The 1,153,433-nt window shown below is 46.3% G+C and overlaps 3 protein-coding genes and 1 pseudogene across 6 annotated transcripts in view; 1 reads left to right on the top strand and 3 right to left on the bottom strand.

The window, feature by feature from the left end:
- LOC127577511 (basic salivary proline-rich protein 3-like) overlaps nt 1-26,980 on the bottom strand; it is a 44,414-nt gene extending 17,434 nt beyond the window's left edge. The window contains exons 1-2 of the mRNA XM_052028751.1: nt 26,920-26,980; nt 6,068-6,174 (exon numbers count right to left, since the gene is read on the bottom strand). Of these exons, the coding sequence (XP_051884711.1) occupies nt 6,068-6,174; nt 26,920-26,980 (168 nt within the window). The remainder of the gene's footprint in view (nt 1-6,067; nt 6,175-26,919) is intronic.
- Nucleotides 26,981-29,447: 2,467 nt separating this feature from the next.
- Nucleotides 29,448-330,356, bottom strand: vac14 (vac14 homolog (S. cerevisiae)). Its single transcript, XM_052028507.1, has 20 exons — nt 330,293-330,356; nt 328,791-328,938; nt 300,178-300,328; nt 297,419-297,586; nt 294,140-294,202; nt 291,610-291,717; nt 290,826-290,935; nt 288,219-288,325; nt 286,030-286,164; nt 283,665-283,814; nt 269,915-269,969; nt 264,708-264,852; nt 248,651-248,716; nt 219,740-219,893; nt 192,510-192,642; nt 104,541-104,715; nt 102,850-102,968; nt 76,074-76,153; nt 73,245-73,395; nt 29,448-32,990 (listed from the first exon to the last, which is right to left on the bottom strand). The coding sequence occupies exons 2-20, from the start codon at nt 328,892-328,894 to the stop codon at nt 32,831-32,833; spliced, it is 2,334 nt and encodes a 777-aa protein (XP_051884467.1). The 5' UTR covers nt 328,895-328,938; nt 330,293-330,356; the 3' UTR covers nt 29,448-32,830.
- A 29,345-nt stretch (nt 330,357-359,701) lies between these two features.
- On the bottom strand, nt 359,702-1,026,129 carry LOC127577400 (RNA-binding Raly-like protein). Of its 4 annotated transcripts, none has more exons than XM_052028581.1 (9): nt 1,026,001-1,026,129; nt 809,109-809,228; nt 632,207-632,282; nt 447,244-447,294; nt 407,328-407,488; nt 394,273-394,386; nt 379,593-379,786; nt 373,775-373,842; nt 359,702-360,788 (listed from the first exon to the last, which is right to left on the bottom strand). In XM_052028581.1, exons 1-8 carry the CDS (start codon nt 1,026,122-1,026,124, stop codon nt 373,804-373,806), a joined length of 879 nt encoding a protein of 292 aa, XP_051884541.1. In that variant the 5' UTR covers nt 1,026,125-1,026,129; the 3' UTR covers nt 359,702-360,788; nt 373,775-373,803. The 4 variants fall into 4 exon arrangements, with proteins under 4 accessions (XP_051884541.1, XP_051884542.1, XP_051884539.1 ...); XM_052028582.1 differs by lacking the exon at nt 1,026,001-1,026,129 and adding an exon at nt 975,648-975,673; XM_052028579.1 differs by lacking the exon at nt 1,026,001-1,026,129 and adding an exon at nt 975,399-975,639.
- On the top strand, nt 488,118-488,190 carry LOC127577547 (uncharacterized; annotated as a pseudogene).
- Nucleotides 1,026,130-1,153,433: the final 127,304 nt, after the last annotated feature.

The raw sequence follows: 1,153,433 nt of genomic DNA, 5'->3' as shown, positions 1-1,153,433 counted from the left end.
GGATGGCACGCAAACAAAAGCTTTTCACTGTATCTCGGTACATGTGACAATAATAAACCAATTACCGATTACCAAAAAGCCCTCTCCTCAATGCTCTCCACTCTGTCCGCTTCCCCATCCACTCTTTGACATTTACAGCTGCTCTTTCTCTCTCGGCTGCTGAAAACCCATCATTTGTGCAGCTGTATCAATGTGCACGATATATTCAGTCAAGCCTGGATTGCCAGAAGGGCACATCTAACTACCCCGAGGCCTGTTTCACCCTCCCATCACTCTCTCAGTCTTGGACAGTTGTGCGCTTTGCAGATGGCTGGAAATGGTTCTCCCACCTGAGATCCACTGAGGGACAGGACTGAGGTGGATGCTGGGGGACACTGAGGGACAGGGTGTAGACCACTTAGGGGCAGTGCTGAGGGACAGGACTGAGGTGGATGCTGGGGGACACTAAGGGACAGGGTGTAGACCACTTAGGGGCAGTGCTGAGGGACAGGACTGAGGTGGATGCTGGGGGACACTAAGGGACAGGGTGTAGACCACTTAGGGGCAGTGCTGAGGGACAGGACTGAGGTGGATGCTGGGGGACACTAAGGGACAGGGTGTAGACCACTTAGGGGCAGTGCTGAGGGACAGGACTGAGGTGGATGCTGGGGGACACTAAGGGACAGGGTGTAGACCACTTAGGGGCAGTGCTGAAGGACAGGATTGAAGAAGCGTTGAGAGGGACACAGAGGGGCAAGGCTTAGTCATACTGGGGGTCACTGATGCTGAGCTAGAGGGCAGAGTTGGATGCCGAAGTATTTGTTCCAACTGTCTAGATTTTCCTCTTGATCTTTGGATATTTAAGATCTGTCGGCTCCTGACTTCCCTCCAGGTGCCTAACTATTTCAGGGCAACCAGTTTAATTGGAAATAAATAGTTTTTGTTTTCAAATTAAGTGTTCATTTTTGGTTCATATAATGCTTCCAACGGACCTGTTCCCTAGCTCTCTGAGGTCGTCCCTCACCGACATTTATCCAACCAAGTTTTTGTCTGTTTACTTTTCTGGCGACTTTTTATTGATGATGTCACTGGAACTATTTGGCATTTCGATTTACCACAGCGAACACCTGGAATGATACCCCGGAGAGTTAATTCATTGAATTAAAACTGCTCCGATCATTATTTAAACAGTGGCAGAATTAACAGTGGCAGATATTCATGTTTCCATGGAGACCATTAGTTCCTCACCTACTTGTCATTCTTATGCTTATCCACAGGCGATTGGTACTGGTAAACCATTCCTCAGTGGACGATGTCAGAGCTTGGTCTAATCACCTCCACTTGATCTTGATCTCCACTTGACGGGCAGGCACGGTAGCGTAGTGGTTAGCGTAACGCTTTACAGCACCAGCGACCCGGGTTCAATTCCGGCTGCTGTCTGTAAGGAGTTTGTACGTTCTCCCCATGTGACTGCATGGGTTTCCTTCGGGTGCTCCGGTTTCCTCCCACATTCCAACGACGTACGGGCTAGGAAGTTGTGGGCGTGCTATGTTGGCGCCGGAAGCGTGGTGACACTTGCGGGCGGCCCCCAGAACACTCTACACAAAAGATGCATTTCACTGTGTGTTTTGATGTACTTGTGACTAATAAAGAGATCTTATCTTTAGATGTTAGTTAGCCTCAGTTGGAGGCACACTTATTTCTGACTCAGAAGGCTCTGGGTGCCAATTTCACACTGAAGACTTGAGTCCAAAGTCGAGGCTTATGCAGATGGAGTGTTGGGGTGTTGGCGATGCCAACTTGCATCTGTGTTTACCTTGATGCCTTCTCTGGTCTATCGGGAGGAATTAATTTCCATCCATGATTTGGTTGTGGGGACCAAATATCATACAAACCTTGGTGAGACTGTGAGTAGAGAGGAGGAATGCAAAGAGGATCTCAGCTGAGTCAGTGAGAACACAGTAGTGGAATGAGTATGGGAAAGGGGAAGTCACCTGCTGTAGTACAGAAGAACAGAGCATTTTTTAAATGGTGAGAGACTGGGAAATGTAGGTGTTCAAAGGGACCTGGATGTTCTTCTACATGTGCAGATGCAGCAAATGATTATGAAGGCAAACGATACGTTTTAGTCATAGAGTTACACAGCACGGAAACAGGTCCCTTGGCCTGACTCGTCCATGCTGACCTGAGCTAGTCCCATTTGCCTGCGTTTGGCCCATATCCCTCGAAACCTTTCCTATCCGTGTTCCGGTCCAAGTGTCTTTTAAACATTGTAATTGTACCCGTATCCACTACTTCCTCTGGCAGCTCCTTCCACATAGTCCCCACCCTCTGTGTGAAAAAGTTTAAATCCTTCCCCTTTGTCTTTGGTCACCTGTCAGCCTCCTACACTCCAGGGACAAAAGCCCCATTGAGGTTTTTCACACAGAGGGTGGTGGGTATATGGAACGAGCTGCCAGAGGAAGTGGTAGAGGCAGGTACAACTATGACGTTTAAAAGGCAATATAGATAGGAAAGGTTTAGAGGGATATGGACCAAACACAGGCAAATTGGACTAGATCAGATGGACATCTTAGTTTACATGGATGAGTTGGGCCGAAGGACCTATTTCTGTGCTGTATAACTCTATGACTCTAATTCACCCATGATTCCAACCACCCAAAACAAATTTACCCCCACCCCCACTTAATATGCCCCTGGATGTGACCAAAGTCAAGCAAGCCCAGGATAGTCTCTGACCTAAAACGTTGACTCTGTTTCTCTTCCCAGTGAAGCAGGCTTGACCTGCTGAGTGTTTCCATCATACAGGCCATCGCTGGGTTACAAACTCCCGACTTAGACAATCCCTACACATGAACAAGCTCCCATAGTATTATTAAATTCAAAAGTCTAAGGTACGTACATCTGAATGGCAGAACTAGTTTCCTCCCCCTCTCTCCCTCTCTCCACTTTTAGTAATAGATCTTTCTCATCAGCCTTCAGTGCTTATGATTCCTTTCGTTACTGTGCTCTTGGAGGTCTGGTTACTAAATCAGGTGATTTTTGTGTATTTTCCGACTTATGAACAAAATCGACTAAAGGACGTCTGTAAAGGCGGAACCCATTCCTTAACCGGAGATCGCCTGTATACTGTTTTTATTTTAGAAGTCCACGGTCAAACCTAGCCTCAGTCGGACAGCAAGCATGATTTTGCCGTCGGCTGTTCCTTATTGTGGAAGTGAAAACAGGTGTGGAAATCCTGCTCTCTGTTACCTTGCAGAGGAAGACCGGTGATTATTTATTCAACACATGGGACTGTAAGGCACAATGTTCTTTCGGCCTCTGAAAATTGGGATTAAATGTGGCCAAGAGTGACAGACCAGTCCCTGCTGCTTCCCTGCACCCCCAGCAACAAAAAGCAAACACAGGATATTCTCTCTCAGTGTTGTTAAAGAGCCAGTAAACCCAGCAGTTCTACAGCTCTCTCCTCATCCGCTGAAAGAACAATGCTTACACACATTTGCATAACACAATATCCTAAACTGCCCCAACCACAGGAAGTTGAGCTGACAACAAGTCACACAGCATGCGTTCAGTAACAGTTACCCAGCGAGAGGCCAGAGACTGCAGCGGACATTGGAGGCTAATGGTTATAAAGGGAGGAAAAAAAGAATTCACAGATCAGCAAAGGTGTTGTTGGGAAGTGCTCAGCCAAAGCTATAAAGGGAGAATCATTAAGGCCACCTCTTAGGGCTTCTAATACTCTAGAACGGTCCTGCAATTAAATATTCTTTTTCTGGATATTGCTGTGTATAATCTAGAGAAATAACCTATGGAGTATTAAATGTCATCGTCGTACAACACACAAACAGGCCCTTTGGCCCACTATGTCCATGCTGACCCATTTGCCCGTCTACACTTAACTGTGTGTAAAGTGCTGGAGAGCAGAATGGGGAGGGTGTGGCATGATAAAGCATTGGTGAATATGCCCAGCCAGAGCCAGCAGTATTAATCTCCACCCCTCTCCCCTCCCCACCTCTTTCTCCAACTCAACTCCCAACACTTCAGTTCAGAACCAGAATCAGAATCAGATTTGTTATCACTGACAAATGTCGTGAAGTTTTGCGGCAGCAGTACAGTGCAAAACATAAAAATTACCATAAGTTACAAAAATCAATAAATAGCTCAAAAAAGAGGAACAACAAGGTCGTGTTCATGGGGTCATGGACCGTTCAGAAATCTGATGGCGGAGGGGAAGAAGCTGTTCCTGAAACTTTGAGTGTGGGTCTTCAGGATCCTGTACCTCCTCCCCGATGGTAGTAACGAGAAGAGGGCATGTCCCAGGTGGTGCGGGTCCTTACTGATGGATGCCGCCTTCTTGAGGCACCGCCTCTTGAAGATGTCCTCGATGGCGGGGAGGGTTGTGCCCGTGATGGAGCTGGCTGAGTCTACAATCCTCTGCATCCTCTTGCGATCCTGTGCATTGGAGCCTCCATACCAGGTGGTGATGCAACCAGTCAGAATGCTCTCCACCGTACGTCTGCAGAATTTTCAAGAGTCTTTGGTGAGATGCAAAATCTCCTCAAACTCCTAACAAAGTAGAGCCGCTGGCATGCCTTCTTTGAGATTGCTTCAGCGTGTTGGACCCAAGATAGATCTTCTGAGATGTTGATGCCCACGAACTTATAGCTGCTCACCCTTCCCACCGCTGACCCCTCAATGAGGACTGGTGTGTGTTCTCCCGACTTCCCCTTCCTGAAGTCCACAATCAGTTCCTTGGTCTTGCTGATGCTGAGTGTGGGGTTGTTGTTACGACACCACTCAACCAGCCCTTCTTTCTCACTCCTGTACGCCTCCTCATCGCCATCTCAGACTCTGCCAACAACAGTGGTGTCATCGGTGAATTTATAGATGGCGTTTGAGCTGTGCTTAGCTACACAGTCATGAGTGTAGAGAGAATAGAGCAGTGGGCTCAGCACGCAGCCTTGAGGTTCACCTGTGTTGATTGTCAGCGAGGAGGAGATGTTATCACCAATACGCACTGACTGTGGTGTCCCAATAAGGAAGTCGAGGATCCAGTTGCAGAGGGAGGTACAGAGGCCCAGATTTTGAAGCTTGTTGATTAGGTAACTTGACCAACGAATATCCTGTTGATAATTAGTTGACTCACAGTTTGAATCTTTTGAGATTTTATATGATCGTATTGAGATTACTTGGAAAAATATTGGAGAATAGACAGTCTAGTTAAGGGGAATGGATTGGAATTGAAATTTGAACGAACATTTGATTTGGTCAAGTATCATCTCATCAATAATCAGAAGGTCAGATCAGAACTGGGTTAGAAGTTCAACATTGCAGGAACAGTCTTTGCAGTGAGACCACTGACAGCTTCAGTCATGGATAAGGAGGGTCAGAGTTGGGAGATGACCACTGGTTGTTGAATGGAGAACTGAAGAGTGAATCCCTCAAACGTCTTTTCAAACCTCTGTAGTGATGTAAAATGACTGGTTAACGTGCCCCTCACCAAGTAAGGTCAATTTTTAATCACGTATCAATAAAGCGGTGTTTTACAATCAGATCGCGAGGCCTGAGTGTTCCGATCGGATTTACTCATGAATTGGGTCATCCCTACAATAGGGGGGCAGAGTCATATAACACAAACACAGACCCATGGGACCTCTGAGTCCACACCGACCTTCAAGCACCCATTTACCCTAAACTGACACAAATTCCATGTTATTCTCCCAACATTCCCATCAACTCCACCTCGATTCTACCACCACCTCCACTGGGGGTAATTGAGAGCAGCCAATTAGCTCATTAATCCGAACGTGGAAGGAAACCCACACAGTCACAGGGAGAACGTGCAAACTCCACACGGATGGTACCAGAGGTCAGGATCGAACCCGGATCACTGGAGCTCTGATCTGCCCTCGGAAGGGGAATATTTGGATTTGAATTTCCTGTTGAGGTTACTAAAGGGTGACATCCTTACTTATGATTTCATGGCTGCCTTGGAACTGAGCACTGCTGAGAGTACAGCATTCCCTCAGTACTGCAGTGCAGGTTTGTTCAAGCATCTCTCGAGGGGCTTGAACCGATGACTTACCGACTCGGTGCCACCACTGACCTGGAGCTGCTCGATTACCCTCTTCCCGGGGGAAGGCTTGAGACCGATGAGACTTACTGATATTTGGTTAGCACCTTCCCACGTGACTGTGGTGAGAAGCACAGGGAGTCACACGCACAGTATTACGGGCCGGCAGACTTAACACTCGGGTTCTGAGCTTATTGTTATTAAAAACTGGGCATGCACCTTTAAACAGGGCCCTGCAGTCCAGTGGGCATATCATGTGGTCCCCAAAAAAATTGAAGAAGTGAACCCAAGGTAAAAGAAAATGCTGGAAAAAACTCAGCAGGTCAGGCAGCATCCGTGGAGAGGGAAACCGTTAATGTTTCGGGTCTAAGTGTTAGAGTATTATTTGCAGTTCTGGTCACCACATTGTATGAAGATGCGATTGCACTGGGGAAGGTGCAGAGGAGATTTACTAGGGTGTTGCCTGGATTGTTGGACTTTAGTTACAGGGAGAGATTGGATAGGCTGGGCTTGTTTCCTCTGGAGCGAATGGGCTTGAGGAGTGACCTGACAGAGGTATATAAGAGGCATGAATCGGGTAGATTGTCAACTTCTGTTCCCCATGGAACGAGCATCAAAAACAAGAGGGCATAGTTTAAGCTGAGAGGAAGGAGGGGTATCTGAGGGGTAAGTCTTTTACACAGAGAATGGTTGCTATCTGGAACATGCTGCCAGAGGAGGAATGAGGTACAATCACTATATCTAAGAGGCATTTAGACAGACACTTAAATAGGAAAAGCATGAAGGGACACAGTCCTAATGAGGGCAAATGAGTCTTTGCGGGCTGCCCCCAGAACACTTTACACAAAAGGTGCATTTCACTGTGTGTTTCGATGTACATGTGACTGTATCTCCCCGACTCTATGAAGAAATGCTACCACTGACTCCTGAGGAGGAGCATTCGGGATGGTACTGAGAAGTTTGAGGGGATTCACCGGGAGAACACAGAAGCCTAAAGCATGGTCCTAATAAAGACCTAGCCTGCCCAACCTCTCCCTGTAACTCAGGCCCTCGGGTCAAGGCAGCTTCCTCATAAATCTTCTCTGCACTTGTTCCAGTTTGATATCTTTCCTGTAACAGGGCGACCAAAACTGAACACAATTCTCCTAATGAGACTCCCACTTGTATCTGATCCAGTGACAATTTGGACTTTTCACTGCGTTGCACTTGAGGACCTATTAATGAGAAAGCACCATTCAGATTATAGACATTCAATTTAAAGACCACTTGGTCTCCACCGGATAAATTTAAATTTAAAAAAAAAATTATTTACAGCGTGGTAACAGGCCCTTCCGGCCCAACGAGTCCGCGCCGCCCATTTTAAACCCACTTTAACCTACCCGTACGTCTTTGGAACGTGGGAGGAAACCGGAGCACCCGGAGGAAACCCACGAAGACACGGGGAGAACGTACAAACTCCTTACAGACAGTGACGGGAATCGAACCCCGATCCCTGGCGCTGTAATAGCTTCGCGCTAACCGCTACGCTACCGTGCCGCCTATGCCTGGGAAGGGTAAGCATTCCCAGCTTTCCTCATGCAAACTTCCAAACATGTATCTAAATTTATCACAACAAAGTTGGGTTAATTTTGTTTGTGTTTAAGGAATCGCTCCCTGTGTTGGACCTCTTAGCTGGTTTCTATTTGACTCTGTGTGAAGTATATCAGAAAGAGGCCAAACAGAGCAATAACATTGATTACTAACAGTATGGTTTGGGGCAAAAAAGACAATTACTCAACAAAGCCAAGTTAACATGTATCCCAGGGCTAATTATCAACAGTAGAATGAATCTAATCTAACCACAAGTAATCACCATGATGTCCTGAGTCATATGTTACATAACTTGTTGTTCCTTCTCGAAGGAATGCAGTATTGTTCTGCAGATCATCCTGCTGAATCGGAGAATTTATTCCAAAGAATTTTTTAAGTGTAACGACAGGGCACTTGGATATACAGTAAAACTCTGATTATCCACGATCGAACTATTTGGAAATTCTAGTGGTTTCTGGCCCACTGTGTGATGTTTTGCATTGAGGTGTGCTTTCCAGGTCTGTGGAGTGGCCCCAGGAGACCACAGGAGTAGTTCCTGGTGCTGAAAGACTCACCAAAGCTTCATATCTCTCCCACCCTGCTGACAGTCAAGGTATTTTATTCCACCCTCAAGTTCTTCTGTTCCCTGACCTCTTCCAATGTTGTTGGCCTGAAGGAACACCTCCACATTGTCCATACCTGGTGTGAATGGCTCAGTTTGCCCAAGCTCCCTGAAAGATCCAACTCCGGAGAACCCTGCTCCCTATTTCCTTGCAGTAGATCATTCCCTCAAGCAGCAACAACCCAAACTTGACACCACCTGAACAGTTCCTGGGCTCCTTTGTGTTGTTTGGATAAGCAAATAACAGAGACAGAACGATCAACAGAACATCTTTTACTGAAGGCAGTAAACTTCCAACTTTCAACCATACCATGTGGTGCAGACCAGTTCTTAACAGTAGTCTGTAGGGCACGCGCGCACACACACACACACACACACACACACATAGACTCTAAGACACACACACACATCGACACTCACACACACAGACACATCCACACACACGTAAACACACACACACATACACACTCATACACACACAACCACACACACAGAAACACACACACATAGACACACACACACATACACTCACACACACAAATATAGACACACACACATAGACGCTCACACACAAACACAAACATAGACACACACACAAACACACAGAAAACGCTCACACAGACTCACACAGACACACATACACACACAAGCATAGACACAAAGACACACACACGCAGAAACATAGACACAAACACACAAAAACGGTCACACAGACTGTCCCTTGCAAATACATAAACACTCGTAGAGTCTCTGAAACACACTCTCACACACACATAAACACTCACACCCTGACTGTCTCACATATACAAACATAAATACACACACACACACACACATGCGGACGTGCGGACACACTCACACACACATGGACACACACTCACACACAGACACAAAGCAACAAACTGCCAAATTATTTCGGCTGTGTTAGACCAGTTGTCAACCAATATAATCAGCATCATCTCCTGCCATACCATTGTTCATAGGGCTCCGTCTCTCACAAGCTATACTCCATAACTTTGTAAATAATGACAAGTACTGAGATGAATATAAACAAAAGCAGTGATATTCTCTGCCGACAGTGCATTATTCTTAAATGTTATTCTGAGAGCCCTGTCACAGCAAGGCACGGCAGGTGGACTGAAGAATTACTTCAGGGATGTTCTCAAAACATCTTTGAAAAAAGTGCAACATTCCACAGACACCTGTGAATGTCTGGCCCATGACTGCTCAAAGTGGAGAAGGAGCAGTCGGGATGGTATTGACAGCCTCCAAGTCATGCATCGGGAGCACACAGAAGTCCTGCAAAAACCCAAACCCAACTCACTCCATCAGCCCCTTGAAACAGTCCATGGTCTCACCTGCCACCTCAGAATTTCCCTCTCAGAGCAAGTAGTTCCACCATATCTATCCCACTGAATCTTTTGCAAAGAAACAAAGTGCTGCAGGAACTCAGCGGGTCGGGCAGCATCTGTGGAGGGAAATGAACAGTCGACGTTTCCGGTCGAGACCCTTCATCTGCGCTGAAAGAGTAGAGGGAAGGTGGCCGGTGTAAAATGGTGAGGGAAAGGGGTGGGGAGAGGCTGATGGAGGAGGGGAGGGTGGGAATAGCGACGGAGTCCGGGAGGTGACACGGGGCTGAAGATGACGGAATCTGATGGGAGAGGAAGGCGGAGCCTGGAACCGAGGGAGGGAGGTGGGGAGGGCAGAGGGGAACAGTGAGGGGAGGGGGGGAACCAGTGGGTGGGGTGTGTGGGTGATGGGCAGACGGGGAGGGGTGGAGGAGGGGGGAGAAACAGGGTGATGGGTGTAGAAGGAACTGGACAGATCAGGAGGAGAGAGAAAAAGGACAGAGGGGGAGCAGGTGACCTGAAACTGGAGAATTCAATGTTCATGCCGTCGGGTTGGAGACTACACGGGCGAGATACGAGGTTACATTTAGCCTCACCCTGGCAGTGGAGGAGGCCGAGGACAGACAAGTCGGTGTGGGAGTGGGGAGGAGAATTCGGGATTGCTTCTCATTCCCGATTCCACCTTCTGCAGTCCCTTGTGTCTCCACTAAATCTTGCTTATGGCTTGATGATTTTTTTCTGCTTCAAGCAAGATCGCTCAAGTTAAAGCTCTCCTGAAGTGCAGTGGCTGACGTTCTGTGCAATACTCCAAATGAACAGGTCAGACACAATGTGGATGGACTTTTACACTTTCCATCTATCTCTCTCATCGTGGCCCTTGCACCTTATTGTCTGCCTGCACTGCATTTTCTCTGTAACTGTAACACTTTATTCTGCATTCTGTTACTGTTTTCCCTTGTACTTCCTCGATGTACTGATGTGATGAAATGATCTGTATGGATGGCATGCAGAACAAAGCTTTTCACTGCACCTCTGTACATGCGACAGTAATAAACCAATATCATCTTCAGATGTTTGTTCAGGCATTCAACAGATTTCACAAAGAAGGAGACAAGATCAGGGGCAGTAGATCTAATCCATGCATTGATCTGCCTCCGAATCCTCCAATCTCCGCCTCGCACTCCTGGGAGCCTCTCCTCGCCTCCTGCTCATCCCTCTTTACCCTGAACCATTCCCTGGCACACTTCCCCCTCCACTTTCCACTCTAAGCGGAGTTGGGTGGCATTTGCACATGCAGGGAATTTTTCACCATACATGAAACCTTGGAGCTTTGCAACCTGCAGCCTTCACCTGAAGGTGCTCTGATCCCCTGCGAGCACATCTTTAAGGTGCATCAGGAGAACTCCCAGCCCGATCTTGTCTCCATAGCCTCGCTTTCCTCCAATCATCATGCAGACTTCTTGCTGCCTTGATTCCTATTGGCTGTTCTGTTCAGTGTCTCTTGTGTCTTCCCCTGGCGAGCACCATTTATTCATCCTTCCAAACTTATGTCGGTAAAACTAATCAAAGGCTAATGGTTTTCATTAAGAGATAGAGAGTGAATTATTCATCCCCTGGGCCATATTTGTGAATGGACTCGAAACAAAGGATCACATGCCGTTGAAGATGGCTGTTGGAATTATTCAATGTGTCCCTCTCTGGGACTATATCCCCACAGGCCTACAAATTTCTTTTCTTGTGTAAATATGTTTCTCCAATTCCCAAGGTTTTGAAGGGGAGCCAGCTGTTCACAATCCATATCAATAATTTGGATGAGAGGATCAAGTGTAATACTTGATACTTGAAAAGAGCTGGTACAGTAATTGGAACGCACAGGAGCATAAGAAGCTGCAGAGAGTCGTGGACTCAGCCCAATACATCACGAGCACATCCCTCCCCACCATCGGGAGTATCTACAGGAGGCGCTGCCTCAAGGAGGCAACATCCATCGTCAAAGATCCCCACCATCCGGGCCATGCCATCTTCTCGCAGCTACCATCAGGCAGGAGGTACAGAAGCCTGAAGTCCCACACCACCAGGTTCAGGAACAGCTACTTCCCTTCAACCATTCAGTTCTTGAACCAACCAGCACAACCCTATCACTACAGTTTAGCAACCTTGTGACAACTTTGATCACTTTTCACTAAATGGGACTTTGGTTTTTTTTTGTGTTCTTTCTTGTAAAAATTGTGTATAATTTTTGCTTCAGCTGCTTTGTCGAACACCTTGGCTCCGTCTGCCGGAACAGCCAGGATCTCCTGGTGGCCGGCCATCTTAACTCCATTTCCCACTCCCACACTGACGTGTCTGTCCACAGCCTCCTCTACGGCCACGTTGAGGCCAGACGCAGGTTGGAGGAGCGACACCTCATATTCCATCCTGGCGGTCTCCAACCTGACGGCCTCGACATCGACTTCTCGAACTTCTGGTAACCCCCCCTCTGCTTTCACCTCCCTCCCCTTTGTTTTCTCTTATTCCTGTGGTGCCTTCACCCCTTCTCTGTCCCCTCATGACCTGCCCACCTCCTTCCCTTTATTCGATGATCTGCTGTCCTGTCCTCTCAGATTCCTCCTCCTTCAGCCCTTTGCCTCTTCCACCCATCACCTCCCAGCTTCTCACGTCACTCCCTTTCACCCCCCCTCCCTCACCCACCTACCTTCCCCCCTCGCCCAACTCTCACCTGCCAGCCTGTGCTCCTCCCCCTACCCTCTCATTCTGGCTTCTGCCCTCTTCCTTTCCAGTCCTGATGAAGGATCTCGGCCCGAAACATCGACTGTTCGTTTCCCTCCATGGATGCTGCCTGACTTGCTGAGTACTTCCTGCATGTTTTGTGTATAATTTATGTTTAATTTATGTTTTTCTGGTGAATGCTGCTCATCTGATGCCACGTGCCTGTGATGCTGCTGCAAGTAAGTTTTTCATTGCACCTGTGCACACATGGACTTGTGCATGTGACAATAAACTCCACTTTGACTTTAATATACCCAAGTTTGCTTATGATACAAAGGTGGCTGGCAGCGTGGGTTGTGATGCAGACTTCTTGCTGCCTTGATTCCCATTGGCTGTTCTGTTCAGTGTCTCTTGTGTCTTCCCCTGGCTAGTACCATTTATTCGTCCTTCCAAGCTTATGTCGGTAAAACTAATTAAAGGCTAATGGTTTTCATTAAGAGATAGAGAGTGAATTATTCACCCCCTGAGTTCGGGGGATATGGACAGGCTAAGTGAATGGGCAAGGACATGACAGATACAGCATAATGTGGAAAAAACGTGAGATCATCCACTTGGGTGGGAAAAAATAGAGAGGCAGAGTATTCCTCGCTTAAATTGGGAGAGATTGAAAGCTGCTGGCTTTCAGAGGGACCAAAGTGTTCTTGTACACAAATCACTGGAAGTTAAAGTCCAGGTACAGTGAACAATCAGGAAGGCAAACCATATGTTGCCTGTTGTCGCAGGAGGACTTGAGTACCAGAGTAAAATGCCAGACTGTAATTATGTCGAGCCTGATGGATACAGCCCTGGGAACATTGTGTACAAGTCTGGTCTTCCCACAATAGGAAGCACATGTTGGGATGGAGGGAGGGCAGCAAAGGTTCGCCAGATTGGTTCCTGGGATGGTGGGCTTGCCCCGTGAGGACAGGTTAAAGAAGAGTGAGCCTTATACTCTCTGGAGGTTATCTCAATGAAACAGATGGAGTTCTTCCAGGCCGAGACAAGGGAGTTATAGAGTCATAGAGCTACCCAGCACAGAAAAAGGCCTTTCAGCCCAACTCATCCTTGCTGACCAAGTTGCCTACCTGAGCCTTCTTGAAATTTTTTTTTTACCACAGTCACAGGGCAACACAGCACGGATACAGGCCCTTCGGCCCAAACAGTCCATGCCGACCACGGTGCCCACCCAGCTAGTCCCAATTTCCTGCGTTCGGCCCATACCCTCCAAACCCTGCCCCTCCATGTACCTATCCGAGTGCTTCTTAAATGATACTGTTGTACCTGTCAGAGAAATATAGATACAGCAGCAGCATTAGCAAAGAGTTTAAGGTGGTTAGTTGTGAAATTAAGTTGGAATCTCATTATAAAAATCCTTTTATTACTTTATTCTGATCCTGTGATTCCACAATCTTAACCTATAGTTCAGGGACCTTTAATCTCATTGACAAAGCAACTGTCCCACAGCAATGCATTTCGACAGATCTCTCAAAGGTTTTCTGCTGTTCAAACGCAGTTGGCAAGAAAACTTTCCACTGTGCAACTGTGGCAAGATCTCAGCCACCTAACTTGTTTCACGCTGAAACTCGACTTGATGGCTCAAGCCGAACTTTTGCCTACGTTTGGCCCATATCCCTCTAAAACTTTCCTATCCATGTACCTGTCCGAATGTCCTTTATGCCTTTCATAAGTTGAGGGATCGAGTTTAAGAGCCGTGAGGTAATGATGCAGCTCTATAAAACTCTGGTTAGACCACACTTAGAGTACTGTGCCCAGTTCTGGTCGCCTCATTATAAGAAGGATGTGGAAGCGTTGGAAAGGGTGCGGGGGAGATTTACCAGGATGCTGCCTGTTTTAGAGACCATGCATTATGAGGAGAGACTAAGGGAGCTAGGGCTTTACTCATTGGAGAGGAGGAGGATGAGGGGAGACATGATAGAGGTATACAAAATATGAAGAAGAATAGATAGAGTAGACAGTCAGCGCCTCTTTCCCAGGGCACCAATGCTCAATACAAGAGGGCATGGCTTTAAAGTAATGGGTGGGAAGTTCAAGGGAGATATCAGAGGAAGGTTTTTTACCCAGAGAGTGCTTGGGGTACAGAGTGTGCTACCTGGGGTGGTGGTGGAGGCAGGTACATTGGTCAAGTTCAAGAGATTACTAGGTAGGCATATGGAGGAACTTAAAATAGAGGGATATGTGGGAGAAAGGGGTTAGATAGTCTTAGGCGAGGTTTAAAGGTCGGCACACTGTTGTGGGCCGAAGGGCCTGTATTGTGCTGTACTGTTCTATGTTCTAAGTTCTAAACATTGTAATTGTACCCGCTCCTACCACGTCCTCTGGCAGCTCATTCCACATACACAACACCCCCTGCGTGAAAAACTTGGCCCTCAGAGCCCCTGATCATATCATTCCCAGGGATGACATTTCCCCTGATGGGTGAGTCTCAAACCAGGAGCCACAGTCTCAAATGAGGAACTGGTCATTCCTGACTGAGATGTGAAGACATTTCTTCACCCACAGGGTGGTGAACCTTTGGATTTCTCCACCCAAGGGGGCTGTGGGAGCTCAGTCACTGAGTATATTCAAGACACTGTGTAGATTTTTGGATATTAAAATAATGGGAGATGGGGTTTAGTGCAGGAAGGCAGTGCTGATGTAAAAGATCAGGTAGGAACTGATTGAAAGGCAGAGCAGTCACAAGGCCTACTCCTTGTTCTATTTCTTATGTCCTTGCTTGCAGTTAATACTGAATTTTCCTCCACCGTTCTTTAAGGTGGTGCATTCCAGAGCACAGCTTACCGAATTTTAAAAAATAATCAAAGGTCCTTGATGAATTGATGCTCATCAGAGACCTCGGGGCATTTACGACTTAAATGGCACTTGGCATTAAGAATATCCCAAAGGAGAGAGAGAGAGGTTTAAACGGGAAGTGACAGCATTGGAGCTAACGGGAGGAGCTGCTGTTATCCGCTCTCGAATCCCAAAGTGAGTGAGACTGGATTGCCAAGAAACAATCTGTTTGTCTCAGGTTTTCCATCAATTACAGATATAAACAGCCAGCGAGCCAATCTCTATCCCACAATCTCTTTCCTCATCCACTCAGCAACTCAAAGGAAACAACAACGAAAAAAAAACTTCGGAGAAAGCTCTTAGGGAAACACTTATTTAACACAAGATTAATTGCATGTCGAGGCATTGCGCGACCCAGAGCTGGAAGTTGCTATGGAACTGACTATACTGAAGTGGCTCTGCGATGTGTACACATCAGCAACTGTTACACATTTGGAAGAAACATGATTCCAACTTCTCTCCTTGTCCCATTTCCTTCCCATTCTCACCTGAGGGATAAGATCTCTTCATTAGTCACATGTACATCGAAACACACAGTGAAATACATCTTTTTGCGTGGAGTGTTCTGGGGGCAGCCCGCAAGTGTCGCCACGCTTCCGGCGCCAACATAGCACGCCCGCAGCTTCCTAACCCGTACGTCTTTGGAACGTGGGAGGAAACCGGAGCACCCGGAGGAAACCCACGCAGACATGGGGAGAACGTACAAACTCCTTACAGTCGCCGGCACTGTAATAGCGTTACGCTAACCACTACACTACTGTGGAGCCACCTTTTGCTCGGATACAGTTACATGATCACTATTAGAGAGCTGGAAGTCATTACTTGAGTGTCCTGTACACTGTGAAGGAGGTTATGAGACAGTTAAGGGCACCTCTTTTATAAACCACTGGCATGACCTGAGCTGTGGTATTGTGTCTAATTCTGGGCGATGGCAGAAGGTCAAGGTTTGGAGAAGATGCAGTCAAAGAGCACAGGGGCCCAGAGACTCCAGTAATGTGAAGACAAAGGGTTTGCTCTCCATGGAGATAGAAAATAAAGGGAACATTTAATGATGGTGTTGAAAATGACAAAGGATTCAGTGAGGCATTGTGAGGAGAACCTCTTCCACCGCTGCAGAGAGTTGTGGACACAGCTCAGCACATCACGGACACCAGCCTCCCCTCCATGGACTCTGTCTTTCCCTCTCGTTGTCTTGGTGAAGCAGCCAGCATAATCAAAGACCCCATCCACCTGGGTCATTCTCTCTTCTCCCCCTCCCATTGGGCAGAAGATACAAAAGCCTGAAGGCTCGTACCACCAGGCTCAAGGACAGCTTCTATCCTGCTGTTATAAGACTATTGAACAGTCTCATTGTATGATAAGATGCACAATAAGGTGCAAGGCCATAACAATCTACCTTGTTATGGCCCTTGCACCTTATTGTCTGCCTGCACTGCACTTTCTCTGTAACTGTAACATTATATTCTGCATTCTATTATTACTTTTCCATTGAACTACCTTGATGCACTGATGGGATGAAATGATCTGTATGGATGGCATGCAAAACAAAGTTTTTCACTGTACCTCAGTACATGTGACAATAATAAACCAATTTACCAATGGACATGCCCTCTTCAGTCACCTCACCTGAAATTTCCAAGACCTCCTTGTCCTGCTCTGATCTTTCAGCCTTGCTCCCACATAGCTACAGGTTGTGTGGGGTTGACAGTTTGGGGGGGGGGGGGGGGGAAAGAGGAGGTCTTGTAGCAGTAAATAAGATGAAGAGTTGCCTTGCCAAATGGCATGCCCAAAGCAGCTTCAGCAGGTGGGTTTACAGTGACAAGGATCAGCCCTGTACTCTCTCAGTGCCTTGGCCCCTGGCCAGTTTTCAGCTATTTCTGTAACAGAGCGGTGACTAAGTCCCTGAGTCCTCATTTTCTGGTTTTATGTCCAAGCCAACGTCAATACAGAAAATCTCTTCAAAGCCAAAAGCTGACTCAGTGCGACCAGTGTGGAAATGTGCGGAGAGATTCGGCTAATAAGGATCTTTGCAGGGATCAACAAAATCTTCAGTGGGAGGGAAGTGGTGCAAGAAACAATAGCAGCAGTTGCCCAGTGGAGCCTGGCCAACGGCAGAGGGCCGGGGGCCAACCTCACCACCTGGGAATTCCAAACTTCCCACTCCTGTTTCCTTCATGAGTACGGCACTGCCTCCATCGCCCTAATTACCCCATCCCCACCCACACTGGGCCATTACTCTGAATGCCCCATCTCCACATACACTGACCCATCCCCTAATTACCTCATCCCCACAGTGGCCAATAGCTTTAACTACCCCGACACAACCAATGCTCTCTCATGAATTTAATTTCCAATCCCCACACATACTGGCTCATTTCTTCAGTTACCTGAGCCCTGTCTGCCCGAGCTCAGTGCTTTAATTACCCTGGCTACACCCACAGTGGCCCATTACCCTAATTACCCCAATCCCCACTGAAAGGGCCCATTACCTTAATTACCCTAATTACCCCAATCCCCACTGAAAGGGCCCATTACCTTAATTACCCTAATCCCCACTGTAAGGGCCCATTACCTTAATTACCCCAATCCCCACTGTAAGGGCCTATTACCTTAATTACCCCAACTCCCACCACACAGTCCCATCACTTTAATTACCCCCAGCACCTGCACCCCTCCACCACTTTAATTACCCGGATCCCACCCACATCTGCCTTTGTAATTAACCCAACACCACACATATTCAGCTGATAATTTAATTGCCCTTACCCCCCCGCCACTAATTACCCTGACCCCCACACACCAGTTACCCCGACCACCACCTGCACTGGCCCATTCCTAAATCACCCTGGGCACACCCACAACCCGTTACCCCGACCCACCGGCATCAGCCCATCACCTTAATTACCCCCAATCTACCTGCACCTGCCTGCGCTTCAGACCCCGCCTCCACCTGCTCTGCCCCTTGTGTTAATTACTCCTTGACCACACACACACACCAACCAATTAATTTAATTACCACAATCTCCCTCACAGAGGCCAATTATTTTAATTGCCCCACTCTGACCTGCAGTGACCCATTAATTACCCCGTCCTATCCTGCACTGTCCCATTACGCTATCTCCCATAACCTTTGCCATGGGTCGGTTAAGCCAATCACGTCAAACCAAGCCCATGCACACCGTTAATTTAAGCACCTGACCCCACCCTCACTGGCCCTGTTGCACCAATGCATTACGTTAATAACCCCGACCCCACATAGCAGTTAGCGTAACACTTTACAGCGTCAGTGACCCGGGTTCAATTCCGGCCGCTGCCTGTAAGGAGTTTGTATGTTTTCCCCGTGTCTGCATGGGTTTCCTCCGGGTGCACCGGTTTCCTCCCACAGTCCAAAGACGTATGGGTTAGGAAGTTGCGGGCGTGCTATGTTGGCGCCGGAAGCGTGGCGACACTTGCGGGCTGCCCCCAGAGCACTCTACGCAAAAGATGCATTTCACTGTGTGTTTCGATGTACATGTGACTAATAAAGAGATCTTATCACTTTAATCACCCAGGATCATTAATTTCCCCAACTGCATTTAACATCAGTTGCTGGAGTAATTGCCTGACCCAAAATCTCACTGACCCATTACGTTAATTAATCCGATCCCATCCAATAATTTAATTACCCAATCACCCCCCCCCCATTGGAACATTACTATAATTCAACCAGATTCACCCACATTGGCGCATTCATTGAGTTGGCCTGACACTGCATGTTATCAGCCCAATAATTTAATTGACCACATCCCAGCCACTCCCGTCCATTGCACGAATTACCCCCTGACACCACCCTAACTGGTGGATTATTTCATTTCCCTGGGTCCCACCCACATCTGCCTCTGACACCGTTTATCCAAAACCACCAGCTCCATTCCTTCAACGACCCCAACCTTCCCCTACTGACCCATAACCATAAATACCCTGCTCCATCTGCACCAGACTATCAGCTGCTCGGACCACGCCCCTGGTGATGCCACCATTAACCTGTTTTCCTTCCGACGTTGGTCTGGAAATCTGTGCCCGCTGTCCTTCTGCCCCTCACCTTTCCTCGCATCGTCTGGGGCAGCCCGCCGTCCCCCAGCTGGGGCTGCAGCCCAACCTCCTTCAGTGGGTGGAAAGATCCCGTTCCCGGTGGAAGCAGAGTAGCTGAGTTCTCCCTGTGCTTGGCCAATGTTTAGCTGCACCCAATAGCACTGAGCAGGAGCCCTGGCCGTTTATAGAATTTGTTCAGCGTAAATCACATGGGAACATTCTTGAAGTAACAGGCAGTGTTGGATACAAATGATTTGCTCTTTTGGGAATTTTGTACCAAGTTAAAATTAGAATACATAAAAATAGCTGTTTAAAAAATGAATTAACAATGGAAAAGCTCAGCAGGTTTACAAGCATGTGTGGACAGAGAAACAGATCATTTCATCTGTGTCGACAGTCTAATATCGAAAGTGGAGGAAGTTGGAGATGGAATGAACACAGGAGATGACAGATACTGGAATCTGGAGCCACAAGCAAACTGCTGGAGGATCTCAGTGGGTGGAGCAGGGTCTGTGGGGGGGGGGGGGGGGGGAAGGAAACTGTTGACGTTTCGGGATGAGACCCTGCATCGGATGGGCTTGGGAGGTGCTGTCAGACCAGAAGAGATCGGAGCAGAATTAGGCCATTCAGCCCATCGAGTCTTCTTGCCCGTAACCCTTAACCAGTCAAGAACCTATCAATCTCTGCCTTAAATACACCCAATGACTTGGCCTCCACAGCAGTCTGTGGCAACGAATTCCACAGATTCGCCACCTTCTGGCTGAAGAAATTCCTCCTCATCTCAGCTCTAAAGGGACGTCCCTTTATTCTGAGGCCGTGCCCTCGGATCCTAGACTTTCCCACCGATGGAAACATCCTCTCCACATCCACTCTATCCAGGCCTTTCAGTATCCGGTAGGTTTCAGTAAGATCCCCCCCTCATACTTCTGAACTCCATCGAGTACAGGCCCAGAGACATCGGGAATGGTGGAGAGTGATCTGCCGGATGTGGAGGCTGGTGGGGTGGAGGGTGAAGAAGTTTTGAGGAGGGAAGGATTAGTGTTGATGGTCGGCATGGATTCGGTGGGCTGAAAGGCCTGTTTCCTTGCTGTACCTCTCCATGGCCCTATGAGTCGCAGTTGTGGTGGTGGTGGGAGCGGTGGGGTGGGGTGGAGGGGTGGGGAGACATCAGTGGATTTGCAGCAAACGTTGGTCATGTGCTACAAGTTCTGGAGAAATCGTGGGGGGTCGGATTCAGAGACCCCGACGGAAGGCTGGGGATTGACTGTAATGTTGCCACCGTTTTCCAGAACAGGAAGAAGCACTGCTGCTCAGAAACGTAGCGGGGTGAAGAGCAAGATCCCACAGAGAAGTAAACGCTACTTGGACCCATTCCGGGTCCCAGAGCGTCACCATCTCTGCGGAGGATGTGCGTGGAGCCAGAGGAGAAGCTGCTGCACGTGGGGAGAGGAGGCGGAGGGTGGTGAGGGGGAGGGAGAGGCCATCCCAATGGGGTACTGAGGTGTAGAGGGGTTGGTGACCCACTGGTGAAAATGTCCAGGTTGGACCAGGAAGTGTTAAATCGAGGGCATTGGAAGTGTTGGGGATATCGGTTGGAAGAATTGGGACGTTGGTGGAAAATTAAGATCAGAAGGACAAGACTCGGTGGGCTGAACAACCTGCGTCCGTGTGGGATCTGAAGAGAGTAACTGGCCAGAAGGAGGGAGGAGCGAGGAATCCGAACGTACGACCCACTCCGTGAGGGGACCCCTGCCTAAGGAAGCGAGAAGAGAGCGGAAGAAGATCCCGACACCACGATGAGTTCAAAATTCACGGGTGAGATCAGTGGATGAGGACTTTGCAGATAAACGTGGACTACTATTGAAAGCCAGTGTCAGGAAGGTCGATGATGAAAACATGAAGTTATTGTACAAACCCATCAGGTTCACAGATGTCCTTTATGGAAGGGGACTTGCCAACCTTGCCTGCATGTGGCTCAGTGTGTTGTCTCTGGACCGGAGATACAAAAATGTACAGAAAATACTGAGATCGCTCAGGTGAGTCATTATCAGTCAGGAGACGAACAGAGATAAGATCTCTTTATTAGTCACATGTACATCGAAACACACAGCGAAATGCATCTTTTGTGTAGAGTGTTCTGGGGGGCAGCCCGCAAGTGTCGCCACGCTTCCGGCACCAACGTAGCATGCCCACAACTTCCTTAGCCGTCATTTTTTTTGGAATGTGGGAGGAAACCGGAGCACCCAAGGAAACCCACGTAGACACGGGGAGAACATACAAACTCCTTACAGACAGCGGTGGGAATTGAACCCGGGTCGCTGGAGCTGTAATAGTGTTACGCTAACCGCTACACTACTGTGCCTGCCCATGACTTCATGACTTTGTGGTTGCTGGAACTGATGACTAAACCTGGGTGGGAACATTGACTGGGAGGAGTGGTCCATTTCCTTGGAGACCTGGGCTCACGGCCTGGTCAGATTCAGGCGATGAAAGTCAGCCTGTCTTGCTGGTGCTAAGCAACCTAAACACCCTTAATCCCCATTGAACAGAGAAATCCCATCCCTGGAGGGAGTAATACTTTCCACACAGAATTAATGATCTCCAAATAGGACAAAATGTTTGAATGTGGATTATCTGCAGGCAGTTATTTTACAAACACACGAATTAGGAGCAGGATTAGATCACTCAGCTCCTTCACTCTTCAATAATACAGTGGTTGGTCGAATTGTAACCTCAACCTTTCACCCACTTGCTTTTCAAGTATTGATCTATCTCAATTCTATAAAGAGTCAAAGACGCCGCTTCCACCACTCTTTGAGGAAGAGAGTTCCAAAGACTTGTGACCCCCTGAGAGAAAGAAAAATAGCTTTATCTCCATCTTAAATGGGAAACTCTTTATTTTTAATCTGTGCCCTGGAGTGCTAGATTCTCCCACCAGAGGAAACATCCTCCGCAAGGGAATTATGAAAAGGAATTTCCAGCATGAAGTAAGATCGAAATACCCCATCTGTTAAACCGTACATAACCTCCCCGAATTTAAGCACTGGTAAAGATATTTATTCCTTTGGGGACATAGAGGCAGGAGTCTGAGAACATTATATGACCAAATCTTGAGTGTGTGAAGAGACTATATGTCTATTAAGTCAGGAAAAGAGAGTAGCATTTTAGCACATCATCCATAGCCTATGGCTGTTCCAAGGCTCTTGAATGGCAATGAATTACTTCACTGAAATGTAGTTATGGTGACGTATGAAAAATGATCACCGGGTAAGGGTGACTCAGGGAACGCTGGAAGGTAGTTTCTAACCATTACTTCTAAAGTTGAAGTTAAAAAGTTAAAATTTAAAACAGTCTCTGGATTTCTAGTCCAATCAAGATCCTCGGTGTTTGTAGGGAATTTGTGATGTGCAACCAGTCCTTTACTGATCCCCACTGACAACCTGTGCATTTAATTCTGCCGCTGTTTAAGGAAGTTGCTAAATGCTGATTGGTGAGGTCCATAACAAGATCACATGCAGGGTACACTGAGCTGGGACGGACTGACTGACTGAAATCCAATTCATCAGCTTGGGTGATAATGAAATCACAGTTACTGATTACGTTTGACCAAGTATGATGATACAAGATGATAAGAGGCATAGATCGAGTGAACAGTCAGAGACTTTTCCCAAGGGCGACAATCGCTAACACGAGGGGACATAATTTTAAGGTGATTGGAGGAAGATATAATGGGGATGTCAGGGGTAAGTTTTTTACATAGAGAGTGGTGGGTGCGTGGAACGCACTGCCGGCAGAGGTTGTGGGGGCAGATACATTAGGGACATTTAAGAGACTCTTAGATAGACGCATGAATGATAGAGGAATGGGGGGGCTATGTGGGAGGGAAGGGTTAGATAGATCTTAGAGCAGGATAAAATGTCGGCACAACATTGTGGGCCGAAGGGCCTGTACCGTGCTGTAGTGTTCCATGTTCCATAAGTCCCAGTGGGCTTTGGGAGGCAATCACCACGGTGGACATTATTCAGTCTGAGTCCGCCCATACTGAACTAATGCAGACACAGCCAACATATTTTTCCTCGATCTTGCACATGTGCTTCACAAACACATCACCCCATGTTTTTCCTCAATGTTTCACCTCATCCAGCTGATCATCCTTCACGTGTGAATCCAAGCTGTGAGCTTCAATGATATGTAGAAGGCATCACAGGTGCAGCGGGTCCTCCGCAGACTGTGGATTTGCTAAGAGGGTGTGGAGATGGATGCCAGGGTCTTTGACGCAGTTCATCCTGAGCAGCTATATAACAGAGGACTCTCGTAGCGGTCAGCGTAACGCTATTACAGCGCCAGCGACCCCGGTTCAATTCTGGCCGCTGTCTGTAAGGAGTTTGTACGTTCTCCCCGAGCCTGCGTGGGTTTCCTCCGTGTGCTCTGGTTTCCTCCCACATTCCAAAGATGTACAGGTTAGGAAGTTGTGGGCGTGCTATGTTGATGCCGGAAGTGTGGCGACACTTGCGGGCTGCCCCCAGAACACTCTATGCAAAAGATGCATTTCACTGTGTGTTTCAATGTACATGTGACTAATAAAGAGATCTTATCTTAACTTACGGGCTGTTCCCAGGGTCACACTGAGATAGACATCATATGCTGCTGGAAGATCATCAACTCAACGAAAGATGCTCTTTGGTCTGCCCAAAACTTGTTGGTCTCCCAGCACAGCGAGATGTCCGTAGGGGAATGCTGCCGAATGGCACAGTCCAGGCTGCGGGAGTACGTGCTGAGGGACGCACTGAAGCTCGGGGCAACTCTGCGGGGGAGGACCACGATCAAGGCACCTTCCGCTACTGGACGTTGAGGGGCTGAGTCGGGTGGGGAAGCCCCTCAAACAGCGGAAGTTCGTATCACCCTAGGGGCCCACATGTGGCAATGGTGCGACGTGCAAAAGAAACGTGCTGACATCACCATGAATAGAACCAGCAACACTGAATGTACAGACTGAACAACACTAAGAATGAAAAGAGCTTTGCACTGTGTTCTTCTTTTGTATTTAGTTATTATTATTATGAATTGAGTTTATTTTTGAAATTTAAAAAAAAACCTTGGGGAATCTTTATAAATTCAACTGCTGATGGGTTGATCACAACTTGGCATTTTAAGTGTCCAATCCTCCAGCTATGAGTGAATGGATTTTAAATGCTTGATGTTAAAGATTTGACACTGGACCATTCACCGACTTGGGTGATGAACACTGGTCTGTTTTTTCCATGGTGAATTAAATATCTTTTCACTGTTTGAGATCTCTCGATGAGCCGACCAGTTTCTGTGGCATAAGCAGAAACTTGCCACTCTCATTATTTCAATGCGGATGCCTTGCTGACTTTGGCTAAAACGATTTTTTAAACCAGGGAACTTGACTCGCATGATCTTTTGTGGTGATTTGACAGATGCCAGATAGATTGCACTGACAAAACCAACTGCAGAAACTCTTGGCTGGAATGCATTAAAGGAAGAAGGCTCTTTTGTGACAGAATCATTCTGCATCCCTGGGGTCACTGAGTCCACATTGATCAGCAAGCACCCTCTTTTTTTAAACGAATCCTACCTGAACCCATTTAATTCTCCCACATTCCCATCAACTCCACTCCAGCTTCTACCACTGACCAATATATTGGGGGTAATTTATAGTGGCCAATTTTAAAAAAAGACCTATCAACCCACATATTTTTTTGGGGGGAATTTGGAGGAAACCAGAGCACCCAGAGGAAACCCACGCGGTAACAGGGGGAACGTGTGAACTCCACACAGACAGCATCAGAGGTCAGGATTGAAGCCGGGTCACTGGGGCTAGGCAGCTGCCCTACCAGCTGTGGTGCCCTGATGTTCTCCATAGTTGATGAAGTATGTCGCTGCTGTAATCTAAGAAATTTGCACACAGTCAGGTATAAAATGAACAGATTATTGGTGCCTGTTCTAGATGTAGGTTGGCTCATGGGGAAAGCTCCCTACTCTGCAAAAAAGTGCCGTGGAATCCTTGACACCTATCTGCGTGGGTTTAATACCTTGTCTGAAAGTCACCCTTAACAATGGAGTGTTGCTACGGTTTTCGTGTCTTGAAGTATGGATTTCTTGAGATCCAGTCAACAACCTTCCTCGATCAAAATCCCCAAAAGTTAGCTCCAGTGACTACACAACTCGCTGGCTGTGTGTGGGATCTTACTGTGTATGGAATGGATACTGTCTTCCCCAGATGGGCATTGTGTTATCTGTGAGGGTAGCGATTGGTAAGGATGGTGGGGTCTGTTGTCACCTTAATGACAATGTCTTGAAACGTTGCTGTTTCAGTTGAAGAACAACCCCCACAATAGACTTGCATTTATTCGATGGTCACATTCTTTTATCCAGCGTAGGGATAAACTGGAGGGCACAGATTTAAGGTGAGAGGGGAAGGATTTAAGGGGGACCTGAGGGGCAAGTTTTTCACACAGAGGGTGGTGGGTAGATGGAGCGAGCTGCCAGAGGGAGTGGTAGAGGGGGGTACAATTAACAACATGGAAAAAACATACAGACAGGTACATGGAGAGGAAAGGTTGGACCAGCTTGGATAGGCATCTTGGACGAGTTGAATCGAAAGCCCTGTTTCCGTGCTCGTATAACTTTACGACTCAATGATCCATGAACACTAAAATGCTCTGACACTGATGCAGCATGAACAAACCTTTCCACATCAGGGAAGAGAAGCACAGTCTATGCATGAAGGTGGTCTGCACCTTATTTTGGGACTGTGACCCCGAGTTCTGAACTTTTCAGGCGGTTGGGGGGCGGGGGGGTGGGGGAACATCTCAGTTGAGGCCTTTACAAATTATAGACGATTCAACAAGATCAGCTCTAATTCTTTTGAAATCTAAAGAATACAGGTCCAGTTAACTCAATCTCTCAAACAGCAAACCGGTGATCCCGGGAACCAGTCTGGTGAATCCTTGGTGCATCCCTCTTGCAATAAGTTTGGTCCGCGTCAAGGCCCTTGCACTTTATTTGTCTACCTGCACCGCCCTCTCTGTAACTGTAACACTATATTCTGCATTTTTCCTTTCATGCTACCTTGATGTATGGAATCTCTCTGGTTGGTATGCGAACAAAAGCTTTTCACTGTATCCTGATACATGTGACAGTAATAAGCCAATTACCTCCGTTTTTACGAAATTAGATCAAAATTGCACACAATATTCCAGATGTGGTCTCACCAAGGCTTTACTTAATTGTTGTAAAACAGCTTTACTTCTTAGCCTGGTTGGCTGGGCGCCAATCAATGGGCTGTTTTGTTCTGGACGGCGTGAAGCCTCTTGTTGAAGCAGCAGCGTGCAGACTGCCCTGTCACGCTCTTAACTTTTGCCTTGTAGAACGGCTTTGAGGAGTCCGGAAGTGAGCCTGCCTCTGACCTGTTCTTGTGCCTGTTATGTGTGTGTAGCCAGTCCAGTTACATTTCTCCCCCCAACCTTTTGTTCCCCACCATCTGTGTCTTGTTTCTTTCCCCCCTCTTTGTCTGCATCTGTCTATTATCCACCTGCCCCCGGCCCCCAACACCACCACCCCCACATCCCCCACACCCAGAACAACACACCCATCATTGCTCACCTCTCCTCAGTCCACCAGTTACTCACCTCGGGCTCCTGTCTCACTACTCCCCGGCTCCTCTTCATACCGGCTGTCTCCCTTCTCCATTCTGGTGCGGGGTTTCGACCCGAAACGCCGACAATTCCTTTCCTCCCGCAGACGCTGCTTGACCCGCTGAGTTCCTTGCACGTTGCTCCAGATTCTGGCGTCTGTAGTCTCTTGTGTCCCCAGTTACGCTTCCATTCAAAGGCGTGACCCCCCACGTTGCTCGTGGTTTGTCATTGTCCAGCGACGTACCCGTGCACCGAACCCAAACTCACCAATCAATGCACGAGGAAGCTTCCTGACCGATGCAAGGCTGGGTGACAGCTTTTACTTTTCGTCTCGCAGAGTTATTAATTTACACATCAAGATGCAGGATGTTAGCTGTTGTATCAGCCTTGAGCTGCCTGGACATGGACCCAGGTATTTGAAATAGGGTTATTTTAACTGGTGGCTGTTCTTCCAAACTTTCACAGACAGTTGTCATATAATCAAGCCCCCATTAGATAATAGTGGTGGAAGACCACCACCCTTTTTTCTCTAATACCCGCAGGCGGGGGGATACTAATCTCAGGGATCACTCCTCACTCTGCACAGGGAGCCCTGCTCCAAGTATCACCAGTACAGGAGGTGGGCTAGAGTTTATGTCTGAAGAAACTCACTCCCATACACTCCATACTCGACATCACCCTCCTCCGTTACACAGTGGTGGAGATTGCGGCTTCTCTCGTCCAACATACAGCTTGTCCCAGCAAGTGTGCCTTTGCTTTCAGCTTATTCCAGAGAGCGAAGAACCTGGCCTCTCAGTGCGGGGGCACAGTAATCCATTTGCAAGCCACACAACCCTGGCCACCTCGTTCTCCTTCACGCCCACTGGAAGGAAAGCCCCGCCGAATTACTCCACCCTCAGCGGCATCAGAGCTGAACCTCCAGAGCACCCAGCCACCCCACCACCTGGCCCCGTCAACTCCTGCTACATTCTCTCAGTGTCTGTCCCTACTGCGTGCGATAACTGATTGACAATTCTTTCCCTCTCCACTGATTTTCTCCCACTCGTTTGCTCCTCGTATTCTCCTATTCATTTGGCCACTGTCTAAAGGTCTCCAACTACTGGTGGAACCACATTGGAGTCTGATCCTGTCCACATGCACATCCCACTATCAAAGTAAGGTCTCTGGCTGACTTCTTCCTCCTGGTCTGAGTAGCAGTCCCAGGATCAACCCAATGCCTTTGGTTTTCTAGTTTACCCAGCCTGGAATCTAATGGGCTTGCATTGATGCCTTTAACCTGTCACTTGCACCTGCAAACCAATATCCCAGATATCGTGTGTTAAAAAGGTATAAATTCAACTGCCTTTTTTGGAGCTTCAACCCACAAAAACCACAGGTCTGTTGGGAGTATTTCATATCTATGATCATGTTTCAATTCATTAATGTGGTTCTCAAGATAATCTGACCAAAATAGGATACAATCCTTAAAGCAGCATCTCTCCAAAGGCTAGTATGGGTAATAGACCTTGCATTGACTTATAATAAGTGGGTTAGTTAATATACGCCGATACTTATCGATCAAATCCAGATGGAATCACAAATCGGTCAATAATCACTTACATTTTTTCTGAACAATTCCCAGCATGTTACTGTCTGCAGATATTTTTGTCTGGACATTGTGTTCACTGAACAGTTTCCCCCAGCCACCGACTCAGTTCCTTCACAAGCAGATATCGGCGGCCTTGCTGTATCGACGATACGGCTTACGCCTCTTCAGAGAGTTCAAAACTGAGATGAACGGCAGCGGGACCGCTGGTGAGCTGTGAGATCATACGCCGGTGTTAAGACCTGCCAACTCTTGTAAAAATCAGACACCACTCTGTGACAGTGGGATGGCAGGGTCCGACGAGGTGAAGACCAAATGCTGAGAAGCAGCGGGAGATATCATGCCTGCACCTAGCTGTTGACAGACCAGGTGGTTTTGTCTTACATTGGCACCAACCATCACACAGAACAGTGAAGAAGATTTGGGGAAGGGGTCAAAGTGGGGGAAAAAAAAGCAGAAATCGAATGGGAGAGTGGATAAATTTTGCTAAATTATCAAAAAATGAGGCAATTTCAAAGAAAATCATGCACCATTATTTGAAAATTGATTCAGCATAATAGTAGTGTGGGATTGTGTTCTACATTAAAGGAAGTGCTTTCATTTAGTGAAGGGAATTTTTAATCCCAGATTGCCTGTTTTCATTCGGACTTTATTCTTCGTTTATTTCTAGGATTAGTTGAACTTCAGTTGCCGTGACTTCAGAATTCCAGACGAGTTAAGAGTTATTCATTAGTTCTCCAGTTGAAGCTGCTACAATTTTGTCTCAAAAACTACAAAAGGAATTCGGGCCGTAATTTTGGCAACAGAACGTGAAGAAAAGCTTAATCCCAAACTGGAAATTCAGGCCGTCAGACAAAGCTACAAAGTGACAAACACAAAGTTCCTCCGTACGCCACATGTGCAGGGTGGAAGTTAAAAATAATTTCTTTTACACATTCATGTACAACTCAAGTTTATTTCAATTTTAAATTCAAAGGACAAGTCTCTTTGTAAACAAGATTAACAATGTTGATTCACTGGATGTGCTGGCTTTATTTACAATCTGAGGCCATGATTAGTCCTTACTCTTTGGGCTTTAAAGAGATTTATCACAAACTTGTAATCCACCTTCAGTGCAATTAAGGCAAGTGATCTGCTATAGCTAGCAAATGGTGCATCAACTGGGCATTCAGTCAGCGCTCTCGAATACAGTGCAAATCCTGCCCTACGTTTGGTTTAGCCCTCAAACACCGGTTCATTAACTAATTCACTGCCACCTACACCACTCCTTTCCAAGGGAAGTATCACTGCAAACGGCAAATTCACAGGACGTCGCCCCCAGCAAAACGTTTGCCTTGCTTTTGCAATCAGGTTCCTTCCAAGGACTGAAGTACACTCAACCTTTCATTCAACGTGTTGGCTTCTGCTAGAGGGCCTGGGTTCTTCTCACTCTGATGGATTTTGGGAGTGGGACGCTCCTATATTCGGTGAACGTTACACAAACGAGTCTCTACCTTCATGATGGGGATCAAAGAGCTCAGCATAAAGCAGTCAGATCCTGCCCCTGGACTAAACAAAGTGGCTGAGGTCCTGTCTAATACACAGATGAGCAGCACCGGTGGCTAAGAGTCAGTCAATAAACAACGTTTGAGGCGAAGTAATACTGGGTGCAGCAATTGCCAAGAAGATTGGGGGGAGGTGAAGTTTTGGATTTATTCAGGGCATCTGAACATTAAAGTGTCTTAAGTGTGGTTTCGACTGTAATGCCTTGATATTAATGTGAATTAATCCAGTGATGTGCATCTACGTTGTTCCGGTACTTGACGGATCCCAAAATATATAAAATGGGGCAGTAAACAGCTTTAAATTCGTGATGGGTCGAGAAAAGGAGTTCCTGGTTTTGTTGCCTCATTGCAACGAAAAGATGGAAGATCTGTCCAATGCCACAAACTGAGTGGTCCCTGGACACAGATGGAATTGCTTAATATCCGACTGGCAAACCGTCCCCTTCCAGCAGTAATGCCATGGTCTTCAACAGATGGAAAAGGAGAAAGAGTTGAGAGGAGGATGGGAAGGAAGGTGAAGATGCCAGGACAACCAGTTTTTGTGATTCTTATCACTTCTAAGAGCAAGTAGTCATTTAGGTGTTAAACAAACATTGAGAAATAACAGAGGTATAACTGGTGGGCTTCAGTGGGTGCTGGGGTGCAAGGGCAGCATTGGCTGGATTGAACAGACACCCTGGCTCGAATACAGCCAATTGCAACCACGTCGACTTTACGCTGCAGAGGGAAGAAGATTACCTCAAGTGGAAGATACTTTGTACAGATACAGGCTTCAAATTTGTGGGGCAGTGTTTGATTTTTAAACATTTCTTGTCTCTCGAGGAGTTTACTGCCATTAAAAGTGGCAGAGTTTAAAAAGGAGGAAGTCTAAATATCACCATCCTCTAAACATAAAGAACTTTGCCTTTAAATTTAACATCTTTGCATCTAAAATATTTCTAATTATAAAAAGGGAGCCAATTGGGCTAGAAGTATGCAGTTAGGGGAAAGATCAATTTGTTTTTGAGGCAATTCAGTCATGCTCCCTGTGATATATTTAAAGAAGCTTTCACATCAAGATCTCCCAAGAGATTGCCAAATCCAATATGACTGGATAGACCTCCCTGACAATCAAGTTTGCTGCCCCAACGTTGAAACAGATTTTATGCAATGTCTTATGCAACAATCCTCCAATCACTGCATTCTGCTGGAGAAACATTCCTGCAGTGCTTGGGAAATGGATAAATACGGTCTAGTGGTTTGGGTCATGAGTTCAGGGACTTTTTTGCTGCAGTTTATGAGTAAATTAGGATGCCACCCTGAGTGGTTTTGAGATTTATTCTGTTATATATATAAAAAAAAACCATAACAAAACAATTCATTTTGTGGGTATCAATCTAATCCAGTTAGAGACTGGTGCGCAAATCCTCCAACGACCCCAGATTGGTACAAATAAGCCCCAGTGATCGATTAAACAAGGACCATCGAAAAGCACAGGCCACTAAAGGCCTATGCAAAATAACCAAGCAGCAGTAGCATACAGGCGATTTATAAAACAGTGCAAGGACTTCAATATCCAATATTGCTGTCCTGCTGCACACTGACACGCTTCTCCTCCCAAACGACTCTCAGTGCAGTGGTCATCTAAGATGCAGTTGCAATGCATTCAGCAGTCTTGTGAATAAATAGCATTGAAGTTTGGGAAACCAGATATGGTGGGAGCTTTGATGGTGCAGCAAGACATGTAGCCCATTCCCCAGCTCTGTTTTGGGAAGATGTTACATCGGCATTACATCATTTGACTGCACTCTGAGTGTTTTAGGATTCAGTGATTAAATTATTCGATCTTGCGCACAGATAGTAATTTTGAAATGGTCCTCCAAATTGGTCTACAAACAAACCCAGGTGTGTACTAAACCAGCGGTTCATTGACCTGATCCCAAATACTTCATTTTTACGTGACACACTTAAGATACCAGTGAGTGACCCTTGACCATTGTCAGTTGTAACGAGAGAACACCCTTCATACCCCTCCATTGAATGAGATGGATCCAATTTGTTTTTTTTTACAGCCATCATTTTCTGTTAAAATGCACCAGTGTGATCTTGTGTTTAACCTTGAGCACAATGACAAGTGCCATCTGAATCAAGTACCTCTAGACCAGGTTGTGAGATGCTCTATTACTTTCGACAATGTCTCTTCTCGGCCTTTACCCATTTCAGGCTACGAATCATTGCCCTGTTGCCCAAACCAGTCATGAGCATCAGTAACAAATCCACTCTGCTCAAGATGCTGTCGACAAGGCTTTGTAAGTGCAGTGTGTGGCAGTGTAATGAAAGAGACAAAGAGCTTGCACTTACTGAATTCAATTAACAATATTGGTCCTGCCAGATATTTTCAATTCATGTGAAGCGAGGAACAGTTTTGGATGAGGATATTGATCTCAAATGTGAACGGGAAGTGGAGAGGTAATGTGCGAATTAGTGATGAGTGAGAAGTAACGAACCCTCTGGACTGAAAAAACTATTATATGTGGTGTATAGGCTGGATAAGCAGTGAAAGGGTGAGGAATCTACCACAGGGGGTCAATAGGAATGCAATGGCCACTACATTGTGAAAGTCTCGTGGGACCATAAATTAACAGAGAAATATCAGTACAGTATCTGTAGTGGTGAAGGACTATGCATTGTAAAGGTAGTGGAACAGCCTGACAGAACCGGCTCCACAGTTTTAGCAAGTCCCAAAACTGGAAATCCTACAATCAAGTGTGCAGTGTCCTCTCGCCGGTGTCCAGGGTCACAGCGGCAGCTTCCTCTCCAGCTGATCGTTGCGACCTGCCCGCTGGTGCCTGACCTCCAGGTGTTTGTTCTGTACCTTCTCAAAGTGTTGCAGAAGTTCGTTATAGTCAATTTCTGAAGGAACTTGCCTGTTGGAGGTCGTGGGCTTTTCACTGGGCCTGTCGATCAAAACACTTTCATTTAATGCATGGCAAACAGAAGGAAGGATTTGATGTACATGAACAGGCAGTGACAACACACGGGACTATCCCTTCAAATAGAGCTGTACAAATCAGCTCCAAGGTCTTTGCTTTCTGACAATTTCTTTCATCTATTTTCTCGCCAGCACACTTGGTTCTCTTTCAGGATATATTATCCATGCCTCAAAACAGACGTGCAGTAAAACATCCAATAACCCCCACCTTCAAAGTGTTTAACCTTTATGATCCTCAGTGTGGGTCCTCCTGCTGCTGGTAATGGAAGCAACCTTTCATAATTTACTCATCAGAATATTGAACTCGACCACTGAGTGCTTCAGAGGAGAAAAACTCAAAAGTTTTAAGCCCAGCTTTATCATCACACAACCAGCCCAGTAATTCTTGGATTAACACCAGCTCCTCCCCACGATCCCTGAGATTAGCACCAGCTCTGCTCCACACTGCCCACAGCCCCTATAATTAACGTCTCTCCATCTCTCAATGATTAACGCTGGCCTTCTGTCCTGCTCTTGATTCCAATCTTCTTCTTCTTCCCACAGCTGCTGGGCTCCCCATGGCTACCGCCCCTCTGCCTCAACTGGGCCTGTGGTTGACCTTCCAAGCCTCAGGCCTTGGGAGAGAAAGGCAGGACGGCACATTTTCCCCTGTGAAAATATGATGCTCGGGTTTCTGAGGTAAAAGCTTGAAACACTGGAGAACTGGGCGGTAAGAGTCGATGCGAGAACTTCAGCCTCAAGATATTTTAGAACAGGGTCTGGGTGAACAGTGACCAAGTCATCAATAAACTGATTTCTAGTGTGACACTTTCCCATCCCATCCCCAGCACATAAAGGACTGTGTTAACCTCACTTACAATGAGGGACGGAAGCAAAAAAAAATCTATTGCTACACAGTGAAAACTCCACATTAATGTGGGCTGTAAAAATACATGAAACTGGGTGGTGGAGGGTGTGGGGTCAGATCCCTCAGTAACATGCTTAATGATATGGTGCCATGACAACAACCTTTCCCTCAGTGTCAGCAAAACTAAAGAGCTGGTCATTGACTTCAGGAAGGGGGCAGTGTACCTGCGCCTGTCTACATCAATGGTGCTGAGGCCGAGAGGGTTGAGAGCTTCAAGTTCCCGGGAGTGAACATCACCAATATCCTGTCCTGGTCCAAATATGTAGATGCCACAGCCAAGAAAGCTCACCAGCGCCTCTACTTTCTCAGGAGGCTCAGGAAATTTGGCATGTCCCTGTCGACCCTTACCAATTTTTATCAATGCAACATAGAAAGCATCCTATCTGGATGCATCACCGCTTGGTTTGTCAACTGTTCTGCTCGTGACCGCAAGAAACTGTAGAGAGTAATGGACACAGCTCAGCACATCATGGAAACCAGCCTCCCCTCCATGGACTCTGTCTATACTTCTCGTGGCCTTGGTAAAGCAGCCAGCATAATCAAAGACCCCTTCCACCCCGGACGTTCTCTCTTCTCCCCTTTTCCATCGGGCAGAAGATACAAAAGCCTGAAAACACGTACCACCAGGCTCAAGGACAGCTTCTATCCCGCTGTTGTAAGACAATTGGATGGTTCCTAGTACAATAAGATGGACAATCTACCTCGTTATCAGCTTGCACCTTATTGTCTACCTACACATACTGTCTCTGCAGCTCTTACACTTTATTCTTCATTCTGTATTGTTTTACCCTGTACTACCTCAATACACTGTGTAATGAATTGATCTGTATGAACGGTATGCAAGACGAGCTTTTCACTGTACCTCAGTACAAGTGACAATAATAAACCAGTATCAATTCCAAAATCCCACCTGGTCTTGATCGGGTAGATATGGAGAAGATGTTCCCTCACGTGGGAGAATCTAGAACTAGGGATCATTGTTTAAAAATAAAAGACAGATGAGATGAACTACTTTCTCTCAGATGGTCATGAATATTTGGAACTCTCTTCCGTCGGAGGGTGATGGAAGTAGCATGTTTGAGGTAGATCGATTCTTCTTAAGCAAAGGGGTAAAGGTTTTCTGGGAAGACTGAGGTTACAATCAGATCAGCTCTGACCTTCTCAAACTATAGCATGTTTACACTTAGAAAAAATTAGGAGTGCTACTGTTGATCCCTTGCTTAAATTTGAGGAAGTTTGGAGTCCATTTATTCAATATTTCCATATGATATAAGCAGACCTTTTTCAGATCCCTCTCACTAACCCTTGAATACAGAGCAGCGGAGTTGACAACGTAGTAATGTTTCTTTTTCTTTTTAATTGAAGAAATGGCAGTCCAGTTTTTGTTTGAAGTTTTTGGTTTACTTTCAGTTTACTATCAATATTTTTTTGATTTGGGGGTTCTTCTTTCATATAATTAAATTTCATTTCTTTTCAATCTTTCCTTTTGTATTTGTTCACAATAAGAGAGCGGGAGGTCTAGATTACTTTTTTTTCCTCCTTGTGATTATATATTTTAACTGTTATGATTGCCATCCTGATCTCTTAGCACCATATGTAGAATTACTAATGTTATATATATTATTTTGTACTGATTTGAAAATTAATAAAAAGATTGAAAAAGAAAAGAAAGCTCTGACCTGTAAGGTTTGAATTTTCCTCGCCCTCTACATTCAATTAGTTAATTAAAACAAGTTGCTTTTTTTTGGAGTTAATCACTTTGGGATGCAATGGGACTTAGGTAACACTGACCCAAACGGCACAGACAGCTCGGGAATGAAGTACGTTATGGGTAGAAGAACGACACAAATGAGAATTTCCACACAGCTGTAGCAGTGTTACAGGTGTGAGTAACCTTCCTGGATGAAACCAGAATCATGAAACAAGCAGAGCATCCGTGACTCGGAGAACTAAACACCGACAGCTTTTAGAAGGTTCATGCAGGGTGGCCTGGAAGGGTGGGATATTTTGACAGACGTTGGTGGGATGGACTTTCTGCTTGTATTTTGTTTACGCTCCCTGGATCAGAGCACGCCATCAGGCACTGCGAGAGACGAACAAGCAGTCCAAGTCACCAGGGACTCTGTGGTTAGGTTGCATAGTTGCCCTCTGCTGCACAGCAGAGGAGACTACTTAATGGCGTTGGCATCAGCACGCAATACCATGCGACTGCCTGGCGGGCCTACTTCATGTGAGCTGTGAGGAGGTTTGTCTGCAACACTCGAGTCTTGGAATAGGTCAGAATGGGGAAGCAGGCCTGAAGAGTTGAAAGTTGAGGACACGATGGAAAGGCCTCAGAAGATAACGAGTAGTAGTCTGAAGCTGTCAGTGCGCTCCAGTGGCAGTTAGTTGTGTAAGTGGAAAAGTTTGATGTGAGCAGTTTTGATGCAGATAGGTACGCTGTGAATGGGTGTTCCACCAGCTTCAGGAAACAGTGCAGCCATGTCACCGAGTATGACAGACGACATGATCAGAGATACGTAATGTACCAAGCGGCTCAGTAGAACCACAACTGACCCAGCTGGCTTGGAGAGACACACCTGTCACACTGGGCTTGAGGCAGGCGATGAAAGGACAAAGAAAAACATCCTCATCCTCAACAGTCTACCCATTGCAGATGTATTGCTAATGATACCACTGGTGGGAGTGCACACCTCATGGCCCTTGTGGCTTTAATCCCCTGTGCTCACTCAGGACACCCTCCATTGTGCTTTGAGGGTTTACCACCAAGCTAAATCAGTGAGATTCACCTCAACCACTGCAATTCGCCTACCGCCAAAACAGATCCACAGTGGATGCCATCTCCCTGGCCCAATACTCACTTCTGGAACATCTGGATAACAAAGACACTGACATCAGACTCCCATTTATTGACTACAGTTCCGCCTTTAATACCATAATTCCAAACAAACTCATCTCCAAAATCCTAGTCCCAGGACTCAGCATTTCCCTTTGCAACTGGATCCTTGACTTCCTGACCAACAGACTGCAATCAGTAAGGAGAGGCAGCAACACCTCCTCCATGATTATCCTCAACACTGGTGCCCCACAAGGCTGCGTCCTCAGCCCCCTACTCTACTCCCTATACACTCACGACTATGTGGCCTGATTCCGCTCTGACTCCACCTACAAGTTTGCAGATGACACCACAGTAAAGGGCCGAATCTCAAATAATGACGAAACAGAGTATAGGAAGGAGATAGTGAGCCTAGTGACATGGTGTCATGACAACAACCTTTCCCTCAATGTCAGCAAAACAAAAGAGCTGGTCGTTGACATCAGGAAGTGGGGTGGTGCTCATGCCCCTGTATGTATCTATAGGGCTGAGGTGGAGATTTTAATCCCTAGGTGTACACATCTCCAAAGCCTGTCCTGGTCCAACCACGGAGAAGCCATGGCCAAGAAAGCTCCTCTATTTCATCAGAAGGCTAAGGAAATGCATCAAGTCCCCGTTGACCCTTGTCAACTTTTATAGATGTACTATAGAAAGCATTGTATTCAGATGCATCACAGCTTGGTAAGGCAACAGCTCCACCCAAAAGTGCAGGAAATTGCAGGGAGGTGTGGACACAGCTCAGCACGTCATGGAAACCAGCCTCCCCTTCCTTGGACTCTGTCTAAACTTCTCGCTGCCTCAGTAAAGCAGCCAACGTAATCAAAGACCCCTCTGGCCCGAGACATTCTCTCTTCTCCCCCCTCGCATCAGGCAGAAGATACAAGAGCTTGAAAACACGCACAACTAGGCTCAAGGACAACTTCTATCCCGCTGTTAAAAGACTATGAACGGACCTCCTGTATGATAAAGATGGACTCCTAACCTCACAACCTACCTCCTCGTGGCCCTTGCACCTTATTTATTTCTCTGCATGGCACTTTCTCTGTAACTGCAATGCTATACTCTGCATTCTCTTATTGCTCTTCCCTTGTGCTATCTTGTGTATGAAATGATCTGTCTGGATGGCACGCAAACAAAGCTCTTCACTGTCCCTTTGGTAACCAATTACCAATTGCAACCAGCATCTCAAAACTGAGGCACACGGAGCTGTCGAAATCAGCCCAACATAAGCTGGAATATCAAGCTGGAGGGACATTCCTGGTACAATGAAGAGTGACAACGTATATGCTATGAGCAGCAACAGTCATAGCTAAAGATAAGGTGCCAGACTTCTGAAGATACAACACAGGGCTACGTTAATGCTAAACCATGGAAGCGGCAAGAAATACACCGAGCTAAGTGATCTCCCTCTGTAGTCCTGCCACCTTCAGTTTTGAACGTGGAGAATTAAACAACTGGAAGTGGAGGCTCAACGTACACCATAACCTGAGGAGATGGGAAAGCCCAGCATGTGAGAGCAAAAGAAAAACGTTATGATACTCAAAATGCCAAACGGATTTCCCATCTCACCCTCACAGAAGCTCGATGATTTGACTTGTTTCATCAAGGAATAGCTGAACCGATGGGAAATAGTAGAAGGAGTGAACCCAGATAACATCCCTGCCGCAGTGCCGAAGTCAAGTTGTTCGAAGTTTAGATAGAGACTGGCATATCTCTGGGAACATGGAAAATTATCCAGGTGTGGCCCATCCAGGAAAAGCAGAACTAAACCAATCCAGCCCACTGCCCCATCGGACTGTTCTCAAACATCAGTAAAGCAATGCATGGAATCACCGACAACAATCAAATGCACTCACCAATCTCCAGCAGGCATATTCAGTATGCCAGGACCACCTGGTTCCAGACCTCATTTCAGCCTTGGTCCAAACAGGGGCACCATTGTTGGATTCCATGAGACCATAAGACATAGGAGCAGAATTCGATCACGGCTGATTTATTTTTCCCTCTCAACCCCATCCTCCTGCCTTCTCCTCGTAACCTTTGATGCCCTTACTAATCAAGAACCTATCGACCTCTGCTTTAAATACACCCAATGACTTGGCCTCCACAGCCATCTGTGGCAACCAATTCCACAGATTCAACACCCTTTGGTTAAAGAAATTCCTTCTCATCTCTGTTCTAAACAGATGTCCTTCTATTCTGAGGCTGTGCCCTCTGGTCCGAGACTCTCCCACTGATGGAAACATCCTCTCCACGTCCACTCTATCCAGGTCTTTCAATATTCGGTAGGTTTCAATGAGATCCCCCCCGTCATCCTTCTAAACTCCAGCAAGTACAGGCCCAGAGCCGTCAAACGCTCCTCATACATTAACCCTTTCATTCCCGGGATCATTCTCGTAAACCTCCTCTGGACCCTCTCCGATGCCAGCACATCCTTCCTTAAATATGGGGCCCAAAACCGCTCAGGATACTCCAAATGTGGTCTGACCAACGCCTTATAAAGCCTCAGCATTACATCTTTGCTTTTATATTTCAGTCCTTTTGAAATAAATGCCAACATTGCATTTGCTTTCCTTACTACCGACTCAACCTGCAAGTTAACCTTTAGGGAATCCTGCACTAGGACTCCCAAGTCCCTTTGCACCTCTGATTTCTGAATTCTCTCCCCGTTTAGAAGAGTCTACACCTTTATTCCTTCTACCAAAGTGCATGACCGTACACTCCCCTACACTGCATTCCATCTACCACTTCTTCGCCCAATTCTCCCAATCTGTCCAAGTCCTTCTGCAGACTCCCTGCTTCCTCAACAGAGAATGAAAGATAAAGACCAAGAAGGTGTTGGTGGTCAATCACCTCTGCCTTAGGACAGAGCTGCAGGAGTTCCTCAGGGCAGTGCCTGCGACCCAATTCAACGACTTCACCAATGACCTACAAGTGAGTGCGTTGGCTCATGACGACACGTGTGCTATTCCATTCACAGCTTCAAGCAATGAAGCAGTGCATGCAATCAAGCCACAAAACTTGGAAACATCCAGCTTGGACTGATAAGGGGGAACTGACATCTGTGCCACAGAATTGCCAGGTATTATTAAATATGATCAAGTGAGAAGCTCACAACCTTCCCTGGACAACAATGACACAGCCAACATAAAATTCCCATCAACTACCTGGGAGCCGACATTCACCAGGGCATCGGCTACAAGAGTAGATTGGAGGTTGGGCATCATGTGGTTATCGACTCACCATCATCTCCCATGTCAGAAGAATATCTGATGACATAATACCAAAGCAGCTACTTTATAGAGAGCTGACTGAGGACAATCGATCACGTGGGGACAGAGAAAGAGATTCAAAGACTCTCTTGGAATGGCCCTGAAGCGTTTCAATGTTGACACACACCACAGGGAACATCAAGTGTTGGATCGCCCTGTTTGGCACAAAAAGCAGTGCTTGGTCGTACGAGGAAGCTCGAATGGAGGAAGCAACAAGGAAAGGAGAATCTCGAAAATCAAGAACCACTGATGCTTCAGCATCCCCACACCCGTCAAAGGAACCTTCTAGCCCAGATTGGTCACATCAGCCATCTCTGTACACATCGCAGCACTATAGATGTGACGGTTTTACTCCAGAACGAGTGGCCAACAGCAAGAAGCATCATCTCCCAGAGTCTTTCCATCATCTATTGGGCACAAGCCAGGAGCATGACGGAATATTCTCCCGTTGTCTGCTGAGTGTGGCTCCAGCAACACCCAAGATCCAGCTCACAGCCACCCAGTTGATTGTACCTGCGTTCCACCTGGTTATTCCTGTGTGTCCTGGCCGCTGACAAGATGCACCACAGCAACTCGCCAGGCTTTGGCAGCACCTCACAAACCCACGACCCCTACCATATACAAGGATAAGTGGAAGAGGCAGATGGAAACAACACGTCCCAACACCCCTCACTTTCCAGACTTGGACATACTGTACATTGCTGCTCCTTCATCGCTGCCCGACTATAAGTCAAGAACTTCCTACTTCACAACAATATGGAAGTGTCTTCACCCCGTGGCTTGCAGACATCAAGACAACACTTCTGCACAGCAGCTAGGGAATGTTAATAAATACTGACCTTGCCAGCAACCACATGAGTGAAAGTTTGCAAGCACATGCCCTATAAGGTCATCTAATCTACAGGTTACAGCTGCACTTCTCCCAACTCGTTGAAAATACAAAATATCAGATGGTATACACAGCTAGGGCAAGCAAGCATGGTAGTGTAGTGGTTAGCATAACACTATTACAGCGCCTGCGACCTGGGTTCAATTCCGGCTGCTGTCTGTAAGGAGTTTGTACGTTCTCCCCACGTCTGTGTGGGTTTCCTCCCACATTCCAGAGACGTGTGGGTTAGGAAGTTGTGGGCATGCTGTGCTGGTGCCGGAAGTGAGGCGACAGTTGCGGGCTGCCCACAGAAATGCAACAGAAGTATTTCACTGTGTGTTTCGATGTACGTGTGATGAATAAAGAAATCTTATATTACTGAGCTGGGAACACTAAATCAGTGACATGCAAATATCAGAAATGTTACTTGAATGAAGTCATTTGGTTCAATATCATCTATCTCCTGGGGCCATGGAGACAGAAACCACTCTGTGGTATATGGAAGTTCAAATTCTAGAGGTTGATTGGCTCTACTTGCCCCCATGGTGTTGCTGCAGTAATTGCAGTTAGCAGAAGGAATCCCGAATTCTGAACCATACAGTGGAATGGAGAAGGGTTAAGATAAAGGAACAACTTTACCCTAGGTTCCCAGGAGAAGCTTTGAACATGTGAGAGGTTGAAAGTATAATAATGTAAAGTATATTATGGGCAGCACAGTAGACCTACTGCCTCACAGTGCCAGAAACCAAAGTTCAATCCCGACCTGGGGCGCTGTCTGTGTGGAGTTTGCACGTTCTCCCTGTGATCGCGCGGGTTTCCCCCCCGGGTGGTCCGGTTTCCTCCCACATCTTAAAGGCGTGCAGTTTGGTGGGTTAGTCAGCCACAATAAATTGCCCCCAGTGTGTGCGGGTGAGTTGGAGAATCTGGGGGGAGTTTATGGGAATATGGGGGTGGGAATAAAGAAAATTGGCATGAATGTAGTAATAGTGTAAAATGGGTGGTTGACGGTCAGCGTTAACAGAACAGGCTGAAGGGCCTGTTTCTCTGCTGTATCGCTGTAATGACTAAGAAAGGTGTGCATTTATATGCCACCTTCCGCGAGGATGTCCAACCCATTTTCCAGTGAATGTCCTTTCCAATAGCAGCCACAGTTGGAATTTATGAACTTACATCCTATTAAGCCCCCGAGACAGAAATGTGATAATGCGATAGCGTAGCGGTTAGCATAACGTTATTACAGCGTCAGTGACCCGGGTTCAATTCCCGCCGCTGTCTGTAAGGAGTTTGTACCTTCTCCCTGTGTCTGTGTGGGTTTCCTCCGGGTGCTCCGGTTTCCTCCCACTTTCCAAAGACGTACGGGTTAGGAGCTGTGGGCGTGCTATGCTGGCGCCGGAGAGTGGCAACACTTGCGGGCTGCCCCCCAGCACATTCTCAGTAACGCAAAAAGATGCTTTTGACTGTGTGTTTTGATGTGCATGTGACTAATAAATAAATATCTAATATCTAATGTGATGATTTTATTGTTACAAAGCAGAATGAGGATTGAAAGTTAGCCACAACTTCCAACTCTTGTTTAAAATGGCCCCAAGGGTTCCTTTACCTCCGGCTGAGAAGGCAGACGAGGTTTCAGTTTAACATCTCACCCTCAATACAGCCCGAGAGTCCCAATTTAAATTGAACTGGGGCTTGGGGCAGAAGTGTGAGCACTGAGCCATAGCTGGAGAGAAATAAGTTCTGATTCTGCTGACTGATTGAACGCCGGGGTCTCCAGTGAAACGTCCAAATTACACACAGCCCTGAAGATACCACGCAAGCGACTGCTGCTGAAGAGGAGCAGTTTGTTCAATGAGATGGTGGCCTTGTGACCCATGCAATGAAGTCAATAACCTCCAGCGCAGCAATGCTTCCAAACAGCCTGCCAGAGCACGAGTCAATGTCAGGGTGAAAAATGAACTTGGACATCAACACTATCGATCGGGAGCCTAATGTTCTCTGGGGTCCATCCAATGACTTTACACAAACTTCACCGGTGTCTCCAGATTCCTCTCCCTCACACTGCAGATGTTTAACACTGTGAGTATCGCTTTGCGATGGGGGAATCAAACTAAAAGCAGAGCCTGGCTGGAAACATAACATGGGTCCATGCGCATGTGTCGAGGGAGAAGGCTGCTGAGCGATTCTGAAAGGAGGTTGCTCTGAACCAGGTCCACACCCGAGAACTCCAGCACCTCCCTTCTCTCCAGTTGTTCACAGTGACCTGCTATGCAGATAGTTTTTACACTTCTACTACCTGCCTGATGGTAAAAGGCAGAGACTGAGTAAAACAACATGAGTGGCAGTACCTTAAAAAGGGAAAGCACTCAAAATTAATGGCAGAACCGAATGCATTCCAACAACAGCTCAAACCTCAGTAAGACGCTTGACCTCACAATCTACCTCGTCATGGCCTTGCACCTTATCCTCTGCCTGCACTGCACTTTCTCTGTAACTGTAACACTTTATTCTGCATTCTGTTACTTGCTTTTCCTTGTACTACCTCGATGTACTCTTGTAATGAAATGATCTGTATGGATGGCAGGCAAAACAAAGTTTTTCACTGTACCTCGGCACATGTGACAATAATAAACCAACTTACCTATTTAATGAGCTAGGTTCCCCAGTATGGGTCCTCTTCAGGTTACAAACACCCAACTTCTGTACAGTCTATACATATGAATGAGCGTTTGGGAGACCTTGGTTCTAAACCAGGGTCCCTTCCCGAGCAGGTCAGAATGGGAGCTGCCAATATGTAGGTCTGGAGAACACCCAAAACTCTTTCCATTCAGTGTATCAGGACACAACCGTGCATGTTGAGAGTTCAACTGGGAGAGGTTGGGCAGGCTCAGACTTTGTTCCTTGGAACATAGGAGACTGAGGTGTGATCCAACAGAGGTGTATATAATCATAAAGGGCATAGATAGGGTGAATGCAGTCTTTTTCCCAGGGAAAGGGACTTAAAAGCTGGGGGGGGTCATAGATTTAGGGTGAGAGGGGAAAGATTTAAAGGGGACCTGAGGGGCAACTTCTTCACGCAGAGGGTGATGTCTATTTGGAATGAGCTGCCAGAGAAACTAGTTGAGGCAGGTACAACAACACAATTCAAAAGACACTTGGATAAGTACATGGAAAGGAACGGTTCAGAGGGATATGGACCAAATGTGGGCAAATGGGACCAGCATGGATGGGCACCTTGGTCAGCCTGAACGAGTTGGGCTGAAGGGCCTGTTTCTGTGCTGTATTGCTCTATGGCTCTATCACACCATTGGCCCTCAAAGATTCCACTTCCTTCAGAAGGGGAAGAAATGCAGAGAACAGCAGCCACCACTTTAAGTTTTCTAGAGTTGAAGATTGTGCAACTTTTGGGGGTAGGAGGTCACATGAAGAAACCTCAGACAGGGTTGGCAACCCCACCCCATGATGGTCCTTGTCCAATTTTGCAGTCGCTGCCTGCTCTGCTGGGTGCTTGTCTGAAGGGAATGACGTGGCTGTCTACAATGGTGAGTGGGTGGGGTCACAGTCTCAGGAGACTGGATAAGCCAGTCAGAGATGGTGAACCTGTGGAGTACAAGTTCATGATACATGAATCTTTGGAACACAGTAGGGCACTGAGGCCGAAAATGTTTAAGTAGTTCGATAAGTTTCCACATGCAAAAGGCATCAAGGGATACAGGGAGAGAGTAGGATTATGGCACTGAGGTAGGATTAGTCATGATCGTATTAAATGGTGGGGCAGGCTTGAAGGGTCAAAAAGCCTGCTCCTGTCTTATTTTCGATGTTCCTGTGTGTCAGGTCTGGCTCAGTTTACAGGCTTTGCTTTGGTGCATTGCATGAGGACACTTGCTGGATGTTCTGCAGCTTGCCTGCAGTTTATATAGACGGTGAGATCCCTTTCCAATCCGAAATCAAAATCTCCTTTTTATTTTGATCAGTTAATATTCAAAATCTGCTCATCCATTACAAGCACGGTAGTGTAGTGGTTAGCGTAACGCTATTACAGCACCAGCGACCCGGGCTCAATTCTGGCCGCTGTCTGTAAGGAGTTTGTATGTTCTCTCCATGTGTCTGTGTGGGTTTCCTCTGGGTGCTCCAGTTTCCTCCCACATTCCAAAGACGTACGGGTTAGGAAGTTGTGGGCATGCTATGTTGGCACCGGAAGCGTGGTGACACTTGTGGGCTGCCCCCAGAACACTCTACGCAACAAAAATATGCATTTCACTGGGTGTTTCGATGTACATGTGACTAATAAAGATGTCTTATCTCTTATCAAGTCCAGGAGAGTCCCTTGCGGCAGTCACTGCTGTCCAGGATTGACGGGTGTGTGAAGTTTGGGATGGCCCAGCGGAGGGAAGGCAGCAGTGGACTGGACAGCTCAGTGTCCCAACAAGGACACTCCAGGATCAGAGGACCCCCGAGTCGGAAGCTGGGCATACCAACTTGGGAGCTGGAGCCCCCAGCACTGTGAGCCGGAGAGCCAGTGAGGGGCTGGCAGTGCTGTGAATAACTTCCAGCATTGGAAGATGGCCCAAACATTAGGGAGCTCCCACTGGTCAAGGCACCATAACCCTGATACTGTGATCATCATGTTGCCAGGGTTTCAAATTCATTGCAGTAAGTCTGCTGTGCTTCTAAAGAATAATCGGGATGTGCAAAAATGCTGCAGTCTCTCGCTACAATAAACTGTTTATACAGAGTAAACAAATGCCCATATAAAGCTCTCGCAGAACCCTGCCGGGCCTCGGACAGATAACTACAAAGTGAACTACAGTACAATGCTCCCATTACGTAATTCACAGAGTTCTGAGCTGCTCCTTCTTCTCCTACAGCAGCCTTGCTGAAATTGGAGAGGAATTCTGTAGGAATTGCAATGTTCTTGGATGCTACTGCTCCATGTCACAATGGATTCCTTGCACTCAGCAAATGCTCCCCGTAATGTTGGTTTTTAAGGAAAGACACTGTCGACGTGTTGGGTTGAAACCCTGCATCGATCCTGAGGCAGGGTTTCCACGCGAAACGTTGACAATTCCTTTCCCCCCACAGATGCTGCTCGACCCACCGAGCTCCTCCAGCGGATTGCTTGTTGCTCCAGAATCCAGCATCTGCAGTCTCCTGTGTCTCTTTGAGGAAAGATATGTTCGCACTACAGTGGTGGTATTTGGAGCTATAAAGTAGAAAATGTGTGCTTAACTCCATTCATGGCCTCAACTTATCCACAAGCACTCTACAATCAAAGAAATATTTTAAAAGTGCAGTTTTTGTGTTGAAGGAGCCCAGATCATGCTTCATCTTTTGGAGTGGGATTTGAATCCCAAACCTTCTGTTTCAGAGGCATGTTACCCATTGAACTGTAGACCACACAGGAGAAAGCCTCGGCTTGCAAGGCTTCAGCCTCACTTGCCTTTCCTGGCAGGTTACAGCACCTGTATACATCAACCGTGAACAGGACAGTACCTACCAATGGCACGTCATAAAGAGTCTGGGTGGAGGAAAGATGGAGCATGCAGCACAAAGCCAGATCCAATTCACCAGCTGTTCTGTATCCAAGGAATACATGTTTCTCCAAGCTCAGCCTCAATGGGAAGCTATAGTTATTCCCAGTACACATGATACATGGTCCCAAGGTCAACTTTGCATTGCTTTAAACTGTCTTTCCCCTGGGTCATACAAAAGATATAAAGTAATGAGATTAAGCTCAGTTAAGGATCCACATCAAGGGAGATAAAGCAGCAGAACATTGTTCACTGGAGGTGGAAAGCACTGGCAGTGCAGCATTGGAACTGGGTTTGCAGCTGGACAGAGCAGCGAAGGGGAAGATCAGACAGTTCTTGACCAAAACGTACAACTTGTATTTATGTTGCCTCTTCAGGTGTGTCAAAAAGCATTGCACAGCACTTCACAGGAGCACTGTCAAACAAAAATGGACGCCAAGGCATGTAAGGAGCTCGATCAATGAGGTAGGTTTTAAGCAAAGTCTTACAGAAGGGAAGGGAGGAAAAGGAGTGCAAAAATTTAGGCGAGGAATGTCAGAGCTTAGGGTCAGCCTCCAATGATGAGCAACAAAATTATGAGGATGTTCAGGAGGTTAGAACTAGGAGAGCGTAGGTACAGTGAGGTTAAAGGGCTGGGCAAAGCATGGGGATGGTGGTGGAGGCAACCATGGTGATTTAAATTTCAAGGTGCTGCCTAACTCGGCACTAATGCAAGTCAGCAAGCGCAAGACCGATGGAAATGATGTGGTTGGTGCACTGACAGCAGAGGTTCGGATGAGGTCAGGTTAATGGAGACAGAATGCAGGGGACCAGCCAGGAGCACAATGGAATAACTAAGTCGAGAGGTGAGAACGATAAAGGGTTTCTGCAGCAGATGAGCTGGGTCTGGGGCACAAATGAGTGATGCTATGGAGCTGGCAGTTGGCATGGGGACATTGTCCAACGCCTGACTTGTGGTCAATTATGAGAAGGGGTTTGCTAACTTGGTTTGATGATACACTGAAGATCAACGTACATCATACAGCAGTAAATGCGAAGTATGGTCAGCTGTCTGCCAACCCCACACCCTCGTAAGTTCCCAACTCATCTGGTTACTGCGGAGAGATTCCAGATGGAATAAAAGTGAAGTGGATAAACTTTCCAGAGGACCAATACCTTGGTCTTGCACTCCTCGAACTGTTGGGTACAGATCAGCACCCAGGCAGAGTCACTTGTTGACAGCCTTGAGCAATTGCTGAGTATTGCACAAGACCTCAGATTACACTGAAGTTCTTCAAGATGGGCTACTGGTCTGGGATGTCTTCCAGCACTTCTAGTTGTTTATAATTGAATGTTCAGATAAACAAGTCGTGCATGCAAAAGCAGAATTCCAATGTTAAAAACAATTTCCAAATTCCTGAAACCTTGCTGCAAGGACGACGCTTCAGTAATAAAAAAAATCCCAAGTATATCCCTGCCAAATCTCTTTAATGCTCAGCCTAAAGACTAACAACGACCAGCAAAATCACAGCTAACTGCCTCAACAAATTCTGAAATTAAAATCACTTGGCCACAAGAAATGTATTTTCAAACTGTAGTTAAACTGCCTATTATTTCAACAATTAAATGGGAGGAGGGAAGAAAATGAGCTGAATCCTGCATCTCAGCATTACTCTTCTCCCTCTGTTAATCCAAATATTTATCTCTGTCTGCAATGCAACAACTGAGAATCCTCAGCCCTCTGGGACAAAACATTTCATTGATCCATGATCCCAAATAAAAATGGAAGGCAGACACATTTGCATTTATACGGTGCCAATAACACCCATTTTAGGAAATCTCAAAGCGCTTTGTAGTACATTTGAAATGTAACAAACACGACAGACAATTTGCAGAGAGCAAGCAGTGAAACCTGGCATGGATATAACGGTCAGATAATCTGTTGAAGTAATGTTAATTGAGGGATCAGTGATACCCGTTACATTGGTGGTAACTGCAAGAAAATTGGGTAAGGTTACTTCAAAGAAAATTATTACTCTAAAATTATTTATAGATTATATACTCACATACACAACTTGTGCAAACACACTTATGCACTGATGCATTCCTATCAGGTTAGGTTTTAGTTGATTATTTTCACAGAGAGATTCAATATATTCAACATACAAGATAATGGCCCTTCCCCTCAAAATAATGCCATGCTATCCCTCATATCCATGGGAGAGAACAGACAAAGCACATTTTACCGATTCATTTGAAAAACAGCACTTCTAAATGTGCAGCCTTCCCTCAGCGCTGCACTGCAGTGCAAGGCCAGATTATTAGGCTCACCCATCTGAATGGGGACCTGAACTGCACTATCTAATTGAAGGCACGTGTGCTACCAATTTATCCACAGCAGACCATGACCCTGACAGCTATCACCTCAACAACCTCCTCTGTTATCTCATCAAAAAATTCAACAGGTTAGTCAAAGGCAATCTTCCTTTAGAAAGTAACCCATTCTTTCTCTCACAGAATGAGAGATTTGACGACAGGTCGTCAACCCAAATTGTTAACTCTTTCTCTGCCCACCAATAGTGTCTGACCTGCTGAATATCGACAGCACAGCCTGTTTATATTTCGGATTTCTAGCACCTGCATCTTTTTGTTTTATCATACTCTCTCTCCAACTCTAACTTCTCTGTGCGACTAATCTTTGATTGTTTCTAAAACCTCCCCAACACCAAGAGACACTCTACCTATAGGACAACTTTTTTATAGTCATGCTCAACGGCACCAAGGTCCCTCAGTTATCCTCAATGGCTTTGCTAATACTAATCCCTCAATTAACTTTATTCAAGATTATCTGTCACATAATCTACTGCAAACTATCCTAATCTTCTCTGTTCTCCTCCCCACTAAAGATAATGATGTAACTCTAACCTTTCTGAGGTCAGGTTATTCACCTGACATGTTAACTACTTCCTTCTCCCCAGGTTCTGCCTGAACAGCTGATTAATTCCAACACAGTGTAAGAAGGGAGTAGGTACGTCTGTTATTTACCATGTCCATATCTTAACAATCAAACACCTCTACTGGAAACACAGGAGACTGCAGACGCTGGAATCTGGAGCAACACACAATCTGCTGGAGGAACTCAGCGGGTCAAGCAGCATCTGTGGTGGGGGGTGGGGGTGGAAGGAAATCCTGATGCAGTGTATCACCCTGAAACGTTGACAATTCCTTTCTCCTCCACAGATGCTGAGTTCCTGCAGCAGATTGTTTGAAACACCTCCACATTATTTGTAAAGAGAAAAAAAACCCTGCAGATGCAGCAGATCTGAGATAAAAACAGAAAATCCTGGAAGTACCCAGCAGGTCAGGCAGTATCTGTGGTCAGGGAAACAGAGGTAACTTCTAAGGTCAGAGGTTCCCTGTCAGAATTGGGAAAGAGAGGAAACAAGTTAGTTTTAAGTTGCAGAGAGGATGGGGAAGGGATGTTCCTGCCGTTCTGATGGGCATTTCACAGCTTTTACATGCTCCTTTGACAGAGGAAGAGGGAGGGTGGGGGAAGAGGGAGAGGAAGAGGGAGGGCAGGGCAGAAGAAGGGGAGGGCGGGGGGTTGGAGGACGGAGGGGAAGGGCAGGGGGAGGGAGAGGAAGACGGCGGGGAGGAGAGGGGCGGGGAGAGAACGAGGGCAGGGGAAGGCAGAAGGAGGGCGGGGGAGAAAAACTAATTTTGAGGAAGAATAATGACTTAGGCATGTGGGAAGACAATAGAACAGAACTTGAGAGACGAGGTGACAAATGCAAGTGTGTGATAGGAACACAATAAGGAACAGACTGTGTGGCCCCAGAGCCAGTCCCGTTCTTCAGTACCACTTCTGACCCTCTACCTCGCCCACTTTCATCTGTTTGTTTCCAAGAGTCTAAGCCTTGACTGAATAACCTCACGGTTGGAGAATTCCCAAGATTCGCAACCCACCAAGAAGTTTCTCATCTCAGTCCCAAAGGAATGCCTCGTTCTCTGACACCCTGCCCCCAGTCCTAGATTCTGCGGCCTGAGCACACAGCTTTTCGACATCCATCCTGTCAATTCCTTGCAGGATCTTGTGCATCACTTAGAAGTGTGGAAAACTGCAACACGAGAAGATCTTTCAGCCCTGCTCCACTGAAGAACACAGTCATCGCTGATCGTCCACTTCAGTTCCCACCGATTCCTCGTATCCCTTCATCCCTTTGGGAGAATGAAATACATCCCCCTTCTTCTTGGATATATAACTTGGCCCCGACCGTCCTCTTTGGTGGAGAATTCACCACCATCTGGGTGAAATAGTTTCTCCTGATCTTCATTCTAAATAGTGTACCCATATTCTGATGCTTGGTTCTGGACTCTCGTGCCATTTGGAATGTCCTCTCTCGTCTGCCTGGTGCTGTTAGAATTTTAAGGGTTTCTATGAGATCTCCTCTCAATCTTCTGTACTCCAATGGATAACAGCCCAAGAGACCCAATCTCTCCTTATCTGTCAATCTGGCCATCCCAGAAATCAATCCAGTAAACCTCTGTTGCACTCTTTCCATTGCAAGGACATCCTTCCTCACATAAGGAGACCAAAACTGCAGATGTGGTCCCTCAGGTCTTGTTCAGGTGCAGCAAGACAGCGTCGTTCCTGTACTCAAATTCTCTTGAAATGAAGGCTAACGTACCGTTTGCCTTCCTAACAGCTGACTGCACCTGAACGCTTGTATTCGCTGGCTGGTGTACAAGGACACCCTGGTCTCGTTGCACCTTCCCTTTTCACAATCTATCACCATGCAGAGAATGAGATATCCTTACCACGCAGTCTTCCTGTTTTTAGACTTAACTGCACATTTATCCACAGTAAACAGCATCTGCCATGAATTTGCCCTCTTACCCAATTTGTCTTGGTGATAGCTCTTTTTTAAAGGGTCAATCCTCATTCTGCTGAACCAGGGACAAAGGCAAAACCTACTGAGGCTCTTCTCATAGTACAACACCTTCATCCCTGAAAGCAATTCAACAATCAAACCAGTCAGCTGCACCACTACTACACATGTATACCTCCTTTGGTCGTACTTAGGGCACTTCAGCTGTGGTCTCACCAAATCCTGTGCAATCTCACAGAGTTATACAGCGTAGAGACATGCCAAACAAGTTGCCTACCTGAGCTGGTCCCATTTCCCTGTGCTTGGCCCATATCCCTCTAAACCTTTCCTATCCATGTACCTGTCCAAATATCTTTTAAACATTGTAATTCTGCCCATGTCTACCACTTCCTCTTGCAGCTTCTTCCATATGCCCACCACTCTCTCATGAAAATGTTAACCCTCAGGTCCGCTTTAAATCTTTCCCCTCTCACCTTAAACCCATGCACTCTAGTTTTAGACTCCCCTACCCTGGGGAAAAGACTGTGACCCTCATGATTTCATATACAAGTTTCTTACTCTTGTTCTCCACCTGACTCAGGACAAAAACTACCACGCCACTCCATGTTTACTTTCTGCCGTGCGTGAACCCACTGCCTCCGGACACCAGCATTTGCTGCTGTTTCACCATTTAAAGTACATTCTGAGTGAAAGTGAAGTGTAGGAATGTGATGCAGAGAGTACGAAATGACAGGCTCAGTGTGGGAGCTTGGAGAGACGAGTAACTTGCTCTGACCAATGCAAGAGATACCAGCACTCAGGAAATATTCTTCGCAGAGTGCAAGGTAGGAGAAAGCACTGAACCCGATCTGATACCACTGGAACACGAGCAGTCCATGATCTCCTTACTCTTGAACCAGGAGTGCTTTAAATTTCACTTCATAGAGTTAGGGTAATACAGCATGGAACTGGGCACTCCAGCTCAACTGGTTTATACCGACCAAGGTGCCCACTTAAACTAGTCCCATTTGCCTGCGTTTGGCCCATATCCCTCTCAACGTTTCCTATCCACGTACTTGTCCAAATGTCTTTTAAATGTTGTGACCGTACCTGCCTCAACTACTTTCCCTAGCATTCCACTCTCTGCGAGAAGTTGCTGTTCCTCAGGTCCCTTTTAAATCTTTCTCCTCTCACCTTAAATCTAAAACCCTCTAGTTTTTGGTTCCCTTTCCCTGGGAAAAAGACTGTGTGCATTAGAACATAGAACAGTACAGCACAATACAGGCCCTTCGGCCTACAATGTTGTGCTGACCTTTAAACCTCGCCTGAGACTATCTAACCCCTTCCTCCCACATATCCCCCTATTTTAAATCCCTCCATATGCTTATCTAGTAATCTCTTGAATTTGACCAATGTACCTGCCTCCACCACCGCCCCAGGCAGCGCATTCCATGCCCCAACCACTCTCTGGGTAAAAAAACCTTCCTCTGATATCTCCCTTGAACTTTTCAGCCATTACTTTAAAGCCATGCCCTTTTGTATTGAGCATTGGTGCCCTGGGAAAGAGGTGCTGGCTGTCTACTCTATCGATTCCTCTCAATATTTTATACACCTCTATCATGTCTCCTCTCATCCTCCTTCTCTCCAAAGAGTAAAGCCCTAGCTCCCTTAGTCTCTCCTCATAATCCGTACTCTCCAAACCAGGTAAATCTCCTCTGCATTCACCCTGTCTATGCCCCTCATGATTTTACACATCTCTATAAGGTCACCCCTCAGTTTCCTGCATTCCAAGGAACAAAGTCCTAACCTGCCCAACTTCTCCCAATAACTCAGGCCCTCGAGTCCTGGCAACATTCTCATAAAAAAATTCTTTCATGAACTATCATTCTGGGTAAATTCCTGCTGAACATTTTCCATTCTGACATCTGCTCCCTTGCTAACGTCCTCCTTCAGCTCATTTCTCACAAAGACTCTCAGTTCATTAGTTTACTTATTCTCTAACAGCAGAAAAGCTCTGAGATTTGATGAGATGCCAGACCTGATGCCCTGCACTGCCCCTTGAGAGCGTTAACTTGTTGAAAAGAAACTGGTTAATCATGCGTTAAAATAGCACCAAAAGCAGATGACAACTTTATCGAGAGAATGAGACATCCTTATCCAGCTTGGGAAAACAAAACTTTTATCAATTATTCACCCTCACTGCTGCACATACACAGTGAAACTGTTAAAAAGCTTTAACTGAAAAGCAACTTGTATTGGCTGCGAACAACTTGATGAAAGCTTTGGTGCCCAGTGTGTATGGGCTGGGTGTGCCTGAAGGCCATTGGGTGCAATGTTAAATGGTCTTTAATCAACAGAGTGGGTGTGTGTTACTATAATAAAAACAGAAAATTCTGGAAATCCTCAGCATCTGCGAAAAGAGGAACAGAGTTAATGTTTCAGGCTGAAGAGTCCTAGTCAGAACTGTGGGCTACTGCAAATGATGCTCGAAGTCAATGGACACTGTGCAAGACAGAATCAGGAAGGGATGAGGGGCATTATCCAAAATGTTCAAATGACCTTGTATGACAGGCGGGAAAAGACCCCTTGAGCTATCTCATGGGCACAATGGCTGAAGCACAGGTACTAGCTGCTCCTGGGAGAGAGGAAAGTGAAAATCCAGAATCCAAAAATCCTTCTCTACACCAGTGGGTGAAAACACTTGATACTGGAAGTGGAAATGGGTGCTTATACCCAAGTTTTGCTTCTTATCCCTGGGCTGCACCTCACACACAAGACTTGTTTGTTTAAGGATGCCTGCCTCTTCACGACAAGGTTTCATTGTACGATCCGGGGCTGAGAATGCTCTGTGATCACTGGCTTTGCGTTCCGATGTGCTACGCCAGGATTAATCTCATACCTTTGAACGGTGGTTTCTGAACTCTTGTAGTTTTGCTTGAATTGTTACATATACGCCAGGAGAGCAATGGTTATTGGTTTAAAAAGTGAGCAACTGAAGCAGTCGCCAAGATAAAAGTATAGAGTTCAAGATTTGTTTTAATCTACACATGAACTGTGATGGGACACGACTGGGACACAGGACAGTGTATATGGATGGACTACAGACCTGCACTGCAAAGTCAAGGAACCAGACGCGTGGATAAAAGATACTAAATATTTGCCTTTTTACCATGTGTATATATTTTAGTTACTGCTCTTTGCTAACTCGTCGTCTCCACTTAGTGTACTTATCTTTCCCATTTAGATTTTCTCACATCTGGAACTGTCTTTTAACATCTTGTACGACCAACTGTTTGCTAGTCCCATTTTGCCCAAGTTTGACCTCTTCCTCTCTCACTCCAAAACTCTGGAATGCTTTTTACTCAAGTCATTAATTCAAGGAGTGTTGCTTTGCCAGAAGTGGATCTTCATGAATTTGCCTGTTATGGTCTGTGTTACAAATCCAATGGTATTTTACAAGCAAGGGCTTCCTCCTGATGTTCTTAACAACATCACCAGTGACAGATCTCCTGTTGCAGAACCTTGCTGTGATTACATTAGCTATTTTTTCTCCTTCTATCACAGTGACTATATTCCAGAAGTAACTACTTGGCTACAAGGTGCCTTGAGACACAAGGTGTGAAGGAAGTGGAAAGTATTCCCTTGAGAGATACTTTGCTCGACTTCTCTTGTGCACAATATGGTGGTCACAACTACTGCACAGAAACCTTAGCCAAGGTGAAACAAATCTAAGGAAACCATCCCATACTTATGCAAGTCATTCCTTACACCTTGTCTTAAGCATTTGCCCAGCTTGGAGTCATACAGCACGGAAACAGGCCTTTTGGCCCAACTGGTCCATGCTGACCAAGACACCCATCTAAGCTCGTCCCATTTTGCCCGCATTTGGCCCACATCCCTCACAGTAGTGTAGGGGCAGGCACGGTAGTGTAGTGGTTAGCGTAATGCTATTACAGCGCCAGCGACCTGGGTTCAATTCTGGTCACTGTCTGTAAGGAGTTTGTACGTTCTCCCCGTGTCTGCGTGGGTTTCCTCCGGGTGTTCCGGTTTCCTCCCACATTCCAAATTATGTACGGGTTAGGAAGTTGTGGGCATGCTATGTTGGCACTGGAAGCGTGGCGACACTTGGGGGCTGCCCCGAGAACACTCTGCACGAAAAGATGTATTTCACTGTGTGTTTCGATGTACATGTGACTAATAAAGAAATCTTATAAACCTTTCGTATCCATGTACCTGTCCGACTGTCTTTTAAATGTTGTTAACTTGTAGCCCCTCCCACACGGTAGGTGATGGAGGGGCTTGGAAAAAGTTAAGAAGGGTTATGAGAATGATAACTAAATAAACCAGTTACAGGCTGTCCCCGGGTAATGAACGGGATCTGTTTATACAAACATCCTTAAGTCAATTTTGTCTCTAAGTCAGAAAATACACAAAAATCACTCGTTACTATACCTTCACAGGATTGTAATGAATGGCATTGAAAGCACACAAGACTGATTTGAAAGAACAATTACTAAAAGTGGAGTGCGAGGGAGAAGAAACTAGTTCTGCTGTTCAGAGGAACGAACGAATGTACGTACATCAGACTTTTGAAATTAATAATATTATGGGAGCTCGTTTGTGTGTAGTGGTGTCCAGAAGTTGGGCGTTTGTAACCCAAGGACAGCCTGTACTTAAAGAGTGAGTCTATTTAGCTCAGTATGGACATCAAGGCAATCAAACAATGGTCTGTGAAATAATGAAAGCACAGGATTGCCTGACCTGTAGCTAATTTAAGTTTGATAAATTAGACATGGGTATGCACTTCAATCACACAAATAGAGAAAGAAAGCAAATGTTTTGCTTTTCTATTTTTCCTTCCAGAGAGTGGTGCAGCTCTGGAATGTGTTGTTGCCTACAAACTCTCTACGAGCCTTCAACCAGGCTGTTCTCGACTGGAATGTACATTGCAACATATGGGAAGTGAGCAGTCATGTTCAATGCAGTCTTGGAATGGACCAGCTGGTCTCATCCCATCTTCCCAACAGCTGGGGATGGGAACATGGCAGATCTTTTTGCTCTGAATGAGATTTCTGCATGCTCTGCGCACAGTAGTTTAAAATACATCCTCCCTCACTTCAATGAGAGATGACTCCAGTCATCTGGTAACTTGGCCATCTGATGTTCAGCACTCCATTCTCATGTCGACTTGTTATTACGGAACACAGCAGTTAAGTCATTTGACCAGTAATCCGCGAGCTTGAACTAATGATTCTGAGAAACAAGTTCAAATTCCACCTGGCAGCCGGGGAATTTTAATTCAGTTAATGAAACTAATCTGGAATTTATAAAGCTGGTATTAATAAGATTGACCATGAAACAACTGACTTGTGGTAAAATGGTAATAATACATTTAAACTCCTTGTGGACTAATTATTGTTTTTAGTAACTAAGTGGGTCAAGTCCCGAGTCCAGGAATGCCAGCACAGAATCTGGACTGATGCTCCAACGTGGTCCCGAGGGAGTGTGACACTGCTGGAGAACTCTTCTTTAAAAGGAGACTTCCAGCACTGGCCCAGCTGCTCCCTCAAGCGGATGGAAAAGATCCGAAAGGTCGGGATTTCAAAAGGAGCAGGGGAGTTCTCCCCGCCGACCTGGCCACAGTAAGTAGCCCCGGCATCATCATCAAACTCGTTGGTCGTGGCACTTTTTTTGCGTGGGATCTTGCTGTGCACAGATTGGGCTGCCAGGTTTTCCATTACTGCAGTAACCACACTCCAAGAGTAGTGTAGAACTCCAATAGTCCGGTATCCTATTGTTTGGGAATGAGCCCAGCAAGTGAGCTGGAGGGACAAGAGTGCGAGTAGGGTGTCCAAGCAGAGCCAGAGGTCTGGACTGAAGGCCGGGTGTGCAGCTGAAGTGGTGTCATCGGTTGGGGGTGGGGGGGAGCATCAGGCGCGCGAGCAGGTCTGCGGCCAGACACGGGGTCCAGAGTGCCTGTACGTTTCTGCCCGTCTTGACAGGCTGCAATCCACAAGCAGGAACCCGCTGGGTTCTATTCCCCACTCCCCTTACACACACCAGGTAAAATTCATGAAACCACTGCGTAACATGTAAAAGAAGTGAAATTAAACTGTGATTGGGTATTAGCAGAATAACCTCCAATAGTCTGGAAGTTATGCCAGTCTAATACTGAGGGCACTGGATTATCAGATTTTTGGTATTGGTATTGGTTTATTATTGTCACTTGTGCCGAGGTACAGTAAAAAAACTTGTCTTGCATACCGATTGTACAGATCAATTCATTACACAGTGCATTGAGGTAGTACAGGGTAAAAACAATAACAGAATATAAAGTAAACTACACCACCTTACATTCTGGGCTCCAGAGTATCGGGCAGCTCTTGGAAGCGTTGTACTCAGAGCCTTGGATCATCTGTACGCGTGTTGGAAAATTGTGAGCTACAGGGAAATGCATTGCAGGTGGACAGTGAGGTGCAAGGTCATAACAAGGTAGATTGTGAGGTCAGGATTTTACTGCACTCATTGGTTGTGAAGTATTTGGGAAGTCCTAAGATCACGGCACTCACTTTAAATTCAGTTAAATTGGAAATACACCTTTCAGTCTGTGCATGTTGATGGGACAGTTTATAGTTTTCCTGCCCTTTAAGAGGCATTCCTGAAATCCCACAACACCGACAGGGAACACAACTGGACTGGAAGGTTGTTACAATGGCCATGTCCTTGAGCACAGGTGGAACAGGGAACTGGATACAGGGATATAAGTGGGGCAGGGGAGGGGTATGGGATTGTTTTGTGAGCCAGCAGAGAGTCAAGGGGCTGAATGGCCTCTTTCTACGTCACGAAGAAATATAAAATAAGCAGCGATGGGCTGGCTACCCCGAGTGAGTCAGTTTGTGCTGTAACTACCAATGCTATTTTTATATACGTACAGTGGAGAAGGAGCGAGTGTGGTGGACCAAACTTCATACCAAAGTGCTGCTTGGATCACATGGGGGTGATGATTATTACGATCTCGGTGGGAAACGTGTTCACTCACAATTTTCCAACACGTACAGATGATCCAAGGCTCTGCGTACAACGCTTGCAAGAGCTGCCTAATACTCTGGAGCCCAGAATGTAGTTGGGGGGGTCATTTCTTCGAGGTTCATTACTGAGGAACACTGCCTGAGCAGAAGGAGGGATCTTGACTCGGTATTTAAACATTTTACATCTGACTTTCAGGCACTTAGTGTTGATACTGGGTGCAAACAGTAGAGAACATTCAGTTCCCCTGTGACATCAGGGAAGTATAACATTCGCAAAAATGTTTAAAAATAAAAACAAATCCCATGTTTAATTTTCTATTCAGTGTTTGAAGTAGGAATGTTGGCCACATGAATAGTCATATTGAGGCTCTTACTCTGTAGCACTATTACATAACAGCATTAAGCCAACTTTCAGAACATCACCTTGGAAACAAGAGAAATTCAGTGCTCCAAGAGCAATAATTTTGTCCAAATATTACATGCTGTCCCCTTTCCCTGATACTAATTTGCACTTCAGCAGTGCATAATAAGCAGTCAAAATCTTTCATCGTCGGAACAGGGTCAGCAGTTTGTCCATAGGTACAGTTTCTGTCTTTATAGAAGATATAATGAACAATTCTCTCATTGTGGTACCTTTGCCAGCTATTCTCAGGTATATCTTTGGTGGACAATACGGAATAGGAACTGTTGCTCAACAAAAGGGGAATTGTACGAGGATGAAGAGAGCTCTGAAGGTTCAGACACATAATTCCTTGAAGGTACATGTCCAAAAATCTGCATCTTTTCCCCCCCACGATGCTTTTCATAATGAATGGATTGTCCCACACACCTTTCACAGAGCACTTCACACACGTGCTATACAAATGCCAGTTACACAACAGTCGATTTGTGCACAGCAAGGTTTCCACAAATAGCAGGTCTGTTTTTAGAGGGGAAAGGCGAGAATCCTTGAAAAAGCCGCAAGATCTTTCGCATTCGTCTGGGAGGGCAGAGCAGACCTTGGTTTAACATCTCATCAGAAGAAGGCCCATTTTCTGGACACTGCCCTGAAGTGCCAGGCTAAATTATGTGCTCAAGACTATGGAATGGGACTTGAATTTGTGACCTGGTTGGGTGTGGAGTGTGCTGACAGCAATCCATGGCCTGGATTTGTGCAGGTACATAAGCCAGCGGCAGAAAAAGTCAACTGCATTTTGGGTTTTATAGAGACATGGAGTACAATCATTCAGTCATAGGTACTGCATCATGCAGTATTTTTGTCAGTTCAATCAGGGAGATTGTTCAGTGCAGATTCAGCAGAGTGACAGTGAAGCTGGGGTCTTTTTCATTAGCAGGAGACACATGGAATACAGGGAATACCACTGGAGCAGGGAGCAGTAAGGGGAGTACTGCTGCACTCAGCGAGGCTCGGAGAAAGGGATTTTGCAGAGGGTGACCATGGAATAGCAGAGGCAAAGACCCCTGTATCTTGTAAGGACACACTGGATTAATATTACAAGCAAGAACAAATAGAGCGGAGAGGAAGAACGCAGACAGTGCAATTAACTTCTGTTTCCTTCAAGCAAACATATGACGTGACAAATGACCTTCCACCGTGGCCAAAACAAAACCATAAAAGCATTCTGCTGTTCTCTTCCATGGTTCTGTAGTTCAAATTGCGTCAACTGCAGTTTGGGTCTGTTTAATTGTCTTGTTTTTCCAATTATGTTTGGCGATACCACCTGTGCAGTTTAGCAGGAAGTGTGCCAACACATTGAGAAGGTTGGTCCAACTGGTTTTCAAAACCATAAAGTCTGCTCTTTTCATTGTTTATTTTTTGTCTGGAGCGGCAGAGAAGCTAACATCGAACAGAGAACTGCTCAGAGTAAGCAGCAGCATATAAACTGCACTCCACCTCAAGCAAGGCCATTGTCAGGTCTAGGCAGGACAACTGATGGTATGCATGATACCTCTCACCTATCCCTGTCATAATCAGTCTCATGCTGATTGACTAAGTTGTGCCTTCCATTGGCTGAGCCTGTCTGACAAATGTCGACTTCTGCTGGGGAACAACCTCTCAGGGATAAACAGCACTTTGTGTGTCATGAAATGACTTTTAATTAGTTCCGGCTCTTCCCTGGGTTACGAACACCTGACTTATGTACAAGCTCCTAACATATAAACAAACATTCGGGAGACCAGCAGGATGGATTCGCCAGCTGCTGCGGGGCTGCAGGCATCTTCTGCCATGTGGAAACTCGGCTCGTGGCTGCGTTTCCGACTTGCAAACTGTTTGGGTGACGAATAGTTGTCGGGAACGGAACCCTGCTGTGACTTTGGTAGGAGCTGTACTCATTTCCAGGAATGCCATTGGCATGCCAGAACTTATTGCCCGCCCCGAATTGCTCTCGAGATGATGATGGTGTGCCACCTAATTGAACAGCTTCAGCCCTTCTTCCGAAGGTAGCCCCATGATCCCAGGATTTAGACCCAGTGGCAATGAAGGAGCAGTGAGATATTTCCAGGTCAGGATGGGGTGCAACTTTGAGAGGGATCTGCAGGTGGTGGTATCCCAACACACCCTCTGCCCTTCTTACTGGTAAAAGTCATGGGGTTGGGAGGTGCTGTCATTACAGCCCGGGCATTTATAGCTGCGCATTTCGTAGATGGAGTGGGCTGCTTAATAAGATAAGATCTTTATTAGTCACATGTACATCAAAACACACAGTGAAATACATCTTTTGTGTAGGGTGTTCTTGGGGCAGCCCACAAGTGTCGCCACGCTTCTGGTGCCAACACAGCACGCCCACAACTTCCTAACCCGTATGTCTTTGGAATGTGGGAGGAAACCAGAGCACCCGGAGGAAACCCACGCAGACACGGGGAGAACGTACAAATTTCTTACAAGCAGCGGCCGGAAATGAACCGGGTCGCTGGCGCTGCAATAGTGTTACGCTAACCTCTACACTACTGTGCCTGCCCATCCTGGTGGTGATGTGCTTCTTGAGAGCTGCAATCATCCAGGCACGTGGAGGCAGTTTCATCACACTCCCATCTTGTGACCCGCAGATGGTGGAAAGGCTCTGGGGTGTGAGGAGGTGAGTTGCTTTCTATAAAGGTACCCAGCCTCCGACCTGCTTTGGTAGCCACTCTTATGCGGCTTACCCAGCTGGTGAATGGCGACTACCCAGAGTGGAAAACTGGACGATGGGAACACCACTGAATGCTCAGGGTACGTGTTTTGGCTGTCTCTTGCTGGAAATGGTGGTTTTGTGGCACAAACTTTACTTCTCACTCGTCAATCCATGCCTGAATGTTATCTGGGTTTTTCTACAAGTATGGTCTGTTTTATTCGCTGAGGAGGTACGAACGTAATTGAACATCGTGCGTTAATTGTGTCTGAGCCTATACTGCAGTCATGGACCATTGACTTCTACTGCCATTACAGCTGAGCCATAGGTGGACCTCGGCCAGCGGGAATCACCAAACCCGAGCAAGCCGTCCCTTCTAAATCCACGCGCTCTCGAGACCCATTGTCACACTACGACCACGTCACCAAATTCAGCACAAATTGCAAATCAAACTGGGCATCGTCCCAATCCACATTACTGGGTAAACTCAGCACGAGTAGAGGCTTGGAAATAAATGGCCTGGTGAAGAATGTTAGATTCCATATGGTATTGGCACCAAAAAATGAGTTGTAAATTCTACCAAAGGATTTGGTCTGAGAGGGACCTGGTAAATACCTGAAGCTATTCATATCACACGTGGAATGGAATCCAGATAGGGAAAAGGGCAGTGAAGAAGGTATGCGGCATGCTTGCCTTCATAGGTCAGGGGATCGAATGTTGAAGTTGCGATGTTATGTGGTAACTTCACAAAATATTGGTCATGCTGCAAGGTACATAGAACATAGAACATTACAGCACAGTACAGGTCCTTTGGCCTACGATGTTGTGCCGACATTTTATCCTGCTCGAAGATCTATCTAACCTTCCTTCCCACATGGCCGTCCATTTTTCTGTCATTCATGTGTCTACCTAAGAGTCTCTTAAATGTCCCTAATGTATCTGGCCCCACAACCTCTGCCAGCAGTGCATTCCACACACCCACCACTCTCTGTGTAAAAAACTTACCCCTGACATCCCCCCTTATACCTTCCTCCAATCGCCTTAAAATTGTGTCTCCTCGTGTTGGCCATTGTCGCCCTGGGAAAAAGTCTCTGATTGTCCACTCGATCTATGCCTCTTATCATCTTGTACACGTCTATCAAGTCACCTCTCATCCTCCTTCTCTCCAAAGAGAAAAGCCCGAGCTCACTCAACCTATCCTCATAAGGCATGCTCTCCAATCCAGGCAACATCCTGGTAAATCTCTTCTGCACCCTCTCTAAAGCTTCTACATCCTCTCTTTAATGAGCCGACCAGAACTGAACACAATACTCCAGGTGTGGTCTGATCAGAGTTCTATGGAGCTGCAACATCACCTCGCGGCTCTTGAACTCAATACCACGACTAATGAAGGCCAACACTCCATATGCCTTTTTAACAACCCTATCGACCTACGTGGCAACCTTGAGGGATCTATGGACGTGGACCCCAAGATCCCTCTGTTCCTCCACACTACTAAGAGTCCTGCCATTAACCTTGTATTCTGCCTTTGAATTCGATCTCCCGAAGTATATCACTTCACACTTATCCGGGTTGAACTCCATCTGCCACTTCTCAGCCCAGGTCTGCATTCTATCCTGTTGTAACCTCCAGCAACCTTCTACACTATCCACAACACCACCGACCTTTGTATCATCAGCAAACATACTAACCCACCTTTCCACATCCTCATACAAGTCATTTATAAAAATCACAAAGAGCAGGGGTCCCAGAACAGATCCCTGTGGAACACCACTGGTCACTGACCTCCAGGCAGAATATGCTCTATCTACCACCACCCTCTGCCTTCTATGGGCAGAGGATGGGTACTGTGTGGCATTCTGGTTGCCACACTATAGAAAGGATGAGGGTGCAGAGGAGGTTCACCATGATGTGGCCTGATTTGGAGGACATTAGTTATGGGGAGAGATTGGATTGGCTGGGCTTGTTTTCCCTGGAGTGGAGGAGGTTGAGAGGAGTACCTGACAGGAGGTATTTAAAATTATAAGTATAGATAGGGTAGATATTCAGAACCATGATAGGGCTATCATAAACGAGAGGGTATCGGTTTAAGATGAGAGGAAGGAGTTTTAAAGGGGGTCACAGGAGACTGCAGATGCTGGAATCCGGAGCAAAAAAACAATCTGTTGGAGGAACTCAGTGGGTCGGGCAGCATCTGTGGGGGGAGGAGGAATTGTCAGGTTGGGACCCTGCTTCAGGACTGAGAGTGGAGAAGGGAAGAAAGCCGGTATAAAGAGGTGAGGGGGACAGGTGAGGCAGGGGCTCATTGGTGATAGGTGGACCGAGGAGGGGCGAAGGATGACGGACAGACGGACCAAGGTGTGGGAGGGGGTGGAGTCAGGGGAGGCAGGCAGGGGGTGTGATAGGTGGAAGCAGACAAAGAAAAGGCAGGGCAGGTGGAGCCACATGGGGGCAGAGGAGGGTGAAGGTGGACACATCTGCTGGAAGGTGATAAGTGGGAACACAAAGACTACCAGTGCTGGAATCTGACACGTAAGAAAGGTGATAAGAAAGAACGTTTTAAAGCGGATTTGAGGGGAAAGTTTTCTTACACAGAGAGTGGTTGGCATCTGGAAATCACTGCCAGAGGAGGTGGTGGAGTCAGAGACAATTACTACATTGAAGAGATATTCAGACAGGCACTTAAGAGAGGGCATAGATGGACATGGACCCAATGCGGGCAAATGGGAGTAGTGCCAATGGGCCAAAAGGTTGGCATGGACTTGGTGGGCCGAAGGGTGTTCCTGTGCTATATGACTCCATGACAAGCAGCTGAAGCTTTTTTAGTCTGAACTGTATTCTCATTTCTCATGCTCTTCTGTAAGCAATGTACTCTTTTCAATCATGAAACTCACTGGAGGAATGTAATGGCCATCAGATTTTGGCAGCTGTTTTTTTTTGAACTTTTATCTCCCTGTGACAGAAAGCTCTTGGCTTCATCCCAGACCCTTCCCCAAGTGCCGACCCTGGACCTAGATTCTCCCATTGGAACCTTCGCAGGGTGAATTATGCTTACAGAGGAAAATAAAGGAACTTTTCCCAGTTGGAATAGACAGCATTTCAGAGAGAAGAAGTGCATGTGGCCCAGGTCAGATGAAGCTCACATCACTGACGGCCCCCTGAACTGGCAACAGTTCTCTTGTGGAACACAAGGTCATGACAACCCACATATTCCAAGGTTAACTGCACAAGTACACACAGCACTCAGGGAACGACCATAGTACACCCAGGTTAACAAGACCCCAGGAGTCAAGGCACACACTATCAACAGGGCAATTATTCTAAAGAGAGAACTTCTTCAGAGTAATTGCCCTTGAGGAAATGCTGGAAATACTCAATAGGTAGCACGTGTAGAGAGAGAATCAGTTAATGTATCGGACTGGTGACCTTTTAATGAATTTGCACCGACAAAATGGCATAGTGTCGTGACCATAACCTGGTCATTGACTGCAGGAAGGGGGGTGGTGCACATGCTTCTGTTTACATCAATGGCGCTGAGGTCGAGAGGGTTGAGAGCTTCAAGTTCCTTGGATTGAACATCACCAATAGCCTGTCCTGGTCCAACCACGTGGATGCCACGGCCAAGAAAGCACATCAGTGCCTCTATTTCCTCATGGGGCTAAAGAAATTTGGCATGTTCCCTTGGACCATCACCGATTTCTAAAGATGCACCAAAGAAAGGATCCTATCCCGATGCATCACGGCTTGGTATGGCAACTGCTCTGCCCGAGATCGCAAGAAACTGCGGAGAACTGTGAACACAGCACATCACAAAAACCAGCCTCCCCTCCATGGACTCTAGTCTACACTTCTTGCTGCCTCGGGAAAGCAGCCAGCATAATCAAAGACCCCTCCCACCCCGGTCATTCTCTCTTCTGCCCCCTTCTATCAGGCAGAAGAGACAAAAACCTGAAAGCACGTACCACCAGGCTCAAGGACAGCTTCTATCCTGCTATAAGACTATTGAACGGTCCGCTGGATAAGATAGACTCTTGACCTCACCATCTACCTCAGTTTTTCACTGTACCTCAGTACATGTGGCAATAATAAACCAATTTACCTTTGATCCCCAGACTGTGTGTGTTGGGTTGCTTCTGCACCCCAGACCTAGGGAAAAAGGAAGGGGGTGAAACAACCTGCCAGCATTTCTGATCGATTGCCACCTTGTCAGCAATTATGCACATACAGCCCAGAACACGTGAAGGCCATTCAGCCCATCTCAACCTATAATCTGGCAAGGCAGAGGCTCCTATCACCGTTTCCGAAGGTGTGGAAAAAGCTCCTGTCAGTAGAATTTCTGTAACCTTATTCCAGGAAACAGCAGGAAGTCAGAGGGAAAGGACGTACAGGAATGGGAATGCGAAGGGCATAAAGTTGGGGAGATTATGGAAGCAGGAGGAACAGAAGGTCCCATCTGCCCTCCCTTATTTGGTTCCAGGCTCCCACCTTCCTCTCCTATCAGATTCCATCATCTGCAGCCCTTTGTTGCCTCCATCTCTCACCTCCTGGCCTCTGTCACTGTTTCTGCTCTGCCCCATCCCTCACCTGGATCCACCCATCACCTGCCAGCTCTTGCTCCACCTCTTCCCTTCACCTTTTTATCCTGGCCAACGTCCCTCTGTATTTCAGTCAGTCCATTTCCCTCCACAGATGCTGCCTGACCTGCTGAGCTCCTCCAGCATCTTGTTTGTTGGACAGAAGGTATATGAATTGAAAGCAGTGGGGATGATGGATGAAGAGGAAAAGATACTGTTAAATTGACGTTTAAAATTCAAGTTAAAATGTAAGATTCAGGTTTTTGCAACATCAGGGTTTTTTTATAGCATGTAAAATTAAACTTAACAAAATACTGAAAAAATCTGCTTCAGAAATAGAGGAATCTCTTCCCCACCAACACAGTGATTTCTTATCAACTTGAATGCAAATGACTGAAATGATGGTGAAAGCCAATTTGGTAGCAACTTTGAAAAGGCATTTGGATACACAGCAAAAAAGGAAGCACTTGCAGGACTAATGGAGAGTGGTAGAGCTGGAATAAACAGATAATTCGTTTATAGGTACAACAGACAGAATGGGCTAATTCTGTGCTGGAAGAGTTTAAGAACGGTCAGGCTTAGTACACTTCCGTCAACATGAGACTTGCATTATTTCTTCAAGTCCCCGACATTAATAAACTTTCCCAGTGTTAGGTGCCTTCTGACAACACCTTCTGAATAATGAAGGGTCTTTGACCAGAAGCATTAATTCTGTTTCTTTTTTCACATGGAATCTTTCAAAACAGCGCAGCATATTCTGCACCTTATCTTGATTCCAGGATGTCCTGAATAAAAGCCTAAACCTGCTGAGCAGTTCCATCATTTTACTGATTTTATTTCAGATTTCCAGCTTCTGAGGTTTTTTGATCTTCACCTTCACAATAGCGGAGTGCAGACAGCTTCTCATATGCAGTGACATCCTCCTTATTTCCTTACCACCCAGTTTGTGGCCCACCATGACTTCAATCACCAACAGTGGTTTCACACCAACCTGTCCCTTACTCCTAGCCCTCCTCTCTTGTGTGGGGAAGAATCCTCGTTGACTCATGTATCAGCTTCATTAGAACAAAAGGAACTGCTGAGGGGTGAGAATAAAATGGACAAATACAGACAAAGTTGACAGGATGTTGTGAGGAACATGGAGGTCATGGAAACAGAGAACTGTCACATCAAAACTGCAACTGACTGAAGATATTAGTCACATAGAATTTAAAGTTACTTTGAACATGCAGAGTTTTGCTAGACTTTCCACCGTTCGAAAGGATGGAAATGGGAGGCAATTTTGGAGGTGTCAATCGTAAACCAAATTCTGCAGATCCTTTAACCAGGGGAATTAAACATGTTGAGGAATCTCCAGGGTCTAACAGCCTGTAAAAGGTGCAGGTTAAGAAACGGATCAGATTGTTTTCTCCGAGTCTGTAATTTCCTGGGGCTTATTCCAGCTGCTATTTTTAGCTTTGTAATGTGAGAAAGGAAAACTCTCTCACTGGAATCTGAAGCGAGCAATGGCAGGCTCATCTTGTTAAACTAATGGGGTCTCTTACCCAGACAATCAGCAGCTGGTGCATTCACCAGGAGGGCGGAGGGGGAAGAAAAATGTTGAGAGAGGCAAAAAGGCAGCCTGTAAAGTGGAAGCAAACTGTGAACATCCCCCTGTGTAGTTTATTTGCACAAAGATGAAATGCAGTGAATTATATTCACTGCATACACTAAAACTAAATAGGGTGAAGAATTCTGAGCAAGAATGCTCTGGCAGAAATTACAATCACTTTATTATAGTGACTGGGAGGATAGGGCAGACATTTTCCATCAGCTGTGCCAGAACTCTCAGAGGCTGCGCTCTTTCCCTTCCCCCAAGGATTGCCAAATTTAGTCCAGTGATTACTTCACCAGACTCCAAAACAAAGCAGAGCAACATCTCCCAACTGCTCAAATTGCCCTTCTCCTAATGGAATGTAAAAATGTTCCCAAGGGATCCCACAGTGAATTTGTTTTTTTCCCCAAATTATAGTGGAATCAAACTGTTTAATTATTATCTATCGTCCTAATGCTCGAGATCGAAAAGAACAAATTAACCACATAAATTCTCACTAGATCGATACACGTTAAGACACAAATTACAAAGCGCTGCATGTGGCAGTTTTTGTTCTGTGTCACGAGGAGGTTGACTTCTGCTGTTAGTTCAGGAGGTTAGGAAATTAAATATAGTTAACATTACTTAAATATGGCTTTCTAAGTCTCCGAAATTTCCATTCTCACATGCATACAGATTACTGTTGTCATCGCATGGGAAAAAGATGATCAACGGAGAGTTTTTCTCCTTGAGAACATTAACCTGACAATACTTGGATCATCTCTTCAAACATTAGTTCCTGGGGTTTAGTCCAAAGAAGGCAGTGTTGACACCCTGAGCAACAGAAAGTGCAAAGGAATGTAACAGAACAGAAACAGTCCCAAGCTGTGGGAGGGGGGGGGGATGGATCATTTCAGAAGGGGAGGGGGGGAGAGAGAGAGGGGGCCGGGAGAGAGGGAATCAATTTCAGAAAGCAGTGTGGTACATTCATACTTCGTGGGGGTCTGGGATAAAGAGGCTGATGATATTGTATCAGCATCAGAGCAGCTTGGTGAGACACTGGCGTTACAGCACTGGGCTTGGTAAATGAATCCAACAGCAGATCACAGCTTCCACATGGTTTCAAGGACTGTTTGTATTTGGGCCAAAGGGAGATAACACAAATATACTTTTCTGAAGGATCCCTGGCCAGCTTGTTAACCAAACCATCTTATGTGCACAACATATTAGTCAATATTCTGATGAGAGGGCCCTGCCTTTAACAGGTGGCATTAGCTCAGTGTTTCCAGAGTGTGTCATCTTAACCAAGGACTTTGATAGCCCATCATGTTGAGATGGTTCAACCATTAAGCTGCACCTTATTATTCCAATATTCTGTGCAGAGCCGATCCTGCAATAAACTAACAGTTAGCCCAAGGTGCTGAGAGGATCCCATTGAACTGGGAGGATGGCTCAATATTTTGGCAGTGTCCTAAAAGTGACGTCCAATTAACCCACTTCACTCAGGGAATGACCCTGTGGCATGAACTGGTTGAACAGCCATTCTGGGTTCAGTGCTTTATAGCTCCCCGACACAGTGTTCATGACTATTAGGCACAGTGGGCTCTCTTTACGCAGTGGGGTAATGAGCTGCCCATTTATGGTAGGACCTTTGCAACACCATACACGGGGCTAACAAGAAGCAGATGAATGGTTTAGACTTTGATCTTCCTGCACGATTGGATTGGGAAGATCCTTTGGCTCCCCATTGGTGCTTAACAAGGGACAAGAGCTGTCAGGGACAACATAACCTCAACTTATTTGCTGTTCCGTCGAAGGGGCTCAACCCAAAAGATGCCACTGAAGGTGGTGTCTCCAGTCTTGGATAATTTTCCAGTTTCAAATTTTCAGCTTTAAAATGACATTCGAAATTCACCTCCCTTCATTCTTTTGGCATCCTTGGCTTGGAGCTAACTTCACCAAATGAAGTATTGGTATTGGTTTGTTATTGTCACATGTTCCGAGATGCAGTGAAAAGCTTTTGTTTGTGTGCCATCCAGGCAGATCATACCATACCCAAGTACATCAAGATAGTAAAAAGATAACAGAATGCAGAACATAGTGTTGTAGTTACAGAGAAAGTGCAGTGCAGGTAGACAAATAAAGTGCAAGGGCCACAACAGGATAGATCAGGAGATCAAAAATTCATCTTTAGTGTCTGAGGGGTCCATTCAAGAGTCTGCTAACAGCAGGATAGAAGCTGTGGGAAGATACCCACTGCCCCATGGTGTGTACTCTCTGTAGTACCACTGGCACCAAACACATTAGAAGCTGAACTTTTGTTATTATGTAAAATAGTTTAACACAACATAAGAATGTTAAGCAAACCAAGATGTAAATATATTCTCCAGCATTTGGTGCCAAGTATTTTTATTGCCATTAAACATTCTTAGTTTATCTATACTTCCATTTGACCTAAAGGGCTTGGACATCAGATATGAGCCAGCGCTAGACTTCCCCAGTGTATACTGGAGAAACTTATTGCAGCCCAGGGGCCACACTTCCTCCAGCTTCCAGATACAATAAACTGGCTTCAGTGCCCCAGGGTGCAAGTAAGGCAAATAAATAAAAACAGCCAGGCTTCCCAGTCCTGATGGGTATTCAGCAACTCCTGCAAGGTTCCACGTTTGCAATAGGGCAAGAAACTGGTTGAGAAATTCTCCTTCTGCACAAATCAGCATCTAATAATTTGTGTGCAGACTTGATCTTCCTGCATTTCCATGAGGAGCAAAAATAATGGGCACAGGTGGAGACATGGAGACTGCGGACGCTGGAATCTGGAGTAACACGCAAACTGCTGGAGGAACTCAGCGGGTCAGGCAGCATCTGTGGGTGGGGAAGGAGTTGTCGATGTTTCGGGTCGAGACTCTGCATCAGGACTGAGAGTGGAGAGGGGAGATTGCCAGTATAAAGAGGTGAGTGGGAGGGGTGAGATGGGGGCCGGTAGGTGATGGGTGGACAGAGGAAGGGTGAGGGATGACCGGAGATGGAGCCAGGAAGAGGAAGGGGAGGAGTGGAGTTGGGAGACAGAGGCAGGTGTGCGATAGGTGGAGGCAGACAAGGAAATGGCTTCATTGGCCCTTATTTTGTTGTCTGCTTCCACCTATCACCTACCGGCCCATCAACCCTCTCCCTCTCCTCTTTGTAACATCCATCTTCCCCCTCCATTCAAAGTCCTGATGCCGGGTCCTGACCCCAAATGTCGACAAATTCTTTCCCTCCATCAATAATGTTCGAGCTGCTGAGTTCCTCCAGCAGATTGTCGCGAGTGGGTGTTGGTGATCGTTGTTGCTGTATAGTACAGCAAAACTTCACTCTTATGGTTTCACCCTCCTGGTAGGGTAAGTGCATTCAGCTTGTCTTCCTTGTTTCTTAACAATTTGATTCTAGGACACTACCTAATGAGTACAGATTATCCATGTTTCCATTCATTTTTATGCATCTTGGCCTTCCCTGCATACTCCTTTCAATATTCAAAGCCACCTTTAAGGAAACACTGCACTATCCTTTGGATGAGAGTATAATCAGAGGTTCTGCCTGCTATTGCAGATGGACACAAAGGGTCCCCTTGGCACCAGTCAAAGAGCAGGGAACTCCTGTTGTCCTCAGCAATGTTAATCCCGAAACACTGCAAAATGGCTGCCACAATTCTCGACAGCCGTGACTGCATTGTATTGGTTGGGATATTCGAAAGAGATGAAAGGTACTTTAAAGACAGTGAATTTATCCAATGTTTCCTTTGGAATTGGGATAGCTAACATCTAAGTAAAGCTCTCTTTTGAAAAATTATTTCTACAACAGTTAGGAGAAATACGGTCACTGAGTAACATTCAGATCTGGTTCCAAGTCATCACCACTGTTCCAAGGACACACTGCCCTGACACAGCAAACCAATCCTGCTGCTCAGTTCCCCACTTTGCTTCACAGTGGACTGGGAGCTCTCAGCCTCACACTGAGTCAAGGAATAAGCAGCAGAGACGACGCATGAGGAAGAGGCCTACCACCAAAACCTAACAAAGCTCGCACTTATACCCATCAGCATATAGTTTTTTTTTCCCAGGCCTTCTTAGTGGCAGTGAAACACAGAGCAAAAAGGGCAAGTCTTCTTTCACAGGGAGGAGTCATACAGCATGGAAACAGGCCCTTTGGCCTGGCTGGTCCATGCCGATCAAGAGTCCATTCTAAGCTCATCCCATTTCCCTCCAAACCTTTCCTATCCATGTACCTGTCCAAGTACCTTTTAAATGTTGCTAACGTATCTGCCTCAACCACTTCCTCTGGCCCATTCCACATACTGACCACTCTCTGGGTGAAAAGGTTGCCCCTCAGGTTCCTATTAAATCTCTCCCCTCTCCCCTTAAACCTATGCCCTTTAATTTTTGATTCCCCAACCCTGGGAAAAAGACTGTGCGCATTCACCCTATCGATGCCTCTCATGATTTTATACACCTCCATAAGATCACCCCTCATTCTCCTACAGTCCAATAAATAAAGTCCCAACCTGCTCAACCTCCCTCCATAACCCAGTCCCTCGAGTCCTGGCAACATCCTCATAGATCTCCCTCTGCACTCTTTTTCCAGCTTAATGGTATCTTTCCTGTAGCAGGGTGACCAAAACTGAACAAAACATTCCAAATGTGGCCTCACCACCATCTTGTACAACTGCTACATAACATCCCAACTTCTATACTCAATATAGTTGGTTGAACTCCTGTGCATAGCAGCTTCATCCATACTTATGTTTAATATTTCACCCCCCACCACCCCACAGTATATCATATTAAGCATGCACGAAGCATGCAGATCAGAGACCCAGTAGTGACTCAAACCTTGCCCTGCATGCACGTGGTTCAATTTTAATTCAATAACAGTACAGTCAAGCCCACTTTCACAGATCTCTGAATTTATCCAATCCCCTGTTGAGCCATTAGTAACAATTAACTCTGCGATACATCAGTCTAGCTTCTGTTCAATAAATTGGCTTTGGTGCTTTTCAATCAAGCTTGTTCCTTTATATAATGGAGGCATCATTGTGAGTCGGTGTAAAGGATGGAGTTTGAGATTTAATGTTGGTCTCCACAATCAAGTGGGATTGACTGTAACGTGCAAGAGAGTGAAAAGGCACTGGGTTGTGGGAGGAAGGAATGGACCGCGTGGTACAGAAGAGTTGCAAATATCGGCCCTCTTAGCGGCAGTGAGACACACAGAGCAGAAGGGGCAAGTCTTCCTTCACGGGGTGAGGGATGGATTTGCTGGGAAGGCAAAACCAGGGCGGGGTGGAGTTTAAATAAAAAGTCACCCAACACTTCTTGCACAGCGGAGAACCCAATTTAACAACAGCATTAAGAGGGGCCTAGAGCCCCTGTCTGGCATCTCTAGCTGGTCAAGTGGCCCGTGATGTGGGGGGAACCTGGGGAGGGAAAAGGAGAGTGAATTAAACACGGGTGACGGACAACTGGAAGACATGGACTTCCTCCCTGCACGTATTCCCAGAGTGAGCTGGTTGTCCACGGGGAAGGGTGATGTGCACACTGAGACCCGCCCCACCAATCCCAGCTGTGTCCCTCCCTTCCCGAGGGGGAAACGCTGCTGGTTACTCACGTGGTTCGCATCAGCTCGGGGTTGGGCACACACTGCAGACGTTGGGAGAGGAGCTGGAAGGCCTTGCTCTGAGGCAGGAGCATGAGAAGTCCGTACAGGGCCTTGATCAGGTAGGGATTGTTCTCAACATCGAGGAGCTGCAGCCGCAGATCTGGGAGGGAGGATAGGAGATTGAATGAACAATGGTGGTTTGTACCTGGGCATGACATTCTGCAATTGGAGACTGTTTCAGGTAATCAGGGACAATTTGACTCCAAGCCACATGGAGGAGTATTAGGTCTATATTATTGGTCAATGAATTCGGCTTTAAGGAGCAGCTTAGAGGACGAAAGAGACAGAGGGAATTCTGACGCCCGGGTCCTTGGCTGCTAAAGGCACGGCTGACAAGATATCTTTATTAGTCACATGTACATCGAAATGTACCTTTTGCGTAGAGTGTTCTGGGGGGCAGCCCGCAAGTGTCGCCACGCTTCCGGCGCCAACATAGCACGCCCACAACTTCCTAACCCGTACGTCTTTGGAATGTGGGAGGAAACCGGAGCACCCGGAGGAAACCCACGCAGACACACGGGGAGAACGTACAAACTCATTACAGACGGCGGCGGGAATTGAACCCGGGTCGCTGGCGCTGTAATAGCGTTATGTCTCAGGATGGTCAGCAGGCAGGAATGAAGAGGTGGAGGAGTTCATGGAGGTCCAGGTACAGGCAAAATTAATTCAAAGCACTGCTGTCAGTGGAGCAGCAGCAATCGGGAACCAGGACAGAAATCCATCAGCGGCTATATCCCCCCTCTCCCCTTTAATCGGTTTATAAATTTATTTATTCATTCACAGCAGACAGGGGCTGTTGGTAGGGGCAACACTTGCTGCCCATCCTCAAATTGCCCTTCAGCTAAGTGGGTAACCAGACCATTTCAGGGAGAAGTTCATCACCTTGTCTCGGGTCTGGAACTGTATGTAGTCTGAGCCGGGCGAAGGTGGCAGATTTCCTTCACTGCTGGCCATTATGTGAACTAGATCTTTATGACAATCTGGCCTTACAGTCACCGTTATTGATACAAGCTCTTTAATGCCAATATTTGTTAAATTAATGGAATTTAAGTTCCCCAGCTGTCATGATAGAATATGAACTGGTCTCCAGATCATTAGTCTGTCCTCCATATTACCAGCCCTGTTACAAATGGGAACAGTAGCCTGGAGGTGACATAACTGGATTAGGAGAATGAGTTCTTCACTGTTCATCCAGGGACTGAAGTTCACGGCAGCTGCGGAATACAACTTCAAGGAGCCAGATGAATACAGAATTTCTAAAATTAAACTGGTCTCAGTAACAGTAACCGTGAGACTACCAGTTCAGCAACATCCTTCAGAGAAGACGAGGGGTGGGGAGGGCAAGCAGGGGTGTGGGGGAAAGGAGGTGTGGGGGGTGGGGGCAGAGCGGTGGGGGGCAAAGAGGAGTGGGGGGAAGAGGAGTGGGGGAAGAGAAGTGGGGGGAAGAGTGGGGAAGAGGAGGGGGGAAGAGGAGGGGGGATAGAGGAGGGGGGATAGGGGAGGGGGAAAGAGGAGGGGGGATAGAGGAGGGGGTTAGAGGAGGGGGAAGAGGGAGGGGGATAGAGGAGGGGGAAGAGGGAGGGGGATAGAGGAGGGGGAAGAGGGAGGGGGAAGAGGGAGGGGGATAGAGGAGGGGGATAGAGGAGGGGGAAGAGGGAGGGAGGAAGAGCAGGGGAAGAGGAGGGGGAAGAGGGAGGGGGAAGAGGGAGGGGGGATAGAGGAGGGGGAAGAGGGAGGGGGATAGAGGAGGGGGAAGGAGGAGGGGAAGAGGGAGGGGGAAGAGGAGGGGGGAGGGAGGGGGGATAGAGGAGGGGGATAGAGGAGGGGGGAAGAGGGAGGGGGGAAGAGGGAGGGGGATAGAGGAGGGGGAAGAGGGAGGGGGAAGAGGGAGGGGGAAGAGGGAGGGGGAAGAGGAGGGGGAGGAGAGGAGGGGAGGAGGGGAGGGGAGGAGGGGAGGAGAGGAGGGGGAGGAGACCAGTGGGAAGAGGAGGGGTGGGGGAAAGCAGGGTGGTGGGGAGGAGGAGGGGTGGGGGGATGAGGCGTTTGGGGGAGGAGGGGTTGGGGGAGGAGGGGTGGGGAGGGAGAAACACCCACGCTGCTACAGCCGTGGGCTCATTCAAATGAATAATTCAAGCACAACATCTTCCTGAAGGTATGAATCAGGACAGCTTCCGACTCCCCCAGGGAGCCCGTTCTCATTGCAAGAGGTTTCAGTGGCCACTTTTATTCAGTGGGGAAGAAAGTCAGATTCCTATTTGACATGAATTGTAATCGGAGTGACAGGTACATTTTCATTGCCGACAGATTGCCCCTCTCCTGATGCAGCCAATGGCTCCTCACAGCTGAGAACGGTCTCCCTGGGTCTTTTCATCTTCAAGTTGGGACTGCAAGTGCAGCATACAGGAGGGGAACATTTACCAGTGCAGACCCATCTTCAGCTGATTTTACATTTGTTTCGATAGCTCTTGCATCCCAGGGCAAACACATTGCTTGACCGTGTCAACAAATTCCAGGCTGCTTGTACCAACAGACCCTGAGGGGCCTCAGGAAGAAGCTCTCAGAGGAAACAATGAGGAATGTTTCACTCTGAAAGTTACCCCTGCTTCGTGCGAGTCAAGAGCTTTTAAGCTGCCTTCCAAATTTGGTGCACACTCAGACTTATGCAGCTGCCATTGCGTGCTCATTACTTCTGCCCCATTTCCTGAAGTGACATTACTTCTGCGTCCTGAACTCTTGCAGGGCTTTGGGCAAGCATCGAGCGCTGCCGGATTTACTCACATGTGAAGATTGGACACTCGATCAGTTGCACCAGCTTGTCCACTTCGGTCAGGAAATCTATCGTCACCTCAAGATCCCCGCTGTAGAAATAGTCAAGGTGAACGCCAGCCGGATATGGACATGACAGCAGCAAGTTAAAACAGCAATGATTTATTAAACTGAACATTAAATTATACTTATATGGGTGCACCTGATATTGTATGGACACATATAAAGCAAAACCTGGATTTATAGACCCCTGTCTTGTTCTCAGGATTTGCGAAAGTACTTCGCAATCTGAAAATTTCTTTAAGCCAAGTTGATGCAAAGTAGAAGATACAGCAGCCAATTTATCTTCATCTTTCATGACCCAGGAGGCTGCTCTGAAGTCCACCTGGTCAATGCCAGCTCCAAGAGCACACCAGTCAGTCCCATTCCCCCACTCTGGGATGTGGGAGGAAACCGGAGAACCCGGAGGAAACATGCAGACTCCACACACACAGAGGCCTGGAGATGAGGACTGGACTCAGGTTACCGGAGCAGTGAGGCAGCAGCTCTATGAGCTGTACCACCTCAAAGAACAACTCACAGCCACTATGGTGGGACTTGAACTCGGGTTTCTGAGCTCTTCTTCCAAGTGTCTGGGTTACTGGGCCAGTAATTATCTACCATGTGCCACTGTACCCACAGTTTTGTTCAGGACACTGAGGGGAACTCCCTCGCTCTTTTTGATAGAGTACTCAACCTGCACTTACAGAACATCTTATCCAAAATACAGCATCTCCAACAGTGGAGTCCTCTTCCAGCACTGTACTGGAGTGCCAGCCTAAATTTTAATACAGCAAAACTCCATATCTAACAAAGGATTGAATGAAGGGAGTTTCTGAAACTGACAGTTTCTGTTGCTGTCATTTGAGGAAAAATATGAAATGAACAATGCAGGGTCTTCTGGTGGGCAGGGGTGGGGGAGGGGGGTGGGGTGGAGGGACATCTTTTTAACATGATACCTGAAGTGGAAGCATTTCACCCAAGATCCCAAGGGTTTGGCTGAGAAGAATTAGTAGTCAAAGTATGGGAGGAAGTAGCACTGAAATGTCAGCCCATGGGTTCGTAATTATAGTGGGAATTGAAACCTAAATTGGGTGTAATGGTACAGTGTCAATGTTCACTGGGCAAGCAATCCAGAGCGGAGTGTCCCAATTCCAAACCTAGTGTCACAATTGCCACTTTGCCTCTTCAATGAAACTTCCCACTAACTTTGTCAGCTCATACCTCTGGTTCATGGAGAGGGGTTGATACAATCAATGCCCTGCAAGCAAGCCATTCCAAGTTTTACCAACAGTGATGAATCCCACAACCAAACACTTTCTCAAGGAAAGAATCACCCACATCCTGAGCACTTAACAATGAACATCAGAGACAAGAATGGTGACTCTTAGCAACGGTTGCAGTGTAACTGGTATTTAAAATCATGGAGAGATACAGCAGGGAAACAGGCCCTTTGGCCCACCAAGTCCGTGCTAGTCATCAAACATAGTCTTATTTACTTCTTCTGGATGTTCTCAAAGGTTAACCATACCTGATGCATGTCATCCCCAGATTATAGTGGAGTTCTCTCCCTGTGAACTGTTCGTAACTTGAACAGTTCGTAAGTCGGAACCGTGGCCACGAACCGAGTTCCTACCCGGCAGAAGATGCCTGCAGCCCCGCAGCAGACGGCAAATCCATCCTGCCGGTCTTCCAAATGCTTTCTCACATATACGGGCATTTGAAGGACCTGTACACATTCATCATTACAAGAGTCGTTGCTGTCGAGGCAGTGGGTTAAATCAGGAAGCATCAGCAATGTCTCAGTTTGATCAATGGGCTCAGATGACAATGGAATAAAAATGAGCCAGATTACGCTCTTCTAATCTCCCTCGGTGAGAAACACAAATATCAGGACATGGGATCGTGATGAGAACAGGCTGCTGGTTGAGCACTCAACAATGCTAGTGTGCGCCTCCAATTCACGTCAACCTAATCCAGGTACTTCACTTTGTTATTGAAAGCACCAAATTCAGTGGAAAACAATATTCGCAATATTCACACAGTGTGACAAAACACATCTTGGGATCCGCAAAATACTTCACCCTGCATCTATTACATTCTAAACTTTCAAAAGCAAAACAATCCCGAATATTTTCAATTAAAGGTTTCAGAATTGTGCATATTCCGGGAATTAATATTAGTCCTTCTCTCATACATTCCACTGAATGCGCTGACAAGTCATTGGATGTGCACACAAATGCCACAACTGGCTGCACATTACTAATAACCACACTGCTCTCCACTGAAGTGCCAAAGGCAGAATTGTATAAAAGGGAACCAAGTCACTAAAGCCGAGAGATGTCCAGGTCCTCTCGAGGTTCCAGCATTTTATAACCCAGCGAGCATTAGAGTAAGCGCAGCCTACATTGGTAGTTCGACATCCTGAGCAACCCTCTCACTTCACAGTTTTAAAATCTCATTATTAATCCCGTGGGCTGTTTTTTCCCCCAAACTGCGCCAGTTGCCAAGTTTCTCTTTTTACCTTTCCTTCCTCCTGTCCTTCGACTACTAGTTCTTCTTAGCCGAACCCTTGGGACCTTGGGTGAAATGCTTCCACTTCAGGTATGTAGTTTCTGTGGTAACTAATGAGGCCCATATGGGACCCTGGGATTTTTCCACAGATGGGGCAGGGACGGTGGGTGGGAGGAGAGGGTAGCTTGTGAGGAGGTGAAGCCTGTTCCACCATTTACACTGGGCTTTTCTGGATACATGGACTTGATGTTCTCAACACCATCTGCAAAGCTCCTTCCCCACTATGAGCAGTTGTGGGGCCAGGGATTCTCAGGAGTTTAGTAGGGACATTGCATTTCAACCCCACCCCTTCACCACCACCCCCCCGCCCCTGGCCCCCAAAGGAGGCTTCCAGCACATCCTTGAATTTTTTTCCTCTGTCTGCCAGGTAGCTCCCTTCCCACGCTGGAGCTTGGGCACTATTTCGGGAGTCTGGCATCAGCTCATGTCAAGTACGTGGTATGCCCATTGGAGCCAATTGAAGTGTAATTAGGGTCTCAGTGCTGGGATGATGGCCTGCGAGAGGACCCTGATGTTATTTCACATCTACCAGTGGATTTGGAGGATCTGGCAGAGACAGCATTGGTGGTACTTCTCCTGTGCTTTGAGGTGTCTGCAATAGGAGGGCAGGGATCACTGCCGCCCAGTAGACCATGAGTTTTGAGACTGAGGGATAAACTTTGGCAAGGAGTCCAGGAAGAATTCTCCTACACTTCGCTGATCGTTCACTTGTACCCAGGTGAGGCACAAGAGGCCACAGCTCTCAATACCTCATCTGAAGATCTGAACAACTGCCATTGCAACACTCCTTCAGTACTGCCAAGACTTTGCGCTCGAGTCTCTGGAGTGGAACTTGAACCCACAGACAAAAGTGTCATGACTGAGATAACAAGGACTCAGTTCCGGCCAGTACTCGAATTCAACCGCTGGGAAAAGCATCCATTTCGCCAGCTCTGCTCTTGGTCCAGTCCTCCTCCTCTCCCAGCTCACTGTCAGATTTTGCTTCTTCCTCCTCCTCAAAGCAGCCAAGAGCTGTTTGGCACACAGCTCCTGTGTGCTGCAGGTCGACCCTGGGTTATGAACGTCCAACGTATGAACACCCGTACATACTAACGAGCTCTCATGATATTATTAAATTCAAAAGTCCGACATATGTATAAACATTCATTCCTACAAATGGCAGAACTAGTTTCCTCTCTCTCTCCACTTTTAGTAATTGTTCTTTCTTATCAGTTGTGTGTTTTTGATGCTTTTCATTACAATTTAGAAAGCATGCATTATGAGGAGAGACTAAGGGAGCTAGGGCTTTACTCACTGGAGAGAAGGAGGATGAGGGGAGACATGATAGAGGTGTACAAAATATTGAGAGGAATAGATAGAGTGGACAGGCAGCGCCTCTTTCCCAGGGCACCAATGCTCAATACAAGATGGCATGGCTTTAAAGTAATGGGTGGGAAGTTCAAGGGAGATATCAGAGGAAGGTTTTTTACCCAGAGAGTAGTTGGGGCATGGAATGCGCTGCCTGGGGCGGTGGTGGAGGCAGGTACATTGGTCAAATTCAAGAGATTGTTAGATAAGCATATGGAGGAATTTAAAATAGGGGGATATGTGGGACGAAGGGCTTAGATAGTCTTATGTGAGGTTTAAAGGTCGGCACAACATTGTGGGCCGAAGGGCCTGTATTGTGCTGTACTGTTCTATGTTCTAATACTGGAGGTATGGTTACTATAATCGAGTGATTTTTTTGTTGTGTATCCTCTGACTTAAAGAGACAAATTTGACTTGAGGACGTCTGTAAGAACGGAACCCGTTCATTACCCTGACATTGCCTGTATATTGAAGAGTAAAACAGTAACGCTGAAATTACACACTCGTCAAAACCTGAGGAAGGGAAAATCAAAACCATGGGGGATGTCGAGTGTAGAACTGAGCCTCCCGGACAGAGCCTGATCTTTTACTTCCATATATTCCATTGTACTTTTACATCAAGCTAATGTGTGAATCAGATATTTAATTTTGAGGCAGAGGACATTCGTCAAACCAAAGCACCTAGAGCAAGAATGCTCAGTTTAGAAATATCAACAAACTGCGTCGTAGTCAAACAGACTCCAGTATTCCCCCTTCTCCAGAAAATCTATTGATTTAGTTCTATAAAACATCGCTCCAAACATCATCCACAATTTGCAGCATGACACTGGGCAGAATAAGTATAATTCATTTCTAAAAACTACTGGGATCCAAGAGAGTTGGGACAGCAGGGTGGATTAACCTCTGAACCCAGATTGAATTAATGAAGGCACCTGGTTGGCACTGCTCTAGGTACAGGTGGTGGAGGGAACCAGAACAGAACTCCAGCTGGGTGTGGACCCATTATCCACAATTAGCGCTCTGATTTAAAGGCAAACTTCACTACTAATAGTCATAAAGCATGGAAAAAGGCCACTTGGCCCACCAGATCCACGTCAACCCGTGGGAATTTATCGGTATTAATCCCATCTTCCAACACTTGGCTTGAAGCCCTCTATACCCAGGCGATTCAAGTGCTCGTCCAGACACTTTTTAACTGCTGTCAGTGACTCTGCTTCCACCACTCCCTCAGGCAATGTGTTCCAGGTACTCACCACCCTCTGGGTGAGAAAGGTCCCCCCTCAGATCCCCTCTGAACCTCTTACCTCTTCCCCTAAATCTGTGTCCTCTAGTTTTATCTACCCCTGAAATGAGGAAAAGATTTCTGCAGTCCACCCTATCATATGAAATACCGCAGTCATGAACTCTCTCAGCCTTCTCCGCTCCAGGGAGAACAGACCCAGCCTCTCCAGTCTCTCCTCGTAACTGAAACGCTCCATCCCATGATTTAAGGGAATGACAGCCTTGTGATTATCTAACTGGCGTGGTGATTCAAAGGCCTGCATTCATGAGCAAAAGACAAGACTTCAAATCCCACTATGGCAGCTGGAGACTTTAAATTCAGTTCATTAAATAATACCTCGTAAAGGTGATCAGGAAACGACTACGTTGTTGAAAAAGCCCATCTAGGTTACTGATGACCCTTACAGAGGGAAATCAACCTGCCTTATCTGGTCTAAATGTTACGGCTGGCCTCTTGAAGTGACCTCAGCAACACACAGAAACCAGCCCAGATGGCTCTGCAAGAATAAAACCAGTGACTGTTGGAAATACTGTTTAGCAATTTCTGCTTTTGTTTCAGATTTCCAGAAACTGCAGTTTTTTTTAAAAAACTTTGTCAATGAAGTCCTCCTTGGGAATATCTACAAATTTGTGCCTAAATTGAGAGAGCTGTCCCACCAACAAGGAACAGGATCAAACCCTTCAACTGACATTAAAGACTTGTACACCACAATGTCTCTCGCAGGACAGACCGACTGTATACAATTGTACTGCCAAGCTCAGAGCATGTACGAACTGTACAAATAGTATGCAAGACAAGTTTTTCACTGTACCTCGGTACAAGTGACAATAATAAACCAAGACCAGGAGTGTGTTTGTGAGAGTCCTCAGTATTGCCTCCCAACCTCACAAAGCATCATGGCATCAGATCAAACCTGGCCAAGTCACCGCTGATGAATCAGTATGCCTCCATGTTGAACGTAACTTGGAAGAATGTTTCAATGCACGTCACAAGGAGCGACTTGGTGACAACAGCAACTGAAAAATGTGGCTAAGTATCAAAGGACCTAACCACTTGACTGGGCTGGAGCTGGGTGGCATGAGAAGCTAAACAAGGGGAAAAGCTTTTGACCTCCTCCTCACCAATCCATCCATCACAGATAATGGTAGAAACGACAACAGCAGAACCCAATCTTCAGACAGAGAACACTGTGCTCTGTGTCGAGCAGCACTAACAGCATGCTAGATGGGATTCGTGCAGAACGTGTCCAGTAGCTCAAAGCTATGCATTCATGAGTCTCTGTGGACCATCAGAGCGGCAGAACTGAACTCCAACTCCACTAGCCAGAGCATAAAACCGGGTTAAACCCGGGCTTGATGAATGCAGAAGGTTATATTGGAGGGGCATCAGGGCTACCTAAAAATGATATGCTCCCTAGTGTCTACATTCATGTTAAACAGTGGAAATGACAATAGAAGAGGGTGGAGTGATTTAAACACAGACAGATCAGAGCAGTCTTTCTGTACCCAGCAATGAATGGCAGTGGATAATTAAACAGCTTACAGAAGCAGAAGGCACCACAGACACTGTCAGCTCCAATAATGGTGGAACCCAGCTTGGGCACAAAAGAGAAGGCAGGAGCCAACATCGCTAGTGAACAACCTCAGCCTTCATCTGATGTCCCCACCTTACTGTGTGTTGGGCAATTCACAACTTCATTGATGAATGGAAATTTATCTTCCAGTGAGAAAACTCCCAGAAAAAGACATCAACAGCCCTGTAACATGCGGAATTCATCAGCAGTGAGATTTTCACCCTCACTGGTCTGAAAATGACACTTACCCACAAAATCAAGTTTTACCAACTTCATTCCCCTGGACCATGCTACTTAAAGGGCCAACACTCAAACCATTATCTCTGTCTGTACTGCGATCTCTGACCTACAACCTCAAACACAGCCTCACGCGTACCTTGACTGCTTTGCCCGTGGAGACCACTGTTACTCTCAGCTTCCTACCCACAGGATCATTCCAGGCTACTGCTGGTGAACTCTGCCCTATTTCACAGTTTGCTGCATACTCAAAGAGGTAACTTCATTCTCTTTTCCTCTGCAAGCTTCCCAGGATGTAGGCGTTCATTTCCTACAGAGATCTCCCTGGCAACCTCCTGCCAGGAGCACCTGGCTGTAGCCCAAAGGTTCTTCATGTCTCCCTTTCAGAAAGAACATTAGCAGTCCAGATGCCTGTGATACCCTGGCAGCCCCCTTTCACTCCCCTCCCATCATTGCATCATTGAGTAGCAACACTCCCCTGCAGCTGGAAGAGGTGGTTGTATTGCGATATGCCACTTCGAGAGGTGTTGACAAAGATCGCACCTGCTAGGTTACATGCTGAGAATGGTGAGAACATGCAACACCTCGAGAAATAGCTGAAGCTGGCAGTCATGGGGCTGACAGTGGGAAGGCCAGCCATGGAGCCTTCTTCTACCTCAACTTCTTGGTCTTTACGTGACTTTCAGATGCAATGCTTCTACCCCACTGTGATAAGACTATTGAATGGTTCCCTTATACGATGAGATGGACTCTTGACCTCACAATCTACCTTGTTGTGACCTTGCACCTTATTGCACTGCACTTTCTCTGTACTGTTAAACTGTTTTTACCTGTACTACATCAATGCACTCTGTACTAACTCAATGTATAAACAATGTGTAATGAATTGACCTGTACGATCGGTATGCAAGACAAGCTTTTCACTGTACCTCGGTACAAATGACAATAATAAACCAATACCAATGTCAGGGAGTGTCTTAAGATCAAAAAAGCAGAGTGAAGCTATTTCCAGGCACGTACCTTGAACTTCTGCTTTTACTGAAACCATCTTTTTGTTGAAAACAAGAGGGCCAGCAGTAATGTGAATACATAACTGTCAGCTAGTTCATGAATGGACAAATGTATAATTAGAGACCATTCACTTTGGTGCTCTGGGGACACAAGAACAAGAGGAGGCACCTCAGCCCTAAGCCTCCGTTCCATTATTCAGCTAGATTGTTACTGATCTGAGTGCAAATTTCTTATTCCCACAATGGTTCTGCAACTCCAAATGCCCTGGCTAACAAAACTCTCTCTATCTCAGCACTGACATTTCCAGTTGATGTCTGACACCAACTTTGAGTGCATTCCAGATTTTTACAATCTTTTAAGCAAAAAGCTTTAACTCATCCTTGAGCACCTTGGCTCCAATGTTAAGTTTCTGCCCCTTGTTCTGTACTCACCCGTTGGAGGAAATGATTCAACCTGTTCACTCAAATATTACTCCTCCCTTCTGGCTGTTGCTCACTTCCTGTGAACTGCATTTTAAGGATTACTCTTCCCGTTTGAGAAATCTGAAGTGAACTATACATGCTGATACCCTGATCCCCAATAACAGTAACCCTGAGCTTGCAGGTGGTGTTTTTTTTTCTAGAGTTCAAATAAATGTGACTGGAGATTCAAGTAAAATTTTATCAGAGTCACAGAGCACTACAACAGGGATACAGGCCCTTTGGCCCAACCAGTCCATGCTGACCATGGTGTCCACGCAGCTAGTCCCAATTTCCTGCATTCAGCCCATATCCCTCCAAGTCCTGTCCCTCCATGTATCTATCCAAGGCATAGATCAAATGGACAGTCAGAGACATTTTCCCAGGGCGACAATGGCTAACATGAGGGAACATAATTTTAAGGTGATTGGAGGAAGGTATAAGGGGGATGTCAGGGGTAAGTTCTTTTACACAGAGAGTGGTGGGTGCGTGGAACGCACTGCCAGCAGAGGTTGTGGGGGCAGATACATTAGGGACATTTAAGAGGCTCTTAGATAGACACATGAATGATAGAGAAATGGAGGGCTCTGTGGGAGGGAAGGGTTAGATAGATCTTAGAGCAGGATAAAATATCAGCACAACATTGTGGGCTGAAGGGCCTGTACTGTGCTGTAATGTTCTATGTTTTTAAATGATACTATTGTACCTGTCAAAGAAATATATATATATATATATATATATATATATATATATATATATATATATATATATATATATATATATATATATATATATACATCAGCAGCATTAGCAAAGAGCTTAAGGTGGTTAGTTGGGAAATTAAGTTGGAATCTCATTATAAAAATCCTTTTATTACTTTATTCTGATCCTGCGATTCCACAATCTTAACTTGTAGTTCAGGGACCTTTAATCTCATTGACAAAGCAACTGTCCCACAGCAATGCATTTCGACAGATCTCTCAAAGGTTTTCTGCTGTTCAAATGCAGTTGGCAAGAAAACTTTCCACTGTGCAACTGTGGCAAGATCTCAGCCACCTAACTCGCTTCACGCTGAAACTCGACTTGATGGCTCAAGTCTACCCTCTGAGCTGCAAACATGATTTATAAACCCCCACTCTGCTTCTCGGCTCCTCGCCTCAAGATCAGACATTTCTTAATCCTCTCCAATTTCACCAATTCTTATTGTGATTCACCCAGAACTCTTGCCCCCGTCACCTGCCCTGTGCTAAATGCCACTGATCCAGAACCCTGGTGCCTGTAATGTGCCCTGTACAAAATCCCACTGACCCAGAACTCTTGCCCTTGTCAACATTCACAAGTTCCCTCTGCACAAATGTGAAAACCCTAATCCTCAGTAATTCCTCCAAGGTACTGTCGCACATTGTAACTGCAACTACTTCAGTGGGAAAGCATCTGGGGATTGGCAGTGAGGAATCTTCATAGATGCACGGCAATGTGGTGGTAGGGTTTCTGAATTACTGACTCTTACTGCGCTATTAACCCAGAGAATTTTAATTCAGTTAATTAAATAAACCCAGGTCAATAAAAACGGACTCTGAAGATTTGCAGAAACCCTCATTGTTCACTGCTGCCCTAAAGTGAAGGAAATCCACTGTCCATCGCTTGTCTAGGCTATATATGCCTCCAACATGGGCAATTCTAAATCGCTGTCACAAAGGCCGAGCTAGCCATTTAGTTCAATGGCTTTTAGAGAGGGCATTAAATGATGGTCTTCACCAGCGAAGGCCACATCTTGAGAAATGAATAAAACAGAAAAGCATCAGAGGGTTAGGCAGTGAACAATGGCCACTCTGGAGTTTAGCACAGGCTTGTGGAACTACTCCTAGCGACAGGCTGCATCGTCTGAAGAAAGGAGGGAAAAGAAATGAAGAGATGATATGAAGATAATGATGGCGAACCTATTTGTAGATCCATTACGGTAGCAAAATTGCATAATTTATAACAGCGATAAAATACACTCTAAGATATCAATTCAATTACTGCGCAGACAATTACTTCAGAATTAATAGCTACCTGGAACTCTACAAATAGAAATCTATTCTTTGCATAGATTTTCTTCCCAGAATAGATAATTGCTATCAGCAAAACACAGATCAGATGATTCAGAAGTTTTGGCATGGATGTTAGCGTACTTCTGTAAGGAAGCAGGGCAATGGTGCAGCGCTCCCTCGGTACCCCTGAGACATGCCTGTGTGGTTTATCTACTGAAGACTCTAGGGCACAGGTTAAAGCTACAACCTTCTGATTCAAAGGCAACATCTGAAACACAGCTGCAACCCATCCCGTCAAGAGATTTTGAGGGCTCTTAATATGTCACTCAAGAGGCTACTCGTCGACTATCAACGGCATGTTGTTTATCAATTAGCTTTAAAATCACTTGTGGGTATTATGTGGTCAGATGAGTAAGTTTTCAATGGTTACTTTAAACACTTGGAGGCACAATCCTCACCAGGTCTGGCCAGCTCACAACTTTAATTGCCCTCCATCATCATTGACTTGTAACTGCCTTAAGTATCCTAATTGACGTCAAAATTAAACTTGATACACGTACCCCATGAATAAATATAAAATGTCTTCAGCAGATTATTAAGAGGCTGCAGTCAATTTATCCTCAACTTTCTCTGTTCTGCTGACCACAGTCCCAGTAGATTAATTCTTTCCTCAATTAGTTTCACAAACCTGACAGCAATGGGATCTATCCCAAGTATTTAACGTCATTTCCAAATGACACATTCAACTTACAAAGAGCATCCTATTGCTTAGTCAATGCTGCGTCTAAGTAGCTGGTACCTTGTTATTTTTGTTCTATGTTCCCTGACATACCACTGGCCTTTTTGCAGCTTTACTTACCTGCACCATACTTTCTGGAAGCTATACTTTTAAAATTTCAGATTAGTTTTTCAGCTTATTCTGCAGTATCATTCTACCAAGACACTGCTCTCATGTTCCCCTCTATTTTCCAAAAATGTGTGGGCACACATTACCCCATGAACCTACCATTCGTTTGGCCATTCCACTAGTTTGTATTTTTCTGAAGCCCTTCATTGCCATACTTCCAATTTCCACTTCTCATCCAGTTTTGAGTCAGTGCTACCGATGCACACTCATTTGCAGAAACAAAAATAGGACTCTGGGGCAGCTCACGACTAGTCTTTGCCCAATATGACAACTTTTCATATCATAAGATATCTTATCACCTGTTTTCTGAGAATCTATTTTCAGAAGCGGTCCACTATCAAGTTGATTACTGCTGTAAACAATACTAAATATGTCAAGCCCATCATGCCTAAACAAGTGCACTCAGCTGTCTTTGGTTAATCCACGCTCAATAACTTTATCAAAAAATGAGCTGCTGGGGGAACTCAGCTGTGGAGGGAAATGGACAGTTGATGTTTCGGGTATCTTCATCTCAATAATGTTATCTTGGGTTATAAGATCAGATAAGATTTCTTTATTAGTCACGTGTACATCGAAACACACCGTGAAATGCATCTTTTGCGTAGAGTGTTCTGGGGGCAGCCCTCAAGTGTTGCCACGCTTCCGGCGCCAACAGAGCACGCCCACAACTTCCTAACCTGTACGTCTTTGCAATGTGGGAGGAAACCGGAGCACCCGGAGGAAACCCACGCAGACACGGGGAGAACATACAAACTCCTTACAGACAGTGGCTGGAATAGAACCGGGGTCGCTGGCGCTGTAAAGCGTTATGCTAACCGCTACACTACCGTGCCTGCCATATGGATTTCTGTGTTAGAATAAAATGGGATTTATGCAGGATTGGAGTAAATAGATGCTTGATATTTAACATGGGCCTGGTCGGCCAAAGGGCTTGTTTCTGTGTTGTACAGCTCTATATTCCTGAATACATCTGGGTATCATGGAACTATTAATCTCAGGTTTAAAACCAATCAAGCTGGCATCTAGTGCTTGTTAGCAGAAGAGCATTCCAAATTTATATCACCCTGTGTAGAAGTGCTTTTGACTTCTTTTCCAAATTGTTTGACTCTAATTTTTCGACCATAACCTCTTTTCCTAGTCTCCCCAATCAGCAGAAATAATTTCCTTCATTCCATAGAACACTACAGCACAGAAAACAGGCCATTCGGCCCTTCTAGTCTGTGCCGAAATGGTATTCCACTAGTCCCATTTACCTGCACCCAGTCCATAACCCTCCAGACCTCTCCCGTCCATGTATCTATTCTATTGTTGATTTTTGTAAAAGTCAGTCAATCTTTAACCTAAATTCCAGAAAATGCACCTTAGTTTGTGCAACCTTTTCCGGTTATTTAAACTTTACGTTCCAGGTATCTTTCTGGTAAATCTTCAAGTGCTCACTGCACTGTTAATAAATGCTTCCCAAGGTGAGATCCTCGCTGTTCACTGTACTGCAGTTATGGTCTAACCAGGGCTTTGTGTGCAGAGGTATAACTCACAACCTCTACTCCAGTTGCCTGGATATGATAAGCAACATTCCATTCACCTTACTGAATATGGCCTGTACCTGTTCGTGACATTTTAATAATCAATGCACGTGAGTGGCAAGATCATCTGCTTCCAGCTTTTCACCACATAAAGCCACTTCATTCCATCCTGTGCAAAACTCTCCTGAACATTATCTAGGACGTCACTATCTCAGACATGAGCCAGCCTGCCTACCCCGACTTACATGAAAGTTAGAATTCCCTGTTAAAATAATCCTGCCTTTGTTACGTGTTTAATTTCACAGTTTCTGCATTTCATTTTATAGGTGTTACCAGAGAGTTTATATATAATCCCATTAGAGTTTTAAATCCTTTCCTCTAGGCTACCCATATATTCTTCTCTGCCTGCGATCTTTTTATTAACACCTCTCACTGATTACTTGACCTCACTCTGAATCGGTGAGGTTACTCATCCCTCCCTTGATTATTTTCCCTCACTTTACCTGAAATCTGGTACAGTCACTTTCCAGTCCTGATTATCTTGCATCAAACCGCCAGCCATGGCTCCCACACCATCACCTCAAAAGCTGAATCTGTGCCTGCAATTCATTCAATCTGTTGCTTGCACTCCATGTGTTGAAAATACTTATTTGGGTTACACAGCCCAATCTCACCCTCAGCGATAGTGTTTTACCCACGTTGTATTTCTCTTTCCTGGTTTAATTACTCTGAATCCTTTAGTTTTTCACTCATCTATAGTATCTAAGGCAGTATTTCTGATTGTGAGCCCGCTTCCCTATAATTTGTTTTGGAACTGTTATTACTACTGTTACGCCTTGAAGAGCTTCTCTCTCCACTCTATTACTTGTTTAATGTCCCTGGAATACGCGTAAGAATATAACAAACAGAAGCAGGAATACACCTCTTGCCCACTCGCACCTTCCTTGCCAATCGGTAAAGTCATGGCTCATCTTTTACCTCAGTATCACTTAATTTGCACGAACCAAGTATATCTTGATGCCTTTAATATCCAAACCCCTCTGTGCATTGAACATTTCCAGCAACTGAGGCTCTACAGCCATCCTTGGTGGAGAGTTCCAGGGATTCTCTACTCTCTGGATTTCTTCTCATCTTAGTCCTGAATGGCCAACCCCTTGTGTTGAGACTGTCATCCCTGGTTCCTGAGATTCATCACACTCTTCAAAAAGAAACTTCTATACACCTCCATTTTGAAAATTGTCTTGTAACCATGCCCCCTTTTTGAATCTCTCCCACCATATAAAGAACAGTAAATTCCTAATCTGCTTTCTGTCCTTTAATCAATCAATGCCTGTACATTAGCTTTAATGTGCACCCTGGTGTATATGACAATAAAGTCATCTGAATCTGTAGTACACACCAACCTTCATGCGATCTAATTTGTTTAATAATCTCTTGCATGACATCTTATCAAAGGCCTGGAAGTCCAAATACACCACGTCCACTGGTTCCCCATCACCTATTCCCCAAGTTAAAGCTTTAAGAAAACTAACAGACTTGTCAGACTGGATTTTGCATTTCTAAATCCATGTTGACTCTGCCCAATCGAACCTTTATTTTCTATTCAGCAACTATCACTTCCTTAACAATAGATTCCAATGCTTTGCTCTGCTACTGATGTTAGGCTAACTGGTCTGTGGTTTTCAATTTCCTCTTCCCCACCTTTCTGAGATTGTGAAGTTACATCTGCTACTTTACAACCCGCAGGAACCCTTTTAGAATTAATGGAATTTTGGAAGATGGCAATCAATCCACCCACATTTCCAAGGTCAATTTCTTTTCAAAACTCTGGGAAGCAGATCACCAGATCCTGGGGATTTTTCAATTTTCAGTCTCATTAATTTGTCTAATACTTTTTTTTCATGAATGTTAACTTCTTTCAAGTCTCCGTTCACTCTGGGACAATCGTTCTTCAATAGTACCAGCAGACATACACACGCTTTAGGTCAGGAAGCTGATCTCAGCCCAGTTCTGGTGGAGCCTGACCGGGAAGGAACACTACTGGTAAATGTCCCATGAGATGAGAGCTGCCTTCCCCAAACCATCCCTTCAGCAACATTTATCACTCTCTTCTGCTTGCTCCTGTGCCAAATTACTTGTGACTATCAAGATTATGACTTCTAAGTAAACTAGAAGTCATAACCTTGATAGTCTTGATCTTAATTCCTAACATCTACAACTTGCAATCCCTCCAAATAATGGAATTTCTCCCCCTTCCCAGCTGGACAGACCTGACTCAAGGTGCCGTGGACAATATTCTGCTCATTCTTCTGACAGCCAATATCTTTCTCTTCATAGGTATCACAGTACCTTGATAGGGTTGGTTTCTACAGAGCCTTACTTGCACTTCCCTTACTTTGTACACACCAGGGCTGGTAGGGAGTGAACCAGTGGCTACTGAGACCTTGGAGTTAAAATATCCCTGGTTTGAAATTTACACCAGCTTTATATGCAACACATTCTTTGCCCGATGATTAAAACAAACGAGAGATTAAATGTGAACAGGTTCCTACTTGTGTGCGCCCACCATGCCATTCTTTAATGTGAAGTCTTTAATAATCAAACATGCAACTTCCCACATATATGCCACTGTTAAAAACAGGTAACCAAGGAAAGAAAATTACATACGCACATGGAACTTAAAATACCAATGTGTCTGGACAGAGAAAAGGGCAATTAATGCTTCAGGTGCATCGTCCAGGTCCTGACTTGCGTCAAATCCTGTTTATCCATCACTTCTGTCATACCCTGGTTTCTGGTCCCTGAATGCTTCTGTTCATAAAATTCCTTGTGTCTTCAAACCCCCAATCCAGCCCTCCAATCCAAAGTCATAGCACGAAAATGGTCCCATCAGCCCAACTGGTCCATGCCGGCCAAGATTCCCATCCAAGCTAGTCTCATTTGCCTGCGTTTGGCCCATATTCCTCTAAACCTTTGCTATCCGTGTACCTGTCCAAGTGTCTTTTAAATATTGGTGATGTACCTGCCTCAACTACTTCCTCTGTACCACATATGGACCACCCTCTGGGTGAAAAATTTTCCCCATCAGGTTCCTATTAAATCTCTCCTCTCTCACCTTAAACTTATGCCCTCCAGATCTTGATTCCCCAATCCTGGGAAAAAAACTGTACACATTCACCCTATCTATGCCCCTCATGATTTTAAGTCCTTCAATTCTTACCTCCTGTGCATCGAATATTTCTTTCACCTTCAGTTATCTGTGCCCTGGAATTCCCTCTCTAAATCTCCCTGCCTTTACAGATATGGCATACTTTCAAACCTTTCTCTTCCTAATGTTTAATTCTTTGGTTCTAGCTTCAATTTTTGTATGATTTTGCAGGGATACATTTGCTTTGGATGTTTTATGATGTTGAAGATTAATTTTGGTACCTTTCCCTAAGCTCCCAAATATTTTTTTAAGTGAAGCAGGTTTCAGCTGAAATATTACAGACGACCACCACAATTCTGTTCAGATGACCCTCATCTCCAGAATTTAGGAGATTCCCATGCACAAATGTGCAATCCTGGTCAGCAAACTGTGGGTGATTCAGCTGGAGAAGGTGCAGAAAAGATTACAAGGATGTTACCTAGAATGGAGGGCTTGAGTTATCAGGGGAGATTGGATAGGTGGGGCCTGTTTTCCCAGAGCGATGGAGGTTGAGAGGTGACATTATACAGATATATAGAACTATGAGAGGCACGGGCAGGGTAGATAGCCAGTGTCTGCTTCTCATGGTAGGGGTGTCTAAAACTAGAGGGCATAGGTTCAAGGTGAGAGGGAGGAGGTTTAATGCAGATCTGAGGGGTAAATTTTTCACACACAGAGTAGCTGGTATCTGGAATGAGCTGCCAGAGGAGGTGGTGGAGGCAGGAACAGTAACGATATTTAAGAGGCATCTGGGCAGGGCATGGGGGATATGGAATTAATGCCGGCAAGTGGGATTATTATGGATAGGCATGATGCTTTGCATAGACACAGTGGGCCAAAGGGCCTGTTTCTGTACCAGACAACTCTGTGACTCTATTTGATGAGCCCACAGATCTTGGGTCACAGGGCAGTGGCAAGAGCAAGCCAAGATGCAGCTCCTTAAACATAATGCATTACAGTAAAACTCTGATAATCTGGCAATGCTGAACGAGCAGATTTTCTGGACTACTGGATGCTACTTCTATTAATACCCAAATATTTTTCTTTCATTTTTTTGTTTTGCACAGTACACAGTAGTATAATAAATTTTCCAGTGATCCCGGTGGGTTTAAAGGAAGCAGGAAATACAGTATACAAGCACTCCGCATCTTGGTTCTGACAGCAAACCCACCTAGGTTTCTGACCCCTGGTGTTCTGGATCACAACCCCGTCTCAGGCCACCAACCCACCCACTGTTTGGACCCTGGCCACACACCCAACTCACACACTGGACCTCCAGCTCACGTTCCGGACTCATGCCGAAGCATCAGGATTTCTGAACAATCGGATGCTGGATTACCAGTGTATTATTGTACAACTCACAAGGATCAAGGCTCCGAATCCTGCAGTCTGCTGTGGGACACCACAGTCACAGCCATCACGTCAACTTTAACTATCTGCACACACAATTATCTGTGCCTTTCATTCTTGGCAACTCAGTAAATATTGCTCATTAATTTTACATGATTGAATGCTGAATTATTAATAATTCCTTTTATTCATTAGTCACATTTCACACTGCTGTAAATTGATTTCTGGCCCCCCCTGGTTTTCCAACTGATTGCCGTTAAGCTGGGTATTTGATATCTATTAAGTTGCTCCAATGCTATAATGAATAAAGGCATCACATGGTACAGTATTAAACCACACAGACCAGGAGGTTTGGATTTCAATCCCAATCTGCTATTACTTGACTCTGGGTTAAGGGTGAAGAAAAAGTAATAGGACCTCAGGTCTAATCAACAGGGACATGTAGTACAACAGTTTGCAGTTGCAAGCATCTTTAACACAGTCATATCTCAATAAAGTGCTTCACAAAAGCAAAACCAGGACCCAGAAATGGATGCAAGGAAAGAATAAGATAAGGGGAGAGCCGAGCAGAGACATGCACAAACGTAAGGCCTTAATGAGAATGTAAAAGAGGAATGCGGAGAAGCAGAGGGGTTAATGGTGGCGTCTTCTACGCCGTTTCGAGGCAGCTGAAGGCATGGCTGCCAGTAATGAGGCAAAGGGAGGGAGAAATATACAAAGCGCCAGTGAGATGGAGGTCAAAGGCGGTGTTTGTCATCACTGGGGAAAATTAAGATTGGGAAAAGGAGGAGAATTTGAAATTTGAGGTTTTGGTGAACCAACGTATGCCAGCAAGAGCAAAAGTAATTGTTGAGTGGGCCGTTGTGGGATAGAATGTAGACGGCAGAGTCTGGAATCAGCTGAAGCTGTGGATAAGTGGGTTTCCAGAAAAGCACTGGAGGAAAGTTAAATCTGGGGTGACAAAGGCGCACATTAAGGTGGACAATCTTTGTACTTATTTCTTGGGCGTCTTGGATTTCCATTACCCATGGACCCCAAACTCTGGAATTCCCTCAATAAACCTCACAGCTTCGTCCCCTTTACACAGTTCCTTAAAATCTATTTCATTGACCAAGCATTTGGTCACCTATCTAAACATCACCTTCTGTGGATGGGTGTCAGTCTTTGCTCAGTGGTGCTCCTGAACCATCTTGGGATGGGTTGATACACTAAAGTCTGTACGTAAATGCCGGTTATTGGCAGTGTTGTAAGCCCTCAGCACTGGGGCAGTCCATTGTCTATCTGGGAAAGTATGTCACTGAGATACTGGACTCATTGTCTCCTGATTTCAATTGTTGCTGCTCAATGATGTGGCAAGAAAATGGGATGTGCCTTTATCAAACAAGAGGTCACCAAAGTCCAAACAGAGCTTGGTGATACAAGAAAATTGCTGAATCTTTCCTACCAATGGTTTAGACATTTTATTTTCTCACCAAGTGCCCTGTATGTTAAGATGAAGGTGACGTAGCCACTAGTGCAAAACAGCGCAAGCGTTACATACAGTTACAAGCAGAGTCCTCTATGCTCACTCGGAGCTGTGACCTGGCTGTTACAACTGGCCTGGGTCTGGTGGGACAGAATTCCAGGCAGAATCAGGAGGAGAGCAGCAGGTTAGAGAGGGGAAACACACCAAAGGTGCTGAAACACCCCACAATAAGAAAAAACATTTCATATTTCTTGATGATATAGGTGGCGGTCACTCGACCTATGAAATCCATGCCAGCTTTCAGGTTCCCATCAATCTCATTTCCCCCACTTGTTCCCCCGAAACGTGCTATCACACACGCCCATTAACCCCCACTCTCGGGTGCCCATTCTCCTATGCGAGGGGCAATTTACAGCGCCCAATTAACCAAACAACCGGCAACCTTCTGTGACTTGGGAGGGAACTGGAGCACCCGGAGGAAATCCACTTGGTCACAGGGTAAACATGCAAACTCCGCGCAGTCAGCATCTGAGATCAGGATCAAACCCAAGTCACTGGAGCTGCGAGACAGCTGAACTACCTACATTGTCACTGTGACGGAACCCTTCCCTTCCTCTCCCTGTTTCCCGATACAACTCTCTCTGCTGAATTGACAAGCCCCTGATCACTGAGAAAATAGGCTGCCCGGACATGAAGGGATTCACAATCAAGCCGGATATCATTCCCCAAACGTGGAGCTTCCACTAATGTGGATCTCACTGAACTTTAGCCAAAGGGCAGTATTGTTGGCAGATATTTCCTCCCCCTAGCTAGGAGACGCAGCAACCTCCCCCCCAAACCACTCCCCCCCCCCCCCCCCCCCCCCCCCCCCCCCCCCCCCCCCCCCCCCCCCCCCCCCCCCCCCCCACATTTCTGGCCTCAGGTAAGCTGTGGATCAAATGTAAAACCCTTCCATCCTTCATGGATGAACTGGGTCACGTGAGAGATGTGTTACATTTACCCCCACGTGTCAGGCTTTACAGGAGCTTGGGGATTAAAATAAGGGCTCATGGAGCTGCATTCAGCACATTAGTAGGAAGACTTTTATTAATAAAGGTTGATATCGTCTCATACAGACTGAAAACGTACTTCCCTCATTAATAACTGGAATTCGCAAATGAATGCACCTCAGTAACGGTCACAGAAGACCAGAGATATTCTATAGTTGCAAATTTATCTTGCAAATGCAATGTCACCTGGAAATTAATACAGTGGGTTGAGGCAAGCATGATTTGATTCATGTAAATTTACTTCTTATACTTTGATCGGTGATTACAAAGAGATTTTAATGGTATACTTCTCATTGAAAAATTATCTGCCCTACAGACCTAATTTTAAGCAACCCAGAAAGTTTAAATTCAAAAAAGTTCAAAATAAATGCTTAAAGTATCATAACGATTAAAACATAAAAATTAAATTTTGTCAAGCATGGTGAGGATTAGTTGAAGAGCAGAAAGAGAGAAGGGATAAACGGTTTACTTTCAGGCGGGTAAACTGTTACTTGTGCTCAACCACAGAAATCAGTATTTACATTGATGACAGAGTTTAAAGGAAATGCAACCTATCCAAGTTTGTCCAAGACACAAAGCTGGGTGGGGAAAGCCCGCTGTGAGAATGTCACCCACAGTCTGCAAAAGGAAAGACAGGCCAGGTGAGTGTGCAAGAAGGTGGCAGATGGGGGAACAATATTGGGAAAATATGAGATTAGGCACTTGGGAAGGAAGGATATCTTTGAAGCTGATAAACCTGGGTACAAAGAAGAGTTTGGTTGTGTTGGTTCATGAGAAGCAGAGGGCAAATGTTCGGGTGCAGCAGGCAATTAGGAGGCAAATGTTACGCTGGCTTTAAATGCAAGGGAGTTGAAGACAAAAAGTTAAGATCTCTTGCTGAGATTATACAAGCCTTTGGTGAGACCTCATTGAGAGTATTATGTTCAATTTTGTCGCCCTATCTAAAGGCCATATTTTTCTTAGAATCAGTGATTCACTGAGCCGAATTCCTGGGAAGGGTCGCTTTATGGAGAGAGACTGAATTAGATTGGTCCATACTCATTAAAGAATGAAAAATGATCTCTGCTAACATGCACAAGGTTCTGAGGAGGATTGACAGGTTAAATGCTGAGAAACTGTTTCTTCAGCCTGGAGGGTGTAGAATTAGGGGACAGCCCCAGCGGAGAATTGGACTTGAGGTGCAGGATCAGCTGCAATCCCGCTGATCCTGAATAAAAGAGGATGCTCAAGAGACTTAAAGGCCCACTCCCGCTTCTATGACTCATGATATGTTAATTACAGTCTCAGGCCAAACATTTAAATCAGGAGCCAAACAAATTTCAGCTGAAACCCACAAAGGATGCATCAACTACGTGAACTTTTGATGAGCAGCCAGTAAGCATTCTTAGGACAGTTAATTTCAAGAATGCAGTTTTCTTTAAAATCATAATCGCCTCAATAAAGATTACCCATTGGAATCAGAGTGAATGGAAATTAGCGTCTTTTGTCAGAACACCGTCTCCTAACCCTATTGTTGAGCTGCCATGTCAGTTTAAAATGCTGACTCTTACCAGGAAAGATTTCCATGAAAAGGAAAACTTGCATTCTTCTTGTACGTTGCTTAACCTCAATGTCTCAAAGCAAGTCTAGACAAATAGGAAGTTAGCCAGTTTGCACATTGTGATAACCTGCTTTCGTGATGTTTGAGAGAAAAGGATGGCGAGGAGAACTTGCTTGGTTGTCTTTGAAGAACCGCCACGTGATCTTCAATTCTCTCAAAGAGTCATACAGCATGGACACAGGACCTTCGGCCCAGTAGGTCCATGCCAGCCAAGACGCCCATCCAAGCTAATTCCCTTTACTTGCATTTGGTCCATGACCTTCTAAGCCTTTCCTATCCATGTACCTGTCCAACTTACTTTTAAACGTCATTACTGTACCTGCATCAACCACTTCCTCTGGCAGCTCATTCCATATACACACCACCCTTTGTGTTAAAAAGTTGTCCCTCAAGTTCCTACTAAATCTTTCTCCTCTCACCTTAAACCTATGCCCTCTAGTCCTCAATTCCCCAACCTTGGGAAAAAGACTCTTTCACCCTATCTATGCCCCTCATGATTTTATACAGTCTCCTGGAAGGGGAGATGGGCTTCAGTATAACATCTCACTCAAATGCCAGTGCTGAACTGAAGTGCTGGGGGATTATATGGAGGGGGATTTACACCCACAAACTTCCCTAATTCACAAGATCACAAGACAAAGGAGCAGAAGTAGGCCATTTAGCCCATCGATTCAGGGGCATGAGGGTTACCCACTAAAGCCACAGCTGACACACAGTTCAGGAGAGACCTTCAGACAATTTGATGAAGACACCTTTAATTAAACCAGCTGTAAGGAAAACAGTGAATTTCAACCAGAACTGACCGGGCTCTGATGAAGGTCTTCAACCTGAAGCATTAGCTCTGTTTCTCTTCTCAGATGCTGCCTGACCTGCTGAGTAGCATTTTCGGTTTTCGTTGCACATTTTCCAGTACCTGTGGTTCCTTTGATTTTCGAGAACTATCTTCTGATTCTGAATGAAAATTAGCACCCAGATCCTCAACAGCTACATATATTTCTTTCAGAGGGAAATATAAAATATAGTTTAAAAAAAATTTAATGTGTAGTTGTTAAGAACATACCTTATTTCTCATTGCTAGCTACCTTAGAAGATAGGGATTTAGGCTTTGCTGAGAACTACTGGCACCACTGTAGTAGGTCTAAGATACTTGCTGGGTTGCTTCGAAGGGCAGGTAAGAGCCAACTATGATAGTGTGCTGGTTCAAAGCTGGGAGATGCAACAAGTAGGCCAGACCTGCAGAAGCATGGGTGATTCCCTTCCCTAGGATCTGACAGACACCCAATCACTTCTACTGATACCAGAGAGAGTGTAAAACTTTTCCAAAAAGAAGGAATTCAAACTCTTGTTTCAACTTGCATCCACTGGCTCACAAGCCCAGTAATTCAACCATATCTTAGCCTCACGTCCTCTGAGTTGGGGCATCAGGCAGGTTCTCAAAGCTGTGGAAAAAGCAACAGAAGAGTGGCCTTTTAAATAGCTCTGGGTCTGTGTTTATCCCTTTGAAGGAAAGCGTATTCCAGTCTGAAAAGCACAGAGGATTTTCCACCTTATCAGCTATTTGCATTGCCATGAAAAAAATCCACTTCAAACCAATAAATCTTGAAAATATATTAAAAATAGAGCTCACTAATAAATACATCTCTAAAAACTGCATTCTCAGCTGTGCAGCCTAAGATATAGCAAAGGGAATACATACGATTCTAATGCTGTACTACCACAGTCATCACTAACCAGTCAGGATGTACTTATTCCCTGACATCCCATCTTCAGGATCCCTCACCCAAGTAACCTCCTGAGTCTGAGTAGTGAATGGCTTCTGACCATTTAACCAAGGTGGGAGGACAGGGGAACATCGCAGCCACGATTGACATGATACACATACATCAGGATTCAGATTGTTCACTAGGAGTCGGAACCCTGGCCAAATCTACCCCCTGCCTAGCCCAGGGGCCTCATCTGAATTGTAAACTGCACCAGTTAACTCAGCACAGACAAGCGTTTAACACAGTTGCAGGTGAAAACTGTACAGTTCCAAGCGATAGGTAGTGTGACCCAAAATAAAATGCAAGTACTTTGTCCAGAGCAAATAAATGTCTAACTGAATAGAGTTGCTGTATTTTCACAGGCTGCTTTTACCTTTAAATGGAAAAGGTAAAATGCACACAGAGCAGCTGTTGGAGTTGATGTTTTTCTTTAATTTGGCCTTGCAGAAGAATCTGTAACAGATTCTTCTGCCAGTTCTGGTCTTGTCTGGCCTTGGGGAGTGGGGGGGGGGTGGGGGTTGGAGGTGGGTGAGTGCTGGGAAACGTGCAGTCTGGGCATTTTCAGGATCTGAGTCCACAACTGAGACAACAAACTACAGCAAACAATTCACAGTGGCACAGCAGGCAGTGCCGCTGCCACATCGTTCCTGGGACCAGGGTTCGATCCTGACCACGGGCGCTGTCTGTGCGGAGTTTGCACGCTCTCCCTGTGACCAGGCGGGTTTCTTCCGGGTGCTCCTGGTTCCTCCCACATCCCAACGACGTGCAGGTTGGTAGGTTAATTGGCCGCTGTAAATTACCCTTAGTGCAGGTGAGTGGCAATAGAATTGGGGGTGGAGTTGATGGCAAATTCGTTTATTATTATTGTCACATGTACCGAGGTACGGTGAAAAACTTTGTTCTGCATGCCATCCATTATAGATCATTTCATCACATCAGTGCATTGAGGTAGCACAAGGGAAAAGCAGTGACAGAATGTAGAATATAGTGTTACGGTTACAGAGAAAGTGCAGTGCAGGAAGACAGTAAGGTGCAAGGCCATGATTAGATAGATTGTGAGGTCAAGAGTCCATTTTATTGTACTAAGGTACTGTTCGATAGTCTTATAACAGCGGGATAGAAGCTGTCCTTGAGCCTGGTGGTACGTGCTTTCAGGCTTTGGATCTTCTGCCCGATGGGAGGGGGGAGAAGAGAGAATGTCCGGCGTGGGTGGGGTCTTTGATCATGCTGGCCGCTTCACTGAGGCAGCAAGAAGTGCAGACAGAGTCCATGGAAGGGAGGCTGGTTTCCACGATGTGCTGAACTGCATCCACACTCTCTGTAGAGAGGGCCTGTGGGAGAATAGTTTACAGGGAAACTAAGTGTGGGGGAAGGGACTGACAGGAATACTCTGAGAGCTAGTATGGACCCGATGACGAAATAGCCTCCATTCTATGCCAAAGGGAAATATGACATACAAATAGTGTCAGAAACAATTTTTGTTTTGACGTTAAGTGCAGAAGGGAGAGACGTGGGGAAAGTATGTCTGGGAAGCTAAGTAAAAATACAAGGGTCCTGGAAAATGTTTACATCTCAACATCCATAAAAATTACAGACCAAAGTCAACATTACCCATGCAAAGGGAACTGCAATCAAACAAGCCGAGGACAACTCTTTGTCAGACCAAACAGATTAGAGCACGTGCTAAGCTGCCCTCTCTTGGGATGACTGCAATCTGATGAAGTCAAATGACAACCAGTAGAATAATCATCTATGCGCAGCGAAGGTGGGAAGATTCCTTCCGCTCGGTATTAAAGACATGAACTGTATTTCATTACAGAAGTGTTCTTATGCTGTATGCGAGGAAAAGCAGTTTAATCCAGATCTTTCATTAAACACCCACTTCCCGCAGTGCTCATGTGGATTTATAACAATCCCTCATAATATCTTCCTCATCATGCCTTACAATTTCTACTGTGTTATCGGCAGTGTTACAATACAGAGACTCAGGGCATTGGAAGGGGAGCACAGAAGGAAACACTAGCTGCCTCCTAATGATCTCCTGTTTGCTTTTACCCTTATTAAGCTTGCAAACTGAGCATTGAGGGGGCTGAAAATGGGATCGTTGGCATTTTTTCTCTCTCAGCTGCACAACGTGAAAGCCACGGTATTGAATCCTGCACACAGCGCAAAGGGTGAGGCCGTCACCCACAGAATCATCAATGCTGCAATTCAGGTCACTTCTAACAAGGACACTTAGGGTGCCACAGCTGGTCAAGCTGCTGCCCCACAGCTCCAGTGTCCCGGGTTCAATCCTGACCTCTGGTGCTGTCTGTGTGGAGTTTGCATGTTCTCCCTGCGATTGGGTGCTCTGGTTTCCTCCTGCATCTCAAAGGCATGCAGGCTGGTATGTTAATTGGCACTGTATTTGTCTCATGTCTGTAGGTGAGCAGTAGAATGTGGGTAGAGTTGATGGGAATGTGGGAGAATAAAATGGGATGAGCGTAGAATTAGTGTAAATGGGTGTACAAAGGTCGGCATGGACTCAGTGGGCTGAAGGGCCTCTTTCCGTGTTGTATGACTATGAATTGCATTATTATACACCTCAGGACAAGGTGTACAAGGATGATACCAGAGCTGAGACAATAAACAGGTAGGACTTTTCCTCAGAAAAGAGGAAAATGATCCAACAGTTATCATAAAATTAAGGAAGGGCTCATTGGGGTAGAGGTGATGTTTTAATGCAGTCATTGAATAATTCAATAACGAATTCAGGAGAATCTTCTTTACCCAGGGTACAGGTAGAATTGAAAATCAATAATACTAAGAGTAAATTAAGTGAATGGTATAAATGTATTTTAGAGGAAGCTGGATTTGCAGGGGAGAGAAAGTGATTGAAAGTGCTTATTGGGGTAAATAAATTAGGGTCGGAGGAAGGACAAGAAATATTGGCATAGAATCATTGAGCTGAGTGGTCTAATTCTGTGCAGCAAATGTTATGCACTGTCCTCTGCGTATTCAGATGATCTACACACTGAACAATCCACATTTGCTTTAAAATGTCAAATGCAACATCCAGTCCGTTCCAGAATAGGCCAAATCTGGGTGGATGACCAAGTCGCCCTCCTTTTTGTTAGTGGCTGATGGTTGAGCATTTCACTAGGACTATTTTCAAAATGTCATGGGAACTTGACAGCATTCAACTAAAACAGTGAAGCACACAGGCAAAGCCTTGGTTTAACATCTCATCCAGAGCTCTGCTTGTAAAATTGCCAAGCCAGGCTGCAAAGTCAATGCTCCTCTAGGTTTGAACGCGGAACTTTCTGACCCAAGGCCCGAGTCTCGCCAACTGAGCTGAGCTGCAGGAAAATAACCTAGCTGTCAATCTCACACGTTGGAATGAAAGGATACAATTTCTGAATGAGATCATAGGCGTGCTTGTAGTTCTGTGTGAGGAAGCAGAGAGAGACTGTGGCGACAGGATTGTGACACCAGGAACGATACAAGCCGCAGAACAGATTGCAACTTTCCTGTAGGTAACAAAATGCAAGGAAATAATATTTTACAAAAAAAACAACATACAAAACATGCCACCTTCAAGCGATAGCTTCACACTGTGGTGCACAGCACACTAATTTAGAACCACTGTGAAGCCCTCTGGACATGACACAAAAAAGGAGCCTGCCTATGAAACTGAACGTCAGAGCACCATCTGTTGTGAAGATGGATTGTTGTTTGTAGACAGTTTTCCTACTTTTAAGGAGAAAATTAACCTCCTTATGCAAATCGAATTTCTTTAACAGAAGTAAAGGTGGGGGATGATGGTTGTGGAAATAAAGGAACTTAAAAGATTCCAATTCTTTCAGGAAATTCTGCTCTGGTTGTCCAATGATTGCCTCCAGAATAACGATATATGAAAGTCAGGTCTTTAGCTCCACCCCCCTAAGGTACTGACATCCAAAGAATTACATTGATCCACTCCCACTGAGACAACCAGAGGTCCAGCAGAGTCTGTCATCTTCCCGTTCTCCCAGCCAGTAAAAGGCAGATGCCACAAAATCCACAATCTCCCACACTCCTCATTGCTGTGTCCAACTGCATCCAATCCAGTGCTCAGGACTGCCTGGCTTTATTGAGGAAATCATCTGTTGAGAGGGGTTTTAGCTGGTAGGGGATACAAGTCACTCAAGGTCTTGAACTAGAACATTGAAGGTTGAGGAGATCTAACTGGGGGTGATGAGGGTTGATGAAATAAGCTGATGAAATTTATTTCTTATGCTTGGTGAGTTGGTAATGAGGGCACTAAAAGAACATCGTCATTGTTTAAGAGAATAATTAACTTTTTGTTCATAGAGTTATGGTAGTGACAGAATAGACACCAAGCACTAAATAATAAACACGGAGAAAGGTAAATAACTGTCAGAAAGTCGGCACACACGCAACGATCAGAATGACCTCTCTGCTGTCAAAGTGTGGGTGAATGGTTGGTCGAAGATTTGCCTTCCCATTCAATTTAGCCCCAAAATTAAATGAAAACAAAAATTCTGGAAACACTCAGCAGCTCAGGCAACATTTGTGGAGAGGGAAACAGGGTTAATGTTTCAGACAAAAGGTCTTCGACCTGAAGCATTACCAACAAACTTCCTTCCACAGATGCTGCCCGACCTGTTGAGTACTTCCAGCAACTTTTGTTCTTATTTCAGATTTCCAGCATCTGCAGTTTTAAAAGAATTTTTTTGAAATACTCAATATTCGTTTCCATTGACAAGAATCAGCAGATGGAAATTGAGGTCTTGGGATCCCAGTTGAATGTAGAAAGACAAATTCAATTTGGAATCAGGTAATGCAATGTACCACAACACGGAAACCGAGGTGGCAGTTCGAAAGGGCGATGATGCTTCACAGAAGTAGGAACAACACAACAAACTGCCATTTCACTGCTGCTCTCCAGCCTTAGCTGACTCACCTGAAGTGGAGCTGGACTCAAGCACTTTGCATTGCCCAGACAGTAACTACTGCATTCTTTGACCTGAATCTACTGACCAAATCCTATCCACACACCTACGTGCGGCAAATCTGTGAGCCCTAAGAGGAGTCCTCACCGTTGTGCGCAGGTCCTTCAGCTGGTTTCGAAGCTGGAAGAGTTCAGTTGACGTTAAGAGGATGGAGTTCAGAGTTTGGACCATGGTTGAAGCAAACTTCAAGTCTTCTTCCCGAAGTAGGATTTCAGCCATGGAATGGAAGATGTTCTCAGCATTTAACAGGAGACACAGCTGCCTGAGGGTTGAAAAGAAGAAAGGTGAAAATATATTTAATGCTTTAAAAACTAAATACAAGTTGACCAACTTAGCACCACCGTTAACACTCAAACTCAGAGATAACTCAACTTTGGCATTAGAATTGGGACTAAATGCCTGGTCAGTACTTGAAAGTGACATATAATTTACGTTAACTAAGCTTTTGTTCACTTATCTTTGTCTTCATCTTGTAAAGTACTGTGACACAAGTACGTTGCACCTTATTGCACTGCCTTTTCACTGTAGCTGTGACACTTTGTACTGTTATTGTTTTTACCTGTACTACATTAATGCACTCTGTACGAACTCAATGTAACTGCACTGTGCAATGAATTGACCTGTACAAACAGGATGCGACAAGTTTTTCACTGTACCTCGGTACAAGTGACAATAATAAACCAACACCAATACAACAAATTCTGCAGATGCTGGAATCTGGAGCAATGCCCAGCACTATACTGTGCTGCTGCTGCAAGCAGCTAACGTTCATGGCATTTATACCCGGTGTATGTGTGCCTATGACAACAAATAAACTTGAACTTGAAGGGAATGCCACAGTTTGGGGCCTCAGCAGTTGAAGGCCTGGTCATCATTGACGGGAAAGACAAATCAGGGACGGACATAATTAGAGGAACGCAGACTCTTTAGGAACACAGGCTGGAAGAGGTTTCAGATACTGGGTGGGGTGTGAGGAGGTGTAGGATTAATAAACTAGAACTGTATTGATATCTTAAGACGGATGAGAATTATGGCTGCTTGAAATACTGATTTAAAAAGTGTCCTTCAGGCCAGAACATCCACACCACTGCTTTCCTGGGCTGGGTGCTGTGTGGTAATTGTTGTGTCTGGAACTCAATGGGATTCCCATTATGCTTGACTATGGAGATGATGGTCAATCTTAACGGGAAATGGGAAGGCTGTCTCAAATAATGAAGGTGATACCTGCCTTTGTCTCACCCGATTGCAAAGTGATTAGCTGAACCTGTGGTGTGAGGCTGCTCTTTGTCCATCTGCAGTAGCCCTTTGTCCGTTTCCTGCTCAACCAAGAACTCCAGCACCTGACTCATTAAAGTGTGCGTGACAATACCTGTATAAATCTCTGTCTACCCCTTTGTACTGGGAGAACTCGGGAGCGACTCTTAGTGAGTGCTGAAGAGAATTCTCCTAGCGGTGCACTGCTAATAAAGGTATTTGTTCGAATCGACCTCGTGGCACTGTGTTATTTACAGCGGACGGATAGGGAAATTGATTTCGGGACGACAGGGTGGAGAGGCCAAAGTCGATGAGAATAACATCACAAAAGCAGTACAGTATCCACAATCTACCTAAGAACAAACTTATGGTAGAGAATGCTGCAGTGACATACACCAATGAATGAAAACGAATGAGAGGTAGCAGGGAGCACTGCACTCAACCCCTTCCTCCTGCCACCGGGATGTACCCTAATGTATCCATCTCAAAATAACAGGAAGTTGCCACTGGTGACAAATGCGGCATGTTGTGTGATCACAGTCGACTGGATCAACTGGAACAGAGTTCAGATAATTCTGCAAAGTCCAGCTGTACCTGCAATCAATTAAACATCAAAATAAATTTGCAAGTGTGTTCCAAAAGTAAGATATTCTGCAAAATGTTACAATACTGTGCCAAGAATTACAGGGAATAAAGTGGAACTACGAACTGTCTTGCTGAGTTCTCTGCGGTGCTGAAGCACTTTCCCTCGCTGGATTGGAGGAGGATCACAGTGCCACAGAGCTCAGTCACCAGACCCAAACCACACCGACGATGAGACTGACCACTCGCAGTACATTTAACTTCTATAGAGGAACAGAAGGAATAAACCAAAGAGGGACCCCGAGGGGAGCCGAACAGGAGAGGGCCAGAGGAGTCAGAAGGCAGAGAGAGCGAGAAAGGGCGAGAGGGAGAGAGGGGGAGAGAGGGGGAGAGGGAGAGCGTGAGGGCGAGAGGGAGGGCGAGACAGAGCGAGAGAGACAGAGCGAGAGAGAGAGACAGAGAGCAAGAGAGATGAAAGAGACAGAGGAACAGAGCAATTTTTAGAGATGGAGTGATGAGAAAGGGCAAAAGATAACCAAAAAAGAAAGTTTCACTCCCGTCCTCACTTGATGGCCATGCTTTGTAGTTAGCTGAGTAGATCCATTCCTTCCACCACCTCCACATTTGCCAGGTGCATCGTTGAAACTATCATAAGACTTGACAACAATTTGGCTTCATCTCTGCCAAAGCTATCTTTTTATTTAGGGCAACTGTGCACTGGGCATAGTTAAATAGGTCAAGGCTGTTCTGATTCTGGGAGGGGCTCCATAACAGACAGCCATGGATCTGGCTTTTTCTGGTGGGGAGGGGAACCAGTGGGAGGAATGTGTGGGTGATGGGCAGATGGAGAGGGAGGGGAAAGAGATCGGGTGATGGGGGCCAGATGGGGAGGAGAGAGAAAGAGGGAGAAAAATGGGGGGAAGGGGGACAAGAGGGGATGGAATGTCCTGATGAAGGGTCTTGACCCAAAACGTCAACTGCCCATTTCCCTCCACAGATGCCGCCTGACCCGCTGAGTTCCTCCTGCGTTTTTGTGTGTTGCTCCATAACAGATGGCAATGGTTAAGGTTCACTGCCGCAGCAGAAAGCTGACTGAAGAGGGGGATTTTTTCACAGGAGTGTGTTCAGGCTCACTTCAATGCTCAACATGCTAAATGCATTGTCAAAAATATGCATTTAAGCTCCGTTCGCAAATACAATTTACATGGAAAGTGCTGACGACAAAGCACCTCCGTGAACAGTCATTTTGTGAGGAGTTCAGAGCTTTGCGAGCTAACTTCTGGATGAGAAAGATAAAGCCCCGACAACAAGCGGGATTTCATTAAGCAGTCTCCTGATTTAGTGCAAAACTGCCAAGACCCAAAATAAGTGACACATTCGCGTGAGGGAGGATTTGAAATAATGTCTAAAAATAAGTCTTTAGAAATGAATTTCGATTCCTCATAATCATTTATGTTGAGCTCAGTAAGCCTCCAGTCATCACCACTGGTCTAATACCAAAACCCCTCAGTAATGTGAAGAAGTTCATTAACTTTCACAAACTCATTTTGAGCCGTAATTATCTCCTCCATCAAAGCTAGCTCGCTTGCGATCATTCTCAATTTAGAAACAGCCTTTAAAGACTGCAAGAAAGGAAATTAATTCTTACACTCTTTATATTGCATGCTTTTGTGATCGAATGGTCGTGCATTGTTAAAAGGATAAGGAAGCTAGATAAAGGTAGATATCGAGATGTTTCCTATTATAAGGAGAATCCATAACTTGAGGTCATGAACTGAAGAATGTCACTGATAAATCTTGTTGCGAATTCAGGAGATGCTTCATTACCCACAGGCGTGATTAGAATGCACAGCTCCTTCCCACGTGGAGAGGTTGAGCCAAATAGTGTGGATACATTTAAAGAGAAGCCAGATAATTATATGAAGGAAGAAGAAATGAAATGTCCCACAGCACAATCAGAAGAATAGATGCTCAAGTGTCCCGCAGCAGATAGTATCAGACATGACCTGAAGTTCAGGCAAGGAGATACCTTTTAAGGAAGGTCTTAGTAGGTGCAGATGAAATAGGTTACAACAATAGGCGGCACGGTAGTGTAGCGGTTAGCGCGACGCTATTACAGCGCCAGCGATCGGGGTTCGATTCCCGCCGCTGTCTGTGAGGAGTTTGCACGTTCTCCCCGTGTCTGCGTGGGCTTCCTCCGGGTGCTCCGGTTTCCTCCCACATTCCAAAGACGTACGGGGTAGGTTCATTTGGGGTTTAAAATGGGCGGCGCGGACTCGTTGGGCTGGAAGGGCCTGTTACCACGCTGTAAATAGAATTTAAAAAAAAATTTTAAAGAAAGACCAGAGTCTGAGAAATTGTGTAACACAGGAGACTGCAGATGCAAGTCCTCAAACTTCTGGTAACCGCTCCCCCTCTGTTCCTTTCCCCTATTTTTCCTTTCTTTTTTCCCTCCTCCTCCTGATCCAACTGGCCCTCATTGTCTTTCCCCTCCCTCTGGCCATCACCCACATACTCCTCCCAATTGCCCTCCCCACCTCCCTCTCTTTATTCCACGCTCCACCGTCCGTCCTCTCCCATCCGATTCCATCACCTTCAGCCCATTGTCACTTCCACTTCTCACCTCCCAGCTTCTGATATCATTTCCACCCTCATCTGCCCACCACTCCCCTCACCCGCCAGCTCTTGCTCCAACCTTACCCGCCACCTTTTAAAACTGGCCATCTCCCCCTTTCTTTGCAGTCCAGATGTGAAATGTCGACTGCCCACTTCCCTCCACGGATGCTGCCTGACCCGCTGAGTTCCTCCAGCACTCTGTGTTACTGAGGAACATGTACTTTGTAAAGCTGAAGGGTGTTACATTGAGAGGATGACACAAGGTGGACCAATTTATGGGAGGCATATTGGTGCAGCCTTACATCTCCAGGGTTTGATCCTGGCCTTAGGTGCTGTGTGGAGTTTGCACCTTCTCCCCATGACCACATGGGTTTCCTTCCTTTACGTGATATCTCAGTGAAACTTCAGAATATGTTTAACCATCCTCTTTTTCTAACTTCTCCTTCGTTTAAATGCTGTTTGAATGCTTGGCACTGAAAGAACTGTATCCAATCAAAGGAAAAGTAAGTGATTCATTTGAGAGTCACACTTAAAAATCTGTAAAATATGAAATCTTTTCACTTCCCGAAGACGTGCAGGTTGGTAGGTTAACTGGCCACTGTAAATTCCCCCTTAGTGAATAGGTGAGTGGTTGAATCTGGGAAGAGTTGAAGGGAATGTGGGGAAAGTTAGAAAAAAAAGTGGGATTAGTGTAAAACTGGTGATTGACGGTTAGCATGGACTTGGTGGGCCAAAGGGCCTGTTTCCAGGTTGTATAACTGGTTATGAAGGGAGCTAAACATTTCATTTACTTTGGACAGGATCAAGGCTTGGAGCCAATGCGAGGGGTAATGTGTGGAGAGTGCTTGATGTGTGATAGGTTACAGACAAGGTTCAAGCTTAGAGTATTAATCATGGAAAGTCGATGAGGAGAATATTGGAATGGTGAAGACCGATGGTCACAACTGTGTTTGTGGATTTCAGCAGAAAATGGGCAAGGAACACGTAATATTGCAGTTACTGCAGCAGCTTTTGATTATGGAAAATATCCACGGCTGCAACATCAGCTGGGAGTGAAATCGGGGAGCTCAGGTTTGCGAGCAGTCTGATTTAACAGAGAGAGAGAGAGGCTGGTGGCAAGGTTTTAAAAATGATGGTGAGGATACATCTATGACAGGGGTCTTTGACCTTCGTGTTTAAGTGGAAGAAACTGCAAATTGAGTGGATGTTAGAGAAGCTATCTGACACAGGAGGGAACGAAAGGGCAAACTGGGCCTCATTTCAGTGTCTCATCTGAATAATAACCAATGCAGTCTTCGTTTAGTCCCACATTAAGTATCAGAGTTGGTCATGTACACAAGACTTGGAATTAGTTGAGCTTGGATGTACACGTTACACGATTGCGTGGAGGTAGAGAGGGCTCATGCTTTCTCTCCAAAGAAGGCAGAATGTGACATGTCACTTCCCATTTAGCAGGAGTTATCCATCTCATTGATGATGCTTGCTTGTGCACCTCAGTTTACTTGCTTTTTAACAAAGACTACAGTGGAGAATACTGTAGACCACAGACCACCTTTCACCAGGGTAGATACGCAATAATAACAACTTGACTAATCACAACAATCATCAATCCTATCAAACAGCCTGTAGGAGACAGGACAAAAGTCACTTATTCCACTGAAGCGGGCTACACTTTACTATACATCCTCAGAGTCAAGGACAGATGCAGCACAGAAACAGACCCTTCCTTCCACTGAGAATGTAGCGAACAAGCACACACATTTACACCAATCCTACCTTATTTTACTCTCCACACATTCTCATCAACCCCCTCCCACCTCACCAGACTCTACCACTCACCAACACACTGGGGGCAATTTACAGCGGCCAATTAACCTACCAGCCCACGTCTTTGGGACGTGGGAGGAAACTGAAGAATCCAGGGAAAACCCACACGGTTACAGGGAGAACGTGCTGACTCCACACAGACAGCACCCAAGGTCAGGATTGAACCTCTGCTAACTACTACCCAAAAATCCTATCCCAAATTACTCATGCACTATATCCTAAGATCTACTTCTTAAAAGAAAGCATTCTAATTTGCATCCTGATGAACTAATACTGACTGCATCCTGTCTGACTTTGGTTCATGTTCCACAGATTCATGTTTTGCTCACGAATATATTGCTTCGCCACCTTAAAACGTAACCCTCCTCAGTGCAGGGCCACTATATAACATAGCTTGCAGTGGCAGAGTGCCTATTCTCACTTGCGTTTCCCCTTCCATCTTACAGATAAATGGTTTCCAGCCCTTCCGTAACTTCATTCATCACAAGCAGAGCAAGCAACAGCAAATTATTTGTCTGCTGAAGCATCTGCACCCTACCTTGGTGTCGAGGATGCGGGCAGGTTGGTGATGAGTTGAGGAAATTGTGGAGTGAAGGAAGAAACAAACAGACAGAAGCCAGCCAAGCCTTTCAATCCTAAAGTGTTTCTACCATGGACCAAAAATTCATCTCAAAATATGTGGAGATGTAAACTCAGCACCGCCAAGCAGGATTGAAGAGCTGCTAACTCAAACTGTGGATCAAACCGTTTAATTTGAAGAGGATAGCTTGTAGTATTCAACAGTTCAGTTGCATCTGGTTTGAAGTGAAAAGTGTGGAAAGAAATGTCATTGAGCAGGTGACTTGAAAAGAATTGAAACACACCCTTGCTGCCTAAGGATAGAGACCAAGACTTGAAATAGAAATCTTTCTTTGTGCTTCATGACCATCAATTATTTTATTTTTAGATTTGATGCATGCACCACTTGCTTTTTCAAATATTGAATTACTTTCCAGTCAAAAGGTATCTGCTGGGCATGAAGTGCAAGCTTGAAGAACAAGCATCAATGCAGCCTGCACCATGGGAACCGTGAGGGAAAAGGTCCTTTCTGTTCCTGCGTGTCCTTTCCAACACACACCGCTTCCTCTCACTGGGAATAGAAATCCAGCCCCATACTCAGCCCTGGCCAAGATCAGCAAAACCTTCACTGATCTTGGATCTAACCATGGAACCTTTGTGTGGTCCAACTGGTTTAGTGGTCATGATTTGATACTCCATTCACACAGCAAACCTTGGATTAGCTACCTCTATTGACGCATACCAATAATAAATGGGAAACATGAACAACAGAGGCCTATTTCTCTAGAAACAGTGGGCTAAAGATTATCCTTGACATTTACGAAGAGGTCCATATGGCAGACTCAAAGAAAACATTTCCACTAGTGGGGAATCCAAAACTAAGGACTTATAAAGGGAAGGAAGGCCACTAATAAATCCAATAGGGAACTGAGAAGAAACTGCTTTAACCAGAGAGTGGTGAGAAGTTGGATCTCACCACCATAGTTAAAAGGAAACTAGTTACATATGTGAGGGAGGAAGAGATAGAAGTAAATATGTACAGGATGATGTGAGAGAAGGTGAAGGAGGCTCACGTCGATATTAACCTTGGCAGAGATCTTTTGGGTTGAATGGCCTCTTTCACCGCTGCAAATTCGATGTAAAGTCACCAGTTATGCTCTCCAAGGGCACTTCTATAACTGATAGCCTCCTTTTGCTAGTTGGCGAAGTTGATGAAAGGGATGAAACTTCTCTGAAATTCTGATGTTGAAATGCCAGACCAGATGCACCATCTAATGCTATCTCTGCACACTGGAGGCAAGGTCAGACCTGTGGACATTTCCATGGATGATTTATATACCTACAGTAACTTAAGATCAGTGTCAAGACAGTAGAGCATCCATTTCTTGCTGACCACCAGATGATGGCAAAACATACCCTGGATTGCAGATTTTGAACTAGTATTGAAATAGACATGTACTGTAAATCTTTAATAGATATTTGAAAACTCAGAAACCCATATAAGAGATGCTATAGAGTTATATAAGCATGAAGCAGGCTCTCCAGGTCAACTCGTCCATGCTGACTGATGTGCTTACCAAAGCTTGTCCCATTTGCCTGTGTTTAGCCCGTATCCATCTAAACCTTACCTATCTACGTCCCTGTCTAAATGTCTTTTAACCATTGTGACTGTACCCGCCTCTACCACCTGCTCTGGCAGCTTGTTAAAAATATACCCACCATCCTCTGTGTGAAAAAGTTGCCCCTCGGGTCCCCTTTAAATCTTTCCCCACTCACCTGAAACCTTAACCCTCTAGTGTTAAACTCTCCTACCCTGGGAAAAACACTGTGACCATGCACCTTATCTGTGACTCTCATGATTTTATAAACCTCTATGAGGTCACCCCTCAGCCTCCGACGCTCCAGAGAAAACAGCCCCAGCCTGTCCAGCCTCTCCTCATCACTCAAGCCCTCCAGGCAACATCCTCGTGAACCTTTTCTGCACCCTTTCTCGTTTAATGACACCTTTCCTATAGCCAGACAACCAGAACTGCACACAATACTCCAGGTGCGGTCTCACCAACATCTTGTACAGCTGTAACATGATGTCACAACTCTTCTTCTCAATGCCCTGACCGATGAAGGCAAGATTGTCATAGACCTTCTTCACCACCCTGTCTACCTGTGTCACCACTTTCAGCAAACTATGTACTTGTACCCCGAGGTCTCTCTGTTCTGCAACACTCCCCAAGGCCCTGCCATTTAACTGCATGAGTCCCGCCCTGGTTTAACTTCCCAAAATGCAACTGAGGATTCAATACATTTCCTCTTCCCGAATGGCAGTTCATGACGGTTCATGGAATTCCTTGCCACGTACAGCAGTGGAGGCTAGATCACTGGAGGCGTTTAAGGAGGAGATAGGTAGATATCTAATTAGTCAAGGTATCAAGGGATTTGGGGATAAGGCTGGAAATTGGGCTTAGAATAGTTTTTTTTTCATTGCCCCCCCCCCCCCCAATTTCTCATTCTTTTTCTTTTCTTTCCCCGCTTTCTTTGGAGCAGACTCGATGGGCCGAATGGCCTACTTCTGCTCCCTTGTCTTGTGATCTTGTGACAGGAAGCATTGAGAAGCTTGTGGATAAGCGTTGGATCGTGAATTCAGTGGGAGGCATCCAATGACTGAATAATGAAAAGTTTCTTTGATCCCATTTTAGATCTGGAAGCATCCTTGGTGTGCACCAATCTTCCTCTGCCTCTTTGACTGATACTCTAGTTTGACATTCCTGAGAACCAGATATGGTTGGACACTGTTGGGGAATAATTAAGGACAGTGGGAAGGCATGCTCAGCTCCAGTCCTGCAGACGTAATGTAAAGCTTCTTCAAATGGGACAACGTTTGTGAAACCAATTTTGTGTTATGCATCTGAATGCCTTTCTCAACTCCAATTTCCAAAGCTGATGGACGGTCACAACCTCAAAAGGAATGCTCACAGCTCCATTTCCTCTGACTGATAATACTAGATCTGAATGCTCCCTGTCTCTGTTTTCAGGTACCAAAAAATCTGCACCTGTAGCCTGCCTCACTCACAAGGTCTGATTGTTTAACAAGTCCTAGATAGCACTCTTTGTACCATGTGGAGGATGCCCACATTAAAGCTACACTTTTAACCAAGTTATATCAATAGGCTTTACAGAGAGTTCTAAGCTGCATAATGTGCGCAAAGCATGCATTGCGCAGCTTATCGCAAGCGACACAGGAAAGTTGCTCCACAGTATTGGGCTAATTCTGTGATTTTAATTACAACAAACTGCCACTGCCCGAGGCTAAATAAATCACGCTGAGCTGTGAATGACTTGTCTGCAGGAGACTGCCATCCTTTCCCACATGGAGACATCAGCAAGCACTGAGCTGGAAGAGCCGTTGCCCAGCAACCAGGCCCTGGCTGAAGACCGCTCCTCTGTATCTCAGGAAAAGGGGCTGGTTGTGAGCGAGAGGAGTGGGGAACAAGGCAATGAATGGCTTTCGACACAGCAAACAGAACCTCCAAGGGAAGGACTTGGAACTGAATAGAATAATCAGAATGGGGGAGGCAGAATCTTGGAATGCAGCTGAATCAAAAGGCTTAATATTCAAAATTAACCAAAACATTCAGCTATTCTTTCTTCTTTTGATATACATGAAGATGCTCGAAGCAAGCAAATGTGCACAATGCAGATATCAGTTATGCTGGTTTTAGTTTATTCAAGACAAGAATGTTTCTCTTCTTCTTCCCCTGTCCAAATTACACTAGAGTTCAAGTCCTTCCGATCTGCATGAGAATTTTAACCAGGGCAGTTGTGGTGTTGCAAATGGCCTCAGCACTCCTGGGAAAGAGAGAAATAGATAGCTACCAGCGTTTCCCCTCCTCTGCACATCTGCAAGCACTGACTAAGGATAGGATAGGACTGCTGGAACAATGGGAACCTACTCCATGCAGTCAGAACAAAAAGAAGATATTCTCCAATTCGCTAGCCCAATAAAGCGAGAGACAGGAGAGAGGGGGACAGGGGGGAGAGGGGCGAGAGGAGGGGGGAGAGGGGCGAGAGGGAGGGCGAGAGGGGTTGTGGGGGGGAGGGAGTGGGAGAGGGGGAGAGGGAGGGGGGAGGGGGAGAGAGGGGAAGGGGAAGCAAGAGAGGGGAAGGGGGAGCAAGAGAGGGGGGAGCGAGAGAGAGATGGAGGGAGATTGCTCAACATCTTAGGTTAGGGCAGGACTGAGGCAAACATTCTTTCTGAAATACTTCGTAAGGATACAGGAAGAAAAAGCAAAGGACTGGTACCAGCACTAATCAAAGCTTCCATTCCAGCAAATAGGAGAATGGAAGCTTATAATATTGAGATGTGGCATGAGGTGAACAGCTACAATCTTTTCCACAGAGTAGGGGAGTCCAAAACTAGAGGACATAGGTTTAAGGTGAGAGGGGAAAGATTTAAGAGGGGCCCGAGGGGCAACTTCAGAACGAACTACCAGAGGAAGCGGTAGAGGCAGGTACAATTTCGACAATTAAAAGACATTTGGACAGGTACAGGATAGGTTTAGAGGGATACGAGCCAAACACAGGCAAATGGGTCTAGCTTAGATAGACACCTTGGTCGGCATGGACGACTTGGGCAGAAGAGCCTGTTTTCCGCGCTGTATTAGATTTACAAGAATGATGCCTGGATTAGTGAATATGTCTTATGAGGAGAGGTTGAGTGAGTTAGGGCTTTTCTCCTTGGAGCGAAGGAGGATGAGAGGCGATTTGATAGAGGTATATAAGATTATGAGAGGCATAGACGGAGTGGACAGCCAGTATCTTTTCCCCAGGGCGGTCGAATGGCCAATACCAGAGGTCACCCGTTTAGGGTGCGTGGAGGAAAGTTCAGTGGGGGATGTCAGAGGTAGGTTTTGTTTTACACAGAGAGTGGCGGGTGCCTGGAATGCACTGCCGGGGGTAGTGGTTAGGGGCCGATACGATTGGGTCATTTAAGAGAATCTTAGATAGGTACATGGATGTAAGAAAAATAGAGGGTTATGGGAGGTGAAGGAGAGAGGGGGACAGATTGAACGTGGATAAGGTTTATATACAGTGGCATGCAAAAGTTTGGGCACCCCTGGTCAAAATTTCTGTTACTGTGAATAGTTAAGTGAGTAGAAGATGAACTGATCTCCAAAAGTCATAAAGTTAAAGATGAAACATTCTCTTCAACATTTTAAGCAAGGTTAGTGTATTATTTTTGTTTTGTGCAATTTTAGAGTGAAAAAAGGAAAGGAGCACCACGCAAAAGTTTGGGCACCCCAAGAGATTTGAGCTCTCACATAACTTTTACCAAGGTTTCAGGCCTTCATTAGCTTGTTAGGGCTATGGCTTGTTCACAGTCTTCATTAGGAAAGGCCAGGTGATGCAAGTTTCAAAGCTTTATAAATACCCTGACTCCTCAAACCTTGTCCCAACAATCAGCAGCCATGGGCTCCTCTAAGCAGCTGCCTAGCACTCTGAAAATTAAAATAAATGATTCCCACAAAGCAGGAGAAGGCTATAAGAAGAAAGCAAAGCATTTTCAGGTAGCTGTTTCCTCAGTTCGTAATGTAATTAAGAAATGGCAGTTAAAACAGGAATGGTGGAGGTCAAGTTGAGGTCTGGAAGACCAAGAAAACTTTCTGAGAGAACTGCTCGTAGGATTGCTAGAAAGGCAAATCAAAATCCCCGTTTGACTGCAAAAGACCTTCAGGAAGATTTAGCAGACTCTGGAGTGGTGATGCACTGTTCTACTGTGCAGCGACACCTGCACAAATGTGACCTTCATGGAAGAGTCATCAGAAGAAAACCTTTCCTGCATCCTCACCACAAAATTCAGCGTCAGATGTTTGCAAAGGAACATCTAAACAAGCCTGATGCATTTTGGAAACAAATCCTGTGGACCGATGAAGTTAAAATGGAACTTTTTGGCCGCAATGAGCAAAGGTATGCTTGGAGAAAAAAGGGTGCAGAATTTCATGAAATGAACACCTCTCCAACTGTTAAGCATGGGGATGGATCGATCATGCTTTGGGCTTGTGTTGCAGCCAGTGGCACTGGGAACATTTCACCAATAGAGGGAAGAATGAATCTAATTAAATACCAGCAAATTCTGGAAGCAAACATCACACCATCTGTAAAAAAGCTGAAGATGAAAAGAGGATGGTTTCTACAACAGGATAACGATCCTAAACACACCTCAAAATCCACAATGGACTACCTCAAGAGGCACAAGCTGAAGGTTTTGCCATGGGCCTCACAGTCCCCCGACCTAAACATCATTGAAAATCTGTGGAAAGACCTCAAAAGAGCAGCGCATGCAAGATGGCACAAGAATCTCACAGAACTAGAAGCCTTTTGCAAGGAAGAATGGGTGAAAATCCCCCAAACAAGAATTGAAAGAATCTTAGCTGGCTACAGAAAGTGTTTACAAGCTGTGATACTTGCTAAAAGGGGTGTTACTAAGTACTGACCATGCAGGGTGCCCAAACTTTTGCTTTGGGCCCTTTTCCTTTTTTGTTATTTTGAAAATGTAAAAGATGGAAATAAAAAAGTAATCTTGCTTAAAATATTAAAGAAATGTGTCATCTTTAACTTTATGCCTTTTGGAAATCAAGTCATCTTTTCCTCGCTTTGCTATTCACAGTAACAGAAATTTTGACCAGGGGGTGCCCAAACTTTTACACGCCACTGTAGGTCAGCACAACATCGTGGGCCGAAGGACCCGTACTGTGCTGAACTGTTCCATGTTCTGTGTATTACTCTATGACTCTGGAAGGGTGCACAGGCCAGTCTGCTTGGTTGAAGTTAGGAATTGAGGATGCAACCTATCCGGAGTGTAATAGGAAAGGTCCTAATGAAAGTTCCAAAAATAGTACAGGATTTTCTGTCACGAGTTTCTATTATGGGATTCTTTTTCGATCGTGGATTTATAATCTAAGGAAGGAACTGGTGCTCAACCTATCTCTATAAGATGAAGAGGAGTAATATAAAGAAAGGAAGACAGCAGAAAACAGTAATCAGAACAGAACTGTGCTTTGGACAGGAACTGAAAAAGGCTAAGATAAAAGAACTTGACTGGAAAAAAGCCAATGTCAGCAGGATGAGACAAGAAGTCCAAAACTCTGGCAAGAGAAATTGACAGATAAGACAGTGGGCAAACAATGAGATTGCTTCAAGAATACAAACCAAACATTTCCATGTGAAATAGAGGGTGAAGTAAAATGATGTACAAAACAATCTGATGCTCCTTAGGAGATTAGAAAAATTAAAATCAAAAGGTTTAAAGCAACATCATATAAATCTAGGCTTATAAACCAATTGGAGATTTCTCAAAAGGACCCTTCTGAAGGAATATCAAAAGTATATTCTCTCACATTCATGAAAATGTGTGGTAACAGGAATTAAATGGTATAAAATGGCAATAAGGTGCAACCATGATACCTACAGATAGGGTGGGAGCACCGAGTACTGTTCAAAAGTGGAAAAAGTACTTTATCCTAAAATATGAATGGGAATCAGCAGAAATGGTATTGGCTCTGATTCGTCTCTCAATGCATCCTACTGTATTGAAACTATGCCAGAGGAACGGAAAGTTGCCAATGCATCTCCTCTGCTCAGGAAGGGAACACATCTGAAACAGTAGACCTCTCACCTTAACTTCAGTGTGGATGGTTTACCATCACAGTTAAATTTAACTTTCACCCTAAAAGGTATGAGCTTATCAATGGCAGCCAAAACAGATTTGTGGAATCCAAGTCACACCTAATAAAAGCAGCACCTTCAGGTGAACACTGTGGCAATCATTTTTCAAAAGTCCTGTGTTAAGGTGTGACAGAGGAGAGCTATTGATAAAATAACAGTTCACAACATTACAGCGTATATTTAAAAGTTGGGGTCGGCTTTTTATCATCAGGTGCACAGAGAACAAAAGCAAAGAATACGAAAATCATAGAGAAGGTACAGAGGTGATTCTCTGAGGTGATGGGGATGGCTGGGGGGGCCTTGGTTACAAAGATTAAGAGACAACAGAGAGGCTTTCATACTCAAGGACTGGGGTAACTCTCAGATGAACCAATAGTAGTCAATAGTTGGATGTTTACTCCCCACACAGAGGAAAATGGAATATTTGAAAGCAAAATACTTGGAATGCTTCAGGAGAAGGCTAAATCAGTGAGCAGCTCGTTCAGAGGGCCACGTGGATGCAATAAAGCTGATTATCCTTTCGGGGTTTTCAACTACTTCTCAGTTAATAATTTCAACAACTTGAATCTCAAGTTGTGTTACGCATTCAACAGCCTCGTTGACTACCTTTTACAGGCATTCAAACAGCATTGCGGATCACCCCAATACTGTGAAAGTCCCGTAAAGATTGAGATCTTCAATTCCAGGATTCATAGAATATGGAGGGACTCCTGGGTTTGAATTATAAGGAGAGGCTGAATAGGCTGAGGCTTTTCCCCCTGGAGCGTAGCAGGCCAAGGAGTGACCTCATAAAGGTTTATAAAATCATGACGGGCGGAGATAAGTGAATGCTCACACTTTTCCCAGGATAGGGGAGCCTACGACTAGAAGGTACAGGTTTAAGGTGAGAGGGGAAAGATTTAAAGGGGACCTGAGGGTCAACTTTTTCCACACAGAGGGTGGTGGGTGTATGGAACCAGCTGCCAGAAGAGGTGGTAGAAGCAGTTACAATTACAACATTTAAAAAAACATTTGGACAGGTACATGCATACGATAGGCTTAAAAGGATATGGGCCAAATGCAGGAAAATGGGACAAGCTCAGGTAGGCAAATTGGTCAGCATGGGTGAGTTGGGTCAAAGGACCTGTATTACTCTATGACTCTATAATAGCTCTGTTGGGTTTCCCTGAGTAACGCTGTGCTGCCAGTTTCAATGCAGTGTATTTTTATCTCGCAGATGCTGAACTTTTAGCCTTGCAGCTGCAATCTCTGCAATAGGTTCTTAAGGAAACGTACCACAATACAAGCAGCATGCTTATCTATAGGGAAGTGTTGCTTAATTAAGGAATGCTGCAAGTGTCCTCTGTCCAGGAGCGGTGAAGAACAGCAGGAATATTCCTTAAGCAAGGCCACTGAGACGTTTCAGTGCCACACATAGTTTGCAATTTTACATCATTAGGGGGAAAAAACTGATGGTAGGGCAAACATCGCACTCAAAGTCAGGGGTCGAATTCCCCACCAGCTCAAAGATATCCAGACATGGATGCAATATTGTTCTACTTTGGGCTAAGGCCATTTTCAGCTTGACAACACTTGTCTTTGGAACTGTGCAAAGAAATTTGCAGGCCAACATCTTTCAAGAGGAGAAAGCCACTTTTTTCCGCAGTACATTAAGCACATAACAGGCTCACAATAATATTAACTGACATTCTCCAGATGCACGTCTCCACAAACTGAATCCCTGGAACTCTCACCTGAGATGGACGTCTGTCCATTTCATCTCCTTGCTAAAGCAATCCAACATGAATCCCAATGTAAATGTATGAATTAGGAGTAGGCCACTTGACTCCACCATTCAATAAGATCATGGCTGATCTGATCTGACTTTAACGGCATTCCCACCCACCTTATGAAGCATTTATTTCTACTTTAAAAATATTCAAAGACTGGTTCCGGTGTTGGGGAGTTCCAAACACTCATGGTCAGAGAAAAGAAAATCATCTCATTTTGTCTGGTAAATCCACAAAGAAATAATTTTTTTTACTTGAGATTCAGTTATAAGTTGCCATTGAGATCAATACACCTTTTAACGAGCACACCCCAAGGCTCCTCTTCCCAAAATACACAAGGCAATGGCACAAAAGGGGAATTACAACCAAATGCAAAGCTCATCTTTCATAATTTTGTTTGTCTGAATACAAAGTAATGCCACCATTTGTAATCTGTTATCAAGGTTGTGTTTGACAATCAAAGACCAAGTTCTCCCCCAGTGGATTTATCATGAAGAAATGAAGAGATCAGTAACTTTTGTGGTTTCAGGTATCAACAATAGCTATCTCCAGTGTTTGGAAGATCTCTCAGACCTTCTTCTAAGACCTTGCTTAGAATAGGACCATTTTTATTGCAATTGGTGCTATGAATTCAAATGAAGTAAATTTTGAGCTATTCATAGGCAACCATTAATACACAAGAATATGGCACCAATTGTTATTTACAGTTATAATATTCCAGAGAAGACACCAAGATTGAATAAATTCTGCTTGATTGCATCACTGAAAGCATGTATCACCACGCTCAAGCGCTTCTATCCCGCTGTGATAAGACTAAAGAATGGATCTCATGTCCGATAAGATGGACTCTTGACTTCGCAATCTACCTCTTCGTGACCTTGCACCTTATTGTCTGCCTGTACTGCACTTTCTCTGTAACTGTAACACTATATTCTGCATTCTGTTTTTGCTTTTCCCTTGTACTGATGTGATGAAATGATCTGTATAGATGGCATGCAAAACAAAGTTTTTCATTGTACCTCGGTACATGTGACAATAATAAACCAATTTGCCAAGTTAACTCCTCACGGAAGAAAACATTGAAGGAATTTGAGTTTCCAGTGTTAATCCCTACTTTCCAGCTTTCCCCAGGTTGTTTAAGGTACTTCCAAAAAAAGGTGGCAGTTGCAGTAATGATGGGGTTTGCAGCCTAAACCCTTTCAGTTAATGCACAAGGTTCCCAACTTCATTAAACAGGAGACCAGGGCATGTCAGAAGGTTTGACAAAGTTCCACAGCAGTTGGCTGGATGAAAAATTGATTTCTTACTTTTAATAAATTGGGTTATAATCCAATGTGCACATACAGCAGTCGTACTTTGTGTCGTCCATGGAGACAGGAGAGGTTCCGGAAGATTGGAGGGTTGCGGATGTTGTTCCCTTATTCAAGAAGGGGAGTAGGGATAGCCCAGGAAATTATAGACCGGTGAGTCTTATCTCAGTGGTCGGTAAGCTGATGGAGAAGATCCTGAGAGGCAGGATTTATGAACATTTGGAGAGGTATAATATGATTAGGAATAGTCAGTGTGGCTTTGTCAAGGGCAGGTCCTGCGTTACGAGCCTGATTGAATTTTTTGAGGATGTGACTAAGCACATTTATGAAGGGAGAGCAGTAGATGTAGTGTATATGGATTTCAGCAAGGCGTTTGATAAGGTACCCCATGTGAGGCTTATGGAGAAGGTGAGGAGACATGGGATCCAAGGGGTCATTGCAGTGTGGATCCAGAACTGGCTGGCCCACAGAAGGCAAACAGTGGTTGTTGAGGGGTCGTATTCTGAGTGGAGGTCGGTGACCAGTGGTGTACCTCAGGGATCTGTACTGGGACCCTTACTATTTGTGATTTTTATAAATGACCTGGATGAGGAAGTGGAGGGGTGGGTTAGTAAGTTTGCGGATGACACGAAAGTTGGGGGTTTTGTGGATAGTTTGGAGGGCTGTCAGAGATTACAGAGGGATATAGATAGGATGCAGAGTTGGGCTGAGAAGTAGCAGATGCAGTTCAACCCAGATAAGTGTGAAGTGGTTCATTTTGGTAGGTCAAATATGTTGGCGGAATATAGTCTTAATGGTAGGACTCTTGGCAGTGTGGAGGATCAGAGGGATCTTATGGTCCGAGTCCATAGGACGCTTAAAGTGGCTGCGCAGGTTGACACTGTGGTTAAGAAGGCATATGGTGTATTGTCCTTCATCAATCGGGGAATTGAATTTAGGAGCCGGGAGGTATTGTTGCAGCTATATAGGTCCCTGGTCAGACCCCACTTGGAGTACTGTGCTCAGTTCTGATCGCCTCACTACAGGAAAGATGTGGAAGCCATAGCGAGGGTGCAGAGGAGATTTACAAGGATGCTGCCTGGGATGCGGAGCATGCCTTATGAAAGCAGGTTGAGGGAACTCGGCCTTTTCTCCTTGGAGAGACGGAGGATGAGGGGGTACCTGATTGAGGTGTATAAGATGATGAGAGGTATTGATAGGGTAGACAGTCAGAGGCTTTTCCCCAGGGCTGAATTGGTGGCCACAAGAGGACATAGGTTTAAGGTGCTGGGGAGTAGATATAGAGGAGATGTCGGGGTAAGTATTTTACTCAGAGAGTGGTGAGTGTGTGGAATGGGCTGCCGGCAACGGTGGTGGAGGCTGATATGATAGGGTCTTTCAAGAGACTGTTAGATCGGTATATGGAGCTGAGTAAAATAGAGGGCTATGGGTAAGCCTAGTAATTTCTAGGGTAAGGACATAGTCGGCATAGCTTTGTGGGCCAAGGGGCCTGAATTGTGCTGTGATTGTTCTATGTTCTACTTCATGGATGCAATGTAGAGTTGTATCATTTTAATGTAAACAGAGTAAGCCACCAAGTTCCAATATCCGTTAGGCCAAAGTACTTTGTAGATTGGGACCTGGCTAGTGTCAGTATGCCTGCCAGAGAGATTGTCTTTGCATCTGCAACAGAATGTGTCATCTGCACATTCTGAATATATTACCAGCAGACCTATCACTTTGCTGAGACATGCTGTTTCACAATCAGAAATACACACAATGTAGTTCAGGCCAATCTGTGTCCCTTTAAGGCAAGAGAGATCTATTGCTGAATAAACACCTTCAAGCCAACCAGAGATTAATTGGTGAACGAACTTTTAAAATTGCAAAATTCTTGTCTACTTGCTTCCAGATTAGAGATATCCATTATTAAATAAACAAAAAAGCAGAAGTCCAGTTGAAGTAGAGAATGTTGTTTCTCTGTTGGCTTGAGAGACATTGGAACATAATACCCTGCTGGAGGCCCTCCTCTGGCACCGCGCACACATTCAGATGATGCCCTGGTTTATCAGGACTAATTAACCTGCTAACTTGAAACCATGTTTCTTTAAGGACACAGATCGTGATTATTGTTAAGCAATCACAGGATGATCAGGGTTTAATTAGTCCAGGCGGTAAGTCATAATACAGCTTCATTAAAAGTGCATGACAAAGGAGCTCAGAGGGTTCAAATAGTTTGGCTTTCATGTCCAACTACGAGAAGTTGAAGCATTGTCAATGAAATCCGATAATGGGGGATACAGGAGATTATAGTAGCAAAGAATCTGCAATAATTTGAAATGTACAGTCAAATCTCTCAGCAGCAGAGTATCTATGACTCAATTTGAAGTATCCACCTCAATGGAATATTGCTTCCGTGGAGTTATGACTTTATAACTTGCAGTCTCACTTTTAGTTAGCTGGTCAATATAGAGTATCTCTTCCTCAGCGCACACTCCGTCTCTACACACCAGGTCTCCTCATTTCCCTCCCTACAATTTTCCTCTCTCAGGAGTGCAAGGAATCCGCGGACCTTTGTTGTCCTGGACGTCCCCCCTCATCTGAGAGTCCTGTCCTGAAGCACTGAGTTTATTCCGGTGATAGTATAAGATGTTGGTGGGGCCAAATTTAGAGTTTTGTGTGCCGTTCTGGTCACCTACCTACAGGAAAGATGTGAATAAGCTTGAAAGAGTGCAGAGAAAATTTACAAGGATGTTGCCGGGACTTGAGGACCTGAGTTACAGGGATAGGTTGAATAGGTTAGGACTGTATTCCCTGGAGCGCAGGAGAATGACGGGAGATCTTATAGAGGTATACAAACTTATGAGGGGTATAGATCGGGTGAATGCATGCAGGCTTTTTCCCCTCAGATTGGGTGAGACTAGAACTCGAGGTCATAGGTTTAGGGTGAAAGGTGAAATATTTAAGGGGAATCTGAGGGGGAACTACTTCACTCTGAGGGTGGTGCAAGTGTGGAACGGGCTGCCAGCGGAAGTGATGGATGCGGGTTCAATTGCAACATTTAAGAGAGGTTTGGATAGGTATGTGGATGAGAGAGGTATGGAGGGATATGGTCTGGGTGCAGGTAGATGGGACTAGGCAGAAAACCAGGCTGGCATGGACCAGATGGGCCGAAGGGCCTGTTTCTGTGCTGCAGTGCTCTATGACTCTATGTTTACATTCATATCTTCAAACTTCATAACAATATCGGAGCTCGTCGTTCGGCCCATCAAGTTTCTGCCAGCTGACGGAGCACTCCCATCAATCCATTCCTCCATTATGTTCATTCCAACTTTTCTCTCTCCCATGCCCATCAACTTTGGATGGCAGGGTGGAGCAATTGGCAGAGCCGCTGCCTCAGAGCTCCAGCAATCTGGGCTCAATCCTGACCTCTGGCGCTGTCTGTGTGGAGTTTGCATGTTCTCCCGGTGACCGTGTAGAGTCCCCCCCGGTACTCTGGGTTTCCTCCCACATGTCAAGGATGCGTGGGTTGGCAGGCTGACTGGCCGCTGCAAGCTGCTCCTATTGTGTATGTGAGCGGCAGAATTTAAGGGGAGTTGATGGGAATGTGGGGAGGATAAATTGGGATTAGTGTAAGTGGGTGGTTGATTGTCAGCACGGACTTGGTGGGACAAAGGGCCTGTTTCTGTGCTGTATGACTCTATCTACCTAACTCCCAGTTCCCCTGCCACCCACCAAACCCTAGGGGCAACTGACCCATCAATCAGCACATCTTTGGAATGTGAGAGGAAGTCAGAACACCCAGAGGAAACCCACGTTTCCAGCTGACATTCTGCCTGTGTGGTTCAGGAGGTCTATCAGTGGTACGTTAATGCTTTGCCGTTAATATTAGCAGAGCTTCCTTGACTCCATTTGCAAGCAGGAGTTAAATATATGGAGGTGGAAAGGTGACCTCTTCTCACTGCTACTGTCAGGCAGGAGGTACAGAAGCCTGAAGTCCCACACCCCCAGATTCAGGAACAGCGACTTACCGACAACCATTAGGTTCCTAAACTGACCTGCACAACCCTAACCCTATCTCAGCAAACAGAACACCATAGACCACCTTCTGCACTCCCATGGACTTGTTTCTGATTGTGTTTTTTTGCAGTAATGTCATCTTGTTTTGCACAGTCTCTTTCTTCACTGTCTTGTACAATTTATGTATTATTTATGTTCTGTGTTGTCTGAACCCGTGTGCCTGTGATGCTGCAGCAAGCAAGTCTTTAATTGTAGCTGTACCTCACCGCACTTGTGCATATGACAATAAACTCGACTTGACCTGGTATATCAAACTGGAGAGTAAGTGAATGAAACACATAAGCATTGACTTTAGGTCACTGTTCGATGATAAACTCCTTCATGTACCTTGTTTCTACACAACTGGAAATGAAGCTTTTCAGCACTGTGCATTTCCCAGGAGGTATTTTTAAAACCCAGTTTGTTACACACAGAGGGTGGTGGGTATAATGTTTGAAAGACATTTGGACAGGAACATGGATGGGAAAGGTTTAGAGGGATATGGGGTAAACACAGGCAAATGGGACTGGCTCAGGTCGGCAACTTGGGCAGCAAGGACGAGTTGGGCCGAAGGGCCTCTTTCTGTGTCGGATGACTCCACGACTTTAGATACTGTTTATATCATTCCAATCAGAATTGAATGGTCAGCTACACTTAGAACCATAGAACAATACAGCACAATACAGGCCCTTCGGCCCACCATGTTGTGCCGCCCTTCAAACCACACCTAAGACTATCTAACCCCTTCCCCCCACATATCCCTCTACCTTAAATTCCTCCATATGCTTATCTAACAATCTCTTGAATTTGACCAACGTATCAGCCTCCACCACCACCCCAGGCAGCGCATTCCATGCACCAACCACTCTCTGGGTGAAAAACCTCCCTTTGACGTCTCCCTTGAACTTCCCACCCATTACCTTAAAGCCATGTGCTCTTGTTTTGAGCACTGGAGACTCTATTCTCCTGGATTTGTGGACTTGGGACCAACCGACACTTGGATATAGCAACAGCCTAACGTTAATTGATCAGGAAGAAAATAGGAGGCCACTGGGCCCCTCAAGCCTGCCCTGCCATTCAGTTTGATCGTGACTGATCTGCCCCGGGCGTCATTCTCCTACTCTGTGCCAGTTCCTCAGGGCTCTCAACTCCCCAGTCTTCCAAAGATTTATCTACCCCCAGCTTAAATACCTTCAGTGATCTTGCCACAACTGTGCAGGATAGAGGATTCCACAGATTCACCAGCCTCTGTGAGAAGTTGTTCCTTTACCTCAGTTTTGAATGGCTGCTCCCTTACCTTTGTCACTACGTACTCTGGTTTGAGACTCTCCCATCCCTTGCCCAGTGACTTAGCAGATCCCAGTCATGATCCTGCAAGTCCCCAGGAGCTGCACTTTGTGGAGCAAACATGCAAACTCTCCAAAGCTCCAGCAGAGATGGAGCCTGTAAATGTCCTGCTGTTTCAGAGATATGCTATTAAAGGGCAACATTTTGCTGGGGACTGATTTCATACTGTTTTTTATAACAATGTGACCACCTTGAAATAAAAACAGAAAATGCTGGAAGTACTCAGTGAGTCAGGAAGCATCCACAGGGGAAAGAAAAGAATTATTATGTCAGGTCGATGACCTTCCAGAAATAGTAGAAGTGGGAAGACAAGCATGTTTTAAGCTGCTGAGACAGGGAGGGGTTGATAGAACAAAGAGAGAATCTGTTCTGGGGGGGAGCCAAGAGAGACTGATGATACAGTGTTGGTGCCAGCTGAGAGTTGGTGGTGAAATTATACTTGATCTGTCTGGAGGAAGCGTATACAGAAGGATATGAGTGCATATAGAGACAGAACAAAAAACAATGCTGCAATTATGACTTACAAAACACTTCAGTTACTTGAAATCTGAACTAGAAAAGAATGCTGGATGCACTCAGTAGATCAACAATGTATGTTGAGAACAACACAGTCAGTGTTACAGATGGAAGTCCATTCATCAGAACTGGTCGGTTCTCAAACAAACTGGAAAGGCTGGTTGTCTGACATTGCCGAATCCAACACTGAGCTCTAAGGACTGTAGTGTGCCTAGTCGGAAGATGAAATGCTGTTCCTTAAGCTTATGTTGGGCTTTATTGGAACAGGCCAAAGGCAGAGGTCAGCGTATCGGTATTGGTTTATTATTGTCACTTGTACCAAGGTACAGTGAAAAACTTGTCTTGCATACCGTTCGTACAGGTCAATTCATTACACAGTGCAGTTACATTGGGTTAGTACAGAGTGCATTGATGTACTACAGGTAAAAACAATAACAGTACAGAGTAAAGTGTCACATCTGCAGAGAAAGTGCAGTGCAATAAGGTGCAAGGTCACAACAAGGTAGATTGTGAGGTTAGAGTCCATCTTATTGTATAAGGGAACCGTTCAATAGTCTTATTACAGTGGGGTAGAAGCTGTCCTTAAGCCTGGTGGTATGTGCCCTCAGGCTCCTGTATCTTCCACCTGATGGAAGAGGAGAGAAGAGAGAATGACCCAGGTGGGTGGGGACTTTGATTATGCTGGCTGCTTCGCCAAGGCAGCAAGAGGTATAGACAGAGTCCAAGGAGGGGAGGCTGGTTTCCATGACACATTGGGCTGTGTCCACAACTCTCTGCAGTTTCTTGCAGTTCTGGGCAGAGCAGTTGCCGTACCAAGCTGTGATGCATCCAGATAGGATGCTTTCTATGGTGCATCGATAAAAGTTGGTGAGTGTCAAAGGGGCCAAACCGAATTTCTTTAGCCTCCTGAGGAAGTAGAGGCGCTGGTGAGCTTTCCTGGCCGTGGCATCTACGTGATTTGACTAGGACAGGCTATTGGTGATATTCACTCCCAGGAAGTTGAAGCTCTCAACCCTCTCGACCTCAGCACCATTGATGTAGACAGGTGCGTGTACACTGCCCCCTTTCCTGAAGTCAATGACCAGATCTTTTGTTTTGCTGACATTGAGGGAAAGGTTGTTGTCATGACACCATGTCACTGAGCTCTCTACCTCCTTCCTGTACCCCGACTCATCGCTGTTTGAGATACGGCCTACAACGGTGGTATCATCTGCAAACTTGTAGATGGAGTTAGAGCAGAATCTGGCCGCACAGTCGTGAGTGTATAGGGAGTAGAGTAGAGGGCTGGAGAATGATAGTGATCTGCAGGGTCAGCCACGCAGCCTGAATGGTGGCGGTCTGCAAAGCGGTCACTCAAACTGATACTGGGAAGGAAAGAGGTAAAAGGACGGGTGCCGAATCTCCTACTGTTGCATGGGAAGGCGTCGAGAGAATGGAAGTGGATACTGGTGGAGCTCACCCAATGGTTTAGGTATCTCTCTCATTACCTGGCCTCAGCACTCTCCAACTTCACAGTTCCACCCGAGAGAGAAATCTAAGGCGGCAGACTGTGGGATTCCAGAAGTGCCTCCTCTTTAATCCAAGGTTACCAGTCCAGGTTGGTTAAATTCAAATAAGTTTCATCACACAATTCTTGCAATAAACTGCACTACCCAGTAAAGCAGTCCTTTTAACCCCACTCAAGTATTTTTAAGGAACAGTATCAAGTTATTAACATCCAGTTTCAATGCCCTTCTGATTCTTCTCCTGAATTAACTGTCACATAACCCACAAGATAAATCTTTAATTACGAGGTAACCCTGGAGGCTCATCCACAAGGGCAGACCTTGCACTGGGCAGAGTTCGACGGTCACTGGACCGTCTTGGGCTCTGCTGGTTCTTCCAGTGTGGACCTGGGAACAGTGACTTGGGAAGGGAGAGGGCACCGTAGTTGCTGCCTCAATGCAGGTTGTGGGCAGCACTCTCGGATGCCTTTGAAAGCCAGTGAGGCTCTGCCCTCAGGTTCAAAGGCTGTCAAAACTGCCAACGTTATTGAACTTTTGAGTGTCCTTGACATTCACAAACATTGGTGCCCATCATAAAAACATACTTAAAACTACTATAAATCTTCCTCCCAGCAGCTGATTTCTCCCACATATGTTATAGAGTTATACAGCACAGAAGCAGGCCCTTCGGCCCGCTCGTCTATGCTGACCAAGATGCCCCATCCAAGCTAGTCCCATTTGCCAGCATGTGGCCCATAATCTTCTAAACCTTTCCAATCCATGTACCTGTCCAACTGTCTTTTTAAAAGTTGTTGTTGTACCTGCCTCAACCACTTCCTCTGGCAGCTCGTTCCACATGGATACCACCCTTCGTGTAAAAAAAAGTCACCCCTCAAGTTCCTCTTAAATCTTTCCCCTCTTTAGCGTAACGCTTTACAGCGCCAGCGACCCGGGTTCAATTCCAGCCGCTGTCTGTAAGGAGTTTATACGTTCTTCCCCGTGTCTGCGTGGGTTTCTTCCGGGTGCTCCGGTTCCCTCCCACATTCCAAAGACATACGGGTTAGGAAGTTGTGGGCATGCTATGTTGGCGCCGGAAGTGTGGTGACACTTTGTGGGCTGCCCCCGGAACACTCTACGCAAAAGAAGATGCATTTCACTGTGTGTTTCGATGTACATGTGACTAATAAAGATAAACCTATGCTCTCTAGTTCTTGATTCCCCAACCCTGGGAAAAAAACTGACTGCACTCACCCTATCTATGCTACTCATGATTTTATATACCTCTATAAGATCAGTTATATCAGATTTAAGTCAGCATGAGCTCAGGGTGCTGATTTCCAAGTCCGAGAGCTGGTCAGGCTGAGAGATTCACTCTGCCCATTTGGATTCCATGGGGGGTCCATCAGTGCAGTCACTGTGGGCAACACAGTGGGGGTGAAGATGCCCCTTCCCCCATGGCTTGCGGCATGCTGGACACTGCACAGAGAAACAATGATAAGTCCCGGCACTAGTGCTGACCTCAGGCTGGAAGATATAGCCCATTATTGTGGATGGATGAGCAAAAGTAGCCAAAGGGCAACTCTGGATCAGAACCTACTTTGCGACACGACACACCAAATTAATTCCATTAAATGATCAGCTAGCCAAGCATTCTCAGATACAAAGTGGAGAGGATATTGGAACAAATAATCCAAAATTATACAGCCATTTATCAAAGAAATGGGGTGTGGTTTAGAAGCAATGCATCACTCTTCAAACACATTGAGGCTGAAGGCAATGATGTTCAAAAGGCAATCTGTCAGAATCAAATCAGGAACTTTTCAAAAGCATCCGGGGAGGGGGTTGTGAAAATAATTTGCCTCCGTCAACAATTGTGAAGTAACTAAAGCCGTCAATTGGACTGCCTGCCAGCTGGCCAAGTTCATAAATTGTAAGAAGCAGGAGCAGGAGTTGGCCTTAGGGTCCTTGAGCTCGCTCCACCACTGAACAAGATCATGGCTGATTTGATAATGGCTTCAGCTCCTCTTTCCTGCCTGATCTCCTTTCCAATCAACCGATTTGACCCTCGAATGTGTTCCAAGTCTCAGCCTCCACTGCTCCTTGGGAATTCTCGTGAACGTTACAGACTCATGACCTCTGCCTTAAATAGGAGACCCCTTATTCTGAAACTATGACCCCACCCACCCAAGTTCGAGATTCTCTCGTAAGGTAAGACATCCTCTCAGCGGCTGCCGTAGTTGAAGAAAATCCAGTGGTGGGATCAGATTACCACAGAAACCCTGGAAATTAAGTCGGAGACACAGGAGACTGCAGAGGCTGGAACCTGGAGCAACAAACAGTCTGCTGGAGGAACTCAGTGGATCAAGCAGCATCTGTGGTGGGGGAAAGGAGCTGTCGATGCTTCAGGTTGGACCCTGCATCAGGATTGGTGCAGATTGGTTGCTGAACCCTGGAAATGACCAGGTTTGGGCTTGAAGGCTTACTAAACTACTCAAGACCAGGGTTCCAACTGAGCAGCCTACCACTGAATCCATCTCTCAGCAACTGGCAGGATTTGTTAACTTAGTTTGTGAGTGACAGCAGTCACATTAAGCCAAGGGGGATCAAAAAAAACAGGAGAAAAGGAACCATCAGAGGGCAACACATTTTTTTTTATTTTAAAACTGTCCTTTGGGTTCCGATCATTCACTAACAATAATGACTTAGTTCTTCAGAATAACAGTCCAAGTTCTGCTCAGAACTAACACCAGACAACGCTGGAAACACTCAGCAGGTCAGGCTGCATCAAGGGGAAGGGAAACAGAGTCAATGTTTCAGGTCAAAGAGCGTCAGAACAGAGAAAGGGTTCAGTTTTCAGTTGCAGAGAAGGTGGGGGGAGGGATGTATAGGAAGAAAGGGAACATCTGTGAAAGGGTGTGACTCGGGTTGCTGTGGAGGATATGTTGTAGAGGGATTCGGTCAAGTGGGAACAGCTAAAGGGTGAAAATACAGAAGCAGCAGCATAACGTGTTGCAACTACTGAGGCAATGGGACGTGCCCAGCAGGTCAGGGATGTAGTGATGGAGAAAGAAAACCTGAGTCAATATCACAGGTAGATAGCCTACACTTCTGACAGACAGAGGCAAGCACCTCCACAACTTATCCCCACCACAATCTTAGCCTCACCTTATCACAGATATTCCCTTCATCCTATCTGTTCCTTGCCCCCACCTTCTCTGCAACTTCAAACTCATTTTTCCCTCTTTCTCAATTTTGATCAATGGTCTTCAACCCGAAATGTTAATTCTGCTTCTCTTTCCACACATGCTGCCTGATGTCCTGAGTGTTTGCAGCATTTTGTTTTATTTCAGATTTCCAGCATCTAAAGTTTTAAAAAAAATTTTCTGCCCAGAACTGCCCACTTTTGCCGATGTAACTGGGTGGAAGTTCAGGACCTGAAAGCAGAAGTCTGTATCTCCTGCTCAGCTGATCACCAACCCTGGTTCTGCTTTGAGTACTCTTCATGGAGAAGTGGAATACAAATGTCAGAGAAATCCAATATATTCATGACAACCTGCTGGGCTGGGCTGCAGGGCTGAACTGGCCCTCAGAACATCTCTGGAGGTGGAGCGTGGTAGTTTTACTTGGGGAGGCTCCGTGCTGCGTTAAGACTGCTGATCAACTAGCAGTGGCTTCCAAGCTCAAGATTATGCTTGGAGACTGCTCCAGGTAAGAAGGGCTTTAAGGACAGGCAACATGTGAGCTCAGACAGCTCACCAGTCAATGGAAGACTGGCACTAATTTATGGCAAGTTGCAAAAACCCTAACTCTGCCTTGCCTGAGGGACACTGAGGAATGCTGCAAAATGGAGTCAGTGGCTGCAAAACCCCACACTGGGGCCATGTAGCTGGAAGCATCTCACTCTCAAAATGGACGTCAGACTCTTTGCCACAATGCACTTTTGAATATCATGAATCAGCCATTTATGGGAGCCAATAACTGCGCTGGAATTGCAGATGGAGCAGATACCAGGGCATTTCCAAGTTATTTGTTGGCATCAGGCAGAACTGCTGAGGGCGAGAACACAGTTGTAGGAGTAAGCCAGATCCCGGTTTCGAATAGGAGTGGCAAGATTTCCAGTGACTGGATCAGCAAGATGTCCGAGGGCATGAATTCTAAAATATTTTCCCAGGTAGCCAGCAGGTCAGCGCTACAATCTGGGAGACTCATTGCAAATCCTGGGGTTGGCACCAATAGCTGAGAATTTCATTGAACAGGTAATCTGCCAACGCCAAGAATGAAGATTAAGTCAGCCACAAACGGGGAAGTGTTACTGAATTAGACATGGGAACCCCACACTGCATCCAGTGCACAGAACAAGATAAATTAACACTCACTCATTCCTAAGCAACTCTCCTTTACAAGTTCAGAAGCTGAGGGTACAAAGGAAAACGAACCGATGGAGTTAAACTCAGTCCATTCCCACAATATAAACCAGGCATTTCTGGGAGGAAAGTAGGATTGTTGCTTGCAGGGAATTGGGACTTGCTCTTCGCTCAGGAACGAGATACTGCAGTGGAGTCTGCCGATGCTCGTCCAATGGGAAGGACAGGGAAGCCAGGGAAAAGTGACATAAAAATGCAAATCAATAAAAACTGTCAATCTAATGGCAGTTTATAGGAAGACCTTAACTCCAAAGTGATCTGTAAACAACAGTTCACTTTATGGAAAGATTTATTTAGATATTTTGGAACTGGCCATTCTATCCAAATGGCCAATTTACATCTTAGATGTTCAATGGTAAAACCAAATGCACGAATTGTCCCTACCGCGCCCACTACAAGCTCAAAAGACATCTAGTCATAGTCTGGAGGTGCTATCCTTCCAGCGGAAGGCAACAAGAGGGTGAATTGGCAGTGATTATGACAGTGCCATCAGAGATGATGTTCCACTCCCCATCTTCATCACCTGCATTTACCAAGTGTGACGATGACATCTTGTGGCAAATCATTACTTCTGACTTGTTTTATATAATAATAGTTGTCTAAAGGACAAAGTTTAAGCCCTGACCGTGATTAGAATGTTGACCGACTACTAAAGAAATGGACAGAGCTACAAGCAGCACCACTTGGGAGCACTAACAAGGCTAGTGATCTCTTTGACCACACTAAAACCCCCGAGAATGAAGCTTAAATGGTTTGTGTTTGACATTTGAACCTGGAGATTCAATTATATCCTTCAAACCCATCCTTGATATGTTAATACCATATCTCCTGGTAATAAGCAGTAAATCATTCAACAAAGACTGAAGTGATTACACAAATTAAGTGTTCAATGCAGATCTGGTTACACATTAACCATCATCTGTTTGCAACCAGCTACCTGAATAACTGAAATGGAATAAAACTGTGCTCCTCATCGATGAAACAAAACAGACAGCAAGGCTGAAGTTGCATTATATGGCTCAAACTGCGAAACCCGGTACGCCATTTGTGCCACGACTGCTTTCCCTTTACCGCATTTGAGTCTCAATCATTCGTCCCTTAAAAGCCACCGGGTCTGCTTGGGCTGTTAATCCACAATTGTTATCTGCCCCAAGTACCTCAGCCACGTGACATGGTGCAAGCCTAGAAAAGTCCTGCTGAATGGTCATTTATCTGAAACATTAACTCTGCTTCTTTTTCCACGGACGCTCCTTTTCTTAGCGAGCGTTTGAAGTATTTGTTGTTTTTATTTTGCAGACCAGTAAAATAGTTTTGAGAATTATTTCTCAAAATTCTCAGCTCCATGTACCTATACTTTTGGATAGGTACATGGAGCTGAGAAAAATAGAGGGCTATGGGTAAGCCTAGTAATATTTAAGGTAGGGACATGTTTGGCACAGCTTTGTGGGCCGAAGGGCCTGAATTGTGCTGTAGGTTTTCTATGGTTCTTCTATGTTTCTAATTGTATGAAGTAAGACCAGGGATTATGGTATTGAGATACAAAAATTGGAATTTTCCAACAACAGTATTCTTTTGTGAGGAAAACCTGCCACCAGGTTAGGGTCTCTACTCAATTTCAGGCCCACACTAAAGTGTTTGAATCTTAATGGCCCATTCAAACACAGAACAAAAAACAAGCTGCTGGAGGAACTCAGCGGGTCGGGCAGCATCTGTGGAGGGAAATGGACAGTCAACACTTTGTGTTGAGCCCCTTCACCTGGACTGAAAGATAGACAGAGATAACCCCTACATAAAGAGGTGAAGGGAAGGTGAGGAGCAAGAGCTGGATTCCTCCAGCATCTTGCTTCTTGCTCCAGATGCCAGCATCTGCAGTCTCCTGTCGCCATACAGATGTATACAATTCACTTCTGTGGGATAAGGATAGATAATAAAGGTATCCAGCTGCCAAAGGATGACGATAATTGAAAAAAAATGTGGACTTGATTGGAGGCGTGTTGAGGGAGAACTTCTGACTACAGATTTTTGAATCTCTTGTAATTCCATAACACATGGTAAGACAGGTCATTGAAACCACTTCTTTAACTGCTCTTCTACCCAGGTGCTACTATCTCAGCTCATTTCATGTTTGTTCTGGCATTCATCTCGGAGCAGGTGGTTTGAATGCTTCAGTTCCATCAGTCATCCCTTGCAGTCGACCAATTCCTGATGTCCTGCAGCAAATCGAACAGGAGGTACAGACAGATTGGATTCCAAATCCCTGCCAGATGAACAAGGCTTTTCAATAACTACACTGTGTTCTGCACAACCCCAATATCATGGAATCGTACAGCACAGAAACAGGCACTTTGCTTCACCTCATTCATGCTGACTGTGATGCTTACTTACACGAAGGCCATTTACCTGCATTAGACCCCCACCCCTCCATGCCTTTTCTATCTAGTACCCATTCAAACCCCTTTTAAACATTGTAATTGTATCTGCCAGGTTACTTTTATTCAGGACCCCCACCATCTGGTTCAAGCCCTCTTCTCCATGCTGCCACCAGGCAAGAGGTCCACATCTCAAAGTAGAGAATATCCACACCTCAAAGCTAAGCCTTTTCCCCACTGCCATCAGGTTCTTGAACCGACCTGAAAAACCCTAACACTACCTCAGGCTATATTTCTTTTTTTTTCTCTCTCTCAACTTGAATTAATGTCATTATGTTTATTTTGTGGTGTATGTATGATTTACGTTAATTAAAATTTACATTAGCTTATGTTTGTCCTTGTCAGGTAACGTACTGTGCTGCTGCAAAAAGCTAATTTTCATGGCATTTATATGCCATATATGTATGCCTATGACAATAAACTTGAACTTTTTTACTTTTTTAAAATTACAAATCAAACATTGGCATATTATGCTGCAATTGTGGCAGTAATTGTGTGGGAGGAACTTCTTTCAATGAATTCATGGCTGATTTGTACCTTCAATCCATTTCCAGGCATTGGTTATGTTAGCCTCAATACTTTTGGCTGAGAAAAATCTCTCAACCTTGGCCTGGAAACGCTTAACTGATGGAGGTGGCTGAAGAATTGGCGAGGATGGGGGTGTGCAGTAGGTTCTGATTTCCCTAAACACGGGGGGGGGTTCTCAAATTTTTGGGCTTGGTGAACCATCATCACACCACAGCAAAAGACCCCTGGATGGAAGGACTGTCGATACTTGTGCTTGCACAGTGTCGGGAGGGTGCTAGGCAATATCAATGCACACAATCCTTTCTCTACACCACTTACACAGATTTTGTGAATGAGAGGTTCACTAGGACACAAGTCTGCAGGGTTGAAGCTTACTTCAGCCTTAAAAGTGCTGGTTCTCCCTCAATCACTACCAGAGAGCCTGAAAGATCCATTTTCCTAAAGTGGGTGCTTTCTTTTAACTTTCCACATTATTGGTAGACCCTGTGCAACCCTCCATACCTTGGCTCATGCCCTCACAACCAACTCTTTTCCGTCATGTGTCCAACATCCAAGACATCTTCCTGATGCCCATCTCCAATCTAGAATCCTTTTCTGACCCCACAACCTCAGCCAATCTTCTTCTGATACACACTCCTGGCAATCCTGTCTCCATCCTTAACCCCACTCTTTCTTCCTTGCAATCCTCTTCCCAAATGACTCCATCCTTCATTAGAAAGGCAATTTCTACCACAATCCATGCATTGGTCCTTGGTAGAGGATCAAAGCCACCCATTCCAGAGTACTGTCCTTTCGCTAGCCAAGCCAAGAGAGGCCACAGTCCAAATTTGGCCTGTGACCCATAGTTTGGGCATCCCTACATTGTCCTTTGATACTGACTGACTTGAAGCAGACTCAGCTTCTGCCAGTGGTTTGGAAGAGAGTCACTGGCAAGTGTATTCCATGTATCCAAGGCAAGAAGTATGGAATGTACTGGGAGGGTCAGATGGTGGGGGATCTGACTTCTCGTCCTAACCTTGGATTCATCAGAGTCTACATTAGTTTCTGTTAGCTGAGGGAGTGGATACGCTTCACATCTGGCCCCTCAGCTTTACACCAGCACAGCACAGTCCCACCATGCATTTGAACGGAATTGAATGGAAAAGCTAACTGAAGGTTCTTTTTCGATTTAATTAACGTTAATTTATGTTAAGTAAACATAACATTTCTAAAATAATTTTTAAAATTATTCAATATATATTTCAACTATTTTTAAATGTCTCTCATTATCATCGATGCAAACAGTTAAGATGGCCTTTGACGGCACGAGCAAACAAAAGGCCATTAGGGTAGTCCGAAAGTGGGGCTTCAGGATTGGCCACCTTAGGCCTGCTTGTCACTCAAAGATCCTTCCACCTCATGTGATGACCGGGACACCTCAAGTCACTGTGACCCAGGCAGCACGAAAGTTTAAGTGCGGCCACAGGAATAACATGGTGCGCACTCGAGGCATGGACGAGATCATGCATGATCTGGCTCAATATTCCAAGCAGTTTTCATGAATCGGAGGTGCAAGTTATTGGTTTGTGCACCATAGGTCACATGACTGGCACAAAGCTGAGTCACTGCTTGACCTGACATACAACAGGTTCTTTTCTTACCCATGTAAGAGGGCAAATAAAATGAGGCCAGTGTTTTATTTCTTTAACTGCTTACCAGAGAAAAATTAACAATTCACTTTTTGCACTGGACAACAGCCCTCACACACAGCTTGTCAAAGATGAGATTCACCACCTCGGATTTTGTGTGTTCATATTGGATTATTGGAATCATGGGATAGGGTTTTATCTCATGGGACTCCTTGAAACATTTTTTTTAGCTTCTGTTTAACAGGCAAAAGAACCAAGCAGGTTTTCAAAACAAAAATGCAGACACAGTTGTTATAATCTATAATACACATCTGAAGAGATACTGGAAACAGATCAGTCACAACTTTCCAAAGAGAAAAATAAACTTAAAGCAGGAAGTTGCAGATCTCATGTGGTGAAGTTAAGGTGCAAAACTAGTTGGTTGACACCCTCCATTGCCAGGAAAGGACTTCCTTCTGTGTTACAGGATGAGCAATATTATTTGTATGACCAAGGCCAACTTCATTGGTCATGACTGAGTCTACTATAATGCAACCTCATAAACAAAATATCCTTGCCAAATCTATTCAGAATCATCAAATACACTGTCAAAGAAGCATGTAAGAGATGAAGGAAAGTAACACAGTCCAGAGGAAATAGACATACTTTTGCAGCCTTGTAGCATATGCTGAGAAGCTTCAGATAATCCTTCCACTTAAGATATAATTAACTCTGACAATCTGATTTCACTTGATTCCCAACTCCTATCCAATTCAACATTCCCACTAAACCAATAGAATGGCTCGATTACTGTAACAAGCATGATGCAGCTGTTCAAATGTGCTGCCTTTGTCTAATGAAGAGTGCCCTGTACAGAGTAGACCTGTTCTCCTTACATACCTCAATGCTTGAACTTGCGTGCATGTATATACAGGACACTATATGTTCTCGAAAAGTCAATCATGGGATCAGACGCAGGTCAAATACGCCATCACGCCATCTATTCAGATACACAGTAAATGCAGCACTAGTGAACCACATCAGAGGGACAAGGATTTGAATTTAAATTGTCCACATTCAGCTTCCACATGGAATTTGGAAGCTCAGAGACCGAGCTTTTAGCCAGCTTACAAACAGCATTCTGTAATATGTGAGCGATTTGACATGCCACCCCGCAAGGAAGCAAGCTTCTGAAGACTTCCCCCTTATTACTACCCAGTTTCAAATCCTCACGTTCACAGTTGACCCTGAATTCAATGGTTGGACTTCAAGCTAGATCGACATCCTGGGGTGGAGGACCTGGGGAAATGACACAGTGGTGCAGCTGGCAGAGCCACTGCCTCGCAGCACCAGACTCCTGGCTTCAATCCTGACCTTGGGCACTGTCTGTGTGGGGTTTGCACATTCTCCCTGTGACTGCAAGGATTTCCTCTGGGTGCTCCGGTTTCCTCCAACATCCCAAAGATATACAGGTCAGTAGGTTAATTGGCTGCTGTAAATTGCCCCCAGTGTGTGGGTGGATGGTAGAATCTGGGGAGAGTTAATGAGAATGTGGGGAGAATAAAAAAATGCGAGTAACAGGATTAACACTTTATTCTGCATTCTGTTATTGTTTTCCCTTGCACTACCTCGATGTGATGAAATGATCTGTATGGATGGCATGCAGAACAAAGTTTTTCACTGTACCTCTGTACAGGTGACAGTAATAAACCAATTTACCAATTTAATGTAAGTTTAGTGTAAATGGGTGGTTGATGGTCGGTGCGGACTCAGTGGGTTGAAGAGCTTTCTCTCTCTTTCTCTAAAGAGGATACTCATCAAATGTAAACAATATTCTGCTGAATCTCGTACAACGTATCTTCGACACCCACTTTAAATTTTTACCAGTGACTGGATCGCTCCCAACCTCTGCAACTCTTAGGCCACAAGTGTGATCAACTTACACTCTCCAACTAAACAACAGTCCCTGACCCTCAGCCTGACCAGGGATGGGTGATGTGTGACCCAAGATTTGCAGGAAATGTGGGTTACTCTCAACTTCCCTCTGAATTTGACCAGCAGAACACACAGGTCATGGGACCAAAAAAAAACTGCAGATAGTGGAAATCTGAAACATTCGTTTCTCATCAAGCAGCTGGCAAAAATATTTTTGGCAACTTCACCATTTTCTCCCCATGTTTTTGTTTTATAGGCCTCCCAGGCAGCAGGTGCTGCGAACGGCCAAGGTGGGGTGGGGTGGCAGGTATCGTCGCTCAGCGGTCCAGGGGAAGTGTAAGACTTCTGCAGCACCATGCTGAATAAACCAACCTGCATCGTGGTCAGTGATAACCAATGATTTCTGGCTGGATAGTGAATGAGTGCTTCCAGCTTTTTGTTTTGCTTTTGACTCTGGTCATTGGCAGTAATGGCTGGCCTCACCAGCGATTCACAACGAGATATATTACATCCCGTAGTGCTTCTAGGAAATATCATGGGATGTTGTTGGAAGCATATGAATACAAAATATTGTTGTCGAATGGAGAAGCATGACACAATTTGAGCAGAAAGCTTACACTTTGGATTTTGACAAGGCACGTTTTAAGCCAAACACTACTTCTTCTTAAAGAACACAAGAAATAGGAGCAGGGGGAGGCCATCTGGCCTGTTGAGCCTGCTCCGCCATTCAATAAGATCATGGCTGATCTGACAGTGGACTCAGATCCACCTACCTGCCTTTTCCCCATAACCCTTAATTCCCCTACTATGCAAAAATCTATCCAACTGTCTTAATAATATTTAATGAGGTAGCCTCTTTTCAATATTAAAATCTAGAGGATTTGAATTGCTCTAGCAAGAAAGCTAAGCAGCTTTCTGCACCGTCCACATGGTCTTTAACCTATTTTAAATATACGACACAGAGGAGTTATAGGCAAAAGCTACAAGGAGCTGCAAAGCAGCAAAATGATGAGAAGCCCGGATTAATCAGAGACTTGTCCCCTCTTTTTACACTGGCTGGAGTAGATGAGGCACTTCTTCTGCACCACATTCTGCCTGCTGTTGGCTACTTATACATTAAATAAGAAGCAATCACATATAGTATTAATATTCCTCTCAAATGGACGATAGAACATTTTATGAGTCTATTTATCCTGTGTTGTACCTCATGACTCAACAGGAAATGTCCGAAAGAATAAACAGATTTGATAACATGCCTCTCAAAATGATGGCTTTGTATGCATGGTAGGGAATCAATCCCAGCCCGGAATTAGAACTACAGATTCTAGATCCAGCTCACTCATCAATGTCAGAACACCACAGGAGGGGTACGGATTCAGGTCGGGAGTAAAATGAGTAATGAATATACTGCCCATAAAGAGACAGACTGAGTTCACTCCAACAGTTCCGTTTCATAAATCCTCAACAGCTGAGCACTAAGGGAAGAAAACAAGTTTCCTGATGGTAGGGAATGTCAGAATACTCGCCCGCGGAAATGCCCCAGTTTGTCAAGGAGCAGCAGATTTTTGTCCAGCTCACCCCTCACAGCTGGGCGATGATGCTTGCTAACCCAATGCATCACAGCTGCGCTAGGTGTCTACTGCTGGGAGGTCTCGCAATCTACAATATGTGGGATTGCCGACAATATTTTCTCCCTACAATCAATGCTTTATGCACGCCATCCCTTGCTCGCTGGTCACTTTTGGGTCCATTTCTTCCCTGCTTGAGTCTCATTGATCTGAATTGGGGTCCACGTCCATAGGTCCCTCAAGGTTGCCATGCAGGTCGATAGGGTTGTTAAGGTCGCATATGGTGTGTTGGCCTTCATTAGTTGGGGTATTGAGTTCAAGAGCCGCGAGGTGATGTTGCAGCTCCATAGAACGCTGGTTAGACCACACTTGCAGTATTGTGTTCAGTTCTGGTCGGCTCATTATAGGAAGGATGTGGAAGCTTTAGAGAGGGTGCAGAGGAGATTTACCAGGATGTTGCCTGGATTGGAGAGCATGTCTTATGAGGATAGGTTGAGTGAGCTAGGGCTTTTCTCTTTGGAGAGGAGGAGGATGAGAGGTGACTTGATAGAGGTGTACAAGATGATAAGAGGCATAGATCGAGTGGACAGTCAGAGACTTTTTCCCAGGGCGACAATGGCTAACACGAGGGGGCATAATTTTAAGGTGACTGGAGGAAGATATAAGCGGGATGTCAGGGGTAAGTTTTTTTACACAGAGAGTGGTGGGTGTGTGGAACGCACTGCCGGCAGACGTTGTGGGGGCAGATACATTAGGGATATTTAAGAGACTCTTAGATAGACACACGACTGAAAGAGAAATGGAGGGCTATGTGGGAGAGAAGGGTTAGACAGAGCAGGAGAAAATGTTGGCACAACATTGTGGGCCAAAGGGCCTGTACTGTGCTGTAGTGTTCTATGACTTCAATTCTTCAACTTTATTTCATTCCTCTCCTCCCAATTCACTCCAGCCCTCAAAACCTCAGTGCACTCAGGTTGGTTTGCAAACTGATCCTATAGCGCACTTGGTTTAATGCAGCTGATGTTCCATTTTCAAAAAAAAATGCCAGAGACAGCAAATCCCACCTTAACCCACACAATAGATGCTGGAAAATGATAACGACCAGAGCTGCACGAGCTAGCAGAGATCACACAACAACCAGGTACCTTGGTGGACTGCAGGGAACTGCACGTGTTCTTGGACCAAGCTGGTCACCAAGCTGCTCTTGTGGGAGTGGGGGAGGCGATGGGGGGACAAGCCACATTTCAAGCAATGTCAATTGAAGCTGCAGTGAGCTGGAATACTTTGGAGGGGACACGTGGAAAAACCAGATACAGTTATGCTTCAGAGGCATTTGGACAAGTACTTGGATGGGAAAGACATGGAGGAATACAGGCCTAATGTGGGATAATGGGATTAGCAAACAGGCATCACCGTCGGCACAAGCGAGGTGGGCAGAAAGAGCCCATTTCTCTGCTGTACATTTCTATGATTCTAAGCATGCCCTGAGGAAATGTACAAGCGACTATTTGACTCCATACTCCTCTTAAGGAGCCCCAATTGCTGGGTATTCATATCTGACAGCCCAGCTCACACCATGCTCGGTTTTCAGACCAGGTAAATGTAATTTTGTTAATTGTGCACACCACAGGGGTGAACTTCCCCATTCGTGCTCAGACAGGCAAGACTCCCTGCCAGGAATTCCAAAGCGGATGTTGGCCGATCATTGTAAGCACCTGGTCCATTCAATGACTTCACATTCCTCCTGGATTCTCTCATCTTTGCGATTAGATGAGACATGGTCTCTCAAGATCTCCGAAACTCATGTTTAATCCTCACTTAACACCACTGAACTTGATGAGCTGGTACTAATCTCACTGCCATTTGCAGGATCTAACTAAGATAAGATCTCTTTATTAGTTACATGTACATCGAAACACACAGTGAAATTCTTCTTTGCGTAGAGTGTTCTGGGGGCAGCCCACAAGTGTCGTCACACTTCTGGCGCCAACATAGCATGCCCACAACTTCCTAACCCGTGCGTCTTTGGAATGTGGGAGGAAACTGGGAGTACCCGGAGGAAACCCACGCAGACACGGGGAGAACATACAAACTCCTTACAGACAGTGGCGGGAATTGAACCCAGGTCGCTGGCGCTGTAATAGCGTTACGCTAACCGCTACACTACCATGCCTGTGCACAAAACTGACTGCCACATTTGTCCACAGGACATCAGTAACCACTTAAAAGTAGTTCAATGATTGTGAAAGATTGCTGCAGACATGAGGGGAACTGGTTAAATGCAAACAGTTTGTGTTTTCTTCCAGACTTTCCTACTTTGCACTAGATTTTCAATGTTTGCAGTTCTTGGTTGACTGTGTACCATCCTCTTCTTCCTTCTGTATTTTTTCATGACATAAGAAAAGACCATTTGGCCCACTGAGTCTATGCTGGCTCTCCGAGCCATCCGTCCCTCTGCTTATTTCCCTGTAACCTATTCGCTTGCACATTCGCATCAACACCCCTGTGACTCTCCCATCACCTAACATTCAGGGAAATCTACAGTGGACAATTAACCAAACCAACAGCATGTCTTTGGAAAGGAGGAGGAAAGTAGACACCCAGGGGCAACCCACATAGCAACAGCAAGAATGTACAAAGTCTACACAGATAGCACAGTCCCTTAGCCAGTCCCTCAGTGAAGAGGATGACTCCATTCTCTGGGTTTTGAGATGGCTGATGAGGCTTGAGATGGGGCGGGAGATGATCGACAGGGCAGGCGGGTGGTTTGGGATACTGTGCTCCTCCTGTTGTATATGCATGGTGCTCATAAGCCCCCATTGAAAAGATATGAGGTAAAGTGACTTCCCAGATGTGTTTTCTCCACTTTGAGCAGTCACAGGGCAGGGAGTGGGTGAGGATACTGGATTTTTTCAAAATTTGGAGAATTATCTTGAAGCTGTTTATCTGTCCCTTTCCCACAGGGAGCTTGGAGCAGAATGTCTGCTTTGGGACTCAGATGTCAGGGACTTGTCCTCGTCACCATGGCTAGTTTAATGTGATCAGAGACTCCAGGCTGGGGATGTTGGTCTGGGACAAGATGCTATCATTGGTTCATTATCCTGCCACGAATTTGGAGGATTTTGCTGAGACAACGTTGTTGGTACCTCTCCAGTGAGAAGGTACCAATTGTGGACGTGTCTCCGAAGTATATAAGAGGGAGGTGATCATTTCTGATCATTGGACCACGAGCTTGGTCTTCAAATACTCTTGTACTCAGTTGGCCTAAGGCTGTGCTTCTGCACTGTAGGTGATGGCGAATCTCTTCACAAGGTCTACTTGCTGCCGCGCACTATCCCTGTATCCTTTACAATAACTCTCCCATACATTTTTAAAGCATTTTTCCGAGACAATGATAATAAAATGCTTTGTGGTGTTCATTAATGACTGGATATAGCATATTAGTTTAATTATGAGGAGCATCAGGGTGAATATTTGATGAAATGTAGTCAAAGCAAGTGTATGTAGAGCGATACGATATAGGTAGCTATAGAAAATGGAATTTCCTGACTTAGAGAAATCAACTTACGGACAGTTCTCAGGATAGGTTACCCTCACGTAACCTAGGGACTATCAGCACTAGCAAAGGATTAGTAAGGAAATCTAACTTCAATGTAGTCTTCATCTTGGCAAAATGCTGGTAAAACTACCTTGCCATCAGTGTAAGGTTTCATGGCAACACCCAGAGTCTGTGCAATGGGACCTGTCAGATTATAGTCAGCCACCTCCTTCCCTCCTTCACTTTACCCCGGACACCCTTGCTCCTGTGGCAGCAGTGAGGGTGGTGGGACCTCATCCCTGCAAAGTGCATGACTGGTTGTTGGAGCAGAGGGAGGCTTGGGAGATGGGGAACAGGGAGTGTGAGGACAAGTACAGCTCCAACAGCTCTCAGCTTGTCACCATCTGGGATAATATAACCCGTTTGTGATGTATATAAATGACCTGGATGAGTATGTTGGTGGGTGGGTTAGTAAGTTGCAGACAATACCAAGATCGATGGAGTCGTGAATAGTGTAGAAGACTGGTGACGGATACAGCATGATATAGATCAGCTGCAGATGTGGGCAGAGAAATGGCAGATGGAGTTCAACCCGGATAAATGTGAGGTGTTGCACCTTGGTAGGACGAATGTCAAGAGCCCATAAATAGATCAACGGAACGAAGACCATCATCCTCGATCTCGAGGGATAGCCACGACGACACTCTTAAGGGCAAGACCCTTAACAGCGTTGAAGAGCAGAGAGACCTTGGGGTGCAAGTCCATGGCGCATTGAAAGTGGCTACACAGGTAGACAGGGTGGTTAAGAAGGCTTATAGAAAGCTTACTTTCATTAATCGAGGTATTGAGTATAGGAGTCAGGAAGTTATGATGCATTTCCACAGAACTCTGGTTAGGCCACAGTTAGAATATTGTGTGCAGTTCTGGTCACCTCATGATAAGGAAGGTTGTTGAGGCTCTAGAGAGGGTGCAGAGGAGTTTTACTTGGATTAGAGGGCATGTGCTATCAGCAGAGGCTGGACAAACTTGGGCTCTTTTCTCTGGAGCAGCGGAGGCTGAGGGGTGATCTGTTGGAAGTGTATAAAATTATGAGGGGCATAGATAGGGTGGACAAGCAATTTTTTTTCCCATTATTGAGCGATCCAATACCAGAGGGCACGCATTTAAGGTGCGAGGAGGTAGGTTTTTTACTCAGAGAGTGGTGGATGCCTGAAATGTGTTGCCTGATAGGGTGATGGAGGCAAATTCATTAAGGGTTTTTAAGAGGGGCTTGGATGGGCACATGAATGAGAGGAAAATGGAGGGCTATGGGCATTCTGTAGGAAGGATGGATTAGCTATGTCGGCACAACATTGTGGGCCAAAGGGCCTGTTCTGTGCTGTACTGTTCTATGTTTTAAAAAGCAGGCTGCTTGCTCTCTGCACCCCATCCACTACCCTAAACATTCACTCCCTCCATCACCAGCGCTGTGTGGCTGCAGTAAGTACTATACACAAAATGCGCTGCAGTTACTTGTAAAGGTTCTTTCAACAGCACCTCTGGTAAACTAACCCTATTTCCCTGCCTTTCCTTGTCTGATTTTTCTCCACCTTAAATATTTATTCAATTCCCCTTTAAGTGTTGTTACAGGCTGTCTCTGTGGACACATGGTAAAACATTCCACATTTTCACAAGCCATGTGAAAAAAAATCTTCCAATCTATAAGTGGTCCTAATCATGCTTCATCTCCTCAACCCCCATGTTACTCATTCATCAACTAGCCAAGACAACCTTCCAAAATCCAACGCCACCTACACACTTTATATGAAGGCTTTAACATTCCCAAATTCCAAGATGTTTCAGAGCGGGTTGCGAAACAAAACTAAACACTGAACCACAGAGAGGTAATAGGATGACGAAAAGATTGGCAGGTTCTATGGAGAATCTTAAAAGGGGAACAGAGGTGGAGAGATTTAACAAGGATTTTCTAAAGCTTGAGCCCTTGGCTGCTGTTACTGATGAAGCAATTAAATTTGGGGATGCTTTCACAGCCAGAACGGGAGGAGCGCAGACATCTTGGAAGATTGCAGAGCAGGAGTTAACGTAGTTTAGCAAGCACAGGAGCAATGGATGAAGAGCATTTCTTGTGAGTTGGGCAGCAGTGTGTCAGATTGCCTTGTTCACTGGGGGATGGTGAGAGTGCAGGGTCGTGGAGTGAATGAGGGAGACCTCAATCTCGCTTCAGTGGGGAAGAAGACAGGGTTTGCAAGACTTTTCTTCAAGAGCTTCGCCTCCCACTCCCAGTCCACTTTCTATCAATGTTCCCTGAAATGTCCTCATGGAACCTTTAGCATTGTCATGGACAAGGATAGGAGCAAAGAGGACGGGAAAATATTTAATTGGGGAAGGGCAAATTATGAGGCTATAAGGCTAGACCTTGCGAGTGTGAATTGGGATGACATTTTTGAAGGGAAATGTACTATGGAGATGTGGTCGATGTTCAGGGATCTCTTGCAGGTCGGCACAACATTGTGGGCTGAAGGGCCTGTATTGTGCTGTACTGTTCTATGATTCTATGATTCTATGGCTTGAATATCCTTTCTTAAATAAGGCGCTGAGTTCTGCATAAAATATCCTAACCGTGACTCTCTTGCACAAATTCTTATATTCAAAGCTCCAGTACAAATCCTGGCAGCTCACTAGCCTTGAGGACTCTTGTCGACAATCCCAAAGAGTTGTACATTCAACAGGAATGATTATTAAAACATGCTTTTCACTTTTTTTTTCCTATTTGCACCAACCACTCAGTGCATCCCAAGATAAAAAACAGAAGAAAAAAGTGAGTGAGATTCAACTCAAAACAGTGCAAAGGCAGTTATCAGATTTCTTGGATCAAAATGCAATACTGGCCTAAGAAGCTAAACACATTTACTGTGTAAATATGTTCCTTGCATCAGCACAATAGGGCCATCACCGAGACAGCTGGCACTAATTACGTTGTCACTTTGTTTATCACAGTTATGGTGATAAACGATTTAATACTAGTAGCTTCCCTGCTACCAAGATTAACATTCATCATGATTCTTGGCTCATTTAATATTAAATTAAGATTCAGGTAGCTACAATGTGCTGAATGCTCAACTTGGATAAAAAGACACAAACTGCAGATGTGATGCCAGACCTATGGTGAGTTGGCTCATCCCAGCCAGGAAAGAGATGCTTGCAAATGGCCTCACTGGTGTGTTCAACATGGAGCGGGCAAAAGAACACAATGGTGAGGGCAAGATTACGAGCCGTGATACCCTCCAAATGGGAAGCTCGCTGGCATCAACAGTGAACCAAGTTCAATGATTACCTGCACATACAGCGATCTGCTCAATGGGACCTGGCTTACAAAAGGCTTCCTAGCCTCTTCGGAATTACTCCAGGCTTCCTTATAACCTGGAGACACAAGAGACTGCGGATGCTGGAATCTGGAGCAGAAAGACAAGCTGCTGGAGGAACTCAGCGGGTCAGGCAGCATCTGTGGAGGCAAAGGGATGGTCGATGTTTTGGGTTGAAACCCTCCATCTGCCTACCGGCCCTGCTCACCTGGATCCACTTATTGTTTGCCAACTCTTGCTCCACCCCTTCCCCTCACTTCTTCATGGCCATCCCACCTCGATCTTTCAGTCCAGGTGAAGGGTCTCCATCCAAGGGTATCCATTGCCCTCTACAGCTGCTGCCCGACCCATAGTCCCTCCAGCAGTTTGACCTTTGTTCCTTGTAACCCAATCATCTTAAACAGTAAAAGAGCTGCTGACAGAATGAATCAACATAGGATTCATTCTGTCAGCCTTTACTGGCTGTTTCAAAGGTAATGCTGCATATCCCTACTTGTGGTTCACTTGTAGCAACCTCAGTCTGAAGTTCGAGAGTTCAATTCTCACTCGAGTCTTGAGCATGTTATCGAATCCGATTTTCCAATGCCGTACCACGTTAACACAGCACTGTCAGAGCCATCGCCTTGCAAAACCAATGTCCTCTCAGGTGGATATTAAAGGTGCATGGTGTTCAGGCAGGCGAGATACTTTCTCTGTTGCTCTACCATCAAAACTAACAAGAGCTTACCTAATCGTTATGTTGCTTTTGTGAGAATTTGCTGTGCAGGATTTGGCTACTGTACTTCCTGCACAGTTATTACACTCAGAGAGTACTTCACTGACTGCAAGTTACAGAGCTTCTGAAAACTGTGATATAAATATAAGTCCTTCTTTTGAAAATTACTATCACATATGGCTTCGCCAGCAATTCCGGCAGCATAGTTCAGATCATAACTCACTGTATTCTCATCCTCCACTGGATTTGTTGTCAATCATCATAAACCTTGCTCGCACGGTTACCAACCCTGGTATCTGCGGCTTAACTAATGATTTATAAAAGTTTATCATAGCCTCCCTGCTTTTGTACTCTTTGTCTCTATTTCTAAAACCACCGACTTAATGTGCCTTTGGAACAACTTGCCCCCCCACCCCTCTTCCTCAAAAGGTTGCTGTGCAAATGTAATATGACACAAGGAGGGAGGATGCTCTCCCATTTTTAAATAAGTTGAACCACTTAGTTTAGCATGAAATGCCGGAGGGACTCAGCAGGGAGTATCTATGGAGGGAAATGGACAGTCGACAGTCCCTTCATGGGCAGACACGGTAGTGTAGCGGTTAGCATAATGCTTTACAGCGCCAGCGACCCGGGTTCAATTCAGGCCGCTGTCTGTAAGGAGTTTGTACGTTCTCCCCGTGTCTGCGTGGGTTTCATCCGGGTGCTCCGGTTTCCTCCCACATTCCAAAGATGTACGGGTTAGGAAGTTGTGGGCAAGCCATGTTGGCGCCACTTGCGGGCTGCCCCCAGGACGCTCTATGCAAAAGATGCATTTCACTGTGTGTTTGGATGTACATGTGACTAATAAAGAGGTCTTATCTAGGCCTGAAACGTCAACTATCCATTTCCCTCCACGGATGCTGCCCGACCCGCCGAGTTCCTCCAGCATCTCGTGCGATGCTCCAGATCCCAGCATCTGCAGTCGCTTGTGTAACCATTTCGTTCATATTGTTTCATGTTAGTTTTTTTCCAAAACCACCACTTCACTCTTTTTCACGTTAAAATTCATCCAACATAAGTATTCCATTTGACCAGTCAATACCAAGTCTGGCACCATCCTCTGCAGTCCTTGCTACGTCCCTCAAACCCTGCCCCTTTTAAACTCGAGGTCTTCAATTTTGCGAACATCTGTTCTATGATATTCCGTCAAATATGTTTGAAAGTCCATGTCAATAACCTCGTCATTTATTTCTGAAGAATGCGGCTCTAATACTCTGGACGCCAAGGGGGTTTTCATGGCCTGATGTGATTTTTTTGGGGGTTAATTCCAGGGATCAGCATGAACCAGAGAGAGGGAGGGACACTGCTGAGGCTGGGGTTGGAGGGCTGATGGAAAGAAACACCAGCAGAGAGATTACCATTATAGCACCCGAGTACTTATTTAAACTCTCTTCTTGGTCCTGCACTGAGGACAAGGAAGGGCAAGACACCCAACAAGTCCTTTCCTCAAAGTAAAATCCTGCAGACATTCTAGAACATAGAACAGCACAGCACAGGAACAGGCCCTTCGGCCCATCATGTCTGCGCTGAACACAATGCCAAATTCAGCTAATTCCTTCTGCCTGCACATGGTCCATTATTCCTCCATTCCCTGCACACTCACCTGTTTGTTTAAACGCTACTATCATATCCGCTTCCACCACTACCCCTGGCAGTGCATTCCAGGCACCTACCGTTCTCTGTGCAAACAAAACTTGCCCCGCACATTTCCTTTAAACATCCCCCTCTCACCTTAAATGTATGTCCTTTATTATTTGACATTTCTTCCCTGGGGAAAAAATTCGGACCGTCTACCCTATAAATTCCTCTCATAATTTTATAAACTTCTATCAGGTCTCCCCTCAGCCTCTGACGCTCGAAGGAAAACAACCCAAGTTTGTCCAACCTCTCCTTATAGCTCACATCCTCCAATCCAGGCAGCGTCCTGGTGAACCTCTTCTGCACTCTTTCCAAAGCCTCTACATCCTTCCTGTAATGAGGTGACCAGAACTGCACACAATAAGTAACGATCTATGTCGCTGCAGTGATCACCGTGATCCTTTCCGTGGATATCCTGGGGGAAGTAGGAGGAAGCTGGGGATGCCCTTACTGGTGTCAAGATGCAAGTGTTCAGTAGGGATTTACGGGGAAATGAACGGAGATTTGATGTAGATCTTATTGCTGTATTTGAAATGGAATAGCCAAGGGAAATCATTAAACAAACCGAGAGAAATGCCTTGAAAACACCATGATGGATTCATGTCCCGACAGCATTAGACCAGGATTCAGAACAAATAAAAAAAAATATTCCCCATGCCACCACAGCTCTCCACTTCCAGCCAGATGCCCAACGAACAATCCCCACACATGCCTGCTGGACTCAAAGAATAAACCTGCACACGTACGGGGATAGTAACTGTCCGAACCCAGTTCTATGGCGACTATCAGTCAGGACAGAAGACTTGAAGAATTGAGACTGGGATTGTAACTGGGCTCTAATCAGCTTAGTGCACACAAAACAGCAAAGATTAATTTCTATATATCACGATAAGATTCTACAAAGTTTTAGGCGAGGAATGAGAATAAAATATCAGGATACTCAGCACAGCTTTGTTCACCAAGTGGAGACCCTGCTGTGTTTGGTGCGTGACATGATTAAGAGGGGCAGGAAGCGCTGACCTCTTTTCAAGGTTCTAATCCAACAGTCTTCCAGTAGCTGGGGCTCATTAAATGCATTTTATTCAACATCCGTGGAGAATAAATAAGCAGCCACAGGGAAAATGTCAAATACAGTGTTTCTTTTTTTGGGTTCTTCGAACTGGCCTTCGATATTTAAGCTTCTGAAACACAGCATCACTGGTTCAAGTGAAAGAATGCCTGAAGGGCTGTAATGCTGGATAAACTGAAAATTTTATGATCTTGATTGATCCATTTTTATTGGGTAAAGACATCCATACATAATGGAATTAAGGGAAGCAGATAGAGCTGAGGTGCACTGACAGCATCTCAGTAACAGCAGAAAGCCAGGTGGTAAAAAGGATGGAAGTATCTGAAACAACTGGAGACAAAATACCACATAGAGTAATGGAAGTAAAGGCTGATAAATCCCTTGCATCTGATGGCCCACAATCATACAGTCACAGAGCACTACAGCACAAAAACAGGTCCTTCGGCCCATCTAGTCCACGCCAACCTGTTCTTCTGCCTAGTCCCATCTACCTGCACCCGGACCATATCCCTCCAAGCCCCTCCCATCCATGTACCGATCCAAACCTCTCTTAAATGTTACAATTGAACCTGCATCTACCACTTCCGCTGGCAGCTCGTTCCACACTCGCACCACCCTCTGAGTGAAGAAGTTCCCCCTCAGATTCCCCTTAAGTATTTCACCTTTCACCCTAAACCTATGACCCCTAGTTCTAGTCTCACCCAACGTTAGGGGAAAAAGCCTGCATGCATTCACCCAATCTATACCCCTCGTAATTTTGTATACCTCTATAAGATCTCCCCTCATTCTCCTGCGCTCCAGGGAATAATGTCCGAACCTATTCAACCTATCCCTGTAACTCAGATCCTCATGTCCCAGCAACATCCTTGTAAATTTTCTCTGCATTCTTTCAAGCTTATCGATATCTTTCCTGTAGGTAGGTGACCAGAACCTGCACCCGATACTCCAAATTCAGCCTCACCAACGTCTCGTACAACACCAACATAACATCCCAACTCCTGTAGTCAATGCCCTGATTTATGAAGGTCAAAGTGCCAATCGCTCTCTTTACGACCCTGTCTACCTGTGACGCCATTCAAGGAACTATGGACCTGAATCAAAGGAGAGGTTGCAATGAAGGTGGATGTATTGATTGTGATGTTAAAAATTCCCGAGATGCCATATATTCTACATTTCTGTACAACATAGGAGGATGTCATTTGGCCCAACAAGCCTATGGTGGTTCACACACATATCCCTCCACTAATTTTCCCTGCAACCTACTCCCATCAACTACCCTCAGATTCTAACACCTATCGTAAGAGCAATTTAGTGGCCATTTAACCTACCAACCCAGCACGTCGTTTGAACGTGGGAGGAAACTGGGGGAAAATCCACGCGGTCACGGGGAGAACGTGCAGACTCCACACAAACAGAACCCCAAGGTCAGGATTGAACCTGGGATGCTGGAGCTGTGATTCCACTAGTTGCGCCACTGTGTTGCTCAAAGATTCTGGAAAGGCCCCAACAGCTCGGAAAACCACAAATATAAGGAGATGGAAATCAGGATCCAGAGATCAGTTCAGCCTTGCATCCATCACTGGGACAATGCTGGAATCCATTAGGGAAATAGCAGCATGACATTTAGAAAACCATAATACAATTAAGCAAAGTCAACACTGTTTTGAGAAAGGAGATTGATTGGAGTTCTGAGGACATAACAAGCAGGGAGGATAAAGAGGAAGCAGTAGATATGCTGCATTTGGATTTACAAAAGGAATTCAAGAAGGCGCCTCATGAATGGATACCATTCATTGCTTTGGGGTGCATATCTTAGCATGGATAAAGGATTGTCTAGCTGACAGAAAAGAGCTGGAATAAAAGGGTCATCTTCAGGTTGGCAAGCTATAGCCAGAGGGCTGCTACAGGACTCAGTGCAGGAGCCTCAGCTATTTGCAATCCATATTATTGGTGTAAATGAAGGGACAGGGTGCACTGGAGATAAATTTGCAGATGGCCCAAAGTTAGGTGGGAAAGTTGTGAGAGGGATTGAGAGTCTGCAAAGGGATATTGATAGTCAGAGTCAGAGAGAGATACAGCACAGAAACAGGGCCTTCGGCGCATCGGGTCCATGCTGACCATCAACCACCCAGTTACATGAATCCTATATTAATCCAATTTTATTCTCCCCACATTCTCAACAACTCCTCCCAGATTCTACCCCTCACCTGTACACAAGGGACAACTTACAGTGACCAATGAACCCACTGACCTGCACGTCTCTGGGAAGGTGGGAGGAAACCGGAGCACTCAGAGGAAACCCACGTGGTCACAGGGGGAACGTGCAAACGCTACAGACAGCAGCAGTGGTCGGGATTGAACTGGGGTCGCTGGTGCAGTGAGGCGGTGACTCTAACAGCTGTGCCATTCTCTTGCCAGGTTAAAAAAAGGGCAAAAATGTGGCATATGTAATTTTATATGGGGAAATGTGAGGTTGCCTACTTTGGTAGGAAGAAGAGAAAAACGAAATATTGTTCAAATGATGAAAGACTACAAGATATCACATTGTACAAGAGGATCTTGTGCACTGAAACACAGAACTGTTGTGTAGGTTTATCATGCCATGAGGAATGCTAAGGGATGTTGGCCTTTATTGCAAGAAGGCTTGAATATAGAACAATACTGGGAGGACAGGAAGAGGCAGGGATATACCTGCACTGGCAGCAGTTCAGACAAAGTGCATAAGGTTGAAGGGGTTGACTTATGAGGAATGATTGAGCAGGTTTTTGCAAATATTACAGCAGTTATGGTTCTGAGAGGGCACAATGGAGTAGATGGGGAACCTGGAACTAGGAGGCATGGCTTCAGAAGAAGTGGTCATATATTTAAGATGGTGATGAGAGGCAATTTCATCTTGGGGGGTCCAATGTCTTTGGAATTCACCCCACTACAGAACTGTGGAGACATTCCTATATTTTTGAACTATAGGAGAGTTGGGGTAGTGGGAAAAAGAGGATTTGAGGTCATCCTTATAAGCTATGATCTTACGGAATGGGGAAGCAGGATTGAGGGCCTATTCCTGCTCCTATTTCTTAATGAAACAAGCTCAAGGAGATGTATTAGGCAATACTTTTTATGCAAAGTCCTGTAAATAACGATGCTTCAATAAATGTTCCCATGCCGACAGTTTGACGGTTGTTAAGACCATCAAGCGAGGGCTAGGAAAACAAGGGTTGGGGGAGTGGGGTCCAGTGAACAAAAGTGCGAGTGAGTTCGATGGATGGAGCTAAAGCAGGAGAGGAAGAGAGGGAGGGAAGGAAGGCCTTGAAAGAGGGAGGGAAATGGGGAACAAGATGGAGGAAGGATAGACCTTTGGAACGTGGATTGGGTGGGGGGGGGGCCAGACAAAAATTGAGTGGGGAAGAGTCTGAAAAAGATTCGTATTCCACTGGGTGGATTGTGCTCACACTTAACCTGTGTCAGAGAAAGCTCTGCTCCTCATGTAATCTTCTTAAACCTATTTGCTTTTTTAGGGGGTAAAATTAGCTTTGAGGAACAACGCAGCTCGTACACACCAGAATGAGACTACATATTCTTAAAAGATGTTTTATATGAATGGCCATACCAATCGGTGTTTCAGAATGGGACACCAGGAAATGTCAAACCACTTCAAGGAGAAACCAAACCACAGGCTAGCAATTCTAAGTAGACTCAAGCTGCTGTGAACTAAACAAACATCTGTGGGAATAGCCAGGCCTAGTCTGGATTCTCCTCACCGCAGAGCCGAACAAAACAAACATGAATCACACAAGTACTTGGGAACACAAACCTCAGGAACAGGTTCATTGCATGGTGAATTAGAGCACATCACTCCAGTTGCAAAACACGTGGCAAACATCTTGAGGAGGGATATTCGATGCAGGAAATTTTAAACTGCAAAACTTATCACAGTCTTTCAAAACATCACCGTGAAACACCATGCGATGGGGTTTATTCCATTCACTCATACATGAGATACAGGCATTCTGGCAAGGCTAGCAGTTACTGCTCATCCCAACTGCCCTTGAGAAGGCTGTGATGAGTCACCTCCTTGAACCACCATGGTAGAGGTACTCGCACACTGACGCTGCAAGTTGGTTCCAGGATTTTGACCAAGTGATAGCAAAGAACAGCAATATGTTTCCAAGCCAGGGTAGTGTGCAACTTGGAAGGGGGACTAGGAAGTTCTGCCCTTATCCTTCTTCCTGGTGGTGGTCGCTGGCTTGGGAGGTGCTGTTGAAATGAGAAGTTGCAGCAGTGCATCTTGTCGACGGCAGATCTTGCAGCCACTGTGCACCGGAGGTGGCAATGACCAAGTCTTTAAAAGTGGTGGATGGGCTGCAAATCAAGCAAGCTGGTTTGTCCTGGGAGGCACTGAGGTCCTTGGGTGGTGCACTTAACCCACGCAACGGAAGATCATTTCAACACGCACTCGTCTTGTGCCTCTGGTAACTCTACCGAATGTCCAGCCTCTAACCTGCTCCTGCAGCCAAAATGTGCGTGTGGTTGGTCCAGTTCAGTTTCTGGTTGATGGCAAGATCCAGTGTGAAGAAGGTGGAAGCTTTGGCAATGGCAATGCCGTTCAATATCAAGGGGAGATGGTTACAGTCTGTCTTGCTGAAGACAAGTTACTGTTTGGCACTTGTGCGGCATGAACTTTAGCTGCCACCTGAAAGAACCCAAGCAATGCACAGGTCCTGGTGCAAGTGGATGCAGAGTGTTTAATTACCTCAGAAGCTGCAAATCAGTGGCATTAAAAAACCCCGTAATTTTATTGTTTATCAGTTTTACCATATTGGAGGGGGTGGTGGGAATGGATGCTTGACTAGGCAGAGTGGTTCAATGGAATGAAGCCTCCAGGAATATGTCCCCAGCTCTCAGTGGTATGATGATTTAAGTTCCTCTAACCATTGCTTGAACAGGTCAACGCCAATATAACAAAGGCGTGCACAGGGTTGCCTTATCCAAGAATGAAAGATTACTTTCTTTGATAATATTCAGAGCAAACCAGGAAATAAAAGATCACCCACTTGCATTTTACTTGAACACTTTCATTTGTTATAGAAATATTGGAGACTGCTTAATCTTCTGGAACAACCCTGAGCTCCGGTGACCCTGGTTTGATCCTGACCTGGGTGGGGTCTGTGTGGATTTGCAGGTTCTGCCTGAGACAGGGTGGGGTTTCACTGGGGTGCTCTGGTTTTGCCCCCAGGTCCCAAAGAGGTGCTGGTAGGTTAACTGGCTACTATAATGTATCCCCTCATGCAGATGGGTGGTTCAAGAATCAGTTGATGGGTATGGGAGAGAATAGGTGATAGGGAAATGGAGCAGATTTCCATGCAACAGCATTTGAGGCCATTCGGCCCATCAAGTCTATGCTGGTTCACAAAGCAATCTCATCCTCCTCCTAATTTTCCGTGTAACCTATCTCCCCACCTACCTGTATGCAAAGAGCAATTGAGAGTGGCCAGTTAACCCGTCATCCCGCCATGTGTTTGGCTCGCGGATGGAGCTCCGGTTTCCTGAGGGAAACCTACAGAGGGCACGTGCAAACTCTACACAGAGAGCTCCAGAGCTCAGGATAAAATTCAGGTCACTGGAGCTGTGAGGAAGCAGCTCTACATTGTGCTGTCCAGATGGGATTGCTGTGAGAGGAAGCGTGGGTGCAATAGGCTCAATGGCCTCCTTTGCGTCAGGAGGAAATGTAAAATGAGATAAGGAATGAAGTGCCCGCAAGGTTGGTCACGTCAGGGGTCCAGCGAAAGCTCATCTGATGGAATCAGACACATCAGGCGGCTTCCCAGAGCACGAGTGGATCAGTCTTGCCGGGTCTTCAAGAATTGAGTTACAGGGAAAGATTGAACAGGTTAGAACTTTATTCCTTGGAGCGCAGAAGAATGAGGGGAGATTTGATAACGGCTTACAAAATTATGAAGGGTATAGACAGAGTTAATGCGAGTAGGCTCTTTCCACCTAGAATAGGAGAGATAAGTACAAGAGGACATGGCTTTAGGGCGAAAGGGGAAAGATTTAGGGGGAAACATCTTTACTCAGAGAGTGGTGGGAGTGTGGAACGAGCTGCCATCTGACATGGTAAATGCGGGCTCACCCTTAAGTTTCAAGAATAAATTGGATAGATACATGGATGGGAGAGGTCTGGAGGATTATGGACTGGGTGCAGGTCAATGGGACGAGCGGAATAAAGTTTCGGCACAGACTAGAAGGGCTGAATGGCCTGTTTTCTGTGCTGTAGTGTTCTATGGTACCACATGAGAAAACATGCACATTCTGCTGCTGATCTGTTCCTTTCCCCTTTTCCTCAGGAATTGCGAGGCATGCCACGGAATCTGACTCCAGTGCCGTTTCACTGCAACTTAGTAGGCAATTCAAATGTTCATTACTGTCAGTTTTTCTAATGCGCTCCAAAGACCCAGGCAGTCAATGCTCAGTTCCGCGCCACCAATAGCTCTCGCCACGAGATACACCATCAGCAGTATTTCACCCACATTTTGGACCATTCGGATACAAATCAGGAAAACAAGCATTGTAACTGCACTGCACAGTGGACTCTGCAGATTAACTGGACACGGTAAGAGAATTTTATACACATACAATTAAACTTGGTGAAAATTCTATGATAATCTGAGTCACAGATTCCAAGTAAATTTGGGGAGCATTTTGTACCGGTACCTTGACAGAAGTGAACTGCAAAATAAAACACTGCAGATAGTGGCTATTCGAGGTGAAATCTGAAAATGCTGGAAGTACTCATCTTGGGCAGCACCTTCAGAGAGACCTTTTGTGGCAGCTGCTCAACAATGGCTCTGGTGAGGACTGTCCCTTTAAAGAGCACTAGAGCAGACCTCCTTCCTTGCGTTCAGGCCCGTTTTACTGTGAAGCTGACGCAATTCGCCAGTTGCACATTTGCTCAACAACTGTCATCAATGCCGCTAGCCCCGCGGCCCCACGCAATTCAATCTCGCATTACATGCGCTACGAGCTCGGACGGGCTGCTTGTGTGTCACGATTGATTTTACACTTCAATTTAATCCAACTGCAGATAAAAAGCATGCACTGAGTGAGTGAATTTCTCTGTCAGAACATCCACACAAATGCATTACGTGATGACTAGAGGAACTCTCATCCATACTATTAACAGAATTACTTCCACATTGAATCTTTAAGTAAACGATTACCTACACTATCTGCTGATTGTAACTTCTCAGTAGCACTATTTAGATTCAGGTTCACTCCCTGATTGACTTGATATCAGATTTAATTGTATCTGACATGTTTTTCCAAGATGTTGTTCCTTATTGGTCAGTTTGCATCCTCTGCTATGCTGTTTGCTTTGCTCTGCTCTTTCATGCCTTGTCATCAGAATTTGTTAGCTCAGAACCCACCGACCAGAAGAGTATTTAGAGAAGAAACTTCCATGTGATTGTGAACAAAATATCATGCAAAATCCTTTAAATGACATGCTCTGCTGCAATCCTCTCTGTGTCGGTCACCACCTCTCTTTCCCCACCTGGCAGTATTGTTAAGAAGCCTTGTACCAAACGAAAATGATAGCAGCATCCATCAATTGGAACATTTTGTTTTGGAGTGCAGCACTTCCACTGCAGGCACAACACTTGCAAGTGGCAAGTCTACGACAGGCACCTGGGTGTTACAGTGGCACAGCTGGTTGAGCTGCTGCTTCACGGCGTCAGTAACCCAGGTTCAATCCCAATCTCCAGAGCTGCCTGTGCGGAGTCTGCACGTTCTCCCTGCGACCGCACGGACGTGCAGGTTGGTAGGTTAGTTGGCCACTGTAAGTTGCCCCTAATATTTGGATGAGGGGTAGGATCTAGGGGGAGTTGTTGGGATTGTGGAGAATAAAATGCGATCATGTAGGACTAGTATAAATGGGTGTTTGATGGTCAGAAAGGACTCGGCGAGCTGAAGGGCCTGTTTCTGCGCTTGTCTGTCTCTCCTACCCTCCTCCTGATCAGGAGGGCAAACTTCCAGAAATTAAAGAGGATGTCTGGTGTGAGGGACCTCATCTAGACTCTGAGGTTTCTGCCAATACTTCAGCAAACAGATGTTCGAACCATGCTGTGGCTAGCTGCAGATTCTCCGTCCCTGAAGTTCGCCACTGGGGACAACTGCTCAGTGCAGAGGGAGGCTGAGATGAAAGAATTTACGGACCAACTGACTCGATATTCATACTGCTGCCAGCCAAGGGTCAGAAGGCAGTGATTTCAGCCAGATCAAAAGGTTTGGGTTCAAGTACCGTTCCAGAGGCTTCAACACCAATTCACAGGGGACATCATGATTGTAGTTGCTCGGTGTCAAAATCTATTTTGTTTGGCCACGATAACCCAAGCCCTCAGCTACCCTCTCAGGAGACGGGAAGTGATCCGCCGACTATACAGAGCAGCAGAATTCTTCCTGGTTATCCGGCCAATATTTATTCCTCAACCAATTAAACAGATCAGCCTACAACCCAAGGGCACCGACTTGAAACGTTAGCTCTTTTGCTCCACATTTGGTGTTTGACTTGAACGTTTCTTGTATTTTCTACATTTATCAATTAAAATAGATTGTCAAGGTTCTTTAGCAAAGCAACTGCAGATGCTGGAATTCTGAAATAAAAACAGAATGCTGGAGATACTCAGCTGTAGAGAGAAACACAGAGAATGCTTCAGTTAGGTGACATTTCATCAGCATGGATGACGGAAGCTCATTGACCTGAAATGTTAACAATTTACTTCTTTACATATTATAGAGTCAAAGAGTCATACAGCACAGAAACAGACCTTGCAGCCCTACTTGTCCATGCTGACCAAGTTGTCTACCTGAGCAAGTCCATTTGTCTGCCTTTGGCCCATATCCCTCGAAATCTTTCCTACCCATGTACCTGTCCAATGTCTTTTAAGCACTGTGATTGTAGCCGCCTCTACCACTTCCTCTGGCAGCTCCTTCCATCCACCCACCACCCTCGGAGTGAAAAACCTGCTCCTCAGGTCCCCTGTAAATCTTTCCCCTCTCACCTTGAACCTACTCCCTCTTGTTTTAGGCTCCCCTACCCTTTGGAAAAAAGACTGTGACCACCCACCCTATCTGTTCCCCTACAGATTTTATAAACCTCTAAGGTCACCCCTTAACCTCCTATGCTCCAGGGAAAAACAATCCCAGCCTATCCAGTCTCTTCTTACTCAAGCCCTCCAGTCCCCATAACATCCTCGTGAATCTTTTCTGACCCTTTCCAGTCTAATGACATCCTTCTTATAACTGGGTGACCAGAACTGCACACAATACTGCAAGTGTGGTCTCACAACATCTTGTACAATTGAAACATGACATCCCAACTCTTGTACTCTATGCCCCGATTGATGACATAAAGCCATTTGCGTCATCAGGTCCACGGAGAACGGGCAAACTCCACACAACAGCACCTGAGGTCAGGATGGAACCCAGGTCACCGGAGCTGTGAGGTAGCAGCGCTAAATTCTGCACCACTCCGCTGTTTCTCCACCGATGCTGCCTGACCTGCGGAGCACTTCCAGAATTCTTCGTCTTTACACCAGGTTACCCCTCATTGTGTGCAAGTTGTCTTTCACGTTTTCCAAACTGGACCACACTTCGGAAGTCCTTCATTGGCTGTAAAGGGCTTTTCAGAGGATCTAAAACATGAAAGTTTCTATATAAATGCAGGTCTGCGGATATTTTGGCTGCACGATCTTGATTCTTTTCAACTATATTCAACTATATTCTTGGCTCCAGGACACTTTGATTTTTAACCTGTTCCGTCTCTTTTCTATAGCTCTACAGAACTCAGCAGCACTGCAATAATACTGTGGGATAATTCAAGTGTACCTGCCATCACAGCTGCGGACATTGCTGTTCTCACACAATGTCTTACTGTCAGAGTTTCCAGTGCGGAATAGCATACAAACAAGATGCTGCAGGAACACTGTGGGTCAGGCAGTGTCTGTGGAGGGAAATGGACAGTTGTCGTTTTGTGTCAAGACCCTTCATCTGGACTGATAGATTGGGGGGGGGGGGCAGAGCATAACTGGCCGATGTTTCCACCCCTTGGCACATTGCATCTCCTACTTTGCCTCCTGGTTTGCTATCACTTCTACCAGCAGGAGGGATTCAAGAACCCAAACCAGGATCCTTGGCTCGTATGGTCTGGGGTCCCAAGAGGTTGCATCTTTCCCACTGAGCTGTGTGGGAAATGTTCCAGTAATCTCATCCAGCAACCAGACACTTGCTCCCTCGGGCAACCACTACCTCACACCCTCAGACCAGACTGAACTCTCCTCTGTGCAGCAGGTTCTAATTAACCTACCACTCCAGCTTCTGGTCTGCAGGGAAAATTTCACGTGAGTCTTTCTTCACTCTACAACATTATGCAAACACAGCAAGATCGTTATTACTTTCATCCTTCTTTAAAGTTAAAAGAGCTGAATGCATCTACAATCAAAGATAATGGTACAGCCACAAAATGCGTTCATACTTTCAGAAGCACTTTACCGTTGGGGATATGAAACAATGAAGTAAACACCAATGTTAATGGTTAACTTGGAAGCAGCCATCTAAACACAATTTAGTGCTCTGCATTAAGTGCTCATAATGTCTTCTCCTCTACAATGGAGAAACCAAAGTCAGATTTTGCAGCAACAAATAATCAGCTGGAGGAACTCAGTGGGTCAATCAGCATCGGGGGGTGGGGAAGGAACTGTCGACGTTTCAAGTCTCGACCAGAAATGTTGATGGTTCCTTCCCCCTCAGACAGATGCTGCTCGACCCGCTGAGTTCCTTCAGCAGTTTGTTGTTTGCTCCAGACTCCGGTACCTGCAGCTTCGTGAGTGTCTCAGAACGTCAGCCTGTTATTGTTCTCTTTTCCACTCGCACTCTCGCCTCTGGCGTTGTTCCAGTGAAGCCCAACGTAACCTTGTGAAACAGCACCTCCTCTCCGACTGGAACCACTACAGCCTCGGGGCTTAACATTAAAGTCAATAATTTCAGATAGTCAGCCTCTCCACCCCTGTACTCGTACGTGTCATCATGTATCCCATTTGCTTTGGTGCACTTCCATGCTATTATTATGAGCACACCGAGGTCTCTCCGAAGACCAGCAGACATTACTCAACAAGTTTTTATTTTCACCTTCTTTAAAGTTAAAGCTGAATGTATCTACAATCAAATTCTACTTTTCTGTTGTATCTACGCAACCCCGCTTCCCCTTCATGCTATATTTTTGCCTACTCATGTTACCCTGTCAATATAACTTTGCCACCCTCACAACTGACTACCCCACCTATTTTGTCTCATCAGTGAAATTTAATACGTTACCCTTAGCCCCTTCATGCACCACTGGCACAGCGGTTAGTGTTGCTGTCTCACATCTCCAGGGACCCGGGTTCAATCCTGACACCCAGAGTAGATTTTGCACATTCTCCCGGTGACAGTGAGTTTCCCCAACATCCCAGTGGCATGCTGGTTGATGCATTAATTGGCTGCTGTGCAGATGCAAAGAGCAGGGGAGTGTTGATGGGCAGCTGAGAGATGCAGAGAACTCAGAGGGAAAAGTAGTTGCTGTGAGAGCTTGCACAGACTTAATGGCATCCTTCCATAACGTGAGAAATCTGAAGGCATTAATACACCGAGGTGCTGCCATTAATCCCCCAGCTTGCTTAATAGTGCCAGTATTGACAACTCGAAAATTACCTTGTTCTCCCTAAAACTTCCTTTGTTATTAGAGCTGTCAATTAATTGTAGTTAGCTGGCATAATTTTTTAAACATATTTAACCTACTTCTTCAACAAAAGATGTTAAAAAAAATACTTCTATTCATTCTGCCATCTTGGATCCAGAAGGGGGAGGGGGGAAGAGGAAAGGGGAGAGGAGGCGGGGCGGCTGGGAGAGGAAGGGGAGAGGAGAGGAGGAGGGGGAGGGGAGGGGGGAGACGAGGGGAGGGGGAGACGAGGGGGAGGGGGAGTGGAGGGGGAGAGGGATACGAGGGGGAGAGGAGAGGAGGGGGAGGCGAGGGGGAGGGGGAGTGGAGGGGGAGAGGGATACGAGGGGGAGAGGAGAGGAGGGGGAGGCGAGGGGGAGGGGGAGTGGAGGGGGAGAGGGATACGAGGGGGAGAGGAGAGGAGGGAGAGGCGAGGGGGAGGGGGAGTGGAGGGGGAGAGGGATACGAGGGGGAGAGGAGAGGAGGGGGAGGAGAGGGGGAGGGGGAGTGGAGGGGGAGAGGGATACGAGGGGGAGAGGAGAGGAGGGGGAGACGAGGGGGAGGGGAAGGGAGAGGAGAGGGAGAGGAGGGGGTAGGGGGACAGGAGGGGGCAGTGATGGACGCGAGGGAGGGGGAATGATGGGGTGAGGTGGGGGAGTGACGGGCCTGAGGGAGTGGCGGAGTGACGGGCCTGAGGAAGGGGGCAGTGACGGGCCTGAGGAAGGGGTGGAGAGTGACGGGCCTGAGGGAGGGGGGGAGCGACGGGCCTGAGGGAGGGGGTGGTAAGGAGAGAGTGGAAAGAAGAGAGAATGAAGACTTTGAAGGGAGGGAAGTGGGTGCAGAGGGGCAGTGGTGGGCGGGAAGAATTCTATCAATGTTTAACAGGAGAAAGATGAGGACTCTGGTGTTTAACAGTGCGATGTATAAAAATCGCCTGACCGCCCTTCTGTTAGTCAATCCTTAACCCTGAGTGCCCTTCCCTTGTGTATGTGACAGTGTGTGGAATGCCACAAGAAGATGCATCTTGTTAATGAATGTTAGCAAGACCTCCGAGCTCAGGTCTCAGAATCATGGGAGGTGTTGTTTACTCTGCAAATGAGTAGGCTATTAGGGAGCAAGAGATCACAGAGTTATTCCGAAACACAATAACGTGCGTCAGGCATACACACACACCTACACCTCGCCCAGGTTTATACAGAGCAGACCATGTTTGAGGATCCAATCTGGATGACTTTGACATTGATGTTGAGTCAGTGAGCAAAACTATCAACGTTGATAAATCTGCCAGTTGCAGCATTTGCTGCAAGTGGGATCAAGCTGCCTGTTAACTGGCTGCTGTGTATGCCTATATAGCAATGATCACATTAAAAATTGTAATTTGTGGCTGAGTTGTCCTGTACCGAGGACATGAAAGATACAACATAATTGCTAGTTCTTATGAGGATGTCACAATTTTGACTGACGGAATCAGTACAAAGTGGCAACAGAAAACAACCCAGCTACAGGAGTCCGGGCGAGCATTTTGATTTAGCTCTGAGTAGATGTGGGAGTTGGCAGCAGATATGGAGTGATCAAACATTTGGACTCTCATGTGCGCCGCTTTTGATTCTGTCAGGTCTGTGTAGTCAGTTCCCACCACAACCTTTGGCTCCTGTGGAGACTGGAGAGACAGAACACACAGCTATTGTGTAAGCTATAGTAATGGAGTTGACAGCAAAACTGCAGAACCCTGCACTGATATCTCCTCCAATTATACAACACTCACTTGTCAGCTGAGAGAAACTCTCATCCACACCCTTATTACTTCCAGGATCAACTACTCTCAAGTACCGCTGGCCTGCCTCCATCAGCAAACTTGGCTGCCTGTGTCCTTAACCGCACAAGTGCTGCTCACGTCACCTTGGTGGGCCACGCTGGGTCCTGGCTAGGCAAGGTCATGATTTCAAACATCCTTTCCTCTCTGCAGCACACTGACATCCCCACACTCAGTTATAGTTTTTTTTTTGCCATTTTCAATTTTGTTTGCTCCATCTTTGTCAGCACAAACTCCAGCTGCCAAGGACAATAAGCTTCAGAATTCTCTCCCCCAACATCTCCTTTTCTCCCTCCCTCTGACAGGAGGGTCCTTGAAACTTCTCTTTAGCCAGGCCTTTTGCTTATCCTCCCTAATATATCCAGATAGGCCTTGGTACTCAAACTTGTCTGGCAACTCTCATGTAAAATTGCTTCAGGATATTTTGCTGTGTTAGAACCACCACTGCTGTTCTTCATACGAACTTGATGACGTCATTGCCCTCAAAAACCCAGCAACATTTTGAGGGAGTTTTTATACATTTGTATGTGACAGAAGAATAGAAGAGATGAAAGGATTCTGCTGGAGTTGTTGGGCTGAAATACGTCTTGGTGTGTAGGACTGCTGCCCCCATTTCTGTTCTGGGCCAGCCACGGGTCAACAGGTGAAAGAGAACTTCGAATAATTTGATCCAGAAACAAGGACAGCGTTACTGTCACAAAGTTGCTGTCCGAGAGGTATTGTTTGTCACTGCCCATGCGACTGATCTTTTAGAGACTGCTGACTAATTCAGAGGTATTAATTCCGTTGCGTAGGTGTGTTTGAGGTTTTAATTTAGAGACTGATGGTGCTGCTCACATCAGAAGGACTCGTGACAAGAGCTCATAAAAAACCAAGTAATGAGCAGGAGTGCAGTCACAATGCTGACGTTCATGCATGCTCCAGCAGCTCAGTGCCAAGCCGGCAGCAATGCCTTCACTGATCACGAGGTACAAAGAACAGTACAGCACAGAACAGGCCCTTCGGCCCACAATGTTGTGCCGATATAGCTAACCTATCCTTCCTGCAGAACACCCATGTCCTTCCATTTTCCTCTCATTCATGTGCCCATCCAACCTCCTCTTAAAAGCCCCCAGCGAATTTGCCTCCACCACCCTATCAGGCAACGCATTCCAGGCATCCACCACTCTCTCAGTAAAAAACCTACCCCCCTCACCTTAGATGCATGCCCTCTGGTATTGGATCGCTCAATAATGGGAAAAAAATATTGCTTGTCCACCCTATCTATGCCCCTCATAATTTTATACACTTCCAACAGATCACCCCTCAGCCTCAACTGCTGCTCCAGAGAAAAGAGCCCAAGTTTGTCCAGCCTCTCCTGATAGCACATGCTCTCTAATCCAGGCAGCATCCTAGTAAACCTCCTCTGCGCCCTCTCTAAAGCCTCGACATCCTTCCTGTAGTGAGGTGACCAGAATTGCACGCAATACTCTAAACGCAGCCTAACCAGAGTTCTATAGAAGCATCATAACTTCTTGACTCCTATACTCAATACCTCCATTTCTTTGATTCTCAGACTGCAGAGCTTGTTCGAGGACTTCTCAGTTGCAAGCACTGAGATTGATCAGGTGATTCAAGTAGGTCTACGAGGATTGGAGTGTCCACATTCTATAATCACAAGTTTGAATTACCAACCACCCACAGGATGCATAGAACATAATGCCCATCGGCCCATGATGTCTGTGCCAAGCATGATACCAAATTAAACTAATCCCTTCTGCCTGCACGTGAGCCATGTCCCTCCATCCCCTACATATTCTTGAGCCTATCTGAAAGCCTCTTGAACAGCACTATCATATCTGCTTCCATCACTACCCCGGCAGTCTGTCCCAGGCACCCACCACTCTCTGTTTAAAAAAAAATTGCCCCGCAGATCCCCTTTAAACACAAGATGGGGATATCAAGTAGCTATTCCAAAGGTTCTAAGGAAAAGGGCTGTAGGTGAGCTACATGCTGCACACACTGGAATCGATGGCCAGTGCTGTTACTTTTATTGGCTAAACCACAGAGAAGATTTAGACAAAGTTATGTCTGTGCACACAATTGACAGCAATACCACGAAGATACCGTCAGGATCACAGAAATCCCGACTCGCCCATTCCAACAGGGCCACATCCACTTGCGTTAGAAGGGGAACAATCATTTCCTTGTGCTGATCGACAAGTCCTCTGGACGGACTGAAGCTGGACATGGAGGAAAGTGCACGGCGGCAGATGGACCTTACTACATAGAAAATACCAGCAGAAACAGTGTTCGACAACAGATCACAGCTCATGTATATTTGAGAACTTTGTTACGTCGTGACATCAAGCATCCATTGAAGGGTGAGCAACTTCAAGTTCCTAGGTGTCAACAGCTCAGAGGATCTATCTTGGGCCCAACACATTGATGCGATCACGAAGAAGGCACGCCAGTGGCTCTACTTCGTGAGGAGATTTGGTATGTCACCAAAGACTCCTGCAAATTTCTATAGACGTACAGTGGAGAGCATTCTGACTGGTTGCATCACCGCCTGGTATGAAGGCTTCAATATGCAGGATCACAAGAGGCTGCTGATGGTTATAGACTCAGCCAGCTCCATCATGGGCACAACTCTCTCCACCATCAAGGACATCTTCAAGAGGCGGTGCCTCAAGAAGGCAGCATCCATCACTAAGGACCCGCACCATCCGGGACATGCCCTCTTCACGTTACTACCATTGGGGAGGAGGTACAGGAGCCTGAAGACCCACACTCAACGATTCAGGAACAGCTTCTTCCCCTCCTCCATCAGATTTCTGATTGACCTCATTATTCCTCTTTTGCACTATTTATTTATTGGTAACTTATGTGTCTTGCACTGTACTGCTGCCAAAATACAAATTTCATGACATGTGTAGTGTGAAAGGTCATGGCTGTCATGTGACAGTGACAACACTGACCCCTCTGGTCGGATGACAGCATTGCTCATCGGGTCGGAAGCGACACCACTGTCAATCAAGGTTTGGCTCCATCCCTGCCCCTCTGGGCGCACCTAACCATTGGCTTTTGTAAAACACCTTTGCACCCGGCCCCGAGCAATTGGCTTGTTTGAATCACCTGGGCTGGCTCAACCCCCAGCCCTCCAGCAGTATAAAAAGTGCCACATGTTTGGTTCTCTCTCTTTATCTCTCTGAGGGATGGTGAGGTAAACTGTGCGCTACTTAAGGGTAATTAGCTAAGGATTCCTGGGACCAAAGAGCCGATGCCTGCACTGAGTCAAGGAGAATGGCAGGGGTCGTATTGTTTCTTCCTTGATTTGTTTGTACCCATTTTCTTGTGTGTATCTCACCCCTGTTGTGATTTCCCCCACATTTCGCAATCACGTGTGTGCATCTGTTCCCATTCATTCTGTTCCCGTGTTTGTCTTTGTGAATAAATCATTTTTAAAATTCCGAAGACTGTGTCCACAGTCCTCTACCTTTTAAGACCTCAAAGAACCTTTTCTCACAACAGTATGTCAGTGATAATAAAGCTGATTCTATTTTCCTTCTTCTAATGGGGGCAGCAGAGAGATCTGAGCTTGTGTTAAAAGAAGTTTCAATAAAGTCAGTGTTCCAAGGTTACTCCAGTTTCACATTAAATCATGGATTGGCTAACTACTTGCTTAAATACCAGACAACTCCACATTCTACAATTGGTTTTGCCCTGGTTCATGCATCATTATTGTTGCATGCGATTGAGCTTGGTACAGCTTAACGAAGAGGAGAGAGGCAGCAATTGAGAAAGAGTAATTTAACAGAGAGAGAGTTAGAATCATCAGACCAGTGAGCAGCTATGGCATTCAGCAAAGGGACCTTCATGAAGTGGTCAAAGTCTGTAGACTGGAAAGGTACTTAAGCTTGTCTTGGAAAGCATGTCAGAAATATTGATGTAGACAAAATGATTAGAACAACAGAGGTATCTGAAGACACAGAAGTAACATATAATGATGAATCTGCTCCTGACATTGGTTCAGGGTCAACTATTGTTCAAGAGTCACATAACAGCAGTGAGTCAAGTCAAGAGATCTTCAGTTCCAGGAATGTACACATCATCGGAGACAAGGGGACGGCTGGGGAAGTCAAACCCACTTAGACTGTCAACAGACTGAATCAGACAAGATATCTTTATTAGTCACATGTATATCGAAACACACAGTGAAATGCATCTTCTGCATAGTGTTCTGGGGGCAGCCCGCAAGGGTCGCCATGCTTCTGGCGCCAACATAGTACGCCCACAGCTTCCTAACCCGTACATCTTTGGAATGTGGGAGGAAACCGGAGCACCCGGAGGAAACCCATGCAGACACGGGGAGAACGTACAAACTCCTTACAGACAGCGGCCGGAATTGAACCCGGGTCGCTGGCGCTGTAATAGCGTTACGCTAACCGCTACACTATCGTGCTCGCCCATAACAGCACAAAACCATCACAGATGGGGAGCACTGTATTGTATTCTTATCTGCTTTTGGATGACTTGGTTCCATTCCTGTTTTGTGGGCTCTTTGGTGGCTAATGGGTCAATGTGGAACCTGCAGACTCAAAATCATCTTATATGTTAATGCCCAGGAATTTAAAGCTGTTGACTCTCTCCACTGTCGAGCCCCCAATGTAGACTGGCGCATGTTTGCCCTCCTTCCCCTTCCTGATGTCAACAATCACCTCTTTAGCTGTGCTGATGTTGAGCGAGAGGTTGTTGTTGTGGAACCACTCAACCAGGTGACCTATCTCGCTCCGGTAAGCTGACTCATCATTTGTCATTTGCCCAATAACAGTGGCGTCGTTGGCGAATTTGTATATGACATTGAAGCTGCACTTAGCCACACAGTCATGAGTATATAGAGAGTGGAGCAGGGGGCTAAGCACGCAGCCTTGAGGTGCACCTGTGTTGATGATCAGTGAGGAGGAGATTTTGTTGCTAATCCTCACTGATTCTGAGGTCTGCCGATGAGGAAGTCGAGGATTCAGTTGCAGAGGGAGGTACATAGGCCCAGGTCTTGAAGCTTGATTGATGAGTTTGGATGGGATGATTGTGTTGAACGCCGAGCTGTAGTCGATGAACAGCAGCCTGATGTACGAGTACCTGTTGTCCAGATGGTTCAGAGCAGAGTGAAGAGCCAGAGAAATCTCATCTGCTGTTGACCTGTTCTGGCGGAAGGAAAATTAAGCAGATCCCGGTCATCTCTGGGGCAGGAGTTGATTTGCACCATAACCAACCTCTCGAAGCACTTCATTACGGTTGATGTAAACAGATGGTGGTCATTGAGACATGTCACCAGGCTCTTCTTGGGCACCAGTACAATAGATGTCTTTTTGCAACAGGTGGGAACCACAGACTGCGGAAGCGAGAGGTTGAATATGTCCATAAGAACTCCAGCCAGTTAGTCCGTACAGATCTCTAGCACTCGGGCAGGTATGCCCTTTGACCAGATGCCTTTCGTGGGTTCATCCTCTTGAAAGATGCCTGGACGTCGGCCTCAGAGACAGATTACAGGGTCATCCGGAGTGAATTACTGTTAGGTGAATAAAGTATATACCCGTGTGTGAAGCTCATGTCCAGTAACTATTATTTTAAGTAGAATTTTGCAGAACTCCAGAAATATCCTTCTTAGGATACAATGCAATTATCATCTATGGGTCTTAATTGGATGCAGTTCCTGAGATTGTGAAAAGTGCTGAAAGCCAACACTGCCTCAAGAGTTTCATGCAAAATGGCTCCCAACTCTAACCAAGTGCTTTGATGCATATAATACCAAATGACAAAACTCATGTGACAAAATGTAAACTAGATCCACAAGGATGGTATTAGAATAGCCAAGTTAGAGCTTTCAGGAAATGAAGAGGGAAAGATCTCTTTTGGTAACGAGAGAGAGCGGTGACTTGACTAGCTTTTACATTTTTTTGTGTCATTAATATAGACACACTGTGAGGAAGAGCAAACCTACAGCCCACTGACAAAGTCACTGAGAAAGCAAATAGAATATTCACGATTGTGGTGAGATTGTGGAACTGTCCACAGTAGGCAATAGTTGAAGGCAATAGTAATAGTAAGAGTAATAGTTGAAGGCAAGAGTAATAGTAATAATTGAAGGCAAGAGTAATAGATGGATAAGCATGAAAAGGAGAGGGGAATGGAGTATTACCCCGGCGGAGTTAGATGAGGAAGGATGTGAAGAGGTGCAATTGGAGAATAAGTGTCGGCATGAACGGATTGGGCTGTATACTCCATTTAACGCAACAAGGGGAGATTAAGATGTACTTATCAGCTCTTTTCCCAAATTATAACTGAGAGAATTCAATAGAGTGCAGTTCTCCTTTAAAAAAAAGACATGATTCATATTGAAGAGCAATTCATCAAAATTTTAATAAGAGGCTTTTAGCTGCATCAGAAAGGGCACTGAGTGCTGTTGGGAACGTATAACAAAGCACAAGAGTAATTAGCATGCAGAACACGTGGAGTTCCCTGCCTCCAGCGTATCACCATGGAGATGTGCTACATACAGCTGGTATGTTTGTAAAGTCCAGTTGCTTTTCTTCTCACAAGCAGCAGTTTGCTCTATAAATATCCACACAATAGGAAAATGCATTCACCTGAAGATGCATTAGATATTCCACTTAAATAAAGAAATGCATTTATCTTGTACGAAAGAACGAGTTGGGCTGCGTGCAATAAATCATTCATTGTTTGATGTCGATGCTCATTCTTGTTCATTAATCCCCATTGCTGTCTCGCCTGATACACTGATAACAGTGGGTTCAGTCGCACTGCTGGCTTCCAAGGAAGATAACTTAAATGGGATGCGAGATCCATACTATTTTCCTCAACAGTTAATTAGCTTCTGGTCACAGCTTTCCCACTGCTTAAACTTTGGGGACCGAGATCGATAGATTTTTAGATATTAGGAAAGTCGAGGTATGTTGCAAGTGGCGGTGAGATGAAAGATCAGCCATGACCTTACTGAATGGTGGTCGATGCTCAGGTGGCTGGGGGCTGTGGTGAATGGACTTCTGCTTCAATTCCTTATGTTACTTCAGCAACACATCTATGCATTCCCCCACTTCTTCACACTACCTAGCTTCCGAAATCTCAGTGACTCTTTCACTACATTTGCTCCCTCCAACCAATACCCCTAACTGGGTTGGAGTCACCAACTGAAAAAATCTGCCTTGGTTTTAAACCTCCCCCCCCCCACCCACCCACCCCCCCCCCCCCCCAACTCATCGTCTCATGTAAGGCCACAAGATTGTGGAATTCCTTGCTTGGTTTTTGACTCTCGAAGCTCTGATCACACACTCCTGAACATCTCCTTTCACTGCTATTCCTTTGCAACTTGATGTTATCCAGTCCTGGAGATCTGGGCCCTTCATCCAACAGCCTCAACAAAAGGGAATGCTCATTGTCCTGAAGTGGCCCGTGCTTGGCACAGCTGAGGAATCTCGACCCCCACGCCACACAACAGCAAGCTCCAAGTGGCAGAAAGGAAAACAGGAACAGACAATTATACAGAGACGCAAGAGACCGCAGATGCTGACAATTACACAGCTACTCAAAGAGAAAGATGAGCTGAAATTTTGGATGACAAGTCGCTCTCCACAGCTACAGCAACACTGCACAATACCATTCAAAATCGAGGATTTCTGGAGAAAGAGGCAGCTTTTAGATGTCAGTAAAATGGGCTTTTTGTAAGGATTCCTGGGTGTTCATTTTATACTTTTCAAATCTGAAACAGAGACCAAAGGAAAGAAAGCTATAGTAACCAGGGTAACAAGCTGTTACATGAAAACCTCTCTACCTCCTGCTGCTCCTTTAAGACACTCTTTAAAACCTAACTTTATATAACCTTTTGGTAACCTGTCCCAGGATCTCAAGGACACACTAAAAAAGGAGTAGGCCACTCGGCCCCTCAAACCTGCTCCACCATTTAATATGATCATGGCTGATCTATGCTGGCCTCAACGACGCTTCTGTGCAAGTTCCCCACAACCCTCAATTCCTCCATCTATCTAATATTTATCTATCTCCACCTCAGATACATCTAATGATCCGACTTCCACCACCCTTGGGGGCTGAGAATTCCAGAGATTCACTGCACTCTGAGAGGAGAAATTTCTACGAACAGTTTTAAATGACCGGCCCCTTATTTTGCGGCTGTGTCCCCTTGTTTGTGACCCTCCCACCCGTGGAAACATCTCAACATCTCCCCCGTCAAACTCCCTTAGGATCTGATATGTCTGAATAAGGTCACCACTCATTCTTCTGAACTCCAAGGAGTACAGACCCGAACAGTCTAGCCTCTTCCAATAGGATAACGCCTCTCATCCCAGTAATTAGCCTGGTGAATTGGCCTTCAATTCTACTGTATCATCTTTTGGGTAAGGGGATCAAAACTGTGTGCAGTATTCCAGGTGTGGCCTCACCAACACCCTGTACAACCGGAACAAAGCCTTTTTTCTTAAACACCAACCCCTTTGCAATAAAGGCCAGAATGCCATTTGTCATCTAAACTACTTGTTGGGCTTGGCTTAAGATTTTGTTTGAGGATGTCTTGTTAAGAACCTTGATGCATTACGTTAAGAGAGGAATTTCTACCTTTAGAGACTTGTGAGTCTTTGTAAATTCTAACCCAGAGGCGGAAGGTGGAGATTGACAGACATTAAGACTACAAAGTAGTCGATGGGTACGAGGAGAGAGCAGGAAATTGGTGCTGAGACAAGATTGGATTAGCCATGATTTTAATGAATGGCAGAGCTGTCCTGAGGGGCTGACTGGCCTACTCCGCTCCTGGTATGGACGCGAGCGTGCTATGCAAATGCAAGTTGCTGTTGGCATCTGATCAGCATTCAAATACAAGAACTTTAATCTCAGGATCAGAACAACTCAGCGGCATTTGTGAAACTTAATTCTGCACAAATTAGTGGAGTAAAACTTGGATCTTCATCTTCCTTAGGTGCTGGGATTGCCTGCGGCACAGCACATGCATATATTTGATCGGTGGACTGCAATGGATCTTGCATTGGTGTGGGCAAGAGCATGCACAGCAAGGACTGGAGCAATGCAGAGTGGATGGATCATGGATAATCAACAGGCAGTGCTGATTTAATGACAGTGCTGTCACTTTGAAGCGGAACACTTCAGCCAATATCTTCTCTTACAGGCTGAACACTCATTCAGCTGCAGGGGGGAAAGCCTCAGGCAATATTTCAAATATCCACTACTTATAGGTTAGTTGTTGGATGCTTTCTAATGGCTGTGGCTGCAGTTTAGTTTTAAGTGGTGGATGCCTTCTATAACAATTACAGGCTTTAAAATCCAACAAGAAGTGGAGTACCAGGTGAAGGACTTCTTGCTAATTTCAAAGCTGGTGGATAAACTGGCTGCGCTCAGTCAGGGGTGCATTGGTGACCAGTGGTGTTCCGCAGGGATCTGTTCTGGGACCCCTGCTCTTAGTGATTTTTATAAATGACTTGGATTGAGGATGTGGAAGGATGGGTTAGTAAGTTTGCTGATGATACGAAGGTTGGTGGTGTTGTGGATAGTGTAGAAGGTTGCTGTAGATTACAACAGGATATTGATAGAATGCAGACCTGGGCTGAGAAGTGGCAGATGGAGTTCAACCGGGAAAAGTGTGAAATGATACACTTTGGGAGATCGAATTTGAAGGCAGAATGCAAGGTTAATGGCAGGACTCTTAGCAGTGTGGAGGAACAGAGGGATCTCGGGGTCCACGTCCATAGATCCCTCAAGGTTGCCGCACAGGTCGATAGGGTTGTTGAGGTGGCGTATGGTGTGTTGGCCTTCATTAGTCAGGGTATTGAGGTCAAGAGCCGCAAGGTAATGTTGCAGCTCTATGGAACTCTGGTCAGATCACACTTGGAGTATTGTGTTCAGTTCTGGTCCCCTCATCATAGGAAGGATGTATAAGTTTTAGAGAGGGTGCAGAGGAGGTTTACCAGGATACTGCCTGGATTGGAGAGCATGTCTTATGAGAATAGGTTGAGTGAGCTAGGGCTTTTCTCTTTGGAGAGGAGGAGGATGAGAGGTGATTTGATAGAGGTGTACAAGATGATAAGAGGCATAGATTGAGTGGACAGTCAGAGACTTTTTCCCAGAGCAACAATGGCTAACATGAGGGGGCATAATTTTAAGGTGATTGGAGGAAGATATAAGGGGGATGTCAGGGGTAAGTTTCTTACACAGAGAGTGGTGGGTGCGTGGAACGCACTGCCGGCAGAGGTTGTGGGGGCAGATACATTAGGGACGTTTAAGAGACTCTTAGATAGGCACATGAATGATAGAGAAATGGAGGGCTATGTGGGAGGGGAGGGTTAGATAGATCTTAGAGCAGGATAAAATGTCGGCACAACATCATGGGCTTAAGGGCCTGTACTGTGCTGTAGCGTTCTATGTTCATTTCTCCGTGAATTAAGCACGAGTGAGAGTGAGCAGAGTCCACACGGGGCAGGATGAGCTGCTGGCAGAGAACAGGAGTGAGGAAGGAAGGGCTCCCACTTCCAGCAGCCGATGGTGCTCAGGGAGCAGTTTTCCTACCTGCAGCTCCATGGCGGATAACGTATGAGATGTTAATACTCCAATAAGGATGCCCTCATTGTAACCCGGCACCTGCTGCTGTCGTGACTATAACCACAGAACAGATCAAAAGCCAAAATGTCAGTCACTGACAAGGCTTGGACTTGGAGCTGTTTGCAAGGTGTTGCCGTTGGCTGTTCACTGGTAGATGAGGGGGATCATATTCATTGAAAGAGAGGTAGGAGATGGGAGGAGGAGGAGGATTGGCACACCACCATCTGCAATAGCTTGAGTCCTACCACTGATCCATTAACTCAGCAATGGCAGCTTGTACCTCCGTGGCGACTGGGGAGGGTGTGCATGAGGTAGCAAGTGTAGACACACCCCTCCCTCTCCAGTCCTGACAAGGGTCCCGACCCGAAACGTCGACTGTTTATTTCCCTCCATTGATGCTGCCTGACCTGTTGAAGTCCTCCAGCACTTTGTACGTCTTACCTCTCCCTGTCTTGTTAGGTTCTGCTGGCTGTCTCCAAGGAAAAGGGAAGTGTGCCAGTGAGTGCTGTGCAATCTCTGAGTGGTATAGCTGCCACTGTAAGCAAGCTGTGGGGCTTGTAGTGCTGAGGGCAGACTGAAGTGCATGAACGTCGGGCACAAGTCCTGATTATTGGGGATTGTTGGTGAGGGAGTGAGGTGAACTGAACAGAGGCTGTTCTCTGCATTTGTAGGATATGACATTTGAAGATCTCTCTATGACCTTGATGAATTGTGTGAAGTCATTGAATCCAGCATCTGGGTGCTCATCTCCAAGTACTGACCACCATGGCATTCTGCTCCCTCTGCCTTCTGAATGAATTTCTCGAGGGCCTCTCCACAGATAAAGGACATCTCTCGTACCTTGCACTCTCAGTGCAGCATCCGAAAACCTCGGAGCCTGCCCTCTCAACTGCTGGGCCACTCTTTGGTGTTTCCCAGCTCGGATTCACTTGCCTCTGCACTGCCAGTACCTACTCCACACATAATGCATTTTCGCTTTCAGCAGTGCGGGCCACCTCTAACAGCAGCCAGCCACTCACGACAGTTACACCCTGCTGATGTGTCCAGCATATCACCACTCGAATTACCACTGCCCTGTCGCTGAAGTCATTTAAGAGCAGGCAACACAAGGTGATGTGCAACCTGTATCAACATCAGGGGACACTGCTCATTCCTGAACTGCCCTCCTTGTGCCATGTGGATGCCAATAATACACCAAGCTTTACCAACTGAGCCCTCCTGGGCCCTCTCAACCCTGCAACAATTTTCAAGAGCTCAACATGATATACTGACCGCTCACTGAGTTAAACAGCACAGGAAACAGGCCCTTCAGCCCTACTTGTCTGTGCCAAGTTGCCTAACTGAGCTGGTCCAATTTGCCTGCAATTGGCCCACCTCGCTCTAAACCTTTCCTATCAATGTACCTGTCCAAATGTCTTTTGAAACTGTACCCACCTCTACTACTTCCTCTGGCAGCATGTTCTGTATACCCACCACACTGTGTGGAAAAAGATGTCCCCTTTAAATCTTCCCCCTCTCACTTTAAACCCACGCCCTCTGGTTTTAAACTCTGCGACCCTCGGTAAAAGACTGTGGCTATTCACTTTATCTATGCCCCTCATGATTGTGCTCTCCTCTCCCTGTCCTCTGCTGCCCTTTTGTTTCAAGCAGGTGTTGGCTGGTGCTTCGCCCAGTTATTGAGTCACACTCATTCCTTTTGGTCGACTGCAAAAATAAAGACCTCTGTCCTGCCAAATTCTAATTCTTGCTGCAGATTTAATTTTGTCTGCGATATTATTAATGCAATATGTGGCTGGCTTCTAGCACTGACACAATGAGAGAAAAATGAGCCTTCTGTTCCAAAGAATGCTAAGGAATGTAGCACCAACAGAAATGCTCCTTCAGAAAGTTGAAGATAGCACGCCAGACTGTCCGCATGTGCTTCATTTCTGCGACAGGCTGCGTGCCCTATTTGGAAACATTTAGACAGGTTCAAATGACGTTCAACTGATGCTTCTCAGAGGCTTTACTCATCTTCAGCTAAGCTCCAAATCAAAATAGGGACCAGACAGTGGAGGCAGAATATCATGCAAACCTCTCTGCCCCTATTCAAGTATAATCTGCACTCTCCAATTGACTTCAAATAGTTTGAAGGGAAATTGGAAGAAAAGATGGAGACAAGATGCTGCAAAGTGTAGGGAATCGTGAACAAGGGCAAAATCTTTGAATTAAAAATGTTGGAGGATGGGAAGCCAGGTTGGGCACGTTAGACATTGTGCTCTCAGTTTCTGTCCAATCGGTCGACACTAAGATCCAGCAAATCATCAGGATGGATGCAGTCTTGCAAGTAACAAACAATCTGCTTGAGCAACTCAGTGGGTTGAGATGTTGCTCAGCCTGCTGGATTCCTCCAGCAGACTGTTCGTTGCTCCAGATTCCAGCATCTGCAGTCTCGTGTCTCTCCATCAAGCAGATCTCAGGCTGTGGTAGAACGCGAGATGTTCTGAGCTGGCATGATGGAGACTCTACGCTCTTGCCCGAAGCTGCGGCTGCCAACCGTCCTGTATTGTACAGGACTCCCTGAACCTGGGCGTTTGTCACTCCCGTGTGACGCTGATGAAAGATGACGGTTTCCTTGGGCGAACAATGAAGTCTGTGGCGGGGGCCCAACCATTCACTGTACAAGTCCTACCCTGGTTTGACTTCCCAAAATGGAACACTTTGCACTTATCTGATATCACTTCATAGTTGTAGGAGACAGTTTGATCCACTGAACCTGGGTTGCTCTCAGGACCTCCTGCTGTAAAGCAGGGGGCTTGCTGTAGCCCTGCCCATGACATAGCCCTCGTCACTGGAATACAGCACTGGCAACCTTCACCAACACAGCTGCAGGAACATATACCAGTGACTTCCAGAGGAACCCAGTTTGACGTCCAGCATTCGCTGTGTGCAAGTTGGCTGCCACATTTCCTGCATTAAGATTGCGACTATAAAATACTTCACTAGCTGTTAAGTGCTCTGTGACATCCTGAAGTCGCAAAGAGTGCAAGTCATTCATTCTCACTGTCACAGAGTCAGTCTTGGAAGAAGAATGCCTGGTCTTGATGGAGAATGCAAGTTGCTGGCAGAGGAAGGGAAAATAAGTTCTATTTATAACATCTTAAATGTTAACAGGCTCAAATTATTGTGAAAAGAAGTTAATTAAACTACACTCTGCCAAGTTAATGTTAATGTTCAAGGAAGCTTTTAACAGGTAGTTCAAACCATCTGCAGTGGTTAGAGGGCATCGCCCTGATTAATTATCGAGAAATGTAGTGGATGATTGAAGTCTGATGCTCTCTTTAAGAGTCTCTCGCCACTGATAACACAAATCCACGGACACAACAGTTTCCACAGCAAAGTCGAGAACCAATTAGTTGACAACCAAGTTTTTTTTTGCATCACGTATCAACACATAACTGCTCCAGGCTAATTAGATACAACAAATTAGGAACGCAGATTAGGAGTGGAGTTCCTGATTGCTGAAATTAATGTGTCAGAAGATATGTTATTTCATTGCTCCTTTACCTTTTCATACCCAGATTATCTTTTCCACATGGGTCTGGTGTACTAACAGATCCTGGAATGAGAATTCAATCCGTTTCCATAGAAGCGACATCAAACGTCAACTCAAAGTCTAAGAAGACCTTTAAAAGAAATCTGGATACGTCAAAAGCTCATTTCCTGCATAAACACAGGCTTTACAAAGCTGTGCAAGGTGTGGTCATTGACAGCTCCAATCAGTTTGTGCTTGGGAGGGATCCATGTTTCACAGCGGGGATGTCCTGTATTGAGGTATCCCACTGAAGAAATACATCAACAGAAGGCTTATTAAAGGCTTCATCCGAGATGTGCCTTGAGGGGGAAAAAATACCTTCCCAATCAAACTTAGGTGCTCAGCTACACAAACACGCTGGCAAACAACAGTGCCCAGCAGGTGTGGAGCTTCAATTCACTGCTTTAGGGCCACCTGGAGTTCAACTTAATTGGTTACTAGTTTTATAGTCAGTTCACTGATCTTAAAGCTTTGCTGGACAGATCAGGAAGGCCCCTCGCACCCCATCTGAAACAAAATCATTGCATCATTAACTACTCTCAGAACTTTCACTTGTACAGAACTTGTACTGCTAGACAATGCCACAAAGATCCTCAAAGGGAGGGGTCAAAGATTACCCAACACTGTACAGTGAAAGGAGAAGTGACTTGAAGGCCAGGTTAAGGAGGTCGGTGTTAAGGACACTTCAGTAAGAGGTGACAGGGTGCAAAGACCAGAGCCTTTGGTCTTGGTAGCAACAAGTTTCTTGCAGCCAGCCAAAAACTGCAACAGTCCAAAACTCCACTCCCGTCTCCTGAGGCACAGTACAGTTTGCTGTCCTTTGTGAATGCCTTTCGTTGTTACGGTTCACTGACTTGCGACTCATTGGTTACATTTAGCACTCCACCTATGGCCAGGCTCCCCTCAGATCTTACAGCTTGCCCTGGATCCCTTACGAGCCGTCTGTCGTGCCCACTATTGCTTACTGCATTACCTTGCGACATCTCCCATCTCCTCCACTAATGAAATAACAGCACGGTAACTGTGTTCCTGAATAAACACTGCAGAGGTTGTACTGATGGCTTGGAAGTCCAAGTTGAAAGGCAGGGAATTTAAATTCAGTTATTTCACCAAACACCCGAAACAGGTAGATTGCCTTACGAGACAAGTTTGGGCAGACTAGACTTACATCACCTGGAGTTTTGAAGAGTGGATGGGGATTTAAGATCCTGGGGAGTCTTGACAGGGTGGATGTCGAAAGGATGTTTCCTCTTGTGCGAGAGTCTAGAATTAGTGGTCAGGACTAGTGCTTCCCAGGACAGCAACCCCAAGCCTAACCACCTTCAGCAGCTTCATCTATCACTTCTCCTCTATAATAAGGTCCGAAGTGCGGTTGGCAGGGTCATGTTGAGAGGATGCTTCCCCTCATGGGAGGAATCTAGAATGAGGAGAATTCATTTCAGAATAAGGGGCTGCCCATTCATGATGGAAATTCCTTTCAAGGATCATAAACAGTTGGAATTAGATACCAGCTGTGGAGACTGCATCTCTGAATATATTCAAGGCCTAATTTTGATGTATAGGGGAGTCAAAGGTTATGAGAAATAGGCAGGAGAATGGAGTGGAGGGCAAGATCGAATCATCCATGGTTGCACTTGTTGGATTTGACTGTTTTAAATAGTTTTTTTTAACATGTATAGTGTTTAATACACCTCAAGTGGCTGTACAAGGTATAACCGCTTTTTAGCTCATTGGTTCGTCCAGCAGGTGAATACGTGTTTTCTCGTTGGTTGGTTTTGCCACAGGTATCTAATGGGTTTTCTGACTGGAGTATTGTTAGCTCAGGAGTACCTCTTGCTTTCTTGCCTCTATCTCTCTCTTGCTCTCTTCCCCCCGGCCCGAGCTCATAGTAGTAAAGCTGGTGCCAAGTGCTCCGTGACTGTTTCTTTGTTTTAAACTTTTCCAATAAAACTTTGTGAAGCACCAAGTTGTTTTCAACTCATTCCTGGACTCCTGAAAGAACCTGCGGATTCAAAGGTAACCGGATCCGACGTCCTGAATGGTGGGGCAGGCTTGAAGGACCTGTTGGTTCATTCCTATTTTCTTGTGTTCCACTCCTATTTCTCACGTGATTTTCTTACAGTTTCTGAGAGAACAGAGAATAGTAACAGCCCAGGAACAGGCCCTATGGCCCACAATGTTGTGCTGAACGAAATTAGTATCAAATGCCCAACTAAACTAATCCCTGCACACTCATGTGCCTATCTAAGAGCCTTTTGAACGCCTCTATCATATCTGCCTCCACCACCACCCCTGGCAGCACATTCCAGGCACCCACCAGCTGCAGTGTAAAAAAAAACTTGCCCCGCACATCTCCTTTGAACTCAGCCCCTCTCACCTTAAGTGCGTGCCCTCTGGTATGCACCCTGATGATTGCACATTGATCAGAGTTCCTCAGGTAACATGACACACCCTGAGCAACACTCAGGAATTAGTTGGAGACCCAAAGGAGCGCAGATACTGGAATCTGGAGCAAAAATACGAAGCGCTGTAGGAACATGAACATTTCCTCCACAGACGCTGCCTGACCCACTGAGTTCCACCAGCATTTTGTTTTTTTTTGCTTCAGGAATAGATTGATTGGTAAATAACATTCACACCACACGAGTGCCAGACAATGACTGTGTCCACTTAAAAGATAAAAGTCTTACCAAAATCCCTTGACATTCAATAGCTATACTGTTGCTGAATGGCCCACCACAAAGTTCCTGGAATCACCACTGGACAGAAATGTAACTAGCTCAACCACACACGCACTGTGGCTACAAAGAGCAGGTCAGAGGCCATGGAAAATGACTCACCTCCTGACAACCCAGAACCTTTCTGCCATCTACAAAGCATTTTTGATGAGTCAGCAGAACAGATCGATGAAGGCAATGCAGCAGATGTCATCAACGTGCATTTTCAGCGGATGTTTACTGAAGTCCCACACAAAAAGCTGGAGAGCAAAATTAAGCCCATGGAATTAAAAGGTCAGAAAGAGCAGAGTTAGGAAACTAGTTTAACAGCAGAAATTAGAGTGCAGTGGTAAACTGTTGCTTTGTTAACACAGGGGGGATGGTGGAGGATCCTGCTGCCCAGAAGCCAGTTCTGTGACCACTGTGTTTACTGATATATTTTAATGACTCGGACTCAGGTTGGTGGGTTAATTGGCTGCTGTCGGTGAGTGGTAGGAGCTGGGGGCGAGTTGATGGAAATACGGAGAGAATAAAATGCTTAGGGCAGGATTAGCAAAAAAACAAAATGGGTGCTTGACAGTCGGTGTGGACTTGGTGGGTCAAAGGGCCTGTTTCTGTGTTGCATCGCTCAACGACCATCACAAGAACGTAAAGGGCAAAATGTCCAAACCTGAGTACAACACAAAACCTGCTGTAAACTGTGAGGACCGTAACTGACTGCCAAACTCCGAAAATGGGTCAGCCAGTCGTAAGTTGGAATTTAATTCAGAGAAGCATACAGAAATACACTTTAGCAGAAGAAATAATGAGGAACATTATCGACTACAGCACAGCTCCAAAAAGATGAAGGGAAGAGAGTTACCAGAGGGCACTTGGGCAAATATTCTGGAAGGCGGCAGGGTGATGAGAGAGCTGATTAGCAAAGCAAATGGGATCCTTGGCTTCAAAAATAGAGACAGAGTGGGGAAGTTATGGTTGGACTTGTACAAAACCCTGGTAGGTCACTTTAGGAGTCTTGCACCTGATTTTGGTCACGTTACTTTAGGAAGAATGAACAAAGTATATACTTGAGTGATTTGAAGAGTAGGATTTCAACTACTAATAGGGTGACATGGATAGGGTGAATGCACTCAGTCCTTTCCCCCACCCCCAGAGTTGTGGTATCAAGAACTAGAGGGCATAGGCTTAAGGTGAGAGGGGAAAGATTTAAGAGGAACTTGAGGGGCAACTTTTTTCCACACAAAGGGTGGGATCTATGTGGAACGAGCTGCCAGAGGAAGTGGCTGAGGCAGCTACAATAACAACTTTTAAAAGACAGTTGGACAGGTACATGGATTGGCAAAGTTTAGAAGGTTATGGGCCAAATGCTGGCAAATGGGACTAGCTTGGATGGGGCATCTTGGTCGGCATGGACTAGTTGGGCCGAAGGACCTGTTTCCGTGCTGCATGACTCCGTGACTCTATTAGGTTACACTGGAGAAACTGGGTTGTTCTCTTTGGAGCAATGAAGCTTGAGAGAAGATTTGGGCGAGGTGTATTAATTAGATCACAGCAGATTTAAAATGGGACAAGGAGAAGAGAGCTGCTCCCATCAGCGGAAGGCCCAAGGGCAAGGGAGCACAAATTTAAAACGCTGGCTAAAATTACAAAGGGGACGCAAGGAGAAAGCTTTTTATGTTTATTTCGGAGGGTAGTAGTGGGCTTGATGGCCTCCAAGGATGGTTGAAAATGAATCATTCAGGGCTTTCAAGGGGAACTGTTCTGCACTTCATAGAAAATAATTTGCAGAGTGATGGTGGAATGAGACTAACAGCAGGAGCTGTCACTGACTCAATGGGACAAGTGACCTCCTTACGTGGCCAACAGTGCGATGCTCTGCTTTCCTGGATGAGTGCCGCTCCTGTAACACTCGAGAAACTCAACAACATCCAGGACAAAACCAGCTTGATTGGCATCCCCATCCATTCCCCCCCTCCTCTACCAATGGACAATGGCTGCAGTGTGGCTCCGTCTACAAAATGCGCTGTAGTTGCTCAACACAGGCTCCCTTGATACCATTCTGGACCCATGACCCCAACCACCTAGGAAGTCAAGGGCAGCAAGCATGTGGAAACACAACGAGGATGCTGATGCTGGAATCTGGAGCAACAAACTGCTGGAGGAACTCAGCGGGTCGAGCAGCATCTGTGGGGGGGGGAGGGACTGTCGACGTTTCGGGTCAAAGCCCCGCATCAGTACACGTGGGGAAAACCCCTTCAAGTCTCTCACAATTTTGACTGGAAATAGACACGGTCCCTTCAGTAATATTGGATCTAACTCATGGAACTCTGTCCAACAGCACAGAGGCAATACCTCCACCAGAATGACAGCAGTAGTTCAAGAAGCTTACCGCCATCTTCTCAAGGGCAGTTAGGGATGGACAATAGCTGCTGGCCTTCCCTACAATGCCCACATCCTGCATATGAATAAATAATAAAAATCATATAAAAGGACTGGATTCCACCAAACAAAAAAAATCATAAACCTAACTGTGATCAGATGGCCATTTCTATTAATCAAGCTGTTAGGACATTAATTGTAGTCATCTTCCACACCCAAAAAAGAACTCAGCAGCTTTGAAAACCCATCTTAAGGGGTCAGCACTCAAATCAGACATCCCACTGACTCATCAAGACTTTGAAGCGAAGTGTGAGGATATAATGAAGACATATTATGGGAATCATTTCACTGTTTCCAGGGAAACCATTCACAATGTGCAAGTATTGAAGGGATTCAGTTTTTCCTCCACTTTATCTCATTAATATGAGTGTCAAATGTCAGGTCAGTCTAAATATTCAGAGCTTTGAGTGCAAAAATAATTATGCAAATATTATCCAAATATTTACTGAAAGTGAATATTGCCAGTAGTCCTCATTTACATATGCAAATCATGGCAATGAAAAGACAGGCTTTGTGCATCGTGAATTTAGAGCCTCTGTGTGTTGAGTGAGTACACTTTTTGGACAAAGTTGGAATGAACGTTTATTGAAGCTAATTAGAAACAGGTTGCACCAAAGGTTCCCAAGTGTTGTAAATACCACGAATGCCTCACAGACAGGCGTTACATCAGGGAAAGAACACATTTCAGAGACAGTGTAGGAGAATTACAACAGTGGAATTTGTGGGTACAAGCCAAGTGCTTGGATCAGAGGGATATGATCAGGTTTAAATTGTCTCAGAGGTATTCGTTCCACCTAATTGGTGATATATTGAGTGACCTCTGCAGGAAGGGAAGACCAAAACTGGTGAACTTGTACATGACAAAGCAGGTGACGAAACATTGAGGTAAGCAATGAATCCTGTGGTAAATCAAATACGTCCTGGAATCTGGAGCAAAAAAAACAAACTTCGTCCTGATGCAGGGTAACAACCTGAACATCAACCCTGCCTCCACAGATGCTGCTTGACCTGCCGAGTTCAAGTAAGTGATGTGGAGTAGAACAACTGGCAGCCTGGCTCACAGATACTGCCTGCAACTGTACACCAGTCTTTGGGGTTGCAATTCCTCCCTGTGGATTTCACTAACATTGGCTAAGGTAGCACTGCTTGCATGAGGTGTTGGAAACTCTGCTGTGCCGGGACACAGACTCCTACTTAAGATCGAAGCCGGCACTCTTCAGCACAGTACACTGGCTACAAAGCTGGAGATGCTGCCCGATGGTTGAGACTTTAAATCTCATCCAATCTGAGCAGATCCTCTAGTAATATTTGAAAGAAGAACACCAGAGCCAGCAAATATTTATATTTCATCTACCGTCAAGAAAACACACTGGGCTAGAAATTTGGGCTAGAGTATTGGATGATTCTCTCTGTTATGATTTGCTATGTAAGGACCAGCAAGTGATACGAGGTGAAATTCTGGCATCAGAAGGATGTTTCCTTCCAGCTTTGAAGCAGCAGACTTTGAAGTGTCACAGCACAAACGAGCAGCACTTTCCAACATCTGTGGAACATTCCCAGGGAATGCCTACACGCTCTTACGATGGGACAAAGGCATAAGAGCCCCCTCAGAATGGCAGAGGAACACGCACAGGTTGCTGTGTAAATGGCATTCAATGCAGGAAGCTGCTAGGGACACGTCGATCAGGGTACAAACGCCTTTTATGAGCTGCAGCCGAATTGCCCTTCCAAGGGTGAATGCAAAACTCACATTAACCAAAACTGGAAGGTTCCCCACTCTGCTGGTTGAGCTACTTTTTCTTTGGACTCCTACAATGCAGCTGTAAGCAGCAAAGTATCATACGTGGAACATCCCACCAGAGATATGCCTGCAAGAATCCTGCAGCAGACTTCTGAGAGCGAGGGGAACCCTAACTTTGGATCACAGATACTGCCTGCAACTGTACACCAGTCTTTGGGATTGCAATTCCTCCCCGTGGATTTCATTAACATTGGCTAAGGTAGCAGCTTGCGGCCTTCAGAAGTCACAGGTATGAACAAGGACGACCTTCAGGACAGGTCGCATGCACACAGAAGGGTCTCCCTGTGAAGTTTGGGTGGTGGTGGTTTTTGATGATCTCTCTCATCAGATGTCTTTCTCCTTCCGTTCGTGCAAGATTTCTTCTGGAATTTTTGGTCACTGGTTTTTGTGGTGGGGGGGGGGGGGGTGGCGGCTGCTGGAACCACCTAGGACCGTGGTGACAATGATCCTAGTTTGCGTCAGTCGACTTGAAGCTTGTCCTGCGGAGAATTGTGCTCCACTTTGTCGATAACTGCAGGGGAAATACCTCTGGCCTTTAAATAACACTTGGGTTGAGCCTGCTGCATTATAACAAGCAGTTTTATTTTCCTGTATGTGATTGCCACCAATTTTATTTACAGCAATACAGTAGAAGACCACACCAGAATCAAACCTTGTACAAGTATTGGCAACACTTGGGGGGTCCTGGATGCTTAAAAATTCATGTTAGAATACATGAAATTTTTAGGCCAAGAAAAGATTTCTTTCTTAACGACTAGCATCAACTCTTATTGAAATGTGCCCAAATCCATTACTGTTGTGTTAGCAAAATGTATCTGTGCAATGCTGCTTTTTTGGATGCTGCACAATGAATTTCATGGCTATTTTCTTAGGGCTGTTTGTGGAACACGGTTGTTGAGAATTTCCTGCATAATTTTCCTGCCTGACAACAGCAAGTAAACTTCAAAAGTACTTCACTGGAGTCAAAAGTGCTTTCAAGCCGTGAGATTGTTAAACGAATCCAGGTCTTGCATCTCCCAAAGCCTGGACTGCATGATGGGGTTGGGGACTGGGGCTGGAGATCTCTAAACCTGGCCTCAGTAATCATGTGTGCAAGCTGCCTGGTGGGTCTACAGAGAACTAGAACACAAAAACAAGTAGCCGGCCATCGCTCAGGTCCGCAGACAGACTCGGACCTGTCCTGCCTCTTCACTTTTTTCAGAATGCAGTACTTTGAAACTTTGAAGTTGAAAGAGTCTCAAAACAAATGCTGATTCTCTTTCCTGAACAACCCAGGTCCTTTTGAGAGAAATTTGGTAGCATACATACAGCAAATCAGGAAGCAGGTGGTTAAACAGAGTGCTCCATCAGGTTAATGGGAACTTGTTAACTTTGCTGCTCAAACACATTGGTGATTTTCTGCAGCAGTTCATAAAAATCAGATTCTACTCTATTCATGTTTTTATTTTTCCAGAAACATCATCTTCTGAAACTTTTTTAAAAATGCCAAGTGGGGAGGATTGTGCTCCCACCCCCCCCCCACCGGAGTGGTATATCAGGAAGAAACTATTCTCGAAATCACCCGATAAGATCTCTTTATTAGTCACATGTACATCGAAACACACAGTGAAATGCATCTTTGCGTTGAGCGTTCTGGGGCAGCCCGCAAGTGTCGCCACGCTTCCAGCGCCAACATAGCATGCCCACAACTTCCTAACCCGTACGTCTTTGGAATGTGGGAGGAAACCGGAGCACCCGGAGGAAACCCACGCAGACACAGGGAGAGAACGTACAAACTCCTTACAGACAGCAGCTGGAATTGAACTCAGGTCGCTGGCGCTGCAATAGCGTTATGCTAACCGCTACACTACCGTGCCTGCAATTTCAACACCCATTGCATGATTTTATTTGACCTGCTTTGTGAGGCAGTGTACTATCAGAGTTGTGAACTAAGTAACCAAATGCTAAACTGTGCCTTTACCTATGTGGGGGGGAAGGGGGGAGGGTATGATGCATTTCTTCTTCTGTGTTGCCACCTGCCCCTGCACTCACCCCTACCCCACATCCCGCCCAATTTCAAGAGTGAAACCATTCTTAAGCTGAGGTAAAACCAATTACAAAGGGCAGGTTGGCTAATGGAAGCTGAGAAATTAAATAGTGTAATGATTCATTAGAAAATTGCAAATTTTTAGAAGAATTTTTTTGTAAAATATAGATATACCTTTAATGGTGAAAAAAGCGCCAAGTAATCCATCTGTGACTAACTAAACAAGAATAGCATTTGATAAAAACTTCTAAAGCTGCTAAAAGTATTAAACCTGAAGACTGGGAGTGGTTTTGAAACGAGCCAAGTGTAACCACAAAGTTGATAGCATGGAGGAGAAGATGGAATATGACCGTCAATGGGCAAGAAATGCAAAAGCAGATTATAAACACAGACACCGTCGTGTACAAAAATCCTGTAGAGCTGAATATCAATAAATTATCAAAAAGAATAAGGAAACAAAACAAGATGAAAAATATTTTGCATATCTTCACAGATGAAGATCCAATAAATGTTAGAAATAATAAGGAACCATTGGTTTAATTAATGGAGAATTTAATATAATTCATATATCAACAAGTTATAAAATACTGTAGAAATTAACAGGTCTAAATGCCAATAGGTACACTGGACCTGACAGCTTACAACCAAGGGTCTAACTGAGGTAGCTACATAGATGGTGGTTGCATTAATATTGATCAGCTAAAGATCATATTCTGGAAAGATCCCAGCAAATGAAACAGTACTGTTCAAGAAAGGAGGAAGGGTAAACAGGGAACTGCAGACTCGTTGACAGGAAAATCTATCAATCAGCATGGAGTAATAGAGAACTTCGGAAAACGTAATTTGATTAGACACAGTCAATGTTGCCGTATGAAAGGGAAATAGTATTTCATGATTTGCCGAGCAGCAGAGACCCCCACCCTCCTCTCTGATTTGGAGCCATGGACAACCGACATTACGGTCTCTACAAAATCCTCCAAAAATGGCAGAAAAGGGAGATCAACGTTCACAGCATCAAGCTCATCCAGCTCAGCTGAGCACACCACACTGACACAAGCCTGACACCAGGCTCTGGAAACAAGCACTCTACTCTCAGCTCTGTCACACGGACATATTCTCAGCAGGACAGAGCAAACGATTCCATGGCATTATCATATCCTTGGGGACAGTGACATGCTCAGAGATTCGTGGGTGTCCCTGGCGTAAGACTGCTCAAAGTGGGGAAGGAGCTTGCAGGAAGGCAGAAGTCGAGTACACCCAGTGTCTCTACAGAGAGAGGACAAACAGCGGAAGAAATGCACAACTTCCCTGCTGCAGAGTCTGGATGTCCACACTGGACTTTATAGCCACCTGAGAACCCACAGAACTGGATGGGAAGTCACCCTCAGCCTGGGAGGACTGCTGGAGGAGGAAGTATTTAATTAATCTATTGACGGATAACTAACAGGGTAGATAAGGGGCAACAAGAAGAAGTAATATATCTGGATTTTCTAAAAAGGTATTCAATAAAGTACTGCAGTTTACACAAAATAAGGCCTCAGGAGGTTAAAGACAACTTGACTGCATGGGAAGAGAATTTGTTAAAGAACATTAGGGACAAATGAGTCACTTCTTTTTTTTAAATTTTATTTACAGCGTGGTAACAGGCCCTTCCGGCCCAACGAGTCCGCGCTGCCCATTTTAAACCCATATTAACCTACCCGTACGTCTTTCGAACGTGGGAGGAAACCGGAGCACCCGGACGAAACCCACGCAGACACGGGAGAACGTACAAACTCCTTACAGACACCGATGGGAATCGAACCCCGATCGCTGGCGCTGTAATAGCGTCGCGCTAACCGCTACGCTACTGGCAGACTGTTAAGAATGGGTGCTGCAGGTGATGGGGCCTCGGGCGTTTGCAATCTACATCAATGACATTAATTGAAGAGACGACAAACCCTATATCCAAACGTGCTCATGATATAAAAGCTTGTTAGGAAAGCAAGTTTTGAAGTGGATGCAAAATGTCTACAAAGAGATGGAAACCAGTCAAGCAAACTGTGGAGAAACGAGAGGCTATTCACTTCAGCAGGAAGAATATAGTACTTGTTTTTTTTTAAAATAGTAAGAAACCAATATATAATGATGTTCGGAGAGACTCAGGTGACCTTGTACAGGAAACTTTTTTTTTGTCAAGTTAGCATATTGGTACAGCAAGCAATAAGATAAGCAAATGGTACATGCGGACTCACTCCAAGACAAATGGAGAACGGGAGGAAAGAAGACTTGCAGCGGTTCCACTGGCTTTGGTGAGACAGCAGATGGACTACTGCGTGCCGTTTTGATCTCCATACCCAAGGGTCTATATAATTGTCCGAGAAACAGTGCAGTATTGATTCATTTACTTGATTCCTGGGTTGAGAATGATGTCTCAAGAGATTGTGAGATAGGCCTATCATTTAGGGAAATGAGAAGGGTTCGCAATGAAATTGCGATGAATACCTGAGGGTGCTTCACTGGTTAGAGGTTGCTTCCTCTGGAGAAATTCAAATGGGGAGATCTGGGGTTCAGGAAAAGAGGCTGTCTATTTGGGAATGAGATACAGATATTTTTTCCCTTCAAGCAGAGAATTGTGAACTTTAGGAATTCCCTACCCAGAGAACAACGGATGCTCAGTTCAAAGCTACGATCAATAGATCTGTTGGACTCTCGATAATCAAGGGCTGAAGAGATTGAGAGGGAAAATGGACTTTTTAGGATCGATGACAGTCTCATTGAATGATGGAGCTTGAGGGAACTTATTGCCAACTCCTGCTCCTTAGTATTACATTATGAAGTAAGAGATCTCATATAATTTTTCATCACTCAACAAAATCACAAAATTATTGCAATCCCACAGGACCATGGCGTAAATTAGTTACTTTGCAATTGACTGCACTTCAGAAACTGCACAGACTCTGAAGTGCTTTGAAATGCTGCATGCAATTTTATTACTATTTTTGCAACCTTCTTGGAGTGAAGCCTTCTTTGTAAGATGGAGTGTTACACTCCACCAAGTTCTGCTGTCTCTTATACATGTTGTCTTTGTCACAAATAGAAAAATGTTCAATTCCCCAACACCAATACCGTTCGCCTTGATAAACAAGCACACACACACAAAAAAAATCAATGACACACTAGAACAGTGAAACTTCAAGCTTTTAAAGCCCTTTTGAAAAGAATTTGCGGCAGTGTACAGAGATTAACAAAGGAATTTAGACATATGCTTAACTTGTCAAGTTAAAATGACAGGATCCATTATAAGACCTCCCAAATGCACACAAAACCACTTTCATTCCCAACGATCATTCACCAGATCTCCAGCTCAGTTGTATTTATGATCAAGTGATGCAGTTTCAGACAGCACCCGCATTAAGTGGAGTTCCAAACACAAAACAGGAGAAAATAAGACAGAGTGTGCACCTACCGGATGATAAAAGGCCCTCGAATCTCCAGCAGACTTTTCTCATTGTTGAACTGCTTCAGCAAGTTGATCATGAACTTGAAGAAATAAGAGTTCATGGTGGGAGTCGAGGGGGAACATTCCAATGTGCGGGGCCCTACAACACACAAAAAAATACATCAGGACGTACCCAGCCACCAGCTTTTCAACATCCCTCATTTTCAAGAATTCAGTCCCGAGAAAAGTCAAAATTCGCCAGCTTGGGCTGTGGGAAGGAACTTCTGATATTTTTTCCACCTCCTTTCACTCTGCCTTTCAACTGGCTTTGAGTTTGGAACACGTTTGTCAGTAGATAAAAGTGAAAGGCAAAACCTTCTCATTCCCTCACAACTTGTCACTCAGCTCAAGACAAAAAATTGGATCATTCTAACACACACAAAATGCCGGAGGAACTCAGCAGGTCAGGCAGCATCTATGGAGGGAAGTAAACAGTTGACGTTTCAGGCCGAGACCTGGTCCTGATGAAGGGTCTCGACTTGAAACATCGACTGTTTATTTCCCTCCACAGATGCTGCCTGACCTGCTGAGTTCCTCCGGCATTTTGTGCGTGTTGCTCCAGATTCCAGCATCTGCAGAATCTCGTCTCCCCGTCATTGGATCATTCTAAGTCTGAAATTATCATCATAAACTAGGCTTGCTTTATTTCATTGGTTGTATAATCTGGTGGAATGCTTCACAGCACTGAAAGATTAAATAAATACATCATAATACTCATTAAAAATAATTAAACTTACATTTCAGCAACAGTTAAAACAGAAGTGTCATTTCAACACAACATTAGATGATACTTTAATGGACAGTTAGCTGTTAAGTTAAACACCAACACAAAAGAGGCATAATAACTTCCTTGGTTAGGAAGATTTAGAAGGAGCACCTTTTTGAGAAATAGCACAGAGAAGTTGGGAAGCGTGAGCTCCAGAACGTGGAAATTGTCACATCCATGGGAAGAGTGGGGAGGTTAGGCCCCTGAGCCCAATCTGTCTTACTATTTCAAAAGATTATGGCTGATCTGTGTCCTCATTCCATAAGCCAGCCTTTGCCCTGATACCTTGCATTAATAAAGCTGAACAATGCTTCTACCTGCAGACCTAACATGAACTGGTTTGTGCCAGCGTTTCAGATTTCTACCATCACTCACGGTTGGAAGCATTTTCCAGCTTAGATTCACTGCAGCCCATCCCAGCTCACACCAGATCAACCCTACTCCTCTGCTCTTTGACCACAGCTCTTCCAATTATTCTTCCTCAGATTCATATCCAATTCCCTTTTGAAAGCTCCCGTTGAGTCTATTCCCATCACCTCGTTCCCAATCATGACTATTACAGCTAGAATGAAAAAACCTTTACATCACATTTCCACTTGTATCGTCTGCCCGGATTTTTAAATCTGTTCACCCTTGCCCCTGAATGACCCATGAATGGGAATAGTTTCCCTCTGTAGACAGTGCCCAGGTTAGGACGAGGCTCCGTTCCCGAGAACAGTCAGTAACCCAAACTGTCTGCAAGTCAGAAATGAACAACCACGGTGTGTGGGAGAGGGTCACAGAAACAGCGGTGATGGGGCCTCACTGACTCAGTGAGTGAGGGAATAAGTCTACTCAGTGCTCCCGGCTCTGCTCGGCTCGATCCAGCCCCTGACTGTGACGGCTTGGGGGAGAGTGAGGGGTTTGAAGTGAGAAGGCACACAGAAATACCCCCTTCCCACCCAGCAGGAGATGCTTGTAGCCCTGCAGCAGCCAGTAAATCTATCCCACCGGTCTCCCAAATGCTCGCTCGTATGTACAGGGTGTCCATAAGTCAGGTGTTGGTAACCAGGGTAGGACCTGCATTCCCCTTGCCTAAACCAAACATCGCCTGGTACACCTCTCCATTCTACCATCTTTTCTTCAAGGAGAACACCACCTGCTCTGCGTAAATGCGACCGCTCATCCCTGGAACCTGATGAGTAAATCTTTCCTGCACCCTCTCCGTGACCTTCTCAAAGGTAGGTGACCAGTACAATACACACCAGTTGTGGCCCAACCATTGTTTTGTGCAGGCTCAACAGAAGTTCACTGTTTTTTGTACTCTGCCTATCCATACATGATGCTTGTGATCCTATGTGTGTTACGAATCACTCCCTCAACACGCCCTGCCACTTTCAAGGACTTATGTTCAAACACACCCCAGTCACCTTTTTCCTGCACATCCTTTACCATTGTGTCATGTCGTCTATACTGTTCCACATTTTTTTTTCCTGTCAATGTACACCACTCTCCACTTCTCTGCATTAAACTCCTTCTGGTACTGCTGAAATGTCCCCCAGTTCCAATTCCCATAAGTAGCAGAAGAAATATCTATTTACCCTCTCAAGGCTGTATATCCTTCACGAGGTGAGGTACTGAGAACTGCTCAGAGCTGCGACGACCATGTAAAACAGTGGTCATTGGGACAAATAGTTTGGAACTCAAAAGTTTGGCAAATTAAATCTACAGATTTTTTTAAATTTTCCAGTTAAAATTGCATGGTTATCTCACATTTTGCTGTTACAGGTCCTCCCCGGGTTTCAAACGCCCGACTTGTGGACACCCTGTGGACAAGAACGAACGTTTGGGAGACCGGTGGGACGGAAGGGGGTGGATTTGCCGGCTGCTGCGGGGCTGCAGGCACCTTATGCCGGGTGGGAATGGGGCACTTCCCCCGCGCCTTCTCTCCACACCTCCACGGAGCAGCAACAATGGGGGGGCTGGGTGGAGCCGAGCAGAGCTTGGACCGCTGAGCAGACTCAGTCAGTGAGGCCGGCTGGCGGCCGCTCTCCCCGCGCCCGCTCGCTGTCCCGTCACCGCTGTTCCTGTGACCCTCTCCCACGCACCGTTGATGTTCATTTCTGACTTACGGACAGTTCGGGTTACGACCAGTTCTCAGGAACTGAACCCTGTCATAACCTGGGGACTGCCTTTATATGTACAACTGATTGTTGTTAATAAATGTGATTACTGTATGCTTAATAAATCTCTGAACATCTGATATAAATGGAACGCTAGCCGTCATTAGCCAGGGCATAGAATATAAGCGCAGGCAAAGTATGATACAGCTGTGTAAAACATTGGAGAGGTGATATCTGGAATATCATGTACAGTATTGGTCACCACACCAGAGGAAGGATGTGATTGCACTGGAGAGGGTGCAGAGGAGATTCACCGGGCTGTTGAGAATGGAGAGGCCGGGTTTGTTTTCCTTAAAGCGGAGAAGGACAAGAGGGCACCTCAAAGGAAGTATACAAAATTATAAGGGGCATAAATTGAATGGACCGTTGTAAACTTTTTGTCATAGCTGATGGCGTATGTCTAAGGTAAGCTAAGGCAAGACAGGAGGTTTGGAGGGGATAAGGAAGATTTTTTGCGCCCACAGGGTGGTTGGAGTTTGGAACACACTGCCTGAGAGAGTGGTGGAGGCGGAGACCCTCACAACATTTAAGAAGTATCTAGACAACTGTCCAAATACTTCCTTCAACTGTTTATGTGGATAGGAAAGGTCTAGAGGGATCTGAGCAAATGGGACTGGCTTAGATGGGGATTTTGGTTGGCACGGACCAGTTGGGCCGAAGGGCCTGTTTCCATGCTGTACAACTCTATGACCAGCACATTAATTACCAAGGCTTAGAAGGCTGCAGAACCAGCACTTGGTAAATGGGTTTAGTGTCGATGGGGACTTTATGGTCAGCATGGAGAGGTGGGCCACAGGGCTCGTTTCTATGCTGTGTGACGCTATGAAACACCTAAATTGTATCCTTCTGAGAAGCAATTTGCAAGAAAGAATACTCAGCCTTCTGCAAATAATCATTAACGGTTAAAGATCCAGCACTCATGGTCAGAACTGTCGGGGAACATTAATTACATGGGGGTATCCCATAATACTCAAGTGTTGTTTTTAAAATTGTAGTATGTTGCTAAAACACAATGTGAATGTAAAGCAACTGACAGGAGGCCGTGGTTACCCACCCCCAAGGTGGGTGGGGCGGGTGGAGTTCATTAACTGTGGAACAGCAACATTCTGCAAGAGCCTTGTAAAGAAGCGGAACCCAGTGCGGCGATGCATGTAAGACAGGATCTTGCTGGGCTAGCTATGTGCATAATGGGTTGGGGATCTAATGGTATTCAAACTCCCTATTCTCCCCCCTCCCCCCAGGAACTTAAACACTTCATTACAGACTGAATAAAATCCAGTACTCTTTCTCTTTTATGTAAATAGCAATCTGGTTTAGGTTTTGAGCAGTGTAAACACGGTGAAGTCATCATCCTCAGGCTTTAATATTTCATATTGGAACTGAATACACCGTTCCCACACTGGCAGAGGCCACAGCATAAAGCAATAGTCCATTGTGCCCAAGTCAGGTTCGAAGCTTGCTGCAAGCCAACTGCGAGTGGTCTGGAAAGCAGAACGTGAAGGCAAATTAGTGACATCTGGGTCCATAAACACAAATCCTGTGGGGTGCTGCACATTACTTTAGGGCTGAAATCCAGCCTTTTTTTTTGATCGGATTTGGGTCAAGGTTCTTGGGCCAAACAACTTGTAATGGCCATAAGCCCCAGAGAAATGTCTCTCCTTACCAACTTTCTGCCAAGGCGGAAATGTTGCCTGCTGCAAATTCTAAATGGGAGTCAACCTCCTTCTACCCTGGTAACATGGGGGGCTGAGTCACATGATTGTGGCCACACAGAGGCAACTTTCATTCCAAATCCCTATTAAAGCTGCCCTCGGATTGCCAAGTGGCAATGCTAGGGTCCCAAAACCAAGAGTTTCCACCCTCTAGCACTGAACCAACAGGTTCCAACAGTTTAAGTGAGCACACATTTCAAGCAAAATAATTGCCTAAATATTGTAAGAAAGGAATATCATCTAGAAGCCAGAGCTACTGCACACTGGAGTTAATTAATGACATAAGCTGCTTCCCAGAAAAGTAGATACAAATTAAAGTATTTGTTTAAAAAAAAATAAGTTGAATGACAAGGGTAATACTCAACCAGATGTAGCCATAGACGGACAGAGGCTGCACAGAAAGAACTGGGTGAATGAAATGGTTCCTCTCGTTTCAGGAGTAACAGTAACTTAGAAAAAAAAACTGCTGGTAGTTGAGGTTGTTATAGAGTCACAGAAAGACACACAGTCTGGAAACAGGCCCTTCGGCCCACTAAATCTGTGCTGACCATCAACCACCAATTTGCACGATTCCTGCACTAATCTCATTTCATTCTCCCCACATTCCCCATCAACTCCCTCTTGATTCCACCACTCATCTACACACCAAGGGCAATTTACAGTGACCAATTAACCAACCAACCCGCACGTCTTTGGGATATGGGAGGGAACTGGAGCACGCGGAGGAAACGCACGCGGTCACAGGGTGACGCAGACAGTGCCGGGGGTCAGGATTAAACTTGGGTCGCTGGAGCTGTGAGGCGGCAGCTCTACCAGCTGCGTCAATGTGCCGTTCAGATAAAGATAAATGGGAAGTATGAAAGAACTCTCACCTAGTAATACCCTGCATGGGATTGTGACAGTGTGATGCTGCTTGACTGCTCATGTTACTTTACTACCTTAGCAGTTACTCTTAGCAGTGTGGAGGAACAGAGGGATCTTGGGGTCCACGTCCATAGATCCCTCAAGGTTGCCACGCAGGTCGATAGGGTTGTTAAGAAGGCGTATGTAGAGTTGGCCTTCATCAGTCAGTGTATTGAGTTCAAGAGCCGCAAGGTGATGTTGCAGCTCTACAGAACTCTGGTCAGACCACACTTGAAGTGTTGTGTTCAGTTCTGGTCCCCTCGTTATAGGAAGGATGTGGAAGCTTTAGAGAGGGTGCAGAGGAGATTTAACAGGATGTTGCCTGGATTGGAGAGCATGTCTTATGAGAATAGGTTGAGTGAGCTAGGGCTTTTCTCTTTGGAGAGGAGGAGGATGAGAGGTGACTTGATAGAGGTGTACAAGATGATAAGAGGCATAGATCGAGTGGACAGTCAGAGACTTTTTCCCAGGGCGACAATGGCTAACACGAGGGGACATAATTTTAAGGTGATTGGAGGAAGGTGTAAGGGGGATGTCAGGGGTAACTTTTTTTTTTAAACAGAGTGTGGTGGGTGCATGGAACGTACTGCCGGCAGAGGTTGTGGGGGCAGATACATTAGGGACATTTGAGAGACTCTTAGATAGACACATGAATGATAGTGAAGTGGGGGGGGGCAATGTGGGAGGGAAGGGTTAGATAGATCTTAGAGCAGGATAAAATGTTGGCACGACATTGTGGGCCAAAGGGCCTGTACCGTGCTGTAGTTTTCTACGTTCTATGTACCTTGTTGCTGGATTCTTTTGGTGTGTCCTGGATACCAACTAGAGTGCTGTTGACATTCTGACAGAGTCTCTGAATGCAACATTTAACCCTGAACTTGTTTTCAGTAGATGCTTTGTAACAGAAGGACAGCAGTGGACTTTAAAGCCAGGTTCAGGTCTGCCTCTCCCTCATCAAGTTCTCGTTCTACTAAAATTGCCTGTTCTCAGATCATTCAGGAGAGCAAAGAATCTCCTCACCTCATTTTCCAAGTGAACTGAAGTCTCCTTAAATACTCCTTAAAAGAGAGGCTCACGAATCTCTGAAGTCAGGGTAAAGACCACCAATCAGTGGCTTCACCAGTTTCCTCACCCAGTCTATTCCCTGCAACTCTCCACCTTTCTTCCAGCTCTCCGGCATCTCTTCTCAAGCTCATCTCATCCAGTAGCCTCATCCTCTGCTCTTTTAGGGCATAGAACAGTACAGCACAACACAGGCCCTTCGGCCCACCATGTTGTGCTGACCTTCAAACCACACCTAAGACTATCTAACCCCTTCCTCCCACATATCCCCCTATTTTAAATCCCTCCATATGCTTATCTAGTAATCTCTTGAATTTGACCAATGTACCTGCCTCCACCACCACCCCAGGCAGCGCATTCCATGCCCCAACCACTCTCTGGGTAAAAAAAACCTCCCTCTGATATCTCCCTTGAACTTCCCACCCATTACCTTAAAGCCATGCCCTCTTGTATTGAGCATTGGTGCCCTGGGAAAGAGGCGCTGGCTGTCTACTCTATCGATTCCTCTTAATATTTTGTACACCGCTATCATGTCTCCTCTCATCCTCCTTCTCTCCAAAGAGTAAAGCCCTAGCTCCCTTAGTCTCTCCTCATAATGCATACTCTCTAAACCAGGCAGCATCCTGGTAAATCTCCTCTGCACCCTTTCCAACGCTTCCACATCCTTCCTATAATGAGGTGACCAGAACTAGACACAGTACTCTAAGTGTGGTCTAACCAGAGTTTTGTAGAGCTGCATCATTACCTCGTGGCTCTTAAACTCAATCTCTCGACTTATGAATGCTAACATCCCATAAGCTTTCTTAACTACCCTATCCACCTGTGAGGCAACTTTCAGGGATCTGTGGATATGGACCCCCAGATCCCTCTGCTCCTCCACACTACCCAGAATCCTGCCATTAACTTTGTACGCTGCCTTGGATTCCATTCCCATGATACTGAACACATACACGAGGTTCGGTTTCTTGGCCAGGATCTAAGGTATTGCAAAGATGTGCTAAATATAACTTGGCTATGGCTGCAGAAAAACCAAGGCTGAGAATTTACACAAGAAAAATAGGAGCAGGAGTAGGCTACTCGGCCTCTCAAGCCTGCCCCCGCCATTCAATATGATCATGGCTGATCTATGCTGGCCTCAACTCCTCTTCTGTGCCAGTTCCCCATAACCCCCAATTCTATGATCTTTCAAATATTTACTTATCTCCATCTTAAGTACATCTAATCATCCAGCCTCCATCACCCTCGGGGGCAGAGAATTCCAGAGATTCACCACCCTCTGAGAGGAGAAATTTCTGCACACCTCTCGGTTTAAAATGACCAGTCTTTATTTTGCACCTATGTCCCCTTGTCCGTGACTCTCCCACCTGTGGAAACATCTCAACATCTACTCTGTCAAGCCCCCTTAGGACCTTGTATGTTTGAGTATGGCCACCCCTCATTCTTTGAGACTCCAAGGAGCACAGACCCAACCTGTCCAGCCTCTCCTGATAGGACAACCCTCTCATCCCAGGAATGAGCCTGGTGAATCTCCTTTGGACCATCTTTTTTTCAGGTCAGGTGACCAAAACTGCACACAGTATTCCAGGTGTGGCCTCACCAACACCCTGTACAACCGAAACAAAACCTCCCTATTCTTAAACTCCAACCCCTTCACAATGAGGGACATTGTGCCGTTTGCCTTCTTAACCATTTGTTGGACCTGCCTGTTGACTTTTTGTGATTCATGCATGAGAACACCTAGATCCCTCTGACCTTCACTCATTTGCAGACTTTCACTCCATTTAGAAAAAAATTCATCTTTCGATTCCTTTACTGAAGTGCATGACCTCACACTTTCCCACATTAAACTTCATTTGTTAGGTTTTTGCCAACTCGTTCAATCCATCTATATCCCATTGCAGAATCACAACGTCCTCATCACAACATGCCCCACCACCTATTTGAGTATCATTGGAAAAATTGGAAACCTTACATTTGGTTCAATCCTCTGGGACATTCATGTAAATAGTAAACAACTGAGGGCCAAGAACTGATCTCTGGGGTCGTTCACTGCTTACATCCCTCCTGCCTGAAAAGACCCATTTATTCCAACACTTTGCTTTCTATGTGACAGCCAGTTTTCAATTCATGCTAACACACTTCCCTCAATACCTCGGGCTCTTAATTTATGCACCAGCCTCTCATGTGGTATCTCGTCAAATGACTCTTGGAAATCTAAAAATTTTACATCCACAGGTTGTCGTCTATCGACTTTCTCCATTACATCCTCAAAACATTTGAGCAAATTTGTCAAACATGATTTACCTTTCATAAAACCAGGTTCAATTATATTCAGATTTCCTAAATGATTAGTTATTTCCTCTTTTATTATTAACCCTAGCACCTTGACAACATACACGTTAAATTAACTGGTCTATAGTTCTCCCCCATCTGTCTTCCTGCCTTTTGAATGAAGGAGTAACATTGGTTATTTCCAATTTTCTGGAACCCTTCATGAACTTAGCTAGGTTTGAAAAATTTCAAGCAATGGGTCCACTATCTCTGTAGCCACTTCCTTTAAAACCTTTGGGTGCAGACCATCTGGTCCTGGTGACTTGTCCACCTTTAGCCCTGTGAATTTCTCTCATACTTTATCCTACTACACAAGACATAGCAAGGTATACTTAGAAAAGAAAATAACACAGCGAAAAGTTGCAACAATGCCAATACAAATAAATAATGAAGCCATCAAGAAGTGGTATGAGTCCATGAATCAATCATACTTCTAAGTAATGGATGCAAGATGGCAGAAAATTATACAAGTTAAGTAAGGAAATGAGTAACATAATATATTAAGTGGGATTTTAACGATGGTAAAATTAATGGACAGAGAGGTAGGTAGAAGAAATAAGGGAATTTTTCTATGTTCAGGACTCCTTCCTAAGTCCATGCTAGGGGAGATTCACAATCAGATCTGTTGGTGACCAAGAAATCAGATAGCTCAGTGAAAAGTCGGGCTTTTGTCTTGTATGATATTTTAACGTACTGGATAATAGTCAAGAAGGACATATTTCAAAAACCTGATAGTAAGTTGGATAAAACTTGATTTTGATTGGTCGAGAACCAAACTTGGGAAGATAGAATGGACAATATTGGCAGGCAACGTAGAAGAGCAATGGGAAACATCCAACCCTCCAGTCCAAAGCTAATACGGTGCTCAAAAACGAGAATAATTTAAACAGTAGTGTAATACCATGGATATATAAAATTAGTGGAAGAAAAATTGGTAAGGGGGGAACAGGGTAAACAGAAGCATGATGAGGGCTGTCAAGAAACAATTGGGAAGGCAGAGAAGAACGAAAAGGAAGCAGTCACAGCAGTAAGGTAGACAAGTACATCAGTCCAGAAGGAATAAAAACAGAAAATGTTGAAAATACACAGCAAATCAGGCAGCATCTGCAGAAGGATGGATGGAAAAGAAATGTTTGAATGGGAAAAAATAGCAAATTCTGAAAACGCTCAGTGATTCAAACAGCATCTGTGGTGAGAGCAGAGTTCATGTTTCAGGCTAATGATCGACCACTAGAACCAGGAATCACCGGAGGTCAGTGGGTTTTAGAATTCAGAGACGAGGCGAAGGGAACAAGAGGCCTGTGATGGAGCAGAACTTAAAAGACAAATGGAAGAAGGTGGACAATGATGAAAATAGGACAGGTGAAAGATTGGTGTCGAGGAGTTGCAATGGGAGAAATCAGTAAAGCAAAACCCTGTAGATGCTGGAAATCTAAAACAGAAAATGATAGGAATATTCAAGCATCTGAAACTGCTGAAATGAAGAAGGTGATGTTAGACATTGGGCTCCTCAAAGGCAAGTTCAGAATTAAATGACAGGCAGCAAAAGCAAAATTATATAAATGTTAAATAATTCTTTTGCCAGAGACTCAACTGAAATAAAAACACAAATTGAAAATAATGATCTGATGGCCATGAGAGAAACATGGCAGGGCAGGGCAACACAAGTAGATAGAGTGGTAAAGAAGGCGTATGGCTTGCTTGCCTTTATCGGTTGGGGTGTTGAGTATAAAAGTCAGTCGGTCACGTTGCATCTATATAAAACTTTGGTTCAGCCGCATTTGGAGTATTGGGTGCAGTTCTGGTCACCGCATTACAGAAAGGATGTGGAGGCTTTGGAGAGGGTGCAGAAGAGGTTCACCAGGATGATGCCTGGATTAGAGAGTGTTAGCAATAAGGGGAGGTTTGACAAACTTGGACTGTTTTCTCTGGAGCATCAGAGTCTGAGGGGGCGACTGATAGAAATATATAAATTTATGAGAGGTATACATAGGGTAGAGTCTTTTGCCCAGGGTGGAAATATCAAATACTAAAGGGCATAGCTTTAAGGTGAGAGGGGGAAAGTTTAAAGGAGATTTACAAGGCAAGTTTTTTTTTGTTACACAGAGAGTGATGAATGCCTGGAACGTCCTGCCAGGGGAAGTGGTGGAAGCAGATACAATAGCAACGCTTAAGAGACATTTAAACAGGCACATAAATGGGGATGGAATGGAGGGATACAGATCATGTGCAGGCAGAAGGAATTAGTTAAAATCTGCCCCATGATCAGCACAGACATCGTGGGGCGTAGGGCCTGTTCCTGTGGTGTACCGTTCTATGCTCTAGATTGGGGCCTGAATATTGCATTCAGGAAGCATGCATTCATGGCATTCAGGAAGGATAGGAGGCTCGGAAAAAGCGGAGGTGTGGCCCCATTAATTAATCATGATTTTGTAGTAATGTAGAGAAATGACTTAAGTTGAGAAAACCAGGACGTAAAACTCGAGGAGGAAAAGCAGTTGGCCGTTCAGCACCTTGAGCCTGTACTACCATTCAACAGGACTATGGATGATCTAATATCCCTCTAGTCTGCTTTGCTGTGCTTTCCCAATAACCTCCACCACCCACCCCGCCACACCCTCCCCCACCCACCCGATTCCCTTAATGATGAGAAACCTATCTATTTCAGCCTTAACTATAGATCAGGAGATTGTCCCCACAGCTCTCTGTGGCCCTCACTGAAGCAATTCTTCTTCATCTTAGTCTTAAATGGAAGGCCCCCTATTCGGAGTTTGGGTGCAGATGAGAAATAAATGCAACAAGTCACCGGCCAGAGTGGTACATGGGGCCCCTAACAGCAGTCACAAAGTTGGAAAAGGTATAAATTAAGAAATAATGGGAAGCTCATCAAAAAATATGATGGCAGTAATGAGGGATTTTAACTTACATGTACACTGGAAAAATCAGATGGGAAAATGTGGCCTAAATGAGTTTATTAAGTTTTCAGGAGCCAAGCAGGGAACTAGACTTGACCTGGGAAAGGATTAATTAATAACCTCATTGAAAGGGCACCCCTGGGTAGCATCAATTGCAGCGTGATTGAATTTTACATTCAATTTAAGGGAGAGAAAAATGGGTCCAAAGCTCATATTTCAAACTTAAATAAGGGCTACCATGAGGCCACGAAAGCAATGTTAATTAAAGTGAACCAGCAAATTAGGTTAAGGGCTGACTCAATCAAGGGGGAGTCAGGATACATTGAACAAGTACATTCCAATAAGAAGGAAAAATTCTAAAGGGAGGACCCATCATCCAGGGTTAACTGAAAAAGTTAAAGTTAATACCAAGCTTGAAGGAAAAGTGTGTCAGTATGCAGTTAGATGACGGTCAGGAGATTGGCAAAAATCCCACAAACAATTCACTAAAAGATTAATAAGGATGGCAAAATTTAAGCACGAGATAAAGCTAACCAGAAATATAAAACAGAGAGCAAGGGCTTCTTTAGATATTTAAAAGATTTAACAAGGTGAGCGTCAGTGCTGTAGAAATCTGAAGAGTTATAATGAAAAACGTGGCAGATGAATTATACAGGTATTTTGCATCAGTCTTCAACAACAGAGAATACCAGTAACATCCCGGATATGATTGGAAATCAGGAATTGGGAGGAAATCTGCAATCAAGAGCTAATGAGCCAGTTGTTGGAACTATGGGCAGACACGTCCCCAGGTCCTGATGGACTTCATCCAAGGGTCTTAAAAACAAGTGGTTAGTGTGATAGATGATGCGTTGGCTCTCAGTTCTCAAATATCCCTCGATTCCAGGGAAGTTTTGTCAGACTGGAAAATAGCAAAAAGTATTCAACAAGGAGGGAGACAGAAAGGAGGCCAATTAATTTAACATTCACCAAAGAAAATGTTGGAAGCTATATTAAGGCTGCTATTTGGAGAGAACTTACAAAAATTCTAGGTAATCAAGCAAAGTCAACAAGGTTTTGTAAAAGGGAAATCATGTTTGACCAATTTATTGGAATTAACATGCTCTGGATAAAGAGCAACCAGGCAATGTACTATATTGAGATTTCCAGAAGGATTTTGATAAGATGCTGCATTAAAGGTTAATGCAAAAAAGTACAGCTTCTGCTGTAGGAGGCAACATATTGGCACGGACAGAAGATTGGTTGGCTAACAGGAAACTATTGTCACAAGTGGGTCTTTTCTGGCTGGCAAGTTGAGCAGTGTGCTGGGGCCTCAGCTTTTTAAAATTTAGATTTGGATGAAAAGTGGCTGCTGAATTTGCCGATGACACAAAGATAGGAGAGTATGTTATGGAAAGGACATAAAGGGGCTACAAAGAGACATAGACAGGTGGGGCAAAGATGTGGCGAACAGAGTATAATGCGGGAAATGTGAAATTAACTATTTTTGGAGGAAAATTGAAAAACATTATCCAACTGGTAAGAGATTGCAGAGCTCTGAGATAAGATATCTTTATTAGTCACATGTACATCAAGACACACAGTGAAATGCATCTTTTGCGTAGAGTGTTCTGGGGGCAATCCGCAAGTGTCGCCACGCTTCTGGCGCCAACGTAGCATGCCCACAACTTCCTAACCCGTACGTCTTTGGAACGTGGGAGGAAACCGGAGCACCCGGAGCAAACCCACGCGGACACGGGGAGAAGGTACAAACTCCTTACAGACAGCGGCCGGAATTGAACCAGGGTCGCTGGTGCTATAATAGCGTTGTGCTAACCGCTACACTACCGTGCCTGCAGAGGGATCTAGGTGTCCGAGTGCATGATTGGCAAAATGATATTGTGCAGGCACAGCAGGTAATTGAGAAAACAATGTTACGGTTTATCGCTGGAGGAGTACAAAGGTAGGGAGCTTATGCTTGAATTATATAGGGTATTGATGAGACAACGTCTCCACTACTGTGTACTGTTTTGGGTTTCTTTCTTAAGGATGTTAATGTGTTGGAACCAGTTAAGAAAAATTTTACTAGACTAATACCTGGACTGGGCAGGTTGTCTTATGAGGAAAGGTTCGGGGTTAGGCTTGCATCTGCTAGAATTTAGAAGAGTGAGAGGCGACTTAACTAAGGTCTTGAAAGAGTGGATTTGGAGAGAATGATTTCACTTATGGGACAGTCGAGAACAAGGGGTCATGGTTAAAAAAAAGTAAGGAGTCATCCACTTAAGACAGATGAAGCGAAGTTTCTTCTCTCAGGGGAAGTGCACCTTTGGAACTTTTCCTGAAAGGGTGGTGGAAACAGAAGTGTTGGAAGGTTTTAAGGCAGGGGTAGAAAGATACTTAATGAGCAAAAGAACCAAAGGTTACTGCAGGTGGGCACAAATGCAGAGCTGAAGTTACAATCAAATCTGCCCTGATCTTATTAAATGGCAGTGCAGGCTTGAGGGGCTGAGTGGCCGACTCCTGCTCCGAATTAGTCTGTCTGTATGTTTGGCAGAGAACATAGATTCAGGGGACAAGGCTGTAAGCTAGTCAGGAGGTAGACACTAACTGTTCAGGGTGGCACATAAGAATAAGATTTCTTTATTAGTCACATGAACATCAAAACACACAGTGAAACGCATCTTTTGCGTAGAGTGTTCTGGGGGCGGCCCGCAAGTGTTGCCACGCTTCTGGCGCCAACATAGCACGCCCACAACTGCCTAACCCGTACGTCTCTGGAATGTGGGAGGAAACCGGAGCACCCGGAGGAAACCCATGCAGACACGGGGAGAACGTACAAACTCCTTACAGACAGCAGCGGGAATTGAACCGGGGTCGCTGGCGCTGTAATAGCGTTATGCTAACTGCCACACTACCGTTGTCCAAGGAACAAAAAATTTGGAGTCTGGTAAGTACTTAAGTAAAAGTGTTTGAAGCTCGTTACCCAAACCGACAGCTCACGACGAGGATGGGATGGTGCCAGGCACGGCTTCACAAGCATCAGTGCAGGCACTCCTGTGGCTCATAATTTGAATTAATAACTTAGACAATGGAATATTTTTATTTTCAGATGTGCAGCTGATACTAGATTTAGAGAAACAGTCAGTGCCCTGGAGGAGAGCAACAATTTACAAGACATCAATAAACTTGAAAAATGGGCTGGTAAATTGACCAATTACAACTTAATTCCTATGGTCCATCCCGAACCCCACATCATTTAGCTCCACGAATTACTTAAAGCAAAAGTAGTAGACTATTTTTTAAATACTTAAAATTACACACGTGAATAATTAATAACAGAGCATGTAATGTTGATTTAAATTCCTTTCTATATCGTGTTCTGCAGAGGCGAGTGACAGAAAGAGATATCACCCAAGTCAAGGAAGATCATCAAGAAAAATTATTCAGAGATCTGTTCTGAATAGTGTGGCCCACATCACTCAGCACAAAAGCAAGATTAAGAAGATAACTGTGTGAAGGCACATACCAAGCTAATGTACAAGACGGGTGCAATTACTGTCAGAAACATTTGTTATGGTTCAGACATTCAGAACACAAAATCCTTCTTAAAGTGCCATATCACGACCCCTGTGAACACACGAGGACTGGCAGCACACAGCTCTGAAGCTCCAACCTCAGCTGCATGATCTGATGCATCACTTAGCTCTGTGGTAATTAGCAGCACAATATTTCCTCCACATCTTCAGCCCAATTATTGCTGACAATGTCACACAGCTGACCAGACTTGACCAGGCTAAAAGTTATGACGCATCATTTACCTGAATAAAGAACCCGAGGCTTAATTAGGCAGGTTGTTACTGGATGTTGGGAGACTTCAAACTGGATGCACTGTGGCCTATTTATGTAAAGCAATTTCAATGGTTAATGCTATCATACACAGCAAAGTCACGGCTCTGTATTCAGCGGAGAAAGCCTCAGCCCTGATTACTCCAATTGACCCAGAATTCAGAGCCTTTCAAGGCAACAAGTTCCAAATTTCTACATCCGTGTGGTTGAAAACATGTTTTCCCGATTCCACTCCTGAGAGGTAACATTTTCTGCTAGGACATTATACAGCTTGTCGAGAAAAAGGGGTCTGGCTACAACCAAGAGAAAATTACTTGTATTACCACTGAATCCCAAGAGGTCGATCCACACCGAACTTCCCCACAGCAGACAAATACATTCACTACACGAGCGATCTGCACCAGGCCTTGATTACGTAAAGGTTTATGGTTGGCTTGGAAATTTACCTTTGGACGTTTCACTTATGGATTTCAGTCCTCTTTGCTCTACCTTATGCCACTTCCAAAAGAGAGATGCACAGTGGCACAGTTGGTAGAGCCACAGCCTCACCGTGCCAGAGACCTGGGTTCAATCCTGACCTCGGGCGCTGTCTGCGAGGAGTTTGCACGTTCTCCCTGTAACAGGATGGATTTCCTCTGACATTGCAAAGACATGCGAGTCGGTAGATTAAACAGTCACAGTAAATTGCCCCAAGTGTGTGGGTAAGTGTTAGAATCTGGGAGGAATAGATGGGAATGTAGAGGAGAATAAAAAATGGGATTGTTGTAAAATTAGTGTGCAGGGATTGTTGATGGTCAGCGTAGACTAGGGTCTAAACAGCCTGTTTCATGCAGTATGATTGTATGACTCTCTAACTCCCATCACTTTTTTGTGCAGTACCAGGATGTGTGATCACCAGCAGCCCTGGTCAAAAACTGCACTTCCTCAATCTCTTGATACCAACATGGACACAGCCTCACGTCTCTTCGCTGAGGTAAGCAATTGGGACACCGGTAGCACAAAGGGGCCATAATTACGGTGAGAAACAGCAGGACATCTACGCTTCCCTGCAATGAATGACATGCCGATAAAAAAGTAGGAATGTGAAGCTTTCAAAGGTGGGTCACTAGGCTTTCGATCTCGTCAGTGCGAGGCTAATTAAGGGAACCCAAGCAGTCTCCTGTTTTTCCACTGGGACTTCTCCGTCTCCCTCTTCTCAGTGCCAAGCATTCCACAAGGATTTGCACTAACGTGGCTCAGTAATAATCACAGAACAAACACGAGTATACGGCTCTATATCGGCTGAAGAAGTCTCTGCCACACTCCAAAAGGATGTTTACATTTTGGGAAAATTGAAACAATGAATTAAAAATATTTTCTATTCCTCTTGTTGAATTATCCGACACTTCCATTAGTCATGAATGAAATACAATTTGAAAGGTTGGAGAAGGAGCCACATTCTCAGAGAAGCCAAGTCACAGAGCACCTGCCTCCGTGACATTCTGACGATGGTAATTGCTTCACAGCCTGTGTGAAAAATCAACGTCTCAGCATCCAAACCGACAGATTAATTTAACAAACCAGCTCCCGACTCATGCTCGTGGCTGCAGCCACCAGAATGTGGTCTCCCTGACAACAGCAATCAAATCGTTTCGAGCAACATCAGGAGGATTCCATCACTAGGCTGGGCTGAGGGGGCTGTGGCCCAGATAAGTACCCTCAGGCGCTTTGTGTTATCCATCTTGTCCTGAATTTGCAGGAAAGCAATAAAAAAAAAGACGATTTGTCTGAATTTTCAGAAGGTATTGTCACGCAAAGTGCAGCATGATGGAGGATAACTGGATCTCAAGTGATTGCGCACTTTCCCCTTGATTAACTAGCACAGAAATGCCCCGATGAGCTACCCTGCCAATGCTTCCGATAGGTACTTGCAACTGGGACCTGAACAAAGAGGTAGAAGAGAAAAGGACACACATGGACAATTAGGTCATGGTGTTACTTGCCACTGGTCTGCCAAGGCATCAAGAGCACAGCATCTGCTTTGCAAAATACGAACAGTAAGTGAAATATTGCTGGAGATCTGAAATTAAAAGACAAAATATTGGAAACAATGAGCAGGACAGACAGAGAGAAACGCAAGATTCGATATTACGGGATGATGACCTTTCATCAGCACTGTACATGGAAATGTTAACACCTTTCTGATGCTGCCGGAAATGTTTCTGGATGCTTTCGAGGTGTCACGTTCCACACAATGGAGAGCTCAGCAGTCACGATTTATGCTCGTTAGTTGCCACAACATGATTTTGAGGGGAGGAGGGCAGGGGGGAAGTTTTCCCTGGTGCCCTGGCACAATATTTCTCTCTCCTCCGGTATTATTAAAATAAATTATGCAGTCATTATCACACTGCTGTTTGTGCAAGCCTCCTGTATGTAATTTAGCTGTCACATTTCCTACACTACAACAGTAATACTGTAAAACTACTGTGGCTATCAATTGCTCTGTTAGGGTCTGAGCTTCTGAAAACTGTGATACAAACAGTATTTTGTTTGCAATCTGTAACATGATGGCTATTGTGGGTGTACAGTAAGCTCATGTCACTCACATTGTGAATGGCACAGGGTCACTTCCATTAATACTTTAACAGATCCCCAGTTGAAACATGGGGATCAATACAGCTATAACCAATCGAGAGTGCACACAATGAAGCCGGATGTGACATGTTCACACTTCTTCCAAAAGGTTCAGTGAGAGAGCTCTGCAACCAGCAACCTTAAAGCACAGAACAGCTCTGTAGTATCCTCAGAGTCTGACATATTATTAAGGATCTGTAAACCAGACGCCAGGCCACATAATTTGAAGGAAACAGACAGAACAGCCTCCTAGAGGCCACAAACAGAACAGTATTTTCTCTCCTCCACCTCAGAGATTTTAGATGACAGCAAGCAGAAGAATCTACATCGCCCATTAACTCTGGACAAGCTGACAAGGGCTACCCATTACTTCAAGGGAAGTTAAACACCTGGAAGTAGTGGGCTTGCTGGCTGACTCCTTCTGTGCGACTTGACCAGTCCAGACCTGCCGGAGGAGTACAGTGCGACGTATCCAGCCGGCAACTCATCAGAATCCGAGAGGAAAAGCATCCTCACCCTCATCCACAAGTGAGAAGGATGACATCAGAAATTGTGAGGACCTGCTGTGAGATACAAGATTCTGTCCAAGGCCACTGCCAATCGAGTCGGTCCACTCTGGGACTGACGATCAACCGGATCAAAGATGTGGCAGGAAGATCTCCAACAGCCTTGCGTTACGCAGTGAGGCTATTGTCTATGTACAGGACAGGGGAGTCAGACTCTTTCTTCATCGACTTGGACCTGGAGAAGGTCTTTCACAAAACATCACACACATATAAGGGTTTTCCAAAGTGGGATTTGGCAAGGAGACCACAATTGGATATAACTGCTCTACACAGACATCAGTAGCCTGGTCCTAATCAATGGGTATAACATAGAAAGCTCTTTCCTTTGTCTTGTTTGTGTGTGGTATCAAGCTTCTTGCCAAGTCCATCAGGAAGAACGCGGCACAAGAGAAGTGATGATCTCGGGCTGTGGATGCATTCGGGGGAAAGCCGATCTGCACGTGGACAATGTCACCATCCTACTGTCAGTCCACAGATGAAAGACCGTCCATGACCAGTTCAAGCGAGCCTCTGGGGTTGGAGTGAGTCACAGCAGAAGTGGAGCCAGATTCTTTGGCGACTGGCCAGACAGATTCTTTGTCCCTTTGCCCGTCAAGTCCCATTACCTGAAGGTGCTGGGAAAATGGCTCAGATGAGCCAGGGCATGGAGGAAGAAGCGGGTGAAGTGTGTGGCCAAGGTGAAGCAGAGACTTGGATTGTTGGAATGGTGCAGGGAAGAATCTGGTTGCCAGGTGCAAGATGCTCTTAGTGTTGCTGAACCTTCCAACAACTGTAGCTCACACACTGAGCCCGTACTGTTGCAGTCACCCAAGTTGCCTTCCAATTTATTCCTTCCACTCTGGATTGCAGATTTAATGAATAAAGCAAATTTTCTTTTTTTGAAAAAATTCAATCAATCGCAACCCAAAGGAACTCCCTGCCTCTTGAGGACCTTCAGCACAGATTCTGCTGTGTTATGGGCTGCCTCAGCGGTTGTTCTAATGAAAGGTGTGGGATAGTGGAGTTGGGTGGTGGGGTGGGGCAAGGTCATGCCTCTTGACTCTTCAATTCTCGGCATCTCTCCCCAGCGGCCGTTCTTCACACACAGACCTCTGGGTACATTTCAGCTTTTCAACTCTGGGGCAAGATAACCGCAGCCGAAAGCATCCTCGGCCAACACAACATACTCTCTCAGCGGGACGTCACTGGAGAGAGATCAGAATGACGTTGCCCCACTCCAAGACTGGCAGCAACCTGTCCAAGGGTTGTGTCGTAACGGCAGTCCAGGGCAAGCTCTGCACTGCCTGTACGGCTCAGTACCATTCCAGACTGCATCGTTTTCCTCATAAATAAACATACTTCGGTAGAGCACGCAACAGTGCTAAATATTGCATGCGGCCAGCAGTACAGTTGACACATTTGATTAAACAAGCAGATCAGACCGGATACCCTGAAGTGCAGTGTTACTCACCTTTTCAATAATTTGTGTACAGCAGAAAAAGCAACGACCTACAGAAGGAAGTCTCTGCCACGCAACCTACAAACTCCAGCTCAATGGAACCACAAGAGACTGTAGATACTGGAACCTGGAGCAAAAAACAACTGCCGGAGGAACTCAGTGGGTCAGGCAGCATCTACGGAAGGAGACGGACAGTCGACGTTTCGGGTCAAGACCCTTCATCTGGACTGAGTTCCTCCAGCAGTTTGTTTTTGGGCACGGCCAAGAAAGCTCACCAGCACCTCTACTTCCTCAGGAGGCTAAAGAAATTTGGTCTGTCCCCTTTGACTCTCACCAACTTTTACCGATGCACCATAGAAAGGATCCTATCTGGATGAATCACAGCTTGGTACGGCAACTGCTCTGCCCAGGACTGCAAGAAACTGCAGAGAGTTGTGGACACAGCTCAGCGCATCACGGGAACCAGCCTCCCCTCCTTGGACTCTGTCTTTACCTCTCGCTGCCTTGGTGAAGCAGCCAGCATAATCAAAGACCCCACCCACCCGGGTCACTCTCTCTTCTCCCATCAGGCCTGAGGGCACATATCACCAGGCTCAAGAACAGCTTCTATCCCATTGTGATAAGACTATTGAACGGTTCCCTTATACGATGAGATGGACTCTTGACCTCACGATCTACTTTGTTGTGACCTTGCACCTTATTGTCTACCTGCACTGCACTTTCTCTGTAGCTGTGACACTATACTCTGTACTGTTATTGTTTTTACCTGTACTACATCAATGCACTCTGTACTGACTCAATGTAACTGCACTGTGTAATGAATTGACCTGTACGATCAGCAAGCAAGACAAGATTTTCACTGTACCTCAGTACAAGTGACAATAATAAACCAATACCCATACCAACAATGGTACAGAAACATTTAGGATCAATGTTAAGTTAGTGCTTGAAAGGCTGAAATTCAAAAGTTCTGATAAAAATGAGAAACTTGGGCAAGGGCAACTTTGGTGAATTGAGCAAGAACGGAACAGATCCGCGTGTTAACTGGTGAAATGAAGGTCAGGTGTTCGAAAAAAGAATTGTGCTAAGAACTAGCTACTAGGAACCACCCTTAGTGTCAAAAACTTTACTTGCGGAGATACAGCATCAAAAGAAAAAAACTAGCACAGGCTCTGACAATTGGGAGAAATTATAGAGGGCGACAGATCAGCTGAAAAGTTTAAGGTCCACGCACCTAAATCAAAATGTCATGACAGGATGTACTGAATATAATCAAAGAGGCTAACGGAAAATTGGCCTTTATATCTAGCGCAACGGATGACTGGGTAAACACCAAGTCCTCAGCAGACCACACCTGGAGGACGAAGCCAGAGGAAGGGTATATTGGGTTCAGAGTGTGCAGGACAGATTCACCAAGGCTTCCTGCACTTTGGGTTAAAATACGAACAGCAATCACACAGTAATTCGGCTAACATTTGATGGAATTTAGAAAATATAGAGCTGCATAGATTGAAAGCTTTTAAGATGTTAAGAGGGACTGACAGGGAGGACTATGGTATATAGAAAGAATGAATTCCTCTGGACATAGAATCTAGAATTAGCCTAAAAATGGGAGTCAGGTCTTTCAGAAGAGTAATTAAGAAATAACTCTTCACATCGGGTGGTAAAATTTTGAAATTTACCTCCGTGTCCTGCAAAATGATACCAGACCAATTGCGAATTTTAAGTCTATTTAATATATGTTCATTAACAAAAAGATATTAACGGTCAAGGGGTAAGTTAAGGTGTTATGATTGTGTTAGATTACAGATCATTACGATCTAGTCACGTGGTGGAACAGCCTCGAGGGGCTGAATGTTCTCAATGTAATTCTTCTCTAGACTGGAGCCTTTGTCCAATGCCATTGAAAGTGGGGGGTGATGAAGCAGGTGGGATATTGGGCTCAGCACATGGATACTTAAATTTGCCCAACACCCAGACTGATACTACGAGTAGGCATCTGGAAGTGCTGGAGTGCAAAGTATAAAGAGCAAAACTCTAGACTAATACGCAGAGTCCTATGGAGACACAGTTTCTCCATCACACTGAGCCCACATTATGTTGCAGCACTACCATCACATTAAATGATATAGTTCAAGACTGAACCAGTAGGTCAGAACTAGGCATTGTGAACTAATCGGCAGAACTGTGGTCTGGTGGCAAGTTATTTACCCGAAGCATTTCTCTTTCCACAGATGCTGCGTGACCTGCTGAGTACTGCTGGCAATTTAGTTCCAACACAATCTGTAGCCTTGTGGCGCGGCAAATCCTTCACCATTCCTCAGCAGTGAAGAGGCAACTCTAGTCCAACGAGGTGCAGAGGTGGCAAGCCAGTGACAACAGCAGGTACACTCTAATATTTTGGGAGAAATGGGCCTGGGCTCAGCAAATGAAGTCACGTACAACCCAATGAAACTGCCACCTGCACACTAAATAGCAAAAGGATCGTGTAATAATTAGAAGCTAGAAACTGCACATCCTATTAATCAGATCAAAACTCTGCAGTCCTTCCATATTCCATCATGAAAGATGGACAACTAAACAGCTAATAAAGCAGATGTTTATTCGAATACTGAAATAAAACCCATACAAATATCTCCAAATACTAACAGCTTTCTGATAGCTTGTTTGAAAATGATTAACAGCTGATGCTACAAGCTAACTATTTTTAAAAATAGCAAAGTTGTGTAATGATTTTAATTGCAGGTCTCTGAGGAGTGTTTATTTCTAAGTAGCAGACAGGTTAAGGTCTTTGCATTGGCAATATAGTTTCACCTGTGACTTAGCAGTCAACCTTCTACTCTATCGTTGCGGTTTCAAGACCCACTCGAGAGATTTGAGCACAAGATTTGGGCCGACGCTCCAGTCCTGCACTGACGGTGATGCTGTCTCACTGATGAGACATTAAATCAAGGAGGGAATGAGCTTATGGTACCACTTGTGTTAAGTGCAAGGGAATTCCTTCTGGCATTTTGGCCAATATTTATCTCTCAACAAGACCCATAAATAGATTTCCAGCTCATTATCAAATTGCTGTCCGTGGGAGCTCTCTGTTCGCAAGGTGTCTGTTACATTTCCTGCGTTAAGTATTTCTGATGCACGGTGGCTGCAGTCAGCTGTAAAGTGCTTTGCAAGGTCTCGACAGGTGCGTATCCCACTCATACAAACCTCGCTTCTTTCTGTTAAACAATCAGATTTAATTTTCAACAACTTGAGGGATTACCTGTGCTAAATTCTTCAAAAAATTCTGGAATGTTGGATTTTTAAATCTTGACCCATCAAGCCAACTTAAAAATAAATCAACATTTATCGTGTAATAACTTACTTTAATACCAACGAGTCCCTGTGTTCGTCGGACAATACAAAGAACATAAAAACAGGAAATCTGGGAGCTTTTAGCCAAGGCATAATGAAATGTTCTTTTCATAGAGGAAGGCTGCGCGCAACATTTACAGTCAGAGCAGCTCGCTTGTTTCCATGGAAACAGAGGGAGACCGATTCTTCCCTCACATTAAGAGGTAGCTGTGGTACTTTAGCAGATAAAGAGAATCCTACTTCAGCACAAATGTGTGGCCAGCGCAAATATTTGATCTGCACTGCAGTGTTTGAACAAACGTGAAATGGGAACAAGCAGATGTGGTGTCAAGTCACAGAGGCCACGGACAGAAACATGGGGACATTCGCCTGGAGAGACAGGGAGAGCACAACCCATGACAGGAAGGAGATAATTATCTGCTAATCCATGGACTTCATTAAACTTGACCTCTTTTAAACTACTGACAAGTGTTGGGTGAGGGCGTCAGATACCAAGGCTGATGAGAGTGCTGGAAAGCAGTGCTAAATCAGGAAGCGACGATTCAATAGTGCCAAGTTTGGGTTATCAACACCAAAAGAGGAAAGGAGTCGACATTTTGAGGCAATGGAAAAAAATTAGTGTAAGCAAGTTTACCTCAACAGAAGGGGATGCAGGGAGGAACAACAGCTGTTAGGATAGCTTATTGAGAACTTGGCGAACAAGAAGGTTTCAGAAAATTATTACAGGTTCCAAGGTCAAAATTTAGCTAAGCTTTAATAAAATGTTATATCAGTGGAAGTTCCCATTTGCTGTGAGGCCAACAGAATGCAGGAAACGGCCGCAAGAGATAGGGCTGACCTCCCAGCAGGCCGCTTCTGATTTACGATCGGTCAGAGCAGACTCGAGGTGACTCCCTAACTCAGTGGCAGAGGAGACATTCATATTTTTGCCAGAGAGAAATTCAAATGAAGCAGTCCCTGGGGATAACTTATCACGTCATTCTAGCGGTCCACAGAATTAAAGAAGTGCCAGTCAAGGGTGATTATGCCCATATCATAATCAGGTGATTATGCCAAACACCCCCATTTAGACGGCAACAGCAAACCACCGGAAGAGGGTAATGGTGTCAACTGCATAAAGGCTGTGGATAGACAGACAAGGATTGAGAGGGATGCGTTAAACGTCACAATCCAAGGTTGTTATGGGTGATTACGTACTGTGGCACGAGCAGAAACGTAATTGGAAGGATTCAAGCAAGAAATTCTGGGAAAAGGGGCACCCATTTGGAAGTTCCTAAACTGAAGGATTTGCAAGAGGAAGGCTGGAGGGTGGGTGAGGTTTATGGAGCAATAGATCGCAAGATTGGAATTGGTTCTTTGTAGGGATTGGCATTGACGGGTGGTGGGGAGGTAAGATTTGAAGGAGAGGTGGACAACATTCCCAGAGGAGCAATCATATTGGTTAACATGGTGGAAACAGGAATAAAGGCGAGTCGGTCAGCAATTCAGTGGGAGCTGGGTCAAAATCTCAAAGAATGCATAGATTTACGAGAATGTTGCCAGGGCTCAAGAGCCTGAGTCATAGAAAGAGGTTGGGCAGGCTGGGTCTTTGTTCCTTGAAGCGTAGGAGACTGAGGGGTGACCTTACAGAGCTGTATAAAATCAGAAGCGGCATACACACAGGTAACTGCACAGTCTTTATCCCAGTGAAAGGGAATCAAAAACTAGAAGGCACGGGTTTAAGATGAGAGGGAAAAGATTTAAAAGGGACCTGAGGGGCTACTTCTTCATGCAGAAGGTGGTGAGTATATGGAACGAGCTTCCAGAGGAAGTGGTTGAGGCAGGGAAAGTAACTTTTAAAAGACATTTGGATGGGTACGTGGATATGGGCTAAAGGTGGGCAAATGGGACTAGCTTAAATAGGCATCTTGGTCAGCATGGGCAAGTTGGGCTGAAGGGCCTGTTTCCGTGCTGTATTACTTGATGACTCACGGTTAAGATAAAATCAAAGGGCCTGAGAGGAATTAGACAAATTTATAACACTTGGAGTTAGGACAGGGTTTAGATACGTGTTCCAGCAGACTACGAGAAGGAAGAGAGACAACAGAGCAGTTGATCTGCTGGCCTCAATCTTAGTGACAGAGTCGTCTCTGAACTCCTTGGACTTGGAGGTGAGAGTGACGGTGAAGAAAATAGCATGAAAGGTTTTAAGATAGGTTGCAATAGAGAAGTCCAGAATATCTTTGGAGTCCAGACTGAGTCTAGAATAGTGAGCAGCTTTGACACAAGAGATGTAGACCTGGTATTATGTTACGTAGTCTTGCTAGATCTGCTGGTGAGTAAGCAAACCAGCTATCTACTATATCTTACGTCCAGATGAAGGGTCTCAACCTGAAACATCGACTGTCCATTTCCCTCCACACAAGCTTCCTGACCTGCTGAGTTCCTCCAGCAGTTTGTTTTTTGCCATCTACCATATCCACTGGTTTTTGACCTTTGGACAAGACGTGGGTGATGAGGGGATCGGCAAGGGCAGAAGTTTATGGAGACTAGGGTATCAAATTTGGAGCCAAGGGTGTATTGAAGCAGTCTGGTAGCTGTTGAGCTATCACGATTAACAGAATGCCATAGGCAGGTCCAGTAGAGATTTTGCATGTAAGTTGGTCGAGAAACGGGTACAAAATGAAGTGTGGATGGGAGGGTGATGTGGTCGAGAGCAAGTCAAGAAAAGAAATAGGAGGTCATGTGAGACAGCAAGGTTGAGCAGCCGACCAGTTAAAATCAGATTAAACTTCTTTGTCTGTCCCTTAACATCTACATGACTTCACCCAATTCGAGGCATTCCCTTTGTTCTGCCCATTGCCTTCCCCCACCTTCTCTGCTACCTAGACAAACTTGTTACTCTCTCAGTTCTGATGAAGAGTCCCAGACCTGGTATGTCAACTACTTTTCTTTCCACAGATGCTACTGACCTGCTGTTTTCTTCCTGCATTCTGTTCTTATTGCAGATTGCCAGCACTTATCAAATTTTGTCTTATAATGTTCCTATGAGAAGCCTTGTTACGTATTACTGGCAGGCACGGTAGTGTTGGGGCAGGCACGGTAGTGTAGCGGTTAGCGTAACGCTTTACAGCACCAGCGACCTGGGTTCAATTCTGGCCGCCGTCTGTAAGGAGTTTGTACGTTCTCCCCGTGTCTGCGTGGGTTTCCTCCGGGTGCTCCGGTTTCCTCCCACATTCCAAAGACGTACGGGTTAGGAAGTTGTGGGCGTGCTATGTTGGCGCCGGAAGCGCGGCGACACTTGCGGGCTGCCCCCAGAACACTCTACGCAAAAGATGCATTTCACTGTGTGTTTCGATGTACATGTGACTAACAAAGAGATCTTATCTAAAAGTAAAGGTGCTAAATGAATTCAAGTTGTTGTGACTTAACATACTGCATAGAGAGAAGGGCTTGAAAATAGGAATGCCTGGATGAAGTTTCATACGTTAATTTTACCTTATCGGTATGCTTCTGAGCTGACCCATTGAACGCTGCTGCATTTTGAGAATATTGACCACTTGATACTTACTGGAAGAGTTCAGTGGTGTGGAGGATGAAATAGGAATGTGCAGCTCTGATTGGCTATTTTGGGTGCCGATGCTTTCACTCGAATCGTGTCCTTCCGTCTGACCTGCTGGAGAGGAGGCGATTTCTGCCAGCACTTCCAAGTCTTTCAAGATCACCTGGAATCACAAATCAACATTGCCCTTCAAACTCCCAAGAAAAAACAGTGAAATACACTTCACCATTGTTTAAAACACATAGCCTTAATATATTTCCTGACAGGGAGCGAGAGGGAGAGAAAGGAAACCAGTTATCACAGATTTATAACCATGATTAGAATCATGGCTAAGAAGTGGTTACACCAAGCTCAAATGGATTGAACCAGCATTGACCTATTATCCAAGATATGGACAATCCTGGATTGACTGTTCTTCGAACTACTTTGCTTCTGCTTCCTCTGTTGAAAACAACAGCACATGGGAGGTAGTTTAATATGCTGGGTGCGAAGTGAGCATCACATGTGTGATCAAAGACAAGATCTATATTATTTGCTCGTGGTGTTTTGTTTTGGACGAGGTGGTGGATGGTGAAGGGGGAGGGTTAGCGAGTGCTTGAGAACTCTTCTCTCCTCTTCCATCAGGTAGAAGATATAGGAGCCTGAGGGCGTGTACCACCAGACTTAAGGACAGCTTCTACCCCACTGTGATAAGACTATTGAACGGTTCCCTTATACAATGAGATGGACTATGACCTCACGATCTACCTTGTTGTGACCTTGCACCTTATTGCACTGCACTTTCTCTGTAGCTGTGACACTTTACTCTGTACTGTTATTGTTTTTACCTGCACTACATCAATGCACTCTGTACTAACTCAGTGTAACTGCACTGTGTAATGAATTGACCTATATGATCGGTATGCAAGACAAGTTTTTCACTGTACCTCGGTACAAGTGACAATAATAAACCAATACCAAGAAGTAATCAGAAGTAGTCCTGGCAGTTTTCCCCTTTTACCCAATCGTGTTGAGGCCAGTTGCAGCACCAGACATCCTATGGGCCGAAATGAGGACAGACTTATGGAACTGGCTTGGGTGAAGGAAATGAGGTATGGTTGCTAAATTTGCTGAGGTAGGCAGGAAATGAAGTTGTGTGAAGGACGTAAGGAGGTTACAAGGGATAGAGGGAGGTTAAGTGAATGGGCAAGGATCTGGCAAATTGAGAATAATATTGGGAAAAAAATCAACATGCATTATCTAAATGGAGAGATACTGTAGAGCTCTGTGATGCAGATGGAACTGGGTGTCTTAGTGCATGATTCACAAAAGGCTAACATGCATGTACAGTGAGTAATCAGGAGAACAAAGTTATTGCTTAATGCAAAGGGAAGTGATTAAAGATGGAGAAGTTACACATCCGTTATAAAAGGTATTGGTGGGACAATTCTTGCTCTGACTTCCGGGACAAGCGGACACCACCCTTCCCCACCCCGGGGCAAGCGGACAACACCCTTCCCCACCCCCCTGGGCAAGCGGACACTACCCTTCCCCACCCCGGGGCAAGCGGACACCACCCTTCCCCACCCCCCTGGGGCAAGCTGACACTACCCTTCTCCACCCCCTGGGCAAGCGGACACCACCCTTCCCCACCAGTGGGGAAAACTGACACTACCCTTCTACACCCCCAGGGCAAGCTAACACAACTTCCCCCACCCCTGGGGAACACTTAGTCTACTTTCTCCCCAGAACATGCTGATAAAAACCTCCATCACCCTTCCTCTCTCTGTTTGTGTGGATCTTGCCCTTCTCCTGCCTACTGCGCACCAGCCACCTTTACTTTGCACCAAACTCAACGCCTCCTCACTGTGGTTCATGTGCAGATATCAATGTGTCTGCTATTAAACTGAATCCATAAAATTCAATGGCCACTACAGTATAGGCCCACTGTAAAGTAACACCAAGTCTAGGAAGCATAAAATATGAAGAATGATTTATATCACAAACTTTAAAGTGCTAGCTTGGTTCACTCTGACAGTGCTCTCACAGGAGTGCAAAACACTATAAAACCATATGCTACAGCAAAGGAATCAATATTTCAACACAATTCAGCTGTGGACCCCAGGCAAAAATAACAGACAATTCCTAACACTTTTGTTGCGATAACCCTACAGCATCTACTTACAATATTTATATTCAGGTGGACTGAATTTAACTCTGGAAGAATGCAAACAATAATCTTTGAATAACCACCTAAACTGCTCATCAGAATTGCAAAGCACTGCCTGTTGAGCCAAATCCAAAATCTTCCACAATAGTTCTATTTCTAGTGATAGCCCAAAGATCAAGAGATTTACTAAGCTTTTCTCTTAGAAGTTGCCATGCTAAGATTTCAGCTCATTGCCTCTGGGATATTAGACCACTGCCATTTTGCCACACTTATCTCATTTAATCTTGGAAGCATTTCAGTGCAGTGCAGCAACATCTTTTGGATAACCAAGATCTCTCCCTTCCAGAGACCTTCCTCCCAGTTACTTCGAGATCTGGATGTCACTGCTAACGTCGTGAATGACTTGCTGAGCCATTTAAAAATCTATCAGCTCAGTGGGTCTGGAGTCACATATAGACCACACAGTGTAAGGACAGCAGATTTCCTCCCCTGAAGGACATTACTCAACCACATGGACTTCAAGAACAATTCTGCAGTTTTGTTGCTGTTATTAATGACTAGCTTTAAGTTATTCATAAAGATTATTAATAGAATTTAAATTCCACAGCTGCTGTGGTAGGATTTAAACCTGGGTCTCTGGACTGTTAATCCAAGCCTCTGACTACAGGTCCGGTAGTGTAACTGCTGTGCCACTACCATGATGAAAAAGCACAACTCCACAGCACTGTATGCCAAGGAGCATGGAATTCTCCTGGAAACAGGACAATATTCCATCCTCAAACAAGATTACGTGAAAAAGAATTGATTGTTTAACCTTGTTGGATTTTGCCGGCATTGAGTCACTCTCACAGAAGCAAAGTATTTCAGCGTAATGAAGTTGAGATAACGGAGAAATGTGAGAAGACATTAAACATAAGATTAACTACTGCCTCCTTCTCATAAACTGTCATTTGCAGGCCAGTTCAGCACCACTTGTCACACAAGGTGCAGTGTATTGTGTACAGAGATGTTAATATCAAAATACATGCATGCAAACAAAGATGGTACCCTCTTTCATCTGTTCCAAGTTTAAAATATAACGCTCTGTGCTAACACATTATTGCCCCGACTGACCTCCAATGCTTATCCAGGGACATGGATAAAAAGGTTACAGAAGCCAAGGGACTTCCAAAACAAAGCAGGCTGTTGCCATGACTGCTCCCCAAGACCACTTCCTCAATTACATGATAAACAATCTGCTCTGTTACCGTTGACCAGGAGGGCAACAGAAGAGCAGTTTAACAACTGTCGCAACATCCAGCAATCAGCATGCAACTCAGGCTGAAACTTGTGTTATTACCTTTTTAGTGACACTGATGTGGGTCACCTTAATGCTTTTTGTGAAAATCACACAGAGGGTGGAAACTTCACTGGCAAGGTTCACAAAACAACGTTGTCAGGTTTACCCATGCAACTCCAGACTGAAGCTGATGTTATCTATTTGTGTGTTCCAAGTTCTTGGAAATATCGGCACTTAACCCATCAAGTGTGACCTCTGAAGTCAGTTCTTTAAATGACATATCACAATGTAAGTGATAGACTTTCAGCTAGTGAATAAATGGGTACTGCAACAATAGTGGATGGGGGTGGGTGAAGGAGCAGATGGCACTCAGGGAGTCACAATACCTAACAGGCTGCTGAGGAACAATGTTGGCAGGAGGCATGTTCATTGAGACCTGTCAGAGGTACAGGTCTCCTGGCAGGAGGTACACGTGAGGCTGCGCTTGAGGTCGCAAGAGGCAAGAGATCTCATTGAGGGTAAAGAATACAGTTTGTGTTGCCCCTTCAAATGGTGCAGTTTCATGAGAAGTGGAATTAAGAAGCCTGGGTATTCTGTGAATAAGAAGTGGTATTTTGGAGACCAAAGCAGTTGGGAATCTAATTGCAAAACATATTGCACCACAGCTGACTTCATGTGGAGAGTTTTATACCAGAAAAAAGGTGAAAGGTCAAATGAAAATCCACGAGTCGGGAGTCAAATTTCCCAACAGGACCTGAGACACTCAGAAATGTGCACAGCATGTTGCTCTAGGTTAAGCTAATATTCAACTGCAGAGAAATTTTTGCTTTGACATGTACGAGGGAATTGCTTGACCCCCAGCTATGTTCACACACCTCTCCCATCAACAAACACGAAGCAGCTGATTCCCTGCCAGCATTACCAGTGATTCCCAACAGTGCTCCAACACAGGGATCCATGTGGATTCCAGCCACAGAGCACGGGTTGCTGCACTCCCCACCCATTGCATTTGGGAATCTAAACACTGAATCTGCGCCAGGTTAACAAGGAGCCCAATCTGCAAACAGGCATTTACCTGTTTTTTTTAGTAAGAGCGTCACTTACCTTTTTTGTAAAATAGGTTTTCATTAGGTTTTTAATTGTGTAAGAGCATTGAGGTATTTAGTAATTTAACTGTTTTTGTTTTAATTCATACCAATGTTATAATTTGAATAATATTTAAATGTTTGGGACATCTAGAAGGAGTCGAACTCCTTACGAGCAAGTTGACAGCAGGACCAGTAAAAGTGAAGTCCTCGGCTGGTTTAGCAGGTTAGAGAAAAGTGCATCTGCTTGATGCTGTCTGCGTGTTGTGGTTCAAAGGCTTGCATCCCCAGCCACCCCTCTCACCCCCACCACCCCAGACTCCCTTGTCTCTCTCATCTCCACCACCCCCATCATCCCTTTCAATGTCACCTCAGCCTTTCAAGGACACCCAACATCTTTCCTATAGAATGGACTGAGAGTCAAAAGAATCCCAGTGAAAGTCTGTCCGTGCTTGTAACACAGCCATTTACTTTCAGCTTTTAAATTCAGAGTGCATACAATACATAGCAGTCTATAGAGCAAGAGATGGTAGAAATAACAAGTGTTTGCATTGACTGAATAAAGCCTCAAAACAAGTGTGTGATTTAAAAACTTCAACAAACTGTCCAAGTACCAGATATTTGGTAATAGGTAGGAGTGTGCTTCACTCACTGTTTAAGGGGGCAGAGAGCCAGGCTTCCATTGGGTGTTTGACACTATGCTGAGTACAAAGGCATATAAAAAAAGAACAGGGAAAGACCAGGAGACACAAGAGATTGCAGATGCTGGGATCTGGAGCAACACACAATCTGCTGGAGGAACTCAGCGGGTCGAGCAGCATCTGTGGGGGGGTGGGGGGGAGGAATTGTCAACGTTTCGGGTCAAAACCCTGCACCAGTCCTGATGGAGGGCTTCGACCCGAAACGTTGACAATTCCTATCCTCCCCACAGATGCTGCTCGACCCGCTGAGTTCCACAGGCAAAGACCAATTGGCCCATTCAACCTGCTGTATCCTTACGTGGTGCAATCACTATACAGCATCAATTTCAACAGAACAATCCCACCCTAAGCCCTTGTCATCTAATCTCTGGTGATAAATTAAGGGCTCTACATAGTTACCATTACCATCCTTGGTCAGAATGCAAATGACTGCACAATTTCCCCATCAATCACAATTGGATGTCATATTTACACAAGGAAAATGGATCACTTTTACACAACGTGAAAGGTTAAACTACCCTCAACCAACTGCATTCTGCTGGGGAAATAGTAATGCTGTGCTAACAAGATTTTAATTGACATTTCATTTTTTAGACATTTTAAATTAAGGGGAGTGTTGTCGAGGTGCGGGTACATAGTTCCTTAAAAGTGGCGATACAGGTAGGCAAGGAGGTGAAGAAGGTATTGGGTACACTGGCCTTCATCGGTCAGGGCATTGAGTATAAGAGTTGGGATGTCATGTTACAAAACTACAAGACATTGGGAAGACCACATTTGGAGTCCTGTGCGCAGTTCTGGACACCCTGCTGTAGGAAGGATGTCATTAAATTGGAGAAGGTGCAGAAAAGATTCACGAGGATGTTAGCAGGACTGGAGGGTTTGGGTTATAAGGAGAGGCTGGATAGGCTGGGACTTCTTTCCTTAGAATGTAGGAGGCTGAGGGGTGACCTCGTAGAGGTATATAAAATCACGAGGGTCATAGATAAGGTGGATAGACAAAGTCTTTATCCACGGTAGGGGTGTCCAAAACTAGGGGACAGAGGTTTAAAGTGAGAGGGGAAAGATTTAAAAAGGGACCTGAGGGGCAACTTTTTCACCCAGTAGCTGGTGGGTGTATGGAACAACCTGCCAGAAGAAGTGGCTGAGGCAGGTACAATTAAAACATTTAAAAGATATTTGGACAGGTCATGGATAGGAAAGATTGATGGGCCAAATGGGACCAGGTCAGTTAGGCAACTTGGTTGGCATGTATGAGTTGGGCTGAAGGGCCTGTTCCAGTGCTGTATTAATCTATGACTCTGAAACCACCTGAAAAGCTGCTGTGCAAGTTAATATAATGTGTAAAAAAAGACCGCTATAGGAAAAGTATTCTCATATTCTGTGGAATTCTGCTGCAATCCCCGAATTAAGACAGCCCTGGCAAACTGCTGGAACTGATAGCATAAGTGACCTGGCCCTGGTTGCCTCCTGTCAAGGAGAAGTCCTTCCACCCTTGGCTTCAGTCCAGCTTCCTTCTTAAGGCCTAGAGTAAAACAATAGTTTGATGATTTCTGAAGCTAAAATTTGTCAAGTCAGAAGCTTAAGCTGTTTATACTTTCTCATTCTGTACCGCTTTCCTTAGCCTGGCCCTGTCTTACAAACCACAAATAGAATCTACTCCCTCGATCATTCACATGACCTTCCAGTCTACGCTTCCTCAGTTTCCTGAGCCTTTCCCAATAACAACAAGCGTAAACTTTAAATCTTTCAGAAGGATTCCCTCTGGTCTTTCTGTACAGTCATCACCTGAAGGATGAAATACCTGGTGTGTGAAAGGCCATTAACCTGAAACGTCAACTGTTTCTCTCTTTAAAGGTGCTGCCTGAACTGAACATTCCCACATTTTCTATTATTATTGTAGTATACCAGATAAGATCAAACATGTTTTAAATGCTTTAACTGTTACCGCAATGGTCCCAACTACATCACATTCTCACGGTACTGCTCACGAACTGAAGATGTTTCAGCAACTATAACCCAAGGATCCTTCCCGTGGCTCCTTTGAGTTTAAGGGAATGATTCTACATGACACATGCACGTAGGGAGAGGAAATTCCAGCCATCGCATTGTTTAAACTAGATTGAAGGACCACTGGATTAAACAGCCTGCACAGCCCACTGCTTGGAGATTTTAACAGCTACCTGCTGATAACTTCAGTTGCGTGAACGAGCTCAATATCAGGCTGTTTTCAGAACTCATCCCAGCTATTGTTGATTCTACAATCATCTCCAACACAATGAGAAGGATACTGTTATTCATTGCAAGGTGAAGTGATAATACAGTACATTAAAGACTCCCACAGAACAAACCAGCATTATCCCTTCCTCTATGGATTGTGTTCCTGCTAATGGAAGCTACATGCTCTTTCCTTCAAACTGTTGTCATTTCAGGAAAGTATTCCAGGGACTAATATCAGAATAGTGTATTGAAGTACTTGAACTGTACTATCTAATACAGATAGTTCAAGTAGGCTTTCTGATCCTGATCACCACCCAACTGTACTTTGGACAAGATGCTAAACTGGGGTTGTCAGCAAACCTACCCACTCCACCAGCTTTAACCCTGGAACCACAATTCAAACTAAAGGCAGGTTATATTCAATGACCCAACAAACACTTGACCCACAACCAACACAATTAAAAACAGATAACTGGATGTCAATCTCATCATTGTTTGAGGGACCCTGCTGTTCTGAAGAATGTTTGTCAGCAGATCAAGTGATTGCACTTTGAAATGTGCAGAACCTCAAGTTGTCTGAATGTAATATAAGGTGCTATATAAAAGCAGGATCACATTCCCACTGATGCAATTTCCATTAGCAGCAGAGCAGCAGTGGAGAGAAGTGAAAAGCATGGCTAAATCTTCATCCGAATTCAAAGATGGCATTTTTCTGAATGAAGGTCAAGTTGGATGGTGGCCAGATGCTTGAAATTAATATCGGGGATTGCTCAGGGGCACTTCTGTAAACATAGAAATGAAAGCACTGAAATAGGTCATTCATGGTTTACACCAGCACTTATGTTAACACAAGCTTCTTCCCAACTTGTCTGCATCAGAGCAACATGCCCTTCTACACCTTCCACCATTCTCAATCTCTCCGAAAGATAGGAAGTTCCACATATTAACCACTGTTCGAAAACTGGAAGACACAGGTTTAGGATAAATGGAAAGAGATTTAGAGTCAGAAACGGGTCCTTTGGCCCACGATCTCCATGCTGACCTTTTTGCCCCACTACACTAATCCCATTTGCTCACATTAGGTCCGTATCTTCTATGCCTTGCCTATTTAAGTGCCGATATAATTATCTCTCCAAGTGATCGTATCTGATTTCACCACCTCCTCAGGCAGTGAGTTCCAGACATCAACCACTGTGTTTAAAAAACAAACATCCCCAAGTTCCCCTTTAACACTCCTTCCTTTCACCTTAAACCTACGTCCTTTCGTTTTTGATAACCCTCCCAGGGGAGAAAAGATTCCAACTATCTACCCTATGTATGCAGCTGATAATCTCATGCACTTCTATCAAGTCACCCCTCCGCCTCCTTCACTCAGGGGAAACAAGCCCGGCCTGTCCAATCTCTCCCCATCATTGAAGTCCTCCAATCCAGACGACATCCCAGAGAATCTCCTCTGCACCTTCTCCAGCACCATCACGTCCTTCCTACAGTGTACTGGATCTGAGGAGGATCCAGAGGGTGGATGGAATCTGTAAGGCACTAAGGGGGTGGAGGAGGCCGGTAGTCTCAACGTTTAAGTATCCAGACGAGCACTTGAATGGCCAAGGCTCAGACAGCTACAGACCAAATGCTGACAAATGGGATTAGTATTGATGGACACTTGACGTTTGGCAAGGACACGGTGGGCCGAGGAACCTACGTCTGTGCTGTGCGACTCTATGTCTGAGTGAAGTAGTTTCTTCTGAACCTTTTAAGTGACTCGCAGAGTAGGGCAGGCATGGTAGTGTAGCGGTTAGTGTAACGCTTTACAGTGCCAGCGACCCAGGTTCAATTCTGGCCGCTGTCTGTAAGGAGTTTGTACGTTCTCTCCGTGTCTGCGTGGGTTTCCTCCGGGTGCTCCGGGTTCCTCCCACATTCCAAAGACATACGGGTTAGGAAGTTGTGGGCGTGCTATGTTGGCGCCGGAAGCGTGGCGACACTTGCGGGCTGCCCCCAGAACACTACGCAAGACATGCATTTCACTGTGTTTTGATGTACATGTGACTAATAAAGATAACTTATCTTACATTAGATTTGGATTCCCAGCAGGTTAAAACATCATCCTACTATCTAAACCATTGAACAACACTCCTGACTTTAAAAAGCAGAATCAGATCACTGCTCAGCCCACTTTCCAAATGAAAAGAGGATTTGTTTAGTCTTTCCTGATGGCTGGACCCTCAGCCCTGGCTTCATCCTTATTTCTTTTCACTTTCTCTGATGCTTCAGCGCTGTGTCTGTGACGTTTTGCTACCTTTTGCTTTCCTGCCTTGGACTAATACATCCTCCAAGCAGGTTCTTGGTAAAATAAGAAGTCCATGTGTGGAAAGTTAAGTGTTGTGCATCAACAGTGATGCTGGACCAGTATTCAATACCTTGTTTGCAACTATAGTCAAAGCCAATAAGTAAACAAGTGGATACACAAGAGACTGCAGATGCTGGAATCTGTCGACGTTTCAGGTCGAAACCCTGCATCAGGACCCGAAACGTCAACAAAACCTTTCCTCCCACAGATGCTGCTCGACCCACTGAGTTCCTCCAGCAGACTGCTTGTTGCTTCAGTAAATAAATCAACCTGAGTGGATTGCTGTGGCACTAGCTTCAGCATGTCGTATGTCACTGATTCCTGAAGCAGAGACCAAATCTTCACTTTCAATGAGATAACAATTCCAACTTATGACTGCTGAGTTCCAATATGAGCGCAGATGGGATTGAAGACCTGTGCTTTAACAGTCTGTATCAGCGCCATCATTTAGTGTGCAAACTTGGACATGACTTAAGAAACTACATCAGTTATTAATCAGGCTTTAGCAGGCCCCAAAAAACATAATACTAAAATGATATTTACATTGCCACGTTTACCAACCGAAGTAGCCTGGAGCCAAGCCTGTTTTTCCATACTCTACCTTGGCTGCAATCAGTATTTCATGATTGGCCATTTTAGATTTTGGCTTTAAAAAAAACAAGCAAGGCTAACTCTAGTTTCACAGCATTACAGTCCTCTTATAAACTCATGAAAACAACATGAGCCCTACATAACATTCAATGTCCACCTCAGCCTGCAGGTTACCGACCTCATGGTATGTTGCCTTAATGTAAACCATTAAATGTCCAATATGAGACAAGAATTGTGCTTACAGGTGTATTGATCTAAATATCACATTCCACACAATAGACTTAAATTGGCTCTTTAAAATAGCCAATTTTGATGTGGTAAACTGAATGTTATCAGTGATATAAACACTCAAAACAGGCTCTTTAAAAAAAAGTGCGGAAGACACTGTTTGATTATTCAGTCACAACAGATCAACGGTGTTCAGATACAGCACTTAAGTGTATTACTAGAGAAAAGACGTCAAGGCTAGAAGATAAATGCAGCTGTTATAAAGCACCCATGAAACAGAGCGCTAAAAACAGATCATTTTATCTAATCAAGTGCAGGTTATGTACACTTCAGCTAAATGCATCCTAATGTATTTACTCTGACTCCTTACAGCAATAAAATCGTGATGAATTGTCTCCATGATATGCAGCCTCAGCAGGAGGATGCATTATAAAGACTGAGAAGGCCGTGACACGTTTTTGCTTCGAGTAACCCAGCTTGAACAAGTCCCTTCATTTCAGGGGTACGAGAAAGTAGTACAGCTTCTTCCTTGAGCCACCGCTTCAGAAAATGAATAATTTCTCCAGGTTCACTTATAGATTCTCCCACAAGACAAAACGCCCTCTCCACATCCACCCTGTCAAGACCCCTCAGTGACTTACATGTTTCAATTATGTCCCCCGTCATTCTTCTTTTTCAATCTTTTTATTGATTTTCAAATTAGTACAAAATTATATATATATATATATATATATATATATATATATATAAAACATTAGTAATTATACATATGGTGCTAAGAGATCAGGATAGCAATCATAACAGTTAAAATATATAATCACAAGGAGTAAAAAAAAGTAATCTGGACCTCCCGTTCTCTTATTAAGTGAACAAATACAAAAGGAAAGATTGAAAAGAAATGAAATTTAATTATATGAAAGAAGAACCCCCAAATCAAAAAAAATAATAAACCAAAAAAACCCCAAAAACTTTAAAAAAACTGGACTGACATTTCTTCAATTAAAAAGAAAAAGAAACATTACTATGTCGTCAACTCCACTCCTCTGCATTCAAGGGTTATTGAGAGGGATCTGAAAAAGGTCAGCTTATATCATATGGAAATATTGAATAAATGGACTCCAAACTTCCTCAAATTTAAGCGAAGGATCAACAGTGCCACTCCTAATTTTTTCTAAGTTTAAACATGCTTTAGTTTGAGAAAACCACAGAAAAGTGGTGGGAGGTATTGGATCCTTCCATTTGAACAGAATGGATCGCTTGGCCATTAATATGACAAAGGCGATCAGACGACAAGCAGAAGCAGATAAATGGCCAGATTCCATCACTGGTAACCTAAAAATTGCAGTAATAGGATGAGGTTGTAAATCAATATTCAATACAGATGAAATAATGTTAAAAATATCTTTCCAATATTTTTCCAAAAGGGGACAGGCCCAAAACATATATGTCAGGGAAGCCACCTTCGAATTACATCTGTCACATATAGAATTTATATGATGATAAAAACGGGCTAACTTGTCCTTGGACATATGGGTCCTGTGAACCACCTTAAAGTGAATCAAAAAGTGTCTAGCACACAGAGAAGGTGTATTAACTAATTGGAGAATTTTCTTCCATGTCTCTGTAGGTAAGAGTATCTGGAGTTCTCTTTCCCATTCATTCTTAATTTTATCAAGTTCCTCTGAATGAATTTTCATAACCCGATCAGAAATTATTGCTATCAGGCCCTTCTGATGAGAATTAAAACCTAAAATTTTTTCCGTAATTTCAATTTTATATGGTGGCGGAAAAGAAGGTAAAGTAACTTTTAAAAAATTTCTAATGTAAATATCGAAAAAGCCCCTCATTCTTCTAAACTCCAGTGGACACAAGCCTAGCCTACCTAACCTTTCCTCATAACCCGCCCATCCCAGCTGTTGGTCCAGTAAACCATCTTTGAACTGCTTCCAGTCCTTTATTCAGTAAGGACAGCAGAAATCCAAATGAGGGGTCTTTCCAATGCCCTATATAATTGAAGCATTACCTCCCAATGTTTGCATTCAGTTCCCTCACACTAAACATTAACATTCTGTTAGCTTTCTTAATTACTTGCTGCACCTGCACACTAGCCTTTTGTGAATCATGCACTACGACACCCAGATCTCTCTACATCTCAGAGCGCTGCAATCTCTCACCATTTACATAATGTGCTTTTTATTTTTCAATCGAGTTGAACAATTTTATATTTTCCTGCACTATACTTCACTTGCCAGATCTTTGCCCACTCATTTAATCTATTTTGCTTTGTAGTCTTTTCGCATTCTCTTCACACTTTACTTTCCTACCTTTGCGTCAACAGCAAATTTAGCATCGGTGCCTTCATCAGTTACATAAGTTGTACAAAGTTGAGATCTCAGCAACAGCTCCCGTGATTCACCATCCGTGACATCTTGCCAGCCAGAGAAAGATCCAATTCATGCCTACTCTCCATTTTATGTTCGCCATCCATTCTTTCACCTCTGCGAATAAGTTACCTGCACCATAAACTTTTGGAAATGTTGGTTACCCAAGGAAGAAAGGTCGGCTTTCAGCCAGAGACACGAGAGATTCTGCAGATGCTGGAATCTGGAGCAAGACACACAAAATGCTGGAGGAACTCAGCAGGTCAGGCAGCATCTGTTCACCCCAGAGTTGCTGAGTTCCTCCAGCACTTTGTGGATGTAGCCTTTCAGTCAAATAGCCAACAGTGCCTGTCTGGTAACATTGAGCATTTTTGGTATTTTATGAACAACACCGACACCTCATTCTCTCCACTCTGTCAAATCCATCCGAGACAGGGAGAGATGAGGGGCCGATCGTTTCAGGTCTTGGTGCGACAGCTGAAGGCACTGAGTTTGGCCCCTCTGCAACAGCGCATACCTGGGGCCTGCTGAGGTGAGCCCATCTCAACAACTCTCCACACCCTTGGGTTAAGCTGGAGTGTCTGAATGGTGGCGAGACCCCTGGAATATCTCTGATGGGCTTTGACAAGGCGGCAAAAGGCATTTCGATGTCTCTGATATTAAAATACCTTTTATTTACTTGTATATTTTATTTTCCCCCTTTGCCTCCCAATTCACAGGCCTGGAACCCCACTGAAGCCAACAAGGCCTCCAATCCCTTCCCAGGTCTGACAGGTAACTCCCTGAAGTAATGCTAAGAAATCACAGCAGGACTGTGCTCTGTTGCTGGCCTCCATGAGATTCAGCTTGCAGTGTGACTGCTCAGCTGGATGAACTCTAAATAAGAAAATAATTAACATCTCTATTTGCTCTCTGAAGAGACTCCAAGTGGTGACAAAGCAGGAAGCGAGATGGAGAGGCATGTCAATAAATCAAGAACCACACGGGGAGCAGAGGCCCTCCTCCCTAGCAATGCCCGCAGAAACTGGAAGACGACCATTCTCTACACAAAACCTCTGCAGCTTAGTTTACTTTTGTAGAGCATTCCAACATCTGCCTTGACCCTCGATGGACATTCTTCACAAACAGCTGAGAATCATTTGCAAGTTTCACCCTACCAATCTTCTCACGTTGCAATAAGCTATGAACTAGTTTCTCAACTCTGACTAAACTGAAGTCACTTCCAATATAACTTTCGAATCTTGCATCTCACATCTCCACCTTTCATTACGTGGCATTCTGGCCAAACATAAGAATTTCACAGCAGTCAACAGTTGCCTGTATGGTTCATGTTCTAGCCTCTAGCCTAGCAGACCCTTCAAACCTTGGTGGCCAACCTTCCTTGCAACAAGGAGCAGCAGCTTATTTCAGGATCTCAAAGACAACAGGCAAACTGTTAGGTGTGGCAATTCTCTCACCTTTAGAAGGTTCTGTTCTCAAATAAAGTGCCAGAGGCCAGGACTGACGCTTCTGGTTAAACCAGGGCTTGTCTGACTTCTTAGGTGAGTGTAAATTATTCCGTGGCACTATTTAACAGCGGTGGAGTTCTTCCTACCATTAATCCCTCAGAAGATCTGGTCACTTTCTTGCTGCTGTTTGTGGGACTTTGTTGCAGACACTGGTAGCAATATTGTCTACACTACAAAGAGGAACTCACTTTAAAACTGTCATTGGCTGCAAGGTGCTTCATTTATCCATTTTGGCACAGTCTTTTTCCCAGGGTAGGGGAATCTAAAACCAGAGGGCACAGGTTTAAGGTGAGAGGGGAAAGATTTAAACTGGACCTGAGGGGCAAATTCTTCACACAGAGAATGGTGCGTACATGGAACAAGCTGCCAGCGGAAGTGCTTGAGGGAGGTACAAGAACATTTAAAAGACATTTGGACAGGTACATGGATTGAAAAGGCCTAGAGGAATATGGGCCAAACACAGGCAAATGGGACTAGCTCAGAGAGACATCTAGGTTGGCATGGACTGGTTGGGCCGAAGGGCCTATTTCCCTGCTGCATAACTCGATGATTCTATAAGCAAGTTCCAAAGGTCGTGACCAGAGAAAAAATATTGCCACGTCTCAATTGCCAATCTTAATTGAGCGACCCTTTATTTTTAAACAGTGATCCCTCCTTCTATATTCTCCCTCTTCACACCCTCCCTCTTAAGACCCCTCAAAATCTTATTTGTTTTAGCACTGTTCCAATGATGTCCAATGAATGCAAAGTAGAGAAATGTCATCTCATCAACTGACAAAATGTACCTTCTACCCCTCAGGGCTCAACATTCAGCACTTTCAGGTATCCAGCTTTGTCAGTGCGGCCATTTCTGAGGAAAGGTCATTTGACTGAGGACAGAATCAAGGAACTCTGATACGACTGAAATCAATGGGCACCGAGGGGAAAACACTCTAATGGTTGCAGTCAGGTCCCGCAGAGAGGAAAACGGTTGCAGTCGTTGGAGGTCAGTCACCCTGGTACCAGGACATCCAGGAGTTCCTCAGGGCAGAGGCCTCTGATAAAGCATGTTGAGCTGCTTCATCAGTGACCTTCCTCCCTTGTCAGGTCAGGAGGAGGGATGTTTGCTTATGCTTGCACAACGTCTAATTCCTTTCACAAGTTCTCAAAAAATGAAGCAGCCTGCTTGCAGGAAGACCTAAACAACACTGAGGCATGGGCTGATAAGTGGCGAGTAACATGCATGCCACAAAAGTGCCAGGCAATCGCCACCTCCAATATAAATATCCAAATGCTGACCCATTAGACATCATCATAGGTGAGTCCCCACCATTAGCATCCTAAGGATCACCAGAAGCTCAACCGGCCCAGTCTCATAAATACTGTGGCTACAAAAGCAGCTCAGTAACTGGGTATCCTACAGCAAGTGACTCATCTCCTGACACCTTAACGTATTTCCACCATTTATAAGGCACGTATCAGGGGTGTGGTGGAGTACTCTCCACTTGCCTGGATGAGTGCAGATTCAACTCCTCTCACGAAGCTCAGCAGCTCACTTAACTTGCACCGCGTCCACGCCCTTAAACATTCAGTTCTTCCATCACCGGCGCAGCGACACCAGCCGTGTACACCTACGAGTGCACCGCAGTTACTCAGCCAGGCGACTGCAGCGGCTTCACCCAAAACCAAGCAGGACAATGGCTTCAGGCACATGGGAACCTGCAGGTTCCTCCCCAAGATGACGCACGTCATCCTAACTTGGAAACATTAACAGCAGAGTGGCGCAGTGGAAGTGTGCTAGGCCCATAACCCAGAGGTCGATGGATCGAAACCATCCTCTGCTATTCTTCAGCTGAACACTTCAGGGTAGGTACGGTAGTGCAAGGCACGCACGGTAGTGCAGCGGTTAGCGTAACGCTTTACAGCTCCAGCAACCTGGGTTCAAATCCAGTCGCTGTCTGTAAGGAGTTTGTACGTTCTCCCCATGTCTGCGTGGGTTTCCACCGGGTGCTCCGGTTTCCTCCCACATTCCAGAGACGTACGGGTGTGGGCATGTTATGTTGGCACCTGAAGTGTGGCGATACTTGTGGGCTGCCCCCCAAATCACTACGCAAAAAGATGTATTTCACTGCGTGTTTTGACGTACATGTGATTAACAAAGAAATCTTATCTTGTATCACTGGTCCTTCATTGTTGCTGGGTCTAAATCGTGGAACCTCCCTTCTCAACACAACTGTGGAAGTACTGGCACCGAAAAGACTGCAGCCATTCAAGGCTGCTGCTCACCGCCACCTATTCAAGAACAATAATATTGGCCGTATCATCGACCAGATCCCCCCAAAAAACGAATAAATAGATAACCCTTGACATTAGCTTAGTTTTCCCCTTCCACAGATGCCGCCTGATCCCATTGGGATTTTCAGAATTCTCTTTTATTTCGGTTTGTCAGCATCTGCAGCACTTTGTATCTCCCAGTTCCAGCATTTTGTTTTCCTCCATCCTCATTCATCGCCTCCAGAGACATCAGCTATGGTTAAACAGACCTTGGCCGCCCTCTGTCAGCCAGCACTACCACTTGTGTCAGTCTCTCTCTCTCGCTCGGTCTGACCTCCATCACGGACAATCCCTTTGTTCTCACCACCCCTCCCGCTACTCTGCAACGGAAAACACGCTCGACTTCTAACTTGGCCTGGTTCTGATGAGAAGTCATGGACTTGAAATGTTTCCCTCTGCACTTTGACCGGCTCAGCAGCTTTGTTTCAGATTTCCAGCAACTGGACCTTTTTTCGTTGTTTCACAAACGACAATGTTTGTTCGCTTTGAATATTAGCTTCAACTGAGAAAATCTGGGAGGGAACAGCAACCCACCACATCAGCAAATGAGCCTTTCATCATTTCACTTTTATCCCCAGGTGCCCAGTGACCTCCTTCAAGAATGAGGCATAACTGGGGTAGATAGCAAGAAACTTTTCCCCCTAGCACGAGTCTAAGACCAGAGGGCATAAATATAAGGAGAAGAGCAAGGGGTTTAAAAGGGTTCGGAGGAAGATTTTTTATACATATTCAGAGGGTGGCTGCAATCTGGAATGCACTGAGAGGGTGGTAGAGGCAGGTACGCTCACAAGAATGTGGACAAGCACTTGAGTCACCAAGGCAGTGTCGGCTATGGAACGTGTGCTGGTAAATGGGATTAGTACAGATGGGTACTTGATGGTCAGCATGGATATGGTGGGCTGAAGGGCTGTTTACTGCTGTATGATTCCATGTTCCCAATTCTATCATTCTTTTCACATCCACTGGATGCCTCAAAGCTGCTTACCAATCAACTATGTATTTTTTGGAACTGTTCTAATGCAGATAAACATGTCAACCAACTTGCACACAGTAACGTCCCAAATCCAACAAGATACACGATTACATCTTTCTCCTGTTAGTGATGTTGGTTGATGAGGATGGTCCAAGAAGTTGGTAAAATTTCCTGATATAATCCCATGGCATTTTTCAGTTTCACTGAAGGAGGAAAGTACCTCATCTGAAGGTTGACAATGCCAACAGTGCAGCATCTCCTCGGCCCTGCGGAGTGCCAGTCTAGATTTGATGCTTACATTTGAAGGTGGGCTTGGGCCGTTGGCCTGCTGATTCCAGAGTGCTACCAACAGACAAAGTGAGGCCTGCCTCTTACAAAACAACTGAACTATAACATTTACTAGACACAATGAATTGTCGACGATAGCTCAAGTGTGGATCACTTAACGACTCACATGCAGGAACAGTGGAGGGCGATGCTTAAGGCAAGCACCTCAAGAGAAGCTACGGTGCTGTGACAATGAATGGTCTCTGCTCCCAGAAACAGGGACAACAGAAGGTGATTTGGGAGGAATCCAAGCAGGCGAGCAACATAGACGTGCTCATTGCTGAATGTTGCTGAAGACAACTTTTCACTGCCCTTGACAACTTGCCAGTTTGCAAGCATGAAGGATTAGCTGCGTATTGCGCCGGGCAAGTCGCAGCACTCAGCTTTTCTGCAGTTACCCTCTGAAGACTTTACAGATTGGGGAATAGCCACCACAGTCTCTCATTATTCCCGGTGAACAAGACTTGCCAGAGAGTACACCAAGAGAATGAACATCAATCTACTTTAAAAGTATTGCCATCTCTAATACGTCTCCCTGAGACAGAATGTTTTTTAAGAAATGGTTTCCACTTTACCCACTTGTAGGAGTGTGGCATTATAATGCCAGCAGATTACATTCCAAGTTGGCTGCCATTTAGGAACATACTTCACTTTGCAGATGAATAGACTTAATGGTAGAAAAGTGTTTCCTTTGTTCAGTATCCGTACAATCAGAAACTTTTGTTGAGCTTAATAATTGATCTTGCTAAGTTATAACTACAGAGAGCTTCCTCTCCACATAAAACCTGCATCATTGCAGGAATGAAGCTCGTTCAGACTAGTGGATTTATGCTTCATCAAGTCCCAATGATCTGCAGTGTATTCACAAGTCCGCAGGGCGCTTCGTTCGATTGTGCACACTGGACCGTGGTGTACTGGTTCTGGCCCAAGCGAGTAGGTACAACTGATCCGCACTGCAGCCAGGACAGACAATTCGCTGGGGGCATTTCCAGCTGCAGCATTAAATGGCCCTCCCGGAACAGTTAACTTGGTGTGCAATACTGTGGCAAAGTACTGCAGATGCTTGAAAGCTGAAAAAAACCTCAAAATGCTGGAGATACCAAGGAGAGCAGCATCTGGCGAGAAATAATCAGCAAGTCCCATAGTAGTTACAAACTACTTCGAGCATTTTCCAATGAAGAACATAAAAAAGCAGAAGGTCACTTAAGCTTGCTTGGCCATTCAATATAGTCACGGATGCTCTGCTCGGGCCTCAACTCCTCTACTGTGCCATTCCTCACAGCCCTCAATTCCCTGATTTTGAAAACTCTAGCAGTAAGCTGGTCTCTGCAATCCTCCAGGGTAGCGAATTCCAGAGATTCACCATTTTCGGGAGAAGTTTCTATGCACTTGGCTTTAAATGACCGCCCCCTAATCTTGTAACTATGACCCCTTGTTCAAGACCCTCCCACCAGTGGAATCATCTCAATTCTCATCTTGTCATAGCCCCTCAGGATCTTGTATGTTTAATTGTATTGAGCAGGCACGGTAGTGTAGCGGTTAGCGTAACGCTATTACAGCGCCAGCGACCCGGGTTCGATTCCTGCCACTGAAGGGAGTTTGTACATTCTCCCCTTGACTATGTGGGTTTCCTCTGGGTGCTCCGGTTTCCTCCCACATTCCAAAGACGTACGGGCGAGGAAGTTGTGGGCATGCTATGTTGATGCTGGAAGCGTGGCGACACTTGTGGGCTGCCCCCAGAACACTCTACGCAAAATGATGCATTTCATTGTGTGTCTCGATGTACATGTGACGAATAAAGAAATCTTATCTTAGATAAGATCACCCTTGCTCTTCTAAACTCCAAACAAGATAGAATTAATTTTTTTAGCCACTTGTGACGGGACAAACCTCTCATTCCCAGAAATAGCCGAGAGACTCTCTTTTGGACTACCTCCAATGTCAGAATATCCTTTCTTCAATTGTTTGAGAATCAAAATCAAATGTATTCCTAGACCATCAAATTCCCCGTACTGCAATGCAAACGTCTACTTTCCACATCCTCAGACAAATCATTTCAGAACTCGCCTTTTTGTTTCCAGAATGGACAGGAAATCAAGGTACATCTTCTACCCCTCTCCTCGGATCCAGGTTCTGATCTCAATTAAATCAGCTACAGTTTACATGCATTATTAGAACAGGCCATGCTAATGCCAAATTGTTGATGTTCAGCGATCAAAATTAACTTCCAACAGCTCAATTGAAGTGGTAAATGGGGAAAAAAAAACTGGTTTATTTGAGAGACTAGATTAATCCATCTCTTCTCGGAGCTAACAAATGCAATTTAGCTTACTAGTAATTTGACATAATTTGTATTAAAATTCTACTGCAGCCAAACAAAAGACTTGAAACCTGATCGTGCCAGAGTCAATTTTGGCACTTGAAGGTCATTGTGACTTTCTTTGAATGGCTTGCTGGGAACATGTTATTGAAAGAGGGTTTAAGCTGCTCTTCCATCTATAGCAAAAATCTAGGAATAAAGAGAAAGCTTTGGTCCCTTTGGGAAGGCTGGTGCTTAGGGGAAGCGGGCGGACGTGAAAGGGGCGTGACAACAACCATGAAACGGCTGTCATTATACTCTGGATCTGGAGATGGGCTCCACATGTTAAATAGACAGGAGGGAGAATGGTGGTGGGGGGTGTGTGGGTAGAGACTAATTCATGGTTTAATTTAGATTATCCATATAATGAAGAGCCTTGTACGTCTAATCCTTCAATGTGTTGTCAGGGATTAACCCAACTTCAAAAGGAGTCCAATTCATCATCGGTGATCATAGCTGCAAAAAAAAATCTTAAGACGGGAGAAAGAGGAGAGAAAGAGCCTTTTTTGACAGCCTTCATCTGCCACCGTCAGAAGACAACAGACTCATTCAGCATAACATTTCTGTCAAAACATTTCAAGGCATTTTGAATAAATCCATCCAGATGAGCCCATCAGACAGAAGGATATTGCCTGCATCCATTAATCAAGCTTAAAAGCCTTGCAGTTTTACCTGAGCCACACAATAATTTTTCAAGTTTGCCTTACGGAGATTATCCGTACTCCCACGATCAATAACTTGCAACTTCTGTCGCTTCATTTTCTTTCCTACGTCACCGTAGAAACCAGCAGCCCGGGACAGCCACACACTTGTGAAGGGGTTGGAAGGTATTTCTACTCACGGAAAGAATTTCAAACTCGGCAATGCAAATGCAAAATGGTCAGAACAGTTTAATTCAGAGCAAAGCAGTTTCTTTTCCAAGACAGCGATGAGAACACGGAATTCGGTTGTGCCATCCAGCAGTCGAGATAAGTAGCAGAGATGCATTCAAGAGGGAGACAGATAAGCACAAAGGGCTGATAGGGACAGAAACACTTACTGATAGGATTAGATGAAGAGGAACGGATAGAGGTCCTTCTGCAGCTTAAACACGAGCATGGTTCAAATGGTTTATCTTTGTGCTGGCTGCAAATTCAATCTAATTTTTGCTTAAAAAGGAGTCTGAACTTTGCCTCGCTATTATGTCAATACATTTGTGCTAAACGGCATAAAACACAAAAGGAGTGAAGCAACTCCAGGACTAGGTCAGTTACCGAACCAGCTAAATAGACTGAGCACATTCCCACTCACTCCATTTAGTTCAAAGCCTCAGTGAAGAAGGGCAAGGTCCCCACCGACTCCTGGGAACCCATGGCCCATGATGGTTTGGAGTGGAGGAGCAGTGCTCGGGAAAGCCAGGGGCCGTGCATCAGGTCACACAGAACCCCTGCACAAATGGCAGAAGGAGAGCGTCACATCTCACAAACTACCCAACCGTCTACCCCGTCGATCACCTCCTGCCCCACCTCTGGAAGAGTCTGCAGCTCCCTCAATAGCCACCTCAGCACCCGTAAAACCCGAGGGGAAACAAATGATAGCATCTTACGGTGGGGAAACAGGCCCTTTCAGACCACTGAGTTAGCACCGACTGTCAAGCACCCATCTACACCACTCCTACATTGAAATTTTCTGCTCCCCACATTCCCATCATCTTCCCCCAGATCCGGCAAACTTGGGTGGAGAATTTACAGTGACCAATTAACCTTCCAACCCACTGTCTTTGCGATGAGGGAGGAAACCGAAGCACCTGAGGAAAGCTCACATGGTCACAGGGAGAACATGCAAACTGCACACTGACAGGATTGAGTCTGAGTTGCTGGAGCTGAGAGCAGCAGCTTGACTCGCTGTGTCACTGTTCAAATCACCCTTAATCCGGACGGACCACCGAAGTCCTGGTACTAAATGGACTGAGACCTTCTGGGCAAGCACGGTGGTTAGCGGTTAGCATAACACTATTACAGCGCCAGCGACCCGGGTTCAATTCCGGCCGCTGTCTGTAAGGAGTTTGTACATTCTCCCCGTGTCTGCGTGGGTTTGCTCCGGTTTCCTCCCACATCCCAAAGACGTCCGGGTTAGGAAGTTGCGGGCGTGCTATGTTGGCGCCAGAAGCGTGGCGACACTTGGGGGCTGCCCCCAGCGCACTCTACGCAAAAGATGCATCTCACTGTGTGTTTTGATGTACACGTGACTAATAAAGAGATCTTATCTTGATACTCCACCTCCTAATCCTGGTGCCCACAACTACAGCTTTCATACCAGATGCTCTGTAACGACAGAACATCCGAAAGCTTTCTAATACTTCAACTTCTCACAACGTTGAGAAAGAATCCAAAAGCCAGAAGGCAATGATTAAAAATGTAGCTGACGAGCAAACCCAGACTGATGGCCATCGCTGGGCAGGGTGCATGCTCCAAGAAATGATGCTGTTAAATTATTAATGATAAAACCTGCTCTTTTCAAAATGACCCAGATTTCACAAGAGTGCAGTCGAAGCTTCCAGTATCTCAATGCTTAACTCAAGCCGAGTATCAGTGCTTATCTTTAACGAATGCAAATCTTTATTTTACCAGTTAAAGATTTACATAACAACCCCATTTTTTAAAATGATCCCCTGAATTGCATCGAGCAGCCGGTACTATCTTGTGGGTAAGTGGCTACTATTTGCCTACAGTGAGACCACAGAATCACCATGACACAGGAAGAGGCCATTTGGCTCATCAATCGCACACCAGCAATCGTAGCACAATCGAGCCAACCCCTTTCTGCTGCTCTCCCCCATCACTGCAAATTCGCACTCAATGCCTCTCCATTTCCTTTTTGATAGACTACCATCTTCAGTGAGCTCCAGGTCACAACTGTGTAAACAAGTTTTTCTCCACATCCAACCTGAACTTCTGCCCACAACTAAAAAGAAAATCACCAGCAGATCAATGAGCAGTCAGGGCTGTTTCTGGTGGTTGGCTGAGGGAAATTATATTGGCGTGGATGGGTCATTCAGTGGGAATGAATATCAGTGAATGTGGTGCCAATACAGATAAATGGGAATAAGGTAAAGAGGAACCACGATCTAAATGAATGACAGAAAGAGTTCGAGGAGTTAAATGGCCAACACCTCCTGTTCCAACTCCACTTTTCATATTGTGTTGTGGGATCCTGAACAATCGTCTTAACGACCCGCTGGCTTGAACATCTCACCTGAATAATGATGCGTTCCCTCTGTACTCCAATGCAGTAGCAGCTAAGTAAATCAACAACTCCAGTCCTGGGACAACGTGGAACCTACAATGGATCTAATGCAAGTTTGCATGATAACTTTTTGCATTCAAGCCTTCAAATTTATTCCGTTGTGAAGGAATTAAAAAGCCTCATGGACAGCTCAGAAGGACCAAAGGGAATAAGAGATTTAGCAAACATTTCAATTCCCAATCAACTCAAGTGGGTAACATAAAAATGTTTGTAAAAAGGCACCAATTTGCAATTTAACCCTCAAGGATGCCTGCTGTAGAAAACTAATAAACAGCATATTGGTGTTCAACTGAGGGTGCTATGCTGGGGCAGAAGGGAGAAAGCTTTATGCATCTAACCCTTTTTAATAAAGTAAGGTTTATTTACATAAATTTCATCAGAATATTTACCCAATTCTCAAATTAAAACACAGCCATCATTAAATAGGATACTTTCCAACCTCTGGAGTGCCCAATGCTTCCTTAAGGCCTCCAGCAAGCCAGTGAACACCTTCTCCAGGGACACCCAGGCACGGACATATCGTCAGAAGAGGGGCGGGCAGTTGGCTCAGCTGGAACCCCCGATGACCTGCTGCCTGGATCCTGTGAATGGCCGCACTCGCCTGGCCCGGGAGCAAGCCAACGAGGAGGTCCCCAACCAACTGCACCCCTACCCAATTCTCGGTCTAACCCATGTTCCAAGTGGCCAAGAAGTGAAACAGTGGTAAAAGCTGGGTGCTGAAAGTGAAGAGATATGGAAGGACATGCTGTCCCTCATTCCAAACGACGCAGATTTCAGCACCATTTAAAATAACAAAATGCAAAACCACATCATGTTCCTTCCCTTGTAGAGAATGTGCAGGTTTTCCAAGTACTTGTTAAGACTTCCTAAAAAGGAACCGATAGTTTGATTTGTAAATTAACAGGAACCTGTAGTCATCATGCTTTATTTTCTATCCTGGACTCGTGTCCACTGCCTATACATTGAGGATCTGCATGTTGTAACCAAGAGTCATGTGGAAACAAAGCCACAGAAATGCCTTCTCTGTTATCAAGCCTATCTGATCCGATGTGCCCTCTGAAACCAATCAACTGGGAATTTCACATAGTACCTGAATTAAGCCATCAAGCCAGATTGCTCAATGGTTCACTGCAGCTGATGGCATGAGTTCCAGGCTGTGTCTGAACGGATGTACTGCAGAAATGAGAAAACCAGCCTCGAGGACTGACATTGCCCAGACCAACTCAACTCAGATCCATGATTTAACCGAAGTCAATCTTTTATCGGATGAAAATAGTGGTCTCTGCATAGGTTCAAATTTCCTGGAAAAATGGTTAGTGATGGAAAAAAATGGCATATTTTACCAAAAGTCTAAGCTGAAGAAAGCCAATTAATTATAGTTGGGACCTAGGACACTGCAAGCAGTGAATAGCAGGTGGCTGTGCTCTCAATCAAGCAATTGTTCTCAAACAACAGGCAACGAATCTGGTACAACACAACAGGATTTCAGCAGATTGTTTCATCAGAACATCTGCAGGAGTCTTTTAAGACCAATTTAGCTCAGTTTTAAATTGCTAATGGTTGTACCGTTGGTAACTGGCATTGATTAGAATTGGAGCGAGACAATCCTCAGTCCATCACCATGCAATTTTAAAATTCTCATCTCTATTTCTGCCCCCTCCCATTTCTTTAACATCTTCCAGCCTTAGAGCTATCTGGGGGTAGCAGCCCTCCAATTCTGGCCTCTTGTGCTTCCCAGTTTCGCCAGCTCAGTCACCTGTGGCTTTGTTCTGGGCTTCCCAGAGTCCAAGCTCTGATTTTCCCTCCCTAAAACTCCCCGTTATCCTTTAAAACCTACACAATGAGTGCTAATAGCTCCTTGTGTGGTTCGGTGTCAAGTTTTTCCTGAGAGCACTCCCGTGAAGTACTTTGGTCGTTTCACTACGGCAGAGGTGCTCTGTATCGCCTACTCCTGATCAACCAGCTTGTGGGAATGACCTGCAAAAGCACACACTGTTGGAAAAATGCTGTTTCAGGTTTAAAAATCCAACCTGTTGAGAAGCTCCAGGGGATACAGAAAGTGCACACAACTACAGCTAGTGAGCAAATATCGTCTTCCATCAGGTAGAAGATACAGGAGCCTGAGGGCAGATACCACCAGGCTCAAGGACAGCTTCTACTCCACTGTGATAAGACTACTGAATGGTTCCCTTATACGATGAGATGGTCTATGACCTCACGATCTACCTTGTTGTGACCTTGCACCTTATTGCACGGCACTTTCTCTGTAGCTGTGACATTTTACTCTGTACTGTTATTGTTTTACCGGTACTACATCAATGCACTCTGTACTAACTCAATGTATAAGCACCGTGTAATGAATTGACCTGTACGATCGGTATGCAAGACAAGTTTTTCACTGTACCTCGGTACAAGTGACAATAATAAACCAATACTAATACCATATATAACTACAGTTAGAATAATGATTAAAACCTTTAAACCTTATAGTATCTGCGCAGCAGTACCACCCCCAAGGTAGCACAATGCACTGTAGGTATGTCTGCAATCTGAAACAAGCAATTTTCACCATTGAAAAGAAACCGGGTTAAAGGCACTCAGCATAACGTGGATCTGGTGAACTGAGAGCTATGATTTAAAGAGGCAAAGGCAACACTGATTCTTTGCATGATTAACTGTCCTTTGAGTGGTGTCCAAGAGAAAATTAACGAAGGAAACGATGTTGGAATGGTTCAATTAACAAACTGATAAAAATAATACTGGTTTCTGAACAGGCCAAGTTTGATTTGATGCTCTGGGAATGGAGGGCAATTTTAGCACTTTATCTGAATGGCCAACTCGGTTTAAAAAGTGGCATGGCATCTACTAGATTGGTTTCAAGGAGAGAAGTTATATGCAGATACGTCAGCTGCTGATAGCTCCCAAGAGGAATTTATAGCATTCATTCAAAAAACAAAATTCCAAGCAGGACATATTTGCAGTGCAGATGAAACTGAGCTTGCTGGCAAAGATCCTGGGTGTTCGAGACTGAACTACATGCCACCAGTGTGATGGAGAGGCTAACGATTGCACTGTGTAAATTCCACAGGCTCCTACAAACTCTGTCAACAGTAAGGCAAAGAAAAACACGCTAATTTAAAGGGGCTGAAACTTCCAATGTGCCAATTTCAGCTAGAGAGCAGCGTCGGTGCAATTGAAGGACATTAGCCAGAGTTTGCTTCCCGTGGTAGGGTTGCTTAAAACTAGACGGCTTAGGTTTAAAGTGGGGGGGGGGGGGGGGTCCTTCGAGGGGATCCAAGGGGTAAATTTTTTCACACATGGAGTGGTTGGTATCTAGAATGAGCTGCCAGAGGTGGTGGTGGAGGCAGGAACAGTATCAATATCTAAGAGGCATCTGGGGAGGTACGTGAATACACAGGGCACCGAGAGATATGGAATTAACGCAGGAAAGTGGGACTAGTACAGATAGGTGTGATGGTCGGCTGAGAATACAATGGGCTGAAGGGTCTGTTTCTATGCTATGATGTGCCAGAAAAGACAGTCCTGGTGGATGATGACCCTTTTCAACCTCTCATAACCCTTTTCACATCAGATGATAATGTTAAGTTTGTATCTGCTGAATGCAACTTCTGCATTGCAATCTCAGGAGCATGCATTAAGAGAAACCAGCCATCTGGACTGTTACTAGACACAAAAGGCGTGATGGGAGATGGGAAGAGATGGAGAATGTGGTCTTAACATAGATGATCAGCCATGATGTATCAAATGGTTTAGCAGGTTCAAAGAGTTAACGGCGTACTCTGGCCCCCCGTCTTCTATGTTTCTACGTTACAAAAGTATGATAGTGAGAGGAACTGTTGGAAATCCTTCTGCAAGAGGCTGACCATTCTGGATGTACAAAGTGTGGAGGGCAGTGGAACCAACCACGTTGAGTGGATCATAGAACAAAACCTTTCCGGAAGGAAGCTGTGATCCCAACTTGCACGGGGAGGAAATGGGAGTGTCAGGCGGACCAGAAACTTAGCGGCAAGGAGGTGGAGGTGAAAGTGTTGACGGAATGACCGGACATTGATTACCACGAGCCAGGATCAGAGCTGCTTTCTGACGACGGCACTGTGCTGCGCGTTCGTGGACAGGCAGGCAAACATAGGAGAGGAGGAAGACCTGATTACATAGCATGGGTTTCACACAGTGCGTCGAGCTCTGCTTCATTATGTAGAGCAGCAAGATGCTGCAGCCTTAATGAAAATCTATTTCTGCAAATGCTATGGATAACTGTTAGAAAAAAGGCAAGACAATCAATGAACCAAATAAACATGACTGAGTAGTTTAAATACAGTGCAATATACTTCTGCTGCATTTAATGTATTTTGCGTTGTGTTTTTGCATTATCCATGGAGATGCTCCCCTTCATTACCCAGGATAATCCTGATGACCATAAATCAAATTGCTGCAGTAATCTGGAAACTCACCGGAGGGTTTCCGTCTCCAATACAAACCCAGTTGCCTGCAGATTTGCCAGCGGGAATCAAGCTTTACAGTCGCATAACATTTTAACTTTCCAATTGTAAATAATGATAATATTTGAAAGAGAGATTTCTTTCAAAAGTCTTACTCTAAATGAGGTTGAAATACATTTACAGCTTAACAGTAGCTTCTGAATTTTAGATCACCCCAACAAAATTCAATCTTTCCTTGCCTGAAAAATATTTTAAACCAGAAATGTGTTCAAAATTATGCATTATGTACTACAGAAACACAAACTTTTGTTTCCCTATTTGTGAGCATTTTATAGTATTTCCCAAGTTAATGTCAGCAAATTGAAATCTCAGATTTTGACTTCAAATGCTATATTCCCACTTTTACTTCTGTCGCTTGATTTAAGTTATTGAATAACTCAGTCTTTACGAACAGAGAAACGACAATCATCAGACTGTTTGGTATAGCCTGTATTCTGGTTCTGTTGGAGATTGTACCATGATGCTACTTCAGTAAGTCCAATAAGGCAGATAGAACCATTATTAATCCTTAGATCACATGAGCTCTGCAAGAAGGGATTAATGGAAAATACAGTTTATAGACTTAGGAATGATGCATAATAAGGTAAAACTAACAGGGCCCATCATCGTGAAGGCACTGAACACCTTTTCACAAACTCAGTCTGACAAGTTGGTGCTCACCTCGTCTGACTCATCAGAAAGAGTCTTCAGCAACATCGGAAACAAGCCATCCGTATGCCAGAACATCTGCAACAAAAAGAGGTGTGTCAGGTCCCTTACTGACAGTGTTTCATCATCAAAACACATTTCAGTTTCAGTTCCGACCAACATTAGGCTGCATTATCTGTATCAGATGCTCAGGAGAAGGCCGACATAAGAACAAAGTACCAGGTTCCAGTTGCATGTCCTTTCTATCAGTACAATTGTCTTTGAAAGGGAGGAATGGTTGTAATACTCTTTAGCTTTGGTAGTGCATCCCGGACATTTTACAGAACACAGGCACAGTGAGGTGGTGAAGGGAGGAGGCAGGTGAAGGTGGAGGGCAATGGGGCAATGGAGAGAGACGAGTGGCTGGAGGGTGGACTTTTTTGCCTTGCTTTATTCTCAGCACAATTCCAGTTGCGTTCTAGGAGAAGACTGGTTATTAAGTGCAGCGGCAGACTGACTCTTCTGTATCTCGGCTCCTTTCTTCATCATTGTTCGATGATAACCATGCATACATTTCTACCAGACTGAACCATCATTGCTCAAAGGTTCAATACCTCAACCGATAAATGCTTAATGGGAATTTCATATCAAATTAAACTGACAAGCAATTCAACTTACCAAAGGTTGAACCTGTTAATTATAAGCCACGTCCATGGATCTTTCACTGAAAATGCAATTTAAAGCAAACTTCCCAATAAAGCAGAGGAAGAAGGGAGAAAGCTCGAGGCTTCTTATCTCACAACTCGGGGACATGGTTAAATCTCACCGCATCTAAGTTCAAAGCATGCATTTTTTTTTCAAACTGCATGCCAGCTCTCTAATGGGATCAACCTTTGACACAGTTTTTATGGTTTTTGTGACACTTCAATCAGAACACGCTCATCTCATTTGTAAAGCAATTCTGGGTCAATTAAGCTGCATTTGGTCACAAGGTGGTAAAGCACAGAGGGACTCAGTGCCGTCAATTAGAGCAGATCCCCGTTAAAATTCAGTTCAATTGCTTTCTGTATTGTACTGATTAGCCACAAATTTCAAGCATGGGTCACTTCTGACGTGAATAAATTTATTCAAAATACCAAGGGTAATGCGTCAGTTTGGTTGCATAATGCTGCTGCCTCTAAATTAGATGCTTGCGTGTTCAAGTCCTTCGAAAAGCCCGGCAAATAATCCAAGCTGACATGCGAGTGTCATCCTTTAATTAGGACACCCAAGAACGGGTGCATATAGAATATCCTCAGTGCAGGCATATCTTCTCAATACCCTCACCAACAATCCTCTCAATCGGCGCCATTAAAAGCTAATTATCTGAATGGACACATTACAAGCACGAGACGCCGAGCTCTCAGTCTTCCTTCAGAATTATTAACCACCCGTAGGATAGATCCACTTGATTGACCATTGATACTGGCACAATGGAGTCAAGGAAACCCCACGGGAGCACAAGACCTGATCTTAAAAACCCAAGGTATTTGCAGAGTGCAGTGGAATATTCTGCACCTGTCTGATACAAAGCACCTCAAACAACACAAAAGAGGATCAACACCATTCAAACAAAGCAGCCCGCTTGATTGGTAACCCACCTACATCCTAAATATTTACCCACTCCACCACTAGTGGACCACGGGCACAAGCTGTGGCCTTCACAAAAAGCACTGCAGAGGCTACTCCAATAGCACTTCCCAAACCTATAACTTCCACCGTCAAAAAGGGCAAGGGCAATTGGTACACAGCAACACCACACACCGACTGGATTTGGAAACACATTGCTGGTCCTTCACCATCACTGGGTCTAAATCCTGGGATTTCCCACTTCAATAGCACAGCAAATGTACCTTCGTCAGAGGGACTGCAGCAGTTCAAAAGCCAGCTCACCACCACCATCTCAAGCAATGCGCAAGGATGGTCACATGCCCAGTGAATAAGGCCACCAGCCCACCACTAGCCCCACAATGAAGGGGCTGTGGGGATCGTGTGCCCACTGCCTGCAAAGGCAACGCAGAGAACAGGACCAAGGTCATCTTTGGACCTGACGGAAGATCAAAATGCATCATCAAACTCGATTCGCTTTCAAGTAGAGCTGCCATCTCACAGTTCGAGCAACCCAGGTGCAATCCTGACCTCCAGTGCTGTCTGCGTGGAGTTTGCATGTTCTCCCAGTGACTGTGTGGGCTTGCTCCAGGTGCTTCCCAGATCCCAAAGACATGGAGCCTGATAGGTGAATTGCCCACTGTAAATTATAGTGCGTATGTGAGTTGGAGAATTCAGGGAGCATGGAGATAATGAAATGGGATTGGTGTAAATGGTCAGTGAGCTGAAGCGCCCGTTTCTGTGTTGTATGACGCAGGATATCAGAGGAGCTTGAACCTCACGGAGGTCACTTCAGCTTCAAAATGTCTTGTTCACACACTGAGGGGCAGGGAGTCTGACAATGCTGAACGAGATAGTGGACACATCCGCTCAGCTCGTACGGCAAAGCAATGGTTGCCAGACTCGTGTGGAGAAGGTGAAATCATACAGCAGAGGCTGGTCAACCCTCTCTGCCTGGACCTCTTGGAAAGTGCAACCAACTGATATCCTTGACCTTCTGCCATTTTTCCTGCAAAGTCTGCCTGCAGAAGCATTTTACCCATTTTAATCACAAAATTTTGTATCCTGTATATACCATTTTTTGCACTCTTTGTGCTTGCACAATTTTTCTGTCTGCGTTTATTGTCTGTCCTCTGTTCTATGTATGTCCTCTGTTGTGAGAGTCTGGGGGAAACAACATTTCGTTCCTCCATGTGTTTTACAGCATGTGGGTGAATGGCAATAAAGAATAACTTAACTTAAAATCCTCCAAGATTTTGAACATCTCTAGCAATTGTTCCCTTGAACTATAGTCAGAGAATAACAAGCCCAACTTCTCCAGATATCTGAAGTTCCTCATCCTTGCTTCCAATAAATCTTATCAACACCATCTCTGAAAGGACTACATAGTTAAGTGTGGTGCCAGAGTGGGACACAAGAGTCCAGCTGATTTGTAAATGCTTCAGTATAACTTACTGTGGGAAAACTGGAATCTCTGAAGAATGAAGATCCTTTCAGTGATCCACAATTGACCACTTTGGCTTTTTTGAATCAGTAGAAGGCTAGAGGGTAACACTTAAAAAAGCCAAACCTACCATTTTTACAAATGTGGTGATGGGGGACAGGCCAAGTGCAGAGAGAACATATTTACAGGCCCGGCTTAATGTGTTTTTATTTTTAGAGACCAGAGTTCCTTAAACAGCACTATAAGCTGTGGGAGTGGTGGGATTTTCTGTGCCAGCTCTGAGTCACTGGGATGGATGTGCAGAGCAGTTTTAACCTTTCTTTAAAGAAACTTTTTTTTAAGATATCTTTATCAGTCACATGTACATCGAAACACACAGTGAAATGCATCTTTTGCGTAGAGTGTTCTGGGGGCAGCCCGCAAGTGTCGCCACGCTTCCGGCGCCAACAAAGCATGCCCACAACTTCCTAACCCGTACATCTTTGGAATGTGGGAGGAAACCAGAGCACGCAGAGGAAACCCACACAGACACAGGGAGAACGTACAAACTCCTTACAGACAGCGGCGGGAAATGAACCCAGGTCTCTGGTGCTGTAATAGCGTTACGCTAACCTCTACACTACCGTGCAGTCATTCCTTCCCCAAGTCAGAAGGCCAAGGGACCAGGAGGCACTCCAGGTTCTTGAATATGCAATCCAGGCTGGTAGCCCAGTGTAGTGCCAAGGGCACCCCACTGCAAGAGATGCTGCCTTTCAGACAAAACAATCATTCAAGGACGGAAGGAATTGGTCGCGAGCTAACGAGATTTGGGAAGCAAATTGCAAACATGAAGCTTTGGCAATTTAAGACACAGTTGCCAGTGGTGGAGAGATTAAATCCAGGTGTAAGTCAAACCTTTAGGAGTGCAAGTACCTTGGAGGGTCGTGGAACCAGCTGAGGTGGTGTCCAATTACACTGTGGTGTAGCGGTTAGCGTAATGTTATTACAGCACCAGCAGCCTGGGTTCAATTCCGGTCGCTGTCTATAAGGAGTCTGTACGTTCTCCCCGTGTCTGCATGGGTTTCCTCCCACATTCCAAAGACGTACGGGTTAGGACGTTGTGGGCGTGCTATGTTGGCGCCGGAAGCGTGGCGACACTTGCGGGTTGCCCCCAGAACACTCTACGCAAAAGATGCATTTCACTGTGTGTTTCGATGCACAGGTGACTAATAAAGATCTTATCTTGTGAAGTTATGAGAATTCTAAAAGTGAGGTATTCATTCACTAGGAGACAATTAGGTGAAGCAGAGAGTGATGACGGGGAAGGAGGAACAGTGTAGGCGGTTTAACAGCAGCAGCAATTGCTGCAGAGGGGAAGAGAGATTGCCTGCTCATTATTAATAACAGCACTTACGATCACGCTGCAAGAAGGATGCTCATAGGACTCACAGGGAAGTTGGAGGCATTTTGCCTTCTCCTGTGGTCGGCGACTATTTAACCAGTTACCAAAATTCAAATGGAAATGCTCCGCTCAATGAGCTGAGAATGGGGCACGTGTCAGAGAAAAACAAACAATCTGCTGGAGGAACTCAGCGGGTCGAGCAGCATCTGTGGGACGAAAGAAATTGTCGACGTTTCGGGTCTAACCCCTGCGTCAGGACTCGCTGTTTGACCCGTTGAGTTCCTCCAGCAGATTGTTTGTTGCTCCAGATTCCAGCATCTGCAGTCTCTTGTGTCTCCAAGTGTCAGAGAATATGTAAAAGAGCTCAAACACAATACTGACATTGCACTTGGCAAGGTGGATTTGAAGAGGGTGTTTTCTCTTGTGGGAGAGCCTGGAAACAAGAGGTCACCCATTTAAGACCGTAAGACAAAGGAGCAGAAGTCGGCCATTCCGCCCATCGAGTCTGCTCCGCCATTCTATCGTGAGCTGATCCATTCTCCCATTTAGCCCCATTCCCCCGCCTTCTCACCGTAATCTTTGATGCCCTGGCTACTCAGATACCTATCCATCTCTGCCTTAAATACACCCAATGACTTTGCCTCCACAGCTGCCCGTGGCAACACATTCCACAGATTTAGTACTCTCTGGTAAAGAAATTTCTCCACGTCTCTGTTCTGAATGGACGCCCTTCAATCCTAAAGTCATGCCCCCTTGTACTGGACTCCCCGAGACCACTGGCATCTTTAAGACAGAGATGAGGTGTAATTTTTTTGTGCGAGTATCTGGATCTCTTTTCCTTAGACACAGAGTCTTCGAATTTAAGGCAGAGGCAGAAAAATTCTTCAGGAGGAGGAGGTGAAAGGTTACGGGGGAGGGGAGAATGTGGAGCTTGAAGCAGAAGCAAGCTGTGATTTTATTGAACGGGAGTGCAGGCTCACTCCTCTTTGTTGCCCATAAATTCTTATTTCACTGTATTACCATCATAAATGGCTTGGGTGCCTTTTGTTTAATAAGGGAGGGAAGACAAATTAGAGTTCTGACTTCTTATCGCCACTCAGTGAAAGAATGCGTTACACACACACACGGGAAGGATCAGGTGCACCTGGGATCCAAGTAGAGTCAATTGGTTTTCCAAAAGCCAGATGCATGAACAAGGAAACATTTTTAAGACCAACATCAATCCCTGAACTCAATAGGACTTGGTCCCCCAGAGTTACATGATCTACGCAGAGTGATCTCCCATACAAACCAGCACCTTCAGGAGAGGCTGACGGATATGACAGAGTCAAGTGTAGATTTATTTATGAAAGGAAAATGAAGTCATTGATTGATTTTGAAGGCACTTGCAAAATTGCATTCTAATTCCATTCAGTCTCCTGTGATCTAGTGAGATTAATTGAATGTGGGGACGTAAATACTTGCCAACCACAGGCACAATCACTCACTCCTTACAGTTTTCACTGAAGCCATCCAAATATCCCTGTTCCTGCCACAATCCTGCAGCACCAAATAAACCTACCATCATGGCCTGAGCAGTATGTCTTGTGCAGCTGATCCACAGCAGCCTGCACTGTCAGATATACTCGGCTCAGGTACAGGCATAGAGCTACAGGGTGATACAACACAGAAACAGATCCTTCAGCCCAACTCGTCCATGGTGCCCACCTAAGCTGGTCCCATTTGCCCATGTTTGGCCCGTATCCCTCTAAACCTTTCCTATCCAAATGTCTTTTAAATCTTCTTATTTTACCTGCCTCATACTGACAGCTCATTACTATTACTACTCATACTACTTTCTCTGGCAGCTCATTCCATGTATATGCACCACCTCCTGTGTGCAGATGTTGCCGCTCAGGTCCCTTATAAATTTTTCCCCTCTCACCTTACTCCTCCCTCCAGTTTTTCATTCCCTTTCCCTGGAAAAAAGACTCTGTATATTCACCCTATGATTTTATGCACCTCTGAGGTTACCTGCTCAATCTCCTACGCTCTTAAGGAATGAAGTCCTAGCCTGCCCAACTTCTCCCTATAACTCTGGCCCTCGAGTCTCGTCAACATTCTCATAAATCTGCTTTGCATTTTTTCCAGCCTTATGACAGTATTACAGTAAAACTCTGATACTGGCATCCAATTGTTCGGAAATCCTGATGATTCAGCTCACTTGTTAGCCCAGTGAGAGAGACAGGGATCTGAACTGAGAGTCAAGCATGCAGCTGGAGCTGGGGTCAGGAACACTAGTGTCGCAATCTGAAACATGCAAGCTGAAACTTCCAAGCTTGTATGTTTCACTTTGAGCTGAAACTCACCAGAATCTATTTCCTACCTTTAAACTCACCGAGCACGAAGTAAGATTTATTATACTACCATTGGTAGTATCTACAGGAGGTGCTGCCTCAAGAAGGAAACATGCATCAAAGATCCCCACCATCCGGGCCATGCCAGCTTCTTGCAGCTACCATTGGGCAGGAGGTACAGAAGCCTTAAGTCCCACACCACCAGGTTCAAGAACAGCTACTTCCCTTCAACCATTCGGTTCTTGAACCAACCGGCACAACCCTAATCACTATCTCTGTATAACAACACTATGACCACTTTGATTACTTTGCACCACAATGGACTTTGTTTTTTTTGTTCTAATTGTGTTCTTTCTTGTAAAAACTGTGTTTAGTTTATGTTTTTCTTGTGAATGTTGTGTATCTGATGCTATGTGCCTGTTATGCTGCTGCATCCAAGTTTTTCATTGCACCTTCGCATAAATGTACTTGTGCATATGACAATAAACTCGACATTGACTTTATTTAAATAGAAAGTGAAATAAAAATGTCCTTGGGTTTTAGCACCCAATAGTGTGGAAAATCTGCTCATCTGACATTAATGTCCTGAGGGTGCCGGATTATCGGAGTTATACTACAGCAGGGTTCTGAGGAGGCCTCAGCGTTACTAAATTTAAGGGAGAAAAGACTCTGTTAGCCAAGCTTCCTGTCTGTTCTAACAATCACCTAAAGGGGGGTGGGGGATGGCGGGAGGATAAAGTGTGACAGGTCCAAGTGACAAAGTTCACACAGGAGGGAGCCTATATCAGTGAGCCACAATGGGAGAGACAGAAAAAACAGGTTTAAAATTAAATGCTCAACCTACTGCTGACTTGAGTCAACAAGCCCCATTAGTGCGGTACCTGTCCACCACCCTTAGCATTCACCCTCTCCACCACCAGTGTGCAGTGTGTACCATCTGCAGCTACTTGCCCAGGCTCCTCCAACGGCAGCTCCTGAACCTGAAGCTTGTACCCTCAAGAAATACCAAGGGCACCAGAGGCGTGGGAACAGCAGGACCTGTAGGTTCCTCTCCAAATTGTACACCGTTTTGACTGGAAATACATTGGCAGTCCTTCATCACCACTGGGTCCAAATCCGGAAACACCCTCCCCAACAGCACTGTGTGAGCACCTTCACGCAGGGGTTCAAAAAGGTGCCTCGGCACCCCCAAGGGCAATTAGGGATGAGCCAAAAAGCATTGGCTTTGCTAGTTAAGTCCAGACAGTGAGAATGAATTAAAGATACAGTAAATGAAAATCAACAAAGTCACAGCTGCTGAAGATCTGAAATATAAACAGAAAACATGAGAAACGCTCAGCAGGTCATGCAGCATCCGTGGAGATAAGAACAGGGCCCTTGGTTGTAACTGAAGAGGAGTCTTCAACCTGAAGAGTCTTCAACCTGAAGTGTCAACACTTTCTCTTTGTGCAGATGCTGCCCACCTGTTGAGTGCTTCCAGCATTTTCTGTGATTTCATGTTAAATAAAGTACAGCTGCCTGTTCCAGGGCAACCCTAAGCAGCCATACAATAACCACCATCAGAACAAGTTTCCACACTGTGCGTGCACTATTCTATTCTTGCACCTGCAAAATGACAGATGCAGCTAGGACAGCATCTCAGCACATTTGACCCAACTTTTAGACGTGTGCATGCACATAGCATCAGGACAGACACACAGGGAACTGGTTTTGTTATTTTACTCGTATTTCTCTGGTCGCTGCAAAACGTCTGACTTGTTACGCTAGGCCAAACGGGGCAAGGATTGACTTTGCCCTCTGAACAATATCAGTCAACCAGTTTGGTTTTTATTCTGGTTAATGAACCTGAACCCTTGATATCTGGATTAATAATCCATGCTTCTGGGCTTGCTAGTTCAAATGCATGAACAGTTCTCCAACTTTCTGTCAGAGCAGGACCTCCTTAAACAGGGACATTTCCCATTATCTTGAAGGAAAACATCACAGGAGCCAAGTATTCTGTTCATGCCTGGGATATGGACATTGCTGGCAAAGCCAGTTGTTATCACCTATTCCAATCACCCTTGAACTGAGGCCATTTCAGAGAGCAATTAAGAGTCGACACCACGGCTGTAGGTTACGGTACACGACAGACCAGGTAAGGACAGCAAAATTCTTTCCCTGAAGAATGTTAATGAACCAAATGGGTCTGCACTTGTACGAGTTCACATTTAAACAGTGGAAGAGCTTTAGAAGGCTGTTCAAATATCTCAAAGCATTTCAAAGTAACTACAAACATTTTGCCCACAGTAACATCCTAAGTGGCTTCATTTTGCTGAGTGCAGCTAATCTCTGCTGAGACCATATTTGTATCCACAAAGGTGACTCTGTTAGATAAAAGCTAGCTGCACCTATTCGTTGAGATTAGGCATGGCTTCAGGGCTCTGCTCGAGGTAATCAGGTTAGGTGGGTGGGCAAGAACCAGTCCAATCTCCAACTCTACTGGAGAAACCTCAGAGAGCAAAGCTGTACCCCCAGCTTCGCTGCCTATTAAAGCAGTCAAATTCCACCACCCCCTCCTACCCTAAGGCTCTGCACGCCCCCGAGATTCAGAAACATATAAACTATTAAATATCAAACAATGTAAAGATTTAAACATGCTTAAAAATCACCAAATACAAAGGAACATTTCTGGATGTAAAAATAATTTAGAAAATGTAACTGCTTTATTCTGGCCTCAATGCCTTCGTTCCACTGAGCAGACTCATGGATCACAATTCCCCCTGATATATTCATTTTTTCCCTCATTTTTTAATCCATTTTTTCCCTTTTCAAGGTCAACCCTTTCCACACAATACTTCCATGCAACAATAAGTTGCTCCTTTGTTCAATCCAATTCTTCAGATTGCTGAAGATGGAACACTTCCAAAGAAACTATTGTTTCTCAGTAGAAAGCAACTGTGTAAATATTTCCCAATTTTTGTACCATTCCTCATCTATTGTCATCTAAGGCAGCCTGATCCTCAACCTATCCAAACAGCTTTATTTAAATTTCAAACTCTAGACTATATTACTAATTACCTTTTCAAGGGCAACCTTGCTCATACACTTAACATTAAACTCCTGACAGAATTGGCTTTTCCTTACCACACTCCTCTTTGGCTTAAACCTTTTATTAGGTCTTATAAACTTCACCTCACTTGAACTCTCTTCACTTCTGCATTCTCCTCTCCCCATCCAGCTAGTAACTTGATTTGCCAAGACACTGGTTCCACCCTGAAGACATTGCCTTAGATGTCTTCAGGATGGAACCAAAGGCGGCTACATCCAAGGGCCAAGAAATGGGATTAGTATGAAAGGGTGCTTTATAGTTGTCTTGACTACGGTGGGCAGAAGGCCCTGTTTTTGGGCTGTATGACCATCTTAATGATCCCTCTTTCCCAGTATTGATGCCTTGAGGTGAAATCCACCTCCCGCATCAATCTTTGATCCATGCATTTGACTCCGTGATCCCTTTATTCCAATGGGAATTTAAAGGTAGCTGGAAAAAATTCAGAAATAATTGTGTCTCTGCTTTTGGTATCTGGGTCCTTAAACTTAGCAAAATATCATTGGTTCCTCCTTCTTTATGTTCTAGGGAGTGGAAATCATTAACCCTCGTGCCAGGAATGTAACTTTCGTACTCAAAGTCGGTGATGTGGTGAATAATATCACTCCTATACCCTACACTAGATCTGTTTTTTGTCCCCTGTTCAAATGACCTCCGGTACCACTGTGGCGTGATCAGTTTGCCCATCCTTTCTGCAACCTTTGTTCTCAGCCATACAAATAGAGAGCACCTCAAACCTGTTGGATATTGTCAAAGGCTGAGACTTCGTCAACAACCACCCCCTACCTGTTTGAATAACAAATCATCCTATCATTAACAGGTGACCCATTTTAAATTTAAACCAAGGGGTGCGACTGCCTCCTGTGGGCAGGCACGGTAGTGTAGCGGTTAGCGTAATGCTATTTCAGCGCCAGCGACCCGGGTTCAATTCCGGCCGCTGTCCGTCAGGAGTTTGTACGTTCTCCCCGTGTCTGCGTGGGTTTCCTCCGGGCGCTCTGGTTTCCTCCCACATTCCAAAGGCGTACGGGGTTAGGAAGTTGTGGGCATGCTAATATTGGCGCCGGAAGTGTGGTGACACTTGCGGACTGCCCCCAGAACACTCTACGCAAAAAGATGCATTTCACTTTGATGTACATGTGACTAATAAAGATATCTTATCTTATCTAAGCCATCTAGATATCTTTTCCTTCCTTTGACGCATCACAAAATCTGCAACTCAAACTCCAGCTCAACATCTCAAGTCTAAGTTCCTTAAAGTAGATGTGGTTGTTAGGATTCTCACAGGTCTCCACCAGTATCCACATGCTTCAGGTACAGCACATCCCGATCAAATCTTCTTACATATATTCAATTACTTGAGCCTTCTATTTGCCCAATACTTTATTTCAACTAATTAGTTGATCTACCAAAAGTAATTTAGATTATTTACATCTACATTTTAGCCTCTTGTGAGCAAAAGAAACATAGGAGAAGCCAGGTAAATCTTTAAACCCTGAACCTTATACGAACCACAAACAAAATGCTGGAGGAACTCAGCAGATCAGGTAGCATCTGTGGGGGGGAAATGGACAGTTGGTGTTTTGGGTCGAGACCCTTCACCTCGTCCGGATGAAGTTTGTTTGTCGCTCCAGATTCGAGCACCTGCAGCCTCTTGTCTCTCTCACACAAACCACAAATCGCACCCAATTCCCAAGATGACAAAGTTCCCAACATCTTTCCGTTTGAAACATTCTCCATATAACTCAATGGTGCAATCACTGTAACTAATCAGGATCTCATCTGATTCCCATTTACAGAATTGATCATTGGCTATTTTTCTGTGAATGATCTTTCTATCTGTTTCACTGAAAGCACCGTACTTAGACTTCGCCATTCCACCAAGGTGCCATGGAGGCAATCAATGTTATTCACAAGGGGGATTCCTAATCTTCAGGACTTGGAGTGATGCAGGTAAGTGCTACTGAGCTTCAGATCCACTGGTACAAGCAGCATTGCAGCACCCGAATAATCCTCAAGGCTGGATGGAGGGCTTCATCAGGCTAATCTGCTGCAGAATGCACGGCAGGACATGGTGTGTCCAACCCTCACGTGCATTATTCAGTCATCACGTGCACTGGTTCGTAAAGACTTCCCCGATGAACTTTTGAACCTGCCCAACCTTTTCTCAACACATCTCTTAACACCGACTACTGTCGCTTGAAAAGTACACTCCAGCCTCAGCTTCTAGCATACATTGTCAATCAGTGCTTTAAAGAAAGTTAACTGTTCCCTTTTCTCCCCCCAGTTGTAGATACGGCCTATACAGCAAAAACACATTTAGTTACCCACCCAAGTCGATGCAATTTGATTCATTTCTGGAAAAACAGGGAGTTAGGAAATAAATTAAAAAGCAGGACCTCAAAGGGGTCAATCTCAGGATTACTCCCAGTCCCATACACAAGTGGAAGCAGAAAGAGGGGTCCTGGTACATTAAGCACAGAGCTAGTGCACAGGAGCAGCAGAAAGCTAAGGGGATGTACTTCAAGGGGGTTGGAGCATAAAAGTAGTACTTGCTACAACTGTACAAGATGTTAGTGAGACTACATCTGGAGTACTGTTTACAGTTTTTATTCAAGGAAAGACAAAGACTGGAGGCAGTTCAGAGAATATTCAGTAGGATGATCCCAGGTATGGAGGGATTGTCTTGAGAGGAAATGTTGAACAGGGTGGGTCTGTACTCATTGTTCAGAAGAGAGAGGCGATCTTATTGAAACATGCAAGATTCGGAGGGAGCTTGGTAGGTTAGATGTTGGGAGCTCGATTCCCCTCCTGGGAGAGCCTGCAAACAGAAGGCATTTCTCAGAAGAAGGGAGTGCCCTTTTGAGACTGCTGAGGAAGAATTTCTTCACTTAAAGGGTTGCTTTAGAATTCCTTGTCCCAGAAAGCAGTGGAGGCTGAGACAGATGATTAATTAGTACGGGGAACAACGGTTGTGGGGATAGAACAGGAAAGTGGACTTCAAAGATGGATCCACCAAGATGGTATTGAATAACAGAACAGGCTTGAGGGGCTGAATGGCCTGCTCCAGTTACTATTTCTTATGGCCTCATGAAGGGCATAGATAGGGGGAACGCACACAGTCTTTTTCCCAGGGTTGGAGAATCAAGAACTAGAGGGCACGGGTTTAAGGTGATAAGATTTCTTTATTAGTCACAGGTACATCGGAACACACAGTGAAATGCATCTTTTTGCGTAGAGTGTTCTGGGGGCAGCCCGCAAGTGTCGCCACACTTCCGGTGCCGACATAGCGTGCCCACAACTTACCCGAGGGGCAACTTTCTCACCCAGGGAGGTCAGTATTTGGAACGAGCTGCCTGCGGAAGTGGTTGAGGCAGGTACACTAACATTTAAAAAGGCACTCAGACAGGTACGTGGATAGGAAAGGTTTAGAGGGATACGGGCCAAACTCAAGCAAATGGGACTGGCTTAGATGGGAACCTTGGTCGGCACGGACCAGTTGGGCCAAAGGGCCTGTTTCCTTGCTGTGTGACTGTGCCTCCCCTCCGTGTTTGTGCAGCTGCCAACTAGGCCCCAGCCGCTAGTGGCCGAGACCATCTCCTCCACCTCACTTCTGCACCGATTCCACTGACTCAGTTTCCACTCCTTGTTCACAGGCAATCACTTCAGAACAATCACATGCATTTATCCAAGCAGCTGAATAGATCAGCAGGCCATGCTATAAATGCATCGCAAAACCCCATAGACAACAGCAAGGTTAATGAGCAGGTCACCTGTGTTGTGCGCTAATTCAGTTGGTTACAAGTTTTATGATGAGCAAGATTTATACCCGCAAATAAGCCAAGGTTTTGAAAGACACAATGGAGAGTCACATTACAAGTTGTTCACTGCACTAGGCGGCCCCACCTCCAGCTCCTCAGCTCATCCATTGTCCAAATCCTCCTCCTCACCTTCATTACCTCTACACTTGAGCACTCCACAGTAGCCCTGGCTGACATCTCGCACCATTGCTATCCTGTACCAAACCCTCTGCACACATCATCCGCATGCTTGCCAACCGCTCCAGCAGCACTTTAATTATAAAATTCATGCATTTATTTTTAAATCACTCCTTGGCTTCTTGGATTCTACATTTGTAACCTTCTTCAACTCAACAATCCTTCAAGATATCATTCAGTTCTGGTTTTAGGTGTAGCTCCAATTTTAATTTCCCCACTACTGGCAACAGCATTTTCTGTGGCTGAAGACCTCAGCTCTGAAATTTCCCATCAAACTTCTCCAACTCTACACACTTCTTTTCCTTGTTTAAGATTCTCCTTAAATCCAACCTCTAAGTCTGTCCCAAGCTGTTAACTTATTTGTTTCACTGCCTTCAGATGTTTTACCACAGTAAGGGTACTGTATAAATATAGGTTGCAGGAAGCAGAGGGTAATGGCAGATGGGGGTCTGTAACAAGTGGTGTACCAAAGGGATGGGTGCTGGGACCCTTATTGTTGCTGTTATATATTCATGACGGATGAGAACGTAGGTGGTCTGTTAAGTTTAACCACAGAACCACAGAACAATACAGCACAATACAGGCCCTTCGGCCCACCATGTTGTGCCGACCTTCATACCACACCTAAGACTATCTAACCCCTTCCTCCCACGTATCTCTCTATCTTAAATTCCTCCATGTGCTTATCTAACAATCCCTTGAACTTGTCCAACGTATCAGCCTCCACCACCACCCCAGGCAGCGCATTCCATGCCCCAACCACTCTCTGGGTGAAAAACCTCCCTCTGACATCTCCCTTGAACTTCCCACCCATTACCTTAAAGCCATGCCCTCTTGTATTGAGCATTGGTGCCCTGGGAAAGAAGTGCTGGCTGTCTACTCTATCTATTCCTCTTAATATTTTGTACACCTCTATCATGTCTCCTCTCATCCTCCTTCTCTCCAATGAGTAAAGCCCTAGCTCCTTTAGTCTCTCCTCATAATCCATGCTCTGTAATCCAGGCAGCATCCTGGTAAGTCTCCTCTGCACCCTCTCCAATGCCTCCACATCCTTTCTATAACATTTACAGACAACACATGAATGGAGGAGTTGTAGGTAGCAAAGATAGCCTTAGGAGACAGTGGGACACAGATCAGCTGGAAGGTTGGAGCGGTGGCAGATGGAATTTAATCCCGACAGGCGAGAGGTAATGCACTTTGGGAAGTCCAATTCTGATAGGACAAATAGAGTAAATGGCAAGGACCTTAGGAGTGTTGATGTACAGCGGGACCTTGGGGTGCAAGTCCATAGCTCCCTGAAAGCGGCAACACGGGTGGATGGGGTAGCGAAGGCAGCACTTGGTATGCTTGTCTTCGTGGGCTGAGACATTGACTGTAACGCTGGGATATCATGTTGCAGCTGTGCAAGACATTGGTTAGACCACGCTCGGAGTACTGTGTGCAGTTCTGGTCGCCACACTACGGGAAGGATGTGGTAGCAACAGAGAGAGTACAGGAGAGAGTCACCAGGATGTTGCCTGGAAGGGAGGGCTGCAGTTATAAGCAGAGACTGGACAGGCTGGGTTTATTCTTTCTGGAACAGAGGAGGCTGAGGGGTGACCTGATAGAGGTTCGTAAAATTATGAGCAAAGATAGGATATATAGTCAGAGTGTTTTTTCCCAGGGAAGGGGAGTCTAGAACTAGAGGGCACAGGTTTAAAGAAAGAGGGGAAAAACTTAAAGAAGATCTGAGGGGTGGGTGATGGGTGTCTGGAACCAGCTGCCAGAGGAAGTGGCAGATGCAATTACAATTTTTAAGAGGCTTTTGAATGGGTACTTGGATAGGAAATAGAAGGATATGAACCAAAGACAGGCAAACGGGACTAGCGTGGATGGGCATCACAGTTGGCATGGACGAAGTGGGATGATAGGGCCCGTTTCTCCATCCTCCATTTCCACTGACTCTCCTCGTTTGGGATCTTGATGGGTCAGCCTCTTGTTCATTATCATCCTAAAATTGAGATCTTGATTCGCCTGCTTAAGCAGTTCAATCTCCTTGTGTAGCTTCCCCAGAGCTTCAGAGTGCTGCTCGTGCAGGAACCCATGATTCTATGATAAGTGCAGGCTGCTGGAACACATTCTGGACCTGCAGCACTGACATGGATCTGGGATCACATGCATACGGATCTGTGGGCTTGATAAATTACCTCAAGCTCTTACCTTCCTGGGAGTTTTGATATAAAGATGATACAACCACTTCAAGATAGCAATTCGTGTCATCATCCCTGTGACTGTATCGTGAAGGTGGCGATCCAACACAAGCACAATCCCGTCCAAGTCAAGGGTCTCCCGAGAACGGTCGATCCTGCAGCAGACGAAAACAAGAGTAGCACCATACGTAAACAGTATATAACAACTTAGTCCTAAAAAAAAGATTAAAACAGTGTCCCAGTACATGAAACAAAACTCTCAAAAACTTCTGAGTGGAGAAACATTGGAGAGAGAGAAAATTCAGATGGAGAGTTGCACGGCCCGCGCCATATCACACCATGTTTACCTGACAACTACATTATCCTTACAAAGCAGTTGTAGTTCCCACTTAAAATACGCTGTGTTATCTGATATTAGGTAATGGAGCAAAGAAGTACAGGTGGAGTAGGCCAATCTGATCTTCAAGCCCAGGCATCAAGATCACGGCCGATCGTCTCTGACAGTGCCATTTTCAAGCACCAACCTTATATCCCTTCATTCTTTCAATACCCAGAAATCTGCTTAGAATGAAGACGATGACCAAGTCTCCATTGCCCTGCACAGTTACGAATGCCAAAAGTGAAGAAATATTTCCTCATCTCGGTCTTAAACAGCCTACTCCTTATTCTCAAATGGTGACCCCTAGCACCTGCCAGAGGAAGCACCTTTCCTACATCTTTCTGTTTCAATGTAATCTCGCATTCTTCTAGACGCTGGAGAAAAGCAATGTAAAACGTGAGGCCCTCAACTATCTGCCTGTATAGTTATTTTGTCAGAGTCCCTAAGCATCTACACGAAAATAAAGAGACGGTGCTTTCAGGATGTATGAAAACTCAGACAGAGAAAAAAATAAGAACCACATGTCATAGACAGAGGTAGAGCAGGCAAACCTGAAGGCAGGAATCTTGAATCAAGATTTTAATGAAAATGTCTGAGATGCACAAGGCTACACTGTATGGACAAATGCAATAAAAATTGAAGTAAATATCTCCATGTCCATAGATTTACAGTTGCAACAGTGGGGAAACCAGCAACAATGTAAAATCTGCAGCCCGGAGACCAGTCCTGGCTTTATAAAGACTTCAAAGAGAAATTTAAATTGGGATTAGGCAAGATTAACTGTGGACTCTGCACGCACGTTAATATCTCCCCAACGTGAAACGATCCAAAACAGACCATCTTTTTCAACAACACCAGTGCAACTTAGATAAACAATTTCTTGTGTTTACTACTTTTACATTTATGGCTTCCATCAGCAGTAAGCAAACAGGCAAAACATAGCTCTGTTTACACTCTAAATCTACTCACCCCTCCTTCTCAATACTCCAACACTTGAAAACTGACAGGAAGATAACAACTGGTCACCTCTCCTATCCCCTTTAGTTGAAATACCTCAGAGAATCTCTTGAAGTGATGCACAAGTTCTCACAGCCAAATGATGAGGATTGGGACAATTGTTGCAGGTGAGGGTACAGACTGTACCTACAATATCTGGATAGAAATTTATCCTTGCTTGCAAATAAGTTTAACGTGCTTAGTTATTAGTATTAAACAGAATCAAACAGGTCTTGTAGAGATAGATGGTTTTGATATCACACAGTTCCACAGATGCAAGTTAATCCCTCTGTTCAGTCCGGTTGTATGCATTCACGAAGCAAGTTATTACCTGTTTGAAAAAATGAAGAAGCTCACTTAATACCATTGAGAGTCCTGCGCTCATGAAAGTAGAGTCGGAGCACAGAGTCAATCCCAGGAGGGAAATTTGCTCGTGTTACTGGTAACTGGCACACCTGACTACATTTACTAACCTGCCCACCTTGGCTCAGTCAAGCAGTTCTCCCACCTGAATCAAAGCTCGCAGTTCAAGTCCCTGAAACTTAAGCACATATCTCGTCTGCCATTCCAGCAAAGTACTGAGGGAATTCTGCTCTTTCAGATGAGACATCAAACCATGTCTGGCCTCGCAAGTATTTGTAAAGGACCCCAGAGCAATCTTTTGAAGAGCAAGGGCAATATTTATCTCTCAAATGCTATCACTAAAATAAAGATCATGTAGTCAGATGAAGCATCTCGACCCAAAGCGTCGACTATCCATCTCCCTCCACAGATGCTGCCTGACCTGCTGAGTTCCTCCAGCATTTTGTTGTTCCAGATTCCAGCGTCTGCAGTGTCTCGTGTCTCCATCGTGTAGTCATTATCATTTTACTGATTATTATATTAAACCTTGGATTCAAAAATACTCAGCTCCAAGCACTTTGCATATACTAAGGTTGTGACAAATGCTATATAAATGTAAGTTTTTCTTTAATTCTTTTTATTGAGACATTCATCCACAGGGAAATTAAGAGCCTTCTGAAGAGTAGTCGCTGTTACAATGTGCAGCATCCAATACGCACACAGCAAGTGCCTCAAATAGTAATGTGTTTTATTGAAAATCCAAAGAACTGCAGATGCTGACAATCTGAAATAAAACTGCTGGGAAACAGGATTGTTGTTGAAAGTACAGGGTTAGCACTGACGTGGCGGACTGAAGGGCTGTGCGGCTTCACGATTCCAAGAAGATTCCATCTGGTCAGGGCAGCCTGTGCGGAGAGATGAAGAGCTCAAGTTTCAGGCCATTGACCCTTCTTCAGAACTTATCGATTTCCCTGGCAATTTTATCCCTTAAACAACAATAGTAAAGCAGAGCAACAAACCATCTGTTGGAGGAACTCAGCGGGTCGGGCAGCATCTGTGGAGGGAAATGGACAGTCGACGTTTCGGGTCGAGACCCTTCATCTGGATTGGGAAGAAAGACGGGAGATGGCCAGTATAAAATGGTGAGGGGAAGAGGTGGAGCAAGAGCTGGTGGGTGATGGGTGGATCCAGGTGAGGAGGGCTGACAGGCAGATGGAGGAGGGGAGGGCGGGAACTGCAACAGAGGCCGGGAGGTGATAGCTGGAGGCAATAAAGGGCTGCAGATGATGGAATCTGATAGGAGAGGAAAACGGAGCACGGAACCAAATAAGGGAGGTGGGGCAGGCGCATGGGAACAGTGGGGGGAAGGGACCCAGTGGGAGGAGTGTGGGGGTGACGGGCAGATGGAGTGGGGTGGAGGAGCAGAAAGAAACAGGGTGATGGGGGCTGGGGGGTGAATGTAAGAAGAACTGGGTAGATCAGGAGGAAAGAGAAAAGGGACAGTGGGGGAGCAGGTTACCAGAAGTTGGAGAATTCAACGTTCATGCCATAAGGTTGTAGACTACCTTATCTTCTAGTAAGGTAGATGACTACCTTATCTTCTAGTAAGGTAGATGACTACCTTATCTTCTAGTAAGGTAGATGACTACCTTATCTTCTAGTAAGGTAGATGACTACCTTATCTTCTAGTAAGGTAGATGACTACCTTATGGGGAGGCAGATTGTGCTGGAGATACTCAGCATGTCAGGTAGCATCTGCAGAGAGAAAGACTACTTCTCTTCTGAGAGACAAAAATGGGGAATTTGGTGGTCTCGAGATACCAGCTGGGTTTTAGTTTTACATCTGTTCTGAGAGGATGGCCCCACTGATTGTAAGGTACTCCCTCAGCATTGCACTGGAACGTTAGTCTGGAATTGTGCTGAAGTCTCTCAAGTGGGATGAACAAGCCTGACCCTGAGGTAAGGGTGCTATCAAATGGCACAGCTGCAGTAGCAGGGTTGTAGTTGTTCTCGTGGTATAGACTGTGGTAGGAAAGAAATGACTGCATCATCGTAACTCAGTCCTCTTCGCAAAACATGATCTACCCTCCTCAGAACCCCTTGCTCCATCTGCAGACCGACTCCTCCAACCTTAGAAGCTCTCTGCAATCCTTTTCCAGTCATCTGCAGAGATTCCAAAGGCAACGGTGCAGAAGAAACTCTGCAAGCATCCTCAAAATCTGAGCATCTCTTTCAAGATGCTTCTCAAACTTCAGAGTGAGCACATTCTTCAGGATCTTGTGATCCAGAATGCAAATGGTATGAGTAGCCATCCCATCTCTTTCCTTGCTAATCAATATTCCCATGAATGATGTAACAGCTTAATGAAATAACTCCATATTTGTAACGCTGCTTTAGTATCATATTTGAAGAAGCTTATGCAGGAACCTGATATGAAAGCTGTTTTAGATTTTTGGCACATTTGGTATAAAGAGAAACATATTGAGTAATGGCTCATTATTTAAATTAAACGTTTTGCTTCAGTTGACAGATTGTTATTGTTCCAGGTTCTGTTCTGTGAAAGACCAAAGTTCTGTGAGACTTTGTTGATTCTATTAGCTCAGTATCAAGATCTACACTCCTGGTAGAACTAGGATCAGGGTCAACAATATCCAAGTTAGTACCATCAAAGGTGGTTAGTACCATAACAGGTTCCAAAGAGCCATCGTACACAACAACAGTTTATTTTGAGCTCTTTTCAAGCCTAAAGATTTTGCACAGCAAGAGAACTCAGTAATAAGTTGTTGCAGGGTAACAAGTGAGATAATGATTTTAAAAATGACACATTTAACCCGCAATTATTTTCCTCCCCACTGTCTGTTTCACAATGGCCCACAGGCCAAAGGAAGACTGGTGGACCCCAGTTACAATTGAATCGACATAGCGGTGCACTACCAGGCTATCCAGCTGTGAGCAGCATCAGAACCAACCACAATTTGGTTCTGATCCAATACCCCAGTGATCAGGAGCTGGAACTCCAGCACTTATTCCCTGGCCATCATCGGGACACCCAGACTGCTCAGAGTCAAGAAGCTGTACAGCACAGAAACAGACCCTTTGTCCCACCTCATCCATGCCCACTGTGATGCCTATCCACACTAATCCCATTTGCCTGTATTAGGCCCATATCCCTCTACTTCTTTCCTATCCACGTACCTGTCCAAACGCCTTTTAGATGTTGTAATTGTCCCCGCTTCTACCACTTCCTGTGGCAGTTCATTCCAGATACCCACCACCCTCTGTGCGGAAAACTTGCCCCTCGGATCCAAATCAACACCGATGCTATTCTGGCCAAGTCAGCACAGAAAGACGGCACTTTGAGTCTGGTTGATATCGATATCGACCAGGGGCAAAATGGATGCGTCTTTGTCTGTACAGTTCGATAATGATTTAAGCAACTATCCGTCACCCTCCGGAGCTTTTACAATTTCAAGGTGAGCGAACTGAATTCAGGTACTTACGTGACACACACACCACTGTTGTTGCTCGTGGCCAAGTCCTGGGACGTGTTCAACTCTGAAAGGGGAAGGCGATACATTTTTAATTTCCTATTCAGTGTTAAATTTAAAATTTCATCCATAAGTGGTTCTATTCCTCCTGCCAATGCTTGGATTTTGACAACACACATGAAGCAATGCTGCCAATTTATTGTGCAACATTAAGTAAGATAACCACGCCATGTCAGTGGTGCTGTCTTCAGTCAATTCCCAACCTTGATCCAAATGACTAAACAGCTGCAATAAACTTTAGAACATTCGTGGACAGGGTCATACCCGAGGATGTGGTCTATCCGGCATCAAGAGTCAAAACTATATCGTACACATGTTGGGAAGGTCCTGCAGCAGATGCAGAAGAAGAGGTTTACTAGAATGTCAGAGAAACAAAGGACTGCAGATGCCGGAATATCTAGATGCAAAACACGACGATGCTGGAGGAACTCAGCAGGCCGGGTAGCAACCATGGAGAAAAGCAGGCGGTCAACGTTTCGGGTCAGGACCCTTCCTCAGGACTGAAGATAGGAAAAGGGGAAGCCCAATATATAGGAGGGAAAAGCAGAGCAGTGATAGATGGACAAAAGAGGGGAGATGGGGTGGGCACAAGGTCGTGACAGGTAGATGCAGGTAAGAGGTGGTGATGGGTAGGTGCGGGGAGAGCAGATCCACTGGGGGATGGGTCAAAGGGAGGAAGGGAAAGGGAGAAAAAGGGGGTTAGAAAAAAGAGAGATAGGCTAGGAAAGGGAAGGAGAGGAGAAGCACGGTGGGGGGTGTGGTTGTGAGGAATGGGTGTGGGATTACTTAATGTGGGAGAATTCAATGTTCAATGTTACTGGGGCTGAGAGACTTCACAAGCTGGCACTGTTCTCCTTAGAGCAAAGATGATGAAGCAAGGACTTAATTATAGAGGCCTTTGATGCATTAAATTCAGAGAAATGGTTCCCAGTGGCAGACGGGTCAGCAACTAAAGGTCACAATTTAAGGTAAATCTGTAAAAGCAACTTTCAGAGAACCAAAGAAATGTATTGAAACACAGCAAACTGTGTTTAAAACAGATTTAATTGCAACTTACAGAAAAGTGCAGGAAAATACTTGAAAAGGACAAGAATTGTGGGGACATGAGGGAAGCAAGGGAGAGGGATAATTACAGAGCTTGTTGAAAGATTTGTCACAAACACAGTGGCCCAAATGGTTACTTTGTGTTGTATGATTCTATCCAAAAAAAATACTGAAAGCCAAAAATTCAGATTCTACACCAGCAGTTTCTCTGCTTCCAACTGAGCACGAACTGAATCTTTACAGACAACCAGAATGCTGCCTTTTTTTTCTCCACACATAGAAAGGGCATCAGGAAGTCATTTCACTCTCCCTCAGTTGCTTACGCTCCATTACCTGCCCTGTAAGACAACCGATCTGGAGACACATCCCTGGCAGGAAGCTAATGGACAAGGACGGTGGCCTCCATTAGAGTAGCCAATCACACATTTTTATTCAAACCTACAAGCTGAAACTAGCATTGAAGTTGTTTTATCCGTGAGGGAGTTGACCACAGGATGTCATTGCAGTCTTAGTGTCATTGCCATCTGCTGATGTGGAATCTGTGGTATTTTGTTAACCGTGGGAAGTCAGTGCCCCTCTCGCTCATGAGTAATGAGGACTTAGTGTAATCAACTTAATAGTATTGCAGATGGATTCATACAGTGCAGATCAACACGTAACAACTTCTCATCCTCTGATTTTTAACCAGTTTGTTCTGCTCTCCATCCTGAGTTTAATGCTCCGCTGCTCTAACTCTCCCTCCGTGTAAACACTCCTGGTTTCCCGGCTGAAATAGTCTTCTTAAACTCCCCTCATAACTGCAAGAGGCTGCTGCATTTCTTTGCCAAAATGATAGCAATAGGATTTTAGGTTATTCTTTGTGGCGGTGTGCCGAGACTGTTTCGGTACGCTATTGATCTATCACAAGGCTTCGTAGCTACTGAGTCTCATGACTGCAATTATCAGGAAATGGTCCTTGAAAGGGCCCACGCACAACATACTTCCAATTTCTGCAGGCTGCTGCTGTTCCAAGATTGGATACTACAGTGATGGGAGAGAGAGGGAGCGTATTCCCAGAGTGTATTCCAGACAAACTTACAAACTGACCCTTACACAGTCAAAATAGAAACATTGACCACCTGCTTTTCTCCGCAGATGCTGCCTGGCCTGCTGAGTTCCTCCAGCATCGTCGTGTTTTTCATCTTGTACAGTCAAAGTTGTACAGCACAGAAACAGGCCCTTTGGCCCATCACGTCCATGCTGACCATCATGCCTAACTGTACTAACCCCACTTGACTGCATTCATTCCATCTCCCTCTGTGCTCTGCTCATCCAAGTGCCTGTACAGGTGCCTCTTAACTGTTGTGACTGTTCCTGCCTCCACCACCTCCTCTGGCAGCTCATTCCAGATACCAACTACTCTGTATGTGAACCACTTACCCCTCACATCCCCTTTAAACCTCCTCCCTCTCACCTTAAACCTATGTCCTTCCAGCTTTAGACACCCCTTCCAGGGGAACTGACTCTGGCTATCTACCCTGTCTATGCAGCCCATAGTTTTATATACCTCTATCATGTCACTTCTCAGCCTCCTCTGCTCCAGAGAAAACTAACCCAGCCTATTCAATCTCTCCTTATAACCCAAACCCTCCAATACAAGCAACATCCCTGTGAATCTTTTCTGCAGCCTCTCTTGCTTAATCACATCTTTCTCGCAGTGTGGTGACCAGAACGGCACACAACACTCCAAATGCCCCCTAACCAACATTTTGTATAACTCTAACATGATGTCTCCAACTGTTGAACTCAATGCTTCGGCCAATGAAGACAAGCATGCTTTATGCCTTCTTCACCACCCTGATTTAAAGCTCATCTTGTACCCTAAGGTCTCCCTGTTCTACAACACTCCCCAGTGCTCTGACATTCACTGTGTGTGTCCTACCCTGGTTTAACTTCCCAAGATGCATCGCTTTGCACTTGTCTGAATTAAATTCCATCCGCCATTCTCCTGACCACTTCCCCCAGTTGATCAACATCCTGGTGTAACCTTGGACAACAGTCTTCACTGTCCATATTACAACCAATTTTGGTGTCATCTGCAAACTTACTCATCGTGCTACCTACATTCTCACCCAACTCATGAATATACGTGATAAACAACAGTGGACCCAGCACCAACCTCTGCAGCACACCACTGATCACAGGCCTCCAATCCGAAAAAACAAAACTTCCAATACCACTTTCATCCCATTGACTAACTCACCCTGGATTCCATTTGATCTAACCTTCTGGACCAGCATACCACATGCGACTTTGTCAAAGTCCATTGCTTAAGTCCATGTAGACAACATCTACTACCCTGCCCTCGTCAATCCTCTTGGTCACCTCTTCACATAAAAAAATCAATTAAATTCATGATACACGATTTCCCACGCGCAAAGCCAGGCTGACTATCCCCACTAAGTCCTTGCTTTCAAATGCAAATAAATCCCATCTCCCAAAACCCCTTCCAATTACTTTCCTACCACCGATTTAAGGCTCACCTGCCTGTAGTTCCCTGGCTTATCCCTGCTGCCCTTCTTAAATAAAGGCACAGCATTAGCTATTCCCTGGTCTGGTACCTCGCCCCAAGCTAACAAAGATACAAGATACAATGAAGATACAGAAATCTCTGCCCAGGTATTGCCCAGAAGGAGCCATATTACATTAGTGCTGTTTATTAATGACAACACTACAGGGAAGCTCGCAATGCGAGCAGATCTTTGTGCCCACTGCCTGCTCTGAGCTGAAGTAGCAGCTGAAAAGTCTTTCTCTTTGAGGACAGACCTTGCACATTTTGAGATACGACATAAACCAGTAGCAGCAGCATGGAATGTTCCCGAGGCCATGAAGCTGAGACCATCTGTGATATGGAGCCTGGAAATGAGGGAAATTTTGATCTACTCTGGGTTCAGCCAATTCCCATTGGTGCAGCACCATTTTATTCAGCATTGCGAGAAGAAATTACAAGACCAGTGATCTTCAACAACCACCTTCTGCTTACAAATATTTAGCGGGCTGTAGGCTTCCTTGCTTGGGTCCTGTTTTATAGACACATACTATTCATGTGGCTGTGTTGAGATCTTTGACTCAAGTGTTCTGCCACCGACTATACACTGCAACAAACCCTGTCCCAATCTGCAAAGGAGGAAATATGGCATTTGGGTGAATAACAAGGGTCAGTAACCTTGCCTGATTCCCCTTCTTCCCTAGCTATGTTTAATCACTGCAGGAAAACTTCTGAGCAGAAGCTTCCTATTTTTACCTGTACTACATCAATGCACTTTGTACGAACTCAATGTAACTGCACTGTGTAATGAATTGACCTGTACAATCAGTTTGTAAGACAAGCTTTTCACTGTACCTCAGTACAAGTGACGATAATAAACCAATACCAATAACTCAGCCAAACCTGGGACTTGCTCAGTATGACCTTCTTCCCATTTTATGGACTTTGGACACTGCTGGCAAAACCATTTATTGTCCCATTCCTAATTGCTCTGAGGACGTGATGCTGGTTTAAAAACGGAGGAAGATACAAGATGGGGAGCTATAGGTCAGTTAGTTTAATATCTATGGTCGGCAAGATGCTAGAGCCAACAGTCAGAAAGGAGATAACTAATCATTTGGGAAAGCTGAATATAATCGAATCTAGTCAACATGGTTTCATGAAAAGTAATTGTTTGATCACGTTGCTCAAATTCTTTGAGGATGTGACAGGGAGAGTTGATTAAGGAGAACTTGTAGATGTAGTGTATTTAGATTCCAAAGGCATTTGACAAGGTGTCACACAAGAGGCTGGTGCCTAAATTAAGAACCAAAATATTGGAGGAATTGTGTTAGCATGGATTGAAAACTTGCTGTCACATGGAAATAGAGGTGCAATAGATGGGTCTTTTTCAGGTTGGAGTGATTTAACTGGTGAAGTATCCCAGAGATTGGTTCTTGGCCCTCAATTATTGACTATTCACATAAAGTGACCTGGAGGAGGGAACAAAATGCAAGATTTCCAAGTAGTGGAAAGGCATGTTATGGTGAGGACATTGAGGATATTAATAGATTGAGTGAAAGTCTCTCAAATGGGGAAGTGTGAAGTCATGTTCTTCAGGAACAGGAATCAAAAAGCAGCTTATCTTAATGGAGAGAGACTTCGTACAAGTTTTGGCCTTTATTGCAAAAGGGTTGGAGTTTAAGAACAGGGAGGTTTCATTCCAGTTGTACAGGGTGTTGGCGAGGCCACACTTGGAATACTGCGCACTGTTTTGGTCTCCTTACCTAATAAAGGACAAAGTAGCTTTGGAAGCAGTCCAAAGGAGATTCACCAGGGTAATTCTTGGGACGAGAGGGTTGCTCTATCAGGAGATGTTGGACCGTTGGGTCTGTATTCCTTGGAGTTTAGAAGCATGAAGAACCTCATTCAAACATACAAGGTCCCAAGTGGGCTTGACAAGGCAGATGTTGGGATGTTTTCACCAGAGCAACAAGGGGACACAACTACAAAATAAGGGGATGGTCATTTAAAACTGAGGTGCATAGAAATTTCTTTTCTCAGAGGGTGGTGAATCTCTGGAATTCTCAGCCCCCGAGGGTAGTGGAGGTCAGGTCATTAGATTTATTTAAGGTGGAGATAGTTAAATATTTGCAAGATTGAGGGTTATGGGGAACTAGCAAAGAGGAGGAGTTGAGGCCAGCATAGTTCAGCCATGATTACATTGAATAATGGGGCCGGCTTGAGGGTAGTGGTGCCTTGCTCCTTCTCCTGTTTTCTTGTGTTCTGATAAGAATTGCTGCTGTTCACGTGGTTAAGGTACTTTCACAGTACTGATGGGTAGAGAGTTCCACGATTTCGACCCAGCGTTCCTGCCCACCACCTTCTTAAATCCGGCTCCTCCAAATCTCTGCCTCCTCCACATTTGGCTCCTGACTGAAGTCAATGATTGTAAAACAGTGGACGGCACCTGCCTGGTTTTCAATTGAAGCCACCAGCAGGTGATGTCCCTAATGGGCAATATACAAGGATAAAGTTATCCCCTCACCCATGTGTACAGGCAGAATTAGGCTGCTGACCCAGTTTGGTCCACACAAGCCTTTGGGAAATCATAAGGACTTCAAAACCTCCACCCATTCAAGAAAATGAACTTGAGCTTGGTTAAAGTCAAAGTATGAAGTACTCGTGGCTGCCGATTAGCCAGAGGTGGTTCCAATTTAACATGGAGTATCATTGTTGAGTGAATTAATTTGGGTATGTTTTCCAAAATATATTGGAATCAATACACAGGATGACAATGTAATGAAGGAACCTGGATCTACTATAATTTTCATTCTATCCAATTCAAATCAATAACCTGATCTGTACATACCAAAGCTAGCAGAAAACATCAGCTTCATATTTCTATTTAATGCCAACGCTTATATCCAAGGACAATTGCAATACTTTCAATCACACGTTACATAAATGACTGTGATTTCTGCCAAGGGCTAAAATGAAATATTCAAGTACAGTGTAGTTTGGTGTGGCTATAAAAGATTCATGAGCTCAATGGTTTTATTCCTCTCATGCCTTTCGCAAGTTTTAAGCCATGTATTCAAAGGTCATCCAACAAAATCAAATCAATGGGGACAAGAAACAGATTTCAAAGTTGCAGGATGCAACTCAGTGCTTCCCTGAAACCCTTAGAGCTTTTCATCAGAACAGCTTCTCTGTGTCTAGATTAGAGCAGCCTCCGCCGAAACCGTTTCATAATATTGTTGGCCACTCCAGGACTTGTCTGTATCTGGCCAGCCTCTGCTAAACTAATGATCACTCACTTTGTGCATTTACAGGGGCTGGGGATCCCTTTGTACATTTCAGATCCACTGTAACAATTGATACATCGACATTTTAAAGCCACAGACACCAGTTAGTCTTATGCAAGGAGGGGCAAAGGTCTAGGCCTGGACAGCATCTGTTCAACATCAGTTGGAAGCAAACGGAGAGATGGCTGGGAGTTTAGAGACTAATGAGGAGAGACAGAAGAGTTGCTCTAAACTGCATCTGTTGGAAGCCCCTAAAGATCCAAGAACTTCGGGGAAATCGATCAATCCTTCCCAAAACCAGGGCGGACTTCTTTAAATGCTCTTGATGACCTTGAAACAGGAGTTGCACACAGCAAATTTCGAGAGATTTATGGCAGTCCTTTGGGTGAACTCCACAGGTTTTAAAGTGCACTGTGCGGATAATCGAGATAATATGAGGGAATAATGTCAGCGCGGGTGTATATAACCAACCTCACTAACGCAAAGAACCCGAGTGATGTTGCAATCTCAACGAACACAGGACCTCTCCCCCAAAGACAGGAATCCCACATCAAGGCATTTCAGAAGCAGGTTTCTGAAACGTACAAACTTCCCATCCTCTGCTTTGAACCATATGTGCATGTCTGTTCCGCAGCTAACCCTCATTCATGTGTCTGGAGCAAATCTGGAAAGAAATTGTTTTTTCCCACAACAGCAGTCTCACATAGTGATTTGGAGACAATGAAGTACTTTTGGTGGATATGGTGAAAGCCAATTTGTGCAGAGTAAAGCCTTGAGCAGCAATAACTGAACTAACTAATTTTGTGGTGTGGGTTAAGGGATAAAAATTAGCCAAGGCATTGGGGAAAACTCCTCTGCTCTTGAAAGTAAAGCCGGGGATACTTATCTACCTGAGCATGCATCAATGGTTTAACTCTCTCAGTACAGTGCTGGAGCCCAGGTATCCATGTACTGTTCATCCAACTTAGCCAGAGTCCTGCCACATCTCCTTGGTTTCTATAGAAATGTCAGGGTTAGTCTGTGCATCAATAGGAATCGCTGGTTGCGCACAGGTCAAGCTTCTGACTGCCAAAGTGGTTTCAACTTCGGCTCTGTAAGTAGACCACTGGAAGCAATTCCATGCTTAAGATTATTCCAGAAGTAATTCCACTAAAAATCCTAATCCTGTAAACAACATACGGAAATCGAGCTCCGAAAACATACAGAGGACTCCTTTCTACGCCAATATGGAAATAAACAGTAAGGGAGCATTCACTATTGGCTGTAGTAACAGGAGATGAATAAGAGCAGATCAGGAAAGCAGAAGAGGGCAATGTCTATCCTACGGTGACCACAATATAATAAGCTTGACGTTAATGGAAAAGGACTTAAGAAAGGAACAAAAGAGTGGGTAATCGGTTGAAGTAAAGCTAATATTAATGACAAAGTGGGCTACAGCAAGGTGCAGGTAAATAGATTCCACTAAAAGAACAAACTCAACACTCTTGAGACTCCATGGGTGATTAAAGATATATGGGAACAGTGGAGAGCTGGGAAACAGACCCATATTAAGTATGTAGACAGCAGACCAGTGTGTGATAAGGAGAGAATACAAAACAAACAGGGGAGGCCAAGAAATGCAATTAGGAAGGCAATGGGGGAACTGTGGAATTAAGTTGTCTGTGAATATAAAACAATTTGAATTATTTTTTTTTACAAACACTTCAATTAAAAATAGTTGAGAAGGGAATAGAGTCATGATTGAGAAATACACAATACCACAGGCAACAGCAGGTTTTGGCAGAACATAGAAATCATTCTTTTGGTTTAGTATAAACCAGGGATGTATAACAACTGGACACAACATTGGACGATGGATGAGTAATGAGATAAGTACATTTAAATAGAAATATTTTATTGAATGACTAACCAAACCTTAACGGGGTAAAACCCTGGGTCTGGATGGATTACATCCACGCATTTTAAGAGAATCGAGGCAAGATACATGTCCGACTCTTTGGATATCATAGAGATAAATCACAGAACCAGGCCATTGGCCCATTGAGTCCTCACTGACTATCAATCATTTTATACTAATTTAGAAACCCACGTAGTCACGGGGAGAATGTGCAAACTCCACACAGACAGCACCCGAGGTCAGGATTGAATCCAGGTCACTGGCGCTGTGAGGCAGCAGCTCTACCAGCTGCACCACCCCTGAAAGGTCAATCCCTTGAAATATTAACTGGTTCTGTCCCCACAGATGCTGCAGCACTTGCTGTTTTTTTTTAGACTTTTCGATTGTTTGGATCTTTGTTAGTATCAGATTCGCTGTTAGGAATCACAATATTTTTTAAGAAGGTAGATAGAATGGGGGGATTGCAGATCAAACAGCTTAACATTGGTGGGAATAAAAAATAAGGGAATTGAGCCTCAGCTATAAGTGGTGCTGGTTAATTTGATGTTGAGGGCACATTTGAGGGCCCGATTTCACCTACTGTCCATATGCTTTCCAGCTGAGATCAGGGGTCGAAACCACCCTCCTTCCTTGGTTTGTATGAATAGTTTGTGGTCTCCTGGTAGAGACTGGGGATGCTAAACTAACCCTGTGGGCAGCAAGGGATTGGGCCACCCCAAGAAAAACTAAGACTGGTTCCAGCAGCATTGCACAATTAAATGGACCCTCTTTGGATGTGCTGGGACAGAGTCATCTCAGACAAGCCAAAAAGGCTTGTATTCAGGGCAACTCTTTGAAAAAGGAACCCAGGCAGCCTCGGCGTGACTGTAGTGACCACCTAACCGTGCAGCGTTGCATCGAAAGCTGCAGTCTTCACACATCCTTACGATCGGGCAGAATCTGCACACCAAGACAGGGGCCACAGAATTATACGTCGTTATCCAGTGCTAAATGGAGGAAGAGTCTCGAGCTTTGACGGTGGGTCTGTGGTGCCACCTGCTGACTGCAAGGTTCTGCTTGCTGAAGTTGCTCATTTACCCAAAGCCTTTTAAATCAGCGGCAGGATCACGTTCAACAACATGGCACCGCCAAAACAGAAACGCATCCCACCGCTGCAGTGCAACCAGGAAACAAAACAAACATGAAAACGAAATGGAGAAGGATGTCCAAAATTCAGCACTTGGATCTTAGGTTAAGGAGATGCAGAAGGAGATGGGTGGGAACCTTCAAGTAATTGCAGAGTGTGGGATCCAGTAGCTGATAGCAAACACCAACTTGTTTGATCTGCTCCATTATCTCAGGTGAAACCTCTTCAATTTAAAAGGAATCTGATAATCCACAGTATCTCTTTCCAAGGGACTCCAGAGATCTGGCTGAACTCCACTGAAACTAGCTGTCATTTGCTTTGTACTTTCCTGTATACGTCAGTTGCTGGACACCAATAAACACGTTATGCCGATTACAGAGTGCAGTAGTTCCCCAAGTGACTCCCCATTTCACCCTTCCGGTACAGCAACCACTTCCGGGACCATTTTCCTACCCCAGAGAACTCTCCACTCAGCTGACAACATAACCTCGTGACGTTCCCCTTTGCACTCCACTACTGGCCACCACACCTTCAGCTGCCAGCCCCACTGACACCACCATTGGCACCTATCGGGAAGCCCTCCTTTCCCAACAGCCATCTCATCTTCTGACCAAAAGTGCATCGTTTATACCCAAAGAATCTACTGTTTTAGGCAAGCTTCATCCTTATACTGCTTCACTCCTTCCCAACATGGCCATGGTATTGCTTCCTCCAACGGCCTTGCAACATATTGCTGTAAACAGACCGATCCTGGGACACAAATGCCTGACTTACGGACACCCCTATGCACAAAGAAGCTCCCATAATATTAAATTCATAAATCCAATGCAAGTACATACGTTTGTTCCTATGAACAGCAGAACTAGCTTCCTCCGTCTCCCCACTTTTAGTAATTGCTATTTCTTTATCAGTCTTCTGTGTTTTTGATGACATTCATTATAACACTGTGCAGTTATGGTTACCATATTGAGTGATTTTAGTGTCTTTTCCTACATAGGGACAAAATTGACTATAAAAAAGGAACCCGTTCTATAACTAGGGGCAGCCTATATTTGTCTGTGTGCAAGAATAAAGAAATTTTGATGAAAACGGGAAAAAAAACTACTGGCACCCATTAGTACCAACTACCACCTAATCAGTCAGTAAGGACATGGCCTAAAGTGGTACCTGGTCAGGTCACATGACCCAACATTCATACTTGGTGTTTGCCCACTTATTTCATCTCAGTAGTACCAGCCATTGGGCTCCAGTGAAAGGAACAACTAATGTTCCCAACTGCGCTGAGCATCCACGGCCCCTGCCAGATAGTTCACGGGTGAGGGCCACCCCCAGATAGGTTTAGTGTTATAGCTTCCACTGTGACCGACGATGCAGTAAGCAAATGTGCCAAGCCTCACACACAAGGGAAAGGCAATGAACGGCTGAGTGACGCTCCTCTTGCTGGTGTCGGCTCGAGCAGGCCTTCAGAAAAGGATTCCTGTTCTTCAAGCAGGGCCAGGGGACCTCCCGTCTCATTCACCGAAACAGTCTCGATTCAAGATCTCATCCCAAGGAGAAAATGGCAAAAAGTGACATGATGCCAATCAGGAGAGACAGAAAGAGCAAAACAGACCCTGGCACTGGGAGGAACATTCACTACGGGACAATATAGTTCAGAAAGACGAGAATGACATCTCAGTCCAATTAAAAAGATTCTGAAGTTTGCAAATATAACCAGTAGGGAATCATTACTTATCTAACAGAGCACCAAGTAAATATAGAACATAGAACAGCACAGCAAAGGAACAAGCCCTTTGGCCCAGTATATAACCTTATACAAAGCAATGATGGGCGGGAGTCGGAGGTGGAGGTGCGGCAACAGACTCGAGGAGAAAGGTCAAGACTGAGGGAGCCAAATGGCCTCCCTTCTGTTCTGTGGTTTATGAATCTTTCAACTGAAATTTAGAAGTTTGGCATAAGCTGCAATTAGAGCTAGCAATACGAGTCATGTGTTCAAGCCCTGAAGTGCTGCTTGAGGCCACAACCTTCCAAGTCAGAAGTGAAAGGTGTAGCACTGAGGCAACCCAAGACTGATAAGAAACAGCTCCCAAGCCTGTTCACCAGTGGCTCGTGGTCGACGGCAGAATTCCACTCAACTCTGGCATATCTCAAGGTGGGGTGGTCTTCCTGCATTCACAGTCCATGGTCGTAGCAGGGTGATGGCTGCCAGGGCAAACTACCAGAGACTGAAAATTAGGGAAAGCATATCAGTGAGCGACCCGAGCCCGAACCAGCCAGTCATCCAACCACAGACCACACTTCCTTCCAGGCTCAAAGTCTTCTGATGGGAGACTGGTTCCCAGCCAATCAGCAAGGCCCACACGGCCAAGGATCTCTCTTACAGCAAGTGGCTCAGACAGCTGGCGAGGTGCTACCCCCAGCTCCCTGGCTGCCAAACGTATTCGGCACTATTAGCCACAGCCAGAACAGGCTACAGAACTACTGGGAGTGCAATGCATGGGAAAACTCCAGACAAGTTTGGGACCACTAACACTACTTGCTCATTAAGAAACAAGCACCTTCACCCGACATCCCCTCAGCATCAGCTGTCATCTGGAAGAAAATGTCCTGCATCCATCCTTCAGCAATTCAGAACAATTTCTTCTCGTTTCACGAGTACTTACTTTGCAAATTATTTAGGGATTCATGTGTACCAATTTATTTTACAGCACAAAATAAATCTTGTTAGTATTAAATATTTCAGCCTTGCCCTTGCAATGCATTTTTATTATTTCTATTCCTCAGGTGTCTCATATGCTGTGGAAGAACTTAATAACTTATGGGAATTACTTCCTTACAACTCAGACTGTCGACACAAAAGGGAGGTGCAAGGTTGATTTGAAATTAGATCCTGAAGGCTTTAAATGAAGAGTGGTAAATTACTCCGAATTGTAACCCTGTTCCACACTTTCCTCCAAACTGCTGCATTGTGTCCCTCAAGTTGCCATAGAAGCAAACTGCAGAGAAAGAGGCCCTTGGGCCAACCATGTCCTTGCTGACCATCTGTACTAACCCCATTCGCCAGCAATTGGCCAGAAGCCTTCTATGGGTTGGCATGAAGTTAAATCGGCAAAGCAAGCAAGATTAGATATCTCAATGATTCAAGAGTGGAACTGGATTTAGTCGGCTTGGATTTATCCATCGTACCTTCTGCGCTTGAAGCGCTGACGGTGCCTGCGGTAAAGGCATGGCGCGATGTGGTACTGAGCAAATTCATATCTGGTCGTGCCCCCCCCCCCTTCAAGTACCTAGGTATTTGTATCCTGTAACTATCAAGGAGAGCGTTTATCCTGCTGTTACAAGACAATTAAGTGGTTCCCTAATACGATAAGGATGGAATCTTGACCCCACAATGTACCTCGTCATGACCTTGCAACCTTTTTGTCTACCTGCACTGCACTTTCTCTGTAACTGTAACACTTTATTCTTCTTTTCCCTTGTACTACCTCAATGCACTGCTGTGATGAAATGATCTGTATGGATGGCACGCAAAACTAAGTTTTTTCACTGTACCTCGGTACATGTGACAATAATAAACCAATTTACCAATTAGGTCGGCTGACTCAGGTTGGGAGTGGGGGCTTTGAACATTTCAAGTCCTCGAACGCCGAGGCCAACTGAGGGCACGTCAGCCCAGCCACATCCACAACTGCCTGCGGGACTTTAGAAAATCAGCCGACGTCTCATCAGGGACGAGGACAGAACTGCTGGCAAATGTATTTCAGACTCGAGTCCAGCTGAACTCTTGTGTCACTAAAACAAATCAAAGCAGCGTTGCTTACGGTCGGAGGAGTTCTTGCAGCTTGAGCCAGACTCATCGGTGTAGCCGTTGTGGTTCGGAAGCGCTATCTGACGGACGTGGTCGCCATCGTCCTCAGGCAGGATCAGCTTCATCAGGGTCTGGTTACATACATTCGCTACCTCCTTGATACCTGGGCTTTGAGTCAAGGAACAGACGTACAACATCTTTAAATAAATGATGGTTGTCATAGACGCAGTGGGCAGAAGGGCCCATTTCCACATTGCACAACTCTGATTAAAGTAGGACGAGAGATTAAGGCCAACAGCATCTGGGGGACAGTGCAGATACCTGCGGTGGGAGAACTACAGAAGCAGTGATTATGTTACTGGACTAGTAATCCAGAGGCTTGGACTGACGAGCTGCAGCCACAAGTTCATATACCAGGGAGGTAGCTGCATCAATAGTAGTGATCAGAAAGCTACCACATCATTGAAGAACCATCTAATGCAATTGTCCATTGGGAAGATAATCTGCAGTCCCTACCAGTGTGCAACCAGATTTGCTCAGAGATGTGAACCGAATAGATCATTAATGAAACAGTTGAACTCTGGACCTGGTTTTGAGAAACCTGTCTGACGTCTGGGGATTGCAATGGTTGGCTCCAACAACTACAACCAACTGTGTGATGTCTCAGTATTCAGGGTAGGCTCCACAGCTGAAGATTCCTCCACAAGTCCCGTAACGACTCTGCTATCTCTCCCAGCTCATGTGCTATAAATTCCCCACAAGGCCAAAGGGCTTTGAAAGAAAATTTTATAAGTCTCCAGGATCAAATTCTGCAGATGCCAGAAATTTGAAGTAAAAAACTTACAATAATCAAGTCAGACAGCACCTGTAGAGAGAAACAACTGTAATGTTTCAGTTCCATGACTTTTCATCAGAAGTGGAAGAGCTGGAAACAAACTGGTTGAACTAGGGTCTAGATGAACAAGGGAAGTTGGCCAAGGAATGGCAGATGGAATTTAACCCGGACGAGTGTGAGGCCTTGCATTTTGCTAACCTAAACCAGGGCAGGACTTGCACAGTAAATGGCAGGGACCTGGAAAGTGTTGCAGAACAGAGGTACCTAGGGGTAAAGGTACATAGTTCCCTGAAAGTGGCGTCATAGGTAGACTGAGCGGTGAAGAAGGCACTTGGTTTGCTTGCCTTCAGTCAAGGCAATGAGTACAGGAGTTGGGACATCATGTCGCAACTGTACAGATTGTTGGTGAGACCACAATTGGAGTATTGTGTGCAGTTCTGGTCACTCAGCTACAGGAAGGATGTCATTAAGCTGGAAAGGGTGCAGAAAGGATTCACGAGGATGTTACCGGGACTGGAGGGCTTATGAGGAGGATAGGCTGGGACCGTTTTTCCCTGGAGCGCAGGAGGCTGAGGGGTGACCTTATTGAGGTATACAAAATCAAGAGGGGTGTAGATAAGGTGGATGGCCACAGCGTTTTTCCCAGGTAGGGGAGTCTAAAAGTAGAGGGCAAGGAATCAAGGTGAGAGGGGAAAGATTTAAAAGAGACCTGAGAGGATTCTCTTTCACATAGTGTGATGGGTGTATGGAACGAGCTGCCAGAGGAAGTGGTAGAGATGGGTACGATTACATTGTTTAAAAGATATTTAGACAGGTACATGGATAGAAAAGGTTTAGAGGGATGTGGACCAAATGCAGGCAAATGGGACAAACTTAGATGGACATCTTGGTTGGCATGGATGAGTTGGGCCGAAGGGCTTGTTTCCACACTATATAAATCTATGACTCTTAAAGATGCAGAGAAGGATTGGGGTGGGGTTGTGGATGGTAGGAGAGAGAGAAAAAAGGGAAAATCTGCATCAGGCAGAAGGTTGGAGAACAGTAGCACATGAAAAGAAACATCTTTGAATAATTATCTGACATTACCAAAGGAATATAAAAGGAATCCAACATGAAAATGCTGGAAATGTTTATTCACTGAAATTGCTAACTTCACAAACTGGGAATAAGGTTGGTATAACTGAGCAAACGGTATTAATTCTTCAGTGTTCCAACAAAGAGGTGACTTTCAGTCTAGGTGAAAGGGAAGGAAATGTTTTATTGCAGAAAGGTGGCACGGACAACATGCAAAGTTACTGGGGCTCCGACAGTAAGCATCCTCCATGAGAGAGATGCTCCAAGTTTCAGTATTACTGGCAAATACCGCAACTGAAGACCAGGTCAAAAAAGCATAAATAATGGATTAAGTCTTACTTGTTGGATCTCCCAAAAAAAAAGGCAGTGCAAATAAAAAAACTGCACATGTTCCTTTGCACTGAGTTTGCAACAGCCAGAATTTGTGGCAGATAATTTTCGCAGTCCGTCGTTCTGGTGGAAAGGATACTCTTCTTCCTGTCATCGTAGGAGAGGCACGGCAGTACAGCAGTCAGAATTCCCGAAGAATAGGGCAGCATCACACGGCCAGCTAACTGAATGAACTCCCTCATCCACGTCATTGCAGTCAGCTGAATCAAATCATCTGTGATAAGAACAGCAGCAGCAGTTTAACCACGACTCATACAGCGCTCTGCCTCAGTGAGACACACAGCAGAAAACGTGACTGGAAAGCCTATGCAAGTTCGAGACTGAGTGTTTGCTATTCCAACCTACGCCAAGGATAGAGGTAGATCAAAGAATAACCAACATTTCAAGAACAGCACCATGTAGCACACTCCCAAGGCAAACATGGTTAAAACAAAATTCCCTGCATCGTGCCTGAACCGAAGAGGCCATCGATTAACTGGTGAATGTAACTTGGATATTGGCGGATTAAGGACCCAAAACAAGCATCCAATTATGAATTTGAGACAATATTTGGAGTCAACATTGAAATCAGAATAACAGCATTAGTTTAACGCTATTAATAGCATTAGTTTAACGTGTGGGTTTCCTCTGGGTGCTCCGGTTTCCTCCCACATTCTAAAGACATACGGGTAGGTTAATTTGGGGGTTTAAAAAATGGGCAGCGCGGACTCGTTGGGCCGGAAGGGCCTGTTACCACGCTGTAAATAAAATTTAAAAAAAAATTTAAAGTTTAAATTTAAATTTAAAAAACCAAGCAAAATGAACAATGATTTATGTGAACAATAACAAGAAACTAAACTGAGCATATCCAACTTACTTCACATATGCTCTTACAAGCAAGACTTTGTTCCCAGACACTGCAGATTAGAACCCAAGCCATTTGGGGGGAAGGATAGTGCCCTGGTGTTTCTACTTGATTCCACTGTCATGCTGGGCAAAATCTTTCCTACCTTGGCTAATCCATGCAAAAGACAACAACTTAAGGCTGAAGTTCTACGTGATGCAGCTTGAAAGCTTGAACCTCTGCAATGTATTGTGCTGGTTTTGAACTGGACACAAACCCTGTCTCATTCCCCGGGTGAATTTATCTCTGCTGGGAGCATTGACTGACTTCCACATATGTGTTACACTTCAAAACATTCTCTGATTGCACTTGTTCATGGCAGGGTTTGCAACGAGGAATGCGAGTTTGCATACAAAATCTTTGGTGGGGGGAGGCACCTTGAGGTGGTCCACAAATAAAACATACCCATTTTGGACAAAAATGACTGAATGCACTTCAGCTAAATTACTGCATTAAGTCCGCAGTGAATGTTATACCACACTACTTCAAATTTGCACTGTGGTTCAAAAGTTTTTGACTTCAACTGAGGTCTTAACCACTGACCCCACGTAAGAAAAAATTGGGAACTCACGACAGCATCCAAGGTGGAAATGTAAAATACAGAGCGATTTTAATCCAATCGGGGACCTTGCCCAATCATTTCATGTTCTTGAGCACATTTTGTGGATCAGGGCTCATATTAGACAGACAGCATTCGTGATCTGGGTGGATTTTTACTTCACGGTCAGCTTCATGACAGACATTCGCTGGTTTAAATTTGAACTTAAATTCCTCAACTTCCGTGGAGGATTTGAGTTCAAGTCTCTGGATCGTTAATCCAGCCACTAATCCAATATCAACCACTTTGTTACCATTCATTTTGGTGGGAAGAAAGAGAGAGATAATATGAACTAAATGAGTCAATTTTTAGGGGTGTGCAGGAATAATGATACAGAAGCTGGGAGAAGGATTTTAAAATGGCACATGGTTTTATAAAAGATGTCAGAGTACAAAAGTGAATGCTAAATCTTACTGAAATAATAAGTCTCAGTTGACCGTGTCCAATTCTGGACATCAGGCATGGAGAAAGATATCAAAAGGGTCATCTGAGGAGAGCACAGGAGATTTACTAGAATGGTGCTGAGCTGACGTTACTTTCCTAAGAGCAAAGAATATAGAGGAGAAATCTGACGGAAGTATTCAAAATCATGAATGGTTTTGGCAGAATGAATCAGAAGTAATTATTTTCACTCCCAAAGGGCACGTTTTCAAGTTAATTGACAAAAGAGGAAGAAGGGGAAAAAAATTAAGCATCATGGTCTGGCCAGAAGGGGGCCACAGAGAAGCTGAGGGGTTGGGAGAGGGCGAGAATGGGCACCAGAGCAGGGAGAGGAGGGGCCACTCACCAGAGGCTTGGCAATGGATGACCAAGATGTTGGCCATTTCCGCAAACTTGACACTTGAAGGGTTTTTCTTGATCTCTTTCAGAAACTCAACGAGGACTGTCTCGCACCTGGAATTGACGGAGAAAAGTGGTCGTCTTTACTCTCAGATCAGGACAGGGAAGACATGCAGCCGACCTGCATAAATTTCTTCAGAACCAGTTACGGATTCATGTTGGGAACATGCCAATCATGGTCATTTTGATCCTGAAATGATTTCTGATGCATTAAAGGAATGGAAGTGATTTATTGACCATCCAACCAAGGGTAAGAGATTGAACAACACCCCAACCTAGTCTCCAGCTGACTGTGAAAGTGAGCATTATATAAATTACACATTTCTGACACTTTCAAATTTAACTTTTGCACACAAATACAGACCGATATGACCTCTTGTCCAAGAAATGGGACTCCAATATTTGCTGCTTCAGATTTTAATAAGTCGTTTTATGCTGGTGAATGCCACAACACTGAGCTGTGGTCACACCTTATGTAGAATACAAACTTGTGCAGTAATTTCTCCCTTGACTGATGTCGTTCACCACCGAAAACAGATTCCCACAGCTCAACTCATTGCTGCATCGACCTCAATGAGCTGCTCCTGATCACACGCTACTCATGCAGCTTGGTTACGCAGCTGTCCACATCTGAAGGGATTACTGTGAGCAAGGCTAGCTATCTCAACCACTTGCTGCTTCAGCTCTTTTACAGAAGGAACTAGTGGTTTTACCAAATATAGGGACTTCCTTACAATGGTCACAGCTACCAATGAACTAGCTGAGACACACAGTGATCTAAATGAGCATACATTTGCAATCTAAATTGTTCAATTCTTTTTGCAACTTGCCTGAGTGAAGGAACCCTGAAAACGCTTTCACTGGTCAATATACCCAGCAGATGTATTGATCATCTTTAGCTGACAGACGGGCCAGATCGTCAGTGAACTCAAACCTTTAAAGAAATAGGCACGTTGTATCTAGCTTTTTGCTAAAGCTCTGAAAACCTACTTAAAGTAGAGGTTCCTCCTCACTTGTGCACCCTCCATCCCCCACTCTATCCCGAGCCGAAAAAACCAACAGCCTCAGGCAAAACCTAACTCGCTTGGGATATCACCTGCATTAGTCCAGGTTCAGGACCAAGCTAGTGATAAGCAGACCCATCCAAGCCTCTAGAAAAGTTCACTAAAGGTGGTAACTTGCCAAGGGAGCATCAGTGCTAATGGCCATCAACCAAATCAAGATCTTAAAGGGCTCTCAATCATACTTGAACAGACACTGAATTTGGTAGACCGGGATGGAGCCAGTACTTCTGAATGCAGCCCAAGGCAGAATAACCCGAGATCAACTGCATTCCAGGATGTGTCATAACTCTTTCAGATAGTGCTAGGGTCAGAACTAACATAAAAGACCAATGGCCCATTGGTGCTGCTCCTGTTGAGCATCTGAAACAATTGATCCAGTGGCCAGTCACATCCCATATCTGGACGAATCCAAGTATACCTCTCACTGCAGTGGCACAATGACATAGCTAGTAGAGCTGCTACCTGAGAGTGCCAGAGACTCGGGTTCAATCCTGACCCCAGGTGCTGCCTGTGTGGAGTTTGCACGCCCTCCCTACGACCGTGTGTGTTTTCCCACCCAGGGTGCTCTGGTTTCCTTCCACATCCCAAAGGCATGGGTTGGTGAGGTAACTGGCCACTGCAAGTTGTCCCTAATGTGTAGGTGAGTGGTAGAATCTGGGGGGAGTTGACGGGAATGTAGGGAGAATGGGATTAGTAAACAGGTGGTTGATGGGCAGCGTGCACTTGGCGGGCCAAAATGCCTGCTTCCATGCTTTATTTTTTATATGACTATGGGAATCATGGCACAGAATGAGGCCATTCAGCCCACTGTCTATACCTGCCCTTAGTACAGCAATCCTCTAAACCCATGGCTCTGCAAGTTATTCTTTCTCAAGTGCATATTCAATTCTGATTAATTGCTTCCACCAGCCTTACAGGCAGTGACTTCTAAACCATACCAGATCGAAGCAAGAGCTTTTCCCCCCTCACGTTCCCAATTGCATGGTTTGCCCAAAATTTTAAGTACATGTACCTCAACCCTTCAACTATCTGCCTATCCTGCATCTGCCCTATCTAAATACATCATGATCTTTTACACCTCCACCAAGTCTCCTCTCAATTTTGTTTGTTCCAAGTGGAACCCTCCAATCAAACCTTGTAGCTGAAATCTTACACCCCTGGAACCATTCTGGTATTCTGCATTCACTCCAGAACTTTCACATCTTCTTAAAATAAGGTGATCAGAACTGAATTGAATTTAATACTTCAGTTGCCAATCCAGTGATATTGAAAGCTAGTGTCCCCATGCTTTCTTAATCAAGTAATTCCATTTTCAAGAAACTGTGCACAGGCCCTTCTGCTCCTGCCATTTAGACAGTATCATCTCCTTTTATTCTTTCTGTCAAATGCATCACTTAACAATTCTCTGCATTGAGTTGCCCAGTCACTTGTCAATAGCATTTATCCACCCTGCTTACAATGTGCATTGATTGAAGATCACCCACACTCACATTTTGCGGATCTCTTTACTGTTGTCTCCCAGGATTTGAAAGAGCCCATCCAAGATTTCTGGCAAGTAGTCCAGCAGGTTGATATCGGGAACACATTCCAGTACAAGGATCTGCAACGACGGCAGAGGTTGAAAATAGTTGGCGACAGTTAGCCTTCCCCACTGGACCTCCAAGTGAGGCCTGGCACCTCATTCAAAAGTCAAGCCAGACACAAGGAAGTGTCCTGAGCACATCTTTAAATTGAGAAATATCTACACAGCTGTTAGATTACAAGCTCGTTGTGGTTAGTGTAACGTTCTACAGCGCCAGCGACCCGGGTTCAAACCCGGCCGCTGTCTGTAGGGAGTTTGTACGTTCTCCCCGTGTCTGCGTGGGTTTCCTCCGGGTGCTCCGGTTTCCTCCCACATTCCAAAGGCGTATGGGTTAGGAAGTTGTGGGCGTGCTATGTTGGCGCCGGAAGCGTGGCAACTTGTGGGCTGCCCCCAGAACACTACACAAAAAGATGTATTTCACTGTGTTTCGATGTACGTGACGAATAAAGAAATCTTACATCTATGCCACAAATACGAATATAGGAACTGGCTTCTTAGCATAAAACAAATGACAGGAGCCTCAGTCAGGACACAGATTCCACTGCATAGCTGTTGCTGCACAGAATTAACACAAATTCAGGTAACACAATGGTGGGACTTAGAATATTAACTCACTTCTATTTAGCTTTACTGATTCAACCAACAAGGTCAACTTTTTAAACAGAAGACCTGGAATGTATTTTGGGACTCACCCAGGAGATGATGAATTGTCGGGCATACTGATTGTTGGAGTAGATTCGCTCTCTCAAGAGGGGTACGAAGGCCACAAGATCAAACTTGGAACTTTCCGTGACAATGTCCTTCGAGATAAGAAATGACACCCATATTAAATTACTATTCATAGACAAAATAACTATTGGCACAAAAAAACCCCAGCAGATGCAGGAAATCCAAAATAAAACAGATGTTTACGAAGCTTCAGCAAAGCCTAACATCAGCATGAGGGACACCACCACAACTTCCACCTGGGTGTGCTGCACCCCTGGGACTTCATACTGAATTTAACAACTCCGAATCACAGAGAGATACAGCACAGAAACGGGCTCTTTGCCCATTACCATCACTCACCCTTTCACACTGATCCCTTTCTTTTTTTAAATCTCCTCACGTTATCATTAATTCCCTCCACCCCAGATTCTACCACTCAGCCAGGACCATGTCAATATGAGGTTGCAGTTCCTGTTAGACAACTGAAGCACTGGCTATAAAATGCTATGGGATGTTCAAGTCATGAAAGGCATCATATAACAATGCATATCCTTTTTACCTCTTGCATCACAGACAAACGAAATGCTCCTTACAGGCCAAAAACAGAGGCCCAAAAAAATCGTCGACTTTGTCTTACAAACATTGTTTCAACTCTGGACTTTTCGAATGTACCTCCATATGACAATAATGCAAGGGGAAACCATTTATTTGTAATCTGAATGCTTCAGTGGATGGACTGTCAAACACCCCATTGCACCAATGCATTCTTGCACTTTACCAGTTTGAATGAAGACAAAGGCATTCTTAAATTTTGCCTTCCAATCCTCATTATTCTTGTATGTATAGAAGATATAGAACTTCTTCTAGCCACCTTTAGCTCTAATTGAGCAAGAATAAGCTGCAGTCTCAGTTTTGACTGAGTGAGAAATTGAGATTTACAGTTCATTGCTTCCCTTACAACAGCATTGGGGAGTTCTTAAAATTGAAGTGCCACAAGCTGCAAGGCTCAGATTACAGCCCAGTAGGGAGCGTTGAGGCAACTGTGGGATCTCTGAACACCAAGCAGTTGGAATGCCCAGATCAAATATCCTAATTGCTAGGCTCAGAAAGAATTTGGAGACACAAGAGACTGCAGATGCTGGAATCTGGAGCAACAAACAATCTGCTGGAAGAACTCAGCTGGTCAAGCAGCATCTGTGGGAGGAAAGGGAATGTCGACATTTCGGCTCAATACCCTGCATCAGGACTGAGAGTAGAGAGGGGAGATGGCCAGTGTAAAGAGAAGGGGTGGTGGGACAGGAGTCTGAGGAGGAGTGAAAGATGACAGGCAGGTTGTGCCGGGAGGGGAGGGGGGAGGGTGCAGTTGGAAGACTGTGGTAGGTGGATGAAAGCAGAGAGCTGTGGACACAGCTCAGTCCATCACGAAAACCATGGACTCTGTCCGCACTTCCCACTGCCTTGGTAAAGCAGCCAGCGTAATCAAAAACACCACCCACCTGGACATTCTCTCTTCTCCCCACTTCCAGAAGATACAAAAGCTTGAAAACATGTACCACCAGGCTCAAGGACAGGTTCTATCCCGCTGTTATAAGAGTCTCGAATGGACCCCTTGTACGTTAAAGATGAACTCTTGACCTCACAATCTCCCTCATCATGGCCCTTACACCTTATTGTCTGCCTGCACTGCACTTTCTCTGTAACTGTAACACTATATTCTGCATTCTGTTATTGCTTTTCCCTTGTACTATCTCAAAGTACTCGGCCTCGCAAGCCATCCGTACAGATCATTTCCAAACATAAGTTCTTCGTTGTATCTCGATACATGTGACAATAATAAACCAATAACAATACCAGATAACAAGAGAAAAAGATGAGAGACAGCTGGAGCAAAGTGTGGGAAGGGGAGTGTGAAGGTTCGAGACCACTGCTGGAGGGAGACAAGCAGGAACACAATGGGCTACCAGTGCTGAACTCTGATAAGTAAGGGAGGTGAGAATGGGAACCATTAGGGGAAAGGTGTATGGCAGATGGAACCAGAACAGTTGCGAGATGAACAACCAGGACTATTTTTTTGATAGCTCATGTACTTCAGCCAATAGTTGTTCTGATATCTTGCTCCTAAAAGGAGAAAATAGCACAATAATAAGAAAAATAGGGGTAGAAGTATTAGAATTTAAGAAACTTAGTGCTCTATATTTAATAGATTTCACAAGGTGCAATGTGTACCGGATCCACTGAACATGAATCGTCATGTTTTAAGCACAGGACACAGAGGTGTTTGTGATGAGTGCATAGCTCGGTAAGGTGCCAAGTTATGCAGTGTTTAATTATTGCTCTTTAACCTTGATCAATCCCAATCAGAATAGACACAACATTCAAGCAAGTGGGAAGAAATTATTTTTGTGTAGGATTTCAAACTGCGGATTGTGACCCTTCCTGCTAAGTACCCATTGACAATCTGCTCAAAATCCAATGCACCACAACATCTGTCCATTGCAGAATGGAGATGCTTACCTTTAATAACCGGTCCAGCAACTCGGAGCCACTTTTGACATTTGGATCTGGATCTGCAGCCAACTGTGTAAACAAAAGAATGACATACCTCAGAGCAAATTGTTGCCAGGGCACCATTTTATTTCCAGCAAGCACATCCTGACACTACAAGTAACAGAAATCAAGTGACTGAGGCATGCAGACAGCTCTGATAGTCACAGAGATGAGAGTGCCAGGAGAAGCAACTTTCCTCAGAGTAAAGGTAGCTGAATATCTACGAAGTATTCAAACTTAACAGGTGGGAGGAGGACTAATTAATTCCAAAGCCAGATAATTATTACATTTGGAGGACTGACAGCAGGCAGCTGGCTGCACTCACACAACAGCTTCGACAGATGATGGGGCCCTAGCCCCAAGACACAGAGCTGTCAGAGAGAGATTGGGGCTGTTGAACGTGGACATCTTTGACGTTAAGAAGTGCTTAGAAACATGTAAAGATAGTTAAAAAGATTAAAAGATAAAATTCCTTTCAGGATTCCCACATACTACAAATCAATTAAAATCATTAAAACTAACAAGGCAAAAACAATTGCTTACCCTTTATCATGGGAACCAGTATCTGCCATTCATCTGAACAAGAACTGCTGGGCTTGTGCTCATGCCAGTTTTAAGCTAGCGCTGACTCAGGGAAATATTTCCCATCCTGACAGCTGGAAAAATTGGTGGAAGGTGACACTACCCCATCTCCCTCACAGGCACAGCAGATGCAACTGCCAATTTAGACCCATGCTGGTCCTCCACCACGGTCCCCAAGTAATCGCTGCATTGGCACTGGCGATAGGGTGGAAGATGTGCCCCCGTTCTTTTCTGAAGTTGTGGTAGTAGCAGAGGGCAGCGCAGTGGCACAGGTAGTAGAGCCGCCATCTCACTGTGCCAGAGACCCAGGTTCGATCCTGACCACTGGTGGCTCGTGTGCGGAGTTTGCAAGTTCTCCCTGAAGCACCCATAAATGCTTGGCAAAGTCAAGTTCCGAGTGAAGTTTTAAATAAATTGACAGCCCAAGAATCGAGAGGCCAGTGATTCACAGGATACCTGGGCTAGAATATTCTATTTTAAACACAATATTTATGCCACTGATGAAGTTAAGTCTCTGGTCAACTGCAATCCCCAGGACGTCGGTGGAGAATCAGCAATGGTGATGCCATTGAAAGCAGAGAAGCAACAGCTAGATCTGCCTCAGTGAACGACAGTCAATGTCCAAACTTGTGGGCCATGAAAAGGAAAAACATTGCCCAGGTCTTGCTGCAAAGACTGCTTTTTTTTGAGGAGTGATAAATGGAGCCATTGAAACATTTGCAATCAATCTCACTTCTGATTTTGTGATGGAGGTAAGATCATGGATGAAGCAGCTCAATCCTAGTTAAGCATCTGAGAACTCCTGAAGCAATATCCTGAGGACAAGATAATTAACCAATAACCACAAACACCTTTGTGCAAAGTACGACTCCAGCAAGGAGAATGCTCTCCCTCTGATCCCCCAGGCATCAGTTTCATCAGGGCTCCTTGATGCCATACTCAGTCAAATGCAGTTTTGATGTCAAGAAAGGACACACTGACTTCACCTCTAGAACACTGGAATGGCCTGATAGAACCCACGGTGGGCATTCTCAAATCAAAAGTTGCTAAATGTTGTTTGACTGTCAATGACACCTTCTCTCTCTTAGTTGGTAATTGGGAATAGGCTATCGGAGCAGTAATTACTTGCATTGGATTTGTCCAGCCTCAGGTAAGGAGGACGTACCTGGCCAATTTTCCAAAATGAAGGTGTTGTAACTGTACTTGAACAATCCTCAGTTTTGGTCGCCCTGCCATAGGAATGATGCCATTAAGCTGGGAAGATTGCAGAGGAGGTTTACAAGGATCTTGCTGGGACTCGAGGGACTGAGTTATGGAGAGAGGTTGAGCAGCTTGGGACTTTTTCATTGGAGCATGGGAGAATGAGGAGTAATCTTATAGAGGTGTATATAATTATGAGGGGCATAAATAGGGTGAATGCGCACCGTCTTTTTCCCAGGGTTGGGGAATCAAGAACTAGAAGGAATAGGTTTAAGGTGAGAGGGCAGAGATTTAATAGGAACCTGAGAGGCAAATTTTCCACTCAGGGGTGGTCCGTATCAGGAATGAGCTACTGGAGGAAGTGACTGAGGCAGTTACATTAACAACATTTTAAAGGTACTTGGATAGATACTTGGATAAGAAAGGTTTAGAGGGATATGGGCCAAACACAGGCAAATGGGACTAGCTTAGATGGGAATCTTAGTTGGCATGGACCGGTTGGGCTGAAGGGCTGTTTCCATGCTATATGACTCTACGACTCTCTATGACATGTGATGCATGACAACACAACAGCTAGGATGCTATCGAGAAGGGTTTCTGGTCTATCATGTGTTCTCAGTCATTTCTTCATGGCGAATGGATAGTGACTTCTGTGATGCCAAGGATCCCAGGAGGAGACACCTCTGGTTGCAAACCACAATATCATTCTTGGTTCATTAGGCACCTTTCATGGAAAATGGGAGTAGAAGCCGGCCATTCAGCCTTTCGAGCCTGCTCCACCATTTCAGACAATCATCTACCTCAATCCTTATTGTCACCCTCCCCCCACTCCTTGATGTCTTTTGCATCTAGGGATTTGTCTATATTAAAATTATTCAGCAATGTGGCCTCTATGGCTCTCTGTGGTAGAGAACTCCAGATTCACCAGATTGAGCGAAGAGATTACTCCTCATCTCAGTCCTAAATCTCTCGTGCTGCAACCCGAAACTGTGAACATCCTTTTCTCCATGGTTCTAATCGTCCATCACCATCCGCAACTGCACGCGCAGGGCTGCAGAGCTGCCCTCTGATCCAGAGGCTGCGAGGTGGTTTCGCTGTCTCCGCTTCCACTGAGCGGCGAGCACTTAGCTTCATCGAGCTGGCCTCTTGTTTTATCCATAAAGGATAAAATCTAGAAAGGTGCTGAAAGGCAGGAGAGGGATAATCTAGAAATTGTATTTTTCTCGTCTAACAACCTTGCAGGTATCATTTCCCAAATCTCCGTATAAACCAGGTGGGTAGAACTGCAACGAGAGAATAATTATATCTTACAAAAATAATCTCCTCGTGCAGCTAGCTCCCCCTGCCTCCACAAATGCAGTAATACCATATCTCTGGTTCTCAATGCAATGTTTAAATATAGACCAAAAGGGGCGCAGATACATTCTGAGAGACAGTTGTCCCGGTTTACAGGAACCCAATTACCTTGCTAAGACCATTGAACAGGACATTGAAGTGTGGGAGGACTGAGCCCCTGGCCACCTTCACGATGTTGTACAGAGCCTCACAGGCGTAGTAACGCAGTCGGCTATCAGCATCGTTGAAACACGTCAGAACCGGTTCAATCAGTTCCTTCAGATACAGACCGGAATCCTACAGGGAAAATACATACACATTGAACACCGACGTTGAAAGCGTTAAGTATTCAGGATTTAGCACTAACCTTTCAATTTCCACTCCTGACAGCATTGTCACGCAGATGCGGACTGGCCGATGTCCTCTGCTACAGCAATAAACCGCTTTCTCCTCACGTGGACAAAGTATTCCATCAGGGTAACTTGCAAACTCATCAGACCAAACGTTCTTACCGTTACCTACCTCATCCCAACCTGCCCTCAGTGCCCCTAGCTTTTCCTGTGAATGTGATCAATGCAAGTTTCAGGAATTGAACTTGTCAAGTAAAGCAGCAAAGGCCAGTCATTTGTACTGGGACTTGAGAGCTGAGATCCTGGGTTAAATACTGCCCCTGCCTATGAGCGATTGGACCGAACATCAAACTGAACTTTATCCGCTTTACAAAAGGCAGCATCACACCCACGCCCTATTTCTGGGACCTCCATTCAGCTACTGCCTCCCACCACTCTGCCCCAGCATTCAGCCACCCTCCCATGTACCCTGGTCACTCACCCTCACAGCTACCCCAACTCCACCTCCCCAAACATACAATCTGACCTGCGCACTATTGCATCACACCCAACCCTCTCTGCACCCTGCGGTGTCACGCCAATCCCCTGCCTACACTCCCACGTCTAGCCCCCTACCCGTGCCCTGCAGCCAGTTCCCTCTCTCACTGAGGCCTGACGCCTGCCCCTACTGTGCTCTGCAATCTAATGCATCCCCTTCACGTAGCGCAGCAACACGCCCATTGTCTTCCAATCTTGCATCATTAACTAATCTAATTGGAATGTTTATTCGATATTTCCAAAATTAATCATTTTTGTATGATCTGCTCTATTGACCAACCTGAATGACTGAGGAATGATAAAATGTCAATCATTTAATGCAAGGTCAGTCAGTTGCCACTTTCCAGTTCATATACTGTAGATTCGAAAGAAGATGTGGGTTTGGATTGGTTGATTTTATGCCAACTCATCCATCATTGGTGCATCTCGTTCTGTCCAGTCACTGGACGTTTGATAATTTGCCGAGCATCTGTTTGAAGTAATCATGGCAAATGGCCGATACTCCGTATTTTAGATATCCTGAGCTCCAACTGTAACAGTTTTTGAATGCAACGTCGGAATTCCAGACATGAAACGACAGTCTGAGAACATGCTAAATATAGAAACTTTAACTGGCTGATCTCCCACAGAGAAACTCTTCTTTGGAATGGTGTGGGAATAGTTGGTGGCTAATCTGTTCTATATTAGCTTTTAGGGTTCTGCAGTTAGATTACAGGCTCTACTCCACTTATTAACCCTGAAGACATTAACTCCACTGTTAGCCTTGCCACCTTTGTCATTTGGCACACTCCCTGTCCTGCTCAGTGCCTTGGAAAAGGAAAGCAAGATCCAGAGAAACAAGAGGCCTACTCCATTGTATGCTCTACCGTGAAATTCTCCTCTACCTCAGATCAAGGAGAGGACGTACCAGACCAAGTTCAAATGACAAGTCAACACCGGGAGTTTTATACAATAATTATAAGTTTCATTATTCCCCGCAATCCACACTGAGAATAGTAAAGACGCTTGCAGAGTTGTCTTTCAACTTTCCCTTCCAAGAGACATCAACTCCAGAATTAACTCTCTCAAAAGCCTGTTGGCCAAGTCACATGGAAGAGACCATCTGTGTTAAATTTATTTGCCCTTTTCTCCCGTTTTGGTGACAACCATTGCCTCAGCTCACACAAGAACCTGCTGAAGACAATGCTGGTCTCTACGACCCCATAGTTTTAAGGAACAAGTAATGTGGATGAAAGGCGAGGGACAAATCAGCCATGATCTAATTAACTGACTTGAGGGGCTGGCTGGGTTTTACTGATTGACATAACTAGATATGTGGCCCGGTTTAGACTTCTGTCTGCAGACTGACTTTTGATATGCTTATCCAAGGGGAATCTTATCCATTTCTTTGAATATTGTATACATGAGAAGAGGGTAAAAAATGAGTGAGAGACAGAAAGACACCAATCACAAAGAGACGTGCATTTCTATTTAAATTCAAAGTTGGCCATTCTTCAACAAGGGTGTGGCTGGAACAGAAGATGACAGCTAGGACCACTAAAATAATTAGGGTATTAAACGTCCTACTTTGTTCAGCCATGGATTTACCATCTTTAACTCAGTGCACATTCAGTAAACATTTGCTGGAACAAAAATGGCATTTCTATGCTCTTCAGAGGCAAGTCAGAGCAGGACATGTAATTAAAAATGTGTGTTTGCAACGTTACTGGTAAGAGGATTGAAATCAATACTCTAATATACTCAAAAAAGCTTGCTCAGGTTCACGAGATCCCACCCTCATAAGCAAACACAGCAATTGTATTGATCAGCTGGAGTCAGACCCCACACTACAGATGGCGGCGGTGGTGGGGAGCAGAAAAGCATTAGAAAAGCAGAAAAACATCTTCAGTGAGAGTGCTTGAGAGAAGATTGTCAAAGACACGTCAGGCTGAAGGGGTTCAAATCAGTTTGAATCATTCCCGTAGACTATCGTTCGTTTATCACAAGATGGGCGTGACTCACCTTGCCAAGAGCGATGGAGCAGGCGGCAAGACCAATCAGCCCACCCTTGCGGCTGTGAGGGTGCTGCGACAGTGCAAATTCCTGCGACAGGATCTGGATGACATGTTTGATTTGCCCGGTATTATTCTGTGCTACAAACTCACGCACCAACCTGAAAGGGGACAAAAATCAAGTTTAGTCAATCTTCGAGAACCACTGTTACTTATCCTCCCTCCCCAAGATGTTGACTTCACTCTAAGGTATGGAGTTACATAAAACATAGAACAGTACAGGCCCTTCGGCCCACAATGTTGTGCTGACATAGCTAGTCCCTCCTACCTACAGGATGCCCATATCCCTCCATTTCCCTCACATTCATGTGCCCATCCAAGCCCCTCTTAAAAGCCCCCAATTGGTTACCATTTGGTGAAGCAGTCCACTCCAGAGACTCAAACAACCTCATCAGAAATGGACGTGAAGATCCCCCCTCCCGTTTTGCTGACAACCACTGCCCCAGCTCACACAAGGACCTGGTCTCTATCACACCATTTCCCACCAAGAGACACATCCCCCCAGGAGAGAGTAGAGAAAATACCAAGTAAGGAAAGTTTTGAGTCTTATTCAAAGACAAATGGAGCCTTTCACTATAACTCACATCAAGTCTGTCGATACTACAGAGGCTTCAGTAACAGCAAGTTCTAAATTAAGAGGCAAGTTTTTGCCATCTAGATAAAAGACCAAAGTTTTGTCCAATCAAAGCAAACAGCCTCAATTTAATTCCAATGCTTTTAGACTTCCACGTAAACAGAGTTCTCGGGCTGTATTAGAACATCAGGCACTGATTTGTCAGCGGCTGCTGGGTCACAGTAGTCAATTTTCCCCCAGGACAGATGAATCCTTATTCCTGCAGACCAGGGTAGTGTTTACCCCACATCTACAGAGAAACGTGGTGACTCGGTCCAAGTTAAGAACTACCCATCCATCGAAGATAAAGGCCTTTAAAATTCTATAGGAATCCATCAGGTGTATGTTGGTCATTCCAAGAACCATCTTAGACAGGAGACAGATATCTGGGGGAAGAGGATAGATTTTGGGAAAGAATACAAAAGCTTAAGATTGAGACACTATAGGGCAGAAAGCTGAAATTGGAATTGAAGAAAATGCAGACGCACATTGTGAATTTGCAAAAAAAGAAAATGAAAAGAACTTGACACCCTCAAAGTAACAAAGATATTAGATAGAATTTTCTTTTCATTCAGCTTTTTGGGATTGGGGCATAGCTGGTATCTCTAATTAACCGAGGGTGGTGATGGGGAGCTTCCTTCCTGAACTGTTGCAGTCATCACAGTACTGTCAGGTAAGGAGCTCCAGGGTTTAGAACCAATGCCAGTGAAGGAACCGTGATATATTTCCCAGTCAGAATGGTTTACGATTTGGATGGGAACTTTCAGATGGTGGTGTCCCCATGCACCCGCTACCCTTGCCCTTCTTGGTGGTAGAGGAGGCAGGTTTGGGAGGTGCTATTGGAGTAGCCTCAATGAGTAACCACAGTTCATTTTGTGGCTGGTACACACGGCAGCCACAATGCATCGGCGCTGTAGGGAACGATGATTTAGGGTGGTGTACGGGTTACCAAACTAGTGGAACACTTCATCCTGGATTGTGTAAAGCCACTTGAGGGCTGATGGATCTACATTCACCCACTCAAGTGGAGAGTATCCCAGCATACCACTGAACACGCCTTGTAAATGACGGCAAGGCCTTGGGGTGTGAAGACCCGAGTCACTTCATGCAGGATACCCAAACTTTGATCTGTTCTGGTAGATGTGGTATTTTTGTGGCTGGTTGAGTTTCTGGTTAGTGGTTTACGGTGGGGGACTTGGCAATGTCTCCTTGTTGAAGATGATCATTATCCGGCACTTGTTACGTGAATGTTACTTGCCACTTATGAAATATAAACAATGAATTGCATATTTCAGAGACATCTTCTATTCAAAGTTATACTGAGTAGAGAGGACCCAAATCACTTCAGATTCATCTCCTAAAATTGAAGGATAATTGCTCTTTTCAACTTATGAAAGGCTAATAGATTATGTCACAACTCGGACAACCCATTCACCACCTACCCCTCCTAACTCCCCCCCCCCCCCCGAAAAGGAACTCCGGCAGTGGGAATGCCCCACCTGGCTGCTGCCATCTTGCTCTAGGTCACCAAGACAAACGCAAGGGAAAATGTGAAGAGCAGCGCCAACCACTGCATGTGGCCTTTTGGACCTTCCAAACACCTTCGAACCCATCACCTCAGAGGGATCGTGTGCAATCCTTGTCAAATTTGGCTACCCTCAGAAATTCAAACAAATCTACTTCTCCTCCACAATGATATGAAAGCCATGGTCCTAACCAAAAAAGCTCACCAGCACCTATGCTTCCTCAGGAGCTGAAGAAATTTAGCATGTCCCCTTTGACACTCACCAACTTTTATTGATACACCAGAGAAAGCATCCTACCTGGATGCATCACACTTGGTACGGCAACTGCTCTGCCCGGGACTTCAAGAAACTGCAGAGAGTTGTGGACACAGCCCAGCACATCACGGAAACCAGCCTCTCCTCCATATACCTCTCGCTGCCTTGGTGAAGCAGCCGGCATAATCAAAGACCCCACCCACCCGGGTCATTCTCTCTTCTCCCCTCTCCCATCAGGCAGAAGATACAGGAGCCTGAGGGCACATACCACCAGGCTCAAGGACAGCTTTATCCCACGGTGATAAGACTATTGAACAGTTCCCTCATATGATGAGATGGACTCTTGACCTGACAATCTACCTTGTTTGACCTTGCACCTTATTGTCTGCCTGCATTGCACTTCCCTGTAGCTGTGACACTTTATACTATGTTATTGTTTTTACTCTTACTACTTCAATGCACTGTACGATCGGTATGCAAGACAAGTTTTTCACTGCACCTCAGTACAGGTGACAATAATAAAGCAATATCAAAAAAGCTTCACCACAGACCCAATTCTAGTCAAGGAAAGACGCATCATTGTTCCAGCCTTCTTCTCAACCTTCCCTCGACTGGGATATAGTTAGTTAATTTACAAGGCAAAAGGCTGACCTTCATCATCTCCACCTCAGGATGACGATCACCCCACCTCAGTCAGACTGACAGCTTGCTGACAACTCTCGTTCATGTAGACAGTTGCAGGTTGAGCTCTGAGTTATTGCTGATGCCTTCGTTGAATTGCATGGGGGTCAGGGCCTTGCATTAACCACCTGGAACTCAACAGGTCCCCTACCAACGTGCCTCATAGTGGTTCGCGTAACGCTATTGCAGCGCCAGCGATCGGGGTTCAATTCCCGCCACTGTCTGCAAGGAGTTTGTACGTTCTCCCTGTGACTGCGTGGGTTTGCTCCGGGCGCTCCGGTTTCCTCCCACATTCCAAAGACGTACGGGTTAGCAGGTTAACATGGGTATAAATGGACGGTGCTGGCTCGTTGGGCCAGAAGGGCCTGTTACCGTGCTTTATAAATAAAGTAAAAGTTGAACACCACTCCTGACAATCTTGGCCAACTACGGGAATCAAGAAGACATGGATCACCTTCTAAATCTTGGGAGCTCTCTCTCAATGAAGGAAGACATCAAAAGGGTTAAATGGGGCAGCACAGCCTTCAGCGGACCAGGAAGTCAAGAGTCCAAGAGGAAGACCTAAAACGCAGCAATGAGCTCATGGGCCCCTGATCAGCGGTGATCTTTGTGCTCCAACACGCTTCAAAGACATGAACCCCACAGCAGGCACCTCAAAGCACTGGATAAATACGACCTACACTGTCACTGTAAAATCCTCCAAACGCACTGGGAGGAAAGGCAAACCACCTGTGTTCTCTCCCAGGCCAACATCTCCAGCATCGAGGCTGTGATCACTCTGAACCAGCCACAATGGATGGACCACACATTCCCCACGTCTGGTGCAAACTCCAAGATCATACCTTATCCCAAGCTCCATCATAGCAAGACTTTCACAGGTGGACAGAGAAAATTATGTCCCAAAAAAGTCTTCTTGAAGAACCAGAACATCCTGACCAACTCATGGGAATCCCAGGCCTAGTCACTCAGAATGAGGAAGCTCCCAGAAAGATACTGAGCATGACTCAACAATACAAACATGCACACAGAGTGGAAGAAGCTGATAGCATCCCGAAGAACACAACCACTTGCCCCTCCTGTGACAGAGTCTGCAGTTCCCACATAAGACTCATCAGCCACCTCAGCACCGAAGTGGAAGCAAGTCATCCTCGATCTTGAGAGACTGCCAATGAAAAGGTGACATCTATCCTTCGTTTGTGCCTCCCGTCACCACCAACCTCTCCAAAATGCCCCACAAAACCTCGACCTCTGGGAAAAGTGTACAACAAAGCCCTTGCAATTACTTCAAAATTTATAGTACTGTATGAAGTACCAAAGTAGAATAAAACTCCCAGATCTAAACTTTATTAATGCACATCAAGTATAACATTTCTGTTTCGGTTGCAAGTTGTGTGCTGTAGTCATGAAATTATCCAAACTGAATGATGTTAAAATACATCAGACAAGTTCACCTGAAATGGTTGCATTACCATTCCTGCACAAGTAGACCCATTAAATAACACTACTGCACCATTGCTTTTCTGCGATCCACCTTCTATGAGCCTGTACAATATAGAATCAATAGATCCTTAAGTGACCATCCAGTTAACGTTTTAAATGACACCACTCAAAGCAAATGAGCTAACTGGAAAGCAGAAATAGAAAGTAGTTGGTATCTCGCAGTGGGAAAGGTTACCATTAAGAGAATGTACTAGCAAGTGATGGGAAGTATTTCATTTAGATTCCCTTGGCTCATTATTTTATGATAATAATGAAAGATTTAGATATATATATTAGTTTATCATCTCCAGATATCCCAGAGCACTTTACAACCAAAGTAGTAATGTTCTGAAATGCAGGAAATATAGCAGCTAAATTCTGCAAAGTGAACTCCCAGAGGGATAAATACCTAGAGAATCTGTCTCCAGTCATGGCATAAATAGTGACGAGGGCATGGAGATATGTCCTGTTCTGTCCCAATGGTGGCACAGGAGTCATCCGTGTCCACTTGAGGGGCCAGATTTAACCTGCATTTGGGGTGTCATCTAAAAGTATCGCAGCACCTTCCTCAAGCTATGCTGGACTGCCCGGTGAGAGTTTGTGTTCGTGTCCCCGCAGGGGGGATGTACTCACAACTTTCCGATTCAGACGAGTCTCGGCAGCTGAACCGCAGCTGACAATGACTGCACACAGAGTTTGGTGACAACACTGGCAACATTCCAATTGATCTGGACTACATTTAGTGCATAGTTTAAAGAAAAGTTTTAATGTACATGGCCCAACAGTAACATCTGCGAGAAAGACAGAGTGATGATTGAGCATCAACATTATCCAAATAACCAAGTAATCCAAGTTCCCTGTGAGGTAAATAAAAAGGACTCAAAGGCTTCCAATTACACCCATTTTAAACCAGTAGGAAAACCAAAGGCCTTAAAAATTCAGTTGGTCTAAAAAAAAAACTGACTTTTGCTCAGAGCAGAGCAGGGTGGGAAGCTCGACTGGGCAGCGAGCGAGCATAGCCGCTGCCTCACAGCAACAGAGACCCGGGTTCAATCCCGACCTCCACTGCTGTCTGTGGGGAGTTTGCACGTTCTCCCTGTGGCCACGTGGGTTTCCTCCGGGTGCTCTGGCTTCTTCCCACGTTCTAAAGACATGCGGGATCGGTAGGTTACTTGGCCACCGTAAGTTGTCCCCAGTGTGTAGGCAAGTGGTAGAATCTGGGCAGGAGTTGATGAGAAGGTGGGGAGAATAGAAGTTGCGAATAATGTAGGGTTCTCGTAAATGGATGGTTGATGGTCAGCATAGACTCGTGGGCCAAAGGGACTGTTTCTGAACTGCATCTCGCTCCGACTCTATAAGAATCCTTCAGAGTCAGGTCTACAGTGTAACACCAAGAGCGCAATCCTCCATCACATTCTGCCAAGTAATTACTTCAACCAGGCCAACTACAATGTAATGAATAGTTTGATATATATATCTGGAAAGAGATTGATTGTTCACTGCTAGACCTAATACAATTCTATATAACCTCATTGTATTGCTACATGGTTGCCAGTAAAACATCACTGGTCCAGATTTTGCATTAAAATGTCAGCAGTTCTGCACTGAACACCCAGGAACTCCCCCGGAATGAAAATTACAAACACTGGCAGTCGTCCAATTTTACGGCATTCACAGAAATTAACTGAATCCCACGCCTGACATTTTGTTGAAATTCATGACATTAAGGAAGCAGCGAGAAAGATGGCCAACATTTATCCCTCACACATTAAAACAAACAGTAATTATCCCACTTCCGTTGATGGGAGATGCGGTTTTCAAATTAGTTGAACTTCCTAAAATAAAACAACGCTTAATTTTGAAAAATGTTTCACTGGCTCTAAGTAGTTTAAGAAGCCTCATCGTCATGAAGGACACTATATAAATACACTCCTATTCACTTTGGCCTCAACAATCACTACTGATCTGAGCATCTATAAGACAGCCAATTTTAGTCCCGTACACGATCGACACCTACAATAACAATGCCCTAAAGTGACACAATAACATTCCTCAGGTACTCACAAACAAGAGGAGGCCACTCGGCCATTCAAGCCTGCCCTGCAATTTAATCAGATCATGGCTGATCCGGTTGTAACCTCAACGCCACACCGCCTTCTCAAGATAATCTTTCACCGCCTTGCTAATCGGGTATCCGTCTACCTCTGCCTTAAAAAGTCAGCTGATGCTGGAAATTTGAAGCAAAATTGGTGTTGGTTTATTGTTGTCACTCGTACCGAGGTACAGTGAAAAACTTGTCTTGCAAACTGTTCGTACCGATCAATTCATTACACAGTGCATTGAGGTAGTACAGGGTAAAAACAATAACAGAATACAGAGTAAAGTGTCACAGCTGCAGGGAAGTGCATTGCAGGTAGACCATAAGGTACAAGGTCACAACAAGGTAGATCGTGAGATCAAGAGTCCATCTCATCGTATGAGGGAACTGTTCAATAGTCTTATCACCGTGGGATAGAAGCTGTCCTTGAGCCTGGTGGTAGGTGCCCTCAGGCTCCTGTATCTTCTGCCTGATGGGAGAGGGGAGAAGAGAGAATGACCCGGGTGGGTGGGGTCTTTGATTATGCCGGCTGCTTCACCATTCAAAGACTGGTTCTAATTCCCTTTGAGGAAAAGTTCCAAAGATTCACAGCACTGAGAATTCTGCCTCATCTCGCTCATAAATGTCGACCTCCCTTACTTTTAAACAGTGACCTCGAGCTCCAGATTCTCCCACAAGAGGAGACATCCTGTCCCTATCCACCCTGTCGAAACCCCTCAGGATTTTGTGCGTCTCGGTCAATGCCCCTCCTACTCTTTTAAACTTCAGCCGATATGTAGCCTGACCAACCTTTCGAGTGGAACCTGCCCCATTTTAGATACTGGGCGTTGCAGGTATCTGAGGAATACCAATGAACCGACAGGAAAAATTAGGCCAGGTGAGCAAAACCTGGTCAGAGGTCAGTTTTATGAAACATCCGAGGGGAGGAGAGGTAGAGGGATTTAAGGAGGCAATTCGACAACCTAGGATCTTGGAAGCAGAGATACGAGTGTCAATGCAGATCAAGGAATCAGAACTGGAGAACAGATGTCAGAGCTTCTGGGGCTGGGAACAGAAAGGCCATAAAGATGTTATACAGAAAGGGAACTGCAAGGGCAAAGAGTACAGAGGCAGAGAATGGCAAGACCACCAGAAGATTACAGAGTAAGTGAACAGCAAGGCCACAGAGAAAGTAGAGACAGGAAACAGAAAGGCCATAGAAAGATCACAAATATAGGGAACGGCAAGACCATTGGGAGAGAAATGGAACAGCAAGACGATAGAGAGACTACAGGGACAGGGAACCGATCTGCCACAGGAGAGATTTGAAAACAAGTACGAGAATTTTAAAGTTTTAAGCAAAGCTTCACCAAGAGCCAATTAGGACAATGGGTGAATGGGAGACTCAAGAGATTCCGCAGATGCTGGAATCTGGAGCAATACACACAAAACTGCAAAGTCCTGATGAAGGGTCTCAACCCGAAGCATTGACTCTTTATTTCCCTCCATAGATGCTGCCCGACCTGCTGAGTTCCGCCAGCATTTTGTGTGCATTGATGATGGGTGAATGGGACTTTGCTGGAGCAGAGTTTTGGATGGCATTTTTAATCAAGTTATAACAGAAGAGATTGTAGATGCTGGAATCAGGAACAAAAAACAGCATGTAGGAAGAACTCAGGATCTCAGGAAGAACATACAGCATCTGTGGAGGCAAAAGGTCACCTCTCAGCCTCTATCCCACCCAAACTCCCAAGCCGGTACTGCTACATACTGACAATCTTTCCTCTTCCTTCTCAGTCCTGATGCAGGGCGTTGACCTGAAATGTCCACTAACACCTTTTGCCTCCACAGATGCTGCTCGACCCACTGCGTACTTCCAGTGTTCTGTTCTTTGTCACAGCAGGAGAGACCGGCCTGGAGTGAACCGAGTCAGCCACAGACAGAGGTTACAAAGGCATGGATCGTGCTTTTGAGCAGAAGATGAACTGAGGTAGAGTCAGATGGTGATATCAGTTGTGATGACGGCTCAGATATATGCTTTCAAGCTCATTTTGGGATCAAACGTAACACCAAATCAAAAGAAAAATTTGGACAGCCACATGGGAGAGGGAAGGGGAGGTTCCCAACTTGATTGCTCTTTCAAAAGCGGGGGAAACAGGCGAGATAGGTGAATAACTGCCTTCCAATTCTACAAACAACACCACAATGAAAAACAAATTATTAGCTCCCCCAATTAACAGAGGCACATTTACAGGTGTAGGCCAGAAGAATATGTCAAGTCAGCTCATGATCTTGCTGAGTCAGCAGATTGCAATCCAAAATGTGGGAAAAGTGAGAAAGAAAAGATGCAATAACAATACTGATTTTGCTTGTACAACTCGGAATTCAGTAAGAGGAAAATCAACCAGAATTCCTCTCCCTGATTGCTACCCAGTGACATACTTCAGTATCATGTTTGACAATATCAGAAATACCACCAGGTTGATCAGCTCTTTCCCAGGGTTGGGGAATCAAGGACTAGAGGGCATAGATTTAGGATGAGAGGGGAGAGATTTAAGAGGCACCTGAGGGGCAACTTTCTCCCCCAACGCAGCAGGTGGTAGATATATGGAATGAGCTGCCGGAAGAAGTGGTTGAGGCAGGTACGATAAGAACATTTAAAAGACATTTGGACAGGTACGTGGATCGGAAAGGTACATCGATGGGTCAAATTGTAAGAAAATGGGATTAGCTTAGATGGGCATCTTGGTCGAGATGGGCCAAAGGGTCTGCTTCCATGCTGTATTACTCTATGCATTGCCCATGGACTCAATCAAATTTAATCACAATAAATCTCTCTCCCCAGCACCCCACCGTTAACCCTCACTGTACAGATTAATTTCAAAAATAAGCCGCTTTAGTCAAGCTCACGGTGTAAATTAGATTGATACAACTAAAGCCACAGAAATTATTTAATATGACCACTGTATTTACCTTCCTTTAGGCTCACTGTTAATACAAGGCCCAGAGATCTGCACTCTAACTAAACACCTGAATCTTGTAAAACACTAAGTGAATCCACTATTAGGATGCTGCTTTGTATACTTATACCAATGTGACAGGGTGAAGAGTTAGAGACAGCATAATTAACCAAAGGCATTGCAATGTGGTATGAAAATAGATTGTTATCATTTCAAATAACTCCAAACCAGTAACTAGCAAGTAATCTCCAGTACCCTACCCCAATACCATGTTCTTATAATCGGCACTGGTTTCTTTTGGACCATACATTACACTCCATGCAGCACATCCACTTTATGAACTCCTGTATATCAGCTGCAGGATCATAAATCAATGGTTTTGTCCCAGAAATAAGTAACGTGAACAAAATGTTCCTGCCATACTTCCTTAGAAACAAAAGTCCAGCATCATACATCGCACTGTTAATGTAAAACACCAACCATTTCACAATCGTGTGAGCAAAATGAACAGTCCAAGGGATGGAGATTAAAGGATGCTTCACCAAATGTAGATTTTAAGGTAAAGGGGAACAAAAATTTTGAGAGGCGAATTCCAGACCCCAGTGTAAAACTGGCTAAAGGCATAACTGCAAAAGGCGGACAAGGACAAGGGGAGACAAAGTCGGAATTCGAAGAACGCAGAGTTTTGGTGCATCGGGAGGAGGTTGGAGTAGGGTGGTAGTCTGTAACTAGAAGAAAATGAGATTGAACTAGGCAGTGAAAGAAATTAAAGCCAATCCAATGTAAACGTCTACCACTGAGTTTTCCTGTTGCAACTTATGCAGTTATACGCATGTGACAAGACTATACTGTTACGTTTTCTGAAAACCTCACGACAACCAACAATTTTCAGATTAACTGGCCAGAGATTGCAAAGATTATACATTAGTACACTATTTGGAAGAAAAGATGAAAATTTGTTTTACATCACTTCACCAGAATGAACATTGTTAACCATGATGACCGACTGCACATCTGAAATAAGTCCAGTGCAAAGTCATGTGAATAACGATGAGTGTGTTTCAGAGCACAAGACCTTTTAAGCTGAAGGCACAGCTGCCAAGGGTGGAGCACAGAAAGACAAAGAAGTGGCCAGCGTAAGAGGCTTGGAGAGATTTGGTGGTTGCAATGTGGGTGAGAAAAGAGGTTGCCATTGACATGATGCTGCACCTTCCCTGGATCAGTTTTTTTCCCCCTTCAATCCATTACTACTCTCTTTTACCTGCAACCATTTTGTCATTTAATTTCTTCTATTCTCGTCTTCCAGATTCAACACGGACCATTGCATTATTTCTACCCTGTATTCTCTGTCCTCCTCTATTGGACGACTGACTCTTGCCGGGGAAACCTGACCCATGACAGGGCTCAGAGATGGGATGAGTCAACATCAGAGAGATACAGCATGGAAACAGGCCCTTCAGTCCACTGTCCATGCTAACCGTCAATCGAGAGATTCACACTAATCCCTTTATTTTAAAATCACCCCACATTCCCATCAACTCCCCCAAATTCTACCGCTCACCTACATTCTAGGGGCAATTAACATTCTTTGGGATGTGGGAGTAAATTAAAAACACTTGGAGGAAACCCACACAGTCAGAGGGAACAAACTCCCTCCACACAGACGTCACCCAAAGTCAGGATTGAACCCAGGTCTCCAGTGCTGCGAGGCAGCTGCTTTACGAGCTGCACCACTGTGCCATCCTGTTGAACAGGCATCCACAGTTGCGTCTGTCACTAACTATCAACAGCTGCCACTGTCATCCAACTAATAAAATCATCCCGGGACATCTCTCAGACTAAAACCTGTTACCGTGCCACATGAAGGTGGGAAAAAAACCCTCAGTGGGGTACGTTTTAAGAAGCATGTATCGGTATTGGTTTATTATTGTCACTTGTACGGAAGTACAGTGAAAAACTTGTCTTGCATACCGATCGTACAGGTCACTTCATTACACAATGCAGGCGCATTGAGTTAGTACAGAGTGCATTGAGGTAGAACAGCGAAACAATGACAGAGTACAGAGTAAAGTGTCACAGAGGAAATGCATGTTAAAGGAGGGAAAGGAGGTGGTGAAGCAAAGAGTTTGAGAGGCTTAAAGAGGGAATTCCAGAGCGTACACCCATGGCAGCTGAAGAGACAGCTGCAAAGGATGGAACAAGTAAGACTGGAGTCATGCAAAAAGCAAGGCTATGAATTCTTAAGACATTGGAGACAATTTAGGTCAGGTATTGAAAGGTAAACAAATCTTAGTGTGGAGATTGTGACAGGGAATGGGATTCTGCTTTTTTCTTCCCCACACCCCCCCCCCCCCCCCACCGCCGCCCAGGGAACCCCAAAGCCCCAGCTGTGCTCATTCATCAAAGTCTGCATGGGTCATTCATGATCAGTGTGGATTAAAGCCAGATTATATTGGCGCACATTAAATTTTTATTACTTTGAAACTTGATAAGGGCTTTAAAACTGCTCCAAAAAGAGCAGAACATCTGGCAAACAGGAGAGGAGAGGTGTAAGATTGGTGATGAGGTGTAAAAGGAAGCACAAGTGGCAGCCTGTTGAGAGTACAGTAAACATAACGAGGTATAGATTGCTGGGATCTGACAACTCTCAAGGCTGTCAGGGAAAACCAGCACATGGACCAAGAGGAACCAAGGGACAGAGCAACACTGGTCAGAACCCAAATGATGTCCCTGCTTGGAATCAAATTGCTCAAATTTTCCTTTTAATTCCAGGAGTTTTGAAGATTGAGGGCAATTTGACTGATGTGTTTGAAGAACTTCAGTTGACAGCTGCAATGAAACCATTTCTACTTGTGAAAAAAAACATCCTGGAAATTAGTTGGGCTGAAATGAGAAAGTGCTTTCTCCACACAAAGAAAAGCAGAAATCTGAAACTCTTTCCCCCGCAAAGGTGCAGATACTGGACAACTAACGTGACGAGTGAGATTGATCATTTTTTTTGGTTTGGTTTACGATGCTGGGGAACCACAAAGAGAAACAAGGACAGAAAATGCTGGAAACACTCAGCAGGTCAGGTAACATCTGTGGAGAGAGAATTAGAGTTAATGTTTCAGGCCGTAGATCCGTTTCTCTTTCCACGGATGCTGCCTGTGTGTTTTTCCAGCACTTTCTGCTCTTTTTTCAGATTTCCAGCATCTGCAGTTCATTTGATTTTCAACTACAAAGCAAATACAGGTAAATAGGGTCGAGAAACAGAACAGCCATGATCTAAGCCAGTGGATACCAATCTTTTTAAATTAAAGCCCTGCTAGTTCCCTCAGTAAAATCCATGCACCCACCAACCATGGATCCTCCTGGCATTCTCAAAGATTGGCAGCTGCCCTGTGGCCGTTGCACCAAGGGACAAAGTATACTTTCATCTATTTAAATATTTTTTGCGATTTTTCTTACGGAACTTTCTCGTTATTATGAAAGCATTACAGAGGCCATATGATTGGAGCCCCTCCACATGAGGGGGTTGGGAGGGGTGGGGCAGGGAGGGGGAAGAAAAAAAAAATCACATACCCTGGATTGGGAACCACTGCTCTAACCAAGCAGAAGCAGTTTCAGAAGCTAACTGACTTGATCCTCTTTCTTGCCGAATTCAACTCTCCATTGGAGAGCAACTTCATCAAGAAACAAGACACTTGTGCCACGTCCTAGCTTCAATGATCTCCAACTGCTTAATCGGTGACCTTCGCTCCATCGCAAGATCAGAGGTGCCTGCTGCTGACGGTAGTGCTCGATTGCAGTCCCTGCCATCAGAGCGTGAAGCAGTCTGCGGCCACGTGCAAAGTCTGGAGCTGGGCAGTGTTTACAATTCACTCTGCACCAGTTCCAGGCGATGACAATACAGAGTCTAACCACCTATCCATTATTGAGTTTGCCAACTATCAAAAGTTTGAAAGTCATCACTGAGCAGATCCTTAATTACCAGACATGTAGGGGCTCCAACTACAAGAGACTAAAGACTCTGCACCAAGTGATTCACCTCCTCACGCTCCAAAGCCTTTTCACCAGCCACGAGGCACGAGAAGGCAGTGCGAGTGCATACCCCTCACCCAGCTGGAGAAGTGCAGCCCCAGTAACATTCAAAAGCTCAACACCATCCAGGAGAAAGCAATTCAGTTTGATTGACCACACCAACAAACCATTGCTGCAAGATGCGCCACCTACAAGGTGCATTGCAGCAATTTACAAAAGCTCCCTGAACAGCACCACCCCAAGCTTACGTGACCTCCTCCTCCAAATTCCCCACCGAGTCAGATATCAGCCCGATTGGAAATGTGTTGCCGTTCCTCATTGTCACTCGGTCAAAACCCCGAGACTTCCTTTTAATACCAACACAGGAGTATCTTCACCACACAAATGCAGCAATTCAAGAAGGTGGCTCATCAGCAGCATCTGTTGGGGTGGGCAATAGTTAGCATTTCGGGTCCTGATGCAGGGGCTCCACCCGAAACGTGGACAACTCCTCCTCCCCCCCAACCCCCACAGACACTGCTCGACCTGCTGAGTTCCTCCAGCAGATTGTTTGTTGCTTCAGATTCCAGCATCTGCAGTCTCTTGTTGAACAGCTTTCTGTGGCAGAATTACACAATGCAAGCTCTCAAAAGGTGATCTCAAAATGTCACCATAAGACAAATAGTTATTTGTAATTCTTGTACAGGACACAAAAAGTAGCAAAATACTGGTTATAAATCTAAGAATCCAAAAGTCACAGTGATCAGAACTCTTATTCACTGGTTACTGAAATCTAATTGCAAAAGGTTCCACCAGAAAAGCAAAATAAATAATGAAATCAGGATTTCCCTAAAAAAAAGGAGCAACGAAACAAAGCGAAAGGAAGTGTGACCTGGGCATGGGGTAATACGTAACAGGTGTTCTAGATTTGTTAAAGTCAAATTGTGCTTCAACTAACCTGAACAAACTCGTTAATGAATTTACAGAGTGGATTAATGAAGGTAGTGCAGTTGAGGTATAACTAGACCTTCATAGATTCTTTCATTACAGGTTTGTTAGCAAAATCGAACCCATGGCATTAAACATTGTGACAGTGTGTATACAAAATTGCCCAAGGAACAGAGAGCTGACGAGAGTGCTTGTTTCCAGGCTGGGAATATACATGGACATTCCCAAAGTACAAGGAGGAAACAGGAGCATGGGTAAGTCACCTGGCCCTGCAAGCTTGCCCCAGGCCTCGTCTCGTCTTCTGTACCAGATCCCCTTAGCCCTCGATTCCTTGATATTTCTAAAATTTATCCATCTCCCCTTTAAATAGTTTGAATGAGCTAGCCTCCATACCTCTTTTGGGCAGATTTTGCCCAGAGATTCACTACACTCTACAAGAAATTTCGATATAATTCGGTTTTATATGACAGGTCACAAGTCTTGAAACTATGTCCCCTTGAGATTATTTGTCTTAAATCTACACATATACAATACATATACAATGTCAACTTGCCTCCAATTCATAAGATGCCATAAAACACACAAAAGTATCAAACAAAGAATACAAGAGCAACAGACTTCAGGAGAATAAAGATAGACTGATGACATTTCTAAACAATACATGGCAGATGAAACTCAATGAAGTCACACACTTCACCTGAGGAATAAAGAAGCAATATAAATTTAATGATACAATGTTAAGGCTAGTGCAGGAAGCAGGAACTAAGGGAGCATTGTGTCTACGCAGACCTTTGAAAGTGGCAGAGCAGGCTGAGAAGATTGAGCATGTGGGATCCCCGGATTTACCAATAAGGGACAAAAGGGTAAAACTGTCTAAAATAACAAGGATTTTCACTAAGCCTTCGGGTTAGCCTTGAGCTGCACTTGGTTCAATTTGGAGCATTACAGTTTACGAGAAAAGTGCAGTTTCAGAGGTCATTCACGTTTGTACCAGGCTGAGAAACTTTAACAATCCTCAATTAATCTGATATAGTCATACAACACAGAAACAGGCCCTTTGGCCCATTGACTCTGAGCCATCCATCCAGCACTCATTTACACAATCCCACACGAATCCCGTTTTATTCTCGCCACGTTCTCATCAACTCCTGACACAAGAGGGGAAACTTACAGCAGCCAATTAACCTAACAACCCGTGCGTGTTTGGGACGTGGGAGAAAACCCAGGTGAAGAATATACAAACTCCACACAGACAGCACCAAAGGTCAGAATCAAACTGGGGCCACTGGAGCTGTGCAGCAGCAATACCAGCTGTGCCACTGTGCAAGAGTGTTCACTTTTGTTGTATTCTTTGTAACCTCAAGACTTGAGAACTCCAATGCATTCCTAGTTGACTCCCTCATTCTACCCCTCCACGTTTACGATCATCCACAACTCGACTGCCATGTTCCTATCTCCCACTAAATCCTGATTCATTCAATTTACCTTTATCAACTGATCTACATTAGTTTAAGTAGGTCTCATTTTTAAAAGATTACTTTCCAAATCCCTTCCTATCACTGATCTTTTCCTGCCCCACAACATTCCAAACTAGATGCATCTTCCAGCAGGGATTTTTAGAACTCAGCATGTAAGCAGCATTCACTGAGAAAAAGAGTCAACGTTTCAGGTCAATGACTTTTCCTATTCTAGCCTGAGAGTTTCTCTCTGCATGGATGCTGCCCGATTTGCTGATAACTTCCGGCATTTTCTGATGCCTGATGCTATAACGGGCAACAAAACAAAGTCGGGCTGCATCGCTGACAATAGCACATCCCTTGCCGATGAGCTTGACGCATTCCATGCACGTTTTGAACGGAAGGGGATTGGAATGTCACCACCCATCCCGACAGCCTCCAATGCACCTGAACCCACAGTCACCGTTGAAGGCGCAAGATCAGTCTTCCGGAGAGTGAACCCGCGGAAAGCATCGGGCCTGGACGGTGTCCCTGGCTGTGTCCTCAGATCCTGTGCAGATCAGCTGGCGGGGGTACTTGCAGACATTTTTAACCTCTCCCTGCTTCGATCTGAGGTTCCCACCTGCTTTAAGATGACTATCACCCCGGTACCCAAGAAAAACAAGGTAACGTGCCTTAATGACTACTGCCCGGTGGCTCTGACATCCGCCATCATGAAGTGCCTCGAGAGGCTGGTCATGGCACGCATCAACTCCAGCCTCCCAGACAACCTCGACCCAATGAAACTTGTCTACCATCGAAACAGCAGACGCCATCACCCTGGCCCTACACTCAGCTCTGGAGCATCTAGACAATGAAGGTACCTACATTTGACTATTGTTTATTGACGACAGCTCCACTTTCAATACGATCATTCCAAGCAAACACATCACCAGACTCCGAGACCTGGGACTCAACACCTCCTTTTGCAACTGGATCCTTGATTTCCTAACAAACCGCAATCAGTAAGGACAAGCAGCAACACCTCCGCCACGAATATTCTCAACACTGGTACCCACAAGGCTGTGTCCTCAGACCCCAACTCTACACCCTATGTACTCTCGACAAGTTTGCAGATGACACCACCATAGTGGGCCGTATCTCAAGTAACAATGAGGCAGAGTACAGTGACATGGTGTCATGACAACAACCTTTCCCTCAATGTCAGCAAAACAAAAGAGCTGGTCATTGACTTCAGGAAAGGGGATGGTGTACATGGTGCTGAGGTCGACAGGGTTGGGAGTTTCAAGTTCTTAGGAGTAAACATCACCAATAGCCCGTCCTGGTCCAACCACGTAGAAGCCAAGGTCAAGAAAGCTCACCAGCACCTCTACTTCCTCAGGATGCTAAAGAAATTTTACATGTCCCCTTTGACACTCACCAATTTTTATCGATGTACCATAGAAAGCATCCTATCTGAATGCATCACGGCTTGGTATGGCAACCGGTCTGCTCGTGACAGCAAGAAACTGCAGAGAGTTGTGGACACAGCCCACACATCATGGAAACCAACCTCCCCTCCATGGACTGTCTGCACTTCTCGCTGCCTCGGTAAAGCAGCATGATCAAAGACCCTACCCCCACCCCAGACATCCTCTCTTCTCCCCTCTCCCATTGGGTGGAAGATACAAAAGCCCGAAAGCAGGTACCACCAGGCTCAAGGACAGCTTCTATTCTGCTGTTATAAGACTATTGAGCGGTTCCCTAGTACGATAAGATGGACTCTTGACCTCACAATCTATCTCATTGTGACCTTGCAGCTTATTATCTACCTGCACTGCACTTTCTATGTAGTTGTGGCACTTCATTCTTCATTCTGTATTGTTTTACCCTGTACTACCCTCAAGGCACTGTGTAATGAATTGATCTACATGAACAGTATGCAAGACAAGTTTTTCACTGTACCTCAGTACAAGTGACAAAAATAAACCAATACCAATTTTGCTTCAAATTTCCAGCATCAGCAGACTTTTTTTTATTGCAATTACCACACCCCTCCACTACTGGTCTCTTAATCCCCAAATTTAAATGTGCTTTCACACTCCAAAGCCCCCAAGTCTGGAACTCCCTCCCTAAACTACTTCTTTAATTTGTTCCTGAACACCCACATTTTATCTGCCCTGATAGACGGTCGCGCATTTTGCTTGGGAGGTTTTGCTCTACCAAAGACTCTGAGTAAATACAAGTTGTTGTGGGATAGATCGATGATTAAAAACTCCAGTTTATCTGGAGCATTGAAGGATATAATAATGTTCAAACTCATCAATAGTTTCGACAGAATAGAGGGAAAAACTTTGTGACAGATGGGGTTGGTAACACATAAAGGCTAAAGAATCAGATGCAACATGAAACTTTTTAAATGTTGTGATCTGAAATGCACTCAAAGGGTAGCAAAAGCAGATGCAACAATAACACTCACAGAGAGGTGAATATTGACATCAAGAGAAGTAGCCTGGGGCTGTGGAGAGACACTATGGAGTGGGACCATTTAAACAGCTCAAAGAACTGGAACAGGGATGGTAGATCTCCTTCAATGTTCTCTCACCATGACTCTATCGTACTGAAAGTGGGCAGATAGGCGCGAGTGAGCAGTAATGAGTTGGGCACGTCTTTAATGCTTCCGAGAAGCCAACCACCTGCTAAATTTTATTTTTCCTCGTTCTCCTTGCTTGAATTGTGCTCCGATACAACTTTACGTTAACAGCGTCATGAAAGAGTGAGGTAAAAGCACCACAAAGATCAATCAGTAGAACATAGAACAGCACAGAACAAGCCCTTCGTCCCACAATGTTGTGCCAACATAGCAAATCCCTCCTACCTACAGAATGCCCAAATCTCTCCATTTTCCTCTCATTCACGTGCCCATCCAAGCCTCTCTTAAAAGCCCCCAGTATCAAAGAGATGGCTGTAAAATGTATTGGTCAACTCTAAATATAATCATTGCCACATGTAGGCTGGTCTATTACAAGACCGTTATGGAATTTAAGAACATTTATACATCAACTACATTTCATGACACCCTAAAACATTCACAGCTAGTGAAGTATTCTGTAACGTAGTTGCCTTTGGAGGTCGACAAGCAACAAAACTAATCCCAAGAGTGCCATCACACCTGCACACGTGTCTGAAGCATCTCAATTCAATTACTTCCCATTTTTGGCTGCTAACCTTTTCTCTTTTCAGTTCTTTTGGTACAGTCAGATCACAGCACATTATACAGTCTGAACAACATTTACCAACACATTGCACACACAAAGAAGCTTAATCTCATCTCAACTGCCCCATTATTTCACCCTATTAGAGAAATACCCTTTGTTCTGCACATCACCTTCCTCCATACCTGGTCTCCACCCAAAACATTGACTCTCCCTTTGCCTCCACAGACGCAGTTTGACCTGCTGAGTTCGCCCAGCAGTTTGTTTTTTGCTCCAGATTCCAGCATCTGCAGTCTCTCGTGTCTCTGCTCTCCTCCACTTTCTCTGCTAACTAGACTAACTTGTTTCTTTATTTCGATGCACCCCAGAACCGAAACATCAATTGTTTCTCTTTTCACAGATGCTGCCTGTCCTACTAAGCTTTCCCAATATTTTCTGTTCTCATGAGCAGCTTTGATTTCAGCACATGCTAGATATCTGCTGCTGATTCTTGCATTGGGCTTAATTTTTTCAGTCTTTGCTACTGTTCAGTTAAATCAGTTAATTTTGATCATTAAAAAATTACAGTCAACAAGCATCAGCTCTTGGTCTCGAACTGGACAATAAATTAAGATATCTTTATTCGTCACATGTACATCGAAACACAGTGAAATGCATCTTTTGCATAGAGTGTTCTGGGGGCAGCCCGCAAGTGTCGCCACGCTTCCGGTGCCAACATAGCATGCCCACAACTTCCTAACCCGTACGTCTTTGGAATGTGGGAGGAGCACCCGGAGGAAGCCCGCGCAGGCACGGGGAGAACGCACAAACTCCTTACAGACAGTGGCCGGAATTGAACCCTGTTCACTGGCGCTGTAATAGCGTTACGCTAACCACTACACTACCGTGCCTGCTAACGGGACAGGGCTGAGCACTGATTCTGCAAGTTATATGGTGAGACTGCTCGGTGATTAGAACCTTGCAATCAGATCTTGTTTTAGAGGAATACACATGTAGGATCCTTGCACTTCATGGACATGTTGGCAAAGGTTGGCCTTAACTCTGCTTGTTATACAGAGCTTACTAACGTTGTCATACACACTGGTGCATTATTTGAACGTGCACGCAAATTGTAATGAGCCTACTTTGCAACCCGGCACCAAATGGGTTTGGTCCCAATGGTGAGTTACAAGTTACAACGTCTGGTCATTTTTCTTTTACAGAGCTTGGTTAAACATTGGAGATCAGTCACAAAACTTTTGGCAACAAACAACTTCATCCAGAGTAAACAACTTCAGCAAAACTTTCACATTATTTCACTCAATCGCACACTCCTCTACTTTTCCGGCCCAATTCCCATCCACGCCTATGTTTTTTTCCCACTGTTGCCAGAGCAACTGCAACTCAGTTAAATGGGGATTGGTCTGCACTCTCTCTTTATACCGAAGCCATGTGCAACATTCTAAAAGCAAAATGTAAATTTTGCATGCTTCCTATTTATTGTTGGCACAGAATATTACAAGTGGGGGAAAAAAGATTTTCCCAAGTCACCCCCTCCCCTCCATTTTTAAAAACAATTAAAACCAAAAAAAGCTTCAGCTCTAACCTTAAAGAAAAATTATTTAAGCAATAAAATGCTTATAGGACTGTGATTTCCATAAAGGGCAATGTTCTGCTCTGCTGGGAAGTTGAGTTATTTAAACTAGTGTGTTCCTTTGAAGCCAGAAATTCCCAAAAGGAAACACAGCTCAAGGCAACTCCTTGTCCATTCTGCAGCATTCAGGATGCTGTTGGTTTAAGAAATGCTGACGAATGCTGCCGCTTTTCTTGAAGCAAGTACTTGGACAGTGAATCCTTTCCTATTGGAAGACATTGATGTACCAAACGTGGAGCAGAGACTGAAACTTTATAGGCTGCTATGGTTCGACTTTCAAACTACAAAATCTAATGGACATTGTCAAACCTTCAGGATTCTTTTTCTGAATTCAGACCAAACAATAAAAAAGTCATTCAAATTACACTTACAGGTCTTAATGGATATGACGAGACCTGAAAAGTAAAAGACAAATATTCAAAAGATAATGTAATTCAGGAAGTTGTGTGCCATTCAAAAGATATTTATATTTTATAGGGGAGGTTCAAGTCCTCTCAACAGGCCTGCGACCTGAAATGTTTAAGTGGAGGGCCTCTCAAGCACTCACACTCTATCCTTGTAAAAATGTGTTATCAATTAACAACTCTCCCTGGACAAGATATCCAACTCCCCTGGAAAAGAACGGTACTGCCATCAGGTAGAAAGCTTACGCCAATTGAGACTACTGGAGTGAACCATGAGACCAAAGGCTCTGAAGGAACTGGCAAGTGATGAGAAAGACAGTAGTTTCCTCCCTTTAAGAATCAGGATCATATGACAGTGTAACAGAAATAATGAACCACACAGCCCTTTCCTCAAGACTCATCCTTCAGTTAGACCACTTTTAATACACATTATGGAACCCATTCATGAACCCATGAACATGACCTCATTATTCCTTTATTTTTGCACGATTTGTAATTTATAGTGATTTTATGTCTTTGCACTGTACTGCTGCCACAAAACAACAAATTTCACGTCAAAGTCAGTGATAAATCTGATTCAAAACAAAAATTACAATGGCAATTGAAAGATATCAGAAAGAAATGTCAATTATCAAAGCAATACAGTAAATATCGGTGAAACATCATGAGATGTGTCAATGTCTCAACCCATCCCAGCTCTGTATCCTGAACAAACGACCGCTTTGAAATTCACTGAGTTTCCTCACCATTTTTGGGAAGACAGACATGAACTTGCACCATTCTTTCAAATGCAGAAGAATATCCCTTCATATGAGAGTTTTCTGAGGAAATGGGATGCATCTCCCTGTGAAAGCGGGACTCACCACTACACACTCAGGGTTGCTACCATGTGACAAGCTTGCAGTTCTATTACCTTGGTGCAAATTAAGTTTTGTTACCATGCCAAAATGGTGCAAAGGACTTCCAAGTTTATGGCAAAACTATTTCTGAAGATATTTTTGCACTTTTTAGGTTCCTGCACAGCTGATCACAGGGCTTTTTTTGACCATATAAAATGGCCTAACAAATACCATAACAATATTGACTACCTGCAGCAAAATTGTATCTCTGGCATTAGAAATAATTTGAACAGATATCACTTTAACTGGCTGTAAACACCCAGCTATAGAAAACTAGAGATTGCCAGCAGCAAACCCAACAGATGGGGATGCAGAAAGTTTCATGTTTAGCCAATTTCCCATCTCGCCCAGATGGAAGGTCAGAGCTTAGCTCTGGCCCACTGTTGGTCACATTATTCTCCTTGACTTTCTCACCTGACCCACACCTCATCCAATTCCCTCTTAACCCAAAAATCTATTGCTCACAGCCTTGAATTCACTCAACAACTGAGTATTCACAGGTCTTAGAGCTAGACAAAGATTTATAACCAACAATGTTAAAAAGAACTTCTCCCCGTCTCCATCCAAACAACCAATATAAGATACGATAGATATCTTTATTCTTCGCATGTACATGGAAACACACAGTGAAATGCACCTTTTGCGTAGTGTTCTGGGGACAGCCCGCAAGTGTCGCCACACTTCCGGCGCCAACATAGTACGCCCACAACTTCCTAACCCGTACGTCTTTGGAATGTGGGAGGAAACCGGAGCACCCGGAGGAAACCCACGCAGACACGAGAACGTACAAACTCCTTACAGCCAGCGGCTGGAATTGAACCCGGGTCGCTGGCGCTGTAATAGTGTTACGCTAACCGCTACACTACCGTGCCTGCCCCAAGGTTAGAGGTTTTCAGATCTGAGAAAAGTCTCTCAACTTTTACCCCGTCAATCCCTTTCAGAATCATAGACATTAACAGCACACGCAGCCCACCGTGTCCATGCCAATACATCTCAATGAGGTCACCTCCAGTGAGTATAGGAATTAATCTTAATCTCTCTTCATAGGACAACTCCTCACACTAGAAACCAATCATACACCGCCATTACTCCAAAATGCAAATACCCTTCTTTAGCTAAGGGGACCAGAACTGCAAGACTACTTCAAATGAGGTCTCATCAAAAACTTTGATGATCTTGGCAAGACTTCCTTACTTTAGTAACTTGGCCTCCTTGCAAAGGCCAAACTACCATCTGCCATGCTAATTCCTGGCTATACCTGCATCTTTACTGTGTTCTGTGAACCAGCACACCAGGATTGCCGTTTTCACCCACATTTACTAGTCGCTTGCTGTTTAATTCTGTTTTTTTTGTTCTTTCGGGCAAAGTAAACAACCTTGCCTTGTACTTCATCTCGCCTGCTCCGCAAATTTGTCAATATCCCTCTTCAAAGTCAAAGTCGAGTTTATTGCCATATGCACAAGTACACGTATGCAGAGGCAGAATGAAAAACTTACTTGCAGCAGCATCACCACAGGCAAGTAGCATCCTCTTCCCCTCCCAGTTTAGTCGTCAACAGCAAACCAAGTCATTAATAATGTGATCCCCCTTATCTACCTTGGGATTTACATCTTTAAGAAATCTCAGATTAGCCAAACAAAATTTCCCATTCATTGAACTGTGCAGATTCTCCCCAACCAAATGACTTTCCGTGGAGCCTGCTACCAAGTCCTTTAACTGCAGCATTTTACTATCAACAGATGCCAGGCTAACTGGTCTTTCGACCTCCGTTTTTTCCTCGTAAATCACGGCTTTGCATTTGCCATATTCCAACTTGCAGACGCTGTTTCAGAATCAAGGGAAATTTGGAAACTCATCATTGAAGCATCTGCAATCTCTATGGCCACCTCAGATACAGGATATCAGATTTAAGAAAGAGATCCAGTTTTAGTCCCATTAACTTTTCCAGATGCCGTCCTCTGAGACTGTCTCAATACCAAGGAAGTTAAGGGGGAACCAGTTAATATCAAATTTTTGGATTTTTCTGAAGTTATTTGATACCACACACTTGGTAATTGGTTTATTATTGTCACATGTGCCGAGGTACAGTGAAAAACTTTGTTTTGCGTGCCATCCATACAGATCATTTCATCACAGCAGGACATCAAGGTAGTACAACGGAAAAGCAATAACAGAATACAGAATATAGTGTAGGGAAACAAAGGACTGCAGATGCTGGAATCTAGATGGAAAAACACGATGATGCCGGAGGAACTCAGCAGGCCAGGCAGCTTTTCTCCACGAACGCTGCCTGGCCTGCTGAGTTCCTCCAGCATCATCGCAGAATATAGTGTTACAGTTACAGAGAAAGTACAGTGCAGGCAGACAATAAGGTGCAAAACCACGACAAGGTAGATTGTGAGGTCAAGGGTCCATCTTATCGCATAAGAAGTCTGTTCAGTAGTCTTCGAACAGCGAGAGAGAAGCAGTCCTTGAACCTGGTGGTATGTGCTCTCAGGCTTTTGTATCTTCTGCCCAGTGGGAGGGGGGAAAAGAGAGAATGTCCGGGGTGGGAGGGGTCTTTGATTATGTGGGCTGCTTTCCTGAGGCACTTCTTGCATTAATGAAAGGGTTCACAAGGTCGGGTGTCAATGGAGAATTGATCAGAAAGCAGAATGGCTACAAACTGTTTGCTTTTCAAACCACACTGTTACTTGTTGGGTACTGGAGTGGTATCTTGGCTTTTAACACTTTATAATGACTTGGATGAAAAGACACTAACATATCCAGATTTACTTATGATACTAAACTAGGAGGGAACTAGAAGGCTTTCATTTCAGTTCTGACGAGGCCAATGTGGGGCTGCAGATTCTGTCACAGGTGAAGCAGGAGTTGCTGAATGGGTAGTTGAGGAGATGGTGCGTTTATTCCATCGTTTACACTGGGCTTCTGCGTGCCTCGAAGGCACGCATATTTTCTCATATTCCTTCATGACATAGGAGGCCATTCAGCCCATCGAGTTTATGCCAGCTCTCAGAACATTACCACCGGTCCCATTCTCCCACTCATTTTCCTGCAACCATTCTCTCTCACATGCCCACCAAACCTCCCCAACTCTCCCACCATCGACCTACACCAAGGACAACTTACAGTGGCCAATTAACCTACCATCAAGTCTTTGGGATGTAGGAGGGAGCCAGAATACCCAGAGGAAACCCTCGTGGTCCGAGATAGCACCCAAGGTCAGGATGGAATCCAGGTCCACGGAGTGGAGGCAGCAGCACCACCACCAGCTGCACCACTGTGCGGCCCCAAGCGTTTCTTCTCCATTCGCAAGCGGTTCGTGGTGCTTCCTACATTACTCTTGGAGTTGAAACACAGTGAAGATCATATCCATTGCAGCTCCAGGTGAATGAAATCCACACTGTGATTGAGGGAGCAACTCAGAGGCCATTGGTGACTTACCCCACAACAGAAAACTGAGAAACTTTTCTGTAGTTACCACAGTCGGATTTCTTTCACACTTAAAGAGATTCACGGTCATATTCTCTTCCCAGACTTCGTGAAGATATGAATGCGACTGTAGTTCCTCTCTACCAAATTTTAGAACTTCTGCAGGGATACCACATGAGGCCTTGCTGGTTTTCATTTGACATAAAGCCTTCTCATCAGTACGAGATGGTGGTGAGACTGCACCAGACGGTGTGCTGGGGATGCAGAGAAGGACTCTTAATTCAAGGACAGAATTACTGTTGAGGAGATCTCATGACGGTTGGCACAGACTCATTGGGTCAAAGGGCCTGCTTACATGTTGTATGCCTCGATGACTCTGTTTGCAAGGTCCTTGAGACTATCAACATTGACTCTCTTGCGGTAGCATTTCTGTTGTCCTATGACTAGAGTTATGGAGGTAACATAGTGGATTAAGCACCAGTCAGTCTTGCAGTCATGATGCAGGTGACGTGGACACCTTTGCAATCTCTCGCTCTGATGATAACACAATTTAACAACCACCGCTGCTTGGACCAGTAGTGTTGTCTGACAAAGCAGGGTGCTGGTTATGACAAGATCTTGTTCCAAGCATTTTCTCAGCATTGGAGGCAGCTTTCCCTACTCTGTCTTTACCCATCAGTCCTGTTCAGTGGATTGCGAATTTTCCGACCCTGGCATCGAAGTCGCTCGTGGATCAGTTTATCTCCCTCTGGTTCACGGGCCAAAGCAGAAGTCCTTCTTTGTCTCATCTGTTGCTTCCAGAGCCGAGGGTCTGGCCCGGGGACTGCCAGGGAGCCCCAAGGGTCCGGCCCGGGGACTGCCGGGGAGCCAGTGCCACACTAAAGACTGAGACGGAGGGTCACAAGAACTCACTTACCCAACAGGGACTGTCGCTGAGACACCAAACTAGCTCTTCCTTGAAAATCCCAACTCACGAAGACAGCTTTCCTCTTCGGGTTGACATGCATCTCATTCTTTGGGTTGGCCATATCCTGCCCGTGGCGTCTCATTCAGGGTGACAAAGCCAAAGTAGCCAGGCTTCCAGGCCAGGGTAGTGCAGCGATGTCCAGGTCTGCCACTGTTGGAACTATCTGTGCGGATTGTGGCATTCCTGGTCCAAAGCTTCACAGGGAGGAGGGCAAGACTTCTTGTCAGGTCAGATGGCCGTTGGACACCAGCTATCACGCGGTCTCAGCAAAAAGTGGCCTTGTTCTAGCAGCAAGGGAACATATCTAGAAACCACGTACTGACCTGTGATCTCTCAAGAGTGTCTCCCTACCTACGGGTGATGAAATCTGTCCACAATTTTCCTAGTGCTTTTCTTCTGTGATATCAATTACTTCCAAGATTTCCACTGTCATTCGATGCTTAATGACTACCGACCAGTGGCTCTGACATCCGCCATCATGAAGCGCTCGGAGAGACTGGTCACCGCATGCATTAACTCCAGCCTCCCAGACAACCTCGACCCACTGCAATTCGCCTACTGCCGAAACAGGTCCACAGCGGACACCGTCTCCCTGGCCCTACACTCAGCTCTAGAGCATCTAGGTAACAAAGACACCGAAGTCAGACTCCTATTATTGCCTAAACTCCACCTTCAAAACCATAATTCCAAACAAGCTCACTTCCAAATTCCTAGCCTGAACACTCTGCACCCACCTCTGCAACTGGATCCTTGGCTTCCTGACCAACAAACCACAATCAGCAAAGATAGGCAACGATCCCTCCTCCGTGATTAACCTCAACACCAGCGTCCTCAGCTCCTTGCTATACTCCATATACACTCACGACCATGTGGCCAAATTCTGCTCCAACTCCATCTACGAGTTTGCAGATGACGCCACCGCAGTGGACTGGATCTCAAACAACGTCGAGACGAAGTACAGGAAAGAGATGGAGAGCCTAGTGACATTGTGTCAAGACGATAACCCTGTCCTCAATGTCAGCAAAATGAAGGAGCTGGTCACTGACTTCAGGAAAGGGGGTGGAGTTCATGCCCTTGGTTGAAATATCACCAATAATTTGTCCAGCCACGTGGACACTACAGCCAAGAAAGCACACCAGCGCCTCTACTTCCTCAGAAGGCGAAGGAAATTCTGCATGCCCCCGATTACTCTAACCAATGTTTTACAGATGCACAAAAGAAAGCATCCTATCCGGATGCATCACAGCTTGATTTGGCAACTGCTCTGCCCAGGACCGCAAGCTGCAGAGAGTTGTGAATGCAGCCCATTCTTTCAAGCAAACCAGCCTCCCCTCCATCGACTCTGTCCACACTTCCCACTGCCTTGGGAAAGCAGCCAACATAATCAACGATGCCTCCCACCCAGGTCATTCTCTCTTCACCCCTCTCCCATCGGGCAGAAGATACAAAAGCCTGAAAGCACGCACCACCAGGCTCAAAGACAGCTTCTATCCCACTGTTATCAGACTCTTGAACAGACCTCTCATACGCTAAAAGATGAACTACTGATCTCCCAATCAACCTTGTTGTGGCCGTTGCACCTTACTGTCTACCTGCACTGCACTTTCTCTGTAGCTGTAACACTATATTCTGCATTCTGTTTTCTTTTTCACTACCTCAGTGTACTTATGTATGGTCTGTCTGGCTGGCACGCAAACAAAAGCTTTTCACTACAACCGGGTATACTTGACAATAATAACCAAATTCCAATGCCAAAATTCCTTGTTTCCCTCCACCTCTGCCATATAACTTTCGTTATATGGATAGACTGGAAAATCTGGGATTACTTTCTTCAAAAGAACATTTAAAAAACATCTTCTGTATACCACCTCTACATTCCCTCAGTGGAAAGTTAGATTCTTTCTGCCGAGAAGTACAAGACACTACTTTCAGCCTCAAAGTAAGCACCAGAATTCTACATGCTACTTCACCATTTTCAACGTAGGTATTTGCATTAGAACAGTCTATACAATTGTGAAAGGCCTGTTCATTCTTACTTCTCAATTTCCAGGGCAGCAACCTTCCTCTTCTCATACAGCTTGTCATTGAGAGCTCGCACAATGTTGGAGGTGAGCGGTGCAAAGTCCTTTTCTGTATTCATCTTGTTGCTCGGAAAACTGGACCCCCAATCTGGTTACACACAAGCTGCAGAGAGAAAATAAATTAATGCAAGAGAAATATGTCTATCTTTGATTGGAACAAAGCATGGGCAGGAAGAGGAGGCAGGACACCACAAACAAAAAGGATGTATTAGAGAGAAAGAGAAACCAAACTAGGTGGTGGAATTAGCATGAAAAAGTGTGGGAAATGAAAGAAAGTTATTAGATAGGTCTAGGGGAGGTCAGGTGGGAAGCGGGCAGGCAGAACGGAGAGGGAGGGAAATGGGCAGGGCAGAAGTCTGCTACTGGGAGAATGGGAGAAAGTCGGGAGAAACCTGGGCACCATTGGGGGGGGGAGGTGGGGGACAGGAGGGGGGGGGAGGTGGGGGACAGGAGGGGGGAAGGGGGGGAGAGGGGGGGAGAGGGGGGGAGAGGGGGGAGAGGGGGGGAGAGGGGGGGAGAGGGGGGAGAGGGGGGGAGAGGGGGGGAGAGGGGGGGAGGGGGGGAGAGGGGGGGAGAGGGGGGGAGAGGGGGGGAGGGGGGGGAGAGGGGGGGAGGGGGGGGGAGGGGGGGGGAGAGGGGGGGAGGGGGGGGAGAGGGGGGGAGGGGGGGGAGAGGGGGGGAGGGGGGGGGAGAGGGGGGGAGGGGGGGGGAGGGGGGGAGGTGGGGGAGGGGGGGAGGTGGGGGACGAGGTGGGGGACGGGGAGGTGGGGGACGGGGGGGGGACGGGGGGGGGGACGGGGGGGACGGGGAGGGGGGGGAGGGGGGGGGACGGGGGGGAGGGGGGGGACGGGGGGGACGGGGAGGGGGGGGACGGGGGGGACGGGGAGGGGGGGGAGGGGGGGGAGGGGGGGGACGGGGAGGGGGGGGAGGGGGGGGAGGGGGGGGACGGGAGGGGGGGGGAGGGGGGGGAGGTGGGGGACGGGAGGGGGGGGAGGTGTGGAGGGGAGGGGGAGGTGTGGAGGGGAGGGTGAGGTGTGGAGGGGAGGGGGGAGGTGTGGAGGGGAGGGGAGGGGGGAGGGGGAGGTGGGGGGGAGGGGACAGGGGGAGGAGTGGGGGGAGGGGGAAGGGGAGGGGAGGGGGAAGGGGGAGGGGAGGGGGAAGGGGGAGGGGGAAGGGGGAGGGGAGGGAGGAGGGGGGAGGGGAGGGGGAAGGGGGGAGGGGAGGGAGGAGGGGGGAGGGGGGAGGGGGGAGGGAGGAGGGGGGAGGGGGGAGGGAGGAGGGGGGAGGGGGGAGGGGGGAGGGGGGAGTGGAGGGAGGAGGGGGGAGGGGTGGGGCTGTCAGTGGCGGGACTGGTGTCTCGGGGACGGGCTGTTAGGAGGACAGCGGGCCGGACCGGGCCGGGGGGTGAGGTGGGGGGCCGGAGGCTGGTGGGGGGGCCGGTCCCGGGTCCCTCTTACCCTCCCGCCGCCGCTCCCCCCGGTCACTCCGAGGCCGCCATGTTGCTCTGATCACATGACTCGGACAGCCCAGAGCAGCGGAGCCGGCAGCAGCGATCCGGAAGGTCGCCTCAATCCATCGCCGATCACCTGACGGGCGGGGCAGACGGGGGGGGGGGGGCGGGGCAGACGGGGGGGGCGGGACCAGGGGAGGGGGGATGAGGGGGGATGAGGGGAGGGTGGGGAGAGGAGATGGATAGGGGAGGGAGGGGGGGAGGAGGAGGAGGAGGGGAGGGAGGGGGGAGGGGGAGGAGGAGGGGAGGGAGGGGGGGGAGGAGGGGAGGGAGGGGGGGAGGAGGGGAGGGAGGGGGGGAGGAGGAGGAGGAGGAGGGGAGGGAGGGGAGGGAGGGGGAGGGGAGGGAGGGAGGGGGAGGGGGAGGGGGGAGGGGGAGGGGGAGGGAGGGGGGAGGGGGGAGGGGAGGAGGAGGGGAGGGAGGGGGGAGGGGGAGGAGGAGGGGGGAGGGAGGGGGGAGGGGGGAGGAGGAGGGGGAGGGAGGGGGGAGGGGGAGGGGAGGAGGAGGGAGGGGGGAGCGGGAGGAGGAGAGGGAGGGAGGGGGGAGGGGGAGGAGGAGGAGAGGGCGGGGGGAGCGGGAGGAGGAGGGGAGGGCGGGGGGAGCGGGAGGAGGAGGGGAGGGAGGGGGGGAGGAGGGGAGGGAGGGGAGGAGGAGGAGGAGGAGGGGAGGGAGGGGGAGGGGGAGGAGGAGGAGGAGGGAGGAGGGGAGGGAGGGGGAGGAGGGAGGGGGGAGGAGGGGAGGGAGGGGGGGAGGAGGAGGAGGAGGAGGGGAGGGAGGGAGGGAGGGGGTGGGGGCGAGGGGGGAGAGAAGGGTGAGGGGAGAGAGAGGGAGGGTGTGAGGGGAGGGAGGTGAGGGTGGAGAAGGTGGGGGAGGGGGTGGGGAGAGGGAGGGACGGTGTGGGTGGGGGAGAGAGGGAGGGGAGGAGGGAGGGTGTGCGTGGGGGAGGGAGGTGAGGGTGCAGAGGGTGGGGGAGGTGGAGATGGGGAGGGGAGTGTGGGGTAGGGGGAGGATGGGAGTGAGGAGAGGGGGAGGGGTGCAGGAGGGTGGAGGGGGTGAGGAGGGGGAGAAGAGGAGGGAGGAGAAAATGAGGTGGGGGCGAGCGGGGGCAGTGGCGGGGTAGGTAGGGGCAGGAGAGGTGGAAGGCGGGGCTCCAAGGGATGCTGGAATGGAGAACGGGCAGTGGAGGAAGCCCACGAGGAATTTTTCCGACAGGGTTCCTGACAAGACCAGCATTTATTGCCCATCCCTTATTGCACTCGAGGAGGTGAGGGTAATCCACCATCTTGAACCGCTGCTGTCCTTCAGGCGAAGGCGCGCCCACAGTGCTGTTGGTTCCAGGATTTGGACCCAATGACAATGAGGGAACGGTGATACATTTCCATGTCAAGGGTGCACGACTTGGAAAGGAATCTGCGGGCAGCAGTGTTCCTGTGCACCTGTTGTCCTTCTTAGTGGGGAGGTGGCCGGCTTGGCAGCTGCTGTTGAAGTCATCTGGCTGAGCAACTGCAGTGCATTTTGTAGAGGGTGCCCACCGCAGTCACAGTGCACCTGTGCACTGGAAAGTTTGCGGTGGCTTTTTTCCTGGACAGTGCCAGGCTGATTTGTACCATGTCGATGCCGGGAAGGTTTATGGTCAGACTGTGACTCACAGAATACCCAACTTTCGATCTGCACACAAAGCCAAGTTTCTCATCTACAGGACGTTGATGGTGAGAACCTCATTGGAGCTGATGCCTTTGAATTATCAGGGGCCATTCGTCAAACCCTCTATCTTGGAGATGATCATTGCTTAACATGTTACTTGCCACTTATCAGCCCTTGCCTGAATTGTTGTTGGGGTCTTGCTGCTTGCAGACATAGAACATAGAACATGGAAATATAGAAAACCTACCGCACAATTCAGACCCTTTGGCCCCACAGAGCTGTGCCGAACATGTCCCTACCTTAAAAATTACTAAGCTTACCCATAGCCCTCTATTTTTCCAAGCTCCATGTACCTATCCAAAAGTCTCTTAAAAAACCCTATCGTATCAGCCTCCACCACCGTTGCCGGCAGCCCATTCCACGCACTCACCACTCTGAATAAAAAACTTACTCCTGACATCTCCTCCGTACCTACTCCCCAGCACCTGAAACCTGCGTCCTCTTGTGGTCACCATTTCAGCCCTGGGGAAAAGCCTCTGACTATCCACCCGATCAATGCCTCTTCATCATCTTATACACCTCATCCTCCGTCGCTCCAAGGAGAAAAGGCCGAGTTCACTCAACTTGTTCTTAGAAGGCATGCTCCCCAATCCAGGCAACATCCTTGTAAATCTCCTCTACACCCTCTCTATGGCTTCACATCCTTCCTGCAGTGAGGCGACCAGAACTGAGCACAGTACTCCTTCCTGAGAAGCTGCAAATGGAATTAAATTTTGCGCAGCCATCGGCGAACAGCCCCACTTCTAACCTCACGATGGAAAGAAGGTCACTTGACACAGCTGAAGCTGGTTAAGGCTAGGGCACTGCCCTAAGGAACTCCTGCAGTGATGTGCTGGGATGATGGGACCTTATTTGTGAACAAGGGTTGCTCATTTGTCGAAAGAAAGTCAAAGTTGAGTTTATTACCACATGCACAAGTACACGTATGCACAGGTGCAAAGAAAACCTTGCAGCAGCATCACCGGCACATCGCATCAGACACGCAACCTTCTCAAGAAAAAAATTAAACATAAAGTATACACATTTTCTTTGCAAAAAAGACCACAATTGGAACAAAAAGAAACAAAGTCCATTGTACTGCAAAGTGGTCATAGCGTTGCTATACTGAGGTACTGATTAGGGTTGTGCAGGTTGAGGCAAAGTTCTTTTTAACTCTTGGAGGGTCGCAATCCTTTGAAAATTTAATCCTCTTCCTTGATGGGCAGTGAAAGTAGAGTCTTTGAATATTTTAAGGGAGAGGCAGATAGATTCTGGATAAGCAAAGTGGGTGAAAGGTGAGCCGGGTAGGCAGGAATGCAGAGTTGAGATTACAGTCAGTTCAGAGGATGATGGAGGCAAGCTCAAGGGATTGAGTGACCTACTCCTGCTTCTGATTTATACGTATGTTTGTGTGATCTCCACCAATCACTGTCCCCTTGTGTGAACAGGACGTAGCTAGTCAATTTTCCACATTGTCTGCTAGTTCTGGAGTGGAGGACTTCAGTAATATGGCCAGGTCATTGCTGCACCCAAGCTGTTGGACTATACCAGAACAATTACAACACTGGATTCTACCCAACAATGTGGAAAAATGCCCAGGTATGTCTTGTTCACAAAAAGCAGGCCCAATCTAGTCTGGCGAATCACCTCCCAATCAGTCTGCTCTCCATCAAGAGCAAAATGATGGGAGGTGTAATTCACTCGCTGATGAACTGGTCGCCGTTGCCCAGTGCGGGTTTTCTATCGACCACTTGGCTCCAGGCCAAATCGCAGCCCGGGTCCAAAAATGGACGAAACAGCTGAATTCCAGAGGTAATGTGAGAGCGACTGCCCTTGACATCAAGACAGCATTTGGTCAAGTGCGGCGTCAATCAGCCCAAGTAAAACTGAAGTCAGCAGGCAACCAGAGGAATGGTTATCTCCCATAGGAAGATAAACAGTTGCAGGAGTAGACCATTCAGCCCCTCATGGTTGCTCTGATATTTAATAGAAACATATAAAACCTACAGCACAATTCAGGCCCTTCGGCCCACAAAGCTGTGCCAAACATAATAAGATCATGACTGATCTTTGACCCCACCAGCACTTCTGTCAAGTTCTCAGTTTCTCAAATTATTGGCCAGGAGTCAGATATCTTCAGCAAAAAAATGCTTTACTCACAGTGAATCAAAATTGACCGAAAATTATGCTGTAAGGTGCTCGACTTCCCAAACAATAGTTCATCAGCGAGTGAATGCCATGTATTATTTTTCTCTTGATTGAGAGGATACTGATTGGGAGGTGATTAGGCAGACCGGATTTGGCTTGTGTTTTGTCAACAAGACATATCTGGGCAATTCTCGATACTATTAGGTAGAATCCAGAGCTGTACAGTGCAGAAACGGGCCTGGAGGCACAAAAAACTGCAGTCACTGGAATCTGGAGCAACAAGCAATCTGCTGGAGGAACTCAGCGGGTCGGGCAGCATCTGTGGGAGGAAAGGAATTGTCGATATTCTGGGTGGAAACCCTGCATCAGGGCTGCACCTGACTGAAAAAGGGGGCATGATCCTGAATACAAAGTTTTCCAGGAGAGGGAAGAAAAGGAAGGAGTAGGGATAGCATGCTGATTAAGGAGAACACAGTAGTGCCGGAGAAAGATGATGGTGCAGAGAGTCAAAGACAGAATCTGTTTGGTTTGAGCTAAAAAACAGTGGAGATAAAATTGCACCGCTGGGTATATTCCATGGGTAACCTATAGTGGGAATGATGTGGAGGAACAAATATGCACTGAAATTACAAAGTTCAAAAAAACTATAAGGAAGTTATAATTGAGAACTTTAATTCTCCTGGTGTAAACTGGCATTGCAATCATGTTAAAAGCAGAGAGGGTGAAAAGTTTTTGGTATTGGTACCGGTTTATTATTGTCACTTGTACTGAGGTACAGTGAAAAACTTGTCTTGCATACCGTTCATATAGATCAATTCATTACACAGCGCACTGAGGCAGTACAGGGTAAAAACGATAACAGAATACAGAGTAAAGTGTCACAGCTACAGGGAAGTGCATCGTAGGTAGACAATAAAGTGCAAGGTCAAACAAACTAAACACATTTTAAAATGTGTCTGGGATAATTTTCTAAAGCAATGTATTTCTGGTCCAATTAAGAAGGAGGAAAGGCTGGATCTGGTTTTTGGGAATGAGTTGGGTCAAATTCACCAGATTTCAGTGGAGGAACATTTAGTAAATAGCGATCACAACTTTGTACTATTTAGGTTTGCTATAGAAAAGGAGAAGCAACAATCCAAAGTAAAAGTTATTAATTAGAGAAATTTCAATGGGATGAGAGTGGATCTGGCCCTGGTAAATTGAAACAAGTAGCTGACAGGCAGAACTGGGCTGCCTTTAAGGAAGAGTTGGTTCGGGTATGGTTGAGGCACATTCCTGTGAGGGGAAAAAGGCAGAACAAACAAATCCAGAGTCCTCTTGGATGATGAAACATAATCAGAGGAAGACAAAGCAAAAACAGCTGCTTATGACAAGTTTAGTTTTGCGAATACCAGTGAGCACTGGGCTGATTACAAAAGAAACCGAGGGGAAATGAAAAAATAAGAGAGGCAAGGAGAGCACGAGAACAGATTAGCTGCCAACACAAATAGAAATCCAAAAGTGTTCTATAAATAGTAAAAGTTATAAATATTTTTATAAATTATAAATATATTTATAAATAGTAAAAGGGAAATGCAAAGGGCCCATTGTTTGAAAATGCAAATGAATGGAGTTGTGCTGTGATGAACAAAATGAGCACTTTGCCTCTGTCTTCAGCAGGGAAGGGGGTGCTTCCAAAGTAATCGTGAAGGAGGAGATGGTCGAGGCTCAAAATACATTACAGAAAATGAGAGCATGGGGATTTTAGAAAAGTAGACAAAACTGAAAAGCAGGCAAGTCACCAGGACTGAGGGAAATACAGGAGAAAATTGTGGGACACTGCCCTGTGGATACAAGGGAGGGCCAGGGATAGGGTGGGGTGGTGCCAGAAGACTGGAGAGTGGTGAATGTTACTCCTTCAAAGGAAGCAAAGATAAGCCCAGCAACTGCAGAGACTCAATACATTCTGCGGATGCTGGAATCTGGACCAATACACAAAAAGTGCTGGAGGAACTCAGCAAGTCAGGCAGCATCCGTGGAGGGAAATAAACAGTCGATGTTTCAGGCCGAGACCCTTCATCAGGACTGAAAAGGAAGAGGGCAGAAGCCAGAATAAGAAGGTGGGGGGAGGGGGAGGGGGAGGTGCACACGCAGGCAGGGGAGAGGTGAGTTCAGGTGATAGGTAAGTTCAGGTGAGAGGGGGAAGGTAGTGGGTGGGAGAGAGGGAGATGTAAGAAGCCGAGAGGTGATAGGTAGAAGAGGCCGAGGGCCGAAGAAGAAGGAATCTGGTCGGAGAGGGCAGTGGACCATGGAATAAAGGATGGTGGGGGGGAGGAGAGGAGATGGGCAGGTCATCAAGGCAGGGGAAGGGAGCCACAGGAATAAGGGAAGACAAAGGAGTGGTTGGGGTGGGGGGAAGAAGGGGCGGGGTTACCGCAAGTAACTCCACAACGACAGGCCAGTTAGTTTAACCTCAGTGACAGGAAAGCTTTTACAACCATTGATCTGGGACAGGATTAATAATCAGCTGGAGAAAAAATGGATTAATTAAGACAAGCTAACATGGATTCATTAAGGAAAATCATGGTTAATCAATTTGATAGAATTTCTTGATGAGGCAATGGATAGTGTTGATAGGGACAATGCAGTCAATGTGGTGTATACATGGATTTCCAGAAGACTTCAGAAAAAGTGTCACATAACAGGCATATCAGCAAAAATGAAGCACATGGAAAGGTGGCAAGTAGGTACCTTGGATACGTATGTGGCTCAGTGACGGACAGCAGAGGGCTGTGGCGAATGGCTGTTTTTAATGGACTGGAGGAAAGTGAAGGGTGGTGTTTTCCCAGGGATTGGTGTTGGGGCCTTTGACCTATTCACTATATCAGAGTGATGAGGAAGGTGTTTGGCACGCTGGCCTTCATCAGTCAGGGCACTGAGTATAGGAGTTGGGACATTATGTTGCAGTTGTACAGGACACTGGTGAGACCGCACTTGGAGTACTGTGTACAGTTCTGGTCGCCCTGTTATAGGAAAGATGTCATTAAACTGGAAAATATGCAGAGAAGATTTACAAGGATGCTGCCAGGACTTGGGGGCCTGAGTTACAGGGAGAGGATTGGGCAGACTGGCACTTGATTCCTTGGAATGTAGGTGACTGAGGGGTGACCTTCCAGAGGTGTATAAAATGATGAGGGGCATAGACAGGGTGAACACACACAGTCTTATTCCCAGGGAAGGGGAACTAAAAACTAGAGGGCAAAGGTTTAAGGTGAGAGGGGAAAGACTTAAAAGGGACCTGAGGGACAACTTCTTCATGCAGAGGGTACATGGAATGAGCTGTCAGAGGAAGTGCTTGAGGCAGGTACAATGAAAACATTAAAAAAATATTGGATAAGTAAATGGATCGGAGGGATTTAGAGGGATACGGGCCAAATGGAGGCAAATGGGACGAGCTTGGCGTGCACCATGGTCAGCATGGACGAGTAGGGCCGAAGGGCCTGTTTCCATGCTGTATTACTCTATGACTCTAATGCCCTAGACTTGGAGGTGCAAGCCACAATTTATAAATTTGCAGGTGGTACAAATCCTAACAGTGTTCGAAATGCTAGGATATCAGTGGTAGGCTGTAGCCCGATGGTCACAGGCTGGTGGAAATGGGCAGACACAGGGCAGATGAAGTTTAATACTGAGAAACGTGAGGCATTTTGGTAGGAAGAGTGAGGACAGGCAAAATAGAACAGAGGATAATGTTCTAAATAGGATGCACGAGAAGAGGGACCTGGGAGTATGTGTGCAGAAGCAATTGAAAGGGGCAGGGCAGGTTGAGAAAGTGGTGAATAAGACCGATGCAATCTGGGATTTATTTACAGAGACACAGAATTGATGCTGAACCATTATAAACACAGGTCTGGACCCAGCTGTGTTCAATTCTGGTCAACTCATTATAGGAAGGATGTTAAGGCATTCGAGAGAGTCCAGAAAATTTTCTTGAGAATAATTGCTGGGATAAGGGTCTACAATTACAAGGACAGATTCGAGAGGCTGCCACTGTCCAACATGAGGAGGGGGTCTGGGCAGAGTCGATAACAGGAGGCTGTTCCATTTGGTGGAAGGGTCAAGGGCAAGAGGTGATCAGCGCAAAATAAAGAGGGAGAAACTTAACTCTGACCTGAGAAAATACTTTTTTTTCCACACAGAACCTGTAATGTACTGCCCGCAGACATTGTGGAGGCAGGTTCTACTGCAACCTTCAAGAGGGATTTGGATGAATATATGGTGAGGGAATATTTGCAAGGCTGTGAAGAAATATCAGGTTGGTGGCGGGGTTGGGATCTCAGGAGTTTCTCAGGTGGACATGATGGGCGAATGGTCTCCTTCTCAGCTAGTAACCATTCTATTATTATACATTTCTAAGATCAATCCTGTTTTGCTTTCCACAGATGCTCAGATTACCAGGAGAATTCCAAGCCCAAATTCCATCTTGGAGCTTTGCAGCCTGACGGCATGAACATTGAATACTCCCACTTTAAGTAATCCCCTCAAAGCTGTGCCCACCAACACCACCCCCCCCCCCCCCAAGCATGCCTCTTCTTGTCTTCCTTTTCCTCACCTCTCTTTTTTCTACCCATTTTTCTTCCTTACCTTTGACCCATCCCCCGGTGGATCTGCTCTCCCCTCCCCCCCCGCACCTGCCTATCACCATCTCTTATCTGCATCTACCTATCACCACCCTGTGCCCACCCCGCCTCCCCTCTTTTGTCCACCTATCACTGCTCTGCTTTTCCCTCCTATATATTGGGCTTCCCCTTTTCCTATCTTCAGTCCTGAAGAAGGGTCCTGACCCGAAATGTTGACCGCCTGCTTTTCTCCACGGATGCTGCCCAACCTGCTGAGTTCCTCCAGCATCACAGTGTTTTTCATTTAGATTCCAGCGTCTGCAGTCCTTTGTTTCCTCAGTATTACTGTTCAGATTCAGATTGATTGTTATATACACCAGGGTGCAATGAAGTTCCTTGCTTGCATGAAGCTCACAGAGTAAACAGTGTACATGGTACTGATAAATGCAACAATAAATACAGCAACGAGCACACAACAACGGAATGATGCAAAGATTGTAGTGCAGTCTGAAGTCGTGCTGAAAGAAATGGTAAAATGACAATAATGGAATAACTGAGAGAGGTAGAAATCGAGAGTCTGAGAACGTAAGAATTTACTGAGTCTACAACCCTCTGCAGCCTCTTGCGCTCCTGTGCATGAGATCCTCCATACCAGGTGGTGATGCAACCGGTCAGGATGCTCTCCACTGTACATCTATAGAAATTTGTAAGAATTTGTCTAACCTCTGGAGAATACAGTCCACTCAATCTCTCTGCACATGCAGTAAACCCACCATCCCTGGATCTGGTCTGCTGCAGTCTCACCCACCCTCACTCTGGTAAAAGCCAGGGTGAAGATGAGAGATGTACAGGAAGGTAAGCCCAGGGAGGAATTTGAACACAAGGATGAGAATTGACGATGAACTTTTGTACTGTTGTTGAATGACTCTGAAATTATATAACCTGCTTCACATCCCACAAATAAGCAGAAAATCATCACCCTGACAGAGTACATGGTTCTGATTACACTGCTAAATAACACATTCAAAGGTGGAAAATTTACACAGTATCAAAATTCTAAAGCAAAAATTCCAAGGTATTCGAGCAATTACCACTCACATCAAAGCAACACTGCCCTGATATCTCCCACGATTTAAGGATGTTCACAGAATGGGGAAGGTGACTGGGACACAGAAAATGAAGTTATTTAAATGAGTAAACCAAATTCAGTCCTCTGAATGTCACAAAATACAACTTGTGGTTACTTACTAAGTGTCAGTTGAATAAGAGAAAGCGGGAAACATTCCAGGCAGCTTCCCAGTGGATTCTCCAATCCACTGGAGGCTCCAATGCACAGGATCGCAACAGGCTGCAGAGGGTTGTAGACTCAGCCAGCTCCATTATGGGCACAACCCTCCCCGCCATCGAGGACATCTTCAAGAGGCGGTGCCTCAAGAAGGTGGCATCCATCACTAAGGACCCTCACCATCCAGGACTTGCCCTCTTCTCGTTACTACCATTGGGGAGGAGGTACAGGAGCCTGAAGACCCACACTCAATGATTCAGGAACAGCTTCTTCCCCTCTACCATCAGATTTCTGAACGGTCCATGAACACTACCTCATTATTCTTTTATTTTTGCGCTATTTACTTACTTCTGTAATTTATAGTAATTTTATGTCTTTGCACTGTACCGCTGCCAAAAAACAACAAATTTCACATCGTTTAAGTCAGTGATAATAAATCTGATTCTGATGCTGAGAGGAGATCTCATGGAAACTTACAAAATATTTACAGGACTCCATAGGTTGGATGCAGGGAGAATGATTTCTCTGGCTGAGGAGGTCACAGTCTCAGAATAAGATGTACTTCATTTAGGACTGAGGAAAAATGTCTTCGTGCAGAGAATACTGAACCTTTGGAATTAGCTGCCTGGGGAGGCTCAGTTACTGAGTTCATTCAAAGCAGAGATTGATAGATTTCTGGTTATCGGGGAATCAAGAGAAATAAGGCAAGAAATTGGCACTGAGATAGAAAATCAGTTGTGATCTGGAGCAGATTCAAACGGCCAGATGGAATCTTTCTCCTCCTGACTCTTACAAGTCTATTCTTCCAGTTCTGCCCCTGGTTGACCTTCACTACACACCCCACCACTGGTGGTTGTGTCTCTCAGATGTTCATTCCCTTAGCTCCGGTATTCCCTCCCAAAATTTCCAGACACCCACAGCTGTCCTTTAATATCTGCCTCTTGTGATGTGGAAACACATACTAATTCAGATTAGCTAAGCAAAGCCATGTAGTCACTGTCCAATCTCCCTGTCTAATTTTAGATTTGTCAAAAAAGTAACATTCCCAATTCTCCCTGCTGTTTCCATTGAATCGTGAATCATTATGACTTCTGTTTGAAGGGGTCCAGACACTGCAAATTTTGTCCAATTTGTGCTTTCCACCATAAATCATACAATTTCATGTGCCCTTGATAAGGAGAAAATGTCAACAGACATTGCATTAATTACTTGTCGGAAGGTGTTTAGATGCCAGTGAAATGACTCCGAAAAGTGTTTAACGCATGGAATAACTTACTGGACTGTGAAGATGTGACCTTTATTAAAAATCTAAAAACCTTGCATCTAATTTTTAACATAACGCTACATTTGGGCCCTCATGTCTTCTTTGCTGATCTTTTACCTCAGTGCCACTTTCCTGCACTAAGCTCCATGTCGCTCAATTCCCTTGAAATCCAAAAATTTGTCCATCTTTGACTGAGCCTCCACAGTTCTCTTGGCTGGAGAGTTCCTCTCTGGGTGAAGAAAAGATTCTCCTCATCTGGAGTGAAGGATGCTGAAGGGTAACCTTGGAGAGGTTTATAGAATTATGAGAGGCATAGATAGGGTAAATAGGCACAGTCTTTACCCCGGGGCAGGGGGGTCTCAAACGAGAGGGCATAGGTTTAAGGTGAGAGGGGAAAAATTTAAAGGGGACCTGAGGGGCAAGTTTTTCCACACAGAGAGTGGTGGGTATATGGAATGAGCTGTCAGAGGAAGTGGTAGAGGCGAGTCCAATTACAATGTTTGAAAGACATTTGAATAGGTACCACGGATAGAAAAGGTTTTTGGGCCAAATGCAGGCAAATGGGACTAGCTTAGATAGGCATCTTGGTCAGTATGGACGAGTTGGGCCAAAGGGCCTGTTTCCATCCTGTGATTCTATGAATCTCTGCCCCCTGGTTATAGATACCATAGACAGGGAAGGCATTAATTCTACATCTGCCCTGGACCTCTTTTGTGAAGGACACTTGGTGAGGTACCAGAAACACACGGTTATTTCATAAAATAAGGGTTCCTGGGGTTTGAAAGTAAGAGATTGAACGTGGAAAAGAGGTAATATTGCAGGAAATATAGAGAAGGAATTAATGAATCATTTTCGTTTCAACAAACATTTTTTTACTTGCTGAGTCACTGACTAATATAACGACCGTTCGGTAAGAACGAAGTGAGAAGTGGTATGATGAAGTGGTAAGCCCTTGTGTGGGAACGCTGACACAGTGGGACCGAACGGCCTGTTTCTTTCTGTGCCGTTCCTTCCATCTCATTCTGTCCAAAAGGCAGAGGGAAAGCAAAAGGGAATCAGGTGGGGCTTCACTGACTGCTCCTCCCGTTACTTCTGACAACGCAGATCGCTGGCAATACTCGGCAGGCGGAGGGAGACACAAAGTTAAGAGTTTAGGGGGATGGGAAGCTGAGGGGTGATAACTGAGAGTCGCGTATGGGCTCCAATGCTGCAGCAGACATTGTCCCCTTTGTATAGGCTGGACCTTAACCCAGCAGGGCCCTTGATTTCCAAGCCTGACTCCCAAACTCACCCTAGCATTTGGCTCACACCCCAATATGACAGACACCAAATCTCATCTCTTCATAAGATAGCCATGAATTACGTTTACCATAGAGTTGTACAGCAGAGAAACAGGCCCTTCGGCCCACCATGTCTATGCTGACAATCATACATGTCCATACTAATCCCACTTGCCTGCATTAATTCCATATCCCTCCGTGCCCTGCTCATTCAAGTCCCTGTCCAGATGCCCTTCAAATATTGTTACTGTTCCTGCCAACTACCCTTTGTATGAAATATTTACCCCTCAGATACCCCTTTAAACCTCTTCTCACCTTGACCCAAGTTCAATTCTGGCCACCGTCTGTAAGTTCTCCCCACGTGTCTGTGTGGGTTTCCTCCGGGTGCCCTGGTTTCCTCCCACATTCCAAAGACGTACGGGTTGGGAAGTTGTGGGCGTGCTATGTTGGCGCCGGAAGCATGGCGACACTTGCGGGCTGCCCCCAGAACACTCTGCACAAAAGATGCATTTCACTGTGTGTTTGGATGTACGTCTGACTAATAAAGAGATCTTATCTAGTTTAAGACTCACATACCATGGGAAACAGTCACTGGCTATCTAACCTGTATGTACCTCTCATCATTTTATATACCCCTATCCTATCACCTCTCAGCCTCCTTCACTCCAGGCTATACAATCTCTCCTGACAACTCAAGCCCTCCATTCCAGCAAACATGCTTCTGAAGACCTAAGAGACTGCAGATACTGGAACCTGAAGCAACAGACAACCAGCTGGAGGAACTCAGCGGGTCGAGCAGCATCTGGAGGGGGAAAGGAATTGTCGATGTTTCGGGTTGAGACCCTGCATAAGGACTCAAATGCTTGTGAAGCTTTTGTGTACCTTCTCTTGCTTAACCACCTCCCATAGTGCGGTGACCAGAACTGCAGACAGTACTCCAAGTGCGGCCGAACCAATGTTCTGTACATGTTGTCCTAGCTGAATGCCTTGGCCGATGAAGGCAAGCACGGAAGCGTCAGTACAAGACTCCAAACCGCTTGGATATTCCCAATTATGGGTTGAAGCCACCTTGCAACATAATCGGTGTTTGTGCACCCCATCTCCCCCACAAAGTAAACCAGCTTCCTCTTTTTCTCGTCAGGTGGAATCTGCACATCACTCGTGACAGAGGGGAAATTAGGAGCAATCGCTTGAAGCAATGAGTTTTTACAATCTCAAGCTGTTGATGGAACAGAAACTGATTCAAAAGTAACTTCTAAACTTGAATTGGTTAGATACTTAAGAAGAAAATTGTAAATTGGTTTGTTACTATGCCGAGGTACAGTGAAAAACTTTGTTCTGCATGCCATCCATGCAGATCATTTCCAAACATCAGTACATCGAGGTAGTACAAGGGAAAAGCAATAACAGAATGCAGAATAAAGTGTTACAGTTACAGAGAAAGTGCAGTGCAGGCAGACAAAAAGGTGCAAGGGCCACGATGAGGTAGATTGTGAGGTCAAGAGTCTATCTTATTGCACTAGGGGATTGTTCACTAGTCTTTTAACAGCGGGATAGAAGCTGTCCTTGAGCCTGGTGGTATGTTTGCAGGGTTAAGAATAAAGATTTTTATAACTTACTTTCCCAATTTCTAACTCCATGTGCCCTCCCAGGTTATGGGCAGATTTGCTCCCCAGGGTAACAAACCATCCCATCCCCACCCACAGAGCACTCCTGCCCCCTGGGTACTGAACCCCTTCGTCCTCCTGTGTTGTTACCTTCACCCAGAGGAGAAACAAGCACCGTCCTGCCTCCATTCACTGGCACAGAAACACCTTCCGAGAACCCAGAGGGACAGAGAACTCCCAGGGCACAGAAACCCCTCCCACTGTCCCCTGCCCCGTAGGTTTGGAGGGCTGAGTGGGTTTTGAAGGTTCGCTTGGTGGAGCTCGCACCTCAAGCTACATCCAGGAGAGGGAGCCACAGCAACAGTGAACGAGCATCCTAATCTCTTGTCCAGATGCAATGGAGCACAGCAGCCTCCACAGTGCTTCAGGAATCTGTGCAGCTGCACAGCTCGGTGAAGAGGGTGCATTGCAGAAGGGAGAGTTTGCAAAGCAGGGGGCATCATCTAGAAGTGCGGTATCCCACAAATTCAGTGCCTCACTGCATTTCGGGTAATGGAAATTCGCCCTCATGGAATCAACAAATCACGACCCAAAAAATGTGAGACACACAGTAAGAATTGACTCTCATGGAATTCATGTGTCAATTTTTATTTTATTTTCCACTCGCATTTCCTGATGCATGCACAGATGATGTGGCTTCACTTCATGGAAAATTGCAATACGGACAGTTTTCTGGGAACACAAACCCCCCCAATGTAACTCAGGGCTCACCTGTATATGTTAAAGTACTTGAGATGAGTGGACAGAGGGACAGGCAACAACTGTGGGTCTTATTTTACCCTGAAAAGCCCCTCTAACGGCACCTCACCTGGGCCATTTTGTCTAAAACCAAGATTGTAAGGCTGTTCCACCCAAGGACCATCTCAGTTCAGCTTGGAACAGCTCCCAGCGGACATCCCATCTGCGAGTGACCAGGCTGTTACCTCCTCTGACAGGAGATGCAGGGGTGGCGTAACGAGCATCAACTGGTACTCCGCCTTCGATCACTGAGCTCAGCAGGTACCAGAAGGTGGTCCAGGAGTTTTCCCACCAAGCCACCATGGCCTGGAGATGTCAAAGCACAAACACAATTCCTGTCTCCCTGCCCACTTACAGCCCAGGCTCCGGAGAACGAGAACAGGCGTTCGCAACTGCAGATTTGGTGTTATGTAGAAGACAAGAGGAGCTGGTTATTGTCACAGTGTATCTGTCACACAGAGCCAGACAACTTGACCATAGGACCCATGACAATTCTGACATTTTTAAGAAATAATAGCAATGATAATATTGCATTAACAACCAACCCACAGCAGCTACCATATCAACCAGGACTGCACCAACTCACCAGACACCTCCCAGCCTGCCAGCCGTGTTAGCTGAAGGTTCAAAACTAATTCATGGGAACATCATCCAGTAATGCATGACCACCACCATTCTCCCTGTCTTCCTGGTGGCCACCAGTACCCCAGTGTTATACAGTGACAGACCCGTTCCCACCAGTACTGTACCCCAGTGTTATACAGTGACAGACCCGTCCCCACCAGTACTGTACCCAGTGTTATACAGTGACAGACCCGTTCCCACCAGTACTGTACCCCAGTGTTATACAGTGACAGACCCGTCCCCACCAGTACTGTACCCAGTGTTATACAGTGACAGACCCGTTCCCACCAGTACTGTACCCAGTGTTATACAGTGACAGACCCGTTCCCACCAGTACTGTACCCCAGTGTTATACAGTGACAGACCCGTCCCCACCAGTACTGTACCCAGTGTTATACAGTGACAGACCCGTTCCCACCAGTACTGTACCCAGTGTTATACAGTGACAGACCCGTTCCCACCAGTACTGTACCCCAGTGTTATACAGTGACAGACCCGTCCCCACCAGTACTGTACCCAGTGTTATACAGTGACAGACCCGTTCCCACCAGTACTGTACCCCAGTGTTATACAGTGACAGACCCGTCCCCACCAGTACTGTACCCAGTGTTATACAGTGACAGACCCGTTCCCACCAGTACTGTACCCAGTGTTATACAGTGACAGACCCGTTCCCACCAGTACTGTACCCCAGTGTTATACAGTGACAGACCCGTCCCCACCAGTACTGTACCCAGTGTTATACAGTGACAGACCCGTTCCCACCAGTACTGTACCCAGTGTTATACAGTGACAGACCCGTCCCCACCAGTACTGTACCCAGTGTTATACAGTGACAGACCCGTCCCCACCAGTACTGTACCCCAGTGTTATACAGTGACAGACCCGTCCCCACCAGTACTGTACCCCAGTGTTATACAGTGACAGACCCGTCCCCACTGCTACTGTACCCCAGTGTTATACAGTGACAGACCCGTCCCCACCAGTACTGTACCCCAGTGTTATACAGTGACAGACCCGTCCCCACCAGTACTGTACCCAGTGTTATACAGTGACAGACCCGTCCCCACCAGTACTGTACCCCAGTGTTATACAGTGACAGACCCGTCCCCACCAGTACTGTACCCCAGTGTTATACAGTGACAGACCCGTCCCCACTGCTACTGTACCCCAGTGTTATACAGTGACAGACCCGTCCCCACCAGTACTGTACCCCAGTGTTATACAGTGACAGACCCGTCCCCACCAGCACTGTATCTCAGTGCCGTACAGTGACAGACCCGTCCCCACCAGTACTGTATCCCAGTGTTGTACAGTGACAGACCCGTCCCCACCGCTACTGTACCCCAGTGTTATACAGTGACAGACCCGTCCCCACCAGTACTGTACCCAGTGTTATACAGGGACAGACCCATCCCCACCAGTACTGTACCCCAGTGTCATACAGCGACAGACCCGTCCCCACCAGTACTGTACCTCAGTGTTATACAGCGACAGGCCCGTCCCCACCAGTACTGTATCCCAGTGTTGTACAGTGACAGACCCGTCCCCACCGCTACTGTACCCAGTGTTATACAGTGACAGACCCGTCCCCACCAGTACTGTATCCCATTGTTGTACAGTGACAGACCCTTTCAACAGAATGGCGCAGTGGTTAGAGCCACTGCCTCACTGCGACTGGGGTTCAACCCCGACTTCCAGTGTTGTCTGTGTGGAGTTTGCACGTTCTCCCTGAGTTTCCTCCAGACGCTCCCGTTTCCTCCCACATCCCAAAGACATGCAGGTTGGCAGGTTAATTGGCCACTCTGATTTGCCCCCGGTGTGTAGGCGAGAGTAGGGTGGAGTTGATGAGAATGTGGGGAGAATAAAAAGGGGATCCATGTAAGATTAATGTAACTGGGGGTTAATGGTCTGCATGGACTCGTTTCTGTGTGTACCTCGCTCTGACTCAATGACCCAGCACAGTTGTTGACTCTCCCTGTGCCAGATGTGAACCTGTCTACAGTGCATTTCAATTCACTGCCAGGGTGCATCAATGAACAGCCAAATCTTCTCTGAGGCAGTGCATTCCCTCAAGTGCTTATGATACATCAAGCAATTAACCCTTACTTCTATTACTTAAATGTATTACCACAACATCTCTCTATTTCCTAAGGGACAGCACATCACTTAAAGCATTCAGAGCCATGCATATAATCCATTTTCTTTGGAGGATCACCACAGTCCTCTGAGGAGCTTTAGTGAAGGCTTTAATGCTTTGACGTCAATGATGAACGTTCACCGTTGTGACCAACGCAGCTGAGCTAATGAACGTCACAGTATATCTGGCAGTGTGCAGAGGTTTGGGAATTGAGAGCAAGTCTGAAGTTATTCACTTTGGCAGAAGGAAAAGAGAAGTAGAATCTCCTCTGCACTCTCTCCAGCACAACCACCTCCTTCCTGTAGTGTGGTGACCAGAAATGCACACAGTGCTCCAAGTGCACCTAACCAGTGTTTTGTAAAGATTTCACATAATGTCTCAACTCTTACATTCTATGCCCTGACCTATGAAGGCAGGCATGCCATGTGCCTTCTTCACCACCCTACCTACTTGTGTTGTTAATTCCAGGGAACCAGAGATTTGGATCCAGAGGTCTCTCTGCGCTCTGTCATTTACTGTATACATCCTGCCCCTATTTGACCTCCCAAAAAGCATCTTGTCGGTATTAAATTCCACCTGCCAATGCTCCGCCCAACTTTCCGTCTGATCCATATCCTGCCGTAGACCTTAGACAACCTTCCTCGCTATCCACAACACCACCAACTTCCGTGTCATCTGCAAACTTGCTAATCACACCTCCTACATTCACATCCAAGTGGTTTATGTACATCAGAAGCAGCAAAGGTCCCAGCACCGACCCCTGCGGTGCACCACTAGTCACCGACTTCCAATCAGAAAAGCATCCTTCCACTACTGCCCTCTGCCTCCTCTAACCAAGCCGACCTTTGATCCAATAAGCCAGCTTGCCTTGCATCCCATGTGCCTAAACCTTCTGGACCGCCCTACTAATGCAGGACCTTGTCAAATGCCTTACTGAAGTCCACATCGACAACGTCTACCACCCTGCCTTCATCAATCTCCTTTGTTACCTACTCGAGAAACACAAATTAATGAGACAGGACTCCCCCCACACCAAGCCATGCTGACTGTCCCTCATCAGTCCCACCTTACCAAATGTACATAAATCCTGTCCCTTGGAATTATCTCCAATAACTTCCCTGCAGCTGACGCAAGGCTCACTGGCCTGTAGTTACCTGGCTTATCCCATGGCCCTTCTTAAATAAAGGAACAACGTTAGCCATTCTCCACTCTTGAGGCTAAAGGACAGGCAAAGATCTTCATCGCCCTCCCCGGAGCTCCGGTTTCCTCCCACATCCCAAAGAGGTGCCGGTTGGTAGGTTAATTGGCTGCTGTAAGTTGCCGCCAGTGTGTAGGTGAGTGGTAGAATCTGGGGGGGGGGGGGGGGTGTTGATGAACCATGGGGGGAGAATAAGTTGTGATTCGTGTAGGATTGGTATAAATGGGTTTATGGTGGGCATGGACTCGACGGGCCGAGTTCTATCTTGTTCTATCTCCCTGTGACTGTATAATCAGGAGTTAATAGGCATGTGAAAGAGAATAGATTGCTGGGAACTCAGTGGATGAAGGGATTGATGGGATTGGCCTGGGAGCTGTGATGGACTCAATGGGCCATATGGCCTCCTTCTCTATCACTGGGAAATATGAAACATGACTGAGAGGATCTCCAGGTTGCCGACCTCGTCGGGCTCCCCTCCCCATGCTTTCTCAGCCATCCCGTGAAAATCAGGACATGAATTTGCAGATGCTTTAAAAAAGGAATTAGCTGGCTTGAGAAAACGGGGGATATTGGTTGAAAGATTAAACAAGGAGAAAAACACCAGCATAGATTTTACTGGTTGCTTTTCCTTGATACATATTGGGATTCTATACCCTGCTCTGATGCCAGAACAAGTCCCGGTGTAATGTTTTACCATTTCCTAACCTAGCCTTGGATGTAATTGGCAGCCTGATTTGGGCTGCGAGCGGCACTGACTCCGCGATCTGCCCAAAACACAACCCCTCTTCCTCACAGTCGCTAGCTGCTCGTCCCCTTGCCTTGTGATGTGAAGAGGCATCGTTCCAGCACTATCCCTTTTGCGGGGGGCGGGGGGTGTGGTGGTGGCGGGGGAAGAAATTAAATCCTGCTTCATATGACTGGCAAGAAGTTTCTTCAGAAAGTTGCACGGTTGAGCAAAGGAATTTATTTGCAACATGCAACTTTTCTGGCGCTGACAAAATTCTGTTCCCTTCATACATCAACTGCCTGACGGACGTGGAAGGGAATGCAGAGTGCGAAGATATCTATTTCACGTCTGGAAGCTGTCTGTACACCGGGAGCAAGAGACTGAGTGATTGATGGGCACAGACAGTATGCTAAACAGCATAAACTCTGTACCTTGCAGTAACTCACTTCAACGTGGCAAAGTTTAATCTTTATACAAACATTAAGAGCAGGAGCAGGCTCTCACACCTGCTCCACCATCCAATATCGTGGCTGATCTGTGTCCACCTCCCTACCTACCCTTGTGTATCATGTATCTGTCTACCTCCAACTTAAAAACATAAAGACCCTACTTCCACCTCCCTTTCAGGAAGAGAGTTTCAAAGAGTCGTGACCCCCTGAGAGAAAGAGAAAAAATGAATCACCCGAGCTCTGTCCTAAGTAGACAATGCCTTATTATTTTATATAAATAATCCCACATTTTAGATTCTTCCACAAGAGGAAATGTCCTCTTCACTTCCTCCCTGTCAAAGTTGTGGAGTTTAATCCGGCCAAATGTGAGGTATGCACTGTGGGAGATCAAATGAAAAAGGGACAGTACACTGTTAACGGCAAGACCTTCAACAGTGCTGATGCACAGAGGGTCCAAGTCCATAGCTCCCTGAAAGTAGCTGCACAGGTTGATAAGGTGGTAAAGAAGGCATGTCGCATGGTTGCCTTTATTGGTGGTCAAAGCATTGAGTTCAAGAGTCGGGAAGATATGTTGCAGCTTTATAAAACTCTAGTTCGGCTGCATCTGGAGTATTGCTTTCAGTTCTGGCCGCCCCATGATAGGAAGAATGGGGAGGCTTTGGAGAGGGTGCAGAAGAGGTTTACCAGGACGCTACCTGGATTAGAGGGCATGTGCTATAAGGAGGGGTTGGACAAACTTGGGTTACTTTCTCTTGAGTGGCAGAGACTGAGGGGCGACCTGATGGAAGTTTATAAGATTATGAGAAGCATAAATAGACAGCCGGTATCTTTTCCCCCCAAGGTCGAAATGTCTAATACTTTGCATTTAAGGTGAGAGGGGAGAAGTTCAAAGGAGATGTGCGGGGCAAGTTTTTTTTTGCACTGAGGGCGGTGGGTGCCTGGAATGTGCTGCCAGAGGTGGTGGTGGAGGCAGATATGTGCCTCAGATAGGCACATGAACGTGCAGAGAATGGAGGGATGTGGACGATGTGTAGGCAGAAGGGATTAGTTAATTCAGGTATTTTATTAGTTCTGCATAACATTGTGAGCCGAAGGGTCTGTTCCTGTGCTGTACTGTTCTCTGTTCTGAAGCCCCACAGGATCTTATACACAGTTGTCCCCTCTGTCTCCTATAAACTCCAGTGGATACGATCCGAGCTCGTCCAATCTTTGCTCAAAAGAAGCTGTCCAGTCCAGAGCAACAAACAATCTGCCGGAGGAACTCAGCGGGTCAAGCAGCATTGGTGGGTGGAAAGGAATTGTCGATGTTTCGGGTTGAGTTCCTCCCACAGGTGCTGCTCGACCTGCTGAGTTCCTCTAGCAGGTTGTTTGTTGCTCCGGGTTCCAGCGTCTGCCGTCTCCCGTGTCTCCAAGGGTCAACTTGTGATTAGGACACAGACAACTATTAACGAGGGAGAACAGCATGGGAGAGAAAGAGGATTGGGACACAGTGTTGTGAGGGTGCGATCACTCCATCACTCCCCAGACCCAGCTCAGAGGCTTAGGGTTGAAGGAGGAGAGGCCTTCAAGCGGAGAACCAATAGTGGAGCTGACACATTGGTTGTTCCAACGGGATTTCTCAGGCGGAATCACACAGAGCAAGGAAGAGCTACAGGAGGCCATTCAGTCCCACAGGTACATGATGGTACATAATCTCATCAGTCCCATTCCCCCTCTCCTTATTTCCCGGTACCCCTGTAACTTTATTTTCTCTCACACACGCCCATCAACGTCCCTTTGATCCTTTTGCCACATCATTACACTAAGCGGTAACTTACTGTTGTCAATTCACCTCCCCACATGAGGGGAACCCAGAGGACCTGGGGAAACTATATGGTCACAGAGGGGGAACACGCAAACTCCACACAGACAGCGCGCAAGATAGGGGCTGAACCTACATCCCCGGAGCATTGAGGCAACAGTGCCAACTGCGAGGTCCATCCCAAAATTCCTTTGGAGATGGAAAGGAAAATCATTGACAAGAAAGAAGAGAGAACGAATATCATTCGTCCTTTAGTCTTACATTAATTAAATAAAAAACAGCCTTCGAGTCATGTCTCAGTGTCAAACATCTTTATTATTATTAATACAGAACCAGTACTGTATGAAATTAATTTACAAAACCTCAGGAGAAAGAAAACACTCAAAGGGATCAGCAGGAGCCACACAAGACACAAAGCAAGTGTTTCCCAAAGTTATTATTTACACAGACACAAAAGAGTGTACTCAAACATCACCATTAAGTCAAAGTCTTAGAACAGAACGAAAACAAGTCACAATCTTGGCTTCACTCATTATGATCTTCCCCTGGTTGCACTACTCAAATCTACAAACCAACGAGACTGGGAGATCTTTCTCAACTGGCTCTTTTTAAAGGAGTAATCTGACGGAATTCTGTGCTTGGCTTCGGGGCCGTGTTCAGAGTGCCCAAGTGTGGGTCAGAGGGTACAGGGACAGGGAATGTGCGGACTATCTAATTCACAAGCTTGTTCACAGTCTCTTACTCAACAGCGGGTTTTGGCAGCTTCTTCATTGTACATTCCATTTATGCAATATGGAAAAAGAAGTTCTATTATTTGTCATGATGAATGTGCTTTAAAGTTGGACTGGATGCTTTGAAATGTTTCAAAGGACTTAGTAAAGGATCTGAGCAAAATGGAAAATATTAGAAAGAAGCCACCTTCATAGAAATAACACACACGTTGTATCTTGCACTCGTATCCCTTCAAAATCTTTACCATTTAACTACTTAAATCTTCCCTCTGTTTAGAAGCTGCATCGTGCTGATTAATGGTAGCTACATCAGGAGGGATGGCTCCATTTGCACCAGGAGATGTCTACATTGTCAAATACATCAGAAGCAATGTTGCAGTTTTATTTCCAATAGGCTGCCTGGCATAAACATACACGGGGGGTGGGTTACAGTACAGATAAATGTCACATCCCACAACCAACCACTGTCTCTCTACTCAGGTTACATCAAGTCCAGGACTCAGGTGTGATGCTGCTAATCCAGATGGGAATTAGACTATTTCAGAAAAAACAGCACATGTTAGGGGAGTCTGATCCAAATTTTGCTGGTCTCCCGGAAAAAGAGGGATCTGCCATCCTTAATTTGTCTAGCCTCAGTGTAAGTTCAGACCCAATGGTGGCCTTTCACAGCGGAGGTCAGTTAGGGGTGAACAATAAATGCTGACTTCAATAGTGATGCTCACATGCAGAAGTGAATAATTGAAAAAAAAATTGTTAAATGGCAAAAAGTTATTCAGTTTTTATTAAGTATCCTACTACTGAATTAGCTTATAACAAACAACTATCATGACCACAAAAAAAACCCCCAAAACTAATGACTGATCTTTCAAAGACAGAGAAGAATACGGTGCTCACCCCATCAGAATCAGTATGGAAAGATGAACACAGATCTGCAGATAGTTAAAATTGCAAATGTTACTGACCTGCATCATCCAGTATCCGTGCAAGACAGCATGGAATTGGGACCTTGCAACATCAGTTGGAATTTGCAGCTTGGATCAGTAGCATCTGGATCCATTTGCATTGATTGGATGCTACCTTTTGTGCAGACATCGCCAGGTTCCTGGCCCGAATTCAATCCTCAGGCCTCCAGAGCTCTGGCAAACCTTCAGGATAAAAGCCTTCGGGGATTCCCTTGGAATCTCCAGGAAGTGAATGTGAGAAAGGAGTTGAAAGGACACGACACGAAGAGAAAAATCCCAGAAGCATTAGGTGCTTTTCTGCTTCATTTTTCCTCAAACATCTCTGCTCATTTTCTAAACGTTGCAGAGCAGGAGGAGTCTGTGGGCTTGCCAATTGGTTTGGAAGGCTGTGCTTTGGATTAGGTGACCAATAGCAAAGCAGGGAGGGCAGGCAGGAAACCATGTCACACGATTGAACCTCCACGGTTACATCCAACCGGAGTTGGCATCTCAGGACTCTCAGAGTGGCTTTGACGATTTAACAACCAATCAATGATGACTTAGGCCCTCATACAGTAAGAGTGCACCAACCCATTTTACATAGCCAATTATGTCAGCAGAGCACAGAGAACAAGCTTCCATCAGTCTGGGCAATGGGTGGTATTATTTCTTCCAAACAGCTCTTTTTTCTGAACATTATTATGAAAATAGTTGAATGGGTCTCTATCAGGTCAACACTGACACACAATCCAAACGTTCCCGCATCCCAAATATTCCTTGTGAAAGCTGGAACTGGAGCTGAAGCATCTTATGCCAGGGCACACCTTGACAGCTGCACCGTCTCACGGGGTGGGTGGGGTGCAGGAGGAGGAGAGGGGTAGAAGGGAACAACCACAAGCAGAAACAAGTACTTCAAAATTAAAATGATAAACAGTTAAAACACTGAACATTCCTTTACATTCAAACATACATAAAACATGTGCTCTGATTCCAAACCCTCTCCTCCTCCATGGGGTCACCGTTCCGGTGACTACAGACAGGAACAGGATTGTGCTTAGACACACAGAAGCCTTATTCCGTCCCACGTTACAGGTGGAAATCACGGGTCAATTTGTTTGGAAATAACCTTTAGATGGTACTGCTAAAACAGGCCTCAGCAGACTTGCCATATTTTTAGTGAGTCTGTGCACCTTGTTGTTAAATGCTTACTTTCCTTGACCGTGCTCTGAAATAACCCTGCCTATAGATAAGAACAGACCACACAATGTAAGGCAGTGTGACAGGAACTGTTGACCAATATCATTTGAAATTTCTCCAGCTCTGACAAGCCTCCATCATCACTGACTGCCGGGTGCTGACCACAGGAGATCTGAGACCACTGGGGGTGGGCAATGGGGAGAGGAGTTTGTAACCCAGTTTTGGCAGGATAACGGTTGTGTTTCCCCTCTTCCCCTTGTCCCTGGTTGGTCGGCCCTTTACCGAATCCTTCCTCCCTTTCAGTACCCTTGCTGCGCTCCAAGATATCACAAGGACTTTGCCCTTTTTCAGTACCTCGGAGTTCCATCTCATTTTACTTCCCTTGTGGTGTGCAGATATTACATTGGCAGTAGAAGTCTCTGACGAATGGCTCTCCAGTCACGTACAAGGCAGGAAAGAGATTTTTCAGGCAACTCTTCGCTGGGTGAGGATCGCTGAGGGGAGGACAATAATTAAATGCAAGGCTCAAACATGACTCATATCTCACGCTTTGCCCTGCCAATGCTTGGAGAATATTTTTTTCTTCTAAGTTTATTGTAACAGTCACCAGTGACGATGAGTGAGACCTGTGATCTGAGTGTGGAGACAGCCAAGTCACCTTGGACTTCTTAGCCTCTGGGTTATTATGAGTGACGGTCAGTGGCAGTGTGCTAATGGGGTGTTAGCCTTGTTCCTTCTTGAAGACATTTCTGGGCTTTCTTCTTCTTCTGGACCCTCCACAGTTGGAGTACTGTGTGCAGTTCTGGTCACCATACTACAGGGAGGATGTGACAGCGCTGGAGAGGGTGCAGAGGAGGTTCTCCAGGATGTTGCCTGGGATGGAGCGTTCCAGTTAGAAGAGATTGGATGGAGCGGAGGGGGCAGAGGGGTGAGCTGATGGAGGTATACAAAATTATGAGGGGGATAGATGGGAAAGACAGCGAAAATCTTTTTTCCAGGGCATAGCTTTAAGGAGAAAGTGAGGTGGTTTAGAGGGGATCTGAGGGGAGATTTTTTCACACAGAGAGTAGTTGGAATCTGAAATGAGCTACTTGAGGAGGTGGTGGAAGCAGATACACTTGGAACATTTAAGAATCTCCACAAGCACTTACATTGCCAAGGCAGAGACATGATGCAGGTAAAGGGGATTAGTATTGATGGGTGTAGCGGTCGGCACAGATGTGATGGGCCGAAGGGTCTGTTTCTGTGCTGCACAGCGCTGTGACTCTGATCCTGTGCCGGCGTCGAGGCAAACTTGTCCAGCCAGTATAACGTGTGAATCCCACTCGAGAAGGAGGCAATCAGCCAAGTGGTCTCTGCCTCTCTGTAACCGTTATGAGTGAAGAGCTACCTGCACAGCACGGGTGAGATGCTTTTGAAACACTGTCCCTTGTGAAGGGGCATTGACCTCCGACTACAGCTGCATCCAGCTTTGGCAGATGATACAAAAATAGGCGGTGTTGTAGACAGTGTTATGAAAAATTACAGAGGGATCTTAATCAGCTGGGTATGTGGGCTGAGGATTGGCTTTTAATCCAGTTGAATGTGAGGTATTGCATTTTGGGAGATCAAACCAGGGTCGGACATATACAGTGAATGGTAGGGCTCTGGGGAGTGCAATGGAAGAGAGGGACCCAGGAGTACAAGTGCATTGTTCATTGAAAGCGGCGTCACAGGTAGACGGGGCAGTGAGGAAGGTGTTTGGCACGCTGGCTCTCAGCAGTCAGGGCATTGAGTATAGGAGTTGGGAAGTTATGTTGCAGTTATATAAAATGTTGGTAAGACCGCACTTGGAGTACTGTGCACAGTTCTGGTCGCACTGTTGTATGAAAGACGTCATGAAACCAGAAAGAGAGCAGAAAAGATTTACCAGGATGTTGTTTGGACTTGGGGGCCTGAGTTACAAGGAGAGGTTGCGTAGGCTAGGACTTTATTCCCTGGAATGTAGGAGATTGAGGGGTGACCTGATGGAGGTATACAAGATCTTGAGGGGCATAGACAGGGTGAAAGGACATAGTCTTTTACCTAGAGAGGGGGTCCTAAAAACAAGAGGACATGGGTTTAAGGTTAGTGGCGAGAGATTGAAAACGGACATCAGGGGCAGCTTCTTCACATAAAGGGTGATGCGTATTTGGAACGAGCTGCCAGAAATAATGGTTGAGGTATATGTATAGGAGGGCTATAGGCCAAATGTGGGCAAATGGGACCAGCTCGCTGGGCAACGCAGTTGGCATGGACGAGTTGGGCCAAAGGGCCTGTTTCCATGCTCCATGACTCTGTGAGGTCAGGAAAAGAGAACGTACCAATTCATGGAACAACACTGTAACGAAGAGGGTTAAGTGATGAGAACAGATTGCCTAAATTAGCATTCTGTTCCCCTTGAAGACAAAACACGAAGGGACAATCCAGCTGGGATTTTCTAAGGCAATTCAAGGTGATGAAAGAAACTATTTCAACAATACACAAAATGTTGCTGGAGGAACTCAGCAAGTCAGGCAGCATCCACGGAGGGAAGTAAACAGTCGACATTTCGGGCCGAGACCCTTCGCCAGGACTGGAAAGGAAGAGGGGAGAAGCTGGAATAAGAAGGTGGGGGGGAGGGGGAGGAGCGCACGCAGGCAGGGGAGAGGTGAGTCCAGGTGAGAGGGGGAAGGTAGTGCGTGGGGGAGGGGGAGAAGATGAAACTATTTCCTCTGGTGGAGGCAGTGAGAACAAGTAAGTATAATCTTTCGATGACAGTGAGGCCACCTTGGGCTGATGTTCAGAAGCAACTACATCTGAGTGGAAACTTGGAATTCTCTCCATTGAGGTTATGTTGTTGTTGGGTACGAAGGGATATGGACCCAAGATGGGTAAGTGGAGATGTGATGCAGGTTGAACACCTTCCATTGGTAGAGTATGTACGAGAGGTTGAATGGCCTCTCCTGTTCCTATGCCTCTTCCCCTCCCTTTGCTGCTCCCTATCTCCCTTCCTGATGCCACAAGCCCTTTATCGAGTGTCAAGGGTGGATCTTCCAGATTCTCACCAGACGTAGATCATGAGTGGCTCCTTAAACGGATGTGCTTCCAGTGGCGCACCGGGTAGTGCTGCTGCCTCCCGCCGCCACGGAAGCAGGTATGATGCTGAACTTGGGCACCAACTGCAGAGTTGGTCATTCAGTCTGTGACTAAGTGGGTTTCCCTTGGGTGCTCTGCTCTGTGAATGAAAGATTGTTGGAATATTGTGTTCAGTTTTGGTCACCCTGCTGATAGGAAAGGTGCCATTAAGCTGGAAAGAGTGCGGAGGAGATTTCCGACGATGTTGCCAGGACTGGAGGGACGGAGTTACGGAGAGAGGTTGAGTAGGTTGGGACCATTTTCATCGGAGCGTAGGAGAATGAGGGGCACATATTGGGTGAATGCGTACAGTCTTTTTCCCAGGGTTGGGGAATCAAGAACTAGGGGGCATAGGTTGAAGATGAGAGGGGAGAGATTTAATTGGAAATGAGGAGCAAGTTTTGCACCTGGAGGGTGGTCCATATATGGAATGAGCTGCTAGAGGAAGTGGTTGAGGCAGGTACATTAACAACATTAAAAAGGTACTTGGACAGGTGCATGGATAGGAAAGGCTTAGAGGGATATGGGCTTAACGCGGGCAAATGGGACCAGCTTAGACGGGAATCTTGGTCAGCATGGACCATTTGGGCCGAAGGGCCTGTTTCCATGCCGTATGACTCTATGTGTAGGTGGGTTAACTGGCCAGTGTGAATTACCCCTCGTGTGCAGGTGGGTGGGCGGTAGGAGAATTTTCGGTGGGTGACGTTAAATGGACATGTGAGAGAGAAAAGGTTGCAGAGAAATTAGTGGGAGAATGGGATTACTCTGTGAGCTGTCACAGACTTGAGGGCCGAATGGCCTCCCATGTCATGAGAAAATGAAACGAGTTATGACCATTCCCCTAACCAAGGTGGTGGGGTTGAGGGCAATTCAGTGCCTGCTCCCTCCTGCCTTGGCATCCTGGTTAATGGCACAGACTTCAGATCACAGTAGGAACGTCCCTTTCTGGACAACACTATCAAGCAATATCTGCAGCGCTGAGCTCATCAGCCAGAACAAAAGCTAGCGGCATCATTAATTAGAAAATAAAAAAACAAACTTGCATTTAAATAGAAGAAAAACACGACGACGCTGGAGGAACTCAGCAGGCCGGGCAGCATCAGTGGAGAAAAGCAGGCGGTCAACATTCCGGGTCAGGACCCTTCTTCAGGACTGAAGATAGGAAAAGGGGAAGCCCAATATATAGGAGGGAACAGCAGAGCAGTGATAGGTGGACAGAAGAGGGGAGGCGGGGTGGGCACAGGGTGGTGACAGGTAGATGCAGGTAAGAGATAGTGATAGGCAGGTGCGGGGGTAGGAGGGGAGAGCAGATCCACCGGGGGATGGGTCAGAAGTGTACAACACCTCCTTTTCTGTCTTGGAACCTTGCAGCCTAACGGCATCAACACTGAATTCTCCCACTTTAAGTAATCCCCACCCCCCCTCCCCACAAACACCCCCCCCCCACCATGCTTCCCTTCTTCCCTTTCCTAGCCCTTTTTTGTCCTCTCTCTTTTACCTGTGACCCATCCCCCGGTGGGTCTGCTCTCCCCTCCTCTCCCGCACCTGCCTATCACTGTCTCTTACCTGCATCTACCTGTCACCACCCTGTGCCCACCCCGCCTCCCCTCTTTTGTCCACCTATCACTGCTCTGCTTTTCCCTCCTATATATTGGGCTTCCCCTTTTCCTATCTTCAGTCCTGAAGAAGGGTCCCGACCCGAAACGTTGACCGCCTGCTTTTCTCCACGGATGCTGCCCGGCCTGCTGAGTTCCTCCAGCTTCATCGTGTTTTTCATCGAGATAATCCGGCATCTGCAGTCCTTTGTTTCTCTGCATTTAAATAGTGTCTTTTATGGCCTTTGGGATGCCTGATGTCTTTACAGCCAATGAAGTGTATTCGAAAGTATACCTGTAATGCAAGAAATGGGGGCAACCGATTGCGCACAGCAAGATCCCATAAACAGCAGTGAGATAAATGGTCAGATTGAAGGAACAAACAATCTGCTGGTGGAACGCGGCAGGTCGAGCAGCATCTGTGGGGGGCAGGGGAAAGAAATTGTTCACGTCGCAGGGTTCCGACCCAAAACGTCGACAATTCCTTCCCCCTCCACAGCCGCTGCTCAACCCGCTGAGTTCCTCCTGCAGATTGGGCGTTGCTCCAGATTCCAGCATCTGCAGTCTCCTGTGTCTCTGTTGAATGAGATCAGCTGAGGGTTAAACGTTGACCAGGAAGCTCAGGCAGCCTCCCTCCCACACCCAACCCAATTCTTCTTCAGGATCTTTCATGTTTCCCACTGACTGGGCAGCCAGACTTTCGGTTTACCATCTAATCTGGAAAAAAAACAGCACCTTCAACAATGCAGCGCTCCCTCAGTACTACACCTGCATTGCAGACTAGATTATGGGCTCGTGTGATATCAATGACTTTCTCGTCTCGTACATCAGCTCTGAACACATGGAGGAGGAGATGTTGCTCGAAGGAAAAAAAACAAGACAGTTAAAAACTTTTTTTTTGTAAAGCGTTACATTCTCTCTTCATACCAACATTTGAAAATGTCCCCAGTATCTTACAAACTGAGAACAACTGTTATTGGAAAAAACCCACAAGGAACGGGAAAAAAATTTACAGCTATAATACAAGTGGGATGTCAGTGCTCCCACACACAGTCGAGATCCGAGGAAGGAGGTGACAGTTGTCAGAAAAAGGCAGTGCACACACCGAAGCCATAGGTGATTAGACATCAAACTGTCCAGAGGATCCCTGAACTGTGTCTTGTTGAGTGGAGTCGATGAAAGCTACAGCTGCCTCTTCACTTATCTTGTCTGTCGTCTGGTTTCTCTGTCATCAGCTATTCACTGTAATCGCAACAGAGACAGGACAGTCAATGTAATGCAGAGACAGGGGGAGGGGGGAGAGGGAGAGAGGGAGGGGGAGAGGAGGGAGAGGGAGGAGAGAGAGAGGCAGTGAGTGTGAGAACGAGAGTGATAGAGTGCAAGAGAGAGAGTGCGAGAGAGGCAGTGCGAGAGAGGCAGTGAGAGTGCGATAGAGTGTGAGAGAGAGTGCAAGAGAGAGAGAGACTGAGAGAGAGAGGCAGCGAGAGAGAGAGTGAGAGAGAGGGGGGAGAGGGAGAGAGAGAGAGAAAGAAGGAGAGGCAATGAGAGTGCGAGAGAGAGTGCAAGAGAGAGAGAGACTGAGAGAGAGAGAGGCAGCGAGAGAGGCAGTGAGAGAGAGGGGGAGAGGGAGAGAGAGAGAAAGAAGGAGAGGCAATGAGAGTGCGAGAGAGAGTGCGAGAGAGAGGCAGCGCGAGGGAGAGTGTGAGAGAGTGCGAGAGAGAGAAAGACAGTGAGAGAGAGAGAGGCAGTGAGAGAGAGACAGTGTGTGAGAGAGAGAGAGAGAGAGAGAGAGAGAGAGAGAGAGAGAGAGAGAGAGAGAGGAGAGATAGATATATGATAAAAGGTCCACCCCAGGTTACGACAGGGTTCTGTTCCTGAGAACTGTTCATAACCCGAACTGTTCATGAGTCAGAAAAGAACAGCAGTGCGAGGGAGAGGGTCACAGAAACAGCGGTGACGGGGAGCGAGCAGGCGTGGGGAGAGCGGCCGTCAGCCGGCCTCACTGACCTAGTGAGTGAGTCTGCTCAGTGCTCCCAGCTCTGCTCAGCTCCACCCAGCCCCCCCATTGTTGCGACTCGGGGAGGGAGGGTGTGGAGAGAAGGCGCGGAGGAAATGCCCCGTTCCCACCCGGCAGAAGGTGCCTGCAGCCCCGCAGCAGCCGGCAAATCCATCCCCATCCATCTCGCCGGTCTGGTTTGGGTTTGTATGTAGGGGGTATCCGTAAGGTGGGCATTCGTAACCTGGCGAGGGCCTGCAAAGTTATGCCTTTTTCATCTGTGTGTGTTGGAGGTGGGAGTTGTGATCTAAAATACTGCAAATACTATTCTCAGTTTTAGAGTCATGGATTTGTACATTGCAGAAACAGGCCCTTCAGACCACAACATCCATACTGACCATCAAGTACCCATCTATATTAATCCCATGTACCAGGACTTAGCCCTCAGCCTTCTACGCTTCGGTGATTCCAATGCTTGTCCAAGTATTTCTTCAATGTTGTGAGAATCTCCGGGTCCACCACCCCCTTGGGTAGTCCTGGAAACCACGCCTCAGAAAAGACATATGTCATCCTTGGAAGGGATGCCGCACTGATTTACCGATTGTGGAGACCATCACTGTTTTGAGATCGTTCCCCTTCTTGCTTCTTTTGCGAAGTGACTTAAATAGTGCCCCTGATTATTGACTCTACTACCACTCTCCACATTTATTCCACCAGAACCATGGTTTCCTGTCATTCCTTCTCTTAACCTCTTCCATTCCAAGTAGGGCAATCACAGTTTCTCTAAACTCTCCACAGAACTGCAGTTCATCCCCAGAAACATTCTGGTAAATCTCCAAATACCCTAAACTTCCTGCACTGTGATGCCCAGAAGCGGACACAAGACACCAGATGGCGCTTAGCCAGTGTTGTATAAGGGTTGACTGTAATTTCACTGTTTTAGGGTTTTAATCCTGACCTTTGGTGCTGTCTGTCTGTTTGTAGTTTGCATGTTCTCCACTGTGACCGTGTGGGTTTCCCCTGGTTGCTCTGGCTTTCTGCCCCTTACAGCCCAAAGGTGTGCAGTTTGGTCGGTTATTTAGTTGCTGTAAATTGTCGCTCGTGTGTCAGTGAGTGGTGGAACCTGGGGATATTGATGGGAATGTGGGGGAGAACAAAATGGGATTAATGTGAATGGATGCTTGACGGTAGGCACAGACTCAGTGGGCTGAAGGGCCTGTTTCTGTGCAATTTGGCTCTGGCCAGTACACCCCTCCTCAGAGGCGTGGTGCACAGAAAGATCTCATCGTGCTCAGGTGTGACCCAACCAGGGATTTATGTAGTCCTTTCAAAATTCTATCCTCTTTTGTTTTAGTTCTCCAGATAAAGAGGCCAGCTTTTCATTTGCCTTTTCTGTTGATTTCTGCAGCTATCCTTTCTACTTCAGCCATCCATGTACAAGGACCCCTAAATCTCTTTGGGTGTCCAATGTCTCTATCTTGTAATCATTAGGAAAACACTCTGTCTGTTCTTTTCAGTTCACGGCACCACATTTGTCTGCAATGAATTCCAATTGCACGGCTGGTTAATCTTATTGTTCTCTGGAACTCAATGCTTCTATCTACACTGCTCACAACATTGCCCATCTTTGTGTCAGCCACCAGCCTGGATGTGTGGTTTTCTCGTCTCGTCGCCTAAGCTGTTAATAAACACAGTGATTTGTTGAGCCTCCAACACAAATCCCTTGCGGATCACCACTGCTCACGTCCACCGATACAGAACCTGCTCGTTCTGTTTCCCATTCTCTGTCTCCTGTCACTCAGGGAGATTTTAACCAGGTCAATAACGTGCCTTCAATTTCACAAACTTTACTCTACTTTGAACGACTTTATCAAATACCTTCCTGAACCGAATGCAAATAATATCCAGAGGTATTTCACCGTCCACTACTTGAATCATTTCCAGAGTTTGGGAGATAAGATCGACCCTTTGAAATCTTCGCTGGCTTTTCTCCTCAGCTAAAAACTGTCGTGATGTTCTATTACCCTACCCTTAATTAAAGACTCTGATCATTTTCCGGCAACAGATATTAAGCTAACTGGTCTATCATTCCCTGTTACCCTTCTCTTACCCTTCTGAAATAGTGGATGATAGATTTTTCTAAGCTAAAGGAACAGTCTCTGAAGAGAGAGGTCACTAGAAGATTGTCATGGAATTAAAAAAAAATTGCAAATGTTTAAAATGCAAAATGAAAATCAGAAAATGCTGGAAACACTCAGCAAATTAGGCAGCATCTGTAGAGAGAGAAACAAGAGCTAACATTTCAGGTCAGGAGAGTCTTCAAACTGAAATGTTAGCTCCGTTTCTCTTTTTACTGGAAGATTATAGTCAGACCATTTACAATGTTCTCATACAAGAACACAGGAAGGTAGGAGAAAGAATAAACAACCTGGCCTCTCAACTCAACCCTGCCATTCAATACAATCATGGCTGATCTGCCCCAGGCCCCTCAAGTGCTCTTCAGTGCCAATTTCCTCCATTTCCCAATCTATCGACAATTTGACCATCTTCTCTTTAAATAACAATCTTCTGAAAATCCTACCTTGGAAGTCATCTGGCCCTGGGGATTTGTCACACTTGGGTGCCAATATGTTCCCTCCTATTGTTACTTTTCTTACATTAATATTGGTGAGACCCCATCCTTGATGTAATATTACTTTCTTTACAATACCTGTCATACTGTAAATGCCGATGCGATGTAATTATTTAACACACTGGTGATTTCCTCACTTTTATTTACAAAATCGCCATGATCAGTTTACTCATTCCATGTTGCTCCAGGACAAACTTTTCCTAAAAATTTACTAGCAAATTTCTTGTCATGCTTCCTTTCTGTAACCCTTGCAAACAATAAGTTTTCAAACTTTTTGTTGGCCTTTGTGTCTCTGCTGGTCATGCAAGCCTTTTTTTTTAGTGCTTTTTCCTTTACTTTAATGATGTTCTTTGGCTCTGTAGCTGCCCGAGGTGGACTTTCTTGCCAAGTTAATTGAAGTACCCAGAAGCTGGAGGTCACCCTTCCTGATGCACTGAGTGAGGAATGCTTGCACCCGGTCAGATGACCTGCAGAAAAAAAAGTTGGGAACTTCGTGGAGTTGTACAGCCCAGAAACAGGCCCTTTGGCCCACCAAACCTGCGCTGATCATCAACCACCCATTGACACTCATCCTGCAGGAACCTAACTCCCTCCTCCCCACAAAACGTATCAATTCACCCTGTGTTCTTCTCTTCAGCTACACTCTAGGAGCAATTTACAGCGGCCAACTAACTTACTGACCCACACGTCTTTGGGATGTGGGAGGAGACCCAAGCACCCAGGGGAAACCCATGCAGTCACCGAGAGAACGTGCAAGCTCCACGCAGACAGTACCTGAGGTCAGGATTGAACCCGGGTCTCTAGAGCTGTGAGGGAGCGGCCCCACCAGCTGCCCTGTCTTGGTGAGAAAAATCCAGTCAAATAATCTTTGGGGCTGCCGCACTGACTGCTGGGAAGTGGGTCATCTATTGAAGTACACTCTTCATGGCAGCCACAGAGCAGGGATATAAAAGGCTGCCATGAAGGTGAGGGGAAATGGGGAAGGGAGGACCCTTGTGTGCCAGGGGTCCCTATTTCATGAGTGACCCCAAACTACTATCAGTTACAGGACCGTCACAGAGGCACTGATTGGAGCACCTTGTGCTGAGACGCACAATACTGCGATCATTCACAGTGATGGGCCAAAGTGGAGTGGAGAAATGGGTCAAGGAGAGGCAGTGGGCAAATCCCCATGGGGACTTGTTGCGCGAGTTGTTCCTGAGTTCACTGCGAATGAAATGCAGGTTGTGCCTTTACCAGGAGTTAATGCGGAAATGGCCACGGCTTGCAGGGTAATGTCATTAGATGCGCGTCTGACGCCAGGCAAGCATCAGACGTGTTAAGGTGCCAGAGCCAGTTCTCTGATGGTCCGTATTTGACCCAGAGATGATGGTTGGAACACTAACCATCTGCAAAGGAGGTTTTATGTGCAAATCACACCATCAAAAAAATGTGCAAATTGTTGCAGATTCTAGGCACTGGACCCTTAGGGTCAACTACTCCAATGTCATGAACATCTCCCACTCAGCTGGTGCTGCCATGTTACCCACCGAGCAAGTTACCTGGTTTATCCTCTCATCCCAGAGAAGACTGTCTTAATTGAACCTGGAATATTAGCAACTGTTCTGCATTTCACCCTTTTTAAACATTATGTTTTAAACATTTTAAACAAACTCACCTTTCTGTAAATGGTCACACACCGTTAGGTCGCTAACTAAATATGATGCTTCAATTGTTACTTAGCTTTTTTCCTGCTTCCTTGACAGAGCTAGATCTTATGTATAAATATGCACACCCAAGGATTTCACCACATTCCTGACATGAGCTGATCTCAATCTATGTGGAATGAAATTCCCCATTAAAAAACTGCACTGCCTTTACTACATGCTTACCCGATTTCTGAATTTATACATTCTACCACTTAGCAATTGCTGTCTGAAGGGATTTAGAGTCCCAAATGCTTTCTTGTTTTGTAATTCCATTCATAAATTCTTCTTTCCTTCTTATTTCCTCTCTTATCGCTGAAGTGGTATCATCCTTAATCACTCCTCCCCATCAACAATTTTCTCTATCCTTCTTTTGGATCTTATATTTTATGTTTAGTTCTCTGTTCCGTCTGTCTTGCAGTCATGTCTCAGGTATGGCTACTGCGTCATGCCCTTCAATTTACATTCGTATCTGCAATTCATTATACTTCTTCATAGAAACATAGAAAAAAACACAGGCCATTTGGCCCTTCTAGACTGTTCTACCATTCAGTGTGACTGTGGCTGATTACTTATTTCAATATCCTATCTCTACACTCTCCCTAAACCCCTTTAAACCTTTTGCATCCAGAAGCTTATCAATCTCCTCAAATGTATTTAGTGACTTGGCTTCCACAGCCCCCTGCGTTGTGAATTCCACAGGTTCACCGCCCTCTGAGTGAGGAAGTTTCTGCTCACCTCAGTCGTAAGTTGAGGCCCCGTAACCTGTGACCCTCATTCTACTTGCTTCAGCCAGGGGGAGTCTTCTCCCTGGTATCCAGACCGATCAAAGTGTTGTAAACTCCAATTAGACCCCCCTCTCCTTCCTCTATCCTCCAGTGAATACAAACCAAGTCAACCCAATCTCTCCTCATACCACAGCACTGCCACCCCTGGTGAACCTTCACCGCACTCCATAAGAACACAAGAAAATAGGAGCAGGAGGAGACCACTCGGCCCCTCTAGCCTGCCCCACCATTCAACATGATCACGGCTGATCTCCGCTGGCCTCAACTCCTCTTCTGTGCCAATTCCCCATAATCAATATCAATTCCCTGATATTTCAAATATTTAACTATCTCCACCTTAGATATATTTAATGATCCGGCCTCCACCTCCCCTCAGGAGCAGAGAATTCTAGAGATTCACCGACCCCCGAGAGAAGGTTCCCTCTGTGGTGAGAATATCCTTCCTACAGTAAGGAGACCAAAACCAGCTACAGTGTTCCAAATATCTCACCAAGGCAGCAAGAAATCCTTGTCCCCCACACCCCCCAACCCTACCTCGGACTATATTTCTTTACCCCTCTCTCAATGTGCACTAGTGTCATTATGTTCATTTTGCTGTGTAAGTTACGTATATAATGAGATGGACCATGACCTCACGATCTACCTTGTTGTGACCTTGTACCTTATTGCACTGCACTTTCTCTGTAGCTGTGACACTTTACTCTGTACTGTTATTGTTTTTACCTGTACTGCCTCAATGCACCCTGTACTAACTCAGTGTAACTGCACTGCGTAATGAATTGACCTGTACGATCGGGTTGCAAGACAAGTTTTTCACTGTACCTTGGAACAAGTGACAATAACAAACCAATACCAATAACAATACAATTTAAGTTTATGTTAACTTATGTTTGCCATATTTGTAAAGTTCTGTGCTGCTGCTGCAAAACGTTAATTTTCGTGGCATTTACACCCTGTGTATGTATGCCCATGACAATGAACTTGAACTTGAAATGTGCTAAGTGGGATAGACTCAAGAGCTGTTCCAGTAGCTCAACACTAGACATCTCTGAGGCACTGTGGACCATCAGTGGCGGCAGAAACATTAACCAACACAAGCTGTAACCTCATGGGCCAGTGTATCTCTCACTCTACCGTTACCCTCAAGGCAGGGCACCAGTCCTGGCTCAACGGAAGCAGCATCAGGCAGACCTGAAAACGATGAGGTGCCAGTTGTGAAACCGTTACACAGGACTTCTTGTGTGCTAAACAGCAAAAAAAAAGCATTTATATTAAGTTTACGTTAACTTATGTTTGTCATGTACGTAATGTACCATGCTGCTGATGCAAAGAGCTAACTTTCCTGCCATTCATACCCTGCGTGTGTATGCCTATGACAATAAACTTGAACTCCTGCATTCAAATCCTCTTGCTATGAAGGCTAACGGAGCATTTACCTTCGTATCTACCTGCTGCCCCTAATGCTCCATGCATTAGTATGAACGTTTCCTTGGGCCACACACTGGTGCTCTCACATCCCATCTACACAAGTGCCTGCAGCACACACTTCTGACTTTTAGTCCACACACACTACCTTCTCAAACCCAGTACTCCCACCCCACCTCCACCACCGCAACCCTTCCCATTTTCTGCACAAAACTGCTCTCACGGACTACCTCTGGCAGCTTGGCTGAGACTATACGAGGAGGAAGGGGAACACAACATTTCGGAAGACCTCCCTTCCTTGGAATCTTCCCTCATTGCAGGGTGCAATTTATCTTGCTGCTGCTATTTCAACAGCAACTTCATTACATCAATTGTATTACAGGGGATAGAAAGTTATTATCTTTCAAACCTATTCACTAAAGCATTTACTCAAAGTCCACTGGGACCCCAGCAATCATACAAAGCTGGAAAATAGAGAGACTTATTTTGGATTGCATCATTAATATTTGTATGCATTGTTAAATTTAAAACACTCTTTACATATTGATGCTGCTTACTTGCAGCCTTATTCCAGTTAGGTCTATTGGAGAAAGTTAACCCTGTTTCTAATATCAACTCCAGCGTCTGTAGAGGAAAAGCTTCAATACGTTGGATAGACCACACTGGGAGTATTGTGTGCAGTTTTGGGTGCCACACCATAGACAATAGGAAGGATGCGGTTGCACTGGAGAGAGTGCGGAGGAGACTCACCAGGACGTTGCCTGGATTGCAGGACCTTAGTTATGGGGAGAGATCGGACAGGCTGGGCTTGTTTTCCCTGGAGCGAAGGAGGCTGAGGTGACCTGATGGAGGTACACAAGGCATAGATAGGGTAGATAGCCAGAATCTTCTTCCCAAGGTAGGAATATCAGAAACAAGAGGGCATAGGTTAAGGGTGGGAGGAAGGAGATTTAAAGGGGATCTGAAGGGTAATTTCTTGCACAGAGAGCGGTTGATATCTGGGATGTGCTGCCAGAGGAGGTGGTGGGATCAGACACGATCACTATGCTTAAGAGGCATTTAGACAGACATTTAACTAGGGAAGGTAGAGAAGGATACAGTCCCAATGCGGGCAAATGGATTGGTGGAGATGGGTGAAAAGGCCAGCTTGGACATTTTGGGCCGAGTGGCCTGTTTCTGTGCCGTACGACTCTGTGACTCGAAGTGGAGTTTCCTTAAGTTCAATCATGATCCAATATCCAATGATTGGTGCCGTTAGTGTCAAAGGCTGGGGAGTGGTGAGGTGTCTTCCCTATTTCATTGCTGTCAGTGACAACAGAAGAGTAACCAGGCCACCATTTCCCACTCACTGCCACTCCCGCGCTTTTGACCGGGAACCACGGGGACCAAACAGAATTCCAGACCGGGATTATTTCAGTGCAATCCCACCATTTAGTAGGAGTAGGAGGTCAGCCGAAGGCAGGGAGACTTGACACTCTGCACCAACATTGTGGGCCGAAGGGCCTGTACTGTGCTGTAATGTTCAATATTCTATGTAATATTAAACTGCAGGTTCATTCCTGGTTTTATGATGCATAAAGCTTAAATTTCCATGGAGATTTTGTGAGATGTCACGGTTGAGAAAGTCAATTGCGCGGCACTGTTTATTTCAGTTTTATACAATTGGAAATCAATTTCTGCCAAAATGAAGTGCGTCATTCCGGGAACCTGACAGGGCAAGAGCTATCCTCGTGCAACTAATACGACTCACGCTTCAGGGATACTTGAAATGATGTCATTCCCTGCCCAGTGTTCCTTCTGGAACATTGCAGGGAACCTAGACTGAGTTTTCCTGGTAGTGACCCTTGCTGGTCAATTCTAGAAATTGTTGAATTTTTTGGTAAAATATTGCATGCAAGTCATTAGAGTTCTGGGATTCTTGGAAACTACTGCCAACAGCAGGGTAGGTACAACATGGTAAATTCCTGGGTGTCAACATCTCGGAAGATCTGTCCTGGGCCCAGAACTCTGATACAATCACGAAGAGGGCATGCCAGCGGCTCTACTTAGTGAGGAGTTTGAGGAGATTTGGTATTGTCACCAAAGGCTCTTGCAAATTTCTACAGATGTACAGTGGAGAGCATTCGGACTGGTTCCATCACCGCTTGGTACGGAGGCTCCAATGCATAGGATTGCAAGAGGCTGCAGAGGGTTGTAGACTCAGCCAGCTCCATCACGGGCACAACCCTCCCCGCCATCGAGGACATCTTCAAGAGGCGGTGCCTCAAGAAGGCGGCATCCATCACTAAGGACCCTCACCATTCAGGACATGCCCTCTTCTCGTTACTACTGTCGGGGAGGAGGTACAGGAGCCTGACGACCCACACTCAATGATTCAGAAATGGCTTCTTCCCCTCGGCCATCAGATTTCTGAACGGTTCATGAACCCATGAACACCACATCATTATTCTTTTTTTTGCACTGTTTATTTATTTTGTAATTTATAGATTTTTATGTCTTTGCGCTGTACTGCTGCTGCAAAACAACAAATTTCACATCATATAAGTCAGTGATAATAAATCTGATTCTGACACAATACAGAGTGAGACTTCCTCTACAATTGTTCCATCAACCACTCTCAGCATAGCGACAAAATGAATTAGATGTGGTCTGAAGATTCCACCACATGGCCTCAGTCAACACCTCCAGGACACCTGGAGCACAGGTCAGACACAGAGAAAGGCTCCAGATGTCCTGGAGGTGTTGAATAGGGCAGTGCAGGGTGACGTTCTTCCACTATACGCTCCCAGAAGAGATAAAGAAGGGGGTTTTCGCAGGGTAAAGGTCTATTTGCTTGCTCGGCACAGCTTTAAAAGAAAGCTCCCTCCTGCACCACTGCGCGGTTCCTATTTCCACATCAGCTGCCTCTGAGGCTGCTGATTTGATGCCAATTATTACCGAGTGAGTGGCAGTTTCGTTCTCCTGGTCCATGCCCAGCTGAAACTCGCTTTCCATGTCTCTCATGTGGCTATCTGACTCAGAAGATTCACCTGTTGATTCTACCCCTGAGATTTAAAGCAGGGTCAAAGGGCAGTGAGATAATCACAGCTTCACCTGGTTTCCCAGAGACCTGTGTCACAACACAGTGACTTCCAACAACCAAAGAACAGAACATAAGTAAACCATCTGTAAGACACTCTCCTCCAAGAATTGTGACAGACCTTAGCGATTGGTCTCTTATCAATTGACTCAATGTTTATCCGAAGTGATTCTCCTGAGGCTCCTGACTTGCTGGTGTTCCAAGGTCTCCAGTGCCTCACCAGATGCACACACATGACACCTGCAGGTCCACTTAGGCCATTACAGGCATACCGGTGCATCTTAAGGACAGGGGAGCTGCATTTATTTAGCAGCTTTAAATCCTCGGCAAATCATAAAGTACTTTACAGGCAACCAAGTGCATCTTGAAGTCCATAAATCATAAATTCTCACAGCCAATTCGTGCAAGGCGGGGCTTGTGCTGGAAGGAGAGGTTGGACAAACTTGGGTTGTTTTCTCTGGAGCGTCGGAGGCCGAGGGGAGACCTGATGGAGGTTTATGAGATTATGAGAGGCATCGACAGAGTAGACAGCCAGTATCTTTATCCCCAGGGTCGAAATGTCTAATACTAGAGGGCATGCGTTTAAAGAGGGGTGGTGGGGGGTAAGTTCAAAGGAGATGTTGGGAAGGGGTGGGCAAGTTTTTTAGACAGAGAGTGGTGGGCATGTGGAAGGGGCTGCCGGGGTGTTGGTGATAGAGGCATTTAAGAGCTGTTAGATAGGCACATGAATATGTAGAGAATGGGGGAATATGGACCTTGGAAAGGCAGAAGGGAGCAGTTTAATTAGGTGTCATTAGCTTAATTAGTTCAGTACAACATCGTGGGCTGAAGGGCCTGTTCCTGTGCTGCACTGTTCTATGTTTTACGCTCTCTACAGAAATGAGGTAAATAAGATCATATGAACATAAGATATAGGAGCAGAATTAGGCCATTCAGCCCATCGAGTCTGCTCCACCACGGCAGATTTTTTCAACCCCATTCGCCTGCCTTCTCCCCATAACCCTTAACCCCCTTACCAATCAAGAACCTATCAACCTCTGCCTTAAGTACACCCAACGTCTTGGCCTCGACAGCCCTCTGTGGCAACAAGTTCCACAAAGAAATTCCTCCTCATCTCAGTTTTAACGGGACGTCCCTTTATTCTGAGGCTGTGCCCTCGGATCCCGGACTCTCCTAACTGATCCATCCTCTCTACGTCCACCCTATCCAGGCCTTTCAGTATCCGGTAGGTTTCAATGAGATCCCCTCTCATCCTTCTGAACTCCATCGAGTACAGGCCCAGAGACGTCAAACACTCCTCATACATTAAACCTTTCTTTCCCGAGATCATTCTTGTGAACCTCCTTTGGACCCTCCGCAGGGCTAGAACTTCCGTAGATACAGGGCCTAAAGTTGCTCACAATTGACCGGGGAACCCTTGGTTTGGGACCATATATTGCCCAGGGATACAAATGAGCTCCCCCCCTCTCTCTCTCTCCTCCAAACTGTACCATTGGGATCATTAGCACCCGAGGTCCCTCCAGAGTTAATACATCGGCCCTGTAGGATACGTGGGCGAGACGGTGCTGTAAAGCTGTGGGTATTTATCTTCACCTGAGTTGGGTAAGATAAGAGGTGAGGGATTGTGTGGAAGGAGGGATGTGTCACAGAGAACACCAGGGAGATGGTCAGGCAGATGACCTCGGAAAGAGGGGCTCTGTCAGGGATAGTTGGCAGATGGTCAGTGGGCCTCCTGTTGGGTGGAGAGAGATTGGGGAGGGTATGTGGAGGAGTGCAGGGCAGAAGGTAATAATTGATACTGAGGGATTAAAACATAAAATGGATGCTGGTAGCAGCACACAGACAGCTCGTAAGACCAGAAGAGCGTCTGTGAAGTTTGCTTTACGTCCACCAGTGTTTGACACCTCCTTCCAAAGAGGGCTGCCCAGACGGCTGACCTCCGTTCCTGCACTGGCCTGGATCTTGTGCCGAAGTTTCGGAGCAGCGAGGGGACTAACTTGTCGGAGGCAGAACCACCACCGGTGATCCGGAAGGAGGGGACGTGGAAGGAGTCACGAAACTTGGGAGAAGGCGCGTCTTCAGCCACGGAAATAAACCGCGCCTCGCGATCGGTGTCTCGGCAAGGGACGGCCCGCCGTTGCCATGGCGACGCTGGCGCACAAGAGCCAGGCCCTGAATCAGACAGGGGTTGCGAGCGCGGGTCTGAAGCCACAACTGAGAGGTAGTTATTGTGTTATTAAATAGTTATAATAAAGAACTACAGTTCCCAGTGGGCAATGCAAGGGGTCACAAGGAGAACAGGAAGTGGCTGTAAAAAGCGAGGGAAAACAAGCCAGCCTGGTGTTGGTTAATAAAATGTTCAGATGTTAAACCCACGTGAAGTTTGTCTCTTGGTGAAGAACAAACTTAATGGTTATAATTCAACCCATGCCCCCATCAGAGCCGGCAGTGATATCAGGGAGCCTGCCAGCAGTGGTGAGTGGACTCAATGTTGTCTGTTTGCTGCCACCATCTATCTAGGGTCTGGGAACACAGCCAGGAAACTTAAAGGTGAACAATCCTCTCACCCGCTCTTCAAACAGCATGTAGACCAGCTAACTGGCAACAGAAAAATGGCACAAACCTGAACCCTGCTGCTCACAAGGTCTGTTTCTATTGTGTGTCGGGTGTATCCGGAGTATGGTTATTCATCTAGAAGAAAGAAAAGGTGAGGGGAGTATTGGGGAGAAAGAGCACAGTTAATGCACACAGGAAGCCTCTGCGAGGACACGTGACACATGCACTTGGAGCCCAAATCCGGGGCTTTGCCTCGAATCACACAACGCCGATGTGAGTGGGACTCAGAAGTGGAATGAGCAACCACTGTCTTTCAACCTGTCGCCCGGTGGATCTGCCCTCCCCTACTCCCCCCTGCGCCTGCCTGTCACTGTCTCTTACCTGCATCTACCTATCGCCACCCTGTGCCCACCCCGCCTCCCCTCTTCTGTCCACCGATCACTGCTCTGCTTTTCCCTCCTACGTATTGGGCTTCCCTCTTTTTCCTACCCAGTCCTGAAGAAGGATCCCGACCCGAAACGTCGACCGCCTGCTTTTCTCCACGGACGCTGCCTGGCCTGCTGAGTTCCTCCAGCATCGTCATGTTTTTCATCTAAATTCCAGCATCTACAGTCCTTTGTTTCTCTGTGCTGCCACTCCTTCTTTACAATATAGAAGACCATTCAGCCCATCGAGTCTATGCCGGCTCTCGGTGGATTCCCATCATTCTTATTATTTGCCTGATCTCTCTCACTGGCCCGTCAGGTCTCCCCAATTCCTCAGCCCCACCCACTTACACTCGGGGCAGTTTTTACAGTGGTCAACCGACCCACCAATTTGCACGTCTCTGGGATGTGGGAGGAAACCGGAGCACTCGGGGGAAACCCACGCGGTCAGAGGGAGAACGTGCCGACTCCACGCAGGCAGCACCGGTGGTCAGGATCGAATCCGGGTCGCTGGAGCTGCGAGGTTAGCGGCACTAACTGCCTTGCTACCGTGCAGCTCCAGGGCGATCAGTAGGTTTCCAGCCTGTCTCTATCCCCCCACCTTCTGCTGCTGGGAGCACTCTCTCCTGCAGAGGCATGGCACTTGTTGGTGATGGGAAACCTTTTACACTTGGTTCAAGTGGGCTTTCATGACCGAGATGGCAACAAGGAGGAGCCAACGGGCGGTTCTTTTCCACTGGCTCAATGTGACGCAGAGCATCGGCCAGGGAGGTTTCACCTTCAGCTTGTTTGTCCTTGACCACTCCTTACCACAGCCACAGTTACTGCCCCCTCCCTGCTGAGTGAAGGAAGAGGCTGGGTCAGAGGCCCAGGCTCAGAGTGAAGGCTTTGGAGAGTTAATGACACCTACAGCAGTGAGCCAGTGCCTGCAGGGAAGAGGCGGAGACCAGAAGTAGCTGGTGCAGCACTTGCTAAATATAACAGTCAAACATCAACTAAAGAAATAAAACAGCAATTAGAATGAGTCTCACACAGGGGAAAAGAGACAGTTAATTTTAGCTCATGCAATACTTCATGTTCCCTACTTCTCATCATCCACAATAAACAATTTCCTCTTCAAATTGCCCTAATGATGAAAGCTCATTTTAATAGCCTTAGGCTGCGGGATTCGGCAGTCCGTGTGAAAGAGAGCTTATGGCCCAACATTTAAATCGCTGGAGAATCATCAAAGGCAGAGATCGGCCCTTTATTAAATACCTTTTAAACATGACTGATATGCAGTGCTCACACCGAGTCACAGCGTTCAAAACGTAAGTAATTTACAACTACATTGCAGGACTTAAATTAACCTGTCAGAAGATCCCATCCAACCCCACCTGAATCACATACTCGTCTCTGCTCCCTGCTGAAAGCATTGACGGTTCAGAGAAGGACGAGGGTCTCTGAAGTCCAGGAGGTTTCAACAGTGGTTTCATGATGGTCCCATTGATGCAAACAGTTCTCAACGCAGTGCGCAGAGCCCTTGCCCCAGGTCTCTTGTTAACGAGCAAGGGGCCACCCCTGAGTGGTCTTGCTGTCAACTGGAACCTGGGAAGGGGGGAAATAACAACTTACTGGACCCACCCTGAATAGATAAATAACACTTCTGGTGTGAAGAATGCTTGACTGAATGGAGGGTGACTGCCTAAAGTGAAGAAGGAATTTATATAGCACCTTACTATGAGCTCTGGAATCCCTGAGGCCATTGTAGTCACCACTGTAGTGCAGAAAGTGATTTGAACACAGACTTGAACCATGCACTCGACAGGACTTTTGGAGACTGAAGGGTGAACTCACAGAGGTGTATGAAATCATGAGGGGCATAGATAGGGTGAATGCGCACTGTCTTTTTCCCAGGGTTGGGGAATCAAAAACAAGAGGGGAAAGGTTTAAAAGGGACCCGAGGGGCAACTTCTCCACGCAGAGGGCGGTGTGGGTATAGAACTGCCAGAGGAGGCAGTTGAGGCAGATACAGTAATAACATTTAAAAGACATTTGGACAAGTACATGGATAGGAGGGGTTCAGAGGGATACGGGCCAAACACAGGGAAATGGGACTAGATTGGTGGGCACCGTGGTCGGCATGGACGAGTTGGGCTGAAGGGCCTGTTTCCATGTTGGATTACTCTGTGACTCTGTGACGTGAACATATAAGCCTCAGACTCAGAGACAAGGCTGACACATTAAGTTCAATCAATGGGAAGGAACAGCGGGTAGGGTACGTGTGTAATAGATGGTTGATCTCTGGTGCCCAACTCTATGGCAACTTTGAAAAGTTCAATGACTGAGTGCAGGAGGAAAAGAGGTAAGAGACTCCGGAAGGAGGGAGTAAATGAACATCTAAAAAATTGCAGCTTCTGGAAATTTGAAGCAAATGTTAAATACTAGAGGGCAGAGATTTAAGGTGAGAGGGGGAAGAGTTTAAAGGAGATGTGCGAAGCAAGTTTTTTTTTAATACAGAATGTGGTAGGTGCCTGGAGCACACTGCCGGGGGAGATGGTGGAAGCAGATACGGCAGCAACGTTTAAGAGGCACTCAGGGAGACACATGAACGGGCAGGGGATTGGAGGATATAGACGACATGCAGGCAGATGTGCAGCTTAAATTGGCTTCATGGTCGGCACAGACTAGGTGGGCCGAAGGGCCTGTTCCTGTGCTGTGCTACGTTCCAAAAACAGTGAGCAGGCCAGGCAGTGCGGGTGGAAAGAGAAACAGTTGACATTTCAAGTTCAAGACCCTTGGTCAGAATAGTCCTTCAACCCAAAATGTTAAGACTATTTCTCATCCCACAGATGCTGCCTGACCTGATGAGTATTTCCATTTTTTCTGAGATGAAGGCAAATCCCTGTAATTGTGACACAATGCATTCAGCCTTACTCCCTTCCAAGTGTCACTCCCTTCATTGTAACCCTCAGGAACACCCGGGGCAGAAAGTTTGCTCCTCAAGTGTTGGCTGCACTTCAGCCCTATGTTCCTAGTCTTTGGTCACCCGGTGCCGGGGAGGTGGGGTCGCTCGGTGGGGGGGATCTCCTGGTTGGTCTCCTCTTGGGCCTGGCCGAGGTGGCTACTCACGGGTATAGGCGGCAAGCAGTCAAGGGTTCTGCACGGACCGATTGCCCACCCGTCTTCTGGGGTTACGTCCGTGCCCGTGTGTCCCTGGAGAAGGAGCACGCGGTATCCACGGGTACAGTTGGGGAGTTCTGGGACCGGTGGGTGCCTCAGGGGCTCGAGTGTGTTCTGGATAGAGATGACCGTGTTATAATTTGAAACTGTGAATAGTGTGAATCGTGAAGTACTGTAATATTGTAGTAACGTGATTCTGTAACCACTGAATAAATCACTTTTGGAAAAGGAAAAAAAAGGAGCAGGAAGTTCACCAGTACAGCTGCCTGTAACATGATGTGATGCAAAATGCATTGGAATTAATTGCAAACACAGCTTCTGACAGGAACTGTTCCAAATGAACAAGATGGAACAGTGTCGGTCAGTGTAACCCTTGCAGCTCCTCACATGCCCAAAGGCACAGTAGTGTAGCGGTTAGCTATTACGGCGCCAGCGACGCGGGTTCAATCCTGGCCGCTGTCTGTAAGGAGTTTGTACGTTCTCCCCGTGTCTGCGTGGGTTTCCTCCGGGTGCTCCGGTTTCCTCCCACAAAGACGTACGGGTTAGGAAGTTGTGGGCGTGCTATGTTGGCGCTGGAAGCGTGGCGACACTTGCGGGCTGCCCCCAGAACACTCTATGAAAAAGAAGCATTTCACTGTGTGTTTCGATGTACATGTGACTAATAAAGAGATCTTATCTTATGTGGGCATCTACCTCCTGCACACAGCAGCTTCCATGAACTGAACTGATTGTGTATGAGCTGCAGTGGTTAGCACGAAGCATTGATATTCCATTGCAACTGCATGCAGCCAACAACGCAGGAAGACAGTGCATGCATGTTCTATGGAGGTATAAGAAATGGAAACATCAAGCTCCTGTGAACTAGAAGCATCAGATTGGGCGAGACAGCTTAACGTTTCAAAATGATTGCAAAGTCGATCAATAAATGTTCCTGGGTCTTAGAGACATTCGGTTTCCATTCTGTTGTTCTCTCTTTATTTCTTTTGACATAGGAATGTCAGTTAATGAACTTTGTTTAATGTTAGCAAAATATGGATCAGCACTCAGACCTGCAGCTCCTCTTTATACAGTCCTCCCGCCAGTCTCAGAGAGGTGCTGGATGGCAGCATTTAATCCCTTCACCACCGGTGCACGGTGTACATGATCGCCATCTTTACTTGTCAGATTTCAGCACTGGTAGCCTTTGTGTTCCCACTTATCCCCCCCTAGCGTCTCCACCTTCACCCTCCCCTTCCTCCCCCACCCAAGCCCCATCTGCCCTTTTCTTTTGCCTGCCTCCTTCGATCACTCACCTGCCTCTGTCTCCCAACTCCACCTCTCCCCCTCCCCTCCCCAGGCTCCATCTGCTCGTCATCCTTCGCCCCTCCCCGATCCACCAATCACCTACCGGCCCCTGTCTCGCCCTCCCCCTCTCTTTTTTGTGCCGGCCATCTTTCCTCTCCACTCTCAGTCCTGATTCAGGGTTTTGACCTGAAACGTCGACAATTCCTTTCCCCCCCACGGATGCTGCTCGACCTGTTGAGTTAGTCAGACACGACTTGCCCTGTACAAAGCCATGCTGACTGTCCCTGATTAGGCCATGGTTTTCCAAATGCTCATAAATCCTATACCTGTGAATCCTCTCCAATAGCTTCCCTACCACTGACGGTCTATAGTTTCTGGGATTATCCCCATTTCCCTTCCTGAACAACGGAACGACATTAGCTACTCGCCAGTCCTTCAGGAACTTGCCTGTGGCTAGAGAGGACACGGAGATCTTGGTCAAGGCCCCAGCAATCTCATCTCTTGCCTCTCTTTTAATAACCTATTTCCTCCAGCAGATTGTGTGCTGCTCCAGATTCCAGCATCTGCAGCCTCCCGTGTCCACAAAATCGAACTCTCCCTGCCTCCCCTCCAGTAGAAACCTCCCAAACTCGAGACCTCTCCCACCAAGGACAAGTGCAGCAGGTGCATGGGACCGCCACCACCTGCAGGTTCCCCTCCAAGTCGCACGCCATCCTGACGGAGAAGTATCTGGCTGTTCCTTCATTGTCATTGGGTCTAAATCCTGGAACTCCCTCCCTGCCGCTGGAGCACCTTCACCAGAAGGACTGCAGTGGTTTTACAAGGGGACTCATCACCACATATTCAAGGGGCAGTTAGGGATGGGTGATAAATACTGGCATTGTTAGTGACGGTAAGATCCCAAGAATGAGTAAATAAAACTAAGTGGTAACTCTACCGTGACAGAATGAGTGCCGGTATTGGTTTAAGCATGAACTTGAACTTCAGACCGGGAGTGCGTGAAGCGACCCTTACCAGCTCATCCGTGCCTTCCTCGTCAAAGTCATCCTCCACTCCCTCGCCCTCCTCGAGGATCTCATCCCCTTCCAGCTCTCCGCCATCCAGCGTCTCCCCCTCCGTCTGCTCGTCTGCTGTTGCGTCGTCCGCGTTGTCCGCCACCTCCTCGCCTGAGTTGCGCTTTGGCGTCGCGGTGACCTCTGCCTTCGGCTCTGCAAAGGGACAGCCGTTACAATCGAGTTTCAGGTCCTGGTTGGCTGAGAGAGACATTAGGGATCGGCCACACCACCCTGACTCCATTCTCAAACATCCAGCCGTGCCATTGTATTGGTCTTGATATTGGTATTGGTTTATTATTGTACTGAGGTCCAGTGAAAAACTTGTCTTGCATACAGATCGTACAGATCAGTTCATTATCAGGCAGACACATCTGCAGTTTTCTCTTCAGGCAAGGCAGGGAGAGGGACTGCTACTGTGTATTGTCAAATAGGAACCTCAGCCCACAATGCAAGGGCAAAGAGCTCTCTGGTGCTCACTAAGAGGTTTGTACTTTGTCCCACTGTGAAAGATGTGAGGCAGACCCTACCAGTGAGTCATTACATGGAAATACCAAGGAACCAGTGAGGCAAAGAGAGACACAGTGCAGAAACAGGACCGACAGCCCACCATTACACTTCATTTGACAAGGCTTTAGAGAGGGGGCAGAGGAGGTTTATCTGGATGCCTCCTGGATTAGAGAGGAGAGGCCGGACAAACTTGGGCTCTTTTCTCTGGAGCGGTGGAGGCTGAGGGGTGATCTGTTGGAAGTGGATAAAACTATGAGGGGCATAGGTAGGGTACACAAGCAATATTTTTTTCCCATTATTGAGCCATCCAATACCAGAGGGCGTGCATTTAAGGTGAGAGGGGGTAGGTTTAGAACAGACGTGAGGTGTACGTTTTTTACTGAGAGAGTGGTGGATGCCTGGAATGCGTTGCCTGATAGAGTAGTGGAGGCAATTTCATTGGGGGCTTTTAAGAGGGGCTTGGATGGGCGCATGAATGAGAGGGAAATAGTGGGATTTGGGCATTCTGTAGGTAGGAGGGATTAGCTATGTCAACACAACATAGTGGGCCGAAGGGCCTGTTCTGTGCTGTACTGTTCTATGTTCCAAGTTCTATGTTCATTAATCTCATTTTGCTCTCTCCACCTCCCCATCAACTCCCCCCAGAATCTACCCACTCACCCACACGTTAGAGAGCAATTCACAGCGGCCAATTAACCTACTGACCCGCACGTCTTTGGGATGTGCAGGGAAACTGCAGAACCTGGAGGGAATCCATACGGTCGCAGGGAGAACGTGCAAACTCCACAGAGACAGCACTGGAGGTCAGGATTGAACCCGGGTCGCAGGCGCAGTGAGGCAGCAGCTCTACAGATGCACCAGGCACGGAGAATGACAAATGGCTTCACATTTATGCACCAACTTCCTCCCACTTTGATCTAACTCTATCTCCTTCCTTCCTTCTCTAGTCTCCCCATTATGCCTGGATTCTTGACCTCACAAGCTACGTCGTTATGGCCTTGCACCCTACTGCACTTCCTCTGTAACTGCATCCTGTTATTGTTTTCTCTTGCACTACCTCAATGTACCAATGTGATGAAGTGATCTGTATGGATGGCATGCAAAACAAAGTTCTTCACTGCACAATAATAAACCAATTTACCAATTTAATGGCAGCCATGTTACCTCAACAACATCATGCAAGTCACAAGTTGTACATTCTCACTTTTTTTGGGATAGACGTTTCACCCGTATTCTTAAATGGAGCTATTGTATTCATGAAACATCTTCTCTACATCTCTAACAAAAACCCGCATAATCTTTGAGACCCTGAGATAATCCCATTAACCCTTCCTGTGGGAAACAACCCCAGACTTGATCAACCTTCCTTTTGTCCATGGGTTATGAAGAAATTCACATCCAAGAGTGAAACCTGTTTTAACTTTTTTGATACATAGGAAAATACAATAAATCAATTTAGAGTCATGGAATCTTAGAGAGATACAGGACGGAAACAGACCCTTCAGCCCAGCGAGTCCATGCCGACCATTTGCTCTAATATTGGTATTGGTTTATTATTGTCACTTGTACCGAGGTACAGTGAAAAACTTGTCTTGCATACCGATCGTACAGGTCAATTCATTACACAGTGCAGTTACGTTGAGTTAGTACAGAGTGCATTGATGTAGTACAGGTAAAAACAATAACAATACAGAGTAAGTGCAGTGCAATAAGGTGCAAGGTCACAACAAGGTAGATCGTGAGGTCAGAGTCTATCTCATTGTATAAGGGAACTGTTCAATAGTCTTATCACAGTGGGGTAGAAGCTGTCCTTAAGTCTGGTGGTACGTGCTCTCAGGCTCTTATATCTTCTACCTGATGGAAGAGGAGAGAAGAGAGAATGACCCAGGTGGGTGGGGTCTTCGATTCTGCTGACTGCTTCACCAAGACAGCAAGAGGTATAGACAGAGTCCATGGAGGGAGGCTGGTTTCTGTGACACGCTGGGCTGTGTCCACAACTCTCTGCAGCTTCTTGCGGTCCTCTGCAGAGCAGTCGCCGTACCAAGCCGTGATACATCCGACATTATTCCCATTTTTGATTCTCCCTACATTCTCATCGAGCCCCAGATTCTACCACTCTGGACAATTTACAAAGGCCAATTGTCCTCCTGCCACATACGTCTTTGGGATGTGGGAGGAAATCGGAGCACCTGGAGGAAACCCATAAGGTTACAAGGAGAACGTGCAAACTCCACACGGAGATCACAAGAGGTCAGGATCGAACCTGGGTCTCTGGCACTCTAATTTTCCCCTGTAACCGATCCTACCGCTCAACTCCTCCCAGACTCTGCCATCAACCTACACACGTGGGGCAATTTACAGTGGCCAATTGACCGACCAATCCACATGTCATTGGGAAGAGACTGGAGGACCAGAATGACAGATTTTCACAATGGCCTTCAGAAAGCGCTCGTTAGGGTGACTGACATAAAGTCGCATGGTATTAGAAGGGCCATTACTGGGTAGATAGGGAGACTAAGAAACACTAAGGAGTGGGTCAGAGAAGATGCACGGTTGGCAACTTGCTGATTTCTTTTTGACCGTATTTGGGTATGAGACGAAGGAGACGGGGAACTGCAGGGAATATTTATCGGAGGCTGTGAACGCGATCCAACAAAGCAAACATAAAACAAGACCCTGCCTGCCCGGTCAGGATCGAAGGAGAGCCGAGCTCTCTGGCCAGTGTTCATTCCTCAACCAACTGCACTTCCACATCCACGGGACCGTGCTGCGAGTGAGTGGGCTGGTATACGTCTTCTTTTGTAGCAGTGAGCACTCGAAAAAGTTCTCGACAGGCTGCAGGAAGCCTTCAAGTGGTTTAAAGTCTTGAAGGTCATATGGAAATGCAAGCTCACTCTTTGGTTTGTGCATTGTTGGGAGGTACCCTGAATCCTCTTTTCCATACATAAATCTGAATAGTATTTCTACACTAATCAGAATCAGCAATGGACTGGATTGTCCGACCAATGGATTGGCAATGGCCAGAGCAACTAGAACGCAGAACATTACAGCACAGGAATGGGCCCTTTGGCCCATGACATCGAAAAGTCAAAGTCAAGTTTATTGTCAAGTGCACAAGTACATGTATGCACAGGTGCAATGGAAAAACTTATAAGCAGCATTCACAAGAAACATCTTGTGAACGGTAGCGTAGCAGTTAGCGTAATGGGTTCACTTCTGGCCACTGTCTGTAAGGAGTTCTCCCCATGTCTGCGTGGGTGGGTTTCCTCCGGGTGCTCCGGTTTCCTCCCGCATTCCAAAGACGTACGGGTTAGGAAGTTGTGGGCGTGCTATGTTGGCGCCGGAAGCGTGGCGACACTTGTGGGCTGCCCCCAGAACACTCTATGCAAAAGATGCATTTCACTGTGTGTTTCGATGTACACGTGACTAATAAAGGTATCTTATCTTATCATCTGCACCGAACACGATGCCAAATTAAATTAAATCTCTTCTGCCTGCACATGATCCGTATCCCTCCATTCCCCAATGTTCATGTTTCTATCTAATGAATGCCAGTATCATATCTGCTCAATGATCTCTTGAATGCCAATACCATATCTGCATCTACCACATCTCCTTCCACCTGGTCACCTGTTCTAGGCACCCACCACTCTCCGTGTAAAATTTTTCCCGCTCACCTTAAATGCGTGTCCTCTAGTAGTTGACATTTCTACCTGGGAGAAAGATTCTGACTGTCTACCTTATCTACGCCTCTCATAATTTTATAAACTTTGACCAGGTCTCCCCTCAGCCTCCGACGCTCCTGAGAAAACAACCCAAATTTGACCAACCTCTCCTTATAGCTCATACCCTCTAATCCAGGCAGCATCCTGGTGAACCTCTTCTGCACCCTTTCCAAAGCTCCACAGCCTTTCTGTAATGTGATGACCAGAACTGCACCCAATACTCCGTGTGGCCTACCCAAAGTTTTATACAGCTGCAGCATGTATAATGAGTACAAGAATACTCTTACTCTGATACTCAATGCCCCAACAAATGAAGGCAAGCATGCCATACGCCTTCTTTGCCACCCTATCCACTTGCGAGGCCACTTTCGTGGACCTATGGACGCGGACCCCGAGATCCCTCTGTTCAGGGGCCACCACTTACTGTACACTTTTCCCCGTACATTTGACCTCCCAAAGTGCCCTCACACCTGCTTCGATTAAACTCCACCTGCCATTTCTCCGTCCATATCTATATTCTGCTGTGTCATCTGACAGCCCTCTACACTGTCCATAACCCCACCAATCCTTGTGTCATCTACAAACTTCCCAACCCACCCATCTGCATTTTCATCCAAGTCAACTAATGGTTCCCTTTCCAGTGGGAATGGGGCTGAATTGTTGGGAGTCGTTTGGTGATTGCCGATCTTCCGAGTTCCCACTACTGTTGAAACATAACCCCCAACAGAGAGTGGGCAGCTGAGTCTGTGTGGGCAGGAGCTTCTTGCAGCAATCCGCGTCCTGCTGAGTGTTCTCGTCACTGTGCAGGGGGTCCTCTGACTGAATGAGACTCTGGGAAAGAATGGGTGCCCAAGGCACATTCTGGGATTCGGGGAGGTGGGAGGTGCAGGGGTGACTCTGGATGGAAGCAGATCTGGGGAGGGTGCTTAGGGACAAGAAAAGGAATATCGCGCTGAGTTTTGGTCTCATAGTTGGTGCAGCGAGATTTTTAAAAATATCCATCCACCGGTGGACACGGAAACCCTTGGCAATGTTTTTCAGCTGTGTGACGTGCATCTGCAAGGCTCCCAATCAGTTCCAGTTTCAAGTATAAGTCTGAAGCAAGAAATTTATAATTAAAATATAATTACGCCTCTCATAATTTTATAAATTTTGACCAGGTCTCCGCTCAGCCTTCGACGACCCAAATTTGACCAACATCTCCTTATAGCTCAGGGCCTCTAGTCCAGGCAGCATCCTGGTGAACCTCTTCTGCACCCTCTCCAAAGCCTCCACATCCTTCCTGTAATGGGGCGGCCAGAACTGCACACAGTGCTCCAAGTGTGGAGGGTCCAGAAGAAGACGACAGCCCAGAAATGTCTTCAGGAAGGAACAAGGATAACGTGCCCTTGGCACACTGCGGGAGCGGCCAGTCTCGTGACCGGCGAGCCGTGCCGAGGTTTTGCCAAGGGCACAGCAACCCCTTGATCTCAGCTGGGAGATCGGTGGCACCATTGGAGGACAGCGAGAGGGCTCACATTGCGGCTCCAAGCTATCGAGAGGTTGGGGGCGGGGTGTGCGGCCCATCAGCTCCTTAAAGCGGGAAAGGTAACCTTGCCTGAAGTTAGCGGCGCAGCCAGCCAGTAGTCAACATGGGCTCAAAGGGCAGAGGGAGGATCAAACTGTGACCTCTCGATCAAGTAACACTGAGCCCGCCAGACGAGATGGACTGTCCATGATTCAGCGTTGAGCAAGGCTGGCCCAGCACTGAACTGCACTGGGAAATGGTTTTGATACTTTAATTACTATTTTCTTGCTTCAGACTTATACTTTGAAACTGGAACTGATTGGGAGCCTTGCAGATGCGCGTCAGCACTCTTACGGGCAGGGAGACCCCTTGGCCGAGACTTTGATAGTGAAGTATTGTTTAGTTCAGCACCCTGTGGCTGAAAATACACTTTTCCCTGACTGAAATGGCTTCTTCTACATCCCGTAGGTGTGGTTACCAACAGTGGAAGTATCTTCAACAAGTGGCGCAGGGGACAGAGCCGTTGCCTCACAGCCTCAGCGACCCGGGTTCAATCCTGACCTCCGTCTCTGGGGAGTTTGCAGGTTCTCCCTGTGACTTGCGTGGGCTTCCTTCAGGTTCTCTGGTTTCCTCCCACATCCCAAAGACGAGCTGGTTAGTAGATTAATTGATGCTCGTGTGTGGGTGAGGGGTAGAATCTCGGGGGAGTTGATGAGAATGCGGGGAGAATAAAATGGAGCAGATGTAGTATTGGTGCAGCAGCGCAGACTCAATGGGCCAAAGGGCCTGTATCTGTGCTGTGTGACTGTATAACTGCTACTTCCCAAACTCTTTGTAAACTCTCCTTACAATCCATCTCTTCGACCCAGCTTAAACCCTTCTTGCTTTGCCCCCGCTTCCATTTTCTCTCCAAACACACTCCTGGCAGGGACCTGGGAAGAGACCGGCTCCTAATCAATGTCTTGGTTCACGGCTCGGTGTGAAGCCCTGGGTCGCACACACCCCACTGAGGGACCGTGCCAGGCAGCAGAGGCAGAGGCAGGAGCTGGTGACCGGGCAGGCGGGAGCGGGCTGTGGGTGTCTGTGGCCACAGCGTGATGAGAAGCAGAGCGGAGAAAACCTGGAGGAGACATTTTACCTCATTAGGTTCTGTGTTAGAAGTAATTGACACATTAGACACAACAGATTGGAAATTGAGTGCTGTTTGTGAGCTATTTGCGATGTAAATGAAATAGAAGTTGCCTGCAGCAAATGCCAGCGAGTCCTTCACATTTAAATTGTTAGCAGCAGAAAAGTGTCCAAAGAGGAAAATGTGAGGCAGACTGCAGTGATCGGCACCAGTGTGGTGTTTGACTGGGGTGGTGTTGGTGGAGTGGGGGTGGTGTTCGGGGGTGGTGTGTTGGGGGGGGAGTGGAGTTGAGGGCAGTGTGGTGGGGATGGTTGGGGGAGGGTGTGATGTTGGAGTAGAGGTGGTGGTGGTGTGGCATTGGGGGGCGGTGTTGGGGGCTGGTGTGGTGTTGGAGGGAGGTGCAGTGTTGGGGGATAGTGCTGGGGTGGTGTTGGGGGATGGTGTTTGCGGATAGTGTTGGGGGCTGGTGTGGTGTTGGGGATGGTGTTTGGGTGGTGTTGGGGGTGGTGTGGTGTTGGGGATGGTGTTGGGGGCTTTTGTGGTGTTGGGGGTGGTGTGGTGTTTGGGGATGGTGTTGGGGGTGGTGTGGTATTGGGGGATGGTGTTGGAGGTGGTGTGGTATTAGGGGTGGTGTTCAGGTGGTGTTGGGGGTGGTGTTCAGGTGGTGTTGGGGGTGGTATTGGGTATGGTGTTGGGGAATAGTGTTGGGGTGATGTGGTGCTGGGGTGGTGTTAGGGAGCTGTGGTGTTGGGGGTAGGGCAGTGTTGGAGGTGGGGTGCTATTGGGAGATGGTTTTGGGGGGTGTTGTGGGTGGGGTAGTGTTGGAGGATAGTGTTGGGGGTGGTGTTGGGGCTGGTGTGGTGTTGGGGATGGTGTTGGGGGCTTTTGTAGTGTTGGGGGTGGTGTGGTGTTTGGGGATGGTATTGGGGTGGTGTGGTATTGGGGGATGGTGTTGGGGGTGGTGTTCAGGTGGTGTGGTGTTGTGGGTGGTATTGGGTATGGTGTTGGGGAATAGTGTTGGGGTGATGTGGTGCTGGGGTGGTGTTGGGGGAGTGTTGGGGGTGGTGTTGGAGGTGGGGTGGTGCTGGGGTGGTGTTGGGGAGCTGTGGTGTTGGGGGTAGGGCAGTGTTGGAGGTGGGGTGCTGTTGGGAGATGGTTTTGGGGGGTGTTGTGGGTGGGGTAGTGTTGGGGGATAGTGTTGGGGTGGGGTGGTGGGGGTGGTGTTGGGCGTGGTGTGGTGTTGGTGGACGGTGTTGTGGGTGGGGTAGTGTTGGGGATTGTGTTGGGGTGACGTGGTGTTTGGGGTGACGTGGTGTTTGGGGTGACGTGGTGTTTGGGGTGGCGTGGTGTTGGGGAGCTGTGGTGTTGGGAGATGGTGTTGGGGAGCTGTGGTGTTGGGAGATGGTGTTGGGGAGCTGTGGTGTTGGGGGTTGGGTAGTACTGGGGGTGGGGTGGTGTTAGGAGATGGTGTTGGGGAGCTGTGGTTTTGGGGGTGGGGTAGTGTTGGGGGTGGGGTGGTGGGGGGAGTGTGGGTTTTGGGAGTGGTGTGCTGTCCCTCCATATATATATTCTCCTCTTGACACCAATCCCATGGGCAGTACTGATGTCAAAGAACCTCACATGATGCAGACTGAAGAGAGTGTTTTACCCCTCGCTCAGAGTCAGATGCCCTCGATCGATGACCTTGCTTCAACTCTTCCCAGATCCTGACGTCACCCTATTGCCTGACTTGAATACAGACTGCACTGCACAGGTGGCTGCTATGCACTGCCCTGGCAGACAGAGTAGCCCTGCCAGCCCCGTGTCACACACACCAGCCCCTCACACAGCTTGCAACAGAGGGTACTGACCCGAAACGTTGACCGCCTGCTTTTCTCCACGGATGCTGCCTGGCCTGCTGAGTTCCTCCAGCATCACCGTGTTTTACATGCGGCAAGGAATGTCTCTGACTGCTGCGGTGTGGACGGGGGCTGTGGTCCTCTGACTGGCCACTCTCTGCGGTGTATGCAGGGGGACCGCCGGGAGCAGAGGGACCTTCAGATGTTTCTGTGGACCTCACAGTCTCCACGGGTCACATACACAATGGAAGTCTGGAAGGCTGAACTTCCAAAGGGCCAACGATGGGATGATCACTGCTAATCGATCTTCCCTGCACACTAGTGTTGGACTCAGAGAGCATGGAAACAGGCCATTCGGCCCCCCACTCCCGTGCCGACCAGTGGGCACCCATCTGAATAAATCCCATCTTCCAACATTTATCCCATAGCCTTCCATACTGGGGCAATTCAAGTGCTCATCTAGACATTTCTTAACTGCTGTCAGTGACTCTGCTTCTACCACTCTCTCCGGCAGTGTGTTCCAGGTACTCACCTCTCCCTGGGTGAGAAAGGTCCCCCCCTCAGATCCCCTCTAAATCTCTTACCCCCTTATCCTAAATCTGTGTTCTCTAGATTTACTGTCTCACATACCGAGATACAGTGAAAACTTTTGTTTGCGTGCTATCCAGGCAGATCATGCCATACATTCGTACATCCAGGTGAAAAGAAAAACAGAATGCAGAATATGGTGTAGTGACTACAGAGGAAGTGCAGTGCAGGGAGGCAAAGTGCAAGGGCCACGACGAGGTAACTTGGGAGATCAAGAATTCCTCCTTTGCTACCTCTGGTATGGGGAAACGTTCCCTGCAGTCTATACTTATAATTTTAGATACTTCAGTCATGCCCCCTCTTCACCAGGGAGGGCAGATCCAGCCTCTGCAGTCTCTTCTCATAACTGAAATTCCACCCAAGCACCACACCACATCCCAAACAATAATGGGTTAATAAAGCCCACGTTGGGCCCGCCACTGGCTCCATCTGTCAGGCATTAGAGCCACTGCCACACAAAGGGAGTCGTGGATCGGACAAGGCACAGTAAGGCTGTGCAATAACTGTGTGTTCCACCCCTGAGCCACTGACTTGGTTAGCATAACACTGACCCCCTTCCTGCACCAAATTAGACTATGGTCTTTCCTCTACACCTTTGGAACAGTGAATAACTACAGAAGGAACAGAAGGCATGCAATGTGAAGGGACACAGGTGCACGCATTCTTGAGCTGAGACAGGAGCCCTGGTAACACCGTTCAATGCTGAGCTGTGGGAAAAGGTCGAGTCGCTGATGTGGAAGCTCTCGGAAAAGCCGCAGCTGATGCCAGAGGTTTATTTTAGGAGGCATCACATCTGGGAAAGGATACAGTGAATGGAGGGAAATCAGACAGGGTGAACCTTGTATCATCAAGGTGGTTTACCCAAATTTATGCCCCTTTACATAGAACATAACAGCACAGTACAGGCCCTTCGGCCCACAATGTTGTGCCGACATTTTATCCTGCTCTAAGATCTATCTAACCCTTCCCTCCCACATCGCCTCCCCATTCCGCTATCATACATGTGTCTATCTAAGAGTCTCTTAAATGTCCCTAATGTATCTGCCCCCACAACCTCTGCCGGCAGTGTGTTCCACGCACCTACCACTCTCTGTGTGGAAAAACTTACCTCTGACATCCCCCCTTATATCTTCCTCCAAACACCTTAAAAATTATGTCCTCCCATGTTAGCTATTGTCACCCTGGGAAAAAGTCTATGACTGTCCACTCGATCTATGCCTCTTACCGTCTTGTACACCTCTATCAAGTCACCTCTCATCCTTCTCTCCAAAGAGAAAAGCCCCAGCTCACTCAACCTATCCTCATAAGACATGCTCTCCAATCCAGGCAACATCCTGGTAAATCTCCTCTGCACCCTCTCTAAAGCTTCCACATCCTTCCTATAACGAGGCGACCAGAACCGAACACAATACTCCAAACAAAATACTTAGCCAAAGGGAAATGTGGATGGGGTGATTCCTGCAAGTGAAGGACTAACAGTGTGTGTCGCATAGTTTCCACCCAATATGAACATCACCTGCAGATTCTACAGAGGGAAATGTTTAACCTACTGTGGGCCAGAGAGAGTAGGAAGGGGGTCATTAAAATTAATGCAGAGGGGCGGGAGTTACATAGGGGAGGGGGAGGTTACCGAGATGGGGGGGGAGGTGGTGGGTGGTGTCAGCGCCCACATTGTCAACCAGTGGTTCCAGAACATTGGCATATTCTGAAGGACTTTTCAAAAATCAGACTACGCTTTGAATTCCTAAATCTATTTTACAAAGTAACTGGATGTCGTTCAGTTTCCAAGACCCCCAGTCAATAAAGATAAATTTTAGTCTTATGTAGCGTCGGGATATTTTTATTCCCACATTCCTTAACAACAAAGGGAATTCAGATGTCGGGCACTGCCTGGTTTAGTTGCGACAACAGTTTTCGGGGGTGCGCCTTGAGTGGCAGAGTCTTCAGCCCACGCGGGAAGGCTGCACATACCACCTCCTGTGGGTGGTGGTGGAACCACGGCACAGGACTTGCCGCTGTGAGGGGCTGTCGGACTCGGTTGGTGAAGGAGGTTCGAGTGGCTGACACTGAGCTTGCTGCTGTTGGGTAAATCAACCTGGTGAGTGAGAGCCCGGGGAGTCTAGTGCAATGGAATAGGGCGCCTGTTAGGAATACGAGCCCGCTGTTCTAGAAGAATGGTCGGGGGTCCTAGAATCTGGTTCCTGGACACCTGGACTAGGGGCTTTGGTTCTTTGGGTTGTAGTGCTCTGGATAGGGTCGCATCGCTCTGGAACAGGGGTCTTGCTGTGAATGACTAAATCACATTTCGACTCTGACTGTTGGTGGATAAACATTGAAACGTAACGGAGTTTAGAACAGTACAGCACAGGTACAGGCTCTTTGGCCCACCATGTCTGCACTGACCATGATGTCAAATTAAACCTATCCCATCTGCCTGCACATGGTCCAAATCCCTCCATTCCCTGCCTGTTCATGTCCCTGTCTAAATACCTCTTAAATGTTGCTATGGTATCTGCCTCCACCACCACCCCTGGCAGCGTGTCCCAGGCGCCCACCACTCTCTGTGTAAAAAAACTTGCCCCGAACATCTCTTTTAAACTTTCCCCCTCTCACCTTAAACCGATGCTCTCCAGCATTTGGGAGAATGACTATCTTCCCTTATCTATGCTTCTCATAATTATATAAACTGTTGCCCCCTCAGCCTCCGACGCTCCAGAGAAAACAATCCAAGTCTGTCCAACCTCTCCTCACAGCTAACACTCTCCAATCCAGGCAACACCCTGGTGCACCTCCTCTGCACCCTCTCCCAAAGCCTCCACGTCCTTCCTGTAGTGTGGCGACCAGAACTGCGCACAGTACTCCGACTGCGGCCGAAACAACGTTTTATACAGCTGCAACATGTCTTAGTTTTCAGCAGCAGAGCGAGCAGGCAAAACTGGGAGCTCTCTCTGCTCAACTGGGAGTAGCTGGTCGTTTCAGTGTGATCCCTGATGTTTCCTGAGTGTGCCTATTAGCTGTCTCTGTGAGTGAGATGGCTCACGTCATGCCAACGTCGCACAGCTGTACGATTTTGCTTTCGGGACGCTGGAGTGGGATTTTAACCCTGGAGACAAGAGATAATGACACCTGGGCTCCCCTTTGCCAGAGGTTTGAGACACGCAAAGTGCTGAAAGCAAAACGTTGCCCGAGCAACAGAACCAAACGCACGTGAATTGTTTCTGACAGGGAAGCATGCAGTAAGTGTCATTCCTGCCCCATATTGGTCACGATGCAAGATTAACAACTTGACGGTTGATGGAGACAAACTCAAGGTCAAGGAGAAATTGCAACAGATTTTCAGGAATCCCCACAGTCGGTATTATAATGCAGTGTCTAAATGTCAGCATTTATCAGCATGTATTTAATGCAACAGCTTTCAGTCAAGTCCATCTCAAGTGAAGTCTCACGCTGGGTGTGCGAAACGATCACACCATGAGCCCTTAAGCTCTGAAAATCTGGTGAGGGGGTTAAAATCCATCAGCAGAATTACAAGTCCTGTTTGTCCAGCTTAGACTGTATCTAGCGAGGGTACTTTGGGTGGAAGAGATACCGGGATCATGTCCTGGTCTGGGATTAAGGAATGAATGGGATCTCAGAAGACTTGAATTGGCACAATACTGGCCCTCAAGTTACTTTTTCTGATAACACATTAGAACTGGTACAAATTAAACAGCCTGCTGACGTAAATGCAGAGATATTTTGGCTTTTGAAAAACTCCAAGTGGAATAGACAATATATACGTAATTGGTGTTGTAGATGAGAATTACGGGATCGATGTGTGTGCACATAATGGGACTTAATGGAAATGATGAAATTGATGTTGTTACTTGCATTAGCAGAGCTTTCCTTTGACTGTGTGTCAATTACAGTTAAAGAGGGAACTTGGGTTAAGTTCCACTCAGACTGACAGGTTGAGACTTTCTCCTCCTTGCTGGAAGACTGTGAAGTGAAATGAGTTTGCTGGTCTCGATCCATTGCTCAAATTAGCAAAAGGGCCCTCAAATTCAGCACTCAATGTGGCAAAAAGGCACACGGAGCTGGCACGGGAAGTGGAAAGTTGACGATGGCTTACAGTCAAGGGATAGGGCGTCTGGACATCCCGCAGCTTGAGTGGTCAGAGTGAGAAGATAGACAGATGGACCAAGGTCATCAGGGCTGCTTCTCTCACAGAACAGCTGAGATAAGATGGGTTGGACGTGGTGTTTAGCAATCTACCTGGTTTGTAATTATGTGTGGAGCACCTGAGATCAGGTGACTGAAGCACAACTGATGTAGATATTAATGTCAAAGTTAAGGCCAAGAACGGTAATGCAAGTAGCTTAAGAAAGGGCAGTTCTGAAATGAGCGCTCCACATCCTGAAATATAGAACCAAAGACCAGTCTATCTCAAACAGGTTGCACAGGCAAACAGATAAAAATAATAATCTATTCAAAAATGAAGAGCACAGAGCAAAATCTTGCCAACTGTGATTTAGCAAGCATGGAAACAACGCAAGGACTTCCAAAAGTACTAAGAAAGGGATTGAAATTCCCAGTGAAGATATCTGAAGAGTGTTAAAGAAAGCATCAGGAACATCTTAACCAGGCAGAGACACAGATCACCAAAGACGTGAAGGACCACAATCAAGTTAATTGCAAAAATTTTGTCAAAAAAAGGTGGTTTGATTGAGATTAAATGGAATGCAAATATTAAATGGATTATTTAGTCAAATTTTCAGAGTTACAGTTATAGTTGAGGCAGAATTTGGGGGAGAGAAACCTTCTCTACTTGGTTAGTTTATTATTGTCGTCACATGTACTGAGAAACAGTGGAAGGCTTTTGTTTTGCGCACCATCCAGACAGATCATGCCATTCCTAATTACATCGAGGTCATAAAAAGAAAACAGAATGCAGAAGTCCATTCAAAGTTCTGATAACAGTGGAGCAGAGCTGTCCTTGAGGACTGATGGTACATGCTCTCTGCCTTCTGCCTGACTGGGGGGGTGGGGTGTAGAAGAGAGAATGTCCGGGGTTGGAGGGGTCCTTGATCACGTTGGCTGCTTTCCCGAGGTAGCGGGAAGTGTAGACAGAGGCAATGGAGGGGAAGCTGGTTTGCGTGATGGACCGGGCTGCGTTCGCAACTTTCACTTCTACCCTGTGTGAACTGCCTGGTAAAGATTGCAGACACCTGATTTAAACGTTCCTTTCCTCTTCCTCCCCCCACCCCACCACTAACCATTCACTATAGCATTGCCAACACATCTTCCCAACAATGCAACAGGCAGAACAGAATTGCGAGTGAAATTATTTGTGATCTCTCTCTCACCAGTCGGAGCTTTGCGCTGCTTCTCCATCCTCTCCAAGCTGTCTAGCAAGCCGTCGATACGATACTTTATCTGGGTGAGCTCCTTCTTTATTGTCTGTAGGTCATCGGCTTTCACTGAAAGACAGAAAGGCAGCAAATACCGCAGGGAGTTATCATCATAGTAAATGGGCTTCATTTTACTTCAAAGTCCACACTCATTAACTGGAGGTGAGGTAAAACATGGTGGTTTGCCGACATTAGACTTGGGTTTGAAGCAAGTCTAAAGGCTTAAAGCAAGGCTGAGAGAGCCACGATATTCGAGAGTTTTGACATCAATGTGAATGAGTAAGGGTCCCAAAATAGTGAACCTTGATTTCAACTTGTGTGAGGAGAAGACAGGGTGTGTAATGACATAGTACAATGACACACCTGCATCAACGTGGTTGTGCCCAACATTGTCTGAAACGTTGAATTGTCATTGTGCACACACGCACCCTTTCACAGAAGGGGATTGCCACCAGGAGGGAAGTGAACATCTCCACTGGGCAAAAGCATCTCCAGCAGGGCAGTTACATGAACACAAGTGTAAATACTTGCCCATGGGGCTCATCATACAACGATAATGCCCGCTTAACTCTTAGTCAGGAAGTGGTGGAAGGGGCACAGTTAAGAAGAAATATTTGGTTTATTTTACAAAGCGGGAGAGAGAAGGAGGACGAATCACATCCCTATCAAATCAGGAAAAAAATGAATATCCATCCAATTGTGGGGAATAGACTCCCAATTCAGATGACATCCATAAAGTCTTCCTCAACTACACAGCAACAGCAATACAAGGTAATATATATTAACATCCAAACAACATCCATAGGGATAAAAGGAATGTGACACAAATCCTTAAAGGTATGCTTAAAAACAATAAGAAGTAACATGACAAAAAGAGGATAGATTTGAAGGAAGAACCAGCTTTTATTAGTCTGACCCAGTCCTAGTTTAGCAGCACATTATGTTCACATGGAGAGAGAAAGACTTTTTTTGGGAAGCTACCTCTTTACTGAAGGGATTGAAACCTATTGGGACAAGGTCTGAGAGTCCTTCTGTTCAATGCACTGAAACTTACTGGGAGAGGGGTTGTGAACCCTTTTAATCGAGGCACTCACTCCTGCTGAGATAGAGTCTGTGAACCCTTCTGCACGAGACACCGGAGCTTACTGTGATCAGTTCTGCGACCTAGAAATGGACCTCTTTAAGGGTCTGACTTTTGCTGGCTTGCTTTCAAAGAGAGATTGCTCTTTGTCTGATTAGACAATGTGCGTTTCCAACTTTCTTGGGGATGGGCAGCATCATGTGAACTCTGCTTAATGCCGTTCACACTCACTGCCTCGCCCACCTTTTACAGCAAGGACACTGAATGAAGAACTGCTGAGGAACATCAGTGATCTTGGAAGCTTTAGCTATTTGGAGTACTCCTAACAGGCTGAATGTCTAAAACTGACCGAGCACAACTCAGAATCAAACCTACAACTTCCTTTGTTGAACAGTATACTCTTCATTAGTAACTGGGAGCAGAACTGCAGTTGTTAGATATCTCTCGTGTTCCTCCCAGTCAGAATGAAACTACTGGTACAATTTCACGGTCAACGGCAGGCATTTGCCGAAAGATCTGATAACTCAATAACGTTTCAAAGGAGCATGCAGTTCAGTATTTCACAATGCCGGCCACTTGGTGTTGCCTGGAGCTTTCCTTTAATTCCAATTAATGATGCACTCGAGTGATTTAATTCAAGTTGGCAGGGTACTGGGTGTCCAACCTAATGTGTTGTAACATTGAGATCTCGGGTTAAAGTTAAACAGATGGGTTCGTTTCCTCCCTTGCTTTCAATGGGCAACAATCCAGGTGATAAAATTAATGGCCCTTAAAATAAATTGTATTCCATTTTCCAGGAATGAGAAAACAGCTTGAAGTAGACGTTCACTCGAAACTTTCAATTACAACCTGCTTGATTTAAAACCTGTTCCATCTGCAACATGTTCCACTTCTGATGCAAGCAAGTGTTGGGCAGGACAGTGGTGTGGCAGGTAATGCTGCTGCCTCACGGGCTGGATCCTGACCTCTGGCGCTGTCTGTGTGGAGTTTGCACATTCCCCTTCGTGATCGCTCGGGTTTCCTCTGGGTGCTCTGGTTTCATCCCACATCCCAAAGACGTGCACATGGGTTAATCGGCCGCTGTAAATTATCTCCACTGTAGGAATGCTGGCTGGAGCATCAGGGTGTTGATAGGTGTGAAGGAGAATAAGGGAAGTAAGTAGGGGGAATGGGATTGACGGGATTTCTCTGAGAGCTGGCATATACTCAGTGTGCCAAATGACCTCCTTCAATGTCACCAGAAAATATAACAAGTTATCTGATGCTGCCAAAGTTGGTGAATTTTTCCCAGGATTTTCCATCTACTTTGAAGTTATGGAAACATTGGCCATGAAATTCCATGTGGGTTCCCTTGATCTCATTACATGAGGTTAGTGAAAGATCGTAAATGAGAGTTGGGGGGGGGGGGTCACATTTTCACAGAGGTGATAGAGAAGAAAGTGTTCTGGACACTTTTTTTATATAAGTAAATGGCTCCAAGGGTGAATAAAACTAGGTTTTCTTTTGCCTAGTAATTTCTAAGGTAGGGACATGTTCGGCACAGTTTTGTGGGCTGAAAGGCCTGAATTGTGCTGTAGGTTTTCTATGTTTCGAAAACTAACATAAAGGATAAAGGACTATCGTGTTGAAGGCAAAGAAATGGTAAGTGAATTTAAAGGGGAAACTAAATCTAAGGTGTCAATAAATTTCCCCGTGGATCTATTAGTGAAAAAGGTGGCTGGGGACTATTCTATCGATTCTTCAGGATATTTGCATCCTTACACTCAATGTACTATAGATTCACTAGATTGATTCTGACTTGAGAGAGTCTTTTGATGAAGTTACACAGAGGACCAATGAAGGAAGTGTGGTGGACGTTGAACGTACAGACTTCCAAAGCAAGTTTGATCAGGTGCTTCATAATAGGCTTGTCATCAAGATTGAAGTCCATGGAATTAAAGGGTCTGCAGCAGTATGGAAAGAAAACTGGCTAAAGATAGGGAAAAAAAGAATTTTGTCATGAAGGGTTGTCTTTTACACTGGAGACTGGTGTACAGTGGACTTCCCCACAGATCAGCACTAGGAACAGTGCTTTTCCCAATATATATTTCATGGCTTGGAGTGAGTATAGAGGACATAATTTCCAAATGTACAACACAGAATGGAGGGATGGTGAATTGTAAGGCTAATTACGGACTTTGAAGAGATGCAGGCAGACTGGTAGAATGGGTGACGACGTGGCAGATGAAATTTGATGCTGAGAAGTGTGAACCGTTAAATGTTGGTAGGAAGAATGAGATGAGGCAGTATAAACTAGAAACACAGTTCTGAAAGGGTTCCAGGAACAGAGAGATCTGTGGGCAGACGTTGAAAGTGCTAGAACAGGTTGAGAGACCAGCTGAGAAAAAAAACATCTAGGAACCTGGGCTAAATAAATCGAGAGTGTCAGAACAAAGAAGTCATGATGAACCTATATTCAACCGAACTGGAGTTCCAAGTGCCACACTTTTGGGAAAGGTGGGAAAGCTTTGGAGAGGGTGGAGAAGCAATTTACTAAAGATTTCAGTTCTGTGGAAAGATTGGCAAAGTTGGGATTGTTCTCCTTGGAAAGGAGGTTGTCGTTACGGGATCTGATGGAGGCATTAGAACCACGAGGGGTATAGACAGAGAGAAGCTGTTTCCTTTCACAGTATGAGGAGACACAGAAGGAAAGAACTGAAAGCTAAAGAATCAGGAGGAGAAACCTTTTTGCATGGGGAGTGTTTGGGTTCGAAGAGTGGAGGCAGATTCAATTGTCGTGTTCGCATAGAGGTTGGTGAAATACCTGAATGGGAAGAGCTTGTAAGGCTGTGGGGAAAGGGCGAGAGAGGGGGACTAGGTGGTTTGTTAACATAGAGCTGGTATAGAGTCGATGGGCTGAATGGCCTCCATCTGTGCCACAACCACTCTGTGATTTGGTGGTTCTTATACAGAGAGGGTTACAGGACTAAGATTTGCCATGAGTCAGTTCAGATGACCTCTGACGCATAAGGTCCTGAAAGGAAATATGATCAATGCACAGAAGTGATTTTCTCCTGTTAGAGGGTGTTGAACTGGGAGCAGACTCTTCGGATAAAGGGTCATCCAGTTTGAGATGAGGAGAAGTGTCTTTGTGCAGAGGGTTGCAAACTCTCTGAGGATGTGTTCAGCCACAGAGTGTTGGTGGAGGGGAACTGGCTGGGCTTCTTTTCGAGGAAGAAGCAGAGGGCCCTCAGATTGCCCTGATGTGGGATGGAGGATAGGAATGTACACCCCTGGTGAAGAATTGGGTCGCAACTAGGAAGTCGTCAACTGTCAACGTGGCAGAGGGCATCCAACGCGCCGCAGATGTGCGCTGATGAAAGGTCTCCGACCTCAAGTATTAGCACTGCTGTTCTCTGCACAGACGCCGCCTGACCTGCTGAACGTTTCCAGCATTTTCTACTTTTATTTCAGATTTCCAGCATCTTTCTGTTTTTTTTCCAAATTTTCCATCTGGAGTTCTTTATCCCTGAGGTCAGAGGATGCCTAGTCCTCGAATACAATGAGTAGATCTGTGGCCACGGAACGGGGTCAGAGGATAGAGGCATCGGATAGCAAAGCGGACATAAGGCATGGGATCAGCCACAATGTTAGTAAGAGGCAGACCTACTCCTGTTTTATTTCTAAAGTAGCTTCCATCCCTCTCCAGCGGTCACTGTTTGTGTCTGGGTTGCCAGCTCTGGCTCCACATCTTCCTGGAGGTTTGACCATATGCCCTCACCTCTCCATTCCTCACAATACAACTGCCTCATATCATCCCTCCAATACCTTGATAACCACAACACAAAAAGTATGCATAGAAAATTAACAAAACAGACTGTTTTGTATTTTAGCGCCCCAATGATTATTCTCCTGGAGAATCCACCTGCCACTGTCTCCCAACACCACTCCAACCTACCCGTCATCTTTCACCACTCCTCAGTCCACCAATCACCTCGGGCTCCTGTCTTGCCTCTCCCCCTCCCTCCTTTATAGCGGCCATCTCTCCTCTCCACTCTCAGTCCTGATGCAGGGTGTTGACCCGAAACGTCAACAATTCCACTCCTCCCACAGATGCTGCTCGACCTGCTGAGTTCCTCCAGCAGATTGTTAGTGGCTCCAGATTCCAGCGTCTGTAGTCGTTGGTGTCTACATTCTCCTGGAGGTCTTTGAGAGATTAACCTTGAATTCCTGTGGACCAGCATGTGTGAGTGATGGTTTTTTTTTATATAGTTATCTATTCTCGGGCTATGGGCCTCGTGGTCAAAGTTGAATTTATTGTCACATGCACAAGTACATGTGTGCACAGGTGCAATGAAAAACTTACTTGCAGCAGCATCACAGGCACAGAGCATCAGATACACAACATTCACAAGAAAAACATAAATTATACAAAATAAAACAAGAAAGAACACAAAAAAAAAGTCCATTTTAGTGCAAAGTGGTCAAGGTGTTGCAACACTGAGGTAGTGATGAGGGTTGTGCAGGTTGGTTCAGGAACCGAACGGTTGAAGGGAAGTAGCTGTTCTTGAACCTGGTGGCGTGGGACTTCAGGCTTCTGTACCTCCCGCCCGATGGGAGCTGCGAGAAGACGGTACAATCAGAATCAGATTTATTATCACTGACATACGATGTGAAATTTGTTGTTTTGTGGCAGCAGTAAAGTGCAAGACATAAAAATCTATAAATTACAAAAATAAATAATGAATGCAAAACAAAAGGTAGTGTTTCTTTTGTGGATCTTTCAGAAATCTGATGGCGGAGGGGAAGAAGCTGTTCCTGAATCGTTGAGTGTGGGTCTTCAGGCTTCCTGTACCTCCTCCCCGATGGTAGTAACGTGAAGAGGGCATGTCCTGGGTGGTGAGGGTCCTTAATGATGGATGCCACCTTCTGGAGGCACCACCTCTTGAAGATGTCCTCGATGGTGGGGAGGGTTGTGCCCATGATGGAGCTGGCTGAGTCTACAACCCTCTGCAGCCTCTTGTGGTCCTGTGCATTGGAGACTCCGTACCAGGCTGTGATGCAACCAGAATGCTCTCCACCGTACATTTGTAGAAATTTGGTGACATACCAAATCTCCTCAAACTTCTAACGAAGTAGAGCCACTGACATGCCTTCTTTGTGATTGTATCAATGTGTTGGGCCCAGGATAGATCCTCTGAGATGTTGACACCCATGAACATGAAGCTGCTCACCCTTTCCACTGCTGACCCCTCAATGAGGACTGGTGTGTGTTCTCCCGACTTCCCCTTCCTGAAGTCCACAATCAATTCCTTGGTCTTGCTGACCAAGTGCGAGGTTGTTGTTGCGACACCACTCAGCCAGCCGATCTGTCACACTCCTGCACGCCTCCTCATCACCATCTGAGATTCTACCAACAACAGTGGTGTCATTGGCGAATTTATAGATGGCGTTTGAACTGTGCTTGGCCGCATAGTCATGAGTGTAGAGAGAGTAGAGCAGTGGACTAAGCACGAGCCTTGAGGTGCGCCTGTGTTTGGTATTGGTATATCATTGTCACTTGTACATAGGTACAGTGAAAAACTTGTCTTGCATACCATTCGTACAGATCAATTCATTACACAGTGCTTTGAGGTAGTACACGGTTAAAACAATAAGAGAATACAGAGTAAAGTGTCACAGCTACAGGGAAGTGCATTCCGGGTAGACAATAAGGTGCAAGGTCATAACAAGGTAGATTGTGAGGTCAAGAGTCCATCTCGTCGTATAAGGGAACCGTTCAATAGTCTTATCACTGTGGGATAGAAGCTGGTTCTTGAGCCTGGTGGTATGTGCCCTCAGAATCCTGTATTCTTCTACCTGATGGGAGAGGGGAGAAGAGAGAATGACCCAGGTGGGTGTGGTCTTTGATTATACAGGTTGCTTCATTAAAGCAGCGATGGGTATAGACAGAGTCCATGGAGGGAGGCTGGTTTCCATGTTGTGCTGGGCTACGTCCACAACTAATGGTAAGATTACCAAACTCGTCATGTCTCATTACACAAAACAAGGATAGTCAGCGAGGAGGAGATGTTATCACGATCCTCTTTCCGATAGAGGTTGCCTTCTTGAGACAGTGCCTCATGTAGGCACTTTCAATGGTGGGGAGAGATGCACCAGTGATGTATTGGGCTGAGTCCACTGCTCTCTGAAGCTTATGTTCCTGTGCATTCGAATTGCTGCACCAGACCTTGATGTAATAGTCAGGATACTTTCAACAATACATCTGTTGAAGTTTTGTTCCAGTGTTCAGTGACATGCTGAACCTCCTTAACCTTCCAAAGTAGTAAAGATGCTGGTGTGCCTTCCTTGTGATTGCACCTATGTGCCCAGGACAGGTCGTCCAATATGTCAACGCCCAGGAATTCAAAGTTCAGGCCAGCACTTGTGGACCAAGCTCAGTTGGTGGCGGGTCCGCTCTTTGAACTGCAGCAATACACGAGGCGAGAGCACTCTCACTGTTCCGTGAGATCAGAAGCTCCAGGATTTTGACCCAGCGATTCACATTGAGTGTTTTGACCCAGAGACAAACGTCCGAGTTGAAGCTGAAGGGGAATGGGAGCTGACAGACTGTTGCAGGTGGTTGGAGGGCATGCACCTGAAATAAGCTTTCGAGGTGGTAAGCAAGGCTTTAAAGAGTCAGGAGCTGTGCGTCCTGGAACTGAGTACCTTGGCGATAAACTGCACTTGTAAACGAGGCGTTCACATGGGTGATCCAGCGGAGTTATGTCGGGAACATTTACTCACTCTTCATGTTACCATTGCCTGGGGCAGTTCTACCCTCGGAAGATCTCCTTGCTGATGGTGCCCAGCACAGAGAATGCTGGGGAAGGGATGAGAAATCAAATTCAAAGTGGAGTCTTGCCTGGGGCAAATGATCGACTGCAGCCAAGTGAACCACTTCACTCAAAAGCGGGAGATTCAGTGGAAGAAAGCACAGCAACCATATCTTTAGTGTTACAGCAGGCACTGCCAGCCAAGTGACATTGGCGCCAGGGTCAACGCTCGCTCCTGCGGCAGCATTATGCCCACCACTTGCTTCTAACAGGCTTGGAACATCTTCAGGGGCTGCGTTGCATGGGCACAATCCCATCGGATTCTCCCACGATCAGGAAGTCCACAGGGGTATCGACGTCTCTCCGCAACAAGGATGTTTCCCTTGCCTGCTCAGTGGCAGAGGAAGAGGGGGCCAAGTCTGTGGGGTCTCCGATTGGGGATAGATCTCCAACCATCTGACTAGCGGAGATGCCAGTCCTTCAGGACCACCCTGCAACCTCCAGGAATTCAAGACCAACTTTCTGGATGTGGCTGGGAAAACAATCATCAGGGCTTTGAACACAAGTGTTCTTTTCATTTGCCTTGGACATTTTCTTTACTTCTTGTAAAATTATTAGAGATGAGAAAACAGCTGTTTGGGGAAAAAAAACTTTTCACGAGGGCGCTCCAGATCAGCACGGGGCAGAGCTTCTGAAGCAACTGAGGAAAGAACCGCAAAATGCCCCGATAACCTGCCCCTTGGTCCACCTCTACAACTCACACCGGGGCAACACCTTGTAAACTTCCACTGCCAACTGCAAACATTCCCCTTTAAATTCCCATTCCCCTCTACCTCAAACACCACTGCGCTTTAAGGGTTAAATATTAGTTTATTTTAAAACAACTAAATAAAAAATAGCTGACTTCTCCCTATTTTGCTATGCGCTATTAATTTTGTATAATTGCATTTCATAATAGATTTCTCTAAAAAAAACACAAGCATGAAAGTGAACATTTAATGAACGCACCATCTGCTTTCTCTGCAAGTGCATAGGAGCTTCTAATTAAGCCTCTTAAATTCCCATTTCAATTATGCAGCCTGAGTAAATCTGAAGTGCCACGGTTTCGGTATTGTGTTACTGATTCAACGAAGAAGGAAGTCGGCAGTTACGATGTCAATGGTTTTGGGTTGGATCATCAAATGGCATGCTCAGTTTAAGAACAAGGGCTCTGAATTAACTACTCACTGTAGCTTCAGGACACTGCCCTTTCACTTATTGGTTTAGCAGGATGAGGGGGTGATCTTATTGAAACACAGAAGATCACGACAGGGTAGACGTCAAGATGTCTCCACTATCTGGAGAGTCACGAACAAGTGGGCATAGCGACAAGATAAGGGCTGGTAATATAAAGCAGAAGTATGTAAAAAATTCTTTTCGTAGAGGGTTAGTGAATCTCAGGAATTTCTCAGCCCCTGAGGGTTATGGATCATTTAGAGTGGAGGTAGATACATTTTTGAAAGATCAGGGGTTTTGAGGGCTGTGGGGAACAGGCCCAGAGGATAAGTTGAGGCCACTGTAAGTTAGCCATAATCATATTGAATGGTGGGGCAGGCTTGAGGTGTTGAGTGGCTCACTGTTGCTCCTATTTTCTTATGTTCTTGTAATACCTTAGAGGTCTATAGAATTATGAGGGGCATTGATAAGGTCAATGTTACAGCCTTTTTCCCAGGGTAGGGCACAGGTTTGAGGTAAGAGGGGCAAGACCTAAAATGGACCTGAGGGGCAACTTCTTCACACAGAGGGCGGTGGGTGTATGGAACAAGCTGAAGTGGTTCAGGCAGGTACAACGACAATATTTAAGACACTTGGACAGGGACATGCATAGAGGGATATGGGTCAAACGCAGGCAAATGGGACTAGCTTGGATGGGCATCTTGGTTGGCATGGACAAGTTGGGCTGAATGGCCTGTTTCCCTGCTGTATAGCTCTGACTCTAATACCCCACTGTCCCAATCTAAGAGTTTGTTCACAAACCAAGTCTCAATCCGACTCCTTCTGGGCATGGATCGATGGAGGAAAGAAACCTCGTAGCTCTTAGTCCCAGAAGTCGGGGAAAGCTGCAGCAGGGGCAGAGGACAAGGTTGCCAACCCACATGACCTCTCACCACCAACCAGAATCTGTCATCGATCACATGATACACCCAGCCTTGCATCGTGCAGCCCTCCTGCCGTCATTGGAAGATGGATGCTGCCACCCAATTCTCGATCAGTAAACAACCTTTGGACCTCTCCCCAGCAATTTATTATTCTTGCCGGTGTACGAATTGGGAGCAGGGGTAGGCCACGTGGCCTCTCGAGGCTGCCCCGCCATTCAAATAAGATCATGGCTGATCTCAGTGTATCCTCAGCTCCGCACTCCTGTCTATCCAGTGAATCGTGAATCTTTGGAACTCTCTACCCACAAAGAGCTGTGGAGGTGGGATCGTTGAATATATTCAAGGTGGAGCTGAGCAGATATTTCAAACATTGGGATGTCAAGGGGTTTGGGGAAAAAGCAGAGGAGTTCAGAGCAAGATTGGCTCAGCCATGATCTTACTGAACTGGGGAGCTGGTTGTAGGGACTCGCTTGTCTCGTTCTGCTACTGATGTCTTTGTGTACCCTGGTAGCTTTTCATCTCCTTGCTTATCAAGAACCTACCTACCTCTGCCTAAAACACAGTCAAAGACACTGCTTCCACTACCCTTTGAGAAGTGTCACGAAGATGCAACTGCTCTGCCCAAGACCGCAAGGGATTGCGCAGGGTTGCGGACATTAGCTCAGTCCCATCAACATAAACAGGCCTCCCCTCCACGGACTCTGTCTACACTTCCTACTGGCTTGGGAAAGCAGCCAACGTGATCAAATATTCTCCCACCCAGACATTCTCTCTTCTCTCCCCTCGCATGGGGCAGGGGATACAAAAACTTGAAAACACACACCACCAAGCACAAGCTTCCGTCCTGTTGTTTTCAGGATCTTGAATGGACCTCGTGTACAATTAGGATAAACTCCTGATTTCACAATCTACCTCGTCATGGTCCTTGCATATTTTTTTGTCATGCCTGCATTTTCTCTGCAACTGTTACATTATATTCTGCATCTGTTATTGCTTTTCCCTTTGTACTACCTCGATGTACTTATGTTTTGAAATTTTCTGCAGGGATAGCATGCAAAATAAAGTTTTTTTAGTGTTGCAGTACATGTGACAATAATAAGCCAGTTACCAATTACTTCGGAGAGAAAAAAATTGACCTCATAACTGTCTCGAATGGGCAATGCCTTATTTCTCTCACAGAAAAAACATATTGTTTAAAAACTTCTGAACATTGTTTTAACTTGATTTTCTCTCTTTCTCAGTTCTGCTGAAGGGTTTCATACCTGAAAGGTTAACTCCACTTCTCTTCCCATGGAAGCAACCGGACTTGCTGAGTGTTTCCGGCATCTGCAGTTTTTTTGATTGCACTCCAGGAACCAACCATCTAGCAGCAGCTGCCCGTTCCCAAAGGGTGGCAATCGCCGGGATCTCACTGCTCCACAGTCAGCCAATGCACTAACACAAGTCACTTAACCAGGAACTGGAAGAGCAGCTCATCAACCATCTGACAGAAAACTAATCAAGCCAACTGACTGAAGCCAATCACCCCCAATGACAGAACCTAATGAACCAACCAAAAGAAGCTCTCAAATGAACTGACAGGTATTCATCGACCAAACATCAGGACCTCATCAATTAACCAACAGGAGCTCACACCAACTGACAGGAGCTCATCGACCAACCAACAGCTCATTGACTAATAGGAACTCGTCAACCAACCAACAGGATTTTACTTAGCCAACCAATTGGCTTAGTAACCAACCAACCAATTAGCTGTTCACTGAACAGGACAATAAGAGGTAAGCTAAAATTGACAGGTTAATTCACTGAAGTGCAAGAAGCTGACTGGAGCTAAATAAATCAACAGACAGAACTAGTTAACTCACCAACAGCAGCTTGTAAACCAATCCAATGGAGTCACGTAAACCAACGAACATGAGTGAGACAAACCAACTCGAGTCAATAAAATGACAACAACTGGTCAACCAAATGGTGGGATCCAATGAACCAATCAACAGGAAACAAATAGACCGACCGACCCTAGTCAACAAAATGACTGAGCATTTCAAACCAACCAACAGGATCTAGACAAACCGACGAACAGATCTAGTTAATATAAAACGAATCTATCTAACAAAATAACGAGGACTAATCCATCAACTAACCAGAGCTAGCTAAATATCTGAAATTGTTGGTCAACCCACTGAAGGGCTAGTGCACAAAGTGACTGGCGCGGTTCCACAAAGAACTGGTCAGTCTCTCCATGTCACGTTGCCACCAACAACTAACCACCAGATGAATGGATCAGAACACTCCTCCCCAGTTTTGGGAGCGGAAAGACGTGACAACTCTGTGACTGCACTGGAGAGAGTGCAGAGGAGGTTCGCCAGGACATTGCCTGGATTGGAGGACCTTAGTTATGAGGAGAGTTTGGATAGGCTGGGCTTGTTTTCCCTGGACTGAAGGAGGCTGAGGGTGAACTGTAAGATTATGAGAGGCATAGATAGGGTTGATGGTCAAATTCTTTCTCCCCATGATAGGGATATAACCATGATAGGTTTACGGTGAGAGGAAGGAGATTTAAAGGGAACCTGAGGAATAAGTTTTTACACAGAGAGTGGTTGACATCTGAAACGCGCTGCCAGGGGAGGTGGCGGAATCAGGTACAATTGCGATGGTTAAGAGAAATTTAGACAGACACAAATAGGCGAGGTATAGAAGGATATGGACCTAATGTGGGCAAATGGGATTGGTGTAGGTGGGCAAAAAGGTCAGCATAGACAAGGTGGGCAGAAGGGCCTATATCTGTGCTGCGTGACTCTATGACTCTACCCCCATGTTCTGCCCCTCCCTCTCTCCTTCCCACCAGTTCTCTCTTCCTCCCTCGTGTCCTCCCTCTGGCTGTTTTTCGTCTGCACTGGACAATCCCTATAACTCAAGCCGTGCACTGTGTTGATGTCCTGCCTGGTGAATCCGTCTCAACGGCGTTACAGCAAGAGTTCGAGCCGATTCCCTTACATTTTGTCCCAGATGTCGGGGCAGGAGCGGAGGTTGTCCGTGGGCCACTCTTGACGGGGAAGCTGCTTTTGCTTCTGCGGGGGACGGGGACCATGACACGCTGGCGTTTGACGGCAGGCACCGCCCGACTCGGTGGGGGGACTCTGTGGTAGTCGTACATCCTGTGAAAGGAAAGCAGAGTTGAGTCAAAGGAACGAGAACGGGAGCAGAGCTTTTCATCACAGAACAGAACAGGAGGCCCCAGTCTTAGAGGTCTAGGGAGCAAATACATCATTGTCAGACCTTTCAATCAACTTCATTCCCTGGCCTGTGGCCACAGCTCAGAAAATACACAAGAACACAAGGAAATAGAAGCAGGAATAGGCCACTCGGCCCCTTAAACCTGCCCCACCATTCAATATGATTATGGCTGATCAATGTTGGCCTCAATTCCACTTCTGTGCCAATTCCCAATAACCCTCAATTCCTTGATCTTTCAATACTTATCCATCCCCATCTTAAATATATCTAATGATCTGTCCTCCACCACCCTCAGGGGCTGAGAATTCCAGAGATTCACCACCCTCTGAGTGAAGAAATTTCTACGCACCTCAATTTTAAATGACCGGCCCCTTATTTTGCAGCTGTGTCGCCTCGTTCGTGACTCTCCCACCCGTGGAAACATCTCGACATTTACCCTGTCAAGCCCCCTTGGAACTTATATGTTTGAATAAGGTCACCCCTCATCCTTCTGAACTCCAGGGAACACAGACTCAAACTGTCCAACCTCTCCTGATAGGACAACCCTCTCATCCCGGAAATGAACCTGGTGAATCTCCTTTGGACAGCCTGCAGTGTTACTACATCCTTTTTTAGGTAAGGAGACCAAAACGGTGCGCAGTATTCCGGGTGTGGCCTCGCCAACGCCCTGTACAACTGAAACAAAACCTCCCTATTCGTAAACTCCAACCCCTTCACAACAGAGGCCAGGATGTCGTTTGCCTTCTTAATTATTTGTTGGACCTGCCTGGTAACTCTTTGCGATTCATACCTAGATCCCTCTGAACTTCACTCATTTGCAGTCTCTCTCCACGTAGACAATCATCCTCCTTTTGGTCCCTCTTACCGAAGAACATGACCTCTCACGCTTCCCCACATTAGAGTCCATTTGCCAGGTTTTCACCCAATCACTCAATCTACCTGTATGCCATTGCAGAATCACAGCAGGTCCTTCCACCTGTTTTCATATCATCTTCAAACTTAGAAACGTTACATTTCGTTCACTCCTTCAATCATTAATGTAAATAGTAAACAACTGAGGGCCAAGAACCAATCCCCGGGATGCTTCACTAGTTGCACCCTTGCAGGACCCACTTATCCCAGTTCTCCATGGCAGCCAGTTTTCAACCCATGCTAGCACAGTTCCTCCGATACCTTGGGCTCATTGGTGTCAATGCATTCAGTAGGTGACTAAATGCACTGACACCATTGCAACAAATGTTATACCAGAACATGATGCAACACACAGGTACTATAAAATGTTGGCTGGGTTATATAGCTTTTCTCAAAACACTTCACATAGTACACTCTGGGCAAAAAGACAGTTTTCAGGCATTGTGCACAGTTCAATCCCTGTAAATAAATGGCCGGTTCAGTTTTAGCTTGGATGTTCAAATGGGGTGTGTGGCTGAGATCTAAATGCCGATCTGCAGGCTCCCCTTTCTCCCACATTTAGCCTGAAGATCGCGCCTTGTGATTGTACGTATCAACTGCTGTCCCCACACTCTGCCTGCTCTCCCTGACTGGACCGCAAACAAAATTAAGGCAATCCAAGCTTCCACAATGAAAGGAAAAACTCTTCATTGTAATTCCAGGTCACCCCTTCTGGATACAATAAAACTGATAACCTGACACCCTTGAGACTTTGGTGGTGCTGGACGACAGATTTTCCAGAATATTGGATGTTTTTCCAACTAATACGAAAACGGATGAGGCATCTTGATCCAAAACGTTGTTGTCCAGGTGCTGCCTGACCTGCTGAGTTTGGTTTTTTGCTCCAGATTCCAGCATCTGCAGTCTCCTGTGTCTACACTCGTATTTTACATGTTATGCAGCAGTAAAATAAATTTCTAGAGAACTCGGTGAGTTTAAAGAGAGCAGGAAATAGAACCCGGTGAGTTTCAACTTGTATCCGGGCACAAACCCACCCACATCCCTGACTCCTGGTGTTTCCAACCCTGGTCCTGGCTGCACTCTGAACTTGTGGCTCTGACTACACAGCCCACTCACACTCCAGACCGCAAGCTCACACTCTGGACTGTCAAGATTTCTGAACGATCAGACGCTTAATGTAACTCTTAATGTCTCCCACATTTTGTCTGAATTTCAATGTTTATGTGTAAAGAGAAAGATTTAAATACTCATATGTTTTAAGATTTCAGACTTCTGAACAATCTATGAACCCATGAACCTCATTATTTCTCTTTTGCACTATTTATTTTTGTAACTTGTAGTAATTTCTGTCTTACACTGTACTGCTGCCGCAAAACAACACATTTCACGACGTATGTTAGTGATAATAAACCTGATTCAGGCAGAAGATACAGGAGCCTGAGGGCATATACCACCAGGCTCAAGGACAGCTTCTATCCCACAGTGATAAGACTATTGAACGGTTCCCTTATACGATGAGATGGACTCTTAACCTTACAATCTACCTTGTTTGACCTTGCATCTTATTGTCTACCTGCAATGCACTTCCCTGTAGCTGTGACACTTTACTCTGTATTCTGTTATTGCTTTTACCCTGTACTACCTCAGTGCACTGTGTAATGAATGGCATGCAAGACAAGTTCTTCACCAATACCAATAAATAAATAGTGCAGAAAAAGGAATTACAAGATCATAAGACTCATGGCAGAGGGGAAGAAGCTGTTTCTAAATCGTTTGAGTGTGGGTCTTCAGGTTCCTGTACCTCCTCCCCGATGGCAGTAATGAGAAGAGGGCACGTCCCGGGTGTGTGAGGGTCCTCAGTGATGGATGACGCCTTCTTGAGGCACAACCTCTTGACGATGTCCTTGATGGCGGGGAGGGTTGTGCCCGTGATGGAGCTGGCTGAGTCTACAACTCTCTGCAGCCTCTTGCGATCCTGTGCACTGGAGCCTCCGTACCAGACTGTGATGCAACCAGTCAGAATGCTCTCCACCGTACATCTACAGAAACTTCTAAGAGTCTTAGGTGACATGCCAGATCTCCTCAAACTCCTGACGAAGTTTTTTGTTGGTGCTGTTTGAAACAGTGTTGGAGAGTTGGCAAAGGCTGCTTCAATGCTGCAAAAACAGTGCAAATTTGCTGCACCCCTGTTACTTATTTGGTAACCCCCCCCCCTTTATCCAGAATCATACTCCCATCAGCATTACTTTTGATTTTCTTGTCAGCAATTCCAACTCCTTAACACTGGTTGTCATTTAATAACATGTTCATTTTGATAGTTTTCAAATTTGAGCCAAAATATTTCACGTGGTGAAATATTCATCAAGGGGGTGTTGGGGGAAGGGCCGAGCATAATCCTCCCTCCATTTAACAAAGGCTGGCAGAGTGGCGCAGTGGGTAGAGCCGCTGCCTTGCCGCGCCAGAGACCCGGGTTCGATCCTGACCTCTGGCGCTGTCTGTGTGGAGTTTGCACCTTCTCCCTGTCATCTTGTGGGTTTCCTCCGGGTGCTCCGGGTTCCACCCACATCCCATAGACCTACGAGCTGCTGCAAATTTCCACTAGTGTAGGTGAGTGGAAAGATCTGGGAGGAGTTGTGGGGAGGATAAAGTGGGATTGGTGCAAAAAAAAGTGAGTGCTTGAAGGTCAGGATGGACGCTGGGTCAAAGAGTCTATCTCCATGACTCTGTGAGTCAAAGTATGAGCTGTGTACAGTGGTGCAGCTTATCGAACTGCTGTCCCCCAGCTCCTGTGACCCAGGTTCAATCCTGACCTCGTGCCTTGACTGTGTGGGGTTTGCACGCCCTCCCTTTCCCCCTGTGGGTTTCCCCTGGGTGCTCTGGTTCCCTTCCATGCCTCAAAGGTACAATAATTGACCGCTGTAAAATGATCCCTAAGGGTGGCGAAAGGGGAGTTGGCCGGCATGTATGAAGTTGCAGGGAAACAGGGAAATTAGGAGAGGGGGAACAGGATGGATGGGATTGCTCTGCTGGGAGCCAGTATGAATATGATGGGCAGATTGGTCCTCTTCTGTGTCGTACTAAGTAGGAATGTGAACCTTTCCATGTATGGCATAGCGTGTGACTTGATGGCACTAAATCAGATGGGATCTGCCTTCATGGATGTTATGGTGAGGTTGTATAAGACATTGGTGAGGCCAGATTTAGAGTATTGTGTGCAGTTCTGGTCACCTAACTATAGGAAGGATATCCGTAAGATTGAAAGAGTGCAGAGAACATTTACTAGAATGTTGCCGGGTCTTCAGGAGTTAAGTTACAGGGAAAGATTGAACAGGTTAGGACTTTATTCCTTGGAGCTCAGAAGAATGAGGGGAGATTTGAGAGAGGTTTACAAAATTATGAGGGGTATAGACAGAGTAAAAGCGAGTAGACTCTTTCCACCTAGATTAGGAGAGATAAGTACAAGAGGATGTGGCTTTAGGGTGAAAGGGGAAAGATTTAGGGGGAACATTAGGGGGAACTTCTTCACTCAGAGAGTGGTGGGAGTGTGGAACGGGCTGCCATCTGACGTGGTAAATGCGGGCTCACTCTTAAGTTTTAAGAATAAATTGGATAGATACATGGACAGGAGAGGTCTGGAGGGTTATGGACTGGGTGCAGGTCAATGTGACGAGCGGAATAAAGTTTCGGCACAGACTAGAAGGGCCAAATGGCCTGTTTTCTGTGCTGTAGTGTTTTATGGTTCTATGGAATTCAAATGATGGTGAGTTCCAACATGGAAAAGGGAATATGATGGACCATTACCACTCTTCCTTCATGACAATGATACAGCATGTGGGAACCAGCTGGTGCCTACCTCAACACTCCTCCCTTCCCTTACAGCTGCCTAACATTGGAGGAAAAGACACACGTGAAGTGGAGACTGGTTGGGAACTTGGACCTGGCCCAAACGTCTTTACTCTCTAACAAACGTTGATCTTTATAGATGGTATCTGAAGTGAAGAAATTTCTGCTGCTGTTCATCTGAAACTGAATAAAACATATCTAAGTATATTGAGCTGACAGGTTAATAATGTTCAGGCATGGAGAGCAAAAGCTGTACATAAATTGCACATTATAGCTTTAGAAGATGAGTCTTTATCAAGAAGAAACAGCATAACAGCTTAGAGTTAGGTGAAAAATGGATTATTGTACAAAGGGGATCTATTAGCAGTCTCAACTGGATTATGCAGATAATCAACACCACTTCTCCCCATGGTGAGTTGATTAAAAGTGAATACTTTTAATTCTCCAATTATTTGCTCCTGAAGACATTCACTTTTTTTTTAATGTTCATTCGAAGGCTTTGAAGGCTGATCCTTAATTGTCCTTGAGAAGGCGGTGGTGAGCTGCTTCTGCGGTCCTTGAGGTGCTGTGGGGGAGGGAGGTCCGGCGTTTTGACCCAGCGACGGTGGAAGCTGACTCCTTGCTGGGGTGGAGCTCCTCTGGTGACACCAGCCATCCCAAGCACCCGCCCTTCAATGTGTGCCACTGTCTGTAAGGAGTTTGTACGTTCTCCCTGCGTCTGCGTGGTTTCCTCCGGGTACTCCGGTTTCCTCCCACATTCCAAAGATGTACGGGTTAGGAAGTTGTCGGCATGCTATGTTGGCGCCGGAAGCGTGGGCGACACTTGTGGGCTGCCCCCAGAACACTTACGCAAAGATGCATTTCACTGTGTGTTTGGATGTACATGTGACTAATAAAGATATCTTATCTTATCTTATCTAAACATTTAAGAAGCATCCAGACAAGGATTTGAATCAACAAGCTGTAGAAGGATATGGACCAAGTGCTGGTACATGGGATTAGCATGGATGTTATTTGATGGTTGAAGGGCAGTAGGTCTCTACGAGCGGAACCCATAGTCAATACACACCTTTATATCAGCTAACCTACTTCTATAATCCCTCAGGATTGAGGATGACTTATTTGCTCTGAGATGACTGATGAGGCCAATGTGGAATCCACAGATTCTGGCACAGGGTTGATGTGTGGGTTATTCGGGATGTTGTGCACTCCTTCCACTGCTAGTGCTCCCAATGTAGAGACTGAAGGTGCTTAGTTATCTTTCTGTGTGCTCTTTCTCTACTTTGAGCAGACATAGGCCAGGGGAATTAAGACCACAAGATATAGGAGCAGAATTAGGCCATTCGGGCCATCGAGTCTACTCTGCCTTTCAATCATGGCTGAATTTTTTTTTCAACCCCCATTCTCCCGCGTTCTCCCCATAACCTTTAATCCCCTTACCAATCAAGAACCTGTCAATCTCTGCCTTAAATACACCCAATGACTTGTCCCCACACCGTCTGTGGCAACAAATTCCGCAGCTTTGCCACCTTCTGGCTGAAGAAATTTCTCTTCATCTCAATTTTAAAGGAACATCCCTTTATTCTTTGCTCTCAGATTCCACTAATGGAAACGTCTTCTCCACGTCCACTCTATCCAGGCCTTTCAGTATTTGGTAGGTTTCAATGAGACCCCCTCTCATCCTTCTGAACTCCATCGAGTACAGGCCCAGAGACATCAAACGCTCCTCATATGTTAAGCCTTTCATTCCTGGGATCATTCTTGTGAACCTCCTCTGGACCTTCTCCAGGGCCAGCACATCCTTCCTCAGACACAAGGCTCAAAATTCCATAGACTTGGCGAGCAGGTTATGATTTTTCCAAGGAGACTTTGTGAATGTCCTTGTATAGTTTTCTCTGTCCTTCTAAAATTCCTTCCCACGGTGGAGCTCAGAACAGATCGCACATTCCAGGTGTCTGGTATCAAGCAAATGGACACAAGGTGCTGGTACCTGCAGCAACAAACAATCTGTTGGAGGAACTCAACGGGTCAGGCAGCATCTGTGGGGAGAAATGGACAGTCGACGTTTCGGGTCGAGACCCTTCATCTGGACTGGAATGGATTGGGAAATGGAGTTGCAGCTTTTGAATCAGGGACAACTGCAGTTTATCCTTCCTCAGGTGCCTCAATCCTGATCCAAAAGTTCCGGAAAAGTACAATGGCCTCAAAAAGGACAATAATCTACAGCATTTCACTGGGCAGGAGCAACTGCTGGGGCTTGTTATGGAAAAGATCACACTCCACAGTCTTGGCAGAGCAGTTGTGAAGCGTATAAAGACGCGGACCTGTTTAAGTGGACAACGTGGCCTGTCCTGGCCGTTTCTGAAGCATACGAGAAGGGGTGAGGGTAACTACCAGGGGCCCGTTGGGCCGTGAGCTTGGTGTTGGCTTCAGAGTCAGTCCTTGTCTCCGTCGGCTGAAGGGTCTGTCCCGATGAGGAACTTCATCATCAACGTCCACCTTCACTGAAAGATGTCTCCCAAGAAGTGCAAAGCAATTCTGTTCTCCAGAGAGAATTACTACAGTGATGTGTGGTAGGAGGACCTGAGTGTCCCAGATGTTCTGTGCAGGGTCACTCCTTTCAGTGAAGGCCTCTGAATGTGCATAAAATACATTAAACTGCCGAAAAATAATTTAAAATAAATGAAATCCCGATGAGTCCTGATGCAGGGTCTCAGCCCGAAACGTCGACAATTCCTTCCCCACCACAGACACCGCTCGACCCACTGAGTTCCTCCAGCAGACTGTCTGTTGCTCCATATTCCAGCATCCGCAGTCTCTTGTGCCTTCATAGAGTTAAGCAGCACCGAAACAGGCCCTTCGGCCAACCTGTCCCTGCCGACCATGATCTATCTATGCTAGTCCCATTTGCCTGCATTCGGGCCCATATCCCTCTCAACCTTTCCTACCCATGTACCTGTCCAAATATCTTTTAAATGTTTTAATTGCACTTGCCTTATCACCTCCTTTGGCAGCTCCCACCTTTTTCTGTGTGGAAAAACTTGCCCCTCAGGTCCCCTCCAAATCCCTCCATTCTCACCCCAAACTTTTGCCCTCCAGTTCGAGACTCTGCTACCCTGGAAAAAGGACTGTGACTATCCCACTGCATCTATGCCTCTCATAATTCTATGAACCTCCATACAGCTTAAGGATAATTAAAAAATAAATTCTAGTTAAAATACATTAAACTCGTGTAAATTAATTGCAACATTAATATAAGCCTCCCCTCCTTGGACTCTGTCTTTACCTCTTGCTGCCTTGGCGAAGCAGCCAGCATAATCAAAGACCCCCCCCACCCGGGTCATTCTCTCTTCTCTCCTCTTCCATTCAGGCAGAAGATACAGGAGCCTGAGGGCACGTACACCAGGCTCAAGGACAGCTTCTGTCCCACTGTGATAAGACTATTGAACGGTTCCCTTATACAATGAGATGGACTCTGACCTCACGATCTACCTTGTTGTGACCTTGCACCTTATTTGCACTGCACTTTCTCTGTAGCTGTGACACTTTACTGTGTGCTGTTATTGTTTTTTACTCAATGCACTGTGGACTAACTCAGTGTATCTGCACTGTGGAATGAATTGACCTGTACGATCGGTATGCAAGACAAGTTTTTAACTGTACCTCGGTACAAGTGACAATAATAAACCAATACCAATAAAGAGTGGGCGAGCGGTCTGCCGAGAGTTGCATAAGATTAGGAGAAGGTAGAGGCCATTCAGCCCCTCCAGCCTGTTCTGCCATTTAATAAGATCCTGTTGTTCTGATTATAGCTCTGAATTCCCACTTACCCCCTTTAACCTTTCACTCCCTTGCGCATCAAGGATGGATTTACCCCCGCATTATGCAAAGACCACTCTTTGAGGAGGAGAGTTCCACAGACTCACCGTGCCTCTGAGAGAAAGGGAAGGGGAAAATGCCACAGAGAACAACCTGGCAAGCACCTTCAGAGGATGCAACCATGACCAAGGAGGTGCCACTTAGAGGTCAGCTGCTGCCTTGCACCCTCCTGCTTGCCAGCTTCCCCTCAATTCAAACAGAAACGGCAACATGAGCATCACAGATGGACCCACGAAAAGATTTGAGGACACACTCAAAGCCTCCTTGAAGACATGCAGCATCTCCACTGACTCCTGGGAGCCTCTGGCCCCTGAGCGCTCGAAGTGGAGGTGCTGCATTTGGATGGGATGGGATGAAGATCTAGTCTGTGCATCAGGGGCACCCAAAGGCCCCACGTTAATGCAGAAGGCAAACCATTCCCCAAATACCAACGTGCTCAATCTCCTGCCCAATCTATGGAGGAGTCTGTAATTCTCATATGGCCTCATCAGCTACATCAGAACCTATAAGACCAGAGTCAAACCATGATCCCCAAGATGACGGAGTGGATATGACCTCTCCATCGTGACTGGAGGCAGAGTGGTAACTTCAGAATCCATCAGCCACACACCAGTCCTCATTGAAGGGTCCTGCGGTGGAAAGGGTGAGCACCTTCAAGTTCCTGGGAGTCAACATCTTAGAGCATCTATCCTGGGCCCAGCACACAGATGCAACTGCAAGAAGGCGTGCCAGCGTCTCCACTTTCTTATAAGTTTAAGGAGATTTGGCAGGTCATTGAAGACTCTAACAAACTTTTCCAGAAGTACAGTGGAGAGCATTCTGACTGGGTGCATCACGGCCTGGTATGGGAACCCCAATGCCCAGGAACACAAGAAGCTACAGAGAGAGGTGGACTCAGCCAGTTCCATCGCCGGTACAGCTCTCCCCACCACCGAGGACATCTACAGGAGGCGACGTCTCAGGAAGGCGACATCCATCATCAGGGACTCCCACCATCCAGGTCATGGCCTCTTCCCGATGCTGCCATCAGGCAGAGGTACAGCAGCCTGAAGACCCACACCTCAAAGTTCAAAACAGCTTCTTCCTCACTGCCGTCAGGTTCTTGAACTGACCTGAAAAACCCTAACACTACCTCAGACTGTATTTCTTTTTCTCTCAACCTTCCACTGATGTTGCTATTTTAATATTGCTTATGTTGCACACGTGAGTTATGTATAATTTATGTTAAGTTTACGTTAACTCGTGTTTGTAATATACTGTGCTTCTGCGGCAGAAAGCTAATTTTCATGGCATTTATGCCATAGATATACAGTATATGCCTATGACAACAATAAACTTGAACCTGAGGCTCCACAGACCAGGAGGATCTGTAAACACCAATCCCAAGAATTGGGATTATCCCATTTCCAGTGCCCACCTCTGGACCGATCTGACTGCGGACATAGCCCGGAGAAGGAACAAGTTAGATTAAATGCCAAGTCGCTTTGGTATTGAAAAGAGTTAATGGAATTGTTGGACCAGATAAAATGGAAAGAGCAAGTACCACCAACTCCAGGTTGACAAGCCAGTCAGACAGCTGTGATGAGAATTCAATTGCTCTGGATGCAGTGTGAAGATGGATTAAGTGAGTTTAATGTGAGTCGTATTGATTAGCTGCCCGGTACGAAGACAAATATGTTGATATTGGAAAAACTTGGATTGGTATCAATACACCACTCTGCAAATGCAAAGAGACATCAACTACAATCCATCCCTAAAGCTCATACTTTATTCATTGTTTCAACAATCCCAGTGTCTACCCGGCAGTCAATGTAAATGCAGAGCTTTTATTTGGGCATTCTTTCGGAATTGAACGACATGGATTTATGGCCAAAGGCCAAGACAACTATCACAGTTCTTAAATACTTCAGTGAGTACAAATGTTCTAAGTGTTGTCTCCTTGCACCAATTTTCTGTGGCTATGTTAGCGAAACTGCATGGGTTTCAGCCAGTGCGGCCGTGTGGCGCAGCTGGTACAGCCGCTGCCTCACAGCTCCAGCGAGCCGGGTTCAATCCTGCCCTCGGGTGCTGTCAGTGTGGAGTTTGTATGTTCTCCCTGTGACCTTGTGGGTTTCCTCCGGGTGCTCCAGTTTCTACCAATGTCCTAAAGAACTGCAGCTTAATAAGCCAACAGTGTGTGCGGAATGTGGGGAATTAGTGCAAATTGGTGCTTGATGGTCAGCATATACTTGGTGAGCTGAAGGGCCTGTTTCTGTGCTGTATGAATCTTTGATTCAGGAGGGCAGAGACCCACACTTGAACAGTCCAGCCACTTCCAGGAATTTGGGGTTCTTGAGAGTCCCCATCCCAATCTGGATATGGGCTGCAGAGTCACGTCCGGGTTGGCAGCAGAGGCTGAGGGTCTTAAGGTTCAAAGGCTTGCGGTTGTTGTAGGTAAGGTTTCAGGCACTCTAAAAAAGCTTCAATAGTCTGTGGAGTTTCCAGTAGCATTTAAGTGATATAAGAACTGGTCCTGCTCTGAGCAAGAACTCGAGTGGCCAAGGTAAATATGCCTGTGAATGCAAACTGGGTGAATTTCCCACAACAGCACAGTGGACCACAGAGTTTCAAAGGAACGCTCCCTAGACAGTAGTGTAGCGGTTAGCGTAACGCTATTACAGCGCCAGCGACTCAGGTTCAATTCCCGCTGCTGTCTGTAAGGAGCTTGTACGTTCTCCCCGTGTCTGCGTGGGTTTCCTCCAGGTGCTCCGGTTTCCTCCCATTTTCCAAAGACATACGGGTTAGGAAGTTGCGGGCATGCTATGTTGGCGCCAGAAGCGTGGCAACACTTGTGGGCTGCCCGCGGAACACTCTACGCAAAAAGATGCATTTCACTGTGTGTTTCGATGTACATGTGACTAATAAAGAGATCTTAACCTACAATACAAATACTGCGGGGCATGGTACCAGAGGTGACAGTGTGCGTGAATAGGCCACTGCAGTGCACTGGTACGAGAGGGGCTGACACAGAATGCTTAAATCATCAATGTCGGTGAAAGTGAAAAACAAGCAACAGGTGGGACTCAGCAGGTCAGGCAGCATCTGTGGAGGCAAAGGGATGGCTGTGTTTTGGATTGAGACCCTGCATCAGAGCTGAGAGTGTACCACCAGGCTCAAGGACAGCTTCTATCCCGCTGTTATAAGACTATTGAACAGTCCCCTAGTACGATAAGATGGATGCCTGACCTCACAATCTATCTCGTTATGACCTTGCACCTTATTGTCTGCCTGCACTGCACTTTCTCTGTAACTGTAACACTTTACTCTGCATTCTGTCATTGCTTTACCTTGTACTACCTCAATGCACCATTGTAAATGAAATGATCTGTATGGACGGTATAATAAATTTTTTCCACTGTTCCTCAGTACATGTGACAATAATAAACCAATTTACCAAGGGGAGACAGCCAGTACAAAGAGGTGAGGGGGAGGGATGAGGCAGGAGCCAGTGATAGGACCAGTAGGAAGTTTAAGTTGCTTGGTACCAACCAATTAATGAACGCCCTGGTCCAAGTTTCTCACCAGTGGTCACAGTTACTGGGAACTTCTCACAGACTACCGAATGTATTGGGACATCAAGTGTCCAGCGAAGAAGCTGCCCTATGCTAATTCCAGTTTATTATACCAAGAAATGGACCACCTTGACATATAAAGGCAGGTGTCTGTGCCTGGAGTGCGACAGGGTCATGAGGGGGAAGGCGCAATGTCCTTGACGCCGTGCCCTGACTCCCAGTGAGGAGCCTTACCAACTCCAGCCTGCAGGAGATGGCCAACACTCACTGGAACTGGATTGGATTGTTATTTCCCTGCACTGACTTTATTCAGTGGGGCCGGCAAGATTTCACCAGCAAGCGCAATATCCCTCCTGTCACTGCGATCATTGCTGCAGACCAGGCTCTTAGTACGCTGAATTATTTAAGTGAAAAAGAAATTAAAACTCAACCTAACATTGTGGGAGAACTGCAATTTGTCATAATAATCAGTTTTGTCCTCCCGGGATCTGAACGAAGAGAGATCTATTCTGCTTTCATTTCCCAGGTTCAGCCCTGATTCTGCAGCCCTCAGCAGTCCTGTGTGGTCGGCTGCTGAGCTGTGTTAAAGTCACAGAGTATCCCAGCATGGAAACTGGCCCTTCGGCCCAACAAATCCATGCCGGCCATCAACCACCCATTACAGCAATCCTACATTAATCTCGCCACATTCTCATCAACTGCCCCAGACTTTACCACTCACCGACACACTAGGGGTAGGTTACAGTGGCCAATTAACCCACCAACATCCCAAGGAGGAAACTGGAGCGCCAGGAGGAAACCCACACGGTCGCAGGGAGAACGTGCAAACTCCCACCTGATGTCAGGATTGAACCCGGGTCTCCGGTGCTGTGAGACAGCAGCTTTACCAGCTGTGCCACTGTGCTCTGTAACAATGAGTCTGTGGCTCTCAAGTACGTTATAGCAAAACCGAATGTAGCCTTCGTCCAACGTCTGCCATTTTCCTTTCTGTAGAGGTGCCTGGAGCAAAATCAGGAGTAGAAATTCCTCTCTCACCCTGACACATGGATACAAATTCTTGAGACTGAATACTAACTGAGGTGGAGAAATTAACTGAGAATAAAGGCTGTGAGAAGCACACTCGAGAAGCTTCAGGACAGTAACCTGTAATATTGTGCAGTAGATACAGGCAATGCTTCAGATTAGTAACCATACAGAACAGGAATCCTACACACCAGATTACGGACAGATCTTCAACTGAGTAGCCCCCAGGATCAGTAATATTACACACGAGAGAATACACGGAACTTCGAGGCAGTAGTTCTGATCACTGAGCTGCACAGGTACAATTTGTCTTGCAAAACTAGATGCAAAACTCCTAACAGTACTTTGACTGCAAATTAATGATGATTTTCAGATATTCAGTCAGAATCTGTTCTGAGGGATATGTTGCAAATCATTGTTAACTGTTTGAAATGCAAACATCGAACATACAGCGCAGGAACAGGCCCTTCGGCCCACTCTGTCTGAACAGGACCATGATGCCAATTCAAACTGTACATCTGCCTGCACTCGGTCCACAGGCTCCCATTCCCAACCTGCTCATGGATCTGTCTAAATGTCTCTTAAGAGTTACACTTGTAACTCATTGGGAAGGAGAGAGTAAACAAAATCAATAACCGGCGAGCCTAACACCGATAGTGGGAAATGCTAGTTATTATAGGGGATGTGATGCAAGAACACTTGGAAAACACGTGGGATTAGACAAAATCAATGAGTTTGTCTTTCCAGAAATCAACACAGATAGAACCTATGGTCGGGATTGAACCCTGATTGCTAGCGATTTTGAGGCAGCAGTATTAATTGCTGAGCCACTCTTTGCATATATCCTCGGGATATATGGTCTTGGAAAAGGTGAAGTGCAGATTCTCTAGAATGATTCCCTGGGTAAAAGTGAACTATCGAGCCCACACACAGCTCACACCGGTTCCCGTCCCCACCTCCCTCCCTTTATTCCATGGTTCACTGTCCTCTGCTATCAGATTCCATCTTCTTCAGCCCTTTCTCACTTCTACTTATCACCTCCCAGCTTCTTGCATCAGTCCCACTCTCCCCCTCCCTCTCCCCCTCCCCCACCTACCTATCCTCCCCTCTCAGGGCGGCACGGTAGTGTAGCGGTTAGCGTGACGCTATTACAGCGCCAGCGACCCGGGTTCAATTCCGGCCGCTGTCTGTAAGGAGTTTGTACGTTCTCCCCTTGTCTGCGTGGGTTTCCTCCGGGTGCTCCGGTTTCCTCCCACATTCCAAAGACGTCCGGGTTAGGAAGTTGTGGGCATGCTATGTCGGCGCCGGAAGCGTGGTGACACTTGCGGGCTGCCCCCAGCACATTCTCAGTAACGCAGAAAGATGCTTTTCACTGTGTGTTTCAATGTACATGTGACTAATAAATAAATATCTTAACTTGGGGAAAGTACTTCGAAGAGAAAGGCTTTTTTAAAGCTTCCTGGGCAAGAAATTCACTGGGCTACATTCACTCCTCAAGGGCAACTCTGAATGTCCGGTCACCTGTCACTTAAGTTCTCCACCCCACTCCCACTTTGATCTCTCTGACCCTGGCCTCATGCACCGTTCCAGTGAAGACCAACATGAGCTCAGGGAGCACGACCTCATCGTCCAACACTGTGGCTCTTGGGACTCACTATTAAACTCAACAATCTCAGGTAACTCATCCTTCTTACTTGTGTCAGAACTGACCAGTCCTGGAGTCTGTTGGTGGCGCTCGATGAACTAAGTCATAACTTGGCTTTGGTCCAGGCACTTTTCAATCTACTATTTACCACCCTTTATAAGTCTTTTACAATACTGGCACAAGTTAGATCTTGATCTTTAACTGTTAAAATGACCACCAGATCTAAAGCCTCTGCTAATGGTAAAGGTATTGGCGATCAACCTACTTTGGAAGCTATTTTCAATCTGGATAGAAAGTTCGATCGGAGCTTTGCCGAATTGAAGTCCATTTTAAAAGACTTTGAAGACAAACAAAATACTCTTATCCAGGAAAATGCCAAACAAATGCAACTAATTGCTAAACTCGACCGAGCTGGTGAAGAGAGAGATGCCAAACTCCATTCACTTGAAAAAGCCTTAATTACGACCAAGCAAAACCCGGAAAAGCAACGACCGAGGATCATCGACCTGGAAGGACGCAGCAGGAGGGAAAATTTAAGAATCATCGATTTTCCAGAGAACACCGAAAACTGACCAGTCCTGACGTGAGGCCATCCACTTGTAGCGTGAACTCAATCTTTCTCTCGTCATAGCCTGATCCACTTCCAGCATTCCCTTTTGCTTCAGAGTTCTAACAATCCACAATTTCAGCACTCTTTCTACCACTCCCAATCATCTCCCTTTGTTACACCCCTCAAGACAGATCCCACTGTGAGTAACAGGCATTCATCACCCCTTCTCAGACAGCACCACCAGCCTGCACAATCTTGGTCTCCACCTTAGCACGGAACCCTCCCTCTCCCTGCAACAAAACACACAACGATTTCCCACTCTTTCAACTCTGACGAAGGGTCTTCGACCTGAAACATTAACTCTGTTCCTCTTCCCGCAGATGCTGCCCGCCCTGATGAGTGTTTTCGGCATTTCCTGTTTTTATTTCAGACTTCCAGCATCTGCAGAATTCTGCTTTCTGATTGCCACGGGAACAAACGCGCGTGTCGCGGATGTTCTGCAGGGGAGGAAACCGACTGTCTTTATGTAGCCTGACCCGAGACCCACAAAAGGTCCCGAAAATGCCTTCTGAAATGGCTCAGCAAACCACGATATTCAGGGGAATTAAAGACACGCGATCAACGGGCTCCGAGGGGTAGTGGTAAAAGCAGTGGTGCTTGAGAGGCTTTTAGATGTATGAATATGCAGGGAATGGAGAGATATGGATCATGTGCAGGCAGAAGAGATTTGGCATCCTGTTCGGCCCAGACACCGTGGGCTGAAGGGCCTGTTCCTGTGGTCTTCTGTTCTATTATTCTATGTAAATGTTGACCATTTAGTGTTGCCCATATCCAGAAAATGAATAAAAAAAACCTTCATTCTTCTATTTAAAAGGTCAAGGAATCCATGTGCATTTTTAACAGCACCTTGCAACTTCAAGGATTTGTGTTCAGTGTGTGAATCTTCTATAGGATATGCCGTGCTTCTTAAATTAGCTTAACCCCCACTTCCCCATTTAAGGTATCCGACATTGTCCTTCACCTGGGGAGATGTGCTCTGCATTGCGAGAGATCAAGGTGAAAGCTGTCTGCCGACTGGACCGCAGAAGGTGGGGAGGTGACTGGCCTCACTAGCGCCTCCTCCACCAGTTCCTTGCAATGGCAGGTGATACCACCTTCCCAGCCTTGTTCAATAGGCCAGTCCCGTGAGGGATCCCAGGTATGAACGGACACCTTTCTCTCGGTGCACTCAACAACAGCAAATCCAGCCAGATCAATACTGTGGCTACCGAGTTCAACTCAAGCAAGTGTGAGGTGTTGCACTTTGGGAGGTCAAACGTAAGGGGAAAGTATACAGTTAATGGCAGGACCCTTCACAACACTGATGTAAAGAGGGATCTTGGAGTCCAAGTCCATAGCTCCCTGAAAGTGGCCACACAAGTAGATAGGGTGGTAAAGAAGTCATATGGCATGCTTGCCTTCATCAACAGGGGCATTGAGTATAAGAGTCAGAACATAATATTGCAGTTGTATAAAACTTTGGTTAGGACGCACTTGGAAGCTTGTGTGTGGTTCTGGTCGCCCCACAGATGTGGAGGCTTTGGAGAGGGTTCAGGAGAGGTTTACCACGATGCTGCCTGGATTAGAGGGCCTGAGCTATAAGGAGAGGGCTGGACAAACTTGGATTGTTTTCTCCGGAGCGTTAGAGGCTGAGGGGAGACCTGACAGAAGCTAATAAAATTACGAGAGGCATAGAAAGGATAGACAGTCAGAATCTTTTTCTCAGGGTTGAGATGTTGAATACTAAATGGCGAGAGGAGGGAAGTTTAAAGGGGATGTGCGGGGAAAGTTTTCTTTTACACACAGAGAGCGGTGGGTGCCTGGAATGGGCTGTCAGGGGTGGTGGTGGAGGTGGATATGATAGTGGTGTTCAAGAGACTTTTAGAAAGGCATATGAATATGCAGGGAATGGAGGGATATGGACCATGTGTTGGCAGATAGGTTTAGTTTACTTTGGCACCATGCTCAGCATAGACATTGTGGGCCGAAGGGCCTGTTCCTGTGCCGTACTGTTGCACGTTCTATGATCTACCCCAGGCCTCAACTCCTCTTCTGTGCCAGTTCGCCATAGCCCTCAATTCCCCGATTTTTCAAAAATTTATCTACCTCCACATAAAATAGTTCTAATGATCCAGCCCCCATAACTCTCGAGGGTTCGGAGTTCCAGAGATTCACCACCCTCTTCGTGAAGAAATTTCTAAGTTACTCCATTTTAAATTACTGACCCCTTATCTCCCCCCTTCCTCCCGAGATTCTACCACTCACCTGCACACTAGGGGCAATTTACAGTGGCCATTTAACTTACCGACCCTCACATCTCCAGGATTACATTAAGGATATCTAGACTAGACGGATGTATTTACAGTACGAATGTAAAGCAAGCCACGCACTGCTTTGTTGTATTTCTTGCATTTTTTTAGGAATAAAGTTTATATTTGAAATTTAAAAAAAGAATCAATATTAAACTGGAGGTCCCCCAACTTGGAGTGTTAATCCTTTTTCTGGCAAAGCATCAGAAGGGAAAGGAAGGAAGCCAATTTCCAGTATTGATTGGGATTCATACGAAGAGGTTGAACAATACAAACAGGACTGCTGCCCTGCTCCGTGTTGTCTCATCACTTTGAGTTGCTGTCAGTGACCAGATGAGGCCAGGGCCTTGTTCCGACAGATTCTGCTTACCGTGCACTGATTGTGGCACCCCCGCTGAGTGCTGTTAAACAGCCCGTGTGGAGCGCAGCCCGGATCAGCAGCTATCACAGGCCAGCCCTTCACTGCACTCTTTGGCCTACTGCATGCGTGCTTCTCAGACACTTCACGTAAACTTTCTGCGAGCCTGAGGGCACCGTTCAATAGTCTTATCACAGTGGGATAGAAGCTGCCCTTGAACCAGAACTGTACACAATACTCCAGGTATGGCTTCACCAACGTTTCGTGCAGCTGCAACATGATGTCCCAGCTTCTATACTCAGTGCCCTCCATGTCTGGGTTGACAAGGACAGATCTAACAGTGTGAGATCTGGACTCGTGCTCCAGTGGGTACTGAGGGAGTGCTGCTTTGTTGCAGCATGAGCTGTGAAACTGAAACCCCCACCGGCCCTCTCAGGAAGACATTATGAGAAGAGCTCCTGGCCAGGCTTGACACCATTGACAAAAACAGGTTCACCCAGAATTTGCAGTCAGCAGCCCACACTGACGGGTAACTGAACAGTTCCCTTTTTCGATGAGATGGACTCCTGACCTCACAATCTACCTCGTTGTAACCTTGCACCTTATTTTCTACCTGCACTGCTTATCTCAGTAGCTGTGACATTTTACTCTGTATTCTGTGATTGTTTTTACCCTGTACTACCTCAATGCACTCTGTACTAACTCAATGTATAAGCACTGGGTAATGAATTGACCTGTATGATCGGCATGCAAGACAAGTTTTTCCACTGTACCTCAGTACAAGTGACAATAATAAACCAATACCAATACCAAATTGGGAAAGGAGCACAGGTCAATAAACCTGCAGTGTTCAGCTGATCGAGAACATATTCCAGCCCTCCTGTGATACCTGGAGTTGGCTGTGGGTCTTTCTCTTTGTTGCCTCGAAGTCAGAGTTCTGGGTTGAACAGGACAGATCCAACACTGTGAGATCCAACAGTGGGTACTGAGGGAGTGCTGCTTTGTTGCAGGATGAGATGTGAAACTGAAACCCCCACCAGCCCTCTCAGGAAGTAAAAAAGATCCTACGTCATTATGAGGAGAGTTCTACAAGAGCTCCTTGGCCAGGATAGAGATTGTTGACCAAAACAGATTCACCCAGAACCTGCAGTCAGCAGTCAGCTGCCCACACTGATGGCTCACCTCCGAAGAAGATGTGCCCCCAACACCCCAACAGGAACCTGGTGGGTCCGGCATAGCGACGGAGTCTCGACATCTGCAATGTACCGCAGTTACTTGCCCAGGCGACTCCAACAGCTGGTCCCAAACCTGTGACCTCTACCACCAAGAACAGAGGGACCCAGGAGTACGTTGAGGAACAGAGGGACCCGGGAGTATGTTGAGGAACAGAGGGATCTAGGAGTACAAGCACATCGTTTGCTGCAAGTGGTGTCAAAGTTAGACGGGGTGGTGAAGAAGGTGTTTGGCACGCTGGCCTTCATCAGTCAGGGCACTGAGTATAGAAATTGGGACATCATGTTGCAGCTGTACAAGATATTGGTGAAGCCATACCTGGAGTATTGTGTACAGTTTTGGTCACCCTGTTATAGGAAAGACATTATTAAGCTGGAAAGAGTGGCGGAGAAGATCTACGAGAACGTTGCCACATCCCAACATCACCCCCTCAGATCATCTACTCTCCCAGGAATAAAGTCCTAGCCTGCCCAACCTCCCCCGTGACTCAGGCCCTCAGTGCGTTGTAGAACAGAGGGACAATATTTAAAAGACACCTGGACAGGTACATGGAAGACCAAAACAGGGTGACCAAAACTGTACACAGTACTCCAGGTATGGCTTCACCAATATCTTGTACAGCTGCAACATCATGCCCCAATTTCTTTACTCAGTGCCCTGACTGATGAAGGCCAGCGTGCCAAACGCCTTCTTCGCCACCCGATCTACCTGTGACGCCACTTTCAGCAAACAATGTGCTTGTACTCCTAGGTCCCTCTGTTCTACAACGCACTGAGGGCCTGAGTCACAGGGGGAGGATGGGCAGGCAAGGACTTTATTCCTGGGAGAGTAGATGATCTGAGGGGCGATCTCATAGATGTGTCTGAAATCATGAGAGGCATAGACAGAGGGAATACACACAGTCTCTTTCCCAGGAAAGGAGATTGAAAAGGAATCTGAGGGGTAACTTCTTCACGCAGAAGTGGTGCGTATATGGAACGAGCTGCCGGAGGAAGTGGGTGAGGCAAGTAAAATAAGACACTTCAACAGGTACATGGATAGCAAAGGCTGAGAGGGATATGGGTCAAATGCAAGCAAATGGGACTAGTTTAGATGGGCATCTTGGACATGTTTGTCCAAAGAGCCTGTTTCTGTGTTGTATGACTCCAGAACTCTGAGAAAGCCCTTTAGCCCATGATGTCTGTGCTGAGCAGCAGGATATAGTGTAGTGGTTAGCGTAACGCTATTACAGTGCCAGCGACCCAGGTTCAATTCCCATCGCTGTCTGTAAGGAGTTTGTACGTTCTCCCCGCGTCTGCGTGGGTTTCCTCCGGGTGCTTCGGTTTCCTCCCACGTTCCAAAGACGTACGGGTTAGGAAGTTGTGGGCGTGCTATGTTGACGCTGGAAGCGTGGCGACACTTGCGGGCTACCCCCAAAACACTCTACGCAAAAGGTGCATTTCACTGTGTGTTTCGATGTACATGTGACTAATAAAGTTATCTTATCTTATTATGGGGAACACCACCATCTGCAGGTTCCCCTCCAAGCCCCACACCATCCTGACTTGAAAATGTATCGCAGTTCCTTCATTTTCATTGAAACTCCCTCCCCAACAGCACTGTGCCTTCACCAGAAGGACCACAGTGGTCAAGAAGGTGGCTCACCAACAGACAAGTACTTGGTGGCCAAAGGGGGTTTTTGTTTCTGCGCTGTAAGGCTTTGTCTAAGTCATTGAATCTGCCCAGTTGGTTGAAGAACTTAATCAAAAATCTCAGCTGGATGATTTACAGCAGAAAATCCAGTTCTGATACAAGCAGAAAAAAGTGAGTTACCTAAAGCTGGAGAACTTAACTTCGAGTCCAGAAGGCTGCGACATACCCAGACAGAAGATGAGGTGCTGTTCCTCCTGCCTGTGTTGGGTCTCATTGTAACAGTACAGAGTGATAGCTCAGATGGGAGTGGAATGGAGACTTACAAGTAGCAGTGAACAGGAAACTCAGGGTCAGTTCTGTTGACTGAAAGCAAGCGTTCTATAAAGCAATCACCCAATCTGTGTTTGGTTTCCTCAATGTGGAACACACCACACTGAACACTGAATGCAGTGACTGGATTGGAAGAAGTGCAAGTGAATGGCTGCTTTCACCTGGAAAGACTGTTTGGGTCCCTGGATACACAAGAAATTCCGCAGATGCTGGAATCTGAGGCAACACACACAAGATGTGACGGTAGTGTAGCAGTTAGCGTAATGCTATTACAGCGCCAGCGACCCGGGTTCAATTCCCGCTGCTGTCTGTAAGGAGTTTGTACGTTCTCCCCGTGTCTGCGTGGGTTTCCTCCGGGTGCTCCGGTTTCCTCCCACATTCCAAAGATGTACGGGTTAGGAAGTTGTGGGCATGCTATGTTGGCGCCGGAAGCGTGGCGACACTTGCGGGCTGCCCCCAGAACACTCTACGCAAAAAGATGCATCTCACTGTGTGTTTCAATGTACAGGTGACTAATAAAGAAATCTCATCTTAAAATGCTGGAGGAACTCAGCAGGTCAGGCAGCATCCATGGAGGGAAATAAACTGCCGACGGTTCGGGCCGAGACCCTTCATCAGAACTGGAAAGGAAGAGGGCAGAAGCCAGAATAAGAAGGTGGGGGGAGGGAGAGGAGCACAAGTGGCAGCTGATAGGTGAGTCCAGGTGAGGGGGGAAGGTAGGTGGGTGAGGGAGGGGAGATGGAGTGACATGAGAAGCTGAGAGGTGACGGGTAGAAGAGGCAAAGGGCTGAAGAAGAAGGAATCTGGCAGGAGAGGACAGTAGACCATGGAATAAAGGGAAGGAGGTGGGGGTCTCTGGACGGTGAGAAGGGAGGAGCTGAAAGGATAGGTGTTGTATCACCTGCGGTGAGAAGGGAAAGTGCCGTATCATGGGAGTGGAAAGGAGGGAACGGAAGAGCAGACCAGGGAGTCACGAAGAGAGTGATCCCTCTGGAATGCTGAGAGGGGCAGGGAATATGTACCTGGTGGTGGAATCTTGTTGGAGCTGGCGGAAACTGCGAAGGATAATCTGTTGAATGTGGAGGCTGGAGGGGTGGAAGCTGAGGACTGGGAATGTCTGACCTTGGTCTGCCCAGGGGGGCAGTGGGGGGGGGGGGTGTGAGGGCAAATGGAGTGAGAAATGATGAGGTGTGGATAAGGGGTCTATTCACGGCAGTAAAGGGGAAGCCACAGTCCGGGAAGGGACGGCTCCCTTTGTAACACCCTGAAGCAATTCACTTCTGTCTTCTGTCTGGGCACGTCACAGCCTTTGGTGATTCATTTTCTCTGTCTGTTCGGGAACTGGCCACTTGTATCAGAGATGGCTGTTTCCGCAGCAAGTCCATGATTGTGGCTCAGTTTGTCTCTCTCCAGTCGTACGGCCTGACTTCCTGGCAAAGCCCCACAGCTCTCAGATTGGCAGCAAATAACACAGGCGAAGAGGCATAATCATTCCAATCCTGCCCCATAGCCTAGTTGACCAATGATACTCCATCACAGACATTCCCTTTGTTTATATCCATCCCTCTCACCACCTTCTCTGCAAACTAAAATTACCTTTTTTTTTAAAAATCTCTCTTTCAGTGTCCGCAGTCTGAAATGTTAATATTAGGAAGGACGTCACTAAGCTGGAAAAGGTGCAGGAAAGACTCACGGGGATGTTATCGGGATTGGAGGGCTTGAGTTATAAGGAGAGGCCAGATAGGCTGTGGCTTTTTTCCTTGGAGTTTAGGAGGCTTGAGGGATGAAGTTATGGAGGTATGAAAGGTGTGAGGGGCATGGAGAAGGTGAGTGGTCGCTGTCTTTTTCCCTGGGTAGGGGAGTCTAAGACTAGAGGGCTGAGGTTTAAGGTGAGAGGGGAAAGATTTAAAAGGGACCTGAGGGGGCAACTTTTTTCACACAGAGGGTGGTGGATATCTGGAAGGAGCTGCCAGAGGAAGTGGTCGAGGTGGGTACAACTACAATGTTTAAGAGACATTTACACAGGTACATAGATAGAAAAGGTTTAGAGGGATGTGGGCCAATTGTGGGGAAATGGGACTTGCTCATGTAGACAACTTGAGCTAAGGGGCTGTTTCTGTGCTGTATAACTCTATGACTCTGTTTCTCTCTCCACAGATGCTGCCTGACCTGCTGAGTGTTTCCAGCATTTTCTGTTATTTTTATTTCCGGGGTGTTGGATTCGACTGTTTTGAGTAGTTTTTTTAACGTGTACAGTGTTTAATACACGTCAAGTGGCTGCACAAGGTATGACCACTTTTTAGCTTATTGGTTCGTCCATCAGGTGAATATGTGTTTTCTCATTGGTTGGTTTTGCCACAGGTATCTAATAGGTTTTCTGATTGGACTATTGTTAGCTCAGGAGTACCTCTTATCTCAGGTATAAAAGGTGCTTTTTGTTAATCTCTCTCTTGCTCTCTTGCCCCCCCGGCCCTAGCTCATCTTTAGTTCATTTTGTCTCGGCTCATCTCCCAGTAGTAAAGCTAGTGCCATGTGCTCTGTGACTGTTTCTTTGTTTTAAACCTTTCCAACAAAACTTTGTGAAGCACCAAGTTGTTTTCAACTCATTCTTGGACTCCTGAAAGAACCTGCGGATTCGAAAGTAACCGGATCCGACAGGGGTGATGAAGGACTTCTGTGAGCTGAATATCCACTGTCAGCGTCCTTTTGAAATGATCACACATGAACATTCAAACCTCTCAAGCAATAATTTTCTGGGAGGAAATTTGTTAGTAGTGTCGTAAATTCAGAAGGTTTGTCGATATAGGAAGGAAAGAGAAAATTCCAACGTGACAAGAAGGAAGAAACCACAAGGCACAGATTTGTAAAATAATGACTGTACAGTGACATAATTAATGATGATGCCCAATCATTTCATTTCCTGCATCTGCAAAATATTAATATACTATAAGTCATGGCGTGCATTCACTCTGTATAATACTAAAAGTACTTTAGACATGTTTTTCATTTGGTGCAGGTTTCCCGAATCAAAGGCAAATTTATAATAATGATCCCAAATTTATTCTAATCTGCACGAATTTCTTTTAGTCACCTTTGATTGGCTGATTCTAACATGTGATTAACTTGTATATCTCTCTTCCATTTTCCAAGGAACTTCACCAGACCAAGTTAAAACAAGCTGAAAATCTATAGGATGGTTTGCGATGATGGGTCTTAGTAGGGAAGCGTGACCTTCGAAATAATGAATTTTTTAGAGTCAGGCTATCTTACGCTCACTGCTTCCAGCACACGTCTTTCATCCAGATGCAATGCAATCGGAAAATGCTGTGCTTCAGCGCGTACTCTCTCCAGCAATATACCGATTTCACCTTCTCCATCATGTTAATTGGCCTGTCAGTCAGGCAGGCACAGGATTATCCTTGTAGCCGAACTTAACCTGACTGAATTGAGAACACAGAGCCTTAAAGCAACAAGCACTTAAAATAATACCAGCAACCTGCATTTTAAATGTCCCCTTAATGCAGCAATATGTTCCAAGGTACTTCATAGGAGCAATATCAAAAGAAATTTGAGGCAAGAGCAAATTGGGCAGCTATGTCAGGGCAGTAATATTTGCAATACCATAAGCAAAATAGAGACACAAGTGACTGCAGATGCTGGAACCTACAGGAAAAAAACAAGATGCTGGAGGAACTCGAGTGTCAGGAAGCATCTGTGGAGGGAAAATGGACGGTTGATGTTTCGGGCCGAGACCCTTCATCTGGACTGAAAGATAGAGGGGAGGTCGCCAGGGTAAAGAAGTGAGGGGAAGGGGTGGGGCAAGGGTTAGGTGGCAATTTTAGGTAACCTGCTCCCCTCTGTCCCTTTCCTCTCTCCTCCTGATCTACCCAGTTCTTCCTACACTCACTCCACCCCACCCCAGCCCCCATCACCCTGTTCCTTTCCCCTCCTCCACCCCTCTCCATCTGTCCATCACCCGCACACTCCTCCCACTGGGTCCCCATCCCCCCCCCCCACCGTTCCCACCTGCCCTCCCCACCTCCCTTAATGGTTCCAGGCTCCACCTTCCTCTCCTATTGGATTCCATCACCTGCAGCCCTTTCTGGCCTCCACCTCCCACCTCCCGGCCTCTGTCCCTATTCCCAAGCTTCTGCACTCTCCCTCCCCCATCTGCCCGTCACCCCTCCGCACCTGGCTCCACCTATCGCCTGCCAGCTCGTGCTTCACCCCTTCATCCTTTCACACTGGCGACCTCCTCGCTATCTTCCAGTCCAGGTGAAGGGTCTCGACCCGAAACGTCGACCGTCCGTTTCCCTCCACAGATGCTGCCCGACCCGCTGACTTCCTGCATATTATAAGTAATATTATTGATAATATTTGAATTGTTATAGCTGTGATATTGTTAATATTATTCATAATGTTATTAGTGATATTAGGCTAGTTTAATGAGCTAAATTACTACTACTATATTGTTATTACTACTACTAAATTACTACTACTATATTGTTATTACTACTACTAAATTACTACTACTATATTGTTATTAGTACTATTAAATTACTAAATTACTACTACTATATTGTTATTACTACTACTAAATTACTACTACTATATGGTTATTAGTACCATTAAATTACTAAATTACTACTACTATATTGTTATTACTACTACTAAATTACTAAATTACTACTACTATATTGTTATTAGAGAGATCACTAATATTATCAGTGATATAATTAGTGAAATTAGGTAGATTATATGGGCAATGCTAACAATATTACAACTATTAGCAATATTGATTTTATTAGCCATGTTATTTGCCATATTTGGGCAGTTATTTATGCAATAATATTAATATGACCAGAAAAAAAGCAATATTACCAATATTACTGGAGACAGTAGGGTGGTTATTTCAGGCAATATTACTCATATTATTATGAGTAATATTAGTGACTTTCAGTCAGTTATTGCTGCAATATTCCTATATATTAACACTATTAGCAATATTATTAATGATATTAGGGTAGGCCAAAAGCTGAGTTAGAGAGCAGCAGCATCAAGAAGAAGAGAGAAGAAAGTAAGATAAGATCTCTTTATTAGTCACATCGAAACACGCAGTGAGATACATCTTTTTGCGTAGAGTGTTCTGGGGGCAGCCCGCAAGTGTCGCCACACTTCCGGCGCCAACATAGCACGCCCACAACTTCCTAACCTGTACACCTTTGGAATGTGGGAGGAAACCGGAGCGCCCGGAGACACAGGGAGAACGTACAAACTCCTTACAGGCAGCGGCCGGAATTGAACCCGGGTCGCTGGCGCTGTAATAGTGTTACGCTAACCGCTACACTACCGCGCCTGCCCAGAGTATTGTGGAACTCAGGGCCCAGGCAGCTAAAAGTACAGACACTGACGATAGAGTGATTGAAACTGAAGATTCAGAGAGGACAGAACTGGAGGTAAGAGATCTCGAAGGATTAGAGATACACGGGCAGAGAGGGATGAGGCTACTGAGGGTTTTAAAGAACAAAAAGGAGAACTTTAGCATGGAGGCCTTGCCTGTGTAGCTCAGTGAGTGCAGGGGTCACAGGAGAACAGGATATAACAAATTAAATTTGGCAGCACGAGATTATGTAAGAATATACTGAAGGTCTATTGTTCCTCTGTTTAATTGAAAATCCCAGTGTGAAACAGTAATACTGAATAAAGAAGGAGCAAACTCAGTGTCTGTGCAGGCTTGACCTTGTCGCTGGATCTAAATCTAGAAACTCCCTATCCAACAGCTCTGTGGGAGCACCGTCACCAGAGGGCCTGCAGCAGACCATGAAGGGACGTCCCACCACCGGATTAGGACAAGTTGGAAGCTCGGATTCTACAAATGGATGGAACACACACAAAAAAAAGAACAACACACAAAGCGCTGGAGGAACTCAGCAGGTCAGGCACCATCTGTGGAGGGAAATAAACGGTCAACGTTTCGGGTCGAGACCCTTCATCTGGACTGAAAGTTAGAGGGGAGACGGGCAGTATAAAGAGGTGGAGCACGGAACCAAGGGACGGAGGTGGGGAGGGCAGGTGGGAACAGTGGTGGGGGGGTGGGGGAGGGGTACCAGTGGGAGAAGTATGTGGGTGATGGGCAGACGGAGAGGGGGGGGGAGAAAGAGATATGGTGATGGGGGCCAGGTGAGGGAAAAAAGAAAAGGGACAGAGGGGGAGCGGTTACCGAAAGTTGGCGAATTCAAGGTTTTAAAAAAAAGACCCTTCACTTAGCCTCGTCCTCATTGCAGCCCTGTGACGCTTGATAAACCACGAAATATTTTGGAAGTTGTACTATTGTTCAATGGAGCAGCCAACTCATGAGCAGCAGACTCACCTCCCTGGGACATTCCCAAGGGGCAGGGTTGTCAAGCTGAGAGGCCTGGAACTGCAACGCCTCCACTGGGGGAATAGTGAGAGGCACTGAGAGCCCAAATGAACTTTGTATAAAAGGTCTCCCTGCAAACATAAAAGGGATTGTTGGAACTTGACGTTTGCTCCTCACGTGACCTACTCGGAAGCAGAGATCTCAACAGCTTTCGGGTTAGAATCCACACCCCGGCGTTGAGTGATTGAGCGGGAATCAGGCCATTAATCACATTGGCAGGGAATCAGCAGTAACTGGGGCTCGTTCCTGACTTCCACGTCATTTGCCGAACTATAGCAAATCATACACTGGGCATCTCCAAGTTGTATGCTAACTACTGCAACCAGCCAAACTCTCGAGGTGCTGTTAAGAGGAAGTATTTCTACCAGTCACAATAACCTCTCCCTTGTGAAGGGTCACTGGATTGGGGAGGGTGGGGTGCTCCTGTACTAATACCCTGGCTGGGGTATTGACTTGTAAATGCTTTCCCAATGAGCTTCAGCAATTGAAGCCAGGACACTGGAGGAAAGGAGAACCCAGTGGACACATGATCTACCAGCACACATCTCCAGGCAAGCATCTACAGGACGGACAGTAAAAAATGAAGCGGACATTAACTGTTCAGTGAAGCTATAAGGTATCAGGAGCAAGGAGCACAGAAAATAATACACTTAAACAAAAAAATAAAAACATATCTTCTTCAATTACAGAAGGTTCTAGTTAATTATATGCACTATTAGGTCTCAGCGTTCTAAACAATTAAGGGCTTCCTCAGTGTAATTGCTTCTGATGGAAGGTAATTGAATAAGGTACCTCTGTGTAATTGCGTATGCAACACCCGTAGTTACACCGAGACCAAACGCCACAAGCTTCAACAAAAGCCTAATGCGGTTTGTCAGTTAAATAAATGATCACGGTGAGTTTCTGGCAACATGAAGCTGAACAATTTGAGGCTGGTGGCTCACTAACAAAACTGCCATAACTTTTCTTAAAGATCGACAGAACTGGACACACAATGGTAAAACGTATATTGAGTGAACCATGCTATTTTATGGAATTGGGGACTGCAATACCAGTTGGACTTCCAGCAAAGAGGGTGATGATGTTTAACAATGCTCAAAAATGTACAGTGAGAGTGCAAATTAATTTCTACACGTAATGGGGTACAGTGGGAAAGGGGGTACAAGTGCGCTAATTACTGAGAGGTGACACTCCGTGAGAGGGGAAATCACTCTGCGATTTTTATAAGTGACCTGGATGAGGAAGTGAAGGGATGGGTTAGTAAGTTTGCTGATGACACAAAGGTTGGAGGTGTTGTGGATAGTATGGAGGGCCATCAGAGGTTACAGTGGGACATAGATAGGATGCAAAACTGGGCTGAGAAGTGGCAGATGGAGTTCAACACAGATAAGTGTGAAGTGGTTCATTTTGGTAGGTCAAATACGATGGCAGAATATAGTTTTTATGGTAAGACTCTTGGCAGTGTGGAGGATCAGAGGGATCTTGGGGTCTGAGTCCATAGGATGCTCAAAGCAGCTGCACAGGTTGACTCTGTGGTTTAGAAGGCATACGGTGTATTGTCCTTCATCAATTGTGGAATTGAATTTAGGAGCCATGAGGTATTGTTGCAGCTATATAGGTCCCTGGTCAGACCCCACTTGGAGTACTGTGCTCAGTTCTGGTCACCTCACTACAGGAAGGATGTGGAAGCCATAGAGAGGGTGCAGAGGAGATTTACAAGGTTGCTGCCTGGAATGCGGAGCATGCCTTATGAAAGCAGCTTGAGGGAACTTGGTCTTTTCTCCTTGGAGCGACGGAGGATGAGGGGGGACCTGATAGAGGTGTATAAGACGATAAGAGGCATTGATTATGTGGATAGTCAGAGGCTTTTTCCCAGGGCTGAAATGGTTGCCACAAGAGGACGCAGGTTTAAGGTGCTGGAGAGTAGATATAGAGGAGATGTCAGGGGTAAGTTTTTTACTCAGAGAGTGGTGAGGGCGTGGAATGGGCTGCCGGCAACGGTGGTGGAGGCGGATACGATAGGGTCTTTTAAGAGGCTGTTGGATGGGTATATGGAGCTCAGAAAAATAGAGCGCTATGGGTAAGCCTAGTAATTTCTAAGGTAGGGACATGTTCGGTGCAATTTTGTGGGCCGAAGGGCCTGTATTGTGCTGTAGGTTTTCTATGTTTCTATGACACAGGTTGATAAGGTCATTTGGAAAGCAAACCAAGGATCAGGGTTTATTTCCAGAGAGATGGTTTTGAAGCTTGTGTCGAAGGTTTGCTGGGACCACATTTGTTGTCACATATACAGTTCTGGTCACCGCATTATAAAAGGGATGTAATAGTAAAGGAGATGGTGCAAAATAGATTTACAAGAACCATGCAGTTGATGAACCCCTTGGGTCCCTTTATAAGATAAGATATCTTTATTAGTCACATGTACATCGAAACACACACTAAAATGCATCTTTTGTGTAGAGTGTTCTGGGGGGCAGCCCGCAAGTGTCGCCACGCTTCCGGCGCCAACATAGCACGCCCACAACTTCCTAACCCGTACGTCTTTGGAATGTTGGAGGAAATCCGAGCACCCGGGGGATACCCACGCAGACACGGGGAGAACGTACAAACTCCTTACAGACAGCAGCGAGAATTGAACCCAGGTCGCTGACGCTGTAATAGTGTTACGCTAACCGCTACACTACCGTGCCTTTAGGTTGAGTGACAACATTATACGGGGCTCGAAAATGAGATCTGGCACATAGAGTGTGTTTTCAACCAAAGGCCCTCAGTGTAAGATAGTCACCAAGGAACAAAATAGAGAAAAATAAGCCTCTTTGTCCAAAGGGCGACAAAACTCGAATTCACCACCACAAGCTGAGAAAGATAATTTAAGGGAAGGACAGTTAAACATATGAGGGAGATGCGAGTCGAGGACTGTGGTGATACCATTAGCTGAGGGAAGGCTCGAGGAGAGTATAAAACAGGCATGGTGTGCGTGGATCATGTGGCATATTCTTGTGTGGCTAAGCACAGCTCCAATTCCATCTACAAATTGGCTGATGGCACCACTGTCGCTGGCCAAACCACGGGTGGGAATGAGTCAGCGTACAGGAGCGAGGTAGAAAGTTTGGTTCAGTGGTGCCGCAATAACAACCTCATGACCAACGTCAACAAAACCAAAGAGCCAAGCGCTGACTTCACAAAGGGAAGTTGAGAGACTATGTACCCGTTCTCATTGGTGGGTCAGAGGCGGACAGAGTAAGCCGCTTCAAATTCCTGGGCACTAACGTCTGGGATGACATATCCTGGACTGTGAACATAGATGCATTCATGAAGAAGGTGCTTAAGCACCTCTACTTGCTTAGAAGCTTAAGGACCCTTAGCATGTCACCAAATACTCAAAAACTTCAACAGATGCACTGTTGAAAGTACCCTGACTGGTTGCATCATGGCCTGGTACGGCAATTCCAACGCACAGGAATGCAAGGGGCTGCAGAGAGCAGTGGACACAGCCCGGTCCATCATGGGCACAGCCTCCCCACCACTGAGAGCATCTACAGGAGGCGCTGCCTCAAGAAAGCGGCATCTACCATCAAAGATCCCCACCATCTGGGGCTTCCCGCTGCTACCATCGGACAGGAGGTACAGAAGCCTGAAGTCCCACACCACCAGGTTCAGGAACAGCTACTTTCCTACCAGCATCAGGTTCTTGAACCGACCTGCACACCCCTAACCCTAGCTCAGCAACGGAACACTACGGACCACCTCTTGCATTACCATGGACTTACCTTCGATTTTTTTTTGCACTCATGTCTTGTTTTTGCACGGTCTTTTATTTTCTTCACTGTCTGGTATAATTTATGTATAATTTATGTCCTGCGTGTTGTCAGAACCTACGTGCCTGTGATGCTGATGCAAGTTTTTCATTGTACCTCACTGTACCTGTGCACATGACAAGAAATTCAACTTGACTTGTTTACTCAATGCATTTGATGCATCCAAGGATGCTCAAGTAACACTTTGAACTAACTTACCAGGAAAAGAGGAATCATGGAATTACTGGGTGCAAGATTCAGGTACGTTGCTGTGTTCTGCCACTGAAGGTAGCTTTTCAGTCCAAAACAGTGTCGAACAAGTGCATACAAATGTGTGGGATGAATTGGACTGGATGAATATTGCAGTGGGTGTGACAGTGCATGTAGTTAATAAATGCCAGAGGTTTGGAAAGTTAGATGAAATGTCTGATTTGTTGTCAGCACTGCCAGCTTGGAGAGATGATAACCAAATGCTCCTCCTCACCTTACACGGCTGACCCAGCAAGAAGCAGGCACAGTAGCACAGCGGTTAGCGTAACGCTATTACAGCGTCAGCGACCCAGGTTCAATTCCGGCCACTGTCTGTAAGGAGTTTGTATGTTCTCCCCATGTCTGCGTGGGTTTCCTCCGGGTGCTCTGGTTTCCTCCCATGTTTCAAAGACGTACGGGTTAGGAAGTTGCGGGCGTGCTATGTTGGTGCCGGAAGCGTGGCGACACTTGTGGGCTGCCCCCAGAACACTCTACGCAAAAGATGTATTTCACTGTGTGTTTCGATGTACATGTGACTAATAAAGAGATCTTATCTCTCTTATCTTATATCAACAGTGTCTCCTACCCCTGCCCACTTACAAGGCAGGTTCTTTGCTGGTTGATTTCTGCTGGGTTTGATTGCTGTGGTTGTCCAAGGTTTTCTGAAGCTCTTTAAAGTTGCTGAAATCTACAGAGGGTGCCAGGAGTACAATGCCACTGGGAGAGTGAGCAAAGGTAACACAGGACAGGACAGGGCACTGGCAAAAGGTGGAAAAAGAGAGCAGTCAGCAGTGAGCCATAACTGCCTGGAGTCCTCAAGGAGCAGACTTTCTACCTGAATGAAGGTAGAAACCCCTGCGGTTTCCTGAATCAACAATCAACAGAATAATTTACTGATGCTTTAAGAAATCTGGCACTGACGAAAATTTGAACTGAGATGCAACAGATGCATGGAGCCAAACTTCGTCCGCAGGCATAGAAGGGGAAGCCCCAAAGCTGCTGGCAGCTGCATGCGTTTTTCAACCATGTTCCAACTGTGCTCTCGGCACAGAATCCAGAGTGGGGGCTGCCGTTTGGGCAATGAAAACCTGAACTAAACTGTGCCCACCACAGGGACTTCTCCTCCAGTGGAAGGCAACAACCACTAGAGGCAATTAGCATATTTCGATTTCTTTGTAATTGTTTTACTTTAATGTTTTAGTTTTGTTTATTGTTTTAGTTTTTTCAAAATTTCTTTTTCTGAAATTTTCAAAAAAGTTAACAGGATTTAGTATCCTTGGAAGAAACAGAAACATCTATTTCTCTTTGCAGCTTTGACAGCTGGATAAGCTGGCTGTCGAAGGTTTTTTCTGTTCTGTTTTGGACAAGGCTTGTTCTTTCTCCCACATCCCTGCGTGCTCCCATTATGCTGCAGAAGGCTGTGTCAAGTCAGCTCTTTGAGTGTGAGTTCTCACTGAGGGAAACATATAAGTTAAGGCTGAATATTTTTCAGAAGTCAGTGGCCTGCGTAGACAGGCACAGTAGTGTAGCGGTTAGCATAATGCTTTACAGTGCCAGCGACCAGGGTTTAATTCCGGCCGCTGTCTGTAAGGAGTTTGTACGTTCTCCCCGTGTCTGCGTGGGTTTCCTCCGGGTGCTCCGGTTTCCTCCCACATTCCAAAGACGTACGGGTTAGGAGGTTGTGGGCATGCTATGTTGGCGGCGGAAGTGTGGCGACACTTGCGGGCTGCCCCTAGAACATTATGCAAAAGATTCATTTCACTGTACATGTGACTAATAAAGATATCTTATCTTAGATTGCTTGCCACAGATTGCAAACTCTGGACTAATACATTTTTAGCGCTGACGAACTGTCGCATCAAATGTTCCCTTCTGGAACAAGGAGGGCTTATTACATTGCTGCACAGCAGAAATGACTCATTGGATTCTTCCACAAGGAGCTGGTAATTGGTTTGTACGCTGCAGAGAGCACAAGCTAAACTGGTGACTAATGGAAGGAAACATGGCCAACACACCCATGGTTCGCTCCTCCGTGTTCTGCTGTGAAAAGTTCCATTAGACTCTGAGAGCCCAAGGCAACGGTCACCTCCAGATTTAACTGGAGCAATCCTTTCCTATTTATTGCAGGTCATCAAAAATAGCCAGCCTGTTTCCTCTCCCAGAGCTGCTTGTCCATCACAAACATCCTTGCTGAATTACACCGGTTCTGACTCCCACAATATCAAGTTTGGCACATTTTTAAAAACACGGGCTTATGCACTCAGGTTTTCTAATGTCGATCATTCTCCAAACCCTAAGCTTTGATCCTCTCCATCCCTTGAATCTCACAGATTCCAGTCTTTGAAATTTCCAACTCAGACCTCTCTACTTCACCTCCTCTGGACTTGCTTGAAACTCACTTAATCCTCTAATATTACCATCGTTGACGAAGTTTGAATTCTCCTCATGTTCCCGTGAAGCAGACTGGGACACCTTCTGCTCATGAAGGAAGCCATTTGTTGTTATAGCGAGGTACAGCACAGGAAAAGGCGCACACCTTTGGCAAGTGGGAGGAAACTAGAAGCTCCACACACACAGTACCCATGGTCAGGATCGAACCCGGGTCTCTGGCGCTGCGAGGATGCGGCTCTAACCGCTACACCACTGCTCTGCCCGCGAACAACTTAAACTTCTCTGCCTCTTGTAGCAGTCACTCCCTTAATTGAGCCTGTGCTAACTATGTAACAGCAGAACAGGCCGCAATATAAATTAAGTAATCCACCTCACACTGGGAGACAGACACAATCAGAATAACCTGTCAGCTGTGACATGATGTTAAATATTTCCCTATCATGTGCTCCGCTACAGATACGCCACAAAATTCTTAAGACTAACATTTTGGACTGCGAATGGGATGTGCACACTGCACAGGGTGCACACTCATGCTTCGCACTAGGTTTTTAATTAAGAAAATCCATCCAGGTTGGGGAGACAGAATTGGAGGGTTGAGGGCAAGTTTCCTGGGTTTCGGGAAAGTTTCAAACAAGCAACACAACAGATCAACACATGTGAACAGCACCCGCTGTGAGGGAAGCAGATACTGAACCTTCAGGAGGCTAAACCGTTGGTGGGTTTAAACAGTAAGTTAAAGGAACAACTGTTCATCATTCTCAGATGCCCCTCTCTCTCAACCACATTCCCATATTTCAGAATTCTGTTTCTTCCTAAACTTGCAAAGACTCAGGAGCAGTGAATACAGAACTGCCTTTGTCCCATCGCCTCAAATACTCCACTTAACACTAAATGTGCAACTTTAATGGCAAAAAACACATTCTAATTACCCATCACAACTGTGTGCAGTGCTGGTCACCCAGCTATAGGAAGGAGGTCATTAAGCCGGAAAAGGTGCAGGAAAGATTCACGAGGATGTTACCGGGACCGGAGGGTTTGAGTTATAAGGAGAGACTGGACAAGCCGGGACTATCTTCCCTGCAGTGTAGGAGGCTGAGGGGTGACCTTATGGAGGTCTATAAAGCCAAAAAGGACGTAGATAAGGTCAATGGTCACAGTCCTTTTCCCCAGGGTAGTGGAATCTAAAACTAGAGGGCACAGGTTTAAGGTGGGAGGGGAAGGATTTAAAGGGGACATTTTCACACAGAGGGTGGTGGGTATGTGGAACGAGCTGCCAGAGGAAGTGGTAGAGGTGGGTACAATCACAGCATTGAAGAAGGCATGTGCACAGGTGCATGGATAGGAAAAGTTCAGAGGGATATGGGCCAAATGTAGACAAATGGGACGAGCTTAGGTAGGCAATTTGTTTGATAGGGGCCAGTTGGGCTGAAGGGCCTGTTTCCATGCTGTTGAACTCGATGACAATTTGAGGCTTGGTTAGACAACCATTTTCAATTTAAGATTCTCGTCATCATTTTCAAATTCTTCTGAGGCTCTCCCCCAACATCACGATACTCCAGCCACAGGGCCCCCCAAGTTTGCTGTGCTTTTCCAACACTGGCCTCTTACCCATCACACTTGCCCTTTTAATGACCATCTGTATGGGATAAACCATACTGGGATTCTTGTTCTCAACATCTCCACTACCATCTACTTCTTCGAGTCACGAGTCCCACAGTGTCCTTTCTCAGCTCTGTCCCAATGCTTGGTTGTTCAGCTTTCAGTGATGTGCTCCATTAGGAGGTGATATGTAAATGTGGAAAAGTGCAGTTTCTCTCTCTCCACAGATGCCTCCTGACCTACCTGGTATTTCCAGTATTTCCTTTTACTTTAGATCTCCAGCCGCGGCTGTGTTTTGTACCTTGAAGTTCCAGCAGGTGGTTGTTTTCTCCAGTCATCGAGTCATACAGGCCCTTTGGCCCAACTTGTCCATGCTGACCAAGGTTCCTATCTGTGCTACTCCCATTTGCCTGCATTTGACCCAGATCCCTCTCACCCTTTCCTATCCACATCCCTGTCCAAATGTTTTTAAAGCGTTGTAGTTGTACCCGCCTCGACCACTTCCTCTGGCAGCTCCTTCCACACACCCACCACCCTCTGTGTGAAAAAGTTGCCCCTCAGGTCCCTTTTAAATCATTCCCCTCTCACCTTAAACCCATGCCCTCTAGTTGCAGACTCCCCTACCTTGGGAAAAAAAGACTAACTATCTACGATTTTGAGGTCACCCCTCAGCCTCCTTCACTCCAGGGAAAACAGTCCCAGCCCATGCAGTATCTCCTTATAACTCAAATCCTGGCAACACCCCGGTGAATCTTTTCTTCACCCTCTCTAGCTCAATCACATCCTTCTTAGAGCTGGGCGACCAGAATTGCACATAACTCTCCAAGTACGGTCTCACCGATGTCTTACACAGATGCAACGTGACATTCCAACTCTGGTGTGTAATGCCTTGACCAATGACGGCAAGCTCTTACAGACAGATCAGCTGCACGGAACTAGACAGCGCCAAAAGCAATTGTGGTCACTTTGGTTTCCACCCCAGACATTCAGCTTGATCTGTTCACCAGCTCTACCCTTTTGAAACTTAAGACATGTAGTTTATCTCATTTTTCCAAACTGATGAAGGGTCTTCGACCTGACACATTAACTGCGTGTCTCTCCGCAGATGCTGCCTGACTTGATGAGTTTTCCCAGCAATATCTGTCTGCTATATAAATGCCTGTTCTTTCTGTTTCCTGCTAACCACAGTGATCTGCTAAAACAGTTATTTGCCCCTAAAAAGCTGCAGGCCATATTTATTTTACAAACATACACCTCCCTGTACCACATAACTGTTTTGTGCTTTCATAACTGGAAACAATAAATGATTTTCCAGAGCATTGCAATGGATATGTAGTTACATAGAAATCATATAAAGTACAGCACAATACAGGCCCTTCGTACCACAATGTTGTGCCGACCTTTAAACCTCACCTAAGACTATCTAACCCCTTCCTCCCACATATCCCTCTATTTTAAATTCCTCCATATGCTTATCTAGTAATCTTTTGAATTTGACCAATGTACCTGCCTCCACCACCACCCCAGGCAGTGCATTCCAAGCCCCAACCACTCTCTGGGTAAAAAACCTACCTCTGATATCTTCTCTGAACTTCCCACCCATTACTTTAAAGTCATGCCCTCTTGTATTGAGCATTGGTGCTCTGGGAAAGAGGCGCTGGCTGTCTACTCTATCTATACCTCTTAATATTTTGTATACCTCTATCATGTCTCTTCTCATCCTCCTTCTCTCCAAAGAGTGAAGCCCTAGCTCCTTTAGTCTCTCCTCATAATGCATACTCTCTAAACCAGGCAGCATTCTGGTAAATCTCCTCTGCACCCTTTCCAATGCTTCCACATCCTTCCTATAATGAGGCGACCGGAACTGGACACAGTACACTAAGTGTGGTCTAACAAGAGTTTTGTAGAGCTGCATCATTACCTCGCGGCTCTTAAACTTGATCCCACGACTTATGAATGCTAACATCCCATAAGCTTCCTTAACTACCCTATCCACCTCTGAGGCAACTTTCAGGGATCTGTGGATATGGACCCCCAGATCCCTCTGCTCCTCCACACTACCCAGAATCCTGCCATTAACTCTGTACTCCGCCTTGGAGTTTGTCCTTCCAAAGTGTACCACCTCACACTTCTCCGGATTGAACTCCATCTGCCACTTCTCAGCCCAGCTCTGCATCCTATCAATGTCCTTCTTCAATCTTCGACAGTCCTCCACACTATCCACAACACCACCTATCTTTGTGTCATCTGTAAACTTGCCAACCCACCCTTCTACCCCCTCATCCATGTCATTAATAAAAATCACGAAAAGCAGAGGTCCCAGAACCGATCCTTGTGAGACACCGCTGGTCACAGCCCTCCAATCTGAATGCACTCCCTCCACCACAACCCTCTGCTTTCTACAGGCAAGCCAATTCTGAATCCACATGGCCAAGCTTCCCTGGATCCCATGCCCTCTGACCTTCTGAAGAAGCCTACCATATGGAACCTTGTCAAACGCCTTACTAAAATCCATGCAGACCACATCTACTGCACTACCCTCATCAATCTTCCTGGTCACCTCCTCAAAGAACACTATCAGGCTTGTGAGACATGATCTGCGCTTCACAAAGCCATGCTGGCTGTTCCTGATCAGACCATGATTCTCTAGACCTTGATCCTATCTCTAAGAATCTGTTCCAACAGCTTGCCCACCACAGACGTAAGGCTCACTGGTCTATAATTCCCTGGACTATCCCTACTGCCTTTTCTGAATATGGGGACAACATTTGCCACCCTCCAATCCTCTGGTACCATTCCCGTGGACAATGAGGACTCAAAGATCCTAGCCAACGGTTCAGGAATCTCCTCCCTCACCTCGCGGAGTAGCCTGGGGAATATTCCGTCAGGCCCCGGGGACTTATCTGTCCTAATATTTTCTAACAGCTCCAACACATCCTCTCTCTTGATATCTACATGCTCTAGAACATTAACCTTACCAACACTGTCCTCAGCGTCATCAAGGCCCCTCTCCTTGGTGAATACTGAAGAGAAGTATTCACTGAGGACCTCGCCCACTTCCACAGCTCCCAGGCATATCTTCCCACCCTTGTCTCTAATTGGTCCTACCTTTACTCTAGCCATCCTTCTTCACATAAGTGAAAAAAGCCTTGGGATTTTCCTTAACCCTACCCGCCAAGGCCTTTTTATGTCCCCTTCTTGCTCTCCACAGCCCCTTCTTAAGTTCCTTCCCTGCTACCCTTTATTCCTCAAGAGACCTATCTGATCCTTGCTGCCTACACCTTATGTATGCTGCCTTCTTCTTCCTAACTAGATGTTCCACCTCTCTTGTCACCCATGGTTCCTTCACCCTGCCATTCTTTCTCTGCCTCACCGGGACAAATTTATCCCAAACCTCCTGCAAGAGACCCCTGAACAACAACCACATCCCCATAGTACATTTCCCTTCAAAAATGTCATCCCAATTTACACTCGCAAGTTCTTGCCTTAAGGGCTGTAATGCTGTAATGAGCATTGCAATGGATACACAGTTACAATGGCTGTAATGAGAATTGCAACGGATACACAGTTACAAATGCTGTAATGAGCACTGCAATGGATACACAGTTACAAATGCTGTAATGAGCACTGCAATGGATACACAGTTACAATAGCTGTAATGACTTCCTTCTATGCTACATATTGCTGTCAACATTGCATCTGAGGGAGCTGGGTGTGGAGGGAGAGGAAGAGAAATAAAATTCTGCCTTTTGGGAGGGGGTAGACAAGCATTTCAACAGCTCTGCGAAAGGTCAGACCCTACGTGAGCTGCAGGCGGTTGAAGTAATTGCCGCTGTCACATAATAAAATAAAATTCCAGGAAAAAGTAGTGAAGGCAAACGGGTGAAGGGATGAAATTACACAGAGGCAACATACCTGTCATAGAATCCGTCTCTGTAATAGTCGTAGTCAAAGTCATAGCCACTTCTGCAGAAAGAAAAGAAGCCATTCAGTTAGGAACTAAGCGCTGCTGACAGCATCTTAAATAATTCTAATGACTCTGTGACAGTCAGTTATTATTTATCTTGATGCGGGTTAGCCAGCTGACAGTGTATGTCTCAGAATTCTTGGCGCTAGGGAGGAAACAGTTGGGTTAAAGCGTTAACAGGGACTGCGCAGAATAGGAGAGGCCAGCTCCAGAACCCCATTGTTGAAAGGAATATCTTCTGTTGTTGAGGTCCGACCCGGGGCAGCACAGTGGCGCAGCATGTAGAGCCGCCGCCTCACAGCTCCGGAGTCCCGGGTTCAATCCTGACCTCGGGTGCTGTCTGCGTGGAGTTTGCACATTTTCTCTGTGACTGCGTGGATTCCCACTGGTTGCACCGGTCTCCTCCCACATCCCAAGGATGCGCCGGTTGATGGGTTAATTCCCCGCTGCAAGTTGCCCCTAGTGTGCGGACAAGTGGTGGACTCTTGGGGGAGTCGATGGGAAAGGTGGGAGAACAGGCTGTAGGGAAAATTAGAGGAGGAATAGGGTTGCTCTGTGAGCTGACATCCACTCGATGGGCTGAATGGCCCCCTATGTTAGAAGGAAATATGGAAAAACTGACAGCATATCCTAACTCTACCTTACTTAACCACATGAATACACCTACCTTGTACATTTTCATAATTGGAAACTACTTCCCTGTCTATTCATAACATTCAGTCTGGGAATGGGGGCACTCCTGGGCAGGGCTGCAGTTATTGCTCGTCACTCCTGGCTCAAAAGAAGATAGCAGGCTGCCTTCTTAAACCACTGCAGTCCCGATGATATTTATCTGCTGGGCATTGTATAATGGAGCCCACACCACAAGACTTGGTGCCGTGTGGGAAACCTTTCACTGACTGCTCCACGAGCCCGAGATCAAAACCACTTTCCCCAACCCCATGCCCGCAAACAAATCAGAGTGGCCGCTATGAAAGGTGGAGGTCATTCAGCCCATCGACACGATCCAACCATTTAATTGGATCATGAACGATCTGCATCTCATCTCCATTTGCTGTACCCTCCTTCCTATTGCTATAAAAACTCGGCAGCAAACAGAAGGCGCAGTGAGAATTAAAATAGTCAAGTGGAGTTTAATGTGAGGACAGTGAGGTACATGTACAACAAAAAACTTACAATACAACACACAAAACATAAATTTACATAAAATAAACATAAATTATGTAAGACAGTGAAGAGAAAAAAGGAGTGCAAAACAAGACATTAGTTGAAAGAAACACAATCATAGACCAGTCCACGGCAGTGCATGAGGTGGTCCGTGGTGTTCCGTTACTGAGGTAGGGTTAGGGTTGTGCAGGTCGTTTCAAGAACCTGATGGTTGTAGGAAAGTAGCTGTTCCTGAACCTGGTGGTGTGGGACTTCTGTACCTCCTGCCTGACGGTAGCTGTGAGAAGACGGCGTGGCCTGCTCTGAAAAATTGTGTTCAAATGTACTGTATGTGGGGATGTCCAAATCTGTGAACTCAGGCTCACATGGATCACAGAACATAGAACATTACAGCATAGTACAGGCTCTTCAGCTCACAATGTTGTGCCGACATTTTATCCTGCTCTAAGATCTACCTAACCCTTCCCTCCCACGTAGCTCCCTATTTTCAAGATGCACTCGGCTTGTGTTAGTTTACGATGTCACGCTTTGAAAAACAACTGTCTCTCCTGCACAGTTTACCCTGCCTCCCTCCCTCCTTCCCATCACCTTGCCCCTGGCGTTGGTAGCTCTGGATAAAACTCCCGCCTCTGCAAAGTGGGCTCATATCACCGGATGCCTCCCTTGGGAAGGGGCGGGCGGAAGAGTTGGTGATCAGCAGGGAAGCTTCACAGTGAGCGGTAACGTGTCGCCATTCAGACATCAGGTTCCAGCTGAAGACGGGATCTTCCGCTGCAGGCCGACGAGCGAATGGATATTCCGGAGGGAGCAGCGGAGAGGAGCGGTGGCTGTCGGCAGATGAAGGGGGGAGTGGGGTGGGGGCCAGAGAGATCAGGGTTGAGTGGGTTGTAAAAAGGTGCCGCCGTTAACCGGTTCAGTCTCGCAGAGTTTCCACAGCTCTGAAGTGGTGCCTGGGATTTGACAGCACTCTGACTAAAACAGGGAGAGGATCCCCCCCCCATTATACTTCCTGTCTTTATTCCTAGCCTATCCTATCTCTCTTTTTTTTAACCCTTCTTTTTTTCCTTTCTGTCCTTTTTTCCTCCTTACCTTTGACCCATCGCCCGGTGGATCTACTCTCCCCTCCTCCCCCGCACCTGCCTCTCACCATCTCTTACCTGCATCTACCTACCACCACCCTGTGCCCACCCCGCCTCCCCTCTTCTGTCCACCTATCACTGCTCTGCTTTTCCCTCCTATATATTGGGCTTCCCTCTTTTCCGATCTTCAGTCCTGAAGAAGGGTCCCGACCCGAAACGTTGACCGCCTGCTTTTCTCCGCGGATGCTGCCCGGCCTGCTGAGTTCCTTCGGCATTTGTTGTGGTTTTCATCAGAGGTTCCTCCCCGGTGACCAGGTTACTCCTGGCACAGACACAGGGAACAACCCACAGAGCACAGGAGGTCCACCAATATGACAGAAGCTGAAGTGCTTTGCCTTGACTTGCACGTTCATTCTATCAGGTTTGTGCAGGGAGACCGTGCAAACCCCACGCACAGGCAGCCCCCGAGGTCAGGACTGAAGCTCCTCCTCGTGTAGGTGGGTGGTAGAATCCGGAGGGAGTTGATGAGGATGTGGGGATGAGTGTAATGGCTCAATGGTCGGCATGGGCTCAGTAGGCCGAAGGGCCTGTTTCCATGCCGTATGACTCTGTGACTCCAGGACAGGGTGAATGCTGGCTTCATCTCCCACCTGATACTGCTCTCTGGTGCAGAATACAACTGGCCAGGGACCAAACCATTGTTGGAGCCAAATCCATCAGCTTCCTTGTGGGCACACTGGTTGAAAACCAATTTCATCATTTCAAAGCAGCAAACCTCTTCTGTTGATTGTACAAATCAAGCTGTACATTCCTTATCAAGTAAGAGATTTAGGTGCAGAATAAAATGGGATTAGTGCAAATGGGTGCTCGACGGTTTGAATGGACTGGGTGGGCCGAAGGGCCTGGTTCTGTGTTGTTTGACTTTCGCCTTCAGCTGGAGGTCAATGAGTGACCATTGGGAGAAGTGGCCCTGGTATCTCTGGGTGTGATTCACTCTTGCATGTCTGATATTTGCCCAGTATCACACATACATCTAACAATGTCATCCAGTGAGTAATGACCATTTCCCATGAAAAGACGCCACAATTCCCCCACAGGGCCAGCAATGTTTTGTCCACACCTCCAGATCAATAGCCCAACATACTCGTCCAGGAACAACCACTCAAGCACCATACCCTCGATCAATAAGATTGTGGCTGATGTGACTGTAACCTGAACTTCGCATTCCCATATGCTACAGTGATCTTTCACCTCCTTGCATAGCAAGAAACTATCTCCCTCTGCCTTCAAAATATTCAAAGACTTTGCTTCCACCGTCCTTTGAGGAAGAGAGTTCCAAAGACTCACAGCCCACCGTGAGGGAAAAAAATTCAGTTCACCTCTTACGCGGGTAACAACTTATTTTTAAACAACGACCCCCCTAGCTCCAGATTATCCTGCAAGAGAGAACATCCTCTCCACATCCCTCTGGAACTCAAAGGGCAGTGGAAGCAGGGTCTTTGAATAAGGCAATGGTAAACAGATTCTTGATAACCAAGGGAAGGGTTCTGGGAGTAAAGGGAATGTGGAGCTGAGGTTACAATAAGACTAGCCATGATCTTATTGATTGGGGGTACATTAGCAGAGAGATTGTTGCTGGATTACAATTAGGATCTCATTTGTTATTAAATGCTTTGCATAGAATTATAGAGCCAGGGAATCTATATCATCGAGTTGTGCAGAACAGAAACTGGCTCTACAGCCCACCACACCCATGACAACCATTTTGCCTGTCTACACTCATCCCATTTGCCTGCATTGGGACCGTATCCTTCTACACCTTGCCTAGTTACGTGACTGTCTGAATGCCTCTTAAACATAGAACATATATAGAACATTACAGCACAGTACAGGCCTTTCGGCCCACAATGTTGTGCCGACATTTTATCCTGCTATCTAACCCTTCCCTCCCACATAGCCCTCCACTTCTCGATCATTCATGTGGCTATCCAAGAGTCTCTTAAATGTCCCTAATGTATCTGCCCCCACGACCTCTGCCGGCAGTGCGTTCCATGCTCCCACCACTCTCTGTGTAAAAAATTTACCTCTGACATCCTGCCTTATACCTTCCTCCAATCACCTTAAAATTATGCCCCTTCGTGTTAGCCATTGTCGCCCTGGGAGAAAGTCTCTGACTGTCCACTCGATCTATGCCTCTTATCATCTTGTACACCAAGTGTACACATAGTGCCTGTACCTGATCCCACCACCTCCTCTGGCAGCACGTTCCAGATATCAACCACGCTCTGTGTAATTAACTTACCCCTCGGTCCCCTTTAAATCTCCTTCTTCTCACCTTAAACCTATGCCCTCATGTTTTCAATAGCCCTACCATGGGAAAAAGATCCTGACCATCTACCCTGTCTGATATACTCTATCAGGTCACCTCTCAGCCTCCTTCGCTCCAGGGTAAACAAGCCCAGCCTGTCCAATCTCTCCCCATGACTAAAGTCCTCCAATCCAGGCAACATCCGGTGAATCTCCTCCGCACTCTCTCCGGCTTATGACTCTAATAACTTGCACCTTCATGCTTTATCATAGATCAACAGGTCCGTGCAGTTGTCTTGGTATTGTCCGCAGGTCTAGAATCCAGTTAATTTTGCCGATCATGAGTCAGGTTTAGGAAACAACGACGTTTGGTATCCAAGCTGAGGTATTTTGATCAGTGCCTGAATCCAGTCTCAGCTCTTAATGGTTTGATGCAAGCTCAGAACAAGATATACTTAATTATGGAGACCAGGACACTCTGCAGTGCTCCACATGTGGTCTCACTGGAGCTCTGTTATATTGAATCAGAACTTCCTGACTTTTGTATCAAGCCAGAGAGCATGCAGAAAATATTCACGAGGATGCTGCTAGGACTGGAGGGCTTGAGTTACAAGGAGAGACCGGATAGGTTGGGACTGACTAAAGTCCTCCAATCCAGGTAACATCTTGGTGAATATTCCCTGCACTCTCTCCATTTGATGTGATAAAACCTGGACATTTCGACACAAAAGTCAGTTTTGAGATGTTGGTTCTCACTGTTAGGTGTGGCTGCTGCTGTTTTGGTGCTCTGTCTATGAACTTCTATACAGTCTTGGGGTTGTTACAAGTGCCAAAGGAAGGGGCAGGCTAGCACATTTGGCTCGAAACACTGAGAAAACATTCTCCACCATTTTTTGCTCATCAGTTATGAAATTCAAAGGCATCGGGCAAAGAGGTTAAGAGCGTGCGTTAAATGTTTACGTTTCTTTTCTTCCTAGTTGGAATGAGAATGCAAGGCACTGCGTTGATTGAGATGGAAGAGAAACTATGACAGAAGAGGCACAAGAGCCAGCAGAGGCTGGAAGCTGGAGCAACACGCAAAGTGCTGGAGGAACGCAACAGATCAGGCAGCATCTGTGGGAGTCCCGATGCAGGGTTTTGACTCGAAACGTCGGCAATTTCTTCCCTCCCACTGAGTTCCTCCAGCAGATTGTTGGTTGCTCGAGAGACGACATCTGTGCGGAGTAGGGTGTTTGCAGGGAGTCATCGTAGGACATCACCAAGGACATGTCTGATCAGACCTGATGGACTTAATTGACACACATTTCCAGTACGTTAAGGTGTGACCTCTCCACCATCAGTGTGGATTGGTTTGGAATTATCACTTCAGCTCTTGTTATATGAGCTTGGATTGCTTCCTTTGGAACAGGCGATGGTATTTTCCCAGGTTAACAGACCTAGAATTTGCAAGGCTACGTTTCACACCACTTAAGCTGAGAGTCGCCATTAGCTGCTTCCAATATGCTGTTTCATTCCAAGTGCTCAATGAACTGTAAAAATATTTCTACAACTGCATCATCGCAGTTCTTTCCCTCCACTCCCCACAGCCCCCTATCCCAGTTAAGTTCATTTCCCTAAGAACATTTGGAAACTTTCCATCTGATGCAGATGGTGTATGAATATTCAAGTGTCACTGCTTTATCAATGGGCAACATGTTGCGGTCTCTTGTGTTTTCCATTAGTAGATGTACACTCTGAGATACACCAGGCCTTTCTAACTATTCATCTCTGCACCTAAATCTCTTACCTGATAAGGAATGTACGGCTTGATGAGCATAATCAACAGAAGAAGTTAGCTGCAAATGATGAAATTGGTTTTCAACCAATGTGCCCACTGGGAAGCTGATGGATTTGGCTCCAACAATGGTTTGGTCTCTGCCCGATCATACTCTGCACCAGAGAGCAGGCGATCGGGGTGGGAGGTAAAGCCAGCATGCACCCTGTACTGGAGTCACGGAGTCATACAGCAAGAAAACAGGCCCTCTGGCCCACGACTGGCCACTTGAAACTGTCCCGCAATGGCATTGGGGGTCGGGGGGGGGGGTGTGGCGGGAGGGGGCATTTCAAATTATCTGATACCTCCCATGTCCTGGGATGTCCCGGGTTGGTCGGTTAATGGGTAAGTCGGTAAGTCGCCACTGGTGCATAGGTGGGAGAGGGTTGTTGATGGGAATATGGGGAGAATAAAAAGGGATTAGTGTAAAATAGGTGCTTGAAAGCTGGGGAGCTAATAACGATGACAGCAGTTTCAAGAGTGAGCAAAGATGCACCCAAGCGTTCAACTGATGGTTAATGGGAGGCTTGTCAAGTGGTTTTCCCATTTCAATGATGCCTCCTCACTGTTAAATGGAAGAACAGAATCAGTATACAATTAACGGCAGGACCCTTAACAGCATTGATGTGCAGAGGGACCTTGGGGTCCAAGTCCATAGCTCCCTGAAAGTAGCCACACAAGTAGATAGGGTGGTAAAGAAGGCCTGCGGCATGCTTGCCTTCATTGGTCGGGGCATTGAGTATAAGAGTCAGGAAGTTACATTGCAGCTGTATAAAACTTTGGTTAGGCCGCACTTGGAGTATTGTGTGCAATTCTTGTGGCCCTAATTACAGGAAGGATGTAGAGGGTCTTGGCGAAATTTCAGAAGAGATTTACCAGGATGCTGCCTGGATTAGAGGGCATGAGCTGTAAGAAGAGGTTGGAAAATTTTGGATTGTTTTCTCCGGAGCGGCGGAGGCTGAGGGGAGACCTGACAGAAGTTTATAAAATTACGAGAGGCATAGATAGGGTAGGCAGCCAGAAACTTTTTCCCAGGGGAAAATTGTCAAATTCTAGAGGGCTTAGCTTTAAGACAAGAGGGGGGAAGTTTAAAGGGGATGAGCAGGGTAAATATTTTACACTGAGGATAGGAGGTGCCTGGAACAGGCTGCCAGAGATGCTGGTGGAAGCAGATACAATAGTGGCGTTCAAGATGCTTTTAGATAGGCATATGAATACATAGAGAATGGAGGAATATAGACCATGCATAGGCAGGTAGGTTTAGTTTACTTTGGCACCAATTTTTATCCACTCCCATTTTAATCACTTACCAACTTTTATCAATGCACCATAGAAAGCATCCTATCTGGATGCATCACGGCTTGGTCTGGCAACTGCTCTGCCCAGGACCACAAGAAACCGCAGAGAGTTATGGACACAGCCCAGCGCATCACAGAAACCAGCCTCCCCTCCACGGACTCTGTCTATACCTCTCGCTGTCTTGGTGAAGCAGCCAGCATAATCGAAGACCCCCACCCACCCAGGTCATTCTCTCTTCTCCCCTCTCCCATCAGGCAGAAGATACAGGAGCCTGAGGGCACATACCACCAGGCTCAAGGACAGCTTCTATCCCACAGTAATAAGACTCTTATACGATGAGATGGACTCTTGCCCTCACAATCTACCTTGTTTGACCTTGCACCTTATTGTCTACCTGCGATGCACTTCCCTGTAGCTGTGACACTTTACTCTGTATTCTGTTATCGTTTTTACCCTGCACTACCTCAATGCACTGTGTAATGAATTGACCTGTACGATCAGTATGCAAAACAAGTTTTTCACTGTACCTCGGTACAAGTGACGATAATAAACCAATACCAATACCAATATACCATGCTCGGCGCAGACATCGTGGGCTGAAGGGCCTGGTCCTGTGCTATACTGTTCGGTGTTCGATGATCCACCCCAGGCCTCAACTCCCCTTCTGTGCCAGTTCCCCATAGCCCTCAATTCCCTGATTTTTTCAAAAATGTATCTACCTCAACCTAAAATACTTCTAATGATTCGGCCTCCACAACTCTCGAGGGCAGACAATTCCAGTGATTCACCATACTCTGCGAGAAGAAATTTCTATGCTACTCCATTTTAAATGATCGATCCCTTATCGCCCCCCAGATTCTACCACTCGCCTCCACACTGGGGGCAATGGGGGCAATTTACAGTGGCTAATTGACCTACCAACCCGCACGTCGTGGGAACATGGGAGAAAACCACAGCACCTGAAGGAAACCCACATGGTCACAGGGAGAACATGCAAACTCCAGACAGACAGCACCCAGGGTCAGGATCGAATCTGGGTCTCCGGCGCTGTGAGGCAGCGGCTTTACCAGCTGCGCCACTGTGCAATCCATGTACGTCATGAGACATATCTTTACGTGGGATACTCTTGCAATCAGTTGCTCCAGGAGGAAACTCACACAGTCACGGGGAGAATGAGCAAACTCCACGCAACAGCAGCCAAGATCAGGATCGAACCCTAACCACTGCACCAACACTGTACTCACCATCCTGGCCACACAGTGGATGCATAAACAGACCAGTGAAAACACTCAGTAGGTTTGTTATGACCATGAGCACTAGACGCAAGAGTAGTGCTCCTCTCTGCACCACCACTTAATAAACTCACTGCTGACATCTCAGGCCAGTGAAGGTTGTTTGGTATCAAAGCAGGGGGCAGAATCCTTGGCTTCATCCCTGACTCTGATAACAAACCAGCTTCGGTGGTGGGACACTGTTCTGCCACGTTCCCTGTCAGACACTGCATCTGTGAATTGTCAAGTGCAAATCTGGCTGATTAATACCTTACCCTAAAAGCCAACAATGGATATCCAAAGACATGGAGTCACAGAGCAATGCAGCATGGATACAGGCCCTTCGGCCCAACCAGTCCATGCCGACCACGGTGCCCACCCAGCTAGTCCCAATTTCCTGCTTTTGGCCCATATCCCTCCAAGCTCTGCCCCTCCATGTGCTTCTTAAATGATACTATTGTACCTGCCTCACCCACTTCCTCTGGCAGCTCGTTCCATTTACTCACCATCCTCCGTGTGAAAAGTTGCCCCTCAGGTCCCTTTTAAATATTACCCCTCTCACCCTAAACCTATGCCCCTGAGTTTTGGACTCCCCTACCCCGGAGAAAAGACTGTTACCGTCCACCTTATCTATGCCTCTCACAATTTTAAACACTCCTATAAGGTTGTCCCTCATTCTTCTACATTTCAGGGAATAAAGACCTAGCCTGGCCAACCTCTCCCTGTAACTCAGGCCCTCCAGTCCTGGCAACATCCTTGTAAATCTCCTCTGCACTCTGTCCAGTTTAACCATGTCTTTCCTATAACAGGGTGAACAAAACCATACACAGTGCTCCAAGTGCAGCCTCACCAACAACTTATACAACTGTAATATAACATCCCAACTCTGATACTCAATGTCCTGACTATTGAAGGTCAGTGTGCTAAATGCCTTTTTCACCACCCTGTCTACCTGCGACACCACTGTCAATGAACTATACACTTGTACTCTGAGGTCCCTCTGTTCCATTACACTCCTTAGTGCCCTACCATTCATAGTATAGGTCCTACGCTGGTTTGACTTTCCAAAATGTATCTGGTACCGAAATCCATTTGCCACTCCTCGGCCCACTTGCACGTTACATCGTTTTAATTCACCGCACTTTTCCCAAAACAAAAGCGAGCCCATTTTCACCTCTGTGACCAAAGCCGCTCGAGCAAGGTGAAGTATTGCTGCACACACTCCCCAGCGGCACTTCTTTGGTTATCTCTGGTTCACTTTACCTTCTGTCTCGAGCGTATTTCGCTTGCCAGGACCAGCAAGGTGATCTGGACCGCACAGGGGGGCTCTGAGCTCGGCCATTTCACGCCATTACCAATCAGCCAGAGAACACAGGCAGCGAGTTGACGCTGAACGAACAGGTGAAGAGAGAACCAGCAGAGCTCCCCTCCTGGTGAGACAGATGGACTTTCGCTCTCTGATAACCAGACATGCAGGACAGAGAGTAAGAGTGACAGAGAGAGAGGGAGAGAGGAGGAAGACAAATGAGTCCAAGATCAGGTGATATTATTGGAATAAGGTTAGCATTTCATTTTAGATCAATGCTGCCATATGATAGACCTTACTAAAAATAAGATTGTGTGGACGAGGTGTATATTTTCTCGAGTTTCGAAGAATGAGAGGGGATCTCATTGGCTGTGGAGTTTGGAACCACGGGTCAAAGTGTCAGGAAAGGTGTGGACTGTTTAGGATTGAGGTGAGGAACCATCTCTTCACTCAGAGGGTGGTGAATCTTTGGAATTCTCTCACCTGGAGGGCTGTGGAGGCTCAGTCAGAAAAAAAAGATCGACGGATTTCTGGATATTAAGGGAATGAAGGGATAGGGGGAGAGTGGAGCTGAGGTAGAAGATCGGGCAAGATCTTGAGGAACGGTGGAGCAGGTTCAAAGGACCGGAGGTCCTTTCTCATTAGCCTTCTGTGCGACTGAAACCCTTCCTCCACCTCCACCCCCTCATTCCTGTCATCCCCATACCCACCCTACACAGTACCTTCTAGTGTGCACACTGGTCTTATCTGTCCGTTGACGTTTCATGGCGTTCCGTTAAAATAGAAGGCAATGACTGTCAGAAATAATAGAATATATTGCAGAATAGTTACAGCGCAGAAGGAGGCTATTCTGCCCATCATGTCCTCACCAGCTCTCTACCGGAGCAACCCTCTCGTCCTCTCTCACAGCCCAAGTTTTTCCTCACCATAGATATCTATCCAATACCCTCCTGAAGACTACAGTGGAACCTGCCTCCACCACATCTGCAGATGGTACATTAGGCTGCATTAAAACATTCCTACTCAATGGGCCAGAAGTTTAGGTTGACATTTAAGGGCCAAGAACTCCTTGGCAAACCGTGGCACGGTGGCGCAGCTGGTAGAAATGTTGCCTCACATCACCAGAGACCCGGGTTCAATCCCGACCTCCGGTGCCGTCTGTGGGGAGTTTGCATGTTTTCCCCCGGGTGCTCCAGTTTCCTCCCCAAAGATGTGTGGGCTGGTAGGTTAATTGGCTGCTGCAAATTGCCCGCTGCAAATTGCCCCTACTGTGTCGGTGAAGGGTGGAACCGAGAGAGATTTGATGAAAATTATTAGAGAGTAAAATGGGATCAATGCAGAGCAACAAACAAGATGCTGCAGGAACTCAGTGGGTCAGGCAGCATCCGTGGAGGGAAAGGGGCAGTTGACATTTGGGTGTCGACCCTTCTTCTGGACTTCATCATAGTCCAGATGAAGGGTCACGGCCTGAAATGTCGACTATCCATTTCCCTCCACAGATGCTGCCCGACCCACTGAGTTCCTCCAGCATCTTGATTGTTGTTCCAGATTCCAGTATCTGCAGTCTCTTGTGTCTCTGTCTGGGATTAATGTAGGATTAGTGTAAATAGGCGGCAGATGGTTGGTGTGGACTCGATGGGCCGAAGGGCCTGTTTCCATGCTGTATCTCTCTATAACAATGTGTCGTAATCCCAAACATTGAGTTCCCTTCCCACTTTTCAGATTTTGAAGGAGCTGCAACGCACGTGCTGGCCAAGCTTCAAACTAATTTGAGATCATTATTTCTTGGCCACCTTCCTCTCACCGAGTCCCTAGTAGGGCTCTTTCACCCAGAGCAACACACAAAGAAGCTGGAGGAACTCAGCGGGTCAGGCAGCATCTATGGAGGGAAATGGACAGTCGGACATTTCGGCCTGAGTCCTGATGAAGGGTCTCGGCCCGAAACGTCGACTGTCCATCTCCCTCCACAGGTGCTGCCTGATCTGCCGAGTTCCTCCAGCATTTTGTGTGTTGCTCCCGATCTCCAGCATCCGCAGTCTCTCTTGTGTCCCTTTCACCCAGAAGCTGGGAGGGTCACAGTCCACGAGTGATCACAAAAATAAACTTTACTCAATAAAAAAGAGGCCTTTGTCACACCTTAAGAAAAAAAAAGTATATGCAAAGGAAGAAACAGTGCAAAAACAAGAAAAAACATTCATGGTTGTTGCATTCAGTAGTATAAAACTTGAAAGAGGGAAAAGACACACAAGCATCGCACCATTGCCACTCACGTGGCTCCCTGAGGTGATAACCCTTTCATTGTTCGAGGGGCTTCTTGTTCAGGCAGCCTGGTAGCGCTGCACCGCTGTGATTCAGAGGAAACGCTCGGGAAGTTGCCTGATCCCCATTGCACTGACCGGTCTCACAATCCGACCTGCATTTCCCAGTCTAAAAGCGGGAATGTTTTATTGCTTTCTGCTCTGTGAGGTTATTTATTCTGCAATAACTGAACCCAATTTACACATTGAGAGCATTAAGCACAATGCAAAGTATTTGTAGTGTAAGGTAACTCTGAACTTATTGACTGTCTTAGCAACACACTATTAGCATAACATCAAATGACTTTCCCGCTGCTCTGAGCAGCTAGACAAGACTGACAGCATACCCATCATAACTGTATCCAAAATTAGCTCAATGAATAACAATAAAAACCTTTTTACATGTGCCATGCCAATTGAAAGAGCTTTCATTAGAAATGATTAGATTGGAGCTTAACTTATCTTGGGAGTCTGCACCCTTTCACAGAGCTGTTGGCCTTCTTTATTTTTACCTCCGGCCTTCTTTATGTGAGAGGATTATCAGAGCTCAGCCTGCGGACAGAAGGCGGAACTTTGTTGTGACAGGCTGGAGGTGGTGATTAGGTTGAGGAGGTGCAGGAGAAGCTAAACAGCAAGGATCAGAAGTTGTGAACCAGGACAGAAAATGCTGCGCCAATACCGCAGATACTGAAAGTCTGAAGCCAAAACAAAATGACAGTGGTAATACTGTAGATGCTAGAAATGTGATGCGAAACAGAAAATGCTAGGGTAATACCGAAGATGCTGAAATTTTGAGGCTAAAACCGGAAATACTCAAGTAATACCGCAGATGCTGAAAATCTGAAGTTAAAACAGAAAACCTGGCTACAATGCACTTGGTCACTTCATCCAAATCATCAGTAAAAATGATAAATAGTTACACCAGCGCTGTGGCAACACTGGATAATGATTGCTAATGTGAAAATTCTGACTCCCCTTTCCGTGTCAGTATATTATCCTTAACCTTGTGTTCATATCTTCAACAATAACCTCCATGTGGAACCTTACTGAATGCCTTCTGGAGATCCAAATGGCTACCTCTATTAGTTCCCATTTTGTTACCCTGTTTGTTAAATCCGCCAAGAACTCTTGCCAATTTGTCAAACACCATCTTCCTTTTCATGAAGCCACGTTGACGTTGTTTGATTACAGAGCCAGTGACCTGGGTTCAATTCCGGCCGCTGTCTGTAAGGAGTTTGTACGTTCTCCCCGTGTCGGCGTGGGTTTGCTCAAGTTTCCTCCCACATTCCAAAGACGTATGGGTTAGGAAGTTGCGGGCATGCTATGTTGGCGCCGGAAGCGTGGCGACACTTGTGGGCTGCCCTCAGAACACTCTACGCAAAAGATGCATTCACTGTGTGTTTCGATGTATGCGTGACTAATAAAGATATCTTATCTGATCTTAATAATGATTCCAGCAATACCAGGTGTGCTGAAATTAGGCTTCCTACTTTCTGAATCCCACTTCTCTTATAAATAGTGGCATTATATCTGCGTTTTTCCGATCTTCAGGAACGTCTCCTGAATCCAGGGAATATTAGTACTTCACTGATTCTGCAACCATTTCCTTTCAAAGCCTAGTTTGCAAGCCCAAAGGTCCCAGGGCTTGTTGGCCTTTAGCCCCTTTGGAGTATGACGTCATTGTTATACAGCAAAGAAACAGGCCCTTCGGCCCAATTCGTCCATGCTGACCAAGGTGTCCACTTGAATTAGTCCCATTTCCCCCCATTAAGCCCATATCCCTCTAAACTTCTCTCTCCATGTATGTGTATAAATTCTATTCACCTATGCCCCTCATGATTTTACAAACCTCAAGAAGGTCACTTCTCAGCCTCCTACACTCCAGGGGAAAAATGTCCCAGCCTCTCCAGTCTCTCCTTATAGCTGAAGCCCTCCAGTCCCGGTAACATTCCTCATGAGTCTTTTCTGCACGCTTTCCAGCTTAATGACACATCCTTCCTGTACCCAGGTGACCAGAACAGCCCACAGTATTCCAAGTGCATTCCCACCAATGCCTCGTACAGTTTGCCAAGTGGTTGATAAAGGTAGTTTGAAGTTTCTCCCTCCTTATAAGTGCTTGATTATCTGTTATTATTGACATGAAGACCAATCCAGAATAAGCACCTGGAATCTCCGATATTTCACTATTTTCCCATTATTAATCCCCCGCTCTCATCCTCTGAGCCACAGGAACTAATGCGCTCCCAAGTGAATTTGTTGGGGTTTTGCCTCCCTCATTTCAGTGACTTGTGCTCATAATCCAGGCTGACAGGCAAGCCAAGGGGTGATAGGTGACTGGGAGTCAGCTGTGATGTCATTGAATGGTGCAGTGGGGGCTGTGACCCATTCCTGCTCGTTATCTGCATGTCCAAATGTTGTTTATATATCACTCCTCAGCACAGATGAGATTTAACTCGAGGCCCTTTCTTTTCTCTCAGGGCATGGAAAGATCCCAAAGCACTGTCCTTAAGAGCTGCCACCCTGACCGATATTTATCACCTCAACTAGCATTACTAGAATGGATTATCTTCTCATTGTTGCGATGGGGAGTAACTTTCAGTGACAACCATTACCACCTGAAGTGGAACGGGAAGCAAGAGATTCTGATCTCTCTCCTTCACCCATTATAGAGTCACAGAGAGAAACAGGCCTTTCAGCCCATCGAGTGTGTGCCGACCATCAACCACTCATTTACGCTAATCCTACATTTATCCGATTTTTTTCATAGATGAGATACTTATTTATTAGTCATGTGTACGTCGAAACACACAGTGAAATGCATCTTTTTGCATTATAGAGAACGTGCTGGGGGCAACCCGTAAGTGTCACCACGTTTCTGGCGCCAACAAAGCACGCCCACAGCTCCTAACCCGTACGTCTTTGGAATGTGGGAGGAAACCGAAGCACCCGGAGGAAACCCACGCAGACACACGGGGAGAACGTACAAACTCCTTACAGGCAGCGGTGGGAATTGAACCCGGGTCGCTGGCACTGTAATAGCGTTACGCTAACCGCTACACTACCGTGCCGCATTCTCCCCACATTTCCACCAACTCCCCCCAGATTCTACCACTCACCTCCTCACCCGGGGCAATTTACAGCGGCCGCTAGTCCAGCAGCCCACATGCCTTTGGGACGTAGGAGGAAACCAGAGCGATCAGAGGAAATTCATGTATTCGTAGGGAGAACATACAAACTCCACAAAGACAGCACTGGAGGTCAGTATCGATCCTGGTGCCGTGATGTAAGAGCTCGCAGTGATAAGAGACAGGAGGTACTGTACCGTCTCCATTATATACTGTACTGCGGAATATACTGATGAACAGATGTTTTCTGACTATTCATTATAAAGGGAGTGATTGTTCTTCAGTAGTTACTGGTCTTTGGTTTCAATTACTGAAAAACCTAAACAGACAACAGCTGACAAAGAGGACAACTTGCTCTGAAGGACCCTCAGCAAATTGACTGTGATGAATATTGAATGAAACTAGAGGAAAGTGAAAAGATCCAAGAGCCACACTGACAGATCCAACACTCAGTCCTGAAAAAAATACTTGATTTACATTGCACTTTGCACAACTTCACAGCATTCCAATCATTTCACTGCGAAAGGAACCTCTGAAGTGTGGTCAGTGTTGGACTGAAGGGATACACAAGCAGGAAAGTTGTGCATAGCAATGTGACAATAACCATGAAACAGGTGGTATTGGAACTGGTATTGGTTTATTATTGTCACTTGAACCGAGGTACAGTGAAAAACTTGTAAGATATCTTTATTAGTCACATGTACATCAAAGCACACAGTTAAATGCATCTTTTTTGTGTAGAGTGTTCTGGGGGCAGCCTGCAAGTGTCGCCACACTTCCAGCGCCAACATAGCATGCCCACAATTTCCTAACCTGTACATCTTTGGAATGTGGGAGGAAACTGAAGCACCCGGAGGAAACCCATGCAGACACGGGGAGAACGTACAAACTCCTTACAGACAGCGGCCGGAATTGAACCCGGATCGCTGGCGCTGTAAAACTTTACACTAACTACTACACTATCGTGCCTGCCCAGACACTACCATGTCTTGCATATCGTTCATAGAGATCAATTCATTACACAGTGCATTGAGGTAGTACAGGGCAAAAACAGTAACAGAATGCAGAGTAAAGTGTGACAGCTACAGGGAAGTGCATGAGAAGTTGTTAAGATGAGGAGCCAGCTCCTGTGTAAAAGCCTCCCCAACACTCAAAGCTTTGCATCGCTCAAAGGGGGCTCCAAGTCCAGATGAAAGGTCTCGACCTGAAACATCGACTCCCTATTTCTCTCCATTGATGCCTGACCCGCTCAGTTCCTCCAGCATTTTGTGCGTTGCTCCAGATTCCCAGCATCTGCCGTCTCTCTTGTGTCTCTCCTGGAGGTTTTGTATGCCCAAAGGGGGTTGCATGGGTGACAATGCTGCTCTGTATACAAAATATACTCATGGTACAAATGTATGGAACTGACAACACTGAATGTATTGACTGAACAACACTATGAATGTAACGGATGCCATGCACTGTTTTCTGTTTTCCTTGTATATCTTTTTATGAATTAAGTTTACTTCTGCAATAAAAAGGTGTGTGCTGAGAGCACAATGCTTTATGACCAATACTAGTTTGGCGATGCTGATCTAATTCAAGTGCATCTGCCTGCCAATGCTATATGAATTTTATACTTTTCAATGAGATCACCTCTCATTCTTCTAAACTCAGAGCATTACAGGCACAGTCTGCTAAATCCCTCCGGGTAGACAAACTCGCCATCCAGCTGCCGAACGTTTGCTTCACTCCCTCAGTCACATGTTTATCCTCCCTTAGGGAGGGAGGTCAGGACTGTACACAGTATTCCGGTTGCGATCTCCCAAGGGGCCCTACTTAATTGGAGTAAGATATCTCTCCTCTTTCAATAAAGACCAATGTACCACTTGTTTTCCTAACTGCCTGCTGTAATTGCGTATTAAATTTTCAGTGATTCATGTACACCGACACTTAGGTCCCTCTGAATACCTTTCATTCTCTCACCGTCCAACAAGTAAATCGTCTTTCTGCCCTGTGCTCAATGCTCTGCACCCTGATCTGTCACCTAACAACGAGCTGTCAACCCACTCCTGCCGAATGTCCAGAAGCCCATCACCGTATCTTCGCACACGGTTCTCCAACACTCATTTCACCACGGCAGACATATTCCAACACGCTCACTAACGCGCTGACGTCTCGCGGGCGAACACGAGAGAATAGGAGCAGGAGTAGGCCACTCGGCCCCTCAAGCCTGCCCCGCCATTCAATATGGTCTTGGCTGATCCGCCCCAGGTTCCATCTTCTCTGGTGCCATGGTCCTCAATTCCCCGATCCTTCACAAATGTATCTCCTTCCTCTTTGAAGTGACCCAGCCTCCGCAAGTCTCTGGGGGTGGTGGGGGCGGCGGGGGTGGGTAGAGAGCTCCAGAGATTCACCACCCTCCGTGAGAAGGCGATAAGGGCGATAAAAAGGCCCCAGCCACAACAGGCAGAGAGAGGGTACTACCACATGTCAGTTTGGGAGCCATGAGGAGTTGGTGTGTTGTGTTCCTGGAGCAGCCATGAGAGACTCAGAGGCAGGTGGTTCAGGCATAATCGAGGATGTCTTGTATCCTTCCCACCTTCCCACAACCCACCTTCTACTCTTCTGACCATCCCTTCCCACTAACATGGACGCTAGTTGTGTGGGCATGCTCACCCCAAGCATCCTCCTCCCTCTCTGTGACCCCCATCCTCATTACCCTCCACTCTTAGAGATCTAGGAACCCGCTGGGGTCTGGATGCTGTGCCACGCAAGATCAAAGGAGAAGGCACCTCTGATATTCCTGGCCACCAGCTCAGGAGCTGTCACTCTGGGCATTGGAAGGGCTGGCACACGGGGAGCCATGTGAACAGCAGTGCCCCATGGCCAGGAGTCCACTGGAGGGCAAGGTTGCACTGGCCCTGCTCCAGAGGACGTTGACGGATGAAGGCTGAAGTGATGGTGGGGCATTGTCAAGTGTCCTTGAGCCCATGTGAAGAGCATTGTGGACAGGAGGTGGAGCCTTCCATAGAAAACCATCGACAAAGGGCACAAGGCAGATCGGTGCTTGTGAACACTATGACATGGTTGATCGGGTATTGGAAGAAAAGTTTGGTAAATTAGTTTATTATTGCCACGTCTACCGAGGTACAGTGAAAAACTTTGTTTTGCATGCCATCCACACAGATCATTTCATCCCATCAGTACATTGAGGTCATACAAGGGAAAAGTAACAACAGAATGCAGAATAAAGAAGAGAAAGTACAGCGCAGGCGGACAATACGGTGCAAGGTCACGACGAGGTAGATTGTGAGGTCAAGAGTCCATCTTATCGCACAAGAGGTCCGTTCAATAGTCTTATAACAGCAGAATAGAAGCTGTCCTTGAGCCTGGTGGTTCATGCTTTCAGGCTTTTGTATCTTCTGCCTGACGGGAGGGGGGAGAAGAGAGAATGTCCATGGTGAGAGGGGTCTTTGATTATGGTGGCTGCTTGACTGATTCGGCGAGCAATGTAGACAGAGTCTGTGGAGGGGAGGCTAACCTGGGAACTTACAGTCCATAGTGTATAGACATTCTACAATGAAGCGTAATGTGTTGCCATGCATGTATCTCTATGATGTGATTGGATGAAGAGAAGGGCCAATTTTAAGAGGATTTAACTATAAAGCTGCTTATCTCCCTCCTCTTTAAATACCTCTCATGATTGAGACTCCATAGGATCAAGAATTCCAGAGATTCATTGTCCTCTGTGAGAAGAAATTCCTCTACACCTTTGCTCTAATATCTTGCAACTATGTTTTCTTGTTCGAGACTACCTGCTAGCAGAAACATCTTAAGACCTATCCTGTCCTGCCCCCTTGGGATCTTAAGTGTTTCAATAAGATTGCCCCTCATTTATTTCAGAACCAACAACCCTGCTGTGGACTGGAGTCACCTGTGGGCCAGGTGAGGTACAGATGGCAGATTTGTTTCAAAGGAGGAAATTAGTGAACCAGATGCGTCTGTACAACAGTCCAGTAGTTACGGTGCTGACACTGTGGTTAAATTATTGTATTAGTAATCTGGAGAACTGAGTTCAAATCTTGTGGATATTTTAAATTTTTAAATTTTTAAAAAAATTGTAATAAAAAAATACAATTAGCTCACCAATGATGCCCACAAAACTGCAATAAAACCCTTTTGGCACACAGGTGTCTTTCAGGGGGTTGTAACTTGCCATCCTTATGTAGATCAGTGTAGTTAACTCTGACCCTAAAACAGCTGAGCAAGAGACTCATTTGGACCATAACTATTACACTGATACGGTGATCGAATAAAACTGTCCAGACCACATGGCATTGTATTCAGACACAGCAAAGGTGACCTCGTAAAGTCCTCTCCACATACATCTGGGAATTGAAGTCCAAATTGGGAGAGCTGTCACACAAAAATCTGATCTAGTTGTCCTCACAGAATTGGACTGTACAGGCAAAGTGCCAACTTCCCCCGTAATAATCCCTAGGCTGGACCTGATCCACCATGGAAGGCAGGAGAGTACTTTACAGGTGCGAGGGACTAGCCCTGGGGGTTTTCAACATTGACTCCAGAGCTCGTGAAGTTATGTGGTACCAGTCAAACATGGGCAAGGAAACCTCCTCCTGATGACGGCCTCCAGTCCTCCCTCAGTGTTCCTCCATGCTAAAGAAGCACTGAAAACAGCAAGGGCACGGAATGTACCCTGATCTTCCTTATCCATCACTGAGGGTGGCTTGGTAGCACAGTTGTAGACTGAGTTTTGAAGACCTAGGCTGGGCTCTGTGGCAGGTGGTGAATGAAGGAACACAAGGAATAAGCCTACTTGACCTTTTCCTCACCGGTAAACCTGTGGCAGATGGACCCTTGAGGAGACAAAGTTTGTCTTCACATCGAGGACACCCTCCATTGTATGTGACAACATTGCGCTCAACGTCAGCAAAACCAAGGACCTGATTGTGGATTTTAGGAAGGGGAAGCCAGGCGAACACACACCAGTCCTCATTGAAGAGTCTGCAGTGGAAAAGGTGAGCAGCTTCAAGTTCCTGGGTGTCAACATCTCGGAGGATCTATCCTGGGCCCAGCACATAGATGCAACCATGAAGAAGGCACGCCAGTGTCTCCACTTTCTTAGAAGTTTTAGGAGATTTGGCAGGTCATTGAAGACTCTGACAAACTTCTACAGATGTACAGTGGAGAGCATTCTGACTGAATACATCACGGCCTGGTATGGAAACTCCAGCGCTCAGGAACACGAGAAGCTACAGAGAGAGGTGGACTCAGCCAGTTCCATCACCGGTGCCGCTCTCCCCACCACCGACGTCACCTACAGGAGGCGACGTCTCAGGAAGGCGACATCCATCATCAGAGACCCCCACCATCCAGGCCGTGCCCTCTTCTCGATGCTGCCATCAGGCAGGAGGTACGGGAGCCTGAAGACCCCACACCTCAAGGTTCAACAACAGCTTCTTCCCCACCGCCATAAGGTTCTTGAACCGACCTGAAAAACCCTAACACTACCTCAGACTATATTTCTTTCCCTCTCTGTCTCTCTCTCTCTCTCTCTCAACTTGCACTGGTGTCGTTATGTTTCTTTGCCATGTAAGTTATGTATAAATTATGTTAATTTAAGTTTATGTCAACTTATGTTTGCCATGTTTGTAAAGTTCTGTGATGCTGCTGCAAAACGCGAATTTTCAAGGCATTTATACCCAGTGTATGTATGCCCATGACAATGAACTTGAACTTGAAATGTACTAAGTGGGATAGACTCAAGAGCTGTTCCAGTAGCTCAACACTAGACATCCCTGAGGCACTGTGGACCATCAGCGGCAGCAGAAATATTCACCAACACAAGCTGTAACCTCATGAGCCAGTGTATCTCTCACTCTACCGTTACCCTCAAGGCAGGGCATCAGTCTTGGCTCAATAAGAGCAGCATCAGGCAGACCCGAAAACAATGAGGTGCCAGTTGTGAAACTGTTGCACAGGACTTGCAAACAGCGAAAAAAAAAGCATGCAACGGGCAGAGTGAAGCCACCTCACACCAACGGATCTGATCGAAGCTCAGCAATCCTGCCACATGTGGCTGTGAAAGATGGTGGACGATTAAAGAGCTAATGGAAGGCACGGACTTCCAAGAGCGTCCCCAGTGACGACTGGGGCCAGCACGCGAGTGCTGAACGCAAGGCTGAAACATTTGCAACCTCGTTCAGCCAGAACTGCGGAGTGGATGATCCACCTCGGCTTCCTCCTGAAATCCACCACCGTTGCAGAAGCCCGCCTTCAGCCGATTCACGTGACATAAGGCTGCCGAGACAGGTGGCGGGACCAGACAACATCCCAGCTGTTGTACTGAAGACCTGATCTCCAGAACTAGCCGTGCCTCTGGCCAAACTGCTCCGGTACGGTGATAACATTGGGGAACACCACCACCTGCAGACTTCCCTCCAAGTCACGCGCAATCCGGACTTGGGAACATACTGCCGCTGTTACACCTTCGCTGGGTCTACATCTCGAAAGTCCCTGCCCAACAGAAGGACTGCAGTGGTTCCAGAAGTTCCAGCGGCTCACCATCACCTCCTCAGGGGCAGTTGGGGATGGGCAATAAGTGCTGGCCTTGCTGGTGATGCCCGGATCCCGACAGGAGTGTTCTATTCCCAGTTGACTTAATTAATTGATTTTTCAACTCTCCTAGTGCGGCGACGGACTTCAAGCTCACGGAGACACGAGGTTGGCGCTTGTTTCCTGACCACCACAGGTGCGGAAAATGTGTCTCTGAGTTGCATGCGCTGCAGGTATTGCGACAGATGCCTTGCTAGTCAGGCCGCCAGTACATGCAGAGCTCACAGTCAAGAACGCATGGTGAATGGGTGTGTGATGTCATGCTCCTCCTCCTCCTTAGAACCATAGAACCATACAGCACAAAACAGGCCCTTCGGCCCACCATGTTGTGCCGTCCATCAAACCACCCCCACACTACCTAACCCCTTCCTCCCGCATACCCCCCCATCCCACACTCCTCCATATGCCTATCCAACAAGCTCTTGAACCTGTTCAATGTATCTGCCTCCACCACCACCCCAGGCAGTGCATTCCATGCACCAACCACTCTCTGGGTAAAAAACCTCCCCCTGACATCACCCCTGAATCTCCCACCCATAACCTTAAAGCCATGACCTCTCGTCTTGAGCATTGGTGCTCTGGGAAGGAGGCGCTGACTGTCTACTCTATCTATTCCTCTCAATATTTTATATACCTCTATCATGTCTCCTCTCATCCTCCTCCCTTCCAGTGAATAAAGCCCTAGCACCTTAAGCCTCTCCTCATATTCAATACCCTCCAATCCAGGCAGCATCCTGGTAAATCTCCTCTGCACCTTCTCCAATGCCTCCACATCCTCCCTACAATGAGGCGACCAGAACTGAACACAGTACTCTAAGTGTGGCCTAACTAGAGCTGCATCATCACCTCGCGGCTCTTAAACTCAATCCCGCGATTTATGAAAGCCAACATCCCATTGGCCTTCTTAACTGCTCTTTCCACCTGTGAGGCAACTTTCAATGAACTGTGAATATGAACCCCCAGATCCCTCTGCTCCTCCACACTGCCAAGTACCTTGCCATCACCCAGTACTCTGCCCTGGAGTTTGTCCTTCCAAAGTGTACCACCTCACACTTCTCCGGATTGAACTCCATCTGTCACTTGTCAGCCCAGCTCTGCATCCTATCAATATCCCTCTGTAAGCTCCAACAGCCCTCCACACTATCCACAACACCGCCTATCTTAGTGTCGTCTGCAAACTTACTAACCCAGCCCTCCACCCCCTCATCTAAGTCATCTATAAATATCACAAAAAGTAGAGGTCCCAGAACCGATCCCTGCAGGACACCACTAGTCACTGCCTTCCAATCCGAGGGCACTCCTTCCACCACAACCCTCTGCTTTCTACATGCAAGCCAATTCCTAATCCACACAGCCAAGCTTCCTTGGATCCCTTGGCCTCTGACCTTCTGAAGAAGCCTACCATGAGGAACCTTATCAAACGCCTTACTAAAATCCACGTAAACCACATCCACCGCACTGCCCTCATCAATCTTCCTGGTCACCTCCTCAAAGAACTCTATCAGGCTTGTGAGGCAAGATCTTCCCTTCACAAAGCCATGCTGGCTGTCCCTAATCAATCCATGATTCTCAAGGTGTTCATAAATCCTATCCCTTAGAATCCTTTCTAACAGCTTACCCACCACAGACGTGAGACTCACCGGTCTATAATTCCCTGGCCTATCCCTCTTACCTTTTTTGAACAAGGGGACAACATTCGCAACCCTCCAATCCTCGTTGTCCACGGGGATGGTGCCAGAGGATTGGAGGGTTGCGAATGTTGTCCCCTTGTTCAAAAAAGGTAATAGGGATAGGCCAGGGAATTATAGACCGGTGAGTCTCACGTCTGTGGTGGGTAAGCTGTTAGATACGCCCTGCGCAGAGCATCTGAGAATCCAGGAGCTGCTCTCTCCCACAGGGTGACATTACTGACCAGCCACCGATCCCCATTTTAGATGTCTGCTGATGTGACACTGGCTTCCTGCTGAGGCTTTTGGCCTCTCAACAACTCTCATAGGAGTGCCTGTACAATGCAATCAAATAACATGCAACATGGAAGATGGAGTTTAATCTGGCCAAGTGTGAGGTATTGCACTTTGGGAGATCAAATGTTAAGGGACAGTACACTGTTAATGGTAGGATCCTTAACAGTGTTGATGTACAGAGGGATCTTGGGGTCCAAGTCCATAGCTCTCTGAAAGTGGCTGCACAGGTTGATACGGTGATAAAGAAGGCGTATGGCATCATTTGTCAAGGCACTGAGTTTAAGAGTCAGGAAGTTATGTTGCAGCTTGATAATACTGCTTAGGCCGCATCTGGAGCACTGCATTCAATTCTGGTCACCCCATTACAGGAAGGATGTGGAGACTTTGGAGAGGGTGCAGAAGAGGTTCACCAGGATGCTGCCTGGATTAGAGGGCATGTGCTATGAGGAGAGGTTGGACAAACTTGGGATGTTTTCTCTGGAGCGGCGGAGGCCGAGAGGAGACCTGATAGAAGTTTATAATATCGTGAGAGGCATAGATAGAGTAGACAGCCAGTATCTTTTCCCCAGGGTCGAAATGTCTAATGCTAGAGGGCAGGCCTTTAAGGTGAGAGGGGGTAAGTTCAAAGGAGATGTGCGGGGCAAGTTTTTTTACACAGGGAGTGGTGGGTGCCTGGAATGTGCTGCCAGGCGTGGTGGTGGAGGCAAATATGATGGAGGTGTTTAAGAGGCTCTTAGATAGGCACATGAATGTGCAGAGAATGGAGGGATGTGGACATTGTGTAGACCGAAGGGATTAGTTTAGTCAGGTATTTAGTTACCAGTTTAATTAGTTTGGCATAACATCGTGGGCTGAAGGGCCTGTTCCTGTGCTGTACTCTTCTATGTCTTATGAAGTCGGATGATGCCTGCATCAGATGTAATGTCCGGGGTTAATTGCATCTCATGGACACCCCACCCAGACCCAATCCAATTAAGACGCAGTCCATCATTCATTATTATTGGCCCACTGGATACTAGTTTAGTAACATATCCGCTGTGCTACCGTATCTGAATTGGACGGATGTGCCTTCATTGCGGCTGGGTTGACCTTCACGTGCTAAAGGAATGTGCAAGACCCTTCGTCAAAGACAAGGAAAAATTCAAGAACAAAGCCCACCATTCCTTTGCACGGACAACCACAGTGCCCTTACCAGTGAAGCCAACATTGCAAGAACATTTAGAAACATGCATATTCTTTCCTTCAGTTACCTATCTCTAAGGCTTATTAGTGTAGTAACATGTGACACACTTCTTGTACATATTTCAAAGGCAGAGAACTGATTGATTCAATCCCTTAAGGCAACAAAACCAGATGGTTTTTAGACATCATTTCTTTAAATTGAGGTTTAATTGAATTTTTGATGTGATTTTAAACTGATTCAATGGACTGCTTTCACTGCATAATGTGATCTTTGCGAGCTTCGGGAAATAGTTCAGAATTTTGTTTTAATAATATTTTTGTCCGGGAAAATCGCTTTCCCCAGCCCGGTTTCATTCAGGTGCACAACTGAGGTGTAAATGAAAATATTGGTTTTAACATAGAACATTACAGCACAATACAGGCCCTTCGGTCCACGATATTGTGCCGACCTTTTAGCCTACTCTGAGATCAATCGAACCATTCCGTTCCACATAGCTCTCCATTTTTCTATCATCCATGTGCCTATCTAAGAGTCTCTTAAATGTCCCCAATGTATCCGTCTCTGCCAGCACCCCTGGCAGCGCATTCCACGCACCCACCACTCTGTGTGTAAAAACACTTACTTCTGATATCTGCCCCTGTATTTTCCTCCAATCACCTTAAGATTATGCCTCCTTGTGTTAGCCATTTCTGCCCCGGGAAAAAGTCTCTGACTGTCCACTCGATCTATGCCTCTTATCATCTTGTGCACCTCTATCAAGTCACCTCTCATCCTCCTTCTCTCCAAAGAAAAAAGCCCGAGCTCACTCAACCTATCCTCATAAGACATGCTCTCCAATCCAGGCAACATCCTGGTAAATCACCTCTGCACCCTCTCTAAAGCTTCCACATCCTTCCTATAGTGAGGCGACCAGAACTGAACACAATATTCCAAGTGTGGTCTACCCAGGGTTTTATAGAGCTGCAACATTACCTCGTGGCTCTTGAACTCAGTACCCTGACTAATGAAGGCCAACACACCATACGCCTTCTTAACAACCTTTATCAACTTGCGCAGCAACTTTGAGGGATCTATGGACTTGGACCCCAAGATCCCTCTGTTCCTCCACACTGCTAAAGAGTCCTGCCATTAACCCTGCATTCTGCTGTCAAATTTGACCTTCCAAAGTGAATCACTTCACACTTATCCGGGTTGAACTCCATCTGCCACTTCTCAGCTCAGCTTTGCATCCTATCAATGTCCTGTTGTAACCCTTGACGATCTCCTACAATATCCACAACACCACCAACCTTCGTGTCATCTGCAAACTTACTAACCCACCCTTCCACTTCCTCATCCGCGTCATTTATAAAAATTGCAAAGAGCAGGGGTCCCAGAACAGATCCCTGCGGAACACCACTGGTCACCGACCTCCAGGCAGCATATGCTCCATCAACAACCACCCTCTGCCTTCGATGGGCAAGCCAATTCTGAATCCACACAGCCAAGTTTCCCTGGATCCCATGCCTCCATACCTTCTGAATGAGCCTATCATGGGGAACCTTATCAAACGCCTCACTAAAGTCCATATACACCACATCCACAGCTCTACCCATCAATGTATTTTGTCACATCCTCAAAGATTTCAATCAGGCTTGTGCCCCTTACAAAGCCATGCTGACTATCCCTCTTCAGACTATGCTTCTCCAAATGCTCATAAATCCTGTCCCTAAGAATCTTTTCCAAAAATTTTCCCACCACTGAAGTAAGGCTCACTGGTCTATAATTCCCAGGGTTATCCCTACTCCCTTTCTTGAACAAAGGAATAGCATTTTCCACTCTCCAATCATTTGGTACTGCTCCTCTGGCCAGTGAGGACGCAAAGATCATCGCCAAGGGCTCAGAAATCTCTTCCCTCACTTCCCGTAGTATCCTGGGATAGATCCCATCTGGCCCCGGGGACTTATCCATCCGAATGTTTTTCAAAAGTTCCAGCACATCTTCTTTCTTAATATCGACATGTTCCAGCTTATCAGCCTGTTTTACGCTGTCCTCACAAACGTCAAGTTTTGGTTGCGTTTTCTGATGGTGTATACTGTTTGATGCAACTGAAACCATGCACTGTGACTACTGCAGATGGATTTTCCAGAGAAAAGTAATGTCCACGTTCCCCCCGTTCAAGGACCATGGTTCTGTCTTATTTTCTTCCCTCCAATGGTGACGAGTTATCAATGCACCATAGGAAGCATCCTATCTGGATGTATCACGGCTTGGTACGGCAACTGCTCTGCCCAGGACCACAAGAAACTGCAGAGAGTTGTGGACACAGCTCAGCACATCACGGAAACCAGCCTCCCCTCCATGGACTCTGTCTATACCTCTCGCCGCCTCGTCGAAGCAGCCAGCATAATCACCCGGGTCATTCTCTCTTCTCTCCTCTTCCATCAGGCAGAAGATACAGGAGCCTGAGGGCACATACCACCAGGCTCAAGGACAGCTTCTACCTCACTGTGATAAGACTATTGAACGGTTCCCTTCTACGATGAGATGGACTCTGACCTCACAATCTACCTTGTTGTGACCTTGCACCTTATTGCACTGCACTTTCTCTGTAGCTGTGACACTTTACTCTGTACTGTTATTGTTTTTACCTGTAGTACATCAATGCACTCTGCACTAACTCAATGTAACTGCACTGCGTAATGAATTGACCTGTACGATCGATATGCAAGACAAGTTTTTCACTGTACCTCAGTACAAGTGACAATAATAAACCAATACCAAAAGCAAGAGGAAGGTGGGTCTCATGTAACGTTGTTGCATGCCGTGTCTGTCGGGTTTGGAAGGCTGGCTGTGTGTGCAAGCTGTGGCCATGAGGCCTGTGACAGTGCTTTCTGTGGGTGTAAGAAGAGACCAGGAATGTCTGACTTGCAGAGATTGCTGCTTGGGGAAGGAAGGGCTGTGGTGATTTCAGGAGCATTTGGGCTCATGGTGTATTTGGTTGAAGATGAACTCACTGACCTAGACCGTGCCTGTAAGGTCATTCTTTCACTTCTCCTTGGCGGTTCACTGTAGGAGGTATCCACTGCCCGTGCACACCACTTAAAACCATAGCAACAGTTCAATGCCAGACATCTTAAGAAGTGTGGACCATGCCTCGAGAAATAAACCTTGCTTCTTTGTATTCTTGACTGCAAATATATTAATTGTCTGCTCCTGGTGAATCTTTACTCAAATCGAAACTCATCAGAAGTTCAAACGCTAATCATGGATGAGGAAACCAATTCCGTCCACTTTCTTTTTAACCACCCGGAGAGATCTTAACATCCCCTGAGGAAGCATGCAATTGTTCTGCAAATGAAGTCTGGGATTCATGTCTCCTCTGCTCCACACACATGAAGGGAAGTTTTTGAAAGCAGTCCTCAAGCTAACCTTCACGAGTTGGAACCACGAGTCATGGCTTTATGATGGATGTGATTGGGAACTGAATGTCCAGGAGTACACAGTGTATAGGAAGGATAGGTGGGTAGGCAGAGGGGGAGGTGTGGCCATGATGGTTAGTAGTGATATAAAATCAATAGAAAGGAAGGATATTGGGTCAGAGGAGGTGGAATCCTTGTGGGTGGAGCTAAGAAATAGCAAGGGTAAAAGGACAATAGTAGCAGTTATATATAGGCCCCCGAACAGCAGTCAGCAAGTGGACGATAAGTTACAGTTTGAGATAGAAAAAGCATGCCAGGGTGACAACGTGAAGATAATTATGGGGGATTTTAACATGAAGGTGGACTGGGAAATCCAGAATGGCGGTAGTACTCAGGAGAGGGAGTTTGTGGAATGTCTAAGGGACGTTTTTCTAGAGCAACTTGTTGAAGAGCCTACCAGGGGATCGGCTGTTTTGGATTGGGTGCTGTGTAATGAACCGGAGGTGATTAGGGAACTAAAGGTAAAGGAACCACTGGGAACCAGTGATCACAATATGATTGAGTTCAGTTTCAAGTTTGAGAAGGAGAAACTGATAACTGGTGTATTGATATTTCAGTAGAACAAAGGAAATTACAATGGTATGAGAGAGGAGTTGGCCCTAATTGATTGGAAGAGTAAGCTGGCTGGAGGGACGGCAGAGGAGAAATGGAAGGAATTTCTACAGGAAATAAGGAAATTGCAGGACGGATATATTCCAAGAAAAAAGAAGGTTTTTAATGGAAAAAAGGCACAAATGTGGATAACGAGAGAGGTGAATGCTAAAATAAATGCAAAAGGGGCGGCGTACAAAGAGGCAAAAATTAGTGGGAAAACAGAAGACTGGGAAGCTTTTAAAAACCTGCAGAGAGACACTAAGAAGGTCATTAGGAAAGAAAAGATGAATTATGAAAGGAAGTTGGCGGATAACATTCGAAAGGATACTAAGAGTTTTTTTAAATACATAAGGAGTAAAAGAGAGACACGGGTTGATATAGGACCAATTGATAATGGTGCAGGAGCTATTATAATGGACGATAGAGAGATGGCAGAGGAACTGAATGAATATTTTGCATCGGTCTTCACCGTGGAGGACATCAGCAATGTGCCGGTTAGTCAGGAGTCTCACGAAATGGAATTGAGTTCAGTTAAGATTACTAGGGAGAAGGTGTTAGGAAAACTAAATGGGCTAAAGACTGATAAGTCTCCCGGACCGGATGAGGTGCATCCCCGGGTTCTGAAGGAGGTGGCTTTAGAGATAGCGGAGGCATTGGCGATAATTTTCCAGAAATCGATAGATTCCAGTGTGGTTCCGGAGGACTGGAGGGTCGCAAATGTAGTTCCGTTGTTTAAGAAAGGTGGGAGGCAGCATAAAGGAAATTACAGACCTATTAGTCTGACGTCAGTGGTGGGAAAGTTATTGGAATCTATCCTCAAAGACGGGGTTACGGAATACCTAGAGGCGCAAGGCAAGATAGGTCCTAGCCAACATGGTTTTGTGAAGGGAAGATCCTGCCTGACCAACCTATTGGAGTTTTTTGAAGAAATCACAGGTAAGGTGGATAAGGGAGAGGCGGTAGATGTTGTCTATTTAGACTTTCAAAAGGCCTTTGATAAGGTGCCTCACAAGAGACTGATTAATAAGATGAGAGGTCATGGAATTATAGGTAGGATAACAGAATGGGTGGAGCATTGGCTGGTTGACAGGAAGCAAAGAGTGGAAATAAAAGGATCTCATTCTGGTTGGTTAACGGTTACTAGTGGTGTGCCGCAGGGGTCGGTGTTGGGACCGCTCCTTTTTACCTTGTACATTAACGATTTGGATGATGGAATAAATGGTTTCGTGGCTAAGTTTGCGGATGACACCAAGATAGGGGGAGGAGTAGGGAGTATTGAAGCGATAGGAAGGTTGCAGAGGGACCTAGACAGTTTAGGAGAATGGGCAAGGAAATGGCAGATGAGATTCAATGTAGGGAAATGTGCAGTTGTACACTTTGGAAGCAGAAATAAGCGGGCAGATTATTATCTAGGAGGAGAGAAAATCCAAAGCACGGGAGTACAAAGGGACTTGGGGGTACTCGTGCAGGATACCTTAAAGGTTAACCACCAGGTCGGATCGGTGGTTAAGAAAGCGAATGCTATGTTGGCATTCATTTCGAGAGGTATAGTGTATAAAAGTAAGGAAGTGTTGATGAGGCTCTACGGGGCACTAGTGAGGCCTCATTTGGAATATTGTGCGCAGTTTTGGGCCCCACATCTTAGGAAGGATGTGCTGACGTTGGAGAGGGTTCAGAGGAGATTTACGAGGATGATTCCAGGAATGAAAGGGCTTACGTATGAGGAGCGTTTGTCGGCTCTTGGACTGTACTCACTGGAGTACAGAAGAATGAGAGGGGACCTCATAGCGACATTTAAAATGTTGATAGGAAAGGACAGAGTAAATGTGGCTAGGCTGTTTCCCTTGGTGGGTGAGTCCAGGACCAGAGGGCACAATCTTAGAATTAGAGGGTACAGTTTCAAAGCAGAGATGAGGAAAAATTTCTTTAGCCAGAAGGTGGTGAATTTGTGGAACTCCTTGCCACGTACAGCAGTGGAGGCCAGATCAGTGGGGGCGTTCAAGGAGGAGATAGATAGATATCTAAATAGTCAGGATATCAAGGGATATGGGGATAAGGCCGGTAATTGGGATTAGAATAGTTTTTTTTCTTCTTCTTCTTCCCCCATTCCCCATTTCTCATTTCTATTTCCCTTTCCTTGGAGCAGACTCGATGGGCTGAATGGCCTGCTTCTGCTCCCTTGTCTTGTGATCTTGTGAAGGTAGATTGATTCGAACTCTTTTCCCAACAAGTACCTGGCTTTTGAAGAGCAGCGTTGCTCAGGATTTTGTTTCTCCAGTATGCCTTGCCCACCGTTCCCCAGCCTTTCCTGCTAACGCTTATACCACACCATAGTTCTACCTTCTGGCTCTTCTCTGTGCTGCCTCCAGACCCTGAATGACTCCCCAACCTCTCTTAACTATTGTTAACGATGCAGTACACAAAGGGGATGTCTGAGTGGATAACTCCAAGGTCCGATCATTCGATTCCTGTGACCCATACTGTCTCTGCAATGTCATTCTGTGTCCTATTGGCTTGTTAGTTGCTGCTTTGCATTGGTTAGACCTGTTCAGTGTCAAGTCAATGAAGATAATCATCAGCTGAAATCTTATTGAATGCGCAAGGATCAATTCCTTCTGTTCTTGCATTATTATGAATGGTCTTAATTCTCTTCAGGCTTCAGGTCTAGCCTATACATGATTCAATCTGAAAGGCTGGACAAATGGTCATTGTCGATAGGTGTGGCCACACTAAGACATTGACTCACCGGCCAGGTGTGGCATATCAACTCCATTTACCTTCCTCTCCTTTCAACGCAGAGCAGCGATCCAATGGTGACCCTCCCCCCCTACCCTCTAATACTCTCGCTTTACTCACACGGTGGTGATACTCAGCATCCAAGTCCAGCCACAGGGGGTCAACACAACAGCCCGTGCTCACTCACCACATACACACGTATCCAGCACAGACCATCAGGGACACTGGTCCACCTTCCTGGCTCAACGTCCTGTCTCCGTCAACTGTGGAGCCCCAGTGAAGATCAACTAGCTCAGCACGAGCTTGACGCGGAGGGACATTTCACCCTCGCATGCCATTTGTATGAAACAACTCTCTTAACATTTTATGGTGTTTTGAAAGGAGTTCACTTTAAAAATATTTCAGTCCATTGAAGCTTTTTATCACTGGACTTAGAACTTGCAGAGTAGAAGAGTGATTAATCGAATGACTGACCAACTGCAGTAACCTTGCAGAGATATTTTATCATCCTTATTACAGGACAGAGTTTATGTCTCTGTGATCTTTACACAGTTTGACAAAACAGATCAACAGTAACCTTAAACCTTCAAGAACTGCTGCGCAAAATAAAATGTAAGAAACAAGGCAACCTACTAAATGCAAGGTACGGGTGGCACAGTGGCGCAGCGGGCAGAGCCGCTGCCTCACAGCTCCAGAGACCCGGGTTCAATCCCGACCTCCGGTGCTGTCTGCGTGACGTTCACACGCTCTCCCTGTGACCGCGTGGGTTTCCTCTGGGTGCTCTGGTTTCCTCCTCCCTTCCAGAGATGGGCTGTTTGGTAGTTTGATTGGCTGCCATAAGTTATCCCTAGTGTGTAGGTGAGTGGTAGAATCTGGGGAAGTAGACCCCAAGATAAGACCATAAGATGTAGGAGTAGAATTAGGCCATTCAGCCCATCGAGTCTGCTCCACCATTCAATCATTGCTGATTTTTTTTCAACCCCGTTCTTCCGCCTTCTCCCCGTAACCCCCGAAGCAATCAAGAACCTATCAATCTCTGCCTTAAATACACCCAATGACTTAGCCTGCACAGCCCTCCGTGGCAACAAATTCCACAGATTCACCACCCTCTGGCTGAGGAGTGTGGGGAGAATAAAATGGGATGAGTGTCAAAGGGTAGTTGATGGTTGGTGTGGTCCTGTTGGGCTTAAGACCATGTTTTGTGCCGTTCCACTCGATCATAGAATCATAGAACAGTACAGCACAACACAGGCCTTTCAGCCCACCATGTTGTGCTGACCTTTAAACCTCACCAAAGACTATCTAACCCCTTCCTCCCACATATCCCCCTATTTTAAATTCCTCCATATGCTTATCTAACAATCTCTTGAATTTGAGCAACGTATCAGCCTCCACCACCACCCCAGGCAGCACATTCCATGCACCAACCACTCTCTGGGTAAAAAACCTCCCTCTGATATCTCCCTTGAACTTCCCACCCATTACCTTAAAGCCATGCCCTCTTGTATTGCACACTGGTGCCCTGGGAAAGAGGCACTGGCTGTCTACTCTATCTATTCCTCTTAATATTTTGTACACCTCTATCATGTCTCCTCTCATCCTCCTTCTCTCCAAAGAGTGAAGCCCTAGCTCCCTTAGTCTCTCCTCATAATGCATACTCTCTAAACCAGGCAGCATCCTGGTAAATCTCCTCTGCACCCTTTCCAACGCTTCCACATCCTTCCTATAATGAGGCGACCGGAACTGGACACAGTACACTAAGTGTGGTCTAACCAGAGTTTTGTAGAGCTGCATCATTACCTCGCGGCTCTTAAACTCGATCCCTTGACTTATGAAAGCTAACATCCCATAAGCTTTCTTAACTACCCTATCCACCTGTGAGGCAACTTTCAGTGATCTGTGGATATGAACCCCCAGATCCCTCTGCTCCTCCACACTGCCCAGAATCCTGCCATTAACTCTGTACTCCGCCTTGGAGTTTGTCCTTCCAAAGTGTACCACCTCACACTTCTCCTGATTGAACTCCGTCTGCCACTTCTCAGCCCAGCTCTGCATCCTATCAATGTCCCTCTGCAATCTTCAACAATCCTCCACACTATCCACAACACCACCAACCTTTGTGTCATCTGCAAACTTGCCAACCCACCCTTCTATCCCCTCATCCAAGTCATTAATTGATTACCATTAACCTCGTTCTCCTCAGAGGCAACTTGCTTCCACATTGAAAATATTACAAATGCGATGTTGGTCTAAAAGCATCAAAGAGATGCCAGGATGAAGGATTCCCACCTGAAACATTACTTTTGTCTTGCCTTTCAAAAGCAGATGGGCCTGTTGATTAATCCTTATGTGGAATTTTCATTTTATCTCCACTGCTGCTCATGCTACTTGGTTGGACATGACACTGCAATCTGAGCTCACTCCTCTGCCCAGTATTCATACCATACATCTACAGATGTACAGTGGAGAGCATTCTGACTGGTTGCAACACTGCCTAGTATGAAGGCTCCAATGCACAGGATCGCAAGAGGCTGCAGAGGGTTGTAGACTCAGTCAGCTCCATCACGGGCACAACCCTCTCCACCATCGAGGACATCTTCAAGAAGCCAGCATCCATCATTAAGGACCCTCACCACCCGGGACATGCCCTCTTCTCGTTACTACCATCGGGGAGGAGGTACAGGAAGCCTGAAGACCCACACTCAACAATTCAGGAACAGCTTCTTCCCCTCCGCCATCAGATTTCTGAACGGTCCACGAACCCATGAACAGCACCTCATTACTCCTTTCATTTTGGACTATTTATTTATTTTTGTAATTTATAGTAATTTGATGTCTTTGCACTGTACTGCTGCTGCAAAACAACAAATTTTAGGTCATTTAAGTCACTGATAATAAACCTGATTCTGATTCACTCCTCAGAGAGAAACCCAAGGAGTGTTTTGATAAACAGGTCTGAGTGGAGACCTCTTTGGGCAATTTGTCACCTGTTCAACTACAGCATTCAACTAACCCTTCAGAGACGGCCAAACGATCAAAGGATATCACAATCCGACTCTGGATATAGCAGCAGGAACAGTTCCGAGGCAGACTGGAAATGGACTTTATGTTTTTTCTTGAAATATAGGTAATGAATTCTAAAGAGAAGATTTTAAGTACTTTTTTTAATCTCTCCACTATCACATCACTGTTAGTGAGATGGTGTGCCTGAATTAGCTGCCACATTGGAATAGGAATTGATTTATTATTGTCACATGTACCAAGATACAGTGAAGAGTGTTTGTTTGCGTGCCATCCAGACAGATCATTCCGTACATAAGTACATAGAGGTAGTAAAAAGGAAAAAAAACAGAATGCAGAATATAGTGTTGCAGTTACAGAGAGAGTGTAGTTCAGATAAACAAATAATGTGCAAGGGCCGCGACGAGGGAGATTGGGAGATCAAGAGTTCATCTTTCAGTGTACAAGAGGTCCAGTCAAGAGTCTTATAACAGCGGGATAGAAGCTGTCGTTGAGCCTGGTGGTACGTGCTCTTTGTATCTTCTGCCCGATGGGAGGGGTCCTTGATTATGTCGGCTGCTTTCCCGAGGCAGCGACAAGTGTCGCCGGAGTCAATGGAGGGGAGGCTGGTTTGCGTGAGGGTCTGGGCTGCAGTTACGTCTCTGCAATTTCCAATCTTTCATCGGTGATTACACTTCAAAAGCACTTCAATGGCTTTGGAGATCTTCAGACCACACTGAAAAGCACGGTACAACTGCAAGTTCCTTTCTTTAAATTTTATTTCAAATTCCTCCCTCCACAGTATGGCATGGAGATGCAAGGGTGGTGCTGCATGTAAAGTTGTTACCTCACACTCCAATAACCCGAGTTCGATCCTGACTTCTGGTGCTGTCTGTGTGGAGGTTGCATGTTCTTCCTGTGACTGCATTGCTCTAGTTTCCTCTCACATCCAAAAGATGTGCAGGATGGTTGGTCAATTGGTAAGTTACCCCCAGCGTAGGTGGATGGCAGGACAATTTGGAGGGTTAATGGGCATGTGACAGAGAATAGGTAACAGGGAAGTAAGTGTGGGGGGAACTAGTTTGAAGAGTTAAAACAGAAACCATTGGATATATGTTCTATGTGTGTACTCAGCAGGTCAGGCAGCATCTGTGGAAAGAGGAACAGTTAACATTTCAAGTTGGAAACTCTGTCAGAGATTAAAATGCCTTAATGGTCTCAGACCTGGAATATTAACTTTGTTTTTCTCTCTCCACAGATGCTGCCTGACCTGCTGAGTGTTTCCAGCATTTTCTGTTTTTATTTCGGATTCCCAGCATCTGCATGAGTTTTTTAATTTTCATTCATTGGGGGCACTTTTCTGTGAGCAGACTTGAGGGGATGAACAACCTCCTTCAATGTTGCAAGGAAATACAAAAATAAATGAGAAATTGTGTTCTGAAACCATCACCTCCTGCCCCAACCCCGAACATCGATGCACCCAGTCCACCCCTCCAAGTGACGGCGCCACAGCCATTGCTAAGACCATGAGGAGGATGCACAGAGCCTGCGGTGGGATATCGACAGGTTAAGTGAGTGGGCAAGAAGTTGGTGGAGAGAGTATAATTTGGGAAAAGTTTGGACTTTGGAATGACTTTGGATTCCACTTTGGAGGGAAGAAAGAAAAAGCAAATTATCTAAACAGAGCAAGACTACAAAATGGGGATTAGATTATATTCACTTATTGCAACATACCCCAGGGGGCAATGAAATTCCTTACTCACGTGAAGCTCACAGAGTAAACAGTGTAATGAAAAATACAACAATAAATACAGCGACGAGCGCAAAGCAGCAGAATGGTGCAAAGATTGCAGGGCAAATGGGAGGTGCAAAAAGAAATGCTGAAGTGAGAATAACAGAAGAGGTCGAGTTGAGGGATGGGGAATGTGACAGCACCACCAGGAAGGAGGTATGGAAGAGGTTTACAGATGTTGAGGGATCCCAGTACAGGAAACACAAAGGGATGCCACACAGGTCCAGCAGGTCATCAGGAAGGCCAATGGAATGTTGGAAGGGGTACGGAATATAGAGCCATAAACTCATCCAGCAGGGAAACAGACCCTTCAGCCCAACTCGTCCATGCTGACCAAGATGCCAATCTAAGCTGGTCCCATTTGCCTGCGATTGGCCCATATCCCTCTAAACCTTTCCTCTCCGTGTAGCTGATCAAACGTCTTTTGAACATTCTAACTCTACCACCTCCTCTGGAAGCTCGTTCCATACACCCACCACCCTCTGTGTGAAAAAGATGTCCCTCAGATCCCCTTTCAATATTTCCCCTCTCACCTTAAACATGCACCCTGCTTCTGTTTCCTATGCTGTGTGAGCTTTCCTGTGTTGTCATTCCCCTTAAACCTACGTCCTCTAGTTTTAGACTCCTCTACCCAGAGAACATTCACTTTACCTATGCCCCTCATGATTTTACAAACCTCTGTAAGGTCACCTCTCAGTCTCCTTTTCTCCAGGGAAAACAGTAGCAGCCTGTCCAGTCTCTCCTTATAACTCGAGCCCTCCAGTCCCGGCAACATCCTCGTGAATATTTTCTGCACCCTCTCCAGTTTAATACAATAGTCGGGAAGTTCTGATTCAATATTACAGAGCTCCAGTGAGACCACATGTGGAGTACTGCAGAGTGTCCTGGTCTCCATAATTAAGGATATCTTGTTCTGAATCTGCATCAAACCATTAAAGAGGTGAGACTGGATTTAGGCACTGATCAAAATAATTCAGCTTGGATACCAGACGTCGTCGTTTCCTAAACCTGACTAACGATCAGCAAAATTAACTGGATTCTAGACCTGTGGACACTACCAAGACCAAGCCAACTGCACGGACATATTGATCTATGATAAAGCATGAAGGTGCAAGTTACTAGAGTCAGAAGCCGGAAAGAGTGAGGAAGAGATTCCACAGGATGTTGCCTGGATTGGAGGACTTTAGTCATGGGGAGAGATTGGGCAGGCTGGGCTTGTTTTCCCTGGAGGCTGAGAGGTGACCTGATAGAGGTATATAAGATTATGGGAGGCCCAAGTAAGGTAGATTGTCAAATCGTATTACCCAGGGAAGGGATATCAAAAACAAGAGAGCATAGGTTTAGAATGAGAGGTAGGAGATTGAAAGGGGATCTGAGGGTTAGGTTTTACACAGAGAGTGGTTGATATCTGGAATGCACTGCCAAGAGGGGGTGTTGGATTCAGATTTAATTACTATGTTTAAGAGACATTTAGACAATTAAATAGACACGGCATAAAAGGACGCACGCCTATGCGGACAAATGGGATTTGTGTAGGTAAGCAAAAAAGGTCGGTATGGACATGGTGGGCTGAAGGGCCTGTTTCTGTGCTGTACGACTCTATGACTCTGTGTCTCCAGTACAGAAACAGGCCCTTCAGCCCATCATGTCCATGCCCACTACCTATCAATACTGACTTTCCAGCATTTGGTCTGTAGCATCCTACACCTTGGCGATTCAAGTGCTCGTCCTGATACTTCATGCAGGTTCTTGAAATTAGGAGTCCTCTGTAAGTTCGGCAGCCCTGCTCTATTTGCCTGCGCACGGTCAGAGACATTCACATGGCTGCTGTCACAGTGACAATATAATGTGTTCTTGGATTCAACTGGCACTTGACCTTCATATGGGCATTTCAATCACACATGGGTGCCGACAACGAGAGAATATATATAATACAAACTGGAAGGTATAAAAGCTTCCCTCGCTGATTGTATACTTCAAAGAGCTCAGGAGAATCACTGGCAGGAAAGGCTTTGAAATGGAAATAAAATCAATTTAAGAGCATCTGGGCTGCTTTGATAGAACTGTGTAGGAGGAATTAATCCTGTCTTCTTTTGGGACTGTGGCTGGCTATCCTATTCATTGTGCAAAGACAGAAGGGGAAGGGTGTACTGGTGAGATTGACGATAACACATCCACTATTTTCTCACCCTCGTTGACTGATCTGACAAAGCCCTCCCCTTTCTGTCCTCCCTCAACCACTGACCACAACATCGACGGCCACATGACCGCTCCGAGCAACTCGAACAGGGAGGAGCCACGTGCCTCCCTTCTTCTTTGTCAAAGAGGAGCACGCAACCAAATCGTCACGGGGAATGAACTCGGGAAGCAAAGGCCGCAGAGTGGCGCAGCGGGTAGAGCCGCCGCCTCCCGGCCCCAGCAACCCGGGTTCGATCCCGACCTCAGGTGCTGCCTGCGTGGAGGTTGCACGTTCTCCTCGTGACCGCGTGGGTGCTCCCCCACGTCCCAGAGACGTGCAGGCTGGTAGGTAAATTGCCCCTAGTGTGGAGGTGGGTGGTAAAATCTGGGGGGAGTTGATGGGAGTCAAAATGGGATCAGTGTAGGATTAATGGAAAATGGTTGAGGGTATCTGCAGACTCAGCGGGGCGAAGGCCCTGTGTTTGTGCTGTTTCTCTCTATGATTCTAAGATTGCTCGGAGAGGTCGTGCACGTTCCTTCATTGTCAGTCACCCCCTCTCTATAGCCTGGCTGCTAGTCTCCATCCCCCGGCTTTCCTCCCCGTTGCCTCCTCCGTCGATTGATCCAGCCCACCTCCACCTCATTTCATCTTCCGAGATCCCGCCCTCCCCTGCACATCCACAGAGTCGCCTGACAGCAGCCAGGCGAGTAAGTGTGTGGCTCAGCAGGGAGCGGATTGTGTACAAAGTGGTCCTGAGCCTCCGTGCGACTGCACGGACCAACCAGACTGGAAACGAGCACTGGAAATGGATCGGTCAAGATGAGCCAAGTAGCCTCTGTCTGCGCTGAAAGCTGTTGTTTGCTCCTATGATCGGGTGTTCTGCGTTCTTAATCATCTCGGAATGGGTTGAAATTTGGTGTTAACATTACAATGTTCTTGGCCAGAGCTCCCAGCATAAACGTCTGCTCAATTACCTGAACTTTGTTGAAATGCAAGGATAATTTTGAAGCAGGACTTTGCAAGCAGATATTCATGTGCGAATCCTTTAAAACTCCGCTACAGTCACAAGGTTTGCTTGTCATATTGATGGCAGTGCACCTCGGGGTCTGTGTTAAACCTACCTCATCACTTCAAACTGCTCTGACGCAGAAGGAGGATGTTCGGCCCATCAGTCCTATGCTGGTCCCGGGGTAACAATCCCATAAGTCCCATGCCCCATCTCCTTATTTCCCATGTATCCCTGCAACTCCTCCTCCCTCATTAATTCATGTTTTGCACCTTAACCTGCACTAACTTACAGCAGGCAATTAAACGACCAACCAGCACAAACACGAGGGTCACAGAGAGAGCGCACAAAATCCACAGAGACGGCTCCCGAGGTCAGGATCGAACCTGGGACCCTGGACATATGAGGCAGCGATGCTAACCGCTGTGCCACTGTGACTCACCAAACAGTGACTGTTGCCTGACGTATGACATTCAATCCTGATGTTACACAGCTTGAAACTGAGTCGGAGGCAGCAGCTGTCTTTATAATTTCCGTATAATTCATGTACGAGAGTATCAGATCTTCACCTTTACACTTAATAAAACCTGAGCTAAGTGTAGGTAACTTTAAAGGGTCAAGTCATTCCCTAGTGGCCTTACAACACACAAACAGTTAAGGCATTGTCAACTACTTAGTGGCATCTAACTATGTTTTTTGACTAAAAACCAGCTACCTGTCTCAGCACGGCTGACTGATCAGGCTAACCAAGATAAAACATTTTATCTTCTAAAAAAAAGCATACATTGGAAAAGCGCTATTTATTAAACTCTTAATGGTGACTACCAAAGTAAAACAAACAAAGAGTGCTACGACCGTATGCACTGGGTACCATTAGCTGCCAACAATTAATGGTTATTGAATTTAAGCAAGTCAGGAACTGTACATTCTGAGCAGACTATTTGCAGCAGGAATCATAAGATAGGCTGTTCTCTTTTGTTCATTTAAAATCTATATTATAACAAATGCCCACAGGAAACAGTATCATTGAGAGCTGGAAAACTCAGCGATCAAAGCATCACATGAAGACACATTGCTTGTGATTTCAATGCCGTCTTCAGACTGTTAATAAAGCGAGGAAGTATCCATTGAGCTGGCAACATCTGTTTCTCCTGTCCGTCGATAGGAACAAGCTCGCTCAGTTGCTTGATAGGATTGTGCACTGTGTCTAATGCCTCCTTACAGTCTCGGATCACCGTTCCTCCACTGACAATGGTTGAACTGGCGGTGATACTGTTCAGCAGAATGCATCAGACACAGGGTAGCATTCAGTTTGGGAAATTAAATTTGTTTTACCTGCGATCTTCTGTTGCACTGATTTGCTGTATTTGCCGAAACTGCAGCTGATAGTGATCCGAAACTGCAGCTGACGGTGATTTAAAACTGCCTTTGCTTGCAGGCTAACACCTTACCTCATTTTCCGATTGTCCATTAGGTTGTGCAGTGAAAACTTTCCCATGCGTTAGATAGCATTGAATGGTGGCTGGGGTTCAGCAGCTGGAGTCTTGTGGAGGATTTATCTCTGAATCGTTCACAGGACTTCTGCAATAGATCGCTCTCTCGCACACAGACATACACACACTTATGGGCTTGTGTTCAAAAATTGCTGGCTGGCAGGGAGATGGGTCTTGTGATGCAGGGTGCTTCATGGCATTGGTGCCATGGTGTTAGGGGGCGGGAAGGAAGGACGGGGGGGGAGGGAAACGGGAAGGACAAATGAAGACGTAAAGGGGCGGGAACAAAAGCTAACACAGCATAGGAAATCGAAGCACGGCGCATGTTTAAGGTGAGAGGGGAAATATTGAAAGGGGGCTCGAGGGGCAGGTTTTTCACACAGAGGGTGGCGGGTATATGGAACGAGCTGCCAGAGGAGGTGGTAGAGGCAGGAACAATCACAGTATTTAAAAAGCATCTGGACAGGTACGTGGATTGGAAAGGAATAGATGGATATGGGTCAAATGCAGGAAAATGGGATAAGCACAGGTAGACATCTTGGCTGGCATGGACCAGTTGGGCCGAAGGGCCTGTTTCCGTGCTGTATGACTCTGTTACTCTATTAACAAAAAAGCAGGAGAAGGCAATTCAGCCCCTTGTGTCTGCTCAACAAGATCAAAGCCCATCTTCTACCTCACCACCGCTCTCCTGAACTCACCCCATATCCCCTACTAAATAAAAATCTACCTTGATGATTTACAAGAATGTTGCCAGGACTCGAGGGCCTCCTGAGTTACAGGGAGAGGTTGGGCAGGCCAGGACTTTATTCCTTGGAACGTAGAAGATTGAGGGGTGACCTTATAGAGGTGTATAAAATCATGAGGGGTATAGATTAGCTTTTTCCCAGGGAAGGAGTACAGGTTTAAGGTGAGAGGGGAAAGATTTAGAAGGGACCTGAGGGGCAACTTCTTCATGCAGAGGGTACATGGAATGAGCTGCCAGAGAAATTGGCTGAGGCAGGTACAATAACAACATTTGAAAGACATTTGGATATATATATATATAGGTGTATATGTGTGTATATATATATATATATATAAATCTATCTATTTATTTATTTATAGATAGATATATAGAAAAGGTTTAGAGGGATATGGGCCATATGCAGATAATTGGGACTAGATTAGGTGGGCACCATGGTCAGCATGGATGTGTTGGGCCGAAGGGCCTGCGTCTGCACTGCATTACTCTATGACTGTATATTCAACCACTGAGCCCCTTGGGTAGAAAGTTCCACAGATTCACCATCCTCAGGGTAAAACAGTTCCTCGCAGCAGTTAGTATAACGCTATTACAGCGCCAGCAATCCTGGGTTCAATTCCCGCCGCTGTCTGTAAGGAGTTTGTACGTTCTCCCCGTGTGTCTGCGTGGGTTTCCTCCGGGTGCTCTGGTTTCCTCCCACATTCCAAAGACGTACGGGCTAGGAAGTTGTGGGCGTGCTATGTTGGCGCCGGAAACGTGGCGACTCTTGCGGGCTGCCCCCCAGAACACTCTACGCAAAAGGTGCATTTCACTGTGTATTTTGATGTACGTGTGACTAATAAAGAAATCTTATCTTTCTTCTCTTCTCTGTTCCGAATGGCTGACCCCTTATTTTGAGACTGTGGCCCCTTGTTCTAGAGACCCCAGCCAAGAGAAAATAAACATCTTCCCTGCATCTGCTCTGTGAAGAATTTTGCACGTTTCGATGAGGCCACCTGTCATTCTGCTAAGGCCATGAGAGCAGAGGGCAGTCTGCTTCACCTCTCCTCAATGGACAACCCCACCACCTCAGGAATTGATCTGTGCTGCATGCCTTCAATCACAATTGTGCCCCTCCTTCGGCAGGGAGACCAGACCTGTACACAATACCCCAGGTGCCATGTCACCAGAGCCTAATATAATTGGAACAGGGACCCAGGAGAGGGGAGAGGAGTGGTGATTCTCATCCATGCCAAGGCTACAGGGTTTGAAAACATGGAGTTTAAATGAAGCTTGAGGCATGAGATTTTGCACAACGTACTACTGCTCAAGCCTTGAAATACCAGTTAACACAACTCCCTCATGACAAGGAGCAGGCAGCTTGAACCTGCTCCATTACACACGGCTGATCTGCATCTCAACTCACGTAACTGGCCATCAGGAGACACTGAATGGGATCGCTCAAAGGTCCAGCTTACTGACCAGAGTTAGCTAGCTTGGCACACATCCTCCATCGAGAAACAGCTGTTCTTCTGAGGGCTGACAGCCGTTAACTACAGTCGGCTTAGGGGCATGTTGGGTAGAAGTTGGGCAAGCAGACCCCCCCCCCCCCCCCCCCCATGCATTCACCCGATAACATTAGGGATGTCTATTCGTGCCCCTCCAACCCCACTCAATTCCAGCGCATGGCCTAGTCACCTCCAGGCACTTGGTGTTTGCCAATTCCTTGTCTCTCTCTCTCTCTCTCTCTCACACACACACACACACACACACATACACACACACACACACACACACACACACACACACACACACACACACACACACACACACACACACACACACACACACTCACACACCTGGAACTTTGCATGGAGTTTTTTTTGTTCCATGGGCAGAGTTAAAGCACACAGGGTCAAGCTATATACAATTCACTGTATTCACTGTAAACTAATCTGACGAGAAAACATGGCAAATGGTTGCCACAAGTCCATGGGTACCTTAAGGTGCACATTGTTGACTGATAAACTGAGTGTGGTCGGTTCCTGTGTCCTGTGGAAATGGAGGGCTCTCTGTGGATGCTGGGGTCAACTGGAATCCTCAAGACTGAGACCGATAGTTTTAGAGCTAAAGTGTCATACATATAGACCATAGAACATTACAGCACAGTACAGGCCCTTTGGCCCACAGTGTTGTGCAGACCCTTTATCCTGCTCTAAGATCTATCTAACCCTTCCCTCCCTCATAGCCTTGAGCGGATAGACCTTTAAAAGTTGGGTTCACCATGTGTCAGCATAGAAGCAAATCCTTTTGCTCACCAGGCCCATGCCAACCATCTGCACCAATCCCATTGACCAACACTTGGTCCATCGCCTTCGATGCCTTGGTGATTCCAATGCTCTTGCAGATGCTTCTTAAATGTGGTGAGAGTATCTGCCTGCATTCCTCTTTCAGGCAGCACGTTCCCAATTCCAATCATCCTCTGGGTGAAAGAATTCTTCCTCAGATCCCCTCTAAACCTCTTACCCCTTCCTTTAGATCTCTGCCCTCCGATTTCAGACATCTCTGCCATGGTCAAACGTTTCCTACCTTGGCCCTCTCATTACTTTGTATATTTCTATCGTTCACCACAAGTGAAGCACAGCCAGCCTGTGGTATAACTGTTGATACAGCCACTGTGGCTGGTTGAATTCACCTTTCAGTGGACGATGTTTGACTCGAAGCTCAAATCTTGTTACTTGACTAACCCAGAAGAAACCCACAGGCGACAGGGAGAAACCCACATGCAAACTCAGCCAGATGGCACTCGGGGTCAGGATTGAACCCGGGTCTCTGGTGCTGCGAGGCAGTAGGTCTACTCACTGTGCTGCCCTTTGTAAGATGGAGGGAGCATTATGTTAGGCCCTTCCAACAGTCCCTTGATGAATATTGCAGCATGTGCTCTATTTTGGGTCAAATTTGAAAAAAATTGACACGATCAAGTTATTAAAGTATAGTCAGTGTTAATTTGGAATTGCTGACAAGAAAATCAAAAGTAATGCTGATGGGAGTATGATTCTGGATAAAGGGTGGGTTACCAAATAAGTAACAGGGGTGCAGCAAATTTACACTGTTTTTGCAGCATTGAAGCAGCCTTTGCCAACTCTCCAACACTGTTTCAAACAGCACCAACAAAAAACTTCGTTAGGAGTTTGAGGAGATTTGGTAAGTCACCAAAGACTTGCAAATTTTTGCAGATGTACGGCGGAGAGCACTGTGACTGGTTGCATCGCCGCCTGGTACGGAGGCTCCAATGCACAGGATTGCAAGAGGCTGCAGAGGGTTGTAGACTCAGCCAGCTCCATCACGGGCACAATCCTCCCCGCCATCGAGGACATCTTCAAGAGGCGGTGCCTCAAGAAGGTGGCATCCGTCACCAAGGATCCAGGACATGCCCCCTTTATGTTACTACCATCAGGGATGAGGTACATAGGCCTGAAGACCCACACTCAATGATTCAGAAACAGCTTCTTCCCCTCCGCCATCAGCTTTCTGAACGGTCCATGAACCCATGAACACCACCTCGCTAATCGTTTTTCTTTTGCACTATTTATTTTTGTAATTTGTAGTAGTTTTATGTCTTTGCACTGTACTGCTGCCACAATACAACAAATATCACGTCACTTAAGTCAGTGATAATAGATCTGATTCTGAAGGATCTTCATGCTGATGTACTGGTCTGGCATTGTTCAGGTAATGGAGGACACAGTGAAGACCATAACTGCCCAAGGCTCCAGTCACTCGACGTGGTTAGAACTGCTGCTGTTCAGGTCACGCACCTCTGCACAGAGGCTCTGAGGTGAAGTCTGGCAAATCTACGGCCTCCCTCTCTGACACACTTCAAGTCAGCACAGTTTGTCATATTCCTCCTCTCCCATGGGATCGGGCAGGGATGAACATTGCCAGATTCCCAGCATCCAATGGGGAGGGTCAACCACCTGTTCGCCAGGTGAAGGAGACCGTGAAACAACAATTGTTTCAGCATGACCTTCCTGCCTTTATATTCAACTATTGCAGACGATACCGAGATCGGTGGAGGGACAGGCAGCGTCGCGGAGGCAGGGAGCCTGCAGAAGGGCTTGGACAGGTTGGGAGAGCGGGCAAAGAAGTGGCAGATAGAATACAGTGTAGGGGAGTGTGGGGTTATGCACTTTGGTAAGAGAAAGTGTTCCGATTTCCAGGCACATAGGTCCGAAATAAATTAAAATTCACCAAAGCAAAAATACCACATGCATATCAGCAGCAAGACATTCCACATCTATCAGCAAGTTTTTCTGGTCTCAGGGCTATCGTTTCACATTAATATATGAATTAATCAAAAGCAAAATACTGCAGATGTTGCAATTCGTAAATAAGATCATTAAGTGCTGGAAATACTCAGCAGGTCAGTCAGCGTCTCGGGTGATAGAGTCATAGAGAGATACAGGATGGAAACAGGCCCTTCAGCCCACTGAGTCTATGTCAGCCGTCAACCACCCATTTATATAAATCCTAAATTGATCCAATTTATTTTATTTTATTATAACGTCCCCCCAGATTCTACCATTCACCTATATACAAGGGGCATCTATAGTGGCCAATTAACCCGCACGCCTGTGGGATGTGGGAGGAAACCGGAGCATCAGGAGGAAGCTCACGCGGTCACAGGGAGAACGTGCAAACTCCACACAGACAGCACCCGAGGTCAGGATTGAACCCGGGTCTCTGGTACTGTGAGGCAGCGGCTCTGCCCGCTGCGCCACTGTGCTGCTCTGTGTATATTTAAGGCTGAGAGTGAGAGATTTCTAATCAGTGAGGGAATCAAGGATTATGGGGGAAGGGCAGGAGAGTGGACGAGGAATGTTGGATCAGGCATTTTGAATGGCAGAGCAGACTCGATGGGCTGAATGGCCTTCTCCTACTTCTGCATCTCACGCTCTTATGGTCTGTTGCAACCAAAGCTGGTCACTATACGGATACAGAGATTTACCAGTAATTTGGAGAGACTGAAGAAGATGGAAACGCACAGGAACGCAAGAGGCTGCGGAGAGTAGTGGACGCAGCCCAGTTCATCACAGGCACAGCCCTCCCCCACCATTGACAGCAGCTACAGGAGGCGCTGCCCCAAGAAAGCAGCATCTATCATCAAGGATCCCCACCATCTGGGTCACTCCCCCTTCTCGCTGCTACCGTCAGGCAGGAGGTACAGAAGTCCCACACCACCAGGTTCAGGAACAGCTACTTTCCTACAACCATCAGGTTCTTAAACCGACCTGCACAACTCTAACCCTACCTCAGCAACGGAACACCACGGACCACCCCTTTCACTACCATGGACTGGTCTTTGATTGTGTTTGTTTTTGCACTGAGATACTGCTGCAAGTTTTTCATTGTACCTGTACCTCACTGTACTTGTGCCGATGACAATAAGCTCGACTTGACTTGTTCATTCTCCTCCTGACACAGAAGGTTAACCAAGTAACATCATCAAGTAACAGAGGAGAAGGGAACTGATGAGGGGTTTTGACAGAGAATGGAAAGGACAGCTGCTTTCTCCTGCGGACGATTGGTTGCCAGAGGACACAGATCCACAGGAAATGAGAACGTTCTTCACCCAGAGGAATTGTTAAGACTGAAAGCACGGTGGGTAAGCAGGGAATCACATGAGGTAGAAGAGGACTAGTTTGCTGCTTTACGGGGAAAAGGCTGTGGGGTGCAAGCTGGCATGTGAAAAACGGGCTGAATGGCCTCCCTCTGTGCTGTAAGATCCCAAGGATGATTCTTATCTGGCTGTGCACAGAGCTGAATTACCGGCTGTGTTGATAGGTTGGAGTTTAGCTGTCAAGAGCTGCTCCAGCTCAGAGGCATTGCCCGAATACATAGCAGCAGGAGGCCATTCAGTCCACCTACTTATGTTATTTGTGCTTCAACTCCATATACTCCTAATCCTTTGAGATGCCCAGCCATCAAAACCCCATCAACCTCAGTCTTGAACACTCCAAATGACCTTCAACATCCATGGTCTGTTAGAGGAAAGGGCCCCCAGATTTCTGCCACTCTCTGTGTGAAGGTGCGATTCCTGATTTTGCTCTGGGGCAGCTCTGATTCCTAATCATAGTCCCTCGTTCTGGAGTCCCCTACAAAGGGGAATCATTTTCTACCATGTCCGATCCCTTCGATATTTTAAATATCTTGGTGAGTCCAAATCTCGATCTTCTCCACCTTCTTTTTGGACTTCAGAATGGGGTCTTGGTTGAGGTGTTGGCACTTGAGAGCACAACTGGCAGTGTGGAAGGAAATTCCCAGCTGGAGGAAGGTATCATTGGAATGGTCGTGTGGCGGGTTGTGGTGACTGGAATTCTGGATGAGCATCAGGCAATGCACTTGGTGGGGAGCAACACCACTGCCCGCCGTTGGCACTTCCTGGGGACCCCCCTGTTCCAAACTACAGAGGAGCCCCTAACAAAAATCGTGGATGGCAAAACTGTCCCCATTGTTTATAAGTGCTTGAGCTTTTACAGAAATTGGATCACATAGTGCACAAAAACATGACACTACATGATCCAGGCATATTTGGTTTGTGACGTTGTTTGAGAAGTAAATATTATGTAGGGTTCCAGGAACATTTCCCTGCTCTTCTTTGAGGGGCAGCAGGGTAGTGTAGCAGTTAGTGTAACGCTATTACAGTGCCAGCGACCCGGGTTCAATTCCGGCCGCTGTCTGCAAGGAGTTGGTACGTTCTCCCCGTGTGTCTGCGTGGGTTTCCTCCGGGTGCTCTGGTTTCCTCCCACATTCCAAAGGCGTACAGGTTAGGAGCTGTGGGCATGCTACGTTGGCGCCGGAAGAGTGGCGATACCTGCGGGCTCAGTAACGCAAAAAGACACATTGCACTGTGTGTTTCGATGGACATGTGACTAATAAATAAAATTTTAAAAATTATGAAAAAAGATCATGGCATGGGGTCATTTCTGTCTTCCCCAGCACTGGGCTGCAGTGTCAACTTGGATCTTCGGTCCAAGGTCTACTGACCTAGAGGTGGGAGTAGCACCAACCGAGCTCCAGTCGACAACTCTCCGTTCCTTCATGTAAGTCATCGGTATGTGGTGAAAAGTTCAGAACTCAGTGAAGATCCCCCCCCACCCCCCGAGGAACACCACTTGGACATTCTATCCCTACACTCTCTCTCCTCCCTTCCAACCAACTACAGGCACACCACGAGGCCACCCCCAGTGGCACTCTCACTTTCACTGATCAAGCCATGAAAGGGATGGGTTCGTTTTGTGAAGTGAAATTCCATAAACCAAAAAAGGCAGGGCAAAGTACATTGCAGGTGTGTTGATGCAGTGCATTTCTCGGGTGGAAGGTAATCGCTATGGTGAATAATAGATCTGTAAATCGAGGACACACTCCTAAAGAGCCAACATCATTGGAGAAAGAATTTGTAAGACAAACATACATAAATTGAGGAATTACTGTAATTCCTTCTGTGGATTATTGTAAAGATGCAACTGGGTCCCAGCCCTTTGGTGAAGTAAATCACTGTCCTATATTGGACTCCTGTTTCACACCAGCATGGTTGATCATCAACTTCTCAATGTTGCCCGAGCCTGCTGCACAGTTACATTATACAGAGCTCGAAGGTACTGTCCCACAACCACCTATTGACAGTAATTAAGGACGGGCATCAACTTTGCCCTTGCCAGGATTCCTACACCTGGGGGTTAATGGGCATTCTATTCCCAGCACATTCTGCCTCAGTGGACTGCATCTGATCCTTCTCCGAAAACTTGGATACCCTTACTGCATGCATACACGCAGGCAGAGAAAGGTTAATGCTTTCAATGGCAGTGCTGCTTCCAGACTTGAAATGCGTTCAGCATGATATAAGCCGGCGTATGGCTCCGCACTGTCAGTTTCCCTCCTTATGCAAGCTACAGTGCTTCGCAGCTGTGCTCATTCAACGAGCAAGGGTTACACAAAACAGAAACAGTTCAATCAAGTGATGCAGACATTTCCTCAGCTTGGATTCCTTCTGACTTTTAGATCTGCAGTCGGCACTATTTTCTAAATGAGTGTGCTGATTATTTCCCATCTCATTTCCACTATTCAGTGCTAGCAAGCTCATCACTGTGCTGTCAAATCTGTGGGCTCCTTTTATGTGTCTTCTGTGTCTCTGGAATGGGTTGATAACAATATGGAGGCCACATTATCATGGGAGTTACCTACCGCCTTTGCAACACGCTGCTCTCTCTCTCTTGGGAACCACTACTGCTTAGGAGCGGAAATGATCTGTCCAGTGAAGACCTGAGGCACACAACAACCTTCATTTAGATGGCACTATCAGTATGAGAAATGGCCCGGGTCTCGGTTGGCAGTCCGTTGGAAGTGGGTAGTGGATGGCATTTATGGAACATTGAACATTACAACACAGTACAGGACCTTCGGCCCATGATGTTGTGCCGACATTTTATCCTGCTCCAATATTTATCTCACCCTTCCCTCCCACATAGCCCTCCATTTTTCTATCATTCATGTGTCTATCTAAGAGTCTCTTAAATGTCCCTAATGTATCTGCCCCCACAACCTCTGCCGGCAGTGCGTTCCACGCACCCACCATGCTCTGTGTAAAAAACCTACCTCTGACATCCCCTTTATATCTTCCTCCAATCACCTTAAAATTATGCCCCCTCGTGTTAGCCATTTTTGCCCTGGGAAAAAGTCTCTCACTTGATCTATGCCGCTTATCATCTTGTACACCTCTATCAAGTCACCTCTCATCCTCCTCCTTTCCAAAGAGAAAAGCCCTAGCTCACTCAACCTATCCTCATAAGACATGCTCTCCAATCCAGGCAGCATCCTGGTAAATCTCCTCTGCACCTTCTCTAAAGCTTCCACATCCTTCCTATAATGAGGCGACCAGAACTGAACACAATACTCCAAGTGTGGTCTGACCAGAGTTCTGTAGAGCTGCAACATCACCTCGCGGCTCTTGAACTCAATACCCCGGCTAAAGAAGGCCAACACTCCATACGCCTTCTTAACAACCCTATCGACTTGCGCAGCAACCTTGAGGGATCTATGGATGTGGACCCCAAGATCCCTCTGTTCCTCCACACTGCTAAGGCATTTGTTGGGCTGATGTCGTATACGGGAGGGAGAGAGATTCTGAGCTCTTAAAGGAACTGTGGGGGAGACAGAAGGGCTTGGGAGTGAGGAGTCAGATGGAGAAAGGGGATGTAACAGTTTGGACTTGGAGGAACTGAAAGCCACAAAGGAAGCAGAGGGGAAGGAAGGATTTGTGGTGTTGTGGATAGTGTGGAGGATTGTAGAAACTTGCAGAGGGACATTGATAGGATGCAGAGCTGGGCTGAGAAGTGGCAGATGGAGTTCAATCCGGAGAAGTGTGAGGAGGTACACTTTGGAAGGACTAACTCCAAGGCGGAGTACAGAGTTAATGGCAGGATTCTGGGCAGTGTGGAGGAGCAGAGGGATCTGGGGGTTCATATCCACAGATCACTGAAAGTTGCCTCACAGGTGGATAGGGTAGTTAAGAAAGCTTATGGGATGTTAACATTCATGAGTCGTGGGATCAAGTTTAAGAGCCGTGAGGTAATGATGCAGCTCTGCAAAACTCTGGTTAGAATACACTTGGAGTACTGTGTCCATTTCTGGTCGCCTCATTATAGGAAGGATCTGGAAGCATTGGAAAGGGTGCAGAGGAGATTTACCAGGATGCTGCCTGGTTTAGAGAGTATCTATTATGAGACTAAGGGAGCTAGGGCTTTATTCTTTGGAGAGAAGGAGGATGAGGGGAGACATGATAGAGGTGTACAAAATATTAAGAGGAATAGATAGAGTGGACAGCCAGCGCCTCTTTCCCAGGGCACCAATGCTCAATACAAGAGGGCATGGCTTTAAAGTAATGGGTGGGAATTCAGGGGAGATATCAGTGGAAGGTTTTTTACCCAGAGAGTGGTTGGGGCACGGAATGCGCTGCCTGGGGTGGTGGTGGAGGCAGGTACGTTGGTCAAATTCAAGAGATTGCTAGATAAGCATATGGAGGAATTTAAAATAGAGGGATATGTGGGAGGAAGGGGTTAGATAGTCTCAGGCGAGGTTTATATGTCGGCACGACATTGCAGACTGAAGGGCCTGCATTGTGCTGTACTGTTCTATGATTCTATGATTTAAAGACAGACAGCAATGTTATAAGAGGGGACTAGATCGAAAGGGCAAAGGTTTAGAGTAATGCGTAAGAGGTTAAGGGGGGATTGGAGGAGGAATTTATTTCATCCAGAGGGGTGGTTGGAATCTGGAACACACTGTCAGAGGGGGAGATGGAGGCAGGTACAATCACAACATTTAGGAAGGATCTAGACAAGCACAATCAAGGAATGGAAGGTGACTGACCATAGATTCAATGAGTAACACAGTATAGAAACAGGCCCAACCCATCCACGCCGACCAAGGTGCCCATTTAAGCCAGTCCCATTTGCTTACATTTGCCCCATATCCCTCCAAACCTTTCTGTCCCATGAACCTGTCCAAGTGTTTCGTTAAACATTCTAGTTGTACCCGCCTCTACCACTTCCTCTGGCAGCTCGTTCCACATCCCCACCAGCCTCAGGTCCCCTTTAAATCTTTCCCCTCTCGGCGTAAACCTATGCCCTCTCGTTTTAGACTCCCCTACCCTGGGGAAAAGGCTGTGACTATCTCCCCTATCTATGCCCCTCATAATCTTACAAACCTCTACAAAGTCACCCTTCAGCCTCCTTCAGTCCGGGGAAAACAGTCCCAGCTTCTCCAATCTCTCCTTGCAACTCAAGCGCTCCAGACAAGGCAACAGTGCCGTGAAGCTTTCAGCAACCCCTCCAGTTTAATCACATCCTTCCCATAGCGTGGCGACCAGAACTGCACACAACATGCACAGTGCGGCCTAACCAACGAGTGGTACAGCGGTAACGTGACCAAGTGCTGGTAAATGCGATTAGGAAAGAGAGGCACCTGATAACCAGCATGGACATGATGGGCTGAAGGGCCTGTCTCTCTGGTTAATGAATCCATGACTCAATAACTCTGGGAGTCAAAATAGGTCCCTGAGGGGAGTGTAGGGTAAGAAATTGCAGGCCCAGAAATCGTCCCATGGAAGCAATGGTACGTTGAACCAGTGATGCATGCTTATTGTGAAGCTGGCTGAGGATCTTGGCTGAGTGTCTGACTGCATGGAGACACAAGGAGGAGAGAAGCGGCAGTCCATCAGGAGAGCAGGAGTTCTGTTAGGAGAGAAGCGGGAGCCCGTCGAGGCTGGTTGGGAGAGTGTTCTGATGGGTTAGGATTGCAGTCATATGTTGGGGGTTGTGACTGAGCCAGGGTTGGGTGGTGGGGAATGAGCTGGGAGTCACTGACCGTGAGTGAAGCTAACCGGGCAACTTAAAAGGACAAACCTGGAGGTGGTTCCAAGCACCAGATTCCACAGCCTCGGACCCGGTCAGGAAGGTTTCCTTTAAATTACCCCCGTGCATATCCAGGTATCTCTATGCACATGGGAACCTTGAGGCAATCTGGTGACCTTTGAACCTGAAAGGGTCCGGCAATTGATAAAGTTCCATGGCATGCCGCACAAAGATGTCGTGTTCTATGATAAGATTTCTAGGCACAGAGCTTGTGGAGCTCTCAAAGGTGAGGAAGATGACAGATTTCAATGACCAAATGTCTGAGGTAGACGTGTATCTTTTTGCAATGCTGCTGAAGAAAAATTAATCCGTTCTGGTGATGGAGATCATTAGGGTCAGAGCTTCAACTGCAGGTTGTTCAAGACATCAAATCTGCCAGCTTTCTCGATTTCAGAACTGCTCACTCCACCTCTGATATTGGTTTGGTTTCTCGCTTTCCATGAGTACAGCCTGACCTGTCCGACGTGTCCTACTGTCCTGCATTTCACAACCTTTATTTTCCTCACAACTTTCTAATTGCCCTGATTTCTTAGCTTTTAAGTTCTTTTGTTCAGATTTTCTCTCTCCAACTGCCCTCGTTGGAGAGAGAAAATCTGACCAATTGATTGACCAATTGATTGAGCAAGTGAAAATCACAATCTTCGGATCTAAAATTCCTGCGTTCACAATGCGGACTCCTGTGCACTGGATGAACCAAATGCTCACAGGAAGATCTCTTTGCAAAGCCACCCTGGACATTCTCTCTTCTCCCCCCTCCCATTGGGCAGAAGATACAAAAGCCTGAAAGCACGTACCACCAGGTTCAAGAACAGCTTCTATCCTGCTGTTATAAGACTATTGAACGGTCCCCTAGTACGATAAGGTGGACTCTTTATCTCACAATTCACCATGTTATGGCCATGCATCTTATTGTCTGCCTGCACTGCACTTTCTCTGTAACTGTAACACTTTATTCTGCATTCTGTTATTGCTTTTCCCTTGTACTACCTCAATGTACAGATGTGATGAAATGATCTATATGGATGGCATGCAAAACAAAGGTTTTCACTGTACCTCAGTACATATGTGACAATAATAAACCAATTTGCCAAGCACATGTCTTCAGTCTGGTCGGGCAATCCTGCCACTTTAATTCTCCATCCCACTCCCACAGATCGGACCGTTGGTGCTGTTACAATGAGGCCCAATGCAAGCTCATGGAACAGCATCTCATCTTCTGCCTGGGCACGCCGCAGCTTTCTGGACTCAATATTGAATTCCACAACTTCAGCTGACGTGATTTCCCTGTCTGTATAAATGGTCTGTATTTGATTGGATCAGATCGGACAAGGGAGCGGGGAAGGGAGCGAACACCAAGTCTAGGGAACAGATTGAGGACTTCAGGAAGGGGTCTAGGTTAGACCACACTTGGAGTAGCTCTGCAAAACTCTGGTTAGATCACACTTGGAGTACTGTGTCCAATTCTGGTCGCCTCATTATAGGAAGGATGTGGAAGCGTTGGAAAGGGTGCAGAGGAGATTTACTTGCATGCTGCCTGGATCAGGGAGTATGGATTATGAGGAGAGACTAAAGGAGCTAGGGCTTTACTCACTGGAGAGAAGGAGGATGAGGGGAGACTTGATAGAGGTGTACAAAATATTAGGAGGAATAGATAGAGTGGACAGCCAGCACCTTTCCCAGGGCACCAATGCTCAATACAAGAGGGCATGGCTTTAAGGTAATGGGTGGGAAGTTCAAGGGAGATATCAGAGGGAGGACTTTCACTCAAAGAATGGTTGGTGCATGGAATGTGTTGCCTGGGGTGGTGGTGGAGGCTGATATGTTGGTCAAGTTCAAGAGATTGTTAGATAAGCATATGGAGGAATTTAAGATAGAGGGATATGTGGGAGGAAGGGGTTAGATAGTCTTAGCTGTGGTTTAAAGGTCGGCACAACGTGGTGGGCCAAAGGGCCTGTATTGTGCTGTATTGTTCTATCTATGGTTCTATGGCAGAACACACACCAGTCGTCATTGAGGGGTCAACGGTGGAAAGGGTGAGCAGCTTCAAGTTCCTGGGCGTCAATATCTCTGAGGATCTATCCTGGGCCCAGCACATTGATACAGTCATGGAGAAGGCACGCCAGCGGCTCTGCTTCATTGGGAGTTTGAGGAGATTTGGTCTGTCACCAAAGACTTTTGCAAATTTCTACAGATGTATGGTGGAGAGCATTCTGACTGGTTGCATCACAGCCTGGTACGGAGGCTCCAATGCGCAGGATTGAAAGAGGCTGCAGAGGGTTGTAGACTCAGCCAGCTCCATCACGGGCACAACCCTCCCCGCCATCGAGGACATCTCCAAGAGGCGGTGCCTCAGGAAGGCAGCATCCATCATTAAGGACCCTCAACACCCGGGACATGCCTTCTTGTGTTACTACCATCAGGGAGGAGGTACAAGAGCCTGAAGACCCACACACAACGATTCAGGAACAGCTTCTTCCCCTCCACCATCAGATTCTTGAACTGTCCATGAACCCATGAACACTACCTTGTTATTCCTCTTTTGCAATATTTATTTATTTTGGTAACTTATAGTAATTTTTAAGTCTTTATGTCTTGCGCTGTACTGCTGCTGCAGAACAACAAATGTCACGACATATGTCAGTGATAATAAACCTGATTCTGACTCTGACCGAGGAAGGCCTTAAAGGAGTACCTGCTTGTAGGTCAGTGGATAGCTCAGCAGTGTGCCAGTAAGTCTGCCCCTTTTAACTGAGGCTAAGACAGGCCCCAGCTACGGCCTGTTTCATCTGATGTGTGGTTGACAGTAACTGCGCATTTGCCTTTTGTGGATGCGACATCAAATTCTGTACCGCCAACCCTCCGACACACTCCTTGTGTGCGCCAGCCTTTGAGCGTGTGCATCACATTGAGCGAGCCCTGGCCACATCCGGAGAAGTACGCTGTACACAGGACAAAGGTCCTGGTCACTTCCAGCAAGTGGGTTTTTCACTCCTGTAACACACAATGCGCAGTTCAGGATGACAGAATTCCTAGCCTGGGATGCTTTGGAGATGGAAACACATGGTCTGCGTATGTCTTAAATTCCGCTTGGAGTCTGTGCTGAATTCTACGCGGATCACAGCTAGAATGTATGTTACATTCGCAGATATCTGTTCTCCCTGAAGCGGAGGAGGTTAGGAGAAGACATGACTGAGGTATATAAAATGATGAAGGGTATAGACTGCAGGAAACCTTTTCCCATCTGCCTTGGTGAAGCAGCCAGCATAATCAAAGACCCCACCCACCCGGGTCATTCTCTCTTCTCCCCTCTCCCATCAGGCAGAAGATACAGGAGCCTGAGGGCACGTACCACCAGGCTCAAGGACAGCTTCTATGCCACTGCGATAAGACTATTGAACAGTTCCCTTAGACGATGAAATGGACTCTGACCTCACAATCTACCTTGTTGTGACTTTGCACCTTATTGTCTACCTGCACTGCACTTGCTCTGTAGCTGTGACACTTTGTACTGTTATTGTTTTTACCTGTACTACCTCAATGCACTCTGTACTAACTCAATGTAACTGCACTGTGTAATGAATTGATCTGTACGATCGGTATGCAAGACAAGTTTTTCACTGTACCTCGGTACAAGTGACAATAATAAACCAATAGCAATACCATATCAGAGGTAGATAAAGCTGGAAGGCACAGGTTTAGGGGTAAGAGATTTAGAGGGGAGCTGAGGGGTGCTTTTTCACCCAGAGAGAGGTGAGTACCTGGACACTGCCTGAGAGAGCGGTGGAAGCAGAGTCACTGACATTTAAGAAATGCCTAGACAAGCACTTGAATTGCCCAGGTATAGAAGGCTAGGGGCCAAGTACTGGAAGATGGGATTAACACGGATAGGTGCCCATTGGTCAATATGGAGATGAAGGACCGAATGGCCTGTTTCCACACTCCATGACTCTATCATACCAGCTGCAATTACACTGAAATAAAATACACGATATCTGAAACCTCACGTAACTGTGGACTCCTGCCAGTCAGTGCAGTGGGGGCAGGCAAGAGTTAGTTAGAAAGGTGCAATGGCATGAAAAAAATCTCCCAGCCAAAGACAATGCGTCTCACTCCAATGGGAACAGATGATTGTCTCTGCAGGAACTCAATGCACTTCTGAAAGTTCATATCTCAGGGGATTTCCACACCACCTCTGTATATTTAGTGCTCCACCTGTTCTGCCATTTTTCGCAGGCAAGCAGGCTATTTCTGTGACGTGGATGTTCTGGCAAAGTGAGAGTACATGTAGTCCTGATCTGACATTGCTCAGTGAGGCATTTAAGCCCATCTGTGGCACTGAGCAGGTCAATCAGTCAACAGAGCCTCCATCCAGGGCTGGAGGCTCTGTTGTATGACTGGTTGCCCCATTACAGGAAGGACGTGGAGGCTTTGGAGAGGGTGCAGAAGTGGTTCACCAGGATGCTGTCTGGATTAGAGGGCATGTGCTTTAAGGAGAGGTTGGATAAACTTGGGCTGCCGTCTCTGGAGCAGCGGAGGCTGAGGGGAGACCTGATAGAGGTTTATAAGATTATGAGAGGCATAGATAGAGTAGACAGCCAGTATCTTTCCCCCAGGGTTGAAATGTCTAATACCAGAAGGCATGCATTTAAAGTGATAGTTGGTAAGTTCAAAGGAGATATGTGGAGCAAGTTTTTTACCCAGAGAGCGGTGGGTGCCTGGAATGCGCTGCCAGGGGTGGTGGTGGAGGCAGGTATGATAGAGGCATTTAAGAGGCCCTTAGAGAGGCACATGAATGTGCAGAGATTGGAGGGATAGGGACCACATGCAGGCAGAAGGGATTAGTTTAATTAGGCATTGTTAGTTTAATTAGTTCAACACAACATCGTGGGCCGAAGGGCCTGGGCCTGTACCCATCTTGTTTAGAGGAATGAGAGGTGATCATTTAAACCCCCAGTAATCAAAGTCAGTCGAGTTTATTGTCACATGAACAAGTACATGTATGCACAGGTGCAATGGAAAACTTACTTGCAGCAGCATCACAGGTGCATTGCAACACCTGAGCAGCATTCACAAGAAAATAGAACATAAATTATACACAATTTTTACAAGATAGAACACAATTAGAACAACAAAGTCCATTGTAGTGGAAAGTGAGAGGGGATTGGACAGAGTAGATGAGGAGACAATATGTTCCCCTGCTTGGGGTATCTTCATGTGTGCGAGCAAGGAGTTTCATGGCACCCTGTTGAACATGACTAATTAATTAACTAATTAACTAGAACCAGGAAGTTACAGTCTTGAAGGCAATAAACTCGAATTTGATAAGTCAGGTGTTCGTTACCTGGGGAGGACCTGTATTGGGATGTACATAAAAAGTAACCACGTAATTGCTGTCACTTGTTAAGTTAAGGTAATGATGCTACATTCTGAAATTCAGCCTTGGAAAAATAAACAGAGTTGCATTTACAACTTCAGAATGCAGCAAAGGTAGCTCCTCCAACTCCTGCATTCCTGCGACCCATTTAGTGGCTGATTATCTTGCACATTCGGCATACAGCGCCAGCGATCCGGGTTCAATTCCGGCCGCTGTCTGTGAGGAGTTTGTGCGTTCTCCCCGTGTCTGCATGGGTTTCCTCCGGGTGCTCCGGTCTCCTCCCGCATTCCAAAGACGTATGGGTTAGGAAGTTGTGGGTGTGCTCTGTTGGCGCCGGAAGCGTGGCGACACTTGCGGGCTGCCACAGCACGTTCTCAGTAACACAAAGGGATGCATTTCACTGTGTGTTTCGATGTACATGTGACTAATAAAGAAATCCTGTCTTATCTTTCTTCTTCCCTCTCAGTCCTGAGATGCAGGGTCTCGACTCGAACCATCAACACACACACACCTTTTTTGCCTCCACAGATGCTGCTTGATCTACTGATTTCTTCCAGCATTCTGCATCTTGTTTTCTTGGTAATACACTGTCTTGTCTGTAAGCACAGGGTTACTCGGAGAAATGCATGAATTCTGATGACCAAAGACAGCCCCTTCAGCTACAGAACTGTCTCAGCTGAACTCATTTGACAATGTCAGTAACATTTACATAACCTTGGGCCTCATTAATGTACTTGCTCATTTCAATCAAGACTCAGGGGAGCAGTGCAGATCACCATCAAGGCTGAACAGTGTGGGAGGCAGATTAAGAAGTGCCGATTAAGTGCCGCTGACCTTGAGTCTCAGGAGCTGCAGGACGGTGGTTAGCAGGGAGCGCAGCACAGTTTTGAGGTGCCGGAATGAATGAGCCTCAGCTGACGGCTGTGATAGGCAGTGATCCCGGGGCAATGAAGAACAGGGATTAAGACAAGTTTACGGGCAGGTTCAAAGGAACGAGGCATAACATTTCATCGGTGAAATAGTTGGGAGAAAGATTTCAAAACCTTCCATTAATTCTGCTGCACAAACTCCTCGACTGCGATGTTTTTGAAACTGCCAACAAGTCTCTTCAGCCAGGTGACACACACCACTGCCAATCCACGATATCTGCGTGGGTCCTCGTACATTATGGTGACCAAACATACCTTGGGAGGCTATGCAGTGCTGCCTGCAAATAAACACTGAAAATGCTGGGAACGCAGCGGCTCTGCAAGCTGTGCCAATGTGCCAGGGCATGGTGGATCTCATAAGGTATTGGCACCATGGTTGGCACTGACATCATGGGCCGAAGGGCCTGTTCCTGTGCTGTACTGTTCTATCGCCTTTGCCCTATGTATCAGAGTCTGCAGTGAACCTAACCCATCCCACAGAAAACTTAGCAGGGCAGACCAATGGTTAGGCTGCATTTGGAGGATTGCCTGCAGTTCTGGTTGCCCCCATTACAGGAAGGATGTGCGGCAAAAGTTACAAAATCTTGAAAACGCGCAGCACCAGGCTCAAGGGCAGCAGCTGTTATCAGACTCTTGAACAGGCTTCCTGTGTGGTGAAGGCGAACTCTTTATTTCGCAATCTACCTCGTCGTGGCCCTTGCACCTTATTGTCTGCCTGCAATGCATTTTCTCTGTAACTGTAACACTTTACTCTGCATTGTGTTATTGCTTTTCCCTTGTACTACCTCAATGCACTGATGTGATGAATGGATCTGTATGGATGGCATGCAGAACAATGTTTTCCACTGTACCTCGGTACATGTGACAATAACAAATCACTTACCAATTAGTTAATCTGCTCTTGCATTGCAGTGGGACTTGGACTGAGAATCCTCAAACTCCTTCCACATGAGCCAAAGGCCCTTCTCACCTGGGACTCCGGGCAAACTCAGTGCTGTTGAAAACTTAAGTGATGCAGCTGCACAAATTTTCCCATCACTAAACTGGCATTTATAAAGAATATCTAATACAGGAAGGCATTTTATTGGAATGTCCTTAAACCAACTAACAAGCCACATAGAGGCATATTTAGTCAGGCTGGTCACAGAGGTTTAAAGGGGTATTTTCAAGGGACAGATAGAGAGAGGGAGGGAGAAGATCCCAGAGCTTGAGGCAAGCTCTTCCAAAGGCCAGGCCTTACTATGCTGACGTTATTGTATACCCCTCAATAAACATCACTAATGCGGGTTGTCTAGAGATAGAGAGCTTAGTGGAATGGTGTCATGACAACAACCTTTCCCTCAATGTCAACAAAACAAAAGAGCTGGTCATTGACTTCAGGAAAGGGGGCGGTGTACATGCACCTGTCTACATAAATGGTGCTGAGGTCGAGAGGGTTGAGAGCTTCAAGTTCCTGGCAGTGAACATCACCAACAGCCCGTCCTGGTCAAATCACGTAGATGCCAAGGCCAAGAAGGCTCACCAGGAGGCGAAAGAAATTTGGCATGTCCCCATTGACCCTCACCAATTTTTACTGATGCACCATTGAAAGCATCCTATCTGGATGCATCACAGCTTGGTACGGCAACTGCTCTGCCCAGGATCGCAAGAAGCCGCAGAGAGTTGTGGACACAGCCCAGCGCATCACGGACACCAGCCTCCTCTACATGGACCCTGTCAATACCTCTCACTGCCTTGGTCAAGCAGCCAGCATAATCAAAGACCCCACCCACCTGGCTCATTCCCTCTTCTCTCATCTCCCATCAGGCAGAAGATACAGGAGCCTGAGGGCACGTACCACCAGACTCAAGGACAGCTTCTATCCCACTGTGATAAGACTATTGGAAGGTTCCCTTATACAATGAAATGGACTCTTGACCTCACAATCTACCTTGTTGTGACCTTGCACCTTATTGTCTACCTGCACTGCACTTCCTCTGTAGCTGTGACACTTTGTACTGTTATTGTTTTTACCCTGTACTACATCAATGCACTCTGTACTAACTCAATGTAACTACACTGTGTAATGAATTGACCTGTACGATCGGTATGCAAGACAAGTTTTTTAACTGTACCTTGGTACAAGTGAAAATAATAAACCGATACCAATACCAATAGTGCATGTGAGAGCTTGCTGGGTGCAAATTACCATGTTCCCTACATCACAAAAGTCCACAGGGGTGAACCCGAGCTTCCTATTTCCTGCCACTTTAATTCCCCATCCCACTCCCACTCTGACCCGTCAGTCTGTGACCTCCTGCACTGTCACAGTGAAGCCCAACGCAAGCTTGAGGAGCAGCACCTCATGGTGTCTCTGGGTACATTGCAGCCTCCTGGACTCAACATCAAATTCTACAGCTTCAGGTAGCTCACTTTCTGTCTGTATCAGTCATCCATCTGTGATATTGGTTCAGCTTGGTTTTTTTCCCTTTATCCCTCCCTGGGAGTGGAGGACGTTCCCACCCTGACCTGCTGGGCACGTCCTCCTGCTCTGCATTTCACAACTCCTACATTCTTTTGTCTATGTTCTCCCTCTCTAACTGCTCCCATTCACTCATTGGCCAGATAACCTTGTTTACAGCTTACCCCATGATCACCCCAGTTTTACCTTATCAGAGACATCACCCCCTCCTGCACCCTCCCTGAAACTTCTTCTGTCTCCTGCCCAGTTCTGACGGAGGGTCTTCAACCTGAAACGTTGACTCTGTTTCTCTTCCCACAGATGCGACCTTCTCTCTCCAGCAGCCTGACCTGCTGAGTGTTTCCAGCAACTGCAGATTTTTTTTGATTTTCACTTACAGAAGGACTTCATTGGCCTGAACCCACAATGTGACAACCTGAAAAGATGAAAACTGCAATTTCAATGGAAGTTCAGCTTCCTTTGCAACTCCCACCAGCTTATAATGTTGCCCTAACTGTTAATACACATCGTTCCTTTGATTCTTTCTTTCAGACTTGCTTTGTTTCCTGACTTTATGTTGAGGATTATTCTACAGAGCACCCAGAGTCCACACAACCTTTGGCCTTCAAAAGAATGAAGAGATCTCAAGCTGCTTGTCAGAGGACAAACAAAGGAAGGGCAGAGCAAGAGTGGACAGCAAGTCCATAACCTCCAAGTTGCAGACAAGTCTAACCTGGGCACATTTATTACCACTGGATCAAAGCCCTGGATTGTATTACTTCATAACGGAAACAGCATCACCACATGGGTTGTAGCTGGGTCAGAGAGAACGGCAATAAACAGTGAGCTCAAGAGCACTGTCTGTATCACATGGAGATACATGCGGACATATGAATTCAGAGCTGGAGACACAAGAGACTGGAGACGTTGGAATCTAGAGCAACAAACAAGTTGCTGCAGGATCTCATAGAGTCAGGCAGCATCCGTGGAGGGAAATAGATAGTCAATGTTTTGGGCAGGCACGGTGGTGTAGCAGTTAGCGTAACGCTATTACAGCATCAGAGACCCGGGTTCAATTCCGGCCGCTGTCTGTGAGGAGTCTGTACGTTCTCCCCGTGTCTGCGTAGGATTCCTCCAGGTGCTCCGGTTTCCTCCCACATTCCAAAGACGTACGGGTTAGGAAGCTGTGGGCGTGCTATGTTGGCGCTGGAAGATTGGTGACACTTGCGGGCTGCCCCGCAGAACACTCTACGCAAAAGATGCACTTCACTGTGTGTTTCGATGTACATGTGACTGATAAATTTATTACCTCTCCGAATGCCTCTTAAATGTTGCAATTATACCCACCTCGACCGCTGCCTCTCATTCCAGGTACTCACTACCCTCTGTTATCTCTCTGGTCTCTTTCCCCAGTATAAGTGACACACTCAGGTATTTACCCCAGTATCCATCTTCCTCTGCCTTAAATATATTCAAGGACCCTGCTTCCGTTGCCCTTTGGGGTAAAGAAAAGCATCAAAGTCCTACGACAGAAAAATATCTTGCTTCATTTCAGTCTTAAACAGGTGATCCCTTATTTCTAAAGAGAGACTCCCAGTTTTATATTCATCCTTTGCACACTCACCCTGTCAAGACCCCTCAGGATCTTAAATGCTTCAGTTGGTTGTCTGCTCCCAAGAATATATTTTAAGAAATTATCTTCAAGTGACTTTGAAAAGCAGGATTTTGGTGGGGGTGGAGTGCAGAGTACTGCACAGGGAGGTGACACGGGGGATCAGAAGGGGACCTTTTTCACCCGTAGAGTGGTGAGTACCTGAAACAGACTGCCTGAGGGAGCAGTGGAAGAGTCACTGACAGCATTTAAGAAGTGTCCAGATGAACACTTGAATCACCCAGGTATAGAGGGCTACGGGCCAAGTGCTGTTAGATGGGCTGAATATGGATGAGTGCCCACCGGTCAGTGTGGACGTGGTGGGCCGAATGGCCTGTTTTCATGCTGTAGGACTCCGTGACACAGCAAAGTTCATTGAAGCAGCTGGGGACAGTACAGCAAACGGCAGGACTGACCTTTTGGAGTGGCCCTGCAGTTTTTTTTGCCATATGACAAAGAAGGAGGCCATTTGGTCCATCTTGTCTATGCCAGCTCGCACGGCAATCCCATCAATCCCATTCCCTAATGTTCTCCTGAAACCTATCCTATTGCTCAGCTCCTCCACGAACCTACACCAGGGGCAACTTACGGCAGCTGATTGACCTTCCGATCTGCACGCCTTTGGGCTGTGGGAGGAAACTGGAGCACCTGGTGGGGGGGGGGGGGCGGGGGAGTGGGGAGAAGAACCCACATGGTCTCAGGGACCACGTACAAACTCCACGCAGACAGCACCCGAGGTCGGGATCGAACCGGCATGGCTGGAGCAGCGGACCCATCAGCGAGTCACAGCGTGGGCCATAAAATGGAGTCATTCGTCTCAGCTCGGACAGGAGCGGAGGCTGGGATTGAACCCGGGCCGCTGGAGCTGTGAGGCAGCAGCTCTACCAGCTGCGCCACTCTGCCGCCCGTGGTGGGTGGATCGTGAAAGGATTTATTTTCAGTTTCCATTGGAGGCACACACGCCAAGCAGATATTGCCAAACTGAGGCAGATTGATGCCAGGGAGGGATTTGAAAGGCAAAGTGAACATCCTGAAGTCAACTGTGTCTGTCTTCATTCAGCTGCAAACTTTCCTTCAAACAGGAGAGATGATTAATGAACACAACCCAACCCTTATTCTGACAGTGACATCGGGGCTGGAGATTGAGCTGAGACACAAGTAAGGCGTTACTTGAGCTTGTGCAGTAGCTACTTTGTCTTGCAATGTGAAGTGCACCTCAACAGCTTGCATTTATATAGCACCTTTAATTTTGGAAAAGCCACAAGGCTGGAGCAAGTCGGGGAGAAAACTGACACTGCGCCAGTGATTGAGGCAGCAGAGTGGCGCAGTGGGTAGGGCCGCTGCCTCACAGCGCCAGAGACCCAGGTTCGGTCCCGACCTCGGGTGCTGTTGTGTGCGGAGTCTGTACGTTCTCCATGCGACCGCATGGACTTCCTCCGGGTGCTCCGGTTTCCTCCCACATCCCAAAGACCTGCGGGTTGGTGGGTTAATTGGCCGTTACAAATCTCCGCACCCCTCCCCCCCACTACTGCGAGTAGGTGAGGGGTAGAATCTGGAGGGAGATGTGTGGGGTGATAAAGCAATATTAGTGTAGGATTAGTGTAAGTGGGTGCAATGGACAATGGGGCCTGGTTCAATACTGTATGACTATGACTCTGAGTTCTCAAGCTAGCTTTAATTTAGTGATCAGTGACTAAGACTCATCAGAACAATACCAGCCTGCCCTTCACAGAATCAGGTTTATTATCACTGACATATGTCATGAAATTTGCAGCTGCGGTACAGTGCCAGACAGAAAGATCACTGTAAGTCACAAAAGTAAATAGATAAGATATCGTTATTAGTCACATGTACATGGAAACACACAGTGAAATGCATCTTTTTGCGTAGAGTGTTCTGGGGGCAGCCCGCAAGTGTCGCCACACTTCCGGCACCAACATAGCACGCCCGCAACTTCCTAACCCGTACGTCTTTGGAAGGTGGGAGGAAACCGGAGCAGTCGGAGTAAACCCACGCAGGCACACGCGGAGAACGTACAAACTCCTTACAGACAGCGGCGGGAATTGAACCCGGGTCGCTGGCGCCATAATGGCGTTACGCTACCGTGCCTGCAAAAGACAAACAACAAGGTGGTGTTCATGGGCTCAGGGACTGTTCGGAAATCTGATGGTGGAGGGGAAGAAGCTGTTCCTGAATCGTTGAGTGTGGGTCTTCAGGCTCCTGTACCTCCTCCTGGACACACCAGTCCAGGAGTCAGAACTGCCACAATTTAAACAGACTGCAGCCTGCTCCTCACACTTTTACACACCTCAGTTAAGTACCTTCACAGCCTTCTCTGTCCAAGGAGAGGAAGGTTCGGCATCTTTCACCTGCTTTTCAAATGTATAACTGTGTACAGTGTGAGGGGTCATCTCCTTTGATGAGCAACGGTGTGATGATGTTTGCACAAAGTAGCTCACTGGTTGGAGTGGGGGCCAGAGAGGTGGAAGGGCTCAATTACAGAGCGCTGGAAGGATGTTGTGTCAGTCACTGGTGAGTCCACGACCTGGGCGAAGGCTGTCCACTGACAGAAGACCTCTTGGCATCTGGTCAAACATGGGCAAGGACTCCTCCTCCTGTTCACCACCCACCGTCCCCCACCCCACTCTACGTCACCCCCCCCCCCCCTTAGCTGACAAATCAGTGCTCCTCCACGTTGAATGACACTTGGAGGAGGCACTGGAAACAGCAGGGGTACAGAATGCACTCTGGGTGGGGTCCGAGGTCCACCACCAGGAGTTCCCTGGTGATTCTGGGAAAGAAAGTGAATGCTATGTTGGCATTCACTTCGAGAGGTATAACGTTTAAAAGTAAGGGAATGTTGATGAGGCTCTATGGGGCACTGGTGAGGCCTCATTTGGAATACTGTGCGCAGTTTTGGGCCCCTTATCTTAGCAAGGATGTACTGATGTTGGAGAGGGTTCAGAAAAGATTTACGAAGATGATTCCCGGAATGAAAGGGCTTACTTATGATGAGCGTTTGTTGGCTCTTGGACTGTATTCATTGGAGTACAGAAGAATGAGAGGGGACCTCATAGAAACATCTAGAATGTTGAAAGGACTGGACAGAGTAGATGTGGCTAAGCTGTTTTCCTTGGTGGGTGAGCCCAGGACTAGAGGGCACAGTCTTAGAATTAGAGGGTACCCATTTAAAACAGAAATGAGGAGAAATTTCTTTAGCCAGAGGGTAGTGAAATTATGGAATTCTTTGCTACATACAGCTGTGGAGGCCCAATCATTGGGGGCATTTAAGGAGGAGATTGATAGGTACCTAATTAGTCAAGGTATCAAGGGATATGGGGAAAAGGCCGGAAACTGGGGCTAGATAGGAATAGTTTTAGTTTAGCTCATGGAGCAGACTCGATGGGCTGAATGGCCTACTTCTGCTCCTTTGTCTTGTGATCTTGTGACTCCATTACTGACTGAGCTGGGCAGTCGTGAAGGACAGGAGCTGCCAAGACTGGGTCTGCGACAGGGGGCGAGTGAACCGACAAGGTGAATCAACCAACCTGAGCTCGTCCTCGCTGATCTACCTGCGGTAGAGGCACCTATCCGTGACAGCATTGATAGCAGAGACCACCACACACAAGAGTCCCATCTTCACATCGAGGACACCCTGCACTGTGTTGTGTGGCACTACAACCGTGCCAAGTGGGGTGGACTCAGGACAGATATGGCTTACAGTGAGGCACCATGAGGTGCCGCAGACCGTTAACGGCAACGGAAACATGCGCCATCACAACCAGCAGCCTCACCATTACTCTCAAGCTGAGAGATAAATCCTGGTTCAAAGAGGAGTGCAGAAGGGAGGCTAACTTGGTGAAGCTGTAACACAAGACTACTTGCATGCTAAACAGCAAAAACCAGCATGCAATGGACAGAGCTAAGCGATATCACAACTAATTGATCAGATCGAAGCATTCCAGTCATGAACGGTGACAGACAATTAAACAGCTAATGGAAAGATGAGGTTCCAAGATCCTCCCCATCCCTGGTGAATGCAGGGCCCAGCACGTGAAAGCTAAAGGCAAGGCAATTTGAACCATGTTCAGCCAGAAGTGGGGAATGAATGATCCATCTCTGCTTCCTTCTGAGATCCCCAGCATCGCAGAAACCTGGCTTCAGCCAATTTGACTCACCCCATGCGAACTCGAGAAACAGCTGAGAGCACTGGACAGAGTAGAGGTGCTTGGACCAGACAATGTCCTAGCTGTGGTACTGAGGTCCTGCTCTCCAGGACCAGCTGTGCCTCTTGCCAAGCTGCTCCAGTCCAGTATCAGCACTGGCATTTATCCCACACTGTGGAAAATTGTCCAGGCGTGTCCTGTTCACAAAAACCAGGACAAACTGAATCTGGCTCATTACCGCCCAGTGTGTACCATCTACAAAACGCACTACAGTTACTCACATAGGCTCCTCCAACAGCACCTCCCAAACCCGTGAACTGTACCACAAAGTAGAGGCAGCAGGTACACGGAAGCACACTGTCTTCAGATTAACTTAGAGGGGAAACATCCTGCCGTTCTTTCATAATTGTAGGGTCTAAATCCTTCTCAACAGCACTGTGGGGGCACCTTTACTGGAAGGACTGCCGTGGTTCAAGAAACTGGCTCACCGTCCCTTTCCAAGAGCAGTTAGGGATGGGCATTAGATGTGGGCCTTGCCTGCAAATCCTAAAAATGTCTGAATGGAAAGGCCAGTATGAGATTGACTGAGGTTTCGGAAAAGATCGAAGTGGCAAGGATTTTGGAGCAGGTCAGGGTGAAACTGACAGAAGTTTGGGAACAGCCAGTTGTAGGGACTCATTATAAGATAAGATATCTTTATTAGTCAAATGTACATCGAAACACACAGTGAAAGGCATCTTTCACTGGCACTGTAAAGCGTTACGCTAACCGCTACATTACCGTGCCTGGAAGATGCTTTAGGACTGGGTCAATGGAAACACCGGTGAAGGTTTGGAAGTGGGCCTGAGTGACTGGGGACAGGTGGGAGTGACATGGACGGGGCTGTGAGATAAGGTGGAAGTGACATTGAGGAGGGTTTGGGGGTAGCTCGGAGTAACAATGGCAGAATTTTGGGAGCAGGTCAGAGTGATATTGTGGGGGTTTGGGGACAGGTCAAGGTAATAATGATAAGAACCTGGGAGCTGATCAGAGAGACATTGACAGAAGTTTGGTTGCAAGGAACAGTGGCATTGACAGAGTTTTGGAAGTAAGATGTAAGATAATGTAAGATTTCTTTATTAGTCACATGTACATCGAAACACACAGTGAAATGCATCTTTTGTGTCGAGTGTTCTGGGGGCAGCCCACAAGTGTTGCCACGCTTTCGGCTCCAACATAGCATGCCCACAACTTCCTAACCTGTACGTCTTTGGAATGTGGGAGGAAACCGGAGCACCCGGAGGAAGCCCACGCAGACACGGGGAGAACGTACAAACTCCTTACAGACGGCGGCCGGAATTGAACCCGGGTCGCCGGTGCTGTAATAGCGTTACGTTAACCGCTACACTATCGTGACATTGATGAAGGTTTGGAAATAGTTCAGACTGACATTGACAGGCCTTTGAAAAATGGTCAGAGCAATGGTGATGGGAGGGTTTGAGTCCACAAGGCATTGACAAGGGTTTGGGGACAAGCCACAGTGACATTGACAAGGGTTTGGATGCAGATCAGAGTGACAGCGACAGAGGTCTGGCGATAGATGAAAGAGTGAATTGACTGAGATTTGGGGACAGGTTGGAATAACATTGATAGAAGAGTTTGGGCTTCAGGTTGGAGTAACAGAGGTTGGGGAAGGTTCAAGTGATGTTGATATAGGCTTGAACGCAATTCAGATGAATGGAGAAGTCCTTGGAGTGGTCCAGGTGTAATAACTGCTGTTGAAGGTTGCTAATGCATCGTGGATTCACTTGGCTAATTCCTGAATGAGAGGTTGTCCTATCAAGAATGGCTAAGAACGTTAGATCGACAGTTTTTGGGGTTTAAAAGAATGAAGGTTGATCTTATTGAAACATATAAGATCCTAAGGGGCATGACAGGGTAGATGTTGAGAGATTTTCACGTGGAAGAATCTCGAATGGGAGGACGTAAGTTACAAAATAAGGGGGCAGTCATTTAAAACTGAGGCACTTAGCAATTTCTTCTCACAGGGAATGTGAATTTCTGGAAACTTCTACCCCGGAAGATTGTGGAGATTGGACCACAGGAGGTACTTCAAGAGGAAAAATCAGGAAATTCGAGAGGGACTGGCACAGAAGAGGAGTTGAGGCCTGGGGGAGATCAGCCATGATCATATTGAATGGCAGGGTAGGTTTGAGGGGCCGAGTGGCCAATTTCTGCTATTTTCTTCTGTTCTTATGAAACAGCTCGATTTGTTCTGTAATCCATAGACTCCATGGACTCTGTCTATACTTCCTGCTGCCTCAGTAAAGCAGCCAATATAATCAAAGATCCCACCCAGCCCAGACATTCTCTGTTCTCCCCCCCCTCCCATCGGGCAGAAGATACAAAAGCCTGAAAGCACGTACCACCAGGCTCAAGGACAGCTTCTATCCCGCTGTTATAAGACTATTGAACTGTTCCCTAGTACAATAAGGTGGACTCTTGACCTCAAAATCTACCTTGTCATGGCCCTTGCACCTTATTGTCTGCCTGCACTGCACTTTCTCTGCAACTCTAACACATTATTCTGCATTCTGTTATTGCTTTTCCCTTGTACTACCTCAATGGCATGCACAACAAAGTTTTTCACTGTTCCTCTGTACACGTGACAATAATAGACCAATTTACCAATTCCCCGTCCTAGGCTCACCTGGTGAAGAATGATAACAGACACACAAGAGAGACTGCAGATGCTGGAAATTGGAGCGAAAAAACCAAACTACTGGGGAACTCAGTGGGTTGAGCAGCATCTGTAGAGGGAGAGGGATGGATGGTTGACATTCATCCAGCTGTTTGTTTCTTTGGCTCAGAATGATTCCCCATTGGACTTATTCTGCCCAAGTTGTCCTCTGGAAAGTGTTGACACGCTCCGCACACCGTAGAATCTGGTGACAACGTCCAACATCAAGGTTGCAGATAAATGGCTTGAACCTGCCGGGGCCAACTGCAGCTTGCAGGATCCCCTCCGCCGCTCTATCCCTGGGCACGTACATCCTTCTGACATCGCCCCAAGAGGCACCATGGTCGCTGGAGTGCATTCCCTCTCACTCAAACATGCAGGTTACGGAGGCTTAGGAGTGAACGTTGGAGGCAATGAGAGGCCTCCAGAGGAATTCAGGGTGAAAGGGAGCTCCCGTGAAAGACTCACCTTCCACTTTTTGACACACGCAAATAAATTAAACAAAACCACAACATTTGAACTCATTACTTCTTCTCTTCACATTGTTTCTGTGGCAAACATCTGCCTTGGAGAGCATCTGAATCAGAGGTTACTGTCCACCAGGAAAATGCTTTTTTTTTCCCGCCTTCTTGTATCTCAATACTTAATTTTAATTAAAACACTGGCAGACGCGTTGCTAAGCCTTTTCCCCATAATGAACACATTTTAATTATGTTCCCTGTGCTCTGTGTCATGGGCTACAGACCAACGCTCGGTGTTGTACTGCTGGATTCATGTAAAAGCTCAGTGTCCAAACGTGACACTGCAAGCCTAATTTAAATAGGAAACCAGCATCCCGTGGTTAGTAGCTAATTAGAGATCCTCTTTAATGCTCAAAGTCACGTCCCATGCACCAAGCCGAACCAAATGCAAATATAATAGGAGATTATCATAAATATTCCATTTTCTGCAGATAATTAAAATGGAATCGATCCCACTTGTTCAGGCCTTGTATTTGTCCTTGACAATCTTAGCTCCAACACAGCCCGACTCCCATCACCAACAATTCTCTTGGTCAAGGGAACATTTGTCCAAGGCACTCATGCTATGTAGTGGGAAATTCAGGCTCACAACCAGAGCCAGTCGGCTGATTCAAGCAACCTGACGTTTTGTGGAGGCTCGAGAGGTTTGTGGTTTAATTAGTCACCGATCTGGGGAATCAAGAACTCGAGGGCATAGGTTTAAGGTGAGAGGGGAGAAATTTAATAGGGCAACTTTTTCACCCAGAGAGTGGTCAGTAGATGGACTGAGCTGCCAGAGGAAGTGGTTGAGGAAGGTACATTAACAACATTTAAAAGGTACTTGGACAGGTCCATGGATGAGAAAGGTTTCAAGTGATGTGGGCCAAACGCAAGTAAATGGAACTAGCTGAGATGGGAATCTTGGTCGGCACGGACCAGTTGGGCCGAAGGGCCTGTTTCCGTGTTGTATGACTCTAACTGCAGTGATTACCATTTATGGGGTGGCAGAGTGGCGCAGCTGGTATTGTCGCTGCCTCACAGCTCCAGCGCACTAGGTTCAATCCTGACCTCGGGCGCTGCCTGTGTGGAGTTTGCACCTTCTCCCTGTGACCGGGTGGGTTTCCCCCGGGTGCTCCGGTTTCCTCCCACATCTCAAAGACGAGCGGGTTGGTAGCTTCATTGTCCACTGTAAATTGCCCCTGGTGTACAGGTGAGTGGGGAGAGTTGACGAGAATGTGGACAGAATAAATGTGGGATTAGCGTTAATGGGTTGGAACAGGCTGGGTGGGCTGAAGGGCCTGTTTCTGAGCTATACCTTTCTATGACTTTATGGCAGATGATGAGGGAACTCAAAGGAAATGGATTTCCAATGTTGCCCATTGTACTGGAAGCATTTGCTCCCTGTACCAAGGTTTTTCCAAGCATTCAATCATCTACATAACTCTCAACATCATGAACTAAAGTTCTCCAGTCATCTGGAGCATGATATTTAACTCTAAGGACACTTTTATAATGGTATACGGGTTAGATTTTCAGCTTGGTGTCCAGGCTTGAAACTCGTTGTGGCTGATTGTTGATGATTGTTGAACGAGCCTGACAAGACGTCACAGACCTTAGCTGTTGACCGTTTTTCTCTCTCCACAAATGCTGCCTCACCTGCTGAATGTTTCCAGCATTTTCTGTTTTGTTTCAAATTTCCAGCATCTGCAGTTTTTTCTGATTTCCAATTTTCCCTGCAACCCATTCCGTGCCCGACACCCACATTCACCTGACAGAGAATGATCAGAGAATGATTCCCCATTGGGTTTATTCTGCTTAAACTGGCCTCTGGAAAGTGTTGACACGGGAGGCTATGCGACCCTGAGACCAATCACAACCCAATGTCCACTTTCAGGGCTTCCGGTGGATTACTTGAATGCGCTGGATTGTAGGATCCCCTCAACCCTTCCATTCCCAGGCACCTACTTCCCTCTGACATCGACCATGGCCTCCTGAGTCTTGGCTCCTTTCATCATGTCATACAACATGGAAACAGGCCCTTCGGCCCAACTCATTCTACTTACCAAGATGCCCATCTGAGCTAATTTTATTTGCCTGCATTTAGCCCATATCCCTCTCAACCTTCCCTATCTATGTACCTGTCCAAATGTCTTTTAAACATTTTAACTGTACCCGCCTCTACCACTTCCTCTGGCAGCTCGTTCCATATACCCACCACCCTCTGTGTGGTAAAACTTGCCCCTCGGGTCCCCTTTAAATCTTTCCGCTCTCACCTTAAACCTGTGCCCTCCGGTTTTAGACTCCCCTACCCTGGGAAAAAGATGGTGGCCATTCACCTGATATATTCCCTTCATAATTTGGTAAATCTGTATCAGGTCTCCCCTTAGTCTCCTTCATTCCAGGGAAAACAGGCCCAGCCTATCCAATCCCTCCTTATCCAAGCCATCCAGTACCAGCAATGAATCTTTTCCGCACCCCTCCAGCTTAAGCACATCCTTCCTCTCGTGTGGTGACCATAAATACGCACGTAACTCCAAGTGTGGTCTCGCCAACATCTTGTACAACTGCATCATGATGTCCCAATCCTGTACTCAGTGCCTCGATCGATGAAGGCAAGTGCGCCATACGGCTTTTCCGAGGTTCTTGGCACAAAGACCAACAGTACCTCCCCCTCACCACAACGCCCCACACTCACCCACTGCCACTACCAAAACAGTTACACAACACCTGCTCCGAGTCGTGAGTCTGTACTTTCAGACTGATTTATTTTCAGATAATATTCATGCAGAGAAAGCTCACCACTCTGCAATAAATCATACTGGGGGCCTTGTGTCAGTGTTAATGGTGTGTAAATTTGATTTCCTGCCATCTCAGCTGTTCAGGAATCGATAAGTGTGAGATTAATGCTCGGCTACACTTCCACTGGAACCTCATGTCAAGACAACTTTGAGTTTTGTTTTAAATCAAAGACATTACTGTCAGACTGTCAGTGTTGTCGCTTCTATCGGAGGGGAACTTTGTGTTGTCGGCTTTGCATTAGTCACCCCTGCACCTGTCTCCTGGGGAGCAGACGCTCCTGTCAGTTTTGAGTGGCATTTAATACATTTTAATTTTCTGGCATATCACTGCTCCTGGAAGGACAAGATGGAGAGGCGATCGCAGCCTGTCCCCTCGAACCACCACCACCGTCGTTGCGACCAGGCAGAGCGAGACTGATGTCACTGCTTGATGAGATCTGGACCTTGCACCTGGATTTATGTCAGCGCCGCTCATCAGGGATATCCCAAAGCATTTTGCAGTCAATTAAGTGCTTTTGAGTTGTGACGATTTCTCTCTTTCCACCTGAGAGGGGAAGCAGGACATTGGTTTGACATCGGACCTGAAAGGCGGCTTCTCCAAAGGTGCTGCACTCCCTCAGTACTGCAATATTCGTCAGGGCCATGGGCGCAGGTCTCCGGGAGTTGGAAATGAATCCACAACATACTGTCCCGGAGACTTTAATGCCTCAATTGCTAATTCACTGTAATTTCCTTGTTCACTACAGTTCCCATTTACACAACTACCAAATACTGACCCAGTACTGCCGTGGCAGGCACATATCCTGTAACTAATTCCCTCTGGAATACCCTCTGTCCTTCGGTGCCTTGTTGAAACTTTTGCCGGTGTTTTTTCCTCCTCTCCTGGAGCTGCTGACTCTTGGGTCCAATGCTTTGCATAATAATTGCAGGCTTAAACATCTGCACCCAAATTATGAAGATGCTCCACTTTTTTCATCTAATTTCTCACTGCTTTCTCTTCCTCAGCACCATGCTGAAGTCCAGTTTCATTGGCACTTTCTGGTTCTTTGTCCAAATCTCTATTTCTCAAGAACATGTGTTCAAGAACCACTTTAGAGATGAGTGCAGGATCCAGACTGTAGTTCCGAGGGAGCGCTGGACCATTTACAGATGTGTTGTAAAACAAAGGCTTTATCTGTCTTCTTTGTAGAGTTTTCAAGCAGGGAAACAGACCCTTCAGCCCATCAGGTCTGAAAAACACTGTGATGCTGGAGGAACTCAGCAGGCCGGGCAGCATCCATGGAGAAAAGCAGGCGGTCGATGTTTCGGGTCAGGACCCTTCTTCAGGACTGAAGATAGGAAAAGGGGGAAGCCCAATATATACAGGAGGGAAAAGCAGACCAGTGATAGGTGGACAAAAGAGGGGAGGCGGGGTGGGCACAGGGTGGAGATAGGTAGATGCAGGTAAGGGATGGTGATAGGCAGGTGCGAGGGAGGAGGGGAGAGCTGATCCACTGGGGGACGGGTCAAAGGTAAGGAGAGAAAGGAAAAAAAAAAGTAGAAAAAAGAGGCTAGGAAAGGGAAGGAGAGAAGAAGCGTGGTGGGGGGGGGGGTTATGGGGAAGGAGGGGGGTGGGGGTTACTTAAAGTGGGAGAATTCAATGTTCATGCCATTAGGCTGCAAGGTTCCAAGACGGAAAATGAGGTGCTGTTCCTCCAGTTTGTGCTTGAAATATTCCTGGCAGTGGAGGAGGCCGAGGACTGACATACCTGTGATAGTGTGGGAGGGGGAGTTGAAGTGACTGGCAATGGGGAGGTGCAGATCACGGTTACCCTCCTATACGTCGGGCTTCCTCTTTTCCTACCTTCAGTCCTGAAGAAGGGTCCTGACCCGAAACGTTGACCGCCTGCTTCTCTCCATGGATGCTGCCTGGCCTGCTGAGTTCCTCCAGCATCATCGTGTTTTTCATCTAGATTTCAGCATCTGCAGACCTTTGTTTCTCAGCCCATCTGGTCTGTATTGGCCATCAAGCACCCACCTACACTAATCCCATTATAATCTCACCATATTCCCATCACCTCCCCCCGGATTCTACCACTCACCTACACACTGGGGGCAAATTTACAAGGGCTAATTAACCTAACAAATTGCACAGGAGGAAACCGGAGCACCCAGGGGAAAGCCATGAGGTCACAGGGAGAACATGCAAGAACACACAATGAGCACACAATGAGTCTCTGGAGCTGCGAGGCAGCAGCTGTACGAGCTGTGCCATTGCACCAGTCTGTACGTCCTATGAGATTTATTAATGACTATCTTTTTTCTTGGTTTCCCCAAAAATAAAAACATTTTCTGGATAGGCCATACTTTGAGTATTGTGTGCAGTTCTGATTGCCACATTACAGGAAGGATGTGGAGGCTTTGGAGAGGGTGCAGAAGCGGTTCACCAGGATGCTGCCTGGATTCGAGAGTATTAGCTATAAGGAGAGGTTGGACAAACTTGGGTTGTTTTCTCCGCTGCGTCGGAGGCTGAGGGGAGACCCGACGGAGGTTTATAAGATTATGAGAGGCAGAGATAGGGTAGACAGCCGGTATCTTTTTCCCAGGGTCGAAATGTCAAATGTTAGAGGGCTTAGGTTTAAGGTGAGAGGGGAAAAGTTTAAAAAGATGTGCAAGGCAAGTTTTTGACACAGAGAGAGGTGGGTACCTGGAACGTGCTGCCAGGGGTGGCGGTGGAAGCAGATACAATAGCAATGTTTAAAAGTCATTAAAATGGCACATGATTGGGCAGGGAATGGAGGGATATAGACCATGTGCAGGCAGAAGGGATTGGTTTAATTTGACATCATGATCAGTGGGCTGAAGTCTCTGTTCCTGTGCTGTACTGTTCTCTGCATGTTCTATGTTTACTCTTCTGAACCCTATCATAAAGACCCCTATCAGCCTCCCCCTCGCCCTCTCATTTCAAGAAACAAAAGTACCCCAGCCTGTTCAGTCCCTTCTATAGTTGGAATATCTCAGTTCTGATATCATTTCAGGAAATTGAGCTCAGAAGTGACGACACTACTCTGTGAGATCTTACCAAGGTTTGAGACAAGCATGCCATATCTGTATCCCAGATCCCTCTACCTCTCTTCCCATCCACCCATGTTTTTTTCAATGAGTATGGGGACTCTCTGGTTTCCCCATGAAACATATACCACCTCCCATTTATTTGCACTATTCGTTTGCCTATCGTATACTATTTTTGCAAGTTACTAAAATCTTGTATCTTGTTGCAGTCCTCCCCTGCATCATTCATGGCTTGAATCTGCAGCCTGTGAGATTGTGTTTTTAGTTCCAGAAAGCAAGTTGTTCCTGTGAATGGTGAATGATGGCCTCGGTACCAGTCCTTCACGCCCCTTGACGGTCTGCCTAACTACCTCTCACCCTTACTCCCTGTAGCCATCCTGCTCTCCATTATTCTTTCCTTTGACTCCACTCATCCTGAGCTCAGTCCAGAGTCTGGTATGCGATTCCATGGCAGACAACACTTGTGCTACACAAGTGCCTTCTTGCCACTGTCCCTTGACGTTTAACAACAATACGGTCCAAACGAGGGCTAATGGGATTAGTGTCGAAGGGCAAAAAGGTCGGCACGGACACGGTGGGCTGAAGGGCCCATTTCTGTGCTGTACAACTCCATGACTCTAGATCACAGAACAGGCCCCTCGTTGTTGTGCCGACATAGCTAATCGCTCCTACCGACAGAATGCCCATATCCCTCCATAGTCCTCTCATTAAGTGCCCATCCAAGCCCCTCTTAAAAGACCCCAATGAATTTGCCTCCACCACCCCAACAGGCAACGCATTCCAGGCATCCACCACTCTCTGAGTAAAAAAACTTACCCCTCACGTCTGTTCTGAACCTACCCCGTCTGTTCTGAACCTACCCCTTCTCACCTTAAATGCACGCCCTCTGGTATTGGAACACTCAATAATGGGAAAAAGATATTGCTTGTCCACCCTACCTATGCCTCTCATAATTTTATACACTTCCAACAGATCACCCCTCAGCCTCCACCGCTCCAGAGAAAAGAGCCCAAGTTTGTCCATTCTCGTTCATCAGGGTGGCACAGAAGAGGGGATGAGGCCTGGGGCAGATCAACCGTGATCGTATTGAATGGTGGGGCACTTTTGAGGGGCCGAGTGGCCTCTTCCTGCTCCTGCCTTCTGATGTTCCATGTGCTTGTCCATCACCAATTAAATGGACCATCCACATAAACACAATGGCGTCGGCGGTATGTCAGAATCTGAGTAGCCTGCAGCAAGTGACTGATCTCTTGGCTTCCCAAGTCCTCAAGGCACAGGTCTGGAACGTGATGGAGTAATCTCCACGTGCCTCGGTGAACAGAGTTCCCACAACTGTTATGAAGTTCAGCGTCATGCAGGGTAAAGCAGCCACTTGATTGGCATCTCATCCACACACTAAGCGTTTACTCCCTATCCTAATGCAGTGCGCACAACCTTACAAAATGCACTGAAGTAACTTGTCAAGACTCTTTAGACAGTACTCCCAAACCCTCAAACTCTACCAGCTGGGAAGACAAAGGTATGTTGGGGAACACCTCTACCTGCAGGGTTCCTCTTTCGACCATGCACCATCCTGACTTGGAATATATTGCTCTTCCTTCATTGACACTGGACACAACTCCCCGTTCAACTGCACTGTGCCAGTCTCTTCACTGGGAGGACCACAGTTAAGAAACGAGTTCACAAACAATGAGGAGTGAGTGAATGGCTTTATGTGCTGCAAAACTCAGACACAATGTAGGAATAAATAAACTTCATTAAACTTAGGCCAGATGGTATTCTAAGAATATTCCAATCTCTACATTACTTTCATCCTTCCTATGTGTAACATCTCCTAATTACTCAATAAATTTAGTCAAGCAAAATCTATCCAATCCATTGCAATCTGTTTTGAATGAGGTTTTTTTCCATTATATCTCTGAAGATTTTATTCTCTCTTTTATTATCAATGTTAAAGCAAATTATTCTGCAGTTCTTCCCTCCCTTTCTAAATTCATAAAAAAAATAAAAGAACTGTCCTCCAGCGCTCTGCCATTACTTTTCTTCCAAATAAATTTCTGCATATATTTCATAGCACCTTTGATACATTTGCTCTCACTTCTCTTAATGTGTACAAATGCATCCAGGACAAGGATTTCATTCCAAGTTTGATTCACTTTTCATGATGTGTCTTTGCTGATTTTTTTCTCCCCCCTTCAATGTCAACTCTACTGTGCTTTTTCTTTCAGCAAATATTTCATGTTTCTGCTTGCTGTGTATATCCTGATGTCGCTTTATTCAGCTTACAGCCCTTCCCAGGAGCTGTGAGGCTTAGTCCGCTTCAACTACAATGGGTGTATTATTGCGGTTCTTAGCAAAATACATTCCCCCACCACTTTTCACTCTTTTAGTGATTTCCAACCTTGCCACTTTTTTCTTGGCCTACTTCCTGAATTTTTAATGCTGTAGAAATCCCTCCATCAGTGTGAACTCTGACACTCTACCCTCCAACGGGTTCCTGGTCTTTACCTCCTCACTGCACCTGCCTCTGAACCTGAAGAAGAGTTCATCAACGATCCAAGCTCTATGCTATCCGTATCAACATTATCTCATCGTCACTTCTCTGTCTTCCAGCTCCAGAATCCTCCTGTCACGTCCTCTCCATTCCCCATTCAAGATGTACTATTTATGGGAGTATTTTCCTCGTCTCCAATTGCCTGCACGTTTTGGCTCTTACCATGGACGCCAGCTCGCCTCTTCTTTTTCAACTTCCTTGTGCTTGTTTTTTTTTTGGTTTCTTTTACCCCACTCCTTCCCTCCCTCTCCCTTGTCAGCTGGACTTCTTTCACATCTTCCCTCTTGATGCTCTGTCCGACCAAAGCCTTGCCCAATTCTCTTCAGCACTCCTGACCTCCCGACTCTCCCACTGAACCTTGGCTTGACTCCATCTTAGATAAGCCTACAGCTCCAATGTGCCTCTCTTAAAATGGGCCCATCATGTCTGCATCATGTCCTGGGTGCTCTGGTTTCCTCCCACATTCTAAAGACGTACAGGTATGTTAATATGGGGTATACTCATTGGACCGTAAGGGCCCGTTACCACGCTGTAAATAAAATTTAAAAATTTAATTTAATTTAACAGCCTCCGCAACTGGCCTCTCCTACTCTCTCTCTCTGACCCTTCCCACCCACTGCCAGTTCTCACTGCTTCTCCCTGCATCTCACTCCACCATGACCACTCATGTTTCAACAAAACCCTGCTAGCCACAAATACCTTGAGGTTCACTGCACTGGGATCATGGCTTGGCTGAGCAGTAGGTGAGAGGTGCTGACCCATTTCCCACAATGAAGCCTTTTCGTTGGTCATAGCTTTCACCAGTTTCTTCTTCCAGGCTGTTGAGCTTAGAACGTAGAATACAGAACACGACAGCACAGTACAAGCCCTTTGGCCCACGATGTTGTGCCGACATCTTATCCTGCTCTAAGATCTATCTAACCCTTGCCTCCCACATAGCCCCCTATTGTTCTACCATTCATGTGTCTATCTAAGAGTCTCTTAAATGTCCTTAATGTATCTGCCCCCACGACCTCTGCAGGCAGTGCGTTCCATGCACCCACCACTCTCTGGGTAAAAAAACTTACCCTGACATCCTCCTTATACCTTCCTCCAATCACCTTAAAATTATGCCCCCTCATGTTAGCCATTGTCGCCCTGGGAAAAAGTCTCTGACTGTCCACTCGATCTATGCCTCTTATCATCTTGTGCACCTCTATCAAGTCACCTCTCATCCTCCTCCTCTCCAAAGAGAAAAGCCCCAGCTCACTCAACCTATCCTCATAAGACATGCTCTCCAATCCAGGCAACATCCTGGTAAATCTCCTCTGCACCCTCTCTAAAGCTGCCACATCCTTCCTCAAATGAGGCGACCAGAACTGAACACAATACTCCAAGTGTGGTCTGACCAGAGTTCTATCGAGCTGTGTAGTTCTTCTCACCAAGCCACACCAGGGTCTCTCCCTTGGCACATTCCTCTTCTTCAAGCCTCTCATCTTGTCCCACTCGTCAGTTTAAAATCAGTCTTCGGTACCAACCCATTTCTCAATATCTTCACCATATGCAGTGTCTCCACCACCAGACCATTTCTCACTGGGATATCCTCAGCACATTCCTCCCTCACCTCTGGCCAAATTACTCCTTGGTTTTGGTGATTCCATTTCAATGGTTCATGCTCTCTGTCCTCCGAGCCCACTGGCTCTGCATTCCCCTTTCAAGTCCCATTCCACATCAACTCCCTTCTTCGACTTTGCCACCTCTTACGGTCTCATGTTACGGCAGGCACGGTAGTGTAGCGGTTAGTGTAACGCTATTACAGTGCCAGAGACCCACAGCTGTGAGGAGTTTGTACGTTCTCCCCGTGTCTGCGTGGGTTTCCTCCGGGTGCTCCGGTTTCCTCCCACATTCCAAAGACGTACGGGTTAGGAAGTTGTGGGCATGCTATGTTGGCGCCAGAAGCGTGGCGACACTTGCGGGCTGCCCCCAGCACACTCTACGCAAAAGATGCATTTCACTGTTTTGATGTACATGTGATTAATTAAGATAGCTTAGCTTATCTTAAAAGGCTTCTTTATAAAGCCTCAAAACTGCCCCAGAACAAAACTCTCTCAGTTCACAAGCAACTGCATGACGTTTCTTCAGCTGCCAGTTTGCACATTCACACACTCCTGTCGCCTGGCACCCACTGAGACCATCACTCACTCTCACCTTGGCTGTTCTGCTCCCTGAGGATTGTGGATGTGTCACAGAACATAGAAGAGTACAGCACAGGAACAGGCTCTTTGGCCCGCAATTTGTGCCGAACCAATTACATTAGTAATAAAATGCTCAACTAAACGAATCCCTTCAGCCTACACAATGTCCATATCCTACCATTTCCCTCATATTCATGTGCCTATCTAAGAGTTTTTTGAACGCCCCCATTAAATTTGCCTCCACCACCACCCTAGGCAGTGCATTCCAGACACCCACCACCCTCTGTGTAAAAAAGTTGCTCTGCACGTCTCCTTCAAATTTACCCCCATCACCTTAAATGCATGCTCTCTGGTATTAGACATTTCAACCTCGTGGAAAAGATACTGGCTTTCTACCTATGCCTCTGTCAGATCTCCCCTCAGCCTCCGCCGCTCCAGAGAGGACAATCCAGGTTTGTCCAATCTATCCTCATAGTATATGCCCTCTAATACAGGCAGTATCTTGATAAACCTCTTCTGCACCCTCTCCGAAGCCTCCACATCCTCCCTATAACGGGGCGACCAGAACTTAATGCAATACTCCAGATGCGGCCTAACTAAAGTTTTATAAAGCTGCAGCATAACTTCCTGACTCTTGAACTCAATACCTCGACTAATCAAGGCGAGCATACCATATGCCTTCTTTACCACCCTATCAACCTGTGTAGCCACTTTCAGGGAGCTGGGAACTTGGACCCCAAGATCCCCCTGTGCATCAACACTGTTAAGGGTCCTGCCATTAACAGTGAACTGTTTCTTTATATTTGATCTTCCAAGGTGCAACACTTCACATTTGGCCGGGTTGAACGCCATCTGCCATTTCTCCGCCCGTATCTGCAGCTGATCTATATCCGGCTGTATCCTTTGGCAGTTTTCTATGCTATCTGCAATACCACCGATCTTTGTGTCGGATACTTTGGGCAGCCTTTTTAGCCATTCACTGCTGGATCATGTGCTGTATATCAGGCTCAGTTCCTCTCTGACGGTCCCCATGTAAAAATAACCCTCCCACGTTTTTGTCACCATGACATATTATCCCCTGCCCTTCACCGCCAACAAGTCAGGGGCGTGGACAGTTCAATCCTCTCAAGTAATGTCCCACTCTCCATTAAAGTTAGCGCCAAAACCTCTCATCCTGCATTTCTGGTGAACTACCTTCCCATCTCCAACCTGCTGATCTTCTCAACAGTCCTGGGACATGACGTCACCTCCAAAATCTCAGCCCAGTTTTCCCTGAACTCGCTGTTTGAATCCCACCCTAGCCACAATGTTGAAACAACAGCTTGTGAGTCTGTGACCGAGAGAAAAGTTATCCACCTCCTCATCCACCTTGGTCTGTCTGCAGTCTGTGACTCTGTTGAGCATCCCATAAGGGCAGCACAGTGGCGCAGTTGGTAGGGCGGCTCCCTCACAATCCCGACCTCCGGCGCTGTGTGGAGATTCCACGTTCTCCCCGTGACTGTGTGGGTTTCCCCCGGGTGCTCTGTTTCCCTCCCACATCCCAAAGACGTGCGGGCTGGTGGATTAATTGGCCGCTGTAAATCGCCCCTGGTGGGCAGTTGAGTGGTCGAATCTGGGGGAGTTGATGAGAATGTGTGGAGAATAAAAAGGGGTCAGTATAAATGGGTGCTCGATGGCCAGTGCAGACTCTTCGGGCAGAAGGGCCTGTCTCTGAGCTGCATGACTCCATGAAAAATAAAAGCCAAAGTGCGTCAGGTGCTCACCACAAGCCTCGTCCCTCTTCCTTACAGGTGTTTGTGTTTGTATTTGCCTTTACCCGTGGTATAAAATTTGGCCCTGCGCTGAGCTTTGGGCTAACCTCTATGTGTCAACCTTACGCCTGCAATATCGTCATACAGTGAAACTCTGTCAATCCGGCACGCTTGGGGCTTTGTTGGTACCAGGTGAGCCGCTTTTCCGGACTATCGGATGTCATTCCATTAATGCTCCAACATACTTTCAGTTCACTTTTTGTTTAAGGTGTTGTACAGTAGAATAATAAATATTTCAGTGAATTCAATATGTTTCGAGAGAGTGTAGGAAACAGAACCAGGTACATTTTGAGATCGTGAAGGAACTGGGGCCCCAGTGTGTGGAAGGGAGTGTCGAAATCAGCCGCTGGGGAGCCAGATGCTGGAGCATTGGGATTTCCGAATAGTTGGACAGCAGATTATCGGAATTTTTTATGTATTTCCTTTTGAGATGTTCGTCTTTATTACATTTACACCTGCAGTCGGCTGTCTGTTATGTTCATGTTTTTATGTTCGTCAATAGTGTATCCTCACTTGCTGCCATCACAAAGAAGGCATGCTAGCAGCTCTACTTCATTAAGAGTTTGAGGAGATTCGGTACGTCACCAAAGGCTCTTACAAATTTCAATAGATGTACGGCGGAGAGCATTCTGACAGGTTGCATCACCGCCTGGTACGGAGGCTCCAATGAGCAGGATTGAAAGAGGCTGCAGAGGGTTGTAGACTCAGCCAGCTCCATCACGGGCACAACCCTCCCCACCGTCGAGGACATCTTCAAGAGGCGGTGCCTCAAGAAGGTGGTATCCATCACTAAGGACCCTCACCACTCAGGACATGCCCTCTTCTCATTACTACCATCGGGGAGGAGGTACAGGAGAATGAAGACCCACACTCAACGATTCAGAAACAGCTTCTTCCCCTCCGCCATCAGATTTCTGAATGGTCCATGAACCCATGAACATGACCCCATTATTCCTCTTTTATGCACTGTTTAGTTTTGTAATTTATAGTAATTTTATGTCTTTGCACTGTACTGTTGCCAGAGAACAACAAATTTCAGGTCATATAAGTCAGAGATATGAAATATGATTCTGATTCTGCTTTATTCTTAATGTTCAGTGGAACTTATTTCCCCAGGATTTTACTGCCTCTATCCAAAACGCTTCCCACTGCCGTTCTATTTCTGTTTACTGGTACATTTTATTTGGTAAGTTACTGCAAAGGACTTCCTGCCCAAGTGCATCAAGTCCATTGACAGCAAAAATACCTCCAGATTTCCTTCCCAGCTGAAACATTTGAGAAGAAGAAAACAAACGAAATACTGAGGGTTTTACATTTCCCTCAAATAAGAGAAAACAGAAAAAGGAATTCTTGAGAGGAAATTACAAACAACCAATGATTTCAGCAGTGCATTGGGCTGCAGTCAAAATGTGTTACTTAGCAACCCCATTACCCAGTCAGTATGAGTTCCAGTTCAGCGGTTAGGCAGTTACTAAAATATTACACCTTACAGCAAAACAAAGATTAGAAATTCATGAACACTGGCTGCTTTGGGGTGTCATTTCTCTGCTGTACAATCAAAGGACGCTAACTGCTACCCTGGACGGCATGATGTCCATCAATATCTGAGGCCAGGCAGGCAGAGGATGCCAACATCAAAGCAAAATTTTCCCTGTTAACCTCACACCCTCCTAGCCTCCAAATTCTGCTCTCTCTCTCCCTACCCCTCTTCCATCCTCTCGACTGTCAGAGAGGAAATCGGGTAAAAGATAACTCAAAGACATCGAAGAAAATAAAAAAAACTGCCAAGTACTGGAAATCTGTAGCAGAGACAGAAAATGCTGCAAGTCAGGCAGCACCTGTGGAAGGTGAAGCAGTTGACCTTTCAGGTCCAGGAGCCTCCATCAGATTACATAGGGAAGAGAGAAAACAAAGACACAAGAGATTCTGCAGATGCTGGATGTGTCTGTTGCAATACACAAAAAGGTCTGGAGGAACTCAGCGGGTCAGGCAGCATCCATGGAGGGAAATAAACAGTCGACGTTTCAGGCCGAGACCCTTCATCAGGACTGGAAAGGAAGAGGGCAGAAGCCGGAATAGGAAGGTGGCGGGGGGGGGGAGCACACGCAGGCAGGGGATAGGTGAGTTCAGGTGAGAGGGGGGAAGGTAGTGGGTGGGGAAGGGGGAGAAGATGTAAGAAGCTGTGAGGTGAGAGGTAGAAGAGGCCGAGGGCTGAAGGAGGAGGAATCTGGTCGGAGAGGGCAGTGGACTGTGGAATAAAGGATGGGGGGGGGGGAGGAGAGGAGATGGGCAGGTCATCGAGGTGGGGGAAGGGAGCCACAAGAATAAGGGAAGAGTTGGGGGGGAGGGGGGAAGAAAAGGAGGGGGTGGGGTTACCAGAAACAAGTTAGTTTTTAGTGGCGCAGAAGGTGGGTGAGGAAAGGGTAAATCAAAAGAACTATCTCTGATAGGGTGAGACCAAGTGGGTTAATGCAGCTGTTAAGCAGCAGTTTGGGTGAAATTAAACCTCTTCACCTGAAACCCATGTTTCTAGTTTTCCTCAGCGTAAACTTCCTCTGTTCCAAGGTCATGCCTTGGTAGTTATAGAAGCCAAAGTATCTGAAGGTACTTTACAGAAAGGGAAGTTGAGGTAAATAAGAATACCAGCTTTGAAACTTGCAGATCTAATGGCTAAAGATGTTTTCTATAGACAGAGAGAGAATTGGAAAGGTGGAGAGGTCAGAGGGGCATTTCCAAAGCTGCGACTGAGAGGTCTGTTACTGGGGTTAGTGCAAAGAGAGGGCTTCATGAATCCTGATGCAAGTTTGATGAACCAGAAGTTGTGAGAGGAAAGATAAACAGGGCAGTGAATAACCAAGTTGCCCTCCCGATCTGGCTGCCGCTTGACCACTGAATTCAATCTCACACTGGAGTGATGTTATACTGAGGTCCCTCTTGGGTCAGAGTTCAAGATCCAGTCGTATTCCCTAAGTTCCCTCATCACCAACGAGGCTAACTGGTTATTATTACAGAGAGTCACGGGGAGAAATAGCACAGAAACAGGCCCTTCAGCCACTGAGTCCGTGTCAAACATCGACCACTCATTCACACGAATCCTACATAATCCCATTTTATTCTCCCCACATTCTCATCAACTCTCCCCAGATTCTGCAACTCACCTGCACACTAGGGCCTTCTTACAGCTGGCCAATTAGCCGACCAACCTACAGGTCTTTGGGATGTGGGAGGAAACCGGAGCAACTGGAGGAAACCCATGCTGCCACAGGTGAGGACGTGCAAACTCCACACAGACAGCATCGGAGACACAAGAGACTGCAGATGCTGGAATCTGGAGCAAAAAAAAACTGCTGGAAGAACTCAGTGGGTCGTGCAGCATCTGTGGAGGGAAAGGGATGGTCGACATCTCAGGTTGAGACCCTCCATCAGGACTCAGACAGCACCGGGGATCAGGGTGGAAGCTGGTGATGCAGAACCATCGGGATTTTCAAACAATCAGATAGCGGATAATCAGAGGTTCAGTGTGCAGTAAAACCGTGCATTTGCAGTAGGAAGAAGCAAGTTTTGAAATAAGGACTGACTTTTCAGCTTGTCCACACTGGTAACTGAGGGGTAGCTGCCCTTTAAGGTATCAGTGGAATGCACAGGTTGTGATCTGAATGGGGAATGGGTGTGATTTTCTGGTGGTAATAGCACTTCTATTGGCACAACTGTAACAGCCTCACTGCCAACTAAGCTACCAATCCGCACGTCTTAGGGGTGTGAGTTGAAATAGAAGCACCTGGGTGAAACCCACGTGGTCAGAGGGAGAATGTGCAAACTCCACACAGACAGCACCGAAGGTCAGGATTGAACCCAGGTCTCTGGTGCTGCGAGGCAGCGGCATTACCCGCTGAGCCACTCTGCCACTTTGGTATTTGACAATCACATTGTTACCTGTGGGACCTTTCCTTGTGTAAGTCAACACCCAGGTTTCTAGAATATGGGAATGACAGAGAAGCATAGGATAGGATAGGATCTCTTTATTAGTCACATGTACATCGAAACACACAGTGAAATGCATCCCTTTGTGTTACTGAGAATGTGCTGGGGGGCAGCCCGCAAGTGTCGCCACGCTCCCGGCGCCAACATAGCATGCCCACAACTTCCTAACCCGTATGTCTTTGGAATGTGGGAGGAGACCGGAGCACCCGGAGGAAACCCACGCTGACACGGGGAGGACGCACAAACTCCTCACAGACAGCGGCCGGAATTGAACCCGGATCGCTGGCGCTGTATGCTGAACGTGCAAGATAATCAGCCACTAAATAGATTGCAGGAATGCAGGAGTTGGAGGAGCTCCTTTGCTGCATTCTGAAGTTGTAAATGCAACTCTGTTTATTTTTCCAAGGCTGAATTTCAGAATGTAGCATCATTATCTTAACTTAACAAGTGACAGCAATTACGTGATTACTTTTTATGTACATCCCAATACAGGTCCTCCCCAGGTAACGAACACCTGACTTATCAAATTCGAGTTTATTGCCAAATGCACAAGTCCATGTGTGCACAGGTGCAATGAAAAACTTACTTGCAGCAGCATCACAGGCACAGAGCATCAGATAAGCAGCATTCACAAGAAAACATAAACATAAATCATACACAACTTTTACAAGAAAGAATACAATTAGAACAAAAAAAAAAGTCCCTTTTAGTGCAAAGCGATCAAAGTGGCCATGGTGTTGCTGTACTGTAGTCATGAGGAGTTGTGCCAGTAATGTGCAACCTGTAAATACCAATGAGCATTGGGAGACCGGCAGGATGGATTTGCCATTTGTTGTGGGACTGCAAGCACCTTCTGCCTTGTGGGAACTCGGTCTGGGGCTCTGGTGCAAGTTTGGGATGACAGTACACATTCTACCTTCACTTAGTACAAATGAAACAAACCAGTCCTTCATTCCACGCAGAGCACAGACATTACTGAGTGTGGATAACAGTTTTACTGCAACAACAATATCACTGCATCTTGCAGGGAAACCTGAGTGGTTGAGTTAAAGGTGCTGGTTTAACTACACATTGCCTTTGGTTGGCCTATGTTTTAACATATTGCTGGGCAGACACATTTCTGATTTGGGAACAGCTCTCGGGAACAGAACCCTGCTGTAACCTGGGGAGGACCTGTATTAGTGGGAATGCTTTACAGAGTAGGATGAACAGAAGAAAGAGACATCAGTATCGGTGTGGGCAGATAGCGAGTTTCAGTGCAAATGGCAACGAAGATAGTAACTGACTGGTGAAGGACACAGGCTGGCAAAATAAACGGAACGGGACATGGCAGATAGAACTTCACATGGGGAAATGTGACCTGGCGCACTTTGGGAGAAAGAACACAAAGAGACAATGCAGGCCAAGTATCATTGTTGTAAAGTGCAGGCAGGACTGGAGGAACCGAGATGTGCAAGTGGACAAATCTTTGAAGATGGCAGGACATGTTGGGGAGGGAGTGGTTGGAAAGGCACGAGGGTCATAGAAGCACAGACGGCAAACCGGCCCAAAGCTCTGGTTCGGTTATCACTGGAGTACTGTGCCCGACGCCGGTCACCACACTTCTGGAAGGATGTGAATGGGCCCTGTGATGAGGGATTTCAGCTCCAGGGTTAGACTGGAGAGGCTGTGGACCTCCTCCTTGAGCGGAGGTTTGATAGACAAGTACAAGGCGTGACGTTTTCAGATGCAGCACAGAGAGAGAAATGGATCCCGTTCGAGGGTCGGTTTAAGGGGCAGGGACATGGATTTAAAATAATGGGCGTAAGATACAGCGGGGAATATGAGAGCCTCTTTTCACGCAGAGCGTAGCGATGATCTCGAACGTGTTGCCTGTGAAGGTGTAGCAACCGAACTCACAAAGAGTTGGGGGAAAGGACCAAATGGGCAAAGAGCCAGTAACGACTTGATAGGCTGAATGGCCTCCTGTGGTATAACAATCCTATGACGGTAGAAGTCAAAAGGACGGTGAACGGAAGGAAGGAATGAGTGGGGAGAGAAGGAGGTAGGGAATAAAAGGGAAACAGTAGGAAGGAGGGGGGGGAATGGAGAAGGAAGAAAGTAGGGAAGCGCAAGATGTGGTGGTTGAGGGAGACGAATGAAAGATTAATAAATTAGTTTATTATTGTCACGTGTACCGAGGTACGCTGAAAAACTTGTCTTGCATACCGTTCATACAGATCAATACATTAGACAGTGCATTGAGGTAGTGCAGGGTAAAACAATAACAGAGTGCAGAATAAAGCATTACAGTTACAGAGAAAGTGCAGTGCAGGCAGACGATAAGGTGCAAGGTCGTAACGAGGGAGACTGCGAGGTCAAGAGTCCACCTTAACGTACTAGGGGCCTGTTCAATAGCCTTATAAGAAGCTGTCCCTGAGCCTGGTGGTACGCGCTTTCATACTTTTGTATCTTCTGCCCGATGGGAGGGGGGAGAATGTCTGGGGTGGGAGGGGTCTTTGGTTATGCTGGCTGCTTTACCGAGGCAGCGGGAAGCGTAGACAAGAGTCCATGGAGGGGAGGCTGGTTTCCGTGACGCGCTGGGCTGCATCCGCAGCTCTCTGCGGTTTCTTGCGGTCGCGGGCAGAGCAGCTGCCATACCAAGCCGCGCTGCAGAGAACGGGGGAAGGAAATGGAAGGTGGCAGAGGAAATAGTGAGATGCAATTCCACAGAGAGAGAAACAGACTCATTCAAAAGTCACGGAGGGTGCAAATAGAGAAACAAGCCAAAAATTCAGGGATTTAAGTTGTGACCTCCTGGCATTTAGCACTATATTTCTACACAGCATGCACAGATGTAGGCTTGATTGACACCCTACATGAATGCACCTGTAATTTTACCCCAGATCACAAGTGTATCTGTGTGCAATTCACCCAAAGGCAGCTTAGCCTCCGTGAGTAACTCCGTCGCAAGAGATAGAGGTGGAGAGAGAAAAATGATCATGTCGCTTAGGGCTTACGCATGTGGAGCAGAAAGCAGCTGTATAATGCCGTATATGACTGCAATTTTCCATTGATAGAACTGTATTATCTGGCGTTGCTTTGAAAATGCAATTTCCTTCCCTCCTCCTGGCCAGTCGAACAGTGAAGCTCTGAGTGCACAATGCGTTATTGAGACAGTTTGCCAATAAACTTCTGTCAGAACTGCTCTGCCATTGAGTCTGCAATCTCCGAAATCTTCCATCATGGTGTCAGGGTTAGTAAAGGATTTCTACCAGACGGAGGAAAGCCTGGGTACTTACCTTTCGCAATTATTGATCTGTTTCAGGTGCTTTTAATGGATCTGCCTCTGCTATTTAGCTTCACCAGAGGCAATTCAGACTCATGCAGTCTGGTGACTTGAACCACTTCAGAGGACAGTTTATGGTGAAGGTGGCCAAGTGCTGGTTATTCCATCAGAGCACCGCAGGTTAGGCTTGATCTTCAATCTCCAGCCAGATCTGCCCAAAGAACTTTAGAAATAGGAGTAGGCTGTTCAGCCCCTCGATCCTGTTCCAGCAATCAGTAAGATCAGGGCGAATCTGTTATCTCAGTGTCATTTCCCTGCATATCCCTTGACTCCATAAAGATCAAAAGATCTGACTTGCTTATGTCTTGAATATACCAAGCGAGCAGTTTCTGCAGCCCCATTGGGTACAGAATTCCTAACTGCTGCTGTACATTTCTGCTTATGACAGAGGGAAGGGGGCTGGTTGGGTGGACTCAGTCCAATACATTACAGGAACATCCCTCCCCACCATCGGTAGTACCTGCACGAGGCGCTGCCTCAAAAGGGCAACATCTACCATCAAAGATCCCCACCATCAGGGGGCCATGCTGTCTTCTCGCAGCTACCATCGGGCAGGAGGTACAGAAGCCTGAAGTCCCACACCACCACGTTCAGGAACAGCTACTTCCCTTCAACCATTCGTTTCTTGAACCAACCGGCACAACCCTAATCACCGCAGTACAGCGACACATTGACCACTCCGCACTAAAATGGACTTTTGTCCTAATTGTGTTCTTTCTTGTAAAAAATTGAGTATAGTTTATGTTTAATTTATGTTTTTCTTGTGAATGCTGCTTATCTGATGCAATATGCCTGCGATGCGTGTCTGATATCGCATCAGATAAGCAGCATTCACAAGAAATTAAACATAAACAACACTCAATTTTTGTGATGCTGTTGCAAGTAAGTTTTTCATTGCACCTGTGCAAGTGACAATAAACTCAACTTTGACTTGCTACAGAAAGTTTAGTATGAAGAGGCCAGTGCTCTGCCCAGAGCTGACTCCAAATCTCTGCAGTTCCTTTCCATTCAACCTCTTGTGCACCTGGGGTCCCAACAAGCAGGTGGAAAGGAGGCAGCCATTTACACAGCAGGTGTCAGCTGTGGCTCAGTCCCTTGCAGCCTTATTCCCCGACTGCCGTGGGTTCAAGTCCCACTCTGGAGCCTTGAACACATTCCCAACGCAGTACCGAGGGAGGTGCTGCACTGTTGCAGGTGCTGTCATCCGAGAATGGTTACGGGACAGAAGGGGGGGGTTGGTGGGCACTTGGTCCATCGTGTCCACAGCAGCTCTCTATCAGAGGAAACCGTCGAAAGCGGCAGGGCAGGGCGAGAAAGGGCAGCACGGAGACGCCAGGGACGGCAGACGCTGGAACCTGGAGCAGGAAACGATCTGCTGGAGGAGCTCAGCGGGTCGAGCAGCATCTGCGGGACGGACGGAACTGTCGACGTTTCGGGCCCGAGGCCCTGCTTCAGGACCGAGAGCGGAGAGGGGAGACAGGCGGTATGAAGAGGAGAGGCGGAGGTGTGAGACGGCGGGGCGGGTGGCCGGCAGGTGATAGGCAGACCCCGAGGGAAGGTGAGGAATGACGGGTGGAACAGACAAAAAGGCAGAGAGAGTGATGGGGGAGGGGGGGGTGAAGGTGGGGACAGGAATACAAGCTGGGAAAGTGGTTAATAAACTAAACACGATCCCGGGTTTTATCAATAGCAGCAGAGAGGATAAAAGCAGCGCAGTTATTGTAAACCGTTATAAATCACTGGTCCAGCCTCAATTGGAGTACTGTGTTCAATTCTGGCTGCCTCTCTATAGGGAGGATACAAAGGTATGAGAGAGGGCCCAGGAAAGATTTCCGGGAATGGCTCCTGGGATGATCGGCAACAGTTACAAGGATCGGTTAGAAAGACAGGGATGGTTTTCTTCAGCGAAAGCAGATGGGGAACTTGATGGAGGTATGTAGAATGAAGTGGGGCCCAGTGGGAGGCTGTGCTCACTGATGAAGGAATCCTAAGGCAAGAGAATGAACAGTGACACCAGAAATTTTTTTTCTCTCTGAGATGTCCAGCCCAGGACCATTCTGCCCTCTTCGGTGAGAGATTTGAGATCTCAGCCCCACCCAGCCCCCAGTTCTCACCAAGAGGTCAATAGTGCACACCGTTCCGTGCAGATGACGCAGCAGTAGAGCCGCAACCTCGCAGCACTGGAGATACGGATTCGATCCTGACCTCGGGCGCTGCCTGTGTGTGGAGTTTGCCTGTTCTCCCTGTGACCGGGCGGGTTTCCCCCTGGGGCGCTCCTGTTTCCACCCACATCCTGAGGAAGTGGGTTAATTGGCCGCTGTAAATTGCCCCTAGAGTGTAGAGTGGTAGTATCTGGGTGGAGTTGATGGGAATGTGGGATTAATGTAGGATTAGTGTGAATGGGTATTTGGTGGTCGGTGCAGATTCAGTGGATTTAAGGGTCTGTGTCTGTGCGGTACCTCTCTGTGTCTCTGTGAGAATATTCAATCCTTTCCCTCAAGCAGCAGCACTGTAAATAGGTAGCTGGAAATTCAATCGCATAACCGTGTTACTTTTAACATCTCGCAGCCAGAAACGGTCTTTCCCAGAATGAAATGCTTTATCAACTGCTCCGTGTCACTCTGGAAATTCGAGTGGTCACTTCCCGGCGTGAGCAACCCTTAGGCATGATGTCACCCACACCTTGTGCAGTTGGGTGTAATGGCATCACTGTAAATTTTAAGATATCTTTATTAGTCACATATACATCGAAACACCCAGTAAAATGAATCTTCTGCATAGAGTGTTCTGGGGGCAGCCCGCAAGTGTCGCCACACTGCCAAAACCAGCACGGCATGCCCACAACTTCCTAACTTGTACGTCTTTGGAATGTGGGAGGAAACCGGAGCACCCGGAGGAAACCCACGCAGACACACGGGGAGAACGTACAAACTCCTTACAGACAGCGGCCGGAATTGAACCCGGGTCACTGGCGCTGTAATAGCGTTACGCTAACCGCTACAGTAATTGGTTTATTATTGTCACATGTACCGATGTACAGGGAAAAACCTTGTTTTGCATGCCATCCATACAGATCATTTCATTATGGTCAGTGCACTGAGGTAGTACAAGGTAAAACAATGATAGAATGCAGAATAAAGTGTTACAGTTACAGAGGAACTGCAGTGCAGGCAGACAACAAGGTCCAAGGCCATAATGAGGTAGATTGTGAGGTCAAGAGTCCATCTAGGGGACCGGTCTTATAACAGCAGGATAGAAGCTGTCCTTGAGCCTGGTGTACGTGCTTTCAGGCTTTTGTATCTTTTGCCTGATGGGAGGGGGGAGAGGAGAGAATGTCCGGGGTGGGAGGGGTCTTTGATTATGTTGGCCGCTTTACCGAGGCAGCGAGAAGCGTAGACGGAGTCCATGCCTACGAACTGCTTCTTCTGGAGCTCTGTGGGCACCTCAGATGGAAGTGACCCAGGGGCACTATCCATGGGCATGCCAAGGGCAACTTGGTCTTCACACTTCCGTGCTGGATTGGGAACTCCCTTTCCCGCTTTTCACCCTCCTGCCTCTCCCGTGCCAATACTGGTGGATACCTGCCTCTCCCGTGCCAACACTGGTGGATACCTGCCTCTCCCGTGCCAATACTGGTGGATACCTGCCTCTCCCGTGCCAACACTGGTGGATACCTGCCTCTCCCGTGCCAATACTGGTGCATACCCGCCTCTCCCGTGCCAATACTGGTGCATACCTGCCTCTCCCGTGCCAATACTGGTGCATACCTGCCTCTCCCGTGCCAATACTGGTAGATACCTGCCTCTCCCGTGCCAATACTGGTGCATACCTGCCTCTCCCGTGCCAATACTGGTGGATACCTGCCTCTCTCGTGCCAATACTGGTGGATACCTGCCTCTCCCGTGCCAATACTGGTGGATACCTGCCTCTCCCGTGCCAATACTGGTGCATACCTGCCTCTCCCGTGCCAATACTGGTGGATACCTGCCTCTCCCGTGCCAATACTGGTGCATACCTGCCTCTCCCGTGCCAATACTGGTGCATACCTGCCTCTCCCGTGCCAATACTGGTGGATACCTGCCTCTCCCGTGCCAATACTGGTGGATACCTGCCTCTCCCGTGCCAATACTGGTGCATACCTGCCTCTCCCGTGCCAATACTGGTGCATACCTGCCTCTCCCGTGCCAATACTGGTGCATACCTGCCTCTCCCGTGCCAATACTGGTGGATACTTGCCTCTCTCGTGCCAATACTGGTGGATACCTGCCTCTCCCGTGCCAATACTGGTGCATACCTGCCTCTCTCGTGCCAATACTGGTGGATACCTGCCTCTCCCGTGCCAATACTGGTGCATACCTGCCTCTCCCGTGCCAATACTGGTGCATACCTGCCTCTCCCGTGCCAATACTGGTGGATACCTGCCTCTCCTGTGCCAATACTGGTGGGTATCTGCCACAGCTCTGATGTTCCAAGCTCCCACCACTCCAAGGTTCAAGCCCTGAAGGTCCCTCCCAACCTTCTGATCCTTCCAAGTCCCTTACCACCTCTCGACCCACTACCTAAGGCAGCAGTGGGGTCCTGACCCCAACCCCCAAGCTGTGACCTCAACTCCTCATTCCTCGGCTTCCATCTCCAGCCACCACCTTCGATCCTTGGCTCCCGCTCCAGGTCCCGATATCCTTCCCTCCCAACTGAACATGGAGCAGGCAACAATCCCTCCTTTCCCTCGGGCTCTTGCTGCTCCAGCCCACCTGATCCCCGTACAGGTATCTGTCAGACCCTCGTGACTCCCTCCCTGAATTGGGTGTTGGCCCCCGGCAGCACATTTTATTCCTGAACATTTTAATGGTTTAGATACACCCAAGGCCAAATGGGATTTTCAGCAAGATTCCGTAAATGAAATGACTGCTGGTACCTGACAGTAAACGGCAATCTGTCCACATGAGTTTGGAGGATAAATGTGGTCATTTCTCTCATTGCTTCCTCTGGGAGCCCGGTGTGAGCAGATTCAACACTGCATTTTCCGCATTAAAAGGATGACTGCATTTCAAAACTGCTCCCCGGCTGTGAAAAGTGCTGATTAAATGCAGATTGTCAGGTTTGCATTGCAGAGAAACACTACAATGGTCAGAACAGGCGATTATATCTTGGGGTTTATGCTTCTCGCTCATCAGAACCTGGTTCCACGGCAGATTGTAGCCTGCCACAGCTCCACCACAATTGTCCCTTTCTCCCCTGCAGTTCCTTCAAACTGCCTGGGACTCCTCAGACGCCTGCTGAATGTGCGCAGGCAGCTATTTACCCTTTATTAGTCATGTTCCAAGGGCTAACATGCTCCCTGCCAGTAGATATGGCTTTGTTTCTCCTGAAAATACTGTGCTAAGTTGAACAAATCCTACTCAGAGTGATCACTTTACCTGGTAACTCCCAGGTTAGTGTCGAGCACAATCAAGCACTCTAAACATTGCGCCCAGGAACGTGTCTCAGACTATTTAATGCCCCAGCTGCTACACCTTGTGGTTTTCTGAGGAAAATTTCTGAGGTATGACAGTGTAGAGGCCATGTCAATATGGTGCTGAACATAAGAGATAGGAGCCGGAGGAGGCCATCTGACTCGTCGAGCCTACTCAGCCATTCAATAAGATCATGGCTGATCTGGCCGTGGACTCAGATCCACCGACCCATAACCCTTAATTCCCCTACTGTGCAAAAATCTATCTAACTGTGTCTTAAATATATTTAATGAGGTTGCCTCCACTGCTTCCCTGGGCAGAGAATTCCACAGATTCACTACTCTCTGGGAAAAGCAGTTCCTCCTCATATCCGTACTAAATCCACTCCCCCGAATCTTGAGGCTATGTCCCCGTAGTTCTTATCTCACTTACCAGTGGAAACAACTTTCCTGCCTCCATCTTATCTATCCCTTTCATAGTTTTATGTTTCTATAAGATCCCCTCTCATTCTTCTGAATTTCAGCGAGTATAGTCCCAGGCAACTCAACCTCTCCTCGTAGGCTAACCCCCTTATCTCCGGAATCAACCTGGTGAACCTCCTCTGCACCGCCTCCAAAGCCAGTAGAGTGCATTACACAGTCAAATTCATGGTCTTAGCAATCCTGACTGCATAGAGTTACACAGCGCGGAAGCAGGTCCTTCATCCCAACCTGTCCATGCCGACCAAGTTGTCTATCTGAGCTAGATCCATTTGCTATCATTTGGCCCATATCTCTCGAAATCTTCACTATCCATGTACCTGTCTAACTGTCTTTCGAACATTGCAATCGTACCTATCTCTACAGCTTCCTCTGGCAGCTCGTTCCACATACCCACCGCCCTCTGTGTGAAAATGTTGCCCCTTGGGTCCCCTTTGCATCTCTCGCCTCTCACCTTAAACCTTTGCCCTCTAGATTTAGACTCCCCTCCCCTGGAAAAAAGGGTGTGATTGTTCACCTTATCTATGCCCCTTCTGATTTTATAGACCTCTGTAAGGTCACTCCTCAGCCTCCTACGCTCCAGGGAAATAATTCCCAGCCTATCCAGCCTCTCCTCGTAACTCAAGCCCTCCAGTCCTGGTAACATTCTTCAAATCCCATCACAACAGCTGTGGAATTAGTACATTTGGTTAATCATTTGGATTTTTGTTTTAAAACTGTAGAATTTTAATAAAAACACCATGGGTTCACAGAGGTCCTTCAGGGATGGACATCTGACATCCTTATCTGGTCTGGCTTACCTGCGACTCCAGACCCCAGCAACATTTTTGACTCTTAGCGACAGCCCCTGAAATGGCATTTGGGAGCAGGCAGTAAGTGTTGGCCCTCCAATGACATCCGCCCTCCTGAATAATGTGACTGGGCTCTTAAATCCAGAAGGTTTGGACAGAAAAATTCTAGGGAATGTATGCAGTGGTTGAAGACATGGATGAGCTTGCAAAGAGAGGTGAGCTCAGAAAACTGGGAGATAAGAGTTCTAGCGCACCTTAACTTCAGTGTTGTTATTTCCCTGAGAGGGGTTGAAATAGCAGGGGCTGTAAACCACTCCCCACCCAGCACTGTTTCACCTTCTGTCCATCCAGTGTGTGGCCTGTGTCTTTAAATCCCCTCCTGGACATTTTAAAAGATCTTTAAAGATATCTTCATTAGTCACATGTACATCAAAACACACAGTGAAATGCATCTTTTGCGTAGAGTGTTCTGGGGGCAGCCCGAAATTGTCGCCACACTTCAAAATAGCATGCCCACAACTTCCTAACCCGTACGTCTTTGGAATGTGGGAGGAAACCGGAGCACCCGGAGGAAACCCACACAGACATGGGGAGGACGTACAAACTCCTTACAGATAGCGGCCGGAATTGAACCCAGTTGCTGGCGCTATAATAGCGTGACGCTAACCGCTACACTTTGAGGAGTTGCCCCCAAAAAATCATGCACTGGCTCACCAATGCCCTTCGGCGAAGGGTATTTGCCACCCCAACTCCGTGTGCCGCCTTACGATTCCACCCTCAAATTATCTCATTGACTATGAATGGGCAGTGAGCAGCACACTGCCAAGGATGCACACCACTTCCCACCTCCCAAGAGTAAATGCAGAAGCTCTTACACATGGTGTGGTGAGATCAGATTGGGAGTATTACCTGGGAGTGCTGGTTCAATGAATGATTCCACCTTAGGAGAGGTAAATCCAATTGATGTAGGTCTATCCCAAGGAATGGAGGAGGGTACCTTAGAGTTGTGTTTGGTCCAATTTGTCTAGGACTATAATTAGGTTATAGAGAACAGTTGTGTCGGAGGAGGATTGCGTGCAGTCCACTTTCTGTAGGGCTGTGGTGAGGGATTGAGGAGGATCCTATGGGGTTGTATGGAGTCAAGTTTGTGCTGGACTGTGGTGAGGAGTTGAGGAGCGTCCTACAGAGTTATGTAGGGTCCAGTATGTGTCGAGCTGCGGTGACGGAGGGAGAAGTTTCCAAAACAGGCAGGGGAAGATGAGTCAATTGTTCGAAGGAACAAAGGGTTTGCCGTGATTGCTTCAACACTTGATATCCTGCTGGCACTTGAGGTAATAAATTTCCAGGGCAAGAGCAACAAACGCCCTTCCTTATTTAGAAGGAAATATTTGCCCTGTGATCTGGCTTTGGCAGTCAAAACATTCAAAGGCAGCCAGAGATTACTAGAAAGTTCATTCTAGGGCAACGTTTTGCAAAGATTCAAAAGTGGCACAAGCTATTCACTGAACGCTTTCCAATTTTCCACCCTGCCCACGTTGGCTTGCCCATAATAATATCATTGTTATGCTAAGTTTAGCTGCCACAGTTTTTCAATCCTGTCTCAGCTCTGGGATGATCACTACAATAGACAATCACACACCCTCCAGATGCATCAAGAAACCCTGAGAACTTCCATTAATGCAACAGGCTGGAGTGAGGCTGGAGTTTTAAGCAGTAGCACACCCAGCAGAGCTTCTGCCTCACAGCTCCAGGGAAAACAGGTTCGATGCTGACCTCCAGCACTCTCTGTGTGGAGTTTGCACGTTCTCCCTGTGACCGCGTGGATTTCCCCCCGGGTGCTCTGGTTTCCTCCCACACCCCAAAGACGTGCGAGTTGGTAGGTTAATTGGTTATTCTTAATTATACCATGTGTGTAGGTGGGTGGTAGAAGAATCAGAGGTGTGCATGAGAGAGAGAAGAGGTTACAGGGAAATAAGTAGCAGGATGGGATTGCTCCAAGATCCAGTATTTCCTCGATGGGCTGAAGGGCCTGTTTCCCTGCTGTGTCTCTCTATGATTTTATTGACCCCACCAATAAATAGCCTACCAATTAAAATATACCGATGATATGATTTCTCCTCGTTTGACCTGAGCTGAGTTTGAAACTGGGGTGCTTGGCCACAAAGGTTCACCTCGGGTGGTACAGTGTTGGCTGCCCGTCCCACTCCTCATCCTATGTTTTGCTCCGCTGATTGCGACAAAACTGAACTTTGACCGGGGCATTTAGCAGGTGCTAGGTCAGACCCCTTCTGTCCACCGAGTTCGGGGGCACGGCTTGCTCCGCCTGACCTGTGATTCATGGGGAATATTCCACCGCTTTCTCCGGTTTCAGCTTCCATGCCGTCTCACCATGCTGTTCCATAGTGTGATCAAACAGACATTTTTTTTTGTTTTAATTGTGTTCTTTCTTGCAAAAATTGTGCATAATTTATGTTTTTCTTGTGAATGCTGCTTATCTGATGCTGTGTGCCTGCGATGCTGCTGCAAGTAAGTTTTTCATTGTACCTGTGCACACATGGACTTGTGCATGTGACAATAAAGTCAACTTTGACCTTGACTTTTGATGGTATGGCTTTTTTCAGGTAAGGAGATCAAAACTATACGTAATATTCCCGGTGTGGTCTCACTAAGACCCCGCTTAATTGCAGTAAGGCATCTTTACTAACAAAGGCCAGCAAATCACTTGTGTAATTGCTTGCAACGTCTGCACATCAGCTTTCACACAAGGGCACCTAGTTATATGACGGTAAACTCCACTGTGACTTTTCTCACCACTGGCACAAGGCAGCTGCTGGAGGATTCAGACCAGGTCATTACATCTGTTGGAGCAGTGGCTTGTATTCTGTAACCGACTGAGAAATAACCATTTCCCTTTCTCTGTCTGATTTTGTTCCCAAATGCCTCTCCCCCCTTGCCCCTCCCAACAACCCCCCTGTGCTCTTTCAATGCTGGCCACTTAGTGATGGCACCTTCCAGTATCCAGGCCCTGAGCTTGGAATACCTCTCAAACTCTCAAGAACACAAGGCTAAGAGGAAGAGGAGGCCACTCGGCCCGTTAACCCTGCCCCGCCCTTCAATGTAGTCATGGCTGACCTATGCTGGCCTCAACTCCTCTTCTGTGCCAGTTCCCCACAACCCTCAATTTCTCGATCTTTCAAATATTTATGCATCTCCACCTTAAATATATCCAACGATCTGACCTCCACCACCCTCGGGGGCTGAGAATTCCAGAGATTCACTGCACTCTGAGAGAAGAAATTTCTATGTACCTCAGTTTTAAATGACCGTCTCCAAATTTTGCAGCTGTGTCCCCTCGTTTGTGACTCTCCCACCAGTGAAAACATCCCAACGTTTACCCTGTCAACCCCCTTGGGATTTTATATGTCCAAATAAGGTCACCCCTCATTCTTCTAAACTCCGAGAAGTACAAACTTCAGTCCTTAATACCTATGTTTTTGATCACCTGTGTGGCTCAGGTCAAACTGTCTCTGGAACATATCTCTACATTCAAGCTACAATATAAATGCAAACTGCATCGTGGTTTAATAAAGTTTCACTTGCAGGTCTGTTTAATAAACAACTTTGGGAGATTGGTTTCATTGAAATGCCTCAAAATATTCATAAACTTGTTCCCAGTTGTGTTTCCATCTCATTTCAGCAGGATCGACTGCCTGTTAATCTGTACATGAGATCAGTAAAGCAGCTGAGGACTACAGCTGGGTGTGGTGATAAACACACAGCCACATTCATTTCTCATTGGGAGTACGTGTATAACGTTGCACGTCTTGACAAAATAAACAAAACACAAAGCCTAAATGGGACAGGAGGTTTTAACAGCAGACGATTGAAAAACTGCTATTTGCCATAGTCATTACTTTTCAGTTCCCCTCTCTGCAGTAAAAGTAGACTGAAGATGTCAACTTCATCAAGCTGCTGGGAATTATCCCTCCTGAAGATGATGAATAATTCTCCAGAGAGGGACCATTTGGTTAAATATGATAAACAGTGACCTCTGGTTCCTCAGATCTGAATGCATACTCAGCAAACCTGTTTGGAAAGGAGCTGTGATCAGGTTTCAATATAAAAAACAGCCACTTATGAATGAAAGTGTTTTCTTCCCACTGTCTTGAAGCTACTGAGTTATTGTGGTGTGACGCTGGGTAATCATCTCCTACTTACAGCACGTCAGGGCAGTGTGGCCTCGTCCTACGGCATGGAGTCATTCTCTCTTCTCCCCACTCCCGTCAGGGAGAAGATACGAAAGCTTGAAAGCACGTACCACTTGACTCAAGGACAGCTTCTGTCCTGCTGTCCTCAGACTCTTGAACGGACCTCTTGTACGCTAAAGGTGAATTCTTGATCTCACAATCTACCTCGTCGTGGCCCCTTGCACTTTACTTTTTAACTACACTTTCTCTGTAACTGCAACACTGTATTCTGCTTTTTCTTTCCTTTCTCCTACCTCGATGTACTTTATGTATGGCATGACCTGCCTGAATGGAACGCAAAGTTTTTCACTGTAATCTCGGTACATGTGCAGGAACAGAGGAATCTTGGGGTCCACGTCCATAGATCCCTCAAGGTTGCGGCGCAGGTCGATAGGGTTGTTAAGAAGGCGTATGGAGTATTGGCCTTCATTTAGTTGGGCTATTGAGTTCAAGAGCCGCGAGGTGATGTTGCAGCTCTATCGAACTCTGGTCAGACCACACTCGGAGTATTGTGTTCAGTTCTGGTCACCTCATTATAGGAAGGATGTGGAAGCTTTAGAGAGGGTGCAGAGGAGATTTACCAGGATACTTCCTGGATTGGAGAGCATGTCTCATGAGGATAGGTTGAGCGAGCTAGGGCTTTTCTCTTTGGAGAGGAGGAGGATGAGAGGTGACTTGATAGAGGTGTACAAGAGGCATAGATCGAGTGGACAGTCAGAGACTTTTTCCCAGGACGACAATGGCTAACACGAGGGGGCATAATTTTAAGGTGATTGGAGGAAGGTATAAGGGGGATGTCAGGGGTAAGTTTTTTACACAGAGAGTGGTGGGTGCGTGGAACGCACTGCCGGCAGAGGTTGTGGGGGCAGATACATTAGGGACATTTAAGAGACACTTAGATAGCCACATGAATGACAGAGAACATAGAACATTACAGCACAGTACAGGCCCTTTGGCCCACAATGTTGTGCTAACATTTTATCCTGCTGAAATGGAGGGCTATGTGGGAGGGAAGGGTTAGATAGATCTTAGAGCAGGATAAAATGTCAGCACAACATCGTGGGCTGAAGGGCCTGTACTGTGCTTTAATGTTCTATGTATGTGACAATAATAAACTAATACCAAGCTTACAACACTTTTCCAGGGCTCCACAGGCTAGATGCAGGGAGGACGTTTCCCCTGGCTGTTGAATGTTAGAACCAGGGGGGTCACAATCTCAGAACAAGTGTAGGCCGTTTAAGACTGAGATGAAGAGAACTGTCTTCACTCAGAGAGTGGTGAACACTTGGAATTCTCTCCCTTGGAGGGCTGTCGAGGTTCGGTCACCAATTTCATTCGCAAAATAGAGATCAATAGGTTTCAGGATATAAAAGGTCGAATGGTGGAGGAAAATGACCTCCAGAATCAGCCATGATCTTGATGAAATGCAAAACGGGCTTGAAGGGCCAGATGGCCTATCCTGCTCCTGACTTTCAGTGCCCTTGATTCCTCCTCTCAACTCGTGCTCCAACTGACTCTGCCAGTCCTTGTGACTAACAGCAGACCATTATTCATGTGCATACCTGACCAGGGAACACTTTAGACACATTGCTGAAAATAAACCAGCATCAGCTCTCTCGAAATTCTTCCTCAGATGTGATTCATGGATAAAATTCTGGTTTGTACTGAGCCAGCTGACTAATGCACTTTGGTGAATAAAGCATGCACAGTCACACTTACACACACACACACCGACATTCATAGAGTCATACAGCACAGAAGCGGGCACTTTGGCCCAACTGGTCCATGCCAACCAGGATTCCCACCTAAGCTCGCCCCATTTGCCTGCCTTTGGCCCACATCCCTCTAAATCTTTCCTATCCATGCACCTGTCCAAGTACCTCTTAAATGTTGTTAACGTACCTGCCTCAACCACTCCCTCTGGCAGCTCATTCCATATATAGACCGCCCTCTGGGTGAAAAAGCTGCCCCTCAGGTTCCTATTAAATCTCTCCCCTCTCACCTTAAACCTGTGCTCTTGATTCCCCAACCCTGGGACAAAGACTGGGCACATTCACCCTATCTATGCCCCAAGTTCATAAAGAACTTTATATACAGCTCAGTTTCAGAATATGCCTCAGCACCCTATCAATAGAATCCATTCAGAATGTAGTTCCTGTTGTAACGTTGGTAAAGTCGGACATTCAGAGAGTGAGTGATTAAACTCCTTTTCTTAACTGGATAATCCCTAATTCAAACAGCCCACTGCCAACATTTTATTTTGAAGCATAATGGTCTAAGAGGCAAGGTACTAGCATGGATAGAAGATTGGATGACTGGCAGAGGGCAGAGAGTGGGGATAAGGGGTCAGTGTTGGGACTGCAACTTTTCACTTTATACCTAACCATGAAGCCGCCACTGTACCCAAAATGTGCCTCATTTGGTCTTGCTCACACCATGTCCCGACCAGAGAGTTCAGCATGTTCTGAGCAAACGCACCTGCTCAATGAGAGAACTATTTCTGGGCACTGGATGTCTGGCAGTGATCGTGAGGCAAGGAATCTAATTCAAGGAGTCGGTCACAACTCGACAAAGTTCAAGTTCCAGGTCTGATCATAGGCTGTGTAGCAGTTAGCGTAACGTTATTACAGCGCCAGCGACCCGGGTTCAATTCACGCCGCTGTAAGGAGCTTGTACGTTCTCCCCATGTCTGCGTGGGTTTCCTCTGGGTTCTCCGGTTTCCTCCCATGTTCCAAAGACGTACGGGTTAGGAAGTTGTGGGCGTGCTATGTTGGTGCCGGAAGTGTGGTGACACTTGCGGGCTGCCCCCAGAACACTCTATGCAAAAGATGCCTTTCACTGTGTGTTTCGACGTACATGTGACTAATAAAGAAATCTTATCTTAAATGAAATCATCCTGGGTGACATCAGCTTCTTACCTGAAAGAATCACCCTCGACTGAAAGCCTTGTACACAAAAGACACACACCAGAACAAAGCAGCCCTCTTCGTTATACAACTAAGAAACAGAAGTGCTTGAAGAAACTTATTAAAAAAAAATTATCACTTATTAATTTGCACTGTCCAAGGCATTAGTCCTTAATTTCTGAAAACTTCAAAACAATTCTGCAGGGTTCACTGTGGGCCAATTGTTGCTATCACACAGCACCTAAACTTCATGGAGCAATTGCAAAGACCAGCTTCACTTTGTTTTGCAGTGTCTTCCCATGTTCTAAAGACGTACGGGTTGGAAGGTTAACTGGCTGCTGTAAATTGCCCTTTGTGTGTGGGTGAGGGGTGGAATCTGGGGGGGAGGTTAAGGGTATTTGAGGAGAATAAAATGGGATGAGTGTAGGATTAATACAAGTGGGTTGCCATGGACTCAATGGGCCAAAGAGCCTGCTTCTGTGCTGTAACACTTTCTGACTCGGTGTAATGCAGGTCTACAGGGAGCACATTCAACTTTTATTTGGGCATGAATACAAGGAAGCCACTACCGAAAGGATTAAGTACCGTCACCACTTAATAACTTGCAGTCTATTGTCAGGAGACACCATCGTACGCACAGTTATAATGGAACTGGACTGAATCTATGGCAGCATATCAGCAGCAGTGGTAAGTATTAATGGGCACACTCATTGAAAAGGAACCATTTCTCAGGTCTGATTCACGCTCCAGACAGTCAGTGGAAACGGTCAACTCAGTCACGGAGGGACAACCGTGTTCATTTCTCAATGTCAGTAAAATGAGCCTTCACACGGCACCTTGCCCGGTGCATAGGTCACAATGCACCACCGCAGTACTTAATTCCATCTTATCCCTTGCAATGATCCTACTCTCTGTTGGCCACCCCCCTCCTGCCCTACTCCCTACCACAGTCTTCGTGTGAAGGTCTGCACCAACCATCATAAGGCAACACCAATCCAGTAACTTTATAGTCATCATCACTGAGAACAGCTTTTTTCATAAAATTCCAGATCCAATTGATTACTTAAGATTAAATTCCCCAGCTGCCACAGTGGGATTTGAACTCCCCAATCTCTGGTTGTTGACATCCCCAAATCTGCACCCTCTCTCAACCATTAGTTGTGTGCACAGTAATGCTCTCATCAACTTGATGCCCCCACGTCTTCCACTGCACATGACCTTGAGAGGCAAATCAGCATGCAAAGTCCCCAAATATTATACCCTATGGATCTGAACTTTGCACCATGCGGTCTTCCTTTGATCAGATTCATGCACTGGTCATAAAAGTTTTGGAACCAAGAGCTCCCTGACCGAGGCTGGTGATCAATAAGGACTACAGTGGCACAGCCAGTGGAGCCACTATTCCACAACACTGGAGACCCGGGTTCTGTTCTGATCTCCGGTGCTGTAGGAGAAGTTTGCACGCTTTCCCTGTGACCACGTGGGTTCCCCCCTCCCTCCCCCCCCCCTCCCCCGGGTGCTCCAGTTTCCTCCCACATCCCAAAGATGTGCGGGATGGTAGGTTAACTGGCCGCTGTAAATTGCCCCTGGTGTGCAGATGAATGGCAGCATTGAAGAAAATGTGTGGAGAGTAAAATAAAATGGGATTAGTGTAGAATTAGTGTGAAAATGGGCAGTTGCTGGTCGGTGCAGACTGTTGCTGTACTGAACCTCTCTATGATTATGAAATTCCCAGTCAACTTAGGGTTTGCATCCCAATTGCTACTCGCACCTGCTGATCTTGTGGGCTGTGGTAAGATTCCTCAAAAGGTATGACAGCAGGGACTACGCTTCATTCTATCCCCTACCTGGGCCATTCGGCCCAAATGGTTCATACTGGCACTAATGCTCCACACAAAACTTTTCCCACCAGGATTGATCTGCCGATCCTCCTGTTCCCTTGATGCCCTGGTCGAGCTTGCCCTTAAAGTCAGGTATCTCATCATGTCAACCATTATAGCAGCAGCAAGTTACAAATCCTCAGTCATCTCTGGATATACACACTTCCTTCATTAATTAGCCACTATCTTATCTTCACAGCCCCTTTGTTATTGACTCCGCATAAGCTTCTCTCTCCACAGATGCTGCTCGACCTGCTGGGTACTTCCACATGGCACCCCAACTGAGGGCCGGTGGACTTTCCAAGGTGCTGTTTGAGATGCACGGACTCGCCTGCGTGTAATGTGGAGAGAATATTTAGCCTGCCACATCATCAGCTGGGATCTTCTGCAATGTGGAAGTTTTGTGGTAAAGCACATCTCTTGAGGAATGATTTACAAAGCCATCTTCAGCTCCATCCAAGATTGGCCGGCCTTGACTCATTTCCTACATTTTAAACCCAGAAACCATTTCTCCCAATGATTTACAACTAAAATCAGGACCACCATGGCTGAGTGAGTCAAATGCAGTTTTCACTGTTCACAAACCAAGTATTAGAAGCGTGCTTTTGGGGCAGAATCCCTTCTGCCTCTTGCGTGAAGGCCATGAATTAATGGTCTTGTCCACCACCAACGTGAAAGGACCTTTACTTCCATCGCTGTGCAGAACATCAGGCATGCAAACCACCCTCCTCTGCCAGACAGCGTCAGCTGGAATGTATTAATTAATTCCTTTTTCCTCCTCCCGCAAGCCTTTTTCTTAATTAATTGCACGCTAATTGGAATTTTGAAAGCTTCCCTTCACAATGATGCTTATAGATAATGACAAGGTAGAGCAAAGCTGTAGGGGGGAGGGGTTGGAGAGGTGGGCGGGCAGTTCAAGAATCAGGGTGACAAGGTAAATAGCCCTTAAATAGGTTATAATTTCGTGTGTTGCAATTACATAAACTGGGATTGCTGTGAATATTATCCATTGTCTAAGTGGTAACAGCAGCAGCTGTAAATTTGTGTAACTATTAACCAATGAGAGCCAGAAGAGTAAATGCTTGACATGCAAATACAATTGTCCTGAAGTCATTTTAGCTCATAATTTCCATTACAAGTATGCTCTGTTTTTACGATGGATTTAAATAGAACTTGCAACACAAGAACAGGCTCCTCTGAACAACCAGTCGATGCTGTTGTTAAAACCACACTGGAGTCTTTCCCCTTGCATCAGCACTGGTCAGTTCTAACAACAGGTATTCAATCTGAAACATTTACTCTTGTTTCTCTCTCCACGGACGCTGCCTGACCTGCTGAGTACTTCAGATTTCTGTGCTCTGTACCTCCAGCATTGGTTTTCTCCCTTTCTCCCCCCCCCCTCTCTCTCTCTCTCTCTCTATCTATCTATGTCCTCATTCAGCTCCTGCTACTCCTCTCCCAGGAAGAGCAGCTACAACTAACAAGCCTTAACCACTCTCTCTCAGCCAGCACCACCACTATCTTTGTCGTCCAGCCTCTCTCAGTCTCCACCCTACCACAGACATTGTTCTATCCACCCTCCTCCCTCCCTCATTCTCCGCAATTCAATACGTGTTTGATTTCTAAATTAGATCTGATGAGAGGCCTCTGCTCCTTTCTTCACAGCTGCTGCCTGACGTGCTGAGTATTTCCAAAATTTTCAATTTTATTTCTTTGTCACCAATAATGTCTAAAAGCTAATGATATCTGCCTTGAATATAAGATAGGATATCTTTATTAGTCACATGTACATTGAAACACACAGGGAAATGCATCTTTTGTGTAGGGTGTTCTGGGGGCAGCCCTCAAGTGTCGCCACGTTTCCGGCGCCAACGTAGCATGCCCACAACTTCCTAACCCGTACGTCTTTGGAATGTGGGAGGAAACCGGAGCACCCGGAGGAAACCCACGCAGACACAGGGAGAACGTAGAAATTCCTTGCAGACAGCAGCCGGAATTGAACCCATACCTGTTTTACCTTGATGATTCAAGTGCTCATCGAGATACTTCTTCAATGTAGAGAGAGTCTCTATCTTCACTGCACCCTCAGGCAGTGTGCTCCAGATTCCAACCCCCTCTGACTGAAGAAGTTCTTCCTCAGATTCCCTCCTAAAGCACTTGGCCCTTACCTTTGAACCGATCCCCACATCAAGCCCTGTATGAACACTGCACGTTCCAACGAGGTCACCTCTCATTCTTCTGAATTCCAGGGAATGCAACGCCAGTCTGCCTGAGCTTTCCCAAAGGGACAATCCTGCCATGCCAGTACTTCTCAGGATTCCTGCTGCCACACACCTCCCAGTTCCCCCGTCTCTGACCAACCTCCCCAACAGTTTCCATTCTATCCAACCCCCTCCCCTCCTCGTTCTGCCCAGCTCCCTGCTGGACACCCAACTTTCAACCCCTCTCCCACTGCTCCCTTCCACAGCAGGATCTGTTGGACACACCCAATCACTTTATGGCAGAACCACTTTATCGTGAGAGTGGTGCAGTGGGTAGGGGCAGCTGGGTGAGCGCTGCTGCCTCACACCTCCAGCGACCCGGGTTCGATCCTGTCCACGGCTGCTGTTTGTGGGGAGCTTGCGCGTTCTTCCCGTGTCTGCGTGGGTTTCCCCCCGGGTGTTCCGGTTTCCTCCCACGATCCAAAGACGCGCGGGTTGGGAGGTGAATTAGCCTCTGTAAATTGCCCCGGGTGTGTGGGTGAAGAACCATGGGGGTGGGGGCAGTTGATGGGACTGTGAGGGGAAAACTTGGGTAAGATGTGAGCTCGACGGCAGGTGCAGACACATCGGGCCGAGAGACCTGTTTCCGTGCTCAACGACTCGGTGATTCAAAATTTCTGGGCAGTAAAGATGAAAGTCCCAGCTTAAAATGCCAGACCCAAAAATATGACCTGCTGTCTTCGCAATATCTGATTCCAGGAGCCAGTAAATAGCAGAAGGATTCAGTCACAATCTCTCTTCAGTCACTACAATAAGTACAATCACCGCCAGTCAGGAACTATTCCTGATAAAATGACACAATCAAACCAGTCCCATGACCACAGACAAATCTCTCCCAGACCCTGAAAAAAAAAGCCACGTCCAAAGGTTCCGCTGTGGTCAATAAACCCACAAGATCCCCATCGGTGATATCTAATGACGACAAGGTATGAACTTTCAGGGAAAGCTGCCAGAGGGGGTTTGGTTGGAACTGTGGACTGGGTGGGTGTCATCTTGGGGTGGGGGGGGGGTGGTCTTTTCCCTGGGGGTGCCTCACTCTGATGTTCCTCGCCCGACATCTTACCAAGGCAGGTAAGAAGTGAACAAACCTACCTTTACCCAACTGACTTTGTCAAATGGTCTTGTCTTCTCACGCTGGGCTTTTATTTTAAAGTAAGCACAGGAGTTGAGATAATCCTATTATTTTTCCATTATGTTGCTCCTGGCAAAGTCTCGGGAAGTGATCTTCAATTCTTGGAGATCCCTCATGCAATCGTGGATAGTCAGAGAGTAACACAGCACAGAAACAGGATCTTCAGCCCACCAAGCCTGTGCTGACCGCCAATTTACACTAATCCTTATTCTCCCCACTGTCTCATCGACTTCCCGCAGATTCTACCAATGACCTACACACTGGGGACAATTTACAGTGGCCAATTAATCTGCCAGCCAGCACGTCTTTGGGATGTGGGAGGAAACCAGAGCGCCCCGGGGGGAACCCACGCGGTCACAGAGGGAACGTGCAAGACTCCACACGGGACAGCACCCGACGTCAGGATTGAACCCGGGTCTCCGGCGCTGTGAGGCAGCGGCTCTACCAGCTGTGCCACCGTGCCACCCATTATGGTAAAGGTTTGCACTCAGCTGCCGAACATGTTTTCACATTAACCTCTGTCATTAAGTGGAGTCTCCTTCCTCTTCTCCCTCCTCTGCCCCTGCCAAGCCTCTCCACAGATAACGGAGATACTGATTCCCCGACATCTGAACGAAGACAGGTACAATGCAAGTAACAAATAATGTGCCAATCTTCTTTGGACTGTGAAGCTTATCTTGGTCAGACAGACAGGAAGAGAAGCACGGAGGTGGTCTCAGTCAAGGCTGGGATGTGTGTGAACTCCAGCTCAATGTTACTGTCCATCAATGCATGCTTCGCTACACAACCCTCCCTGGCTACTGTGTCACTCTGAACTGGAATCCCCATTCACTCCCACTGGAATTGGTATTGGTTTATTATTGTCACTTGTACCCAGGTACAGTGAAAAACTTGCTTGCATACCGTTCATACACATCAATTCATTACACAGTGCACTGAGGTAGTACAGGGTCAAACAATATAGAATGCAGAGTGAAGTGTCACAGTTACAGAGAAAGTGCAGTGCAGGCAGACAATAAGGTGCAAGGTCATAATGAGGTAGGTTGTGAGATCAAGAGTCCGTCTTGTCATACTAGGGAACTGTCAATAGTCTTATAACAGTGGGAATAGAAGCTGTCCTTGAGCCTGGTGGTATGCGCTTTCAGGCTTTTGTATCTCCTGCCCGCTGGGAGGGGGGAAGAAGAGAGAATGTCCGGGGTGGGAGGGGTCTTTGATTATGCTGGCTGCTTTACTGAGGTAGCGAGAAGTGTAGACAGAGTCCATGGAGGGGAGGCTGGTTTCCGTGATGTGCTGGGCTGTGTCTACAGCTCTCTGCAGTTTCTTGCGGTCCCGGGCAGAGCAGTTGCCGTACCAAGCCGTGATGCACCCAGATACGGACTCCCCCTTCTGTCACACTAAGCTAAGGATCTGAACCCAACCCCCACCCCATCACATTATTAAGAACTCCTATTGATCCTGATACAGTCCAGATGAAGGGTCTCAACCCAAAATATCGACTGTCCATTTCCCTCCACAGACGCTGCCTGACGCGCTGAGTTCCTCCAGCGGTTTGTGTGTTGCTCCAGATTCCAGCCTCTGCGGTCTCCTGTGTCTCCTTTATCCTACTGGGCAACAACAATGCCCAAGTCACCCCTCCCTCAGCCCTACCTTCATCTCCTCATTCATTAGTGTCAGCAGTGGTCCAATCGTCATACTTGCACAGCGCCAGGTCGCTCTGCGATCACGTCGCTGAATGGCCTTTAAAGCAAATTCTTTGGAAGCCAGGATAAGCAGGAGTGCCCTCCCCTCCACACCCATGCCTTCCCAGTCCCACTCACACGTTGTGTGGTGAAGGACGGGTTCTCCATTGAGCTCTGTTGCCTAGATTTCCCCTTGGCCCTTATCAGTTGCTATCAGGAGTCAGCTCCAAGGGATCCCCGGCGCCCAGTAATAGAGACGATACCAAGCAGCCAATCACATTGAAAAATTGTCACGGAGTTTGAACCGGGAAGCAAAAAGCACATTTTCCAACTTTTAAGCAGTTACGAATCCATGCATGTAAAATGAGTACAGAAATCTTAATTCAGCTTGTCCTTCAAAGTTTGCTCACCTCCTGTATTATTTCACCCCTTTATTTTGAACTTTTACCTCTCTCTACCAAGAGGGCTGTTGAAGGATTCGGACTAAGCAGTCTGACCCACACTTGCCCCAGTGGTTTGTGCAAGCAAACTTCTTGTAACTCGAGTCGGTTAACCTTCTCTGATCAGTTTGTCAAAAGGTCATTTTCCCCCAAAGCCAATAACTTAAAAACTTATAAAAATGACTCAAGACACTTTAGCCTGAAACTTGTAGCCAATTGCAAAGGAAGGGTGCTCCAATAATTACAATGGCCTGGATTTCACCTCTCCCGACATGAGTTGCTGTCAAGAGCCAGCTCCAAGGAACCCTTGGTCATCGAGAAAGCAGGGTAGCCAATCACATTGAAACAGAAGTTTGCTCCCACCTATCACCTCCCAGCTTCTGTCCTTATCTCCACCCTTCCCTCCTTCACCTGACTCCATCTGCCAATCAATCCTTCCTCGCCTGGATCCACCGATCGCTTACCGGCTCTCGCCGCACCCCTTCCCCGCACCTCTTCATCTCCCCTGCACTCTTTCACTCCAGGTGAAGGGTCTCGACCTGAAACGTCGTTTGTCCATGTCCCTCCACAGATGCTGCCCGACCCGCTGACTTCACAAGATCACAAGACAAAGGAGCAGAAGTAGGCTATTCGGCCCATCAAGTCTGCTCCATGAGCTAAACTAAAACTATTCCTATCTAGCCCCAATTTCCGGCCTTATCCCCATATCCCTCGATACCCTGACTAATTAGATACCTATCAATCTCCTCCTTAAATTCCCCTAGTGATCGGGCCTCTTGGGCCTCCACAACTGTATGTGGCAAAGAATTCCATAAAATCACTACCCTCTGGCTAAAGAAATTTTCTCCTCATTTCTGTTTTAAACCGGTACCCTCTAATCCTGGACTCACCCACCAAAGGAAACAGCTTAGCCACATCTACTCTGTCCAGTCCTTTCAACATTCCAAATGTTTCTATGAGGTCCCCTCTCATTCTTCTGTACTCCAGTGAGTACAGTCCAAGAGCCAACAAACACTCATCGTATGTAAGCCCTTTCATTCCAGGAATCATCCTCGTAAATCTTTTTTGAACCCTCTCCAATATCAGTACATCCTTCCTAAAATAAGGGGCCCAAAACTACACACAGTATTCCAAATGAGGCCTCACCAGTGCCCCATAGAGCCTCATCAACACTCCCTTACTTCTATACGTTATACCTCTCGAAATGAATGCCAACATAGCATTCGCTTTTCTTTACCGCTGATCCGACCTGGTGGTTAACCTTTAGGGTATCCTGCACGAGGACCCCCAAGTCCCTTTGCACTTCTGTACTTTGAATTTTCTCCCCATCTAGATAATAATCTGTCCGTTTATTTCTTTTTCCAAAGTGTACAACCGCACATTTCTCAACATTGAATCTCATCTGCCATTTCTTTGCCCATGCTCCTAAACTATCTAAGTCTCTCTGCAACCTTCCTGTTTCTTCAACACTCCTTACTCCTTCACCTATCTTGGTGTTGTCTGCAAACTTAGCCACAAAACCATTTACTCCATAATCCAAATCATTGATGTAGAATGTAAAAGGAAGCGGCCCCAACACTGACCCCTGCGGAACACCACTGGTAACCGGCTGCCAAACAGAACAGGATCCCTTTATTCCCACCCTTTGCTTCCTGCCTACCGGCCAATGCTCCGCCCATTCTAATATCCTATCTGCAATTCCGTGAGCTCTCATTTTATTAATCAGCCTCTTGTGCGGCACCTTGTCGATGGCCTTTTGAAAGTCTAAATACACAACATCCACAGCCTCTCCCCTATCCACCCTACCTGAGATTTCCTCAAAAAACTCTAATCGGTTGGTCAGGCAGGATCTTCCCTTCATGAAACCATGCTGGCTTGGACCTATCTTGCCTTGCACCTCGAGGTATTCCATAACCTCATCCTTGAGGATCAATTCCAATAACTTTCCAACCACCGATGTCAGACTAATAGGTCTGTAGTTTCCTTTATGCTGACTCCCACCTTTCTTGTACAGCGGAACTACATTTGCGACTCTCCAGTCCTCCGGAACCATGCCGGAGTCTATTGATACCTAGAAAATTATCCACAATCTCTAAAGCCACCTCCTTCAGAACCCGAGGGTGCATTTCATTCGGTTCGGGAGACTTATCTGTCTTTAGTCCATTTAGCTTCCCGAGCACCTTCTCTCTAGTAATCTTGACTGAACTCAGTTCTATCCCCTGAGACCCCTGACTATCAGGTATATTGCTGAGACCCCTGACTATCAGGTATATCGGTCCTCCACAGTGAAGACCGATACAAAATACTTATTTAGTTCCTCTGCCATCTCTTTGTTATCCATTATAATCTCTCCTGCACCGTCTTCAATTGGTTCTGTATCAACCTGTCTCCCTCTTTTACTCTTCATATATTTAAAAAAAACTCTTTTTGAATGTTATCTTCCGACTTCCTTTCATAATTCATCTTTTCTTTCCCAATGACCTTCTTAGTTTCTCTCTGTAAGTTTTTTAAAGTTTCCCAGTCTTCTGTTTTCCCACTAATTTTTGCTTCCTTGTATGCCCTCCCTTTTGCTTTTATTTTAGCCTTCACCTCTCTCGTTATCCACATTTGTGCCATTTTGCCATTCATAACTTTCTGTTTTCTTGGAATATATCTGTCCTGCATTTTCCTTATTTCTTGTAGAAATTCCATCTATTTCTGCTCTGCCGTCCCTCCAGCTAGCTTACTTTTCCAATCAACTTGGGCCAGTTCCTCTCTCATGCCACTGTAATTGTTCTATTGAAATATCGACACACCTGCTATCAGCTTCTCCTTCTTAAATTTGAAACTGAACTCATTCATATTGTGATCGCTAGTTCCTAATGGTTCCTTTACCTTTAGTTCCCTAATCACCTCCAGTTCGTTACACAGCACCCAATCCAAAACAGCCGATCCCCTGGTGGGCTCATCAACAAGTTGCTCCAAAAAGCCACCCCGTAGACATTCCACAAACTCGTTCTCCTAAGATCCACTGCCTTCCTGGCTTTCCCAATCCACCTTCATGTTAAAATCCCCCATAATTATCTTGACGTTATCTCTCTGACACGCTTTTTCTATTTCTAACTGTAACTTATAGTCCACATCCCGGCTGCTGTTAGGGGGCCTATATATAACTGCTATCGTCCTTTTACCCTTGCCATTTCTTAGCTCCAACCATAGGATTCCACTTCTTCTGACCCTATGTCCCTTCTTTCTACTGATTTTATATCATTACTAACTATCAGGGTCACACCACCCCCTCTGCCTACCCGCCTATCCTTCCTATACACTGTGTACGCCTGGACATTCAGTTCCCAATCACATCCGTCATTAAGTCATGACTCGGTGATTGCCACAATGTCATATTTTTTAATCTGTAGCTGTGCCACTAGGCCATCCACCTTATTTCTAAAGCTACGTGCATTTAAATATAGTACATTTTTTCCAGTATCTGCTACCGATTTCACTGTATTTCTATTGTTCAGCAAATTATCCTGTCTTTTCACCTGCCCGTCCTTCTTACCATCTTCACTGCACACTTCCCCCAGCAGTTTGTTTTTCACTTTGGACTCGAGCATCTGCAGTGTCTCGAGCCAACACATCGAAGCGTTCTCACAGACAGCAAACCACGAAGAAGAAAGCGCAATTTGGAACTAACTTTAAGCCTTTTATAGAATGTAGAAATAAAAATTGAAAAGAAAATACACCTTGTAGTAAAGTTTTTTTTTAATTGTTATTTTACAATCCATTATTTGTGGAAAAGATTATTCGAGGGAAGAACGGTCCACAGAAGGAGAACGTGCAAACTCCACACAGACAGTACCCAAGATCAGGATCAGATCAGGATGGAGCTGTGAGGCAGTCAATCCATCCACTGCACCTCTCTGTATTATCTGTCGTTTTCACAAAATATGTCAAAAGCTGCTTAAAAAAACCCACAAAGGCTTTGCACTCCAGCCAGCACTGCAAACCTTAGTGCTGGTTTAAAGAAGGGCAATGAAATACTGAAACATTGATGAACGTTGTAAAAAAAAGACTGCTGACAGTCTCTTCTCCGGTAAGTTTTACTGAATAAGAGGGTCTTGCGATGTTGCTTTGTGACGTCTCTGCAGTCGGTCCTGACTGCCAAAGGTAACTGACTCTGTGGGGGCAAGACGGGGATCCAGACCAGAGTCCACAGAACCACAACCCAGCACCATCAACACTGAAACATTAATTATTTCTCCCCCTGTAGGGGCTGCCTGATCTGCTGAATATACTGGTATTGGTAATGGTTTGTTATGGTCACATGTACCGAGGTACAGTGAAAAACTTGGTTTTGCATGCCATCCGTACAGATCATTTCAAAACATCAGTACATTGAGGCAGTACAAGAGAAAAGCAATAACAGAATGTAGAATATAGTGTTAAGGTTACAGAGAAAGCGCAGTGCAGGTAGACAATAAGGTGCAAGGGCCATGCCGAGATAGATTGAGAGGTCAAGAGTCCATCTTAATGTACAAGAGGTCCATTCAAGAGTCTTATAACAGCAGGATAGAAGCTGCCCTTGAACCTGCTGGTACACGTTTTCAGCATCCTTACGAAAAGTAATGGAGGGGTCAGGGTGGTGTCCGAGTCCCTTGGACTTTGCACAGCTTTCTGTTCTTTCTTGTCCAGCAGCCTTCATTTAAGACAAAGGACTGACCTGCTGCAGCACTTGCACTGCCTTTACCAAGAGGCTTTCACATTGTCTGGGCACAGTGCTCCATCCTGCCTTCCCTCAGCTCCACCCCTCCACCCGAAGCATCTCTTTAGGCACCGGCGGCTAACTTATTCCATTAAATGCCATGATAAGCTGTCGCTTGACTCTGGGAAGGTAGCGCATGAGTGTGCCTGATTATATGCACCTCCAATCCCTGCGTTTCACTCAGGCGTGAAGCTGAACAGCTCTGACATTCTGTAATTACACTGTGCGTCTGGGGACCACATGTTAATAAAGACTATGCTAGCTTTCAGCACCAATGTGAGGGGGAGAAAAACCTACCCAGTGACTTGCAGCCACTCTACACGCAATCCAAAATGCAATCATTGCCGATCTAAATGATTTGCTTTTTGGAAGTGAGATTCAATTAGTTGATGAATGATATACTGGCTTTCACTTCATTCTTTACAGCTGGCAGCCACAGTACACTGTCTCGTTTCTTTCACACACACTGAAGTCAGTGGACTTTATTGGAGACTGTGAAGTAAATGCCTTAACGCTGGTTGCCACATAACCGGAGACTGAAGTCCAAAGATGAACTGGGAAGGGTACTGTGACCTTGACTGAACTAATAGCAGCTTCGGTCTCAGCCTTGTTATAAAAACGACAATACAGAGCTTCTGAAGTTGACTGACGTGCCGTCACTGAGCCCCACCTCTGCTTCAGTTGATCCGTTGCCTTCACCCATGGCCATACTACCTCTAGACTCGACTTGACTAATGATCCCCTTGTCAGACTCCGGCCCGCACCAACCAAGGGCAATGCAGGCAGCTCCTGTCAACAAAGGAACTGAGCTCTTGTCCGTCACTTCTCCCCATTGTGTTCCATGTCTGCGGGAATATCGGGCTGGCTGAGCATTGTGCATGCAAGCACTGAAATGCCTTTATTAGGCATTCCCGAAAATAAAGCAGTATTCCTGCTCAGGAATTTAAACAACCGTCTCAGTAACAAGGACCATGAAATCATTGGATTTTCTTCAAGACCCATCTGGGTCAATAATGTCCTTCAGGGAAGCAACTCTGCCAGCCTTTCCCGGTCTAGCCTACGTGTGACTCCAGACCTACCTAAACGATTGACCCCTACCTGCCCTCTTTGTTCAGGGGCAATCAAGGATGAACGATAAATGCTGGCATTGCCAGTGTGTCCAATCAAGTGAACGAAAAAAAATCATGAGTGCACAGTGTTGTCAGACGGTTAGCACTTTAGTCGTTGAAAGATCAGCATGGTCCCTGGGATTTAGAGGAATAAGGACTGGTCTTACCAAAATATGTAAGATCCTTAGGGGGTAGATATCGCGTGGTAGTATCTTGAATGAGGAGACATAGTTAAATGATTAGGGGCCAGTCATTTAAAGCTGAGGAACTTCTCCCAGGATCCCTGGAGTTCTCTACCCGGGTGTGTTGTGGAGGCTGGATCACTGGGTGTATTTACAGAGGAGGCAAATTTTTGAAAGATCAGGGGATTGAGGGCACTGGGAGACTGGCACAGAGGGTGAACCCCACATTGGCTTCATCATTCGCCTCAGAACCCACAGCAATGGAGTGGGGGCAAGTCACCTTTGGTCCTGAGGGTGTGCCTAAAAGGAGAAGGAAGGTTCACCAGTGGAGCGTAGAGGACTGGGGCCTGGGGTGCTTTCCAGGATAGACAGTTTTAGCTGCTTAAACACCATCATCCCACATTGGTGGCTCTTTCTTCAGATCCTTAAGTCATAATCTCTTGGATTTTTCTCCCTAAAACTCACACACACACTTGACCTCTTCCCAAGACGCCACTTAAGACCTACTCCCCTGACCACTTGTCCACGTTGCCATGCCTCTGAGTGGTCACATACTGACCTGGGATTGTCATGCTGCACCTTGGGATGCCTATACGATGCTACAAGTGCTATGTAAATGTAACTTGCTGTTGGTGCATACATTTTGAGGTCCCTAATTATTGACTCACCATGAAGGCTCTGTGGTCTCAGCTAAGTGGAATGTGTTTCAATGGGGAGAGTGTAATTTGGCAGGTAGCAAGTATTCGAAGACGTTTCAAGTAAGACACCGACATGACCGGTTTGGTAGGAGCATCACTACCTTTGGTTTCAATATCAACCAAATAAATGAAATAAAATAAACCAATTCTAAATTCTAAATTCAACCCCATATTGTGTCAAAATTAGCATTACTCAGATTTAAAAATGAAAGAAAATGTTGTTATAGGGTCGTAGAGGGATACAGCACAGAAACAGGCCCTTCGGCCCATTGAGTCCATGCTGACCATCAACTAGTGGTTGATGGTTATCAACAACCATTAACAAAAAATGCCAAACATTTACACTAATCCGACATTAATCTAAAGTATGGGCAGGCACGGTAGTGTAGTGGTTAGCGTAACGCTATTACTGCGCTAGCGACCCAGGTTCAATTCCCGCCGCTGTCCGTAAGGAGTTTGTACATTCTCCCCGTGTCCGCGTGGGTTTCCTCCAGGTGCTCCGGCTTCCTCCCACATTTCAAAGACATATGGGTTAGGAAGCTGCGGGCGTGCTATGTTGGCACCGGAAGCGTGGCGACACTTGCGGGCTGCGCCCAGAACACTCGATGCAAAAGGATGCATTTCACTGTGTGTTTCGATGTACACGTGACTGATAAAGATCTTATCTAAACGGAGAATTATGGAAGGTCGTTAGCCGGAAACATTGACTCTGTTTCTCTCTCCACAGATGCTGCCTGACCTATTGAGTGTTTCGAGCAAGCTCTGTTTTAACATTGATTCCAGATACTTTTGCTGCCCACAACACTGAGATTGCTGTGTAACTTTTTGTTGTAGAATTTACCTTTGCCTGATGGTATAAGACAGGTGATTATAAAGCAGCAGGCTATCTTATGTCTCCCGTGTGTTATCTTTATTGAGTCAATGGAAATGTCAACCAGGAGTGAAGGGATTTCTGACTGACTGCTGACTTACTGCATCTTATAACACTGGAGAGAGCCGGCATGTATCCTAAACCAGGGAGTGCAGGCAACAGCTCCCACACCGTGACAGTGAGAGGAAACTGTGGTCGCCTCCTGCTTTCAGTTTATTAGACCTGCCTTCAGTTTGGTTTCTCTTTGTAAATGATGAATGGGGCCAAAAGAACTACTATCTTAACAGATTCTCACTGAAAATTATTTGTTTAAACCACATCATGTTACCCACTTTTAGTTACCACCAGCAGTTGTTTTCCTGCTTACCTCCTGATTATGCCTTCAATTCAGTTGTCAATAATTTGAACTTATCCCTGTTCCCTTTATAACAAATCTCGCCACAATGGAAAGGCTTGTTTGTTAAGGGCACTCGAAGAGCAGACAAGAAAGAAGTTTGATGAAGGGGAGGAATGGCTGGTTCCTGCCATGTCTATTGCTTGCCCACTGGAAATTCAGCCTTTCCCACGAATGATCTGTCAGTACTTTGTAAACGAGTGCTCACCAGAGAAGATATGGGAATGCACTGATTCGCAATGGTACAGCTTTCAAACCAACCTCTTTTTCCAAAAATGGGAACAAGAAGAGAGGTGATTTAAAAGCTAATGATAGTTCTCCAAAGACCATGAACACAAAGCAAACAACTAGTTTGTCTCAGTAATTGATAACCACTTCAAATTATTATATCGGGAAATCTGTGATCTCATTGCGACAGTGAACTGTGAGAAGTAAAACAATGAGGCAAAGACACAACCAAATTTACTTTAAGAAGTGCCATAGGCTATCACTGAAGTGAAAGGGTTGGCATTCATTGACTTCCAAACGGATCAAGCGTATGGCATTGGAAGCTGTTATCTTAACCAAACAGTCTACAGCAGACCCAATCCCAACGTAGACCAACATCAGGCAAAGCTGGACAACCACAAAAGTGGCCTGGAAGCAAGCTCTTGTTCCCATGAAATGACCTAAATGCTCACTGGACATTAGGAGAAATGAAAACTGACTCAGTTGTTAATGATTTGAACTTATCCCCGTTCCTTTTGTAACAAATCTTGCCACAATGGAAAGGTTTGTTTGTTAAGGGCACTCGAAGAGCAGACAAGAAAGAAGTTTGATGAGGGGCAGGAATGGCTGGTTCCTGCCATGTCTATTATAACAGATTCTGAGAGAGTCCTGAATGAGTAGAAGCTGTGAACCGGCCTTCTCTCCCTGAGCTGGTCGAGGATGACAGGGAATAGATCAGGGTAAGGTCTAAAGCATTTAGAACTATGTCGAGGAGAAACTTCTTCACACAATTGATGGTGAATGCTTGGAATTCTCTACCCAAGAGGGCTGTGGAGGTTCAGTCATTGAAATTAGCAGTGCTAACCTTTCAGCTTCAGTGATCAAACGTCATCTTGTCTGAGTAAGACCCCTGATGAGTGGAAGCACAGAACATTCTTAATTTAGAATTATTACACAAAGATAAGTGTAATGGGTGCAGAAGTGACTGCAATCATACTTGCTGCTCTGGCTGTTCACCTCACTGGGAAATAAAGATTCATATCACGTTTTAGCTCACACACATTTGCTTTGTTGACCCTTCGGAGCGACTGAACGAATACATGCTCAAAGAACATGAATATCGAGTTCAAGTCATAGGGAGCTAACAAGTCACACCACTGCACAAGCTGACTTAAGGCACTTTGAGCCAACCATTATACCAGTAAACCGATCAGACCTTATAGAATAAAATGCTGGGCCATGAGCTGGGAGTTGTACACGCTTGTCACTGACTTACATAGTATGTTTGAGCTTAGATATTCTATGCCAGCCAGTTCCAATGTTGACTAAAGATGCCTCTGTCCGAAATATTGAGGCCCTGAATGGCAGTAAGGCCTTACGTGGTAAAACGCTCACTGTGCGGCAGTGGGAGAAATCGACCCCACACCGTCAAGCTAAGTTGACTGTCAAATCTGCCGAACACTTGAATGTTTCTGAATATACTTCACATGTATCTGGGTCCATCCCAGACATTCCTCTCTATTCCAGTGTTCCTGCAGTAGGTCTAAGTGCTGGGGAACTGCAACAATTTTGCACTCCAGCATCAGACACCACGAGAACTTCAACCTTGTCAGGAGGTAAAGGAGTCACTGGCAAAGAGCTGCCGGCAAGTCTGACAAATTTGCGTTTGAGCTTGACGTCAAATACTGAGAAATGCCAACACTTCCAAGAAGTTGTAGCCTAACATCACTGGACCCAATGAAATGCTTATAACACTGGACCCAAATTTTTTACATCTGCATATTGTAAGTTATACAGACAGGGAATAGTATGCGTGCTATCCCCTTTTATCTGTAGCTGTGAATTTTGACCCAAGGGTTTTATTTTATTTATCGAGTTATGGAGTTATTCAGCACAGAAACCCCAGCTGTCAACTGCCCTCAGATTCTACCAACCTACCTACAAACTCAGGCCAATTTACAGCCATCAATTAACTGACCAACCCGCACGTGTTTGGGATGTGGGAGGAAACCGGAGCGCCCAGAGGAAACCCACAGGAAGAAGGTGTCAACTCCACACAGACAGCACCGGAGACACAAGAGACTGCAGATGCTGGAGTCTTTAATAAAAAGTAAACCACTGGAAGACCTCAGCAGGCCGAGCAGCATCTGTGGAGGCAAAGGGATGGTCGATGTTTCCGGCTGAGACCCTGCATCAGGACTCGGACAGCACCGGAAGTCAGGATCAAAGCCGGTGATGCAGACATGTCGGGATTTTCGAACAATCGGGACGGCGGATTATCAGAGGTTTAGTGTACAGTAAAATTGTGCATTTGCAGGAGGAAGAAGCAAGTATTGTTGAAAGAACTCACTGTAATAAGGACTGACTTTTCAGCTTGTCCACATTGGTAATTGAGGGGTAGCTGTCCTGTAAGATGTTAGCAGAATCCGCATGTTGTGAATCTGAATGGTAGATGGGTGTGATTTTCTGGTGGTAATAGCACTTCTACTCATCACAACTGTGACAGCCATACTGCCTACATCATCCCATGTTTTCATCTGCACAAAGACCCCACTTTGAGTTCTCCAGTTTGTTCTTTAGTCAGAAAGAAAGAATGCCAACCTAGAGATAACTCTACGCTAGAGGTTTGCTAATTACACTAGTTATGGGCTCTGTGACTTCTGCATGAAAACAAGTCACAGAAGAGACAAGGGCTTTCTCCTTGACTCGAAGAAGAGAATGGCGGCTCTCTTTGTTGTGGCTCCATCACACAATATCTTTGACAAAGGTCTTGAAGGTAAGGGTTCGCTACCCTATAATTTTCAGCCACAACTTTTGAATGCAACTTTTTTGAAGTAAGGTAAATTGCATCTGATTAGATAACTGATTGATGACCTGCATTTATATAAGAGATAAGATTTCTTTATTAGTCACATGTACATCGAAACACACAGTGAATTTCATCTTTTGCGTAGAGCGTTCTGGGGGCAGCCCGCAAGTGTCGCCACGCTTCCAGCGCCAACATAGCACACCCACAACTTCCTAACCAGTACGTCTTTGGAATGTGGGAGGAAACCGGAGCACCCGGCCGTAACCCACGCAGACACGGGGAGAACGTACAAACTCCTTACAGACAGTGGCTGGAATCGAACCCAGGTCACTGGTGCTGTAAAAGCATTACGCTAACCGCTACACTACCGTGCCTGCCCATTTACTTGGTACCATTTAAGACCTCAGAACTTCAAAGAGTCACAGAGTTCTACAGCATAGAAACAGGCCCTTCAGCCCACTGCGTCCATTCTGGCCGTCTTGTCGATCTATACTTATCCCATTTGCCTGCATTCATTCCATATCGCTCTGTGCCCTGTTCGTTCAAGTACCTGTCCAGATGCCTATGAAACGTTCCTGTTCCCACCTCCTCTGGCAGCTCATTCCAGATACCAACTACTCTTTGTGTGAAACATTTACCCCTCAGATCCCCTTTAAAACTCCGCTCTCTCATCTTAAAACTCTGCCCTCTAGTTTTAGACACCCTTACAATGGGGAAGAGTCTCTGGCTATCTACCCAAACTATGCCTCTTATAATTTTATATCTTGTCATCTCTCTGCCTTCTTCACTCCGGGGAAAGCAGACTCTGCCTATCCAATCTCTCCTGATAACTCAAGCCCTCCAATCCAGGTGAGGTCCTTCTGAATCTTTCCTGCACCCACTCTCTCTTAACCACATCCTTCCCATAGAGTGGTGACCAGACCTACACAGAATACTCCAATTTCACATGCACTTTGCAAGCAACAAGGCTTGTAAAGGTATATTCAGAAACATTCAAAGAATTGGTGGGCTTGACAGTCAACTTAGCTCGAAGATCTGGGGTTGAAATGCAGTTGCAGAAAAAAAGTGGGCCATCCAATTGTTTGAAAATCCCCATGGTTCTGCATCACCAGCTTTGATCCTGACCTCCGTTGCTGTCTGAGTCTTGATACAGGGTCTCGACCCGAAGTGTCAACCGTCCCTTTGCCCCCACAGATGCTGCTCGATCCACTGAGTTCTTCCAGCAGCTTATTTTTTGCTCCAGATTCCAGTCACTTGTACTGAGATAGTGATCAGATAATCTACTTTTAAGGATGGGTCATTGAAGTCTCCAACACAAGCTTCATTTCCCCTTCACATCTGCATTGTGTTCCTCAGCAACTTGCCACTTCACAGGAGTAAAGAGACAACTCTGCCACAGCTGCTCCAGATGGGAGGAGAAGGAGGTGATACCTGTCCACTAATCTTCATCTGAAAAGGGTACTCAACCCCTCTGCACCAATACTAGTATCGCTATCAAACCCGCAGACAAGGGCGGTGCTCTTGCAGTCTGGCGGACTGACCTTTGCATTGCCGAGGCCAGATGTCAATTCTCGGACACCCCCTCTCACTTATCCCTCAACCTGGACCCCACCAAGGAGCATCAGGCCATTGTCTCCCGCACTATCATGGACCTCATCGCCTCCGGAGACCTCCCCTCTACAGCCTCCAACCTCACTCTCAGCTTATTATATCTTCCCTCCCTCCCCCACCCACCTACCATCCCCCTCTCACCTGGACTCGCCCATCACCTGAACTCACTTATCCCCTGCCTGCATGTGCTCCTCCCCCTCCCCCTCCCCCTCCCCCCACCTTCTTATTCCGGCTTCTGCCCTCTTCCTTTCCAGTCCTGATGAAGGGTCTCGGCCCGAAACGTCGACTGTTTATTTCTCTCCATGGATGCTGCCTGACCTGCTGAGTTCCTCCAGCACTTTGTGTGTGTTGCTCCAGATTCCAGCATCTGCAGAATCTCTTGTGTCTCCCACTTGGCCATTCCTGTGTTTTAATCAGAGATGTCAGGCTCTAGGGTAATAGGAATCGGACTGGGCCGTTCAGCCCCTTGAGGTGGTTCTGCTGCTTAATCACTGGACATCAATTGTTAATGGAAATAAAGATAAAAATTGTGTGTCTTCTGTAACGAGCGACAAGTCAAAATCCTCCTCAGTGTCTCGTTTGCTTAATGTGCGTTATTCCCACAATAACCCATGGGAACACTACAGGGTAAACAAATCCATTATAGCTTTTCCTGAATAAATCCTTACAACTCTAAAAACACGAACAGGTGCATGCATTTTGGACAAAACATGTTGCTTTTCAGCAATCTAATTGGTTGCTGCCAAGAAAATGCTCCTAGTTTGATCGGTTGGGCTTTAAAGCAATGCTCATTAAAACATTCCAACTCACAGAAAAGAAACCAATCAAAAAAAATGCACTCTTGTTTCAGATACTACAATAAGTATGCTTAACTGTAGCTCTCCTGTATTTTTGTTTGCAGGAACATATATTCAATAAACTTGGCGCTGGGATCGATTTTCCACTTTACTCCTGGATGTAAGGATCCATAAGTCAGCAAGTGCCCTGCAGTACATTTCTCACACTGCTCCCTGGGCTTGCAGACCACTCACTTCCCTTGTCCTCCACCTGGCGCCATACAGGGAAATATCCGCAGCCGTTGTATCCATTCCCAATGCAATGCTTCAAGTCCATGTCTTTCACCTTCCAAAACAGATTAATTCCAGGACTCCCCTTATAAAACACATTTGCTTTTTGGATGACACAGTGGCACAGCTGGTAAAGTCGCTGCCCCGCAGCTCCAGAGACTCGGGGTTCAATCCCGACCTCCGGCGCTGTCCGTGTGGGGTTGGCACGTCCTCCCTGTGACTGTGCGGGTTTCCCCCTGGGTGCTCTCCACATCCCAACAATGTGCAGGTCAGGTCGGGAGGTTAATTGGCTGCTGTAAATTAGCCCTAGTGTGTAGGTGAGTTGTAGAATCTGGGGGGGGGGGGGGGGGTGGGGAAGCTGATGGGAATGTGGGGAGAATAAAATGGGATGAGTGTAGATGGTTCTTGGTGGGGCCGAGGGTTGCTGTGCTGTGTGACTCTATGACTTTTCTCTGACACTCTGCCAAACCAGGACTAACAAGAAACGGGAACGTACATGGGAAATTAAACTTGACATCATTCGTTAAGGAATAAGTGGACATCAATCAAACAAAACAAAATAAATGGATCGTCAGAGTCTCTTTCCCAGGGTGGAAATGTCAAATAGTAGAAGGCATAGATTTAAGATCAGACGGGGAAAGTTAAAGGGAGACGTGCGAGGCAAGTTTTTTTTACACTGAGTAGTGGGTGCCCCGAACGTGCTGCCAGGGGTGGTGGTGGAGGCAGATACAACAGTGGCATTTAAGAGGCATTTAAACAGAAATATGAACCTGCAGGGAATGGAGGCATATGGATCATGTGCAGGCGGATGGGGTTAGTTTAATTTGGCATCGCGTTCGGCACAGACATTGGGCCCGTTCCTGTGCAGTTCTCTGTTCTGAAGACTGGGGACCAAAATAATTATGAGAAAAAATTATGGATCGTTACATCCAGGAGTAAAGTGGGAAATCGATCCCAGCGCCCAGTTTATTGAATATATGTTCCTGCAAACAAAAATACAGGAGAGCTACAGTTAAGCAATGTGGCTGTGAAAAGAAAAAGGTGGCAGGTTTACATTTGTTCTTGCTCCTGGATGTCCTGAGTTTAGAAGAGGGAGAGAGAGAAGGTAAACATCTTTCTTTAAGGAGACGTCCCAGGAGGTTCAGGAGTGAGAAGAGAAACTGATGTGTTGACCGCTGATGTTATAGACTCCTGAGAGCAACTTTGAAGTACTTAGTGTGAGAAAGAGGCGTTTGGGAGAGACAGAGGGATGGTGTTTGCCATGATTGTCTGCAATATCTGGTGCGTTCATTTCCAGGAGGTCACCTGGTAACGTCTAAGCCCAGCAATGTCACTGCGATAGACCTGGACGCAGCCAAATCAGGTTACTCGTGGGCCACATCCCATGAGAAGTATGGATGTACGTTGCACAGTGTGGCATGGTGGCGCAGCGGGTAGTGCTGCTGCCTAACAGCTCCAGCATTCAGGTTGGATCCTGGCCTCCGGTGCTGTCTGTGTGGAGTTTGCACGTTGTCCCTGTCACTGCTCCCCCCGCTGCTCTGGTTTCCTCCCCACAACCCAAAGACATGCTGGTAGATTAAATGGCCACGGTAAAGTAGCTCTGTTGTGGGTGAGTGGCAGGGGAATCAATTGGTGGGCACGTGAGAGAGAGGATGGGGAAATAAAACGGGGAATGGGACTGACATGAATGCTTTGAGAGCTGGCATAGACTTGATGGGCTGAATAGTCACCTTCTCTGTCATAAGGAAATACACGAAGGAGGATGCCTTTGCAATTATTTCCAGCCACGAGTGACAAATGGATAATCAGTACTGGCCTACGCCTGAGGTCACCCTGATCTAGCGGCTAATCTTCAACTCAGAATTGCCCCCTATGATGTTATAACCCTCTATCAGGTCACCCCTCAGCCTCCTGTGTTGCAGTGAGAATAAACCCAGTCTGTCCAATCTCTTCTTATACAGCCATCTATTCCAGTCAACATCCTGGTGAATCTCTTAAGCACGCTCACCAATTTTTACGGCTGCACTCGAGAAAGCATCCTCTCCGGATGCATCATGGCTTGGTACGGCAACTGCGCTGCCCAAGACCGCAAAAAACTGCAGAGAGCTGTGGATACAGCTCAGCACATCACGGAAACCAGCCTGCCCTCCATGGACTCTGTCGACACTTCCCACTGCCTCAGGAAAACAGCCAATATGATCAAAAATCTCTCCCACCCCAGTCATTCTCTCTTCTCCCCTCTCCCGTCAGGCAGAAGATACAAAAGCTTGAGAGCACGTACCACCAGGCTCAAGGACAGCTTCTATCCCAGTGTTATAAGATTCTTGAATGGAACTCTTGTAATAATAAAGGTGAACTCTTGATCTCTCAATCAACCCTGTCATGGCCCTTGCACCTTATTGTCCGCCTGCACTGCACTTTCTCTGCAACTGCAACACTATATTCTGCATTCTGTTATTGGTTTTCTTTTTGCACTACCTCGATGTACTTATGCATGGAGTGATATGTTTCAATGGTAAAGAGTTTTTCACTGAATCTCTGTACATGTGACAATAATAAACCAATTATTATTGCTACTACTTTCTTCCTCTAATGATCCTTCCTGATGGCCGCACTTATTGGGTAAAACAAGGGCGGTTGCCCCGGCAGCATCCAGGGACCAGCCTTGAAAACTTGAGGACTACCTGTTGAGCAAACGTTCCTGTGCAACTACCACCCAGCTATCCCAGTAATGGATAGGGTGGGCACGGTATTGTAGCTGTTAGCGTAACGCTATTACAGCACCAGCAACCCGGGTTCAATTCCGGCCGCTGTCTGTAAGCAGTTTGTACGTTCTCCCCGTGACTCCGTGGGTTTCCTCCGGGTACTCCGGTTTCCTCCCACATTCCAAAAGACGTACGGGTTAGGAAGTTGCGGGCATGCTATGTTGGCGCCGGAAGCGTGGCGACACTTGCGGGCTGCCCCCCGGCACACTCTACGCGAAAAGATGCATTTCACTGTGTGTTTCGATGTACATGTGACTAATAAATGTATCTTGTCTTATCTTATCTTAAGAACCCAGAGCAAATCCAGTCTGGCCAACTACCACCGCATCAGTGCCACGTCAGTCCCGACCCGACGGAAGCCTGCTGCTCACACACCCGTAACCTGCTCAGTTTGCATTCCGCACAGTGCAAGCAGAATCCGAAGTGTGAATGCACTTGTCACCGGAGGCAGAACTCGATCGAGTATGGGACGAAGGAACACCAATAAAACTGGAGTCAGTCGGAGTTGTGATTTCCATCGCACTACGGGTCTGGTTCCAGAAGCTGGGACTACCGATGCAGAGAAATGAGTTTGAATCCCACCATGGGATTAAATAAACATTGAATGAAAAACTACTGCCAGTCATGGTGACTGTGATATTACTGCATTGCTTTACAAACCCATCTGGTAGTCACGCGACTGCGGAACACAGCAACACGATGACACTTAACTGCCCTCTGCCACTCAATTCAGGCGCAATGAAGGATGGCCATTAAACAGTGCCTCACTCCTGGCACCAGAAGATGGTTGTGTCTGTCAGAGGATAACCTGCTCAGCTCCAGCTCATCACAGCTGGAGCTCTCCAAGGAACTGCCCATGACCTATCCAACACGTGACCCACCATCATCCTGATCATCCAGCACAAGTGGGGCAGCTTTATGGAGCAGGTGTCCGCGTCCATAACCTCAGGTTATGGCCTTTTTTGGGATGATTAATCGGAAGGCTGGGTGTTGGGAGGAGTCAGTTACCTTTGCCTGATCTCACCTTGTACAGACCCCAGAGCAGAAACAAGTTGTTCATTCACTTTGCGCATGGCTGACGGGTCTCTATTCATCCACATCCCTCGATCCATCCCTCAGTCTTGGAAATTTAAGTGAATCCTTCATCCCTTTGGGGAGTGGATTCTGACTTAGTATGAAATTCCTTCCCAATTTCCCTGATAAATGGCCGGCTTCTAATTTGAATTTGACCCGCTCATATTCCGCAGCATTATCATACACAGTTCAGAAACAGGCCCTTCGGCCCACCGAGTCTGTGCCGACCATCAACCACCCACCCTCCCAACATTTTGTTCTCCCAACATTCACGGTAACCCGCCCCCCCCCCCCCAGATTTTATCACCCACCTGCACCCGAGGTAATTTACAACAGCTAGTTAACCTGCCAACCTGCACGTCTTTGGGACATGGGAGGAAACCCACACGGTCGCAGGGAGAGCGTGCAAACTCCACACGGACAGCAGCCGAGGTCAGGATTGAACCCTTGTCGCTGGAGCCATGAGGCAGCAGCTCTACTGGTTGTGCCACTGTGTCACACCCCCAAACAATGAGTTCCAGATTGGAGATCATCAGCAGATCTCCTGCCAGGTATCGGTTAGTGTAACGCTATTACAGTGCCAGTGACCCGGGTTCAATTCTGGCCGCTGTCTGTAAGCAGTTTGTACATTCTCCCCGTGTCTGCGTGGGTTTCCTCCGGGTGCTCCGGTTTCCTCCCACATTCCAAAGACGTACGGGTTAGGAAGTTGTGGGCAGCTATGTTGGCGCCGGAAGCGTGGTGACACTTGCAGGCTGTCCCCAGAACACTCTACGCAAAAGATGCATTTCACTGTGTGTTTCGATGTACATGCGACTAGTAAAGATACCTTATCTTAATTGTACCCGCCTCTACTACCTCCTCTGGCAGCTTGTTCCATATATTCACCACCCTCTGTGTGAAAAACTTGACCCTCAGGTCCTCTTTAAATCTCTCTGCTCTCACCTTAAACCTTTGTCTAATAGCTTTTGACTCCTGTACCCTGAGAAAAGGACATCCACCTCAGATAAGGTATCTTTACTAGTCGCATGTACATCGAAACACACAGTGAAATGCATCTTTTGCGTAGAGTGTTCTGGGGACAGCCTGCAAGTGTCACCACGCTTCCGGCGCCAACATAGCACGCCCACAACTTCCTAACCCGTACGTCTTTGGAATGTGGGAGGAAACCGGAGCACCCGGAGGAAACCCACGCAGACACGGGGAGAACGTTCAAACTCCTTACAGACAGTGGCCGGAACTGAATCCGGTCGCTGGCGCTGTAATAGCGTTATGTTAACCGCTACACTACCATGCCTGCTACACCCCTCATGACTTTATAAATCTCTCACTCCTTGGCCTCCTAAGCTCCAGGGTAAAGAGTCCCAGCATCTCCAGCTTCTCTGTATAAATGACTTATAAATGTTCCTTCAGTATCACTGGAAATCCTGGAACTCCCTACCCAACAGTACCATGAGTGTACCTTCACCAGGTGGACTGGGGTGAACAGGGTACGCCCCCAACCACTTTCCCAAATACAGGTGAGGATGAGGTTCTCTGCTTGTCATACCTGCCAGCACCATCTCTCTGTGCTGTTGCTGGTTACTGAAGACCCTATCAGAGTACATTCTGTGGCACTGCTGCACTCAGTCACCACTTCCAAACTACGGGAGGATCATCTCATAAGCTGACTGTTGGTAATTGTTCCTTGCCAAGGTTTTACAGGGACCAGACTCAACCTTGATGTCTTCTAGGGTCACTTCCTCCTGACTGAAACCACTCAATAGAGTCACAGAGACCATCAAGTCCACGATGATCATCAAGCAGCCATCGCTACTAATTCCATGCAAAAAACAAGCTGCTGGAGGAACTCAGTGGGTCAGGCAGCATCTGTGGAGGCAAAGGGACAGCTTCAGGTCAAGGCTCTTTGTCGGGACTCTCAGCCCCAAACACTGACAGTCCCTGTGCCTCCACAGATGCTGCCTGACCCACTGAGTTCCTCCAGCAGTTTGTTTGTTGCTCCAGATCCCAGCATCCGCAGTCTCTTGTGTCTCCGTTATACTAATCCCAGTTTTATTCTCCCCACATCCCTGTCAGCTCCCCTAAGATTCTACTACTCACCTACTCTGGGGGCAATTCACAGCAGCTAGTTAACCTACCAACCCGCACGTCTTTCGGATGTGGGAGGAAACCGGGGCACCCAGGGGGGAAACCCACGCGGGCACGGAGAGAACGTGCAAACTCCACACAGACAGCACCAGAGGTCAGAATTGAACCCAGGTCACTGGAGCTGTGAGGCAGCAGCTCTACCAGGTGCACCACTGTGCCTGTTAACTCTGGTGGGTCAGTCTTTATCAGTGGGATGGGACATACCCAGGGAAGGTGACGTAAAGTTGAACCTACGTCAATCTCTTGCTTAACCTGTTAGGAGAAGGGCTCTCCCAACATTGGCACAAGCCCCTTGATAGTTTCGAGGAAGATTCTACATTGTGCGGACCCAGACTGTGTGTGGACTTGCTCCATCCATACTCAAAAGCTGGGTGGTCAGTCTACTTTCACTCCTCTGATACTTTGCTGCAGCACTTTGGTACAGCTGACCAGCTTGTTAGGGTTTTATAGAGGGCAGCTATACTCACCACATCTCTCCAGAGTCACATAAAGCACAGACAACATAAGGGCAGCAGATTTCCTCGTGTAGAAGGACATTAGTAAACCAGATGGGGTTTTTATGACAATCCCATCATTTCATGGTCAACATTAATGATACTAGGCTTTTCTTCCAAATGTATTTAATTTACTGAATTTGAAGTCTCCAGCTGCTGTGGTTGGATTTGAGATGATGTCTCTGGATCATTAGTCGAGGCATCTGGATTTCTGTGAGATAAGTGCTTTATTCCCAGGTCCCACTCTGCCTTGCTACCATATCTCATCATGGAGCAGTGTTAACCCTGAGGGACCAAGAGAATCTAACCTTGAAGGTCTGAAAGAAGGAGGTTTTGATTATCTCTTGAGGAAATCAGGATGACTGTGCTCCAGTCTTTGTGTCACAAGGGTGGGAGAGACAGAGTAACCGTGATCACAGACTGGGAGGGGTGACGTGGTTCCGGAGTGGTGAATGTAGGGAGATCAAGGACAAACCATATTTCATTTTTTCTTATGGCATAAAAGGAGGCCATTTGGCCCATTAATTCAATGCTGGCCCACAGAGCAATCCCACTGCCCTGTAACCTATTCTCTCTCACGTGCCCACTAATTCCCCCCCGATCCTTCTACCACCCTTCTCGGGCTAATTTACAGTGGCCAGTCATCCTACCGACCAAGAATCTTTTGGGATGGAGGAGGAAACTGGAGCCCCCAGGGGAAAACCACATGGTCACAAGGAGAAAGGGCACACTCCAACGGCACCGGATTCGGGATCAAACCCTGGGAGCTGTGAGGCAGTGGCACTACCTGCTGCGCCACTGAGCTGTCACTATGGAGAAGTAGGAAGGATGAAAGAGCACTTGAATTACCACTGCAGAGAAGGCTGTGGACCAGGTGTTGGTAAATAGAATCAGCATGGACGGGTACTTGGTTGTTGGCATGGACTCGGTGGGCTGAAGGGCCTGTTTCTGTGCTGTATGACTCTACCACTCTGGGAGAACACAGCTGAGCAGGATCTCTGAGTTCATGGAAGAAGGTTCAAAGCGTGCACCAACTGAGAGGTTTGAGAGAAGACCGATCACGATGCTACATTCTGACATCTTGCTCAAAAGTACTCACCACCAAATAGTGACAAGAGCTCCGGAGCAAAGAGCACGAGTTCCCTGTTCCTACTTGGCTGTGATATCAAACAGACTACAGCCACTCCCTTTCTGATGGGTGCTCTCGAGGGAACCTGCAGCCTGAGATGCGTGGATGCCATATAGAACATACAACAACACAAGAAAATAGGAGCAGGAGTAACCCACTTGGTTCCTCAAACCTGCCCCACCATTCGATATGATGATGTCTGATCTATGCTGGCTTCAACTCCTCTTCTGTGCAGGGAGCGGTAAACACTGCCCAGTCCGTCACAGGTCCGTCACTTCCTTCTATCCAGTCCGCCTTCATGGTGCGCTGCTTCATAAAGGCTAACGGTATTGTGAAGGCTAACAGTATCGTCAAGGATGCCTACTCACCCTGGCCGTTCCCTTTTCTCTCTTCTACTTCTGAGGAGAAGACACAGGAGCCTGAAAGCCCAGATGGCCAGACTCAAGAACAGCTTCTTCGTCCGTCAGCCATCGGACTTCTGAACCAGTCACCTCCTTCACATCCCCTTCCCGGCGGTGCTGCCACGTTCTCGGTAACTCTACCCCTCTCGGTTGTTCCGTTATTGTCATTTTACCGTTTCTTTCTGCACTACTTCAGTTTGCGCTGCTGCACCTTGCACCATTCTGCTGCCTTACACTCATCATTGTTGCATTTATCATTACCATGTATACTGTTTACTCAGTGAGCTTCACGCGAGCAAGGAATTTCATTGCACCCTGGTGTATGCGGCAATAAACCCATCCGAATCTTCCCCAAAACCCTCAATTCCTCGATCTTTCAAAAATTTATCCACCTCCACCTTAAACGTCTGATGATCTGGTCTCCATCACCCTCGAGGGCAGAGAATTCTGGAGATTCACCACCCTCTGGAAGAATAAATTTCTTTGAAGGGGAAGTGACCTTGTGGATTGCAATACTGGCTCACCTCAGGAATCTCGAGTGGCCCAGTGGATGGACAGCATGTGCAAACGGGAGATGGTACGGGAGTATAGTGGTTAGCGTAACACTTTACAGCGCCAGCGACCCGGGTTCAATTCCCGCCACTGTCTGCAAGGAGTTTGTGTGTTCTCCCCGTGTCTGGTGTTGTTTTTGGTTTATTATTGTCACTTGTACGGAAGTACAGTGAAAAACTTGTCTTGCATACCGATCGTACAGGTCAATTCATTACACAGTGCAGTTACATTGGGTTAGTAGAGTGCATTGAGGTAGTAGAGGTAAAAACAATAACAGTACAGAGTGAAGTGTCACAGCTACAGAGAAAGTGCAGTGCAATAAGGTGCAAGGTCACAACAAGGTAGATCGTGAAGTCATAGTCCATCTCATCATATAAGGGAACCGTTCAATAGTTTTATCCCAGTGGGGTAGAAGCTGTCCTCAAGTCTGGTGGTATGTGCCCTCAGGCTCCTGTATCTTCTACCTGATGGGTTTCCTCCGGGTGCTCCGGTTTCCTCCCACATTCCAAAGATGTACGGGTTACGAAGTTGTGGGCGTGCTATGTTGGCGCCGGAAGTGTGGCGACACTTGCAGGCTGCCCCCAGAACACTTTACACAAAAGATGCATTTCACTGTGTGTTTCGATGTACATGTGACTAATAAAGAAATCTTAATCTTAATCTGGTGGGTGGAGCCGGGTGCGCCTCCTCATCTGCTGTGAGAAAGCCGCCTTGCAGCTGTGATGTTGAGCGGCCTCAGCTTTCCCCCAGCCTGGGCTCTGAGGAGGGCAGAAACAAATGAACCTCCATTCCAGTGAGGAAGGACGTGTGCTGGGGTCGATAGAGAACAGCATCAGCTTGCTTGTTCTTTCTCCCCCAACACTTCGTCCTTCTTTTTTTCTCTCTGGGAGTGGAGGACATTCCCACCATGACCTGCCGGGTATGTCCTCCTGCTCTGCATTTCACAACTCCTAAATTCTTTTCTCACTCTCCAGCTACTCCCATTCACTCATCGACCAAAGAACCTTGTTTACAGCTTATCCCCATGGTCACCCTGGTTTCACCTTATCAGAGGCACTCCCCCCCCCGGCACTCTCTCCCTGCAGCTTCTTCTGTCTCCTTCCCAGTTCTGATGAAGGGTCTTTAACCTGAGATGCGCTGGAGGGGCATGCGAGGTGTCCTGGATGCAGGTGGGAAGGGACTGGACAAGGGGAGACACGGATGACACAAAGCTAGGGAAGAGGGTGCAAAGAGCCCTCAAGGAGACATGGGCAAGCTGAGTGAGTGGGCAAGAACATGGCAGATGGAATCTAAAATGGAAAAACGTGAGGCTATTCACTTTGGTGCACAAGACAGCATTTTCTACATGGTATCATATTGGGAAATGTTGATGCTCAATGGGACCTGGGTATCCTTGCCCCCAAGTCACTGAAAGCTGGCATGTAGATGCAGCAAGCGATCGATAAAGCAAATGGTTTGTTGGTCTTTATGATAAGAGGAGTAAAGGCGTCGTACTCCAATCATGTCGGATGCTGGCGAGTCCGCACCTGGAGTACCGGGTGCAGTTTTGGTCTTCTACCTCAGAAAAGATGGAGTTGTCTTAGAAAGTGCCATGAAAGTTCATCAGATTGGCCCCAGGCATGGCGTGCTTTCCGAATGAGGAGAGAATGAGTAGGTTGGGGCTGTATCCCCTCATTAGAAGAATGAGAGGGGATTCATTGCAATTTACAGAATTCTCACAGGGCTTAAAAGACTGAATACAGGTGGGACGCTTCACCCGGTGAAGGAGATCAGGACCAGGGGTCACTGTCTCTGAACAGTAGATTGGTTATTTGCACAGAGTCAGGTGGTGAATCTTTGGAATTCCCTGCCTTACAGAGCTGAAGAGGCTCAGTCACTGGGTTATTTAAAACAGAGATGAGAGTTTTCTGGATATCAGGGGATACAGGGATAGGGCAGGAAGTGGTGTTGGGACAGAAGGTAACCATGATCTTGATGACGGAGCAGGCTCGAAGGGCCAGATGGACTGCACCTGCTCCTATTTCTTATGTTCTTTTAAGAAATAGAAACAAGAGCAGGCAATTCCCCAATTCCCCTTTTACCACACACACACACACAGGTACAGACACACCACACACACACGGTGCAGACACACCTCACACAGAGACACACACACCACACACACACAGATACAGGCACACCACACACACACAGGTGCAGACACACCACACACACACACACACACACACACACACACACACACACACACACACGCACACCACACACACACACACACAGGTGCAGACACACCACACACACACACACACACACACACACACACACACACACAGGTGCAGACACACCACACACACACACACATATATAGGCGCAGACACATACCATGCACACACCACACATACACAGGTGCAGACACACACACACACACACACACACACACATACAGGCGCAGACACATACCATGCACACACCACACATACACAGGTGCAGACACACACACACACAGGTGCAGACACACCACACACACACACACACACACATATACAGGCGCAGACACATACCATGCACACACCACACATACACAGGTGCAGACACACACACACACACACACACACACACACACACATATACAGGCGCAGACACGTACCATGCACACACCACACATACACAGGTGCAGACACACACACACACACACATACACACACACAGAGGTACAGACACACCACACACACACAGGTGCAGACACACCACACACACACACACACACATACACACACACACACAGGTACAGACACACCACACACACACAGGTGCAGACACACCACACACACACACACACACACATGTGCAGACAGACATCACACACAAACACCACACAAACATACACAAGTAGTGACACACACCACATACACAAGTACAGACACACCACACACATCACACATGCAAGCACTGACACACACCAAAAAACATGCACAGACACACCACACATACAGACTCACACAAAAGCACCGACGCACACCATATACAGAGGTGCAGACACACACCATACATACACACATAAGCAGTAACACACACCACACACACAGGTACAGACACACTCCACACACACAGGTACACTTTGCAGTCTGCAGAGTCGGAGAAAATTCAGCTCAGAGTCTCGTGACCTTGGGAGAAATTAAAGTTATGGATTTAAATACTCTGAAACCACCTCTGCAGTCTCTTCCCTTTGTAGCTGTTTCACCAGCCTATCTAAAACCTATTAAAAGGAGATAAAGTGCATTGTCCTTGCACTTGGATGCCTTTCATTTTCTTGCACATCCTTTTTAAAAGTTATTTAAATTTTACTGCAGTAATCTATTTACTGGAATCTCAATTCAGGCAAAAAGCACACAGGCCGCTTTGTCACATAGTGCTGAGCCGGCTGTTGGAAAATTGATATTAAAAAGTTACAGACAACCTCACAATTTGCAATAAGGAAACTTATTAGAGGCTGCTAGCTCAACTGCACAGCCCGCAAATTGCACTTCTGGGGGATGGGCAGGGGGAAGCTGTGGTGGGAGGGGCGGGCTACAATTTAATTTTATTCATAGGCAAGCACATTTTCCCTCGCTGTTACAGCTATTACCCGCAAATTTGCTCGGTACCAGAAGTACTTGGAATCAGCAAACTGCAAGCAGAATGGAAGCTAATTGTGCTGGCTAAAAACGTGTTATGGGTCCCTGCAGGGGATACACTGCTTATTGTTCACTTTTCCAAAAAGGTTAGTGATTTTGCAGAAATTGGTTAATATAGAAATATGCTCATTGACAGATTAGTTGTCCCAGTCCTTTGTACATGCAGCATTAGAATAATCCTCCTCATTGGGCCACCTCGCATTTGGTTGGTTAACTGTGGCTCAGTTCATAACGATCCTGTCTTTCACTCAGAAGCCTGAGTCTGACTCCAGTCCCTGGGGAATATAATCTCGGATCACTGAGGGAGCATCGTACTGTTAAAGCTTGAGATCTGATATTAAACTGAGGTTAACTGTGTTTCTCTTCCCACAGATGCTGCCAGATCTGCCGAGTGCTTTTATTTCTTATCTATATTGAAACAAAGCCCGGCCTGGCCAATCAGGTGGAAAAGATTCCACGACACTTATTTCGAAAAGGAATATAGGAGTTCTTGATCAATATTTATTGCTTAACCAACCTCAGCAGAATAGATCATGAATTATCTCAATCCTGATCCATGCAATTGGGAGACTTTTGCTTCCTGCCTTATAACCACGACTGAACCTGTCCTTCACTGGCTGTGGATACTTAGGGATATCCTGTGGTGGTGAAAGGTGCTATATAAGTTCAAGATCTTTACTTTTCTTTGAAGCTGGTGGAAATAAGCCAGAGCAAAGCACTTCAGATTTGCAGAACCACAGTGTTGCATAAATCCCAGTTCCAGTGTTACTCCTCTCTCTCCTTTGCTCTCCTTCATCTCCCTCTACTTACAACTTGCCCCCAGCACATCAGCTGTGATCAACAAGCCTTCACTACCCTCTATCAGCCAGCACCACCCCCATAAAGGACATCGAACATAGAACACTACAGCCCAGTACAGGCCCTTCGGCCCACAATGTTGTGCTGACATTTTATCCCGCTCGAATATCGATCTGACCCTTCCCTCCCACATAGCCCTCCATTTCTCTATCATTCATGTGTCTCTCTAAGAGTCTCTTAAATATCCCTAATGTATCTACCCCCACAACCTCTGCCGGCAGTGCTTTCCGCACACCCACCACTCTCTGCGTAAAAAAAATTACTCCTGACATCCCCCTTATATCTTCCTCCAATCACCTGAAAATTATGCCCCCTCACATCAGCCATTTTTGCCCTGGGGAAAAGGTCTCTGTCTGTCCACTCGATCTATGCCTCTTATCATCTTGTACACCTCTATCAAGTCACCTCTCATCGTCCTTCTCTCGGAAAAGAAATGCCCTAGCTCGCTCAACCTATCCTGACATGCTCTCCACTCCAGGCATCTCACTTTCCATCACAGGCATTCCATCTCCAGCCCTTCCCTGCAATTAAAACACTATCTTCTTCTAGTTCTGATCTAGGGTCATCAATCTGAAACACTGACTCTCCACAGATGCCGTCTGCCCTGCTGAGCATCTGTTCTCATTTCCAGCAGTAGGTTTCTCTTGTTTATTTTGTCTCTTTTCGGTGAGCAAAAAGTCAGCTGAGCTGCATATGTTAGCCCTGGTGTTCCCTAGGTTGAAAGCATGGCTAACGTCTTCACAGGTTTGAAGGTTTTATCAAGTCAGTGACCAACCTCTGGAGGAAAGGAACTCAAACCAGAAATCCAATGTAAGTGTTTAACTTTTTACGACACGGGGTGTGGGACGGACTCTTCATATGGATAACCACTTTCTCAAGATGTGACAAACACAAACTTTGACAAGTGTTTTATCTCATTTAATTATTTAACTGGGAGGAAAGTCTTCAACAGGGGGTTTAGCTGCTCTGGTCCTTAACATTGTAAAGCTACATTATTTTTATCTTAACTAACCTAACCACTCTGATTAAAGACACAAGGTCACAAGAGAAGATCCCAACATGTGGGACAGGACAGTGGCACAAATAGTAGAACTGCTGCCTCACAGCTCCAGTGACCCGGGTTCGATCATGACCTTTGGTGCTGCCTGTGTGGGAGTTTGCACGTTCTCCCTGCGGCCGTGCGGGTTTCCCATCGGGTGCTCCAGTTTCCTCCCACATTGCAATGATGTGTGGGTTAGGAGGTTTATTGGTCACTGAGGATTGCCCCTGGTGTGTAAGTGAGTGGTGGGATCTGGGGGAAGTTGATGGGAATGTGGGGAGAATAAAATGGAATTAGGGTAGGATTTGTGGAAATGGGTGAATGATGGTCAGTGGACCAAAGGTATTGGTTTATTATTGTCACTTGTACCGAGGTGCAGTGAAAAGCGGGTCATGATATTGGTATTGGTTTATTATTGTTACTTGTACTGAGGTACACTGAAAAACTTGTCTTGCAAACCAATCGTACAGATCAATTCATTACATAGTGCAGTTACATTGAGTTAGTACAGAGTGCATTGAGGTAGTACAGCTGAAAACAATAACAGAATACAGAGTAAAGTGTCACAGCTGCAGGGAAGTGCATCGCAGGTAGACAATAAGGTGCAAGGTCACAACAAGGTAGATTGTGAGGTCAAGAGTCTTGCATACCATTCGTACAGATCAATTCATTACACAGTGCATTGAGGTAGTACAGGGTAAAACAATAACAGAATACAGAGTAAAGTGTCACAACTACAGGGAAGTGCATCGCAGGTAGACAGTAAGGTGCAAGGTCACAACAAGGTAGATTGTGAGGTCAAGAGTCTTGCATACCATTCGTACAGATCAATTCATTACACAGTGCATTGAGGTAGTACAGGGTAAAACAATAACAGAATACAGAGTAAAGTGTCACAGCTACAGGGAAGTGCATCGCAGGTAGACAGTAAGGTGCAAGGTCAAACAGGGCCTGTTTCATTGCTGTATGACTCAATGTTGATGAGGTGCATTTGTAACAGGTAGCTGGGATAAACTGGAGCCCAGGAAGGGCACAGAATAAAAGGAGACCAGGCAGGGAAGACGGGTTAATAAAAGGTGATACACATGATGGAGACGGGCAGAATGTACTGTTCTGAGGGATGCGAAACTCACTCACAAGATACTGTGAATGAGGGGCTGGAGGTCTGTGCATTGACGATCTGGGAGGTGAAGAAAAACAGTTGGGGGTGGGCAGGAGGGTTGTTGCAAGTGTTAGTGACTCCTCCCGAGCTTGGTGTTGCCACTCAGATTATGTAGTGTTGCTAATCATTCCACTCAGGTTTGAATGGTCAAAAACCTATTGTTGTACAGAAGAGTGGTTTTGGACCTTCCCGGTGGAGAAGACGCACATAACTCCCACATTTATTGTAGCCCTTTATTGAACTGCCAGATTCTTGTGCTGTTGTCCATGGTTCTGAATTCATGTATGGTCCAACATCCACATGTGACGAACTTGCACTCTGCGTTGACAAGTTCAAAGTCCTTGAGACACTTACCTGGTTACCAGGCATGACAGGTGTCGGTTAGTCAAGTGTTACCCTGGGCCTACCACTGGCACTGCCTCTCCCTCAGTTCTGCCCCTCCCTTGGTACTACCCCTCCCTCGGTTCTGCCCCTCCCTTGGTAGCACCCCTCCCTCAGAGCTGCCCCTTCCTTGGCACCTTCAATTGGAACTGCCCCTTTGTTGACCCAGCCTTTCCCTTGACACTGCCCCTCACGCTGAAATGCCAGTAAAAAGTGTGCTGGATTTTATAACTCCAGATAAAAGTTTATAGGTTCAGTAATATTCCCTCTAATTCATGGAAAAAGCACTAGAGACAAGTCTGGCCTAGGCAAACCATTGAGGCAGTTCTCTCATTAAATTCTCTCACCATTGATCTGTACTTTAAGTTATCTCACAATCGTCTTCCCTTACAAAAATCAAGACAAGTTCCTACTTCTCCATGTCCCATTTTAAGGGGAAGGGATCCTCATTTCACCCCTCAAGTGGTCTTCCCCTACTTTAAGATTATGCCCCTTGTTCAGGATTTCTCCAGTGGAAGAAAGAGTTACCTTACATGCCTTGAAACATCCGAAGGTCATCAGTTAGCTCAACCCCCCAATCTCAGCCCTACTGAAACTCTGCTGAATTTCCCAGCCTGGTCTGACGGCCTGAATCTTCTGTAGGAATGCTGTCAGTACCTCAGTGAGTGAGCGAATGGATCTGCTCAGCACTCCCAGCTCTGCTAGGCCCGACCCAGCCCTCGTCTCTGCTTGCATCCGAGTGGCCGAGGTTCTCATTCCCATCCCAGGTCCTCCAACTTGAGTGGCTGTGAGCTTAGAGGATCCCAGGAGTCACTGCAGTGGGGCAGCACAGTGGCGCAGCAGGTAGAGCTGCAACTTCGCAGTGCCAGAGACCCCGGTTCGATCCTGACCTCCAAGGGTATCCTAGTGGAGTTTACATGTTCTCCTTCTGCCTGCGTGCGTTTCCCCCGGGTGCTCCAGACCCACATCCCAAAGACATGCGGGTTGGCAGGTTAATTTGCCGCTGTAAATTGCCGGAGTGTGGTGTAATGTAGGGAGAGACAGATTCATGTAGGGTTGGTGTAAATGAGTGGCTAATAGTCGGCAAGGACTCAGTGGGCTGAAGGGCCTGGTTTCCGTGCTGTATCTCTCCATGACTTTATGTCAGTGGGGATGTTGCATTGTTTCAAGGACCCTTGAATCTTTTCCTCTGTCCGCGCAACCCCCCCCCCCCCCCCCCCCCCCCCCCCCCCGGTAACCTCGTCCCATGACAGACCTCAGAATAAGTCATGTTTCAGCATACTGTGGGGCTTTTGAACAACTTGGTCTGCCCCACGGAGCTGACTGAAGGTTGTTAGGGTCCCGGTGCTGAGAACGCTGGCCTGGGAGAAGACACTGACATTGGTTCCCTTCTCCTCCCAGTGGATTTGGAGACTGTAATGGTGTTATCCCGGCTATGGGTTGTCCTGATCTCAGAAACACTAGGGAAGTCTGCGATCACCACTAACATGAGCTTCATGCCTGGTCTGATGTCTTGACTTTCAAACACCCTTTCCCTCAGATGATCTAAGGCTGTACCGTCGCATTGAAGCACTCTATCCCAGCAAAGGCACTCAGATGCTCACCCATTAACAGAACCACTTGGATATGAGGCAGGTCCAGAACAACAATGGTGTAAAAAGGAACTCATTTTATGGTGCAACGGCAAGCTGTCGGAGCTCATCAGATCCCACTGGAAGACCAAATGAAGACTGATGGCAGCAGATGTCCTGTAGGGCTGGACTGAAACCAGCCGTGCATCACAGCTGGTTGAACGAGAGTGCAAGCACGTCGTAAAATGAGCTAGGTGTTTAGCCCCAGTGATATTACACGTAGCTTGGTGCCACGTTACAGCTGCAAAGCAGCGTTTAAAAACTTCCACTCGACGTAACTTCCATCGCCTTCCCAGCTGCTGTCTCACACGATTAAGCAAGAGTTTTTGTGCCAAGGAGAACGTTTTGCAGTTGGATTTAAGTCGGCTTTACTTTGGTATTCTACTCAAAGCACAGGGTGCAGTCGGTGGGGCAGTTGTTCTGGAAGTGGGAGTATGGGAACAGGTTCCACATAAGGTCAGCATCCTGATCCGGATCTGATCCATGCTTTAAGCTCATCTGCCATGTCCTGTGACTGTGGATCAGTCCTGGAGCTGATGGAGAGGGAGGGGCGGTCGAAGCAGGACCTGCAACTGTGGGCTCCTCCCTGTTCTCTGAGCCCCTCAGTCAGTAGGGCAGCACAGCAGTGTAGGGCAGGAATGGCAGTGAAGCGGTGAGCGTGATGCTATTACAGCGCCAGCGACCCGGGTTCAATTCCGGCCGCTGTCTGTAAGGAGTTTGTACATTCTCCCCGTGTCTGCGTGGGTTTCCTCCGGGTGCTCCGGTTTCCTCCCACGTTCCAAAGATGTATGGGTTCGGAAGTTGTGGGCGTGCTGTGTTGGCGCCGGAAGTGCGGCGACACGTGCAGGCTGCCCCCAGAACACTCTGCGCAAAAGATGCACTTCACTGTGTGTTTCAATGTGCATGTGACTAATAAAGAGATCTTATCTTATCCTCTCTCCTTGCAGCACCTCATTCTTTGTGTAACCAGCCATGGGTTGGTTACACTGACCCATTCGACAATGGGTCACACAGTCGCCACTGGTGGGGCAAGGGATATTCAAGGAGCTGGAACAGGAGCTCGGTAAAGAGGTGTTGAACTGCTGGAGGTTGCAGGAGAGGCGAAGAGCTAACACGATGGGGGACTTCAGCATGATGAGAATTTTAATTCACATCATTAGATTATTAGAGATTACGGTGCCAGGACATTTTCCATTGGAATACCCTTTAAAAAAAACGGGATTCCATCCTTGTCCAACATTGCAATTAAAACTGCAATTAATTTTTATTAATTGCAAGAATAATCACAATTGATTTCCTTAATTGCTTGACAGCTACAAAGTTTTACGGGTAGGTTTAACGTACATAATTCTTAAGCAATTGCACCAAGTGTTTAGATCATTCATCCTGCAGACTGTGGTGAATGATTTGCAGTTCATGGCTGGCTCGTGCAACGTTGCAAGAGGTTTGTTTCCATACCTGCAGCCATGGCCAAGGCAAGTCGTGGTACTATTTGTATTAGAGAGGAGAAGTGCAGTGACGTCAAGTGAAGTAACCTTGATGTTCATTAAATTAGATTTCAAACCCTGATAGTCAATCAGGTGTAACAAGAGCAGAAATTCAATTCCCCATGCAAAGCACATTTTATTTGATTACAACATATAATAATTGCAATATATAATAATTCTTCCCAGTGTAGAAAATAGAACTTCCTTGATGGTTGGAATAGATACACAACTAGCAAAAAGCATGCACAGTATTAGTGGAAGAAAGTTTAAGGTCAAAATGCGATTAGTGTAGGATTGGGTGAAAATGGGTGCCTGATGGTCAGCATGACTGGGTGAGCTGAAGGGCCTGTATCCACGCCCTACGACTCTAATAGTCCTCTCCAGTTGGAACAGAATGGGTTAGTTTTCAAAATAGTGCACAAAGGAATGAGTATCACACAGTTCGTGCACTGTTATTGTCAAGCTATTTTTTTCTGAAGTCCTTTGTGGTTTAAGATTTAAATTAATGCTTTGAAACGCTCATCTGGACGATAGGAAGTTTGACTTTTAACCACCCTTGGAAATGGTCAAGTGAGATATATGGTGTCTCTCAATCTGTTTCAAAATAAACAAACCCAGATGGACCATTGCATGTCAACCTAGATACTGCGCATAAACAAGGCACACTCCACGTGCCAACATTGTCACAGTTTTCCCAAAGCAACAGCCTAAGCCTCGTATCCACATAATAATACTTTACGGCCGATTTCGCCAAGACAAATCTTGGAACAAATCCAAGACAAATCTTGTAGCAGGCACGGTCGCGTAGCGGTCAGCGTAACACTATTACAGCGCCAGCAAACCAGGTTCAATTCTGGCCACTGTCTGCAAGGAGTTTGTACGTTCTCCCCGTGTCTGCGTGGGTTTCCTCCGGGTGCTCCGGTTTCCTCCCACGTTCCAAAGACGTACAGGTTAGGAAGTTGTGGGCATGCTATGTTGGTGCCGGAAGTGTGGCGACACTTGCAGGCTGCCCCCCAGAACACTCTACGCAAAAGATGCATTTCACTGTGTGTTTCGATGTACATGTGATTAATAAAGAAATCTTATCTTATCTTACAATTCCAGTGGACCAACCCGGGGTAGCACTACAATGGCATATAGCCACGATGGAGTGGACTAGGGGGATCCCAAAGTTGGCTCTGGTCCATCACAAATGTGATGCAAGGAAACATCTTGCTGAATATGTGATACTACCTTCCTCAATTGACGAACCAGCACCTCTCCGTGTCGAACAACACTCGGAAGAAGCACCGAGGGTAGACGGGGCACAGGATGTACTCAGGGTGGGGAATTCAATGTCCATCACCAAGAGTGGGTTGGTACCAGCACCACTGACTGAGCTGGCCGAGTCCCAGAGGACAAAGCTGTCACTGGGCCTGTTTCAACGCTGCTAAACTCTACAATTAACTCAAGAAGTGGAGCTTTGTGTACATTATGAACCCAGAGCTGCAGGATGGGAAAGAGCAAGGCTAACACCGCAGGTTAGGACTGAACCCAGATCTCTGGAATGTGAGGCAGCAGTGCTACCTGCTGTGCCACCCTACCCCTGCCCGTGTTGGAGAGAACACTCACTAATTACCACCCTGCCTCTGGCTCAATCTAGATGAGATGAGATAAGATATCTTTATCAGTCACCTGTACATCAAAACACACTGTGAAATGCATCTTTTGCGTAGAGTGTTCTGGGGGCAGCCCGCAAGTGTCGCCACGCTTCCGGCGCCAACATAGCACGCCCACAAATTCCTAACCCGTACGTCTTTGGAATGTGGGAGGAAACCGGAGGACCCGGAGGAAACCCACGCAGGCACGGGGAGAACATACAAGCTCCTTACAGACAGTGGCGGGAATTGAACCCGGGTCGCTGGCGCTGTAATAGCATCACGCTAACCGCTGCGCAACCGTGCCTGCCTATTGTTACCTTTGTCTTTTCACACTTATTTATCACATTGTTTTGGGCTCTCACATCATCACCTTCATCAGTCTCTGGGATGTTGGTTCGCCGTCAAGATAAGGTCCCTTTCTTTGATGAATGGTCCTCAAACTTGGCCATAAATGCCGAGGCTCTCGGTACAGCCAATCACGGTAGACATGTTGTCGCTTCCCTATCCCACAGTGACACATCTAAACTTGCAGTGGGAGACAGACGAGGGATGTCTACACCTCTGTTTCTCGCTACTGTGCTCCACAATTCTAGATTACACACAGAAGCCTTAGACAAACAAAATTGGAGCTACAAACTCACCCACAAGTGAGAGACAACAATGTCCTTCAACGAATACTAACCCATTGTTCTTACCAATCTGTAATATCTTCAGATGCGTAGGCATGCTTGGTCAGGGCATTGAGTGTAAGAGTAAGGAAGTTATGTTACAGCCACATTGTATCGAAGAGGTAGAGGTTTATTTACAAGGCAACACACAAACTGTTATATCTCCACCCTTAAGGTGTTGGTGCAGAAGAGAATGCCTTCTACATTGTCTGAGAAGCAGGAGCAACACTTGACATTGCTATCGTATGGGATCAATGTAAATACACACACAGAGATACAGAGGAAACACATGTTCCATGCTTAAAGATGTATTACACCTTCCAACTGTGAGTTTTGATTGCAGTCAAATCAGGGACTGAATCAAAGTAAACAGTCTCTACAAAACTATGAAGCTGTGGATTAAGTAATGGAAACTCCGGGGCATGCTGTGAATATTAAAGAGCACAGCCATCAGCTAATACAATTATAGCAACTTGCACTTCGACAGCACTTTTAATGCAGTATAATGTCTCACAACCTAGGAATCTTATCAGACAAAATTTGAGACCGAACCACAAATGAGATAGAAAAATTTACGAATCAGACAGAGGCCATTCAGCCCATCATCTCTGAGCTGGCTGAAAAGAGCGACCCAGCGATCCCACCTTGTAGAACAGAGAGACCATGAGGTGCAGGTAAATAATTCCTTGAAAGTGGCAACACAGGCAGTCAGGTTGATGGAGAAGGTTTGGCACACTGCTTTCATCGGTCAGGGCACAAAGTACAGGAGGTGGGATGTCATCTTACAGCCATACAAGACATTGGTAAGGCCACACCTGGAGCACTGCACACTTTTCTGGTCACCCAGGATGTCATTAAGCTGGAGGGGGTGCAAAAAAGATTTACGAGGATATTGGCAGGACTGGAGGGCTTGGGTTATAAGGAGAGGCTGGATAGGCCGGGACTGTTTTCCCTGGAGTGTAGGAGGCTGAGGGGTAACCTTATAGAGGTTTATAAAGTCATGAGGGGCATAGATGAGATGAATAGCCAAAGTTTTCTCCCCACCATAGGGGAGTCCAAAACTGGAGGGCATACATTTAAAGTGAGAGGGGAAAGATTTAAAGGGGACCAGGGGGCAACTTTTTCACACAGAGGGTGGAGGGTCTATGGAACAAGCAGCCAGAGGAGGTGGTGGAGGCGGGTACAATTATGACATTTGAAAGGCATTTGGACAGGTACATGGATGGGAAAGGTTTAGAGGGATGTGAGTCAAACGCGGGCAAATGGGACTGGCTGCGATAGACATCTTGGTCAGTATGGATGAGTTGGGCCGAAGGGCCTGTTTCCATGCTGTATGGCTCTACGACACTGTGTCTGTAGCCCTGCAGATGATGGCTTTAAGTTCACATCCAATTACTGTTTAAATGTGACAGGGGTTTCTGTCTCCAACACAGGCAGTAGTGCAGTGGCGCAGCAGGTAATGCTGCTGCCTCACGGCTCTAGAGACCTGGGTTCGATCCTGACCTCTACTGCTGTCTGTGTGGAGTGTGGACATTCTCCCTGTGACCATGCGCGTGTGGGTGCTCCAGTTTCTTCCCACCTCCTAATTCCCTGACACGAATTGCCTTCCATGACTGCATTCAGGTGTGTGCCAGCCAACCAACACCGGGTACTGGCCTCACCCAATGGATCGTTGATAGTTGAGGACATGAGAAACAGGAGTAGGCCATTCCGCCCCTTGTACCGAACCTACCATTCAACCTTTTACCTCAGTGCCACCCTCCTGCACCAATCCCATATCCTTAACATCAACAAAGCCTATCGACAAAGAGGAGGAGTGGTCCTCACTGGGCAGAAGCTCATAGTGGTGTTACACAGGGGTCTGGGGAAAGTTTGTGGCTGCAATTGCCATGGTTGTAGAGTTGGCTTGTGGCTCCTCTGGATGACTTTAAAAAAAAATTATTTGAACATACCAACCATTGCTAACTTGCTAATTGTTAACCACTGTCGGATCCGGTTATTTTCAAACCCGCGGGCTCTTTCAGGAGTCCAAGAATGAGTAGAAAACAACTTGGCTTCACAAAGTTTTATTGGAAAAGTTTAAAACAAAGAAACAGTCACAGAGCACATGGCACCAGCTTTACTACTGGGAGATGAGCCGAGACAAAAGGAACTAAGTGAGCTTGGGTTGATGGGGGTGGGGGGCGCACGAGGAAGAGAGCAAGAGAGAGAGAGATTAACAAAAAAAAACACCTTTTATACCTGAGACGAGAGATACGCCTTAGCTAATAGTCCCATCAGGAAACCTACTAGATACCTGTGGCAAAACCAACCAATGAGAAAACACGTATTCACCTGATGGACGAACCAATAAGCTGGGAAGCAGCCATTCCTTGTGCAGCCATCTGAGGTGTATTAAACACTATACATGCTAAAAAAACTACTTAAAACAGTCGAATCCAACACCATTTATACAAAGTGATTCTCCACTATTGTCTCTCATAAACGTATTCAAAAAAGAGCAGGAAATGGCAGCTTTCGGGACTCAATACTGAATTCTCCAACTTCCAATAACGCGTGTTCTCTGTTTATGTCAGAACTGGACATCTCCTTGCTGCAAGTCATCTGTCTGTGACACTGGCTTAGTTTCCTGAAAATCAAAAAAAACTGCAGGTCTTGGAATTTTAAAATAAGACCAGAAAACGCTGGAAACTCTCAGCAGAGGTCAGGCAGCATCTGCAGAGGGGGAAACTGCAATAATATTTCAGGACAAAGACGCTCCATCAGAACTGGGAAGGAGTCAAAAGAAGCTCAACAAGCTGCAGGGAGGGGAGTGTCTCTGACAGGACAAAATTGGGGTGACTGGGGTTCCCTCTCCAGTCACACACCCTGATCTGCTATTTTCAACACGTCACACTTTTTTGTCTCCCTCTAACTGTCCCTCTAACCCACCCCCAAAGTCACCCTGGCCCCATCCTATCACAGACAGTCCCTTTGTTCTGCCCAATCCCACACCCACCTTCTCTGCAACTTCAAACTTTGTTTCTCTCTCTGTCCCAGATCTGACAAAGAGTCATCGACCTGAAATGTTAACCCTGTTTCTCTCTCCACGTATGCTGCCTGACCTGCTGAGTGTTTCCAACATTCTCTGGTTTTGTTTCTGGTTTCCAACATCTGCGGGTTTTTTTTTTATTTTCCAGCACCTTCTCCTCACCCCATACCTAGAACAAATGACCTGGTCACCATCAGCTTGTTAAGTTGGCAGCTGCGTTTTAAAGGGTTGCAGTGGTGACTGCACTTCCAAAAGGACTTCACTGATGCTGAAGCTCTTTGAGCCACACAGAGGCTGGGGAAGGTGCCGTATAAATGCATGTTCTTTTGCTCAGTGCTACTGAATGAGGTATGATTAAAAAACTGGCCTGGTCCTGCACCAATCCCAATCCCACTTAAGAAGCAGCTGGATGAATACTTGAACCACTGAGGAATGTTATGCTCTGGACCATGAGTATAGAGAAATGGGATGAGTATAGAGTCATAGAGTCAAACAGCACAGAATCAGGCCCTTCGGCCCACTGAGTCTGTGCTGACCATAATCACCCCATTTACAATAACCCTACATTAATTCCATTTTTCATTCTCCCCACATTTCTGTCAGCTCCCCCCAGATTCTACCACCCACCTACACAGTGGGGGTACTTCACAGCTGCTAATTAACCCACCATCCTGCATGTCTTCGGGATGTGGGAGGAAGCCAGAGCACCCGGGGGAAGCTCTCGCGGTCACAGGGAGAACGTGCAGACTCCGCAAAGACAGCACCCGAGGTCGGGGTCGAACCCGGGTGGCAGGAGCTGTGAAGCAGCAACTTCGCAGTACTATCGACGGGTACAATGGCCGGCAGGGCCAGGGTGGGCCGAAGGGCCTGTTTCTCTATGGCATGACTCTATGACAATGCACTTATGGGCCTGGTGTGAGAATTGGAGAGGACCGGCATCACCATCAGGGTCACAAACAGGGATCAGCCCACCATTTGAAACCAGCTCGGTGACATTGCTCTGTGTCAGAGAGTCATGGAGCTGTACAGCACAGAAACAGGCCCTTTGGCCCAACTCATCCATGCTGACCGTGATGTCTACCCACGCTAATCCCATTGCCCGCATTAGCCCCGTACCTCTTCATTCCTTTCCTGTCCATGTACCTCTCCAAAGGCCTCTCAAGTGTAATTGTACCTGCCTCCACCACCTCTGTCAGCTCGTTCCAGATAACTACTACTTCCTGCTTGGAAGAACTTGCCCCTCGGATCCCCTTCAACTGCGGTGGAGGTGACTTTTATTTTAAAATCTGAATGCTGAATTAAGTTTGACGCCTCTCAGCGCAGCTTGCTCGTAGTTCCGGCTGAGATCGTGGAACGCTGGCAATTAAACAGCGATTGGTCGACAAGAGGGAGTCCAGGTGCAGTGTTGGGGAGGAGTTACTGTGCCCAGTCGCTAGTGATTGCAGGCTGATGGTTGCTGAGAGGATTCCAGCTATCTTCTCATTTCAACCATGCACATTCATTTAGCTCTCACCCCTTCTCTGCCTCATCAACTCCTCCAAGCCAGTCTCCTGATTGTTACCAACGCTCATTACTTAAACTCGACAGACAAGACAGAATTAAATAAGAAATGTCCATCATAATACTTTACCACCATTTTGTTCTTTCAAAGCAGCCTTTAAAACCCTGATCATTTCGAGGGAAGATATTTTCTCCACGGCACATTACTTTTTGCACAATTCCTTCCTTCCATTCTCACTAATTAAATTATGGAATTACCTGCCAAATCTGCCAGTTTAATCATCAAACTAGGAAACGTTTCTAGTCGCTCCAAGCTGCCCTATTCTACATATAAAGCAGCTTGACTCCATTTACCTCCTGCTGGTTCAGTTGATTGAAAGACAGAACTTGCATTTACAAAGTGCTTTATTGTGTCTACAGGATGTTACAAATCATTTGGATGTTGAGAAATCACATTAAGTTATAGAGGCACAGAGTTTTAAAGCACAGAAACAGGCCCTTCATTCCACTAAGTCACACCGACCATCAACCATTCACACTACTCCTCTTTATAGAACACAATAGCACAGTATGATGTTGTGCCATCCCATGATGTTGTGCCGACATTTTATCCTACTCTAAGATCTATCTAACCCTTCCCTCCCACATAGCCCTCCATTTCTCTATCATTCATGTGTCTAAGAGTCTCTTAAATGTCCTTAATGTATCTGCCCCCACAACCTCTGCCGGCAGTGCGTTCCACGCACCCACCACTCTCTGTGTGAAAAACTTACCTCTGACATCCCCCTTATACCTTCCTCCAATCATCTTAAAATTATGTCCCCTCCCATTAGCCACATTCGCCCTGGGAAAAAGTCTGACTGTCCACTCGGTCTATGCCTCTTATCATCCTGTACATCTCTATCAAGTCACCTCTCATCCTCCTTCTCTCCAAGGAGAAAAGCCCGAGCTCACTCCAACCTGTCCTCATAAGACATGCTCTCCAATCCAGGCAGCATCCTGGTAAATCCCCTCTGCACCCTCTCTAAAGCTTCCACATCCTTCCTATAATGAGGAGACCAGAACTGAACACAATACTCCAAGTGCGGTCTAACCAGAGTTCTATAGAGCTGCAACATCACCTCGCGGCTCTTGAACTCAATACCCCGACTAATGAAGGCCAACACACCATACGCCTTCTAAACAACCCTATCGACCTGCGTGGCAACCTTGAGGGATCTATGGACGTGGACCCCAAGATCCCTGTTCCTCCACACTGCTAAGAGTCCTGCCATTAACCTTGTATTCTGCCTTCAAATTCGATCTTCCAAAGAGCATCCTCTGCCACTTCTCAGCCCAGGACTGCATCCTATCAATGCCAAATATTTTCCTTATGTTTCCACAACTCTCCCCAGATTCTACCCCTCACCTACACACTAGGGGCAATTCACAGCGGCCAATTAACCCACCAACCCGCATGCTTTTGGGATGCGGGAGGAAACCGGAGCACCCGGTGGAAATTCATGCAGTCACAGGGAAAACGTGCAAACACCACACAGACAGCGCCCGAGGTCAGGATCAAACCTGAGTCACTGGAGCCAAAAAGTAACAGCTCCACCAGCTGCGCCACTGTGGATTTCCAAAGTCAATTAACTCAGATCAGATAGTTTATTGTCATATACCACAGGGTGCAATAAAATTCCTCGCTCGTGTGAAGCTCACAGAGTAAACAGTAGACGTGGTAATGACAATAATAAATGAAGCCACAAGCACAAATCAACAGAATGGTGCAAAGATCGTGGTGCAGTCTGAAGTAGTGCAAAAAGAAATGCTAAAGTGACAATAACAGAGGTAGAATTCAGAGTCCGAGAACGTAGCAGAACCACCAGGAAGGGGATGTGAAACAGGTGATTGGTTTGGAAGTCTGATAGCAGTGGGGAAGAATTTGTTCTTAAATCTGGACATCTGGGCTTTCAAGCTCCTGTATCTTCTCCCAGAAGGTAGAAGAAAGAGAATTGCTCGCAGTGAACACAAAGGGTGGGAGATTTATTTGCACATGGAAACACTGTGTGCCAATGAGGCACCAATTGCGTTGTCCCTCCCCAATAGCGAATGTTGTGCCATGACTTCAGGAGTCACACCTGCTAAAGCCTACCGGTGCTGACTGACATTATACCTGCTCTCTGGACAAAGAGACAGCCACCAAGTCCTACCACTGCTGGAAGCCAGTGTGCAGCTGGAGAAGCCCCCTGTGACACGTAAAGCAGCACAAGTTGAGAGGGGTTGCATGCTGCACTGAGAAGAGGACAGCTGGATGCAGTGGCCTAGAAAGCTGCCAAGGGGCAGTGGGAGAAGGAGGTTAGAGAGTGTCCTGACCCGAAACGTCGACCGCCTGCTTTTCTCCACGGATGCTGCCTGGCCTGCTGAGTTCCTCCAGCATCGTCGTGTTTTTCATCTGGATTCCAGCATCTGCGATCCTTTGTTTCTCTGGAGAGGTCTAATAGCTGCCTTGCTGCCCTGAGCACAGGCTCCCAGTGCAGAGAGAAATTTCATGACCCTACGCAACAAGTGAAGGTCAGTGAAGCAGCGATGAATCCCATTTGCCAGCATCCATGCCATGACCCTCACACACCTGCTACCCCTCCAACCCTCACACTCACAGCCCACACCATGCACACAGTCCCCAGCTGAACAGCCACTGGCTCTCCTCTCTTGAAGGCTGCGCATCACCACACGACGCAGCAGTGTACAGGTGGCTGGGGGAGAGTGTTCATTGACAATAGGAGCAGGAGTAGGCCATTCGGCCCCTCAAACCTGCCCTGCCGTTCAATGTGATCATGGTTGATCTGCCCCAGGCTTCAACTCCTTTTCTGTGCCAGTTCCCCATCGCCCTCAATTCCCCGATCTTTAAAAAAAATTATCTTCTTCGTCTTTAAATCCCCCCGATGATCCAGCTTCCAAAATCCTCTGGGGTAGAGAATTCTAGAGCTTCACCCTCCTCCGCGAGAAGTTGTTCCTATACCCCTCGGTTTTAAGTTACTGCCCCCGAAGCTTGTGACTACATCACTGCGTTCAAGGCTCTCCCACTCGTGGAAACATCTCAATATCTACCTTGTCAAGCCCCTTAAGGATTTTATCTATTTCAAGAAGATCACCCCCCCCCCCCACCTCTCCATTCTTCAAAACTCCAAAGAATAGACATCTAAGTTCTTTAGAGGGTGGGCTGTGCTGTTCAGAGGTTCAGTCGTTAGCAAGGGAAGGTTGCTGGCCAATGTTTGTATCCAATCCTCCATCCTGCACCTCACCCTTCCTCCCACTGTCCCCCCCCCCACCGCTGTAGAACATCTCACTCATGGCAAGACTGGGCCCACTTGTGTCACAATGTTGAGCAAAGAGCGAGATTGCGGTGAGGAGGTGTAGGATTAATGAACTGTATTCATATCTTAAGACGGATGAGAATTATGGCTGCTCGAAATACTGATTTCAAAAGTGTCCTTCAGGCCAGAACAGCCACACCACTGCTCTCCTGGGCTGGGTGCTGTGTGGTAATTGCTGTGTCTGGAACTTAATTGGATTCCCATTATGTTTGACTCTGGAGATGATGGTCAATCGTAACGGGAAATGGGAAGGCTGTCTCAAACAATGAAGGTGATACCTGCCTTTGTCTCACCCGATTGCAAAACGATGAGCTGAACCTGGGGCGTGAGGCTGCTCTTTGTCCACCTGCAGTAGCCCTTTGTCCGTTTCCTGCTCAACCAAGAACTCCGGCACCCGACTCATTAAAGTGTGCATGACAATGTTTGTATAAATTACTGTCTGCCCCACCTGTACCTCGGAGAACCCCGCCGTGGACTCTGCCTGAGAGTAAGGAGGTTTCTCCCTAACGATATATTGCTAAATAAAGGCGTTTGAATTAACCTGTGGCACTGTGTGATTTACAGCAGACGGAAGTGGGACTTCAAAATTGGGTTAACAGCGGAGAACCCAAATGCAGCACACCGGTACGAGACTGGAGTCAGGATGCTTCCTCAGAACCGAACGCAGGCGGTGACCAGAAGGTACCTTGCCTCGGGGCTCTGAGGTGGAGTCCCGACATGGAAACAGGATATCCTACAGGAAACAGCGAAACTGGGACTGCTCTGGAGTTGACAGCTCTGAGCAGCCAGGAGACAAAGCATACCCAAAGGTTGACCAATACTCTGGCAACGAGTGCTAGTGAAACCAGGGTTCTTATGCAAGTCTCCTGATGGGGCTCAGGTATGTGTGGTTATGCGATTAGTGGTGCATGGAAACCATGTACTGCACAACAAGGCACCATCAATGGAGCCGAATCGACGGCCAGCACTTGGAACCATGACAGCTTGGCACAGCCAGCAGTCGTCTCTACCTCCAGGAGAATGACTGTCATCTGTCACTGCAGGCATGGAGCACGCACTGCAAGGACAGACTGAAGCCCAGTACAGGCAGATCCCACGGGAACGCTCAAGGCTGATTGCTCCTGCCTGGAATTAGTAACTCCCATCCTTCATCTTACTCTCATCCTAACTCTCATCAGGTACAGCAAGCTAACACGGGGAATTGAGTGTAAAAGTAGGGAGGTAATGCTTCCGTTGTATAGGTTATTGGTGAGACCACTGTGTACAGTACAGGTCTCCTTATTAAAGGACAGACATTGCAAGCAGCTCTGAGGTACTACCAGACTGAATGAGTGAGGCCAGGCTGGGTTTGTGTCTATTGGAGTGGAGAAGGGTGAGAGAGGACCTGACTGAATCACACAAGATCCTGAGGGGTCTTGGCAGAATCAGTGGAAGCAGAAGGGAACTGGAGAAATTATGGATTATGGGAAGTTAAATCAGGCCAGGATGTACACAGTGAATGGCAGGGCCCTGGGAAGTGCTGTAGAATTCGGGGTACAGGTACATAGTTCCCTGAAAGTGGTGACACAGGTAGACAGGGCGATGAAGAAGGCGTTGGGAACTCTTGTCTCCATCAGATGGGGCACTGAGTGCAAGAGTTGGGACGTCATGTTACAATTGTACAAAACTTTGTTCAGGCCACACCTCGAGTATTCTGTACAGTTCTGGTCGGGAAGGATGTGATTATTCCAGAAAGGGTGCAGAAAGGATTCACAAGGATGTTGTCTGGACTGGAAGGCTTGAGCTATAAGGGGAGACTGGACAGGCTGCGGCTATGTTCCCTGGAGTGAAGGAGGCTGAGGGGTGACCTTATAGAGGTAGAGATGGTCACAGTCTATTTCCCAGGGTCGGGGAGTCTAAAACTAGAGGGCACAGGTTTAAGGTGAGAGGGGAAAGATTTAAAGGGGCCCTGAGGGGCAACTTTTTCACACAGGTGGTGGGTATATGGAACGAGCTGCCAGAGGAAGTGGTAGTGCAAAAGACATTTGGACAGGTACATGAACAGAAAAGGTTCAGAGGGATATGGGCCAAATGAAGGCAAATGGGACTAACTCAGGTAGGCACCTTGGCCGGCATGGATGAGTTGGGCTGAAGGGCCTGTTTCTGTGCTGTGTAACTCGGTGATTCAGGAGACTATAGCTCCAGTATGCTTAATCCTTTCTTACTGAACAAACACAGTATGGAATATGGTTGAGGCAGATACTGCTGTTTCCTGATAGAGAGAGAAACAAGTATGTATTAAGTATTAAGTATCAAGTTGAGTTTATTGCCATATGCACAGGTGCATGTATGCACAGGTGCAATGAAAAACTTACTTGCAGCAGCATCACAGGGCAGAAGGGTCACATGGATTCTGTGGAGGTAGCAGAGCAGTGGGATTAGACTGCTCCAGCAAACAGCCAGTATCCCTACGATGGGCCTAATGGCATCCCTCCGTGCTCCAAGGTTTGGTGAGGTGTTTCTGAATATTTAAAGGGAGGAACCAATTGTCTTTTACTCCTCGAAAACGAAAACAAAAACAAAATCTGCAGCTGCTGAAGATCGGAAATAAAGACAGAAAATGCTGGGAACACTCAGCAGGTCAGGCAGCGTCTGTGGAAGGAGGAACAGAGTCAAGGTTTTGGGTTGAAGGCGAAGGTTATCCTCTTGCGATTACCATGCAAAGAATTCCATCCTGTGAACTCTTCATGGGCAGTTTTGTTTCTCCCAAACCCAACTCTAACTTCTAACCTTTCATCCAGCATCTTTACAATGTATCTGAAGGTCCCATGTAGATGGTGGTATCACTGTTGAAATGGTATCGGTCAACTTTCGGCCTTGTTTTTTAGGCCTGGCTGGTTACATGGTGCTTGCTGATCCTGAGGACCACGGCATTAAAAGTGTCCCGCTAATTCTGTTCATGCTTTTCCAGGAATCAGCTTTCTAAAAGTCAGCGAGATGGCAGCTGAATCTTTAGAATTTCTTCTTGCTTCATCACAACAATGCCACAATAGGGGCATGGTTCCAGCTTATTAAATGGATCATTTAGCATTATTAAGTCAAGATGTGCACTTCTGTGGCTTCCTGGCACATTGGTCGTAAAGCAGTCTGGCATTACAGTTAACAACTCCCATTTAACCACTCGGGCATTCCCAAAATCCATTTGTCTGATCTTGCTCTCATTAAAATAACCTTTCAGTTTTCACACACCTTTCAACGGCGACACATAGTTGACTCTTTCTGGGAGACTTGCTAGCTTTGCTGTTGCGGACAGCACCAGGGTGGGCAATAGCCTTAACGTCTGCAGGAGAGGGCAGACTGAGAGGGCATTACCAGAGAGAGGTCTTCAAGGTCATTGGAGGGCTTCCTAAGAAGGGTTTTACACCCAGATGCACGCCCATAAGTTTAATCATTGATAAACTCCGCAGAGTAGTCTGGGGTAAGTTCTGTGCACGTGTGGAGATTAGCTTGATAATGAATATTTGAGGGTAACAACTCAACAGAGGCACTCAAGAGTACAGTGTGTTTATACCCCAGGTCTCCAAATCCATGCTTCACAAAAGGCTGGTACAGCAAGCTAACAAGGGGAATTGAGTATAAAAGTAGGGAGGTAATGCTGCAGTTGTATAGGTTATTGGTGAGACCACATGTGGAGCACTGTGTACAGCACAGGTCTCCTTATTAAAGGACAAGCAGCTCTGAGGTACTACCAGACTACTGAGTGAGGCCAGGCTTGGTTTGTGTCTACTGAAGTGTAAAAGGGACCTGACGGAATCATACAAGATCCTGAGGGGTCTTGGCAGGCTCGATGCAAGGAGGATGCTTCCTCTTGTGGGAGAATCTAGAACTAGGGGTCACTGTTTAAAAATAAGGGGCTGCCCATTTAACGCAGCAATGGGGTGAAAGTTTTTTTCTCTCGGCTCATGGATCATCGGAATCTTCCTCCAAGGACAGTGGACGGAGAGTCTGTGAATACTTTTAAGGGGAGGTCGATAGATTCTTAATAAACAAAGGAGTGAAAGGTGACTGGGGGTAGGTGGGAATGTGGGGTCGATGTCTCAGTGAGATCAGCCACGAGCTTATTAAACCAGGGTGTGGGTTCGAGCAGGTGATTGGCCTTTGTTTGCCGAGTGACCTTAAATTGGTTTAATATTGACACATGTACTGAGGTACAGTGAAAAACTTTGTCTTGCATGCCATCCATACAGATCATTTCATCCCATCAGTGCATCGAGGGAGTTCAAGGGAAAAGCAATAACAGAATGCAGAATAAAGTGTTACAGTTACAGAGAAGGTGCAGTGCAGGCAGACAATAAGGTGCAAGGCCACGATGAGGTAGATTGTGAGGTCAAGGGTTCATCTTACTGTATAAGAGGTTCATTCAAGTCTTGTAACAACGGGATAGCAGCTGTCCTTAAGCCTGGTGGTAAGTCCTTTAAGGCTTTTGTATCTTCTGTCCGATGGGGGGCAGGGGGGGGTGGGGAGGGGGGAGAAGGGAGAATGTCCGGGGTGTGTGGGGTCTTTGATTATGCTGGCTGCTTTATCGAGGCAGTGAGAAGTGTAGACAGTGTCCATGGAGGGGAGGCTGGTTTATGTGATGCGCAGTTTCTTGCAGTTATGGGCATAGCAGTTGCCATACCAAGCCTTGATGCATCAGGATAGGGTGCTTTCTATGGTGCATCTATAAAAAAGTCATTTTTAAGAACTGGGTGTACCTGGATACATTGTTGTATCAGGTGCTGCCATTAGTTGAGAGCCACTGCCTCCAATATAGTATGTCCTGGTGAGAACTCTCAGCTTATGTGAGCAGCAGCACAAAGCAGTCCACGCAGAGGGGAACAGAAGGATCTGGTGAGGAAGTTAGATGGGAAAGATTGGGAGGATTTTCATGGCTATGACCGTGATCATGATGACCCCCACCCAACCTCCTCTCCTCCCCACGTGCACTGGCTCTCACTGTCTGGGCTACCAAGGTTGACCTTCCGGATCCAGAGGAGGCCAAGTTGAGGGGAATGAAGGAGGTGGGCAGAGAGCAGTTGGCAGGCCCCAGCCAGGAAGGTCTGGGTGGGTGCGGACAAGATAGCCAAGTTCACTTCAATGCTTACACGAGGGGGCACAATTTTAAGGTGATTGCAGGAAGGTATAAGGGGGGGATGTCAGGGGTAAGTTTTTTACACAGAGAGCGGTGGGTGTGTGGAACGCACTGCCGGCAGAGGTTGTGGGGGCAGATACATTAGGGACATTTAAGAGACTCTTAGAGAGACACATGAATGATAGAGAAATGGAGGGCTAAGTGGGAGGGAAGGGTTCGATAGATCTTAGAGCAGGATAAAATGTCGGCACAACATTGCGGGCCGAAGGGCCTGTACTGTGCTGTAATGTTCTCTCTTCTACACCATACACCTTCTTAACAACTCCATCAACCTGCACGGCAACTATGAAGGCAAGTATACCATGTACCTTCTTCACCACCCTATCTACCTGTGTTGCTAGGGCTTTTCTCTTTGGAGATAAGGAGGTGAGAGGTGACTTGATAGAGATGTACAAGATGATAGGAGGCATAGATCGAGTGGACAGACAGAAACTTTTTCCCAGGGCAAAAATGTCTAACATGAGGGGCATAATTTTAAGGTGATTGGAGAAAGGTATAAGGGGGATATCAGGCATGGGTGTGTGGAACCCACTGCCAGCAGAGGTTGTAGGGGCAGGTACATCAGGGACATTTAAGAGACTCTTAGATAGACACATGAATGACAGAGAAATGGAGGGCTATGCGGGAGGGAAGGGTTAGATAGAAGTTAGAGCAGGATAAAATCTCAGCACAACATTGTGGGCCGAAGGGCCTGTACTGTGCTGTTAAAATGTCAGCACAACATTGTGGGCCGAAGGGCCTGTACTGTGCTGTTAAATTCTACGTTCAATGTGTGCCACTGTATGTAAAAGGAAAGCAAATCGTTCCCCTTTGTTGTGCAAGGAAACTGTCTGCCTCCCCCTTAAATATATTCAAAGGCTCCCCTTCCACTGTACTTTGAGGAAGAAAGTCCCAATGAATCATGACCCACTGAGAGGAAAAAATGTTCACCTCACCGCTGTGTTACACGGACAACCACTAACTCTGGAACCTGACCAAACGCTGGGCGTCCTTAACGCTGTGCTCCGGTAGAGAGAACAAGGGACATCAGAACTACATCAGTGCTGATGCTTTGGGGAGATTTGGTTTGGAGCATCACAGGTGTCATTCATTCTGTTCCATCTGTGTCCAATTTCTCCAGCAGTTGCTCAACTAATTGCCGCAGGTTTATCGAGTGAAATGATTCCAATCTTCTGTTTAAAAGCTCGTCAAGTCTAACGGTCGAAAAAGAGAGTTAAAACGGATGGCATCAAAGATAGGCTGGTGGAAGAGTGTAACTGTTCTGTGCCAATGATGCCTCCGTGATCTGGCACCCCCAGCACAGTTTGCCCTGGTTTTCATGGTGATGGCTGTTCACAGGGAAAGCAGCAGTTGGGGATGCTACTGACGGGAGTGTGCAGGACAAAAAATGTATTGGCTTTAAAGCAGCATTCTTCATGTTACTGAGTAAGTGTGTGTGTGTGTGCCCCATTCTGTGACTGCAACACATTACCGTGGAAGTTCGGGGTCCTGCCCCCGGGACGAAGCTGATCTTAGCCCGGCCCCTGTCAGTGCAGAGCAGGGTGAGAACAAGCCAGAAAGGAATGCCGTCTGACTTGAACCTCGACCTGCCTGGCTTGGAAATAGCATTAGATTTAACCACAGCCTCTGCTGCAGTTGAATAAAATGCTCACTCTCCATGGAATTGTGTCTTAGCGGAACACTGGAGAAGGTGGCATATGTTTAGAGTCATATAGCATGGAAACAGGCCCTTTGGCCCAACTCGTCCATGCTGACCAAGACGTCTTTTTAAGCTAGTCGCATTGGCCTGTGATCGGCCCAAATCCCTCTAAACCTTTTCTATCCATGTACTGTTTAAATGTCTTTTAAACACTGTAATTATTGCCCGTCTCTACAGCTTCCTTGGGATCTCGTTCCATATACCCACCCACCCTCTGTGTGAAAAAGTTTCTCCTCAGGTTCATTCTAAATCTTCCTACTCTCACCTTATGTCTTCTCATTTCAGTCTCCCCTACTCTGGGAAAAGGACTGTGAGCATCCACTTTTCTAAGCTCCTCATTATTTTATATACCTCTATAAGGTCACCCCTCAGCCTCCTAGTTCCTGCCTATCCAGCCTCTCCCTATGGCTCAAGCCCTCCAGTCCCGATAACATCCTTGTGAATCCTTCCTGCACCCTCTCTGGCTTAATCGCATCCTTCCTATAGCTGGGCGACCAGAACTGCACACAGTACTCTAAGTGTGGTCTCATCAACAACTTCTACAGTTACGACATGACGTCCCAACTCCCGTACTCAGTGCCCCGACCGATGAAGGCAAGTGTGCCAAACGCATTCTTCAAATAAGATATAAGAGAAGATATTTATTTATTAGTCACATGTACATTGAAACACACAGTGAAATGTGTCTTTTTGCGTTACTGAGAATGTGCTGGGGGCAGCCCGCAAGTGTCGCCACACTTCCGGTGCCAATATAGCGTGCCCACAACTTCCTAACCTGTATGTCTTTGGAATGTGGGAGGAAACCAGAGCACCCGGAGGAAACCCACGCAGACACGGGGAGAACGTACAAACTCCTTACCGACAGCGGCCAGCATTGAACCTGGGTCGCTGGCACTGTAATAGCGTTACGTTTACACCACCCTGTCTACAAGTGTCGCCATGTTCAGGAAACTATGTACCTGTATCGTTAGGTCTCTCTGTTCTGCAACACTTTGGAGAACCAAGTGATATTTGGTCTCTCAAAATAGAGGTGGGCAGATCAACTTTAGATACAACCAATAGCTTGGAATGTTCTGGTGTGGGAATGATTTAAATTTCCAGTAGGAAAGTTCCGACAACTTGCTGATCAGCAACGAGCCCCAGACAACAAACTCACAGTAGAAGACAGCATTAAGGTTTTATATTGAACTGTTCAGTATGTTTGTCCTTGGTAACACCACACTGGCCCTGTTCCAGAAGTTACTGATCTGTTGGTTTTACACATCATTCATCACAGAAAGCATCAACAATAAATCATCCAAGCTGCCTCCCTCTTTAACTAACACCCAGTTTGCAACCAGATGAGGAAGATTTAAGAACACTTTGGGATAGAGTAGATGAGTATTTTGGAAGAAGTGGGTGGTATTGGGGCCTATATCTTGCACTTGAGGTTTTCCTTGCTCCTTGAGAGGCAGTACACTCTAAAGGGCAAGACCCTGAACAGTGTTGAAGAGCAGAGGTGGCTACACAGGTAGATAGGTTGGTAAAGAAGACTTATGGAAGGCTTGCTTTCATTAATCGAGGTATTGAGCACAGGAGTCAAGAAGTTATGATGCATCTCTATAGAACTCTGGTTAGGCTGCATTTAGAGTATTGCGTGCAGTTCGGGTCACCTCGCTACAGGAAGGATGTCGAGGCTTTAGAGAGGGTGCAGAGGAGGTTTACCAGGATGCTGCCTGGATTAGAGGGCACGTGCTATCAGGAGAGGCTGGACAAACTTGGTCTCTTTTCTCTGGAGCGGTGGAGGCTGAGGGGTGATCTGTTGGAAGTGTATAACATTATAAGGGGCATAGGTAGGGTGGACAAGCAATATCTTTTTCCCATTATTGAGCGATCCAATACCAGAGGGCATGCGTTTAAGGTGAGAGGGGGTAGGATCAGAACAGACGTGAGGGGCACATTTTTTACTGAGAGAGTGGTGGGATGCCTGGAATGCCTTGCCTGATAGGGTGGTGGAGGTAAATTCATTGGGGGCTTTTAAGAGGGGCTTGGATGGGCAATTGACTGAGAGGGAAATGGAGGAATATGGGATTTCTACAGGTAGAAGAGATTAGCTATGTTAGCACAACATTGTGGGCCGAAGGGTCTGTTCTGTGCTGTACTGTTCTGTTTGTCTGAGTCTGTAATACACTATTTAATGGAGACTGACTGCTGATTGCTCATCAGATCTATTACTGTTGCACAATGCAATTACTGGAACGCCACCTCTTCTTCTTCCAGCTCCAATGCTCTTAATTGCATCCTTGCCTGTGCCAAGTTACAAGTTACTTGTGTGTCCAGTGTCCTTGCCTGTGTTCAATTGCTGGAGCGTCCAGTGTCCCTGGCTATGTCCAATGGCGTGCATACCCAGTGCCCTCGCCTGTGTTCAGTAAACACTGGCTAGCATGTCCAGTGTCCCTATGTCCAGTGCTCAGTGAACACTGGAGTGTCCATTGTCCTTGAATGTGTCCAGTGAACACGGGCTAACACATCCAGTGTAAATTGGTAAATTGGTTTATTATTGTCACATGTACCGAGGTACGGTGAAAAACTCTGTTTTGCATGCCATCCATACAGATCATTTCATCACATCAGCACATCAAGGCAGTACAAGGGAAAACAATAACCGAATGCAGAACGAAGTGTTGGGAGTTACAGGGAAAGTGCAGTGCTAGTAGACAGTAAGGTGCAAAGCCACGACAAGGTAGATTGTGAGGTCAAGAGTCCATCTTATCGTATAAGAGGCCATTCAATATTCTTATAACAGCAGGATAGAAGCTGTCTTTGAGCCTGGTGGTATGTGCTTTCAGACTTTTGTATCTCCTGCCTGATAGGAGGGGGAGGAAGAGAGAATGTCCAGGGTGGGTGGGGTCTTTGATTATGTTGGTTGCTTTACCGATTCAGCGAGAAGTATAGACAGAGTCCATGGAGGGGAGGCTGGTTTCCGTGACGTGCTGAGCTGTGTCCACAACTCTCTGCAGTTTCTTGTCGTCTCGGGCAGAGCAGTTGCCATACCAAGCCGTGATGCATCCGGGTAGGATGCTTTCTGGTGCATCTATAAAAATGGTGAGGGTCAAAGGGGACATGCTGAATTTATTTAGCCTCCTGAGGAAGCAGAGGCACTGGTGTGGTTTCTTGGCCATGGCATTCACATGGTTGTCTCTGCCCACGTCCAGTGGTCAGTGAACACTGGTGAACATGCAGAGCAGCAACACTTTGAATGTCACCCCTGCGGTGAGCCATGTGCTAGTAAAGGTCGCAATTGGCTTCAGTTTTGCCACTGACCAATATCACCTGTGGACGGACTTTGGGGGAAGAGAAAAATTATATGAGAATGAATGGGGTCTTTTTTAATGTAAGCTCTCCAATGAGAAATCAGCCAACCACCACTAAGGCACATGGGATCCATGGAGACTTGGTAGATTGATTCAAAATTGGCTATAGAAGACGGAGGGTAGAGCTGGAGGGGTGTTATTCTGACTGGAAGTGGCCAGTGGTGTTCTGCAAGGATCAGTGGTGGGACCTCTATTGCTTGTGATATATTTAATTTATTTGGAAGAAAATGTAGGTGGGCTGATCAGTAAGTTTGCAGATGACACAAATATTGATGCAGTTGTGGGTAGTGACGAAGGTTGTCAAATGATATAACAGGATGTAGACCAGTTGGAAATGTGGGCAGAGAAATGGCAGATGGAGTTTAATCTGGACCAGTGTGAGGTGTTTCACTTTAGGAGGTCAAATGTAAGGGGAAAGTGTGAAATAAATGGTGGAGCTCTTTGTGGCATTGAGGTATGGAGGGATCTGGTGAGGAGTCAGTGGGGTGGGGAGTGGGGGGGCAAGTCCATAGCTCCCTGAAAGCGGCAACACAAATAGATAGGGTGGTAAAGAAGGTGTACGGCATGCTTGCCTTCATCAGTCGGAGTGCTGAGCGTTAAAGTCGGGCAGCTATAAAATTTTGGTGAGGCCATGTTTGGAGTACTGTGTGCAGTTCTGGTTGCCACATCACAGGTAGGATGTGGAGGCTTTGGAAAAGGTGCAGAAGAGGTTCCCCAGGATGTTTACCCAGACTACAGAATATTAGCTATAGGAGAGGTTGGACAAATTTGGATTGTTTTCTCTGGAGTGTCGGAGACTGGGATGCAACCTGATACAAGTAAATAAAATTATGAGAGGCGTCGATAGCGTAGGCAGACAGAGTCTTTTTCCCAGGGTGGAAATGTCAAATACTAGAGGGTATGGGTTTAAGGTGATGGGGGAAAGTTTATAGGAGATTTACAAGGCTAGTTATTTTACACAGAGAGAGTTAGGTGCCTGGAACAACTGCAGGGGAAGTCGTGAAAGCACATACAATAGCAATATTTACGAGGCATTGAGACAGGCACATGAAAAGGTAGGGAACTGAGGGATACAGGCAGATGTGCAGTTTAAATTGGCATCATGGTTGGCACAGACATTGTGGGCCGAAGGGCCTGATCCTGTACTGTGCTCTTCTATGTTCTCATACCTCAGCAGCTCCCACTGATTTCCGGCTGGTCCAGTTGGTTATAATTAAAACCCAATAAGGGAGAGAGAACATAATGGTGGTCATTTTGTGAGTTCAATACTATCACATGATGTGAACTTAAGGGTTAGACATTCGTCCTCTGCTGCATGCACTTGATGTATGGTATCACTGTGTGAGCCCACCGCTCTCCTTCCAATGGAAGTGAACTGTGGAAGAGAAGGTTGCGAATTTTCTCATACATCACGCTTGACACACATACCCAGCATTAATATCTGCTCTGTGAAGTCTTTATAGGTTAATGTTCATTTAAGAACCATGACAGAAAGTGAAAACAAAGCCTTCTCAGTGACTTGTATCAGGTTGACTGTTTTTTTGAAAATCTAAAGAAAATCTGCAGATGCTGGAAACCTGAAATAAAAGAAGAAACTGCCAAAAAATCTCAGGAGATCATGCAGTATCTGTGGAGAGAGAAACAGAGTCAATGTTTCAGGTCTGCGACCCTTCGTCAGAACTGAGAAAGAGAGTAAAGCAAGGAAAAACAAGGGCCGAGACTAATTTGTTCTCTCTTTTGCAGTTCTGATGAAGGGTCTTCAACCTGAAACGTTCACTGATTCACTGTCCACAGATGCTGTTTGACCTGCTGAGTTTTTCCAGCATTTTCTGACTTGTTGTTTTGTTTGGTTCTGACTGATTTTTATCTCAAAGGAGCAGGGCTACAGATGGAAGGCAGTGATAGTAAAGTTACACAAAGCTCTGTTTTGATCTCATTTATAACAGATTCGGGTCGGGATCCAACTCCCCGGAAATGCTACATTGGCCTTGTGGGCAGGACAGATTCACCAAAGTGATACCGGGACTTAATGGGCTGAAATAAAGAGGGCAGCTTGCAAAGACAAGGTTCATTTTCCTTTCAGTTTTGGCTTAATCTAATTGAGATCTTTAAAATGATAAATACAGAAAATCTGAAATTTTTCAGTCGAGGAATCCTTAATAAGAAAGTGCAACCCAGAACAAATTGGGAAGCGCTTTGAACATAAAGTGCTTCCTTTTTTGTTTGTCATAAATAAGAGGCATTCTTGTCATCAAATAACTTAAGGAGCCAAGGATAGAATTATTAATACTGAGCAACAATAGGGCATGATTCAGGTTGCTTCTGCACAGGCCACCTGTGTGATACTGGCTGTGGGACAGTGAAGTGCTACCCAACAACTGCCCCCACTCTCCACTACCTCTCGTCTGCAGCCATTCATGACCTGTGCTTACACAGAACAGTGCAGCACAGGAACAGGCCCCTCGGCTTTTAATTAAACTAGTAATTAAATGCCTAACTAACTCATCCTTTCTGCCCAGGCAACGTCCATATCTCTTCATCCATGCGCTGACCTAAAAGCCTCTCAAACACCTCTATCGTATCTACCTCCACCACCACCCCTGGCAGCACTTTCCAGGCACCCACCACTCTCTGTGTAGAAAACTTGCCCCACACATCTCCTTTGAATTTACCCCCTCTCACTTTAAATGCCTGCCCTCTATTAGTAGACATCTCGGCATCTATCACCATGGATCCCCACCATCTGGGCCACGCCATCTTCTCGCTGCTACCGTCGGGCAGGAGGTACAGAAGCCTGAAGTCCCACACCACCAGGTTCAGGAAGAGCGACTTTCCTACAACCATCAGGTTCTTGAACCGACCTGCACACCCCTAACCCTACCTCAGCAACAGAACACTACGGACCACCTCTTGCACTGCCGTGGCCTTGTCTCTGATTGTGTCTGTTGTTTGCACGAATATTTTGTTTTTCCACAGTCTCTTTTCTTCTCTCTCTTCATGTCTTGTGCAATTTATGTCTAATTTCCGTATGTTTTATATCGGTTTATTGTCTGTACTTACATGCCTGTCATGCTGCTGCAAGCAAGTTTTTCATTGTACCTGTACCTCACAGTACTTGTGCACATGACAATAGACTCAACTTGACTTTGGAGTTCACAAGAATGACGGGTAATCTTACTGAAATAATATAAGACCCTAAGGGGACACGACAGGGTAGATGTCCAGACATTTTTACAAGTGAGAGAGTCCTGAACAAGGGGATATTGTTACAAGTCATTTCATACCGAGGTCTATCGAAACTTTTTCTCGCAGACGGTGGCGAATCTCTGGAATTTTCTACCCCAGAGAATTGAGAGGTTGGATCATTTGCAAAATAGGATAATTGAGGGAACCAACACCGAGAAGGAGTTGAGGCCTGGGGCAGGTCAGCCATGATCATATTGAAGAGCTGCGAGGTGATGTTGCAGCTCTATAGAACTCTGGCTGGACCACACTTGGAGTATTGTGTTCAGTTCTGGTCGCCTCATTACAGGAAGGATGTGGAAGCTTTAGAGCGGGTGCAGAGGAGATTTACCAGAATGCTGCCTGGATTGGAGAGCATGTCTTATGAGGATAGATTGAGCGAGCTAGGGCTTTTCTCTTTGGAGAGAAGGAGGATGAGAGGGGATTTGATAGAGGTGTACAAGATGATAAGAGGCATAGTTCGAGTGGACAGTCAGAGACTTTTTCCCAGGGCGACAATGGCTAACACAAAGGGGCATAATTTTCAGGTGATTGGAGGAAGCTATAAAGGGGATGTCAGGGGTAAGTTTTCTACACAGAGATTGGTGGGTGCGTGGAACGCACTGCCGGCAGAGGTTGTGGGGGCAGATATATTAGGGACATTTAAGAGACTCTTAGATAGACACATGAATGATAGTCAAATAGGGGGCTATGTGGGAGGGAAGGGTTAGATAGATCTTAAAGCAGTATAAAATGTCGGCACAACATTGTGGGCCGAAGGGCCTGTACTGTGCTGTAATGTTCTATGTTCTATGAATGGTGGGGCAGGCTTGATGGGCCGAGTGGCCTCCTCCTGCTCCTGTTTTCTTGTGTTCTTGTACCCCAAGAGGAGAGAAAAGCGATAAACTGAACTCCGTGCACTTAGCATAACTATTGAAAGACTTGGGATACAATGCAATTCAGAACGAATACCCACCCCATTAAACCTTGAGAGGTTAATGTTCATTTAATGTTCAGATGAGCAGGTTATTGAACAACTTCTGCTTGGCAAGCCAAAAAATCCTGATGACAGTGTTGTTTTCCTGGTCCCGTGACCTGAAACCTGGCATGTTAAATGGTGTACAAGCTCTGTGAAGATGGCTGAGCAGTGCCCTGTTTTATTTTTTTTGACAAAGGAAGCTGTGAAAAGAGCCAAGCTAAGCTAAACCAACAAAACTTGTCAGTGTGACCCAACATCTCTGGTAAATATACCTGCCAGGTTTCCTGCCATTGAAATACTGGTGGACCCCAGTGTGTGTGTCACTGTCATCAAGGGAAGGGTCGATTAGAGTCTTAATAGTTTTTCTGGTCGCTTGGTGCTGAAGGCAGCATTTTATAACAGTCTGTAAGTTATAGATTTACAGCCTCCACCAGGAGGGCAAGCAAGACAATAACTCAATCAATGAAGAGTAAATCATTTCTTCCTGTGTTTATCTCTGTGGAAAGTTTCACAGTAAAACTCTCCAGAGGATCATAAAAGGAAAATAAAAGGGGCTGGGTTCCCTTCACCCTTGCCAAACATTTGATGGGGTTGAACCTCTGGATGCTCAAACAACTCTAGATGGTTTTCCGATATTATCCGAGTGTGTATATTTGTGATGAGGTAATGTCACTGGAGGGAAGGTGACCTCCTGCATTGGGCAGGCACGGTAGTGTAGCGGTTAGCATAATGCTTTACAGCGCCAGCGACCCAGGTTCGATTCCCGCCGCTGTCTGTAAGGAGTTTGCACGTTCTCCCCGTGTCTGCGTGGGTTTCCTCCGGGTGCTCCGGTTTCCTCCCACATTCCAAAGACGTACAGGTTGGGAAGTTGTGGGCGTGCTATGTTGGCGCTGGAAGTGTGGCGACACTTGCGGGCTGCCCCCAGAACACTACGCAAAAAGATGCATTTCACTGTGTGCTTCGATGTACATGTGACTGATAAAGGTATCTTATCTGGACTTCTGGGGGATCTCCAGCAAGGGTCCATAAACTCTTTGCACCATCCTCTGCTCTGGTGTAAGAAGATAGGTTGACAGTTTATACACACAGGAGTTGAGAAGAAAGAGAGGTGATCTTATTCTCCTTGCAGAGGGCGGTGAATCTTTGGAACTCCAGACCCTGGAAGGTTGTGGAGGCTAGATCATTGGAGATACTTAAAGAGGAGGTAGAATGACTGGAGGCCATGGAAAACTAACACGGAAGAAGAGTTGAGGTCTAGGGCAGATATTGAATGGCAGAGCAGATTTAATGGGCCGAGTGTCGTCTCCCACTCCAATTTCACAGAACATAGAAGAGTACAGCACAGGAACAGGCCCTTCGGCCCACAATGTTGTGCCGAACCAATTACATTAGTAATAAAATGCCCAACTAAACGAATCCCTTCAGCCTACACAATGTCCATATCCTACCATTTCCCTCATATTCATGTGCCTGTCTAAGAGCTTCTTGAACACCCCTGTCATATTTGCCTCCACCACCACCCCTGGCAGCGCATTCCAGGCACCCACCACTCTCTGGGTAAAAAACTTGCTCCACACATCTCCTTTGAACTTATCCACTATCACTTTAAATGCATGCCCTCTGGTATTAGACACTTCAACCCTGGGGGAAAGATAACAGCCGTCTATTCTGTCTATGCCTCTCATAATCTTATAAACCTCTATCAGGTCTCCCCTCAGCCTCCGCCGCTCCAGAGAGAACAATCCAGGTCTGTCCAACCTCTCCTCATAGCACATGCCCTCTAATCCAAGCAGCATCCTGGTAAACCTCTTCTGCACCCTCTCCAAAGCCTCCACATCCTTCCTATAATGAGGCGACCAGAACTGAATGCAATACTCCAGATGCGGCCTAACCAGAGTTTTATGAAGCTGCAGCATAACTTCCTGACTCTTGAACTCGATGCCTCGACTAATGAAGGCAAGCATGACGTACGCCTTCTTTACTGCCCTATCAACCTGTGTAGCCACTTTCAGGGAGCTGTGAACTTGGACCCCAAGATCCATCTGCTCATCAACACTGTTACGGGTCCTGCCATTAACAGTGAACTGTCTCTTTACATTTGATCTTCCAAGGTGCAACACTTCATATTTGGCTCAGTTGAACTCCATCTGCCATTTCTCCGCCCGTATCTGCAACTGATCTATATCTCGCTGTATCCTCTGCCAGACTCCTACCCTATCCACAACACCACCAATCTTTGTATCATCTTCGGACTTACTGATCAACCCATGCACATTTTCATTCAGGTCATTTGTATACATGATAAACGGCAGAGGTCCCAGTATGGATCCCTGAGGAACACCACTAGACACAGACCTCCAGCCAGAATAAGTCCCATCGACCACTACCCTCTGTCTTCTACGGGCAAGCCAGTTCTGAATCCAAACAACCAATTCACCGTGGATCCCATGCATCTTAATCTTCTGGATGAGCCTCCCATGAGGGACATTGTCAAACACCTTACTAAAATCTATGTGGACGACATCCACAGCTCTACCTTCATCAATCACCCTCGTCACCTCATCCAAAAACTCAATCAAGTTAGTCAGACACAACTTGCCCTGAACAAAGCCATGCTGACTGTCCCTAATTAGGCCATGGTTTTCCAAATGCTCATAAATCCTTTCCTTAAGAATCCTCTCCAGTAACTTCCCTACTACTACGTGAGACTCACCAGTCTCTTGTTAACAGGATTATCCCTGTTTCCTTTCTTGAATAATGGGACAACATTAGCTACTCGCCAGTCCTTGCTTATGGCTAGAGAGGATATGAAGATCTTGGTCAAGGCCCCAGCAATCTCATCTCTTGCCTCTCTCAATAACCTGGGGTGTATCCACCAGCGACCTGGGTTCAATCCTGGCCGCTGTCTATAAGGAGTTTGTACATTCTCCCCGTGTCTGCGTGGGTTTCCTCCGGGTGCTCCGGTTTCCTCCCACATTCCAAAAAGACGTACAGGTCAGGAGATGTGGGCGTGCTATGTTGGCGTCGGAAGAGTGACGACACTTGCGGGGTGCCCCCAGCACATTCTCAGTAACGCAAAAAGACGCATTTCACTGTGTGTCTCAATGTACATATGACTAATAAATAAATATCTGATCTCATCGATAGAATTTTCTTACATTAAAAGTTCTGTGGGGGATTAACAAGGTGGATACTGAGTGGATGTTTCTTCTCAAGGGGATACCTTGAAATAATGGGGGTGGGGGTTAGTTTCAGAACAAGGGGTTGGCTATTTCAGTCAGAGATGAGGAGGAATGTCTTCTCTCAGAGGGTTGTGACTGCTTGGAATTCCCTGCCTTGGAGAACTGTGGTGGCAGAGTCACTGAAGACAGAGATTGAAGCACATTTGACCTCCAAGGGAGTCGAGGGTTATGGGGAGGAAGGGGGTAAGCGACGGATCAGCCATGATCTCAGTGAATGGTGGGGTAGGTCTGAGGGCCTGATTAGACTACTGGCTGCTCTGATTTCTTCCCATATCCCAACGATGTGCTGTTATGTCAGTTGACTACTGGAAATTACCCCTTAGTGTAGGTAGGTGGCAAATTAATCAGTGGGGGAAGTTGATGAACACGTGAGAAGGAACAGATTGCAGCGATACAGAAAAACAAGGAGAAGGGAATGCGACTCATGGGATAGCTCAGCTAGGATGCAGAATTTATTGGGCTGAACGGCCTCCTGTGCTGGAATGAGTAAGTGAGTGAAGTTGCTCATTTATGGGATCTGGAGGTAACTGGAATTAGTGCTCCTCCCGCTTGGATCCACGTAACACTGTGCGGTCATGGTCAAAGCATGAAGTGGGCCCTAACCAGGCAAGCCGTGGTGGTCATTGACAGTCAGAGATAGTCTCCAGACAGAGTCTCTTTCCCAGGGCGGAAGTGTCAAATACTAAGAGGGCATAGGAGAGGGAGAAAGTTTAAAGGAGATGTGCAGGGCAAGTTTTTTTCCACAGAGAGATTTAAGTGCCTGGAATACACTGGCAGGGGAAGTGGTAGAAGCAGATATGATAGTGGCGTTTAAGAGGCATTTAGACACATGAACAGCAGGGAATGGAAGGATATAGACCATGCACAGGCAGATGGGATTAGTTTAGATTGGCATCAAGGTCGGCACAGACCAGGGGCCTGTTCCTGTACTGCACTGTTCTATGTCCTCTGTTCAATGGGCAGCTCCCCATTGCTGCACGTGAAGAGGCTCTGTTAGCTTAGCCGGGTAAACATCAACACTACCCCAGCACCATGCCAAGGGTCCCCAAATCTCTGACCTTGACGACCTCACCCATGGTGCCAGGGAGTGGGATGTAACCCGCCCACAGGGAAACATTGTGCATCCCGGAAGGGAAAAGTAAGCGCTCAGCTCTGTGGACTTCAGGCAGTTTTATCGGTGATCTTAAAGCACGGTGTTGGCTGGGCACTCTGCGGTGACACACACTGAGCGGTTGGGTCGGGGCCTGGACACCTCCCAGTACACATGCAGCCATGGATAGGGGTTCCCATGATGCCTGCCAAACAAGACCTCTTCCCTCAGCCGGCCACAAGAGCATGAACCACAAATTATCCCAGGGATACCGGCAACAGCATTCATGGATTAAATGGATATTTAGGGCATCAAGGGATATGGATTTGTGCTGGGGTAGAAGCTCAGCCATGCTCTGGCTGAATGGTAGACCAGACACGAAGGGCTGAACGGCCTCCTAATTCTGAGATGGTCCTACAAGGTGACTGTGACAGTTTTGCCCTGACACCCACAATTCCGCATTCCCCACACTCTTCATAACACCGCCTTGCCACCTCCATTCAGCCAGCTGAGAGTGGCACAGCTGGTAGAGCTGCTGTCTTACGGCTCCGGAGAACCAGGTTCGATCCTGACCACTGGGTGCTGTGAGTGTGGAATTTGCGCACTCCCCCCATGACCACGTGGGTTCCCCCTGGGTGCTCTGGTTCCCTCCCAAAGAAACGAGGGAACCAGAGCACCCAGTTATTCTCTTAATATCAGTCAAAGCAGAGCTGATCAAAATCTCTCAGGGCGCTCAAAATGAAACGCGATTTGGAGGTCAGCGAGAGGAGTTAACTAGATATTAACTTTCCAGAAAGTTAACGAGACATGGAGCTCGAGGAAATTGGGAATAATCCCGCGGCTTCGCGGCTCATCTTCGACCTCTCCTCTTTGGGAGGCGTGCGGGTCGGTAGGTTAATTGGTCGCTGTAAATTGCCCCTTGTATGTACATGAGGGGTAGAATCTGGGGGAGTTGGTGAGAATGTGGGGGTGGTGAATAAAAAATGGGATTAATGCAGGATTGGTGCAAATGGGTGGTTGATGGTTGGCCTAGACCCAGTGAGCCGAAGGGCCTGTTTCTGTGCTGTATCTCCCTGTGACTCTATGACCCTATTAGGGTTTCCACCTAACGCTCTCCAGAACACCGATGTGTACTTCTCATCTTCCCACCGAAGGCAGGACCTAGCCCTGGAGGAAGGGCGGAGTCAACACCACAGCTTCGGAGGCATTGCGCACAAGGCACTGCTGGTATCCAGCTTCCGGGACTCCCTGAATGCCTGGAATGGGTGGCACCATAGGAAGCAGGCAGTGCTGCTGTCTCACAGTTCCAGCATTCGATCCCGACCTCCGGCGCTGCCTGTGTGGAGTGTGCACGTTCTCCCTGCCACGGGGCGCTCTGGTTTCCTCCCACATCCCAAAGACGTGAGCGCTGGTAGGTCAATTGGCCCTGGTGTAAGTGGGTGGCAGAAGTTGATGGGCATGGGAGAGCGCGAATGGATTACAGGGAAGATAATTGGGGGATGGGGATGATGAGAATCCAGCCTAGACGCGATGGGCCAAATGGTCTCCTTCTATGTCATACATTTTAAGCTGGAAAGCATGCAGAGGAGATTTACAAGGATGTTGCCTGGATCCAAGGGACTTAGTAATGGAGAGAGGTTGAGCAGGTTGGGACTTTATTCATTGGAGAAGGAGGGGTGATTTTTTTTAAGGTGTATAAAATCACGAGGGGCATAGATAGGGCGAATGCACACAGTCTTTTCCCCAGGGTTGGGGAATCAGGAACGAGAAGGTATGGGTTTAAGGTGGGAGGGGAGAGATTTAATAGCAACCTGAGGGGGCAACCTTTTCACCCAGAGGGTGGTCAGTATATGGAATGAGCTGCCAGAGGAAATGGTTGAGGCAGGTACATTAACAGCAATTAAAAGGCATTTGGACAGGTACATGGATAGGAAAGGTTTAGAAGGATATGGGCCAAACATGGGCAAATGGGACTGGCTTGGATGGGAACACAGTTACACAAGAGACTGCAGACGCTGGGATCTGGAGCAACACACCAAGCACTGGAGGAACTCAGCGGGTCAGGCAGCACCTGTGGAGGGAAATGTTCAGTCAGCATTTTGGGCTGAGACCCTTCATCTGGACTGAAAGAGGGGAGGTGGCCAGCATAAAAAGGTGGAGGGAAGGGGTGGGGCAAGACCTGGTGGGCGATGGCTGGATCTTAGAGAGTGATAGGTGAAAGCTTAGATGGGAATCCCGGTCGGCACGGACCAGTTGGGCCGAAGGGCCTGTTTCCGTGCTGTATGGCTCAATGACCGTAAGTCGACTTGACACAGAGTTCCAAGGAATTAATCTCTTAATCTGCCAGAGAAAAATCAAGAGAGAATGTAAAAAATAAACCCTTCTTTCTTGCCTTTGCATATTTACACTCTCTGGATGGTGGGAGGCAGGGGAGGCGGGAGGTTACGTGCTGAAATCTCCAGGAGAACGTTTAACCAGAGCCTGCAATCCTACAGTGAAGTAACATGGGTCCCTCGCCGTCTTTGAACAAGGTTTTAATCATTTAAGTGAGCAGCGACATCTGCACAGGTGCTGATAATTAAGCGATAATGATCTCATTCCTCAAAAGTGAATTCTGCTTGTCCCTGACCTTCCCTTCTTGCTATCGGCCGCGGGCAATGTAATGTTTTCTCCTGCAATATCTTTGGCCATGACAGAATTATTCCCAATTTCCTCGAGCTCCATATTTAGTTTACTTTCTTTCTCCCCTCACTAACCTCCAGGCAGCCAAATGAAATTGCGTTTCATTTTGAACACCCTGAGAGATTTTGATTAGCTCTGCTTTTACTGATATTAAGAGAATAACTGAAGTTACAAGCCCCCAGGAGGAAACACATTCCTTCAACATACTGATAAGGACAGAGCTACAGTGAAAGAGGGAGAGGGAGAAGGCTCTTATGTAGGGAATACCAATCCCTAGAATAAAGCCACAAGAGATTTGTAAAACATTATCAGGAAAGTGCACTATCCCTTCCTATCAAAGTTGAGAGAAAATTTAATGAATTCAAACCCAGTGCAGTCCTGGGATTAAAGACACAGAAATTGGTTTTAAAAAGGATTACAAAAAATAAGAATTCAATGGATGAGGGATTTTCGAACATTTCATTGTGCTTTGTGGTTCCAAGCCTACAGAAGTTTGAATGAGAAAGCCCGGGTTTGATTTCCATTAAGGAAAAGACCGAGATGACAAGCTTGAGAAACAAAGGACTGCAGATGCTAGAATCCAGATGAAAAACACGATGATGCTGGAGGAACTCAGCAGGCCAGGCAGCATCCGTGGAGAAAAGCAGGCGGTCAACGTTTCATGTCCTGAAGGGAGGGTCCTGATCCGAAACGCTGACCGCCTGCTTTTCTCCACAGATGCTGCCTGGCCTGCTGAGACAACAAGCTTGTTGGAAGCCAAGTCCATGCATGGGTTAAAGACAAACCGCTGGAGGAACTCAGCGGGTCAGGCAGCATCCCGTGGAGGCGAAAAGGGACAGTTGATGTTTCGGGTCGAGACGCTGAGCATTCGACCTGAAACGTCGACCATCCCCTTGCCTCCACAGATGCCGCCTGACCCGCTGAGTTCCTCCAGCAGTCTTGTTTTTTTTTGGTCCAGATTCCAGCACGTGTAGTGTCTTGTGTCTCCATGCATGGGTCAACTGAGCTCAAGGGTCTGGTGTGAGCTTCAAAGGCTGATGGCCCCCGATGACTCCTGGCTTTCCCTAGGTTAGGAACAGAAGTAGGGGAAGGGGGAGATACTAAACTGTTTCCCCTGTTGGGGCCATCGCCACCAGAGCTTCCAAATGAAGTGTGTGAGTGAACATGGATCGAAGACAATCAGACTGAACTAAGTTGCCCTCAGTGCAGTTTTCCAGCTCTCCAATACTGCCCTGGAGTCTCGGATTAGTTGCGAATATTCCAGGTTTTCAAATAAAAGATTCCTTGAACAAATTATTATTCAGGAAAAGATTGGATGAGGTAAAAAGGCAAGAATCACAGGTCAAGGGAGCAAAATCTGTAAAGTTTCCAACTGATGTGAGAAGACAGCACACTGTGATTAACAGGAGGAGTGTGGGCGTCAAGGATGGTTGGAGGCTAAAGGTCACGTCACAATATTGGCCGACCAGGGCAGACAACACTACTGCCAAGATGCATTGTGTCGACTTGGGCTGTGCAAGGTGGAAGGGTGGATGGGACTGCCTGGTATCTGTGAACCTGTAACCAGCAAGTCCGGACACTGGCGGGGTTGGGGAGAAGATTTAACGATAATGAATTAAAAAAAAAGATGTAAATTGGCCTGAGGAGAATCTGTAAAATATCATTTGGTAACAATTGATTTGGTAACGGATTTATCCTTGCATGGCGTTTCATCCAGGTTAGATATGCATTGATCCATCATAGAACATAACAGCACAGTACAGGGCCTTCGGCCCACGATGTTGTGCTGACATTTTATCCTGCTCTAAGATCTACCTAACCCTTCCCTCCCACATAGCCCCCCCATTCCTCTATCATTCATGTGTCTATCTAAGAGTCTCTTCAATGTCCCTAATGTATCTGCCCCCACAACCTCCGCCGGCAGTGCGTTCCACGCACCCACCACTCTCTGTGTAAAAAAACTTTTCTCTAACATCCCCCTTATATCTTCCTCCGATCACCTGAAAATTATCCTTTCTATAATTCACACTGATTAATACCTAGCAATCTACATGCATCTACTACAGTTTTAGACACATCTGTGTGCTCTGCAGTTCAGTTATGTCTTCGTGTCGATTGCCTTATGTGCATCGTAAGCATGCTGCAGATTGGATGCCAGTTACTGGAGAGAAACCAGCACAACAGCAGAAGACATAAGCCTCAAGATAAAGATAACAGTACCACATCTATCTGGTGACTGGGATGGATGCACAGGCTATGTGTATGGCATATGGCTCCCTTACTTACTTCACTCCGAAAGGTGTTGAAGGACAAGCAAAATGCAAATGTGACTCATCTATTAATAATAAAAAACCACCTTGGCCATACTGACGTGATAATTAAACAACGGACAGTTGAGCCACCTGAGAAGGAGAGAGAGAAGAGAGCTTGAAAGAAGAGCGGGCGAGAGAATGAGAAAAGGGAGAGAGAAAAAAATGACAAGAGAGCAAGAGTGAGAAGAGATGAAAAGAGAGAGAGAAAGAGAGAGAGACTCAGCCCCTACAATGGCTTGGATGATTGACGTTGTGAACTAACACACGTGGTCAAGTTGAACAGATTTCTTTTCAGAATAGTTTTGCTTTTGACATTCTTGAAAACATACAATGAGCATTGTAGTTGATCATCAGCCCTCAAACAACAACAGAACACAACTCCCATTTATACAGCCCTTTTAACATAGTCGGGGGATCTGATCAGAAGATGGTTATCAATATCAACATGAGGTCTCACAAGATGATACGAGGAAAGGTGGGCAAACTTGGATCAGAGGTAAGCATTGAGGGGCTTATGAGAGAGGAGGAGAAGTGGAGAGACTCAGGAAAGGGTATCTCCTGCTGAGGGTCCAGACAGCTGAACGCTCGGCAGCCAATAGCTGAGCAAAGGAAATCAGGGGCACAAAAGAGGCAAGGATCAGACAAACAGAAATTCTTCAAAGGGCTGAAAATCTACCAACTATAAATGTTCCTGGACTATATATCCATGGCTCCCATCAAAATAATCTCTATGTCTGAACCTGGTCAGTATCAGCAAGAGGTTGATGGAGTCACTAGCAGGTCCTCTCCTGTCCTCTTCCAGTCGACGCCACACACTCGTATTACCTCGAGTCACCGGATGGCCAGCAGGATCTGCAGTCGTGGCTGATGTCTCCCTCCTTAATCCAAGGCAGTGACGTAACTACTGCACCACAGCGTCCATTCACAGCTATTACAGTCACAAGCTAATGGCTGCATTGACTTGAATTTGATTTTGACCACCTCTCAATAAAGTAATTCAGCAAGATGGTGGGGGAAAGTATGTAGAATTGGATCATTAAATGGGTTTCTGTTGTGACACAGGGTGGTCAACCTGCAAGCACGAGAGTCATAGAATCAGCACTGATACAGGCCCTTTGGGGCTCAACTTGTCCATGCCAACCATGGTGCCCACCAAGCTAATCCCATTCACCTGTGTTTGGCCCTTATCCCTTGAAACCCCTCTTACCCAAATGTCTTTTAAATATTGTTATTGCACCTGCCCCAACCATTTCCTCTGGCTTCTCGTTCCACATATACACCACCCTCTGCATGAAGAATTGGTCCTCAGGACCCTCTTAAATCTTCTGCCTCTCCCCTTAAACCTATGCCCTCTAGTTTTCAGTTCCCCTTCCCTGGGAAAAAATACTATGTGCATTCACCCTATCTATACCCCTCATGATTTTATATACCTTAATAAGGTCACCCCTCAACCTCCTACGTTCCAAGGAATAAACTCCCAAATCTGCTTCTCTCTCGACAGACGCTGGCTGACCTGCTGAGTGGTTCTGACATTTCTGCTTGTACTTCAGATTTTCTTCAGCTTTTAGATTTTGGAATAATAAACATTACTTGCACTTCAAAGGTGTCTTATTGATTCTTGTGTCAGTTCTGATTCAGGAAGTATGTTAAAAAAATTCCATAGCTGGGCTTTGTGGTTGCATTGAAAACTAGTGCAAATAAAAAGGTTACAGTAAAAACTAGTGTAAATGACAGGTTACAGTGGGAACTAGTGCAAATAACCGGTAACCAAGGGGATTGGTGCAAATGACAGATTACAGTGAGAACTCATGCAAATACAGCTTACGACAGGATTCCATTCCTGAGAACTGTTCGTAGCCCAAACAGTTTGCAAGTTGGAAATGGGACTGTGAACAGTTCCCATCCAGCAGAAGATGCCAGCAGCCCTGCAGCAGCGTCAAATCTAACCCGCCGGTCTCCCAAATGCTCATTCGGATGTACAGGCTGTACATAAGTTGGGTGTTCGTAAGCTGGGGAGGACCTGTAACAGGTTATAGAGGGAACAAGTGCAAATAACAGGTTACAGTGGGAACTGGCGCAAATAATAGGTGAGAATGAGAGCTACAGCAAGTCATGGATAACAGTGGAAAACAGTTCACGCAGTGAGTCACTGAGAGAACTAGGATACAGTGAGAAGATTCCCAATCAGAACCTGAGCCTTGCCCATTTTCCACATGTGTCAGAGGCCCCTGCTGACTTTTTCCAAGAGGGTCCTGCTTAAAATACATCACGTCTGCAGAACAAGTGGTGCGACTAAAGGAAAGAGAAGCAAGGGCTGATGTTTCTTATTTGTCTCACAGTGGAGCGACTGTAGAAGGAGCATGCGAATGTGACAACTGACCCTGCGACTTTGCCAGCCATTGCAGCTTGTGGGACATGGGATGACCAGGCATTCCAGAGAAGTCTCAGTCACACACACACCAATGGAATAGCGGCCGAACTGACTCTTTGTGCTCCTGGAAACAATGTTCCAGGACAAGAGGGTAATTCCTGTCTTGAGCAGCCTGTGGGTAACAGAAAAATCCAAGCACAGGATTGCAAGGCCATCTCGTTGTCAGAACAATCTTCGTTCCATCCTTTTAGAAAGTTCTGAAACAGCTATACTCATCGGAGAGATTCAGCCAATAACTGAGCTTCGTCTTGCCATTACGTTAGTGCTGGTGAGCCCATTTCTTTTGTTGTGCCCGTCCGTCCGTCCCCAGATTTAGTTTAGAAATTACGGTTACTTTAGGAGGGAAGAAAGAAAGGTTCATAATTCTCTGCAGCACCGCTGCCTCGCAGCTCCCGGGACCGGCATCCGACTCTGACCTCCGGTGCTGTCTCTATGGAGTTTGCTCCTTCTCCCTGTGACCCCTGTGGGTTTCCTCCGGGCGCTCCGGTTCCCAAAGGTGTGCTGGCAGGTTTACTAGCCACTGTAAACTGGCACTCAGTGTGAATTCTCGGCAAAATGAATCAAAGAGGAGGTGATGGACATGAGTGGGAGACAGTAAGTTGAAGCGGTAGTGGGAAATAAGGAGAGAGGGAATGGAACTGATGGGATTGTTCTCCCGGAGCTGGTACTGGCCAGTGGGCTGAATGGCCTATCCCTATATAGTGGCAATAACAATGGTTTACAAAACAGATATTGGCAAGTTAGTGTGAAATTGTGGCATCTGCTTTACCTAATGGAAAATCTCAAGTGAAGGTACTTTAATACAATGCACTTTGTGTGAAGTGCTCACTGCTCGTTGCCTCATTTCACTCCCACAACCACGTTCACTGTCAGACCTGTAATCACTAGAACTTTGGTCCTCTAGTGTTGAAGAAGACGTGCCGACGGCAGTGAAGCAGAGACTTCTTCAAGCTTCACACAAGATATCTGGAGGATCTCAGCGGGTCAGGCAGCATCCATGAAGAGAAATGGACAGTCGACATTTTGGGTCGAGAAATAGGTCAACTGTCCATTTCCCTCCACGGATGCTGCCTGACCCGCTGAGTTCCTCCAGCATCTTGTGAGTTGCTCCAGATCCCAGCATCTGCCGTCTCTTGTCTTCAAGCTTGTCTGGTTGAAGTCCCCGGCGTCAGGGTACGCTGTTTCATGCTTGTTGATCACAGCACTCAATTCCCCATGTGCTAGCTTGACATCTGCCTGAGGCGGGATGTAGACTGCAGTCAGGATGACGGCGGAGGAAGCTTGAGTCGGTAAAACTGTTGGCATTTAACCACCAGTTGTTCCAGGTCGGGGGAGCAGGAATGAGACATGATTGTCATGTCCAAGCACCACAAGTTTATCATGAACCAAATGCAGGAAGGAGCACTGCAGACCACCTCTTACATTACAGACACCTCTTACCCTACAGACCACCTCTTACCCTACAGACCACCTCTTACACTACAGAAGCTCTAACATACAGACCACTTCTTATACTACAGACCACCTCTTACACTGCAGACCACCTCTTACACTACAGGCCACCTCTTACACTACAGACCACCTCTTACACTGCAGACCACCTCTTACCCTACAGACCACCTCTTACACTGCAGACCACCTCTTACACTGCAGACCACCTATTACCCTACAGACCACCCCTTACACATTACACCTCTTACACTGCAGACCACCTCTTACCCTACAGACCACCTCTTACACTACGACCACCTCTTACACTGCAGACCACCTCTTACCTTACAGACCACCTCTTACACTACAGACCACCTCTTACCCTACAGACCACCTCTTACACTACAGACCACCTCTTACCCTACAGACCACCTCTTACACTACAGACCACCTCTTACACTACAGACCACCTCTTACACCACTATGGATTTGTCTCTGATTGTGGTTTTTTGCATTGTCTTGTTTTGCAGAGTCTTTTTGTTCCTCTTTACTATCCAGTATGATTTATATATAATTGATGTTCTGTGTGTTGTCTGTACCTACATGCCTGTGATGTTGCTGCAAGCAAGTTTTACATTCTACTTGCACCTCACTGTACCTGTGCACATGATAATAAGCTCGACTTGACTTGGTTTGAACTTTTCTCCAGTTCAACCACATTCCTCGAGACACCAATAAGATCGGAGTGACAGGATCCAAAGTTCTGCTCATGAATATTCACTACAGTTCAAGTCAGTCACAAGCAGAGTGTTAGCACTTGCAGAAACGCTGGAGACATCAAGAGTGTCGTCACTGTAGTGCCTGTTGTCACAGAGATTTGAGGGTTATGCCCAAGGCACATTACTGCTCAAAACCAGAGTGACAACTTTAGCAATATAAGCCTGGAGATCCCAATACTCCCTAAACGATGGGCTAAACTGACCCTGATTAGAGTAAGGACCCTCTACACTCTCACATTAATTAAAGGATCTCATTCCCTACTCTGAAAAACAGCCAGAAATAATGCCCCAGATCCTGGTCTATAATTATCCCCAAATCAACATCACTAAAAAACAGATAAACTAGTCATAATTGCATGATCATTTGTGGGATCTTGCCATGTGCATATTTCACACAGAACAATACCTAACTGGTAAAAGCAGCATTCAGAATGGGGCATAGGAAGTGCTGTTTAAATGCAAGTCTGCTTTCACCTCCCAAAACACTCCAGCATTTCGAACAGCTCTGTCAAATCACCCCTTAACCTCAGCCGCCAAATCTCCGCTTCTTCACTGCCTCCACACAACCGACTGTGCTCATCCCCAGGTTCTGTGGCTTGGGAATAAAGCAAAACTTCGAAGCGTGCAGCAACTTGACGAGCGGCAGCTTGAATTGGAATATAAAACAGGATGCAAAATGCAAGCAGCATGACGCTGTTATTTTTTCAATTGTAATTTTCCTTTCTAATACAAAGATTACAAGATGATAATAAATACGCCTCAGTTCCATCCAAGCGGACAGAGGCTTTGAGAACTGCAGGTCCCTGCTTTAAGTGGGAAGGTGGTAAATATAGATAAAGACAAACATGCTGATCCTTTCTCTTTTAAATGAATGCTTTCATGAGCTGGCTACATGTGGAGTGTACTCCACCTGAGAAAGCAATTTAGAAACTAATCGTGGTTCATAAATTATCTTCCTGCAGCACAGAGCTCATTTTTCATACTTTTCTTTGTTTGTTTAAAACTCTTTTTCTTCCCCCTCTACCTACCCTCTAACTGGTTGCCACGGTAATGATAAATCAATTTGCTCTGTTAATAGTTGGGAATCAAGAATGTTGCACTGACCACCAGAAACCTTACTCTGGTTATAAGAGAAGGCAGCATTGCTCCCGAGACAGACTCAAACCAAGCCTCTGCCGGTGCACTGCGATGCAAGGTTTACATTTCGTGTTGTACTCACCCATACAACGCGCTGATGGGTCGTTTCTGTCCTGCTTTGGGTCGATATGGTTTGGGTTCCCCAGCCATGTTTATATCTGCAAGAACGCACAAACAAGAGGCAAAATGTGACTCATTATTTGCATGCATATGTAAATCCTCCTGCTTTCTCTGCGGTGGTAGTGAATTGGGTAAATTATGAAACTAGTAGTCCAGAGGCCTGCATGAAAAAAATCCAGAGATGTGAGTTCAAATCCCACTGTGGCAACTCTGGAATATAAATTCAGTTATTAATCCAGAAGTAATTAGAATTGATCATGAAAACTACTGATTGAAAGACCCAAAAGATCCTACAAGGGAGGGAGTCTGCCTATACTTGACTCCAAATCTACCCCATGTGGAAGACTCAAAATGGCCACTGAAATGGCCTCAAAAGCCACTTGTTTCAAGGGCAAATAAGTTTGGATAATAAATTGCCACATCCCAAAAATGCAAGCAGTCAAATATGAATGATAGAAAAATGGGGGGCTATGTGGAAGGGAAGGGTTAGATAGATCTCAGAGCAGGATAAAATGTCGGCACAACATTGTGGACCGACGGGCCTGTACTGCGCTGTAGTGTTTTATGTTCTATGTTTTATGTTCCCCAGGATTTTGGAACAGTTTGTGAATGTGGCTCAAGGTTAAACTGAAAGTGTGACTACAGCCTCTACTTTATAAGTAACTGCTCTCATGTGGATGTTACGAGGATGTTGCAGCGGTTGGAGGGACTGAGTTATGGAGAGAGGTTGAGCAGGTTGGGACTTTTTTCAACTAAGCTCTCACCCTGACATCTCTTGATGTGCCTTGGTGACAATGTTTGCCTGGTCAGGCTTCTCTGAAGCACCATGAGGCAATTTACAACATTGAAGGCATTGTAGGAATGAAAGCTGCTGTTGCAAAGTTCGCTTTACCCTGCTGCTTGACACCAGACTCCATCCTACAAGCGGGAGGGTGCCTTGATTGTGAATACGCACAGGTCACTCAACAACGGGAGGGTCTGAGCCTGACGCCATCCACCCAGGTTGTGTGGGGCACGGGGACTCTGGCTGACTCTCCTCATTAGATAGTTCAAGGACTCTGCAAACTGACAGCATCCAAAGGTGGAGCTAACAGATTAATCACATGGGATTTCACCAATTCCATTACCTTTCATATAATGTCATTTGACTTCACTGAAGAGTAATTTGTGTCAGAATTAGTTGGAGATTAATTACCAAGTAATTATTTGCTACCACTGGGACCGTGACTCTCTTTCCTGTGGTTCGTGCTTTCATGCAGGGACCACCGCTGGAGCTCATGTACATCACAGAGGTGTCCTGTCTTATCTGCCTGGACAGGAGGTCTCAAAAAGGCGGGTCCGCAACCAAACCGGACACGTAAACAGAGGAAAGTGCAAAAATGACCCCAATCTAATGATAGGGCAAGGACATGATAAAGGAAACGTTCTTGATGCAAAGTCTGGTCAAACCACGGAAGTGTTCCAAAATGGTGATGCATACTCTGGAGTCACTCGAGGCATGAGGAAAATAGGAGTGGGGAGCAGGCTTGGCCCCTCAAGCCTGCCCCGTCACTCAACATCTACCCCAGGCCTCAATTTCTTTTCTGCCCCAGTTCCCCATAACTGGTAATTGGTTTACTTTTGTATTGAGGTACAGTGAAAAGCTTTGTTTTGCATGCCATCCATACAGATCATTCCAAACATAAGTACATCGAGGTAGTACAAAGGGCAAAGCAATAACAGAATACAGAATATAGTGTTACAGTTTCAGAGAAAGTGCAGTGCAGGTAGACAATAAGGTGCAAGGGCCCTGACGAGGTAGATTGGGAGATCAAGAGTACCGTACAAGAGGTCTGTTCAAGAGTCTTATAACAGCAGGATAGAAGCTGTCCTTGAGCCCTTAATTCCTCAAACTTTCAAATATTTATCTACCTCCATCTTAAATATACTTGAATATCCAGCCTCCACTACCCTCGGGGGCTGAGAATTACAGAGATTCACTGCACTGTGCTCGGCACAGCTTTGTGGGCTGAAGGGCCTGAATTGTGCCGTAGGTTTTCTATATTTCACTCTGAGAGAAGAGGTTTTTCGCACCTCAGTTTTAAGTGACCAGCCCCTTATATTGTAGCTCTGTCCCCTTGTTCGTGACTCTGCCACTGGTGGAGACACCTCAATATCTGCCAAGTCAGGCCCCCTTTGGATTTTATATGTTTGAGTAAGGTCACCTCTCATTCTAAATTCCAAGACCTGAGATCGTCTCACATTGGTAAGACAAGAGGGACCTCATGGGTTACTAATCTGGAATTATCCTGTCATTTAACAGGAAATCAAGACTCTCGTCCCACTGTTCTGGCTGAATCTGGGCCCTGGATCCACAGGTGAAATCCTTTGCCAGACTCGTGACGAATAATCCTTTAAGTCATAAGTTGGACCATGCGCACTTCCATCCCAATAAATAAATGTTAACGGGCAGCACGGTAGCGTAGCGGTTAGTGCGACGTTATTACAGCGTCAGCAAGTGGGGTTCAATTCCCGTCGCTGTCTGTAAGGGGTTTGTACGTTCTCCCCGCGTGTCTGCGTGGGTTTCTGCCGGGTGCTCCGGTTTCCTCCCACATTCTAAAGACGTACGGGTAGGTTAATTAGGGGTTTAAAATGGGCGGCGCGGACTCATTGGGCCAGAAGGGCCTGTTACCACGCTGTAAATAAAACTTTAAAAATTTTTAAAAATTTTTTAAAAATTTAAAAAAATTCAGCCCTTTGTGTCCACGCCGGCTTTTGATAGTTAGTTACCTGATATGTTGAACTTCATCTCGAGCTGAATAAGCACTTATTAATACATAAGCACATTTTAACAGAAATGAATATGTGGTGTTGATATGTTTTTAGTTTTGTTTTAGAGATGTTTTTCTAGACTATTTTAGATATTTATCACTGTTCTTTTTGTTGCACTGATATGAGCTGGTGAGAAACAGTATTTCATCTTCTTTTGTGTATGTAAATACTCAGAGAAATGACAATAAAGCAAATCTTGAATCCTGAATCTTGAATCTTTTGCTGCCCGATCCAATTATATCCAACTCCCCTCCCCCTCCAGTGCACCCTTTCAATTGTCTTTCCTTTGTGCATTTATATCCAATTCCCCTTCAAAGGGAAACATGAAATCTACTTTTGTTATACTTTCAGGCAGCACATTCCAGACCACAACTCACTCCGTATGAAAAGGAATTCCCAATTCATCTCTGGCTTTTCTCCATTTCTCTTAAATCCATGTCCCCTGGTTTACCAACACTGGAAACAGCCCTTTCTTCCATCAAAGCCCATGCTGATTTTGATTGTCTCAATCAACACTCCACCTCACTTTCTCTGATGCAAGGACAGAATACTTGGCTTACATCCTACGTCCTGCCTTACATTATAATTCCAGTAAATCTCTGCAGCCAGTCCAAGGTTTTAACATCTGCCCTAGTTTTCTGATGCTAGGTTCCAGAAGCAAGACTTGCGGGCAAAGACTACTGCTGGGTAGACGGGCACCCCTCCACTTTTTCCCTCAGTCCTGCAGAAGGGTCCCTGACCCAAAACATTAACTGGTTTCTCTTTCCACAGATGCTGCTCGAGTTGCTGAGGTCTTTCAGCTTTGATGTTGGATTGAATGTGAAACCGATGGACTGAATGAATGTGAAAACATCTTGGAATCCAGGTCTTAATATTTTACAACCTGCCCCTTGACGTTCCAAAGATCTCACTGGTAATATAAACAAATAAAATCAAAAAGCTGGAATCTGCAATTAAAGCAAAAAAAACTTCATTTCTGAGGTCCTGAACTTTTTGCTAACGTTGTATACACAGTTTTCTCTAAAACACTAGACATGATTAAATTTACAGAGGGATTAGCTGGTTTAGATGTAGGAAAGGGGCAGTCCTCCTTAGAAGAAAGAAAGTTGATGATCATGACTGGTTTAGATAGGGAAGATTATAAGGGGAATTCCCTCCCCACGGGCACTTCCCTCCCCACCATCGGGAGTATCTACAGGAGGCGCTGCCTCAATAAGGCAGCATCCATCAGCAAAGATCCCCACCATCGGGCCAGGCCATCTTCGCGCAGCTACCATCGGGCAGGAGGTACAGAAACCTGAAGTCCCACACCACCAGGTTCAGGAACAGCTACTTCCCTTCAACCATTCGGTTCTTGAACCAACCTGCACAACCCTAATCACTGCAGCTTAGCAGCACTATGACCATTTTGATCACTTTGCACTAAAATGGATTTTTTTTTGTTCTAATTGTGTTCCTTCTTGTAAAAATTCTGCATAATTTATGTTTTTCTCGTGAATGCTGCTTATATGATGCTATGTATCTATGATGCTGTTTTGCAAATAAGATTTTCATTGAGCCTGTACGTACATGTACTTGTGCATATGACAATAAACTCGACTTTGACTTTGAACTGTTCCCTTTAGCACTTGGTTTAAGAACCAGAGGCAATTATTTAAAATTTTGGGAAAAAGATACAATGGGGATCTGAAGGAAACCTTTTTTTAATTCAGAGAGCAGTTTTGGTTTGGAACTCACTCCCTGTAGAAGGGAGAGCAGAATCAAGCAGTGTCTTCGAATGGGAATTGGAGAAGAACTTGAGAGAACTTTGTAGGAAAAAGGAAATGTGGAAAAGTCAGGGGAATGGGACTGAGGCATTAACTCTATTTCCCTTTCTACAGACGCTGCTTCACCTGCTGAGTATTTCCAGAATTTGACGCTTTTATTTCAGATTTCCAGCATTTGCGATATTTTGCTTCATGAGAGATCCGCCACTGTAGAACAGTTAGCAGAGACTTCAAATATACTTGTAATTATCCTCCAGTCATTTCAACGGCTTGTCCAGCTTTGCTCATGATTAGATCAGTTGCTGCTAATTAGATGTTTTATGGAAAGGCCATTAGTAATCAGAGTTCAAATAAATTTTACAAAGGCAAAACACTGCAGACACCATAAATCAAAAGCAAAAACAGAACATGCTGGGAACGCACAGAAGGTCAGGCAGAACCTGAGGCGTTAACTCTGTCTCTCTCTCTGCAGATGTTGCCTGACCTGCTGAGCGTTTCACAGGAATCTTCTTCTCAGGCAGCCCCTTGGCATCATCAGAACTCAAGAAAATTGGCCACATAGGCCAGAAAATGGAACACAAAAGGCCATTCGGCCCCTCAACTCTGACCCAGGCCTCATGCCCTCTTCTGTGCCAGTTCCCAATAGCCCTCAATTCCCCGATCTTTCAAAAAATCTATTTACGTTTCCTTCAAGGATCTAACCACCACAGCCCTCGTGGGCAGACAGTACCAGAGATACACCGCCCTCTGCGAGAAGAGGATCGAGGGTGACTTGCTTCCATTCTGGTCTTGTGGGGTGCCCGATGAGACAAATGTAGGACCCACAGACTCTTCCACAGATGGGACAGGACGTGCATGGAAGTGGACGAGGGAAGTGGAGGTGAAAGGGTAGCTTGTGAGATGGGGCCCTCCTTCCTCTGCTTATGCAGGGCTTTTATGTGCTCCTGATGCATGGACTCAAAGTTCTTAACACCATCGCAGACACTCCTCCATTTTGAGCGACCATTGGCCAGGGATTCCTGAGAGTCAGCGGGGAGGTCACTTTCCTTCAAGGGGCCAGCGCATCCTTGAAGCTTTTCCTGGCAATCTCTTCCGGCGACAGAGCTGGGAATGTTTCGGGATGGTTGGGCGTGTGAAGGGCATGGCCAACTCAGCATGTGTGACTCGGCCTCAACACGGGATGTTGGACTGCTTCCCCTCAGTTCTGCTGCTAACAAGAGTATACTACAACTGCAGAACTGAGGGACCTAGGAGCACGGGTACACGGCTGCCTGAAAGTGGCGTCACAAGTAGACAGGGTGGTGAAGGCAGCATCTGGCACACTGGCCTTCATCAGTCAGGGCACTGAGCACGGAAGCTGGGATGTTATGTCGCAGTTGCACAAGACGTTAGTGAGACTGCATTTGGAATACTGTGTTCAGTTTTGGTCACCCTGCTATAGGAAAGATACCATTAAGCTCTGAGCCATCAAGGCTGAGGCAGGTACCTTAATAACATTTGAAAGGTACTTGGGCAGGTCCACGGGTAGGAAAGGTTGAGAGGGATAAGGGCCAACGTGGGCAACTGGGGCCAGCTTAGATGGGAATCTCGGTCGGCATGGACCAGTTGGGCTGAAGGGCCTGTTTCTGTGCTGCATAAATCTGTAACTATTTTATATGCTTTTGTGTTACTTGCACACGTGACTTATTTACATATTTACACACGAATACTCCAAACTGATTTCCCTCTTTGATAGAGTATTTAATATGCAAACTGCCATTATACATTCTATTGATTGGTTTTTGCAGATACTTAACCCTTTTTAACTACAGTAGGAGTAGGCCATTCAGCCCCTAATTCCTACTCTCCCATTCAGTAAGATCAAACCGGTCTTTTGCACAAACCCCATATCGTTTCATCCCAAATACTCAGTGACTGAGCCTCCATAACCCTGTTGGGTCAAGGATTCCACAGATTCACCAACGTCTGGGTAAAAAAAAAATTCTTCTCATCTCAGTCCTGAATAGTTCACCCCTCATTTTGAGACCGTGGTCCTTGGTTCTAGGCACACACCAGCCAGAGGAACAGAAGAAAACTACAGCAGGAGTAGGCCACTCAGCCCCTCAAACCTGCCCCACCATTCAGTACGATCATGGCTGATCTCCCCCAAGCCTCATCTCTACTCCGTGCCAGTTCCCCACAGCCCTCAATTCCCCAATCTGTCGAAAATATACCTTGGGTTGCAAAAACAAGTGCCGGCTCCTCCAGTGTACATTCTACGCAATCCCACATGTTGAATTTCAATTTAGGATGGTTGATTCAAGGACTGGAGAGCTGCTCTGACAACAATTGACACCAACACTCAGAACAAGTTATGCTGGCCACCTCTGAATATGTGGGGGGACCTTTGTCATTCTGTTCTGTATGTCTGCACACATTAGCACAAAAGTTTCCACATCTGTGTCAATACCCGGGCAATACACACAGCTTCTGGAAAGAGCATTCATTTTCCCATTCCTGTGCATAATTCATCCATGATTCTTTCTCTCAGGACACTGGGGATGACCATTCCATGTCCCCACTTTGGATATCCTCCATCAGTGGATAACTTGGATACTCTCCTGTAACATTGCCACATTCGGAGGCTGATGTGAATCAATCCAATCTTTGTGGGTGAGCTCATGGACTCACTACTGAAGCATATTCAGGGACTCAAAGGACCTGAGCTGAGGTGAAAGATCAGGTCTGATCTGTTGAACCGTGGAGCAACGGAAAGGGCCAACAGCCTGCTCCTGCTATTCTATACCTTTAAGTCTTAAGTTGTCTCAGCTAGTTTTGTAGCCGTAACAGTGTCGTTAAGTATCATGTTCCCACGGTCTATGTCAAAACCTGTGCGAGGCACCCCGCATAAGGGTGCGGAAGTGGTTGACCAGGATGCTGCTTGAATTAGAAGGAGCTGCTATGAGAAGGGGTTGGACAAACTTGGGTTGTTTTCTCTGGAGTGTCAGAGGCTGAGGGGAGACCTGAAAGGAGTTTATGAGAGGCATAGATAGAGTAGACAGCTGGTATCTTTTTCCGAGGGTTGAAATGTCCAATACTACAAGGCGTGCATTTAAGGAGAGAGGGGTAAAGTTCAAAGGAGATGTGCGGGGTAAGTTTTTTTACGCAGAGAGCGGTGGGTGCCTGGAATGTGCTGTCTGGGGTGGTGGTGGAGACAGATACGATAGAGGCGCTTAAGAGGCTCTTAGATAGGCCATATGATATGCAGGAATTGAGGGATATAGACCATGTGCCAGGCAGAAGGGGTTAGGTGTTATTAGCTGAATTAGTTTGACACAACATCACGAGCCGGAAGGCCTGTTCTTGTGCTGTGTGCGGCCACAATTAGGGTTTCCCATTCGCTCAGACTCATCTTTACTTGAATTTGTCAAACTCTTTTTCCACCTGATGTCATAGTGAATATAGCACTTGTTGAAGTTTGCAATGTACTGCGTTGGAGTCAGCCTTGATGCATGTTTGGTAGCCAGAATTGCTGTTCCTAAGGATTTCTTCTTAATTTACGGATTACTGTTTCCAAGCGTGGCTTTGCAATATCTGTTTGAACACCAAGTACATCTCTCCAAATGATATTCAGTTTCCTTAATCAATCCTTGCCTAGAAACGATGGTAACGCTGTGTAGTTACCCAAGGCTACTGGCAAATCTAATTATTCACCACCATAACATACAAAGCATTTAATTTGCCTTGGTACCTTTGTTATTCAGCTAGAGTATGTCTTGTGACAAACTATATGTTCAGTCAAAGGAAGATTTCTCAAATTTTCTATACAAGTTTATCTATCCACGATCAAACAATTTGCTGCTGTCTAGCTTCCTCTCAATCCGCTGATCATCTACCCCATGGCTTTTTACTACTTCCATTGCATATCTCATTTTCCTCTGTCTGAATCAACGTCATACAAGCTCCCTCTCTGTGCATTCCCGTTGGATAAATTTCCTTTCTGTGAAGGGTGGCATTGTTAGCACTGTACTGAGTTTGGATTTATATACTACTGTTATATGTCCCATCCTTGACGGACAGAAATACCTGCCCCCTTAAAACTACAGATGAGAGGTGAATGGTTGCCATTACATCTATAGCAAGTATTTGTAGCAATCGCACAGTTGATGCAGACTTTATGTTGAGAATCAAACTTTTGCTACTGCCTCTGGCTACAAGCTGCCATTGTGTTTGATGCCAATGATAGAGGAAACTCCTTGGCATTTTTTGCTGCTACTTCCATCGAGGTTGCAATTTGGCAAGCCAAGTCAATCACAAACTCCGTGCTTAACAGTTTGGACTGAATCCGATCATTGTTTCTAAAAAAAATCCGCACATGGTTTAAGAATTTACCAAAGCTTGCAATGTCTGGATTCCCACTTCAATGCAATAATATTGTACTGATTGTTTCTCCCACTGATCACACCAAATTTTCAATGTTAAATGGGCGTGGGTTGAACTAATCCTCTAAATCCTGCACTACTTCAGTGAATGAAACACCTTTGGCTATCTGACCAGATTACTGAGTGTGTGATAGGCCCCAGAACCAATCTCCACCTTCCAACAATCTCTTACCCAGTGCATTTTCAATCTAAGCTCCGATATCGAGAATACTACTCACAGTAAAGAACACTTCCGCTCTCCCTGTGAAAGCCTCGCATTGTAGACTGTCTAGATATATCCTGTCTGCGGTGGCGTTGACATTTTATCCCGTTTTCCGCTCTGTGCACAAGTACGTTTGCTCCATTCACTTGTATGTTTCATTTTCCTGTCATCTGCATCTCTCAGTGCCACACTGTTCTTTTATTGGTTGCCAACTGCAGGAGTTTAATAATTCATTGGGACCTTCCCACTTTGCGTGATTTATTGCAAATGAATCACAACTCTCATCTATCCTTATGTCACGTGTGACTCACTGAAAGTTGCTGATGTCTGGAATGTGTTGCCAGAGGACGGGATGCAATCAGAGACAATCACTACATTTGAGACATTTAGACAGGCATTTAAATAGGCAAGGCATAGAAGGACAGGGTCCTAATGTGGGCAAAAGGGATTAGCGAAGTACAAAAAGGTCGGCATGCACATGGTGGGCCGAAGGGCCTGCATCTGCGGTATACCACCCTATGAGTAACGTCCTGCACCGCCTGTGTCCTGGAAAGTTAAGGGCTTGTGTACGGTCCATTGCTATCACAAGGGACGTGAGCAAGCTGTGGTGATAGTGGGATTCCCTTTGTGTGGTAGCTACAGTCCTTCGTCGGGTAAAGTCCACGTCAGCTATTGTGGCCATCAGCAACAACAAACTGCTGGAGGAACTCCGCAGGTCGGGCAGTGTCTGTGGAGGCAAAGCGATGGTCGACGTTTCAGGCCGAGACCCCGCCTCAGGACTGAGAGTGTCGAGGAGAGAGAGGCAGTAGAAAGAGGTGAGAGGGAGGGCTGAGGCAGGAGCTGGTAGGTGATAGGTGGAACCAGGTGAGGAAGGGACGATGGGCAGATGGGGTAGAGGGGGAAGATTCACAAAACTTTGCTTACAACAAAGTGCTTTCCTTTTGCAAATCGAAAGATGGCTGCACCTTGACTTTGTTTGATGACGGATTATCTGGATAGGGCACTTGACAGGGTCAATGGCAAAAGTTTAGCAGGGTCAATGCAGATAAACTTCTGCCTTTGAACAAGAATAAGAGGTCGTAGTCTTGGAAGTGGAGTTCAAGTATCTAATCACGGACCAGTGGACCTCTGGAATTTCCCCCTAAGGCTTCACTGGCTGTCTGAGATCACTAGGTCACCTGAAGGAAGGAGCATTGGTGGGTGAGTGTTGCTCTGATGCATGGTCTAATTGAGTGACACTGTGTGCACGAATGCTTTCAAATGGTGATCATTGATCACATCAGGGCCAGGGACTTTGAGGAGCTTCACCTCCTCGACAACCTCTTCTCCTACCCCACAACTCAATCCACGAGCTCTCCGCGCCCAAACGCAGTGCTGCCCCCTGCCTGCGAAGCAATCCCTGCACATGCACCAATTTGTTACCAGCATATTCTCCCTTCCCTTTTGCTCCATAGGTGATCTTCCACAGCTGTTACGCATAGCATAGAATTTGTAGATCTGATCCTGAAACATTCAGCGTTACACAGAACTTTCATTTATATAGCACCTTTCATGACCATAAGCTGTTCCAATGTATTCAACAGCTAATGAAGTGCTTTTGGAAAGTGAAAGACGGCAAGCAATTTTTGACTCAAACTAATAAAACATTAATCGGATGATCTGCTTTTAGTGCTGTGGGGAGAGGGTGTATATTGGCCCAGACAACACTGCCTCTCCAATTATGCTCCAGGATCTTCCAAATCCATCTGAAGGATCAAGCAAGGCTTTGGTGGAAAATCTCGTGCAAAAGACAGCGACCTAGAAATTGTCCCGGTGAGCGAGAAGCTGGGCTGTGCAGTACTGATTATTTCAGTGCAAGGTGACTATAAATGAATATACCAAGGAACAAAACAAGCAAACTGAGCCTATATCACAGACAGACATCTGGTACAGACAGGTATTAAGCAACTTGAAGTTGTAGAATTCAATATTAAGCCCAGAAGGCTGCAACTTGCCTAGACGAAAGATGAGGTGCTTTTCCTGAATTCTACATTGGGCCTTATTGTAACAGTACAGTTTTTCACTTTTAAATTATTAATTTTAGCCCCATTACTAAACCACTGGTAGCAGACTTCCTGAGGCTCAATTCCTTCATGAGCTTATCTTTTAAATTAGGCTATTAATTCATCACTGCATTTCCCTCATCACCATCCCACCTCGTTCCCACAGCTTCTGACAGCAGAAGAACTGAAACGGGGAACCGGCAAGCTCTCACTGCCTCCTTGCTCTAATGACAGTTCGTTAAACGCGAACACCTTCTTCCAAAGCAGCCCGTAATTGAGTGGTTATCACCTGCATTCCCTGGATACCATGACTGACTGACTGAGCACAGCTATACTCCAAGGCCAGAGAGTCCTCTGGCAAAGCAAAGGGCTTTCTATAGAGGATAAGTAATTCATCTGCAAGAGTTTTTGGCAAGTCCAGAACAAGGGACACACAAGAGATTCTGCAGATGCTGGAATCTGGAGCAACACACACAAAAATGCTGGAGGAACTCAGCAGGTCAGGCAGCATCTGTGGAGGGAAATAAACAAGGATCTCGACCCGAAACGTCAACTGTTTATTTCCCTCCACAGATGCTGCCTGACCTGCTAAGTTATATAGAACATATAGAACACTACAGCACAGTACAGGCCCTTCGGCCCACAATGTTGTGCTGACATTTTATCCTGCTCTCAGATCTATCTAACCCTTCCCTCCCACATAGCCCCCCATTTCTCTATCACTCATGTGGCTATCTAAGAGTCTCTTAGATGTCCCTAATGTATCTGCCCCCACAACCTCTGCCGGCAGTGCGTACCACGCACCCACCACTCTCTGTAAAAAAAACTTACCCCTGACATCCCCCCTTATATCTTCCTCCAATCACCTTAAAATTATGCCCCCTCGTGTTAGCCATTGTCACCCTGGGAAAAAGTCTCTGACTGCCCGCTCGATCTATGCCTCTTATCATCTTGTACACCTCTATCAATTCACCTCTCATCCTCCTCTCCAAAGAGAAAAGCCCTAGCTCACTCAACCTATCCTCATAAGACAAACCTCATAAGACAGCATTAAGACCTCATAAGACATAAGACAAACATGATGAGACAGTTCTGCCAGCATTTTGTATGTGTTGCTTAAGAACAAGGGGACAGAGCTACAAAATAAGGGCCAGTCATTTAAAACTGAGGTGTGTAGAAATTTCTTCACTCAGAGGGTGGTGAATCTCTGGAATTCTCAGCCCCCTGAGGGTGGTGGAGGTCAGATCATTGGATATATTGAATGTGGAGGTGGATAAATATGAGAAAGATGGAGGAATTGAGACTTCTGGAGAACTGGCACAGAAGAGGAGTTGAGGCCAGCATAGATCAGCCGTGATCATATTGAATGGTGGGGCAGGTTTGAGGAGCCTAGTGGCCTACTCCTGGTCCTCTGTTCTTGTACAGGTTATAATAACTTCCAAGCTGGGTGTGGCTCTACCACTGAGATAAAAAGACTTCCATCTATACAGTGCACTATCACAGCAATGTTACATGTAACTTTCCTCCCATTGTATGCTACTGGCTGCCATGTATATGTTGACGTCTGGGTTTCAGAGCCAGAATACAGCATCTATTGTAGCTGTGTACCCTCCAGAGAACTGGCACATTAATCATGGACTCCAGTGTTCAATTGTTGTTCCTGTTGTCACAACAAAGATCGCACGGGAGCAGTGGATGGTCACATTTTCCTTGCCCTGTTCAGTCTTCCAACATACTCTCTTATCCACATTAGTCCCATCTTCCACACTTGGCCCAAAGCCTTCTATACCTGGGCAATTCAAGTGCTCGTCCAGACACTTTTTAACTGCTGTCAGTGACTCGGCTTCCACCGTTCTCTCCGGCAGTGTGTTCCAGGTACTCACCTCTCTCTGGGTGAGAAAGGTCCCCCCTCAGATCCCCTCTAAATCTCTTCCCCCTTATCCCAAATCTGTGTCCTCTAGTTTTATCTGTGTCTGATATGGGGAAAGGTTTCCTGCAGTCTACCCTATCTATACCCCTCATCATTTTATGCACCTCAGTCAGTCTCACTTAACCTCCTCCACTCCAGGTCTGGGAGTGAGTGCGTCCTGGTGTGAGTGGGCCTGGGAGTGAGTGGGCATGAAAGTGAGTGGGCCCAGGATTGAGTGGGTGGGAGTGAGTGGGCCCGGGAGTGATTGGACCCAGGAGTGATTGGCCCGGGAGTGAGTGGACCCAGGATTGAGTGGGCCCAGGAGTGATTGGACCCAGGAGTGATTGGCCCGGGAGTGAGTGGACCCAGGATTGAGTGGGTCTGGGAGTGAGTGGGCCCGGGAGTGAGTGGGCCCAGGAGTGATTGGACCCAGGAGTGATTGGCCCGGGAGTGAGTGGACCCAGGATTGAGTGGGTCTGGGAGTGAGTGGGCCCGGGAGTGCATGGTTCCGGGATTGCTCTCCTCATAACTGGAATGCTCCATCCCAGACAACATCCTGGTGAATTTCCTCTGCACCCTCTCCAGCGCTGGCACGTCCTTCCTGTTGTGTGGTGACCAACACTGCACGCAGCGCTCCAGCTGAGGTCTGAAGAACATTTTTATCAAGTTGGAGCCTATCCTCCTTGCTCTTGCGTTCAATGCCCTAACTAAAGATGGACACTATACCATATGTGTCCTCAACTGCATAATCTACCTGCGCTGCCAGCTTTGGACTTGCATACCTTGGTCCCTCAAGATTCTCAATATTCTTTGGGACCCTACCATTCATGGTGTACATCCCAGCCTCACCAATACTCCCAAAATGCATCACCTCCCATTTATCAGGATTAAACTCTATCGGCCATTTCCCAGCCCATTTCACCAACACATTGCTATCACCCTATAGCCTAAGGTTATCCTTCACATTGTCAACTCCTCCAGTCTTCGTGTCATCTGTGAACTTTACTGATCATTCCTCCTCCATCCAAATCATTCACATACATTACAAGCAGCAAGGGTCCCAGCACTGATCCCTGTGGAACACTACTGGTCACAGGCATCCAATCACAAAAACAACCCTCTACCATCTCCTACTGCCAAGACAATTTTGGATCCAATTTATCAACATGTCCTGGTTCCCCTGGGCCCTGACCTTTTGGACCAGTCCCCCATGCGGGGCCTTGTCAAAAGCCTTACTGAAGTCCATGTAGACCACATCTACTACACCGCCCTCATCGATACACTTTGTTACCTCCTCAAAGTATCCAATCAGATTGGTCAGACAAGATCTGCCCTTGACAAAGCCATGCTGGCTATCTCTGATTTGTCCCTGCCTTTCCAAAGTGATCATTCATCCTGTCCCTTGGAACTTCTTCCAACAGCTTCCCTGCTACTGATGTGGGCTCAAAGGTCCGGAATAGGAACCTGTGGGGCAACTTCTTCACGCAGAGAGTGGTGCGGATATGGAACGAGCTGCCAGAGAAAGTGGTTGAAGCAGGTACAACATTTAAAAGGCAATTGGACAGGGACGGATAGGAAAGGCTAAGAGGGATATGGGTTAAATGCAGACAAATAGGATTAGCTTAGATGGGCATCTTGGTTGGCATGGACGAGTTGGGCTGAAGGGCCTGTTTCCATGCTCTATGACCCGATGACTCTATGAGCCCCACTCAAGGATCTGCAATGATACAGACTTCACCTTGTCGCTAAACCTAGGGGACTAGGAGTCAGGGTGGGAGAAGCAGAGGTTGGGCAATAGGATTGAAGTTCAACGTGGGGATGGGGATGTGTCTGCAGGATAGCACATTTGGAATTTTGAAGAAATAGCTGAATCTTTAAGAGGGAAAAAGTGGACAGGCTGGGCTTGTATGCATGGAGTTTAAAGGAGTGGGAGGGGACTTGAGCAAAACATAAGATCTTGAGGGGTCTTGACAGAGTGGTCCTGAGGTTTGTGGAGCTCCTTTTTCCAGTAACTTCCCTGCTACCAATTTTTAGGCTCACAGGTCTGTAATTAGCAGGCTTTACCCCTCTGCCCTTCAGGGAAAGGAGGGACCACATTTGCTGTCCTCCAGTCATCTGGTACCTCACTTGTGGCCAGCAGAGGTTTAAAAATCTCATCCGGAGCCCCAGCATTCTCTTCCCTTGCCTCCCACAGCAGCCTGGGATAAATGTCATGCGGTCCTGGGGATTTATCCACCCTTACGTATGCAAAGGAATTGCGTGGCTCCTCTTTATCTATGGAGACTTGCACTACAATTTCACCTTGCCTTTCGCTGAATCGTCCGACAGTCTGCTTTCTTTGTGAATACATAGTGAATCTCCTTGGCACTCTATCCAGTGCAATCACATCCTTCCTGTAGTGCGGTGATCAGAACCGCACACAACACTCCACAATACTTCATGTTACTTCAGAAGTTGTGACACTAACGGGAAGCCCTGGCTTCTTGGGAGCTTGCTGTGTGCCCACTGGCTGTTGTGCTTCCTGCACTGATTATACAGCAGAAGCGCTGCATGTGCAGCATTCTGGGACCCCCTGGGTCCCAAAGGATATATATACACGTCTGTCCATGTTCAACCCTGTTAACTCTTCTTCTCTGCACAGATGTCGCCTGACACAGGCCCTTCAGCCCACAATGTTAAGATAAGATATTTATTTATTAGTCACATGTACATCGAAACACACAGTGAAATGCATCTTTTGCGTAGTGTTCTGGGGGGCAGCCCACAAGTGTCGCCACGCTTCCGGTGCCAACATAGCATGCCCACAACTTCCTAACCCGTACGTCTTTGGAATGTGGGAGGAAACTGGAGCACCCGGAGGAAACCCACGCAGACACACGGGGAGAACATACAAACTCCTTACGGACAGCGGAGGGAATTGAAGTGCCGACCATGATGCCAATCCAAACTAATCCCATCTGTCTGCACATGCTCCGTATCCCTCCATTCCCTGCCTGTTCATGTGTCTGTCTAAATACCTCTTAAACGTTGCTCTTGTATCTGCTTACCCGGCAGCGCATTCCAAGCACCTACCATTCTCTTGCCTTGTAAATCTCCTTTCAACTTACAATTACTTAGATCTCACCTTAAAGCTATGCCCTCTACTCTCCATTTCCATCCTGGGAAAAAGACTGTATCTAACCTATCTGTGGCTCTCATAATCTCAAATACTTTTATAACATTGTCCCTCACCTTCCGATACTCCAGAGAAAACAATCCAAGTCTGTGCAACTTCTCCTTATTGCTGATACTCTAATTCGGGCAGCATCCTGAGGAACCCCTTCTTTTTAAAGATATCTTTATTAGTCACACGTACATCGAAACGCACGGTGAAATGCATCTTTTGCGTAGAGTGTTCTGGGGGCAGCCTGCAAGTGTCGCCACACTTCTGGCGCCAATATAGCATGCCCGCAACTTCCTAACCTGTACATCTTTGGAATGTGGGAGGAAACCGGAGCATCCGGAGGAAAACCACACAGACACGGCGAGAATGTACAACTTTCTTACGGACAGTGGCCAGATTTGAACCCGGGTCGCTGGCACTGTAATAGCGTTACGCTAACCGCTACACTACTGCACCCTCTCCAAAGCCTTCACATCCTTCCTGGAGTGTGGTGACCACACCTGCATATAATACTCCAAATGTGACCTAACCAAAGTTTTATACAGCTGCAACGCGACCTCCCAACTTTTATACTCAACCTGACCTGTTGAATGTTTCAAGCAATTTCTTTTTACTTTTTTAAACTTGCATTTGTCTCTTTGCAGCTGGGAATCAAGACTTTGATGAAACTTTGCCCTCAGGCCACTAGTTTTAAATTGACACATATTTTAAAAATCTGTTTAAGAGCAGTTTTGTTATTCATTGTGTTTCTGTTCTTTTTTTGCATAAAGTTTGCGAAAAGGTTTAAAGGTCTGGAAAAAGTGGCATGGTTAAAAAAAAATGATGGATGAACAGTTGCTGTTTCACAGGAACTTGTCAGCATCTTAATGACGTTCCTTGCTGATTTTGATTCACATGTGATTGGTGACAAATCAATTGATTCCTTTGTCCTGAGACACTTTGGAAGTCTGTTAAATTGGACAAGCAGTTCCACTGTCAGGTTAGACAGCTGCTCCCTCATACAATGCTGGCAATTTGCATGTGGGGTCGGAATGAATGAAAATAGACGTGACCTTCCCCATGACTACGACTGTTCACTTCAATGAATTCCCTCCCAGAAATTCATCGCCATGAGATACCTGTAGCTAACGAGGGCGAAGGGAACTGCCAGTTCGGCTGATGATTAAATTATTGGTTGCAGAGAGACTGTAACGTGAACCGTTGACTTCAAGTTTCTATCAGAATCAGGTCAGCTGAAAAATAAGCCTCCTGATTACCAGAACACAGTTACAAACACAAATCATTTCACAATCGATGAAACAATTACTTTAATGGATTGGGTACTTGAGCAACACGGAGACTGTAATTCTCAAATAAAAACAGTGGCATTGATTCAAATGCAGGAATTGTGAGGGTAAGTCTACAAGAATGAGATGCGGTCTCATTGAAACGTACTAAATTCTTCGGGGGCTTGACAAGGTAGATGCAAAGTTGATGATTCCCCCTGGGTGGGGTGTCTCGAACCAGGGGGAGGGCAGTGGTCGCTGTTTGAGAATGAGGGGTTCGTCATTCAGAACTGAGCTGAAAAGAAATCGGTTGTGAATTGGAATCATACACTCAAGAGGACTGTGGAGGCCCAGTCACTTAGTACATTAATGACATAGATAAATGGATCATTTCAGATTTTATGGAAATCATTTTGGGATAAGTGCAGGAAAGTGATGCTGAGATAAAACATCAGTCGTGGTCTTGTTCAGGGGAGATGTGAATGCTTCTGTTCCTTATTTCTTATGCTTTCATCTCACAAGTCACCAAACACTTTACAGTCAATGTAGTGTAGCCACTGTTGAAGAACAGGGAATTTTTACAGCCTGTTAACACACGGCAAGATCCCACAAATAAGATGTTTATGATGAGAGGTTAACAGTGGCCAAGACCCACGGGGAAGTGTTCCCTGTTCTTCTTTGAAATACTGCCACCGAAAAATTTTAGTTGAAAGGGAAAGTGGGACCTCAACCTAAAGTCATCTCCGGTGGTGCAGCACGCCTTCATTCCCTCATTGAAGCGTTGGCGGGGTTTTGGAGACGGAGTGCTGTCAGACGAGCAAGTTCTCAGCTGACCAGCAAGTTGGAGGTTTGGAAAGGAAGGAGACCAAGGAAGATGAGAAGGGACACTGGATCTGCGTAGTTTGTTGTGGGGTGGGGTGGGGTGGGAAGGAAAGAGGCGAGGTACAGTGACGGGGTTTTGCAAATTGGTTCTCACATTTAAGTAGAAAGTAATACTAAATACTCATATACTTAAAATAAAAATAGAAAATGCTGGTAATGTTCAGCAGGTCAGGCAGCATCTGGAGAAAGAGAAACAGTTGACACTTCAGGTCAAAGCACCTTCTGGGCAGCAACTTTAACCTGAAACCTTAACTGTGTTTCTCTTCCCACGGATGCTGCCTGACCTGCTGTGTGGTACCATCATTTTCTGTTTTCAGTTCAGCTTTCCAGCGTCTGCAGTTTTTTGATTTACATGCATCCTTCATCTCGAGTCATCCGGACACACATATGGAGAGAAATATGTGGCTACAATCAGTAATCTTTCACTGGTTCAGTGTCAGTTTAGGACAAGAAGCAAAAGAGATCAAGGCCAAAAGTGAAGGGTTCGATGAATGCAGTGAGATGCTATGTTATGGGATGTGCTGCCTAAAAGAATGCTGGAATTGGGTCGAAACAAACAGGGAAATATACTTGGAGACATGGAGTAATATCCAGTGACAAGGGAAAACAGCACCAGAGTGGAACTGACTGAATTGCTCATTCAAAAGAGCTAGAACGATGGACTGATTGGCTCCTTCTGCAGTGTAGGACTTTAACAATGAGGAGTTGTGACCCGGGTTCAGTTCCGGCCGCTGTCTGTAAGGAGTTTGTACGTTCTCCCCGTGTCTGCGTGGGTTTCCTCCGGGTGCTCCGGTTTCCTCCCACACTCCAAAGACGTACGGGTTAGGAAGTTGTGGGCGTGCTATGTTGGTGCCGGGAGCGTGGCCGCCCCAGAACACGCGACGCAAAAAGATGCATTTCACTGTGCGTTTCAATGTACATGTGACTAATAAAGAGATCTTTTCTCTTATCTGGTGCTACTGCTTACATGAGGGGCGTCACAGGTGGACAGGGCAGTGATGCTACCAGTTCGGCTGACGATTAAATTATTGGCTTTCATCCATCAGGGCGTTGAGTATAGGAGTTGGGACTTTATATTACAGTTGTTGATGAGGTTGCACTTGAAGTATTGTGTACAGTTTTGGTTACCCTTTTATAGAAAAGACGTCATAAAGCTGAAGAGAGTGCAAAGAAGATTTATGAGAATGTTGCCAGGACTCGAGGGCCTGAGTTATAAGAAGAGATTGGACAGGCTGGATCTTTATTCTTTGAAGCATAAGAGACTGAGGGTGACCTTATAAAGGTGTATAATATCACGAGGGGCATACATAGGGTGAATGCACACAGTCTTTTTCCCAGGGAAAGGGAATCAAAAACTAGAGGGCATAGGGTTAAGGTGAGAGGGGAAAGATTTAAAAGGGACCCCGAAGGGCCACTTTTTCACGCAGAGGGCTGTGCGTGTATGGAACAAGGTGCCAGAGGAAGGTTGAGGCAGAACATTAACAACATTTAAAAGGCAATTGGACAGGTACATGGACAGGAAAGGTTTAGAGGGATATGGTCCAAGTGCAGGCAAATAGGACTAGCTCAGATGGGCATCTTGGTTGGTATGGATGAGTTGGGCCAAAGGTCCTGTTTCCATGCTGTACGACCCTATGACTCTGTGAGCTCCACTCAAGGCTCTGCAACAATACAGACTTCACCTTGTCCCTAAGCCTAGGGGACTAAGAGTCAGGGTGAGAAAAGGAGGGGTTGGACAATGGGATTAGAGTTCAATAAGGAGCAACATGGGGATTTGTCCACAGGATAGCACATTTGGAATTTTGAAGAAATAAGGGAATGCTTGGAATGGGAAAAGTGGGACAGGCTGGGCTTGTATGTGTGGAGTTTAAAAGAGAGGGGACTTGATCAAAACATAAGATCCTGAGGGGTCTTGACAGAGTAGTCCTGAGGCCCTGGAACTCCTTTCGAGCGATGGAAGCAAGGACTTTGAATATTTTCAAGCCAGAGGTAGATAGATTCTTGATATAAAAAGTTATTGGGGGTGAGAAGACAGAGTTGGAGTTCAAAAATAGGGAGGTTTTGTTGCAATTGTACAGGGTGTTGGTGAGGCCTCGCCTGGAATACCGCACACAGTTTTGGTCCCCTTACCTAATAAAAACTAAAGTAACATTGGAGCAAGTGCAAAGGGGATTCATGAGGTTAATTCCTGGAACGGAAGGGCTGTCCTACCAAGAGAAACTAATTAGTTTGGGTCTGTACTCCTTGGAGTTCAGAAGAATGAGGGGTGACCTTATTGAAACATTGAAGATCCTAAGGGGGCTTGACAGGGTAGATGTCGGGACGTTTTCACTAGCTGTGTCTCGAACAAGGGGGCATAAATACAAGAGCAGAGGCTGGTTATTTAAAACAGGTATGCAGAAATTTCTTGTCACAAATCAGAGACTCGTGCAGCGCAGAAGCAGCCCATCGAATCTGCTCTGACCATCAACCACCCATTTACACCAACTGTGTGATAAAGGTGAACTCTTGACCTCACAATCTACCTCATTGTGTGGCCCTTGCACCTTATTGTCTGCCTGCACTGCACTTTCTCTGTAACAGTAACACTATATTCTGCATTCTGTTATTGCTTTTCCCTTTGTACTACCTCAACGTACTGATGGTACATTGATGTACTGGTGATGAATCTCTGAAACTCTCAACTCCAGCATGTGGTGGAAGCTGGATCAAAAGAAGCATTTAAATTGGTGGTGAATAGATCGAGGAATTGAGGGGAATGGAAAAACGGCACAGAAGAGGAATTGAGGCCAGCATAGAAAAACTTGAGAGGCTTGGTGGCCCACTCCTGCTCCTGCTTCACATGATCACGAGGAAGCAGCCAGAGAGGTGCAGAGAGTTTACGACACTTGAAACCATCGTCCATTGACAGTACTACTTTTCATACTCCTGCCCAGGAAGAGGATTATCGAAGATTACAGCAGGATCTATATCAACTGGGTAAATGGGCAAAGGAATGGCAGAGGGGATTTAGCTCAGACACGTGTGAAGTGATGCATTTTGGGAAGTTAAACCAGGGCAGGACCTACACATTGAATGGCAGGGCCCTGGAAAGTGTTTTAGAACAGAGGGACCTCGGGGCCCTGACAGTGACAACATAGGTAGACAGGGTGGTGAAGAAGGCGTTTGGCATGCTGGCTTTCATAGAACATAGAACATTACAGCACAGTACAGGCCCTTTGGCCCACGATGTTGTGCTGACATTGTATCCTGCTCTAAGATCTATCTAACCCTTCCCTCCCACATCGCCCTCCATTTCTCTATCATTCATGAGCCTATCTAAGAGTCTCTTAAACGTCCCTAATGTACCTCTGCCAACACCACCACCTCTGCCGACAGTGGGTTCCATGCACCCACCACTCTCTGTGTAAAAAAACTTACTTCTGGCATCCCCACTGTACCTGGGAAAAAGTCTCTGACTGTCCACTCGATCTATGGAATGGTTAGAGAATGAGCTGGGACGACGTGTTACAGTTATACTAGACATTAGTGAGACTGCACTTGGAGTACTGTGTGGAGTTCTGGTCGCCATGCGGTACGAAGGATGCGAACGAGAGCCTGCAGAAAAGATTCACAAGGATGTTGCCGGGACTGGAGGGCTTGAGTTATAATGAGAGACTGGACGGGCTGGGACTGTTCTCCCTGGAGTGCAGGAGGCTGAGAGATGACCTTATAGAGCTTTATAAAATCATGAAGGGCATAGATAACAGAATCTAAAACTAGAGCACATAGGTTTTAGGTGAGAGGGACAAGGTTTAGAGGGGCAATTTTTTCACACAGACGGTGGTGGGTATGTGGAACGAGCTGCCAGAGGAAGTGGTAGAGGTGGGTACAATTACGACATTTAGAAGACACTTGGACAGGTAAATGAATAGGAAAGGTTTAGAGGAATAAGGGCTAAATGCAGGCAAATGGGACTAGCTTAGATAGACACCTTGGTCAGCATGGACAAGTTGGGCCAAAGGATAAGATATTAAGATCTTAAGATATTTATTTATTAGTCACATGTACATCGAAACACACAGTGAAATGCGTTGTTTTGCATTACTGAAAATGCGCTGGGGGCAGCCCGCAAGTGTCGCCACTCTTCCGGCGCCAACATAGCACGCCCGCATCTCCTAACCTGTACGTCTTTGGAATGTGGGAGGAAACCGGAGCACCCGGAGACACGGGGAGAAGACACAAACTCCTTACAGACAGCGGCGGGCAGGAATTGAACCTGGGTCGCTGGTGCTGTAATAGCGTTACGCTAACCGCTACACTACCGGGCCTGTTTCTGTGCTGTCTAAGACTTTGCCCCACCCATTCCCTTCACTTCAATGTGCTTGTCCTGCTTCATTTTATTGCAGCTGAGCTATTCACCCTGACCTAATGTAATTAAAAGCATTAGTTCATTCCCCAGGATCTCCTTCCACATTGTAAGGAGCCAGGCCCTGCCATCAGCTGTTAATTCCTGCCACGCACAAAGCTTCTCAGATCACAGGGGAACTGCGCTGAAGTGAACCTCCACTCGTGGTGACGTGGAGCGAGCAGGTGAGGGGCAGACAGCAGGCTATCGCGACATACCGATGGAGTCCATGAGCGCTAGCACAGGGAGCTGCCATCGAAGTCCAGCGGAAAGGATGCATCAGTGCTTAACAGCGCAGCAAAGCGGCAAAGCACTGCCGTTCGCAAACTGTGCCGCCACATGTCCTGGTCGGAAAGACTTACACGAAGCAACAAGGCATTCAGCGTGTGCCCTCACCCTGGGGTCAAACGTCAATGAAATAACTTAGCGGCCTGCTGAAGGACTTCTTGAGAAGGCTCCGTGGTATGGGCTGACTGGAGGCAGACCCTTCAACTGTAGGGTGGATCCCCAGCACCAGAGGCACACACTGGCTCATGAGAGCCAGCATCCTGTAGCTTTGCCGATGGACTTATCCTTGGGAAGCGCAAGAGTCTTACTTCCGTGCATGCAGTTGGCCCTTGTGTGTTCCAAGGTGAGTAGCAGGCAAAGATGGCAACTCCAGCACACTCAGTGTTGTATTCAACAATTTCAGATAACCAGCTGGCGTCAGAACCGGCCAGTTTTTATAGACGTGAAACTTTAACTCTGTTTCTCTCTCCACAGATGCTGCCTGACCCGCTGAGTGTTTTTTTCCCCTTTGTCTCACTAATTCCCAGTGCTGAAAGCAATTATGTTACACAGAGTCATAGAGCTGTACAGCGTAGAAATAGGCCCTTCGGCCCATCACGTCTATGCTGACCGTCATGCCTGTCTACCCTAATCCCACTTGCCTGCATTAATTCCACATCCCTCTGTGCCCTGCTCACGCAAATACCTGCCCAGATGCCTCTTCAATGTTGTGACTGTTCCTGCCTCCACCACCTCCTCTGGCAGCTCATTCCAGATACCAACCACTCTGTGTGGGAAAAATTTACCCCTCAGATCTTTCAACTTCCTCCCTCCTACCTTAACCCTATGCCTTCTAGTTTTAGACACTCATACCATGGGAAATGGAAACTGTTTATGCCTCTCATAATTTTATATACTGCTAACATGTCACCACTCAGCCTCCTTCAATCCGAGGGAAAAAGACCCAGTCTATCCAATTTCTTCTGATAACTCAAGCCCTCTAATCCAGTGTGAATCTTTTTTGCACCCTCTCTAGCTTAATCACATCCTTCCTCTAGTGTGAGGACCAGAACTGCACACTATACTCCAAGTGCGGCTTCACCGATGTTTTGTACAGCTGTTACCTGCTACTCTATCACACACATCCCCTCTCTGCCCTCCTCTGAAACTCGTTTTCTCACTTTCCCAGTTCTGATGAGGTGTCATTGACCTGAAAGAATAACTTTGTCTCTTTCTTCACAGGCACTGACTGACCTGCTGACTATTTCAGCCATTTTCAATTTTTGTTCCCAGTACCGCCAACGTTTAAAGCGTTGGGGTGGATTCACAAAAATACATCACCAATGCCCCACCCACAATACCAACCCCAACCCCAACCCCAACGAAATCTTCATTAATCCGAGCAAAACATCCCAGCCTCCCAACCCAGCTACCTCATGACTAAGCTTCATAGTGGCGTTGCAGGTCGTGGCATTGCAACTGTTTCTCAGCTCAAGCAACCAAGGTTCGATCCTGACCTCCGGTGCTGTCTGTGTGGAGCTTGCACGCTCCCCCCACCGTGACCGCGTGGGTTTCCCTTGGGTGCTCTGGTTTCCTCCCACAACACCTGCAAATTGGCAGGTTAATTGGCCACTATAATTTGCAATGTGTGTAGGTGGGTGGATGGTGGACTCTGGGGGGACGTGGATGGGAACGTGGAGAGAGAATAGGTAAACGGGGTATAAATGGGGAATGGGATTGCACAGAAGCAGCATAGATTCAATGGGCCAAATGGCATATTTTCAATGTCGTCAAGAATCTATGTAGTTCTTCTCCTTCAACAGCTTACACCCAATATTAGAGACACAGGAAATTTAGCATGAACTCTTCAACATAACCCCAGTCTGCACTGGATAAAGGCAAATGAGATTAGATTATGGGAATGAAGCCATGGGCCAGATCAAAATGGCTGCTACAGTGAGGTAATAAAAAGAACAAACACATGAGGGCTGAGTGCCCTGATACCCACAAAAGAACAACTCCTTCCACCTTTTGCAAGATGAGCCAATGCCAACTGCTTTTCTTCAAAACAACAACATTTATCAGCTTGTTGTCTTGAGGAGGAGTCCCGATTTCAACTAAAAAGCAGAAAATGTTGGAAACGATCAGCATTTTCTGATTTTACTTCAGATTTCGCGTATTTGTACCAGATGTGAATGGTGACCTATTGTGCTAGTGCTGAAGCTGATTTAATTCTAAGCAGATATTATCTCAACCTTTTTAAATATTACAAAAACCTTGCAACAATTTTATTCAATTGAATGACTTTCTACATAAGAACCTAAGAAATAGAACCAGGAGATGGCCATTTGGCTCCTTATTACCTGCCCCAGCTTTCAGTTGGCTTTTATCTCGGCACCACTTTTCTGCACTAATCCCATATCCCTTGACTCCCTTAATATCATGAAGTCTTTTAATATCTGCCTTGAGTATACTCAGCAGCTCCTGGGGAAAGAATTTCAAAGATTCATCACCCTGTTGGTGAAGAAATTTCTTCTCACCATTGACTCTTTGTCTACACTTCCCGCTGCCTCAGAAAAACAGCCAACATAATCAAAAAACAGGCCCGGTAGTGTAGCGGTCAGCATAACGCTATTACGGTGCCAGCGACCCGGGTTCAATTCCCGCTGCAGTCTGTAAGGAGTTTGCACGTCCGGTGTCCTCCCACGTTCCAAAGACATACGGGTTAGGAAGTTGTGGGCGTGCTATGTTGGCGCCAGAAGCGTGACGACACTTGCCCCCAGAACACTACGCAAAAGATGCACCTCACTGTGTGTTTCGATGTACATGTGACTAATAACGAAGTAAAGACCCTGTCCTGACGAAGGGCCCTGACCCGAAATGTTGACCGCCTGCTTTTCTCCACGGGTGCTGCCTGGCCTGCTGAGTTCCTCCAGCATCATCGTGTTTTTCATCCAGATTCCAGCATCTACTGTCCTCTGTTTTTCCGAGACCCTGCCCACCCCGGACATTCTCTCTTCTCCCCCCCCATCGGGCAGAAGACACAAAAGCTTGAGAACATGTACCACCAGGCTCAAGGACAGCTTCTACTGTTAACCCGATTTTGAAGTCCCACTTCCGTCTGCTGTAAATCACACAGTGCCACAAGTTAATTCAAACGCCTTTATTTAGCAATATATCGCTAGGGATAAACCTCCTGACTCTCAGGCAGAGTCAGCGGCGGGGTTCTCCGAGGTACAGGTGGGGCAGACAGTAATTTATACAAACATTGTCACGCACACTTTAATGAGTCAGGAGCCCGAGTTCTTGGTTGAGCAGGAAACGGACAAAGGGCTACTGCAGATGGATGAAGAGCAGCCTCACACCCCAGGTTCAGCTCATCGTTTTGCAATTGGGTGAGACGAAGGCAGGTATCACCTTCATTGTTTGAGACAGCCTTCCCATTTCCCGTTATGATTGACCATCATCTCCAGAGTCAAACATAATGGGAATCCAATTAAGTTCCAGACACAGCAATTACCACACAGCACCCAGCCCAGGAGAGCAGTGGTGTGGCTGTTCTGGCCTGAAGGACACTTTTGAAATCAGTATTTCGAGCAGCCATAATTCTCATCCGTCTTAAGATATGAATACAGTTCATTAATCCTACACCGCCTCACTACCCTTCTGTAATCAGACTCTTGAAAGAAACTCTCATATGCTAAAGGTGAACTCTTGATCTCCCAATTTACCTCGTCGTGGCCCTTGCACTTTATTTGTCTACCTGCACTGCACTTTCTTTGTAACTTCAACACTATATTCTGCATTCATTTTTATTCCCTGTGTACAACCTCAGTGTACTTATAGATGGAATGATCTGTCTGGGTGGCACGCAAACAACAGCTTTTCACTGGATCTCATTACAATAATAAACCAATTACCAATTAAAAAAGAGAATGGCCAACCCTTATTTGGAGGCCCTGACCCTGGTTCTTGGCATGCGAACTCGGGGAAACATCAACTCAGTGTCTAACCTGACCAGCCGCATGAGAATTTTGCCTGCTTCAAAGAGATCATCTTTTGTTCTCCTGAACATGAGAGAGACCAAGCCTGCTTAACCTGTTCTCCTACAACAAATCTGACAACCGCGCAGTCAAACTGGTGAAGCTTTGTTGCACCCCCTCCATCGCAAGTACATCCTTCCTAAGGTAAGGAGACCTAAAATGGAGACCAGACCGAGTCAGAGAGAGATACAGCACAGAAACAGGCCCTTCAGCCCATCGAGTCTGTGCTGACCATCAACCACCCATTTACACATTAATCCCATTTCTTATTCTCTTCACATTCTCATCAACTCCACCGCCCCCACCCCCCCAGATTCTACCATCCATGAACACATTAGGTGCAATTTGCAGTGGTCAATTAACCTACCAACTCGCACGGGTTTGGGATGTAGGAAGAACCTGGAGCACCCGGAGGAATCCCACGCAGTCACAGGCAGAGCTACGCACTCTCAGCACCTGAGGGCAGGATCGAACCCGGGTCTCTGGCGCTGTGAAGGAGTGGCTCTACCAGCTGTGCCACTGCACTGCAATATTCTACAAGGTCCCAGTTACGGCCTCACTGGGGGGGTGCAAGACATCGCTACTCTTGCGCTCACCCGCTCTTGCAATGAAGAATGCGCCGCCTGCGGATGTGGTGGAGACAGGTAGACAGGTTCCACTGTGGCCTTCAAGAGGGAATGGACAAATACACGGCGGAGAAAAAACTCTGCAAGGATCAGTTGAGCGGAACCAGTGAATTGGTCTGGTGGAGCTAGCATGGACGTAATGGGACCAAATGGCCTCCTACTGCGCTATAACCATTACTCTGTAATGATAAAGGCCAATATGCTCTTTGTCTTCCTATTTGGTTACTGTACCTGCATGCTGATGTTCAGTGACTCATACACAATGACATCCTCTGAACACCAACACCTTTCAAATATCCACCATTTAAAAAATGTTCCACCTTTCAATTTTTTCCACTAAACTTGGATGACTTAACGTTTCTTTTATATGAATTACATTCTGTCTGCTATGTCCTCGCTTGTTCACTTACCCTGTCACTTTAGAGTGCTTTGAGAGAGCCACTTTGTTTGGAATTGAAGTCACGTATAAACTGGGGCAGTGTAGGTTTGTCTTGTTCAAAGGGGCATTGGTAAAACAGCTGGGTTCTTGCAACATTCCAACAGCTCCGAGAGATAACAGCTTTAAACTTCCGATGTTTTGTTTAGAAAAAAAACTGAATTCAAATTCCCAAACTGCGACGGTGGAATTTAAAGTTGTGTGCTCTGGAGGTATTATTCTGGGCCTTTGCATTCATAGTCCAGTCACATCATGACTGTATCAGTAGAATAACAAAGGGCTCTGAACCATAAGTTCAACTAGTGAAGCAAACATGGAGCTGGTTAAAAGCTTACTGTCGTCACAACATCTTTTTTTCTGGGTTAAAAGTAAATCTGCGTGAAGTGTGTTGACCTGTTGGTCGTCCAGCTTGGCTCTGTTGAGAGGTGCAGTGAGTTTGGGAGGTTTAAGAATTCTGTTGTGGGCACGGTTTGTGTCCGGGCTCAGAAGTAACATCTGGAGCTAAACCCAGTGGGAGGAAGAAGGAAGCAAGAGTTTAGCCAACGGATTCTGATAAAGTAAGAGAGGAGGAGAACTACGCAGAGGGTACTTACGAGGATGTTGCGGGGACTTGAGGGGACTGAGTTATGGAGAGAGGTTGAGCAAGTTGGGATTTTTTTCATTGGGGTGATCTTACAGAGGCATATAAAATGATAAGGGGACATAGCTAGGGTGAATGCGCACAGTCTTTTTCCCAGGGTTGGGGAATCAAGAACTAGAGAACATAGGTTTTAAGGTGAGAGGGGAGAGATTTAACAGGTACTTGAGGGGCAAACTTTTTCATCCAGGGGTGGTCTGTATGTGGAATGAGTTTACCAGAGGAAGTGGTTGAGGCAGGTACACCAACAACAGTTAAAAAGGTAACCGGACGGGTACATGGATAGGAAAGGTTTCGAGGGATATGGGCCAAATGCAGACAAATGGAATTAGCTTAGATGGGGATCTTGGTTGGAATGGACTCGTTGGGCCGAAGGGCCTGTCTCCGTGGTGTATGATTCCAATGAGAACACACAGCAGCATGGACCAGTTGGGCTGAATAGCCGTTTCTGTAGTGTGAAGTACTGAACTGTCTAGCCTGCACCGGCGTCAGAATGCAAGGGAGTTGACGCTCCTGATATCTGGGTCCCCATGGGTCTTGGGACCTTCTGCTCCCCATCAAAGTGCTCACCCTTCAATTGTTCAGCTGGAGTCACACTAACCCAACCCTATCAGCAAGATGGGAGTGCGTTAGCAGCCCGGTTTGACTCCAACAGGGAGTTAAATTGGGAAGGACATAAACCCAATTGGTCCTGGTCATGGAGTCACAGAGAGAGACAGCTTGGAATCAGGCCAAACCAACCATCAATCACCCATTTACACTAATCCCATTTTATTCTCCCCACATTCTCATCAACTCCCCCCAGATTCTACCCCTCGCCTACACACACGGGGCAATTTACAAGCGGCCAACTAACCCACCAACCAGCACATCTTCGGGATGTGGGAGGAGGACCGGAGCACCCTGGGGGGATCCCATGCATTCACAGGGGGAACGTGCAAACTCCACACAGACAGCACCAGAGGTCGGGATTGAACCTGGGTCTCTGGTGCAGTGAGGTAGCGACTCTACCCGCTGTGCCACTGTGCTGCCCTGATCCTGTTAGGTCTCTGCAGGCTGGATCAATATTCACTTGGAAGGAGATGTGATGCCCAATCCTATCTTGGTCCAACATCCCTTCCCGTCTCCACTGGGGTGTTGTTCCTCGGCCTCAGGTGTGCTCAGACAACAGCACTCTTGCCTCTGTTTCAGAAGGCTGTGGTTTCAAATCCCACTCCAGATACATTGGCGCCAAACTATGAGGATGTCACTCCACTGCAGCGCAGAGAGAGTCCTTGTACGATTTCTGAGCTGACCTGTGGATGAGCCGCAAGGTCTTGCCTACCCCCTCCGCTGAATGTAAAACTAAATTCACAGCAACTCTCTCGAGCAAAGCTTGTCGAGGATTGATCCTGGACCGACATCTAAAATGGCAGCTGCTCATGGTGGGACCTTGCTGTGCTTAAGTTGGATGCCACTTTCCCAACATTATCAGAGCCATCACATGTCAAACGTTACACAGCAGGTGGTAGGTATATGGAACCAGCTGCCAGAGGAAGTGGTTGAGGCAGGTACAACAGATGCACTCGAGTAGTATGTGGACAGGTATACGGATGACAACAGTTTAGAGGGATATGGGCCAAGGGCTGGGAAATGGGATTAACTTGAATATACATCTTGGTCTGCATGGACAAGTATGGGCCGAAGGGCCTTTTTCCCTGCTGTTCAACTCTATGACTTCTGGGAATCTCTGGCCATGACCACTCAAAGTGGATTGGGGACGCAAGGCCATGGATTGGGAGCACACAGAAGCCCTGCATGAAACAAGGAAAGGAATGAACCAGCGAGCCATCCACCTCCTCCATCGGCTACCCCCCTGGCCCATCGGTGCACGAGTCTGCGGGTCCCACACTGGCCTCATCGGACACCTGGGAACCCACCGAAGCAGAGTGGAACAAACAGCAGCCGGCTGGAGGGACTCAGCGGGTCAGGCAGCGTCCGTGGAGGGAGAGGGATAGTCAACGTTTCGGGTTGAGACCCTTCATCTGGTCTGCGTTGGCAAGAGTGGAAGCCAGTCGTCCTTGATCCCAAGAGACTGCCCCAGAAGAAGGCCATCATAGAGACATACAGCACAAAAACAGGCCCTTCAGCCCATCACGTCTATGCTGACCTTTTTACACTAATCTCATTTGCCCACATTAGGACTATATCCTTCCATGCCTTGCCTATTTAAGTGTCTGTCTAAACGTCCCTTAAACATAGTAATTATATCAGATCCCACCACCTCCTCTGGCAGCACGTTCCAGATATCAACCACTCTCTGTGTAAAAAAAACTCACCCCTCAGACCCCCTTTAAACCTCCTTCCTCTCACCTTAAACCGAGGCCCTCTTGTTTTTGATGTGCCTACTAAGGGAAAAAGATTTTGACTAACCATGTCAGGTAGTGCCTTTACACACTAACCCACTTGGCAAGTTAATTTACATACTCGCTAAATATGGAAATGACATTTATATATGGATATTTATGGTAACTGTGCAGGGTTTACTATTAAACAGTCTCAAAATTAAAACCCATAATCAAAGTGAAGCAACTGAGTCATATTCTAAAATTGCTATTTTCGGGAATGTATTGACTTACAAAGCAATACTGCGGTGTTTTGTAGCACAGTTTTTGCAACACAAATCATTGTACGGTGCAGAATTTTAAATGGTATTTTGGTCAGTTCATTTCATTGCTGGCATTTATTTTTACTTCTGTTCACTGTTCTCCCACAGTGCAGTGAGGATTACTTGAAAAACAATCAGCCAGTGAAGAAACTGGCCTGACTTTCTGTCCTCCCAAGACCAGATACACAGAAGGGAGACATTCCCCTCAGACTCATTCACCCAGTTATTTCCCTGTAATCTGCCCTCTCTCACACATGCTCATCAATGCCCCCCAATTCTACTACCACTCACCCACACGACGGGCAACTTCCAGCGGCCAATGAACCTGCCAACGAGTGGAAGGAAACCAGAGCAGCCCCATGCAGTCACAAGGAGAACATGCAAACACCACACAGACAGCACTGGAGATCAGCATGAGATCCAGGTCACTGGAGGTGTGATGAAGTGGCTCCATTAGCTGCATCACTGTGCTACCCACCCTTCCCACCCAATTATGGCCACATAAGGTGTCACGGATCAGACAACTTGAACCAAATTAGCCATCAAACTTGTGGTGAATAAAGATTATCTTGTGATTATCAACTTGTACTCTAATAGCACATACAGTATATCTAGGTACTCTAGATCCAAAGATAAATTTATATGTTTATATTTGTTCGATGTAAGTAAATATCCATTAAGTATTGAAAAGTCTACTTAGTTTTAATACATTTTTAAACTTATGTCTGCAGTTTGCTTAACTTGCACAGAACAACAGTATTAAGTATATTTTATTGATGCATGGATATGGAAGGACTATCAAGCAATTAAAAATCATGATTCATAGTGATTTTAATCACGGTTAAGCAATGATTAAATGCCATGATTTTTTAGCAATGAAAACAAAATCTTTGCCTTTGAATTTTGGACTTTCTTGAATATATTTAATATGTCATTTATGGTTTTAAAATATTGGTAACACGCCCACGCATTGAGGAAAAATATTTCTGCTCACTATCATTTTCCACTCTTGCAGCCTACTTGGGTAACAATATTGACTGAATATTAATCTGTGCAAACAGCACTCAGCAATGGACTTCCCTTCCTCAATGAGGTCCTGTTTACAAGAAGAATCGACCGAGGTCTGCAGCCAGGTAGAAGGTTTTGAATTTATAATCAATAGAAGCACTTCTGATCTTCAGAGGAGCCAATACTTTGGATCTCCTTCAGCCTGGGCTCCCAGTGTTACCTGACCGGCGTGCACAGAAATCATAACTACCACCTCGGACATCCTTACTTCTCCCCCCTCCCATCGGGCAGAAGATACGTAAGCCTGAAAGCATGTACCGCCAGGCTCAAGGACAGCTTCTATCCCGCCGTTATAAGACAATTGAACGGTCCCCTAGTACGATAAAATGGACTCTTGACCTCACAATCTACCTCGTTATGGCCTTTCACCTTATTGTCTGCCTGCGCTGCACTTTCTCTGTAACTGTAAACACTTTAATCTGCATTAAATTATTGCTTTCCCTTGTACTACCTCAATGCACTGTTGTAATGAAATGACGCTTACGGATTGCATGTAAAACAAACCTTGGTACATGTGACAATAATAAACCAATTTACCAATTTATCAGGTAAATACACACTGCAACCACACACACGGACACATACATACCCCAAACACACATCAAACTCATAAACACACAGACACACACACACACACACACACACACAGATTCGTCTCAACTGGAGCAAAAAAAAATTGCTGGAAAAACTGAAATGGTCAAACAGCATTGGTGGAAGCAGATGCTCAGATGTTGCTTGAACTGCTGAGTTCTTCAAGCAGTTTATTTTTTGCTGTAGATTCCAGCATCTGCAGTCTCTTGTGTCTCTGTTCTCAACTGTGTTCTCTCAGAAATCGGGACAGATCTCACCTGTCGCACTTTTCCGATATGTGCGAGGACTGGTAAATTTTACTGATTGCAGCCTCGGAACAATGGGGCAATGTCACTGATGGAACACAGATATTTATTCCTCGTTAATGGTCTAACTTGAGACCAAACGACATTCGTGTGATTAGTCACAGTGGGGTCACTATCTGTAAGCAGCTGAGCAGAGCTGGATTTGATCTTAGATAGGGCACTGGTCATATCCTGTTCCGTGATCCTCGCAAAAATTCAATTAAGTGAGTCAGGCACAGTGTGCCCTTCACAAATCCACACTGAATGTTGCTTATTCACTCGTCTCTCAGTGCTCACTAATTTCATCCTGCCGGAGTTCAAAGGAGAGCTTTCTGATGCATATTTCCTCTTAAAATGCATCTTCGAGGCGACGTAGTCACAATAAATGAGTGGGCAAGATCACGGTCAATGGAATATAATGTGGAGACATGAGGTCATCCACTTCTGTACGTAAAATAGAAATGCAGATTATTTTTTAAATGGTGAGAGATTGGGAAATGTTGATGTTCAAAGTGATCTGAGTGTCCTTGCGAAGTCACTGAAAGCTAATGTCCAGGTGCGGGATGCAATTATAAAATAAGATACAAGATCTTATAAGTTACATAGAAACACACAGTGAAATGCACCTTTTGCGTGGAGTGCTCTGGGGGGCAGCCCGCAAGTGTCGCCACGCTTCCGGCGCCAACGTAGCACGCCCGCAACTTCCTAACCCGTACGTCTTTGGAATGTGGGAGGAAACCGGAGCACCCGGAGGAAACCCCCGCGGACACGGGGAGAAGGTACAAACTCCTTACAGACAGCGGCCGGAATTGAACCCGTGTCGCTGGCTCTGTAATAGCGTTACGCTGACCACTACACTACCGTGTGATTAGGAACGCAAATGGCAGACTGACCCATATTAGAAGAAGGTTTGAGTACAGAAGGATAGATGTCTTACTTTAATTATATCGAGCATTGTGTATAATTTTGATGTCACGGAGTCATAGAGGGATACAGTTTGGAAACAGGCCCTTCAGCACACTGAGTCCATGCTGACCATCAATCTCCATTTACACTAATTCTGCATTAATCCCATTTTATTCTCCCCACGTTCCCATCAACTCTTCCCGTATTCTACCACTCACAGAGGTAACTTACAGCGGCCAACTAACCCACCAACCCACATGTCTTTGGGATGTGGGAACAAACCAGAGCATCCGGAGGAAACCCACGACACTGTCACAGGGAGAACATGCAAACACCACGCAGACAGCGACGGAGGTCGGGATCGAACCCAGCTCCCTGGTGCTGTGAGGCAACACATCTACTAGCTGTGCCACTGTATCTTCTCCACGGCCAGACTGGTTCTAGGGATGGCGGGCTCGCTGTATGTCGAGAGATGTACTTTCTAGATTGCAGAAGAATGAGAGGAGATCTCAGTGGAATTTTCAACATGTTCATAAGGCTCAGCAGAGTGGATGCAGGGAGGATGCTCCCCCTGGCCAAGGAGACTAGAATCATGGGGCACAGTGTCAGAATAGGGGGTAGACCATCCAGGACTGAGGTGAGGAGAAATGTCTTCAGTCAGAGGACGGTGAATCTTGGGAATTCTCTACCCAGAAGGGCAGAAGAGGCTCAGTCACTGAGTTCCCTCAAAACAGAGATCAATAGATTTCTGTGCATTAAGGGAACCAAGAGATATGGGGATAGTGGAGGAAACCAGCTGAGATAGAAGATCAGGATGGCCTACTCCTGCTCCCATTTCCTAACATTCCTATCTGAATTCAGCACGCCAGCAAGCACCATTGTTATTCACTAACACCAGCACATGAAAATTCTTTAATACATTTTTCAGTCCACAGCCATCCGCATTTCAGAGGGGGTTTGAGGGCCAACCATGCAGGTATTGGTCTGGAGTCACATACATAGACCAGACAGTGCAAGGACAGCAGATTTTCAACCTCAAAGGACACAAGCTATCTAGATCAGCTTTTAAGACAATCTGGTAGTTTTATCATCATTACTAATGACAATTTGTTTAATTGAATTAGATTCCACAGCTGCCGTTGTGGAATTTGAACTAGTCAGTCCGAGTCTCTGGGTTACTAATCCGGTAACCTAACTTTTGGGACACCACCATGCCCGTGTACAACTTCTCAGCCTAGCTGTTTGCACTGACCCAGCTCCGCATGGTCACTCCTGTTGTGAACCCTTCACTTGACAACTGGCGTCACTGTCGACACACTCTGTGATTGGCTCCTCTCTTCCCAACCTTCCTGAAGATCTCCTATCACTCTTCCCGTCACTTCATCTACTCAACCTCACCTTCCCGGGAATGTTCCACTCCACCCACCCTGATATTCCCAGTGACCTTGCATCGTCAGTACAAGTTGGACTCAGAGTACCAGAACTTAGAGAGCACAACTGTCATGAAATATTGAGCAATCTGATCACTTTGCACTAAAATGGACTTAGTTTTTTTTTTGTTCTAATTGTGTTCTTTCTTGCAAAAATTGTGTATAGTTTGTTTAATTGATGTTTTTTCTTGTGAAAGCTGCTAATCTGATGCTATGTGCCTGTGATGCTGCTGTTAAAATAAGTTTCTCATTGCACCTGTGCGTACACGTACTTGTGCATGTGACAATAAGCTCGACTTTGAATCTCAGGTAGATGGCGAAGTCAACACTAGTGGGGCCATTAGTTAAGGCGGCTGGAAATAAATCCAAGAAGGAACTCTGGAGAAAATGTCTCCATCCAAGGAGTTGTAAGAAAGTGCAACATGTTGCAATGTTGACAAAAGGTCCCTGACCTGTAACATGAACTATTTCTCTCTCCACAGATGCTGCCTGACCTGCTGAGTGTTTCCAGCAGTTTTTTTTACAGTTGCAAATGAAAATACTGGAAGTACCCGGCAGATCAGGCAGCATCTGTGGAGAGAGAATAAAAACTGAGTTAATGTTACAGGTCAATGACTTTACATCAGAGGTCTGACACAAACAAGAACCCTTGCTGTTTTTGGGAGCTTGCTGTACGCCAATTAGCTGCAGTGTTTCCTGCACGGACTATACTGCAGGAACACTGACTGAGAGCAACCTGGGACGTCCTGAGGTCCTGACGGATATAACCGCATGTCTGTCCAGTTCTGATGATAGGTCCCGGACCTGAAGTACTAACTCTGTTTCTCCCTCCGCAGTCGCCGCCTGACCTGTTGAGTGTTTCCAACATTTTCTACTTACATTGCAATATGTACTGATTGAAAGATAGAGATTTGATATACTTAAGGGGAATCAGGATTGTTCATGCTGATGAAAGACCCTAATACAAGAATTTTACCGTGCGGGTACAGGCCATTTGGCCCCTCACACCTATGCCAACCCACTGAAAGAACCGTCCAATTTAGACCCAGACCACAGCTCTTTTCCCAAGCACAGCAAGTTGTGCTATGTATTCAATCACTCTGTGGATGTTCCTACAGAATTGGTGTCCACACCCTTTCAGGCAGGACATTTCACCTCTTCACAACCAGTAGGAAAGATAAAAACATCAGATCATTGCTGCACAGACAGACTCCAGGGGGCTTAAAGTGAGTGTGGGAAGGGGGCCTCAATGTGCTTAACGTGAGTGTGACACTCCCAGACAACGCCAGAGCAGATTACCAGAGCTTTTCGAAACAACTGCAGCAACCTTCCGCAAGATGCACTGCGGTAACTGTTAAGCGTTCTTCGTCTCTAAGTCCAGGACAGAGAATAAGAGAAGCGGCCACATGGAAACACCACCACTTGTAGCTTCCCCTCCATCACACACCATTCAAAATCTCCATCATACACCATTCACCGTCATTGGCTCTGAACCCTGGCTCTCCCTAACTAACTGTGTCAGTGTCCCTGGGTGATCGCTTTGCAAAGCACCTGTGCTCAGTGCACGGGAGAGACCCTGAGCTTCTGACTGCTTATCACTTCAATGCTCCATTCCACTCCCACTTTAACCTATTGCTCTGTGCTCTCCTGTACTGTGCTTGAGGAACAGCACCTCATCTTCCACCTGGGTACGTTGCAGCCTCCTGGACTCATTATTGAACTCTACAACTTTGGGTTAACCGTCGCTATCAGATCTGGCCACTTGTGCTGTGAGTGATTTGTGACACGGACTCAGTTATCTTCTCTCCGACAGTGCAGCCTGACCTCGGGCATGTTCCACACCTCCAGCGTTAGCAACGCACAACACAGACAAAGAGGGAAATCAGCACCTAACGGCCCACAAGAACCACTGACTGGATGGCTCATCCGCACAGCAACCCCGACTCACCCCGTCAGGCAGATTCCTTGTCGTCTGTTGATCTCCCGCTTCCCAGCAACCTTAAACTGCTTTCTTTGAAATCTCTTTGCCAGTTCTGACGAAAGGTCTTCAATCTAAGATATTAACCCTACATTGGGTCTCCCCCTCTCTCTCTCCCTACACCCGCCCCCCTCTCTCTCCCCATACCCTCCCCCCATCTCCCGACACCTTCAACCCCCCCTCCCGACACCCTCACCCTCTCCCTACTCCCACCCCCCTCTCTCCCTACACCCTCCCCTCTCTCTCCCTACACCCTCCCCTGTACCCTCCTCCCTCTCTCTCCCTACACCCTACCCTCTCTCCCTGCACCCCCCCCCCCCACACCCTCCCCCCTCTCTCTCCCCACCCTCCCCCCACCCTCTCTCTCCCTACATCCTCCCCCTCTCCCCACACCCTACCCCCTCTCTCTCTTCACACCCTACCCCCCTCTCTCTCCTCACACCCTACCCCCTCTCTCTCCCCACACCCTCCCCATCTCTCTCCCTACACCCTCCCCCTCTCCCTACACCCTCAGAGGAGATAGAAGCGGGCAGTCCTAGGTTACGGGACTATCATGTTGTAAGCTGGTGGTGGGGGGGAGATCTCCCGAGGTGATGAGGTCAGTGATAGTGCGGGAGATAATGTCCTGGTGAGCAAATCACAAAGTTTGCTCTAACACCAGGTACAACCCAAGGTAAATGCTTATAATCTGCACCATAGCCAAGCCTCCATTACAATATAAAGTGAGTTTTTTCAATTTTTCATACATGTAGTCCAGTATTGATAATCACTGGACGTTTAAAGTGAGCGGCCTTTCAACAGGAGTCAGTCCTGATGAAGGGGTCTCGGCCCGAAACGTCGACTGTTCATTTCCCTCCACTGACGCTGCCCGACCTGCTCAGTTCCTCCAGCATTTTGGGTGTGTTGCTTTCAACAGGAGTCACTGCTGCTGAGCTGACTTGAAGCCACAGACGCCATCCCCCTCTGCGCGTCTGACGAAGGGACCCACACCTGAAACATGAGCCCTTCCCCTTTCCACAAGTGCTGTCAGACCTGATGAGTATCTCTACCATGTTGAGCTTTATTTCAGATTTTCAACATCTGCAATTATTTCTCCCTCCCCGAGGTACTATTGTGTCCTGTCCATATTGATTTTTATTAGCAAGCATCTCTGATGACTGTCAACTGTTTCTTATGAGCTACTTCATCACCAGGGCACGTTGCCGTGGTAACGGAATTAGCTGCCATTCACAGCTGAACTTCTTCCTTCCTCAGCAGCGCGGTGTTGATTGAGTGTGTCACTGCACCCACAGGTCGTGGGTCAATGTTGTTGTGTGTCCTCTCACACGTGCCCATAATCGATCTGATTCCGCCAGTGCCCTGCACGATGGGGCCTCCGAGACACAGCTCTGCAAGATCAAAGCCATCTGATTCAAAGGTCGTACTTTAAGGTTTGGTTTGATGAACAAATCTGGCGTCCTGCTCTTGTCTCTGTCAGGGCTGTGACTTGCAGGGAGCAATCTGCCACTCCTGGTAAACCCAATTCCGTTTATTTCAGAGCTGGCGTTTGGAGATGGGGTGGGGTGAACACACGCCTGTCCTCATCAACGGAACTGCTGTAGAGATGGTCGACGGGTTCAAGTTCTTTGGCATCCATATCACCAGCGACCTCTCCTGGCCCCTTCACATTGATATGGGATCAAGAAAGCGCATTCACTTTCTTAGGCGTCTGAGAAGATTTGGCTTGTCCGTGAGGACTCTGTTGAACTTCTCCAGATGAGCCAGAGAAGGTATCCTGACAGGTTGTATCTCAGCCTGGTATGGCAACTGCTCTGCTCTGGACCAATGGAACCCACAGGGAATGGGACACACCACCCAGTCCGTCACAGGTTCGTCACTTCCTTCCATCCGGTCCACCTTCACGATGCGCTGCTTCAGGAAGGCTAACAGTATTGCCCAGGATGCCTGCCCCCCTGGCCGTTCCCTTTGCTCTATTCTAACTTCTGGGAGAAGACACAGGAGCTTGAAAGACCAAACGACCAGATTTAAGAACCACTTCTTCCCCACAGCTGTCAGACTTCTGAACCAATCACCTTCCTGCCAGTGCTGCTGCATTCTCAGACTCTTAATTCTTCCTCTTCCATTATTGTCATTTTAGCATTTCTTTTTGCACTACTTCAGTTTGCAGTACAACCTTTGCACCATTCTGTTGATTCGTGCTCATCGCTGTATTTATTGTTGTATTATCACCATGTACACTGTCTACTCTGTGAGCTTCACACGAGCAAAGAACTTCATTGCACCCTGGTGTGTATGACAATAAAGTAAACTGAATCTGAATTCCTCTTTGTGATGCTGCCTTCCCACTGGCTCTGGTACTGCGTTCAGTCCTGTGTACTGGGCTTCAGCTACAGAGGAGATGTACAACAATACTACTTGGAGGATTAATCCCATCTGCCCTGCACATGGTCCATATCGCTCCATTCCTGCCTGTTCATGTGTCAGTATAAAAGCCTCTTAAATGTCACTATTGTATCTTTCTGCTCCACTTCCCCAGGCAGCAGGTTCGAGGCACCCACCACTCTTTGTGTAAAAAAAACTTGCCTCGTAAATCTCCTTCAGCTTCCCCCCTCTCACCTTCTCACCATCCGATACCCCTTTCAGAAGCACAAACAGTTTTGCAGGAGATTATACGCAGGACTTATTACTGCTAATGCAACCTGAGGACCAGATTCCAGGCAATTGTCTGAAGACCGGGAGAAGGGATACGGAGACATTTTCTTCCACAAGGAGCTATTTTCTTACACAAGGAGTGGTTATGTTATGGAACGCACTGCCTGAAAGGGAAGAAAGGACCATACTCACTTGAAAATGGGCTTTCAGCTGCAAAGGGAAGGAGTGGGAGGATAAAATAAGTTTCTCTTCATATTTTCTTACGACGTAGGAAAAGGCCAGCCCGTTAAGTTTATGTCGGCTCTCAGGGCAATCACACCAATTCAATTCCCCACATTCCCCTGTAAATTTCTCATTTACATTTCTCGTCACCTCTCCCCAAGATCCGACCTCTCACCTGCACGCCAGGGGTAATTTACAGTGGCCAATTACCCTACCAACCTGCCCACCTTTGGGACAAGGCTCTGAAGCACCCGGAGGAAACCCACACAGTTGCAGGGAGAACTCCTCATGGACAGCACCGGGGGTCGGGAATGAACCCGGGTCTCTGGCGATATGAGGTTATTTTTACTACTGAAGCAAATTAACGAGGATAAGTTTGATGTCAGAAACGGTACCTCTGGAGAATGGGCAAGCTAAAGGATGTCATGTAATTAGCCGAGGGACAGAGGGAGGGAGGGAGGGAGAGAGAGAGAAAGAGATAAGTGTAAAAGTGAAACATATATAGGACAAATAAATAGCAACACATAAAGCACTGGAGGAACTCAGCGGGTCAGGCAGGTCTCTGGGTGGAAATGAACAGTCAAGTCCTGATGAAGGGTCTTGACCCAAAACATTGACTGTTCATTTCCCTCCACAAATGCTGCACGACCCACTGAGTTCCTCCAGCTCCTTTGTGTATTGCTCCAGATTTCCAGCATCTGCGATCTCTTGTCTCTCCATAGGGCAAATAAATGTTCCTCACACAAATGAATGGAGTACGGGAGAGAAACTGAATGACCCACAGTTGTAAATCCAATTTGGAGGACATGCCATGATAGCCATTACTGAGACAGGACTCGGATGGGAAGTACACCAGGTAATAAGGTCTGCAGGAAAGGTAGGTAACTGAAAGAGGTGAAGAAAAACACGACGATGCTGGAGGAACTCAGCAGGCCGGGCAGCATCCGTGGAGAAAAGCAGGCGGTCAACGTTTCGGGTCAGGACCCTTGTTCAGGACTGAAGATAGGAAAAGGGGAAGCCCAATATATCGGAGGGAAAAGCAGAGCAGTGATAGGTGGACAAATGACGGGAGATGGGGTGGGCACAAGGGCCTCCCTTCTTTTGTCCATCTATCACTGCTCTGTTGTTCCCTCCTATATATTGGGCTTCCCCTTTTCCTATCTTCAGTCCTGAAGAAGGGTCCTGACCCGAAACGTTGACCGCCTGCTTTTCTCCACGGATGCTGCCCGGCCTGCTGAGTTCCTCCAGCATCATCGTGTTTTTCATCTAGATTCCAGCATCTGCAGTCCTTTGTTTTCCTGAAGGCGGGGTGGGGGGGGAAGGTTGGCTTTAGTGACAGCAGATGAAATGGTGGTTACAGATGAAACGAAAGGATGGTTTTAGTAACCAATTTTGACTCTAATGTAGTTGATGAATCCAACTTGTTAGCACCTGAAAGGCAGTAAATTTCAGATGCATTGAGGCTGTCTGCCCTCAGACCAATGTGAGAACAGGCTATGTCAGGATAAGAGAATTCCATAGATTCACCACCTTCGATGAGAAGAAATTCCGACGCACCTTAAATCTCCCTGATTGTAACTGTGTTCCATTCATGACTCTTCCACAAGTGGAAACATCTCAACATCTACCTTGCCACATCACCTTGGGACTTTATATGTTTCAATGAGGTCACCCCTCAAAGGCAACCAATGTTATAAGCAGTGTCGACCCAAGCATTAAATTACACAGAGATACCAAGGCATCAATTGAATGGACCCAGTGGTGGGAAATGGATTTCTCTGCAACACATGAATTGATCCATTCTGAACAGAGTATTTTCTCAATGGCGTAAAACTGGAAACAGTGGATGTAGGCTTGGAGGGGTTGTACGCATTGTTCGTTAGAATATTAAGGACCAGGAGAGGAAATAATCTAACAGGCTAATGGAAAGCTTATCTTTATACCTAGAACACTGGAGTACAAGGAGCTACACAAAGGCCAGATTAGAACAAATATTGGGTGCTGTGAACAGTGTGAGGCATCGCAGCTGAGGAAGGATATATTGAACTTGGAGGGGGAGCATTACCTCAGCAACTCCCTCTCCACAGACACTACCTGACCTGCTGGCTGTTTCTAGTGTTCTTTCTGAACTCACATTCCCAGCGGCTCCTGTGTTATGCCTCTCCCTCTTCCAGCTTGTTTTTAATGCTCCCTCCCTCCTGCCCTCACTCATCTTCCTCCACTCCCCCAGGCAGATCGGCAAGAAAGTCCAGACACTCAAACCTTACCGCCCCAGACAGTCTCCAAAGGCAAAGACATCCATCATCAGGGGCCCCATTCCGTCCCCTCTTCCCGATGCTGCTATCGGGCAGGAGATACAGGAGCCTGAAGACCCACACCTCAAGGTTCAACAACAGCTTCTTCTCCACTGTCCTCATGTCCTTGAATCGACCTTGAAAACCCTAACATTACCTCGGACTATATATATATATAGTGCCTCTACTTCCTCAGGAGGCTAAAGAAATCCAACATGTTCCCTTTGACCCTCACCAATTTTTATCGATGCACCATTGAAAGCATCCTATCCAGATGCATCACAGTTTGGTATGGCAACTGCTCTGCCCGTGACTACAAGAAATTGCAGAGTTATGGATGTAACTCAGCACATCACGGAAACCAGCCTCCCCTCCAATGGACTCTGTCTACACTTCTCACTGCCTTGGTAAAGCAGCCAACGTAATCAAAGACCCTACCCACTCTCCCATCTCTTCTCCCCCCTCCTATCTGGCAGAAGATACAAAAGCCTGAAAACACGTACCACCAGGCTCAAGGACAGCTTCTATCCCGCTGTTATAAGACTGTTGAACGGTCTCCTAGTACGATAAGATAGACTCTTGACCTCACAATCTATCTCGTTATGGCCTTGCACCTTATTGTCAACCTGCACTGCATTTTCTCTGTAACTGTAACACTTCATTCTGCATTCTGTTATTGTTTTACCCTGTACTACCTCAATGCACCGTTGTAATGAAATGATCCGTATGGACGGTATGCAAGATACCATTTATCGTATCTATTTCATTGGCCACTTACTGAGTAAAGTTTATGAAGTTTGTTAAGTATGATGGCCTAGAAATTCCACGACATAATTCTGATAAAGTAATGGCATTACAAAGTTGGAAAGTGTGTCAAAGTTCTGTGCATGTTCAATAGACTGGTTCCAGGGTTAACGTGTTTGTCTAATGGGGAGAGATTGAATAGGACGCAATGGTAGCGTAGCAGTTAGCATAACACTATCACAGTGCCAGTGATCAGGGTTCAATTCCCACCGCTGTCTGTAAGGACTTTATAGGTTCTCCCCATGACTGCATGGGCTTCCTCCGGGTGCTCTGGGTTCCTCCCGCATTCCAAAGCTGTACGGGTTAGTTGGTTGACATGGGTGTAGTTGGGCGGCACAGGCTTGTGCCGGAAGGGCCTGTTACTGTGCTGTATAAATAAAAAAAAGACACGTTTTTCACTGTACCTCGATACATGTGACAATAATAAACAAATGTACCAATTTATATTTTTCTCTCTATCTTGCACCAGTGGCGTTGTATACTTTCTGTCATTTATTTTGTACACATGTAAGTTATGTACAATTTATGTTAACATAAGTGTTAACACGTTTATCCTCAACCTGTAATGTTCTGTGCTGCTGCTGTGACAAGCGAACGTTGATGGCATTTATACCCTGTGAATGTATGCCTATGACATCAATAAACATGAACCAGAAATGAATCCCCAGACTGCTCTCCAGCCGATGACACTACTCCCTCTGCTCTCCCCACCTTCCCCCTCTCCACAGCCAAGAACTTGCTTTTCCTGGTCTGACACAGGCTCATCAACCGGAAGCATCAACTTGGCTTCTCTCTTCACAGGTGCTGCCTGACCTGCTGAATTTCTGGGATTTTCCTTTCTTATTCCCAAATCTCCATCTCTCTTTGGATTATTGTAAGAACGGTACGGCTGTGCAGAGGTCAATGTCACTTGCAATGGATGGACTGGCGTTTTAAACGACCCGATAAACATCCGATTCTGACCTGCGCCTTTAACTCTCACAGCCTGGCTGGTACTTACACCGTAGGATTAAAGAAAAACACTTCTTAAACATTAAAACAGATGTGGAGTAGCAGCTGGAAGGACATGAGCTTTGTTTAGCTCACCTGAAAGCATGTACTTGAAGAGTGATTTCCCACAGGGAGCCTGGTAGGCCAGTGAGACTTAATCAGAAAGTTAATTAAATTTCAGTTTTTTTTAAATTCAATTTCAAGAGATGTTTTGAAGTTGTATTGTGTGTAATGGTGAACCTGAACAAGTAATCATTGATCTAAGCAGCAAATGGGTCGGGGGGGGGGGGCTCGGGGGCAGACGGGGATCACAACACTAGAAGGGGTCCTGACGCCTGATGGAGGTCCCAGTGCTAGAAGCCGATCCAGGTGCAGGTGGCAGGGCAAGGGCCAGATGGCAGTCCCAGTGCCAGGCAGTGGACCAAGTGCCAGACAGCAGTCAAAGCTCCAGACGGCGATCAATGCTCCAGATGGCGGTCAAAGCTCCAGAGAGTGGACCAGGCGCCAGACGACAGTCAAAGTGCCAGACAGTGACGTGGTATCACAACAACAACCTCCCCCTCAATGTCAGCAAAACAAAAGAGCTGGTTATTGACGTCAGGAAAGGGGGCGGTGTTCGTGCACCTGTCTACATCAATGGTGCTGAGGTCAAGAGGGTTGAGAGCTTCAAGTTCCTTGGAGTGAACATCACCAATAGCCTGTCCTGATCCAACCGCGTAGACACCTCGGCCATGAAAGCTCACCAGCGCCTGTACTTCCTCAAGAGGCTAAAGAAATTTGGCATGTCCCCTTTGACCCTCACCAACTTTTATCGATGCACCATAGAAAACATCCTATCTGGATGTATCACAGCTTGGTATGGCAACTGCTCTGCCCAGGACCGCAAGAAACTGCATAGAGTTGTGGACACAGCCCAGCGCGTCACAGAAACCAGCCTCCTCTCCATGGACTTTGTCTATACCTCTCGCTGCCTCAGTGAAGCAGTCAGCATAATCAAAGACTCCACCCACTCGGGTCATTCTCTCTTCTCTCCTCTTCCATCAGGTAGAAGATACAGGAGCCTGAGGGCACGTACCACCAGACTCAAGGACAGCTTCTATCCCACTGCGAAAAGACTATTGAATGGTCCCCTAGTACAATAAGATGGACTCTTGACCTCACAATCTACCTTGTTGTGACCTTGCACCATATTGTCTACCTGCAATGCACTTCCCTGTAGCTGTGACACTTTACTCTGTTCTGTTATTGTTTTTACCCTGTAATACCTCAATGCACTGTGTAATGAATTGACCTGTACGATCGGTATGCAAGACAAGTTTTTCACTGTACCTTGGTACAAGTGACAATAATAAACCAATACCAATGTTTCCAATGTCAGTTGGGGATCCCAGTATCCGACGGAAGTCCCGATACCAGACAGGGCACCAGTGTCCCACAGGGATCCCAGCACCACGGGGGGACCCAGTATCAGATGGCGGTCCCTGTATCAGTAAGCCCGTGCCAACCACCAATTCCCACATTGCTGAACCTTGTATCTTAGTGATCTCTACGTCAAAGAACTATTCCCAGTTTCCAGCTGGGATCTCTCTCCGTGACCTCCACGCCAATCCCTCTGCCAACCAGTGTCCTCTGAGGAACTACTCAACAACTAGTGAATTTCACACCAGTGAACCCACAGTTTCAGAAATCTCCCACTCCAGGGATCCCTGTTATTGATTCTCTGAAGATGTGAGTATCTATCAATCCCTAGAGTTATAGCGTCACATAATGCAGAAACAGGCCCTTTGGCCCATCCAGTCCACACTGACCATCAACCACCCACTTACACCAATCCTACACTAACCCCATTTTTTTACTCTTCATATTCCCATCAACCCCCCCCCTCCACCCCCGCAGATTCTACCCCTCACCTCCACACAAGGCACAATTTACAGCGGCCAATTAACCCAGCAACCTGCACGCCTTTGGGATGTGGGAGGAAAGTGGAGCATCTGGGGGGGTGGGGGGGGGGGGAACCCACCCGGTCACAGGGAGAAGGTGCAAACTTCACAGAGGCAGCGCCGGAGGTCAGGATTGAAGCTGGGAGCTGGGTCGCTGGAGCTGTAAGGCAGCGGCTCTACCGGATGCTCCACTGTGCTATACTCAGTGACCGAACTCCACAGCCCTCTTGGAGAGAGAATTCCAAAGATTCACCACCCTCTGAGTGAAGTAATTTCTTCTCATCTCTGTCCTGAATGGTTGACCCTTTATTCTGAGACTGTGACCCTCGGTTCTGGACACTCCAGCCAGGGAAAACATCTTCTTCACATCTACTGCGTCAAGCCCCTTAAGAAGTTGATGAAATCATCTCTCATTCTACCAAAGGGCAGCACAGTGGCGCAGCTAGTAAGAGACCCAGGTTCAATCCTGACCTCAGGTGTTGTCGGCGTAGAATTTGCAGGTTCTCCACGTGACTGCGTGGGATTCCTCCGGGTGCTCCGGTTTCCTCCCACATCCCAAAGACGTGTGGATTGGTAAGCTAATTGGCTGCTGTAAATTGCCCCCAGTGCGTAGGTGAGTGGGAGAATATTGTGGGGTGGGGGTTAATGAGAATGTGTGAAAAAATAAAAAAAATGGGATTAATGTATGATTGGTGTAAATGAGTGATTGATGGTCAGCACGGAATCAATGAAGGGCCTGTTTCTGTGCTGTACTCTCTTTTAACTCATGGCTAAACTCATGGGAGGAATGGGCCCAGTCCGCTTAATCTGTGCCCCTAAGACAAACCTAGTCCTAGAGGGAACTCCGTGAAAAACTCACACTCCCTCATTTCACTGCAGCCATAGTTTTCCCTGCCAAAGCCAAGCAATCCTGCAGGATCCAGGAATTCCAGAACACCGTGCATTTGGTTGTGGTGACTGGACCGGAGGCAGGGAACGGAGTGTCTCCACTGACAATATAGTGACCAGGTTTGCTGCTACACGTCGCTACATCCAAACCCGACGCGCGAGATGAAAACAAAGCCAACGACTGCATCGAGGCAGCAGGAATATCGATAAGAGGCAGCAATGAAACATCTGTTTGCAGAGACAAGGTGCAGATGGTATCTCTGTCACCACGGCAGCACAGATTTCCTGATGTATGCCTTCCCCAGTGTAAAAGAAAGCCTGTTGAATACTTGTGGCCAACAGATGAGGACACATTGCTCCCCTGCCAGTGCTGTCACTCAACCCATCCTGGGGGCTTGTAGCTGGGAAAAAATATCATGGACACAACAAGTCATTGGCGATCAGGGTTGGCAGCTGAGGGATTTCATTCATTCATTTCCTTTAGGATGTGGGTATTATTGGCAAGGGCAATTAATTACCACCAGGATCAACCACGTTGCTATTAGTCTGGAGTCACATATAGATTAAGGATGAAAGATTTCCTTCCAGGCAGAGCATTAGTACACCGAATGGGCTTGTACAACAATACTATAGCTTCCTGGTCTTCATTTTAAAAACCACATCATTACGCAAACTTAAATTCCCACAATGGCGGGGTTTGATCTCTCGTCTCTGGGTGATACTGTGGGATTATCGGCCCAGTTACTTAACCAGCACACCATAACCCTACCCACCAATCTACTACTGGAGACCAGCCCCCGACTGGACCGAGAAACAACCATTAAGTCTACCAGAGAGTCCAGACAAAAAAGAATGCAAGAGATGGATTGAACTGGCTGTTCAGCCCCTTAACTCTGCTCCACCTGGCCATGAGATCATGGCTGATTGGACTTTGGAGCCAACTTTCCTGCCCTATTCCTAGAACCAGGATCCTAACCTCCAGTTGTGCGATCTCACCACCCCTCCCCTCCCCACCACAGATGTTTTTATCCTCCTCTCAGCTCATCTGCAGCAGCCAGGTCACACCCTGCAACTCCCGTATTAATCCCCTTTGACTTTCCGGCTCTCATACACTTGAAACCCAATGAACTGTCGTTGAATTGCTCGCTGCACATACAGAGAATGGCAGAGAACCATTCCCCTTGGAGCAAAGACAGTTGAGACGGCAGAGTGAACTAGTGCAAGGTTTGTACACGGCGAGTATGCAGGTACAGCAGATAATTAGGAAGGCAACAGAACGTTATCATTTATTGCAAGTGGAACTGAATATGTAAAAGTAGGGAGGTTATGTTTCAGTCAGACGGGGTATTGATGAGATCATATCTGGACCACCAAGGACAGTGCTAGTCTCCTTGTTTAGGAAGGACATTGATGCATTGGAAGCAGTTCAGAGGTTTATGAGGTTGAAAACTTGAATGGGCAAGTTGTCACATGAAGAAAGCTCGTACAGGCTAGGCTTGTACCCTCTGGAGTTTAGAAGAACGAGAGGGAACTTGATTGAAGCATACAAGAGGGGTCTTGACAGGGTGGATGTGGAGAGAGTGTTTCCTCTTTGTCGGGGAATCTCAAATGAGGTTCAGTGTTTAAAAAAATTAAGGGGCCACTCACTCAAGACGGAGATGACTTGAATTTTTTTCTCTCAGTGGGTTCTGAGTTTATGAAACTCTCTTCCTCAGAGGAACTGTGGAAGCAGAGTCCTAGAATATGTTTCAGGTAGTGGTAGATGGGTACCTGATAAGCAAAGGGGTGAAAGATTACCAGGGATGGAAAATTGAAGCTGCAATCAGATCAGCCATGATCTTATTAAATGGCAGTGCAGCCTCAAGGGGTTGAATGTCCTACTCCAGCTCCTAATTCTGAACTCCCTTCATCAAGGGGTCCTTACTTCTCCATGGTGAGAGACTAATAAAAGCTTAAAAAGGAAGTTAATAAGGCAAAGAAGGATCATGAAAGGGCACTGGTGGACAGGAGTGAGGCAAATCCAAAAGTATTTCATAAGTATATTTAGGTTAAAAGAATAACTAGAGAAAGAGTAGGGCCCATCAGGGACAATCTTTGCGTCGAGCCGAAAGGTATACGTGTGGTCTTAAATTAAAACCTTTCATCAGTGTGCACAAAGGAAACAGACGTTGAAGTTGAAGGATTCAGTGAAGGGGAAGGTGAAATTCTAGCGCAAGTTTCCACAAACAAAAAGGCTTGAAGATGGATAAATCCCCAGGACCGGATGACATTTATCCCAGGCTGCTGCGGGAGGCAAGGGAAGAGAATGCTGGGGCTCCGGATGAGATTTTTATACCTTTGCTGGCCACAAGTGAGGTACCAGGTGACTGGAGGATGGCAAATGTGGTCCCTCCTTTCCCTGAAGGGCAGCAGGCAAAAGCCTGGTAATTACAGACCTGTGAGCCTAATATCGGCAGCACGGAAGTTACCGGAAAAAATTCCGAGGGGCAGAATTAATGATCACTTGGAAAGGCAGGGACTAATCGGAGATAGCCAGCATGGCTTTGTCAAGGGCAGATCTTGTCTGACTGAATTTGTTGAGGAGGTAACAAAGTGTATTGATGAGGGCGGTGCAGTAGATGTGGTTTACATGGACTTCAGTAAGGCCTTTGACAAGGTCCTGGTCCTAAAGGTGAGGGCCCATGGGATCCGGGGCAAGTTAGCAAATTTGTTCCAAAAATGGCTTGGTGATAGGAGACAGAGGCTGATAGTAAAGGATTGGATGCCTGTGACTAGTGGTGATCCACTGTTTGTGAAGGACTTAGATGCGGATGTAGGAGGCGTGATCAGTGAGATCGCAGATGACAAGAAAGTTGGTTTGAGTTGTTGATGGTTTGGAAGGCAGTCTCGAGTGATGGTGATGTGTTGGTAAAATGGGCTGTGAAATGGCAGAAGGAGCTTAATCCACACAGATGTGAGCTGATTCATTTTGGGAGTACTTGCAAGGGAGTACTTGGGATGTACACCATGAATGGTAGGGTCCCAGGGAGTATTGAGGAACAGAGGGACCTTGCCGTGCAAGTCCAAAGATTCTCGAAGATGGCAGTGCAGGTAGATAATCTGGTTAAGAATGCTTATGGGAGACTGGTCTTCATTAGTTGGGGCATTGAATACAAGAGCAGGAGGTTATGCGCCAACTTTATAAAACATTAGTTAGACCTCAGCTGGAGAACTGCGTGCAGTTCTGGTCACCACACTACAGGATGTGTCAGCACTGGAGAGGGTGCAGAGGAGATTCACCAGGATGTTGCCTGGGATGGAATGTTTCAGTTATGAGGAGAGGCTGGGTCTGTTCTCCCTGGAACGGAGGAGGTTAAGAAGGGTCGGTGACCGAGGAATATAAAATGATGAGGGGTATAGATAGGGTAGACTGCAGGAAATGTTTCCCCATATCAGAGGGAGATAAAACTAGAAGACGTAGATTCAGGATGAGGGGAAAGAGAGTTAGAGGGGATCTGAGGGGGTCCTTTTGAGATAAGATTTCTTTATTAGTCATATGTACATCGAAACAGTGAATGCATCTCTTTGCGTAGAGTGTTCTGGGGGGCAGCCCGCAAGTGTCGCCACACTTCCGGCGCCAACATAGCACGCCCACAACTTCCTAACCCGTACGTCTTTGGAATGTGGGAGGAAACCGGAGCACCCGGAGGAAACCCACACAGACACGGGGAGAATGTACAAACTCCTTACAGACAGCAGCGGGAATTGAACCGGGGTCTATTAGTATTGGAAGCAGTTTTCTTTGGTATTGGCATTGAGTACCTGGAACACACTGCCTGAGGGAGTGGTGGAAGCAGAGTCACTGACAGCATTGAAGTAGTATCTGGATGAGCGCTTGAATCACAGAAGGCTACGGGCCAAGTGCTGGAAGGTGGGATTAATAGAGATGGGTAACCACTGGTCAGTATGGATGCGGTGGGCCAAATGGCCTGTTTCTGTGCTGTACGACTCTATGGCTGAGGGATGAGCCCATTGTGTGAGCTTCCTTGTGCCTGCTCAATTGCACCCAACACTGTTGCACCACACTATATATCGCCATTGCTGGTGAGCAGCCTCACACAAAACCACTTTGATGTGTGTTTTCAGGTGCATTACAATTTCTTGGACATTATATTCAATAATGCTTTACATGCTAAATTTGAGTCACAATTAAGTGTCATTTACTGCCATACAATAGCTTATTACACTATTTATCAAGTCAAGGAAAGGCACCGACTTCACTGAAATGATACCCTCATTATAGCTCCCTTTCTAGTCAGTGAAGAAGTCTGGCAGGCCTTGCATATCCTATTATTACCTGCTAACAGATTAAATACCTAAGTGTCAGAATAATAATGTCGGCCCAGACAATTAGGCTCCAAAATGTATATAGAGTGAAAGGCATGTTAATGAAATGGCTGAGAGTCTGGTTAATAGTCTAAACTCCTCAGCCTGAGCGTGAAGGTACATTTTGTATTATTTGTTCTTCCCATTCTCTTCATCATTAAAGAAATGAGCCGACTCTGAGCAATAAAAAGAGAGGCTATTAAATTACGAAAAATCCAAACAACTTCTGGCAAAGAAAACTGCTTCCAAAAATGATTCAGCCTTGATTAAGCAGTGAAGTGATGAGGTGAGTCGGGAAGGAATAAAGCAAGTGTCAGCCCCATAGTAACCAGGTGATTGGCAAGAACAAAACCGGAAAATGCTGGAAGACCTCAGCCAGTCAAGCAGCATCTGTGGAAAGAGAAACCAATTAAGTTTCAGGTGAGGGAGACACAAGAGACTGCAGATGCTGGAATGTGGAGCAACACGCAAACTGCTAGGGGAACTCAGCGGGTCAGGCAGCATCTGAGGAGGCAGAGAAATGGTTGATTTTCCAGGTTGGGACCCTGCATCGGGGTCACTTCCACAGAACTGGGAGGGAGAGTGGAGGGATGTCACCTTTCAAAGCAGGGCTGTGGGGGCAGGAGTGAGGTGCAAGGCAAAGGATAATACGGAGATTGGTTAAGACACCTCAGGTGATGGGCATGAGCTCTGATCGCTAGCGAGGAATTTTATAGAAATTAGAAAAGGACATCGGCACGATAATGGGAAACGATGCGAGAGCAGTTTACATGAAGTTGGAGAATTCCAGTGTCCATTCCTGGAGGTAGCAAATTGCTTCAATAAAAGATAAGATGTTTCTTCTCGTTCACGTCAGGCCTCACTACGGCTGTGGAGAAGGCCGCAGGCTAACGGGACAGAGTAGGAGTGGGACAATCCTGGGTTGGGGAAAGTGATGGTCTCGGTCCTGTTGCTGAACAGGTATTCCTTCTTGAGCTGCACCTCTGTGGCGGAGAACTGCCCCTCCACTTCCAAGCACTGCGCGACTCTCAGAAAGGCGGGTGTGCGGTGCATGTGGAGTTGGAACTGGCCATGAGCAAAGGGAGGAGCCACACTAAAAAAAAACAGGCAAGGAAGATATGGGGATAGCAAAGCAGCAGTTCAAGCCACTAAATCTTCCACCCCTCCAAATGAAGTTAACAAAATCTACACCATATTTCTTCTGGACCTTCATTTGTTCTCTTGGAAACCTCCCAAAGCACTTTGCATACATCCAGACTCCGTCAGATATATGATGCCTGGGATGGGACGCTTCAGTTATGAGGAGAGACTGGGTCCATTCTCCCTGGAGCGGAGGACCCATGATCTGTGCATCTGCGAGGTTGGTGATGGTGAGACTGTTGCCTAAAGACAGCAGGGGCAGCACGCAGAGCACTGGAGGAACTCAGGTTAAAACCCTTCATCAAGACTGGAAATAAAGAGGGGAGGTGGCCAGTATAAAGAGGTGGAGGAGGGGTAAGGGGTGGAGCAAGAGCTGGCAGGTGATAGGTGGATCCAAGTGAGGGAAGGAGCTAGAACAGCAGGGGAATTCTCTGCTCTTTCTCAAACAGTCCGAAGGGATATTAACTACCTATTTCCATCTGAGCATCCATTGACCTCGCTGGGCATGGAGTGGGACTGCCGGCTTGAGGTGTGCACTGAAGTCCTGAGGGAGGGTCAGTGCAACCGTGCCACTGACTCGGAGACAAAGCCAAATCTGACCACACTCCCGATTGTCACTTCGTCCAATTCCAGTTTACCCATTGATATTAAGTCAACCTTCCCCTGTATTACCACTACTTGGTATTGGTATTGGTTTATTATTGTCACTGGTACCAAGGTACAGTGAAAAACCTGTCTTGCATACCGATCATACAGATCAATTCATTACACAGTGCAGTTACATTGAGTTAGTACAGAGTGCATTGAGGTAGTACAGGTAAAAACAATAACAGTACAAAGTGTCACAGCTGCAGAGAAAGTGTGGTGCAATAAGGTGCAAAGTCACAACGAGGTAGATCATGAGGTCAAGAGTCTCAATTGAAGGCTCCCAGGGCATTTGGACTCAGAGGGCCATTTTCAGGTCGAGGCAGAAGTGCTCCCAGCCGAAACTGCTGGCGGCATTGGGGTGCAGCGTGACCACCAGCTCTCTGAGTCCACTAGCCACGTACGGCTACCGACAGATTCCGCCACCGACAGAACCTGAAGCTGGTTCTTGCTGGAGGACTCAGATCCATGCTGGCATCACTTGAAGGGCAGGTCGGTCCCTGGGCTGCTGCCAGCAAGTCCACCTTCCAGCAAGCTGTGTCTTAAACCTGCAGTGCCCCCAACAACATCCACAACTCGCTGCCTATCCTCAGCCAAACCCCACCACTGACCAACTGCCCCTCACCCTTGCCAGTGGCGTGCTGTCCAAAATCACAGAGTGGTTACTGTACGAATGAAGGCCATTCAGCCCATTGTTTCTGTACTGACCCTGTGTAATGGCGATCCAACTGCTCCCTCTCCCCAGAGCCCTGCAGATTATTGCCTTTCAGATAATTACTCAGCTTCCCTTTGAACACTTCAGTTGAATCGGCCTCTGCTACTCCCATGACAGTGCATTCCAGTTCCTGATCATGGCCTAAAAACTCTTTCCTCACCTCACTCCTGCATGCCTTCATTCAACATGCACTGATTTAGACAACATTTGAAAGTTTGAGGAAGTAAGGGTTACAGGGAACTGGCACAGAAGAGGAGTTGAGGCCAGCATAGATCAGCCGTGATCATATTGAAGGGTGGGGCAGGCTTGAGGGGCCGAGTGGCCTACTCCTGCTCCTCTGTTCTTGCGGTCCTTCCGCCAATGGGAACAATTTCTCCCTCTCGGCAACAATTCCATCCCCCGCCCCCACAGATGCTGCTCGACCCACTGAGTTCCTCCAGCAGATTGTTTGTGGCAACAGATTCCAGCATCTGCAGTCTCCTGCGTCTCTCCATCTGCTCACAAGCTCCTCAGCTGGAAGGAGAACAGCCGCAGCTTCTCCAGCCTATCCACAGAATTAAGGCCTCTCATCCATGAAATTACTTCAGGAAGTCTCTTCTGCACCCTCTCCAAAATCTTTCCCCAAAGCGTGGAGCCCAGAAATGGACACAGCACTTCAGCTGTGATAGAACCAGTGTTTATAGGGGTCCATTGTGACTTCCTCACTCTCACACTTTAAGCCTCGACTTATAAATCCCACATTCCCAAATGTTATTTTAACCATTTTCTCAAATTGCCCTGCCACTTTCGATGAACTACACTTACATACCCCAGCTCTCCCTGTGCCAGTATTCCTATTCGAACTCGTTTATACTGCCCCTTCTCTTTCTTTTACCAACATCGTCAAGTCAAGTTGAGTTTATTGTCACGTTCACAAGTACGGTGAGGTACAGGTACGGTGGAAAACTTGCTAACAGCAGCGTCACAGGCACATAGGTTCGGACAACACACAGAACATAAATTATATATAACCTATACGTAAACTCTACCAGGCAGTGAAGAAAAATAAAGCAAGTAGAAAACGAGATATTAGAGACTAAAAAAACACAATCAGAGACAAGTCCATGGTAGTGCAAGTGGTGGTCTGTAGCGTTCCATTGCTGAGGTCGGGTTAGGACGGTGGAGCTCAGTCCATGTAACATTTCTCAGCATTGACTCTCATCAATCCATTCCATCAACCTATCAAGCTTGAATTAACTACTTTTCTCGTTCACATGCATCCAAGTGCCATGCCAACTAAAAATAAGGAAATTGTGCTCTGTACACCCAAATCCAACATTTTATATATATTAAGAAAAACAGTGGTCCTAGTACTGACCCCTGAGGTACTATTACACATTTTTGGAAGTCCATACACGACATCAACCATATTTCCCACATTGATCCTCCCTGCTGCTTCATCAAAAAACTCCACCAAACTAGTCGGACACAATTTCCCTTTAAAAGATCCATGCTTGCTTTCTCTAATCAATCTACAATTGTTCTAAGTGGCTGCTAATTCTGCCTCTGGAAACTCCCTCAGCACTGACGGATCCATAGTCACTGAACTGATCCTCACATTCTATTCAGAACAAGAGCAAATCATCTGTAATTTACTAGTCACAAGGCTCCACCTCCAAACCAAATGTTATCTGGACAGGGTCTATGCATTTTCCTCCGTTGACCCTTACCTAGGTCAACCAACTTAGGTCCGGTGAATAACCACACAAAGTCTAATTAATTCAAACTACTCACAACTTTAATGTATCAACTTATTATATCAAACGCAAATATCCACCTAATTCTTGAATTTTACTGTTCCTTTTGGACCAATCCTCACCCAGACTCACTTTCACCAAAAGTCCTGTTGGCCAACTGATTGATCCTTCTTTTCCTTGCCCCAGGCACAGTGGTCTTCCTTGTGATAGTTGGTCTTCCCCGAGTTCTCGCTCATTGGTCTCCCTGGAGTTCTCGCTTGTTAGTCTCCCGAGTCCTCACTCGTTAGTTCCTGAGTCCTTGCTCTACCTCCAAAAACCTTCATTATTCTACTTTTATCGGTTCTGCACCATTCTACTTTGATTCTGTTGGCTTTGATTCATCGGGCCATCCTGTGTCCACCCCTCAATGGCTCTGGCCTAAGGATAGAGGTGGCAGCCCCTCACTGCACACCTCTGATGTCATTTCTTCATTTTCCTGCTGAATTAGACGATTTCACACCAATTATAGCCAGTTCAAGTCAGGCACTGGGCTCAAGCCACTCCAGTTCACAGACACCGTCTATTCCTCTCATAAGCCCATCTTCTTCTGTCTCATCCCACAAATAACTCCCCATTTGGAAATGATCTTTGATTAGCAGATTATCGGAGAGGCCTTCGTTATGTCCACTTCCAAGTAACTCAATCCCGGAAGAGTTAACTCAGGAAACAACAGCCTCCACTTCTTCCACCGCCCGGCAAGAACTCAGACAGTTGTTCTGTCTCTCATCCACCACCCCTGACTTGTTCCAGATACCTGTTCTGCAGATTTTTGATTTCTTCAGGCCAACACCTTCCTTACCTTCCTCAGCGACCTTGGATCCATCCCATTTGGACCAGGTGACTTATCTGCTTTAAGGCAGCCTTTCTAGTTCCTTTCCTCTCCTGATTTTCAGCCCATTCAGAATCTCGACTACATCTTCCAATGCTGCTACTACAACAGCACCTTTTCCCCTTGGTGAAGACTGATGTGAAGTACTCATTTATGTCCATATATTTTCTTACAACAGGAGGAGGTCATTCAGGCCATCAAGTTTATGCCAGCTCTCAGAACAATCCCATTCCCCCCCCCCGTGTAGTGGCTACACAGGTTGATAGGGCGGTAAAGAAGGCGTACAGCGTGCTTCCCTTCATTAGTCGAGGCAGTGAGTTCAAGAGTCAGGAAGTTATTGCTGCAGCTTTATAAAACTTTAGTTAGGCCGCATCTGGAGAACATAGAACAGTACAGCACAGTACAGGCCCTTCGGCCCACAATGTTGTGCCGACATCTTATCCTGCTGTAACATCTATCTAACCCTTCCCTCCCCCTATTTTTCTATCATTCATGTGTCTATCTAAGAGTCTCTTAAATGTCCCTAATGTATCTGCCCCCACAACCTCTGCAGGCAGCGCGTTCCACGCACCCACCACTCTCTGTGTAAAAAACTTACCCCTGACATCCCACTTATACCTTCCTCCAATCACCTTAAAATTATGCCCCATCATGTACTGCATTCAGTTCTGGTCGCCCCATTATAGGAAGGATGCGGAGGCTTTGGAGAGGGTGCAGAGGAGGTTTATCAAGATGCTGCCTGGATTAGAGGGCATGTGCTATGAGGATAGGTTGGACAAATTTGGGTTGTTCTCTCTGGAGCGGCGGAGGCTGAGGGGAGACCTGATAGAGGATTATAAGATTATGAGAGGCATAGACAGAGTAGACAGCTGGTATCTTTTCCCCAGGGTTGAAATATCTAACACCAGAGGGCATGCGTTTGAGGTGAGAGTGGTGAAGTTCAAAGGAGACGTGCAGGGCAAGTTTTTTTTACACACAGAGAGTGGTGGGTGCCTGGAATGCGCTGCCTGGGGTGGTGGTGGAGGCAGATACAGTAGAGATGTTTAAGAAGCTCTTAGATAGGCACATGAATGTGAGGGAAATGGTAGGATACAGACATTGTGTAAACTGAAGGGATTAGTTGAGTTGGACATTGTAATTGGTTCGGCACAACACCGTGGGCTGAAGGGCCTGTTCCTATGCTGTACTGTTCTATGTTATTTTTCTATAACCCATTCTCTCTCACATACCCACTAACAATCCCCCTCTCAATTCTCCCACCACTTACCTCCAACTAGGCTGATTTACAATGGCCAATTAACCAACCGTGACATTGTTGGGATGTGGAAGGAAACCAGAACAGGAATTGCACACTTCTCCGGCATTGAACTGAAAGCTGGAAAAGCACCACATCCACCCGTTATCTGTCCCGTTCGTGACAACGTCAAAAAGAAAGTTGAAAAGACGTACTCAGCCTGAATTCCCCTTCCTACAATGGCCCCACTTGACCTCACTGTTATTAATTCCACTTTCATACTAATAGGAACAACATTTTCCTGCCTCTAACATCAGGGTTCCCCACCTTTCATGAATCATGGGGTTACATTTGATACCTTCCAATGTGTGGGGGTTGATCTGGAATTGACGGAACTTTGGGAGATGGCACATCTGTGCATCGACTATCGACAGAGCCACTTCCTTCAACACCCGAGGCCGTGGGTGATCAGGACCTCCCAACTGCATGAATTTCTCCACTGCAGTGTAAAAGCTTCAGAGGGAGCGCTTGGAGTAGAATCAGGGCACTGCCAAAGAACCTCCCCCTGCACCCCACCCTGAGCTGACATCTGAGGGATTGCCCAGACCCCACCTCAGGGCAGCGCTGAGAGACAATCAGGGCTGATATTGGGGCAGCACTGAGGGTGATCCTGGGCCCGCACCTACTGGAGCACTCGGACATCCTCTGCCACCGCACACAGCTTCCATCGTTGTACCTACCTGCAAGGTAGCACTGACTCCCGACTCATTGGTGAGGACAGCAGAGCACAGCATTTCATTTCCATTTATTCTATAACCTTTAGCAATATTGATTGTGCGGAAACATGTTTAATTCTTTACTGGGCATATATTTGACTAACCGGCATTCCCTGTCCCTCGTGGTTGCTCGATATCAAAACTTGTACTGCGTTAAGCTCGTACTAATGCTAATCTCTTTCGTCTCCTCATTCACTCCAGACCCGTTTAATGTTTCAGGTTGGAGCCCACCCCCCCCCCCCCCACCCACCTTCCCCCCCCCCCGACCCCTTGTTAGGACAACACAAGGTTTTGGTATTGGCAAAGACCAATCTGTCCAACATGAAAAAATACTGGTTCAACTACATTAAGAACACAGTGATTATGTAAATATATCGCAGGGTTAATTTTGCAAACTTCCTGGTCCGGTTTCCTTCAGCGGTAGCCCGGATCAGAGAATTAGCTGCGCTGACCTTTGAAGTTTACAAGCACTGCAGAAATCCAAGTCTTGGATTTTCTTTCACTTCTCGAACTAAGTTCTGACCCTTCCCTCTTTGGTTCCTTTCCTTACGTTAATTCTTCATCTATCCATCTGAACCCACAGCAGTTTAGGTTTAACTAAATCGTTGGTGAACCATTCATCAACTGTCCTTTGGAAGTCGGGGCTATTCACAAATATAGACCTTGGGTCCTCCCTTTCTGTAGCCACGATGGCCGCTGTTTGATGAGTAATCAAACCCACAGTCCCTCAAGTTGGTTTGATCAGTTAATCACAGACAACTGAGACTCCCAGCCTCAAACAACATTGAATAAACATTACAAACAAGATGCTGGAGGAACTCAGAGGGTCAGGCAGCATCTGTGGAGGGAAATGGACAGTTGACGTCCCCACGTGTGATATCTGCTGCTCTCCTGCTGAGTTCCTCCAGCATCTTGCTTTTTGCTCCAGATTCCAGTATCTGCAGTCTCTTGTGTCTCCATTCAATAAACGTACTTTCTGGTGTGGTCACCGAGTCCAGAATGAAGGGGCACCCAGATCAAAAGTGATGCTTAGCCTTGTCAAACGGTAATAGGTGATTACTGCCGGTGGGATTGTGCCTCAACTGCTCCATGCCTTCAGAAGAGGAGGAAAAGGGAGCAGGAAAGAAAGAATGAAACATCTACAAGCAGAAAGAACTGCACAGAGATGAAGCGAGTGCTATTTTCAGGGAGACAACGTGACCAAGAGTCCATATCTGAAAGGACGGTGGAGAGAGATTCAATAGAAACTTTCAAAATGATAAATAATTGAAAAAGAGAAAACTTGCAGAGGTAAAGTAAAAGAAATAAGTTTCAAAGTGCAAGCCCAGGAACATGCCTGCCTCTGCCCTGTATCAGGTTATGATTCCAACTTACCTGCGAAAAGGAATGAGAAATCTGCTCATAAAAGAAACTTGAATTAAATAATAGTCATGAGGTTCAGAGCAGTAACCTCAATTAGCAGTGCAGACTAACTTTCCTGGCTAGAGCTGTCAGTTTGTAATGCATATTAAGTGTCGAGTTTGAATTCCTTTGTTGGGCTGACTCCGGGGAACGTCTGTGTGTAAATCACATGGTAAAATATGCTTCCCTTCGCAGTTTTCAGTGCCACAAAGTGACAGGTTCTCCAAAGTACTTTGGGCAGTACAGTGCTCTCCATACTTTCCAACAACCCTGCTGAAAGTAGGCTGCCGGAAACTGATGGACCACTGGGCTGGTGTGGGTGGACAGTAGGAAACTTTTCCTCATAGCAGTAGTGTCTAAAGCTAGAGGGCAGAGGTTTAGGTTAGCCTGGTTTATTGTCACATACACCAGGGTGCAGTGAAATTCCGTGCTCACATGAAGCTCACAGAGTAAACAGTGTACACGGTAATGATAAATGCAACAACGAGTGCAAAACAGGGTAAAGGGGAAGAAGTTTACAGGAGGAATTTTTTCACCCAGAGGGTGGATGGAATCTGAAACACCCTTCCTGAGGTGGTGGAGACAGGTACTCTCACCATGTCTAAGAAGTATCGAAACGAGTACTGGAATCGTCAAGGCATAGAAGGTTACGGACCAAGTGCTGGTAAATGGGATTAGCGTAGATAGGTATTTGATGCAGACATAGTGGGCCAAAAGGCCTGCTTCTGTGCTGTATGCCTCTGCGTGGGAGGCAGCTTTCAGTCAACACTGGGCATTAAAGGAGCTTTGTACCAAGTCCCCCTGAGCACTGTGTTCGGAGATTAATGTTGTCACTTGGATCCACCCATCGCTTGCCAGCTCTTGTTCCACCTCTTCCCCTCACCTCTATATCCTCCATTCTTTGAGGATTTCAACTTGCGGTGTCAACTGACCATTTCCCTCCACGGATGCTGCCTGACCTGCTGAGTTCCTCCAGCAGCTCATTTTTTGCTCCAGATTCCAGCAGCTGCAGTCTCTGTGTCTTCCTTATCCTTGACTTCCCTATCGGGAGACCACAGTCAATGCGGATGGGTAATAACATCTCCTCCTCGCTGACGATCAACACAGGTGCACCTCAAGGCTGCGTGCTTAGCCCACTGCTCTACTCTCTCTACACTCATGACCGTGTGACTAGGCACAGCTCAAACGCCATCTATAAATTCGCCGATGACACCATGGTTGTTGGCAAATTTTCAGATGGCGATGAGGAGGTGTACAGGAGTGAGAAGGAAGGGCTGGTTGAGTGGTGTCGTAACAACAACCACACACTCAGCATCAGCAAGACCAAGGAACTGATTGTGGACTTCAGGAAGGGGAATTCAGGAGAATACACAGCAGTCCTCATTGAGGGGTCAGCGGTGGAGCAGCTTCAAGTTCCTGGATGTTAACATCTCAGAGGATGTATCTCTGGCCCAAAACATTGATGCAATCATGAAGAAGGCACACCAGTGGCTCTACTTCATTAGGAGTTTGAGGAGATTTGGTATGTCACCAAAGACTCTTGAAAATTTCTACAGATGTATGGTAGACAGCATTCTGACTGGTTGCATCACCGCCTGGTACGGAGGCTCCAATGCGCAGGATCAAAAGAGGCTGCAGAGGGTTGTAGACTCATCACGGGCACAACCCTCCCCGCCACTGAGGACATCTTCAAGAGGCGGCGCCTCAAGAAGGCGGCATCCATCACTAAGGACCCGCACCATCCGGGACATGCCCTCTTCTCGTTACTACCATCGGGGAGGAGGTACAGGAGCCTGAAGACCCAAACTCAACGATTCAGGAACAGCTTCTTCCCCTCCGCCATCAGGTTTCTGAATGGTCCATCAACCCATGAACACTCCCTCGTTATTCCTCTTTTGCACTATTTATTTGTTTTTGCAACTTATAGTAATTTTCATGTCTTGCACTGTACTGCTGCTGCAAAACAACAAATTTCACAAGATATGCCACTGATAATAAACCTGACTCTGATTCTTAATGGACGCAATCATCCTGTTGGGCAGCAGTAGCAACTGGTTCAGCACTCTCCCCCACCCAGTCCATACCTTTGCCTTGGGACTCGAGGATTACAATACTGGCCCATCTCCCAACCTGCCTCCTCCATTAAGCTGACATAGTGTTGGAGCTAGTGGAGCCACTGCCTCATGGCTTCAGTGACTCAGGTTCAATGCCGGCCTTTGCCGCTGTCTGTGTGGAGTTTGCATGTTCTCCCTGTGACCACGTGGGTTTCTTTCGTGTGCTTCGGTCGCTCCCCACATCCCAAAGACTTGCTAAATGATAGATTAATTGCTCCCGGTGTCATTGAGAGAATGGAGAAATGTAGGGAAATGGGATTGCTCCGAGAGCCGGCACAGACTTGATGGACCAAATGGCCTCTCTGTTGTATGGAAGCAGGAGGAAAGGTACGAGGTACAACTAACCCTTCAGTGCCTCCTTCCCAGCCCACACCCAGTGCTGCTCAGCCATCAGCTTGCTGACCGACACTGGCTCCCAATCACAGGCAGCCCCTCGCTTTTGACGTTCCAATACCGGTTTTCGGATCCCTTCGTGCCCAACTGTCCTTCTTCCCCCTCTCTCAAGTCTCCTCCAGCTCTACAAACCTGTGAGATCTCTGGGCTACCGCCCTCCTCAATATTCTGAGCTCCACCAGTGCTGGCAGCTCCTTCCTAGCTAATTTATCAATTCCCTCCTCAAAACTGTAACCCAGTGCTCCGATCAAAGTTTCAGCTGCTTTTCTGTCATGTGTTTCACCGTGAAATCTTCTCAGAAGCACTCAGAAGATGTCACACTAGGTTAACGGCACTGTGTGAATGTAATGACTGCAGCAATATTAATAAATAGGGCAAAAGCTAAAGCTAATGTGATGTTGATTATAATCTTCTCAAGTAATTATCAACACCATGAGGCCATACAAAACTTGCTTTGCTTATATTACTGGAGATCAACTTTGATGAGTACAATTATTTGCAATACTTTTATTTCGTCCTGGGGGAAAATTAGTACTTGTTGGTGAAAAGCTTTCATAATTTTTCTTTGAAAGTTGCAAGTGGCAGATTGCTGCTGTTTCACTTCAGGGCAGAAGGCACCATCATTGAAGTCCTTCAGAAAGAAAAGAGGAAGATATCGTGCAAGGTATCAGGCAGAAATAGCTCTTCATTAACAAGAGCCATGAGATTTTAAGAACAACCTGCAACACAGCACTTGTGACAGTGCAGGGTTCTCACAGTGATGCCGGAAAGCATCACACAGGATTGTGCACTCAACCTGTCAAATTTGGCCTTTGGTATTGGTATTGGTTTATTATTGTCACTTGTACCGAGGTACAGTGAAAAACTTGTATACCGATCGTACAGGTCAATTCATTACACAGTGCATTGAGGTAGTACAGGGTAAAGACAATAATGGAGTACAGAGTAAAGTGTCACAGCTGCAGGGAAGTGCATTGTAGGTAGGCAATAAGGTGCAAGGTCAAACAAGTCCATCTCATCATATCAGGGAACCGTTCAATAGTCTTATCGCCGTCGGATAGAAGCTGTCCTTGAGCCTGGTGGTATGTGCCCTCAGGCTTCTGTATCTTTTGCCTGATGGGAGAGGAGAGAAGAGAGAATGACCCGGGTGGGTGGGGTCTTTGATTATGCTGGCTGATTCACCAAGGCAGCGAGAGGTATAGACAGAGTCCATGAAGGGGAGGCTGGTTTCTGTGACGCGCTGGGGTGTGTCCACAACTCTCTGCGGTTTCTTACGGTCCTGGGCAGAGCAGTTGCCATACCAAGCTGTGATACATCGAGATAGGATGCTTTCTCGGGATGGGATGTGAGGGTGCTGCCAATGAGCTGCAGGTTGGAGTCTGATTGCCAAAGAGAGAAGGATACAGAAAGCAATGGAGTGTTGAAGGGATAATAGATCATTCAGAGCTCCTGACTCAGACGATAATGAAGCACTGGCTTGGTGGAATTAACAGTAACAAAGCAGTGTAACCATCAAAAGCAAATCAAGACGTCATCTTGTGAATTGACCCCACTGATGTTGGGCTACACACGGTGGCAGTGTATTGTAACATGGAGCACAGAGAACCATACTCTGATTAGAGGGAAGTACACTCCAGTTAGAGATAGTATCCTGGTAACAGAGAGAGCCCAGTGGGACGGTATCATAACAACAACCTTTCCGTCAAAACAAAAGAGCTGGTCATTGACGACAGGAAGCAGGACAGATCACACACTCCTGTTGCTGAGGTCGAGAGGGTTGAGAGCTTCAAATTGCAAGGAGTGAACATCACCAATAGCCTGTTCTGGTCCAACCACGGAGACGCCACAGCCAAGAAAACTCCCAGCACCTCTACTTCTTCAGGAGGATAAAGAAAGTTGGTATATCCCTGTTAACACTCACAAATTTTTACCGATGCACCATAGAAAGCATCCTATCTGAAAGCATCACGGCTTGGTACGGCAATTGCTCTGCCTGAGACTGCAAGAAACAGCAGAGAGTCGTGGACACAACTCAGCGCATCATGGAAACCAGCCTCCCCCCCATGGACTCTGTCTATACTTCTCACTGCCTTGGTAAAGCAGCCATCGTAATCATAGACCCCACCCACCCCGGACATTCCCTCTTCTCCCCCTCCCATCGGACAGAGGTACAAAAGCCTGAAAGCACGTACCACCAGGCTCAAGGACAGCTTCTATCCCACGGTTATAAGACTATCGAAAAGCATGATAAGATAGACTCTTGACCTCACGATCTACTTCATTATGACCTTGCACCTTATTGTCTGCCTGCACTGCACTTTCTCTGTATCACTTTGTTCGACATTCTGTTACTGCTTTTCTCTTGTACTATCTCAATGTGCTGATGTGATGAAATGATCTGTATGGATGGCAGGCAAAACAAAGTTTTTCCACTGTTCCTCGGTACCTGTGTCAATAATAAACCAATTTACCAATTTAGAACACCCCAGTCACTGGTGGATAATACCCCTCTCACAGGGAGGGATAATACCCCAGTCACAAGGGGGGGAATGATACCCCAGTGACTGGTGGATAATACCCCAATCACTGGGGTATAATAGTCCTCTCACAGGGAGGGATAATAACCCAGTCACTGGGCGGATAATACCCTGGTCACAGGGAGGGATAAGATTCCAGTCACTGGGAGGGATAATAATCCAGTCACAGCGGGGGGGGAGTAATATCCTAGTCACTGGGGGAGATAATACCCCAGTCACTGGGAGGGATAATATTCCAGTCACTGGGGGGAAAATACCACAGACACTGGGGGGGATAATACCCCAGTCACTGGAGGGGATGATACCCCAGTCACTGGGAGGGATAATACCCTAGGCACTGGAGGGGATGATACCCCAGTCACTGGAGGGGATGAAACCCCAGTCACTGGGAGGGATAATACCCTAGACACTGGGGGGATAATATTCCAGTCACTGGGGGAGATAATACCCCAGATTGGGGGGGGGGGGGGGGGGGGGGGGGGGGGGGGGGGGGGGGGGGGGGGGGGGGGGAGGGGAAGGCATAACATCCCAACCGCAGTAGATGACATCCCAGTCGTGGAAGGTGAAGTGTCCATTCCTCAGCGGATGGACAATAAATACAGATCTTGCCAGAAACACGCAGATGCCAAACAATGACAAAAATACAATAGTGGCCCCCTGTCACTCAGTCCACTCTTCTCAACTGCAGGAGTGTCTTACTCTGAACTGGAAACACAAACCTGCAGAATGACCCTCTCGAGACCCAGGGCGGACTCCGGTCTCTTCACCACTCTGAGTCTTGGTAGCCCACACTCTGAACCCTCATGAATGGCCAGTGGTACTGGTAGTCTGTTCAGTGTGAGGGAGATACAGGGAGTGAAGATGTAACCCACGGTAGGTTCAGAACAAGTAGCCAAACCAACACACACTAACACTAGTACAAGATCCACACAGTAATGTAGATCCGCCAGCAATCAGAGGGCTAGTCAATATTGCCGATTTTCACCTGAAAACAAGTAAATAATCCAAATTGTTTGTTAATTTTGACATATTTCCTCCAGTCCAACACCAATAAAGTCAAAGGTTAGCAGGAGGCCTTCAGCATCATTGGTCAATAAAGTATGATTAAATATACAGGAAATAAATGGCTCTCATAAGCCTGTCATACATCTGCCAGCCTCTCTTTTCTGTGTCTCGATTTCAACAGAAAGCTGTGGTTTTCAGCTCCTGCTCACAGCACTGTCTCAATGCCCCATCTAACATGCAAATTCTCCGTCAGCAACTCCTTAACATGCAGCCCACTCTCCGAGTCACCCTGCCTGGACCCCTCCAAACCTCATAGTCACCCTGCCTCGATCCCTCCAAACCTCATAGTCACCGTCTCGTTCCCTCTGAACCTCATAGTCACCCTGCCTCGTTCCCGCCAAACCTCATAAGATCTCTTTATTAGTCACACATACATCGAAACACACAGTGAAATGTATCTTTTGCGTAGAGCATTCCACAAGTGTCGTCACGCTTCCGGCGCCAACATAGCACGCCCACAACTTCCTAACCCGTACGTCTTTGGGATGTGGGAGGAAACCGGAGCACCCGGAGGAAACCCACGCGGACACGGGGAGAACGTACAAACTCCTTACAGACGGCGGCGGGAATTGAACCCGGGTCGCTGGCGCTGTAATAGTGTTACGCTAACCACTACACTTGCCTCGTTCCCTCCCAACCTCACACAGTTGCCCTGCATCACTCTCTCCCTCCCTCATACAGTCTCCCTGTTCTTCTCTAACACAAGCTCATGAATGCACTCAGCCTTTTCCCCAGGGTTGGGGAAATCAAGAACTACAGAGCACAGGCTTAAGGTGAGAGGGAAGAGATTTAATAGGAATCTGAGGGGCAACTTTTTCACCCAGGGAGTGGTTGGTATATGGAACGAGCTGCCAGAGGGAGTGGTTGAGGCAGGTACATTAACAACATTTAAAAGGTACTTGGACAGGTGCATGGATGGGAAAGGTTTAGAGGGATATGGGCCAAACATGGGCAAATGGGACTAACTTAGATGGGAATCTTGGTCGGCATGGACCAGCTGGGCTGAAGGGCCTGTTTCCATGCTGCACAACTCTCCATTCTCCATTTTAGTCCCCTGGCATTGACTGCCTTCTCCTCTAAAATGAAGCACTTTGGCTTTCTTTCTCTTCATCTCAAAAACTTTTGCTCTGACCCTCACGCTTCATTCACTCTCTCTGACACAAGGCTCACTCTCTCTGACACAAGGCTCACTCCCTCTTCTCTCACAGCAGCAGGGAAGACGACAGCTCTGCCCCTTCCCCACTGGATGTGAAAGGCTACTTCTGATTGACTGAAGCTAGTCCTGAGCCCAAAAGCCAGGCTCACCCCCCCTCGCAGCCAATGTGATTCAAACAGGTTAATCAGGTGACAGAGGCAAGCCAGAACAAGCTCCGCCCACATACCTCTCCTCGAAGTTATTGACAGGTGGCAAAACTTGCCCTCCCCTGTCCCCCAGCTTAGTCAACTGTCAATGATTTTTCACGTTTCTGAAAATCTGACTTTTGGGAATTTTGGGAATATTTAAAGCAAAAATAAAATAAAAGAATAATATTTTTTTTTAAATTAAACTGCTTCAGTAATTGATAACATTAAAGAAAATAGATTATTTTTTTAAGTAGTAAAAGTTATCTTTTTGTTCCATTTCCTCCTGACAGCAGTACAACTGCCATTTAATGGGCCTGCAGATCCAGACCCAGGTGGCGCAGCAGGTAGTGCTGCTGCCTCACAGCTCCAGCGACCACAGTTCGACCCCAACCTCAGGTGTGGTCTGCGACTGTGTGGCTTCCCCCCAGGTGCTCCACTTTCCTCCCATGTCCCAAAAGACTTGCTGGTAGGTTAATTGGTTGTTGTAGATTGCCCCGAGTACAGGAGAATCACGGGGAGTTGTTGTGCATACGAGACAGAAAATAGGTTCCAGGGAAATGAGTAGGAGGGATGGAATCGTCGGGAATGTTGTGAGAGCCGGACTCGATGGACTGACCAACCTGTTTCTCTATTGTATGAAAATATATTTTGTTTTATATAACAAGGCAGATGTAGCGGTTAACGTAAATTATATATATATGAAACATAAAATATATTTTAAAATGTGAAAATACTCAACGCACAATCCAACAGCTGGTCCGTAAAGAAACTGCTGCGATATTCCAGCAAGCAGCTGTCCTTCCCCGCTGGGCTCCCTGCATGGTCCAGCTGTGGATCACAGCCGGAAGATCTCCAGCGCGCGTGGGCCACGGAGATCAGGAGCTCTGCCTTCACGGAACTGCCAGCAAAACCCAGCAGGATCCACACCACACGATTCCAGGTGTGGAGAGACCCGTGTTCCATTGTTAACCTTTTCCTGGGCACTACTACAGCTGGCAACGCTGTAAAATAATTCACATTCTTGAAGCATTGCAAGAGATGTTTCCGTGCTCTGCCCCGACACAAATTCCACACGCTGAAATCCATCCAACATTACTGCTTCTCTCTGTCCATCCAATCCATTTTCCTACCCCCTTCCCCATCCTCCAAAATCTTTCCCAGTCCCACCTTATCTCCTTCCATTCCATCGCTACTGAGAGTCGTGGAGTCGTATACCACAGAAACAGGCTCTTTGGCCCATCACATCCATGCTGTCCATTGTACCTACCAACACTAATCCCATTGACCCACATTAGGTTCTGCCTGCACTGCACTTTATTCTGCATTCTGTCATTGCTTCTCCCTTGTACTACCTCAATGTACTGATGCTTGTGAATGATCTGTATGGAGGACATGAAAAACAAAGCTTTTCAATGTATCTCGGTACATGTGACAATAATAAACCAATTACTAACCAATTAGGTCTGTAACCTTCATGCCTCAGCGGTTCAAGTACTTGTCGAGATGCTTCATAAATGTTCTGAGAGTACCACTCTGAAATTCTCTTCCCACCCATGAACTAATTTGCCTCCTGCCTGGTGCATATTTTCCAATTCTTTTCATGCAACCAGGTTGTAGAAAAACACGGTGTTGGTGCTTTGAGCAGACAGTTTATTCAAACTGTGATTCTACCCAGTGAAGTCATGACAATTTTTTGCCAAATTAGCCCCAGCAGACAATAGAAGACGTGGCTTACAATTTTAAATAACGAAGTGTGGGGTTTGCATGTTCTCCCTGTGACTGCTGGGGTTTCATCCGGGTGCTCCAGTTTCCTCCCATATCTCAAACATGTGTGGCTTGGTAGGTTAATTGGCCACTGTACATTGCCCCCAGTGTGTAAATGAGTGGTAGAATCTGGAGGGAGTCAATGGAAATGTGGAGAGGATAAACATGGGTTAGGGTAGGGTTGATGTAAAAACGGGTGGTTGATACACAGCACGGATTGTGGGGCCTGTTTCCATCTCTGACTCTAAAGCGGAGTTGTAAGCTGGTTGAATTTCAATCCAGCATTCTCCAGTAACAATCAATTTAATGAAACTGTGACTGAATATTTTTGTGACCGCGACTTTTCACAGCTAAACATGGGCCACTGAGCTATCCATAGCAGTACACACCTTATGCGTTGTCATGGTCAACCCTTATGTTCATTTACACGATGCGAATGATTGGGAGATTCATGAGGAAGAAAGAAGTCTGAAATAAAGCCAGTCAGAAATATAAATATGGATAGCAAAAGTTTCCATATATATTTGAAAGAGAAAAGATTTAACAAAGATAGTGGCGATCCTACAGAAAGTAAAAATGGAAAATAAGAAGGTGGCAGATGAATTAAACAAGTATCCTGCAACGGCCTTCACCATAAAGGGTATAACTAACATCCCAGAAATAGCTGTGAATAGGGAACTGGGAGGTAGATGGGAATTCGGGAAAATTACCATTACCAGGGAAGAGGGACTGAGTCAATCGTTGGAGCTGCAAGGCTGACAGATCTCCAGATCCTGACGGACTTCACCCTAGGATCTTAAAGGAAGTGGCTGGTGAGTTACTAGGAACAGCAGTTTTAGTTTTCCAACATTTCCTAGATCTGGGGGAGGTTCTATTATACCAGGTACAGGTATTCGGGAAGTCTAAGGCAGGGGAGGGGGAAGACAGAAAGCAGGAAACTACAGGACGGTCAGCTTAATAGTGATAATGACACCATGGGGAAAATGATACAAGTTATTATTGCAGATTTTATGGCAGGTTACTTGAGAAAAAAGGATAAAATGAGGCAAAGTCAAAATGGTTTTGTGAAAGGAAATCACGTCTGAACGTGTGCTGTGGATAAAGGGGTGCTGGTGGATGTACTAAGATTTCTAGAAGGAGTTTAAATAAGGTGCTGACTGAAGGTTATTGTGGAAAATAAATGATCAGAGTGTAGGAGGATACATGTTGGCATGGATGGATTGGATGACGAGCAGGACACAGAGTGGGCATAAATTGGTCTTTTTCTGGTTGGTAAGATGCACAGAGTTTTATGGCACAGGGATTGGTTCTGGGGCCACGATGTTATAATTGATATAAATGACCCGGACAGAGGTACTGAAGATGTAGTTGCTGATTTTGCTGTTCACAGAAAGAGAGGTGGGAGAGCGAGTGGCAACGAGGACATCAGGAGGCTACGAAGGGATATGGAGAAGTTTGATAACAGAGCAACGATTTGGCAAATGGAGTATTTGGGAAAGTGTGAAATTGTCCAATTTGGCATGAAAAATATAAAAAGAAGCACATTATCTAAATAGTGAGAGATTGCAGAGCTGTGAGATGCAGAGAGAACTGGATGCCCTGGTGCCTGATTCACAAAAAGCTCGTATGTCAGCACACCAAGTAATTAGAAAAGCTAACAGAATGTTATGGTGTATTGTGAGGAGAATTGAATACAAAAGCTGGGAAATAATGCTTCGGTTACAGGGGGCATTGGTGAGGCCCTGCAATTTTTCACATGCTCCATCTTTTGCCACTGTTATGCATCACGTAGACGCCACTGCCAAGAAAGCTCACCAGTGCCTCTACTTCCTCAGGAGGCTAAAGAAATTAGGTATGTCCCCTTTGACACTCACCAACTTTTATCAATGCACCATAGAAAGCATCCTATTTGGATGCATCACGGGTTGGTACGGCAATTGCTCTGCCCAAGACTACAAGAAACTGCAGAGTTGTGGACATAGCCCAGCGTGTCACAGACACCAGCCTCCCCTCCATGGACTTTGTCTTTACCTCTCACTGTCTTGGTGAAGCAGCCGGCATAATCAAAGACCCCACCCACCGGGGTCATTCTCTCTTCTCCCCTCTCCCATCAGGTAGAAGATACAGGAGCCTGAGGGCACGTACCACCAGGCTCAAGGACAGCTTCTATCCCACTGTGATAAGACTATTGAACGGTTACCTTATACGATGAGATGGACTCTGACCTCACGATCTACCTTGTTGTGACCTTGCACCTTATTGCACTGCACTTTCTCTGTAGCTGTGACACTTTACTCTGCACTGTTATTGTTTTTACCTGTACTACCTCAATGCACTCTGTACTAACTCAATGTAACTGCACTGTGTAATGAATTGATCTGTACGATCGGTATGCAAGACAAGTTTTTCACTGTACCTCAGTACAAGTGACAATAATAAACCAATACCATTAAGAGGTAATTTACAGCAGCCAAGGTTGGGTGGGCAGATGGGAACAGTGGTGGGTGTAGAGCCAGTGGGGGGGGGGGTGGGGGGTGTGTGGGTGATGGACAGATTGAATGGGTGGAGGAAGGGAAAGAAACAGGGTGATTGGGAGCTGGTGGGGGTGTTGGCTATGTGTTCCCACCTGCCCTCCCCACCTCCCTCATTTGGTTCCATCCGCCACCCTTTCCTGCCAGATTCCATCACCAGCAGCCCTTTGTCGCCTCCACCTCTCATCTCCCGGCCTCTGCCGCTATCTCCACCCCTTCCCTCCTCCATCTGCCTATCACCCCCACCGCCACACCTGGATCCACCTATCACCTGCCAGCTCTTGCTCCACCCCTTCCCCCCACCTCTTTATACTGCCCATCTCCCGTCTACCTTTCAGTCTAGAAGAAGGATCTCGACCCAGAACGTCGACAGGCCGTTTCCCTCCACAGATGCTGCCTGACCCGCTGAGTTCCTCCAACAGTTTGTTTTCTCGCTTCAATATAATACTGTATGGATGTACTTCACTTTTGTTACCAGAATTAGGCAGGTGCTGATTACAAAATGAAGGATTTGACATTCAATAATTGTCACAACATTTACAAACTGCAGAAAAAGACATTTGGTTTGACATTTTGCAAAACTGCACAGGAATGAGATACTCAGCAGGTGCTCCCTCTATTGTTATAACTTTGTGTCTGTAATTGTTGGTAATGAAGTGACGGCAGGTAAACAATAAAGAGCATGGCTCAGATTTTTCACTCAGGTTTCAGCCCAATGTTACCATCTGCAGGTTTTGTGGAACCTTCAGAGCAGTGTGGTGGTGGGGGGTGTGGGGTAAACAGGTGCATTGCCCTCAGTAGGGTGTCCGGGACCAGTGTGAACAAGGCAAGTCATGCTGTCACCTTATCCAATCAGATATTGAAGATTCCTCACTGAGACACAATGGTACAGAAGCCTGAAGTCCCATACCACCAGGTTCAAGAACAGCTACTTCCCTTCCACTATTTGGTTCTTGAACCAACCGGCACAACCCTAATCACTACCTCAGTATAGCAACACTATGACCACTTTGATCACAATTTTTTGTTCTAATTGTGTTCTTTCTTGTAAAAACTGTGTTTAATTTATGTTTTTCTTGTGAATGTTGTGTATCTGATGCTATGTGTCTGTGATGCTGCTGCAAGTAAGTTTTTCATTGCACCTGTGCACACATGGACTTGTGTATGTGACAATAAACTCGACTTTGACTTTGAAATTGTGGTTGCACAGAATGGGACAATGGTCTGGTTGTTACATGATAAACCAATGGTTGGTTTGACCTTAGGCAGTACTGAACTGGCATGACACATGCTGGGTCAGGATGAAGAGGGAAGTGGGTCAGAAACTCGACAGGGAGGGTACCAGCGGTCAGAGACCTTTCCCTATCGCCCTGCCTGCAACTTATTCTCTCTCTCTGTCCATCTGCAGTGCAGGTAGATAATGTGGTTAAGAAAGTATATCGGATACTGTCCTTCATTAGTTGGGGCAGTCAATACTCGAGCAGGGAGGTTATGCTCCAACTTTATCAAACATTGCTCGGACCTCAGCTGGAGTACTGCGTGCAGTTCTAGTCACCGCACTACGGGAAGGATGCGATAGTTCTGGAGAGGGTGCAGGAGAAGAGATTCACCAGGCTGTTGCCTGGGATGGAGTGTTGCAGTTACGAGGAGAGACTGGGTCGACTTCCCCTGGAGCAGAGGTGGTTAAGAGGGGACATGATTGAGGTATAAAAAATGATGAGGGATATAGACTGCAGTAATATCCCCCACTCCCCCTGTTAGAGGTAGATAAAACTAGAGGACATAGATTTCGGATAAGGGTAAGAGATTTAGAAGGGATCTGAGGGGGGGACCTTTTTCACCCAGAGAGAGAGGTGAGTACCTGGAACACACTGCCCGAGGGAGTGGTGGAAGTTGGGTCACTGACAGCAATCATCAGAATCGGAATAAGAAGTGTCTGGATGAGCACTTGAATTGCCTGGGCATAGAAGGCAATGAGCCAAGTTCTGGATGGGATAAATACTCTCTGGGTGAAGGTGGTCCACTTTGTTTCCCTTCTGAATCTCTTACCCTTTTACCCTAAATCTCTGTCCTCTAGTTTTATCTGATAAGGGAAAAAAATTCCTGCAGTCTACCCTATCTATAGCCCTCATAATTTTATATACCTCGAATATCCCCTCTTAACCCCCCTCTGCTCCAGGGAGAACGGACCCAGCCTCTCCTCGTAACTGAACCTCTCCATCCCAGGCAACATCCCAGTGAATCTCCTCTGCACCCTTTCCATCAACTGGCAACAATATCACCTCTGAGGAAGTCCTGTGCAGACATGGTATTTTGGATGAGTTGCAACTTCACTGGTCTCTCTCAGGTGAATCGAAAAATTCCCGAGGTACCATTCAGCGTGGGGAGAGTTCTCCATGATCACCTTGCCAATATATATATCCCTCAACCAACACCAAAAATCACGTCAAGCTGGTCATTTATCTGGCTTCTGTTTATGGAAGCTTATGATACACAAATGGAGCAAGCAAAAAAACAGTGAAGTGTAGATAATTTCCAAGTTGGACTGGTGCGTACCTTGGGTGAACTTTCAGGTGTTTGTGTTTGCAAGTATCTGCTGCCCTTCTTTTAAATGGCAGAGTCACAGAGTGATACAGCACAGAAACAGGCCCTTCAGCCCATCGAGTCCGTGCTGACCACTAACCACCCATTTACCCTCATCCTGCCTTCATCCCATTTACTCTCTCTACATTGTCATTGGCTCCCTCCAGATTCTACCACTCATCTATACGTTAGGGGCAATTTACAGCGGCCAACCGAGCTGCCGACCCACACATCTTTGGGATGTGGGAGGATACCGAAACATCCGGGGGAAATGCAGGCGTCACAGGGAGAACAGTGCAAACTCCACACGGACAACACCAGAGGTCGGGATTGAACCCGGATATCTGGCGCTACAAGACTGTGGGCTTGGGAGGTGTAACTGGACACAACTTGGCAAGTTGCCACCGAGCATTTACTCAACACGACACACTGCGACCATCGTGCGCTGGTGGGGGAGGAAATAAATGTTCGGGTGAGTGGAAGGGACACCAGTCAAGGAGGCTGTGTTGTCTTGGACGGTGTCGAGCTCCTTGCGAGTTGTCGGACCTGTGCTCTGTCCAGGCAGGTAAAATAAATTCCTTCACGTTCTTGCATTTTGCCTTGTAGATGGTGGAAAAATCTTGGGGTGTCGCGAAGTGGGTCACTTACTTACGGGATAGCCAGCTCTTTTAGCTACAATATTTTAATATGGCTTAAGTTTCTGATCAATGGGGTTCTCATATATATTAACAGTAGATTCAGGAAAGCTCATGCTAGTGGTTACACCCTGACTGGTGAAGGGTAGTTACTGCCTGGCAAATGTTACCTCAGCTAATCCTATCAGCCTGCCTGTTGCCAGATCTTGCCGCTCGGGACAGTAGCAGTGAAGGAGAGATCTGGGTATTCTCGTCCATGAGTTCTCAGAAAGCTGGTGTGCAGGGATGGTAAGTCAGTGGAAAAGCCAGCATAATGCTATCGTTGGAGACACGAGACACTGCAGATGCTGGAATCTGGAGCCAAGAAACAAATCGCTGGAGGGACTCAGCGGGTCAGGCGGCATCTGTGGAGGGAAAATGGACAGTCAACGTTTCGGGTCGAGACCCTCCACCCTACCAGTCCTGAAGAAGGGTCTCGACCCGAAACGTTGACTGTCCATTTCCCTCCACAGATGCCGCCTGACCTGCAGAGTTCCTCCAGCGGTTTGTATAATACTATCGGTTATTGCTGAGGAAATTAAATACAAAAGTAGGGAAGTTAAACTTTGTTTATGTATTGGTGGGACCACATCTGGAGTACTGTGTACAGCATTGGTCCCCTTAGGTAAGAACGAATGCTAATGAACTGGAAACAGCTCAAAGGATGATTGTGACACTGACAACTGGAATGTTTAATTGATATTTTTCTTGTGAATGCTGCTTACCTGATGCTATGTGCCTATGATGCTGCTGCAAGTAAGTTTTTCATTGCACCTGTGTACACATGTACTTGTGCATGTGACAATAAACTCAATTTTGAACTCTGGATGAGTTGTCTAAGGAGGAAAGGTTAGACACACACAAAAAGTGCTGGAGGAACTCAGCAGGTCAGGCAGCAGCCACGGAGGGAAATGAACAGTCAACGTTTCAGGCAGTGACCCTTCATCAGGACTGGAAAGGAAGAGGGCAGAAACCAGATTAAGAAGGTGGGGGGGGGGGGAGGGGGAGGAGTACACGCAGGCAGGAGATGGGTGAGTCCAGGTGAGAGGGGGAAGGTAGGTGGGTGGGGGAGGGGGAGAAGATGTAATAAGCTGAGAGGTGATAGGTAGAAGACAGTTTATTTATACTGCAGTATTTCGTGTGTCGAAAGTTAGAAGCAGTGGACTTGTTCCCACTGGAGTTCAGAAAAGTGGGAGGCATCTTGATTAAAACATAAACGATCCTGAGGGGTCTCAGCAGGGTGGATGTGGAGAGAATATTTCTTTCAGTGGGGCAATCTGAAACTAGGGGTCATTGTTTAAAAATAAGAAGTTACTTCTTTAACACAGATTTGAGGCCAAATTTTATTTCCGTCAGAGGTTCATGAATCTTTGGGATTCTCTTCCTCAATGGGCAATGATAATAGAATCTTTGCAAATTTTTTTAAGCGGGGTGTGGGTGGATGAAAGGTTACCACAGGTAGGTAGGAAGGAATGCACAATGCATGATGTTATGGCTTACTCCTGCTCCTAGTACACATGTTTGTATAACGTGGTTGTCACTGGCAACTATCCCTCCTGATTTGCCCTCTAACTTGCACATTATTTTACGGGGTGGTTAAAAATCACCCACATTTTTACTGCAGATTTATTCAATGACTTGAATTTACATTCCTCCTATTTCTGTGATGGGATTTGAACTCAACTTTCCAAATCAATAGTCCAGGCCTCTGGTTTCTAGTCCAGGACCTTAGCCACTATTCTATTGCATCCAGTCAAGTCTAGTCAAGTGTAAAGTCGTGTGCACAAGGTCAGGTACAATGAGAAACTTGCTTGCGGCAGCATCACAGATACATAGGTACAGACAACACACAGAATCCCCTGAACCGTTGGGAACTTTAGTAGATTGCAATAGTGTGTTGTAAAGTGAAAATCCTGAGCAGATCTGTCAGCACCTCTGGAGAGATAACAGAGTTAATGTGGCTAGATGAAAGGTTCTGATGACCCGAAAACCCTGTTCCTCTCTTCACAGACGCTGCCTGACCTTCTGAGTATTTCCAGCATCCTCCAGTTTTATTTCACATTTCTGGCAACTGCAGCATTTTGCTTTTACTATCTGAGGGAATCTGTGTGGAGTACTTCTAAAGTCTGAATATCATTTCTGTAACATGAGACTCAATAACTGAGGTCTTCCTTGGGCTTTATAAGGATACATCATTACAGTTTAGCATTTATGGAAATTATAAGGTGGTTAAGGGTTACGGGGAGAAGGCAGGAGAATGGGGTTGAAAAGAATCAGCCATGATTGAATGGCAGAGCAGACTCGATGGGCTGAATGGCCTGATTCTGCTCCTGTACCTTATGGTCTTATATCAATTGAACTATATTAAGAACGAGATAATTATCAAAACCTGAAAGAATGCTGCAATATTTACCCTATCTACAGACGTAACGAGCTGTGGGAATAGATGAAGATTTCTAATTACTGAAAAATGATAGGGTGATTGAAATGAAGCCACATCCAGAACTCGTGTGTTGGAAGATGAACTGCATCCAGTACTGGTAATCAGGGAGATAAAGTAGATATAACACTGGGTGTGACAGAAGAGATGGCTCCAACCACGTTATAATCGAAGGCTGTCTTTGGGGAGCGGGAGAAGTGGTTTACATGCTCCTAACATCAGAGGTCGATTTGTGTTGGCACTTCCAACTCAGACAGCAAAAGCAAAATGCTTAGCAGTTGCAGAATGCATGAAAGACCCTGAGATATTAAAGGGTGGATTTTACTTGGAATTGTTAGGAAAAAAAAACTCACATATACCCTGAATATTAATCTAATTTATTAGAAATGGATTAGTCCATTATCAGAAAGAATTTACAGTGAGAAGGAAAGCTCTTTCAATGCACTGCTATTGAGCGAGTTTCTATTGGACAGTCAGGGACTGTACAAATTCAAGAGCGCTGCCCAGAGCAGAGCCTGTCACAGGATTTTTAAGTTGGTTCACAGACTTCCAGGCCGCCTGCCATTTCTGCAGCCTGGAGAAGCCCACGTTCTGTCCACTTACCGAGCGTGAGAGGTCGCAGCCCCTGTTTGAGGAGCTGCTTTTCATGTTCTGGTTGCACTTCAGTCCTTGATCTTTGGGCACCCAGTGAGGGGTTGGGGAAGGGAGGGGGAGTCAGTGGGGGTACCTCGTCATTGGTCTGCTCCTGGCCAACGTGGCCATTCACAGGTCCAGGCAGCGGGCTGAGGGTTCTGCCTGAGCCCTTCCAGGGATAAGTCCGTGCCTGAGTATCCCTGGAGAGAGAGCACGTGATGTCCACTGGCCTTCTGGAACCAATGGTCACCACAGGGGCTAGAGTGCATCCTACACATGGATGGCAATGTTGTATATGATGCATACTTGCAAATACTAAATTGAGAATGATGCAAATAGGTTAATAAACCTTTAAAAAGGGCCCCCTAGAGCCCAAACGATAGCTGTTCAAACGTAAAGCGGCAACACACAAATGCAAAGTTGAGAATACTGATTAACTTCCAAGAGCAGACAGGGAAACGCAGGTGCTGCTCCGAGCTCCTTCGATTTTAATGGCACAATGCAACAAGCCACAGACTTGTCTGGTTATAGGGTCACCTGGCAGATGAATTAAGGGGACAGCACAGTGGCGCAGCTGGTAGAGCCACGGCCTCACAGCTCCAGCGACCCGGGTTCGATCCTGACCTCGGGCGCTGGATGTGTGGAGTTTGCTCGCGCCCCCCCCCCCCACCGCCCCCCTCACCACCCCCGTGACTGCATGGATTTCGTCCCACATCCCAAAGACATGCGGGTTGGGAGGTTCATTGGCCACAGTAAATTGCTCGCAGAGCGAGGGTGAGTGGTAGAATGGGGGCGGGGGGTGGGGTTTAAAGGAAGAGTGAGATGGACAGAAATGGAATTAGTGTAAATGGGTCAGGGTGGGTTCAGTGGCCCAAAGGGCCTGTCGACGAGCTGTAGGTCTCCCGACAACAAGTCACCCTCAAAACCGACCGATGCAAAAGATAATCTACCCTGCAGGGAAGGCCAGACTGCCAGAGTTGTACAAAGATCTTTCCATTTACGTAGCACCTTTCATGGCCTTTGGATGCCCCAGAGTGCTTTACAGCCAATTAAGTAGTTATGGCACAACATGGTGAGCTGAAGGGACTGTTCCTGTGCAGGACTGTTCTATGTTCTTAGTTCTATGTTCTATGAGTCTGGTCACTGCTGTAGGAAATAGCGGCAAGCTCCCAAAACCACAATGTTGTAACAAGCAAATAATCTACTTTTATGTATTGGTTGAAGATTAAATCTGACGGTGGGGAAAACTTTCCCGCTCTTTTAAATCTATCTGTATCCACATGAGAGAGAAGTGGTCTCAGTTTAATGTAAATTGGTTTATGATTGTCACATGTACTGAGGTACAGTGAAAAACTTGTCTCGCATACCGATCGTACAGATCATTTCATCACAACAGTGCACTGAGGTAGTACAAGGGAAAGCCATAACAGAATGCAGAATAAAGTGTTACAGTTACAGAGAGAGTACAGTGCAGGCAGACAATAAGGTACAAGGGCCATAACAAGGGAGACTGAGAGGTCAAGAAGCCATTCTTATTGTACTAGGGGACCGTTCTCGGGGAATGTCCCATTTAAAAAGCAGTATATCTGAGACTACAACACTTCTTCAGTAGTGCTCCTGACAGGCATCTGAAATTTTTGCCCGGTAGTTTCTGGAGTGGGGCTTGAACCCACAACCTCCTGTCTCAGTGACAAGAGAGCTGCCACTGTGCCTTGGCTGAGGGTGCAAGGTTGCTTGAACACAGAGGCCAGAACCCAAAGGAGTGGACAGTGGGCACAAGAACACAGCTAATACTGGGAAACAAGACACAAGGTGAATAACAATGTTTGTGAAGAGGCACGGCAGTACAATAACAGACTTGTAAACAACGTTGGACTTACCCAAGCAGTCCTGTGTAAAATATCACAAAATAGAAAAAAGATCTGAATTTCTATTGCCTTTAGTAACCTCACACATCCCCCAGCACCTCACTGAAAATAAAACTCTCGTGCACTGCAGTCCCTGGTACAAAAAAACAACACATCCAAAGCGGGCATCGCAATTTCCAACAATGAGATGACAAAAACAAAAAATGCTGGAAACACTCAGCAGGCCAGACAGCATCCGTGGAGAGAGACATAGTTAACGTTTCAGGTTGAAGACCCTTCACCAGAACTGGAAAAGAGGGGAAACAAGCACTGAAGCAATGATTCACTTGCACTTCTTCCAATCTAGTGCAGTGCAGTCAGTGCTCACGGTGTGGTTGCCTCCACATTGGGGGCCTGCTCTGCAGAGCATCTTGAACTTTCATTTACCTGTCACTTTAACTCTGAGTCATTCCACTACTCTGCAGTTCTTCTGTTATTTTTCAGCAATGAGATAATGACCAGGTAACCTGCTTTAAGTAATTTTAGTTGAGAATTAAACATTTGCCAGTGTTCAGGAGAGAACCCAATCTTCTTCAATTAATTCCCTGTGGTCTCTCACTTCCATTTGAAGTCAGACACGACTTCTGGGAGGAAGATAAATTGCCACAGGGGGAACACCCACAAATGGTCAAACAACTGAGAGTCTTCCTCCCAAGTATCATCAAAGACACGTCTCTGAATCTCAACCTTTTTCTTACAAAAAGGGAGCTTTTCAGCAGGTATGAGGTTCTTGAGATGAGACTGGGGACTAATTAAAGGCTGACAAGGAAAAGATAGTCAAAGGTCAATTCCATTGCCAGCACTCTGCAGACGCCAGGCTAGATCACATTTAAAGATGTCACTGTATTTTGCTGGAATCTAAACAAGTTATCCTTGCATTTTGCTAGTGGTTACGGGGTGTGACAATATTTGCATATGATTATGTAAGTAAGTCAATGGATGAGAGGTTCCAGCGATGTCATCGAATATAATGATGTGAGCTCTATGGGCAGTAAGAGGCAAACTAAACTTGCATGTCCCATAACTGTTATTGTAAGCAGAACCTACCAGAGTCCCCAGCAGCATATAAAAGGTCCTTAGGGTACATTGCAATTTGCAACCACAATCAGAAAAATTTAAAAAAAATCTGTGCTGGCCTTTTGCCTTTAAGAGGGCGTAATTGTTTTGTGGAAATTGTGAAAGCCTCTGTAGCGGTCAGAAAAAGGAGCGAGAGGTGACAGAAACGCAGAGCGAAGATCTGCCCTCCCTACATTAGCTCAGTCAGTCGACTTTGCGCAAGTCCGGGGGCCAGATCAGAGGGAGAGTGGCAGAAGGATAGTTCGCTGTGTTCGCTTGTGGGACAGAGGTGACAGTTGCTCTTGAAGCTGCACCGGCCGATCGTTAGGGTAAAATTACAGCAAATCAGGCAGTGCATGTGTGCAAATAGTGGAGCAGGTCGGGAGTAAAAGTGCCAACACACACTGCGACCTGCTTTGGTGGGTAAAGAAAGTGAATGGCGAGCGGGGTCTCTAGGCAGGTTGGGGTGTGTTACATGGCCTGTGAATCGCTCCTGAATACAGAGAGGATGGGGACATTTGTTGTAGCCAATAATCTCCCAGATCTGGAAAGGCCTTGAAGATGAGCAGGCGTTGAATGCTGGAGTGGAGAGAGAAAGTGGCTCCAAAGTGTGTTGCTCACTCACCGATGGAGCTCCTAGGGATCTACAGATAACACGTTTGCTTCAGAGGTAGTCCCGAGGCAGGAAGAACACTTCGACCCATGAAAAACACAATGATGCTGGAGGAACTCAACAGGCCGGGCAGCATCCGTGGAGAAAAGCAGGCAGTTAACGTTTTGGTTCAGGACCCTTCTTCAGGACTTCCCAAAACATTGACCGCCTGCTTTTCTCCACAGATGCTGCCTGGCCTGCTGAGTTCCTCCAGCATCAGAGCATTTTTCATCTAGATTCCAGCATCTACAGTCCTTTGTTTCTCTGCACCTCAACCCATGATGGTTCCAGAAAACAGAGAGCTGTAGACTTTGTACACACAATCAAAACAGGGAGAAACCGCGTGAGTACATCCCTGAACTCAAAGTTCCATCGAGGGTACCATAATCTTGGAGACGTTTTGGATCCTGCACTCAGAAATGTGCTTGTGTGGTCCAGGAGATGAAAGGGTCCAGGAGATGAAAGGATCCAGTCAAACCTGCTAACCATTAAGAGCCTTGCAGTTAATTTGGTTTGTAGGATTATGACTTTCATGGTGATGGAAGCCAAGAATGCCATGAAATTCCATCCTGTGCCAGCCACAGGTGTCTTTTGACAGTAGGCAGGCACAATAGTGTAGCAGTTAACGTAACGCTATTACAGCATAAGCAATCCAGGTTCAATTCCAGCCGCTGTCTGTAAGGAGTTTGTACGTTCTCCCTGTGTCCGCATGGGTTTCCTCCGGGTGCTCCGGCTTCCTTGCACATTCCAAAGATGTACGGATTAGGAAGTTGTGGGCGTGCTATGTCGGCGCCGGAAGCGTGGCGACACTTTGTGGCTGCCCCCAGCACACTCTACACCAAAAGATGCATTTCACTGTGTGTTTTGATGTGTGTGTAAAGAAATCTTAATATTAAGTTCAGAAACAAGGATGGCGTAAATGTGACCATGAGTGACAGGGTCAGTGTTATGGGTGTACTGACACGCATTCCTTCTGCAACTGTCTCTTAATCAGGCCGAGTGCTTCTTACATCTAAAGAAACAAACACCTAGCTATAGGTTTGTAATCGAAACACAAGGCAAGTGCACAATATTCTCGCCAAGAGGAGAAAGTGCGACTCCCACCCACACTTTCTCCTCCTGTTTTGTTCCACCCACATACAATGGGGCACATGTTCTCCCTGGTTCTTAATCCTTTTACCACCAGTATACATTGCTCTGCCCTGCTTCATTTCCTCAGAGTTTTAAAGATTTTTGTTACATTGCCTTGCAACCTCTGTTCTCGCAAGCAAAAAATATCCTGTTTATCAAGCCTTACTTCGCATTTGTTTGGAGTCCACTGGCACATCAGCTTTTAATTCAAATGACGCACTAGTGTTTGCATTAATATATTGCTATAAGTCTTGTGCAATGGACCCCACAATAAAGAGGACTCTTCGATAACACAACAGCAGTTATGCAGCTGGCACAGCCACTGCCTCACAGCGCCAGCGACCCAGGTTCGATCCTGACCTCTGGTGCCGCCAGTGTGGAGTTTGCACGTTCTCCCCGTGAGTCTCCCGAATGCTCCGGTTTCCTCTCGCGCTCCAAAGATGTGCAGGTTGGTTGACTAAACGGCCACTGAAAATTACCCCTAGTGTGTGGGTCAGTGGTTGAATCTGGAGAGAGTTGATAGGAATGTGGGGAGGATAAAAAAAAATGGGATCAGTGCATACAGGTACCTGATGGTCAGCCAGAGGGCTGTATGACAATATGACTCTGACAGCATTATGCTGCAGGAAGACCGGTCTCTGCATCTATACCACGTTGTGCGGGAAGCCATTTGCTCTTCCTCCGTGAATGCCAATCCACAGAGCCGGTAAGTACAGCAGAAATTGTGACAAATTGCCCGATCTACATCCATTCAAGTGTGGAATGAAAAAAGACTCCATTTGATCCATCAAATCCATTCCTTCCATGGACCATGAACAATCCACTCAATCAATGACTCTACTAAAGCAATTCAATCTTCTGAAAAACGGCTGCGTAACTTTCCATCTAATCCTCCCAATACAAAACTAAATTAAGCAATACTCCAGTTTAGTTCCAAGCCTCAAAACAACAATTTGTATTTATTTAATGCTTTTAAACACAGTACATTTCCTGAGGTGCATCAAAGAAGCAATGGTGATCAAAGTTTCATGTTGAACTACACAGGGAGAGATTAGACCAGGAGAACAAAAGTGTGGTCAAAAGTATGTTTCAGGCAGAGGCTTAAAGGAGGAAAGAGCAGAAGAAGTGGAAAGATTTAGGCAGGAAACTGTCGACTTTGCGCGTACCATGTCTGCTGAATGCATCCCACCAGATCAGTGTACTTGTAGGGTCAGAGAGTATTTGCATTACGTAAGTAAATATAGAGTACTTGCATTGACTTCAATCTGATTTAGACCACCTCCCAATAAAGTAATTCAGCAAGATGGTAGAGGAAAGTATGCAGAATTGGGTGGCTTTATGGGTTCTGTTCTGACACAGGGTGGTCGACCTGAAGCACTAGAGTCACAGAGCAATACAGCACGGAAACAGGCCCTTCAGCCCAACTCGTCCATACTGACCGTGGTGGCCACCAAGCTCGTCCCATTTGGCCAGCGTTGGGCCCGTATCCCTCTAAACCCCTCCTATCCATGTACTTATCCAAATATCTTTTAAATGTTGTTATTGTACCTGCCTCAACCACTTCCTCTGGTAGTTCGTTCCATATACGCACCAGCCTCTGTGTGAAGAACTTACCCCTCAGATCCCTTTTAAATCTTTCTCTTCTCACCTTAAACCTATGCCCTCAGGTTTTTGGTTCCCTTTCCCTGGGAAAAAGACAATGTACATTTACCCTATCTGTACCCCTCATGATTTCATACACCTCTATAAAGTCATTCTTCAGTCTCCCATATCCTCGGAATAAAGTCCTAGCCTTCCCACCCTCTCCCTATAAGTCAAGCCCTTGAGTCTTGGCAGCATCCTCGTAAACCTTCTCTGCACTCTTTCCAGTTTAATGACATCTTTCCTGTAACAGGGCGACCAGAACTGTGCACAATACTCCAGGTGCAGCCTCACCAACATCTTGTACAACTGTAACATGACATCCCAACTCCAATACTCAATGCCCTGACTTCCCACAGACCCCACAAATTCAGAGCCATTCATGCAGAGCATTTGATGCTCTCTCACTGGATCTCTCTTTAGAGATCTAAGCCCAATGAGAAATGAGCTTTTGCCCAGCTGCTCCTTAAACCAATCCCATATATAGACATATATGTGTGTGTGTGTGTGTGTGTGTGTGTGTGTGTGTGTGTATATGTATATATATATATACACACACACACACACACACGGGAAGTTTACATCAAATGCTGTGTGGTACAGATGGAGCAGCTGGAACTCAGGTGAGTTATTCATATTTGTACCAGTGAATGTATTCAAATAAATGTCCGTGTTAACAATAGGTACAAATTGTGTCCCATTTTGACCTTCAGATTCCCCACACACCGTGTCTCTTCCATGACTTAAACAACTCCAAGTTCTAGAATTGCGCTTCTTTTAAAGGTGTGCAAGTTCCATACCAAGTAACTTTTCAATCTTTGAAAGCCCAAATAATTTAATGCCACATACAGACTGAACAGCGAGGTTATTGAAACTGTAAATTACTTTTTTTTTTAAATGGGTTTAAGTTCAGGACAGAATAGAAAAGTGGTTACTATAAGTCCATTACTGGACCCTTCAAGTCATAACCACGTTCCAAAAATGCACTTATTCAGATTTAACCAATCTTGATATACTTCCCTCCTCATAGTAAACAGGGCTTCAGCTGTTTAAATAGGATTGTGATCTCATTTTGACGATAAATCATTTTGATGATAAATTATATTTCCATGAAGCTGACAACTGTGCATTATTCATGGTTCAAGTAGTAAACTTGGAGAATCAAGACCTGTCAATTAAACAAACTGCGGGAGTATTCTCCGCCAATTCTATGTGGATGGCACTGTGCGCAGCAGTTAGTGCCACTGCCTCACAGCTCCTGAGACCCAGGTTCAATCCTGACCTCGGGTGCTGTCTGTGTGGAGTTTGCACGTTCTCCCTGCGATTGCGTGGGTTTCCTCCGGGTGCTCCGGTTTTCTCCCACATCCCAATGATGTAAACAATGACTGGCTACTGTAAATTATACTTAGTGCTGGTAAGTGGCAAAAAGAATTAAAGGGGAATTGATGGGCATATGTGAGAGGGAATAGATTACCGGGGTACAGGGAATTAAGGAGAGGGAATGGGACTGATCCCCTGCAAGCTGGCATGGACTCGATGGGCTGAAGGGCCTCATTCTGGGTAGCAGTAATTTGCTGGAGACATGAGACTGCAGATGCTGGAATCTGAAGCAGCAAACAATCTGCTGGAGGAACTCAGCAGGTCGAGCAGCATCTATTGGAGGGAAATGGACAGTTGATGTTTTGGGTCAAAACCCTTTATCTGGACTGAAAGAATTGGAATTGGTTTATTATTGTCACATGTACCGAGGTACAGTGAAAAACTTGCCTTGCATAGCGTTCGTACAGATCAATTCATTACACAGTGCATTGAGGTAGTACAGGGTAAAACAATAACAGAATGCAGAATAAAGTGTCACAGTTACAGAGAAAGTGCAGTGCAGGTAGACAATAAGGTGCAAGGCCATGACGAGGTAGATTGTGAGGTCAGGAATCCATCTTATCAAACTAGGAAACTGTTCAATAGTCTTATAACAGCAGGATAGAAGCTGTCCTTGTGCCTGGTGGTATGTGCTTTCAGGCTTTTGTGTCTTCTGCCTGATGGAAGAGGGGAGAAACTGCAAGAAGTGTAGACAGAGTCCACGGAGGGGAGGCTGGTTTCCTTGATGTGCTGAGCTGTGTCCACAGTTCTCTGCAGTTTCTTGGGGTCACGGGCAGGGCAGTTGCCAGACCAAGCCGTGATGCATCCAGATCGGATGCTTTCTATGGTGCATGAATAAAAATTGGTGTCAAAGGGGACGTGCTAAATTTCTTATTCTACTTCCTCCTGAGGAAGTAGAAACGCTGGTGAGCTTTCTTGGCCGTGGCATGTACTTGGTTGAGGACTGGATCAGGACAGGCCATTGGCGATGTTCACTCCTTGGAACTTGAAGCTCTCAACCCTCTCGACCTCAGCACCGTTGACACAGACAGGAACACATGCTCCTGAAGTCAATGCCTTTTGTTTAGCTGACACTGAGGGAAAGGTTGAGAGGGAAAGATAGATGGATTTTGTTGGAATTTGTGGAAGGCTTGGATTTGGAACAGAGACCCTGTTTATCTAACTTGCTGGACATTTCTTCTGGGGGCTGGGGGAGAAGCAACTAATGTTACATCCAAAGCCAACTGCACTCCTTGTGGCAGAGGTAATCTTTGTTCTGGTGCATGTTTGTGCTGGATGCATTAATGTGACCTGCCTCTTTAAGGCATCTGCTTTTGATTTGGGGAAGGTTCAATTGTTGTTTGGGTCTGTCCACTCTATCTTTTCTTGAGCACAAGCCAGGTTATTAAATGTTCAAACAGGAAATGTTTGGCTTCCCGTCACTTAATGGATAAATTTTTTTGAAATTAAGATTTCTGGGATGTGATTTTTAAGATATTTTGTGAAACAGGACAGGCTGAAGGAACAGGAATGAAGTCTTTTTGGCCCGTTTCCCCATTTAATGGGATCAGGGTTCAAGTTACCCTCTGTTGCTCCAGGTTCCTCAGGGGGTAGATGTTGAAATGTTTGGGAGCGTCTCAAATGAGGGGGTCGTAGTTACAAGATTAGAGGGGGCAGTCATTTAAAACTGTTTTGCGTAGCAACTTCTTACAGAGGGTGGTAAACCTCTGTAATTCTTCCCTATATACTCATGACTGCATGGCCAGATTCTGCTCTAACTCCATCTACAAGTTTGCAGATGATACCACGGTAGTGGGCCGTATTACAAATAATGATGAGTTGGAGTACAGGAAGGAGATAGAGAGCTTAGTGACATGGTGTCATGACAACAACCTTTCCCTCAATGTCAGCAAAACAAAAGAGCCGGTCATTGACTTCAGGAAAGGGGGCGGTGCACATGCACCTGTCTACATCGATGGTACTGAGGTCGAGAGGGTTGAGAGTTTCAAGTTAATAGGAGTGAACATTACCGATAGCCTGTCCTGGTCCAACCACGTAGATGCCATGGCCAAGAAAGCTCAACTTCCTCAGGAGGCTAAAGAAATTTGGCGTGTCCCCTTTGACACTCACCAACTTTTATCGATGCACCATAGAAAGCATCTTATCTGGTGCATCACGGCTTGGTACGGCAACTGCTCTGCCCAGGACCGCAAGAAACTGCAGAGAGTTGTGAACACTGCTCGGCGCATCACGGAAACCAGCCTCCCCTCCATGGTCTTTACCTCTCGCTGCCTTGGCGAAGCAGCCAGCAGAATCAAAGACCCCACCCACCCGGGTCATTCTCTCTTCTCCCACCAGGCAGAAGATACAGGAGCCTGAGGGCACATATCCCACGGTGATAAGACTATCGAATGGTTCCCTTATACGATGAGATGAACTCTTGACCTCACAATCTACCTTGTTTGACCTTGCACCTTATTGTCTACCTGCGATGCACTTCCCTGTAGCTGTGACATTTTACTCTGTATTCTGTTATTGTTTTTACCCTGTACTACCTCAATGCACTGTGTAATGAATTGATCTGTACGAACGGTATGCAAGACAAGTTTTTCACTGTACCTCAGTACAAGTGACTATAATAAAACAATACATCACTGGAGGTATTTAAATAGGAGGTTGGTGAATTCTTGAAAGATCGTAGACTTGAGGGCTATGGGGAACTGGCACGGAAGAGGAGATGGAGTTGTGTTAAATGGCAAGGCAGTCTTAAGGGGCCGAGTAGACTGCACCTATTTTCTTATGTTCCTTGACAGCCAAGCCTCTCAAGATCTGCGAGCCTCCCGACCCCTCGTATAAAGAAAGGAACCTACAATCAATTAGACTCCACCCATTCCTCTCCTCCCAGGGCTTCCCATGCTCAAAGAGGAAAGTTGACCCCACTTTCTCTCGAAGTTTTTCAGGGATGATCGGTGCTGCCAACACAAAATGGGAAGCCTTCATTGACGCGAGTGTAAACAAGAGCTTACAGCTTCATTTAAATCCAGACAGCGTCCAACACATGTGGCATGCACCCACATTTCAATGAATATCTCGCCTTTGTTTGAATACGAACATTTTTATTAATATATTTGTTATAATTAAGAACTTGAAAATCAGAATAAAAACCACAGATGCTGGAAATCTGAAATAAAAACAGAAGATACTGGAAACACTCAGCAAGTCGGGCAGCATCTGTGGAAAGAGAAACAGTCAATGTTTCAGATCAAAGACAGTCCTGGCAGGGGGTCTTTGAGCTGACACATTAGCTCTGCTTCTAGTAATTAGTTGCCCCAGGCCTATTCCCTCATTCCTGACTCACCCGCCCAGTCTCTCTCTATCCACCCACTGAATCTCTCTACGGGCTTAAGCACCTCGTTTAACCTGCCTCTAAACTTCCAATGCATCCAATCAAGTGAAGCACAAACTGCTTTCAATGCAGACACCTATGAACTACGAAACTAATATGAACTCAAATAGTTGGCTGTTCCGACAAAATCACCGAATGCACCCATACTGGAAAGATACAGGCTAAATTTTTGCTGACCCTCTGTAGCATAGACATTGTACAGAAAGAAGGGGGCTCTGTGCAGCTTGTAGACTTCAATATGGAAAGTGATCAGGGGCTCAATCAATAATTCCAAGTCCGCCTATGAATTTGGCAATCTTCCTGTGTCTTCAGCTGATTTTTCATGACCGTTGAACGCCATCAGCCACACTTATTGAACTATGTTACTGTGTGGGCTTCCTACACCTGCAGCACAAGAATTGGGAGGGGAGTGCCTAGAAGACCTTCCTGCAACACTCACATCGGCACTCGGCACCCTCTGCCGTCACCAGCTCCTCTTCCACCAATCCTAGGAAACTTCATAAATCCAGGCGGCGGAAGGAACCCTCAATCAACTCTGGGACCAGGAGGCACAGTTGGAGAAAAATGGACCAGGGTGCTTTAGAATGAGATGAGGAACAATTTCTTTACTAAGAGGGTGGTGAATCTTTGGAATTCTCTGCCTCAGCAGGTTGCACAGGCTCAATTGTTGAGTTCACATGAAACAGAGATCGATGGATTTCTGGATGTTGAGAGAATTGAAGGGAATGGAGATGGTGCAGGAAGATGGTACTCCAGAGGGTTGGCCATCGCCTCAATGAATGACGGAACAGGTTTGAAGGAACAAGTGACTTACTCTTGCCCCAAGCTTACCTGTTCTTCATTGAGCTCCACCTCCACTATACTTCTGAAGAAAAGGAAGAAGTTGATCCCAACTTCACTCCACATTTACTGAATTTCAAAGGGATGGATTATGCCTCAAATGCAAAATGGGAAGCCTTCAACAATGTGGGTGTAACAAGAGCTGAAACACAGGTTGAAACTCTCTGGTCCGGAATCCTTGGGACCAGATTTGTGTCAGACCACAGAAATTGCCCCTTGATCATCTTCCTCAGAGAAGGAGAACTAAGTAGAGACACTCCCCGGGTGACGTAAGGGTTCCAAGAACTCGCCGTAACCTGAAGTTTCCACTGGTCGAAAATGCTGTCGGCTGAGATTGCAAAAGCAGCGCTGGTAGGTTAATTAGCTACAGCTTAGTACAGGTACTTAATTTTAGATCTTAGTTGGATCTTAGCAGGCACGGTAGCACAGCGGTTAGTGTAATGCTATTACAGCGTAATGCTATTACAGCGCCAGCGACCTGGGTTCAATTCCGCCCGCTGTCTGTAAGGAGTTTGTACGTTCTCCCCGTGTCTGCGTGGGTTTCCTCCCACATTCCAAAGACGTACGGGTTAGGAAGTTGCGGGCATGCTATGTTGGCGCCGGAAGCGTGGCGACACTTGCGGGCTGCCCCCACAACACTCTACGCAAAAGATGCATTTCACTGTGTGTTTGGATGTACACATGACTAATAAAGAGATCTTATCTCAGTTAATTAGCCCAGATCTGTAGCACAGATTCAAAACATGCTGGACCACAGAGAATGTCAGACCAAAGAGTTTCAACCTGTACTTCATACAAATCCAAAGAGCGGACAATACATGTGACAGCAAAGATTTCAATCAATTCAAAGCTTTTCATTTGCATTTCTGGTCTGTATTTTATTGAGCATATCCATTTTAAGTACGAGTTAATAAACAGATCACACAACACTAGACACATAAATACAACAGTCCTAGCAAGAAGCCGTGCTTCAATACAACACAACTCCGATAGGTTCATCACTTCTGCCCTAATTCCCCAACCCATGTTCCTCAGCCGAGGCAATGCTGGAAGCAGAGCAGAGCAACACTCAACTGTATTCAACTTGAATGTCAATTCCTGGCCATTCGGTCCAAATTTGAGACTAAAATCTTTGGTTCAAACGTTGCATGATTTCCAGTGAGAAGTAAATGTGGACGCAGCCGTGACCAAGTATGAGAATGAAGTAAGTGTTGAAATCCTGGTTTGGCAACAGCAGGGTAAGGGCACATGGAGGCAGAGAGGCTGGGTTCCAGCCGCAGTAAAGCACCGATTATCCGGCACGCTCAGGACATTAGCAGTGTGGAAAACAGGACCCCGGCCGGTTTGAAGAGAGCGTGGGAAATGGGAGCCCGGGAACTGGGGTCTCGGCGAGTCCAAAGGGAGTGCAGGAAATGAGATCCAGGCCAGTTTGGAGAGAGTGTGGGAAATGGAGTCCCAGTGAGTTGAATGGGAGCCCAGGAAGAGAGCACAGCAAAAGTTATCCGGTGAGCCAGATCCCAAACGATCAGGAATTCATATACCGTATTAATCAGAGTTTGAGTGTATGATCTATCTTGTTCAAAGACAATGATTGAACATATCATTGGTGCACAGTCCCTAATCATGGAAATGGAGCACTCAGATCTTTAGAAACCTTTTTAATTAACTTCCAGACTAGTAACCATGAGATGTGGCATTTTTACAATGGGAATTTTTCCCACATATAAATTGTGATTTTGCATTAAGGTTTAAATCAAACTGGTGCTTGATACAATTATTTCACATCTCTGATAATATAGCACATACAATTTGGATATGTCTAATATTTGCTTACAATTTCAATATTTGTAATATTTGCTTACAACTAATATTTGCTTATAATTTGCTTACAAATCAGGGCAAATAATGAGAACAGGCCACCCACGGTCAATATGATTCTCTTCGAAAACTGGGCTACGAGGTGGCAGATGGAGTTCATATTGATTAAACTGAAAACTATCTGTGCGAGAGCAAGGATCCAAACTAAGTGAGGAACGGGAATGAAAGTACAACTTCTTGAATAAACAGATGATAGTCCTCAATGTAAATGGGTTGCTGATAAGCTACAAGGCTGCTTCATCTGTTAGCACTATTGTACCGACATTTTATCCTGCTCGAAGATCTATCTAACCCTTCCCTCCCACATAGCCCTCCATTTCTCTATCATTCATGTGGCTATCTAAGAGTCTCTTAAATGTCCCTAATGTATCTGCCCCCACAACCTCTGCTGGCAGTGCGTTCCACGCACCTACCACTCTCTGTGTGAAAAACTTAGCCCTGACATCCCCCTTATACCTTCCTCCAATCACCTTAAAATTATGCCCCCTCGTGTTAGCCATTGTCACCTTGGGAAAATGTCTCTGACTGTTCACTCGATCTATACCTCTTATCATCTCGTACATCTCTATCAAATCACTTCTCATCCTCCTTCTCTCCAAAGAGAAAAGCCCTAGCTCACTCAACCTATCCTCATAAGATATGCTCTCCAATCCAGGCAGCATCCTGGTAAATCTCCTCTGCACCCTCTCTAAAGCTTCCACATCCTTCCTATAATGAGGCGACCAGAACTGAACACAATACTCCAAGTGTGGTCTAACCAGAGTTCTATAGAGCTGCAACATCACCCCGTGGCTCTTGAACTCTATACCCCAACTAATGAAGGCCAACACACCATACGCCTTCTTAACACCCAGGCCAAGTGAAGTTTCGTCCTACTTTGTTTCACAAACAGCGCAAAATGAAATCCGTGATGGTGGATGAGCCCACGTTTGTCACCTCAACCCAGGTGGAGTGACCGTCCACCAACCCCAGGAGGTCGTCCACACCTTTCTCGATGTTGTCTATGTGGGCCTGCTAGAATGGGCTGTTCCCTCATTTGGAGCTGAGCCCATGATGGCCACGATCAGCAGTGCAAGGAGGCTGTGCACTTGCTGCCTTGATCTTCCAGACCCCTGTCTCTTTCTGTAGACACAAGCTATTGCTTTCATGCTAACAATGCCCAAGTGCTTTGTTCTTCCATTACAGTGCTTCATAACTCTTTGGGTGAACTGCACTGGGACACCACTTGATACAGCCCCGATTTGTGGACATCTCGTATTATCTATGGTGCAAAGGCTTTTCATTCGCTTCCAAACCTGTGTCTGAATCAGTCCAGCCACTCAAACTGCTATCCTTGTCTCAATATTGGATCCCCTTGACCATCTCCACCGCTGTTACAGTAAGGGCCTTGACTACCCATCGGCTGGGTATTCCATTCCCTCCGGCAACCCTGAGAATGAGTCCGCTGTGGCATTCTGTTTGGATGCTTGATACGCAATATCATGATCGTTCTGGGACAGGAGGATGGTCCACCATTGCATTCTTGAGGCTGCCACTGGGGGAACTTATGGGCCAACAATGGCTTGTGGTTGCTGACCAGTGTGATGGGGCTGCCGAGCAAGAACAGGTTGAACGTGTTGGTCACAAATATGATTCCTGATGCCTACTTTTCCACTTGGGAGACATCCCTCTCGCTCTTGGTCGGAGTGCACGACGCGAAGGTTTTGCCTGGCTATTGTATATTATGTGGCTTACCTCTACCACAGCTTCCTCAGTTGCGGTTTAGGAGAGGCAAAATGAGCAAAACAAGCAAAACAAATAAGAAGCTAAGGGGTTTTGTCAAGGCAGATGTGGAGAGTACGAATAAAGAACTGGGAGTTACTGTTTAAAAATCATGGTATTTCCCACTTAAAAACAGGTATGAAATTTCTTCTCCCAGATGGTTGTAAGTCTTTGGGACTCTCTTCCCCAAAGCAGAATCTTTAACTACTTAAAGGACAGGGGTAGATAGATTCTTGATCAGCACGTGGATAAAAGATGACCACAGAGAGATAGGAAAATGGAATAGAGTCAGATCAGCCATGATCTTATTAAATGGTGTAGAGGTCATTGGGCTGTGTGGCCTCTTCCTGCTCCTGATTCATGTTTGTATAATTGGAGACATTGCATCCAAGGTTCAGTGCATGAATGGTGGTGCATTGCCCGAGGATGGACTCACGACTAAGACTTCTGTTGCGGAGGTCGTACGCTCTCTTTTCTTTTCCCCCCACCGCATGACATAACAGTATCACAAGTTCCAAAGGGGTCCCGTGCTCTATCACAAATGCCAAGGCTCCCCGTGCTGCCGGGTTGGATCCGAGTTGCTAGCCTGCACTGTTCCCACTGTAACAGCCACAAGACTCCCATTTGATGATCTGCACACACCCCTCTTTTATTTCTCCTGGGCTCGAGTCTGAAACCCGGTCCGTCACACTCAAGTAACTGTGATTACTGCTGAGTTTGTCTGGCTCAGCCCACCACTGCGAGCATATTGTCCATAACTTCATAACATCGACCACCTTCACTGCTCTTCCATCCCACCATGTTCCACTGCAATGTACAATCCCCGAGAGTCCCTGGTCTGCAAAGCAATGTGCAAACTCGTACTCAAAAAACGCGGACTGCTCTGAAATGTCTGCCTGGTTTATTCAAGGTTCATGTTGCACGTATGCACAGAGCAATACATGCATGGCCAAGTACACCATGCATGATGTCACACATTTATATACACTGTAATTATCAAGGTGCAATGTGCTTGTCATTTGATAAAGCAAGCAAAAGATTTGCCTCACAAGTTACATGAACATTAATTCTGACTGAACATTTTAACTCAATTTCCTTTAAAGTCTTCACTGAAACATTTATCATTTGTTAAGTATACATTCACTGACCCCATTACACTAATACAACTGCATTTGAATTTGTATTTCTCCACTGAAATGCCAAAGATACAGAGGCTGATGAATATTCTTTTGGGAATTATGGACTTGTGCCAACTGAAGGCTGTGGAGCTGGGAGAATGGGGCTCGAGTGGGGAGTGGAAATCACAATCTATAGTTTAATCCACGGCAACAAGAGAAAGGCAACACGGCGTGGCTTCCCTGCACCATAGAATCTTCAACAAATATAATACGTAACCCAAGGATGTGCCTTGGACATATTTTGCCCCCTCCCAATCCTGGGGCCCCAAATCTGGGATACATTTTGTCTGCTCTTGATCTGGGACCCCTGACTCCAGGACACATTTTGCCCAGCCTGATTTGTGGTCTGTTGGCCTACCAGTTTTGGCCTGATCCTTGTCGGTGCACGACACGAAAGTCACCATCAGCCCTCTGTGCATCTTGGCCAAGAAGCCACTCATTCTTCGGTCTGAGTTCCAGCAGGCAGAGTAGGTGTGAAGTCGCCTACAGCTGGACGAGTTGGCTCTACAACAGCTGGCCTCCACACACGACTGAACGAAGGTATCAGATGCCCCCTCGTAATCACACAACAACAACTCTGAGTCATAGTCATAGAGTCGTACAGCACAGAAACAGGCCCTTCAGCCCACTACAGCCACTTTTGCCCATCTGCCCACATTTGGTCTGTCTCCTTCTATGCCCTGCCTATTTAAGTGCCTGTCTATATGCCTGCTCAATGTAGTGACTGTATCTGATTCCACCCCCTCCTCTGGCAGTGCTGATACCAACAATTCTGTGCGCAAAAAACTTACCCCTCAGATCCCCTTTGGAAGTCCTTCCACTCACCTTAAACCGATGCCCTCCTGTTTTTGACAATCCTACCATGGGAAAAAGATTCTATCCATGCCTCTCACCTTACCTACACTCTGATCTGGTCACCCTACATCGTCCTTCAGTCCAGGAGAAACAAGCCCAGACTATCCAATCCCTCCCCATAACTCAAGTCCTCCAATCCAGGCAGTATTCTTGGTGAATCTCCTCTGCACCCTCTCCAGCACAACCACACCCTTCCTATACAGCATGATCAATGGAGCAAGCAGTTTTGAGAACATTTACTAATTACATTGCAATGTGCTGAGAAGGATATGCCCCATCGCAAACATCGAATATTTGGCTTTGACAGAAACAAACTGAAGGTATTTATTCCTGCCCTTTTGATTGCTTCCTGGGACATAACCCTCGGGTGGGAGGTCAGCCTTTGACAAGGTAGCCCTGTGAGTAGCTGTGAGGGCTACGATGGGCACTCGCTGGCTTCTCCTTGAAGTTTACACTTGCCTCACTTACCTCCCATAGCCAACACTCTGGGAACCAGACAGTCAGAATGGAACCTGCAGGAACTTGAGTGCAAGCTGCATATCTTATCAAGCCTACCAGTACACCTCATCGTATCTTCTGTCTAAGCCATGGCATTTATATTTTGTATAACAACATTTACATGGATTGACATGACAAGTGTCCTAGACAATCAATGGAAAGACAGAGCCACACTGATAAAGAGAAACAAAAGGACTGCAGATGCTAGAATCTAGATGAAAAACACGATGACGCTGGAGGAACTCAGCAGGCCGGGCAGCATCTGTGGAGAAAAGCAGGCGGTCAACGTTTCGGGTCAGGACCCTTCTTCAGGACTGAAGATAGGAAAAGGGGGAAGCCCAATATATACAGGAGGGAAAAGCAGAGCTAGTGATAGGTAGACAAAAGAGGGGAGGCGGGGTGGGCACAGGGTGGTGATAGGTAGATGCAGGTAAGAGATAGTGATAGGGAAGGCAGAAAGGGGCGGGGAGGGGAAGATATGCTTGGTGGTGGGGTCCTGTTGGAGACGGTGGAAGTGGCGGAGAACGATGTGTTGGATCCATAGGCTGGTGGGATGAAATGAGAGGACAAAAAGGGGGACCCCATCCCTGTTGGGTCTGGGAGGGGTGGGGGTGTGATCTCTCTCGACCACAGTCAGGGGGGAAAAAGAAAGTCTCTTTTTATCCCCCACCCCCCCTTTCTCCTCACCTTTGACCCACCTTCTGGTGGATCTGCTCTCCCCACCTCCCCCGCACCTGCCCATCACCATCTCTTGCCTGCATCTGCCTATCACCACCCTGTGCCCACCCCACCTCCCCTCTTTTGTCCACCTGTCACTGCTCTGTTTCTCCCCCCCCATATATTGGGCTTCCCCTTTTCCTATCTTCAGTCCTGAAGAAGGGTCCTGACCCGAAATGTTGACCGCCTGCTTTTCTCCACGGATGCTGCCTGGCCTGCTGAGTTCCTCCAGCATCATCATGTTTTGCACTTATGTAGCACCTGTCATGTTCCCAGCTCACCCCAGAGCCAATGAGATACTTCCCAAATGATAACTATTGGTGGAACTAAGAAGCCACACAGGGACACAGCAAGACGCCATACTCAGTAACCCAGAAACCTGTGTCTAACAATGATGGTTGAGGGGTATCTATTGGCTGGCATACCAGAACTCCCCTGCTTGCTTACAAATAAAGTCGGGGGAACCTTTTAGCTGAGGAAGTTTAACGACCCATCTGGGAACGGGCACCACTGACAATGCAGCACTCTCCCAGTATTACTTTGGACAAGGGAAGAAGCGGTAGGGGAGGTGATAGCAGAGAGCTTGTGTTAAGGTTGCGATTCAGGCTTGGAATTTCAGGTTGGGATCTTGCTGTGTACAAAAGTGGCCATCAATGTAGTATACAAATATGTAAACAGGAGCGTGAATAAGTCACCCAGTTTACCTGGTGACCTTTTTTTGAGGATTTATGGCCATCAACCATTAAAATATTCTTCTCACCTTTGAGGCAAGGTGATCCAAAGACACATGACCCTCAGGGAGACAAAAAAAAAATGCACCTTAAATAAGCAATCCCTTATTTTTAAGCAGTGGCCCCTAGTTCTTGATCCTCTCACATGAGGAAACACCCCCTCCACATTAACCCCATCAGGATGCTTCAGGATCATGTCCCCCTCACCAGTTTCAATCATGTCCCCTCTCACTCTTCTTAACTCCAGTGGTTACGAACCCAGCCTGAACACCTTTTCTCAGTAAAAATAACTATCCATTCCAGGTGTTAGTCCAGCAAACCTTCTCTGAACTGCTTCCAATGCACTAACATCTTTCCTTAAAAGGAGACTAATAATTTCCGCAGTACTCCAGATGTGGTCTCACCAATGTCCACGAGGAGCAGAATTAGGCCACTCGGCCCTTCGACTCTGCTCCACCATCCGATCGTGGCTGATTTATTTTTCCCTCTCAACCCCATTCTCCTGCCTTCTCCCCAATAACCTTTGACACCCCTACTAATCAAGAACCTGTCAACCTCTACTTTCAATACACCCAATGACTTGGCATCCACAGCCATCTGTGGCAAGGAATTCCACAGATCCACCGCCCTCTGGCTAAAGAAATTTCTCCTTATCTCTGCTCTAAAGGGATGTCCTTCTATTCTGAGGCTGTGCCCTCTGGTCCTAGACTCTGCCACTACTGAAAACACCCTCTCCACATCCACTCTATCGAGGCCTTTCAACATAACTGAAGCATAACCTCTCTACTTTCACACCTAACTCCCCTTGCAATAAATAATAACATTCTGTTGGCTTTGCTAATTATTTGCAGTCCCTGCATACTAGTCCTTTGTGAATCACGCACTAGGACACCCAAATGCCCCTGCAGCTCAGAGCTCTGCAATCGCTCACCATTTAGATAACATGCTTATCTATTTTAATCACATCATACTCCATTTGCCAGATCTTTGCCCACTCACTTAACCTATCTATGTCCCTTTGTAGCCTCATGTCCTCATCAGAAAACTTAGCAACCATATCTTCAGTGTCTACATCCAAGCCACTGAAACAGATTGTAAAAAGCCGAGTCCCCAGCACTAATCTCTGCGTCACGCCACTTTCTATACCTTGCCAACCTGAAAAACACCCATTTATGCCCACTCTGTTTCCTGTTAGCCTGCCAATCTTCTACGCACGCCATGGGCTTTTCGTACATCCACCGGCTCCCCTTTTTCCACAGTTACTTCTTCACAGGATAATTGATCCAACAGAGAAGCACGTGAACAAACAGAAGCAGGTACAGTAACTCTTCCGCTGCCGTCATTAAAGCTAAAGGTGAAAAGTGTAAAGTCCGTGCACGTTACAGGAAGGATGTTGAAGCTTTGGACAGGGTGCAGAAGAGGTTCACCAGCACGTTGCCAAGATTAGAGTGTGGTGGCTACAGGGAGAGGTTGGACAAACTTGGATTGTTTTCTGTGGAGTGTTGGAGGCTGAGGGCTGACCTGATAGAAGCATATAAAATTATGAGAGGTATTGATAGGGTAGATAGCCTTCCCCGCATCCCCTCCCCCCCAGGTAGAAATGTCAAAAACCATGGCTTTAAGGTGAGAAGGGGAAAGTTTAAAGGAGATTTATGAGGCAAGTGTTCTACAGAGAGAGTGGTGGGTGCCTGCAACACACTGCCAGGGAAATCGGTGGAAGCAGATACAATGGCAACACTTCAGAAGCATTTAGACAGGCATGTGTACAGGCAGGCAATGGAGGGATACAGACCAGTGCAGGCAGGTGGGATTAGTTTGGATTGGTTGGGACTGGCATAGTGGTCTGAAGGGCCTGTTCCTGTGCTGTACTGTTCTGTGATTTCCCTTCCACAAAACCATTTTGACTTTGTCTTTATATCTTCATTTTTTTCCCCTAAGTGCCTGACCGTAACATCTTTAGAGAACGGCTTCTGACATTTTCCCTGTGCCAGACGTTAAGTGAATTGGCCTGCAGTTTCCTGCGTTATCTCCCCCTCTCTTTATTGAGCAAAGAAGTTACATCTGGTGCTTCCCAGTCCAAGAACACCTTCTTCCAAATCCAGCAAGTTTTGGAAAATTTAAACCATCACACAAACAGACGAAGTCCACCAAGACTTGTCAGACTGCAGCTCTGACAATTTGCTCAGTACCATTTCCCTGGTGACTGTAATATTCCCAAGTAACTCCTCGCTTGCAATTCTCGATTTTCAGCAATTTCTGAGATCCTCTACAATGAAGAAAAATGCCCGTTCAGTCCATCTGCATGTGTTCTATTACTAATCCCACTGGCTTACCTCCTACAGAACCAATGCACATGGTCTTGACCCAGAACATCAACAATTCCTCCCCCCCAACAGATGCTGCTTGAACCGATTTACTCCAGCAACGTAGGGCAGGCACGGTAGTGTAGTGGTTAGCGTAACACTATTACAGCGCCAGTGACCTGGGTTCAATTCCCGGCGCTGTCTGTAAGGAGCCTGTATGTTCTCCCCTTGACTGCGTGGGTTTCCTCCAGGTGCTCCGGTTTCTTCCCACATTCCAAAGACGTACGGGTTAGGAAGTTGTGGGCGTGCTATGTTGGCGCCGGAAGCCTGGCGACACTTGCGGGCTGTCCCCGGAACACTCTATGCAAAAAGATGCATTTCACTGTGTGTTTTGATGTACATGTGACTAATAAAAGGTATCCTTATCTCTTTTTTTTGCCACAGTTTGTTAACTATTTTCTTCTTTAAACATTTATAGAAAACCGTGCTGTCTGATTTTATATTGCCAGCTTTATCTTGGACAAGAATTTTCTTTCCATATTAATCTTTTAGCCATCCTTTGCTACTCCTACATTACAGCATCAATCCAGCTTCCGATGTGTACCTCAAGAACTGCAGAAGGTACTGACAGAATGAAATCTCAATATTACTGACCGTGGTTTTTGCTCTGCTGGAGGTTTTGGTCTTAATGCTCGGTGGGCACGATCAAGTATAAGGCTTGTAGAAAAAAACTTCAGGGCCAAACACATCCTTCAGAAGTTTGGAAAAGAATTCAATGGGATTACCGGATTCGGCGTTCTCGGAGAGACCGATAATTCTCACATTATTTCTCCGACTGCGGCTTTCTAAATCAATAATCCTCTGTCTTTGCTGTTCCAGTCTTTGTTTAGTCACCATAAAATCTTTTTCTAGCAAATCCAGCCTGCAATCTCGCTCTTTGCCGGCTTGATTCAGTTCAGCAATTAATTGCCGTTGTTTAACACTCTCCTGTATGAGTGTGGTCTGCCTGTCTTCCATACCTTTTCACAGTGTTTCTAAAGTGGCAAATCTCTGGTCAAGCTTTTTATCCAGTTTAAGAGATAGCTTCCAAAGTGAGTTGAGGGTCTCCATTACCCTTGCTATCAGCTCTGGTATTCATTCCGACACGTAGAAGTCAAAATTAACCTTGTAAAAGTATTATAAAAGTCTTAGTAAAGGGTGGTGCATAAAGAGTTAAAAGGTAAGTGAAGCAAAGCCGAGATACGACCTACGCCATGTAGCGCCACCAAAAGACCAACTGCCGAAGGATCTGGGGTGTTCTGTGTCACGCACAAATTCACTGAAGGGTAAAGAGCATTTAGGAGGTCAAGTCAACCCATGGCAGGGACACTGCTACCAACTGGGTTGTGGTTCATACCATGATGGGCCCAGCCATGGCCACAAGGGGCAAGAGTGAAAGGAGGGTGGTGTGGCTTCTTGTTGTGGAAGCAGGCAGTCCTCACCCATGAGGGCAACAACTACGCGCCATGACGTGCCTCTCCTCACTGGCCCCAGTGGAGTATGCTGGATTAACCTTGCTGGGATGGTTTCACGAGTCAACAAGAGTTTTTAATTACCCCGCACCATTAACCAAGGAGAGAGTCCAAACCAATTCAGAGCAGGGCCTTCAAACAAAATTAAGACCAAAGCTCTGTTGGGAGATATCAAGGAAGTTGAGCACAAGAGCTTTAATATGGTAGCAAGGCAGAGTTTAGGGGTTGGGAGGCAGAACAACTGAGTTACACATGGCATGGATGAGGGCCCTCCGTCCTCACCAACCAACAAGTACCCGTCTACAGTAATCCTCTTTTAGAGTCACTTGAGCCATACATGCAGAATCAGGCCCTTCAGTCCAACAGGTCCATGGCGACCAGCAAGCACCCATCTATATTCATCCCATATACCGGCACTTGGCCTGTAGCCTTCTATGCCTTGGCGATTCTACTCATCTCAATACATTTTAAATGTTGCGAGAGTACCTTCCACCACTACCTCCTCAGGCAGAGCGTTCCTGATTTCAACTATCCTCAAGGTGAAAAATTTTTCCTCAGACCCCATCTGAACCTCTTACCCTTGGCCTCAAACCCCTGCCCTCTGATTGTAGACATCTCCTTTATGATGAAAAGTTTCTCTCTCTCTCCACCCTACTTACGCCCCCTCATGATCTTGCATGCCTCCACCAGGTCCCCTCTCCGCCTCTTGCACTCCAAGGGAAACAAACCCAACCCTCTCCAGTCTCTCCTCAGAAGTGAAACGTTCCGTCCCAGGCAACACCCTGGTGAATCTCTTCTGCTCCCTCTCTACTTATCCTCCCATCAACTCCTTCTAGATTCTACCACTCACCTACACACCGGGGGGGGGGGGCGCGGTGGGGGGGCCAATTTACAAAGGCCAATCAACCTCCCAACCCGCACGTCTTTGGGACGTGGGAGGAAACAGGAGCTTGCGGTCACAGGGAGAACGCGCAAACTCCACGCAGACGGTGTGGAGGACAGGAGCTCGGTCCTGGAGCTGTGAGGCAGAGGCTCTACTTAGCTGCACCACTGTGCGGCCCTTGCTGACGAAGCGATTGATGTCGGGCGTGCAAGTGTTACGTCAAAGTTCAGAAGTGTTTCACGGACAGTAGGGGTTGTTCTGAAAGCACAGTGATGGCTCAAAGCCAGCACTGCATTAATACCTTTATATAAAAAATACCCAGTGAAGAATATATAATTTGCTATTCAAGTCATTCACTAGTGTTTTGATCTGCTGCTCAGCAATTCTAGTGCAACCTGACTGTGTCAAACTGCTCTTTAACTACAGATTACTTTTGCATGAGAACAAATTGTTCAAGAGGAAAGATTGCAGAAGCAATTTACCCACTCTGAACCAAATTATGTGTCAGAAACAGCAACAGGGAAAAAACAAAATTTTCCTTGTAGTAATTTTAGTTAACAGCGGGGACCCTGCAGGAAGTCCCCATCTGTTCCGTAGAGAAATTGACTGCTTTTTTAAACCTTCAGTGGATTGATTGGTATAATGTCTATGCTCGCAGAGTAGCTAAAATTGAGAGTGCACTGTTGCTACAGGAAACAAGTGGGAGGTTGGGCAAGGTCGGACTGGCTGGGCTGGTCTCCCTGGAGTTTAGCAGAATGAGTCAACTTGATTGAAAGAGATAAGATCCTGAGGGCTCTTTACAGGGTGGATGTGGAGAGGGTGTTTCCTCTTGTGGGAGAATCTAGAATTAGGGGTCACTGGTTAAAAATAAAGGATCACCCATTTAAGACAGAGATGAGGTGAATTCTTTTCTCAGAGGTTTGCGAGGCTTTGAAATTTTCTTCCTCAAAGGGCGGTGGAAATAGAGTCTTTGACTATTTTTAAAATGCAGAGGTATAGAGATTCTCGATGACCAAGGGGGGGGGGGGGGGTGAAAGATTACCGGGGTGGAGAGGAATGCAGAATTGAGGCTACAATCAGATCGGGTTCGAGGGGCCGAATGCCCCTCCTCGCGCTCCTAATCTGTTCATACGACTAAGGTGAAGACCAACGAGAACAGTGGAAAAAGAAGGTTGGGAGGGAAGGGGTGAGGCAACGAGGCACGCAACACCAAGACTTTGGGCCCCTTTCACAAGGGGATCTTCGACCCGAGACGCTGACTCTGCTTCTCCCTCCACAGAAGCTGCCTGACCTGCTGACCGCTTCCAACATCTGTAGTTTTCCATCTGTCCCTCCATGCCTCAAGAGCCGCCACTGTTTGTCCTTGCTCCTTTAGACCAATGTTGGGAGCGCACGTATTTGCAAAAGGGAAGTAGCATTAACTGTCTCTGGCAGTCTCAAGTAAAAAAAAGCAACCAACTGCCTACCTTATTTTCACACCCTCTTCTCTGTGACATATCATGGCATTTACACTAAGGTGAGGAAAATGCTTCTTTTATATTTAAAAAACTGAGAGAAAAGCTTACAGAACAAACAGAAGTGAAGTAATAGTGTGATCTACGAACCATCCTTAGTTATCAGATGTCTGTAATGAACCAACAGCAAATAAGGGCGGACTGCAAGTACACATCGACCAGGTAACACCGTCAGTGGCAGGTAATCCCCTGGACTGGGTTCAGCTGCTGACAGATTACCCAGGATGAAAGATAAACTGCTGGAGGAACTCAGCGGGTCAGGCAGCATCTGTGGAGGGGAAGGGTCAGTCGATGTTTTGGGTCAAGGACTGAGAGTGTAAAGGGAAGACAACCAAGTATAAATAGACAAGAGGCTGGAAGGTGATAGGTGGAACCAGGTGTCGGATCCGGTTATTTTCGAATCCGCAGGTTCTTTCAGGAGTCCAAGAATGAGTTGAAAACAACTTGGCTTCACAAGGTTTTATTGGAAAAGTTTAAAACAAAAACAGTCACAGAGCACATGGCACTAGCTTTACTACTAGGAGGTGAGCCGAGACAAAAGGAACTAAAGATGAGCTAGGGCTGGGGGGGGGGGGGGGGGGGGGGGGGGTGGGTGTTGGGGGAACAGGGGAGAGATTAACAAAAAAAAATGACACCTTTTATACCTGAGATAAGAGGTGCTCCTTCGCTAACAATAGTCCAAATCAGGAAACCTATTAGATACCTGTGGCAAAACCAACCAAAGGGAAAACACGTATTCACCTGATGACGCACCAATGAGCTTGGAAGCAGCCATTCCTAGTGCAGCCACTTGAGGTGTATTAGACACTATACATGTTAAAAAAACTACTTAAAATAGTCGAATCCAACACAGGTGGGGGTGGGGTGTGAATTGATGGGCACCTGCTTCCATAAGCCCATCACTCACATACCTATCTACTTGAGTTTCCTCTCCTTTGGTTCAACTGTCCTATCCCCCTCCCTCACCTGGTTCCAACTATCACATTCCAGCCCCCCCCCGTCTCACTTCTCCCTCTCAGTCCCTAACACACCGGCCTTCTTCCCTCTGCACACTCAATCCTGGTGCAGTGTTTCCACTCAAAATGACAGCCACCCCTCTGCCTCCACAGCTGCTGTCTGACCCGCTGAGTCCCTCCAGCAGTTTACCTTCCACTCCAGATTCCAGCATCTGCAGTCTCTTGTGTCTCCATTACCCAGGGTACTTTCCCTCTGGACTGGGATACAAGGCAGAGTCTGTGGTCACTATGAAGCAGACGTTCCCTCTTGTTCTTCCAGTTCCCCCACCGCCCCCCGCCCCCCCCCCCCCCAAGTTTTTAACCTACCAGTAAAACATGAAGGTGAGAACTGGGTAATACTGGTGCCAGATAAGAGATAAGATACCTTTATTAGTCACATGTACATCGACACACACAGTGAAATGCATCTTTTGCGTAGAGTGTTCTGGGGGCAGCCCGCAAGTGTCGCGACACTTCCGGCGCCAACATAGCACGCCCACAACTTCCTAACCAGTACGTGTTTGGAATCTGGGAGGAAACCGGAGCACCCGGAGGAAACCCACGCAGACACGGGGACAACGTACAAACTCCTTACAGACAGCGGCCGGAATTGAACCTGGGGTCGCTGGCGCTGTAACAAGAGTTACACTAACCGCTACACTACCATGCAGACCATTACAGGTCGGGAGCATGCAATGGTTAATAAATACTCCAAATGGATGAATATCCTGTTTTCTTGTCACTGAGATACAGATACTGTACATGGGCAACTGTTTTCACCAGTTGCGTGATTCACAACAAACAGGTTGACATGGGAATGCAGTGATATTGTACCAAGTTAACGTCAGATTGAGTCATAAATCCAAATAATTTAACTCTGCCACGATTAATGTAAGATTATAGCAGGATCACAAAAAAAGTCAGTGATACCATAAAAAAAACTCCCCTCACTTTTACAAACCACAGCTTAAAGGTGGATCACTTCAACTACATTCATCCTTCTTTACTACCAGCTAGATTTTCCACTGTTCACCAATTAAGATGGTGCAAATATAAGAGCCCCCTCACTCACCACCAACAATGCCTCCACAACCTGTGGCACCTTCACCAATAAACGAAGGGGGGGGGCCGGGGGTGATCTTTTTAACCCCTCACAAAGCAGCAGAGCACTTGTCCTTTCAGCGTAGCACGCTGCCCTTGCTGTTTACGACGCACTCTCCTCTGCACTACACAGACTGGGCGCCTGTGCTCCGTCTGCATCTGAAGTCCAAAGAATTCTCCACCCCAGTCTGCCTCGGACTTCCTGACCTCCTCCAGTCCTCCAAGGAACCTCAAGTAAGCCCGTGTCACAGCAGCCCATCTTCTGATTAGACACCTTGCAGCCTTCAGAATATAACACTGAGGTCACTGAATTTCATATGGTGACCACTGTCCCCATGTTACTGGGCAGCTGGTAGTAATGATTCTGTTATTGCCATTGACACATTGTCTTGCACAGCCAGGACTTGTTTATGTGCCTATCCCATTACCGTTCCTTTTACCATCAATACGTCTGTAACTTCCCCTGGCTTCCATGTTATCACAGACATCTCTTGTTCTTTGTGCCCTCCCATTGGGGCGGCACGGTAGCGTAGCGGTTAGCGCGACGCTATTACAGTGCCAGCGATCGGGGTTCGATTCCCGTCACTGCCTGTAAGGAGTTTGTACGTTCTCTCCTGTCTGTGTGGGTTTCCTCCGGGTGCTCCGGTTTCCTCCCACATTGCAAAGACGTACGGGTAGGTTAATTTGGGTTTAAAATGGGCGGCGCGGACTCCTTGGGCCGGAAGGGCCTGTTACCACACTGTAAATAAAATCTAAAGAAAAATTCTACACCTCTGTTCCCAGACCACAACGAAAGCTATTGACCTAAAACTTTGATGTATGATATATGTTAAATGTACATTGGAGAGCATTCTGACTGGTTGTATCACCACCTGGTATGGAGTCTCCAATGCACAGGATCGCAAGAGGCTACAGAGGGTTGTAGACTCAGCCAGCTCCATCACAGGCACAACCCTCCCCGCCATCGAGGATATCTTCAAGAGGCGGTGCCTCAAGAAGGCGGCATCCATCACTGAGGACTCTCACCATCCGGGACATGCCCTCTTCTCGTTACTACCATCGGGGAGGAGGTACAGGAGCCTGAAGTCCCACACTCAACGATTCAGGAACAGCTTCTTCCCCTCCGCCACCAGATTTCTGTCCATGAACACCACCTCATTATTCCTCTTTTTAGCATTGTTATTTATTTATAGTAACTTTTATGTCTTGCACTGTACTGCTGCTGCAAAACAACTAATTTCACGTCACATGTCAGTGATAAGAAAGCCTGAGTCTGACTCCGTTTCTCTCTCCACAGATGCTGCTCAACCTAACGAGTATCTCTAGCATTGTCTGTTTTTATTTGAGCTTTCCAGCATATGCAGTATTTGTGATTCTGGAAGTGCAAACAGCAGGAGAGTCTGGGGAGAGCACGCGACAGAAACCTGTCTGGGGCTCCCCAGGTTACAACCTGACTTAAGAAAATCTGGCTTTACGCAAATTCCCCACACATTTTTCAAGCTAGTAATAAAATATTTCAGGTTGTCGTCTCTCGGAGTTCACAGAAGCAACCTACTGTACAGGAAAATGCAGTGATTACAACGAGTAAAGAACAGGATGAACAGCCAGAGGTCAGGAATGCAGATCTGGAAAGATGATGTAGTAGCAATTTTAGGCCATTCAGCCCTTCTTGTCTGCTTTCCCGTCAATAAGTTCACAGCTCGTCCTTCACCTCAGATGCGCACTAATGACTGGATACGGTATATATTAGAAACATAGAAAAACCTACAGCACCATTCAGGCCCTTCGGCCCACAAAGCTGTGCCGAACATCTCCCTACCCTAGAAATTACTAGGCTTACCCATAGCCCTCTATTTTTCTCAGCTCCATATACCGATCTAACAGTCTCTTGAAAGACCCTATCGTATCCGCCTCCACCACCGTTGCCGGCAGCCGATTCCATGCACTCACCACTCTCCGAGTAAAAAACTTACCCCTGACATCTCCTCTATATCTACTCCCCAGCACCTTAAACCTGTGTCCTCTTGTGGCCACCATTTCAGCCCTGGGGAAAAGCCTCTGACTATCCACCCAATCAATACCTCTCATCATCTTATATACCTCTATCAGGCCCCCCCACAGCCTCCGTCACTCTAAGCAGAAAAGGCCGAGTTCCTTCAACCTGCTTTCATAAGGCATGCTCCGCATTCCAGGCAGCATCCTTGTAAATCTCCTCTGCACCCTCTCTATGGCTTCCACATCCTTCCTGTAGTGAGGTGACCAGGATTCTATATAGCTGCAACAATACCTCTCAGCTCCTAAATTCTTCTACTAGTTTAATTGTTGGTGGTGTTAAGGGATTATTCAATGAAATGTAAGAATAATAGCAAGTGTAGGTAGAGCAATATGACAAGGGTAGCTGTAGAAAATGGATGCTTCTGACACAGGGAAATCAGCTTATGGACAGTTGTCAGGAAATTAAAATCAAGGGACTGCCTGTACACCAATCTGAATTGGCAATTTAATTAATTTTAAATATGATTGTGCAGCAAACAACTAACTTAAAGCGCACAGTCAATACATCTTAAGTGAGTTAATTCTTCTAAGGGTGCCAGGGAGCGCACACAACACCCAGACTGCGTCAGTGCCGAATGGGGCTGTCCGCTTTCCTCTCCTACTCTCCCGTTAACTTTGCTTCTCTCTCCACGGGTGCCGCCTGTAAGCGCAGGGAATGGAGCTGCCTCACAGCCCCAGCGGTCCTAGTTCAATCCTGACTTGGGGGCGCTGTCCACGTAGCGTTTGCACGTTCGCCCTGTGGCCGTGTGGGTTGCCTTTGGGTGCTCTGTTTCCAACCCACCCCCCACACAACATTTTGAAAATGTGTGGGCTGGTGGGTTAATTGGCCACTGTAAATTGTCCCCAGTGTGTAGGCGAGGGGTAGAATCTGAAGGGGAGTTGATGAGAATGTGGGGAGAATAAAATGGAATTCATGTGAATGAGTGGTTGATGGTCAGTACAGAATTGACGGGCCAAAGGGACTGTTTCTGTGCTATATAGCTCTGACCTGAAGAGTATCACCAGCATTTTAGATGGAGTCATAAAGTCACACAGCTTAGAAACATGTCCTTTGGCCTATCGAGTCACTGCTGACCGTCAAGCACCCATTTACTCTCATCTTGTTTTACGTTAACTGAGACCTCACCAGCCTGAGAACAAATTTACGGGTGAGGTGGGACCTTTCTGTGGATGTCCCATCAGAGCTTGGGATGTCCTGCTGCGGCAGCAGCCCCCCCAGCCGAGCGGTGTGGGATTGTAGCTGTTCATCCGATGAGGGTCTGTCCGCAGGGAGGGGTGCATTGAGGATGGGAGGGCGGATCAGTGACTAGAATGGTGGCAGGCATTGCCAGGTTGACAGCAGTAGGTTCTCCCTCTGGGCACTGAGCAATGGTGGTGCTTGGCCTGGCGGGGTGGGGGTGGGCATTGGGTGCTTGAATGCAGAGGGAAGACCATTTCCAAGCAGGCCCGTGAAAGGGGGCTGTGCTGGCAACCTCCGCGCCAGCTGCAGCCGGCAGGGTTTAATGCTTGCCCAGTGCGTCATGAGCTGTGGCTGGTCTTCAACCTGATCCTAAAGCAAGAAGCCAACGAACTGGCACCTTATTGCACTGCACTTTCCCTGTAGCTGTGACACTTTACTCTGTACTGTTATTATTTTGTACTGTGTACTGTACTACATCAATGCACTCTATACTACATCAATGTAACTGCACTGTGTAATGAATTGACCTGTACGAACGGTATGCAAGACAAGTTTTTCACTGTACCTCAGCACAAGTGGCAATAATAAACCAATACCAGTAAGGCACAGTGGTCATGCGGCAGAGGTCGTGCCTTTGGATGTTCACACCCCAGCGAGGTCCACCGAGTGAGTAGGAGTCGGTCAAAGGGGGAACAAGTTGCATCCATCACACACACCCCAGCTTCCCCGAACTACTCTGGATGGCACCAAGAACCAGCTGTTGGAGAAGGGGGGGCGGGGGGCTGGAAGCAAAGACACTACTGCAAAGTCAGGAGCTGCAGAGGTATTTTTTCCCATAAGCAGGAAGGACCAATGCTTCATCCAATGGCTGTGAGGAGTTACTTGATCTCAGCCAGGACAAGGGCAGGAAGGATCGTGAGCCTTAGAACCCTGAAGGTCAGGTGAAAACAAGATCCTGGGAGTTAAAGGGTTAACGTGCGAGGACGGTGCCCAGAATAGATTTTGACATTAGAAGATTGATTTAAACGAGGAGTTCAAGCTGATTAAAAGGATGTGATAAGGTCGATACAGGGAAACTATTTGCTCTGGTGGGGGGTTGACAAGAAGACAGATGTAACCTTAAAGTCATCGCCGGGATATTTAGAGGCGATGCAAAGAAACATATTCTCGTGGGAAGGACCAGGGAAAACCTGGAACTCTGTCCCACACACTCCCAAGTCCTTGCCTGCACTGCATCGCAAAGCCATGGTAAGCAGGTGATGACAAGACAATGATCTGGCCAATCGGCTCAATGAGCTTGAAGGGCTGAATGGCCTCCTCCTCTTTCCCATGCTCCAGGGAGACCCCACCGCACAGATGTCATACAGCAATACAGCACAGACACAGGCCCTTCGGCCCAACCAGTCCATGCCAACCACGGTGCCCACCTGGCTAGTCCCAATTTCCCGCGTTCGGCCCATATCGCTCCAAGCCCCGCCCCTCCATGTACCTATCCGAGTGCTTCTTAAATGATACTGTTGTACCTGCCTCTACTACTTCCTCTGGCAGCTTGTTCCATGTACTCACCACCCTCTGTGTGAAAAAGTTACCCCGTCAGGTCCCTTTTAAATCTTTCCTCTCTCACCCTAAACCGCTGCCCCCCAGTTTTGGACTTCCCTACCCTGGGGAAAAGACTATTACCTTCCATCTTATCTATGCTCCTCATAATTTTAAACACTTCTGGAAGGTCGCCCCTCATTCTCCTACGTTCTAAGTAATAAAGACCTCGCCTGACCAACCTCTCCCTATAACTCAGGCCCTCCAGTCCTGGCCACATCCTTGTAAACCTCCTCCGCACTCTTTCCAGTTCAACCACGTCTTTCCTATATCCAGGGTGACCAAAACTGTACCCAGTTCTCCAAGTGCGGCCTCACCAATGACTTAGGCGTTGGTGAGGCTGCAGATGTCTAACCGGGCAGCGTCGAGTACAGACGTTACACCCATCTCAGTCTATATACTGACACCAAAAGCAGGGGCGCCCTGCTGGGGGAATTGGTGCATCAGCTGGGTAACCAATTGGCAGCACCAAGAAGCTGGCAAGGAAGAGGTCATAGAATAATCAGGGAAATGGAAGGGTTTGCCACAGACAGAAGAGAGATGCAGCTACATGTTGGAACAGGGAACTCTTTGATCTATGGGTCCCACAGAGGATAATAGATGCCTGGCAGTGAGTTTAAAGCATTAATTCAATCAAGTGAGCCTAATAAACCATGACAGCAGAGCTAAAGCATCAGCAGAAATCATCAATTGAATTGTTGCCTTAAACAGTGCAGAGAGCATATACTGGGTACTCCCTACAGGGGTTAAATTTCCAAGTATGTGCTGTCAGTGAAGGGTCCTGGGCAAAGTCACTGGGTACTGGGGTTGCAGAGCAGAAAGAGGGCGGGGAGAGGAAATTAGGCAAGGAGAGAAATCCCAGTAAATACCGACACTGTCAGGGACCATACATACTCCCAAGTCATTGTAAATATTAACTCACTCCTGCAGACCCAAGTACTGACACACAGTCTGGGGATTGTATATATTCCCTGGCCCATTACAAACATTAACTCACTCCACAGACGCAAGTAAACACTGATACACAGTCTGGGGCTGCGTATACTCCCCAGGTATTGTAAATATTCACTGACTGACACAAATCCCTGTAAACGCTGACACATTCTGGGACTGTACATCTTTTCTGTTCCTTTCTAAATATTAACTCACTTCCACAGACCCCAGTAAACACAGAAACCATATGGGGACGGTACATATTCCCTAGCACTTTTGGAGATATTAATTCCCTCCCACAGACACAAGTACTGACACTCTCTAGGGCTGTATATACTCCATAATCATTGTAAATATTAACTCCCTCCTACAGTCCCAAATAAACACTGACGCAGTCTGGGGATTGTACATTCCCCCTGCTTCTTTGGGAACATTAACTCCCACCCCCAGACCCCAGTAAGTACTGAGAGTCTGAGGACTGCCTGAACAATACAGTGAAATAGCAGTCTGTTATATTATCAGCTGAGGTTCAACAATCCCCAAATTATTTTTGTCATCATTGTGTGTGGGTGATGTTGTTAGTGGTGGAGCGAGTGAATTGCATCAAGTCTTCAAACCTGCATTTAGAACACAGTACAGGCCCTTCAGCCCACGATGTTGTGCCGACCTATACAAACCTACCCCACCTCCTACACAGCCCATAACCCTCCATTTTCTTTACATCCATGTGCTGATCTAAAAAGTCTCTTAAATGTCCCTCTTGTATCGACCTCCACCATCACCCCTGGCAGTATGTTCCAGGCACCCACTGCCCACCTCTGACATCTCCCCTGAACTTTCCTCCACTCGCCTTAAATGGATGCCTTTGTCTACCTCGTCACAGCCTTGCATCTTATTTATATAAGACCGTGGCATTGCTTCAGTAAAACTTTGAATGCTTCAATTACTTTGGAGTGAAGTCACCGCACTTATATAGGGGAGGAAATGACCGGTTAATCTGTTTTTGGCAGTTCTGATTTAGGTTGGAATGCTGGCCAGGACATCAAGAGAACGTCTCGTTCTTTTCCCCAATGGGGTTGTGAATATTTGAAGACTGCAGAAGATGGCTCGTGGGATTGAACCTCAAAGGAATTTGCAGTGACGTAAAGTGTGACTATGTGAGCTCCATTCACGCAATTCAGTGCATTCTCTGCTGTCCTGGAATTGGCTCCCATGGGATTGCAAATGGGAGGCATCAGCAAACTTTCTTCATGCACGTGCCCAAAGGATTAGCATCTGAAGAGTATTCCGCTGTGGGGGCATCTGGCCCTGCCCTACTGATAGATCTGCACCCTTCAGTGAGGGTAGGGAAAGGAAGATGGGACACTAAATAATGAACAGACGATTGTTTTCCCTTCTTCACTACCAAGCCAGCAACCAGTTGCCTTCCAGGCTCAAGGACAGCTTTTATCTCGCTGTTATAAAATGATTGAATGGACCGCTTGTACGATTAGATGGACTCCAGACCTCACAATCTGCCTCGTCATGGCCTTACTGTCTGCCTGCACTGCACTTTCTCTGTAACATTTTATTCTGCATTCTGTTATTTCTTTTCCCTCGACGTACTGCTGTGATGAAATGATCTGTATGGATGGCATGCAAACACAAAATTTTTCACTGTACCTCCGTACATGTGACAATAATAAACCAATTTACCAATTTCTCATTGGCTACAAGGAGCAGTCCTTATTCCAAACCTACTCCAGCACCACACCCGAACTCCTTCTCCGCTACATCGATGACTGCATTGGTGTTGCCTCCTGCACCTGTGCAGAACTTACCAATTTCATCAACTTCTCTACAGACTTCCACACTGCCTTCAAATTCACTTGTGACTATTTCCGATAGCTATCCCCGTTCTAGATCTCTCCATCTCAGGAGACAAATACGCACTCACATCTACCACCAACCCCAGTCCAGGTGAAACGTCGCCTGTCCATTTCCATCCGTCCATGCTGCCTGACCCGCTGACTTCCTTCAGCAGCTTGTTTCTTGCTCCAGCAACCAGCTAGCCTGATGGACAAAGGATCTCCAGCCCAGCTGGGTTGAACCCATGGTCATCTGGCTCGAACCCATGGTCATCTGGCTCGTGAGCATCCACGCCAAGTCTGATGGAATGTATGTGTTCTGAGTCACTTCAGAACTTTGCAGCAGGGGCACTTTGTGACTTGAAGGTGAACATTGAGGATGCACAGCACGCAGGACATCTGAGCTGTACATCACTGGTTGAAGTATACATTGTCCTCAGATTGATATAGTGATCTTACACTTGTGGGATGCAGTCTTGTTTCGTGGAAGGATGGGGAACTGGCCCTACTGTTTGCTATTCCAGTCCGGAGCAACTCTGCTGTTGAGGGAGTCCCTGTTTCTCCACATAGGGTCTCAGAGTGACTGAATGCACCGTCATTGGTCCTGGTTCTCTCCGTCTGGAGGGATTAGCTTGCTGCTGGGATAGAGTCTGGCGGTGTTGCAGGCAATACAGACGTGGGTCCTGTGTGATGGACCAGCTGGTTTTCTTCCTGCCCATCACTTTCATAGACAGCCAGTGTATCCGTAATAAATAGAATGGTGCAGGACAAAGAGGATACTCAGCCCCTTTGAAAGAATTATCAACTGAATCCCACACCACTACTGTTTCCCCTTAGTTCTGAAAAAAATTCTCCCTGTGAAACATTTATCGATTTCCCCATTGAAGGAATCTACTCATCCTATATCCAGGCAATGTTTTCCAGATTTAGGAAATAATTACATTCACGTAACCAGGTATTAAACTTCCAGGTGGTTCACCACCTTTGCTTGACTTTGGATGAAACATTTAGTCATTATGAGCATTCAGTAATGATGAATATAAAGGGCATGTATAATACACAGGGATAGGTATCCACAAGGATTTGGTATCATGTGTGACAGATTCTGCCCCATAGTGAGGTGATAAAATATAATTCCTGCAATACTTTTAAGGGGCATCACAGGCCATTCAACCCATCTACTGTCTGTGTAGCGTGTGTGCACTCCCGTTGCACTCTCGTTGTAGAGTGCAAGTTAATAAGGCCACAGAACTGCAAACGTGTTGCAAACGCACTATCATTAGACATGCAAGCAGCTTTCTGGAAAAAAAACAGGTCCCAGGTATGTACATCTTTATTTATTTATAAACCCCTGACATTGTTCAGCGAGCCGGAAAACTATTACACACATTTCTCACAGCTCCCTGTAGCTCCGATAATGCAACACTGCAAATTTTACAAGGCACCTCGCACACAGGCAACAAGGCACTTTCTCCTCAACCCACTCCAGCTACCTTTGTGGTGGGTCAACTCCCCCTCTCTCGATCTTCCATATTTGTGCTGTGTGGAGCGAAGGAGGTGAGATTTTACCCACAACCCAGCATGCAACCCCGTCCTGAGGTTAATATTTCCCCAACAGGATTAACGCCTTGGGCGTGATTTTAAAATACTCACGTCTTTGGTTGCGACGCTTGCTTTTAAAGAGAGTCATACCAAGCCCTGTACTGCTGTTTGTCAGGGGCTGCTGGAAGCTGTTACAGATTGCAGGTTAAACTCAGCAGCAGTCTCTGCCTCTCTCAGACACACATACACTCACACCGAGCCTGTCACTAACTCATCACAGCTGGGCTCAACCCGGAGACTGTACCACATCCAGCTCCCAGGGAGGGGAGGAGAGACGGCGAAGCACCGGCTACCTCCGCCAAACTCACAATCTCCCAGCTGCAGGCGTACAGATAATCCTTTCAGTCTCAATTAAATTTAAAGCTGACAGCTTCTTGATCTGCCAGTCCCTGTACATTCAGTTCATAAATAAATAATTCCACACCTCCCACCTACTAAACGTCTCAATAAATTTCTTTGAAGCACATAAGCCAAGCGAGAGAGAGGAAAGAACTGTCAAATGGCCACTTAAATACATGCAATTTGTCTTGATTCATCCGGTTATTGTAAGCGTAGATTTAAATGCAGTGGCGTTGACAATGGGCGTGGTGCAAGTGGGATGTTTTGCCCCGGGATCCTGCACTCAAAGCAGTGCCTGACACTAACAACGTAAACTGTGATTAAAGGAACAAGCTGCATCCAACACAAAGGACCATTATTGTGGTCCTTATCACCATGCCATACTGTGATCTCGCCTTCCTTTGCTCTGAGCTCTTTTTGCACCCTTCCCATTAGACAGGCTCCTAACTCCGGCCCTGCGCTCTTCCTCCCCTCCTCTCTTCTCGACCTGATTTGAAAATCACAACAAAAACTGCACATAATGGAATTCTGAAATAAACGCAGAAAATGCAAGAACCATTCAGCATATCAGGCAGCAGCTGTGGAAAGAGAAATAGAGAGAACATTTCAGGTCAAAAGCCTCTCATCAGAACAAAGCGAGTTTACAGCTTGATGACTTTCTATTGCACGTCATCTGTTGCGTTTCTTCCCTCAACCGACCAGCATAAATCTGGAGCTTTTCTGTGCAACCTACTACCTTTGTTCATTACTCACAGTACTACGAGAAGCATATTGAAGATATGCTATTTGAAGAGTCTTCAACCTGAAATATTAACTCTGATTCTCTTTCCACCAATGTTACCTGACCCACAAAAACAGCTTCTGAGTTAATTCTTCATCTTGATTGATCTCAGTCTTCCAAAATCCTTTGCATCCCTGCTCCAACAATGCTGTCTGCAGAATCCCTCCCAAGTATTCATTGAAATAATGACTCTCGAATTTTTCATCAGCAACATCACAAAAGGTTCCACATCCATGCCAAAGACTTGCAGCCCCACCTCAAATGCATCTCTTTGAATGGCCATAAAACTATAAGATATCCGAGTAGAATCAGGCCATTCCGCCCATCGAGTCTGCTCTGCCATTCAATCGTGGCTGATTTTTATTTATTCTCAATGCCATTCTTCTGCCTTCTCCCCGTAACCCTTAACCCCCTAACCAATCAAGAACTTATCAACCTCTGCCTTAAATACACCCAATGACTTGGCCTCCACAGCCCTCTGTGGCAACAAATTCCACAGATTCACCACCCTCTGGCTGAAGAAATTCCTCCTCATAAAGGGACGTCCCTTTATTCGGAGGCCGTGCCCTCGGATCCTGGACTCTCCCACTGATGGAAACATCCTCTCCACATCCACTCTATCCAGGCCTTTCAGTATCCGGTAGGTTTCAATGAGATCCCCCCCTCATCCTTCTGAACTCCATCGAGTACAGGCCCAGAGACATCAAACGCTCCTCATACGTGAAGCCTTTCATTCCCAAGATCATTCTTGTGAACCTCCTCTGGACCCTGTCCAGGGCCGGCACATCCTTCCTTAGATCCGGCGCCCAAAATTACTCACAATATTCCAAATGCGGTCAACAAATGCCTCATAAAGCCTCAGCAGTACATCCTTGCTTTTATATTGTAGTCCTCTCGAAATGAATGCTAACATTGCATTTGCCTTCCTTACTACTGACTCAACCTGCAAGTTAACTTCAAGGGAATCCTGCACTAGGACTGCCAGGTCCCTTTGCACCTTGATTTCTGAATTCTCTCCCCATTTAGAAAACAGCCCACAGCTTTATCTTTCCTACCAACGTGCATAACCCCACACTCCCCTACACTGTATTCCATCTGCCACTTCTCATCCTTCTACAGACTCCCTGCTTCCGCAACACTACCTGTCCCTCCAGCTATCTCTGTATCATCCGCAAATTTGCCCACAATGCCATCCGTTCCTTCATCTGGATCTTTAACGTACAAGGTGAAAAGTCATTGACCCCTGCGGAAAGGCAGCAGATTGGATCGATATAACACTTTTGCCCGAATGAAACAGCCTTGGGTGTAAAAAGAGGTGTATGGAACTACATTTGACGTCAAGACACAGAGGGTGAGATATCAGGCAAGGTTTTTTAAGAAGGTCAGTCAAAGAGATCAGTTTTAAGGAGCAACCTTCAGGGGAAATGAAATCGAAACAGGAAATGCTGGAAACACTCAGCAGGTCAAGTAGCATCTGTGGAGAGAGAAATAATGTTAACATTTCAGGTCAAAGACCCCTCTCTACGTCGTTTTCCAGTTCTGCTGAAGGGGTCATTGACCTAAAACATTGACTCTGTTTCTCTCTCCACAGATGTTGCCTGACCTGCTGAGTGTTTCCAACATCTGCTGGTTCTCATTTTGCATTTTGATACCGGAGAGGAGGTCAGGGTGGGATTGTAGAGCTTGGGGTCCAGGTAGCCAAAGATGAGGTGAAAGTTAGTGATGCATAAGAGACCTCCAGGGATTTTGGAGGGTGACCTGAAGTGCACATTCTCTTCTAACCCCGTAACCTTTCATCTCTTTGCATGATTGGAGGTGGGGAAGGGGGAGGGTCACAGAAATTGGCCAAGGCATTTGGAAGGAGGGGGGTTGGGGGTTGAGATGTTGGTCCTGGTGATGATCAGCTGTCGAGTGGTTGGGCCAATGGGGAACAATTGTGGAGAAGATGTGGGAGAGAGGATCAGCGGGGTGTTGGGGCCAGTGGGGAAGACATTGAAATTATGGCGAAGAAAGCCTGTCTCTCAGTGCCGTTTGGCTTCATAGCATGAGGAGACTGTATCCATACAGTGTGTGTTTGTAGAAGTGAAGTCACAATGAGTGTTGGGCGTGCCAGTGTCTTTACTTCCTTAGGAAATGCCACCGAACACTCTAACAAACTTCTACAGATGTACTGTTGAAAGTATCCTGACTGGTTGCGTCGTGGTCTGGTGCGGCAAATGGAACGCACAGGAACAATAAGAAGCTGCAGAGAGTAATGGACTCTGCTCAACACATCACAGGCACATCCCTCCCCACCATCGGTAGTATCTACAGGAGGCGCTGCCTCAACAAGGCAACATCCATCATCAAAGATCCCCACCATCCAGGCCATGCCATCTTCTCGCAGCTACCATCGGGCAGGAGGTACAGAAGCCTGAAGTCCCACACCACCAGGTTCAGGAACAGCTACTTCTCTTCAACCACTTGGTTCTTGAACCAACCTGCGCAACCCTAATCGCTATCTTAGTATAGCAACACCATGATCACTTTACACTCCAATGGACTTTTTTTTGTTCAAATTGTGTTCTTTCTTCTAAATATTGTGCATAATTTATGTTTAATTTATGTTTTTCTTGTGAATGTTGCGTATCTAATGCATTTTGCCCGCGGCACTGCTGCAAGTAAGTTTTTCATTGCACCTGTGCACGCATGTGCATGTGACAATAAACTCAACTTTGACTTTGCATGTCACTGCACTCAATGGACCCTGGATGTACTCAACCACACACACACGCATGCACGCACGCACGCACGCGCGCACACACACACACACACACACGCACACAGAGTATCCACAACTACTTCAGAGAGCAATGCTCCAATCAACCTGTATTGCAGATCACTGCCAGCAACCAGGCTTTGTTCAAAATATTCCATTGTTTAACCCCACAGAAGTGGCCATACGGTGGCTCAAATAGCAATGAGAGGTTCACTCCAGTTCACACAGCTCCTTGAGCCCATCTTATCCAACATTGTGACACCTATTAGGATGCGACCGCTGCCTCACAGCTCCAGCGACCCAGGTTCGATCTTGACCTCTGGCGCTGCCTGTGTTGAGCTTGCACGTTCTCCCTGTCACTGACTGGGATTCCCCCGGCAGCTCCGGTTTCCTCCCACAGGTCATGAGTTTGTTCTCACTGGAGTGCAGGAGGCTGAGGGTTGACCTTATGGAGGTTGAAGATTATGAGGGGCATAGATAGGGTAGATAGTCACAGTTTTTTTCCAAGGGCAGGGGAGTCTAAGACTAGAGGGCACAGGTCTAAGGCGTGAGGGGAAGGATTTAAAGGAGATCTGAGGGGCAAGTTTTTCTACACAGAGGGTATATCAGATAAGATGTAATTTACTTACGAGTCACATGTACATCGAAACACACAGTGAAATGCGTCCTTTTGTGTTACTGAGAATGTGCTGGGGGCAGCCCCCAAGCGTCGCCACTCTTCCAGCGCCAACATAGCACGCCCACAGCTCCTAACCTGTACGTCTTTGGAATGTGGGAGGAGCCCGGAGCACCCGGAGGAAACCCACGCAGAGACAGGAACAACGTACAAGCTCCTTACAGACAGCAGCTGGAATTGAACCCAGGTCGCTGGCGCTGTAATAGCGTTATGCTAACCGCTACACTACCGTGCCACGGGTATATGGAACGAGCTGCCAGGGGAGTTGGTAGAGGTGGGTACAATGACAACACTTAAAGGGTATTTGGACAGGTACTTGGAGAGGAAAGGTGTGGAGGGATTCAGGCTTAAAGCAAGGTGGGTCGAAAAGCCTGTTTCTGTGCTGTACAACTCTATAACACAAGAAAACAGGAGCAGGAGTAGGTCACTCGGCCCTCAAGACTACCCCACCATTCAATATGATCATGGCTGATCTACACCGGCCTCTTCTGTGCCCGTTCCTCATAATCTTCGATCTTTCCAATATTTATCTGTCTCCACCTTAAATATATCCAATGATCTGGACCTACTGCAGGTGTCAAGAGAACCAGAACATGGGACTTCTGGTCTTGAAAGGGGCTGACCGAGGGAAAATGGAGCCAGGTCAGATACTGCAACAACTCACTTGGTTGTGTGCTGAAACGCTAAGATCGTGCAACTCTGTCACTTCAAAGAGCTCCCTTCCCACAACAAAGAGGTGATGGATGAAGGCCAGAAACTTTCTGCTGTTCTGCATTTTACCTTACATTATGATTGCCGCTCGGAACAAAGAGCTGCGAGATGAACTGCCAGGGATCTTCACAAGAATCTCCCCGGCTCAGGACAATACCTAGTCTTGAAGACGTTGAACTGCTGTGCATTAGCCACTGACTATTTATCAGCTCCATTCCAGAAGACTTAATTGTCAGAGGAGAGTCGATGAGTCCTTGCCCCCCACTATCTTCCAAAGTTCGGGACTGTATGAATCCCATCTAATCGGCATAGTGGTGCAGCTGGTAGAGACGCTGCCTCCTCGCCTCGGTGAGGTGACTTGGGTTCGATCCTGACCTCTGCTGCTGCCCGTGTGGAGCTTGCGTGTTCTCCCAGTCATCGCTTGGATTTCCCTCGGGTGCCCCAGTCTCCTCACGCATCCCAAAATCGCGGGCTGGTCAGTTGTGAATTGTCCCTTGTGTGTCGGTGAGTGGTAGAGTCGAGGCCAATTGATGGGAATGCAGGGAGAATAAAATGGGATTAGAGTAAGCGGTGGTTGATGGTGGCTGCAGATTCATTTGGCTGAGGGGCCTGTTTTCCTGCTAAATGTGTGGGTAATTTAATTGTTTCTAGACTAATCGCTGGCCATAACGCAATACATCGAAAGCATGGGTGTGGTTCTTCACTCTGAGGCCACACTAACAAGAGCTGCTGTCTACTTGATGCAAGCTCCTGCAGTTTGCGAAGCCGGGGGCAACACAAAGGAGGTCGCGCACTGCGAGGGACCTTGCCACACATGCAGCTGTTGCCACGCCTCTGGAGAAACAGTGCAAGTGAATGCAGGACAGCAAGCTGCCACCAGAAGATAAGGTATTTTTATTAATCACATAACACACAGAGAAATGCATCTTTTTGCGTCTTCCGGTGCCAACATAGCATGCCCACAACTTCCTAATCCGCATGTCTTTGGAATGTGGGAGGAAACCAGAGCACCCCGAGGGAACCCACGCAGACACGGGGAGAACGTACAAACTCCTTACAGACAGCGGCGGGAATTGAACCCGCGTCGCTGTGATAGCATTACGCTAACCGCTACACCACCATGCCCGTCAGAATGAAGCCTGCATAATAAAAATCAACAGCAATGAGTCTATTCCAACACCTTCCTGAGAAACAGAGAGAATAGACGTTTCAGAGCGCTGGAGAGTGGTGTCCTGTGACGTAGCGGGGCAGGAATTCTGAGAAGGGATGGGCGTGCAGACGATTCCGTCGAACTGTGGGCGGCAGGAAGGTCTGCTGTCAGCGTGGGGCAGGATCGCAGGAGCGTACCAAAACCTTCAGCGCTTGGTGACATTTAACGAGCAGGAGAAAGCTGCTCCAAACTGTCTAGTTGGCTGCGGTGGGGGTAGCCAATGGGGATCTGCCTCCAGGTCAGATGGGCGGAGCAGTGCTGTGATTGATGGCTCAGCAACAGGCCAGATCAGGGTTGGGGGGTAACCCAGGCTGCTGGGTCGGAATTCATTCATCCATTCCTTGTACGCTCAGCGCACTTGAATTTTCAATCGAAAGCAAGCGGCAGGAAATAGGGAGCAGTGTAACATGGCTGCAGCTGGCAAAGTCTCCTCTACCACTGGGTCCTCACATGTTCCTTGGAACACCACTCGGCCAGTTGTCCTACAGCTGCCTGTTTCTCTGCTGTTGCCTTGTTTCCCGATGATGTTGGTATCCCCTGCGCTGGCTCTTTCTCTGCTTCCAGCTGATCTCCACCGCATTAGGGAAACAGACAGCGATAGGGACACAGGTAGCGGTAGGGATACAGTCAGCGGTAGGGATACAGGTAGTGGTAGGGAGACAGGTAGCGGTAGGAATACAGGTAGCGGTAGGGAGACAGGTAGCGGTAGGGATACAGTCGGCGGTAGGGATACAGGTAGCTGTAGGAATACAGGTAGCGGTAGGGAGACAGACAGCGGTAGGGATACAGGTAACTGTAGGAATACAGGTAGCGGTAGGGAGACAGACAGCGGTAGGGATACAGGTAGCCGTAGGAATACAGGTAGCAGTAGGGAGACAGGTAGTGGTAGGGAGACAGACAGCGGTAGGGATACAGGTAGCTGTAGGAATACAGGTAGCGGTAGGGAGACAGACAGCGGTAGGGATACAGGTAGCTGTAGGAATACAGGTAGCGGTAGGGAGACAGACAGCGGTAGGGATACAGGTAGCAGTAGGGAGACAGGTAGTGGTAGGGAGACAGACAGCGGTAGGGATACAGGTAGCAATAGGGGTACAGGTAGCGGTAGGGATACAGACAGCAGTTGGGATACAGACAGCGGTAGGGATACAGGTAGCAGGTGAGCAGCTACTGTTTCTCTGTTTCCACCTGTTTCTCTGCAGCCGTCCCCTTTTCTGCTCTGGCCTGTTCCTCGGCAACCCTCTGTCTCTCTGCACTTGCTTGTTTCCCTGCTGCCGCTGGTTTTATCTTTTGCTGCCCATGTCTCGGGTGACACTGGTCTCTCTGCTGCTGCCTGTTTTTCCTCAGCTGTCTGTTGTTTGGCTGCTGTTTTTGCTTTGCTGTGGCCTGTTTCTCTGCTGGTGCCCTTTACTTGGTGGCTGCCTCTTTCTCTGCTTTCACTTACTTCTTGTTACTGTCTCTTTTCCTACTGCAGCTTGTTTCAATTTCTGCTGCCCGTTCCTCTGGTTCTGCCTGTTCCTCTGGCTCTGCCTGTTTCACTGGTTCTGCCTGTTCCTCTGGTTCTGCCTGTTTCACTGGTTCTGCCTGTTTCACTGGTTCTGCCTGTTCCTCCGGTTCTGCCTGTTTCACTGGTTCTGCCTGTTCCTCCGGTTCTGCCTGTTCCTCCAGTTCTGCCTGTTCCTCCGGTTCTGCCTGTTCTTCTGGTTTTGCCTGTTTCACTGGTTCCACCTATTTCTCTGGTTCTACCTGTTTCACTGGTTCTGCCTGTTTCACTGGTTTTGCCTGTTCCTCTGGTTCTGCCTGTTTCACTGGTTCTGCCTCTTCCTCCAGTTCTGCCTGTTCCTCTGGTTCTGCCTGTTCTTCTGGTTCTGCCTGTTTCACTGGTTCCACCTATTTCTCTGGTTCTGCCTGTTTCACTGATTCTGCCTGTTCCTCTGGTTCTGCCTGTTTCACTGGTTTTGCCTGTTCCTCTGGTTCTGCCTGTTCTTCTGGTTCTGCCTGTTTCACTGGTTCCACCTATTTCTCTGGTTCTGCCTGTTTCACTGGTTCTGCCTGTTTCACTGGTTTTGCCTGTTCTTCTGGTTCTGCCCATTTCACTGGTTCTGCCTGTTCCTCCAGTTCTGCCTGTTCCTCTGGTTCTGCCTGTTCTTCTGGTTTTGCCTGTTTCTCTGCTTCTGCCTGTTCCTCTGCCACAGTCGCCTGTTTCCCCTGCTGCCTGCTTCTCTTCTGTTGCCCGGGTTTGTGTTGCCATATCAGCCTTAACTGTTGCCATTTCTCTACTGTTGCTCTTCTGTCTGTTTCTGCCACTGTGTCTCCTCTGCGACTGCTTGCTTCTCAGTTGTCTTTTTCTCGACTGCCGCCTGTATCCCTAACTCTGGCTGTTTCTCTGCTACTGTCTGTGTTTTGCCCGAGGAAAGGGGGAGAAATGGAGAGAAGCAGGGACGCAGACAACTCCTCTCCCCCCCTCTCCCCATGGATGCTGCTCGACCTGCCGAGCACCTCCAGCAGATTGTCTGTTGCTCCAGATTCCAGCGTCTGCGGCGTCGCCTGTCTCCGCCCATTTCTCTCCCTCTGCCCTCTCTTTCTTTGGGGCTCCAATTTGGGGTGGCACGGTAGCGTAGTGGTTAGCACGACGCTATTACAGCGCCAGCGATCAGGGTTTGATTCCCGTCACTGTCTGTAAGGAGTTTGTACGTTCTCCCATGTCTGCGTGGGTTTCCTCCGGGTGCTCCGGTTTCCTCCCACATTCCAAAGACGTACGGGTAGGTTAATTTTTGTTTAAAATGGGCGGCGCAGACTCGTTGGGGAAGGGCCTGTTACCACGCTGTAAATAAAATTTTAAATTAAAAAAATTTAAATACAAGCCCCTTCCCCTCAGACCAACCCAAAGGGATTTACCTGTCAGCTGACACAATCGTGCAAACCAGTAATGTTGGGAGTCATATTTCTTGGTTCCTCTCTCAAGTTCATTCTCCCAGCTTTGTCACAACAGATCTCGCATCCTTTCCAGCATCTATTCCTTGGCTCAAGAACTCCGGGTTGGCAGGGAATGAATACTCATTCTTCTCCGCTCCTCTCCATCCACCAGGGTCATGTGTCTCTCCAGCCATGAATACTTTAGGCTGTGAGATGCACACGTAAACAGCTGCTTTTCCCTTCCGAGTGTGATGAATGGAGGAGCAAACAAGGTACAGAGGGAGGGAGCTGTGTCTGATTTTTAAACCCTCCCGGGCAGAAATCCCCACTCCCTGGTTGCCAGCTGATGAATTTTCCTACCCCAGTGGAATCTCCAAAAATGGAACTCCAAACCCTTTTTTTAAATAGAAACAACACAAAAGTTTATTCAGCTAAAAGCACAACATCGGCAGAGCCACATCAAATATCACAAGAATCACTGAAACAAAAAGAACTGTACATTTGCACAACGACAGCAGATGTAAACTGAACTACGGCAAAACACACTGCTTCAAACCAAATCACCATTAGCACCATCTACGACACATGCGATCCCCTGTCGGGCCCACCAATCCCAGAATTCCCCCAGTGTTCCTGCGGATACCACGTGCTCACTCTCCAAGGATACTCGGGCATGGACGTAAGCCTGGAAGAGGGGCAGAGAGGTGACCCTTGACTGCCCGTCGCCTGGACCGTTGATGGAACTTCAACCCTTTTTTTTAATTTCTACAAACATTTATTCAGTAAAAGCACTACAAAAGGACACCCAGTGTCAAAAATACTACAACTATACAAGCAAATAGAAGAAAAACTATGCAAACTACAGAACTACAGCACTAATACTAACTAACAACCGCTAAACACACCCGCAACACTTCAGATAAGAATCGCATTCACACTGTCCACGACACACGCGATCCCCTGAGGGGCCCACCGATGGTGGAAATCCCCCAGGGTGCCCGGGAGGAGGGGCAGGCAGGTGCCCCAGCCCGGCCGGAACCCTTGGCCGCCCGCCGCCTGGACCCGTGGATGGCCGGCTTGGCCAGGCCCGGGGAAGATCCACCAGGATGTCACCTGCGCGACCTGCCCCCACCCCCTCCCCCCCCCGCCTCACCGGGTGACCGTAGATCAGCAGCGTCGGGCTGAAGTGCAGCCAGAACTTGAGCAGCACCCACTTCAGATAGGCGGAGAGAGGCTGCAACTTCGTGCACTCCACATACACGTGGTACACCGTATAACTCCAGCCCTTTTTTTTAATATAAACGTTTATTAACTAAAAGCACTACAAAAGGACAACCAGTGTCAATCCACTACAACTAATACAGAAAGAGAAGAAAACAAACTAAGCAGCGACATAACTACAGCAAAATAGCGCTAACTAAACACCCGCGAAACGCACATGCAACACAACACCCGCGAAACGCACCAAGCAACACTTCAGAGAAGAATCACATTCTCACCGTCCATGACACACGCGATCCCCTGAGGGACCCACCGAGCACAGAACTCAACCAGAGTGCCCATGGAGACCGTGTGCTCCCTCTCCAAGGACACCCGCGCGCAGATGTAAGCAGGGAAGATGGGCGGGCATGCAGGCCGACCGGCCAGAACCCTCGGCCGCGACCCGTGGATGGCCAGCTTGGCCAGGCCCAGCAGAAGATCCGTCAGGAGATCCCCCGTGCGACCCACACTGCACCGGGTGACCGTAGATCAGCAGCGTCGGGCTAAAGTACAGCCAGAACTTGAGCAGCAGCCCCTTCAGATAGGCAGAGAGAGGCTGCAACCTCGCGCACTCCACATACACGTGGTACACTGTCTAACTCCAACCCCTTTAAGCGGTGTGACACACCTACAGTGGCCGACACAGAGCTCTAAACAGTCACAGCCAATACATTATAGTCACAGAATGGTTCAACAGGAATGGGCTTAGGTTAGCAGACTGGACTGGAAAAATTCAAGAAAGTAGCAGGAAAAAGTTGGGATATACAGCCAAAACAGTCGAATTCAAATCTACTTTAATTTTGTATCCCATAAATTTGTCACAGCAAACGTCCGTAAGAAGGGGAAGCGTTAGCTTGTGTTCCTTCACTGGATCTGTTATGTACGCACGAAGCAAGAACGACAACGGTGCGGTAGGATAAACATCTTTACTGATTCATATTAACCAAAAGAAAGACTGAGCAACTTACAGTTGTAGATCAACGAGAGGGTCGACAGAGACCTAAGCGCGCGAATCCCCAAAGTCCCGTGCCAAAGGTGATGTTTCGCGCATAGGATGGCGTCGTCGCTCTGGCAGGCGCGTGCATGTGTATGGGCACGTGCATGTGTATGGCCATGTGCTTGCGCATTCGCCGCACTTGCCACATTCTCTGTACGGTTCGTCCGTACGGTTCAAGATCAATACCACTAACATACATGGACTCGTTGGTTGTGCTGCTTAGGAAGGTAAGTAACAAGTGGAGAACTGTGAAACCCATGCCCTCGAAGACAGAGCTGCTAACCCACATCCTTTATTGAAGACAGGCAACAGTCATCTAACTGCAGTGGCTGGCACTGCAATGTATCAAAAGTCTCACCACATGGTCATCTTGGTCTTAAAGAAACATATGCACACATACTTTCCTGTTTAACAACATGTGACAAACTCATTTCAATAATAATTTACATCTGTTAAATTATTCTGTCATATAACTATTTGTATACACGTGAACTATTTATATATGCCTTTGACAAAGTCCCGCATGGGAGGCTGGTCCAGAAGGTTATGTTGCTTGGCATTCAGGATGAAGTAGTCAAGTGGATTCAACGTTGGTTCAGCGGGAGAAGCCAGAGAGTGGTAGTAGATGGTTGATTGGAGGCCCGTGACTAGTGGTGTGCCGCAGGGATTCGTGCTGGGTCCGTTGTTGTTTATCATCTATATTAATGATTTAGATGATAATGTGGTAAACTGGATCCGCAAATTTGCAGATGTCACCAAGATTGGGGGCGTAGTGGACAGCGAGATAGGCTATCAAAGCTTGCAGTGTGATCTTGACCAGCTGGAAAAATGGGCTGAAAAATGGGAGATGGAATTCAATGCAGACAAGTGTGAGGTGATGCATTTTGGGAGGACAAACCAGGGTAAGACTTACACAGGTAATGGTAGGGTTCTGAGATGTGTGGTAGAACAATGGAACCTGGGAATACAGATCCATAATTCCTTAAAAGTGGTGTTACAGGTACGTAGGGTCGTAAAGAGAGTTTTTGGCACATTAGCCTTCATAAATCAGGGCATTGTGTACAGGAATTGGGATGTTATGTTGAAGACATTGGTGAGTGTGTGCAGTTCTGGTCACCTGCCTACGGGAAAGATATCGATAAGCTTGAAAGAGTGCAGAGAAAATTTACACGGATGTTGCCGGGACTTGAGGACCTGAGTTACAGGGATAGGTTGAATAAGTTAGGACTTTATTCCCTGGAGCGCAGGAGAATGAGGGGAGATCTTATAGAAATGTACAAAATTATGAGGGGTATAGATCGGGTGAATGCAGGCAGGCTTTTTCCCCTCAGGTTGGGTGAGACTAGAACTAGAGGTCATAGGTTCAGGGTGAAAGGTGAAATGTTTAAGGGGAATCTGAGGGGAAACTTCTTCACTCAGAGGGTGGTGCGAGTGTGGAACGAGCTGCCAGCGGAAGTGGTGGATGTGGGTTCAATTGTAACATTTAAGAGAGGTTTGGGCAGGTGCATGGATGAGAGAGGTATGGAGGGATATGGTCTGGGTGCAGGTAGATGGAACTAGGTAGAAAATCAGGCTGGCATGGCCTAAATGGGCTGAATGGCCTGTTTCTGTGCTGCAGTGCTCAATGACTCAATGTGAAGTCAGAGTCATACAGCACAGAAGCAGGCCCTTCGGCCCACTGCATCCATACCGACCTTTTCGCCCATTGACACTAATCCTATTTGCTCGCCTTAGGTCCGATCCATCCATACCTTGCCTATTTAAGTGTCTGTCTAACTGCCTCTATAACAATATTTTTATTAAATCCACAAAAAAAAATACAGAGTACATGCATCAAAAAAGAGAGTAAAAATACTATTGAGTACATTGTGTTAAATCATACTTAGGATCACAATACTCTAAATTAATAATCACATGTAATAGTTAACAAAGAAAAAATTGGGATATTTTATTATACAAAAATCTACTCCCAACAACCAAAAGCTGAAGCTGTTTAATAAAAAAAACAAGGAAAAACCCTTGAAATGTAACAATGTCAGCCAACGTGTGTATTTTAGTCACCAAATCAAAGGTTTTGAAAATAATTCAAAAAAGGTCCCCACAGGGTTTGAAAGTCTAAGTTAGATTCAAGAATTGAACAACGGATCTTCTCTAGATTCAGGTATGACATAACATCCCGTAACCATTGAGCATGAGTAGGCAAAGTAACTTCCTTCCATTTAAGCAACACAGCCCTCCTGGCTATAAGAGAAATAAAAGCCAGAATGTGTAGATCAGAAGCCTTCAAAGTTATACCTTTTTCTCCAACGATCCCAAATGATGCAGTCAAAGGATTAAGTTTAAAATTTATTTTAAAAGTACAGAAAAAGTTTGAAACACCTCTGTCCAATAATTTTTAAGACTCTGACACGTCCAGAACATGTGAATTAAAGAAGCCTCTCCGTTATTTCATTTGTCACAGTGAGGAGATATATCGGAATAAAAACGGGATAGCTTATCTTTAGATAATTAAGCTCTATGGACTCTAACTGCCTCTTAAATGTAGTAATTGCATCTGATACCACCACCTTCTCTGGCAGCGTGTTCCAGATATATCAACCACTCGCTGTAAATTATATGATGAACTAATCACTTACAAAGACAGCTTCAACAACTATAAATTTAAATGAACATAAATGCACTCATGTTTCTTGTCCTCTCAATGGCAAACTTATCATCTCCACAGTTATCAACTTCCTGTGCAGTGCCTCAACCTTAGTCACTGCACCTGCTTCCATGGGAGAGGTGTTGAACCTCACCACACTCCCTTCCCCTGGCCGTATCTTCTCTGCAGCTTCAGAAAACACTGGTTAGGCCGCATCTGGAGCACTGCATTCAACTCTGGTCGCCCCATTATAGGATGGATGTGGTGGCTATAGAGAGGGTGCGGAAGAGGTTTACCAGGATGCTGTCTGGATTAGAGGACGTGCGCTATAAGGAGAGGTTGGGCAGACTTGGGTTGTTTTTTCTGGAGCGGTGGAGGCTGAGGGGAGACCTGACAGGTTTATAAAATTGTGTGAGGCATAGATAGAATAGACAGCAGGTCTCTTTTTCCCAGGGTCAAAATATCCAATATGAGAAGGCATGCATTTAAATTGAGAGAGGGAAAGTTCAAAGGAGATGTGCAGAGCAAGTTTTTTTTACACAGAGAGTGGTGGGTGCCTGGAATGTCATGCCAGGGTTAGTGCTGGAGGCAAATATGATAGAGGCGTTTAAGAGGCTCTTAGATAGGCACATGAATATGCAGAGGATAGAGGGATATGGACCATGTTCATGTTTCTATGAGTGAACACCAGTCCTGGTCCAACTATGGCCAAGAAAGCTTACCTCACCAGCGCCTCTACTTCCTCGAGATGCAAAAGAAATTTGGCGTGTCCCCTTTGACCCTCACCAATTTACAGTATATTGACGCACCACAGAAAGCATCCTATCTGGATGCATCACAGCTTGGTGTGGCAACTGCTCTGCCCGTGACCCCAAGAAATTGCAGAGAGTTGTGGACGCAGCTCAGCACATCAAGGAAACCAGCCTCCCCTCCATGGACTCTGTCGGTACCTCTCGCTGCCTTGGTAAAGCAGCCAGCATAACTAAAGACCCCCACCCACCCTGGAAGTTCTCTCTTCTCCCCTCTCTCATCAGGCAGAAGATACAAAAGTCTATAAGCACGTACCACCAGGCTCAAGGACAGCTTCTATCCCACTGTTATAAGACTATTGAGCAGTTCCCTAGTATGATAAGATGGACTCTTGACCTCACAATCTACTTCATTATGACCTTGCACCTTATTTCTACCTGCACTGCACTTTCTCTGCAGCTGTTATGTTTTATTCTGCATTCTGTATTGTTTTACCTTGTACTACCTCAATGCACTGTGTAATGAATTGATCTGTACGAACAGTATGCAAGACAAGTTTTTCACTGTACCTCGGTACAAGTGACAATAATAAACCGATTTACCAAAGTCGACTGTTTATTTCCCTCCATGGATGCTGCCTGACCTGCTGAGATCCAGCAGCAATTTTTGTGTATTGCTCCAGAGTCCAACATCTGCAGAGTTTCTTGTGTTATCAATGTACCACGTGCAGGCAGAAAGGATTAGGTGTCATTAGCTTGCTTAATTCGGCACAACCTCGTGGGCCAAAGGGCCTGCTCCTGTGCTGTACTGTTTTATGTTCTGTGTATGTCTTTCTCTCACCTGCTCACATACTGAAATAGTTGCCACCAGTTTCTCCCCTGCAGTCTTCCGTGTTCTGTGGCAGGTTGAATGGGCATTCCAAAGCACAGGAGGCTCCCATACCATTCCTGACAAAACCTCCAATCTATTACATCCACGGGACACACTGCCTTCTCACCCTTGACACTCACACAGTCATAATCATGCAGTTACACAGCACGGAAAACAGGCCCTTCGGCCCAACTCATCCACGCTGACCAATTTGTCTCACTGAACTAGTCCCGTTTGCCTGCATTTGGCCAATATCCCTCTAAACCTTTCCTATCCATGTACCTGTCCAAATATCTTTTGAATGTTGTTATCGTACCTGCCTCTACCACTTCCTCTGGCAGCTCGTCTCGTATACCCACTACCTTTTGTGTGAAAAAGTTGCCCCTCAGACACCTTTTAAATCTTTCCCCTCTTACCTTAAACCTATGTCTTCTCATTTTGGACTCTCCTACTCTGGGGAAATGACTGTGACCTTTTTATGCCCCTCATGACTTTATAAACCTCGATAAGGTCACCCCTCAGCCTCCTTTTCTCCAGGGACAACAGTCCCAGCCTATCCAGCCTCTCCACAGAACTCAAACCCTCCAGACCTGGACTCCAGTCATAAATCTTTTTTGCACCCTTTCCAGTTTAATGACATCTTCTCTACAGCAGGGCAACCAGAACTGTAGGCAGTACTCCAAATGTGGCCTTACCAACGTCTTGCACAGCTGTAACATGACGTCCCAACTGCTGTACTTGATATCCTGATCGATGAAGGCAAGTGTGTGAACCGCCTTCTTCACACCTCTACCTGTGAGGCCACTTTCAAGGAACGATGTACCTGCACCCCTTGGTCTCTCCATCCTCCCTGGTTTGTCTTACCAAAATACAACTCCTTGCATTTATCTGAATTAAACTCCATCAGCCATTCCTTGGCCCACCGGCCCAGTTGATCAAGGTCCAGTCTTAATCTCAGATAATCTCATCACTGTCCACTAGACCACCAATTTTAGCAATGCAACATGACGTGCTAGTTTCCCAGCCAACCAACCTACAGACAGAGAAGAGGAAAGTCCCACAACCTGAAAAACCTGAAAAGTTGCACCTTTTACCCTGATCACATCTTCACCAGACATTCACCCCGTCCCTGGTTTTGTTGTTGGGTTGGGAACTGTCGGACTGGTTGATGTATGGGTTGGTAAATGAGGGAATTCTAAATGGACTGCCCTAACGTTTGAAGGAAGGCACTGCTGGTATGGAGAAGGTGCTGAACAGAGTAACCGAGTTCTCCTCAAGAGTGCTTTTCTGGAATGTGGAGGGGAAACCAGCCCAAAGTGGTAATGGTGGTGGGACTTTCCTCTTCTCTGTCTGTAGGTAGGTTGGCTGGGAAACTAGCACGTCATGTTGCACTGGAGATCTTTGAGAACATCTTGCTCTCAAAGATCTCCAAAGACACTGTATTATAATGTCCTCAGAAGAGATCTTGTCCATATGGCAATAGCAAACATGCCAACATCTTACATGTCTCTGGCCCTACTGCTGGTAACAATACCACCTTCCTCTTCTTGTGTATGGCCCAGTTCTCAGTTCTGCCTCCTTCCCCCAGAACCTCGATAATATTGTTTGCTCTCAGGACTATCATTGCTCATTCTACATATATCCTTGTGAAATCCTTGTACTTCCCCAACTCACCAACGTACCTGCCACCCCCATAGACTCTCATCAACCTGCTCTACTTACAGAACCCTGTTCTCCGTCACCCCGCACCTGATTGTTGTCCTGCTACTTGCTCAGGAAAGATACTTTCCTCATTGCCAATGTCGCATCCCTATGCTTTTTTAGATCGTTGTTTAGTGACAAGGGAAGAGCTACTAAATTAACATCCTCGTTGCCAATGTAGCATCCAAAGGCTTTTTTGGATTGTTTAGTCAGAAGGAGAGAGCTATTAAACCAACATTTTTTGCTTAAGGTCAGCAACATCCGACAGCAGCGGCTGATACAATAGTGCATCAAAAAACATGCCATGTGGCACACATAGTTCTTAAAGGCGCGCGCACGCGCACACACACACACACACACACACACCCACACACACACACCCCCCCACACACACACACACACACACACACACACACACACACACACACACACACACACTGCAATAATCATTGATGCTCAGGTCATTCTGTGGGCTCCAGGTGGGCACAGAAATGGCAACAAGCAAGACAACCTGCTTAAGTTGAATTAGAAACAGAACAGAATGGATAAACATACGAACTCCAAGGGTAACAAAGAATAAAGTATGAGCCAAGATGTGAAAAATTAAGCTCCAGGGCCGAGAGAAATGCTGGATCAAGAGGGACCTTGTGGATTAATCTTAAACATTAATTCTTACAGGTAAGGTTAATCCAAATTATTACTTCAAAGAGCAAGGGATACTCATGGAAATTTGGAGGAATCAAACTGAGCAGTTTAGAACGACTTTGACACGAATTTACCCCCTGCCTCGTGATGAATGTTTAGAACATTTTGCAAAGCAAGGACTAGAAAGAAAACTCTAAGGGAACTGAGACGTGAGCCCAGGGAGCCCTGGTTCATTGTTTAGTTGTGGCTAATTCTGGAAATACTTGGGAGAATCTAAGATCAGAGGATAAGCCATTTAGGATAGAAATAACCATAAACAACAGAATGGAAATCACTTTATGCATGAAAGGTCGTTGACTAGGATGTTGCTTCTGTTTCTCTTTCCACAGATGCTGCCTGACCTAATGACTACTTCGAGCATTCCCTGTCTTTATTTCAGGTTTTCAGCAGCTTCAGTATTGTGCTATCACAGCCACTTCTGTCCTCATGTGACATCCGCCAGACAACCTAAGTCTCGCTGAGCATTAGACGATTGGGGAAACCGTGGCCATTACTTCCTTTCCCTACTGATGACAATGAGGTCAATGTGGTACCCTTAACCTAACTCTACGATTGGCTAAGAGCACCCACTGGCATCCTTTCTGGCGAGCAGAACTTGGTCTTAAATGTCACATAAAAACATTAGAAATAGAAGCAAGAGTAGGCCATTCGGCCCTTTGAGCCTGTTTCATCATTCACCAAGATCTCATGGACGATCCAATATGTTTAGTCCACTCTCCTATCGCCATATCCAATGATACTCCAAATTCGATTTCTCTCAGAGGATAGTCAGTTCCGGGGTGATATCCAGAACTCTCTGTGACAGCAAACACCAAAGGTTTACATCGCTCTGCATAAAGAGATTTCTGCTTGTGGCAGAACGATGTAAACCTTCGGTGTTTTCCATCCCAGAGATTTGTGGATACCACCTGGGAATTGACTATCCCCTGAGATCCACCAGTGACCCAGGTTCGATCCTGACTTCTGCTGTCACCTGCGTGGAGCGTACACGTATCATCTAAGTTTCCTCCGGGTGCTCAAGTTTCCTCCCACATCCCAAAGACGCGCGGATCAGCAGGTTTGTTGGCCGCTGTAAATTGGCCCCGGTGTGTAAGTGAATGGTAGAATCTGGGGGGAGTTGTTGAGAATGTGGGGAGAATATAAAGTACCATTAATGTAGGATTGGTGTAAATGGGTGGTTGATGGAAATTATGGGCTGAAGGGCCTATTTCTGTGCTGTATGATTCCGAATCTATGATTCCATTGGCCTCCCTAATTACTTCCTGCATCTGCATGCCCACCTTGAGTATTTCATGCATTCGGTCCCCTCGATCCCCTTTTAACCACAATATTTTACTCCATATATGTAATAATTTGCTTTCTCATTCTTCCTTCCAAAGTGGATAGCCTCTCATTTTCCCACACTATACCTCACCTTGCCCACTCACTTAACCTATCTTTGTCCCTTTGCAAGTTCTTTGTGTCCACACCATTATATTACGCCCCCCCCCCCCCCCAAACCTGGATGTTCTTACATTCTGCAATAACCTGAAATGCAGGACCTCTTCAAATGCCTTCTGGAAATCTAAATACGCTACATCTACTGGTTCCCCTTTATCCACCCTGATGGTTACAACCTCTAGCAAGATTGTCAAACAAGGTTTCCCTTGTTCCGCAGTGTCTGGCTATATGGGTAGGCAGGTAAAATCCCTGTTACTTTGTTGGCCGTCCAGGACATTTGCACACAAGGCCTTCCTGCCAGAAGTTCAAACCCCACTCCCAGAAATGCTTTGATTATGGGTGAATCTCTACCCAAAACTTCCTGGCATGAAAGTGGTCAAACAGCTTAGTATCTCTTACATTCATGTCTGTTCAAAAGTAATCAAGAAGTACTAGAAGGAAATACGGGCAGCCCCTGGGTTATGTAAGGGTTCCGTTCCTGAGAAATGTCCATAAGCTGATTTCTCCGTCGGTCAGAAACGTCTGTCTTCTATAACCACCCATATCGTATCGCTCTGCACACTTCCTGTAATTCTTTCATTTCATTAAGTAGTCACCCCAACACTACCCATAATTAATGGAATACACTGTATCCAGTCATTAATGAATACCGTAAAACATTTTATTGTTATCATTATTACTGAGGTGAAAAATTCTTAAGAAATTTAAAAAAGCCACTGCTTCACAACACCAGAGACCTTGGTTTAATCACGACCCCTGTGTGAGTTTGCACATTCTCCCAGTGACCGTGTGGGTTTCCTCCAGGTGCTCTGGTTTCCTCCCACATCCCAAGACAAAGCGGGCTGGTAGGGTAATTGGCTGTTGCCAATTGCTCCCAGTGTGTGGATGAGTGGTAGAATCTGGGGGGAGCTGATGGGAATGTGGGGAGAATAAAATGGGATTGACAGAGGACTAGTGTAAATGGGTGGTTGGTGGTCAGTATGGATTAGGTGGGCAGAAGGGCCTGTTTCCGTGCTGCTCCTCTCTATGACTCACACAGAGGAGCATGCAAAGACCAGCACATACATACGTATGCATGCATCTGTGTGGACATCGATATGCACATACATGCACGTGCACCCACATACACATGCATAGTCATGTACATGTACCTACACACACACACATACACATGTACATGCACCTACGCATATGCATGCCTCCGTGCGTACACAGATTTGCACACATATATACTGTATAATCAAGCATATATGTATAAAGACACACACACACACACACACACACACACACCCCTTTGCTCACTGCTTGAGCTCACAGGTAACGAAGGACCACTCTCTGGCCTGGAAACTGTCCTCCAGCATGAGCCAGTAACATAGAAACAGGGAAGGAAGGAAACTTGGGGGTAGTGGCCGGTTGGTGGGGGGTGGGGGGGGGGGGGCTGCAGGTGGGGTGGTGCAGACTAAGAACACCAGGGCAGACACTGGGAATTAGGCAAGCACACTCTTGCTTTAGTGAAGCTGACAATGGCCCCTGCACATTGCCCTGCATGGTTACAAATGTCCCTTTAAATCAGAGGCACTTGGGCGGCAGACACAAGACAGATGCACCGAGTGTAAAAATAGGCGATCGGGACACCATCCATTATAATCTGTGGCCGTCGCATCTGATGCCCAGAGCTGCCAATTGTGGAAACGCGTGCATCTCTCTGACTGCGAACTGGAAAGAGTGACTTGATGAGATGGAATTTATTGCCTGCTCCTGACATGAACTAGCTGGTGACACATTGAATTCTTCCCTGCGATCCCACTTTCACTCCATGCTATTCCGAACACATTACATCATATCCCAAAATCACCCGTTTAAATTTGAACACAATCCCTGTCCTATTTTGTTCCCTCTGTTTGTCTCATCCTTTCCTCAGGATGGATCATTTGCAAAAGGAGTCAGTAGGTTCAGTTCAGGCCACTCATTGTCAATCACACAACTCGAAGACTCAGAGGTGGGTGGGAGTTTGGGGGGAAGATCTGATTCCCAGCACCATCTGTTCCAGACCACCACAATAAGCTGTGACTTATTCATCAGGTTCATCCATTCAAACGAGGCGCTGATAGCAGGCTGTCTCTCAACTACAGATCAGTGCCGAAGAACTGCTGGCCACAGTGTACATGAGGGAGTCAGAACTGGCAGGCTGGTCCTAGAAGAACCGCGGACAGATAAGATCTCTTCATTAGTCACACGTACATCGAAACACACAGTGAGATGCATCTTTTGCATAGAGTGCTCTGGGGGCAGCCCGCAAGTGTCGCCACACTTCCGGCGCCAACATAGCACGCCCACAACTTCCTAACCCATACGTCTCTGGAATGTGGGAGGAAACCGGAGCACCCGGAGGAAGCCCACGCAGACACGGGGAGAATGTGCAAACTCCTTACAGACAGTGGCCGGAATTGAACCCGGGTCGCTGGCGCTGTAATAGCGTTACGCTAACCGCTACACTACTGTGCCAGCCACTTTGATAATTGAGAGTGTGCAGTTATTTCCCTGCTGTCAGACAACACGGGGCTTTAAATACCAGAGAAAGTAAAATAAGAACATAACAATAGATCACCTGGCTTTAACATATTCAGAGTTCTAAAATCACTCCCAATTCTCATGCCTACTGCTATTTTTGGCAACGTCTTCTTAATTTAATGCTATATTTTAATTTTTTTTGTCAACTCCTTTTGTCTTGTGTTCTGTACAAAACCCTGGCTGCCTATACATGTAGGGGACTTGTACCATAACTCTAAGCCACCTTCTGTGCTTCTGTAAGTACATTTGCTGATCAAATATCCATCAGTCCCAGCCTTCTTCTGATGCCCTCTCAAGGGAGATGATTCTATATCTCCACTGGCTTTTGGGTCACGGACTCATAGGCACAGATACAGGCCCTTCGGCCCACTGTATCCATGCCGACCATCAACCACCCATTTACACTAATCTTACGCTAATTCTATTTTATTCTTCCCACATTCCCATCAACTCCCCCCAAATCCTAACAGTCATCTACAGACCAGAGACAATTTACAGTGGCCAATTAAAGTACCGACCTGCCTTCATGGGTGCTCCGCTTTCCTTCCACATCCCAAAGACATGCAGGTCGGTTGGCTAATTGGCTGCTGTAAATTGCATGTCATGTATGGGTAAGGGGACGATGGGAATGTGGCGAGAATAAAATGGGCTGAGTGTGGGATTGGTGTAAGTGGGTGCTTGATGGTCAACGGGGACTCAGTAGGCCTGTTTCTCTTCAATACGACCCCCCCCCCCGACCAACAATTTTTCCTGGTCCAGCCACGTTGATGCTACGGCCAAGAAAGCACACCAACGCCTCTGCTTCCTCAGAAGGATGCACCGTAGAAGGCATCCTAACCAGATGTACCACAAATTGGTATGGCAGGTAACTCTAAGCCCAAGCCTGCTTAGAGTTTCTGTTGGGTCACCCCGCGCCCGGAGTAAGGGCCGCTGCCAATAATGATCCTTCCGCAGGTTCACCTACGGAAACCTTGTTACGACTTTTACGTCCTCTAGATAGTCAAGTTTGATCGTCTTCTCGGTGCTCCACCAGAGCCGACGCCAACCCCGGCGAGGCCGATCCGAGGACTCACTGAGCCATCCAAAAATTGCAGAGAGCTGTGAACGCAGCCCAGTCCATCACGCAAACCAGCCTCCCCTCCACTGATCCCGTCTACACTTCCCACTGCCTCGGCAAAGCAGCCGACATAATCAAAGACCCCTCCCGCCCCGGTCATACTCTCTTCTCCCCCTTCCCATCGGGCAGAAGATACAAAAGCCTGAGAACACACACCACCAGGCTCACGGGCAGCTTCTATCCTGCCGTTATAAGACTATTGAATGGATGTCTTGTACGATAAAGGTGGACTCTTGACCTCACAATCTACCTCATCGTGGCCCTTGCACTTTATTTGTCTGCCTGCACTGCACTTTCTCTGTAACTGTAACACTATATTCTGCATTCCGTTCTCCTTTTTACTACCTTAATGTACTTATGTATGGTATGATCTGCCTGGATGGCACGCAAACAAAAGCTTTTCTCTGTACCTTGGTACATCTGACAGTAAACCAATACCGCCCATGATGCAGGACTGCACGGACAATGCCCCAACCTCCATTGCAGCACGAGCAGAGATCCCAATGTCCAGTGGGAGCTGAGCCGACTGCATGGCTCTGGATTACCAGCATGAACAGCATCTAGCCACTGTCGGATCTGGTTATTTTCGAATCCGCAGGTTCTTTCAGGAGTCCAGGAATGAGTTGAAAACAACTTGGTGCTTCACAAAGCTTTGTTGGAAAGTTTAAAACAAAGAAACAGTCACAGCGTACATGGCACTAGCTTTGATGAGCCGAGACAAAGGAACAAAAGAAAGCTCAGGCCAGGGGACAGGAAGAGCAAGAGCGAGATTAACAAAAAGTGACACCTTTTATACCTGAGATAAGAGATGCTCCTTAGCTAACAATAGTCCAATCAGGAAACCTATTAGATACTTGTGGCCAAACCAACCAATGGAAAAAACCACATATTCACCTGATGGACGAACCAATAAGTTAGTAAGTGGCCATTCCTTGTGCAGCCACTGGAGGTGTATTAAACACTATACATGTTAAAAACTAATTAAAACAGTCGAATCCAACACCACCAATCCCCAAACAGATGCCAGGATTGCTGAGACCCTGGCCCAGGCCAGTGCATCCTCTCCCGGGATCACTGCGTGCCCTGCCATCCTGCCACAACCTGCGGCCAACCAGCCTCAACCACCATCGTCATGGTGAGAGGCTGCCGTCTGAAAATGGGCCCAACGCTGCCTGAGGTCATCTCTGAGGCCACCTGCAAACTCTTCCACTGCATCAGCGGGACAGGCACATGGAAAACCAGCACTAGGTGGATGCAAAAGGGTGACTGGCTGATGCTAGAATAGTTTGTTTCATGTTTGGTGCACAAGTCTGGCTTGTAATGTTGATTTGGTGTGGTAATTGGCGGGTCGGCTGAAGTGGATGCTAGTACGTCGATCGTAAGTACAATGGAGGGAGGAATTAGAATTGTATTTCCTGAGATTGTGATATGATTAGCCCTTCTCCTGAATGGTGTTCAGAAGGGAACTTCCAGTGTTGCTTCCTCTGCATTTTCTCCCTCCTCCTCTCACCCTTCCTGCTCCTTGCACTTCCCACTTCCCAATTACCTGACAAAGAGCCAGTTGGCGTTCCTTGCATCACCAGGGAGCCTATGGTCCCCGCTGACGCTGCCTCTTGATATCACCCCAGGCAGCAGGAGGCGAAGTGGCTCCTCCGGAGTCGTGGGCGTGTGTTAACTCCCCGATGCAGTGCCCTGGTGCTCTGACTTCCTCAGCCCTGCACTCTAGCTGCATTTGTGGTTGCAGGGTCTGGCGTTCCACAGTGAGATTCCCTTGGCAAAGGTGTCTCCTGACACAGCTCCTCTCTGAGCTGGTTGAAGGAAGGATGGAGCCTCCTACCAAGGAACCTTCTTCTCCTCCTTCTCCACCCTCCAGTTGTCCCCGTTGGCCCCATCTCCCGATGATGCTGGACGGCCAAAAGTATGTCCGTCAAAGTCCCATTTCCGGTAGCAACAGCCTTTGACCAAAGTTTCGGTGATAGTTCAACCAGAGCACTTTCTCAAGACCTCTGAAACCCCAGTTCAAACCACAGTGCCCTTCCCCGCCAACGCTCCACCTAATCAGATACCAACAAACACGTCAGTGACTGAGGGGAGTTCCTCCTGGTGCGATGGTCGGATTTGCCTTGGTCATCTAACACATGTCATTGGCTGGAACCTCAAGGTCCTTTGGTTGCTCTGATGACAAATGAACATTCAAGGACTGACATCGCGGTCTACCTGTTCTGCACAGGTCTGGCGTCTGAGACCATTGCTCATGTAACCGCCTCTGTGATCATGGTCGCACTAAAAATACAAACGAATAAACTCAGCGAAACCAACATTTAATTTAGCTGAAGAACGGGCAAATATTTCATTCTGCTCGACTTTATCTCCCCATTTTTGGGAATGAACCAGGCATTCATCAGTGATTGACAGCTCACCAACCTTTCCTTGCCTTTGCCAGACTGTCAATCAGTCGTAATGATCTATGATTGCTGCATATTGATAGTGTATTCAGTCAGCTATCAGAGTGACTGCCAGAAGCTCGATGTTGAACAGAAATCATCATGTTTAACTGTCTTCTGCCCAACAATGTACGCATATCATTTTGGCATGTCACTTCGAAACAAAAGTCATTTAGCAATAAACAATTTTAATGCGCACAGATTAAGACGAAGGGAAATATCCCCATAACAGAGTGGGTTAATCTCATCTACTGTAATAATAACATCCATTATACTATTTGTATTTTACACAGATGTACATAGTCCTTCATTTACATACGTACAGCTTGTGAGCTGTTGCACACATACAGAGGAGATTTACCGGGATGTTGCCTGGGATGGGTCCTTTCAGTTATGAGGAGAGACTGGGGCGGGGGGGGTGCGGTGGGGGTGTGGGGGGCTGGGTCTGTTTACCCTGGAGAGGAGGAGGTTAAGAGGGGACATGATTGATATAAAATGACGAGGGGTATAGACAGGTTGGACTGCAAGAAACTCTTCCCCATATCAGAGGCAGGTAAAACTAGAGGGCATAGATTTTAGGGTAAGAAATTTAGAGGGGATCTGAGGGGGACCATTTTCACCCAGAGAGTACCTGGAACACACTGCCTGAGGGAGTGGTGGAAACAGAGTCATCGGCAGCATTTAGGAAGTGTCTGGACGAGCACTGGAATTGCCTTAGTGCAGAAGGCTACAGGCCAAGTTATGGAAGGTGAGATGAATGCAGATGGGTGCTGACGTGGACATGGTAGGCCAGTTGGTCTGGTTCCACGCTGTATGACTCCATGACTCTATGACAATGCATGACTGCACTGGCATGTTCATGTTGACATAATGGACACAATTTCAAGGACTGAGCCTTGACGAGAAAACTCACTTCTGCAAGAAACTTGGCATAATTCATAAAAAAAACAGTATTGCGAATGGCTGTCCTTCAGTGAGATCTACTGCCTTACACTTGCGACCCAAGATGAGTACATTGCCCACATTTATCATGGTTTACCATACCAAGTCAAGACAATTGCCAAAATCTGCTGAAAGATGGTAGCGTGTAATGCACGCAAGGCAGTGAATATTCCTTTGATCGTCTGGCGGTAGTACATGTCTTCCATCACTCACTACTTGGCTTCATAACCAGCATCAGAAAATCCTTACTTTGATATCAAGAGTGCTTTAATGATTTGCATCTTGCCTTCTGAGACCTTGGTTCAAACCCAGCCAACGCTGCAGTCCTCCTCTCCCTGAGATTCTGACGTGAAATTAGCAGACTCAATGCCAATTCCTATGGATACAGCTGCAAGTCAAACAACTGCAGATACAGTAAATCTGAAATAAAAACAGAAATGCTCAGCAGGTCAGGCAGCATCTGTGGAGAGAGAAAAACAGTTAAAGTTTCAGGTTGAGGACTTGTATGTGACTTTGAAATAAAACATGCTGTGATTTATTCTAGTGCAGTTCAAAGAAAGGTCTTTAACCTGAAACATTAACTCTATTTCCCTCATCACAGATGCTGCCTGACCTGCTGATTGTTTCCAGGGATTCATTCGTACTGGGATAAGGCTGAATGAAAGTTTGTCTCTCTTTCTAACCTGCAAGGTCAAAGAGAGTGAAGCTATCATTTGGGACCTTACAGTTAAACATAATCCTATCCTTAGCCTGCACTGCATATAAATGCAGTCATGAGGAAAGTGTGCCAGCATCTTTACTTTCTTAGGAGGTCACCGAACACTCTGACAAACTTCTACAGATGTACTGTTGAAAATATCCTGATTAGTTGCATCGTGGTCTGGGACGGCAATTCGAATGCACAGGAACATAAGAAGCTGCAGAGAGTAGTGGACTCAGCCCCAATACATCACAGGCACCTCCCTCCCCACCATCAATAGTATCTACTTGAGGTGCTGCCTCAAGAAGGCAACATCCATCACCAAAGACCCCCAACATCCGGGCCATGCCATCTTCTTGCAGCTACCACCGGGCAGGAGGTACAGAAGCCTGACATCCCACACCACCAGATTGAAGAATGGCTACTTCCCTTCAACCATTCAGTTCTTGAACCAACCGGCAAAACACTAATCACTACAGTTTAGCAACAATATGACCACTTTGCACAAAAATGGACTTTGTGTTTTTTGTTCAAATTGTGTCCTTTCTTGTAAAAATTGTGTATAACAACCATTCAGTTCTTGAACCAACCGGCAAAACACTAATCACTACAGTTTAGCAACAATATGACCACTTTGCACAAAAATGGACTTTGTGTTTTTTGTTCAAATTGTGTTCTTTCTTGTAAAAATTGTGTATAATTTATGTTTATGTTTTTCTTGTGAATGCTGCTTACCTGATGCTATGTGCCTGTGATGCTGCTGCAAGTAAGTTTTCCATTGCACTTGCGTACATGTACTTGTGGATATGACAATAAACTGGACTTTGACTTTGATCCATTTCAGTTGGACTTATTCACATGCATATACCACAAAGATTGAGGAAGAGAGAAGAAAGAGTCCGCCCTTTGAACATTACAGCAGAAAAGAGTGGAAGGGAATTGATGTAAGAAATTCTTTGGCAAATCTATGAGCTGAGTAGCAGATACAGAAAGACATTGTTGTCTGAATGGTGATAGACTAGGAAAGGCGGAGGGACAATAAGACCTGGGTGTCCTTGTATACCAGCTGCTGAAAGCAAGCATTCAAGTGCAGCAAGTAGTTAGGAAGGCAAATGTTGGCCTTCATTGTAAGAGGAATTGGACCCTTGGTGGCGTCTGACCAAGGCCCTGTACAGCTCCAGCAAGACAGGAGAAGGATGTCTTGCAGCAGCTGTACAGGTCCTTGGTGAGACCCCATCTGCAGCTTTGGTCTCCTTATGTGAGGAAGGATGGAGGGAATGCAACAAGGTTTTACCGGACTGATTCCGGGATGGTAGGACTGACATATGGGGAGAGATTGGGTCGCTTGGGCTTTTATTCACTGGAGTATTGGATCGGAGATTTCACCAAAACCAAGAAAGACGAGGTGCAGGGAGGATATTCCCAATCACAGGACAGTCCAAAACCAGGGTCATTGAGTCATAGGGCAATACTCCACGGAAACAGACCAATGAAGCCTTGGATGAGTTGGGCCGAAGGGCCTGTTCCCCTGGCTTCAAGACCACCAATACCTCCTCTTTGGTAATTCTCTTCTTCTCTTCCCAGACATTTAGAGAAGGTGCACAGGAGATTTACTAGGATGCTGCCTGGATTGGAGGGCAGGTCTTATGAGGATAGGTTGAGTGAGCTAGGGCTTTTCTTTTTGGAGGGAAGGAGGATGAGAGGTAGATTGATAGAGGTGTACAAGATGAATAGAGGCATAGATCGAGTGGACAGTCAGAGACTTTTTCCCAGGGCGACAATGGCTAACACGAGGGGAGATAATTTTAAGGTAATTGGAGGAAGATATAAGGGGGATGTCAGGGGTACGTTTTTTACACAGAGAGTGGTGGGTGCGTGGAACGCACTGCCGGCAGAGGTTGTGGGGGCAGATACATTAGGGACATTTAAGAGACTCTTAGGTAGACACATGAATGACAGAGAAATGGAGGGCTATGTGGGAGGGAAGTGTTCGATAGATCGTAGAGCAGGATAAAATGCCGGCACAACATTGTGGGCTGAAGGGCCTGCACTGTGCTGTAATCTTCTATGTCTATGTCTACACTCTCTCTTCTCCCGCCTCTCATCGGGCAGAAGATACAAAAGCCTGAAAACATGCACCACAAGGACAGCTTCTATCCCGCTGTTATAAGACTACTGAATGGTCCCCTAGTACAATTAGATGGACTCTTGACCTCGAAATCTATCTTGTCATGGCCTTGCACCTTATTGTCTGCCTGCACTGCACTTTCTCTGTAACAGTAACACTTTATTCTGCATTCTGTTATTGTTTTTCCCTTGTACTACTTTGACGCACTGATGTGATGAAATGATCTGTATGGATGGCAGGCAAAACAAAGTTTTTCACTGTACCTCAGTACATGTGACAATAATAAACCAATTTACCAATTTATTCGTATATAGTCCAAGACATCACAACTCATTTGCTTCAATTCCTTAATTTCCATGATCTTCTCCACAGTAAAAACTGATGAGAAATAATCATTAAAAATCTCACCCATCTCCTGTGGCTCCACACATAGACAGCCATGCTGATCATTCTCTCCCTAGCCATCCTTTTACTCTTCACAACCTCATGGTAAGGGGTGTGCCATCTAGAATGGAGACCAGGAGAACGTCCCTCACTGAGAGGATGGTGCACTGGGGGAATAATCCACCACAGAAGGCAGTTGAAGCCAAGTCATGAAATATATCCAAGAAGAAAGGGGATATATTCGCTTGTGCCAGAAGGATCAAGGAACATGGGGAGAGGGCAGGGGCAGGGTACGGAAGTGGATGATCAGCCAGGACTATGTTGAATGATGGAGCAGGTCTAAAGCACAAATGTCTGTGCTTCACTTCATCCCCCATCTCATTCAAACTGATCAGCATGAAACTCCACTCCCTTCCCCCTCATCCTCTTGCCCAGCCTCGCCTTAAATTAATATTGATTTCCTCAGCTTCCAAAGAATTCCACAACTTTGCCACTCTTTGGGACAAGAAGTTTATTCTGAATTCCCCATTGCATTCCCTGTTCTTATATCAATATCCTCGGATGAATCCCTTCATCCAAACAGAAACATTCTCACTACACCCTTTCCATTTCAAAAACCCCTATGAAGTCACCCCTCACCCTTCTCTCAAGAGAAAAGAGAACCTTGGATGTTTGCTCAAGTAGGTGGGACAAGGGTCCTTGCTGATAAAGTGTTATTTCGCCAGACACCAAACCTACATTGAGACTACATGGCAACAGGTGGTAGGAACCTGGATTTTGTTCTCCAGAAAGAATGACTTACTGTTGTAGCTGTTAGACTTCACTTGGAGTATACTGTACAGTTTTGATCGCTAGACTACAGGAAGGATGTGGTACCAATAGAGAGAGTGCAAAAGAGATTCTTTGGGGATGTTGCTGTGGTTATAAGGAGAGATGGCATAGGCTGGGTTTACTCTCACTGGAATGTAGGACCTTGTGTGGGTTTAGAAAATGATGAGGGGCATAGATAGGATAGATAGTCAGAATCTATTTCCCAGGGCAGGTGAGTCTAGAACTAGAGGGCATAGGTTTATTTAGAGGGGACAAAGTTAAAGGAGATCTGAGAGGTAAATTTTTCACACGGAGGGCAGTGGTTTTCTGGAACGAGCTGCCAGAGGAGGTGATGGAGGCAAATGCAACTATAACATTTAAAAGGCATTTGGTCGGGTGCTTGGATCAAAGGAATAAGGGCCCAATACAGGCAATGGGACTGGTGTAGATTGGCATCACAGTCGGCATGGACGAGGTGGGCTGTTAGCGACTGTTCCTGTGCTACATGATACCATGATTCTATGATACATTTATATAGCACCTGAGGACATTCATGGGGCTTCACAAACAATGAAGTGATTTCTTTAAATGTTTAAAGGGCAGGCACGGTAGTGTAGCGGTTAGCGTAACACTATTGCAGTGCCAGCGACCCGGGTTCAATTCCCGCCGCCGTCTGTAACGAGTTTGTACATTCTCCCCGTGTCTGCATGGGTTTTCTCCGGGTGCTCCGATTTCCTCCCACATTCCAAAGACGTACGGGTTAGGAAGTTGTGGGCGTGCTATGTTGGCGCCGGAAGTGTGGCGACACTTGTGGGCTGCCCCCAGAACACCACACCCAAAAGTGCATTTCACTTTATGTTTCAATGTACATGTAACTAATAAAGATATCTTAATGTATGTTATACTCATCGTGCTGGGAAGGTTTCAATTACTTCCGATGAATAATTAGGTATAAAGTAAAATTTCGATGGAGTAAACAGGCTTTTAAAGACAGCAACTATCCTCAGCCAGTCAGAAAAGAATTGCTTAAAGTTTAAAATGGCAGAATTCTGCAGGGACGGACCTTCTACCCGGATTGGAAGATTGAATGCTGAGAGTAAATTAGGTAAAATGAGCTCGTGGAGAGAAGGCACCGCTCTTCATTCTACAGTATATTATGGAAACGCAAGTTGTACCAATTCAACTGAGTGACTGTATTCATACCTATTACTATGGTATGTTTCACCTTAATGCGGAATAAGGCAGTTTACCATTCATACTAAGCCCTCCCTGACTGGTCTGAACTCAATCTGCCTCTGGAGAGACTGCAGGAACTCACTTGGAAAAGGCACACATATCCAGTTTAGGTCGCAAGGGAATATCAGTGTTACTCCCTTGGGTTATGTGATCACACAAGTAGACAGGACAGTGTGAGTCACCTCCCATAAGTAAGTCCCTCAGATGATTTATGGGGGTGTGAGGCACCAGTGAGTTTAAGAAGGTATCTGTGCCAGAGCTATTCTGCAGTTAAGCTCCTCAGCTTCTCCAGATCCATACTCTCCACAGAAAGCAGGACAAGGGTCCTTCTGCCACAGGAGAAGGAGGGGTGGGGTCAGGCGAGGAAGCCACTCAAATGTTGTAAATATGGGATTGGGGTATCACCCCAGGGAGCCACACATGTGGCATCGGTGCTGTGCTTTTTATATATAAAAAGGTAACACTAAGAATTGAACTGTACATGAATGTAGAGGTTTGAACAGTTTTATTATTATATATAGTTTCTTTTATTATGAATAAAGTTTATTTTGTATAAAAAAAATCCACTCCAGACAGGGCCTCCTCTCCTGTGACGGGAGGAGTGCTTGACCATTCTATTGTGGTGCCATTGACTGACAGATAAACTGCTCTCTGATGGTCAGTTTGGATTCTGCCTGGATCACAGGACTCCAGACCCCATCATATCCTTGGAGGGACTCAGCAGGTCAGGCAGCAGCTGTGGAGGGGAATGGACAGTCGACAATCTGAGTTCAGATGAAGGGTCTCGACCTGAAACGTCGACTGTCCGTTTCCCTCCACAGACGCTGTCCGACCCGCTGAGTTCCTCCAGTGTTTTGTGTGTTGCTCCAGATTCCGGCCTCTGCGGTCTCTCTTGTGTCCTCATCACATCCTTGATTCATACACTTGAAGAGAACACACAAGAGCAGGAGTAGGCCAACTGACCCCTCAAGCTTGCCCAGCCACTTAATATGACCATGGCCCCATCGCCTCTTCATTGCTATTTCCTTGTAGTCCTCACTTCCTTGACCTCGCAAACATTTACCTACCTCCTCTCTAAAGTGATCCAGCCTCCACAATCCTCCAGTTTATTTTGTCGTGTAAGTTATGTACAATTTGTGTTAATTTAAGTTGATGTTAACTTATGTTTATCATTTTTGCAATATACTGTGCTGCTGCGGCAAAAAGCTAACTTTCATGGTGTTTATAGCCTGGGTATGTATGCCGAAGACAAGAAACTTGAACTTGAGTAGAGAGTTCCAGAGACTCACCACTCTCTGTGAGAATAACTTCCCATCCATCTCATTTTAAATGACTGCCGTCTCATCGAGTAACTTTGTCCCCTTGTTCAAGACTCTCTCACTAGTTGAAACATCTCAGCCTCTACCATAAGGATCTTAAACATGGACTAAAAAGCTAAATTTTATTGGAGAAGGGAGAGTGACTGCCACAGACTCTGTTCCTCGCCACCTACTCTATCCATCTCTCTGGACACCATCAAAGATAGAAGTGTCACCCCTCCCAATCTCAATAATCTTTTCCAGCCCTATTCGAGCTCTTATTATCTGTGCTCCTCCAATGTTACTTATACCCCAGGACCTAGAGACAGGAATTCTGTCCCTAAACCTCTCCACCTCTCCCCACAAGGCAGCTGGGGGATTTATATTCGTAATTAAATAAATCCATATAATAATGAAAGCTAGGGTCAGTAACGGTGGCCATGAAACAACTGGATTCTTGTAAAAACAAAACATGAGATCCATTAATGTTCTCTAAGGGAGGAAAAATGTCATCCTGATTTGGTCTGGCTGAGGTGACCTCTGACTCACATGGCTCACCCTCAAGTCGTACGAAATGGCAGACCAGACCACTGATGAAGTCACAGAGTTATAGAGTTGTACAACACAGAAACAGGCCCTTCAGCCCACCACATCCATGCCAACCTTTTTGTCCATTTACACTAATCCCATTTGCCCGCATTAGGTCCGTATCCTTCTATACTTTGCCTACTTAAGTGTTTGTCTCAATACCTCTTAAATGTAATAATCGTACCTGATTCCAGGACCTCCTCTGGAAGCACATTCCAGATATCAACTGCTCTCTGTGGAAAAATCTTACCTCTCCGATCCCCTTTAAAAATCCTTTCTCTCACCTTAAAACTATGACCTCTTCTTTTTGATAGCACTACAATGGGGAAAAGATTCTGACTACTTAAGCCTCTCACAATTTTATGGACATTTATCAGGTCATCCCTCAGCCTCCTTCGCTCCAGAGAACACAAGCCCAGCCGATCCAATCTCTCCCCGTGACTAAAGTCCCCCAATCCAGGCAACGTCCTGGTGAATCTCCTCTGCGCTCTCTCCAGAGCAACTACATCCTTCCTACAGTGTGGCAACCAGAACTGCACTCAATACCTCAAATGCGATCTTACTTGTTTCGTAATCTTGCAACATAATGTTCCGACTTCTATATGCTATACCCTGATCTATGAAGGGAAGCGTGTCATATGCCTTCCTTACCACCCTAATGACCTGTATTATCACTTCCTGGGAATGGTGGACTTCAAACCCAAGGTCCCTCTGTTCATCCACATTCCTTAGCACCCTACCATTTCCTGTATACAGGTAACCCCCATGTCACAGCCGTTCAGGTTATGGAAATTCGTCCTTGCAGAATTCACAGATCACTACCCAAAACCTTGAGACATGGTACGGTAGTGTAGCAGTTAGTGTAACGCTATTACAGCTCCAGCGACCCGGGTTCAATTCCCGTCGCTGTCTGTAAGGAGTTTGTACGTTCTCTCCGTGTCTGCATGGGTTTCGTCCGGGTGGTCCGGTTTCCTTCCACATTCCAAAGACGTACATGTTAGGAAATTGTGGGCGTGCTATGTTGGCGCCGGAAGCGTGGCGACACTTGCAGGCCGCCCCCAGAACATTCCGCGCAAAAAGATTACATTTCGCTGTGTGTTTCGATGTACACGTGACTAATAAAGAAATCTTATCTTATGTGGGAAAAGGTAAATAAACACAAAATTTATATTCGTCAACTCACATTCCTTGACGCATGCGCAGATGATCTTGCGGAAAATTGCGATAGGGTTCACTTCCAAGGAACGCAACCCCTCCCATGTCATGGGGTGTCTGTGCATCACACCACTATTTGACTTCCCAATGCACATCACCTCGCATTTGTCGGGATTAAATTCCATCTGCCAACACGCCGCCAAACTTTTCATCTGATCTACCTGCATCACTCAATCCAGGCGTAGTTGCAGGTGGATAATAATGGTTGGCTTAGCCAGTGGTGATTCCATTCTGTCAACAACTCAATAAAAAACCCCTCTGCTTTCTGTCACAAGATGCTCCTTATTCATGACTTTAGTCTTTGTCCAAATTATCTCAGTACCAGTTTTGTTCGATCACAATGCTTCTGGACATTTTATTATGTGAAAAGCTCTACCTTGTTATTGCTGTTGTTGAAGAACTAGGAGTTGCAGCTTCAAGAGTAACAGCTAAGTAACTAATCAATGCTCAACTATAAAAATAGACGATGCTGGAAATTCTCAGATGATCAGGCAGCATCTGTGGAGCGAGAGAGAGGGACAGTTAACAGATCAAGTCCAAGGCCCTTCCTCAAGACCTGGAAAGTTAACTCCGTTTCTCTTTTCACAGATGCTGTCTGACCTGCTGGGCCAGCTGATCTGCTGACCATGCTGACCTGAGCTGAGAGATACAACACAGAAACAGGTCCTTCAGCCCATCAATTTCATGCTGTCCATCAACCATTCGTTTTTACACAAATCTTACCCTTTTATTCTCCCCACATTCCCATCAACTCCCCTTAGATTCTACCACTCGTCTACACCCTGAGCGATCACTTAACATACTAATCTGCATGTTTCTAGGATGTGGAAGGAAACAGTGGTCATGCGGTCACAGAGAGAACGGGCAAGCTCCACACAGACAGCACCCGGATTGAACCCGGGGTCGCTGGAGCTGTGAGGTAGCAGCTCCACCAGCTGTACCACTGTACTGTCCTTGCACGTTTCCAGCATTTTATGTTTTTATTTCAAATGATTTCCAGCATCTGCAGTTCTTTGATTCCCCTGTACTCAACAAATGAGCAAGAGCCACCTCTACTTAAACTTATGCCAAACAAGTTACAGCAGAGGCAGAATTGAACAGGGGATGGGGAAAAATGTCATAAGTACTGAATAAGAACCATTGGAACCTTGAACACAAAAGAAAAAGAACTTAATTAAATCAGCGTTCAAAGTATTTTGAGATCCCTGTGAATATTTCGGTGGATTCTGAACTTCTGTTGTGAATCCCTGTATTGGACAGATCATTGATTCACTTAGCATTAAGATAGAAAGGTGCTGAGTATGAGATGAAGGCTGATCTGCCATCTGCAAATTTTTGCAGTGAAAACCCATTGGCACAAGAGATAAAAAGCAGATTAATGGCACATTTCAGCAGCTGCTCAGCAGAATGCAAAGCAGGCTCCCTTTCCCCCTGGGCCGTATGAAAGCATGAGCTCGCTGGCGGAGACCCTTTCTGATAACTGATGGCTTTGTTCATTGCCTTCTCGATCCTCCTGGGAAATGCTGGTGATGCTCAAAACGATGACATTGGGGGACAAAAGGAAGATCAAGTCAAAGCAACAGCTGCAGGAACATCCCAGTCATTGTAGGACCCGGCCAGCATTACCTGGAAGGTGAATTACGACTGAAAAAAATATCAGGGGTTAGGAGAGTCATGGTTTCATGACGACGTAGAGCCATGCAGTGTGGAAATAGGCCCCTGCATCTGTGCTGACCATCAAGCACTCACTTACACTCATCTCATTTTATTCTCCTAACATCCTACCATTCACCTACACACAACGGGCATTAAAAGAAAGTAAATGGAGCTGGAATTAGTTTATTATTGTCACATGCACTGAGGTACAGCGAAAAACTTTGTTTTGCCTGCCATCCATACAGGTCATTTCAAAACGTAAGTACGTTGAAAATAGTACAAGGGAAAAGCAATAATAGAATGCAGAATAAAACAGTTACAGTGCAGGTAGACAGTAAGGTGCAAGGGCCATGATGAGGTGGATGGTGAGATCAAGAGTTCATCTTTAACATACAAGAGGTCCATTTGGGAGTCTTATTAACAGTGGGATAGAAGCTGACCTTGAGCCTGGTTGTACTTGTTCTCAAGCTTTTGTATCTTCTGCCCGACGGAAAGGGGAGGAGAGCAAATGACTTGGGTGGGAGGGGTCTTTGATTATGTTGGCTGCTTTTCTAAGGCAGTGAGAAATGTGGACAGAGTCCACGGAGGGGAGGCTGGTTTTGATGAAGGACTGAGCTGTGTCCACAACTCTCTGCAGTTTCTTGCGGTCTTGGGCAGAGCAGTTGCCGTACCAAGCTGTGATGTAACCAGATAGGGTACTTTCATTGGTTTCTATAACTGCCTTTATATACAATTTTTCTTGACCTCACAACGCTCCAAAGGATTTTTACAGCCAATTAAGTGCTTTTCAATTGCAGTTGTTGTTGGAATGTGGTACGTTTATGCACAACAAGCTCCCACAAACCACAGCACGATAAATGAAAGATATTCTCCTTTAGTAATATAGGTGAGTGAAGGTTATTGTTCAGGACTCCAGGAGACCTACCTTACTCCACTTCCAAGAGAAGCAAAGGACTGCAGATGCTGGAATCTAGATGAAAAACACGATGACGCTGGAGGAACTCAGCAGGCCGGGCAGCATCCGTGGAGAAAAGCAGGCGGTCGACGTTTCGGATCAATGTTGACCACCTGCTTTTCTCCACGGATGCTGCCCGGCCTGCTGAGTTCCTCCAGCGTCATCGTGTTTTTACTCCACTTCCAATACCACCACAGGATTGTAGATGGGACTTTGGTTTAACATCAGATGCCTTTGGCAAAGCAGACCTCAACCTGGATTAGAGGCACAGCTCTCAGGACAGGAACAGGGATAACAGCCATCAGACTCAGAGGCTGGACACCTGCAAGCTCAACCACAGCTGACGGTGTGGTTCACACACCTCCTGTTATATCACCAAGTTGGTATGGCAGCTAACTCACAGGTAACATGGGAGTATGTTGAGAGGCAAGGAAACAATTAGATTAATTACCTTCACGTTTGCTACAACCAGGTTCACAAAAATGCAAGGCCATCCTCAAAACTTGTTACATTAAGTTTTCTTCTCTCTGTCCATTCAACCGTCACAATTTCTGCAGCCAGATCTGCAGACTAACTCCGTTAGAAGGTGCTTCAGATGAAGCACTACATGTTCCAACAATATCTCATAGTTAAAATATCATGTTAATTTATGCATTTTAATGATCAGTTACGATGGAGAGTAATTACAGGTTCAGGTACATAAGCTGGTTTGGGTTAAATTATACACGACTACACTGGCTTTAAAGAGTTCTGTAATAGGATAGTATATTGGTTAGAGTGGATGTTATGTTATTGCACTGGACAGATTTGGTAATGTACTGTATTAGTCTCAGCTGGAGCATTCTATATACAAGATGCATACAGTGGCTGAAGGACGTCAGACAGCAGATTAGTACCTTGGCTGGTGAGTGGACTATGCAATGAATTAGGCCACTGGTTTGAGTGGTCTGTGTAATAGATTAGAGCGCAGGTGGGAGTGGACTGTGTAACTGATTAGAATGCACATTGGAGTGGACTGTGTGATAGTTTAGGACACTGGCCAGAAAGGATGTTGATTCAAAATAATTCACAACCTGAAGCTCATTCTGTAACTGATTAATACACCAGCTAGAACTCGCTACCTTCACGGATTGATAAACTGGAGTTCATTAACCATCAGATCAGTACACTGGATGGAATGTGTTGTGTTTATGGATTTGTACAGAGCCTGGAAGGAGCGGGGACAGAGAACTGTATCATCAGCAGCACACTGGCAAAAACTGAACAAATGACTTGCATTTATGTATTCCCGTTTGAGGCCTTTGGGCCTCCCAAGAGTTTTATTGCCCATTGTGGTCACTATTGCACCTGGAAGTGCAACAGCCAATTTACACTCAGCCAGCTCTCACAAGCAAGAATGTCATAAATAATCTGTACTGAAGAATAAATATTGATTGGAACTCTTAACATCTTGGTCTTCTCTGAAGGAGTGCTATTGGATTGTAATGTCCAGTTGATGTAGCCTCAGTGGATTTTTATGTCTTAAAAATCTCGGTTTATCATCTCGTCCATAAAGGAGCATCTCAGCAACCGAATGGACTGTCTGCCCAGATCTCTCTGCTCAGGTCTTGGTGTGGACTTAAGCTGACAATCTGCTGACTCAGTGGAGAGAATTTTGCCAATCAAACCACAACAGAAAGCTTGGAATGAGTCCTGTAATTGATAAGTACAGGCACAGGAGTAAGTTGTGTAACAGATTAGGGCTGATATAACATGGCTGGAGTCTGATAAATTACAGTACCAGCTAGAATGTGTTACATAAGAGATTAATACAGTGCTGGACCTGTCCATGGACTCAGATATCATTGTTGGGGGAGGCTTGTGTTCTAATGACCCTCATGGCCATGTCATCCGGAGGCTCTCTTTCCTCGAAGGTTGACAGGTTGCACACAGATCAGATTCCTGACTTATTACAACACAGGAGGGCTCTTGCCTCTTTGGTTCCATGTCAGCTCCCAGGGGAGCAATCCCATCAATCCCATACCTCGTTCAGTTCCGGCCGCTGTCCGTAAGGAGTTTGTACGTTCTCCCCGTGTGTCTGCGTGGGTTTCCTCCGGCTGCTCCGGTTTCCTCCCACATTCCAAAGACGTACGGGTTAGGAAGCTGTGGGCGTGCTATGTTGGCGCCGGAAGCGTGGCGACACTTGCGGGCTGCCCCCAGAACACTCAACACAAAAGGTGCATTTCACTGTGTTTTTCGATGTACATGTGACTAATAAAGAGATCTTATCTTATCTTATCCTTATTTCTTTGTTTCCTCACAACTTATTCTCACTCACACGCCAATCAACACCACTTTGATTCTTTTTGTCCCTTCTCTGCCCTGATGGCCATTTACAGCTGCCAATTAATCCAACTGCACATCTTTGGGATGTGGGAGGAAACCAGAAACGCACATGGTCACAGGGGGACCGTGCAAACCCCACACAGAGGTTAGGATCGAACCTGGGTTGCTACGGGCTGTGAGGCGAATCGGTGCACCATCATGCCACCCAGACCAAGTGTGATATCCTCCTTCAAGGTTTCCTCCGGTGGACAACTGTGGAGGGGCACAGTGGCGCAGTTAGTAGAACCGCTGCCTCACAGTGCCAGAGATCTGAGTTCCATCCTGACCGCCGGTGCTATCCGTGTGGAGTTTGCGCGTTCTCCTTGTGATTGTGGGTTTCCTCTGAATTCCCTGGTTTCTTCCCACATTGTGTGGGTCGGTAGGTTAATTGGCCACTGTAAGTTGCCCCCTAATGTGGTAGAATCTGGGGGGAGTTGATGAGAATATAGGGAGAATAAAACTAGGCTTAACCGTCGGCACAGACTCAGTGGGCAGAAGGTTCTGATTCTGCACTCTGGAACATGGAATGTAGAACAGTACAGCACAGAAACACGTCCTTTGGGCCACGATGTCTGTGCCGACCATGATACCAATTTAACCTGCACTTTTGCCTGCACGTGGTCTATATTCCTTCATTCCCTGCTTGTTCTAAGTACCAAGAGCCTGTTAAATGTTGTTATCATAACGCACTATGGCTCATTGCACTCCATAACACTGATGACAATGTTGGGCTACCATGAAGCAGAATGAGGTCTTCAGCAAACTGAGAATCTCTGGTAACCATGGACTCTCCTTACCACAAGCTCTAGGTCACCAGTTAGTCAAGACGGTCCACCTGTTAGCATCCGCAGCTCATCTGTGTTAAAAGTGCCGTGAGTGGACTTCTGCCTCAGGAAACAATAGCTCACAGCTAACAGGGGAAGTGAATCCAGTAACCAGCCACAAATTGGGCAGTAGTAGTCGGGGGGTCTAGGCTGGGATAGGGGTGTAACCAGATCGCCACGTCCATCTGCTCACCCTTCACGAAGTAGGAACAGGTACCCCAAACCTTGGCTGCCTCACCCCTTTCCCGGCAAGGATGCCACCTACAGCTGAACCACAGGAGAGTGGGACACACAGCCCCAGTCCATCACAGGCTTGTCACTTCCTTCCATCCAGTCTGCCTTTATGGTGCGCTGCTTCAGGAAGGCTAACGGTGTCGTTGAGGATGCCTGCACCCTGGCCGTTCCGTTTGCTCTCTTCTACGTTCTGGGAGAAGACACAGGAGCCCGAAAGCCCAGACGACCAGACTCAAGAACAACTTCCTCCCCACTGCTGTCAGACTTCTGAACCACTCACCTCGTTCACATCCCCTTCCTGGTGGTGTTGCTGCATTCTCGGACTCTCAATTCTACCTCTCTCAGTTATTCTGTTATTGTCTCTTCAGCATTTCTTTTTGCACTATTTCAGACTGCATGACAATCTTCGCATCATTCCGTTGCTGCGTGGTCATCGCTGTACTTATTGTTGCATTTATCAGTACCATGTACACTGTTTGCTCTGTGAGCTTCATGCAAGCAAGGAACTTCATTGCACCCTGGTGTATGTGACAGTAAACCGATCTGATCTGAATCTCAGCACTGCCTCGTGGTTAACCCTCCAATGTGACAACATCCATAGGTCTGGAACTGGGATACAGAATCAATCAGAATCAGATTTCCTATCACTGTCTCATGACGTGAAATTTGTTGTTTTGCAGCAGCAGTACAGTGCAAAAACATAAACTTACGATAAATTACAAAATAAATAAATAGTGCAAGAAAAAAGGAATAATGAGGTAGTGTTTATGGGTCATGGACTGTTCAGAAATCTGATGGTGGAAGGGAAGAAGCTGTTCCTGAAACGTTGAGTGTGGGCCTTCAGGCTCCTGTACCTCCTCCCCGATGGTAGTAACAAGAAGAGGGCATGCCTTCTTCGTGATTGCATCAATGTGTTGGGTATTGGGATACTGAGTATGGATCACCTTCAAAATAAACAAGACACATCTCGAGTAGGATGTGTAATACAGTAGGTTAGTACACAGCTGGAGTGTCTGATGCAGTGGTCAAGTGCACATCTGGAATGGGTTATGTAATGGGTTAGTGCACAGCTGGAGTGGATTATGTGAAAGATTAACACCCTTAATGCTTCATTCACAACGTGTATGGTGGTCTATGAAATTATGAAGGGCATAGATAGTCAGAGACTTTGTCTGAGGGCAGGGGAATCTAGAACTCGAGGGCACAGATTCAAGGTGAGAGCGGACAAAGTTAAAGGAGACCTGAGGGGTAAATTTTTCACACAGAAGGTGGCGGTTATCTGGAACGAGCTGCCAGAGGAGGTGGCAGGTGCGGGTACAATTACCACGTTTAAAAGGCGTTTGGACAGGTACTTGGATAGGAAAGGTAGAGAGGGCCTAATGCAGGCAAATGTGATTAGCGATGGTCGGCATGGATGAGGTGGACCGAAGGGGCCTGTATCTCTGCTGTACGTTCCTCTGATTCTCTGCGATGCTTGTTTTTCTACTTCTGAGAGAATCCAAGGCTTTGTTCTCCATCACTATCAATGACTATTGCGGTGTCTCGGGTGGCTGACGGATTCACTCTGTCAGTTTATCACCAGGCTTGTCCCTGTGAATATTAATCCTTGCGTGTTTCTCTGATGTTGACAGGAAACTGGTTCACTGGGTTCAGACAACCGCAGAGAAACCTGTTCACCAAACACAGCACTTCAACATGATGTTCTGACCATTGAATGCTCAGAGTGTCTGACAGTTAAGGCCCAAACAGGTATTCTCCTGGGTGGGCAGGCATGGGAGTGTAGCGGTTAGCATAACGCTTTACAGTGCCAGCGATCCGGGTTCAATTCTGGCCACCGCCAGTAAGGAGTTTGTACGTTCTCCCTGTGTCTGCATGGGTTTCCTCCGGGTGCTCCGGTTTCCCCCCACATTCCAAAGACGTACGGGTTAGGAAGTTGTGGGCGTGCTATGTTGGCGCCGGAAGCGTGGCAACACTTGCGGGCTACCCCCCAGAACATTCTATGCAAAAGATGTGTGTTTCAATGTACATGTGACTAATAAAGAGATCTTATCTTACCTTACCAAACACAGGATGGGGAAAATTTTAACCAAACACGACTGGCAGAAAGTTGGGGAGAACTGGGTGCAGCACCTGTTTTTATTTTATTTACTTACATTTCAGGATCTGACCATCACCAGCAAGGCCAGCATTTATTGCCTGTCCCTAATTACTCTTGGGAAGATGGTGGTGATCCACTTACAATTGAGAAGCTTGCTTGGCCATTTCAGAATCAGCTGCGAGGGGTGTGACTGGAGGTCTGACAGGGTGAGGATGGAGACTGAAGAACATGAGTGAACCAGATGGATTTTCACAATGATCCCAGTCTGATCCTCAATACTAAGACTAAACTGTTGTTGTCCTAAATTAATTTAAATTCCAGTTGCCATGGTGGGATTCGAACTCTTGATTCTGGATTACTAGCCCAGTCACTTCACCACTATACCACCACAATACCCTTCTACACCCTGTCTGACAGAAGAGTGCTACATTGCAGACTCTGAAACCACTTAACAAGTCAGGTTACAATCATACCCCCTGCTCAGAGGAATGATACCAAAATGTCCTCAGGAGGGGTCCCAGTCCACATGGTCCAGAATATGCAGCCAACAGTGAAGAGATTGGACTTGCTATGGAGCTTAGAAAAGGCTGTCCCCAAAGACTTAATGATCTCTGTGGCATGTACTTCCCCTTTCCTGAGGTCATTAACAGTCAGACATCAGGTCAAGGTGTCCAGCAGCAGCAATGTCATCAAGCACGCTCAGCAGCCAATCGACAGAAGACTTAACACAGCAAACAGTAAGGAAAAGGCACAATATCAACCAAATTTTGCTGAGTGTGAAATTAAGATTGGTAAATGTGCATGAGATTTAGCAGTAAGCTTAAATATTATGGGTGAATATATTTTCAAAAGGTGCAGAAGTTTGAAAGGTTTAATTGAGGAATGCCAATCCACAAATCTATAGTGAGGTGTTTTTCGGGTCAGAGAGGTTTTGAAGCAGTAATTATGGGTCAGTACGCCATTAAAAACTGAATTACACTTCATTCGAACAAGAGGTAATATTGTTCCATTGAGATCAGCTTGCAAATAGTTTAGGTTGTCATCAGTCCATTACATTCCAGTGATTATACTGGAGAAAACTGCAACAATGTGAAGGAGCAGGGTAACGACCAACAGCAGCTTCTAAACAGTAATATTTATTGCGTATGTGTGTGTGTGTGTGTGTGTGTGTTTATGGGCATGTGTGCTTATCAATGCACGTATGTGTGCGTGCTTGCCTATGTTCTTGTGTGTGTGATGTGTGCGTGTGAATGGTGTGTGTGTGTTAGTTGGTTGTGTGTGTGAAATGGATGTGTGTGAATTGTATGTGCTATTTGTGTGTGTGTGTGTGTGTGTGTGTGAGAGAGAGAGAGAGATGGGTGTGTGTGAATTGTGTGTGCTATTTGTGTGCGTGTGTAAGATGGGTGTGTGTGAATTGTGTGTGTGATAGGGGTGTATGTGAATTGTATGTGCTATTTGTGTGTGTGTGAGATGGGTGTGTGTGAATTGTGTGTGTGTGTGAGATGGGTGTGTGTGAATTGTGTGTGTGTGAGATGGGGGTGTGTGAACTGCGTGTGTGCTGCAAAAGCTGCTGAAAGTTCTCTGACCCACTAACTCTTCTGCTCTGGCCGCAGATGCAGTCTGACCTATAGCATACTTTCAGAGTATTCCCCCAGATTGCCAGCATTTGCAGTCTGTTTTTGTTTTACTTTCAGCTCCAGTGATTTTGCATCCAATGAACATTGTCTGACACAATTTAATAGCAGACATTCTGACATTTACGAAGCACCTTCACCACTTCCTATCCAGGGAGCCTGTCTGCATTCTGCGCTGAATTTGAATTCAACAAACCAGTCATTTTCTGCAAGAACCCAAGTTGTTAACCCCTCACATACTGACACGAGCAATATAGAATTCAAACCTATAACCGAATATGGCCCAAAACATCTACTTGATTCAATATTCAGGCATGATCATTTGATTCATACCTCTGAGTCAGTGGATAAAGTGGATTCCCTTGAATAAATAAGGGCAGATTATTTGATTTAAGAATTTGAAAATTCTTGAGAAGATGAATAATGTGCATTTAAGCACCTCATTTACCATAAACTGTCACTGTAGAATTGGAAGGCACAATTATATTCTCCGTGAGTTCCATAATATTACAGAACTTGCTGTGGCAGAAAACAATGCATGTATCCAACAGATTCTCAAGAAGTATGAAAAGCAAAACAAAAACTGCAGATGCTAGAAATCTGAAATAAAGACAGAACAGAGGAAACACTCAGCAGGTCAGGCAGCATCTGTGGGGAGAGAAACAGAGTCAATGTCATTTTAGGTTTGATTAAAAAGTCTTTAAACTGAAGTGTTGACTCTGCTCCTCTCTCTACTTGACCTCCTGAGTGCTTCTAGCGTTTCTCTATTTTACCACATCATGTACCACACGCTGTGCCGATTACTTCTGTTAAAAAAAACAAAGTGATGAATGAGTCACGAATGAGGAAAGATTTTCCCTTTGCCTTTCTCCTCATTTTCCAGGCCCCACCTGTCTCCCCCTGATGAAGTTACAGGCTCCATGTGCCATCATAAGGAAATGGAATCATCAAGCAGCCTCTGGCGCTATGTCCTAACGGCTATTATACCAAAGCAGCAGAGCGGCAGGAGGATGGCAGGGTGGTACAACAGGTGGCGCGGCTGCCTCACAATTCCAGAGACCCCGGTTCCGTCCTGACCTCCGGCGCTTCCTGTGTGGAGTTTGCACCGTTCACCCCGTGGCCGCCTGGGTTTCTCCCTGAGTGCTCCGGTTTCCTCCCCCGTCCCGAAGACGGTGCTGGTAGATTAACTGCTGTAAACCTATTCTTTAATGTGGGCAAATGGCAGAAGAATTGAAGGGCATCTTGGTCAGCATGGACGGGTTGGGCCGAAGGGCCTGCTTCCATGGTGTATAACTCTATGACATATGAGAGGGAATAATGGTGCTGAGCTCCCGGGGAAAAAGAGGGGGATTGAGACGGATACAAATTACTCTCTTGGGAAGCTGATGGGCTGAATGGCCTCACCCTTTGTCATGGTAAGAATGAGCCTGGATAAATGTTTGATGGCAGATGATCTCATGTTAAGGCCCATCAGGTCCAAGTACAGCAAATTCACAAGCAGGAGTTGCAGTTCCATGGTTCTCCTCCCTTCCCCCATCCTTTATTCCATGGTCCACTGCCCTCTCTGACTGGATTCCTTCTTCTTCAGCCCTTGGCCTCTTCTACCCATCACCTCTCAGCTTATTACATCTTCTCCCTCTCCCCCACCCACCTATACCATCCCCCTCTCACCTGGGCTCACCTACCCCCTGCCTGCGTGTGCTCCTCCCCCTCCTCCCCCTTATTCTGGTTTCTACCCTCTTCCTTTCCAGTCCTGATGAAGGGTCTCGGCCCGAAACGCCGACTGTTCATTTCCCTCCACGGATGCTGCCTGACCTGCTGAGTTCCTCCAGCGCTTTTTGTGTATTGCTCCAGATTCCAGCATCTGCAGAAATTTTTGCGTCTCTGAGTTACAGCTCTACAATGTTCCCCTTCTTAGCGTAGCCCCATCGGGCCCATGAAGCAGAGGGACAGAGAGATTGCACTCAGTGTGCAAGGGAAACAGACACAGCAGGTTGAACAACCTGTCTCCTCCTCAAGATTTAAGATAGTTACTCTTGCAGGACAGTATTAAATTGGAGCAGGGCAAATTATGGGAGCACTAGGCAGGAACTAGGGAGAATTAATTGGGAACAGCTGTTTTGGGCAAGTCCACATCTGACATGTGGAGGATGTTTAAAGACCAACTGCACAGAGTACAGGACAGGGATGTTCCAGTAAGAAGGTAGGACAAGGATGGCAGGGTAAGAGAACCTTGGATATCGAGAGAGGTGGTGAATTTAGTCAAGAAGAAAAAGTTGAAGTATGTAAAGCTTAGGAAGCTCGGATCAAACAGAGCACTTAAGGATTATAAAGAAACCAGAAAGGAACTCAAGAAGGGAATTAGGAAAGCCAGGAGAGGCCATGAAAAGTCATTGGCAAATAGGATTAAAGAGAATCCCAAGGCATTCTATACGTACGTCAAGAGCAAGAGGATAAGTAGGGAAAGGGTAGGGCCACTCAAGGATAAAGGAGGGAACGTGTGCTTGGAAGCGGAGGATGTGGGTGAGGCCCTTAATGAGTAGTTTGCATCAGTATTTACCGAGGAGAAGGTCATGGAGGATAGGGAGATCAGTGTGGAGTGTGCTAATATGTTTGGGCATTTCAAGATAAAGGAGGAGGTAGTGTTGGGTCTCTTAAAGAGCATTAAGGTGGATAAGTCCCCAGGACCTGATGGGATATACCCCAGGTTATTGAGAGAGGCAAGAGATGAGATTGCTGGGGCCTTGACCAATATCTTTGTGTCCTCTCTAGCCACAGGCAAGGTCCCGGAGGACTGGCGAGTAGCTAATGTTGTCCCATTATTCAAGAAGCGAAACAGGGATAATCCTGTTAACTATAGACAGGTGAGTCTTACATCAGTGGTAGGGAAGTTACTGGAGAGGATTCTTAGGGATAGGATTTATGAGCATTTAGAAAACCATAGCCTAATTAAGGACAGTCAGCATGGCTTTGTGCAGGGCAAGTCGTGCCTTACTAACTTGATTGAGTTTTTTTGAGAAGGTGACAAGGGTGAAGGTAGAGCTGTGGATGTCGTCCACATAGATTTTAGTAAGGTGTTTGACAATGTCCCTCATGGGAGGCTCATCCAGAAGATTAAGATGCATGGGATCCACGGTGAATTGGTTGTTTGGATTCAGAACTGGCTTGCCCGTAGAAGACAGAGGGTAATGGTCGATGGGACTTATTCTGGCTGGAGGTCTGTGTTCCTCAGGAGTGGTGTTCCTCAGGGATCCGTACTGGGACCTCTGCTGTTTGTGATGTATACAAATGACCTGAATGAAAATGTGCATGGGTGGATCAGGAAGTTTGAAGATGATACGAAGATTGGTGGTGTTGTGGATAGTGTAGGAGTCTGGCAGAGGATACAGCGGGATATAGGTCAGCTGCAGATACGGGTGGAGAAAAGGCAGATGGAGTTCAACCAGACCAAATGTGAAGTGTTGCACCTTGGGAGATCAAACGTAAAGAGACAGTTCACTGTTAATGGCAGGACCCATAACAGTGTTGATGAGCAGAGGGATCTTGGGGTCCACGTTCACAGCTCCCTGAAAGTGAGTACACAGGCTGATAGGGTGGTAAAGAAGGCATATGGCATGCATTAGTCGAGGCATTGAGTTCAAGAGTAAGGAATATACGCTGCAGCTTTATAAAACTTTAGTTAGGCTGCATCTGGAGTATTGCATTCAGTTCTGGTCGCCCCATTATAGGAAGGATGTGGAGACTTTGGAGAGGGTGCAGAAGAGGTTTAGCAAGATGCTGCCTGGACTGGAGGGCATGTACAATGAGGTTAGGTTGGACAAACTTGGGTTGCTCTCTCTGGAGCAGTGGAGGCTGAGGGGAGACCTGATAGAGGTTCATCAGATTATGAGAGGCATAGATAGACAGCCGGTAACTTTTCCCCAGGGTTGAAATGTCTAATATCAGAGGGCATGCATTTAGGGTGATGGGGGGAAGTTCAAAGGAGATGTGTGGGGCAAGTTTTTTACCCAGAGAGTGGTGGGTGCCTGGAATGCGCTGCCAGGGGTGGTGGTGGAGGCAAATATGACAGGGGTATTCAAGAAGCTCTTAGACAGGCACATGAATATGAGGGAAATGGTAGGATATGGACATTGTGTAGGCTGAAGGGATTCGTTTAGTTAGGCATTTTATTACTAATGTAATTGGCTCGGCACAACATTGTGGGCCGAAGGGCCTGTTCCTGTGCTGTACTGTTCTATGTTCTAACCCCTTCTATTGAATAAAGTGCTATCTCTGAGAACCAAGGCTCTTTAACAGCAGTCCTGGCTAAATTCACCACAAACCAAAGCCCACATCTGAGACTTGCTACAGAAAAGAATCAGTCAGCTGCTGGACGAGGAAAGCTTGCTTACTCACTGGTTTTAGAGAGTAGAGAATGAGCCAAAAATGGGTACATGGAGGGGAGGCCAAGCCATTTGATTCATTTGAGCTACTGGGAGTCGGTTGGGTCACCAGCTCATTCAGAGTTGGAGATAAGCCAATTGACATTTTCTCTGCATAAAGCCACCTTTTTGAGGTATATCTTAGGTCGACATCACAAAACGAGTGGAAAGTTCACCAGAAGTCATCAGCGGAGAACAGACCAGGTAAGCAGAGGATGAAAGCTCTCTGGATCAGCTACAAGTTCACACACTCAAGCGCACTCAGAGGCCCTGGAAGTGAAGCTTCAACTTTAGCAGTGAAAAAAAAGGAAGAGGAAAAAAAAATTGTGTAAGTTATACCATAGATCTCCAGATTTGTTCCCCTTCTGACTCCCCGCTGTCTCACAATTCCAGAGACCCGGGTTCAATCCTGACCTCGGGTGCTTTCTGTGTGGAGTTTGCATGTTCTCCCTGTGACTGGGTGGGTTTCCCCCGGGTGCTGCCATTTCCTCCCACATCCTAAAGACATGTGGGTTGGGAGGTTAATGGCCATTGTGAATTGCCCCTAGTGTGTGGGTGAGTGGTAGAATCTTGGGGGGAGTTAATAAGAATGCGGGGAGAATAAATAAAATTGGATTAATGTAGGATCAGTGCGGATTCAGTGGACTGAAGGGAAGGTAACCATGCTGTATCTCTCTGTGACTCACGGTAGTGTAGCGGTTAGCATAACGCTATTACAGCGCCAGCGATCCGGGGTCAATTCCCGCTGCTGTCTGTAAGGAGTTTGTACATTCTCCCCGTGTCTGCGTGGGTTTCCTCTGAGTGCTCCGGTTTCCTCCCACATTCCAAAGACGTACAGGTTAGGAAGTTGTGGGCATGCTGTGCTGGCGCCAGAAGTGTGGCAACACTTGCGGGCTGCTCCCAGAACACTCTACTCAAAACTCTGCACCCTCTCTAAAGCTTCCACATCCTTTCTACAATGAGGCGACCAGAACTGAACACAATACTCCAAGTGTGGTCTGACCAGAGTTCTATAGAGCTACAACATCACCTCGCGGCTCTTGAACTCAATACCCCGACTAATGAAAGCCAACGCTCGATACACCTCCTTAACAACCCTGTCGACCTGTGTGGCAACCTTGAGGGATCTATGAACGTGGACCCCAAGATCCCTCTGTTCCTCTATACTGTTAAGAGTCCTGCCATTAACCTTGTATTCTGACTTTGAATTCGATCTCCCGAAGTGTATCACTTCACACTTATCCAGGTTGAACTCCATCTGCCACTTCTCAGCTCAGCTCTGCATTCTATCAATATCCTGTTGTAACCTACAGCAACCTTCTACACTATCCACACCACCAACCTTTGTATCATCAGCAAACTTACTAACCCACCCTTCCACATCCTCATCCAAGTCATTTCAGTGGATAACATTCTTTGCAAACTTAGTTTGTCTTCCCTCAAGTTTAGAAGGTCCAAGGTCGTTAGCGTTATAAAGAAATTTAATATTACAGATGGATTGTTCCCTCTGGCAGGGGGGAGTAGATACAAGGCTCATATTAGATCCACGCAGTGAAATCATCACACCCTTTTAATACACAGCATCATGGAATTGTGGAATTACCTTCCCAGAAAACTATAGATAGTGAGGGAAGAAAATGGGATGAATGTGAGATTAGTGTAAATGGGTGGTTGATGGTCAGCACAGACTCGGTGGGTCCAAGGGACAGCACAGCTTCTGTGCTGTCTCTTTCCATAACCTTATGACTATGAGTTAATTTAGGTTTTTAAATTGGCAATCACAGGTGCTTAGTCGGTAGGAGCAGCAAACCAAATTGCTCAAAGATGTGCAAATGGTGTTGAGGGAACTGAAATGGCAGAACAGGCTTGAGGGGCTGAATGGCCTCCAGTTGCTCCCATGCAGAATTGTCAAACAGATGCACTATGATTACTGTACCTCAGCAGTAAGTTGTAGATGGAGTTCAATGTACTGCACAGCTGTGCTTGTTAACATCCCTTCCAGATGATCTAATAACTGATGTCAGATATTCATGGGCGAGACTCTTTTGCTTTAGCAGGTTGACATTTTACTGCTGGTTAACAGATAAAAGTCCACCCAGTGGTGCAGTTCTGTCATTTATACAATTCAGGGGATGAGAGGGTTGTCAAAGAGTCATGCAACACCCGAATGCACTCAGATGGACGCTATAAACAAGTCTGAAGACACATGCAATGAGAACATGCATACACCCCTTCTCTCCACATCGCGGTCTCTGCAGGGCAATGGTAAACATTCTCCTATATGAGCAAATGTGTGCACAGAAATCTCCTGTGGCCACTGATTGTATAACAGCAGCTGTGCTCTATCCCAAATGTCTGTGGTGAGTGCCAGCTACCCATGCATGTCAGTAAGTCATGGCTATTGGACTGTTTCTCTGACACACGCCTGCACTCAAAGACTAAAATGGCTCAGGATAACAGTGGCTTCTCTTGGGAGCAGCCAGCCTGTCTGATGTCACTGACTTTTCCCTCGGAAAGCTGTTGAAGATAACTCGCAAAGTTCACTTTTGAATCCCCGAGTGTATTTGGAGCCAGTGTGCTCTTTCATTGCAAGTAATGTTATTGGAGGTGGCATGGGATCTCACAAAGACTGACGAAATTACAAAACCATTGGTGACCAGACCTTCAAAGCAAGGCTCTTCATCACTGCTTCCTCCCTTATGTTTTAAGTACAACTGCGCATCATTGGCTGTACATCATTGGTCGTAACTTGACATCATGAAAGAGGGTTCTTTTAAGTTTTTAAGTCTACTTTGTTATTTGTGATTTAGACATTTGCTTAGTAGAGGCTGCTCTTATACTGCTTAGAGCAAACACAATAATTCTGGTAAAACAATGTTAAACGCAGACAGACTAGACAATTGAGTCAAAAGGAGAGAGCCTATTTGACTGAACTAACCCCCCCCCCCCCGCATGCGCGCACATGCACGCACAAACGCACACACACACACACACACACACAATTTAATTGCAACAGAGGCACCTTGCACTTTAAACATCTCTACGTTTGTTTCTGGAACTCTCTGTCGCTTTGCAATTATGATTGGGAAAGCAACTTGAGAGCAGATATGTGAAATCTCACGAAATCACAGATAAGGTGGATTTAACACCAAATGCCTGTTTGAAGGCTGGTCTTAATTTTCTGTGCATAATGTAAAATGCACCATTGGAAAGGTGCCAGAGAGATGCATCACTTCAGTCTGTTCTTGCTCCATGGTACTTACTTCTTATCCTGACTTCATTCTTTTCCCATTTAACCATTCAGCCCATCGAGTCTAATGCTGGTTCACAGAGCAATCCCATTCCCCCAGTAATGTTCCCTATAACCTATTCTCCTGACATTCCCATCAACTCCGCCCAGATTCTGCCACTCACCTACACACCAAGGGCAATTTACAGTGACCAATTAACTTACCAACCCACGCGTCTTTGGGAAGTGGGAGGAAACTGGAGCACCCAGGGGAAACCCACGGGGTCACAGGGAGAATGTGCAAACTCCACAGACGGCATCAGAGGTCAGGATTGAACCCAGGTTGCTGGAGTGGTGAGGCAGCAGAAACAGGGACAGGCCATTCAGCCCCTCCAGTCTGGTCTGCCGTTCGACAAGATCATGTCTGATGTCTTACTTCAGTGTTGCTTTCCTGCACTAACCCCGTTGATTCCCTTGTTTGAGTTGCCATTCCATAACCTCTTGGGTTTTGCATTGGTAATCAGCTCTTCATCCCGGAAATCATTATCTGTCGTTTGATTTCTCTGCCGTCTATCCTACTGCAAACCTTCCCTATTTCTTCCCTGCTCTATCACCCCACCACATCATTGGCGTTTTAAGACTTCCTTAATTCTATTTTTTTCCCCAGTTCTGATGGAAGGTCATCAACCTTTGACATGGTTTCTCTCTCCACAGAAGCTAAATGTTTCCAGCATCTCCCCCCTTCGTCTCAGAGAGACACGAGTAGGCTACAGATATGACACTTAGATTTATAGGGGAAGTTAGGAGAATGTGATTAAACTCCAGTTTAGTTCAACAGTAAATGCTACCAAAGAAATCAGATGATTGATTTCCTATAATTTTCCAAGCCCAAGTATTTATGAAGTGTGCAAGAGCTGGGCTGCAGGGGGGTTGCTGGAAGGCTAATCCTTTTCTGAAACCGGAGGAATCGTCCAACATGATCAACATCGCTGGCTCAGTGCTCTGCGTTGTGCGGTGGAAGTCACGCTCACGGCTCCTCACGAGCTATACAGCTGTGAGGTGAAGCTACCTGATGGGGAGACGAAGAGAAGAATTAATCCTCTTCTTCAGCAGTGCCTTGGGGTCCTTTATCCATTCTGAGTTGGCTGATGAGGCCAATGTGGGTGCCCTGTAGACTCTTTCATAGATGGGGCATATGGTGGTTGACGGGGCAGGCACTTATGCTGGGCCTCTGTGTGCTTGAGATTCCCAATATTATCCTGAAATGCTCCACTTTGAGCAATCATGGGTCAGCAATCCCCAGGAAACAGTGAGGATTTTGCATTTCTTCCAGGAGGCTCTCAGGACATCCTTGAACTATTCTCTCTGTCCGCTTGGTTATCTTTTCCCATGACACAGCTCATATGTGACTGACATAATCTGCTCTGCATAGTCAAGTGAGAATAACTAAAGACTCAATACTGGGGATGCTAGCCTGGGAGAGGATGCCAGCCTGGGAGAGGATGCCGAGGTTGGCTCATTTGCCCTTCCAGTGAGTTTGGAGGATTTTTTGGAGACAATACTCGCAGATCGAGGTGCCACAGCACAAAGAGTCCAGCCACCTTAACACTGGGTCATGGGAACAGGAGGATCCACCAGTCCAGCCACCTTAACACTGGGTCATGGGAACAGGAGGATCCACTAGCTGTGCACACTTAAATAATGTAAACATTGTGGAGCGTCTGGAAAGAGCCAACATATTTTCCTGGAATCATTTGTCTGTGAGGAATAAAGTGGCTTCTTAGAAAATCACTGATGCACACAAATACCCACACATACACAAACACACACAGACGCATAAACATACACAGGTGAACACACAAGCACATGCATGTGTAAATGCACATGCACACACACATGCATATATCCACACACACACACACACACACACACACACGCATATATCCACACACACACACACACGCATATATCCACACGCATGCACGCACACACACACACGCGCGCGTGCACACTAGACATCCAGGACTAAGCTATCATTTGCTTTGTTAAAGCTCCTTAACACCTCCTTCAGTTTACCCTGTGAAGCTGGGCAGAGAGCCATTGTTGCCTGCAGCGAAGGATCACTCTGAACGTGACATTTGACTATGAAAAATCTCCAGCGGAGTCATCACTTTTTTTAAAAATAGAAGCAGACACAACAGGATAGCAATTCCGTTAAACCCTATTAAACAGCATCTTAATTCCCAGCTTGGAATAAAGACAGCTGCATGGTTGTTATAGCCATGCTATCTAAGCTTCTAATCTACAGGACTACAACGCATGCTATGAATTATGTTGCTGACAGATCCTGGCTTTTAGTAAAACTGAATTAGAATATATATACACCTATTCAAGCTTGCCACAGTAGAAATCTTGGCCTTAAAGGGCCAATGACGTAATTGCAAAATTGTTATGGTTAGCTCATTGACTTGGTTGCTGCTGTTTTGAAACACACAGGCGCATTGGAAGGCGTGTAATATCACCACGGGCTGTTTTTCTGCCCAATACAGTTCTGCCCTCCCTATTCTGCCCTTTTTAGAGCCACTGTATAAACAGCAGGAGAGCAGAGGAAGCAGGAAGGACTTTTGAGGTACTTGAGACACTGGTTCTGCAAACATGCTAAAAAAAATTCTTTCTCAGCTGCCGGTGGACAGTTCTCTAAATGGATTCCCATACAGAGCAAAGTAAAAGTCCAGGGACTCTCCGTAAGCTTCACTGCTCAGTCCTGGCCCCATTGTGCTCCATTTTCTTCACATCCGTTTGCACCAAGTGCCACCTTCTATGAATTACTGCAGCATTTGATCGCCATCTGTCCTATTCCTGATCTACTCACAGGCAATTTGAGCGAGGGGAAGAGCCAAGGGCGACGGCGGCAAGGCAGAGCGAGGAGGAGAAAGGGGAGAGAACAGGACAAGAGAGGGAAGGAACAGAGGGGTGAAGATGAAGAGAGGAAGGGGCACAGGAGAGAAGAAGGGGGAGCAGAGAGAAAAGAGGGTACCAGAAAGAGCGGGAAGCAGGGAGAGGAAGGAGAAGCAGAGAGAGGAGGTAGTGTAATGAGGAAGGATTAATAAAAGACCTTGTGGCAAACAATCCCCGAGGAGGTAGTGACCAATTATTTTCCAGATGCAGTTTAAGGATGAACACCGCAGCACCAAAACCACTGTCTTCAACTTAGAGAAGAGCAATTATAATGGTACAAAGCTGGAATTGTCCGAGGTGGACTGGAAAGGTCAGCTGAGAGACAGGTCGGTAGATGAACAGTGGCAGATATTCAAACATCTGGCCCATAACACTCAGTAAGCAGTTATCCCAATTAGAAAGAGGGATTCCATGGGGAAGAGGCACAATCTGTGGTTAACAAAGGAGCTCGAGGATAATGTTAAATTGCAAAGGAGGACAAAGATATGGGCAATGGTTGGTGGTAGGCTAGAGAACTAGTGGTTATAATCCAGCGGTGAAAGGCTAAAAAGCTCTTAAGAAAGGTGAAAATTGATTATGAGAGAAAGCTTGCGTGTAATATCAAAACAAACAGTACGAGTTTCTGTGGATATATAAATGGTAGGAAGGTGGTGAAGGTGGTGAAGGTAGGTGTGGCACCTTCAGAGACCAATTAAATAGTTGTTAAACAATGAATTAGTAACAGGAAACAAAGAAATTATGATTTTTTTTGCATTAGTCTCCACTGATGAGGACACTGCAAATATCCCGAAGATATCATATGGGCTAATTTCAACTAACATGGTTTTATGAAAGGTAAACTATGCTCCACACATTTTCTCGAATTCTTTGAGAGTGTGACAGGGATGGTTGATAGAGGGGAACCTGTAGATGTAGTGTATTTAGATATCCCAAAGGCATTTGACAAGGTGCCACATAAGAGGGGCTGGTGCATAAATTAAGAGCCCAAGCTATTGGAGGAAAACTACCTCGATAGTTACTTGAACTGCACCTCCTCCTACTATCTCCTGTGAGGACACCACCCACTTCCCTCAGTTTCTCTGTCTCCGCCATACCTGTACTCAAGAGGCTTTCTACTCTAGGACTTCTGAAACACCCTCCTTCTTCAGGAAACGTGGCTTCCCCCTGCTGTGGTTGATGGAGCCCTCACACGCATTTCCTCCACCTCCTTCTTAACCCCTCTCTTCCCAGACAGAACGGAGATGGAGTTCACCCGGTCCTCACGTTTCACTCCACTGTACTCCGCATCCAGCACATCATCCTTCGCTTCCGCCAGCTCCAACGTGATCCTGGCACCAGCTCTCCCCCTCGTCTCAGTGACTCTCTGGTCTGCTCATTCCTTTCCACCTAACCCTCCCCATCCCCTCATACTTTCCCCTGCAGCCACAGGAGATCCAACACATTCCCTCACCTCCTCCCTCACCACCATCCGGGGACCTAAAAAACCCTTCCGGTAGAGGCAGACATTCATGTGGACCTCCTCCAAACTGGCCTATTGCACTTGGTGCCCGCAACGTGGCCTCCTCTGCATCGGCGAGACCAAGTGCAGACCAGGCAACCGTTTTGCGTAGTACCTGTACTCTGCCCTCAAAGGCCATCCTGAGCTTCTGGTTGCATGTCATTTGAACTTCCTATTCCCATTTCCATCCCCGCCTGCCTGTCCTCGGCCTTCTCCACTACTACAGCGAGGCTAAACACAATCTAGACGAACAACCCACTAGGGTAGCTCACAACCCAATGGTATTAACATTGATTTTTGTTTCTAATTTCAGGTAACCCAAACCCCAGTAGTTCCTTTCCTACTCCCACCAGTCCATCCAGGTTCTCTCTCTCTTTGTCCACCAGTTCCCCTCATCCTCCTGACTCTTCGTTACCTCAACATCACCCTCTCCTACCTGGGTCCACCTGCCCATCATCCACATACCTATCTACCTGGGTCTCTTCTCACTTGGCCTATCTCTCCTATCCCCTGTCCCATCTGGTTCAATCTGCCCAGCGTCCTTCCACCTCTCACCTACCAACCATCACCTATCTGGTGCCACCTGTCATCGAACTTTTTGTATACTATCTAGCTTCTGCCTTTAACCTTCCCCCTCACTTCTATGTACTGGCTATCTCCCCTCTACACTCTCAATCCTGACGTGGGGTCTCGATCTGAAGTGTTGACAATCCCTTTACCTCCACAATTGCTGCTTGACCTGCTGAGTTCCTCCAGATTCCAGCATCTTCAGTCTCTTGTGTCTCCAAGGTATTGGAAGAAGTGTGTGAGCATGGATTGCAAACAGGTTGTTGTGTAGAAAAAAGAAGAGTTGGAATAAATTGGTTCTGCTCAGGCTGGATATAACTAGTAGAATGCCCCAGGGATCTGTTCTTGGCTCTCAATCGTTTATTATTTACATTAATGACTGGAGGAGGGAGTGGAATGTAAGGTTTCCAAGTTTGCCAACGTACAAACGTAGGAGGAAGGGCCTGTTGTGATGAGGACATTGTGATTCTGCAATGGGATATGGGTAGATTGAGTGATGGGGTGAAAACCTGGCAAATGGACTCTAACGTGGGGAAGTGTGAGGCCATGCACTTTGGTAAGAGGAACCAAAGGGCGGACTGTTACCTAAATGGAGAGAGACTGTAAGTGAGTGAAGTTCAGAAGGGATCGAGGTGTTCTGCTGCATGAACCACAAAAAGTTACCAGGCAGGTCCAACAAGTGATTAGGAAGGCAACCAGCATCCTGGCCTTTATTGCGAAGGGGTTGGAGTTTAAGAACGGGGAGGTTTTGTTCCGGTTGTACCAGGGTGTTGGTGAGGCCACACCCGGAATACTACGTGCAGTTTTGGTCTCCTTACCTAAAAAAGGATGTAGTAACATTGGAGTCAGTCCAAAGCAGATTCACCAGCTCAATCCTGGGATGAGAGGGTTGTTCTATCAGGAGAGGCTGGACAATCTGGATCTGTATTCCGTGGAGTTTAGAAGAATGAGGGGTGACCTTATTCAAACATATACAATCCTAAGAGGGGCTTGACAGGGGAGATGTTGAGATGTTTCCACTGGTGGGAGAGTCACGCACAAGGGGACACAGCTGCAAAATAAGGAGCCAGTCATTTAAAACTGAGGTGTGTAGAAATGTCTCCTCTCAGAGTGCAGTGAATCTCTGGAATCCTCTGTCCCCGAGGGTGGTGGGGGCCGAATCATTAGATATAGTTAAGGTGTAGATAGAGTCAGACAGCACGGAAACAGGCCCTTCAGCCAAACTGATCCATGCCAATTCCCATCCAAGCTAGTCCCACTTGCCCGTGTTTGGCCCATATCCCTCTCAGCCTTTCCCATCCATGCACCTTTCCAACTGCCTTTTAAAAGATGTTATTGTACCTGCCTCAACCATGTCTTCAGGCAGCTCCCTCCAAGTACTAAATGCTCTCTGTCTGAAAACATTGCCCCTCAGGTTCCTGTTAAACCTTTCCCTTCTCACCTTAGACCTATGTCCTCTAGTTTTTGATTCCCCAACCCTGGGGAAAAGACTGAGTGCGTTCACTCTGTCTATGCCCGTCATGACTTTATATACCTCTGTAAGCTCAGCCCTCAGTCTCCTCCACTCCAAGGAATAAAGATCTAGCCTGTCCAACCTCTCCCTATAACTCAACCCCTTGAGTCCTGGCAACATCCTTGCAAATCTTTTTTTGGACTCTTTCCAGTTTAATAACATCTTTGTTAACAGCAGGGTGACTAAAACTGAACACAAAACCCTGGATAAATATTTGAAAGATTGAGGAATTGGAAGTTATGGGGAATTGGCACAGAAGGGGAGTTGAGGCCAGCGTAGATCACCCATGACCACATTGAATGGTGGGGCAGGCTTGAGGGGCCAAGTGGCCTACTCCTGCTCCTATTTTCTTGTGTTCTTGGGAAAGGGAAGCAGAGAGAGAGGGTGGAGGGGGAAACGTAGAGAGGAGGGTGGGGGGAAGTAGGGAGAGGAGAGGGGAAGTAGGGAGAGGAGAGGGAAGCAGAGAGGAGAGGGGAAGTAGAGAGAGGAGTGGAAAACAGAAAGAGTGGGAAACAGAACGAAGAGAGGGAAACCGAGAGGAGAGAGGAAGTAGACAGTAGAGGGAAACTGAGAGGAGGGAGGAAGCAGAGAGGAGAGGGAAGCAGAGAGGAGGGAGGAAGTAGACAGTAGAGGGAAACTGAGAGGAGGAAGGAAGCAGAGAGGAGAGGGAAGCAGAGAGGAGGGAGGAAGTAGAGAGGAGAGGGAAGCAGAGAGGAGGGGGAAGCAGAGAGTAGAGGGAAGCAGAGAGGAGGGAGGAAGTAGAAAGGAGGGGGAAGCAGAGAGTAGAGGGAAGCAGAGAGGAGGAAGTAGAGAGGAGGGGGAAGCAGAGAGGACGAGGAAGCAGAGAGGAGAGGGAGGAAGTAGAGAGGAGGGGGAAGCAGAGAGGAGAGGGAGGAGATAGAGAGGAGGAGGAAGCAGAGAGGAGAGGGAGGAAGTAGAGAGGAGGAGGAAGCAGAGAGTAGAGGGAAGCAGAGAGGAGGAAGTAGAGAGGAGGGGGAAGCAGAGAGTGGGAAGGAAGCAGAGAGGAGGGAGAAGCAGAGAGGAGAGGGAGGAAGTAGAGGAGGGAAAAAAACTAAAGTGTGAGGCAGGGAAAAATTCAAAATATTTTGTTGTTTTTTACAAAAATAAATAAAGATAAAAATAACCTGAATGTCATGAATTAATTATTATATCCAGAAATATACTGTAACATGCTGATAATTGCACGCGCTGAGGCAAATGTGTTTCATTAGTTCGTGCTGTGGGCACTTGCTCCGAGCAGTAGCACATACTGACCAGACACACGTCAGCCTTTGACAAAACCTCTGCAGTCCCAGTGTGGAAAGATGCACAAAAGATGCACAGAAATAAAATTGGCCTCATTATATGATAGTCTCAACTTGCCTGAAGGGTCTAGGCGACATAAGTTAGCACCCTCTGTTATTAATGGAACCATTTCACTCAGTGGCAAGATTCTGCAAATTCCCAATGTCGAGAATCATTCTTCTGAGTTATATTGTCATGTGGAAGGCAAGGTGACCCAAAAGATTTCACGAGCAACTGCATCAAGTGCTGTGATCCCATCCCATACAGATTTCAAAGGCTGCAGTCTTTATGCCTCAACATAGTCTGTTACTCTGAGAGGATATTGCTGCATGTGACAATTACCCTCAACGTAACATGGGCGGGGAGAGAAAAAAAGAATGAGATGGGCTTCGTCTTTCTCTCTCTGCCATAGAACGAACTCCCAGCTTCAGGGGAGACCATAAGATACAGCAGCAGAATTAGGCCATTCGGCCCATTGTGTCAGCTCCGCCATTCAATCATGGCTGATTTTTTTCCTCTCAACCTCAATCCCCCTCCTTCTCCCCGGAGAGTGAGGGGAAGGTGAAGGCTGAGGGTCCATCAACATAGTTACCATGATTGGTTGAGTTTGATGCATTTCCAGCTGACCAACCTAACTTGGGTGATTCTAGCCTCCTCTAAGCTGGGTTAATGGATGGGGGTGGGGGGGGTGACCTCATCAGTGAGGAGGGCAACGTCCGCCTTAAGGAGGAAGACCAGGAGGAGCGGAGGCGAAGATAACACTGGGAGAAGTTGGACTCACCCTGCTCAAGCCGCAGGTCCCGCCAGCTGATTGCAGAGTGGCACTGAAGACGATAGAGGTGCCGCCAGTCCAGAGCATCTCTGCCCCCTGGCTGGAGGCGGATGCGCGGTGGGAAGCAGTCTGCGGGAAGACAAAGATGGAGAGAAACAACGTAAATCCAACAAGTCAAGCAGGATGTGGAGCAGCGCAACAAAATGAGCACAGGTATCGCTGAAGAAATGCCGACAGTACAGCCTCATTCTCCTCTGCTGTTTTGGAGGGAAATCAAAGGCTGCCTTCAAATCGCGGCGCGTAACATTTCAATTCTCCTGCCAGAAGGACAGCAAGAGGCCAGGCATGCTCTGTCCTACACCTGCAAACGTGGGATGTCTTCTCCCAACATTCCCACCGCCGTTAGCTCAATCCCAAGGAAAAGAAGAGAATGGATGAACATCTCCAAAGCAGTTTCTTGAACTGCAAGGTAACATTACTGCACAACAGCGCATGGCACCCTTGCTGTCACAGGGGTAGGCTCCTTATTTATGTGCTAACCTGACATCTCATGTGCCGACGAAGTGCTGCAATGTCAGAGGGTTACTAATCTGAAGCTCCGACTGCGTTCTCAGAATACCACCACGCTATTCAAAGAGCAGGAAAGAGTGTTCCCTGGTAGCCCTGGTGAACATCCTTCAACCGTGGTCAAACAGATTACACAACAATATAAGAACTAGCAGGAGACTTGTGTTTCTTTTTTCTAAAAATTTTTTTAAAAATGTTAGTTACAGCGTGGTAACAGGCCCTTCCGGCCCAACGAGTCCGCGCCGCCCATTTTAAACCCAAATTAACCTACCCGTACGTCTAATCCATTTTATGGCCATGCTCATCCAACTGTTGGTGGGAACTTCCAAAAATTGGCTGCTATGTCTCAGAAAAACAGTAACCACACCTCAAGAGAAGTTAATTCACTGTAAAGTACATTGCGATGTACCTAATGTGCCAAAAGTACACAGTACAAATACCATCTTCTATTTTTGCTGCACAGTTTGCCTTCCAAAAATGTTTCGATCATTTTGAGTATGAGTCAGGAAGTCATGTTGCAGCTATATAAAACTTTGGCTAGGCCGCACTTGGAGTATCGTGTGCAATTCTGGTCGCTCCATTACAGGGAGGATGTGGAGGCTTTGGACAGAGTGCAGAAGAGGTTTACCAGGACGCTGCTTGGATTAGAGGGTATGAGCAATAAGGAGAGGTTGGACAAACTTGGATTGTTTTCACTGCAGTGTTGGAGGGTGAGGGATGACCTGACAGAAGTGTATGAAATTATGAGAGGCATAGATAGGGTAGACAGTCAAGTCTTTCTCCACAGATTAGAAATGTCAAATACTAGAGGGCATAGGTTTACAGTGAGAGGGGGAAAGTTTAAAGGAGATGCGCGGGGCAAGTTTTTTTACACCAAGAGTTGGAGGTGCGTGGAACAGGCTGCCAGAGGCAGTGGTGCAAGCAGATACGACAGTGACGTTTAAGAGGCTGTTAGACAAATATGCAGGGAGTGGAGGGATATGGATCACGTGCAGGCAGAAGAGATTTAGTTTAATTTGCCATCGTGTTTGGCGCAGACATTGTGGGCCGAAGGGCCTGTTCCTGTGCTGTACTGTTCTGTGTTCTATTTAGTTCAAATCTAGATGTTTGCCAAGCCTCACTTCACTGCTGGCGGTGGGGTGGGGTGGGGTGGGGGTCCCTTCTCTGGCACGGTACTTCTTGCCTGCCTTGTTTCAGGTGGCAGAGCGCTGTGGCTAGTAGAGCTGATGCCTCGACAGCTCCAGTAGCCCGGGTTCAATCCTGGCCTCTGGTCTGTGTAGGAGTTTGAACGCTCTCTCTGTGACTGTGTGGAATTTCCCCCAGGTGCTCCGGATTCCTTGCACATCCCAAAAACGTGTGGGTTGGTAGCTTAATTGGTAGCCATAAATTGTCCCAAATGTGAAGGTGAGTGGTAGAACCTGGGGGGAGCAGAAGCAAAGTGAATAAAATGGAATTAATTGAAATGGGTGTATGATAGTGAGCATGGACTTGATGGGCTGAAAGGCCTGGTTCCCTGCTGTATGACTCCATTTTCCTATTCCTCCCCATCTCTTCAGATGGATGACATATCTGTAGTGAATGTAAGGAGCATTAAAACTGCAGAAACATCCTTACCGACTTTTGAAACAAAGTGTGTGCTGTTCCAAACTCTTACATTCTATGTCCCAACCTACGAAGGCAGACTTGCCATATGCCTTCTTCGGCACCTTATCCACCTGTCTTGCCACTTTCAGGGCATGATGGACTTGAACCGCAAGATCTCTTGGTTCGTCAACAAAGGCCCTACTGCTTACTGTGTACGTCCTACCCCTATTTGGTCTCACAAAATGCATCATCCCACACTCATCAGGATTAAATTACGTCTGCCAGTGCTCTGACCAACTTTCCAACTGATCTGTATCCTGCTATGGACTCAGATAACCTTCCTCATTATCCTCAACACCACTGATTCTCAAGAATTTCCAGGAGCCAAATTTGCAACCAAGTAGGGGAGCATTTTGTAAACCAGTTGACTCATACAAAAAGAAATTATCATGAATCTCTGGATATGATCATTATCGGCAACCTGGAAAAATATTCTGTACAAAAGACTCTCAGTCATACTGTGCTCTTCACATTGCCAGGACCTCCTGGAGCACCTCAGTGCAATAGAGTACGTCCACAGTGTTGTTACCATCATCAGTTTGGCAAATCTTGCAGCTGACTGGGACCCACAAACTACGGTGATTGGTTAAACCTATGCTTTGATGCTCCTGGATGAGATATAAATGTTGATCAGGACATTGGCAATGGTAATTGGTTTACTGTCGTCACATATTAGGAGAACGCTTCAATAATAATGCACTATTCAAAACCATAAGTGATCCATGATGAAGGCAAGAGAAGTTAATGTCAAATCTCCAGTGGCACAGTGGACAGTCTTGCTGCCTCACAGCTCCAGTAACCTGGGTTCGATTCCGACCTCCGGTGTTGTCTGTGTGGAGCTTGCATATTCTTCCTGTGACTGTGTGGGTTTCCTCCCACAACCCAAAGACGTGCGGGTTGGTGGGTTAACTGGCCGCTGTAAATTGCCCCTGGTGTGTCGGTGAGTGGCTAGAGATTCAGTGGGTAGCTGATTTACATACCTATCAACTACCCACTGAATCTCCAGCCACTCACCGACACGCCAGGAGAGGATAGATTACAGGGAAACAGGTGGTGGAATGGGACTGATGGGAATGCTCAGAGAGCCAGTCCAGACTTGACAGTCTGAATGGCCTCCTTCTCTATTATAAGGAAATACGAAAAATATACAAACTGTTAATTAGATCGTAACTAGAGGGTGTTGGAATGCTCAGTTTATGAAGGATTTCAAGAGCATGGGGAAAGTGATAAGAGATTGATTAGGATGATAATCTGGGATGAGAAGTGTTAGTTCCGAGGACAAATTAGACTCCTTTCCATTAGGACAAATATGATCAATCGACCACGTGAAAGACATACAAATATATGAGCAAATCTGATGTAAAATTGGTGCTACTTGACAGTGAGACATTAGCTCAAAGCTCAAGACCATTACCAAAGTCAATGGGAAGGGTTTGGAATTATTTTCAAATGGAGGTTTGATGTCATAAAATTGAAGCAGCAAAATCCACAAAGAGCTTTAAAAAGGCAAGTGGGTAAACATTTGTAATATTAACAATTAAGAGAGAAGAGTGTGAGGGAATGAGACAAAGTTAAAAGAGTCTTCACTGAGCATGCAAACCCTAATGGAAAATTCTATTCAAAACTCCACAGGATCGTATATGTTCATTCAATCAAGCAACCCAAGGCCTTGGCAATACACCAGCCAGGTAGCACCCCCACTAAAGCACTCAAAGATGAACACAGGAGATGTGCTCAAGGATCTGGGGTTGGTTTTATAATGCTTCCGATTCACAGTCAACGGAGCACCAACCAAGGCAAGCAAGAGTCAAGCATTTGCCCTGGCATTGACATCAACATTGATCATCTGGTGACTTGACATGAGAAGGAACTCCTATTTATTAAACACAAGAAAATAGGAGCAGTAGGCCACTTGGCCCCTCTAGCCTAACCCGCCATTCAATATGATCATGGCTGACCCATGCCAGCCCAGCTCCTCCTCTGAATCCAGTTCCCCATAACCCTCAATTTTATCTATCTCCACCTCAAATATATCTAATTATCTGGCCACCACCCTCAGAGGCAGAGAATTCCAGAGACTCACTACCTTCTGAAAGAACAAATTTCAATTTTCAATGACCAGCCATGTAGTTTGTAGCGATGGCCCCTTGTTGGTGACTCTCCCACAGGTGGAAATATCTCAACATCTACCCCCTCAGGATCTTATATGTTTGAATAAGGCCACCCCCTCATACTTTGAAACTCCAAGGACACAGGCCCAACCTGTCCAACCTCTCCTGATAGGACAACCCTCTCATCCCAGGAATGAGCCTGGTGAATCTCCTTTGGACCATCTCCAGTGTTACTACATCCTTTTTTCGGTAAGGAGACCAAAACTGTGCGCAGTATTCCTGGCATGGCCTCACCAACACCCTGTACAACTGAAACAAAACCTCCCCATTCTTAAAATCTTGTTGGACTTGCCTGCTGACTTATTGTGATTCATGTACTAGAACAACTAAATCCCTCTGAACTTCACTGGTATGCCGTCTCTCTCCGTTTTGATAATAATCCACCTTCTGATGAAGTGCATGACCTCACACTTCCCCACATTAGACTGCACTTGTCAGGTTTTTGCCCAGCTTGAAGATCCCTTCACCTCATGAATAAAGTTAAATGGTCCATGAAACACTCTTTGAAGTGAGCCTGACAGAAATGCATTGCAGTGACATTCTACACCAGGTCAGCAGTGTCCAGGTGGTTGTTGCAGGCTAGAACCATGGTGAAGGATCAACAATTGACCACTGCGCCCATCTGTGATGTGGGAAATCGGCAAAGGATCCCGCACCTCACGTGAAACGGGACTGGAAGGAAGGCAGCCGATTCTCCTGGTTTGCCCTGAAATCTCAGGGACAGAAACTGGGACACTCAAAGATGGTTGTTTTATGCCTACAACATAAAACAGTACAGCACAGGAACAGGCCTTCGGCCCACGATGTTGTGCTGAACTAATTAAACGCCTAACTAAACTGGTCCCTTCTGCCTACACGACGTCCCATTCTCTGCACATTCACATGCCTATCTAAGAGCCTTTTAAATGCCTCTACCACCAGCCCTGGCAGCGTATTCCAGGCACCCACCACTCCCTGTGTAAAAAAACTTGACCTGCACACCTCCTTTGAACTTTCCCCCTCTCACCTTAAATGCATGCCCTCTGGTATTGGACAGTTTGACTCTGGGAAAAAGATACCGGCTGTCTACTCTATCCATGCCTCTCATAATCTTATAAACTTCTGTCAGGTCTCCCGTCAGCCTCGACTGCTCCAGAGAAAACAAACCAGATTTGTCCAACCTCTCCTCACAGCACATGCCCTCTAATCCAGGCAGCATCCTGGTAAACCTCTTCTGCACCCTCTCCAAAGCCTCCACATCCTTTGGGGCGACTAGAATTGAATGCAAATCACCTGATCGCCTGAATCTAAAAAAAGATATTTGAACACACACTAGTTCAGAAAATATAAAAACTGGGGGAAAGGCTGTTTATCTGGACACCAATCATTTGATTGGGTAAGAAAGAGACAATTCATTTTCGAATTGGCTTTGGAAGATGATGAGTAGGTTGGAGGATTGGCGGGGAGTGCAGATGTGTGGCAGTTGGAAGAAAATCAGGACGAACATCTGGATTAACTGTCCCTGCAGAGTTATGCAGCTGAAATCTAGTTCGGACTCATTCCCGTATATCTGCAGAAGAAGTGAGCACATTTTGGATAAGGTCTGGGTATACGAGCGATCATGACTGAGTACCACTTGACAGGGAGTCCCCACCTCAGGAGGGAAGTGGAAGGGGATGAGAAACGCAATGATAAATCTGACCAGTCCATCGATGAAGTTCCCAGAGTCTTCTCACACACACCTAAACACTCACGCTCATATGCACATATATACATGCACACACATATGCACACACATACATGCAAACACAAGTACACACATGCAAACACATGTATGCACATACACACACATGCAAACACGTACACACACATGCAAACACATGCAAACATGTACACACACACAAATGCAAACACATGTACACACACAAACACATGTACACGCATACACACATGCAAACACATGTACACACATACACACACATGCAAACACGTACACACACATGCAAACATGTACACACACAAATGCAAACACATGTACACACACAAACACACGTACACACATACACCCATGCAAACACATGTACACACATACATACACACACATGCAAACACATGTACACACATGCACACACACACAGGCAAACATGTATACACAGGTGCATACATGCATTCTCTCACTGCCAAGGGATAATTAAGAGAATTCATTTGAGAATAAAAACAGGTGATAAATCAAAATGGGAGATGAAAGATCCTGGACCAGCAACGAAACGTTCTCCCTGATTCCAGTATTTATTGAGTGCTGCAGTAATAGAGCAGAGTTTAATCTAAAATAATGCTGTCAGGCCCACACAGAGCTAGAAGCTGTAACTACTCCTAACACACTGAATCCATTCACAGTGGGAAATTTATCGACTTCCTCGCAGACTGGCTCATTTTTCCTTTGGGGCTCATCCAAAACCCATCTCACTTTCTGTTCCTTTGTCACAGTTCAACGGCGCATGTTCATACTCTGTACCTTTTGCCATTGCAGTCAGCGACATGTTTCCAAGTACTCATACTTTTTCATGAGAGAAAGCTTGACCAAAAATAAATAAAAGCTTGATAAACATCCACATCCACCACACTCCCCTTCTGTTAATTATCGTGTTCAATATCTGGGGAGACATTTCCATTGCAGGCTTTTGTCGTTTTTATATGGAGTAGGTGAGATTGATATCTCTGTGTCATATACAGATGGGCACTGGACTGTGCGTGTGTGTGTGTGTGTGTGTGTGTGTGTGTGTGTGTGTGTGTGTGGGGGGGGTGGGGTGGGGGAGGTGTTTGTGTGTGTCTGGGTGGGGGGGGGGGTGTTTGTGTGTGTGTGTTTTGATGCGCTGGTACTATTGGCTAGAGAACACCGAGCAGGGGATGCTCGATATAAAATTTATCTCTCCATTCGTATCGCCTGCCCTGCTGGGCATGTCCCACTTTCAGGGAACTATATACTTGCATCCCTCGGTCTCTCTGTTCAACTACACTCCCCAGGGCCCTGCCATCCACTGTGTGTACGTCCTGGCTTGGTTTAACCTCCGAAAATGCATCACTTCGCACTTGTCCGAGTTAGATTCGATCTGCCACTCCTTTGCCCACTTTCCCAGTTGATCGACACTCTCTCAAGTATGTTCACTTCCTCCCTAATATTGGATGAACCTCGTTGGATGCTTTACTTGATCTGTTGCCCATGTTTACTTGATCTGTGGCCTAACCAATGTAACACATGAGGTATCACTCCAGCCATTTGCAGTGTGTGCGAAAGAGATGCCAACCTCACTACATACGTCATTGCTTGGCGACTGAAAAATTGCTCCCGAACAATTTTGTCTGGGAGATCACCCAGAAAATGGCACCTGGATTACCCTGCCTGAGAAACTGGTGGAAGCAGAATTGCTCAGAAGATCTACAAAGTTTCTAGATGAGCACTCAAATCGCTTGGGCACAGAAGGGTAAGGGGCACGTGCTGGTAGATGGGATTAATACGGATGAATGCCCATTGGTTAGCATGAACATGGTGGGCTGAATGGTCCATTTCCCTGCCGTATGACTCTGAGACCCATGGGGATAAAGTAGTGTAAAAACCCAGCTTTCTTTATATAACTCTGTATGGACTAAATGTTGCCCCGTTCCCTGTTTCTCCATCGATGCTGCCCTTTCAGCTGAATATCCCCAGTACTTTCTGAGTCTCCTAAACATTTGCAGGCAGGGAGAACTTTCCCGAGGTTCCAGTGACCCCAAGGGATGTGGGCCAGCGATGAGCACCTGTCTGTCCACTGGACTGAACTATCTGGGCAGTCGGCCTGGGGGGCAGCAGAACGAAGCGATATGGGCTACATTGTGCCTGGTGACAGGGTCAGCACAGCACGGTGTAACTGCTTGCCCGCTGTGCTCAGGGTAAAGATCTCTTTGGGGTAACGCTGTGCCTCTGTTTTGAAATCCTCTGTCAATCCCTGCACATTATAATGTTCCTCTTGCTTCTAAACACCTCTTCCAAATTCTCCCACTTGTTTTACCTCTTTTTTTATGTCCTTTTTCAGGATCTGGGCATTGTTGGCAAGGCTAGCATTAACTGCCCACCTTGAGAAGGTGGTAGTGAGTCACTGACAACTTGCTAGAGCATTTAATTGTCAATATATAGACCTGTGAGGGAGAGAAAATTTAATCTCTCTCCAAAGGGCACTGCATAAACAGATGGGTTTTTACGATCATGTAGATCTTTAGATCATCATTACGAAGACTAATTACTGTCGTTATTAAATGAATATAAATTCTACAGTGTCAATGGTAGGATTTGAACCCGTCTCTCTGGATTGTTTGTCCGAGCCTCTGGATTACTTACACCTCTGCACCACAACCATACCCTTTGCCTCTGTGATAGCCGCTTCCTTCGTTAACCATTTGTAATCACTGGGCACCACTGTTCTGAAGATGAAAAGCTGAGAGCATACAGTACGTCATCGAGCCATACAGCACAGAAACAGGCCCTTCAGCCCACCATATCCCTGCTGACCATCATAACACATCTACACTGATCTGAACTAATCCCGTTTACTAGCACTAGCATAGTCTTCCATGCCTTGGCGATTCAAGTGCTAGTCTCGATATTTCCTAAATGTTGTGAGACTATCTGCCTCCACCAGCTTCTCAGGCAGCACAATCCCTCTGGGTGAAACTTCTTCCTCTCTTCTCCCTTACCACTGAGCCATGTCCTCAGTTTTTGAGACCTCCATCTGAGGGAAAAGTTTCTCACTATCTACCCTTCCTGTGCACCTCATAATTTAGGACACCTCTGTCAGATTCCCCCTCAGTGTCCTCTACTCCAAGGAAAACAAACCCAGCCTGCCCCTGCCCCTCCTAATAACTGAAACATTCCATCCCAAGCAACATCCTGGTGAATCCCATCTGCACCCTCTCCAGCACAGTCATGTTCTTCCTATGGTGTGGAGACCAGAGCTAGACACAGTAATCCAGCTGTGGCCTGAGCAATGTTTTATGAAGTCGTACAATAACCTCCCTGTCCTTATATTGCAATGAAAGTATTCTCATTTGCTTTCTTCATCATCTTATCTACCTGTGCTGCCACCTTCAGGGATCCTTGGACTTGTACGCCAAGTTCCCTCTGTTCCTCAATACTCCCTGAGGCTCCTACCATTCATTGAGTAGTCTCCTACCCCACCTTTACCTCTCACCTAGCCCTCCACTACCTCTGGGATCCAAGCGCACTGTGAATAGAACTAATGCATTAGGCAAGGAGCTCCAGACATCTGCATGCATATTTTTTAAACTGCTGTTGTGTAGCATTTTGTAAACACCAACATACTAATGTACTAAATATTAATAGTGCATTTGTATTGAGGCAGAAAAGTCTGTTAAATTCATGGCAGTTTCTCAGAGACTTGACAGCTTGCATTATAAATTGCCATACAAAGACTGAACAGGCGGTGAACGGTGGGAGTGCACAATCAATTTGGAGAAGGCATCTTGCAACTAATTTCCAGCCCTGTAAATCAGAAATCAAAACAGAGAATGCGGGGAACACTCAGCAGGTCAGGTAGCATCTGCGGGAAGTTTTAGGTCTGAGGTCTTTCGTCAGAACTGGGGAGGACTTGTTCTCAGGCACGGTGGTGCAGTGGTTAGTGTAACACTATGACAGTGCCAGCGACCCGGGTTCAATTCCCGCCGCTGTCTGTAAGGAGTTTGTACGTTCTCCCCGTGTCTGCGTGGGTTTCCTCCGGGTGCTCCGGTTTCCTCCCGCATTCCAAAGACGTACAGGTTAGGAAGTTGTGGGCATGCTATGTTGGCGCCGGAAGTGTGGCGACATTTGCGGGCTGCCCCCCGGAACATTCTACGTAAAAGGTGCATTTCACGGTGTGTTTTGATGCACGTGTGACTAATAAAGAAATCCTATCTTGTCTTATTCTTGGAAATGTAGGAGGCTGAGGGGTGATCTGATAGAGGTATATAAAATTGTTAGAGGTATAAATAGTGTTCCCGGGGAAAGGCAACTCAACACTAGAGGGCATAGGTTTAAGGTGAGAGGTGAAAGATTTAAAAGGGACCTGAGGGGCAACTTCTTCATTGCAGAGGGTGCCTGAGCATGGAACCAGCTGCCAGAGCAAGTGGTTGAGGCAGGTACAATAACAACATTGAAAATACATTTGGATAGGTACGTGGTTAGGAAAAGGTTTGGAGGGATCTGGGCCAAACGCAGGCAAATGGGACTAGCTGAGGTAGGCACCCTGGATGGCATGGGCGAGATGGGCCAAAGGGTCTGTTTCCATGCTGCAACTCTAAGAGAGAAGACAAGTTGCAGAGGAGGTGGGTGAGGGATGGTTGGAACTATCTCTGATAGGGTGAGACCAAATGGATTAACGTACTACTAATGGAAGTAATGAAATTTTCAAGTCCTGTATGAGTGCAGGAAGTTGCATCAATGTAGTTGTTGATGCAGCAGAAAAATAATGAAATTTTTGTGTATCAGACTGTTAAGTTCTGGCAAGGGGTGAGGTTTCTTTGCAAGGTTAGTTAGGAGTGGGAGGTTAATGGGGTGGGTGGGTGGAGATTTGCAGCGTCCACATGGCTGGTTCCCTCTTCCTCAAATTAAGGATAGAGGTGGGGATCAAGAGAGGGGAGGATGATAGAATAGGGGGAGTGGTTGACACTTCAGATCAAAGACCCTCCAGGCAGCATCTGTGGGAAAGAAAAACAGAGCTAACAAAGGGCCTTCAACCTGAAATGTTAACTCTCTCTCCACGGACGCTGCCTGACATGTTGAGACTTTCCAGCATTTTCTGTTTTTATTTTGGATTTCTAACAGCCCCAGGTTTGATTTTCATTTCATGTAAGTGCAACTTCTTTGCATCAAATCATTTCAATCAACCAGAAAATGCAGGAAGTACACCTGAGATTTCCTTCTTTCTTTTGAAAGTTAATTTGTCAATCATTAGTTGGTTTTGCCTTTATTGGACGTGGAAAGGTGTTTGGACTGTTGAGTTGTGTGATTTTAGCTTTGGTGATTTATGCAGAGGGATGGAGCAAGGTTCATAGATTGGGAATAACGTATGTTAATATTGGCGCAGGAATGTAAGAAGCTGCAGAGAGTAGTGGACTCAGTCCCATACATCACGGACACATCCCTCCCACCATCGGTAGTATCTACAGGAGGTGCTGCCTCAAGAAGGTAACACCTATCGTCAAAGACCCCCACCATCCGGGCCATGTCATCTTCTCACAGCTCCCATCGGGCAGAAGGTACAGAAGCCTGAAGTCCCACACCGCCAGGTTCAGGAACAGCTACTTCCCTTCAACCATTTGGTTCTTGAACCAACCTGTACAACCCTAATCACTAACTCAGCATAGCAACACTATGACCACTTTACACTACAATGAACTTTGTTTTATTCTAGTTGTGTTCTTTGTCGTAAAGATTGTGTATAATTTATGTTTTTCTAGTGAATGTTGTACAACTGATGCTATGCACCTGTGATGCTGCTGCAAGTAAGTTTTTCATTGCACCTGTGCACACATGTACTTGTGCATATGACAATAAACTCAATATGATATTAATACAGCAAGCTCTTGGCAATGAATGAGTGAGAACATTTTAAAGCACCATCTGGGCTGTCTGCTTCTCCTACAACCCTGAAGAGTCCTTTGGAGGTGGACGAGCTTTGTGAGGTTAGGGATTGAGCTGCCATTTCAAAGTCTTGGAATGGCAGTAAAGAACCAATGGTAATCTGGAGGATTGGGAGGAATGAGTGGCCATAGAACATAGAACAGTACAGCACAGGAACAGGCCCTTTGATATGTCTGTGCAGAACATGATGCCCACTTAAACTAAATCTCTTCTGTCGGCACAGGTTTTATATCCCTCCATTCCTTGCATATTCATGTGCACATCTAAAAGCATCTTAAACACCACTATTGTATCTGCTTCACTGCTACATTTGGCAGCCCGTTCCAGGAACCCACCACTCCCTGTGTAAAAAAACTTGCCCAGCACATCTCCTTTAAGCTTTCCACCTCTCGCCTTAAATGCACCTCCTCCAGAATTTGGCATTTCTACCCTGGGAAAAAGATTCTGACTGTCTACGCTATCTATGCCTCTCATAATTTTAAAAGCTTCCATCAGGTCTCTTCTCAGACTCTGACGCTCCAGAGAAAACACCCCAAGTTTGTCCAAACTCTCCTTCGAGCTCATACACTCTAATCCAGGCAGCGTCCTGTTAAACCTCTTCTGCACCCTTTCCAAAGCCTCTACATCCTTCCTGTAATGGGGCAACCAAAATTGCACACAATACCCCAAGTGTGGCCTAACCAAAGTTTAATACAGCTGCAACATGAACAGTAATGTTGAACTGATGAAATTGGTGGGGCTTCAACTAGGTGCAGATGGCCACTGTCAACCACTAATTGGCATGATGGTAACTTGGTTTCCAAATTCAAAGGGTGACTGGGTCTTGCAGCACTCAGCCATGGTAACTGTCCTCCTTGCACTTGGAACTAGTGGACTGGGGGCCTTGAGAGAACTGCAAGGCTTTTTATAATATCCAGAGAGCATCTCGTTTCGTCAATACCTGCCACCTTCACTCTCCTCCTCCTCCTGTTGATCTGCAGCAACCAGGGTCATCTCACTCACCATTGTGTGATTATGCAACAGGCAGCAGATGAAGGTGAAGAGTGACCGTCTTTCCGAGGAGGACTTCAGGACATCATCTGGCCCCGATGACACTCTTCATTCACGAAGCTCCGCGTGGCCTTATGGCAGTGACTGTAATTGTTGTCCAGCAGAATCAGGGACCCAGATTGGAGAAACGAGACACGGACAATGGGGCTAACTCCTGTCCTCCCCAGAACCATCTGTTCACATGATACAGCCGCTGTAATACTGTGGGCTCAGTGCACCGCCTCAGGATTCAGACATCATTTAAGCTTTCCAGACACGTGACGTTGGAATTGGAATTGGCATCAAGATTGGCCAAGAAAGCGCACCAGCACCTCAACTTCCTCAGGAGGCTAAAGAAATTCGGCACGTCCCCTTTGACCCTCACTAATTTTTATCGATGCACCACAGAAAGCATCCTATCCAGATGCATCACGGCTTGGTACGGCAATTGCTCTGCCCAAGACTGCAAGGAACTGCAGAGTTGTGGACACAGCTCAGCGCATCAAAGGAAACCAGCCTCCCCTCCATGGACTCTGTCTACACTTCTCGCTGCCTTGGTAAAGCAGCCAGCATAATCAAAGACCCGACCTTTTCTCCCCCCTCCCATCAGGCAGAAGATACAAAAGCCTGAAAGAATGAAATAATGAAACCCACGACTGTGCGGCCAGATTCTGCTCTAACTCCATTGACAAGTTTGCAGATGATACCACCGTCGTAGGCCGTATCTCAAACAGCGATGAGTCAGAGTACAGGAAGGAGATAGAGAACTTAGTGGAATGGTGTCATGACAACAACCTTTCTCTCAACGTCAACAAGACTAAAGAGCTGGTCATTGACTTCAGGAAAGGGGGCAGTGTACACGCACCTGTCTACATCAATGGTGCTGAGGTCGAGAGGGTTGAGAGCTTCAAGTTCCTGGGAGTGAACATCACCAACAGCCTGTCCTGGTCAAATCACGTAGATGCCACAGCCAAGAAAGCTCACCAGTGCCTCTACTTCCTCAGGATGCTAAAGAAATTTGGTTTGTCCCCTTTGACTCTCATCAACTTTTACCGATGCACCATAGAAAGCATCCTATCTGGATGTATCACGGCTTGGTATGGCAACTACTCTACCCAAGACCGCAAGAAGCTGCAGAGAGTTGTGGACACAGCCCAGCGCATCACGGACACCAGCCTCCCCTCCTTGGACTCTGTCTTTACCTCTAATTGTCTTGGTGTAGCAGCCAACATAATCAAAGACCCCACCCACCCGGGACATTCTCTCTTCTCTCCTCTTCCATCGGGTAGAAGATACAGGAGCCTGAGGGCACGTACCACCAGACTTCAGGACAGCTTCTACCCCATGGTGATAAGACTTATCACCCCATGGTGATAAGAACAGGCTAGAAGGCCTGTTGCTTCCCAAAGGAGAAGGAGATGAGCTCCCCCCTCTTGGAGTGGACAACCACTGTGACATCCAGTGAGCAGCGATGAGCTGCAAATTGGGAATATGTGTTTGTGTCAGCTTCCTGAGGCAATGATCTGAAAGCGAACAGACTTGGGACAGCTGTAACCATCATCTCAATGAGCAGGCAGTGTCCATACAGGTGGAGCAGAAGGCGACTAAGCTCTGTCACCGCTGACTTAGGAATCCCTACCTTCTGAATCCATTGTTCCCCTAACAAGTGGAAGTGGGAGCATGGTTCCTGGGAGAACATTGGAGGACAGAATCTCCCCGTTGGACCCCTTGTACCCACTTTTTCTCAATTTTCATGGCAGCCTTGCCTGAGTCACTTTCCTCCTGTTCCTGCCTGTGCTGAAATCTCAACGGGACTTCTAGTAAAATATCCATAAACAGAAATAATGAGGTGGTAGAGACCAACCTGCAGCCTTGAGCTCAGCTCAGTCCCTATTAATCCTGCAAGTACTTGATGACCTCTTTAAACAGCACAGGTGCAAGAGATGTCCCTGCTGTTAAGAACCACATAAAGCCCGTGAGAGTGTTAATTACATATCCCCATTCAATCTCATAGCAAAGCCATCAATTGAGTAATACACTGAGACTGCATTGCCTGTGTACAATCTCCATGCAAGGAGCATAGGAGTGTCAAGTGCATGGAAGTGTGTGATCGAAAGTCTCATTATACGCCAGGAGTAATAGAAGCTTGTGAGCTGTTTTTTGATCGATTTTGGGCAAGGAATCAATCACGCTGCTTAAAACACATGCAATATGTGACTGAATCTCTAAGCCTATATCAGTACCTGTCTGTGGACATCCCTTGAAGACATTATTTCACACACTTTCAAAGGTATAACAATCAAATTCCTTCTTCAGACCAAAAAGACTTTGGTGAAGTAAAGGCACAACTTGTCCAGTCCCACTTAAATCTAATTGACACTGAAATGATTAATTTATACATTAGAATCAGCTCTGCAGTATGGTGTATTTTCTTGTTTCCCAAGAAGCACTTAGAGCACACTAAAACATCTTCCAGAAATGCCCCAAAGCACTTCAAAGCCAATGAATTATTGTAAAGCATTGTTACATGTAGAATTAACAGCCATTGTGCACATGATTAAGTCTCACAGACATTAAATGGCAGCTTAACCTGTGTCTGGTGGTGGTGGTAATGAGTGAACTTCGTTCTTTCCTCAAATGTCCACGGTTCCTGGGATGGTGTGTAATGAGGGCAGATTGTTTAGGCTAAGTCTCTATTCTCTGGAGTTCAGAAGAATGAGAGGTGACATCAGTGCGATATACCATATAGTTCGAGGGGTAGACAGGTAGATGCGGGGAGGATGTCTCGCCTGGCTGAGTACTCCACAACCAAGGATCACATTCTTAGAATAAGGGATTGACCATTTAGGATTGAGAAATTCCCTCACTCAATGGGCAGTGAATCTTCAGAATTCTCTCCCCCAAAGGAGGTTCCATCATTAAGTTTATTCAAAACTATTATCAATAGATATTGAGAGATATGGGGACAGGGCAGGAAAATATTTTTGGACAGAGAAGATCAGGGCTGATCTTGATGAACGGTGGAGCAATTTCAAGGGGCTGAATATCCCCCTCCTGATTCTATTTCTGACCTTCTTTTGTTCTCGTGTTCAGAACATAGCAATGCACCCAACCGTAACGTCCCTCTGAACCACCTTCACTAAAACACCAGCAAAAATAATTAATGCAGCCACAGTAACTCAGACCACCAATGTCCATTCAAACAGTCAGCCTGGACAATGGTTCTGTGGTCTTTGGTCCACCCAGGAAGTCTCAGGATCCACACCTGAGAAGCACTGCTAGTTGTGAAGAACCCTGAGCAAAGGAGTGGTCGGGATGTGCAGAAGAAGATGTCACTGGTAATGATATGAGAGGAGAGACACTAGACACAGAAAAGTAGTAATGATACAGAGGGACCAAAGGGACAGAGATACAGGGAGAAGGAATTTTGGAGAGAATCTCAGATTGGTATTGGTTTATTATTGTCACTTGTACCGAGGTACAGTGAAAAGCTTCTCTTACAAACTGATCGTACAGGTCAATTCATTACACAGTGCAGTTACATTGAGTTAGTACAGAGTGCATTGACGTAGTACAGGTAAAAACAATAACAGTACAGAGTAAAGTGTCACAGCTACAGAGAAAGTGAAGTGCAATAAGGTGCAAGGTCACAACAAGGTAGATCATGAGGTCATAGTCCATCTCATTGCATAGGGGAACCGTTCAATAGTCTTATCACAGTGGGGTAGAAGCCGTCCTTAAGTCTGGTGGTATGTGCCCTCAGGCTCCTGTATCTTCTACCCAATGGAAGAGGAGAGAAGAGAGAATGTCCCGGGTGGGTGGGGTCTTTGATTACGCTGGCTGCTACACCAAGACAATGAGAGGTAAAGACAGAATCCAAGGAGGGGAGGCTGGTGTCCGTGATGTGCTGGGCTGTGTCCACAGGTCTCTGCGGCTTCTTGCTGTCTTGGGCAGAGCAGTTGCTGTACCAAGCCAAGATGGAGGAATGAGGGAACTAGTTTGGTCAAGTTGTGAAGGACATACCTGTCAGACTGTATCTGCGGCAAGTAGCGAGTGGGCCAACATAAGGGATCAACTTGTTTGATCTCACCCTTACCAATCTACCTGTAGCAGACTGGGAGAAGTGACCACTGCACAGGGTTTGTGCAGGCAAAGACCTGCCTTCACACTGATGACACCCTCCTGTTGTGTTGCATTACAAGCATGCGATAGACTCAGACGAGTTGGTGGCTCAAAACTGGACACCCATGAGGTACTGTGGACCATCAGCTGCAGCAGAACTGTCCACCACCCCAACCTGTAACCTCATGGACTGGCACAGCCCTCACTATATCAAGGGGGGAGCTCAGTCCCGGTTCAATGAGGAGTGCAGAAGGGGATGCCGGGAGGAGCAGCGGGTGTATTAAAAGTGATGCGGTGACATCCTAGGGAAGCTCAGACACTGGACTTCATAACATGCTAAACAGCAAGGCCTACATGCAACAGGTAGAGCTGAGCAATCTCACAACCTGCAAATCAGATGGAAGCATTTCAGTCCAGCCACATTGAGTGGTGAATGGTGTATTGGCGTTGGTTTATTATTGTCACTTGTACCGAGGTACAGTGAAAAACTTGTCTTGCATACCGATCGTACAGATCAATTCATTACACAGTGCAGTTACATTGTGCTAGTACAGAGTGCATTGAGGTAGTACAGGTAAAAACAATAACAGAATACAGAGTAAAGTGTCACAGCTACAGAGAAAGTGCAGCGCAGGTAGACAATAAGGCGCAAGGTCACATCAAGGTAGATTATGAGGTCAGGAGTCCATCTCATTGTGTAAGGGAACCGTTCAATAGTCTAATCACAGTGGGATAGAAGCTGTCCTTGAGCCTGGTGGTATGTGAGCTCAGACTCCTGTATCTTCTGCCTGATGAGAGAGGGGAGAAGAGAGAATGACCCAGGTGGGTGGGTTCTTTGGTTATGCTGGCTGCTTCACCAAGGCAGCGAGAGGTATAGACAGAGTCCATGGAGGTAATGGACAAATGGGAGAGCTCATGGGAGCAGGAGGCTTAAGTCCAGTTTAAGTTTCACCAGGACCACATGGCTTCAGACCTCAACACGGCCTTGGTCCAGATAGGGACCAAAGAGCTGGGGCAGAGGTGAGGTGAGAGTGACTGCCCATGATGTCAAGGTAGCATTTGACCAAGTGTAGCATCAAGGAGCCCTGGAAAACCTAAGTCAATGGAAATTAAGGGGGAAACACTCCAGTGTTTGTAGTTATACCTCACACGCAAAGGAAGGTGGCTGTGGTTGTTGGAGGTCAATCATCCCAGTCGCAGGACATCACTGCAAGAGTTCCTCAGGCCAGTGTCCTAGACCCAACTATCTTCAGCTGCTTCATCAATGACCCTCCTTCCATCATAAGATCAGGAATGGGCATGTTTTCTGATGATTGAACAATGTTCAATACCATTCGCAAGTCCTCAGCAAATGAAGCAGCCCATGCCTGCAAGCAGCTGGACCAAGACAACATTCAGACATGGGCTGATAAATGGCAAGTAATATTTGTGCCACAGAAGTGCCAGGCAATGACCATTTCCAACAGGAGAAAGTCTAGCCATCTACCCCTGACGTTCAAAGACATTACCATCGCCAAGTGCCGCAGGTTTTCAATGACCGCCCCTAATCTTGTAACCATGTCCCCTCAGAGATTCTCCCACGAAGGGAAACAACTCAACACCTCACCCTCTTTCTTCTAAACCCCAGAGAAAATAGATCTAATTTCGTTAGCTCCTGTGACAGAACAGCCCTCTCATCCCAGGAGTTAGACGAGTGAATCTCAAGTGAAGACGTGAATAATTCGAAGAAAGGGAAAGTCTGCAGGAAAGTCAGAGAAACAAAGGACTGCAGATGCTGGAATCTAGATGAAAAACACCATGATACTGGAAGAACTCAGCAGGCCAGGTCCTGAAGAAGAGTCCTGACCCAAAATGTTGACCTCCTGCTTTTCTCCACGGATGCTGCCTGGCCTGCTGAGTTCCTCCAGCATCATCGTGTTTTTTCATCCTCGCAAGTCAGTATTTATCTGTCTGGTCCACTTGAATTTCTGGTCACTTATGAGCAGAAACTCAAGTGGACCAGCCACATAAATACTGTGACTGTAACAGCAGGTCAGAGGCTGGGTATCCCATGGCAAGTAATTCACTTCAGGCATGGGCTGATGACCTGCAAGTAACATTGCACCACAAAAATACCAAGTAATAACCATCTCCAACGGGAGAGAGTCTAAAACCTAGCCTTGACATCAAATGACATTATCATTGCAGAGTCTCCCCCCACCATCACCCCAGTTCATCATTGACCAGAAATGCACTTAGACTAGCCATGTAAATACTGTGGCTACAAGAGCAGCAAGCGATTCACCTCCTGGATCCCAAAGCCTTTCCATTAACTACAAGGCACAAATGATTAGTGTGATAGAACACTCTCCACCTGCTTGGATGAGCAGACTCCAGCAACCCTCAATGAACTCCCTGCTATCCAGGACAAAGCATTCGTTTCGAGTAGCACCCCATCCACCATAGACATTTACTCCCTCCACCACGTGCGCAGTGTGTCTGAGGTATAAAATGCACTGTAGTTACTTGTTCAGGCTACTCTGCCAGCATCTCCCACACCGGCAGCCTGCACCTTCAGAGAGGACAAGAGCAGCAGGCACATGGGAATATCATGGCCTGCAGCTTCCCTTCCAAGTTGTGCACCACCCTGACTTGGAAATACATCGCTGTTCCTTCACAGTCACTTGTACTAAATCCTGGGACTCCCTACCCAACAATGGGACTTGAAGGACTGCAGTGTTTCAAGAACATAGCTCACCAGCTTCTCAAGGGCAATTAAGGGTGGGCAATTATTGCTGACCTTGCATCAGCAAAGAAGAGGGAACATAGTAACATAAGAACATAAGGAAATAGGAGCAAGAGGAGGCCACTCGGCCTCTCAAGCCTGAGCCTGCCCCACCATTCAATATCATGGCTGATCTGCCCCAGATCTCAACTTCTCTTCTGTGCCTGTTCTCCATAGCCCTTAATCCCCTGATTTTTCAAAAAGTTATCGACTTCCTCTTTAAATACCTCCAATGATCTCGCTTTCACAACCCTCCAGGATAGAAAATTGCATAGGTTCACAACCTCTTGTGAGAATTTCCAACACACCTCAGTTTTAAACGACTGCCTCTAATCTTGTAACCGTGTCCCCTCGTCAGAGATTCTCCCACGAAGGGAAACCACTCAACACCTCACCCTCTTTCTTCTAAACCCCAGAGAATATAGATCTAATTTCGTTAGCTCCTGTGACAGAACAGCCCTCTCATCACAGGAGTTAGACGAGTGAATCTCAAGCGAAGAAGTGAATAATTCGAGGAAGGGGAAAGTCTGGCACTGCCTGTGCGTAATTTGCACGTTTTCCCTGTGACCGTGTGGGTTTCCCTCGAGTGCTCTGGTTTCCTGCCACATCCCAAAGATCTGTGGGTCGGTGGGTTAATTGGCTGCTGCAAATTGTCCCGAATGTGGATTGGTGGTAGAATCTGGGAGAGCTGCTGAGATCGGTATGCTTGCCTTCATTGGCTGAGGCATTGAGTAGAAGACTTACGGCACAAAACATTGGCCAGCCTGCACTTGGAGTATAGGGTACAGTTCTGATTGCCACAATACAGGAAAGACATGGTATCATTAGAAAGAGTGCAGATCAGGCAGCTTTACTTGAGAGATTGGAGAGGCTGGGTTTATTCTCACCGGAACGTAGGAGGATGAGGGGTGACCTTATAGACGTTCACAAAATTCTGAGGGGCACAGTTCAGTAGATAATCACGGTCTTTTTCCTCAGATGGGGGAGGTTTAACGTTAGAGGGCACAGATTTAAGGTACAGTGGAAGAAATCTAAAGGAGATCTGAGGGGTAAGTTTTTCCACACAGTGGGTGGCGGTTATATGGAATGAGCTGCCAGAGGAGAGAGATACAACATCTAAAAGGCATTTGGACAGGTACTTGGAAAAGGCGCAGAGGGATACGGGCCTCATGTGGGCAAATGAGATTAACGTCATAGTCGGCATGGACAAGGTGGGCCGAAGGGCCTGTTGCTGTGCTAAACAACTGTAGAATTCCAATAGGGGATTAATGTAGGATTAGTGTAAATGGGTGATTGATGGTCAGTGTAGACTCAGTGGGCCAAAGTGAGGAAGTAAAGGGTTAAGAAATTGACTGACTAACTGTACATATAACTGATGGAAAAATAACTTGCAAGCAAGAGCAGGCAAGCTACTGACTTAGCGAGATGATAATTGCCGTATCGGGAACCTTGGTGGCAGGCCAATATACTAGACAACAGGGGTGGTGGGTGTAATAGACAGACTGGAGGAAGCTTGTTTTAAACAATGAGGGTGATACCTGTCTTTGAATCTCTTGATTGTAAATCAATTATATTGGACAATGTGTGCAATGTCTGCCTTTGGATCTCTGAGGCCTGACCGAAACTCGTGGAGCCAAATTCATTAAGTGTGTGTGACAATATCTGAAAAACTTCTGTCTGCTTCTTTGGACTGCAGAGACCTTGGGAAGTGACTCTCAAAGAGTGCTGAAGAGACCCCTCCCTGGCAGTATACTGCTAATAAACATGTTTTAACTGAATCAACCTGGTGGCACGGTGTTACTTTGCGGCAGACAGAAGTGGGGACTTAAAAATCAGGACAACAGAAGGACCTGCTTCCGTGCTCTCTCTCTCTAGGACCATGAAGGAAGAAATGCAAGCAGGAAAGAAAAAGCATAGTCTCCAATGTGGATCTAAGGACAATGGATGGAAGGAGAGCATCCATGAATTCTCTGCAATAGCTTGAGCTTCTCTGAATTCAAAATTTAAACCAGTAGTGCATCCAGGGGGAATAGCAGTGAGTCTGCTAATATACATTAACTTAAAAACCTACAGCTCTCTCTCAGGCTACTGCTTCTCTCAACAGCTTTTAAGCTTTGAGAAATTGGTCACATGTCTACATTATTTGATTTGTCAAACAGATTTCATTATACTATGTAGTATTTAGAAACAGGATTAAGAGACAGTCTGTCACCGGTTTACCACAATTTGCTAATTACAAAGGCAGACTGCTCCCCAAGAGGACAAACGGAAGCCAGCCCGTAATGTTAGAGTCATACAGCACAGGAGCAGGCCATTCAGCCTATCGTGTCCACACTGACCAGGGAGTACCCTGTAAAAGATAACAGGCAATGTAAGGGTTAATGGTGTGCAGCTATTCTTCCCATGGTGTGACAATGCCTCAACCATGGGATGACTCTAGTTATGGCTGTCAAAATGTCCAGATGCAGGTGAGAAAGAAAGAAGATTTTTTAGACATACTTTGTTTTGCCAAAAGCTTGCTGTAAGCAACTGCCCTAGTAAGTGCAACTTCCGATGAAGGTTTCTCACGAAGTGGGTATAAGAGTAGGGACATTGACCACAGATCTCCGAGTGGGGATCAGTACAGAGCTCGGGTTACACTGTTTACTCTTTCTCTGTATCCCTCACTCCCACTAGCATTAAACTAAAAATGTCACACGAGATTGCGGAGAACCCAAATGCAGAACGCTGGTACAAGACTGGAGTCAGGATGCTTCCTCGGAACCGAACGCAGGCAGCGACCAGAAGGAATCTTGCCTTGGGGCACTGAGACAGAGTCCCAACACAGAAACAGGATTTCCAAGAAGACACAGCAAAACCAGGACTGCTCTAGAGTAGACAGCTCCAAACAGCCAGGAGACAAAGGATACCCTGAGATAGACCAATACTTTGGCAACTAGTGCTAGTGAAACCAGGGTTCTTATGCTAGTCTCCTGATGGGATTCAGGTGTGTGTCATTATGCGATTAGTGGTGCATGGAATCGATGTGCTGCACAACAAGGCACCATCAATGGGGCTGAATCGAGGACCAGCACTCGGAACCATGATAAAAAAAAGCATCAATTGTGTATTCTTTGGTTCTGCTGTCGTCTGATTTATTACACAGTGCGGGTTGACTTTCACACCCATCTGTACTAATCCCATGCTCCAGCACTCAGCCCGTGGCCCAGACCATTCAAGTGTTTGTCTCAACATTTTTTAACTGCTGTCAGTGACTCTGCTTCCACCACTCCCTCAGGCAGTGTGTTCCAGGTACTCACCACGCTCTGGGTGAGAAAGGACCGCCCTCAGATCCCCTCCGAACCTCTTACCCCTTCCCCTAAATCTGTGTCCTCTAGTTTTATCTACCCATGATATGGGGAAAAGATTTCTGCAGTCCACCCTATCATTTGAAATACCTCAGTCATGAACTCTCTCAGCCTTCTCTGCTCCAGGGAGAACAGACCCAGCCTCTCCTCATAATGAAACCCTCCATCCCAGGCAACACCCTGGTGACTCTCCTCTTCACCCTCTCCAGCACTATCACATCCTTCTTTCCTCGAGGATGACTCCGGTCCTGTGGGTTCTGAGGCCAATGTGGGAACAGCAGACGGGCACTGATGAGGCAGGAGGTGATTGGCAGGACAGGTGGGTGGGCAGTTTGTGAAGTGGCGCAATGTTCCTTCCAATGTTTACACTGGCCTTCTGTGTGCTCCCAATGAACGGACCTGAGGTTCAGAATCTGATCCCAAATGTTTCTCCCCCATTTTGGGTGGTCACAGGCCAAGGATTCCCACGAGTTGGTGCGGCTGTGTAAGGACTGGAGAACATCTAGAAACATTTTCCCGGTCCACCTAGTAATCTCTTGCCATGACAGAGCTTGGAATTAATGTCTGATTTGGGGTCTGGTATGTAAACAAAATGCCTTGCCCATGGGAGTTGACTCAGTGTAACATAGAACGTAGAACAGTTCAGCACAGGAACAGGCCCTTCGACCCACATGTCTGTGCTGACCATGGTACCAATCAAAACTAATCTCATCTGCCCACACATGATCTATATCCCTCCATTCCCTGCCTGTTCATGTCCCTGTCTAAATGCCTCTTAAACATTGCTATCATATCTGCTTCCAGCACCTCCCCTGGCAGTGCATTCCAGGCACCTACCACTCTCTGTGTCAAAAGCTTGCCTCCTTTAAACTGCCCCCCTCTCACCTTAAAGCTATACCCTCAGGTGACAAGGACCTCAGTTGTGTCCAGAGAGCGTGCTGACATTGGTCCACTGATCCAACCACTGGATTGGGAGGATTTTGTCAAGACAGTGTTGGTGATATCTGTTTTGAGTTGTGTGCTGTAAGTAGCCCATTGTTCAAATGTACACAGGAGGGTAAGATTCACTGCTGCCTGGTAGATCAGATCTTCAAGCACTTTTACTCAGATGGAGAAAGCCTGTGCTGGCCACTGAAAGCGATGGTAAATTTCATCATCCACGTCAGGCGTTGTTGAGAGGTGGCTCTCAGGAAATGGGAAGTTGTTGTGGATAGAAAACTGGCCGAGTAACAGCAAACAGAAAGCAGTCGTGGAAGGTTCTCTCTCGGACTGGAGGGACGTGTACAATGGAGATCCCCAGGGCTTGGTATGAGGACCATCACTTTTCTTAATATATGTTAATGATCTGGGCTACACAAATATGCATGCATACACACACATACACATGCATGCATTTGCACACACAGATTTTCATACATGTACCCAAGTGCCTTTCCACACACATGTACAATAAAACATACACGTATGTCCAAATGCATGCACACATACACACATATTCCCATGAGTAGGCAGGCACGGTAGTGTAGTGGTTAGCATAACGCTATTACAGCGCCAGCAACACGGGTTCAATTCCTGCCGCTGTCTGTAAGGAGTTTATATGTTGTCCCCGTGCTTCTGCGTGAATTTCCTCCTGGTGCTCCGGTTTCCTCCCACACTCCAAAGACGTACGGGTTAGGAAGTTGTGGGCGTGCTATGTTGGTGCCGAAAGCGTGGCGACACTTGCAGGCTGCCCCCAGAACACTCCACGCAAAAGATGCATTTCACTGTGTGTTTCGATGTACATGTGACTAATAAAGACATCATCTTACATTTTAAACATAACTACACAAGCACACAATTACATGCAAATACACATGTACTAAGCACCCATACGCATGTGCACTCACATGCACGTGCATACATGCCCCCAAATGCATGCGCGTGCACGCACATACACACACGTATCCCTAACCAAAGACAGCACCCATTTTTCATTAGCACATCGAGAGTCAATTCTTTCCTGGCTCACACGATAAGGCTGTCCGAGACCAAAGCTGGTCCAATCTGACAGAGAGGACCCTTCTATTCATAAGGACAGTCCAGACTACCCCTGATACAGGGGATGTGGTTTTCCCCACAGGAGCTGAGGCTGAAGCAGGTGCAGTTCTACAAACAGCCAGCCTCCTTCACTGCAGTGTTAATTCTGAACCTGTCCATGCAGGTCTGGGGAGTACTCCACTAGCTAGCACCCACCTACACCATTACATCCTCCACAATTGCACAGTTGTGAGAAACCCCATCAGCCCAGCTCCCCCATCCCATAATCAGGTAGAAAGTGAGGCAGGAGGGGGAAGAGGGCACAGAGATGTGATGCTTGACACTGCCGAGCACCAGCTGGAAGGCAGGGCTGGCTGGCTCTAGGACTGTGCGTACCATCTGATGGGACACCCAGCTTTGGCTGGCAGTCAGACAAGACAAGGGAAGACAAGATATCTTTATTAGTCACATCGAAACACACAGTGAGATGCATCTTTTGTGTAGAGTGTTCTGGGGGCAGCCCACAGGTATCACCACGCTTCCGGCGCCAACCTAGCATGCCCACAACTTTCTAACCCGTACGTCTTTGGAATGTGGGAGGAAACCCACACAGGCACGGGGAGAACGTACAAACTCCTTACAGACAGCGGCCGGAATTGAACCCAGGTCGCTGGCGCTGTAATAGCGTTAGGCTGACCGCTACGCTACCGTACCTGCCACACAGATTCCAGCGCTGATCGCCCTTTCAGCGTGTTCCTGTTTATCTCCCTCCAGCCCCTGTCTCCACCTCCACCCTCCCCTCTCTCACCCTTGCCCCATCTGCTCTTTTATTTCTTTTCTGTTGCCTGCGTCCATCTATCACCCTCCTGCTTCTGTTGCCCAACTCCTCCCCTCCCCTCCCCTACCTAACTCCATTCGTCCAACATCCTTCACCCCTCCACGATCCACCAATCACACACTGGCCGCTGTCTCACCACTCCCCCTCCGATACTGGCTATCTTCCCCCTCCGCGCTCAAGGGTCTCGATCTGAGAAGTCAACAATTCCACCCCACAGATGCTGCCTGACCCGCTGAGTTCCTCCAGAGGTTTGTGTGTTGCTCCAGATTCCAGCGTCTGCAGTCTCTTGTGTCTCCAGAAGAAACAGACGCACGAGTGAGCCATTCAGTCCCCTTGCATTTGCATCAGATGATGAAAGGCCATTGACCTGAAAATTTAACTCTGCATTTCCTGCACTTGCAGCATTGTATTTTTCAAATGTCAGTGAGATCTGCATTGGGTGGGCACAAAACATGCACAAGGAGATCGATGTGAATGCATTACTGGGAGTGCATCTTCTGGTTTCAACCCTCTTTAAAATAGCACATGCTCCTCCAGAGCATAAAGTCAGAGAGAGAGATACAGCTCAGGAACAGGCCCTTCAGCCCATCAAATCTGCACTGACCATCACCCACCCATTTGCACTAATCCCTTTTTATCTATTCTCCCCACATTCTCATCAACTCCCCCCAGATTCTACCACTCATATACACACTAGAGGCAATTTACAGTGGCCGATTAACCTATCAACTTGCATGCTATTGGGATAGATTTAATTTTACTACCTCAATGCACTGTATAATGAATTGATCTGTATGATAAGACAAGATTCAGTATCTTTATTAGTCACATGTACATCAAAACACACAGTGAGATGCATCTTTTGCGTGGAGTGTTCTGGGGGCAGCCTGCAAGTGTCGCTACGCTTCCGGCGCCAACATAACATGCCCACAACTTCCTAACCCGTACGCCTTTGGAGTGTGGGAGGAAACCGGAGCACCCGGAGGAAACCAATGCAGACACGGGGAGAACGTACGAACTCCTTACAGACAGCGGCCGGAATTGTACCTGGGTCGCTGGTGCTGTAATAGCGTTACACTAACCTCTACACTACCGTGCCTGCCCTATGAATGGTACACAAGGCAAGTTTTTCACTGTACCTCGGTACATGTGACAATAATAAACCAATTCCATGTAGGAGGAAAACAGAAAACCCGGAGGAAACCCATGTGTTCATGGGGAGAACATGCAAACTCCACACAGACAGCACCAGAGGTCAGAAATGAACCCGGGTCTCTGGTGCTGTGAGGCAGCGGCTCTGCCAGCTGAGCTACTGTGTCGCACTTGCTCATTCAGTGAAGCAAAAGAAAATGTTGTAGCTGTGTGTGGTGAGGCAGCCTTTCTGGATGTATTCTGAGGTGATATGACCCAATGTGTGCAGTGCTTGAGAGAGGTCAGCCAACCCATCACTATGGGTCAAACATGAAGCAGACGGTTGAACTTTGCCCACCAGAGCATCAGTTATCACAGTGAAGGTACACGTGACCCATTCCAGAGGAACCATACCCCACTGGAGGACACCATCTGTTCCAAAGATCAGCTGCTCCAGGTGCAGTGGTGATATGCTCGAGGCTGCCTGTAGATACCCAGGTGAACATTTGCTGCTCGTGACAAACATCCAACCAAATGTCATAATCGGCCAGCAACTGAGCCACGTCGAGTTCGCACCTCTCCACCACTTTGGAGAAAGGGAGAAAGAAACAAGCTCTGGTTGCCAAGGCACCTGCTTGCATTCGGCTCGAGAAACAAACTGAAACCTGTGGAAGGTTTGGATAAGGAGAGGAGTGGCCGGAAATCCTTTGTGCCGTGTGATATCTCCACATGCAGTGCAGGCGGATTGCGATGCTTTAGTGCATTAGTCTTTCAAGTGCAGTAAATCTGCATGATTCACCCAGCCTGCAAACCTGTTCCTGGCTCATCATGTCAGCGATAGAGTGGACTTCAGCGCATGTCAATCCTCACGCCAGGCTCGTGCGCCCATCTCCTAACTAAAACCGCGCCACATGGGTCCCATTAGGAAATGCGGTGGCTTGCTCAGAGGGAGACCGCATGGTCGCATCTCACTCTCAGCAGCTTGGCAGGCTACTTTTCACTTGTGTGGTGCGCTGCACTTGAGCAGGGTCCACAGGAACTGAAGCTGCCTTGGACGAGGGGAGGAAAGTTACTGCTCTCTGCAATGTGGCCTTGCTGGTTGCACTGAACAAGCAGGGGCCGGAGGTCAAGACATGGCCACCATGTCCCTGCCCCGTCAGAAGGACTTCCGTATTTAACATAGATGGAGGTGATACAGCCCTTTGAATCTATGCAGGCTCACAGATTTTCCCTGTGCTGTACTCTACCCATACTTCCAACAACTAACCAGCCACCAGATTCTACCCATCACTACACGTTGAGGTAGTTTACAGCTTGGCCCCTCCTCCTGTGGACCCTAGGAAGCTCCAGTGCAGCACACTGAAGAAATGCAAGGCGCTGCTGCTGCAAGTGAGGTGCAACGGGAAGCTGCTTCCCTGCGAGGAGCCCATGTTCCCTCATCATGCGTGTCATGCGGTGGACACAAGCCCGACCTGTGGATTGCTGTGCTCTGTGCCCCGAGTCTCCCGCCTGTCACCGGCATGTAACACTGTAAGAAGGGCAGGAGAGGCACAGAGGAGGTTCACCAGGACGTTGGCTGGCATGGAGTGCTTCAGTTCTGAGGAGAAACTGGATAGGCTGGGCTTGTTTTTCTTGGAGAGGAGGAGGCTGAGGGGGGCATACAAAATTATGAAGAGCACAGATAGGGTAGGTGGTGAGAAAATTTTCCCCATAAAGGAGACCTTTGAAACCAGAGGGCATAGATTTAAGGTGAGAGGAGGAGGGCTAGAGAGGATATGTGGATAATAAAATCACCCAGAGGGCAGTGGTGGTCCGGACCCCACTGCCTGAGAGGGTGTTGGAGATAGGCACTCTCATGGCATTTAAGAAACATCAGTACGAGCGCTTAAATCGACAGGACACAGTGGATTAAGTGCTGATAAATGGGATTAGTACAGACAGGTGCTTGATGGTCAGCGTGGACATGGTGGGCCGAAGGGCCTGTTTCTGAGCTATATTACCTTATGAGTCAATGACCTGCTCAGATAAGCAGGGAGCAAGTCCGCAGTTTGGACGAATTATGCAGGCTTACTGCCCATGCAAGATCAATGCACAAAGGCATCGCACTCTATCCACCTACCGCACAAAAGCATCACACCGTGTCAACAATTTCGAGCCATTTCTCTCCTTTTTCAAACCTCTCCGGTATTTGACTTTGTCTCTCCACGTGAATGCTGGCTAATGTCTAGGCAACCAGAACCTGCCTTCCTCTCACTTCTCCAGAGTGGTGGAGCGATGGAAACTCAGCGCGATTTGGTCGCTGGCCAATTATCACATTGCCTGGTAACCTTTCCTCAATCAGCCAGGGCTGAAAGACTCTCCCTATCTATTTAATCAGTCTCAGTATTCATATGCGCCATGTAATCAGGCCACTCAATGTGAAGCCTATTATTTTAAATGGATAATCTCATATAAGTGCCATAAACACCTTCTGCTTATGTTGCTGGGACCCAGCCCAGGATAACGAGTCTTATTTCGCAATGTGAGAGACTGTTTCGTGACAAGATCCTGTCGACTGGAAAATTCTTCCCTCAGATAAAGCAGACAACCATCCCAACATATCTCCGCTTGGCAGGTCAAATGGACCAATTTCTTTTTCCCCATTTTTGAATGATACAAATGCATCGAGTAGAATGTGGACAAGGAAAAGGAGGAGAAGTTGGCTCCTCACTGGCATTGGACCCATTCTCCCTCTGTTGGTTCTGTGGTGGAAGAGAGTGCATGAACATAGATCTCAGGCAAATCTACGTCAGGCAGATTTCTATTAATATTGCTCTTGCAAAAACTAAGTGTCACTGATTATTGAGTTACCAACACGCATAAGGAATGGATTGCTTTGTCAAGATTGGTCTGCTGAGGACTGATTACAGAACATATTGATTCTCTCAGCACTGGAGGCAACGTTTCAGTGCTGCACCAGACCCTGTCTCTCTCCATTTGGAGCAGGTGAGGGAAAACATCCAGATGCCCGCTGAACACAGCCTCCTCCTTGGGACGCTCTCCTTAACAGTGGATAAAATCATGCCAGGCATTAGACAGGGTGAATGAACACAGTGAAAGGGCGTAGGTTTTGGCTGAGAGGGGAAAGATTTAAAAGGGACCTGAGGGTCAACTACATCACCGAGAAGGTGGTGGGTATGAGTTTCCAGAGAAAGTGGTAGAGGCAGGTACAGTTACAACATTTAAAAGACATTTGGACAGGTACACGGATAGGAAATGTTTAGAGGGAGAAGGGCTAAATGCAGGCAAATGGGACAAGCTTAGGTCGGCATCTTGTTCGGCATGGGCGAGTTGGGCCGAAGGGCCTATTTCTGTGCTGTGTGTCTCTATTATAGCCATTTCCCCATGAGAGTGATAGATAGGGGGCTCTTCCCTTCACAATACACCTCCTTCAGGCAAACTGCAATGGAAAAGCTTTGCATTCAAACTAACCTTCTTTCTTCTCCCACAACAACGCACCTTCCCTTCTCCCACAACAACGCACCTTCCCTTCTCCCACAACAACGCACCTTCCCTTCTCCCACAACAACACACCTTCCCTTCTCCCACAACAACGAGACTTTCCCTTGCAACAAATGGAAAATCCAGGTAAGTCTCCTGACTTCCTCTTGCAATCTCTTCCAATCTAGCTTTACGACTGCTTATTAAGAATAGAACAAAGAAAGGTAAATTGGAAAAATGTTCTGAAAGTATTGGGTAAAATGTAAATGCACATAGTATTAAATTATTCTTGAAAAAACAGATAATGGAAAACCAATCAAGGATAAAATCCCTGATCCAAATGGATTACATCTGCACTTTTTAAAGGTTGTGACGATGAAATTGCAGACGTCATTGGATATGCATAAAAACTCCTGAGGAGGGGATTGGTGCAAGAGAAATCATGGACAGCTAATGTCCTTGATACAAAAGAGTCAGAACATGCGAAGGCAGGAGACAAGCAGAAGGATGGAGAGAAAGCTGGCTGCAAAACGCTAAACAGAGAGGAATGTTGCTGGCAGTAAATGTTATTCACCATTTACTCATACAAATTGAAATTAGGATTACATTAAAGCTGTGGAAATAGGGGTATGGTTAATCAGAGGATTACAGCACAAAATAGAGAAAAAACATTTAAAAAATATAAAATGAGCATTTTCTTATCTGGCTTCTCGTTATATGTATTTGTGCAACTTGCCACAACCATGCTGTGTGGTGGTGAGCTCCACATTCTGGGCAAACTCACTGGATAAAGGGAAACTGGACAATTGTGAGGAGATTCATTTTGGTTGAAATAAAATGGAGGCCACATACTCCTTGGAAAATGTATCAACATCAGGTGGAAAAAATGGGGTGGTCCGGAGATGCAGATACACAAAGTGTAGAGACACACATTTATAAGGCTTTTTTTTTAAAAAGGTAAATATAAAAGGGTTCATTTCCAGGGTGAGAGAATTGAAAAGTAGATCATCTATCATGTCCACACAGGCACAGCTCGTAGAGTGGCCGTCTCACAACTCCAGCGACCTGGGTTCGATCCTGAGCTCTGGTGCTGTCTGCGTGGAGTTTGCACGTTTGCTCTGTGACTGCGTGGGCTTCCTCCGGGTGCTCCGGTTTCCTCCCACGTTCCAAAAGCACACAGATTGGGAGGTTAATTGGCCACTTTAAACTGCACCTAGTGTGCAGGTGAGTGGTACAACCTGTGTGGGAAGATGATGGAAATGTCGCAAGGATAAACAAAATAGGATTATTGCAAGGTGAATTATATGGGTGTTCGGTGCTCAGCACGGACATGGTAAGCTGAAGGGCCTGTTTCTGAGCTGTATGACTGCATGAATCCAATCTTCCTTGAAAAACACATTACACTGTGAACAGTACTGATCTCTAGATTATGTAAGGGATATCAAAGTACCAGGGAAGGTGCAAAAATGATTTATAAGATATCTTTATTAGTCACATGTACGTCAAAACACACAGTGAAATGCGTCTCTTGCGTAGAGTGTTCCGCAAGTGTCACCACGCTTCCGGCGCCAACATAGCATGCCCACAACTTCCTAACCCGTACGTCTTTGGAATGTGGGAGGAAACCGGAGCACCCGGAGGAAACCCACGCAGACACGGGGAGAACGTGCAAACTCCTTACAGACAGCGGCGGGAATTGAACCCAGGTCGCTGGCGCTGTAATAGCGTTACGCTAACCGTTACACTACTGTGCCTGCCTAGTAAGATGAGACCAGAACTGAGAGGATATACCACTCAGGATTGAAGGAAGACGTTGAAGTACCTTTTCTGCTGAGGTCTCTAAGATTCTGGAAGGGGTTAGTTGGATAGATGGAGAGGTTTGAAGCTGGGACCAGCGGCAATAATTGTCAGGTGGGTAATAGAAATCCAGTTGGGAATTCAGGAGAAACTTTTCCACCTGGAAAGCAATCAGGATGTAGAACTTGCACAAGGAATAGCTGAGCTGCATAGATGGCAGTAAAACTAAATAAGCGGATAAGAGTCACAAGAGACTGCAGATGCTGGAATCTAGAGCAACGTACACACACACACTGGCTATGCCCCCTCTATCTTTCAGTCCAGATGAAGGGTCTCGACCTGAAACATCGACTATCCATTTCCCTCCATAGATGCTGCCTGACCCGCTGTGTTCCTCCAACACTTTGTCTGTTGCAAACAGATGAGAGTAAATGGAGTCGGAGAAAATCAGAAAGAAAGCTGCAGATGCTGGAAATCTGAAACAGATACAGGAGATGCTGGAAATTCCCAGCGGGTCTGGCAGCAACGGTTAAAAGAGAAACAGAAAGGTCTTCGACCTGAAACTCGAACTCTGTTTCTCTCTCCACAGATGCTGCCTGACCTGCTGAACGTTGCGATGTGTTGATGTGGTGAGATAAAAGGTGGGAGAAGATTTGTATGGAGCATATATAACGGCATGAATATGATGGGCCAAATGGTCTGCTTCTGTGCTGTAAATACTTTGTACTACTTAAAAATGATTAAAATACACTCATAAATCCAATGAGAGTCTTCAAATGTGCTATTATCCCTCAGCTCCCAGAACGGTCTTTACTTCAGACAGTTGTAAAATTACATTTGTCATTTTGCTTTTGAGCATTGTTGACAGCTAAAAGCAATTCTTTTGCCTTCTATGGTTGCCTTTAAGATGAATTGATACTGTGTGAAAAGTAAACCTTGCACTGCATATTAACACCATTCTTCCCCAAGTCTAGGAAGCTTTCAGACGCTTTTATCTTGTAATGAAAACTGGCTCCAACCTATCGATGGATCTCACAGAGGTGATGGCACTCTCTCTGTGCCATCATATGGATTGGAGCAGTAGAATAAGGTTGCTCGGTCCAGAAAATCAAATCAGCTCTGAGGGAATCTATTAACTTTTGGTCTTAGCCCCATCTCATCTGCAAACCTCCATCGTCTCTCCAATATCCTCTTCATTCTACGTGAATGCAATGAGTGGAAATCACAGCAGTGTAGTGAAGCCTGCCAAGGAGTGGGCAGTGCACCAGACTCTATTGGAATCCAAGGTGATAAATGCCATTCCTTTGATTGCCTTCGGTCTGTCTATAATATTCAGGCTCCCAGTAAAGCTACTTACTGGAAACGTAAAGGGAGGAGGGAAGGGGACAAGGTTGACCTCAAGGAGCAGGTCAGAGGTGACTGGAGCAGGGTACGATGATGACGGTGGGGCAGGATATATTGGAAGGGGCGGCAAAGAAGTCAGAGAGATGATTGGGGAGCCCAAGTAGAATTAGCAGCAAGGACTGAGGGGTAGCAGTGAATGCTTTGAAAATTGTTTTCATTGTAGGCCCTATCTAGGGAGGATCGATGAGTCAACCTTGACCATAAGGTTCGTCCCCTTCGAGCTGCAGCTCTCTGGGTAAGACCTTCTTCTGTCTTAGTGAGCCTTAGATGTGCACAATAAATTTTGTGTGTTGACATCCAATTCTTGAAGCAGTCTCAGATCCACACACAAAGAAGCCAGTCATGCAGAGTGAGTGGGCTTTAGATTAAATCTCATTGCGTAACGACGTTTGAAGGAATTTTGTGCTTGCAGTATTGTGTACTGGTCTGGTCGCCACACTGCAGGAAGGATATGGTAGCAATAGGGAGAGTGCAGAAGAGATTCTCCAGGGTGTTGCCTGGGATGGAGGGCTGTGGTTATAAGGAGAGGTCGGACAGGCCGGGTTTGTTCTCACTGGAGTGTAGGAGGCTGAGGGGTGACCTTATAAAATTATGAGGGGCATAGATAGGATAGAGAGTCAGAGTATTTTTCCAAGAACAGTGGAAGCTAAAACTAGACAGCACAGGTTTAAGGGGAGAAACTTAAAGGAGACCTGAGGGGTAAGTTTTTCACTCAGAGAATGATGGTTATCTGGAACAAGTTGCCAAAGGAGATCGTGGAGGCAGATACAATTTTAACGTTTGGAAGGCATTTGGGTAGATACTTGGATAGGAAAGGCGGATACGGATACGGGCCTAATGCAGGCAAATGGGATTAATGTAGGTAGGCATCATGGTTGACATGGACATGGTGGGCCGAAGGGCCTGTTTCTGTGCTGTACATCTCTATGACTCTAGCACTTTATGAATTCCCACCCCATGTTTTGTTATCCTGTAATACACATGGCCTCTGCTATTTTCCTACCACATGCACAAGGTCTGATTTAATAATATTTAGAGGTTCCACTATTCCCAATAATATACACAGTTTGCTATTGCTATGTAACATACATAAGGTCTGTATTTCTTCCCTTATATATACAGTGTGGGATATTATATATCAGGGCTCTGCTATATCTCATAATATACAAAGTGTCTGCTATTTCTCTGTAAAACACACAGGCTCTGTATTTCCCCCAAATATACACAGGATTTACTATTATAACATATAGAGGCTTTGCTATTTCGAATAACGTGCAAATGGTCTGTTAAATTCTTGCATATTCTTTTATACAGGCTTTGGTACTCCCCGAAAATATACAACAGTTCTCATTGCCTCCATCACAAATGTTATGCTATTCTCTCTGGCTCAGGTAACTCAGTGGACCTGGGCAGAGATCCTAGTGTTTCCCAGTTACTTAACTTGGGAGGATCCTGCCGATGGTTTGGCCTGTAGCAGCGTCCAGGAGAAAATAGATGAGACGATGAGTATCAGAGGACATCGCTCAATGCTACGACTTATCCTCCTGAGACCGGGTTACACACAGTGAACATTTGTTTTCACCTTGTCCAGAGAAGCGATAAATAGCCTCCTAACTGCATTGCCGACAACGTCCTTGAGGGAACTTCGTCCATTCCAACTGGCTCTGCTGCTGCCAGTCTGCTCAAGGAGGAGGTAAGTGTTAATATGGCAGATTGCTAATGGAATTTGGTGGCGAAGGCAGAACATTGCGAACTGAGAAACAGGACTACAAACAATGAGATCCCCTTTTGCACACACTTGTCACCCTTGTGTTGTCTTTTCCCTGGGATAATGTGGCTGGGGAGCAGGTTCTGTGATCCACCTTCACGGGGAGGTGCGAAATGGAGGCCACCCTTCGATGAACACGGACTGACTTCTAGATCAAAGATTGCATGAGGATCCCCATTTTAGTGTGTGCAGAGCAGTTGTGTGAGGCTTGACGGTCAGGATGAGTTCCAAGAGCTCAGCCTGGGTCGTGGGTGGGAGGGCTGGTGGGTGATCCAGTTATGGGCAATTGGTTGAAATGTGGACCTATTACCTTGGGCGATGTGAACTTGAGTGGAAAGTAATTACGTAGAGAACTGAAATCCAAATGTAAGCCTTCAGTCTTCAGAAGGCGGTGCTTATAGCAGAGTGTCTTGGGGGAAACCAATGGACAGATTCTGTCCTATCAGTTCAAATCTCCACGGCAAAGCACACACCCTGCACTCCGACAACACTTCCTCCCCCTCCCTCTCTCCTCCCTTCATCCTGCCGAGACAGCTGAAGTCCACCTTAAAAAAAGATGAATTTACTTCACCAGCTGAACCAGTGTTACAGCTGAACAGCCCAGCAAAGAAGGTCAGTCCATTTACCATCCAGATGAGTCTACTTCACCATAGCAACAATGCCCATTCAAACTGCAGCTTCAAGTTACAACATTACAGAGGAAGAAGCTTTGCAGTGCCATTAGCTTCCTGATGAGTCACAGTGGGATGGCTTGAAAGGATAATCACAGCCTGGTGCCAGTAATTCTAAAACCAAAACTCCGAGCATCTCCCCCTCTATTTCAAGTCCATTACGGATGCAGTAATCTCGATGTCAAAGGCATGCATGTAAGAACCAAACTCCTGGGGGAAGTGAATTTCTGCAAAATTACTAAACGCCTCCCTAGACAGGGCCTCGTAAAGAAGCTTTAAAAATTTCTCAGTGCTCAGAGTGAGGAAAATTCTCAGCTTGTCAAGATCATCTCAAGGACTGCAGTGTCATCACTGGAGCTCAGCACCGGGATCTCCTGCTGATGGAGAACAGGGCTTCTTTTACTGAAGGTATGCCTTTGCATTCGGGCTGGTTTTACATGCCAACGTACAAAGGAGAAGACCAAATCTGGTTCATACAGAGAAACAGCACGGAAACCTGCCCTTCTGCTGAACCATCCATTCACACTACTCCTAAATTATTCCCAACTTTTTTTGATTCTCCCCACAGTCCCATCAACTCTCCCCAGATTCTATCACTCACCGAGAAACTAGGGGTAATTGACAGTGGCCAGTTAACGTTATAACCTGCACGTCTTTGGGATGTGGGAGGAAACCGGAGCACCTGGATGAAAACCACCCCCAATCACAGGGAGAACAGTGCAAACTCCACACAGACAGCGCCAGAGGTCAGGATTGAACCCGGGTCTCTGGCGCTTTGAGGCGGCGGCTCTGCCAGCTGTGTCACTGTGACACCCGTCCAGGCCAACCATCCAGGAAACATTTACTCACTGAGAGAGGGAATGACAGAGAGAAAAGTCCTGTGCCTTAATCAGGAAAATTTCAGGGAAGTGTCCCCTGATTCATTACAACTCTAAGAGACCAAGATTGCTCATAACCTCTCTCTATGTGTAGAAGTGCCTTCACTAAGAACATACCTAATTTCTTTTTATTTACCTGTTGTAGTGGACAATGACCCTCGGATGAAAATAAATCATTCCAGCACTTAACAACTCTCTACATATCCACATTTCCATCCATTTCAAATCATCCAGCCAGCCGAACTGAATCCAATAGTCTTGTTTTAGATCCAGAATCGTATCCCCACTGCAACTATAGTTCTCCAAAGTAAAAGTTGCCTGGTGTCCACCTACTGACTTGAAATGAGAATGTCCCAAGGTCAGTTTGCATGAACTTGACTCGAACACGAAAACAGGAGCAGGAGTAGGCCACTCGTCCCCTCAAGCCTGCCCCACCATTCATTAGCTGATCTGCTCCAGGCCTCTTCTTCTCTCCTGTGTCAGTTCCCCATCGCCCTCAATTCCCTAATCTCTCATAAAATTTATCTACTTCCCCTTTAAGTGCCTCCAGTGGTCCACCCTCTACAACCATCTGGGACAGGGAATTTCAGAGACTGAACACCTTCTGTGAGAAGAAATTCCTGCACACTTGAGTATTAAATGACTTATTTTGTAACGACGTCCCCTCGTTCGAGACTCTCCTACTTGCGGAAACATTTCAACAGCCACTTTGCCGTGCCCCTTCCATCAGGATCTGATCTGTTTCAATCAGGCCACCTCCTTCTGCAGTCCAAGTTTGTGATAGGATAACCATCTTATCCAAAGAATTGGGCCAATGAATCTCTTATGGACTGGCTCCAGTGTAACATAGAGATGTAACACAGAGCCATACAGCACTCAAACAGGCCTACTGTGTCCATATTGACCATAAAATACCCATCTATACTCATTCCATTTCCCAGCCCCTGGTCCATAGTCTCTACACCTTAGTGATTCAAATGCTCATCTCGATGTTTCTTAAGTATTCTGAGAGCATCTGCCTCCACCATCCCTTCAGGTGGTGCCTTCCAGATTTAAGCACCCTTTGTGTGAAAAAGTTCTTCCTCAGATCGCTTCTAAACCTCTCAGCCCTGATTCAGAACTGGCCATCCCCGCCTCTCACCTGTCTGTCATTTTAGCTCCGTTTTCCCTCTGTCCTTCCGTAAAGTTGGCCTGCCTGGGAGGTCCCACAGTCCTGCCACATTATCTACTTGGTCTCACCCTATCGGACGTATCCCCTTTGTTCTAACCATCCCCTCTCCCCACCCCACCGTCTCTGCTACTGAAAATTAACTGGAAAATTTCCTTTTTAAATAAGGGGACCAAAACTACATCTTACTCCAGGTGTAGCCTCACAAACACGCTGTACAATTGCAACAAAACTCCCTTATTTTTAAACTCCAAGCCTCTTGCAATAAGGGCCAAAATGCCATTTACCTTCTTAATTACTTGCTGGACCTGCCTGCTAACTTTTCACGGCTTCATGCACAAGAACTCTGTATACCACCCACACCTCTCTCCATGTAGATCATAGTCTTCCTTTTGATTTCTCCTACTGAAATACGTGGCCTCACACCATCCTACATTAAACTCCATTTGCCTTGTTCTTGCCCACTCTGGGTATGGTATACGCTTATTTCCAAACCGCATAAAGTGAAGCACAATTGTGACCATTTCTGTGTCATTTCACTTTGCTGCATAAACTTGCATTCTTTGAGTGGGTCATGTTGGTACATTTTTTGCATTAGAGGTGCATTAGATAATATCATTCCCCATGGAGAATTGCAGGGATAAATGAGATGATCTTGTGCCAGAATCAACCATCACGGGGCACTCTCAGGGGACCCAGTTCTTTGCAATGCATCACCAGTTTGGAATCTAAGTCAGGCAATTCCCATAGATACCTTCAGATACCTCTCCTCCCCTTGATACCAAGCCACTGCCCACCTCACCAATACCATCAGATCCTCCCCCTGATTCTCCAGTCAATCCAAGCCTCACTGACCCCTCTACTCAGCAATCTCACCCAGCAACCTTTCCAATTCCCTGGGCCCCTCAATGGAGGCAATATTCTCCACAAGAGTAAGAGCCCATCCATTCTGTATATCTTGCTCACACTGTGTGCTCAAGGGTTCTTCCCCACGTACACCTACACTGTCTGCAAACTGAAACATGCTACAATGCTCAACTCATCTCTCGGACTGAGAAACAAACTGCTCTGAGAAACCATTGATAAGAACTTGGATACTGTATTGTTTCTCCTACTCTTGAGAGGCTCAACCTTCACTTGGCCATATCAGAATGTAAATTACCAGCATGACCAGGTATCAAACAGTGAATTCTCTTTGCTTTATGTTGGCTTGCATGAACTTACCATGCAACCTCACATGGCTTCCTTCAACTTCAGAGGGAGACAGAATTAACACCTCACCACAGAACTGTAATGAGTCAATGATCAGGAGAAATTGCAGAAACCACAGAGAGTTGTGAGCACAGCCCAGTCTATCGCCAGACGCACCCTCCTCTTCATTGGCTCCATCTGCATTTCCTGTGCCTCAGGAAAGCAGCCGACATAATCAAAGACCCCTCCCACCACAGTCATTCTCACTTCTCCCCTCACCCATTGGGCAGAAGATACAAAAGCTTGAGAACAAGTACAACCAGGCTCAAGGTCAGCTTCTATCCCACTGTTATAAGACTATTGAATGGACCTCCCATACAATGAAGATGAACTCTTGATCTCTAAATCTACCTCGTTGTGGCCCTCGCACTTTATTTGTCCACCTGCACTGCACTTTCTCTGTAACTGTAACTATATTCTGCATTCTGTCTGGATGGCACGCAAACAATAGTTTTTCATTGTATCTCGGTACATGTGACAATAATAAACCAATTAACAATAACACAACATTGATTCTTACAGCAATTCTGAAACTTATCCAGCTCCCCAAATAAGTAGAGACAATGAATACTCCTGACAGGTGCATTAAACAATGTGGTTAGATTTACATCACTGTTACTTTAATCCTGCCATCTACCTGCACTTACTATTCTTGACATGCTTCAGGCAATTTAAACAAAGTAAGGTGATGATATTCTTCCCACAAAAGGATAAAATAACTGACTTAAATGTTATCAAAACAACATTAAACCAAATGTTTGTATCTGGAATGCATAATCAGGGTCCTCCTTTTCGAGATGGTGTGGACTAAACGACTACAATCTGTGACATTTATTAAAAATAAAAGTTCCTCTCTTCTGTGAGGATACTTGTAAATTCCTTATTTCTTGCAACAAAATGGAACCCAAGAAGCAATACAAGGGCTTATTTTTGTCGCAGCCATATCTCGTGAGCTATCAATTATAAATCAGGTTTACTATGAAGTAGAATTATATAGAAGAAAAAAGAACGTGACACATTGCATGTGACAGAAGTCAGATGGGACTTGATTTCTTGCCGGAGTCTTAAATCCATTTAAAGAACAATAGATGGCTTAAAATTTTGACATTTCCCATAACTTGGAACATATTGGTGAAGAGAAGCTTAAATGTGAAATTGGATATCCATGAGCGTTTCCATTAAGTTTTAATATATCAGCTGCCTGACAAAGCAGAAACTCACAGAAGAAACTTTACGATGACATTCTGATTTTTATGCTCTACACTTAAGGCACAGAACTGGCACAGCGGAAGTTCAAACTCCACAGCAGAAACACCCTTCTTTGAAGCAGCTGATCTATATGAAGCACTGGGATGGGGGAGCAGATCACACTATCAGTGATCTCTCAGTGATCACTTTAATAAAGCACTGGCTTGGTAAAATTGACATTAAGAAATCTCTGCTACCCCAGAGATGTGTGGATTGATAGGTTAGCTACCCGCTATAAATTGCCCCTGGTGCGTCTGTGAGTGGTCAAATCTGGGTCGAGTTGAGGGAAATGTGGGGAGAATAAAATAAAATGGGATTCACGTAGGTTTAGAACATAGAACATTACAGCACAGTGCAGGCCCTTCGGCCCACGATGTTGTGCCGACATTTTATCCTGCTGTAAGATCTATCTAACCCTTCCCCCTCACATACCCCTCCATTTCTCTATCATTCATGTATCTATCTAAGAGTATCTAAGAAACTGCCCCCACAACCTCTGCCGGCAGTGTGTTCCACGCACCCACCACTCTCTGTGTAAAAAACTTACCTCGGACATCCCCCCTTATACCTTCCTCCAATCACCTTAAAATTATTGCCCCCTCGAGTTAACCATTGTTGCCCTGGGAAAAAGTCTCTGTCCACTCGATCTATGCTTCTTATCATCTTGTACACCTCTATCAAGTCACCTCTCATCCTCCTTGTCTCCAAAGAGAAAAGCCCTTGCTTGCTCAACCTATCCTCATAAGACAGCGTATAAGTTCATCAGTTTAGTGTAAATGGGTGGTTGAGGGTTGGCACAGACTAGGTGGGCTGAAGGGCCTGTTTCTGTGCTACATTTCTCTATGACTCGAGGTGATTCACAAACGGTTACACCGAAACTTTCAGCACACAGGTGGGTCCAGATATCTCTGGAATGTTTTAGGCCCCTAGACAACCTTACTTCACCTTTCCACTTTAATATGGCTACTGTTTTTTTCTTCTTCTGTTACTCATTCAGCTTCTCCCTTGAGGCACCTACAACTGTCAGCTCAACTGCTCCATTTGTTGGAGAGTTCCACCTTCTCACCAAATTCCGAAAAACAATGGTCCCTCTGAATCCCTCGTTGGATTTGTTGGTGACTGAAGTATCGCAGATTTTGCACCCCAATGTAAACGGAAACCACTTTGCGAATGCTCCTTCCAACATCCCCTCGTGGCTTCTCTCCCAGCCCTCGCTTTTCGAGGTAACACCGGCCTGCTTCAGTCTTTTGGAAAACTGAAGGCAGAAGGAGACAGGCTGTGATGTTGGCGCCTGTAGTGAGGTTCATGTACTTGTAATGCTCAGGTTGTTGGAAGGTGGTGGGACTGGCCCCACTTGGGCTACTTGGGTCTGTAAACAGAAGCATAAGGTAGAAAAGCACAAAAAAAAGCCATAACTGCACAAGTTACTGGTTGAGCCCACAAGTATCGATGCCTTTAAGGAGAAGCTAGGCAAGTCACAAAGAACAAAAGAACAAGGAAGGTTGGTGTGTATTGTGACAGAACTGGTGGGGCCGCTGCCTCACAGCTCCAGTGTCCAGGGTTCAATCCTGACGTCGGGTGCCACGTGTGTGGAGCTTGCACGTTTTCCTTGCAACTGCTTGGGTCTCCTCCGAGTGCTCTAGTTTCCTCCCAAATCCCAAAGGCGTGCAGCTCGGTAGGTTAATTGGTCACTGTAAATTGTTAAGTGGGTAGGTGAGTGGTAAACTCTGGTGGGGGGGGGGGGTAGGCGGGTATGTGGGGAGAATAAAAATGAGGTTAGGGTAAATGGGTCTCTGATGGTCAGTGCAAACTCAGTGGGCCCAAAAGGTCTTTCAATACTGTACAACTCTATGCTTCCAGATGTGGTTCATGTAATATTGGGAGTGCTGTCTGGAGTCTGCTGTCAACTTTTCAGTGCAGAGGCTGTCAAGCTGTATGGAGTAAGCCATGCTGCTTTACACGTCAGTTCATTTGCAAATGGAGTGTCGTTTCTTGTTCGTGTAAAATACTGGCAATATTGTGGAGGGTTAGAGGGAAGCATACGAAGGCAGTGCAGGGTAGAAAATGCTGCCGACAGGTTGGGTTAGATCCTCTGGATCTCACTGCAGTGTTGTGGACAATTCTAGCTACCTCACATTTTCTGATAACAGCGAGAGCTCGGAACGGAGTCTGAGTGCTCTCCCAAACATGGACACAGCAGGTCAAATGCAACCTTTGCCTCACTAGATTCCGTGAGTTTATGAACAGGTATTGGAATTAGACTCCACTGAAACTTGATGGGTTAGACCATTTGTGTGGCGAGGAAACTGGGACACCTCCTTCAAAGGCCAAGCACAACGGACCCCCTTCTGTGATGCATGATTTTACAAGGGAAATAAGATGCACCCTTTCCCTCATCTTTGTGGGCTGACATTGGAATCTACAACAAGTCTGGGTCCTGGGTGTTGCTGGAGACATGAAATGCAGTTCCACATTAACCATGGACAGCTAAGTGGCACTCTGCCTCTTCATCAAGAGAAAAGGCCATATGGCCTCGGAGTCTCGGAAGGGAAACATTGGCTCAGGAGGGAAAAACACACTGAAGCACAATTCAATTGAAGGACTATCCGCTGCCAAAGCGAATTAAATCACAGCAATTAAGGGGCATTTCAGTCAAACACTTTTACATATGATTTCAGATCACACACTGCAGACTCCTGCCAACTCTGTGGAAGGAGCAGCTTTGCTGGATGCTAAATCATCTCTCCAGAGCTTCAGTGGAGAATTACCTGAAGTCAAAGTGGGCCAGTTTTGGAGCAAGCGAACAGGGCAAGGCCATTCTGTTCTTTGAGTCCATTTGGCCATTTAAGATGCCGTTTGAACTGCTGAGTATTTCCTGCCTTTTATGTCATTATATTAAATGGAATCAGGACCGACCTCCAAATTAACTTCACTGGGATGTTGCCTGGATTGGAGGACTTTAGGTATTGGGAGAGATTGGAGAGGCTGGGCTTGTTTTCCCTGGAGTGAAGGAGGCTAAAGTATGTAAGACTATGAGAGGCATATATAAGGTAGATAGTCAAAATATTTTTTCTCTTGTCAAAAAACATGAGGGCATAGGTTTAAGCTAGGAATTTTAAAGGGGATCTGAGGGCTAGATTTTTATTTACACAGAGAGTGGTTGTTATCTGGAACGCAGTGCCAGAGGAGGTGGTGGGATTTAGACAGACACTTTAAATAGGGAAGGTACAGAATGATACAGTCCTAATGCGGGCAAATGGGATCAGTATAAATGGGCAAAAAAGGTCAACGTGGACGTGGTGGGTCAAAGGGCCCATTTCTTTGCTGTACAGCTCTATGAGTCTATGACAGATAACACATCTTTTTGATTCATATATCTGTGACTGGTCCTCCACTAGATACACTGTCCTTCCCCCAGGCAAACATCCCCAGTATCGAGGCCTAAGTTACACACAGTTGGCCACGTTGAGCAGGCCTTATTGCTCATCTGCCTGGCACCAGGCTCCCGAATCAGACACTCTATTACAAGCTCTAACATGGGAAGAAATTACCAGGCGGACAGAGGGAAAGATTCAAGGATGTGCTCCTGGAAGAGATGCAACATCCCCACTGACTCCTGGGAGTGTCTGGCCCAGGACCAATCAAAGTGGACAAGGAGCATTCGGGATGGTGTTGAGAGCCTCAAGGTCATGCACTAGGGGGGAAACCTGAGGCCCAACAAAGGCGATGGAAGGAACGCACCCACCTCACAAATGACACACCTGTCCACCCCAAAGGCCACCACCTGTCCCATCCGCAGAACAGTCTGAGGATCCCCTTATCAGCCGCAAAACCGGACTGGAAGCAAGTCACCCTCAATCCTGAGGAACTGCCTAAGAAGAAGATGATGCCACGGAGGAGTGTTTGATTGCTCTGGGCCTGTGCTCGATGGAGTTCAGAAGGATTAGGGTGGATTCTCATTGAAACCCATGGGAAGTTGAAAGGCCTGGATAGAGCGGACGTGGAGAGGATGTTTCCATTAGTAGGAGAATCAAGGAGAGGTGGGCACAGCCTCAGCATAAAGGGACCTTAAAACTCAGATGAGGAGGAATTTCTTCAGCCAGAGGGTGGTGGATCTGTGGCACTTGTTGCTACAGAAGGCTGCGGAGGCCAAGTCATTAGGTGTGTTTAAGGCAGATAGGTTCTTGACTGGCTAAAGGTTATGGGGAGAAGGCAAGAGAATGAGGTTGAGAAAAAAAGTCAGCACGATTGAATGGCAGAGCAGATTCGATGGGCCGAATGGCCTAATTCTGCTTCTATGTCTTATGATCTAAGGTATGATGTCCTGCTGAAAACATACCTGGAGAAGTGAGCACCACACCTAGTGAAGGATATAATGGCCTTGAGGGGGGGTGGGGGTGGGGATGGGTGGGGAAGCACTGCATTGATTCATCTGGGTTAAATTACAGAGAGAAGTTAAGGCCCTTGTAAGGTAAGATCAATGGAATTTAGAAAACGAGGAGCTATTAAGGGAAACAGAAGAGGAGGGACAAAGATAAGCAACTGCTGGTGGTCAGTATATAGAGCATAATCTAAAAATCACTGCCCCGTCTTTCAGGTGACAAGATGCTCCTCACTATATAAATGCTTGGAATTCTCTTTATCAGATGGTGATTGATTTTGAGTCCATGTTAAATCTGAGACTGATAGGTTTAGGTAAATCTGAAGGACTCAGGAGGCAAAGCCTGCCAATGGAGTCAGGTCACAGGTCAGTCGATGTCTCTGTGAACAAGGGCTCAATTGGCCACGTGTTCCTGTGGAAAGACTCACAAACTCACAGTACTTTACTCCAGTTGGAGGACACCGGTATGTGAGCCCAGACCAGCAGAGACTGGGGGAGAAAACCTACAGATGCTGGAAATCTGAGATAAAGGTAGAGAATGCTGGAAACTCTCAGCAGGTCAGGCCACACCTGTGGAGAGAGAAACTAACCCATGTCTCCCCCCAGTCTAATCTCCCGCCACCACCCCTTCTGATCTCTTACTCTCTCATCCCAAAGGATTATCCTCAGTAGAAGCCTCATCTTCACCCCCATTCTTAATGAATTCCCAGCTCGACATGAGTTCTGTTGAAGGGTTGCAGACCTGAACCGTTGACTGTCTTTCTCTCTCCACAGATGCTGGTTGATCTGCTGAGCTTTTTTCCAGCATTTTCTGTTTTTATTTCAGACCAGCGGGAGACGGGCACCTTTGGGGCAGAGATGAGTACAGAGGGTGTAGATTGGGAATGGTCAGTGGATGATGTTAAACTGAACACGTTCGAACACAACATCCTTTTGATAAATGGACCAGTGAAGTCAACTCATCGTCAATGGTGCATTTAATTTCCCCTGATGTAAGTACTAGCACCATTGAGACTTTGCATGCTTCATTCCCTCCGATACATCCCAATATATTGTCGCTTCTAACAAATTCTTTTCTCTTCCTGGATACTCTTGAAGTGCAAAAATATGCCTATATTGTAAATTCCCTACCAGACAGCATTTGTTTCTATGGTAATGACTCTTGGATCCAGCTGTATGAATTCGATGAATTAATACCAGCTGACCACAAGATAGAACCCAGCTGAAAAGAACTGAGCTTTTTTTTAAAAAAATGCTAGTCTCTAGCAGTGTTTTGGAATAGAGCTTTCACTGTTTCAGCATCCATCACAACTTCCCCCAAGTGGCATCTGGAATATAGCGATCAAATGGTTACGAGATGGATCAGCAACCGCTCTGCTTGGTACTCTGTCATACCAGTGAGCAGGGACTGAGCTCAATTTCTGGTTTGCATTGAGCTCAGAGGAAGTGCCATCATTGGAATTTCCAATTGGCTTCAGCAGTCCTGGGACTCTGCAAATAAACTGTGCTTATTGTCTCTTTAGCCAGTTCTTTTATTGTGACTTAGAGCAAGGAAACAGGCCCTTCGGCCCAACTGGTCCATGCCGATCAAGATTCCCATCTAAGCCAGTCCCATTTGCCTGCATTTGGCCCACATCCCTCTAAACCTTTCCTATCCATGCACCTGCCCAAGTGCCGATCAAGATTCCCATCTAAGCCAGTCCCATTTGCCTGCATTTGGCCCACATCCCTCTAAACCTTTCCTATCCATGCACCTGCCCAAGGCACTTGCTTTAAGGAGTTCCCAACTGCTTTAAGAAGACCACTATCATCCCAGTACCTAAGAAAAACAAGGTGACGTGCCTTTATGACTACTGACCGGTGGCTCTAACATCCACCATCATGAAATGCTTCGAGGGGCTGGTCATGGCATGGATTAACTCCAGCCTCCCAGACGACCTCGACCCACTGCAATTCACCTACTGCTGCAACAGGTCTACGGCAGATGCCATCTCCCTGGCCCTACACTCAGCTCTGGAGCATCTGGTCAGTACACCTACGTTAGACTATTGTTTATTGACGACAGCTCCACCTTCAATGCCATAATTCCAAACAAATTCATCTCCAAACTCCGACACCTGGGACTTAACACCTCCCTCTGCAACTGGATCCTCGACTTCCTGACCAACAGATCGCAATCAGTGAGGATAGGCAGCAACACCTCTGCCACAATTATCTTCAACATTGGTACCCCACAAGGCTGCGTCCTCAGCCCTCTACTCTACTCCCTACACACTCACGACTGCGTGGCCACATTGTGCTCTAACTCCATCTACAAGTTTGCAGATGATACCACCGTAGTGGACCGTATCTCAAATAGCGATGAGTCGGAGTACAGGAAGGAGATAAAGAGCCTAGTGACACGGCGTCATGACAACAGCCTTTCCCTCAATGTCCGCAAAACAAAAGAGCTGGTCATTGACTTCAGGAAGGGGGGCGATGCACATGTTCCTGTTTACGTCAAAGGTGCTGAGGTCGAGACGTCTGAAAGCTTCAAGATCCTAGGAGTGAACACCACCGATAGCCTGTCCTGGTCCAATCATGTTGACACCACAGCCAAGAAAGCTCACCAGCGACTCTACTTCCTCAGGAGGCTAAAGAAATTTGGCATGTCCCCTTTGACCCTCACCAATTTTTATTGATGCACCATAGAATGCATCACGGCTTGGTATGGCAACTGCTCTGGCCGTGACTGCAAGAAACTGCAGAGAGTTGTGGACACAGAGCTTATCACAGCAACCACCATGGACTCTGCCTATACTTCTCCATGGACTCTGTCTACACTTCTCGCTGCCTCAGTAAAGCAGCCAGTCAATCAAAGTCCCCACCCATCCCGGACATTCTCTCTTCTCCCCTCTCCCATCGGGTAGAAGATACAAAAACCTGAAAGCACGTACCACCAGGCTCAAGGACAGCTTGTATCCCACAGTGATAAGACTATTGAATGGTTCCTTAGTACATTAAGATCGACTTTTGACCTCACAATCTACCTTATTATCACCTTGCACCTTATTGTCTACCTGCAATGCACTTTCTCTATGACTGAAACACTTTATTCTAGGCTCTGTTATTGTTTTACCTTGTACTACCTCAATGCACTGTTGTGATGAATTGATCTGTGTGAATGGTATGCAAGACAAGTTTTTCACTGTACCTCAGTACACATTACAATAGTAAATCAATCTACCAATGTTGTTAATGTCCCTTCCTCAACCACTTCCACTGGAAGCTCATTCCATAAACAGACCACTCCCTGGGTGAAAAAGTTGACCCTCAGGTTCCTATTAAATCTCTCCCCTCTCACCTTAAACCTGTGCCTTCTTGTTCTTGATTCCCCAACCCTGGGAAAAAGACTGTGCATTCACCCTATCTATGCCTCTCATGATTTTATACATCTCTATAAGATCACCCCCTCATTCTCCTACGCTCCAATGAATACAGTCCCAACCCGCTCAACCTCCCTCCATAACTCAGTCCCTCAAGTCCCGGCAACATCTTTGTAAATCTCCCCTGAACTCGTTCCAGCTTAATGGTATCTTTCCTATAGCAGGGTGACCAAAACTGAACACAATATTCCCAGTGAAGCTTTTTCTGTCAGGAGGTTTCCTGACAACATAGAAGGAAGTTCTTTTGACCCGTTGAGCCCATGGTAGTTCACAAAGCAATCCCATCCCCACATTAATTTTCCCTGTAACTATTCCTCCCACATTCCCATCAATTCTCCTCCCTGTCAGATTCTACCCCTCACCTACACATTAGGGGCGATTTTCAGCAGACAATTAACCTACCAACCCACACACCTTTGGGATGTGGGAGGAAATTGGAGCATCCGAAGGAAACCCACGCAGTCACAGGGAGAACGTGCGAACTCCTCATGGACAGCACCCGAGGTCACGGTTGAACCCGGGTCGCTGGAGCTGTGAGGCAGCAGCTCTACAGCTGTGCCACTGTGCTGCCCCAACATCCACCGACTCCCATGTCAAGGCAGGTCAGTGCACCTTGAGTCCTGCAGATGGAACTTTGACCCAGGAGCCTTTTAAGTTGGAAAATTAGAAACGGAAAATGAAACAGATTGGATACAGGGAAGATATTCCCAGTGGCCGGAGAATTCATGAGCAGCAGTCACAGTCCAAGGATAAGGGAAAGCCACTTAAGACAGAAATGAGGAGAAATTTCTCCCGAGAAAGTGGTGAACCTGTGGAATTCTCGACCATGGAAAGAAAAGCATTCAAGAAAGAGATGGATATTTCTTTCTTGGGTTGGAATAGGCTACTGAATTTGGATGATCTGTCATGATCATATTGAATGGCAAAACAGGCTCAAAGAGCTATTGCAGCTCCTAACTTCCGTGCTTCCACGTTTGAAAGAGATTTCAGCACCAACACCCCAACTGGTCAGGCTGTGTGCACTGAATAAAGAAAAAAGCAAGAAATTATATTGAAGCTGCAAGATCAAGTGCCTTAGAAATCCTTTCATGTCGCACAATGCTCTTATGTGTTATGCAAATAAATCCAATTGAAGCCCCATCACTAAACAGGATTAAGCACTTCAAAAGGCAAAAATCCGCAGACGGTGGAAATCTGAGATAAAAACAGAAAATGCTGGAAGTACTTAGCAGGTCAGGCAACATTGAACCTTTCCAGAGGCATTACCGGCATTTTCTGTTTTTATTTATGATCGAGTGCCTACGAGCCGAGAGCGTTAAGCTTGCTGTGCATTTGCTGTGCGTACGGTGTGTTTACACATCGTGGGGTCCACACATGCAGTGGGGGAAGGCACCCCATGTGTTTGTACAGGAAAGGCTGACTGCAGTCACCAGGCTGATCAGACCATTCCCTCTGGAGGCTGCCTCATTGCTCCTCCTACAGCCAGTTCCCCCTTAAGAGCTCCTTGTCCTGACTGCTGATCACCTTTGGGTCCCACTACCCAATCCTGTCCCCAGAACCCCACCCCCAGCTGATGGCATCCCTGAAAGATCCCTATCGTCCTGATTTCCCCTCCCCTGACTGAACCTCTGACCTTCCCACCACTAACCCCCGACTCCCACCCACCATCAGTTCACTCAATTGTCACCCACCCCTCTCCCCCAGCAGACTGTGGCACACGATCCTCTTTGCTGGAACCACCGACGGTGCACGTATAGACTTGCAAGGCCGATTCCTCTGCAATGAGAAGCCTCAGGCTCACACTCAACGGCAAGCTGCTGCTGCCACTTGCCAAAGGACTCCCGTTGGTTGGTTCACTTCCCACTGACTCTGCAAGCTGCCCAGCGACACTCATTTGGACTCGGAGTCAGGTCGTCTGAGGTAAGGAATTTAACCATTTCAGTCTTCGGTTTGTTTTCTGTTTGCAAGGATCTGCATCACTCATTTTGATCATAAACCCTGCCTCTCCCAATGCTGAACCCTCAAGATTTAGGGCCCATGTTCCACTTATATTAGTATCAGGGTTCCTTATGATATGGATGGAGGGTGTTTTAACATTAGCACACTGTCATCAAGGCCCACAGAACAATCCCATTCTCCCACTAATTTTCTAAGATAAGATATTTATTTATTAGTCACATGTACATCGAAACACACAGTGAAATGCGTCTTTTTACGTTACTGAGAGTGTTCTGGGGGGCAGACCGCAAGTGTCGCCGCACTTCCGGCGCCAACATAGCGCGCCCACAACTTCCTAACCCGTACGTCTTTGGAACGTGGGAGGAAACCGGAACACCCGGAGGAAACCCACACAGACACGGGGAGAACGTACAAACTCCTTACAGACAGCGGCGGGAATTGAACCCGGGTCACTGGCGCTGTAATAGCGTTGCGCTCACCGCTACACTACCATGCCGCCCATCTAGACTACAGGACCTACAGACGTACAAGTTTTCGGGATGTGGGAGGAAACCTGAGCATCCGGGGGTGGGGGGCAGGGTGGGGTGGGGTGGGGGGAGGGTTCCCACGTGGTCACAGGGAGAGTGTGCAAATTCCACACAAACTCCGAGGTCAGGATCGAACCTGGGTCTCTGGTGCCGTGAGGTAGCAGCTCAGCCAGCTGTGCCACCGTGCCGCCCAGTGGTTCACTGGTTAGTACTCTCACCCAAGGGTCTGAAGGCTGTGGGTTATTAGCCCCACTTGGGAGACTTGGAGTTTGTTCCCATGTGCCGTGCTGACACTGGGGGACCTGCTGCCATTCGGACAAGACGTTATAACAAGAGCTAACCTACTCCCTAATAGCCTTATGCTAACTTCTCCCCACATTCCCATCAACTCTCCCAGATTCTACCCCTCACCTACACACCGGGGGCAATTTACAGCGGCCAATTAACCCACCAACCTGCACGTCTCTGGGAGGAGACTGGCAAACTCAAGCGGTCACAGGGAGAACGTGCAAACCTCACCAGCGGTCAGGACTGAACCCGGGCTGCTGGAGTTCTGAGGCAGAAGCTCTACTAACTGCATCACCGTGTGTCAATCCATTAAAAACACAGGTTCAGCTGAGAGAAGCAGCAAAGTGAGACACCCAGTGTCAAGCCAGGGTTATACGGTCATAGGGGAAGCCATCAGCACACACAACAACCTGAATCGCTGTTATAACTGGGTCCCTAGCATTGTCTATTTCTACAACAGCTCAGCTGGATGTCATTCTCCTTTGCAATAGTGATTCCACCACAAACATCAGCATTGAAGTATGTAGTAACTTCCCCAGGTCATGAACATTGCTATTATAAGAACGACATGATGCTGTGTCCCTCACAGAGACCCGGATTCAATCCTGCTGTCTGTGTGGAGTATGCACGTCCTAAGTAGTGTGAGTTCCACTGAGGTCCAACTACATCCAAACTTCTGATCAACAGGCCAGCACAGTGGCTCAGCTGGTAGTGCCGCTGCCTCACAGCGCCGGAGACCCAGGTTCAATCCCGGTCTCCGGTGCTGTCTGTGTGGAGTTTGCACGTTCTCCCTGTGATCGCGTGGGTTTCCCCCGGGTGCTCCGGTTTCATCCCACATTGTGCAGGTTGACAGGTTAATCAGCCACTGTAAATTTCCTCTAGCGTGTAGATGAGTGGTAGAATCTGGAGCTTTCTACCAGAGAACCCCCTTGAAAAATTCAGTGGTCCTCAGTACAAAGGTAGATTTTACAGATGCTTCACCTGAGTTTATCTTAATTAAGTTGAAACCTTGGTTTAAATAGCAGGGAGAGGAACTTCACATGAGAATTAATGCTTCAGGGGACCCCAGCACAGTGGCACAGCTGGTACAGCCACTGCCTCACAGCGCGAGTTCAATCCTGACCTCTGGTGCTGTCTGCGTGGAGTTTGCACGTTCTCTCTGTGGCCGCGTGGGTTTCCCCCGGGTGCTCCGGTTTCCTCCCACATCCCAAAGACGTGTGGGTTGGTGGGTTAGTCGGCCGCTGAAAATTGCCCGGAGTGTGTAGGTGAGTGGGGGGAGTTGATGGGCATGTGGGAGAGAATAAATTGTAGGTCTACAGGGAAGTAAGGAGAGGGGGAATGGGAGTGATGCAAATGCCCCCCCACGGTCCCCCGTGACTTGGTACGGGAACAAATGGCCTCCTTCTGTGGTACAGCCAGCAAAGGCAGAGCTTTTTCTTTATGGAGATTGAAGGTGGGAAGCTAAAATGGGACTGTGAGAAAGTGAGAGGGTTTAGAACAATAATGACCCTTCACAGAGAGACACAAGAGACTGCAGATGCTAGAAATCTGGAGCAACACACAAAAAGCTGGAGGAACACAGCGGGTCGGGCAGCACCTGTGGAGGGAAATGGACGGTCGACGTCCCGGGTCGAGCCCCTTCACCTGGACTGAGAGATAAAAGGGGATGTGGCCAGTATAAAGTGGTGGGGGGCAGGAATGGGGCGAGAGCTGGCAGGTGACAGGTGGATCCAGGTGAGGGGGCTGATTGGCAGGCGAGAGAGGGGACAAGAGTGGGAACGATGTCCAAAGCTGGGAGGTAGGTGGAAGTGACCACAGGGCTGAAGAAGATGGAATCTGATAGGGGAGGACAGTGGACCATGGCATAAAGGGAAAGAGGTGGGGGGGGGGGGTACCAGTGGGAGGTGGAGGGTGATGTCCAGATCGAGAGGGTGGGGGAGGGGAAAGAGATGGGGTGATGGGGGCCAGCGGGATGAGGAACACAGAAAAGGGACAGAGGGGAGCGGTGACATGAAGTTAGAGAAATCAATGTTCATGCCTTCATGTCCCTGGAAGAACGTGCACCTTCCCTCCCCCCCCCCCCCCCCCCCCCCCCCCCCCCCCCCCCCCCCCCCCCCCAACGACAGAAGCAGTGAGGTGACTGTGGCTGAAATGGTGGAGCGAACGTGATTGGGAGAACATGTGAGCCAGGAGAAATTGAGAGGAACATAGTGAGAGCCAGGCAGCAGTGAGAAAGGTGCCAAGAGAGGACTGCAAATTAAGCAGCATATTTCACAGCATCAGGTGCCCATCTTCCAGTTGGTTCTCAACCAAAGGTGTTAATGACTGTCAGCTCAACACATTGCACTCTGTAAATTTAACTGGCACAGATATATAGCATCATTCACAAATTAGGACTCGCCGCACAGCCAGCTAGGATCCCCTGCAACATGCGTAGAAGGTTTCTGTCACAACATTTGTAAACTTGTTGTTATTGTAATTTCATTTGGTGTGAATCAACTGATTGCGTTGAATGTTTTCCGCCACAAAAACACATATCTGCAGCCCATTCAAAACACAATCCCCATCGTTCCTCTTAATTATAACACAAAGGAGATCAGTCTTGTTATCTGTGAGCTAAGCGCCAGCAGTTGCAGTGGTATACCATTCCTTTATACTGGATGCAGGAACCTACCCCGTATAGAACATGAAACAGTTCCTCGTTCCTCGTTAGTTTAGTGGTTAGTAACTCCACCTGTCGCGCAGGAGACCAGGGTTCAATTCCCCAACGGGGAGGTGGGTTTTCTGATTCAGGGCAGGCACAGTAGTGTAGCGGTTAGTGTAACGCTATTACAGCGCCAGCGACCTGGGTTCAATTCTGGCCACTGTCTGTAAGGAGTTTGTATGTTCGCCCCCATGACCGCGTGGGTTTCCTCCAGATGCTCCGGTTTCCTCCCACATTCCAAAGACGTACGGGTTAGGAAGTTGCGGGCGTGCTATGTTGGCGCCGGAAGCGTGGCGACACTTGAGGGCTGCCCCCCAGAACACTCTACACAAAAAGATGCATCTCACTGTGTGTTTCGATGTACATGTGACTAATAAAGAACTCTCATCTCAGTATAGCAAGGGAACTGGCCCTTCGGCCCACTATGTCTGTGGTAACAACGATGTCTGTGCTAACCAATCCAAACAATTGCCATCTGTCTGCACATGGTCCATATCTCTCCATTCCCTGCCTGTTCACATGCCTGTCTGAATGCCTCTTCAACATTGCTATTGTAACTCCCACACTGCCTTGGATCCTCTGCTCAGACAGGACGGGTATAAATCATCATAATTGGGGAATGTTAGTTTAGAAATGTATGTAAAATTCTGTAAAACACTTGAAATTTACTTTTGAACTGTACATTTTATAAATGTCAGCAAAAGACTTGAAATTGACTTTTTTTCTTAAATGTTACACACATGTTATATCAAGTGCTGTGTAACCAGGTAAGTTAACCCGGGGTGCAGGAAGTGCAGCCCCACTGAGTGAAAGGAAATGAGATAACCAGGACCCAGTGACTGGGAAGGGAGCAGAGGAACTGGGATCCAGTGACTAGGAAGGGAGTGGAGGAACCAGGAACCAGTGACTGGGAAGGGAGCAGAGGAACTGGGATCCAGTGACTAGGAAGGGAGTGGAGGAACCCGGAACCAGTGACCGGGAAGGGAGCAGAGGAACTGGGATCCAGTGACTAGGAAGGGAGTGGAGGAACCCGGAACCAGTGACCGGGAAGGGAGCAGAGGAACTGGGATCCAGTGACTAGGAAGGGAGTGGAGGAACCCGGAACCAGTGACCGGGAAGGGAGCAGAGGAACTGGGATCCAGTGACTAGGAAGGGAGTGGAGGAACCCGGAACCAGTGACCGGGAAGGGAGCAGAGGAACTGGGATCCAGTGACTAGGAAGGGAGTGGAGGAACCCGGAACCAGTGACCGGGAAGGGAGCAGAGGAACTGGGATCCAGTGACTAGGAAGGGAGTGGAGGAACCCGGAACCAGTGACCGGGAAGGGAGCAGAGGAACCAGGATCCAGTGACTAGGAAGGGAGTGGAGGAACCAGGAACCAGGAACCAGTGACTGGCAAGGGAGTGGAGGAACCCGGATCCAGTGACTGGGAAGGGAGGGCAGGAACCAGGAGCCAGTGACTGGGAAGGGAGGGCAGGAACCAGGAACCCAGAACCAGTGACTGGGAAGGGAGTGGAGGAACCCGGATCCAGTGACTGGGAAGGGAGCACAGTAAGTATTATCTGATAGCCCAAATGCCAAAACACTTTGATGTCAGATTGGAGTGCAGAGCAAAGATTGCAGGAGGACTGGGCAGCTCAGCAGTGCGGACAGGTAAGTAATGGTGTAGTTAGACTCAGATTGCAAAGAAGTGAACCCAAATGATAGCCCAAATGCCAAACCCTTCTGAATCACTGGATAACAGACTATTGGTGTTTTACTACAGTGACTGCTACCAAACCACTTACATTCAGTTTGTTCAGTCACAGTGACACATGACTTCCCTGGTTAGGTGTGCAGATAAAACAGGTGACGTGTGATGTAAAGAACAGGAGATATGCTTTTACGTAGCATACTCCATGGGCACAGATGACATGGCACTGTGGAGCAGCAAGTAATGATGCTGCCTCAGAGCTCCAGTGCCCCACCTTGAATCCTGAGTGCTGGTGCTGTCTGTGTGGAGTTTGCACGTTCTCCCTGTGACAGTGTGGTAGGTTAACTGACTCCTGTAAAATGCCCCAAGTGTAGATGGGTGATAGGAGAATCAGTGGGATATGACAGAGAATAGTGACAGGGAAATGTGGGGGGAGTGGGATTGATGGGATTGCACTGAGAGTTGGTTGTAAGGAAATCTGAAAAAAAAGTCAATGCAAAGGAAGATTCCACACACAGCTATGTAATGTAGACAAGGTCTGTATTGGTAGTGATATTGGTTGAGCAATAAATTTTTGGGTGGCACAGTGACGCAGCAGGTAGGGCTGCTGTCTCACAGTGCCAGAGACCCGGGTTCAATCCTGACCTCGGGAGCTCTCTTTGTGTAGCTTGCACGTTCTCCCTGTGAATGCATTGGTTTCCTCCGGGTGCTCCGGTTTCCACCAACATCCCAAGGCCGAGCTGAGCGGGTTGGAGGGTTAATTGTCCACTGTAGATTGCCTCTAGTGTGTAGGTGAGTGGTAGAATCTGGGGGGTAGTTGATTAAATCCGGGGAGAATGGAACTAATGTAGGATTCGTGTGAATAGGTGGTTGGTGGTTGACACAGACCAGATGGGCTGAAGGGCCTGTTTCTGTGCTGTATCTCTCTACGACTCTATCGATGACTCTAAATTTCATTCAGAACAAGTGGACAGTTCCCCTGTTTTTCTAAAATTGTGCACATCCGTGCAAACAGGTTGACAACACCTTAGCTTAAGACCTCCAAAGGTGTAGCACTTCCTCCCTGCTGCAGTGAATATCAGCCCAGATCATGTCTCTTAATTGAGACCTCAACCGCAACCTTCCCACACAACGCAAAGGTACAATAGCAAGGGTTAAGGGGCAATTAGACGCACAAGAACAGTCAGGGAATGGAGGGATACGGACCATGTGCAGGCAGGTTGCATTTGTTTACATTAGCATCATAGTCAGCACAGACATTGTGGGCTGAAGGGCCTGTTCCTGTCCTACTCTGTTCTGTGTTCTATATTCAGTGGCAATATCTTATGGAAACAGCACGTCTCCAAGTCAGGGAGTACCCTTTATCTTGGCAGGCATTCATTTTCTATTTGCATTTCAAAATAGCTATGTTTCAACTTCAACGCTGTAATAAACCTCTTGGACCAAGTGCCTATGATGAAGTGCGTTCGTTAAAAGCACTTCTTTGCAGTCTGAGTCTAACTACACCATCACTTACCTGTCCACACTGCTGAGCTGCCCATTCCTCCTGCAACCTTTGTTCTGCACTCTAGTCTGACATCGAAAAACCCAAGTCGTGTACCCTACCGAAAGCCCATAGAGCCAACATCCATGCAATTTATATTAACTTTACTCTCCCTGATTATCTTGGACAATTTAATTAAACTGCTCGAGCACATTCTGTCCTTTATAAATCTTTGTTGACTGTTTGCCTTAATAACAAAAGGTAAAGTTGTCCTCTGCTGTTTGTGCTAAGTGGGCGATGTGGTAATTTAGGCACGTTGAACACCACCACTGAAATCTGGCCCATTTATTTCATTGGAAGAGAACTGCAGAGGTGAAGTTTAACAAGCAGTTATTACTATGTTGCACGTTTACTACACAAGACAAATTTATACCCTGGAGGCCTACTAATAATAGAGATGAAATGAATTGGTCAATCATTTCTTCCTAAGTACATTCACCTCACTGAATATGCCGTCCATATTTATTAGCCGGTCCATTGTTGGGGTTTGGAAGTAAGTTGACTTGGAAACAAACTAAGTGATTGTCAGTAGGGCATCAAAAAGTAGCTTCAATTCTGGAAGCACTGAAGGTTGTAGACACTGAAGATACATTCTCATCACCGAACTGGTATAAAACAAAGGGGGTGTTTGCTTAAACATGAACAACACAGTGGCGCAGCTGGTAGAGCCACTGCCTCGCAGTGCCAGAGACCCGGGCTCAATCCTGTCCTCGGGTGCTGTCTGTGTGGAGTTTGCACGTTCTCCCCATGACTACGTGGTTTTTCCCCCGGGTGCTCCAATGTCCTCCCACATCTCAAAGATCTGCGGGATGGTAAGTTAATTGGCCACCGTGAATTACCCCCGGCCTGTAAGGTGATTGATAGAACCTGGGGGGAGTTCACACAAATGTGGGGAGAACAAAAAAAATAGGATCAATGCAGTGTAAAGGGATGTTTGATGGTCGGCATGGACTAGGTGGGCTGAAGGGTCTGTTTCCATGCTGCATCTCTCTATGACTCAAAGGATAGCCTTCATCCGATGAATGGTTAATTAATTGTGGACGTTTCTCATAATGTCTGTATTTCCTAAATCAGAAATTAACTCATTTCCTGCCCTCCATATTGCTGTTATTCAATTGTCTTTACATATATAACTTATTGTAGTTTGCCTGTATCTAATAAACATCAGTCCAAAGTGACTGTGTAATGCTGCATGAGATTACAATTAATCTGTTATATAAAGCAGTTTAGTTATTAACCCTCAAGTCACACAAATATAAGTAGGTACCAGATGTCAAGACATTAATGTTTACTTCATAGGAACTGTGGAAAAGTTTTTTGAGACTGCAAAGATCTCATTAAAATCCAAAAACTTCCAATATCTCTCAAAGCTGGTGACATAGCTCAAGAAGCAATTTGAAAAAGAATGCATAAAAAGGCAAAAACTGGAGATAAAGAGGCTTGGTAAAGACGTGGGCTTCAGTGATAGCTCTTGCAATCAACAAAGTAAAAGATGTTGTCCCTTTCAGGAAGAGAGACACCAATCAATGAACACACTGTTTGAAGCCATATTGCAGTGCCCCCTGTTGTGCAGAAACTATCTACTCGGAGAGAGCAACATTGTTCATTTATCTTGTTTGGAATCAGCAATCTCCTGTTTCAGCAGGATTGCTCACTGCAGCGTTGAACTTACTTTCCCTATTTTTTGTGCCTGTTCTTTCTGGGCTGTGCTTGAAAACTGAAGGGAGGAAAGAAAGAGCGTGCACTCCTCTCCAGTGGCTGAGGTGCTGAAGACTCTCGGGTATTCTGTTTCTGAGTCAATGCACAAAATAATCTGGATTCCAAACTGCGGATGACTGGAGGGTTTTTTAAAACATCGTTTTTGTTTCTCCATCGGCTGAACTGAGCTTAAGTGTCTGCAGAGGCAGTCCCTCAGGATAGATGATGACACCTCTTGCACAAGATGTTGGTGAGGCCACATTTGTAATATTGTGTTCAGTTTCGGTCACTCTGTTACAGGAAAGATGCCATTGGGCTGGAAAGAGTACAGAGGAGATTTACGAGGACGTTGCTGGGACTCGAGGGACTGAGTTATGGAGAGAGGTTGAGCAGGTTGGGACTTTTTCCATTGGAGCGTAGGAGAAGGAGGGGTGATCTTTATAGAGGTGTATAAAATCATGAGGGGCATAGATAGAGTGAATGTACACTGTCTTTTTCCCGGGGTTGGGGAATCAAGAACTAGAGGGCATAGGTTGAAGATGAGAGGAGAGAGATTTAATAGGAACCCGAGGCGCAACTTTTTCACCCAGAGGGAGGTCAGTATATGGAATGAGCTGCCAGAGGGAGTGGTTGAGGCAGTTACATCAACAGCATTTAAAAGGTATTTGGACAGGTACATGGACGGGAAAGGCTTAGAGGGATATTGGCCAAATGTGGGAAGATAGGACTAGTTTAGAGGGGAACCTCGGTCGGCATGGACCAGTTGGGCTGAAGGGCCCGTTTCCGTGCTGTATGCCTCTATAACTCTATGAGATGCTTCCATTTCAGTTCTCTGGGTTCTGAGGTGACCGATGGAGCCCGATGAGAGAGGCGGGTGGTAATTTGGGAAGAGGTGGGTTCCTTCCGCTATTGGTGCATGGCCTTTGTATGCTCCGGTAGAGAACTGACATTCTCAATGTCTTCCTCAATAATGACGGCAGCGACGAAACAGAGAGAAAGTTATATTTTTGCAAGGGGGCTTCGGGAATGTCTTTGTAGTGTTTACTCTCTCCTGCTGTGACCAGTTACGGGAGTTTGGTGTTAGGTATATGGACCTTGTGTCCTGCCCATCAGAGCTGGCTGCATTTGATTAGGACCTCAACGCTGGTGACAGGACACTGACATTGGGTTCACTTATCCTTCAATGGATTTGGAGGTTTTTGCAGTGGTATTTTTCCATTGGCTTGGTACTGGTTTATTATTGTCACTTGTACTGAGGTACAGTGAAAAACTTGTCTTGCATATCATTCGTACAGATCAATTCATTACACAGTGCATTGAGGCAGTACAAGGTAAAAACAACAACAGAATACAGAGTGAAGTGTCACAGCTACAGAGAAAGTGCAGTGCAGGTAGACAATAAGGTGCAATGTCATAATGAGGTAGATATTGAGGTCAAGAGTCCATCTCATTGTATAAGGGAACAGTTCAATAGTCTTATCACAGTGGGACAGAAGCTGTCCTTGAACCTGGTGGTACGTGCCCTCAGGCTCCTGAGTCTTCTACCTGATGGGAGAGGAGAGAAGAGAGAATGACCCAGGTGGGTGGGTTCTTTATGTTGGCTGCTTCACCAAGGAAGCGAGAAGTATAGACAGAGTCCATGGAGGGGAGGCTGGTTTCCATGATGCGCTGGGCTGTGTACACAACTCTCTGCAGTTTCTTGTGGTCCTGGGCAGAACAGTTGCCATACCAAGCCGTGATATATCCAGATAGGAGGTTGAGATACCTGCTGCAAATAGTTCAGGCCTCAGAAACATACGGTTAGGGCAGGGATAACTGTTGCCCAATGACCATGAGCTTTGTGCCAGGTTTGAGGTTGTGGTCTTTAAACATTCTTTTCCTCAGTTGGCTGAAGGTTGAGTGGGCACAGTGGAGATGGTCCTGAAATGTGCCATCAATGCCTGTCTCTGCTGAAAGGTGGCTCTTGAGTTATGGAAACTGATCCATGTTGTCCAGGATCTCATCATAAATCTAATTATTGAGGGTTGGGTGCAGTAATGTGCGGTGGGGGCACGTTGGTGGAGGATCTTTGTCTTCAGGGTGTTAAGTGTAAGGACTGTTCTCCTCTTCAGGTTGGTGACGGAGGCAACAATGACTCAGAGCCTAAGCACTGAACAAAGTGCTGTCATACGGTCAGACATCACAGCAACAGACCCCTCAGCCCAATTCATCCACGCCAACCAAGGTGCCTTCCTGAACGTCCCATTTACTTGTGCTTGGCCCAAATCCCTCTCATCCTTTCCTATCCATGTACCTGTCCAAATGTCTTTTAAACATTGTAACTGTACCCGCCTCTACCACTTCCTCAGGCAGCTCGTTCCATATACCTACCACCCTCTGTGTGATAAGGTTGCCCCTCAGGTCCCCTTCAAATCTTTCCCCTCTCACCTTAAACAGATACCCTCTAGTTTTAGACTCCCCTACCCTGGGAAAAAAACTGTGACCATTCACCTTATCCATGCCCTTCATGATTTTATAAACCTCTATGAGATCACCCCTCAGCCTCCTCTGCTGCAGGGAAAACAGTCCCGTCTCTCCTCATAACTTAAGCTTTCTGGTCCTGGCAGCATCCCTGTGAATCTTTTTGGCACCCTGTCTCACTTAACCACAACCTTCCCACCGTATGTCGACGAGGACTGCTGTGACGGAGTGTTTCGGTTCTGAGGAGAGACTGGAGAGGCTGGGTTTGCTTTCCTTGGAGTGGAGGAGGCTGAGGGGGGACCTGTTAGAGATGTACAAAATTATGAGGGCAAAGATAGGGTGAACAGTAAGAAAGTGTTCCCCACGGCTAAGAAGGGTGTAGGTTTCGTATAAGGGGTAAGAGACTTAGAGGGGAACTGAGGAGGAATTTTTTCACTCAGAGGATGATTGTAATCTGGAACACACAGCCTCAGGGTGCGGTAGAGGCAGGAATTGGTTTATTGGTTTATTATTATCATTGTCACATGTACTGAGGTACAGTGAAAAACCTTGTTTTGTATGCCATCCATACAGATCATTTCACCACATCAGTGCATCGAGGTAGTACAAGGGAAAAGCAATAACAGAGTGCAGAATAAAGTGTTACAGTTATAGAGAAAGTGCAGTGCAGGCAGACAATAAGGTGTAAGGGCCATGACGTGGCAGATTGTGAGGTCAAGAGTCCATCTTATCGTACTAGGGGACCGTTCAATGGTTTTATAACAGCGGGATAGAAGCTGTCTTGGAGATACTCTCAGAACATTTGAGAAGTATTGAGAAGAGCACTTGAGTCGCCGAGGCACAGTAGCTTTGGACAATGCTCTGGTAAATAGGATTAGCGTGAATGTGTACTTGATGGTCACCATGGACACAATGGGCTGAAGGGCCTGTTGCTGTGCGACTCAATGACTCAAGTCTCATCAGCATGTGTAACGATGACTGCTGGGGTTGCGGTGACCTTGGTTCTGGAGTGGAAAGGACAATGGTTGAACCATCTCCTGTCTGTCCTGTAAATTAACTCTGTCTGTCTGAACCTACGTTCCTCCGATGCTGCTGCAAGAACATTTCTCATTGTACCTGAACCTCACTGTACTTGTGTACCTGACGATAAACTTGACTTGACTCCATTGGAGGAGAGGTGGAATGTGGCAGCAAGGAAGATGGAGGAGAGGATTGGAGTGTTGACACAGCCTTGCCAGACCTCAGTTTGCTCTGGGATTGGATCTGTAATGGACATGCTGGCTGGGATCACGGTTTGCGTGTCATTATGCGGCAGGCACAAGAGCTGAATGTCCTACCCCTACTTCTGTTCTTATGCTCCTCAGAAACATCCTATGACAGATTTCTGAGGACCATGAGAACATAAAGATAGTAGGCGTTGGCCATTCAGCCCCTTGTGCCTGCTTTGCCGTCAGCGTGATCGGGGCGGATCTTTTACCTCAGCGCCACCTTCCCGCACCCAACCCCAGATCCCTTAATTTCCTTTAGATCCAAAAGTCTGCCCATGTCTGCCTTGAATAGAACATAGAACATGGACTCAGCAACGGAGCCTCCTCTGCCCTTTTGGGCGGACAATCCCAGCAGGTTTGAGAAGGATTCCCTGCAGTCCCTCGCAATGTTGGTGTCTTTTGTGAACTTGTTAAAGCCCATGTGGAACAGTTCACGTTGCCTGCCACGGTTTGCCTGGATCTAGAAGATGCTTGGGTAAGGAGAAGTGTGTGTGGGCTGTGTGTGTGTGTGTGTGTGTGTGTGTGTGTGTGTGTGTGCGCGCACTCGCGCGCGTGTGAGCATAAGGGAGCACAGGTTGACAGAAAAGGCTGCAGCAGGCCAAAGGTAGAAATGTAACCACAGGCCTTTTCTGGGTTACAAACACCCAGCTTATGATCAACCTTAGGTACAAACGAGCCCCCATATTATTGACATAGGATGAGAGTAAATGGGTGGTTGATGGTCAGTGAGGAACAAGCTGGAATAGCTCATCTTGGTCAGTCGCCGCAGTCCAGAACGATCGGGAGACTTGCCTGTTCAAGGTGGCGAAGGTGACAGATATCTGTGCTATGGAAAACCTCTGGATGCAGTGATCCTGGGGTTAAGGGTGTGGGTAGTCTGGGGAATAGGTCAAGGGACGTGACCTCTCAGCCCCTTGCTTCAGTGAGGTCCATGAATAGGCCCCGCAATGTAGTTCCTGCCTCGCCTGATCTGCCCAGGGAGCCACCAAAGCTTCTGACCGTAAAAGTCAGGGTCAAGTGGCTGAGTAGGTCTTCAAACAGAGCAGCTGCGTTGAATGGAGCACATGGGAAATTCTGAGCGACTGACAACGAATGACAGTGGGACGGTCACGAACAAGGGGTCGCAGCCACAAAATAAGGGGCCGGTCATTTAAAACTGAGGTGCGTAGAAATTTCTTCACTCGGAGGGTGGTGAACCTCTGGAATTCTCTGCCCCCTGAGGGTGGTGGAAGTCCGATCATTAGATATATCTGAGGTGGAGATGGATAAATATTAGATAGATGGAGGAATTGAGGGTTGTGGGGAACTGGCACAGAAGAGGAGTTGAGGCCAGCATGGATCAGCCATGATCATATTGAATGGAGGGGCAGGATTGAGGGGCTGAGTGGTCCACTCCCGCTCCTATTTTCTTGTGTCCTTGTGTTTCCAAGGTAGAGCAGCTGCACTGAGTGAAGCACATTGAAAATTCGGAGTGACCCACGATGGTTCTGAAGCAGGAAGATGTGCAGCAACATCCGCTGCAAATCCTCCAAGCAAGCAGTGCACTGTGAATGATGTCACTCCCTGTATGTCCCACACAACTCATGTCTTAGGTGCCCTTGCAAGAACTGTGTCTGTATCTGCCAAGCTGAATTTTCCAAACTGCACAGAGCACACACAATGACCACTTTTTTGCAATTAACGCATAAAAATGTCAAATTTAAATGCATCACTCTCAAAAATGCGATGATCTGCAAATGATTTTTCTAGTTTGGAGTGTTTAACTGTGTAAAAAAAAGATCCAACTAGGATTTCAACAAAGATCTGTGTGTTTATTTATTGATTTATAATGATTTCTGCAGCTGATTTTTTTTTAAGCACAGCTCAAACTGAAGAAGATGAATTAGATTCCTGACAGTGGTCAGAATTAATAAGAAGATAGCTCACTGTTCAGTGGAGACCATTCCTCGGGTAGCCTGCACTTGATCCTGGTCAGTGGGCCATGGTTAGATACTGAGTACAGCTTCCACCACTCTGTGTCTCAGTCACTGTACCAGAACTGTGGCCTAGACATGGCTCCAGCTCTCGGGTCATTGGCAGGGAAACAGGCCATTCGGCCCATCACGTCTATGCCGACCAGTGGACACCCATCTGCATCAATCCCACCTTCCAGCACTTGGCCCGTAGCCTTCTATACCTGGGTGATTCAAGTGCTTGTCTAGACAGTGACTCTGCTTCCACCACTCCCTCAGGCAGTGTGTTCCAGATACTCACCTCTCTCTGGGTGAAGAAGGTCCCCCTCAGATCCCCTCTAAATCTCTTACCCCTTACCCTACATCTGTGTCCTCCAGTTTTATCTCCCTCTGATATGGGGAAAGGTTTTCTGCAGTCTACCCTGTCTATACCCCTCATCATTGTATATACTTCAGTCATATCTTCTCTTAACCCCCTCTGCCCCAGGGAGAACAGACCCAGACGCCCTCACAACTGAAGCGTTCCATCCCAGGCAACGTCCTGGTGAATCTCTTCTCCTGCACCCTTTCCAGTGCTGACACATCCTTCCTGTAGTGTGGTGACCAGAACTGCATGCAGTTCTCTAGCTGAGGTCTGACCAAGGTTTTATAAAGTTGGAACATAACCTCCCTGCTCTTGTATTCAATGCCCCGACTAACTGTTCAATTTCTCACACCTTGTGCCTTCTAAAAACATGTTATGTGATGGTTACTTATCTCAAATACCTATGATGACACAGGAGGAGGACACTTGACCCAGTGTACCCATGCCTTCTCCCAGGGAAGCAATCCCGTCAGCCCCAATTCCACTCTCCTTGTTTCCTGTGTCTCTCACAGAGTCATACAGCACGGAAGCAGGCCCTTCAGCCCAACTCGTCCATGCCGACCAAGTTGCCTACCTGAGATAGCCCCATTTGCCTGCGTTTTGCCCATATCCTTCGAAACCTTTCCAATCCATGTACCTGTCCAAATGTCCTTTAAACATTATAACTGCACCCGCCTCTACCACTTCCTCTGGCAGCTCGTTCCATAAACCCACCTCCCTCTGTGTGGGAAAAGTTGCCCCTCAGATCCCCTTTAAATCTTTCCCCTCTCACCTTAAACCCACGCCCTCCAGTTTTAGACTCCCCTACCCTGGGGAAAAGACGGTGACCGTTCACTTTATCTGTGCCCCTCATGATCTTATAAACCTCTATGATGACTCCCCACAGCCTCCTTTGCTCCAGAGAAAACTGTCCCAGCCTCTCCCGATAACTCAAGCCCTCCACTCCCAGTAACATCCTCGTTAATCTTTCCTGCCCCCTTTCCAGCTTAATGACAGCGTCTTGTACAGTTGTAACTCTGCAACTTTATTCTTGCTCACGCAAGTCCACCAACTTCTCCTGATTCTTTTGCCAGTAATCTACACTAAAGAGCACCTCACAGTATCCAATTCACATTCCAGCCCATTTTTGGGATGTGGGAGGAAACTGGAGTATCCAGGGGGAACCCACATGGTGACAGGGAGAACGTGCAAACTCCGCACAGACCGTAGCCAAGGTCGCGATCAAACCAGGGTCGCCGGAGGGAACTGTGGTGGGGTCCAAACCATGGAGACAGTCCAGGTTCCACAAACGAGGCTGTTAATAGAGCAAAGGAACTCGCTGGGTCGGGCAGCATCTGTGGAAGGAAACGGGCAGTTGACGTTTCGGGTCGAGACCCTAAAGATCGGGAGGTAGCCAGTGTAAAGAGGTGAGGGGAAGGGATAGAGCAAGGACTGGCAGGTGGACCCAGGTGAGGAGGGGTGATGGGCAGATGGAGGAGGGGAGGGTGGAGATGGTGACAGAGGCCGGGAGGTGATGGGTGGAGGTGACAGAGGGCTGCAGATGGTGGGATCTGATAGGAGAGGAAAGTGGAGCCTGGAATCAAGGGAAAGCAGATGGGAACGGTGGCGGGGGAAGGGGACACAGTGGGAGGAGTTTGTGGGTGATGGGCAGATGGGGTGGGGTGGAGGAGGGGAAGGAAACAGGGTGATGGGGGCTGGGGTGAGTGTGGGAGGAACCGGGCAGATCAGGAGGACAGAGAAAAGGGACAGAGGGGGAGTAGGAAATTGGAGAATTCAATGTTCACGTCTTTGGGGTGTAAACTATCCAGGTGGAATATGAGGCGCTGCTCCTCTAGGTTGTGTTTAGCCTCGCTCCGGCAGTGGAGGAGGCCGAGGGCAGACAGGTCGGTGTGGGAGCGGGGAAGGGGATTGCCCTGGGGTGATGAGATTTCTCCGACACCTCCCCTGCGAGGCCTTGCTTTGTGTCGGACCAAAGTGCCGATGCTCGAACTGCAGCTGAACGGAAGCTGGTCACCCAGTCTTGCAGGGACATCGCAAACGACAGTAGTGAACGCTGCCTGCTCTTCCCTCACCACCGATGGTGCTGAGGCTCGGGAGATAGCCGCTGCTGCCTCTGTGTGACATTTAGATTGGCATTCCAGCCGCTCACACTGCCATATGGAACGTGCACCAATTTGCAGCTGATCCGAGGTAGTTTTATTGCTGTTAGCCTGTGTAGACTGGAAACTGTTTTCTCATCTCGGTGTTCTGGGCCTGGATCCAAATCAAGTCTGCTGCCAGTCTCCTTGTGACACATCGTTGCTTTTCTGGGCTCTGCGTGGGGTTAGGGTACAGCAGTCTCCACTCGCATCAAAGTCAGCCTCCTGGCATAGGTGGTAGAGCCGCTGCCTCACGGCTCTGGAGACCCGGGTTCGATCCCGACCTCCGGCGCTGCCTGCGTGGAGTTTGCACGTTCTCCCCGTGACCGCATGGGATTCCCCCCCCCCACCCCCCCCCGGGTGCTCTGCTTTCTCCCACATCCCAAATTCGTGCAGGCTGGGAGGTGCGTTGTAAGTTGCCCCCGGTGGGTAGGCGAGTGTAGAATCTGGGGGGGGGGGGGAGCGGGGGGGGGAGGTGGGGGGAGTTGGTGGGAATATCGGGGGAATCGAACAGGGATTAGTGGAAATGGGTGCCCGATAGTCAGCAAGGACTCAGTGGGCCGAAGGGCCTGTTTCTACATTGTATGCCGGTACCCTGTGGAGCAGGATTGACCTTGTTCTATGCCTGTTATGAATGTGGAACCAATATACTCCTACAACCCCAGCTTACTCAACTCCAGTTTAGGGAACAATTGAGGGTAAATGGGATAGCATAGATGTGTTGGCTGAAGGGCCTGTCTCTGTGCTGTCCAACTCTATGGCTCAAACTGAAAATTAGCAGAGGACGGTAGCATAGTGGTTAGCATAATGCTTTACAGCGCCAGAGACCCGGGTTCAAATCCAGCCGCTGTCTGTAAGGAGTTTGTACGTTCTCCCCATGTCTGCGTGGGTTTCCTCCGGGTGCTCCGGTTTCCTCCCACGTTCCAAAGGCATACGGGTTAGGAAGTTATGGGCATGCTATGTTGGTGCCGGAAGCGTGGCGACACTTGCGGGCTGACCCCCCCCCCCAAAATCACTAGACAAAATGATGTATTTCACTGTGTGTTTCGATGTACATGTGACTAATAAAGATCTTATCTGATCTAGGAGATGGATTGTGTGCGGCTGGGGAAAGCACCACTGCCCTTCAGCCACACCAAATACAATTTATTACTCTTAAATGTTATTTTCTTACTTCAGTTCCTCTCCAAGTCCCATTTCAATGTGCCTTATCAGTGCAAGGAGCCAGCACAGCCAATTACTGTGAAAACACAATCATCAGCAGTTTCTGTGTCCCCCGTCAGATCATGTGTAGCTTCGGCTGAAAGTAATTTAAATGCTCAGAGCCTCTGTGATTGAATTCTTTGCTGCATAATTACGAACTGTATCAGCCAGAGGACAATCATTTGGAGCTGTGTAATCTGATATTTATCTTCAAACTTAAGAAAGTGAGATACAGCTGTGATTTTTCAAGCTCAGACTGCGTGGGCTTTATTTTTCTGAAGAGGATTCTCAGTGTGCCCAGAACAAGTTGCTTCCCTTGCGATTAATCCAAGTCCTGTTCATTGCACTCTCTGTCTTTTTTCAGTTCCCCTCATGTATGCAGTGCACTGGTACAGTTCCCTGATACCTCATTCAAGTGCTGATTCTTTCCAGTGTATGGACTATTTAACTGCGAGAAGCTTCACAACTTTTCTTTCACTCCCAGGAATCAGAAGTCTCTACTTCCTCAGGAGGCTAAAGAAATTCGGCATGTCCCCTTTGACCCTCACCAACTTTTATCGATGCACCATGGAAAGCATCCCATCTGGATGCATCACAGCTTGGTACGGCAACTGCTCTGACCAGGACCGCAAGAAAGAGAGTTGTGGACACAGCCCAGTGCATCACGGAAACCAGCCTCCCCTCCATGGACTCTGTCTACACTTCTCGCTGCCTCGGTAAAGCAGCCAGCATAATCAGAGACCCTTCCCACCCCAGACGTTCCCTCTTCACCCCCCTCCCATCGGGCAGAAAATACAAAAGCCTGGAAGTACGTACCACCAGGCTCAAGGACAGCTTCTATCCTGCTGTTATAAGACTATTGAACAGTCCCCTGGTATGATAAGATGAGTTCTTGGACCTCTCAATCTCCCTCATTATGGCTCTTGCACCTTATTGTCTGCCTGCACTGCACTTTCTCTGTAACTGTAACACTTTATTCTGCATTCTGTTATTGCTTTTCCCTTGTACTACCTCAATACACTGATGTGATGAAATGATCTAGAGAAACAAAGGACTGCAGATGCTGAAGTCTAGATGAAAAACACGATGACGCTGGAGGAACTCAGCAGGCCGGGCAGCATCCGTGGAGAAAAGCAGGTGGTCAATGTCTTGGGTCAGGACCCATCTTCAGGAGGTCAGTGATGGTGTGGGAGGTCATGTCCTGTGGTCCTTGGCCGGGTCATGGTTCAGGGGTAGGTAGGGGGAAGTGTCCGAGAGTTGGCGTCTGGCCTCTGCAAGGTAGAGGTCAGTATGTCAGACTACCATGGCACCACCTTTGTCAGCTGAAGAAGGGTCCTGACCTGAAATGTTGACCGCCTGCTTTTTTCCATGGATGCTGCCTGGCCTGCTGAGTTCCTTCGGCATCAAAATGATGAAATGAGCTGTATGGATGGCATGCAAAACAAAGTTTTTCACCGTACCTTGGCGTATGTGACAATAATAAACCAATTTACCAAGTCCTGATACTCCCGATGCAGTGTAGAATTGAACCTCGAATCTGACGTGAATTTTGACATGTCGGCACAGCCAGTGTCACGTGTGCTTAACAGCACAGGGTCAGTCTGGTCCGCGAGCCAAATGGATGGTCAAAGGCTCTTGAAACATTGCCAGTTGGCTCAGATTGGAAATGTGACTGCAATTGCCTGCATCTACCCATGCTTTTACCACTGAGTGGAGTTGTGTATGCAAGTAACAGGGATGGAACTATGACAGAACATCCTTTATTCGGGGGCAGTGACTCTCAAGTAATAGCAGTGCCAGCTACAGCAATGGTGTCACAATCTATCCCGTCATAGCCCTTGCACCTTATTTGTCTACCTGTATCGCATTTTCTCTGTAACAGTAACACTATATTTTGCATACTGTTTTTTACCCTTTTTGTACGACCTCAATGTACTCATGCATGGAGTGATCTGCCTGGGTGGCGGGCAAACAGAAGGTTTTCACTGTGTCTCGGTACATGTGACAATAATAAACCAATTACCATTTCCCCACCATCTGGGCCATGCCGTCTTCTCGCAGCTACCGTCGGGCAGGAGGTACAGAAGCCTGAAATCCCACACCACCAGGTTCAGGAACAGCTACTTCCCTTCAACCATTCGGTTCTTGAACCAACCTGCACAACCCTAATCACTACAGTTTAGCAACACTATGACCACTTTGATCACTTTGCACTAAAATGGACTTTTTTTTGTTCTAATTGTGTTCTTTCTTGTAAAAATTGTGCATAATTTATGTTTAATTTACGTTTTTCTTGTGCATGCTGCTTATCTGATGCAATATGCAAGTAAGTTTTTCATCGTACCTGTGCACACATGTACTTGTGCATGTGACAATAAACTCAACTTGGACTTTGAATTACCTTTTCTCTACAAACTTGTCCACTCAACAAGAGCACAAGAAAATCGGAGCAGGAGTAGGCCACTCAGCCCCTCAAACCTGCCCCACCATTCAATACGATGGTGGCTGAGTTTCATTGGCCTCAACTCCTCTTCTGTGCCAGGTTTAGTCTATGACAACAGTGCTGTTCGTGGCTGAGGGTGCTGACAAAAACAACTCCTCTGAATCTTTATGCAGTGAGCTCCCAATGTTCAGCAATGGGATGGGGTTTCCCCAAGAGGTGAGGGAAGGGGAGAATGATTCATCCATGCTTTATCCATATTTAATGAAGGCAGTGACTCTCACCTAACAGTAGTACCTGGTACAACGATGTATCCAGGTCATACTATTCCGAGAGGTAAACTTATACTTACATACACTTCACTGTTTCTGCTTTAAAAAATGATAAATCATGACCAACCATTCAACTATGTATACATGTAGGGTTATACAACAGGTTAAAAAATTTACACACGATATCAGTTCAACAAATTATACATTCAGTAACTCAGTGAGGTCTCCTTGACGGCAAATGTGCCTCTGACCACCACCCCACCCCCCAACCCCCCCAACCTTAAATCTCCGCTCAATCCCAATGGATCACCTGCTCCTGTAGGCGGCACGATAGCGCAGCGGTTAGCGTAACGTTATTACAGCGCCAGCGACCGGGGTTCAATTCCCGCTGCTGCCTGTAAGGAGTTTGTACGTTCTCCCCATGGGTTTCCTCCGGGTGCTTCAGTTTCCTCCCACGTTCCAAAGACGTACGGGTTAGGAAGTTGCGGGCGTGCTATGTTGGCGCCAGAAGAGTGGTGAACTTGCGGGCTGCCCCCAGAACACTCTACGCAAAAGACACATTTCACTGTGTGTTTCGATGTACATGTGACTAATAAAGAAATTTCTTATCTTAAATATCTTATCATTATCCATTCAGTTTTGGGTGTCCTGAGTCCTGCACACAGAATCCATCCCGTAACTCAAATCCACGCTAGTTCGATACCTCACGCTTTTGATCACCACGTCCTCAGGCATCGTGTGCAGGCATCAACTTATCTACCTGAGACTTTCAACCTCTGACAACTGCCTTCACCATTGAGTTCCTGGACCAGCACTGCGACCACCTCTCTGTGACTGCACCTGATGGTCAGTACTGCCCCTGCATCCCCCCCCCACCCTCCCCCCACCCCCAGCTGAAACCACCTCCCCCGAGGCTGTGACGTGTGCCACCCCTCCCTCCTGCCTCCTCTTCTTATCCTCTACCCATTCATCCCAGGTGAGGCTGCCCCCAGACTCAGCCGCCAGTCTGCTGATGCTCCGACCAGAGGCGCAGGGGTGCAGCAGGCAGAGCCGCCGCCTCGCAGCTCCAGAGACCCCGGGTTCGATCCCGACCTCCGGTGCTGTCCGTGTGTGGAGGCTGCACGCTCTCCCTGTGACCGGGTGGGTTTACCCCCGGGTGCTCCGGTTTCCTCCCACTTCCCAAAGACGTGTGGGTTGGTGGGTTAATTGGTTGCTGTAACTCGCCCCTGGTCTGTAGGTGAGGGGTAGAATCTGGGGGGAGTTGATGGGAATGTGGGGAGGATAAAAAGTAGGATTTGTGTAGGATTGGTGTAAATGAGTGATTGACGGTCGGGGTGGACTCGATGGGCTGAAGGTCCTGTTTCTGTGCTGTATCTCCCTATGACTCTGATATAATAGACCAGGAAGGGTACACTACTGAGCTGTGCTCCACATATGTCGTGTGCTCTCTGTTGCTCCTCTTGTGTAGCAACTTTTGCAGAAGACTCAATATGCCCGTCAAACTTGGTGGAAACCTCAGGTAAACCTGAGGCACCCCGAGGAAGGAGAGGAGCTCAGAGACATTGCTCTCCTTGCTTGCGTCCGACACAACCAGTACCTCTTCTCCACACAGGTTTCTGCCCATTCTCGTCGACTCCGAAGCCCAAATAGTGTTCGGGCTGCACGAAACACTTGTTCTGGTCAGCCATATATGGTGCTTCTGTAACCTGCTGATTAGCTCTGTTGGCACCTTCAAGTGCTCCAGTCTGAGCACAGGGGCAATGAGTGCACGGATACCTCGGGATTCTTTCCCTGTCTGATCTTGGAGGCAATGTGTGTGCGGATACCTCTGATCCTTTGCCTACCACTCGCTGAAAGAAAGTCTTTGGGGCTGACCTAATACATTATGCCCTGCTGTGTACGAACCACCAGATAAATCTGGCTTCGGGACAACATTCAGCTATTGGTATTGGTTTATTATCGTCACTTGTACCGAGGTACAGTGAAAAACTTGTCTTGCAGACTCGTCATACAGATCAATTCATTACACAGTGCATTGAGGTAGTACAGGGTAAAAACAATAACAGAATACAGAGTAAAGTGTCACAGCTACAGGGAAGTGCATTGCAGGTAGACAATAAGGTGCAAGGTCATAACAAGGTAGACTGTGAGGGCAACAGTCCATCTCATCGTATCAGGGAACCGTTCAATAGTCTCATCACAGTGGGACAGAAGCTGTCCTTGAGCCTGGTGGTATGTGCCCTCAAGCTCCTGTATCATCTGCTGATGGGAGAGGGGAGAAGAGAGAATGATCCGGGTGGGTGGGGTCTTTGATTATGCTGGCTGCCTCACCAAGGCATCGAGAGGTAAAGACAGAGTCCAAGGAGGGGAGGCTGGTTTCCGCAACGCGCTGGGCTGTGTCCACAACTCTCTGCGGTTTCTTGCGGTCCTGGGCAGAGCAGTTGCCGTACCAAGCTGTGATGCATTCAGATAGGATGCTTTCTATGGTGCATCGGTAAAAGTTGGTGAGTGTCAAAGGGGACATGCCAAATTTCTTTAGCATCCTGAGGAAGTAGAGGCGCTGGTGAGCTTTCTTGGCCGTGGCGTCTACGTGGTAGGATCCAGCTCATTGAAGTGTGGGAAGCCCCCAGAAAGTGAGGTGGGCAATGGATAGTACTCAGTACTCGTCATCAACACTTCTCTTCAGCGTAACTTTGTAGTCCCTGCATAATCACATGCAGGTGATCAGAGCCATTACAGCTTCCTCGCACAGCCAGAGCACCGTACAGACACACAACACAAAACGCACCACCAAGTGCAGAAGGGATGAGAGAGGTGAGAAAAGCTGTCCGACTTGATTCCGACAGAAAACCTTCCTGTGTCTGTGCTGAGTTGTTTAAGATATTACAGAGTAACCCCACGAAATGGCAAGTTCGGGTAATAGAAATTCGCCCTCATGGAATTCACAAACCACCACCGAAAAATGTGAGATGCGGAATAAAAATTCACTCTTACGTGAAAAAATTAACTAAGCAGAAACAAAATGCGAAAGAAAGAACAAATTTCTTTCCCGCTGTTATCAGACTCTTGAACTATATCAGATTCTTATTTGATAAAGGTGAACTTTTGATCTCTCAATCTACCTCATCGTGGCCCTTGCACCTTATTGTCTACCTGCGCTGTACCTTCTCTGCAACTGTAACACTTTATTCTGCACTCTGTTTTCTTTTTCTTTTGTACTACTTCGATGTACCTACATATGGAACGATCTGCCTGGATGGCACGCAAACAAAAGCCTTTTCACTGTATCTTGGTACATGTGACAATAATAGCCAATTACTAATTCTGTCAATTCTTGTCAAGGGTTTGTGCAACAGAAAATCACGATACGTGCGGACTTCTAGGAACACAACCCCTCCGAAACACAGGGATGCACCTTATTCTCTATTCCTAGCTACAGAATGTAAGGGGTTAACACCGAGCTTTATCGAGGAACTTTTAACAGCAAGCCATCTTTAAAGGCAGACATTTTGGCTGAAGGATCTTGCTGTAAGTTGTAAGTCAGAGCTCTTCTTTATTTTTGGACAATTGCGTCTTGACTGGTAATGGGAATTCAATCAGGATCAACATGATGTAACCCAGATATCACCGCTAGAGGTAAATATTTGCCAATACTTAATATCAATGAATGGCTGTTAACATTCCAATGGAGTACACGGAAGGGGGCTGCTGGAGAAAGATTTGCAAAGATGATGTCAGTACTGAGAGGAAAGATTGAGTGGTGCTTTTGCTGAGAGACGCCTCTTTATAATGAGGAGGTGGTTTGTCAGGGAAGATCTGAATACATGCAGGGAAACTAACACGGGGGTTATAAATTTAAGAAAGGTACTGGTGAATCCAATAAGGAATTCAGCAGATGCTTTTTACTCTGGGTGGTTACAAATAGAACTGGCTGCCATATGGCAACACAGGTAGACAAGGTGGTGAAGAAGGCGTTTGGCACACTGGCCTTCATTGGTACAAGAGTTCGGCCGTCAAGCTGCAGATGTACAAGATGCTGGTGAGACCACACTTGGAGTATTGCGCGCAGGTCTGGTCAGCCAGCTATAGGAAGGATGTCACTGAGTTGGAAAAGACAGGCATGGTTAGCGTAGCGGTCAGCGTAACGCTATTACAGCGTCAAAAACCCGGGTTCGATTCCCGCCGCTGTCTGTAAGGAGTTTGTACGTTCTCCCCGTGTCTGCGTGGGTTTCCTCCGGGTGCTCCGGTTTCCTCCCACATTCCAAAACAAAAGACGTACAGGTTAGGAAGCTGTGGGCACGCTAAGTTGGCACCGGAAGAGTGGCGACGCTTGCGGGCTGCCCCTAGCAGATTCTTAATGCAAAAAGACGCATTTCACTGTGTGTCAGATGTACATGTGACTAATAAAGATATCTTATCTCTTACAGAAAAGATTTCAGCCCAGTGAGTCTGCGGTGACCACCGAACACTCAACACACTCGTTCTACACTAATCATAGAGCCACAGAGCACAGAAACAGGCCCTTCAGCCCAACTGGTCCATGCTGACCAGGATGCCCATCTAAGCCAGTCCCGTTTACCTGGGTTTGGCCCATATCCCTCTAAACCTCCCCTACCCATGTACCTGTCCAAGTGTCTGTTAAACATTGTCATTGTTCCTGCCTCTACCACTTCCTCTGGCAGCTCGTTCCACATACCTACCGCCCTCAGTGTGGAAAAGGTTGCTTCTCGGGTCCCCTTTAAATCTTTCCCCTCTCATGTGAATAAAATCCCGTTTTATTCCCCCCCTCCACTACTTGAAGCAATTCCCGACTGACAAGCAGCTACACCTGGAGACAGGGCAGAGCACAGGACACAGCCTGCAACAGCGGTTAGACGATAGCTCGCCACCTTGCCAATCCATGAGATGGCAAAGTCACTGACTGCACTGTAAACATTTGGTCCATCTGCGCACAACAGGCTCCAGATACTGCCCGACTCACTGTGTATTCCCTACTTTTACGTCCGATTTCTAGCGGTTTGGTCTTCCACTTTTCAAGTGACAGGATTTGAACTCGCATCACCTGATCATGAATGCAGGCCTTTGGTTTGTTAATGTGGTCCAGAACCACCAGGGCATTGGACAGACACCCAGTAACTCTATGCGTTGTGCAAGGCTCTCGCGGTTATGTTCCTCGCTGTGCCCCACTGAAACGGGGACAAACTATTTGCTCATAGAGATGAGGAAGGAACAAAGCAGGTGGGGGCAACACCCTCGGGCTGCCATCAGCATTACGGACAGTGCCTCCAACTCAAAATAACAGCATTTTATTCTGGCAGCTCATTCAAGTGACCAACGTCAACGAGCAAGATTGGAACAGCAGTGCAATATTTAACTGCAGAGGACATCGTGCGGGGTGAATCCCAACGACTCGTGGGTTGGTAGGTTAATAAAGGGACATCAATTTGCCTCCCAGAGAGTTTGTTTACACGTGGCGCAGCGGGCACAGCCGCTGCCTCCCAGCTCCAGAGACCAGGGTTCGATCCCGACCTCCGGTGCCGCCTGTGTGTGGAGTTTGCACGCTCTCCCCGTGACCGCGTGGGCTTCCCCCCGGGTGCGCTGGTCACCTCCCACGTCCCAACGGGTTGGTGGGTTAATTGGCCGCTGTAAATCGCCCCCAGTGTGTGGGTGAGGGGTAGAATCTGTGGCAGGGTTGGTGAGAATGTGGGAGAATAAGGTAAAATGGGATCAGTCTAAATGGGTGCTTCACAGTCAGTACTGACTCGGTGGGCTGTCTCCCTGCTATCTCTCCGACTCTCTGATGATGCAGGAGGTGCATCTGACGCTGAGCGCGGAGCCCAGCACAGATAAGGGACTTAAGCTGCTCAGATAAGATCGGTTGCCATTCAGAAAACATTTAAAAGCTTATCACAGAAAGCCTTCATATTGAGATAGCTACAAGATTAAAGAGCTCTTCTAAAAATATTCATTGATTTTCCTTGCTCAATGGGGAGGGAATGAGCATCTCCTGAGGTGCATTAAGTAGGTTTGCCCAGCACCTACTTTCAAGGTGGAATCTGGTGATTTTCTGCCCCCTGGTGGAGAGGAGATTGGCCGGTGCATCCGAGAGAGGTGCCAGGGAGAAAGGAGTGGGTGTGGAATATCCCGGTGCTCTGTCCGTCTGCCTGTCACCTGAGTTTTGACAGACACTCTTGAGAACAGTGCTAAGGATCATTTACCCCCGATTTCTTGGAGCTTTCTACCAGAGATTCTCCCTTGAAAAATTCAATGGTCCTCAGTAGAAAGGTAGATTTTACGGATGATGAACCTGAGTTTATCTTAGGTAAGTTGAGACCTTGGTTTAAATAGCAGGAAGAGGAATTTCACACGAGAGTTAATGCTACCAACCTTTGGGGAGGGGCCTCTGGCACGGTGGCGCAGCGGGTAGAGCTGTTGCCTCTCAGCTCCGGAGACCGGGGTTTGATCCCGACCTCCGGCGCTGTCTGTGTGGCGTTTGCACGTCCTCTCCGTGACGCATGGGATTCCCCCCGGGTGCTCCGGTTTCCTCCCACATCCCAAAGACGTGCGGGTCGGTGGGTTAATTGGCAGCTGTAAATTGCCCCTGGTGTGTGGGTGAGGGGTAGAATCTGGGGGGAGTTGGAGGGAGGAATAAAACGTGATAAGTGTAAGATGGGTGCACAATGGTCACTGTGGACTCAGTGAGATAAGGTGTTGGTATTGGTTTATTATTGTCACTTGTACCGAGGTACAGCGAAAAACTTGTCTTGCATATTGATCGTACAGGTCAATTCATTACACAGTGCAGTTACATTGGGTCAGTACAGAGTGCATTGATGTAGTACAGGTAAAAACAATAACAGTACAGAGTAAGGTGTCACAGCTACAGAGAAAGTGCAGTGCAATAAGGTGCAAGGTTACAAGGTAGATCGTGAGGTCAGAGTCCATCTCATTGTATAAGGGAACCTTTCAATAGTCTAATGTGTGCTATCTCTCTGAATTGTGCATGCTTTTTCCCTTCCGACAAGCGAGGAGAGATGGGGAACCCGAGACTATTCTCACATGCAGAGAAAGTTGGCAGTGTAGACCAGTGTCTGGAAACCTTAATGTCCTATGTGACCAGAGTGCCACAGGCCATACAACACAGAGTCCCGTTGACCAGGTACCAGGAGTGGATGGAATATGATTAAGACCCAAATGATACTGTGCAAAATGTTTCACCGGACTATGCAATCGTGCCTTTGAAATTGCAAAGAGATCCAGATGCATCACAGATTGGTACGGCAACTGCTCTACCCATGACTGCAAGGAACTGCAGAGCGTTGTGGACACACCTCAGCGCATCACAGAAACCAGCCTCCCCTCCATGGACACTGTCTACACTTCTTGCTGCCTTGGTGAAGCAGCCAACATAACCAAAGACCCAACCTTTTCCCCCCTCCCATCGGGCAGAAGATACAAAAGCCTGAAAGCACGTACCACCAGGCTCAAGGGCAGCTTCTATCCTGCTGTTATAAGACTATTGAACAGTCCCCTAGTATGATAAGAATGAGCTCTTGACCTCTCAATCTCCCTCGTTATGGCCCTTGCACCTTATTGTCTGCCTGCACTGCACTTTCTCTGTAACTGTAACACTTTATTCTGCATTCTGTTATTGCTTTTCCCTTGTACTACCTCAATGTATTTACGTATGTAATGATCTGTATGGATGGCATGCAAAACAAATTTTTTCACTGTACCTCTCTATAGAACTCTGGTTAGGCCACATTTAGAGTATTGCGTGCATTTCTGGTCACCTCACTACAGGAAGGATGTGGAGGCTTTGGAGACGGTGCAGAAGAGGTTTACCAGGATGCTGCCTGGATTAGAGGGCATGTGCTATCAGGAGAGGCTGGACAAACTTAGGTTCCTTTCTCTGGAACGGCGGAGGCTGAGGAGTGATCTGTTGGAAGTGTATAAAATTATGAGGGGCATAGATAGGGTGGACAAGCAATGTCTTTTTCCTATTACTGAGCGATCCAGTACCAGAGAGCACGCATTTAAGGTGAGAGGGGGTAGGTTCAGAACAGACGTGAGGGGCACGTTTTTTACTCAGAGAGTGGTGGATGCCTGGAATGCGTTGCCTGATAGGGTGGTGGAGGCAAATTCATTGGGGGCTTTTAAGAGGAGGTTGGATGAGCATGTGACTGAGAGGAAAATGGAGGGATTAGCTACGTCAGCACAACTTTGTGGGCCGAAGGGCCTGTTCTGTGCTGTATTGTTCGATGTGACAACAATAAACCAATTACCAATTTACCAAAGGGGCGTTTCCTGAGCTCCTTCCCCATCTGGCTCAGCAAGGAGTTGGCTGAGTCAATGACAACCAGTCCTTGGAGGAGCTCAGTGTGAGGATGAAGCACCCGCCAAACAGCTCAGCCGCTGGGAGTGGTCAGAGGGAGAAGGTGGCAGCGGTCGGGGGCAGCCCGTGTCCCGAGGGAGCAGGAATCCCCCTGCTGGTGCCAGGCTCTGTACCCTGGGGCTGCTTGGGTAGAGTAGTGTAGCGGTTGGTGTAACACTTTACAGCACCAGCGACCTGGGTTCAATTCCGGCCACTGTCTGTAAGGAGTTTGTACGTTCTCCCCGTGCCTGCGTGGGTTTCCTCCGGGTGCTCCGGTTTCCTCCCACATTCCAAAGACGTAGGGGTTAGGAAGTTGAGGGCATGCTATGTTGGCGCCGGAAGCGTGGCGACACTTGCGGGCTGCCCCCCAGAACACTCTATGCAAAAGATGCATCTCACTGTGTGTTTCGATGTACATGTGAATAATAAAGAAATCTTATCTTATCTTAAGTGATACAAAGCATTGGTGGCAGTTGTATGAAGACCTCTAAGCAGTAGGACATGGAATAACTCTGGGGATTAGTGGTGCATGTGACAAGGGTAATATATCAACATGGGGGAATTTAATCTACATATGGATTGGGAAAACCAAATGTACAGAAATAATGTGAAGGTTAAAACTGCGGAGTGTTTGAGGTATGTTTTCCAGATCAATATTTTAAGGGAGCAACTGCCTGAGTCAATGACAGGGGCAAGAGAACATGTGATGCACAGGCAGCTGTCCAGCACTGTGGGCAACTGTGTGGGAGGAGGAGTCTGCTCCCTGTCGGAGTGGGATCCACGCCGGGGGGGGGGGGTGGGGGGGGGTGCCTCCTTCTGCGGATGCAGTGACCCAAATGCACACGCCATCAGGGCTCCACCCCTTGGTCCTTGGAGCAAGACTGGATGCTGCCTTCACTGGTCTGACAGAGACGTCGGACTTGCTGCGGTAAAACCTGAGCCGCAGGGGCAGAGCCCACCGAGTCAGGGAGTCACAGTGTCAGACAACATGGAAGCAGGCTATTCGGCCCACCGTCTGTGCCGACCAGTGGGCACCCATCCGCATCAATCTCGTAGCCTGGGCGATTCGAGTGCTCATCTGATACTGACATCCCGAGAGGCAGCCGACAATATGAGGAAAATTTGTCAACTGAACGTACGCAAATGAATTATCGTCCGTAACCCTGGGGCCGTGGGTCACGCAGATGGCAGCCCAAGTGTGGAGGAACAGAGGGATCTTGGGGTTCACGTCCATAGATCCCTCAAGGTTGCCACGCAGGTCGATAGGGATGTTAAGGCGGCGTATGGTTTGTTGGCCTTCATTAGTTGGGGTATAAAGTTCAAGAACCATGAGGTAATGTTGCAGCTCTATAGAACTCTGGTCAGAACACTCTTGGAGTATTGTGTTCAGTTCTGGTCGCCTCATTATAGGAAGGATGTGGAAGCTTTAGAGAGGGTGCAGAGGAGATTTACCAGGATGCTGCCTGGATTGGAGACCATGTCTTCTGAGGATAGGTTGAGTGAGCTAGGGCTTTTCTCTTTGGAGAGAAGGAGGATGAGAGGTGATTTGATAGAGGTGTACAAGATGATAAGAGGCATAGACCGAGTGGACAGTCAGAGACTTTTTCCTAGGGCGACAATGGCAAACATGAGGGGGCATAATTTTAAGGTGACTGGAGGAAGGTATAAGGGAGATGTCAGGGGTAAGTTTTTCACACAGAGAGTGGTGGGTGTGTGGAACGCACTGCCAGCAGAGGTTGTGGGGGCAGATACATTAGGGACATTTAAGAGACTCTTAGACACATGAATGATAGAGAAATGGAGGGCTATGTGGGAGGGAAGGGTGAGATAGATCTTAGAGCAGGATAAAATGTCGGCACAACATCGTGGGCCGAAGGGCCTGTACTGTGTTGTTAAAATGTCAGCACAACATTGTGGGCCGAAGGGCCTGTACTGTGCTGTGGTGTTCTACGTTCTTCTCTTGTTCTATGTGCCGCTCCACCTGCTTTGTCCCTTCCTCAATGTGTCATCGAGCTAAAAACAAAGAGCCCCCATTTTGGCGGGGTGTAGCGAAGAACTCTTCGGGAGAGGAACAATATCTATCTTTAGCATCCAATCCCTCTATGTGGGGTTGTCTCACAATGTACACAAAGACACGAGGGTGGAGCTGGGCAGCCCGCGTCCTCCCCCCTGGGGGTGGGCGCAGCCTGCGTCCTCCGTGTCCAGGAGAGGGGTCACGGGGACGTCCCTCGTGCAGCCTCCGGCAGTGGCAGTCAAAGAACCAGGAGCGTGGGGCTGGAGCGGAGACTGCAGCCTCACCGGAGGCAGCCGCCTCCGGTTGAAACGGAACGGTTCAAGTACGAGCTGGTGGAGCCGCTGCCTCCCAGCGCCAGAGACATGGGTTCGATCCTGACCTCGGGCGCTGTCTGTGCGGAGTCCGCACGTTCTCCCTGCGAGGCCGGAGGCTCCGGTTTCCCCCCCTCATCCCGTCGGCGGGTTAACTGGCCGCTGTGAATTGCCCCTAGTGTGCGGGTGAGGGGTAGAATCTGGGGGCAGTTGACAGGAACGTGAGGAGAATGAAAGGATGGATTAGTGGTGTAAATGGGTGATTGACGGTCAGCACGGACTCGGTGGGCCGAAGGGCCTGTTTCCGTGCTGTATCTCTCTAACGACTCGCTTGACTACAGGCAACTCAAGAATGAGGCAGTACCCTGAGGGGCCAGCAGAGGGTGGTGCTGCCCCACAGATAAATCAGACAGCAACAAGCATTCGGCAAATGAATCATAGAACAATACAGCACAATACAGGCCCTTCGGCCCACAATGTTGTGCTGACCTTTAAACCACACCTAAGACTATCTAACCCCTTCCTCCCACATATCCCTCTATTTTAAATTCCTCCATATGCTTATCTAGCATCTCTTGAATTTGACAAACGTACCTGCCTCCACCACCACCTCAGGCAGCGCGTTCCATGCCCCAACCACTCTCTGGGTAAAAAACCTTCCACTGATATCTGCCTTGAACTTCCCACCCATTACTTTAAAGCCATGACCTCTTGTATTGAGCATTGGTGCCCTGGGAAAGAGCGATGGCTGTCCACTCTATCTGTTCCTCTTAATATTTTGTACACCTCTATCATGTCTCCTCACATCGTCCTTCTCGCCAAACAGTAAAGCCCTAGCTCCCTTAGTCTCTCCTCATAATGCATAGTCTCTAAACCACACAGCATCCTGGTAAATCTCCTCTGCACCCTTTCCAATGCCTCCACGTCCTTCCTATAATGAGGCGACCCAATTCCCTGTTCCAAGGCACATCTCATGACCAGCGCCATGACCGTTCCTTTCCATTGGCGCTGTGATTTTTCCTTCAGATACTTCGTCGGAAACAAACTTTGAGACACCACTGTGCTGGTTTTGCCAGTTGTTGAGTTAATGTTGGTGAAAACATTTACCTCATCAGGGGCTGTTTCACATCAGTGTTGTGAGCTCATAGTTCAGTCCCTACCCTTCATCTCGTGATCTCCCCCCTCCTCTGATTCACACTTTCACTGTTTTGTGTGTTCGACCAAACCCCTTGATACATAGAACATAGAACACTACAGCACAGTACAGGCCCTTCGGCCCACGATGTTGTGCTGACATTTTATCCTGCTCTAAGATCTATCTAACCCTTCCCTCCCACATAGCCCCCCATTTTTCTATCATTCATGTGTCTATCTAGGAGTCTCTTAAAAGTCCCTAATGTATCTGCCCCCACCACCTCTGCCGGCAGTGCGTTCCACACACCCACCAGTCTCTGTGTAAAAAACTTACCCCTGACATCCCCCTTATACCTTCCTCCAATTGAGGAAGTGAAGGGTTAAGAATTGCAACCATACCTACAACTGGTAAACAAAAAAATATATCTATGCATTTATATTTCTCTAGCAAGGGCTAGCAAGCTGCTGACCCACTAGTTAGGTTGGAATGTTAAGTATGTTAACTGCCTTTGTTTCAGGTAACGGACCATTCCGATATGTCAGACGGTGGCGATACTGAGCATAATTAACATCGAGGTGGAGGCTTGGTCTAAACAATGAAGGGTGATACTGCCTTTGAAAGCCTTGATTATAACTCGATTATACTAAGACAAGAGGTGTGATAGCTGTCTGGGGATCTCTATAGCTTGACCGAAACTCGCAGCGCCGTTTGCATGGGATGTGCGTGACAATTCCTGTGTAAATGTCTGTCTGCCCTTTGTGCGGGGAGAACTCGGGAAGCGACTCTTAGTGAGTGCTGAAGAGAATTCTCCTAGCGGTGCACTGCTAATAAAGGTATTTGTTCGAATCGACCTCGTGACACTGTGTTACTTACAGCGGACAGAAGGGGAAAATTAATTTCGGGACAACACAATCACCTTAAAATTATGTCCCCTCGTGTTAGCCATTGTCGCCCTGGGAAAAAGTCTCTGACTGTCCACTCGATCCATGCCTCATCATCTTGTACACCTCTATCAAGTCACCTCTCATCCTCCTCCTCTTCAAAGAGAAAAGCCCTAGCTCGCTCGACCTATCCTCATAAGACATGCTCTCCAACCCAGGCAGCATCCTGGTAAATACATGCAATGGTTTATGAGAAAACAATTGCTTGTTAAAACCCTGGCTGTGGACTGTCACTAGATAAGAAAACCATCTGAGAACAGTTGTTATTTTTTGTGTACAGGGTGCCAGAGTGTGACAGCACATCCACAATGATACAGCATGTAATGTTTTGCATGGGCTAATGTGAGAATATGGCTCGCTCATATTCTGTGTCTCATCACACTCCCAGTCTGGGGAGGAGGGATATCAGAGGACAAGGGCAGGATCGGGCCACAAACACACACAGTGAGAATGTGAAATACTCCTTTACTTAGAGAGGTCTGGGTCCTTTTCTGCATTGCCACCCTGACTGGCATAGAGAGAGAGAGAGCGAGAGCGAAAGCGAGAGAGACTGTGTGGTTACGTCAGCATGCATCAGAAAGGGGAATCTGCATGTGCATTTGTGTCTGTGCATGTATTTATTTTCATGTGTGTTTATGTGTATATGTGTGTACTGTGTGAGTAGTGTGTGTGTACAAAAGTGTGTTATTTGTATGCATGTATCTGTGCATGTGTGTGCACTTGTCTGTACGTGTGTATTGTGTTCGTATGCCTGTGTGCATAACTCTGTGCGTGTGTGTGTGTGAATGTGTGTGCGTGTGTGGGAGGGGGTGGGTGTGCGCAACAAGAGAGTGAGGGAGAGGGAGAGAGGGAGCATGTTGTATCATGGCTAACACGAGGGGGCATAATTTTAAGATGATTGGAGGAAGGCATAAGGGGGATGTCAGAGGTAAGTTTTTTACACAGAGAGTGGTGGGTGCGTGGAACGCACTGCCGGCAGAGGTTGTGGGGGCAGATATATTAGGGACATTTAAGAGACTCTGAGATAGGCACATGAATGATAGAGAAATGGGGGGCTATGTGGGAGGGAAGGGTTAGATAGATATTAGAGCAGGATAAAATGTCGGCACAACATTGTGGGCTGAAGGGCCTGTACTGTGGTGTAGTGTTCTATGTTCTATAAGTCATCAAAAGTGACACAGCAGGCAGATTTATCAACAGAGGTGTATAGTATAAAAGCAGGGAAATCATGCTGAACCTTCATACAAGTGAAGTATTGTGTTCAATTCTGGTCACCTAGAGAGCGAGAGAGAAAGCAATTGCGAGAGCGAGAGAGAGAGATACAGAGAGAGAGAGAGGAGAGAGAGAGAGAGAGAGAGAGACAGAGAGAGAGAGGGAGGGCAAGAGAGAGGGAGGCAGAGAGAGAGAGACAGAGAAAGAGAGAGAGAAAGAGAGAGAGGGGACTCCATCTGAACATGAGATCAGACTGCCCGATGATTTTGCCTAGTCCCATGGCCAATGGCTCAATGGCTCACTGAGGTTGGCATAGGATGATCCAGCAAAGCAAAGAAATGGGGGGTGGGGGGTGGGGTGGGGTGGGGTGGGGCAGGAAGCAGCCTGGAGCAGCGCCCAGGTCCGCACCGTCAGTGGAGGTGGGGAGGACGGTGTTGGGGGGAGGGGGAAATACACTGAAGCAGCAATAGTACACAAGAAAAGAGCTCCTGAGCTCAGCACATCCACGTCAGTGCTTCGTTCCTCACTCCTCCTTGCTATCCTTAACTCTGCAAGTCCCTCAGCCTCACCAACACTTTCATCTCCCTTGAAAGGTGACGCCTCCGCCCGCCTTCCAGGCACAGGAAGTCTCCGACAATCTGGCACGATGGGGTCTTTGGTGGAGACAGTCCAGCCAATTTTCGGGACTGTGGGATGTTATTTCATTCATGCTGCCACACACCTGTAATTCACCTTTTTTTTATTTAAGACGTTACGGAGTAGAATTATGAATGTTCCAGCGAACACTGTGAGTTTAAGGGGAGGGTGTGGAGCAGGGTCTCAGTGAGTGGATGGGCAGCACTGCAAACCTCACCTGGTGACCCATTGGCGGAACCATTGGGACCTCGGAATGGTTGGATCGTGGATTATCGGAGTTTTACTGTGTATCGTTCCTAAGTGGAAACAGACCTCCCCACCCCCACCCCCACCCATCTCCCCGGCCAATGATTTTTAAAGCCTTTGACGATCGATCTCCTCCCCAGAGGAAGCAGCCTCTCCATAAACACCTCCATCAGCCCAGCTCCACTGAGGAGGTCAGTCCTCATTTTTCCAATCTTTCCTTCTCCCTACTGACCATCCCGGGAGCAAAGGGACAGTCTCCCATCACCCCGTTCCAGGACCATTACATTTGTGCTGACGTGTTGCATATGGAGTTGTCCACATCACTGCAGCTGTGGCCAACCCCAGAGGTTAATATGACTCCTTACCCATTTTGCCCTGCTGTTTACAAACCCAAGCAGCCTTCGCGTTTCATCAGTTCCCTTTCTCCGCCACCTTTCAGGGTTTGCGTTTAAGGAACAAAATCTCCCTGTTCACCTGCACCTTACAAAGTTGTGACATTTATTGTAAACTGTTGTTCATATTTTGCAAAGTGCATCACATTACACTCCTCTGCATTGAGCTCTGGTTCTCAGGATTCCTGACAGGTATAAGAAGATGGAAAAAAATTAATCTATGGCATTAAACTGGATTGCAGGAGCAGGAATTCAACTGCCTGGCTTTCCATTAACTCTCCTGCATGACCCATGTTGCAAACTGTTCTGGACATGTTCTGCTGCTGGGTTTTGTTTCACATGGACTGCAGTTCTATGTGTTGGCCAGGAGACGGCAACAAATCACCACAAGTGCAGGAGTGTTCGCATTGCCTGCTTCATGCATCGCAGAGAGGTTCAAGGACAATGGACTAATTCAGAGAAATGTTTTGGTTAATGGATGACTTATAGAGTCGTACAGCACAGAAACAGGCCCTTCGGCCCAACATGTCCATGCCAACCTTTTTGCCATCGATACTAATGCAACTTAACCTCTGCATATCTTGCCTATTTAAGTGTCTCTCTGTATGCCGACTAAACGTCGTGACTGTATCTGATCCCACCTGCTCTGGCAATGCACTCCAGATAACAACCTCTCTCCGTGTAAAACAAAAACTGACCCCTCAGATCCCCTTTAAAACCCCTTCCTCTCACCTTAAACCTGTGCCCTTTTGCTATTGACGGGAAGAAAGACTCTGACCATCTCTCCTTGGATCCCATGAGCCTTAACCTTCTGAGCCATCCTACCAAGTGGGGCCTTGTCATATGCCTTAGTTAAGTCCAGACAGACAACATCCACTGCCTTACCTCCTCAAAAAAAAACGCAATCAAATCAGTGAGAAAGGACTTTCCCACACAAACCCACGTTGACTGCCCCTCGTCAGTCCTCGCCACATAAATCCTGTCCGTTGGAATCTTCCCTCCCACTGACGTAAGGCTCACTGGCCTGCAGTTTTCCGTCTCATCCCTGCCTGAATAAAGGAACAACATCGGCCATCCGGTACCTCTCCCTGTGGCTAAAGAAGGTGCAAGAATCTCCGCCCGGGGCCCCAGCTTTCTCCTCCCTTTTTTCCCACAGCAAAATGAGATAGATTTCATCCCAATTTGTTCAACAAACTGAAGGATGTCAGTAAGCGAGAGTCTTTTCCCACTGCATTCGCTTGGTGAGCATACTGCAACCTGCTGGCAAGAGAAACAAGGGTTCAATGGAATGGCTATAAAAGTGGACCAATCCCACATCATCAGTTAGATAACTGATGGGTTGGGTTACAGTGCCCCTCCCACACACCCCACCTCTCTCCCTGTCAGTGTCAGCTGAGCTGTGCAGTAAACTTAATCTCGAACGTAACCATCAAGGGTGCTGGTCCTTCCCTCCGTAGTAAAGCCAGTTCTGAACATCCCCAACATTCCCTCGGCAGCCAGTCCCCGGGTTACGACAGGGCTCCGTTCCCGAGGACTGTCCCTCACCCAAAGCGTCCGTGAGTCGGAAATGGATGGCCACGGTGCGTGGGAGAGGGTCACAGAAACAGCGGTGACGGGACAGTGTTGCGGGCGCGGGGAGACTGTCCACCAGCCGGCCTCACTGACTCGGTGAGCGCGTCTGCTCAGCGCTCCCAGCACCCCCCCCCCCCCGATTGTTGTGGCTCGGGGAGGGAGGGGTTGGGGGGAGAAGGTGTGGGGGAAATGCCCCATTTCAGTCCGGCAGAAGGTGCCTGCAGCCCCGCAGCAGCCGGCAAACACACCCCCATCCGGTCTCCCAAAAGCTTCCTCATACGTACAGGGTGTCTGTGAGTCAGGGCCAGTATGACACAGACACAGGCCCTACAGCCCATCGATCTGATATCCCAATAGTTTTCCTGTGATCTATTCCTCCCACAGTCCAATCAACTCCACCCACCTGCACACCGGGGACAATTTACAGCGGCCAATTAACTTCCCAGCCTGCAGATGTTTGGGATATGGGTGGAAACCAGAACACCTGGAGGAAACCCACACGGTTGTGGGGAGAATGTGCAAACTCCACACAGACAGCACCAGGCTCCCCTTACACTGCTCCCTCTGCAAAACCAGTTTCTAAACATGGAAAGAATTTTCCTGTAATCCATGCCCAACTTTTCTCAAGTCACTTTGGACCAGAGTTCCTCGTTCCTGCTATTCAATTTATTGCTCCAGATTAATTTTTCTGTATTCTTGATAACCTCACACACCTCCATAATCCTCATTGGCTCCGGGGATACCCAGGAGCCAATGAGAAGCTTCCCCATCTCCCAGGAGGCTTTGACCACCTCCTTGAACATTCCCTTCTGTCCACCTGGTGTGTCCTCTCCCGCTGCAACAGTGCAACATTTCCACCTGAACATCCGGGGGCGCAGTGACAGTGTGTGTTGAGAGCGTTCAGGAGTCCGGAGCAATCCCCACTGAAGGTCGGTACAGCAGGCGGAGGGTTTCGTCTGCATTGTCTCATCAAAATCTCCCAAGCCAGAAAGCAGTGTGTGTTGGAGAGTGTTGGATTCAACTGTTTCATATGTATCTTTTCTTTTAGGTAATTTTTACATGCATAGTGTTTGATATACCTCTCGTGGCTGGACAAGGTGTAACTGCTTCTTTGCTTGTGTGTTCTTTCAACAGGTGAATGAGTGTTTTTTCATTGGTTGATTTTACCATAGTATTTAACAGGTATTTTCTAACTGGACCATTGTTATCTAAGGAATGTATCTTATCTCAGGTATAAAAGGAGCTGTTTTACATTAAAAAGCTCTCTTGCCTCTCTCTCTCTCTCTCTCTCACACCCTCTCTGTCTCTCTCTCTCTCTCGCCCCCTCTCTCTCTCGCTCTCTCTCTCTCTCGCCCTCTCTCTCGCTCTCTCGCCCTCTCTCGCTCTCTCGCCCTCTCTCTCTCTCGCTCTCCCTCTCTTGCCCTCTGTCACCCTCTCTCTCTCTCTCGCTCTCTCACCCTCTCTCTCTCTCTCGCTCTCTCGCCCTCTCTCTCTCCCTCTCTTGCCCTCTCTCGCCCTTTCTCTCGGTCTCACTCTCTCTCCCTCTCTCTCTCTCTCTCTCCTCTCTCTCTCTCTCTCTCGCTCTCTCGCCCTCTCTCTCTCTCTCTCTCTCTCGCCCTTTCTCTCTCTCTCTCTCTCGCTCTCTTGCTCTCTCTCTCTCTCTCTCCCTCTCTTGCCCTCTCTCGCCCCCTCTCTCTTGCCCCTCTTGCTTTCCTGTGCTTCCTGCTCTTCCTCTTTTTAAATTACCATGTAATCGTTTCTTTTGTTCCCTCAACTCTTAATAAAATGACTGTGAAGCAACAAGAATTTCTGCCTTTTTCCGGACTCCGAAAAGAACCCGGGATCCAAACACCAGAATCCCACAAGAGTAGAGCTCTCTCTACACTGTCCCATCAAAGTCTCTCTGAGTGGAAACCACTATGTGTTCGAGACAGAGTAAAATTCTCTTTGCACTTTCAGGCCAGAACAGCCGGTGATAAGATAGGATCTCTTCATTAGTCACATGTACATCGAAACACACAGTGAAATGCACCTTTCGTGTAGAGTGTTCTGGGGGCAGCCCGCAAGTGTCGCCACGCTTCCGGCGCCAACATAGCACGCCCACAACTTCCTAACCTGTACGTCTTTGGAAGGTGGGAGGAAACCGGAGTACCTGGAGGAAACCCGTGCAGTCACGGGGAGAACGTACAAACTCCTCACAGACAGCGGCCGGAATTGAACCCAGGTCGCTGGCGCTGTAATAACGTTACGCTAACGTGCCTGAATAAAGTTTCTGCTGAGCTGCCTCATCAGTTAGAGACAGATAGAGAGCAAAACTCCGTCAGTGGAACCTTCCTGCCGTTTATGAATGGTTAAATAACCATTCAACCCTCTATTATGATTATCATATTGAATTTTAAACAAAGAATTTCTTTCAATAAACCTGACACTGAGCAGGCCCAGATTATGATATATTTGGACAATGCAGTCTAAGTTGTGTCTTTTTATTCCAGAATACAGTCACAGAACATTCCGGACCATTATGGTTGGATGTGCGTGGGGCCTCAGTGGCCCGAGATCTTAATCTCAGACGAACGCTCTTTACACACCATTGCCTGACCAACAGCTAGGGATCAGCGTGTGTTATAAAGCTCCCTCTGCACCGTCCCGTCAAGGCAACTGGCTGGGTGCTGCAGCAGTCCCGAATGATGGTGGATTCAGGAACTCATTTGCCTCGCACAACAGGACCTTACAGCCAAAGAAAGGGGAGCCTTGCCTCCCATCCCATCCTTCTGGAGGTGCTGGAGATGTTTCGGAAACCATGTACCTGAGTCAGCGTAGAAACGTGAACAAGTAGCAGCCCACCCTATAGTCCAAGGCGTTCCCAGACTGGGAAACGTCTGGTGTTTCCACATTGCCACAGGAATTTGCAAGCCTGGATTCATGGGCATGTCCCACAGCCTTCCTTTCAGCAGGACATCACACAGGCAAAGTACAACCTGACCTTTGAATGTTACCCACATTAACTCATTCAGTCTCACACGGTCAGAGATGTGTCCTTTGTTTCATCCATCCCTCTCCCACCTTCTCTGCCACTGAAAACTAATTCGTTCTCTCTCTTTCCCAGTACCATGAGGGCTCCCAGACCTGGAACATCCATCGCTTCTCTCTCTCCGCCGATGCTGCTTGAACGGCTGATTGTTTCCGATTTTGGATCCAGTTTCACCCTCCCTCAAATCCCGGCGGTTTCTGCCTCTTCTTGACCAGTGTGCCATGCAGAACGTTGCTGAACGCCTTGTGGGAATCCTCAGAGTTTAGAGTCACTCGGTCATACAGCACGGAAACAGGCCCTTCGGCCCAACTTGTCCATGCCGGCCCAAGTGTCTTCCTGAGTTAGTCCCACTTGCCCTCGTGTGTTCCATATCCCTTTCTAATGCATGTACCTGTCCAAATGACTTTTAAATGTAATTATATATCCAACTCTCCTCTGGCAGCTTGTTCCATACACCCACCGCTATTTGTATAAGATATAAGAATATAAGGGACATAAGATATTTTTATTAGTCACATGTACATCAAAACACACAGTGAAATACATCTTCTTGCGTAGCGTTCTGGGGGCAGCCCGCAAGTGTCGCCACGCTTCTGGCGCCAACATAGCATGCCCACAACTTCCTAACCCGTACGTCTTTGGAATGTGGGAGGAAACCAGAGCACCCGGAGGAAACCCACGCAGACATGGGGAGAACGTACAAATTCCTTACAGACAGTGGCCGGATTTGAACCCGGGTCGCTGGTGCTGTAATAGTGTTACGCTAACGGCTACACTACCGTGCCTGCCCACCGTGTGTGGAAAAACCTGCCCCTCGGATCCCCTCTGACCTTAAACCCGCACCCTCTAGTTTTAGACTCACCTACTCTGAGATAAAGAATGTGACAATCTACCATATCTATGCCCCTCATGAATTTATCAAGCTCAATAAGGTCAGCCCTCAGCCTCCTTCACTCCAGGGAAAACAGTCCCACCCTATCCAGCCTCTCCTTAAAAATGAAGCCCTCCAGTTCCAGTAACATCCACGTGAATCTTTTCAGTGCTCCCTCCAGCTTATTCACACCGTCCTGTAGTATGGCGACCAGAATTGCATGCGATATTCCAGGGGGCATCTCACCAGTGCAAGGTTCCACTGATGTACTGCTCTCATTGACCCTCCGAGATACCTCTTAACAACGATGTAATCACAGTAGTCAGACATAACCTTCCCTCAACAAATCCATGCTGACAAGCCCACTTAATCTGTATCTTCCTGATGCATGTTTAAACGATCCCTTGGAATAGTTCCCAATAACTCACCCAGCACCCAAGTTGAACTAACTGGCTTGTAAAACCTGAAACACTCTGTAGGACAGTAGGGTTGGAATTTAGCCCCTCTCAGTAACTTTGATGTGGAACCAATTAGGTTCAGGCACGGTGGTGTAGCAGTTAGCGTAACGCTTTTACCTGAGTTTAATTCCGGCCGGTGTCTGTAAGGAGTTTGAACCTTCTCCCCGTGTCTACATGGGTTTCCTCCGGGTGCTCCGGTTTCCTCCCACATTCCAAAGACGTACGGGTTAGGAAGTTGTGGGCGTGCTAATGTTGGCACCGGAAGCGTGGTGACACTTGCGGGCTGCCCCCAGAACACTCTACGCAAAAGATGTATTTCACTGTGTGTTTCAATGTACATGTGACTAATAAAGATATCTTGTTATCACATGGGTGTGTGTCTGTGTGCGTGTCTGTGTGCGTGTCTGTGTGTCTCACTGTGTGTGTCTATGTGTATGTATGTGTCTCTGTCTGTGTGTACCCAAAGCGTTAAACATCAGGCAACCTGTGCTAAGTTGCAGCAGGTCCATTGGGATTGGACAGTGCTAGTCACACAGTCGATCATTACCAGATTACACACCTGACCCAGCTCTCTGCACGGAGTCTGCACTTAACAGATCAATGAATTCTATTTTTTATATATAAAGAGTCATAGGGTCACAGAAGGATACGGCACGGAAACAGACCCTTCAGCCCACTGAGTGCATGCTGACCACTAACCACCTATGGACACTAATCCAACATTAACCCCAGTTTATTCTCTCCACGTGCTGAGGGCTGAAGGGCTGGTGTCCGTGCTGTATCTCTCTGTAATGGGCACACCTGGTAATTATACTGCAGCATGTGACTGGCGCGCAGGTGATTAAAATTCCCTCTGCGTGTGCACGGGAGGGTTCGAAGGGATTTGCAGGAAGTTGCATGAATCTTCCAGCAGCATGCGTGTCCTCGAACTGGTACCCAATCCTGCCCCTGAAGGAATTGCTGGAACCACTAATCTTCATGCTGGCATCAATCAGGAACTGTTACACTAAAATAAAATGACTGCAATGAGTTCAGTTGCTTGATGCCTTAAATCTGGGTCGGCTTTACTGAGACTTCTTGAATTACTTTCCAAAGGCTGTAATTGAAAAAGATTTCACTCTGCGGGAGCTGGGTAATCTATCTCTAATTTCTAAACGTTTCATCCATGCCTTCCTTTGAGGCCGCACTAAATCCCTCCTACAATGGTTTGAAAGCTATTTGTCAAGGTTTCAACCTTGATTGAGGTCAGTAAAAGGCCAGGAATAGGAGTCGTGGAGAGATGCAGCATGGAAACAGGCCCTTCGGCCCATCGAATCCGTGCCGACCATCAACCGCCGACATTAATCCCATTTTAATTTCCTCACGTTCCCATCAACTCCCCCCCAGATTCTACCCCTCACCTACACACTGGGGGCAATTTACAGCGGCTAGTTAACCCACCAACTCACATGCCTTTGGGATGTGGGAGGAAACCGGAGCACCCGGGGGAAACTCACACCATCACAGGGAAAACGTGCAAACTCCACACAGACAGTCAAGGTTGAACACCGGGTCTCCCATACTGTGAGGCAGCGGCTCTCCACCAAAGAGAGGGAAATAATCTCCGCATTGCCCACGGAAACTCCAAGGAAGTCCTTTCCACACATAGAATTTCCAATTCACGGACAGCCTGGAGGGAGGAATCTTGCTTGGAGCACAGTAACTCTCTGTGAGTCATCGCCACCTTCACCGAGAGGTGTCGCAGGTAGACAGGGTGGTGAAGATGGCGTGTGGCATGCTGGCCTTCACCAGTCAGGGCACTGAGTATAGAAGTTGGGATGTTATGTTGCAGTTGAGTATCTAGGCAGGAAAACAAAAATCATAAGACCCCTCGGGATAGAGGGACAGTCAGCCTTTGTCCAAACCTGATGTCAATGGGGAAACACCACCGTGGGTTGGTGATACCCCACAGCAAGGAAGATGGTTGGGTTGTTGGAGATCAATCAGTCCAGCCGTAGGACATCACTTCGGGAATCCATCAGACCAGAGCCCCAGACCCAACCATCCTCAGTTGCTTCATCGATGACCTTCCTTCCATCGTAAGGTCAGGAACGGGGATGTGAGCTGTACAATGTTCAATTCCATTCACAACTCCTCAGCAAATGAAGCAGCCCGTGCCTGCAAGCAGCAAGACCCAGACAATGTCCAGACATGCCAGGCAATGACCATCTGCAACAGGAGGAAGTCCAGCCATTTACCCCTGACATTCAAGTAGACATCACCATGGCCAAGTGCCCCACCCTACACACCTGGGACACTTGGCGATGGCAATGCCTTTGAACATCAGTATTTATGTGTCTGGTCTACTTGAACTTCTGGCCACCGATGAGCAGAAACTCAAGTGGACCAGCCACATAAATACTGTGACCGGGCACGGTAGTGTAGAGGTTAGCGTAACGCTATTACAGTGCCAGCGGCCCGGGTTCAATTCCGGCCGCTGTCTGTAAGGAGTTTGTACGTTCTCCCCGTGACTGTGTGGGTGGGAGTGGGGGGACTTCCCACTGCCCCCGCTATAGGAGAAACATCTGTCCCTACACCACCACCATCCAGGGACCCAAACAGTCCTTTCAGCTGAGACAGAGATTCACCTGCACCTCCCTTAATATCATCTGCTGCATTCGGTGCTCCAAGTGTGGCCTTGTCTACAGTGGCGAGACCAGACGCAGACTAGGTGACCACTTTGCAGAGCACCTGCGCTCCGTCCGTAACCGCGACCTGCATCTCCCCGTTGCCGGTCACTTCAGCTCCCCCTCCCACTCCGTCACTGATATGTCAGTCCTCGGCCTCCTCCACTGCCAGGAGAAGTCCAAGCGCAAACTGGAGGAACAGCACCTCATTTTCCGTCTTGGAACCTTGCAGCCTGATGGCACGAGCATCAAATTCACCCACTTTAAGTAAACCGAACCCCCCCACTCCCACCATGGCTCTTCTTTTCTTCCCTGTCCTAGCCCATCTCTCTTTTTTCTCTTCACCTATTTTTTTTTCTCTCTCCTCCCCTCCCCCAGTGCTGCCTGCCTCCTTACCTTTGACCCATCCCCCGGTGGACCTGCTCTCCCCTCCTCCCCCACACCCGCCGATCACCATCTCTACCTATCACCACCCTGTGCCCACCCCGCCTTATCTCTTTTGCCCGCCTATCACTGCTCTGCTTTTCCCTCCTATATATTGGGCTTCCCCTTCTTCCTATCTTCAGTCCTGAAGGAGGGTCCTGACCCGAAACGTCGACCGCCTGCTTTTCTCCATGGATGCTGCCCGGCCTGCTGAGTTCCTCGAGCATCTTGTTCTTTCAGGTACAGAAGCCTAAAGTCCCACACCACCAGGTTCAAGAACAGCTATTTCGCTTCAACCATTTGGTTCTTGAACCAACCTGCACAACCTTAATCACTACCTCAGTAAATAGCAACACGATGATCACTTTGCACTAAAATAGACCTTTTTAAAATTTTTAATTATGTTCTTTCTTGTAAAAATTGCGCATAATTTATGTTTTTCCTGTGAATGCTGCTAATCTGATGCTATGCACCTGTGATGCTGCTGCTGTAAGTTTTTCATTGCACCTGTGCACACATGGACTTGTGCATGTGACAATAAACTCGACTTTGACTCTGATCAATTATTTCAGTACCCACTCTCTTTTGTTGGAACCTATTCCAGATATTCACAACCCTTTCCAAATGCATTATTTTGACTCTAAATTTAAGATTGTGTCTCCTAATTCGAGACTTCTCTGCAGAAGTCCTACCTGTCCTAGTGACCCTGAGCTGCAACCACTTCTGGGCCAACAAATCACTTCTGGACGCAGTCCAGGAATAAATACAGTGCTCTGGCCCCTTTAAAAAGTCATTCACATCAAGTATTATAAGAGTTTCAGGAGTATAAGGAAGATGTTCGTGGGCCGAAGGGCCTGTACTGTGCTGTATTGTTCTATGCTACACAGTGGCACAGCTAGTAGAGCAGCTACCTCATACATTGAGAGACCCGGTTTCAGTCCTGACCTCAGGCGCTGCCTGTGTGGAGTTTGCACGTTCTCCCCATGACCGCCTGGGTTCCCCACCCTCCCCACCCCCCCCACCCCCCCCAGGTGCTCCGGTTTCCCAGAATGTGCAGGTTGCTGGGTTAATGGACCACCGTAAATTGTGTAAATGAGGGGTAGAATCTGGGCAGAGTTGATTGGAATGTGGGGAGAATAAAATGGGGTTCGTGTGAAAAAGGGTGGTTGAAGGCCAGTAGGGTTTTGGTGGGCCGAAGGGCCTGTTTCTGTGCTGTATGTTTCCATGACTCTAAGAGAAAGACCAGGACCTTTAAGGAAAGATTACTCAGAGCCATTGGTGAAATAAGAATAGGGAGCAGTAATAGTTCAGCAGGGAAGGGTCTGGGGCCCGGAGTGGTGAGCAAACTTTTTACCATGAGGTATGGAAGGTTTTTCCTGCAACAGTGGTTCTACACTGAGATTAATGAGTGCGTCTTAAACCAATTTGGCAGGTGGCAAAGTGAATCTTCGGAGGGGAAGAGCAAAGCATTGAGAGAACTCTCACAAAGAAAGATGCCAGGGAGCGGACTGGGGCCATTGGATAGGAAATGGGCCTCATGACAGGGATGGAAGATAAAATGAAAAGATATTCAATTGCACAATGCCAAACAAAACCAGCATCACGCAATTTCTGGGCAACTGATGGGTAAATGGAACTGAGGAGCAATGAGGTAATTGAATGGCTGAGGAGCTTGAGGTGTTAATCACCTAGACCAGGTCGAAATAGCCTCGCTCCACTCTATCCTGGGTTCTGTTTCACTGCTGACTGACTGCAGTGGCTGAGATGCATTGCGGCTTTGCAGTTCTGCATCTGATTTTGGGGATTCAGCAAAAAAACAATGAGAGTGAAGCTTCAGTCTCTGGGCTGTGAACCCCAGATGAACAATAAGACGCATTAATACTTTTCCATATATCGTTCTGGCTCTCTCAGGCATCACAGGAGTGAGCCGAGTGGCTGAATTATTCATGCTCAACTCAGCAGAAGGGAAGTACAATGCCCTTATACAGCTCCCTTCAAAGTGCAGCCTATCTGTGCCAGGTGCCTTCTTTCCTACCATCCCTAACTGCCAGGAAGCACTATAGTCTTATTTAAGACAAGTGATGATGCCAAACCAAATGAGATATTTCAATTGGGAGACAGGGCCAACCTCCTCATCCATTTCACAGGCACACAGTTGAGAGTTAGAGAGTCAGAAAGTCACTGAATCTGTGTTGACCATCATCCACTCATCTTATTACTATTATTATACTCTACTTCCTCACGAGGCTAAAGAAATCTGGCATGTCCCCTTTGACACTCACCAACTTTTATCAATGCACCACGGCTTGGTATGACAACTGCTCTGCCCGGGACCACAAGAAACTGCAGAGAGTTGTGGACACAGCTCAGCACATCACGGAAACCAGCCTCCCCTCCATGGGGTCTGTCTATACCTCTCGCTGCCTTGGTGAAGCAGCCAGCATAATCAAAGACCCCACCCACCCGGGTCATTCTCTCTTCTCCCCTCTCCCATCAGGCAGAAGATACAGGAGCCCGAGGGCACATACCACCAGGCTCAAGGACAGCTTCTATCCCACTGTGATAAGACTATTGAACAGTTCCCGTATATGATGAGATGGACTCTTGATCTCACAATCTACCTTATTGTGACCTTGCACCTTATTGTCTACCTGCAATGTAGCTGTGACACTTTACTCTGTACTCTGTTATTGTTGTTACCTGTACTACCTCAATGCACTCTGTACTAACTCAATGTATCTGCACTGTGTAATGAATTGATCTGTACGAACGGTATGCAAGACAAGTTTTTCACTGTACCTCAGTACAAGTGACAATAATAAACCAATACCAATATTGTATATGTACTGAGGTACAGTGAAAGACTTTGTTTTGCATGCCATCCATACAGATCATTTCATCACATCAGTATATCGAGGTAGTACAAGGGAAAACAGTAACAGAATGCAGAATAAAGTGTTACAGCTACAGAGAAAGTGCAGTGCAGGCAGATAATAAGGTGCAAGGTCATAATGAGGTGGATTGTGAAGTCAAGAGTCCATCTTATCACACCAGGGAACTGTTCAATAGTCTTATAACAGCAGGACAGAAGCTGTCCTTGAACCTGGTGGTATGTGCTTTCAGGCTTTTGTATCTTCTGCCGATGGAAGGCGGGGAGAAGAGACAATGACCGGGGTGGGTGGGGTCTTTTACACCACTCAGCCTATTGAGTCTATTCTTCCATTTCACTGGCTGATCTGCATGTTACATCCATTTTTCAACCTCTTAATATTCCTGCACAATAAGGATCTAGTTTGTACATTTTCAGTTCACCCCAGGCCTGACAGCTTTGGGGAGTGCGTGCTTCCGACTCTCATTACTCTTGTGTGAAGAATTCCTTCTCAACGTGGCTGCTGAATGGCTCACTACACGTTTTATTGTTGTGCCCATGTATCCTGGACCCTCCCACCAGAAGAAATAGTTTCCCTCTCTTTGCTTTGACCACCTTAAGCACCTCAAAATTCTGCATTCAGATACAAGTCCGGGACAGGCAAACTATACTCTTACCTGCAGCCTTTCAGCCCCAGTATCATCCTAATAAATTTATATCCATCTCCAAGACAAATTTATCTTCCAGATGTGCAGTGCTCAAACTGACTGCAATGCACCAAATGGATTTCAATAAAATCCTGTATTATCATAGCTTCCACAGCTTGGGATAATCCAGCTTGCTCAGAACTTTGGTGATGCTGGATTTGCGTATTTTCCAGACCATTGGATGTTACTTCAGTGAAGACCCCAGTACATTACTTCACTTTAAATACATGTTATATGATATAATAAAATTTCCAGTGAACCAGGTGAGTTCAAAGCGAGCAGAAAATATACAAGCACTCCGGACTCTGGCTCTAGCCGCAAACCTGCTCAGGTTCCCTCCACAGATTCTGCCTGACCTGCTGAGTTCCTCCAGCTCTTTGTGTGTTGCTCCAGATTCCAGCATCTGCAGTCTCTTGTGTCCTTAGGTTCCTGACCCCCCACTGCACACCCAGCCTACACTCCACACCCTGGTCCCGGTTGGACAACCTTACTTGCAGTCAAGATCATGGCTCACATTCCGGACCAATGAGCAAGCCAGACACCTCACCATTGTGATTTCTGAACAATCAGAAGCCGTATTATCCCTTATCATGGAGCAAACATCCCAATTGCCTTTTAAACTGGTTTTTGCATCTGTCCATGAAGTAATATTTCATTGGTAATTTCCACGTGCTACAGTAATTTCAATAATTACCAAGTACGATAGTAATTTCATTAGTAATTTCCACATTCTATATTAATTTCATTAGTAATTACTATGTGCTACAGTAATTTCATTAATTACTACATGCTATAGTAATTTCATTCGTAATTTCCACGTAATTTCATTGGTAATTTCCATGTGCTATGGTAATTTCATTAATTACCACATGCTATTCTAATTTCATTAGTAATGATCATCTGTGAGAGTATCTACGCTGGTGTATGTGTGTCATATGGAATTGTTGCACTTTCACACTATACTGGGTGAGTAAGCAAACCACATTTCCGGATTTCTGCTCATTCTCCCGACCACCTCTGGGTGGCAACCCAGGCACATTGCTTTTCAAAACCTCTGAGTTTCTGGGAGAGAAAAACTGCTTTTTTGTTGGAAAAGAGCTAATATTTAGATTTTATTTGATGACTTCAGAACAAACTTAGCTGGGCTCTTGAATCAATGTAACTCTTGAATCCAGGTGCAGAGGTTCTAAAGTGTATACAACAGGAGGTCGTTCGGTCCATCGCGTTCATGCCAGCTCTCCACTAGAGAAACTCACTCGTCCCACCCCCAGCCCTGGTCACTACCTCTGTAGTTTGAAGATTTTTCTTCACTATGTATTTATCCTCTTCAAGGGTACAATGGAACCTACCTACAGCCCATCTGCATGTGTTATATTCCAGATTCCAGCCACACACTGCACAAATAAAGGTTACTTCTCCCGTGACATTTGGATCCCCCTTATTTTCTCAATGTGATCTCTAGCCCCTGCTCCCTGCACCACCGGGAACAACCTCCACTCTGTCCAGACCCTTCTCCATTGTACATACTTTGGTCAAATCTCCCTTTGGCCTCTGCAGAGAAAATGGTCACAGCCTCTCTAGTCTTTCCTTGTTCCTGTGAACCCTGATCCCAGAAACCGTCTTTGTAAATCATCTCTGCTCTGTCTAATGCCTACATATCCTTTCTATAATGAGGTGACCAGAATTGAACACAATACTTCGCTTGTATGAAGGTTCAGCATGATTTCCCTACTTTTATACTCTACGCTTCTGTTGATAAATCTGCCTGCTGTGCCACTTTTGATGACTTTTAGAACATAGAACACTACAGCACAGTACCGGCCCTTCAGCCCACAATGTTGTGCCGACATTTTGTCCTGCTCTAAGATCTATCTAACTCTTCCCTCCCACATAGCCCCCTAGTTTTCTATCATTCATGTGTCTATCTAAGAGTCTCTTAAATGTCCCTAATGTATCTGCCCCCACAACATCTGCTGGCAGTGCATTCCAAGCACCCACCACTCTCTATGCAAAAAACTTGCCTCTGACATCCCCCTTATACCTTCCTCCAATCACCTTAAAATTGTACCCCCTCATGTTAGTTAGCCTTTTTCACCCTGGGAAAAAGTCTCTGACTGTCCACTTGATCTATGTCTCTTATCATCTTGTACATCTCTATCAAGTCACCTCTCATACTTCTTATCTCCATGGAGAAAAGCCCTAGCTCGCTCAACCTATCCTCATAAGATATGCTCTCCAATCCAGGCAGCATCCTGCTAAATCTCCTCTGCACCCTCTTGAAAGCTTCCACATCCTTCCTATAATGAGGCGACCAGACCTGTACACAATACTCCAAGTGTGGTCTAACCAGAGTTCGATAAAGCTCCAACATTAACTCATGGCTCTTGAACTCAATACCCCGACTAAGGAAGGCCAACTCACCATACACCTTCTTAGCAACCTGATCAACCTGCAGGGCAACCTTGAGGGTTCTATGGATGTGGACCCCAAGATTCCTCTGTTCTTTCACACTACTTAGAGTCCTGCCATTAACCTTGTATTCTGCCTTCAGATTTAATCTTCCAAAGTGTATCACTTCACACTTTTCCGGGTTGAACTCCATCTGCCACTTCTCAGCCCAGGTCTGCATCCTATCAATGTCCTGTTGTAACCTTCTACACTATCCACAACACCACCAACCTTTGTATCATCAGCAAACTTACTAACCCACCCTTCCACATCCTCATCCAAGTCATTTATAAAAATCACAAAGAGCAGGGGTCCCAGAACAGATCCCTGCGGAACACCACTGGTCACCGACCTCCAGGCAGAATATTCTCCATCCACTACCATGCTCTGTCTTCTATGGGTAAACCAATTTTGGATCTACACAGCCAAGTTTCCCTGGATCCCATGCCTCCTGACTTTCTGAATGAGCCTTCCATGAGGAACTTTATCAAACGCCTTGCTAAAATCCATGTACACCACATCCACTGCTCTACCTTGCACACATACCCCCATGTTCCTCTGCCCCATTTAGAACACTATCCTTTATTCTTTCAACCAAGATACATCCCCTCACATTGCTCCATGTGATTGGTGTGCTGTCAGTTTGACGATTCAAAACTTCCTCTGTTTTGCTGCTAATTTGTTGCACTCCTACCCCATTTTGTTCCCTTCACTTCAGAGCCATTTTACTCATCTTCATTTTCTCGACAAGCGGACTATGAGGACCTTCACTTCACTATCAAGCTCGTCTCTTTCATTTTATTGGTTAATTACATCCAATCCCTGCTGACCAAACTTTGACACAACAGTCCCCTCTTCCCTTTTCTCTTCAGGAAGGGATCCAGCCCCTTTCCTGTCTGGTGCAGAAGGAAGTTTCTGACCGGAATTTTCAGCTCACCATGTTCACTTCCAGTACGGGGAGGTTATACTGCAACTACATAAAACCTTGGTCACACCTCAGCCGGAGTACCACGTGCAGTTCTGGTCACCACACGAGGGGAATGATGTGACGGCGTTGGAGAGAGTGCAGAGGAGATTCACCAGGATGTTCCCTGGGATGGAGCGTTTCCGTTACGAGGAGAGACTGGAGAGTCTGGGTCTGTTTTCCTTGGAGCAGAGGTAGTTAAGAGGGGACATGATTGAGATAAATAAAATTGAGGGATTTTGATAGGGTGGACTACAGGAAACTTTTCCCCGTATCAGAGGCAGATAACACTAGAGGACATAGATTTAGGGTAAGGGGTAAGAAGGGATCTGAGGGGGGACCTTTTTCACCCAGAGGGTGGTGAGTACCTGGAACACACTGCCGGAGAGAGTGGTGGAAGCAGAGTCACTGACAGCATCTAGGAAGTGTTGGGACGAGCGCTTGAATCGCTGAGGCAGAGAAGGTTACGGGCCAAGTGTAGGAAGACTGGTTTGATACAGCTGGGTGCCCACACTGGTTGGCATGGAAAGGTGGGCTGAATGGCCTGTGTAACGCTGTATGGCTCTGTGACACTACGAGAAGTGTTCCAGCATCTGCAAAGTTCCTTTCCACAAATCTCTTTTGCACCTGCTTCCCACAGAACTTAACAATAAAACAATTCATGAATCTCCACAATAAGCAGTGCAAAAGCATAGTATGTAAGTAGTGATCCCAAAAGATTCACACAGCAGGAAAGTAGATATGTATTTTCTTTGGAATAAATCAATGGGAAAATTTCTAGACATTCATAATAGTATAAGCCTATTTAGCTGAAAGGAAACCCCTTCAACTTACATTAACATATTATTAGCAACTTAAAGCAGTGAAGCAGTTTACGAGAGTTAAAAGACATTTGGACAGGTACATGGATAGGAAAGGATTATAGAGATACGGGCCAAATGCAGGCAAATGGGACTAGCTCAGGTAGACAACTTGGTTGGCATGGACGAGTTGGGCCGAAGGGCCTGTTTTTCATGCCCTATTATGAATCACTGCTGTTCAAAGATCCGTGACTAATCCCTTGATCTCCAGCTATCATTTGATTTCTATTTAAGATATGAGAAGCAAAATCTTCCGTAACATGAGTATTGGTATAACGCAACAGGTTGATCTGAAAAGAGTCTGGCTTTGCTTATGGTTTCTCCTAAAATAATGGTAAATAATCACTCGTCAATACGCCTTTGTTCTGTGGGATCTTCATGCTTCATCTGACCTGCACCTCGATGAAAAAACTGCAGGAATTCAAGACCTTGGACGGCATATACAATCTGAGAGCTTTCTTCACTCCCTGCTGGATAAGGCACTTTGGGCTTCGGGCAATCACAGGATGGCAGTGCTGCCTTATTGGACAGCCAACTGGAGGAGTGGTACAAGTTTAGCCGTTGAAGCCATTTGTCTAAGGCAGCGTCATTTGGTAGGGTGTGCGGATAAGGCCACCTTGAGATGGAGTTTCTGTTGCACCTACAGAGCGTAAAGGAAGCAGAGATTTTTCTCGAAACCGAGGGGTGTGTTTGAGTGGCAGGGAGCCGATGTAAATTGAGGACGCACGAATTCAGTTGTGAACTGGAAGGGTCAGGAGGTGGAGAGAGGCAAAGCAGCAGAGAGTGTCACTGTGAATAGAGGGTGGGTGAGGGGGAAGTTGTCTATTTGAACTGCAAGGACTGGAGGGGGAATGAGTGCGTGTTGGAAATGCAGAGGCTGCCATTGTTAATTGAGTTGGGGGAGAGTGGGTGGAGGGAGTGAGGCTATGTGTTGATTATCTCACAGAGAGATACAGCATAGAAACAGGCCCTTTGGCCCACTGAGTCCATTCTGACCATCGACCACCTGCATTAATTCCTTTTTTTTAAATTCTCTCCATATTCCCATCATCTCCTCGCAGACTCCACCACTCACCTACACACTAGGGGCAGCTTACAGTAGCCAATTAACCTACCAAACTGCATGTATTTGGGAGGAAACTCCACACAGACAGAACCCGAGGTAAGAATCGAACCCAGGTTGCTGTGAGGCAGTGGCTACACTACCTGCACCATTGTGTCACCCTATTCTTGCTGTTGCATATGATCTGACATGATGAACACAGCAGGGAGAAAGACCAACACTAGATGGAGTTAATGTCTCTTTTACAATTTTAAAGGTTGAACCAGGCTCAAGCACAACTTCTATCCCGCTGTTATAAGACTATTGAACAGTCTTCCAGTCTGATAAGATGGACTCTTGACCTTACAGTCTACCTTGTTATGGCCCTTGAACCTTATTGTCTGCCTGCACTGCACTTACTCTGTAACTATAACACTATATTCTGCATTCTTGCTTTTCCCTTGTTGACAGCTTCAAGCTCCTGGGAGTGAACATCACCAATAGCCTGTCCTGGTCAAATCACGTAGATGCCACGGCCAAGAAAGCTCACCAGCGCCTCTACTTCCTCAGGAGCCTAAAGAAATTTGTTATGTTCCCTTTGACACTCACCAATTTTTATCAATGCACCATAGAAAGCATCCTAGCTGAATGCATCACGGCTTGGTATGGCAACTGCTCTGCCCAGGACCGCAAGAAACTGCAGAGAGTTGTGGACACAGCCCAGCGCATCACGGAACCCAGCCTCCCCTCCTTGGACTCTGTCTTTACCTCTCGCTGCCTTGGCGAAGCAGCCAGCAGAATCAAAGACCCCATCCACCCGGGTCAATCTCTCTGCCCTCCTCTTCCATCAGGTAGAAGATACAGGAGCCTGAGGGCACATACCACCAGGCTTAAGGACAGCTTCTACCCCACTGTGATAAGACTATTGAACGGTTCCCTTATACAATGAGATGGACTATAACCTCACGATCTACTTTGTTGTGACCTTGCACCATATTGCACTGCACTTTCTCTGTAGCTGTGACACTTTACTCTGTACTGCTATTGTTTTTACCTGTACTACATCAATGCACTCTGTACTAACTCAATGTAACTGCACTATGTAATGAATCGACCTATACGATCGGTATGCAAGACAAGTTTTTCACTGTACCCTGGTACATGTGACAATAATAAACCAATTTACCATTCAGAAATGTTGACGTTGAAAGGAAGCTAGGTGCTTTTGTGTGAAAGCTGATGTGCAGATGTAGCAAGCAATTACACAAATGGTTTGCTGGCCTTTGTTAGTAAAGATGTCATACTGCAATTAAACAGGGCCTTAGTGAGACAACACCAGGAATATTATGTATTGGTTTGGTCTCCTTACCTGAAAAAAGACCATACCATAAGAAGTCAACTTCAAAGTCAAGTTTATTGTCACATGCACAAGTACATGTGTGCACAGGTTCAATGAAAAACTTACTTGCAGCAGCATCACAGGCACACAGCATCAGATAAGCAGCATTCACAAGAAAAACATAAATTAAGCATAACTTATACGCAATTTTTACAAGAAAGAACTCGATTGGAATGAAAAAAAGTACAAAGTCCACTGTAGTGCAAAGTGGCCACAGTGTTGCTATACCGAGGTAGTGATGAGGGTTGTGCAGGTTGGTTCAAGAACTGTGCAAGTGCAGCTATATAGGTCCCTGGTCAGACCCCACTTGGAGTACTGTGTTCAGTTCTAGTCGCCTCACTACAGGAAAGATGTGGAAGCCATACAGAGGGTGCAGAGGAGATTTACAAGGATGCTGCCTGGAATGCGGAGCATGCCTTATGAAAGCAGGTTGAGGGAAATTGGCCTTTTCTCCTTGGAGAGACGGAGGATGAGGGGGGACCTGATAGAGGTGTATAAGATGATGAGAGGTATTGATAGGGTAGATAGTCAGAGGCTTTTCTCCAGGGCTGAATTGGTGGCCACAAGAGGACATAGGTTTAAGGTGCTGGGGAGTAGATATAGAGGAGATGTCAGGGGTAAGTTTTTTTACTCAGAGAGTGGTGAGTGTGTGGAATGGGCTGCCGGCAACGGTGGTGGAGGCGGATACGATAGGGTCTTTCAAGAGACTGTTAGATCGGTATATGGAGCTGAGTAAAATAGAGGGCTATGGGTAAGCCTAGTAATTTCTAGGGTAGGGAGATGTTCGGCACAGCTTTGTGGGCCGAAGGGCCTGAATTGTGCTGTAGTTTTCTATGTTTCTATGTTTCTAACTGACTGGTTGAAGGGAAATAGCTGTTATTGAAATACACCGCAGTGAATAGTCACCAGATTATTTCCAGGGATAGCAGGTTTACCACATCTGGAGAGATTGAGTAGACTGGGATTGCATTCTCTAGAATCCAGAAGGAGATCTCATCAAAACTTTCAATGTTCTGACAGGACTTGACAGGGTAGGTGCAGGGACAATGTTTGCTCTACCTGAGGAGTCTAGAACCAGGGGTCCCAGTCTCAAAATAAGGGGTAGGCTATGGGAATGTGTGAGGAGAATTCTTAACACTGAGGAGCTTTGGGGACTCAGGGTAAAGAATTCTCCTCACTCATTCGCATTCATTGAGTTAATTCTAAAACAGAGATCAGTAGATTTCTCAATATTAAGGGAATCAAAGGATATGTGGATAGTGCAGGAAACTGGAACAGAGGTAGAAGATCAGTCATGATCTTAATGAGGAGTAGGGTGGGCTCCAAGGGACAGATGGCCTTCTCCTGCTCCCAATTATGACATTCCCCTGTCTTATAAAACAAACATATACAAGGCTTCAGAGCCAGCAGGCCCCTTGGTGAACATGAAACTTAAAATGATTTTTTTTGAAGAAAAATATAACACTGACATATTCATGATGCCTAAAGCAAAACAATAATTACTTATCAAGCTGAAAACAATTCCATCTGCAGTGATTCTGCACAACACATAGCCGGACCATTGTCTTTCCACTGGCGCCTTTGAGCTGCATTTTGGAGCAATGAACCAACGTCACTACTGTTCAACAACACTCTGAAAAACAACATAAAACTACCGTGCAAACTATGTTTGCTCTTAGTTCCTGCTTACTGTGTACTTCCTTCATTTCCATACATCATCAATTAAAGAGAATTGGACTTACAATATTTAAATATTTAATTGGGTGTAAGGAAATATTTTATTGCATTATAGAACAGGCATGAGCAGTAAGTGGGACAAAATTTACAGAGTACTTAGCTAGAGGGATTTGGAAATGTACAGTGGAGTTACATTACAGCTGAGAAGCACTCTTGCATTCAGGAATTATTCACCATTGATGCAGAACCAGTACTGCATCACTATTTTTGGGAGTCGAGGCATCAGACCACTCCACACAAGCCAAATATAATCCATTGAAATCAGCAGCAAAATGTATTCCGATCTCAGGGTCGGTATCTGGAATAACTGTACTGTCTGAATGTTTTAATAAATTTGGCCAGAGGATTAACGCAAATGACAAGTAGTGCTGTAATGTTTCTTTCCTCAGTCCCTCCCCATAACCCACCGCATGACCCCAACAGAGAACTATAGTCCCAAATGGGTTAATCTCAAAGTCTGGCAGCAAGTTGAGTGAAGTCTAATCTGTTTAAAATGGGGTGATGTTTCCAAGAAACATTACAGAGAAACACCTCGCCAAACATTAGTGACGCTAGCGTCCCATAACATAATTACTGGTCTTCTTTTGAGGAGGTAACAAGAAAGGTTGATAAGGGCAAGATCCACATGGATTTTAGCAAGGCCTTTGACAGGATTCCACACGGCAGCATTGTTACAAAAGTAAAAGCCCTTGGGATCCAAGGGAAATTGGCAAATTGGATTCAAAATGAGCTCAGTGGCAACCCTGACAGAAGTACTTATTATTTGATGTAATCGTAGATTATTACTGTAGAAGATGAAGATTTGACTCACTAGAGTACAGAACAGTGCAGGAAAAGGCCCTTCAGCCCATCATGCCTTTGCTGACTGTGATGCCAAATTAAACTAATCCCATCTGCCTGCACGTGATCCATATCCCTCCATTTCCTGCCCGTTCATCTGCCTGCCTAAATTCCTCTTGAACGCCACAATTGTGTCTGCTTCCACCACCAGCCCTGGCAGAGCGTTCCAGGCACCCACCACTCTAAAAAACTTAGCCCGCACATCTCCTTTAAACTTTCCCCCTCTCACATTCAAGCTACGTCCTCTAGTATTTGATATTTCTACGCTGGGAGAAAGACTTTGACTATCTACCCTATGTATGCCTCCCATAATTTTACATACCTCTGTCTGGTCTCCCCTCAGCCTCGGACGCTCCAGCAAAAACAATCCGGGTTTGTCCAGCCTCTCCTCGTAACTGATACTCTCTAATCCAGGCAGCATCCTGGTGAACCTCTTCTGCACCCTCTCCAAGGCCCCCACATCCTTCCTGTAATGGGGCGACCAGAACGGCACACAGTTGTACCTTTCCTGACTCTGATCCCCATGCCTCTGTCTAAGTTTTGCACCCATTTTCTAAATAGAATTTGAACTCAAGAAAATGTAAGTGACAGAGTGGTGCAGCTAATAGAACTGCTGTAATACTGCTCCAGCAACCTAGGTTCAACCCTGAACTCCAGTGGTCTCTGCGTGGCTTTTTGCATATTTACCCTGTAACCATGAGCATTTTATCCACAGGCTCTGATTTCATCCTACGTCCCAAAGGTGTACAAATCAGTAGATGAATTGGCCACCGCAAATTCTTTGCTAGTGTGTGGGTGAGTGGTTAGTTGATGGGAATGAGGGGAAAATAAAATGGGGTCAGGGTAAATGGGTACTTTATGGTCAGCAAAGACTTGTAGGGCTAGACAGCCTGTTTCCTTGCGATACGACTATGCTTCTGTAGGATTTCCGTAATAGGAAGAATGTTTCCAGTGGGGCTTCACAGGACCCAGCACATGATGCCATGCTCGCTGTGAAATTAAGGATTTCTACTTAAATATAAGGGGCATGATCAAGAAGTTTGCAAATGATACAAAAATTAACTAGGTGCTTGGCAGAAAGGAGGGAACTATTAAGCAGGAAGGTATGGAATATCTGGTTAGTTGGGCAGAAGAGCGGCAGATGGAGTTTAATCCAAAGGTAATGAATTTGGAGAAGTGCACAAGGCAAGTGGGAATTCATAATAAGGGAGGAGAAATACTGAGGGTTGTGGAGGAATGGAGGGACCTTTTATTTTTAAGATCTCTTTATTAGTCACACATACATCAAAACACACAGTGAAATGCATCTTTTTGCATAGAGTATTCTGGGGGCAGCCCGTAAGTGTCGCCATGCTTCCGGCGCCAACATAGCGTGACCACATCTTCCTAACCCGTACGTCTTTGGAATGTGGGAGGAAACCGGAGCACCCGGAGGAAACGCACGCAGACACGGGGAGAACGGACAAACTCCTGACAGACAGCGGCTGGAATTGAACCCGGGTCGCTGGCGCTGAGATAGCACTACGCTAACCGCTACACTACCATGCTTGCAGTATATATCCACAGATCCTTTGGCAGGACAGGTTATAATGCAATGATAAGGCACACTAATGCTTTACTTTACCAGGCAAGACATAGAATAAAAGAGATTATACAAGAACCGCATTCAACACTAGTGAGACCGCCCCTGGAGTAATATATACAGTTCTGGTCACCATATTACAGCAAAGATGGGATTGCACTGGAGAAGGTGCACAGGACATCTACAAGAATGAGAATTATTTTAAACACTTTAATTAGGTCACCCTTCATCTCCTTTATTCAAAGGCTACAGGTCAAGGGAATTGATGGCCAGGACTGGAAAATCATAGCTGTGAGAAAGGGTTGGATTGGCTGGGGTAAAACACACTGCACTGTTTTGGTTTTGGATTACTTTGTCTCTGCCAAACCTGATGCAGCTAGTAGAGCCACTGACTCACAGAGCCAGAGTCCTGGGTTCGATCCTGACCTCGGGTGCTGTTTTGCGTGGAGTTTACACCTCATGGGTTTCCTCTAGGTATTCCAGTTTCCTCCCACGTCCCAACAGAAGTGCAGGTCGGTAGGTTAACTGGCCACTGTAAATTTCCCCTAGTGTGTGGGTGAGTGGTAGAATCTGGTGAGAGTCGAAGAGAATGTGGGGAAAGTAAACAATGCGATAAATGTAGGATTGGTGTAAATGGGTGGTTGATGGTTGGCATGGACTCAATGGGCTGAAGGGCCTGGTTCCTTGCTGTATCTCTCTGACTATGACTACAGCTTCTTTCTCAACAGCTGTCATTTCCAAGTCTGTACTCCTTGGATAAAGGAGATTAAGTATGATCTAATTAAAATGTACAAAATAACTGTCAACCCAGACAGGGAAAAACTATTTTCTTTTAATGAGCAGTCCAGAACAAGTGGGCAGAACTGTGCGTCTTCCCAAAGGCATTAAGGCACAACATGTGGAGCTGCTGACACCATATGCCCAACTCCTGCCCCTGTGCCTTATGTTCTTTAAATACCCCCTCAAGGTTCAAAGCTTGTCCAGGAGACCACATTAAGCACAGGTTCTTTTGACAACTCATTGTGACTTTCTCTCCAGTGATGGGTAGCTGTGTACAATGTGCATTCTACTTGCCCTAATGTCTGTACAATCTCAGTCTCTTGGTGCTTTCTATCAATACATCTGCCTGAACTTGTCAGAGGAAGTGTTTGACTCATTAATGAATTGCAGTGTCAACTTGCATCCGAGTACACGAAGTGTCAATCAACACCTTTACTTGAAAGCTTGCTGCTTGTGACATCGATGCCTGACACCAAACTCCCACAACAGACACTCGATTCCAGCTCATTGATGGGAACTGATTACCAGCCAGAGAGAGGAAAGAAAGATTCAAGGATGTGCTCAAAGCCTCCTTGAAGGGATACAGCATCTCCACGGACTCACAAGATCACAAGATCACAAGATCACAAGATAAGGGAGCAGAAGCAGGCCATTCGGCCCATCGAGTCTGCTCCAAGGAAAAGGGAAAAAGAAATGGGGTGGGAAAAAAAGAGAGAAAAAAAAACTATTCTAATCCCATTTGCCAGCCTTATCCCCATATCCCTTGATACCCTGACTATTTAGATATCTGTCTATCTCCTCCTTGAATACCCCCACTGATCTGGCCTCCACTGCTGTGCGTGGCAAGGAGTTCCACAATTTCACCACCCTCTGGGTAAAGAAACTTCTCCTCATCTCTGTCTTGAAACTGTACCCTCTAATTCTAAGATTGTGCCCTCTGGTCCTGGACACGCCCACCAAGGGAAACAGCCTAGCCACATCTACTCTATCCTTACCTGTCAACATTTTAAATGTCGCTACGAGGTCCCCTCTCATCCTTCTGTACTCCAGCGAGTACAGTCCAAGAGCCGACAAACGCTCATCATACTTAAGCCCTTTCATTCCTGGAATCATTCTCGTAAATCTCCTCTGAACCCTCTCCAACGTCAGCACATCCTTCCTAAGATGCGGGGCCCAAAACTGCACACAGTATTCCAAATGAGGCCTCACTAGCGCCCCGTAGAGCCTCATCAACACTTCCTTACTTTTATACACTATACCTCTCGAGATGAATGCCAACATAGCATTCGCTTTCTTAACCACCGATCCAACCTGGTGGTTAACTTTTAAGGTATCTTGTATGAGTACCCCCAAGTCCCTTTGTACTACCGCACTATCAATCTTCTCTCCTTCTAGATAATAATCTACCCGCTTATTTCTACTTCCAAAGTGTACAACTGCACATTTCTCAACATTCTGGGAATCCCTGGCCCATGACTGCTCCCAGTGGAAGGGGAATGTTCTGGATGATATTTAGAAACTTGAGTCCATGTATCAGGAGCACACAGAAGCCCGACATAAGAAGGAACGCACCACCTCACAAGCTACCCAAGTGCCTACCCTCTCAACCTCCTTCTGCACTATCTGTGGCAGAGTCTGTGGATCCCACACTGGCTTTGTTGGGCACCTCACAAAACCAGAGTGGAAGCAAGTCACCTTTGATCCCATGGGATAGAAGAAGGGGAGAAGGAAGAAGAGGAGGACGAGAAAGAGAAGAGGAGGAGAGAGAGAAGGAGGGAGTGGAGAAGGAGGACGAGGAAGTTGTGGGGGAGGGGGAGGAGGAAGAGGACATAGATACAACACCATAGATACTGTACAATACCGCTTCCCCATTGTCTGAATAAGCTTCCAAGCTATGAAGTCCTCCCTTTGTTTGTTGTTTCAAATTGCCAGTGAAATAGCATAAAATGACATAAGATATAATAGGAATAGGCCAGGCAGCCCCTACACACTCACGTTGGCACACAAGGAGGCTTGGACAAATGAGGTTCCTCGGGGGTGGGGGGGGGGAGGTCACAAGAGTACACCATGAGAAGGCACCGTTGATGCTACAAAGTGATCTAAAGCTTTCCGAGCGAGAGTCATCGATGTCCTTCAACAATCATGAAGAAAGACTACCTGATCTCCTATCTCTGTCACCAATCTGCAATGGTTTCACCAATGTATTAAGGGACGGAACATATACATCAAAAGACTTGCTGGTTTATTCACAAGACAAAACACTTAATCTATTTATACGGCAAGTCTTCAACCTCCTGAGCGTTGGAGCTATTGTTACAAACCAGGCACATAACATGCCTCTCCTATCTAACAGGATCACAATATGCCCGCAGACAGATGGATACACTGCCATCACCTTAACATTACAACCGAGGTGTTGGGTGTGATAACAGGTGGCATGTCTTTACACCAATGGTTGCACCTCTCTTGAACCCTCTCTCCAAAAAAACGTGTTAAAGCTGCAGACTCAGTAGAACCGTTCAACGCTGCAACGGTTAAGTGTTGTTTGGATGGAGTAACCAGGGGTCACAAAACCATAGTGGATAAATAGAGTTTAGATACAGATCAAGCATCTAATTAACTGGTTGGAGCAGCTGAATTGAATACACTTATTCCAGTGTTATTTATGCCCTACAAGTGCCTTGAAATGCTTTTCTATGGTAAAGGGATTATACAATGCAAGTAGCATTTGATCAGGTCATATTCTACCACAGGCAATATTTATTCAGGGTGGTTAATTCTGAAGCATTATTGCGTTTTGATTCCACCCTTCATGTTAGGCTTTTACCATTGTTCCAGTTCTAAACTGGACCTAGTAACGAAAGCACCAGTTCCCTTTCTGTGCTTTGTTAAAAGGGGGAGGGAAAAAAACCTTTAAAGACCGATTTCACTCTCATTGTAGAGAAAGTAGAAGATCATTAACCATCCAGAAACTGATCCTCAAAGCTCCTTATCTTAAGGACTGTATGATACATTAGTTGCAGTACACATTGTTCGGAAGTCAATGTAAAAGACCAAGAAAATCTCTCTGATGTATTCCTGTACTGTTGGGGAGTCACATTGAAAAAACATGCTTTCTGCAGAATTCCCCAAGAATCTGAAATGCTCTGAAGACAATATTCTGTGGCAATGTCTAACCAGCAGGCATAACATTATAGGATTGACATCCTGCTGTCCTTAGGGACGTTCTGTGAGGGAAACACTGGGTTGTTCACGCACTGATGTTGAGGCTTCAGTGCCCGAATGGGTGGATGAGGGTTGGAAGGGTGCGTGCTGGGGGGAGAAATGAATGGAGCAGTGAAGGGACTGTGCTTCACCGGGGAGGGGTGGGTGGGGGCGTGGATGGGGAAGGGCCGATGTGGGGTAGCGGTGGATGGGAGAGAGAGGTGGATGGGGGAGAGGGGGATGGGGGAAAGGGTTGGATGGAGGGAAAGGATGCATGGTGTAGGGTGGATGGGGAAGGGTGAATGGGGGTAGGTGGATGGGGGTAGGGGTGGATGGGGTAGGGATTGATGGGGGTAGGGATTGATGGGGGTAGGTGGATGGGGGTAGGGATTGATGGGGGTAGGTGGATGGGGGTAGGGGTGGATGGGGGTAGGGATGGATGGGGGTAGGGGTGGATGGGGGTAGGGATGGATGGGTGTAGGGGTGGATGGGGGTAGGGGTGGATGGGTGTAGGGGTGGATGGGGGTAGGGATGGATGGGGGTAGGGGTGGATGGGGGTAGGGATTGATGGGGGTAGGGGTGGATGGGTGTAGGGGTGGATGGGTGTAGGGACGGATGGGTGTAGGGACGGATGGGGGTAGGGGTGGATGGGTGTAGGGGTGGATGGGTGTAGGGACGGATGGGGGTAGGGGTGGATGGGTGTAGGGATGGATGGGGGTAGGGGTGGATGGGTGTAGGGATGGATGGGGGAAGTGTTGGGAGTTTTGGATGGGGGATGGATGGGGGTAGGTTGTGGGTAGGGTAGATGGGGAAGTGGGATGGAGTAAGGATGGGTGGAGGAAGGAGTGGCTGGGGTAGGGGTGGATGGGGGAAGGGGTGGATGGGGTAGCGATGGATGACGGATGGATGGGGTAGGGTGGGGGTAGGGTGGATGGGGTCGTGGGATGGGGACCGGGGTGGATGGGCCAAGGGGTGGATGGGGCAAGGAGTGGACGGGGAAGGATGGTGGGGTAGGGGTGGATGGGGGATGGATGGGGTTGGGTGGGGGTAGAGTGGATGGGGAAGTGGGACGGGGTAGGGGTGGATGGGGGAAGGGGTGGATGGGGCAAGGGGTTTTCCACTGCACACCGGGAGCCACAGGGCACAGAGTGCTGATGAAGCTGCTCTGGCAGAAGACGGCCAGGGAAGTCAGTGCCAGGAACCTCTGACAAACCAGGAACAAAGCCCTCCCTGACCTTGCCTGCGTGGTGGCGGCCAGTGTTCTGACCTTTCTACCCCTGCAGAACTCCTCATCCCTGCTCCCACAGCTCAACATTCAGAGTGAATGGAGACTGAGATCCCACTATAGTTCGTAGACATTGATGGCCACTAATGCCCGCTCCTTTCACAGACCTGAAGGTTCATCAAGGGTTCAGGAGCAAGCCATCCATCCAGATCCTGATCCCTGCTGGAGCTGAGGATAACCCCTTGCATGCCTCCTTCCTGCAGACTCTTGACAGACCTGACATGTACATGGTCATTGGGGCTCCTCTCACTGAGGGTCTGCCCCCTCCACCAACAAGTTCTCTTCGTGCTAACCAGTGCAGGGTGGAGATACCATCGATATCATCCAGTGCCCACACCAGCTCCCCAACACCTCAACACCAATGCCAGACAGCACAAAGTGGGGGACGAAGGCTCAACTCACTGTGCCCATCACCAGTAAACGCCAAATAGAAAGTGGCGTTGTGAAGATTGCATGGAAGCTGCATGTGGAGAGACACCTGGCATTAGTCAGTGGTCCAGGGAAGGTCCATGCATCAGATCTCCAAAAGTGGTTGTGCATCAGTTCCGCTCCAGAGGACGAGCGGTAGGAAGGCAACTTTGGAAGGCTTGTTGGAATGACTGGGAAATTACTCAGCCTGCCCGTGGGAGATGGCAAGGAGCTTGGGGGTGGTGGTCAGGGTGGGGGCAAGGGGTGTACTCGCATCGTACTGGGTCTTCAGCTCTGCTGGAATGGCCTCTTTCTACATCGTGATCCTGACGAGCAGGAGGTGGAGGGACAGGAGGAGATGGGGAGGGGACAGGAGGAGATGGAGGAGGGACAGGAGGAGATGGGGGAGGGACAGGAGGGAGATGGGGAGGGACAGGAGGAGATGGAGGAGGACAGGAGGAGATGGGGGAGGGACAGGAGGAGATGGGGAGGGACAGGAGGAGATGGGGGAGGAACAGGAGGAGATGGAGGAGGGACAGGAGGAGATGGGGGGAGGGACAGGAGGAGATGGGGGAGGGACAGGAGGAGATAGGGAGGGACAGGAGGAGATGGGGGAGGGACAGGAGGAGATGGAGGAGGGACAGGAGGAGATGGGGAGGGACAGGAGGAGATGGGGGAGGGACAGGAGGAAATGGAGGAACAGGAGGGTGAGGAACAGGAGGAACGAGAGGAGGAGGAGCAGAAGGACCTCAGTGGGGACCCAGGCAGAGCTCTGGGTGGAGGGAGGTGCTGCGGTGGAGCTCGGTGCAGTGGCAGCCGTCCGACAGCCTGCGCGAGGTACAACAGTGCTGTCTTCTCTGTAGATGGGAGCAACCGCCCTCTCACCGCTGGTTGACTGGCGACGTCCTTGCAGGCACCGCAGAGCCCGCCGCCCCAGACCACCACCACTTAGCCGGAATCAGACACACTCACCGTGACGCGGCATGGTCACCGAGTGGGAGCAGCCTCATTGCTGGCCTGGCTGCATCCTCACCGGCGATGTGCCAAGGAGGGAGTTATGGAATCACGGGGTCATACAGCACGGAAACAGGCCCTTTGGCCCATCGCATCCATGCCGACCTTTCTGCCCATCCGCACCAATCCCATTTGCCTGCATCAGGTCCATATCCTTCTATACCCTGCCTGTTCAAGTGCCTGTCTAAATGCCTCTTAATCATAGTGATTGTATCTGATTCCACCCCCTCCTCTGGCAGCACGGTCAGGGGTCAACCACTCACCGTGTCAAAAAAATTTCCACCTCAGATCCCCTCTGAAACTCCCACCTCCCACATTCCAAAGACGGATGGGTTAGGAAGTCGTGGGCATGCTACGTTGGCGCCGGAAGCGTGGCGACACTTGCGGGCTGCCCCCAGAACACTCTACACAAAAGATGCATCTCACTGCGTGTTTTGACGTACATGTGACTGATAAAGAGATCTTATTTTATCTTATCTTATCACCTTAAACCCATGCCCTCTTGTTTTTGGTACCCCCACCATGGGAAAAAGATTCTGATGATCTACCCTGTCTATGCCTCCCATAATCTTATTTACTTCTGTCAGGTCCCCCCCCCCCCCCCACCCCCTCAGCCTCCTTCGGAGAAGTGAACAATTTCTTATGATCAGTAAATTGTTTGTTATAATAGACCCTCGGCTATCCAGACCACTGAAGTGGGGTGATGGGGAAGGGTTCCAATAAATGGAACACCAGATGGTATGACGGTTACTGTCTGAGTCACTTGCACCCTTTCAGAAACATACCACTGTGAGCTGAGACGAACGGTAGAGGTGAGGTGTCTGTGTAATGTGCACAACGGCAGGAATCTTCTGATAGTTCCCATCATTCTGCTACACCTGCAGGGATCTGATGCAGGGGGAAGTGATGGCTTTGATGTAAGCTTGGGTATGCAGGTAGCAAGGAACAAAGGCATCACATTGTGGCAACAGCTGTGTCAGAGATTCCTTGTGCATGGAGCTGATGGTGTGCAACCCCTTTCAAGCTGTTCATGCTGCTGGTACCCTGCAGGAGCTGGGACCTCAGTGAAATGGCTGAAGAATCCATTTATTGAGGAAAGGCCATGATGTCAGGGTCACCTGATTTGGCAGGGCTGTCTGAAGGTGTCAGTGTGGGACTGTACACTGTCCAAGTGGCCCGGTGTGGGACTGTACACTGAGTGTCCCGGTGTGGGACTGTACACTGTCTGAGTGTCCTGGTGTGGGACTGTACACTGTCTGAGTGTCCCAGTGTGGGACTGTACACTACCTGTGTGTCCCGGTGTAGGACTGTACACTGTCTGAGTGTCCCGGTGTGGGACTGTACACTATCCGAGTGTCCCGGTGTGTCATGAAATGCGATTTCTTTACCAGGATCAGAACTGTCAGACTCGAGTGAGTCAGTCACAAATCATTTCTCACCACTATAATATGGCTGTGAGTCCAGCATGTCAGCAGCCGAGTGTGATGGATTCAATAGGAGCACCGTGTAACTCCTGTTTTGTCAGCAGTGAGAGAGCCACTTGTGTAATTGGTCGTCCATTGTCAGATCTTGATGTTTTAATCATTTGCAGTGTTAAACTAACCAATGAGCAATCCAGAGGTCTGGAACAATAATCCCGAGATCTGAATTCAAATCCCAACAGGTCACTGTGGAGTTTAAAATCAGTTATTAATCTGGAACTCAGAAAAGGAGTGACAACTGGTCGAAGAAATGACGAAATTACTGGATTGTTGTGAAATCCCATCTGGTTTCACTGATATCCTTCAGGGAGGAAACCTAGGGCCTTTTCTGATCTGGTCTACAAGTGGCATTTTCTGTGTGTGTGTGTGTGTGTGTGTGTGTGTGTGTGTGTGTGTGTGTGTGTGTGTGTGTGTGAGAGTGTGTGTGTGTGTGTGAGTGTGTGTGTGTGAGTGTGTGTGTGTGTGAGTGTGTGTGTGTGTGTGAGTGTGTGTGTGTGTGAGTGTGTGTGTGTGTGAGTGTGTGTGTGTGAGTGTGTGTGTGTGTGAGTGTGTGTGTGAGTGTGTGTGTGTGAGTGTGTGTGTGTGTGTGAGTGTGTGTGTGTGTGAGTGTGTGTGTGTGTGTGAGTGTGTGTGTGTGAGTGTGTGTGTGTGTGTGTGAGTGTGTGTGTGTGTGCGTGTGTGTGTGCGTGTGTGCGTGTGTGTACTAGCAACTTGAGATGGAGTCAAGAGTGAACAAAGTTGGCATTGACAGGAATCATCTTGGCCATCGCAGTAAAGATGGCAGGTTGACTTTCCCTTCAGTCATCTGTCAGGTCATTGGGACAAACCAACTGTTGAAGGTCATTTCTACTGATACCAGACATTTTCTTAATTTGTTTTAGCTGCATTCAAAACACCAGAGCCACCATGGATGAACTGTCCAGGGCTCAGCACATAGATGCAATCACAAGGAAGGCGCGCCAGTGACTTTAGTTTCTGAGAAGGTTGAGGAGGTTTGGCTTGTCACCAAACACTAACAAACTTCTACAGATGTACTGTTGAAATTATCCTGACTGGTTGCATCATGGTCCGGTACGGCAATTCGAATGCGCAGGGATGTAAGAAGCTGCAGAGAGTAGTGGACTCAGCCCAGTACATCACGGGAACACCACTCCCCGCCATCGGTAGTATCTACAGGAGGTGCTGCCTCAACAAGGCAACATCTATCATCAAAGATCCCCACTATCCGGGCCATGCCATCTTCTCACAGCTACCATAGGGCAGGAGGTACAGAAGCCTGAAGTCCAACACCTCCAGGTTCAGGAACAGCTACTTCCCTTCAACCATTCAGTTCTTGAACCAACCTGCACAACCTTAATCACTACTTCAGTATAGCAACACTATGACCACTTTGCACTACAATAGACTTTATTTTTTGTTCCATTTGTGTTCTCCCTTGTATAATTTTGTGTAAGTTATGTTTAATTCATGCTTTTCTTGTGGATGTTGTGTCTCTGATGCTATGTGCCTGTGATGCTGCTGCAAGTAATTTTTTCAATGCCCCTGTACTTGTGCACATGACAATAAATTTGACTTTGACTTTCCACTTTGTTTCCCCTTACAATCCCAGACTACTCCCTCTTTCACTGCAGGTCGGATTCTCTGTTGTGAGCGTCTGTTCACCCTTTATTGTCCAAAGCAGCAGTCAACACTCCACTTCCTCCAAACATCTTCAGTGAGGTCAGACCAGGACACATCATACTGTTTCTCTTTAATTCCCAGATACTTAATGTCTTTGATATAATGGCAAAAAATGAATTCACTTCTTTCTGATTTACCTCCTCTCTTTCTCCTCTGGAAACTCCAACTTTTTGCCCCAACTTCTCAGTGACAATAATGGCCCAGATTTTACTCAGTGTGGCTCACTGCCCATGCTCCCACGGAGATACACATCCCGTACTTGCCAGAGTCTCTTGTCATGTAATCAGCACAAGCCACACCCATCACACTAATGGGGAAACCCCTTTTACCCACTGTCAAGGTTGTTAAGCCTCTTCATGTCCCAATGTTTTGAAGCGTTCGACGAATAACAAAAAAAAATGACCATCTAAAAATAATGAAAAAAAACACTTAAAAACACTTAAATCCTCAAAGGCATTTCCGCAAATAATTAAAAAGTGTAACTTATTTTAATCCTACTCTTCTTCCTTGTAGCCTTAACATCTCGTTCAAGCGAATGGGCTCAGAGATCTTAAATCTTGTGAAGTTCCAAAAGTCGGTGCTCAGTTAGCCTGAATGTCCCTGCTCAGCTATGTATGCACGAGTTCCCCAGACCCGATGAAGGGTCCCGACCCGAAACGTCGACTGTCCATTTCCCTTCCACAGATGCTGCCTGACCCGCTGAGTTCCTCCAGCATCTTGTGTTTTGCTCCAGATTCCAGCATCTGCAGTCTCGTGTCTCCAGGTTCCCCAACTCGCTGGCATTCACAAGGGTAACTGCAACTATTCTTAAAACCTAGCGAGGAGTGGGTCACTGCTAGTAATCATGTAGATGTCTATTGCTTCAGACCTGTCCCTCTGAGGGCAAGAATGAATTTCTTCACAGAATTCTAAACGCGAGCACTGAGAAATTTAGTTAAAATTTAAGCCTGTGGAAAGTGAGGTGGTACACTTTGAGAGAAAGACTGGGGACATGTTTCCACTAGACCATGAACATAAAAAATGAAGATCCCACTCAACAAGGAGATGAGTGATCCAACTGTCTTCTTTAGTGGGGTTAGTTAACAGATGCAGAGATTCTTGAAAACAATTTGGACGGGCAGAGTGGCGCAGCTGGTAGAGTCGCTGCCTCATAGCACCAGCAACCTGGGTTCAAACCCGACCTCGGATGCTGTCTGTGTGGAGTTTGCATATTCTCCCTGTGACTGCGTGGGATTCTTCCGGGTGCTCCGGTTTTCTCCTACACCCCAAAGCTGCATAGGTTGGTAGGTTAATTGTCTACTGTAAATCTTAACAATTTTTACAGATGCACCATAGAAAAAGCATCCTATCCAGATGCATCACAGCTTGGTATGGCAACTGCTCTGCCCGGGACTGCAAGAAACTGCAGAGAGTTGTGAACGCAGCCCAGTCCATCACACAAACCATCTTCCCTTCCATTGACTCCATCCCACTGCCTTGGAAAAGCAGCTAACATGATCAAGGGCCCTTCCCACCCTGGTCATCCTCTCTTCTCCCCTCTCCTGCCAGGTAGCAGATAGAGAAGCCTGAGAGCACGAAACATTAGACTCGAGGACAGTATCCATCCCGCTCCTGAATTCTTGATATCCTCATCTACCTCGTCATGGCCCTTGCACTTTATTTGTCTACCTGCACTGCACTTTCTCTGTAACTGCAACACTATATTCTGCATTCTGTTTCCTTTTTACTACTTTGATGTACTTACGTATGGCATGATCTGTCTGGATGGCAAGCAATTAAAAGCTTTTCACTGTGTCTCAGTATATGTGACAATAATAACCTAATAATAATAATTTGCTGAGAGTGTGTAGGGAAGTGGTAGAATCTGGGGAGAGTTGACGGGAATGTAGTGAGAATAAAAATACGATTAGTGTACATGTGTGGTTGAGGGCTGGCATGGGCTCGGTGGGCTGAAGGGCCTGTTTTCGTGCCGTTTCACTCTGACTCGATGCTCATCTGTCTACACGATTGGACAAGTGAAGATCTGGCTGATCATTGGAAAGATGGCATAATGCTGATGGCACAGAGAGAGAGAATTAAAATAACATTTGTGAATAGAGTTATCAGTCCAGAGTTATCAGTCCAGAATTTGTGTCTCTGTGCTAGTGTGGGGCTTAATCTTGCAAGCTTTGGGTTTATAGCCATTCAGGCTCGACAGGGTCAAGATGACAAGCTAAGCACCAGTGTGGAAGGCACTCGGTTCGGTCGGGAAACTGGGTCAGGTGTACAGCCAGGTGAGGTGGAGGGTGAATGTGTACGTTGCGGTATCCTAGCCCAGAGAGCAACAAAAAGGGGTATTAGAGCCAAGCACCCCAGCTGCATGTTCAAGCTTTTTCGGCTTGTCAAATTGCAAATGCCAATTAGTACTAATTAGTCACCAATGACGAATGGTCGTTTTGCTGCCGTGAGTAGGTACTAATGAGGAGTGGAGATGAGACTGCCTTACTTGGAGGTGATTGACTGATGGAAAGGAGAAAGTTTCATTCAGGTGTCTGGCTCAATAGTAATGACAATGAGGACTGATCTTAAGTCTCAGTGAACGTCAATCTTTTTAAAAATAGTGAGTAATAAATGCCTTCTACTGGATCCCCTTGTCGACTCAGATCATTTAGGATTATAACAGGTATGGCTCACTAAGTTTAGCAAAGATAAACAACGAAGAATGTAAAGAAATGGATCTCTACTCCCAAATGTTATTTTAATTCTCTCTCTGTGTGCCATCAACATCATGCAGACAAAGATGGGTGTTACTCAACCTGTTCCTAGTCCTGCGCCAACACTAAGTAATTGCTTCCTTTGGGACTGGATTGTATTTCTCTCTTTATGACTTTCACAGGCTTGGCAGTTCTCCACGGTTGGTCAGACAAGAATGCAAATTCTACTGTGTGGGGGGTTGGAACCTCAGAATTTTCCACTGAGTTGGTACACCAATTTACTGCTCCACCAACTCGAGGTTTTCCTGTTAAAGAAACATATTCTACTTTGTTATAGATGCAGGGTGGGGGAATCCAGCTGCACGATGGCACTGCAAAGGCATGATTAAGACAGTCTGGAGCCTTGTTAACAACAGTAGAGGGGAAGCCTTCCTGAACCGTGACGTCCCCTTTCCCTTTGTTAATTAAGCTCTTGACTGCATCTCATCCACTTCCCGTGCCTCTGCTCTCACTCCCTCTTCGAGTCATAGAGTCTTACAGCACGGAAACCTGCCTAACTCATCCATGCTGACTAGTCCCGTCTGCCTGCGTTTGGTCCATCACCCTCCAAACCTCTGCTATATAGGTTTCTCCTGTCTTCTTCATTGACAGAATAACGATAGAGTTCTCCTGATCCTCACCTTCCACCCCACCCCACCGGCCTCCGCATTCAACAGATCCTTCACTGTAACTTTCCGCCACCTTTCAAAGAGAACCACCACCCGACATATCTTCCCCTCTCCTCCCTATGAGCATTTTGCAGGGACTGTTCCCATCAATACTTCCTGGTCCACTCTTCCGTTCCCAGCAACCACAGCTCCCTCTTACGGCATGTTCCCTTACAACCGCAGGTGATGCAACACTTGTCCCTTCACCTCCTCTCTTCCCACCATCCAGGGACCCAAACAGTTTTCCCAAGTGAAGAAGTGATTTACGTGCATTTCCTCCAATCCAGTGCACTGCATTCAGTGTTCACAGTTGGGCCTCCTCTACGTCGGAGAAACCAAACACAGACCGGGTGATCACTTTGTGGAGACCTGCGTTCAGTCCGCAGGAGTGACCCTGAGCTTCCTGTTCCCTGCCACTTTAATTCCCCATCCCACTCCCACTCTGACCGATCGGTCTGCGACCTTCTACGCAGTTACAATGGGGCGCACTGCAAGCTTGGGGAACAGCACCTGCCTGGGCATGGTGCAGCCTTCCGGAATTCCACAACCTCAGGTAACTTGATTTCTCTATCTGCATATTGGTTCAGCCTGTTTGTTTGATTTTTTTTTTCTTTCTTTTAATTTTCTCTCTGAGAGCAGAGAACATGCCCACCCTGACCTGCCGGGCATGTCTTCTTGCCCTGCATTTCACAACTCTTACATTCTTCTATGTTCTTACTCTCTAACTGCTCCCATTCACTCATTGGCCAGATAACCCTGTTTACAGTTTATCCCCCTGGTCGCCCTGGTCTTACCCTGTCAGAGACACCCCTCTCCCACCCTCCTTGCAGTTTAACAGGCTTCCTTTAACTCCTTCCCAGTTCTGGTGAAGGGTATTTGACCTGAAATGCTAACTCTGTTTCTCTTCCCGCAGATGCAGCCTGACCTGCTGAGTGTTTCCAACAATTTCTCTGTTTTTATTTTAGATTTCCAGCATCTGCAGTTCTGTTTTAATTTTTACCAACCTGGAAATGAACTAAGTGAAACCAAAGATACAGACCAGCAGTGAGCAGTTAAACGACTTGGCTGGAGCAAAAATAATGATCTACAAAGTCAAATCATTCACCCATATTAGCTGCAACCTGCCACATACTGACAGCAGGGGTAGGAATTAAAGTAAACATCAGCTGCACGTTGGTGCACAAAACAGCTCCTCATGTAAATCTGACAAGCTAACGTCGCAGCAGCATCAGGGATCCACCTCCACAGTGAGTACATTCTCCCAATTCTGCTTTACAGGGAGAACATACAAACTCCACACAGACAGTCCCCAAGGTCAGGTTTGAACCTGGGTCTTTGGAGCTGTGGGGCAGCCACAACCTGGACATGTGGTCAATAAGCAGGAACCCACCATGGACATTGGGAACTCACTTTTATTGACACATCCCCAGCTCTGAGAATCATCACTGAACAGTGCATTGACATAGAACAGTACAGTACAGAACAGGCCCTTTGGCTCACAATGTTGTGTCGACATAGCTAATTCCTTTCCACCTACAGAATGCTCATATCCCTCCATTTTCCTCTCACTCATGTGCCCATCCAAGCCCCCAATGAATTTGCCTCCACCACCCTAACAGGCAATTCATTTCAGGCATCCACCACTCTCTCAGTAAAAAAACTTACCCCTCACGTCTGTTCTGATCCTACCCCCTTTCACCCTAAGTGCATGCCCTCTGGTGTTGGATCGCTCAATAATGGGAAAAAGATATTGCTTGTCCAACCTATTTATTCTCCTCATAATTTAATACATTGAGATGGTCAAAGTCAGGAAGCTCCGTGTCTTTTGTCACACTCCCTGGGCAGATGCCTCAGTGTGTGGCACCAATCGTCTGCCGCAAGACCAGAGCTGAACCAGTGCAGACCGAGGCTGAAGTGGACGTCCACAGCCAATGCTGACCTCAAACAACACAGTCTTGGCCTTTGCTCAGCATGGATGTTGAGCACAAGATAGGGTGGCAGATGTGTGGGTCACCTGCACCCTGCCTAGTGCCAAATGAGCACTCATAATAACAATTTCACAACCACTTTCCCCAAGCCAGCTCCTTGTTAAATAAATATACATATGAAGTCTAATTTCAATGAGCTGCAGAAATCAAACAGATAATCCAGTCAACATACTCTTTTGAGAAATAAGCCAAATGTATCTTGGCATATTGTCCTTATCAATTCACCTAGTCTTCTGCTCATGAGTTCTATGGATTGACATCATCCACCGATATTCGTTCATTGCACTTCATTGAGCATGGCACAGTGTTACAGCTGGTAGAACCACTGCCTCACAGCTCCAGTGACCGAGGTTCAATCTTGACCTCAGGCTGGAGTTTGCATGTTCTCTCTGTGGTCTGCATTTACTTACACTGGACACTCCAGTTACCTCCCACATCCCAAAAATATGCTTGTAGGTTAGTTAAGGTAGGTGGGTGAGTGGCAGAATCTGGGAAGCAAAGGTTCCCTGGAAAATTATTGGAGAATGGGATTGCTCTGTAAACTGGCATATACTAGAGGGGCAGAGCGGTCTCATTGTACGCCGTTGGGAAATATGAGAAAACCGACTAAATACTTTCAGTAGCTGGTTTCAAATCTCTCGCACTTTGTCTCCAGCTGCTCCTCCACAGTCTACCCAATACTCCAACGGCATTGTGTTCTCAATAGAAAGCTCTAAGCCATCATGCACTGTTGGACAGTTCCCTACTCTGCAGAGGAAGTTAAATCCCATGCATTGCTTTTCCCTTCCTTGCGGCTTGTTTTTATCACTTAAACTCCCATTGGCAAACTAGCCTCCAGTAGTTGTAATTGAGAATTCAATGATACTACAATCCTCTCTCCTGTTCATTGACCTGATCCGTCAGTGGCTCTTGAACATATAAACAACACCACAAAAATGTGCTGCAATGGAACATCAGTCCAGAGATGAAGCGTTATTACAAGCCAACGGCACCTTTGTCACAAAGTGCCACATTGTGTTTTGCACATGACATGATTTCAACCCAGGTCTTGGGCCTCAATACTACATTCAACAATTTCAGATAACCAGCTGTCAGATCCTGAGGAGTCTTCGTATAATGTCTGTGGGGAGGACGCTTCCTCTTGTGGGAGAATCTAGACTAAAGGTCATTGTTCAAAAACAAGAGGTCACCCATTTAAGACTGAGGTGAGGCTAAGTGGGGGGTGGGTAGAAGCAGAATCTTTGAATATTTTTAAGGCAGAGGTAGAACAAGAGGGTGAAAGGTTACCATAGTCACGAGTGAGATGAGGTTACAGTTGTGATCTTATTGAATGGTGAAGCAGGTTTGAGGAGCTGAGCGGCCTACTCCTGCTCCTATTTTATACATTTGTAGAACTGGCCAGTTCTGATGTAGGGTTATCCATCTGTAATATTACATAGAAACATAGGAAAACCTACAACACCATTCAGGCCCTTCAGCCCACAAAGCTGTGCCAAACATGTCCCTACCTTAGAAATTACTAGGCTTACCCATAGCCCTCTATTTTTCTCAGCTCCATGTACCTATCCAAAAGTCTCTTAAAAGACCCTATCGTATCCGCCTCCACCACCGTTGCCGGCAGCCCATTCCATGCACTCACCACTCTCTGAGTAAAAAACTCTATACCTACTCCCCAGCACCTTAAACCTGTGTCCTCTTGTGGCCACCATTTCAGCCCTGGGGAAAAGCCTCTGACTATCCACCCGATCAATGCCTCTCATCACCTTATATACCTTTATCAGGTCCCCCCTCATCCTCCGTCGCTCCAAGGAGAAAAGGCCGAGTTCCCTCAACCTGTTTTCATAAGGCATGGTCCGCATTCCAGGCATCATCCTTGTAAATCTCTTCTGCACCCTTTCTATGGCTTCCACATCCTTCCTGTAGTGAGGTGACCAGAACTGAGCACAGTACTCCAAGTGGGGTCTGACCAGGGTTCTATATAGCTGCAACAATACCTCTCGGCTCCGAAATTCAATTCCACGATTGATGAAGGACAATACACCATATGCCTTCTTAACCACAGAGTCAACCTGCACAGCTGCTTTGAGTGTCCTATGGACTCGGACCCCAAGATCCCCCTCTGATCCTCCACACTGTCAAGAGTCCTACCAGTAATACTATATTCTGCCGTCATATTTGACCTACCAAAATGAACCACTTCACACTTATCTGGGTTGAACTGCATCTGCTACTTCTCAGCCCAACTTTGCATCCTACCTATGTCTTGCTGTATACTCTGACAGCCCTCTATACTATCCACAACACCTCCAACCTTCGTGTCATCCGCAAACTTACTAACCCATCCCTCCACTTCCTCATCCAGGTCGTTTATAAAAATCACAAAGAGTAAGGGTCCCAGAACAGATCCCTGAGATACATCACTGGTCACTGACCTCCATGCAGAATACAAACCTTCAACAACTACTCTTTGCCTTCTGTGGGCCAGCCAGTTCTGGATCCATATTGCAATGTCCCCTTGGATCCCATGTCTCCTTACTTTCTCAATAAGCCTTGCATGGAGTACCTTATCAAGTACCTTGCTGAAATCCATATACACTACATCTACTGCTCTCCCTTCATCGATGTGTTTAGTCACATCCTCAAAAAATTCAATCAGGCTCGTAAGGCAGGACCTGCCCTTGACAAAGCCATGCTGACTATTCCTAATCATATTATACCTCTCCAAATGTTCATAAATCCTGCCTCTCAGGATCTTCTCCATCAGTTTACCAACCACTGAGGTAAGACTCACCGGTGTAAAATTTCCTGGGCTATCTCTACTCCCTTTCTTGAATAAGGGAACAACATCCGCAACCCTCCAATCTTCTGGAACCTCTCCTGTCTCCATTGAAAACATTACCTTAGCTTTTCTCCCTCCACGGATGCTGCTTGACCTGTTGGGTATTTCCAAAATTCTCTTTTGTTTCAAAATTCCAGCATCTGCTGTGTTCTGAGTCTCACTGTTCCATTATGATGTTGTTCCTCTCTCTCTACTGCCCTCATTTAACTCCCTCCATGTACACGCCTCCAAAGCAATCACCTATGATTAACAAGCGTGCATCACCCTCCCTCAGAGAACACCTGGAGTATTTGTGACAACCTTGGTCCCCACCGTATCATGTACATCCCCCTGGGTCTCTTCACCCCTCCTCTCTCTGCTACTTAAATCAAATTGGTGTTCTCACTTTTCCATTTCTCACGAAGGGTCATCAGCCTGAAACATTGACTGATTCTCTCCATGGATACTGCCTGACCCACTGAGCATTTTGCTTTTATTTCAGACTTGTCAGCATCTGCAGTATTTTGCGTTGTCATCTCTTCAATATACGATTTCCCTCACTAATTTCTCTAACTGCATACCGATTTTTACCTGCAATTCCACAATCTGCAATACAGCAACCTTGCCACTTTAAGATACCCCAAGGTGTTTTACAGGAGTGCTGTCAAAAAATATCCGACAAAGAGCCAAATATCCGACAAAGAGCCAATGTTGGGATATTGAACCAAGGGGCTTAGTTAAAGAAGCACACTTTAAGGAACATCTTAAAGTCAGAGAGAAATGTGGAATGTTGGAATAAAAACAGAAGATGGTGAAATACTCAACAGATCAGGCAGCACCTGTGAAAGGAGAAACAGAGTTAACGTTTGCTAATTCTGATGGAAGGTCTTTGTCCTTAATCATTAACTCTGCTTCCTTCTCCGCAGATGCTGCCTGACCTTCTGAGTGTTTCCAGCATCTTTTTCTGTTTTTATTTCTGATTCCCAACATTTTCTTTGCTTGCAGATTGGTGGACAAGTTGAAGGAGAGAATTCCGCAGCTTTTTGGACGTAGGCGATCCTTCATGTGGCGGATAATGGCTGAGCCTTGTCAGCTGTGAAAGAAAGATCAAAGAGAAACCAGGAGACAGTAATCTCATCTCACCGATCAGCTGGAAGACGAAGCTGCTCCAACATGACACTTGTAGCTTATGAGCCCACCCCCGTTAACTCTCTAAGAGGATTACCCTTAGTGCTAAACGAAAACAAGACAGAAATGGTCTCAGTGCAGACAATAAGTTACAACCTTCTATTGCTCTTTGGGTGTTGTCCCACTGTTCCAGTATGATGTTGTTTCTCTCTCTTTCTTCTGTCCTCGTTTATCTCCCTGTATGTACACTCCTCAGAGAGTCAAACAGCATGGAAACAGGCCCTTCGGTCCAATTTGTCCATGCCGACCAAGATGCCCCTCTAAGCTGTTCCCATTTGTCCGTGTTTGGTCCATATCCCTCTAAACCTTTCCTATCCATGTACCTGTCCAAATGTCTTTTAAATGTTGTTATTGTACCTGCCTCAACCACTTTCTCTGGCAGCTTGTTCCATGTGCGCACCACCCTCTGTGTGAAGAAGTTGCCCCTTTTAAATCTTTCTCCTCTCACCTTAAACCTATGCCCTCTACTTTGTGATTCCCTTTCTCTGGGAAAAGACTGTGTGCATTCACGCTATCTATGCACCCCATGACTTTATACAGCTCTATAAGGTCACCCCTCAGTCTCCTACGCTCCAAGGAATAAAGACCTCGCCTGCTCAACCCCTCCCTATAACTCAGACCCTCAGGTCCTGGCAACATTCTTGTAAATCTTCTTTGCACTCTTTCCAGCCTAATGACATCTTTCCTGTGACAGGGTGGCCAAAACTGTACACAATTCTCCAGGTGCGGCCTCACCAACCTCTTGTACAACTGCAACAGGACGTCCCCTCTCCTGTACTCAATACCCTGACTAATGAAGGCCCAGCGTGCCAAATGCCTTCTTCACTACCCTGTCAACCTGTAATACCAAAGAGATCAGCTATGATTAATAAGCATTTGTCACATTAATGGCCAAACGATCCATTTTGCTTAAATGGAAGGATCCAATCCCCCCTACTACTTTTCAATGGTTCTCTCAAACTATATCATGTTTAAACTTGGAAAAAATTAGGAGTGGTACTGTTGATCCTTCGCTTAAATTTGAAGACATTTGGAGTCCTTTTATTCAATACTTTCATATGATATAGATCCCTTTTCAATAACTTTTCAATTTAGAGGAATGGAGTTGATGACATAATATTGCTCTGTTTCTATTGAGAAATATCAGTCCAGTTTTTTTTCTTTTTTTTGCCTTTTTTTGAAATTTTCTTTTTAGTTTGGTTTGATTATTTACAATTTTTTATTGATTTGGGGATTTTTTTTCTTTTCTTTTATATACACAATACATCTTTTTCTTTCTTTTATATTATATCCATCTACTAAGAGATCGTGAGATCTAAAGATTTTTTTTATAGTTTATTGTTCTTTATGATTATCTATGCCATGATTTTTCTCCTGATCTCTTTGTATTACATGTACAATCATCGATGTTATATATTAATCAGTATTAATTTGGAAACTAATAATAACATTGAAAAAGAAAGATTCATCACCCTTTCTCAGGGGGTACCTAAAGTAAATGTTGTGAGCATGCAGTTCCTTCCATGAACAAGGTGACTGATGAGTATTAATGATACAGGTGCTGGCCCTAACTTATCATTACACATATGGGTCACTTTTCACATGCAATGGGGAGCAATGAGCTATGCTGAAAAGGTAGTTGCTTTGCTACTGCGCAAAATGTGAGTAATTGTCAAGTCTGCTGAAGTTGCAAAACTTGGGATCTCTCTGAACTTACTGGGTCTGGAGGAAAGTTTCCTCTCTGGGCCCCTGATAAACCAGAGGACAGCCAGGTGGAACAGATGTTACTCATACTTAGAACACTACAGCACAGTACAGGCCCTTCGGCCCACAATGTTGTGCCGACATTTTATCCTGCTCTAAGATCTATCTAACCGTTCCCTCCCACACAGCCCTCCATTTCTCTATCATTCATGTGGCTATCTAAGAGTCTCTTAAATGTCCCTAATGTATCTGCCCCCACAACCTCTGCAGACAGTGTGTTCCACACAGCCACCACTCTGTGTAAAAAAACTTACCCCTGACATCCCCCTTATACCTTCCTCCAATCACCTTAAAATTATGTCCCCTCATGTTAGCCATTGTTGCCCTGGGTAAAAGTCTTTGACTGTTCACTCGATCTATGCCTCTTCTCATCTTGTACACCTCTATCAAGTCACCTCTCATCCTCCTTCTCTCCAAAGAGAAAAGCCCGAGCTCGCTCAACCTATCCTCATAAGACATGCTCTCCAATCCAGTCAGTATCCTGGTAGATCTCCTCTGCACCCTCTCTAAAGCTTCCACATCCTTTCTATAATGAGGCGACCAGAACTGAACATGACCAACCTAAAACAGAAAGACCACCCAGTTTCAGAAAAGCTGATACAATGCTTATCAATCTCTCAATATAACAGTGTCCTGATCATTCATTTAACATAGAGGTAAATATGTAGTATCATGAGTTCTGTGACTTAAAAAAGAACTTCTTTTAAAGAAGTATTTTTACTGCTCCTGTTTCATCTTGGGGCTTGCTCAGGTTACAAATGATGCTGTGTAACTACAAGACTTTCAGTCTCTTCTCAGCCTGTAAGTTTCTCAAAAACTCTTCACTTATAAAGGTTGGGATGTTGCTGGAGAAGACCAGGACATGGAAGTCTGAAGGAAACTATCTTGAATTCCACGTAACATCTTTTTGTTTTGAGTATTTACAGCTGCAATCAATGTAACAAGAAAGTGCACTAATGTATTTTTCAGATGGACATTGAGAACCACCTAAATCTTTTGGGGTAGAATTCAATGGGTGCTCCAGTGGCGCAGCTAGTACAGCTGCTGCTTCATAGCTCCAGAGACCCGGGTTCAATCCTGGCCTTGGGAGCAGTCTGCATGGAATTTGCACGTTCTTCCTGTGACGGCATGGGTTTCATCCAGGTGCTCCAGTTTCCTCCCACATCGCACAGATATGGATGTTGGTAGGATAATTGGCTGCTGTAAATTGTCCCTAGTATGTGGGTAAGTGGTAGAATCTGGGAGGGAGCTGGTTAGAATGTGGGAAGAATCAAAATTGGGACTAATGTAGGATTGGTGGGAATGGGTGATTGGTGGTCGACACAACTACCTTTTCAGCAAAGTTTATTGCTGCCCATTACGTGAGATGCAGCCTGTTTCTGTGTTGTATTTCATTATGACTCTATGACTCAATGTATTAATGTCATAACTGATTGAGATGGCAAACTCTAAAAGGTGCACTCTTTCAAATGCAGAGTCTTGCAAAGAAATAAAATACCAGTGCCAACACTCAACACTAATGATGCTCTTCATTGTAAAGGACAGGTGGCGGTCCACCAGTACGATGAGGTAGACTCTTGACCTTGTTGTTGTCTACCTTGTTTTGGCCTTGCACCTTATTGTCTGCCTGCACTGCACTTTCTCTGTAACTGTGACACTACATTCTGCATTCTGTTATTGTTTTCCCTTGTCCTACCTCAATACGCTGTTGTAATGAAATGATCTGTATGGATGGCATGCAAAACAAAGTTTTTCACTGTACCTTGGTATATGTGACAATAAAAAAACAATTTACCAATTTAATACTATCTGGAATAATGCACTCCAAAGCACATTTAACCATGGTGTTTATGTTAAACAGAACATCTTTTTATATTGTTTTGTTTATGAATAATATTTGGTTTTGGACTAATGTCATACCTTTTGCATCTTTGTAATTCCTACTGTGCATTGTAGACAGTGGATTTCTTTCAAAGTCTGGTCACTGCGATTATGAAGGCAGACAAGAAAACACCTAAACGCTGAAAGCAAAACATTGCCAAGGCATTTCTGCAGCGCTGTTCGAGAAATTGTCTGAGTTATTCATTATAAAGCTGTCGTGCTTTGATGCAGTCCACTATTTTTAAAAAAAGGGAAAATCATCGGGTTTTTACAGACCACCACTTCGTCTTGTAACAACACAGATGGAGGTCATTCAACCCATCGGGCTTGTACCAGCTCCCAGGGAGAGATCCTATCGTTCCCATATCACCCCCCCGCCGCCCTTCCTTATTCCCCACACACACGTCCTGTCAACTTCCCTTTGATCTCTTTTGCCACAAACCTACAGCCGATGGAGTTAGTTAGTTTTCATTGATCTCTGAAGATTACTGGGTGTCTCTGTACAATTAGCACCACCAAGGGAGTATCTATCCAACCAGCAGCAGGTTATCCAGTGTCATCCATTCATCCCATCTGGGAACAGGCGAAGGACAAGCCCTAGTGCTGAGTGCAGGTAAGCCTGCTGCTCGCGTGATGTGCAGGGGTGCAATACAAATGCCTTCAACTCACTACCTGGATACCTGACAAGATCTGCATTATAGATCGATGGACACCAAATATATATTTTCTCAAAACCTGAAGCCACAGACTAAACACCACCTGTGTTAGGCTATCATTTACCATGAAGAAGCTGCTGCACTTTGGAGTCTGTTCGCTGGCCTTGCAGTTGAAGCATCCCCCTGGAAATGTTAATTTACTTCTAAATTGTATATCTGGGCTGTGAAGCCATCAAAGTGAGCATTTGTGTTACACTTAATAGCATCTGATTGGTAAGTGTAGGCATGAAGTCATTCTATTATAGAGGTCAGTTTCCAAGGCATTGACTCATTTAAATCACTACAAATGAGGTTCTGCTTAATCTAGTTAATGGGAACCCGGTAAGAAGTCGCATGTTTTGTGATCTCCAGTGGAACGGGTATTGATTGCTCTTGCTTGTTTTTCATGCTCTATGTTGCCAGCTACTTTTAACACTTCCCTCCCTGCTCTGACCCAGTAAAGCATTAAGATAAAACATGTGTCCTGAACATCAGGCAACTAGGTCCTGGCTAATGCTCCTCCTGAGTAGTTTAGTTATAGACTAATACAGCACAGAAACAGGCCCTTTGACACACTGAGTCTGCGCCAAGCACCCATTCACATAAATCCTACCCTAATCCCATTTTATTCTTATAGCATTACAGAGTAATAGAGCACAGACACAGGCCTACTCATCCATGCTGGCTTCCTGAGCTAGTCCCATTTGCCTGTATTTGGCCCCTATCTGTCTAAACCTTTCCTATCCATGAACCTGTCCAAATGTGCCACCTCCAACACTTCCTCTGGCAATTCATTCCATGTACCCACCACCCTTTGTGTGAAAATCTTGCCCTTCAGGTCTGCTTTAAATCTTTCCCCTCTCACGTGAAACCCACGCTGTAAACTCCCCTACCCTGGGAAAAAGACAGTGACCATTCATTTTGTCTTTGCCCCTCACGATTTTATAAACCTCTCAGTCTCCTTTGTTCCAGGGAAAACAGCTCTAGCCTTTCCAGTCTCTCCTTATAACTCAAGCCCTCCAGTCTCGGCAACATCCTTGTGGGTAAAAGGATTTAGAGCAGATCTGAGGAAGAATATTTTTCACCCAGAGGGTGGCTGGAACCAGGAACACACTGCCTGAGGGACTGATGGAGGCAGAGGCCCTCACACATTTAAGAAGTATCGTGACGAGCACTCGAATCACCGAGGTATACAATGGTGCAGACCAAGTGCTGGTAAATGGGATTCGTATAGATGGACACTTGATGGTTGGCACAGACATTGTGGGCTGAAGGGCCTGTTTCCACGTTGTATAACTCTATGGGATTGTGACCTATCTTACAAACAATGTTTGCCATTTGCTATGAAGGCAATTACGATTTTGATCTCTGCAACTGCAGTACTTTGTGAGTTGATCTTTTGAGAGAAATGTCAGGCAGTTCATAGTAATGTCATTTTCATTGTTCAAACCTGAGGGTATCGTACTGATATTTCCGACTCTTTCATATCAGGAGCAGACATACAGAAGATGAAAGCGTACGCAACACACCGAATCCTATTTACCGAGTTTGTTGGAACACAAAGCTGTGCATGCTCCCTCTGAGGGTAATAAATGTCAACGAGTTGTTCTGAAGGCTGGAGAACAAACTTCTAACAGTGAATTAAAAAGCGTGCAAGCACTGAGCAGTGTCATCAGATAAATCAGACTTTCATTGAATAGTGAGCATGGAATACAGTGGCGTCATATCATGCTACTTCTCCTGTGCATAAAATCAAATGTTTAGGCTCGGAGGAGACCTTCCACTTCCTTTCCTCCTCACAAGCCATGATTTTTGCTTCGTAGTCCAAGGAGTGAACGTCACAGTAATTAACCACGGGAGACTTGTTCCTGTTTTCACCTGATGTTCACACACACTAAGTAAATACTTTCTAGTCAGGTCAGCGGACAGCAAAGCAGTGGGTACCCTGATTTTGCCTCAAAATAATGAGGTCATTTAGTGGGTCTATTAAGCAGAGATGAGGAACTGAACTACCAAACTCTGGAATGCAAACAATCTCCCGTTGAACTGCTGGAGGAGCTAAAAGCGCAATCAGCAAAACAAACATCAAACAAATGAAAATCAAAAAGTACAGATGCCTGAAATCTGAAATAAAAACAGAAGCTGCTGGAAACACTCAGCAGGTCAGGCAGCGCCTGTAGAAAGAGAAACTGTTTTTCTGTTTTTATTGTGTAAGCCAATAGTTGCTCAGCAAATTTTGAGATGCAAAATGGCAACATCAATCAGAAAACAAAATCTCCACTTCTGCAATCGAAGGTACAACTCAGCTCTTATGTTGCTGACATTCAGAGCTCTGCTTCAGTTGAATGTTTGACAGAAGTTTGAAGTGTCAGGCACTGGACTGATGGCACCATCGGAACTGAGCCATACACAGCGCGGGAGTGATGGTCAATCCGAACTGTACCATCCAATGTGTAAGAGTAATGGCACTGTCTGAAATGATTCATGTGTGATACAGAGCGATGGCAGGGCCTGAACAGATTCATCTAACGTGCAGGATTCAGAGCACATTCTGAACTGTACCACCTACAGTCCAAGAGTGATAGCACTGAAGTAATTGAAGGTGTGGGAATGATGCCAATTGTCTGAAAGCACCATCTGCAGTGTGTGTGTGATAGCACTGGCTAAACTGTACGATCGATACTGTCAGGGTGATGGTACTCTCTGAACTGCACTATCTACAGTGTCAGTGATGGTATTAGAGTCATAGAGCAATACAGCATGGATATACAGGCCCTTCGGCCCAACCAGTCTATGCTGACCACGGTGCCCACCCACCTAGTCCCAATTTCCTGCGTTCGGCCCATATCCCTCTAAGCCCCGCCCCTCCATGTACCTATCCAAATGCTTTTTATATAATACCATTTTACCTGCCTCAACCACTTCCTCTGGCAGGTAAAATGGTATCATTTAAAAATACTCACCATCCTCTGGGTGAAACAGTTGCCCCTCAAGTCCCTTTTAAATCTTTCCCCTCTCACTTTAAATCTATGCCCCCTAGTTTTGCACTCCCCTACCCTCGGGAAGAGACTGCTACCATCCCCCTAATCTATGCCCCTCATAATTTTATAAACTTCTAAGATCACCCCTCATTCTCCTACACTCCAAGGGATAAAGACCCAGCCTGGCCAACCTCTCCCTAGAACTCAGGCCCTCTAGTCCTGGCAACAAACTCTTTCCAGTTTAACCATGTCTTTCCTATAACAGGATGACCAAAAGAGTACACGGTACTCCAAGTGTGGCCTCACCAATGACGTATACAACTGCAACATAATGCCCTAACTCTGATACTCAATGCCCTGCCTGTTGAAGGCCAGCATGCTAAACACCTTTTTCACCACCCTGTCTACATGTGATGTTGCTTTCAACAAACTAGACACTTGTATGTCCAGATTCCTCTGCTCCATTACACTCCCTAGTGCCCTACCATTCATAGTATAAGTCCTACGCTGGTTTGACTTTCCAAAATGCATCACCTCACACTTATCTGTATCGAAATCCATTTGCCGCTCCTCAGCCCACTTCCCCAACTGATCGAGATTCCCCCTGTAATCTACAATAACCTTCTTCACTATCAACAACACCACCGAAATCTGTGTCATTCACAAACTTACTGACCAAGGCTTGCGCATTTGCATCCAAATCATTTATATAAATAATGAATAACAAAGGTCCCACCACCGACCCCTGCAGCACACCACTAATCACTGGCCTCCATTCCAAGAAACAACCTTCAACCACTACCCTCTGCCTCCTACCTCCGAGCCGATGTTGAATCCACCTAACTAGCTCTCCCTGGATTCCATGGGACCTAACCTTCCAGACCAGCCTACCCATGCGGAACCTTGTTGAAGGCCCTGCTAAAGTCCAAAATAGACAACATCCACTGCCCTACCCTCATCTAACATTTTGGTTACCTCTTCAAAAAACTCTATAAGGTTCGTCAAGCACGACTTTCTACGCGCAAATTCATGTTGACTCCTCCTAATCAGACTCAGTCTATCAAAATGCTGGTAGATCCTGTCACTCAATTCCCTCCAGTAACTTCCCCACCACTGATGTCAGACTGACTGGCCTGTAGTTCCTAAGCTTGTCCTTGCTACCTTTCTTAAACAACAGAACAACATTAGCCACCTTCCAGTCTTCGGGAACTTCACCAGTGGCTAACAATGAAGCAAATATCTCCGCAAGGGTCTTCGCAATTTCTCCTCCAGCCTCCCACAAAGTCCTAGGATGCACTCGGTCAGGCCCTGGGGATTTATCCAGATTAATTCGCTGTAAGGCTACAAATACCTCCTCCCTGGTAATATCAATGTCCTCCAAAACATCTCTACTAGTTTCCCTTATCTCTTGAGCAACCATGATTTTCTCCTCAGTAAACACAGAGGAGAAATATTCGTTAAAAATCCCACCCATCTCCTCGGCTCAATCTCCAAGGGGACCTACTCTCTCCCTGGCCATCCTTTTTATATAGAACCTCTTGGGATTTTCCTTAACCTTGCCTACCAGATCCACCTCATACCATCTCTTTGCCCTTCTGATTTCCCTCCTAAGAGTATTCCTAATCTTTTTATAGTCATCAGGGGTTCACTCGTCCCGAACTCCCTAAACCCAATGTATGCTTCCTTCTTTTTCTCAATATCTCTCATCAGTCAAGATTTCCTAAACTTTCCAGGTTAACCCTTCACCCTGCTCCTGGACTCTTGACATCACACTCTTAAAAGCTTCCCACTTGCCATTCGTTCCTTTCCCTTCAAACAGGATCACCAAATCCACCTCTGCTAGATCCTGACTAATTCCCCCACAATTAGCCCTGCTCCAGTTTCGGACCAGAACCTGTGGACCTGTCCTATCTTGTTCCATCACTATCCTAAAACTAATGAAATTATGGTCACTGGAGCCAAAGTGCTTCCTGACTGCCACTTCTGTTACCTGCCCTACCTCATTCCCTCAGAGAACATCCAGTGTTGCACCCTCCCGAGTAGGGCCCTATATATTGACTCAGGAAACTTTCCTGGACGCATTTCACAAATCCCACCCCGTCCAGGCCCTGAACAGGTAGTTCAGTCAATACCAGGGAAATTAAAATCTCCCACGAATACAACTACCAGCAATTTCTCTACAGACCTGCTACTCAAGTTCCTGCTGACTATTGGGGGGTCTATAATACAGCCCCACTAGAGCGACCCTCCCCTTCTTGTTTCTTAAGTTCTACCCACATGGCCTCACTGGACGATCCCCCAAGAATGTCATCTCTAAGTACCGCTGTTATGTCCTCCCTCATCAAAAAGGCAACACCCCCTCCTCGCTTACCTGTACCTCTGCATTGCCTGTAGCATCTGTATCCTGGAAAAATGAGCTGCTAGTCCTGCCCTTCTCTCAGACATGTTTCTGTTATGGCTATAGCATCCCAGTCCTCAGAGCCAATCCACGCTCTGAGTTCATCTGCCTTACCTGTTAAACCTCATGCATTGAAATAAATGCAGTTTAACTGGGTATTCCTTTCCCTGCCTTTACTGTGCCCCTGGCTATCCTGATCACTAAACTTGCTCTCGATGGCTACTGCTGTATCCCATGACTTGCTCCTATCAGAGTCCCACCCCACTACCAATCTAGTTTAAACTCTCCCGTGTAGCACTAACCTTGTCTAGGTATTGCCTGAACAGTACTATCTACAGTGTCAGTGATGGTATTGTCTGAACTGTACCATCTACAATTATCTTTGAAAAAAATTCAGTCTGACTGGGTTAGCAATCTCGAAAAAAAACACGCCTTTCCCAATCTGTCAGCTTTATAACTATTTTGCCCCCAAGCACAGTCCCTAATTTAGACAACACTGGATGATAAATTATAATTAAAAATGTCAAAATTAACTTACAGAAGAGGTATGTGCAGGGTTGCAGATAGTTCACAATTAGGTATCCGCAGCTGACGGGGAAACAATGTCTTTTTGTAAGTGGGAGAGATTTCAGGGTAAATGGATTTTACAAACATTTTCCAGGGTCTCCACTGGCTCATGCCAAACAGAATAGGAACAGAATGCTATTATCCAGTGAGATGATTCTTCACCATCAGCCAGACTAATGGTGGATATTGCTAAAATTAAAGAATTGCTTTTGGTTTTAACTTTTGAGATGCCTCAATGATTTTTGCCCACAGCTGATCTCAGCAGTGTCTTGGGATATCAGTCATTGATTCACAGAGATGGCAAGGCAATGCAGGGGAGTCGGCAATCCTGGTCACTTCCTTTGCTTCTCTTTCCCTGTTTGCTATTGATCGGTACCCTGGCAAACAGCCGATGAAATAGTCTATTTAGAACCAGGGATCGACATTGGGATAGTCAGGAGGTTCTTCGATCAGTTATTTCTGATGCATGTATCACGAATTGCTGGCCAACCTACAGGTGGACATTGGAATGACCTCAATGTCATGGGCTAATGAATGCTCTTGGTCATTGGCTGACTACATCAAGGGTATGACTGACCTGTGCCATCTTGTCCTGCTCTCCCGAGGATGGGAGCTCATTGGTCCAATTGGGTCTGTGGCCAGGATTAGGGAGGGGGGGGGGGGGTCACTAGAGGCCAGCACTTTGGGTGGGATTGGGATAAGAAGCATTACTTGACCACTGGGTGGAGTGGGATGAAACAGGAGGCTAGAAAATCGTGGGGTGGAATGAGACGCTGGGTATCTGGTCGGGGGTGGGGGTGTTGGTGTAGAAGGAGTGGGGGATGGATGCGAATTGTCCGATTATTGGGGTGCGGGACTGACAGGACTGTGGGAATGGAGTGGAGATTGGAGAGGTTAGGGAGAACAGCTGTTTTGGCCCACAGACATGGGTAAGTAACTTACGCACAGAGTCAAAGTTTCTGCAGCACAGAACCTCTCAGAAATGGTTGACTGTTTAACTCCAGAAATAAAACTCAAATTGCAATCGCTTAAAACTGTGAAACAGCATAATGTCATTGAAAATCCTGTAATGAAAGCAGCAGGCTGAGTCGCTGCCTCGCAGCACCATGGACCCAGGTTCGATCCTGACCTCAGGTGCTGTCTGTGTGGCGTTTGCATGTTCTCCCTGTGGCCCTGTGAATTGCTTCTTCCGGGCGCTCCAGTTGGCCATTGTAAGTTGCTCCCAGTGTGTGGGTGAGTGGTAGAATCTGGCGGAGGGGGGGTTGACGGGTATATGGGAAAATTAAAATGGGATTAATGCACGATTAGTGTGACTGGGTGGTTGATGGGCAGTTCAGACTCAGTAGGCCGAGGGCCTGTTTCTGTGCCTAACTCTCTGTGACTATAACAAAACCACATAACTATTTGGTACATCTGATGCATTTTCCCGCTGTTCCTACACTTGAATGCAAGTTTTTAGAGTCCTTATTTGAAAATGATAGATTTGTTTTTCACTACCCTTTTAAATCCTGTTATTTATTTTAATCTTTATTTCAAATTTCTGTTTCTAAATTTGACCTCCTTGTACTTCTGTTGATTTTTTTTGTCTTTTTGATCTATTTAATGTCAATATTCTTTGTGTATAACCTCAATATCATTCGCTTCCAGAACACCTGTACTGTAACAACTGACCAACCAGCCAGAGTAATTGATGACCACTTGTGATCAGAACTACAGTGTCCCAGAAGGACTGTGAGCATTGCTGTAATGAAGCACACTGATAAAATGACTTATCAGAGGAAAAAAGATACTGGAATCATTGCATCAAAAAAGACGACCACAAATAATCAACAACACATACTAATACAGTGCTTTTAACGTAATAAGTTATCTCAAGGCATTCACGGTAGAATTATCAAAAATAACTTGATACTCCTAAATTAATCTCCCACTCTAGATACAGTTAATGCCTTGCATCTTTTTTTTTGCAACACAATAGTATTGTCCAATGCTTCAGGCATTAAGCACATGAAGCTAATTAAAAATTCAAATTGCATTCTGAGCCTTCCAACTGCAGTGCCTTCCAACTGCAGTGCCTTGGTGGGGGGGCAGGTTCTTTTTACATTAATGGGTCAATATTAATGTAGTTTGTTGTTTTTGAAGCAGGTGGCACTGCAGAATGAGGCAGGGCTGTTCAAGGCGTCACTACAGAGCACACATAGGGGGTAAGGAGTTGGAAACACGGCTGCCAATAGCTGCCAGCAACAATTGTTTGTAATTTTAAAATCGCGCGCTGCTAGTTCAGGAGGGAGCAGGTTAGAATGAGTAAGAGGATTGGAAAGATTGAGACAACTGCGTTGGCAGTCAGCGATGAATATTAGCTCAGTTTTTCTCTCTCCACTAAATGTTGTCTGATTGACTGGAAATTTCCTACAACTCAGCGTTTTGCAGCTTTTACATGTCCCCCAGTTTGTTTTCTCTCTCGACTGCCCTCACTAACCTATCAACAAGATGGCCTCCTCACCGGCTTAACACCACTGCAACCCTGGACTCACCCTGTAAGGCATACTCCCTTTGCCATATCCACTCCTCAAACTCTCTTTGCAACTTAAAAGTGACTTGCTCTCACTCTTTCCCAGAGTGATGGAACGGCTTCGACCTTAAAACATTAACTCTGTTTCTCTTTCCACTGAGGCAAAGTCAAAGTCGAGTTTATTGTCACATGCACAAGTATATACAGTATATGCACAAGTGCAATGAAAAAATTACTTGCAGCAGCATCATAGGCACATAGCATCAGAGACACAAGAAAAACATAAACTATACATAAATTATACAACAAAGAACACTGAGGTAGTGATTAGGGTTGTGCAGGTTGGTTCAAGAGCCGAATGGTTGAAGGGAAGTAGCTGTTCCTGAACCTGGTGGTGTGGGACTTCAGGCTTCTGTACCTCCTGCCCGATGGTAGCTGTGAGAAGGTGGCATGGTGAGAAGATGGCTGCCTGACTTGCTGAGCATTTGCGGTATTGACAATAGCTACAGTGTGTAGATTAGCTGCAGCCTTCTTTGATGAGACAGCCTGTAGATCTTGTGCCTGTGCTTACAGCAATGTGCAGTGCTTGCCATGTGGGAGTGGCTCTGCCTGCAGTGTGGACAAGGAGGTGGGTGTTGACTGCCTGACTAACCCGGCCTCCTCTCCCCTTCCTGCGAAAGTGTAAATAGAGGGGATTCTCACAGGGAAGCACTCTGTCCTAATGTGCTAGCACTGTGGCGCAGCTGGTAGAGCCACTTCCTCACAGCGCCAGAGACCCTGGTTCAGTCCTGACCTTGGATGCTGTCTGTATGTAGTCTGCACGTTCTCCTTGTGACAGCGTGAGTTTCTCCTGAGTGCTCTGGCTTCCTCCCAGTGGGTTCATCGGCCACTGCAAATTGCCCTGAGCGTGTAAGTGAGTGGTTGAATCTGGGGAGCTGATAAAAGGTAGGGAAAATGGGATAAGTGTAAATAGGTGGATGATGGTTGGCACAAACTCGATGGGCCGAAGGGCCTGTTTCTGTGCTGTATCTCTCCATGATATCCTGGGGATATCAATAACTGCGTGTGATCATCTGGCATTGGCTATCGAGTGAAATCAGGGTAAACTAGTTCTGAAACCAAATTTGCCAGTGGCTTAAGCCGAGATTTTTGAAATGACATTACCTTATGACAGACCAAATGACTGAGGCAATGTGGGGTTATGCAGTCATTGATCAGAAACTCTGGACTGTTTCTTCTGTTATTTTGTACTAAGCAGCTGCCTTTCTAGTTTTCTTTCTGTTTTATCTCAGTAGTCCTGACATTCTGTCAGCAAGTGTCTCTGTTTTCCATCTTTTCCACTATACACATCCTACTGCGCCTGGCCCATCTCGTTAGCCTCCATTTCTGGTTTTGACCGAGTATGTGTATGTTCCCTTTTCTCTCTCTGGTTCCGAGAGTTTATTTTCTGTCATTTATTTCAGCCTCCCTCCTTGCACCATTGTGCATTTTCAGGAAACTATCTTGGGAAGTTAAACCATACACAGTGAACGACAGATCCCTGCAGAGTGTTGTAGAACAGAGAGACCCAGGGGTACAAGTACGCAGTTCCCTGAATGAGGCAATAGATGTATACAAGATGATGAAGAAGCTGTATGTATGGAACTCTTGCCTTCATCCGACAAGAGACTGAGTACAAAAGTTGGGACATCGTGTTGCAGCTGTACGAGACGTTGGTGAGCCTGCACCTGGAATATTGTGTGCAGTTCTGGTTGCCTTACTATGGGGAGGATATGTTTAAGCTCAAGAGGGCACAGGAAAGATTCACAAGGATGTTGCTGGGACTGGAAGGCTTGAGTTATGAACAGAGAAAATGGCAGGACCCTTAGGAGCGTTGATGTCCAGAGGGATCTTGGGGTTCAAGTCCATAATTCCCTGGAAGGGGCAACACAAGTAGATAGGTTGGTAAAGAAGGCGTTCGGCATACTTGCCTTCATCGGACAGGGTGCTGAATATGAAAGTCGGCAAGTCATGGTGCAGCTGTATAAAACTTTGGTTAGGTCATATCTGGAGTATTGTGTGTCGTTCTGGTTGCTGCATTACAGGAAAGGTTTGGAGAGGGTGCAGAAGAGGTTCACCAGGATGTTGCCTGGATTGGAGAGTGTTAGCTGTAAGGAGAGGTTGGACAGACTTGGATTGTTTTCTCTGGAGCAGTGGAAGCTGGGGTGAGGTCCAATAGAAGTATCTCAAATTATGAGAGGCATCCATAAGGTAGATAGAGGCTTTTTCCCCAGGATGGAAATGTCAAATGCTAGAGATGATAAATTTGTGAGAGGGGGAGAGCTTAAAGGAGATTTACGAGGCAAGTTTTTTTTTACACAGAAAGTGCTGGGTGCCTGGAACACACATTGCCAGGGGAAGTGGCAGAAGCAGATGTGATAGCAGTGTTTGAGAAGCATTCAGACAGGTACATGAACAGGCAGGGAATGGAAGGATAGAGACCATGTGCAGGCAAGATGGGATTAAGCTTGGAGTGGCATATGGTTGGCGTAGACATCATGGTCCAAAGGGTCTGTTCCTCTGCTGTTCTATTCTATGTTTTCCCTGAAGCAGGGAGGCTGAGGGGGTGACCTTACTGATGTTTATAAAAACATGAGGGACATAGATAAGATGGACAGTTGCCGTCTTTTTCCCAGGGTAGGGGAGTCTAAAACTAGAATGCATAGGTTTAAGGTGGGAGGGGAAAGATTTAAGGGTGGACCTGAGGGGCAAGTTTTCACACAGAGGGTGGTAAGTAAGTGGAACGAGCTGCCAGAGGAAGTGGTAGAGGCGGGTACAATTAGAACGTTTAAAAGACATTTGGACAGTACATGGATAGGAAAGGTTTTGAGGGATACGGGCCAAACACAGGCAAATGGGACCAGCTCAGGAAGACATCTTGGACGAGTTGGGCCTGTCTGTCTTTCACCTCTGCCAATGTGGTTGCCTTTCCAATTTCCTCTGCCACTGGGCTTTGACGTGTTTCCCTGACCAGTTGTCCGGTAAGACGTCGCTCAGTTCCTGTGTCTGTCTTGCTCACTCTTTCCTTATATACTTCAGCACATCTCTCTTTGTAACGACACCTCTCTCACACTCCACATCTTGTTTAACAAATATTAGTTTAGCACACAGAATGAAATTTAATTGAAGTGTGTCAGCCTCTGGGTTACGCATACGTATTAGCTCCTTAAATACAGAACAACCTACTGCTACAGATTCTGATTTTGAAATGAAATTTAATGTTTAGTAAATTTGAATAACTCTCCAGTAGTCAGTTCCGAATACTGATGAGGAAGAAGGTTCCTGTGTGGGTCGCCAGAAACAAGACCATGGCTCAGCTGTACAGGGAGGTGGGGAGGAAAGTCAAGAGAGCAATAGTTTTTATATTTTCTTATGACATAGAATAAGGCCATTTGGTCCATCGAGCCAATGCTGGCTCTCCGAGCAATCCCATCAGTTTCATTCGGCCGATCAGCTTCCCCAGATACCGCGGCCAATTGACTTACCAATCAGCATGCACGTGGGATGTGGGAGGAAACTGGAGCACTCAGTGGTCACAGGGAGAACATGCACACTCCACGCAGAGAACACCAGAGGTCAGGATCAAACCCGGGTCGCTGGGACTCAGGTAGCAGCACTACCCGCTGCACCACTGTGCCACCCAATTGTACAACAGGAACTTCCGGTGATTTCATACAATAAAAACAGAAATTGCCGGACAAACTCATCAGATCAGGCAGCATCTGCGGAATGGTGCCTGAACTGCTAAACGTGTCGAGCATTCTCCGATTTTATTTCAGATTTGCAATATCTGCAGTATAGTTCCGATTTCCATTTGGGGAGCAGCAACTCTGTGGTTACGTACGGGTTCCAGGATGGTATGTTGCCTCCGTAGTGCCGGGGCCAAGGACACTACGTGGCTGCAGAACATTCTGGAGGGGAAGGGTGAGTGGCCAGATGTCTTGGTCCAAATCTGTACCAGTAACATCGGTAAGAAAAATGGATGAGGCTGATTTTAAGGAATTAGATTAAGAAGCAGGATCTCAAAGTTTGTGATATCCCAGTGCCATGTTCTAGTGAATATGGAGTCATCTACTTTCTACGATAAGCGAGTTTTTTTCATACACAGTGGTGCAGCTGGTAAAGGCACTCCCTCACTGTGCAGGAGACCTGGGTTCGATCCTTGGCTGCCGTCTGTGTGGAGTTTGCACTGTTCTCCCTGTGACCGCAAGGGTTTTCCCCGGCTGTTCCGGTTTCCTCCCACATCCCAAAGATGTGTGGGTCGGTAGCCACTCTGAGTTGTCCTTAGTGTGTAGGTGAGTGGTAGAATCCGGGGGGAGGTAATGGGAATGTGGATAGAATCAAATGGGATCAGAGTGATGATTGGTGTGGATTCAGTGGGCATATTTCTGTTTCCATGCTGTATGACTCTATGATCGAACAAAAAGGAAGGTTATGTCAGACACTGAGCACTTAATACAGCAGAAGGCACAGAAGAGTAGATAAAATGTCAGAATGAAATTATAAGAGAACCTCAGAAAGCAAAGACGGGTTATAAGAAAATATTGGCAAAGAAAGTCTGAAGATGTTGTACGGGTACATAAAAAACAAGAGGATAGCTAAGAATAAAGACTATTCGGAATCAAAAAAGGTGACTTGTCTGTGGAGGTAGAGGATATGGATCAGATTTCTCATAAATATTTCATAGCTGTCTTTGCAAAGGAGTGGGATGATTGTAATACTGGTGTGAAGTTGAATGAGTTTAAGATCATGGATGGGATAAGCAAGGTAAAAGAGGAGACACAAGAGACTGCAGACGCTGGAATCTGGAGCAACACCTAAGGTGCAGGAGGAACACAGCGGGTCAGGCAGCATCTGTGGAGGGAAAGGGAGAGTCGACCTTTCAGATCGAGTCCCTTCATCTGGACAGGTCCATTCCAGATGGAGGGTCTCGACCTGACACATCGACTGTCCATTTCCCGAGGTAAAAGAGAAGATATAAAGATGTCTGATCAATTTTGAATACGGATAAACACCCAGGGCCTGCTGAAATATATCCCAAACTGTGAAAGGAACAAGGCAGGAAGTTGTAGAGGCTCCAGTTCCATTTTTTCTGTCTTCTCTGGCGATAGAAGTGCTGTCTGGAGGCAACTAACACTGAAGAGTTGCTTAGAAAGGGAGAGGAAGTTAAACGACTCCACTATTGACCACTTGACTTTGTGGTGTGCAAATGATTGGAATCCATTCGGATAGACTGTATAAACCTTCACTTAGAAAGGCAGAGATTTTCGGTACTGACTTGTTAAGGGAAGGTTGTATCGGATTAACTTGAGGAGGTAACAAGGTGGGTTGACGAGGGCAGTGTGTGTGACATTGCTCACATCAATTTCAGCAACAATCCTATGGCAGGCTGGTCAGAAAGGGTAATAGTCAATGAGATCTAAGGACAGAGAGCAAACTGGATCCAAAATTGGCTGTGTGACAGGAAGCAAAGGGTAATGGTTGATGGATGCTTTTGTGACTGGAGTGCTGTTCTGACTGGGGTCCCTCAGGGCTTGGAACTCCGTCCCTTGCATTTTGTAATTATGTATTAAATCTAAATGTAGGGGATACGATAAAGAAATTGCAGATAACGCAAACATTGGCCATGACGATGAAAGTTTTAGACTGCAGGAAAATGTGGATGGTCTGGGCAGCCGGGCAGATCAGTGGCAAATGGCGTTTAGTCCAGAGAAGTGGAAGGTGATAAATTTGGAAAGGCAAGGGATTAGACAATAAGTGGGGGATATTGGCTGGTGCGAAGGAACAGAGGGAGTGTATGCCTTTAGATCCTTAAAGGTAGCAGGACAGTTCAGTAAAGTACTTAAAAAGGCAGGTGCTTTCCTTCATTAGTGTAGGCATAGAATACAAGAGCAGGGAGGTTATGTTGGAACTGTGTACAACATTATTTAGACCACAGCTTGAACATTGCGTACAATTCTGATCGCCACATTACAGAAAAGATGGGATTTCACTAGAGCGGGTGTGGAGATTTATCAGGATGTTGCCCGGACTGGAACACTGTAAAAAGGAGGAAAGTTTAGATAAGCCAGGGTTGTTTACTTAGGAACAGAAAAGGTGAAGGGGAAGCTTATTTGAGATATGTAAAATGATGATGAGGTTTTGTGAGATTAAATAGGAATAAGCAAACACCCTGAGCAGGGGGCTCAAAAGTTTGCACAGATTTGAAGTAATTGGTAGTAGGACAAAGAGGGGAGAGGATGAAAAGCATTTTTTTTATCCGCCGATGGAAAGGATGGTAGACGTCGAAACCCTGACCACATTTAAACAGTTCTTGGGTTTGTACATGATGAGCCATGTGCTACAGGGCAATGGACCCAGTGCTGGGAGATGGATTAGGCTGGGTTGTACATTTTCCACCAGCACAGATGCAGTGGCTTGAATGACCTCTTTCCCTGTCATATATGTTTTCATAACTTGCTGGTGATTTAATTGGAATCATAACAACGACACGGTGTCATTGGAATAATAAGTTATGTAAAACTAACATGACTTTTTGATCATTGCCATAGCTGCTGTTAATACAGTAAATATATTGAGGGCTAATGAAGTGGTGAAAATCAGAGGGCATTCATGAATCAGATGTGTTTTTACGCCAATTGCAGAGCTTTATAGTCATTCTAGTTTATTTTTTAAATTTCAGATTGTTCGCTGAATTTTGATCCCACAGCTTCCACGGTAGAATTTGAACTTAGAGTTATTGGTTCAATAACTTATCCACTGCGCCACCATTGTATCCTTGGTTAACAGGGAGCCAGCACTGAGTGCATTTTTGGAGGGGAGGCAGGGTTTTGGATTACCTCAAGTTTACAGGGAAGTATAATGTGGATGGACAGGTAAAAGAGAATTGGAACGTACAAGTCTGGAGATGAATAAACGCAGGGCTGTCAGTTTCAGTAACTGATAGGCTGACGTTGCAGAGAATGGTTCGAAGTGGTGGCATGGATATCCGGTGGAAGGCTGACTTGGGGTCAAGCGTAAAACCAAGATGGTGGACAGCCTGATTCAGGTGGTTGCCGGGGAGAGGTGGGAGAATGAAGTCATAGACTCCCAGAAGTGTACAGCACGGAAACTGCCCTTTCAGTCTACCTCGTCCGCGCCAACTGTGATGTTTATCTACGTGGATCCCATTTGCACATATTAGGCCCATATTCCTTTTCTATCCAACAACCTGTCCAAATGCCTTTTAAGCACTCTAAGTGTACCTGCCTCCACCACCTCCTCTGGCAGCTCGTTCCAGATACCCACCACCCTCTGTGTGTGAAACTTGCCCCTCAGATCTCCTTTACATTTCTACCCCTCACCTTAAACCTGTGCCCTCGAGTTCTAGACTCCCCTGCCCTCAGACAAAGACTCTGACCATCTATCCTATCTAAGCCCCTCAATTTATAAACCTCTATAAGGCCGCCCCTTGGCCTCCTTCATTCCAGTGTGAATAAACCCAGCCTATCCAATCTCTCCTTATAAATACAGCTCTCCATTCTGGGCAACCTCCTGGTGAATCTCTTCTGCACTCTCTCTATTGCTACCACATCCTTCCTGTAGTCTGGCGACCACACTGGTAAGGGGACTGAAGACTTTGGCTTAGTTAGATGGAGATATTCACTGCCCATCCCGTGCTGTGTGTAAGACAGGCAGTCTGACAATGTAGATACAGTGGTTGTGGCGAGGTGAATCTGGGTGTTGCCAGCGGGGTTTTTGAAACTGCTGTGTTACTGGATGAAGTTGGCAAGGGACATCTTGCACGTTAAAAAGAGGAAGCAGCCAAGGAGAGATATAGGTTAGTGGAGTAGGTGTGGGAAGAGGAACCGTCCTCTTGTTGTGATCGGGAAGAAAAGAATGGAACCAAATGGGATCCCTCCCAGTAGATGACGGTGGACAGCCCTTGAAAGGCACCATACCCTACAGTGGGCAAGAGTGACCTTCTTCAGAACGCACGGTAACTCCTCGTTGTCAGGCAGTCATTCTCCAGCAGCACATTGAGATTGTAAGGATTGCAAATCCCACTTCTCTTGCTTCCGGTGAACTGAAACATTAACTAACTCTCTTTGTCTCTCCAGATGCTGCCCGACCTGCTGAATATTCTCAGCAGTTTCTCTTTCTACTTCTCAATTTGACTTTACCAGAAAAAGAAAAAAAAAACAAATTTAATTAGGCAGAATGGGGTGTTGAGAGAGGGGCTGGAAGGAAAAAGATCTCGAAGGATAAAAAGATGCTTCCAACCCACCTAAAGACCATAAGGGGAACTAAAGAGAGAAGCATGAGATAGAGCATCTTGGCCAAGGAAAAAATGAGTCTTGGGCAGGCCATTGACGATGACGATTTGGAGCCGACATGGTTTTACTTAATCCATCTTGCATCGACTCTTTACATCCTCATTATCCCAAACGCCAGGCTGTACTTTGTCTCGAGAACAATCTCATCATCTGCCTTGAGGTTAAAAAGAACAAATGCTGTTTGGAAATTTTAATGTTCCAGTGGGGCAAAGCAGTCTGAAGTGTTGGATTAGTCAGTGTGCCAAAAACCAATCTTTATCAGGGCAGTCGATGTTAGCCCATCAATTATAATGGTGTGTAATTTCATATATCACAAAATCAGAGTCTCTAGTCTCTGCCTTATTTTTCCTGCGCTATTTGTAATGGAGTGGGCTACAAACACTGCCTTTTCATCTCTGTGACCAGAATTCAGGACAGAAGGATTATCTGGGAGTCCCTTGCTGTCATTGGTTAATTATCTTCATTGTGCAGAGATAACACAGTCTCAATCAACTTCCTAAGTGGTTGTAAGTATATGGTTCAAAACACCTCAGCTCAAAATTCACAGTTTGTGCTTCAATAAAAATGCCAGGGAGGAGCTATCTGCCTTGCAGCCTCAATTCATTTTGCTCCAGCTTACTCAATGTTTAAAAAAAAACTGGTTGGGGGAGCAGTAGTACTTACTAAGTTGTGGGTTTCAAATGCACGTTCAAAGTTATAGCGTCGTAGAGTCGTACTGCACAGAACCAGGCCCTTCGGCCCACCACGTCCACGCCGACCTTTATGCCCTTCTGCACTAATCCCATTTGCCTGCATTAAGTCTGTATCCTTCAATGCCTTGCCTATTTAAGTGTCTGTCTAAATGTCTCCAAAACGTAGTAATTGTCTCTTTCAGACCTTACACAAACACTGATCCTATGTCGGAAAAAATGCATTTGGATATTTTCTTAAAAATAATATTTTGCTAATAATTTTCTGTCAAAAATAATTGTAGTGCTGCCAGATGTGGACTTCCCCAGCTTAATGGATGGAGAAAGAAAACCTTGCAGTTATTACCATTGCTGTGTTTTTGGGTATTAAACATAGAACATAGACACACTGCATCAAATATTTTACTTCATGTCCGCAACTGCCTCCAAGTTGCCTGTGATCTAATTTTTCCTGGTTAATATTTAGATGGGTGTATTTTGTTGTTGAGTCCAATTACTCATTTGGTGTTGTATCCTTGAAACCATAAGTACAGGAAAACAGCTTCACATCCTCGCCTTCACAATGATCTTTCAGCACTGTTTGACAAAATGACCATTGCAAGTCTGGCTACTCTATTACGACTGATTAATTTGATAACTGGCTTTTTACTAGCTAGGTGTGAAATGCTGCAGCAATAGCCTTTTGAGCTGTTTGCTGGGTAATTCATGTAGTTACTTGGTAATCACTTTTGCAACCTGGTATGAAGTCTATGGAAAAAGATTTGAGTGATGTGGTTCTTTTCCACCAAAATGTGGTTTGTCACCAAAAACTCTTGCAAATTTCTACGGTGGAGAGCATTCTGACTGGTTGCGTCACCGCCTGGTACGGAGGCTCCAATGCGCAGGATTGAAAGAGGCTGCAGAGGGTTGTAGACTCAGCCAGCTCCATCACCGGCACAACCCTCCCCGCCATCGAGGGCATCTTCAACAGGTGGTGCCTCAAGAAGGCAGCATCCATCATTAAGGACCCTCACCATCCGGGACGTGCCCTCTTCACATTACTACCATCAAGGAGGTGGTGCAAGAGCCTGAAGACCCACACCCAACGTTTCAGGAACAGCTTCTTCCCCTCCGCCATCAGATTTCTGAACGGTACCTCATTATTCCTCTTTTGCACTATTGATTTATTTTTGTAACTTTTGGTAATCTTTATTTCTTTGTCTTGCACTGTACTGCTGCTGCAAAACAACAAATTCCACGACATATGTCAGTGATAATAAACCTGATTCTGATTTTCCTCAGTGCCGCACACCTGAACTGTTGCGGAGTTGTATAGCACAGAAATGAACCATTTGGTCCAATTTGTCCATGCGACCGTGGTGCCTATTTATACTAATCCCATTTGACCACATTAGGCCCATATCCCTCTCCTCCCTTCCTAACCAAGTACCTGACCAAATGCCTTTCAAATGTTGTAATTCTATCTGCCTCTACCACACCCTCTGGTAGTTTGTTCCAGATAACCACCACACTGTGGAAAAACTTCCCCCTCAGATCGCCTTTAAATTTTTCCCCCACCTTAAACCTGTGCCCGGTAGTTTTCGACTCCCCTACCTTACTAAAAAGACTGTCTATGCTCCTCATCATTTTATATACCTCTATAAGATGACCCCTCAGCCTCCTGCATGCTTATTGTTTGGAGTGGGGTGTGTCTGCAACCACTCTTGGGCGGAATGGCATCTATTGTAAATCATCCTTGCACCGATGACACTATTTCCTTGATGGTCATACACTGGATGGTGTCATTCTCTGGTCGATGAGCCACAAGGTGACTGCTTAGCATTGTGCCAAGCAGCATCTGCAGTTGGTCAGTCCCATTATTAATACTGCTGCCTCGGCACCCACACTCTGGTGTCCGGCCACCACTCTGCAGCCTCCAGCCGGACTCTGCTGGGGATCATAATCACCCGAAATTTCTCTTCCACCAATCCCCCAGACTCACCGAATTCCCCTTTGTAATGCTGTGGCCCTGACATTTGACGCAGCACTCAAGAAAAAAACGGCCATTGGTGTGCTGTGCAATTATAGCTTAGCAGCACTTTATGGGTGCCAAAATATTTCTAGGTCACGCAGTATCATATATACTCCGGTTCCAAACTCTTCTTAAAACTTGAAATAAAATGATACAGCTAAAGGGAAACTATTCATCCCATCTGGCTTGCGCTATATCTTTTAAAAGAACGTCAATTTGCCCACTCACCATGGGTTAACATTTTCCTATTGAATTATTTATCCAATTCTATCAAGCAAGTTACAAACCAAATCTGGTTCCCCCACCATTTAACAGCACTGTATTCAAGAACACACAACTCACGGCATTGATATCAAAAAGAAGTCACTTTTGTCTTTGCAACTGGAAAGAGTTGATCCTTAATTACTCTCTTCAAAATTTTGAATCTCCCCCTAATCTTCTCTGTATAATAACAAAAGCTACAAACAAAATTGTCTCCTCTCTTCTAAAGGAAGTCATAATATCTCCATTATACTGATGTGCATGGCAGAAAGTATATATTGCCCATCAACTCTCCGTTTCACTTCAAACATCTAATATTATGTGATGTGTCATAATTAAGGAACATTTGAACAAAGGAAGTCGTTTGGAATATAAAAAAGTCCTCCCACGAAAATCAGAAGTAGAGTGAATGTGATGGTTGTCTTCAGACTTTGCATAAAGTTAATGACCTGATACTCACATCCAAGTATTAAATTAATTCCGACTGCTTCCACCCCCACCAAAAGTGCTTGAAATGTGAAAAAAACTACAGATACTGGAAACCTGAGAGAGAAAAACAGAAAACGCCAGAGATACTAAATATTTCAGGCTGTGTGGTGCAAGAAACAGAGACAACATTTCAGCACATCAGGAAATGGGAAAGTGAACAAGCAAGTGTATTTTTACATTGCAGGGAGGAGGAGAGAACAAAGGGACTGCTTGCTTCCCCAGTGTTTACTTGGGTTCAAATAGACTTAACAGCCTTTACAGGATACATATTCAGTTTAGAAACAGAATAACTTTGTGCGTCAGTATTATTTAGTGTAAATGTTCTTTTCCGAAAACATACTTCTTAAATGTGAGAGCACCTCCCTCCACCACCCCCTCAGGCAGTGTGTTCCAGGATCTAACATCCTCAACACCCTCTGGGTGAAATAATTATGCCTTAGATCCCCTTCAAATCTCTTACCCCTTACCCTAAACTAATGCCCACTAGTTTCAGATCTCTCTGCTTTGGGGAATGGTTTCCTACTATCAACCTTATCTATGCCCCTCGTAATTTTGTATACCAGTGTCAGGTCCCCCTCAGCCTCTTCCATTCCGATCTCTTCTCAGAACTGAAATGCTCCATTCCAAGCAATATACCTGTGAATCTCCTCTGCATCTTCTCCCGTGAAATCATGCCCTTTCTATCGTGTGGCGATCAGAACTGCATGCAGTCCTCTTATCTGTGGCCTAATTGATATTTTACATAGTTGTGCCATAGCCTCCTTGCTCTTATATTCTATGTTCTGGCTACTGAAGGCAAGTCATAGAGTCGTACAGTACAGAATGGGGCCCTTCGTCCACACCATGTCTGTAATGACCTCTTAGCCTATCTACATGAATCCCATATGCCCACATGTCTATGCCTTGCTTATTTAAGTGTTTGTCTAAATGACTCTTAAATATAGTAATTGCATCTGATTCCGCCACCTTCTCTGGCAGCGCGTTCCAGATATCAACCACTCTCTGTGTAAGAGAGTTGTCCCTCAGATCCCCTTCCTCTTAGCTTAAACTTATGTCCCTAGTATGATAAAATGGACTCTTAACCTCACAATTTACCTCGTTATGGCCTTGCACCTTATTGTCTGCCTGTACTGCACTTTCTCTGTAACTGTAACACTTTATTCTGCATTCTGTTATTGCTTTTCCCTTGTGCTACCTCGATGTACTGATGTGATGAAAACATTTGAATGGATGGCACACAAAACAAAGTCTTTCACTGTACCTCGGTACATGTGACAATAATAAACCAACACCTCAACCATGGGAAATAGATTTTGACTATCCACTCCATCAATACTTCTCATAATCTTATATTCTTCTATCAGCCTCAGCCTTCCTCACCTCTTTATCTACCTGTACTGCCACCTTTAGGGATCCTTGGGCATGAGCACTGATGTCCCTGAGGCCCTACCATTGACTGTGTATGTCCAACCTTTATTAGTCTACCCAAAGCGCATCACCTCAAATTTATTGGGATTAACTTCCATCTGTCGTTGCTCTGTACACCTTACCAACCCATCAGTATCATCCTGTACCCTATGGCGACACTTCTCACTGTCAACAACACTACTGATTTTCAGATCACCTGTAAATTTACTAGACAGACATCCTTTCTAGGTGAACAGATCTCACAGTCCAGACATTCACACTTACAGATGAAAACAATCCATACTTAAAAACAGACAGGAAGGAAGCCTACATTTTCCAATCTGCAAAGCTTCCTCACTCAGCAACAGTTAACTCTGAGCGGCCTTTGGCAGTGACTGAACAAGTTGTCTTTGTGAACTTCGAGGCACATAGTGCTGTACTAACAGTGGAATGATACATCGTAAGGCAATGGAGTGATCACAGGCTAACTATATCTGACAGCAATACGAATCAAGGCTTAAAACAAGTGGCTCTTCTGTCATCTTTGTTTGAGTGCCAGCTGCAGAGACTGAGCTTGGAGGCTTTAGTGTCAGACACTCAAGACAAATTGGGAACTAAACATAGGAATCTGGGATTGAGACATTTTAAAGCAAGAAAAGTCAGGGGAAAGTTGTATGAATGCAGGGCAAAGACTGCTTGCTTGGCACAAGTTAAAACTCAAGGTCCAGAAGTCATCTGTGTTGGGAAAGTCGAGTTAAACCAGTAGTGTGTAGTGAGGTGGGCTGGAGGGATATTTTGTGTGCTGCAAAGTTCTATGGCAAGTGAGGGCCATGTTGTCGATGACAACAGAACAGGTTTGGCTAGCCTTACATGCACTGGAGATGTTCCTCTGCTGGGGAGGAAGCAGCCTCGGTGGGGGTTGGATCTGAGCTTCAGTTAGTGGTGTGGGGATGGGGTGGGCAAGAGTGGGACCTCAAGGGTTGGAGCCAGATAGGAGAGTGTAGCCTTCTGCCATGTAGGGAGACAGGACTGGGGAGAGGTGAAGGTCATAATCCATTGTGGTGGGCAGACTGCGATGATGATCAGCTTGTGGTGGTCGATGATCTTTCATGACAACCTCAGAGACTGAATTATGTGAAGGATCATTGACCTGAAACGTTAACTATTTGTCACTCCACAGATGCTGCCTGACCTGCTGAGTATTTCCTGTTTTTGATGGTTAGTGGTGGTGGTGGTGGTGGGAGTTGGGGTGGGGGGGGGTCACAAGTCCAGTGGTAAAAGGCCTGAGGGAGGTCCACACTAAGAACACAACTTAAAGGGGATGTATCTGTAGGTGATTCCAAGCACCAGATTCCACAGTTTTAGAACTGCTCATGCAGGTCCCCTTTAAGGCATGTTGGAGTAGGCTTTGCATTCATTGCACAGGCCTGTGTCTGCATAAGTGGTCCACTGAGATGGTGCACAGTGATGCACAGCTGGGTTCCAAACATACAGTTGGACACCACTGTCAATATCCAGCACCTCTATGGATAAGCAAGCTGCATTGCCAGGAAACCCATGAACTATAAGTACCCTTCACAAAGTATGGAGTAAATACAGTGATTAGTTCCTTAATAAAATTCTATTCTTTGGCACACAAAAGTATTGTGCTACCTAATAGATTTTCTGGGGGCTTTTCTTCTTTCTTTCATCCTGACTTCCCACTGGGATATGATCCAATAGATGTCAACAGCTCTCTGGTAATAATGCAAGTTCCCCTTCGCCATGTGTGAATCCAGAAATGCCAAGAAGGAATTCACCTCTAACATCTGTCTCACAGGCAAGCTTGATGCTTGTCAGTTTAAGTGCACGCACAAAATTCTCGTGGCAGCAATGTGATGCAGATGTTAGAAATCTGAAACACAATCAGGGAAAGCTGGGAATACTCAGCAAGACAGGCAGCATCTGTGGAGAGAGAAACTGGGTTAACATTTCAGGTCGTCAGACAGCTGCATCTCTAGGTGATGATGCAAAGTCATCAACCTGAAACATTAACTCTGCTTCCCTCTCCATAGATGCCACCTGACCTGGTGAGGGTTTCCAGCATTTTTATTTCAAAAACCCCATGAAATTTGACAGGGCAGATACGCAGAGGGCATTTCCCTGGCTGGGGTGTCAAGAACCAGGGGTTTCGGAGTAGGGGATCGGGCATACAGGAAAAAGAGGAGGAGAAATTTCTTCACCCAGAGGGTTGTGAACCTCCAGAACTCTCCACCCAAGAAGGCTGTGGAGGCTCATTGCTGAGTATATTTAAGACAGAGATTTTTGTATAGTAAGGAACGTGGGGTTAGTTCAAGAAAGTGGCACTGAAGTTAAAGATCTGCAATGACCTTATTGACTGGTGGAGCGGGAACACAGGGCTGAATGGCTCAGTCCTGCTTCTATTTATGTTCTTGCATGTAAGATAAGATTTCTTCATTAGTCACATGTACATCAAAACACACAGTGAAATGCATCTTTTGTGTAGAGTGTTCTGGGGGCAGCCCGCAAGTGTCGCTACGCTTCCGGTGCCAACATAGCACGCCCACAACTTCCTAACCCGTACGTCTTTGGAATGTGGGAGGAAACCAGAGCACTCGGAGGAAACTCACGCAGACACGGGGAGAACGTACAAACTCCTTACAGTGGTGGGAATTGAACCCGGGTTGCTGGCGCTGTAAAGCATTACACTAACCGCTACACTACCGTATCTGTGTGTACACAGATACAGACACACACACACACACACTGCAATGCTTTCCAGTAAGGACCTCTGAATAGAAATCAGGGCTGGGAACTTGGGCTTATTTTCCAGGTCCTTCACAGAGCCCAGTTGCAGCTTTCTGTCTGCTACCTTGGTTGAGTCAGCGATGAGTACAAGTCAAATTGGACACCATTGACTTGATGCAAGCCCGCCCTAAAATCTACTGCTCTCCTTATCTGACCCTTGGAACTGCTCAAAGCCACAGTCAAGATCTATGGTTCTGCTGGTGGAAATCAAATCTCTTTCTGCATTTCACTGATCAAAGCATGAATTTATTCAATATGATGGCTGTGTCCTCAGATATATCTATCAGACCATGTAAAATTAATGGTAAGAGCGCCAAAGATTGGGGACAAAGGGAGGAAATGTCTCATGTAGCCCCTTGTCTCAACTAACAGACCATCACACAGCCATTAGCACTCGTCCCATTGTTAATGACCTGTCCTCCACCACCTCTGCAGCAGAGAAGTCCAAAGATTCACTGCCATCCGAAAGTAGAAATTTCTGCAAACTTCAGTTTTAAATGACTGGCCTCTCATAGATTTGTTTAAGAAATGTAGGGTTCAACCCACACTGGATTTAAAAACAACTTCTTCATCAAACCACAAGTGAAACACAAGAGAATAAAGTGCTCTTCTCCCTTTGTTCCATCACATGATATCCTGGAGGTGCCTCCTATGTGGACCCATGGAAGTTATCGGCTGGTTTACAGCACTGCGCAAGCTGCTTCTGGCCCCTCTTGCACCCGTTACTCAAGCAAGGACTCTGAAGCAAGTCAGGATAATGGTTAGCTTTGTGATCCCAATTTAGAGAAAATCATCGAATCAGAGTGTTATAGAGCGGGGAAACAGGCCCTTCAGCCCTCCAAGTCTGTACTGACCCTCAACCACCCATTTGCACTGATCCTACATTAATCCCATTTTATTCTTCCCACGTTTCCATCAACTGCCAGATTCTACCCCTCACCTACACACTAAGGACAATTTACAGCGGTCAATTAACCGACCAACCAGCATGTCTTTGGGATGTGGGAGAAAACTGGAGCATCTGGGGGAAACCTGCATGGTCACGGGGAGAACGTGCAAACTCCACACAGACAGCACCAGAGGTCAGGATCGAACCTGCATCTCTGGAGCTGTGAGGCAGCGGCTTTACCAGCTGCATCACAGTGCCACACTTTGCATGTTCTTTCGATAGGCAACGTGCTTGCAGAATTAAAATGTCTCACCAGCTTTCAGCATTGCTGCTAATTCTGTGACAGCAGCATCGGTTGCTCCTGAGTGAATCCGGAGAGCTCAGCCTCACCTCTCACACTGGAGAGGGCAGAATTCCAGTCCTCTCCCTCTGCCCTCACAAAGTCCTGCTCCTTGACCTGCTGAGTTTCTCCAGCATCATAAGTGTTTTTCGTCTAGATTCCAGCATCTGCAATCCTTTGTTTCCCCTGCTCCTTCTTGGCTGGCAGGTATTAACTGTCAGTCATGGGCCGCCACACCAAACATCAGGCCCAAATCTACGCATTCGCCTGTGGCTTTTACAAAAACTTCCCACGGAGCACTACAGCTTGAGGATTGCACATTGCCACTTTGGTACAAATAGTCACACGTCTACTTGTCAGAATAATGGGTTAAACTTTGTGCATTTGGTAACATGCAAATCAAACCTATCTTGTTTCCTTACCAGAAGGAGGCAATTCAAGCCATCAAGACCATGCCAGCTCTCAGCAGAGAATTCCAGCAGTCGTCTTCCCTTAGCCTCTCACGTGCTCAACCACACTCATTTGAATGCTTTGCTTCTCACCTACACTAAGGGGGGGATTTGTGGGCGGGAACAGGAACACCGGGAGGAAACCCACGCGGTCAGAAAGGGATCATGCAAACTCCACAAAGACAGTGGCAGTGGTCAGGATTGAACCCGGGTCCCCAGAATTGTGAGGCAGCGTACAAATGAAATCATACCTTATCTTTTTTTTCCAGGGAGAAGTCTGTGTTCATTTGATTATTGTAGGGTGCCATTTGATGTGTAATGCCTCTCAGCACCGCTGACTATACTTCAGATTTGATTTTGTCAAGGTAAGTCTGATCAGCTATTTCACTCTCAATTCTATTATGAATTTTGATCTGGGCAACTTGGGTTGGGAATCTGACTTCAGAAGGCATTATGCTGCTGAGACCAAAGATGTTTTGTAATCTGCATCTTCTACAAATGGGGTCAGATTCTGTAATACACAGTTGCTGATATGCACATCACAATTGAATTTCTATTTCACATCAATTTTATGGAATTGGAGAAAGGTGCAGGACAGAAACAGATCATTTATCCCATCGACTATAATTACCTCAACTAGAGACATTCTCCTACCCACTCACAAAATCCTTTACATCCTTCTCTCAAAAGAACAATTGAAGTTCTTCTGATTGAAGCTGTACACTCTCCTACAACAATCATAGAAGCAGAAACACCTTCATTTCATCCACCTACTTGGTGAAGGAACTGCTTCGTAAGCCCAGGTTTAATTTTCCTCTGCGATCAATTAACACTATGTCACACTGTTGCCACCTCGATCAACAGAACCAAAATAATGTATGAAGACCTCAAACGAATCCCTTCCCCCCTTAAACCGTCTCATCCCTAGGGCAGAAAATCTCTTAACTGCCTAGCCGTAACTGGATCTGATCACTGGAAGATTTGAGTCAAAACTAAACCATATCTTATTCAGTATTTTTCATATGATATAGATCCCTTTTCAATAATCTTTGAACTTAGAGGAGTGGAGTTGACGACATAATAACGCTCTTTGTTCATCGAGAAACGTCAGTCCAGTTTTATTTCTTCTGAAATTTTTTTCAAGTTTGTTTCGTTTTATTAGCTACAATTTTTTTTTCAATTTGGGCTTTTTTTAATATAATAAATCTTTTTCTTTCTCCTTTTGATTTTTTTTTGTAATATATTCGTTTACCAAGAAACCGCGGGGTCCAGAATATACTTCTTATTCTTTATGACTATATATGTCATGATTGTCCTCCTGATCTCTTTGTATTACGTGTATAATTACCGATGTTATATGTATTAATCTGTATTAATTTGAAAATTAATAAAAAGATAGAAAAAAAACTAAACCATATCAAGCAGGTTACACTGAACCAAATTAAACTACACTGTTAATGTTTGATGAATCAGTACTGTATTTCCAGAACCTCACTTCCTTGGATGTCGTATTCACGACTCCTGAATCCCCTCGCCCTTCAGTTTTCCAAATAATTTTTCCCCAGAGCCAGGGGCTCCTTCCAATGAGGGGAATGGCCACTGCTCTGTGAACATTCACCCCCACCCCCCGCCCGCCACTCCTCGCCCCTTCTCACTTCCTTCCTGCCCCACTCTTACTCCTCCCTCTCATCCCCTCCATGCGTCATTCCCGCCCCGCCCAATCCCGTCCTATTCCTACTCCATTGCCGTCCCCTTGCCACCCACTCCTCCCTCCCTCCTGACCCATTCATAACTCCTTCCTGCCCTTTTCCCATCACCCCTCTCCTACCCCCTTCCACGTCCCACTCCCGTCCCTTCCCATGCTCACTCCCGTCCCCATCCCCTCCCCAACCCACACCCATCCTGCTCATTCTTATCCTCTTCCTGCTCCCTCCCACTCCACTCCCATCCCCTCCTGGACCCACCATTAATCCCTCTCCACCCCACTTTTATCCTCTTCCTGCCCCCCCTCACTCCTCCCTTGCCCAATCCGATACTTCCCCTTCCACATCCCACTCCCATCCTCTTGCCGCCTCACTCTAGTTTACGTCAGCCCCCCTATCAGCTTCCCCAATCCCTGACCATTCCCCAGCACCACTCTCCTGGCCTCCCTCCCTAATCCCCTAGGATCAGAGACAGTCAATCTATACACCAATATGCCTGCTGTCCTGAACTCCCATTACTCTTTGGACCCTCAAGTCGAACTAGTTCAGGTCAAGCCTGAAAACACACGATCTTCTGGCCCTTTGTGATATATCTGAGATGACTCTAGCTGAAGTTAGGTCTGCTGACCTGAATTACAACACCAGCATGTGCCTGGGCTCACTGAGTCAAGCTTGCGATAGTTCCCAGCCACCTACTGGTGCCTCCAGGGGCCAGTTAGATTTTCATATTGGAATGAAAATTCAGAAACCTTGGTTCACTAACACTGGACCATAGAGAAACTTTATAAGCTTGGCTTCACCTCAGACTGTGTAAAGTCAAGCAGGAATGGAGACAGAGAAACAATGGTCTGCAGATGCTGGAATCTAGATGAAAAACACCATGATACTGGAGGAACTCAGCAGGCCGGGCAGCATCCGTGGAGAAAAGCAGGCGGTCAATGTTCTGCGTCAGGATCCTTCTTCAAGACTGAAGATAGGAAAAGGGGAAGCCCAATATATAGGAGGGAAAAGCAGAGCAGTGATAGGTGGACAAAAGAGGGGAGGTGGGGTGGTCACAGGGTGGTGATAGGTAGATGCAGGTAAGAGATGGTGATAGGCAGGTGCGGGGAGGAGGAGGGGAGAGCAGAACAACTGGGGGATGGGTCAAAGGTAAGGAGGGAGAGGAAAAAAACGGTAGAAAAAAAAGAGGCTGGGAAAGGGAAGAAGAGGAGAAGCGTGGTGGTGGGGGGGGTGGTGTGGGAAGGGGGGGTGGGGATTACTTAACGTGGGAGAATTCAATGCTCATGCCGTTAGGCTGCAAGTTCCTCCAGTTTGCGCTTGGATTTCCCCTGGCAGTGGAGGAGGCCGAGGACTGACTTTTCTGTGATGGTGTGGGAGGGGGAGTTGAAGCGACTGGCAATGGGAGACAGTTGACTGGAGGTAGTTTCTTTTTGCATGGTAGGGGAATTAAGGGTTATGGGGAAAGTGTAGTTGCAGGAGCCATGGGGAAAAGGCAGGTCGGTGAAGCTGAGTCCACGGCCAGATCAGCCATGATCTTATTGAATGGCGGAGCAGGCTCGACGGGCCAGATGGCCTCCTCCTGCTCCTATTTCTTATGTTCACATCTGAATGCAGGAGTAGGGTCGTTATGCTTCAGTTGTACAGGATATTGGTGAGACCACATCTGGAGTTAATTTAAGTATTTTTCTCCTTATTTAAAGAGAGACATTACGCTTTGGAAACATTTCAGACAAATAACAGGAATAGGCAGGTTGCCTTATGAGCAAAGATTGGACGGACTTTGCTTGTATCCACTGCAGCTTAGAAGAGTAAGAGGAGATTTGATTGAAAAATGTAATACCCTGTGGGATCTCGACAGGGTGGATTCAAAGAGGATGTTTCCTCTTGTGGGGGAATCTAGAACTAGGGGTCACCATTTAAAAATAAGGGACGGCCCATTTAAAGGAAAGATGAGGTTTTTTTTTGTCTTTCGGAGGGTGGTGAATCTTTGGAACACTTTTCCTCAAAGGACAGTAGGAGCTTTGAATATTTTGAAGGTAGAGGGAGAAAAGTTCTTGTCAAGAAAGGTGGGATGGTGGAGGGGCACCACGGTTGGGTGGAAATAGAGAGCTGAGGTTACAATTAGATCATTCATGATTGTATGAAGCGGGATGCTGACTCAAGAGGCCAAATGGCGTTCTCCTGCTTCTAATTTGATTGTGCATGTCAACGTATATACTTAGGTTCCAATATGCCAGTACTGGTCATACGTTGATACAGACCCTAAAGTGCTTTGCGTCCTTTTGAAACTGGAAATGTCAGAGACATTTGGAATCTGTTTCCCATCTGAAAAATATTGTGCCATATTTGAAAGAGCATTCAGTTCAGTAAACAAGCAGCACCAACTGAGAGGCTGTGATTCAAGTTCCTTAAAACCATTGAATACATGCAAATATTTTAGCCTGAACAGATTACTCCAGAGAAGCATAACCAAGACTGCATCTGGTAACTTCACTGAGGGACGAGTCACATTAAAAAAAGATGGAATGCACAGTAAATTATCTTATGACTGTAAAATGATTCCCAATACTAATGTAGAAATGTGGGCTAGTCCAAAAAGATGAAAGATGCTGGAAATGATCATAATGATTGTTCGGGATTGTTTTCATTATTCTATTTGAGGAAGCACGTTACTGCTTATTATGACGGTGACAAGTCATCACTTATTGCCGTTAGGTATGCCTGCAGTACCCGATTGGTGGAAAAAGCACCTCACATAACGCAGCAAACAGTCCGTGTGTTCACTTGACGTTATCTGGTGATTACAGAGCTCCAGTGCTGACTGCCCAGAGAAGACTCACTCACATTTGTTTTGGCTGTGCTGATCTGTTTGCTGGAGGATTCTCATAATGGCCATCTGGGCGGTTGTGTGCTCCTGGGGATTGGGAGGGGGGAGGTGAGCAATCAGAGACGCAAGCAGCAGTTGGTGCTGAGTCATGTCCAGATCAGGGTACTGGTTTCAGATTGAACGATGGGACGGACTGCGGTGATCTGACAAATTGTATTGTCAACTCCTGAGTGAACTGCCTGAATCTTCATTCCTTCAAAATCAGTGAAGGAGTTAATCATTCCTTCCCCGATACCAGATATGTTTTGGCTAAATAAGTGCAGTGCATGGCAGTAAGGAAGCTGGTATTTGGGAAGGGAATTAGCAATGCCTTGGTCATGGACATGGGAGAGCATATGAATGGATAACTCCAGAGCAATGACTGTTCCTTGCTCCTCAGGGATGGTTCCGGCCAAGACCTCCAGTGGATGAAGCACGGACAATGAGAAAAGCTTCGGCTCCCGACTGGAAATACACAGTGAATTCAAACAGACAGACCCCATAAATAAAAGCAGAAAACACTCAGCAGGTCAGGCAGCATCTGTGGAGAGAGCAGCAGTTCATATTTCAGGCTGAAGAACAATGTTTAATCTGAAGCACTTCTGTTAAAGGGTCTTTGACCTGAAACGTTAACTGTTTCTCTCTCCACAGATGCCGACTGACCTGCTGGTTTTATTTCAGACCTCCAGCATCTGAAGTTTTAATGATTTTCATTTTTAGATGGACCCGGTTTTCACAACTTGAGCCTAAAAGTGCTCTGCACTCTGCGCATTATTGTGACTAATAACACAGCTGCAAGCTTTGCCCCAGTGAATTTTTTTTTAGCAACACCTTAAGCTCCCTTAGTCTTTCCTTCACCCTGAAATACTCAGTCTCACCAAAGTGCCATTTGGTATCACCACCAACAAAATTTAAATCACATCACTACTTCCTTCACTCTCTGTGATTATTTTGTCCATTGGGTCTTGACCCTTTATCTTCCTCCATTGGACAATAACTTACACACAATGCAATGCCTGATCACACACATATACAAACCTGGCAAGCAATGAGCTCCCAAATAAGCTTGCTGGAACGGCAAACCACCGAAACAATCGAGGATACGCAATGCGTAATGCATGTGGTCACTCAGAGATAATACATCCGTGCATTATGCCATTAGCAACACTGAGAGACATTTATTCAATCCACCGTCATATCAATCACACAGAACTTCTCAGTGAGTGGCTGCTTGGGGTTACTTTCTACACTGTTGAATAGGTCTATTATTTACTCCTTGGAAAGATCAGTGATTACTCGGTGGATACGTATTTTACCAGAGCCAGCTATCCAGGGTCAAAAGTCCCTGGTTTTGTTTCTTCAAGTGCTGTGGTAGACTAGTGCCTCTGATGGACAACTCCTGTGTTTCTCCTGAGTCCTAAGCAACTCCTTTGTTCTCAGAATGTACAGCATTTGGATGGTCACAAATTAATATGCTGGAATCTCTCTATGGGCCAGGAGAGCAAAGAAATAAAAGGGGGCTACGACATCAGCTGGAGATTCTGGTTATGAACAAGATCACTAGCAGAAGTGATTTCACATATTTTTCTTTAAAATTCTGCAAACAAGGAATGATTTCAATATGGTGGCTTTCAACAACATCTTTGAACTCTCAGTTCACATGAAGATTTGGTTCTGCAATCACCCCATCACCAGAATACAATGGTAGCAACTAATGTTGAAGCCACAGCACACACATTTCATGTGTTTATGCTTTAAGCCCAACTCTAATTCAGCGATTACACTTAACACAGGAGGAATTGTAGGGAATTGTAGTTCAAAGCAGGACAAACAGCGTGAGGTGATTGCGAAGCAAGAATCTAATGCTAAGCCATTAAAAATCACGTTCAATCGCCATTAATTCCAGTCAACAGAATGCAACCCAATCGTACAAGACTGGAAACTTTCACGTGAATAAGCCTTCTGTAACCCCCTCCTTCCACGAAGCTTTGTGTTGCTACTTACCCAATGGCTGCCCAGCCACTATCCTGTTGTGCTCCCCTGCCACTGCTGCTCTGGCATTCCGTTCAAACACGTACTGCACAAACGCGTATCCTTTGTGTACAGAGCACCCCACTATCTTGCCGTACTTCCCAAAGATGGCCTCCACATCTGCCTTCTTCACAATGGCTGTATTTAGGTTACCAATGAAGACTCTGGAGTTGATGGACTTGGGGTCATTTTTATTGGTCACATTACTGGTCATTGACTTACTTGTCATTTTCCTTTAGAAGGAACCTGCAAAAGTATAAACGAATGTTTACCTTTTCAGTAGAGAGTGACGTGAGCAGCCAGTAGCAAAGCTTCATTATATTTTTTTTGTGACTACGGACACGCGTTCATTCAGCTGAGGAATGGGGTGGCGGAGAAAGGGGTATTTTTCCTTATAATTCCAGGGACATTGTTCATTTGCCTTCATCAAACAGCACAGTGGCACTGACCACAGCGCTGCTGTTTAGCTGTACATTCCGTACCAAAACTCAAGCTGGAGATTGTCACAGCTCCTGGTCAGGGGTGGCAGTGGGCAGAGAGAGAAATGGTCAGCTTAGTTCAGCCTGCACTCACCTATCCGCTGGAGGAATTGGTGGAGTTTGGGAGCAGTCCATTAACTCTCCATAAGATTGAGGTCATGGTGGAGGTAAACTCACTAACCCTTGTAAATTACCAATGACAATCACATCTTTCTGTGACACAAATGTTTGTTGTTTACTTGAGCAGCAAACAGCTAAAATTTTCCTAAGCTAGTTTGGAAGAAGTGTACTCCAGAGAGCTGAGATTTTGGTCAACTGAAACACAGAGTTGATCACTGTTATAACAGCCCAGTCTCAGCCCCAGATTTCACCTTTGGCAATGATCACTGGCACTCTCGGCCAAATGGACGTGTCTGGAAATGTCACCCTGTGTTTCTGCAGTCTGATGTGCTGCCACTGTCAGCTCCATTTGCTAAGGATTGTGTCAGTAGTGAGGGAGATGGACCCCAGCACTGATCTCAGTAGCAATTAAAACAGAAAATGCCTAGAACACTCAGCAGGTCGGGCAGCATCAGTGGAGAGAGAAACAGAGGTAACGTTTCAGGTCGATAATCTGTCATCAGTTCAAACACTGAAACATTAACTCTGTTTCACTCTCCACAGGTGCTGCCTGACCAGCTGAATATTTCCACAGCTCTCTGCTTTTATTTCAGATTTTATTTCGACAGGCACATTAACAGGCAGAGAACAGAAGGATACAGACCACGTGCAGGCAGATGGGATTAGTTTAATTTGGCATCATGGTCGGCACAGACATGGTGGGCTGAAGGGTCTTTACCTGTACTGTACTGTTCTATTTTCTATGTTCTTTTTCCAACATCTGCAGGTTTGTTTTGCCTTTCGTTAACATGATATTTCATGAACATAATTTTTCTAAAGGGGTGAAACAAGGTAACTAAGCGACAGAGGAATCCCAACAGGAGGACCACTGTCTCCCTGTTATTTTAGGATTTGGGCTAGTTTGATAGAATGCACTTTCTTTTTAATTCCAACCATCTGCATTACTTCCATCCTCAACTGCAAGGTGAAAAGAAAAATTGATTGTTGTACTTCATTGCACAAAAACAAGAGAAGTCATCGGAAAAATTGTGAGGCGTGGTTTAGCACTCCACAGCAAATACCACTGAATTAGCAGACAGTCAGCAACCTCGTCCTGGAATTAAAGGTCACCACATTGTCAACTTTATTTACCTCGAACACGACAGTATTTTGACAGCATTGTTAAGTGCAGTTTGGTTCTTGTCTGTCCATTGAACATACTCCCTTGTCTCATTAGTGTTAATCACAAGTGTAATTTTACCTGCTTTGCTTTTATCCCTTGGTACCCTCTCCCTTATGCATCTGTCTTTCTATGAAACATGTTGTTTTATTTCACAGCTTAGCCTTTCTGATGGAAAGGTCATATCAATTGGCCAGCATTTGGATGAAGGTCCATCATTTGAACCTGCTTTCAATTGGCTTCAATTCAACTCTGAGATTATATTCCCATACTTCGCATTTCCCTTTTAGGAGGAGAGGTCAGTATCTATCCACTCTGTTCATTACTTACATCCTCCTTTAACCTCTCTGGCTCAGTTTATCATTCCAGATGTAATCCTGGTGAATTATTCATAGGTTCAGAGTTATACAGCATGGAAAATGGCCTTCATCCCAACTCATCCATGCTGACCAAGGTGCCTTCCTGAACTTGTCCCATCTGCCTGCATTTGGCCCCTATCCCCCTAAACCTTTCCTATTCATGTGCCTGTCCTAAATGTCCTTTCAACGCAGTTGTATCTGCTTCTACCACTTCCTTTGGCAGATTATTCCATGTACCCTCCACCCTCTGTGTGAAAAACTTGCCCCTTAGGTCCCCTTCAAATCTTTCCCCTTTCACTTTAAACCTATGCCCTCTAGTTTTGTACTTCCCTACCCTGGGACTGTGACCATCCACTTTATCTATGCCCCTCATTACCTCTGTAAGGTCCTGCCTCAGCCTCCTACACTCCATTCTCTAAGGTTCATGCAAGTTGGAACACAAAAAACCAAATAAGGTCTCACCAGCCCTCTAGACAACTATTTTATTCTTCCAAATCTCTTGTGAGGATCACATGAGCTTCACTAAGTGATTCCTTGCACCTGAGAGCTCACTTTTAATAACTTACATGCCTGGCACCTGGCTCCTTCCCCAATATTCCAAGCACGACAGCCTGCATTTAAATAGCTTCATGTTGCAGACATCGTAAGTGCATTACCAGGTAAGGTTCGGCACCGAGTGGCATCAGGAGGCATTAGGATAGATGATCAAAAACTTTGACCAAGGTTTTAGAGACTGCCTCAAAGTAGGTAGGGAGGTGGGGAAGTTTGCCAGCAATTCCAGAGCTTGGAACCCAGGTAGCTGAAGGCGTGATCACCAAGGGAGCCATCAACATAGCAAAACCTTCCAGGAAGGAAATCAAACATTCATAAGGCGACAGAATTTGGATGCAGGAGGTGACAGAGATAAGGGTGGTGGGTCAAGAATAGAGAAGGAGATGGATACAAAGACTAGAACTTCAAAACTAAAACATTGCTGAACCAGGAGAAATGTAATTGGACTTGGGTGCAAGTCAGGACATGGGCAGCTGAGCTTTGGATGAGCTGGGGTTTACAGAGGGTGGAAGATGGGACGCCACCGTCCAGGGGGGCAGTGGTCCAGGTCGATCTTGAGGTAGCAAAAGTACACACAAGGATTTCAACAGGTCACAGTCTGGGAGGTTTATATTGTTACAGAAGTGGAAGTTACAAGGGCAAGAATCTTTGCAAAGGCAACCCTCTTGTGCTTATGTTTCTTACTGACAATAAGGTTGACATTATGTTAGTTCAATCCAGTTCTATCTCAGCTTATCGCTCATTTAATGTTCTTCTCCTTGTGATATTTCTTTCCTGTGTGATTCCTGCAGTGCCCTTTGTTTAAGTGCTGTTTCTACCTGGGCACATTCCTCCGATGGGAAACCAGCAACTGGATAATCGGCCAGGATCCGTGTGTCTTTCCAGCCAATGTTGGCCGGCTCTGGCCCTCGACTGGCCCTGACAAATGGCGAGGCCCCGTCCCAGCTTGCTGGTCATCAAATGTCCAGCAGCGATAGACACACCTGAGATGGGTTGTGGAGCCACTGGAAAAGGCGGTAGATGTTCGTTTTAAATATCTGGTTTAGTCATTTCCCCCGTGTGCAAGCTGAGTATTAAGGTCAGCACTGGATAATGAGAACAAAAAGTCTTTTGGTAATTTTAGCCAGGAGGTAATGCTGAAGAATTTTCCTACCATGATCACGCCCCAATCTCCACACATCTTCTTCTTTATGCATCCCGTTTTGAATAAACACGGGGTGGAGTTCTGCTTGAACCTAGTCAAATCATTGCACTCATCTGAGGTCATACCTATGGGCTTGATAACCCTGTTGGTGCACCAGAGACGGAGAAGGGAAGTTAACAATGGCAGGACTCACTTAAAGCAACCTTTCCCTCAATGTCAACAAAAGAGCTGGTCATTGACTTCAGGAAAGGGGGTGGTGTACATGCACCTGTCCACATCAACGGTGCTGAGGTCGAGAGAGTTGAGAGCTTCAAGTTCCTGGGAGTGAACATCACCAACAGCCTGTCCTGGTCAAATCACGTAGATGCCACAGCCAAGAAAGCTCACCAGCGTCTCTATTTCCTCAGGAGGTTAAAGAAATTCGGTTTGTCCCCTTTGACACTCACCAACTTTTATCAATGCACCATAGAAAGCATCCTATCTGGATGCATCACAGCTTGGTACGGCAACTGCTCTGCCCAGGACTGCAAGAAGCTGCAGAGAGTTGTGGACACAGCCCAGCGCATCATGGACACCAGCCTCTCCTCCTTGGACTCTGTCTTTACCTCTCGCTGTCTTGGTGAAGCAGCCAGCATAATCAAAGACCCCACCCACCCGGGACATTCTCTCTTCTCTCCTCTTCCGTCGGGTAGAAGATACAGGAGCCTGAGGGCACGTACCACCAGACTCAAGGACAGCTTCTATCCCAGTGTGATAAGACTATTGAATGGTTTCCTTATACAATAAGATGGACTATGACCTCACGATCTACCTTGTTGTGACCTTGCACCTTATTGCACTGCACTTTCTCTGCAGCTGTGACACTTTACTCTGTACTGTTATTGTTTTTACCTGTACTACATCAATACACGCTGTGCTAACCCAATGTAACTGCACTGTGCAATGAATTGACCTGTATGATCGGTATGTAAGACAAGTTTTTCACTGTACCTCGGTACAAGTGACAATAATAACCAATACCAACAGAATGTTTGTGATGTCTGCAGTTTCCTTTCTTTAAAAATTGAGCCAAGGAGATGTTCCCAATAACACTTAGAGCAGCTGTGGCTTCCAAATCCTAAATTACTAAATGGTCCTTGATCTGAAACATTGACTCTGTTTCTCACCCCCACCGATTCTGCTTGTCCTCCTGATTGCTCCCTGCAGATTTTGTTTCCGATTTCCAGCATTTGGCAGGACTTTTGATTTTCATTTGCGTTAGCTTGCTTCGGGCTGTGAGAAGCATCTTAAAAATGGCCGAGTTGTAGCTCTCTCGATGTCGCCTAATTAAGCAGACAAAGGCACTCGCTCATCTCCAGTTCCGCTGTCAGCTTGGAACTGCTGGGTGTGGTGGGCAGTGGGGTTTGGAATGGCATGACTCTGGGAAGTTAGAACTGGAAAACTGCGTCCAGTGGAGGGCTGAGTGTCCCCGCGTAGGAATTCCCAATACTGGGAAGTTAGTGCTGGAAAACCACATCCAATGGAGGGATGAGTTTGCCAACGCTGGCATTCCCACACAGGCATGCAGTGAAATGGAAGGCCAGCAATTTGGCTTTGCAGTGCACCCAAGCAGGAGTGATGACTGCCCGGGCAGGAAAGCTTGTAACTGCCAGGAGTGACAGCCGTAACTGGTGGCTCAGCTTTGGGGATTTGCTCCAGGAATCCGGTCTGTGTTACAGCAGATCCCCGGTACTCCTCAACAAAGAGCAGAGAAATTCCTTCCCAACATCACCTCAAGGATCATCATCAAAGCAGGTTCTTGTTCTGTTGTGTACAGGATCGAGCAGCATGCAAATTGGAACTTAAAACAGCAGTGACAGGTCAAATTGCTTGGGGTCTTCAAGGATGTGAAAGGTGTTAATTCTTTCTTGCTTTACCGTCAGGGAATTGCTGCCTAAAATACTAACAAAGCAATAAAGTCAATGCTCAGGTGAGCGAAACTGTCCGTAATAGTCAAACAGCAAGCTAATTTGTTCAACCGTGAGAGGAAAAGAAATTGCTAGCGGAGTGGTCCTTTATTGGCGATGAAAAACTCATGAACGAGATGTCTGCTGGCCACCCAGAATAAGATTCGCTGCATTCAATGTAATTCAGTGCATCAGTTTAACTGAGGTTTAACTTGCTGGAGGTTTAATGGGCATCAGACAGTGTGTCAAAGCAGGAGCACTTACTATACAGACAGGGTAGCATGGAACATATTAATTATCTCTTACGACATATTAGGCTGGTTATCCTCTGCTGTAGCTTCATCTCTTCTCTCAGTGCACACACCATCAAAATTATAGCCCTGAATTCAAAGACTTTGATGCTACATGAACACACGTTGTACAGTGCAAGCTTAAAGCTCCCCCAGCACTAGATCCTTTCACCCTTCCTCCCCAGAATGATGCTGAGATGCAGTTCAAAGGGTCTGAGCACTGCTTCACATCTGTCCCATGTGGGCGCCATTATTCAGATACAAGCCTTGGGAGCTTGGGAGGTGAGGTGGTAGGGTTATGGGAGGAGAGGCAAGAGGATGGTGGGGCTGGGGGGGGGGGGGGGGTGGAAATAAAGGCAGAACTGCCCAGGAACTGGGCAAAGCACTGGCACTGCCAACGGGAACGGGAAACACCAGCCCGCATTATTTTGATCTGGGGCAACAATCTTGCCGAAAAGCCAACAGAGGTGGTGGGAAGGGGTTTGGGAATTACTAGGGTGGCTGCAACGCCACAAGAGGAAGGGCAGTGATGTTTGCACACATGTAGCAGGGGTGGACAGCAGGTAGGCTCTGAAGGTGGCCACTAAGGGCCAGAATGGACTTGCCTCCCAACACCAGATCGGGCCCAAGGAGAACACAATGCCAATGTGGACAGGGTACAGACAGGGACGGGGTCTGGGACAGGGAAAGGACTGGGTCTGAGGTCAATGCACAGAGACACCGTGACCATGCAAGACAGTACTCCAAGTTCAGCTCTGCAGACGATGGGTCTGTCACTGTATAACACTGGGGTACGGTACTGGTGGGGATGGGTTTGTCACTGTATAACACTGGGGTGCGGTACTGGTGGGGATGGGTCTGTCACTGCATAACACTGGGATACAGTACTGGTTGGGACGGGTCTGTCGCTGTATAACACCGGGGCACAGTACTGGTCGGGACGGGTCTGTTGCTGTATAACACCGGGGCACAGTACTGGTGGGGACGGGTCTGTCACTGTATAACACTGGAGTACAGTACTGGTGGGGACGGGTCTGTCACTGTATAACACTGGGTACAGTACTGGTGGGGACAGGTCTGTCACTGTATAACACCGGGGCACAGTACTGGTGGGGACAGGTCTGTCACTGTATAACACTGGAGTACAGTACTGGTGGGGACGGGTCTGTCACTGTATAACACTGGGTACAGTACTGGTGGGGACAGGTCTGTCACTGTATAACACTGGGGTACAGTACTGGTGGGGATGGGTCTGTCACTGTATAACTGGGTACAATACTGGTGGGGAAGGGTCTGTCACTGTATAACACTGGGGTACGGTACTGGTGGGGATGGGTCTGTCACTGTATAACACTGGGATACAGTACTAGTTGGGACAGGTCTGTCACTGTATAACACTGGGGTACAGTACCGGTGGGGACGGGCCTGTCATTGTATAACACTGGGACATAGTACTGGTTGGGACAGGTCTGTCACTGTATAACACTGGAGTACAGTACTGGTTGAGACGGGTCTGTCACTGTATAACACGGTGGAAAAATACTGGTGCTGTATTAAAAGAACACACTTTTAAGTCCGCAGTACTTTCAATAATAGTGTTGGTAATAGGTACCTTTCAAATTTTACGTTGTATTTCGTTTTTCCTCTTTCACTTGTTTGATATCATTTCATACAATGAACATGGATACAAGAAACACAATCAAAGTGAGGCTATCCCAAGTTTTTCATAGGTCTTAGCAGTTGCGAGGTAATCCAACTACTGGGCAAATGACGGACAGAACACTGTTCAGTTAAAGAACATAAAATGTCAGAAATTACTGTCTCTCCTCAATAAATATTTACTGAATGGCAATGGGGAACTTAACAACTATAATGGTGAATAAGCAGAAGCAATGGAGGTGAAACACAACTGGCGGTTGGGCGTGTGAGGAGGCTGGTTTTAATGCTTCTGTTTTCATTTATTCATTCACAGGATGTGGGGCACATTCAACAGTTTTGGTCCGCCTCTAATTGCCCCATTAATGAAACATGGAGCAAAGCCATTTCAGGGGGCAGTCCATACCGAACCACATAGGAGTCATAAAATAGATGGGATGGCAAATTTCCTTCACTTGTTAGCTCAATGGATTTTTGGGACAATCCATAGCTTCCTGGTTGCTATCAAAATAATTGTTGATTTAAATATTTTACTTTAAGTTCCCCAGCTCCCATGGCATGATATTGCCTGTATTAGAGAGTATTTGCTATAAGGAGAGGTTGAACAAACTCCGAATATTTTCTCTGGAGCATCAGAGGCTGAGGGGAGACCTGATAGAGATTTTCAAAATTATGAGACTCATGGATAGGAGACACAGTCAGAATTATTTTCCCAGAGTGGAAATGTCAAATACTTGAGCGCATAACTTTAAGGTGAAAGGGGACAAGTTTACAAGGGATTTACAAGGAACATTTTTTTGAAAAAAATACAGAGAGTGTGTACCTGGAACGGGCTGCCAGGGGAAGTGGTGGATGCAGATATGATAGCAATGTTTAAGAGGCATTCAGACGGCTACATGAACAGGCAGGGAATAGAGGGGTATAGAATGCAGGCATCAAGGTTGGGCACTTATATCATGTCCCTGTGCTGTACTGTTCCATGTTCCATATTCTATGATTTGAACTCATTCCTGGGTCAATGGTTCAGACCCCAAGTGCAGAAGATGAACGAAATGGCTAATGGGCATCTGACCTTTCTTAATCAGAGGCTTAAAAAATCAAAGAACATTTAGGAAGGAGGCCATTCGGCCCATTGTGTCTGTGCCAGTCCTAATCTCACCATCCAGCAACTGGTCCATAGCCCTGCAGACCACGGCTCTCATTTAAATAAGATGAAAGTTTCTGCCTCTACCACCCTTTCCAGCAATGAGTTTGTGATCCCAAACCCGCTCCCCCCTCCCCGCTGGGTGAAAGTTTTTTTCTTCATCTTCCCTCTACTTCTTAAGTCAAGAAGGTGGAAGTCATGCTGCTGCTTGACAGAGCCCTGGTTAGACGACACCTGGGCTACAGGCAGCTCTAGACATGAGAACTATCCACCTAATCTATGAGCATGACTCTGAGCTCCAGTCAATTGCCATTTCAACCCTTGGTCTCATCACCACCTTGACCATGATCTCCTCCATTTTCCAATTAAACTCAAGGAATATCACAGAACACAGAACACAGAACACAGTACAGCACAGAACCGGCCCTTCGGCCCACAATGTTGTGCCGACATAGCTAATCCCTCCTACCTACAGAATGCCCATATCCCCCCATTTTCCTCTCATTCATGTGCCCATCCGAGCCCCTCTTAAAAGCTCCCAATGAATTTGCCTCCACCACCCTATCAGGCAACGCATTCCAGGCATCCACCACTCTCTGAGTAAAAAACTCACCTCTCACCTTAAATGCACGCCCTCTGGTATTGGATTGCTCAATAATATTGCTTGTCTACCCTATCTATGCCCCTTATAATTTTATGCACTTCCAACAGATCACCCCTCAGCCTCCGCCTCTCCAGAGAAAAGAGCCCAAGCTTGTCCAGCCTCTCCTGATAGCACATGCCCTCTATCCAGGCAGCATTCTCGTAAACCTCCTCTGCACCTTCTCTAAAGCCTCGCCATCCTTCCTATAGTGAGGTGACCAGAACTGCATGCAACACTCTAAATGCAGCCTAACCAGAGTTCTATAGAGGTGCATCATAACTTCCTGACTCCTATACTCAATACCTCGATTAATGAAAGTAAGCATTCCATAAGCCTTCTTAACCACCCTGTCTACCTGCTTAGCTACTTCCAATGAGCCATCTTTTGGTAAGGCACTTCACAACCTTCCAAACTTAACAATTCGTTCAACAATCCCAGATCATTCCCACTGCTCTCATATTTGTCAGGAAGCAAGTCCAAGGTGCCATTCTTCAGATAGGATTGTAAACAAATTACTTTTATGTGGTGCTATTCACATACCAATGACATCCCAAAGCACCCTGTCACCAATGAAGTCAAACTACTATTGTATTGTAGGAAAAATGGTAGAGAATTTGTATGCAGCAAGTTCCCGCAAACAGCAATGCTATCAACTAAAAATAACAGCAGTGTGGACCATTACAGGGTGATGATAGAAGGAAATCTCATCATAAATTCCACGGCAGGTAACAGTCAATGCTATTTCCATAGAATGTCACGGAGCCTTACCGCCAGAATCTACCACTCACCTACACACCAGGGGTAACTTACAGCGGCCAATTAACTGGCCAACCAGCATTCCTTTGAAACTAGAGCACCCAGGGGAAACCCACGCAAGTCACAGGGAGAACGTGCAAACTCCACACAGACAGCGCCGGAGGTCAGGATTGAACACATGTTGCTGGAGCTGTGAGGCTCTACTTTCTGCGCCCTGGTGCCGTCCTTCCATTTGTACCACCTTTCATTTCTTTCAAGCGTTCCTCTGCCTGTGTTACAAATGTAACACAAATTCTTTAATGTACCATGCACAATACTCCCATACTATTCCTCCATCTCTGCACCACGGTTGCAGTGCGCACTATTTACAGCATGGATTGCAGCAGCCTACTTGAGGCTTCTTGGCAGCAGCCCTCAAGCCTGTGGTATCTACTGCCAGAGTGATGAGCATACCTGGCACTTGCTGCGTCGTCACCTGCAGATTCCTCTCAAAACCACACACCGTCCGGTGCTGTCGTGGGTTATGGTTAATGCACCACTAAACCAGAAGCCTGGACTAACAATCCACAGCCCCAAGATCAAATCCAACCTTCTACAATATAAATTCAGGTCGCATTGCAGAGCTTAAAACAGACAAGTCATTACTGACAGTGACCATGAAACAGCCAGATTGTTGTAAAAACACATTTGGTTCGTTAATGTCCTTCAGGGGAAGAAATCTGCTGTGCTTACTCATAGAGTCATACGACACGGAAACAGGGTCTTCAGCCCACCAAATCTACACCAAGCACCTGCCACCCATTTGCACCAACCCTGAAGGTATTTAAAAGAGAAGGTAAGTACATTTCTGAAAGGTCGGAGAGGAGTCGAGGCCAGCATGGGTCAGCCATGATCATTTTGAAAGGCAGGCAGGCTTGAGGGGCCGAGTGGCCTCCTCCTGCTCCTGTTTCCTTGTGTTCTTGCGTGTTATGTACCCCCATACAAAATGAATGAGTTGCTGCACCATGTCATTATGGCCCATTGCACTTGCTTACCATCTGACTGAAAGTTAGAGGGTCAACTCACCAGTTGAGCTGAGACCGTATTAACACTGCTCCAACCTCATGTTACTCAGTGAAAACTATCAGCTAGAAGCCTATGAGGCTGAAGAGGCATTTAGGTAGACACATGAGGGATCTTGGGGTCCACGTCCATAGATCCCTCAAGGTTGCCGCGCAGGTTGATAGGGTTGTTAAGAAGGCATATGGTGTGTTGGCCTTCACTAGTCGGGGACTGAGTTCAAGAGCCGCGAGGTGATGTTGCAGCTCTATAAAACACTGGTTAGACCACACCTGGAGTATTGTGTTCAGTTCTGGTCGCCTCATTATAGAAAGGATGTGGAAGCTTTAGAGAGGGTGCAGAGGAGATTTACCAGGATGTTGCCTGGATTGGAGAGCATGTCTTATGAGGATAGGTTGAGTGAGCTCGGGCTTTTCTCTTTGGAGAGAAGGAGGATGAGAGGTGACTTGATAGAGGTGGACAAGATGATAAGAGGCACAGATCGAGTGGACAGTCAGAGACTTTTTCCCAGGGTGAAAATGGCTCACACGAGAGGGCATAACTTTAAGGCGATTGGAGGAAGGTATGGGGTGGGGGGGATGTTAGAGGCAAGTTTTTTACACAGAGAGTGGTGGGTGCATGGAACGAACTGCCGGCAGAGGTTGTGGGAGCAGATACATTAGGGACATTTAGGATACTCTTAGATAGACACATGAATGATAGGGAAACGGAGGGCTATGTGGGAGGGAAGGGTTAGATAGATCTTAGAGCAGGATAAAGTGTCGGAACAACATCGTGGGCCGAAGGGCCTTTACTGTGCTGTAATGTTCTATGTTCTATGAACGGGCAGGGAATGGAGGGATGTAAACCATGTGCAGGCAGATGTGCAGTTTAAATTGGCATCATGTTTGGCACAGATATTGTGGGCCAAGGGCCTGTTCCTTCGCTGTATTGTTCTATTTTCTATACTTGACTGGAATTCAAACCCATTGTTCAGCTCATGGCATCAATGGTGAGAACATTTACCCCCATTCTGATCCTTTGCCTCATTTCTCAGACTCCAGAAAACCAGACTGTTCACTGTCACGCGGGTTATTTCCCAATTAAGATACGCATCGCTAAGTCTGTCCAACATGCAAATTCAAGAACAAGCCTGCAGGTCTAATGTATCATATCTGTATTGAAACAGTTAATTTGCCTTATCAGCAATAGATTAAGAATTTAATTAGCAGAAGACTATAACCCAACTGCTACAAGATCCATTAAAGGTCTAATCGTGTAATGGGAAATTCAATAAAAAAGCAGTTTCCCTTTACTGTTGAGTTGGAACATCGCTACAGTCACTCTGTTGCGGTCTCTTATTAAGTCAATTACCCAAACTATTTACTGCAAAGGTCCCAAAGATGAGCACAACTAAACACTGATGTGTGAAAGCTGATGCTTTAAACTTCAAAGTACTTGCTTAGATGTTACAAAGGAATTGTGCAGAACACTGCAATAGAAGGCAAAGATGGTGGCTTGCTCCTTCTGTTCTTACGAGCTGATGCATTTTCAGATGTGACTGATGTCAGATTTTCTGCATTCTCTCTTCTCCCCCCTCCCATCGGGCAGAAGATACAAAAGCCTGAAAGCACGTACCACCAGGCTCAAGGACAGCTTCTATCCCGCTGATATAAGACTATTGAATGGTCCCCTAGAACAATAAAATGGACTCTTGACCTCATAATCTACCTCGTTATGACCTTGCATGTTATTGTCTGCCTGCACTTTCTCTGCAACTGTAACAGTTTATTCTGCATTCTGTTATTGTTTTCCCTTGTACTACCTCAGTGCACTGACGTGATGAAATGATCTGTATGGATGGCATGCAGAACCAAGTTTTTCACCATACCTCGGTACAAGTGACAATAATAAACCAATTTACCAATTTATATAAAGAATAAAGAAGGTTCGTCCCATATTACCAATGACCCGAGTGAGTATGTATGCCAAACGACAGCTGCTGTCTCACTCTTAATAAAATCAGAACATTCTTTAATTGACTTTACCTTCCACTCTTCTCAATCTGAGCATCATTCTGCAGTTTGAGCACTGGCAAATCAGTTTTTGAAAGCTTTGTAAGTAATTCCGATAGGTCCACACAGTGCTCAAATTTGTAAATATGAACAGCAAGTTAAACCCATCGCCAAACGAGTGTCTCCTGAAGTCTGTCACTTCCTTCCTCGATCATATGTTATTTACCCAATATAAACTCTATTTATTGCATTGGTGGTATGCAAGGATATTTGAATCAGATATTGAGTACAATGCCAGGCTCTGTTGGCAGTTTCTACCGAGGGAAAGCATTGCTGCACTTGCTTCAAGCCTAGGATGTCACGCTTGGTTGGACAGAGATGGCTCTGGTCTGACACTAGTCCAGGTCGTTAGTAAATTGATATATTGTTCTGCCTTGCAAGAGCAGAAATTGCTATTTGTCACATTGCTTCCCTGTACTTTTCACTCAGGATAACCTGGGACTACCTTAGAAAGTGTGTGTCTGGCCTGTTCTTCAGTATATAAAAAAAATGAATATTAAAAGTGCCAGAATTTGTATTCCACATGCAAAATGACACAGACGATCACGTTTCACTTCTATCTGTGGCACGCTGCATTAGTGCTGGTGCTTCCCCTCAATCCAGGAATCTGATAATTTACTGGTTAATCAGGACGACTCGACTGTGGAGAATCTCCATGCCTCCACGGAGCAGTCAACCCAACCTGCCTGAATCATCTCCTGGAGGAAGGATTCTGCATTGAAGTTCACTCAGATCGGCAATCAACCAAGCTTCAGGAGTTATTGTCCATCCCCATGTTTCCAAGATTAATCCCAGCCAGACACCCTCCAGTTAAACAACCTTTTACTCAGCATGCCTTTGGTGTGTACGTTTGCCTTGGATGATATGCCTGTAACCACCAGGGCTTTTTTCAGTTACTTATTATTCATCTCCTTGTGGAAATTAATTGCCTTGGCATGTAACCAATCCTAGGTCTGCTTTAACTACTGTATAAACCATCTAAATCCCTTCATTGGATTCCAGACTTCCAACACAGAAAGAAGACATTAGGTCCCCAATATCAGCTCCAAGCAGAGCGATCCCACCAGCCCCATTCCCCCTCTCCTTATTTCTCCGTACTCCTGCAAATTAGTCTCTCTCGCACGCCCACCAACTCCCCTTTGATTCTCTTCCCACTTACCTACACCAGAGGTGAATTACAGTGGCTAAATAAGCTCCCAACATCCTCCCCCCGACCCACAACCTTCCCCCTCTCACCTGGACTCACCTATCACCTGAACTCATCTATCACCTGCCTGCCTGTGCTCCTCCCCCTCACCCTACCTTGATTTTCTGGCTTCTGCCCTCTTCCTTTCCAGTCCTGATGAAGGGTCTCGGCCTGAAACGTTGACTGTTTACTTCCCTCCATGGATGCTGCCTGACCTGCTGAGCTCCTCCAGCACATTTCGTGCATTACTCCAGAGTCCAGCATCTGCAGCATCTCTTGTGTCTCCTACTTGACCAATCCTGTGTTTTAACCAGAGATGTCAGGCTCTCGGACAATACAAACTGGAGTACACCATTCGGCCCCTTGAGGTGGTTCTGCTGCTTGATCGCTGGATATCAATTGTTAATGGAAACAAAGATAAAAATTGTGTGTCTTCTGTAACGAGCAACACAGTGTGTCTCGTTCTTGCGAACCTCCCAACATCTCTTTACGATGTGGGAGGACACTGGAGCACATATTAGGGGTATCAAAAGCAAAAGGGCATAGGTTTAAGGTGAGAGGAAGGAGTTTTAAAGGAGATATGAGGGGTCAGTTTTGTTTTTACACAGAGAGTGGTTGACATCTGTAACGCGCTGCCAGAGGAGGTGGTGAAATCAGATACAATTATTATGTTTAAGAGGCATTTAGACAGACACTTAAACAGGCAAGGCATAGAAGAGTATTGTCCAAATGCGGGTAAATGGGATAAGCGTAGATGGGCATAAAGGTTGGCATGGATGTTGTATGACTGTGTGACACCTGGCGAAAGCCTACGCAGTCACGGGGAGAACAGACAGACTCCACTCAGAAGTCAGGTTCCTGGAATTGTGAGGCAGTAGGGTTAACTGCTGTGCCACCACACTGCTCTTCTGTCCATACGGTGGGCATTAGTATTCTTCCTAAACATCAGCACACTGAACTGCAAAATGAATCATTGTGATCAGGAACACATTTTGTAAGGTAGCTTCAATCATGGAAAAACCTTAGATACACGAATGGTGGGGAAATTCTGGGTATATTCAGGTCATTCTCTATCAACTGGGGCATCCAGAATAAGGAGGAAATTCTGATGGACAAAGATCCCACCTGTTTAAAAGTGTCTGTCTGAATGCCCCTTAAACATAGTGATTGTATCTAATTCCACCAACTCCTCTGGCAGCACGGTCCAGATATCAACCCAAGTTTGATAAACCCCTCTGAGACTTGCGGAAAAGGAAAATTCACCACTGTTTGCTTACAACTGATAAAAATGGGATCAAAGGAAAATGTTCAGTCAACCTTCCAAACGCAGGCTCCAAGTCAAAAGCAAAAGAAATCGAGACTGAGGCAAGGTTCTTGGTCAAGGAGAGGCGGAGTAATTACCTTGTGGCAGACATGTGGGTAATGAGTCCAGTGTTAGGGAACCAATCACTGAAGGTAAACTATGCTTTCTATTGCAAAAAAAAACTGCTGGAGGAACTCAGTGGGTCAGGGAGCATCTGTGGGGGGAAATGGATAGTCGACGTTGAGACCCTTCATCTGGACTGAAAGATAGAGGGGAGATACCCAGTATAAAGAGGTGAGGGGAAGGGGTGGGGCAAGCGATAGGTGGGTCCAGGTGAGGAGGGACCCAGTGGGAGGAGTGTGTGCGTGATGGGCAGATGGTATAGGTGGAGGAGGGGGCAGAAACAGGGTGACCGGGAGCCTGGGAGGGGCGTGTCTGTAGGAGCAGCTGACTGCCTTCCTATATAAGATAAGATCTCTTTATTAGTCACATGTCCATCGAAACACACAGTGAAATGCACGTTTTGCGTGGTGTTCTAGGGGGCAGCCCGCAAGTGTCGCCACACTTCCGGCGCCAACGTAGCACGTCCACAACTTCCCAACCTGTACGTCTTTGGAATGTGGGAGGAAACCGGAGCACCCGGAGGAAACCCACGCTGACTCGGGGAGAACGTACAAACTCCTTACAGACAGCGGCCGGAATTGAACCCGGGTCGCTAGCGCTGTAAAGTGTTGCGCTAACCGCTACACTACCGGGCCTGCCTATCATCAGTGTTCTGTGGCTGTGGCATACATGACCCAGAGCACCTACATCAATGACCTGCCTAGGGTACAGCAGCAGCGATGGCACCCACTGTGACCACTGTGAAGAACAGCAATGATGCAGGATCTCCAAGAGCCTTTAATTCCAGTTGATGACCTGCCAGCAATTGAAACCTAACCTCCAGAACCGAGAGCATCAAACTCTCGGACACAAGAGACGTGGGGATAGGATGGGAAAGTGGACAAGGTGGAAGATCAGCCAATAACCTTATTGAACGGTGGAGGTGGCTCAAGAGACTCGACGGCCTATTTCTTCTCCTGTCTCCACTACCCTATCAGACAGTGGGCTCGAAACCCCCACCACATCTTGTTTCTCAGCTTCTTTCCAATACTCAATCAATTAACTTAGATCCACAGCCCCTAGAAGCTGTTCCCTCTCCTAAGAGGTAATTTTTTTTTCCTTCTTCAAAGCCAATCATAAACTTATACAGCTTGTTTAATCTACCCTCTCTCTCTATGATCCTCCAGCTCTGGCAACATCCTCCAAAGCCTCCTCTGCCCTCTGTCAGATGCCAGCTCATCACTTTTGTCACTCAAGCAGTGGCAATGATCATCAGTAAAGAAAATGTACAAAAATGAAGAACATCACAGGTTTAACAACCGCAGAAACAGCAAGCATTAGCACTGAGTGAGAAGTGCCCCTTCCATACGTTTCACTGACTTTCACTCCCAGGGCACAGACAGCTGCGGTATTTTCAGCATGCGATTTGTGTTATTATTCCCAGCCATATGCTCTGAGCCGAAACAGGTTCTGTGCACACTCCTGTCCCAATCCCTCAGTTGAAGGCATTGGCCACAAAACCTGGTGTGGATCCAGCACAAAAATGGAATGTGCAAGAATCAGCAGTTGACAACTGGGCACCCAGCCCATGCCCCAAGGCCAGAGGCACCGAAGCTCTTCAAGTGCCCATCCAGTGCTTCCCTCACTCTCTGTCATGGGACGGATTCATCCCACAGAACCCCCTCATGCTTCCTAACCTGCAGCCGTCCTTGTCTACAGGTAGGTAGACAAGGGTCACACACCAGTTACCTACCCAGTTTTGCTGAGATAGAGCTGGGCAGGCACAGTAGTGTAGCGGTTAGCGTAACGCTATTTCAGCGCCAGCGACCCGGGTTCAATTCCGGCCGCTGTCTGTAAGGAGTTTGTACGTCCTCCCCGCGTGTCTGCGTGGGTTTCCTCCGGGTGCTCCGGTTTCCTCCCACATTCCAAAGACGTACGGGTTAGGAAGTTGTGGGCGTGCCATGTTGGCGCCGGAAGCGTGGCGACACTTGCGGGCTGCCCCCAGAACACTCTACGCAAAAAAAAGATGTATTTCACTGTCTGTTTCGATGTAGATGGGACTCATAGAGATATAGAGCATGGAACAGCACAGCACAGAAACAGGCCCTACGGCCCACAATGTCTATACCAAACACGATGCCAAATTACACTAAATCCCTTCTGCCTGCACATGATCCGTATCCCTCCACTCCCTGCATATTCTTGTGTCTTATCTAAAAGCCACCATTGTATCTACTTCCACCACTACACCTGACTACGTGTTCCAGTCACCCACCACTCTCTGTGTGAAAAACTTGCCCCGCACACCTTCTTTAAAATTTCCCCCCCTCACCTTAAATGTACGTCCTTTAGCACCTGACATTTCTACCCTATCTATGCCTTTCATAATTTTATAAAGTTCTATCAGGTCTCCCCTCAGCCTCCGATGCTCCAGAGAAAACAGCCCAAGTTTGTCCAACCTCTCTTCATAGTTCGGTAAGGCGCGCCAAGACTCTACAGTTTCTGAGCCTGCTGCCTCTACAGGTCTTGAACAGAAGCTCCCTTTGGTTCTCTGCCTCGCCTTGCTTTTTGTTCCCACTTCTCTCAGCCACCTAACGCGGGTCTGAAAGGGTTCATCCGACTGCAAAGACTTGTCCGTGAAGTGCAAGGAGAGATGTGGAATGAGGGTAATGAGGTGTGTTGAGCAGATGAACGCAGCAGGATAACAGCACTGAGGGTGAGTGCCCTTGGTAGGTGAATAGATTGGGACATGGGCAACTGTTCAGACAAGATGTGGTATCCATGAAAGGTAAGCGGTTGTGAGGAATAAGGGGGTTTGAGAAGCTAGATTGAGGCGGTTGGGTTAATATCCACATCAGGATGTTGATGAATGGGCCACTGTAATCACCTTTCCATTAAAACCCCATTCGGCGTTGAACCCACAGGGCTGACACTCACTCTTAGTGCCGGCTTCTGCGTCTCCCTCCAGCCCCACCTTCTGGATTTCATCTGCGGTCTCTCCCTGACACCCTCAGCTCTGCGTCCCAGGGAGGCATCACTAAGTCGAATATTGCCTTCGCTCCAGCAGTGCTCCGTCTCTCTGGGACACCATCTACTTCAACGTGGCACGCTTGGGGTGTCGGATTAAACTCTGGAGTTGGTGTGGAGGCATCCAGTTTGGCACCTTACCTGCCCAAATCCTCTCCTTGTAGTTCATACCCTCTAATCCAGGCAGCATCCTGGTAAACCTCTTCCAAACGCTCCGCATCCTTCCTGTAATGGGGCAACTGAAATTGCAGACAATAATCAGACCTGTTTCAGCATTGATCCCGTGAGCACCAAGCTCACTCTTGCTCCTGGCCTCTGTGTCTCCAAGAAAGCCTTGTTTTCTTGATCTCACTCATGGTACCACTTCCAGCACTGTAGCCAGACAGGGATCACCAAGACCAGCACAGTAGCACAGCAGGTAGAGTTGCCGCCACCAAGTTCCAGGGACCTGGGTTCAATCCTGACCTCCTGTGCTGTCTGTGTGGAGTCTGAACAATTTCCCTGTGACTGCATGGGCTTCCCCCTTTTTTCTCCTACATTCCAAAGCCACACTGGTTAGTAGGTTAATTGGCGACTATGAATTGCCCCCAGTGTTAGTGGATGGCAGGAGAACTGGAGGAGTTAGTGGACACATGAGAGATAATAAGTTATATCGAAGTAAAGTGGAAGATAGGTTTGCTCTTAAAGCTGGCATGGACTTGATGTTGCAGTTTCCAATGGTGCAGGGAAGTATAACATGTGAAAGAGATATTCAGAATCAGTGAAATCTTTTACAGCCAGCAAAGCGGGGACATAGCTTTTCCGGCTGCCAAAGGCTTCCAGAGGAGTTTTATATCCTGATGAAGGGTCTCGACCTGAAACATTGACTGTTTACTTCCCTCCACGGATGCTGCCTGACCTGCTGAGTTCCTCCAGCACTTTGTGTATGTTGCTCCAGACAAGCTGGGCCTCTGAGACCAGCCTTTAGGATCCAGACAAGGTTAAATCTGGGAGACAATGACTGCCAGCAGTGGGAATGTGGGGCAGTGTTGTCAGCTTTTGATGGATATTAATTGCAACTGTGGAAGGAATGGGAAAGCCCTTTGCCTCAGAGAAGTTTTATGTCCTGATGAAGGGTCTCGGCCTGAAACGTCGACTGTTTATTTCCCTCCATGGATGCTGCCTGACCTGCCGAGTTCCTCCAGCACTTTCTGTGTATTGCTCCAGATTCCAGGATCTTCAGAATTTCTTGTGTCTCTGTGTTGCCCCAGGATAAGTTCGTTCTCACAGAATTCATCATTCCACCTCAGCCCTTGCCAGCTTCCTGTTAATCACAGCGCGGTCCTTTTCCCTGTCGCCCAGGCTAATCTCCAGATCTCCTGTAAAATTACACATCCTCTTCACGGGCTGGGAGTTTGGTGGGTGGTGGGTTGGTTCCCAGTCAGCGGTCATCACCAGGAAACCCGGACTGAAGGGCCGATTGGAGCCCCCCAATCAATGACTTTTCAACTCCACCCCAGCTTTTGGTGGCTGACTCGCCCGGGCAGGTAAGATGCCTCCACAGAAACTCCAGAGTTTAATCCGACACCCCAAGCGTGCCACGTTGAAGTAGATGGTGTCCCAGAGAGACGGAGCACTGGTGGAGCGAAGGCAACATTTGACTTAGTGATGCCTCCCTGGGACGCAGAGCTGAGGGTGTCAGGGAGAGACCGCAGATGAAATCCAGAAGGTGGGGCTGGAGGGAGACGCAGAAGCCGGCACTAAGAGTGAGTGTCAGCCCTGTGGGTTCAACGCCGAATGGGGTTTTAATGGAAAGGTGATTACAGTGGCCCATTCATCAACATCCTGATGTGGATATTAACCCAACCGCTTCAGTCTAGCTTCTCAAACCCCCTTATTCCTCACAACCGCTTACCTTTCATGGATACCACATCTTGTCTGAACAGTTGCCCATGTCCCAATCTATTCACCTACCAAGGGCACTCACCCTCAGTGCTGTTATCCTGCTGCGTTCATCTGCTCAACACACCTCATTACCCTCATTCCACATCTCTCCTTGCACTTCACGGACAAGTCTTTGCAGTCGGATGAACCCTTTCAGACCTGCGTTAGGTGGCTACTGGCTGAGGGAAGTGGGAACAAAAAGCAAGGCGAGGCAGAGAACCAAAGGGAGCCTCTGTTCAAGACCTGTAGAGGCAGCAAGCTCAGAAACTGTAGAGTCTTGGCGCGCCCTACTGAAAACAGGAACCTTGGAGCTACCCGGTGATAGAACAGTCACCTATCCAGATGGCACATACAGGTGGTGCCAGCATGAGTGAAATATAAGGTGGCACACTGGCGCAGTTAGTACAGCCAATGCTTCACAGCTCCAGCGAACCAGGTTCAATACTGATCTCTGGTGCCGTCTGTGTGGAGTTTGCACCTTCTCCCTGTGTGGGTTTCCCCCGGGTGCTCCGGTTTCGTCCCACATCCCAAAAATGTGCGGGTTGGTAGCTTAATTGTCCACTGTAAATTGCTCCTAGTGTGTAGGTGAGTGGGAGAATCTGGGGGGAGTTGATGGGAGTGTGGGGAGAACAAAAGACAGGATGAATGTAGGATTGGTGTAAGTGGGTGGTTGATGAACAGCATGGACTCAGTGGGCTGTATCTCTGTAAGCTGCATAACATGGAATTGGATTATTGTTGTCACTTGTACTGAGGTACAGTGAAAACCTTGTCTTGCATACTGTTTGTACAGATCAATTCATTGCACAGTGTATTCAGGTAGTACAAAGTAAAACAATACAGAATGCAGAATAAAGTGTCACAGCTGCAGAGAAAGTGCAGTGCAGGTAGACAATAAGGTGCAAGGTCATAACGAGGTAGATTGTGATGTCAAGAGTCCATCTCATCGTACCAGGGAACCGTTCAATAGTCTTACAACAGTGGGATAGAAGCTGTTTGGAAGGTTTCCGCCTTGGCAGCTCCAATCCACGTCTTTAATCTCCCATAGGGCTGTCTGTCAACCCCCAGGGGTGGGGGTAAGGGGATGAGGATGAGTTCTCAGAGGAAGTCACTCTCTCTGCAGATCACAAGATCACAAGACAAGGGAGCAGAAGCAGGCCATTCGGCCCATCAAGTCTGCTCCAAGGAAAAGGGAAAAAGAAATGGGGTGGGAAAAAAAACTATTCTAATCCCATTTTCCAGCCTTATCCCCATATCCCTTGATACCCTGACTATTTAGATATCTGTCTATCTCCTTCTTGAACACCCCCACTGATCTGGCCTCCACTGCTGTGCGTGGCAAGGAGTTCCACAATTTCACCACCCTCTGGGTAAAGAAATTTCTCCTCATCTCTGTCTTGAAACTGTACCCTCTAATTCTAAGATTGTGCCCTCTGGTCCTGGACTTGCCCACCAAGGGAAACAGCCTAGCCACATCTACTCTGTCCTTTCCTGTCAACATTTTAAATGTCGCTACGAGGTCCCCTCTCATCCTTCTGTACTCCAGTGAGTACAGTCCAAGAGCCGACAAACGCTCCTCATACGTAAGCCCTTTCATTCCCGGAATCATTCTCGTAAATCTTCTCTGAACCCTCTCCAACGTCAGCACGTCAACAATCACAACACCCACACAGACCGTGCACCAGCTCACCTACTCCCACTTCGGTGCAATTGAAATCTCGCCTCAAGCTGCTGGTGGAAGCACAGAGTGGAGAGCCTATGGCAGATATCCCTGGACCATTTCTCCTCTGCTTAGCTGGAGGCGGAGGCAGATGCTGTGTCTCATGGGGTGTTGACAATCAGGACTGCTCTACGATGGTAGAAGACCAGGTGTGATGTGGAGGTGGGAGACCCCAATGTGTGTGCTTGGAGTGAGATGGGAGGAGTCAGCTTCCAGCATGCAGCAAACGTTTGCAACCACGATATCTTGGAGCAATAATCAATCAGGCCTGTGAATGCCATAACCAGAAGGTTGCATGATATTTAGGCTATCTTAAACAGGGTGAACTGGCACAGACTGCCGGGGTAGTGGTGAAAGCAGACACGATAGTGACATTTAAGAGGCTTTTAGACAGGCACATGAGCATGCAGGAAGTGGAGGGATATGGATCACGTCCAGGCAGATAGGTTCAGATTAATTTGGCATCCTGGTTGGCACACACATGGTGGGCTGAAGGGTCTGTCCCTGCACTGTACTGTTCTATGTTCTATCCCCTTGTCATGTCTGGAACAAAGTGACCAAAAGGCATTGGCTGGCAGGGAAGGTCATGAGGGGTACAGATAGGATGAATACACTCAGTCTTTTTCCTAGGGTTGAGGAATCAAGAAGTAGAGGGCTCAGGTTTAAGGTGAGAGGGGAAAGATTTAATAGGAGCTTGAGGGGCAACTTTATTTTTTTTAGGCCAAGGGTGGCATCTATGTGGAATGAGCTGCCAGAGGAAGTGGTTGAGACAGGTACAACAACAACTTTTAAAAGACAGTTGGACAGGTACATGAATTGGAAAGGTTTAGAAGGTTATGGGCCAAACATGGGCAAATGGGACTGGCTTGGATGGGCAGCTTGGTCAGCATGGACCGAAGGGACTCTATGACTTCTTGAAAACAGACTACTTGACCCACTGAGTCCTCGCCGGCTATCCAGCAACCAGTGCAGGAGGGTCTGAAGAGGATTGATGGAGGAAGCGGATACAGAGGTGGAGACTCAGTCCACACTGCTCACTGGTCACCCTCCCCTTCTCTCAGTATCCTGCACACTTCCCTAAGTACCAGTGGGTGAGTCTACCACTGTACTGGCTCAGGCGGTGTAGTTGATGACCGGGCCCTTATAGCTTCCAAATCCCAATGGATATTGGCCAAGAGCATCTCAGCAGACATGGAAAGATCAGACCTGCTGGCTCCTACTCAGGGGAACCCAGGGGGCTTGCATCTGAGAAGTGTGAATAAAAATTACTGCACAAGGTATCTATCCAGGAAGTTTAAACCACGATGGGTTGTTAAGTGCCAGTTAGTATTTTGATTCATAAATATATGATTCTTTCACACACTTCACCTGAGGACACATACCAGCAGCCTCAAGGACACCTTCTATCCCATTGTAATAAGACTATTGAACTGTTCCCTTATACAATGAGATGAACTCTTGACTTCACAATCTACCTTGTTATGACCTTGCACCTTATTGTCTACCTGCACTGCACTTCCCTGCAGCTGTGACACTTTACTCTGTATTCTGTTATTGTTTTTACCCTGTACTACCTCAATGCACTGTATAATGAATTGATCTGTACGAACGGTATGAAAGACAAGTTTTTCACTGTACCTCGGTACAAGTGACAGTAATAAACCAATACTTCCGTCACTCTTGGGATGGTTGATAAAACCTATCTTCACTCTGCTGTGTCTCAGGGAGAAGGTGGGATGGGTCCACCACAGGTAGAAGGGCTGGGCAGCTGGAAACATCCGGTTCTGGTGCATTGGCCACAACATGTCTTTCCTCCTGCTCCTCACAACACCTGTGCCTTACCCCTGGAAGTCCAAACCTCATATTGGCGCAACATCAGGCAGAATGCAGGTGACACGGTCATTCTGGGGACCCAGACGATACATTGTAAAGGCTGCTTCCAGGTCTATAAAGGGGTCTGGAGAAAACCCTCAGCATATAAATGACACAGCTAGCTTTCATCGCTTTACTCCTGTGCCTTACTTCAGGGTTCCCAGTTACGTTTGTTTGATCCATGGGTGTCACCAGCGAGGCCAGCATTTGAGGGGATAGACCTGTGGGGAAGGGAGTTGCAGAATTCGGACCTCACAAGTATGGAGTTGGGCTGGTGTGTGCGCGGCTCAGGCGTGAACCGTCGGCTGGTGACGGCCCCGTGTGGCCGCGGCATTCATTCCTCAAAGCAGAAGCAGTTGCGGGTGTGGAAGGTGCTGTCGGAGCTATTTACACTGGTAAACGACCGAAGTGCATTTTAGTGATGGCACACATTGTAGCTATTGCATGCTAATGGGAGAGGGTGTGTGGTTTGCTGGGGCAGCCATCATGCAAGCAAGTGGAGAGTATTCTGTCACACTCCTAACTTGCGTCTCGTAGATTGTGGAAAGGCTCTGGGTAGTCAGGAGATAGAACATAGAAAACCTACAGCACAATTCAGGCCCTTCGGCCCACAAAGCTGTGCCGAGATGAATCTCCTGCTGCAGAGTACCCAGCTTCTTGCTGCTCTTTATCCCGTCTATCCTGTCCTTGAGACACTTTATTTCTGTGGCTGGTCTGGCTGAGTTTCTGTACACCTGGGGTAAACTTCTTCCACCTTTCAGCACACAGCCTTTTGTGCAGGATCAAGAACTCTGCTGTGAGACTTCACTCCTTGCATTCTCCAGAAATGTCTCGAGCCCCTCAGTTCCCACCTTGCTTTCACTGGTGCAGTCCAGCAAGACTAGGGAGTCAGTGGACCCAGAGTTAATTACTGGAAGGCCAGGTTAAATGAATGCCTGACATAGAGACATGAACATGAAAAACACGATGATGCTGGAGGAACTCAGCAGGCCGGGCAGCATCCGTGGAGAAGAGCAGGCGGTCAATGTTTCGGGTCAGGACCCTTCTTCAGGACTGAAGATCGGAAAAGGGGAAGCCCAATATATAGGAGGGAAAAGCAGACCAGTGATAGGTGGACAAAAGAGGGGAGGCGGGGTGGGCACAGGGTGGTGACAGGTAGATGCAGGTAAGAGACAGTGGACAGTGATAGGCAGGTGCGGGGGAGGAGGGGAGAGCAGATCCACCGGGGGATGGGTCACAGGTAAGAAAAAAAGAGGAAAAAAATTGAAAAAAAGAGGGAAGAAGAGAAGCATGGTGGGGGAGGGGGGGTTGGGGGGTTGTGGGGAAGTGGGTGGGGATTACCTAAAGTGGGAGAATTCGATGTTCATGCCGTTAGGCTGCAAGGTTCCAAGATGGAAAATGAGGTGCTGTTCCTCCAGTTTGTGCTTGGAGTTCTCCTGGCAGTGGAGGAGGCCAAGAATTGATATATCTGTGATGGAGTGGGAGGGGGAGTTGAAGTGACTGGCAACTGGTACGGTTAAGGACAGAGTGCAGGTGTCTCTAGAGACCTTGTTTCTCTAGAGACATTAACAACCTGCCTTTCTCTCATGCGCTGCTCTTGAGCAGCCTAACACCATACAAACCACAGGAATCGATGGGTTGGATAAGGCTGCCTTGTGCCCTGTCAGCTCCACTAACTCTGCCCTCTGTTCCCCTCCATTCATTCCATTAGTCTGTTCTTGACTCCATTCCCCAGAAGCCATTTGCCTTTTCCAAGGAAGGGACACACTTCCACAATCCAGGCTGCTTCACTTGTCTTCACTTATGCTACAGTGGTCATCATGACTCTGTGAGACTCTCTCCGATCGAATTCTCTCCCTGCATGATTCTTATTCACATTATAACGGAGCCTTGGTTGGCAGCAGTATTTCTTCCCTTCAATACTATGGTTGTATTGAAAATGTAGGCTTGGATCCCAATGTTGTTATAGCATGACTTCACCATCGTTCAGGAAATAATGTGACATTTATGTACAAACATCCACATGATTTTAGCTGCAATTACAGTTTATCTCACAAATAGGAACATCAGTTCTCCCCTTTTAAGCAGGTTGCTGAGATGTCAGCGTTCTGGATTCCTGCCAACTGAGACAGCATTCAAATGCTCGCTGAGGCATTTGACTTTAATTCCCCAAACACGTCTGTCAAGAAACAGACTTATTATGTAGCGATTATGACAAGTGTCAGAGAACGTCAGGCTAGACCTCAGTATGAAAGTTGGGCTAACACTTGCTGTGTGATGATTGTGTTGGTCTTACTTTATTGATTATGTCAGTCTTGCATCTGAAAAGCTGTTGTAAAATGTAACAGTGTGCAATGATCAGGCCAAGGTGTTTGGATCATGCAAGGTATAGACAGGTTTAGATGCTATCATCCACTGTATCCAAAAGCAACGAATGTGTTAGATTGAGTCTGTGTTGCTCACCACACCAAGAACCACAGAAGAGTAATTCATTATCCAATCCTTCCTCCAACCTCGGCCCTACACATTACCTGGACATTTACCAGTCACTGATTGCACTTTGCACAAATTGACTGCCATCTATTCTGCATTTCCAAAGCAATTTATTGGCTGTATTTCTTCGGTCATCATGAGGAAGCAAGGTTGCAGTATAATTCCCATATCTTCATGGAGTCATAGAGAGATACAGGAGAGAAACAGGCCCTTCGGTCCAGCGAGTCTGTGCCGACCATCCCATTTTATTCTCTCTACATTCTCATCAAGTCCACCCAGATTCTACCACTCACCGACATACTCAGGGCAACTTACAGTGGCCAATTAACCTACCAACCCGCACATCTTTGGGATGTGGGAGGAAACCAGAGCACCCGGAAGAAAACCATGATGTCACGGGGAGAACGTGCAAACTCCACACAAACAGCTCCCGAGGTCAGGACTGAACTCTGGCACTGTGAGGTAGCAGCTCTACTAGCTACACAATTCTGCCTCCTCCTTTGGTAATCGTACCCATGAGACCCCCTGTCTTTTGGAGGCTAAATGTTAAACATCAATCCATGAAGCAAGGCACAAGCAATTTGAATCTGGTCTTATCTCATGTCCATTCACCCATGCACAGACTAGTGACAAAGGGTCACCAGTAACAATCAGGATTAATATCTGGGGCATATAAAAAAGAAACTCCCGTTTATACAGTTTTTTTTTAACCATTGCTCAAAAGCACTTTATAGCCAACAAAATAAAATCAGGATTCTGGAAACACTCAGCAGGTCAGGCAGCATCTGCGGAGAGAGTTAATGTTTCAGGTTGGAGACTCTTCATCAGAACTGGGAAAGAGAGATTTGAAAAAAAAGGTGGTTTTAAGTTGCAGAGAAGATGGGGCAAGAATGGACAGGACAAAGGAAATATCTGCGATAGGATGAGACCAGGTCAAATCACGTAATGGGTGTGGTTAGATGGTGATTCTGTGTTATGTAGTGCTAATGTCAGGGCTGTGAGACGCGCCGAGCAGGTCAGATTGCACCGATGGAGAGAGAAAAACTGAGTCAAGGTCACAAATGAATGACTCACAGCACAAATGGTGGAGCGTCTGCATTGTCTCCAGAAGTGACCTTGAGCTTCCAATTGCCTGCCACCTCAATTCTCCATCTCAGTCCCACTCTGACCTTCCTACCTGTGTCCTCCTGCACTGTTATAACAAGGCTCAACACAAGCTTGAGAAACTACGCCTCATCTGCTGGGCACACAGCAGCCTCTGAACCCAACACTGAATTTGCCAACTTTACGTAACTCGCTTTCCATCTGCATAAGACATGGGTAAACAGGAAATAGTGCAGGGAAGATTTACAAGGATGTTACCAGGACTAGAAGGCTTGATTTATTGGGAGAGGTTGGCCAGGGTAGGTCTTTATTCCTTGGAACGCAGGAGAATGAGGGGCGTCCTTACTGAAGTGATTAAAATTATGAGGGGCGTAGGCAGGGTGGATGGTAACAGTCTTTTCCCCAGGGTAGGGCAGTCCAAAACTCGGGAGCATGGGTTTAAGGTGAGAGGAGAAAGATTTAAAAGGGACCTGAGGGGCAACTTTTCACACAGACGGTGGTGAGTAGATGGACCGAGCTGCCAGAGGAAGTGGTTGAGGCAGGTACAATAGTAGTATTGAAGAAGCACTTGGATAGGTACATGGAGGGATATGGACCGAACGCAGGAAATTGGGACTAGCTGGGTGGGGCACTGTGGTCAGCATGGACTGGTTGGGCTGAAGGGCCTGTATCTGTGTTGCATTGCTTTATGACTCTATGATGAGAACAACCCACTCCTGCTGTACATAAAAGGTATGACATCCAGTCTATAACAAATTGGAAGACATACTAGTAGATGTCTAAAATCCTACATTTTGCACTATGTTCATGATATTTCAATGTTAGAAATGTTACAATAACATAACGAATCGGTCTCGGTGGGACCTCACAAATTTATGTTGGCGCCGGAAGCGTGGCAACACTCGCGGGCTGCCCCCAGAACATTCTTAGCAACGCAAAAAGATGCATTTCACTGTGTGTTTCGATGTACATGTGACAAATAAATATCTTGTATCTTGTTGCCTTCCAATACGGAGAATTATTAGCAAGAGTGATCTTCCAATTAACTTTTTGACGGATCTATTTAGAGCAGTTTCACACAGGTTTGTGGTTCAGAGAGACAGACACAGCAGAAGTGCAGCAACAGAGGCAGACCAGATGATGACTGGTTCAGAACAGGTAAAGAAAGGGAAGCTGTTCCGATTGGTTGGTGATTTAATGGGTTGAGGACACATGTTTAAAGTTTTGGGCAAAAGGTACTTGGAGAATGTGAGTAAATACCTTTCAAAGTACAAGTCCATACATTTGGGACTTTGATGATAAGACAAGATATTTATTTATTAGTCACATGTACATCGAAACACACAGTGAAAGGAATCTTTTGCGTGGAGTGTTCTGGAGGCGGCCTGCAAGTGTCGCCACGCTTCCGGCACCAACATAGCACGCCCGCAGCTTCCTAACCCGTACGTCTTTGGAATGTGGTCCCCTACTACTTTTCAATGGTTCTCTCAAACTATATCATGTTTAAACTTCGAAAAAATTAGGAGTGGTACTGTTGATCCTTCGCTTGAAGATATTTGGAGTACTTTTATTCAATACTTTCATATGATATAGATCCCTTTTCAATAACTTTTCAATTTAGAGGAACGGAGTTGACAACATAATATTGCTCTGTTTCTATTAAGAAATTTCAGTCCAGTTTTTTTTTCTTTTTTTTGTCTTTTTTTTAAATTTTCTTTTTAGTTTGGTTTGTTATATTATTTACAATTTTTTATTGATTTGGGTTTTTTTTTCTTTTCTTTTATATACACAATAAACCTTTTTCTTTCCTTTCTTTTATATTGCATTCATCTACTAAGAGATTGTGAGATCTAAAGTTTTTTTATATTTTATTATTCTTTATGATTATCTATGCCATGATTGCTCCCTTGATCTCTTTGTATTACATGTACAATCATCGATGTTATATATTAATCTGTATTAATTTGGAAACTAATAAAAAGATTGAAAAAGAAAAAAGGAATGTGGAACAAAACCGGAGCACCTGGAGGAAACCCACGCAGACACGGGGAGAACGTACAAACTCCTTACAGACAGCAGCCGGAATTGAACCTGGGTCACTGGCGCTGTAAAGCATTACGCTAACCGCTACACTACCGTGCAGGACTATCAGATTTTCCAAACAATTAATACTCCAATATTCTTTGAATTCATTTTTTTTTGCAGAATTACAGAGTAAGAATACATTTTCCAGTGAACCTGCTAAGTTTAAAAGGAGCATGGAAACTGGAGGTCTCGATGTGTTTAATGGGAACTGGGATCCCTGTGTGTGAAAGGAAGCACGGGAATCAGCACCCAGTTAGCAAGTTGATGAAGCATTGGGATTTCTGAAAAGTTGGACAACGGATCATCAGTTTTACTGTTCTCAGAGAGTGGAACTCACTGCCTGCAGGTTAATGGAAAGAGAGGCAATAGAGTCATAGATATACAGCACCAAAAAAGGCCCTTCAGCCCAACGTCTATGCCGACCAGGTTGCCTTCCTGAGCTTGTCCTATTCGCCTGCATGTGGCCCATATCCTTCGAAACCTTGCCTCTCCATGTACGTGCCTGTCCAAGTGTCTTTTAAACTTTGTGATTGTTCCTGCCTCAACCACCTCCTCTGGCAGCTCGTTCCACATACCCACCACCCTCTGTGTGAACAACTTGCCCCTTTAAGTCTTTCCCCTCTCACCTTAAATCTATGCCCTCTAGTTTTAGACTCCACCACCTTGGGGAGTCTATAATTAGAGCTTTCAAGATTGGAGCCTTCAAAAGAGAACTGGATGGGTAATGGAGGGGGCCATTACCCTGTTAATGGACAAATTAGGACACATCAGGAGGTTCTTCTACAGACAATTAGTCACCATCACCAAGAATGGATTCCCAGGCTTAGTAACAAAACCTAACGTTGGGTGTTTCTGAGACAGTTCCTGTGGGTGTACGGTATAGAGTCTTACAGCAAGGAAACAGACCTTCGACCCATGAAGTCCACACTATCAAGTATCTCTACACCAATCACACACTAATCCCATTTTATTCTCCTCACATTCCCTTCAACTTGCCCCCCTCCTCACCTGTGCCCGCCCCACATACCGATCCTAGCACTCACCAGGGGCAACTTACAGTGGTCACTCTTTGGGACGTGGGAACAATCGAAACCACCCGAAGAAGCCTACAGAGTTACTGGGAGAACGTGCAAACTCCACCCAGACAGCTCCCCAAGTTCAGAACCAAACCTGGATCGCTGTAGCTGTGAGGTAGCAGCACTAACTGCCGCACCACCCACAAGGGATGGCAGACTTTGGTTAACTTATAAAGAATTGGGGGGGGGTTGGTCTTCCAAATCAGAGAAGATTAAAGGGAGATTTAATTAAAAGATGTTCAAAATCTGGAAGGGTTGTTGGAGAGGAGAAAAGAAGATACTTGTTTTGAGTGTAGGAAGAGTCTGCAAACAAAGCAGACAGCTTGAAGAGGCTGGAACTTGTTGGGAAATCCCAACAGTTACACACCCAGCTCCTGGCATTTACTAACATAATGCACAGTGCCTCTGGGAGTCTACAAAACATGGGATCTCGCTGGCTGTTGCACCCTGGCTTTTCCAACTGTACTCCAACACTGGACCCCTCCTGGTGTCCAGCAGAGGTGTACGGGATTCACCGCGGTTCCCCAGTGGCTGTGCTGAACTGGGATAGGTCCTATCTGCATCGGAACCACAAATCTGTACGCTTCAATGGAGCAGGTTTGGTATTCAATGAGTATTTTTTTGAATTGATTGACTTTTTGTTGAAGGCTTCTAGTTGTTTTTTAAGTGGCCACATGTTTGTGCTCTTTTAAATTTCTGATGTTTTTAACTAATTAATTTTAATAATTCTTGTGCTTTTCAGAATGCCAGGGGCTTTCTAAGTCCCTGAACAGCTTTGAGCAGTGGCTCAGCTGGGCTGTGGCTTAGCCAGCTGTCACATGTCTTCCCAGCCAATCCGTAGGTGGAGCTTATTCTGGCCCAACCTGTCAGCAGAATGATGATGCGCAAGGTCCTACTGCCACACAGGATCTCGCCAATTAGGATCTGCAAGGCTTACAGCGGTTTCAATGTGGACAGATCTGTTTACACCTTAGGTCAGAAGTCAGCGGCAAGTACTGGCAGTTCACTGTTGATCGCAATGATCTATGATCAAACGCAATGAGCTGTGATGATCTCAAATACTCTATGACTGAAGCAGAACCAATAATAATTTTGAAAAGGTAAATGGATAAATACTTGAGAAGGCTGAAATTACTGGCCAACGAGAAGACGCAGAGGAGTATGACTTATTGGATAGGGTTGAAAGAACCAGAACCACCATAATGAGACAAATGGTCAGCTGTGATCTGTACAATTGTCTGGTACCCATGTCTGGTGCTCATGTCCGTTACCTGTCCAAAGTCCATGTCTGTGCGAGTCCAGGCCTTGTCTGCCTGGGTCCACTTGGTCCTGCAACAACTACTCTATGATTCTATGAAAAATCTGCAATTCTTTGACAGTTCACACCATTTTTGGAGTATTTACGGCATCCGCTATATCTTCTTGAATACGATAGATTATATTTTTAAATTGAGTTGTAAATTATGTTAATCCACCCATGTTCCACATAGAAACCAAAATTTACCTGGTGTATTAATAGAGTGTAACAGCAGAATGCATGATTATGCATTGAATGATGTAAAGCTACATAAGTCACAAGTCCGACTGGATACTGGAGGATACATCTTTCCCTATACTCCAAAGCAGTACACACAGATCAGGTCCAGAGACTGGGGAACATCTGCCTTCTTCATATAAAGTCGCTGAAAATGCTCCAGCGCATTGCACGCCATCTGCTGAGCTGTTTTGCATGCAAATGGTGTTCTATCTGCATGTCCAGAGTAAGCTTCAGTAATGAGAATGAGCTCTGCATTTATTTCTTGAGCTTCAAGTGCCAATTAAGTCGGTTGAAAGTGTAAAGCAACGAGCTATTGCTGCATGTGTGTGATGTACGTCTGTTTTATCTGGTGGCAGTATCTGTCCACTGTTTGTGTCTGTGTCCATACTGTGTTGCATCGTTCTGTAATTCTATAACAGTTTACACCATTTGTGAAGTTATTATGCTGTTCATTATATGTTCCAAATCTGCTGGTTTACTTCTTGATTTAAAAATATAATCTACCATTATTACGCCCATACAAATCAAAATTGACAATATATAATAATAAATTTAATGCAATAGTAGAATGCATAATATGCATTGACCGTGCATTTCTATTTATAATCAACGTCAAGGAAGGTGCCTTTGCATTGGAATGGCTGGAGGAGTTTTGTTCCCATTCCAGCTATGCTCTAGACGTTCATCCAAGCAAAGTTCCAGAGAAGCAATTTAGCAAGCGTCGATCTTGTGCTTTGAACCTTGCGTATTCTTTCGGCTTCTCCATCCATTAATATTGGATGTTGCTCGGTGAATGAGAATGTTTGGATCAATCCTCTCGGATAAGGTGGCCACTGAAGGGCAAGCTATTTGAGGCTGTAATTGTGATACAAGTTCAACATTTGACCAGTGTGAGACATGATGGAAGACTCCTTGAAATGTCACGGGTATTATAAAGGAAACTGTTGCAAAAGCATCACTTGCAGTGAAATATTTAGCCTTTGAAAGTCGTACATAAAATCAAAGTCAAGCACTTGAATCACCAAGGCAGAGAAGGTTCAGGCCAAATGTGGGTAAATGGGACTAGTGTGGATAAGTATAATGGTCAGTAATGGGCCTGTTTCTGTGCTGTACAGTTCTATGATTCAATGACCATTGATCCTGGAAAAGATCAAGCTCTGCTCATCAAAGTCCATTTGCACCCAATGTGCAGCTTACTGGGATGCTGCAGCAAGTATTGAGATACGAGGTCCATTCACGATCTACTTGCCTCCAAGGATTAGGCCTCCCTCTTGACATGGCACAAGCTCTTAAATGGATCCACTTGCCTTGAGATGACAAGTTATGGTGGTAACAGAAAACCAAACAATTTACAGCGAAGCACGTCAGTTCTGAGATGGTTTCTGCCCCCATGATGCATGCAAAGAGGGTCACCCTAAGTTCAGAGTACATTAAAAAAAATTGCAGAGGCTGGAAATCTGAAACAAAATCAGAAAGTGCCAGAAACATTCATCAGATCAGGCAGCATCTGTGAAAAGAGAAACTTTAATGTGTCAGGTCCGGGACCCTTCATCAGAACTGGGAAAGAAAGATAATAAAGTTAGTTTAGGTGGAAGAAAAGGGAAAGGAAGGGCATGTGTTTGAACAAAGGAAACATCTCTGACAGGGTGACACTGAATGGCCTAATGTGGCAGTCAAGACAAGATGAAGCTTCTTTGTCTGTTTAATGTGTTGCTAATAGTCCAGTAGGCGAGATTGTGCAAAGATGGCCAGTTCTGACACAAAGTGCAAGCTCCCTCAAGCTGGGGTATTCAACATCAAGTCCAGAAGGCTCCAATGTGCCCAGAAGAAAAATGAAGTGTTGTTCCTCGAGCTTGTATTGGACCTCAGTGTAACAGTGCAGGAGGCCACAGCTTAGCGAGGTCAGAGTGGGGGTGAGATGGAGAATTAAAGTGACAGGCGGCAGGAAGCTCAGGGTCACTCCTGCGGTCTGAGCGTGACGTGATCGCCCAATCTGCGTTTCGTTTCTGCAATCTAGTAATGCACGGTGGTGCTCACAATGTGGCCTTCTCCACATTGGAGTAAACGAACGCAGATTGGTTGACCAGTTTGTGGAATAGCAATATTCAATCCGCAGGAATGACCCTGAGCTTCCCGTTGTCTGCCACTTGAATCCTCAATCTCACTCTGATCTTTCTGTCTGCGGCGTCTTGCATCGTCACAACAAGGTCTAATCCAAGCTTGAGGTACAACACCTCACCTCAGCACCTTGCAGTCTGCAGGACTTGATGTCGAATTCCCCAGCTTTAGATAACTCACTCTTTCTGACAGTTTGCATCAGAAGTGGCCATCACTGTGGCTCAGCTTTTGTTTATTCTTCTCTTTTTGAATAGCCCTTCCTGCTGGGCATGTCCCACAGCCTTACAGTAGGAACACACTACACAGACAAGGAAGCTTTGTGTGATCTTAACTGCTGCATTTGGTCATCTGGTCTCACCCAATCAGCAGCATTCGCTTGGTTTCACCCACCCCTCTCCCTCAACTTCTGTGCTATCTAAAACAAACTTGCTTTCTCTCTTCCCCAATTCTGAGGAAGGATCCCCGACCTGAAATATCAACATTTCTCTCTCCCTGGACACTGCCTGACCTTCAGAGTGTTTCCAGCATCTTCTGTTTTTATAGTCCTGTTTACAGCTGGACCTCAAGTGATATTGGAGCGAGATTGCTGCCCTGCTCACTCAGGTGCCTTTGGGTCACTGGAACTAAACCAGAGGTATGCTGCTAATAGCGAGCAAAACCTGCACCTCTTGAGAAGTCCAGCAAGAATAGCGTAAAACTCGACAGAGCCATTAGAGGCATCTGCCTGCCTCCTGGTAACTCCTGAATTAGACCAAGAAAAGGAATACAGGTCCTCCCCTAGGTTACGACAGCACTCCATTCCTGTTCGCAACCCAAACAGTTCCAAGTCAGAAATACTGCCACCCAGCAATATGTTTAAAATAAAGACACAGGCCATCTAAGGGCAAGGTGTAGCTAAACCAGGGTGTTCAACTCAACCATTCAGGTACTGCTACGATCTGAGTTCCCACCCAGCAGAAGATGTCTGTGGCCCTACGGCAGCTGCCAAATCTATCTCACTGGTCTCCCAAAAGCTCATTCATATGTACAGGCAGAAGTCAGACGTTCATAAGCTGGGGAGGACCTTGCACATCTTTCTTGAGAGTGAAAATTATTGAATAGCCACAGATGCCAAGATAGCTCTCAGCCAGCTGCTGGTTTCTCAATGAACTCAGTCGTCATAAGCTGCAGAGACTCTCTTCAACTGAGTTAAAAAAAACACATATGAACTGGTGTTTCTTCATCTAAAAACTGGTCATTATGGACAGGAACTTAGAGGAGCCATAGAGAATAACAGCCTTCTTTGCACATTATGAAGTTTTTGGACTCAGATGAGATCTTTTTAGAGGGGGGCCAATTATTTAAGTCCCCACACTCGACGTAAACAATCCCGTTGCTGAGTCCCACATTTGAGTCCTTATGCCTGAGGGATCTCTACCAACGTTAGTGAACATCAAAGGACAACTGCAGATGCTGGAACTCGAAAATAAAAACTGAAAAATACTGGAAATACTCAGCAGGTCAGGCTGCATCAGCAGGAAGGGGAACAGCTTCAGCTTCGTCAGAACTGGGAAGGGAACAAACAAAGCTCGTTAAGTTGCACGGAATGTCAGGGAGGGGGTGTCTGAGGGGGTAAAACTGGGGGACAAGTTGGAGCCGGAGACATTTGCTCAGGAACGAGATGTGGCTGTGGAAGTGGGTTCTGGTCAACACGATACCCAGGACGAGAAGGGGAAGAGACACCACGGAGGGTGAGCAAGGCAAGAGAGAGAGGCAGAGAACCCATTGGAGAGCAGAGTGGAGCTTCTTCAGCTTAGGCATTCCTGGAAGAGAAGTGGCGGTGAATTCAACAAGGAAATGAAGAGCAAACAAAAACTGCCAATGCTGAAGATCTAAAATAAAAGCAGAAAATGCTGTTTTTGTTCTACTTATGTTAGTACTTCTTTTCAAGTTGTTGCTTCCTACTCACAGGAAAAGTGATGAAGATGATGTCTCTCACATGGATCACCGGTTACCAGAGGCCCGCATTGGTGATAGATAACTTTTTGAAGGATTGGGGAATTGGGATCAGACACAGAAAAGGAGCTGAGGCCTGGGGCAGGTCAACCATAATCATATTGAACGGCGGGGCAAGCTTGAGAGGCAAAGTGGCTCCTTGTCACTTGTGCGTTCTTTTGTGTGAGTGTTGGGGGGGGGGGGCGGTCAATGGATGGGGCGGTGTTGGGGTCTGGGGCAGGGTTGGGATATCAGGAGCAGGAGTTGGTCACCTGACCCCCTCAAGCCAGCCCTGCCATTCACCAGGATCAAGAGTCAGGGGGCTGGGTGGGTCAGTGATTGGACAGGGGCAGAGTCACATGGGGTGACGACGGGGGGATGGCACATGAGATGATGTAGCGATGGAGTGCGAGAGAGGGTGGGAAATTGGAGACAGGTGCGTGGTTGCTGACAGTAAGGGGAGGCATGTGAGAAGGCACTGGGAGTTCGTGATGATCAGATTAGCGGGCTGGGGCATCAAACTCACTGGCGGCTGTTGGATTCAACTGTTTTAAGTAGTCTGTTAACATGCATAGTTCTTAATACACCTCAAGTGGCTGCACTAGGAATGGCCGCTTCCTAGCTCATTGGTTCGTCCATCAGGTGAATACATGTTTTCTCATTGGTTGGTTTGGCCACAGGTATCTAATAGGTTTCCTGATTGGACTATTGTTAGCGAAGGAGCACCTCTTATCTCAGGTATAAAAGGTGTCGTTTTTTTTGTTAATCTCTCTCTCTGCTCTCTTCCCTCCCCCCCCCCGCCACCGGCCCGAGCTCATCTTTAGTTCCTTGTGTCTCGTCTCATCTCCCAGTAGTAAAGCTGGTGCCATGTGCTCCGTGACTGTTTCTTTGTCTTAAACTTTTCCAATAAAACTTTGTGAAGCACCAAGTTGTTCTCAACTCATTCTTGGACTCCTGAAAGAACCCACGGGTTTGAAAATAACTGGATCAGACACGGCTGAGGGCGTGGGTGTGAGCAAGGACCACAGCGGACACTTGAAGAGAACACACCCGCATGAAGATTGACACCATGGACTTGCCATAGGTGCACAGCTACGGCTGGCACCCTTTAACAAACAACCAAGCAGGCTGCAGCTTTGCAGTGAAGCCCAATCTCAGTGCAGTCTCGGTTGTAGGTGCAGAATTGTGCTGCACCCTCAGAGCATGCATTACACATCGTTTGATTTCACTGAGCATGCCTAGTGACTGCAGTGACAATGTGCACAGCATGCACAGAGTCTCAGGACAACGATCAATAGGGATGTCATGTTACAGCTATATAGGACATTGGTGAGACCGCACCTTGACTACTGTACACAATTCTGTACGGGATACTGGTGAGACTGCACCTTGAATACTTTACACAATTCTGTACAGGATACTGGTGAGACTGCACCTTGAATACTGTACACAATTCTGTACAGGATACTGGTGAGACTGCACCTTGAATACTGTACACAATTCTGTACAGGATACCGGTGAGACTGCACCTTGAATACTGTACACAATTCTGTACAGGATACCGGTGAGACTGCACTTTGAATACTGTACACAATTCTGTACAGGATACTGGTGAGACCGCACCTTGAATACTGTACACAATTCTGTATAGGACGTTGGTGAGACTGCACCGTGAATACTGTACACAATTCTGTATAGGACATTGGTGAGATCGCATCTTGAATACTGTGCACAGTTCTGTATAGGACATTGGTGAGACCGCACCCTGAATACTATGCACAGTTCTACATAGGACATTGGTGAGACTGCATCTTGAATACTGTGCACAGTTCTACATAGGACATTGGTGAGACTGCACCTTGAATACTGTGCACAGTTCTGTATAGGACATTGGTGAGACCGCACCCTGAATACTGTGCACAGTTCTATACTGGACATTGGTGAGACTGCACCTTGAATACTGTACACAATTCTGTATAGGACGTCAGTGAGACTGCACCTTGAATACTGTGCACAGTTCTGTATAGGACATTGGTGAGACCGCACCCTGAATACTGTGCACAGTTCTGGTCACCATACTATAGGAAGGATGTGATTAATCTCTAAAGGCTGCAGAAAAGATTCACAAGAGTGTTGCCGGTACTGGACAGCTTCAGTTATAAGGAGAGACTGGGACTTTTGTCCCTGGAGTGAAGCAGGCTGAAGGGTGAGCTTATAGAGGTTTACAAAATCATTAGGGCGTAGGTAAGGTGCGTGGCCACAGCCTTCGTCCCAGGGTAGGAGAGTCTAAAACTGGAGGGCATAGGTTTGAGGTGAGAGGGGAAAGATTTAAAAGGGACCTGAGGGACAAATTTTTCACACGGAGGGTGGTGGGTATATGGAACGAGCTGCCAGAGGAAGTGGTAGAGGCGAGTACAATTAAAATGCTTAAAAGACATTTGGACAGGTAGATTGATTGGAAAGGTTTAGATGGATATGGGCCAAACGCAGGCAAATGAGACGAGCTCAGGAAGGCACCTTGGTCAGCATGGACGAATTGGGCCAAAGGGCCTGTTTTATGTTGTATAGCTCTATGACCTGAATCCTGAAGGAAGGGATCGGGGCAGAGTGCAGGAAATGATGAGGTAGGTGATCAGTTGCGATCTTGTTTAATGCCAGAGCCGGTTTGAGGGGGTGAATGGCCTACTCTTCCTTCCATTTCTTATGAAGGAGTTTCCAAGCCATCCATGTCTGCTGATGCTCTGTTTGCACTACCTGACCACAGAATGCCATGTGTTAAGAATTTCTGACATGCTGTAGACATATCTGCATATTTAATAGCCTGAAGCAGCTGCTTTAAACAACAGTCCAACTTGACTGATCGGGGTGCAAAATGAAGACGTTGCTTGTCGGAATTTGCGATATTTCAGGTTTAGTAATGAAGTGATACAAACATTGAATGCACCACAGATCCTTGTCACTTGCTGTTGGGCTTTCTGGGCAAGTGACAAGTGATATGCATTTGGATTTGCATGCACTTTCCTTATTGCCTTCGGGACTTTCGATAAATCTCGGCACGATGCCCCCTTGTTCCAGCGGGGACGTGTGTAAGGGGCGGGATGGCAGCAAGGGTGGCAGTGCATCCCCACTCTGCTCCCTGGTAATTAATTTGTGGTTATGGTCACAAAGAGACACAGGCTCACTACATCACGTGAAGGAATTGTACTGGTCCAAAAGGCAGCAGGCCAGCGCAAGCCTCTGCACACTCTGATAGCATGTTTTTCCTAACAATCGCTGCACACAAATGTGTGTGCCCAAACATGCTATGCACACGTACATCCATGATGTGCACTTACACAGACACAGTCTGTCACAATTTACTCCTCTATCTAATCAACACATCTGCCACTATCTCAGCATGTTCTGAACGATCAGCACACATATAAAACCCATGCAGTACGCTCTCCTCCACCCAATGCTGCATTCAATTCACTGCCTGATAATCAGCATGCATGCACACACCCCCCCCTACAAACACTTCATTGCTACATCTTCCCCTGAATAATCACCACACTTGCATTTTCTTATTCCCAATGCCCATGCATTTGTTTTCTCCTCCAACTACCTTCATTGAACTACTAACTGTAACTACACTGTGCAATGAATTGACCTGTACGATCGGTCTGCAAGACAAGTTTTTCACTGTACCTCGGTACAAGTGACAATAATAAACCAATACCAATACCCAGTTGGTGCTGCAAACATCGGCATTCCTGGCCTCATGCGTTCACGGATGTTCCCTGTGCCCTCCACATATCTTTGACCCAGTGGTATGTTGCATCACATTCCTAATACACATCACACACACTGACCATCCATTACATCTGCTCCCTAAATCAAATGGCCTGGACTTTGCCGACAGTTCTGCAAGTCCCAGTGCTCCTGCACAAACGCAGAAGTCCCAAACTTGCTGGTGGAGCTCAGTTGGCGATACCTCAGCCACACTCCACAGCTGGGCCCTGCACGAGGTCCAGCTGTGCTTCACAGCTGGGCACTGTACGAGCTCCAGCTGTGCTTCACAGCTGGGCACTGTACGAGCTCCAGCTGTGCCCCACAGCTGGGCACCGCATGAGCTCCAGCCGTGCTCCACAGCTGGGCAACACTGTGTCCAACAGTGAAACTAGGTGTCACTGAGTCTCGCCAGCACTGAAACCAGGGCATCTGCCCTCGGATGCCCCATGGGATCTGTGAGCCCATTGCTTGAGTGGGACTTCATTAATTCAAGTAAAAGGAGGATGTGTTTCTTGTTATCATTTGTCCTTGCTGCCATATTTTTAATTGCTTAAAATATTTGAACAGTTAACTTTTCAGGTTATTAACAACTTTTAAAATTTAATCATTTATTTTTAATCATTTCTTTGTATTCCAGAGATAATCTTTGGCAGGTTTGACTGACAGGGTGTGGGATGCTGCTTTGCCATCAGTTGAAGTTTTCCCGAGGAGTTCCATGGGCAGGGATCGCCTTGGCCCACCCGCACACATAGCCTGGAGCTCTGGCATCACTCGGGACCTTGTTGCTTGGCTTCAGGAAGGTCTGGGCCAGGTAGTATCATTGTAGATGTGGACGAGGTTAGCGTGCAACCGGATCGCGTGCGTGGAGACTAGTTTTAGTGTAAATGGATGCTCGCTGGTTAGTGTGAGATCAGTGAGTTGAAGGGTCTGTGTCCACGCTGTATGACTCCATGACGCTGTCAGCGGTGAATGCAATTGGTAAGGCCCTACTCATCAAAATCTATCCTATAACTTAAAGACAAAGGCCCCCCACCACCTGTAATATAAACTCAGTGACACTACTTGCCCCATTGCTGTGGCTCACTGTTCCAGTATGGGTCATTTCCTCCAGCTGCCCACAATCATCTCCCTCGATCTACTCTCCTCCAGACGGAGCAGCTACAATGAACTAGCTGGCATTAAATGTAACCGTATCACCCGGACACCCTTGGTTTCCACCCTATCATGGGCATTCCCCCCCCCTGCCCTCTCCACCCCTCCCCATTTTTGCAAATTTAAAAAGCTCCCATTTCCTCATTTTTCCAGTTCTGATGATAGGTCACCAACCTGAAGCATTAACACGTCACTCTCTCCCCACAGATGCTGCCTGGCCTGCTGAGAACCTGCAGCATTTTGTTTTTATTTCAGATTTCCAGCACTTGCGGTTCTTTGCCTTATAAAACCACGGAATGCCTCCTCATCACAAGTCACAGACAAGTCACAAAGAGACGCCTTTCCTAAAGATTCAAAGGCACTACGTTCCATCCTCGCCCAATCATCTGGCTCAGCACTCTTTTAGTACCTCAGTTTGGAAATGCTATCGTTCTCTTTCACACACTCCCTCTCCTTCTCTCGTTCCAAACAAACAGTATGGAAACATCCATCCTTTCATTGAGTCAAACTGCATGGAACATACCCTTTGGCCATCGAGTCCCTGCCAACCATCAACTCTACACTGATCCCATTTTATTCTCCCCACATTCCCCTCAACTCCCTCTAGATTCTCCCTCGCCAACAAACTAGGGGCAATTTATAGTGACCAACTAACTTACCAGTGACCAATTAACCTACCGACCCCGCACAATTTTGGGATGTGGGAGGAAACTGGAGCACCTGGAGGAAACTCATGTGGTCACTGGGATAACATGCAAACTCCACATAGACAACGCCTGAAGTCAGGATTGAACCCAGACCACTGGAGCTGTGAGGCAGCCGCTATACGAGCTGCGCCACTGTGACTCAACAGAAGCAGAAACCTCCACTGAGCCACCAAACTCAATGACCACTGATGATGACAGGAAACAATGTGCTCCTGACTCCAGGTTGGAGATGGACTCCCCATCCTGACAGAGGTTGGAGATGGACTCCCTATGTGCTTTGATCACTTTCACAGACCGTCACACCGGCTGACAGTGTACCAAGCATTCCAACAACCTTCTGACCATGTAATTCCTTAAACTCTTCCTCCAAAACCCCTGAAGCAGCGCAAGGATATGAGATTCACCTGAAAGCTGTGTCTGCTGCCCTTTCTCTTCTGGACTCCACACTGAACTGTCACCTTTTATGGTAGAAATTAGGGGCAGGCAAGGCAGTTCAATCAGTCTGGGGTGGGTAGGTGCAAGAGCATCGACAGAGATCCAATAAGAGAGTGTTCAAAATCCACTGGTGTGAGAGGGCCACTGACGTCCTGAGAGAGGACAGTACTTTCTTGGTCTGCAGACCAACCAGCCCTCTTCAGGAGCAAAGTACTGGTCACACCAGATATCAAGCAGGTTGGCTGCTGGTGGATCCCACAGCCTCGGCTTAACACTACGACAGACCTAGTCAAGTTGATGACCTGTACTGCAAGCTCCCAAGACTGAGATGCTTCACTACGCCTTAGTTACTTCATTCCATCTGTAACAGGCCCACTGTTCATTTTGTGCATCTTGTTCAGATATGGTTTCTTTATGAACCAATAAACCACTTTATTCTTTCATGCCCTGGGAATGTGCACTCTTTGAAAGAGGTTAAAATCTTACACAAGGCATCCAGAAACCTACCTCTTGGTACTCAGCCACAGATTGAATCTTATGTATATATTTTGTGCTTGCTGACTGAATGAGGAATGGAAATTAACTCCAACTATTATACCCAATTCCCACCGATAATTTAGGAAATAATATTCTTAGCACTCTAACCAACTTCTACAGACAGACTGTTGAAAGTATCCAGGCTGGTTGCATCATGGTCTGGTACGGCAATTCAAATGCGCAGGAACGTAAGAAGCTGCAGAGAGTAGTGGACTCAGCCCCAATACATCACGGGCACATCCCTCCCCACCATTGATAGTATCTACAGGAGGCGCTGCCTCAAGAAGGCAACATCCATCATCAAAGATCCCCACCATCCGGGCCGTGCCATCTTCTCGCAGCTACCATAGGGCTGGAGGTACAGAAGCCTGAAGTCCCACACCACCAGGTTCAAGAACAACTACTTCCCTTCAACCATTTGGTTCTTGAACCAACCAGCACAACACTAATCACTATCTCTGTATAACAACACTATGACTACTTTGATTACTTTGCACTACAATGGACTTTTTTTGTTTTCTTGTAAAAATTGTGTACAATTTATGTTTTCTTGTGAATGCTGCTTATGTGATGCTGCTGCAAGCAAGTTTTTCATTGCACCTGTGTGTACATATACTTGTGGATATGAGAATAAACTCGACTTTGACCTTAAATTATGATTATTTTTGTGTAATATTGAATATTTTACTAAAGGACTGTTTGCTGTTAGTTGTTCAAAAGAAAGACTAATAAAAACCAAAGATGTATGCTTTATGTACAGGAACCCATTTACACTAAATGCTGTAGGAAATGCAGCTGTAAAAATAAAAGGCTGAGATTGCTTTTAATTTAAAAAAATAAGAAGCATCTTTATAACAAAAAGCAGTTCTGCTGTGTTACAACAAAACAAAATAATAAAGTCCCCTGCAAGCAACAAAGGTGTTCTGTGATGGCAGTTTGCTCAAGCAATTCATTTTCTCTGCAGAGTCTAACTCACCTCCTGACTTCAGGTCCTGCTGGAATGCTTCAGAATTCACGGTCACTGGTTTTGAGGCAGGGGGCAACCTCTCTCAATTATAGCCCTCCCTGTGACTGCCTCTGTCCCAACCAGCCATGTGAGACAGCCACAGATGTAAGCATTAAGAAAAAAAGAGCAACAGCATTGAACAGGGAAAACCCATAGGTTTGGCTTCATTGTGAACAATAAAAGACAGTCAAATTTGGGCTTAAATTCAGGCAGTTACCATATCTGCATTACAATTTCAGCAGAGCTTGTCAAACGTAATTTTAGAAAAGTTATTGCAAATGAAAATCAAAAAATAACTATTAACTCTGGAAAGTTGAAATAAAAACAGAAAATGCTGGAAACACTCAGCAGGTCAGGCAGCATCTGCAGGAAAAAGAGACAGTTCCAGCTTCAGCTCTGAGACCCTTTGTCACATTTGGGAAAGAGAGAACACGTTAGCTTCCCGTGGCGCAGAAGGTTGAGGAGGGATGGTTAGACCAAAGGGAATATATGTGGTGGGGTGAGACCGATAAGAGTAGCAGTTGGAGTCAGATTACTCCGCGTTGTCTGTGGAATGCATTACTAATAAAAAAACTGTGAGACATGCCCAGCAGGCCAGACTGCACAAGTAGATAATGAAAAACTCATCCAAAATCATGACAAACAGACAGTTTTCAGAGCTGCCCATTCGTGATTTTTATCAATGACTTGGATGAAGGGGTAGAAGGGTGGGTTGGCAAGTTTGCAGACAACACAAAGGTTGGTGGTGTTGTGGATAGTGTAGAGGATTGTTGAAGATTGCAGAGGGACATTGCTAGGATGCAGAGCTGGGCTGAGAAGTGGCAGACGGAGTTCAATCTGGAGAAGTGTGAGGTGGTACACTTTGGAAGGACAAACTCCAAGGCAGAGTACAGAGTTAATGGCAGGATTCTGGGGAGTGTGGAGGAGCAGAGGGATCAGGGGGTCCATATCCCCAGATCACTGAAAGTTGCCTCACAGGTGGATAGAGTAGTTAAGAAAGCTTATGGGATGTTAGCTTTCATAAGTCGAGGGATCGAGTTCAAGAGCCGTGAGGTAATGATGCAGCTCTATAAAACCCTGGTTAGACCACAACTGTGTCCAGTTCTGGTCGCCTCATTATAAGAAGAATGTGGAAGCGTTGGAAAGGGTGCAGAGGAGATTTACCAGAATGCTGCCTGGTTTAGAGAGTATGCATTATGAGGAGAGACTAAGGGAGTTAGGGCTTTACTCTTTGGACAGAAGGACGATGGGAGGAGACATGATAGAGGTGTACAAAATATTAAGAGGAGTAGATTGAGTGGACAGTCAGCGCTTCTTTCCCAGGGCACCAATACTCAATAGAAGAGGGCATGGCTTTAAAGTAATGGGTGGGAAGTTCAACGGAGATATCAGAGGGAGGTTTTTTACCCAGAGAGTGGTTGGGGCATGGAATGCGCTGCCTGGGGCGGTGGTGGAGGCAGGTACATTGGCCAAATTCAAGAGATTACTAGATAAGCATATGGAGGAATTTAAAATAGAGGGCTATGTGGGAGGAAGGGGTTAGACACTCTTAGGCGAGGTTTAAAGGTTGGCACAACATTGTGGGCTGAAGGGCTTGTATTGTGCGGTACTGTTCTATGTTCCTGTCTGTCGTCATTTTGGCTCATTTTTTTCTTTTCTCAGATGCTGCCTGACCTGCTGTGTCCATCATTTTCTGTTTTTATTGCTGTTAATGAGTTTATATGATTTACACTCTGATTAACCACCGGTCCTTCAGAACCATCGTGGAACAGCTCCTGCTGAGCTTACTTGCTTTTTATCTTTTCCCTCGCTTTACACCTAAAGCTTGAGTCTTTTTCTTTCCGTTTGTGCACGTGCCTTTCCTTGCTGGGAATCCTGTTGCAACTGGTGTACAATTCCAAAATCTGGGGACTCTCAGTCACCTGCCAACCCTTCCAACCAGAAGGAAGAGGTGGGTGATATTTTCAACCGCGGGCTTCACTACATGAACCATGTAGAGTCACGACACAAATCATGGAGGGAACGCAACTGAAGACCATACTTATTCCACTTGTGAAGGAGACATCATTTGTGACTTGACAGTTATGTACTAATATTCATCAACTTTACATGCATCACACTCAATATCACATTCACCATGGGCTGTGATAAGATGTTGACTTCAATCTCAGAGGATTTGTGCACTTGTACAATTTCTTTTAATATAATCCCCATTGTTGTTGAGGCTAGATTAACTACTTAGTGATTCAACTGTAAACACCACTCTGTATTTGCCAAACTCAATATTGTGTCTGTGCATTGCCTGAGTTTAGTCCTTGGCTTGTTCTATTACACATGTCTATTTTGTTTAGGGATTACAAATCATTGCCAATAGTCCTCAATATTGAGGATTTGTTTGTTTTCTTTTGCAAATGGAGACCGAGAAGACTTATCAGAACAATCTATTTCATCAATCTCTTTCTGCTGTAATCCTGAAAAATATTACACAAAATTGCTCAGATAAGTGTGGACTAACGATCAAGGATGGAGAGAAAAAGTGACAAATAATCCAGTGGTCGGCACAGGCTTGGTGATCCTGTGGCCTGTTTCCGTGCTGTATTTTCCTCTCTCTATCCCATCTGTGTGTCCGTCAGTCATTCCTGCATCTGCACGTAAATGGGATTTAGAGAGATAGATACAGATCAGGAGGATGTAGAATATAGAGAAGGGAAATTAAGGGACAAGGGAAATTAATAGAACAGACTTTACCCTACCCCTCCTCTTCAGAGGAACCACAATGCTCCTGCACTCCAGTGGCAAATGGCCGTGCTAAAACCTGACAACTCATTCAAGTGTTGCTGAGATGTCTGCAAGTTGGCACAAGCCCACCTTCCAATCATCATTCCAAAAAAAAAAGGTTGAGGGGGTAAACATAGGTGGAGCTGACAACATTAAAGTTAAATTGGTAAATTGGTTTATTATTGTGAGAGAGAGGAAACAAGTTCTTCCTTTTGTAGGAACAAACATACGTACGCACGTCAGACTTTTGAATTTAATGTCATTATGGGAGCTCATTTGTATGTAGGGGTGTTCGTAACTCAGGGACAGCCTGTGTGGCATTTTGGAAAAGACTTGAAATTATCTTCAACACAACACAACTCCCCTTTTAGAAGCGGAGGGGGATTAACAATTTGTCAGTAGCCTACAAAGCCAAGCCAATCACCAGAGCAGATTTGAATTGCTTTTTTGCATTCATTTTCCCATTAGTTGGTTGCCATGTTGATCCCACCAGAATTATTAAGGTTTGGGAAGCCTGTCCTCACCTCAGAGGAACTCCAGTGAGTTTGAGAGCTGAACTCATTGAGATTTTGGCATTCCCTTTCAGTTATCTTTACGGCAGGGATTTGCTCTTACAACAGCTCACTCCTGTAGTGAAGCAGCTCCAAAGCATAATGTGGAGAAACAGAACTGAGAACCTCTGAAAACTACAGAAATAGCTCCCATTGTAACACGTTAGGTAATAGGTAATTCAGGTGAATGTATTATGCCTTCAATCAAAGGCATTTATGTCTCGGAGCAGGACAACCTGTGCTGATGACAAAGAATACAGCGTTCAATTGATCACCACCCTAGATAGAAAGAAACACTGCATGAATGTTTTAGATCTTCTGTACAAATGGCATACCAATCCTTTTATGAAGTGTGAGATACACAGGTGAAATGAATAACCGTGTTCCCTATTACACTGTCACTTCAGCTGCACACAGGAAAGTGGCATGAGCCTCATTTGACAGCATTCAAAGACAAGGCAGCAGGAAACAATTTTTCAAACACTTTCCACAGAGGCAGCTCGTGCCTGCGGTTAATAACTAGAACAGTTGCATATTGTGCTTTCAGTCTCCTTCAGTACATGAACTAGTTTGATCGTTTGGCTGTGATTGAAGCAGCTTTGAATGCAGCTCGAGGAATGAATTTTACGATGTCGGCTTGCTTGTGCTGACCTGGGAGAAAACGTCACTCAGTGTGAAAAGTGAGGGAGGTATTTGGGAATCTTTCCCAATCAAGTCCAAGCCATCGTTCCCCAAAAGCGACAACACAGGTTAATAGGGTGGTGAAGCATGCGAATGGCACATTTGCCTTCATTGGTCAGGGCAAAGAATAAAAGAGTTGGGATGTGATGTTGAAACTTTACAAAACATCGGTTAGACCACATTTGAAGTATTGTGTGCAGTTCTTGTCGCCGCACTGCAGGAAGATGTGATTGCACTGGAAAGAGTGCAGGAGAGATTCAACAGGATGTTGCCTGGATTGGAGGACTTTAGTTATGGGGTTCAATTAGATAGGCTGGGATTGTTACCCTGAGTGAAGGAAGCTGAGGAGTGACCTGATAGAAGTGTGTAGGATTATGAGAGGCTTAGACAGGGTAGATAGTTAAAATCCTTTTGGAGTATCAAAAACAAGAGGGCATAGTCATAGAATCAGAGTTATACAGCATGGAAATGGGCCTTTTAGCCCAACTCATCCATGCCAACCAAGGTGTCTTATCAGAGCTGGTCTCATTTGCCTGCATTTGGCCCATATCCCTCTAAACCTTTTTATCCATGAACATGTCTAAATGTCTTTTAAACATTGTAATTGTAGCCGCCTCAACAGCTTTGTTTGGCAGTTCCTTCCAAATCAGTATGACACCAAAAGACCCTTACAAATTTCAATAAGTGTACGGTGCAGAGCATTCTGACTGGTTGTATCACCACCTGGTATGGAGTCTTCAATGCAAAGGATCACAAGAGGCTGCAGAGGGTTGTAGACTCAGCCATCTCCATCACAGGCACAACCCTCCCCGCCATCGAGGACATCTTCAAGGGGTGGTGCCTCAGGTAGGCAGCATCCATCACTAAGGACCCTCACCACCCGGGACATGCCCTCTTCTTGTTACTACCATCGGGGAAGAGGCGCAGGATCCTGAAGACCCACACTCAACGATTCGGGAACAGCTTCTTCCCCTCCACCAGATTTCTGAACAGTCTACGAACCTCGTTATTCATTTCTGCACTATTTATTTTTGTTAGTTATAGTAATTTCGTGTCTTTGCACTGGACTACTGCTGCAAAACATCAAATTTCACATCATCCAAGTCAGTGATAATAAGTCTGATTCTGATTCCTCCTTTATTTTTGTAGGAAATTTTACCATCTCCTTTAAAACCAACCCAAAGCACTTCACATTTAATTGAGTGGAGTTCTTGTTATATAGGCATCTAATTTGCCTTAATAATAGTCTACAGACAGCAGAGAAATAAATGATGGCGATCATTTAGTTAACACTTCTGATCTAAGGGAGCAATGACGACCAGGCCTTTGAAAACACTCTTCAAACCTCTTCAAGTAATAATGTCCACTGGAATTGCTGGGATATTTCATCCAAAGAATGGTCCTTCACACACAATGTTGCACTCTTTCAATCCTTCAATGAACTGTCACCTCAGATTCCCGAATCAGGCTTAAACCCATGACCTTCTGACAGATGCAAGAATAATACCCACTGAGCAAAGCTGACACTAATCCCTGATACTTGAAGTAAAGAACTTATTCCCTGTAAATAACCTCCTTTGCTTCAAGCCACAAACAGTTCAGATCAAACAACAACGCACTGTTACAATGATAGGATATCTGAAACCATGGCAACTCCCTTGATGCAACTGCCTCTGAGCATTCTGGAGCATTAACGAGTCAAACAATAGCAGTGCGCACGACTGACCCTTGGCAAGCAAACATACAGCCAAAGTGTCAACCAAATGAAATTAGACCTTTCCTATGTACCCATCTATGCCTGCTCCATCACCGTTCCTCATCCCAGTTGTCAGGACCTGTCAACACTGCAGGCTGACAACCATCACGTGAATTCCTTCAACATATCCTCCACTCATAACCTGTACCCACACACCTCCGCCTGACAACCCATTCATACACTCCACTTATTCCACATCTCTGAGTCTGCATGCTGCCTTCCTAGCGAATGGCTCCATCAAAGGTTCTCTCTTTTCTAAGCAAATCACTCCGTCACGGACCATTCCTGTTGCTTCACAGTTCCCTCCGAATGCCAACTTACAACTTTGCAGAACATATCCATCATCTACGAGACACAGCTCAGGGCTCCTTGAAGACTTCTCTCTGCTTGCCTCTGTGCATGCACCTCCGAAGAGACAGCACTCATCTGCGACTAAGCAGCCCATTTGATTGCGACCCTCATTACAGCCCTCGGCACTGACAGCTGGTCCATCAGTGCCACGTGACTGCCGCGTACGCCAGCTCTGAAATGGTTGGCAGGAACAAGTCGAGGTTTCCTCAGCAGCACCTGGTAGAGATTCCACCTTGACTGCCTATCGCTTTTGAATTCTTAGCCCTCCAAGTCATTACACCATCCTGATAGAACTATATATTCCCCTAGTTTTGTGGCTGCTCAATAACAAGTGCTGAAGCTGCCTGTCTAGCAACACTGCACATTGTCAGGAACGTAGATGTCCATCAGCTTCAATGGAAGTTTGGGATAATTTGTACATGGCGACCTCCTGGCCACATGCAGCTTCATGGAGTTTGCAAGTTCTCCCTGTGACTCCCCTGGCTGCTGCAGCTTCCTCCCACATCCCAAAGACATGCTGGGAGGTGAATTGACTACCGTAGCTTCCCCTTTAGTGACAAAAAAAAAGGTCAAAGGGGAGTTGATGGTCATGTGAGAGAGATGCAGGCATATAAAAGGAAAAAAGGCATGGGACTGGTAGGCTTGCTCTGTTGGGAGCTGGTATGAGCTCAGGTGGCCTCCTGTGTTATAAAATGTAAATAAGTAACTAAGTTCTCACAAATGACCATGTAAAAAGGAACTTGAATCCCCATAGTACACAGTTCCCACGTAACTAACCCTCCTTTGCTGCCCAGCTACTTAAGCACAGACCACAAAAAGCAAGAACTGACCAAATCAATGTGTCGTAAACTTCTGTAATTCCAGTCAACATCCAATCATTGACCAATTGACACCCAAACCATTCAAACATTGACCAATTACCCTTACAGAGAGAAACAGAGTTAACTCTTCAAGACAATGAACCTTCATCAGTATTGAGCAAAGGTCATCGACCTGAGACATTAGCTCCGTTTCTCTCTCCACAGATGCTGCCTGACCTGTTGAATGTTTCCAGCAATTTGATTTTGATTTCAGATTTCCAGATAAATTTCCAGCTGGAAATCCACAAGAGACTGCAGATGCACCTGTGCAAAGAGAAACAGAGTCAACATTTCAGGTTGAAGGCCCTTTGTCAAAACCAAATAGACCACACTTAGCTAGACTAAACTTGAAGAGAAGTTTAGTTCTGATCTCCATTTAGCAGAAAGGATAAAGAAACATTGAAGAGGATACAAGTTATTCATTGAAAACCTTTACCAATTGGGTAAGATTGAATAGCTTTCTTCTCAGAAGGAGAAGAGAGACTTGATAAAGATCTTTGAGACTGTGGAAGGGTCTGACAGTGGACATACTGGAGATCCTTACACTTGCTGTGGAACACAGAACTACAGGCAATGAAGGGTGAGTACTAAACTATCCAAAAGAGGATTTAGGAATGAGGTCTTTACACATGGAACGTTCAGAATATTGAACAGGCTTCTACAGAGTAGAGAGATGACCAGCATAGATGCTGTTATGAATATTCTTGTTATACAATGGGGGAGGAAGGAATACAAAGAAATATCAGAGAGTCATGGAGTAATACAGCAAGGTGCAGGTCTCTCAGCCCACCAAATCCACACTGACGATTAAAATCTCATTTTTACACTAATCCTACCCTAACCCATTTATATTCTCCCCACGTTCCCATCAACTGCCTCCAGATTCTACTACTGACCGATATACTCGGGGCAATTTACAGTGACCAATTAACCTGTGACCCACGCATTTTTGAGATGTGGGAGGAGACCAGAGCACCCGGGGTAAAGCCCAAGCACTCACAGGGAGAACTTGCAAACTCCACACAGATGGCGCCCAAGGTCAGGATTGAACTTGGGTCTCTGGAGCTGTGAAGCAGCGGTACTACCAGCTGCCCGACCCTGCAACCTTTGCATGTTCTTTTGATGTGGCAGTCTTAGGTTATGATATGTTTGCAGAATTAAAACGTTTCACCAGCTTTCAGTATTGCTGCTAATTCTGTGACAGCAGCATCGGTTGCTCCTGAGTGAATCCGGAGAGCTCAGCCTCACCTCTCACACTGGAGAAGGCAGAATTCCAGTCCTCTCCCTCTGCCCTCACAAAGTCCTGCTCCTTGACCTGCTGAGTTTCTCCAGCATCATAAGTGTTTTTCGTCTAGATTCCAGCATCTGCAGTCCTTTGTTTCCCCTGCTCCTTCTTGGCTGGCAGGTATTAACTGTCAGTCATGGGCCGCCACACCAAACATCAAGCCCAAATCTACGCATTCGCCTGTGGCTTTTACAAAAACTTCCCACGGAGCACTACAGCTTGAGAATTGCACATTGCCACTTTGGTACAAATAGTCACTCGTCTACTTGTCAGAATAATGGGTTAAACTTTGTGCATTTGGTAACATGCAAATCAAACCTAACCAAACTTTGACCCATCCCCCAGTGGATCTGCTCTCCCCTCCTCCCCTGCACCTGCCTATCACCATCTCTTACCTGCACCTACCTATCACCACCCTGTGCCCACCCCGCCTCCCCGCTTTTGCCCACCTATCACTGCTCTGCTTTTCCCTCCTATATATTGGGCTTCCCCTTTTCCTATCTTCAGTCCTGAAGAAGGGGCCTGACCCGAAACATTGACCGCCTGCTTTTCTCCACAGATGCTGCCTGGCCTGCTGAGTTCCTCCAGCGTCATCGTGTTTTTCAGTCCTCTTCCCTTAGCCTCTTACGTGCTCAACCGCACCCCTTTGAATGCTTTGCTTCTCACCAACACTAAGGGGTGATTCACAGGGGCCAGTTAACCTAATAGCATGTCTTTGGGATGTGGGAGGAAACTGGAGCACTTGGAGGAAACCCACACATTCACAGGGAGAACTTGCAAGCTCCTCACAGACGGCACTGGAGGTCAGGATTGAACCCAGGTCTCTCGAGCTGTGAGGCAACGGCCCTACCAGCTGCGCCACTCTGCCGTCCAAGAGTTGATACAACGGTTTGGAAGGAGGCTTGTGTGGAATGTATTCACCAACAATGAACTGCTGTGCTGAATGGGTCGTTTCTGAGCTGTAAATAACCTTGTTACTACTGTGTAAAAATGAGGGACATTGAAGGTGGTTAGTCATAAAATGATTCTCATTGACTGTATAAACATGAGACTACAGATGGAAGCAGAGAACACTACATTTCATTCCACTTGGATAGGTGACCTGTATAATTCACTTGTCGAAAGACATCTTATTCACTTGAGGAGTAAACACTATAAGCAGGCACTCATATTATCTTTGATGCCAACTCAGTTCTCATCAGTTCAGCGCTGTTGATCAGCTGAACGAGTCAGGCAGGATTAATTTAAAAGATCATATACCATGCCAAAACTCGAAGAGATTACAATATTTGCAAGGAATATAAAACACAGAGCTGCAAGAGGGTTAGAGGGAGGAGGGAGTACATGAAAATCACCAAAGTGTTTGCAACCCCAGTTCAACTATCATTGATGATGGTCTCACCTCTGCTTGAAGTTGGGGTTTAATTCTCAGTCTAGATGCTTAAGCACATTGTTTATGCTTCACAGAAGAACTGAAGAAATGCTGCAGTATCAGTGATGCCCTCTTTGGGATGAGATGAAGGCCTTTCTGCCAACACAGACATAGGGATAAAGGAACACAAAGCACTATTTCAAGTGAGGCAGGGAAGGGGGTTTCTCCTGGTGTCCTGACCAACTACTCTTTCACCAACACAGATTATCCCATAGCTGCTTGCTGAATTCTGCTGTGCACGAATTGGTGGACATCGCTCCCCGCCAATGTAATCACCACAGTTTGGGATGGTTTGGAACTTCCCGAGGTTGTCAACGGCGCTGCAAACTGAGACTGTCTTTCATCTTTCCAAAAGGATTGTCTTTTTTGTTGTTGTTCTATCTAAAACATCACGGCAGGTCACCTGTGCACTCTCAACCCATCGCTGCTCACCACTTAGAGAAATAATTAAAAGCTGGTTTGCTAAATTGAAAAAAGAAACACGCATCACTCAGCAATCCATTATTTTCAGATATTTTCCTCATGTTTTGTGTATTCTGTACAAATCTGAAGTTCAATTTCCCTACCCAGGCTCTGCCGGAGTGCCAAGAAAATTCCTGCCTTTTGTTTTGGCTGCCTTTTCATTTCAGAAGGCTGATCCTGATATTTGAGCTCAGACCGTGGATAAAAAGTAAGTCTAACTTTCAGCACTGTACAAACAGCCGTAAGTGTGGCAATGGAACATTGAATGCTTCCAGAATAAATATTTCAAGAATGATGTTGAAGCAAATGATAACTTCTGAAAGGTGATGTGAACATGATGTTTAACTCTCCTGTTTGAATCATTTCTGTTCTTTGTTTTTACAATATGCCTTTCTCTGTAAGCACAAAGTATGATGAGCCAGACTGTGTAAGCAAGATAGAGTCTTGCCTTTGAGAAGCTCTTTTGAAATCATGCTTAATTATTTACCTTTCCCGATTGACAAAACACAAACTCAGATGTTGCTTGATGAAGGGTTGCAGAGTCAAACCGAAACAGGCCATTCGGCCCACCATGTCCATGCTCACCATCCAGTACTCAGCTGCACTGATCCCATTGACCAGCACTTGGTCTGCAGCCATCTGTTGGAGTTATAGTGTGGAGCAGAGGGAGGGGGAAAACCATGGCTGTGATAGGCATGGGGAATAACTTAACCTTGGGTGATAATGCAAAAGGATTGAAATCAAGTCAGCCGCCTGTTAAAAAAATCACTCCCGATTAACTTCACCAGGTGGCTGATTCAATACATGCACCAAAGTCAAACTGAAACCCTTCCTACATTGAGAGACTCATTCAATAATCAGGTAATTTTAGCATTATTTAAAACAGGAGGTGCTGGAGATACCCAACAGCATTCTGTAGAGAGAGAAAGACGGTTAATGACCAGAAAATGTGAACTGATTCTCTTTCCACAGATGCTGCCTGACCTGCCGAGTGATTCCAGTATTTTCTGTTTTTATTTCAGATTTCCAGCAGCTGCAGCATTTTGATTTCCAGGTACCGCACTTAGCGTCCTATCTGGATGCATCACGGCTTGGTACGGCAACTGCTCTGTCCAGGACCTCAAGAAACTGCAGAGAGTTGTGCACACAGCCCAGCGCATCATGAACACCAGCCTCCTCTCCTTGGACTGTCTTTACCTCTCACTGTCTTGGTGAAGCAGCCAGCATAATCAAAGACCCCACCCACCCGGGTCATTCTCTCTTCTCTCATCTTCCATCAGGTAGAAGATACAGGAGCCTGAGGGCACGTACCACCAGGCTCAAGGACAGCTTCTATCCCACTGTGATAAGACTATTGAACGGTTCCCTCATACAATGAGATGGACTATGACTTCACGATCTACCTTGTTGTGACCTCGCACCTTATTGCGCTGCACTTTCTCTGTAGCTGTGACACTTTACTCTGTACTGTTATTGTTTTTACCTGTACTACATCAATGCACTCTGTACTAACTCAATCTAACTGCACTGGGTAATGAATTGACCTGTACGATCGGTATGCAAGACAAGTTTTTCACTGTACCTCGGTACAAGTGACAATAATAAACCAATACCAATACGTTCCCATTTGATGAACCAGTAATGCCACTGCAAATCAGAAATTTGGAAAACCCTGCCAAATGGTAGGGATGCCATATCGAATTTACGATCTGGGCTGGTGGGGGGAGATGCTCTTGAGGAGCAATAACAGCACTTGAGTCATTGCTGAGCCTAAATGGGGAGAGAATTCAGAAATCAGAGGTGCAAAGGGACTTGGGAGTCCTAGTGCAGGATTCCCTAAAGGTTAACTTTCAGGTTGAGTCCATAGTAAAGAAGGCAAATGCAATGTTAGCATTCATTTTGAGAGGTCTGGAATACAAAAGCAAGGATGTACTGCTGAGGCTTTATAAGGCATTGGTCAGACTGCATTTGGAGTATTGTGAGCAATTTTGGGCCCCTTATCTATGGAAGGATGTGCTGGCCCTGGAGATGATCCAGAGAAGATTCGCAAGAATGATCCCGGGAATGACAAGCTTAACATATGAGGAACATTTGATGGCTCTGGGCCTGTACTCAATGGAGTTCAGAAGGATGAGGGGGGGATCTTACTGAAACCTACTGAATACTGAAAGGCCTGGAATAGAGTGGACGTGGAGAGGATGTTTCCATCAGTGGGAGAGTCCAGGATCCGTGGGCACAGCCTCAGGATAAAGGGACATCCCTTTAGAACTGAGATGAGGAGGAATTTCTTCAGCCAGAGGGTGGTGAATCTGTGGAATTCGTTGCCACAGAGGGCTGTGGAGGCCAAGTCATTGGGTGTAGTTAAGGCAGGGATTGATAGGTTCTTGATTGGTAAGTGGATTACGGGTAACAGGGAGAATGGTGGGAGAATGGGGTTGTAAAAAACCCACCTATTATTGAATGGCAGAGCAGAGTCAATGTACTCAGTGGCCTAATTCTGCTCCTATATCTTATGGCCCCTCTGTTTGTTTGTGGTGCTGAGCTTGCAAAAGACTATATTCCCAACCGTGTGTACTCAGCAAGAAGGGAATCTAAGTCTCAGAATTCGACTCAGATGGTCAACTCCCTCAACACTTACTGTTGACCTGTGCATTAGAAGCGGTTCCATCAGTCCGGGTTCAATCCTGACCTCTGGTGCTGTTTGTGTGGAATTTGCACGCTCTCCCTGTGACTTTGTGGGTTGCCCCCGGGTGCTCCCACGTCCCAAAGACACAACAGTGGGGCATTTGACGACTGTTAATTACCCATAGTCTAGATGACTGGTGGAAGAATCAGAGTGGGATTGGGCTAAAGGGAAACAGAGGGTGAAATGGGATTAATGGGATTGCTCTAGGAGCCCACCAAATCGTTCCCCTTTCTACGCTGTAAGGAGATATGATAAAATCTGAGAAACCTCGCTGTTTTTCTTTGAGTGCCATACACCAGCAAAAAGCAAGAAACAAGCGGGTCAAATGCGGAGAGCAGAGACAAGAGACTACGGATGCTGGAATCTGGAGCAAAATCTCCAACAGTTTATTTTAGGACAAAAGCAAAGCTCATTAACCTGAGTTGGGGTGGGTGGAGATAACCCCGGTAAACGTATTGGAGATGTGGCTAATGGTCATCTGGACAGTAAGGACACCTACATTAAGCTACAGCCCTGCCTTCAATGCCATCATTCCAAGCAAGCTCATCTCCAGACTCCGAGAACTGAGACTCAACACCTCCCTCTGCAACTGGATCCTTGACTTCTTAACCAACAGCCCACAATCAGTAAGGACAGGCAGCAACACCTCCAGCGCTGGTGCCCCACAAGGCTGCATCCTCAGCCCCCGACTCTATCCCCTACACACTCGTGACTGCGTGGCCACATTCTGCTCTAACTCCATCTAGATGAAGTTTGCAGATGATACCACCGTAGTGGGCCGTATCTCAAATAACGATGTGTCGGAGTGCAGAAAGGAGATAGAGAGCTTAGTGACGTGGCGTCATGACAACAACCTTTCACTCAACGTCAGCAAAACAAAAGAGCTGGTCATTGACTTCAGGAAGAGGGTGGTGCACATGCACCTATCTATATCAATGGTGCTGAGGTCGAAAGGGTTGAGAGCTTCAAGTTCCTAGGATTGAACATCACAAATAGCCTGTCCTGGTCCAACCTTGAAGATGCCATGGCCAAGAAAGCTCACCAGTGCCTCTACTTCCTCAGGAGGCTAATGAAATCTGGCATGTCCCCTTTGACACTCACCAACTTTTATTGATGCACCATAGAAAGCATCCTATCTGGATGGAACACGGCTTGGTATGGCAACTGCTCTGCCCGGGACCTCAAGAAACTTCTCGCTGCCTCGGTAAAGCAGCCAGCATAATCAAAGACCAGATACAGGAGCCTGAGGGCACGTACCACCAGACTTAAGGACAGCTTCTACCCCACTGTGATAAGACTATTGAACGGTTCCCTCATACAATGAGATGGACTATGACCTCACGGTCTACCTTGTGGTGACCTTGCACCTTATTGTATTGCACTTTCTCTGTAGCTGTGACACTTTACTCTGTACTGTTATTGTTTTTACCTGTACTACATCAATGCACTCTGTACTAATTCAATGTAACTGCACTGTGTAATAAATTGACCTGTACGATCGGTATGCAAGACAAGTTTTTCACTCTACCTCAGTACAAGTGACAATAATAACCAATACCAATACCCCACCTACCCGGGACATTCTCTCTTCTCACCTCTCCCATCGGGCAGAAGATACAAAAGCCTGAAAGCATATACCACCAGGCTCAAGGACAGCTTCTATCCTGCTGCTATAAGACTATTGAACAGTTCCTTGGTATGATAAGATGGACTCTTGACCTCACAATCCACCTCATTATGACCTTGCACCTTATTGTCTACCTGCACTGCACTTTCTCTGTAGCTGTGACACTTTATTCTGCAATCTGTATTGTTTTACCTTGTACTACCTCGATGCACTGTATAATTAATTTATCTGCATGAACGGTATGCAAGACAAGTTTTTCACTGTACGTCAGTACAAATGACAATAATAACAGTAGTTCTAATTCCAATTAATTTTGGATTCTTGGGCATCTCCAGAACTCAATATTACTTCCACATTGGGAAGTTTCCTGGTTTTTGAGGCAGAATAGCAGGACGAGGCTTTGTAATGGAGTCATACAGCATGGAAGCAGGCTATTCGGACCACCACGTCCTCTCTGATCAATGGATAACCATCCATATTAATCCCATATTCGAACACTTGGCCCGTAGCCTTTTATACCCAGGTGATTGAAGTGCTCATCTAGACACTTCTTAACTGCTGTCAGTGACTCTGCTTCCACCACTCTCTCCGGCGGTGTGTTCCACGTACCAACCACTCTCTGGGTGAGAAAGGTCCCCTCAAAACCTCTTACCCTGAATCTATGTCCTCAAGTTTTATCTACTCCTGATACAGGGGAGAGTTTCTTGTAGTCTGCCCTATCTGTACCCCTCATCACTTTAGATACCTCAGCCATGTTCCCTCAACCTCCTCCACTCCAGGGAAAACAGACTCAGCCTCTCTGGTCTCTCCTCGTAACTGAAGTGCTCCATCCCAGTGCAAACTGGCCATACACGGTGCTAAGGCTTGTGTCGTAAAGGTCTGTATTTTAATGCATTCTCTGTGTGATCTCCTGCTGTTTGTTCATTTTTCCTCCTCAGGCTTCCTGGTCCGTAGGTGAGAGGTAGAATCTGGGGGGGAGTTGATGAGAATGTGGGGAGAATAAAATGGGATTAATGTAGTATTGGTGTAAATGGGTGGTTGATGGTCAACACGGACTCAGTGGGCTGAAGGGCCTGTTTCCGTGCTGTTTCTCTCTGTGACTCTAGTATACAGTTGGTAACCCCATGGAATGGACACCAACTACCTATTGCACCAATGCCCCGCCAACCTATCTCAGATATCTCCCCATCCCACCCCAACTCTCCTCCTTTCCCCACCTGACGGAAAACCTCCCAACCGACTGCCACTACTCTCCTGCCATCTCCAGCCAACAGCCCACCCTGTCCCTCCCACCTCCTTAACCACCACTGCAGGCTACCCCACCTCCCACTACCCCGCCCCATCCCTCCTACGTACCTCAGCCACCACCCCATACCATCCCAACCACCACCCTATGTCACCCCAACACCCACTTACCCCAGTGGCCACCCCATCACCCCAATAGCCACCTACCCCAACCACCACCCCAACCTACTGCGGGCTCAACCCCATCGCATCCGAGCATTCCCACTTTCACAGTCATTCCACCCACCTACCCTAGCTGCCCCCACCCCACCTTTCCCACCCCATCCCCAACCCTCCCATTCTCCCCTCTCACCACCTGACATGTGCCTGGCACACCAGAGACAGCGTGGTCACCCCACAGTTCACTCCCACTGGACCGAGCACCTGTATCGCTGGGTCCCCTAAACTACCAGGGAGCTAATGTGCCTACAACTACCAGGGCTCCTGCACTGAGCTTGGGATCTACCCAGCGGTGGCCTCAACAGCTCCATTCACCCAGCCCCCACATATTGAGCAATGCCCTGAGTGACAAGCAGGCCGATGTTCCTCACCATCAAGAGGATTCTCAATGGATCGTTTGACGCCAGCAGCTCTGCTGAGACCAGCACATTGGAGGCCGCTGCTGAGATCCCTGGAAGGGAGCTGGCTCTCTGTCAGCACGCGTCTCTGTCTCCAAACTTCGATGGACTCAACAGGAGAGGCAGAGAAGTTTTAGGCTCACTATCGATGAAGTGTGACTACCAGTTCAGCTTGTGGCTGAATAGCAATGAAAGCAGACACTTAAAGCCCCTGCAACTGATTACTTGCAAACAGCAATATGCTTGTTGAGAACACAGTCGAAATAGGAATGTCTGAACCTCACTTTGGTCTCGCCTCATCTGTTATCGCCTGTCGTCAAACTAATTCAAATTGTTTGGTGGATGTAAAATGTATTTATTCATTTTTCGAGACGTGGGTGTCGCTTGCAAGACCAACATTTATCATCCATTCCTAATAGCCTGTGAGGAAGTGGTTGTGAACTCTTTAATGTTAAAAGGGAAGAGGTTATGCAGGAGCAACTGAAGTAATCCAGGCTGCCACCGGCCATCCATTTCTGGAACAGTTAATCAGTGCACGATATCATGGTCCATTGCACTAATCATACTAATCGCCAAGAAAGGTCATGAAAGAACTTAGTGGCGCAGCAAGTTAATGTGCCAGCCTGCCACCTCTGCAATTGCTTCACGTACAGGGTTAGTGTGCCAGCCTGCCAGTTGGTGGGACAGTGGGTTAACTGTGAATGGTTATTGGACCAGCCTATTATCTCTGTGATTGGGTGGAGTAGGTGCTTCATGTAACAGCCTGCCGCTCCAGTGAACGGCTGGGGCAGTGGGTCGCAGGCACTAGCCGTCAACTCTGTGAACGGAAGGTGCAAAGGGTCAATGCACGAGTATGCGTCTGTGAGCAGGGGATTCATGCACCAGCCTGCAGCTCTGTGAATGGAAGGTGCAAAAGGTTAATGTACCAGTCCACCTGCTCGGTGAATAGGTGGGGCAGTGGGTTAATGTACCAGCCTGTACTCTGTGAATGGTTGGAATGCTGGATTAAATTACCAGGGTATTCTCTGTGAACAGGTGGTGCAAGAGGTCCATGTACCAGTGTGCCAGGCTCTGTGAATGAAGCAGGGGGTTAATATACCAGGTGTGAGCTTCCATAATCTGGCATTCCTTGCTGAGTGTACAGACTGGGGAAGTGTATGCTTTTGATGCGAATGAACAGGAGTTATGCTGGGCTGCCCACCATTTACCAGGATGGGTTGTCTGGGAGTGTTGGATTGTTAAATTCACTCTACCATAGGGAACAACATTCCAGCACTGACACCCTTCCCCACAATTAGCAGGAATAAGCCACAAAACCTGGTCACTTAACACAGGCTATGAATTATCCTTAAATTCATAGCCAGACCTTAATTTAAATCCATAAACTGAAACCAGAAAGGGTCCCTCATGCCAATGTGGTCACTAGCATGGCGCCCAAATCCACCACGGCTAACAGAAGAAGCAAACTTCAATTACAATGAGCTGAGCCGGAACTGTATTTTCAGGGAGCACAGGACGAAGATAAGGATCGAAGTGAACTCATCTCTACAGCACCAACGAAACAGAACAAATAAATGACCCTCTGTGTCAAATAACTTACAATACGATTGATATTTCCCCGTCATCTTGGGTTGCAGTTCCTTTTCTATGCATTCTCTTGTTCTGCTTTCAACCATTAATCTTAGTCTCATCCAGTTCTCACCCTCTTGCACTCAGACTGCTTCTCATTAAGTACTTCTGTGTTTTACTGCATCTTACTCATTCACCCATCCTTGCTTTCAGAGCTAAATTTCTCAGTTGTTCTGCTTTATTTTTGACATGCTCTACTTCTCACGGACTCCAGGTTTATTAAAGGCAGGATTTTGAGTGGAAACTTGCCAGTCGTCCTCTTCATTCCCCTCCCCTGGTCTTTCTTTTTCACTACATGGGATGCTAGCACATTGTCAAATAACACTGATAATCTGATGTAAACTATTTGTCTTGTAGCTGAAAACAGGGAATTGAACACAGAGACAAGTCATGCTTGCATGGCTCCCTAACGGCCTCCTGCTTCACAGCGGGTATCCACCTTCCCTCTTCATTTCCTGCTTTCAAAACAGCACTGGAGGGAATTCTATCTTTGAGCACTGAACAAGCACTGTAGTTCACAGCAGAACGACACATCTCACACCAGAACACGGTTTTGAGTACACTTGCCTCTTGAGGATCATCAAAACAAAAAGGATTCTGAACAAACAGGAACTATGCTCACATTTACATACTAATAATATTCTGTCACTGGTGCAAAAAACGCATTAGTCTACATGGCATACGGACAGCAGCCAGAGTCACCAGTTAGTCAAAGGCATAAAACAAGTTGCGGCAGCTCCACTTACACAAAAGCTGGGGTTAACCTTGAAATCACTGGAGCCTTTCGCTCCTCTTGCAAGCGTTCAGACGGTCGACTTCAGGGGAATTTCAACCACGCAGGTCTCTGCTGTGTTTACCAAGTGTCATCGTAACCAGCACTTGAGACGATGCCCCACAGAGATTAATACTCCCTCTCCTGTTCAACCCCTTAAAATAAATGAAAATAAATAAAAACTGCAAATGCTGGAAATCTGAAATAAAGACAGAAAATGCTGGGAATGCCCAGCTGGTCAGATAGCATCAGTTTCCAATTGCCTGTCATCTGCATTCTTCATCTCAGTCTCAATCTGACCTATCTGTCTGTGGCCTCCTGCACTGTTGCAACAGGGTTCAAGGTAATGACACATCAACTTCAGCCTGGGTAGATTGCAGTACATGGGATTCAACACTGAATTCAGATGAATCACCTGCTCTGATGGCATCAGGACTGACCAGTTCTGCAGTAGGATTATCTACCTGCAATATTAACTCAGATCTCCCCTCTCCACTGACACAGCCTGATCTGCTGGGCATTTCTTATAATTCTGACCTGCATTTCAGAGCCTTTACACGTCCTCTAACAGCCTTTTTTACAGGCAGTCCCCAGGTTATGACAGGGTTCCGTTCCTGAGAACTGTTTGTAACCCGAACTGTCCGTAAGTTGGAAACGAACAGCGACGGTGCGTGGGAGGAGGTCACAGAAACAGCGGTGACAGGTGACCGAGCAGGCATGGAAGAGCGGCCTCACTGACTCGGTGAGTGACCGAGTGAGTCTGCTGAGCGCTCCCGGCTCTGCTCAGTTCCACCCAGCCCCCGATTGTTGCAGCTCGGTGGGGGGGGGGGGGGGGGGTGGTGGTGGTGTGGAGAGAAGGTACGGGGAAATGCCCTGTTCCTACTTGGCAGAAGATGCAGCAGCTGGCAAATCCATCCCCATCCTTCTTGCAAGTCACCCAAATGCTCGCTGGTATGTACCGGGTGTCCAAAATACACTGTAGTTACTTGTCTCAGTTACCATAACCTGGGGAGGGACTGTAGCCCATCAACCAGATATCTCCATCAACATCTTATCACCACAGCAATTCCTTCCTTTGCCCTGCACATCCCTCCTACACCCCTTCTATTTAAAACTAACTTACTTTCTCTCTTTTCCAATCTGACCTGAAATGTTGACTCCATGGACAGAGCTGAGTGTTTTTCATGTTTTCAGTCCTTAAAACAAATGATGCTGGATAAATATCTGGTGGGAAACAAGACTTAAAAATCAGAGGGCTTATCAGGTGACCTAACTCTGCAAGGAAAGAAATATAGTTGAGGCTTTGGTGGTGGGGAAAGGTAGACATGAGGGTGGATAAACGTTACATATCAGCCTTTTTGGTGATGTTAAGGACCCGAGAGTGGACACTGGGACCCATGAGAACAACCTGTTGTGGTCCTATTCTAATGGTTGATGGCAGGAAAACAAAAATAGCTTTAAACATGGTTTTAATTGTCAAAGGGTGCGTTTTCATACTCGATGTTTGAACCATTGTATGGCGCCTTTATGATCTCTGGTGACGACAATAAAAGAGATCTATCTGGGATGCCTCCGAGAGTAAAGGCTGCTTGCCTTTTGGGAGATTTTGGGGGCTCATTCTCCGGAGCTGTGCAGCAGCATGGTTTACACGGAGACACAAGACACTGCAGATCACTGGAATCTGGAGCAACAAACAATCTGCCGGAGGAGTTCAGTGGGTCGAGCAGGTCCCGATCCAGGTTTCGGCCTAAAACATCGACGATCCCTTTCCTCCCCACAGATGCTGCTTGACCTGCTGAGTTCTTCCAGCAGATTGTTTGATGGTTTACACAGACCCAGTGTCATTCATTTTCTGTGCTCACATCAGTTATGGCATAGTTGTGTCTGCAACTGATACTTTAGAAGAAGAGTAGAACACTTTTCCTGCTATGAATGACACAGAAGATAAGAAGTTGCTTATCGACCATCCTAAACCTTCATTCCCTCCACTACCAGGGCACTGTGGCAGCATCTTGTACCATCTCCAAAATCTTCTACAGTTACTTGTCTCGGCTACTCCAACACCACTTCCCAAATCCATGACCTCTACCACCGAGAGGGGCAAAGGAAGCAGGTGGAAGTGAACACCACCATTTGCAGGTACACCTCCAGTTCACACACCTTCCTGACTTGGAAATATAACATCAATCTATCATTGTCGCTGGGTCTAAATCCTTTTACTCCCTGCATAACAGACTGTGGAAGTCTTTCACAGAAGGACCACAATGGGATAAGAAAGTGGCTCACCACTAACTTCTAAAGGGCAGTTAGGGATAGGCCAGAAATACTGGTCTTTCCAACAATGCCCAGATCCTAAAAATGAATGTTTTAAAGGGAAACAAAACCTACCCTGGGAGAAAACCACAGAAATCCATGCAGTCACAGGGAGAACCTGCAAACTCCAAATAGGCAGCACCAGAGGTCAGGATTGAACCTGGATTCGCTGGAGCTGTGAGGCATCTCTGCTCTTGTTTAGCATACTTAATGCACAAATAACATTCAGCGAATTTCTCCAGTGGCTTACATCCTCAGTCATCTGTTCGAATATGAGTCTTCCACCAACTGAGAGCCAAGGTATCAGCTGCTGAAAAATTCCAGTAAGTTGACGCATAGTGTTCAGGACTTTGTGTGATCGCTAAGTTTTGCGATGTTCACCCAATTATCCCATGGAAAGGGTTGGTAGAGTTTCATCTAATAGCCTTATAATAAAGATGGGTGAACAATGAGTGTTAATTGCCTTGTAAGAGTGGAATAAAAGAGCAGCTTCACTGAAAGGCTTATAATGAGGATGAGGTCTAACCAAAAGCACGATATAACTGTGTGCATTTCAATGAGCAATGTTATAATTGAATGCCTTATTACACTGCTAGGAAGCAACAGAACATGGCAGAATGAGAGCCAGATATGTACAGTTCAATGAGACTACCACTAGTCATCTACCATCACCTTAAAGTGGGGTTGTCAAAAACTGTAGACTTTTAGAATAAATGAATACTGCCATATCTCAATAAAGTTTCAGCAATGTAGAAGAGTAAAGAAACCCCTGTTGAATTTCAGGGCAGTGTGTGTTGCAACTTAATAGGGTGAGTCAAGGACTGGAATTTATTGAAGGTAAAATATAATTTTACTTGGCAGTAAATTGAAATTGTGATTATTATCTGTGACTTCTGAGAGAGAAACGACTATTGCCTGTGATGTGATTTTTCAAGGGCAGGAGGAAGATCAGAAGAAGTTTTTGGCTATTCTGTCAATGGAGGATCAGTGTGCATTGCAAGTTAGTCCAGGGTTCCCCTGCCACTAATTAATTGGTTTACCCGTGTAATATTTGTGAAGAGGTATAAGCTTGCTTTAAATCTGCTGTTGTGTTTTTGGATATACCATGTCTCAGTCAGGACATTAAACAGTTGCTGGCCTGTCCTTGTAAACTTCCTACTACACTTTCAAATAAGATTAGAGATTTCCCCTGCGCCCTGACAATGTTTATCCCATAATTAACTTCACTGAAACAGATTAACCTGTCATCACTTCTTTGCTGTTTGTGTGAGAGCGTATCATAAGTGAATAGGCTCACGTATCTCTCAAGTGCAAAACCGATACCTCAAAGACACTTGGGAATGTCGCACAGTTGTAAAGTTTGCAAGTTACATATAACTGTGTATAGACATTTGCCCAACCATGAGTCCATCAACCAGTTTCGTGGAGGAGTCAGGAGCGAAAATACTCCAGAACCCTGGAAATCCAAAACAAAAGCAGAAAATGATGGAGGTGATCAGGGGGCCAGGTGGCATCTGTGGCGGGAGAAACACTAATCAGCTGTTCCAGTCAAAGACCCTTCTTCAGAACCGGAAACTGAGAAATCGAGCATGTTTTAATTTGCAGAGAGGGGGCAGGCTGGAGAGAGCAGAGGGAAAGTCTGTGATGAAGTGCAGACCAAATTTGCCAAAGTAGCAAATACTTTAAAAACTGAAAGCAGAAACAAAGGAAGCAAATTGAAACAGGAAGGTACAGCCACATCCATGGGGAGAGAGAGGGAGAGGGAGGGTGGTGGGGAGGGAAGTGGGAGAGAGCGAGGGGAGGGAGGAAGAGAGGGAGGGGAGATGGAGTGGAAGAGGATTGAGAGAGAGCAAGCAAGAGAAAGTGAGAGAGAGAGAGGGTGCATGAACTGAAATTATTAAATTCCATGCCATTTGGCAAAACACTGCAGATGCCGGAAGTCCAAAAATTCTGGAAATGCCCCTCTCCTCTCTGCAACTTAAAACACGGGTCTTCTCACTTTTCCAGTTCTGGTTAAGGGTCCTTGACCTTAAATGTCAACTCTGTTTCTCTCCCCACAGACGCTGCCTGACCTGCTGAGTGTTTTCTGTGCTTGAGAGTGACCTACCATTGTCATGGTCGCAGGCCCCTCGAGTTTTATTCATCAAAATCAGGGCGGACTGCCTGCGTACCCAAGGATGTCAAGCTCCCTCCAGAAGAAGCAAGCCTGAAAGAACAGGCAGAGGTCAACAGAGGAGAAACAAGCATAGTCCATCAGGAAATGGTAATACCAGTGAAAAGCTTTTGTATGCATGCCATCCATACAGATCATTCCAAAACATAAGTACATCGAGGTAGTACAAAGGGAAAAGCAATAACAGAATGCAGAATGTAGTGTTACAGTTACAGAGAAAGTACAGTGCCTGTAGACAAATAAGGTGCAAAGGCCACAACGAGGTAGATTGAGAGATCAAGAGTTCATCATTATGGTAAAAGAGGCCTGTTCAAGAGATTATAACAGCAGGATCCAAGGGCACAGTCTCAGAACAAAGGGATGTCCCTTTAAAACTGAGATGAGGAGGAATTTCTTCAGCCAGAGGGTGGTGAATCTGTGGAATTCATTGCCTCCAGGGGGCAAGGAGGCCAAGTCATTGGGCGTATTTAAGGCCGAAGTTGATAGGTTCTTGACTGGTAAGGGGGTTAAGGGTTACAGGGAGAAAGGGGGAGAATGGGGTTGCGAAAAAACCAGCCACAATTGAACGGTGGAGCAGACTCGATGGGCCAAGTGGCCTAATCCTGCTCCTACATTTCGTGGTCTTATGGGTTAGAAACTGTTCTTGTAGCTGGTGGTGGGTGTTTTCAAGCTTTTGTATCTTCTGTCTGACAGGAGGGGGGAGAAGAGAGAATGACTGGGGTGGGAGGGGTCCTTGATTATGTTGGCTGCTTTCCTGAGGCAACGAGAACTGTAGACAGAGTCCATGGAGGGGAGGCTGGTTCTCCTCAAAACGGAGCATAAAAGTTCAAGTAGACCTCACATAAGGTACAGGTGATTGAAACCAAGCCTGCAGCAAAACCTCATCCAACTCTTAGATAGCTACATGAATAACAGAGAAATGGGAGGGAAGGGTTAACATTTGGGAGGGAAGGGTTACAGCAGGATAAAGTGTCGGCACAACATTGTGGGCCGAAGGGCCTGTACAGTGCTGTAGTGCTCTATGTTTAACAACATTAAAGGGAGATGTCTGTACAGTAAAAGCAGATTTGTGACCCACACACAGAGAAATTGACCACACTTAACAAAGCAACATTCCACGAGGAACCATGCGACTCTGCAATAACCTTCCAAAGAACAAGCTGAGGGCCAAGGAGACTGCAAGGGGAGCTGACATGTGCTTGCTGAAGTTTAACTGCCTGCTTTCTCCTCTGAATCCCCGTAGCGTGACTGTCAATAACATCCTACTGGCCAACAAGAAAGGGACAGCCATGGTCCCTCCAAGTTTGGATTGGTCGTCGTCAGTCTTTGAAAATGTGAAATGTCAGAATCATTAAATCCATTCTCCAGCTTTTCAAAATCTCCGACTTTTATTCTCAAGAAACATTTTCTTTGCGATAATGATTAAGCGTAGAACAGAATGACCTTTTCTTAATGGCAATAGGCTGCTTCACTAACATAGAACTTTATAGCACAGTACAGGCCCTTCGGCCCACGATGTTGTGCTGACATTTTATCCTGCTCTAAGATCTATCTAACCCTTCCCTCCCACATAGCCCCCCATTTCTCTATCATTCATGTGGCTATCAGAGAGTCTCTTAAATATCCCTAATGTGTCTGCCCCCACAACATCTTCTGGCAGTGCGTTCCACGCACCCACCACTCTCTGTGTGAAAAACTTACTCTGACATCCCCCCTATACCTTCCTCCAATCACCTTAAAATTATGCCCTCTCGTGTTAGCCACTTTAGTCCTGGGGAAAAGTCTCTGACTGTTCACTCGGTCTATGCCTCTGATCATCTTGTACACCTCTATCAAGTCACCTCTCATCCTCCTTCTCTCCAAAGAGAAAAGCCCCAGCTCACTCAACCTATCCTCATAAGACATGCTCTCCAATCCAGGCAGCATCCTGGTAAATCCCCTCTGCACCCTCTCTAAAGCTTCCACATCCTTCCTATAATGAGGGGACCAGAACTGAACACTAAATTGACAAATCCATGGATTAAAACCAACGGGCAACGTGCCGAATGACATACAGAATCACCCAATGTATTTCATATCATGAAGTGTAGCTTCGTTGTAAACTGTGATCCATTGAAACTGCACAGCAATTAACGTAAGGCTGGCACAAGATAAGCAGAATATTGGGAGTTCAATTCCTGTGTGTCGAAAGCCAGTTGATCTAGGGACGAAGCTAGATTTTCAGCCCCTGTTTAAGGTGAACTGCAGCCAGAAGGTCACATAATCCGAGTGAATGGCCAAGAGAGACTGCGGAGAAAGTTGATAATAAATAGCAGAGTTTGGCCTTAAAAGATCAGCCCCTCGGCTACGAAGGCCTCATCAGGAAGCAGCAACCGGGTCTGTCTCCAGAAGACAACAGTGGATTGACCATTGAAGGGAGACTGCTGTCGGGAAGGGGTGACCTGGTCATTTTCCAGAAGGCAACAGTGGATTGACCACTGAAACATAGACTATGGTTGGGAAGGGGTGACCTGATTAACAGTGGATTGACAACATAAACAGCTGTGAGCATGCAAGGTTACACTTATAATTCATAAAGAGAAGGCATTGGAGGTGAATGTGTCCACCATTACATAGAGTTACTGTAATCTCTCAACTCAAGTAAAGGTAGATTATCCCAGGAAAAGAAATTCTGGTCTGCGGTCATTTATTAAACATTGGGTTGTACTTTTGTACAGCTGATAATAGTTCAGAGCTTGTTGATTACAAACAAAGGTAGGCTGTGGTGATACTTGCGGACATGTTCCCTAATGATGTAATTAAGTCATGCTAATCAGGGAAAGAATTCAAGAAGTTTTACTGTGCCAAAGATGTTCTGAAGTTGACCTTCAAGAGCACAATCTGTGAAAAGCAACGGGTGGGGTAAGGGAATTTCCTCGCATTATAATCCTTTACCCTACTGAGAACAAAATCAACCCTTTTATTTTCCGAGTTCAAAGATAAGGATGGTTGATTTAAGAAGCAGCAGTTTCTTATCATAATCACTGCAACCGGAGAATAGAACCACATAAAATTTATGAGACTGCAGGTTGCAGGCACCAGGATAGATAAAGTGTGAAGTATGCTGGTGTATCAGAGTTTCAGAAGGTCTTCAACAAGGTGTTCACAAGAGTATTGGGGGTAAAATTCCACTATGGATAGAGTCATACAGCATGGAAACAGGCTCTTCAGCCCAACTCATCGATGCCAACCAAGGTGCCTATCTCAGCTAGTCCCAGTTGCCTGCGTTTGGCCCGTATGCCTCTAAACCTTTCCTAACCATGTACCTGCCCAAAGGTCTTTTAAATGTTGTTATTGTACTTGCCTCAACCACTTCCTCTGGCAGCTGGAAGGTGCTGTCTAAGGAGACGGTGAGTTGCTGCAGTGCATCCTGCAGGTGGTACAAACTGTTACTAAGGTACATCAATGGTGGAGTGAGTTGGAGACAGTGCAGAGAAGGTTCATCACACAAGTCGCTGGGAAGAAGGGGTCAATGCAGGAAGTGGGGTTGAGTTGGTTCAGCCTATGCATTGGAGTTTAGAAGTTGATCTACAACGAAAACTTGGGTGTACAGTTTCAGACTGAGGGATCGCCCATTTCAGATGGAGATGAGGAGGAATTTCTTCGTTCAGTGGGCCATGATTCTTTGGTATTCTGGTAAATTGAATAATTGGTTTATTATTGTCATATGTACAGTGAAAAACATAGTTTTGCCTGCCGTCCATACAGATCATTTCATCACATCAGTGCATTGAGATAGCACAAGGGAAAAGCAATAACAGAATGCAGAATATAGTGTTACAGTTACAAAGAAAGTGCAGTGTAGGTAGATAATAAGGTGCAAGGGCCACGACGAGGCAGATTGTGAGGCCAGGAGTCCAGCTTATCGTACTAGGGGACCATTCAATAGTCTTGAATAACAGCAGGATAGAAGCTGTCCTTGAGCCTGGTGGTATGTGCTTTCAGGCTTTTGTATCTTCTGCTCAATGGGAGGGGGGAAGAAGAGAGAATGTCTGGGGTGGGTGGGGTCTTTGATTATGTTGAAGATGAAAAACACGATGACGCTGGAGGAACTCAGCAGGCCGGGCAGCATCCGTGGAGAAAAGCAGGCGGTCAACGTTCCGGGTCAGGACCCTTCTTCAGGACTGAAGATCGGAAAAAGGGGAAGCCCAATATATAGGACAGAAAAGCAGAGCAGTGATAGGTGGACAGAAGAGAGGAGGCGGGATGGGCACAGGGTGGTGACAGGTAGATGCAGGTACGAAATATTGATAGGGAGGTGCGGGTGGTGGGAGGAGAGCATATCCACTGGGGGACGGGTCAAAGGTGTGGAGGGAAAGGAAAAAAGGGGTAAAAAAAAAGGGCTAGAGAAAAGAGAGATAGGCGAGGAAAGGGAAGAAAAGAAGCATGGTTGGCAGGGCATAAGGAAGGGATGTGGGGATTACTTAAAGTGGGAGAGTTCAATGTTCATGCTGTTAGGTTGCAAGGCTCCAGGACAGAGTGTTTTTCATCTAGATTCCAGCATCTTCAGTCCTTTGTTTCTCTTTACGTTGGCTGCTTTACACCACCTGCGCTCTCCACCCCACAAGGCTGTGGAGGTGGAGTCAAGATGGAGACTGACAGACATGAGAACTACAGGGGAGTCGAGGGGTATGGGGATAGAGTGGTATTGAGAGTGCCCCCTGGTTGCTGACCCCTTTGCTAAGGGATAGTCGTCCCTCCTATTTATCCAAGTCGTCATAATTTTATATAAGTTCATAATTTTCATGTGGTTATACTCTAATTGTGGAGAAAATGATATGACAAATGTATCCCAAGTCTCTGCATTTCCAGCTGAGCAAAATGATCTTGTTGCTTCAGTTTGGGGCTCCCTCTGGCATTAACCAATGAGAAGGATAATTCAATGTACCATCACAGTCAGGATGGCACACTGATACAGCCAGTAGAGCCACAGAAACTGCAGGGAGTTGTGGACACAGCCCAGCGCGTCACAGACACCAGCCTCCCATCCTTGGACTCTGTCTATACCCCTTGCTGTCTTGGTGAAGCAGCCAGAATAATCAAAGACCCCACCCACCCGGGACATTCTCTCTTCTCTCCTCTTCCATCAGGTGGAAGACACAGGAGCCTGACGGCACGTACCACCAGGCTCAAGGACAGCTTCTACCCCACTGTGATAAGACTATTGAACAGATCCCTTGTACGATGAGATGGACTATGACCTCACGATCTACTTTGTTGTGACCTTGCACCTTATTGCACTGCACTTTCTCTGTAGCTGTGACACTTCACTCTGTACTGTTACTGTTTTTACCTGTACTACATCAATGCACTCTGTACTAACTCAATGTAACTGCACTGTATAATAAATTGACCTGTACGATCGGTATGCAAGACAAGCTTTTCACTGTACCTTGGTACATGTGACAATAATAAACCAATACCAATACCAAAGACCAGGGTTCAATCGTAACCTCCAGTGCTGCCTGCGAGGAGTTTGCACGTTCTTCCTGTGACCATGTGGGTTCCCCCCACCCCTCCACATCCCAAAGCTATGCAGGTCGGGGAGTTAATTGGCGGCTGTAAATTGCTCTTGCCTGTGGGTGGTAGAATCTGGGAGGGAAGCTGATGAGAACGTGGGGAGAATAAAATAAAGGGACGAATGGGGGATGAGCATGAAAGGGTGGTTGATGGTCAGCATGGACAAAGGCCTGTTTCCAAGAGATATCTCTATTTTATGCTGCATGCCGATGGGATTGTCTTGAAATCATTATGTGGGAGGGAAGGATTAGATAGATCTGACAGCAGGATAAAATGTCGGCACAACACTGTGGGCTGAAGGGCCTGTACTGTGCTGTAGTGTTCTATGTTCTATTACTTAGAAATTATTGCATTCAAGTGCATTTCACTTCCCCAAAAGTTGCCAGTGTATTGCTGCTTCTGATTCCCTCCCAATGCACCAAAGTGGTTAGCTGCAGAATTATCTTCTTTCAACCCTAGACCTAGCCTTATCCTTAAATGAGCACCTTCCCTTCACACACTTTAAGAAAATTAACGAGACTGCAGCATGCTCAATGCACTATGAGGGGATGCACACTCGTGCAATTTACATAACCATACAGAACAAGGTACTTGATATTTATTTATTAGTCACATGTACATCGAAACACACAGGGAAACGCGTCTTTTTTGTGTTACTGAGAATGTGCTGGGGGGGCAGCCCACAAGTGTCAGCACTCTTCTGGCACCAACATAGCACGCCCACAGCTCCTAACCCGTACGTCTTTGCAATGTGGGAGGAAACCGGAGCACCCGGAGGAAACCCACACAGACACACGGGGCCAACGTACAAACTCCTTACAGACAGCGGCGGGAGATGGAATGGGAAATGACATTGTAACATCCATTAGACAACACCATTATCTGTATCCAATATGCAGTAATCCCATCCCTCTCTGTCAAACAATACGCTCATCTGTGTCCAAGAGACAAAACTTGCTTCTGTATCCATGCATCAATGTCCCCATTTGTATTCGATAGATAATACCCGCACCCCTATCCCATATACCGTATCAATCCCCATATCTGATAGACCAAACCTGTATCCCTTTCTGAGAAGCAGCCACATCTGTATCTGCTGGACAGTCATCACATCTGTATCCAATAGATAGTGCTTGCACCTCTACCTGATATAGCACATCAATCCCTGTACCAGATTGATATTACCTGCAACCCTCTCCGAAAAATAGCCACATCTGTATCTGTTAAATAACAACACATCTGCATCCAATAAATTGTTATATTTTTCATCCGATGGAATTGTTCATAGCATTATCCACCTAACAATGCTGAGCTGCATAATGAAGAGATTTATTTACATCCAATAGGTGTTACTTACACTTGTAATCAGGCTGAAAATCAAATCATAAATCTTCTCTTGAGTAATTTACATCTTATGATGAAAAGTTTTACCTGTTACAACTGCACGAATTGTGATTCGGCAAGAACTAGCACTAAATTAGCAGGATTTCGTGCTCTTCCCCCTCCCCCCCCCACCCTTTTATTCTGGCTTCTGCCCTCTTTCTTTCCAGTCCTGAAGAAGGGTCTCGGCCCGAAACACGGACGGTCCACTTCCCTCTCCTGATGTTGCTTGACCTGCTGAGTTGCTCCAGCATTTTTTGTGTGTTGCAGCAGGTTTGCAAAGACGAGATGAAAACTCACAGCTGTGGTGAAAAGTGGAGGTTCTTTACCGAAGAACCCAGGCTTTCAGACAGACCTGCCAATGGCCCCTGCACCTTGTTGTTCCTGTCCATTAAGCTGCCGTCGTTCTGTGCTAGCCTAGTGGCATCCTCGTTCAACTCCTCCGGGGCAGAACCTGCGTGTGCGACCGCTCTCCGGGGACAGGCTGTGGGCTGCGTTCCCTACCCCCCATGCCCTGGCTGCGGTCCACTCATGCCCAGTGTCTCACCATGGGTTGATCCCACACCTAAGTGGTCACAGTGTGAGCTGGTGACCATGGGTGCCAGGCCAAGGGCCACGGTGCTGATCTCTTGTGCTCAGCAGCTGAGCAGAAACTCCGTGCTACCTACACGAAGAGAAGCACAAGGATGGGACCACATTGAGGGGAAGGTGGAGATGCACACATATGCCAGCTGCACCTTGTAACTCAGAAGAGATAGTGGGATAGCTTGAAGTGGAATATGAGAAGGCAGATTGCATGCAAGCATGTGAAACTATAGGAAAACAAAACTGCAGATGCTGGAAATCTGAAATACAAACAGAAAATGCTGGAGGTACTCAGCAGGTCAGAAGAATAGAAGAATAGAGGGCTATGTGGGAGGTAAGGGTTAGATAGATCTTAGAGCAGGATAAAATGTCGGCACAACATTGTGGGCCGAAGGGCCTGTACTGTGCTGTAGAGTTCTATGTTCTAAGAGAAACAGAGTTAATGTTTCAGGTCAAGGACTGATCTGAGCTAATGTCACAGATGGACAACTGATGCAGTCAGAAATCAAGTTACCTGAAGTTATAGAATTCCATATCAAGTCCAGAAGGCTGTGACATGCCCAGGCAGAAGATGAAGTGTTGTTCTTCAAGCTAGCATTGAGATTCATAGTAACAGTGCAGGAGGCCACAGACCGATAGGTCAGAGTGGGAGTGGTATGGACAATGAAAGTGACAGGCTGCAAGATGCCCATGATAACAGGTCAGCATTGTAACAGGATGCAAGCATAACCTTCAAAGCCCTGTGCGCTGCTAGTGGGCATTAGTCTGTGGCAGCTGCTCCAGGAGTGGGCAGAGATTTTTCCTCCAAACCACTGAGCTGGTGGACATGGGTTTGCTCCCAGCAGCCTGTTGCTGCTGCTGTATTATAGAATCATACACATTCATAGTTCACCGAGGCTGCACCAACCATCCATTTACACCAATCCCACACTGAACCCATTTTGTTGTCCCTGTATTCCCATCAACTCCCCTCAGATCTTACCACTCACCTACACACGGTAGCCAACCCGCACACCTTTGGGATGTGGGGTAAACCGGAGGACCCAGGGGAAACCCATGCAGTCATAAGAAGAAACCAGAGGTCAGGATCGAACATGGGAGGCTGTCTGGCTCTGCGAGGCAGTGGCTCTACCAGCCGCGCCTCTGTGGTCCTTTTATACGCTGGAAATAGGGGCCTCCCCAGCGAGCACAGATAATGCTGGCAGGTATGGGAGCAGTGGATTTCAGAGCGCCTCTTACGATTCACACAATGGCGTTCATCTGCATGTGGAATGTGTGCCTTTGGCACAAGATGGCGGCACATTACTCAGGGTGGCAGAGTGGCTGGTTGGTTTTAAATTGCCCCTAGTGAGTAGGTACATGCTAGAATCTGAACTGAGTTGATGGGAATGAGGGGAGAATAAAAAAATTGAATTAATGTAATGTTTCGGTGCTGTATGACTCTACAACTCAAATACAGAGACCACCAAGATCTGGGTCAGTATACTGGGCAATACTTCGAGATGTTCCAACAAGCTTCCCTTAAGTGATTGCTCTCTTACTGTCTTCCCGACAACAATTTTGAAATGTTGACAGCAACAGCTCGATCTCAAAGGATGTGGAAGCCATAGAAAGGGTGCAGAGGAGATTTACAAGGATGCTGCCTGAATTGGGGAGGATGCCTTATGAAAACAGGTTGAGGGAACCCGGCCTTTTCTCCTTGGAGTGATGGAGGATGAGGGGGGACCTGATAGAGGTGTATAAGATGATGAGAGGCATTGATCGTGTGGATAGTCAGAGGCTTCTTCCCAGGGCTGAAATGGTTGCCACAAGAGGACACAGGTTTAAGGTGCTGGGGAGTAGGTAGAGAGGAGATGTCAGGGGTAAGTTTTTTACTCAGAGAGTGGTGAGTGCGCGGAATGGGCTGCCGGCAACGGTGGTGGAGGCGGATACGATAGGGTCTTTTAAGAGACTTTTGGAGAGGTACATGGAGCTTAGAAAAATAGAGGGCCATGGTAAGCCTAGTAATTTCTAAGGTAGGGACATGTTTGGCACAGCTTTGTGGGCCGAAGGGCCTGAATTGTGCTGTAGGTTTTCTATGTTCTATGTTCTATAAATGACATCAGGATACAGTTGACGTCTTTTGTTCATTTCAGGTCATCGATGTTCAGACAGTCAACCAGCAATTGGTAGAGCTGGTACTATTATGTTATTTTGGCAAAGAAAGCCGATTGCAGCCCTGGAGGATGTCCAATGACACTTTCCCTATCAGTCAAGGAACTTGTACCACTGGATGCTGGCAGAACCATCGCTGTCATTATTCCACAATCTACAAATGGTCCATCAACTCCCTGGTACATTGGACTTGGCAACTGCAAGCTTTATGGTTCACTTGGTGTTCAGTAGCTTCAACAGTCATTTTAACCGGAGGTCTCTTGAAAGAAGGCCAACTCACAAAATAAAGTTTATGCCTGCTGAAGATACCGCAGTTTGTTGGATGAAGTGCACAAGGTTCAAAGGAACCCCTTCAAAGGGAGCAGCGCATCACGGACACCAGCCTCCCCTCCTTGGACTCTGTCTTTACCTCTCGTTGTCTTGGTGTAGCAGCCAGCATAATCAAAAACCCCACCCACCCGGGACATCCTCTCTTCTCTCCTCTTCCATCGGGTAGAAGATACAGGAGCCTGAGGGCACGTACCACCAGACTTAAGGACAGCTTGTACCCCACTGTGATAAGACTATTGAACGGTTCCCTTATACAATGAGATGGACTATGACTTCACGATCTACCTTGTTGTGACCTCGCACCTTATTGCACTGCACTCTCTCTGTAGCTGTGACACTTTACTCTGTACTGTTATTGTTTTTACCTGTACTACATCAATGCACTCTGTACTAACTCAATGTAACTGCACTGTGTAATGAATTGACCTGTACGATCGGTTTGTGAGACAAGCTTTTCACTGTACCTCGGTACAAGTGACAATAATAAACCAATACCAATACCAGTTGATTACAAAGAGTGAGGACCCAGATCAGTGAGAGTCAGAAGAGGGAAGGGAGGCTGAATGAGTTGGTGGGAAGCTCGTGCCAGTGAAAAACATAACTCAGCTTGAAGTCATACCACACAGTGAGATGGTGCATACTTAATCTAATGGGTGCTTGGTAGTCAGCAAGAACTCGATGGTCCGAAGGGCCTGTTTCCGTGCTGTGTGACTCTGTCTACAACGAGTGATCTTCTGATGACTGGGCATCAACTAGAAACATTCACTCTGCTTCTCCCCTCCTCAGGGACTGCCTGAACTGCTGAGTATTTCCAGCACTTCTTTTGTTTTTATTACAGATTTACGATAATTGATTTTAAGCTGCGACCGGGTTTATAAACTAATTCCAAAATACAGATATTTCTCTATTCAACAATCCTCAGTGAGTAATAACTTACTCATGAATGAACGATTATATTGAAAATGAGGACTGGTGGAGGTCTGGAATTCACTGCCTGAGTGCATTCAATAAGCCTTTGGAAATATAACTTACAAAGACGCAGTCCAAGAGTGGGGCTGTGAGTTAGTACAGACACAGTGGGCTGAAAGGCCTCCCTCTATGCCATAACTTTTAATGATTCTACCAGGGGCTATTATAAAGGAGAAACGCTATCGTACGACAAAAACGGAAAATGCTGGAAACACTCAGCAGGTCAGGCAGCGTCTGTGGAGAGAGAAACAGTCAATGTTTCAAGTCAGAGACCCTTCATCTGGACTGGGACAGAAAAAGTTTTATGCTGCAGAAAATGTGAGCGGAAGGATGAGTAGGACATCTGAGATAGGTTGGGGCCGGGGTGTCTGTGGGGATGGTTGTTACTGGGGTACTGAGAAGGTAAGGGAAAAGTGTGATAAGTTGCAAATGGAAAGTCACAGAGGGCTAATGGAGAGGGAGGACTGAGTCACTATCACAGACAGATGACTCATAGTAATAATGGGCAGTCCTGTTATCGACAGAGCAGGTGCTGTCAGGAGAGGCTGGACAAACTTGGGCTCTTTTCTCTGGAGCAGCAGAGGCCGAGGGGTGATCTGTTGGAAGTGTATAAAATTATGACGGGCATAGGTAGGGTGGAGAAGCAATATCTTTTTCCCATTATTGAGTGATCCAATACCAGAGGGCATGCATTTAAGGCAAGAGGGGGTAGGTTCAGAACAGACGTGAGGGGTAAGTTTTTTTTTACTTAGAGGGTGGTGAACGGTTGGAATGCGTTGCCTGATAGGGTGGTGGAGGCAAATTCACTGGGGGCTTTTAAGAGGGGCTTGGATGGGCACATGAATGAGAGGAAAATGGAGGAATATGGGCATTCTGCAGGTAGGAGGGATTAGCTAAGTCGGCACAACATTGTGGGCCGAAGGGCCTGTTCTGTGTTGTACTGTTCTACGTTCTAACATGAGTTATTAAAAGATAGAGAGTTCAACATTGAGTCCGGTACTGGCCAAGCAAATTTATGAGAAGAACAATTCATTTTTTAATTCTAACTTCTCCACATGTATCAATAATTCCCCTTTACAGCTATCCCCCTAAAGCCAAAAACGCCAATGAGAACCGTAGACTATTACATTGGTAATATGCAATACAGGTAGATGAGCTCCGACAGACACCAACAACATCACTGATTGCTTGGCAGAGTCAAGAGATGAATGAACTTCTGCATTCCTATAGGCTCTTCAGCGGATACACTGTCAGAGCAACCACTGACTCTGGAAAATATCCAACTGTACAAGATCTGAAACTGCAAGTATGGATTAATGTTAATTCTGAAATTTAACTGGTTCTCTATTGAATAATCTTTGACGAGCGATGACATGTGCATCCTCTCAATGAATCAGTGCCAGTAGCAACCTCTTGCTTTCAATTAAAAAGAAAGTCACCTATTTCTGTAGCTCCTGAACACTCTGAGGCAGCATTGAATGAAGTGATTATAAGTTGGGTCACTTTGTTTCCTCATGAACGTTATTCAGTGGAGCTGGGTTGCTGTCATAGTGAAGGAACATGCATTATTCAGGCTGAGGAATGAAATAATCTCCAGATGATTCAATTTCAGTACTAAAATGAGCCTATAAAATAGGGAAGTACTTACAATACTAATGCAGGATATTGAGACCTTGACGCATGAGAGGTCAAAGATAAATTATAAGCTTTCCATCACAAACTCCTGTGTCAAGTACTAGAGGTGTTGTAAAGAAACTCTGCTTTGCTAATGGGCAAGGCAGACGGTACTGCAACAGAAGGAAGAGCCAACAGCGGCAGGAGTTTAGACACCAAAATCATACAGTACTGAGGACAGCAAAGGAAATGGGCAAAATGAGTAAAACCTTTCATACCATGATAAGACACAAGGTGAATGGTTACAGTCTTGTCCCCAGGGTAGGGGAATCTAAAACTAGAGGACATAGATTTAAGGTGAGAGAGGAAAGATTGAAAAGGGACCTGAGGGGCAAGTTTTTCACATGGAGGGTGGTGAGTATATGGAACAAACTGCCAAAGGAAGTGGTGGAGGTGAGTATAATTGGTGGTTATAAGACATTTGCGCAGGCACATGGATCGAAAAGGTGAAGAGGGAAATGGGCCAAATGCAGGCAAATGGTACTAGCTTGGAGAGACATCTTGGTCGGCATGGATGGGTTGGCTCAAAGGAGCCGTTTCTGTGCTGTATAACTCTAAGACAAAAACATTCAGTCAGGTTGCTAATGTCAGGAAATGACTGCTGTCCAACACAGTTGGCATTGATTTAGCATTTCCTTGCCTTGCAAGCTCTGGTGACTCATTATTTCTTGTTATTGTGCTCTTGATAATCATAGTTTTCTCTTCTTGGCATCTCGATTTTAATTCGTATTAAGGGAATCAAAGGATATGAGATGAGTGCAGCTGAGATAAAAGATCAGCCATGACCTTACTGAAAGGGTAAGCAGACATGAAGGGTTGAATGGCCTCTTCCTGATTCTATACCTTATGTCCTTGTATTCAATGGTTCTGTCCTTAACCAGTATCTTCTGTCTGAACTTTCTATATTGTAGCAGGGGTGCCTGAAACTGAATACAAAGAGCAGACAACTGCTCAGTTGTTCTCTGTGTAAATATCTCATCGTCTGGAAGAGCAGAGGAGACCACTCGGCCCCTTGTATTTGTCCTGGCTCTTTCAAAGAGGCATTCAAATGCTATTCTATTGCGGCAACTTCTGTTTTGCTGCTCATCAGCTGTTCTACCAGCACTTAGAATGGATTACTTGTTTTGATCTCCGTGCACGGCTCACTTGCTTTCGGTCTAGGTCCACTTCCCGCCTCTTTTAATTCATTTTCAGGATATGGACATTGGTGGGAAGGCCAACATTTAGAGCCAACATTTATTGCCCTTATGGCCCCTCAGAAGATGATAGTGAGCCACCTTCTGGAACCCTGCAGCCCTTCCCGTATTGGGCAGGGGGGTTCCAGGATTTAGACGCAGTGACGGTGAATGGTGATATATTTCTGTACGATGCCCGACCGGTGTCAGGTGTCAGGCTGGTGCCCGACCCAGAGAGGAACTTGGCAGTGGTGGCGTTCCCTTGCCCCTGCTGCCCTTCTAGGTGGTGGAGGCCGTGGGTTTGAGAGATGCTGTCCATGTGGTTCTGGAGTCATTCGGCACAGAAACAGGCCCTTCAGTCTGTGAGGTCTATACCAACCATCAAGTACGTGTCTACACTAACCCCATTTACCAGCGCTTGGCAATTCAAGTGCCTGAGCAGGTAACTACAGCGCACATTATAGATGGTGTTCACTGTAGCAACTGCGTGCTGGTGGTGGAGGGAGTGAAGGTTTAAGGTGATGAATGGGATACCATTGAAGTTGGCTTTGTCCTGGATGGCGTTGAGCTTCTTGAGAGTTGTTGGAGCTGCACAAGGGGAAAATATTCCAGAATGTTCTTGACTTATGCCTTGCAGATGGTGGAAAGGCCTTGGGTTGTCAGGAGGTGAGTCGCTCGCAACAGAATACCCAAGCTCCTGACCTGGGTGTTAACATGTCAAATAACCTGGGCCCTGTACATAAATGCGATCATGAAGGCCGTGCAACAGTGCCTCTACTTTCTTAAAAGCTTAAGGAGATTTAGTATATCACCAAATACTCTGGCAAACTTCTGCAGATGCACTGTTGAAAGTATCCTGTCTGGTTGAATCATGGCGAGGTATGGCAATCGTAACGCACAAGAACGCAAGAGGCTGCAATGTGTAGTGGATATAGCCCAGTCCATCATGAGCACAGCCCTCTCCACACTATTGACAGCATCTATAGGAGGTGCTGCCTCAAGGCAGCGGCATCTATCATCAAGGATCCCCACTGTCCAGGTCATACCCTCTTCTCCCCGCTACAGTCAGACAGGAGGTACAGAAGCCTGAAGTCCCGCACCACCAGGTTCAGGAACAGCTACTTTCCGACAACCATCAGGTTCTTGAACCGACCTGCACAACCCTAACCCTACCTCAGCAACAGAACACCACGGACCACCTCTTGCATGACCATGGACTGGTGTCTGATTGTGGTTGTTTTGCAGTAATGTCTTGTTTTGCACGGTCCTTATTTCTCTTCACTGTCTGGTATAATTTATATTCTGTGTGTTGTCTGAATCTTTGAACGTGTGATGCTGTTGTAAGCAAGTTTCTCATTATACCTGCACCTCACCGTACTTGTGCACATGACAAACTCGATTTGACTTGCTCTTGTATTTATGTGGTTGGTCTAGATGAGTTTCTGATTAATAATGAACCCAAGGATATTGATAGTGAGACTCGGCAATGTTAATGCTGTTGAATGTCAGTGGTAGGTGATTAGATTCTCTCTTGTTGGAGATGGTCGTTGCCTGGCACTTTTGTGAAACCCATGCTGAATGTTGTCTAGATCTTACCACATGTAGGCATGGACGGTGTCATTTGCTGAGGAGCTGCAAATGGGAATTGAACATCGTGCAATCATCAGCGAACATCTGACCTCACGATGGAAAATTTTTTGGAGAACTTAGAGGGTGTCACATTTTCCACACGGATAACATAAAAACTGTTAAGACCAAAGAGAATGCAGATGCTGGAATCTAGAATTAAAAAGAGAATGCTGGAACAATTTAGTGAGTTAAGTAGCATCTGTGTAGGCAAAGATCGAAATTGAGTTTATTTTCATCTGCACAAGTCCACGTATGCATAGTATAAACAGCATTCACAAGAAAAACATAAATTGTACACAATTTTTACGAGAAAACGCAAAGGTGTAAGTCAATGTGAGGGAAGGTGATAGATTGCCGGTATAGAAATTGGTTTATTATTGTCATATGTGCTGAGCTACAGTGAAAAACTTTGTTTTGTATGCCATCCATACTGATCATTCATTACAACAGTGCATTGAGGTAGTACAAGGGAAAACAATAACAGAATGCAGAATAAAGTGTTACAGCTACAGAGAAAGTGCAGTATAGATACATGGACGAGAGAGGTCTGGAGGGGTATGGGCTGGGGGCAGGTAACTGGGACTAGCAGAATAATGTTTCGGCACAGACTAGAAGGGCCAAATAGCCTGTTTTCTGTGCTGTAGTTTTCTATGGTCCTCTTGGTAGACAATAAGGTGCAAGGTCATAAAGAGGTAGATTGTGAGGTTGAGAGTCCATCTTATCGTATGAGGAGACTGTTCAATAGCCTTATAACAGCGGGATAGACACTGCGCTTGAGCCTGGTGGTACGTGCTTTCAGGCTTTTATATCTTCTGGGGGGGGGGGGGGTAGAAGCGAGAATGTCTGGGGTGGGTGGGGTCATTGATCATGTTGGCTGCATTACCAAGGCAGTAAAAGGGGGCGAGGAGGTGGGACGGATGCTAGTAGGTGATACGTGGAACCAGATGAGCAGGGAATGATGGACAGCTGGAATTAGGTGGGGGTGGTGGGGGTAGGGGATGAGAAAGGTGAACAAAGGGAGAAGAAAGCTGGATAGAGAAGTCAGTGTGTGTGGGAGGAGAACACCAGGGGTGTGGGTTACCCGAAAACCTTGCTGAGGCAAGACACATACAAGGGCATCTTGATTCAACAAGGCGGAAGTGTAGCCAAGGGCCAAACTGATAAAAGAAATCCCACCCTCTGTCATCCAGTTCCAGACTGGGTTACTGGTGTGGGAAATGCCTCGGCTATGTTGCTGATACTGGGGTTGAACCACATTCTGGCTGCAGTGTAATGTGTATTTTATCCTACGTTTAACCGCTATTGAAACTGAACAGGATGAGTGGGAAAGACAATTGGAAGGAGGGAGCGAGGGAGGGAGCGAGGGAGGGGAGCGGTTACTTCTGGCCATGTGCATCTTTAACAGGAGGTCCCAGCCTTCCAGCATTCCTTTCACCTTGACCTCTTCAAATAAATACAACAGTATTGCAAGAAATAAAAGAAGGCTGTTGAGAAGACTCATAGATGAAGCAGATGAAACATCTATGAATAGGTGAACAGGTCAATCAAGTGAAATGCAGCAACAGGCAACCACACTTTAAATCTCAACTTGGTTTGCAGGCAATTTTATCTAATCAATATGCAAAGTCACTGCTCGTACTAATAGGCAATAGTGTCCCAGTCTACTTCAATGCTGTCTTCTGAATTCAGCGAGGGTAATAAAGTTTGACATGCTTTAAAAACAGTTGTGCTATAATTTGAGAGTCTTATTTTTGGGGTTTGTGGTAATTTTCCTGCAGTGATACTTGATCACGATTAATTTCAGAAACCTCGCAAATAATGTCAGAGGCCATTCAGCTGCTTGACAGAGAAGATGAATTTCTGCAGACTTGGTGTTGGGCAGCCTGCTGAGACTTAGCTGGGCAAATGAGCTAGCTTCACCTGTCTCTGTTTCCCAAACACTGACTCGATTGCCTGATAGTATTAAGAACACTGTATCGTCAAAAATTCCAGAGACTAACATCTCTTTGAGGATTTAGGTATTCTTTCATCCACCCACCCACCCCCCTAGAGTTATAGAGTTGCAGAGGGATACAACATAGAAACAGGCCCTTCAGCCCAGTGAGTCTGTACCCACTATCAACCATATTATTTCTACATTAATCATATTTTTTTATTCTTCCCACATTCTCATCAATTTCCCCCCACGGATTCTACCAGCCGTCTACACACAAGGGGGCAAGTTGCAGCGGCCAATTAAACCACCAACCTGCACTTCTTTGGGACATGGGAGGAAAGCGGAGCACCCGGTAAGAAAACCACGTGGTCACAGGGAGAACGTGCAAACCCCACGCAGACAGCGCCCGAAGTCAGGATCGAACCCGGGTCTCTGGTGTCTGTGGCAGCAGCACCACCTGCTGCAACACAGTGCCGCCCGAGTTGAATGAGTTAAAGATATGAATTAGGATGAGACGGGATGAAATTGATCCACACCTGTAGCTCATAACATGCTCCTAATAAGGCAATGTTCGTATTTGCAGTTGCAAGATCAATTCCTGGAACAAAAAACTAAGCCCTGTCTTAAGGTGTTTCCAGTTGTCAACAAGGCTTTTTGTGCTGTGGGCACAAAACAGTGCCACCACTGAGGGATGTGGACATTGTACATACCACAGAATGGACTCCTGGCAGAGATAATCCTGCGGGTATTGGTAAAATGTCTGAACAGTGCAATCAAAATGCAAACACTTCAGGTGCTGGAAATTGGAAATAAACACCCAAAGATGCTTGAAACACCCAGCAGGTCAGGCAGCATCTGTGCTTCTCTCTCTGCAGGTACTGCCTGACCTGCTGAGTATTTCCAGCATTTTCTGTTTATATATTAGAAACCCACATTTATTTTTTCTTAACTCATCTGTACAGATTGTAGTCTGGCAAACCCTTCAGGATTCATTATTCTAGCTAATATAGTTCAAAATGACATTAACTGACACTCAAATAGATTGGTATTTTAACCAGATCTATTGTCAAATATTGGTAAGGATCTGAAACGTGCAATGCAGTCACGTACTTAGACGTTGCAGTTACCATTGGCTTCCAATTACCAGCTGCACCATTCCATAAGATATAGTTACTGATCTTCTACCTCAATGACACATTCCTGCGGTAACTCCATAACCCTTCATTACCTTAATACCCAAAGAAAGTATCGATCTTCACCTCGAATGTACTCAGTGACTAAAGCCTTTATTGTTCATCAGAATTTCAATAACAGAGACATCAGCACTGCTAATAAGTTGACACGATGGACAACTGAACATTAAAAGGTGTCGGAGGAAAGCTTTTATTCTCTCATTTGGTTCACGAGACGGTTCAACCGATATGTAGAGTTACTCCCAGTTGGGAGCACTTTGCAGATGAGATGGTGATACCCCTTGTGTGGTCCAACTCTTATATTCCTCACAGCACTAGCCAAAGAATCACTTCCCTCCTGATGAAGAAGTTTCTCCTCATCCCTCTCCTGAATGAACAACTCCTTATTTTGAAACTGTGACTCCTCATTCCGGACACCCCAGCCAGGAGAAGCATTATCCCTGCATCTACCCTGTCAAGCCTCATAAGAGCTCTGCACATATGGACGCGATCACCTCTCATTCTTCCACACTCAGGAAGGTACTGGCCAAAGTCTCCTTGTTCTCTCCACATCATGCTATTCCCCCACCTTAGGAATCAATCCTTCACTGAACCCCACCTTTCTCTCTCCTTGCAGGCTCTTTGTGTCTTCTCGATTTGCTAGCCTGCCTTTCTTTGTATCAGCAGCAGGGGCTTGGCTACTGTACATTCAGTCCCTTTGTCCAGGTGAATGCTATAGAAGGTAAGTAGTTGAGGCCCCTGTGGCACCTACTAGTTATTGATTGCCAGTCTGAAAATAACCCGCTTATCCTGAATGTTTTGCATTAGTTAGATGATCTGAACTCAGGAGAGCTCAGGCCTAAGATGGCTCCATAACTCTTCAAACAAAAAACATGCCACCCCTGGAATTAATCTGATAAATCTTTGCTGCACCCTCTCTCTATAACAAAAATATCCTTCATTAGGTAGGGAGACAAAACCCACACACAATATTTCAGATGTGGTCTCACTAGGCCACTGTGCAATTGGAGTAGGACATCTTCCCTCTAGCACACAAATTCTCTTGCAGTGAAGGCCCCAACACATCATTGCCATCCTAATCGCCTGCTTTTGCTGCAAGGACACCAGGTCCCTCTGAATACCAATATCTTTCAGTCTATTGCCATTTAAAAATGTGCTACCTTTCCATTTTTCAAAGAGAAATAGGCTGAGGATATTTTTGGTAGAGGTAGCACACATCTGGGGTGCCTGAGGTGCCGTCTTCTCGCAGCTACCATCGGACAGGAGGTACAGAAGCCTAAAGTCCCACACCACCAGCTACTTTCCTTCAACCACTCAGTTCTTGAACCAACCTGCTCAACCCTAATCACCACCGTTTAGCAACACTATGACCACTTTGATCACTTTGACCTAAAACGGACTTTTTTTTTGTTCTAATTGTGTTCTTTCTTGTAAAAATTGTGTACAATTTATGTTTAATTTATGTTTTTCTTGTGAATGCTGCTTATCTGATGCTCTGTGCCTGTGATGCTGTTGCAAGTAAGTTTTTCATTGCACCTGTGCACACATGGACTTGTGCATATGGCAATAAACTCGACTTTGACTTTTTGAGAGTGCGACTGTTGGGATAACGTGATCCCTTTTGCTTGAGGAATGGATGCTTTGAGAACCATCCCGAGCATGAGAGAGGAAGAACTGGAGAGGATCTGAAGAGCAGGTCCAACTTTCAAGAGAGGATGAAGAGAAGTTTCTACTCAGGACTAAGGCCCTGCATCCATCTTTCCAAGGAGCAATGCCTTGGGTGTGGTCTAAGATTCTCCGAGGAGGTGGCCACACACACATCAGCGTGTCACATTAGGTGGACATACAGCAAAAGAGGTCTGTCTTCTGCTCTGCTAGTAGCAATCAAGGCCACAGCAAGTCCTTAACTTGCTGGTTTCAGCTCCTTCTAGCCAGAGTGGGAGACCTTACTATCATCTTGAAAATACTGCCTACTCTTGCATCAGGGAGGTGTTCTGATCACCAGCTCACATTGAGGACTAATGAGTGAGCCTGATGTCAAAACATCAGGACTTCCAAACAATTGGACACTGGATTGTGCAAGTAGAAGTCCTCACCACATTTCAGAGGTACCTGGGTGAGCAGGTGAAAGGTCGTGACCTCCAGGGGCATGGAACAACAGGGAGATGGTATTAATCCAAATCCTTCTTTGGCAAGATGGTACAGTGGCACAGCTGGAAGAGCTGCTGCCTCACAGATCCCGAGACCCGGGTTCAATCCTGACCTCGGGTGCTGTCTGTGTGGAGCTTGCACGTTCTCCCTGTGAACACGTGGGTTTCCCCCAGGTGCTCCGGTTTCTCTCCCACATCCCAAAGATGTGCGGGTTGGTAGGCCACTCTAAATTGCCCCTTGTGTGTGGGTGGGTGGTAGAATCTGTGGGGAGCTAACTGTAACTAAGGGGAGAATAGTAGAATTAGTTGGGGGATGGAATTGCTCTGTGTGCCGGCATAGACTCAATGGGCCAAAACAACTCCTTCCTTCTAAGTCATGAGGAAATATGAATATGAGATGTGCCAAATGTACTGTGAATCTGTCTCCATGACACACATGTAAACTAGGGTGACTGCAATTGATCCTTTGCAAGCTTTTGCTTGTGCCAGCAACCAGCAACAGATGTTTCCCAATAAGTAACTATAAGCACAAACCTTTATTCACCCATTTACCTGCACGCCCTCATGTCTTCATCCTCTCAGTTGTAGGACCTGATATTTATATACTTAATTTATTGTGGTAGATCTTGAACCTGATGCTTTCTTTCCCCCCACGCAGAGGGTGGTTGCTCGTCTTTCCTTGCTTTCTTAGTTGATGTCAGTTCTAAGAGTAATTGCAAATATGGGGTGCGTACAGTTGAATCCTACAGTCAGGCAAACATTAGCTTTTGGGGGTCCTGGTGTAAATGTTTGACTTAACCGTGCACTGCCAGAGGAGACGGTAGAGGCAGGTACTCTCGCAACAGTTCAGAAACAGCTGGACGGATTGCCAAGGCTTGGTAGGTGATGGACCAAGTGCTAATATATGGAGTTAGTATGGATACATCCGATGGCAGAAACATGATGGGCTGAAGGGTCTGTTTCTGTACCGTATGCCTCTCTGACCCATCTCACAACATTTAAGTATCTCAACAAGCACTTGAATCACCAAAGCAAGGAAGGCAACAGACCAGGAGCCGGTAGAAGGGATTAGTATAGATAGATACTCGATGGTCAGCATGGACATTGTGGGCCAAAGGGTCTGGTACTGCGCTGTATGACTCTATATCTGGCTTTAAGGACACTCACTGATCAGTCATCCCAGGAATTAACAGCCTGATTTTAATCGTCACGGAAACAACTACAAATGAAAACTGCCCAGTTTCTGTAACAACAGCAGATTTTAAATACAGACAGAGTGGATAATCTACCCCAGTGTTCCAGATTATTATGCGTATGACTGACAGATACAAGGACAGGATGAAAGTTGGGCCGAAGTAAAATAGCAATCACAAGCTTCACTGGGCAAAGAACACATTGAAAATTGAGTTAGCTTAAGCTGTCAAACTTCCAGTGAGAATTAATTTTGGGAATGAACACCATCGGTTGGTATAGATGAAGCAGTGAAATAAGAAACAGTTCAGTGGCAGCAAATTAACTAGAAACTGTAGAGGGCCGGAGAAAGAGAGATAAATGCACCAATGTCACTTCCGAAAATATTTCTTCTCGTCTTTGCAAAGATTGAGAGCACCATCTGAAGATCGCTGGTCCATTCAGTGCCAATACATGGGGCGATGGAAATTGTACAGTTTTTAAGAAGGCAGCCAGATAACGAAAGAAATGAATAGTGAGTTAACTGTAGTTTAAATCAGACTGTTAAAAGATATTTGAATATCGATATTTTCAAATGATTGAATGAAGCTCTTGTGGTGTATTTTAAAATTCTGATCCTTCGATAGGTTTGCTCTGGTCGACTTTCATAACCTCCTCCTGTTCCGATTCCAGTGCCTGATTTATCTTGGCCCCACCTGCAGCAAATGTGTGCCTTATGCAGCAATACCTCCAGGATGGGTGGCTAACTGTACCTACATCAACCAGGACTGGGAAGGTGTACAGGAAAGGCAGGTTATGGCCTGTAAATTCCAGAAATTGACCACAGGCACAGCATGCACTGAGTGTACCAAGACTCTGTGAATGCATACACTGTGAAAATAGAGTGACTGAGGGAGACTCAGAGACACGCCAGTCACTGACATACAGTAGAACTGCTGCCTCACAGCTCCAGCAAGCCGGTTCAATCCTGATCTCTGGAGCTCTCTATGCGGAGTTTGCACAGTATCCCTTTCACCCCGGGTGCTCTGGTTTCCTCTCACAACCCAAAGATGTGCAGGTTGGTCAGTTAATTGGTTGCTGTAAATTGCCCCCAGTGTGTAGATGAGTGGTAGAATTTGATGGGGTGGGGGGAGGGGGGAAGAAGTTGAGGGAAATGTGGGCAGAGTAAACTGGGTTTAGTACAGGATTAGTGTAAATGGGCAGGGGGTGGATGGTTAATGTGGACTCGGTGGGTCAGGTGGCCCGTTTCCGTACCGTACGGATCTACAAGATGTTGGCACAGGGTTGAGGGACTGCAGGAGCCTGAAGTCCCACACCACCAAGCTCAAGAACAGCTTCTTCCCTGCAACCATTCAGCTCTTGAACCAACCTGCACAACCCTAATTACTACCTCAGTACAGCAGCACAATGACCACTTTGCACTACAATGGAATTTGCTTTATTTTGTTCTAATTGTGTTCTTTCTTGCATAATTTTGTTTAAAGAATGTTAAATTCAGGTTAAAGTTTAATCTGTTTGGCAGTCTGCTCCATTCAACCCCAGCTGCCCATCTCAGGCTGCTGGTTACAAATATGATCAGTGGTTCAAAAATCCAACACAGAGGTGTGTCTTTTTGCTGTGGTGTGCAAATAGCACGTGAAAAAGACCTCTTAATTTGCAGAAGTATTCAACAACTGACCTGACCTGAACGGCCTCCCTTCCACAAATCCACTGCTCTGCATCACACCTGAAGCACAAAGTGGCAGCAAACAGCTGGACACCAGATTCAGTTTACTGATCTTACAACCGTACATCAGGCAAACCAGCCTGGAACCTGCAGGCTATGTTGTCCAGTTTATCGCTACAGTTAGTCTTCGAAGGAAAGTGTTTTTGACATACTTTAGTGCAATGATGTACAACAAAAAGCCAACAACGTCAACTGTAGGGGCAGTGAGAAGAAAGTCTGATCAATGAAATCAATTAAGTTATGGAATCAGAGTCAGACAGGCCCTTCAGCCCATTGTGTCCAATGCTATCAAGTACCCATCTAAGCTATTGCCATTTACCAGCACTTGCTCTGTATTATTCTATGTTTTGGTGATTCAAGTCCTCATCTCGATACTTCTGAGATGTTGTGAGAGTCTCTGCCTCCACCACCCCCTTCAAGCAGTGCATTTCAGATCCAAACCATGCTCTGAGTGAAAAATCTCTTCCTCAGATTCTCTCTAAATCTGTGCCTTCTAGTTTTACGTACCTCTGCAACCGGGCAAACTTTCTTACTATCTACCCTATCCCTGCCCCTCATAACATCGGGTACCTCTTACAGTTCGTCAAAGTGAAGAATAATTTGTAAATCGAGGACAGGCATCCCAAGGAGCTAATGGCGTTGGAGAGAAAATTCATAAATCGAGGGATACCTGTAATCTCACAGGCGATGCTCATCAAACGCATAAATGGTGTGTCCTTGGTGAAATGGACCCCTGCTAATTCTGTTACCGTGCAGAGCGGCACAACTACAGGAATACAGGCCAGAACAACACCATAAAGCCTCATATCTCACTCACTACATCACGGAAGGAGACCCCTCAAGCCCATTGGGTCCACACTGGCTTGCTGTCGAGCGATCCCATCAGACCCATTTCCCCATCTCCTAATTCGCCTGTAACTTATATTCCCTTTTGGCACACGGTCTTGGTCCCCTTACCTAAGAAAGGATATTGTAGCATTGAAGACAGTCCATAAGAGATTCACCAGGCTAACTGCTGGTTTGAGAAGGTTGTCCTATCAAGAGGAGGCGAAACAGGCTGGGTCTGTATTCTTTGGAGTTTAGAATGAGTGGCAACCTTATTGAGAACATACAAGATTCAAAGGAGGTATGTCGCGATGCTTTCACTATTGGGGGAAGTCTCTGGTGAGTGAACATAGTTTCATCATAAGGGACCAGTCATTTAAAACCAAGGGACGTAGAAATTTCTTCTCACAGAGGGTGGCGAATCTCTAGAACTCTTTATCCCAGAAAGTTGTGAAGGCTGGATTATAATAAGTGGAGATAGGTACATTTCTGAAAGATCGGGATACTGAGGGTTATGGAGAACTGGCACAGGAGAGAAGTTGAGGTCTGGGGCAGATCAGCCCTGATCATATTGAATGGTGGGGCAGGCTTGAGGGGCCAAGTGGCCTACTCCTGCTCCAACTTTGTGTTCTTCATGCCCATTAACCCTCGTTCGATTCCATTGCCACTTCCTTACACACCAGGGGTAACTTACAGCACCTAATTAACCTACCGACCCACACGCCTTTGGGACGTGGGAGGAAACCAGCACACCCGGAGGAAACACACTCGGTCACACGGAGAACGTTCAGGCTCCACAGGTCAGGATTGAAGCTGGTTAGTGAAGTGGCAGCTTTATTTGCTGCACCACTGTGATGTTATTTAAAAGGGATCAATGATAACTTACAGGTACTTGGGGGAGAGGGGTGTCAGTTGGAGCACGTGGGTTTAGTCATGACACAGTTTGGAGCTGTAGGGCCTGGAGATATTTGGGAACCTTTCAGAAGCAAAGCCTCATATTTTGACCAAAGCTCACATTGCTTGAAGCACGTTCCCATTGGGGATCCCATTCCAAGGAAGAATGGGTCCCCCTCAAGATGCTGAAGGCAAGATTCATGCTTCCTGGACCACTCAGGAAGTGCTCTGACAGCTCAGGGGGTGCCCTGAGTATTGACTACACCCCTGAACCGTGCAGATAGTTCCACGTAGAACCAAAAAAACAAGCATCAGCAGTCAGGATTGAACCTGGCTCCCTGGGGCAGCGAGGCATCAGCACTAACTGCCGCCATGCTGCCCAGCTTGGGCTAGAGGTTTCTCAGCCGGTGAAACCACACCTTGAAGTGGAACTGAATAGGGACAAAACCCCTTGGAGGTCACGAGGGATCAGTATTTAACATGTATGAAGTATTATGCCCATTAGAGTCGCACACCTGAACCAGGCAAGTAATTCCAGGCAAAGGGAGTGGGAAGCAGACTATGGTGAGTGGGGATCATGGTTTAAGCTGGTGTGACAGAGAGAGAGAAAAATCAGATGAGAAGATGAGCTCGGGGGAAGATTGGTGTGGGAAGATAGTGGGGCTGGGGGGAGATCATCTAGAGAAAATTGTAAGGGTGATGTGAGAAGATCGGGCTGAGGTAAATAGAATTGGGGGACAGCTAAGCTGAAGATCAAAGGGCTGTGGAAGGGACCGAGGGGGAGAGCAGGAGGCGGCCCAGATGAAGATTGAGTGTGGGACAAGGAGATGGTCAAGGGAACAGAGTGAAGATGGAAGAACCAGGAAGAAGTTGAAGGGAAAGGTGATGGAGGGAGGGAGGGAGGCAGGAAGTTGATCAAAAGAGACCGACAGTGAACTCTGAAGTTGGATTGCCCTTAAGGTTTCCCAATCTACTCTGTGAATAGCCTCAAAGGTTGCTCTGACACACTCTCCAACCCACTTCAACTCCTCACCTTCCCACACCCGTAACATTCTAGGCTGAAGAGGCCGCCTGGCTTTAAAGGAACATCAATATAATAATTAACATGAATGCTTTGGTACCAGTGGCAACTTTTTACCACAAATCCAAGCGGAATTACTGAGAGCACACCTCAGAGACAACGTTCTCAACTTTCTCTCCACTCCTAGCTTGGGTGTCCGTCCATCAATTGACCCCTATGACAAAGTTCCTGAGCTGATTACTTCTACAATTTACCAGCTTGCTTGAGGCTCGTCTCAAAATATCAGTCCTCAGCTAAGGCGCTGAAAGCAATGACCCCACAAGACATGAAGGTGGAATTGATAACATCTTACAAAGTGAGGATATTCATCTTGCTCCACAGTAAGCACAGAGTTAATTTTGAATAAGGAATGAAGAACTGGTGGAAGGACAAGGTATCTGGCAACACTTCAATCACGTTTCTATCCTCAGCTGCAGCATAAAACATGCTAGGACATTCAACTGCATCATTAGTAGATGGAAAGAGATGAAGCAAATGTGAGCCAACAGCATCAGCTTAAGAAGTAGTTTGATACGACTTCCAATCTGCCTTGCTTTTCCAAGAATGCATGCTGGTTCTGCACACTAATATCCTCACTTTGTCAATGATCTCTTTTATCCACTGCGATGGAAGTATTTGCCTTCAACTTTATGCATTACGTCTCAGGGAGGTAGTCTAACTGTGGGGCATTGTGATGTAGTCACTATATTATTGGACCAACAACCCAGAGAAAAATAGTTGCTGCAGATAGAAAATTTGTTTTTAAAAACTAGCATCAATATAAAGTGACCACGTAGGTGTAGGATTATCGAAGTCCAAATGATTCTGTCAGGTCCCGCTGGAAAAGAATCTGCCATTCCCAGGTCCTCCAAGCCTTGGTTAGATGTATCAAAGTCACTGGGGTCAGCAATGTGGGAATATCCTTCCACAGAGATATTAGTAGTTAAAGGCAGGAACCCATCACCTCTCTTCTGGGGAAAATGGGGATTTGGGGTAAATGTTGGCCTTGCCAATAATGCTAATACCTCAAGCATGAATTATAAAGTGCAAGGGCCACCAACCAGCACTGAGGAAGGACCTAGTCTACAATACAGCCGACCTGGGTCTCGCTCCTTAGCTCCAAGCTCTTGGCTTTCTCGCTCCTCTTGTGTTTGTAAATTTAGGAATTGCTTTCTTCAATTCCCACCTCACTCTCCCTTTTATGTTTCTCATAAAAACCTATTTCTTTTGCCAAGCCTTTGTGCATCTATCGTGATATCCAGTTCTATGCCACACTGATAGAGCTTCTGTCCAGTAGCACTCCTATTAAATGTTTTGTCGTTTAGAGCAGCAATATAGACACACATTGCTGCGTCTGCTTCATGTTCAGCACACCTCCAGCAGGTGTTCTCGCACTTTCACTCCAACAGGTTGAACCTTCCCCCTTCCTGTGCCCTTATCTGGGTTTATTCGACAGTCACTGTACCATTTCTCACTCTTGCTTGTTCACCTCTGCGATCTCAAACCAGTGAAAATGACTTAAATCAGATTTCCTTTCTTCCTACAATCATATGTTCTCTAAAACTGAAGCTTCATAGCAATTAAACATGACCAGAATTTTCCTATTTTGGATTTATAATTCATCATGACACAGGAGGCCATTCAGCCCATTAAGCCTATGCCAGTAGTCAGAGCAATCCCATCAAGCTCACCTCCCACCTGTTTCCCTGCAAATTTAAATTCTGGCAACTAAATAAATTTTTAAACTTTTTTCTAGAAAAGATAGTTTCAGGACCACCATCCATGAAGCTATCATGAAGATCTGTCTGGTCCACTAATGATCCACTACACTGGAAAGAGGGCAGAAAATATTTACCAGGTTGTTGCCTGGAGTTGGGGGCCTGAGTTACAAGGAGACATTGCGTAGACTAGGACTTTACTCCTTGGAACGTAGGAGATTGAGGGGTGACCTGATGGAGGTGTACAAGATCATGAGGGCCATAGGCAGGGTGAAAGCACATAGTCTTTTCCCCCCAGAGAGGAGATGCTAAAAACAAGAGAACATAGGTTGAGGATCAGAGGTGAGACATTTAAAAAGGGACATCAGGGGCAGCTTCTTCATGCAAAGGATGGAATGAGCTTCTAGAAATAGTGGTTGAGGCAGGCACATTAGCAACATTTAAAAGCCATCTAGATAAGTACATGGGCAGGAAAAGTTGAGAGCAATGGGCCAAACACGGGCAGATGGGACCAGCTCGGTGGGCAACACAGTGGGCATAGACCGGTTGAGCCGTAGGGCCTGTTTCCACGCTGTATGACTCCATGACTGGGTTATAGGGAGAGCAGCTAGGACTGTATTCCTCGGAGTGTCGGAGACAGAGGGATCTCATAGAGGTGTATAAAATCATGGATGAGGTGAATGCACCCAGTCTTTTTCCCAGGGAAACAGAATCAACATCTCGAGGGCATAGGTTTAAGGTGAGATAGGAAAGATTTAATAGGACTTTGAGAGGCAACTTCTTCACGCAGAGGATGGTGCACATATGGAGTGAGCTGCCAGAGGAAGTGGTTGAAGCAGGTACGATAACAACATTTAAAACCCATTTGGACAGATACACATATAGGAAAGGTTTCGAGGGATTATGGGTCAAACACAGCAAATGGGACTGGATCAGATGGGCATGTTAGTCGGCACGGACCAGTTGGGCCGAACGGCCTGTTTCCATGCTGTCTGACTCCATAATGCCCTTGAGGAGAGGAAATCTGCTGTCGTTAAATCAGTCGAGCCCTAATGTAACTTCACACCCACCTATGCTTAATTCAGGAGCAGTTACAGAGGGACAATAAACACTGGAATTGCCAGTGGCATGCATGTCCTTTGAACAACTTTTTTTTAAAAGTGTGTGTCAGAGAAAGTTAAAGTAGTAATTGTGTGCATTGGGTGTTGGAGTGACGTATACATCATATTTAATTTTCATCTTCAGATCCTAAATTGGAATCCAACACTGAAGTCGGGACTTATGTTCCCTTTGTTCAGGGAGTTCTGTGAAACGAGATGGAGGAGCCAAAGGGCAAAAATTCCCATAATCTGACACTGATCGACAACTCTGCTGATGACCGGAGAAAAATATTAGGAGCCTCAATAAAAGATTTATTCAAGCTGGAGAGGAGGTGCAAAGACGGCATTACAGATGACTGGACTCCGACACACTGCCCCCATGAAATGAACTGTGTAAAAGTATTAAAATTGCTCATTCAATAACCTTCATTATCATTGGTCAACATGTACCTGAGAAGTAATTTACCCCTCAGCCATTAATGTTTGAAGCCAAATCTATGCTGATCAGATACTACTGATTGACCTCTCATCAGCAGCCTTTGCACACAAAGCTGGTTGAAATTCGGGTTCCTACTGATCCAAGGCTGTGGAAACTATTATTAGTTCTAAGTGGAAACTCAATTAACTCCTGCGTCTCTGAAGCACAAGGATGAAGAAACTGCCAGTTCATGCAAGCAACTCACTCTTTTTCTATCGACCATAAAGCGACTTTATTCTTTATTCAATTAGTAAATCTGTTGAGGGGAAACTCGTCTTTGCACATTTCCCGTCCCACGCCACTAATTCTGTGAAGCTCCTGATTATCCTTGGGACTGTTCACTCTTTCATTATTGAAACTGATTGGTCACAGCAAAAGGAATTAATTGATTACCTACACTATAATCTGAAATCCCATTCCAAACCAAAGATTTAACCAGCTCTTTCTTTCAAGGAACGATCACCGAGAGGATTATCTGCTTTCATTGGGACTGCAGAGTTACAAGAACCATGAGTAGAATGATACGCTACTGGATAATAATTGCTCTTACTCCGTGTATCCAGAATCTCCTGGGGTGGTCCATTCTGAGAAAAGGTTTACTTCTAATCTTTGAACCTAAAGCTAATTAAAATTCATTTGTATATAATTACAAGTGGCTGTTATTACAAAACCTCGTACACTTGGTAGAAATGAAATCCTTGTTTATTTCTGAAACTTTCTTGAGTTGTGTTCATTAACTGTAATGCAAACTGAGCTCTCATGTGCAGTAGACTACAGAAATGTTTATATTAAGACATCTTCATCCAGCTCCAAAATGTGCACTAAATTGGACTTCAAGTCAACCACTGACTTACAAGGGATGTCCATGTGTAAATTTTCTCCCAGGAGGGAAAGTTGGTAGTGAATCAACCGCTAAGTGGCGTTAGGGGCTCAATTCAGAATCCGCTAAAAGATGCGATAGTACTTTCCACTTTCATCCTGTCACCAGGCTCTTCCTAAAAAAGAGTGTGGGCAGTTTCAGTCCATTTACAAGGCAAGATCAGACTAGACAGAGCAGACTAGAAATCTGGAAGCGTGCTTGGTGCCAACAATGGATGCATGAAATGGACACGAACCTAACGATTACCGTTGGAAATAGCGAAAAAAGTACCTGCAGCTCAATTTCTTGCATATGAAGGAGCACAAATTCAACAAGGTCTAGAGGTACAGAAAAGATGGCTAAGGATTTGGTTGTCCGATTATCTCTTGATTGTTTCTATGTTGTACGGTCAAATTTTGTAATATTAGCTACTTGCAATGATGAGTGAATGTTGATTACATTAGTGCAACAATGTTTTTCAGAATGGATCGAACAGAACCCCAGATCTCCGGATCATTGGCCAGAAGTAATTACTATTCAATGGCACGTTATTCCATTCATTGTACATGCAAGTGGCAGGATCAGGTTGCAGAAGCACCAAACTATTTGTGGATCTCTTCCTTGTGAACACAAGAGCAAGAAGATTCCAGAACTCCAGTTTCCTTGATCCCCTCGAATAGACCACAACGTCCACAGTTTGATTACACCTGAAAATCTTTCTTACTTTTTAAAAATTCTTGGGAATTCCACAGAGATACAGCTGGGTATTTGTGCTATCTTACTAGTCAGCCCATCACGCTCGAGAAACTCCAGTGCACCAGATGTTTGTCACCACACCATGCCAGCTGCCAACCACTGGATGGGCATTGCTTATCTTATGAATGGCAAGGTGCCACCCTTTGGCCGGGTCTCAGTCAAGGGCTGGGGATGGGGAGGGAAGATCTTCTATCTAGAACCTGTGGAGGTCCTTGGGTCAATGAGAAAGTTGAGGGACAGGGGACTGGGATAAAAGGAAAGTCAGTGGGGGTGAAATCAGTGGCTGGGCTCATTATCATCAGTATCCTCTGGTAGCTCTGGCAGGCACGGTAGTGCAGCGGTTAGCGTAACGTTATTACAAAGGTGCATTTCACCGTGTGTTTCGATGTACATGTGACTAATAAAAGAAATCTTATTTTCTTTCCAACAATACTGTGTCCATATCCTCTTAAAGACTGCATATGGTGTCTTGGGTCGGACAATAAGGAAATGAGCCATTGTTTACATCCACTTCTGCAGGGAATCTATACAATTGGTCACAGATTTAAAGGCTACGCTATTGCAGGCTAGTGTTGGGGTGGGTCAGGAGAGAGGATCATTGGATGGGAGTGTGAATCAGGAGCCACGGCCAATTGAAGAGTGAGGGTATCACGTCCTTGGGGAGCAATCAGTTTAGGGAGGGTGGAGAGGCAGTGGTTGGTATTCTGGTGGATGGAGCACCAGAAAGATAAATGGTAGGTGTGCGACTGACCTTAGTGGGGACCCAGTGCAGTAAAGACCTAATTTTCCTGGCAGCAATTGTCACTCCCAGGACATCACAGACTAATATCCTGCAAATCAGCCTGGCATGGGGGAAAGACCTAGTTTGTCGGGTGCCCAAGGTGTAAACAAAGCATGGCTCGTGGCAGAAAAGGACCAGATGAACTTCGAGAGTGACACAAAATGACCCGGAAATGGTTATCACCGCATTTCACTCTGAAATGAACAACAATACACAATTTAATTTTTAGGTTCGCAAGAACACAAGAAAACAGGAGCAGGAGTAGGCCACTCGACCCCTCAAGACTGCTCCACCATTCAATATGATCGTGGCTGATCTATACTGGTCTCAACTCCTGATCTTTCAAATATTTATCAGTCACCCGTTTGAATACCTCCAGTGACCCAGCCTCCACAACACTCAGTGGCAGAGAACTCCAGAGATTCACCACCCTCTGCAAGATGAAATTTCTATGCACCACCGCCTCCACTGTCCCCCCCCAACACCCATGTCTTACATCTATGTCCCTTGTCCGAGACTCTCCCACTAGCAGAAACATCTCAACATCTATCCTGTCGAGCCCCATTAGGACCTGACAGCTTTCAATAAGATCACCCCTCATTCTTCTAAATGCCAAACAATGCAGACCTAACTTTGTTTTTAAGCTGTTCATGATAGAATGACCCCCTTATCCCAGCAATTACCCCAGCGAACTTCTGGACTACCTCCAATCCAAGTATATCCTTTGTTATATGAGTGGCCCAAAATCGTACACAGTACTTCAGGTGCAGGCTCAGCAACACACTATACGATTGCAGTAATAGTTTATTTTTAAACACCAACCTTCTTGCAGTAAAGGACAATGTGCCATTTGCATTCTTGCTGGACCTGCATGTTAACTTTTTGTGTTTCATGCACAAGAACTCCTAGATTCCTTGGTACCCCACTCATTGGCAGTCTTTCTCCACTGTGATAATAATCTGCCTTTTGATTCCTCTTACTGAAGAGTATAACCTCTCACTCTCCCACATTAAACTCCATTTGCTAACTTTTTGCCTGGTCACTTAACCTTTCTGTATCCTGTGACAGTCCAAATATCCCCATTGCAGCATGCTCTATTTTCACATTCATAGCAAACTCACACACCTTACACTCTCCTCCCTGTACAAAGTCATTAACATAGATAATAAATAATTGAGGGCTAAGAACTGATCCTGAGGCTCTCCACTAGTTCAGCTCTTTTGAATCTGAAAAAAGACCCAATTATTCTGACTCTGTCTTCTTTGTTGTAACCAGACTTCATTCCATGTGAAACACTCCCCCCAGTACCATAAGCTTGTATCTTGCGCACCAGCCTTTTATGTGGCATCTTCTCAAATGCCTTCTGGAAATCTAAATGTGCCACATCTCCAAGTTCCCCCCTATTGACTCTGCTTGTTATATCTTTGAAGAACTCGAGCGTATTTGTCAAAAATGATTTTCCAAGCATAAAACCACATCGACTTGGTTTGATTGCATTAAATCTTTGCAAAATAATTCACTACTTCTTGCTTGATTGTAAACTTCAGCATCTTGACATTATATCTGCTTCTTGGCTCCTTCCCTTCTCGAACAAAGGCATCACATTTCCTGTTGTCCAATCCACTGGTACCCTCCTGGAACTCAGCAAGTTTTGGCAAACTTCTGTGTAGCCACTTCCTTCGAAACCCTTGGATACAGGCCAAGGTTGGGTCCTGGCAACCTATCTGCCTTTAAAGTCCCATTAGTTTTATTCCATTATTAAATCAAAAACCACAGCATAAAGTGGCAAAAGCCAGTGGTAGAACAGAGCACTGGGAATTTTTTCAGGAACTAGCAGTGGGAGATTAAAGAGCTAATCTGGAGTGGGTGTGGGGCAGGGGGTGAAAATTGATCATGTGGCAAGTAATATCAACACAAACGCGTAAGCTTCTATGGATACATGAAAAGCGAGAAGGAAGCCAAGGTAAGTGTGCGACTCCTGGAGTGAGAGACTGGGCAGAGTTAATCTCAAGAAGTGGCAGATAATTTAAACTAATACTTTGCATCAGTCTTCATAGTGGAGGACTCTGTAAATATCCCAAGGATAACAGATGGACTCATTTCAAAGAACATGGAAGAATTTATAATAATCCTATCATGGGGGACAAGGTATTGGAACAACTAATGGAATTGAAGGGAGCCAAGTTGCCAGGACCTGATAGCCTGCATCCGTTTTATCCTCCCCACATTCCCATCAACTCCTCCCACATTCTACCACAAGGGGCAATTTACAATGGGCAATTAATTTATCAACCCGCATGTCCTTGGGATGCGGGAGGAAAGCAGAGCACGAGGGGAAAACCCACAGGGTCACGGGGAGAACGTGCAAACTCAATGCAGGCACAGCAGGTCAGGATTGAACCCGGGTCTCTGGAGCTGCAAGGCAGTGCCTCTGCTCGCTGTGCCAAAGTGCCTCCCATTTACTCCACCTCATTTACAGCTGACAAACTGGCACTAAACATATTGGGAGCAAAAAGGTCCAGCCATAAGTACTCACTTAAAAGATTCCATCACAGATGATAAATGTGTCCCTGGCTCAGAAGCAATCAAATGAGACTGTAAACTTCAAACATGAAATCTCAGCTTAATCATCATCCAAACCACAACATCTTTTCACAATCTTAAATTCATTAAAGACCCAGCACTTGGTCCAGTATATACAACTATGAATGTCGTTCACAATTATTTCCAGCAACGTCGAAGCCAATTCCTAGTACGCAGAACCCTTCAGATGAATGGCATGAGGTAACATAATGGAATAGGAGCCATGATATTACTATATTGGTGGGAAGGGAAGAGGCTGTACTGTGCACTACAATTGAATCAGTCCTGATATACCCAAAGTATTATGACTGGGAATGGGGATGGGGAAGGTGGCTTTAAATGAAGATTATGGAGCTTTAAGCTAAAAGGATAATAAATATAGCATATGGCAACTGAGGGAAGTGAAGTGATTTCCTACAATTTCAGGACTGCAAACCCTTTCTTCACCTTCACCGCTACCATTACTCCGTTGCCATGGCAATGCTGAAAACCTTTGTTAAGAGGGCAGAACAGTCAGGGAGCTGGGAAGGCAGAACTTACCAATAATTTTCCTTACGACATAGAGGGAAGCCATTCAGCCTATCAAGTCTATGCCAGCTCACAGATCAATCCCATTCCCTTACTAATTTTCCCCACATTTGTGGCAAATCTATCACTCACCTACACACTATGGGCAAGTTACAGTGACCAATTAACCTTCAAACCCCCTTGTCTTTGGATCTGGGAGGAATCTGGTACTCTCAGTGGAAATGCAGGCAGTCATAGGGAGAGCATGCATTCTCCATACATACAGCCCCCAAAGTTGAACCAAGGTCACTGAAGCATTCTTAATAAAGTGACGTGACCCAAAGCCCTTCAGAGAAGCACTACAAGAAAAACTGTTGCTGGACCAGATAAGGAGATAGATAGGCAGATGGCCTACAGGGCAGTCTCAAAATGAAAGATAAACTCCTGCCAGTTTGATTTTAATCAACCATAAGCATTTATATTCCATTTCATGTTTAAAAAAATTCAAACTGCTTTAGAAAACCAACCGTTTCCTTTGCAATGTTATGTATTGTCATTTAGGGAAATGGCCATTTGTGTTTTAGGATTTATAACTCAGTTAACATCAGTAAACTTGTGAAATTTGTGGAGGACAGGTGTTAAAATGAAAATACTTTCCTCTTTTGAAAGGGTTGTTTATTATCCACCTAATACTAACATCAACTGCTTCCTGCAAAGGCAGCACATCTATTGATTGGCTGTGGGGTTGGATCATTCCGAGGGCATAACCCTGTAATCTTTGAGCCAGAGATGAGAGCATCACCTAGTGAGCTAAGTTAGCACACAAATTATTTGAAATAAAACCAAAGAATTCTGGAAATACTCAGTGGGTCACTCAGCATCTGTGAAGAAAGAAACAGAATTAACATTTCAGGTTGATAACCTTATGACGAAAAGTCAATGTTAATTTCTGTTTTTCCCTCCACAGACACTGCCTGACCTGCTGAGTGTTTCTAGCATTTTCTGCGTTTATTTCAGATTTCCAGCATCTGCAGTCTTTTCCCTTTTGACACAAATTATTTAGATTATGAAAGACCCCATGATCATTGTGAATGTTGTATGCTGAATTCACCTTGTGATAAAATTATGAGCTATACTAGAACAACTGTACATTGTGGCAACTTAAAATGTCACACCCGATGTCAAGAGGACAGCAGTAGAACACTACACTGAAGCTGTTAATGCAATCTGCACAAGGATAAGACACCGAGGATGTCCGGACAGACACAGCTGCGAATTACATTTGCTTTAAATAAAGCGTATGCTACCTTGATTATATTACAACACCTCTGTTGATTTTATTATTGGCAGCTACTAATACCAGTTTTCAAAACACTTCTCTCTTCAGTTTAATACAGCTCGCTCTGTTCATCTTTGCTCTCAAGGGGATGTATTGTTGTCATCTGTATGCATCATGATGTGTTACAGGTCAGCACTTGAGCGTTAGCTGTATGATTACGTGTGCAATGATATTTCTTTTCCCCTCTCTCCCTGACGAGATCGGCAGAGACAAAGAGCAATGTAAATACTAGCAAACGAAGAACAGCCACAATCTTATTCTCTGTATTAGTCACCAGCTGTCAGACAGAGGGATAAATCCCTTCATTTCCTCCCACCATAGCTTGAATAAGGCAAGAGGACTTGCTGGAGGAGGCACTGCTTATCAAGGGTGACTACAGCCTCTCAAACTCCCATTACGCGGAATGAATTTGTTTCACGTTCCCTCAGTCACTGAACAAAGTGTGCTTCACTTGAGGAAAATAAAACTGAATGCACAACTTTATGTTCCTTGCCAGCATGAGTAAAGTTCAGCAGAAACACCAAAACACAAGGGCCCATGAATCCTTTGGCTTCTGGACAAAGACATTGGCTCTATGCCACATAGCCAGTGAATGAAAGATTTTATTGAGGGGCCGTATAGGACAAGAAGACACGGCATTGCGCACTACACATTGCGCACTGCAAGGACTTCCTGCCATTATGGAACATGCTAAGGGAAAGTTAAGTCATGGGTCTGGAGCCCAGGTGTTAGGCATGGCAGACGTGGGCGTGTCGGGGAAGGGGTGTTCATGGGGGAAGGGTTATCAAAACTACAAGGGTTGAGTCAGGTCACCGAGGGGGGGAGCTGGGCGGCTGCTGCTTTACCAATTTCCCCCTCAAAGGCTTGCAACTTCAAAAGAGACTGCAGTCCATTCAACAAGATGGTGCAACGCCTTCACTGCAAAAGCACCCGAAGTACTTCAGAGATAGCCATTGAGAAAGAAAGCAAGTCAGGAAAGAGGGGATGAGAAGGGGCTTCTGAAAGTTTGGTCAGAGACACGTCTCTCAAGAAGAGGGAAGGAGAGCAGACAGACTTTAGGGTGGGAATTTGAGAACATGGTCCAGGTAACCAAGCATTCTGTTACCCTCTACTAAGGGAAATGGAAGAAGGACAGAAAGTCAGCATTAGAAGAATGCAGCGCTCACAGGGCTGGAGAAGGAAACAGATACCATAGCAGAATTGGCAGATACCAGGATGGGGCCATGATGTGATTCATAGATAGTGACCAGTAAAGACTTCACAGTGTTACCTGAGGGGAAGGGGCAGAATCGCTGAACAGCTGGCTCCACTGAAGTTCCCAAATATTTAGTGCAAAGGTTTTCTGTGCCACACAATGGATTTAAAAGTTTTTGGGTCTTACACACACACAGTGCTTTCAGAAGTTCTACTGCCACCTCTACAGTGCCCTGGTCACTTCTGCTTTCTTCTCCTCCAAAGATCCCTGCCAGAGGTGCCCACTTCCTGGGGCCACTGATGCCTGTAGCTAATACACCCTTTCTCACTCACAGGTAAATTTGCCTCAAAGCCTGTTAGAAGCTGGCACTTTAATGGCTCCCTTTATGCACACAAAGTACACACGATGGCTCTTCAGATGTGTGTCATCACTCGAAGGAGGCTCACGATTGCCAATTCCAACGCAAATGATACATAGCACACCATGTGTGTGGAGCACTAGCCTTCAGCAGCCTTAGATTCACTATGCCCTTTCACACATGCAATGATTTCTTGTCAATGAGCTGTTTGTACCCACTTTAATAACATAGCTGGCAATCTACATTTCGGTCTGAATTTTCAGACTGGTGATTATGTCTATCCTCAGTGAATGGAATTTTGTTAAACTCATCGAATGGTTGAATCTAAACTGCAGAAGCAATTTCTTTCACTATTCCAGGAAGGACAATCAATGTGCCTTGAACATAATTCTGAAGTAATTTTGGTTTCATTCTTTTTCCTCCTGCAATTAAATAATTCAATAACATCTGACAAATTAACAAGGTTTTCCCTCGGTTTGCAGGGAGAGTTGCTCCAAACTATTGCATGTCTCCAGGTTCAAGGTAGCCGAGAACAGCCCACTGGTCTATTTTTAGCTCCGGAGAAGTGGAGGGGAAAAATGACAGGGAGCAGGGATGTAAAATAAAATTAGAATGTAAAGCTAACCTTGATCGCATGCCAGGAGAACTTCCTACAGCCTTGTGAGCGGTCTTCAAACTGCAGTCTTCCAACCTTCCAGTTGTCATTTAGTGATGTGGAAGAATTCGTCAGATTGCTAGAGTACTTTAGCGAACGAAGGCTGTAATAAAAACAGAAAATGCTGAGTTCCGATATGCTCCAAGCTCTACAACCTCCTCCTCTTTCTGATGCAGGTGACCGTGTATTTTCCAGACTTTCAACCTCCTCCATCTTTACTTCAGTAAAAGAAGGCCAGTCATGTACAGTTTAATCTTATCCAAAGCAGCTGCGATCCCAACACGTGACTGCAGTGCACAACATGAAGCTAACATTCAACCTAAAACAAAACAATGCATTAGAGATTGAGCACGTTCCATGCTTGGAACATCCATCATGTCCCACAATAACCTGCACGCAGCAATGAAAAATGGAACGTGCGCAGGCCGATTATTACCGTGCTGCTGCCTAGTTCTGGGAAGGGAACATTAATGGCAAAAGAAATGAATGCCAGAGCCACATTTGAGAGAGGTTATTGTGGTTGCTGTGCATAACCTAAACAGCACTCGTCAATCATACACAATGGCAGTGATATTTTTCCTCAGTGATTAGCTTGTGTCTGCTGTCTAAGTACAATATGGGCTTCACACCACAGAAACTGCACGTTCTATATCAGGGTGTGTGTTTACGCAATCAATCCCAACACCACAACGCTTCAATCGCCATTCCAGTTGATAGCCAAGAGGTAACCAAGACTCAAAGGTGAGAATGGATGCTCCAATGTAAACCTGCATCCAAACTGAGAATCCCAAGACATTCTATAAATACATCAGGAGAAAAGGTAGCAGCCAGGAAAAAAAAGTGGGACCCCTTAGGAAACCAAAGAGGTGATCAAAGTGTGGAGCCAGGAGATGTGGGCAAGGTGCTAAATGAAATAGTTTCTCATTGGTATTCAGCAAGGAGAAGGACATGGAAGTCTGCGAGTTCAGAGAGGGAGGTGTTGGAGCATGTTATATTGTCTTAATATCACAGAATGCATAAGGGTGGATAAAGTCCCAGAGCTGGATGAGATCTAGCCCATATGGGAAACAAGGAAGGAGATCGCTGGGACCCTGACGGAGATTTTTACATCTTTGTTAGTCACAGGTGAAGTACCTTGCCTACCTGCATTGCACTTTCTCTGTCACTGTCATACTCTATTCTGCACTCTGCCGTTGTTTTCCTTTTGTACTTCCTCAATGTACTTATGTTTGGAATGATCTGTCCGGATGGCGTGCAAACAAAAGCTTTTCACTGTATCTCAATACATGTGACAATAATAAACCAATTACAAGAAGACTGGAGGACAGCTATTGCTATTTCTCTAAGAGCAGCAGGGATAATCTAGGTAACTACAGGCGGGTGAGCCTTATGCCAGTGGTAGGGAAAATATTGGACAAAATTCTAATATATTGGATAAAATTCTAATTCAAAAGTCTAAATTCTAACATGTTCATTTGGAAAAGCAGGGGCTGATCAGGGACAGTCGGTGTGACTTTGAGAGGGGAAATCCTGTTTCACTAAGGTGATTGAGTTTTTTGAAGAGGTAATCAAGAAGATCAAGGCGGTAGACATCGTCTATTTGGATTCCAGTATGGCATTTGACAAGGGTGGTCCAGAAGGTTAAGGCACATGGGATCCAATGCAAGCTGGCTAATTGGATCCAAATTGGTTTGGTGAATAGAAGGCAGGGGGAAATTTGGAAGGACGCTTTTCGGATTGGAAGTCTGTGACCACCGGTGTACCTCAAGGATTGGTGCTAGTACCTTTGTGATGCATATTATCGACTTGGGCAAGAATGTAGGAGGAATGATTGTGTGCGGATGACATGAGAGTTGATAGTGTTGTGATAGCGAGGGAGGTTGTCTTAGGGTTATAGCAGGATACAGATCGATGGAAAGTTGGACAGAGCATTGACAGAAGCAATTTAATCCTGACCAGTGCAAAGAGATTTTGGGAAGTAGGGGAAAGACATTTACAGTAAATGGTAGGGCAGGAAAGCAATGTTGATGAACAGAGGGACTTTGGGTTCAAGTCCACAGTTCCCTGAAAGTGGCAACACCTATAGATAAGGTGGTGAAGAAGCCAAAGGGCATGCTTGCCTTCATAGATCAGGGCGTCATGTTGCAACTTCACAAAATACTGATCAGGCCACACTTGGGGAGTATTGTGTGCTAGTTCTAGTTGCCACACAACAGGAAAGACGTGCTTGCACTGGCAGAGTGCAGAGGAGATTCACCAGGATGTCATCTGGATTGGACAGAGAAGTGATAGCCTAGATGTTTCTCTGGAGCAAAGGAGGCTAACAGTGACCTGATAGAAGTCATAGAATTGTAAGAAACAAGGATAGGGTAGGTAGTCAGAATTTATGCAGAGATATCAAAAACAAGAGGGCATATGTTTAAGGTGAGAGGAAGGAGTTTTGAAGGGGATTCGAGGGTAAAGTTTAAAAAAAAACGCAGAGAGTGGTTGATATCTGAAACTCGCTGCCAGAGGTGGTGGTGGAGTCAGATTCAATTGCTATATTATGAGAAATTTAGGACAGACACTTAAATATACAAAGGCATAGAAGGATACAGACCTAATGCAGGCAAATGGGATTAATATAGATGGGAGCCAAAATGGTTGGCATGGATTTGGTGGGTCCATTTCTGTGCAACTCTGTGGCTCTAGAACTACCAGTGATGATTGCAGGAATGCAACCCGATGAGCAGCAATTGGCATCTTGTGTTTATCTGGAGAAGGTGTCATTCAGTAATAACTTTCCACGGGGGGGGTTATTCTGCATACCTGGCCTCTTCAACAGAGACTTCCCGACCACAATGCCTGACTCTTTACCTCTTACTGGCTCTGCAGGTCAGGGTAAAGACCTGTGTGAAGTTGCACTGGTGCTATTTGAGGAGACACATTGCCTTGAAGATGGTTTACAAAGAAGGAGGCCAAGCCCAAAACCACAGTCTCAACATCGTACCCAAGAAGTGATAGGCCCAAAACATTTGTAATAAATTCTGTGGTCGACCCTTTGCCCAGGACCCGACATTGAAACATCTTAGGGGTCAGTTATGCATGAATACATGCAAACCTATCAACACCACCACAAAATAATGAAGGAAATGCCAAGTCCAGAGCCAATCTTGTTCAAAGAGTGGCAGTAGATTTGTAAAGCAGGCAACACTATCTTCGGCTGTATTCAACAGCAGAATGCTGCTGGTTGTAAAATTACTGTCCATGTCTAACCAAGGATGACCAAGTGAACAATTTTGGGAATGCTGGGAGGAACCCAGCTCATTCATACTGTCAAGCATGGAACCATGTGATGGACCTTAACTCAGTAAGTACAACAGACGTGCCATGAACAAGGTCTTCCCAGCAGGATAAGACTTAAATATCTCTCCATCCTCCACCTGGTGGCACAACTCTAGGTTAAGCACCAGTGTCACAAGCCATGATCCGGTCCAGCACCTGCATTGGGAATCCCAGTCTTTAACATTTCCTTGGAAACCCTGGCCTACCTTGAACTGTTCGGGAAAGGCCCATTAACCACAAACTTGACTGCAGCTTGGGGATTTCCGTGCATGCGTATTTTAATGCAAAAATTCTGCCAGCGCAGGAAAGGGACTGGCTGCACCACTATAGGTTGTGTTGTTTGCAATTAAATGAAATCAACTGATATTGCATGAATTACATTACTTGCAATCCAGGCCTGTTGCACAATCCCCCTAAAGTCTTACCCTTTGTTACATGATGGCTGATGAGATTAACATCATAATTATTCTGGAACAAATTAGCTAGCTCCAAAATTCTAATTTTATGATTGCATTTATACAAATATTTCAAAATAGAGTTTATTTCTTCTGTTTACTTACTCCTTCAACTTCTCCCTTAATCCCCCGGTCTCTAATATTCCAATCTTTGTTTAAAAAAGTTAATTAAAATTTGCTTCCAGGTGTGGTGTGAGAATTCTTTAACGTGATTGGTCGATCAGCCAGCTTGATGACATCCCAGCTGCTGGATGCCCAAGATCCACACTGAATTGACACTTGACAGCAGAAAGCACCGGAAAAGGGGAAGCTTTTACCACCCCGACTGTCGGACCCAACTTGTGTCCTCAGGACTCGCAAGCAAAACACTTCCCAGCCGGTTGCCAGCTTTAACCCAACGTCTGCATAATTTCAGCTCGGGGTGAATTTTGATTTTCTGTTCTTGCGGTTGTTCGGAGAACTTGGAGTCTCCCTGGAGTAATTGGTTGTTTAGTCTTTCATCTCACAGACTTTGACGTCAAAGCAAATCAATATTACAGCAACAAAGCCATTAAACTGCCAGAAATTGTCTTATCACCGTAACATCGACTCTAAATTAGAAAAACACAGAGAGATAAAGCACAGAAGCAGGCCGTTCAGCCCTCTGAGTCTGTCTGACCATCAACCACCTACTTACACAATTCATACTCTAACCCAGTCTATTCTCCTCACATTGCTCATCAATTCCTCCCAGATTCTACCACCCGACTACACTTGAGGCAATTTACAGTTCCTCTACCAAATCACGTCTTTGGGACACAAGAGAGACTGCAGATGCTGGAAATCTGGAGTAGCACGCAAAACGCTGGAGGAACTCAGTGGGTCAGGCAGCATCTGAAGAGGGAAACGAAGCACGTCTTTGCGACGTGGGAGGAGACTGGAGCACCCGGAGGAAACCCATGCAATCACAGGGAGAACGTGCAAACTCCACACAGACAGCACCCGAGGTCGGGATTAAACTCGAGCTGCTGGGGCTGTGAGGAAGCGGCTCTTGTAGCTGGACCACTGTGCTGTCTGCAATCGAGAAAGAATTATGTAAAATTAGAACCATAATTCCCATTTGCCAGATAACTTCCTTAAAGGAAATTGGACTGAGGCATTCAGGAACCCTGCATGCGTTTAGAAAAATCTGAAATAACAGAGTAAATAACAAAAACGAGCAGCAGGAAAATGGCAAGGCACAATTAAGCTTGCGGCTTTGATGACACAGTCCTTCCCTTTCATGTAAGTACCCATGGTTTGTTTCTGATGTGAAGCTCCGACTCATACCCACATTTTCATTCTGGGCCCATGGCAGCACTATCTTTAAAAGGATCACTTTTAATAAGGCAAAGTTGCTGCTTCTGATGCTCATCACTGGCCTGCAAGCTGACCAAAGACAAACACGCCTGTGGAGCGGTGATAGTTCCAGGAGAAGTGTGCAGGTCCCAAATGAGTTGCCATGAGAGCTGCACTGTGTACAGAGGAACCGAGAAGTTGCTGGGAGTTCCGCTAATGCTGAGATGCAATCGGCTTTCTGTTCCTGCTCATGCTGATCCGAGATGGAGGAATGGGTTTAGAGGAGTGAGCAGGTGGGGGGTGGGGGAGTGGAGTCAGAGGGGCTGGTGGGAGGGGGGGGGGGCGGGGGGGGGGGGGGGGGGCGCATAGGGGAAGAGGGAGGGTGAGTGAGTGGGGGACGGAGCCTGGGGGGAGAGGAGAGGGAGTTTGGGGGAAGGGGCGTCAGAGGGGGTGAATTTACAGCATCTTCTCCCTGCTCAGAGAATACACACCAGCAAATATTTGCTGGATCAAAAACAGTGCTTAAGAACCAGACAAATATCACCACAATGCAATGGTGCTCAGCTCATTCAGAAGCCTTCAATTAATCTGAGTCCACAATGATTCTGGCACAACTGCAGATCATCTGCTAAAATGGTGCAACTTAAGGAAAATGCAACTATATTGGAAAAACAAACAAATCAACATTGTAACCCTGCTCTGTGGTTCTCCTGCTCTCTTATCTGAACTGTCCTCTACACAAGCAGAAGAAAATAGGAGCAGGAGTAGGCCACTTGGCCCCTCAAGCTTGCCCCACCGTTCAATGTGGTCATGGCTGATCTACCCCTCATGTCCTCTTCTATCCCAGGTTCCCCATTGTTGGGTTTTAGTTTTTGGGAACAAACTGTGGAAAAGGTGAAGCCACATCAGGAAGACCCTTCACTCCCCTGTGCATCAGCCTGCATGGTGGCTCAGTGGTTTAATTACCAGACTGGTAATCCAGAGATCTGGGTTCAAGTCCCCATCATGGTGGCCATGGAATTTAAATTCCATTAACAATTTAAATAAAAACAGACAGCCTTGGGAATGATGTCCAAAAATAACAAGTACTGGATGTTATAAAGATGATCTGGTTCAACAGTGATGCTCACAAGAGTTGGAGTTGGGGGGGGGGGGGGGGGAGGAGGGGTGGGGGAAGTGTCGTGGGGGTAGTCGGAGGGGGACAGGAGTCAGAGGGGTGTATTGAGCATTATCTCAGTTCCTGAGCTTACCCTGGAAAAGTCCATGAAGCAAGGCCAGAGCACATCTGTGGCGAGGACGGCTGGCAGATTTTGGAAGGCGGATCCATCCGTCAGTACTGCACAGTGGCAGCCTTCAGCGTTTCTGGGAAAGGCCCTTTTCGTGAAAGTTGCTTGGGAAGTTGTTTTAGGAACTTGAGGAAACTTGGAATTAAAAATGTTGCAGTTATGTTTACAAAGTTTGCAGATGACCACTAGTAAGGAATAAGAAAGAAACAGGAGGAAGAATGGGCCATTCGGCCCTTCGAACCTGCTCTGTCATTCATAGAACATAGGACGGTACAACAGAGGAACAGGCCCTTCAGCCCACCATGTCCACACCCACTGTGATGCCAGTCTAGCCAATCCCATCTGCCTGCATATGGTCCATATCCCTCCATTCCCTGCCTGTTCACGTGCCTGCCCAAATGCCCCTTAAACGTTGCTGTCGTATTTGCTTCTCCCACCACCCCTGACAGTGCGTTCCAGGCACCCACAGACATTCTCTGTGTACAAAAAAAAACTTGCTTTGTACATCTCCATCAAACTTTCCCCCTCTCACCTTAAAGCTTTGCCCTCTAGTATTTGACATGTCCACCCTGAGGAAAAGGACTCTTGGCCATCTACCCTATCTACATCTCTCCTCACTTTATACACCTCCATCAGGTCGCCCCTCAGTCTCCGATGCTCCAGACAAAAGAATCCAAGTTCACCCAACCTCTCCTTGTAGCTAATACTCTGTAATCTGGGCAACATCCTGGTGAACTTCTACACTCTTTCCAAAGCCTGTAGCATCCAGAACTGGGTACAATACTCCAAATGTGGTCTAACCAAAGTTTTATACAGTTGCAACATGACTTTTGAAGGCAAAGCGTGCCTTCTTTACCACCCTATCCACTGGTGTTGCCACTTTTCAGGATCCCCACGTACGTCAACGCTCCTAAGGGTCCTGCCATTTACTGCATACTTTCCCCTTGCATTTGACCTCCCAAAATCCACCGAGTTAAAATCCATCAGGTATCTGGTTGATTATGGTTGCATGTACAGAGGTACAGTGAAAATCTTTGTTTTGCATACCACCCTTACAGATCATTTCAGAACATAAGTATATCGAGGTAGTACAAGGGAAAAGCAATAACAGAATGTACAGAGAAAGTGCAGTGCAGGCAGACAATAAGGTGCAAGGGCCATGACAAGGTAGAATGTGAGATCTACTTCTCCACACAAATTTCGAACTGATCTATATCCTGTCATATCTTTTGGCAACCTTCCTCATTATGCACAATTCCATCAATTTTAGTGTCGTCTGCAAACTCGCCACATAGATTTTGTCCAAATCATTCTAATATATATATTACAAACAACAGAAGTCCCAAGCACTGATCCTTGCAGAACACCACTAGTCACAGACCTCTAATCAGAGAAACACCCCTCCACCACTACACTCTGTCTTCTATGACCAAGGCAGTTTCGAATCCAATCTACTAATTCATTGTGGACCCCACGTTTCTAGAGAGCGAACAGTCAGGGTCTATATGCACTGCTGGGTGAGAAGTGCATGCAGATTCAGCTGCAGTGTTCAAACAGATCTGGATAAGTATCTGAAAGGAAAGAATTTGCAGGGCTATGGGAGAGAGAGTGGGGAGTGGGAGGAGCTGGATTGCAGTTGCATAGAAGCCAGTACAAACTCAAAAGGGCCAAATGGCCTCCTCCTGTGCTGTAACCAGTGCCTGTTTGAACTGGAAGAATGAAGTGCAAATTTTAATTAAATTCAAACTATTTGGTCCTTTCTAAGCATCGACTGATTGATAGACTCCAGATCTTCATGGATATCATCCAGATTTGCCCAGTGCCTCGTCAGGGGACCAATCTCAGTTTCCCAACATTACTCTGCTTCCTTGGGATCTCTTAGAGACTCTAGACCGTGCACTAGAATTTCAAAGAAAGATACTTAATTTGTTAAGCGCTTATCTACAGATTGCATCGCGCAACAGAGACAATTTAGTTCTTCAGGTTATTTCCCAGTTGTGAGATTTACGCAAAAGCAGTTCACGTGAATATCCTCCCCAGATGTCATTCTCCGCAACCCCAGGGCGATGAAGGAAAGCAGGTCATGAAGTAGAAGAGCAAAGTACAGTTGAAGTTAAAAAGACATTCGTAAGTTTTAAATCTTGTGTTCTTAATTAAGAGCAGCACCTCCACAACATGTCTGTGGAAACATTACAAAAAAAATTACTGTTGTAAAGTGTAGAATGCTTCATCGTTCCAGCAACAGCAGATGTCATTGTGACACAATTAACACTCTACTTTCCCTGTACATATGCTGAAACATATTTTCTTAAAATATGTTTGCTCGTTGTTGTTCTTCTTGGTTGTAATTTAAGGCTGAATCTGGCCACAATGGGGCAATGCCATAAGTTATTGCCAACCTTTATTTGCCCTTAAATAAGCGATAGCCAAATCATCATCTTCACACCAATGCAGCCCTCGTTGGTGCAGGTGCTTCCAGAGAGCAGAGAGTTCCAGGATCTGGACCTAATGGCAATGCAGGAACAGCGACGTATTCCAAGTTAGGGTGGTGCGTGACACGGCAGGGTACCTACCAGTGGGGGAAGGGGATTCTCACGTGCTTGCTGCTGTTCATCTTGGTGGTAGAGTTCACTGGATCAGGAGGTGCTGGAGCCATAGAGCTGTACAGCTTTGGTCCACCACATCTACGCCGACCTTTTTGCCCATCTACACGTTGGAGGAGTCTGGGCAACTGCAGGAGATGGTACACACTGCAGCTTTGGTATGCTGTGCCGGAGGGAATGAATATTTTGGGGGGTGGATGGGGTGCCAATCAAGCAAGTCCGCTTTGTCCTGGATGGTATCGAGCTGCGTGGGAGTCCTTGGAGCTGCATTTACCCAGGCAGGTGGAGTGCATTCCATCACACTCCTGATTTATGCCTTGCAGATGGTGAAAAGGCTGCGATGCGTCGGGAGGCGAAGTCAGTCACTGCACGATTGCCCGCCCCCCTGACCTGTGCTCGACGGCAATGGGTGGATCACGCCGATATCAGTTGCAGGGAGAACTCTGGCTAGCGGGGTGCATTTGTCAGCGCAACCCCCAACTTCCACACCTGCGCACTGCAGTGGGGAGATACAGGATGGGACATCTGAAGCCTTGGGCGTTCTGTAAAATACTGGGCTGAGCAACCAAATACACTTCTTATCTGGCCCCTCAGCTTTACAATAGCCTCGCTCATCGGCCTTCATTGGAAAAGCAAGTACAGCTTCATTTTTTTCTTCTTTAGTTCATATGCTGCTAATTAAGTAACATAGAACAGTACAGCACAATACAGGCCCTTCGGCCCACAATGTTGTACTGACCTTTAAACCTCGCCTAAGACTATCTTACCCCTTCCTCCCACATATCCCTCTATTTTAAATTCTTCCATATGCTTATCTAGTAATCTCTTGAATTTGACCAATGTACCTGCCTCCACCACCACCTCAGGCAGCGCATTCCATGGCCCAACCACTCTCTGGGTAAAAACTTTCCTCTGATATCTCCCTTGAAATTCCCCCCATTACTTTAAAGGCCATGCCTCTTGTATTGAGCATTGGTGCCCTGGGAAAAGAGGCGCTGGCTGTCCACTCTATCTATTCCTCTTAATATTTTGTACACCTCTGTCATGTCTCCTCTCATCCTCCTTCTCTCCAAAAGAGTAATTAAGTGATTCACTTTCCTTTTTTAATATTTTTTATTTTTAGTAACATCAGATAAATTGATGTCAACTGCTTTCAAATGTCTCCATTCATCAGTATGAGATACTGAAGGCTCTCAGGGTAGCCCTGGGCTCATGGTTAGAGACCTGGTTGCCACTCCTGGCCCAATCCACTCACAGGGTGGCCAGGAACTGAGGCCTCAAGGTTGCTGAGGAGGCAAACAGCCATCGAAGGTTACCCCAGCCCCTGGTCGGAGCATGGGAAGCAGGTCAGCGCTGAGCACAATTGGGTCCACTGCATTTATGTGGCTGGTCAGATAAGCTTTTTGGACCAGCGGTGACCTCCAATGTTGATGGCGGTGTATCCGACGATGGCAATGCCATTGAATGTCAGGGGTCAGTACTGGGTTCCCTTTTTCTGGAGATGGGCGTTGCCTGGCACTTTTGCTGTGAAAATATTATTTGCCATTTATCAGGCCCTATCTGAATTTTGTCCATGAGCAGAACATAACACCATCTCGTAACAGATTCTGCAAGTATTGTTGCCACACACCAACCAATCAAATGTGTAGTTATGGGAACTCGCAGGGTTCAACGATGCCTTTCTCTATGTGGGATCTATAGATCAGTCCCCATTTTCAGTTCTGTTCAGGGCCCCTCTCTTTTCCTGGAATGTTGATGACTCTAATGGTGCTGCTTCTTGGACTTGTTCAGAATATACAAGTTTCATTACGTTTGCTGAGAACTTTCACATGATCCATCTTAAATCTTTCTTCTCTATCGCTATCTCAGGGGATAGATTAACGATCAACGCCGAGTGGAAGCCCACAGATTCCCACAGTTATCTTGACCACACCTCTCCCTACCTTACATCCTTCAAGACTCCATTCCATCCTCCTAGTTTCTTCAGCTCCATCATACCCGATGACACCAGTGCTTCTGTGATGGCTTCCTTTTCCCTTAACTAAGGCTTCTCCTCCACCACAGCTGACAGAGCTCTCATCCCATCTCATCCATTTCCCACCCAGTTCTCGGCTTCCACCATCAGCCAAGGATTGACCATCCTCTGTAACCTCGCACACTTCCGATCCATGTAACTTCCACCCCTCTTCTGCTTTCAACACTTTAAAGGATCAGTACCTTTCCTGATGCCCTGATCCACCTGCCACCTCCACCAAAACCAACATTCTTTAGTTTTTACGTTCACTCACGGGATGTGAGATTCACAGACTGAGCCAGCATTTAAACGCCCGACACTAGTTGTCCTCCAGAAGGTGGTGGTGAGCTGCCTTCTGGAACCACTGCAGTCCGTGAGGTGTGGGTACACCACAATGCTGTTCGGGAGGGATTCCAGGACTTTGACCCAGCAGCGGTGAAGGAACGGCGATATATTTCCAAGTCGGGACGGTGTGGGGCTCGGAGGGCAACTCCCAGGGGGCGGTGTTCCCCGAGCTTTTGCTGCCCTTGTCCTCCTCGCTGGTAGAGGCGGTGGGTTTGGAAGGTGCTGCCTGAGGAGTCTCGGTGAGTTGCTGCAGTGCATCCTGTAGATGGGACAGACTGCTGCTGCTGTGTGTCGGTGGTGGATTGAGTGAGTGAGTGGGTGTGGATGGGGAGCCTATCAAGCCGGCTGCTGTGTCCTGTATGGTGTCGAGCTTCGAGTGTTGTTGAAACTGCACACATCCAGGCAAGTGGAGAGTGTTCCCTCACACTCCTGACTGGAGCCTTGGAGATGGTAGACTTCACTCTTCACAGTAGCTTGCTGTGTAACCACAGGGGATGCAGTTTTACATTGTCCCTTCTTGTCACTCAGGGATGCGGGCACTCCATCCAGGTAAAGCAGTCATTCACTTGTATTGGTATTGGTTTATTATTGTCACTTGTACCGAGGTACAGTGAAGAACTTGCCTGCATACCGACCGTACAGGTGTACCTCTTCCAATCTAGCGCTGTTGTGTTTGGTGTTCGTGATCTGAGTCTCTGTGAGGAAACTAAAATTTGAGTTGAGAGACTGCTTTGTAGGACGCTTTGTTCAGTCTGCAAAAGTAACCTTGAGCTTCTAATCACTTGCCACTTTAATTCTCCATCCCATTCTGCCTGCTGTTTTTAGCCTCCTACTTTGTCTCAAAGCTCAAGGAACATCACCTCATCTTCTGACTGGACACATTACAGCCCTCGGGACTCACCTCTGAATTTCAAAGAACCAGGCTTTCCAGCCTTGTATTTCACATTTCTTGTCCTAACCCCAGGCAGCACCAGCACCACTTAAGTCACTCAGTCTCTTTCACCCTTCACCTTATCACAGACAGAAGGTTTTGCCATCTCTGCCTCTTCCCCCTTCTTCTGTAACTTAAAACATGTTTCATTTCCAATTTTTTCTTTAAAAAAAAATGGGTTCTGACAAAACACTTCTCTCTACAGATGCTGTCCGGCCTGCTGAGTAGTTCCAGCATTCTCTGTTTTTATTTCTGATTTCCAGCATCTGCAGCTTTGTGCTTTGCTGTAAATGTTCTGTCTTGGTAAATAGTGCCACAATGGAGGCACCTTGTGATTAATTAACTGTCAAGTCACTTTAACGATCACCCAGTTTTCACTTGAGATGCAAGGACATAACTTTCAGATCATATAATTTTCATCAGCACAGGCACCTTTATATTTTGTAGTGTAAATCACCAAACCAGGTTGGTCTTACTGTTGTCAGAAGGAAAGCATCTGGGTGGCAGGTAAGACTTCACCTCATTAAAATAAAACTGCTTCTTTTCCTCTCTGTCACTGTTCTGACATAGAACAGTTATTAACTGGAAATGTGCACAGTTAGGGAAAGGAATTAAATTGCATAATGTTAATATTTTCCAGCATTTGCAACTGAAAAACAATTTTATTCCAACTGAACATATAAACACACCAATTAGGAACAGAAGGCGGCCACTCAGTCCCTTAAACCTGCTCTGCTATTTAATAAGGTCACGGCTAATTAGATTTTAATCTCAGCTCCGCCACCTTTCATCCCCTTGCTCATCAAGAATCTCTCTCTCTCTGCCTTCAAAATATTCAAAGACTCTTGCTTCCCCTGTCCCTTGAGGAAGAGCATTCCTCACCACCCTATGAGAGGAAAAAAAATCATCTGGTATACGTCTTAAATGGGCCGCCCCTTATTTTTAAACAGTGACCCCTCGTACTAAATTCTCACAAGAGGAGTAATTCGTTCCCGTAAAGGCAACTCAGGATCTTGTACATTTCAATCAAGTCACCTAAACTCCAACAGATGCAAGACCAGCCTGTTCAACTTTTCCCTAAGAGACATCCAACCCTCTCCCCGACAGACATCAAAGCCCTACCCACCACCATACAGAGACACTTCCCCACCACAATCAAACCTTCCCACCAAAACTCCAACCCCACCCCACCCAACCACTCTAAACCACCACCCCCAACCCTCCCCACCACATTAAGCTTTGTTCGTTCGTGGTTATCCCTCGAGGTTGAGGATGACGGTCTTCGTTCCGTTCATCTATTTATGGGCTCTCAAGTGGCTGATGCTTTCGAGCCGGCTCTTGACTAGGAGCTTCCAGCCATCACATTGCCTGCTCCCGTCGCCCTCCCCTGGTCACCGAAAGACTTGAGAAGTAGCCCACAGATCGAAGACGCCTGTGTGTGTATTTGTTTAACATGTATTTGATGTTGCACTACAAAAAGCACACGATACTTCACAGATCAACCAACTGATTCCAATGGCATGGAAACCACGACGACTGGAGCTGATGGATTTGTTGCAGCCTTAATTCGCCTTCACAGCCGTTGAGTTGGAAATAACTTCATCCGCATTAAGCCCACCTGGGTTCAGCACAGTATGGGTGAGAAGTAAAACTATCTTCCCCATCCAACACATCTGAATCAGGAAGCAAAACGCTTAGCTTCAGGAATCCTGACAGGTCACACAGACGTGTGGAGAGAACAGAGTTAACCTTTCAGGTCAATGCCCTTTTGCCCAGTTAAAGCTCTTTAATTTTAAACCTTGACTTATTTCTCTCTCTGAAGATACGACCTGACCTGCTAAGTATACTCAGCATTCTCTATTTCCATTTCCTTGGCAGGCATGGCTTAGATCTTTTGGGAAGTACATATATCCATATGTCCTATACCCCAGCACCTCCTCACTCTATGCCCTGGATATTCCTGGGAACACAGACACAAACTGAGCAGAAGATGATCTTTGAAGTGGTTTGGATTGGAAACCTTTGGAATCAGATTGTATTTATCTCAATTTTCTTCTGATATCCTGCACTTGCCAGCACAGCATCTGAAATGCAGGAATCCCAAAGGGATGGGAGCTCACTGTGATGTGAATATCTTGGTTGGTCAGATTGCTTCAATATGCATTGCCCAATTTGTCCTTGAATATTTTTTTTAAGGCAGAGGTTGATAGTATCCTGTGCCCACAACTGGCCTGAGACTGTCCGACCTCTTTCTATACTCCTGCTGTCCATGACAAAGAGCTGATTTTTATTCCATGCTGTGTATCAGATTAAACAAGAATTTATTTTCAACCTCGTTGTACATCCCATCAATGACAGGTTCCAAGAATGAAACTATAAAACTGAATTTATACGCATCATACCACAAAGCAGAATTGAAAATGAATGGAAATAAGAAATAATGCTCCATAAACTAACAACCTTCTACTCTACCTACTGATCATACAGATCCAAGATTCAGATAGAAGCCAACCACATCAAAATTGAATGAGGCAAATCATTTTGATGCAGGGAGGTGCTGAATTGGATAGTAGGAAAGGATTGCAAAAGGTGGATTCATGAAATGCTTCCAAGGAGACAACCAGACAATGGATACTATAAGTGGAAATGAGGATTTGTCTAACAGCCATTTTCTGTTGCTGAAAAATCTTATGATTCATGGCTCCACTTTAACCAGACCTGAAATTCTGAGAGGTTGCTGACATTCAGCAGAGCAGTCAGTGGGATGGACAGAATACAGGAAGAGAAACTCAGCTGGATGCCAACAATTTCAAAACCAGACGCTTGAATTATAAAGTGCTGAAATATTCCAGATTATGAAGAGTCAGGACTGAATTTAAGGGTTTGAAGTTGTTTTTTTTTCCCCACTCTTCAAAGGGGACTTCATTCTTGCAGATGAGATGTCAGCCCATGCATTTACCATTAGAACTTTGATCTTGTAGTGTTTCCATGCTGACTTCAGCCATCGTGTCCCAGCTCCCTGCAGCTCTCCTCACATATCACATTCTAATTAACTAATTTTGCAAGTATACGTATTAGGCAATGCACCTCTTCCACTCTGGGCAATGCCAGCTACACTGCTGGATCTCTTCCACTCTGGGCAATGCCAGCTACACTGCTGGATCTCTTCCACTCTGGGCAATGCCAGCTACACTGCTGGATCTCTTCCACTCTGGGCAATGCCAGCTACACTGCTGGATCTCTTCCACTCTGGGCAATGCCAGCTACACTCCTATACTACCAGCACACTGGGCAATGTCAGCCATCATCCCGACTGCCTCCACACCAACCAATGCCACCTACTCTTTGGCACTGAGCAATACCAGCTACTCTCCTGTCACTCCACACAGGACTGCGCCAGCTGATCTCCAACACTACCCCAACACTGGGAAATACCCACTACTGCCTCCAATGTCGTCTACTCTCCAGTAACTCCTCCAAACTAGGCAATGCCGTCTTCTCTCTTGTACTGATAAGCCCACACTAAGAAATGCCAAGTATTTGCCTATACTACCACCAGAACTATCAAGTCAACTTACCTCCAGTATACCTTCCTGACATTAGAGGCATGAGAAATGCAAGCAGATCATTTTACCTTGAGGTACATCACACGGTAGCCCTAACCCCTGCTCACTTTCGGGACTGTGTACTTACCTGCACGGCTCACTGGAGGATAAGCTGGGACGAACATTGAGCTGCTCTTCATCCCCTTGCCTCGCCCTGGGGGAATTATGCCCATTGTAGAGATTCCAGGTGAGCAAAGGCAGAGGACTGGACATGAGACATTCCTGGTCAGTGCACTAACCCCTTATGCTAATAATAACTTGTGCAATTTGGTTATGGTTTATTTATCTGTCACTTTATAAATTGAATAAAGATAGTTAACTGCCTATCTTACATTTATCCTTCTCTATTGGATTTTCAGCAACTTGCCCAAGACAGCTTGGGGGAAAATGTATTGAGGACCATTACAACTTCATGAAATTTTACTCTATAATGGGCAGTATTTTGGAACAGGCTCATCATTCCTATGTTGCTGCTTTGCTGATGCTTGGTGCATGCCCATCTCTAGCTGAACTCCACCCGAATCCCTCAGATCTGGTTTTCACCCCACCACAGTAAGGTGACAGTGCAACATGGTCAAGAAAATCCACTCCCCTGCCCCTCTTCTCAGCAACCGAGGCTGAACCAGAGTTCCTGCATAGTTGAAACAGAGTTGAGATCTGAGCCACACATCTGTGATGCCACTCACACCAGCCCTTCCGAGTCTGTGGATTTACCTATTAACTGCCTCATCTGCTACGGAAACCTTCATCTCAGCCTTTGTTATCTTTTGACTCGACCATCCCCTCATTCAGGCTCAAGCCGACAGGAAACGCTGGTCCCCACATCAGGTCCCTTTCGTCATCCGTCCACGTGCTTTCAAACCTACACTAGCTCCCAGTTAAGTAACCCCTCACTGGCCTCATCACTCTTTATCTTTTGTAATCTCCTCCAGCCATGCAACCTCCCGAAGTATTCCGAATTCCAGCCTCTGAAAATTCCCACATTTTAATCAAACCTCCACTCGCACGCCCTAAGCTCTGGAATTCTTGACACAATATCTTCATGTCACTGCCTCTCTCCCATTCTTCCCATCTCTCCCCCACTCAGGCACCCATTCTCTCTCTCCTCTCCCCCCAGCCCCACCTCGCCCACTCCTTGCAGGTGTTTTCAATCACATGCTTTAAATTCACTTTGGCCGGCACTGTGTCAAATTGTTCGCTAACAGTCCTCCGAACCAACTCGGGAAATCTTGCTAAGTTACAGAAGCCTCAAAATTTAAAAATAAATGTCGTCATTGATCTTTGACTTAACAACAGATTTATTAACCAGTTTTCTTTCCTTCCTTTTCTATTTTTCCTTTACATGTTTGATTGCATATTTTAAGGAGGTGGTAACCTTCCATACTGAGGGCTCCTTCTCACACACTGTCCCCCTCAGCACAATAGCCTCTTTCCTTTCCCTTCCACCTGCAGTGTTGTTCATGTTTATAATGGTTGCAGCTATGGCACTCACTTTCCACAGGTGGGTATTAAATCAAAGAGCTCACACATTCCGGTTCAAGCTTTCAACGTAAGCATGTGCAAATATTTATAATGCTCAAACTGAATCTGAGATGCTCACCTAATGAGTATCTAATTCCTGTGACAGCATGCCATCTGATGTATTACCAACAGACACCTTTTTAAAATATACCCAACTCGAGGAAAACTGAACGTAAAACACTTCCATCCATCTTTCTTGTTGACTCGTTTAATTTTGCAACACGTTACAAGCCGTCCCTGGGTTACAAATGCCCAGCAATGTGGATACCCCTACATATGAACAAGCTCCCATTAACGTTATTAAATTCAAAAGTCCATACGTTTGTTCCTACGAACGGCAGAACTAGTTTCCTCTCTCTCTCTCTCCACTTTTAGTAGTTGTTCGTTTCTTATCAGTCTTATGTGATACCATTCATGTGGAGGCGTGGTTACCATATCAAGTGACTTCTGTGTATTTTCCGACTTCCAGACAAAATCTACTTATGGACATCTGTAAAAACGGAACTTGTTTGTTATCTGGGGACAGCTTATATCTAATATACACCCAAGACAATTCTATACAATTCTTCATATGGTTCACCCAGCAACCTCAGATCTGGAGCCCTTCCAGCAGAGAATTCATTTCACAGCGAGTTACTTGATGCGCAGGTACCCATTTAAAGGTTGTGAAATGACACAGATTATATTCCCATTGCAGAGTTAGCCATGAAGAGGGGCAGGAACATTTCCCCCAGTGTCCTGCTCATTCCTTAGCTCTCTATCAACATTTAAAAACAAAGGATGTAGTCATTGTCACCTGTGGCACATGAACTTTACTGTGCCCAAGCGGGCTCGTGTTCCCGACATTATCACAGACATTGCGCAAGGCAGATTGGCTGCAATTTGAGATTTGGCTGGAATTGGCTGCAGAACACTGAGTACATTTAAGACAGCAATTGACAGATTTTTGGATATTTGGGGAAATCAGGTAATATGGAGTTAATGCAGGAAAGTGGCATTGAGGTAAAAAGAAAATCAACATGACCTTATTGAAAGGCAGAGACTAAATGGCACACAAGATATACAAGACCCTAAGATCGTAAAAGGGGCTTGACAGGATAGATTAAAACTTTATTTATACAGCATGGTAACAGGCCCTTCTGGCCCAAGGAGCCCGTGCCGCCTAGTTACACCCACGTCAACCTACTAACCTGTACACCTTTGGAATGTGGGAGGAAACCGGAGCACCCGAAGGAAACCCACGCAGACAGGGGGAGAACGTACAAACTCCTTGCAGATAGCGGCAGGAATTGAACCCCGATCGCTGGCGCTGTAATAGCGTTGCGCTAACCACTACACTATCGTGCCACCCTTGTCGAGATGCTTCCACTAGTTGGAAGGTCACGAATAAGGGGAGGTAACTGCAAAATAAAAGGGCTGGTCATTTTAAACTGAGGTGCATAGAAATTTCTTCTATAAGAGGCCAGTGAATCTTTGGAATTCTCTGCCCGAGGGTAGAGGAGGCCAGATCATTGGATAGATTTAAGGTGAAGGTGGATAAAGATTGACGAATTGAGCACTATGGGGAACTGGCACAGAAGAGGAGAAGCTGAGGTTAGCAGAGATCAGCCGTGACCATATTGAATGGTGGGGCAGGTTTGAGGAGCCGAGTGGCCTACTCCTGCTCCTATTTCCTTGTGTTCATTTCTACTCCTGCTTCTATTTCTAATAGAAAGCAGGCTGAGACATGCCAAGTCCATGAAAATCAAATTCTCTTTCTTAAAAAAAATAGAACATGCAAGTACACTGCAGTATATTAACACTGGAGCAATGCAAGCTACTATTGGCAGAAGGTGAATAAAATGACATTACGCCTCGGTGTGACTGACAAGTAATCATTCAAAATATTGTGAAGTTCATGGCTGAGGAAGCTAACCTCAATTGAAATGAAGGGAAGAGACTCACCTTGCCTCTCAGCTCACCAGTACTTGCACAAGAGCACAAGAAAATACGAACAGTAGGCCACTCGGCCCCTCAAGTCTGCCCCACCGTTCAGTATGATCATGGCTCATCTCCCCCAGGCCTCATCTCTTCTGTGCCAGTTCCCCATAACCCTCCATTGCCCCATCTCATTCTCTCTTCTCCCATCAGGCAGAAGATACAGGAGTCTGAGGGCACATACCACCAGGCTCAAGGACAGCTTCTACGCCACTGGGATAAGACTACTGAACAGTTCCCTTATACGATGAGATGGACTATGACCTCACGATCTACCTTGTTATGACCTTGCACCTTATTGCACTGCACTCTTTGTGGCTGTGACACTTTACTCTGTACTGTTATTGTTTTTACCTGTACTACATCAATGCACTCTGTACTAACTCAATGTAACTGCACTGTGTAATGAATTGACCTGTATGATCGGTTTGTAAGACAAGTTTTTCCACTGTACCTCGGTACAAGTGACAATAATAAACCAATACCAATACCCAGATCCCCTTTAAATACTCAAAATGATCCAGCCTCCATATCCCTCCAGGATACAGAATTCCAGAGATTCACCGCCCTCTGCGAGAAGATGCTCCTCCGCACCAGTTTCAAATGACCATCTCTCTAATCTTGTCACTACATCTCCCATTCAAGATTCTTCCGCTTGTGGAAATATCTCGACATCTAGCCCGTCAAGCCCCCTCAGGATCTTATAGATCTTAAAAAAGATCTTCCCTCATTCTTCCAAACTCCAAAGAATATAGATCTAATTTCTTTAGTCAGAGGGTATTGCATGTGCTCTATTTCCCACCACAGATGGTTCCGGATGCTCTACGCTTGGTTTAAAAGATTTAAAGCACGATAGCTACTTTGGTCATTTATGGCATTGTTTGGTGCTGTTATTGTTGAAGTGAAATAATTCAGAGAAACAGAGGTATACCATGAATGCCGGGTTCCAAGCACAGGATTTTTTTTTGTTTACAAAACTCACCAGTACCAAAACTAATTATGGATTAACAGAATCTGAAGTGGACAATGGAGTAATATGATTGCTTGTGCAGAGAAACCAAAGCAATGCAGACTATGTAAAACTCCATGAACCAAGACTTGTATCACATCCCCAAAACTATATTAGCATGAGCAGGATAAGCCACTGAAAACAAGGCAGAGATTACCCATTCAACCTTAAGTCTAGTAACATCCTAGCACTCTCAAGATTAGTTCCTGCTAGGAGCTGATGTTCCCCTTAGAAGATTCACTTCAAATCAGGCAACCAAAGCAGGGTGAAGTCTAGTGCTATTTAGATGTGCAAAGAATTGTGAGAGGTCTGTAAAATACTCCAGATCTACTGGAAGGATAAGGAAATCAACACCAAGGTCCTCTCTCAGGCCAACATGACCAGTGTTGAGGCCCCAGTTACACTGAGTCGTTTACACTGTGCTGGCCACTTTGATCGCATACCCAACACCAGACTCCCCAAACCGTCATTCGATTCTGAGCTCTGCCAGGTGAACAGAGGGAAAGAGTCAAGGATGTGCTCAAAGCTTTCTTGAAGAAATGCAACATCCCCACTGACTCTTAGGAACCTCTGGTCTATGACTGCCCAAAGTGGAGAAGGTGCATTCGGGATGGTATTGAGAACCTTGAATCCATGTATCTGGAGAACAATGACGCCCTGCGCGAGAAGCAGGAGTGTCCATCCTATAGTCCAGTTCCTGCCTCAGCATGTCCCCGTTGATTCTCACCAATTTTTTTTTAAAAAACAGGTGCACCACAGAAAGCATCCTATCTGGACACGTCACAGCTTGGTATGGCAACTGCTCTGCCCGAGACCACAAGAAATTACAGAAAGTTGTGAATGCAAACCAGCCTCCCCTCCATCGACTCTGCCTTGAGAAAGCAGCCAACATAACCAAGGATCTCTCCCACTCCAGTCATTCTCTCTTCTCCCCTCTCCCGTTGGGCAAAAGATAGAAAAGCTTGAAAGCACAAAGCACCAGACTCAAGGACAGCTTCTATCCCACTGTTATCAGACTCTTGAATGGACCTCTCATACAGGAAAAGATTAACTCTTGATCTCCCAATCTACGTTGTTATGGCCCTTGCACCTTATTTGTCTACTTGTACTGCACTCTCTCTGTAACTGCAACACTATGGCACACAAAGCAAAAGTTTTCCACTGCATCTCTGGACACGTGACAATAATAAACTGGTAAACCATTTGTGGAAAGGCCTGTGGTTCCCACATTGGTTCTGTGGGTTATGAGGTGGCCAGAGTGGAAGGAAGTCATCCTCGATCCTGAAGGACTACACAAGGAGAGGAGGTGGGATTACACAGCAGCAATAATAGGCTTCTGCGTTACTGAAAGAATGTTAGAGAGGAGACTGATCAACAAGTCCCACTTCAGATCTGGTCCTTTAGATCTTCTCTCTGCAATTCACAACTGAGTATCCTTCAGATCGAAGATCTTCATGCTTTAGTACACGACATACAATTCCTCTCTTTCAAAGTCTGATGTGTGTAATCATGGTCAACCACATTCTCAAGTTGAACGCAATTAGAGAGCAGAAGCACCCTTGGCCAGACTACAGAAAAATAATATTCTGGGGACAGAACAGCATAAAACATGAAGTGCTGAACAAAGTGCAGCTGAAAAGCCAACATCACTGAAGTAGTTACAAGGTGAGTGACAGTCTCTGCTGAATCTGAATCACTTATCCCTCAATGCTGTCTTCATCAATTCATCCAAGTCCTGTGCTCCAGTCTGATGTCAAAGTGGTTCAAAGGAGACCTTGCCAATTTTGTTTTCATTTTAAGCAAACTAAGTGTCTGGACTGATTTTGGCAAGACGTTTATCACCTGATGTAAAACGTTGTCCTAACATCAGTACCTCGAAGACCTGTAGCTCACAATAGGTTGCTTCTGTCAAAACAATGGGGCCAGAGACTCAAAAATCTCCAGGACCCAATGGTATCTAAACAGGCCTTTTAATTATTGAGGGAACCGCAGTTCCTCTCGCTTCAACTCTTTAACCCTCTTGATTCAAGAACTACCCTTTTAGGTTTTTATTTATTTGTTCACCGAGTGGGGACGGCATTGGCAGTGTCGGCATTTATTGTCCATCCTCAGCTGCCGCTCAGTTCAGGGGCAACGAAGAGGTTGATGGGTCTGGAGTCAAATATGGGCCAGGATAATGAGGGCTCATCTCCCTCCCTGAAAGACATTCATAAAAGAGAAGGGGTTTTACTGCAATCCAGTAGTTTAAGAACAAAATCCAGGTTTTTTTTAGTCTCTTGAATTTAAATTTGAATAGGAATTTGAACTCGTGTCTCTGGATCAATAGCCCAGGATGATGGCTACTGGAACAGTAATTTAATGATTATCCATCATACCTCTTAGAATATAATGCTACATTTTATTCCAAATTCAATTAATTTAAATTCCTCTGATGTTGTGGTGGGATTTAAACTCGTGTCTCTGGATCAATGGTCCAGGCCTCTGAACCCAGTAACTTAACCATCGGGCTACCATATTCCATGATGGTAAAACTGCAATGCAAAGAATAGAAAAGGTAAGAAAAAGAAACGAAGCAGTCCATGCCTGTGTGCAGCAAGACACAGTCAACACTCAGGTATGGACTAACATTTGTGCCACAAGAGTGGCAGGCAATGACCATCTCCCACAAGAGATATTTACTTTCCTGGAAGTTTGACGTTCAGCCTATCACCGAACACTCCAACAAACTTCTACAGATGCACTGTTGGAAGTATCCTGACCGGTTGCACCACGGCAATTTGAATGTGCAGGAACATAAGAAGCTGCAGAGAACAGTGGACTCAACTCAATACATCACGGTGACATCCCTCCCCACCATCAGTGGCATCTACATGAGGCACTGCCTCAAGGCAGCAACATCCATCAAAGATACCCACCATCCGGACCATGCCACCTTCTCACAGTTACCATCAGGCAGGAGTTCAGAAGTCTCACACCACCAGGTTCAAGAACAACTACTTCCCTTCGGCCATTCGGTTCCTGAACGAACCGGCATTACCCTAATCACTGCAGTTTGGCAACACTGTGACTACTTTGCACTAAAATGGACTTTGATTTTGATTTTTTCCATTCTAATCATGTTCTTTCTTGTAAAAATTGTGTACTACTTATGTTTAATTTATGCTTTTCTTGTGAATGCTGCTTATCTGATGCCATGTACCTGTGATGCTGCTGCAGGTAAGTTTTTCATTGCAGCTGTGCACACATATGACAATAAACTCGACTTTGACTTTGAAGAGAGGGTCTCCAAGCCTACCCTATTCAATGCCCTCACCAATGCCAAGCCCCCCACTATCGACATCCTGGAGGTTTCCACTGAGCAGAAAATCAACTGGATCAGCCTATATAAACACGGTGGCTACAAGAACAGGTACGGGGACAGGCAACTCTCCTCTTGACAGCCGAAGGCTTTCCATCATCTACAAAAGACAAGCCAGGAATGTAATGGAATAGTCTCCATTTGCAGCTCAACACCACCCAGGACGAAGGAGCCCGCTCAGTCAGCACCACGTCAAAATTGAGTGATTGCTTTGTCAAACGGCTCTGTTGCCAGGTAAGATCTCTCACAGTTCCACAGTCTTTTCTGTCATTGGCATTGCTCGCTGCTTCAACACAGCTCAGTTTACATCTCAGAAGCAACCCGTTCCTCCTCAGCACTGACCCCCTCTGGTCTGAACCCCAACTTGAGTTACTTCAGCTACCTACAGGTGGCACAGTGCGGTGCAGCAAGTGAGGCCACTGCCTCGCAGCACCAGAGATCAGGTTCAATCCTGACCTTGGGAGATCGTGTGGGTTTCTCCCGCCGGTGCTCCAGTTTCCTCCCACATCCCCAAAGATCTGCGGGTTGGGAGGTTAATTGGCCCTCGAGCAGGTGGGTGATGGAACTTGGGAGGAGTTGATGGGAATGTGTGGAAAATAAAATAAAAAGGGATTGATGTGGAATTGGTACGAATGGGTGGTTGATGATCAGCGCGGACTTGGTGGGCCAGAGGGTTTGTTCCCGTGATTTATCCCTCTACGAGTCTGACTCTGCTTTCTCAGTTTCAAGCTGCCTTGAACTTCAGACCCAACTGTTGTCCCTGTTTCCTTCAAGCAGCCCCAATCCTCGACTATCACTGTTTTTTCTAAATCTGAAGTTTTTTTTGGCCCAGGAATCGTTCCCGCCCTCAAAAGATGCTTTAAACTGGCGCTATCCATTGTCGTGTGAGTAGGTTCCCTGCTGTGATATCCTACAAAGCAAGGCCCAAAGTCTGCAGATCTAAAATTCACACGGCTGCAAACTGAATGTGTGTGTGCGCAACAGACTGACTGCTCGCCACAAGCCCTGGTGCAACTCCTCCCCCATCCCCCCAACTTATTAACTTACCACGCACAATGCCCACATTCAGGATTCCTCTGGCTGGTTTAGTATGCTCAGTATTTATCAGTTTTGGGCATACTACGTTGGTGCCGGAAGTGTGGCAACACTTACGGACTGCCCCCAGAACACTATGCGAAAAGATGCATTTCACTGTGTGTTTCGATGTACATGTGACTAAGAAAGATATCTTATCTCTAATACTATGTGCCTGTGCTGCTACTGCCAAAGTGCCTGTTCTATGTTCTAATCATCTTTATTTCTACCATACAGGCAGGCACGGTAGTGTAGCGGTTAGCGTAATGCTTTACAGCACCAGCGACCCGGGTTCAATTCTGGCTGCTGCCTGTATGGAGTTTGTACGTTCTCCCTGTGTCTGCGTGGGTTTCCTCCGGGTGCTCCGGTTTCCTCCCGCATTCCAAAGACGTATGGGTTAGGAAGTTGTGGGCGTGCTATGTTGGTGCCGGAAGCGTGGCAACACTTGCGGGCTGCCCCCAGAACACGCTACACAAAAAGATGCATTTCACTGCGTGTTTCGATGTACGTGTGACTAATAAAGAGATCTTATCTTTTCCACAATGGTATTTAGGTATCAGGCATACACCATCCAAGCTTGGCAGCTGCCATTCCTGATTTTGCCTCCTTCCTGTTCATTTTAAATCTTGGCACACTTGTGCCCTCTCACCATTAACCCCATTCCCAGGCTGCTTGGCATCGAGGAGAAAGGATCTGGCTAAATTACTCAATGAAGTTATATTAAAGAAACGAACAAATACTTCAGTCACACATGCACAGGTAAAATAAATCAGGCAGCTACTGGGGCAAGTTGGGAAAATGGTTATTTCTCCTGGAATAATAGATATCAAAAATGAAAGGAATGAACCCTGGAAACAGGACTTAATTTCCAGGAGCCAAAAGAGATTCTGCAGATGCTGGAATATGCAGCAACACACACACACACACACACACACACACACACACACACACACACACACACACACACACACACACACACGTTGTGTGGCGTGTGGTCTGTGTCTGTGTCAATTTTCCAGGGCCAGTCTTTCAAAGCCGCTGTTCCTTTCGTGGCCGTAGCATTAGAAACGTGTTTTACAAAACAGATCTCAAGACCTGGCTATACTTCTCAAGAGTTGTGCTGGCCGTCGGAATAACGCGCAAGGCAGCCCCTGTTCCGCAACACTGACCTACTTCACTGCAACCTCTCTAAACAGGGAGAGCAAAGAGGAGTTTCAATATTTCCCCAACCTTCGTTTGAAAGCAGCCATCGCAAATCGTGGTCACATTACATTCCAAATCCGTTTCGAACCAAACCTTACCTGCGAACATTTGATCTCCAATGCTGGATGCCTCACATATTCTGTTCCACAACAGAGGCACCCCCAAAATTTGGAATGCTTTTGTTAATAAAAAATGCTACTGCCCCAGTCTGAAGTTTATCAGCATACTTGCAAGGTATTCTTATGGCTTTTTAACAAGGCTACGGAAACAAGCTGGCATTCTGATCACATAAGCAAGGATAATTTACATTCAAACAAGAAAATAGGGAAAGCTAATTTCGCTGGTCCCTGATGCAGTAGGGCTGTCAGACCACCGACAGACTACATCAGAAGCAGCCTACAAAGCTATTAACCCACAGCCTGAAAAACAAGGAAATAAATGTGCCCAGACATCTCCATTAAAATGAACATCCTCTGTGCTCAGTAGGTGAGTTAGCACACGGACCTTTCACGTGCAGCAACTGGGTTTAAATCCACCACCCCTCCATCCTTTGTCAAAGCCACATCTCCCTCTCAGGTACAAGTGCGCAAAATTTCAGCCCGGTTCTCATTTGGTTGCGAAGGGAGATGTGTGATAGTTTGCCAGTGTGATTTTGCCTATTCTGCTGTCCATGCGTGTTTGGAAGCCACAGACACACAGCGTGCCATTTTCTGTCGATTGATTTCAATAACTCACACACAGGATGGTGCCGTATGCATCTCCAGTAGAAAAGCATCTTGCCAACATCACTGACTGAGAACAGACTCCAGATACATTTTTCAAAACTTTTTTTTCTCCCTGACTCGTTCACGTGAGGAATGTTGGCTCAGCTCCTCTGTAATCTTTGGTCAGGGTTTCTCCTTGTGCAGAATCCTGGGCTGCCACTCCAGTCCCGAGGGTGTTGCGGCTGCTGAGGAGGTCAATGTGGGACTCAGAGACTCTTCCACATTGTGGGGCAGGAGGTGCCTGATGTTGGTAGTTTGAGAGATGATGCGCTCCTTCTGCTGCTCAGACTGAGTGCCAGTGAGAGGTTCCCAATCCAGACTCCATGCTGGGAGGCTCCCAAGGTCACACCAGCACATGCCCAACTCCTTGGCAGTCTCACATCCAGATACTGTAGACTGTAGCAGCCCAGGTCAACAACAATAGCCAAGAGGGCCATCTCAAGCCGCACTTCACAAGACAGGCACGGTAGTGTAGCGGTTAGTGTAACGCTATTCCAGCGCCAGCGACCCGGGTTCAATTCCGGCCGCTGTCTGTAAGGAATCTGTACGTTTCTCCCCGTGTCTGCGTGGGTTTCCTCCGGGTGGTCCGGTTTCCTCCCCCATTCCAAAGTTTGTACAGGACAGGAAGTTGTGGGCGTGCTATGTTGGCGCTGGAAGCGTGGCGATACTTGCGGGCTACCCCCAGAACACTACGCAAAGATGCATTTCATTGTGACTAATAAAGAAATTTTATATCTTACCTTTGTTACTGTTGCAGGGAACAGAGTATTTCTTTTAATTGCATTATAGCTGTTAGACTACCGAGCAGCATTGCTACTACATAATCAGGGCATAAGCTTAGCAAAAGGAGGCCAAATTAAATTACAACGTGAAAGGACTTTTCTCACTGCAAACTTATGCTACCAAACACATGTTTCAGCACTTGCTTGGCCCCATTAGTTGCAATCTCTGCTCAAGTCTGAAGGTCGTGGTGCCAAGCTCCATCACAAACATTGGGCAGAAAATCAGGGCTGACACTGCAATGCCATACCCAGGGACAGCTGCCTAGTTGGAGGTAGTGCTTCTCAAACACAATGTGGCATCACATCTTGCCTTGTCTGTTCCTTTGATCACAAGATTTCATTGGAAGAGGAGCCACTACTCAGAAAATCAAGGAGCAGATCAAAAAAAAAAACTTTCTCCACCCTTTACAATCTCCAGAGTTACAAAACTCTGGTTAGGCCACATCTGGAGTATTGCATCCAATTCTGCTTGCCTCATTATAGGAAGGATGTGGAGGCTTTGGAGAGGGTGGAGAAGAGGTTCACCAGGATGCTGCCTGGATTAGAGGGCATGTGCTATAAGGAGAGGTTGGACAAACTCGGGTTGTTTTTGTCTGGAGTGGCAGAGGCTGAGGGGAGATCTGAAAGAAGTTTATAAAATTATGAGACAGCCGGTAGCGTAATGCTTTACAATGCCAGCCACCTGGGTTCAATTCCCGCCACTGTCCGTAAGGAGTTTTGAACGTTCTCCCCGTGTCTGCGTGGGTTTCCTCCGGGTGCTCCGGTTTCCTCCCACATTCCAAAGACGTACGGGTTAGAAAGTTGCGGGCGTGCTATGTTGGCGCCGGAAGCGTGGCGACACTTGCGGGCTGCCCCCAGAAACACTCTACGCAAAAGGATGCATTTCACTGTGTTTCCGATGTACACGTGACTAATAAAGACATCTTATCTCTCTTATCTAATAATAGAAGACATGCATTTAGGTGAGGGGGGAAAACTTCAAAAGGAGGAGATGCGCGGGGCAAGTTTTTTTTGTTACACAGAGTGGTGGAACACACTGCCAGGGATGGTAGTGCAAATAGGTACGATAGAGGCGTTTAAGAGGCTCTAAGTAGGCACATGAATATGCAGAAAATGGAAGGATATGGACCATGTGCAAACAGAAGGGATGAGGTAGCATTAGCTTAATTAGTTCAATGCACATCGTGGGCCGAGGGCCTGTTCCTGTGCTGAACTGTTCTATGTTCCATGGTGATGCACCAGAGCATTGTGCACATGAATCTCTGGGCACAATAATAGTACAACAAGACAGGCTAACCTGGATTGCCTGCATATCTTGAACAAGATCACTTCACCAAAATCAAACCACATGGGCCTGCTGCAGGATCTGCTCCTCGAGGTGAAATAAGATCATCACAACTCTGGGTAAACCAGTGAAATGCCATCTCATCTCGGTGGCCCCAAGGAACACAGGTCATGCATCCCGAGGGCATTTCTGGTGTCAGGGCCAGCCCCACTCCTGACAAATGCCTACTTATCATTGCTTGCTCAGATCCTACTGCCTCACCTTTGGTTCTGACAATGGCTTTAAAGTTGGATTGCTTCAGGTGTAGAGTGTTCCCACTGAAAACAAAGGCAAATTAGGCCTCATATGTCCTCAGAGAATGACACAGCATAGAAACAGGTCTACTGCCCGTCAAGTCAATGCTGATCATCTAGTACCTATCCGTACTATTTCTAGGCCCTACTGCCTACTCTCTAATTCTAGGCAGTAGGCCCTACTGTTTTCTATCTACTATCTTCTGTTTACTGTCTTCAGTAGTAGACCCTACTGTCTTCTGTCTACTAGGCAGTTGACCCCACTGTCTTCTGTCTACTAGGTAGAAGGCCCTACTGTCTTCTGTCTACTATCTTCTGTTTATTGTCTTCAGTAGAAGGCCCTACTGTCTTCTGTCTAGAATTCTAATTCTAGGTCCTATTGAGCTTACTAATTCTAGGCCCTACTGCCCATCATGTCCATGCTGATCATCTGGTACTATCCGTACCAATTCCAATTACCAACACTTGGCCTGTAGCCTTGCTGATTTGGGTTCATCTACATATTTCTTAAAATGTTGAGAGCGCACCTGCCTTCAATACCCAGTCAGGCAGCTACTCTCAGGTTCTAATCATCCTCCACGTGAAGAAGTTCTTCCTCAGAGTAGGTTCCCTGTTTTCTTCTTACACTCCTATGCTGCTTTCACAACGCCCTTCGTTTTGCTCTTAAATAGAACGATTAGACTGATACACTCGTCTCAACAACTAAAAGGAAATGCAACAAAACGAGAAGGGTTAAATCAGCTGAATGTGTCTTTCCCTGACACAGAAACATCTCACCTTGAGAAGGGCAAAAGTCAGCATAACTATGAAAACATTGCTTTTATTTATTGTTGGCTGACTCAGTTGAGTGAATAAGCTGCAGAAGAAACAGGGAGGAACACCTTCTCTCAGAGCACCACCAACATCTAGTAATGACAGTAACTCTAGTTAATCCTATTAAGCTCTCATCAATTCAAACAGCAGCAGCAACTTAATACACAATTCACAGAAAAGCTCGATTTCATTCTAATATTCAAGTTAATCCTCTCAGGTTTTACAGGCAAGCTCATTTCAAATAACAATCCAGCAAAATTGGTTTTCATACGTTTTTCCAATTTACAAAGTGTAATTTTCTTTGCAGTGGGTTGACAATTATCACAATGGGAATTATTTCCCCCCCTCCTGTGATATTCTGAAATCTAAAATAAATTTTCCTTAGAATCACAACACAAAGATGTAACAGGGATTGAACCAACGTGTTTACACTAATCAATGGGCAACATCACAATATCATTTTTAAATGGTGAAAATAAATGGGTTGGCATCGATTCCCTATACAGGAAGTCCCAGACTTACGAACGCCCGTACATACGAACTGACCTTCGTGGTCTTAACGACCTTCGGTTCGAAAGTGGGCCCAGCCCCCGATCCTACCACGGCAGCGGTACGCCTCCTTGGCCCCAACCCCAGGCCAGTGCACACGTGCGGCTGGGGCCATGCGCAGCCGCGATCCCCGGGCCAAGTGCGCAGGCCGCGGACACTGTTCCGAGTTACAGACAAAAATCGGGTTACGAACAGTCTCAAAAACGGAACTTGTTCGTAAGCCGGGGACTTCCTGTATTACACAAAATTCCCTAATATTTGGAAACCCATCACAAGATCACAAGACAAGGGAGCAGAAAGCAGGCCATTCGGCCACATCGAGTCTGCTCCAAGGAAAAGGGAAAAAAGAAATGAGAAATGAAGAATGGGGAATAACACAATATCAACCTGCCAGAATGCAAGGCAATGAAATGGCACATCAGATCTCGGATGTAAAGAACGTTTGCTCCTCCTTGCATAGGCTGTTGCTGGAATGCAACAAAAAATTGCATTTAAATATTTCCCTCCCACTCCTCACTGATATGTCAGTCCTCGGCCTCCTCCACTGCCAGAAAAATTCCAAGCGCAAACTGGAGGAACAGCACCTCATTTTCCGTCTTGGAACCTTGCAGCCCTAACGGCATGAACGTTGAATTCTCCCACTTTAGGTAAGTAATCCCTACAACCTTTTTTCCTCCTTACCTTTGACCCATCCCCTGGTGGATCTGCTCTCCTCTCCTCCCCCGCACCTACCTATCACCGTCTCTTACCTGCATCTACCCATCACCACCTTGTGCCCACCCCACCTCCTCTCTTTTGTCCACCTGTCACAGCTCTGACTCCTATATACTGGGCTTCCCCTTTTCCTATCTTCAGTCCCGAAGAAGGGTCCTGATCCGAAACGTTGACCGCCTGTTTTTCTCCACGGATGCTGCCTGGCCTGCTGAGTTCCTCCAGCATCATCATGTTTTTCATCTTGATAAGCATCATGGCTGGCATGGATGAGATGGGCTGAAAGGACCCATTTCTGTGCTGTCGATGAAATGTTGATGCAATGTTCAGATCTGCACTATTCTCACCACAAGAACCTTTCACCTACTAGTGTCCACTTGCCGATGGTGTAATAAGAAAAGCCAGATTCGTACAGTAACCAGCTTGAAAACAAACACTGTGACGAGGAGGCCAAGCACCCACGGTTGCCATGCCGATGGTCATTCTCTTCTCTTCAAGCAACACAGCAAGCATCAGTGCAAGCAGTTGCCACTTCACACCGAGGTCCAGTTAGCACCTATCATCCACTGTACTTCACAGACTAAATGCTTTCCGCTGCGCATGGATGAACAAATATTCCAATCACTTGGGATGGGCATACACTCCAGGAGGCAAGAACACAAAAAAAAGCAGGAGGAGGATAGGCCACCTGGCCCCTCAAACCTGCCCTGCCATTCAATCATGGCTGACCAGCCCCAGGTCTCAACTCCTTTGCTGTGCAGGCTCCCCACAGCCCTCAAATTCACGAACTTTCAAACATCTTTCTGCCTCCTGTTTAAATACACCTAATGATCGAGTCTCAACAGCCCTCTGGTTTAGAGGATTTCCAGAGACTCACGACCCTCTGAACGAACAGATTTCTATGCACCTTGCTTCAAAATGACCAGCCCCTTGTCTTGTAACAACATCCCCTTGTTCGAGTGAAAACAAGGGAAAGCACACACCTTCACCTTACATAGCAGAGACTGGCATGCTGATCAGTCGAGTGGCAAACACGTCTATTCAGCACAAAAACTGTTGATGATAGATTGGCATAAAACCTGCTGACCACAGACTAGCAAACAACTTACTGACCACGTACTAGTCTGCACAGTGGTGCAGCTGGTCAAACTGTTGCCTCACAGCTCCAGAGATGCAGGTTCAATCCTGACCTCGGGTGCTGTGTGTGTGTGTGTGTGTGTGTGTGTGTGTGTGTGTGTGTGTGTGTGTGTGTGTGTGTGTGTGTGTGTGTGTGTGCACGTGTGTGAGTGCACGTGTGTGTGTGTGTGTGTGTGCACGTGTGTGAGTGCACGTGTGTGTGTGTGTGTGCGTGTGTGTGTGTGTGCACGTGTGTGAGTGTGTGAGTGCACATTCTCCTTGTGACGGTGTGGGTTTTCTCAAGTGCTCCAGTATCCTCCCGCATGCCAAAGTTAATGACCACTGGAAATTGCCTCTCTAATGTGTAGGTGAGTGGTAGAATATGGGGAGAAGTTGATGGGAATGTGGGAAGAATAAAATGGGATTCATTGCCAGATTAGAGTAGACGTAGACACAACTGGACTGTATAGTTCTGGTCACCACATTATAGGAAGGATGTGGTTCCGCTGGAGAGAGTGCAGAGGAGATTCCCAAGGATGTTGCTGGACTGGGGACTTTAGTTATGGGGAGAGACTGGAAAATCTGGACTCGTTTTCCCTGGAGCGAAGGGTGGCTGAGAGGTGAACTGATAGAAGTATACAAACTTAGGAGAGGCATAGGCATAAAGTCAGAAGAGGTTGATAGTATCTTTTTCCCCATGGTCGAGGTATTTAAGCTGAGAGGCAGGAGTTTTAAAGGGGGATCTGAGGGGTAAGCTTTTTTTTTAAAAACATATATTGCTGGTTGATATCTGGACAATGCTGCAGAGGAGTTGGTGGAATCAGATACAATCACTATGTTTAAGAGGCATTTAGACAGACACTTAAATAGACAAGGAGCAGAGGAAACTGACCTAATGCAGGCAAATAGGATTACTGGAGATGGGCAAATAGGTTGGCATGGACTCAGTGGGTCAAAGGGCCTGTCTCTGTGTTGCAGGACTCTGGGCTGCAAACTACTGAGCATGCATCTTACACAGCAGAGAGCAGCATACATCTGATCTTGGCACACACCCAACTGGCACAGGTTGGGATACATCCCGTGCACAGACTGACGTACACACTGAACACAGACTGGGAAGTGCCCTGAGCAGGGACTGGCTCACAACCGAGGACCACTTTGGTATACACCCTACTGAGCACAGGCTGGCATGCCCCCCAATGACTATTTGCACGGGCTGCTGGGGTTGGTCGATACGAGTCTGGCAGGGGGATGGGAAGCTGTGCACAGGTTCAGAAGGGAGACAAGCCAAGCTGGAAATAGAAGGCAGTACATTAGTGAGAGTGTTTGGAAAGCAGAACAAACAGAGGTCAGGGGGGAAAGAAAAAGCAAGAAAAAGGACTGTGTTTGTTAATGAAATACATCGAAATGCAAGGAACATAGTGAAGACAGCAGAAGAGTTGTGGAGGGAACACTGAGTAATGATTTTTTTTTAATGACTGTAGGCTGCTTACATAAAACCGTACAGCACAAGAACAGGTCCTTCTAAAATGCCCAACTAAACGAATCCCTTCAGCCTACACAATGTCCATATCCTACCATTTCCCTCACGTGTATGTGCCTATTTAAGAGCCTCTTGAATGTCTATCATATTTGCCTCCACCACCACCCCAGGCAGTGCATTCCAAGCACCCACCACTCTTGATGTAAAAAAACTTGCCCCAACACAGCTCCTTTGAACTTACCCCCCATCACCTTAAATGCATGCCCTCTGGTATTAGACATTTCAACCCTGGGGAGAAAATACTGGCCGTCTACTCTATCTGTGCCTCTCATAATCTCATAAACCTCTATCAGATCTCCCCTCAGCCTCCGCCGCCCCAGAGACAACAATCCCCAGTTTGTCCGACCTCTCCTCATAGCACCTGCCTTGTAACCCAGGCAGCATCTTGGTAAACCTCCTCTGCACCCTCTCCAAAGCCTCCACATCCTTCCTATAATGGGGGCGACCAGAACTGAATGCAATACTCCAGATGCGGCCTAACCAAAGTTTTATAAAGCTGCAGCATAACTTCCTGTCTCTTGAACTCAGTGCCTCGACTAATGAAGGCAAGCATGCCATATGCCTGTCTTTACCACCCTATCAACCTGTGTAGCCACTTCTAGGGAGCTATGAACTTGGACCCCAAGATCCCTCTGCTCATCAACGCTATCAAGGGTCCTGCCCCTAACAGTGAACTGTCTCTTTACATTTGCTCTCCCAAGGTGCCGGGTTGAACTCCATCTGCCATTTCTCTGCCCACATCTGCAGCTGATCTATATCCCACTGCGTCCTTTGCCAGTCTTTTACACTATCCACAACACCACCAATCTTCGTATCATCTACAAACTTACTAACCCACCCACGTACATTTTCATCCAGGTCATTTATACACATCACACTGGGAAAAGAGAAAGTAAGTTAATCTGTGGTCGCAGAGAGGGTTGGGGAGAGACGGGTTGGACAAAACGGAGTACCTGCGAGTGTGAGGGCCAGGTTGCCATGGTGATACACCATTTTAAAAGCTGTTGTGAGACTGGCCAGGCTGAGCAGAGTGATTGCTCATCGTTGAGGGTGTGGGCTCGGGTCGCACCTTGGGCGGCATGGCGAGTGCAAGTCATCACTTGGATATGATGCGGGCTAATCTCTCCCTCACTGGTTCTTTGGCTTCACAGAGATTTCTCCACAGTAGCAAGCTCAGCAGTGGTCATTAGTGCACTACTGTGCACTGATTGGCATACGATCTGCTGAGCACTGGCTAGGGCACTCCCCACTGATCCTGCATTCACTGGGCTGACAGACTGGTGCAAACACCACTGAGCACAGACCAGCACAAACCCAGCTGAACAAAGAACGGAGACGGCAGATTGGAGCACCACCGGACATTGTTCGGAGAGAGTGACAGACACACAGATCAGCACAGAATGGCATACAACACACTGATCTGCCATGCACCTGACGAGGCACTGACTGATGCACACCCTACTGTGTTCAAGCTGACACAACCCACTAAACGTAATCTGGCACACACACTAACACGGAATACACATTGACACACACTACACTGGACGCACATTGTTAATTCTGGGTGCCCAGTGTAGTGTGTGCCAAAGGCCATCATAAACCCTACTAATCAAAAACAGACATGACCCTATTGTCTGACTGAACATGCACTGACAGAACACTACGCAAAAGATGCATTTCACTGTGTGTTTCCATGTACGTGTGACTAAAAAAAAGATATCGATCTATATCTAAAACTAGTTAACTAAACTGCAGCACACACAGATTTTCAGAAACCCAACTGGGAATGGATTGTCACAAATACTTCAGAGGATGGACTGGCATAATCCTGCTGATTACAGAAAGACACACAACGCAGCACACTTTATTACCTAAAAGTAAGGACACGTTCGGCACAGTAGGGACACGTTCGGCACAACTTTGTGGGCCGAAGGGCTTGTATTGTGCTGTAGGTTGTCTGTGTTTCTAAACCGGCCCACATCTTGCCAAGCACAGACCAGCTTATACGGACTCCCAAGATCAGACTGGATGGATAGTGAGCACAGACTGGCATACAGTCTAAACGTCATAAACCCAGCTAAGCAGAAACCAGCATGCCCCCAACATACAACAGAACACAGCTTATCATACACTCAACCAAGCACGTACTGGCAAAGAAATCTGAGCGCAGAGTGTCAACACAATACTGAGCACGGATTGGCCCAAACAAACTGGTGGGATTAGTGGAGGCTACTGAAGAGGAAGTAGGTGGGCACAGTGGTGCAGCTAGCACGGCCGCTGTCTCACAAACCCATAGACCCAGATTCAGTCCCGACCTTGGGTGCTGTCTGTGTGGAGTTTGCACGTTCTCCCCGTGACTGCATGGATTTCCCCCGCATCCCAAAGGCACGCGGGGTTGGTTGGTTGGTTGTAAAGTGCCCTGGTGTGGATGCGAGTGGTAGAATCTTGGGGGGGGGGGGGGGGGGGGGAGATAAAAGAAAGAGGGAAGTTCAGGGGAACATGGGGAGAATAAAATGGGGTTGGTGTAAAAATGGATGGGCAAGGACTGCACACAACACGAGAGTTAACAATTCACATGAACCATTGTCTATTCACTGACCATCACCTTACGAGGCAGAGGCCAAGTGAAAAGCTGGTACAACGTACCCGTGGTTGTGGGGTTTCTCTCTGGCTCCTGAACTCATGTGCAGGTGAGCACAGTGCAACAGTGGACGACTTTCCTGTGGAGGCACTACAGGCAAATCCAAGCCCACACTCACACTTGCTCACTTTATGGCAAAAGCTCATGAAAGAACCCCAATTGTGATTGGATACCAGCGCCAGTTGTAGGATAGCTAATGCAGAGATCACAGGACACAAACAGGCCATTTGGCCCCACGGTTCTGCCCCTTAGTTTCCCAGTCAACACTGTCTAATCATAACAGCACATACTTTCTCTCATGTCGTTCCTTTTCAATGCACTCCTGGTGTATACCTCAATTGTTACTTAACGTGTTCCACATTATCACCATTTTGAGGGAAATTATCCCTAGTTCTTTATTAGAGACCACCTTGAAATTTTTCCCTCATCAGATACTAGCTTCCCCAAAGCACATTTGCATTTCAGATACAAAATTCCCCAAATACAACAAGTAGCTTTATTTACAATAATATTGAATCATACAGAACAGAAAGATGTCCATTGTCCCACCATGCCCACACTAACCATCACACAACTCCCAGCACTTAGTCTGTGGCTTACTATGCTTAAGCCTAACACAAGAAATAGAAGCAGCTCATACCTGCTCCAACACTCAGATAAGATAATGGCAGAACTTTTAGCTCAGTGCCACTTTCCTGCACCAAACCCACATGCCACAATATCTTTGAGACCTAAAAGTCCATTGTTTTCTCTGAAAAACTTGGTGACTGAGTCTCTGCAGTACCAGTGGGTAGAAGATTCCACAAATTCACTGAGAAGAAATTTCTGCACTTTGTCCTGAATGGCGGACCCTTTAGTTTGAGGCTGTGTGACTCCTGGTTCCAGACTGCCGAGCCAATGAAAAAAATTCCTACGCGTAGTCCGTCAAGAAACATTCTAAATGGAACACCTGAAGCATAATGTTATGTGAAATCAAATCAAATCATTTCAGTACTTCACAAACTAGAATTTGTTTTTGCAGACACTAGGAACTAGGAATCCAGAGACACAAGAGACGGCAGATGCCAGAATCTGGAGCAACAAACTGCTGGAGGAACTCAACGGGTCAGGCAGCATCTGTAGAGGCAAAAGGATGGTCGAGTCTTCAAGTCGAGACCCTGCATCAAGAATCCAGAGATCTGACTTCGAGTCCCACCATAGCAGTTCTGCTAATAACCTGGAATCTTCCTTTTAAAATAGTTCTTTGGTATTGATGACCACAAAACCACTGGATGGTTCTGAAAATCCACCTGGTTCACTGATGTGCCTCGGGGAAGGATAGCTGCTGGTTAGTCCTCTATTTAGCTCCAAATTTGCCTTCTCTGAATTCAAGGGCAACTGGTTAGACCGCACTGGGAGTAGCGTGTACAACTCTGATCACCGCACGACAGGAAGGATGTGATTGCACTGGAGAGTGTGCAGAGGAGGTTCACCAGGATGTTACCTGGATTGGAGGAGTTTAATTATGGGGACAGATTGGATTGGCTGGGCTTGTTTTCCCTCAAGTGAAGGAGTCTAAGGGGTAATCTGATAGAGGTAAATAAAATTAAAAGAGGCATAGATAGGGTAGATAGTCAAAATCTTTTTCCCCATGGTAGGGGTATCAAAAACAAGGGGGCAGATTTTTTCTTCTCTCTCCTTACCTTTGACCCATCCCCTGGTGGATCTGCTCTCCCCTCCTCCCCCCTGCACCTACATATCACTAACTCTTACCTGCATCTACCTATCACCACCCTGTGCCCAGCCCGCCTCTCCTCTTTTGTCCACCTATCACTGCTCTGCTTTTCCCTCCTACATATTGGGCTTCCCCTTTTCCTATCTTCAGTCCTGAAGAAGGGTCCCGACCCGAAACGTTGACCGCCTGCTTTCCTCCACGGATGCTGCCCGGCCTGCTGAGTTCCTCCAGCATCATAGTGACATCTAGAACATACTGCCAGGGGAGGGGGTGGAATCAGATACAACTACTACATTTAAGAGACATTTAGACGGGCACTTGAACAGGCAAGGCACAGAAGTGTACAACCTAATGTGGGCAAATGGGCGTTGTTGGATGGGCAAAAGGGTCAGCGTGGACTTGGTGTGCACATTTCTGTACTGTACAACTATGACAAAAGGACGGACAATAATTGCTGCACAGGATTCTTAGTTTCTGAAAAATAATTTACAAAGTTCCTTCTTACTGACAGCAGACATAAATTGTGCACTACAGACACACACACACACACCCCGATAATGAATCCTTGCTTTTCAGAGAGTCTTTCCCATTGTCGAGACCATTGCTGAGATACAGCCGTGGTTCAGGATTATAACCCCGCACTATGCAACGTGTTGCCCTTTCTGCTTTGCCGTACTGCACAATACCATACTATCAAAACAGTGAGACATCGTCACATGATGAAGTGCTTTCTACGGTGACAGAAGAAACTGCTAAAAATGGAACCCAAAGAGCTGTCCAAGGCCCAGGGGATGTTGACAATGTTGAGGGAAGAATGCCTTAAAACCTCCATTTATCTGCAATTCACTTTTGGGATCTGGATATTGATATCAAAGCGGGTGGCATTTATTGCCCATCCCTCATTGCCCTCGAGAAGGTGGTGATGAGCCACCGCCTTGAACCACTACAATCCTCCTTGTGAAGGTGCTCCCCCGGGGAGTTGGGAGGGAATTCCAGGATCTAGACCCAATGGTGACGAAGGAATTGTGATGCACTTCCACATCAGGATGGGGTTCGACTTGGAGAGGAGCTTGCAGGGGGTAGTGTTCCCAAGCACCTCGGCTTTTGTCCTTCTCGATGGTAGAGGATGCAGATTTGGGAGGTATTGTTGGAGTAGCCTGGATGGATAACGCAGTGCTTTTTGTAGATGGCACACACTTGCAGCCACTGTGTGCTGGTAGTGGAGGGAATGAATGTTCAGAGTGGTTGATGGGGTGCCATTCAAGTGGGCTGCCTTATCCTAGATAGTGCATCTGCGTACAAGGAGACGGAAGGACATCGGCTCCTGGGTCACCTTCACGTACACAAACCAAACATGCAGCCACCCTCAGCCCTCGGCAAATGGATACATTTCTCAGCTTTGTATGCCAGCCACCAACAGTTAGAATACAGAAGCAAACACAGTGCTGTCAACTGTACAGAAATTAAAGAGAGGATACTGGATACTGCTGCAAGAAAAGTTACAGGCGTGATATTTTTTATTTTGAATCTTTGAGCACTTTTGTCGATGCTATGAAAACACTGCAAAAGGTGCTGTTTGACCAAGTCCAATTGCACCCAGTCTATTCAGTTTCCACGGCTTCATTTGCACAATGCAAGCGTATAGCTTCCTTTACAAGAGGCTCAGAGGATACATTTCACGCCCTGAAATACCTGATGAAGATTTTGCTTGCAGCATGGACGGATGATCTATGATGAGCGTGTCCAGGGCCGAGGGGGTCACGTGACAACACTCAGGGATATAGCAGGGCAGAATTGACCACACACGGCGTGACAAGCACAACTAACAACCTACGTAGCAAAGCTGACAACTGATCCAACATCTGTCTGCTGCCCCTACACGTCCACTTCTCGCATGCACTAAACCATCAATTCCCAAAATACCCGTCCTTCGCTATCTCCCTCATAATTTCCTTTTTAAATTTCCCAGGTATATTAATTATCCTTTTGGCAACACATTTTAAAATAATCCCATTTAAAGAAATGAGATGCAGAATCCATTCTCTGGCGGAGGTGAAACATTTACATAATTATAGGAACGGCTTCAATACAGCAATAATCAGAGCAGTTAACTCTCTGGGCATGGAGAACTCAAGGCTATAGACTGATTCATTCCTACGGAGACTGCAATAATAAGGCAGATAGTGAGTAGAGGGAACAATACCAGAAGAGCAGATTCAGCTTTAAAATTTGACACAAGGAGTGCCTTTTTTTTTTCGGGTATGTGTGTACTTTGCCTGAAATCAGGGCAACTCATGAAAGACCTTGGGAAAAATGTAAGGGCAAATTAGGTTCATTGATAATCAAGTTTCTGCCGTCACTTGGACTTGCAGGTTTTAAAACAATGAAATGGAAGTCAGTTCCACCCACAGAACTAGCCGTGCCCCAGATTGAATTAATTGCAATTGGGATTTGCTAATTGCATTATTTGTAGGTCTTTGTAGGGGCACTAAGGAAAATGATCGGATCTTTTGGGTACATGAACACCAACCGGCGTATTATTTTTTAAAACAATCACAAGGTTTTAACCTACTAACCAGTCGACAGTTTTATCCCAATGCAACAAGAAAATGGATCGGTTTAATTTTCAGTCACTTATAAGTAGTTTCCTCAGAGGTGGGAGACTGTGATTTTCTGTTTTAATAAACCTACTTTCAACCATGGCAATCCATCTGCATCAAGCTGCCACTTTAAATATATCGAGGATATATTTAAAGAAAATTTTACTTTTTAAATTGCTCTGCTTCACAGCAGTCCCTTATCTATGTTCAGTTAATAGCCGTTGTAGTATGACATACTCTGTCTTATGCAAAGGCATCTAACTTTGTGTGCAGCACCATCTGCAATGTTCATGCACAATGTATGAATTAAGGTCCATCAACGGAATCTATTTGTCGTATGACAGACTGTAAACTTCTTTCTGAATTACTGCTCAAACGTATTTTCATGGCAGATTTTGTGTTTGTGGATAAGCAAATGAGTTGGGACAGCACAATAGCACTGCTTGCAGAGTTGCTGCCTCACAATACCAGCGACCTGGGTTCGATCCTGATCTCGGGCAGTTGTCCGTGTTCTCCCCGCGACCAAGTGGGTTCCCTTCGGGTTTCCTTCCAAAGACGTGCGGGTTGGTAGATTAGTCGGCCGCTGCAAGTTGCTTGGTGTGCGGGGGAGTTGACGGGAATGTGTGCACAATAAAATGGGATTAATGTCATCGGATGCTCGATAGTCAGCATGGACTCAGTGGGCCAAAAGGCCTGTTTCATTGCTGTATTACTCTGACTCCAAAATATTTCTCAGTAAGAGGTTGGCTAGGCGAGGTCTTTATTGCTTAGACCGTAGGAGAATGAGGGGCGATCTTAGAGAAATGTTTAAAATTATGAGAGGCATAGATAAGGTGGACGGTAACAGTCTTTTCCCCAGGGCAGGGGAGTCCAAAACTGGGGGGCATAGATTTAGGGTGAAAGGGAAATTATTTAAAAGGGACCTGAGGAGCAACTTCTTCACCCAGAGGGTGGTCAGTATATGGAACGAGCTTCCAGAGGAAGTGGGTGAGGCAGATCCAATAGTATCATTTAAGAAGCACTTGGATAGGTACATGGAAGGGCCTGGAGGGGTATGGGCTAAATGCAGGAAATTGAGACTAGCTGGGTGGGCGTGGTGGTCAGCACGGACTGGTTGGGCCAAAGGGCCTGTATCTGTGCTGTATTGCTCTGTGACTCTGCTCACAGAAGATCGACTGCACCCAAAGTGGAAATTCTGTGTTGACAACATTGGGTAGGAGTCACGGAGCACGAGAAAAGGCCCTTCGGCCCAACTCGGCCATGCCGACCTAGGTGCCCACCTAAGCTCGTCCCATTTGTCTGCGTTTGGACCATATCCCTCTTAACCCTTCCTATCCATGTACTTATCCAAATGTCTTTTAAATGCTCTTATTGTATCCCCTCAACTACTTCCTCTGGCAGCTCGTTCCATATACTCACCACCCTCTGCATGAAAAAGTTGCCCCTCAGGTCCCTTTTAAATCTTTCCCCTCTCACCTTAAACTAATGCCTTCCAGTTCTTGGTTCTCTTTCCTTGGGAAAAAGACTGAGTGCATTACCCACACTCAAGTGGGTATTTTCCAGTCTTGTCTCATCTGCGAGCCAAAACCAAAACTATTAAAGTGACTAAAACTGCCTCACAAGTCATCCTATCAGTCTGTCAAAACCTTCCTGTGCTCTAGAAAACCATCTTTTTCTGTACGTTTGGTTCTAATTGATACAAAATCAAAGATAAATGATATCCTAAATGATTCAATGTTTTGGGCTGAGCCATTGCTACATACAGTTGCAATATAAACTTATCTAAAAGGAGCATCTCATTTCCAGATTTGTGGCAATGACACCTCTGAGCATAAAGTTCCAGTTGGGCCTTGGATTGCATTCCTTGTTGTGTGATGTCTTCTGTGTTCCTCATGGCTGCTGGGGCAACCCTTGGGAAGCTGAAATGCAAGGCTGTTATGTGTTGATGTGTGGTGTAGCTGCTGCCTCACAGCTCCAGTGCAGAAATTGCATGTTCTTCCTTTAACAGACGAGGGCTCTGGTTTCCTCCCACACCCCAATAGACACGCTGGTAGGTTAATTGGCTACTGGAAATGTGTAAGAGAATCAAAGGGGATTCTCTTTGAGTCTCTTTGAGTGTAAGAGAATCAAAGGGGAGTCTATGGGCATTGAAAGGGAGGGAGAAAAAGGAAATGGTGGGGGGGGGGGGAGAATGGATCGATCTGCTAGGAACTTGCATTGCTAATGGGCCAAATGGCCACCTCCTGTGTCATAAGTGGTACAAACAACATGGACAACTTGCAGAGGGTGGTGAATCTCTGGAAGTCTTCACCATGGAGGGTTGGACAAGCTACATCCTTGGGGGGGATATTCACTCCAACTGCTCCTTTGAAACATAACACCCTGAAAGGTGTCACGTCATTTCCACTCGGGAGTGGGTCTCAGCCATAGAGAGCACGTTGCACGATATCTACAGCATAACAGTTGGAAAGGTTGCCACGGAGAGGCAGGAAATCATTGCTGGTCTCCCATCCTAAATAGTAAGATGGCACCGGAGCGTGGTGACTCGTTGCAAGCTGCTCTCTGCAGATCTACTCATTACTTTCACTACAATTGTTCTACTTTTTTAAGTTCTATGTCATTAAGTGTTACTAATAATGTTCTTTTAAATCTTCTTACAGGACTGGCACCCTTATACGATGAGATGGACTCTTGACCTCACAATCTACCTTATTGTCTACCTGCAATACACTTCCTTGTAGCTGTGACACTTTACTCTGCATTCTGTTATTGTTTTTACCCTGTACTACCTCAATGAACTGTGCAATGAATTGACCTGTACGATCAGTATGCAAGACAAGTTTTTCCACAGTACCTCAGTACAAGTGACAATAGTAAACCAATACCAATTTCCGATGACCCATCTGGGTGCTCTGGATGTATAGAGAAGGAAGTCAGAGTGGAATGACTTGAAGGAAGAGTTGCAGGAAAGTTTGGCTTGGAGAAATCTTAAAGAATCCTGGAGAGAATGGTACAGTGGGTGAGGAGAATGTGTCTCCCATCCCCACAATTGTTGGTGCAGATCATGACCCGTGCCACAAGTGGCCCCATATCACTGTTCAGGCTCATCACTCTGGAGAGATCTCAGCCGTAACAAGCCGCTGATAATAAGAGACCTGGCGACATTGTGTGAAATACGACAGGAATTAAAGTTTTGGGTAAGCAGATGCAGTCACATCAGTGTACCAGTTGATTCGTGTCTCCTTGCCAAATTGGTGCGGGGTTTGTTTCCTTGTTTTACTGGGAACTACAAACAAAAGTTACACAACAAAGGTTGCACGTTGTTGCTCCAGTTTCCGTCGGTAAAACAAAAACGAGTACCGCACATGTTGATGTCACTACATGCAGGAGTGACAGCCGAAAAATGTTAGCTGTGCCGAGGTGAATTGTGCCCAGAAGTACCTGGCCCAATTTGTTGATAGGTTGGACTTCCATTGAAAGTAGGCATGATTGCATTCAAACTTGCACAAAACAACTCATGCACAAACTGCCTGAAGCGACCAGGCACAAATGGGTCCAATTTCTAGACGAATATGCTTCTACTGCTGCAGGGGAAGCTTCTTTCTCTTCACTGCTGTTCTGATATCCAAAAGGTGTTCTCAACTTGAGACCCACTGAAGGAGAAAGAGCTCCACAGTAAGAGGTTTAAGTTTAAAGGAAAGATGGCAAAGTGAGGGAATAGAAACCAGATATACTTTGGAAAAAATGTTTCAGAAATAAAGTTTTCGGATACCTGTCACCAAGCTTAAACATTCATCAGTGTGGCAACATTAAACGTCTATTATATAGTAGTGAGTGATCCAAATCCAACACAAATGGGTTTTAAAGTATTTCATATCATTGCATCTTAAGTACCTCAGTAAAATATTCCCACCAATTTTAGAGTGCACTTCTTTCCACCAGAAGAACTGATATTAGGTAGGGAAAGAGCAGGCAGGAATCTAAGATACTCAAACCCTGGCTCCTTTTCTACCTGTGCCCATCCAAAATTGGGCTGCTTACAGCAGAGGATCCTGCTTATTATTTACATTGATTAATTCTGCAATATACATTCTTCCCTGGTAAAAGAGAGGGGCCTGTACAGGAAATTCACACTGAGCTGTCTGAGCATATGTTGGAAGGAAGAATGTGCTCATAATCGTTTGTACGTTGCAGCACATTGTACTGCAATTCATTATCCAAATGAGGAAAGCCACCATAAAATGGGACAACAAACAAGCCCAACAGTACGTGACAACCTAGTTTAAGCACTTCTAGAGTGAATGATCACATGCTAAGCTCAAACCACCTATCTGTTGAACAAGTTCATATCAATGCACTTTACTAAGATTTAGGCTAGCATTTGTGTCGCCATTCAATAATAATAAGTGCTGTACAACCAAACTTATTGATGCACCATAGAAAGCATCTTAGCTGGATGCATCACGGCTTGGTATGGCAACTGCTCTGCCCGGGACCACAAGAAACTGCAGAGAGTTGTGGACACAGCCCAGCACATCACGGAAACCAGCCTCCCCTCCATGAACTCTGTCTATACCTCTCGCTGCCTTGGCGAAGCAGCCAGCATAATCAAAGACCCCTCCCAGCTGGGTCATTCCCTCTTCTCTCCTCTCCCATCAGGCAGGAGATACAGGACCCCTAGGGAACATACCACCAGGCTCAAGGACAGCTTCTATGCCACTGTGATAAGACTGTTGAATGGTTCCCTTATACAATGAGATGGACTCTTGACCTCACAATCTAGCTTGTTATGACCTTGTACCTTATTTTCTACCTGCAATGCACCTCCCTGTAGCTTTACTCTGTATTCTGTTATTGTTTTTACCCTGTTCTACCTCAATGCACTGTGTAATGAATTGACCTGTACGAACGGTATGCAAGACAAGTTTTTCCACTGTACCTCGGTACAAGTGACAATAATAAACCAATACCAACTTCATCTTCTAAACACATACAGTGTATTATAAACCTTCAGAAAGCTTCCTTAAACCACTGTTCAAAAACGCATCATCGCGTGCAAGAAGCTTTGCTCTTTGGTAACCGAGGATCACTTTCACACCTTCTGGCACTCAATTGCTTTTGACGAGGCATATGATGCAAGAGTCTTTTTGGCAGGAGCTCCCTGCACTTTTCTAACATTCCCTCCTCTCCCTATGTCTCCTCTCACCTTAAAGGTGGTTTTCTTCCCAGAATTCAATGTTCTAGCAATGATAGGAGGCAAAGAAGAATACACAGAGGTACAGCAGTGGCATAGCAGCGAACAGACTGGTAATAGAGATCAGACTAATAATGCAGAGACCCAAGTTTAATTCTCACCATGTCAGCTGTGGAACTGAAATTCAGTTCTGCCATTTTATTGAAAACTAAACTCATCACAAATAATGATTACCACAAATCAGTTGGATTGTTGTAAAGACCCATTTGGTCTGCTCCTGCCTTTGGGGACAGGAATATACCATCTTTCCCTTGTCTTGCCCAAGTGTGCCTCCAATGTGATTGGCCTCCCAATGATGAATAAAAGCAGAGAATGCTAGAAACGCTCAGCAGGTCAGGCAGCATTTGTGGAGAGAGGAAAACAGAGTCAATGTTTCTAGTCCAGGATCTGATGAATAGTCCCCAACTTGAAACCTTAACTCAGTTTCTCTCTCCACAGATGCTACCTGACCTGCTGAGTGTTTCCAGCATTTCTCATTTTTATTTCATTTTTGGAGCATCTGAGGTGTTTTGTTTCTATTCCCATCTGAGTAGGAGATGGGCAACAAGACCAGACCTTGCCAGTAACACCCAAATCCCAAGAAATACATTTAAAAATGAAACTTTTTTTTGTAAAATTACTAAAACAAAAAGTGGATGTAAATGATCAAGACCAACAAATACAAAATCTAACCCAAGGCATAATGCATTTTTGTTCCTCTGACTGAATGCTCAAGTACAATTCAAGAACATTTCTTGACATCAATGAACCTCCAGTGGCATTGCACACGTTTAATAACATTATTTAATAACTTGAAGTACCACGCTGTGAAAAAGAATGTAGATCTCCTACTTGAAGGCTGACATTGAGGTTTTCTGCTGCACACCGGTGGCCAGATTTATAGATAATGTTGAAACAATGCCTTGGTTAGAGAGAGTCATGCTTCTTTGCCAAGCATGAAGAGGAGTTGGAAACAAATAAGAAGATCCCTCTAGAGATGAAAACATCTGAATCATTCACACTGGAAATTTTGATATCGATATCAGCAGTTCAGGCTTCAAAGAATTAAAACATAAATAAATCTAAATGGCTGGGCCCCATGCAAGAATTAGACAGGACCATCTGTATGTGGAAAGGATAAGATAAATATATTATGAAGTATCTGTGCAGGCTGTAGAGATATAAATCAGCTGGAAAGAATGAAATAAACAGAGGGCAGCCTCAGGGGTAAAAAAAATGAAGAAGTAAATAATGAAACTAGTTTAAGCCAGGAAGAATATATTATATATACACACGATGATGTGAACCTTGGAGGATTAAGTAAAAGGAATAGAAATGGCTGAGGACTGAAGAACAAAATGAGGGTTGTTGTGAAGGTATGGGGCAGCTTATATTGGAGCAGATTAGGTGGGGGGCGGGGGGGGGGGGTGCAGGAGAGCGAGAGAGTGTTCTTGATCCTTGGATATGGAAAGATTATTTTCCTGCAAGGATCTTCTTATGGGGATTTCTTTCAAGTTTGTGTTTATGTGTAGAATTATTTTCTCCTTGACAGAGGTGTAATAAATCCCAGCCTCCATACCTTCTGCTCATAGTGCACAAAGTCAAATCAATATTTTCCTCCGGTCAATGGACTTTAACTCAGGAAACAGACTATGTCATTGGTAAAGACACAGTCAAGCGTGAAGACAACGTAAAGTGATGATATATCATGTTTATTGACAATGGTAATGGCATGATTGTGATATAACTGAGTAATATATTAACACAGAGCAAGACACTATGATAGCAGGTTACAAGGATGGACTACAGCACGTGGGAGCTTGTGGACAGTGAGACTGTCCTGACCCAAATAGACATGCAGTGAATGTTTTTTGTTTGCAATCGCTGCCTTCGATGTCTCTGTTGGGGGGGGGGAGTGGTCAAGAGTTGGAGACACTCCAACATAAAAGGGGCAGGGGGAAGGGGGCACGAGGTTTGTTGTGAAGCTCAGTCACACCATGTTGTGAGCACGGGTCTGCGTAACCAATTATTCAATGAGCAACGGGAAACAAAGCTAAGAAACATATCGAGGACCCACAGGAAGTTGACCCTATCCAACAGCTACAATTATTTGTAAGGATAATAAAAGAGTGTAGGAAAGACAGATAGAATGCTAACGTTGGAGAAAGGAACTGTCCAAAAGTAACAAGCAGGGCAACAAGTGTAAAACAAAGAGTTGCAGCAGATTCAATAAACTACCAAACAGGAGGGCATGTTTGGAAAGTACGAAACTCCAGAAGCCAAATAATGAATAATGCCCCAAAATTATCATCAGGTGTGGATTATTACATTAATTGTCGAAAAAATTGGCAGCAGTTTCGATGTGGCTGAAGAATTGGTGTGAGAAAGAGGGGTCCTATTCCAAAGAACAGTAGGAAGTGACCCTGAGGCAGGAAGGAGCTGTAGCCTTTGGACAATCCTCCAACTGAACAGCAGCACTGGGACAAGGGTCCTGCTGGGGGAATAAATAGACTGTCACAACAACTTAAAATGAAGCGAGTGGAAGGGTAAACAGGTAGCACAAGTAATCGGTCGAAAATAAATAAATGGAAAGGGAACAATGGTCATAAATTGTGCTTTGGGCACTTAGGTAAAGGAAAACCAGAAGTGTTTAAAATCAGGAGAAAGAAATAAGAACTGAATAAACAGAAGACCAGGAAGAAAACTGGGCCCTGGTGCAAAGAACTGCCTTTCACACTGGAGCAAAGTAGGTCAGGAAGAGCAGGGGTGATGGGTCCATGGAACTTGGATGAATTAGGATCCAGGCAGCAGTACCATAACCCTCGTGGATGCATCCAAGGACCTTTGCACGTACAAGCCTCGCCCTCCTGATTGTAAAAGGAAGCACTTTTGTTCGGGTGATTGTTCAGGAAAGCAACAGTCCCATATTGTACCTATGCAATTTTTTGTTGCAGTAAACAAGAAGTACTAGATTCAGAGGAAGGGTCTCGACCTGAAACGTCGACTGTCCATTTCCCTCACAGATGCTGCCGGACCTGCTGAGTTCCTCTAGCAATTTGTATATGCTCCAGATTCCAGCAGCTACAGTTGTCTCTCCAAACAATAAGTACTGTTTTCTCTGGTTCAGTGCAAGTACCCCCAATTTTATACATTGCATTGAAACTCTTTGGTGTACCAAAGAAATTAGAAACAGAAGAGATTTTAAGGAACCTTCCAAGGTTTAGACCACCAGATGATATTGCTTGCTCCAATTTATGCATTTCTAATGCAGCAAACAAGGGGAGAAGCACTTTCAAACTTGTCATCTAACACCTGATGTCATCAACTATTTCAGCTGAGGGAATGATCAAATAGTTTTTTTGTGGGAAGTTGGACTGTGGAGGTGTAAATTATAGGAAGTACCTGAGAAGTTTCAAATGCAGAAGATTATTCGGAATCATCTGAGACAGTAATGAATCACCTCCCTGCAGAGACAGCTGTGCTTCTAACAGCTATACTGTTGATGAAACATTGCAGAACAAAGTATTGCACTGTCCATTAACGAGGCATGGAGACAGAGCCAAGACTTTTGGGGATTTAGTGATATCCAAGAGCTCTCGGCTGATGCCTGCTGTCAAATGCCCCGCTTCCATTACCAAGATGCTGAATCCTGAGAATAAACCCATTCAGGACCATTTTAGCTAGTCTAGCAACTGACAGAACAGTTGGAATGATTAACTGTAATTGGAAAATTGCACACTCAGATCTGACAAACAACTCAATCACATTCTTGCAGTAACTCCATCAAATGGAAACCTGGGGGTGGAAATTCATCCTTATTCACATGCATTAAACCCGTGATACAGTACCTCATATTTCTTCACAACAGAGGAGGAGGACATTCAGCCCATCAAATCCATGCCAGCTGTCAGAACAACACCCTCGGTCCCATTCCCCTGCTTATTTCGTTCTATCCTCTCTCAATCATCTCCCGCATTTCTTTCCAAAGCTTTGAACATCACCATAATAAATTGAAGATCCACTCCAGGTGTGCAGGAGTGCCCCACTGTGGTACGACTGAGCACAGAATGTATGAATTTTAAACTCAAGTGTCAGCTTAGCGATGGAGCAGTCCACACCAAGGTGCTGGGAGCCAGCAATGACACAGGGGTAGTCTTGTCAGTAATACTGGGGCAACGGAAGACCTGCCCCATTACTATAGCTGGTAACTCAGTGACTTGGAGGATTGGAGCCTTCTACCAATGGTACACATGGATGCATCATACCAGGATTAAAGCAGTAAAAGCCACGAGAAGGGTGGCACAGTGATGCAGTTAGTAGATCTGCTGCCTTGCAGTGCCCAGACCAGAGTTTAATCCTGACCTCAAGTGCTGTCTGTGTGGAGTTTGCACGTTCTCCCTGTGACCCAGGTGCTTCTGTTTCCTCCCACATCCCAAAGATGTGCAGGTTGGTAGGTTAATTGGTCACTGTAATTAGCCCCCGGTGTGTAGGTGAGTGGTAGAATCTAGGTGATATTGACGCAATGTGGGGAGAATGAAAAATAGAATTAATGTAGTAGTCTAAATGGGTGATTGATGGTCAGAACCCACTCGATGGGCTGAAGGGCCTGTTTCTGTGTTGTATATCTCTACGACTATAAATGGGCACAAAATACATCTGAGCAAAGGCTGTGATCCATATGTACAGAAACTATCAGGTCAGTGATTCTCAATATTCCCTGAATTAATGCTTCACTTGTTCAAGTTGGACCTGTGAGATCAGTGGAGACCTCTTCTGTTGCTTGGCCTCTGGAAGCCTGAAGAGACAGCTTTGCCCATTCTACAGCCATCTGTGCCTGTGGCATCTGTAATGTCAGACCTGAAGTTGTTGTATATTCCCCGGTGCCCATAATGTTACGAAAACAATCCTCCACATGCCTTGCCTGAGGCACTGCTGAGCTGTTCCCACCTAAGGTGGAAGTGCAGAGCTCTGTGAAAATCAACAAGCACTTTCTGTTTCTATTATTTGTACAGCACTGTGTCTGATATAGTTTCCTCATTACTGCATCAATGTTCTGTTACCACCATTCTTTTAAATTCGGGGCCCAGACATTTGGCAGAGAGTCCTCTTCAGATGAGCAGCATCACATGACTCAGGTTTCTCCTGCTTGCTCATATTCCATGATACAGCCCATTCTTTAACCACCTCCCAATCACGCATGGTGTGTTGGCCTTCATTAGTCGGGGGTACTTGAGTCAAGAGCTGTGAGGTAATGTTGCAGCTCTACAGAACTCTGGTTAGACCACACTTGGAGTATTGTGTTCAGTTCTGGTCACCTCATTATTGAAAGGATGTGGAAGCTTTAGACAGGGTACAGAAGAGATTTACCAGGATGTTGCCTGGATTGGAGAGCATGTCTTATGAGGATAGATTGAGTGAGCTGGGGCTTTTCTCTTTGGAGAGGAGGATGAGAGGTGACTTGATAGAGGTGTACAAGATGATAAGAGGCATAGATTGAGTGGACAGTCAGAGACCTTTTCCCAGGACTAAAATGGCTAACACGAGGGGGCATAATTTTAAGGTGATTGGAGGAAGATATAAGGGGGGATGTCAGAGGTAAGTTTTTCCACACAGAGAGTGGTGGGTGCGTGGAACGCACTGCCGGCAGAGGTTGTGGGGGCAGATACATTAGGGACATTTAAGAGACTCTTAGATAGACACATGAATGATAGAGAAATGGAGGGCTATGTGGGAGGGAAGGGTTAGATAGATCTTAGAGCAGGATAAAATGTCGGCACAAACAATTGTGGGCGAAGGGCCTGCACTGTGCTGTAGTGTCCTATATTCCACGTTCTATAATCCCTGCCCCTGGGATAGCTGGCATTGGGGGGACAGAGTAAACAAGGGCATAAAAAAGGGCTGAGGAGCTGATGCTGTTCTTCCATCACTTCTTTAAGAACATTCCTCGGAGAGATGGATGTCCCTTTCAGCAGTTTCGACAGGTTGCTACGTCACTAAACCCAACTGCTGTTCACACTTTGACAGATGTGAAAATAAAAGTTGTTCCTGGAATGAAGAGCGAGTCAATGAACTATGCTGTTTCACACTCCCACTGGTGTGCCCACTTGGAAAACACCAAATCAATGGTCCCACTCTGCACTGATATATCAAGCTCTTGAGATCCACAAGTTTCAGGGCATATTGCTGCATTAAAGACAGTGTCACTTGAGCTGACCAAGGAAAGGGAGGGTGTGGGGGGTGAGCAGGCAGAAAGTTTGAATATTCCAGGAAATTAATTGCAGCCTTCAAGAATTTAACTCAGACAAGTGCAGTGTAGGAGGTTACACCAGGACAGGACTTGCACGGTAAAATGACAGGGCCCTGGGCAGTGTTGTAGACAGAGAGACGCAGGGCTACAAGTACTTCGTTCCCTCAAGCGGCAACACTGGAAGACGAAGCGGTGAAGGCGGCATGTATGATACTCATGCCTTCATCGGACAGGACATCAAGTACAAGAGTTGGGACGTCACGTTGCAGCTGTATAAGATGTTGGTGAAACTGCGCCTGGAATATTGTGCACAGTCTGGTCGCCTTACTGTAGGGAGAATGTGATTAACCAAGAGAGGGCACAGAAAAGATTCACAAGAACGTTACCGGGACTGGAGGGCTTGAGTTATGGGAGAGACTGGATAGCCTGGACCGTTTTCCCTGGAGCAACGAAGGCTGAGGGGTGGCCTTATGGAGTTCATAAAATCAAGAGGGGCAGAAATTAAATGGAGGGTCACAGTCTTTTCCCCCCAGGGTAGGGGAGTTTAAAACTAGAGGGCATAGGTTTAAGGGGAAAGATTTAAAGGGGGCACAAGAGGCAAGTTTTACACACAGTGGGTATGGCTGCCAGAGGAAGCTGTAGAGGCAGGTGCAATTACAAATGTTTTAAAAGACATTTGTATAGGTTCTTGGATATGAAAGGTTTAAAGGGATAGGGGCCAAATACATGCAAATGGGACTAGCCGAGGAAGGCACCTTGGTCGGCATGGATGAATTGGGCCGAAGGGCCTGCTTCCATGCCAATACATCTCTGCGACTTTCGGTGGATTTCTAGAAGGAGAGATGATTGCAACACATGGAGGGTCAGAGTAAATTATTGCTGTCAATCACAGCACAGCTCCGTGGGGTGACAAACCTGAGTACAGGGTGTTAATTTGTTGACCTCACTTAATCAAGAACTATTATCATTGCAGGAAGAACCACGTGTTGAGGATCCAAAATTTCACACACATCAAAAATACATGTGCAGCATACTCCATGACAGGAGAATGTTCCCCCCCCCCCCCCCCCAAACAGTTCAAAAGACGCTGCCCCTCAATAAAATGAGCACAGAGGTGCAGACATCTCACAGAACATTTTGATCTGAGTGGATCAAACACCAACATGGGCACTATGACTCACGTCAATTATAAAGACAAATTGAAAGTTTAGGCATTTAACTGCTTTGTACAATTCCGTCCGGGTTAATCGATAACCACTAAACAGGCAATCATGGATCCGAAGTTAATGCAGGAGAAACCACAAAAAAACTCAAGTAGAAAACGTCCAAATTACCGAAGAATGGGGAGAAACACTGACCTTAACCCCTTCATCACCTGGGGGCCCCGGGCTCTTAAACTTGAATCGCCAAGGCATAGAAGGCTACAGATCAAGTGGTGGTAAATGGGAATAGGATAGAAGGATACACAATGACCAGCACGGACAGGGTGGGCCGAAGGGCTGTTTCTGTGCCGTACGAGTCTATGACTCTAGACGACTATATAATCTCTGATTTGCCGTAATCTTACCTTCACAGTTTTTGAATTTATAGTTTTACACATGTAGAGATTCAGCATTTCAATGTGCAGTTGTATTGAGGTATCTGATAATCAAAACATCATGCATATGTTATACCAGCTACGTCTCAAAATTACAGCCTATATTTATGACGGTTTGTAAAATGCATCAGATATTGTCTCCCCATCTATCCCTCACACTACCTTCTCTGCAACTTAAAACCACCTTTTTTAATCTTTCTTTCCCAGTTCTGATAAAGGATCTTCGATCTGACACGTGAACTCTGCTTCTATTTCCACGGATGCTGCCTGACCTGCTGAGCGTTTCCTGCATTTTCTACTGTATGTGTGAACGGACACGTGTTAAACATTGGACATTTCAGGCAGGGAACTGGGTCACCGGTCAGAATTAGGACAATGGATGGAATTGGAACTGTCAGCAACTGCTCAGTTTCCTTGTGGCACTGGATGTGCCTGGTGCTTCTGGTAAGATCAGTTTGGGCCACAGAGTACATGGCACAGTGCAAACATGCTGTCAAAGCCTTAATAACGTCCCCAAGTTTGGTCAATAATGAGGTTCAATTTGCCCAGTATAGTGAACAAAAAGAGGCTCACGTTTCCGATGTGTTAACTACTCCCATAAACACATGCCCCATTTTCTAAGGTACAGGGGGTTAAAATCTTGCCTTTAGTATTTAAATAATTTTTAACGTGGCGGTATAAAGTATTCTTTAAAGTTAGAGATGTCGTGATATCCCAATGAGTGGGCAGCTCCACAGCTGACATATGGTTTACTTCGCTATCAAAGAGCTAGCTGGTAGCTGCAACAACTGACCTGATCTGTCAACAGTCTCACAATTAAAGTAAATTTTCCAACTTTTCATGAAGCACAAGATGCAGGCTGAATAAATATCTTTGACGGACAACAGCAAAGCAAAAAGTCTCGTTTTGATCTGCCTCTGCAACTTCAGCAGTGGAACTCGAAATTGGTCTGCTTTCCAAGTTACCAGCCGCTGATCTTCTGCAGTGATAACCATAAGGATCTAGACCTTCAAGTACAAAGTTTGATGTCAAATTCACTATACGTCATTGCTTCATATTTCATTAAAAAATAAATTGGATCCAATTTTATCCGTTGGTTTGCAAGTTTGAGTTTTGTCAATGCTTGTAACCTAAACCGCTCCTACTATTTTAATCAGCTCTTGTTCTGCAGGATTGTGGCAGATTGTAACTTCGAACAAAATATAGTTAAACACTGTCTGGATGTTTACAACAAGACTACTGGCATCTCTTAAGGCTGAGATCCATTTACATTTTGAAATATCACAAGAATTTAAGTCTCTTATATTGCAAAATATTCAATCATGAAGTATTCAAACAAAATCAAATGAGCTCTCATTAAGATTCACGCTGAACATAACTAAAGAACCAAAATCTTTGAGTTTGGCCTTAATCCTGACATGCTTTGAATTTTTAAATGACATGTTAAGATTCTACATTGATTAACAAAACAAGTTAATCTTAATAAAGTAAAATATTGTGATGACTTTATTGTGCAGAGCACAATAAGGGAAGGAGCACTAACCTGGCAGACAGGGGGGTCCCTCCAATCTGTGGAATAGAAAGGACAAGCAAAAGGATCAAAAACCCTGGCAGGTCCAACACACTTGTGATGCGTGGGAGAAGTTTGAAAATGTAGAAGAGACAGCATCGTATAATGGCACAGAAGGTAATGATTCAGCATTTGGAGTCCACGTCATCTCCCAGATGAGCAATCCTATCAGTTCCCTACCCTTTGTCCTTATTTCCCTGCACCCCGACAACTTATTCTCTGCTACACACTGCCATCCATTCTGCTTTACTTCTGTTGTGCCATTAAAATACACAACAGGGTAGTTTCCAGCAGCCAGTTAACCTACCAGCACATCTTTGGGATGTGGGAGGAAACTTGAGAATGCCAGGGGAAACCCACGTGGTTACGGAGAATATGTGCAAGCTACCCAACTCCAGGAGTGTAAAGGCCTGGGCTGCCACCTCTGAAGTACCCCTGGAGTGCTGCACTGCTGGAGATATTAAACCAAGGCCCCATACGTTCTCTCAGGCCAATGTAAGAGTCCCATGTAGTTACTTTGAAGAAGAGCAGGTGAGTTTTCTGACTAATATATATCAAATCTACAAGAATCAGGTTTATTATCACTAACATACGTCATGAAATTTGTTGTTTTGACACAAAAATTACTACAGGTTACAAAAATAAATGAATAGTGCAAAATAGGAATAACAAGGTAGTTCTGAGCAGCTTTGGTTAACAAAATCCTCTCAATCATCAATTTAAAAATTAACCTGACATCAATTACCATCCGCAGAAGAGAATTCCAAGCCTCCACCACTTTTTAGATGCAGAAGTGTTTCTAAAACTTCACCCATGGAAGACCTGGCTCTAATGCTTCAATACCAAACTCTGCATCCAGCAGAAGTTGTTTCCCCATTTCAATGATAATACCTCTTAACATTCTAACTTCCATAGTTATTTGTGTAACTGACTTAATTTGTGTAACTACCCCTTCTAATTTAACCCTTGGAGACATATCAAATTGACAACTCTAACCGCACTCTCTCCGAGCTGTACTTTGTATTCTTCCATCGATCCGAAACTGCAGTTCTGGCGATGGGAGCTTTACGTGTGCTCTGCTGAAGGAACGTCTGATCTCATTGATTTTTATCCACAATCAGAAGGTATTGACCACTGCTTGAAATGCAATCATTGTGTCACGTGTGGACAGCTGCTGTACCCAGTTCCAAACGGTTTTGCAGCAGCACAGGACACCTTCTGGAACCGAGTGGTATTTTGTGCACGAGGACATAAAATTATCGTTTATCATGTTCAGAAGTTCAACACCATCACTCTCAGCCCCCTCGCTCTCTAATCTGTCAGACTGCAAGTGTGCAACTCCGTGTCGGACGAGCAGAAATTTCCCCCGACGAAATACTGAGAGGACTGGAAAATCATCAGTTCTCAAGCCACTGTTTCCATCTGTCTCCCTGGCATCCGTCAGAAACTGAGCCAGACTGTGCCCAAACTTGGTGTCACATTTGATGATGAAATGAGCTTCAGACCGCATATCTACAGCCCCACTAAGGACAGTAACAAATGTCACGTACGGAAACCTGTCAGCCAATTTGCAATAGAATTCAGTGATAACCCCATTTGGTGATGTTAATTGAGGGATAAATGTCAGCAAGGAAATGGAAGGAACAAATAGCTTCACAGAATCTCTTACATCCATTTGAAAACACAGACACAAGCCTTCAGTTTACTATCATATTTTAGAGGTGACACCTCCAACAGGGCAGCACTCCCTCAGTACTTTCACGTCCGCAAATTTGTAACCACCAAGTGTGTACAATGGATTTCACTGGGTTAGCGTCATACAGTCATATAGCACAGAAACAGGCCCTTCAGCCCACTGCGTGCACACTGACTTTTTTGCCCATCTATACCAAAATATCTTTATTAGTCACATGTACATTGAAACACACAGTGAAATGCATCTTTTGTGTAGTGTTCTGGGGGCAGCCCGCAAGTGTCGCCACGCTTCTGGCGCCAACATAGCACACCCACAACTTCCTAACCCGTACGTCTTTGAAATGTGGGAGGAAGCTGGAGCACCCAGAGGAAACCCACGCAAACACAGAGAGAACGTACAAGCTCCTTACAGACAGCAGCCGGAATTGAACCCGAGTCACTGGCACTGTAATGGTGTTACGCTAACCGCTTACACTACCATGCCTGCATTAGGACCGTATCCTTCGACGAGCTGCCTATTTAAGTGGAGACACAAGAGAGACTGTGGCTGCTGGTATCAGGGCCAAAAAGAAATTGCTGGAGGAACTCAGTGGGTTAAGCAGCATCTGTGGACACACTTGTCAGAATGCAGAGTCACGACCGAAACATCAACCAACATCGATAAGAGGAATCTGGAGAAATATGAATGTTCACAAAAATAGTGCAGCACAATGGGCGGTAGAGTGGCGCAGCTGGTAGAGCTGCCTCGCGGCTCCAGCGACCCAGGTTCAATCCTGACCTCGGGTGCTGTCTGTGTGAAATTTGCACCTTCTCCCTGTGACCACGTGGGCTTCTGCCAGTTTCCTCTCTCAATCCAAAAGAATGTATTGACTCATTTTTGATTTGCTTGCAAATGCACAGCATGTGAGATGAATCACAATGCCACAGTGTGGGTTGGTAGGTTAATTGGCTGCTGTAAATTGCTCCTGGTGTGTAGGTGAGTGGGAGAGTCTGGTGGGGAGTTCATGGGAATGTGGGGAGAAAATACAGGATTAGTAGACATGGTGATTGTTGGTTGCCGTGGACTCGGTGGACCTGTGCTACGTGACTCAGACACGTGGCCTGTTGGTCAACACACCCATTACCCAGCCACAGCAACAACTCGAGGGTACAATCAGGGAGACAAGTATGGGTGGGTTATTGAAACTTCCACACATACAGAAACATTTGTAAAGGAAGATAATTGACTAAAACCAGGAATTCCTAGAGCTTGGAGGAATGTTGCTGAGTGATGAAAATTTGCAAAAGAAAATTACATTCGTCAAAATAAAGGCACATTTTCCTTCACATCAAGGAGAAAACAAGCCAAAAAGAATTCATCCAAGTGGCATTGTGATTCATCTCACATGCTGTGCATTTGCAAGCAAATCAAAAATGAGTCAACACATTCTGAGAAGGACACTGCATTTCCCACCTTGAGATTTTATGCACCATCTGTTTCCAACCACTTGCTCACTGAAGTGACTACCTCTGACCTCTCCTTCATCTCGCCTTCCTCCAAACATACTGAGTTCAGCTCCCACTCCAAGGAGAACGCCTCCCTCAGACCCCTCACAAATAGTCTCAAATTTCGAAAACCCGCTGCCATGTCCTTCCAGCAGGCATGGTGTCTGAGAGTGGCTTGCTAAACAGCTGGACAACTCATACCTCTCCCCTCCTCTTCATTCCTAACACTGTGTTTTTGGTTTCCTTGCTAGAATTTAGTCTTTTCCATTTGAGGGTTACTGTTGAATCTTTTTGTTTTCAGAAGCAGATTCCAGATCCTAATTGACTGAGGTATACAAACTGCAATTTGATCCCTCGTGTAGACGAAGGTGACACATTTGTATACATTTCCTTACGGCTCAGAGGAAAGTCCTTCAGCCCATCAAATCTATGCCAGTTCAAACAGCATCCCCATCAGCCCCTCATTCCCATCCCCCACGTATTTTCCTGTAACTGTTCTCTCTCACATACCAAGCAATTCCACACTAACTCTGTGACTGTCCACCTACACTGGGGGTGGGGGGGGGGTAAGTGGGAAAGACTTACAGTGGCCAATTAACTGACCAACCAGCAGGTCACTGGGATGTGGGAGGAAACTGGAGCACTTGGAGGAAACCTGTGTGATCACAGAGAAAAAGTGTGCAAACTCCACACAGACAGCACCAGAGGTCAGGATTGAACCTGGGTCCCTGGGGTTGTGTGGCAGAGGCTCTGCCAGCTGTGTCACTTTGCCACCCATTGCCAAAGGGGAAAAAAAGCTGCTGCCATAGAGTGGGTGCGTGGAGAGATTGGAAAACAACAGAGACAAGGGCGACATGCAAGCACTCGCAGACCAGAACTGTTCATACAGAAATGTGGTGAAGACAATTGTTCAGATGTGAGGCAACACCAAGAAAATGACAACAGAATATTTTGACTGTGATCAGATTGATAGGATTTTTAAAAAAGTGTGTATTTGAACAGTGGCTCTCCCAACCTCAACCAAATTTTCTTTGAATTTACAGAACATAAGAAATAGGAGCAGGAGGAGACCATCTGGCCCATCGAGCCTGCTCTGCCATTCAATAAGATCATGGCTGATCTGGCCGTGGACTCAGAACCGCCGACCCGCCTTTTCCCCATGACCCTTAATTTCCCTACTATGCAAAAATCTATTTAACTGTGTCTTAAATAGATTTAATGAGGTAGCCTCTACTGCTTCCCTGGGCAGAGAATTCCACAGATTCACTGCACTCTGGGAAATGCAGCTTCCCCTCATCTCCATCCTAAATCTATTCCCCCGAAATTTGAGGCTATGTCCCCTTGTTCTAATCTCACCTACCAGTGGAAACAACCTTCCTGCCGCTCATCTTGTTTATCCCTTTCATAATTTTATATGTTTCTATAAGATCCCCTCTCATTCTTCTGAATTCCGGTGAGTATAGTCCCAGGCGACTCAATCTCTCCTCATAGGCTAACCCTTTCAACTTCAGAAATCGACCTGGTGAACCTCCTCCGCACCACTTCCAAAGCCAGTATATCTTTCCTCAAGTAAGGAGAGCAGAACAGCACGCAATGCTCCAGGTGCAGCCTCACCAGTACCCTGTACAGTTGCAGCACAACCTCCCTGCTCTTAAGTTCAATCCCTCTTACAATGAAGGCCAACATTCCATTGGCCTTCTTGATAACGTGTTGTACCTGCAAACCAACCTTTTGCGATTCATGCACCAGCCCTCTGCACAACAGCATCTTACAATCTTTCACCATTGAAATAATAATCTGATCTTCTATTTTCCCTTCCAAAGCTTTTCCACTCAATTTAGTGTCATCAGCAAACTTAGCTATGCTACGCGCGGTCCCCTCTTCCAAATGTATTCATGCGTCACTGGCAAGCCCAGTATTTATTGCCCCATCCTTAATTGCCCTTGAGAAGATGACAGTGAGCTGCTTTCTTGAACTGCTCCCACAGTACTATTGGGGACAGTGGCCAAAATTCAGATCCGTGGACAAAGGAATGGGAACATACTTGCAAATCAGGATAGAGTCAGAGTCATATAGCACAGAAACAGGCCCTTCAGCCCTACTCATCCATGCCGACCAAGGTGCCTTCCTGAGCACGTCCCATTTGCCTGCATTTGGCCCGTATCCCTCCAAGCCTTTCCTATCCACATTCAAAGCAGTTCACAACTACGTAAGTGTCCTTAGAGTGTCATGATGTAGGACGCGTCTTTGAACTCTAATTATCCTCTCACACTTGCACTCACTGAGTTCTGGATTCACAAGTCAGGCCATTACCATATTACTACAGCTCTCTTATCCCCAGTTTAGAATCGGAGCACGCCTCATAAGCTTGTATAATGAATGCAGAACTCAACCCAGGCTGCAAGTCCAACGTCATTGAGTCATACAGCACGGAAACAAGCCTTTTAGCCTAACTTGTCCATGCCGACCAAGATTCTCATTTAAGGTAGTCCCATTTGCCCACATTTGGCCCATATCCCTCTAAACCTTTCCCATCAATGTGCCTGTCTAAATGTCTTTTAAATGTTATAATTGTACCCATCTCTACCACTTCCTCTGGCAGCTCATTCAAATACTCATCACCCTGTGCGTGAGGAAGTTGCCCCTTAGGGCCCTTTTAAATCTTCTCTCTCCTTCATCTTAAACCTATGCCCCCTAGTTTTAGACTCCCCTACCCTGGGGAAAAAGAAAAGTGTGACCCTTCACCTTATCTACACCCCTCATGATTTTCTATACCTCTACAAGGTCACCCTCAGCCTCCTATGCTCCAGCGAAAGCAGTCCCAGCCTATCCAGTCTCTCCTTAAAACTCAAGCCCTCCAGTCCCGGTAACAAGTTCGTGAATCGTTTCTGCACCTTTTTCAGCTTAATATTTTTCCATCCCACCTATAGCTAGGTGACCAAAACTGAATACAAACTTCCATGAGAAGCACTATATTGATACAGTTGTATGTGGTCAAGGCACAATACTGAATGACAAGACAATGTTTAAGCCTGCATTTGCCTGAATAAGATTTAAAAAATACTTAAATAGCCATGAAGTGTTTTGAAGGTGCGCACCATCCTGACTTGGAAGTACCTTGCCGTTCCTTTATTCAATCAAATTCCAGCTTGACATGACAAACTCTTTCTCATTGCTATTTCCCCTGACTCAGTCAGGGACAATAGATTGGCTGCTGAGTGAAGTAGATAAATAGCTTGTTGGTGCAGTGGGAGTGAGGGTGCTGTGGTCCTGGACAAGGGAGGAGATCATGGTCCACCTGACCTTGAATTGAGAAAACCCAAAACATTCTTTCATCTAAAACTTTGCTTATCAAGAATTAACACTGCTTTTTTGAAAAGATAATACTAAACACATTACAATCACTTCTGACACTTAACATTATTTTGGATCATTTAGTGTTACTCATCTTCCAAAATGCAAAGAAAATGCTAATTTTGGATTCTAATCCATGTTCTCCGACAGAACCTAGCTTCAGCACTAGGTTATGATCTGTAACTGTAATGAATGGGAAGGATCTGCAAGTGAAATAGATGATAGTCATAGTGTGATACAGCATGGAAAAAGGCCCTTCGGCCCCCTAGATCCATGCTGACCACTAAAAACCCATTTTAACATTAGTCTTACCCTAACCCATTTTACTCTCCACGCATTCCCATCAGCTTCGCCCCCTCCACCCCACCAGATTCTACCACCCACTCACACACTAGGGGCAATTGACAGTGACCAATTCACCTACCAATCTGCACGTCTTTGGGATGTGGGAGGAAACCCACATGGTGGCAGGGAGAGCGTGCAAACTCCACACAGTCGGCACCCGAGGTCGGGATAGAACCTGGGTCTGTGGTACCGTGAGGTAGCAGTTCTACCAGCTGCACCACTAAATCCATCTCTTTAAATGTCTCTAACAAGAATCTTTAAAGACGCAGATCAGTTCCAAGGCCAAATTCAACCTCGACTGACTGGTACATAAACTAGGAAAACTATGAAGCAGTTTGCAGACCACATAACTTTAATAATTAGGCCAAGGAATAGGCAGTGCTAGGCACTGCCAAGAATGCCAATGCAAGTTAAACAAAAGGAGAGGGAAATGTACACATAAAACTGGAACATTTAGAAACAGAAATCTGCTTCAAAAATCACCTTGGAAGTAGCTCAAAGAAAAACAAGTATTTTCAGGATAACAGATCTGTCAAGGAGAGACACATGGGGTGACTATCAAAATAACTAATTCTTCTTCTCTGCCACATAGATTAAGGCCAGTGTGATTTAATTACCCATTTTTTCAAAAAGGCTGCTTCTAAATAAAACACAGAATACGGGGCGCAGACGAATTTGTTTTGTGTCAGATGCAAGAATATTGAAGGGAGTTACCTCTTTGGCTCAGCTGGCCTTGAGCTTACGATGGACTCTATTAAAGGTGTACAAGTCCCACATTGGCATGGCAACGCTTAACTTCTTGCTAAACTGCGTGGAGTTTTCACGTGCTCCCTGTGACCGCCAGGTGCTCCAGTTTCCTCCCACACCCCAAAGACATGCTGGTAGGTTAATTGGCTGCTGTAAATTTACCCTTTAGTGTAGGTGGGTGGCAAAAGAATCACAGGGGAGTTGATAGGCATGAGAGAGAGAATAAGTTGCAGGGCTACCAGGAAATAAGGAGAGGGACAATGGGACGGATGGGTTTGCTCTGCTGGGAGGCAGCATGGGTTCGATAGGCTGAATGGCCTCCTTCTATGTTGCAATAAATAAGAGCTGCTTTCGTAAGTTACTCAGTTGTCTCCACAGATGGGCAACAAATTTTGGCCTTGCCAAGATGCCTGCATCCCCAGAACATTTAAATAGTTGTACAGTCTCAAGCAAGAACCAAAAGGTGCTGGGAGAGTATGCTCTGACTGACTAAAAGTTCCCTTCCACTGCTCATTCCAACATCTTCAGCCCTTTGTCACTTCCACCCATCACCTTCCACCTTTTGACATTATTCCAGCCCTCACCTGCCTATCACCCTCCCCCCCCCCCCCCCCCCCCCCCCCCCCCCCCCCCCCCCCCCCCCGCCTCACCTAGATCCACATATCACCTGCCAGCTCTTGCTCCACCCCTTCCCTCCATCATTTTATCCCGGCTGTCTCCCCCTTTCCTTCCAATCCAGATGAAGGATCTCGACCCGAAACTTCCACTTCCCTCCACCGACGCTGCCTGACCCACTGAGTTCCTCCAGCGCTTTGCGTGTTGCTCCAGGTTCCAGCATCCGCGGTCTCTCGTGTCTCCAAGTTATTCCCTTCACCAAGTTTTGTAAACCTATCACTTTTCGTGCAGCCGGCATCCCTTGCACTTGGCCCAAGGTCAGTCAGGACTTGCCAAATGTGCAATTGAATCATTACAGCCCAAAATAGTGCTAGTTGATCAGCTAATAATGTACCAAGTCAGTTAATGCAAATTGCAAAGCAAAGGCTGTTAACCAACTTGGATGCAAAATGGGGAACTGGACAGAAGTCTGGCCGTCCCAGCTTTGCTCTTGAGGGCTCCTACGGAACCGGCATTGTGATTGCAACTCTGTGCTTGTGAACCTGGCATCACTACCTCCGTCACTCACTGTGGAGGTTCGGCCCAAGTCCACCTTCTCGTCAGCGAGGTGTGCAACCAGGATCAACTGAGTCGACAAAACTGAATTCTGCACGCCCCCGACACAGGCGGCTTACCCCGTGAACTCCACAGGCGAGCTCAGCACTCAGAGGTCGGAACCAGCAAGTGCTTTGACCAGGCAGAATAGCATTCATTGCTCAAACACATTTTGTTCAGCGAGGATAACATTCTAATTTACTGATCATGTCATTTTAAAACAAAAAAAAACGCAAAATGGAGTCCTGGGGATAATGGCCAAAAAATGGGAATGCAGTTCGATCCTGCTGCAGGTGTCAACCACAAAAGGAGGGGGCTAGGATATTGATTGCTAACAGACTACAGCCATAGGTCATGTCATCCTCAATCCTATGGGATTGCCTGAGAAGAGAGGACAGCTGCAGATGTGACATCAGGCAGCCAAACCTCATCTTTCATCGACTACAAGATTAGCGCACAGTACATGCTTCCTTGCATGGTTGTTGTCCTCCGGTCAATTTCCTTACCTGCTTGCAACACTGGAAGTGTGACATCCTCTGTGGATCACTGGGGCACAGGAGATAACTGGCACAGGGGCAGGGTACTGGGGGATGGCACAGGTCTCTGGTGTTTCGGCTGGGTGTCAAAGGAAAGCAGCCGGCTGGTGATCAGACATCGAAACAAAAGCTTCTGCCTCTTTGGATCTTCTCACTTCCTATAAATCAAAGGAGTCGCAATGGGTACCCGTATGGGCTCGAACTGTGCCTGTCTTTTTGCTGGCCACAGGAAACAGTCTCCCTCGGTACCACTCCCCAACTCTTCCCGTTACATTGATGACTGCATTGGTGTTGCTTCCTGCATCCACGCAGAACTCAATTTTATCACCTTTGCCACCAACTTCCACCCTTCTCTCAAGTTCACGTGGACTGTTTCTTACACTTCTCTCCCTTTCCTAGATCTCTGTCTCCATCTCAGGAGACAGACTGTTCACTGATATTTACTATAAACCCACCAACTCCCACAGCTGCTTTGACAGCTCCTCTTCCGAGCCTGTCTGTTGTACATTCTCTCTTCTCTCCCCTTCTGTCAGGCAGAAGGCACAAAAGCTTGAAAACACACATCACCAGGCTCAAGGACAGCTTCTATCCCACTGCTGGAAGATGCTTGAATGGACTTCTTGTACGTTAAGAATGAGCTCTTGACCTCACAATACACCTCGTTATGGCCCTTGCACCTTATTGTCTGCCTGCAATGCATTTTCTCTGTAACACTATATTCTATATTTCATTATTGATTTTCCCTTGTACTACCTCAATGTACTGATGTTTTGAAATGATCTGTACGGATGGCTTGTAAAACTAGGTTTCTCGCTAATATCTTGGTCCATGTGATAACAATAAACCAATCTAATCTCATTCCTTTTTCCCAGTTTCCCCGTCTCTACCACATCTGCTCTCAAGATGAGACCTTCCATTATAGAGTCGTAGAGTAATACAGCACAGAAGCAGGCCTTTCGGCCCAACTGGTCCGTGCTGATCACAGCATCCTCCCTCCTAATCTCAGACACCCACGTTCAGCCCATAACTCTCCAAGCCCCTCCCCTCCATGTAATTATCCAAATGCCTCTTAAATGTTGCAATTGTACCCGCCTCAACCACTTCCTCCAGCAACTCATACCAGCTACCCACTATCCTCTGTGTAACGAAGTTACCTTAGGTCTCTTGAATCTCTCCCCTCTTATCTTGTATCTGTGCCCTCTAGTTATGGACTCCCCAACCCTGGGGAAAAGACCATGACTGTCCACCTTATCCATACCCCCTCATAATTTTATGAAGTTCTAGGAGGTCACCACTCATTCTCCTACGCTTCAAGGAATTAAAAAAAACAAGCATGGCCAACTTCTCCCTATAACTCGAGCCCTCTAATCTGAACTGCACCCTCGTAAATCTCTTCTGCACCCTCTCCACCTCTCCAGTTTGACGATGTCTTTCCTATAACAGGGTGACCAAAACTGTACACAGCACTCCAAGTGCGGCCTCACCAACGACTTACGTAACTGCAACGTAATGTTCCCACTCCCAAGCTCTGACTGCCAAAATGCCTTCTTCACCACCCTGTTGACTTGCGTGGCCGCTTTCAGTGAACTGTGCACTTGTACTCCCAGGTCCCTCTGTTCCACAACACTCACCAGTGCCCTGCCAGTCACTGTACGAGGCCTACCCTGGTTTGACATTTGACATCATTCCAGGACATCTGAAATGTCCTCCTTTTTCAGGAAGTGTGGCTTCCCTTCCGCCGTGGTTGATGGAGCCTGCTCTCGCATGCAGCCTCCTGTCTCTCCAAAAACTTCTTTTTTGTTTCCATTACGCCAAGTTGCTTGATTTTTAAAAACTGTAACCAATGAACAACCAGCAACTACCATAAGCATCCATATTTCCTCACAATAAAGATGAGATGAGATGAGATATATGATATCTTTATTAGTCACATGTGCATCGAAACACACAGTGAAATGCACCTTTCTGCAGAGAGTGTTCAGGGGGAAGCCGCAAGTGTCGCCACGCTTCCGGTGCCAACATAGCATGCCCACAACTTCCTAACCCATACGTCTCGGGAATGTGGGAGGAAACCGGAGCACCCGGAGGAAACCCACGCAGTCACGGGGAGAACGTACAAACTCCTTACAGACAGCGACGGGAATTGAACCCGGGTCGCTGGTGCTGTAATTGCATTACACTAACTACTACACTACCGAGGCTATTTGGCCCATCAAGTCCATACCCACTCACAGAGCAATTCCACCCCTCCACTGATTTCCCCTGTAACCTATTCTCACGACATTCCCATCAACTCACCTAAGATTCCACCACTCACCGACACTCTGGGTAATTTACAGCAGCCAATTAACCTAACAGCACACCATTGGAATGTGGGGGAAAACCAGAGCACCCAGAGGAAACCCATGCAGTCACAGGGAGAACGTGCAAACTCCACACAGACAGCACCGGAGGTCAGGATTGAACCCTGGTCGCTGGAGCTGTGAGGCAGCAGGTCTGCTTGGTTGCTACTGGACCACCGTTTTATGGGCAGGACTATATTGAGAACACTTGTAAACTCATAATTTTAGCTGTGTTCAAAGAGAAGGCAAAAATATTTGACTTGATTACTGGCTGCCCAAATCTGAGGAAATTAATTTGCTTTTTAATTTTCAATATTATTTTCACTGTGCCACACGAGACTCAGTTAGAACTGTGGCAGACACTTCCAGGGTCATACGGGGAGAAGTCCACTAAGGTTGGGCAGGTGGTAGTAAAGTTGAGCCAGATTGGGTACCTTCAACACAATGTAAACCACACAACCAGAAATGCAAAGCAACCGTCATACTCCAGTGATCTAACTCAGCGATTTCCCAGACAGAGTGGGTCAGAGGATAGGGAGCTGCGACAGAGTGGTGCCCACTCAACACTTTCCAATGTATAAGTTCTTCCACTAACATATAATCATCAGGTGAACGCAGTACAGGCCGCTCCTGGGCAATGAATGGGTTCTGTCTTTACAGATACCCTTAAGTCGACTTTGTCCACAAGTCTGATAATACACAAAAATCACTTGATATGATAATCTAACTTCCGCAATATTGTAATAAATAGCATCAAAAGCACACAAGACTGATAAGAAAAAACAATTACTAAAAGTGGAGAGAGGGAGAAAGAGCAAAAACCAGTTCTGCCATTCGTAGGAACGAACATATGTCGGACTTTTCAATTTAATAACATTATGGGAGCTTGTTCATATGTAGGGGTGTTCTTAAATTGGGCATTTGTAACCCAGGGACAGCCTGTAAATATTTACAGATGCATTGGAGGACACAAGTGCATTCGTTGGAAGATGCAAGTGTGCTTTTTGAAAACAGTTACACTCCAATAATCCGGCCTGCTCTGGACTTTGGGATTGCTGGACTAGCAGATTTCCCAACACAGTTTTTAAATGCACTATTTTTAAGAAGATGGTTAGTAGTATTATAATACATTTCCTGGTGAACTCTAATTTTTAAAGGGAGCACAGGAACCAAGGCTCCGGTGAGTTACAAGAGAGTATGGGGAACACTGGGTGAGCCAGATACGGAAACATTGAGATTCCCAAATTGGCTGGATTGCAGATTACCATATTTTTACTGTAACCTGGAAGAATATCTGTCAATACATTCCTTCCAAAATATATCAAAAATATTAACTTTAAAAAAAAACACATTTTAGGCCAATAACATGAAAACAAAATCTTGTCTCTTAAAATTCCAAGTTCTCCAAGACAGGGTCTATGGCCATGGATGTGGCAAAAATTATGGTCAAAAATTATTCTCCATACAGTTAAAACAGAACTACACTGATTTAAAGGCTCCAGATTCAAGGGAGCTCTCTCGTTTCTCGTTAAACAAGGGGAAAAATAAACTTTTGTTACTTAAAATAACCCTAAATAATCCGGTTAAAAAGGTTCCCCTTGGTTTAAATACATTATACATGTGCACACAGACCTTGTAAGATACATCAACGACTGTTACAAAATGTTACACCCTTAAGTTACTATTCAAAATAAGTGGCAAATTGAGGTCATGTGCTGGGTACCTACCAAACTGAGGGGGGAAAATGAAGACAGCTCTTAAACAGGGGAGACAATGTATTTAAAATATTTCCCTACAATATAATAAAATGTGTTCTTACCAGGGTTGTTTGTTGCTCTGTGTAAAATATTTGTCACTTTGGGCAGAAATCCCAGACTGTGTGAGAGCAGGGATCAGCGGCTCCGAGGCCAGTCGGTGTACCTGCCGGGAATGACTGCACTCGGGGCGGGGACTGAGCGCTATTGGCCAGGGGAGCGCGGCTGCTGATCGCCCCCACGCATCACACGCTGTTCCGGCAACACAGACCGGTGGGGCATGGTCTGCCTTCCTCCTCGCTTTCTGCACAAGAGACCCACTCACACTCCTTTGTTATATCAACCGCAGCCTCACCTCTCAATGCTGCTGCTTTTAATGCAACGCAATGTAATACCGCTCTGCCCCTCCCTCCCAGACACCAGCGCTGAATATTTTAACAATCAAACGAGTGCCTTCATCAGACGACCAACCTGTTGTCCAAGAGGTCTTAGCAGAAAGAGTGAGGTGGAATAAACGTTGCAGGCAGGTCTTGGTCTGGGGTTCGGACCACCAGATGCCGGAATATTTGAAGATATTGAAAGAGGTTGGGGCACAAGACCAGATGCAGAAAGGGGGCCAAAGTGGATGTGTTCAAGAAGAGATAACTATCTCAGCTGATGTCAAACTGGTCAATAAGCCTTCGGATAAACTGAGGTGCAGGGTCGGTGGCATCTGGGACTGGGTGTGAACTTCATTTGTGGCAATGCATGTTGAGAGGGTGTTTGGTAGGGCATACAGGAACCCCAGGTTCATATAAGGAGGAATAGAACTCAAAAGCAGCAGGATTATTGTCAAACCTGAAACGAAAACCTGGTTAGGCCACCATGATTCTCTGACTTCACCATGATATAGCAGGGATACAGGCCCTTCAGCCCACTGAGTCCGTTCCAACGATCACGCAGCCATTTACGTGAACCCACAATTGGAGTATTGCATCCAATGCTAGCTGCTAGGCTTCAGGGGGGATGTGAAGGTCCTGGAGTGGGTGCCGAAGCAATTGACCGGAATGGATCCAGGGACAAGCGGTTTCAGCTCCAGGGTTAGAAATGGAGAAGCTGTGGTTGTACTTATTGATCAAAGGAGGTTGAGATGGGGTTTGGTGGGGGCGGACAAGATCACGATTGGTTGAGACAGGGTAAAGTAGAAAAGTTATGCCTGTTTGAGGATGTGTTAACAATCAGGGGCAGAGATCTAACATGACAGGCATAAAACAGATGAAGGATGTAAGAAGAGAGTCTTCCACAAAGAAAAAGTGGTGAGGTCTGGGCCCCTTGCCCGTAGAGATGCTGAAAACAGAATCAAAAGGGAATTGGATACATGCTCGAGGAAAACGAGGGCTTCAGGGAAAGAGCGGGGGAACAGGTGTGACAATGAATGTTGTACAGGGAGCTAGAATGGAGTTGATTGGCCCAATGGCCTCCTTCCGTGTTGCTGTGATTGCATGATTCTCTGATCTCAGTCATAGATACAGGCTTTTCAGCCCAACAAGTCCACACCAAACATCAATTGTCCATTTACACGAATCCTACACAAATCGCATTTTATTCTCCCCACATTCTCATCAACTCCCCCACAGATACTACCTCACCCACACATTCACCCAATTTACAGTGGCCAATGAGCCTAACGAACCGGGGGGGGGGGGGGGGAATCCCCCACAGTCACAGGGAAGACGAGCAAAGTCCACACAGACAGCGCCGGAGGTCAGGATTGAACCTGGTTGCTGGAGCTGTGAGATGAGCTCTGCTCGTTGAACCACTGTGCCACCTTCTTTATCAGGATTTGGCGTGTGATTAAAAGCTCTGTTCTTTAGTGAGAGACGAGTTTGGTTTCCTCCTATCCTGTGTGCTGAGCCCCGCTGGGGTGGCTGGGCAAGGAGGAGAGGTGGGCAATTTACTTCAAGTTTATTGTTGTCAAAGGCATATATACACAGGGTATAAATACCATAAAAATTAGCTTTCCCCAATTGGATTTGCTTCCCTATATCAATGAAACAAATCAACTCTAGATGACGTTGTCATTGAACACAGTAGTGTAGCAGTTAGCGTAACGTTATTACAGCGCCAGCGACCTGGGTTCAATTCCGGCCGCTGTCTGTAAGGAGTTTGTACGTTCTCCCCGTGTCTGCGTGGGTTTCCTCCGGGTTCTCCGGTTTCCTCCCACATTTCAAAGATGTACGGGTTAGGAAGTTGTGGGTATGCTATGTTGGCGCCGGAAGCGTGGCGACACTTGCGGGCTGCCCCCAGAATACTCTACGCAAAAGATGCATTTCACTGTGTTTTGATGTACATGTGACTAATAAAGACATCTTATCTTAACATGACCTGCCTTCATCTAACTTTCACTTCTGCACAATTTCTAGCATGATTCCTTGGAATACAACAACAGTCTGTGGATGACCACAGAAGGGATTATTAAGTGGTAAAAACTTGCGCACTCTCCTGCTGTTACAAAGCTAGCAGCAGTTGGATCAGACAAGGCAGAAGATTTTGCATTTGGTCTGTGGTCTGTGCTGAGCTGGATACTCCCTGCCGAACATGTTTTGTTGGGATGCTG

Source organism: Pristis pectinata, chromosome 13 (genome assembly GCF_009764475.1).
Source record: "Pristis pectinata isolate sPriPec2 chromosome 13, sPriPec2.1.pri, whole genome shotgun sequence".
Taxonomy (NCBI): domain Eukaryota; kingdom Metazoa; phylum Chordata; class Chondrichthyes; order Rhinopristiformes; family Pristidae; genus Pristis; species Pristis pectinata.
The sequence above is the reverse complement of the archived record's forward strand: the minus strand, read 5'-3'. Positions and strand labels throughout refer to the sequence as shown.

What these genes read in the sequence shown, in the direction of transcription:
- vac14 (XM_052028507.1), bottom strand. Translation starts at nt 328,894, where the DNA reads ATGAATACAGAAAAGGACTTTGCACCGCTCACCTCCAACATTGTGCGA. An exon ending in ATATCAAAACTCCCAGGAAG is followed by an intron (nt 248,717 to 264,707) that starts GTAAGAGCTTGA and finishes TTTTTGTTGCAG; the next exon opens with ATGTTCTGGCATACGGATGG. An exon ending in TATGATCTCATTCAGAAATT is followed by an intron (nt 76,154 to 102,849) that starts GTATCCTTTCAT and finishes CTATTTCTACAG; the next exon opens with CGGGGATCTTGAGGTGACGA.
- LOC127577400 (XM_052028579.1), bottom strand. Translation starts at nt 975,639, where the DNA reads ATGACCAGTAATGTGACCAATAAAAATGACCCCAAGTCCATCAACTCC. An exon ending in AGTGGCTGGGCAGCCATTGG is followed by an intron (nt 809,229 to 975,398) that starts GTAAGTAGCAAC and finishes GTCTTCCCGCAG; the next exon opens with ACTGCTTCCCACCGCGCATC. An exon ending in CCCGACATCTGGGACAAAAT is followed by an intron (nt 394,387 to 407,327) that starts GTAAGGGAATCG and finishes TCTGTCTTTCAG; the next exon opens with TGAAAGCCGATGACCTACAG.